Raw genomic sequence first — 1,107,840 nt, 5'->3', positions numbered from 1 at the left:
GGGAAATGGCCATGTTTCTGTGGAGAAGCAGGTTGATGTTGGTGGTGGCAGTGTGTGGGCAGGGCACCTGCTCTTGATTTATTATTTCTTTGTCTCCCAGAAAGCACTTGAGTGCCGGCTTCGTTCCAATGAGGCTCATGAGCCTCTCTGGATTCCAATACTGGGGGGGGGGGGGGGGGGCGGTGCAGTTTACCCTGCCCTCGTCACCCCCTCCCTTGTGTGCTTCCTCCGGGGGGACCTCAGGGCCTCAGCATCACTTAATTAATTTAGGTTTCCCCAGCCACATATTTTCAGATTCAAAGGAACAGAGCGGCCCTGTCAGCCTTTCCCGGAAGCCTGTGAGTCTGGTGGCTGGAAGCCAGAAGGACTACGTGCCTGCCTGCCTGCCCTTGGCCAGCCTGTCCTTAGGGGCCAGACTTGCCTTATGCACAGCATAGCTGGGCTCCAATGGGAAAAGAAGGGGACTGCAGCTCCTGCACTGTGTGTGGGACTTGTAGCTCCTCTGTATAGCTCCCAGAGAAGGGGCTGCCTCTACCCGCTTTCCTGTAAATCACTGAGTGGAAGCAGAGCCTCAAAATCCCCTTTGTCTCTGCTCCCTCCACTGACTTCCCACCCCAATCGAATGAGTTTCTCAGGTTCATCTCCCTCCTCCATCAAGACCACCCCTGCCCCTGGCACAGACTGCACATCTTCCTTTGCACTGGGGCAGTCAATTACCTTCCAACTTGTCCCTTGCCTCCTGACCTGGCCAACCCACTCCTGCACAGATGCCAAACTTCTTTTCTCTGTAAAGTTTCAGGCACGTTCTCAGGGACCAACATACCTTGCAGGGACCCCTGACGCCTGGGACTAGGGCCCGTCTTCTTCTCCCAGCTTCGTGGCTTTCCACAACCTGCCCCCCACCTCCCGTTCTCCCTGTCTTCCCTAATGGCCACAGGAACTCCCACCTCTGCACTTTTTTAAAAAAATTAATTTTATTTTTCATACAGCAGGTTCTTATTAGTTATCTATTTTATACATATTAGTGTATGTATGTCAATCCCAATCTCCCAATTCATCCCACCACCACCACCCCCCACCCCGCTTCCCCCCTTGGTGTCCATACGTTTGTTCTCTACATCTGTGTCTCTATTTCTGCCTTGCAAACTGGTTCATCTGTACCATTTTTCTAGATTCCACATATATGTGATAATATACAATATTTGTTTTTCTCTTTCTGACTTACTGCACTCTGTATGACAGTCTCTAGGTCCATCCACGTCTCTACAAATGACCCAATTTCATTCCTTTTTAAGGCTAATATTCCATTGTATATATGTACCACATCTTCTTTATCCATTCGTCTGTTGACGAGCATTTAGGTTGCTTCCATGACCTGGCTATTGTAAATAGCGCTGCAGTGAACATTAGGGTGCATGTGTCTTTTTGACTTGTGGTTTTCTCTGGGTATATGCCCAGTAGTGGGATTGCTGGGTCCCACTTTGAACGGGAAGTTCTCTTGGCCCATGCCCAGCTTTGCCTCTCCTTGGTTGCCATACTTTCCTGATTCCTGAAATAATATGAATAACCTCCCTTTCCTCCCAGCATGAATCCCTTTGCATTATCTACTCCTCATCAGGAATTAATCCCACATGGTGGTGGACCCGTTCCCCCACACCAGCCTGAGAGCTCCTTGAAGGCAGGATCTGCGTCTGGGTGTCTAATAACAAGATTTTGCTTGTTATATGCATTCTGCAGATCACTGGCCATAAAACTGCATAGGAACTGATGTGTCAGTGGTTTTTAAATCCATCTCTACATTTATTAAAATGAAAATTAATCACATAAGTAGTACAGAAATAGAAATTGCTCACAGAGATGGCTCATAGAAATTAGGGCATTATAAATGTTTCTTTCTGGGGGCTTCCCTGGTGGCGCAGTGGTTGAGAATCTGCCTGCTAATGCAGGGGACACGGGTTCGAGCCCTGGTCTGGGAGGATCCCACATGCCGCGGAGCAACTAGGCCCATGAGCCACAACTACTGAGCCTGCGCGTCTGGAGCCTGTGCTCCGCAACAAGAGAGGCCACAATAGTGAGAGGCCCGCGCACCGCGATGAAGAGTGGCCCCCGCTTGCCGCAACTAGAGGAAGCCCTCGCACAGAAACGAAGACCCAACATAGCAATCAATCAATCAATCAATCAATAAATCTTAAAAAAAAAAAAAAGTCATTAAAAAAATAAATGTTTCTTTCTGGCCCCCAACCCTGGTCCCTTCTGTTACCTCTCAGACTACCACTGTTACTGTTTTTAACATGTATTTTCCAAGCCCTTTCTAAACCCCCTCTCCGTACATATCTATGAACCCATATAAAATGTAACATAAGCAGTCTCTGTGTTTAAATAAGTATATTTTTACATAAATGTTGTTATATATGTATCATTCTGCAGTTCTCTCCTTTTCCACTCAACAATGTATCCACTTTAGTCTATACAGAAACAGCATGATTTTCTTAGCTGTTGCACATTATTTTTTGCTATGAGCATACCCCACTGTTTACAGCTATTTCCTTAGGTGGACATTTGGGTTATGTTTAATTTTTAGGTGTGACAACGTTGCAATGAATCTCCTTGTGCTTGTATGGAGGTGCTTCCCCCAGAGATACACCAACAACTTGGTAGATCCCAGCGATCTGTGTGCTTTTTAAATTTGAAAAGAAATTTCTAAATTGCCCTCCAAAGTGGCTGCATAAGTGTATACCCTCACAAAGCAGAGGACACCGTCCTAAATACCCTTGCTAACACTTGCTCTTTTCTTTTTTCCCTTTTGTCAATCTGATGGGAGAAAAATGGTATTCATTATTGTTTTAATTACATTTTTGTTTTAATTGGCTGACTACCTTTTCATATGTGTATTAGCCGTTTGCATTTTCTTTTTTGTAAATTGCTGTTACTTTCTTTCCCCATTTTTCTATTAGAGTCTTTGTCTTTTTTCTTCCTGAGTTGTAGTAATTCTCATTAAATAGAATATCATCATTTAATAGAATAACATCATTAAATAAAATATCTTTGCCCTGGACATGTCCATTGTGGCTAAAACTGGTGTTCCTTCTTCACTACTAGAATTTATCAGTTATACTTATTGGGCAGGATAAATTAGAGTGGATGTGGTGAAGTTGCCACACCAATTAAAACCCTTCAGAGCCTCTCCATCATCAATGGGAAAGAGTCCAAATTCTTTAGCTTGACATAAAAGGTCCTCTATAATTCATCTACCTCTATGGTCTCAATATGATGCCTGGGTTTGATTCCTATTCCATCACCTGTCTAACCTTAAGCAAATTTTCTTAAATTCTCTGGATCTAGTTTCCATCATTTAAAAAACTGTACAGAGTTGTCTCTCCTCTGCAAGTTTCTAACTCTCTGACCTTGTGAAAAATTACTTAACCTCTCCAAACCTTACTTACACATTTGTAAAATGGGTGCATTGACAATGCCTCACAGGGTTTGGTACTGTTGGAATGAGATTCCTTGCGAAGTAAGTTGATGCTGTTGTTAATTATACCTCTCCCTAGCCACCTAGGTGACTTCTACTCATCTTTTACGATAAAATCAAGCCTCTTTGTCCCACCTTCCAAATAAAGCTGATTTCTCTTTCCCTTGGGTCAGTTCCATGTGTCTATCACTGTACTTGTCATACTGTATCATGAGGATGTGTTCATGTGTCTGTTTCCTCTACCAGGGTGTGTGTCCTTGCAGGAAGGGTCTGAGGTGGCTGGATTGCGCTCAGCACCTGGTACACAACACACCCAATAGATGACTGTGCAATGGAAGAGCAGAACTGTTTATCACTTTCGAAAAGGTTAGACTTTCTCATTGTGCCAAAATTCTGTTGAGCCTGGAATGGATAGAGGGACACTTAGAGAAAAGCTTAAGTGTTCCTGAAAAATACCCCAGATATACCCTGGGGATAGCCAGGAAACACGTTTGCTTTAAGGCACATTGACAATGCAGCCTCGCTGAAAAGCTTCCCTGGTTGAGCAGTCCAGTAGGCAAAAGATAGTTAAGGGAAACTCTTTATTTTACATTCGGAGTTGGTTCTGTTGGGAAAGCCAAGAAGATCGATGAAGGCTGCCAGCCAGCTCTCCTGGTTTTGGAGGCTTGTCTTGAACCAAAAAGGGAGCACTGATCAGTCAGAGTCACTTCCATTGTCAGACCCGAAAAGTGTAGGTTTGAGGCAGGGAAATCTTGGGAGCCAACAGGAGGGAGGGCAGAGGATTACCCCGGAAGGATGTTCCTTGCAGATGTGTGCTGCACAGGGCTGCCTCCCCAGCGCCCAGCACACTCTCTGCACACAGAAGGGCTCAGTGAAAAATCCAAGGGAGATGCTTGCTTTGGAGTGAATTGTTCTGAATGTGTATGTAGTGACCATCTTCACTGAGGATCAGGGAAACCCTCTGTGCTTGGGTAATGTCACACGTTCAAGACCATCTGTCTTGAAGCCTTTGAAAACCGATTCCCTCTCAGGGGGGCCCAGGTGTGGGTGATGAAGATGCAAGGAGCCCTCATGGGGCGAGAGGGCTGGCCCTGCAGGGCCTGCATACTACGTACCCACCCTCCGCATCCCGAGGCTCCAAGTCATTGGGGAGGGATGGGTCTGAGTTGTGAACATGGGTCTGGAGAGGGCAGCGGTGCTGCAAACTCAGCCCCGTTTCCCTGACTTGTGTGTAAGTGGCTAGAAGTTGGTCCTTTCTCCGGCTGCCTGCCAACACCTTCTCTAGGCATGTCTGTGATGTAAGACAGGTCAGCAAGGAGTCCTAGTGTGACCTCTGGCCCTGTGCCAGACACAGCGGAAGGCTTTTACCATTATTAACTTTCAATCATAACACCCCTGTGAGCTAAGTGTTCTTCTGGGCTGGCCCCATTTTATAAATTGGCAATGCAGGGGCTTGAGTAATGTGCCATGGTCACAGGGCTGTCTGACTCATGCCCATGGGTTTATCCATTTGGCCATGTGACTTCTGTGCGTTTGGGGGCTGTGGAATTCCTCTGTGACCTCCAAAGCCCTGCTCTTTCCCCCTGACCTGTGTGCAGGGTCATAGTTGCCATCCTCCCCTGGATGTTGGGGACCTCACAGACCCAGATGCAGAGGCTGTATCTGACTCCTCCTTCTCCAGACGTTCTGACCTCTGTCCTCATTATCTCATGCTAGGACTATTGCAGTAGCCTCGTGGCAGATCCCCCGCCTTCAATATTGCCACTAGCTCCTGACCCCCCAAGCTGCTCTCACAGTCAACTTTTTACAACATAAATCTTCCCCATAGTAGACACTCAGTAAATATTTGTTAAATCGGTCATCCTGCTTTAAATTCCCATTGCCTAGGGTCAAATTCAAAAGGTAACCTTGGCTTTCAAGGCTCTCGGTGTGTGACTCCAGCTCCTCCCCGTGCTGCTTCTCTTGGCACCGCTTGCCACACATGCACAGCTACCTGTCCAGGACACCAGGGTCCTGCCATGCTGTGTCGCACTGTCATCCGTGTTTTCTTTCCCAGCAGAATAAGTTACTCACCACTGTGAGCTTCCTGGCCCACGTGCACACACCTCAAACCTAGCACTTGCAGGATGGCTTCCAGGCTTGGATTGCATGTCTTCCCCCCACCTTGACTTGTATTTAATCCATCTAACATCTCCAAAGCCCACAATGGTGCCTCACAGGCAGAAAAACATCTGGGGATGGTTTGTGCCACATGCACATACAGATGTGTGTAGCGATACCTCCGAAGTGAGACATGCTCTTGTTTCCACTATATTTATGTTAAATGCTGGTCATAACCCACTAACCTGGATTTATAACCAGAAAATGGTTGGTGACTTGCAGCTTGTAAAGCTTGGCGCTGGCTCACTTCTTCCTGACAACAGCCTTATCATGTTGATACTATGATTCTCTCCCATGTATATCTGATGACTCTGAGATACAGAGAGATGAAATAACTCACTCGCGGTCACACAGCCAGGGAGAAACAGAGCCAGGGTTTGAACCCAGGTAGGCGGCCCCAGAGCCCATGCTCCCAACGCCCACAAATGTGGCTTTGATGATTGATCGGGGCTCGAGGTTCTGGTAGGACAAGAGGCCACAGTGAACCTGCTGCAGAGGTGGCTTCCAGCTCCCTACACACCCTTCGGAAGTGGCCAGAAGGAAAAAAAGAGCTGGAGTGCTCCCCTCCCCTCCGAGGTCGAGCTATGGCTGTACCTCCAGGGGTGAGGGGGCAGTTAGCTTGTGCTGAAGTGCGGGTATCGGGATCTGGGACCAGGGAGAGCAGGGTGTGAGGGAGGGCTGGTGGACATGTGAACAGGGCTGTGAAACATACAGCCAACTGCAGGACAGCGACGCCCCCGGTCCTGCCCGTGACTGTGCACCGACAACAGCCAATGCTTCTCATGCACGAGCCGTGACCCTCTCAGATCTGTCACCACTGTGTCCCCAGCACCTGGCACCGTGGCTGTGGAGCAAACAAATAAAAAGTGGCTTTTTTTTGGAGGCATTTGCAGGGAGGAAAGTGAGCGGAGCTCTGACCCTTTCTTGTTGAGGCACAAAGATATTAAAGTACAACTGAAGAACTTTGGGGGCCTGCGCTGTGGACATGTGACAAGATGGGGCCCTGAGACGAAGAAAGTCTAGGTTACTAAGCTGGGGATTCCAACCCCCAAACTTCTGGTGATGTCGTGGGAGGTTCTGGAGAAAAACCTTATATCTTGATGAAAAGAACTGGCCCCCTGGGGCACAGGAAGGTGGCCCAGAACACCTCTGACTGACACTAACTCTGGCCATCCCGACCACCTGAGTCAAGTTCCATAGTGAGTCCTGACTCAGGGTTGTCCGAGTGCGGGAGGGGAATCCCCTGCGTAGCCCTGGAGCTCCAGATGGTGACACGGACAGGGACACAGAGACTTCATAGCCAGAGACATGAATGCAGGTGTGTGGAGACCTCTCCCCATGTGGGTGTGGAGACCGGGCCCCCGACTGTGGGGAAGATCGTCTGACTCAGTTGAAAGCATGATCAGCTTTGTATCAAGAAACTAACCAGAGCACTGTTTTCCCAGGTAATTAAGATGCTATTAATTGAACTCCATTTAAAGCTAGTTTCAAAACGAATTCTTGATGACACGTGTGTGCACCCCTCATAAGGAATGTGCCTGTCTCCTCTGGGCTGTGAGGCCTCAGCCGGGGGCTGGACCATTGGCAGGCTCCATGACTGTCCAGGCTGGTACAGGATGGACTGTCCGTGGGTTTGTAAATGAATAAGTGACAGGTGGACAGGCACCATTTCTTCCCGTGAACTTCTCAGATGCCATCTGGTAGCAGACAGCATGACCTGGAACGTTCGTCTTGTCTGACCCCAGATATTGAGCAAATTCCAGCCTCCCCTGTGGAGTGTTTAGTCTGCACAGTTGATGGGCTCAGAAAGGCCCTGTCCTTCCTCTAGTGACGGGAAGGAGGGGGTGGGGTAGGCACACCCTGACCCATGCGGTGCGGGGGGAGGAGACCAACGTCACACTCTGAGGCAAGGGTTCCAGGTGGGAAGCCAGGTCAGGGTGCCGTGGGTAGGGGTGGGGTGTGCTGGGGTGCAGAGCCCTGGGACTGGGTGGGGCAGTGTGCCAGGGCCCCAGGGAGCCAACTGGCTTTTCATGGCTAATTGAAGGGAGCAATATAAAGATCCCCATGTTTGGGATTTTTCTCAAGGATACAGTCGCGGATGTGGAATGACTGGTCCAAATGGTAGGACCATTTTTATGTCTCAACTCATACAGCCAAATGGCTTTCTAAAAGCATGATGTGGCCTCCATTCCCGCTGTGAGGGTGCCTCTTTTCACCCTGACAACACCCAGGTTTATTACCTTAAACAACTAACAAGCTAACCTGGGAACTATGTCATCTTGTTTAATTACTGTCCTTTGATGATTAGATGTCGGCCTCCTGCCCTCCCGGCGGCCTCCAGGCACTCTGGTCTAGACCCCACCCTTGCCAAAGCTGGCAGGTCCTCTGTGTGTCTGCTCTACCCACCTCAGGTCCTTTGCACCTGCTCTCCCCTCTGCCTGGCAAGTAATTCATCTGCAGGTCTCATTCCCTCCTCTTTCTCCCATCCGCACCTATTAATGAAGCCTTCCCAGGCCACCTTGCTTAAAATCGCACCCCAGTACTTCTTATCCCTCCCTAGCTGCTTTATTTTTTCCAATGTACCTGTCCCCATATGCACAGTGTATAGATTATGTTTACTGTCTGTCTCCCTTCCTTGGAATGGATGCCCAGGAGGGCACACGGAAAGGGAAACAGGGCCAGGGTGCAGAGTTGAATGTTAGCTAGAAAGAGAGAAGCCAGCCACACTTTCCCCTACCAGCACCTAACCGCCCCCCCTGCCCCCACCTGGGGCCCAGCCCTTGCTGCTCTGCTGGAGTGGGGGGAGGAGCTGAGGATGGGGAAGCATGGGGGTGCGTCCTGGTGTCTGAACCCTCTGCTGCTCTTTGGGGAGGGCTGGGAGTGGAGGGAGAATCTTTCCACTGCCCCCCAGCAGGGTGTTAACGCATGGGAGACCTCCCGGCCATTCTCTGCCTCAGCTGCAGTTCTGGTGACAATGCACAGCCTGTAGCAAGGGCTGAGTACATGGTCCCTCTGATAGGGAGTCCTGAAGTGTCCTGGGAGGTGAGGGTGGGGGCAATGGAGGTGGCAGTCACTGGCACTCCAAGGCCCTTGAGTGGCTGTTGAATTAATCCAGAGGGAGGGTGGGAAAGAGATGGTGTCCCTGGAGAAAAGCCAGGCTTCAGGAAAGCCCAGAGGTGGAGGGCGTGTTTGAGGAAAGTGTTACTTGGAGGAGTCGTCCGTAGAGCCAGGTGGTGAAGGAAGGGCTACGGTGAGCTGATGACGTGTGACTTTGAGAAGAGAAGCAGGAGGGGAGAGAGTTAATGGCATCCACCCGCTGCTGGGACTCTTAATGTGCCGAGACACAGCCCAAGTGTCCTGAGCCGTGAGCTTAGCCCAGGGAAACTGCCCTCTGTCCCCATAGTCACTGGTGGTCCAGACTTCCCTTCAGCTTATCCAGGGACAAGTCTTCATTGAGATTGTCCCCAGGGCCTCTCGGCCTGGGAGATCTGTGTCCTTCTGTCTTAGAGCCTGTGGCTCTCACTCCTTGATTCCTGAGCACCTCCTGCCCTGGTCAAGACCACTGGAGCTGGAAGCCTGCATCAGCAGAGAGCTGGCCGCCGGCCCTTAGAAGGGAGCTGGTCAGGACTAGGCCCGAGCAGAACTGAAAGCTGCCAGGGTGAAGCCTGGGTGGGCTCTGTCTTGGTGAAAATCAGAGATCGCACCTCATGGGTGGAGACTGCCACCCACAGCAGCCAGCCCCAGGAGATGTGCATCCCAGCTTCACTCACTGGGCGAGGCTGTGTCCTCCAGCTGCCAGATCAGGGTGGAGGAGCCCAGCGGGTCTATGAATGGGTCATTCAGGAGGCCTGGAAACCCCAGGAGACACAGGAGCTGCTGAGAAGTCTCCATGCCTCCCAGGGTTCTGAGTAACGCAGGCACCAGGTCGTGCGGAACTGGACAAGCAGGTTCTGCCCTTGACTGATGGAGAGACGAGTGACACAGTGAATGGAGAGACGAGTGACACAGTGAATCCTTTGGGAGGCCTTCCCTTTTTTTTTTTTTTTTTAAACATCTTTATTGAAGTATAATTGCCTTACAATAGTGTGTTAGCTTCTGCTTTATAACAAAGTGAATCAGTTATACATATACAATATGTTCCCATTTCTCTTCCCTCTTGCATCTCCCTCCCTCCCACCCTCCCCATCCCACCCCTCTAGGTGGTCACAAAGCACCGAGCTGATCTCCCTGTGCTATGCGGCTGCTTCCCACTAGTTATCTATTTTACATTTGGTAGTGTATATATGTCCATGACACTCTCTTACCCTGTCACATCTCACCCCACCCCCTCCCCATATCCTCAAGTCCATTCTCTAGTAGGTCTGTGTCTTTATTCCAGTCTTGCCACTAGGCCTTCCCTTTTAATCGGTTCTTCAGCAAGAGAAGTGGAGTGCGGCAATCAGCTGGGGGTGGGGGGAGGGGAGGGGAGAAAGCTGCCGAGCAGAGTTGCTTTGGCCTTGCTCTGAATCTGGAAGGCCTGGCTGAAGGCTTGAGGTGAGATGTAGGATGGGCTCTGGGGGCATCTTGGTGGACGGGAGGGCCATACCTCGTCTGTCCTGGGAAGCTGGACTCACCCCATGAGGACAGCCTCAGAATTGGCAATGCCTAGAGGAGGTATCGAGGCTGGGGAGAGGGCAAAGTGCCCAGGGGCCCTGAGGAAGGAGGTGAGACCTGGGGAAGGGAAGTGGGGGGGGGGGGCGGGGGAGGAGGGTGTCACCAGCATGCAGCCGCAATCCTCATGGCTGTGTCACCGAGTACTTGCCGTGTGCTCCACACAGAGCAACTTTCCACGCGGCTCCACATTTAATCCCCCAGCCGCCCTGTGAGCTGGCTACCAAAGATCTGCAAATCCTTTTCTGAAACCCTGAGGCCTTAGGGTTTTTGGAATTGAAAATCTTTCCTCTTTTAGCAAAAGAAGATAATGCATATACTGTATCTTTTCTAACTTTCCAGCAGGGTCTGGGGGAGCACCCTATAATCCAATGTATCAGTATTTTCTGCAGAGATGTGTATGAATATTCTCATGTTGCAGTATCAATAGAGATCATAAGAAACAGAAAAAGGCTCATGTCAGTTCAGACAGGTTTTGCCACCCAAAGAGTTAGGTAAAGACAGATTTTGCAGCCACATGAGTTCTAAACCATCTTTTGGCATTTAGTGCTTTTTAGATTTTGAAATGGCAGATTAGGGATTATGGGTCTGTATTTGTCCCCAAACTGAGGTTCTGATGAATGTAGTGGTGGCAGAACTAAGAAGTGGCAGAGCTGGGGCTCAAGGGCAGGCTCTCTGGTTCCCGTAACAGGCTCTGAACTTGCGCAGCGCTGGAGGGGCACCTACTATTGTTATTACACCACGTCAGGGACGTCGGGGATGTGGTGCTGAGAAACCAGCTCTCTAAAATTGCAGATGGCCACACACTTGGCTGTTCGGAATCATGAGCAAGAATGGGACATCCTAGTCCTCACAGGAGGACCCACGCCAGGGGGTTGCTGTGGCTCAGAGAACCAGTCTGCATCTCCAACCCAGGTGCAGAGCCCCAGGTGAGGGTTATCAGACACATCATCCCGTATGATCTTATCTTTGTAGTTTCTAAGGAAACAGGACCCCAGGTCCACCTCTTGGAGAAGACCCCTTTACACACAGCCTTGCTCTGTCTTAGCTGTGTCTAAAACACTGCTTCATCTAGATGTGTTCCTATGCTCTGCCCTTCCCCCAAACTCTCCAGTAGCCCTGCCACTCCTCTGATTGGACACCCACAGTTCCCTACCCACGGCAGGCAGTCTCCTTATTTGCAGCAAGTTAACTAACAATTTTGTTGGGCTATGGTGGTGCATCCCTAGCAGTCTTTATCACGTGGGCTTTTTTTGTTTTAAGCTTTTTATGTGGACCATTTTAAAAGTCTTTACTGAATTTGTTACAATATTACTTCTGTTTTATGTTTTGGTTTTTTGGCCTGGAGGCATGTGGGATCTTAGCTCCCGACCAGGGATCGAACCTGCACCCCCTGCATTGGAAGGCGAAGTCTTAACCACTGGACCTCCAGGGAAGTCCCCACATGGGCTTTGTTATCACTGATTAACAGTGAGGTCTCAAAGCCCTTTCCCACATGCAGTTTCACTCAACCCCCACTAAAGACTGGCAGGGTAAACGTTATTACCTGCCCCATTTAACAGATGGAGAAGAAGAGGCTCGTGTTGGTTACCATAGGGAGCAAGATCTCATGGTGCCAAGATGCAAAGCCAGGTCTGCTGACTAGGGACCAGGCCCTCCCTCCGGGAAGGCCTCCGAGGGTGATGGTTTCAGCTTGGCACAGCTGTGAGTGCCCCAGGGCATGAAGCCCCTCTGCTGTAGCCCTCAGGTGTGAAGGCCATAGCCTGGGCTTCATGTATACATCTGTATTTCCAATTTCTCTCAAAAAACTAGAAAGTCTGATGACTCAGGGCCCTCTTTTCCGCGGGCAGCAGCCCACTGAGCCAAGTAGCAACGTTCCCGTACAGACAGGCCATGCGGTCCCCAGCCTCTCACAGGCCCCATCTGGCTGCTCTACAAACTTCTGTTAGTCTCCGGCATCCTGTAAGCATTTGAGCTTGTCGTCTTTGCTCCTAACAAATGTCTCTGACAAAACGGGCATCGATCTTTGTTTACATACCTCCCAGCACAGGAAGCTCATTTCTTCCTGTGGGAAAGGAAGAGTATCTCCATGTGCAGAGAGCCTAGTAGGTATTACATACCGTACTAGACACTGCTTGATAGTACAGTGAACCTGTGAGGAATGCAATTTTAGCTCCATTTCACAGACTAGAAATTCAGGCTCGGCAAGACTTGGTGATCTGTGCAGACCCTGCAGAAAGCGGGGGTGCCGAGCCTGGAACGGGTCTGTCTTCTTCCGGAGTCCCTACTCTTTCAGCTGCTGCACCCAGACCTTGTTCCAAGGCTCTGTGGGCAATATCATCTCCATCTCATCACCTCCCTCCACTCATTGCTCGTGCAATACCCTCACGGGGTGTGACTGTGAGTGCTGCCCAGGCTTTCATAGGAGAAACCAGGGCTGACCTGGTGAAAGAAGAGGGCCAGGTCTGGGTGTTCCCTCTAATTTACTGACTGGGAAACTATGGAGAGAGGGAGTTCCAGGAGGTACAACATCTGAACTCCAGCACTCGGGCCGGGGGTGGGGGGGAGGGTGGGGGGGAGGGTGGGACCCAGGAATGCAGATCCTGCTTCCTGGGGTTGATCACAGGGTTCTTTTCCAAGAGAAGAACCAAGACAAACGGGGAAGATGCTACCTGCAGGTAATCAGTGTGAGAAGCATTGAGGCAGGAGACGGAGGTTAAGCTGGGCAGCCGCAGTGCCCAGGCCAGGAGGACAAGGGGATGAGAGTGGCCGGCCTGGGAGCTATTCTTGTAGACACAGGGCTGTGACCCACCCATCCGTGTGCCAGAGCTGGAGACAAGGTTTAAAGCGGCAGGCTTCCAAGTCTGACATAGAGTCAACCACATTTTATTTCTTTCAAAAATAAGCCGTTTATTGGCTAGGCAGAAGCTGTTTGGTGAAATAAAGAAACATGTAATCAATTCCTACAGTAGTGCCTGCTAATTTCAGAGAAAACTGACCGGGGCTTGGCTGCAGGGTGTCCTGAGCAGGTACAAGAATCATCTGGAAGGCTTGGTAAAATGCAGAGTCCTGGACCCCATCACCAGCAATTTCTGATTCAGTGGGTTTGGGATTTGTATTTCTAACAAGATCTCAGCAGGGCTTTGCTCTGGCCTGAAATTATCTTATATGTTTGCTAAACAGGTTGCTGGTCGAGAGACTGCACTGGCCTGGATGATTCCATTACTGGTCTTTGCTGCCACTGTCTGGTCACTTTTGGGAATGACATGTTCTCCCTCTGACGGCATCAACATTCAGTTTTGGGCAACAAAAGGTTTCAACAGAAGATGGGAACGTTCTGACCTCTATCACCTTCTCTGGGGCAACATTGTGTGTCTACTGTGACAGGTATAAAACATTTCCTTAGTCCTATTTGGGGTATAAAGAGACAAATTCCACCCCCCCCCAATTTATTTATTAAGGCATATATCAAAAGATTAAGCAGGCAGGATTTTAAAAAATGACTTATGCGTGTCTTTATTATATATAATTGACTCAAACTGGTCCATAAACAAAACAAGCAGGATTTTTTAAAGAAAAAGGATTTCATTATATGTGGAATCTTAAAAACATGATACAAATGAATTTATATACAAAACAGAAATAGACCCACAGACATAGAAAACGAACTTATGGTTACCAAAGGGGAAAGCGGGGGATAAATTAGGAGTTTTATATATATATATGTGTGTGTGTGTGTGTGTGTATACACACACACACATATATATATAGGTAACCAACAAGGACTTACTGTATAGCAGAGGGAACTATATCCAATATTTTGTAATAACCTATAAGGAAAAAGAATATATATATTATATATATGTATGTATGCATAACTGAATCATTTTGCTGTACATCTGAAATTAACACAACATTGTAAATCAACTATACTTCAATTAAAAAAAGAAAGAGGCTTTCAAACACCTGCTTGAGACAGAAGATAGATGTCCTCCTCTCTCAGAGCAGATTCCTAGACCACTTTTCTTTTGGAAGACACATAGAGGTCTCGGTGTGCTTGCTGAAGGACAAGGAGACAGTTCCTCTGTCCCCAGGAGAGGGATAATAACTTCCCAACTATGTTCAGCAGTACCGGCCACATCCAAGGCATTTCCCTGGGATCTCTCATAGCAAGAAGGATCGTTCTTTCATTTGGGCTTGGGGAAATGCTGACATCCAATACCAAACTATTTAGTGATTGAAATTTGACCTTGGTTTGCCTAACTTCTAATTCCCCCAAGCTCTTTGATTTCTGGCAGTGGGCACATCATTTTCTGCAGGTATTTCAGATTGAGGATAAAGGGCAGCATCCTGGGCTACATTAAACAAAGTAAAACAGGTTTGGGTTTGGGGGGTTTTGTTATTATTACTGTAATAGTAGTTTTGTATTTTACTGCAGAACTTCTTGGAAATTTTCATGAGCTTATCCAATGTCTTCCAAACTTTTACCGCTCAGCCTTTTTACTCCTCCTGAGGATCATTTTAAGGGATTAAAGTTGAAGAAGTGCTGGTGTGTTTAAAAAATGGCTTGGGATCAAAGCAGCCAGCAAGCCAACCATCTCAGTGAGGATTTGCTCTGGGACACTTCTGTGCTCCGAGGTTTCTGGAAGGTGACCTGACCTTTTCGTCTTTGACCCATGACCATGCATAGATCATTCCCTGACCAGGCTTCAGGTCCCTGGGAAAAGTGTGACCCTGTGGGAGGTCAGAGGTTGGGCCTCAATGGACAAATTACTTGATGGATGTATTAGTCAGGGTTCTTCAGAAAGATAGAACCAGTAGGATGTGTATATATACAGAGAGGGAACGAGAGATTAATTTTAAGGAATCGGCTCATGTGATTGTGGTGGTGTGGCTTAGAGTCTCCTGCCCCTGCCTTCTGCCTTGAGAAGGTCAACTGGCATGTCCAAAATCTACAGGGCAGGCTGGCAGACTGGAGACCAAGTGGAGAGTTGATGTTGCAGCTTGAGTCCAAAGACTGGAGGCAGAATTCCTTCTTCCCTGGGGGACCTTGATCTTTCTCTCTGAAGACCTTCAATCCGCTGATGAGACCCACCCACGGAACGGAGGGTAATCCTCTTTACTCAAAAGTCTACTGATCTGGATGCTAAGCTCATCTAAAAAATACCTTCAAAGCAACATCTAGACAGTGGTTTGACCACACATCTGGGCATCATAGCGTAGCCAAGTTGACACATAAAATTAACCATCACAAGGGGCCGTGGGGAAGTGAGTCTTCCAAATGTGGCGGTCAGATTGGGGCAAGGAAACAGGGCTTTTTTGTCTTTGCCTGAAAGTATCTTTTACCTTCACTAACACACTGTGAGCCAGGCACTGAGCCACGTGCTTGTATCAACACAAGTGTGATACACTGTCTCGTCACACAGTCCCGCCAGTTAGTGGGATCGACAAGATGGATGGTACTGTTGATGCACCATCTTCCCTCCGTCCGTTCTTGCCATGGTTCGCCATGGGCAGAGTGAACCTCTCTGCCCCGCTGGAGTGGGGTTTGGCCGTGTGACTTGCTTTGGCCGGTGGAACTGTGATCAGAGGCTTTGGTGTACTTGTGTGATGCGATTTAGAATCTTGTGCTTCTGCCCTATGCCTCGAGAAAGTCGTGCGCCAATCGTGCTGGTCCCAGCCTGGAGCCACCCTCCGCCAATCCCAGCTGAGTTGCTCACCGTGCAGAGAGAGAAATAAATGCTTTTTGCTGTAAGCTACTGAGCTGGGGTTGTTCGTACGCAGAAGGGCTGTGATGGGAGGTGATAGTGCAAACCCTACTCTCCACTGGTCCTTGGAGATATGACAGGAAGCACTGTCATTACTGACCGAGAGCCTGTCCCTCTAGGACTACCCCTGCTGCTTCTCCCAGGTCTCACCCAGGAGGCAGGCATAGCTTGCTTCTTCTCATAGATCCCACAGACTCATCTGGATTCTGACACGTACTTCAGGATCAGCCTGGGGACAACCTGCATGACCAGTCTCTTTGAGACCCACCCAAATTTACACTCTCATTGTCCCTCCAACCCCCCCACCCCCAAATCCCCTCTCCTGATAGCCTAGGGAATGGTTTTGCAGTTGGTGGGAGACAGGTGGCAGAGCAAGGTGGGTGGTATCCCTATTCTCATTCATCATGTTTTTCTCCCAAATCCATGGTCTATGCCACCGAAGGGCCTTCTTAGCTTTGAAATTCAAAGCCAGGAGAGGGTCCCTTTTTATAATCTGTTTGTGGCCGTCCCTCCTTCTGTGAGGCTACAGCACACAGCGAGAAAGGGCTGGGCAAGGGGAGGCAGGAATAGTCAGGGAAGAATGTAATCCTCCTTACGGCCTCACAACACCTGACTTCCTAGGCCCCAGGGGCTCCCACCTACACCACCTGGTGGTGCTCAAACTCACGGCTGTTGCTATGAGCTCCCTCGAACTGGTGCTATCCCACTATAACCTCCGCTCCCACTCTCTGACCAGGAACTCCAATTATTTGGGCTCACCTTTTCCCTTCTTGTTTCATCTGCTTTTCATTCACTTAGGCCGGTACCCTTCCCTTTTCTTCCAATTGCTCCCTTAGTTTGAAGCCCTTCCCATGGTGGCTGAGGTGGGTCAGATAGGCTGAACTACAAGGGTGCTGGAAAGTGTGAGGGAGCACACAGATAATCTGTGAACACTCAATATTTACACCATTAGGATAAATGGTAGGGGCTGAGCGAGAGTGTAGGCAGGGATTTTAATTAGGAGGCTACTGCAGAAGTCCAGAGAAGATATGGTGACTTGTACCAGGGCAGTAGTGGTGGAGACAGAGAGGAGATTAGATTCAATGTATGTTTTGAAAGTAGAGAGTACTTGTTGTTGGAGTGGAATTAAAGATGATTCCTTGGGTTTTAGCCCAAGACATTGGAAGAAGTGTCGTTGCATTTATTGAGATGGGGAAGCCTGAGGGAGGGACTAGTTGTGTATGTGAGTAGGAGGAAATCAAGATATTTGTTTTGAACTTTTAAATTTGAAATGCAGATAGGATATTATCGTGGTGCTGTTGAGTAGAAAGTGAATATACATGTTTGGGGCTCAGGGGACAGGTCAGCCTGGAGGAAAAAATCAGGGAGTCATCAGCGTTTAGATGGTGTTTAAAGAGACAGGATTAGATGAGATCACATTGAAAATGAAAGTAGACTGAAAAGAGAAGATTGCCAAGATGGGACTCTTGTGCACTCCAACATTTAGAAGTCAAAAGAGGGTAGGAGACAGCAAAAATGCAACCAAAATTTGTCTAGAATTTGTCAATTTCACCTAAGTTGTGAATTTATTGGCATAAAGTTGTTCACAATATTCTCTTATTGTCCTTTTAATATGTGTAGAATTTTTAGTGGTATCGCCTGTCTAATTTCTGACATTGGCAATTTGTGTCTTTATTTTTTTTCTGATCAGTTTGGCTAGAAGGTTATCAAGTTTGTTGGTCTTCTCAGGGAACCAGATTTTGATTTCATTGATTTTCTTTTTTTTTTTTTTCAGTCATATTGATTTCTTCATTGATCTTATTTCCTTTTTTCTGCTTTGGCTTTAATATGATCTTCTTTTTCTAGTTTCTTAAGGTGGAAACTGAGGTCATTGATTTGAGACCTTTGTTCTTTTCTAATGTTTAGTGCTATAATGTTCCCCCCTCAGTACTGCTTTAGTGGCATCCCACAAATCTGGATATGTATATATATTTAAATAATGATTCCTTCATTTTTATTTTATTTTATTATTTATTTTATTTTTAAAATTTATTTAATTAATTAATTTATTTTTGGCTGCGTTGGGTCTTCATTGTTGCACGTGGGCTTTCTCTAGCTGCGCCGAGCGGGGGCTACTCTTGGTTGCAGTGCGCGGGCTTCTCATTGCGGTGGCTTCTCTTGTTGCAGAACGCGGGCTCTAGGCACGTGGGCTTCAGTAGTTGTGGTGTGTGGGCTCAGTAGTTGTGGCTCACGGGCTCTAGAGCGCAGGCTCAGTAGTTGTGGCGCAGAGGTTTAGTTGCTCCGCAGCATGTGGGATCTTCCCGGACCAGGGCTCGAACCCATGTCCCCTGCATTGGCAGGCGGATTCTTAACCACTGTGCCACCAGGGAAGCCCTATATTGTGTTTTAATTTTTATTCAAGTCAAGATAATTTGACTTCTTTTTGGATTTGTTCTTTGACCCATGGATCATTTAGAAGTATATTATTTAATTTCCAAATATTTGGGTATTTTCCAGATATCTTTCTGTTATTGACTCCTAATTTAATTCCATTGTGTCACAGAACATACTTTGTATGACTGGAATATTTTTTAATTTATTGAGACTTATTTTATAGCCTGGAGTATCTTGGTAAATGTTCTATGTGCACTTGGGAAGAATGAGTACTTTTCTGTGGAGCATTCTATAGATGTCAAACAGGTCAAGTTGGTTGAGAATGTTCATATCTGCTATATTTTTGCTGATTTTCTGTGCTCTTGTTTTATCAATTATCGAGAGAGGAGTATTGAAATTTCTACGTATCGTGGATTTGTCTATTTTTCATTACAGTTATATCAGTTTTACTTCATATATTATTAAGTTCTCTTATTGAGGGTCACAAATGTTTATGACTGTTATGTCCTCTTGATAGATTGACCCCTTTATCTTTATGAAATGACCTTTTTCATCCCTGATGTTATTTTTTGCTCTGAAATCTTCTTTGTCTGATGTTGATATAGCCACTGCAGCTTTCTTTTGACTAGTGTTAGCATGGCATATGTTTTTTTTCCAGCCTGATGTTTAATCTATTTCTGTCTTTATATGTAAGGTGGATTTCTTTTAGGCAGCATGTAGTTTTGGTATTGCTTTTTTAATCCAGCCTGACAATCCCTGCCTTTTATTGGATGTTTAAATCATGTACCTTTAATATGATTTTTTGATATGGTTAAGTTCAAGTCTATCATCCTATTTGTTTTCTATGTATCCCGTCTGTTCTTTGTTCCCTTTTAACTCTTTTCATGCCTTCTTTGGATTGAATGTTTTCTAATATTCAATTTTATCCCCTCTGTTGGCCTATTAGCTGTTTTGTTATTTTAGTAGTTGCTCTAGGGTTTAAGGTATATATGTTTAACTTATCACAGTCTACCTTCAAGTGATATTAAACCTTTTCACATACAGAAGTGGTTTTCAACTGGGGGCAATTTTGTCCTTCAGAAGACAGTTGGCATGATCTAGAGACTAGGGGCCTCTAATAGATAAAGGACAGGGAGGCTGCTAAAAATCCTACAGTGCACAGAATAGTCCCTCACAATGAAAAATTATCCAGTCCAAAATGTTAATAGTGGTTGAGAAACACTGACATATGGTATAAGAACCTTGTAATAGTATACTTTCTCTCCTAGCCTTTATGCGATTGTTGCCAAACATTTTATCTTTACATATGTTATAAATATTATAACATATTATCATCATTTTTGTTTAAACTGTTATCTTTTAAATTAACTTAAATAATAAAAAATCTTATACACTTACCCATAGAGTTACCATTTCTGGTAGTCTTTGTTTCTTTGGATAGATCCAGATTTCTATATGGTACTATTTTACTTCTCGATGAAGGATTTCCTTTAACATTTCTTGTATTGCTGGTCTGCTCATGATAAATTGTTTCAGCTTTCATATGTCAGAAAAAGTATTTATTTCACCTTTGTTTTTGAAAGATGTTTTTGTTGGGTATAGAAATGTAGACAGATTTTTTTCTATCTGTACTTTGAAGATGTGGCTCCACTGTGTTCCTTGTTGCACTGTTTCCAAAGAGAAATCTACAGTCATCCTTATCTTTGTTTCTCTGTATATAACATGCCCTTTTCCTCTGGCTGCTTTTTAGATCTTCTCTTTATCACTGGTTTTGAGCAATTTGATAATGATATGCTTTGGTGTACTTTTCTTCATGTTTCTTGTGCTTTGGGTTTACTAAGTTTCATAGATCTGTGGGTTCATAGCTTCCATCAAGTTGGGAAAAATTTTAGCCATTATTTCTCAAATATTCTCTCCTGCTCCTTCAGGGACGCCAATCACACATATATTAGGCTGCTTAAAGTTGTTCTGCACCTCACTGATGCTCTTTTCTTTTTAAAATTTATTTTTCTCTCTGTGTTTCATTTTGTATAATTTTTATTACAATGTTTACAAATTCATTAATCTTTTACACAATGTCTATTCCTCCATTAATCCCATCCAGGGTAGATTTCATTTCATATGTGGTAGTTTTCACCTCAGGAATTTAACTTGGGTCTTTTAAAAAATAACTGTCTTATCCTCATTGTAGATCATGTTTTCCTGCCTCTTTGAATGCCTGGTAAACTTTGATTGGATGTCAGACATTGTGAGTTTACCTTGTTAGATGCTGAATATTTTTTATTATTATAAATCTTCTTGAGTTTTGTTCTGGGATGAAGTTAATTTACTAGGAGACAGTTTGATCCTTTAAGTTTTGATTTATGATTTGTATGGTGAGTTTGGAGCAGTGCCCAGTCTTGGGTTAATTATTTTGCATTATTGAGACAAGATTTTCCTGAGTATTTCTATTGTGAATTATGAGGTATTCCAGTCTGCCTGGTAGGAGCAGGCACTATTCCAATCACTGTGTGAGCACTGAGCATTGTTCCCCCTAATAGTCTTGGATGGCTCCTTTCCCAGACCTGGGTAATCTCCTTACACAAACATGCTGGTCAGTACTCTGCTAAATACTCAAGAGGGCCTCGCTGTAAGTCTCTGTAGTTCTCTCTCCTCTCTGGTACTCTGTCCTTAGAACTCTAGCTGTCTGGTTGCCCCAGACTCTCAGCTCCATGTTCTCAAATCAGAGAGTCTTCTGGTTCTGTTTGGGTTCTCTGTGTACTGTGTACTGAGCAATTGTAGGGCTCATCCCATTTTTTTTTTTTTTTTTTTTTTCTATTTCTCAGGAATCCCTGTATTTCCTTGCCTGGTATCCAATGTGTTGAAATTCATTATTTCATATATTTTGACTGCATTTTTTATTGTTCCATGTGGGAGGGTATTTATGGTCCTTATTATTCCCTCTCAAAATCTGGTTTTGTTTTATTCTGAATTTCTCATTATTTCTGACTTCTTAGCATCAAGCGCAGAACCTGGAATAGAGCAAGTGATCAATGAATGCTTACTGGATGGGCAGGTGGGTGGATGAATGGCGTATTGTATATAGGCTCATGAATAATTGGATGACTAAAGGCAGAACATGGTCCAACTGAGCTGCCAGGATGAGCTATCATCAAAAAGAACATAAATAACAAATGTTGGTAAGGATGGGAGAAAATGGAACCCTTGTACATGGTTGGTGCAGCCACTGTGGAAAACAGACAGCATGGGGGTTTCTCAAAAAACTAAAAATAGAATTACCATATAACCCAGCAATTCCACTCCTGGGTGTACATAAAAAAACCAAAGTCACTAATTTGAAAAGACACATGCACCCCCAATGTTCAAAGCAGCATTATTTACAATTGCAAAGATACGGAAGCAACTTAAGTGTCTATCAACAGGTTAAGAAGCTGTTGTATATATATACAGTGGAATACTGCTCAGCCATTAAAAAAATTGAAATTTTGCCATTTGCAGCAACATGGATGGACTTGGAGGGCATTATGCTAAATGAAATAAGTCAGACAGAGAAAGACAAATACTGTATGATATCACTTATATGTAGAATCTAAAACATAGAACAAACTAGTAATATAACAAAAAAGAAGCGGACTCACAGATATAGAGAACAAACTAGTGGTTACCAGTGGGGAGAGGGAAGAGGGGAGGGGCAAGATAGGGGTAAGGGATTAAGAAGTACAAATTATTAGGTAAAAAATAAGCTACAAGGATATATTGTACAACACGGGGAGTATAGCCAATATTTTATAATAACTATAAATGATGTATATAACCTTTAAAAATTGTGACTCACTATGTCATACACCTGTAATATATAATATTTTACATCAACTATACTTCAATAAAATTGAAAAAAAACCACAGCAGACTACTCCCTGCTTCTTGAAGTAGTCTCCTCTCTTGGCTTTCATGATGTTCTCTCTTTCCCAATTTTGCTCCCACCTCATTTTCTCAGTCTCCTTCACAGATTTCTCATGCTTGACTTCTAAAGGTTGGGGTCTCCAGAGCTTGGTCCATCTTTCCCACTTACACATTGCCTTGAGGTGCTCTCATCTGATCTCACGACTTCACATTCCATCCAGGTACTACTCCAGACCTCTCTCCTCAACTCGAGGCTCATATAACCAACTGCATACTTGGAATTTCCACTCACATGTCTTAAGAGGTCTCTCAAACGTACCCCAGCCAAAACATTTCTCTTGCTTCCTCCCCACCTGCATATACTGTATCTGCTTCTCTCCCAGATGTCCCCATCTCAGCAAGTGGCACCACCAGCCAACTAGTGGCTCCAGCAAAAATTCTTAGACTCATCCTGAATTTCCTCAACCCTCATATCAAATCCATTGGCAAGATCTATCGGGTTTTTTCCAAGGCATATTCCAAATCTGTCCCAGCTCTACTCCACTATTTCCATCCTAATCTTTCTTGGACAATAATAGTCACCCGCTTCTTTTCCACCCACCCCCACCCCACTACCACCATCTATTCATCACATGCAGGCAGACAGTAAAGTTCTGAAAACTGAAATTTTGTATCCTCCTCTTGTGGAAAATCATCCAGTGGTTTTCTGTTACAATTAGAATAAAAATCAAACAGAGAGGACCCTGTAGCTCCCAAGATCCTACATGATCCAGCCATGTCTTGGACTCACATCACCCCTGCTCCCCTTCACTCTCTCCATTCACTGCCCTTCTGCTCCTTGAATATGTGGAATTCACTCTGACCTCAGCCACCTTTCTTCTCTCCTTTCACCTTGCTCTAGATCTTCCCACAGCTGGCTTCCACTTGGTCATCAGGCCTCATCTCAAAGATCATCTCCTCAGAGTGGCCCTCGCTGACCGCACTATCCAAGTCCCTTCCCATCTGTCCAGCCACAGTCCCTCTGTCACATGGATTTCCTGCATGGCATTTACCACTGGCTGATGTTACTGCATTTATTTATTTGGTTACTCATTTATTGTTTGTCTTTCTTTTTCCACTGAAGTGTCAGCTCCAGGACAGCAGAGATTATATCTTTGCTATTTGCTGCCGTATCCTCAGTGCCTAGAACAGTGCAGGCACATAGCAGGCACAGTAAATAATCATTGAGTGAGTGATAGATGAGGAAACCGAGGCTCCAAGACATTAACTCACTTGCCAGGATGCACATCAGTGACTGAGCCAGGACACCAGGCCAGGCAGGTTGCCACATTGCTCCAAAGCTTGTGCCCTCTTGTGCACCCAGTGGCTACCATGAGCAAGAGTCCCAGAAACCTTTCCTCTAGTTGCATGCATAGACAGGGAGCGTGCCCATGGCTCAAGAAAGAGGGCCAGGTCTGATGCCCTTGCTGAGGACTTCCAGGATCAGCTGCTCAGGGGAGGAGGGGGGTTGTGTGCCCAGGATGCCGGATGCTGCAGCTGAGCCTTGTGGAATAAGCCAGGTAGCAGGGCTGGTGGTGCATGCAATGGGCTAGGGTGGGCCGGGTGCCAGCACCAGTGTGCCGTGCTGCTGTCTCTGCAGGGAGGACGCTGCTCCCACAGAACCTGGCTGTGGGCGTGTGGAGGGGCCTGGCTATTCGTTCAGGAGGCTCTAAGCACAGAGGAACTCTCTAGGGCCCTTTGGGGCATGCTGTCCACCATCTAAATGGAATTGGTCAACAGAAGGAAGGTGGGGTTCAACTTCTTGGGTGTTTAAAGAAATCCCTCAAAGCTGGGGCGTATCCGGGGAGTGGCAGGGTCTGGCTTGCCAGGTGACCATGCTTCCCTGAGGAAGAGGTTTGGCATTTTGACAGCTAAGGGTAACAAGGGTGGGGACATCTGAGACACGGATGTCCCCACTTTCTAAAAGGGACTGTGACTTATGAGGACAGCAGGTCCTCAGCCTGTCCTTGATTGAGTCTGAGGATAATCAGGGCTGGGAAGAGAGGGACATGAAGAGGTTTTCAGGCTCGAAGAAAGTAAAGGCTGTGTGTGAGCAGGTGTTGATGCATAGCAGAAAGAGGGGCTAATTCTAGGTGAGGGCTGGACCGCAGGAGCTGGTGACAAATGGGGGCAGAGAATTGGCAGCACGGGTGGACACAAGCCCACTCCAAACTCTGTTCACCAGGCCTGGAAACTTCTGGAGGTTCTGCCCCATGGACGTCCTGACCTGGCCATTCTCTGTGCCCCCCATTTCCCAATCTCTCAGAAGCTTTTGCTGCACCTCAGGAAATCCTGGTGGATTGTTTGTTTGGCTGGAAACACAGCCTCCCTGGGAGCTTCATTTGACAAGAAGGATGGGGGTTCCTGAGGGAAGAAGGTGCACGAGCCCCCAAACCTTCATTTTTCTCCACCCCAGCATCCCACCCCAAGTCTCTACAGAACCAGTCCCATGGTAGGTCAATAAACCCCACTGCAGTCATTTTTCCATCACTTTCTCTCTGCTAGGCCTAACGTGCTGAAGAGCCGCTCACACTGTGCACTTGGGCAGCCCCGTTTCACTTCTCGTGAGAATGCACAGATCTGACAGGACCCAACCTTGTAGTTTTCAAGTTTTATGCTGTCAAAGATGACTCATTAGGTCGACGCTAGCTTTACTGATTAATCTTACTTATGCACATGTCTTATTTCTCCCTGAAGGCTTGCTGGAAGCATTTATTTCTGCTACACTAGGAACAAAATCGCAGGCAGGTCTCCGGAGCATTGCATAATGCAGACTCCATCTCTTTGGCCCGCCAAATTAATTTCCTTCAAATGACGCCAGGGGGCCAATATGTTGCGCACACACACCTTTGCTTTGATGAAATTTTTCTTTCTAATCATTTGTGTAAAAAGCTCTGGTTTGGGTTTGTTTAGACCTTTTGGGCAGGGAATTGATCTCCTCCAAACCTTTTTTCAAACTGCTTCTACTTTGGAATCTTGCTGAGCCTGACATTTTCTCTCCTGGACCAAAGGCCTCAACTGTTATCAGTCAGAAAACAACACACACCACACTGGCTACGATTCCCAACCCTCATCCCCAATATGGATTTTAAAATTTTTAAACTAAAGCTGTGATCCCAAGCCATTAATTGTTTGAGAGGGTTTTGCATACTTTTCTTGAATATCGTTTTGTTAAATTAGGATTTTTCCTGGGACCTTTGCTGATTTTTGTATGTTTGTTCCTCAGTCCCTACCTGTATCACTTCTGTATTGACTCAGGCTAGAACAGCCAACTACAAATAAAGTACCACATTTCTTTTTTTTAAAAAATTTATTTTATTGAAGTATAACTGATTTACAGTGTTGTGTTAATTTCTGCTGTACAGCAAAGTGATTCAGTTATACATATATATACACATTCTTTTTCATATTCTTTTCCATTACGGTTTATCACAGGATATTGAATATATTTCCCTGTGCTATACAGTAGGACCTTGTTGTTTATCCATTCTATATATAATAGTTTGCATATGCTAACCCCAAACTCTCAATCCATCCCTTCCCCACCGCCCCTTCCCCTTGGCAACCGCAAGTCTGTTCTCTATGTCTGTGAGTTTGTTTCTGTTTTGTAGGTAAGCTCATTTGTGTCATATTTTAGATTCCACACATAAGTGATATCATATGATATCTGTCATTCTCTTTCTGACTTACTTTGCTTAGGTAATAATCTCTAGGTCCATCCATGTTGCTGCAAAGGGCATGATTTCATTCTTTTTTATGGCTGAGTAGTATTCCATTGTATAGATGTAACACATCTTCTTTATCCATGCATTTGTCGATGGACATTTAGGTTGTTTCCATGTCTTGGCTACTGTGCATAGCGCTGCTATAAACATAGGGGTGCCTGAGATACATTTTTTGAGTGGGAAATATGGAAGTGTAACTTAATGGAAAATATTCCCACTGGACTCCACAAGTTACTCTGGTGTGCAAAATAGGCCAAGCTGACAGAGGGAGATAACAGGAGGTGGAGGTAAATGTAAGGAAAGGAAATGTTGGCTAAACCTGGGGGTGGGGTGGGTGCATGTGGATGAGGACGGAGGAGGAGAGGAGGTCCGCTGAGGGGGAGGAGTCAGAAGTGCCTCCCCTGGTCTGGAAGTCCTGGAGGCCTCTTCTCACCACGTGTCAGGTCCCATGGAGCTGGGGAGACAGTCCTGTTCCCAGCCTACTCCTGGGGATTCCAATTCTGTGGTCTGAAGGGGGCCTGGGAACCTCTGTTTAATAAGCACCTGATGCTGATGTAGGTATGCCTCGGACCATACTTGGAGAAGCACTGTTCCAAGCTAAGAAGAGGGTGCTAGACCCAGGAAGGCAGAAGGAAACTCCCCAGCAGACCATTCCAGGACCTCACGAGCCAGCCTCCCACCCGTTTCATAAACACAAACAGAATCATGTCTGAGGCACCCATTTCTGCAATAAATATTTCTTAACACTCCCTGCACACATGCACACAGTTTTCTGAAATCAGTATGATGCCCTAGCTGACTAAAATAAAAGGGAAGCAATTCATAATAAAGTAATATTCATTTCAACATGTAAATGCTTGGGCAGGCCTCCACTCAGGGACAAAATGAATCATAAGATGCCTGTATCTGTGTGTAGAATCACCTTGAAAGTGACAAGCTACAGTGCAGGCTGATGCAGGTCTTATACCAGAGAGGTGGACACTGGGAGGAGGGCTGCATTGGGGATGTGACTTTTAAAATGCTTCTCTCACTTGCATGGTCGTTGCGTATCTGGAAAATGCCTTAGTAAAACTGTGCAAAAAGGATTTTATGATTAAATGGCGTTCAGGCCTAAGCCCAAACGATCATGGGCAGGTTTTTACCTACATGAACTTCTGGGAAAGCATTTGAAAGGCGAGTGGGATATAGAACACTTCTCCCTTTTGTATCCTCCACATTGAGAAAGTCAGAATTCCAGACCCCTGCCCACTAACTGCCTACGGTATGGCCCTACCATTGTGTCCACTGCTCCCTTCCATGAGGACCAGGACATTAAAGCACGCCAAGGCTACACAGAGAATGGACTTCCTGTGTGCTACTCTTTTTTTCTTTTTGGAAGGGCCAGAAAACTGGAACAGTTCCTGTGGAATTAGTTAATAAGATACACCAAAATGGGGATTCCACCTACTTCAAAATTGCATCCCAGTGGAGGAGCTCTCTGTGGCCTTGTTTCTGCTGGCCCTTCACTTCTGCTAAAACACATCACTTGCTGTGTGACATTTTCATTATTTACTGCTCTGAGGCTCAGAGAGCAAAGTGGCCAGGCTGGTCTCCACTCACTCATTCATTAGTTTTAATTAAACCCTCTAATTTTATTTATGCTGCCACAAACTGATTAACAATTTGCCAGCAAAGAGCAGGAAGTCTTAAAAAGCATCTTGAGGAATCTGTGAGTCTCTAAGCACAGCCCTCGCAGAAATGATGTGGGTTGTGGGTAGATGCTCATGCCAGGCTGGAGGAGGCAAGTTTTTAAAGCTTCACCACTTGGTACAACCTTGGAACTGCTGATGGCTCTGAGATCTGCGGTCCCCAAGGGGCTGGTGCTTTGAGAGGCAGCGGCTGGACCTCTTTATCTGAAGTGCTTGACAGTCCTTGTAGCTCTGGGAGAGGGGACAGGGCTAGGGGTGGCATTCTGTGTCTGTGGAGGGAGAGGGTAAGGTGGTGGGGCAGCAGAGGTGCCAGTTCCCCATCAGTGGGGGAAATGGACGTTGACCCAGCCAATTGCAAAATAGTCTGGGGAGTGCTGTGCTGGACTCAGAGAGCAAAGAGGACTTCCTGCAGCCTGAAGGTGGTGGTGGGAAAGCTTTCTGAAAGGACTGGAATTTGAGGTAAATAATGGGGGACTCACACAGTATCACCGTATTGACAACCCAGAGAGAAGAAGGGCATGAACCAAGACTCAGGTATTTATTCCTCCACTTTCCAAGGGTCAGACGCATTGCTAGCTCCAAATATGAGGGAGAGAAAAATGAAGGAGGATGTTAACAGGCTGAAGTGGGAGGTTAATCTTGCAATGTGCGTGTATGATTTTCCCCCCTCTAAAACCACTGCTATCAACATTGCTGTTTTAGGTCCTTCTTCTGTTCCTTAACATGGGGAGGAAAGAAAACTGGGTCTCCTGCCAGACAATATTACCCAGGTCACATCTGATAAGTTTAGCCAATATTTTTTTGAGAAATGTTTAGTCACGTACTTTGCTTATTTTAATTGGTTTTTTCTTCTTTTTGTTGTTGAGTCAGCAGAGTTCTTTATCCATTCTGGATACTAGACACTTCTCAGATACATGACTCGCAAGTATTTCCTCCCATTCTGTGGGTTGTCTTTTCCCTTTCTAGAGAGTGTCCTTTGATGCACAAAAGTTTCTAATTTTGATAAAGTACAATTGATCTATTTTTTTCTTTTATTGCTGTGCTTTTGGTGTCATATCTAAGAATCCACTGCCAAATCCAAGGTTATGAAGATTTACCTCTAAGTATTCCTCTAAGAGCTTTAGTTTTAGCACTTACGTTTAGGTCTACGATCCATTTTGAGTTGATTTTTCTTTGTGGTAAGAAGTAGATTCCAACTTTATTCTTTTACATGTGAATATCCAGTTTCCCGGCACCATTTGTTGAAGAGACTATTTTTTTCCCCATTGAATGATCTTGGCACTAGTGTTGAAAATCAATTGACCACTGGGATTCCCTGGTGGTCCAGTCGTTAAGAATCCGCCTTCCAATGCAGGGGATGCAGGTTCGACCCCGGTTGGGGAACTAAGATCCCACATGCCGCGGGGCAACTAAGCCCACGTGCCACAACTACTGAGCCACAACTACTGAGCCCATGTGCCACAACTGGAGAGTCTGCATGTCGCAATGGAAGATCCCGTGTGCCGCAACTAAGACCCAACGCAGCCAAAGATAAATAAATAAATAAATATTTAAAAAAATAAAAAAGAAAATCAATTGACCATAGCTATGTGGGTTTATTTCTGGACTCTCAATTTTATTTCGTTCACCTATGACTATCCTTATGCAAAAATATTTTTAAAATATAAATTTATCATGTAACTTCCTTACTTTAAACCATCTGATGGATTCGATTTGCATTTGGAATAAAATCTAAATTCCATACCTAGTTTACAGAGCTCTAGGTAACTGGCCCCTGCCTACCTTGGCTTTAGCCACAGTGGCCCAATTTCTAGTGTTTAAATTTGCCAAGTTTGCATTGCCTTGCTGTTGGGCTGCACCCTGCAGACCCACAAGGCTTGTACTTGCCCAGCTTCAAGACAAAAGAGCGAGCCTGGAATCAGCAACAGGGACATCAATGGTTTAATGGATAGGGGGAGTGTACAGGTCTGAAGCAAGGTCCTGGAGCAACACCCCACTGTGTAGGACGTGGCAGCAGTTTTCGCTCCGGGAAGGGGAGATTGGCAGTTACAGGGGGAACTGGCATCAGGTTGGCTCACTGGTTACCGGGGAAACTAGCATGCCCCTCACTGCCCCTTTGATAAGAACTATCACCAGCTTGGGCCTGGGGCAAGTATGTAGGAAGGTCAGTCAGTGAGTAGGGTATAGGTGAAGCAGGTACTGGTCACGCAGGGGATGTAGAGAGACCAAGAGAAGAGCCATCTTGAGTAGCCTGACCATATACTTGTCCTCTCTGCACTGCTATTTCTCGTCAAGAATCCTCTTCTGCCTAATCCCCACATGGTGATCTTCTTCCTATCATTCAGATTGCAGCTGAAATGTCTCCTATGCAGATACTACTTCACACTCACTAGAGGGGCGCCCCAGTCAGTTTCTAAGATGTTACCCTATTTTATTTTCCTTAATAGCATTTGTTACTTCACATTTTTGTTTAAAGCGTCTGTGGTTTCTCTCCCTCTGATATAAGTCCCATGAGAGCAGGGACTCTGCCTTGTTCCCCTCTGTGTCCCCCACATTCAGTGGAGCACCTGACTCCTAGTGAAACGGAGCAGGACGCTATGGTCCTTCCCCTCCCATGTCCTGTGCCTGCCTTTTGCCTGCGGAAAAACTTTAGCCAAAGACTACGCTTAATCAGAGAAGTGAGAAAATGCAGAAGCAAGGAAAAGCAGTCAACCGGGACAAGACAGTAATAGTTTAGTCAGTAAGCAAAGTCAAGGACCTTCAGTTCCTTCTCAAGGGCTACGGATAATATTCTGAGCCGTATCCTGTGAGCTGTCCTGTAGATGCTGAAACCTCCACCAGGTGGAAGAAGTTAACTACATGAGGACCAGACTGTAGCCATGACATAAGCTGCCACAATTCTGAGAACTGGCCTCAAAGAAAAGGGAACAAACTGACCCTGGAACTGAAGATTAACTGAACTTAAAACAATCAAAATGATGCTGATCAGACCACCGCATGACCAATTTCAAGGTGACTGTCAGAGCTGACTCTGCTGTTTCTGCATGTAGCCCCCTTCCTCTGTCTATAAAAGCTCTTGGCCACTGATTGTCATTGGAGGTGGGGGAGTCGGCCTTTGGCCAGGAGTCCGCCCTTGGCGTGCTCCACCCCCCGGCCCCAGGTTGCCGGCATCCAAAATAAAGCAGACTTTCCTTTCCACCAACCTTGGCTGTTTATTAGCTTTTGAGTAGGGGGGCAGCCGCACCTCCACTTTTGGTTACAATAGTAGCCACTCAATCAAAGGCATCTGTTGAAATTACTCAAACCCACTGGTTGATGCTCTGCTTCCTCTAGTGGCCATTGGTGTAATAGCATTCTCTCAGAGTTGGCTGCTCAAAGGGAGCTGCACTGACAATGAACAAACAAGTGAAATTGCCCCACAGCGTACAGCACACTAAGATCATGTGAATCTACTTTCTTTCTACGAATTTAAGCTGCAATTAGATATCCTGTAAACACGTCCATGTCCTCAGGTTATTCTTACAATTGCTAAATTCTTCTTTATATTCATACTCTCAGTTTCCATTGATATGAATAGATCGATGATAACTTTTCTTCTCATGTGTTCAGAATCATCACAAGTCCCTTAGAAGTCTCCTTAATGTATAACTGCAGAGATTAGTTATAATGCTGGTTACTAACAATAAAATTACACTGAAATAGTGGAACCTGCTAAAATCAGGGCACACTGAGATTAACTGGTACCTTTTAAAGTTTGCGTAGGAGATTTGCTTATACATATTTGCTCTCTTCTTTCTATACCAGCTTTGGAGAGCAAGGAGTTTGCTGAAGATTACCAAAATGCCCCTAAAAGATTAGGAAAAAAGCAAGCAACGCCCAAAATTAATCAGGGAGGGATTTGTGAAAAATCAGGGCAACAACAATGTTGGACAGAATATATGAAACAATGAGATTAAGAGAGATAGAGGCACAGAATCCTGTCACAGAGGTGTGCCCAAAAAGTAAGGAGACTGTTCCTCATTCCTACATTATACTCCCCCACTGTACACACCCATGTACATGCACACATATATACATATAGCTACATTTTTCAATGGAATCATATGGTTTTATATGGCCATTGCTCTTAAAATTATTTGCTCGTTTATTCAACATATATTTAACATTAATTTTTCCAGTGGTTGCCAAGATAGTTCTAAACAATATGCTTTTCCCTTTATTTTTTGATTTATCAAATCTGCACAGTTTTCAACGCACTTCCAATATACATTTCCCCCTCATGTTTACGGGGAATGGAGAACCAAACTGATGCATTGTCGTTACCCAGAAGTTTTTAAAAGTGAGAGTCGACATAGTCCTTCTGCTTTGTAAGGTTAGGGGGAGAGTTTCTTACACTGAACACTAAATAGAACGTCAAGGTACGAGGACAATTCTGGTCATATTTAAATGAGTTAATATTTGTAAAGCACTTAGGACAAAACCTGGCCCACAGTCAGGGCTATATAAGTGCTTGTTAAGTAAAATGCATTAAAATTGAAAACAGTAAGTGCTTATACTAGGGATTTTTGAAATACTGGTTTTGGGGTGTAGAGGAGATGCAAGGGCCTAATTCTGCTGAGAGGGTCAAGGAAAGCTTCAGAAGACGAAAGTTTAGGCTGAGTTTGGAATAGGTGAGAGAATTCCAGGTGAGAGACCCATGTGCAAAGTCACATGGGCCTGAAAATAAGAAGTGGAGGTATGCTAGGGAAAGATTAACTGCTCCCCTCCCACCAAAAGCCCTGGCTCATAGAGTTTATCCATTTCTGCAGTGTGAATACTCCTACACGACCAATTTCAAGCTACCAATGCGAAGTCACTGAAAGCAGAGTGGGTTATGGACTGAATTGTGTCTCCCGTGACCACCCTCACATGTTGAAGTCCTAACCCCTCACTGTGAATGTATGTGAATGTATGTAGGGCCTTTGGGATGTATTGATACTTAAGGTTAAATGAGGCCTTAAGAGTGGTGGGTCCTAATCTGATGGGCCTGATGCCCTTATAAGAAAAGGAAGAGATACCAGAACTCTCTCTCCACTAAGAAGGTGGCTGTCTGCAAACCAGGAAGAGTCCTCATCAGCACTGAATCAGCTGGCACCTTAATCTTGGACTTCCCAGCCTCCAGAACTGTGAGAAAATAAGTATGTTGTTTAAGCCATTCATGTTTTGTTATGGCAGCCCAAGAAGTCTAAAACAATTGAGAATACATGCACACAATAGACTTGCTAGCCAGTAGGAGCCAACAGCAGCACACTACAAATAGAATAGTATGTAGTTCCTTAAATTTTGAGCATACCCCGGGAAAGAAGGACAGAAATGATGCAGAAAAATCTGATTGGGCAGGATAATAAAATGGCTTGGATAACATGTTAAAGAGCTTGGATTTTATTGTACAAGAGTGGGTCTGAGGCAGAGGAGAACATGATCAGAGCAGCGTCTTAAATCCCTCTGGCAAATGCATGCAAATGCATGTTTAGGGAACAAGACTGGAGTGAGAAGACTGGTTCCAACAGAGGGGATGGAGAAGGTTGGGTAGGTGTGTAAGCTACTGAGGCAGAACCAATGGGGACTGAGTGAGTAGGGAGGAAAGGAGAGGTCTTGGCTGATATCTAGATGTCTCAGTTTATAAATGAGCATTACAAATAAGTTACTGAAAATCCCACTATTATATTCTATGTCCACTTAGGCTGCTAACAAAAATATAGACTGGGTGGCTTATAAACAACAGAAATTTCTCACTGTTCTGGAGGCTGGGAAGTTTGAGATTAAGATGCCAGCAGGTTCGGTGTCCGGTGAGAGCCCACTTCCAGGACCACCATTTTGTCGTTGTGTCCTCACACGGTGGAAGGGCTAAGGGAATCTCCCTTTTATAGTGTATTAGTTTCATTTGTAAGGGCATGGGGGAAAAGAAGGGTCCTGAATATTCAGGTGGGCACAGGAATCTTCAAATTCTGCTGCTAACATGACCTTATTACTACTTTCAGTCTAGAGAGGTCAGAGGAAAGTTGGCTTAGGGAAAGTATATATAGATCCTTTAGTTAAATACAAATTCATGTGAAAAGCTTTCCTGAATTAATAGTGACTCTAAATCATTATGCATTTTCTAAATTAAAGGGATATGAAAAGGATAATTACAATTGTGTGGGGTTTGATGCATATCTTGTTTGATGTTCCAGATCCACTCCCCATCTCTCTCTACCCTGCCCTGTGCTCTAAGATACTGATCTATATAGATGGGCATCAACAGGCTCCCTTGCCCTCTGGCTTCAGTGATTTTGTCCAATGGGATGCACCAGCAGATGAAATAATGGAGGATAGTGAGGTCCGGGTATTTATCTCCTTAGTTCCCTCCTGCTGAGTGACCACAGGTTTATACATTTCTCTGGTCAAGTGGTCTTCTCCACTCAGCTACTCTCTTCTGAACCTGTATCCTCCCATTATCCCTTCAGGCCCAGGGATGGTGTATTAGCTTGGTAGGGCTGCTATACAAAGTACTACAGACTAGGTGGCTTAAACTACAGAAGTTAATTTTCTCACAGTTCTGGAGGCCAGAAGTCTGAGACCAAGGTGTCTGCAGGGTTTTCTTCTGAGTTCTCTCTTCTTGGCCTGTAGATGGCTATCTTCTCCCTGTGTCTTCACATGGTCTTTCCTCGGTGTCTGTCCTAACTTCCTCTTCTTATAAGGACACCAGTTATATTGGATTAGGGCCCACCCTAATGACCTCATCTTAACTTAAAGGTTTTTAGGGTCTTTAAAGACCAGATCTCCAAATACACATTCTGAGGTACTGGGGGGTTAGAATTTCAAATGAATTTGGGGGGATGCAATCTAGCCCATAACAGATGGGAACAGAGGCTCCTGGCCTCTTGCTAGCCCCAGGGTTACTTTGCCATCCTGAGTTGTTTTCCTAAACTCTGCCCACACCTCTGTAAACACTGTTATTAATTCTTCTCAACTACCTAGTCTGAGTGTACCATCTGCTTCCTGTCCAAATTCTGAATGATACATAGGGGCTCACCAAAATAATACACATTAAAAAGCGGACCTCATTCTCAGAATGGTTGGTAACCACTATATATCTGGGAGAAACTGCTCTCACATTCAAGCATTAAAACTAATATCTTATCAATATTTTATTCAAGAGATGACTAGAATTCTTTATTCCTTTTTAAAAAAACAAGTTATACTTTGATGTGGGATGGCTCTAGGCATACGTAGATTGGCACTGCTAACAGGAGAGATACAGTGGTATTACTGAGCGTTATCAAGTACACTTCCCACCCCCTTTTCCTACCTTCCAAGTTCAGGCTTCAAAATGAGTAAGGCACTTCTCTACCTAGGCCCCAAAGATCCTTCCCACAGTCACTGCCACTCCCAGAGGGCTTTCTGGCTCTGGCCCCTGGAAAATCCACCCTCTCCCAGAGCAGGAATCCCTGGGCTAAGAAGCTGCTGTATGGTACAGCTGCCACCCATCATGGGCTACTCCTTCCTCAGGTGTAGCTCAATTTCCTCCCTTTGTTCTGAACCCGTGTATGAACATTTCGTTTCTGCAAATGTTCCTAGCTAAATTCTCACCTGGCTCAAAATTCTCCTTACCTCTTTGATCTGAGGACAAATATTAAATGACTGGCTCACTAATGCAATCGAGGCATTGACGTAGGCCCACTATGCACACACACCCACCCCTGCTTGGGGGGTGGGGTGTGCGTGTGTGTGTGTGGGGGGGTGTGTGTGTGTGTGTAGAGCGAAGGGGGGAACAGAGATAAATAAGCCCTATTACGTGCTAACAGCCGTGCCGTTTGACCAAGAGAGGTCACTACGCCTACTGCGCGCGGCTACTGAAATGTGCAGTGCTCAAGCCAGCTCCCTTCCCCAAGCTCAATTTCTTTTTGGAGTTCATGGTTAATTGTAACCACTTACATTCGCACGGCACACTAGTATACGTACCTCTCTCTCTTTTTCTGGAAACATGTCTTTTAATTCTTATAACCGCCTTACTACAGAGGCATTTTTCACCACGAGTGAAGCGCTGGTCACAAGCCACAGGTCAGCAGCCTACGCCACTTTCGCACCCGGTTCACAGGTAGAAAGGCGGGGCTGCAGTCTTCGCTCAAACCACGTGGTCTCGCCCACAGTTCAAAATAAACTCTAGAGTCGGCGCATGCGCCTTAGGCCCCACACGCGCAAGCCCGTCAGGTCATTGTTGGGGGCGGCGCTTACGGCGGGCAGAAGACGCACGCGCCGCGGCCGGTCCCAGTCCCGGTTGCAAGGCTGTTGGTGAAGGCGTCTGCGTCTACGTTTCCGTACGGCTGGCCGCGCGGCCCTGGGGTGAGTGTTATGGCGGCTGGGTTGAACGTCGGGCGGGAGATGTCTGGGGCCCGCTCGGGCTGTCCAGGCGGCCGCGGCCCCGCCTGGACCCCTGGCAGCCGGGAACGAGCCCATCCGCGCGGGCGGCCGGGAGCCGGCCCTCGGGCCAGGCGCTAGCCTAACGCGCCAGCCCACCTGCGGCCGGAAGTGACGCTGCGGGGCGCTCACCTGGGGGGGCCGCGGGGTGTCCCAGCTTCTGGTTGCGCCGCGGGCAGGCGGGCCGTCATGTAAGCATCAACTTTTCGGCTTTGTGTTCGGCCCCCGCGCGCAGGGGCAGCCCGGCCCTGTTTGATCTCGATTAAAACACTGGAGTTGTTATTTGAAAGAGAGAATCGGGGTAAGTACAAGTCAGGCACTTTAGGCATTGATACAGTAAAAGTGGGAGTATGTGAAGGAGGATTGAGCAGTCCGCCTATAAGTTCCGTAACAGAAAGATTTCCCACGTAGCATCCATCTTCAGTGCTGTCTCCCTGTTCCAGGCTTCTGTCACTTGTCACCCGTACGTGTCTCAACATGTCCATGTTGCAGTGTTTCCTCCAATCCATTATCCGTACGGTAGTCCAACTGGTCTTTTACAGACATAAATTGGGTCATGCCATCGTCACCCTGTTTAAAACTCTTCGAAGTCACTCCATTACACTTGGAGAAAAATCCAAGTTCATGTTTCCTCAGGCCCTTTGTGTTTCCTCAGGGCCCTTGCCTGCCCCTTAGTCTTCACTTATGCCCATTCCCCTCCCCAGCTCTGCATGCATTCAACCAAACCTCCCAACCAGAATCCAGCTCATCCCACAGAAGCCCCAGTGCTTAAAGAAAGACAATGAAGATATTGTTTTCTCAGATGATTAAGCCTTGCAGAGTGTTAGAAGATGTTTTGTAGAATTTACACAATAAATGGAGTCATTATCAGCTCCTTTAACTCTGTTATTCATGTAAAATAAAATAAAGATTTCTCACAATGCTCCAGCCTTCTTCCATTTTTCCAACCGCACCAGCTCTTTCCAGCCTTGGGAATTACACATGCTGTTTCTTTGCAAAATGTTCACTTTTGGCCTGTTAACTCCTATTCATCCTTCAGATGCTGGTTCAAATATCACTTTATCAGAGAGACCTCCCTGACCTCACACCTACCTCTGCAATGTCAATTAGGCTCCTCTGTTGTTTTGTCATAAAGAATCCTGTACTTCTTACGGCAGTTACCACAGTTACATTTGTGTGTGTGTGTAATTTATGTATAAATACATACTTATACGTAAATATGTATATGTATATATAAAATTCTTAAAATGTGTGTCATCCGCAAGAGCCTCTAAGCTCTATGGGGACGGAAACTAGTTAACCTAGTACATTGCCTGGTGTAATTGACTTTCAATAAATTTTTTTTTTTAAATAAATATTAAAAAAATATATATTTATTTATTTGGCTGCGCCAGCACACGGGCTCTTAGTTGCGGCGTGCAGGATCTAGTTCCCTGACCAGGGCTCGAACCCCGGCCCGTTGCATTGGGAGCGTGGAGTCTTAACCACTGGACCACCAGGGAAGTCCCTCCATAAATATTTATTGAATGTCATATAATTTATTTCACTTTGGAAACTCTTTACCTTCTGAGGAGAGCTTCCTTGTTTTCATCTCTTATTCCCAGGAGACTTGCCCTTTGGTCCATTCTCCAAGTGGCTTCTTGACTGCCTCCTTATTTCTTTTTTCCCTTTTCCCTTTTCCCTTCCCTTCCCTTCCCTTTCTCCCTCCTTCCCTCCCTCTTCCAGTCCCTTCTGGCTTGTTTTTTTAAAAATCTACCCAGCTTGGACCCCAAGGTCAATTACTCAGCATCTTTACCCCATCCTCTGATTACTTTATTATTCCAGTGATCTCCCTGCCATGGCGTATCCTTAAGGGGATAAGGCCTCTGTTTCCTTCTCTACTCACTTCTTATCCCACTGCAGTCTGGCTTTGTCCCCTTTGCTCCACTAAGGTTTCTTTTACTAAGGTAACTAGTGACCTGCTTTCCAAATCCACTGGACCCTTTCTGGTTTCCTTTGGAACTTGACCTATTATCTTCCATTTTTAAGCATTCCTCCTTACTTTTTTTTTTTAAATTAATTAATTAATTTATTTTTGGCTGTGTTGGGTCTTCGTTTCTGTGCGAGGGCTTTCTCTAGTTGCGGCAAGCGGGGGCCACTCTTCATCGCGGTGCGCGGGCCTCTCACTATCGCGGCCTCTCTTGTTGTGGAGCACAGGCTCCAGACGCGCACGCTCAGTAGTTGTGGCTCACGGGCCTAGTTGCTCCGCGGCATGTGGGATCTTCCCAGACCAGGGCTTGAACCCGTGTCCGCTGCATTAGCAGGCAGATTCTCAACCACTGCGCCACCAGGGAAGCCCAGCCCTCTTACTCTTTTTCTGTTATTGGAAGTTTTCTCCAAACATTATTATTTTAAACTTTTCTTTGTATTACAGTGTTATTACTTAATATTTTGATGGATTTAATGTCTTTTTTTTAACCTGAAAAGGAAATCTTTGTATACATACAAATAAGAACAATGAAAACAGAATTGTTAAATTCCAGCTAGTATGAAGACTCTGAGCCAGAATCCTGCTCTCTCTGTTGAAAATGATAGAGTTCCAATCTTATCCTTTCTCCTGAAAATAATCAGAACGGCCCCAAATGGAGGAACTTTCTTACTCTGCTGTTCTCTTTTAACCTTTTCAATGTTAGCCTCTTCTTACCCTCTAAAAGGATCTTTGGTACCTGTCACAGCCTTGGAATCCCTGGGGCTGTTTACTCTGCCAGTGCATCCGCATCTTGTCCAGATTTTCTCTAGCGCCTAGATTTGCATTTCTGCCTGCGTGCCAGCTGGACACGTTACTGCCAGCTCTCCCTGCTTCCCATCTGCTGCTTTTCTGATTCATATTTTTGTGACTGAATTCACGAGTGACTCAGTTGTCCAGACCAGACTTGTTATTTTAGATTCCTCTCTGAACCTTACTTCCTTTCAGCGTGTATGAACACCTCCTGTATATCAGATCCTGGGTCACATGTTCAAATCTCAGTTTGTGTGTGTTTTTTGAACTCCAGACCCAGTGCACTGTCCTTTCCTCTGTGCCCACCTGGCCTCTTTTTTGTCTCAGAAAGAGAAAAACAGATATCATATATTAATGTGTATATGTGGAACCTAGAAAAATGGTACAGATGAACCGGTTTGCAGGGCAGAAATTAAGACACAGATGTAGAGAACAAATGTATGGACACCAAGGGGGGAAAATGGCGGGGGGTGGTGGTGGTGTGATGAATTGGGAGATTGGGATTGACATATATACACTAATATGTACAAAAGGGATAACTAATAAGAACCTGCTGTATAAAAAATAAATAATTCAAAAATTCAAAAAAAAAAAGAATTTACAGAAAAAAATCATATATGCCCTTGGTCACAGGGAAACAGAAGGAAAAAAGGGAAATAGATTCTGTATCTTTACTGTTAGAAAAATATCTCAGTGTATATTCCAAAGTGACTTGCTCCAAATACTGTAGGTAATGTTAATTTTGAAGACTACATTGATCAGAGATTTTCATTTGAATTAAAGAATTTATTGAGTTGCTAAGATAACTTTCAAAAATTAATTAATTATTTTTTTGGCTGCGTTGGGTCTTGTTGCGTGTGGGCTTTGTCTAGTTGCGGCGAGCGGGGGCTACTCTTCGTTGCGGTGCGCAGGTTTCTCATTGCTGTGGCTTCTCTTGTTGTGGAGCATGGGCTCTAGGCACGTGGGCTTCAGTAGTTGTGGCGTGCGGGCTCACTAGTTGTGGCTCGCCGGCTCTAGAGTGCAGGCTCAGTAGTTGTGGCGCGTGGGCTTAGTTGCTCCGCAGCATGTGGGATCTTCCCGGACCAGGGCTTGAACCCATGTCCCCAGCATTGGCAGGCGGATTCTTAACCACTGTCACCAGGGAAGTCCCCCACCTGGGCTCTTGCCTGTACCTCTTTTACAGACCTGCCCCTCTGTGTTGTTACTGGCATGCTTCTCCTCCAGTAGAGAGTGAGCTGCTCAGGGCAGGATGACACTTAAGTTCCTGGCATCTTTGTATCCTAGTGCTTGGCCACTGGGATCATATTATTTAATGAGGAATGAGGGGGGCTTGTTGGGGAATTTGTCGTCATTTCATAGAAATAAAGTTTCAGTGCTTAAAGAAACCTTAGTTTATTCACAGTTAAATAAAAAGAAAAGCTGTCACTTTTTTTTTAATGTATATAAAAGTATTTATTCGATGGAGTTATACAGGCAATATAGCGAACACATTTTCATTCAAGGAGTTCTTGATTTCTTGGAGTAAAATGTGAGAGTTCCCCTTTATTCCTACCTGTTCCTTCTGCTTCCCCCTCCCAACTGTCGCAGGTTTAGTTTGTATCTCCAGATCATTTTGAATGCATTCCATACACACAGATGTGGATACACGTTGTTTTCCAATATAAATGTCTTCATACGATGTGACTTTTTTCATCTTACTTGGCTTTTATATCACTACCATTGAAAATACTTAATGCCTTTTAAAAACTATTTAAAAACATGCTACAATAAATATCCTTATGTATATGTGAGTATTTCTCTGGAATAAGTGCCTAGTAATGTGAATTTTAAATCTTGATAGATATTGCTAAATTGCCTTCCAAAAGAATTTTACTAACTTATGTTCCCACCAGCATTATGTGAAAGTGGATTTTTCTTGCCTATCCTGGATTATCAGTCATCATGTTTTTGCCAGCCTGATGGTGAGAAATTATATCATGCATTGAAATTGAGTTATTTTTGAGAATATTTTAATTAATCTTCCTCAGATTCTGATTTGAGTGGTGCTATTTATTACCTCTTGTTCAGAGTTTCTGTTTTTTGGAGTTCAACCTAAAAGTTTTTAGTGTTAGATTTGTAGAGAATCTCTCTCAAGTCACTAAATCTATACTTTACAGTTGATCTTGCCACTACGACGTAGGTCACTTGTGCCATAATGCAGTGAAGAGGCTAACTTGGAAAGCAGCAGTGAAATGACTTCAGTTGATTTGGAGAAGACTCTGTGGGCATCATTCAGGATTCTGGTTGCCAGCTTTCTTAGCTGGCTACCCCAGTGTCGTTTGTTGGTGATACTGCATTTTTTCTGCTTTTTTTTTTTGGTTAATTTTTCTCAATTATCAGAACTCAAGAAGATCCATAGCTTGTGCCCTTTTAAGAAAAATACTTGGGAACTTAAATTTATGTATAATTGGAGGATTATTTCTTGATTTTTTTAGAAATTGGTCTGCTTTAATTGTAAGATATTTAAGAAACTATATAACTATCAATTCTATATAACTGAAGGGCTTACTGAAAAATTGTTTTCCTTTTAGATAGTCTGTAGAGGATGCCAAATGAGAGAATCCCCCACTCAAGTCAAACTCAGGAGCAAGACTGTTCACAGAGTCAGAATATCAGTGAGAGTGCAGAGGGGACAATCAAGCAGGAAAACGATGGCTACGTGGAGCTGGGGGAGAGCCTCCCCTCTTGTTTCCCTGCTAATGGACCCTCCACTTCCGCCAAGGGGTATCCCTCGGAACTTCCGAGGAGAGGGCCAGCCCTGCTGCACATCGACAGACATCAGATCCAGGCGGTGGAGCCCAGTGCACAGGCCCTGGAGCTGCAGGGTTTGGGTGTGGACGTCTATGACCAGGACGTGCTGGAGCAAGGGGTGCTTCAGCAGGTGGACAGCGCCATCCACGAGGCCAGCTGCGTGGCCCAGCTTGCCGACGTGGAGAAGGAGTATCGGTCAGTGCTGGACGACCTCACGTGAGTGGACCACCTTCTCTCTGATTATAGAGTTTGTATTTACATATGATGGAGAAATTCAGACAATAGCTGTGATAGTCCAGAAATTTAGGAGATTTATAGAACCTTTAATTGGAGGATGGGGTCAGTGAGGGTGGTCCTTGACCTTGTGTCTAAAACCCAGTCCTTTCGCTCAGAAGCGTTGTACACAGTAGTTAGGGGCTCAGTTCAGTTCACAGCAGATTGTTTACGCATGATGTCCTGGAGAGAAGCACTGTTCTCAGTGCCGCAGATTTTGCAAGCTTGTGCACAGAATGGTTCTCAGGAGAAGTGTTCCTAAAGTTCTGATATGTCCTACCCCAGATACAAGGAACATATCCGCCCCCCCCCCCCCCCCCCACCAAACCTGGAAATTTCTTTCCAGTTTCCTGTCCCTAAACTTAGGGCCAGTCTTTTGGTACCTTTTCAGATTTGCATTTCTAGAAACAGTGAGAACTCCCTGCTTCTCCTTTCTTCTGTTGTACTTTTGACTCTATAAAGAAAGGTGAAGTCCCATGGAGACTTCACTTGTGCTTTAGAGGAGAAACAGACCTGGGCCGTGTGAGCACAGCACACTGGTGGGGAAGGGGGTGCCCTGGACCTGGGTTGGAAGACGGGGCGGAGGATTGAGTTGAGCTCGCTCTCCGTTGCCAGTCTGCCCTCCCTTGGCCAGTGTTCTCCGCTGTGTCAGGGAAACAGGAAGGGGAAGGGGAGGACTGGGTGGCGGGATGGTGTGGTCTCAGGTGGGAGCGGCTGGGGGAGGGGGAGGGAGGCACGTAGAGCTTTTGGCTACGGGGGGGGCGGGGCGCTGTGGCACAAGCAGCTGTTGGCACTTAAAGGGCATGTTTTCTGCTAACAGTTTTCTGGTGTGTTCTTTGGGCCTCTTGAGCAGCAGGTATTCTCCAATAGTTGTAGTCTGACCTTCAGGTGTGAGGACCTCGATGCTATGTAATGAACACACGTTTTACATTTGACCTGGGAAATGTGTCCACTGCTTGCAGAGGTGACAGAGCAGGGTGCTGCAGAATCACCTAACACTAGAGGCCGCCTAACACTAGACAGATGGTGACACATACTGAGACTGCCAGTAACTTGCATTGATAACATCTTTTCTCCTGAAATCCACAAAGGGTACAAACAGCAAATTACACAAGTGTCAAGATTGAATTTGTGTTTTGAAATTGGGAGTTACAATTCTATGATGTCTGTTTTAGGAGGAATGTATTATAAATTGATTTTTTTTCTTTGCACTACAAAGTGTAAAACGACAGCAAGTAAGTCTTCTAGTCATGCAAAAGAAAAATATTGTCACAGTTGCCTGACCTATATAAGAAGATGTTTAAATATTTTTAGTACTTTTCCAAGCTTTGGGAGACTTCCATAATGGCCTTTAAACACCCATGTATGAGTTGTTGGTAATGGGGTAGGCTGTGCGTATGTGGGGCAGGGAGTATATGGGAAATCTTTACCTTCCTCTCAGTTTTGCCATGAACCTAAAACTGCTCTAAAAAATTAACTCTCAAAAAAAGTGTATGCATTTTTTCATATAAAGGGACTACTTATTGCCTATTGTTCTTGCACAGTCTCTTGAATAGAGTAGACCCTTAAAATGCTTGTAGAATGAATGAATCTGCTTGCAAATGGGAATGAACTGATTAAAATTGGCCAGATTAAAGAAAAACATGAGCAGTCTTCTTAGACTTCTGATAACCCTTCAAGTTCTATTAGTGGCCAAAAAGAATATGTATTCTGGTTTAGTTTCTTTTGTCTTTTAGTTAATAAGAAGTAAAAGGGACATGTTTTTAGCATTTCTCTCTTCATGTTATTCTATAAAAGATGTTACCAGAGTGGAAAATGGACATTTTATCTTCTTTTTCAGGTCATGTACGACATCCCTAAGGCAAATCAATAAAATTATTGAACAACTTAGCCCTCAAGCTGCCACCAACAAAGACATCAACAGGAAACTAGATTCTGTAAAACGACAGAAGTACAACAAGGTGACTCCAAATAACACACCAAGTCTTGCATTTTTGCAAAAGTCATTATTTAGGCTTATTTAATATTTAGGAAATAGCTATTCTGAAAAGTACTGGTAAGATGTGAAGCAAATTTATAACAGAAACTTTTGAGTTCCTTTTATACATTTAATTTTTTGGCTGTTTCCCTTTAACATCCTCTGCTTAAAGGGTGTTTCTAAAAATACACATATGTACGCATACATACGTAACTGAGAAAAAGTTCCTCTTGGCTTTGTGTGCCTCCTCACTCGGGTACTTTCATAGTCTCCCTGCGGCACCACTTTCTGTCCCCAGCTTAGGTTCTTGTTTGGCATGCTGGCCTCTCATGCAGTCTCCTTGTCTTCTTGTGTGGACTTGCTCTTTTTCCTGCTCAGCTCCTGCTTGCACTGATTGTCTGCAGACGTTTCCCGTCGACCCAGCCCTTGCCCCTCACACACTCGTGATCACTGTTCTGAGAGGCTGGCCTTTGGTGTTCAGTCATCACCCAGCCACACTGACCGGGTCTGCACTTAGGGTTGGAGGACTTAAGAGTAGGGAATGTCTGTTACTTATGACATTGTTTTTATGAGGTTTGAAACATTTTTTAGAATTTATGTACACTTCATGACAATATATTGCAGGAGGTAGAAGTGACTAGTTTTGATCACTTTATTGCTGCCATCCGAAGTGACTAGCAGATGGCCTTGTGCTTGCAGTTGATTCAGTGCACTGAGTAGAGTCCTTACAGCTCTTATTCAGGCTCTACTTGTGGGGTGTGGCTAACCTTGGTTCCTCCTTTTGCTCTCCACTCAGCGGTTCTTGATCTTCCCCACACTGTCTCTCTCACTTAACTCTACAGCAGCAGCCCCAAGGTCAGAGCTCACAGTGGCTTGAGGCACCCGGGGTCTCCCCAAAGCAGAGAGGAGACCGCCTGGCTTCTCGTGGAGCATGTGAATAGTGGGCTTCTGGTGGGCTGGGGTTTCGAAGAGCAGAGAGGACCAGTCTTAGGCCCCTTTAGGTACTGGTCTAACTTGGTTATACATTCCTATCTTTCTTTAGCAGCTTTTTGCTGTTTAGAGAGAGACTATTCAGAGAGAGAGGCTGTTTTGCATGAGAGTTTGCTGAGAGAAAAACGGTGAGATACAGTAAAAGGAATTACAAGTCATTACAACATGGTGTTTATAATCAGGATGTCCCCTTGCCCCACACTCATGTCTGGCGTTCAAGCATTCTTGACCTTGGGAAGAAGAACCACCTACCACAGGCCTAGTTAATTAGGGAGTCCCTAGGAATGGCCGCATATCCAAGCTCTGGTGATGTAGAGGGAGACAAGACAAAGAGGGGCCCGGGGAGGACAGAATAAAAGGGTATATCAAAATAGATTTTCCCTTTAAAATTTTGTGATTGGGTAGGATACTATAAAGGACAGTCATAAATATGGTAGATTATCAGAGGCGACTGACTTTTTCAACTGTTTGAACATTTGTGTTTGTTTCTTATCCCTACAGCCTATTGACCTCATAGCCCATTGGCTGCTAAGGTCAGAAACAGAGAAATTCAGTGATTTACCCAGTGTGTAATGGGGAAACCATGTAGAGCAGTTCCACCTCCCAAGTCAGTGGAGAGTCAGTGCACGTGAACTTAGCTGCTCAGGCAAGTAGAGAGCTGTGCCACCCAGTCAGGAGGGTGGGTGGGGTCAGGGATGCTGCCCGACGGACATGCTTTGAGGGCTCCTTCCTGCTAGAAAAGTGGCAGTTACTCAAGTAAGGTTTCCTGTAGTAATAGTAATATGTGATAGTTCTGTTTTATTTTTATTTTGCTCTTGATTAAAGTTTTTAAAATTTTGTAATGCTGTCTTCTGTATTTAACATTTAATCACTTCATTGCTGTTTTTTGTATTCAATATCTACCAATTAAGGAACAACAGCTGAAGAAGATCACAGCAAAACAAAGACGTCTCCAGGCTATCCTTGGGGGAGCAGAGGTGAAAGTTGAACTAGATCATGCCAGTCTGGAGGAGGAGGATGCAGGTGAGGATACTGGGGACAGTGTCTCTGTTCTCGGATTGATGCCTGATGCCTCTCGTCAGTGGAGGGTGTCTCTTCAGTTCTGGCCTGGGTGTTGGGAAAAATACATTTGTTTACTTAGTGACAAAAGAGATACAGGAAAATTTTATTCTCCACACCTGTAGAAACAAATCTATTTTAAGTCTTATGGGGTTTCAGAGAAAGAAAGTAAATTTTTAACTCAGTCTAATGGAGGCTCCTGGTGCGCATTTAGTATTACGTCTAATAAATTAGAAATCTTAACATGCTTGTATAATTGATTTCATAGACACCTAACATCTTGATTGAATTACGTTTTGTTGACCACGCATCATCCATCAACATTCATAGAATTGCTTTTAAATATCTTTTGGGGACATATTTGGCAGGCTTTCCAAGCATCAATTCTGTTGTTCAAGAAAGGGCATCTTAATTCAGGTTATTTAATCCATGGCCATGATTTTGTTTGTATCACTGACCTGGATGGGCATCTTTTGGAAAACGTTTCGGGAAGATGCATAAGCTCTGAAACGAAATATCTTTGTAGTCAGTGTGTGTGCATGTGTGTTTAGAAATTGTTGGTAGCTGTTCAGTTATTTACTAGTTGAAATATAGATTTAAACCCTTCAGGCAAATACTTTCTACTAATTCCAGAAGTCTATTCAGTAAAACAAGAGAATTGTGAGAATTAATTGAGGCGTTGGAAAAAAATAAATATTAGATGTGCTATTAACGTCTTGCAGAATCCATTGGGCCTATGAGGAGTGCTTTCTGCTGCGGAAATGCCATATTTCTCATTGGTAAAAAAAACTATTGTCCTGGTCTGGCTGACTAAAACTTGCTGCTGTCTTTTGCTACCTATTATTTGGTTGGTAAAACTTGGCCCAGGATTAATTGTTACTTCCCCCATCCAAAAACTCCACTTGGCCTGTCTGTAGCAGCTGATACTTCCCTGCCTTCCAGGATCCATGTCTCTCTTCTGGTTTTCCTTTTAGCCTTCTGACCATTTCTGTTTAGTTTTTTTTGACCAGCTTTTCTAGGCTTATCTTAAATGTTGATTATTCTCAGAATTTCTTGCTGAGCCCTCTTCTTTGTCTTTTTTATAAATTTATTTATTTATTTATTTATTTTTGGCTGCGTCGAGTCTTTGTTGTGGTACGTGGGCTTCTCATTGTGGTGGCTTCTCTTGTTGCGGAGCACGGGCTCTAGGGCGCGCGGGCTTCAGTAGTTGTGGAGCACGGGCTTAATTGCTCTGCAGCATGTGGGATCTTCGTGGACCAGGGATTGAACCCGTGTCCCTTGCATTGGCAGGCAGATTCTTAACCACTGCGCCACCAGGGAAGCCCTGAGCCACCGCCTTCTCATACTACCTCTCCCCAAATAATCTCATCCATTCCCTATGGCTTTTGTGGCCACCTAGGTTCTAGTATCTTATAAATCTGTAGACCTATGGCCTCGCCCTTTTTCTGAACTCCTGGTTCCTATTATCCCTCTCCAGTGGGGCTCCAGCTAACACTTCAGACTCCTGGTCTCTCTTATAACCCTTCCTCCTCCATCCCTTCTGGGATACCTTCCTTCTCCCTGGTGCTCTATGCCCTGTTTGGTGGGGCAGGAGAACAGAGCGTCTAGGCTTTGTATACCCCAGCTCTGTATTGCCCAGGTATAGACCTTGGCTACACTCTTTAACCTTTCCAAGTCTGCTTTGAGATGGGCATAAGCATAGTAGACCTTCATTTCTTTGCTCACATGCTTCCCTGAGGTTTCCTTTCCCCTAGTCTCCACATAGTGATCAGTTTCCTAATTGTTGTGAGGATTATCTGATTAAAGAATCCTTTCCTGGAATTAGGTGGGATAAACTTTGCAACAGTTGGCTTTGCTCTTCTGATCTGGGATGAGATGAGGTGCTTGCTATCACCTTTCCTGTTCAGCATTGTACTGGATAGTGTAGTAATGTAAGAAGAGAAATAAAACCATCATTATTTACAGCATATGTGATTGGTCATATCAAAAATCCGGAAGAATCAATGGGCAGTCTATTGGAATTACTATGTGAATTTAGCAGTGTGATTGGATACAAGGTCAATATATAAAAACCAGTCATATTTCTATATACGAGCAAAAGCAAAAAATAAAATTTAATAAAGATGGCAATTATGATCAAAATCAAATACCTGGAAATAACTCTTAGTAAAAAAGGTAGTTTTCTTCAGTGCTCTCTACGTTAAAAACTACAAAATGTCATTGAAAAATTAAAGAAGGCAAATAAATGGGGAGATACACCATGATCATAGATTGGAAGATACAGTATTGTAATGATGTCAGTTCTATCCACTTACAGTTTCAGTGTAACCCCGATATAAATTTCAGGGAGTTTTTTGAGGGAGAGGGTGTAGAGTAGGAAGAGTAGGCTGAGGGTGGGTGGCACTAACAAACTGATTCTAAAATTTATATAAACTCGCATTGGGTCAAGAATGGCCAAGGCAATCTTGAAGAAGAACAAAATATCCAGACCTATTACTAATCTTTAGTAATTAAGACACTGTAGTGGCATAAGGATAGACAAATACACCAATGGGACAGAGTAGAGGGTCCAGCAAACAGACCCACCCATATGTGGTTACTTGATTTATGACAGATGTGGCAGTACAGTGCTGTGGAGAAGAATCGTCTTTTCACTAAGTGTGCTGGGTTAATCCACATGAAGATAAAGTGAATATTGGCCCATTATACAGTGTACAAAAATAAATTCCAAATGGATTGTAGATTTCAATGTTAAGGATAAAACAAAGCTTTTAGAATATAGCATAGGAAAACATTTTCATGATCTTGGGGCAAAGATTTAACAAGGCACAAAAATGCTCACTGTAAAGGAAAAGATTTGATAAATGAACTATGTTACAACTAAGGTCTTATGTTCGCTGAAAGATAGCATTTAAGAGAGTGAAAAGGCAAGCTGCGGAATGGGAAAAGATGTTTGCAATATCTGTATCAGTCCAGGGACTTGAGTCCAGAACGTATGAAGAACTCCTAGAAATCTTTTTTTTTTTTTTTCTTTTAAAGACAGACCACATATGAGAAAAATAGGCAAAACATTTGAACATTTTCTTCACAATAGGCTACCCAAAAGATCAATAGATCTTACGTAAAGATTCCCTAGTTCACTAGTCACTAGGGAAATACAAATTACAGCCACAAAGTGGTACTACTACATGCCTACCAGCATAGCTAAAGTGGAATGGCAAGAATGTGGACCAGTTGAAACTCTCAAACACTGTTGGTGGAACTTAAAATTGATAGGACCACTTTGGAAATCTGTTTGGTGGTGCCTGCTAAAGCTTAATATACCCAAAGAATTATATACATACATTACCAAAGAATGTGTACTGGAATACCCATAGCAACATTATTCCTAGTAGCCCAAACCTGGAAACTACCCAAACGTCCAGTAACACTAGAATGGAAAAATTGTAGTAGAGTTATATAATAGAATACTAACAGCAATGAGAATCAACAGACTGCAATTATATTCAGTAGTAAGTGTGACTCACACAAGCATAATGTTGAACAAAAGAAACCAGATACAAGTACAGACATTCCCATTTCCATTAAGTTGAAAGCCAGGTACAACTTGTCTACAGTGTTAATAGGTCAGTCAGTATCTTGTGGGGTAGAAGCTGGGAGGCACCGTGAAGGGCATATCTGGGGGTCCTAGTAATTTATGCTTCCTGATCTGGATGCTGGTGTTATGGGTTTGTTTTTTTTTTCTGAAAATTCACTGAGCTGTACACTTAGGATTTGTGCACTTTCTGATGTATGTTTTTCTTCAGTGCACATTTAATGAAAAACTGCACTGTGCTATTATGGCCTATAAGAAATACAGATTTTAGAATATGGATTCCTTCCTATTAAGCCTTTGCTTCTTTTGGTATTTTGGCTATGGGTAAAGTAATTTTGCTAGAGATTAATTTCAACTAATGAAAGAAGGATGATTTCTGGGTGGCTTTCTATTATTACGGCATAACTTCCAACTTTAGTTCATCCCTTCAGTCAGTTAACTTCACACATCTAACAGTGCTGTTTAGTGGACCTTTTTGCAGTAGTGGAAATGCTGTCTGTGTTGTCCATTATGGTAGCCTTTAGCCACATGTGGCTACTGAGTGCTTGAAATGTGGCCAGTACCACTGAGAGAATGAATTTTCAATGTAAATTTAAGTAGCCATATGGTGACTCTCCTATTGGGCAGTGCGGAGGCAGCATTTATGTTTTACCTATTTAGGTACATGCTGATTCTTTAGATGTCTATTTTCAGTTCTGCTGTCTCTTGTATTTAAGTCCATCTGAATGCTGGTATTAGCAGTGACGTGGAAACTTGGGAGATTGCTTCCTCAAGGGCAGTTGATAAGGAAACATGGTAAAATTTCTCCCTCTGTATGTTACATACGACTGGGTCTGTCTTTGGATGCACAGAAAGTATATTGATAATGCAGTGTTTTGGGAAAAGTTATTGAGAAGTTACCTTTTTGAACAGGAGTATACTAAATACGTCATGAATGCTATAGGAAATTTCACTCTGTTCTTCATACACACTGTACGTTAGTACGTCATCTACTTTAGTACGTCAGTGATTTTTTTTTTTTTTTAAATTTATGTATTGAGTAGTGCACATATCCACTGTTCTCCTGGAAAGTTTTGTGCTAGTGCCCAACGTGTTGTCATCCCTCTTTCAGAAGCAGGGCCGTCCTGCCTCGGCAGCATGCTCATGCCTGCTCAGGAGACTGCTTGGGAAGAGCTCGTCCGCACTGGTCAGATGACACCTTTTGGTACCCAGATCCCTCAGAAGCAGGAGAAAAAGCCCAGAAAACTAATGCTCAACGAAACATCAGATTTTGAAAAGTATTTGGCAGATCAAGCAAAACTGTCCTTGGAAAGAAAGAAGCAAGCTTGTAATAAAAGAGCAACTAAAAAAGCCCCAGCCTCGGTCACTTCTGAGCTGAGCTCAACACTCAATGAAAACAAACCAGACAAGAGAGGCAAAGTTCTCTCGAAAACAGATAAGCGCTTGAAAAAACACATCAAGAAACTCCAGAAGAGGGCTCTTCAGTTCCAGGGGCAGGTGGGATTGCTAAAGGGAAAGAACCCCTTGGAGTGTGATATGAGGCCAAAGGCAGAGGGAGACTCTGAGGGTGAAGAGTCCGAGTACCTGCCCACGGAGGAGGAGCTGGAGGAGGCGGCAGGGGCTGACCTGTCCGGGGAAGGCACCGACTGTGATCGGAGACTGGTGCTCCGTCGCCAGAAACGGCAGAAGAAAGTCACAGTGCAGGAGACTGATGATGACTTTTTTCCAAGTTCTGGGGAAGAAGCTGAAGCCGCAGGAGGAGGAGGAGGAGGTCGGAAAGTAGTGAGATGCCAAGATGATGGAGATGAAGATTATTATAAGCAGCGGTTAAGGTCAGTCTCCAGGGATTGTACTGCTTGCTTTATCGTAGGTGCTAGGTTTATTAATGAGTTCTAGTCTAGCGTAATATATTAGACCTCCATTCATCCAAAGGTTGGACTTCCTGCAACCTTAGCCTGCTAGAACCATCAGAGCCCCTGAGTCCTCGATGGAGCTGACCCAAGATGCTTCTACTTCGGGGTCTTCATTGAGATTTGAGGGCAAGTCTAAGAAGAAAAGCTTAGGGGGAGGGCTGGGGCGAGAGGCATGCCTAGGACTAAAGCAGGAGCTGTGTGGCTTCACATGGAGAGTGGGTGCCCTGCCACAAGGGGCAGGAGCTGGAGGAGGTTGGCTTGTGTAGTGTGTGTTGGGTGAAAGTAATTTTAGGAGACTTTCCTTCAAAAAAGAGCTGAAATTTAAGTTTTAGTGTATGAAAGAAAAACCTTGCTTTCCTAAATCCCTCCTTCCTTGTCTTGAAAAAGTAGTTCTCTACAGAATTTCAACAATACCGTGCCAGAAATGGGCTTCCTATGCCCAGCATACCCTTCCTGTGCCCTTTGTTTTTTTATGCTAGAGACTAACTTTGGCTTCTTATTTCCGTGAATTTTTCAGTATCTGATGTAAGTAAGTAAAAGGAAGGTGAACACGTTTGTTTGTGGGGTCCGCACTGCATGTTGCCACACGTTTTCTGAGTCAAGAAAACCAGTGTGTATGCTGCAGTCTCCACCATGTCCCACGGAGCATGACGTTGTGCGACTCAGGTCTCACGCCTTAGCTTATTAAGAGTGCCGCGAGACTCAAAGGGATGTGGGAATCTGCTTAACAGATTACTTTTTTAATACCTGCTCCCAGGGTGGCTTTTTTCCCCAGTCCTCAACAGTTTTTTCTTGTTTCTCAGTGTAGGGAGACCTAGTTTATTATAATTCTTGTAGCTTTCCACGGGCCTTTGCGAATGAAGATTGACCTGATATTCTTTTCTTCTGTTATTTAGAGCTGCTGATGCCCTACATCCAGACTGCCACATACATCCTTTTAGAAGCAGATGAGCATAGTTCTTTTCACCAGTGATTTGAGTACCTGCAACCTAAGTCCAGGTCTTTAAGAGAGCTGTTACACTCTCACTGTGGTAGTACCTTATGCAGCAAGACAGAGTTGAGGAGTGGCTTAATGTTTGTCATTTCTCATTGTAACTTGCACATTCGATATCTGTAAAGTTGTCTGAACAGTGAGTGGCATCAGTCTTTTTCTTAACTATTGTAGAGAATTAATAAAAGTGTTAATCTCAACATATTGATTATAAGTGGAGTGAATATTCTTCCCATTAAATTGAGTCAATATTAAATATACTTTAAGTATATCAGTATTTTGATCAAGAGCAATTATTTTGATTGAATTTTAAATACGGGTTTAATTTAAATTCACGGCAATAAGTTTTTCTTAATAACGTTAAGATTGTAAAACTGTTATTTCCAAAGCCATATTAGAAGCCAGTTTTTTGCTCAAGTTATAGTAAAATCTCAAATGAATTTCAGAGATATCAATAACTCTTAATTGCCACCAAAATACTATAGCTCTTAAAATTTTATAGCTACAGTTATTAAGGTAGATAATTGTTAAACTGCAGATGTCCACATTTAAATGTTTATACTGCATCTCCTTTGGTACCCTTTGGATTGGGGGATGTTAAAAGAGAATAAAATGCTCAGGATTGAGAAGCATATTAAGAATATTTTAAAACTGCCAGTCACTCTATAATTTGTTATTTCTTGTTGTTGATCTTTGTAGACAGAAGGAAATTGTAATGGTATCCCCTTGAGTGAAGAAAAAGACTTTAGGATTTCTTACCTTAGCCGTGGTTTGTTGATGGATAAGAAGACTAAAGCCCCGTATAGTTTACAACATAGAAAATGAGTTTCTCCTAATGGTTAGAATTTAGGAATATGTACCCAAGGTAGGTACCTTTTGGACTTAAATATGTGTTGGTTATAGCCCTGTTAATTATAATGCTGTTTTGAACCCATAGAAGTGAAAGTGGGTGACTCCTAGACATCTCACCCCCTTTATTCCCTCAACTTGGAGAGTCTTAGGTCTTTCATTAGCTCTGGATTAGTCCTAACTAGGTGTCTTTAGCTTTAGCTGACTCTCAGTGGGAATTTCCCGTCAGGCCTTTTCTACAGCTTAACCTTTTCTGGATCTGGATAGTAGAAGATCCTGCTTTCTCTGACTTAGCCCAAGACTTCAGATCAGTCTTGGGAGTTTTAACCATCTTGTAAAATGCCTGTGTATTTTGCCTTTCCAACATTTTTATCCTGCTTCCTTCTCTGTTCTGTTGCATTTGGAGGCTGTCTCCTCAATGGTGTTCCCTGATTTTCATACCTTTGGTAATGTACCGTGATGGATGGGCCACTTCTTAGAAGCAAATATTCTGTCGTTTCTTATTCATGTCAATGCTAATAGATCTTACAAAGCATCCATTATTTTTTATTTTAATTTTGGGGTACTCACGTTTCCATTAGGGTATGGCTCTCAGTTGTGAGGTCTTCCTTAAAATCTATTGCTGCTTTAGAAAGCTAGGGTCTGGGAGCTCCAGGTGCCAAACACTTAACAGAAATAACACACATTCAGTGTTGGGTGATATGTGTCCCTGGTGAGCCCAGAGTGGCCTAGAAGACCAAACATTTCATACGTGCACCTTTCCCCACCAGGTGATCAGAGATCTGCAATCCTGGTTCCCTCAGTGTAGTTGGTTCATTTTCCAGTTGAGCTGTGAGGTCAACTCCATCGCTTCATCTTTGCTCTCACTGCATGAATGCACATCTCCATTCTAGGACTGGCGTCTAGGGGTTCCTGTGAGGAATCTGCAGTCTTTTAGGGGACGTGGGCACAGACGGGACCTAACCAGTGTGCAGGGCATAATGAAATCGGACTGAGGTATTTGGGGAAGATTTTGTGGAGTCGGTTCATCCCAGCACTGGGCCTGGTCTGTTGGGTCATTCAGATATGTTGATGTGGACCTGAGGATGCAGGTTAAAAACTTGCCACATTTACCCCCGAACTTCAGGTGCATCACTGAACAGGAAAATACTTGCATTGCTTTGGGGGCACGTTGTTTCCTCAAGGGTCTCGTTTGGATTGCTTTGGGTATTGGCGTGGTGGCCGTGGTCTGCAGAGAAGTCCAGTTGCTAAGCTGCCACTTCAGGACAGGGAAGGCACAAGCCCTTGCCTTTGCCCGCCAGCTCCCACCTTTGGCAGTGGTAATCTGTTTGGGGGAGACTGAGGCCTGTTTGGCTTCCCTGGGAAAGAGTGCCGCAATCCGTTGGTGATGTCTACCTTGGCACGGGGACAACAGGGGGAAGCAAGCAACATGCCAACTGTTTGCCAACAGTGAGATATAACAAACAAAAAATGTCACCAACTCTTGCTTCTTTCCCCAGCAGTGGACGTACTGCTTGGGTCAGACTTGGAGTGTAGGTCCATTGACACCCCGAGTGAGAGGATGCACTTCCAAATAAGGTCTATCTCCTGCTGGCACGACTAGGGAGAACATTTATAATTTGATTTAAACCTATACTGTGAATCTCTCCTTTCTATTTCCATTTGCCAGCCATTGTTTAAGTTGCTAACCTAACAGCTGTATTTCCTTGGCAACGAGCATAGACTAAGGCAAAGATTCCCAGCCCATGGGCTGATCCTGCAGAATCACTGGGAGCTCCACCGCTGGAGGTGCTGATTCAAGAAGTGTACGTGGAATTACCAGGTGGTAATTTAAGAAGGCTTTCCCAGGTGATTCTGATGCACTGGCAAGTTTGGGAACTACTTTGATATATATAAGTGGACTTTATATATTCTTTTCCTTTCTGAGGCTGTGACCTTCGGCAGATTGAGTTTGTATATCATTTTCTCTAAACTTCTCTTTTATGTACCCTGCACAATTGTGTTCACATAGGAGAGGGCCTGGGGAGGAGCTTTGGGGTCAGTTTATTCAGCTCAGTGCTGTATATAATAGTTCATCGGGTTCTTTTCAGGGTGTGTGCTTGAGAATCACGTGGGGAGCACCTTTAGGGCTCAGCCTGGAGCAGCAGGAGCTGGGCACTGCACTTGGGCTTTGAGCTCCCACTAATTCTGAGGTGAGGTTGGTAGCATTCCTCATCATCAGAGGCCCTTACGATGTTCCCATTTAGGAAACCTTTGAGGAGGTTGGAAAGAATTGTTGGTAAGGATGTTGGGGTTTGAGGATGTAATGCTCAGCTCTAGCCCGGTTAGCTTGGTATTGCTGCTGGGGTAAATCACCGCCCCGCCCCATCCTCAGTCAGGGGAACAGTAGAATTTAGAAACAGACTCTTCAGTAGGTGGTGCCTGAGTCTCCTCGGATTACCTGGTACTTTGGGCCAACCTGCTGAGATCACAGCCTGAAATGGATTTGAATTGGTACTTCCAGATAGTTTGAAGGCTTCCCATACCCTGCCCCTGACCTTTCACTTTTGATAATTCCTTGTTTCTTTATAGTGAAATTGTGGTAATATTAAGATAGAAAAAACTACCTACACCTCTATTTCTTATTTTTCTATATTTCATTCCAGCCTTTGATCCTATGCATATATATCTTTCAGTTGTTCTAATTATAGTAGGCTGCACAAACACTTTAGCTTGGCCCTTTCAGGGTGATCAGTTTGCCCATGATCTCACTGGTTAAGAGCTGGGATTTGAAGCCAGGACCGGGTTGTGTAAACGGCAGTTTCCTTTCACTTGTGGAATGGGGTGGAATGGGCAGTACCTATGTGTGGCCACATGGTGGTGCCAAGAATCAGGACATAGCTGCCCCTACCTCCCTGGGCTGGAGACCAAATCCCAGACCCAAGTCAGCTGGGTGAAGATTTGGGGAGATTGCTAGGGACTTTAGAAAACTTGACAGGTCTGGTGTGGATGGGCATAGCATTTGCCTCACGGTGTGGTGTAACCCGCGTCGGTAGTCATGACACCGGTTGATGTAACTGGCTTCTAATACAGTTTTGTCGTTAGAGGTTTTTCTTTTCTTTTGCCCCATTTTGAACTTTATTTACCGTGAATAACTTTGAGTTAAAAAAGGTCAGATGGCTCCATTCATTGTGTAAATCTTACAGAGTATCTTCTAAGCCTCCGTAAGGCTTAATCATCTGGGAAAATGGTATCTTCATCACCCTCTCCCTTGAGCACTGTGGCTTCTGTGGCCAGGGGTGAGTTGGATCCTGGTTTGGAGGGTTTAGCTGTATACATGCGTAGTTCTAGGAGGGGAAGGCTGTCGGTATTTTCAGATGCCGAGATGAGTAAAGCTCATAAATAAATGTTGAAAAAAGTCTCTTGGATTTGAAATTTGGAGGCCTGAGCAAGGGTGGTATCCGTGGGGGAGGGAGGAGGTTGTTATGAGGACTAAGATAGCTGACATTAGTGAACGCTTACCACTTGGCAGTGCTTCACTTTATGTGGATCTGTTGGCTTAGTCCTCACAGCGCCCTAGGAGATAGGAACCTGAGCCGAGAAAGCTGAAGTCATTAGCCCAGGATAGCCTCAAGTGGAGAAGCCGGTGGTTTGGGTCAGGAGGGAGTGGTCTGTCAGTGTGGACTGGTGCGCTGGGCTCAGAAAGCATGGCCTCAGTGATCACTTTCTCCCGTTGCTTGATGAGGACCAAGCCCACACTTTTGCAGGCCCCATTCCTTTGCTTGAAACGGCGCTAAAGGCCATGCCTCCTAGAACCACAGTCTCAGCTGCTCTGTCTCCATTTTATTGTCTTCACCGAGCCTCTTCCTCTTCCTTTTGCCTAGAGCCAATCCCTTTGCACTGCGATTGTCCCATGTTTATCCTTCAGTTGCATCTTTCTTTGTGCTGCACACGGATTCAGGTCACACTTAGGCAAAGGCCAAATTATTGATACAGTGTAGAGCTTGATTTGCTTGTACCTTTTAAAAAAAAAAACGCAGATCATTTGATCTCTAAAAATCTGAATTTGGTAAAAATTTAATCTAGATTTGATCCAGAAACTAAGTATAATTATTTGAAGATTGTTCTTGTCATCAGTTTCTGGGAGTTGATTTCTTTCTCAAGAAATAAACTTGTGTTCTTTTCTTCTTCTAGGACTCTATATTTTAAAGAGAGAAGAAAAAGTTAACTCCCTTAAGGACTTTTCTTAGAGAGCATCCTGGCTTCTTTTAAATGATGAAGCTAAGACACAAATGAAGACTAATTCTGCTCCGTGCCCTGCACACACCTCTCATCCTCAGCTCCAGTGCATAATTGTCTACATCAGTCTTAATTTACTCTGTGAGATTTGGACTCCTAACTGAGAGTATTTCATCTGCTCAGATGTGCCAATTAAGTCCACCAGATAGACCATAAAAAGGCAGATAAGAAAAGTAAAACACTGAGTATCTCAATTTAGCAAATTAGACTAATCTGTAAGGAATTCTTATCTGTCTGAAATAGAAAACCTATTGCACTACAGAAATGCAAACTATATTAAATACCCAGCTAGGTGCCTTGAGTATATTTTTAAAAAATCAAATTGTACTCACTGTGCTTCTGTTGTAGAATTTTTTCATGGATATTGCAATAAGTGGAGAACGATCCTGAGATTGACATTTCACCCTATATTAGAAATGATTTAACTGTATGATGTGTGACTTTTCCCTCACAATCAACTACAGATCTTGGTGGCTCTTGCAACGTAAAAATGAAAACAGAGCAATAAGGTCAGTTGTAAATTTCAAGCAGCAAAATACGTGACTTCCTTGAAGTTTTGGAGAGGGCATGTTCATTTTATTAATATATAATCTCGGGCTACTAATATTTGATAATTCCCATTAATAGGTATATTTTGCCTTTTTTGTAGGTTGGTGTAGGCATTTGAGTATAGGCGATACCTCCTTTTATTGCCTTTCGTTTTATCGTGCTTACAGATAACTGCGCTTTCTACAAATCGAAGGTGTGTGACACCCTGCCTTAAGCAAGTCTATCGTTGCCATTTTTCCAATAGCGTTTGCTCACTTCATATCTCTGTGTCACATTTGTAATTCTCACAGTATTTCAGACTTTTTCATTATTATATTTGTTATGGTGATCTGTGATCAGTGATCTTTGACGTTACTGCTGTGACTCACTGCAGGCTCAGATGGTGGTTAGCGTTTTTTTGGCTAACCATCTTTTAATTAAGGTCTGTACATTGTTCTTTTAGACATAATGCTGTCGCACACTTAATAGACTACAGTATAGTGTAAACACAACTTTTATATGTACTGAGGAACCACAAAATTCACGTGACTAGCTTTATTGCAATATTTGCTTTGTTGCGGTGGTCTGGAACTGAACCTGTGATATCTCCAAGGTATGCCTGTATATCGGTTTGTCTGGTATTAAGTGTATCTTACGTGTTTGTTCAGCCCAGATTACCTGTAGTCAAAAGAATTACTAAGCTGATTTTAACTGTTACTTGGAAAAGTTGACAGGTGTCCAGTGAAGAGTGAGTTTTGACCCACTCTGCACAGTAGCGAGGTGGGGAAGGAATCATGTTATCGTACAAAAACGAAGGCCGTCTTTCCTCTCCTCAAACTTTTAGCACTGATGTTTTTTGAGACAAATTTGAATTGAAGTTTTAGAATTTGATTTGCTCTTGTACAGTTGTTTTCACTGTATAGCATTTAAAGAGGTGATTATTGACCTTTTGGCTGGTGCTATGAGAAAAGGGGTGAATTTCGGAAGTTTGAAAATACTTTTTGAGAGGCAAGATTATGCAACAGTTAGGAGCACAGACTCTGGGTTAGAATCTTCACATTGGTGATCTTGAGCAGGCTGCTTTACCTGTCCCTGCCTACCTTTCTTTAATTGTGAAAAAGGGATTAAGAATAGTACCTGTCTCATAGGGTTGTAAGGATTAACTTATTTAATACATATAAATACTTAAAACAGTGCCCAGCACACAGTGAGCATCGGTAGCTATTAGTTGTTATTATTACTTAGAGTTTGTTTTCTGCCTCTAAATTTAAAAAATGTTTGCATAATATGTATGTATATATAATTTCAAAACACAGCTTGTCCAGAGCTAGCCAGTGTTACTTAAGGAGGTAATATATGGCATAGGGGGTAGAAATCACAGGCCATGGCGTCAGAATGCCACAGTCGCCCCTAATAACTATGAGGTCTTGTATATCTCCCCATTTGTATATGGGGATCTTAGCAGTACCTTCTTCAAGGGTGATATGAGGATTACAAAAGGTAATACATCTAAGATATTTGGCAAATGTCAGACACTCAACAAATATTAGCTACTCTTGTTATTTGCATGCCCACTAGGTAAAACATTTACTACAAAGATTCCATCAAGCCAGTAAGAGGGTCTGTGAGAGTCATGAGGAAGAGCTTATATAAATATTGATATGTATGAAGACGTGACGTTCTTCCAAGGTAAAAAGCACTTTAACAGTTGTATGTAATATGCATAGGCAACTCATCAGCTGTTATAAACTTAGTTTTGTTTGATGTTAGGCTTTTCTTACCTCTCATACATTTTTTTATTAGTATGATTAAGGTCCACTTAGTGATAAAATATCTGTATGACTATAAGTACGTTATCAGTAATTGTTTGGGGAGAAATAAAAAATTATTTCTCCTTTGAACATACTAGGGGTCATTAGACATCTGCCCAGGGGGCATTCTTCCAACCTCACAGCCTGCTTATTGGTTCTGAGTGTGGATAGGTCAAGATTACACTTTGGTTCCTCACAGTTTTCTCTGTTCTGAGGTCAGTGTTCCCGATGCTTCTCTTGTGCCTTGTAAGGCTTAGTTTCCACATTCCTTGCTGTACTAGGTGTGTAGGGCATTGTGCCTAGAGTGACCATGATGATCTTGATCTTGGCTGATAGTACAGGTGCAGTAGCATGATGGCCTTCTAGACTTGGGGGCTGCACTCAACTCCTGCCTGCCCAAGATTGCGATTCCAAGTGTCTTGACATTTGTTACTATTTATTCACATTTAACCTACAATTAACTAAAATTTCTCAATTTTACTTTTTTGTGTGATCTCCTGCCAATAATTACAGTATCTGACATGTATGTAGTATTAAAAAATAGTTTCCAAAGGGTATAGTATCCATATTATCTCATTTAGTCCTATAAGGACCTATTTGGCTCACCGTGTGGTCGAGGAGACAAATGCAGTGGCTTTAAATGATGTTTCTGAAGTTCGGACCTCCCCTTACTAGTTACGGACCTGCATCTGGTTTTCCCTTCTCAGTGGGTATCTGAAATCTGTGTTTTTTGCTGGGTTCTGCTCTAATGGCTGCCCCTGGAGTCTGAGGGACCATAGGAGTTAGAAAACCTCCCAGTGAATAACACACTCACCTCGTTTTATTTGGTTGCAGCTGTGCTGTTATATGTATGGATTAAAGAAAAAGAGGAAAGTGGGAACACTAGAAACATTATTTCCTTTCTAGTAATGTAAATATAAGGGTAGTTAAACTTCTTTTTTCCTCTGCTAGACGGTGAAGTCTTTCATAAAAAGTTGAACCTTTTGCTCAGCCTTTCCCACCTGGTCCGAGGGAGGCTTGGACCCAAACTCAGGACTCCTGATTTCTTCCTATCAGCTGGTGTGCAAAAACCAGTCTTGTTGCAAAGTGAATCCCCTGGGAAGCCCCCAAAAACAGACATCAGGGCTTGAAAATAACTTACAAAATTTTTGTCATTCAACGTAATGAGCTTACCCTCCTCTCCTTTTTTTTCCTCCTTATAAAATTCTAAATTAAACACCTGGCTTTGCAGTCACCCTTTGCCAGGCCTCATTCTTTGCAGTGGGCCCAGCCACGTTTAGGCAGTGGCTACAGCTCGGAGAAGTACTTTAAAGTCACGTATGTAGAAGGGGTAGGAAATGCAGCAGGAGGCAGGCCATAAAGGAGGTAGAACGGGACGTTTCTTGAACCCATTTCTGAGGGACCCACTTTGACCGTTTTCAAGCCATGCTTCTCTACCCCTGGTGTCTTCCTCATCCCTAGCCCAATTCAGAACCTCGTTCATTCATTCCCTCGGCATTTATTGAGCGTCTTGTGAGGTGGGCATTGTACTAGTCTCTAAAGATACGAAAATGACTGAGACAGTCTCTGACCTCAAGTGGCTCCCAGCCTAATGGGGGAGACAGATACGGATTTCAAAAGATGCTAACTAACACTCTGGTAGATGCTAGCGTTCTAGTGGAGACGTCAGGTGTGCCCAGGTACCGTGGTGTTGGGAAGGCACCTACCTGGAGGATGGGACGCCTAACTGGCCGGTCAGGGACGACGTCTTCCAGAGGTGCTACTCGGGCGGAGCTCTGAAGGGTCCCCAGGTGTGTGGGGGAGGGAGGTTGGGGGCAGTACGGGGCATGCACGTGCGCAGAGAGGAGGCTCTGAAGTTCAGCACAGGGGCAGCTAGCCGTGTTTTTCTGCCCCGGCATTTTGAACATCCTTGAAATGCTGGAAATTCTCCTTCGAAAATAAATTAACTTCTCAGGTGTATCCTAAGGGTTCCATCGACAAGGCGTGCCAGTAGGTTACAACTGAAGGGCGTATGTTTCTGGTGCAGTTCAGCTGACTGTGCGGCGTTGCTAGCAATCTGGCCCTGGGTCCGAGTTGCTTCTGACAGATCATTATTGCCGTATCAGCCCCAGGTCCCACAGCCTGGGCTGATTTCTCATTCCTGCGTGAGTGCGGCGAAGCCAAGGAGCATTTGCCCTGCCTGCATCTGATTGGAGTTGTAAGTTTATGTTTATTACTGGGTTCTCTTCTGAGTAGCTGCCAGTGGAGTCGGCAGTGGGCTGACTACGGCAGTCGTGTGGGGAGTTGGAAACCCTGCCAGAGAACACCAGGCCCGCTTGGTTTTATGTGGCTGCAGCTGTGACTCTTACATGTGTGGCTCTTTTAAAACGAGAGGAAAGAAAACATGAAAAAGTTATTTCTTTTCCAAAAATGTAAATATTGGACTACTTACCCTCCCCCCCACTTTTAAAATCTGTTATCTAGCTTATTTGTCGAAACAACAGGATGTAGACATTTCCAGGCCATTTCAGATATTTAAGATTTCAGATCACTGGGGTCCAGATCTTAATTTTGACCTGCCCCCAACCAGTTTTAGGTCATTCTGTAGCTATCTTTTTGTTACTGTTGTATTAAACGTGGCCATACTTCATGACAATTTACTGTTTACAAATCTGTTCTAGAACTTTTAAATTGAGATATTCCAGCAGGTACCTTCTGATGACTAGGTGTCTTTACTCATGGTGATCATGCTATTCACAGTCATTTACTGAACATCCATTTGACAGACTGTCATAGTTTTTGTGCAAATATACACGTTCAGGAGTTCTGTCAAGCATTTGTGGTGCGTTGCGTTATCACATGCAGATTGTATTGGACTATACATTGCCTCTGTTTCTTCCTCTGTAAGTGAACATTATAGTTCACTCAGGGTTGTGTGAGGATTTCATTAAGTAGATATGATTATATATAATAACATATTAATTCATTAAGCACCTATTATATTCTAGGCTTGTGCTAAGTGCTTTATATGTGGCACCTCATTTAATTCTCCCCTAAATCCAGTGAAGTAGATGCCGCTGTTCCCCCATCTCAGAGTCGAGGAAACTTAGATGCTAAAGAGGTTAAGTTGCTTGCTGAGGGCTGAAGTGCTAATACATGGCAGTAGAATTTGATTCTAGACTGTCTGAGTCTGAGGGTTTGGGCTTGTGCTCATTGCATATGTCAGACCCGTTTTATTCATCCCCCTTTACACCTGCTGGCTGGACAGGTCACTTGGCCTGCCAGGCTGTAGGACCAGCGAGTTAAGCACACTAAAGAGGGCAATTTTAGACCCTGGTAGCATCTGGGATGGGAAAGGCATCTGTTTCTCTCAGAGTTCAGGTGAATCTGGCCCTCCTCCACCCCTCTAGTGTGCCACGTGGTACTTCCTGTCGACCAGCACTTGGTGCTGCCCTGCTTCAGCGTGCGTGGGTTAGACGGTCAGGTCTCTTGGCTGTAAACCACATGAGGAATTACTGCTTTATATACCAGGAGAATCTCTTAGCCTGAGCCACACATGCATGTGGTTTTATAACCCTGGTACTCTCTGTCTTTAATATGTGTATATGATTCTACTGGGGCGATTTGTCTTTACAATGATACAAATACTTGTAGGCAATAATGATTTTTCCCCACCACCTTTAGTCATCTGTTAGCCAAACTGAATAAACATTTGTCTCTTTTCATCTTTCTTTACAAAGCGGAAGGCACTGGAATGCAGTCATTTCTGTAGTGGCTTATGTGGTTTCCTAGGTGCTGTGTGTTCTGTGGTGACATGATGCCTGTATGTTTTAGAAGGGAGGGAGGAGGAGGAAGCTGAAAATCTGTTGAAACAGAGTGATGCGGTGGGAAATTTAACAACCACAAAGACTAACTGGCTAAGTCTAAGGCAATAGCTATCATTTATCAATGAAGGGTAATGTGTGGTACTCTTGTATGCAAGATATTTCACGACCTCGTTGTGTCAAACTTGCTAAGCCAGGATCTTCTGTTTTTCTTTTTCTTCCTGTAAAATTGTTTTTGAGTAGTTGCACAATGAAGTATTCTTAAGTGGCTGTGATAGGTTTTGTGATTTTTCCACAAAATTTGTATTATCCACAAATTCGCTAAAAGCAATTATCTTTTAATATGCAGGTGTTTGGTTCTGAGCTCTGATAGTAAGAATTTGGGTACTGAGGACTGTCTCATTATCTGAAATTGCCTGCTTGCTAAATTTCGGATAGTGAGAAGCAGGAATTCAGATATATACATTAGGAAAATGTTTATACATCATTTTGGTTTCTAAGTTCCAATGGTAAGGGTTACCTTTATACCAGGGTTTCTCAACTTTGACACTCTTGACGTTTGAGACCAGATAGCATTTTGTTGTGGAGGACTGTCTTGGACGTTGTAGGATGTTTAGCAGCATCCTGGCCTCTACCTGCTAGATGCTAGTAGTGTTTCTCCCCTCCCCCCAGCAGTTGTAACAACCAGTTATGTCTCCAGACATTGTCAAGTTACCCTGGGGTGGGGGTGAGGGGGTTGCCCTCGGAGGATGGCCAGATTGCCCCCTGTTGAGAACCACTATGGTATACCACTGCACTTACCTAAATTTGTAGATAATGTGAAACTCAGAAGAGTAGCAGAGACTATTATAGCCACTTAGAGGTACTTCATTTCATCAATTGCATGGTGATTTTAAGGAAGAAAAATACAAATAAAAGGGAGAAAGAGATCACCTTTAGAAGTTAAGCACAAAAAGGCCATTAAATTTTTCCCATAAAAAGACTGTCACATATTAAATCTTATGGTTATGTGATAGCTGTTTCCTTCGACTTGGCCATATACTGTCTCTTTCGTTGGCTGTTCTCTGGAAGTCACCAGCACTGCTTATTTATAGGTTCTCTTAGTGCCCTGCGAAGCAGTTTCAAATCACCAACCAATTCTTCCTTACTGATCCTCAGCTAGCCCTTCCTTTCCTTACTCTGAAGAGCTGAAATTTTCAACAAGACCAGAATTTATCGGAGGACGTGCTTTAAAGGTCCTCCAGCATCTAGTGCACGGGGCTGTGTTTGGCCTCTGTGCTGATTTGGTAGTTGGTGCTGGAAAACATACCATTCCTCCAACTGGGCAGCGTGTGCAGTATTATCCTTCCATGTTCTCCTTTACCTTCCCTCACACTTTCTCTATTACTCCTGCGTAGTCAGTGGCAGAGAAATGCCTTCTTATTGTGTTGCTGTTCTCACTCCCTTCCTGTGAGCTTTCTACTTGGAAGGCATTTATCTGTGTTATTGTTTTATTTCATTTCCACCATTTTGTGAAATTCAAAGTGTCAGTTGCATGCATACTGAAAAAAGCCATCCTTTCATCATGGAAGTGACTAGAATATGAGGCTGTTGACTTTTTTTTTTTCCACTTGTGACCCCAGTGTCCATTATAGTTATATAGGTGCAAAATTAGTCTGGCTAAATGGCTGCACCTTCCCAACAGCCTTGCTGTATTGCTAATACTTTCAGATCTTTAGACGTTTCTTTTGTTATGCATACATGCTGTCACCCTTCTGAAATATAAATGTTCATCTTATTTCATATCTGAAAAGCAGCATATAACTAAATTTATAACTCAGGTTTTATTTAGTGGACACATTTTTTTCTCAGTGGTATAATTATCAGTACTTTATATTGTTGATGCCTCCCCCTAATTAAGTAATCAGTATGTGAATCTGATATATAGTAATTTTGACCAAAAATATTTGCTTTATGTTCAAGATGTTGTGCTGTTTTATGCTATGACCATCATATCTTTAGCACAGAAATAGTAATTATAAATAAAATTTATTTTTTCTTACGTTGTCATTTTGGAGCTATGACGTTTAGTATCTATAAATTTAGTTATATTGGAATTTTCACTGACTCTTTTCTAGAATTAAGTTCATATATCTTAGGAACTAGCAGAGAAATTTTCCCTTTAGGGTATGCCAGGAGAGGAGCAAGTAGTTTTGATAATGAAATGAGACCTTACAGGAACATTTCTAGAGCAGCTATAATAGTTCAAATGAGAATTGAATTGAGGAGGAAGGAAAAGAGAATCAGTTGGTTTTTTTTTTTTTCCTTTGAATATCAGTGTTTTGGGTAATGATGGCAGCAGAAAGCTAAAAGACTGTTCTATTTTGTCTGTTTTTTCCTGTGTATTACTTAGAACTATCTATTTTAACCTGGTTTGGAACCAAAATAATGGAAATATGATTTTTGTTTTCACGGTAGGAGATGGAATAAACTGAGACTGCAGGACAAAGAGAAGAGTTTGAGGCTTGAAGATGATTCTGAGGAAAGTGATGCCGAATTTGACGAAGGTTTTAAAGTGCCGGGTTTTCTGTTCAAAAAGCTTTTTAAGTATGTGCCATGTGTTCCTTCCTTTACATCTGTCATCAAGCCATTGTGTACAAATTAATATTTTAGGAACTACATAGTACTTACCTGTGGGCCCTTAAGGTACTTGCAACAATTTATTGCAAACACAGATACTGTCAAATGAAATTTTAGCCACATGCTGTTCATTAAAATTAGATGGTAATAAATTGACTAAAGTGCGCATTGGGTATGTTTATAAACTGATGAATCTATGTGGACCTGTCTCAGCAGACTAAAAGCTACACATTTAAAAGCTATCTACATCGAGTTCTTTTTTTGTTGCTGTTCTTAGCAATTTTAAGGGGCCAAACCTCTAACTTCTAAATCAGATTAATTAAGAAGAGTTGCTTATTAAAATCAATATTGGGGAGGTTTTTACTTCTATATTGAAATAAAAAACTGTGTAGAGATTATTTTTCTGAGTGTCCTATACTGTACCTAAGGGTATAATACTTTTGAGCTGACCAAATGTGTATCTAAATATTTCCTGTAGATGTTATTCTGATATCAAAAGAGAAGATGTAGGCAAACACCTTCAGGGTTGAGTTGCTATTTGAAACTGACTATGTTTCATATGTGAAGTGGCCCAGGGTTGCAGATAACCGGATGCCCTGTGATAGATGCGTGCCTGTAGCCTATAAGGTCCAGGCGAGTCTCCGTGATGAATGTAAATACTGAGCCACGTTTTCAATCTCAGTCCTCCTGGGGTTTACTAAACAAGGTGCTTTAGGAAGGCTTCCTCGATGCATATAGGAAGTTAAAGCATTAAATAGCTTCTTTCTGTCTCTTGTATCATCACTTGGTAGTTGGGTGCAGGATGTAGACTTCTTTCTTTGAGACGGTTATGTTTAATCTCCTTCATAGATTCAGCTGTCAGCCATGCCCTAACCTTGTGCAAGATGTCTCCTTAAAAAGAGCATGCTTTTTATATTTCCTCTCGAAGAGCTTTTATTATAGTTTTAATTTTTCTCCTGGGTTGGAGGGGACAAAGGGAGTGGTTATTTTATCCCACTAAACATAATAGGATGGCTGAATCCTAAATATGTGAACTATCTTGGTTGGGTTACCATACTGGACAGAAGAACTGTAAAGAAGTTCAAACCTGAATCTCTAGTAATTTTTGTAGATGTTTTATAGCCTGGGGAGGTGGCTACTGTGTTTATTGCTTCTCCCAAATGAAAATTTAACTATGGAAAGGTAAATAAAGATAATATTTATTGGCAACTCTTTTCATCTTCTCTAAAGTGATTGCTTATTAAGAAACATGCCAAATAGTATCAGTGTTATATTAGCAAAAGGAATACCCAGATTATAGATTAAATTGGTTTTAACAAAGACAGGATACTTCTACATGAGTATTAAGTGATTTGGCAAATATCCTCAAGAATCAAGTTGAATGTGCATTTTTGTATAAATGTGGTATTTTCTAGCAAAGGAATTTCACAGTTAATAGAACCAAACTTGGCTTACTAGTAGTATATAGGATTTAGTGTATTGACTATTAACCCTATTGTAGTTAACGTAAATGCACGTTTTTTAAAAAAAATTTGTCCTAATTGCACATTCCTGGAAAGTATTTTGTTGTTTTCATTTTTCATCTCTCAAAAACAGGATTTTAAATACTTCATAAATGTTATGAAACTTCTATTTCTTTTATTCTGCTACGTGAAATAAAAGTAATAGGATTGGTAGAGTCTCCATTTTTCTTTTATGATTAGGTTTTTGCCAGGCCAATTTAATTTTAAGCTGTAGATCTATTTTTACTGTACTTACCGCACTCTGTGGAATTAAATTAACAGGGTATATTTGTACGCAAGGGAGTCAGCAGGTACAGTTATCTATTTAACTGTTTGCTGTTTTCTGCAAGATCATGGTTAACTTTTAAAATTCTGTTTTGAAAGTTTGCCCAGAAAATGTATTTGACTCTGTGATTTAGCAATCAGATGACAAAATTCAATCTTTCAACTTTACTTTTAGCCACACTAGTAAATGCAATCTTGGGTTAATGTGACAATGCCAAGATATACCAATTTTCTGTGGTTATTTTGTGATGCTTCAGTCTCATGGGGGAAGCAGAGTACAGTAATTTCTTTACTCTTATACAGTAGTTTGTAAAAATCTTTTAACTTTTCCTAAAGAGTAATTTTTATGTCTTCAAAGGTTCTGAAAACTGAATTCCGTAGCCTGCTTTCATTTAAAGTATGTAATTGTTTTACAGTGTTTATCATTAGGAAATTAAAGCAACAAAACCTGAGTCAGTTAGTGACACTGCTGGAACCAGAACCCAGACCCCCTAACTCCTCATCCAGTGATACATGCCTACCAATCAGTGTGCTTGTGCAGCCTGAGGGCCTTCATGGAAAGAGAGAGCCGCTCTTCACCATCTTTGTACAACCTCCCCAGCTGTGGTTGGGGATTTCCATGTAGTGATGTGACTTACAGGGCTGCCTGATAGATATTTTTCCTGAAGTCATTTCTTTAGTGTTGTTCATCATCTTATATGCACAATCATACACTGTTTGAACGCCCTTGGAAATTACATCTGTAGATGAGGAAACGTCTAGCACAGTGTCTCTGCCTCTCGTGGGTCACCTAGAATCCAGGTGTCCTAACTCCCTCTGGGATACCATGCTGGTCACCATTTTTTATCCTTTCATGATTTCTCGATTGTCCCTCTCTTGATTCCTTAAGTTGATTGGCCCCAAAGAGAGAGAGGGGTTGGACCTGTGTTGGGTGGAGGCAGTGTTGTATAATGGGAAAACACTGGAATGGCCACTGGGAGATTTTGGCCCCTACTCTGTCCAGAGGAGCTGGTCCCATAATTGTTCTGTACCTCAGTAAAAGGAGGCTGATTGACTGGAATTTAGTGATTCTGAACGTACATCAGTTTTTTGGGGAGCTTTTTGGACTACATCTTTTTCCATAGCTGAGATTAGTCCAATGTAAGTAGTTCACGACCAACTTTTATTTTTAGATGAGGATTTTTCATTCTCAACACAACTGACATTTTGGGCTGAATAATTCTTTGTTGTAGGGACTGTTCTGTGCATTGTAGGATGTTTAGCAGCATCTCTGGCCTCTACCCACTAGATTACATTTGCACTTTCCCAGTTGTAGCAACCAAAAATGTCTCTAGGTATTGTCCAGTGTCCCCTAGGGAGCAAAATACCCTCTTTACCCCCCATTTACCCCCATCCCTGGTTGAGAACTGCTGGTCAAGATTATCTCCAAAGTGGAATCGCTTTGGAATCAGAGGTTCTGGATTTCAGTTCTGACTTGCTCATTTTTTTCCTAGCAGTGTGACCTTTAGCAAGTTACTTAACCTCTCTGTGCCTTCATTTCCTAACTATAAAATGGGCTGATCCTCTTTGTGTGGGCTGGTTGTGAGGTTGTATCCAAACCTCACCTGGCCAGGTGCCTCCCCAGCAGCAGGCCCCGTAAATGGTTGGCAGCCTTTATTTTCTGATTATATACCACGTGTTAAATAGAATTTGTCCTTCATCCCAAATTAAATGATCTTTTATCCATAGTAGACTTCACTGTGTTTGGATTTTAAATCCTCTCGTCCAGGGTACCTACTGTGTGTGTATATTATAATTAGCAAACTTAAGCAGCAAAATTCTCATTCAAAGTTTTCCTTATATGATAGATAATAATGGCAACAGCTAGAGTCAAACTTTTGGAATTGATTTGCAGAATACTGGGGGAAAGTTAATTATGACATACTTTCTAAGAGAAGAGTAGATACAACTAGTTTAACAGGGACTGAAATCCACAATGAGATTTTAGGTAGACATATCACATACCAAAGAGTAAAAAAATTTGGGCAGTAAAACAACAACAAAACCACCTTCTTTTAAGATGGGCAGCTCACTAGCCTTGGTATTTTCTTTCAAAAAAAAAAATTCTTTAGCTTTCATTGTCTTTTAAGTGATTTTTGCTTTAGATTTTTTTTACTTGGCATATGATCTTCATACCATTCCATAGTGTTAAATCTTTCACTCTCAAAAATGCTTTTTGCATTATTCCTTTTCTAACTTCATTTTTAGATTATTGAATTAGACATACCATTGATGGAGAAGGGCAAATACCAACTCTTTTTTTGTTTTTAGAGGGGAATATATTATTGCTCTTTGACCTGTACTCCTTATTTAAGATTTTAATAGCTCTGACCTTTTTGTGTCTATGATAAAGTCCCTGAATCAAGTTCTACTTTAAAATATTAAAAGACCTTTTGTATTGTTGAGTCTTTAAACTGTTTTTTTTTTTTTGCATCTGCTAGTAATATGACAGAATCATATGTTATGTACTAATTTTGTGAGCAGCCCTATTATTCAGACTTGTTTATGGCCTTAAAATTTAATTTAATTTTTCCTGTAAAAAGATAATATGATTACCAAGTGACTTTTCAACAGTGTATACTGTAAATTGTAGTGTTCTCTGTCCTGCTTTTTGAAGCTGTTCAGATGGAAAAAGTAAATGTTAATGCATCTTTTCATAGAAAAATTATTGGAACTTTGTATAACTAAAAATATTTGCAGTTTTTTCCAGAAGGATATTGAATAAAAGATAATAAGTTTATGCTGGTTTACCAAGCTATTTCTAATGTTGAAAAAGAAATGAAATAGTCCCTAATTACCCTATCTATCAGTTTAATTAGAAATGTGTTAATGTTCTGTAAAGAAAAATTTGTGATTTTTATGCCTAGGTAATCAAAAATGTATGACCTTATAAATATAATACTCATGTAAAACACACATCCGGCATGTTTCTCTGACTGGTACTAGAACCTCGCTAAATGATTAATTCATGAGTACTTTCTGTTATGATCTGTATTATCCACCATTTGCCATTTTCTTTTTCTTGTTGGTGTTTGTTGTTGTAGGTACCAGCAGACAGGTGTTAGGTGGCTGTGGGAATTGCACTGCCAGCAGGCAGGAGGAATTCTGGGAGACGAAATGGGATTGGGCAAGACCATCCAGATAATTGCCTTCTTGGCAGGTCTGAGCTACAGCAAGATCAGGACTCGTGGTTCAAATTACAGGCAAGTGCTCCTCTGCAGACTGTCAGTCTGTGGAGCTCAATTAATATTTCATCAGATGTATTGCTGTGGAGGAGGGTCTTGTGAATTATTGATGACATTTCAATTACAATATTCCTTTAATTCTTTTAGTGGGGGACATCAAAGGAAAATTTTTACGAGACAATGGAGCTGTAGGGCAGGAGAAATTAAACATGTAACACTTTTAATGAATTCCAGGCATTGATGCTTCATTTTGCAGATGAGCCCCACTAGATATTTTGGGTCAATACAGTGTCTAAGGTTAGCTTCTACAAATGGATTGTTTACAAACTCAATTATGTTAATATCAGTAGTTTACACAATATGGAATTTTAAATTAGACATAATACCTTTAGTTCCACTTATTAAATTTTACATTAAAATATTTGTTCTGGCAGGAGACCGGGGGAGCATTACAGTAAGTACAAAGTCTATTCATGGGGAAAGTTGAAGCTTTGGAGAATTTCCTTTATAATCATTACGCGTGATAGCTTTTATAGATAGTGCTTTTTTTTTCTAATGAAGCTACGTATTTGCTCACTATGCTTTCTACTTCCTCTCCTAGTCTTTAATAATTTTATATAAATTCTAAAGCCAAAGCCTAAGTGACTGTAAAATGGTACAAAAATATTTTTAGGTTGTAATCTTTATTCTCTTTAGGAATTTAAATAAACTATTAAAACTTTAATATTCTGAAAGAATAAGCATTTAAACTGCGTTTGTTCTGTGTGGTAGGACTGAAATAGTTTATCTTGAAATCCAGTGAGCTTTTCCGTATTTAAGCTGTAAATTGACTTTTTATGTCAATCAGTATTGGTAAAAATAATGCTAGGTAAATTATGTGGGATCTTTAATCTTGAGCCCAGGTGATCCAAGATCTCCTTGGATTCCAACAGGCTGACCTAATGACCAGCAAGATACTTACCAGGTGCTTGTGTCCTGGAAACCTCAGGCACTCACAAGATGTGATTTGGCGATCCCTTTATAAGAGTGTCAGTGTGCCTGCAGGCAGCAACAGCAGAGAGTTACTGCCCCACACGCTGGTTCATCGTCAGAGAAATGTTTACAGGAGAGCCAGATACGAACCGTAAACTATTGAGTAAAGAACTTTTTTTTAAATCTTCAAAGTCTATTGCTTTGCTTTTATTCCGTACTCTTTTCATTAATTTAGCAGATCAACACTTACCGGGAGCCGTACTTGAAGTTTTAGAATATTTTAGAAATACTTATATAGCTGTAGGAAGGGAAAAATGTATTTGGAGATTTTTAAATACTAAATGTTCCATTGTTATTACACAGAAGTTGTGTTGAAGCAGAGTTTTTTCTTCAGATATTGGAATTCTATTACATTTCATGTGAAAACATTCCATCCCAGTGGAAAAGTCAGAGTTGAAAATGGGCATTTAGTGTTTTCTTATCTATGTATGTCATTAGTTCACCATTTAAAAAATGCTTTCTCTGTTCTAAATAAGCTTTTTGGTCGGCTTGGCTCTGCACCTCTTGTTTTTTTTTGTTTTGTTTTGTTTTGTTTTTGTTTTTGTTAACTAGAATGACCTAAGCTGCCCTGGATAGTTTCTAAGACTGTCTTTCTTTCCTTAAATGATTTCTGGGATTTTCTTATCTCCCATCTCTTTTCTTCCCTTCCTATTACCATGAAACTTGTGTGGAGTCTAATATGCTGGGCCTAGGAAACCTAAAGTCATCCCTGCAGTGTAGTTTTGGTCAAAAAATTAAAACGTGCTCTCGAGTGATGACAATCCTACTAGGAGTGAAGTGAGGGCTAATAATGAGCAGCAGCTGTAATCAATTAACTATCAATGCGCATCTCCTCTTTTCCGTAATGAAATAGTGTGGCATGTTGGATTATAGCCCAGATCGTCTTTATTAAAATAGTATTGGTAGAAGTGGCTTTCCAGAATGCAGTTATATATCAGCCAAACAACTGAGCTCTTTATGAATAGAGGTGTACGGAGGAGCTTGGTCCCCTCCACATGCACGTGCCAGAGCAAATTGTATGACAGTTTTCTCACAATTTCGTAATATGTCCTCCTCTGAAACTAGATGAACTCGGAGTCCTCCTCTGTGTTTATGTCCGAAAGAAAAATAGCCAGATGAATAATCAAACGAAGTTCTGCATGAGCCAGCATTGCTTCATGGGCTATGTACATTTCCTCTGAACTCTTGCAAGCTGTAGATTTTGGGGCCCTAATTTGAGATGGTCTTAGTGTTGTAATTTTAAGGTCAACGATCCCTGAAACCATGGAAGTCTCTGGGATACCAGGAAGGAATTTGCTGGTAAAAGAAGTTTTTAATTTTTGTTTCTTTAATGTGTTTCATATGTGTGTTTTTTAAAAAGAGGGAAAAGCATATTTACATTTACATGTGGTTAATAAACATCTATACTAGTTGTGTTCCCAGTTCATATTGTATACACTACCTTCTTTTCACTTTGCCATTCATATTATAATGATAGGCCCCCTGAATTTTGTGATGGAGAGGAAATAAATTATTTACCTTTCAAACTTCAGTTAATACTTTGAAGTCTTGGATATCATTTAGGAAATTCCTAGTTACAAATAAATGGCCTGAAAAAGTTAATAAACTTTCAAAGGTAAATGTTTTTACTTTGTAATTCCTGGTAAGTTCAAGGCTATGTATGAATGGCAGATTTCCATCCTGCAGGTTGAAATATTTGACCATGGAGCCATTGGCTTGTTGTAAACTCATTAGGTAATCAGTGATAATCAGAGATGAAAAGAATTGTGGCCAGTTTGGTAATTGATGCTAATCACTCTAGTACATTTAGCCTTTTCTTACACTCATCTCACGGGATTGAGGGTTGGGGAAGGGTGGTGCAGTTGAAGTGACTGTTAATGGGTTTGATTGCCCCTTCTGTGGTTCAGGGACGATCTAGGTCTGCTCCTAGATTCCCACTCTGTGTGAAAACCTCTGTAATCTTCTAATAGACAGAGTGGCAGAAATTAAAGGGCATAATAATGCCAGATGGATGTTCAGCCAGAATAAAATATTGGCCTTAAATGACATTGTAGCAGTTGGCAGAGAGCGTGTTATAAAAAGAGCAAAAATACTTTATAACCTACAAAAGCATATGTATGTATTTATGTTTATTTGAAAGTGAATTTGTTTCTAAATATTTTAGATAGGTTTTGATTGGCTGTTTCCTAATCCCTGCTAAGTGCATATTGATGATAACTCTCTTTAATTCCCCTCGGAGGATATAAAGAAGTTGGTGCGTTTAATCCTTTTAGAAAGGAATATTGTCAAGGAAGGGGCCAGGGCAGTCATGCTCTCCCCAGGGAGCTTGAGGGGGCTCTTGCATGGGCCCTGCCCTTGGGGAGGGGCAGAGCATGGCTTGGGAATTCTTCAGGAAGTGTCAGCACCTGGCTTCTTGCAATCTGAGCCCATGCTGTGGAGCAGAGGGGGCAGGGGCAGTGACTGTAGCTGGAGGTTGGGAGGATTTAGAGTGGGTGGAGGCATTTTGTTACATTGGAGTATTATAAGGGTAAGCCTCATTTAGGCTGTGGCTTGTTTTTCTACTAGAACTACAAGGTAGTTTTCAGTTGTGCAGATTATTTTTAATATTTCAAGTACTGTGTGATTTACTCTAGTTTACAAAAAATTTTAAGTTCAGGAATCATTTATTGAACTGTAACAAGAAAATAAAAATCACCCAGGATCCCCTAACTCAGAAATAATCTCTTATAACGTTTCAATACAACTTCTTCCAACCTTTAAAAAAAGTTTTCATTTAATAAAGCCAGTATTTGTTCATTACCTCCTGTGGTCTAGACATTGAGATCATTTGAAGAAGAGGCTGTCCCTGTACCCTGAAGGACCTTAGGAAGGATCTAGCAAACAATTACAATAAGGGTGATATGTGTTATGACAGGGTTAATGTGGGATCCTAACTAGTGTGGACGCACCAAGGAAGGGTTCTTGACCTACCTGGAGAGAAAGGGACGGGAAGGGAAGAAGCTGCGGGCTGATGGACAGGTGGCTAGGAGAAGAGGGCAAGAAGGGACAAGGTGAAGGCTAAGAGGTCAGAGGAGTATGCACTTTGTAGGAACTGAAGACGGTGCTGGTGGGGGAGTGCTGAACCACCGGGCCAGTGTCGGGGTAGGGGCCCTGAGAGAGGAGAGGCTGAAGAGGTGGGCCGAGGTCAGATCCTCCTGCTCTCATATGCCAGGGTGAGGTGTTTGGACTGTTTCGAGAGCAGGGGACAAACATGAAAAGGCTCTTGAGCAAAGGGATGAGGTGTTCAGAGTTTGCTTTCTTGAAATGATCGTCCTAGAAAGTGCAGTAACCCAGGTAAGAGATGATAGTGGCCAGAAGTGGAGTGTTAACAGTGTAGATGGAGAGACAGGGTAACTTTGAGAGGGATTTAGGAGGTAGATGTGACATGAACTCAGTACAGGCTGGATACAGTGGAGAACAGGAGAGGGACAGAGGCCCGGATTTCCAATTGGGGTACCTGGAGAATGGGTGACAGTTCTTTCCATTGGATTAGGAAGCATGGTAGGAGGGCCAGGTGGGGAGAGGATGACGTGTGGTGCCGTGGGGACATCTGAGTGGAGAGATCAGCCGGCAGTTGGACATCCAGGCATATGGTACTTTGGAGTTCAGGAAGGAGACTGGGGCTGGAGACCTAGATGTGCGTCATCAGTGCAGAGACAGTAATTGAAACTGGGAGTTAATGAGATAGCATGGGGAAAGTGTGTGCAGTGGATCTAGCTTCAGATATTCAGTATCCTCGTTGGGCAGAAAAAGGTAGGGGGCGGAGAAGGACAGTTTAAAAGGTGCCAGTGACTCTGCTCCAGGATGAGTGAGAGGTAGGCCATGTGGGGCTCCAGTGTCCTCTGTCAGTCTTGGCTCCCAGTTGCCTCTGGTGGCATGAGCTGAGTGTGAGTCTAGTGTTGAAGAGATTCCCATAGTTAGTTTGACTCTTGCTCAGTTTTCGTTTCATTGATACCCATCTCCTTAGCAGGACTGAGGATGAAGCAGCTCCAGTAGTAGGAGCATTGATGTAGCGGGGGTATGGGCTCAGACAAGAAGAGGGACACCTCTTCTGTGGTAACAGGAGGGAAGGAAGGCTGGATGGTACTGATTCAGTCAGGTGCCTGCGGTGTACAGTGGATCAGGATTTTTTGACTTCAGGTTAAAAAATCCTGGCCTCAAATTGGGTTAAATGTTCACATACCTACAGAGGGGGGGTAGGTTGTAGACACAGCATGATCAGAAGCAGCCCAATGATGTCATCAGGGGCCCGGGTTCTCCTAATGCCAATTCTTCTTGTGGTCATAAGATCTCCTTGCACTGTATTTCCTTGTTCACATGCAGCAGGAGGGACCAAGAGAGGAAACTCTCCCGGACCTAGAGTGTAAGTCCTTCCTTAACCGTGAGCAAGCCAGTCTTCCCACGTCCCTCAGTGGACTGGCGATTGTCTCCAGGGGAACACTGTGTGCTGACAGGCCGCAGACAAACTATGATTCCGGCTTGTCCCCTCTTCGCCCTAGCCAGACAGTGGTCAGAGTCCCATCGCGTACATGTCTGGGAAGGAAGAGGGGATACCTGCACAAAACTGTGGTTCTGTTCGGAAGGAGAGCGGGGAGGTGTGGATGTTGAGAGAGGGGGCCATGACCAGTTTACTGGCTCCCTATATGTAAGTGAATTGGGGTGATTCCATAAGTAATTTGGTTTTTTAAAAGACTTACGGGCATCTTCCAGATTTTAAATATTCTTCAAGGACGATTTTAATGGTTATATTATATTCCATCTTATTTAACAAACCCTAATAGTATTTACTGTATTCTGTTCTAAGCACTTTATAGATGTTGATTTCATCTTCACATAAATGGTATGATCACTACTGTTCTTATTCTTATTTTAAGATGAAAAGCTGAGGTTCCGTTAGTGTGTGCAGAGCTGGGATTCAGACCCAGGCAGTGCTCCTAACCACCAGCCTGTGCTGTAGTAAAGATGGTTTATTCAGCCCTTCTCTTATTTACAGACGTTCGGGCAGCGCCCACTTTTTCCACAGTATAAATAACGCTACAGTATGTATTGCAGTACACAAATGTTTGTCTTGGGATCGCTTGGTCAACATGCGACTCTTGTTAAAGCTCTTGCTACGCAGTGCTCAGCTGCTCTACACAAGGACTGAGCAGCTTGCCTTCCGTTGGCCTGGGTTTTCCGGGAGAAACGGTCACTGGGATGCTCACTCACCCACTTGTTTTTTATCACGTGGAGAAGAGAGCAGCACCATGTAGTGGAAGAGCAGGCTGCAGCAGTCAGAAGACCGACTTGAGGCGTTGCTCCGTCTCCTGGTAACCATGGGGCCTCGGGCACACCAGCCTTCAGCGGCCCTGAACACTGCAGGATTTCTGTCCTGCTTGCTTCCCGAGGCTGTGAGATTGGTTGAACTCTTGTGGGTGAAAACTCTTGGTAGACTATAAAGCTTCACACCAGTTGAAGAAACTCTTATGTTCACTTAGGTTAAGATATACTGTATAATGCCTTCACTAATCTGGAAGAAGAGAGAAAAGTATTTTTGTTAGGTAATTTTTCTTTGATTTTTTTTTTTTTTTTTTTTTTTTACTTTACTATAGACATTATCTTTTGATGTATAGTAGCTGGTGTTTCCTCTTAATACCTGCACTCACTAACTGATGAATGGGGTTGTAGGGATTTCACTTGGTGGGTTTCATCCTCAATAGCTTTTTCTTTAAAGAAAATATCAGTAAGTTTCCAAAGCTAGGATTTTCTTTTTTGAGCTGTTAAGTTTTTGTTTGTTCTTTTTTGTTTTTTTGGCAGTTGATCATCCATATGCTGTCCTTCATGGTTGTCTTTTCTTCTTGGACATTTTGGGTGCAGGTTCGAGGGGTTGGGTCCGACTATAATTGTCTGTCCGACGACAGTGATGCATCAGTGGGTGAAGGAATTTCACACGTGGTGGCCTCCATTCAGAGCGGCAGTTCTGCACGAAACTGGGTCCTTTACCCACAAAAAGGTAACATTACAGTACTTCAGAATCTTTTTGCTTGTTTTAAAGCCCTCTATTTTACATAATTGTTTTTGCTTGGATCCATTTATTTATTAAGTGTATGTTCCTGTGTTTCTTTCTTGCATTTGAACTTACTGTTACTGATTTAATTTAGAGCTCTGTATTTTTAAAACAATTATGAATGCAGGCTTTATCATTCTGACAGTCCATGGTGGTGACATGTTCTTGTCCAGTGAAACACAAGCCTGATACCCTAAGTGGGACCAGAAATCAGGGGGCTTATGCAGCAGTTAACTGGCTGGATTTGGGGCATTAGTGGCTTTAAACGGTTTTAGGAAAGTAGGTACAAAATGTAGTGAAATAACTCTTAATTGATAAATGAATTTGTTAACATGCTTTTAAAATGTGTTTTAAATGAGCAAAAGAACAGCCTGCCATTTTGTAATTTGTACTGTTGCCTTTTAGTTTAGTTGTTTTTTGTTCTCTGAATCGTTGATTACCATTTAAGTCTAATCACTGTTCTTTGAAAGTTGCATTTTCTCACTTACTTGTAGTTTTACCCACATTATCAAAAAGGAGGTTTATCATCTGTTCTCCTCTGGGTAGCATAGATAGGTTGTATTATGCTTTTTTAATTCTCATGTCTGTCTACCATCTAGACTGTAAGCTCTGCAGGGTGGAGACTATGTCTTCATCATTTTTGTATCCCAAGGGCCCTATAGACAATAGATAATAATTACACATTTTCACTGTGGGTTTGCAGGTTTTACTCTGTAGACAAGAAGTGGCAGTTTGTTATGAGTTCTTTCTGTTCTGAGTTTCACAGGTCTTGAGTGAGGTCTCTGTGCCCCCACGAAAGCAGTGCCAGCTGAGAGAGCTGTTGAATGTTTGCCTCGCTCAGTTAAATACGTGTGAGCCACTAAACTCCAGTGTCTTTATAATTCTGCCAGTACCCCCTTTCCTCCAAATTCCCATTTTGTTCATGGTCATGAGTAAGCAGAACTTTTGATAAAATTGAATCAGGAGTATCTATAATTTGGTGGCTCAACTTTGGTGAGATGGAATCTTGCTTTTACTAGCTATTGTTAAAAACAGCATACTTTGCCCTGAATTTTAAATGATAAATAGAAAACAAATGAGTTGAAATAATTAATGAAGTGGGATAAACGCCACAATCAAAACAAAAAAAAAACAGTGATTTTTTTTTTCAGCAGCATGAAAATAACAGCTTAGATTGTTTTTCTAGTCAAATTAAATTGTTGTAACTATCCTGTCATCATTCTTGTCAAACATTTTTGATTCCTTTTTTCACTTCCATTGTCTATTGACATTTCTTAATATTTTGTATTGCAAAGTCTTGTACTAGGATTCATTAGTTGATGAATGTCTTCAAAAGGCAAATTTTTCACATGTTCCTTCTTATCCTTTTATTTTCTTTTGTGCTTTTTCTTTTACACCTTTACCATATCATGGCTCACTTGAGTTTCTTCTGTTATTATAGCCTGAAGAACAACCTTCATGTAAATGAAATACATTGACTCATGAATGAAAATAGAATTGACATTGGTCAGTGTCTCTGTTGGTGAGATTTGCTTCCTTAACTTGCTTAGAGGGCAAACAATTATTTCACTTTTGTTTACAGTGATTTGCACCTTCTGAGGTGTCTGGTTATGCACAGACACATGCATATATATGACTGTTCATAATTTTTTTAGTACTTAATGGTTTACCAAGAACTTTAACTTGAAGTTTCTTACTTAACTTTTGAGGAAAAGCAGTAGACTTGTGTTTTTACTCTGACTCTTAACTCTTTGGACGGTTCCTTTTTCATTATAAAGTATCTCAGATCTCTAAAGATGTAAGCTGTTATGCAAAAGATCAAAAAGATGTTCTTTCGCATCTTTCAAACCATACTCTTCACTTAGAGACACAATCAGTTTATTATTAATATTAATATCAGTTTATTATTTGTGATGATGACATATTGAAAACGTGTTAGTTCCTCTGCACAGGCCTTGTTATAACACTTCCAAGATCAGAACTCTGGCTTCTGGATTAAAAGACTGAGTGGCATTTGATCCCTTTGCTCCTTCCTTTTGTATTTGTGTGTACAGATCTTTTTTTACCACTCCATGCACACCTGTTGGCTTATAGGTGTGTGTTAGATTGCAATAGAGTTTACATTTCTTAATCACATTTCAAATATTCTGTCAGTGCTGGTCTGTCCTTTAAGCCAGCATCTAATGTCTAACTTCCTTTCCATCCTTATAGGCTGAAATTTCTTTTTTCCATGGGGGGACTTTCTGTGCCCACCAGCTGTCCTGTCTAAATGTACTGATAGTAGCAGCACTCTGGTATAGGGTTATTCAGTGCTGGAGAAAATAGGGAAGAGAAGAGAATTTCTCTTTGGAAAACTTAAAAAAGTAATAACGCCAGAATTATTCTGCTTATCATTCAAATAGATTATTTTTATTTTTCTAATGATTTGTTGTAGCTGGTAAGATGTAAAACTTTGAAATTTTGGAAGTTTTTCATTTAGAGAAGAGCTATCAAATGATCAAACAATTTCTAAATGGAGATCATCTATCATTTTTCTTCCCTAAGTTGCCTTTTAGCTTCCCACCTCTCTCACCAGGTGACCCTATATTATCTTTGTTAATATTCTCTTTGGTTGACAGCATAATTTTGAATTATCAAATGCACACCCAGCAACCTTGCAAAAAAATATGTGGCTAATATTTTCAACCAAATGATCAAATCAGATAAAGACATTTTCAGGCTCTGAATCTCCTTTAATGGTCAGTCGAAATCTCATTTACTGGGAATCTAAGATTATCCTTTTCTCATGTTTTATGATCTCTTTTTTCTAATGGAGAGAAACTTGATATGTAAGTTGATTAATATTTATTTGTTGAATAACTATAAACATAACATTGCAGGATTAGGATTCCAAATCCTATTAGGATTCCAAAAAATGGATGTGATGTTTTTAACTGATCTTGAAAAGCTAATCATTTTGTTGGGGAAAGAAAATATATGAAAAGATAATAAAAGAAGGCAGTTTTGTAATTCTTATCCCATAACTCACAGCAGGGGGTGGCAACTTTAGCACTGTGTTGTAAAGTTTATTTAATTATTAAGGACCCTTTTTTCAATTTGTTGGAAGATGTGTAATGAGAAATTTCTTGCTTATGTTCTGAAACAGTTGTCACTTTATAGCTCTCCCACCTTTCCCTGCCTTGTAGGATATAGTAATTCTGTGGAATAGTTTTGGTAATTCAAAGAGATTATCATTTTGATCCATTCATGGTATTTAGAGGCATAGGATTAGGAAATGCGACAATGGCATAAAGGCATAGATTTTATAATTACCAAACCAGGGTTGGAATCTTGGATCTGCCATCTTATAGCTTTGTGACCTGGCGCAAGTCACTTAGCTTTTCTGAGCCTAGTTTGATCTCCTGAAAATGGGTTATTTTTGGTAATTTTTTGAGGATTTGTTGGGTTAATATGTGTGCACAGTAAACTTAGTATGGTCCCCAGCATACAATGTTTACTCAGGTAATTCCTACAATTAGAAATGAAGAATATGGTGGACATCTTCATCTCAGTACTTGAGAAAAGATGCTCTGACATTTCTGATTGATTCAATATAAATATATTGGAGATAGAAGGTTCACACCTGCTTTATCAAAAATATTCATAGTCATTCACGTCTAGACTTTTCTCCTTCGTGTCTAGATTCATTGGCCCCAAAATGATACAGTGAAATACAATTTTAAAATTCTTTTTGGGAATGCAAGGTGTGACTAAAGAACAGACCACAGGAAAACATGGCCATCTGATGCAACTACCATCACATGTTCTTTAAAAAGGCCCGTTTTCTGAAACACTAGCATAAAAAGACTTGGCTTTTTAAAAAGCTGGAAGGGAGGCAAGTAAAAACATAGCAAATAAAAGTAGAAAAGGGCCACATGGTCCCTCAAGCATCCTAAATATTTCAGACCCACTCCAGGTACACAAATTACAACACAATGTGATGTAGTTCCCATTAACTTTCGAGATGGTGTATACACCTGATACAAGAAATGATAGATGCTATGCTTGGTCTTTGAGGGATATTGTAAAATTATGTTGCTGGAGCCCTTTTTTCTTCATTGTCAGCACAAATCCTTGTTTATTAAAGATTTAGCTTGAAGGAAATTTTAATTAATTACAGGTGCAGTAAATCCTGCCTGGGAAGCTGCCGAGCTGTGTTTACCGTGAATGGCCTTCATGTGCCTGTGCTCCACTCTGCTCTGCCTGCTGCCTGACAGTGTGATTTATGGCTGTTGTTTTCTACCAGTCCACTGTTTGCCCTCTAGGAGGGATTGGTCTCCTGAGCCTCCATAATAACAGCAGCACTTTCACAGACATCTTTTAATGACAACAGCACTGCATTCAGTAAGGCAGGCTAATTGCAGATGTACCCTATTAATTGCAAAAACTAGGAGAGGTTACATATTTTACAAGCTTTTAATTTGAAACCGCCCGAGATGATTTGTCTTAAGTGTTTGGATAGAGATGTCCATAATATTCAACAATTCACCATTATTGAAACTCCAGTCTAGGCAGTTATAGAATTCTGAGATAGAATCAGGTAAAAACAAATAGATGTGTTTTTACCCAGTGGCTGTTAAGTGGAGGTTATGTTTTCAACATGGACATTAAAAAAATTTCTTACTCTTTTTATAAAAGCACCTTTGATTCTTATCATCATACATCTTTTTGAATATGGTAGAAATTTTGTGTTTCTATAGTTAACGTTACAGAATTTTCCAAATAAACTTCAATTCTTAGACATGTCAAAGAAGCTAAACATCACTCTGGTGGTATGTATTTGAGAGGCATGGCATCTCGTTTGTTTAACTGTGGTAAAGTGATGTCCAAAATCCAGGGTGGCGTTCCTTGGAGGGTAGTGGAATGGCTGTGGTGAGTCACTGCATCTAGCAATTAGGAGTTCCAGGGTCATGAGCAAGTAGATCCACATGGGCAGGGTTTGGCTGTGATCCAGCAGACGTTTTATAAATGTGAGTGGTAATTTCACTTCTGCTGTATTTCAGGCCCCAAACAGTTGTCGTTGTTTTACTCCCATTTCTCTCTGGGCACATAGCTCTGTGCCTGGAGTAGCACAGGGCACGGGGCATTCCTGTGCGTCAGTTTGCTGTCGTTCCACGCCCTACCTGCTTCATGACTTCTGGCAGCCACTGCTGTCCCAGGAGGAGGAAGAGATGGGGATAGAGTTGGGATAGCTGCCTGCCCAGAATCTCAGTGGAAAATTCAGATGTGGAGGAGCTGTTGAAATCAGCTCTGGCTTCTAAAAGTCTCAGGACTGGTGGGATGCGTTCGAGGTGGAGCAGTGCGTCTCTGGACAGCCTGCTTTTCTTCACTGGACACTGGACACTAGCCACCGTGGCAGAGCCGGTGGCAGTGGAATAGCAGTGTAGTCAGGGAGAAGTGGGTAAGGTGAGGCATGGGAGAGTCTATACGTGTGTTTGTAAGGCTGTGAGCCTTGAGGTATTTAGTGCTGCATTCATCATAAGGTTAAAAAAAAAAAAAAAAAGTCAGGAAATGGTTAAATCAGGTGTGGCCCTCGATGTAGTATTGCGTAGGCACGGAAGATCATGAATAGGAAGATGGCAAAACAATATTATGACATGAGAAAAGTTCCTCTTTCAAAATTTTCTTGGCCATTGTTACACCCTTTTATATTCTATTGAATTAAAAAATATTTTAACCCTTGTTTATTAAGATAATATTTTTTAAGATGTTGAATTTTATGAAATTTGTATGACTATGATTACATGAATTATTGTATTCGTTTTCCTAATATTTAGCTATTCTTCTATTTCTGTGATGCCTTGTTAGCTTCATATAGTGCTAGATTTTATTTATAAAGTAATGAATCTCTAGTTGGGGAGTACACACACTGTGTGAGTATGTTGCTTCTGTCAGTTTTGAAAACAGGGTTTTGCTAGCCTTCTATCTTTTTCTGTATTTTGGAACTGTTTAAATAACAGGATTGATTCCTACTTCACTCGTAAAACCCTTTGGGTCTAGTAGACTTCTGGTGGGAAAACCATAACATCCTTTTCAAGTCTTTCAGTATTGGTCTGATTGGTTTGTCTCATTTTTCTTGGGTCCATTTTGGTAATGTTCAGATTCTCTGTCAAAGTTCAGACTCTTTGGCATTGGTTTGCACATGGCATTGGCTAACATTTTGTGTTCTCTGCCTCTGTTGGTGACTCCTTTAATGTCTTTCATGCTGCCCATCTGAGTCTGTTCTTCGGGCTGACTTTCCAGAGGTCTGTCTGTTTTTTGGTCTTTTCAAAGAGTTACTTAGTTTTTTTCTTTATCAATTCTACCAGGTTTTGTCCTTAAGCTTCACTGATTTTTGTTTTTATCTTACTGTCTCACTGTCTTTATTTAGCCAATTGTATTGGCTGCTTGGTTTGATTTCAGCCTCAGTAGGGTGTGGGGAATGAGTATCTTTGTGTGGGTTAAGACTCTGCTGAGAGCTATTAAAAGGAGCTCACTGATGGAGAGACTCAGATCCTTTGGATCCTAACTATAAACTTTTAGTTGCCTTTAGTCTTCCTCGGTCTCTTCTGACTGTTGAACTCTGAGAAGCTGTGGCCGTGCCCCCTGCCGGCTGTGGATGTGCCACTTTGCCAGCACAGCTCTAAGGGCTGTGCCTTGGGTTCTGGTGCAGTGCTCCGGGCAGGCAGGTAAAGGCCTGGCTCTTCTCTCTAGTGTGTCGTCTCCTTAAAATACAAAAGAAGCACTCCTTTTCCTGTTCACTTCTTGTTGTCTGATGTTTGTATTTCTGATCCTGCCCTGTTTTTGCTTGCATTTCCTTGGGATATCTTTCATAGTTCCCATACTCTTAACTCTCAGCACCAGTCTAGTTTGGGTCGCATCTCTTAAACACAAGGACAGGTTTTGGCTGTACTTTACTAGTGGAAAGGGTCACTGCTGACAGCCCATTGTCACGTGGAGACCCTGACATAAATGTTAGGTCTGAAACCGGCTATCTTATTTTCTGTTTATTGTATTTTCTGCTTTTTATATTTTCTTAATTCTTTTTCTGTTTCCTATTAGAAAATTTTCTATTCCTATATCTGTTTTTTTCCTGATAGTTCTACAGTCTATCACTTTTCTGGTATTTATGCTGAAGTAGCAACTATTAATCAATAAATGGGCTTAAATTTTTTATGAATGTATTTCAATCTGTTTTTCTGTCCTGATAAAGAATTGAACAGTGTTCATCACCTGTGCCCCATTCTACCATTGATAAGGTGGGATTTTTAGTACACTCTTAATTTCCCCTGTTCTCACTCTAGGTTTTGTTAAATTAAACTGGAATTATAATCATGTAAGAATGCATCCCTTTTTATATTTTAGATAATTTCATAACAGTTTCATTAGTACTTGAAACAATGTTTCAATATTAATTATTGTTTTAATAATTTAAGAATGGTAGGTATATTACACGTAATCTTCCCTTAAAAGTATTTTCTTTTATAGTAAAGTAAGAGGCAGTGTTGCCTATTATTTAGTTAATATTAGCTTTGGAGTTGGCTGCTTTTCTATGCTCAAATCCTAGCACCACTTTACCAGCTATGTGACCTGATAACATTATTTACTATCTCTAAGCCACAGTTTTCCCCTCTGTAAACTGGGGGTAAGGACCTCTGTCCTCTCTCAGAGTTGCTGTGAGCACTCAGTCTGTGATGAGCATGGGGCGGGGAGCTCTGCTGCCTGCTCTTGTGCAGAGTGCGGGGTCCTGAGCACCTTTCTTCTCCCACCAGGGAAAGGAGCTGCATTCTTTTAGTGACCGCACCCCTGCACCGGCTGGAGGTAGCATGCTGTTCTTAGGCCATCTCTTGCTGGTTTATTTTCTGTCCTTGCCGAGCTAAAGGTGGAATTTGTTATTTTTTTCTGTCAAGCATGACTGCTAATTTGGATCAATGCAGAATTCCAGGGTCTTTGCTTTCCCCCTAGAATTATGGAAAGATTTGCCCTTCGTTTTCTGACATATTTAGTGTTGCAGAAAAGATATCCAGCACAGGTAGTCTTTTTCCTTTGCAGGGAATCTTTTTACAGTCTGTTTTGTTCTGGCTAGAAGCTACAGCATTTTCTCGTTTTCCCTTGTTTTTGGGATTCAGACATCTAACAGGTTTGTACGCAGGTGTATGGCTGTTTTGGTGTTTTGTTCTATACACACTCTAGTCTCTCCTCAGAAGTTTTTTCTATCATTTTTAAAATCACTTCTTTTATATCCTTTGTACTCTGTCCTTCTTGAATTCATGTTATACATCATTAGAGCTCCTGGGTTTGTCTTTCTTGTCTCCTTGGCTTTTCTCTCATTTTCTTTCGTTTTATAAAAAAAACGTTTTCCATCTACCGTGTTGTTTTCAGTTTAACAAGGATTGACACAAAGGATGTTTTGGAAAAATAAAAATTGGGTAAGTGTTTACATGTTATACGTTTTTCTGGTCTTCTTATGAGCCCTCCTCCCCCACAGTAGTGGACATACTAGTCAGTGTTTACGACTTACAGATTAATGAAACATAAACTTCACTGCTGATATGTATACTTCTGTTGTATGTATTATGTTTGTGTACATATTTATAAAGTGCTTTAGATTGCATCATGATTGAAAGGTTGATTTTTTTAAAAATTTTTAAACATTTTATTATTTTTCCTTCCAGTTTTATTGAGATATAATTGACATACAGCACCGTAGAAGTTTGAGGTGTACAGCATAATGATTTGAGATACATACACATGAAATAATTATCACAGTAAACTTCGCGAACATTCATCCTCTCATATAGATACAAAATTAAAGGAATAGAAAAAAATTTCCTTGTGATGAAAACTCTAGAGTTTACTCTCTTAACTTTCATACCTAACATACAGGAGTGTTAATTATATTTATCACGTTGTACATTACATCCCTAGTACTTAGCTTATAACTGGGAGTTTGTACCTTTTGATTGCCTTCATCCAATTCCTCCTCCCCCCCCATCTTCCACCTCTGGTAACCGCAACTATGATCTCTTTTTCTATGAGTTTGTTTTTGAAGTATAATTGACCTATAACACTATGTTAATTCCTGTTACACAACATAGTAATTCAATATTTCTATAGGTTTCAAAATGATCTTCATGATAAGCCTAATTATTATATGTTACCATACAAAGATATTGCATAGTTATTGACTACATTCCTCCGCACTGTGCATTTCACCCTTGACTCATTTATTTTGCAACTGGAAGTTTGTACCGCTTAATCTCCCTCACCTATTTCTTCCCTGCCCATCCCCTGTTTGTTCCTGGTATCTATGGCTACTTCTTTCTTTTCTTTTTTTTTTTTTAACATCTTTATTGGAGTATAATTGCTTCACAATGGTGTGTTAGTTTCTGCTGTATAACAGAGTGAATCAGCTATACATATACATATATCCCCATATCTCATCCCTCTTGCGTCTCCCTCCCACCTTCCCTATCCCACCCCTCTAGGTGGTCACAAAGCACCGAGCAGATCTCCCTGTGCTATGTGGCTGCTTCCCACTAGCTATCTGTTTTACATTTGGTAGTGTATGTATGTCCATGCCATTCTCTCACTTTGTCCCAGCTTACCCTTCCCACTCCCCGTGTCCTCAAGTCCATTCTCTACGTCTGCGTCTTTATTCCTGTCCTGCCCCGAGGTTCTTCAGAACCATTTTGTTTTAGATTCCATATATATGTGTTAGCATATGGTATTTGTTTTTCTCTTTCTGACTGACTTCACTCTGTATGACAGACTCTTGGTCCATCCACCTCACTACAAATAACTCAATTTTGTTTCTTTTTATGGCTGAGTAATATTCCATTGTATATATGTGCCACAGCTTCTTTATCCATTCATCTGTCGATGGACACTTAGGTCGCTTCCGTGTCCTGGCTATTGTAAACAGAGCTGCAATGAACATTGTGGTACATGACTCTTTTTGAATTATGGTTTTCTCAGGGTATATGCCCAGTAGTGGGATTGCTGGGTCGTATGGTAGTTCTATTTTTAGTTTTTTAAGGAACCTCCATACTGTTCTCCATAGTGGCTGTATCAATTTACATTCCCACCAACAGTGCAGGAGGGTTCCCTTTTCTCCACATGAAAGGTTGATTTTATTTATTTATTTATTTTGGCCATGCCATGTGGCATGTGGGATTTTAGTTCCCCGACCAGGGATTATACCCGTGCTCCTTGCATTGGAAGCGGGGAGTCTTAACCACTGGACTGCCAGGGAAGTCCTTAAAAGGTTGATTTTAAGAGTCATGCTCATTTAACTTCTTATTTAAAACTGGCTTTACCATTTTGTCATCGTTTTAGGAGAAACTAATTCAAGATATTGCTCATTGTCATGGGATTTTGATCACTTCTTACTCCTACGTTCGACTGATGCAAGATGATATTAGCAGGCATGACTGGCACTACGTGATCTTGGACGAAGGACACAAAATTCGGAATCCAAATGCTGCCATCACTCTTGCTTGCAAACAGGTGTGACCTCTTATAACAAGGAGGGTTTCCAGGTGGATAATATTTAATTGAGAATAAACTCTGCTTTTAGTAACAGACTTATTGAATCTTTCCTTGTGCTTTTGCATAAGGAATTTGAAATACACATTTTGCCTTAATGTAGAACACTTTTCATTCTCGCACTTAATCATGTTTTCTAAAATTCTCATTGTTCACATTACTTAATGTCTCTTGTAGGGATCAGTTGTTAGAATGTAACCAAATCCAACTCTGGTCCATAGTCTTCAGCTTGAACAGTAAGAAAAATTCTCCCCTATATATATATATTTTAATCTATGTGTAATTGAAGAATTAAAGTTGCATAAAGTGTCTACGTTTTAGAGGAGACCAAAATAATATGTAGTTGTGTTAAATAATAAGATTGCATGGGAGTGTTTTGGGGTAGGGTTGGTGATCATCTGCTACAAGGTGAATTTAACAGAAACGTCCTTGCTTTCCCCGAACAGTTCCGCACCCCTCATCGCATCATCCTGTCTGGCTCACCGATGCAGAATAACCTCCGTGAGCTGTGGTCACTCTTTGATTTCATCTTCCCGGGAAAGTTGGGCACGTTGCCTGTGTTTATGGAGCAGTTCTCAGTCCCCATCACCATGGGGGGGTATTCAAATGCCTCCCCAGTACAGGTAATGTATCAGGCAGGTGACACTTCTGGTATTTTAATATTTAAAACGTTCCTACTAAATACTATACTTTGTAGCCAAGTCATTCAGAATGCAAGGGAAATGACCAAGCTTATAAATTAGTATCTGATAAAAACCACAAAATTATTTTTGCTTGATAGCACATAATTTTCCAGATGAGTTTTTAAAAAATCATGTAAAATATTCAAGAGCAGTCAGAAATTATGAGATAAGAGTGAGTCACTTCTGGACAGCATATAATAGTGCAAATTGGGTAGTGCATCTTATAAAGTACTTTACAAGCTTAGAAAAGGGGACACCAGGGAAGACTTAACAAGACCTATACCCTTTAACCTGATCCTGGGAAAACAGGCTGGGAAAAGTGGGACATTCTAGGTTAGAGCAACAGTATGAACACAGCCACTCTGTGTGACCACGAGCAGCGAAGAGACACGCTTGACTGGACTGGAGATGCTTTTGGGGGAGTTGCAGGAAAGCTGTGGATGCCGGCAGTGGGGGCCTTGAAGGGAGGCAGGAGCCCTTAGGCAGGGAAGAGCCATTGAAGGTGTTTGAGCAGGAGGCTGGGAGCAGGCTGTTCTTGGAGGGTTACTCAGGCTGCAGGTAGTTGTGGGAGGGAGGTTGGCATTGAGGGACCTGCAGGAATCGTTGGGGGTGAGGGTGATGAGAGCCTGGACCTAGATGTGGGTGATGGTCCTGAGAAAGCAGGTCCAGAGCAAGAGTCCCAAGTGGCGTTTTCTAGGCAGAACAAACAAGATGTGGAGGTTGATAAGGTAAAGGAAATTGGTGGGGGGGGGGTTGCTGAGCTTGCTGCAGCAGACCCTTGAGGTTTCAGGCCTGGTGACTGGTAGAGTGCGGTTGTCACAGACAGGAACGTTAGGAGGTGAGGCCAACTGGAGGGCGGTTCATGGCATTTGGGGGCAGGCTCCAGCCTCCATGAGAGGCTGGGTCTCTGCACAGCTCTCAGGTGGGGGCCTGTACCTGCCAGGTTATGACTGAGCCAGAAATAAAATACATAACTAGAAAAAGAATTTTAGACCTTTAAGATTAGAGGACTGTCAGAAACCATTTTAATACCTTTAAAATTTTGAGATGGAATGATTTTTGATTTTTAATTAACTTTTACGAGAGCTCTCTTCCTCCACTGAATCCCCGTTATCCTTCATGTATCCTGTTCTTTTTTTTTTTTTAACTCTTTATTTTGGAATAATTTCAAACTTAACAGAAAGTTGCAAGAACTGTAAAAAGAACTCCTAGATTCCCTAATTGTTAGCATTTTGCTAACATTTTGCCATATTTGCTTTATCTTTCCTTCCCTCCCTCCTCCTTCCCTACCTGTCTCTGTCTCTCTGTCTCTCTGTCTCTCTCTCTCTCTCTCCGCCTCTTTCCCTCTCTCTCTCTCTCTATACACACACACACACACACACACACACACACAAAGTTATACTTTTTTTTTTCTGAATCATCTGAGTACGTTGTAGACACGATGCCCCTTTTCTCCAGATCCTTTAGTGTATATTTCCTAAGAACAGGGTTGTTGTCTTACATAACCATAGTATAAACATCAAAATCAGGAGGAAATGTAACATTGATGTAATTCGGTTATCTAATCTGTCATTCACATTGTGCCAGTTATTCCAGTAATTTCCATGTCTCTTTAGTCTCCTTTAATCTGAAGCTGTTCCTCTGATCTTTCTTTTGGCTTCATGACTTGACATTTTTGAAGACTACAGGCCTATTATTTCATAGAATGTGCCTCACCTTGGGTTTGTTTTCCATTCTTTGTGATTGGAGTCAGGTTATGCCTTTTGGGCAGGAGTATCACAGAAGTGACCTGTCTTTCTCAGCGCTTTACTCGTATCTGGAGGCACATGCTGTTGCTTTGTCCCTTCATCGGTGGTGGTCTGATTACTGGGCAAGGTGTTGTGTGTCAGATTTCTAAGCTCTTTGAAGCTACCACTTCTCCTTTATAATTAATAAGTCATTTATGGGGGGATACTTTGAGGCGGTGCGAATATGGTCTGTTTCTTCCTTGAAGTCCTTGTTTCAGAAGTTTGTGCACTTACCTTTTTTCCCTTTTTAGACTGTAAAGTCCTTGGGAGCAGAGGTACTGCTTTTATTCGCTCCTTTTTGTTTTAAGTCCATAGTTGCCATGAAATAGTGAATCCCAAGAAGATAGTCTGTCAGCAGATATTTTGTGTGTCAGGCTGGGGCTAAAATGATGGGGAACGGCTGACAATCAGAGCCTTCCCTTGAGTAGCATTCCTGGTCCAGTGGAGAGTGTGCAGGGGGGAAAGTGGTAAATAAACAGATGATCACAGTATAGGGTAATGAAGACTGTGCTCAGGGGAGATAGCCAATAGCAGAGCTTGTGGGAGTCAAGGCAGGCTTCCTGGGTGAGGGATGATTAGGACCTAGAAAGGCTGAGGAGGGTGAGGGGGAAGAACATTAACTACCCAAAACATGGACTGCCTCTTGGATTTGTACATTAAGCCTGTGCAGGGGATTTTAGAACTGAAAAGAACCCGAGGAGTCATCTAGTTGAGCCTCCTCATTTCATGCTCAAGGTTATTGAGACTGAGCGTTTTGGTGACTTGCCTGAGGTCACTGGGCTCTGGAAGAGGCAGAACTGGGGAGGAGTTATCACTCTGCCTCCTCAGGAATAGGAAGGAAGCGTGAGCGGGCTCAGCAAGGTGTCCACTTTCCATAGCAGTGGGGAGGTGGAGTGACGGAGGAGCACAGTTGGATCCCCACTGTGCGTTTTTACTCACAGAGAGGCAGACACAAGAAGCAGAAGGGAATTCAATATAGAATTGGCTCGAAAGTTGGACTGGAGAATGTGGCGTGACGTCAAAGCTAAAATAGGGTTTCTTGGTCTTCCCTGCTCTCACATCCCCACCCCAGTTTAGAGCTTAAGATCTTCCTCTGGGGAGAGTGGGGTGTGAGAAACAGACCCGTTCCCAGCCACTCTGAGCTCCAACCCTTGCAAGTTCAGCACAAGTGGGCTGGGGGCGGGCGGACTTTCCAGAAGGGTAGACGGACAGGAGAGAGCGAGCTGCCAGGCCACTCGCCAGCCCAGCCCTGGGTTTCCAGCGCCATCAGCATCTCACTCATTCTCCGAGAGGAGAGAAATGGAGATAGACGTGAGCATGTGGGCAGAGTTTCCTTCACATGCTGTATATATTTTTAGGAAGATTTTAAATAATGTACTTGCTTCCTTGGTAGGACTGCAGTGTCTTGTTAAATTTTGAAATTTATCTCAGCATTACGAGCCGTAAAATGTACCTGATTATCATCTTCAGGTAATTTTTATCAATGTCTTAATGATACATTTACAGGGTTACCTGTAACCGAAAGTCGTTGATGAATGGAGTTTCTTTGTTACTGTTTGCTGGTCCAAGTAAAACTGTTTTTATGTTCAGACATACAAGATATACACACATACATGACATACATGTATACAGACTTGAGTGAGGTGTTCTTAGGGTCTTTTAAGGTGTTTTCTTTTTTACCATGTTAATTTTTTAACGTGAATTTTTCTGTGTTTATTCAGGCTCTTTTTATTATTCATTTTGCTGAATAACTTTCTTAAATTTAAGCTTTGGTTGGAAATTTTCTTGTTCCGTTAAATAGCGTTTACTAGGTTGTTAAGCCTATTTAGATTTTTTTCAAAGTATCAATAATTTATTGATTTCTGTGTTTGCCTTTAAGTGAATTGCAGAGAGAGTGGTTTCCTGCACTGTGGGTCTTTGTTTTTCTCTGGACAGTTAATACCCATCTCATGTGGCTGGGCTCCATTACAGAGCCATATGCTCCATTTTAGGCTGGAGTGACCTTTCATTTCTGGGATCATAGGGCTTTTCTTGAACTTACTCTCGGAGTCTCCTGTGGGCAGTAATCTCTGCTTATTATCTGCTGTTCCCCTTGCTGCAGCGTTTCCCTGAGTTAGTGTTTGATCTTCAGTCTTGCGGAGTAGCAGTTCCTTTGTGGCTATTGGAGAGTACAAGATTATAAACTGAGATTTGTTTGAAAGCAGTTTTTTTCCCTAGAGGGGGTCAAGCACTGAATAAATCTCCACTTTAGGGTTTAACTATATAATAATAATTAAATAGAGGTGGAACAGGGCACAAAATTACCAGTTGTTCTTTCGTACATTTTGGTTAATGAGAAGTTTCATTTTGTTTTGTTTTTTTACTGATGATATTATTATGAAAGCTACTGCGTCCTGGAGTATATGGAACTTAAATTTTTACAAACCATTTTCCTACTGTTTCCAACAATTTTGTACGACCATTGGTCATTGTTTTAAAAAAATTTTTTTAAGCATTGGAATCAATTGAGAGGTAAGAACAAATGCATTCCTTAGATATACAGTAATTGTTTCCCCTTTTCTCTTATTAAAGGTTAAAACTGCTTATAAGTGTGCATGTGTTCTACGAGATACCATAAATCCATACCTACTGCGGAGAATGAAGTCGGATGTCAAAATGAGCCTTTCTTTGCCAGATAAAAACGAACAGGTCTGTAAATACAGGAATTATCAAAACATTCCTAAAACACAGGTGTACCTGTCATTCACCCTGCTTTTCACATACAGAATAGGTGAGGCTAACAGGTGTGGTCTCTGGTGCTGTGGGGCAGGCTAGTCTACAGCTGTATATACCTGCCTACGATAGGTGAGCCTGCTGGGCTCAGGAGTGACTGGAGGGCGGGGAAGTGGAGGTGGTCATTGTGCACATCCTTTCAGGGAGTTTTCCCCCTCAGTTTTTTTTTTTTTTTTTAAATTGATTTATTTAATTTATTTATTTTTGGCTGCATTGGGTCTTCGTTGCTGCGCGCGGGCTTTCTCTAGCTGCGGCGAGCGGGGGCTACTCTTGGTTGCGGTGCGAGGGCTTCTCATCACCGTGGCTTCTCTTGTTGGCGGAGCACGGGCTCTAGGCGCGCGGACCTCAGTAGTTGTGGCTCGCGGGCTCTAGAGCGCAGGCTCAGTAATTGTGGCGCACGGTCTTAGTTGCTCCGTGGCATGTGGGATCCTCCCAGACCAGGGCTCGAACCCGTGTCCCCTGCACTGGCAGGCGGATTCTTAACCACTGCGCCACCAGGGAAGCATCCCCCTCAGCTTTTGGAGCATCTAAGGTGTGGAGCACTGATCTGAGGAAGATGAGTGGGTTTTCAGATCTGGTGCAAAGATGAAAGGGTTGTCCTGGGTCCCATGCAGGGACCTACTGGTCTGAGAATAAAGGAAAACAACCAGGTGTGGCAGATGAAGAAGTAGATACATTTTACAGAGTGAACATTAGGAAATCAGGCCTGATAGCTTCAGTTTCTATTTCTGTTTTTTTGTTTTTGATGTTTTTAAGTAGAGGTTGAGACACAGGTGGTGGGTGGGTGGCTTGGGGAGAGTGAGGAGTGTTGTCACGGCCGTCTGGGGGTGAGCGGGTGCTGAGCGGGGGTCCTCTCTAGGACGCCGCCCTGGTGGGGCTGTCTCCAGCGGCACTCAGCACTTAGCAGAAAAGAGTGGAGAAGGCAGGCAGTTGAGTTCTTCTTCTTTTGGAAGTTTGCAGGGCAGATGCAGTGGGTGGCAGAGGGGTAGCTGAAGGAAAATACGTTGGTTTGTGACTAGCCGAGGAGCATAGGCCGTGAATGGTGGCGGTGGTCTTGGAGAAAGAGAGGAGGGTTGAGAGGCAGAACGTTGGGGGGTGAGGGGAGCGTGGGGGCATGGATTAGTAGGTGCCGTTGGGCTGGCAGGATAAGGGGTTGTCAGAAGTGAGTCTTGTAAACTTGGGGATGGCTTAGAACTCCAGGAAAGGGAGGGGGTGTGCCAGGCAAGGTTAAGGCCCCTGGTCAGGTTTGCTGAAGTGAAGTGTGGGTTGAGGGGCTTGCGAGCTGAGATGGTCTGAGCACTCGGAGGCTGGGATGGAGGAAGTGCTGTGCACCTGGTCCTGAACTTCCCCATGAGCAGGAAGCCAGGCTTCAGGGACTCCCGGGATAGTGGGGTGGGGACCAAAAAGTGGATGGAAGACAGAAACGGAGGGGGCTGTTGAGAGGAGGGAGCTCTTTTTTGCTCAGCTCTGAGATGTGGCTTTTTTTTGTTTTGTTTTTAATAAGAGGTACACTGTGAAAATTACATACATTGTGCTCTTTTGATGAGTACATTTTGTTAATATTTTAGTTATTTTGTTTTGTTAAGTTTTTTTTTTCAGCTCTGTTTTTATTCTCCCCCTAGGTCTTATTTTGCCGTCTTACAGATGAGCAACATAAAGTCTACCAAAATTTCATTGATTCCAAAGAAGTTTACAGAATTCTCAATGGAGAGATGCAGGTCAGCCAAATAATAGAAGCTGGAGAAAGAATTGTGGACCAAGGAAAGTGGGGGAGGAAAGGAAACTAGTACTAGTCAAGGATTCACTATTATTACCCTCTTGAAAATATCTGGGTGTGAACCTTCACTTCATTTGAAGCCCTTCCAGAAGTAAGAGAACACACAGTTTGAGCATGCTCCCTTTTTATCTGTACTGCAGCACTGTTACACTTGAACCCAGCACTGCATGGTCTAGTGGAAGAATGCACTAGACAACAGGGTCTGTAATGGTGGGTCCTACAGGGATTGCTGTTCCTATGTAGCATGTCGGGAGCAGCCCCGGACTGCTGGGGTGCACAGAGGAAGAATTATTGTTATACATTTTTGTATAAGTAATAACATTTTAGTTATTGGCCATATTCAGCAATATATGTGGGTAAACGTCTCTTCATTAAGCACATGTAGTAAGTTTATCATCAGCTTTAGTCAAAAGCTTCATGTAAACTCTTCAACTTCTTTGTGCTTCAGTATCTTGAAGTGTGAATTGTATTTTTATTTGACATGTAAGACTTCCTTAGTCCTTGATCCATCCTCGTTGGAGGTACAGCTGTGAGTAGCATGGGATGCTCGGAAATACACTTTCCTGCCTCCTGCATGGAGCCAGATAGAGATGAGTGTGGGTGACAAGGCTGCCTGTGTTCCGTAGTATCTACATGTTTTTTCTTCCAGATTAAGGCATTTTTGTTCTTTTACCCAGCTCTTACTATTTATTTCATCTGTCATTGGCATCTCTAGGAGGTTTTTAAATCATTCACATTTATTCATCTCTCCTGTATCTCCCCTTAACTTATCTTCACGTGTCTCCAAGTTGTGAAGCCTTAGGTGGTCTAGATCAGCACTGTCCAGTAGATAGAGAACGCAAGCCACATGTGTGATTTTAAATTTTCTAGTACTCACATTAAAAAAGATTAAGAAGCAAAACAGGTGAAATCAACTTTGATAATATATTTTATTTAGCCTGATGTATCTAAAATATTTTAATATGTAATCAAAAATTTTAAACTACTGAGATATTTTACTCTTTTTTGTACTAAGTCTTCAAAATTGGATATTTTACATTGGTAAACACATCTCAGTTTGGACTAGCCACACTTCACGTGCTCAGTGGCCACACATGGCTCGTGACTGCTGTATTGGACAGCAGAGATCTCCGGGAAGGAAGACAAGTTACAGATGACTCTGGGGAGGGGTGATGGGGTTCCTGCTTTGTTCAGATCGTTTATTGTTTATTTGTTTAACTGATTACTAGTTAAAACTACCATACTCTTTGATTTTTGGCTTGATTTATCTTTTTCCACTTGAGCTTTTATACTGGTGAGTGTGACTTGAGTCAGGGGTGAAACCTGTGAAAGATTCCCTCTTGTTGGGGCGGGCGGGTGGGCTCTCTCGCTTGGGGTCTCCAAGCCCTTCTGCTGCGTGAACAGGCCTGCACGTCATTCCCATCCGTGGATTTTCCACGTGGGTATGTTTTCTGATAAACTAATGTAAAGGTAAAGGGAATTTCAACCTCTGACTCACGTGTTAAAATATAGAACTTCTAGTGAGGTACTTAGGAGTATAATATTTAAATGCATTTGTTTGTAAAATAGATAGCTAGTGGGAAGCAGTCACAGAGCACAGGGAGATCAGCTCGGTGCTTTGTGACCAGCTAGAAGGGTGGGATAGGGAGGGTGGGAGGGAGGGAGACGCAAGAGGGAAGCGATAATGGGGATATATGTATATGTATAACTGATTCACTTTGTTATAAAGCAGAAACTAACACACCACTGTAAAGCAATTATACTCCAATAAAAATGTTAAAAAAAATAATAAAATAAATGCATTTGTTAAGTTACATGATAGATTTCCCTAAGTTTTAGATGGGCATGATGTTTCTTATTTATATTTAAAAGGTGAGTCAGTTTTTTATATACTGTGAACTGCATACTTTTTTTTCTAGAGGGAAAATAAATCATCAGCAGTTGAATGTGACCCTGGTAGATATGTTTGGTCCAAAAGGATTTTTTTTGTTTTTAGAGAACTTGCCCTATCTGGAAAAGAAGATGTGTAAAGGTTGATTTCTTCCAGCTCCTAATACGCTGTGATTAGGGAGGAAACTAAGAAGCTGGTGAAGAATTACTTTTTAATCTGTGTTACATGTCAAACAGCCTCCTTCCTTTCCTTCCGGAGTGAATAGTATTTTACGTGGGGTAATCTGAGTGCGTGTAATTCTTTTGTACCATAGATTTTCTCTGGACTTGTAGCCCTAAGAAAAATCTGCAACCACCCTGATCTCTTTTCTGGAGGCCCCAAGAATCTTAAAGGTATTCCAGATGATGAACTAGGGGAAGATCAGTTTGGACACTGGAAACGTTCTGGGAAAATGATAGTTGTTGAGTCCTTGTTGAAAATATGGCACAAGCAGGGCCAACGAGTATTGCTGTTTTCTCAGTCCAGGCAGGTGAGTATACAAACCTCATACAAGAAACAAGTTGGTTCTTTATGACTCACAACCATTATTCAAAAAATGAGATATTGTCTAAAATACTGATTCCAAAGGCAAATCCACCCATTGACACTGAAGTGGCAGCCTGCAAAGCTCTTTGGGAGATGGGATCTTTCTCTAGAGTTGGTGCCCAGAAGTTGGCTTTTTAAAAAAGGCTTATTACCACGTGATTCTGGGGTGCAGGTGAGTTTGGGTCTGAACTCAAATAAATGCCGTGCTGATTACAAAACTTGTAAGAATTAACAGTTTGGAAATACCAAAAATATTCTTGCAGTAGTTACATTTATCTTCCTCGAATCAGGAAACCGCTTTTAATATAAGCCTTTTGGGGAGGATGTGACTCTTTACACAAATGTGGAGTACTCACTGGAGGTGTACATTTGATTTTTAAACTCTTAACATCCTCCACCCCTTCTCCCAAACAGATGTTGGACATATTTGAAGTATTCCTTAGGGCCCAAAAGTATTCCTATCTCAAGATGGATGGTACCACTGCGATAGCTTCAAGACAACCACTGATTACAAGATACAATGAGGTAACAAGTGAACAGAACGATGTAGTTACATGGTGCTACTTTATGCAGAGGGGAAAGAAGGAGAGGTCTGCACCCACAGTGCCTACATCTGGGATTGGGCAGTGGGTGCTTTTAACTCAGTGCATTTCTGGATTATTGGGATGTGTGTGTGTTTAAACAGAGAATGTATATTCCTTCTTGAAAACCCAGGTTTAAATATTGCTAATATAATTGATATTAAAAGTAGAAGCTGTGAGATGGGATCTTGACTGACCAAAGGTTTCTGGGGCATAACCCATTGCTTGTATTGGGAACAGGCTTCCGTGTGGAGAATATGTAAAGGCAGAGGTGAAGAGCTGTAACTGGTCTTCCATGTGCATACTGAGTGTTGTGTGTCTTACCTCTAGGACACATCCATATTTGTGTTTCTTCTGACCACTCGGGTGGGTGGCCTAGGAGTCAACCTGACAGGGGCAAACCGAGTCATCATCTATGACCCTGACTGGAACCCAAGCACAGACGTGCAGGTCCGTTTATTTTGTTTAAAGGAGCGTGTTGGTGACATACTATCTGATGGCTTGCACTCGGGAGCGTCCTTCGGTGCCACGTGACCCTCAGCATATAGCTCACATCTTGGTTGTAGCTTGTCTTCAGCTTGGAGTAAGGGTCTTCACAGTTTTCCCGTAGCAGGCACACTAGACATGGGTAAAAAGAGAACGTGGGAGGGGACAGACACACATTGTTTTCCAGGTAGAGTTGGCTAGGTCTGTTTTGTCACCTGCCTGTTTATCTTCCTTAATAGGCCTTGGGTGTACTTAGCCTCATTAGCCAAAATTCTAATTTCGGGAGTGGAAGGAAGCGACCGGCTATTAGTCAGTGCTTATCGCTGAGAAGGGCCCTTGTTGAGCTGTATCTCTCTGCCGTAGGCCCGGGAGCGAGCGTGGCGGATAGGCCAGAAGAAACAGGTGACGGTGTACAGGCTTCTGACCGCAGGCACCATCGAAGAGAAGATTTACCACCGGTCAGTACACGTGGCTGTGCTCCTTGACCGGAGGCTGCTCTCCTGGTTGCGGGTGTGCAGGAGGGAGAGGAACGCTGCCAGGGTTTGGAGCAGGGAATTTTTAAAAAATAGTACTTTAAGAAGTCTTGGGACTTCCTTGGTGGTGCAGTGGTTAAGAATCTGCCTGCCAATGCAGGGAACATGGGTTCGAGCCCTGGTCTGGGAAGATCCCACATGCTGCAGAGCAACTAAGCCTGCGAGCCACAACTACTGAGCCCGCACTCCGCAACAAGAGAAGCCCCCGCTCGCGGCAACTAGAGAAAGCCTGCGCGCAGCAACGAAGACCCAACACAGCAAATAAATAAATTAATTAATTAAAAAAAAAAGAAAGGAAGTCTTTCCATCTTAGAGCAATAGTTGCTGTAACTGAGCGATATGTGTTTTGGTTTTTTTATCTTGTTTTGCTTTTGTATTTTTTCTTTCTCATTAAAATAAGCTTAGATGTCTTATTGTGTGTTTTTAAAAAATGTCTTTGAACCTGATTGTTTTTCTACCTTATTAATAAACAATTACTGTATGTTTAGAATTCTGAGGTACAGCTAAACATTGTTTCATACCAGCTTAATTTCTATCTTTTTAGACAAATCTTCAAGCAGTTTTTGACAAATAGAGTGCTAAAAGATCCAAAGCAAAGGCGATTTTTCAAATCCAATGATCTTTATGAGCTGTTTACTCTGACTAGTCCTGATACATCCCAGAGCACTGAAACAAGTGCTATTTTTGCAGGTATTTCATAAAATAATTTAACTTAAAGTAACGAAATACGTAAGAATTATGCAGTATAACACTAGCATATTTTTCCCTTTCACAGGAACTGGTTCAGAGGTTCAGACACCCAAACGCCATTTAAAAAGAAAACTTCAACTGGCTTTTGGAACAGACCAGAACATTCCAGTAGGTAAAAAGTTCCCTGGTTCTAACACATCTGCAAATGTTGCCACGTCTTCTGAAGAGAAATCTACAGCTATAGGACCTGAAGTGAATGCAGTAACTTCTAATCTAGGTGATCCTTTGAAAGATGCTCCTCAAACATCTTGTAGTCTAACTAACAGTGAGAGGCTTGGAGAAGAGACAGATGCAGTGTCCAGACTGCAGGATTCCTCAGTGATTCATGGAAACGGGGAAGGTTCAGATTCTCCAAGAATCAGCAAAATGTACAGGATGTCTGGTGAGGAAAGCATCGATGAAAAGGAGGGTCTTTCTGATAAAAGAGAAAGCTTCCGGGTTCAAACAGAACCTCTTTGGGAGAATGAGCAAACAGAAAATAATTTTTATAAGCACAAGTCGAAAATGAAACATCATGTGGCAGAAGAAAAGACCCTGGAGAAACATCTGAGGCCGAAGCAAAAGCTTAAGAGCTCTAAGCACTGCAGAGATGCCAAGTTTGAGGGAACTCGAATTCCACACCTGGTGAAGAAGAAGCAGTACCGGAGGCAAGACAATGAAAATGAGAGCGAGCCCAAGGAACGCAGCCATGACGACTACGTCCTGGAAAAGCTTTTCAGAAAATCAGGTACTCCTTTTGCTGACCTTGCCACAGGTGTGCTAGGAATAGAAATGAGGGGGCCACTTCTAGCGGAAGCAGCCTTTCCTGACGGTGCAGAGTGTGCGCTCAACTGGAAGTATTTTTCCTTCTAAAACTCAGATTTGGAATGTATTGACATTTTTGAAAATCATTTTCACTTCTCTTTCCGAGGAGAATTTGAACCTTGGGAGAACAATAGGACTCGACTTCTAACCACATACAGGAGGGGTACAATGCTTAAAATAGATTTGTACTACCTGAATATTCATAGATGATTTCTCTGCATGCTATATTTATCTGATTTAACAACCACAGGAGAGTAAAGTGACAGATCATGGGGGAGAGAGACAGGGGCATGGCCAGAGGCAGGCACTCTGGAAGTAGGAAAGCTGGTAGCTAATAACAAGGGAGAAAAATTAGGAAAGCAGACTCAACAATTGCTCAGGACCCTGGAGGGACTGGCCAGCCTGTACAAATTAGTCATCCCTGGGACTGTCTTACTCAGGTCTCACCAGTCATTGTGTTCCCAAGGTGACAGCCTTGAGTTTCCAAAGATTGCTGAATGGGTTTCTGTTCAGGAAAGCAGGCTTACGTATGGCATCTCAGAAGGAAACCATCTGGGCCTGATGCTTTCTTGTAAGGTAGTTCATTGGTAACTTGCTCTGTTTTTTTTCTACAGTTCCTGGTCTATTTTCCTAAGAAAAATTATCTATCTTGTCTGGTTTTCCAGTTTATTTGTATGGAGGCATAGAAAATACTCTTGTAATAATTTTTTTTAAATTGGCTTCTGTTTCAAGATAATTTCCCCCTTGTCATTTCTAATTTTGTATATTTTTCCCCCCTTTTCCTTTGTCAGGTTAAGCTAGTAGATTGTCTATTTTGTGATTTTTTTTTTCCCAATAAACCAAGTTTTTGATTTATTAATTAGATCCATGGTTGTTCTCTACCTCATTAATTTATGCTTTTATCTTCAGTATTTTCTTCCTGTTGCTTTTGTTTTCGTTGTTGTTTTGATGAGTTTTTTTGGTCCTAATTTTTATAAAACTGTTTGACTTGGAATTCAGTTCATTTATTTTTGTTCTTTCATTTTTATTGATAGAAATATTTAGGGCTATGCATTTTCCACTGATGACTGCATTGGATTCTTCTGATACGTAGTGTTTCCATCATCATAACTTTTTAGAAATTCTGTAGTTTTATTTTATTTTTTATTTTTTAAAATTTATTTATTTATTTATTTATTTATATTTGGCTGTGTTGGGTCTTCATTTCTGTGCGAGGGCTTTCTCTAGTTGCGGCGAGTGGGGGCCAATCCTCATCGCGGTGCGTGGGCCTCTCACTATTGCGGCCTCTCTTGTTGCGGAACACAGGCTCCAGACGCGCAGGCTCAGTAGTGGCTCACGGGCCCAGCTGCTCCGCGGCATGTGGGATCCTCCCAGACCAGGGCTTGAACCCGTGTCCCCTGCATTGGCAGGCGGATTCTTAACCACTGCGCCACCAGGGAAGCCCTGTAGTTTTATTTTATATTTGTATATTTTCCCCCTTCAATAGAGAATATATTAGTAGAAGATTTTAAAGTTTTCCAGATAACGGGGAAGAGTTTTTGTTGAAGTTTGGTTATTAAAGCTTTGATTATACACAGCAGTGACAGTTGATAGTCCCTCCCTCATTGGGTAGAGATGCAGGTGAAGAGCAGCAGCATTTGTAAAAGTTCCTGGGTCCTGGTGGTCACGGGTGAATAGCAGCTAAAAACGTTCATGATGTTTCCTCTACCCACAACACACTAGCCTATACAGAAGAAAACGTGTGATTGTGTACGAGCTGAAATAACACGTCCACTGTTTCCTTTGCTCTTGCCAGTGGGTGTGCACAGCATCATGAAGCATGATGCCATCATGGACGGAGCCAGTCCAGACTACGTGCTGGTGGAGGCGGAGGCCAACCGTGTGGCCCAGGATGCCCTCAAAGCACTGAGACTCTCTCGGCAGCGGTGTCTGAGAGCAGCATCTGGTGTTCCCACCTGGACCGGCCACAGGGGGGTGGCTGGTGCACCAGCAGGAAGAAGGTAAGAGGTTGCCACCCTGCCATGCTTGTGAGGAGGCCAAACCTGCTGGGCTGGAAATAAAGTCAGGGCAGGCGGGGATACCTCCTCCTGTTTATCTGCAGCAGTAGAAAATCTCTCAGGGAGGGATTGGGTCAGCCAGATGTATGTGACTTGGGGAAAGACTTTTATCATCTTACCTTCTTCTTTGCCTTCATTCCCTCCTTTCCAAAGCTGATTTTTCAGGGAAAGGAGAAATCTGTTTTGCTTAAGAGGTGATGTCGTAAAAAATAGTAAGAGGTACAGAATAACGATTAAACTTTAATAAGACGATTAGCTAGGTTTCAGCAATCAGTAATTACTCTGGTATTCAGTGTGCTCTTTTAGAATAGTTTCCCTACCTAGAATTCAAGGGGTAGTAAGTTGAGCAAGGATATTGAGTGGTTTTTACTTGAGATGCAGTAATAATTTCTGCTACTTTACTAGGAGAGTAGAGTACAGGAATCTCAGGGGATAGAGCAGAAGCGTCATGGCTGATGGAGCAGAAGCGTCATGGCTGTGAAAGAATAACCGTGCAGAAGAAAACTGCTCCAAGAGGAGTTTAGTTGTTGGAAGGGCATTCTCATCTGTAAGTCACAAAGTTACGTTTTATCAACTATGACTCCCTTCCGTATTTAGGAGCAGATTTGGTCAGAAAAGGAACTCCAGCTTCTCTGTGCAGCATCCCTCTTCAGCGTCTCCAAAGGAGAAATGCCAGGTAATCTGATAGCCTATCAACTTTTCATTTGTGAGATCTACTTAATTGAATTGCCATGAAAATTTCACTCGATTCCGCATGTGAAGAGCATCACTGGCATGATGACACCTGATACTTGTATTGTACGCGCTTTCATGCATTTATGAAGTACCTTTGTGTGAGTTTAAAAGGGCCAGCTAACTTCCTAGAAAAGACAAAGTCCTTAACCCAAGATCCGTAGTAGAATCTCTGTTTTGTGTTCCAAAAGTTCATATAAGGATGGGTGATGTGTGAGTTGCTGCCCATACCGCCTGCCCCATCCGGAGGTGAAGTACTAGCTCCAAGGACCACTGCCCAGGATGCCCTCAGATTGTGCCAGGGCACAATGCTCTGGCAGCTAGTAAATTACAAACAACATTCAGTAAAGGCCCTCTAGACCTTTAGTCTGTCCTACAACCCCGAAGGCCTTGAGTGCTTCACTGAGAGTAAATAGTAGGCCATACTCTTATCATTTAATACTTTGTTTTTCTCTGCTTAAGGGTCATGTTACTTGTAAAATTTGAAAACTCCCAGGTTCAGATTCCTGTTTTAGATTAATATGAACACATTTAGGAATAGAGAACCTTTTTTTTTTGACTTCCTGTGTTATGTTCTTTTAGCAGTAGGAATGTGAAGAAAAACTAGATTTATGTAGCTGTTCTAAGGAAACTCACATGAGGTGTAAAGTAGTACAAAGATTTAAAAGTGAAGGAAGTACAGCTCTGATATTGTTCCTTATCCCACAGTGCTCAGATCAGGGAAGATTTGGGAGGAAGAACAGGAAATGCCCACAGTGCTCGTACCTCCTGGAGACAGTTTCCCTAGAAGCCTTCTTTGGAAGCCCGGCCCCACCCTCTCTGCCCTCCCTCCACTCTCGTCCCTCAGGATGGTGACGAAGCAAATAGTGTAGTTTTGGGTTTTTTTAGGAAATGTTTTCTAAGAGTGGGTGCATTTAGACACTTGACTCTCCTCCTTTCCCTTTGCATTAGACGGCGTGTCATCCATTCTCCATCAACCTCAGTGCCCTGGGCACGTGTATTATCTTATGGCCCCTCAGAGCCTTTGGAGAAATAAGTAGTGGGAGCATAAACTGGAGATTAAATATATCGATGCACTGGTCTTCTTCCTCCAGGACAGCACTATGAAAAAGGATGGAAAAGATAATGTTTCGGAGCATTTTAGTGGAAAAGTTGAAGATGCAGAGCCTTCATCCGGGGCCCTCACTTCGTCCTCACTGTTGGCTAAAATGAGAGCTAGAAACCACCTAATTTTGCCAGAGCGCTTAGAAAGTGAAAGTGGGTGCCTTCCAGAGGCTTCTGCTCCTCCGCCTTCCAGCATGGAACACGATGACCTTCTGGTAGAAATGAGAAACTTCATTGCCTTTCAGGCCCAAGTTGATGGCCAGGCCAGCACTCGGGAGATACTGCAGGAGTTTGAATCCAAGTTATCAGCATCACAGTCTTGTGTCTTTCGAGAACTACTGAGAAATCTGTGCACTTTTCATAGAACTTCAGGTGGTGAAGGAATTTGGAAACTCAAGCCAGAATACTGCTGATCAAGATTACCTTCTGAACTTTAAATTGACTTTTTCTAGTGGAAATTTCTGATTATTAATCTTATGATTAATAATCGTATGTTTTGTCGATGGAAGTTGGCTGCATTTGATGTTTACTTTGAATGATAGCTACCTCATAATTAAAACTTTAAGGAGGAAGAAATTCTTCTCCGAAACTTAAAAGTTTTAAAAATACCTGTATTTCTTTTTTTTTCTTTTTTTTTTTTTTTCCCCAAAATTAATTATGAAATCAGGGACCTGTTAATCCTTGGAACACATTTGTTCTTTTACCCAGAAGATGCTGTCAGGGGATACATTACTACTCATTGAGAAGTTTATAGACCAGAACTCTCAAGAATTCTTTTTATTGGTGCTAAAAACATGTCTTATATTCAGTTAGACCTGTTCAGTAAATCAGTTCATCAGTATCTGATAACAGAATTGTTTTTGGTACCTAGCTTTTAAATGTTTAAATCGATATTTGCCACTCAAAAAAGAGATCGGACTTGTTACCTTTTGAGTCCTATTAGTTGCCTTTAAACGATCTTCTGTTAAGGTACTGTTAAATTGACAGGTATTTTTATTAGTAAAACATGGAATAGCTTGATAATAAATGATGTGACGTGTATTTGCAGAAACCTGTAGTTTTCTCAGTTTACAGGGGCTTTATTTTAAGCAAGGGGCACCTTTCCCCCCCGCATAGTGAATAGCGGTTTTAGGAAAATATATGTTATCTTAAGAAAAAAAAAATCAAGCAGAACCAAAAGTAGTTACAAATAAAACCACCAACGCACACGCAAACACACACGCACACGCACATCGCTCCAGACCACACCCGGATATACCATCGTCACCACATAGTGAGCACCATTCCAGCCCTCTGTCTGCTTACATCCTGGGAGGGAACTTTGAACATTTTTTACCTTATTCATTGTCTGTCTTTCTAAGGATGCTGGTAACTTTATATCAGACATCATTGTTCTCCTTCTTCTGTCCAGTCATTTTCATCTCTCTTTTCCCTTTCCGTTCACTGTGACTCTTCTGTTCTAGAGGTTTGGTTTTCAGCTGCATCTGTTTCTGGCTGTTGTTTATGTGTTTAGAGTTTTGTGATGATGTTGTTTTGATCCTTAGTTTGTTTTCTTAGCCTTGCTTTTCTTTCCTTGTCATTGTTTTATCATCACAGCTCTGAAGTCCTGTTTTCTGAAGTTCACTGGATTCCTTAAATGTCTTCTAGAGCTGTCACGGTGCAATTTGTTTCTTAGAGTTGTTTCCTCTGGCCTGCTGTTTTCACTCTTGCTGATTTTTCTGTATGGTGCTCTCCTTCCTTCCATGCTGTTTCTTTACATCTTGCTCATGCTAACATCAGGCAGCTGGGTCCAGATCTCCTGTATGCTCTTCCCTGCCACCCAGAGAGAAGGGGTGGGGGTTTGGAGGTCGGGGAGAGCCTCTGCTGGGCAGCATGCAGCTTTTGGTTGGTGGACTTGGGTTTTACTTTTCTGTTCTGAGATTTTGTTAAATAGCTTGGGCCATGAATCCTTCCCCTTAGATTAGGAGATGTCATTGTCAGAGTCATAATTCCCACCAGGATTTTCTGCTTCTTTTTTTGGATTCTGGCTTTTTTATTTTATTCTGTTTTTAAAGTGGTTCGGTATTAGAGGAAGAAGATTCTATTATTTTCTTCATTCTGCCATCATTATCTAGAAATAATAGAAGAGACTTTTAAACAGGTCAGTACATCCTAAACTTGACTACTTGGCTCAGAAGGGAGTCAAAATTCATGACTTTTGTTTCTGGGAGGTTCTTTTTTTATTTTTATTTTTGTAATCATTAACCGATAAGAAAATTGCATCCCTTTTGTCCTCGGATTCAAGTACCGATGCAGTTCACGAGTGTGAAGTGCTTTGGCATCCTAGCTCTATTGTGTGAAATCTAAACTCTACCGAGCTAGGGAAGTTGTAGCCTTCTTATCAAGTAGAAAATGCCAGCAAAAGTTATGATGCAGTCACAGCAAGGTGGCCTTCACTCCAAGCCTTGTCTCAGCTCTGCCACCAGCTGAGACCTTGGGTAGCCACCGCCTTGCCTGTGTCTCTATGGATATCTGTGAACATTGTCATTGTGCCTCTGGGTGGAGAGGCTTAGAGGAAGATGCTCTAAATCATGGTTTTAACAACATAGAGTAACTTATTCATTTAGATAAAATCTAACTTGTGGAACTTTAAAAGCTTTGTACAATATAGATAGATTTAATGTATTTAAAATGTTATATTGGTATTAAGCTACAATAAAGGATTTTAAAATTTTGTGAAATTTAAAAAATTCCTTAGTTAATACATGAATATACTATCATTCTTTAAAAATTTTCAAGCAATACTCTGCCTCCCCACCCCCTCTTGTTCGTGTTCCAGAGATAAGTACTGTATTTGGTGTGTATTCTTCCAGGCTGTTTTCCATGCCTTTACAGATGCATGCAGCAGAGACTGCTGCTGTAATGTCTGTTTTCCCCTTCTCCTTTACTGATAAGATTCCTGCTTTTTACCTGGACACGTGGCTGCTCAGGTCACGACTCTACTTGCCAGCCTCCCTTATGGTTAATTGTGGCCACGTGACCAGGCAATGGGCTACAAAGAGGACATCCAGACTGGGCCCTTAAATAAGGAATTGGGTGTCCACTCCATTCGACATTCCCCCTTGTGCTGGCTGAGACGCCTGTGGGAGCTTAAGCAGTGACGTGAGGTGGGGAGAAGTCTTGTGCTGAGGATGGAGACGTTGGCCTGCCAGTCCTGAAGTGCTTCCCTTTCACCCGTTAAGAGCAAAATAAATTCCTGACTTGTTTAAACCACTGTCTTTTGGAGTCTTTTTGTTACAGCAGCTGGTTTTGTTTTATATGTGATTTACAAAAATGGGATTATCTTTATTATTTTGCAACTATTAACTTTTCATTTAACGTTATATACAACATATCCTTTCGTTCCTGTAAGTATAGCTCAACCTTCATGGAACTGCTGGAATTAAAATTAGGTGGATTTTTAATTTTAACGGTTGTAGTGAAAAGTGCTTCCTTCAATTCATACTCCATAAAAGGACCATTTCTCCACACCCTTGCCAACAGTAGGCCGTATCAATCTCAGGAGTTTGTTGTTTGTTTTCCTAAACAATATTGTGGTTGAAAATACCTTGTTTTAACTTGAATTTCCCTGATTACTTATAAAACTAAACATTTCCATGTTTTTTGGCCATTTGTAGATCCTCCATTACAAATTGCTTGTTCATGTTATGTTGGCCTACTTTTACTATAGATCATTTGCTCTCTTAGGGGTTACCCCCTTTCCCAAACAAAAATGAAAAGGCAGTTGTTCCTACTATTATTGAATAGTCCAATCTTTTCTCCATCCATTTGAAATGCCTAGTTTATCGTATGCTAAATTGTCTGTTTCTGGACAGTGGATCTAGATTCTATTCTACTGACCACACACTTCCCTGTCCGACTTTGTACATTGTTTTGCTGTCTATAGGCATGTTTCCCTTCCTTTTTCCCCCTTCTTCATTGTCTTATTCTTGTGCATTTTCTGTTTCAGGTGTATCTTAGAATCGGTTTATTAAGTTCCACTAAAATTGTGTTGCTCTTTTGATTGGGATTGTATTAGTTTATACATTAATTTGAGGATAATAGACTTCTTTTAATTAATGTAGTTTTTCCCATTAGCATCATGATAGGCCTCATTTTATTAGAGTATGTTATATTCTTGGATAAAATTTTAATAACTTTCTTCATGAAGGTCTTGCACGTTTCATATTAGGTTTACTCCTAGCTATTTTATAGATTTTTAGTTTTGTGAGGGATCTTTACTTTTGCATGAAAATATGGAGAATTAGAACATAGAACTTTTTTATGATATTGTTTATCATACAGAGTTTTTAATTTAAATATAGTCAAATTCAGTCTTTTCATGTTTTATTTTGTTTCCTTATTTAAGAACCCCTTTCCTAACCTAAAGCCATGATTACATTCTCATAAACTCTCTTGTAAACACCATGTGGATAGTTGCTTTTTCTAGCACCTTTTAAAAAAATAGTTCATCCTTTCCCTCCTGACTTGTAAGCCTTCCTCTATCACTATATCTAACTTCCATGTAATTATGGGAATGTTTCTGGGCTCTGTACTCTGTTAAATTGGTCCACTTACTTAACTTTGCCAATAACCCACTGTTTTAATAATTGTAGCTTTATAATTGGCAATCATATATGGTAGAATGATTCCCCTCATCTTCCAAAAAATTTCTTAGTTCCTGGACCTTTGTTTGGGATCAACTTATCACGTTTGGATTTTGTTGTTGTTTTTGAAATTGTAATGACTGTACAGATAACTTAGGGAGGATTGTTTACTGAGTTTCTCATCTATGAATAGGGCATATCACTGTTTATAATACATATTATAAAGGCATAATTCCATTATGTCTTTCACTTTTATAAGGTCATGCACATCTTACATTAACTCCTAGTTATCCTACAGTTTTTGTTGCTATAGCAAGTAACATTTTTAAAGTCACATTTTCTAGTTTATAAGAGTATTGTTGGATTTTACATATTGGTCTTGTATTTAGCAACCTTGCTTGAAATCTTATTAATTCCAGTAAGTCTGTAAATTGTCCTGTGTGTTACAATCATGTCAGCTGCAAATAATGACAATTGTATTTCTTCCATTTCAATACTTACACCATGTATTTCCAATATGATAATGAATATAACTGACAACGGTTGACATCCTTGCCTTATTCCTGACTTCTAAAGTTTTACCATTAAATATGCAGTTGCTGTTGCTTTCTGGCAGATGATCTCTATCAGGTTAAGGAAATGCTCTTTCTGGGCTTCCCTGGTGGCACAGTGGTTAAGAATCCGCCTGCCAATGCAGGGGACACAGGTTCGAGCCTTGGTCCGGGAAGATCCCACACGCCGCGGAGCAACTGAGCCCATGCGCCACAACTACTGAGCATGTGCTCTAGAGTCCGCGAGCCATGACTACTGAGCCCACGTGCCACAACTAGTGAAGCCCGTGCGCTTAGAGCCCGTGCTCCTCAACAAGAGAAGCCACCGCAATGAGAAGCCCACGCACCGCAACAAAGAGTATCCCCCACTCTCTGCAACTAGAGAAAGCCCACACGCAGCAACGAAGACCCAATGCAGCCAAAAATAAATAAAGTAAATAAATTTTTAAAAAAAGGAAATGCTCTTTCCAATCCTGAATCCAGTGCTGAATTTTATTAAATGCTTTTTCTGCACTATTGATTTAATTGTGTAGTTTTTCTCCTTTAAATCTCTCTCAGTGTTGTAAAGTACACAGTAATTTTCCAAAATTAAAACATTTTTTAGACTTCTACTTCCAGAATGGCAGTGTGAAGGACCCTGCAGAAGTGCAATCCAGAAAACGACTATAACTGGACAAAATTCCAGAAGACAAACACCCCCTCCCTCCCCCAGAAAATTTAATATTTCGGGAAATAATCCTAAGGGTATATTGTAAATGAAGAGACAGTCAAGAAAATCTACTAAACCTTGGTAAGAACAGCAAAAGTCTCTGGCTCTTGAGCCACGACCTATTCCTTCCCTGCTTCCTCCCCATCTCAGTGTGATGAAAGAGTCTGTGATCCAGGTAGGTTTAGCCAAGAAAATGCGGCTCCTTCCTGCAATTCCCAATCCAGGGATACAGTATCTCACTGGGAGGGGCATGCTGGCAGCATTTCTCATCCCCTCCAGCTCCAAGTTGCAGGGGCTAAATTCATGGAGTTAAAAAGCATAATAAGTCAAAAATTCACTAGACTTGAACTGGCTGAAGAAAGATTCAGGCAATTTGCAGATAGATGGATAGAGATTATACTATCCAAAGAACAGAGAAAAAAGAATGAAGAAAAATGTACAAAGCCAAAGGGAAACGTGATACACCATTAAGTGCACCAATATATGCATAATGGGAGTACTGGAAGGAGAGAGAGAAAAGAGAAGAAAAAATATTTTAAGAAATAATGCCTGAAAATACCCCAAATTTATTTTTTAAAGAATCCTTGAAGCTCAGTGAACTAAATGCAAAGGCTCTCACTGACACATCAGTAAAATTGCTGAAATCAAAGACAAAATCTTGAAAGTGGCAGGCGAAAAATGATGCATCATTTACAAGGGAACTTCAATATGATTAACAGTTAACTTCTCAGAAAACAATAGAGGCCAGAAGGCAGGGATAACACTCAAAGTCCTCAAAGAAAAAAAACTATCAACCTAGAATCATTTTACCAGCAAAGTTATCATTAAAAAATGAAGGCAAAATAAAAACTGGCCCAGATAAACAAAAACAAAATTTGTTGCTACCTAATAAGAAATAACTAAAGGGGAAGGGGAGTGAAGAGTGAGGCCAGGCTCCCTGGTTTTGGGACACTGAACACCCCCCCCGAGACCTATCACTTCTCTTCCACTGACCCAGCCACCCTCTGCCTTATCCTTCTCATTACCCAACCCCACCCAAGGGAGAGAACAAAGGGCAGTGACTACTGCCCCACCCCCGCTTCCCAATCTTCTGCAGCACCTGTAGTCCAGTCCACTTTTTCTTCAACATCTACTCAGAAGGCAAACCCCAGGAGTTCTGAGTGCCACGCTGTAAACTCTGTCATCCACACGGGACTGCTGCCCATGACAAGGCCCACCATGACCCCAGGGCGAGCTGGGCCTGCCAGGGTAGCAGATGATCCACAAGGAGAGTGTCTGGGAAGGGGTAACCGGCTTAGGCCCGTCTAGATGCATTTCCCCTGAGCTCTCAGTTTGCCCACAGCCAGTGGGAGCAGAGGCAGCAGGACCTAGGTGTCTGGTCTCAAGCCTGGCTCAGGTAATGCTCTGGCTCTCAAGTTAATTGGGGAGAGCATGGGGAGAGGGCTGCCATGGAGGGCAGCTCCTCAGGCCTTCTTCTGAAGGAGACAGGGCGGGCATCCTCAGCAGGGGGCATCAAGGTGGCACAGTGTGCATTGAGGGCAGGTGCTCTGTGTTTCTGGGGTGAATTTATCAAGTTCCACAGTGCACCTTCCTTCCCTTATTCCCCCTTCCTCCTCCTCCCCCTCTCTCAATCAGTTGGTCATGTTTATTATGTGTCAACAGTATGCACCATTAATCTGTTCTCTAAGGGTAAATAAAGAAGGTAGGGACTTCCCTGTGGTCCAGTGGTTAGGACTCCGTGCTTCCAAGGGTTCGATCCCTGGTCAGGGAACTAAAATGCCTCATGCCACGAGGCGTGACCAAAATAATAATAATAATAATAAAGAAGGTAATGGCTGTATTCTCAAAGAGACCCAATCCTGGGGGAGACAGGCTCTCAATGAACTATCAAGAGGCAGGATGAACCCATGCCCTGGTAGGGGTCTCAAGAGACAGGGATTCCAGGAGTTCCCTGGTGGCCTAGTGGTTAGGATTCTGGGCTTTCACTGCTGTGGCCTGGGTTCAATCCCTGGTCAGGGAACTGAGATCCCACAAGCTGTCTGCATGGCCACAAAAAAAAAGAAAAGAGAAGAAAAGAGAAGCAGGGATTCCAAGGAAGGCTGGTATTGAAGGCGTCATTGCACTCATTCATACCACAGTCCTCTATTGGGCACACTGTAGGCCAGGCAGCCTTTTCCCCAGAAAAGTACCTGCTGCCTAGGCTGCCCTGACAGATGCATGGACCTTGCTAGGCAGAGAAGGGAAGATGTTCCAGGAGGGGAAACACGAATGTCCAGTTCGTGCTGGGACATGGGTGGTGGGTGGTTAGAGGTCATCCTAGAAGGCCTGGAATAACAGGATGGAGCTGGATTTTATTTCACAGGGTAATAAGGACACAGAACACATGCTCACTGGAGGAAATCTGGAAATTACATAAAGTATAAAGAAGAATTAATAAAATATCCATAATCATATGACTCACGGGCAATGATAATTAACTTCTAGATATATTTCCTTCCAGTCTTTTTTTCTTCTGAATACTTTTAATAACAGATTATATTACATACATTTTTTTCATTTGGTGTCTTCATTTAATCACTTTCCCATGTTAAGAATTCTTTTGGAAAAAAAAAAGAAGAATTCTTTTGGTCACATAATATTGTCATATGCAGATATATCATAATTTATTTAATTTATTAAATAAATAAGCCTATGAGGTTTATACCATTTTTATTAACTTAATATATCATAATTTAACATCGGTTTCCCATTTTCTCCTGTTATAAATAATACTGGTGGACATTTCCATGCATGACGGTTTTCTCTCCCTTCTCATTCTGAATCAGTTTTCTGGAAGGATTCCCAGGTCAGAGACCTTCACTTTCCCCAGAAAGGAAGAGGCCAGTTCCCTGGCTGGCGTGGCGTTTCTAGGCATCTGGGTCTAATTTCATACTGGTGCTATGTGGAGCTTTTCTCCTCCTCTTTTGGGAATGTGGGCTCAGCTCATGGCAGGGTTGCTGTGTCCCAGGTGGAAACCCCTCAGGTCCTGGGATCCCCCCATAGTTGGAGGGAGGTCTCCTCCTTTCAGCCAGGGACCTGCCCCTGACCTCCCCTGGCTGGCTGCTATTTGGTGTCACCTGGATGTAAGTGGTGGAGGGGGCCTCAACCCTCTGGGCTGGAGGGGCTGGGGGCCCAGGGGAGCAGCGTGGAGTGTCTACTATGTGCCAGGCACTGCTGCTACCACTTCACGTGCATTGTCTCAGATGAACCTCCTCCAACACCACCCCACCAACCTGAAGCCCAGGCTGCTCTGGCTCCAATTCCCAGGTGTCAAGGTTGGGCTCTGGGGTCCCTGGACACCACACACGGGTGCTGGGCTGAAGGGCGGCAGTCAGCCACATTCTCTTGTCACTCTTTTGATGATGCCCAAGGCAGAGGATCTGGGTCAGCACACGGATAAATACCCTTAATTTAAAAATCTTTCTGTTTTGAAATAATTTCAACATTACAGAAAAGTTATGAGAATGTCAGAGAACTCCCTTGACCTAGATTCACCAACTGTTTACATTTTTGCCCCATTTGCTTGCACGCGCGCGCACACACACACACACACACACACACATACACACATACTTTTTCCTGACCATTTGAGTGTAAGTTGTATACATGCCCCTTTACCCCTAAATATTTCAGTGTGCTTTTCCTAAGAACAAGGACAATCTCTTAGATACCCACAGTACAGTTATCAAAGGCAAGAAATTTAACTTTGATGCAATACTATGATCTGATATGAAGGCCATGTTCAGATTTTATCAGCTGCCCCACTCCGTCCCCTGCAGCTCCTGCCACCCGCCTGTCCAAGACCACACACTGCCTTTGGTCATCCATTCTTTTAGTCTCCTTTAAGTGGGGTAGTCCCACCTTTCTTTGGCCTTCATGACCCTCACAATTTGGACATTGCAGAATGTCTCTCACTTTGGGCCTGTGGGGTGTTTGCTTACGATGAGGGTTTGGTGAAGCATCTTTAGCAGAGGTGGTGTCTTGTCCCCTCAGGGCATGGCCTTGGCAGGCTTGATGAGCTTCCGTCCCCATGTTGGTCATGCTGACCTTGACCACCTGGGGGAGGTGGGTTCCCCCTGGGCTCCTCCCCTCTATGTTACTCTTTACCCCCCTCTTTAAGCTCATTAAGTATTTTGTGGGGAACTGCTTTTGAGATTATTATACGGCTATGTTGTTCCTCATCAAATTTTTGCCCACTGTTTTTAATCTTCATTGATGAGATTTGCCTGGATCCATGATTACTATGATGGTTGCCAGAGGATTTTCTAACTTCATCGTTCCTTCTATATTTATTATTGGCATTCGTTGGAAAGAAGAGCTGTCCCATCTTATTTATTTAGAGCAGAATGGACTTATGGAATTTTATTTTGTTCAGTAGATTATAATCCATTAGTATCATCATTTAGTTTGATGCTCAGAGATTCCCAGTCTTGGCCCAGAGCTGCATTAAGTGAGCTCTTGTAGCCTTTTGACGTGTTCCCATGGTTTTTGGCTACTTCCTTCCCTCCTGGCACAGCAAGATACTTCAGGCTCACAGTGTACTGTCTCTTCTTGAGTTGGAATCAGCCATTCCTCTGAGTCGTGTTCCCCCCCACCTCTCTCTCTTTTTATTCTGAAACAATTTCAAACTTACATAGCATTTGCGAGCCTGACTCCTGTTTTAGTGGGCAATGGTACTGAAAAACCAAACACTGTATATGCTCATTGCTATTGGAGTATCATTTGTATTCCATATTTATTTTCAGTCTATCCTCAGGAACACAAAGATACTGGGTTTATAATAGTGCTTTAAAGTTATTATTTAAAATAAATTTTGGGTTACCAAAGTGATGTGATGTATAGAAAAATATGAAGTCAATATTATGCACTGAATTTGTTGTATCACATTGTGAAGGTGGGAAACAAATGAATGAACTCAGGAAAACCCCAGACCACATTGTACTGGACTTGGTTTTGAACACCAAGGGGCACTTTGGCGTCCCCCCAAAACACTGAATGCTGGGAATGCCCAGCTTGTGGGGAAGTTGGCTTGGGCTAAGAAAAATAGCTCATTCATATCAAGTCAAAGGAATTTAATGTTCTCAGCAAGCCTATGAGATTTATACCATTCTTGTTGCCATTGTACAGATGGGGAAACTGAGGCACAAAAGGCCATTTGGTGGGGCAGAGCTCTTTGGTGCTGCAGTAACTCAAGACTGTGATGGTGACCAGGGATGCTGATCTCTACTTTCTTAATCTGGGGTGTGGGTTGTGGCACTGAATGAAATGTAAGGTCTCTTCCATTGCTAATATTCAAAGATAAAATGTTTATTGGGTTTGTCTTTCCATTAAAAACATGCACTGGCTTGGGTCTGCTTAGGCAGTAAAACATGACTTGCTCATCTGGTTTGTCTTAAGGAGAACTGGTGCATATTAAAGAAATTTACTTATCTCAACACATCTTATTTCTATCTCAACACATCTTATTTCTAAGTCTCAGATTCTTTATATGTAAAACGGGGATAAATATAGCGCCTACTTCATGAAACTACTGTGAAGATTGGTTTCAGATAATGCAAAATATCAAGTGCCTGGCACATAGAAAGTTCCCATTAAATGCTAACCATTGGGGGAAAAAAAACCATTCAGCTAATAAGACCCAGAGTTTGGACCCAGGTGGTGCGGTCGCAGGGCCATCCTGTTTGATTCCTACCTGTTGGGACCCTGCTGTCTCCGGGTGTCTGTCTGGATCCAGAGGAAGGCCTTGGCCAGGAGCTTTCTGGTCCTGACCACAAAGAACGTGGGTACGCCGCAGAAGGACAGCTGTGGCAAGATCGACAGAAAACGGACAGGAAAGAGAACGGGAACGCCTTGCTTGTCATCTACACCAACAGCAGGGCAAGGAGCCCCCGGGGGACTAGCCAGCCCTGCCCAATGGTGAGGACAGCTTCACGCTCAGCCTGAGTGGGTGAGGGCTTGGTTGACAGTGCGCTGGGTGTCACGGGCCCCTCTGACGGGCACGGGAGGCATCAGAGAGGAAAGCAGTCAGGTCCCAGCCCTTTGCACACTGAGAATATAGTCAAAGTCCCAAATGAGCAGGACCAAAGCATGGGTGTGCTGGCCACTGGCCCAGAGGGAGTAGAAGCTGCATTCAGAGTCCTTCCCCAGCCCTCCCTGGGCTCGGCCGCTCCCCTCTCTCCTAATCACTTTTCCCCGCAGGGTCCTGCCTGCCCAGCCAGCACGAAGCTGCTCAGGCTCCACTCATGGCATGACTCCTGAGCCCACGGACCCAGGTTCCCGTCCTGGCTGTTTTTTCCATCAGTCCATCGTGATGGAGTTGGCGCGGACTGACACTGCCTCGTCCTGCCCCAGCTCAGTCCCTCCACGGCTCTGTGGGTTCACCCTCCTCTCATACCTCCTGTGGGGCTGGGGTCTGCAGAGTGGCTTGGCAATCAGAGACCCTGGCCCATGGGCCCCCCAGCTCCCAACCATCAGTATCCCCATCGCAGACAGAAGCTTATCATTTTGCAGGAAAAACCCAACTGCAGAGGCATGCATGAGTCTATGGGAACACTGGCTGTCTGCAGAGCAAAATGGGAACAGATTCTGTAGATCTGCAGAGCCTTCTGCTGCTTTACTGTGGAGGTGCCCTGACAGCAGGATGCCTCTGGGCGTGTCTGGGCCCCTCTAGCCTGGCAACAGTTTGTTGATTGAATAGATGAAAGCACCCCCAATACTCATTTTCTGCAAATAATCCTCTGGCTGTAGTGGGGGACCAGACAAGGCTCCTCGTGCCCCCTGTACCCCTCCAGGTTTTTGTGTGCCAAGGACCAGGGTCAGGCTGAGCCAGGAAATCCCGTGCAAGGGGGCAGCTGTGCCTTGTTTCCAGCGCCCCGGCTCTCTGAACGGTCGGGGGCAGCTTGTGGGTGACGGGCTGTGGCTCTGCAGAGCTGAGTGTTGCCTGAGGCCTCGGCTGTTTCCAAGGTCCCCCCACCTTCTCTGCAGCTGACACTGCCTCCCCAGATTCCTCCATCAAACACTCCTTTGAGGGAGGGCAGATGCTGAAAGCAGCGCTTACTCTTCCTGCTCCTAGACTGGCCCCTAGTTTAGAAAGCTTTCCGTGAACACGACAAGGAAGACAAGCCATCGTGCAGGGAGCCTTCAGGCTCATCTGTGTGGTTTTCTGGATAGTTCCTTTCCCCTGAATTCTCTCACAGGTGTCCCAGGGCTGTCTTTTCCTTCTCTAGTCCCCCCCTAAGCAGAAACAAAGATTCGATGGATCCAGGATCCTAAATGTAAGACTAGAATAGAGGAAGTGTCTGGAAAAACAGGGATGTGGGCATGCAGGATGGAGGGGAAGTGATGGGGCTGATGTAGGCAAGATTGGGGTCCTCCTGGGGGCTGGGGAGGAGGGGTTTCCCTTTCTGGGTAACCAGACAACCAGCGCCCGACTGAGGAATGAGGGCTCTGCCTCCGCCTGACTCATCACAAGGGCAGTGGGGGGGACAACCCCGCCTCATCGAGGCGAAAGCCCAGAGGGGGTGGGATTGTCCTGGGTAGACACACAGCCACTGCCACACAGTAAACTAAGAAAAACATTTGCAACGCGGATGACAAACAGAAGAGTGAACTCTTTTTGCATTTAAAGCTCTTACAAATCATTGATCCTCCAGTAGGAATCATGAACCTTCCAACAGGAAAATAAGCCCCCACCCCCAAAACCCCAAAGAAATACAGTACAGTAGAAGCAATATATGTACAGTAAACTGTTTAACCCCATAAAAATGAAAAAAAAAAAAGATAAAGCAAGATGCCTTTTTTGTGTGTGGCTTATCAGGCTGTCAGAAATGATTTTTAAAGTTGCCTGCTGGGCTTCCCTGGTGGCGCAGTGGTTAAGAATCCGCCTGCCAATGCAGGGGACATGGGTTCGAGCCCTGGTCCGGGAAGCTCCCACATACCGTGGAGCAACTAAGCCCGTGCGCCACAGCTACTGAGCCTGCGCTCTAGAGTCCGTGAGCCACAACTACTGAGCCCACGTGCCACAACTACTGAAGCCCGCATGCCTAGAGCCCTTGCTCCGCAACAAGAGAAGCCACCACAGTGAGAAGCACGCGCACCACAACGAAGAGTAGAGTAGCCAGAAGCAGGGAGGGATGACTGAGTGACGGGTTTCTGGGCACAGAGAGGCAGCCGGCTGACAGCAGATGAGAGCAGGTAAGACTCTCACTCACCAGCAGCTCCGCACTGGTGCCTCCCCTAAATGATCTCCTTTCATGCACCCTCACCATAGTTTCGTTATGGCTCATTAAACAACGATAATTAAAACAAAATATATTAGATTTGTTTATCTTGGACTTCATAAGGGAATGAGGTTTGCAATGGTGGTGGTGCAGATCTAGGACTTCAAGACTTACAATCAGCAGAGTAATTAAGGGGACGTTGCCTTTGTCGTGCAAAGATGCACTTCTCAGGGGTAATGAACCCTCCCTGGTGGTGGGAGTCCTGGCTGGGGTGGGGGAGGGGACCAGGCGCTGCCAGAAACTGGTCCAGCTAGGGGAGGAGCTGGAGTTTGTTGGGTCAGCAGAATGCTGTGTTCCAGGTGCTGTTCTGGACACTGGGTTGCTCCACTGAGCTTGCACGGGGTAGCAGGGAGGTGGACCAATAAAACACGCGAGAAGGTGTTGACAGCTAAAAAGGAAATTAAAGCAGGAGAAGAGCAGAGAGTTGGGGGGTGTGGGAAGAGTGGGGCTGTGGTAGCCCTGGGAGTCTTCTCTTGAAGAGATGACTTGGAGGTGGGAATAGATGATGTGAGGGCCAGAGGCTTGAAGGTGTCGACTTGAAAAAAATGCACAGCGTGAGAGTTGCCAGTTAAGTTTTATTTGTGGCAAAATGAGGACTGCAGCCCAGAGACAGCATCCCAGATAGCTCTTAGAAACTGCTCCAAAGAGGCAAGGGGGGAAGGTCAGCATATATGTGATTTTGGTGAAGGGGGAACACATGTAATCAAGCACATATTTTTTGTGAAATTTTCTCCTAGTCTAGTGAAGGTTACTGCTAGTCACAAGGAGCAGTTGTCACCATGAAGGGTTTTAGTGCTTTTCTAGATATGAGGAGATACAAGAATTGGGCTCATAAAAGTGGCTCCTGAAAATATCTAACTATCTGAAGACCTGTTCTGCCAGATTTTCCCAGAGCACAGAGTACCTCACTTCTGCTCTCCACCTGAGCTCCTTTCAGGAGGTGTTGAAAGTCAGCACCTGCAGCAGCGCATGATTGAATCCTTGTAGAGGTAGATGGCAAGTGTCAGTGGAAAATGCCAATTGGTAGTTGACAAAGGCTTCCCAGGCAGAGAGAAGAGCCAGGAAGAGGGTGGTAAGATGGCTGGCCAGGCTGGGGTGGGGACTGGGTACAGGAGGGGCTTCTCTGATCATCCCAGGTGAGATGCCCCATTAGGACACCCCAGCGACCTCTTGCCCTTCACCCCCTGGCATGGAGGTAGACCACCAGTTTGTAAAATAAAGACCCTCTCTCCAGGCTGTGGACCCACATGGATCCAGAGGCAGAGGCAGCTGGGAAGTTCTGTTCTTGAGCTGGAGCTACGTGTGAGGCCCGGGGTGCACGCCCAGCTTCATCTGCAGTGCCCACTTGAAGGAGAAGATGTGTCCAGCTCCTGCAGTGGGAATCAGCTCCATCCATCCACCTGTCCATCCTGAAGACATTCGCATATTCTGAGCCCTCACTCTGTGCCAGGGCCTCGGTGGGAGCAGGCAACATACAGATAAATCAGCCGGGGCTCCAGCTGTGGATGTGAAGCTGTCTGTACAGGATTTTGAGCTGAAGAGGAAGGAGCTACTGTCTTTGCAGTTTGGTGCCACCTGGTGGCAGTTTTTGGCTCTGGCTTAAATCAATGGGGGCGACTCTGGGTTGGGGGGCTCCATGGGACATCAGGATAACAGCAGCAATCTCAGAAGTTGCATAGTTGGTTGGTAACACTTTGCCAGCCCAGTCTGAGGAAATTGGGCTGGGAGAACTGGGGACACACACACAGCCATCCCCCATCCCCTTTTCTGCTCCCCAAGATGGGGTTGCCTAGGGTTTTCCCTTCCTGTCTTCCTCCCACTCCCTCTGTTCTCCTCTTAATCTGGGCTTACATTTTCATGGAGTCTGCAGTACTGACCTGTGAACCAGGATGTATGGCCACTCTGTAGGGGTGTAAGCAGAGTGCCCCGTCTGCTGGTGGCAGCCCCTGCTGGTGGAGGAGTGGTGAGTGGGTTCAGGGAGTCCTGAGGACCGCTGCCAGATGTCCCTGCCTTAGGGAGAAATCAGCCAGCGGCCTAGCGTATTGACTCCCCTGGTGTTTGACCTCCTGACTATCTTCCTCCTCAGCCTGGGAAAGAAAGCCCTGATCTCATGCCTGTCCCAGGACCTGCCCCCACCGCCTTCCTGTCCCCACCCCAGTGTCCTCTGGCTTCGGGTTTCCTGATTGTGACCTCTCTCCCCAGCCAGCCTCGCAAGGGTCTGTTTGGGGGATCAGGGGCTTCCATCCAGACCTTTGTCCCATGGTCCGTGGGTTCTCACCGGCAGTATCTGACTTTCTGGACTGTCCCTGAGACCCTGATTGGCTCCAACGTGGCCACCCGCGACTAGAGGGGGCTGACGCTGGCCTGTGGGATTTGCGTTACAGATGTGGTTTTCCTTTGGGGGTTATGCCCACTGACGTCTACTACCCGTGCAGGCTGGTCCCCTTGTTAAAGAATGGAGAGCTGAATGTTGTTCAAAGTGGAAGGGAAGCCAAAAAGAAAAATATGCACGTGGGCATGGGCTTTCACAGAATTGGGAAGAAGTACAAATGACTCTCGGGAATCTTCAGTATGCTTATTGTTTGATCAATAAGAGAATACTGAAAATTTATCTTAAGAGAATAACAACGGCTGTATGAATGTTCCACAAGAGTCCCCCAAATGAAACAGCACTGTGACAGATACTGACAGTTGTCTCCCAATATCCACTCTCCTTTCTCCAATGATAACAGACCCTGCGATATTTCTCTGGGCACACGGATGCCTCCCTAACAGCTGGGTGTAGCCACAGTCTTGGCCAAGGGGATGAGAGCAGAGGTAACACGTGCACCTTCCAGATGCTGGAAGGGCTGTGCCCTCCAGTGAAGGGTGTGCCACCCACCCTCCTTCTCTACTCTCCCTGGTGGCTGTAAGGCAGACGTGGAGAGGGGTCCTCTTGGGCCATGAGGACAGGGCCTCATCGAGGGATGGTGGAGAAAGCAGATTGAAGGGAGCCCTGCCACCTCACAGAGCAGGGCCACCATACCAGAGTGCACATCCTCATGTTCTCTTAGGTTGTGAGATTGTGGATGTTTTTAATTTCATTGCTCTGTGTGTTTTTTAGAAATATCTTAACATTTAATTCATTGATTGATTGATTTTTCCTTTAGACAACTTTTTCTGAGGAGCAGAAGAAAAGGAACGTCAGCCATAAACCTACCACTTTAAAAAAATCTGTCCAGGGTTTGTAAATTCAGATGACTTCAGATGTCAGATAGAAATCATCATTGTGTGAAGTGCCCAGTGTTACAAAGGGGCAGGATATGGACCTTGATCAGTTGTGTTCCATACAATCGTTTTCACATTTTAAAGAAAATAAAACAAAGCCAATATCAATTCTGATTGAGCAAAAAAATTTTCACCGCAATAGCCAGGTGGCCACCCCTTCAGAAAGTAAAAAATGAGGGTCTCCTCCTCTTCCCCCATTCTTCACTCATACCTCCCCACATCCAAACACTATTTCTTGGTTAAAAGGGTGAAGGTGGTGAGAGGTCAGAGCCCACACAGACACTCTTGGGAGAGTTACAGCAGAGAGGGAAGGAGATAGGCATCCCTTGGATAGGACAGAATTTAGCATAGGGAGAGGGACAGAGAGAGAGAGAGAGAGAGAATGCGAAAGTGGAAGGGCTATTACCCATTCCCCACCCTCACCCCTCTTTAGTTTTATGAAAGGGAGCTCACGCAGGCTAACCTCCACCACCAAATCTGCGGAGACTTTTACCATTTCATAAGGTACTTCTTCTGAGATGGGAATCATTTCTCTGTTGCAGATGGGGAAGATAATGTTCAAAAAGCTGAGAGGACCCAGGAGTTGGAAAGAAGCATCAGGGATTTCGGACATGAAACACCATGTGCATTCTATACTGCAGGCTGTGGAGTGGGCAGAGAGAAGGCTCTAGAATGGTTTGTGAGTAGAGTCAGGCAAAACAGACCAGGAGAGTGCTTTCATCCTGTAAGACTGGACAGAGTGTCTGATTTGCTTGTGACCATCTTGGAGGTGACTGCCTGTAACTGTTCGAAGGCCCTCAGCAACATTTAGTAAGAGATACAGGAGAGAGGAGATGGTTGATTGGCCCTTGATTCATGTACTTATTTTTGTCCTGACTTGTCCCAGGGAGCGTCGAAGGACACGGCCCAGCACTTGAAGGGAGAGGCGTTGATTGCCAAATGCTCTGTTCATGCCTATGTCCTCTTGGACTCGAGCCCCTAGATCTCATTTTATTCTTATGCGTTCTTTCTTGCATGTCTATTAGGTGCCAGGCGTTGGGCTAAGGGCTTAAGAATATCATGATGAACCCACTCTGACCTGTTCTCTAACTTCGTGGCATTTAGTCTACTTGGGGAGATAATGTTAGTAAAAAAATATCACACAAATAAATGATATTAAAAGGTTTAAGCACAGTGAAAGAAAAGACATCTCTTTTCTCTTGCCCACAGTGTAAGGCTGGCACAAACATGGTTCTCTGTGAGCATCTGTTGGAAGAGTGAGAGGTGAAGGAGAAGAGGAATGTTGGAGCTACAGGATGGCATCAGGGAAGCTCTGCTGGGGCCCTCCACCTCCCCGGCAAAGCTGAGGCCTCATCCATCCCTGCTTCAGCTGCCCTCCTGCAGCAGCTGGGCTCAGTCTCTCTGGCTGGGATTCTGGGCCACATGGCTGCGGGACTGGGGGGCAGCCTTGGGCAGCAGGGCTCCTCTCCAGGGGTACAGCCTGTCGCTGGAGCCTGAGCTTTAGCAAGCTCTGCTATAATGGTTATGAGAGGCTTTCCTGACACACCTACCTTCTCTATCCCTGGATCTTGTGTATAAGTGCATCCCCTGAATGCAGCTGGCACGAAACTGGTACTCCACAGCTACTTGGGGAATGAATGAAGAAGCGGATGGATAGACAGGTACGTGGAGGATGCCCCCAGTTGTATCAACATATCAAGCTGAGCCTTGCCCATCACCAGGCTGGCCTGTGGGGCGCTGTGGGCTGATTGGTGACTGGACTGAGAGGTGGGAATTGCCTGCAACAGCCTTGCTCAGACACCAGTCAATGTCATTCAATAAATATTTATGTTGGGATTTAAATGTGCTCTGAGTCTGCCGTTGAGTGAGGCTGAAGCCAGCAGGAGGGAAGGGAGGCAATAGGACCGTACCCTTGGAGTGTGCTGAGAATTTCTGCTGTACATACACATGGTCTCTCCGTGCTGGGCAAGGCCATGGTGAACTGAGGCACAAAGGGAGAACCAGACAATATGAGCAGAGCTGTGGACTGGGTGTGGGGCTGGGGGCAGCATCCTGGAGAAGGAGGGGAGGGTGTAGCCATGCACAGGATTGGGCTGGTCAGAGGGAGCGGGAGGTTCCTAAAAATCCAGGTTGGCAAGGGTGTCACGGAGAAGTCACAGTTATAAAGTGCCTACTCTGTGTGTGTGTGTGTGTGTGCGTGTGTGTGTGTGTGTGTGTGAGAGAGAGGGAGAGAGGGAAAGAGAGAGAGGGAGAGAGGGAAAGAGAGAGAGAGAGAGAATAAGGTACTGATGTTCTGATGTAGTGATGGCTGGCCAGATACTGAAAGGCAGGCATTGTCAATCCTGCTTTGCAGACAAGGAAAGGGGGGTTTAAGAAGCCAAAGTTAACCCCAAGTCTGCTTGATTGCAAACCTACCCCCCTCCCACCGTAGATGTTTACAGAATTCAAGTCTATTAAAAATTAGAAGGCTTTCATTGTGCTTACTAATATTCATGTTGTAAACCTATTTCATTTCTTTAATAGTCATTTCAATTAAATTCTGCACATTTATTAAACATTTAGCATGGGCAAACGACTGTGTATTTTGTTTCAGGAGAAACACATCTCATTAAAGAGGGCACAGCCAAGAGCACCGGGCTTGGGGCTGGGGGATGGATTCCAGTCCTGCTTCTGTTGATAACTGGTTCCTCCAGTTGCCATCTCCCCACTCCTCCTCTTAACGTTCTGCACCTCTGTTATTTTATTCTTACGGACAACTGTTTTACACCAAAGAGCTGCCCTTGAAAGTTATTTGTCCTAAAGGTTTACTGGTGAGATAATTTAGATTTGGAGACAGATCTTTCCTCTATTTTTGGCTGGATCCTATTTGAGATTTCCTTGGATTGACTTCGTTTTCTTATCAGCAACTTATTATGACATCTTTTTTTTTTTTAATTAATTTATTTATTTTTGGCTGTGTTGGGTCTTCGTTTCTGTGCGAGGGCTTTCTCTAGTTGTGGCAAGTGGGGGCCACTCTTCATCGCGGTTTGGGGCCTCTCACTGTCGCGGCCTCTCTTGTTGCGGAGCACAGGCTCCAGACGCACAGGCTCAGCAGTTGTGGCTCATGGGCCCAGTCGCTCTGCGGCATGTGGGATCTTCCCAGACCAGGGCTCGAACCCATGTCCCCTGCATTGGCAGGCAGATTCTCAACCACCGTGCCACCAGGGAAGCCCTGTTATGACATCTTTAATAATAGCTGGCTGGAATTAACAACTAAATGTTCCTAAAATGATTTTGCTCCAAGTCAGTGACTCCAGTAAATCCTGCAGAGTAGTCCTGGATGTTGGGATCTTAGAAACTGAATCCTGCAGGTGCACCTGTAGGATATATCCCAGACTGTGGTCCAGCTCCCTGAGATTTTTCACTGTAGCTGAAACTGGGAAGCAGGAGGCTGAAGGCTGTTGTTGAGCCTTGTCAAGACTCTTGGATTCTGGTGTGATGGCCTGAACACTGGGGACTGAGGGGAGACTGGGTCCGTGGGCTCTGGGGAGAGAGGCCGCTTCTCCATTTGAAGCTGCATAAGGATGCAGGAGTATGGGAGCCCCTCCTTCAGCTGGGGGTGGGATGTATTCTGAGAGCTGCCCTTCCAAAAAGCTCTCGAGGGCAGAGGAGGGAAGACCCAGTGAATCCAGTGCCTTTTGGTATGGTACCAGATGGTGTCAGTTTCCCTTCTCCCTGCTACCACATCTCATTTCCTAGCCAGAATCTCTAGTGGCTGGCTCCTGAGGCCAAGAAATCAGTTCTGTATCTCCTGTGCCTAGCACAGAGGGGGTGCTAGATAAGTGTTTATAGAAGTGGACTGAACTAGACTCTGAAACTCCAGGGGCTGTGAACTTAGTCTCCCTCAATACACCCCTTTCCCATCCTAACATTTGATAAGAAGGCATTATCAGTTGGGAAATTATGCTAGACTGACACAGAATTTATGTCAGGGGTAGGAAAGTCAGATGTCTGCAGGAACCAAGTGTGTCACACAGATGTGAGAGGTGACCTGGAGGAAAGTAGTGTGGAATAGTGGGGCCTGTGGCTAAGTAGAGTTGACATGCGCAGTCTAAAGGCACTCAATTTGAATTTCTAAAAAACTTCTGTTGGCCAAATAACATACCTCTGATACAGCTTAAAGGCCCTTGGTTTAGGTTTTCTAGTCAAATAGTTGTGTGCTGTGTAAAACTCAACAAACCAAGCAATGAAGCATGAAGGGAAAAATGTAAGGAAATAAGCATGGCAGACTGGCAGACGAGTAGGAGGAAGAGCCACAGAGGAGCTCTCCCCATGGTGGTACTGCTTTGGCCCAAGGTGGGCTCATCTTGGAGACAGCCAGAAGGGGCAGATGCCATCTTGTAAGTACCCAAAGCAGCTCAGGGTAGCATCTCTCCAGGAATGTGGCCCCCTAGTGGGCCATAGTAGTGACAAGACAATAATAACAATAATGGTAGTAGAACAGTTGTAGCTAATGAGTGGTTGTTACGTGCTGGGCATTGTTTTCAGTCCCCCCCCCCCTTAATTAAAAGAAAATAGACTATTTTTTTTAGAGCAGTTTAAAAAATTTATTTATTTATTTATTTATTTATTTATTTATTTATGGCTGTGCTGGGTCTTCGTTTCTGTGCGAGGGCTTTCTCCAGTTGCGGCAAGCGGGGCCCACTCTTCATCGCGGTGTGCGGGCCTCTCACTATCGCGGCCTCTCCTGTTGCGGAGCACAGGCTCCAGACGCACAGGCTCAGTAATTGTGGCTCACGGGCCTAGTCGCTCCGCGGCATGTGGGGTCCTCCCGGACCAGGGCTCGAACCCGTGTCCCCTGCACTGGCAGGCAGACTCTCAACCACTGCGCCACCAGGGAAGCCCTTCAGAGCAGTTTTTGATGCACAGTCTCCTCATTACCAACATCCCCCATCAGATGTTACAGTCAATGAATCTACATTGACACATCATAATCAGCCAGAGCCCAGAGTCTACATTAGAGTTCATCCTTGGTGTTGTACCGTCTATGGGTTTTAACAAAAGTACAATGACATGTCTCCACCACTGTAACATACAGAATATTTTCTCTGCCCTAAACTCTCTAGCACTCTTCTTGATCTGCCCGCCAGCACTTGATGTAAGCATTTTTATCCCCCCTTCACAGAGAAAGTCACGGGGGTCCTGAAGAAGTACATGACCTGCTCAAGCTCACCTTTCTCATGAGGGCTGGAGCCTGCTTGAACGAAGACGAGTATGCACAGACTCTTCAGGAAGCGGGCCTGCCTCAGGTGCAATGCTTTCTTACCTCGTGAGGATTAGGCAGACTGGAGCCAGCTGTGAGATTCCCTGAGCGCCACATGAGAATACACTTTGTCCTGTGGCCACTGCAGGTGAGATTATTAGAAGTTGGCTTGTATTTAAGTAGCTGCTATTACTTTTACATGACAGTAAAACTAATGAATGATAGGACATTTCCAAGATAAAATGCATATTTATCCCTTGCTATATATATATGTTTTTTTTTTTCTTCCGTTCATAGTCCCCTGTTCATCTGGAATTTCAATTCGCTGCTTTTTTTTTTTCTCTCACATATTCCATTGTGTTTAGTAATTGTAAACTTTCTTGGCAATTTCCAAAACTACAAAATGACAATAGATTTGCAGACAAATAGAGGATGTGTGGGGTCCATACTGAACATGCATATGCTGCACCTTTTGTCTTGGGAGAGCTGTGTGGCCACTGAGTATTACACCAGAGAGGCTTTAAAAAATTTAATAATGGGGCTTCCCTGGTGGCGCAGTGGTTGAGAGTCTGCCTGCCAATGCAGGGGACACGGGTTCGAGCCCCGGTCTGGGAAGATTCCCACATGCCGCGGAGCAACTGGGCCCGTGAGGCACAATTACTGAGCCTGCACGTCTGGAGCTTGTGCTCCGCAACAAGAGAGGCCGCGATAGTGAGAGGCCCGCGCACCGCGATGAAGAGTGGCCCCCGCTTGCCGCGACTAGAGAAAGCCCTCGCACAGAAACGAAGACCCAACACAACCATAAATATATAAATAAATAAATTTTAAAACCCACACATTAAAAAAAAATTTTAATAACGAAACAATATTACAAAACACCCAGACACTTTAAAAACACATAATTAGGAATTCAGTGTGTTTTTTTTCTCCCTGAAAATGGAAGTATTTTATCTGCTTTAGTCCACTGTTATGGTTTTAAACCGTGTTTACTAAAACTGTTTCTGCTAAAGAAAGTTTTAAAAGGGAGGTTGGAAAAATCTCTTCTGAGCACAGTCGAGATGTCAATTCCAACATATGTTCATGCATTCAGGCTCAGAAGATGTTGACAGTGGTGTTTCCAAATGTTCCTCCGTTTTCCTAAAACAGAGCAAATGGTAAGAAATAAATACCATGTGTGGTGTTTGAGACACTGACCTGGAGCCTCAGCTCCCCACATTTTCTAAGGATTTGGGATTCTTTTCAGGAATCAATTAAAAATAACTCATAATTCAACTGAAAGACAATTTAGGGCTTCCAGGTATAGATGCTCCAATTTCCAGCATTTTATTGTTGCTCTCAGTGTTTTTGAGGTGACAGTTCTCCCTTCATAGAACAAGCTTAAAATTAGAAAAATCAAACACCCATTAGAGAAAGCAGATTTACTCTCATTAATTGATACAGAGATGGAAAGCTACCATCACCCAGATGGGAGCCCAGTGCATCCCCTGCAGACATTCTCAGGGGCCAGAGCCTGGGTCAGCAGCAGCCCACTTGGCTCAAGCCGGAGCTGTCTGTCTAAAAGCGGAGGCTTGGGTTTTCAGGGGTAGGGATGAGCTGCACGGGGGAGCCTCTCTGCAACATCCGCACACAAATCTTAGGGTGTGTGTTACTCTCTTCCCACTTGGTTTTATTATTCTTTTAAAGTGAACAACCTTGAAAGTTGAACTCCCCACTCTGTTCCGGCTTCTCTCTGCTCTGCTGGACAGGAGGTAACGTAGCATGCCTGTTTAGTAACCAGAAAGTGATTGTTAGAGGGAATGGAGACTGTGACTGCTCTGCATTAAATACGGAGAGAAGGAGCCTTTGAGGACCAACCACAGAATTGTCTCCTTCCAGAGGCTGGAAGCAACCCAGGTGGGGGTAGGGAGGGCAGCGGTGGGTGTGCGAATCTGTTGAAATATGACCCGTGGTTTTAACTTTAAATAAGCATTTCCGTCCTAATAGAAGCCCCCTCTAATGTCTCCTGCAGCTTTGATTTTGGAACACGTCACATTCCTCATTAAAGCAATCGCTGTTAAAACATAAAGCGACACAGGATTTATTTCTTCATTAAACTGATGATCCGTATATGAAGCCAATTAACATTATGAGTCTGGTGAACATCAAGTGTAAAGAGGTTAGAGAAAATTAAAAGCAGTCACCTTGGTCTTTAGATAAAGAAAGTACATTTTTAGGTTGCAAATTATCAGAGTGTCCAAGCAGGACAGATCGGTGAATTTGGTTAATTGGAAAATACATTTTACCGCACAAGAATTAAGGAAAAACAACCTTTTCGTTGCCAACACTCTTTTTTAGAGGGGAGGGAGATGGTAGCGAATACATACATGTTAGTCGCCTCTCTCCGGCCCCGAGGGTCAGAGACAATCCGAGGAAAAAAAGGGGCCCGCGTTGTCATCAAAGTTTGCTGTAGCCTTTCCTCTCTGCGATTGCTTGGTTGGTTGTTTATTCGCTGTTTTGCCAACAGGAACGAGCCCGGCCTCGCTGCTGGGGGAGAGGAACTTCGGGGGAGACGAGGCCGAGGGTCCCGCTGGCTCTGAGCCCCGCGCCAGGTGGGTGTTTTGCGGGAGCCTGGCTAAGTGTCCCATCAGGGAGACAACCAGGCTCGCGTCGGGGATGCTGGGAAAGCCGGGACCAGGCGGCGACCGGCAGCGGGAAGTTTCCCGGCCGTAGCCGCGGGGCAGGAGCGGGGCGTGGGTCTGCGGAGCCGAGAGTTTGGTCCTTGCTGCGAGCACTGAGCGCGCGTCCCAAGTAACTTTCTCAGGTTTGGACCAGGAGAGGATTGGAATCGGGCCCCCAACACCCAGAATCCGGCGGGGCGCGTCCGGCCGCGGCGCAGCGCAGGGCCACAGAGCGGCCCTTGTGACTGGTCGCTTCCCTTGCAGCCCAGGAGGAACAGGTGCCGCTGTCCAGGGTCCTGACTGACTGGGAGGCTCTGGGAGCGCGTTGCCCGCAGACCCAGAACAAGCCTGTCCAGCCCCCGGGACATCTCTGGGCCTTGCCAGGAAACTGCTTCGGCGGATGTCAGGGATGGGGAGCTGAAACTGGGGTTTGGACCTCGTTGGTTTCTGGGGCCAACGCGGCGCTGGGCGCCTGGTGCCTTGAGTTCCCGTACAGATACTCAGGTGCTCCTTGGAGCATCTTGGCCGGGCCCGCCTGGATGTCTTCCTCACCCTGCTTCACAGGCACTAGGCTCCGGAGCGCGCGGGGCTCTTGCAGGAGAGGGGATGCCGCCTAGGGCAGGTGGGAGTTTGAGGGGGCTTTTGGCAAACCCAAGCGCGCAAGGGGAGACTCGGGCTCTTGAAAAGAGATCCAGAGAGTAAGGGTGCTCTGAGGGAGACAGGGAGAGAGAGCGCACCGAGCTTCCTGGCCTGGGTTGAAATAGGGTCGGCTCTCAGGGCTCCATCCCTTTCTGGATGAAGTGGACATGGCCCGCCGGCCCTGCCTGTAACCGCGCCCGCCGCCTAGACATGCATGCGTGCTCCCCGCCGGCGGGTCACCTGGACTCGCGGAGTCGGTGGCCCTGGCGGAGCTGGCGCAGCGGGCTCTCTCCGCTCTGAACCCAGCCGGCGTTTCCAGCGGTTTCTTCCGCGTGACTGGGTCGACTTTCCGCGCCTGGGCGGGCTGAGCCCAGGAGGGGCCGCTGAAGTGCATCGGCCCCGACTTGCCTCTGCAGGAGCCGTGCTGCATCTTCCTCCTGGCGGTTTTCGGAGGGGCGTCCACGGGCCGGTCAGGGCCTCAGTAATCTGCCCTCCGGCTCTATGCGCCTCGCTCAGGGCGGGTGTCCACGTGTGGCCCCGCCAGGCCTTTTGTTTCCAACTCACTGTATCTTTAAGATCAAGGCTGGATCCCAGGCAGTGCAGGGACCCGACCCACCGCCTCTCCAGGGCTCCTGAACGCAGCATTAGAATGTTTATAAAATATTCAATTTATGCAGTCTGTCCAAGAAGCCATCGTCCCAAAATAAAATCAGCAGTCTAGACGGAACACGGACACCAGAACTTATCAACAGTTGTCTGACTTGCATCTTCTGATGCATCTTGAGTGGGTCATAATACCAACTTTATTTTCAGTGGTGCATAAATTAATTACACGCATTTAATAACCAAAATATCATTATATTCCCCCTTTAATATCATAAAGGCTTTCCGCCAGGGAAGCACTTAATAGTGCAGGGGGCCGTAACGGGCTATTATCCTGGTGTAATGCTATTACAGAACCAATTATGTGCCATTAGACTTGCTTTTTTTGCAGTTTATGTGATTTGATCCAATCCCGCGCCCCTGACTTGAAAATTTCAGCCCGGTACTTTAGAGTTTAATTTTCACCCAGGCAGAGGGAAGGGCGGTCTCTCTCCGCTGAGTGTCTGCCTTGGATGCATTTTAAAAGTAATTGCGAAGGGTCCCACTGCATATCATTTGCATGGAGAAGCGAACATAAATTCTGGGACCCCTTGCTGAGAACAAAATCAAACTTTCCTTTTGTACGGTCGCTTGGAAAGGGAAGCCGTGTGCAAAGAGTCTCCCCAAAACCCATCCGGTGGTGACAATTAGCAGCGCTTTGTCAGTTTGCAGCCCAGGAGTCACCAGGCCTGACAATGGGAGCTTAAAACCAAGCTCTCCCAGAGAAAGAAGGTTTGAGTCAGAGGGAACTTGGGGTGGGGGTGGGGTGGAGTGTTCAGAAAATAATGCTTTTTGGGGGATGGTGGTGGTGGTGATTGTTTCAACCTTCTTTTAAAAGAAAAGAGGAAAAACATTCCTGATGTTTGCTGAGAAATGACGGATTTTTTTTTTTTTTTTTTTTTTTTTTTTTTACACCACGTGGGCCATTTGTAAGGCCCAGTAGACCTATCCAAGTTACTCGCTGTAGACAGCGCTGGAAATAATCAGATTAAGGCCAATTACGCGTGAGATTATAAAGGCGAGTGCTGAGCGGCGGCGCGCTGTAGACAGACAGCAAGACATCTGGCCACTTCCCGAGTCACTTTTCTGGTCCTGCGGGCGCCAGCCGCACGGAGCCCCGCCCGTATCCAGTCGAGCTGGGCGAGCGGACCAGAGGCGGTCACGCTCCGGCCTTCCTCGCCCGCCGCCCGCCGAGGTACGCGCGCCTCCCGACCCACACACCGAGCCCTGCGCGCCTGGCCTTGGGGCTCGGCTGCCTTCCTGGCGGGGGCTGCCTTTCGCGCAGATGGCCTGGCGCGCTCGCCGGACTCGGCTGCGTTGGCTTGGGTGCAGGATTGTGGCAGGGACCCCTGAGAGCCGGAAACCAGACTGCGTGGGCTTGGTGTTGGGGCCGAGGTGGGGGGGACGTCTGTCCGGGTGGTGGACCCGAATGGAAGGGCTGTCCCACGGGGTCTCCGGCTTGCGACGGCGCTGCCACCTCCCCTCCAGTCCCCAGAGTGGGCTGAAGGCGTTGGGAGGGGTCTTTCCACGAAAGGAGCGCCCGGGGCGCTCCAGGGCCAGGCGGGGGGCGAAGGCAGAGGGAGACTGAGGCTCTGTCGCTGTTTGCTTTGCAGCCAGGCCAGATCTACGCGTGCCTTGTCGGTCCCGCAGTCACCCTCCCGAGTCCTGGCCGTCCGGTCGATCCGGCCGTCGGCGATGTTTTATTTCCACTGTCCGCCACAGCTAGAGGGTGAGTAAGCGCCGAGCCAGGAGCTGCTCCAAAAGGCCGGCGCCGGCCAGAAAGGGCCATAGCAGCAGCTGGGGCTGGTTGGTGGTTGGGTCCCTGCTCAGCGAGGGGCGCAGCCGCCGGAGGTGGGTAGAGGCGCCCTTGGCCCTCTCCCCACATCCGGCTCCAGCCTTCCACCCCGTCGCCACCTGCCTCCTACCTCGCCCCCCCCCCCCGCCCCCCGACCGGGCCTGGGCGGGTTGGCCCCCGGGCTATGAGCGCTGCCAGGACCGGCGGATCCTCCCAGCACAGATGCTGGTGTCACGCCTCTAATCCGGGCTCCCCTGCCCAGGGGGACGCATCAATCTTTCACGGTGTTTTGCAAACATCCCGATAAGCGGAGGTGGACTAGGTAGCCCGCATGGTCCTGGGCCGGACGTGAGCAGGAACCCCCGCTGCCAGGCTGCTCTCACTCCCTGCCCAAGGCGATCTTGCTCGGCCAGGCCAATGTGGCCCTCAGGAGCAGGGTGGCCCTGCTCACCACTGCCAAAAGGGCCCTGGCATGGCTCCTCCTCTGTGACTCACTGGGTTTCTGACCTCAGATGCTAACCACTTCCCGCTCCCAGGGCCAGCCCACGACCAGGGTTTGGGTCTTTGAGGGTCTCCAGTTCTTAGAAGAAATTTCACTTCAGGATCCTGGGTATGGTCTCTGCACTGGGTTGTTAGGCGGGGGTAGGTTGGTGAGAAGGAAGTAGCTTGGATTTCTGGTCTTGGGGGCTCCCCAGGGGTGGGCCCTCCACACAAGAAGGGGATTATTATGTATCAGGCAAATGCAAAGCCACACACTCTGGCCCTTTAACAGCGCCTTCCTCAGACCAGTAGTCTCAGCCATGGGCTACTGGGACTTATATAACTGGGAGCAGTACCAGGACTTGGCTTTGGCAACCTACTCCTCTGGGGGGGGGCGGTGGGCAGTGAGTGAATTTTGGAGGGGAAGAAATCGAGAAAGGCACGGGGCAGGGCAAAAAGTGGTGAGACACTGGGGGGACCTGAAACCTCAGAGCATGCTCCTTCACCTTGCCCTGGTTACCTTGAGCAGTAGCTGGCCTCAGCTGGCCAGTGTACACAGGGATTTCAGAAAGTTTGTTTTGTTTTTCCCATGGAAGCTTTTAAGAGTTCAGTAGGATTTTCTAAAGGAGGCTAATGAGCACCAGGGTTCAAGCCCTGCCAGCCCGGTCAGCATTCCTAAGAAGGGAAGGCCAGGCACTTGGCTGCATTTCACCTCCTTTTACTTCCAATGACCCATGTGGATGGGCTTTATAAAGGTCTGAGAGTTTCATCCCCTGACACCTAGGACTGCAGGGAGATCCTCTGCTTGTGCAGTGGACACACCTTTTCTGCATCTCTGAACCTCAGGTTTGGACTGACTGATACTCGGCAGCCCACCCTTCCAGTTAAAGTGGGAAGGTTGAGGTTTGGGCATTTAGCAGATGGTGGGCTGCCTGGGTGACTGAAGGGGAAAGCTCTGTCTGCAGGGTGGGTTGCAGAAGTCACCTGGGGAGAGCCCTGGCCAGCCTGTTGTGGCCCCAGCACACTGAGCTGCTTGCTGCCCTCAGCTCAGCTTAGCTCACCTTTCCTTCCCACACCTGGGGCACATCCCACCTCAACGCTTATTCTGATTGCTGTGACCAGAAGAAAAGAAGATGGGTCTTTAAGAACTTTTTTATTCCTCTGCAGATGTGTTTCAAAGGCAGTTTTACAGAATCGGGTGTTTTATTTTAGTTTAATATAGCTGGGGGGGAGGTGACCTGCTGCCGATGGAAAGGCTGAGGACAGACCCTTGGAATCTGACTTCTCATTATTGCCTATCAGCTTTTTAATTGTAATTTCTTATGAATCTAGAGAGGCATATAGGAGAAAGCAAAGCATGGCTCATAATCTCACTTCTCAGATAATTTTGCTGATATTAAATTAAAAAGTATTACAACTACCTGCTTAGGAAATTCAAATAGAACAGACACTTATACACTGAAAAGTGAAATCCTCCTTCTCTACCTCTTTTTCTAAAGATATTCCCTGTTGTTGGTTTCTTGTGATTCCTTCAAGAAAAACATGCTATCACCTGCGTTTACCCTCATTTATGTATTTTTCCTCTATATGTTATGCCTTATTTGTGCTGAGATCATACTGCCACATCATTCAGGACTTTCCTTTTTTCACTTCATAATACAGATTTTGGTGATTTTTCCATGTCAATGTATGCAGATCTACTGGCTTCTTTTATTATTTTTTTAATTCATTTTTAAAATAAACTTATTTACTTATTTGGTTTTATTTTTGGCTGTGTTGGGTCTTCGTTGCTGCGCGTGGGCTTTCTCTAGTTGCGGTGAGTGGGGACTACTCTTCGTTGTGGTGCGCGGGCTTCTCTTTGTGGTGGCTTCTCTTGTTGCGGAGCCTGGTGCACGGGCTCAGTAGTTGTGACACGTGGGCTTAGTTGCTCCGTGGCATGTGGGATCTTCCCCGGGCCAGGGATCGAACCTGTGTCGCCTGCACTGGCAGGTGGATTCTTGACCACTGCACCACCAGGGAAGCCTGACTGGCTTCTTTTAAATAGCTGTGTAGTATTCCATTATATATTGTTCAGAAGATGCCTACAATTGTGCACTTTGGTTGTTTCCATTTTTTTTTTTTTTCTGTTACCATGTTACCAGGAACAATATTCTCAGTCCATTTTGGCACACTTTTAAAGTATATTCATAGACTACATACCTGTATGTGCACTTAAAATTTTTGATGGATATTGTCAAATTACCCTCTAATAAGGCTGCACAAATTCATGCTCCTACAAATGGTGAATAGTGTGTACAATTCATTATGCTTTTAATTGTACTGGGTATAATTGTGCAGCTTATTTTTTTGGCAAAAATGTTTTGTTTAATTATTGCAAGGTTTAACATTTTCATAACATTATCAACCATTCTATTTATTTTTAAGTAAGGAGGCCGTTCTCAAAATTTCCTCTTTTCTATTACGTTGTCAATCGTTGTTCTTATTAATTTGATGAACTGTCAGCTCTTTTTAGGATCCAGTTTGACATGCAGTGTTTCACTTAAAGATATTATATGTACACTTTGTGAAACAATTTGGGACAAGCAGGTAGAAGTTTGTGAGGCTGATTGTGTTTTGAGAGCCTCAGAGATTGCATTTCATCCTCACCAGTCAAGTGCTTTGTTTTAAAAGGAAACTGTTTGGTTTCCCACAAAATAATGGAAATAAGACCGCTTTGAGGCTGTCCCTTTGAAGTTCCCAATGAGCTGGAGAGAAATATTTGTGACTAGGATTTTGAGGAAGAAAGCAATTTGGATGGGATGGTGGAGGGAGAAGTCTCCACCAGAGAGTGGAGGTCTTGTGACAAAGGATGTGCACTGGGGAGTTGAATAATATGTAGGAGGGACTCCCTTTAGTAGATAGAATTTTAAAAAGCCGAAGGACCTTGCTTCTTTGGGACTGAGGTCCTTCGGAGGGATGACGCCTGGGCAGTGTCGCTTGCCAGCTCCTAATGGCGAACGTGCAGTGATTCTGAGACCGGAGCCCATGGCAGGTACAGCGTTCACTGGCTAATGGGAACTTGCTCATTTGTTTTCCTAAGAAGCCAAGTAAATGGTGGACTGTCAAGTAAATGGTGCACATTTGGAAAATGATCTGAATGCACATTTGGGGCCAAACTCTGTTGTGGCTTAATCCGAGCTTTGGAGGCTGGCAGGGAGGACTGTGGAAAGGATGGCTTTCTTTGCACAGAAGTGGGAGTAGTGGGTCTTTTATGAGCCTGGCCAGAGGCTCCTGTTTAAGTCTGCTTGGAATTCAGGACAGTAGCTATTGGTGCAGATTTCTTGTTAATTGACATCTATATAACAGATCCACTAGAGTGCTGATGAGCTGTGACCAATGGTATTAATATTCATTTATAAACTTCTTACCTCCTCGTGTCCTGAAGTTCTAGGAGAAAAGTGCTGGGAAAAGCTCTTGGTGATTTCTTTCCTCCCCTATCCCCAGCCTTTAATTCTTATTGTTGTAGAAACAAAGGAAAGTAAAATAACAAGTGAGCAAAAGGGAAACGTAGAGGCTTTTATTAAAGGATCAGAGGTAGAAGGGATGAGCTGAAGGCACATTGGACAGAGGTGCAGGCAGCTGGGAGCCAGAGGGCCAATGAAGGCTCCATCTCAAGTTAGTGACCCTTCCTGGCTCAGAGTCTAGAATTTCACAGGTGGACTTGGCTGTCTAGGGGAGTAAGGTCTCCACTCACCCTGTGAAATAGGCATAGTTAGGCCTAAAGTCAGAGGATACTGGGAGAGAGAGAGAACGTGAGAGAGTGAAAAAGAGGGAGCCTTAATTACAGGAGCAGAGAAAGATGCTTTAGGACAGCCAGGGCTCCGTCTGGGTGGGATGGGTCACTGAGTGAGTGTGCATGGCAGGGGCTCAGTGTGAAGACTGGGGGGCCCTGTGCTCAGGCTGATCCAGTTTGCTCCCTGCAGGCACTGCGCCCTTTGGCAACCACTCTACAGGAGATTTCGACGATGGGTTTCTGCGGAGAAAACAGCGCCGGAACCGGACCACGTTCACTCTTCAGCAGGTAATGATGTTCCCCTTCTGAGAGCCAGTCACTTCCTGCCTCCAAAATAATCAGAGATTGAGCAGCAATTCTTTGTCTTTTAAAATAAAGCCAACTGATCATGTTAACTGGATCTTTCTGTTTTCTTGAACAATTTATGTGTCAAGGAATCTGTCTGGGGAGAGGGCAGAGGACTGTGACGTTATGATCCCAGATAGTCAGTGAAGAGGCAAAGATGACGGCTCCCTTTTGTCTCAAGTTGAGAGTTTGGGGAACATTTCCACATCAGCAATACAGTAACATCATTTCAACTTTGAAATAACCTTTTGAGGAAGGCAGGTCAGGTATTCTCATCCCCAGTAGATAAATGAGAAAACCGGGGCCCAAGAGGTTGACTGATTTGTAGAAGGTATTGTCGTCCATAAGTGGAAGGGCTACAACTGGAACCTAGATATTGTGTTTCCAGGGTTGGGTCTCCTTCCCTTAGATCCGTTTGTCTCCCAGAGCACACTGGAGCAGAAACCCTAGGAGGTTTCTGTGGGACTGACCCAGTGAGGGCTTCTGCAAGTTGATTCTGTTCTTCCAAGCCCTATAATGAAAGCTGTGTGGGTTGCACTTTAAATGTAAATGCACTCAGATGTTTGTGCCTCTCTTATTTCTACCTCTTGGGGTAGCACTGAGGTTGTTAGTAAGTCTTAGCTCCCAAGTCTTCCGCGGTTGAAATTTTAATACTGTGGGATCTTTTCAAAGAGCATTTTTCTCCCTCTTCTTCCCCTACTTGATCTGTGAAACTACTTCCTCACCACACATAGCAAATTTGAAATATGCATCTGCTTCCTCTCACCTAGCCACATCCTCTCACCAGTAAATATTTTTTTTCCTTTTACCAGCTGGAAGCTCTGGAGGCAGTTTTTGCCCAAACACACTACCCTGATGTCTTCACCAGAGAAGAGCTAGCCATGAAAATCAACCTCACAGAAGCCAGAGTGCAGGTAAACCTTCTTTTTAATTATTTAACTCTCTAATATTAAAACTGGCAAACTTTTTTTTTTTTTTTCTTGACATCATGACTGCAGAGTGCACATTTGGCCAAAGAAAGCAAATGAAGACTATCTGTCATTTTCATGATGCACTTTAATAACATCAACATAATGTGGAATATTAGATTAGGTTGATTAATCGGTCATTCATAATTAACTAGTGATAATGTTCTACACTAATTTGTCCGCGTCTCTAAGGTACTAAATTACATCAATGCACATCCATTTCCTTGCTTTGGAAAAAAAAAAAAAAAAAAAGAGCTGAGATGCTATTCTCAAAGCAACTCTGACCGCTCTGGGGTAAGGCCAGTCAATTGCAGAGAACTGTGTTTTCATATGGGAACAGAGTAGGATCTGCTTTCCAGAAATTGCATCATGTCCAACTTTTCCCCAGCACGCGGACTCTTTCAGCGAAGTGGTCCGAAGAACATGGGCAATTTAAAAATCTTTAAACGGCAGCAGCAAAAGGGCTGCCTCAGAGCCGAGTGTGGCCCGTGATGACTGCCTCTAAGCAGGATTTCTTTTTAGAAGCTACACGGTGATTACGTTTAAGTGCACAAACCCGTCGAGCCCAGCAGATGTGCCCGAACGCAGGAGGAACAGATTCGCAGCAGCGCCTCTCCGGGCGAGCTATTCTTTGAGCACAATTATATATTCATTTTATTTATGGGGTTTCCTCCATGCTGTTTCTGTTCTTTTTTATGTAGGGACTTGGGGCTAAGACTATGCAAAGATCTAATTGTAGGAAATATAATAGTTTGCTTTCGGTTCCCCTGGGTCATGTTAGTATCTCTTAAAAACCTATGGCTGAAGAGAGATAATGGAATTCTGAACAGTAAATTGGGGGTTGTAAACAAATTATTTCCCCTATAATCAGATTATGTGATCCTGATTATTAAATCTGAACATGAATCATTGGTCATATGCGGGCCAATTAAACTGATTATTATTTGGAAATGAAAATCTCCTTTGGCCAGGATGCCGTTTATCCTTTCTTTTTTTAATGCCAGCTTGCCAATAGCTGCCTAAAGACTGAACTGCAAATTGAGATAAATGGCACAATTATTGAGCATTCAGAAGTGGAAGATCATAACTTCTCCCTGAAAGGTGCAAGGGTGAGATAGGGGTGGTGACAATTAAAGCTGGGAATTGTTGTTCGGGCTATTGTTGGCTATTATGCAAACAGACAATGGCTGTGAAGCGTTTGTTTAGTGAGACTCCATGTGGGGACACGGCTTTGGTGTCGGGAAGGGAGATGTGTTTACATTTATACCCCTTGCTCATTCAAATATGATTAATGTTCTATAAAGCAGGGTCTTAATCGAAGCTGATGTTGTCAAACAATAACTAAATAGGGAAATAAACGACTCCATCATGCTCTTTCCTCAGAAGCAGGCGAACTGTCAGTGCAAAGTCATTAAAATATGATAATGAAAAATAGCTCAATTAAATGTTGTTATAGCTGTGACCTTCATTCAATTAAGACGCCAGAAAGTGTCTGCATTTTGCTTTGCATTTAACTGCCCTAAATTTAGAATATAGATAAAATCATTATTCAGTGGTTGCTGATATGTGCAATTAAAAACCAACTAGATTAAAAAGAAAGAAAGAAACCCAGTTAAAGGAGAATGAAAATTCGGAGGTGGGGTGAGCCTGGAGACCGAGGCTCTCTCCTGGGCCAGTCTGCTGACAGGCAAGGAGGAGAGGATGCCGCCCAGGGGAATAGGAGGGAGGTCTAGCCAAGCCCTTTTTTTTTTTTTTTTTTTTTTTAAAGCCAGGAATTATCTTCCAGGAGAGAGGGGGAAGAGGTTTAGCTGCACGGAGTAAAGGGCAGCAGGATTTCACTGACCTCTGGGAACACCTTGGGCCCAGGCTGCCTGACTGCCCTGAGGCTGTCCTGCAAATGCAATCTTGGTTTCTAAGGCTTAAAGGATTCCACACCCACCTCTAAGAAGGCACTCAGAGCAGGTGAATCACAAGCCGCCTCCTAACCTGAGGATGGTGGAGATAATAACACTAGCTAATGTTCACCGAGTGATTGACTGCTGTGTGCCAGGCACTGTGCTTAGTATTTTGCATGCATCTCCATTAAATTTCCTAACAATGCTTGCGGGTGGCTGTTATTATTACTCTCAGACAATTTGGATCATGGTACCCAGCCAAGCCACTGGGCTTCAAATTGTGAATCTGCCACTTAGCACTTGGATGACCTCAGGCAAGTTAATTAAACTGTCTGTGCTTAGTTTTCTCATCTGTAAAGTGGGGGTAGTAGAACTATCTGCCTTAAAGGATTGCAGTGGATTCTAAACCAGATTCACCGGGGTCCAGAATTCTCAACCAGGACTGACTCCAGAGTCAGTGTTTCTAGTGGATGCACTAGGCTGATGGTCACGAACTTGCCGTGATGTGTCAGTGTTAAATCACACGTATGAGGCCAGACACACTCCGGCCAAACCTGCTGGATGAGAGAATGAGTATTTTTTGATGAGGAAACCCCAGGGCAGTGTTTCACAAACTGCTTTGATGATGAATCCCCCCTCTCCCCCTAGGAAACACATTTCACATCAAATAAGTGTACTTGCATACACTGAGAATTTCCACAAGATAGTGCTTTTACCCTTACTGTGGGCAGTGCATTTGGATACTTTCTATGATTTCACACTCATTAAAAAATGCCTGTCACACCTTCGAGTCTGATTTTCTGAGCCACCCGTGAGTCTGAAGCTGCAGTTCGGAGGGTACTGCTTGGCTAGATCTTTAGAGAGAGGAGGTTGTGCTCCCGCACACCTGCTGCAGGGGAGCCGTGAGCCGGGGGCATGGGGACCAGGCACTTGGGTTTAGGTTCTGGTTGCCTCCTTCTGTCTGATTTTCTGCCTCTGTTGGGTGTGTGCTTCCTTCGGGGACTCAGGTTTGGTTCCAGAATCGAAGAGCCAAATGGAGGAAAACGGAGAGAGGGGCCTCGGACCAGGAGCCAGGAGCCAAGGAGCCCATGGCAGAGGTGACGCCACCGCCTGTGAGAAATATCAACTCCCCGCCCCCTGGGGACCAGGCCCGGAGCAAGAAGGAGGTCCTGGAGGCCCAGCAGAGGTGAGGCTGGCTGAACCCAGGGCCTGGAGGGCTGACGGGAACCCAGGATTGGGAACTCAGTGTGTCATTTTCCTTCTCTGCCAGCCTGGGGCGAACTGTCGGTCCCACAGGGCCTTTCTTCCCCTCTTGCTTGCCGGGGACCCTCCTGAATACGGCCACGTACGCCCAGGCCCTGTCACACGTTGCTTCCCTGAAAGGTGAGTTTGGGCTCTGCTGCCTGCTGGTGCGGGGCAGGGACTCTGCCTGCCTGCGCCACCTCCAAGGGGATCATGGAGATGGTTTGCCTCTTCTGTTTTCTTGGGCGGGCCCATCCTTGCACCGGGGGCTGGTGTAGCTCCTTTTCTCCTTCTGTCAATCACAGCCAGGGTCATGAACAGCATCTGTTTCCACACATGCTATCTTGTTTGATTTCTACATGGCCTGAGAACGTAGGTGAATGTCGTATCACTGCACCAGCTGCGGAATTGGTTGAGAGGTGGCTATTTCAGAAGGGGCCACTGCATGTTCACAGACTGCTGCCTCCTGTCCGTACCAGTTTTAGGTGCTAGCTTGCAGCTCGTGGGTGAGGCCTGCGATGGACCGTTGTCCCAGCTCATGAGGACCCTCCCCATACGTGCAGCCTCCCCACCTGCCTTCCCTGGGGCCTCCTGATGTCAGGGGTTAGGATTTGTGGTTTTCTAAGATTTGCTGTCTTCTCAAAGGCTGTGGTTGTCTGAAGGATGGAAACCATTTGGGGCATTTTTGTCAGGCCCAGAGAGAAGGACTCTGGTGGGGCTGTCCTTTGGGGGTTTCTGGGTCAACCCCACTGGATGAATGGGTCCATCCAGTGTCTTTCAATTCTTGGCCCCAAACTCACTCTTCCTGTGAGGAAACCAAGCAGCTGTGCTGGCCGGGAGCAGGGCTGGGCCCCAGAGTTTGTCTGGGGCAGTGAGTGTTAGTGTTGGGGTTTGTCTGTCACAGCGGGTCTGGGAGATGGGGGTGCGGGTGCGGGCTGTAGGCTTTTTCCCCATAATAGGCAGAGGGAGAGGCCCCCCTAGGATGTTTCCTGTGTGCTCTGTTTTAGGGTCTGGGGTCTCCTGCCCTCGAGAGGTTCTCCCTCCTGCAGGTTGGTCTTGCATGTGCGTGGGCACACGGGCGCGCGCACATACACACACACACGCACACGCACACGCACACGGGCAATATGCATTGCAAATGTAGTTTCTGGAGCCTGAATAAGGGCATGATGGAGCCTCTCTAGGGGATCTCCGAAGGGAGAGAAGGGTGTTCTATGCACAGGGAACAACACGTGCAGAGTGCCAGGAGCAGGGAGAAGAACCAGGCTTGTCTGGAGAACGGCTGGTATGTTGGGTGCCCACAGGAGAGTGCCCAGAGATAAGGTGGAGGGGCCAGAGCTTGCAGGCCTTGGATGCCGCACTCCTGCATTTGGATTTTCCACTGTAGGAGGTGGGACCCTGAGGCCTGGAGCCACTTCTGAGTGGTCCAGGCAGCTGGGCAAGTCACCGTGCTCAGGTGGCCGGCATGGGTTGACGAGGTTCAACCCATGAACCCATGGTCCAGCTCTGCACCCCGTGCCCTCCTAGTGCTTCCTTCAGCTCCAGGGTCTGTGTGCTCCAGGGGCCAAGTAGAGCCCCCTGCCGCAGAGTGGCCTTGGGACATATTCACAGACACAATAGGCTGATAGGGCACTGTGAAGATGGGGTCCCAATTGGAAGGGGCTTCCAGAAGGAGATTACCGATGGGACTTGGGTATCATTCAAGGAGCTGCTCTGGGCAGAAGAGCAATCCTGTGTCCATCTACGAAATCCTCTCTGCTTCGGTGAGGCCCAGCTCAGCTCCTGAGAGTAACCATCTCTTTTATCAATGTTCTCTGCTTGCCCCACTCCAGCCTCACGAGTTGAAGGTGAATCCCACGTCTCTTCGCTGGGGCAGCTGGGAGGGGTCTGGGGCAAAGCCCAGGCCCTGGTGGAGGCCTGAGGTGGCTGAACGAGTGGAGAGAGGGCCAGGCTGCTGGCAGGGAGGGTGGGAGTGCCCGCCTGCCACTGAGAGGCTGAAGGCACTGATAAGAGGGAGACAGAGGACAGAGCAGAACGAAGCAGGGCTGGTGGGAGGAGCAGGTAAATCTGTCATTCTCCTCTTCTTCCTTTACTCCTATGTACTCCCCCAACCCCAGCACTTCCCTTGGGGCCTGACCTGTGCCTGCTTTGCTGGAAACAGACTTCCCTTTGATGGAGGGATGGGGCGTTGGGGTGTCAGGATTCGGCAGAAGTGATGGAAATCACAGTGTGCTCACCGAACCAGGGCACATCTTTGTGCCTTGTGGTGGCACTTGCTCGGGAAGCTTGCACATCCCCACTGGAAGGTCTTCCTGGCTACAATCAGGGACACGAGGTGTGCTGGGGCAGGTGACACACTCTGATAGTTCCAGAGCCAGGCAGGCGATGAGCAAAGCGAGTATGTGTAGGCTTTGTCTTTGCTCCCCCGGAGACAAATGAGCTCTTGCTCATCTGGGACACGGAGCCGTCTTGGTCTATACGTCATTCTCCCACTTGTGAGAAAGGGGTGGGGAAAAGGCACGTTTCTCTACATCAGAAGCAGTTATGCGAGGAGAACGCTAAGGGGCTCCCTGAGATTCGGCAGAGGTGGGCTGGGGAGCATTTGCCCACTCAAGGGTCAGCTACTGCTCACGTCAGCCGATGGTGGCCAAGTGGGTCTGTGGACCCAACATTGCCAGAACTATTGAAATTTCAGGAGAAGCTGGAAATCTGGATTTTTATTTGAAATAGTCCCATCTTTTAAATGTGACCTCCAAGTCTTTGGGCCAAATGGGCGCATCATTGGTCAGTCCAGCCTGCGGACTCCCTTTCTGTGGGGGGCACTTCTTCTCCTCCACCCCTCCCATCTCTGCTTTCTGTGTTCTTCTCCCTGCATTCATAGCTCCTCCTCAGGTCTGCCCCCGGCAAAGGTCCCCTCCTGTAGCTCATCCTGACCCCTTTACCCACCAAGGCCCTTGCTCTCTGGCCCCTCTGAGCAGCTGGCTTTTTAGTCTCTGGCAAGCTAAGTGGTGTTGGAAAGGGAGGGAAATGAGTGATAATTGAAAACCTTTTCTGTCCTCTGCCCGGTGGTCTCACGTGTAGTCCCGTTTAATTCTCACAGTAGAGGAGCGTAGTAAACGATGTATCAGGGAGGCTCCAGGGCTGCACAGTGGGTCAGTGGAGCTGGGATGGCTCTGAGATAACAGCTGGCATTGGTTGGGGTATCTTTGCATTCTAAGAGTGCCTGACCCTGTGAGGTGGCAGCACAGCCTCGCTCCAGCCCAGGTGGGCTCGGCCGTCCTTGGAGATGTGCTTGGGGGACCTGCCTCTGCCTCAGAACCTGGGGTAACAAGCGTGTACCTGCAAGTCAGGTTCTGGATGCCCCGGGATTCAACTCTCGATTGTTTCCCGGAACATTTGTTAAGTTCTTTGAGGCCTACATCTTCCAGACTCTTGCAGCCTACGTCTTCTTCTCCCAGGGTTCCCCAGCTACAGAAGTTAAGTGCATGGCCCAGTTTAGGCCCAAGAGAGGAGCAATCCCAATTTTCTAGGCCTGGCTCAGTGCCCGGAACTCTGGGCTGTGACCTGGCCTCCCTTTCCTGAGTTCACCCCCAGAGGTGGCTGGGCAGCCAGGTGCTGGCAGAGCTGGTGGCCTGAGTTCTGCTTCCAGGGGCCTCTGGCCAACAAGGGGGCCCCCTCAGCAAGCGGCGAGGAGCTTCATGCACGTGTGTGCTAGAAGGCACACACCTGGGATTCCATGCCCATCCTTCTTTTTACAAACGAGAAACTGAGGTTGCTGGAGGGAAAGCCACTTGCTTACAGGTCACTCATATCAGCGAGGTCTCCCCTTTGAGATCTAGGCTGATCTCCACAGGATCCTGGTGTGCTCTTTCCTCCAGGCATGATTTATTCATTCGTTCCTCTGGGTGGGCACCTGTTGGTAGGGGCTTTTGACCCCCACCCTGCTTCTGCCTGGCAAGTGAGGACAGCTGGCAGTCCACTGGGCATGAGCCCTGGGGGAAGAATCTGGACTCACCCAGAGACCAGAACCATTGTGAGCTGAGCACCGCAGCCCCTTCCAGCCCAGAGATCCCAACCCACTTCTCCAGGCCTGAGGCGACTTGCAAATCATCCCCAAGAAAGAAACAAAGTGAATTTCAGCTTCTGGACTCAAACCAGTGTTCAGGTTTCCTTCCCCAGGCTTTGTGGTCCTAGTGGGATCATATGGCCCTGGGCTAAAGACAGGAGGTGTCCTGGAGAGGCCACCACTATTCTGGCCCTGCCCCAGACAGCACTCTCGGTGTCGATCCCGAGACTCCAGACCTGAGACACCAGACCAGGGCTTGAGGATCCAAGCCAAGGCTGAGCTGTGCTATGCCAGCACCCGGCCTGGGTGTGAGGGGAATCCGGGCTCCCAGTGCCCAGGCAGGATCCGTTCTCCCTGGGGGCACATGGAGCACCCCAGCGAGTGGTCCCAGAGCTAACTGCCTGCAGAGCATTCTATAGAGTTACAAGTCAAAGGACTCTGAGTTGGGGGTCCTGGTTTTTCGGTTCTAGGTGTTGTTGTGACAGATGTGAAGTCTCTTCCGGGGAAACATTGAGAGAGCCTCCAGGTATGTTTGTAGGGGAGCCTGGGGGTTGCTGAATTCCTTTAAGTACCGGTCCTTGAAGTCCTTAGGTCCTTTAAGTAGTTGTTGAATTCACTTCCCTGGAAACACTTTGGCTTTGAATGTGCTCTGAAAACAAGGGCCTTCTTGGAATATTGGCTATCAGCTCCTGGAGCAGGTGGCACTGGGGGGAGGAAAAGGGCAAGCAGGGGCAGATGGGGGTGCTGGCTACAGAGGGAATGTGCTGGGGGGGGATGCCCAAGAAACTGGACTCCCAGAGCACGGAGCTGTGGGGTGTCGTCAAGCCCTGCCTCCAATGTGAATGGCTGGGTGGGCTGGGCCCTGGCAGCTCCATGACTGTGGCCCAGAACGTGCTGGTGGATCTAGACTCTGCTTTTTTATTTTTAGATTATGCGGGAAGTGGCCCAGAAAAGGTGACGAGGAACAGGTCACTCAGCCGCTTTGCTGAGCTTTAGCACCCAGACTGAGAAGTCAGTGGCAGATTATGGTTTTCTTAGGAAATTAGAGGCCCTAATTTTCATTCCCTGGAGACATCTGTTGAAGGCAGGGGCCTGGGGTTCGGAAGCAGCTCAAGAGCTAGGGAAACCAAGATGAGGCTGGAAATGACCCCTGGCTTTGGAAAATCTGCACAGCTCAGAGCTGCCACAGCGCACACTGAGCTGGCTTGGCGGTTCTGCCTCGGGCCAAGGGGTGAGGGCAGAGACCTTCCGGAGCTTCGCCCTCTGCCACATCCTGTGCTGGGGGACTGTGCTCTGCTGCCAGGTCCCCGGGCTTGGGCAGGTAGCTTAGATGCAGCTCTGGGGCTGGAGCCCTGGGGACACCTATTCAGCAGGTTCAGTGTTGTGGCGTGTGGTTGGGGGTGTTCACAGAGGGATGGGTCTGGCCAGGTCAGCAAGGCTGCTCAAGCGATCGGGAGCCTGGGAAGGGTGGGAGGTGGGGCCGGCGCCCTTGAAGGACAGGAGGTTATGGCCCCTTCAGGGTGGCTGGATAAGCAGAGTGTCTCAATGTAGAGGTGTGGCAGACTTGCCTCCACGCTCTGCTGGGCAGGGAGATGTGGATGGGCATTAGGCTGTGCCCATCAGAGGGGGCCAGAAAACTGCCCACCAGCGACAGAGCCAGGTAACTGAAAACCAGGCACTTGTGGAATTTTCCTCCGTTAATTATCCTTTAATTATCAAGCAGTCAACAAGCACAGCAGCGTTGAGCAAGGGCTCTGGATGGCCTGCCTGGTGTGAAGCCTCATTCTTCCATTCTCTGGCCATGTAAGTCTTGAGTTAAGTACTGGGAATCTCTACCTCTGCTTCTTCATCTGTAAATTGGGGATCTTGACCATCACAGGACTGGATTTATAGGACCAAATGGGGAGAGTGTGAGTTGGACCAGTGGGAGGTGTGAGTTAACACCGTTATTATTAATCAGATTCCTCCATTCTCATCTTCAAGTCACTGGGTCCCACTCATCTTTAAAAGACCAACTGAAATGTCTTTTCTCCCACACTTCTCCCATTTTTCTGAACTGTATCGCTGCTGACATTCACCTTTTCCTCGTAACCCCTCGTTGTTCTGATTTTTGGCTGTGATGGGAACTCCTTCCCGTCCCTGGTAGGATTTGCTGGTCAGGGCACCCATTCCCTCCCTGGGGCTTCATGCAGCCAGTGATGTGCTTTGTACTCTGGGGTGGTCAGAGAGGGCCCAGCCTGGCCAGGCACGCAGTCAGTGTGTTTCCGGATTGAGTGTTCCACGGAAACTTAAAAATAAAAAGGCAGCAGGACCCTACCCCATGAAGTCAGGGTTTGCATAACAATAATGGGTGTCCAGAGAAAAAGCCTTTGCAACACAAAGAGCTTTCCTGCACTGTCTTAATGGCCAGCCTCCTGTTCACAATTCATTAATGCAGAGGAGGTTATTAATGGCCGAGGGAAGCGCTTGGGTTTGTTCCGGGGAAGTGCTGGCCACAGAACGGGCCACAGTCAGCGGAGGCCTTCTCCCTGGTGCACTTAGCCCGGCTGCCTCTAACCTGTGATTCGGAGAGCTGGGTGTGAGGTGGAAACTCATTACGGCTGCCAGGGGAGAGCTTTCATAACTCAGTCCGCGCTCATGCCTGGGAGTCACAGCCACTCTCCCCGGCTGGGCGGGGCATCACGGCTGACCTTTCATCGGCTCCTGGCGAGGCCAGATGGCTCCTGTGGTCCCACATGCGGCCCGGGCAGGGAGGAGTCTGGAGGCAGACAGACCTGGTCCCACCTCCGTAGCTGAGCTCCATCCATCCAGGCCTCGGAAGCCGTGAGGACTGACGGAGATGTCCTGACACGCAGTGGGTGCTCAGTCAATGCTAGCGATCAGAGTAGCAGTCCTGGGCCTGCATCATGTGTGTGAGGACGAGCAGGCAGGCGAGGGGCAGGGTGTCCAGCGCTGGGAAGGGGTCTGGCCATGTCCTTCTTGAGAGCAGGGCCCCTTAGTTACCCAAGAATGTGCCTTCCCTGCTTCACGCTGGCATGGGCCCTTGGGCTTCCAGGCCAGGGTAAAGTGTCCAGAGTCTGAGACTGGAAGGGCTTAATTGGCCAATGAACATTTGCCCACCAGGGCTAAACTCAGAGCCGGAGGCAGCCTCTTCCTCCTTCAAGTCCCCTGAAAACATTTTCCCCTTAATTCTCTTAATCACTTTATCCTGTGCTGTGATTAAAGAAAAAAATCACAGTCTTAATAAACTATTAAAACTGTTTTATTATGAAATATGATAATCAAAAACTCAGAAAACATGCATCTAGAACTTAATGAATGATTTTAAGCACCCATGTGCTACCCTTCCTTTGGAACTATGCCTGCACCCCAGAAGCCCCCGAATCCCTGTGCCCCTTTCTACTAATGTCACTTTTCTTCCCCCTAAAGGAAACCACTATGCTGACTTTTATGGTAATGCAGCTTTGCCGACCACCTGCGTAGGCATTCAGAAACGCTACTGTCTAGTCTGAACTTTTTTGAACTGTACATGTATATACATATAAATGGAATCATACACGTTGTATTTTTCGTGCCTGGCTACTTTGACTCGGCATTATGTTTGGGAGATTTATCCATGTAATTAGATTTAGCTGTCAATTCTTAATGATATTCTGTGTACATGCTCAGATCATCTGCAGATAAAGACGGTTTGTCTCTCCCTTTCCAATCCTTATACAGTCATCCCTGGGTATCCGTGGGGGATTGGTTCCAGGACAACCACCCCGACCCCCCATACCAAAACCCACCCATCCTTGAGTCCTTTATATAAAATGTTGTAGTATAATGAATGCAGTTGGCCCTCCATATCCGTGGGTTTCATATCCCTGGATTCAACCAACTGGCGGATTGATTTCAACTGGTCGGTTGAATCTGGGGATGCGAAACCTGCGGATACAGAAGGGCAGACTATAGTTTTTATTTCTCTTTATTTTTGTCTGGCTGTGCTGGCCATAACCTCTAGTACAGTATTGAATAGAAGTGGTGATAATAGGCATCCTTGCCTTGTTCTTTTTTTTTGGTCAATAACAGATTTATTGAAATACAATTCACATACCATACCATTCATCCATTAAAATGTACAACTCAGTGATTTTTAGTATAGTCAAGAGTTGGGAAACCATCACTACAATCGACCTTAGAAAATTTTCATCACCTCAGACCTATTAGCAGTCAGTCCCCATTTCCTTCAACCCTCCCTGCCCCAGGTTACCATTAATATTTCTGTCTCTATAGATTGTGGACCTTCTGCTATTGCCATTGTGGTTATCTCATTGAATGGAATCCTACAATATCTGGTCTTTGTGACTGATCCTTGGCTTATGCCCTTATTCTTGATCTCAGGGGGAAGCTCTCACAGTTTTACAATCGTGTTTGTTGTCTGCCTTTTTATTTTTAAGATACCCTTTATCAAGTAAAGATATTTTTCTCTTGCCCTAGTTTTCTAAGAGTTGTATTTTAATTATTATTTTAAAAAATCATGAATTAAGTGGATGTTGAATTTCATCGAATACTTTTTCTGCTGCTGTTGAGACAATCACATGATTTTTCTTTCTCAATATATTAATACAGTAAATTACACTGATTGATTGTTTAATGTTAAACCAACTGGGCATTCCTGGAATAAACCCAAATTAGATGTGACATGTTATCCTTTCTATATATAGCTGGATTGGCTGCTATTTTGTTTAGGGTTTTTTCATCTACGATCATGAAGAAATTGGCTCATGATTTTTTTTTTCTTATAATCTCCATTCCAGGCTTCAGTATTGTTTTACTTTACCTCCCAACTTAGTATAATAAAAGCAGCAGCAGAACTGCCCAGCTGTTTTATTATCTCTCCTGATTCCAAGGACTGGCTGGGCTCAGCCGGGCAGTTCTGCTGCTGCTTTTGCCTGGGGCGTCTCATGAGGTTGCAGTCAGATGGCAGCTGGGGCTGATACATACAAGATGGCATCACTTCTGTGCCTGGTGCCTTGGCAGGGATGCTGGGAGGCTGGGAGCACTCTCTCTCTTTCTCTCTCTCTCCCCATGGTGGGAGTTGGGTGGCAGTTGGATCCTGAGAATGTAAAAGCAGAAGATGCCAGGTCTTGTTAAGAGTTACACTTAGAACAGGCACAGTGTCACTTCTGCTGTATTCTATTGATTAAAGCTGCTCACAGAGCCAGCCCAGACTTAGGTGGAGGGAACTGCGCACCGGTGTGAATACTGGGAGGGTGGTTCATTGAAGGCCCTCTGTAGAGACTGACTCTATAGGTAATGAGGATACTCTGGCCTCGTGACATGAGTTGGGATGTTTATTTTTGAACCCACCCAACTTCCCAATCCTGACTATAAGCACTTTAAGGGCACTGGCCTTATCTGACTCACCTCTAGATCTTTCCAAGCCACTTACCTCTGCCCCTTACACAGGGTCTGGTCTGGTGCCGAGTAAAAGGTAGTGACGTTTGGGGAAAGAAGGAAAGAAAGTCATGCTGCTCTGGGCCTGGGAGACCCGCCTCACTTAGGAGACCCCAGTCTACTGGCCTTGGCCCTGTACTGTGGGCCACTTGCTGGGCCCTTCTGTTCTTCATTCAGTACCCACTGAGCACCCTAGTTTGCCAGTCTCTGAATGGGGGGCTGAGCATCCTTTGATGAATTAGATACAACCCTACCCTAAGGGGCTCAAGGCTGGGCGTGGGCTTGGAGAGAGAGACACTTGTGACACTGTCACGTGCCCTCATACAGGCCAACAAGGGCATGCAATGTGTGGGGGAAGCCCAGAGGAGGGAGGAACTCTTTCTCTGTAGGAATGAAGAAGGTTTTCCAGAGGAAATGCTTGAGTTGGGCCTGAAGGAGCTGTAGGAGCTGACCAGTGGGTGTGGGCACTCCAGGCATCTGACAGAAGAGCATGAGCAAAGGCACTGAGGCTGGCTGGTTGAGGGAAGGACAAAGTGTGAGGTTGGGTGGAGCCACGGTCCTTGGAGAGGATGGTGTGGCCTCAAGATGAGCCCAGGCTCTGGAGTCAGACCAGCCATGGCCCTTTACTGCCTCCTTCCCTTTATAAGGCCAACTTAGGGGAGACCCCAGTCTCCTCACCTGTAAAATGAGGGTCGTCATGGCCATACCCAATATTGCCTGTGGTCTGTCGGGAATGTATCTGTGCCTGGCACATCCAAGTGCCCGGTAGGCGCTGGTGATTGTTGTTAGGGTTATGAGGATGAGGCCAAGGGGACACTTGGGATCTGATTAGGGTTTGGGTTTGGGTTTCTGGGGCAGAGGATTCCACTTCCTGCAGGCGTTCACTCCTCAATGGGAGAGGCTCTCAGCCTGAGGTCCACAGTGTGTGCAGCTTTAGGAAAGCAGCACAGCCTTGCAGGGGCTCCTGGCTTGTTTCTGAAGGTGCAGGTGTTTGGGGAACAGGGCACCTGAGGGCCAGGACATGGTCTGTCCTCATGGGGGAGGTGGTTTGGTCAGCCCTAGCCTCTCGGTGCCTAGCCGATGTCAGGAAGGCAGGGGTGGAGAACCCCAGCACTTAACATTTGGAAGGAATCTCCTTGATGAGTATATGCTACCAGCACTTCTCCAGGATACAGTGGGGGAAACTGAGGCTCAGAGAGGGGCTAGGACTGCCCAAGGTCACACGGTGCCTCTGCCAGAGGTAAGACAAGCCAGACACCCAAGTGTCCCACCTGCCAGCTCCCCACACCCTGTATTGATTCCGTTCCTTTTACAGGCCCCTGCTGTCATTCTCTGGCTTTAAAAACTGCAACTCACTTTCCAGAAGCCATTTCCTATGGGTGCTGATGGGTTTGCCCTTCCTGCTGATCAATGGGGCCCTGGAGTGCAGGGAGCTGAGCGGAGGGCTCCTGGCTTGTGCCCAGAGGCAGCGGGGAAGCAGGCTGCCCGTCCCGAGTTCTGGCAGCCGCCGGAAGGAGGGAGGGTGACGCTCACTGGCATCGGATCACCTAGAACGCGTGTCCCTGCTGCTCCTCTGGCTGTGCCAGGGTCCTTGAATCTGGGTGCTGTCATCATTTGCTTGCCCCTTCAGAGGTATCCAAGCAGAAATGGGACATTGGCGCTGGCCCCGAGACTGGGTCACAGCATGAGGGACGGTCGAATGAGCCGACTCCTGTCAGGGAGCATTTGCTGAGTGAATAAGCAGATGTTGGGACAGTGCGTGCACACGTGGAATTAAGACAGGGAGGGATTTAGAGTCCACTCCTCCAGCGTAACCTGCTGAATTAACCTGGGGATTTTGGCATTAATCAGATTGGGTAACTCTGTGATGACCATAGTTTTTCTTTCCATGGGGTATTGAGGAAGCTTAGAACCTGGGAGTTGGCAACCTTTGAGGAATTAAAATATGCCCCCTCAGTCAGGAAAGATAGACTCTCCCTCCTTTTCTCCCTCCCCCAAATATTCAAGTGCTTACTTTGTACCCAAATTGGAAAGTTTAGCTCTGGAATCAGGGCTGTGTGGGTGAGGGTAGGTGAAAGCTCTTACCCTGCAAGTTTGGGAGGTGCGGTGGGTACAAAAATAAACACAACTCATGGTAAAGAGGCAATAAAAACCATAACACAGGTACAGGAGAAAGCACTTTGGGGGTTCTGTGGTAGTAGTCACCCAGGAGTGAATTGGACCCTGTTGTGTATTTGATTACTGGTGAATACACTTAGCCACTGCATCTAAAAATCTCTGCCTAAATACTGTAGGCGTCTACTAACACTGCCACCCAAATATTCCTTGTAAACTGTAAGGAACTGGTATTAGGAATCACAGAATATGTTTATTCATTTATTTACTTTGCTATAAAGCAAAAAAAAAAAAAAGAAATGAACTGTAGTATTTATGTGAAAGGTCTCATAAATCCACTTACTCATTTCCTTGCTCCATACTCTTACCTTTAACCTGAACGTTCAACAAGAAATCGATGTGTGAGAGCTCTACTTGTAACCAAAATTATCATTCATGTGCCTTTCTATGGTGAAAATGTGCTTTCGGCAGAGAGGAGACAGAACGGACTTAATTTTTCCTGTCAGTCTCTGTAGTAGATCAATTAAATTGCCAAGGAGATCAAATATTTCAGACTGTATTTATTACATTAAGTATTTATGTTCAGGCCAAGCCTTTAAAGCATGATGTCATATAGGAATGTAGGCCGATTTGACCAATTCAGCAGAATTTGCTGTAACTTAATGGAAATCTAACTGTGTGTTTTAATTTAGTGTCCAAGAGGTAGCAAGTTCTTCAAACAAAATAATTTTCAGGCTGCATTTGGGGGCTTGGAGGCTCTTGTACAGGCTTTGGTGATGGCACACAAGGAAGGGTGAGAGGGAAGAAATTGTGGCCCTTTACGGGCTTTGCTGGCTGATGGTTGGTCGCATCCCATGCCAGGGATCACTGACTTCGATCCCGGCCGAATGGGAGATAGAATGTTCCTGGTGGGTCTTCCATGGTCAGCCCTCAGCTCCATGTTCACGTCAGTAACTCTAGTGCAGACTGAGGCCATTAGCAGTTGTGGAGTCTCAGCTGGGTGCCGAGGGTACAGTTCTTATTCCTTAGAAACCTCAGTGGAACTCTGTCCTAAAGGGGAGTGTCTATCCCATCATTTGAATGAAAGGAGACGGGAAATCATGAGTCACAAAAAAGACACTCTTATTGTGAGAGTAATACTTGGTCAGTTTAGAAAAGGTGGAAAGTACAGCAAAACCCAAAGAAAAATATAAAAATCATTTGTAATCTTAGCCAGAAACCTGGCTAAGAATCAGAATCTTAGAATCCAGAATCCAGAATCAACTATGAATATTTGCTACTAGTACGTTTGCTTTCTTCCCATTTATAAATATATATTGCCAATAAATTTATGTCTTTTAGGGAATTCCCTGGTGGTCCAGTGGTTAGGACTCGGTGCTTCCGCTGCCAGGGGCCTGGGTTCAATCCCTGGTCGGGGAACTAAGATCCTGCAACCCACGCAGCCAAAAGAAAAAAAAAAATTATTTATTTTAGAAATTATTTAGAATTTTAAAATTTTAATTAAAAAGTTTAAATTTATAAATATTTTCTGTTACTAAATAAAATTATATATTATACATACTTGTGACCACATATGGATATGGTATATGGCTGCACGTATGCATATATACATATGTACTATGCAAATATATGTATGTATTGTGTATACATGTATATGTATGTATATAAATATATATACATACACCAAAATGGGATCATTTTGACTTACTGTTTCTTAACCTACTTTTTAAACCTAATGTTTTATTATTATTATTTTTTATGGCACCAAATATCCTCCTACAACATAATTTTGTCATAGCTTCAGTGCATTCAATATGGCGATTATAACTTATTCAGTCAACTCTCTAGTATTGGGCGGCTAGGTTATTCATAGTTTTTTGGTGCTATGTGCCACATGGGGATGACTTCCTTTGTAGCTAATTTAATTTTTAGCCCATTGGTGATTGTAGCTTTTTGATAGATTAAAAAAAGAAAAGAAAAGAAAGGAAGAGAGAACTAGAGCCTCAAGTCTGGAAATCTGGCCATTAAAAGATGAGGCTTTTAAAGTTTGTTTGGCTTACTCCTCAAGGTTCTATTGGCAGAATAAATTTTTCTACTTTCTGGTCTCATGGAAAAGGCTTCACCAATGAACCCACACAGCTGTGAAAACAGTGTAGGGATACGCAGGGTGAAGGACGCTCACAGCACAGTCACGCATCTCGAGGCACTGTTCATTCTTCGCGTCCTCCCGGGGATGTTCAGAGCAAGTGAGTTCTTCGCTCGCCGCTGAATTGAATGGGTAACTTGAATAAGCTGTGAACTGTGACTTATTCTTGCCCTTTATTTTGTACGCGGTCATGGAAATAGTAATTGTTGGAGGACTTAGTGCTAGGTGCTTTATAGAATTTCTCCTAAGGTAGGTGTATGACCTCCTCTTACAGATGAGGAAGCTGGAGCTTGGAAAGATGGTGAGAAGTCCCATGACTAGTTAATGGTGGAGTCAGGAGCCAAACTTCAAAGCCCACTTTCTTCCTCCTCAGCAGGCTGTATCCGGCTTTCAGACCCCAGAGATGTCTTATCGCCACTCTCATTTTATAGGATTTCGATAATTATGACTTGGTTTTGGGGTAGACATTTTCTAAAGTGTCTGTCACCACCCTGACCTAATAAAGAGGAGGACAGAGCCTCTCTCACGGCTGACTCTGTGTCGCCCCATCATTAATAGACGCAAGCTTTGTTCGGTTTTCAAAGCCCTTTCAAACGTCATCTCTTGTGATGGTTCCTGTGGTTGTCCGGTGACGGATGGCTTCCGGCCATGCTGAGGTGTGCTACTTTGCTTGCCTTGTACTAAATGGCCCCAGGTTACTGTTCATGTTAATTTTTGGGGCTGTTTTATAATTTTTTGTCTCTTTTCTCAATATTACCCATTAATGTTTCTGCTATTACCTTTCAAGCTCGCTTTCAAGCTTGTGGCAGCCTTGTAAGACAAACAACTTATGTTAGCAGTGCACTTGGAAGAGTCTTTAAGCACGTGGTGAGGGCTTTGAGACTGCTTTTCATGGGAAAAGCGCATGCGTTGTGGAGTCTGGATTTTTTCTCGGTAAGTATCTGTTCATCTGCTGCCCTGAGCATTGCACAGGATGCATCCCTATTTTGCTACTACTGGTTTTCAGTGGTGCTCCAGGTTGATGAAGTTGTTTAGGCAGGGGCACGTGGAGAAATCTTGTATTGCTGTTGGTACTGTGAAATCATGGAGAAATCAAGAGTTAGGTCTAAAAGGATCCTATTTGTAGAAATCACTTTTTTTTTCCTGTGTTAAAAAATGGTTAAGGGAGATGCTGGTTGTTGGACAATTTAAGTTCAACTGAAATCAATTGAAATTCTGAACACATGTTAAAGTTGGAAGGAAAACTTAGCTTTGTAATTCACATCCCCTTCTAAAACCACTCATTTTTTTGTTGAAAGGGATTAAAAAACTTGTCCAATAGCCCATATTGTGCATGAAGATTTTCTACAACATCCTGTCAAGGGAGCTTCAGGATATTATGACCAGAAACCCATCACCCCCCCAGAGAGAGCCCACCACACATGCATAGCATGCTGACGGTAAAGAAAAGAAAACCCTTCTTTTTCTCACTCCACCCACTGCTTCTATTCAACCCACACCCAGAGAGAGGCAGTTACCTCATATCCACTGTGCCTAAATGGCCCCGGTTCTTTCACTTTTCCCTCCTCCCCCCCAACTCCCTCCCTCTGGCCTGACGGTCTGACCGTGACTTTACCCTCCCTTTTTCTGCAGCTTCTGCCTCGGCAACCCACACAATACGGCGTCACAGTGAACTTACTGTGAAGTCATATGGACCACATGCTCTGCTGCTGAGACACATGCCCCTCTCGACAGTCGGTTCCTTGGGTGCAGAGCACAGACTTCACACGTTTCCCTGATAAATATCATCAAATTAGATTTGTCTCCTTGTTCGCCTTTGATCTTGTCTGCTGTCCAGATGGCCTCTCTTAGTCTTGCCTGCATCTGCCTTCTGGATCGGCACGTCTTCCATGTTCTCCTCCAGGGAGGGCAGGGCAGTGTGGAGAGGAGGCGACTCCCAGTGGTTCATGTTTTCAGCATTCCTCCAGGTAGCTGTTCAGAGGTTTCTGAGTCCACCTATGAGTATTGCCCCCCTTTGATGGACGCTGAGCTGTTGTTCAGACTTGGGGTGGTGATGAGGAAAGAGGGTGACGTCTGTGAGGGGCTTCATGCCAAAGACTTTTGTTGGCCTGCGTGCACCTCTCAGGGTCTGTTGCCCTGCTTTAGGAATGCCCACCCAAAGGGCACAGTGCAGCCATGAGACAGAGGCAGGGCTCAAGGGAGGTGTACAAACCGCGTGATGCTTCCTCAGCCGGAGGTGGGCTGGGTGGGGTCAGCTGAGGGTGCCTCTCACGGATGTGTGTGGGTGGCCTGAGGCACTTTGGGGGTCCTCACCCACTGGAGGGGCAAGAAGGAGTTCCAGCCTTGAGCAGTCCTCATTTTCCCGATGACCTTGACCTGAACTCTCTTTTAGCTCTTACAGTTTTGCTTTTAAGAATTTATTTTATTTTATTTTGTTTTAGTTTTAATTGTGGTTAAATACACATATGATAAAATTTTCTGTCTTAACCATGTCTAAGCATATAGTTCAGAAGTGTTGAATATGTCCTTATTATTTTACATGTCCTTGATATTATACATATTATACATTATTAGCCATCACCACCATCCATCTCCAGAACTCTGTCATCTTCCCAAACTGAACTGTGTACCCATTACCCCTTAACTCCTCACTCCCATACCCTCAGCCTCTGGCAACCACCATTCTACTTTCTGTCTCTATGAATTTGATTACTCTAGGTACCTCATACAAATGGAATCATACAGAATTTGTCTTTTTCTGACTGGCTTAGTTCACCTAGCATAATGTCCTTGAGGTCATCCACGTTGTAGCCTGTGTCATAATTTCCTTCCTTTTTAAGGCCGAATAATATTCCACTGTATGCATAGCCCTTACAGTTTTAAACCAGGGTTTCCCAGAGTCGTTGGGTTCATCTGGTCCTTGGTTTCCCCGTGTCTAGTGTAGGGGGTGAACTAGGCGAGCCACACAGACTCTCTCCCTCCTGCAGCCTCCATTCTGTGAGTTAACTTCTTTCTTTACCTCTGAATCTGGGTTTTGTGGGCCAGGAATACACTGACAGTTACTGGTGGCTTTCGCGGGGACTTGCCTGCTGCAGCTGTGACCTAGCAGGTGTAGGCTGTGGATCCAGGAGGCTCTGTCTTGTCCAAGGGGCACTTCTTCATCTTGCAGGTGACATGTTCATCACTGAGTCACAGACCAGTTAACTCCCTCTTTGATGTTACATCAGAGCAAGGCCTTGCTGGGGACAAGAACAGCCCGAGACATGCACGTTGAGTCTGCACCCCTCTCGGGCTGGCCTGACTTAGGGTCAGCTGCTCAGGCCTGGGTCTGGAGACGGTGGCCCCTCCAGGTCCCCCAAAGCCCATAGCCTCAGTCAGGCGCCCACTGCTGAGGGGGTTCACTGGGCTCTGTATTCTGTTCTCTTCCCACATGAGCTCCCCTTGGGAGGGACTTGGAGGGGAAGGTCCTCGCCCTCGGGATGGCTCCCCAGGCTCAGGGCACAGGCACTGTTCCCAGCCAAGACCGAGCCCACCCAGGGGCTGAGACTGCTGTCAGGTGTGGCTGTCTGTTTGAGCCACTGGGAGAAGGGGAACCGTCAGGATAACGGGGTTTGACCCCATGTAACTTTGTGTTTGTTTCCTGCTATCTCTGGAAACATGACCAGGCTAGAGCCAGCCAGGGGTGTGGGTTGTGGAACGGGCTCTCAGAATTTCCTGTGTGAACTGGGCACTTATGATTCGTCTCACGCTCGTCTTGCCATCTGCTGCCTGCTGTACTGGCCCCTCCATCAAAACTGAGGCAGGAAGTGATGGCTGCACGTTAACCTCCTATTACACTAGAGGAGAAGGGAATAGGCCACCAGAAGGTTCTGGTTCCACTTCTGTCACGAACTGTGAGAACTTGGGCAGTTACTGGAGTCTCGTTTCCTTACGTGGAACATGGGGCTGAGTGATGCCCAGCCCTCAGGGCGGCCAGAATGGTGACGAGAGGCCACACTAGGTGCTGGTAAGGGTGAGCTTCCTTTTGCCTCTGAGCAGGCTTGGAAAGGAAGAGAAAGATACCCAAATGTGCTTCAAGAGAGAGAAAGGAGGCTGGCTCCGGCACAGGGAAGCCTGTCCCCGGGAAAGGAGAGTGGTAACGTCCCAGCTGCTGGCGTAGCTGAAGGCTGATTCTACACGTGGATCCCGGGGCTGGGCGGCCCTCCCTTGCCTCCCTCCTTCCTGCCACAGATGTTTCCCATAGGCCTGGCCCGTCCCAGGCACTGTGCTAGGTGTTGGGGACAAAGCAGTGAATGAAGCAGAAAGATACTCGCCCCCTTGGGGGTTTGCAGGGGCAGGCAGACAAGAAACCAGTCACAAGCCATTGAGGATCCACTTACGGCTCGTGGCCAGCGCCTGAAGAGGTGAGTGTGGTGTTCTGATGGAGCATAACCGGGGATCCCGCCCTGGAGGAGGAGGTCCCGAAGGGCTCCCTGAGGACATGGTGGTCCAGTGGAGCCCTAAAGAGAGAGAGGGAGCCCCAAGCCGGAGGGAGGGTATCTTCACTCCCAGGCAGAGCTCGGCGAAGGGCCCAAGGGAGGGAGAGGAATGTGTCCTCTTTCCAGACGGAGGGACACACTGGTTAAGGAGCCAGCCCTCTGGCTGGTGTGACGTCCAGCTCTGCCACTTACTATTCAACCTCAGTCTCCTCATCTGCAAAAGGGGATAATCACAGAGCCACCTTCCTAGGATTGTTCCAAAGCTGAGATGCGTGAAGTCATGATGTGCTTACAAGCGCGGTGCCTGGCACCTACGCGTGTTTGCTCTAGTGAGTACAGCTCCTGTGTAGGGCTCCGCTGTGACAGTGGTTTGAGCATCTGAAAGGAGGCCTGGGCGGCACATGAGAAGGAGGACGAGAGGGCGGTGGGGGCCCCAGCACTCAAGGGCTTGAAGGCCACAGGGAGGAATTTGGATTCATTCAACAAATAAGGATTTTGGTCCAAAAATACTCCCCATTTGCAATGCTGCTTCTTCCAAAGCTGGTGTGCACTTTCAGAAGAGCCGAGGGGTGGGTGGAGCCTGGAGGGGCTGGCTTTGCTGGCCCCTCCCAGGTCTTAGGCCTCCGGGACAGGCAGTGACTCCCAACTGTCCTTGGCAGGGACACGGTGCACCATCTCCTGCTCCCCTGGTGGGATGGGACTCCGGAGCCGGCTGGGGGCGGAGGCTGTGGCAATGCTCGTCTTCTGCAGGAATCACACGTGGTGCGTGGGGCACGGTTTGACCTGTCCAGAGGCTCAGGAAGCCTCTCAAATTATGTCATGCCAGCAGCCGTGTCCACCCACCCAGTCTGGGTGCAGGTCTGTGTGACTCCTGCCACCACACCTGCGCTTTTGGTGGTGACAGCATTGCTCAACTGTCCCCTCAGAACTTGGATGGCCAGCAGGACTTCAGGATTCCACGGCCAGACTCTCCATATCCCCTCACACACACACACACACCCCCCTTTCTCTCTGTTTGCCCCCATCTTGGAAATGGCACCTCCATTCATTCATTCCGGTGCTCAGGCCCAAACCTAGGTGTCGTCTGTGAATCTTTCTTTTCCATCAGCCTCCACCTGCAGTCCAAGGACAGTTTGCACAGGCGCTAACCTTCAGCATAAACCCAGCATCTGGCCACCTCTCATCACCTCCCCTCTAGCCACGTTGGGCCAAGCCGCCATCAGCTGGGACTGCGTTATCGCGGTAGCCTCCCCATCCTCTCCCCGATGCAGTGAAGCTCCAGGCACTCTCTACTCAAACCCACTGGGGCTTCCCCTCCCTGCGTCTCGCCTGGCCCTGGCGGCCCCCGACTCATCTGCTGTCCTCCTCCCCCGTAGCCTCTGGCTTTGGTCACTCTGAATGCCCTGCTGCTCTCTGAGCCGTGCTCTCCCCACTTCGGTGCCATTGCCCTGGTCTTCTCCCCAACTGTCGTGCTCTCTCCTGGGCCTTCACGTGTCTGTTTCTCTGACGTTGCACTCACGTATCTACCGAACATCACACTCCATTCCCGTTTTAAATAGCACTCACTGCCGCCTGCCTTTGCATGAGGGGTGCCTGGGCTATGGTGTGCCTCTCCACTGGAACTGTTCCATGAGGCCGGGGATCTTGCTGCCTTTTTCCTGCTGAGTGGTCCCTACGGTCGAGACCAGTGCCAGGTGTTCATGGGCCAGTCATTGAATAAATGCACAGTTGAGAGTGACCTGTGAAAAGGGAGGCTCCTCAAACCCGGCCGGCAGAGGCCCCTCCCGGCTCTGTCCCTGGAGTGGTTTATGCAGTGCTGGCCGGCAGGCTTGGGGCCAGGCGATTGTTCCTAAGTCCCATTTCACACATCGGACTTGTGCTGAGTGCTTTCCAAACTGAGGCCGTCAGAGCTTCTCAAACCTTAGTTCACGGTGCCCTGAGGGTTCCTTGAACCTCAGGTTAATGTTTCGTGACTCTCCTGGGCCATAAAAAATACCTACTAGTTCTGTTCATTAAATGGTTAGGTCCAAGTAACTCAGTGAGTGTTTATGTCCCAACAACTTAGTAGCCATTTGAAAAATATCACTTATAAATTGAAAGAAAAGCAACATTTTTCTTTTATTCTTAAATAGCTACCACTACTTTCTAATGGGACGTACACCAATGGGCTCTGCACGGCTTCTCTAAACTTGGAATCACGTGGGATGCCACCACCCCTCATTTTATGTTCCCTGTGGATTTTTGTGTGGTACTTGCAAAATCCAGCTTCACAAATGTATGACGTCCTTGAAGGGAGTGCAGTGAGATCTCCTGCTGAAGCTGTGAGCTGCCTCGTCCAGCAGCTTCACGGTGTCCGACAGATGTGGCTGGCTTCCCCTTGCCTTTGAAAATTTGAAGCACCCCTGCAGGGCCCTTGTGAGTTCTTAGGGGTGCTTTGACACATAGTTTGGGGTGTGTGGCATTACTTCACTGGATCCTCATAATGATCCTGTGAGGTGGGGATCATTTCATTTTACAGAAGGAAAAGCCCGGGCGCAGAGAAGTCAAGATATTGGTCTAAGGCCACACAGCTGGTTGGTAAGGGAACCAAGACTGGTCGGTTCTCCCTGATACTCTGGGAAACCCTTGGACTATCAACTGGATCTCTTGAGTTGTGCATCTTTGGGGTCTTGAGCACTTGTCACCTCTCCCTTTAGTGTTTGGAACCAAACAGGATCAATCAGCCCCTTGCCCGCACCCAAGTCTGAGAGACCGAAATGTGGACAGTGATGGCAGCCTGTTGTTTCTCCTTCTTCCAGGGGGCCCGCTGTGCTCTTGCTGTGTCCCAGACCCCATGGGGCTCTCCTTCCTCCCCCCCTACGGCTGCCAGACTAACCGCACGGCCAGCGTGGCAGCCCTGCGCATGAAAGCTCGCGAGCACTCGGAGGCCGTCCTGCAGTCGGCCAACCTCCTGCCGTCCACCAGCAGCAGCCCCAGCCCTGCGGCCAAGCCGGCGCCCCCCGACGGCAGCCAGGACAAGGCCCCTCCCAGCAAGGAACAGAGCGAGGGTGAGAAGAGTGTATGAGGGTCCCGAGTGCCCAAGCCCGCCGTGCCCTCCCCCCTTGCTTCTCCCAGCCTCAGCCCCCATGGAAAACTCTCCAAAGAGCAAGGAAGAAGCCTGCTGTCCAGGGCCTCCTCTCGGACTCAGGAAAGGAAGCGAGACCCACAGCTCCCCGGTCTCTGGAGAGTGCCTCTGGAGTCCTGCCAGCGGGGCTGTTTTGTCCTGGCTTCTCTGGCGACAGGTACCGATGGTACTCATGGGTACCAGAGTCTGCTCCGTGGTGAGACCCCTGGGGTTTCCATCTTGGCCCAGAAGTCTGGAGGGAAGGAGAGTTATTCACCCCATCACCTTCCTGTCCCTCTCCTGGGCCACCTTTGAAGGTCTTGTCAACCCAAAGAACCATGGCATGGGCCATCTTTGAGAGACGCCCAGAGCTAAGTCTCATGCTATGAAATGGGACTGTCCCCCCTTACATTAAGAACCAGGAAACTGGTGTGATCCCAACCAACTCTCTTCCCTCCGCCAAGACTAGCAGCAATGCCCTCCTTTCTCATGCTGGAGGATGCTGGTTGTGGGCTTGGTTAGGTTAGAAGGTGAGAAGACGTGGAGTAGGGAGGGGCTGGCAGGACACAGCCTGCCCCGGGGGTACATGGTAGCTCTGCCATTGGGCATCTCTGGCCAGGGAGGCCCGGCCGGTCAGACAGACCATCAGCTCCAAGACCTGGGGCCACCATCTTGATGCTGCAGGCCCGGGGCGAGTGTGGTCCCCACAGCAGCAGCGCCCACCTGCAGCCCTTGCCTCTCCGGACTAAATCTCTAGGTGGGTGGGAGTGGACCAACTGGAAAGCAGCGCTTTGCTCCAGGGGATGCTGAGAGCCCTCAGAGGAGGAAGAAACCCCCCAGGAACGCCTCTGAAATAAGCACGTGTCTGGATGAACTACGTGTCCGCAGGTCCCTGGCACATGGAGGGGGCTCTCTAGTTGTGGTTTTTTGGTTTGTTTTTATTTTTTTTTAAGTGGAAGAAAAAAAAAGTAGGAAATGAGACAAGAATGGCGTACACGCAGAAATGGAGCATGGGGAAGAGGGCTTCCTCGTGGTGTGAAGAGAATTAATTCTAAAGGGCCAAATTTCATAAGAGGTTTCAGTTTCAGTCAAATGTGTCTGTTCTCTCTCGTGTGGATAGTGAACTTGAAGCGATCAAAGGGGAAATGTGCAATAGCGTGATAGTTTGCAGTGTCTGATGGCTTGCTGATGGTGTTTCCATGCAAACTGTTATTGCTTTTATGATTATTTTCCTTTCAGTTATTATAATCAAAGGTTCTACCTTCAGGTCACCCTGCCCCCTTTTTTTACCCTCCCCCCAGAACCCCCTCAAATAATACTCTTAAGTGTATTGTGCCTCGTCTCTGATTACCGCAAAGCATTTGATAAAATACACTGTCTCCTTAAAAAAAAAAAAAAAAATCAAGTCCTTCTTCCTGCTGTATTTTGCTTGTTGAGTACAGAGATGAAACGATTTGCCAAAAAGCGGCAAAGTCGCTTCCGTTTCCCTGTAATTATGAATGTTCTGTTGACCAATGTAAGCTCAAGCCCTTATGTACACTAACTCTTCAATCTAATTGTTTGATTAAACTCGTATTTCCTCCAGAAAGGTACATAAATAAGTGAACTGTTGAGCAAATTAAGAATACTTAACAGCACTGCATCTGAAAAGTAGTTACGCTGATTAAATTTTGTGTCCTTGAGGACTTTCAGGAAATTACTTTTGATCGTCAATAACACAATTAAGTAAACTACACACACATTAGCATGAATAATTGATAAGAAATTATGTATTACCACGAAGCACTGATTTAATAATTCATGATGCGACACTCTAGTGACTGTGCAAAACTGGATAACATCGAAAAGTCTGCCTGATGTTACTGAAAGAAAGGAAAAAAAAACAAGCACCAAGCCTCTTCAGAGATATGGAGGACTTAGTTTTGTTGTACAAAGGCGAAAAGTCACTGTGCATGATGTAGTTTCTGTTTGTTTAAATACCCGAATAAATTTAGAAGAGTTAAAAAGAAAGATATAAAGAGTTCAGGTTCTCTCTGTTTCTCCTGGCCCCCGGCTGCAGGCCTGGGAGGGGGGTGCTTCTCCACTTTGGCCAGCATGCAAATGGAATCTTTCTGAAACTTCCGGCGGGGTGGGGTGGTTGGAGGCCTTGGCTCGGGAACCTTCTAGCAGACGCTGGGACAAGACAGGCCTCTGTGCAGGTCAGAACCTCCCCCAGTGCCGGCGCATGTAGGAGTCAGCCCTTCTGTCCTGGGACAGACGGATGGATGGATGGACGGACACGGCCTCGCTGGATCCCCTCGCTGGCTGTCCTTGGTGAGAACTGTCCTTTCGGGCAGTGAGAACAGCCATTGATGGAGCCCCTATAGGTTGTCCCATCTGCAGAATTTCATAATGTGACTCTAAAGAGGCAGCCAGGCTTCAGTCTGGGAAGGAGGCGCAGGCCCCAGGGATTGAGTGATTGAGTAATTATTATTATCCATCTATTGGTTGAAGCCCTCTGAAGAGCTTTCCTTAATGCACTCCAGGTTATAGGAAAGGAATCTGGAGTCATGATGGGGTCAGCGGTCCAGTCTCATTGGGGGTGACGACCTACGGGGACTGGAACATCAGTGGGGGTGGCAGGGAATCAGAGGTGGGTGGCCCTGGCATAAGACATTGGGTGGGGGCTCCCTTTTCCATCCCTCAGTTGGTGCTTGATTTAGGAATACCCAGAGCTTGGTCTCTCAATTGAGGATCTCCCTTAATAAATAATCCCCTTTATTAAGACTCTGCCACTGTCTCATTGTCTGGGAACTTTATAGAGGTTAGTTCATTTAATCCGAATGATCAACTCACAAGGTAAGTATTACTACCCCATTTCACAGATAAGGAAACTGAGGCACAGTAACTTCTCCAAAGTTACATGGATGGTAGCCTCCAATGGGAAGCAGGAGAGCTGGGCCTCATTACCTGTCGCACAGAGAGTGCTGAATACATGAATTCATGAGAGTAACTAGGCTCAGTCTTTAGGCCCCAAGAGGGCAATGGAGGCATAGCTAGGGCCAGTTTGTCCTGGCAGGTTTGACAGGTGGAGAGTTGGGGTAACTCTGCTTTGCCTTTGCTCACTGTCTGTGGGCTCTGTCTGGGGCTGGGCTGGCCTGTGAAGGGGAGGACATGCCATCCCAGCATCTCCCTCTCCTGGGTCTAGCCTGGCAAGGACAGAGGTCAGCCTGAACCCATTTTATCCGCCCCTGGGCTAGCACACCTGGCCTTTGCATCGTGCCTACCTGTCCAAGGGCCCACCCACCCAGCAGGGATTGCCAGTGTTGATGGTGCCAAGAGCTACGGGGCCCCTCCAATGGCTTTTCCAGCAAGAGGAGCACCAAGAAGGGGCCAACCACTCCACATCAGGGACCCTCGCTCTCTCTCCTTAATTTTCTGGCTTCACTGGGAAAAGTAGAACTTTGATGAATTTAGAACCTGACTAAAGTGGTCAAAAGCTCGTTCTACCTGTTCAAAATCCCAGCTCTTACTGGCTGTGTGACTCTGGGCAAGTCACTTAACCTCTCTGTGCTTTGGTTCTCTCCTGTAAAGTGGTACCAGCGTCGTACAGTAGGGTACAATAATGGTACCAACCTTGTAGGGTTCTTTGAAGGTTACGTGAATCGATCCCTAAGTGCTGCCTGGCACAGAGGAAATGCAGTATAAATGCTAGTTCTTCTTCCACCAAGCCTCACACATATCAAGGGCTTGAAGACCTTTTTCGGGTAAAAACCTCATATTCTCAAGAAGGAAACAGGGTGGTTTGGCTCTCAGAGCCTGAGGACGTGCCTTCTCCTGGAAGTCATGCCCCCTTCCACAGCCCACATAATTTGCTTAGGAAGTGGGTGTGGCAACCCCCAAATCCTCTGCAGACTCATCCATGGCTGAGAGCCTGGCATCTTGCCAGCTGGGTCTTGGGACCCGAGAGCTTGGATGGGAACCTGCAGTGCTGGGAGGCATGTGTGTGGGATGTCGGGTGAGAGGCAAAGAGAATGTCTTACTTAAGACTCTTTTAGTGGCCAGTAATGGGAACCGCCGGAGTCAGTTTAAGTCAAAAAAGTGACTTTGAGAGAAGGAAAGGAGATACACCATGGAGCTCAGGACGGCAGGGACTCTGGTCCTGGGTCTCTAGTAGGACAGGCACTAAGGACCAGGGGCTGTGGGGCCGTCCCTCCTTTCTGCTCCTCTCTGGTTGTGCGTTCTGTTTTCCTCCCTGCAGCCTGCTTTATCCCTCACAGAGCGCCTCACTCAGGTTCTCCACCAGGCAGAGGTTCCCTGTAGTTTTGGAACCCCTGCCAGACACCTGGGAGAGTGGATCTGCTTGGCCCAGCTTGGCCTGGCTGTCCACCTCTGGTCCTATCAGCTGTGGCCAATTGTGGCGGCCCCAGTCCTGCCCTGGGGCATGCCATCTGGGCGGACACTGGAAATATGCCCACTTCTGGGAGAGCACACCAGAGGCAGAGCAGGGCACAGATGTGAAAAAACCAACCCGTTTAGGCACATCAAACCCAAGCAGGATATTTATTTTCTTTAGAGACAAGGGCTATAAGGGACTTATAATATTCATTAAAAAAAAAAAATGATAGCTCCATTTCTGGGCTCCACTCTTGGACACAGCCAGGCTTCAGTGAATCCAACATCTGGTGTTTTCTCTCCAGGACTTGGCTAAACACCTTGGCAGTGAGCTTGTGTACAAACATAAATCATGGGGGTGTGCCTGGGCTCTGCACCCAAGAAACTCATGGATCCTGGGGCTGTGCAACACCCCAGGGATCCCCCTGAGCCATCCTCGGCGCCTGTCCTTGTCTAGAACCCCCTCCCAGTGACAATAAGGCTCGATTCAGAATTTGGACCCCCAGGGCCCCAGCACCACCAACTGCCGTCCGAGGTGGGTAGTGAGCTAAGTGCTGGGGAGTTAGGCTCAGGGGTCCTGCCATCTTTGTGTGGAGAGCAGGATCCTTTCCCCCCGCATGAGCTGTTCTCCTGGCCAAGCCAGGCCCATATGCTCCCTCAGTCCCGCGGCAGGAGGCAGGGTGATCGGTTTGGATAAACCAAGATCTATCCCCTAATCCACCAGGAAGGACATTCTAGAGAAAAGGGCTGCCCCCTACCTGTATGTGTACTATCTTATTTTTTTAAAATTTTATATATTTATTTATTTCTGGCTGTGTTGGGTCTTCGTTTCTGTGCGAGGGCTTTCTATGGTTGCAGCAAGCGGGGGCCACTCTTCATCGCGGTGCGCGGGCCTCTCACTATCGCGGCCTCTCTTGTTGCGGAGCACAGGCTCCAGACGCGCAGGCTCAGTAATTGTGGCTCACGGGCCCAGTTGCTCCGTGGCATGTGGGATCTTCCCAGACCAGGGCTCGAACCCGTGTCCCCTGCATTGGCGGGCAGATTCTCAACCACTGCGCCACCAGGGAAGCCCCTGTATGTGCACTTTTAAGTCACCTTTCTCTGAGTCACTTTGAGGCAAAGCGGGGTATCTCAGTGGAGAGCAGCAGCATCTGGGTACCCTAGGAACATCTTGGGTGTTATCTTTGTGCTTTCTCGGACAGGTCACTGGAGGCTGGGCTTTAGGGTTGAGCCTTCCCTTGCTGCTGCTGTCTGCCTTCTGTTCTCCGGCTTCTGAGCTGGGAGGGCTGCCGCTGCTGTGCAAAGCTGCTTGTTCTCTGAGCCTGGCTCTGTGCAGGAGATGGGCCATTGCGCTTCAGTGCTCTTCCTCAGGACGTGGGCACTGCCCCTTCCCACCAGCCCCTGGTTCCCTTGACTCTGCTGGATGCATCCTGGCTGCTATGCAGGGCCGGGGACCCGGGCGCATCGTCAGACAGTGCTGGGGCTGTGGCTGTGGAGCCCTGGCCTGGATCAGTTGGGTGCCCCAGATGTCCCAGCAACCTCTATGCTGAGATGCCTGTGCTGCTGGTGGGGAGACGAGGTTTGCCAGCTGGTGAATGGCTGTGAAGCCCTGCCTGAGGCACACGGGTGGTAGAGGCACTCATCCAGCTTGAGTAAAGGGTCCAGAGAGCATGGGAAGTGTAGGATGAAATGACCCAAGCTGGGGCCTCCAGGTCAAGGGCTGCCCAGGCTCTGCCAATGGGAAGTTGCTGCTAGGGGGCAAGGCTGCAGACTCTGGCGCCTGATGCCTCTACTTGGCAGACAGGAGCAGCCCTTAACCTACCCCTGGCCCTGGAGACCCTGCTTTGAGGCTGTTTGAGTTCCCAGCACAAGGTAACATCCCAACAGGGTGATGGGCATGTTGGGCATGGGGTGGGCGAAACACCACAGACCTGGGAATCAGAGGCCTGAGGTCAACCCCTTCTATTGGCTGGGTGACCTTGGGCAAGCTGTTTAACCTTCCTGCACCTCATTTATTAACTGTACAGTGGAAGTAATTATCCTGATTTTGACTTCATAGGGTTCTCGCGAGGATCAAGGGAGATGATGCACGTGAGGGCAGTTTGTGAACAACTCTCAGGGTGACAAGGTCATTGGCAGCACACTGCAACCACGCTGTCTGAAGCCGCTTCCTGCTGCAGCAACGTGGGCCAGGAGAAATGCAGCCTAAGGGCAGAAAGGAGGCGGGTGGCCGGGAAGTGAATTGTGTGGACCCTCCCCAGGGCTTTGCACGCCTCGAGGCCCCTCCCCCTCCAAAGGTCTGGATGGGGCAGGGAGAGGGGCTAAGTGATTGTGTAATGGCCACATCTGTCAGCCCTGGCCAAATGGTTTTTCCAGGAGTCAGCCAGCTAATGGCCCTGCAGCTGGGAGAGAGCTTCTCCTAAGTAGAGCACTTTATCTACCCGAGAACATAAGAGCAGCGTGGCCCCAGGCCACCAGGACTCAAAGAACAGCTGCTCTGCCTGCAACCTTGAATTAGCACACTGTCCCCATTGGCTTGCCTCGCACCTGCTGCCAGAGGCCAGTCTGCAGGTGGCAGCTGAGGTAGCCAGTAAGGGGGCACAGGAGGCCAGCTGAGGGTGTCACCAGATCTGGCCTTGAATCCAGGACCCTGTACCACCCGCTGTCAGTGGGACCTTGGCAAGTCCCTTGTTGTCTCCAAGCCTCAGTGTCCACATCTGTACAATGGAAGCAGTGAGGCTTAGCTGTCGGGGCACTGTGCCTAGCACACGAGGGTGACTGCTGCCCAGGAGGGCCGTGAGCTCTCCCAGGTGATGATGATGACAAAGAGGGAGGAACAACCCTATGGGCCGAGGGAGAAGCCCCTGTAGGTTGAGGGGACCCAAGAGTGCGGTGAAATGGTGCACCCAGCGTGCAGTGCAGACAGGCCTTGTTGTCACCTGAGTCTTGTGGGAAGGCATGAAAGTCCTGTGTACAGAGGTCCAGCTGCAACTTATACCTTATAAAGTGGGTTCTGTCTCTGGAGAGCTACAAAATATCACCCGTTCTCCAAATATTGGATACATAATTTTTAAAAAGTCTTTTTATTTTGGAATACTTTTAGACTCATATGCAAGTTGCAAAAATAGTACAAAGTTTCCTTGTCCCTGTCACCGTTTCCTCCAAAGATAATGTTGACGTAACCCTAGTGCTATGATCAAAACCAGGAAATTGACATTGGGACAATACTATTAACTAAACTACAGACCTGATTTGGGTTTTACCAGTTTTTACATGTGTTCATTTTTTTATGTAGGAGGATAGAGACATTTTATCACTTGCATGTTTTCGTGTAACCATCTCCCACGATCAGGATACAGAACTCACCATCACCTCTAAGAGACTCTCCCCCAACCCTAAGCCTGGCAACCACTGGTCTGTTCGCCATCGTTTCAAGGATGTTATATACCTGGGATCATAGAGTGACTACATGCTTTTTAAACATCAAGTGTTCAACATGATGTGCTAGTCATCATGATTTACAACATTAACTACAGAGAGTAAACGTTAACTATATACAACATAACTTCTAAGGGGCTCTGTCAGATAACCATCAGTACAGTGACATTTATGAGCCAGAGGAAATTTATTTTTATTTTTTATTGTGGTTAAGTACACACAACATAAAATTTACCATCTTAACCATTTTAAGTGTACAGTTCAGTAGTGTTAAGTATATTCACATATTCTTAACATATACTGTGCAAACAGCCTGCAGAAGTTTTTCATTTTGCACAACTGAGACTCTACCCATTCATCAACCCCCCATTTCCCTCTCCACCCAGCCCCTGGCAACCACCATTCTACTTTCTGTTTCTATGAGTTTGACTACTCTAAGTATCTCTTACAAGTGGAATCCTGCGGTAGTTATCCTTTTGTAACTGGCTTATTTTACTTAGCATAATTTCTTCAAAGTTCATCCACGTTATAGGTCAGTTCTTTCCTTTTTAAGGCTGAATATTATTCCGTTGTATGTATACACATACCGTATCTTGTTTATCCATTCATCCATCAATGGTCACTTGGGTTGCTTCCACTTTTTGGCTATTGTGAATATTGCTGCTATGAACATGGGTGTGAAAATGTCTCTTCGAGACCCTGCTTTCAGTTCTTTTGAGTACATACACAGAAGTGGGATTGTTGTATCATATGGTAGCTTTAACTTTTTGAAGAGCCACCATATCGCTTCCCACAGTGGCTACACCATATTACATTCCCACCAACAATGCACTGGGCTTCCAATTTCTCCACATCCTCACTAGCATTTGTTTTGTTTAATTGATAGTGGCCATCCTAATGGGTGTGAGGTGGTATCTCATTGTGGTTTTGATTTACATTTCCCTAATGATTAGTGATGTTGAATATCTTTTCATGTGTCTGTTGAACATCTTTTAATGTGAAAAAGCCTTGCTGATGGGGGTTCTGGAAAGGACTGAGTAAGAGAATGTAAAGTTGACTTTGGTGATGTTTTATTCACTGTTTGGAATAACTTGTCAAGAGGAGATGGAATGCCAGCCTGTTTGTCTTGGCCAAGAAATCTGTGGCAAGGTATAAGCATAACATATGGGTGCATGAATTTTCTCTGCATTTGGATCATTGTATTACAATCTACAATCACACGGTAAGAAGAAACCAGAAACGGGGTAAATTATATCTTCTCCCCATTTCCAACCTTCCCTCCTCTGGTTCCTCTGTGTAGAGATGCCCTCTAATATTTGGTTCTTCGTATCTGTCCAGAGATATTAATATGTACATATCTCTCTTGTCATATAAATAGTAGCATATCACACACACTGTTTGGTCTTTGCTTTTTTCTCTTAAATACGTATTTTGGGGAGCATTCCATATTAGTGTGTGTGGTTCTGCTTCTGGAATGTTCTTCTGAAGCTAATTCTCAATCCACATGCCTGCGTTTCCTCCACCAGCGTACTTAGCCTCTAGAAGCTTCCCTCCATGTTTTCTCCCAGCATCTGGCCAATGCGCTTCAACTGGCTTATTCCTTACACAGAGGAACACCCAGCGCCCAGACTGGTCCAATGAACATCAGTGTGAAAACAGAGTGTTGGTGGTGGCAGTGTGCCTACTGATTTTGATCATTTCCTGCTTTAATTCCACTTAGCGACTGACGTCCTCCATTACACTTTATTTTTTTTAAAAAAAGATAATAAAAACCAATAGTCCATATAACACAAACACTGCTGTATGGATAAATATGTGGATACTATATTCTTGACTATTTAGTTTAAAATGTCCATTCATCAGCTGATGTTCCAAAGTCTTACCTTGGGCGCAAGAAATTTGATTTAGAGGCTGCAGTATAATGGATAGAAATTCTGCCTGTGGGAAAGTTGATGTCTTCATGGCAAGAGTCAACGTAGTCCCAAGTGAGAAGAGCGAAGCCGGGGAGGACTGGGGTGGAGGGAGAGGAGTGGGGAACACAGGCTGAGGGCAGGCAGGAGGGCCCTTGTGAGCCAGGGTGAGCTCTACCCCACAGGTGATGCAGGGCAGTATCGGAATATCAAGGGCTGTTGGGTTGACTTTGTCTTTTACTGTAAAAGTAATGATCATTAATGGATACCGTCTACGTGCCAGGCATTCTATAAGATGCTTCTCACATATTATTTCTTTTTTTCTTTTTTAGTAAATTTATTTATTTTATTTTTGGCTGCGTTGGGTCTTCATTGCTGTGTGCAGGCTTTCTCTAGTTGTGGTGAGCGGGGGCTACTCTTCGTTGCGGTGTGCGGGCTTCTCATTGCAGTGGCTTCTCTTACTGCGGAGCACGGGCTCTCGGCACGTGGGCTTCAGTAGTTGTGGCTCACGGGCCCTAGAGCGCAGGCTCAGTAGTTGTGGCACATGGGCTTAGTTGCTCTGAGGCATGTGGGATCTTCCCGGACCAGGGCTCAAACCCATGTCCCCTGCATTCTTAACCACTTCCCTACTGGCAGGTGGATTCTTAACCACTGCGCCACCAGGGAAGTCCCTCACATATTATTTCTGATGCTCACATAAATTTACTATTGTTTTTCTCACTTTCCATCTGAAAAAAGTGAGGCTCAGAGGGTTTAAGTGACTTATCCAGAGTGAAGCAGCTAGTTGTGTTAAGCTGATAAATTTGGGGATAATTTATTATATAATAATAGGAGGGGAGACAATAAAACATGGAATGGAGGAGCTGGACCCAGATGTAAGTTGGCAGTAGGAATTGAGTGAGTTGTACCTGTCCCCAGGAGTGGGAGAAACAGAAAGCATGACTTCCCTTGCATCATGAGACAGCCTCACCAGTCTCAGGGAGCGGATATCAGTTAGAGCTCAATGCCAAGGTTGACGGATGGCGGGAGACTTTATTGGGGTGGCGGAGGCCGGGGTCCCCTTTCCTTTCATTATCTCCTGAGCTCAATGTCTATTTTATTAATAATATATGCCTGGTGGTGATGTCTGTGAACGAATGTTTGTCTCCCAAGTCTAATTGTTCTGTCGGGCAGCCCTCCTGTAGATTTATCATTCTGTCTCTCTACTTTATGTAGTAGCTTTATGGCCAGTGATTAGTAATGGCATCAGTTGGAGTCACTCTTTATGGGGAAGATTCCTCTTGTTTACTGGTGGGATGAACCTGCAATGAGGGGGTTGGTGTGTGCAGGAGCCTATCCCCCGCTTGTCTCCCCTCACCCAGCAGCCCAGGTCCCCTGGTGCCCCTACCGCCTTGGGCTGCCTCCCCTCCTGGCTGGGCCTCAGACACCCCCGCAGACTGAGCTCTGCCTCATCGTCCTCCAGAGGGCCCAGGGAAGCGAGTGTGTGAACTCTTCATGCTTTATTCTCTCCCTTCCCCCACTTAGGGAAACTTAGGATCCTGCCACCCTCTGAGCATCCCTCTCTGCCCTTCCCCCAGCACCATCTCCTGACCCCACATTCTTAGGAGGCTTCTGAAGCTGGGGAGAGGTGCTATAGCAGACCTGGGGCTGAGGGTCGTTCGCTGAGGCAGCCCCGCACTCTAAGGTTGCTCACTGCCTGACCCACAATTGCTGCCCGCCCAACCTGGGTCCCAGCAATGGAGCTTTCTAACTTTGAGTGAACCTGACCTTCTGTTGCAGTGTCCCTTAATGACAGCTCTGCCTCTGGGCATTGCCTGAAGCCTACAGAACCCAAGGCTAGGGCCCAAGTTGTGGGGCTCTCACCCCCAGTATAACTCGCCTAGGCACAGCGTATCTTTCGGAGGTACCTGTTCCCTGTCTGACTGCTGAGAGCTAAACGGGCCATCAGTTGAGCCCCTCCTGTTCTCATGAAGGTGTGTGGGGAGCTGCAGGGGTGAGGCAGGTTGGCAGAGAGGGGTGTGTGGGGAGGAGCTCGTTTCTGTGGGTGGATGGAACTACGTCTGCGTGTGAGGGGAGTTGAGGAGCCAGGCAAGGGTGCCCCAGGCTGGCTTCCGAGCTGGTTTCAAGTGACCCTTTCAGGACCCCTCCCCACCCCTCCCACACCCGTGCAAGCTGGACAGCATGGCTGGGCTCTCCCTTGAGGATCCAAGGTGTTGGCGAAACAGCTCTTGTAGTGGGCTTCGCAGGTGCACAGACCTGGGGTTCGGATCCCAGCTCCACTCCGTATGTGCCCTGAGCTGTTTGGCCTTGGGTTTTTCTTCGGCACAATGGAGATAATAATAGCCTACCTGAAAGGGGCTCACCAGGTTTCTAAAAAGTGAGCCCAGCCCTTCGAAATAAGGAGGGCTGGCTGGCCGGATCTTGGCACCCGCGAGGTTTCCCTCGCTGCTTAACCAGCCGCTTCCTCTGCTCTGAGCCTGAGGGATGCTTCTCCTTTAACCCAAACAGAGATACTCCCATCTTCCTCTGTTCTCTCTAGCACAATGGAGCACAGAGGAGACCAGCTGGAAGGTTCCACTGTTTTGGTGATCTCTTGCTGAGTGACAAATTACCTTAAAATTAGTGGCTTAAGACCCTGATGCTTTATTACATCTCATGGATTCAGTGGGTCAGGAAGTTGAGGACAGCTTGGCTGGTGGCTCTGGCTCTGGATTTTTCATGTGGTTGCCCTGGGACAGGGGCTGGGGCCGGAAGGACCTGCCTCTTTCCCCGTGATTGACGTCAGGCAAACCCCTTGGCTTAGGAAGACCTGCTCTCGCCACGGGCGTTCCGAATGACTGCGTGGCCTGACTGCGTGGCCTCCACCAGCCGGCCGGGGGCCGGGTGCCAGCAGGCACACGGCTTCATCCTGGGGCCCTACAGAGGGTACTGAACCTCCTCTCTGGCCGGTCCATGGGCAGGAGCAGTGACGAGAAGCTCTTATTCCTCTGTCCTTCTGACAGTTCCCCCACAGAAGTCCTAGCCTTCCTTTCTCCACCTGGCTCTGACCGTGACCTTCCCACCTTGCCCAGGCCTGGCTGGCTGCAGGTCCTGCTGGCCTGTGAAGCTGCCCTGGTCTCTTCTTGGGTTGCAAGGGGCCTAGGACCTTGCTTTGTGGTTGGAGGTCTACCTCCTGATGCTAAGCCACACTCCTGTCTGTTACTTCCTGTGTGCATTTGGGAGCCTTATCATTTCCCTCAGCTCTGTCGCTCCTGGTGTGAAGGCTTGGGACAGGCTCTGACAGCTCTCTCCTCTCCAGTCATCCTAACTGGGTCCATGGGGCCAGGCCAGGGGTCCAAGCATCCATGGCTTTCCACCCTCCCTCTCTCCCTCCCTCCCTCCCTTCCTTCCTTCCTTCCTCCCTCCCTCCCTCCCTCCCTTCCTTCCTTCCTTCTCTTTTCAACACATGTTCACTGAGCACCTATTATGTTCTAGGTGCTTTGAATACAGCAGAGATTAAAATAGACAGAGATCCCTGCCTTGTGGCTTATATTATCATAGGGGAAAGAGACAATAAATATTAGACATGATTTAATCCTAAATTACACGGTGTGTTAGCAGGTGACAAAACTGTGGAAAAGGTAACAAAAAAGAATAGAGGAGGGGGCTGGCATGGGGCGGGAGGTAGGCACATTTAAGCACTAAGTGGGGTAATCAGAGTAGCCTTGGGCCAGAAGTTGCAATAGGAGAGAAGCCTTGAAGGAGGGGAATGAAGGAGCCAAGTGGACGTCTGGTGAAGAACATTCTCAGCAAAAGAAACAGCCAGTGCAGCCAGTGCAAATGCCCTGAGGTCGCAGCATCAGAGGAACAGCAGGAGGCCAGTGTGCCAGGTAGGATGTAGGAGTAACTGGAGACAAAGCCAGAGAGTGACAGTGAGGGCTGGGAGCCCTCGTGGATGGGAGAGGGGGCTGGGTAGGAGCCTGAATCCCTCTGGTCCTCAGCTTTTCTCACACCAGGTGCCTCAAAGTCCACGGCCTGTGCCGGGAGCCTGGGCAGAGCATCAGCCCCCATCCCTCAGTGGGCACTTCTCACAGAGAGAGTGGGGAGGTTCGCCCCACGGCCCATGCTCCAGCCCTGGACACTGTCCCTGACGCAGGGCTCTCTGGCCGGGCCACCAGTTGGGCATCATCTCCGGTCCTGCCTCAGGAGCAAGGCCACCCCTGCCAGGCTTGCTTCTAGGATTCTGGTCTTGGACTTGGCACAAGGAGGGAGGGAGCAAACATTTTCCTGTGAAGCTGCATTCGCTTTATCAACCAAATCCAATTCCCCTTCAGTCCCTCAGTCTAGGAATTACCCTTTATTAAACTTGGGCCTGAACTGCAGCTGCAGCAGAATCAGGGGTTGTCCCCCAGGGGCCGCGAGGCCCGGCATTCCTGGAGGGTTTCCTCTCGAAGCTTTTTCAGGCCCGCTTGGGGAGAGGAAGCCCGCCAGCAGTGACATCCTCAGCGCTCAGGAATGGGAGCTGTGGGTGTGGTGAGCAGGACCTCTCAGCCAGCCTCGAGCTGTCTGTTGCCAAGCTCTCTGAGCCTGCAGCGAGACCACCCCCAGACCTCTGCCAAACACTGAGGGACTGTGGTCGAGGGAACCAGGCTGATGAGCACGGAGTGGGTGCTGGGCAATGGGCTAAGTGCTTTCTGCATACTAAAGCACCTAATCTTCATTACCATCATAGGAGGCTGGGATTAGAATGATGTCCATTTTACAGATGAAGATACTGAAGCTCAGAGTGGTCTGCTCAATCACTAAATGTGAAACGGCACCCCCATGGCCACAAAATAAAAATGAGAGATGATCACCCCTGATCTCTAAAGCTTGTTTTGCAGTACACCTAAGAAGCCCCAGATGAGGAAGCAGCTTGCTAACGACTTTCCTCCAGCCCACCGTGCAGAAGCACTGAGGGACTAGACAACCCACCAGTGGACTTTGGACAGCACAGGCCACAAATCCATGGCATGTAACACACAGAACCTCCCAAATGTGCACATGCGGCCCTTGAAGAGACGGGAAAGACAGTCACGCCTGCGCAGAGGACTCTTGAAACTTCCCTTTACCCCTCCACCAAGCATTTCTTAGCTTGGACACCCTCCTATTCCCTACTTCCTCAACATGTACCCCACTCAAAAAGCTGATTGGAGACACAGATCTGAGCTTCGCCTCCTGTCTCCTTGCTTGGCCTCCCTGTGATAAAGCCTCTTCTCTCTGCAGAAGACTGTTGCCTCAGTGTTTGGTCTTTCTGTTGTACAGCGGGCCATGAATCCACTTGTTCAGTTACAAGTGGACCAGTGGGCATGTGAATCCAGGCAGCCTGATTCCGGGCCTGGGCCTTAGCTCCGGATGGGTGAGGGCCTCTTCTCAGCAATGCCTGTGAGGTGCCTCTGTGGGGTTGGGCAGAGGAGGTGGTTTACTCCTCTGACATGCCTGGGTGGCAGGTCTTTAGGGCTCCCTTTCCTGGGGAGGGGGTGGAAGCAGGTGGCCTCTACCTTCTCTCAGATCCCTTGACTGAGGAAGGCCAGATAAATACAGCCCCACATGACATCTTGACTCGATCTCATGAGGGACGTTAAGCCATTCCCACAGTCCTGACCCACGATATCATGAGAAGATAAAGTTTTGTTTTGTTAAGCCATTAAGTTTTTTTTTTAAAGCTATTAAGTTTTGTGGTATTTGGTGACACAGTAATAGATAACTAATACAGTGTTTGTACCAAGTTATATTCTCACAAGTAGTGTATGAGAATTTCCATTGCTCTGTATCCTTGTTAACACTTGGGATTGTCAGAATTTATAATTTTGCCAATCTGTTGGGTAGGCAATGCTACCCATTATCCATTTCATTGTGATTTTAATTTGCTCCCTGTACTCTCGAGCTCTGTTATTAGATACATACACATTTAGGATCGTTATGTCTTCTTGATTAATTGGCTCTTTCATCATAATGAAATGTTTCTATTTATTCCTTGTTCTAATTCGATTGATATCAGTTACTATTTTCTAAAAAAATTATTTTTATTCTTCTATGACTTGATTTTAGTCCTGTGAACATTTAGCCAGTAAGAGTCATCTGTGTTTCTATGCATAAAGTTTATTCACGCTTCTTGCCACATGATATTCAATTGTAGGAATAGTCCATATTTTATATTCCAATTACTCTACTGATTTATAATTTATTTTGTTTTACCTTAATTTTTGCAATTATGATCAGCTTCTGAAAACTTCTTTTGTACTAAGAGAATACAGTGTTTTCCAATGTCCTTGGAGGGACACATCCAATGTTTCCAATGTCCTTGGAAGGACACATCTCTTCTGGTTTGCTGGAGTCCCTGCTCAAGCAGCAGAGAGAAGGGAGTTGCACTGAGAGTTATTTTAGACCAGGGCCATCAACATGAGTTCAGATTTACTTAGAAAAACCCTTTCTCTCAGCATCTTCTGCCAACAGCCTGGAGGATTCAGATTAGATTCAAGTATGTGGTAGACATTTTTGGAGGGGATAGCATATGGCTTCTTCCTTCCTCCCTCCTGGCTTCTGGTGGCTTCTGCCCTGTCCCCTTTCCTGCTTGCCATGCAGAGTATAAGAGGGAAAGGTCTCCCCTGGGGCTGGACATGTTATCAGAAAAGATAACATGGTCAGTGTTCCTTTAACAAATGTGCTTAGCTGGGGTCAACTAGTTTTAAGTTTTTGAAGCCTCAAGAACATACTCAGAGGAAACTGTTGGAACTTTTGGCAACATGAAAATCTTAGTGGCTGATCTGACTTCCCAACAACCTTCAGAGTCACCCTGTTTCAAAAACTCATAGAGAAATTAACTGAGATGTGAAGATGTCAAACAGTGTCTCCTCTAGAATTTTCTAAAGCTCTTCCATGCTTGATAATATTCAAATCCTACTTAGAGAGTTAAACCTGGATGTGTGGACACCTTAGGTGGTGATGTTATTTACCTTTTAGAGCCATTTTTTTTTCTTGTAATAATATTTATTTCTCCATCTATGGAACTGTAGACACTTTGAGGGGAGATGAGAAGAGAGATAACTGGCTTAATTTATCCTCCTTGTCCTAAAGGAGAGCACCCTTGATTTTTCTTAGGTGACTTAAGGGTTCAAACCCCATCAGTACTAACCTGGCCTTACCACTTGGCAGTCAAACATGATGAAATACTTCAGAAGACTGTGGTCTGATGCCGAGTCCTCCCTGTGTCAGTAAATAGAATTCAGGTACACTCACCACTTTCACTTAATACAACTTGTCTAATGTCCTCATCATTTTATCATCACAAGACCAAATAATAATTTGGTTCTAACTTGGGTTTTGGATGTTGTTGTGAGTCCTGGATAACCCTTTCGGCCTCCTTCTGTTGGCAGGTCTGGAATTTCTCATCAAAGAACATTAGTTAAGTGTGAATGCTGACTTATGGGTTACATTGTGGAACATCTGTTCCTGGGCCTTGGGTGCCTGAGACCCCATTTGTGGGGCTACAGCCTCCGCAGCTGCACATCTCACAGGATCAGGGGAGCAGAGTGCCTGCTCTGGTGTGGGACTGGCTTAACTCATCTAGTTAGTATTAACAACTAGTTTGGAAAGTGAGGAAATAAGGTCAAAATGACATCGATTTCTTCTCCCAAAAGATTCCTTTTAGAATTTAGAATAAGAACTCCATGGAATTCAGTGATGTTTACCTATGGCTTACCTTGGGCCTGGCACCATATTAGCTGCTGGGGATGCAGTGAGGACAGGCAAGATCCCTCCCTCCAAAAGTGAGCATTGAGGGGGCGAGGAAGACAAACAGTTAAACAGACAATTACAACATGGGCTGGGATGGGAGAAACACAGCATGCTGGTGGACTTGGAAAGTGAGGTGCATGGTCAGGAGTTAGGGCATCAGGGGTGTCCTTCTAGAGAAGATGGGGTCTAAGGTAGAGCACCTTAAGGCATGCAGGAGTGGGCAGGAGCAGGCTGGTGGGGAGGGGAGGGTCCAGAGGGTCCAGGGAGAAGGTGAGCGTGGAGAGGGTAGGGAGGCTGGGGGAAGGAGAGGGCTCCAGTCACCTGTTGCTGGGTAAGTTTGAAACTTAGTGGCTTAAAATGACAGCAATCACTTTGTTATCTGTCACGGCTTTGTGGGTCCGGAATCTGGGAATGGCTTGGTAGGTGGCTCTGTCTTGGGCAGCCAGAAGCTGGAGCTGGAACAGGAGGGGGCGGATCTCTTCCACTCTCTCTGTATCGTCTCAGGGCCTCTCCAGGCCATCTCCACGTGGGCCAGGGTGGGCTTCTCCATAGCAGAGTGAACCAGGGTACGTGGACTGCCCTGTGGTAGCTGAGGACTCCCAGGGCACTCGTTCCAGGGGACCGATGGAAGTGGCATGGCGCCTTCTGACTTGACCTTCGACTTGCACACTGACTCCACTCTGTGGGGCACAGCCGGCGAGTGAAAGTACACAGGCCCCGTCTCTCGTAGAGGAGTCAAAGAGCGTGCGGAGGGGCTGGAAATGGCCCATTTGGTCAACTCAAAGAAGCTCGAGTTGGTGGGAGTCCAAAGGAGCTGTAGGAGCAGGCAGGAGATGAGGCCGGAGAGGATGGGGGTCCCCAGCATGTGGCAGCCTTGCACGCCCTTCTCTGGAGCCTGACTCTTTGCTGGGGTGAGCAGGGAGCCCTGGGGTGTTAGGTGGGGCCTTGGGCTACCCTGAGGGGAGTGGTGTTTTGGAATCACGAGAGTGTGGATCTGAGCAGGCCCACCCGCCATGACCCTGAACCCTGCACCTCTGTCTCCAGGAGAAGGCGGAGACCAGTCTGTGCTTGGCCACACCAGGGGCAGCGTTTTCTTTAACCTCCAACCCTGCGCTGGGGCCTCAGGGTGAATGGGATGTTTGTGCTGGTCAAAAGGCTTTTTTTGTTCTGTTTTTTAAATTGTGCCAAAATTTGCACACCATAAGATTTACCATTTCAACCATTTTAAGTATACATTAAGTACATTCACCACCATCCAACTCTAGACATTTTTGACCTTCCCCAACTGGAACTCTGCACCTATTAAATATCAACTCCCCACCCCCTCTGCCCTCAGTTCCTGGCAACCAGCATTCTACTTTCTGTCTCTATGAGTTTGGCTACTCACTGCCTCATAAAAGTGGGATCATACAGTACTTATCCTTCTGTGACTGGCTCACTGCACTCAGCATAATGTCCTCAAGGTTAATCCATGTCGTAGCATGTGTCAGAATTTTCCTCCTTTTAAAGGCTGAATGATATTCAATTGCATGCATATACCACATTTTGTTTGTTCATTTGTTGATTGACATTTGAGTTGCTTCCACCTTGTGGATAATGTGAATAATGCTGCTATGAATGTGGGTATGCAAATATCTCTTTGAACTCTGGCTTTCAGTTCTTTGGTATATATACCTAGGAATGGAATTTTCAGATTACATGGTAATTCTGTTTAACTTTTTGAGGACCTGCCATCCCGTTTTTCGCAGCAGCTGCACTATTTTACATTCCCACCAGTAATGCATAAAGGTTCCACTTTCTCCACATCCTCACCAACACCTGTTTTCTGTTTTTTTGTTTTTTTTTTAATTTGTATAGTAGCCATCCTAATGGGTATGAGGTGACCCATATAAACCTCATTATGGTTTTGATTTGAACATTCTTAGTGATATTGAACATTGGTCAAAAGGTTTCCATCAGAAGGTATCCACCCTCTGGGAAGTCAGCAAACTTGGCAGGGGAAAGGTGGTTAACGTGTGTGGATCAGGACAGATGGGGAGGCCCCTTGAAATCACACTGCCCCATACAGTGGGTCACCTGGCTGGACGGAGGGCCCTCAGATATATACCTAACACAGGTACACGACAGGCTACCAGCGCAAGGAAGAGCAGAGATGGGGGCTCCACTTATGGCAATGATGTGGAAGGACCACACAAGATAATCGTGTCCCGTGTCAGGGTGTTTGTTATCTGGGCCAAAATGCTTTCCACATACGTAGAATTTGGGTTTTGCCCAGAGCTCCTCCTTTACATGCAATCATTTCCCTCATATGTTTCACTCACATGGCCATCCCCTGTGTAGACTTTGGATTCATGACATTGGCATGCTGGAGCCCCACATAGAGCCTGGGGTCTCAAGAGCTGGCATTAGGCCCCCTTTGACATCGGCATCCATCCCTGCCTTGGGAGAGGAGTCATTGGCTTCTATTGAACATCTCCAGTGACAGGGAGCTTAGCTCTCCCCAAGCCACTTGCGCCACGTGGAGACAGCTGTAGTCATTAGAGATGCCTTTCTCATAGTCAGTGTGAATCAGCATCCCTGCAACTCTCCCACCCAGACGTGTAAGTTTCTCTTCCCTCCCATGGTGATATTGAGAGACATGAAGATATCGATTTGTTTCCCCTAAATCTTCTCCTTTCCAGGCCAAACAGGAGCTGCTAGCACTTCTCAAAGTTTAATGTGCAAACAAATCACTGGGGAATCTTTTGAAAATGCAGATGGAGATTCTGGATTTCTAACAAGTTCCCTGGTGATGTGGAGGTTGCTGGTTTATGGACCACACTTAGAGATGCATGACTGGGGGCTCAAGTGCCCGCCTGGAAGTGAGAGAGACCTGAGTTCCTGTGTGGGCCCCTCACTCGGTGACTGTTGACTGTGGGAAGTTACTCCACATCTCAGTGCCTTTGCTTATTTACAGTAACATGAAGCTAATGAGGGTACCTCTCATAGGTTTGTAGTGAGGTCTGAGACCAGGCTCAAATCTCCCCATTCAGGGGCTGGCACAGCCTGTGTGATGGACAGTGTAAGCTCTTGGTCATTTTCCGTTGAGCAGCCCCAGGACCTTTGATCGTTCCCTCGAGGTGTTCTGTGTTTATGTCCCCTCCCCAGGAGACACTTGGAAGGGCCATAGCTCACAGTAAAGGGCCAGCCCACTAAACAGAAGGTGTAGGCGTGGTCTTTACCTACAGTTTCCACAAACAATATGTTCACAATTCTTACCACTATCCTACTAAACACAATGATAGAAACACTGGTTTTTCTGGGCAACTCAGATGAGTGAAATTTCAATTCAGAAGTTGAAGGACATATCAGCAAAGGTCTATCCTGCCAGGCTACACTGGTTCTATGCTCGTGCTGATTAGAACTGCTAAAGAACAATTAGCTAAACCAATACACTTTGATATGGCAAGACAGATCTATTAGTATTTAATACATGTCACCTTTGTTTGATAGACAGATTAAAGGTGGGGAAATTCTTGTTTCTTCACAAGCTGATGCACCACTTTGTGTTTCCTGGCTCAGCTCAGGTGTCATTCCTGCAGGAAAGCCCTTTTTCCCTCCAGGATATGAGTCAGATGCTCTTCAGACCACCCTATTACATCCCTTACCATGTGGGACTGTAATTGTCTTTCTTTGTTAGATTTTAATTCCCTGGGCACAGAGATCAGATCTTATTATCATGGTATCTTTGGTGCCCAGTGTAGCGCCTGGCACAGCGCAGGGACTCTGAAAATGTTTGTGAAGGGAGGGAGGAAAGAAGAGAGAAAAAAAGAGGGTAGGAGGGAGGAAGTGGGGTCGGGGGGAGGAGGAAGGAAGGAGGCATAAATGACTCCCCCCAAACCCAAACAGAAAGAAACAGAAAGAAACTCATTTGCAAATGAGTTGGTCTTCAGTGACTTTTGTCCCCTGGAGACATTACCTGCTTTTTAGGGATTTAGGTACTTTGCTGTAAGTGATGGAAGCCTTCCCTCTAGCTGACTTGCTGGAGAGCCAGATGTCCAAGGAATCCTTACTCTAGATTTGTGGGTGGATGCTGCATTCTGCCAGATGCCCTGTTCCTCTTTTACACTCACAGGAGCAAAGAGGACTGGGGAGTTGATCTTGATCTCCAAATATCTACCTTTATGCTTTTAGCTCCTTCAATATCCTTGCTCATATTGCTTCTAAGACAGAAGATGACTGGTCCCCAAACATAAACTCCTCTTATGTAAAGTATGTTTTTCCTTGTGGTTACTGTAACTACGGTTATTTTTTAACTGGGGGACTCTTTTTTTGTTAGGTAATTCTTTTCCTGGGCCCTGAGAATTTTGAAATGAGATATTATCTTTCTTATTTGAGTAAGATGAAAACAGGTGAGAGGATGCTTGGTGATTTGGTGGCAGAGCCAAGGTCCCAACTCGCTTCACTGGCATCCCAGTGAGTGACTCGTGCGAACCAGATTTCTCAGACAATGGCCTGCCTGAATTCTTGGCTAACTATCCAGCTGACTCACCAGGCGTAGACAAGCTATGCCAAGGCTGGGGAACTTGTGTAGCGTTTTCAGAATGAAATTAAGGTGTGGCTGCACTTTTGGGAAAAACAAACAGGTGTAAAATTCTGAATCCAAATTACGACCCAGAATATCTTCAAAACCCCAGTATTTGCACGAGTCTGGGACATGGTGAGCTGGGTGCCTCCCCATCTTCCTAGCCTGGAAATGGCATGTTGGCCAAAAGGACCAGGGTGATACATTTTGTGTGGTCTCCTGGGACGTGAGCAGTGCAGTCCTGACAGCTGCCTTGACAGCTGCCCCTTCTAAACAAGGATGAAGGCACTCTAGCCCCAGTCTTTCCCACAGCACGAGAATTAAGAGGCTTCAGCGGAAGCCCCGGGTGGAGGCCCACGAGGCCGGTCTGTTTCCTTCCTAGCACATTGCCCACAGTGGGCATTGCTCACAGACCCTCACTGCTCTCAGAGGTGCAGAGGTGGTGACTGCACTCTGTTCCCCTCAGTTGATTCAGATACTTCCCTCCAACTCCCAGAGGGACTTGGGGGAAACATGATTTCCTTTTGAGCATAGGGCACAAGTACCGGTCATTAAATTGGGACCGTCAGGGCCTGACTCAGGTCCCAGGTCATCCTTGATGGCGGACGTGGGTCCTCCTCATCTCTGCCGCCCCAGCACTGGTGGAGAGCCTGGCCCCAGAAGGCTCGGACAGGTGTTAAAGGATCAAGCAGGGACACTGGGACCGCGCACTCTGTTCAGAGTGGAGACCCTGGGTGGCTGCCAAGTCGTGATGGGAGGCCTAGAAGGCACGACACTTTACTCACCAGCACAGACGCACCACTGCCCACAGAAGAAAGACAGGAGTCCACGGACAGAACCGCATCTGCAAACTTGTTTCACTTTTTACAAGGTGATCAGAAAATAGCCTTCAGAGGAAAGCTTCCTCAGCAAAGAAAACCCATTCTATTCAAATAAACATTTCTGCAAGATTGCCTTGGTTCAGCCCTCAGCCATTTCCCCCCTAAGGCGAGCTGGAAAGGGCTGCTGTGTCTGAGCGAGGGTGGGGGGGCCACCGTGTGTCACACCTGACCTAGGAGGGGGTGTACTGGGCGGTCTGCTGGCCGGGCAGGGCTCAGCGCGGCGCAGTGCTTCTGGGGGCTCTGGGGTTTGCTCACTGTGGGAGCCGACCCTTGAGGAGGAGTGGGTGGAATGCTGGGGGGAACAGCTTGTGAGGGAGTCAGGCTGGACCCACCCTGGTGGCAGGGCCAGGGGAGAACCGGGAGCAGGGAGGGGAGGAGAAAAGAAGTGGAGCAGATCCTGGATCCAGGAAGGGGCTCAGAAGGGACTTGTTACGAGAGCAGAGCAGCGCCCTCCCAGGGAGGGGAGCCCTGCGGAGCCCTGCAGGTTGGGTTTTCTGAGGATCCCCACTACCTTTGAAACTTTAGGGATCTCAAATGGCTGAGTATGAGTTGATGAGTGTGTGTGTGTGTGTGTGTGTGTGTGTGTGTGTGTGTGTTTGATTGTTCTGGGGGAGGGAGAAGTAAGCTCTTCTGGGTTTATCGGGGGGTGGGTTAGGCTGCTGTGATTCTCAAGAAATGCCTTCCATGGCAAAGTCCTCTAGGTCGTTAGTGGAGATGATATCCAGGCTTGGAGCATCTCCCACCTCCTCCCCTGGGCTCTGGGGGCGCCCCTCGGAGTGCTGGGTGGGGTCACTGGGAGGCTCAGAGGCCAGCTGCAGGCCAGCATCTTGGGCGCTCTGGGGCCTGGGGCCAGCTGCCTCGGCGGTGTGAGGGTGCTGCCTTAGGAAGGTGGGGGCAGAGAGCTGAGAGGAGCAGCGCAGGGGCATCAAGGCTGTCACGGGCAGGGGCCGGAAGCCCGGGTACACTACGTAGGGAGCAGCAAGGGCATCCGGCGGGCTTGGCTCAGGGGAACCCCCCTCAGAGGATGGGATGGAGACCTTGACGTATTTGCCCGTCTCTGGGTCATAGAAGGTCTTGATTTTCACCTGGAGCGGCAGATCGAAGACAAAGTACTCTCCAGATTGGGGGTCTTGGAGGACCTTCTGGGTGGCAGGGTAAGGGGACAGGGGTGTAAGGGACTGGGATCCCCCAGGCCGCCTCTGGATCGGCTCTGAGAAGGCGGACACCGAGTGGCGGCGCACGGGAGGGGGCAGGGAACGGACCATGGGGAACCTGGCTGGGGGCTTCTCTCCGGGGGACGGTGGCCTACGCTCTGAGTCCTCGGGGTACAGCTTTTCCTCCTGGCGTTCACCATGCTTTTCCTGTGGCTGGTCGGTCTTTCTCCTCTTGCTTGCCAGCTTCTTCGCCCGCCGCAGGGCCTTCTCTGTTTTGGGTGGGACTGCTGGTGGCTTGCCAGCCGCCCTCTCCAGCTGAGCAGGAGGCTCCGGCTTCTCCAGGAGGCCAGCTGAGCTGGTGGCCACGTCCAACAACGAGCCTCTTGGAGAAAGTGTCCTGAGGTCTTCTGCTGATGGCTCCAGTTGGGGGTCGGAGCCAGGCCCCCACGTGAGGGCATGTGTCAGGTCCTCCCTCTGGGCCACCCTGCCAGGGCGGGGGCTGGCCCAGGGGCTGCTGCGGGGAGGCTCCCCTGGCAGCAGGCTGGGCTCACTGGGGGCCTGGTAAGCATCACCCCAAATGCTGCTGGTGGCAGGGGAGCATGCACTGTTCTCTTCCAGGGAGCTGGCGTTGGGGGAAGCTGCTAGCTCACCAGGGACCAGTCTTCTCCCCGGGGGCCGTGCTCTGGGTGTAGACAAAAAGTGACTTTTGAAGCCTTGCACCTGCTCTTCCCAACAGGTTCCAAGCTTCTGTAGGGGTGGCTGGTCTTCTAGGTCGCCTTCTGGCAAAGCAATCGTGGGGATGCGCCTTGGAGCATCCAGCTTCCCCTGGTCTATGGAACTGCTCTTGCCATTGTTTGCCACGACTTTATGTATGGCCTCTCGGGGTGGCTTCAACCCTTGGCCCTCTCCTGTGAGTGGAGGAAATGGGACATACCCCTTTGGGGCTGCCTGGGAGGTCTCTGACCTGGCTGTGCTGGGACCCCACCCATGGTCCTCCATATCCTCACAGGCCGCCCCCTTCAAGTGTGTGCCTTGCACGCTGGCGGGTGTCAGAGTGCTGGGCATTTCCTGCCTCTCGGGGGCACAAAGACCAGCATCCCTGCCCCAGCCTGGCCTTGGCAGTTCCTCCTCTTTGTGGCCATTGCCCAGCAGGGACTCTGAGGACATGGATCTCAGGAGGGGCAGCATGATGGGTTTTATCATGGGGGTGGCCCTGAGGGTGTTGTCTTTAACTGCAAAGAGTGTGTGCTTGTTTGAAGTGGAAAACGGGGAAGGGATTAGATCTTTGGCATCTGAAAGAGCTGTATCCTTACTTCCCCCAATGCCAGTGCCTCTGAAATTAGCTTCCTCCCTCGGCGCCTTCCCGGGGTCCCCGGGGCTACCTTCTGGCAAACTTTCCTCTTCTCCTTGCGAGGATTCCCGCTTGCTGTGCACCTCCACGCATGCGTGCCCATTACTCAAGGTGCAGTATTGTAATTCACCTTCCTCCATCACTTTCTCCTTCTCATCCTTCTGACCGTCACCTACACTCACGTCACTCCTCCTGTCTTCCTGCTGGCTCTCGGCGAACCACGTCTTCTGCTGATCCTCGAACGAGGCAAAGGACTGATCTGAAGAGCTGGTGCTGAATTTGGCCTTACTTTTGAGGGCTGACATAAAATCAGACTGGCTGTCGCTGTAAAACACATCTTCCTCCTCGGGAGAAAGGGGCCCTGGGGAGAATTTCTGGTTGAAGTTTGGATTCTGAAGTCTTGCCTCTCTCTCGGGTTCTGTATCTTGAGAGATGGATCTCAAGAATCCATTCTCTAGGCCGGAGGTCTTTGGGGTCTCCGCAGCCTTCCCTGCCTCAGGGTCTCCACTGCAAAACTTCAGGGACAGATGTTTCCTGCGGCAGTGTTCCCTGGGGTCTGGACGCCAGCTGGACCTGGCACCGCCCATCTCCGATTCTCCATTGGCATCGTCCTTCTCATAGCTGTTCCTGTCGTCGGCCTCGCCGTTGACACAGAAGGGGGCTTTGGTGTTAGGTGATGGTGAAGTGAGAGTTAGGTAGTTGTCTGCAGAGGCTGCACCGGGGTCAGCTTTGGGGTCCTTCTGGGTACTGATGAGTGACACAGGAGGGGCATCAGCGGGTGTCTCCTTAGAAAGCTCATCTGGAGGGCCTTCCTCGAGCCCGTTGGGAAGGAGGCCGCCGTTGCTCAGGGATTCTTGCTTGCCTCTGGTTTTCTCATCAGGGCCTTTCAAGAGAGGCGAGGGACTGTACGTGCTCTTCACACGCTTCCGCACATCTTTGAGGTTGAACAGCAGGCTGGGGGCTTTGGATTTGTAACTGTCCCGGGACTGACATTTACTGGGCTCCTTCTCTTGGTATCCGTTTAGCTGTCCTGTGGGTGACGGGGTTATCTCTGCTGGCTGGCTGTGGCATGACTCCAGCACATGCTTGCTGGGTATGACGGGGGTCAGAAGCTTACTGATGTTGAAAGGAGGATCGTAATGCTCATGGGGGTCCACAGGCATGTCAAGAGCATCCTTTTCTGGAAATTGCCCCTGGGGATCGTGCTTTGCATACAAGGCTGGGCCTCTCCAGTTGGTCTGCTTCTTCTCTTCTGAAGCATCTTGTAGACTTTCTTTCCCTCCCTTGCCAGACTTTGGTTTCCTCCAGGGGGCATGGGTCGGTTTCAATGGAGGCTCAGGCTGCGAGCTGGAAGCTTTTCCCTCCGTAGCAGATACCTGGGCTCCCAGATCTCTAGATCCCCAGGTTCCAGATGTGGAGAGAGTCCCTGCGGCCAGCCTGTTCTCTTCCTGACCGCAGCCAGCCCGGATGTGGCGGGGGGAGGCTTTGTGCTCACAGGCCGGGGGCTCTCTTAACAAGGGCGAGTCCTCGTAATGCTTGGGAGCCTTGCTTTCTGCGACTGTGTCAGCGGCATCCTTCCTCTCGGGCAGCCTGGGTTGGTGGGCGTTCCATGACTCAAAAGCACTGTTTTCACTATGAAGAAAGGTCCCTTTGCGAGCCCACTCCTGGCCCCTTCCAGTCTCGCTGGTGTCTGCCTTGTGGGCTGGAGAGGGGAACTTTGACTCAAATGAGTTGGCCGCGTTTTCGGGCGTTGGGAGGAAGCTGTTGGGGCCATGACAGGCCATTTCAGGATTCTTGGGGGACTCCTGCTCTCCGTGCTTCCTGCCAGGCTGGTGGCTAGTCTTATGGGTGCTGGAGACTTCGGCAGGCACCCTCCTGACCGTCAAAAAGGCAGAATCGAAGCAGAAGTTGACACTGCTTTCTGGAAGAGGAGCAAATTTGGGGGGATTTTTGAGAGCTGGAGGCTTGCTGGTAGGAGGCCTGCTGTCACAACGCTGGCTTTCGGTCCTGTCAAAAGATTTAATCAGTGACGACACTTTGGAAACAGGCTTGTTGCTGCTCCTCAGGCCGGAAACTGGCACTTCCAGTCTCCTCTGGGCTGGTGTCAGTGGGGGGCTGCTCTTGGGATACTTCTCCTCCCCTTGAACGTACTTGGGCAGCTGTTGGAACGTGGCCGCCCAGCCGGCATGCTCCGTGCCTTGGGATGGTAACTGGCTCCAAATGCCGCTTTTCCTGTGGGTATGGCTCACCGTTCTCTGGTGAAAATTCCCGAAGACCTGGCGGGTGATATCTGGGGACAGGGCCAGGTCGGAGTCATGGAAGGATGCGTCCTCTGAGATGCACAGGCTCCGGAATGCCCGGTCCGTGAGGCTACTCACCTCCCTGTCTGCATCGTCCAGCACGCTGCCAATGCTCGAGGAGTCGCTGAAGCCGTCCGTGCACTTCTTACTCCCCTGCATCCTCTGCCAGCCAGGAAGACCGTCCCTGTCAGTCAGCGGGCGCCTCTGGGTGATGATTTAGGAAGGGTTGGATGCAGCCCTCTCCCCACAGAACTAGAGCTTCCCGTTGACCAGATGCAATTACAAAGTGGGAATTTTTGTTCTCTGCAAAAGGAAAAAGTGCAGGGTATCAATATGATATTCAACTTAGCGGCTCCATATAAGAATGACACGCTGGTCTGGATGGTCGATTTTACGTGTCAACCTGGCTGGGCCATGGTGCCCAGTTTTTGGTCAAATGCCAGTAAAGCGGTTTACTCTCCACAGCGTGGGTGGGCCTCATCCACAAGGCTGAGATCCCCAGAGCAAGAGGCAATTCTACCTCCAGTCTTTGCACTGGAGCTGCAACTTCAACTCCCCCTTGGGTGTCCAGCCTGCTGGCCTGCCCTGAGGATATTAGACTTGCCAGTCCCACTGTTACATGAGCCAGTTCCTTACAATAAATCTCCTTCTCCCTCCGTGTATATATACATACATCCTATTGGTTCTGTTCCTCTGGAGAACCCTGACTAATACAGTGCCTGAAGTCCAGATGTGTCATTTTTGCAGAGTGAACTTCCCTGGCATTCCACGGGGTGTTCCCTCCTCACTGTCTCTCACAGGGCCTGGTTTATTTTCTTTGGGGTACTGAGCACAATCTAAAACTAAATGTACTTTTTTGTTGCTTATCCCCTTCTTAGGCTGGAAGGACCAGGAGCTCAGGAGCCACTAGGCTGTCTGCTCTCTGACTGCCCTTGTCCCAGAGCCACCCCAAGAGGGCACAGTCCCCCAGGGCCTGCCTCACCAGGGATCCTTCACTCTCTGACTTGCCCTTGGGTGTGGCCAGTGGGAGGTGCTGGTGGGAGCTTGGATCAAGGGGCAGCCAGCCTTCCTGGCATTTCTGTCCCCCCACTTCCTGCTTTTGACTGTGGAGTGGGGTCCTGGCAACACCGCAGTCCTCTCTAACTACAGCCCCTCCCCTGGGCTCTGACTCTCACTGGGCCCAGCAACGCTGCTGCCCTTGCCCCCTGGGGCTGCCGGAAGAGTGGCGGTCACTTCCTCAGTGACTCCACATCCTGTGGTCTCCCTAATTCTGCCTACACCTCTGTGATAGTCCCTTCATTGCATTCTTTTCTTCTTTTTTTTTAAAATTGTGGTGAAATACACATGACATAAAATTTACTATCTTAACCATTTTAAGTGTACAGTTCAGTAGTATTAAGTGCATTCATCTTGCAAAGCTGAACTCTGTATCTATTAAACAACAACTCCCCATTCCCTCCTCCCCAAGCCCCTAGAAATCACCATTCTACTTTCTGCCTGTATGAATTTGACTATTCTAGGTACCTCATATGAGGGGAATCAGTGTTTGTCTTTTTGTGACTGGTTTATTCACTTATCATAATGTCCTCAAGGATCATCCACGCTGCAACATGTGTCAGAATTTCCTTCCTTTTTAAGGCTAAATAGTATTGCATTGTATGTATACACCATATTTTGTTTATTCATTCATCTGTCAATGGACACTTAGGCTGCTTCTACCCTTTGGCTATTGTGAATAATGCTGCTATGAACATGGGTGTCCAAATATCTGTTCAAGATCCTGCTTTCAATTCTTTTGGGCACATACCCAGAGATGGAATTGATGGATCATGTGGTAGTTCTATTTTTAATTTTTTGAGGAGTTGCCATATTGTTTTCCTCATTGTCTGTTGCATTTTACACACCTGCCAACCATGCACAGAATTCCATTTTCTGCTTTTTTTTTTTTTTTTTTTTGATAGTAGCCATCCTAATAGGTTTGAGGTGGTTCATTGCATTCCCTTCTGGATTCTGTCTAAGGATGCTACTTCCTGCTGGGACCCTGATTACTACCACTGGGTACACACCTCCAAGGCCTAGAACAGGCCTGGCCAGGGCAGGGGACGAGCACATGAGTACATGGAAAGTTAGATAAAATAGCAAGTATAGACCCTAGAGTGGGCTCAGGGTGGGGGCATTTGGCACAGTGAACATTCTAGCAGGGTGCTGTGAGTCCTCAGCTGACAGATGAAACACTGTCACACAGTGGCCCCATTCAACCACATCAGCAGAGGAAAGTGGCAAGCCCGCACGTTCCCCTGCTTGCCTGGCTGGCCTGAGCAGTAAGCTTAGGGGCCTGAACAAGACTGTAAGGGATGGAAGATGAAGATGTGCCACCAGGGTGGTAGGGCCTGCACGGCAGGGGTCCTGATGCTATCCTGGCTCCTCATAGAGGGTCGCCCACCAGGTGTCCCACAGGGCTTGATGCCGCTGTGCTAGCACTGCTGTGTTTTGGTCCCGGAGGCCAGCCTTCCTTAGGATTTTCTGTTTCCTGTCTCTTGACCACAGCACTCTGGTGGGTTTCTGATGCTGATTCATTGGGAGGCCGACTCATTTTTATGAACGAAAGGACTGAGCTGGGGCTGCCAGAGAAAGCAAAGGACCCCACATTCTAGTAAACTGAATGAGCTGATGAGGCACCACTGATGGCCCTGGGAAAGCCTGTATTTACATACTCCTCAGCCCCGCCTTGAAAATCGGGCCACTTGCTCCCCAGAAAGCACAGTAGGTGCCTCTTAGAAGGCACCCGCAAGGGGAGAGCATCAGCCCCGTCCCTGCACTTGGCCAACCTCGCCCCTGTCCCCACCCCCTTCTCTCTCTTCTACCTCCTCTCAAAAAACTGCAGAGGCTAAATGCTTATGGTCTCAGACTCCCACACAGCTAGTTCTGGCCACAGGGGTGGAAGCATTCCGGCGTCTGGGAAAACTCTTGCCTTTCTGATCAAGGGAATGATTCCCATCGTCTCCATTCTCTTGGTGCCCTTTTTCTCACTTTAGTGCGGACATGGAGCCTGAAACTGTATTTGTTTGCTAGTGCTGTTGTAACAAAGTACCACAGACTGATGGCTTAAACTACAGAAATTCATTATCTTACAGTTCTGGAGGCTGGGGGGTCCCAGATCAAGGTGTGGGCAGGGTTGGTTCTTTCTGAGGGCAGAGGCAGACCCGTGAGGGACGGGTCTCTTCCAGGCCTCCCTCCTCGGCTTGCAGGTGGCTGCCTTCTATCCGTGTATCTTCATGTTGCCTTTCCTCTGTGTATCAGGACACTAGCTCTATTGGGTTAGAACTCACTCTAATGACCTTATCTTAACTACTTACATCTGCAATGACTCTGTTTCCAAATAAATCACATTCTGAGGTCATGAGGTGTTAGGACTTCAACATATGAATTTGGGGGGGGGATACAATTCAACTCATAACACTGAGGCATTCACTTTGCAACTCTGAGGGACAAACAATGATGACTCAAGACCAATTTGCTGAGGATGGCCTGGTGGACAGAAGGACATTCCTGAGTCCTTGTGGCCCTGCTGGGTTGTGAGCCTGGGCCAGAATCACCCCCCATCTGGAATCTGTGCTATTGGGCTGAATTGGGGGCCTTCCATGACTTTGGACATTTTAAGTCAAGTTTTCTGTTCTTGAGGTCTTATGGATACAGTCAGGGAGTCTTCTGGTATCCCGAATGCTGGGGTTTTGACCTCGGCAATGACTGAACTCAGTAACACTGGGGTTTCTCTACTTCCACGTTAACATGGAAATAGTGTACTTAGACATCTAAATTAGAATCTTATAGTTAACACCCCCAGTCAATTAAATACCACCTACTATTAGCAGACATTTGTTATTTTTTAAACACTCCGCTTCCATCTGTTCCTTCGCGTAAGAACACTTGGTACCCTTTGGGGAATTTCCTCTCCCCTTGGCGTTCAGTCTTGGTGGGGCTGAAAGTCAAGGAGCCTGCAGAGACCTCTCAGGGCCAAGTGCAGACGTGAGACCCAGGCCAACCCACTGGACTGTTTCTCCTGGAGTGACGCAAGGAGGGTGTCTGCTTTCCAGCAGCAGCAGGCACCCTGTTTGTCCTTTCCCAGCCTGGAGCTTCAGCCTTCACCTTGAGTCCACGAGGGGTCCCCTTTCCTCATAATACGTATCCTTTTCTTTTTTTTTTTTTTTTACGTATCCTTTTCTGTTTCACTTGTCCAGTTTTTGTTTCTGTTGCGTGTGACCAAAAAACCCAACCTGATCTTGGGCTCGTGTCATACTTCCAAACAGTAACAAAAGATGGTCACTGATATTTGGAGTATTCAGAAGATAACCACATTGCTTCTGCCTCAGGGAAAAGAGAGACCTCCCTCTTGCTAACTTCATTCAGATAATTTCTTCCACTCTGATTTGATTTACCTGGGTTCAGATGGGACAATATAAAGTTGGCTTCATCCCCGCACTCCCATCCCCTAGTCTCCTGATACCCAATGGAACCTTCAGCAGGTTAGCCCAAACCGAAGGTTTTTCCAGGGGCTAACTCTTGAGTTGATACATACCTGTTACAGGAGTGGGGGTAGTGGGTGCCTGCCTTCCTGGGTTTTAGGATCTGTAGTTTTAAAACTTCTTTTCATGATTACATTCGCTGTCATTGCTGCCCATCTAGAAAGAAGAAGAAAAATAATTTCATTAGAACCCTAAGGACCAAAAAGCCAAGCACGAGTTCAGTACAAAAGCTATCCTTAAATGTCAGTAATACAATTGGCTTTCAATTTTTTTTGTTTTTGGATCTCATACTTGAACTCAACAAAATTCCAAACGCAGGCATTTTGGGGGAAACCAAGATAGATTTATATCCCTTCCAATATTCATTAATTTGTCTCTGGTCCATGAAATCTTTAGGGACCTGTTTTAAGTCTTTGGGATTTCTAATATGAATGACCCAGTTGTGAATCATTTTTTGCTAGTCAAATTGGACCAAAGGCCCTTTTCCCATGTGAATTAATAATGCAGGTTTTGCAGCAAAGAGAACTAGAGTGGGCTGAACTTGAATCCACTCGGCAGGCAGTACTGTTCGATTTACTGTTGGCAGGAGGCTTGAACATCTATTTTGACAGCTAAAAGAACCAAAAAGCTGCCCAAGAGAATTTTAAGAGTGCTCAGAATGAAGTGTGAAGTAATTAAAATAAATCCACTATACAAATTATAAATGCAGACCATTGGGGTTCCCAGAAGACTGTCCTCATCTTGTAACTCCTGGATATTAATCCAGTCCATGGTGGTTTATTAGTAATATTAAGAATCATAATAACTCACATTTGTGGAGTGCATTTCTTTGGAGGTGCACAGAGGCACTTTGTGTTGCTCACTATCCGGTTAGCCCCGTCCCTGACCCTCGAGGCGGTCCTTTGTGTCCCCACCGCACGCTGGGTTCACCTTTTCCATAGCTCATGCCGTATTGCCACACATTATAACCCACGTGTCTTAGGAATTGCTGATTGCTTCATTCTCTCCTCAGTTAGAAAGAAAATTCCATGAGTCCAGGAAGGGAGTCTTATTTGCCCTTGTGTACTGAACACACCAACACAGAAGCCGAATAAATGTTCGTGGCAATGCTCTGAATTGGGTGTCTTCATCCTGAATTTTAATGGAGGGCAAACAGACACAGAAAAGAAGGAGCAAGAAAGATGGAGAAGTTCTACTGAGAAGGCCCCCTGGTCTTGGGTTTTAAGACGATCTGGAAAATTCAGATTTGTGTCACTAACTAGAGAGCCCATTCTGCTGCCTGCAGCACCACTGGGGTACAATTTAGGGATGAGGATGAAATCAGTTCATGTCACACATGGATGAGGCAGAGGTGCAGAAGGACATGGTGCATTTATTTCGTGGACATTTAGGGAGCCCATCACTCTGTGCTGGGGGTCACGGACTCACTGTCATTGCTGCTGAAACACGTTTTCCAGAGGCTAGCACAAAACCATCCTGCTCCCTGCTTTGGGCTGTTTGATGGAAGGCAACCCGAATTGCTGAAAAGTCTGGCTCATAAGAGCACTTTTCAGGTGAAAGGGTGCAGTTCCCCTCAGGTAACATGAGTGAGGAAGAATGGCATATTGTTAAATCGTGCTATAAAAAAGGTCTTGGAATCTGCCCTGATGAATATATAGAAATAAGAATGAATATTTATTCATGGCACGGTAAGAGCCTATTTATGTCTATGGCCTTCAAAGTCAGTTTGCTCTCTTAAATGCTTCCTGACTCCTCACCCCCATTATTTCCTTGACTCATTTACTCTGCCTTTAGTTTCCCCTCCCCCAGTGGATCGCCCAAGGGGTAACTTTGTTTCTCATCTGACTTAACTTCTAAGCTGCAATCAAGACCGTTGGCCGCTATCTTCCTGGGAAGCTCTCCCACCTTGATTTGTGGGACGCACACACTTTACATCTCCCTGCCTGGCCTAACGGTTCATCTCTTATCTTCCTCTCCTGGATGGTTGGATTTCCTCTGCGCCAGGCCCTGGGGCTTCTTCTCTTCTCCCTTGATAGTCTCGCTGGGCGATTTTACCCACACCCAGTGTCGCCACGAGCAGACACGCGCTGACGGCATGTCCAGGCCAGGCAGCTTGTCTGGGCTCCAGCGTCTGTTTCCATCTGCCCCTGGACAGCTCCACAAACCCACACATTTAACATGGAACCCGTGACCTTCCTACAAGCCAGTTCTTCCTCTGAGGATCCCAGAAATCTGAGTCACTTGTGACTGCTCCCTCTCCCTCCTCCATGCCTCCCCTAAACTGATCCCTTTCCACGTCCCACGAGTCTCATCTTTGAAAGGTCTCTTGCCCCCCCCTGTACATTGATCTTAATCTCCATGGCCACTGTGTGGCCCCAGCTGCTGTCATGTCTACCTCGGGCTACCGCAGGAGCCCATAGTCATTCTCTGCACTATACCCAGAAGCAGCTTTTAAAAACCAAATCTGTTCATGTCATCCTCTTACTTAGAATCCCTCAATGGCTTTCCAGTTTGAAAGAATGACAATCAGTCTCTCTTAACAAAGCCTCCCTTTTCATCCTCATCTTGGACTATTTTTCCCCACATGCTTGGCTTTCCAGCTACGCTGGCCTTTTACCAGCTTCTTCAATATGCCGTTCTACCTTCTGCCTCAGCGTTTTTGCTCATATTGTTCCCTCCACCTGGAGTTCTTTAATTCTACCTTTCTCCTGTTACCTGCTTAACTCCTATGTATACTTCAGAACCCACTTCACATGCCCCTTCAATAAGGCAGCTTCCTCAGGTTGTTTTAAATCTCTCTGCTATCTGTTTTTACAGCACACTATACTCCTCTCCTTTGAAGTACTTATTATAATTGTAATTAAGTATTTAACTGGGTGATTATTGTTGAATTCTTGTCTCTCCTGCCAGCCTGGGTGCTTCACTGTGGCAGGGTCCGTGTCTGTCTGGCTCTCCAGGCTATCTCCTCTTGTGGCATAGTGCACAGCACAAGAAATATCTGTTTAAAAATGAGCAAATCCCTCCACCTCTGTCATGATATTATTCACACTATTGACTGGCTTAGTGGGACTGTACTGTACTGAAAGTCAGTTATAATCCAGTAGTTTCAGAATTATCATAAATTTCAAATTAGTGAATTTGAATCCAGGTGGATTTAATTTCCTTTTTGATTCCTAGCCCTAAAACATATAAAATCTGCCTGTGGTGGGAGGTGGAAGCAGGCAGAGCAGTTATCCTTAGAGCCAGCTCACAGGATGGCAGAAGGTGTTAACTCACACCATGGCGTGTACCAGTTAAGTTAGGGTTGAGTTTCAGGGTGAATATAGGCTAGCATTTACATCAGGGAGAAATAAGTGACTTCATGACTTTGCCATTTGCCTGTTTGTCTCTCTAATGGCACTCAGTGTTCCAAGCTGGGGAATGGTTTTGAATCTCTCTGGAGGGCTAGCGTCCAGCAAATAATAGTGGTGTACATTAACTGGGGTGTTGGTTACAGCCAATGGTTATGGCCATTAACTGATACGATACCTAAATTATAGGTGTCAGCAGGTGAAGTGCTGGCATCTGCCCTGTGTTGTACAGGCAACCCTGGAGGCTCAACAGCCCTCTGAGAACTGGTCTTTCAACACTCCATCCACAGAGGCTGGATGCTGGGCACAGGTTCTGCAAAGCACCGGAGTGCACAAGGGGAAACGGGGTCCCCAACAGGAATGAATGGACAAGGTTTTCCAGTTCAGCCATCAGGGAGGGGCCAAAGGGTCTGGTGACACAACCATAGTGAAGACATGCTTGGGGAAAACTGGGGGCATGTATGTGCCCCAGTAGCCAGAGGCTGGGAGAATTACCCTTGAGGATGTGTTTTGTCTTCTCCTCATTGCCAGGGTCATCTTTTTGATTCAGAATATGTCAAACAAACCAAATCTGAGTGAGCATCCCCGTGAGTCAGCTTTTTGTCACCATGAGAAATGAAATAGCCTTTGCACGGTCATTACTAAATTCGGACTCTTCCAAAACGTTTTCTCACATGGTGCTTTTTTCCATGTCATCCTGCACAACACTGTTGAATTATCATGGACTGGAATAGGCTGCTTTGTGCAGATTCAGTTTTTTCTCTCTCTTCTGATCCCTTGCGTATGGTCGTGCATGACCCTCAAGGCTCTCTCTCGGCGGGGATGCTGGAAGTCTCCCCATACCCGCCTCCCGCCAGGCCTGCGGTGCCCTGGATGAGGGACCTGCAGGCCCAGGTGGGTCCTGGCTTGCCTCCTTGGAGTGGCAGTCCCTCTGCCTGGAATGTCTCTCTCTGTTCCCAGGTCACCAGCTTCTGACCACTTCCTCCTCTGTTCTCCATAGAGTTCTAAAAGAATCACTTGCGCTGCTTTATTCCACTTTATCTGCTATGAATCCAACTTTCCAAGAAGGCTTTGAGCTCCTTGGGGGTGAGGTCCCCTGCCTGGTTCGTCTCTGACTGACAGGATGCCTGGGGCATGGTGGCCACTTGTCAAAGCTTTCAGCTGCCATTGCTGGGTACGCTTCTTGGGCCACAAGGATGTGATGACAGAGGTTTGTCGCGAGTGTGTGGTGTGGGTATGCAGGACCAAAAGCTCTGCTGCCTCACGTTCTCCTTGTCTCCCACGGGACTCCTGGCTGGCAGCCAGCCCAGGCCGGACAGTTCAAGCAACCCAACCTTTGCTGGCCTGCCCCAGGCTGTGACGACAGGAAGTGGCCAGGGGACCCTGATCCAGATTGCCCATCTCATCTGAGCCCCGGGGCTGAGGAAGTGTGATGGGCTCACAGAACCAGAGCCCTGCCTGGTGCCCTAGGGAGGCCCCAGTTCCTTATTCCTCTATGCAGCTGTGCACTATCAGCTTCAGTTCTGAGACAAGATAATGGAGCCTCAGAATGTTTCATGTCACACGGCTGCTGAGTGACAGAGCTGGGCTGGGGACCCCGACCCGGGTGGTCCTGGAGTCAGGACACAGCAAGGGAGGTAGCAGTTGGTGGTCTGGCATGGCCGGGTTGCCAGATTGAATAAATTAAAAAACAGGACATTTAGGGAAATGTGAGTTTCAGATAGAACAATGAACATTTTTTAGTATAAGTATGTCCCATATTTGGGCTATACTTTGTATTAGTCAAATTTCTCTATCGAATTAATCATCCCATACTTATACTAAAAATAGGTACTCACTGTTTATCTGAACTTCAAATTGTACTGGAAATCTTGTTTTTTATCTGGCAGGCTGAGGTCCTCACCAACTTTTAGGACCCAAAGTGGATCACAGTCAGAGGAGGCCAATCCAGCAAGTCAATCCTGGAATGACTCATATCTGCATGTTACCCTGCGGTTCAAGACACACTCTGGGATCCATTATCTTGTTTGATTCTCATAACCCTTATGGGATGGGTTCAACAGGTCTTATTGTCACCATTTTCTAGGTGGAGAAAAAAAGGCACGGAGAGGTGCAGAATGTTGCTCAGCGTCACACAGCATGTAGAAAAGAGAACTGGGGCTGGGGTTCAGCTCGGGTTCACCACTTGACCACCCCACACTTTCTCCAGGATGAAACCCTCACCCCACTGGTCCTTGGGCTCAGGCACAGAAGGGTGTGTCCTGGGCTCCTGGGCTGGGGTTCAAGGGAGAATTGACGATTGATGGAGAAAAGGAGGGTTTATCATTCTATTCACCTCCCAAGAATCTTCTCAGCTCAGCTTTTTCACGACAACCACAGGAGTAGAACTAACAACGCAACTGGGCAGCACAGGGTCCCTCCTGTCTGGGGAGGCTCAGGCGGCCGGTCCTTGCACAGCTGGGAGGGATGCTCTCCGGCTGCTAAGCAGGCCCTTCCTTTCTCCTCGCATCCCACAGGAAGCTGTTGAGATTTGCTTTGTTGCCGGGTTTGACCACTTGCCTGTAGTGTGGTTTTTGAGCTCTAGCTCTTTGGGTGGATTTAATTACCTTAATTGAATGGTGTTTTCACTTTTCAGTAAAGGCGAAGCAGGAAGCTGGTAGAGATGACAGGGGTTGGCTTTATCACACCCAGAAGGCCCTGACAAACTGGAACTGATTCTTTTCGCTCCTCTTTCTGGGTGGTTTTTTGAGACATTGACTTGGGGTTGCCTTGAGGAGTGGTTTGGTGCAGTGAAACCAAACACAGCCAGCTTGTTCCAGCCTGTGAACGCACACACGTTGGACACACAGCTTCTGCCACCCACCCCACACCGGGCAGGTGCCTTGCTCTGGACGTGTGCCCTGCTGGTCCGTCGTGGGCCAAGCTCTTGACCTCTTTGTGCAATTTCCAACAGCCTTCCCGCTTGCTGTTTCAGAGGGAACGTCTTTGTCTATGTCCTACATTTTACATGGCAAAATCAACGTCCTCAGCTGGAGACGGGCGCAGAATCGTGTCAAGTGTCCAGGGCCACTGCTGCATGTGACTGTCCTCATTCATTCCTCGCTAACACTTACACCTCATGGCTGGGAAACTGGAGCTACCTGGGCAGCTTGTCCCTTATAGAGTGCTGGAGGTGGGATCACACCTGCCTTTGGCTCCAGGACCCCACTGTCCGGCCCGTGATGATTCCTTCCCAGCTCTCTCCCAATGCGATGATTGCTCTGTCCTTGTAACTCCTTTGGACCTTTGGAAATCAGAAATTTCACGTTCATTTATATTCTAATAGAGGTAAACGTGGGCTCTCAGAAGCCACGCTTGAAGCTCTTTTATGCATCCATCCACTCAACAGCTGTTCACTACTATGTGCCACCCCGTTCTAGTGCTGGAGATACAGCCGAGGCAGGGCTGACCTGGGCCTTCTCCCTGCTGAACTGGAATGAACTGAGGGATGGCATTGGGCCACGCTCATATTGCCTTAGACAGGTTTCCATTGGGTAGTGCCTCTTATACACGTAAAACGCACCTTTGATTTGTGCACAGGTCATCACACGTCTGGTTTGGCCATTTTGTCTCCACTGGTCTGGTTCTTGGCACCCCAGGGTGGGGGGTTCTGCTTGCATCCTGGCTTGGCCTCGCTTAAATGGCCCCAACCTACGGGCTAGACTGGGCAAGGCAAGGGTTCTCAGATGGACCCCGAGGCTTCCATGCGCTGGGAGAGGACAAGGCTGCCTTCATCCAACCCCAGGAACGTGGTTGGTTAGCACTGGGGGCCCCGGCAGCAGCGCTGGCTTGGCATGTGTCTGAATCCCCCCTGAATCCCATCACGTGTACAGGGGGCCTCAAAACCCTGCAGCATGTAGGAGTCCAGGACATCCCAGGGATGTGGCTGAAGAAATCAGCTTGCCTGGGCTTGCCAGGCTCACAGAGCTGGCTGTGAGCTGTAGCTGCAGCTGCTGTTGGTGTTCTGCTGCCCTTGGGAGAGAGCTCGGGGGCAGAGGTGCTTTCTCTCTGGAGCTCAGCCCAGCCTGACTCCCACTTCCTGCCTGGGTCCCTGGTCCACTGTGTCTGGATGGGATGTTTCCTCAGGAGCCTCTGAGCATTGCCCAGATCTGGGGCTGTGTCTGGAATTAGAGGCCAGGGAGCCTGGCACAAGGAAAGTTGGGCCTGACCCAGCCAGCGCTCCCCAGGACAGGAAGATGCTAGCACCTGGCATCACACAGTCAAGGGGGGACCAAGTTGTGGGAGGAAAGCAGAGAAACAAGGCATGGAGGCAAGGAGAGGAGGAGAGGGATGAAGAGATGGGCTGGGCTCCAGGACCCAGCAGCCTGCTTCTTCTGGGTCCCGTTCCTGTTTCATAATTGTGTGACCAGTGGGACAGAACAATGTTTTGCTCTCTGGGGCCAAAGCCCTGCTTTGTAGCACTGACCGATTTCCATGGCTGATTTCTGTTATGACCCAGCGTCTGAAGCAGAGTTGGGACGAGGCATGCACATGAGCTCCTGGAGCCTCAGAATCCTGCAGGCTCCAATCGAATTTGCAGTTGCTTCTATAAGGATCCTTGGGCAAGGGTCTCACTCCACAAAAGCTAACAGCAGCATTGTTTCTGACCATTCCTGATGGCTGGGCATTGCTGAGGATCACTCCTTAAAGCTCCTGGTGGCTGGACAGGCTGGACTTGGTCAGTGCTGTCTCTGGACGCTCCCTTCCACCGGAAGGAGCTCAGGCCCAACACTGCCCAGCTTCTTAGCACTGCTCCACTGGGAGCTCTCTGCAGATGCTGGGGGACCAGCCTCAGGGACCAGATGCCCCCCTGGACAAGGGGCACTGGATCCTCTTGTGGGCTTAGAGGTGCCCCGATTTACTTTTATAAGAGCATCTATGCTGCCATCAAAGGTAAAATAGGAGCAGAAGAGATCTGACCACAAACAACTCTGCCCTCGCCTCCCTCGTGCCTTCCTGGAGCCTGGGGTGAGTGCCGGTCACGCTCCACTGCCCAGGGAGGGTCATAGGGAAGTTGACGGAGAGGTGAAAGGCTGGGAAATGAGAAGGGGCCAAACTGGAAGAAATGGTTTCAATGCTCAGCCCTATGACCTTTTGGCCTCCTTGTTAGACACAACCCAAAGTCCACACCACTGCCAGGCCAGCGCAGGGCAGCTGCCAGAAGGGGGACATGCAGCTCTTTCAGAAACACAGGAGCCATTGAAATGATGAGTGCACTGGGATCTGGGCCAGGTCCCAGCGCTACTCTGCGTTCGCTGAGTACAACCTTGGCTAACTTACAGCAAGTCTGTGAGCCTCAGGTTTCTCATCCATAAAATGGAGCTAAAGATCTGCCCCTGTGTATTAATGACAGGGCTTCTCAGCCTCGGCACCATTGACTTTGCCATGACCCCCAGGGCAAAATCACCCCTGGCTGAGAACTGCTTTACAGAAGCAAAGAGAAAGTCTCTGGAGCATCCTTTGTTTGTTCATTCACTCATTCATTCATCCCTTCCACCTTTCCCAGGAACATCCTGCCCTGGATCCTGGAAACAGTAGGAACTGACATGAGATAGGAATCAACCAGGCAGTTCTGGGCAGTAGAAAGAGCTGGAGACCTGGGTGAAGTCCTGTTCCAAGGCAGTGTCATTTTGGGCAAGTCACTTCACCTCTACCTACACCTGCGAAACTGGGACAATAAAAATCAACTCCAGCTCTGCCACCCCAACCACCTGGGGCTGCTCCCCATGCTGGAGCAGGCTGAGCAAAGGAATGGTCATGACACTGGTCCCTGAGGCAGCCACTGCTTGAAAGTCTCCAGGTGCTTGGAGCTATTGGACTCACCAGGTCCTGGGTTCTCCTCCAGTCAGGGGGCCACCCACACCAGAAGGAGGCCCAGCGAGCCCAGTGAGCCCTGGCCATCCTGACCCTGAATTTTACCCGCACGCAGGCCCCTGGGCAGCAAGGGAATTATGTGCACGCTCTTTCTCTACACGTCTCACAGGAGCAGAGGTTCCACACTTGTTTTTCCCTCAACACACAGTAAGAAATACATCTACATCACAGCGTACAATGAACTCAGAGACATATATTTATATAAAACAAGGAAAATTCACGAAACAAAACTTACTCTGCTTAAATGTACCACTCTGATATTTTCATCTTATTCTGTTGTATTCTTTCATTTAAAAAAAACCATTTGCAATGTAGTGAGTGATTTCAGGACCCAATAATGAGTTGGAGTCGGCAGTGTGGTTTTTTTTTTTTAACTGTCCTAGACCAGAATCTCCAGGCATTCCTGATCAGGCTCTGTTTGCTGCTGCCCTATTTTTAGTGATACTGGGTTCTCATCTGGATGGAGAAATGGAGACCCAAGGCCCAAACACAGTGACTGGCAGGGTCTGACCAGATTCACGTTGTGGGGAAGGGAGGAGACCGCCCGGGGTGGTGGGTCCACGGGCCAGGCCTTGCCTTTCTGCTTCAGTGCTGTGTCCCCAGTCCCCGTACAGTACCTGGGCCTAACAGAGGGCCATTCATTTGTTGAATGAATGAGCAAAAGAAATCCCCTTTTACGGAGCACCTGGCATAAGAGACACTTTATAGACTCCAGTATTATTGATTCCTATTTTTTATTATGTAATCAGTACTCGAAGCAACCTTGTGAGGTAGAAATCACTCTTGCTCTTCACAGAGGAAGACCTCGAGTCCAGAGGTGTTTAATACTTGGCGATGTAGGGCTTGAAACTGAGGCTGCTGCAGAGGGAGAGGGTCCCTGCGACCTGCATTTAAAGAGGTGCCTCCAGGAGCTTCTGAAATGCCTGCTGCAGGCTGAGAACCTCTGCTCGGCACCACCCCACCCCTGGGCGCCCTGCAGGCCCCCTCACTCCTGGTTCTCACCCTCAGGGCTCCCCAGCACTCATTTTAAGACCCACGGCTACAGGGGGTCTTCTATTCCCTGCATCCCATTCCACCTGGGAGTCCACTTTTGATGGGCCAAGCCCTTGAAAGCCTGCCCTACCCCTCACTGATGGACACCTGACTCTCCATTTAAGAGCTGTGGAATCAGTAAGACTTCGGGCAAATCACGCAATCCATCTGAGCCTCAGTCTTGTTTTTGTAACCTGGGGCTGATAGGAAGGCATATCCAGCAGCCTGGTCCTCGAGGAAGCCCCTATGGATTATGAAGTGGGTGTTGCAGGGACAATTGTAACCGATGGCCCAGACACTGCTTTGGAGAGCCTTGTCCGGAGAGGGCTTTCTCAGAGGCTCCCAGAGGAAGAGGCACTTGGGTTTGCTGGGAGTGGGGTGTCCCTTAGTAACCATCCTATCTCTAGCCCCTGGGAGGAGAGCCAGGTCATATGGGAAGGGGCATCCCTGCAAAGCAGCCCTGGGGTGTCCCAGGCTTGGGCAGATAGAGGAGGTTCCAGGGAGGGCTCCCAGAACCATGAGAAGGCAGAGGGGCTGCAGAGCTCCCTCGCCATCTACGGACCCCATTTCCCCACCTGTAAACTGGTACCACAGGGCTGGGTGGCAAAGGGGGAGAAGCAGAGCTGGAAGAGCCAGCACTGCTTACCTAGCTCCTGCTAACTGCCATGAACTTCACACGTGCGATCTCGCTCAGTGGTCACAACCACTGGGCAAGTTAGACAGGGCCCGTGCCAAAGGAATCTGAGGTGGAGAAATTGAGGGGCAGAGAGGCTGAGGAACTTGCTCAAGGCCACACAGCCAGGGAGTGGCAGAGCTGGGATTCAGACCCAAATCTCTGTGCCAAACGGTTTTGCCCTCCTTGTGCCGCCAAAGTAGAGAGAATTATGGGGCGGGCGTTTCCCTCTGCCATGGTGTCCCCGCAGGGTAAGGAGGGGTGGAGACCTCTCTCCTAGCACCTTCTCTTCCATCTCCCACACCCTCCTCTTCCCACCAAGGAGCATTTGCTTTAGTAAAGCTAGAGAAGGCAACTGCTGGAAGTGGCCGTCCCGTGGGAGCATCCAGCAGGGCGCCCTCTTCCCTGTCCCTGGACTACCAGGAAGGCACGTGTATCTGGGCCGGAGGAGGACATCCCATGGAGCCACTGGGAATCTCTAACACCACCCCAACCCCGCATACACAGCAGAGCCCTGCTCTCTCTGGCTTTCTCCTCACTTCCTGCTGGAGGCTGGGACGTAGAAGGGAGATGGCTGGTTGGTAGATGACAGCTGCCCTTTCTCCAAACCATGTGGCAGCTGTGAGCCCAACTCTTCCAGGGAAGGAAAGAGAGAACTTCCCTGCTTTGGGGACACAGTCATGGAACTGACAAACATCCCTCCTTCTTCATGAATTCCTCGTGGAGTGCTTACAGCAGAAGGAAAAAGAATTCAGACATGGCCATCCAGGCTATCCTTCTAAAAATTAAAACTGAAAAATGCTCTTTCAACAGGCAATGTTGTTGGAAACAATGGCTTCAACAATGAGTTGAAGTGGAAAAATTATCAGCTTCTTAGAGCATCTTCTACTGTGTTTGAGAACAATAAGAAATCTTGTCTCCCCTTTCTTTCCTAAGTCAGTGGTCCTTGCTTCTCAGAATGCCTTGGAGGGCTTGTTAAACAGAGTTCTGGGCCTCACCCCAGAGATGTTCACTCAGGAAATCGGGGCTGGGCCACAGCATCTGGGGATACAGGTGCTGCTGGTCTTGGGGCCACACACTTGGAGCACCGCTGCCCTAGGTTTTGAGCAATTGGAGGTTGGACCCGTTTCCGGGAGGTTGTACTGACAAGTCATAGGCACTTGGGCCACTTGGGGCTCATAGTTGTCAACGACGGTGGTTTGGGCTGTGCCTGCCTGGCTCTAGGCCTGGCTCTGGGCAGGCGTGCATGTGTGGGGGGCAGAGATCAATCAGAAATGTGCCCTCTCCAAGGGACAGTCATCTGTGAGGGGAGAACGGGCAGAGGTCAGTGCGAGCTGCAGGGTCCAGGAGGCGGGAAGAGGGTGATCTCACCGGCAGGGCTTGCTTGAAGTCAGCTGGGAGGGAGTTTGCTGCCAGTCTGTGCACAGGCACCCAGCTGGCTCCAGCCTGGGCACCAAGCAGAGGGGGGTGGAAAGTTTAGGGTCAGACCATGCTCCCGTTTCCTAGCCCTGTGCAACCTGGGCAAGTTCCCTCACCTCTCTGAGCCTCCCTTCCCTCATCTGTAACTATCCCTACCTCTCTGGGTGGTTGTGAAGGGTAGAGGTAAAAAATATCAAGAGCCCAGAAGAGACACAGAGTAAGGACTCAATAAATGGAAGCTTCCACTGCTAGAGACCTTGAGGTTTTGAAACAGACCATGCTGGGAAGGAATTCCATATCTACCGCTGTGGTACTAACACCGGCCAGCAGAATTGCAGAGTGAGCTCATGTATGTAAAGCATATAGTAGGTGCTCACTAAATGTCGCTTGCCTCATTTCTAATCCCCAGACGGGGGCGCTATAACATAGTGGGAAATGCCTGGACTGAAGCCAGACCTCCTTGGGCATCGTTCTTTGCTGTACCGGCTGTGAGTGGGCCCCCAGCAAATTACAAAACCTCTCTGTGCTTCGGCCTCCTCACCTGTAAAATGAGACTAAAGTAGTACCTGCCTCTTGGTGTCCTTGGGAGGACTCAGTGAATTCGTGTCTGTGAGGTGACTGACACCTAGCAACTGTCGACGTGTGGTTACCATCCCCACCACGCAACCTGCTCAAGCCAGGGCCAGGGCACGGGGTCACAAGGACGACTGCCTTTCCCCAACACAAAACAGAGAGAGAGAAGCGAGGCAGCGGCTGCCCAGAACCCCTGAGGCTTCCCTGTCCTCGGAACCACCTTGTACCTTTGCCCTCTCTGTCTGGTTTCTGTGCCTGAGCAAACCGCTCAGTTCCCTCATTCTGAATGGGCATCAGCTGACCTTTAGCAGCCTCGGTGTTTGTATGGCGGGCATTCCCCTCGAAAACCATGCCTGCATCTCCTAGGCCATCACTGGAACTAATCTGGGGAAACCTTGCATGCTGGATGTGAGAATAAAACCAGAGATCTACGTAAGTGTTTTGTATACAGGAGTAACGCAGCCAGATTGCCGTGATGAACTTGGTGGGACGCTGAGGGTGAGAAATGGCTCTGAACCCGTGGGTTTAGCCCAGTGGGTCTGAATTTTGACCCCTTGATCGCTGCAGCCTTTGGGGCTAACCTGCTTCAGAGAGGGGCAGACAGGGCCAGGGGAAGGGACGAGCTGGTGGTGCCACATGTGGCCAGGCTGCCCCAGGCCAGGGTAAGCCAAGGGGCAGCTCCAGCATGACTTATCCATCGCAGGCAGGGCTCAGAGGCTTGAAACCAGCCTCTAGACTGGGCAGGGAGTAGGGAAAGCCCTGGGTTGCTCAAGCAAATCTCACTTTCCTCTCCCCCCTTGCCTTCCTTAAGCTTCAGGTGAAGGCTTTAAGATGGGACATGGCTGAGATGAAATCCCTCTCCTAGCTCAGCCTTGAAGTTCCTCAGCAGCTCAAGCCCACCTGGGAAGGGGCCACTCAGGGACAAAAGGGACCCACTGAGGCCAGGGAACAGCATCCAGAGTGCAGAGACCCAAAGGAACCAAGGACTCCCACTGATATCGAAAGCCCTTTGCTGTGCAGTCTTCAGGGAGGGCCAAGCAGAGCATGGAGGATATAGGGAAGGCCTTCTCCCCACTTTCATGGACTGTGGTCCAGAAGGGTCCCTTTCCCCTTCCTATGAGAAAGAGAGGTCTACCAAGTCCTGGGGAGAAAGCCATTCATGGTCCATTGACTCTTTGGCCCCTCTTGCACTCAGATTCCCAAACACTCTGGCATCCGCAGCTCGGACGGGAAACCGCTTCGCACCAAGCCTCCTTCTGCCTTCAGCCTAGGGACCTAGGCCAGCTGTGAACCCACTCTGTCTCAACCTTGACATCCGCTGTCACGTAGTACTCACACATGCAGCCCCCTCCAGGGAGTGTTCCAGAATGATAGCGATGACTTACATTGGGGGGGACACATCTCAGCAGTGCTCCACATGTTCCATTTTGGGGCCTTGATCCAAGGCTTTGAATGATCCCTTGTCCTCCCCCTCCCCCCGCACCCCCAGCTCAGGTCCTGCAACCCCTGGGATCAAGTAGAAACTAAGAGGTGTTTCGGGTTTTCCCAACTAATGAAATGAGACATAAGATTGAGTTATAGGGCTCTGGATTGGCTGGATCTGTTGAAATGTGATATAAACCCTCATATGGAGATAAAACCAAGACCACTGCAGCCTGTTGGGAAATGTCAGCACTGGGTGTCTCCACAAGGCAGCCTTCTCTGAAAGCCCTTTTCGTCTCTCCAGTAATCCTGGGCAGATGGAGTGAAGGCCTGAAAGCCAAGGAGGACGACGGCCCAGGCCTGGCTCCACTGGCCAGCGGGTTTCAGTTACTGAGATTTCTGGCACAGGCTGGAGGAATAGGGCTAATTCTAGATGTGGAGCTTCCCCTTTCTGTAAGGGTCTCCGGGGCTTCCTTAGGGTCAGGAGCAAAAAGCAGAAAACACCAGGTCACTCGCTGGAGTCCCAGTGAAAAGACATCGGGGTGGACATACTCTTCCTAGGAGAACTCGGGGCCATCGGGCCTTCCCTACCTCCTCCGCACACCTCTGTCTCCTGGGTTCCCAGGGGATCCAAGTCCCTCTGTTTCCAGGACCCAGCATTCGGCTTTCCTCCCAGGGGGCACAGGTGCTCCCATCCCAACGAGCTTCTGGTCACCAGTGAGCAGGCACAATTTTTCCCCTCCTGAAGACCAAGGGGCAGACGCATGCTGGACTTGGGTCACCCAGAGACGTCTATTTATAAAGCATTCCGATAAGCACAATCTGCCCTGCTCAGCCCAGGCCACACTCCACAGCAAAGCTAATCCTCCCAGGGGCAAACTGAACATTTCCTGTACCAGCTAGACTGGAAAAACCAGCCCAGCGAAGGGGCAGGGAGCTCCAGAGCCAGCCACGGGTCCTGAAGGGTCCAACTCACAGGCTGCTGTACAAGCTAGAACGTTCACTGCTGTTTGTGTGTGCACCAGATTGACCCATCTCAAGGAGTGTTCACGTACAACAGGGGTCAGCAAATATTTTCTGTAAAGGGCTGCATAGTAAATGTTTTGTTCTTGCTGGCCACACAGCCTGGACAGTTGTGTGAAAGCTGCCGTAGACATTATGTAAATGAACGAGTGTGGCCGTGTGCCAATAAAACTTTATTTACAAAACCAGGAGCCCAGTCCACGGCCCTGGTTTAACCTACCACTGTAGTAAAGGGAACACAAATGCAGGAAAATCAGACTTCATTTAATGTGAACATTTGCTTAATCTACTCTCCAGGACTCCTATAATTTTGGGTTTTAAAAATATTACTTCAAATATTGTTTGTTATAATTGGGTTAGATATGTTCAAATAAATGATCCATAAATTTAGGTTTTTTTTTTTTTTTAAAAATAACCTTTATTTTCTAGAGCAGTTTTAGCTTTGCAGCGAAATTGGGCAATTGAGTAAAAGTTACAGAGATTTCCCATATAGTCCCTGCCCCTGCCCCCCGAATGCATAGCCTCCTCCATTATCAATATCCATGGGGGTGTTATAAAGTCCTAAATAATAATTTTTTAAAGGCTATTTAGATTTCCACACATATTCAATATTGCTCTTCTCAATGATCAGTTCTCCTCCACGAGGAAAAGAAGATATGATTTTAGATTTGGCTAAGCCCACCCTGCAGGAGTCTGGTTGGGGACCCCCGGGATGTGGGAGAACACACAGTCTGTGGGCTGGTTCCCTGTTGAGGCCACACATGCTCTCAGAGTTCACGGGCCAGAATGTCCTGATGACCAATTGTCCTCTTTGTTACAGCTGGTAGGACCCTGCCTGGCGCAGCATTGGGGGACACAAGAGAGCCAGTCTCCTGCCATAGAATAGAACCTGTGGGGTTGCCCCCATTTGACAACACAGTGCCCTGGGCACACCCAAGGCTTGTACCCGCTCAGCCATGTGGGAGCAGAGCGCCCTGACAGATGCACGGAAGGACAAAGTCACACACGTCTATACCACGTACCCTGTTCCCTCATAGTCCACACGGCAATCCAGCACCACGGCACACCCAGCACTGAAGAAGCTCAGCCCCCGACATGCCCCTGGCCACTCACACCGCCCTGCACAGCTCCCTGGCACAGAGCAACATCCCAACCCCGCCGGTGCAAGAGTGCACATCCCTCTGGGCCGGCCGGAGCTTGAGCCTCCCAGCCTGCACGAGGGACCCAGACAAGCGTCCGACCCTACCTTCCGCTCTCCGCTAGTCCCGGCGGCTTGCTCTTCAGGCCTCCCAGGAACCGGACAGAACCCTAACTCTTCCAGCAGCCCGGCTCTGCCCAGCAGCCAAAACTTCTTCCCTTGTCAGCCAGACTGCCCAAAGATAGAGGGGAACGGACTCAAGACCCAGACCTCTTATTGTTCACAAACCTGCCCACCTGAGGAAAATCAGTGACCAGAAGCTGGCCAGGCACTGGAAGTTCGGGAAGCGCACCTAAATAGAGACCCAGCCGGGGGAAACCAAATGGTGTTCTTGGTGGGGAAGAGGCAAACGGTCCCCACTGCAACACCCGCGTGGTGTCAAGTAACAGTCAGATTAAACAAACAGCCTCAGCAGCTATTTTTACATCCAGATCGGCCACCGGGTAATAGATAACTTGGGGAGTGAGAAATTGCTTGCCTCTTAGCCGGACCCTAACCACGATTCCAACTTCAATCCAGAATGCTTTTTAAAACTATTCCAGCACTGAGATTCAAATAAAAATATCCCGAGGTGCAAAGGAAAACATTTGTTTAGGGAAACATTAAAAACACGATATTGTGTGCCTTGGAGCCAGCGCCTGGAGGCCTGCTGATGCCCCGGGGCAGAAATAGCCCGTTTCATCATCGGCTCAGAGGACCGCAGCCTGCATTCCTCGAGTAAGGAGCCGTACTGGGCTGTGCTTTTGGAGCAAAATAACACGCCCAGCTGCAGGCTGGGGGAAGGCCAGCCTGGGGTTTCAGGGTGACAGTTGCAGAAGGATATGAAATAATCAGAGAAGAGGCAAGGTAAGTAGCCACTTGATGAGCCTGGCCATGGCAGGTCTGGTTGTTTGCAAGGTCCAAGTGCCAGTGGATCGACCCCTTTCTGCCAGATTAGAGCTCCCCTCTCCATCTCTGGGAGGGGCTGGTCCCTCCACAGCTCCAAGGTGGGCTTACATCGGCCTTCCCAATGGCCACTTCCTGTCTTGGTCTGGGGTCACCTGCTCCCCAAACTGCCTGCAGACCCCCAGACATTTGCCAACCCCTTTGCCTTTGCTTATGCCGGGCCAGCTCCTGGGTGCCCTCTTTACCCTCTCCAAGTTGACCCTGGAAGAGTACGCTCACTACCAGGAGCACAAGAGTTTTAATGCAGGAGGTTTTTTTTTCTTTCTTTTCAAGATCCTTTCTGATGCTCCCCTGCCCCATGGCCTGGGAAGGCAGAGGTGCCCAGTCGCAGACAAGTGCTCTGCTCTTTGAGATGCCCAAAGCCCTTGGAAGTCTGTATCGTACTGTACCTCCGTACCTATTTGTGGACTTCCCTGCCTACCCCCAGGGGCTCCTCACAGCCAGCAACCTCAGTTCTAGCCCCAACGCAAGGCCTGGCACCACCTCCAGCTTTGAACCCACCAGTGGCCAGGGTCCCAGGGAGCTGGGTCTATGCACTTCAGTTCAAACAAGTTAGAAAGAACAGCTCCTTGTTGCCCTGTAGATGGAGGGTTCAGACCCCCAACCAGCAAGACCGTCCCGCCCCTCCTCCTCCTGGAAGCCTCAAAACTTGCCTTTTGCCCTAAGAACTTAGGACCTGGTTGTGGGGACACCTGCTCACTGATCAGCACTCAGAGGTGGTTTGAGGGAGACCCAAAGTGAACCCCTTGATTCTACCCACCCCACCTACCTCCCCTGCTTGTCAAAATCAACACTAGCCAAACTGGTAGATCAATCTGAGACATGAGCCAGCATTAAACAAAACAAAACAAAACAAAAACAAAACAGGATTTGGAGCCCTGGCCCCTTGTATTTCCTAGCTATTTGACACCAGCCAAATCACTTAACCTCTCTGTGCCTCAGTTTACTCGTCTCTAAGATGGACAGATTGCCTGTGTTCTGTGGGGTTGAAGATCAAATGAGCTCATGTACACGGATATGCTTCTATATTGCAAAGCTTCTCAAATGGTAGTTATTTACTTGTTATCTTTTTCATGATTTTTGCCACATCTTCAACCATCTGTACTATTTTTAACTTATCTTTCTATAAAGAGAATTTAAGTTGACTTACTTTTTTAAAAAACAGAGCTTTCTGGTCAACAGCAATACCTGAGAAATCATGGATTTGATGCTCCAATTCTTTTTCCGATTACATGTTGAAATAAATTTGTAGCCAGTTCATATGTTATCTGCTTTGACCCAAGTCATTTTGTTCCAGATTTTAGGAATAGTTGCATTACTAAATCCCATTTTATGCAGGAGTTTGCTTTGGGGAGCAGGTAACCTGAGCTGAAATGATTCAGCAGGGCCCCTGATTTTCCTCACTTCCTTTCCTCCCGCTCCTCACAACATTTCTTCCCCAGCTTACTTTTAATTCTTCACAGGTGGTGAACATGACCTCATGTCTGGCTTAGGATCCTAGAAGCGGTGAGCTTTGCTGTGTGTCAGGCGCTGATGGTGTTTGCTTCAAGTGACTGATTGAGAAAAGAAAACCATAAGGATGGTCCAGAGAACATTCAGGGGGCAGGGCTGTGGCTGGCAGCTTTGTCAACGACGTCAGCAGGAGGGGTCGGGAGAGAACAATAAAACACAGTTGACCTGGCAAGAGGCTGTCCTGGGAGCAGGAGCCCTCAGAGCCTGGTCCAAGACTATCCAGCTAGCCTGACCACAGCTGACCGCGGCAGAATCTGATTTCTCCCAGAATATGCCTCCACCCGCCCCGTGCCACGGACACCACGTGTGGCTCGCTCCTGGCGGGGCACTGGCATGGACCACCCCAGGCACAAAACACAGCCAGCGAACTCAGCCCAAGCTCCACCAGGAGCTCAGGGTCTGCATGAGCCAGAGCTGGCATCTTTCCGGGGGATGGGCCCAGGCAAAGTGACCACTCTCTTCCAGTCCAGGAGCTGTGAGCTGCATGGAAAGAATGTGAATGAAGACGCAATTCTAAATGTAGAATCACGAACGCTATGTGAGCCGGCTCCCTCACCATCCAGAAAAACAAGACCCGCTTGTACATTCTGCAAGAGCATAAATAAAGCTGTCCTCAGGCGGCGTGCTACAGTGTTCCCCCCCTTGCAGTGACTTCACTGGCTCTGACTCTCCGCCAAACCTCTGGAGCATCGTGAGAGCTGCCCAGCTGCCTGACGGCATGGGTGAAAATGGCCTCGCTCTTGCCTGGACATGCGTGATGCTGGCCAATTTAATTCTGTGACAGATCTGCTCTGTTCTGCATCTGTACTAATTAGAAACATTCAAAAGTTGGTAAGGAGGGCAATGTAGAATGGGTCCTTCAGGCCAATTTCTGGTGCTGGTGTTTGAAGTTCACATCCCTGCAAATAACATGAGGCAACTCCCCTGATTCTTCCACGCTTGGGATGTGGTTTTGTCGAGCTGCTTGTCAGAGGTCTCTTCGCCACTGCTCGGCCTTCTTTAGGAGTTGTTTCCATAAACGTCTTCAGGAGGTTGGTGCATTTCCCAGGCTTAATAATAATAATAACAACAAAATAGTCATGCCGGTAAACACATATAAAACCTTTACTCTGTGCCCTACTCTGTTCTGAGCCCTTACGTAAATTAACCTACACACTGTACACTCTATCTTAGGGGCCATTACCATTTTGCTCTATCCCCATGAATTGCTCCCTGTCGGGGAGCTAGGGAAAGATAAGATAGGGGCAACCGATATTTCCTGAGCACCCGTTATGTTGCCAGGCACTGTCTGATTTCTTTTCTCACTATGCGTGATGACTGTTCATGCCCCCTCTTTCCAGATGAGAAAACGGAGGCTTGCAGAGGTTCTGGATGTCATGCAGCTCATGTTGGCACTGAGGATACAGATGAGGGTTTGTTCTCCAGCCTGTCTGGACTATACGTCTCTGTTTCACCCTCCCTAACAAAACACTCTCCCAGACTAAGTCCAGGGAACATGGCCTCCTTCCATCCACCTGTTCTCCTGTGTCTCTCTGGGGAGAGAGTAAAGTCTGGCCAGGGCACCTCTTTAGCTACTGCTTTGTTATGGGAACTGAGGAGATTCTGTACCTGTCAGCACAGTAAAAGGTTGTCCTCAGGGCTGATGGCAGAATGGGGTGTCACTGCAGGAGGACACTTCTCACCTGCTGAGGGGCCTGATTAATCGGACCCCTCCTTCAGATGGATCCCCTTACCAGGAGCTCTGAGTTAGTGCCTTTGTGAAGGGATGTGCATGATAATGCACATCCAGTGCCTAGCTCAGAGGGGCTGGATTTATTTGGGGGGCCCTGTTTGCAACTCGCAGCTAGGAAACCGCCCACTGGCCCAGGTCACTGAGGCCCCTTCCTTAGGGCTGCTGCTCACCCCATCCGACCAACCTGGTGCCAGATTGGTGGCTGTCAAAGTCAGCTGAGGGCTACCCAGTCTGGAGGCTCTCCTTGAAGCCTTTCCTTCAGGACTCTTGGCTTAGGACTTTATAATGACAGATTTAAATGAAAGAAACAGAACCTGTGCTGGGAAATGAAGTAAATCCACCTTATTAAAATACTCCCAAACACCAACAAAATCACGGTGACCAGCTGGGACGATGGCCACCAGGGCATCTGGAGTGTCAGTGAGTCATCTCTGCCCACGGAGGGATCTGGAAATGAGTCAGGAGGGGCTGGGGGAGGTGTGCTCTACTCCCTGCAGCACGGGCCAGGAAACTTTTTCTGTAAAAGGCTAGAGAGTACATGTTTTTCGCTTCGTGGGTCAGATTGTCTTTGTCAGGACCGCTCCACTCAGCTGTGAAAAGCAGGCAGAGATGTTCTGTAGATGAAGAGGTGGGGCTGCGTTCCAATCAAACCTTATTTATGGACACAGAGATTTGCATTTCGTATCATTTTCACATATCACAAAATGTTCTGGTTTTGATTCTCCCCCACCCCCAATTATTTAAATATGTAAAGACCATTCTTAGCTCACATGGCTGTACAAAGTCAGGGGCGGGATGGATTTGGCTCAGGGGCCGTCATGTGCAGACTCCTGAGCCACTCCTTCCATTTCCATCACCACCAACGTGTCGCTAATGAGCGCTGGAAACCTAGCTGGTCTGAACTGAGACATGTTATAAGTGCAAAATACACGCTGGATTTCAAAGACTTAGTACAAAAAAAAAAGAATATAAAATATCTTCTTAGTAATATTCTGTATTGAGTATTGTATTGAATCTGTGTTGAAATGGTAACACAATGAATATTTCGGCTTTAATAAAATATACTGTTAAGATCGTTTTCACAAGTTTCCTGTTACTTTTTTCATGTGGCGACTGGCAAATTTTAAATGACACATGTATTTCTCTAGGACAGTGCTGGGCTAGCTCTTCTCCTGGTCACGGGCCCTCTCCCTCACTGCCATGAGGCCTCAGTGTCCCGTGAGGGCGGTCCGTTCCTGGGGTCAGGGCTGATGTGCTCATGGTGGAAGTGTCTCAGCTTCTCCATCATCAACTGCTCTGAGTTCAGACAGGAACTTTGTATTCTTAGATCACTAGTATTGTTGCTCCTACTTGCTTCTACCATTATCTGTAAAATACTGGATCTGAAGAAATTAAACCTTCTGCTAATGAAGAAGAAAATGGTGTTAGCTGCTCTTTTTCAAGCACCCACTGGATGCTGGGCTAGCTGTCTTGTACACTCTGTGTATTTTGATCCCTACAACCACCCTGGGAGGAAGCCATGCCCATCTCTATTTCCAGATGCAGAACAAGGTCAAAGAGGTGAAATCCCTTGCCCAAAATTATGTAACTGGTTGCAGAGCTGGTCTCAAAGTCCGGTGTCCCAGTCTCCCCAGACTGCGTTTTTTCTTCCCCTGGTGCCATAATCATTAAAATGCCATGGAAACAGGGCCTTCCTGGAAGAACTGCTTCTCCCTACGGTGCAGAGAGGTAATGGAGGGATCGCACGGAGCAGCCTGGCTCTGGGGGAGGAGGATCTTGAGGCAGGGCTGGAGTACAAAGCCCACTCAAGTGAGCCCTCTTGCTGTTCTGCACACCCAGGCATTGCCTGCTCCCTTCCCCCCAGCAGCACCTGGAGAAGAAGGCTCTCGTTTGTCCTTCCTTCGCTTCTGGCACAGGGGTAGTGTGACTGTTTTGACCTCAGAAAAGGAACAAGGTAAGAATCACTACTTACACTGGCTCCAGCCACACTTGCCTCCTTGCTCCTCTTCATGTATGCAGTTCTGTCCTGCCCCAGGGCCTTTGCAGCTGCTGACCCTGTGTTTGGAGCACTCTGCCCCTATCTTTACACGCTGCTTCCTTCTCCCCATTCAAACGGCAGCTCAGGGGTCACTTCCTCAGAGAGAGCTGACCATCCCATCTAAAGACCCTCAGCCTCTGTCATGCCACCTTGTTTATATCCTTCATGGCACTGATCATTAACAGAAACCATCTCAGTTCTTTGGTCCTGGGTTTACGCTCTGTCTACATCTTCCCCAGAATGCAAGCTCCAATAAGACTTTCAAACTTTATCTTCCTTGTTCTCCTCTGCACCCACTATGTGCTAGTGAATGAAGGGGGGAACTCTGGAGGTTAGGCTCCTTACTGCCTCACCCCTCTCCCTGTCATTGTGGACTCAGGTTGCTGAGCTTTTCTCTGAGCGGTGGTTCTCGAATCACCTGGAGGTCTGGTGAAAACACAGATTGCTGGGGCCTTCCCTCAGAATGTGCATTTCTAACAAGTTTCCAGATGATGCTTATGCAGCTGGTCCAAGGACCACACTTGGAGAAGAAAACACACCTGCTGTGGATGAACTGGGTTGGCTCTGCCCTTCCACTGTTGCTATAGATGATTCCCTGGGAGCGGCTGCTCAAGAGCTGCTTCCTATTCGAGTTGATTCAACAAATATCTACTGAGAACTCACTGTGCCTCAGGCACTACTTGGTGCCTTCTCACTCATCCTCCCCCTTCATCCTCACTGCATCTCTGAGTTAGCTTGACAGGTAAGAGAGCTGTGCCACAAGGAGGTAAATAAATGGCCCAAGGTCACAGAACCAGGAGAAGGTGAGGCTGGGGCTTGGATTCAGGGATTCGCTTAGCCCAAGCAGGCTCCCATCCTGTCCTGCTGCCTCTCTGAGGTCTTGCCTCCCAGAAGCGTTTGGTGTGGGTCACAGATGCCAGGTAGATCCATTTCCACTCCTTCTCTGTTTGGTGCTTGGCAGAGCCACACAGAACTTCTGGAGGCACAGCCAGGAGGGTCTGAGAAGCGAAACAGCCAAGAATGTAGATTTTGGCCTCAGAGATGTAAGGGTTCTGTTCCCAGATCAGCAGCTGTGTGACCTTGGCATGTGATTTGATTTCTTCAAACTTGCATTTGCTACTTACTTCAGATGACTGCTGCAAATGTTAAAGGGGATGAGGCAAGTGCCTAGCACAGGGAGCTACACATGAATGGGCACAACAGGCCGATGAAGCTTTTCTGTTATAATTCTGATTGCCTTGCCTATATCAGGGTTGGTAGGTGGGCAAGAGCAGGTCTGCAGTGATTGTAAAATCTGGGAGCTTGGGGCTGAGGAGGTGGTGAGAGGAGACACCCCAGTGGAGTGCTACACAGCTGTAGAAAGGGACAAAGGGCATCTCTCCATACTTGTAAGGAGCAATTCCCAGGGCACGAGGGAGAAACATGGTGTCTCATGTTATGTTACCATTTACTCAAGCAGTAGAAGATACAAATGTGTGTGCATTTATATGTATTTTCTTATATTAAAGGAAAACAATAAACGAATAAAACCCAAACTGAAATAGTTACCTCTGGGGACAGGAGTGCACAGGTGTGGGAATGGGAGTAGGAGCTAGACTTCTCAGAGTCTGCCTTGTTTGGTAGACTTGACGTGGAGCCATGTCAGCCCCTTACCTAATTATCAAACTAAACCAAACCAAAAGTTAAAAAAAGGCAGGTCCTAAAAATTGACAGCAAAATGAAACAAACGAACCTAATATGTAGGGGGCATAATTTCACAAAGGGGAATTATTTCAAATGATTTTAAAATACATTAGTTTGTCTTAACATTCATAAGGAGGATAAACCTGAACATAAAATTAACTGTAAAGTAAAATCTTAAGTTGTTCTCAGAAATGTAGATAGATATAGATAAAGTGAGCTAGGAAGTATGTTAATGTCATAAGAAAGCAAGATTTTTTTTAGCGTTAGAGAAAAAAGCTGCAGATATAAAATCAAAATGGTAAGTAAAACTCAGTACCTGTATATTTGATATCAATATAAAGTAAAGAGATTGTATAAAATCAAATATACAAAAGTGTAAAATCAAATATACAAAATTGTAAAATCAAGATATACTTTCGTTTAAAAAAAGAAAAGTATTTCCTACTGAAAAGACCTAAAAACAGTAACATCATAACAATGACTCTCCTTTGTACCGAGATTTTTGTCTCTGAATATGAACTCTCGTTAAAAAGAACAAACATTCTCTTATCTGGAGCAGAAAATGTGTAAGAAGAGTCTGAAACCTCTTGTCATGCCAAAGGCAGGCAGCCTAAGTAAGAGGCTGGGTTGATATCAAAACAACTAAGGAGCTGACTTTGAAGAGTTTCCACCAGCAACAGATGGAGCAGTTTACATCATTACAAATAAAATCCACAATAGATTGAAACACTGAATATATTTGAACTCATGAGTTCATAATGATTCTGAAACAAAACAAAACAAAACAACTTAAACAACCCTCTGTGGTCTCCTTGGAGGATGTAGGGAGCAGCTGCATCCTTCTGAAAAGTTGAACAGGGTCAAGTACCTCACCTGACTTTCCAGTATGAACTATACCAAATAGTCCAAAGAGCCAAGTGATGAATGAAGGAGAGTTTCTCTAATAAGGAAGGAAGGGTAGAACTAGAATATTATCATTTTTCAAACCCCTGACAAATAATGACCAAGACAATGATCCCCAAGGGGCCTCCTGTAGAAACACACAACACTCATGAAGTGTTCTTGCAAAAAACCAAACCTAAATCAGAACAAGCCTCTAACTCTGGATTTAACTACCAGATTATAGGAATAAAAGGGACAGAGGAAACTGTTAAATGACACCATGAGGAAGCAATCAGCAAAATCTGGGGTGTGGAAAACTCTATAGGACAAGTGACCAATCTCTTTAACAAATAAGCCATTGAAATCAAAGTAGGTGGGACCGATTGATTAAAAGACACTAAAGAGACACAGTGATTAAATGCCATACACAGACCCTCATTCGATCTTAATTCCAACAAACCATCCATAGCAAATATTTATAAGACAACTTGGCCAATATGAATGCTGCCTGGGTATTTGATGATATTCAGGGATTACTGCTAATGTTTTAGATGTGATAATGGCATTTGAAAAAAGCAGCTTTAATATTTAGCAAGACCTACACTAATATTTATGAATGAAATATGACATCTGGGACTTATTTCTGAGTAATGCAGTATATGGGGAAATGGATTGGAGTATATGAAACAAGATTTTTGAAACTAGGCATTTGTTACACTATCTGCTGAACCTTTGTATACATTTGAAATGTTCCATAATTTAAAAAAATAGAAAATTCCCTGCGGCAGGAAGGAGAGAATGAGGGTCAGAGCGAGCTGATGGGGAGATGGGAGCTCCCGGGAAGGAGAGAGACTCAGCAGGGAGCCAGAGGACACTGGCAGGCTCTGCTGGAGCCAGAGCGAGACCTGAGACTGTCTCTAGGGACACATGGCCGAGGAGGTGGCACCTGGGCCTGCCTGGCCCATCCCTCAGACTCCAGTCTGTCTGGTAACCTCACTTAGGGTTATCTGATATAAAGTGGCTTCAGAGAGGCCAACAACTCTACAAATATTGGCAGGTACACAAAGCATCAGAAACAAACGTCCAATTTTAGAGTTTGGTTGACTAAGGCTACCCTTAAAGATTAAGACATTAAAATAGAAGAAATATTGATGGAAGAGTGTTAAGTAACCCAGTAAAAAATGGAGTTTATATATTAATGTAAAAATGTGTACATAGTCGTGGAAAAATTTTTTAAAAACTGTAAAAATGTAGTTATGGGAAAAAAAGTTCTCAAATAATATATCACCAAGCATTAGGTAAAAAGATACCTAAAACCAACAAATATTGTTTCGTAAGCAGAATACATGCATGTGTTGATTTTTCCTTTTTTTTTTTTTAATGATAGTGCATTTTTCATGGAGATGATTTGCATCAGGGTGAAGAAACCTGTTTCTACTTTTGACAAGAGATTATCGTTGGACCAACTTGCAGGGAAACCTGAGTCCAGAGTTTTAGTGAGACACTTTCCATTCCCTCGCCCCACACACCCTGCTGGAGCCACCTTCGCCTGGCCAAGGTGGGTGGTTAATTTCACCAGTGATGTTAACACCCCTGGAATGGATGTATGGGATGGGGGCTAAAAATAACTCAGTGCAGGGGAAGTTTCTCTAGAAAGCCCGGAGCTGTCTACTCTCTCCCAAGGGCTGGGGAGACACTCTCCAGTGGCCAGTGCTGTGACGTGATGACCGTGTCTGGGGCAAAAGCTGCTTCTTGGACCCTTGCACGTGTGAAGGTCCCTTTATAGGCATTGCTTTTGCTGCAGAGGGTCACCTCGGGCCTCCAGAGGGAAGGGGGAGGAGGGTGAGCTCACAACCACGGATAGGGGGTACTGCCCAGCTCATGTACCTTCAATCCCTTCAGAGCTCTGGCTTCCTTAGGGGGAATGGAGGGTGTCAAGACCCCTCCCTGCCCCTCGGCTCCATCAGAGGAGGTTCTTTTGCATTCTCCTGTCCGGTTTTAGAGCACAGAGCGGGAAGCAGATACCCACGGTGGGACCAGGACTGGCTCAGGAGCCTTGGGAGGCTGGGACAGAGCCAGACTGTACACTCTGAGATGAGCAGCTCTGCAAGTCACCATCTCCCCTCCAGGTTCACTATCTGACGTTTGGGTTCCAACTCCCAAGACTAGCTCTGCTTCCAGAGGCTTCCAGAGTCTTCCAGAAACCCGGATTCATAGAGCTGTGAGGCTTTTGCACGACTTCATGGGTATCTACTAGTTGGAGTTCTGTTGGCATGAATGGTACCGCCTGACATGCAGAGGGCTCGCCACCCCTTTATGGGGCGTTGGCTCTCCGTGCAGCCCTCGGAGGAGGGTTCAGCAGGCTTGTCATTCTCCACTTTCCTGCAGACGGAGTGGGGTCTTGGCGACTTATGGAAGGCACATGGCGAGTCCAGCAGATAACAGAGCTGGTGTCAGACCTGGGGTGCCCAACAATTCCACCAGGGGCTTTCTGGCTCTTTCCTGGCTTTCTTGGAGGAACCAGCACACTCCTTTCCTTGAACATCCCTTGCTCTCAGCTCCAGAGCCCAGTCACCTAGTGCCGTCTGTGGTCCGATGGGACCCAAAAGGCTGCAGGAGGCTTTTGCTCTAAAAGAATTTGGATTGGTTAGCAGCCTTTAAAATCTGGGAGATTTGGGGGTGACAACGGCATTTCTGGCTCTTTTTAATGGAAGGTCGGGCACCACTGGGTTGCAGGAGCTGGGGCCGAGCGGGGCTGCCCCTTCAGACAGGGCACACGCCATCCTGCTGGCCACCAGCTAACCTTATCATTTACATAACCCGTCAGGACTGTTTCCAACTCCATTCTGAGCAGGGGATGGCTTAGGCTGTGTTGGAGAGGGATAGCTGAGGCGTCTCAACATCTCCCCTAAAGCCAGCTGGGGTGCTGGACCCCGAACACCCTGGCCACCACCCTCCTTGCCACCAGACACCCTCGAACACTCACAGAACTGGGTGCCACGTGGAGTTGAATTAAACCTTGAAGAGCACATAAACTAGGAAACCAGGAAGTGTTCTGCCGGCATTAATACTAAATAAGGCTTATCTTCAGAAACGTTTACCTGCTGTGAGCAGATATGTCTTCATGAAATATGAAATCCACCCAAATTTATTAAAAATGCCTGCATAGAAGTGGGAACTCAAACTGAGCAGCCCTCTGTTAGAGGCTCATTATTATTATGGCATTATTTATTTATATCCTACCTTAAGACAGACATGATGTAATCCAGTAATTAAGATTATTATGATTGAATATTTATTAAGCACCTACAATAAGCCAGTCACTGATCCACATAAAATGAGTCTCTACCCTCCAGAGCTGCCATCTTGCTGTCATGGGGAGCTCAGCGCTTTTCATAGGGGAGCAGGCGGGAGTTGAATGGATTTTGTCTTCCCTGAGCAAGCCTGAGAGAAATGATGCTGATGAGAAACTGGGCCCAGTTTAGTCTCGCAGTTCAATCGGAATGAAATGAAAACCATCCATCGCTGGCTTAGAAGAGAGATGGGAGTGCAGAGGGGCTGTCCACCCCAAATGCCTCCTCCTAGGAGTGAGGCATCTCAGAACCCAGTGGTGGGCAGGGCTGTGGCCTCCTCTGGGCCCCCCAGGGCAGTAGGTGTGGACAGCTTCCTCTGCATTTGTAACTCACTCCCAAGCCCAGACTGTGCTGTTCTTTTGTACTTCCTGCAAAATTAGCCCCTACTCTGACATGTCACAGGGCAACTTAGGCTGGGTCTCTGTGCCAGCGTAGGGGCTGCAGAGGGAAGCAGACACAGCCTCAGGCTTCCCGGAAGCCAGTCCCTAGACAAGGTCCCGCAGGGAGCTTCCTCCCTCTGCCCCGTCCCACTGCTCCAAAACAGCCTGTGGAAGGTCTGGGCCTCTCCTCTCCCTGGTTCCCCCTTCCCATCTTCTTCTGTCTTGCCCCACACTGGGCTGCTTCTCCCTAAAAGGACCTCCTGGGTTGGGAGCTTGCCAAGGTAGAGCCTGTAGGTTGGGCTCTCAGGCTTCTCCTTGCCCCCTGTGCCTGGGCGCCATTTATACAGTGAAAGAGAAAATGAATGAATGAAAGCACTAAGGGGTCGATGAATGCAACACCACTGTAAATGTGTACCCAGCATTGATACATGAACTTCTGTGACCAACGTTCTTCACTTACACGTTCTCCCTGGCAGATTATTTCTGTGTTTGGGAAGGGAGTGGCACGTTCCCTGGGTTCTCTGGTGCCTTTGGTAGGAGATGTTTTGAAAACTGACACATGCCTGTCCTGCTTCCCTTAGCAAGAGCCCTGACTCTTACATTTGGTTCAGAAACAATCTACTTTATTGTGGAGGAAACCCTACTTGTTTCTACAAAATGGCAGTGTTTTTTTTTTTAATGCTGTGATTTTAAAAAATTGTGGCAAAATATATATAACATAGAAGGTACTATCTTAACCATTGGTAAGTGTACAATTCTGTGGCATTAAGTACATTCACATTATTGTGCAACCATCACCACTATCCATCTCCAAAACACTTTCATCATCCCAAACTGAAACTCTGTACTTATTAAACAATATCCCATTCCCTTCCCCCCAGCCCCTGGCAACCACCATTCTACTTTTTGTCTCTATGAATTTGTCCACTCTAGGTACCTCATGTAAGTGGAATCATCCAGTCTTTTTGTGACTGGCTTATTTCACTTAGCATCCTGTCCTTGAGGTTCATCCACGTTGGAGCATGTATCAGAATTTCCTTCCTTTTTAAGGCTGAATATTATTCCATTTTATCACATTTTATTTATCCATTCATCCATCAGTGTACACTTGGGTTGTTTCTACCTTTTGGCTATTGTGAATAGTGCTGCTGTAAACATGGATGTCCAAATATCTGTTCAAGATCCTGGGAAGGTGTGCAAACTGTGGTGGTGTCTTCCCTTTAATACAGTGCCAGCTGTGCACTACGATAATCTGTGGAACATTAAACATTGCGAGGCTGCATCCTACCCCGCACGCTTCTGAGTTAATTGGTCTGGGGCAAAGCTCAGCCATACATAGGGGAGGGTTACAAAGCTTCCCATGTAAATCTGATGTGCAGCCAGGCTGGGAACCACTACTTCAAGTTGTGCTATTGTTTCCTTGGTGCGGGATCCTTAGGGGCCAGAGATGGGGCATAGCTGCCTGCGTAGAAGTGGATGAGCGCCTTGCTTTGGGCAGGTTTCTCCTGGTGCTGGAGATGAGGACCACACTGAAGTCCACTTCAGGTCTTCTTTGTCACTTGCCCTGATGCCATCAGAAACCCCTGAAGTCTGGTTTCCAGGCCTTACCGTGTATTCATTACTAGGCTCGGGGATACCTCTTCCTTGTGGAAAAGAACCTGTCACTGATTATCCACATCTCCATTCGGAGGGGACATGGGCCATTTACCTTCACATAACATTTTTGCAATCTGGAACTAGCTGCAGAGTTTCCCAATCACCTCTGATGGTAAGATCAGTATGGAGGCTGGTTCCAATACAGATTACCAGGCCTCTCCCTTGAAACTTCTAATTCGGTAAGTCTGGGTTGGGGGCCAAAGCATCTGTTTTGTTTTGAAACAAGCAACCCCAGATGATCTTTATCTGGAGTTAGGAAAAACACTGCCGTGTAGTGTAGTGTGCAGAGTGGTGGTGAGGGGAGCAGATTCCCTCGGCTGTGGACCCCTGTCCGGCACCACGATAACGCGCTTCTCACCACACACCCCTTCACTCTCAGCCAGACGTTCTCCAAGTGTGGACCCTGGACCAGCAGCATCAGCGTCTCAGAGCTTGTGCGAAATGCAGATTCTCAGGCTATAATGAATCAGAGACTCTTAGGCGTGGGCCCAGAAAGGTCTGTTTTTACAAGTCCTCCGAGGGATTCTCCTGCAACCGTGGGTCTTAACAAAGCATTTTTACACACCACCTCATTCAGCCCCATGTTTGACGGTTGGGAAACCAGGGCCCAGAGGGACAGCATACCTTGTCCAATATCAGTCAGTGAAACGAGGGGCAGAACTGGAACTCAAGACCAGGGTTCCAGACTCTGGATCCAGGGACCCCTGTCTATAAAGACGGACCCCACAGTAGCGGGAGTTCAGAAGGTTCTTACGCCGGATTCTCACTTTACTGCAACGGATGTGGAGAGCCAAGAATGGAAGGAGTGAAATATGTGCCACCCAGACATGCCTTTCACCTAAATTAGAGGATATTTGGCCAATAAACACACAAATCATCCCTCATCTAAAGATAACCCTCCCCACTCCCTAAACAAAATGCTCCACCAATTACATTCTAGGATTCTGAATTACACTAAAGAGGAAGAACTCTTTAAACAAAGGATTGCATAAGTAGGCAAGTCAGACATGAAAATGATGTCACCACCCAGGGCATCAGGGAGAACCATGGACACCATAAAGTGGGATTGCCACCAATTATAGCTTTAATTTGGAGTGAGATCAAACCACCAGACACAGGCCACGCCCTTCAGGAACTATTTTAAAAGAGATTGCTGTCGAAATGCCAGGTCAGCCCAGAATGGTGAGGAAACCTCCAAAGTGGCTGGGCTTGAAAGAGGAATGAGATTTCAAGGCAGAGCTATGACCTCAGGGAAGGTTTTCCACCTCCTCCAAGGAATGTTGGCCAACCCTGCACACCCCTCCCAACCCTTCCACATGAAAAGGGACTTCGAGGCAGTCAAAGAAGGGAAAATACCTGGCATCTGGCTTTAGAGTCCAGCTGGGCCTCTTACGAGATCTGTGGGTGTGCGCATGTTATTGATCCACCCTCTGCCTCAGTGTTCTTATCTATAAAGTGGGCTTCATGATATCGACCTGGAAGTTTTTGTACAGATTAAGTGAAACAATGCATACTCAATCCTTGGTTCCATACTTTTTTTTTAAACGTCTTTATTGAAGTATAATTGCTTTACAATGGTGTGTTAGTTTCTGCTGTATAACAAAGTGAATCAGCTATACGTACACATATATCCCCATATCCCCTCCCTCTTGTGTCTCCCTCCCACCCTCCCTGTACCACCCCTCTAGGTGGTCACAAAGCACCAAGCTGATCTCCCTGTGCTATGCGGCTGCTTCCCACTAGCTCTCTATTTTACATTTGGTAGCGGATATATGTCAGTGACACTCTCTCACTTCGTCCCAGCTTACCTGGCCCCCTCCCCATGTCCTCAAGTCCATTCTCTACGTCTGCGTCTTTATTCCTCTCCTGCCCCTAGGTTAATCAGAACCATCTTTTTTTTAGATTCCATATATATGTATTAGCATATTGTATTTGTTTTTCTCTTTCTGACTTACTTCACTCTGTATGACAGACTCTAGGTCCATCCACCTCACTACAAGTAACTCAGTTTCGTTTCTTTTTATGGCTGAGTAATAGTCCATTGTATATATGTGCCACATCTTCTTTATCCATTCATCTGTCGATCGACACTTAGGTTGCTCCCATGTCCTGGCTATTGTAAATAGTCCTGCAATGAACATTGTGGTACATGACTCTTTTTGAATTATGGTTTTCTCAGGGTATATGCCCAGTAGTGGGATTGCTGGGTCATATGGTAGTTCAATTTTTAGTTTTTTAAGGAACCTCCATACTGTTCTCCATAGTGGCTGTATCAGTTTACATTCCCACCAACAGTGCAAGAGGCTTCCCTTTTCTCCACACCCTCTCCAGCATTTATTGCTTGTAGATTTTTTTATGATGGCCATTCTGACCGGTGTGAGGTGATACCTCATTGCAGTTTTGATTTGCATTTCTCTAATGATTAGTGATGTTGAGCATCCTTTCATGTGTTTGTAGGCAACCTGTATATCTTCTTTGGAGAAATGTCTATTTAGATCTTCTGCCCATTTTTGGATTGGGTTGTTTGTTTTGTTGATATTGAGCTGCATGAGCTGCCTGTATATTTTGGAGATTAATCCTTTGTCAGTTGCTTCATTTGCAAATATTTTCTCCCATTCTGAGAGTTGTCTTTTCATCTTCTTTATGGTTTCCTTCGCTGTGCACAAGCTTTTAAGTTTCATTAGGTCCCATTCATTTATTTTTGTTTGTATTTCCATTTCTCTAGGAGGTGGGTCAAAAAGGATCTTGCTGTGATTTATGTCAGAGTGTTCTTCCTATGTTTTCCTCTAAGAGTTTTATAATGTCTGGTCTTATATTTAGGTCTTTAATCCATTTTGAGTTTATTTTTGTGTATGGTGTTAGGAAGTGTTCTAATTTCACATGTAGCTGTCCAGTTTTCCCAGCATCACTTATTGAAGAAGCTCTCTTTTCTCCATTGTATATTCTTGCCTCCTTTATCAAAGCTAAGGTGACCATATGTGCATAGGTTTATCTCTGGGCTTTCTATCCTGTTCCATTGATCTATATTTCTGTTTTTGTTCCAGTATCATGCTGTCTTGATTACTGTAGCTTTGTAGTATAGTCTGAAGTCAGGGAGGCTGATTCCTCCAGCTCCATTTTTCTTTCTCAAGATTGCTTTTGTTATTCGGGGTTTTCTTTGTGTTTCCATACAAATTGTGAATTTTTTTGTTCTAGTTCTGTGAAAAATGCCAATGGTAGTTTGATAGGGATTGCATTGAATCTGTAGATTGCTTTGGGTAGTAGAGTCATGTTCACAATGTTGATTCTTCCAATCCAAGAACATGGTATATCTCTCCATCTGTTTTTATCATCTTTAATTTCTTTCACCAGTGTCTTATAGTTTTCTGCATACAGGTCTTTTGTCTCCTTAGGTAGGTTTCTTCCTAGGTATTTTATTCTTTTTGTTGCAATGGGAAATGGGAGTGTTTCCTTAATTTCTCTTTCAGATTTTTCATCATTAGTATATAGGAATGCAAGAGATTTCTGTGCATTAATTTTGTATCCTGCTACTCTACCAAATTCATTGATTAGCTCTAGTAGTTTTCTGGCAGTATCTTTAGGATTCTGTATGTATAGTGTCATGTCATCTGCCAACAGTGACAGTTTTACTTCTTCTTTTCTGATTTGGATTCCTTTTAGTTCTTTTTCTTCTCTGATTGCTGTGGCTAAAACTTCCAAAACTATGTTGAATAATAGTGGTGAGAGGGGGCATCCTTGTCTTGTTGCTGATTTTAGAGGAAATGGTTTCAGTTTTTCACCATTGAGAATGATGTTGGCTGTGTGTTTGTCATATATAGCCTATATTATGTTGAGGTAAGTTCCCTCTATGCCTACTTCCTGGAGAGTTTTTATCATAAATTGGTGTTGAATTATGTTGAAACCTTTTTTTGCATCTATTGAGATTATCATATAGTTTTTATCCTTCAGTTTGTTAATATGGTGTATCACATTGATTGATTTGCGTATACTGAAGAATCCTTGCATTCCTGGGATAAACCCCACTTGATCATGGTGTATGATCCTTTTAATGTGCTGGTGGATTCTGTTTGCTAGTATTTTGTTGAGGACTTTTGCATCTATGTTCATCAGTGATATTGGTCTGTAGTTTTCTTTTTTTGTGACATCTTTGTGTGGTTTTTGTATCAGGATGATGGTGGCCTCACCCTGATACCAAGAATGAGAATGGGTAGAATGAGTTTGGGAGTGTTCCTCCCTCTGTTATATTTTGGAAGAGCTTGAGAAGGATAGGTGTTAGCTCTTCTCTAAATGTTTGATAGAATTTGCCTGTGAAGCCATCTGGTCCTGGGCTTTTTTTTGTTGGAAGATTTTTAATCACAATTTCGATTTCAGTTCTTGTGATTTGTCTGTTTATATTTTCTATTTCTTCCTGGTTTGGTCTTGGAAGGTTGTGCTTTTCTAAGAATTTGTCCATTTCTTCCAGGTTGTCCATTTTATTGGCATATAGTTGCTTGTAGTAATCCCTTATGATTCTTTGTATTTCTGCAGGGTCAGTTGTTACTTCTCCTTTTTCATTTCTAATTCTGTTGATTTGAGTCTTCTCCCTTTTTTTCTTGACTAGTCTGGCTAGTGGTTTATCAGTTTTGTTTATCTTCTTAAAGAACTAACTTTTAGTTTTATTGATCTTTGTTATTGTTTCCTTCATTTCTTTTTCATTTATTTCTGATCTGATCTTTATGATTAGTTTCTTTCTGCTAACTTTGGGGTTTTTTTGTTCTTCTTTGTCTAATTGCTTTAGGCGTAAGGTTAGGTTGTTTATTTGAGATTTATCTTGTTTCTTGAGGTAGGATTTTATTGCTATAAACTTCCCTCTTAGAACTGCTTTTGCTGCATCCCATAGGTTTTGGGTCATTGTGTTTTCATTGTCATTTGTTTCTAGGTATTTTTTGATTTCCTCTTTGATTTCTTCAGTGATCTCTTGGATATTTAGTAGCGTATTGTTTAGCCTCCATGTGTTTATATTTTTTACAGTTTTTTTCCTGTAATTGATATCTAGTCTCATAACGTTGTTGTCAGAAAAGATACTTCATATGATTTCAATTTTCTTAAATTTACCAAGGCTTGATTTGTGACCCAAGATATGATCTATCCTGGAGAATGTTCCATGAGCACTTGAGAAGAAAGTGTATTCTGTTGTTTTTGGATGGAATGTCCTATAAATATCAATTAAGTCCCTCTTGTTTAATGTATCATTTAAAGCTTGTGTTTCCTTATTTAGTTTCATTTTGGATGATCTGTCCATTGGTGAAAGCGGGGTGTTAAAGTCCCCTACTTTGATTGTGTTACTGTCGATTTCCCCTTTTATGGCTGTTAGCATTTGCCTTATGTATTGAGGTGCTCCTATGTTGGGTGCATAAACATTTATAGTTGTTATATCTTCTTCTTGGATTGATTCCTTGATCATTATGTAGTGTCCTTCTTTGTCTCTTGTAACAGCCAGCCTTTATTTTAAAGTATGTTTTGCCTGATAAGAGAATTGCTACTCCAGCTTTCTCTTGATTTCCATTTGCATGGAATATCTTTTTCCATCCCCTCACTTTCAGTCTGTATGTGTCCCTAGGTCTGAAGTGGGGCTCTTGTAGACAGCATATGTACAGGTCTTGGTTTTGTATCCATTCAGCCAGTCTATGTCATTTGGTTGGAACATTTAATCCATTTACATTTAAGGTAATTATTGATTATGTTCCTATTACCATTTTCTTAATTGTTTTGGGTTTGTTTTTGTGGGTCTTTTCCTTCTCTTGTGTTTCCTGCCTAGAGAAGTTCCTTTAGCATTTGTTGTAAAGCTGGTTTGGTGGTGCTGAATTCTCTTAGCTTTTGCTTGTCTGTAAAGGTTTTAATTTCTCCATTGAATCTGAATGAGATCCTTGCTGGGTAGAGTAATCTTGGTTGTAGGTTTTTCCCTTTCATCACTTTAAATATGTCCTACCACTCCCTTCTGGCTTGCAGAGTTTCTGCTGAAAGATCAGTTGTTAATCTTATGGGGATTCCTTTGTGTGTTATTTGTGGCTCTTCCCTTGATGCTTTTAATATTTTTTCTTTGTATTTAATTTTTGATAGTTTGATTAATATGTGTCTTGGCATGTTTCTCCTTGGGTTTATCCTGTATGGGACTCTCTGCTCTTCCTGGACTTGATTAACTATTTCCTTTCCCATGTTAGGGAAGTTTTCTACTATAACCTCTTCAAATATTTTCTCAGACCCTTTCTTTTTCTCTTCTTCTTCTGGGACCCCTATAATTTGAATGTTGGCGCATTTAATATTGTCCCAGAGGTCTCTGAGACTGTCCTCAATTCTTTTCATTCTTTTTTCTTTATTCTCCTCTGCAGTAGTTATTTCCACGGTTTTATCTTCCAGATCACTTATCCGTTCTTCTGCCTCAGTTATTCTGCTCTTGATTCCTTCTAGAGAATTTTTAATTTCATTTATGGTGTTGTTCATCATTGTTTGTTTGCTCTTTAGTTCTTCTAGGTCCTTGTTAAACGTTTCTTGTATTCTCTCCCTTCTATTTCCAAGATTTTGGATCATCTTTACTATCATTACTCTGAATTCTTTTTCAAGTAGACTGCCTATTTCCTCTTCATTTGTTTGGTCTGGTGAGTTTTTACCTTGCTCCTTCATCTGCTGCATATTTCTCTGTCTTCTCTTTTTGCTTAACTTACTGTGTTTGGGGTCTCCTTTTCACGGGTTGCATGTTCGTTGTTCCTGTTGTTTTTGGTGTCTGCCCCCAGTGGGTGAGGTTGGTTCAGTGGCTTGTGTAGGCTTCCTGGTGGAGGGGACTGGTGCCTGTGTTTTGGTGGGTGGGGCTGGATCTTGTCTTTGTGGTGGGTAGGGCTGCATCCGGTGGTGTGTTTTAGGGTGCCTGCGAATTTAGTATGGTCTTAGGCAGCCTCTCTGTTAATGGGTGGGGTTGTGTTCCTGTCTTGCTAGTTGTTTGGCATGGGGCATCCAGCACTGGAGCTTGCTAGCCTTTGGGTGGAGCTGGCTCTTAGCATTGAGACGGAGATCTCTGGGAGATCTCCTGCCGATTGATTTTACGTTGGGCCGGGAGGTCTCTGGTGGACCAATGTCCCGAACTCAGCTCTCCCACCTCAGAGGCTCAGGCCTGACACCAGGCCAGAGCACCAAGACCCTGTCAGCCACACAGCTCGGGCAGCTGTCCTGTCACAGAGTCACCTGAGGGCCGGGTATCCTGTGGGGGGCTCCTCTCCTCGAGTCCTGGAGACGTCTGAGGGGCGGCCTCCTGTCAGGGGCTTCCTGGTCAGGTGCAGTCGCCTGAGGGCCGGGCGTAGGGTCTGAGTCATGCGGGGTGCTGGGCGCTCGCCTTCTCTGCTCTGGAGCGCAGCGTCGGGGGGTTCGGCTGGCGTCTGAACTGGTTCCATACTTAATCCCAGGCTGGCACTCAGTGAGAAGCAGCTCAGACTCCGAGAGTGCTCTGTTATTTGCGGTCCTAGAAAGAGGCCCCCTGGGCAAACCTTGCCTCTTTTTTTGGCGAAGCCACCTGTTTAAGCAACAGAAAGCAGTGCCCGGATGCCTCGTTGCTGTTAGTAATTGTACTGGCGAAAAAGTCAATCCTCTCACCCCTCAGTTCTTCCCTCCCCAGAAAGACAACAATAGCCAGTCCTTCCTCTCTTTTAAGTCCCAGTCGAGAGCTTATTGCCTCCATTTCCCTGGTGTCATTTCCTCCTAATTCACATCCAAGTTGCATCCTTTCCTTTTGAAGTTCCATTGGGTGGTCCCATTCCTAGAAATTTTCCATGTGTACTTACCGTACAGTCATTTGGGGGCTGGTGGTGATTATGGGAAATGTGTATGAGTGTGTGTGTGTGTATGTGTGAATATGTGTGTGTGTGTGTGTGTGCATGGCTAAGTGTGTGTGTGTGAGGTGGGTGCAGACAGTTTTGTGGATCAGACTCTGTATTACCATCTAACCAAAAAGAGAACAAGAAACTGATTTCTACTGCTTTGGGATCTAATTTTTCTAAGAATCTCACCTTGAATTCTTTGTAGATGTTACTATGTATGACATAAAAAATAAAATGTATCCCCTGAAATGTCTCATGTTTTGGAAATGCTTCAATATGAAGAGTTTGTTATATAGTCAAGCAATCCTTAATGGGGTCATAGAACAGCATCATGGGAAGGCCCTGGAGGGCATCCCACTTCTTCATCCTATAACTGGGGAAACAAGGCCCCTAGGGGGAAAGGAGCCTTGTGGTGTGTGGACGGCAATCCCAAGTCCTGGCCTCTTTCCTCTGACACACAAGTGGGTGGAAATGGCCCTTAGAATGACCTATTAGAGACCAAAGCAGGCTAGATATTAGCCATTCTTCCTGTGGGGTGATCTAACGCATGTAAACTCCACCATCACTGCCCAGAAAAACCCATTCCCAATTTAAAGTTCCAAAGAGTGCCAAAAAACGGGTTGCTGAAGCATCCACTCATTCATTCAACGTGCCTGTGCCTCTCTGGTTCTGGGTACTGGGGACCCTGAGATGCACACACAGGGCTGGCCCCCACCCACTCTGCCCCCTGCTTGCCGGAGGCCCGCATTGCAGGTCATATTTTCCCCGTCACCACGGAGGCGTGTGTGAGTGTGCGTGTGCGTGTGGTAAAGCCAGAGAATCTGCCCAGGCTCCAAGGCTGCAGGTTAGGGGGTGCTCAACATCAATAGGAAAACTTGTCCAAGGTACAGGGTGGCACAGAGTGAGCTAAAGAGGCTTCCCTCAAAGGCCGGCTTGAATTTGGTGTTTGAGGGATGGTTTTAGGGTTGAGAAAGCATTAAAATGGTCTTTGCTCCCTGAGAAAAAGTATGTGGACGTGGGAAATGATGTCACAAACTTTAAATGGTGAGGAATTCCAACAGCGAATAAAAATAAAATAAAAAGGTGAAATAAAAAGGTGTATCGGAAATTGAAAGGGCTAAGAGCCGTTTGTGTTCTCCCTTTGGGATGAGGGCTCCCTCTTCTTGCCTTTCCTCTTGCCTTTCCTCCCCCTCCCCCACACTTCCTCCCATCTTTCCTTCCTCCCTAACAAAATTTATTTTTCTCATTATAGACAATTTGACAATTTGGGGAGGGTGAAAGAAAGTAGGAAAAAAACCCCGCCCAGGGAGGTTGACGTGGAGGAGGCTATGCTTGTGTGGGGTAGGGGTATATGGGAGATCTCTGGACTTTCTACTCGATCTTGGTGTGAACCTAAAACTGCTATAAAAAATAAAGTCTGTAAATTAAAAACAAAAACAAACCTCCACCCGTAAGTCCCATGTGCAATTTATTCATTCACTCTTTTTTTTTTTTTAACGTAGTTGTTTTCACACCATCTGGACAATTTCATAACTTTCTTTTGCCATTAAACTTTATAACAAAAGAGTTTCCATGTTATTATGAATTTTTCTGAAACTTTTTTTTTTTATTGAAGTATAGTTGATTTACAATGTTGTGTTCGATTCTGGTGTACAGCAAAGTGATTCAGTTATACATATATATTCTTTTTCATTATAGTTTATTACAAGATGTTGAATATAGTTCTCTGTGCTATACGGTAGGACCTTGTTGCTTATATATTTTACAAATAGTAGTTTGTATCTGCTAATCTCAAACTCCTAATTTATCCCTCTCCCCCCTTTCCCCTTTGGTAACCATAAGTTTGTTTTCTATGTCTGTGAGTCTGTTTCTGTTTTGTAAATAACTCCATTTGTATCATATTTTAGATTCCACATATAAGTGATGTCATATGGTATTTGTCTTTCACTGTCTGACTGCTTCACTTAGTATGATAATCTCTAGGTCCATCCATGTTGCTGCAAATGGCATTATTTCATTCTTTTTTTTATGGTTGAGTAGGATTCCATTGTATATATGTACCACATCTTCTTTATCCATTTATCTGTCGAGGGACATTTAGGTTGCTTACATGTCTTGGCTATTGTAAATAGTGCTACTATGAACAATGGGATGCATGTATCTTTTCAAATTAGTGTCTTCTCCAGATGTTTGCCCAGGAGTGGGATTGCTGGATCATATGGTAACTCTATTTTTAGTTTTTTAAGGAAGCATACCATTTTCCGTAGTGGCTGCACCAATTTACATTCCCACCAACAGTGTAGGGGAGGGGTTCCCTCTTCTCCACACCTTCTCCAGCATTTATTGTTTGTGGACTTTTTAATGATTGCCATTCTGGCTGGTGTGAGGTGGTACCTCACTGTAGTTCTGATTTGCATTTCTCTAATAATTAGTGATGTTGAGCATCTTTTCATGTGCCTGTTTGCCATCTGTATGTCTTCTTTCGAGAAATGTCTATTTAGGTCTTCTGCCCACTTTTTGATTTGGGTTTTTTTGTTTGCTTTTGTTTGTTATTGAGTTGTATGAACTGTTTGTGTCTTTTGGAAATTAAGCCCTTGCGGGTCACATCATTTGAAAATATTTTCTCTCAGTTCGTAGGTTGTCTTTTCATTTTGTTTATGGTTTCCTTTGCTGTGCAAAAGCTTATAAGTTTGATAAGGTCCCATTTGTTTATTTTTGCTTTTATTTCTATTGTCTTGGGAGACTGACCTAAGGAAGCATTGCTATGATTTATGTCAGAGATATTTGCTTACGTTCTCTTCTAGGAGTTTTATGGTGTCCTGTCTTATTTTTGTCTTTAAGCCATTTTGAGTTTATTTTTGTGTTTGGTGTGAGGTGTGTTCTAACTTCATTGATTTACATGCAGCTGTCCAGCTTTCCCAACACCACTTGCTGAAGATACTGTCTTTTCTCCATTGTATATTCTTGCTTCCTTTGTTGAAGATTAATTGACCATAGATGTGTGGGTTTATTTCTTGGCTCTCTATTCTGCTCCGTTGAGCCATATGTCTGCTTTTGTGCCAATACCATGCTGTTTTGATTACTGTAGCTTTGTAGTATTGTCTGAAATCTGGGAGGATTATGCCTCCTGCTTTGTTCTTTTTCCTCAGGATTGCTTTGGCAATTCTGGGTCTTTTCTGACTCCATATAAATTTTGTGATTATTTGTTCTAGTTATATGAAAAATGTAATGGGTAATTTGATAGGGATTGCATGAAATCTATAGATTGCTTTGGGTTCTATGACGATTTTAACAACATTAATTCTTCCAATCCAAGATCAAACGTTATTTTTAATGGCTTAACATTCCACATTATAGAATTTCAATGTATTTGGCTCCTTAGGAAATGCTACGATGAAGATGTTTGTAGGTAAGATTTTTTAATTTGGACTTATTGCCTTAAGATAGATTTGCAATGTTCTTGGATTGGAAGAATCAACATTGTGAAAATGACTATACTACCCAAAACAATCTACAGATTCAATGCAATCCCTATCAAACTACCAATGGCATTTTTCACAGAACTAGAGCAAAAAATTTCATAATTTGTATGGAAAAACAAAAAACCCCAAATAGTCAAAGCAATCTGAGAAAGAAAAATGGAGCTGGAGGAATCAGCCTCCCTGACTTCAGACTATACTACAAAGCTACAGTAATCAAGACAGCATGATAGTGGAACAAAAACAGAAATATAGATCAATGGAACAGGATAGAAAGCCCAGAGATAAACCCATGCACATATGGTCACCTTATCTTTGATAAAGGAGGCAAGAATATACAATGGAGAAAAGAGAGCTTCTTCAATAAGTGATGCTGGGAAAACTGGACAGCTACATGTGAAATTAGAACACTTCCTAACACCATACACAAAAATAAACTCAAAATGGATTAAAGACCTAAATATAAGACCAGACACTATAAAACTCTTAGAGGAAAACATAGGAAGAACACTCTGACATAAATCACAGCAAGATCCTTTTTGACCCACCTCCTAGAGAAATGGAAATAAAAACACAAATAAACAAATGGGACCTAATGAAACTTAAAAGCTTGTGCACAGCAGAGGAAACCATAAACAAGATGAAAGGACAACCCTCAGAATGGGAGAAAATATTTGCAAACGAAGCAACTGACAAAGGATTAATCTCCAAAATATACAGGCAGATCATGCAGCTCAATATAAGCAAAACAAACAACCCAATCCAAAAATGGGCAGAAGATCTAAATAGACATTTCTCCAAAGAAGATATACAGATTGCCTACAAACACGTGAAAGGATGCTCAACATCACTAATCATTAGAGAAATGCAAATCAAAACTGCAATGAGGTATCACTTCACACCAGTCACAATGGTCATCATCAGAAAACCAACAAACAATAAATGCTGGAGAGGGTGTGGAGAAAAGGGAAGCCTCTTGCACTGTTGGTGGGAATGTAAATTGATACAGCCACTATGGAGAACAGTATGGAGGTTCCTTAAAAAACTAAAAATTGAACTACCATACGACCCAGCAATCCCACTACTGGGCATATACCCTGAGAAAACCATAATGCAAAAAGAGTCAGGTACCACAGTGTTCACTGCAGCACTATTTACAATAGCTAGGACATGGAAGCAACCTAAGTGTCCACTGACAGATGAGTGGATAAAGAAGATGTGGCACATGTATACAATGGAATATTACTCAGCCATAAATAGAAACGAAATTGAGTTATTTGTAGTGAGATGGATGGACTTAGAGACTGTCATACAGAGTGAAGTAAATCAGAAAGAGAAAAACAAATACCGTATGCTAACACATATATATGGAATCTGAAAACAAAAAATGGTTCTGAAGAACCTAGGGGTAGGACAGGAATAAAGACGCAGACGTAGAGAATGGACTTGAGGACATGGGGAGGGGGACAGGTAAGCTGGGACAAAGTGAGAGAGTAGCATTTACATATATACACTACCAAATGTAAAATAGGTAGCTAGTGGGAAGCAGCTGCATCGCAGGGGGAGATCAGCTCAGTGCTTTGTGACCAACTACAGGGGTGGGATAGGGAGGGTGGGAGAAAGACGCAAGAGGGAGAGGATATGGGGATATATGTATACATACAGCTGATTCACTTTGTTATACAGCAGAAACTAACACACCATTGTAAAGCAATTATATTCCAATAAAGATGTTAAAAAAAAAGATATATTTGCAGATGTGTGATTAGTGGATCAAAGAGATTCACATTATGCATACATCTTGCCAAATTGCTCTCCAGTGCCACCAGCAATGAGTAAGCCTGCCTGTTTGACCACATCTTTGGCAGCACTGGGTATTTCCTTTTTATGGCTCCTTGCTACTATGAGCTCTAAGAGACAGCCCTGGTTATGACTGAGATCAGGTGTGGAGTGCCCTTGGGGTGACACAATTACAGGACAAATGGGGGCAGGAGTCTTCAGCCATGCCCAGGGTGGGGCACCCTTCCTGTTACCCACTGTGGGACCAGAGGGAGCAAGCCCAGGTGAACACAAGCCCCTAGCTACTCATAAAGGCAGCCCAGGGACGCTACAGGGCAGCATGGTGTAATGCAGTGTGCTGTTTAGGGCTCTGCCTGGGTTTGAATCCTTTTTTGCTAAACTCCTGGCTGTGTAGTTTGGGGCGGGAAGTTATCTCCTGAGGAGTCTCTGTTTCCTTTAATAAGCCTTGAGGCTAAAATGCTCCCAGGAAGAGCTGTTTTGGGAAACGAAAGGGATGACCTCCCCACAGGAGGATTTCAAATCAGGCTAGTTCCTTTCTTCCTTTCGCTTCATTCCCAAATCCCCCAGGAGTCAGGTCACGGCCGGATGCAGGCCAGAGCAGGATCTCCTTCGGAGCTGGAAAGGATATAACCTACCTCCATGGCGAGCACTACTTGCTGCCCTGCAGCTCTGGCCGCCGCAGCCCAAGCCGTGCCTGGTACATCCCACACACGAGTGAGGCCAGGCCATTCAGTATTCTGCGGGGGGAGCATCTGGAGGCCAGCCTTCCATCATTTTTCTTCCTTGTCTTTGGGATGAGATCATGAGAGGCAGGCTGGTAATTGCTCAGGAAAATAAGGCTCCTTTTTAATCAGGTGCTGAAAGTGCTTTCAGCAGCCTAGTGCAGTGCTGCTGACGGGAGCAGTCTCCAGCCAATTTCATGACACTTCAAAAAGCAGAGGTAAGATTGCTTCTGGGAAATTAGCACCATCACCCCTGCCCCCAACCTTGATTTTCTTGGACCATTGAACACACATGTCAAACTCAGAGATGGGAAATATTGATGTATCTGCAACACAAATATTGCTCAACCCCTGTTGAGAATTTAGGGAAATCACCTTCTCTGAATGTTGCATTCAGTTTCTTCATCCGTAGAATGGGGATAAATTGGCTAAATCCTACCTCATCGGGTTATGAGGATCTAGGGATGAGGAGAGAAAGGCACGGTGTTTATTGTGCTGCATACTTTTCATGTTATGCTTCATTAGATCTTTTCAAAACCTCCACGAGGCAGGGAGCGTCATTACCTGGGGTGTGGATCCACCTCCTTACAGCCCAGGTCCCCTCCCCAGAGCCCACGCGCTGCTTGCACAGACGCCCTCCTGTCGTTGCGAGCACCCAGGGGTGTGGAAGGAAATCTTGGCTTTGTGACCCACGGCCAACATGCTTCTTAACTCCCTTGTGCTGAAGTTCTTCCTGCTACAAACAGAGCTGGTTGGTTTTGTCCTCTACCTCCAGGCCGAAAGCACTGGGCAGGTCACAGAAGCTCCCTAACATTGGGAAAAAAGACGTGGTCAGAAAGTGGAAATTTTCCGGAGCAGCTCCTCAAGGCTGCATGGCTGGGGGGGCGAGGGGTGGAGGTTCTCTCTGCCATCTCCCTTCAGCTCCCCAACCTTTTGTTTCTGTTCTCGATAACATGGTAGGTCAAGCATGTTGCTAAATATAGCCGCCCTTCCACGTGGGCTGTCATTTAGATTGTCAGCAGTGTGTCCCAGGTTTTCAGACTGGGACTTGACAGGTAAGCTCAGTTATGGGACAGGGATTTTGTTTTCAGACGTCCCACCTTCCTCCCCTCGAACTGTAGGCCCAGGGACAGACCCCACAGACCCATCTGGAAGGCAGGTGGGAAGTAGGGTGGGGCTGGAGAGAGCCTGGACCTGCAGACATGAGCATGACAGCGAGCTGAGTCCTCAAGATCAAAGTCTCTGACTCCTATGCCCTATGGCCTTGGGAACACGGCTGCCTCACAGGAGCTGTAGGGTCCATCCGTAGGGCCAGGGTAAGTCACTGTCTCACCACCAGCAGCGTGGGAACTCGGGCAACCATTGAACCTCTGAGCCACAGTGGCCCCATGTGCAAGAAGGAGTCATGGTAACTTCATGCTCACCATTACAGTGAATAAAGGAAAGCAAGGATGTGCTGACTTTGGGTCCTGTTGAAGCTCCTCACACTGGTGGAACTGGAGTCTGTCACGTGGTATGGACTTTGCCATCTCTCCATCAGCCCTGCCATGCAGGTGTCTGGTTCAGCCCAGCCAAAGTGTTCTGAACATCTCTGTGTGCTGGGATCTTGAGGCTCAGAAAAACGATGAGTTCAAGGGCACGCAGACAGGAAGCAGCAGAGACAGGGTGATACCCATCTGATACTCCATCCTCCCTCTTCACCCAGTGATGATCATTTGTATTGTTCTCTGGTTTATTGGTCTGAGAATTCTTAAGCAGGAAACCAACTGAGGACAGAGGGGCACAGCTGGGTCTGGGCAGGGCTGAGGGAGGGGACTCAAGGGGGCTCACCCCCGATGGAGCAGGTTGGGGGGTCCAGGGCTGCTGTACTGACCCATCTGAAAACTCTAGGGGCATTGTTCTATGTCAGTGTCATCCCTGGATTTGTGCAGCTGAATACAGTGGTCCCTCTAGGGCCACTTTCCCCCGAAGCCATCTTGGCACATTGGAGATACAGGCTGGGTGTGTACAAACTCTTTCCTCAGCCCTCTGAGCCCCACAGGCTCCCAGTTTAGGAGGAGGGATTGAAATTTGCTTAGCTGAAGGGATTTATTTTCCTTAACGTCTATTCCCCTGTCCAGTGGTACAATGCAGTATAGCTTGTCTGGCTTTGAATCCTTCGTTGATTCTAGAAGCATTTGTTTTGTAAATACCATGGGCCAGGCAATGGAATACAGCCATGAACAAGATAGGCAGAGTCACTGCTTTCATGGAACTTTGGGGTTTGGGGGTGGGAGTTTCAAGATGAGAGCAGAGAGCAGACAGGGCCAGGCCATGTGGAGCCTTGGTGGCCAGGCCATCGAGTTTACATTTTATTCAGTGTTATAGGAAGCCAATGGTGGGCTTAGTTACAGGGCCAGTAGGATCTGATGAACATTTTAAAAAGATTTCATAACAACATTATTTATAATTGCCAAGATATGGAAGCAAGCTAAGTGCCCAACAACAGATGAATGTATAAAGAAGATGTGGTATATATACTACAATGGAATATTACTCAGCAATAAAAAGAACGACCTTTTGCCATTTGCAGCAATATGGATGTACTTGGAGGGTATTACGCTAAGTGAAATAAGTCAGACAGAGAAAGACAAATCCTGTATGATATCACTTATATGTGGAATCTAAAAAATATAACAAACTAGTGAATATAACAAAAAAAGAAGCAAACTCACAGATATAGAGAATAAACTAGTGGTTACCAATGGGGAGAGGGAAGGGAGGAGAGGCAATATAGGGGTAGGGGATTAAGAGGTACAAACTGTTAGGTATAAAATAAGCTACAAGGATATATTATACAACATGGGGAAATATAGCCAGTATTTTATAATAACTATAAATGGAGTATAACCTTTAAAAATTGTGAATTACTATATTGTACACCTGTAATGTATGTAATGTTATATATCAACTATACTTCAATAAAAAAATAAAGATTTCTCTGGCTGCTGCATGGAAAATAGAATGTTGTAGGATGAGATGGGGGGCAGGTCCAGTCAGAAGGACATTGCAGGGGTTCAGGGGAGACAGCCGGTGGCCTAGAGGCTCAGGGAGGGGAGGGAGAGGTCATTTGGGATTGAATTTGGCTCTGGAGGCTTGGATGTGATGGACGAGGAAGAGGAGACCCAAGCAGGACTCCCAGCACTGAGTACATACTCACACTGTCTGCCACAAACAGGTAGCTTCAGTTTTAGGAAACAACCGTGCAGCTGGCTGGTTTCCACAGCTAACAGGTAGTGAGCGCATCTGTGTGACTGATCGCCATTATTGAATCATTTTAATGATCATAACAATCTTACAAGAAAGCTGCTATTGTTCTCTAAATAATTTGCTCAAGTCACTTGTCTGGTTGCCCAAGCATCCAGAAAATTTGTCTCAGCAGTAAGTGTCGTCTCTCCCTCGGGCCACCAGCTCTGGGTATCGGAGGGAGCTTGGTTCATGCCCATTGCTAAGGGATCAGGTCCACATTTGAGAATTTCACATTTGCCTTCCCCTCCAGACATAGGTTTGCAATTATTCTCCTTATGAGTTTGCTGAAAGCTAAATGAACTATCCCAACTCCCTGTCCCTGAAACAGACAAGCCTTACCCTGTAGAGGACACAGGGCTTCCTTGAACCTCCCAGGGGGCTGGGCGCCCTGCTGAGGGCCCCATGGAAAGACCTGAAGTCCCTGAACCCAGAGACCCCAGCAGTGTCTTTGAGCCCATTTGGAGGTTTCTGCAGAACACGAGGGCTCTCATTCAAGTAGCCCCATCCAGGTGCTCACATGAAGTGGCTGTTCCGAGTGCCAGCAGGGAGGACTCCTGAGGTCAGCTGACAGTAGCACACGGTCTCCCTGTCAGCATCACATGGCCACGGGAGAGAAGAGAGGTGTACAAGATGATGAACACGGGCCTAGAAGCCCCCAGACCCCTGTCCTTTATCTTGCTTTGAAACTCTGCCCCAGTGTGTCTTTGCATGGCTCATTGGGCAGTTCCCTGCTCATAAAGGGCTGCTTTTCAAAGTACAATGGGATGTGCCTGCTCAAAGCCTTAAGATGAATTGCCCCATGTGTGAGCCTGTGCACACATGCTAAGCACTGGTATGCGTGTGGAAGCATTCACAGCTCTCCTGTGGACCACGAGAGAACCAGAATAAAGAGAACGGCATCTGGGGCATTCTTGGCAGAGAATGAGATGGTGGTGCAGCTGGAGATCCAGGTACGGATCCGAACCTGGCACCTTGCACCTGTGAATGAGGTACCATAATCTCCACCTTCCAGAGGAAGAAACTGGGAATCCGGCTCATGGTAGCGCTCCATGGCAGAGCCAGCTGTGCCCCCCACCCACGTGGCCTACCCCTCAATATGACCCCTCTGGCTCCCGCATGGCCATCCATTGTGTTAAATGAGTGCTTCGACAACATGTGAAGGCCAGGTTTGGTGCTTGAATATATTGCCACATTAATAACTTCAGAACATTTCAGGCAGCATCAAAATAGTAAATTAGGACATGACGGGCCATATATTCAGGGTGGAGAGCTGAAGTACCATTTTATTACATGTGCCATGGAATTAAAGGCTTAATTTTCTTTTAAAAGATGGTGATGCATCATTTCCTGCAGCTGGGTAAAAAAACAGTTAGCAGAAATGATTTATTTTTCATTCCATTTAAAAATAGGAAACCAGAATCCCAGGATCTAGCTCTCTGCTATTTATCTCTGCCTGGAGGGCACTTGAGACTTTGATCAGTCATTCTGACTTGAAGGACAGGCCAAGTCCTGGGCGTGGTCAGGAGAGGGAGGCGAGGACAGAGCAGCGGCTGTCTCTGTGGGTTAGGGGAGTGTGTCTTCCCACGCAAGGCTCAGAAGGCAGGCAGGCTGAGTTCCTTTCCCATCCTTGGCCCCAGGCTGGCTCTGTGGTCACCATTCACCTCTTGAAGCATGATTTTCTCACCTACAAAATGGAATCACGGCTGAGCTTCTGGTGGGACTTTTGTAAGGATCTCATGAGGTTATATGTGGAAAGAAAGTGGGCCTCCAGTGGCTCTTGCACAATTATGTGACATGGTAGGCAGAAAATTTTAGAACAGCTCTTTTATTTTCTGATAATAAAAGTTATACTCGTTGAGAGGAAATTTGGAAAATATAGGAAATAGCAAAGAAGAAAATAAAGAACATGGTATCACATGGCCCGGAGATGGTCAAAGTTATTTTTTTCCCTTTTTCTTGGCATACTTTTAAAACCAAAATTAGATTCATATACATTTGCAAATTAATATTCTGGTACTCTGTTTTTCCGGCTTGATATCATAATGTGAATATCTGCCTCATCATTAATGACTGTCCACAAACTTCTTTGCATGGCTGCATACTATTCTTTTGTAGAAATGCAAGTGACCTGTAATGATCCCTTCTGCTTGGATCTTTACATTCTTTCTTTGAACGCTTCCTGTGGTTGCTATAACATGTTAGTGCTGACAGAGGGGTTTAAAACAACAGACATTTATTCTCTCACAGTTCTGGAGGCCAGAAATCTGAGATCAAGGTGTTGGCAGGGCCGAGCTGCCTTTGAGTGTTGGTCCAGCCTCTGGTGGCACCGGTGTTTCTGGGCTTGTGGCCACATCACTCCAGTCTCTGCTTCCATCTTCACATGGCCTTCTTTTTTTCTGTAAGTCTCTCTCCTCTGAATGCTTCTAAAAGGAGACTTTATCACTGGATTTAGGGCTCACCTGGATAATTAAGCTGATCTCCTCATCTCTAGATCCTTAATTGTATTTGCAGAGACTCTTCCCAAATAAGGTCACATTCACAAGTTCTGTGGGTTAGGATGTTGACATATCTTTTGGGGGCCACCATTCAGCCCACTGCAACCAAGGAACCAGGGCTTAAAGAAGTCCAACTCTTTGCCCAGGGTCACAAGCTTTCAGGTGGCAGAGCTGGGATTCTATCCCAGGCATTTGGCCTAAATACATTTAATTTGTCTGAACATCTTTTTATCTACATGGGAGTCACCTTTTAAACTTTTTGTTTTAATGACCTCTTTGTATCTGATGACAATGGCTCTCTCCTGTCTGTTCTTCTCAGGCCCAGTCACCCTCACAGACAGGCCCCCAAGACCCTATCCTCATATCTGGCCCTACCAGTTGGGTGGGAGGGAAGGGAGCCAACACTCGCAGTATGGCATGTGTGAGCCCTCTGCCCCCGGGGATTCCTGCTGTCTGAACCCACCGTCCCCTCCATCAGATGCCACGGGTATCAACAGCACCAGCTGGATCCAGACCACTGTCCCCAGCTTCTCTCCTTTCCCCAGGAGACCCCCAAGCAGGTCTGCCCTGCCCCCTCACTGAGGTCTGTAGGACAAAACCCTCTGCAGCACCCTTGACCTCTCCTTGTGGCCAGAGCCACGAGTGAGGTTCCTGAGTGATGTTGCCCTGTCCGCTGCTTTGCAAATCTGATTAATACACGAGAACAGTTTGTGGGCTTCCCGGGGATGGATGTGCACCATTGAGGGATGTGCACCAGAGAAGGCACCTCTGAGGGGGCCTGGCTAGCTGACTTGCCTCTATTTCCTGCTGTAAGCCTGAGTGTTCGCCCTTGTCATCCCCCTCTTGGGGGTGAGATCCCTCTGGTGAGCCCCTGCTGGGACTGTCAGCACCCAGGAAGGGGACGTAGCGCCCCTCATGCTTCCTCAGGTCTCCTGGGCCTTGGGCCTGCCCTGAGTCAGCTTGCTTCTGTGTCAGGGGCCTGAGCCACACCGCTGTACTCATGCAAAGTGGGGCTCGGGGCAAGACGAGGGGGAGCACCTAATACATGGCAGGGGCCAGGCCAGGTGATTAATGATCAACCTACAGTCACTCTGAGACTTAGATAAAATTATACCCATTTTAAAGATGAAGAAACTGAAAGGAAAAAAATGCCTTGTCCAAGGCCACATAAGCAGCAGGGAACAGCGCCCCTTGGCTCCATAGCGGAGGTGCTAAGTCCTTTCCCATAGACGATCCCTACCATTGCAGATTCTGCTTCTACTTCAATATAGGCTTAACCCTGAGGAGGTCATAGCCAGGTTTCTGCAGGAAAGATAGGGCTTGACAAGTGAGTGATAAAGATACAGGTTTAGTTTCAGGCTTGGAATCTGGGTCTTCTGATCATGAGCAGCTGGGCCAGAGCCCAGAGTCAGGGGAGGAGGTTGGAGGAGGGGTCTATGGGCTACAGGTACCTGAGCCCTGTAAGTCCCATGTGGATTGCATGAATGTCCCCATGACAGCACAGGGCTATGCTGAGCATTCCATGTGACCAGGTGCCTGACCGGGGTGGATGGGGCCTCTGCAGCTCCAGCAGACTTTCTCAAGGATAAAGATTATACAGAAAAGAAGTTGTCCAAAGACCTGGGAAATGAGCCCAGGTTCTATGGATGGAGACTGGAGCTTTGGTTACACATACTGTCTCATCTAACCTCCCCAGCAGCTCAGCAAGTAGGCCGTATTATCCCCTTATTACAAACTGGGGAATGAGGCTCAGAGAGGTTAAGTGACTTGTGCAGGGTCACACAGCAAGAAGGAGATGGAGCCGAGATTCAAAGCTTACTGAAACTTGTGCCTCTGAACCCAAGCAGGTGAAAAATCTGCCCCCATTCTTCTTCCTGCTGTAGCTACTCAGTCAGAAATTTACTCTTGCAGGGAGAAGTGCTTAAAGACATACAAGATTCAGAGACATGATATGGTCACAGATGTGACTGAGGTAGGCCTCCTAGCTGGGTCAGAAGCCGCTCCTGTGGTGGAGGACAGCCTTCTGCTAGCTCCTAAGACCCCTGGTGCAGGAGAGCCGGGCATCTCCCAGGCACAGGCCTGCTGGAGGGGCTGGGTGAGTCAGCCTGTATGCTATGACTTCCTCTGAACAGTGGTGCCCAGCACCAGCCATGCTGGGAGTAGACCCTGGTCCCACTCAACCACTAATCAGCATCCCTTCCATCTACATCCTTGGCACTGCCGCCCAGCTTCACGCCCTCCAGGAGACAACCTGGGGCTGAAATATCACCCGGTAAGTCCCTCCAACCTGGCCCTGCCGGGAAAGTGGTCTTTACAGTGAGAAATGAGGGGAGCACAGAGGCTCACTCACCATGGCAGCGTTTCCCTCGAGCAGCAGGAGCGTGAAGGGCACAAGATGGGCATGGGCTGCATGCAGGGCTCCTGCCCTGGGCACTCACACTTCCTTTCTCGGAGCGACAATGAGACAGTGGGAAAGAATCCGCTCCCACCCAGCTGGGCCTGCCCTTTGCCTGAGACACCAGATCTGACTTGGAAGCCAGCTGGACATTCCTGCATTAGGCTGCTCAGAAATGGACCACGGCCCCACCGCTCAGAGAGGCCCAAGTGCTCCCCCGCTCCCTGCTTCCATTGGAGCCTGGCCCTTCTCTGCAACGTCCCCATCCCAAGGGACTGGATCTCTGACCTTGGTGAAGCCCTCGGCCGACCCCGAACCCGCCCTCTGGCTCTGTTCGTTTATAAATAGGCCCATTTCTCATCCTGCTCCAGCCCAGAGCTCCACACCCAAGAGGCAGATGCAACCTCAGGATTCCCTTTCCAGCCAAGGGCAGAGCAGGACCCGACGGGCTCGTGGGCCTGAGGGATGAGATCACAAATTCTCCTGCAAATAGCAACTCATGCTGGACAGTCAGAAGCACAAGTCTGCCTATGGGCTACTCTCCTGCGGCTTCCCTAACAAATGACCACACACAGAGTGGCTTAAACAACAGACGTTTATTGTCTCACAGTCCTGGAGGCCAGAAGTCTGAAATCAAGGGGTCGACAGGGTTGCTCTCTCTGAAGGCTCTAGGGGAGGCTCCTTCCTTGCCTCCTCCAGCTTCTAGAGGCCCCATTCATTCCTTGGTTTGTGGACACATCACTCCAACCCATATGGTCACATATGCCATTGGATTTAAGGACCACCAGGATAATCCAGGACTCATCACACCATCCTTAAGTCTATCTGCAGAGACCGTTTTTTTAAAATAAGGTCACATTCATAGGTCCCAGGAATTAAGACACAGACATATATTTTGGGGGCCAGCATTCAGCCACTGCAGCTCCTTGTTACAAATGAAATTTACTCAGATGGCCGTTGACGGGGGTGGGGGGGTGTCAAATGAGGAAGCCTGAGAAAAGAGATTTGTAACAGAGATGCAAGCATTTGGTGTGCCTGATGCTTGCGCCCCCGGGGCCAGGTAAATCCTGCTGCTTCTGACGGAGACTCTTTAATGGTGGACTCTCCCTGGCAAAGCTGAGGGCTCGGGTACAGGCTGTGTGTCGTCTCCGGCTCGGCTGAGTTTGTGGGTCAGTGCCCAGCTATTGGCTGGATTAGTGAATCGTCAATAGATCCGGCTGAGCTGAGACATCTGGAGTAAGCAGACCACAGATAGGCACTGGTTATTTTGGCTTTCGTGGTGACGTGGTGTGATTTGTAGCTTGGCTCACGGCCACTATGACACAGAGCCTGGTCAGCTGTCACAGTGTCATGCTCTTTGCCGAGTGAAATGACCTGAGTGTAATTTCATGGCTCATGGAAAGAACATGGGCTCTGGAGTCACACAGACCCCGTGGGTCTGTCCCTGCCATCGCTCGCTGCCCACGGGAACTTCTCGAGGCTTCCTCTTAGTAAAATGAGGAGGGACAAACCCATCTGGAGGCATTGTTGTAATTATGAAGCTAGATTCTATCTCAAGGGCCTGGTCCAGGGCCTGGCATGTAGTAGGCACTCATTAAATGGCTGTTTCGATTTGGGGGTGGGAAGGCCACCATCCACCATCCGCAGAAGCCTGGACGTTTCCACTGCCTCCTTCCTCCCATCTCCCTCTCTCTGAGTTCTACCATGTCTTGAACTCTCCCTTGTGTCCCCTGGTTTGGGCCATGCATTTGCTCCCCTGGGTCCCTGCAGCAGTTTCCTGACCACTCTCACTGCCTCAGGCTCCCTGCTGTAGGCCTGCTTCACACAGCAGCCAATGCCAGCGACAGCTCTGGTTTTGTCACATTCTCTGCCTCTGTGTGTTGATGATTTCTCACCCCTGCTGGATCCTGGGTCAGAGCCCCTCCGAATCAGCCCTGCCCACATGGCAGCCCCAGGGATCGCTGCTCCTCTTTCACGCCCTGCGTTCCAGCGCCTGTGAGCCCTGCTCCAGCTGCTTCTCCTCCTGCCTCCTCTCACTCAGTCCTGCCTGCTTCCCTCATCCCTCCTCCTCCTGCATCTCTCTCGTGTCTCTCTTCTTTCCTCTCCCTCTCTCCCTCTTCTCTTTTTCTCTCCCCTCCTCCCCTCCCTCCCCATGGTCCCCATTGCCCTTCTCTGTGTTCCTGTAGCACCTTGAACTTCCCATAAACACACCACACTGCACTGAGCCTCTTCTGGAACCTTGCAGTGTACACAGCACTCCCAGACTGCTCTCGCAGGGGATGAGGAGGGTCATGGTCCAGAGCCCAAGCTCTGGAGCCAGGGTCTGGGACTGAACTGCCCGTGTGCCCTTGGGCAAATCACTTCACTTCTCTGGGCCTTGTTTTCCTCAGCTGTGAAGCTTCTGTGAGTGGCTCCATGCACTCACAGAAGGGCTCCCACTTAGACTAGCACACACTCACCTCCGAGGATGGCGGTGTGTGCTAGTCTAAGTGGGAGCCCTTTCAGTCATGGAGTTGACAGCCTGGGGATGTCAGAAAAGGCGAGCAATCATGATGCCGTGTGATAAGGGGAGTGTGGTGCAGTCAGAGGACAGGAGGAGTTCCTCACCCGCTAGAGACACAGATGCGGCTACGGCCTCCCTCCAGAGGCCTCGATCTGTGCAAAGACGGGGAGGACTACGTCATGGCTGTCGATATCTTTCAGGGCCTGGCACCTCCACCTTCCATGCTGTTGGACACCTTCGGAGCACCATGCCAATCTGTCTGTCCACCACTCTCATTCTAGTTACTGCTGCCTCCACCTGCGACAAACGAGCCCTGTAGGAAACCCCCCACCCCGCCCCCTCTCCTGGACTCCACACCACGTGCCTCTCGCTTCTTGTCTCAGACTTCCTGAGTCCAGGGCATGTGGCAGTGCCTGTGGGTACCCACTGAGCACTCACACAGGTATGGGCCCAAAATGCAGGGCTCTGTGTACTGGGCCCGCTCTTGACCTGTGGAGGTGGACAGCCAAAAGGTAAGCTGCTCTCCACCTGAGTCCCAGGAGGGCAATTCTGAAAGGCGTTTCAAAAAGTCCTTCAGAAGTTTCTGGTCAGGTGGAGTACCAGTCCCCCTCAGCAGTGGGTAGCCCACAACGCATCTTCCAGTTACCTCTCATGTTTTCTCTGCTCACTTCCCTGGTCCTACACTCCACATCCCGGGGATGCTCCCCAAATACAACTATCTACATCAGCCCTTCATCTTGGTCTCTATAGGGACTGCTTAACATAAGATCCCTAACAAGGGTTGAGCTGACTGAATACCTCAGCCAGAGAAGCCTGCCACATCCTCCAATGCTTCTTAGTAGGTGAGTCCCCTTTACGGCAATGGTGCCAAAGTAAAGAAACAAGGATGGAGCAGATCAGGCAGTGAGAGAGAGAGACCAGGCACTGGGTCCAACTAAGGTGGATCTGAGGCCAGAATCCAGATCACTGTGTTGAGCCTTCCAACCCATAAACATAGTATGTCACCCTTATTTAGGTCTTCTTTGATTTCTTTCCTCAGCATTTTATAATTTTTGGTATACAGGTCCTGTACATGCTTTGTCAAGTTTATACCTAAGTGTTTCATTTTCTTTGGAGCAATAATCAATGGTATTGCATTTTAAATTTTGGTTTCAAGGTGTTCATTTGTGCATGCAGAAATGCAGTGTGCTTTTGTGTGTTGACCTTATATTCTTCAATCTTGCTGAACTCACTTATTAGTTCTAATTTATGTGTGTGTGTGTGTGTGTGTGTGTGTGTGTGTGTATTTCTTTGGATTTTCTATGTAGACAATCATGTCATATGCAAATAAGGACAGTTTTATTTCTTCATTTTCAATCTGTAGGCATTTTGTTTCTTTTTCTTACCTTATTGCAGTGGCTAGAACTTCAATTATGTTGAAGAGGAGTGATGAGAGCAGATATCCTTCCCTCGTTCAATTTTTCACTATTAAGTATGATGTAGTCATAGGCTTTTTGTAAATGCTCTTTATCGTGTGAAGTGGTTCCCCTCTATTCCTAGCTTACTGGGAGGTTTTTCTTTCTTTAATTATCATACATGGGTGTTGGATTTTGTCAAATGTTTTTCCTGTGTCAATTGGTATGACCATATGATTTTTCTTCTTTAGCCTATTGATGGATTACATTGATTGATTTTCGAATGTTGAATAAGCCTTGTATACTTGGAATATATTCCACTTGGTTATGGTGTATAATCCTATTTACACCATCATTGAATTAGATTTTCTAGCACTTTGCTGAGGGTTTTTACCTCTAAGTTCATGAAAGATATTGGTCTGTAGTTTTCTTTTCTTGGGATATCTTTGTCTGGTTTGGTATCAAGGTAATACTGGTCTCATAAAATGAGTTGAGGATTGTTCTTTCTTTTACTTTTTTGCTGACATTATATAAACCTCATGTAATTCTTAACTATTTGGCAAAATTCTGTGGTAAATCTATTGGGCCGGGAGATTTATTCTGAGGGAACTTTTTAATTGCACATCTTTATAGGACTATTCAGGCTATCTATTTCTTCTTGGTTGAGTTTTATCGTTGTAGTTTTTGAGGACTTGGTTCATTTCTTCTGTTATCAAATTCATGAGTGTAAAGTTGTTTGTAGCCTTCCCTTCTTATCTTTTTAATGGCTGCAAGGTAGGTCTGTGGTGAAATCTCCTGTTTCCTTCCTGATATTGGTGATTTGTGTCTTCTCTCTTTTTTATCTTTGTCAGTCTTGCTAGAGGTTTACCAATTTTATTGATTTTTTGAAGAAGTAGCTGTTTGATTTCATTGATTTTCTCTGTTGATTTCCTGTTTCAAATTCTTTGATTCCCTTGTTTTTATTAGTTCCCTGCTTCTACCTGCTTTGGATTTATTTTGTTTTTATTTTTCTAGCTTCTTGAGATAGGACTTAGATTATTGATTTGAGACTGTTCCTCTTTTCTAATGTAAGCATTTAGTGCTATGAATTTTCCTGAAGGATAGTTTCATTGGATATAGAATTCAAGGTTGACAGCCCTTTTCTTTAAGCACATGAAAAATGGCGTGCCACTTCCTCCTGGACTCTATATCTTCATTAGAGAAATCTGCTGTCACTCGAATTGGTGTTTCCCTATAAGAAAAGTATCACTTCTTTTGGGCTGCTTTTAAGATTTTTTCTTTGTCTTTAGTTTTCAGAAGTTTACTTATAATGTATGTTGGTGTGGATCTCTTTTGGTTTTTCCTGTTTGGGACATGCTCAGCTATTTGAGTCTCTCAGTTTATGTTTTTCATTATGTTTATGAAGTTTTTAGCTATCGTTTCTTTGAAAACTTTTCAGCCCACATTCTTTCTCTCCTTCTGAGACTATACTGATGCAAACGTTAGATCTTTTGTTGTTGTCCAACAGGTCCCTGAGGTCTGTTGGTTGATTCCCTTGTTTGGCTGGAGTGCATTCTCAAGTAACACATACGAGTGTGAGGCAAATCTTGGCATCTGTAAAAAATGTCTTTATTCTCTCACACTTCACTGTTAGTATGAGTTATGAGTATGGAATTTCAGGTTGAAAATTAATTTTCTACCAGAATTCTTTTTTTTTAAATAAATTTATTTTTATTTTTGGCTGCAATGGGTCTTCGTTGCTGCACAGGGGCTTTCTCTGGTTGCAGTGAGCAGGGGCTACTCTCCGTTGTGGTGCGTGGGCTTCTCATTGCGGTGGCTTCTCTTGTTGCAGAGCACGGGCTCTAGGCGCACGGGCTTCAGTAGTTGTGGCTCACTGGCTCCAGAGCGCAGGCTCAGTAGTTGTGGCGCACGGGCTCAGTTGCTCTGCGGCATGTGGGATCTTCCCGGACCAGGGCTTGAACCCGTGTCCTCTGCACTGGCAGGTGGATTCTTAACCACTGTGCCACCAGGGAAGCCCTCTATCAGAATTCTTAAGGCATTGCTTCATAATCTTTTAGCACCCAGTGTGGTTGATGCACAGTCAGAAGCAGGGATGGTTTTCCTTCCTTTGTAGGCAACTCAATTTTATATTTTCTTTCTGAAAACTTTAAGGTATTCTTATTTATCTTGATGCCAAAACCACACAGTATTGATTACTATAGCTTCATAATAAGTTTTGAAATCTGGTAGTGTAAGGCCTTAAACTTTGTTCTTTTTCTTTGAAGATTGACCTGGCTACTCCAGGTCTTTGCATTTCTATGTAAATTCAGAATCATTTGTCAATTTCCACAAAAATAAAACCTCCTGGGATTTTACTTGGGATTGAAATAAATGTATAGATCAATTTGGAGAGAATTGATGTATTAAAATGATTAAGACTTTCCTTCCAGTAAAAAGGCATATTCCTTTACTTCTCAGGTTGTTCTTTCTTCCTTCATTAATATTTAATAGTTTTAAAAAATATAGATCTTACACATTCATGTTCAGGTTATTTATAAACATTTTATAGCTGTGGATGTGCATGGGGATTTCTATCCTTTTCCATTTTCTGACTGGTTACTGAGTTCTCACAAGGGCATTAGGGGCTCTGCGACTCCTTTGAAGTCCTGGACAGTGAAATAGACAGGTCTTATGAGGACCTCTGGGACCTGGGTTCCCTTCACTCAAAGTAGCTGACAGCACTTATGAATTTTGAGAGGTTGTGAACAGGAGAGAGACATTGTCCAATCTAAGTTTAATGAAGGGTCTTCTGGCTGTAGTGTGTGCGTGTGCAGGGGCCTGGGGGAATGGGACCATGCCAGAGGCAAGGACACTGGTTTGGAGAGCGTTGTCACAGGAGGGGTTCCAGCCTGGCTGACTTTGTAGTGGGGGTAGGTGCCTCTCCCTAAGGAGGCTAGGCCAGTGACCCTGACTGAAGCTGTTCCCCCAGCTATGGGCACTAAAGGCCTTCACTGTCTAAGTGCTGGAAGAACAGGCAGAGCTCCTTCCCCACTAGAGAACAGAATATGGAATCGTTTGCTCTCCATCCCCAGTGTGAACTCCATGACTGTTGCCTTTTCTTGCTCCATCTCTCTGGCCAGTTTACCTCCCTGTTCCTTGTTCCTTCCCTGGTGTCTGCAGGAACCAAGTCACATTGGCTGTATCTCTGAGCTTGGACCCTCACCACAAGCTCAGCACTGCTGCCCCACATAGCATGGCCACTGGGTGCTGGTGCTGGTTGAGCTGAACTTGAGTTCATTGTGTGTTCTTGGACTTGCAGCACAGGCTGCTAGCCTTTCTTTGGAGAAGCCCACTGGGGGACTTCACTCAGTTTCTATCAGTCATCACCCAGCAGTTCCACCCAAATCCAAGTCTCTGGCTGGAAGAACACTGTACCAAAAATCCAGTGGATTCCCTTATAAATCCAGATCAATTTCCATTAAGGCTGGGGTAGAGAATTTCTGGAAGCAGGCGGGACATAGTTCCATCACATGTCAGTTTGCTGTTGCTTCTCTCTTGCTTTGGAAAGGCAGAGAAAATACAACCATTGGAATCCACCAGCAAATGCCTCATTGCTCAGCCATGCAGTCAGACCTGTCCTCAACACAAACCAATATGAACTGGTAGCAACGTTTAATCATTTTTCATAGTCACTAATGAAAACAGTGCTGCTTCTGGCTGGGTAGTTCAAAGTGCCCAACAAATGAATTCTGAGTCCCAGGCAAGAACTCCAGATCTAAAAGGTGTTGGATCAACTAATGACATACCTTGTGCAAATTTTAAGCCTCCTAATAATGTCCGTGCCTGTGGCCTAATGGTACTATAGAGATTTTAGGATTTGTACATATATTAGTCACAGTAATTAAAATCCTGGAGTTATATTATATGCTATTTGTATGGCAGTTTATGATGTGTTTAATGCTCCCAGTTTCAATATTATTAAAGCTACTGTCCCTGGACTGGCCAAAGTGATAAGGAAAGTAAGATTGTGATCATATTCCCTCTTGATGGGGCAGGCGGGGAGGAGGGTGCGTGTGGGATTTTCTTGTAAAGAGAACAAATGCCAAATAAAAGAATTCCAGCTGTGCAACAGGAAAGTTGAAATGGTTTGTTAGGATCATTAATATTGCAATGAAAACTAATTAAACCTGGAGCTAGAAGGAGTTCATTAGTGGTTTGGAGCTGAGGATTCTGCTTCTGCAGAGTCGGTTATAGCGCTGGGGAACTTGGAAAGTTGTCAGCTGGGCTTGGGGTCAGGCGGCTCTCTCATTTGTGTGGCTTCTGGAATTGGGCTTCGCGAATGATAGGCACTTGACAGACATGAATCAAGAGATTTCCTTGGAATACCTGAAGTACGCCCAGTCCCTGCCTCCGGAGGGGACCTAGATGATGCCACACCTGTCTGGGTGGGTCACCCCTTGCAGGCTACTGAGAATGAGCCTTTGAAGATGGGGATGCGGGGTGGAATTGGCAGATTTTCTTCCCAAGAAAATGAGAGAGGTTTTCACATTGCAACTCAGCTCACTTCAAGCCACGAAAAAGAAAAGAAACCCACAGCTTCGACGGTAGTTTTGGGCTATTAAAGTGCTTTCACACACATCTCATTTTCTTTTCTCAACAGTCCTCATAAAATCACTTTATCATTTCTTTCTCCAAGTTGGTTGCCTGAGAGAGGGGAAGTTGTTTTTTTTGCAGGTTGGGTTTGCCAAGCCGCAGACTCTGAAATGGGGTTTAGCTGACAGGATGCCCATTAAGGAGGGGTCTTGGGACCAACCTTGTTAAAGGGAAGGGCTAGCAGCAGATATGGGTGGAGGGAGAATCAAGCTTTGATCTTGTCCGACACCTCTGGGAGCTTTGGGACTGGAGTGGCCCTTCAGAGGTGTCCTGAGATGGCTTGAGATGGCCAGGTCTTCATCTTTTGGCTTCGGTCAGTCATTGGATGGCGGCCACCCTGGGAAAGGCGGGACCTAGTGCCGGCTGGCTCTGTGCTGACACGAAGGGACCCCTGCCCACAGCACTCCCAGCAGCTGGGGCAGCAAGGCCGCCTTCACTGGGGGTTCTGAGCAGCACATGGCAACATCCTCTGCTGTTTTGTTCATCATACTCTCCCCTGAACTTAGCACGGTTCCCGGCACATGATAGGTTTAGTAATGTATTCAATAGATGGAATAGCCCCCTTTCACACAGAAAAAACTAAGGCTTTGGAAAGTGAAGTAAATGGTGTAACTAGAGTTAGAAGGAAGGTCCCTAACTCCAGAATCCCAGCCCTGGCCACTCTCTCTTACCTCTACTCATGAACAATGAAGTACACGAAGGGGGTCATCGGGTGATGGTCATCTGGCCCCAGGTACAAAAAAAATCAAGTTCATCTTTCAACATCCAAAGAAAATAGCTAGGTTTTCTCTCTTTTGAGGTCCTTTCCTAGGCTTGCCTTTGGGTGGAGGATTGCCACTGGTCTCAAGAGGAAGGACAGGGGCTTTTCCAGCAGGCCAGACTAACTTGGCCTCGAGTTGGAGGACTGCCAGAATGAAAGGTGGGCCCTGCTGTCCGCCCTGTGGCTTGGCAGCTTTGGCCAGCCCAAGGGGCTGCCTGGTTCTGGGGTCCAGGCAAAGAGGACAGAGCCTGTGGACACGTAGGCTGAGAGTTCCAAGCAAACTGCCCTGAAATAGCTTTGGATAGTTTGTTACAAGGTCTCAGCCCCTGTGTTTGCATTGGAGGCAAAACCAAGGCAAAACGTAAATCTGATAACCAGACAAATGTGGCAAAAAGATTTACTTTTCTTGATTTTCTGGTCCTTGAATTCAGCACTTCTAGTATGCCATGAGTGGGTTACAGAAGTGCCAACGTCTTGCTCCCCTTGGCCCCGGGGGCAGCGGGCAGGCATGAGAGGGGCAGCTGGTCACCTCCAACCACAAGCAGCCTCTTCTGTTTATCCCACGTGACACATGTGCCGTAATCTAGAGGAGGTTGAGATGTGCCATTTAAACCACTTTGCTATAGGGAGCTTGTTTTTATTTATTTATTTATTTATTTATTTATTTATTTATTTATTTATTTATTTATTTATGGCTGTGTTGGGTCTTCGTTTCTGTGCGAGGGCTTTCTCTAGTTGCGGCAAGCGGGGGCCTCTCTTCATCGCGGTGCGCGGGCCTCTCACTATCGCGGCCTCTCTTGTTGCGGAGCGCAGGCTCCAGACGCACAGGCTCAGTAATTGTGGCCCACGGGCCTAGTTGCTCCGCGGCATGTGGGATCCTCCCAGACCAGGGCTCGAACCCGTGTCTCCCGCATTGGCAAGCAGACTCTTAATGACTGCGCCACCAGGGAAGCCCAGGGAGCTTGCTTTGAATGTTGGAAGCCAAAAGTGCTATGCATTGTAGTAAAGATCTTTCGCAGTTTTCCAAGTCAAATCCCATGACCCAAAGGAAATGGCCTGCTCTCTCCCAGGGCCCAGAACAGTCACGCTTCAGCTGTCAGATCCATGAGATCCAAAGGCTCCTGAGAGCATCTCGTTCAAGCCGCTCATCTTATAGATGAGGATACTGAGGTCCAGGAAGGTAAATGCCTGGGCAATGGGCATAGAAACGAGGTAGGTTTAATTTGACAAAATTATTAACCTTGCTCATTATCCTGGAATGATCCCATAAGAGCTCATGAAAAATGGTAATTATTTAATTGCATACTTTATCTACATAGTATATTTTATGCCTTGTGTAATTATCACCATCATAATTAATGGTGGTGAATTCTTCCGTAGCTGAAAGCAGTCTGCTGAAGGGGGTATTTAAATACCTTTTTTTTTTTTTTCATGTCAAGGTTAAGCCTAGGCAGACTTTTGCCTTTTGTTTAATCCCAGGCAGCAGAGAGAGGTCATGAAGAGACACATTTGTGGGATACCACGCACCAACCCCAATTCTTGATGGTCAGCCATCATTTCCCACAGTGCGGGCAAGAGCACATCTCCAGGACACCTCACGGTATCCACAGTGCTGGAAAATTCGACCTGACTTTACTAGAGGCTCCCAAATGCCCCGATTTCAGAGTAGTAAAAATTTAGCAGTCAACTCTGAACCTTCCTAGTCTACCTTTCAGAATCATTCGGGTAATTCATAATGTTTTGGGTTAAGTTAAAATGCAATCGAGTAGAGAAATTAAAAATCTTGGTGGTTTTAAAAAGTCTGGAGCCAGGCCACCCAGCGTTAGAAAGGGAATCCCATGACTACCCATGGTGAAGAAAGAAGCAGGATCCCCTCTTTCTTCTTCACACCCTGGTGTGTAGCTTTCATCCTCAAGGTTACCTCATGGTCCAGGCTGGTTGAAAAGTTCCAGCCATCATGTCAGTATTCCAGCCTGGCAGCCAGAAGGAAGGTGGCGGCGGGGGGTGGGGTGGGGTGGGGGTGAGGAGACTGAGACTGTTCTTCCCAGTTGAATAGATTTTCTAGCATTCCCATAGAGCAACTCATTTCCATTCCATTGGCCAGAATCAGTCAGACTACCTTTAACTGCAAGGGAGGAAGGTAAACAAAGATTTTAGCTGGTTTATCTTCTCCTAGCTAAAAAAAAACAGGGCTCTTTAACTAGGGAAGAAAGGAAGATCATGGTTGGTGTAGACAATCACTCTCTCTGCCATGAGATTCCAGGAGATAACAGGCGCCAAGTCTTTAGCACATCACCTGGCACATGGATCAGTTCTTGTTTATTCAGCAATCATTTATGCAGCGCCTCCACCTCTTAGGGCAGAGGTTGCCCCTACTCTCAGGGAATTCTCGATCTAGGGCTTGGCTAGCACAGGGAGGCATGGGCATTCTCCAAGGAGACAAAGTCTCTTTGACTGATCTGCTTCACATCGATGGCTCCTTTGTGGTTTTCAAAGCAGGGGGCTGCAGAGCCATTCAGCCAGGGTTGGGGGGTGCCCATGGTCTTCCAGTGTCCTATTGCCATAAGAATGTTTTGGGTGCTGCTTAAAGAGGCTGCTCATGCTGGGCAGCGTGTTTTGGTGGGAATGGTACAGGTTGGGAGCCAGAGAGTCCTGGCCTCTTACCCCGCAGTGATGCTGGCGCTAGCCCTCAGCGTGGCAAGCCTCAGCTTCCTGGTCTGCCAAATGAGGATAATGCCCATTACTTGGCAGGGCCATCATGAGAACAGTGCCCAGCCCAGCTCCTGTCAAGGTGCTGCTGCTGCTATTATATATGTCAGGGCCACTCTGAGAGAGCCTGGTTTAGGGAAAGTATGTAACTTCATAGTAAATCCCACTTTGCTCATCTATAAAGTGGGAACACAATTCCCACGTTTTGGGCTGCTGTACAGATTGAATGAGACAATGTGTGAAGAGCGCCTTCATGTAACAGATGATCAGTCCCCTTATTCTAAGCTCCTACCTAATGCAAGGATGCATTATTTGAACATCCCCAAAGCATGGCTTACATCCTCTGCTTAAACAATTCTTAGGTCACTGTCTCCAGGGACAGACCTTGAGGGTTTGTTAAGGAAGTGTTCCTAAGGAGAAACTGGTAAGCGGGGGGAAGGGCAGGGAAAGGGAGGAGGCCAGTCAGTGTGTGATTTCAAGCAAAATCCCTCAGAGGTGAACCTCAGCCTGATTCCAGAGGGCTCTGGGGGTCAGTTCCATCTCAGGGTTGTTCCAACCTAAGGCCCTGGGGCTGGGCTTCCAGACTCTTGAACCCACCAGCTCTCAGCTAAGGGGCACTTCTGACACTCTGTATGTGCTTGCAAAGGAGCTCCAGCAGCCTGAGGGCAGTCCTCCTTCAAAGAGGAGGGGAAAGCACTACTGAGCTGGGAGAGTGAGCAGAGATATGGTCAAAAAGATCCCAGGGGATCTGGGCAGGTTCCCCAACATGTCTACTACGGGAGTTAAATCCACTTTTCTGTTTGGGTCTCACACTAGACCACAAAGACAAAAACAGAGATGTGAAGTGCACACATATCCTAAAATGAGATTCTAGACCTATCCTCACAGAACTTGGCCTGACCAACCACAATGGGTCCTGGTACCTTTAGCCAATTATCAACCTCTAGTGTATGTTCAGGCTGGGAATGGCTCAGAGTAAAGATACGGAGGGTTGTGGGGTTGCCCCTCCCAGAGTGGGGTGCTTTCCTGGCTCAAGACAACTGAAGAGTGCTTGGGGAAATCTCTCATGCAGGGAGTCTGTGCTTGAAGGGAAACTGACGTCTCGTCCTCCCCCACTGATCTGAATACTTCCTAAGCTTAGAAACTCCTGTCCCTGCTATTGGGAAAGAGCCGGGGGAAGAGTTTTTAGAAGAGCTTGGCCTGAGCATTCTGAGGCCCTGGGGGTAGGGGGCACAGAGAACAGCAGGAAGACAAGGGGGAGAGGAGTAAAGAGAAAGGGGTAGGAAAGGGGAGAGGGGGCCAGAGAGGTAGAGCATTCACACTGCACAGCTGACAGGAGGGGAGGACGTCAAGAGATGGCAGGGACCCCACAGTAGTGGGAGGGCACCCTGTTCTTCTCCATCCTCCCACCCCAGCCCTGAAGGATGCAGAAGCGGCAGAATGCAGAGGGAGGGGTGCAGGAGCTTGGGCAAGAAAGGCTGCATCATGCCCCACTTCCCACTGGGAAGAAGGGAGAAGATTTTTAATGGATGAGAAATGGAGCTTTTGATTTCAATTGGATGAGACTTTTTTTTTTTTAACATCTTTATTGGAGTATAATTGCTTTACAATGGTGTGTTAGTTTCTGCTTTATAACAAAGTGAATCAGTTATACATATACATATGTTCCCATATCTCTTCCTTCTTGCATCTCCCTCCCTCCCACCCTCCCTATCCCACCCCTCTAGGTGGTCATGAGACTTTTTAATACCCAAAAAACATTATTAAAAGCCTGCAAGTGACTGAAAGGCTAAGGGCTACACTCACTGTATCCTACACTTGCCCTACACTCCAGGGCAAGCAGGGGTGATCAGACATTCCCTTCCTAAACAGTGTTGAGGGGAAAAATCATTTTCTACTTGTACCTTTGAGTCTAGCTCATTGACTATACTAATTATACATAATTTTTAATGACACTGGAATATTCAATTTGCCATTATTTATTTCCCTATTGCTGAACATTTCTCTAAGTTGTTTTTATTTTATATTTTTTTGTTTTAAGAATAATACTGCAAAACCTGTACATAAATGTTCATAGCAGCCAAAAGCTGGAAACAATTCAAATGTTCCATAGCAGGTAAACAGTTAAACAAAACTGCGGTCCATCTGTACCATGGAATCCTACTCAGCAACAAAAAGGAACAAAATACTAACACATGCAACAACTTGGATGATAAGGGAATTATGCTGAGTGAAAAAAAAAGCCAATCCCTAAGCATTTCATACTTTCTGATTCCATTTATATAACATTCTTGCAATGAAGAAATGATAAGAGTTGGAGGTCAGCGGGGTGATTGCCAGGGGTTAGGGGCTGTGAGGGGAGGGAGGTGGGTGTGGCTATAAAAACACAGGGGATCCTCCTGGTCACAGAACTGTTTATATCTTTGCTGTGGTGGTGGTCCCACTGGTCTACACATGTGATGAAATTGCATAGAATTATACACATGCAAATGAGCGAGTACAGCGGGGAAGTATGAATAGTGATATTGTGTCTATGTCAGTTCCCTGGTTGTGATATTGGGCTAGAGTTATACAATGTTTCCATTGGAGGAAGCTGGGTGAAGGGTGTGCTGGGTCTCTCTGTATATCTTCTTTCTTATAACTGCATGTGAATCTCAATGATCTCAAAATAGAAATTTTTTAAAAAATAAAATTTTCTAATTAGAAAATGTGAATAAATGTAAATATTAAAGGCAAAGGTATTTGGAAAAACGGTATTGATTGTTCCTGTACTTATATCTTTTGGTGCTTCTCTGGTTAGTTTTTCTCAGAAAAGATTTGTAGAAATGGAATTATTGAATCAAAAGGTGAAACGTTTCTAAGGCTTCTTATACACATTATCAAATTTTGTCCAGAAAATATGCACAATTTATGCACCCACTGGAATTTGTTTTATGCTGCCCACAGCAGTATTAATCATCTTTCAATGTTAAAAACAAGAACAAAAACAACTCCCTTCCTTGTTTCCATTTCTATATGCACTAGACAATATCTCATTGTCTTAATTCCCCTCCCATTGACTACTAGTGAGGCTGAACATTTTTTCATATGTTATGGATTATTGGCCATTTACCTTCATACTTAGCTCATATTTCTACTGGGATATTGATAAGTTTTTAATTTCTGATTTGTAAGAGTTCCTTAAGTTATAAGAATATTAACCCCTTTGTCATATTTGTTGAAAATACTTTTTTAGTTTGTTGTCCTTTTATTTTTTAAATGTGGCATTTTTGATATAACCTGTATATGATATACATACATAGATTATGCAGCTTAATTGATCGATATTTTCCTCTGCGATATTTTTTATTGCTGATCTTAGAAGTGCCTCCACCCTCCTGATATCAGTAATTACTGACATATATTTACTTCTATTTTCTAAGGTTTCATTATAAGTAAAAATTCCATTTGATGACTAATCCATTTCTTTCCTCTTGGGTGTGATGGTCCCTTTATCATCTTCTCATTTCTTATATATTTTGGAGATTTCTTTCTGTGCTTACTTAGTCTCTTCCATTGATCTGTTTGCAAATTCTTCTGCCAATAAAACACTTAATTGTTGGAACTTTAGTGCACACTTTAAAATTTGGCAGAACAATTCCCCCTGCTTTTTAAAAATGCTTCCAACCTTTCTCACTTGTTTATTTTTTTAGAAAATGTTTAGAATTATTTTGTAAATATTTGTTTCATTAAAAAATTCCACTGCCATATTGATAGTAATTGTCTTAACTATTTAATTCGAAAGCAATTAACTTTATTTATTTATTTATTTATTTATTTATTTATTTATTTATTTCTGCCTGTTTACGGGACCCTATGGCAACTTTGCAATATACTTGCAATATTTTTCTCCATTTATTAAAATATTACTTTATATGCTTCAGTAAGCTCTTATGTTGACCACATATGTATTGTAATAATTACTCGTGGTTATGTTATGCTTTACAAATTTGTTATGAAGTTAGGGTTAGGGTTAGTAATTATCACTGGTATTTAGCGATGATCTTGTTTTAGGTTTATTTATCCTGCATCCGCCCAACAATCTAACTGATGTAAACAGGTTTTTTGGCCAGTCCTCCTGAGCCTTCTTAGTTTCTAATCATATTGTCTGTAGATAACATAACGCTGCACTTTCCTTTCCTGGAGCCCTTCCACTTCTCAATCTTCATGCCTATTGCACCAGCCAGAACGTTCCAATCAGGGTTCACTAGTGCTGGGGTAGCAGGCTTCTTTTTATGGACTTCATTTCAAAGGTAATAAAACTGTGTATTAATGAATTAAGTATTATTTTGGCTTAAGGTTGGCTTTTACCATTCAAAAATATATCATTCAAGTTTTAAAATTATGTCATCTTCATGTTAGGTTTCATCAAATGTCTTTTCAGTATCTGTTAACACCATCATTTTACAATACATCTCATAGTATATTAGTAGATTTCCTAATATTTAATCTTCCTTGCATCCTCAGGTAAAATCACCTTGATCAAGGTAGGGATTATTTTATTGTAGTGTCACATTTGATTTGCTGATATTTCTGCCAGGACTGGATACATAATTTGCAGGGCCCAGTGTAAGGAGCAAATGTAGGGTCCCTTGTCGAAAAATTATTAAGAATTTCAAGCTTGTGACAGAGAGCATTAAACGAAGCATGGGGCTCTTCCGAGCACAAGGCCCTGTGTTGTACATAAGTCACAAGTCCGTGAAGCTGGCCCTGATTTTTGCTTTTATATTTACACATGAAGTTTAAATTGGTCCATAGCTTTGTTTTTTCAGTCAAGTTTTGACATCAGGTTTATATTAATTTCAGAAAACCAGTACGGTAGCTTACCGTATTTTGTGTCCTCTGATAGAGTTTACATAGCATAGGGATTAACTGTTCCTTGAAAATGTGAAGGGGACACTTAGACATGGTCATTTGGCCAGGGGGCATTCTTGAGGAGTTATTTTGAAATATTAAAAAAAATTTCACCATGAATATTATTCCCCACAGGATTCCTAATTTTCTAAAGCCAATTTTAATCATTTGCTTATTCCAGAAAATTGATTAACTTGAACTGGAAGTCTGCATTTTTTTGGAGTAAATTTCAATGTAAGAGTTCATAATAATTTTTGTAATTTCCTTACCTTTGTTACATCTCATTTCACATAACTGATTATATTTGTCTATCTCTCTTTTTGTGATTAGATTTACCAGAGGTTTCTCTATGTTATAGTGATTATCACCCCCCTACCCAAAGACCCAGTTTGAGGAGGATTTATTAATTACCTCCTCTTAGGATGGGAGACTTTTCTGCTTATTTGTTTTGTTTGCTGCACTGATTTCTGCTTTTATCTCTATTGTTTCCATCTCCCTGTTCTACTGAGGGTTGTTTATATTCTGCTAACTTCTCATGTTCTTGATTAATCTTCATTTTTATATATATGAAATGAAAGCACTTAAGATTATAAACTTGTTTCTACTTCCACTTTGGGCCACACTCCATATTCTTTGAAATTCATTGTTTTGGTTTTATTTTATCTTTTTTCCGCAAGAAACTGTAATTGCAAATGCAACCTCTATGATTCAAGTTAGTTAAGCGGTCCCTCTCTCTCTTTTTAAAAAATTTCCATGGGGCTAAATTTCATTTGCTTGTTTAAACTTTGTTATCAACTTCTAGTTTTGCTGTTTGTTTTTAGATTGCTGTATGTATAATTTCTGCTGTTTAGGTTTTGTGTCTCCTTTTATAAATGTCCCAGGATACCTGATAAGTAGGTATATTCCCTGGAAGGCACAACATCTAAATTCTACCTGTTAATCCAATCTTATTAATTATAATTCTCATTTCTATGTCCCTTGTTTTTAACTACTTGGTTTGTTGGAGGTTAAATATGTATGTTAAAATCTATCACAATGATTTTTCCTTCTAGTCTCTTATTTCCATAGTCCTTTCGGTGCTTCATGTCTACTGAAGCTGTATTATTCTGAAGGTGAAGTTTCATGGGTGTTCCATATTTACTCTGAATGGTTTCTTTTGTTGCCTTCAACGTTCCCTTTGAAAGTGGCTTTCTCTGAGGTGCGCATCCCCTTTTCTCTGTGGAACACTCCTCACCACTTATGATCCCTTCACTGGTTCCTGGTTTCCTTCTTCCTTGTCCATTGCCCCCTTTGTGCCTCACAGGTCCTGAGAGCCAGGCCTGCCTGGCAGTTTGCCACTTCCTCCCGGTGCCCACCACAGTCTCTGGCACATGCAAAACACTTGATAAACATGTGGTCAAGGAATGGAAAACAAGTGACCCTCTTTGACACATTAAGTAGTATTTTTTAACCTTGATTTTTATTTTATCTGAAGATAATCTGATTACTCCTGCTCTTCTTTCCTCTCCCTCCTTGGTTCCTGGCGGGAGGGTGGCCTCGTCTGGCCGCCCCCTGCGGCTGTGTCCTGCAGGAGAAGCCTGCTTTCCAGTCTCTCTTCCTCCTCCTGGCCTGTGTGCTCCATCGCTGCCTCACAGGGCCCTGAGGGCAGGGGGCGTAGCATAGCTCGGCTTGGAATCGGTGCCCAGGTCATAACCCTGGCCTGACCAGTGGAGAGACCTTGAGGACATGGTTGAACTCTTCCGGACCTCAGGCTGCTCACCTGCTGTGAGGATAAGGAAGATGATGTCGTAGGGCACTGACCCCACACGAAGCTGTCGCTCTGCTGGCCTCCTTCCAGTCCCACCCTTCAGGGGAAAACAGCAATCAAAACGTCACCTGCCAGAGGGTTGCTGTAACTGACCTGTGGGTGGGCTGATGTCTTAGCACCGTTGACGGTTAGATGTGCCAAGTGCTGTCGCCGGACCTGGGGAAGAGGGACGTTAATGCTGCCCCAGCACCAGGGAGCGACCCGATTGATAATGGAACATCTGCTCTCCACATGAGAGGGCGGAGTGACCTGTGATGGTTATCCGCATTTTATCGTTGGGAACGGGGTTAAGAGGTTCGTCCTGCGTCACACAGCAAGCGGTAGGAAGCTGGAGTTATTAATATCTTCAATTAATTCAGGGCCGTACGTTGGAGAAGCTGAGTCCTCTGGTCTCGCCTAAGAGTTCGTACTTGCATCTGCAGCATCCCCAAAGGTGAAGGGACCTTCGGTCATGTCTGCCACTCACACTTCTTGGGAAGACAATGGTCAGGCCTTTTGATCCCCCTTCTAAGGATGAAGACACCCAGGCAGGGTCCTTGACCTCCGTGGGGCCTCAGAGGAGGGAGACAGTGTCAGAACCGACATGCAGAGACTTGGGGTCTCAATTCCGGGGGCCCCCCTAGAGTAAGGAGTGTTCTAACACCCACCCTCTCCGGGCCTGACCACCCCTGTCCTGTTATCCCAACCTTAGACCCCTGGACCTGAGCCCCATGCTGCAGCCCTCTGAATGGTGGGCTCCTGCCCTGATACCAGGGAAGTTAGGCCCCTCCTGTTTCCCCAAGTTCTGCCTCGCTGGCCAAGGTCATGTTATGACTCCTGACTGAGGAGGGTCCCCTTCAAGGCCTGGTGGACTCTGGACCATCAGTGAGGTGGGGGAGCCCCTGGACCTTAAGTGGTGGCTGAATTCAGTGTCCCCTCGCTCCAGTCACCCTGCACTGTACTCTCCCCTCTTTGGCTGCTTCCCTCTCCAAGGCCCGGGAAGTGTCCATCCTACTCAAAGGCCAAGTGCCTTATCAACAAGAAGCAGCTGTATGTTTTCTACTTCCAGCTATGTTTATTCATCTTCCCGTGCCTCTCACCCTTCCAAGCCACGGCCTTGAGCTCCGGAGCCTGACAGACAAATGCCTGACCAGAGCCCTGGGGGGCACAGCTTGCTCTCAGCTCGGAGCAGCTGGGCCCAGCCTGGCCCGACGCAGAGGGCCACGGAGACCCAAACTTGGCTTTGCGAGGACTCCTGGCTGAGCAGCCCCAACAAATGTTGGATCTCAATTCCTCTAAAGTAAGAGGAATCCTTTCTCGCTTCCCTGGGGTGCCCTGAGAATGAATTATTTACTATTTGTAAAGCACTTTGTAGGGTTCAGTATCATTACACAGGGACCACAGGGCTCAAAAGCAACCCTGGATGCCTGACAGGGTGGTTGTTACTATTAAGCATTTATATAGCACTTTACATTGGCCGAGTACTTCCCAATCATTTATTAGTTAATTCTCTCAGCACTCCAGAGCTGTCAGTGGACTCCGGTTGCCATGTTCTCCCACCTGGAGGTGAGGTTGCTGAGGTCAGGAGAGGCCGGCCACCTCGTCCAGGGTTACCCAGCGCGGGTGGCTTGAGTCACTGCCTTTGATCCTCGGGCTACCTGCAGGTTTCATTCTTACAACCTTGTCATCAACCCACCCCAATCCTCCAGTGAGGCATCCTGCAAGGAATGGCTGTAATTTATGACCTCGGTGACACTCTGGGGAATGCTCTCAGATTTACAACCTACTGTATTGTGAAGGAATGACCACTGCCTTTAGAGTCAAAATCTGGTGGTACAGTTTATAAGAAGTGCGACCTTGAACACATTTCTTAACGCTCCTGAAACTCGGGGGCCTTGATTATCACGTAAGAATAGAAAAACCAAGGAGGCTGTTCTGAGGATCAGAAGTATTAAATAGAGAGAACACGGCATAAGACAAAGGCTTAATACTTGTTAGCTCTAAGCCTCTAATTACAGTCATGGCACAGACAGACTTCAGCTTCAAAGATGACACAGGCAAGCCTTTGGGAAATGTTATAAAGGAAAGCTTTGGATCCAAGAAACCCACTGGGACTCTATCAAATTCTTGCCTTTAGCTTGGGAACCTAAGAGTAGAAAGGTAAGAAAAAGGGGGAAAGCTGTAGCTACTACTCTTTCCATTATACATTAATAAATCATGCTAGTTAGAAACCACACTGCTCTTCAATACATCTTTTTTTCATTAACTAACAAATATTTACTAAGCACCTAGTCTAAGCCAGGCACAGTTTTAGGAGTGAAGCATTTGGCGGTGAACAAGGGAGACAAAGAATGAAGGAACACTGATCAGGGAGTGAGTAGGGGATCGTGTAGGAGAGGGAGGGGATGGTATGTGCAAATGCCCTGGGGAAGGGAAGACTTCAGAATGCCCAAGTAACAGAGAGAAGAGCACTGTGGCTGGGTAAGGGAGGGAATGTGAGATGAGCTGAGTGAAGATAGCAGAAGCAGCTCCCATGGAGCCCCAAACCCCAGGGTGAGGAGTGGGATTTTATTCCCCATGCAACGCCTCCGGGAGGCTCCAAGCAAGAGGGTGATGCGATCCTTCAGGTTGCTGTGTGCATCATCGCATTTTCAGCAGACAGGAATCTGAGCACCCATCTCTGTCAGACTGTTAATCTCTCAGCTCCAGGAATTCCAAAGTGTGTTTTCTTCGTGACAGAGACTGAATGTTTGTGCACCCCCCAAATTCATACATTGAAACCTCATCCCCATTGTGATGGTATTTGAATGTGGGGCCGTTGGGAGTTGATTAGGTCATGAGGGTGGAGCCCTCATGAATGGGATTAGTGTCCTTATAAAAGAGACCCCAGGGAACTCCCTTGCCCCTTCTGCCACGTGTGGGCACAGTGAGAACACGATTGTGAACCAGGAGGCAGGCCTTCATCAGACATCAAATCTGTGGATGCCTTGATCTTGGACTTCCCAGCCTCCAGAACTGTGAGAAATACATGTTTGTTGTTTATAAACCACACAGTCTGAATGGACTGAGCCACTTAGAGCATGTCTGAAACACAGCCTGGTGAGGGAAGCCCCACCACCCAACAATAATCATCACTTCAGGGATGGCCTTTGCAAAGCCCTCACATCCATGATCGCCTGTGAATTCTCATAAAAATCCGACAGGCTCGCTGAGATGAAGTAAGCCACATGGCTCCACGGTTCCCAAGCGCTGGTGCCAGGGCTGACTGAGATGCTCCTCCCCACCGCGCTCGGCATCCTTTCCTGCCTCCCTTTGTGAGATTTGTCCACAGACTGGCTGTGGAGGGCTAGTCCATCGTCTCTTCCTGGTGGTCTGGGGAAAACTGCTACCCACCAAAGTACTCCCTCATCTCACAATTCAGACAGATGCCTGTGGGTCCCAAATCCCCTTCCTGGGGCACTGGCATAGACTCTGCTTGTCATGTAGGGCAATCTATGTGGGAATCATGGAGCTTTCTAAGAAGGGTGTCCTGGCCAGCGAGAAGCTTGCAATCTGTTGGAGAAATAAGACCTCAGTGCCTTAGAAATTGTATATATGGAGCTGTAAAGTGCTGTGGCTGGAAAAAACCTGAACATCTTCTGGTTGCTCAAGATACCGGCTGCAATTACCAGGTCATACTTAATTAGTTACTGAGTACGTCATCCTGACAATGTATGGCTAGGAATCTGTGCTCAGCCTCATGGTGAGTTTCCTTGAAACCTCAGTAGTAGGGGAACCCATAGTTGAGAAGCTTTTCAGAAAAATAGGGCTGAGGACTGAGGTCGTAAATGAACCCATGAAGCACTATACATCTATATATTTTTTAACCTTCAGTACAATAAAACAAAGGCAGCATACTAAATAAAGGCAAAAGCATTGGCCTCTTACACATCATATATTTGTAATAGCAGGAAGTTTATAATTAATTTCCATTTACCATTCCTTCCTCCCTAGAATCTTTAGATATCTCTTCCTCACAATTTCAGCAAGATGCTTATAAATTCACTTGGCTTGCATTCAGAGAACATGTTTAAAGGGGATAATATTTTTGAAGTATTTTCATATCCAGTAACTCTTCATGCCCTGGGCTCCCCACCTGTGTTGGACAGAGTTCTTACCAGGAGAAAACAATATCTGTACTAGTTAGCTTAATCAGAAAGAGGGTTTTAAAATCATATTTGTTTGCTTACAGGATCTCCCGGGAAACCAGGGAATGATCTTGGCTACCACTCAGCCAGGAAAATTGCCCAAGCACACACAGGACTGTTCAAATAAAATACCACAGCCCCTGCCACCCCCTGCTTGACACCTATGACACCAGGCTCTCAAAATCTCATTTCAGCTGCTGAGAAGAGTCAGTTGCTTCTGCAATCAGACTTCTGGAAGATTCCATGTCCTGCTGTGTGGACAGAGTCACTGTTGCTCACTTCATTTTCCAAGTCGGTGCGTCAGCTTGGCAGATGCTAGGTTGTACGTAGAACTCTCTCTGGAAATGTAGTGTCTAGCCCCCAGTCTCTGCATGTCTAGTGAGAAGGGAGTTAGCTTTCAGGGGGCCAGCTTACGGATTGGCCAACCCCCCCATGGTAGCAATAGTTTTCAGTGCTTCAGGCAGAAGGCAGATATTAGCTAGAACACCATGTCATTACTGAGCTCTGACTTTTCAAATTAAATGCTTTTTTGAGTCTCTAACAGGACAGTGGTCTTAAGAGCCAGGGTTTGTAGGGAGAGAAAGCTTCTTATAAATTCTTGAATCTCCCATGAACATGTTCGGGGCCAACATGAACATCAATGCTACAATAACACATGGGTTAGAGAAACTCAGGGTATAATACAATAATAGACCCTGCTGCACAGGAAAAGTAAGCACAAAGCTCACCCCTTCCACTCTGGTGGGCTGTAGAAGGAGAAGAGAGAAAGATCAGGACAAACTGGTCAAATGCAGAATCTTCATCTTGCCCACCTTGTGGACACAACTTGGTGGGGTTGGGGTGCTAGAAACATTGCTATACTCCTCAAATATCAAAAATTCCTAGCTCACTTCCTGCGTGTTATCCTGGGAGGCTATGGGCCTTGGGAGAAGACAGGAGACAATTCATCACCTTAACTGACCTGCAGTGGGAACAATCAGAGGGCGGGTGCCTGGGCATGGGCCCAAGCTCTTGCATCTGGTGGCTCTGTTGCCCCCTTAGCTTTCAGTTCTCTGCTACATCCTCTCTATATGACCAGCCAAAACAAGCAAGTAAGAAGAGGAAGGGAAGTCCATGGAGGATGGCACAGGAGACTACAGGGGTTTGGCCAGCAAGCAGTGTGTACCACTTCCATCCACATCTTTGACCAGAACTAAATCACATGACTCCCCTAATTGTAGGGGAGGCTGGACAATGTAGTTTGGCTGTGTACCTAGAAGGAAAAGGAATGCATAACAGGGTTTCTGTCCCATACCAGGGACGTTGTGTGCTTGGTGAGAGGACACAGTGGCAGCACAGGGTGGAGGAGTTCTAAGAGATGTCATGTACAGGCACTCCATGGCCAAGCGGAAATGGTGGAATCCAGAGCTCAGCCCTGGGCGCCACAGGATGTCTTGGGGTCAAGTGCAGTGAAAGGCTGTCTGTCTGATGGACAGCAGCCCCAGGTGGAAACCTGACCAGCCAGGCTGCGGCAGAGGCGGGTGAGGACTCAGCCTGCATCTGAGGCCCCCTCTCTCCTGCTGCCATGAGGCCATGTGCACCCACCACATGCCCAGGTTCCATCTTGGTGTGAGGGAATGGTCTGTTGTCTTTCACCCCTCCTCTCCCGCCCTCTTTTGGTTCTACTTCTTTTAGGACTCGGGCAAGGAGCGTTGCTTAGGAAAAATGGTAGAGCCTTTCTATGTAAGTGACAGGCAGTGTGCCCTCTGTTGGGCATTGCTCTTGCTTCTCTGGTTAGTGTTGAATCACCATTGATGCAATTGGTGTGATAGGTGTCCACACCCTGGCATGTGTGCGTGCTTTTGGGGGCCTCTCTGCAGGGCCTTTCCTGAGATGGGAAACCCAGCTCTGGCACAACCTCCTTCACTCCTCTCCTCCTTCAGCTCCCACAGCTATGCTTTCCACCACTGCCCCCAATGGTCTCTTGTTGCTGGCATCCCACCTTGTGGGGGCCAGGCTCATGGGTGGGGTATCAGCAAGACAGCTCAAGCTGAGCCATCTTTTGGGGTATTGCTTGACCACAGAATAGTCATATATTTTTGATGCTCAGATGACAGGAGTGTGGGCTGTTTGGCTGTCACACTCTTCCTTTCTGTTTTCTCTGGCTCAGGGAGGTGTAAGGGAGGTGAACAATCCTAAGGAGATGTACAAGCAAGGGATTAGGCCAACTTCCTCTTTTGTTGGCACCTAAATCCCTAGGAGAGCCCCTCACCCACTTGGTTTAGGGGACAGGGGAGGGAAACTCCCCCCAGGATGGGGGAGGGGGAGATTCCTCCAGAGACCAGTGGTACATGTCTACCTCCTCCCTAGTCCTGGTCTTGGGCTTATATAGACTTTACACACACACACACACACACACACACCCATTTATTTATTTATTATAAGAGATTGGCTCATATGATTATGGAGGCTGGCAAGTCCAAAACCTGCAGGAGTGGGCTGACAGGCTAGAGACCCAGGAAAGAGTTGATACTGCAGTTAAAGTCTGAAGGTCATCTGCTTCAGAATTCCCTCTTGCTCAGGGGACATCAGTCTTTTGTTCTATTCAGGTCTTCAACTGATTGGATGAGGCCCACCCACTTTATGGAGGGCAATCTGCCTTACTCAAAGTTCACTGATTTAAGTGTAAATGTCATCCAAAACCACCTCACAGAAACATCCAGAATAACGTTTGACCAAATATCTGGGCACTGTGGCCCAGCCATATCGACACATAAAATTAACCATCACAGTTGGGGTAATTGGGTGGGTTTGCTCCATTTAATTACCTCTGAAGAAGCTGTCTGTTCCCAATTGCTAGCCACTCTTTTGAAAGTCCTTGGTGACTTTTCAGAATGTGGGACCCTTAACACCCCTCATCCCCAGCTTTTGCCCACAGTTACAAATTTGGGGGCAACAAAACAAGTTAAAGTGAAAATGAAACTAACACCCTTCCTATATGATTGACATATTCCCTCTTTCTCTGTCTCTCCCCTCCTGATAACATCTATATCTCTGTCTGTCTATATCTACTTTTTGTTTAATAGCTTTATTAAATATAATTCACATGCCATACAATTCACCCACTTGAAGTATATATTCACAGTTATGTGCAACCATCACCACAGTCAATTTTAGAACACTTTCATTATCTCAAAAAGAAACCCACACTCTGTCACTCTCCTATCCCTCATCTCCATTATCTACTCTAAGCAACCACTAATCTACTTTATATCTTGATAGATTTCCCTATGCTGGACTTTCACATGAATGGTGTTTTGTGACTGGCTTCCTTCAGTTAGCATGATGTTTTCAAGGTTCATCCATGTTGTACCGTATGTCAATATTTCATTCAGTTTTATGGCTGAATAATATTCTATTGTATGACTATACCATTTTTTATTCATTCATTTGTCAGCTGGTGGACATTTAAACTGTTTCCACTTTTTGGGTATCATGAATACTGCTACTATGAACATTTGTATGCAAATTTTTGTGTGGACATATGTTTTCTTTCTCTCAGATATATACCTAGGAGTGGAATTGCTGTGTCCTATGGTAACTCTGTATTTAATCATCTGAGGAACTGCCTGTCTGTTTCTGAAGTGGCTGCATCATTTTACATTCCCCCAGCAGTGTATGAGGATTCAATTTTCTCTACATCCTTGACAATGATTGTTGTTATCTGACTTTTTGTTTCTAGCCATCCTAATGGGTATGAAGTGGTATCTCACTGTGGTTTTGATTTGCATTTCCGTGATGACTAATGATTATATTTTCATGTTTATTACTGATAAAATCTGGGTTGGGGTATTTGGCTGCAGCCAAATTCTACTCAGCTCTGGTAGAAAAGTCAAGCGTACAGCTAGTGCCTGTGGTTGAATTCAGGTTCAAGTGTCAGAGACAACTTTTCCCTTCATTGTCTTTCCCATAGTCATAATTCGTCTAGAACCTTGACTCACCTGGCTAGGTGGAGCTGGAATCCCCCAAATTTGCAGTGGGCCAGCCAACCAGCTCTCTCCTCTGGTTCCCTCTTTCACTTGCTTTAGGCTTTTTCTTCTCCTGCACCCCAGCCTGGCCTCTCTAGATCTGCTTCGATGCCTCAGGATGGCCAGACGCCACTGGCTGATGTCAGAATGGCTGAGAAGAGTTCAGGGATCTGATTCCACTGTGTTAGGCTATGAAGGTCATTCCAGCAAGGTCTGAGTGTGCCTGTAAATATATTATATGTGATAATGTATGCTGCAGCAAATCTAAGGGTTCTTTTCTTATATACACCCCCTTACTGCCTTCTGAGAAACATGAGTGCGCTAACTGGAAGTTTTTTTGTTTGCTGAGTGCAAAGTTATCAAGCTGTATGTAATGGCTTCCATAGGCTTGAATACAGTATTGATTTGGGTGTGTGAGTTTAAAGGCAGAAACCAGAAAATTGTAAATTGCCCTCCTTAATAAGAAAGAAGTGGCAAATTTAGTGGTCTCGGGAAAAATCTAGGACTGAGAGGGAGTAATAGAGGAGATTTAGAGCAGAGTTTGCCACACTTTTTCTTAAAGGCCAGACAGTAAATATTTTAGACTTTGTGGTCCATTCAGTTTGTCCCGGCTACTCAACTCTGTAGCTGTAGCACAACAGCAAGTCCTAGATGAAACCTAAATGGGTGGGCTGTTCCAATAAAGCAGGTGGCTGTAGTTTGGTGAGCCCTGGGAAGGTTGAAGGGATAGGATGAGAGAGAGAGAGAGAGAGAGAGAGAGGGAAACTGAGACTTCGTGACTAGCAGCTGAAATGTGACACTTGGGAAATGAGACATAATTAACAGAAAATTTCCACCTGTGGCTCCACTCACCCCACCTTTGGTGTGGACAGATTCTTTATGATAAATGTAAGAAAGTGCTGAGTATTGCCTCATGGCTGGTGAGGGGTGAACACAGAAGCTGTATCTGGGGCAGCCAACATAAGGGTCACTAGCAGAAAATGGTGCCCAGCCCAGCTCTTGGTGCCCGGGAAACTCTTAGTATAATGTTCGGATGACTCTGACCGGAACGAACACTGTGATCCAAATGGCAGAAGTCTGACTCTGTCTCTGGAAGACCCTGTTGTTGGTGGAGAAGTTGTTTGATTTACAAGCCCCCCTCATCTGCCAGTTGCCAAACCCCATCGGGGACACCCTTTCAGATGAAAACTCTGCTTTCCCCATCAGCACTAACTTTGTCACACGTTAGTACACGATTGCTTAGTAAGTATTGGAGAGATGAGAAATGGGGAAGAAGAGGCAAGACTGAGGCAGATGGCCTCTGGAGTGGGAGGCCTAGGTGTCCGGGGAGGGAAGGCCACCCAATGAATGGCAGTATGGCCTAACCACACCTCACCTTGTTGATGAGCATGGATTGCTTATTGGGACAATGTGGGTGTCAGACACTGGCACACTTTTCTATCATAGTTTCAGGTTAATTTATTTAGAAATCTGTTCTTGGAGAAATAGATCTACATTTTTTTCCCTTATAGAAATAGAAGTTATGTCACCTTTTTTCTGTGGAGTAGCTTTATTTGGCTGCCATAATGTCCTACTTTTCTAGTCATGAGACTGTTGAGTTGGTTGTTAAGAAAACAGTACAAAGACCACATCAGTCATTTTTAAAGCTAGTTATTTTGGTCGTGAAGACATAGCCAGGATCTTTGGTCTATTTTGTAGTCTTTGGCAAATTATCTCGAGACAATCTTTTCGTAATATTTTATGTTTTGGATAAATATAAATATTTTGTTTCCTAAACAACTGATTGCATCACCAGGATATGGAGCTCTTCTTAGAATGTGAGAGGTAGCAGGTGTACTGGTTGTCTGGTTACTAAAACATTGCTACAAATTCTCCTTCATTTAAAGTGAGCTTTCCAGGAAAAACATTTGAGGCAAACATGATATGAAGGGTAATATCTTTATTACTCAAAGAGCTCATGCAAATTCTGAAGAACATTAAGACCCCAACAGAGGCATGGAGACAGAACAACTCACAAAAGAGAAGTCAGAAAGATGCAATTAACACAACCCCAGCACCAGCTAAAAAATTAATGCTAACTCCCTGTGGTTAGTCTCATATGGTGTAAACTGGTACTCCTTTTTGGAAAGCAATCTGGCAAAATGTTTCAAGATTCATAAACATGATCATGTCTATGATCCAGAAATCTCACTTCTGGAAATCTTTCCTAAGGAAAGATCCCAGATAAGAAAAAGCACTATGTATTTGAGTGCACTGTATAAGCAAACTACAAGTTCAACATTAGTGAAATGATTTAGTATATTATCTGACTGATGAACGAATATGCAAGCCATCCAAGAGTCAATTATGAAGACTTTGATAACGTGAAAAGTAAAATGGGCAGAATTTAAACGGTATGTACCACAAAATACATGCATCACTCCAAAGACTAGAGAGAATATACAAAAATAGTATTCCTTTCCAGTCTTTGGAATGATGTGGAATTAAGAGTAACTTTTTTAAAAAAGAGCTTTTCATTATAAAAAATTTCAAACATACACGGAGGGAGAGAAGGTAAAAAAACTCTCATAAACCCATCACCTAGGTTTCACAATTAGTACCCTTTTGCAATATTTCCTTCATATAAATTTAAAAATCTGTAATAGATAATAATTTTTAAAAAATGCATAACCCACATGTCATCATCACAACCAGAGAAGTAAATAATTTCTTTCATGTGTGTGTCTTTTTAAAAAATTGGACATAATTTTAGACTTAAAGAAAAGTTGGAAGAATAGTAGAAAGAATTTCTGCATACTCTTATTCTAGAATCTCCAAATGTTAATGATATATCTCAGTTGCTCTATTCATCTTCCCCTACCCATAACCACACACACATTATTATTTTTTTAAACCATTTGTCTTAGTCTGTTCCAGCTGCTATACCTAAAATACCATACCGAATGGCTTAAATAACAATTATTTATCATAGCTCTGGATGCTATGAAGTCCAAGAACAAGGCCCTGGCAAATTCAGTGTCTGGCAAGAGCCCACTTCCTGGTTCATAGAATGACATGTTCTTGCTGTGTCCTCACATGTGGAAGGGGCAAGGGAGTTCCCTGGGGTGTCTTTTATAAGAAAACTAATCTCATTCATGAGGGCTTCACTCTCATGACATAATCACCCCCAAAGGCCTCACTTCTAAATACCATCACATTGGGAATGAGGTTTTAACATATGAATTTTGGGGGCACAAACATTCACTCCATAACACCAGGTGAGAATAAGTTGCAGACATGATGCCCTTTTATCCCTAAATACCATAGACTGTATTTCCTAAAAACAAAGACAAGTTCATGCATAACTGGAATCCAATGATTACAACCAGGAAATAAACATACAGTCGTGGGCATGTGACCTTTGCAATGATTGTCATGTGATAACTTTTCTAATTTCAAAATTTCTTCTACATCTGTTAGTTGGCTTACTGTTGTAAGGAAGAGCTTTTCCTTCCTGTTGATTGATTGTTTGATTGACATCAGCATGAACTCATAGATTCTTAATTTATTCAAAAAGTTATTTTCCATTATACCATTATTTATTTTGATGTTCTAATTGTCCCAGATTTGGCCACTGAGAGCCCTTCATGCTGAATTCTGTGTCCTTTTGACATGTCTCCATAATATTTTGAGCCTTTCTAACTTTCCAGCACAACAAGATATTCCAGTTTCATCTTGTACTTTCTGTACTCCAGTCCTGGAATCAGCCATTTTACCAAGGAGAGCCAGCTTCTTTTATTAGAGATGGTATTTAGAAACCAAGAGCTGAGCGCAAGGTGAGCTCAGGTTTTTGAGTGTATCATTGCTTCTTGGCTCTCCAGTACACCATGCTAAGAAATATATGTATGTACAGACACCCACATCCACAATACACCCCCCTGCCTCACGCATATCTATATATCTTCCTAGCTGTTGTACACACACACACACACACACACACAAAGTATACATAAAATTTTCATAAATTTACACTGAAGCCTCTAATTCCAATCCAACAGCACAGATTTTACTTATCCTTTTCACTTCCCATATTTGTAACTCCTGTATTTAATAATAGATTTAGCTCTCATTATCCACAATATATTTATTTATCCAACCAAGTAATTTGAAGTTTGAACATTTTCTGTCCTCTAATTATGTGGAGAGTATGAGTTTTGTATAGTTTTATCCTTCCTTCCTCCCTCCCTCCCTTCCTTCCTCCCTTCCTTCCTTCCTTCCTTCCGGGGGTTATGTGGGAAGATTTGGGTTTAGTCATTACCATCATCTTGGTTACAAAGATGTATGATGAATTTAACATTATCTAATATCCTGTCTGTGTCCAATTCTCCCTGATTTTCTATAAAGTTTCTTTTTACAGTTAGTTTGCTCTAATCAGGATCCCAACAAATTTCACACTTTTCATTTGGTGATAAGTCTCTTAAAGCTATTAAATAGCTATATAGCTATTTAATAGCTATAATAGCACACCTTTTTCATGTCATTTATTTCTGGAAGAACTGATCATCGATCCTGTGGATCTTTCACACTTTGGGTTTGGCTGATTTTCTCCTAAAAGTGTCATTGATTGTGCTAGATTTCCTTTAACCAGCAATTAGACCCAGTTACTTGCTCATGTTCAGGTTCAGTTTTGTTTCGTTTTGAAAGGAAACCTTACTAGATGGTGTTGTGTTCTTCCTAGTGCATCATATCATAAGGAGCATGGTGTCTGGTGAGACCACTCTGAGCGATTATTGATCAGTGTCCACTGACAGGTAATGTCAGTTGCTGTTATTATGAAGTCCCTGTCAACATTTCACCTAATGGACCTTCAGCCATTGATGAATATTGTCTAGATCCATTGTCTTGAGATGGCAAAACTGTGATTTTCAAATTCCCTGGGAATGGCCTTTTATCTGCTCCCACATTTTATGTAATGTTATAATATACTTGTAATTAAAAATATAAATACATAAGAATGAAAGTTTATATCAGTATCAGTAGTAAGCTGAGGCCAAATGGCATTATCCACATGAAAGATTTGCAACCTAGTTTCCCAGATAGCCTCGTTACCATGCCTCTTGAGAGCGCACTGAAGTTTCCAAAGGCTGAGGGGTTTATTTGGGGAATATGTGTGCCCAGTTAAATCCCTTCATAGAAAAGAAGGGAATTAAAAAGCACACACTCTATCACTCAACAATTCTACGTTGGTATTAGCCCCAGTGAAATAATTATCTTTCTCAGGGTAATGGCTTTTATAACCTTAAGACAGAATTGATTTGGTGTGCCAGTTTAAAGGTAGAAACCCGGAGAGATGTGCCAGGAATTTCATTATAACAATATTTTCAATAATAACAAAGTGTAACAGCCTAAATGTGAATGGAGGAAGGAATAAATTAAAGGTAACCCATGCAAACATAAGAATAAGGTACAGCAGGCAGAAGGCATTTGAGCTATCTGAATCAACAGGGATAAATCTCAAAAACTTAATGTCGAGTGAAAAAAAAACCAAGGTACAGAAAAATCCATTTTTTGTCAGTTATGAAAATAGAAACACACCAAATGATATTATTTATTTTTTTATGGATAGGTATGTATCTACGTATATAAGACTATAAAACATGGGTTGAAGGCGATGTGAAACTCATAATAGAGGTAGCCACTGGGTTGAGGGGAGGGTAAAGGACCTTAAATTTAGCTGACATGTTCTAACGCTGGTTTAAAAAAAGAATATAGTACTTGTGTGATTTTTTAAAAAAAGCATATAAGCACAGAAAAAGATGAAGAGGAAATATACCAAAATATCACAATGTTTAATTGTCTGAGATATGAGTCATTGTTTTTTTTCCCCATTGTATTTTTCTGTATTTTTTTAATTTCCAAAAATTATGGAAGAAGGGCAGAACCTTGCTCAGCAGCAGCAATAACTCATCCAAAAAGACACACGCGACAGGTCCCTGGAGGGACAACTCTCACTGCGGCGTGATGGCTCTGTCTGGACTGGCAGGTCTCAATGGGGCGGGTACCAGTCCAGGAAGGTGGTGTCTCCCAGGGATCTGATAGGACCTTGCAAGGCCATCTGGAAGCCACGTCTCCTGATACAAACCTGTCTTCCTTTTCCCAGTGGCAAAACCCTGGGCCCTCTGGCTTCTTTCATCTTCTCCCTCTCTCCCCACAGGCAGACAGTCCCCGGGTGCTGAAGTCCCACTTTCCTCACCGTTGCCCCCCACGCCCCTACCACTGTTTCTCTCTCTCTCCAGTCCCTGTTATGTAAGATTCCAGACTGGCCTTCTTAAATCCTGTGGCACATCTGTCTCTCCCAGGTGTAAAGATTCTCGGCAGCCCCTTATTGAGGGTGGGACAAAATCTAAATAACTTAGCCTAACATTTGTGGTCCTCTCTTCAGTCTGAGTCTGGCTTTCATGCCTTTGTTCCCTCTGCATCCTTCTCCTTCCCTTCCTCTACTTGCTCCTTGACTCCATTCTGTGAACAAGAACCTCTCACTAGAGCCAAATAGCCCACACGGTGTTTCTCAAACCTATGACATACCTTCCCGTCGCTGGCCTGGAATGTCCTCCCCTCCTGCCTGTCTCTCAGAGGCTCCTCTGTGAGCCTCCCCTGCTCTCAGTAATCTGTCTCCCCTCTGAGTTCCCTCATCATGTATTATCCATGCCCCACACATTTCTTCCATACCTATTATAAAATAATAATAAAGTAATAGCTACTGCTTATTGAGTACCTCCATGTCAGGTGCAGACAGAGTTATTAACCAGAGCCATTAGTTTAGTGGAGGGCCAGAGAGATGAGAGGCCAGGAAAGGGTTGGCAGGGTCCCAGCCATCAGGCCGTGGCTGAAGATGGGTTTTCTCAGTCTAGAGAATTCCTTGGGCACAAGAGAGTCAAACACAAGAGGGCCTACTTGAGGTCATTTGGGGAGCTGAGATGGTCAATATGGGAAGGGGTCATTTTCCGATGTCTAGAAGGGGCCAGGTTTGGGATATGCCCAGTGGCTGTCATAACTGCCCTCCTTGAGGACCACTTCCATGCTGACCCACAGAGGGTCTAGGACCCCAGCCACAGGGAGAAGGGAGCAGATGCCAGCATCACCCCAACTCTCTTCCCTTGGCTCCACTCCCCTGCCTGCAGGGCAGGCTCTAAAAGGCAAAGAGCCCTGGAGCACGGCTGCCTCAATGTGGCCCCTCCTGCCCCAGCTCAGGATCTGCCTATCCCTGCAGCTTCCTGTTCGGCAGGCACACTGCTCCTTAGCCTATTGTTCCAAGCTAGGACGGTGAGTTCCCCAGCTGTCCAGGCTCCGAGATTCTCTTCCTACAGCCTATAGCCCATGTTCTGCCTCCAGCCTCTAGTGATCTCTAGTCCTTTTCTCAAAATGGTCACTGTGTTTCTTGTCTCAGGGCCCCAGATTCTCAGCAGCTTGAAGGGATAGGGTAGAGGCACGGGCCCTGGGCTGGAGACCTGAACAAGCTCTTATTTAGGGCTTTGCCTATGTGTCCAAGTGGCCTATATGTCCTTCAAGACAGGGCCTTGAGTCCTCATCCCCAAACATCCTCAGAGAACAAAGCAACAGCCTAATTCCCCAATAGAGCCAGAGGAAGTTTTCCCTGCATAAGCCAAGGGCCAAAACCAGAGACGTTCAAGGAGGCTGTAGGGGCATGTCTTGGAGGCAGAGGACGCCTGAAGTTCAGGCTCCTGGCCTCAGTGTGGATGTGGCCCCTTTCAAATGCCCAGCCTCCTGCCAGCTGCCGGTGGCATCTGTCACTTACCAGGAAGCTTTGGGAGAGGCAGTGCATTTGTGGAAGCGCACGGAATGCCATCAGCTTCTGGAATGGATAACGTGGAGTTTGCACATGGCCGTTTTATTTCTACTCCACGTTTCTGGAGAAAGCCTAAGCCTAATGGCTTCGAGTGCTCCTCTCTGCTCGTGAAATTTAAAAGGGGGAACAAGAGCACACATAATTATAATCCCACAGCAGGGCAATTGGCTTGCCTCTGACTATTAGGTCCCATTAAAGATGTAATATCTGTGGTGTCTCAGGAGAAATTCCTACTTATTTATGCTTAGTATTAGGGCAAATATTAGTTAGCATCAAAACAGGATGCAGTTAAGTCTAATCTGATGTCACCAGCAGAGCTTGCCTTATAAACAAAATAAGTGGCAGTTACTTTCAAGCTGAACTAATAATTTTTTCAAGTGATTCCATTTGGCGTTCATCAGAAATGTTTTCACCGAAGGAAGGTGTGTTCCAGGCAAATGTGCAGGGTGTGCTTTTTAATCACACTTTATTTAAATGTACAAATGAAGGCGGCAGGGCTGGCTTCTCTCTCCTTCTGCCTAGGTTTTCCTTTGGGACAGTAATTAGGAAATATGACCCAATTTAGGAAATGAGCATTGCTGCTTTTATGGGGATTTTAAACCAAATGACTCTGCTCCTGTAACTGAAGGAGCTGCTCCCCCCGGAAGGCCAGTAGGCTGGTCCAGGCTACCTGCACTTCAGACCTTTTGGAAAATTGTTCCTTAGCCTCCTGCAAAGGCCTTTTGTGAGAGAAAGGAGGGAAGGCCTGGGAGAGAGCCTGGGGGCAGGACCCCGGGTGAGGAGCGGGTCCAGCACTCAGCCTGGCTGCACGTGACCAGGCTGGCTCTCCAGGTGGCAGTCTGGGGGCAAATCCCCTCCCTTCCCTTCTGCAGTGTGGTCTTCCTGACAGCCAATGACTGCACTCTCTACTTTATTTCAGTCTTTAGCACCTGGACCTTCAGCACATTCTCCTGAAGCAGAGGGTCCTTAGCCCAGAACTTCCTCAGGTTGCTAATGCTGCCGCCACCCAGAGCTCTCTGTGCCTTTTTGAATGTGCCCCTGTAGTCTGAGCACACAGCCCCCAGAGAGACGGGCCTGTGGGGCTCCCAGAGGGCTGCACCCAGGCCCCAGGTGGTAGATGGGACCATCCAACCCTCTGTCCTTCTGAGAGGGGCAGCTGCTCTGACTGTGGTCCCACTCATGGGCATTTTCTCTGCAGTAGAGAGATGGCCCCAGCCCCTACACTGGCAGGCACTTGGGGGCTCTTGGGGGCCATGCACAGAGCCATGCATCTAAGTCTATGTGAGCTGAGCACCCATCTCCCATTGGACCCTGGTTCCCAGCACTGGCCAGGGCTGGCCCAGGCCACAAGAAAGTCTACAAGGACTTCAGATTCACTTCCCCTCCCAGGCCCCATCCTCTCTCCACGTACCTCCGTCCCAGTACGCAAACACTGGACACTCTCCATGGATCAGGTCTGGTGAGGCCCAGTCGCAGATTCAGAGAAGAATGAAGCCCAGATTCTGCCTACACAGAACCTGCACTTCTAGTTGAGAGAGACGGTAACAGATAATTAACCTAAGACCACCAGGCTGAGATGAGTGCCGCGTGGTCGGTAGAAGGTGGTCTAGGGAAGCATCATATCCATTTGGGAAGATGAGGAAAACCTTCAGGAAGGAGGCCGCATTTGAGACCTTAAAGGTCGGATACAATCACCTACGAGGAGTTGGCTTCCGGGGATGATATTCCAAGCAGAGGGAGCTGCTGGAGGAAAGGCGTGGAGCTGGGAAGTGAGGGGCACTTGGACAATGCCAGGTTGGTGGCTAAATTAGTTACATTTCTTTTATTCAAGCAGCAGAGACCCAGTCTGGTTGTGGAGGCTAGTGACACAGATTAGCATACCAGCCATCGTGGGCAAGGGGTTGGGGTACAGTAACACAGGTGTCAGGGTGGGACAGAGGTCTGGGGCAGAGGTCAGACCCTCCGGGGCACTGCTGGGAGTGCCTCTGACCTGTCAGGGGACCAGTCGTGAGCACATTAACTTGTCAAGTCCCTCCCCTGCCAAACCCACCAATGGCTCCTCATTGTGCCCAGGAAAAGTCCAAAGGCCTCTGCTTAGCACGCCCTGAAAGTCCCTGAGCTGCCCTTCTTCCCTTCCACCTGCTATTACCCTTTAGAAATTATTTCATCTGACTCTAGCAGACGCTTCTTGGGGGTTGAGGTAGACAGGACGACCGAGCTCCCTACAACTGCCCCCATCTCCAGGAGCACAGAGCTGATACCCCAGGGCAACCCTGCCTCCGAGGTCCATGGGTAGGAACCTGACTGAATGTGCCCAATCACACCTGTTCTAGGAACTCGGAGAAGGGCAGAGGCTGGCGCTGGTCCCACCGCAGGGCTGGGCAGGGAGGGCAAGGTCTGGCTGAGGTCACAGATGCTGTTACTGTACAGTTTCCAGCTTCCTGCTTCTTGGTTGTTCACATCTTTCTCAGATTCCCTGAGATATGTGTGCAGATATAGATATAGATTACTTGAAAATAAGTATATAAATGCTAATCACTTCACCCTAAATGCTCTGCAAGGTATCTTCTAAGAAGGAGCCTAGGACAGTCTCAGGGAGTGGAGAAGGCTGGGGCTGGTGTACAGGCCTGAGCCATGGCTGCCCTGGGCCAGTCGCTGAGCCCCTGCTTACTTGCCTGGGAAGTGGGCTCCCTACGTCTCCCCTGACCCACAGAGTGCCACGGGACTCCATTGTTAATCTCACTAATCCACAGGAGCTGGCCACACTGGAGCCACTGGCTGCCAGGTCCAAGCCCCGCCAACTTTCTTCTGCAGCCCAGAGGTGGGAGGCAGGATGTCACCAAGAGGGCAAGGTCTAGTACTAACAGAGAAAGGGGGCAGCCTGGTCAGGTTAACAAATATGCCCAGAAAAAAAGCTGGTAAGTTCTATATACGGCACACATGACTGGAAACATTTTGCATGCCACGCTGGCTGGGTTGGTAGAAATAGAATGTAATGAAAGAGCAGAAATCAGTGGATCTTCACCAACACATCACAGTCAGCAGGAAGAATGTGTCTTGGTCAGCAAGACAGCAGGAGATGCAGGGCTGATAAAGAGGAAGGGACTCTACAGAGCGGATGCTCTCCCAACCTCCAGAGGGAGGCCCGGACGGAGCTGGGGAGAAGTTACGTAGGTGGCAGCGATGGGCTCCCTTGGGGAGGGCTGGGGCCGTGCACTGAGGTGACACTGAGCCTGCCCTGAACGAGGTCCTGGCTGCGCCTGGCCGCCGCGTGTGTGTCAGCCGGCAGTGTGAGTGCGCGCTGCATGGAGGGAGCAGTGGCCGGAGCTGGCAGCGCTCCTTTCCTGTGGCTGCTCTGCGCTGGCTGCCATGCCGGCGACAAGGCAGCCTGCTGCCTCGACTGCTTCGCTCTGACCCTCACAGCGCAGAGCCTTTCCCCAGAAAGAGAGCAGGATACAGAAGAAGCCCCCCAGGGTCAGGTCACATCACTCTCTTTACCCTTTGCCTTAAAACATTTGAGGGTCCCACCATCCACCTGACAACTATTTTAAGAGCCATGGGGTGTTATCAGAGAGCAATGTAACATAGCAGGCTGCCTGGAATTTTTCCCTGGAGTCTATCTGGGAGCCGACCTAGGAAGCATTCCAACGGGCTGCCTCCCTGGGAGAAGGTCATAGCCCACAGGCAACAGCTTTAGGTCTGCTGGCAAAGCTCTTTGACTAGAAGAATGGAAGCGTTACATTTTCAAAGTAATATTTCATTGGTCACCTAATCTTATGCTTGGAAGGGCCTCCTTTTAGAAATCACCTAATCATAACGGGGCTCAGAGAGGGACATCGACCTGCTTGGAGCTACTCAGCAGGCAGTGGGGATTGGGATTCTGATCTGCGGCTGCTGTGCCATGGAGGCAGGCATAAGTGAAAACAGATGGCCGGGTGCCTCAGGGGAGGGCTGAGGACCGATGACCTCACGCTTCACCCCAGACTGCAGGATGCTGCTGAAGACTCCAGAAGCTAACGCTATGGGATAGGAAATCTTGACCCACTGAGCTTCTGGTCGCGGCCTCCTCACTCTGATGGGGATGGGTGAGTATATGGGAGCTGCAGCCCATCCCTAGGCTGGCTGAACCCCTCTCCCATAATATTGGCCAGAGTCGGTCTCATGCACCAGTCCCTCTGCCCACCTGACACCCTTTCTTACTGCCAGGCAGCAAAGCTTGTTGCTTTTCAGGTTCCAGAGCTGTGTGTGTGTATGGGGGCAGGAAAATGGCATGACTCTTAACGTGGGTTATAGCATCACATAGACCTGGGTTCAGATCCAGGCCCCACTGTGTAGCTCTGTTTGACTTAGACAACCACCAGAAGCCCTAACCCTTGGTTCCCCTGTGCGGAAATGGTGATCGTTATAGTACATTCTACAAAAGGCTGTCGTGGGGACTAAGTGGGGTGATGAATGTGCAGCCCGGGGCACAGTGCCTGCTACACAGTATGGAACCCAGTGACTGCGGCAGTTTCCACCACCGGCTTCAGACCCTCGCAGTCTTGTGGAGAAGGGCAAAGAGGCTTTAGGAGTCCAGAGGACCCGAGGTTGTGTCCCAGCTCTTCCAACATGTTAGCCACGTCCTTGGGCAAGTCACTTCCCCTCCAAGCCTCAACTTGCTAACGTGTACTGGCATTTAATAGTTGTGCAACAGATACCTTCCCTGCTACTTAGGAGATTCTACTACTTAGGAGAAAATTTGAGGGTCAGTGTGAATATAGTTTAAAACACCTCTTTTATCTTTGATTTTGTGACACTTGATGCCAACGTTAATACTCGGTAAGGTCTGGCTGACTGAAATCGAAATGATAAATTGACAGCATTTGCCACGTGTATTTGAAGATACTCATTCAAGCTCATCCATGAAGCTTTCTAAATTCAGATTCATTATGATATGTTCAGGTGTATTTATTTGTTTGTTTGCTTATTTTTGGTTCCTGAGACATGCAGTAAAGTAGGAGTTTAATTACCATAAAGAAGACTTGGCATAAGGTTGTGGTAATCTTTTTGCAATATATGTGTATGTCAAACTACCATGTTATACACCTTAAACTTACACAATGTTATATGTCAAGTATATACCAGATAAAGCTGGAAAAATCAAGTATGAGTTTTATACTAAGACAGAGTAGATACTGTTAAAGTGTTTTCCGTGGGAAGTAACACAGGCCATTTTATGTTTTTGGTGTGTTTTTATGTCACTGTGGTTGCTGGGTGGGGAAGAGATGGAGCTGGGAGGCCAGTTGAGGGTATTGAAATAGTCCCAGCAAGAGGCGGTGGTGACTTGGACCAGGCTGGTCACAGTGGAGGAGAGCAGTGATGGCTGCGGGATTTGTTGTGATGCTTGGACATGGTATGCCAAGGAGCGGGAATCAATATGTGCACCTCCCATGTTAAGCGATGGAGAAACTGAGTGGGTGAGCGAGACCAAGAGACAGTCTGTAGGGATGGGCGAGCCAGGAGTTCTGTTTCCATCCTGGTGAATTTCAGATGCCAGCTGGAAATGCAAATGGAGAGGCCAGGAAGGCAGTCGGATAGGGGGAGTCTGCAGGTTGGGAGGGAGACTTGGTTGGAGAGTAAACATGAGAAACATTAGCATTAGGAGGAGAGTGTAGATGAGGCCCAGAGAAGAAAGACCAGAAAGGTCCTAAGGGGTTAATGTCCATAGAGTTGGTATGACTAAAGGAGCAGTCAATGAGCCAGAGAAGGAGAGCTACCTGGGAGAGCAGGAAAGCAAGGAGAGTGTGGGCACAGGAGCCAAAAAAGGCACTGTGCCTAGAAAGAGGAGTGGCCCACTGTGCTGTTGAGAGGTCAATAAGAGGAGGGGAAAGACATCATCTTGGTATTCAACTCTGGACGGATCTTTGGTAACCTTGACAAGAGCCAGTTCTAATAAAGCAGTGAGGACGGATGCTTTGGAGTGAGTTGAATAGTCCAGAGCAGGTGAGAAGAGTAGAGAGCTAGTGTTGATGGCCTTATGAGAGTATGTTGGGAACGCTCCACCCTCTGCATCCTCCTGAGAAAGTTTGGGATCAGAGAGTAGAGAGGATTTACATTGTACTTGCAATCTCCCAGGAGTGAGCTAGTGAAATCGCTGTCCCGGGGCAACAGAGGAAAAGCGTGGGTATGGCATATCAAATATAAGAGGGCCAGGGATAGTTCCCTTTTCCCCAGTATGTCCTCTGGCTTCCCAAGGCTCAGTATAGTGTCTCAGTTTTTTCCTGGTGGGACATGGGAGTTAAGCAGAGACATAGCCAGCCTGTGGTGGGTCTATACAGAATTTAATCACTGAGATGGGGGAATGCACATAGAATAATACAGCTGGGAAAATCCCCTCTGGAATACTGGCTGGAGATACGGCTATGTGTCAGCAGTCGGACAGCTCGAGGGAGCTGCATGGGCATTGAGTCAGTGCCCGGAGACCAGGCAAGCCATCACCGAGAGAGCATTATACACTGGTATGCTGTGGACCAAGTGGGATGAGTCCTGTTGAAAGCAAGAGGCTGACTCAGACCTAGTAGAAATTCACACCAAGAAGAGGTCACCTTCATCCCTTTTCCTCCTTTGCCTGGTAAACCCCAAAGTTCAGCATCGACCCCTGAAGCAATGAGAAATCACGAAGGAGGGAGAAATCCTGAAAAAGGAAAAATCCCTATATGGCTGAATTTTAACCCTTAAGTGATGAGAAATTACATGTGTTTTGAGTTTAAAGGAAAACAGATAGATTTTCTGTAAAAGACAGAATAGGGGTAGGGAGCCAAACATTAAATTGAGTTGTAGAAAGCAACTCATTTTTGCACATTAGTGCTGGGTATCTTTCTTTTGCCTCCACCCCCCAGATACACAGCCCATCATTCTCCACCCACTCTCTGCCCAGGAAGGCTGATCTGTAGGGACCACATCAATGGTTTTCAATTGTGCTTGGCCACTGGAGAATGCTGGAAGGAGATCAGAGGGGTCAGAGGGAAGAGGGTGAGATCAGGGTGTTTATTGCCCCAGATCCCTCCTTGAAGCTACCCTGGCCTTTGTTTCTTGATGAAGGTCACAGCTCCTCTGTCAAGGTGACCCTCTCTTAAGGTGACCCTCTCTACATGACTCTCTCCTTCCGAAGTCTATGGTGGTAACAGCCTGGAAATACTGGGTGCCATATTCTATATTAGCCAGTTGGGTCATACTTTTTATCTGCTGTTCAATATTCTTTTTTTGTTTATTTTTGAGTTTTATTATCTGTTTGTTTTGTCAGTTGCTGAGGGAGATGTCTTAAAATCTCCCACTATGATTGTGGATTTGCCTATTTCCATTTTAGTTCTATAGATTCTTCTTGTATATATTTTGAGGCTATGTTGTTAGATGTAAAATTTTAGGATTATTATACCTTCCTGGTGAAACTTTTTTATTATGAAGTGTTCTTCTTTATTTCCAATAACGCTTCTTGCCTCAAAAACTGATATTAATATAGCTACCTCAGCTATCTTTTGGTTAGTGTTTGCATGACCTATTATTTTCCATCCTTTTAACTGCTCTGTATCATATGAAGTGTGTATTTTGTAGGCAGTGTAGTCTTTTTCTCCAGTCTGTGATCTATGTCTTTTAACTGAAATACTTCTTGCATTTACACTTAATGCATTTACTGATACATTTAGGTTTATAACTACCTTTTCCACTCTCTTCTACTGGTCCTGCCTGGTCCATGTTCCTTTTCCTCTCCTTTCTTGCCTTCTTTTGGATTAAGAATTTTTTCATTATTCTATTCTTTCCCCTATATTAGAAAGTTTCTTACATGCTATTTTACTAATTTTGATGGTTATCCTAGAGATTGCAACACGCATCACTGACTTACTAATGTCTAATATAGATTCATACCTTTACCATTTCCCATGCAATGTAAGAATGTTATTCTTTAATTCCATGTACCCTTCCTACCTTATGTGCTTTGTTGTCATGCATTTCAATTCTATACCTTACTTAAATCCCACAAGACACTGTTATTATTGCTTTACACAGTCAAGAGTCATTTATATTTACTCATATATGTTCTCTTTCTGTTGCTCTTCATTTTTTTTTTTTCTTTTTGCATCTCTCTGCTTCTATTTAGAATCATTTCCTCTGGCAATAGGAAACCTTTCAGTATTTCATTTAGTGGCCAGTCTGCTGGTGGTATATTCTCTGTTTTTGTTTGCCTGAAAATATCTTTATTTTGCTTTTATTTTTGAAGGATATTTTTGCTGGCTATAGAATTCTAGGTCCACAGTTGATTTCAGAACTTTGAAGACAGAATTCCATTATCCTTTGGTTCCCATCCTTCCTACTGAGAAATCAGTGTTTGGTCTTACTGTTGTACCCCTGAAGGTAATGTGTCTTTTTTCCCCCACTTGTTCTTTAAATATTTTCTATTTGTTTTTGATTTACTGCTTACTTTGATACGTGTAAGTGTGGGTTTCTTGGTATTTATCCTACTTGAATTAACCCCCCTTTTGTATCCATCCTTATTGTTCTATAAGTTTGGAAAATTGAGTCAGAGCAAGGATGAAGGATGGTTGATGGTAACCTAGATCTCTGGATCTTTTGGATCAGTATTAACCAGCCCCTCACTGGCAGCGTCACACCCTTCTCCATGCTCCCTGATGAACTTCAATCTCACCTAACTCCACTATCTTCTCTCTTATTCCACAGGTTTTTTAGTCAAAAATGTAAGCAATTTATCAGATCAGGAATAGTTTGAGCTGAGAAATATTCTTCCAGGTCATCACCATGCTCAGGTTGGTATGATACATCAGACACCTCCAGACATTTATTGATACCCTTTTTTAGAGATAGTCTAGAATAGCGGTAAAGATCCAGCTTCTAGATCAGATCTCCTGGGTTTACTTCCCACTTCTGCCACTCCTTCCCCCACCGTGTGACCTTAGGAAGGTAACCTCTCTATCCCTCAGTATCTAATCTGTGAAACAGAGGGCAATAATAGTGTCAGCTCAGAGTGGCACTACATCATGTTTCTTTTCCCCTTGAAGAAGCAAGGTAGTTAATACCAAAAAAGTCATTAGGACAGTGTCTAGAATAAAACTTTACCTAGTTGTTGCTTATTGTGTTTATTATGTGCAAGAGCTCATCCCTGCCTTCAGGGTACACTGTTTTGGGGGCTGGTGACCACGTATAATGACAGACAATGCCACAATACAGGGAAACTGAATGACAAATGTTCAAGGTGAAGCATCCCTAGACTCACTGTAACCTGAGTCCAGCAGAGTGGTCTGTCCCGCCAGCATATGTGTGCAGTATGTGTGGAAAGCCAGGCCACTAAGCCAGCTTGTCAGGCATGTTAGTGACACACTTCCAAGGAAGGAGAATTCTGTTTTGTCCAAATGAGATCACAGGGCCAGAGGTGTGAGCTGCTCACTGTCTGTCCTAATAGAGTCTCAATAGCCATTTGGCTTCATTTCTACATTTACCAGACACTACAACTCTCATTTTCCCCTCCAGCAATTAATAGAGGAGACATCTAGAGCTATTTCATGGAACATGAGGAGCCACTCAGAGTGGCCAAATTGTTAGCAGCTGTGCTTGGAAATATGACATAGACATAAGGCTTCATTCCAGGGCAGTACATCACGTGTGTGTGTATGTTTTTTTCCCCCTTGAAGAAGCAAATCAGTTGTACCGAAAAAGTCATTAGAACAGTGTCTGGAATAAAGCCCTCTATAGTTGTTACATATCGTGTTTATCATGAGCAAGGGTTTGTCCCTGCCTTCAGGGTCACTGGGGCCGGTGAACACACAGGAAACAGACGCTATCCTCAGGTTAACCCTTTCGCTGACTTTATCAATAATGCTTTTCTTTTGGCCCATCAGGTATTGTGAAAGGCACAGGTTTTGGAGACAGACATGCCCAGGTTTGGATTCTGGTTCCCCCTTGTGTTAACCTCGACAAATGCCCCAGCTCTCTCCACCCCACCTGTGATATCTTGAATTTGTGCTTCCCAGCACTATTGGAATGACTTCAGCTGGGCTGTGTGGGGAAAAGGAGCTCATTGCCCCTCACGGTCTGGGCAGGATGGCTCATCCCCCAATCCCACCTACCAAGAAAGCCTTGCACGATTCCGGATTCCACCTTCCCATGGTCTTGCATCCTCTTGACCACTTTGCCTGGATACCTTGACATCCTTGGGATGGGAGTCTTTCCAAGCCTAACACTGATGCAGGGGTGAGACTCATCCCTGAACTGAGCTCCAGAGAACCCACTCACACACACTGTTGAGACAGATCGGGGGAGACTCACATAGAACACCACTGTTCGCAAACATCTGAAATCACTTACTGATTCTTCTTTTTTCAGAAGTTCCCTCCAGATGCCTTCCACTCAGCCCATCTGTTGGCCTGTCCCTCAAGGACCCCCACTGGCTTCTCATTCTTCCTTTGCTGCTGCACCTCCCTCCTCTCGTCTGCACCAGATAACACAGGAACACGAAATCCTTCTCCCCAGAGTCAAGTCTAAGTCATTTGAGTGCTCAGCAAGCAAAATGGCTTTTATTAAACAGCATTCACCTTTGCGAGAAGGCAGCTAAGAACATAAATTGCAAAGTTCTTCATTCCGTTTTTTTTTTTTTGAGATGCTTTTGTTTGTGTTTTCCCCCAAGCAGAACCTGAGACAAATACTTGGGTGCAAAGAACCCATTGGGGAGGCGAGACCAGGGAGCAGGAATGAGGGAGTAAGGAGGGTGAGACTGGGAAAAGCTCATAAAATGTGTATAGCAAGGTGATTCCTATAGACAGCAGAGGCTGAACTCTGCAGGAGTCTCTGAGAAGCCTACCCCAGCCAGAATTGTCTGTTTAAAACTCAAGAGGCTGGAGCATGCGAGCTCCCGTCCCCCATTATTTGAGTTGCCCAGGAAGCAGTAACTCCCCCATATTTCCAGACTGCCTGTGAGCTGAGTAGGATGCCATGTCTTCAAAGAAAGCTCAGAAACAGAGGCAAAGAGAACCAAGGCTCAGGCTGGAGGTGGGACGCGTGCTTGGAACGGTCCACTTGCTGTGGCTGAAAGTGGAGGTGGCCAAGTTGACGTGGAGAAGGACACTGCCTCGTATTGGAGCATGTGGAGGTGCCTAGCACAGTGCTGGCACTCAGCAAGAGCTCAGCAGACCTTCCTCCCCTCTCCCTCCCATCCTCTGACCCTTCCTACTGTTGGCTCGCCATGAGATGTACACCATGCCTGGACTCCAGCCGGGTCTGTCTCTAATCCTGGGATTCCACTTCCCTGCCTGGCTGGGTGCCTGAATATACAGAACACGGTAGAGTGCCTGCGTGTGTGCCGTGGCCCCGGGTGTGCCCTAGGCTGACACCAGGAGTAAAGTTGGATGAGATGGAGGCGGCCTTCAGATTTCGGGAGGGAGGAGAGGAAGGACCAGTGAGGAACTCTGCTCCTGTGCAGCCTGGGGGTGATTGGCAGCCATGGAGAGCCAGCTGCAAGCCTCTTGCGCTGCTGTGACTTCAGGAACCCCAGGGCGGGAGGCGAGGTGAGCGAGAATGTGGAGTAGTTGGGCCTCAAGGTGTCTTTGTCACCAGCAGTTGGCTGTCTCTGTCTGGAGAGAAGGCTGTTGGTGGCAAGGCTGAGCCAGCCTTGGTGCAGGGTGTCTGTGAACCCCTTGTTTCTGGCCATCGAGGGGTGTAGGTGGAGGGCAGATGAGGGCCAGGCCAGGGAGCTGCCCAGCTCGGGAAAGCAGGAGCCCAACCCAGGCACAGATGGATTTGGGGCCAGAAGGATGGAGTGGGCCCAACCCAGGCACAGATGGATTTGGGGCCAGATGGAACAAGGAGGACAGAAGGACAGATGTGTTCTCCTTCTGAGGCAGCCGGGAAGTCGGTGAGGACTGAGGTCAGGCGGAATCGGCGTGAGGCGTTCCTTCTATGTGCCAGACGCCATGCTGAGTCAGTGAGCGAGCGTCGGCATGGGCAGGTGTGCTCCTGATGGCCTCAGTGCATCAGCTCTCTCAGTGCCAGGCAGGTCTTACTGTGATCATCTTCCTGATCTGACAGATGAAGAAACTGTGGCCCAGGGAGGTCATGTGACTTGCTTAGGTGACACTAAGCATAACTGGGGACGTGGACACTGGGACCCAGGCAGCCTGGGTCCAGGGTGGGTTCCTAACCACGCGTGACCCTCCCTCCCTTCTTGGTCTGGTACTGCTGTATGACAACCCTGTGGGACAACTATGGCTCATCCTGCTTCCCTGTGAGCCCTGCTCCTAGATGCAGCCAGTAAGGTGCAGAGCCAGGACTCAAAGGCAGCACTTACTGCTCCAAAGCTCAGAATCTCTGCTTAGGCCTCAAGAATGCCTGGACCCCCCAGGGTCTCAGCTCCAGATGCCTAGGACATGGCTCAGTTTTCTCTGGGTTCTTTTTCAGAGAGCTGTTTCTCCAGCCCAACACCGCTCACGTCTTCCTGCCTGTCTGTTTTTGATCTTGGGCTCTGCATGCTCTCCTAGTATCCCCCAAACTCCCAACTTTAATTAGAGTGCACGATCAACTCACAATCTTGTTCCTTGCATTGGCTCCCCTGGCACTGCCTGCACTTGTCTCTTGGCTCTTCCCAGAGAGAATGATCCGGGGAGTTGAGGGATGGCTTAGAGCTCAGGTAATCAGCGGGAGGGACCTCCAAGGAGAGCAGAAGATAATGCTGCCCCCAGAACCACAAATTCTGCACTAGAAGATGATGTTTGACACTGGAGAAAGCTCTTCCCAACTGCTCCGAAGCAGGCAAATCTCAGAACAGGAAGTGATGAGAACATTAAATTCCAGTGGAAATGACAGAAGGATGCAGATAAACAGTAGATAATTGTCCCAGTTGGACCTAAGGCAGAAGTTTGACACAGATGGTGCCTCGGTGACTTGCATAAAATAAAATGGAATGAAATCTTGAAAGCAAGGACAAAATACATAAAGCTTAGCTCAGTTCCATGACTTAGAGTTGCTGTACATTTTCAGAAAGGTTGGATTTAGGGTCTTGTGAGCAGAATTCACCAGGGGGTTGAGCACAGGAGATGGTTTTCCCGTGAAAATCTCACGAGAAAATCCCCTGGAAAAGACTCACCACAAAGCCCACTTGCCAGTCCGGCCGTGGTTGGCAGGCGTTTGGTGGTGACTCAGATGGTTTGGGCTGAGGGCTCTTTTAGAAGTGAGACCACTGCTGTGGCATCAATAAAAGTTTGGAAAACACAGAAAAGTTGAGTGGAGGAGACATTGATTTTCCCACAGGCTAATAGCCCAAACACAGCTATTTTTGTCATTTTGGTGTTTCATTACCATTTTTTTTCCCCATGCATTTTAGTGATCATGCTGTGTAAACAGATCTTGTGTATTGTTTTCTCCTCAAATGGGCTTCTGCATGTTATCCCTTTGCAAAAATTATCGTTATTAGTTGCACTATATCCCATCAAGTGTGTGCATCTTGATTCGGTGTGCTCTTCTTTGAATGTTTAGGTTATTTCTAATTTTTCATTGTTATAGGTATATTTGTGCATTGGGCTGTTTTCCATCTTTGAGGTTATTGCCTTGGAAAAGATCCCCAGTAGCACAGCTCACACATCGAAGAGCACCAGCCATTTTGAAAGCTTTTGTTAAAAATTACCAATCGACCTTCTCAAGGAGGCCCTCGTTTAGTTACATCCCTGGGCAAACATGAAGCCACTGTCAGGTCCCACCTTACGGCAGAGGCATTGGCTTCTCTTTGCTGTTTTCTGATCCCATTCATTCATTCAACATTTATTGAACTCCTGCTGTATAACAGGAATTGCTGTGTGTGTAGTGGAAACGAAAATGAATCTGACACATCTGTGTTGCTCAGAGAACTCACAGTGTAGAAGAGAAGGCAGACAGTGGGCCAGCATGAATAGGGGGGGTGGTGGTGGAGCCAGGTGCCATGTTTCCTATGTCTGCCACTGCCCAGAGTCCAGCACAGAGCTGGGCAGCCCTTGTTGAGACGTTTGCAGCTCTGCCCCCACCAGGTTCAGGGAGCTCTTCCCAGGCTCTTCCTTTCCCCAGATTCTCTCTCCTCCCACCTCCTTCCCAGTGCCTCTTGGACACTTGTATTCACACCACAGAACTCTCAGCTCTCCTGAGTCCATAATGTGTTTTCAACTTCCCAAACCATCCTACCTTCTTCAGAATGACCAGGTAGTCAGATTGTCTAATTCATTTTATCTCTGGGGCTTCTGAATTTTTCCTCTGCAGCCCAGGGACTTTTTCTTGGGCTCCCAGAGCCTCCGGGCTGTCTTCTCTATACATCTTAGTCTGTCCTGAGTTTCTCAGTCCCCAGCCTGGGATACAGAGAGGATATTTGGGTAGAGGCAGCAGCAGCGTGGCAGAGATATATGGAAACCCCTTAGAGCATTTCCACAATCACCCTGCTTCCCGGATGGCCTCTGGGAAAAGACGTGGGCAATGGCCTTTCAGAGAATTAAACAAATCAGGGTATTTGGGGGAAAAGAAGATTGTTTCCTTGCAGCTTCGTTAGGTGCAAGCTGTTGGCCTGGAGTTTTAATGCTCTTTTCAATTTTTCTGTGTCATAACCTGTTTTGAGGTAAGAACTGTTCATTTAATTTGATTCCTTTTTTTTTTCACCAACTCTTGCACAGAGGCAAAGTTGATAAGAAGGAAGTAGTTTCTCCCCAGTCCCGGAGGACTGTAACAGCAGCACTTTAGCTTGCCTCTAATTATAGCCACCATGACAATTCATATGTTGTAGCAATAAAAATAACCATAAACCTTACCTAATCATTAAAGTTAAGCAAACAGCCCCTCACTGCATCATAATGTACAGGTAGTTGCTAATAATCCAGGAACAGCATTGGGGCATTCAAGGAACATCTTTCCTATCTCCACAGTTTCTTAAACAACTTTAGAGACATATTTTTATTAAGTATATGCGAGGCAGATGATCTTAAACCTCAAGAAGAGTGTGCATAATAATTGTGTACCTTTCTAATGTTCTCCAAAGACCTATTCAGAGTCCATTCTGAAAGACAATAATATATCAAGAAGTTCTGCAAACTTCCTCCTAATGAAGACATGCCAATTTGAGACCAAGAATGTGGCCTCAAAGGACAAAATAACCACCGCTCCCAGTCTCTTGGTGTTTTGCTACTTTATTTCAGAGTGATTCAAAATCTAATTAAATTTCTAAACTCTAATGAAATTACAGAAGAAAAATCATTTAGGATTATATTATGTACAATTACTCATAACTGAAAATTACAGTTACTCTCTTTCACCAGGATGGAGTCTCCTGGGAAAACCCTTGTTATTTATCCACCATATAAATCTGTCACTTCTCCCACTATTTACAGGTTGGAGGTAAAGCTGAATTAATTAAATGTATATATCCTCAGCTGAAACAGATAGGTGGGGAGAGGGTCAAGAAGAGGAAGATATGGGCTGAGATTCCTTATGTAAGAAAGGCTGGGATTGAGTGAGCAACGACTGACACTAGATTCTGTCTAAAACGGAAGATGCTCAGAGTCTGGGATCTCTTGGGAGCAGAAGCATTGCAAAGCTTTAGATGGTGAGCTTAGGTTGTGGAATGTTCATTCAAGTTATGTTTGGCTTTGAGAATATTAGCTTATTTTTTTGTAGGTAAGTGAAGACCTTGCTACTAGAAGTTTGCTTAGGGATGGTGGCCTGAATTTCCATTTTAAAAGGGCTCAATAATGTTATCCATCCATGCTAATATCACTAACCAGATGCTTTTGAGTCTTTAGCAGCTGGTTAGCAATTTCATGAAATTCATCTGCTCAAAGTCTTTAATTTCTGTGAATTGAGAGCTTTGAAGGTACCTCCATAGACACAAGCATTGTCTTGTATTGCAATGAGTTGGGCTATGGGGGACTTGGATTTCCAGGAATATAGACTAAATAATTTGGATCTTTCCTCTTACTAAGAATGACTGGAAAAGCTAGACAAAATATATATTTTAAAGCATCTGTTCAAAATTGTCAGAGAGCTAACAGGCAATGAAGAAATATGAGAATAAAATCTGGGAGAAGAAACTCCAAATGAGCCTGAACTTGAAAATTTTTTCTCCCAGAGGCATCTTTCAATCCTAGAAGAGGTAGCTGAGAGGCTAAGAATTGAGGAGAGCTGTCAATAGCTTTGAGGGGATAGAACTCAGAACCTGCTAAGGAAGAGGAACCCTGGAAACCCTCCCAGCTTTGGGTCAGGATGCTAAAGGGCTAATCCCTAGGAGAAATGGTGAACCAGAAATAAACTGGCCCTCAGAAGGCGTGAAGTACAGCTCTTATTTATTTTAGTCTCTGGTATTGTATTTAGTGCTGCAGTTTTTGCCAGTGAAACCTAGGAGACTGTCAAAAGCAATATAAATCTATATGGAGGAATATAACATCATCCTAGGCTTAAAATTATTTTATTTCTCTAGTTTTTCATATACAATATCAGGGATTTGATAATAAAACCAGGCATATGAAAAGATAATAAAACATACTGGAAAGAAAAAAAAGAAAAACAATAGACAGTAGAAACAGACACATAGTTGATCCAGGAAATGGAAGTATCAGAAAATACACTTTGAAAGAAATATACTTACCCTTTTCAAAGAAATAAAAGATGAGACTGTGAATTTGGCAGAGATTTGGAAAGAATAAAAAAGTATCAAATGAAAATTCCAGAACTGAAAGTTACAATAACCAAAATCAACTCAGTAGATGGTTAAACATCAGATTACATGCAGCTGAAGAGAGAATTAGTGAACTGGAAGATGGTTTAGAATAAAACACCTATACTGACACATGGGAAGACAAAAAGATAAAAACACAGAAAATATTATAACAGACATAGGGAATACAGTGAGAAAGTCTAAAGTATGTGTAATTAGAGTACCAGAAGGAGAGGACAGAGAGAATAAAACAAAAACAATATTTGAAGAGATAGTGGCTGAGGATTTTCTAAAACTAATAAAACACATCAAGCCACATATTTAAGAAGTCCTAAAAACTCTAAACAGAATAAATCAAAAGAAAACCACACTTAGACACATCAGAGTAAAACTAACAGAAATGAAAGATAAAGGAAAATCTTATTAGCAGCAAGAAAAAGACGAAAAATTATCTTCCAAAGAACAACAATAAGATAGATTGCCAGAGGGACTTCCCTGGTGGCACAGTGGTTAAGAATCCTCCTGCCAATGCAGGGGACACAGGTTCGAGCCCTGGTCCGGAAAGATCCCACATGCCACGGTGCAACTAAGCCTGTGTGCCACAACTACTGAGCCTGCGCTCTAGACCCCACGAGCCACAACTACTGAGCCCATGTGCCACAACTACTGAAGCTCGTGCACCTAGAGCCCATGCTCTGCAACAAGAGAAGCCACCGCAATGAGAAGCCTGCGCACAGCAACAAAGAGTAGCTCCCGCTCGCCGCAACTAGAAAAAGCCCGCGCACAGCAACAAAGACCCAATGCAGCCAAAAATAAATAAACAAACAAACAAATAAATAAATAAATATATATATATATATATATATATATATATATATATATATATATGCTGCATGTGGCAGTCTGCCTTACTTAAAAAAAAAACTTTATGTAGAAATTTTACATCTATATTCATATGTGAATGTCTGTTTTTATACTGCCTTTATCTGGTTTTAGTATCATTAATATGAACTTTTATTAAAATGAGCAGGACAGATTTTACTCAATTTTTTCTGGAAAAGTTTGTATAAGAATTATTTGCTCCTGTAGAATTTGGTAGAACTCACTTATAAGCTCATGTAAACATGGGCTTTTTAAAGGAAGAATGTCTTTGATTGCCTTTTCAATTATTTGGATGGTATTGGTATCTTTGTATACTTTTTTCTTGTGCTAATTTTGGCATTTTATAGTTTTGTCAATTTTTGCCTATTTTTTGAGGTTTTTAATTTGCTCTTGTAGATGTTTATAAAAATTTTTAAAACTCTCAATTATGTCATAGTATATTATTTTTTTAATGTTATCTCTCTTTTCCCCTCTGAACAGTCTTGCTAGAGGTCTATTGTATTAGTATTTGTAAAGAATCAGTGTTTTGTTACTCATTTGTATTGTGTGGGTTTTTCGCCTCCTGTTTTACCTTAGTAATAAATCCCTCAATTTTATGCAGGGCACATAGATGAAAAACTTTATTTCTCAGCCTCTTTGCAGTTAAGTCTGGTCAAATGATTAATTTCTTGCCAATGAGATGTAAGAGGAAATGTGCTACAAAATTTGTGTTCTTTGTTTATTGAGTATAAATGTATTACTATGAGCTTATTTATATGTTATTCAAACTGTTTACTTCTTACTTATTTTTGTCTACTTGAAATCTCAGTTTCTAAAATAGATGTATGACATTCTTCAACTATAATTGTTTATTTCTCCCTGTAATTCTTTCAGTTGTTTCTTTCTTTATTTTGAGATTATATTTTTGGTGCCTACCTATGCGTGATTATTATCCTTCCTTCCTTGCTCTCTCTCTTTCTCTCTTTCTCCTTCCTTCTTTCTTCCCTCCCTTTCTTTCTTTCCCTTCCTTTCTTCCTTCCTTTTTCTACCAGTATGTATAATATCTATCTTTCCCCTCGTGTTAATTTGCACCTTAAATTCTGTTTTATTCAATATTAAAATCGCTACCCTGTTTTTCGTCTTTGGTCTATTTTTTGTTTCTTATTTTCAACTTTTATGAATTTATTTCTAAAGTATGTCTTTGTTCAACAACATATGGACAATGTATGGCAGAATTTTAAAAAATTCAATATTAGTTATTGTCTTATAATTAATTATCCCTATTTACATATTTAAATTTTTATTGAAGCTCAATATGCATAACAGAAAATGTATACAAAATTTAGAGCTAAAAGAATTTTTAAAAAGCACGGCTCATCCCCAACACTGTTTCTCCTTCTAAAAATCTTTGCCTTTTTCCCCATGTCAAGTCTTACTGTTCAGTAAGAAATATCCTGGCAGGAATATTACCCATGTAGTTAGATCTTTGGGTTTGTGTAGGAAAGGAGATATTCCATTTTCAGACTATTTATTTATATGATGACATTTGTTAACACAAAGAAAATTGGTGTTTATACTAAGCTCTTGTGATTCCAGGGCAGAATGTTAGCTGCATATTGAGAATTTGTAGATAACTTGCAACTTACTTCCTAGGCAGAGAAGCCAAGAAAGATTTTAATTCTTCCTGAGAAAATAAGGTGGAATGTGAGACTCCCAATGTTTGCTAGTGTTCTCTAAGCTTCTTGCATCACCTAAGATGCCCAGATAACAGATAATCCTCTACTCAAGATTGAAATTAAGAAACAGGCATCTGGGTTGTTTGCAGTTTTGCTGGTCTTCAAATTTGAGAAATGCCAAATTCTGCAACCTTTAAGATATACGGGCTGAGAATGAAGTTCTTTTTGATAGTGAGGGAAATACTGCATACACCATAGTTTCCTAATTCTCACACAGCATGCAGATGGCCAAGTATGGATGAAATTGGATGCCCAGCCTGAGAAAGATGCTCTGTCCCATACCGCCCTTTGAACTAGGCTCTTAGCAAGCCAGGCCTAGGTTTCTTTGGCCAGGAGCCCCTGAGCCAAGTGGGCGTTGTGTTGTTGAACATGGCGTCCATGGCTTCTCCAAAGTCTCACCAGTGGCTGCCCAGCTCCTTGGCTTCCCTAGGGCACTGGAAAAAATTTGAGAGTGAATGTTGCTTTTCGGCTTTGGTGGTTTCATTATTTCAAGATTGATTACTTTAATAATGAATCTTGCATTAGTACCTTCAAGGACTTTATCCTTTTTATCATGACCTGGCTATACTTGAGAAAATTTAGAATCACAGTATTATTCTTGGGTCATCAACAGAACCGCATACAGCCATGTGTATGTTAAGGCATAAATATAACTTTTATAATTAGGAAATAGTATTGAAACAACACCACATATGTATGTATTTATGGTAAGATTTATGGATCACATTTATGTATAAGATACCCTGTGGCTCATCCCCAAATGCATACTTTACTCTACCTTATTATTGCTGCTAACCACAGTCCAAAGTTGCACCATTCTTTAATTGAAAATGATTTTGGACCAGAAGGCTACACCACTGACCGTGTTTGCCTACAACCTTTACCTTTTTTCTTTTCCTGGAAACAGGTATCTCCACCAATTTCCTTGTTGAAACTCAAGTGAGATGATGAAGGTAAAGGCACACGTTTACTGGTATACGCCCTCCTGTCTGCTTACTATTTCATTAAAGACATGGGCCAATTTAGGTTGGTTTCTGTCTTTTGCTTGTCATTCTGATTTTTAATTTTCAATAATTGTGTGGTGAGCATCCTTCTATACACATCCTTGTACCTTTGTTCAATTATTTCCTTAAACTATGTTTCTTAAAGTGGGATTAATGGGTCAAAGCTTGTGTAAACTTTTAAAGCTGTGAATACTTAGGACTAGAATGGTTGTAAGAATTTACATTTCTATCAACACAACCATGTTAGTATTCACATTTATTTTAATTACACTTTAATTATGCAGCCCTTAATAAATATCAAATTCTCCTTAACATATGTGGATTATGAATAAGGAGACTATATAATTATGATCCAGATCTTTTGGCCTTTGTCAAACTTTTGGGAATGAAAGGGATGCTATTATAATTACACAAAGATAATGGAAATAAACCAGGACTTACCTGGGAAAAACTCAGACTATGATCTTCCTACAAATACGCATGCGCCCAACTCGAAATTAAAGTGCTAGAACATTACCTCTGCTGCCTACCTGTGAATTCCTTCCTTTACGCCTCCCCCTCCTAAATTTCGTGTTTATCATTCTAATGATTTTTAAAAACATTATTCAGTGAAAAATATATGTGTGTTCTCTAGAATTTTTATTGTTCAATTTTGTTTCTGTGCTTCATGCAAATGGCATCATTCTGCTTGTCATCTTTTGCAATTTGACTTTTCACACGTTTCTGAGGTTTATACAAGTTGTCTCTGTTGCTATAGTTCATTCATTAATAGTTATATAATATTCCATTGTAAAATTCATCATGAATTAGTTATCCATTTTTCTGTTGATGGATTTTGTGGTTCTTTCAAGATATTTTTTGCTACTACAAATCAGGCTCTATGAATATTTTTTTCTGTGTCTCTGTTCAGGTGTAAGAGTGTCTCTGGTTATATCTCCAGGAGTAGAATTGTTGGATCACATGATAAACAAATCTTCAACTTTACCGGAGAACAAAAAATTGTTTTCAAAGATGTTATACCATATTTTTTCACAGTCTTAAATTAACTTTAGCATTACCCAAGATTTTCCCCCCCATCTTCATTGAGGTATTAATCGACAAATAAAAATTTGATACATTTAAGGTGTACAACCTGGTGTTCTGATATATGTATACATTGTGAAATAATTGACACAGTCAAGCTAGTTAACGTATCTATCACCTCAGTGTGTGCACGCATATTGAGAACACAAGATTTACCCTCTTAGCAAATTTTAAGTACACAGTACAGTATTGTTAACTATATTCACATTGCTATACGTTAGATCTCCAGACTTACTCATCTAACTCATGCCTTTCTCAGTCCTTCTTTTCCAAGTATTTACATCTGTACATTTCCTTTTAATTATTATTTTACTTGCAGTCGACAAATCTGATATGAGACATTTTCATTATCATTCAGTTCTAGCTCTTTTTAATTTTCATGTAACTTCTTCTTTGACTGACCAGTTACTTAGAAATGCGTTTTAAAATTTCTAAACATGTGGAAACAATGTATTTTGGGCTGCTGTTATCTAATTTGGTTGCACTGTGGTAGGAAATATGGTCTGTATGGCACCTAGTCTTTGAAATTTTTGAGAGTTGCTTCATGGCCCAGATGTTTGTTTGTAAATATAGTATGTATGCTTGAGAAGACAATTTTCTATTTGTTGGGTGCAGCATTCTATTTAAGTGTGATACATCAATGTATGTTTAAAGTCTTCCCTATCTTTAATTTTTAAAAAGTCTCCCACAATGATGGTGGATTTGACGGTTTCTCATGACTTGTACTACAGGCACATCAGGCATGAATCGCATGCTTTTTGGCTGGTGCTGAGGTGCTGGGGGAGGACGGGAGCTTCCCAGGTATGACGGGACCATGCTGGAGGAGGGGCAGAGCCTGCAGAATATCAGAGGTGCAGGGCTCTTTCTCTTCTGATTGGTGGAGCAGGTTACCTCCCAACCACAGGTAAGGTCCACAACCTCGCTCTAGGCGGGAGGCTGGGGCTGGGCTGGCTCAGCCTGGGTGTGAACTAAGTAAATTGATTCCTTTATTCAATAAAACTATTGAGACCTTGTGCTGTGTCAGGCGCAGTGCTAGGTGCTCTGGCCCCTGACCTCACAGGCTCCCAGTCTAGTGGGAGTCATCCCAACACCTGTGAAGGAGCAGCCTCAAGTTAAGAACTGGGCCTTTGTTACAGGGGCATGGGGTGGGGCACCCATTCTGGCTGAGGGGGGCACCAGACCACACTGAGACTCCAATCACACCTAGGTACACTGGCTAGATGTCAGGCTATCTTTTCAGATTCTAGTTTATGGGGCCACTTTGAGCATCTGCGTTTCCTCCTCCTCCACTCAAGCAGGTAGCAGATGCTGCATTTTCTGGTCTCGGGAGGTTATGGCAGGGTGAAAAAGAGAAGTCGCTGCAGAAAATTCCCTCTGTGGGTTTAAATATGAAAGGTCGAGCCCTGGAAGCGATCTCGAGTGGCAGTCTAGAGCAGAAGTTACACACTGGTGTTTGGTTTGACGTGCCTCATGGTAAAACATTTTAAAATTATCAAAAATTGGAAACTCAGTGATTTCACATCAACCTGAGACCTCTTTGTGCACCTGAAAGCTCTGGGCCTGCTTGCAGCTCCCCTGGTGTGTTTCCTGCAGCCCCCAGCCACTGCCCATGGATTATTACATCTGCACTGGCATTTTCTTACAGCTCGCTTAGTGGAAAGTGAAATACTTCTCCTACACATGTCTCCATTAAGTGGGATAAAGATTTTAAAAGTCCACATGTTTCAGGAGAAGCAAGAGAGAGTATGCTTCCTGGGGCAGGTGAAGGCTGAGCCAAAATGTTTAATGTGAAATAAAGTGTGTCTGGGTAAAAGGATGAACTAAAATGAAGCAAACTGCATTCTCCAGGAACAGCCTACTCCATTCACATGGAGACTCAGAGGAGCAAAAGTGGCCGTTCTGAAGGGGCCCAATCTGTGGGTGTCAGTGGCCACCAGTGAAACCTGATGCCCTCTGGCTGGACGGCTGGACCTTGGCAGTGGGTGGTACCCACCTATGGAGGGCACAGCACAGTGTGAGGAGCACAGGCTGCCAGCTGACGGCCTGGGCTCAATGCCTAGCTGAGTGGACCTGGGGTGGGGGGGCCCTACACCTCCGTGGTGTAGTTTCCTCCTCTGTCAAAGGAAGGTCAGTGCTAACACCTGACTCACAGGGTTGTGATGGGGATCAAATAAACTCACATTGTAAGAGAGCACCAGGCCTGGCGGCAAGCACTCACCAAGTTAGCTGTGTTAGGGATTTGGCTGAGGAAGGCCAAGAAAGAAAAGATTTCAATGTCTGCCCGCTCATTTGGATGGAGCTCAACAACTGTCATTAGGTTGATTTACATCTTAGAAAGTGACATTTCTTGCACGCTGGAGTTGGTGGCTTGACAGTCAAGGAGAAGTACGGAGACACGTGGCCCCAAATCTGCGGGTTGAGCCTGTGTTGACAGCCGAGGGTCCTCCGGGGTAGGGCACTTGACCTGGGATCTGTGAACTTGGATGGGAAAAAAATTATATCTCTGTCCTCTAACCTCTAATGGAAACTTAGCCTTTCCTTGTAATGTGAGTGCAGTCAACAAGCCACAGTGCTATTACCACATGGGTGGTTCTATTACTAGTAGGAGCTGTGGGTGTCTCCATCCATATTCCAGTTGTTAGAGACATCTCTCAGTAACACTTACATTTATCACGACATCAAGATTGTGGTAATTATTTCACCTGCTGCTAGACCTTGCTATTTACCGTGTGGGTAAGGAAGCACATATATTTCTGTATCACAAGTCTGTTTTCTAAATATTTGGATACCTGTATTTCAGAATCACTGGTTTCTTTCATAATCCCTAAGTACTTTATTTGGGGCACTTAAAACTGTTATTCTGGGAAGTGATCCATAGGCCTCCCCAGATGTACAGGGGGGTCCGTGGCACAAAAACAGTGACTGCCCCGTGCTCTGGGCTCGGGGGCACTTCCTGTCCCTACCCCACGGCTGTAGGGGTTACTACAGGAGCTGGACGTCCAGGCAGGCCAGCTTTGCCCACATGCCTCTCTGAGACTTACCAGCTGGGGTCTCTGGGGAAGAATCTGCACCCAGCCGCACTTGGGTTCGGTGCTGTGTGGGGAAGATTACAGGATATAATGTTGGGTAATGACCGGTACAACCACCCCCACCGCCCCGCTGCTCACCGTGGGCCAGCTTCCTTTTGCTCCCTGTGCTGGCCAGGATGACAGGGCTGAGAGGAGCTGAGCAGTGTTGGGCTGTGGTAGCAGCTTCCTTCCCCATCTGTCACGTGGGGCTTAGGGGCTTGGCTCCTGTCCTCCGGAGTCTTGGGTCACATGGCCCTCCCTGTCTGCCCTTTGAGGAGCCAGGAGCAGAGAGCCAGCATGGACTTGGGGGCCAGCATGCTGAGAGCCCTCCTCCTTCTCCTGGGTAAGTGAGACGTGCAGAAAGGGGGCTCGTGTTACTCTTTTGTGGCAGGTGGGTGCCTCAACGAGTTGGAAACTGGGGCATGTTAGCCCATCAGGGCTCAGTCCCTAAAGCACTGAGCCTTTGGACAGATGGCTTTTCTCACTTTGAGGGGACAGTAAGCAATGCTCTTGTCTGTTTCACTCTAGCTGCAACTTACAAATGCTTCCGGGACAGTGGAGAACAGTAAGTATGGGCTTAGGACGTAGACAAATCTGGCTTTAAATCGTGGCTCTGTTGCTGACAAACGGAGCAAGCTTCTTAGACTCTCAGTTTCTGAACCAATAAAAGGGAGGATAATAATGTTTACCTTCTAGGATTGTGTGAAAATTAAGTTAAATTTAATAGAGTCAAATCAAAATAATTACATAAAATGAGAAAATGTAGGTATGGAGATGTTTTTCTAATGTTAATGATGAATCAGTCTTTTTATGGAATAAAGTAGGCTCTTAATTACCCAGAGGTATCTTTGTTTTTTAAAGTCATTTTTAATCCTGTGATCACAACAAGGAAGAAGGGAGAGAGGCAGAGACTAAGAGAAAAGCAGGGCCAGATATAGAGGGAGAAATATCAGGCCAGAGAAACAGAGAGGAAAAACTCAAGAGAGACAGAGATCAAGGCAGAGTGAGGGTTAGAAATACTCATAGGTACAGATAGAAAAGGAAAGAGTCATACAACATTGCAAGATCCCCATTAACATCAACTGTTATTTCTTAAAAAGACAATGGATGCCTGTGTTATACACAAAGATGCTCTTTCTCAGAACTTGCACTGAGTCAAGACTCAGAGACAAGCACTCTGCCTCTAGATTTAATATTCTGTCTCTGGAGCAATAGCCTGTATCCTGGACATGGATGAAATTATTCCCATGGGGAGGACTCTCTACGAAGCCTGCACCAAGCCCAGGGAAGAAGAAAGACCCTGACCTTTGGGAGTTAGTATGTCAGACAGACGGCAGCCTCGGCATCTATCGGTTTACACGTGGAAATCAGCATGTGTAATGAGTGACAGTGGCAGTGACAGGATGGTTAGAACCAGCAAGCCAGAACTAAGGACGTGCAGGGCAGATAGTGCAAAGTGTACCCGGTAAATGGCAGAAGGTGACAGAAGTTCTAACCCTTGTTTCTGCTTTTGACCTATGTAGGTACACAAACCACTCTGCCCTGGGGGAAAAAGTTAAATTTAAGAAGCCCAATGAAAAAAATGTGCAAATTATATGAACAGGCAATTCATTGAAGAATTACAAATAGATGATAAACCTTTAGAATGCTCAAGCTCACAAATAATAAAAGAAATAATAACATCCAACATTCTTGAGTGCTTCTGATGAGCTGCGTATTCTTCTATATATCCTGCTCAACACTTTGTATTAGCCCATTCGGTCCCCACACAACTCTATGAAATAGGTCCCCCTATTATCTGCATTTTATGGATGAGGTTTTAGTTACTTGGCTTTCAAATACTATTAGTAGTATCTGAAAGAGATAGTAGTGATTAGGCATGTGCGTTCAGCTCTAAACCCCCTGAATGTTAACTCTTGCTCTGCTATTTACCAGCCCAGAGAGCGTAGCCGGGATCTTCATCCTTGTGCTCAGTTTCCTCATCTGTAACTTGGGGTTAAAGATAGTACCAGCCTCATAGGTTGAGAGATTTCAATCTATTATCACATTTAAAGCATGTAGCCAGTATCTAATGTGAGGTGAGCATTCGCTATTCGGGATACCGAATTCTCTGAAGACAATTTGGTAATTTGTAGCAAAATATAAACTGTTCACAACCTTATACCCCAAAATTCCACCTCCAGGAACTTACCCTAATGAAATAATAGGGTAAAAGCTCCTTAAAATATTTAACAGGATGCTATTCAGCACTGCTGACCACAGCGAAAACCAGAAACAAGTGATTACCAGTCGGAATATGGCTAAATCAATTATGCTCTAATGTTTCCAACAATATCCAATAAGTTTAAATGAAAAACTTAACTTTCTCAGAACTGATATGGATAGAAGATAAGAGACAAAGTGATAGTTACAGAGTTATAGTTATGTAGTTATACTTTGCATATGTTTTCCTGCCTTTCCAAAAATTGACTGGAAGGAAATCTAGCAAATGGTTAATAATATCCTTTAACTCTTTTTAGGAAATAGGATTACGGAGCATCTTTTAGTTTCTCTGTATTGGAATTTTTCATAATGATCATATGTATTCTTTTTTTTAAATAAATTTAAAAATAAATTATTAATTAATTAATTTCTGGCTGTGCTGGGTCTTCGTGGCTGCCCGTGGGCTTTCTCTAGTTGCGCCGAGTGGGGGCTACTCTTCGTTGTGGTGCACGGGCTTCTCATTGCGGTGGCTTCTCTTGTTGTGGAGCACGGGCTCTAGGTGCGTGGGCTTCAGTAGTTGTGGCACGTGAGTTCAGTAGTTGTGGCATGCGGACTTCAGTAGTTGTGGCTCCCGTGCTTTAGAGCACAGGCTCAGTAGTTGTGGCACATGGACTTAGTTGCTCCGCGGCACGTGGGATCCTCCCGGACCAGGGCTCGAACCCATGTCCCCTGCATTGGCAGGCGGACTCTTAACCACTGCACCACCAGGGAAGTCCCTGATCATATATATTCTTAATTCCAATAGATAAATTTCTGTGAAGAGAAAAATAACACAACAGCCTGTTGAAAGACGTAAGAAAAAATTGTGCTTTCCCCTTTATGGACTGGTGATAGGGACCTGGGGATTATCTAGTGTGACCTGCTAACAGGTGGCCTGTGAGGTCAGGTGACCAGGCAGGTCACCCCAGGGCGTATGTGAGAACTGTGCATGAGAGGGCTTTCAGGGACACAGTCGGGAAGAGGGGCATCTCCACCTTGTCACCCCGGTGACGTCCAGGCTCTTCTGGGACCCGGGAAGAGACCAGGTCCACTATTTCCCACACATGGAGTAGTTGGAGAGTTTTTGAAAAACCAGTTCTCGAATATTTTGAAATTATTTCTAAAACTTAGATCAATGTAACAAACATTCATGGACCCAACATCCTGAATTAACACATTTAAAAATTTGGTTGTTCTTTTAGATATCTGTATTTCAAAGGAGATGGATAAATCAACACATTCATCAAAGACACAGAACACCAGAGATGGAGTTAAGCTCTTTGGTTCACCTCCTCTGTCTTGTTTTCCTCTCTCCTTCTCCAGAGGAAGCAGCACCCCTGCTCTGACCACGCTTCCTTCCTGTGTTGTTTTCCAGGTGTTAAAATGTTGACCTGAATGCCACCTATGTTAGCACAGGTAACATCTGTGTCATCTACCCATTCTGAGCCTATGAATCAGGTGTATTCGTTTTAAAAATCTCTATGATTCTGTTGAAACACCATGTCATAATTTCGCTATTCATTCCAGTTCTGACTGAATTTAAGTTGTTTCTAACTTTTCTCATGACGGCTGTAGCTGCAATGAGCCTTCTCGGTCCCACCTCCTAGAACCTATATGCAGCTGTTCCCTAGGAGGCACACCTGGAGGGGAGTTACTGTGTCATTTGTATGCGCAATTCTACTCTTATTGGAACTGTTCTCCACCAGTGAGGTCTGGATTATCTGTCCCGCTACAGATTCAGTGATACTCAATATTGTCAGATTTCTCATTTTTTTTTCGCCAATCTGAGTAGTAAAATATTACTTCCAAGTTTTTAGGCTATGTGTTCCTGATCGCTAGTGAGAAGAACCATTTCCTGTATACTTATCCGACAGGTTTCTTTTTCTGTAAACTTCCTGCTAGTTTTATTTCGTTATTGTTCTCTTATGTATTTTTTCTGGATATTAATTATTTCTTTGTGTCATGCATTGTAAATATTTTCTCTTAGTATTATTGCTTTTCTTTTATGTTTGTGGCATCCTTTTCTCTGCAGAAGTCTCTAAATGTGATACAATCAAATGTATCAGTCTTTTCCTTTCTGTATGTTTTGTTTTTCTCTCTTGTCTAAGAAACATTTAAAAAAAGACTTTAAAGTGGTTGCATTTTTCATGGTTAGGTCTTTAATTTATTTGGAATTTATTTTTGTGTATGGGCTAATTTTAATTTTTTCTATATGGAACATTAATTGTCCTATCATTTATTTAATCATCTTTCCTTTCTCTCCTGCTTTGCAATGCTTCTTCTATACCCATCTCGCCTATGTTTGAACTATTCATGGGCTTCCTATTCTGTGCCATTTTTGTATCTGTCTGTGTTGAGTCATGTCACACTGTTTTATTTACTATAGCTTATGCATCTTGATTACTTGTAGGTAACATCCCTCCTCCTCCATCTCCTCCTCTTCTTCTTCCTCCTCCTCTTTCTCTTCCTTCTTTTACTTCTTTTGTGCCTTAAACTCATCTTGGCTCTTATCATGCCCTTACTCTTGCATGTAGAGTAATTGCACGCATTCCTTGAAAGCATCATAAGCCCACTTCCTGAGATCTGATTCTGGGTATGGTGCTGCTCCCAGCACCTCTATGTAGACCTCATTCATTTCTCACAAGCAGCCCACAAGGTAGATGCTCTTATTACCATAATCATCATTATGCCCATTTCATAGATGAGGAAACTGAGGCACATATCAATACAGTTGCTTACCAGAGGTCATGGAGCAGGTAAGCGAGAATGGTGGGATTCAAATGGAAGCATTTTGATGCCCAAAGCCTATATTTTTAGCCTGTCAGTCAAGACTAGGAAGTGGTATCATCATGCAAAAACTGACATGACTTTTCAAACTGTTCTTTCAATTTTTTTATTTCAAAATAATATCAAACCTAAGAAAAGTTGCAAGAATAAGAATAGTGCAAAGAATGTATGATTTGCTGATTTCTTAAACAAATTACCTCATTTGCTTTATTATATATTTTCTCTTTCACTCTCTCTCTCTGAAGATAGGGAAAAGATATGATAAAGCAAATGTGGTTATGTCTATTCTGTATTTATAACCTCTATCTATCTATATGTAAATATAGCTATGTTTTTATAAAACAAATGAGGATATCTATTATATATAATAGATATGATATATATGTATATATACATATATACAGAGAGAGACAGAGAGAGAGAGAGAGAGAGAGAGTGAGAGAGTTTTTTTCCAGAGCCATTTGAGATTAAATTATACACATCATTTTTTTTTAAACCTACTAAATACATTAATGTGTATTTTTTAAAGACTGGAGATAATCTCTCACATAACCACAGTCCCAGTACAGTTATCAACTTCAGGATATTTAACATTGACAAATACTTTCACATAATCTATCATAGTGCAATATTTACAGGGGACCCAGCAACATCCTTTGCAGCTTTCACTGCGTCTCAGCCAAGGAGCCAGTGGGGAGGATCAGATGTTTCGTTTGGTAGCCATGTCTCTTTAACTTTCTTTGACCTGGAACATCTCCACAACTTTTGTTCACTGTTTATGACACTGATGTTTGAGAAACTTCCATCCCCTTTTTTTCATGGAGCATTCCTCATTTTGGGGCTTACTTGATATCCTAGTGATCGGATTCCAGGGCTCCCTTCCCCACCAGAAAACTCCGTAACTGATCTTGTGTCCTCAGGGTTTCACATTGGGAGGCGTAGGACAGCTTCCTGAGAAATGCTGATGTACTTCTGACATAATGATGAAAGACTTAAACTAGGTTTTGGGTTATAGTTGTCACAATTCTAAATAAATTATTTGCCACTTAACTACTAACCAATCAATATTTTAAAATTTTGTTAAAATATTGCTCTAAGAAGAGCTATTGAAAATATCTGGTGAAATTTCTAAGCATTTTATTAGAGGTTTGCACCTTCCTTTTTAAGAAGCTGCCGTATAAAATATTCCTATAGACTGTAATTCCCACCAAAAAGTCAGCCATCTGTCTTCATTTTAATTCCATTGGAAAGCTCCGTTGAAATCTATGTATTATTATAATCATGATAATAAAAGAAACATAATATCACTTTAATTATGTTCCAGTGCCTAAAACATTCTTCACTGAAGGAGCCAGAGTGATTGAAGAGAGCAGAGGCTTTTCTCCCCCCTTAATTTATAATGAAAAGATGGCAGAGGCCGAGGTAAAGAGAATTAAATTCGTTTTTATCTTACAAGTCAAAGTCATCACTTTATTCCTTGGCTCTTACTCCCTGAGATCTTTGTAAGAATCTTTCCTGACAGCTTTTCCCCTGTTTCAGATTCCTGCCAAGACAATGGTTCAGAATTGTGTGGTGTGTGGATTCCAGTGAGAAAGCATTCCTGCTGTATTATTTCTCTTTGACTGTGTAACAAATTGCCACAAATATAACAAAAGAAACATGCACTAGGGTCTTTCTCAGAAAGTCAGCAGAGGGTAAAGGAAGGGGCTAGGCCCCCGGAAGGCAAGGAGAAATTTCCTGATAGAGTAAGAATTCTCTTCATGACTTTTACCCATTTTCTAATTCAATTGCTTGGTTTTTTTTTTTCTTTTCTATTATTACTGCAGAATCTTAAGAGTTCTTAATATATTCTGGACTTAAGTTCTTTGTCAAATATGTGATCTTCAAGTAGTTTCCCTCAGCCTCTAGCTTGTCTCTTCATCCTTGTCACAGGGTCTTTCACAGAACAAAGTATTTAATTTTAATTAAGTTTAATTTACTGATTTGTTTTTCTTTTATGGATCATGCTTTTGATAGCGTGTCTGAGTTTTCACCAAGCCCTAAGTTTCTAAGATTTTAGCTTACATTTTCTTCTAAAAGTTATTATATTTTGCATTTAAATCTATGATCCATTTTGAATTCATCTGTGAATTTAAGTCAAGGTAATTTTTTTCTTCTTTTTTCTTTCTTTCTTTTCCTCCCTTCCCTCCTCCCTCCCTCCCTCCCTTCTTTCCTCCCTCCCTCCCTCTCTTCCTTCCTTCCTTCCCTCCCTCCCTTCCTTCCCTCCTTCCTCCCTCCCTTCCTTCCTTCCTTCCTACCTTCCTTCCTCCCTCCCTCCCTCCCTTCCTTCCTTCCTTTCTTTCTTCCTTCCTTCCTTCCTTCTTCCCTGCCTCCCTCCCTCTTTTTCTCTCTCTCTCTTGCTTTGTTGCTTTCATTCTCCTATGGATATCCAATTCCTCCAGCACCATTGGTTGATACAAAGATTCTCCCTCTATTGAACTGATTTTGCTCACTCATCAAAAACCTGTTAGTCGTACTTGTGTTATTGATATATTAGAGCTTTCAGTCTGACATTTCATGTTTTGATTTCTGATCGTTCTCTGTTTTTCGTTTCTCTTTTTCCTACCTTCCAGTGTGTTACTGGAACTTTTTTTAGAATTCCATTTTGATTTGTCTGTAGTGTTTCTGAGTATATTGCTTTTCATAGCATTTTGAGTGGTTGCTCTAGGTATTACATTATAAACATAATGTATCACAATCTACTGGTGTCAACATTTAACAGTTCACGTGAAATGTAGAAATTGTGCTTCTGTGTCCCTTTACTCTCTTAAATATTTCTTCTACATATACTGAGAACTGTATCAGACATGTTATAGTTTTTTAGCTTTAGCTGTTAAACAATTTAGACATCTTAGAGGAGAATGAAAATCTGTTTTATTGCCACATATTTTTATGAGCTGTGACAGACACCAATGACTGAGCCTCACCTGACCTCAGGCCACATGCCGCTTCCAGGGGGAACCTCAAGGCCCTCAGCCAGTTTGCCTTCCCCTCTCTACCTTTCAGGATCCTCTTATGTGAGTTTTTAATATAATATCTAGCGTGTTTTGCTATACTTAGTGCGAGCAATAGAGAAAAGTAAGCCTATCCCATCTTCCCAGAACGGAAGTCTGAAATGAGTTTTTAAGAGCCTGGGGGAATGGGTGATTTGGAGGAATGCTTTTTGGGGAGGGGCTCTGGGCTACCTAACATCTCTCAGACACACATCCCTGATCCTAGAGACTCCTGAAGGGGAGACATGCCCTGTGAGGTGACGGCAGGAGGTGCGACCTCGGCAGAGTGTCTGTCTGTGGGGCAATCCCCCGGTCCTTGCACACTGGGTGGGAGCTACAGCCAAGCGGCTCAGAGCCAGAGATGACCTGGCTGACACGCTAATCAGCAGACTTCTTTTCTTTTTTTTTATTTTTTATTTTTTAACGTCTTTATTGGAGTATAATTGCTTTACAATGGTGTGTTAGTTTCTGCTGTATAACAAAGTGAATCAGCTATATGTATACATATATCCCCATATCTCCTCCCTCTTGCATCTCCCTCCCACCCTCCCTATCCCACCCCTCTAGGTGGTCACAAAGCACTGAGCTGATCTCCCTGTGCTATGCGGCTGCTTCCCACTAGCTATCTATTTTACATTTGGTAGTGGATATATGTCAGTGACACTCTCTCACTTCGTCCCAGCTTACCTGGCCCCCTCCCCATGTCCTCAAGTCCATTCTCTACGTCTGTGTCTTTATTCCTGTCCTGCCCCTGGGTTCATCAGAACCATCTTTTTTTTTAGATTCCATATATATGTATTAGCATATTGTATTTGTTTTTCTCTTTCTGACTTACTTCACTCTGTATGACAGACTCTGGGTCCATCCACCTCACTACAAACAACTCAATTTCGTTTCTTTTCATGGCTGAGTAATATTCCATTGTATATATGTGCCACATCTTCTTTATCCATTCATCTGTTGATGGACATTTAGGTTGCTTCCATGTCCTGGCTATTGTAAATAGAGCTGCAATGAACATTGTGGTACATGTCTCTTTTTGAATTATGGTTTTCTCAGGGTATATGCCCAGTAGTGGTATTGCTGGGTCACTCACTCCTAAATTAAACCACTCGTGCTTCCTCTTTAAAGTCACGTAAGCATCTCTGTCACACCCAGATCCTCATTTATCCGCCAGAATTGCTTGAACTGCTCCTTTTATTAAATTTGATTCCATTAAATAACCGGCTAATGGTTCTCAGTAAGATGAACTGGGCTCACGCTCTCCCTCTTGTCTGAATGAAACAGATGAGCAGCTGGGGAATTTCTGCCTGGAACCTGGCTGCACCCACCCCAGAGACCTGTGCAAACCCTTGGGCCACATCATCAAGGAGTTGATGTCCAGGGATCGAGGTGAAGGACTGGAGCTGGGCCCATGGGCTATACCACGTGGACATCAGGGCTTTCTCTTATGTTAAGGAAACAATGTTTTTCACCAGACTCTGCTGGGACACAAAATAAGTGAGTCAGGCCCCAACCTGAAGGCGTTGACAGTCTATGGAGAGGACAGTTGTAATGTGGTGGGTTAAGTGCTGAGATGAAGGAACATGGAAGGAAGGGAGGAGGAGCACCTTGATCCAAACTAGGGTATCCAGGAGGGCTTCCTGGAAGAGGAGCTTTGCTGAGAGCAAATTGCTTATGCCTCTGCCTGGCTGAAATCCTTCAGCAGCTTCCCACTGCTGCAAGGACAGACAAGCGTTTATGTGGCCAAAGGGCCTCCCTAGCCCTGTCATGTGGCCCATCCCAGGGCTCCTGCTCCCCAACCCCATGAATATCCATCAAGTTCCTGTCCAGTCTCCAGGCCTCCTCACGTATTGTCTCTGTTGTGTGGGATACGTGCCCTCCCCAACCCCAGGACCCCAGAGATGCTCTCCCCCAGTGCTCCTCACAGTTCTAACAGCATTCCTGTTTCCATGTGTGTCTGTTTGGGTCTCACTCCATCCCACACTGTCACCTCGGTCAGGGCGGGGATCCAGTCTTGCAGGCCGCCGCTCAGCTCAGGCCCAGTAACTGCACTTGTTTGAGTTGATTAGTGCCTGAAGTAGAGGCTCAGATTCTAGGAGCCAGTCTGCAGGAGCTGTGAGCAGGGAAGGATCTGGCTGGCCCAGGAGGGCTGCGGGGAGGGCAGCGCAGGCTGGAGAGGAGTGTGAGGTGAGGCCGGGAGCCGAGCGCAGGAGGGCTGGGTGAGCCTCAGGAGGAAGCTGGTCTTACCCTGAGGGCGTTTTAAGCAGCCCTGGAGGGAGAGGCCCCTGGCCGGTGTAACAGGCAGGCTGGCGGTAGGGAGACTTCCCAGGAGAGAGAAGACAGGCTGGATGTGTCTAGGGCCTCGCCAGCAGGGTCCACGCTGGCTTCTGAGGCCGCATTACAGACTCACGCCAGCTTCCCCACTGGAAGCAGCGTGTGGCCTGAGGTTGGGGAGTGGCTGAGGTGCCAGGTCTGTCACAGCTTGTGCCACAGAAGACAGTGTCGGACGGGCAGGCCTGCGACTGTGAGGCAACAGCCCGGGACAGCTAAGCTGACCCAGGGAAAGCTCTGCAGAAGCTCAGAGAGGGCCCATGAGGCAGCCTTGCGGTATGAAGAACAGAGCCCCTTCCTACAGAGCTGTAGATGAGCCCTAGTCACTGAGCCACATGACACATTGTTACGAAGCTTTAGTCAACCTGGAGCCACTGTGACCCTGTGTGCTGGCCTGAGACTCTTCTGAGGAGCCTGGCCAGCCCAGGTTCAAAGCCCAGAGCGCTCCTATTCAGGTGTGTGACCCAACAGGACACGTCACCTGCTGGGGCTTCCCTGTGAAGGGAGAACTGTGGTCCCCAAGAGAGGCCCCCGGCCCTACCTGGCTTTAGGGGGCCCGCATATCACACACACGTATCCAAATGCAAGAATTTTTTTTTTTAGTCTTGTCAGAAAGTCTTTGAAAGTTCTGGAACTGGATCAGCACACGGATATAAGGGAGAGGGACTTGTATGTGTGCTGGGCAGCTGAGAGTGAGGGGACAGGAGCCACAGCTTGGCGGGGGCTAGAAACTAGAGAGCGAGCGAGGGGCTGCTTTTAGTTCAATGACCAAGGGCATTCCTACGCAGACCCAGCTCCCAGAGAGCTGTGCTTCCTCCGTCCATTTGGTGCTCTAGTTTGGGAAGATGTCTTAACACTGCCCAGGAGTTCAGTGGGGAAAGCAAAGTGTTGGTTAGTGGGAGGCCCCTCGGGGCGTCAGACTGAGCCAGGCTCCATCCCAAATCCTGGAGGGTCTGGTCTTTCCAGGAAGCCCAGGCCAAGCCCGACTTCTGCCTGCCCTGTTCAGAAGACCTTGGCAGCCCTTGGGGCCGTAGGCAGGGCTGAGCTTCCCTCTCCAGAAGGTGATCCCTGGGGAGTGGACTGCAGGGCCTGCCGGGAGGTGGCAGGGGGAAGTGGGTTGGACCCCGTGTGTAGCTTGATCTATAACCTTTAAATATTTAGATTAGTGGCATGCCCTGGGTTCTGCAAATGTTGGAAGCGGCCTTTAAAAAGATAATTATGGTGGAGACGCCCAACACAGACCTTGGCACACAGCAGGGCCTGATGATGGCAGCAGATGGCTCGGTGTTGCCAAGCTCCCCCGGCTCTCACTGGCTGGGTGTGGCTTTTCTCTGCAGCATCATGGCCCCTTCCCCGAGGGCCAGGCCACCTGTCATCCCACAGCCCCACCCCCTGGACACATACCCCCCTCCGCCAAGTCCCCGAGGACTCCTGAGCGAAGCTTCCCAGAGGCTGAAGAGCACAGTATGAATATTGCATGAATAATAATAACCCACCACTTAGCGGTTATGCAACGCTTTCCTCTTGCACGATGCTTTACCATCATTAATTAGTTATTCTGCACTGTTTCCAGCCTCCCCTGCTCTCCCTGCAAAGGTGGGCCCTGAGACTCGCTCCTGAAGACAGGCCTTCTCTGGTCCGAAGGGCCTATGTTGAGTGGGTGGGCTGTCCCCTAGATGGAATGCCACAGCCTTCTAGAGGCAGAGACCTGGGACCATCTCCCTTCTGACCTCAGCGCCCCTCCAGAGCCGCCTCCTGGTATGCTCTGCCCCTGCCTGTCCCTCGTCCCCTGGAAAGCTGAAGACCCCATGTCAAGCGGTGGCTGAGTGCTCGTGGAAGACGGTTCCTGCCCTCACTTCAGTCTGTGCTCCCGCCAACCTGTGAGGGGATCCTCGCAGCCACGCTCCGTGTGTGGCCGGGAAGGCTTCCCATGGGCACCCCCGTTGCTGAGAGGCCAGCGAGCTGGGAGCCATGAGGGGTTCCAAGTATCATTCCTTCCCACCCACCATGGGGGCATAGGTAAGTTTCATGCCCTCCCCAGAGACATTCAAAGATGAGCGAACCCCTCCACTGGTGAGTGTAGAGTTGGCTGGGTGTTCCAGCTGTGGGACCTCTGACCCCGGCCTCCCTGGACATCACCGCCCACCCCACCAGGGCAGCCCCAAGCACCTCTGACTCCCTCGAGGTTTCGGCAGCTCGCCTGCCAGCTGTGAGAGCATTTACATGTCACCACTCCTGGCCAGCACGAACCTGGGGCTCCGTAGGGGCCCTGCCCCTGTGGGAGCACTCCCTAGGCCTAGAGCACCCTTGGTTCCACCTTGGGCCGGAGCTGGCTCCCTGCCTCCAGCCCCTCCATTAGCCTGGAAGGGTATTGCTCAGTTTGGCTTCTGTAGCTGAGTGTTTTAATCCCAGTGTGTGAATCTTTAAGAATTAATTAGCAAAGATTGCTCAGGAAAAACAAAGTGGGCATAAGTTTTGATACCGTCTGGTCACCCACCATTATTGTTTTCCTCTTAATTATGAGGTTATTTCTAGAAGCTGGAGTCATTTTCCCTTGCATTTTGTTGCCTTGAGTGGGCTCCTCCATCTTTCTGGTGGCCCTCTGTGGCCTCCTGCTTCCAGCTCCTGTGCAGGGCGGCCATGTCCTGGCTGCCTGTCCCGTCCCCATCCTCTGGAAAGCCTGGAGAGCCTCAGTTTACCTGTGCCCCCTCGCTGCTCTGACCCACTGAGCCAGCTTCTTTATTCCCAAGCCCCTGCACCCCCTTGGGCCTCCTGGCCTTCGCTGGCACCTCTTCCTCTGCTGGGGCACCTTCCCTACCTGCCTCCATTCCCCCTCCCCCACCATCTTCACTGGCTCCTACTTGTCCTTTTGTTTTTAATTTAAATAGTGCTCACTCCAGGGGACCTTCTTGACGCCCCCAGGCTGGGTTAGGTCCCCCTTGGTCCTCCTGGACGCTAACGGCTGTGTGCTTCCGTGTGTTAGCAGGGACCCCCTGCATAGAATTCCTTACTCACTGCCCATCTTCCAGGAGCCAGGGCCCACTGCAGGCCGGGGCCTGGGCAGTCCTGAGCTAGGTTTGGGAGCGAGTGCTCTGTCTGCCTCAGTGTGCTCTCTTGCCATGGATGGGGATCCATGGAAACCAAGGCGCTATTCCCAAGCTCCCAGGCCCATCGTGGAGCCGTCTTTGCTTTGTTCTCCTGGATCTTCTGTTTTCCTTCTGCTTTCCATCTCTCAAACCTGTGCAGCTCCGCAGGTTTGGGTTCTGCCCCAAGTCTAGGTGCTGTCACAGGAAGAAAGGAACGCCAACAGCTGTGGGAGAGGAGTGGCAACGTCCTGTTTACTTGAAGTTTGGCAGTTGCAGCTTCTTTACTGAGACCAGAAGAGGGTATTGAGGAAGAGCAATTTCAAGGTGGTTTCTAGGCTTGTGAGCAAGGAGCCTGACGTTCCTGCAAGTCACAGCCATGTCAGAGGAAGGCTGTAGACCCCAGCGCAAACCCAGCAGCTGCTGGGAGCAGGGCTGCTGCATAACCCAGGCCAACTCAGAGTCTGGCATCCTTCTCAGGAGAGGACTGAAGCCTCCATTCTGTATTTGGGCCTAGTGTGCCTAATTTCCAGCACCAAACAGCCCCAGGGCGGGGCAAAAGGGCCAGGTCCACCGACCTTGTTTTTCTGAGAAGCAGACCCATCGTGAGCTCTGAAGAGGGAAGGGGTTGCCAGCACCCACAGCCCCCAAACTAGCCCAATTAGAGAAGCGTGCCCTGGGTTCCACTGGGACCCCAAGGTCAGCCTCCATTGCAAGGAGGCTTCGGGACAAACAGGCAAAAGAAAGAGCTGTCTATGTGTCAGGGGCTGAAGGCCCCATTTTCAGGTGAGAAGAGTGAGGCCCAGGCTCAAACCACAGTGTGAAGCATAATTGGGCCATCCCCTTTCTCTCTGCACTTCCTTTCTAATCCTCCCTCCCAGTGGGATCTGGCTGTGTGGTACTTGGACCCGGGGCCTCAGGTGCATCCACACTGATGGCAGCCACATGTCCCATCTGTGTTCCACACGTGTTCTACGAGTGTTCCTGGTCTCAGAGTCTTAGGAGCAATGCTGTCACTAGATTTGTTTCTCTGTGGCTGAACTTTACTTCCTCCTGAGTCCTGTTATCATTACAAAATTGATTTTATCACTGCAAACCACTTCTGGTTTAACAGTAATTTGGGGGTAACTTTCCCATCAGTTCAAGATTCTCCCCCTTTTACCTTCTGCTTGCATCTCCCAGGAGGAGAAACTAAGTTCCAAGGAGTCTCACATGTCATCCTGGTCCTGGGGAGAAACGGCTCACTTGGGCTATCTGAAGTGTGTCCTTCATGCCACAGAACACCCTTCGGGGGCAAGGGTAGGGGTGTGACAAGGTTGCGGGGGGATCCTGAACTGACAGAGAGGAGGGGACCTCCAGAGGAAGTGGCTTTGTGCTATGTCTTGGAGGATAAGAGCTTTCCATAGGGACAAAAAAGGTATTGCATTAAAAAGCAGCATGTGCAAAGGCCCAGAGGTGCACAGGCCTTGCTTAACTTGCAGATCCTAGTTGGGTTTATTTGAGGCTGTGCTGTGAGCTCCTCGTTCACAGCCAGCACCCTCTGCTGTGTGAAGGACTTGCCACCTAAGTCATTAGGATGCTTCTGATTGCAGGTGATATTTACGTAGCTCAGATAAGACTATAAGATAAAGAAGGTGTTTCCTTATTGAGGGGGCTGAGAATTCAAGAAGAGGTGCTTCAGGCACAGCTGGATCCAGGGGCTCAAAAGCCATTTTGGACTTGGTCTCAGCCTGACCCTTTTCTGTGGAGGCTTCAGTCTCAGCAGGTTCCCTCCACCCCGTGGGCCTCCCTCGACCCCTCAGTTACCAATTCCAGAAGGCACTCCTCTTTCTTAATATTTTCCCCAAAGTCCCAGAGTTGAGTCTCACTGGACTGAGTTGGATCACCCCTTGACCAGTCCCTGCTGACAGGAAGAAGTAATACCTGATTCATCAGGGATGGTTCACAGGTCCGTCCTGGAACTGGCCTCGAGGGAATCACAAGGAAGTGGTTCCCCACAGGAAAGCCAAGGTGCTGCCTGCAGCCGAGGGGCCAGGAAAGGTGGGCAGGCAAGTGTGGCAAGGCCAGCCCACACACCCCCGTTCAGACTTTCTCCAACTCCTGGGGGCTGAGGTTTGCAGGAAGATGCCGGACATCACCCACGACACTCTGATCTTTTCTTCAGTGTAAATCTTGTCTCCCTGTCACTCTGCAAGCTCCTTCACGGGGGACTGGGGTCTTGGGTTGCTCTTGGATCCCCCTGGTCACCAGGGCCACGTGGAGCACAGTGGCAGGTACTTCATTCCTATGTGTGGATTCTGTTAGAGGAGGACGGATGCCTTTTCTAGACATCTGAAACCCCTTCCTCGAGTTGAGGACATTGGAATTTATACGATCTAAACTTAGGAGCTATTCTGTAATATTTAAGTTTCAAGATGAAAATGTCCAGGCATCAATTGACAAACACTTAGGGCAGCCTCTCCCTATTTTTAGGTCGGATACTTATAGAACGACATCTGCGTGCATGCACGCCCACTGCCCCACAACTGGAAACACACAGCCTGATTCTGCCCAAATAAGGGTGTCGAAGAGGGACAGCTCCCATGGAGGGTGGACCCAACAGGTGTGGACAGCACGGGAGGTCTGATGGCAGGGATGGGCTCTCAGCGGGTCAGATTCCAACTGAGATTGGGCAGGCCACCCTGCGTCTTCCCCTCACTCTCTGGAGCAGGCCTGCTGCTGTCTTCCTCTGAAGGCTGCCCCCCACCCCCGTACTCGGGGGGAGGGGGACGGAGGGAGCCTCCAGGCCTCAGGACTATTTACTCTTGCAGGAGATTCCTTCCTGTTGTGAAACCACTTGCAGAGAGCAGGCTGTGCTCTGCAGGACTGAGGCGGGAGGGGCTGCAGAGAGGGGGGTGGGACACTGGCTGTTGTGCAGGGAGGGGCGGAGTGTCAGGTCTCTGTCAGCAGCATGTCCGAATGGGGCCTGAGATGGAAGGGCGACTCTAGACTCAGAGCTGGAATAGTGCCTTTTTGCATCTTAGCAAAAGGCACCATCCTCTGGGCAGGGGTAGCCTCAGGTGTGTGGCTTGGTGAGAGCTCCTGGGCCCGATGTGGCACACATGGGGACAATGTGGGTGGAGGCCCTGGAGCCTCAGCAGGCCCATCTAGAGGCAACCCCCCTGCTCTCTGCTCTAGGCAGCAGCAAAGGCCATGCCCTAAGACCTTGGCTCCTGCCCTCTGCACCTGGTTCAGTGTGGACGGTCCTAGCCAGGAATGCCGGTGGTCAAGCCAGATTTGGGCAGCACTGTGCCTACTACAGCCCTGTGAATCTACCAGTCAGAGGGTCCCTGCCTGCCCCCCAGGACCCCAGCCTTGGCACTGCCAGCCCCTGCTCAGCCCCCTTGGACTGTCCCCTGGGTTTGAGAGACTGTCCTCTGGATGCTAAGCTCCCAAATCATGTTTGCACGAGAGAACCCAGAGAATTTCAGCAAGTGCGGCGTGGCTTCCTCATGGGTCTCTCACAGACCTGAACGCAGGAGCAGTCAGGAGGCTTCTGGCTGTGCTTGCAGACCGGCCCTGCTAGGGCCATCCATCCTCCAGCTACTTGGCGGCGCCAGGGGAAATCAGCGCTGGGGACTCGTAGGGGTCTACGGCCCAGGAGGGACTCCCCCGGCTGATGACCCTGGCAGGAGGCAGGGGTGTGGGCAGCTGGGCACAAGTGTGCTTCTGACAGATCCTCATCCAGGGGCTCTGAGAGCACAGGGCGGAGCTCGGGAGGAGGGCGGCACGGAGGATTTCCCTCCCCGAGGAGGGGAAAGGCTGCCGCCGAGTGGCTGTCTGGCTGGCTAGCAGGAATTACCGGGATGGGCTGTGGCTGGTGGAGTGCACAGCGAGGCCCACGGCAGCTGTCAGGGCAGCAGCCCCGTGGAGGGCACTCACTCAGTCTCTGACCTCGGACCTGAGGCCCGGGAGCCTGTTTGGGGCCAGGGACTAGGGGCAGCCTCCCACCTTGGGGCGGACCCAGGATGGAGCGTGGAGGGAGGTGTCTAAGGGGCCTGACCCTGTTGGGAGTGAGAGTGGGTGCTGGGCTGAGCCTAGGATCCCTGCCAGGGAGGGGCAGAAAGAGCAGAGCGTTCAGGATGATGCCTTCGGTCGGTAAGGCTGATGAAAGATGCTGGGCAGCTTGGTGAGGACTGGGGCCTGGTGCTGTCGCCGAGGCCAGGGCCACGCTTTTCCGGACGCCAGATGTCCTTTCTCCCCTTTCCTTCTCAGCCCGCCTGTCAGTGGTCTGGGCTTCTCCGGCAGAGCCTACGTGTGTGTCCCACTGTCCCCATGTCTCCTTGTATCTCTCTGGCTCTCTGACTCTTTCCATCTCGCTTTTTCTGATGTGTGTCCTTTCTTCTCTCTCTGTTCAAGTTTCATCTTGAGCTCATACAAAGTTTTTATGCTGCATGATGGTCAGAGAGATGGTCACCAGGGGAAGACCCCCCGAGGGGGACCCAGGAGAGATGTCCGTGTGTGAGGGGGGCAGGGGAGAGGCTGTCCCTCAGTGGGCCTGGCCTCATGCACTTGTGCCTGCCCTGCCCCGTGCCCTGTCTTCCTCCCAGTAAAGGCAGTGCAGAGCAGACTGGTGTCAGAAAGGCCCCAGCGTGAGCACACAGCACACACAGCTCTGTGTTTCTGGCATCAGGCCGGAAGTCGGCTGCATTTGGTGGCTTTAGCAGCCCAGCCCTACCATGTGTGAAACACAAGGCTTTGTCCCATCCCTGCAAAGGTTTACAACCTGACTGGAGTGGCAGGATTAAGGTGAAGAATTAACGTAAAGAGACAATGAAGCTCAATGGGGGCTTCAAAGAACTGACAAAACCAGGGTCATATTGTGTTGTGAGGTGTGGGCGAGTGGATGGGCTCCACGTGGGCCTATCAATGACAGAAGTCACCAGATTTCCAAGAAGACTTGTGATTAGAACAAGGCTGTGTACTTTTGCTTCAGAATCCTCCAGCTTTTTCACCACCAAGTGAGGCCACCAGAAAACCCCTAAACTCCATTACAATGGTCCCTTCCCCACCAATGCACTCAGAGTGAAGATGTCCTCTGTGGAGTGTCAACCCAACCCCTGGGCAGCACTGAGCATGGTCAGCAGACGTGGCCATGTGACATCTTGCTGCTTTGGTGAGCAAGTGCTTCAGTCACCATTGACCTCCTGGAGGTCAGGACTCAGGAGGTGGACCTCTCCTGGAGCTAAGCTGGGGAAGATGTGGTCTCTCTCAATGAAGTCACCTGCTCTCTTTTAGGAGAAACAGGGGTGTTTTTGCTGCTTCTTGCCTTTACCTGGAAGTTTGAACCCGAGATTCAGGTTTGGGCCTCACCGTCTACCTGCGCCTGCCTCAGCCCTCCAGGCCTTGGCCTTGATGGTTTTTGCATCATTCTATTAGTTAGCCGCCTGGGATTTGAGTTTGCAGGGCATCACGGGGCTCTGGGTATGGGTGGCAGGGCTGCCACTTTCCACTTCTCTTGACCCTTGGGCACATCAAGAAGTCCTCAGTGCCCGGGTTCCTCACTCATCAAACGGCAGTGACGACTGTGCCTGTCTCACAGAGCTGTCGCTGTGACTATTAAATGTATTAATGCAAGTTCTGCCCCCTCAGAGTAAGTGGCCAATTAATGTACACTTCCCTCTCCAAAGCCCATGGCTCTGCCTTAGCTTTTCTAGGGCCCATCTTCAGGGATCAAGGCCCAGTTTGTGAGCCACGTCTCCTGTCTTAAGGTTTCGAGCCCAGGCTAGAAGACTGAGACGCCCCTTGCAGCATGCTCTATTACCATCGTCCAGTCATTCACCAAATGTCTATTAATATGTGCCACATCTTCTTTATCCATGCAACTGTCGATGGACATTTAGGTTGGTTCCATGTCCTAGAGAGGTGGGATAGGGAGGGTAGGAAGGAGGCTCAAGAGGGAGGGGATATGGGGGTATATGTATGCATATGGCTGATTCACTTTGCTGTACAGCAGAAACTAACACAGTATTGTGAAGCAATTATACTCCAGTAAAGATCTATTTTAAAAAATGTCTATTAATACCTCCTGTGTGCCAGGCACTGTGTCAAGTGCTAGAGGTAGAACACGCCACAGGGCACTGTACAGCTCCGTGGAGAGACCAGCCAGGAGACGCATCAGTGGGTTAATAGCTGAGAAGCTCTGAGGACAGTGCCTGGCACACAGCAGTGCCATGTAATGTTCTTAAATAAGTGGTGTGGGCACTTACGATGGGTAAGTACAGCCGCAGTGGAGCACCCAGAGGGGCAGCTAAGCCAGGTGTGGGGCATCAGGAGGAAGTGACACAGAGCTAAGATGAGATGGAGGATAAGAGGGGAGAAGACGGGGCTGGGCAGAGGGCGTGGCCCAAGGGCAGCCGGTACCGGCCTGAGTGCGGAGCTGGAATCAGTGCAATCTGGCTGCAGTGAGAGGGTTCCTGGGAATGAGGAGGAGCCTAAAGAGGCAGGCAGCTCGGTGCTTTGTGACCACCTAGAGGGGTGGGATAGGGAGGGTGGGAGGGAGGGAGACGCAAGAGGGAAGAGATATGGGAACATATGTATATGTATAACTGATTCACTTTCTTACAAAGCAGAAACTAACACACCATTGTAAAGCAATTATGCTCCAATAAAGATGTTAAAAAAAAAAAAAGAGGCAGGCAGGGGTCACAGTGTGGGTCTTAGAAACCGTGTTAAAGAGCTGGTTTCACTTTAACTGCACCTCAAAAAAATTGTTAACCTAAAAAAAAAAATCACTTATAAAACGAGTGGAATAAATAGCAGTCTTCTAATAGGAAAAAAAGAAGGATCGGGTTTAACTGAACTCAGCGGAACCTCACTCCTGCTTTTGCAGGGGACTCTAATGTCCCAGCAAGGCTCCCAGACACTCCATGGCGACCAGGAGCCACCTCTGTGCTCCTGAGGGTGGTAGCCCGGGGGGAGGGCTTCCTGTGCTAGGCTTTCCCAGACCTGCGGGAGTGGGGTGTTTGGGGACAGCGCCCATACCCCCCAGGCCTGATCTTGGCCAGAAGTTCTGTTCTAACCAGACTCTGGGTTTTCTGTCTCCGCAGATGTTGGAGCAGCTCAAGTGTTCGCAACGGGCCAGCCTGCTGGGGCCGAAATTGGTAGGTGGCTGCCCAGCTGATTCTGGGCGCAGGGCGGAGGGGCAGGAGGAGGTACCCCGAAAGGCCCGGGCCGGTGGGGTGTCCTGGTACGGTTTCCTGCCGGTCGTCATGGAACCAGGGCAGTGTTCACCCGCAGGCCTGCCTGAGTGGCTAACACGGCTGCATCCCGGGGGCGTGGTGTTGCAGGAGAGCCTGTCCTCGAAGGGGACGTGAGTCGTCAGGGTCGCCTCCATCCACACTCTGTGACTGCGGCCACGAGCCCGGGACAGCAGGATCTGCCTGGCTTCCGTGGCCTGGCCGGTGTCTCTCTCCACACGCATGGTCCCAGCCTCTCTCCACCTCAGGGCTCAGCTCACCAGACACAGTGCCGCTTGCATGTCACCTCCTCTGGGAAGGCTCTTGGCTCCCAAACTGGCCCGCGCCAGTCACCTGGCACTCAGGTGAGCTCTCGTCTTCCGCTGCTGACCACAGGCTCCTCAAGGTGGTGCCAGGGACTCATTCATTTGCCTTCAGCGCTCAGCAGAGCAGGCAATCAGCACACACTCTACAAGGGAACTGATGAGGGAATAAGTGAGGAAGGCTACAGGAGGCCAGAGAAGCGAGCCATCAGCCACTTGGGAATGATTTCCACAGCTGAAGGGACCATGGATGGAGTTCCAGGAAGAGGAGATGGGGTGTGGGTGGAGGTTCAGGGAGGGGATGTGCTCCCAGGAGAGTGGGAAATTAGGCCGGCCTCAGTGAGTTGGACTGTGGAACGTTAAGGACCAAGTGAATGACTTTGAACTTCATCCTGATGTAAAGGGAGCTGCGGAAGACCTTTGCAGTGTGGTGACTGATTGAAGCCCCTTGTTCAATTCCTCCCTGCCCTTCAGATATCAAATACGCCATCACTGGGATTGCTGTGGGCTTCGCCATATCGGCCAGCTTCCTGGCCCTGAAGATCTGCACGATCAGGAAGCCTTTGTTTGATAATGATTCCTCCGAACAGAGAAGCACTAACGTGGGCTTCAGTGGTAAGGAAATGATGCTCAGCCGCATCTCTGCCTTTGCCTGAGGCAAGACCTGACCTGGCCAGTCACCTGGCGTGAGGCTCTGAGGGCAACACTGGCTGGAGAGAGAATAAAAAACATGGGTTGAAAAGAAATGCAGCGACCTCTCTGTGTCTCTGTCTCTGTCTGTCTCTCTCTGCTTCTCTCTCTCTTTCTGTAGTTTTCCATTTAGTCATTCTTGAGATTCCTAAGAATCAGCTTTCCTGCAGTAAAGGTGGGGAAGGGAGCTGAGTTGGCTTCAGACAGTAATTTCTATTCTTTTACTCAAATAGTGTGATCAGATGAGATGGATCCCGGGAGGTGAAGAGGCGGCTGCTGGCACGGGTGGGTGGTGGGGAGTGTGGCTGGCACTGCCCACCTGGGCCAAGTTGCACTTTTTTTCATAAATTGGGCAAGTCCTACACTGAGAAGCGCTGAGCGTATCCTCATGATCCAAACAGAGCTGGGCTTACGTGAACCCAGCGTGGTGCTCCACATACCGTGGCAGCCATGGAGAGGTGCATCCCATGCAGACGCTGAGCACTCAGTTTGTGTTTTGACAGCAAAATGTAACATTGATTCGCACCCCTTTTCTCTCAAGGTGGGACCTGCAAAATCCATTCCCCGTATAAGACTGCTTAATGGGATGGTGATGCAGTTTTTCAGAGGATGAGGAGGAAGGACCCTCACCATGTATCTGGAAAATATGATTATTACCTGTGAAGATGTGCAGAGGGGGGCAGAGAGGGGAGGAGACAGCACTCAGGAGATTCCAGCGTGTCCAACTGCACAAGCAACTTCGTTGGTCATAGGTGTTCACTTGCCATTGATTTTGTATCACGAGGAATATGAGGGGAGAGAAAAGTCTCTTCATCACACAGCAGGAGATGTTCTAGATCTCCTAAGGGCAAGAGAGCCCGGGATCTGCAAGGAGGGGGGAGGAGAGAAACGACTGGCGGGGGTGGGTGGGTGGGTGGTGTCTCTGGGGAAGCCTCAGTTTCACCCGTGTGCTGGGCTAGAGGGCTCAGTGAGGGACCAGATGGAGAAGCTCCAACTGTGCCAAAGGGGAGGGGGCAGAGCACTCAGCCCAAGACCACCACCCCCCCCAGTGACCCCAACCCAGGGAGCCTCTCAGCAGTGCCCAAGTCAGGTGGCTCCGACCCCTCCTGCCGGCCTGGCACTGAGTGAGCTGCATCACCATCGCAGGGCCCCCTTCCTAATGCCCTGCTTTCTCTGTTTAGACAGCATTGAGCTAAAGAAGAGAACTCCAAGGTAAGGTCGCTGCCAACTTGTGACTGGTATTTTCCCTCCTGTTTTAGCCATCCTGCTCCGTCGTCTGACACCTTAGCTCCTTTCTCCAGTTTGAAACTCTTCCTAGGGAACTAAGATGCACCACACAGCCCCCTCTTCTCGCTCTCCCCTCCTTTGGGCAGTGGGCAGGTGTCATCTGAGTGGGCAGCCCACAGGGCATGGTAGCCAAAGGGAGCTTGGGCTCCCTTCTGCTCACTGTGGGTCAGATTTTGCCCTACCTCCTGCTCAGAGCCATCCCAGTGCATCCCCCGCTCTCAGGATCATGTCCCCAGCTCCTGCCATGTCCCAGTTGGGAAACCACATGTGTTCTGCCCCCAGCTACCTGGCTTCCCTGCTACCACCCAGCCACACTACTCTTCCGCATAGAGCCTACGTGCTCCAAGGACAATCCTACCTCAGGACCTTTGCACTTGCTCTTTTGTATCATATGGAGTGCTCTGCACCCAGAGAGCTGCAAGCTACTGCAAAGGCCTCTGGAACAAGGATCTGAGTGATACCAAGGAGGCAGCCAGACCCGGGGGCTGAGTGAAGGTGCAGGTAAATCCAGAACAGCCAGCGTTTGTCGGGGTGGGGAGGTCCTAGCTGGGGGGTGCCCTTTGGGAGGTAGGCGGCAGAGCAGGTGTGGGCAGTGGGCTGGGGGTGTGTGTGTTGGCGACTACCTTTTTGAACATGGTAAGTCTGAGGCTTCTGGAGACTTCCAAGTAGAGGAGATGTTCAGTGAGTGTCTGGCATTCAGGACAGACGTCTGGGCTGAGACAGGGTGGTGGGCTTTTAGAGGGATGCAAAGCACGATCTCCCCCTCCAGTGCTTCCCTGGGACCTGGGGCTTGGTAAGTACAAAGTAGCATCTCTTGAAGAAATGGGTGGATCTGTGGATGAAGAAGAGATGGATGTGTGGTATGCGGCCGTCAGGGGGATGCCCTGGGGATGAGCTGGAAATGGATTTTTTCAAGACTTTCACTTTCTGAAGGATCTGCCTTCCTTCAGACTTTCCAGTTTCTGGCAATGATTTCTGAGCGTGAGGCCCTAAAGCATGTTTCATCAACTCTGTCTCCAAGCATTGCCTCCCTCTGTTTCTGATGCTCATTGTTTCTCTGTCTCTTTCTGTCCCGTCTCCTGTCCTCCCCCTCTATTGTCTGTTTGGCCACCCCACAGGGGCCTGGACTGGGGGAGACAGGTGTGATTAGGGTGACCATTTACCTTATCATCAAATCAGGACTTTTTGAGAGTGGAGAAGAGACACTACTGTACTAATAATAGTGTCAGGATGATGGGCGTAAACCCATGCTGTCCCAGGAAAATCAGCCTGTGGTCATCCTAGGTTTGGGAGGCCTGGGAGGCATGGTCTCCAGGTCCTGGGGTGGCCACACAGCTGTCCTCTCACTGACAGTGTTACCTCCTCTTGCACCCAGGGCTCTCACGGAGGGGGGTAGGTACCCAGCTCCAGGGGATTTTGGAAACGTGTGGTGGAATTGGGGGCATTTGGGGCTGGGGTAACCATGGATGCCATGTGTCCCATCTCATACGCACATGTTCACACACACACCCAGACCCAAACTGGCTAAGTTGTCCCATTTCTCTTTCCAGAAGAAACACGCTGAACAGCTCCCAACTGTCACCAAATCCATGACCCACTCATGCAGGAAAGTAGAATTCCAAGTCAGCCAATGCCCCTCCCTTTCCCCGCCCTAAGGGCCCTTCTCCCTGGGCAGCTCTACCTTCTTCCAGCCCTTGGGGGATTGGTGTAATGACAGGTTCCCCTGAGCGTGCAGCTGCCACCACTCGCCAGGAGGGCATCCTCGTCCCAGCTCACCCAGGGCAGCGCTCTGACTTCTCTCCCACTATAGAATCAGGGCAGACTGGCCTTTACCAGGGGTTCTAACAGGGCTTTTGGCAGCCTGGGTCAGGGGAGGCAATGGACTAAGTCTGGAAGGATGAGGAGGAGTAGCTCTTGATGGCAGGGGGTGAAGGGACCTGGGAATGCATCGATGAACCCCAGGCTCAGAACCTGCATTACCTTTGGGGGCCTTTGGGGTCTCTGGAGTGGGGAATGTAGGATAGGGGTCAGTTTTGGGTGGATGTGGGCGGAGACTCTCCCCACAGCATGGTCTCAGGGGCCCTCTGCTGGGTGACTGAGGCACCCTGGCGTGCGGCTGCGGGCTGCTGTGGCCAGCTCTGGTCCTGTGTCAGAACAGTCAAGTGGACAGGCAGAGATTCTGGCAGAGTGATCTCACCACCCACGGTGAGCGATGCTGTCTTGACCATCCAAACCGCCCACACGCATCAGAGGACACTTTGGGTTAAGGCATCGTGCTTTGGAAGCTCCAGTGCCCCTGGAAGTTTCCAGAACTGTTGCAAACCCTGATTCAGGGACATCTTAGTCATGGAATTCACAAAACTGAAAGATTTCACAATGCCTAATGCTTAATCCTGGTCCATGTGTACATGCATATGTGCGTGCTAGTGGGGGGAGGGGAGGCGATTATGTGATGACTCCAAATGAAGGCCTGACACGCACATGTGTGTGTGTGAAGATGCTGCTGTGGACAATACAAAGCAAACCAATTCAAAAGCATTGTTGAACGAACAGTCACTGTGCCTTTACGTTCTTACATATGATCGTGTTCGGGAGCAGCTCCGCTTTGTATGTTTGGATGTTCTGAATTATTTTGATACACTGGAGCTGTAGGAGATTTCCATAATCCAGGCGAGGTGGCTGCCGTAGTCATTCAACAGTAAGCATTGCCAGAGTGAAGTACAGGAAAGGGACCGTGAAGGGTGCAGGAGGAAGGCAGGGTGCGGAGGAAAGGAAGGAACGGATGAAGGATGGGGAGAGGCGGGTGGCTGGGAGTTAATGGCTGGACGGGAGTCCCACCCCCATCTATTCCCCCACCATGTGCAGGGAACTGTTCTCAGCATGTATCACACCAGAGCTTCTCTGCACAGAAGGGAGCACAATTCAAGTTTCCAAAACTGACACTAGATGGAGTCAGGCTGAGTCGGGAAGAAGTTAGACCCGAAAGAAAAAGCAAAGGACAAGCAAGCCATTCTCCTGTAGCAGAACTTTGCCCGTACTTTCCTTCATCTAGGAATGACTTAGTGAACATCCTGTCCTTCTGTTTTGCATGTTAAACCTCGACTTCTCTGAAAGGTGAGTTGTAAGAGTGATGGATCGCTCTTACTGAAAGGAGGAAAGGCAGTCCCTCCCTTGTCCTGCGCTGGCTGGTGTCTCTCCTGCACGCCCCCCACAGGACGGGAGGGGGATTGCTAGCCATGGGCCAGAAGTCCTGTTGCCAGGATGGCTGCGAGACCAGGAATCAGCATCTCTTTGGGACAGCTAATATGGGGGTACTTTGGCAAGATTTTAAATGAAGCTGCGGGGTGTTTGCCTGATTAGATCTGAGCAAACTGGGTTTTAACAGCAAGATACTTTTTACCTTATTTGATTTGATTTTCCAAGACCTTCTCTTTGACAGAGGCCAATCAACCGTTAGCCAGCTTAGTCCATTTGATGAAAAAAAAAAAATTCCAAAACTTTTCTTTGTGTCATCAAGCTATCAGTTTGGCAGAAGTGTCTGCTTTTCAACGCAGCTGTGGGGTCTCAGAGTGGACAAGCCTGAGTGTGCAGGGCAGCCTTCATGAAGGGGAACAGGATCCTAGGCTGCTGGCTGAAGGAGCCCTGCCCCCAGGAAAGGAGGCACCTCCTCCAGGTCTATCTGAATGGTTGGTTCACAACTCACTTCCCCTAGTCCTGCTTTCCTGCACCTCATCACCACCCGTGTGCTCTCACAGTCCTTCTTTTCGAAAAATCTTCAAAGCCACAGAAGAGTTGAAAGAACAGTGCAATAAAAACATCTCACCTTTCACCTAGATCCATAAATTAACATTTTGCCCTACTTGCTTTATCTCTGTGTACATAACTTTTTTCTGATTCATTTAAAAACTAATATAAATATCATGATATTTCACCCTTAAATACACCATGTATCTCCCACATAATCACAGTATAACAACATGAATGGTAAGAAATGAACGGAAATGGGTGGTAATTTGATAGTATCATGTATTACACAGCCTGTATTCAAATGTTTCCCAAGTATCTCTTATATTTCTATTTTTCCAAGCCAGGAGCCACTGTATTGGATTTTGTCCCTTTTTTGTCTCTCTCGATGTTGCCTTCTCTCTCCACGGCACTGTCAGTTTTGAAGTACGTAAGCCATTCGTCTTTCATGATGTCCCATTTTCTGGATTTATCTGACTGTTTCCTCTTGAGCAGATTCAAACTGAGAATTTTGTCAGGATTGCCTCAGAGGTAACATTGCGTGTGTATCTTTCAGTGCATCGCACCAGGAGGCACATGACCCCGGGCTCTCTCACGGTTGGTGTTGCTGCTTTCGATCACTTGGTTAAGGAAGCAACAGCTAGATCTCTGCATTGTAGAGAGAAAACCCTGCCTTTGTAATTAGTAAATAATAGAAGGGGTGGGACTTTGAGATGGTGGGAACACCCTGACCCCAATAAATCTTCACCCAATGATTTTATATCTGTTCATGATCCATGTTTGAATCAATTATTGCATTGGGGGTTGCAAAGTACTGAGTTTCTAGTTCCAGAATTCCTTCTACATTTAATAGCTGCATTCTTCTAGAAAAAGACTGTCCTCTTCCCCTTTTCTCTTTCTCTTTCTTGTCAAACATTATTCCTATGGACTTCAAGGCACTATAATTCATCACCATCATGAATCTTTTTCATGCTCAAATTGTCCCAAGTTATCAGTACAAGTCACTTCTTGGTGGGTTTAGACAGGACCCCAGTAGTTATTGAGCATTTCCTAGACTTCTGACACAACACAATGTCCCAGGCTCACCTTGTACTGTTCCTGCTCAGACCCGGAATCACCCATTTTCCCTCGACCCATGTTTTTCTCCTTCTCCTCCTCCTCCTCTTTCTTTTTGATGTGGAATAGTTTTTAGAAACCAAGATCTGGGCACAATGTGTGCTCATGGCTATTGAAGCATCATCGCTTGTAGGCCCTCTCAATGGACAGTCAGCAAATGTATATTTAAATCAAAAACTCGATACCATAAGGTTCTTCTTGAGATTTCCTCATTCTATATTTCTATTTTGCCTCCTCTAAAGTGAAAATCCTGTTCCCCAGACATATAAATATTTTTACCCATTTGCTCTACCCTATAATACACACAAAATACGTACTTCCAGAATTACAACACTGTACAACTACAAATTCGCTTAAAAATTTCTTTGCAGGGGCTTCCCTGGTGGCACAGTGGTTAAGAATCCGCCTGCCAATGCAGGGGACACGGGTTTGAACCCTGGTCCAGGAAGATCCCACATGCCGCAGAGCAACTAAGCCCGTGTGCCACAACTACTGAAGCCCACGTGCCTAGAGCCCATGCTCCACAACAAGAGAAGCCACTGCAATGAGAAGCCCAAGCACCGCAACAAAGAGTAGCCCCTCGCTTGCTGCAACTAGAGAAAGCCTGCGTGCAGCAACGAAGACCCAACGCAGCCAAAAATAAATAAACAAATAAACAAATAAATAAATTTATTAAAAAAAGAGAGAAATATGCAGGAAGGGCAAATTTCTAGATACAGAAAGATAAGTGGTTTCCTGGGGCTATATGTAAGAAGTGGATTGAAAGCGAATGGACATGAGGGAATTTTTTGAGGTAACAGAAGTGTTCTAAAACAGGATTATGGGGATGGTTGTACAACTCTATAAATTGCGGAAAATCACTGAATTATAAATTTACAATGGATTAATTTATGGAATGTAAATTATGCCTCAATAAAGCTTTGAAAAACAAAAACAAAGGCAAAAAAAAGAATCCCTCTGCCAATGCAGGGGACACGGGTTTGATCCCTGGTCACATGCCACGGAGCAACCAAGCCCATGCACCACAACTACTGAGCCTGCACTCTAGAGCCCACGAGCCACAACTACTGAGCCCACGTGCCACAACTACTGAAGCCCGTGCGCCTAGAGTCCGTGCTCTGCAAAAAGAGCAGCCACTGCAGTGAGAAGCCTGTGCGCTGCAAGGAAGAGTAGCCCCCTCTCACCACAACTAAAGAAAGTCCGCGCACAGCAACGAAGACCCAACGCAGCCAAAAATAAATAAATAAAATAAATGAATTTTTTTTAAAAATCAAAAAAAAATTTCTTTGCAGTTCTTTGTTCTTAGAATTTAGTCCTCCATGTGTACAGAGTATTGTGTTCAAAAAGAATTAACTATTTTCTCAATGTGGTTTTGCTATCAATTTGATATAGTGTTAGAGACATTTGTTTCAGTGTATATGCTGGTTTTAGTTTCCTTTCTTAATCCTTTTAGTTTAATTTTATTTTTTGAGTATGTGAAACATACATATGGTTCAAAACTAAAAACATGTAAACAGGTAAACTCAGAGACGTTTTCCTCTCATCCTGTCCACTCCGCCCTGCTCCCACCCACTGCTTTGAGGTAATTAATCTCAGTAGTTCCCATTTTATTCTTCCTGTGTTCCTTTTACAAAAATATATTTAATTAAAAATTTTTTTGCATATATACAATCTTTATAAAATTAGACAAGTGTTTATATATGTACATATATGTATGTATATATATATAAATATATATTATTCTGGTTCTTATATGGGTTTATTTTTATTTGTATCTCTGATTCATTTGGTATGGTATGTGGTATGAGATATAGATCCCATTTTATCTTTTTCCCAAATAGCAATCCAGTTATTTCAATATCATTTTTCAAAACCACCCTATTTTCCCCTGTGTTTTACTTGCCACCTTTATAATGTTCTAAGTTTCCACATATGTTTGGATATTTCTAGACTTCATGGTATTCTCCAATGGTATTTGTGATTATTCATGTGCTATTACCACACTCTTTCTTTTGGTGGCTTCATGTATGCTCTATTGCTTGGCGGGGCTGGTTCCTGCACACCCTGCTATTCTGTTTTAGCTATTCCTGTGTATTTGTTGTTCCATATAAACTTTACAGTCAACTTCAGAATCTAGCTACAGAAACAAACATCTTGGTATTTTTATTGGAGTTGCATTATGTTCACATATTAAATTGAAGACAATTGACTTCTTTATGATATTATCCTTCACTGACAAGAAATATATTTTTTACAAGTCTATTTTTTTTGCTTGTCTCAGGAGAGTTTTCAGATTTTACTCTTATGGATTTTTCACATTTCTTGTTAAGTTTACTTCTAAATATTTTATGTTTTTGTTGCTTTTGTAAATGGAATTTCCCATTATGTCTCCTACTTGTTCATTGATTGCTTATGGATTTTTTTTTTGGTGTGTTAACATGATAGCAGCTACCTTATTGAATGCTTTTATTGTTTTGTTCGTTTTCTTCTTGATCTCCTTGAGTTGTCATCATATTATGTCATCTGCCAAATTGTAGATCTTCTCTCCCATTTCTTCAGCCTCTAATTGTTTTCTCTTCTCTGATTGCATTGGCTAAAACCACCAATGTTAAATAATAGTGGAAACAGTGAGTATACTTGTCTTGTGCCTGATCTTGGTGGAAAATCCTCTAGTGGTTTTCATTAAGTAAAATGTTAGCTTTAGGGCTTAAGTACGCATGTTTTGTCATGTTACGGGAACACCCATCAATTCCGATTTTACTGAGTTTTTCAGGAATGTGTGTGGGATTTGGTCAAAAGGCTTCTCAGCATCAGCAGGCATTAACTTATCCTTAGCAATTATACCCTGGGATAGTCCCAGGCAAACCAGGACATATAGGCACCTTGTTACTAGTTTAGTTTTTTCCTTTTGTCCTTGTTGGTCTGCATGATTTTTGGAGGATGTGGTGGAAGATTTGGGTTTAGGCCGCCACTATGATCTTAGAGTCTCTAAAGGTCTCTTTCTCTTCCTCTTGATGCCCAGTCCATGTCTGCAGCCTGATTCACTTACTAGTCCAGCCAGCACATGCTATCCCAGCCTCTGCCCAGCTTATCTTTTCCTGCAGGTTATGTCTGGATCTCTAGGGGCTGGTGGCACACCTGTTTGTAGAGGAATCCCTTTCCTGTAAGAGAACAGTTCCTCAATGTGGTAACTCACAGGTGTCACTTCCCCAGCTCAGGGACATTGCGGGTGGGAGGAGACTGCTCTCCTGGTCTGCCCATCTTCTCTGGGCATCGGTATCTCAAGTGCAAATGATGACTAGGTCCAGCCACTTTTGATCCTCTCCTTAGCAACACCTGAAGGGGTCCTTTCAACTCAGGAATTTTTAAAGATAATAGGAGGGATAAACTTTCTGTTAAGCCCCTGGACCTCTAGACCAGCCAACTCAAACTCTTTGTTCTTCTGGACCCACCATCCTTTAAAGGAGAAGCACAACAACCTGACAGCATTTGAGGCTTTCTCTTGGAATCCCTTCTTCCTCTTCTCTTTCTCACTATCCTTGCTTGTTTCCAACTTGCTTGTCTTCCATGGAGGCTCTGATGCCATCAAGCTTTGTAACCCTGACCTCGACCTGTGCCCTTGGTCCTCCACACATGGGGTAGTTAGGTATATGCTGTCCTTTTAACAGATGTTGACTTGGCTTGCCCCATTGAGGCTTCATTCTGCCCTGTCTTTCTGCTATTTCTGCCCCTTCTCTCATGGGCAGATGCTAGACTCAAGATATTAGGACTGAATATGCACAATGGAATGGAATAAACAAGTATACAATGTAAGCATAAGTATGTCATGCTGTTATAACTATGGGTAATGTTTATGTGAAACTACAATGAAGTTTTGGTGGGAATTTGGCCTCAACATGGAAGTGTGGGTGAGACCCTTAGCCAAGAGTGGCTACAGCAGGGTCTCTGCCGTACTTTCAGCCCAAGCTCTACCATATCGGGGTCTGGTTCGGTGACCATCTTTTCTTCCATGTTCCTAGTTTTTAATATATATGTTTACTGCCATTCCCTCATGTCAAAGCTGATACACTACATTCCCTCCCGTCAAAGCTGATACGCTAAGTGTGGAGAAGTCTCACCCTCTGTAACAGTGTATAGTTCAGACTTGAAGGTATCAGTTTCTTGTTACCTTCCCATCAGCCTGTCTACCTTGTAGCACCTGCTCAGATCTATGCAAACTCTTCGAATACAGAAAGTGGCACTTTCCCCTCGATATGCTTATTAACCTTGGGGAATGACTTCTTCCCTTTTCGTCACCAAAGTGGATGAGGTTTTGTGACCTCGGTTTGGCAGGCAGAAAACAACCTCTAGGTTGAGCTCTATCTGAAAAACTCTCCCCTTTATCTAGAGCCACTTGTCTTCAGGTCCTTTCCTATGTCACACAAGGAAATGCCCCACCTTGCTAAGATTTGCTGATGAACTCTTTCATACTGTTTCATACCTGTGCATTAGCATCTGCCATGATTAGTTAGAGCATAGTCACTCTTGTCAGTAGATCTTCCAGATGGTTCTTTTTCTTTCCAGAAATGCACAAGTGATTGAGCTCTGAGAGAGCAGCCTCTTCAGGAGAGGTTTGGCACTCTGGACAGCTGCCCAAGGTTGCAGTCTTGTAGATAGCTTAAGTTTGAGCAACCAAAGCTGGTGATGGACCGTCACACGGAACTCAAAATCCAGGGCAAATAATAGAACTTAGAGAATCTAAAGTGCCTCTGTCCTGAAGGAAAATATCGCTTCTCTTCTGCAAGAAGCTGACTGCGTAGAGGGAAGTAAGAGCCCTCTTTCCAGTAGTGAGAAAGTTTGGAAGCCAATAAATGCTCACTGGCTATCCTGGTTCCCCAGTCGGAGCTGGTCATGCTTCAGGATGGTATTGTGTCCATGTCAGTGGATCTTACTGGCAGCAAATGGCTCATGGAATGAGACCCAGACTCAAGACAGCCTCTCCAGCACCACCATCTTACCAAGAGGTGAGCAGCATTTTCTAGAACAGTAGGCCTCACCTCAGCTGCCAGAAGAAAACCCTTGTCAACATTCAGGGGCCCTGAAACATGGAAACCATGGGGCAGTCTCCATTCCTATAAATGAAAGACAGACCTTCCAAAGGACGAAATGGCAGGCTGGGCTGGAGAGGGAGAAAGGGGTCTGATGGCCGTGGAATGGGCCTGCAGCTCTGTAGCTCTTCAAATGGTGGAGCCAACAAAGGATTAAATGAGAAAGCAGCTGCCACGCCTTGTAGAGAGCTATACAAATGCAAGCAATTATTGTTATGCGTATATAATTATTTTGTGGTGACTGTGACAATGTCCATACTTTATCATGGAGGACACAGCTGGCAGAGGCTTAGGAAACCCACGTCTTTGATTATTGCCGCAAACGTAAGGCTCCGCCGTGGCACAGGCCCCATTCACATTTCTCTCCCCTGTAATGTTAACCCTATATTTCCGGGCTGCATTAAGGAATACTCTTTGCCTTTTCGTTCAACAGAAATCCGGGTGGCTCTATGGACTGGTTCACTCCTTAGATAAGGTTACTCTCCTTGTGTGTGATGAAAGATGAGCTATATTTCAGAACAAAGTGCTGTGTTGTAATAATTTGCCTGGATTCCCAGGGCATCTTTTATCTGACTTGATAACAATGTAGTTCATTAGCAGACTTGGTTAACTGATAACCTAAAGCGATAATGCGATACTCATAAGCAATTTTCTGTGTGTAAGATAGAATAAACCATCTTGTAAGGTATCTGTTAATTGATTTGCTTCTTTTAGCAGCATTTTAATTAAGGCAGCTGGTTGTGAACTGAAGGAGAATGCAGCTGGATTCTCAGTAATCGTTTTAATTTCTGTAAACTCAATAGAATGTGGGATCCTCTCCCCCATCCCACTTCATGACATATTTTCCCAGCACCACTCCCGGGCTCTGGTTTTGTTTGCGCCCCACACAAGGTCTCCTGTGTGAAGAACACAGAGAAGTATGCTGAAGACCAGTGCTTTCTCCTTGGCTTATAAAGGCAGACATGCCCTGGGAGCAGCTCCTGGGGATAAAGATGCCAATGGGCAGGAGCCCTTGGACATGTTTTTGAAGCAACCACAAGAAGTCATTGTGTCTGTAGGTGCGATGTCTTGAGTGAGGGCCGTTCCTCCTGCCCCACCCTGTGGTTTGGGAGGATGCTAGCAGAGGCCTTCCCAGCCCAGTGGCCCCCAGAACACATGCAGATCCCAGGCAGCCCATCTCAGTGGGCAGAACATCCTGCCCAAAGGGGAAGGGACAGATGGTACTCAAATACCAGGAGGAAGAGTTATCCCTACACAGGTGGAGCGGGCCGCAGATGGCAGCAGCCAGCCAGGATCTAAAGGCATGGCTGTGGTTTGCTGCCTCCAGGGCTCAGTACCTGGAGGAGAAGGTAAGATGGGATCGGGTTATCTGGCAAGATCAACAAATTACACATATGTATCAATCTCCATGTCTTTAAGTTAAAAATATATTTGACATGGAATCTATAAATTAAAGTCAACACATAAAAATTAAATAAATATGTGTATATACTCTTCTATGTGTGTTAAAATTATACATATTGTGGAATTCTAATATATTCCATCATAGAATATATGGGGGTTTGAATAAGTAGGTAAATAACAGCTCTTTTCATCATCCAAGTTTGGAAATAGCTGAGAGGCAGACAAACAACTTAGGCAGATGGAGATGAAAGTATCAGTTATTCTGATTTTCGAATGAGTCATGACATGTCAATATCACTCTGCAGGCCCTAGAGTCCAGATTGGTCCTTGCCCCAGTCCAAGCAAGAGGTGAGCATGGCTGGGGTTGGAGTGCCGGCAGCAAAGATGCAGAGGATGGATGGGTTTGGGATGGGGTTTAGAGGTGGAGATGCCAGGGCTTGCTGACATAGATTTGGGGGTGAGGGAAAGAGTGACTCAGCCTCAGTCCTAGGGTTTGGTGCCATTTATGAGGATGTGGAAGACCCGGGGAGTGCTAGCCTTGGGAAGGGTCTGCAGCTGGTCTCAGGTCTCTTGAATCAACTCTTAGGGAGCCAAAGGATGGGTTGCACTTGGAGAGAGAGCGAACCCTGCGCTCCTACAGGAGTTCAAGCTTGTGAACTGGGGTTAAAAACACACATGTCTGAGATTGTTCTAGAATGTGCTCTGAGATCCATGATAAAAGCAGGGGAGAATCGGCCTGGAGGAGCCGTAAGGCTCTTTTACGGTGAGATGGAGTGTGCAGAGGGGTTGCTTAGACAGAGGGAAGCTGAGCTGAGCTGAAGATGCAAGCAGAGCGGGTGGTGCCTGTGACATGAAGCCTAGAAGGGCCAGGGCCAGGCTGCGCTCGGGGCTCCTCCCACTGACTGATTCTTTCTCTTCCGAGTCATTTGTCATAATCCCAGACTTGTCAGATAAATTAAGCATCCTTCAAAGAATATGATTTTTCAAGTGGACGTTATCATTGGATGACAGATAAGTCTCCCAGGCTGTGTATGCAGCCTGCGGCGAAGTCATTCAGCCTGGACATGAGGAGTTTATGAGTCAGGGAGGAGGGCAGAGCATTCTGGAACCTGGTGTGCCAATACCCAGGAATATAAAAGACCACGGCAAAGCTAAGAAAGGGCAAAACAATCACCGCGCCCGGGCTTAGGCTGTGTGGGAGGAGGGTCAGGAAGTCTGTGATACACAGTGTCCTGCCATTTGGTTGTCTGGATTTGTGAAGTCTGTTTTCTCTTTCATGAAGATAGTTGCAGAAAGACGGTAAGTGAATATGTGAAATAGAAGTTCAGAGTCATGAAGGAAAGATCCAGAAGTCCTACTCATTTACGAGGTGTTCCGAAAGGAAAGAGCAAACAGAACAAAAACAAGGACATAACAAAAGAGAGAGAATAAAATTGACCAAAGTTGCAGAAAGATACTAGAACACAGCTTAAAAGGAAGAATGTAGTGAGACAAATGCAAAACCAACTATATACAGTAAAATCAAAGTAAAATTTGAGAGTACCAAGAACAAAGAAAAGCAAATGACCTATAAAAAATGGGACTTTGACCAAAATTAGACTTCTCATTGGCAGAACTGAATGAAAGAAGATAAAGAAGCAATACTTTCAAATTTCACAGGGGATAGAATTATGCACCATAGTATTCTCTACCCAAACAATCATTCAAGTGAAAAGGAAAAAAACCTCAAAAACTCAGAAAATTTACTACCCCAAAATTCTTTCTGAAAAAAATGACTGGAAGATGAACTTCAGCAAAATGAAAAATGAATTTAAGAGGAATGTGTGAGATAAAAGAAGTGGCAGTGAGTAAAGAAACCGGTAAAATTTATATTTAAATTTAAATAAGTGATGATTATTTTAAAAATTACTATACATTGCCATTCCTGTACATTGAAATCCCACATGATCTCAATATGGGAGGTTGTATGGGAGACAGATATGAAAGCATTATATTGTTCAGGGACATAATATATCAATAGAATATTGATTAATTCTCAGCAATGATAGAAAAATATAGTACTGAATTTATGTAACGTAAATTCAGGAAGAGCTCCTAGAATAAAAAAAAAAGGTGGGATGGAAAACGTCAAAGCAATTACAAGCATTAGGGGAAAAGAAAAAGGAGAAAGAGAGGAAGAATTTGGAGGAGGAGGGGGAGGAGGGGAAGAGGAAGAATGAAAATTCTTGTGTATATTCTTTTGGCACAGACATGAGACTTTCTCTAGGGCAGATACAATTTTTATTCCTAAAATTGTAGCGTATGTGTGGCATGGCCAGTGTGAAGATGACCTGAGTGGCAGTACTGTGTATAATGGTATTATCCCTTAGTATTTTGGGGAGCCTGGTCTCCAAGGCTGCTGGACCCAGATATTGGAATGGAAGCACATCCCTCTTTGACCTCTTTGTCCTCGTTTGCACCTCAGACTTGGCTCCAATGCCAGACTGCCCTGGGAGAGAGTAAGAGAAATAAATGCTGTTTCTGCCAGCCTGGGAGGGTGGCCTCCAGTGGTCTTGGCCAAGAGAGTCCTCGGGTAGCGGAGCAGACAGAATGAACTGTGAAACCACTTTGGCAGCAAGGGCAGCAACATGGTAAAACTAAGAGTAGGGGACAGGACAGCCCAGTGCCTGGTGAGGCTGGTGAGGCAGAGGGTGGGGATGCCGTGAGGACAGCTGCGGGTACGGGCTGAGTCAGGCTGAGGGGGACCTGTGGGTGTCAGGAGAGGTAGAATAAGCAGGAGAAGGGGCAGGGCTACACTGATGTCTCTTCTCCGGTTTGGGAGGAGTAGCTAGCGTAGAGATGATGGCTGCTATTTCCATCAGTTGGATGAACTCATATGGAACAGGCCTTCAGTATAGGAATCTCTGAAGTGATGGAAGGCACAGAACCCAGACATTCTCAACTTGCCATGGTGGCCGTGCATTTATTAATGGCTCATCCCTAAAAGGACCATCAGCGTTGTAGAGGACCATGTGGAGGGTTTTGTGCACCTGAATTGCGGATGCCTCCGCCCCTCCCCAAGAAAGTCCAGGCAGAGGGGTGGACTCCACTTCCCCAGAGAGGGAGGCGGGCAGATGAGCAGAATGGTGGGAAGGGAGTTTGCCCTCAAAGAAAGAGAGTTTTTCCAAGCAAATGAAAGCGTTTTAGAGGAAATAATATCTAAAGAAGCTTTATCAGAAGGTGAGCCATGTAAAACCCTTGAAGTCCCGATAAAGAAAATGAGTGCCAGCCAAGATGGGCATGACTTGGCCTCAAGCAGGCTAAAATCATCTCCTTTCATCAACGTCTTAGATGAGGATGGCAATGACTCACCCAGATGAGGGAAGAGGGGTGAGAAGGGGGGCGAGGAATGTGCACAATCCCAGGGTGGTGACAGGAGCTGACTGACGCCTGAGCCCTGCAGCTGGGGGCCGGTCATGCTCTTAGACATCACCTGGTCCCGAGGGAACCCCTCCACCTCCTCCCCCATTCTGAGTGGGGATCCTATGTCTGTGCTCTGAAAGCAATGAGGGGGAGGAACAAAAGGTCAGATTTAGGCCAAGGACAAGAGAAAACTTAAGTGTAGTGTAACTTCTAAGCTTCAGCTATTCATGAAATCAGCGAGGCATTTTGTCTCTCAAAGGGAAACATCCCTTCAAATTAATATTAATTTACAACATGTCTTAGCATTTGCCTGACACAATTGAAAATAAACATTGTAAAGCTGCCTTAGCCTTTGCAAGATGGAAATGATGCCAAGGCTGAGGCTCACACTAGCTCTTTAAGGGGCTCAGTTGCTCAGGATTGGTGGATGGCCGTGGGGGGAGGAGCTGTGGGCGGGGACAGGTGTCCGGAGGGGGTGGGAAGGGAGCCGGGGAAGGCACTGGGAGGACTCTGGTGGTCGCCAGTGACAACCCGGCTTTCTGTGATAGGGCAAGCCTGTGCTCTGCCGATGTGCACGGGTCCTAGTTTGGATACCTGGTCCACAGCTCAGCAGCTACTTGACCTTGGGCAAGTTAGACAGGCAAATTGGCAGGAGTGGAAGGGGCTGGGGGTTCTCCGGGACCATCATAAGGATTAAAAGACATGATGAAGTGCCTTGCTCTGTGCCGGGCACATGGTTGGTGGTAGATAGATGCTGATTCTTTTCTGTTTATGAACTTGGGGCTGAGAAGACAGAATCTGGGTGATCCTTCCTCCCATCCAAGTGACTGGAACAGCTAATTCAGGTCTCAAAATGCCTGAAGCCCAGTCATACGCAATTTCCCCTCTCTCGCCCCCTCAGGCAATGCGTGGCTAGAGTGGCTGCCCTGCCCTGCCCCCAGGCCCGACCCCGCCCCGCCAGCCCCCAGCCCGCCTACAGCTGCCCTCTTCCCTGAAGGCGGGGCCTGCTTGCCCAGCTGGCTTTGATCAGTCTCTCAGTGAGCCACTTTGCTGTTTTCATTCGTCCTTGTTTATGTTTCCTTGCAAACAAATGTCATGTCTTTCCCACGGGCTTCTCTGTAGCCAGTTTATTTTAACCCTGTGTCGATAGGGCCAAGTTTCTGCTCTTTGCCCCAGCCGCATTTCCTGCACCCAGTGAGCCAAACGCTGCTGCCTTCTGACACCTGTCCCGAGGTCCTGGGGTGAGGGACGTGCCCACGGGACCTGGTATGAAGCATCCTGGGGATGGATGGGCAGGAAGTGTGGGGTTTTGCAAAATCTTACTTGTGAGCATATGTGTGTGTATATATACATATATATCTTATATATAATATATAAAAAATTTAGTATTTTTTTAAAAATCATTAATATTTAAATAAAACTAGAAGTAATTTATTGCTTATTTTCTTACATGTTTATTGTACAAAAATTAGAAAATGAGGATAAGCAAAAGGATGGGAGAACCCCTTTTCCAAAGATAAATGTTGCTCACTTTTTGGTATGTATCATTCCAGACTTTACATATGTGAGCATGCATATATATACATATACTAGGTTTCCATAACTGGGATTGTATGGTACATTGGACCCTTGAACAACACGGGTTTGAATTATGCAAGTCCACTTATACGTGGATTTTTTCCAATAGTAAGTACTGCAGTAGGTTGAATCCGTGGATGAGGAACCTCAGATATGGAGGGCTGACCTATTTTTAACTTGTGGAGGATGGGTGCCCCCAACCCCCCGATTTGTTCAAGGGTCAATTGTATATGGTTGTACTTCCTATATTGGGAACATATTTTCCTGAGTTCTTCATGAACTGCATTGCATCCCTTTTTTGGTTGTCCCATATTTTATTCTAAAACTCTAGCAGGCATCTGAATCAATCACACAGAGGGCTTATTTAAACCCAGATGGCTGGATGTACTGGGGTGGAACCCAAGAATCTGCATTTCTAACAAATTCCCAGGTGAGGCTGATGTAACCCAATCAATTGAACCTCCTTGCTTGGGACACTGGTTGCTTCCGAGTTTGTGCGTATAAAATAACACCGTATTGAAAATAGGCCAGAGAAATCTTGGCATACTGTTAACTTCCTCAAAGATAAAGTTCTAGAAGTGAGATTGCTGAGACTGAGGGTATCACAGGTTTAAAGTTGTTGCTACATATTGGCAGAACATTTGTTTCAATTAATATTTCTAACCAGTATACCAGTTCTGGACCTTGTGTTTATTTAATTCTTTTTTTAAAGCTAAAATGTGTCCATCTGATCTAGCTAATCTAGAATCTTGAATTTGTGTATACATTGTGGTCCAAATACGAGCTAGTCATACTTCTTTCACAAAGGCAGGTAAATAATATGAAACATTATTTTGGGGTCTCTACAGCGCTATTTCACTGTCATGCACCACTGCCTGTGAATCTGTGCTATGTCAATAGCCTATTATGTGTTGTAGCTAATAAAGTAATAATATATTTGCTGGGTTATCTTCAAGTTTTAGGGAATCATTTAAAACTATAACTCAAAATTTAAATAATATGCAGATCCTTTTAGTCTTCTCTTGCAAATAATAAAAAATTCATGTATGCTCCCCTCCGATCTTTATCATATTTGTTGAATTTCTGACAGCCAGAGTGGACTTGGGATGGCATCTGAGGAGAGCTGTCTGTCCCCTTGTGAAGCGAATCAGCGCTGACCTCCTTCTCACCAACACTGGCGGGGCTTCTCTTTCCTCCCCAGGATTGGTGCTCATGGAGCCAAGGATGCTGGCTGGTTCAGGTGACAGGTAGGAGGTGCACTGATCTCGCTGCTTTCTGCCCATTCCCTGTGCACTTGTGGGCGTGCTAGAGCCGGGTCCTGCCTCCTTGACCCTGAGATCCTCCACTTCACCCACCTGGACATGCTGATCACATGGAGCAGCCTGCCTACCGCAGCAGAGCTAAATGGGATTTAACCTGGGAAGGCAAGGGTGGTTCAACATTTGAAAAATCAAGCAGTGTAATGCCTCACATAAATAGAATGAAGGGACATAATCATGTCAATTGATGCAGAAAAGGCAATCCACAAAAAGCAACATCCTTTCATGATAAAAGCACTCAGTAAACTAGGATTAGAAGGGAACTCCCACAACATGAAAAAGGCCCTATACAAAAGCCAGCAATGTTCTCGATGGTAGAAGGCTGAAAGCTTTCCCTGAAGATAAGGAATAAGACAAGGATGCCAGCTTTCAGTTCAACAGAATACTCAAGTTCTTGCTAGAGCAATTAGGCAAGGAAAAGCAATAAAATGTATCCAAATTGAAAAAGAAGAAGTAAAACTAGCTCTATTTGCAGATGACATGATCTTATGTATCAAAAACCCTAAAGAATCCACACACCCCCCAAAAACCTGTTTGAATTAATAAGCAAATTCAACAAAATTGAATTTTAAAAAGTCGTATTTCTGTACAACAGTAATGAACAATCTGAAAAAGACATTAAGAAAACATCCATTTACACAGCATCCAAAAGAATAAAATACTTAGGAATCAATTTTAATCAAGGAAGGCAGGGTTTGTACACTGAAAACACACAGACGCAAACCCCACTGTGGAGGGGGAGCTGGAACCAGTCTCACCGCACTGCGGGGGTCAGCCAGTAGCGACTGGTGTGGCTCAATGGGCTGCCCCACATGCCGGCCCCTAAGTCTCGGCCTTGGGTTCCTTTCTTGAGAACTTTCCTGTGGGAATTTCACGCAGCCTGATCCAGCCTTCCCAGAAATCCCCCGCCTTACCGCCACTGCATTCCCGGAAAAAGGCATGGGATCGGCTGCAAGGCTTTGGGTGCTAGGCTGGGGAGAGACAGTGGCTGGTTTCCCCTGGGACACCTCTACCATCCAATAAGCAACTGCATCATCTTACAAAAGAGCCACTTTCTCTGAAGGACTGGGATAGGAAAAACCAGTCTTAAGACAAGAGTCTGCAATAGCCATTCTGATTATGGGGATAAAAATAAATCATCCTAGCTCTGCTCTGGTGACCCGTGAGCTGCTTTCCAGCAGGCGTGCAAATACCTTGGATGTTGGATGAAGGCTGCATGGGGGTAAGCCCAGCACGTTTAGAAACCGTGCTAACTCACTGTTGGTCTTTAGGGTCCTGGGATCTCCCCCTCCATGTGGGAGCCATGCTTCCAGAAGGTTCACTCAGTACGAGGTAGCAGCTGATGTCCTCAGAGCTGGGTCCAGAGTGACCTATGGCCAGCACATTTTGGACACAGAGAGAAGGAAGACTCAGCCCTTTCCCCAGAGCTCTCCGCTTGGCTCTCTAAGAACATTCAAGGGGAGGGACCAGCAGCTGCAATCCTAGAGCTCCTGGGTCACATGCATGGCCTTCAGCTGAGATGTCCTTCCTCCCAGCTGAGGTCACCTTTCCAAGGAAACACAAGTTGGAAAAAGACACTTCTGGATCCAAAAATCTCGTTGAACCTTTGCAGTTCCATGGAGCCAGAGCTGGGGTGGAGGGGCTCTGGGCCAGGTTGGGGCTCTGGGGCCTGGAGCACAGCCAAGGACATGCCTGAGGGCCTCGCACAGGTGTCCCTCACCCTGCTCCCTGATGACAGAGAAGTCCTAGGCTATTTGTGTGGGTGTCCTGAGGTTAAGGTCAAAACCCTGAGACAGCTCCAAACAAACCACAGAGAAGCAGCAGCCTGTTATTAAGTCTGAAGGAAAACAAAAGCAAAACTCCCTTCCCCGTTTGCTTGGGGAGACTGAGGGAGAACTCTTCGTATTATGTTTCTCTGTGGCTGGGTTTTCCCTTATGCGGTCCACTGACTCACTTCTTTTTAAATAATGACAAGAAACAATAGAAAATGAACTCGAAAGATGATACTTCCCTACTCTGATCCTCAACTTATCTTCTGGCACTTTCTCTGCAGAGTTAGCACAAGGCTGAGGCCGTCCATAATTCCTGGGAATAGGCTTTCAGTGGGACAGACTCCCAGTCTGGAGGCCGCCCTATACCTGGCCCGCAGCATCTAAGGCAACACACCACTTCCCCACCTCCCTCGGTGGTAAGTCTGATAATAGGAGTTTTTTGAGAGAGGCAGTGACAAGGTGGCTGGTGTCCCCTCAGGGGGCCCTATTTTCTAGTGTGAAGAGAGGAGTGTTGCCCACTTTAAACACTTTACACAGCGGCTCAGCCACAGAAATGCTGCGACCGGTGCACCACCCCAGGTAACGTCAGGCTCCTTGGCCAAGTGGACAGGCTATTTCTGGAGGCTCATCGGCTCTGGGATGAATGATCTGATTCTCCCTGTAGCCTAGATTGTGGCACAAGCCCATCTCTGGAGTTAGAAGTGAAGGGAAGCAAGAGGTGGCATCTCTGCTTCCTGCTGGGGCTGGGGCTGGTTCATTTCCTGTTAGCTCCTTTTCAGCTGAGAAAAAAGAAGTGAGGGGGTGGGGCTGAGAAGAGGAGAAGAAAAGTGGAGACTGGAAAATCCTCCAGGCCTTCTTGATGAGGTTTAAGACTCGCATGTGATGTGTGAAATGAGTTGGCCAGGAGTCAGAGCTCTGAGAAAGTGCTGCGTTGGTCCTTTTGGGGTTTTGCACACCAACACTGCCGGCTTCAGCAGTGGAGCGTGAAGTTCTTGGCGAGGCTGGAGACCCAGCTGGAAAGCTGAGAGGGCTGGGACGTAGGGGGCTGGGTGGGTCTGGGCCATAACCCCCCCGCCCCTGCTCTTCCCCAGGGAGGGCAGAAACCCTGTATGGGTGGCCTTGGCCAAACATCTGCTTGGAGCAGGAAGCCGGGCTGGGACAGAGGGCCTTCTTGTGACTGAAAGCAGCCCAGAGCCCACATGAAAGTGAAGGACAGTGGCACACTCCGGTGGGGCTTTGCTCTAAGCTGCCCCTGCGCAGCAGCCAGAGGGGGACAGCATCGGACAGTCTGACAAAGCAGCCCTGCCTCTGGGGTGAGGGGTCAGCACCCCACCCTCCTATCTCCTGCCTGTACTTCATCTAACCCCTTGGCATCTCTACCTCCCTCTGGAATATGTGGTTAATAGTGTCTCCCTGGTGGGATTGTTGAGAGGGTTAGAAGGAACATATGCACATTCTGGGGCAGAAAGGAACTGACCCAAGTAACTTTGGAAAATGGTGTTTTCAACTAGAAACTATAAGGCTAAAGGCAAAAGAAACTGTGTGTAAACACTGTACTCTAGTTGGTAAAGTAGTTTCCCAAGGGCTAACAACTTTGAAGCTGTTATACCTGCATACTGGGGTTGAACAAGTGGGTAAATGGACAGTGGGTGGTGGGAGCCTTCCTCCCAAGTTGTGCTGGGGGAGCCACAGTGCTCAGCTGGGCCAGGATGGTGCACTGCAGTCCAGACGCTGGTCGGTGAGCTGTCTCACCAGAACATACTTAAACATTGCATTGAAATTCAAAGTCTGCTGAATTACTATGGCTGAGTAACAAATTGCCCCAAAATTAGTGCGTGAATCTATGCTCACAGTTTCTGAGAGTCAGCAATTCATGCAGGAGATGGCTGAATTCAGAGGTGGTGGCTTACCTCTGCCCTGAGATGCCTGGGGCCCCAGCTGGAAGATTCAAAGGCTGGAAGTTGGAATCATCTGAAGGCTGGTTCATTCACATGTCTGATGGCTGGCTAGGACCTTTGCCGGAACTGTTGGCTGGAACACCTCCATGTGGCCTGGGCTTCCTTACAACACGGTGGCTGAGTCCAAAGGAGAGTGGAGAGAGAGAGAGACAGAGAGAGAACCCAGAGGAAGTCATATTGTCTTTTATGACCTAGCATTGAAAGGCTCCAAGCCTCACTCCTCTACATGCTGTTGGGGGAGGTAGTTAAAAAGTCCACTCTGGTTCAGGAAGAGGGACCCTGTCTCTCGATGGAGGACTGTCAACTTCACACTGTAAGAAGAGCACATGGGATGGGAGCACTGGTGTGGTCATTTTTGGAAAATACCTACAATCTCCCATAGACTCTCCTAATTTTTTTCCCTTTTCCCTGAGGTCACCACTGTTCCCAGTGAGGTGTGATTATCTCCTCTGTGCCTTTGCATTCATAGACAGTATAGACTTGGTTTAGGGCTTTTGTGGGAGGGGATACATATTTAGTTTTTATATAAGTGGAATTCCCTTACATCTTGCTTTTTTCACTTAACATGGATTTACTTATTAGTACATGTAGATCTCTTTATTGCAGTATAGTATTCCACAGTTTGGTTATGTTGTAATTTATTTAACTACTTCTTTATTTTGGTGGCTCTTTGAAAAGTTTCCTTTTGTTTTCTAGTATGGATAATACTGTAATAAATATTTCTCGATGTGCTATTTCACCCACATACACAAAATGTGAACGTTTCCCAGGAAGGAGGTGTTAAGTAAATTGCTGAGTTGAAAGAGCCCACTTTTTTTTTTTTTAATATTTATTTTTATTTATTATCATTTTTATTTTTGGCGGCATTGGGTCTTCATTGCTGCACCGCGGGCTTTCTCTAGTTGCAGCGAGCAGGGGCTACTGTTTGTTGCGGTGCGCGGGCTTCTCATTGTGTTGGCTTCTCTTGTTTTGGAGCACGGGCTCTAGGCGCATGGGCTCAGTAGTCGTGGCTCGCGGGCTCTAGAGCGCACGCTCAGTAGTTGTGGCGCACGGGCTTAGTTGCTCCGTGGCATGTGGGATCTTCCCAGACCAGGGCTCGAACCCGTGTCCGTTGCATTGGCAAGCGGATTCTTAACCACTGCGCCACCAGGGAAGCCCTGAAAGAGCCCACTTTGAATTGTAATGGGTGCTACCAAATTTCCTCTGAGAAAGGCAAGTCATGCACTTACCAGTAGAGTGTAAATGTGTTCATTTCCTTTTGTTCTCACCAGCACTTAGCAACTGTCAATCTTTTAAATTCTTGCTTGCCTTGTGGGTGAAAACAATATACTATATAGCATGTGTTTTTAATTTGTAGTTTCCTTCCTAGAGTTAGGTTGAACGTCTTCTCATATGTTTATCAGCCATCTGCCCTTCTTCTCCTGGGAATTGCCTGTTCATTTCCTTTACTGAACTGTTCATTTCAGTTTTACTGAAAAGCAGAGAAATGCAAATTTAAACAGTGAGTTTTTTTTTTAGCAATGAAATTAAAAAAGATTGACCTGTATACACTGATGTGTATAAAATTGATGACTAATAAGAACCTGCTGTATAAAAAAATAAATAAAATAAAATTCAAAAATTAAAAAAAAATAATAAAAAAGATGACAAGATTCTCAATGCTTGTGATTGATACTTTTAAGTTTAGAAAAGCCACCCTATAATTACAAATGTTAACTTATATTTTCTTTCTAAACATTTTTAAATTAAAAAGCAACCCCAGAGCCATAAAAAATAGTCTTAGTTGTCTTATATGAGGTGATACCAAGTTGATTTTTTTAAAAGTGAATAAAAGTTTTCAGCATCATTTTTTTTTCTCCCAGACTTTTGTTATTTACTTTATCTCTTAAAAATTGAAATACGTCATGTGATCTTTTTCTGGACTATCTTTGTCTTCCATTGATCTATCTAATTTTTGTGCTAGTACCCCTTGTTTTTAAAGGCAAGTCTCTTAATTTATTAGGCAAGAAAGAATACATTTGCTGTGTTTCCTCTTCCTGCCAGGGAACATTGTCTCTTTGTAGGTGCAAGTGTGACTTTCCATTGCTCAGTAAAGCTCTGTGGTATTTTCCTTTACATAGTGGCTTCTCGTTCTGGAGAGGAGTATATTCCTAGATGCTGGCTGTGCCACTGGTGTTGGTGTTGCTTTCAGAATATTGGGATTGTTTTCAATCTATCACCTTTTGAGCTGTTGAGAATTTGAGATCCAGAGGAATCGAATTGGTGAGACTGAGCAGGGGTTGGGGGGATATGGGGAGAAGTGTTTTGGAGGAAGTGTCTTCAAATCCTAAGACATCCTGGAGCAGAGAGAGACGGCAAGCTGGAAGATGTGCCAGAGTGATTGTGTGTGGAGTGAGGTTTGTGCAGGTGGAGAAGCAGGAGGGGACTCTGAGTTGTGGGGTGAGAACCAGCCTGCCTTGGGGCCACAGGGATCTGAGGGGTAGAAAGAAGGCAGCTCCCCTAGGCAGGCAGGCCCCTGTCAGCTCATCCAAATACTGTCCAATGTGTTCATCATTTATTTATTCATTAATCTGACAATTATCTCTAGAATGCTTGTTAATGTGTCAATGTATTCCAGATGCTACAGATATAGAGGGGGAAATGAATGACGTCTCTCTCCTCATGGAGCTGACATTTAGGAAGAAGCTGATGAATGCAGGGAAGTTGTTATGCATATACATGCACATGTTATAGAGTCTGAGGGTGATGGATGCTGGGTGGCTCTGATAGGTGCTGTTTCAGCAGAGATTGCAGCGACAGAGTGAGCCATGCGGGGCCTAGGGGAGGGCGCTCCTGGCAGAAGGTAGGGCAAATGCAAAGCCCAGAGGCAGGGGCATCCCTGGTATGTTTGAGTCCCTGGAGCTGAGCGAGGGTGAGCAGAGAGGCGGGAGACTTGAGGAGACGCCTGGGGACCCAGGCCACGGAGCTCCAAGAGCCCTAATGAGGCAGCAGTGGCGACTCTGGAGTAGTGGGGGGGAGGCAAGATTTCAGGTCACCCGCTGCTGCAACAGTTAAGGTGGGCCCACTTTGTTGTTGGGTGATAATAGTACATGTGTGAGCATGTGTGTGGTTAAGTGAATGTGGTCTGAATTTGTATGTGTGTGTGTATGTTTCTGCGTGTTTAAATATGTGTGTTTATGTATGTTTGAGTGTATGTGTGCCTGAGTGATTATGTGTGTGTCGGTATGAATATACATGTGTTCACATGTGTGTGTCTATGTGCGTGTGTTTAGGTGTTTGTGTCTATTTGTGTGTACATGTGTTTATATGTGTGTGTGTCTGTGCTTTATGTTTGAGTCCCTGACAATACACAAAGCAGGAAAGGTCCCGACAGGGAATGAGATCCTGGTGGGGGGCCTCTCCTGGCATCCTGGCTGGGTCTCTGTCCTTGCCATGGGTCACAGAACAGACCAGTGTCACTGATGAGGTCACAGAATAAAGCCAGGAGCCTAGTGACCATGGATGCCTAGCAGCCACTCGGCCTGGGGTCAGCGGAGGGCTTCAGCACTGCCCGAGCCAACTCTCACCCAACAGCTGGAGCTCTGAGTCCCTGGGCACTGGTGTCATCATGAAGCGTCACTTCACGGACCATAGGGGAGAGCAGTCACCAACGGACGGGACCACCCTCAGCCTGGCCAGCCCAGGGTCCATGGAGGAGAGCGTGGAAGTGCACTGGTCAGGTAGGTCGAAAGAAAGGGTGTGGCTGATGTGTCCCTGAGAGGGTGGCCCTGGAGGGGAAGGGGAGGGGCGGGCACCAGATTGCCCCTCGGTGCTGTCACCAAAGTGCTGTGTTGACCATAAAAATGGACATGGGTCTGACTGAGGCCGCTGTTGTGAGCACATGAGGTGATTTCAGAAGGCATGAAGGTGAAATCCTAAAATGTTAGTCATATATTTTAATGTGCTTTGAAAAAAACAGAATTGACATGTCAGTTCTGTGATTTCAGCAGTGATGTAAAAATTTCCTTTATAATAAACGGATTAAAGTTAATCTAGAACATCAATTTGAAGTGACCGTGGCAGCACCTAAGGGTCACACCGGCTCTTGGGACTGAGTGACCGGCACCAGCTCTGGCTCCATCAATCATTTCAGTGCTCTGTGCCTCAGTTTCTAAATTTGTCAAAAATCATAACAATGGAATTTCTTCGGTTTTTTTTTTTTTTTTTAATATTAAATGAGTTAAAATGTGGCAAGCACTTAGCACTTATATGGTGACGGGATCCAGTGAATGTTCAAGGAAAGGGTGAGATGCCCCTGGGGGAAGACGAGACATGTTACAAACGCCAGGGAGAAGGTGGGGCTGAGTGGCTTGGCCAAAGCACTTCCCAAGTCTGGCTTTCTAAACTGGCTTTATTGAGCTGTGATTTAAATACACAAACCTCACCGATTTTGTGTACAATTTGAAGAATTCTGACATGTACACATTTGTTTAACCACCACAAAGATCATGATGCAGAATATTTTCATCACCCTCTAAAAGTTCCTAGTGACCCTTTGCAGCCAGCTCCCCCGCTGCCCTTAGCTTCCGGTAACCCCTGTTCTCTTCTCTCTCCCTATAGTTTTGCCTTTTCTAGAATGTCATCTAAATGGAATCAAATACTCTATGACCTTTTTACCCTGAGTTCTTTCATTTAGCAGAATGCATTAGAGACTCAACCATATTTTGCATGTAACAGTAGTTTATTCCTTCTTATCAACAAGGAGGATTGCCCTGTGTGGGTAGGTGTCCCACAGTCTGTATTCAGCAGTTGATGGCCTTTTCGGGTTTAGTCAAGGCCTTGGATATTACATTCATACATCATTTGATCCCCGTCATCACATCCCTAACTTTCAGATATATCTGTTTATACTTTTGATCCTTACCCTCGCCCCAAGAGAAAGGCATTTCATCTCCACTTTATGGGGGAACAGGCACAGGGAGGAGAAAGTACCTGCCCAGGGGCCCCTGGAGCCTGCATCCTTTCAGAGACCTGAGGTGGGTTGTGGCACGGATGCCTCAGCACCGATGAAAATGTCCTTCCGCCTCCCAGGGACCTCTAAGAGAGAGGAGCCGTCTCCGCGGCCTGGCCTGGCCGTTGCCCACGAGGAGGAATCTACTTCTCCGGCAAGGGTCGGGGCGTGCTGGGCTGGGGCAGCTCTCCATCGTCCCGGCCCTCCTCCGAGTACCAGTCCTACTCCCAGTGCCAGTCTTGCTCTTCCAGCACGTGTGGCGGCGAGGACGCTGCCCGGCAAAGCATGTGCGCCTTCTACACCCATGTGAAGACCGTGCAGGGTGTGGCCGTGGCCTGGGAGACCGACTGTGGCTTTGAGCCGGTCAGTCGGCAGCCCCGCATCCACGAAGCAGAGTTCATCAAGAGGCAGAGGCGGAAAGGCTCCTCCTTTGAGATGGCTTCCAACACCGACCTGCGCTGGGAACTGGAAGCCGGCAAGAACACCACCTGCCCAGAGCCGGATGACACGGAGCTGCTGGTGCCCCTGGAGTGCTGCCTGCAGGAGCTGCGGGCCACCCCGCACTGGCTGGTCACCACCAGCCACGGGCTGCGGTGTGTGGCCTGCTGCCGGGTCTTCCCCACGCTGGAGGTGCTGCTGGAGCACGCCCAGTATGGCATCCAAGAGGGCTTCAGCTGCCAGATCTTTTACGAGGAGTTGCTGGAGAGAAGGTGGGCCCGGGGCCAAGTGCTGGAGCAAGAGCCAGAGGAGGAGGGACAGAGCACTTCGGACAGTAGTGGAAGTCCAAGACCCCATGTCAAGTTGCTTCAGTCACAGTCACAGTCAGAGAAGCAATGAGCTGGAGGTGACGTGCCCCGCCCTGCGCTCACCTCCGGCACCGCAGCTGCTCCTTTCCCGGCCATCAGGACCACAGCCACGGGGGCAGGGAGAGAGGATGAGGGCCGGGGAAGGAAGCGTGCCAAAATGGGAGGGCCGTGAGAAGGGACGGGGAACACACCCTCCAAAGGGCACAGCGTTTCAACTACAGTCCATTTCAAAACCCGAATCAAGTGTTTCTGACGGTGGGTGCAAGACCTGAAGCCCGCAAGCGTGTGGCCAAGGGAATTCTTATTTTTTCTGGTGGGCCTAGCGGGTCGTGACTCACAGGAGAGCCAACTGCAAATGAAGCATCAGCCCTATTGTTTTCATTGTTAGGAACTCATCATAGGCCCTAGTTCTATGTCTTATTTTAATGGGATTAAACTTGAATAACTCAAAGTTTAAGGCAATGACTAATTGAGTGAATCATGTTATTGGATTGGACCCACCGGAAATTGCCATTTCTGCAGGTTACACACTGGCACGGACATCCCGAGACAGCAGGTTCCCAGAGGTAGAGATGGGGGCTGGGTAAGTCCTGCTGACCCATGAGTTCAGATATGTCAACTCTGTTTTAAAAGGTTGCTACAAAATTTTTCTTTGCCCTTACAGGGGGCTGCATTCATTCAAGAAAATACATGGATGGCCCACTGTGTGTTAGGCATGCTGATGAGACATGTACCCCAATCGTGCAGTGAGAGGCAGATAGGACAGACGATTGCAAGCCAGGGGGATGAATCGCCTAAAGGAGGTTTGGGGAGCCCAGCAGAGGGCCCCCAAACTCATGCTGGTTGTTGAGGAAGGAAAACGTTCCACACAAAGGCTGGGAGGACAGGCAGAATTAGTGAGACCAGGAGTTTTCTTCAGAGTCATTAAAACTAAGAAAGATTGTTTCTAGGAGCGGGTGAGCCATGTTAAAAGTGAGAGTGAGTGGGAGTGAGCTGAGGGTAAAATGTTTCCTTCCATTTGGCACATGGAGGTTGCTGATGGCCGTGAGGAGAGGGGTGCCGGGGACTGAGGGTGGCAGAGGCCAGGCGGGCATGGGGCAGTAGTGGACACACAAAAAACCACTGGACACAAACATTAGACAGCTGTGCTGGCAAGCTTGTCTAAAAAGGAAAGCAATGATGGCTTAGCTGGACAAAAGGAAACTACAAAAAGGCAAAGATGGGGAGAGAACAAGTTTATATGTAGTGGGAACGATCCGAAAGAGAGAGGGAGGCTGAGAATGCAAGAAAAATGGGGAAAGAAGAGCCACCTAAGAGGAGGCTGGATCCTGACCAGATACGGAGAAACCAGCCCCTGACGAGAGAAACTTCATGTTCTCTGTCGTAGGCAGGTGGGCAGTTAGGTCAAGTAGGGCTTGGGAGCCAAAAGGATGGAATTTGAATTTTTTCCCCTGAAAACTGCAAGGAGCTCCTGAGGAATTTTAAGCAAATCAGGTTGGCCTTTGTGAAAGATCTCTGTGGTGAGCAGGGTCAAGAAAGGATGAGAGAGCATCACTGGTGACAAGGGGTGCAGTTGAAGAGCTGTAGGCAGGGTGAGTTCAAAGAGATTTAGGAGACGCGAATCACAGGTTTGGGCTAGTGTTTGATGAGGGTGGTGAGAAGAAGTTGTCCACAACGACTTCCAAGTGTTGTTGTTTTTTTTTTTTTACCTGAGTGGTTGGTGAATGTGGGTTCCATTTTGGAGCACCAAAGGACAAGATTTGCTGGGATGCCCATGAGCCCACTTTTGAATAAGCTCAGTTTATGATAGAAACCTTTGGAAGGGAGCTAGTTAGAAGGATCTGGGGCTTTGAAGAGTGTTAAACGGGATGGAGATAGATTTGTGGTCATCTATGTATGTGTGGTTACCATGGCCCTTTCCGTGACCTTGTGTTAGATGCAGTCTCTGTACCAGTCCCAGTGCAGCAGAAGCTATGGGATCATTTTGGAATGGATGTCAACCATGGGGATGATATTGCAGCACCATTTTCAAGATGCAGCAGAGTCACAGACTTTCTCAGTTCACTGTGAATAGGGCTGGAGGACCTTCAGGAAGAAAAAAAAGGATAGGACAATGGTCCAAACTTTGTCAAGCTCTTCTGAGAAGAGCTATGTGGTGTTGGAGGGAGCTCAGTAGGCAGGTAGAATCCAAGGACTATCTAAGGGGAGAGGAGGCAGCTGAACCAGAAATAGTGAGCACTGGTGAAGAGGAGAACATTTCTATTTAGAAATCAGTTGCAGAGGGAACAAAATGAGGCATGGCATCTAAGCTCTGGAATTTCAGCCTTTAAAAGACAAGTGTATTTATGTGTTAAACATGGATATTCTAAGGGCCAAGCATTGTTCTAAACACTTTATGAGTAATAAGTCATGTAATGCTCTCCACAAACCAATGAGGTGGGTCCTAGGATTAGTCCTATTTTATAGGTGAGTAAACTAAGACCTTGTCAAGGTCATAGAGATGGTGTACAGCGGAATCAGGCTTCACACCCAGGCAGCCTGGTTCCAGAGCCTACACTCTAACCATCACACGAAGAAGCAAAATTTTAACATAAAGACAGATGCAAGGTATTCAGAAAAGCAAACATGTCAATTCCACAGGTTGTATTTTCTTTAGATTAAGTAGTAGCAGCTGGAGACAGGGGGAAAGATGATGGGCATTAAGGACAAATGAGAGACGACAAGAACATAGGCGAAACAAATTTTTAATGTAGAGGATAACTTCAGCTGACATGGATGGAGGAAGGAGGGGATAAAATTGTTCTTCAGATAGTGACTTATTTTTAAAACATATCTCAAACTCACCTGAGGTAAGTATTCATTCATGGTTTAAACTCATCACTTTGTAGAGACCTGGGACCTCCACCAAATAAGACAAGGATCAGGGTGAGTAAGGGGAACCTTTCCAGAGGATCAAGGGACCTCAAACATTTTAGATCTTGAACCACTTTACACCCTTTATTTTCCCAAACTACAGAAAGAGATGGAACTTATTTTATGAAATTTACAGAAATGTGACAACAAAGCCTGACAAAGATGGCACTAAAAGAGTAAACAATATATTGATCTCACTTATAAACACAGAATGATATCTAATCAAATTTATAGAGTGTGAAAAGAACAATTCACCATGACTTGAGTTTGGGTCATCTCATGACTGTAAAGACAGAAATCGTTAAATCTAACAATACTTCATATTGAAAGAAGGATCTTATGATAGTCTTAGTAGATATTAAAAAGAAAAATATTCAAAAATAACCCCATACATTTATGGTCAATTGTTTTTCACCTATGGTGCCCAGATAATTCAACAGGGGAAAGAATAATCTTTTCAGCAAATAGGCTGGGACAACTGGATATCTGTATGCAAAAGAGTGAAGCTGGCTTTCTACCTCATACCACATATACAAATTAAAATAAAAAAGATCTAAATGTAAGAGTTAAAACTATAAAACTCTTAAGAGGAAAACAGAGGTGCAAATCTTCATGATCTTGGATTAGGCAATGGTTTCTCTTAGATATGACACCAAAAGCACAAGCAAACAAAAATTATATAAATTGGACTTCGTCAAAATGAAAAACTTTTGTGTTCAGAGGATACTATTAAGAAAGTGAAAAACGATCCACAAAATGGGAGAAATAGTTGCACATCACATATCTGATAAAAGTCTGGTATCCAAAATATATAAAGAACTCTTATAACTCAACAATAAAAAACAAGTATCCCAATTTAAAAATGGGCTAAAGATTTGAAAAATATTTCTTCAGAGGAGATGTACAAATGACTAATAAGCATATGAAAATATACTCAACATCATTTGTCTTTAGGGAAATGCAAATCAAAACTACATGAGAAACCCACCAGGATGGCTATAATAAAAAAAGGACATAATAATAAGAGTTGGTGAGGATGTGGAGAAATTGGAACCCTCATACAATGCTGGTAGGAATGTAAAATGGTGCAGCCACTTTAGAAAACATTCTGGCAGTTCCTTAAAAAGTTAAAAATAGAGTTACTATACAGCTCAGCAATTCTGATAATTGAAAACAAATGTCCACACAAAAACTTGTACATGAATATTCATAGCAACATTATTTCTAATACAAAAAAGTGAAAACAACCTACATGTCCATCAAGTGATGGATAAACAAAATTATTCAGCCATAAAAGGAATTCAGTACTGATCTATGCTATAATGTGAATGAACCTTGAAAATATTATTCTAAGTGAAAGAAGCCAGACACAAAAGGCTACAAAATGCATTATTCTATTTATATGGAATTTCCAAACAGGCAAATTTATAGAGACAGAAAGCAGATTGATGGTTGCCTGGGATTCAGGGAAAGGAGAGGAGCGAGAAGTGACTGCTAATGGATATGGGGTTTCTTCTTGGGGTGATGAAAGCATTCTGAAATTAGATAGCAGTGATGATTACACACTTTGTGAATAGCCTATAAACCACTGAATCGTATGCTTTAAAAAGCTGAATTTTATGGTATGCAAATTATATCACAATTTAAAATGTAGTAAATACAACAATAATTCCTATATTATTTTTAGAACTAAGGATAGAAATTTTCTTCAGATGATATAGAGTATTTACCTTAAACCAAGTAGCAAAAAATCTACAAGTGTTCCCATTGAAATCAGGTAAAATATGTCATCTATTACAATTTTTATTTAACATTGTTCTGGAGGTTACAACCAATTCAATAAAACATGAAACAGAAATGTTATATATAATGGACAGAAAATTCTGTTCATTTTTTAGAAAAAGACAATATACTTACCTTGGAAACTCAAATGAATTTCCAAAAAAAAGAGGTAATCGAAGGATTGAGACAAAATATATATCAAAAGATTTCCTATGTACTAAATGTGACAGATTAGGAAATAACATGGAAAATATTCCATTCAATAGATACACAGATATTCTTGGAAATATTGCAAGTGCAATGAAACATCAAAGTGATTATCTCCAGTTGATAATTGTTGATAAATTTTGGTTTTCCTGTAACATGCATTATTCTTTGTTTTCCATTTGAGGAAGTATGGCTTTTATAATAAAAAGGCAATAAAACGTTTAATCAAACATTACCTGAGGTTAGAAGTGACATTGGGGGCCTTCCGTGTCCACATTTGTGGTCTATAGAGCACATTCTGAGAAGCCCAGCTCTTGACATCTTAATCCTTGGCTCTTCTGAATCAAATTAGCTTTGATTTTAAGAGCACTTTCTAATGAATGAGGACTCAGCCAACTCAAGAGAGTTAAATTACAAAGCTCTTTTTGTGGTGTGTCCTCATTTCTTATAAAGGTTGAAAGCTGTGAGTGAGAGGGAGATCTCATGAGAAAACTGTGGTGGGAGCTCAACAGCAAGAAAGGGTAAAAGATAGTGAAACTGGGAAGAAAACAAGATCATGAAAACAGGGCTTTGCAGGGAGAAGAAGGGGAAGGTACTGCAGCAGGATGAAGGAAATTGGAGAAGGGAGACAGAAGGGGAAAGAGAGAAATGGCAGATGTTAAGGAGGATACATTGACAGGGGAACGTGACATCACAAAGGCAGTCCAGGTATGAGGCTTCGGTGGGGGAAGAGGAAGGTCCATCAAAGATGTCAGAGTTCTGACTGACCTTTCCATGGGAGTCTCTGAGGTGCTCAGCTATGGATGCTGTCATGGGCTGAATTGTGTCCCCCTCCCCCAAATTTAAAGGTTGAAGTCCTAACCCCTAGTACCTCAGAATGTGACCTTATTTAGAGATAAGGTCTTTAAAGAAGTAAGTAAAGTAAAATAAGGTCATTATTAGGCTGGGCTCTAATAATATGACTGATGTCTTTATAAGAGGAGATTAGGACACAGACACACACAGAAGAAAGACCACAAAATGAAGACACAGGGAGAAGACAGCCATCTGCAAACCGAGGAGTGAGGCCTCACAAGACATTAACCCTGCAGACGTCTTGATCTTGAACTTGTCCTCCAGAGCTGGGAGATAATGCATGTCTGTTGCTTAAGCCCCCCAGGCTGCAGTGTCTTGTTATGGCAGCCCTAACAAATGAATACAGATGCTGGAGAGCAAGAGCCAGAGGCAGGCAGGCGGCAGCCAAGAAGGCTTGAGGAGGTCCCTGTCTCTGGTGGGGAGGCTTCCGGGTCTCAGGCCCTCAGGAGAGCAAGCGCACAGTGAGTGCTTAATCAGTATTTTGTCGATTTATATGCCCAGAATGGCATGACTGAATTTCGGACCAAGAGGCTGACTTTTGGCAAATACGGAGTGGGCTTACTGGCCCTGAGCGCTCAGAGTGCTTTGGGCTCCCATCAGAGGGGACCTGGTGTGTGCGTGTGTGCGTGGTGGCACGTAGGTTGGTTAAGAGAATACAGTATGTTCCCTTCCATTCTAAGTCTCTACCGCTTACCCTGTCAGTGAGACTGAGTGGAAGGCCCCACCTGGAGATGAGCTGGGCCAGGGATGATGAGGACCAGGATGTGCTGAGCTGTAGGGAAGATGGAACAAGCGTTCACAAAAGCAGTTCATGAAAATGCCATGTCTCGAGCTCAAAGCATGGTGCCAGGAGCCAGACCCTGTGTGTACATGTAAGGCACGTGTGCATGCATTTGTGTGTGAGTGGGTGTGTACGTATGTGTGCATGTGGTACGTGCTGCCCTGCACTGGGCCGTGCTGTGCGTGGCTGGGGTGGAGCACAGGGACCTGGAGAGAAGGTCCGTGAACGATGCTGTAACACCTGAGGGCTTGCTGATGCTCTGCCGCCGGACTTCCTGCAGCCCCTCCCAGGGCACACCCAGCAACTGCAGCGTGAGGTACCGTCAATCTTAGGAGAAGAGAGTGAGAATTCCCGACAGCAGTATTTTGCAAACTTGAATACTATCCTTTCAAAGGCCAAGAACAGGCCCGGGTTGACTTAGTTATTGCTGCTTACACAATGACTTAAACAACACAAATATTCAAGTTTATAGTTCCTTGATAACCATAAAAATAAAAACAAATTTACACATTAAATACAAGCACAATTACAACAGCAATAAAACTCAAACTAACAACATTAGTTTTATGTCACTGCTGAGCTTGGTGTTTGCGAAAACAAGTTGCCTCCTAAATGGATATGGGACTGAATACAAGGTGGATTCTTCTGGGGCTGATGGGTTCTCACTGCAGCATGTTAAGATGACACAATCTCCCAGCCTGGACAGTATGTAAAGCTATACCATCTGAGATCATCCCAATTGCCAACCTACATGCAGGAAAGACACAGAGATGACTGATGGCCGGTGTCTTGTATTAGGTATCAGAGAGCCCAGCAGGGACATTTACGATGCTGTGTGTAGAAATTTGTATAGGAAACCATGGGGGCTCTGAAGAGGGGACTTAACTCAGCCTTTGGGGGCTTGGAAGGCTTCCTGGAAGAGGTGATACCCCTTCAAGCAGAGTCTTGAAAGGATAGAAACCCAGCACCCCCCTGAGGGAGCAACTAGCCCAGACATCCCAAACTGAGCTAGGACTGGGGCTCTGCATTTCTAGAATAAAGGCTATCACTATAAAGAAGGAAAAGAGGGTTTGTTTTGCCCTCTAGAGAGCTTGTCCCTTTGTCCCCATGATCTTCTCTTCAGGCAATTAACAGTTCAGCAATTTCATCATCAGAGAGCCATTCATTGACTTAAGACTTGTCCTTCTCTATTTTAATTATAATATCCTTGGAAAGCTCACACACTAAGACAATTATCAGCCTTTTACATGAATTATTTCATCAGTTAGCTAGAGGTTCAGAGAAAGTCCCTGAGGGAATAGGAACGGAGTTAGGGCAGGGTCGTGGAAGAGAAGTGGGACCAGATCTTGGAGCTCACCTGCGGAGGGGTGGGTGCCAGGAAGAGGGAAATGTACCCTGAAGATGTCTTGTATCTCTCATCCGTCCTTGTGTGGAGTGGGGTGCATATGTGTGTGCCCTCAGGGGAGTAAAAGGGTAGGTAGAGTGGGATGTCTTCTCACTCACCTCTGAAGGAGGTTACTCTAGATGCCGCACAAAGCACTAGCTTCTTGCATCTTGTCCTCATCCAGACAGGAAGGCTGGGAGGAGCAACCGGGCCTGCCAGAGATAGAGGCTGGCTGAGCTATCAGCCAGGCTTCCCTTTTGACCAGCCCTGGCTCTATTTGGGCCAGTGTTTTGGAGGAGCCTGAGCAGTCCTGACTCTGATTTTACTGGCCTTGGGGGGAGCTGAGAGCTGGACTCAGCACTCCTCTGCAGAGGCAGAGAGGAAAGCCAGGCTGGCCGTGAGAGACTCGGCTGAAAGACGCCTAGTCCAAGAACAGCATGGTGACCTGGAGCTGGTGGAAGACAATCAACAGCCAGTTTGTTCTTGGACATGACTCTGAATCTTGTGCACCCTCTTCTCACAAAACCCCAGAAGCCTTCTGTTGCCCCAGTGACTGCGTCAGTGACTTCCCATCACTCTCTCTGTTTCTAAAGTGGGCATGATTGGCATTTTGCGTGGACTGTTATTTCCCATGCAGGACTGCCCACTGCAATGTAGGGCATTCATGTCATGGCCTCTGCCTCTGAATGACAGTTGTGCATCCACCCCTCAAATCATTGTGACAATCAAAAATGTCCCACACATTTCCAAAGACCCCCTAGGGGGTTCAAGCTGCCTATTGAAGGTTGTCTCCCAAGGACAGCCTCTGCCAACCTCTAGCACTGACCTTTCCTTGTTTGATTAACCCAAAGTAATAAGTACCCACAGGGCACAGGGGATGGAGCAGGGAGACCAGGATGGGCTCATCCACGCAGGGATGACGGGGTGCTGAGGGCGTGGGTGCTGGCATGAAAGCTGCTCCCAGCTCCAGATCGCTGTGGCCCAATAAAGGCTGCTATTTAGAAACATCTGAAATGCACAAGAGGAGAGAAGTGTCTTCCCCCAGACTCCCAGGCTATGTTTTTCAGTCCCAGGCTAGGGTGAGTGAATGAAGGATTTTCTTGGTTCTCTTGTTGCCTTTGTTTTGGGATCAGCTGTCCCTCTCCTTGATAGCTGACCTTGGTGACTGAGCCTCTTTTCTCCTGGCTCCCTACTTTCATCTCTATTTGTCAGCCGCCTTCATCAGCTCCCTCTTTGGCTGCCTTCTTCTTCCCTCCTCCTCCTCCTCCCTTCTTCCCTGCTGTTATGGGCTGAATTGTATCTCCCCCAGAATTCACATGCTGCAGTCCTAAACCCTAGCACCTCAGACAGTGACTGTATTTGGAGATAGGGACTTTAAGGAGGTAATTAAATTAAAATGAGGTCATTAGGGTGGGCCCTAATCTGATATGACTGGTGTCCTCATAAGAAGAGAAGATTAGGACACAGACACACAAAGAAGAAAGACCAGGTGAAGACACAGGGAGAAGATGGCCATCCACAAGCCAAGGAGAGAAGCCTAAGAGGAAGCCAAACCTGCTGACACCTTGATCTCAGGCTTCTAGCCTCCAGAACGGTGAGTACAATACATTTCTGTGGTTTAGACCCCCAGTTTGGGCACTTTGTTATGGTATCCCAAGAAACAACTTCCTTTCTTTCTCCTTCACCCCTGAGATATACATTGATGGCCCACCATGCACTGGGCACTGTGCAGGAATGGGTTTTCTAGGGCTCAGTACTCAGCCCTTCTCTTGTCTCAGATCCTGGACAATGACACTTGTTTTCAAGGCATCTCACATTGGCTTGAGGATGAGTCAATTGTCTTTCCTTTTTCTCTACCCTCACTGTGAGTTATAGACTCTGAAATTCAACATTTCTCTTGGATTACTGTCAATTGCATTGGAGATATTAGACTCAAAGTAGCCCCTGCCTCCAAACCTAGTGGTGCCCCCTCTGTGATGCCTGGGGGACCCTTGCGACACCTCCCCTCCTTCACTGATGGCACCCACCATCATTGGGATGAAGTGCAAACTCCTGGATCTGCCATTTGGGGGGCCGCTAGGGCTTTGTTTCTGCCTGTTCCTCCATCCACATCTCACTCCCCAGACTCAACTGGTCTTTTAGGCCCCCAGAAGCCACCTGCGGGACTTGAAAGTCCTGTGTCCTTTAGCCTCTGTGCCTTGGCACATGTTCCCTTGCCTGGAACAGTCCCTCACCCGCTGCTGGCGGGACTCTCCCAGCATCCTTTAATTTTCAGTTCAAGGGCTGCTTTCACGGTAGATGTTGCCAGCAGGACTAGGAAGAGGAAACAGGCATGGGCTCTGTTGTGATCAGTGATATAGATGACCTGTCCAGTTCCTAATCCCACCCTCTTTCCAGTCCCTTCCATCTGGAGACTTCTAGAATCTGGGGGCCATTTCTTTCTGCATCCAGCCTGCAGAGCCTGACAACCAAGCTCGCAATCACTGCTAAGGTCATGGAATGACCCAAACTTATATACTATAGCTTGGTTTGGAGAAGCTATTTCTATCTAGATGTACTGTCAGCCTTATAGCTTCATATTTCCTTACCTTTAGGGAAAAACCAGTGCACTCCACACCCCTTCCCTAGTTGTGCATGGGAAAGATGCTGCAGGTTTCATGAAAGTTCCACCATTGCTGGTTGATGGCTTCTCCTTCTGATTGGATGGATGCATCCTCTGTAACCATGATCTCTTCTTTCCTATCCTCCCTCCATCAGTCACAGCTGAAACCCTTTCTGTCCGAAGTATACTCTTTGTTCACTCCCTATTGGTGATAATTCAAGCATGCAACTAAGTGCTTTTGGCTCCAAAATGCCTGTGAGCATTAAGGAGGAGGAGATCTTGAAAATTACTTGTATAAATCCAGACTGAAAAAGCTACACAGAAACCCACCGAACACCTTAGAAGGGGGTGTCTACTTTTCTTTGGTGCTTTTAGTTTAGGAATATACTTGCTATACACAAAATCAAGCTGATTAAAAAACCACGCCCTCTTCTTTCATCTCAGACCAGGTTTTAGCAAACAACTGAATAATGGAAGAGGAAAAGGAGACCTCCACTCCCCAGCCTGCCGTGTGATAGCAGAACACATTTATTTTGAGGGAATTTGGATTTCTAAGATTCTTTCGGTGGTGACAGATAGAATCAGGATTAGTTGAGTAGGGCCTCCGCATAGCTTAGTGTCCACAGGGACCTGGATCAACTTCAGAACAGTCTGAATGCTCGTCCAGAAACCCCAGACAGGGAGATGTTTAGAAGAGATAACTTTTGAAAATAATTGGATTGTATTATTCTTCTAATTCAGAACATAGACCTGATGGAGCCAGGGGTTGGACAAATAAGTTGGTGGAGGATTTTTAAATTGTCCTAATGTTGTAAGCGAGTGAGCAGGCAGCAGGGTGAAGGTAAATATCTGGACGGCCTTTGCTATTGTAGTCCAGAACAACTGAAATACTGCATCTCATGTGGGTCATTGGCGGTGTCTGCCCTGGAGACTGGGTGTGTTTCCCTGTTCCCCCAGTCATGCAGCAAAGGTCTTATTAAGATGGTCTGGTAGATTATTTGGGAAGCCCAAAAGTATTGAGAGAGCACACAGCTGAAAAGAGAACAGCGTTACCTATCGCAGAACTGCAGGAAAAGCACTTTCCAGCCCCTAAATCTCCAGCACAGCATCAATTCTGGCAAAAAGAAAGTGAGGCAAAGGGTGGGCATTTAAGTCTAATGCTGAGTGGAATATCTGCTCAATTCTGCAAGGAGAGAAAGATATTTAGAAATGATACAATGGTGGACTTCCCTGGCTGTCCAGTGGTTAAGACTTCACCTTCCAGTGCAGGGGGTGTGGGTTCAATCCCAGGTCGGGGAGCTAAGATCCCACATGCCTCGCGGCCAAAAAAAACAAAACATAAAACAGAAGCAATATTGTAACGAATTCAATAAAGACTAAAAATATTGTCCACATCAAAAAAAAAAAACCTTAAAAAAAAAGTGATACAATGACCAAAGCAAAAATTGGCTCCTTTAAATGTGACTGACCTGTGTAAAGAGCCCTTTCTACTTTCCACCAATGGGGAATAAATAGCAAGCACAAAGGTTGAGGTGGGAGGTCATGGAGGACACCAAACAGTCCTGCCGCTTCCTTAGCGCCCTGCGCATGTGCAGTCATGCTGACATGCCATTTTACATGTGTCACCTTCGTCTGGACAATGAGGTTCAGAGAGGTTATGTTGCCCAAGGACCCACAAGTGGTACCCGGGGTGGGATGCAGGTTGACTTTCAGAACCAGCGCTCCTCCTCTGGCATCCTCTCCGCTGTCTCGCCAAGCTGTCTTCCATAGTCAGAATCCAAGTTCCCCGTCCAGATACCCTGTGGCCCAAGAGCCCTGGACAGGTCTCCACTCCTCTTTGAGCCTGAGCTTACTAACCCGTAAAATGGAGCCTGGGACCTCACAGGGATGGGGTGTGAGGCTTAGTTGCTCACACATGCAAAGTGGTTTCCAAGCTCTGGTCTGGAAGTCTCCCAGAAATGTGTGCATTCCTGGGCTGTAGGATCCAGTTCGACATCCGTTCTTGCCCTCACTTCTTGTCCTTGGCATCAGACCCAGCAACCTTGCAGCCAGTTCCCCGCTGGCTCCCCAGTTCCATCACCCACCCGGTGGGGAGGGGTGGAGCTGCTCCCTCCAGGCAGACTGTCTGGACAGTCAGCCCAGTCTCTGCAGGGACCTGCTCCTTGTGAGGGTCCCCAGCTAGAAGAGCCCTAGGGAGACCCTGGACCCCAGGGAGTACCTGGCATTTGGAGAGATCACAAGGGCTGTACACCCACTGGCCTGGGCTGCAGGGTGGACGTCTCCTCTGGGACGTGCCCTGGGGCTGAGCATCAGTGGGCAGCACCACCTCTGTCTCCATGCCTTCCCCACCCCCATTCACTGCTTTTAGAGAGAAGGATAGGGTGCCATGTTCTCTTCCTCTTCCAGGGACCCCAGTCCCAATTAGGACCCACCTTTTCTGGAACCCCACAAAGCCCTCCCCTGACAGACACACACAAAACATACCTCATATACACTTTCTTTGCTGTAGAGATGCTGCACTAGCACGTCAGGCTCAGGTCCCAAATTTAGAAGCATGGTGAAAAGACCATCGGCTCAGAGTGATCTGGGCTGAACGGCCTTGTCATCACATCCTGGCAAGGATCAGCCCTTTCATCTCTCTGCCTCTGCTTCCTTATCTGTAATAATAAGAGTAAAGATAGGTGACATTCACAGGCCAGGGGCCAGGTGCAGTGCCTTAACTGGAAATGTCTTACTTGATCTTCTTCAACACCCAATGAGGGACATGCCAATTTCCCCATTGCACAGGTGGAGGAAACTGAGGCACATGGAGATTGAAAAGCTGTCCCAGGGTCTCACAGTGTCGGGATTTAGTGACATGGTGCAAAGTATCTAGCCCAGGTCTGTGGCTGAGGGCACCCTAAGCGGCCACCATTGTTTATAGTGTCCACACACTCTGAACTTATCTGTGTGGACCTTGTCAATTTTCCAAGCGTCCCCGTCCCTGATACCCTCCCACCCGCATCCAAATTCAGCTGCTCCTTGGCTCCCAAAGGTCTCTGTGGAGCGACTGCAGGAGGTTCCCTGGGCAGCAGGTTAGCCTTAGGTCAGGGAAGCCCCCGCATTTGGGAGTCGCCCCCCACCCTCTGCCCAACCTCCAAGACACCCTCCCCTTAGCAATAACTGGCCTGTAATGCAAAGTGACCTCCAATGTCATTGCATCTAGTATGTCCTGTGTCTGAGCCATCGCCTCCCAGAACCTCAGTTTTCGCATCTGTGAAATAGGGGTGGTGAAATGAGCCGCCCACAGATCTCAGAGAGGATCGCCGGCGGGGGCCCGCGCCTTCGCCCTGCGCCGCTCGGGGCGCCCAGAAGCCCTGGCCCAGCGGGGGCAGGCGGCCCGAGGGGCGGGGGCGGGGGCCGGGGCCGAGCCGGGGGCGGGCGCGGGGCGGGTGGGGGTTGGTGGTGGTGGCGGGCGGGCGGCGGCGCTGCTCCCGCGTCACAGCGCCGGGCGCGGCGGGGAGATGCGGCTTCTGGTGCTGGCGGCGGCCGTGCTGCTGGCGCGGGATCCGGCCCCGGGTAAGCGCGTTGGGACCGGGCGCCTTGGGGACTCCTCGGGTGGGGCGAGGGCGGCCGGCGCCGGGGAGCCCGGGGCTCGGGGCTTGGGCCTGGCCGGGAGGCCCTGCCGCCTCCGGGCTGTCCCCTCCCGGTCCCCGTCGGCGTCCGTGGGCCCGGGTCTGGTTGTCCAGGCGGCGGAGCACAGCGGCGCCTCCCAAGGGTCGGAGATGCTGCGCCCCTTCCTCGCTCCCCGCCCGGCCGGGACCCCAGCGCTCCGCGGAGACCCTCCGCAGCCCGGTTCCCTTCCAGAGGCCAGGCCTCCAAGTGGAAGACGCGAGCAGAACCGTGCGAGCCCTAGTTTTGGTTTGTTTTCTGTTTTCTTCCCAACAGGCAGCACCGACAGCTGCTGGCAGGTTAGTGTGGGCAGCAACTTCCCTTTAACTCTCTTCGGAGAGTTCCTCGGAGGACCCGGTCCGAAGGGGCCGGATCTGCGCCGCTGGCGGTTGGGGTCTGAGGACTTGTTCGCGGGCGTTTCATGATGACCAGGCCTGGGGAGATAGGGGATCCGCGGCTGCCTGGAGCCGCGGGCCCTTTACCCTTTTCCAAAGCACCGTGCTTTAGGGGCAGCCCCTACCCGCATTGCTAGCTTTCATTTGGGGTTTCTGCTCCCACTTCTAATTTGCCGAAGAATTTTCTCTCCTTATTTCTCAAGGCTGAAAGGGCTGTGCTGGCTAGGATAATAGTAATAATAAATATATCGATGGCACTCACATTTCCTGGGTGTCCATTGGGAGCTACAGTTATCTCATATAATCACGACAGTGCCTCAAAGTAATAATGACGAGAGTAAATATATATATCCAAGTGCTTTGCAAACATTAACTCAGTTAAGCTTGCCTCTGAGGGAGGTGCTATTATTATTACCCCCATTTTATAGATGAGGAAACTGAGACCAGGTCCATGAGTTGACTTGCTTTAAGTCACAAGGCTTATACGTGGTGGAGCTGGGATTTGAACGCAGGAGGCCTGGCTAGGCTATGTTGCTGGTGTTTTGTAAGTAAGGGGGCTGATGCGTAGAGTTAAGTAATTTTCCAAGGGTGGCCCAGCTATCAAATGGTGGAGCTGGCATTTGAGCCAGCATAGATCAGAGTTTTAGGGGGGAGGAACTTGCATCACAGTGGGAAGAAATTTACCCATTGTCCCCTGGCTACCAGTGCAGTGGAGTTTCCAGTGAACTTGAAATCGGCCCTTTGGAAAATGTTCCTTTCACACTTGTCACTGTCTTGGCTGACAGTTACTGGAGGTTTGACTGAGATGGTTGGGCCAGGGCAGCTCTAGTGGCCAGCAGCCAGTGAGATACAGGGGGCACAGGGATCTTTGTCCCCTGTGCTCCAAGACCACCTTCTTAATTGCAGGTGCTGTCAGAGAGGGTGTCCCCAGAGAGGGGCTTTTTGGGGGTCAAAGATATTCTCATGTTTCCAGGAGACCTCAGGAGCCTAGAGAGCTGGAATTAGAGAGCCGTTAGTGTCCACCCTGGCTGTTCCTAAGGCTGTGTAATGATGACAGCCCCTGCTAGTGCAGCACTCACCGTGTGCCTGTCTCTCTTCTAAATTTTTCACCCACAATCCCTCGTCATGATCCCCCTCAAGAGAGAGCCTGGCAGAACCACTTTATACATAAGTCTGGACTCTTAACTGGTGCACTTTTCTACCTCTCCATTGTGGGGAGAAGCGGGACCTTAGGGGTTACCTAGTCCCACCTATCATTTTACAGAAAAGCAAAGTGAGGGGCAAATATTTACTAAAAGCTGTGCTGTGGTCCAGATCGGTGAGTGAGTGTTGTCTCTGATGCCAGATGGCCTAGGTGCTAATTCCAGCTCTGCCATGTTCTGTGTGAGCTTGAGTAAGTGGCTTAGCCTCTCTGGGCCTCAGCCCTCTTGTCTGTAAAAATGGGGATCAACATACTATGAGGATAAGTTGAGAAAATACATCTACAGTGCTTAGAACAGTACTTGGTCTAGAGGGCACACCCAGCAAATGTTAGCGTTCATCTTTGGTCAAGGCCATGTGTTTGTCCTGGGTGAGAGCTATTTTAAGGTGACCGCCTTAATATGAACACATTACCTACCCTATAGACTGGGTCTCTGCTTGGTGCTCGGTAAATACTGGCTTCTAGTGCCACGGGTTTTTAAGTAATACAATTGTATTTCTTTCAGAGATTTATTTGTCATGAATTCAGACTGTCCTTTTAATAAGAATGAGATTTGCACTGCCGACTGGAACACACAATTTGCATTCAGGGAGCCAGGAGCTCCTGGCTCCCTGAAAGGATGGGGGGCAGTCTGTTCAGGACAGAGAAGTGTGGAGCACAGAGCCACTAGCACATCTCTGGCCAGGTCGGAACAGAGGGGCCCCAGCCTTGCCACCTCTGTGTCCCAGGTGAGGCAGGTGCCTTGTTTTTTGTTAGAAGTTCTATACTCCCCTGCACCTGTAAGTTGCTATTTCTCGCTTCATGATGAGTGTGAGAGGAAGAGAGAGAGGGATGGAGGGAGAGGGGGAGGTTGAGTACTACATGAGTTGGTTGTGTACCGTTTGGCTACACTGATGTCCTTTTAGGCCGTTTTCTGAGCTTTAGTGCTTTTCACAACATTATCCAAATGGGAACAAGAGGATTAGACCCCATAAATCTTATCCGCAGGAACTTGATGTTCACTTACAGGCAGAACCAGGTACATAATTTGTGGGATCCAGTGCAAAATGGAAATGCAGGGCCCCTCATTTAAAAATTGTTAAGCTTTTAAGACAGCAACAGCAGAGATTAAATCAAGTGGGGGCCCTCCAAGCATAGGGCCGTGTGTGACTGCAGATCATACCCACAAGAAGCCCATCCTGCTTACGGGTCACTGTGCGTGTCACTTTCTGTTATCCCCACCTGTCGCGCCCTCAGGGAGTGCAAATTTTATCGATATTTTCAAGGTGCTTTCTTGTTGGAGCCTTATACCCACCACGCAAGGCATCATCTTCCTATTTTTGAGATGAGGAAACTGAGGCTCTGAGGGCCTCACTCCTAATAGAACCAGGGTTCCAGCCCAGCTTTGTTGGATTCCAACCCCTGGCTCTCTGCCCAGCCCCGCCACACCACTGGGAAGGCTCTGGGCCTTGAGCATCCTAGCGCCCAGCCCACGGTAAGGCAGGCACACCCAGCTACCAAGTCATGGAGCATGTGCTTGTTGAAGGAATATGGTTCTCTGCAGCAGGAATCCCAACCCTCTGTTTTGGGTCAGTCTCTTTCCTGCCCATGTTGTCATATTCCTCCTTTAAGAACTGGTCTTGGGGGCCCTGATTGAGGTGCAAAGGCCCCTCCTGAGGTCAGTCTGCAAACACAGGTGGCTGCCTGGGCGACGGTGTGGTGCACTTCACTGGAGGACACTGAGCTTTCCATTTCCAGCCTGCACCATGTTCCTCCTGCCTCAGGGCCTTTGCACAGGTAGAATCGTCTTCCAGGAAGATCATTCTTCACTGCTGCCCTGAATTTATGTCATGAATTCCACCTCAGCCTTCAGCTCACGGTCACCTCTCCAGGGTCTCTTTCCTCCCTGACATGCAGAGATCAGAATCTCACCCTGATTTTTTTTTTTTTAATAAATTTATTTATTTTGTGCTGCATTGGGTCTTTGTTGCTGCACACGGGCTTTCTCTAGTTGCAGCCAACAGGGGCTACTCTTCGTTGTGGTGTGCGGGCTTCTCATTGCGGTGGCTTCTCTTGTTGCAGAGTGCGGGCTCTAGGCACGTGGGCTTCAGTAGTTGTGGCACGCAGGCTTCAGTAGTTGTGGCTTGCGGGCTCTAGAGCACAGGCTCAGTAGTTGTGGCACACAGGCTTAGTTGCTCCGTGGCATGTGGGATCTTCCCGGACCAGGGCTCGAACCCGTGTCCCCTGCATTGGCAGGCGGATTCTTAACCACTGCGCCACCAGGGAAGTCTCTCACCCTGATTTTCATAAGCCCTGCACCTTTTCCCTGTAGCATGTGTTGCTGTTTGTAGTCACATTCTCCTGTGTCTTTTTCCTGATGACCAGTGCCTAGCCCACTGGACTCTCAGCTCTGCGAGGTCAGGGATGTGTCTTCTTCTCACAGTGTCTGGCACATGGCAGATCTCAGCAACTACTTGCTGAGTGATTAAGTAAACAAAGCATAAGCTGGGGTGTAAGCTGGAGGAAGCGGAGCACTGAATGTGGAGGTGGCCAAGGGATGGGGGCGGGGGATCTACCTCCCACCTCATTTCCCTGCAATGCGGGGTCAGAAAGCAAGAAATTAAATTCTCCAGGCTAGAATGACTTTGATGCTTCTCCCTCCTTGGCCAGGAGAGGGGAGACTCTGCCCTGCCCCGGGCTGCTCCCTTACCTTACCTGGAGTCAGAGGGTCTAGTGACACCCCATCTCCCCTGTCTTGTAGTTGGCTTGGCCCATGTTTGCTTGCCTTGCCCCTCTGCCCTGCAAGGTGTGGAGACCCAGGAGGGAAAGGCCTGAAACCCCCCAGCCCCGGCCCCTCACTCTAGTCACCCTGCCTCCACTGCCTGCCTCTTGGCCCCTCTGCAGCCTGATGACTGCCATGGGGCAGAAGCTGTGTGATGCTCTCTCCTAGTATTTAAACATCCAGCTCAGCTAACATTGGCCAAGCACTGGGTCCTTTATCTGCATTTCTCCCCTCCCTCAAGCAATACCACTTCCCACAGCTGCATGCCTGAGGGCTGAGTTGTGTTCCCTGGGCTTCAGGTAGTCATTTCCAGTGTCAAGGGGAGGGCGTTAGCTGGGGCACCAGCTTTCTGAGAAAGGTCATTGCAGGCACGGGGATCCACACAACCTGAGAGCCGGTGTCTTCTAGCAAAGCTTAACGCCGCCGAGGAGCCTGTGGGCGTCGTCGTTTCAGTGCCACCCCCATACGCTCTCACTGAAAGCGGGTGTAGATATTCGGGCTGGTGGTAGGACTAGGCCTGAAATGAACCTTCCTGAGAGCAAGCTTGTATTGGTTCGCTAGGGCTGCTATCACAAAGTGCCACAGACAGGGGGCTTCAGCAACAGAATTTTGTTTCTCCCAATTCTAGAGGCCAGAAGTCTGAGGTCAAGGTGTCTGCAGGGTTGGTGTCTTCTGAGGTCTCTTTACTTGGCCTATAGATGGCTGTCTTCTCCCTGTGTGTTCACATGGTCTTTCCTCTGTCTGTGCCTGCGTCCTAATCTCCCCTCATTATAAGGACACCAGTCATGTTGGATTGGGGTACACCCTATGGGCCTCATTTTGACTTAGTCATCTCTCTAAAGGCTTTCTCTCCAGTACAGTCCCATTCAGAGGTCCTGGGGATTCGGGCTTCAGTATAGGAATTTGCAGGGGACGCCGTTCAGCCCGTAACAAGGGTCTTGCACTTGAGTGGGAGAAATGTGCCTGGGCCATTTGTAAGAGAGTATGGGGCTAACTGAAGGCAGAGAAGCACACTGGTAAAGAAAGAATGGAGGGTTCCTCTGGGGAAGATAGTTCAGTCCGTTCCCTTTCCTGGGAGCTGCTGACTCGGCCTGAGCTGCAGAAGAGGAAGAGTTACTAGTTTGCCTCTAGGATGGAATCTGGCCTCTCATGGGGACTGGAGCACTTGGCACGTTCTCCTGGTTTCAGTCACTATAAATAATCCCTCCATGCAGCATTAATAGGAGGAGACTAGGGTGTGGGGTCCTGGCTGTGCTCTCATCCCATCCATATTGTTTCAATTTCCTGCCTTCCCCAGCTCTCCTTGCCTCCAGTGGGGAGCCCTCGGGGGCGGGCAGAGCAGGACTTCAGTTCTGGAAGCCAGCTGTTCCATCTCTGCTGCTCTCGGCCTGCCGAACCCCCGGGCAGCTAGTGGAGTGGGGTCAGCCTGGTGTTCCCAGCTGTGTGGCCACTCACCAGGGAACTCCTGCTGTGGGACCCGTGTGAACTTCAGCCTGGATCCTGGCATTTGGGGAAAATGCTTTTGGACTAATTTAACATGGTCTGTGGGCAGGGTGGGGGCCGGGTGGGCGAGGTGCGGGGAGATGGTAAGGGCAGTTCCTCCTCTTTTTGTCCTGCGTGAGTGACTTGTGTGGACAGTGAGATTGTTACTCGGGAGCGTGTGCCTTCCTGGGTTACCTGTTGATCTGCATTCCCCGAGTATCTCCCTGGGCGGCTTTGTCCTTTGTCACTGTAGACCTAGAAGACCTCGTTCTTGTCCACGAAGAGCTGAGTCCAGCCAAGCATCAACCTTTTTCTTCTGAATTCGCTTCCATCTTTTTTTTTTTTTTTTTTATGGTGACAAAAGATTATCACGGTGCAGTGAGCTGAATAATGACCCCCAAAGATGTCTGCGTCCTGATCCCTGGAACTATGAATGTCACCTTATATGGCAAAAGGTGCTTCATGGGTGTGATTAAGTTAAGGATCTTGGAGTATCCTGGAGTGTCCTGGTGGCCTGGCTTTAAAGAGATGAGAAAGAAAATGAAATGAAATTGACCCTCAAGTCATATCTCTCAAGGTGTTTAGTTTATTAAATCAATAGCGGAAACCATATGTAAGGATGAGCTTATTGCCTGGGTTTTTACAATGAAGGGTACTTTGTAGGTCACACTCCCCCCCAATAACCACCACCCCAACACACATAGGGCCTCACCTTGTTGACTCACAGCCTCTTCACAGTAGAAGGTCCAAATCTTTGCTCTCTTTTTCATCCTTCCTCCTTGCTTACCTGCAGCACTGACCAGAGTTCAAAGCTTTGGGTGACTCTGCCATCAGGGCCCAAGTCCCTTCATATGACCAGAAGGTGGTGTTTGGGGGCCATTTGTAATTTGGGATGACCTTGGGGGCACCTGCTCGAGCACTGGAGTGGGCAGGGAATGGTGCTTCCTGGAGTCGTGTGCTGGGCAGCACAGGGGTGACGATGTGGGACCTGGTGAGAAGACAGCCCAGCTTGGACAGAAGGAAGCTCTGGGCATCCTGTCCCTTTCTGGGCTCTGCCTGCCAGGGGGAGGTTCCCCTGACCGTGAGCTCTGGGGCTGCACCGCCGCCCTGCACAGTCCTTGCAGACGCCATGCAGCGCGTCTCCTGGGAGAAGGCCTCCGTGAGGGCGGCTAGGCTGGATGATCTTGGGCGGCCAGGGAGTGGCACTCTCAAAAGTCAGCTTGGGGCCGGATGGCGGCTAGGAGGGGCAGCCCTAACTAAGAAGCCAAAGGACAGGAAGTAGCGGCCTGGGCCTGGAATCCTGGAGCATCTTTTGGGTTGCCGGGAGAGTCTGGCACCCCTCCCTGCTCCTGGGCTCATTCATTCTTTATTCTTGCACTTCAACTGCTTGACCACGGATCCTGGTCCTAAGAGACTTGGAGCAAGAAACTGAGACACCCCTGTCATTCCAGCTCCCTGGTACTTGTTTAACACCCGCCTGACCAGTACTGATAATCTGCCTTGGTTACAGCTGAAATACCTGAGACAGGGAAAGGGGCTACAGCATTTTCCACTCAGGGAGGTGATGGAACTGATGGAAGCAGGCCTTGGGAGGCAGGTGGGGAGGGGGGATTGGATGTGAGCTGGAAATTTTTAAGAGCTTCCCCAAATCCAAATCTTTACATGATATCTCCTGAATTTTAAATGTCAGCAACTAATTAAAAAAAGAAATACGTCTGGGCCAGTTGGTCCATGGCATCCCGCTTGGCTGGGATCATCTCATAGATGAGGACATGGGTGCCCACAGAGGCACACTCCACACCCCAAGGAGGGCTCTTTCGAGAAGGCGGAGTGAGCATAGAGGGGATGGGGGTGGCCCACCTCTCTGGCCATGCAGACCAACCTGGCTCCTGGAGAGAAGACGCCATATGTGTTCACCTGGGGAAAGGTGGTGGCCTTCCTCATTTTCTTCTTTCCTTTTTTCTCTGCAGAGGTCTGTGGGGCCCTCAATGTCACCGTGTCGCCGGGGCCCGTGGTTGACTACCTGGAGGGGGAAAATGCTACTCTTCTCTGCCACGTCTCCCAGAAGAGGCGGAAGGACAGCTTGCTGGCCGTGCGCTGGTTCTTTGCGCGTCCGGACTCCCAGGAGGCCCTGATGGTTAAGATGACCAAGCTCCGGGTGGTGCAGTACTATGGGAATTTCAGCCGCAGCGCCTACCGTCAGAGGCTGCGCCTCCTTGAGGAGCGGCGCGGGGTGCTCTACACCCTCTCCGTCTTGACCCTCCGGCCAGCCGATCAAGGGCATTACGTCTGCAAAGTCCAGGAAATCAGCAAGCACAGGAATAAGTGGACAGCTTGGTCCAACGGCTCCTCGGCGACAGAAATGAGAGGTAAGGGTGCGTCCACTCTCTGGGGAGAGTGGTAGGGTGACAGGTCAGTGGGCCTCCCTCCAGCTGGCCAGGCAGTGGCCTCCTGGACGGCTCTGCTGAGCTAGAGCACGTCTTTTTGGCCTCTAAGGGCCAAGCCGTATGAGGCAGGCCATGGGAATGAGGATAGATCTTTACATGGATGCTGTGGCTGACTTGTATTATAGGCGTGGAAGGCTGAACAGAAAGGGGCAAGTGTCTGGTGGCATCCCAACCCACCCCTGGGCAAAACCTGTTTTGCCAGCTGAAAGATTGGTCTGGCTGTGTTCTTTGCCTCCAGCTCAGGTCTGCACAGCCTTGATCGCTTTGCCTGGCAGGGTGCCGGGCACCTATGGGAGGAGGCCCTCATTGGGAGGTCCTGATGCCTGATGTGAGTTGCCAGGCCTCAGAGCAGGGCAGCCTGAGAGGCTCTGATCCATCACCCAGAGGAACTGATCCAAGCCTTCGGCAACAGCTCACTGAGAAATTCATCCGAAAGTGGGCAAGGGACCAGAGGTGGCCCTCCCTTCCTGGAGACAGATAGGAGGCGTGGGCCGCATTCTGGAACATCTTAGCTACCAAGTGCCATATTTGCGGGCTATCATTTTTTGCCACTGATGTTCCATTCAAGAAGACACCTCTCACAATTTTAATAAGACTGCCTACTGTGTACTAAAATTACATCTTTGAGTGCTTGGAACCTGAATTTGGTCTGGTAGAAGATCAAGAGAATCACAGAGTAAAGCTGATGATCCCAAGTGTGAAAAAGAATCTAATTTTGTTGTATACATGTCATATAATATTAAAGGCATTAGTGATGTTGTTGAAGGGATAAAACTCAGTTGTGAACAGGCATTTTTCATATCCTATATGTTAAAGTAAATAATTTACATGGATAGTCCAACTTCATTTGTCTTTGGAGTTTGCTTATTTTAATGTTCTTAAGCACGGAATGATATATCATCTGAAATGTTGTGCACTTTTTCTCCTTAAGCAAATTAATTCAAGAAAACAAATGACTATTAATATAAATATGTATTTTGGCACAGAAAATAGAAAAATACATCAGATGACCACAGGCTAAGGAGGGAATCCACTCTGGATATTACTTGGCTCTGAAACATAAGATCTTATATATGCCCTTTTAATTTTTATGTCTGGGTGTATTCCGGAGCCGTGCAGTAAATCTCTCGGCAGTGACGACAGCTCTGCCAGTTAGAATAGATAAAAAGATTTCCTACATTCAAGTGAGTGCCGTCATCAAGTCCGTTATTTCATGTGCGCCTACTTTCAGTGAATGAAGCTGGGTTCCTTCTAGAACATTTATTTGGGTACGTGCTGCAAAAACCTGAGGTGGTTCTTAAGACTTCAGTGGAACTAATCTCTTTTCCCTACTTCTCAGTACTTCGATTTGCTCTTATGAGTGGAAGAGGAAGGGGTGGATTTACAAGGCGTGTCCAGGGAATTGTGTGTAAACTGCAGCCTGTCACATCCCTGCTGGTCCCTGAGATGCTGGCTCCTGACAAAGTCCAGCTCATTAGCCATGTGCTTGCAGAGTGCTTTACCAGTGTCATGCAAAATGAGAAACTGGAACAGAAATTTAAGAACAGACCAAGTAACAATTTCCCCCCATAATTGCAGTGTTACTTGCTTTATTTTACTCTGTGTGTTTTTGAGTTTCCCCCAAACCAGAGTAAGTCCTTGAGCATGTGTCTGTGTGGTGAAAAAAAAAAAAAAAAGTAGCAATTATTGGGAAAAAAAACTATGTTAATAAATGAATTTGTCCTGACTTTTTTCCTGAAGACACCTCTGAAAGTATGGGGCTAAAAAAATATTGGCTATATTAATTTGGGACAAAGCATAAGTTGCCATTTTATGTTTTAACTGTGCAAATTATTAAAATATGATGGAGAATTGGGGATTTTGAAGAATGGGGAAGTAGTAAATTGGGGTTTGTCTGGAAACCGCGTATGTATGAGATTGTGGGTGGGGAGAGCTCCTGACTTCAGGGTTGTTGGTACCAAACAATATGGTAAATAATGCAGAATGAAAATGTGTGATCCAGGGTGACAATGGAGTAACGCTTGGCTTATTTTAGAGAACCTGTCATACCACGTGGACTTAGTGTCATTTTTATCACACAGAGGTAGAAGGAAAGGCAAGGAATGTTACACAGTTTCTTCAATTGCTTATGCCATGTGACCATTTCACTGAGCCAGAAGCCCTGCCTGCAGAGGACATGGATCCAAAATCCCTAAGTGACACATGGTGTTGGAACCCTCTGGAGCAGTTTCCAGGAGGGTTGATGTTAGGTTTGATTTCATTTAATTGTTTTATCAATGACACTGAAAAGGGGGCACACATCACCTCAGCGAACTTTACAGAAGGTACAAAATTGGGAAGTTCTTAACATCAGCAAGGAGTAAAACATAATGAAAAGGGAATCCAGGGAGGTAAGAAATACAAGCAGGAAATAACAGAATGAGATTCAATTTGGAAAATGGCAGAGTGATACATTTGGGGAAAACGAATCGCAGGCAGTGTTGGAGAGTCAACGGGAGGCTCTCTGTGAAGGGACTTTGGTGATGTCGGTGGTGAATTAGATGCGCGTCTGCAGGGTGATATGGCAGCAGGAACAGCCTGTGTTATTTCCATCCGCATACAGTAAGTTGGCCTGGTGTCCCTGAGAAGGAAGTTGGTTGTGTCATGTGTACTGTGCTGGGGAGACACTAATGTGGACTACACTGTCCGTTTGGGGACCCTCATTTTCAGAAAGATAGATTCAATCTAGAGAAGAGTAGCAAACATGATGAGGAAATGAGTGGCAGCCTTCAGAGAGATGATCAGTCCAGCTGAGGAAGCTTTGCTGGGCTCAGCGAAGACATTGCATTGGAAAATAATACGGACTGCAGTGTTCCGCAGTGCTCGGTAGATGCATTTATCTCTCACTCAGTGGGCATTTATTTTATGGCGCATCTGCTCTGCTGGAAACTTGGGGACACAGGGGCGGATCTGTTTAGAGGGTGGCAGATACAGAAACAGATACGATGTCATGGAGTCAGGTGCAGTGATAAAGGTGTGCGTGAAGCATTGTGCACACACACAGGAGGGCCCCTGAGGATGAGGCAGGGGGCAGTGCTTGAGCGGACACTGGCTGTTTACGTGGGGCAGGGAGCCAGAGGGGACTGTGGGTGGAGGGCCCTACAGCCGTGGGTCAGGACTGCTGGAGCCTGAACTGGAAGGTCGGGCCGGCAGTGGGTAACGAGGGGAGGCAGGCAGGGCTGATAGTGGAGGGGCCTGTACTGAATAATAAGGAATTTACACTTGATTTTGTAGGCCAGTATTCTCAACCTTGCCTAATGATAAGAATCTCCAGGGCCATTGTTAACATGGAGATTCCCAAACATCTGCCCTGGAGATTCTAGTCTATTAGGTCTGGGTTGGAATTTGAATATTTAACATCCAGTCTAGATGATTTTATCATCAGGCATTTTGGGGAATCTCTGCTTTAGTCCTTGGAAACCCTGGGAAGCATTTAAAGTCTTTTGACAGACCCCTCTGTTGGCTGCTTGGGACGTGGATTTGGGGGGATCAGACTACAGGGTGAAGAGGCAGAGTCTTTTGTATTTGCCCAGGCTTGAAATGATGCAAAGTTTGGCAGTAGGAATGGAGAGACATTGGAGGTCAAATAAGAAGTTTTTAATAACTGGGTGCAAGTAAGGGAGAAAGCTTTGGGATGATACCCAGGGGCCTAACTCAGTGTGTGCAGGATGGTGCCCACGGCTGACAAAGGGAACATAAGAGATGGAGCTGGCCACAGAGGAATTGAGAGTGAGGTGGCTGGAGGCCGTCCTGCACTGATGTCCAGTAAGTATGCAGAAATGTGGAGCTGAAGCGCCCATCTGATCTGGCCAGTGAGAGCTGATTCTGAGTCGGGCAGGTGAAACCGTGGGGGTGGGTAAGATCCCCAAGGGGATCCCCAAGGGGCAGGGGCCAAGGGTGAAGCCCTGGGAAACAACAATATTCGGGGCAGCAGACTTGGTGTTTGGAATGGGCTCCTCTGGGCCAGCCCCCTGGCTGTCTGGAAAAGGCAAAGTGTTTTCAGTAGGAGAGCAGCACTGCAGAGCGAAGATGTAGCGGCTTCTTCCCAGGAGTGCAAAAAGTCGATCTGTGGGACATCTAGAGGCGCACAGTGTTCCGGGCAGGAATGAAGTACATTGCCCTTAATCCTGGCAGCCTGGTGAGCCCTGTGTCCTCCTTTCTGATGACAACCACCTCTAGGTAACAGCTTCTGGCTCATTTATCATGAGCAGGTGAGATGCAGGGGTGGGTCTCACTGTAGGTGAGATAGGAGGAAGTGGTCCTGCCCTGCCCGAACCCAAGAATATGGGGAGGTCAGGTCCTGAGTGCCCTGTCCCTAGCACTGAGCAGGCTGAGCAAGGCTGGAGTTGGTGGAACAGGGAAGTCAGGATGGAAATAAAGGGAGCACGAGCAGGGGTTCGGGGTGATTTCCAACAGGGAGACGAAGCTGCTCAGCGGGGTCTCTCTCTAAGGGGTGCCATGTTTATGCTTGGGATGTTCAAGGTTTTCCGAGCTGGAGGCTTCATAGATAGACTAGTGCAGAGTTTTCCAAATGTTCTTGGTTCCTTTAGGCCAAAAGAAATAACTAACAGCTTTGCTTTTTAAGTAGTTGGGTCCAACAACTTAAAAAAGGATTTCTGTCCTAACACGTCCTGAGAACATAACACATCCCTAGACGTGGAGACAAGCTGTTCTCTCTGGGGTAAATCCCAAGATCACTTTCGAATCGAGTTGAAGCTTGCTGTTTTAGGGGGCCAACATCTCTCCTGTAGGTGCAAAAGCACTTTCATTATTTCAGAAGCAGTCCGATAGCTACTTGTGGTCAATTTTTTGGCAAATTGTGATACTTTCTGGAGTTCGCTTTACTCTGTCCCTGTAGACACAGAGGCAGTGTCTGACCCTGCGTTTGTTCTCCGCACTCAGCGCTGACTGGTACTTGCTGTGCCTCAGGCGTGCAGTTTAAATTAAGCCCGCCGTCTTCCCTAAGCTGGTACGGCAGGTCTTGTTGCCTCTCCACACGCCCTTCACCCTGTCTGCCCCTCGTCCCCGTGTTCAGGCACTTGCCCGTTGTGTTTTGTGCCCGCTTTCTTTAGTAATCCCTTGACCTCCCTTTGCTGCCTCTGCTCCCCAAGCTTTGGGGGTCTCCCTACCTTTGTGCCTTCTCCATCCTGCTTGATGTCCCTGCGACCCCCATACCTGTCCTCCTCAGGCACTGATGTGGCCTGGTCCCTCCCAGGACACGCAGACCCTGGAGAGTTCTAAGCGCAAGGACGGCCCTGGTGTGGGTGTGGGAATGGGAGGTTGGACCAGTTCCTAAGCCTGGATTTTCTTCAGGAGGGTTTCCGGGATGAAGCCTGAGAGTCCCTGGGGCTCCCGGTCAAGGGCAGGCTGCAGCGCGGTCCTGGGTGCCACACGTCCCTAACAGTTGTTGAGCTTTGACATGGCCAGTTCGGTGCTTTGCTTGAGGGCACCACATGGGCCCTTGGCACCAGGGAGTGTGAGCCCTCTGGGGTTCTCAAGAGTGACATTGTCATTCATTTTAAGCTTCTGGTCTTAGGGGTACAACCGCTTGGATTCCCCATTCCCCAGGCCTCATACAAAATTATCCTCAATGGCTTTTCAGCCCAGTTCTGCCACCCACTGACTCAGAGGCAGTCTGATATTCTGAGCAGAATTGAATCTCCATCTTTTCAGATGGAGATGTTTTCATCAATGGTGAAAATGCTAATAATAGAAGCAATTTGCAAGGGCTGTCTCCTGCAATTTAAACAGTATTTCAGTCTAACCCCAAACAACATATTTTAACAAGCCAAATTGTTATTTGACTTCAGATTATATAAGTGAGCTTTAAATGTTAGGAGTGGACAAACCAAATAGAAAAAACTCTGTTTACCCTAAAAAGTATTTGGGGGCAAAGATGAAATTATAATATAATTTCTTATCTATTTAACCCCAAAATATTAGAGGGAATTTAATAATTGGATCTGAAAGTACCACCACAGGGAACCGATATTTCAAGTTTCCGTGGCAGAAATTAAAGAATTCCTTTTTCTCCAGAGACGTGGAACAGATAATTAGGAATGAGATTAACAAAACATTTAGTGCTACTGCTTAATTAAGCAAGCTCACATCATGATGTTTAAAGTGTCAACAGGTCCTATACTCAAAAGGAACAAATTGACAACTGGAGTGTAGTTTAAACACCACTTCAAACACTTCTTCATTGTATCTACGCTCCTTGTGACTGCCATGTTCTTGGAAGAATTTAAGAGATTGGAATTTAAGCTCAGCACCATGTATGAAGCCCCAGTTTATGAGCCTTTGGTCCCTGTGCTTTGTCCAAAGAGAGTTATGCATGGGGAGGTTTGATCCCTCCCTCTGGGGTCCCCAGCCTCACAATCTGAAGGAGGAGACATATGTCAATATGGGTATAGGTCAGGTTTGACATTATCAACAAAGCTAATAGAAAGAGAGTATGAAAAGGCCATACAAGAGGGTGAAGCAGGTACGGGGGAGTCAGCGGAAGACAAGGTTACATTCTTTGGGGAATAGGAGAAGGCCACCTGGAGGATGTGGCATTCCGCTGGGACCACAGGGTGAGGAGGGATGTGACGACTATGGGCCGTGTCAGGAGATGAAACAGCTGGAGCAAAGGTATGGATGAAGGAGAAGAGGGATTTGCAAATAACTTAATGGAGTTGGATGCATGTTTGTGATTGGTAAGGGCTGAGGTGGGCAGTGATAAGAGGAAAGGTTGGCATGGTGGCCCTGCCCGGGGACCTGGACTCCAGGGACCCTGCCAGATTCTTCTTAAATGCACCCACATACCTGACACAGTGCATGGTACACAGAAGGGCTCCATAACGAACTTTTTAGATGAAGGACTGAATGAGTGAGCCAAACTCTTTGGTATAAAGCCATTTTAATTAATGGCAACAAGGAGTGGAAGGTGGTAGCAAGAGAGTAATATATAGATCTACCCTGGGGTTGTGTCTGGAGAGGACCCGTTACCAAGCCCTAAGGTTTAATATTTCCTAACCGCTATGTGGGGACATACACATGGCCTTTGTATTCTGCAGCTGATTCCATCTCAGAATGTGAAGTTCTTATCTAACTGCCTTGTCACAATGGGAAGTCTGTTTAACATGGTTTTTCGTTTGCTTTTTTGCTTTGTTTTCTAGAATTTGTCTTAGAGTGAATGCAAAGGGAAGAGTGGCTTAAAATAGACAAAGCTGGAGCTTTACTGTTTCTCATCAGCTGCTCCATCAGTGCAGGTCACTCAGAGGTCCTAGTCACATATATGGCTTTGTCCAGGCCCCAAGAGAGACTGCCTTTGGCCTGAGTCTTGGAGGGGCAAGGGGGAAAGGAAGCAAGAGGCAAACTTCTGAAAGCAGAAACAGAGAAGTTCTCTGTGTCTCTCTGCGTTGTAGTTGCTTTTCTTGAGAACACTGACCCAGTTATAAATAGTGGGGACACAGCTACATTTAGTTTTTTCCTTGGGAAACCATCTGATCATTGAATAAGAAGGGCCAGTGAACTGACTATATTAATTTTTGAATTTGGAGCAAACGTGTTGACTCCTCTTTATTTTATTTAAGGGTCTTTTCTTGTGCATATTTCATATCCCCAGCCTCTTCTGGTCCTTGGAGATTTTCCTTTCCCATTGATCTGTGCAGAATGCTGCCTGAGGAAACTGAGGTAGGGTGTGTCCACTCTCCAGCTTTCTACACCCCCTGTGTGCAAATTAGCAAGGTCTACATGCAAGGTCCAGGGCCTTAAACTTCTGCCGCTCTCCTTTCAACTCAAAAGAGCTTAATCATCCTATGCTTAAGGTTTCTGGGCTTCCTGCTTCCATTCTGTTAGAAACTAAGAACTCAGAGGCCATAAAGTAAATCATGACAGACCCAAAGCATGCAGCTCCAAAGTCAGAGCACTGCAGAGAAGTCAGCCCTGAAGGCCTGGTGAGCTAGTGTGTTCCCCCTGCTTCTGAGACAGGTCTTCCATGGGAAGGAAGGTGCTGGGTAGGCCAGGGTCGCCTGCCCTGGGTTTTCTTCCCAGCCTTCCACAATATAAGTTGGTCCCAGCACCAAGCTTTCTTTGGGAGACCTTGATCCACCAATACAGCATCATATTCATTCCATTCATTTGTGCGCTCAAATTAACTATGACTTGTTATGGGCCAAGAAGGATTCTAGGAAGTGAAAACAGATGCAATTCCAGCCCACATGGAACTTCCCTTCTGCTGGGGGAGGCGGACGATGAACAGGAGAAATGAGTAAAGCATAGTGATGCGTTCTAAGGCAATGTGTTCAGCAGGGACAGAGGGTGTGAAATATTAGATAATCATTGGAGGAAGGTCTCTGTGACTCAAATTCTCTCTAGTTTCCAAGTTTGAGTCGGCCACTTGGGGAGACGCATCAGCCCTTATAGACAGTCTACTCTTTTGAAAATAACTTTCTTGAAAGCTGTATTCTTCACCTTGTATTCCTCTGCTCTGAGACATGTTATTAAGGGGCCCTTTTGGAGTCCTTTGTAAGCAACACTTAATGTGATAGGCTTATTCCTTAGGTTTTGCTGTTACTCTCGTTTTCCCTGGATTAAATTGAAGAGCACTGGTTGAGTTCTGAGTTCTGGACCCCAATCTGGACTGGATGGGAGATTGAGGCCCAGAATCTGGCCCCTCATGACCTGGATCCCTTCTCCCATGTCTCTTGGGACTTGGTGCCCACTGCTGTCTGCAGTAGGGGTATGTGAGACAGGGCTTCTCCATGTGGGGTCCTGGGACCTCAAGCCTCAGAATTTCCATGACTGTGTGCTTCCTAATCATGCAGATTCCCAGGCCCTCCCCAAACTCCTTGAACCCAAAGCTCAGGGGTCATGCCTGGGAATCCCCATTTTAACAAGAGGCCTAATTAATTCTCCCACACACTAAAGTTTTAGAAATCTTGGTCTTCAGGTGCTCGGGGAAGGCAACACCCTCTACCATCAGGAGTTATAGAATCCTGGAGAATGCTTCAGCCTAGCCTGACCTGTAGTAGAAATAGGAAGGTGAAGGTGTGTCTCTCAAACTCAGGGCCAGTCTTTCCCGCATCCGTGCCGCTGCTCCCTGCGGCCTCCTCACTCCTCTCTCTGTTCCAGGGCCCTCCCTACACTCCTCTCCATCAACCTCTGCCTTCCGGAAGGTGTTCTGTGTCAGAAAGGTGCACCCTACTTTGGGTGTAACCCATGGTTGCAATTTAAACTCCTATAATTATAGGATTCTTTGTTAAAGGAACTGGAGGCATAGGTGAGCAGGCAGGAAAGAACACTGGGAGAAGAGGAGCCTTCCCAGGGCCTCTAAAAATCATGAGCCATCTGTTCACTGGATGACGGGGGTCAGTCCTTCAACGCAGGCTCAGGTAAATGCTCTGTATCATCGGTGAACAGGAGACAGGAAGGAAACAGGAGGTCCCTCAGCCAGAGGGCATTGTCACAGGGTCTCGGCGTGAACTCAGGGGAGGGCATTGTCACAGGGTCTCGGCGTGAACTCAGGGGAGGGCATTGTCACAGGGTCTTGGCGTGAACTCAGGGGACATGTTCTGCCACAGCCTGTGAAACATGCCCTCCCCAGGGGAGTCGGTGGGACGGTCTGTCCAAGTCAGAAATCAAGGGTCTCAGTTTTCACACCTCTCTGAGTGATGGTTTCCCCACAGGTCCCAGCAAAGGGGACTTGACTAAAGAGTCTTTCTTTCCAACCTGCTTCCTCCAGACATGAGGCTGATAGGATCGTTTTGTCTCAGTGCCTCTGGGCTGTGTTCTTCCAGACTGTTTGATCCTGCAGCACTTTCAGCCGGTTCTTCCCAGAGGCCCGAGACGTGGTGGCTCTCACAACCCACCCCTTCTTAGATGTCGTCTGATTCTGCTCTCCTGGGGGAGGGACCCAGGACAGCCTGCTGCTCAGTTATCCGGGCCACCACCTCACAGGAAGGTCAGCCAGGCTCTGCGCACTGGGCACCGGGGTCCCCAGGAAATTACAAAGCAGTCAGTAGGTCAGTAGGTCAGTTGATGACTTAGCCTTCGAGCGCTCTTTACTCTCCTTTTATACTGTGGCCCAGACCGATTGATGAATGTGCACAGGAGTCAGAAATCAAAATGCTCACTTTCTGATAAAGCTGCATTGAGAAGAGTGGTTTGGTGCTGAGGCCAAACTGGGCTTCCTTCTGCTTCTCTGATCAGTTGCACTACCCTCCTCCCAGGCCCCACACCCTGTGGGAGGAGGTGGTCCTGGTACCGCCCTCCTTCACGGGACCTCTGGATGCAGGAAGGATGGAAGAGGCAAGGCTCCCCGGGAAGCAGGGCTGGCATCACTCCCAGCAGCTGGAGTAATGAACCTTCCCAAGGGGGTGCCCACTGCCCACCCCCACATTAGCTCTTGGCTGAGACGCTGGGCTCAGAGCATGCGGCAAGACAGAGGCAACCTTGAGCAGGGCATTGGCCATGGTCTGTGGACGCAGACATGTGGCTTGACAATGTATCTCATTCATTTTGAGACAGCACGGGATTAGCAGCTGAAACAAGATAGCTACGTGGAACCTTGGGAGAATTTCAAAACCTCTGGCAGAGTTCATGTAAAAATTTTTCTTTCTTGTAGGAACAGATAAGATTATGACTGGTGTTGCTGATCATCATATGCCAAACAAAGTTGCTGCACTTTCCCATAACACAGCTGCACGGGAGAGAAATGAGGAACCTTCATGAATTCCTTGCTTAGAGCCCCCTTAGCTTTGAATTCCAGCTTGCTGGCTCTTTCAACACCCATCTCCATAAGTCCACTGGGCAGACCTTGTTACCTTCTATCCCCAATAAGGCAAAGGGAATTGTAATTGGACTAAATCAAGGGCCCACAGCTTCTGAAATTAAAAAATGAAAGATGAATCAAAAGTGGTCCAAAGGCACTGACCTTTGCTGGAATGGTAGCAGCCTGACTGAGTTGCAGACGTTTAGCCACAAGGTCAGGGAACTCCTTCATATGGACCATTTGGACAACTGAAGATTCCCATTCTGAGGCAAAGGACTGATAGCAGAGGACCGTGCTAGAATTTAGGTGTGGGAATTAGAGCAGTGAATAAAATAGACCAAATCCCTGTCTAAGGTCCTTGTGGATAAAAATGGCTCACTAGCTCTCAGGCACTGTTCTGAGTATTTCACATATATTAACCCATCTGGTTCTCACACTCACCCTGAGCTTATTATCATCTCTGCATAACAAATGGGGAAACTCAGGCAGTGGGAAGTTAAGTGACTTGCCCAAGGTTACATAACCAGCAAACGGAAACTCAACCCAGTGTACATCAGTGCATCTCACACTTTAAAGTGCATGTGATTCATCCAGGGAATCTGGGTTTAAAAGCAGGTTCTGATCCAGTAGATCTGGGTTGGGTCCCCTGCAATCCTGCACCTGTGACAAGCTTCCAGGTGACACTGATGCTGCTGGCCCGTGGACCACACTTGGAGTACTAAGGCTCTGGGCCATGATGGGCATCCCTGATCTCCTGAAAACTACGGTCCTCAGAGGTCCATTTCTTTCTCATTTCGGTATTGTCTTCATTAGGACTCTGCGGTTATCCCAGCCTAGGCTTAATTGGTTGAAGATGAAAACCCATTCAAGCTAATTCAGAAGAGAGGTGGGGATGGTTGAAGGATACGGAGCTCATGCAATGCAAGGTTAGCAAATAACACGTCAGCCCTCTTGGTACCCAGAGTGCCATCAAGGTCAAGGCCTCCCATCTCCACCTTCCTCCTGCAGGTTCTGCCCTCTGCTCCATTTGCTTTCCTGTTTTCCAAACACGGCTGCCCACCCCAGAGTCCATAGGCGTTTTCAACCCCAGGGCCTACAACCACCATATGTACTTTGTTTCTTAGTTTAAATTCTTGAAGGGGGAATCTGATCGGTTGCTCTGGCAGTGAGCAGATTACAGGAGCTGTGGGTGGGGCAAATTAAGCAGCAAAGGTGATGGACGAATTGTCTGACACGTTTAATATCACACGCAAGACCAGACGTCCACTAAGAGTTCATTCCTGGATGTCCAGATGGCTTCCTTTGAGGGGCCGTCAGAAAGAAATAGATCATTCATTTATTTACTGGGCACCTACCAGCTGCCAGGCAGTGTGTCCCAAGATGGTGTCAACTGAGGCAGAAGACCAGCTTCTGGTTTTGAGGAATTTAGGTTCTACTGGGAGAGGGGTTCTTTCCCACAGAACAGAGTCCTCCTGAGAACAATTAGAAATGCTGAAAAAAATCTGTATTTCAGCTTTCCTAATTATATATTTATATTTCATAAGTATATTTGTATTACATGATTACACAATTGTCTACGTGCATATGTATTTCAGCTATCTTAATTGTTCTCTGAAGAACTATATAGATAGAGTGCAGAGAAGAGCAGTGAACAAGACCAATTGTCAGAGTTGCTTAACTCTTTAAGAAATTCAGCCGTTCTTACGCAGTGCTTATTGAGAAAAGTTATGCAGAAAGTGACAATCAGGTTGTTTAGGAGGCAAGCAGAGCCTCTGATAGAGCAAAGTTCTGTCAGTGAGATGAAAACTGGAAGCGCTATAATAAATACTTGAGGCTTTCTACTGGGGATCCCTGAAGTAAGGGCAAACCAGAGAGAAACCATATCCTATAAAAACTGAAACCCAGCTTCTAAACAGTTCATATCCTCATTGGATTAGGTGATCATCCCCCTACTCTAATTTCCCACTAGGAAAATAAAATTTTATCTCGAGTCTCCATGATTTTCCATATATGACGTCTGGCATTCAATTAAAAAATTATCAGGCACATCAAGGGACAAGATCAAAATCAAAAATGGGTAATAAAAATAAGCCTATGGGCAATGCAGATGTGAAAGATATCAGTCATGTACATTAAAATAATGTGATTAATATGGTTGAAAAATTAGATAACATGCTGGATAAATTCATCAGAGAGCTAGGATATATAAAAAGAATTAAGTGGATGATCTATAACTGAAAAAATGCATAAATGAAATCTTAAATTTAAGAGATGGCTTTAACAGCAGGTTAGACACAGGGGAAGAGAAGATTAGTGATCTGTGTGGTAGATCAATGGAAATACCCAGTGCAAGGCCTGGAGAAAAATAAAGATGGAAAATTCAGAATTGGAATCCATGACAATAATAATATAAAAGTTTGTGGGAGGGGCAGTAAATAAAGTTCCAGACCATCTTTGCCATATTCCTTACCTCTCATATTGATTCAATTTTTATTCTAGCCACCTTTGTCTTTTTATTTGGGTCTTAGAGATTCTCTTCTCTAGAGCTCTTCAGTGTGGTAGCCACTGACCAAATGTAGCTATTTAAATTTAAATTAATTAAAATGAAATACAGTTACAAATTCAGTTTCTTAGTCCCATGTGGACAAGCCATGTTTCACATGCTCAATAAAAACATGTGGCCAGTGGCAGCTGTATGTGCCTTGCAGACACAGAACATTTCCATCATCTCAGAAAGTGTAACTCAATTCTGTTTCCCTGACAATTGAAAGCAGGCACAGTGAATTCAGTGCTCAACCACTGACTGAAAGCAGACAAAATAATCTCAAAATCAGATGCTTGCAGCTGTGTGACTGTCTTACATGGAGAATGTGCTCAGAGCACTGACCCTGAGTCATCAGATGACCTCAGGCTTCTCTATCTAGGGATACCCAGGCAAGTACACTACATTTTGGAAAGATGTCCACTAAAATGGTAAAATATATAATGTTTTGGTTCTTGGAATTCCCACTGGGGAACTCTTTATTTTGCAAGTCTATGGGGTGAGTGAGGCTTCTGCTGGACTGAGTACCAGCAACTTAATTCCCCTCTCTGGTCTCTTACTTGTTATACGTAAGTCATTGCACCTTCCCCTGGCTTGTGGGTTGTGACAATTAAATGTGGTTTTTGCAAATATGAAAATTACTTTATAAATGTAAGTGCCATATATACCGTATGATATTATTTTGGACTGAGGTGGGCCAGGTCCATAAGCTACTCCACTTCATGCTATGCCATTTCTTTTTTGTCTTACAGTGATTTCCCTCAAAGCTTCTGAAGATTCATCGTTTGAGAAAAAGAAAGAGACCTGGGCATTTTTTGAAGGTAATGATTGCTTATTTCTTTATTATAAGATGCAGCCTCACTTTTAGATGATAGGAAAGGAATAGACTTCTTAGTTTTGCCCTAATATCAAATGGTTTTCTTGCCCTAAACTTACTCAAGAGTAGGTTGGAAATCCCTGGTGGTATCAGCCCACAGATTTTGAAAAAACAGACATGAAAGCTTCAGTCTGCATACTTTGGGGTTGTTTGTTTTGCGCCAGAATTTCTACTCCGAGGTGATATGAGGGAGGGATCTTCAAGTAATATAAAAATGCAAATTACATCTACTGTGACTAATTTTATCTCAGGTTTCTTAAGGAGTTTGGGATTCTGGAAACATCTGTAAACCTTAAGCAATTGATTTTCAACCCATGTTAGCATCACTGGGGAGCTTTAAAAACGCTAATGCCTGCATCACATCTCTAGAGATTCTGATTAAGTTGGAACTTGTTAAAAGCTCTTCATGGGTTGCCAGCATGCAGCCATGACCTTAGGGAGGTGTTTTCCAAAACTGGTTCCAGACCACCAGCATCAGCATCACGTCAGTGTCAGCACCACTTGGAAGGCTGTTACAAATGCACTGTGTTGAGTGCTACCCTTGCTGATGGAATCAGAATCTCAGGGGGTGGTACTCAGCAATCTGGGTTTTAACAAGACCTATGGGTGATTCTGAAGTACACTCAGACTGGGGCCTTAGAGCAGTGATTCTCAACAGGAGGCGATTTTATCCCTCTAGGGAACATTTGCCAATGTCTGGATACATTTTTGGTTGCCACGACTAGCATTTTGGTGCTACTGGCATCTATTGGGTAGAGGCCAAGGAAGCTGCTACGCACCCTCCAATGCACAGGTCAGCCCTGACAACAAAGAATTATCTGGCCCCAAAAGTCAAGAGTGCCGAGGTTGAGAAAGTATATGGCCTTAGGGTATGGAAAACTCACAGAAATTGTTATTGTAAAGTGGTTGAGGATTATGACCATAAGCAATGAAAGAATGTATTTTGTGAGTTCTCAGGGAGAACCTTTGATCAGTAAAAAAGACAGCAACAAAAAACAGATTAATGTCAAGATGTGATCAAGAAACTGTGAAGGATTACATCTTGTGAAGGCATTGCATTTTTTGATGATGTATGGACCTAGCCAAAAGGATCTAAGGAGACGTGTGCCTTGGGTCTTCACCATCACCTTTTGTTAATTCAACAGGTGTTAAGAACTTGCCCTTGAGGGAGAGCACTTGGATTCAAACCTATGTCTTCCAATAGCTAGTTAAAAGCAGTGGATTGAGGATCTTTCTCTCTTAGAAAAATGTAACCATAATTATGAACATGGTTTGCAAACCGTAAGGTGTCACTCAGGTAGGCCATTAGGATTGTTTCGTTTTGAAGTCATAAATATTGCATTTCTCGGGTTGCACTTTAACAGTGATTCTTTGTATTCCCTGCCTTTTATTCTGCACATTTTGTAGATGGCTTTTTCTTTACTTGATGACCTCCAAGTAAAATAATCCCCAATTCCCTCCCTTAGTCTCTCATTCAGTGAATGCCTATTTGTTAACAAAGAGATGTGTGACTTTCCTCCTCATAAAGTGAAGCAGTAGAAAAAGCAATTGATGGATCCGTATTTCTGAGGCTGTCCTATGACCCAGGCACTGGGAAGAGGTGGGAGTCTGGAGATGTCCTGGGGGCTCCCTAAGGTAGGCCACTGGCAGATGTGACAGCAGGAGCCCTGTTTATCATCAGATGCATAAGGATATCATGGGGGGGTTGTTAGTAACCCAGACTCTGGGCTGCCCCCCCCGCCCTGCCCCACCCCCTCGCCAAGAATCTGATTATTATATTTAGGAAGAGATAAAAGAATTTGCGCTTCATCAGGGCTTGAGGTGTTTCTGGTGCAGGTGATCCAAGAACTGTTTGAAAATGCTATGGTGCAAAACCCAAGACTCTATATATTTGGCAGGATTGTAGCATTTAAAAGTCCACGCACGCCTTGTGGCACAATCAGCGTCTCTAAAACACTTTGTATAATTAATGATATTTTAAAATTCATGTGTAGCTACAGAATATGAGAGTTATTCTCAATCTAACTCTGCACAGAATCTGTAGGCCAACATGCACTGTCTTCTCAACACAGAGAATTAGGTCCCTTCAGGAAGGCTGAATTGGAATTCTCACTGTGTATCCTGCCTCAGAGCCGCTGTGTCCAAAGTGCTCTTTCCCTGTGATTTTAGCAGCAGCAGCGGCAGCAGCATCTATGGGTTTTGCTTTTTTAACCCAGCCACAGCGTTGGCGAGGTCAGGGGTACAGTTGAAATTCCCCAGCGGCTGATCCCAGGCCTTTGCCCTTTTGTTCCTGGATGGGAGAGCTGCGGCAGGGCTTGAGGACGGATATCCATCCTCCTGGGGCTTAGCTCAGCCTGGCTGTGTGCCTGCAGCACACAAAAAAAGCATTGTCAGTCCTCTTGGTGAGATGCTGGAATGAGTTAAAATCCCTCAAGGCTATTGCTCAGGTATTTCTCCCTGAGCAAGATATTATCACCGGCTGGATAAAAAAAATCAGTAGAAGTACGAGGTTTTCTCAACATAACTGTGATCTAGGTATTTGTCGTTGCCCTGGAAATGTAGAGGACGGACACTGACCTTCTGGATTTAGTGGTTCGGGGGGAATTGGGTTCCTTCCTTGTGCTGAGGAATGCTGGGGTCACTGGGTTTCACAGCAGCTCTGAATAGTGCAGCTGGCCTGAGGGTGGCCGTGCAAGAGGTGTGCAGGCTGCCTTTCACGGGGACCGCTCTGCCTGGCGTGGCCTGGCTTTCTGGGAGGGTAGGAGCTGGCATGCAGACATTGTGCACCCGGTCTTGGCCTCCCTGCCGTGTGCACATCGCTCCAGCCTGCCGGCCCCACCATCTGCTTCAGGGAGGCCCCAGGCTGGGGGCAGCGGGGAGATAACTTTCTGCATGGCGGCTTGCAACCGAGTCCAACGAAGCAATGTCTTTGGAAGTCCAATGGCAGAAGACGAAACTGCAAGTGAATTTGGAGAATATAACAAGATTTTTAGAATTATTTTGAGTGTTCAGTGTTCTGTGGTATTTTAAAAGCTAAGCCCAGATTTGGTTAAGTGCAGATGTTTTGTTCAATTTGAACCTGAAGGTTTGGATTCAGCCTCTGGACAAGCATTGTTTGGCTGGGTCTGAGTTTGAAAACCTCTGGCCCACATTTATAATTAGAGAGGTGTTTATATAAAAGGTAAAGGAAAAGACGGAAGATAGGGCAACATTGGGCCAGTATTCCAGCCTGAGAACGATGTCTGGAGCTGCACTGCGGCTGCCTGTGTCACCGGGGCAGAGCTTGGCTCTAGCCTGCTGGCAAAATGTATCCCTGGAGTGTTGGGAGCTTGTGACCCCGGTTCAAATGGCTCAGGGTTTAACCTTTGTTTTCAGAGAAAGGGGAGGTGGTTTAGCACTCTGAGTAGATACAGTAGGGAGATTGCCTTTGTGCAGCAAAGGAATGATTGGAACAGAGGAAAAAGTCAGAACCTTGGGGTAGTGGCTGCTGCCCAATCCAGGGAAACTCAGGTGTTCTTCTTGAGTTTTTCCTCCTCCTACAAGGTGACACTTTTTAATGTTCTTGCGGCTTCAAGAATACAATAGAGCAGGCATGATCCGTTCTAGGCCTGTGGGGACCCACATGCGGGCGGCTGGTGCCTGCTGGCCGGTGTCCACAGCCTGGAGGGCCTGTGTGCTTGGCAGCATAGCTGAACCTTCCGGACAGGCCAGATGTTTTATGACTGCAGCTGTGGCTCCCTGTGGCGAGCCCCCTCTGTGCATGTTGAGGAGGCTGTGATCTGAAACCATCATGTGGGCCTCCTGGTGCCCCTTGCCTCCTGCCTGAGAGTGGGCCACAGATGTCTGCAGCATGCTTCTGGGGACACTTGTGGGAGAGTCTCGCTGTGACCTTGTTCCCCCTTTGGTTCCTGCAGTCCCGAAACCAAAGAAAGAGTTCTGATGAAGAGGGGAGCTCGTGGGTTAGGTCGCTTCGCTCCAGCAGTGCAGAAACTTTAGGAGGATAGTTCTTCTCTCCATCCCAAGACTGAAGCCAAATTGCTGTTGCCTTTTGGTCCCGGGGCCCGAATCTCCGGAATCCTTTTGAGGCAGATGCTGCACCCACCGGCGTCCGTTCTGTCTGCCTGGCACTGTGACCACATAGTTTCCCAGCCTCTGGTGCCAGAAATGGCTCTGCAGTCCTGTTCCCGGAATAGTTTGCTCAACAGTGTGTGAATCCAGGACTGGCCTTATGTTCTCCGTGTTCTGTCCTGTCCTGTATCCTGTCCTGAGTCCCAGTCTGTGACCTCTGCTCTGTCCCTTGGAATTTCATGTTGTTTAAATGGAGGCCCAAGCCTGTCTCCTAACTGACCACTTGCAGAGTTCTCTGCCGTATTAATTTGCAAGGCCCACACATCAGAGACACAGGCAACTATTTAGAAAGGCAGTTTTGATCTCAGTTACAGGAGAGAGTTTTCTCTATTTCTATCTCAGTCTCCTCATACCCCATTGAGCTCCTCGACCCCTGTAACCTGGCTTTGTCCCTCCCATCACACTGAATGGGCTTTCCTCCAGGACTTTTCCAGTAGCTTCCTAGTGGGAAATCCCAATGGGTGTTTTCCAGTAGCACGTGATGCTGGTAGAGAATCTTTCTTACAACATTCTACTCTCTTGGCTTCTAGAACTCTCACTGGGTCCTCCTCGGCTCCTGTGACTGGCTCCTGCTCCCTTTGTAGGATACTCTTTCTCGTTCCCACCCACCTGCCCTGTTCCCTAAATATTAGTGCAAGTGCTCCCTTCATCTGCAACCTTGTCCTATTGTGTTTTCTACTTAGTTTATTTTTAGTCCAGGCTTCTAAGTTGCCTTCTAAGAAACCTACTCGAACTAGCTTAAGTGAATATGCTGGCTGAACCTGAGACCAAGGGAGGCGCTCCAGGGGCAGGGACATCCCTGGACCTCCCAGGGGAACCCGAGATGTCTGATTCCATCCCATTCCCCCTCCTTCCCTCTCCTTGACCATAACCTTACCTGCTTCTCCAGGCTCGCCGCAGAAGCCAGCCACCCCAGTAGGCTTACTGCTTGCTTTTTCAGCTTAAGCACTTAATCAGCTGCTTCTCTAGGTCCCGAGTGCATTCTTGCTGACTCAGTAATTCCACTTCTAGGAACTTGAATCTGAGACTCATTAAGGTTTAAGGTTGTGAATACTCATCATAGAATCATTTATTATAGGGAAGTTCGGAACACTTTGAGTAGCCAATGATAAGATATTAAGTCTCTCATGATGATGTATTAATACCGCAAACTTTTATCATAGTTTTCAAAATTAAAACCACTCTTTGAAGAGAGCATAATGAGAAAATGAAATTTAAATAAAAAGAAAGATATAAAACAGATATAAATGATCTTAATTTAAAAATTATGCATATACATCATAAAGTACAGCAGTAGTTAACTCAAAGTGATGGATGGCTGATGACTTTTTTTCTCTCTCTATTTTTATTCTCTCTCTGTATTTTTGCATTTTCTGTGTTATTTTAACTACAACTCACCACAGAGGTCCAGTCCTCTGGGAAGCCCCTCCCAACCTCCCCAACCGGGCTGGGTCCCTCTTCTGCATGTTTCTGGTTCTGGACACGTATTTCTATGGTTCAGGTACCATGCAGCCCTCTGATTTCTTGATGAGAAGACCTTTGGGTGTTCATCATTATATTTCTTGTACCTAAGAGCAGGCTGAGTATGTCTGTTGGCTAAAGAAATTTGTCAGCAGAGAAACGTTTTTGCTAAGTTCAGACATTTACTAAGTTCAAATATCTGCAGCCTTTTGCTTCATAGAAGATTAAAATAATCATTCTAGCTTCCCTTCCGCTTTCTGAGCAGTTTGGGCATCTTATCAATCGCATTGGTGACAAAGTTGATGACTGGAGTTTAAGAAATGGATGTATATTGTTATGGTCTGAATGTTAGTGTCCCCTAAAATTCATATGTTGAAATCCTAACCCCTAATGTGATGGTATCAGGAGGTAGGGCCTTTGGGAGGTGATTAGGTAATGAGCATGGAGCCCTCATGAATGGGATTAGTGTCCTTATAAGAAGGGACCCTTGAGAGCTTGCTTGCTTGCTCTCTGTTCTCCTCCACGTGAGGATACCAAGAGAAGCGTCTCCAAACCAGGAATAGAGTCCTTACTAGACACCGCACCTGCCAGTGCCTTGATCTTGGACTTCCTAGTCTCTAGAACTGTGAGATATAAATGTTTGTCGTCTAAGTCACCCAGTCTATGGTATTTTGTTACAGCAGCCTAAACTAAGATATACATGAACATGATTGAATCATTGGAACGTAAAGCAAACTTATTTTGAGATAATTGTAGATTAATGTATATTTCTAGTAAGTAATGCAGAGAGATTCCTTGTACCAATTGGTAACCTTTTATCCAATTTCTCCCAATGGTATCATCTTGCAAAACTGTAGTATAACATTGCAACCAGGATACTGACATTGATATAGCCGAGATACAGAACATTCCCATTACTACAAGGGTCCCTGATAGCAAGACCCATTTTTCTCCTGTCTGTTCCCTCCTTAACCCCTGGCAACCACTAATCTGTTCTCCATTTCTATCATTTTGTCGTTCCAAAAAAAGTTGTATGAATAAAATCATACAGTATGTAATTTTGGGGGATTTTTTTTCCACTCAGTATAGTGCTTTGTGCAATAGCTCATTCCCTTCTAGTGCTGAGAAGTGTTTCATGGTGTGGATGGACCACAGTTTGTTTACCCATTCACACACTGAAGGACATCTGGGCTGTTTCCAGTTTTTGGTTATTATGAATAAAATTGCTACAAACATACACATACAGGTTTTTGTGTGAACTTAAGTTTTCATTTCTCTGGACAAATGCCCCAGAGAGCAGTTGGTGAGTTGCATGATAGCCGTAGGTGTATCTTTTAAGAAACTGCCAAACGGTTTTTCCAGAGTGGCCATACCATTTTACATTCTTACCAGCAATGTCTTATCTGTATCTTTGTCAGCATTTGGTATTGTCCTAGTTTTTATTTTGGCTGTTCTGATAGGTATTATCCCAGTATATGGGATATCTCATTCTTCATATGGGTATTTACAGAGCAAGTTTTAAATTTTGAGGAAATCTAATTTTTCTAATTTATCAAGTTTTCCTTATATGGATGGTGCTTTTGGTGTCAAGTCTAAAACTTCTCTGCTTAGTCCTAGATCTCAGAGATTTTTCTTCTATGTTTTCTCCAGAAGTTTTCTTGTTTCTATTTTATATTTAGGCTTGTGGTTCATTTTGAATTGAGTTTTGATAACGTGTGAAGTTTTTTTATTTGGAGCATCTCCTGTGGTGTGGCCTGTCCCGACAATCACCTGCGTGTCCCTGCCTTTTAGACCTCTACGTGTATGCTGTGCTCGTGTGCTGTGTGGGGATTCTCAGCGTTCTGCTCTTCACCCTGACCATCATCTGGCAGTCTGTGTTTAGCAAGAGGAAATCCAGAGGTAAGAGAACAGATAAAGTCATGTCTGGAGTGGGAGCACAGCCAAACCACAGACAGGCGGAAGGTGTTGGGCAAAGTATCACTTTGGTTGAAAGATGCATCCTGAGTCAGGGATTATTCACCTGTGACTGGTAAGCAGTGTGAGTGAGGAGATGTGTCTACCTTAGACTCCGCTAAAATCAACGTTGGCCACTGTTGACGTCATTTCAGTACCCCCTTTTCTCGAATCCCTTCCTTCCGTGGTTTCTGAGGGCCCTTACCTCTCTCTTCCTCCCAGAAGAGGCTGTGGAGTCAGATGACCCTGGGTTTGATTCTGGCTCTGCCGCTTAAGACTGAGTTTTTAGACACATTCCTTAACCACTCTGAACTTTGGTTTCCTCATTTATTAAACGACATGGGATGACACCACCTTCCTTAGATTGAATGTTGTTGTGTGTTCATAATTTAATTATGGTACCTGACACTGTGCCTGGCAGGCAGATGGGATTAGAAAGGCACCCCTTCCCTTCTCTTACTGTCCAGTCTGAGTGTTCCTTCCCTTCCTTCTGTGTCCTTTCTTGTTGGTGTCCCTGTCCCCTGGGTTCTGTCCTTAGCCCCTTCTTGCTTTACTCTTTCTTCCTTAGTGATTACAGTTCTCACGACTCTGACTCTTATCTCCCTATGAATGCTGCCTGCTTTCTCTCTCTAGTCCCCGCCTCTCACCAAACCTCCAGGTCACGTTTCCACCAGCTCCTGTTTCCTCTGAAATACCCTCCCTGTGCACCCCGACTTCAGAATTTCTGAAACAGATGGGGACCCTGCAGCTCCCAGAGATCTGGGTAAGAGGTGGGCTCTGGAATTAGAATAACTCTGGTTCAAATGACGACTCTTCACCTACCAGCTGATGACTTACCTGCCGTGCCTCACCTTCTCCCTCTAAATAATGGGGAAAATACCAGTATACTAGTCTCACAGGATTGTTGTGAGGATTAAGTTGAAAAAAAATAAATAAATAAAACCCTTTACCCATTCCAGCTCCTTGTAAGTGTCCTGCATTTATGATGACATATGGTTATAGTTATATATAATAATTATTACTATTAGCCCAAGGTCATAAAGCTGGGAAGTATTAGATTTGGTGGTCATGGCTTAGGGGGACAATTAAACAGGGAAACTGAGCAGAGTTTCCAGAGGGGACTCTCCCCAGAGGTACAGTCAGGACTAAAGGAATCTGGGAGGGAGGGAGAGAAAGGCATTCAGGGACCAGCACCCGTGGGATGCTGTTTCCGCACTAGAGCTTAGGGGACAAGGGGAGAAGAGGTTTCTGGAACTTGTGAGAGCTGCAGCTGTGGGAGCACCAATAAGAGCCTTAGAAGAGGGACTCAGGCAATGCCAAACCAGGCCGCAGCAGGGAGGGAGCCAGGAGCCTACCTTCCTCAGCCCCTCCCTGCCCCCTGCCTTCAGGTGTCCCTCGGCTGCTTTCCTTTGGTCCTGCCTCCCAGACAGGAAGCCAGAGGACGTGCACAGAGGTCAGCCTCCAGGGCCCGAGCAGGGTGGAGAAGGGATGGGGAGCTGGACGGGTGCGCAGGCCACGCAGCACTGGAAGCAGAGCCAGAGCTCTAGCCAGATCCTTCTTCCGCAGCCCGTGCCCTGCCCACCGTGCTCTGTGTGTCCGTGCTGCACTCCGAGAGCCTCCCTCCACGCCTGCGCACACCTCATCCACGGTGCCCCGAGCTTTTCTCCTGTTCCAGAGACTTGATGGCTTTGATGAGCTCGTGGCGCATGTTGCACACGTGCCAGTGTATTTGCCTCCCTCCAGGAGGACGGTGTGTAAGACAGGGACCATGCGTCTGACCCATTCTCCTTGGAATTCGGCTCATGACAGCTGCTCAACAAATGGTGGGCAAATGGCTTTGCTTCCCAGCTGCTTTGCTCCCAGCTGTTGGAGTTTGAATGCCACATTGGCAGTCTCCAAGCCTGTTTTGCTCGAAAGGCACCTCTGCCTGGGCTCAGGGGCACGATAGAGAAATCTGCCTGGAGTGCAGGCCCTGTTAGGCCGCGGGGAGGAGCAGGGAGACAAAGCAACGTAGGCAGTTCAGGAGAAGTCCTTCTCCTCCAAAGCCAACAAGGCAGACTGGGACATAGGCTCCAGGCTTCCCACAGAGCCACTGAGAACCCAGACCTTAGCTGCCCTCGTGCCCCTGGGAGTGGGCTCCAGATGGCCTCGTGTGTGCCTGTGCACAGCGTCTGAAGCCCTGTGAGCTGTCAGGAGCTTTGCCTGAGCACTTGCTGTGGGCCAGACCCCTCCACATTCTCATGAGTCCTCACCACCAGCCCGAATGACAGCCCATATTGCTCCCATTTGACAGAGGGCACAGCTGGGGAGCTTGATCAAGTCCTGAAACAAGGGAGTGGCAGAGCCCGAGCCCAGCCCGATCCTCAGCCTCCGTGTTTCTGTTCAAGAAAACCTCAGCCATCTGGGGGCTGACGTTGCCCAGGAATTTTCCTTCAGCCTTCAACGCGGTTGTTGCTGAGGTCCTCCGCAGACAGCAGTTCACGGCTCCCGCAGCTCCTCGGGGGCTTGGCATCCGTCCGGTACAACCACTGCCCGCAGGCTGACATCCTGTATCCCTGGCAGGACCGTGCATGTTAGGCCTGGCGTTAGCCCTCACCTGGACCTGGGAGGCATAGAGCAGCACTGCCCTGACCTTCAGGAACAGACTGCTCACCTGGGAACCTGCTCCAATGCAGGTTCTGATTCAGAGCGTAAGGGCAGGCCTGACAGTCTGCATTTCTAATGAGAAGTGCAGGCAGCGCCACCCTGATGATGGGAGGCCTCACTGTGAGTAGCAAGGCCTTAGAACCAGTTCTTCTCCACTCTAGCCTACTCGGCACTTCTCTTTACAATGAATATTTTGAAATGCTCCCATTACTATCTTGAAATGAAACTCACAGATACACCGTGCTCCCTGGACGCACAAAAATCAAATCAGGCCCAGACCCCCTTGTTATATAGACAGTTTCTGGGTTTCCTCTGCCAGTGTGTGTCTGTGGGTCCTTCTGCATCCTCCTGCCTGCGTGGGAGCCACAGAGCACCCAGGTTTGCAGGCTGCTCACACACGCGTGGGAAGCAGAGGCACACAGCCGGGCACCCGCTCTCCCGCTTGCTCAGCAAGATCTGTCTGAAAAGAGGATGTCAGAGTAGCTGTCTCTGCTCCTGCTGTGATCTCCCGCTGGGCCCCTGAGATACACACACCCCATCCTGGAAGCCAGGGGACCTGAGGGCCAGTCCCCTTCTCTCTCACCTTCCTGCTGCCCTGCCCTCACCCTGTCCTCCTAGGGCGCTCATTGCTCATAGAGCTGGAGTTAATTGCACCACGTGTGACTTACTCTCTACTTTCCTCTGAGCTGTGAGCCTCCATCCCTACTCTTTGTGAGTGCTGGGGTGCCCGGAACTTCATCCCAGGGCCTCTGCAGCTCTGAGTCACCCTGGAATGCACCAATCCTGGTGGCGTTACCCTAGTGGATTTTCAAGCACACTGGTTTCAGAGGCCTTTGCTTCTTCCGGAATGAGTCCATACCTGCTGCTTTGGTGTGGCCCCAACAATCCCTCAACCTTCCGTGTTTGAGCTTTTAAAAGGACAGCTTTGAAGGCACATGCAGCCAGAGGGAGAGGGGTCTAGCCCATTTGTCTCGGCTCCCATGTTTGTCACGACTGCGTTTAGCTTGCACTCGATGTGCTAAAACCCTGGCTCCAAAGCCAGGCTCCCCATGGCTTGCTAGGCACCTACATCTGCCTGCCACAAACTGGCTCTCCGCTTGCTTCCCCGTGGTGATGGGATCAAAGGGCCTGTGATCTTTTCTCCCAGAAGTACAAGAAAGAGGGAGCTGGGGCGCTGCCTCCCACTCACAGCCCCGCTTCGTGGAGGGAGGAGGCCGCCAGGTACGGAATGGGGTGTCCCTGGCACCTTGGGGAGGATGAAGGGCTCAGCAGCCAGGCTTCAGAGACGCTCGGACACTGGGACACCCCAGCATGAGCTCTCCCCTCCAAACACTTCTGAGACGCAGGCTTGGTCATCAGAGCGTGTGGGAAGGCCCGGTGAGCTCTCCTGGGCCCACTGCCCCATCAGAAGGGAGCCCGTCTCCCCGAGTGGGTGCTCGGAAGCCTCCCCAGTAGCTTCGTGGATAGAGCGCTGGACCTAGGGCCTGGATTCAAGCTCCTTTACTTGTAAAGCAGGTCTTCTCAGGCCCCAAATAAACATCCTGAGCCCCAGGTGTCCTCGCTGTGAAATGGGGATAAAAGTTACTCTTACCTCACAGGGCTCTGGGGACACTTTCCCCGGTGCCGTGGCTGCCAGTCCTGGGCCTGGGCAGCTCCAGGGACCACCTTCTTCTGTGTGTGGTCCCCCTCTCCAGGTGGCATCCCTCCACTGTAGTCATGGTGACGGTGGCTCGGCCCTCCCGACGGCTAGGGCAAATACAATCCCCCTGTGCACTGTCCCGAGTAGAAATACAAAGTGGGCTGCGCATGTAGTTGGACATTTTTTTTTTTAGTAGTCACATTTAAAAAGTAAAAAGATAACAGGTGACATCAATTTTAATCCATTTTATTAAACCCAATATATCTGAAATACCATTTCAACAAGCATCATCATAAAGATTCTGAAAGAGATATTTTACATCCCTTTTTTCATATGAAGGCTGAAATCCAGCAGGTCTTCTCAGGCCCCAGATAAACATCCTGAGCCCCTAAGATTTCGCAGTTCCAGCGCATCATATTCTGGACCAGTTACATTTCCCGTACTTGACAGCCACCCCAGCTCACGACTGCCATACAGGACAGCATGACTCTAGATAGAGAGCTTTATGCACTGGTGCTTTCACTGAACGGCTGTGGCCCTAAAATGCTCTTTGTACCAAGACAACAGGAGGTAGAAAACTTGGTTCTCCTCCTCAGCTTTCCACCTGGTGACTGAGGGAGACGGCTTTACCTGTCCTTGTAACCGTGCCGGCGTGGAAGCGTGGTCGAGGCAGGGCTGCTTCCTGGAGGGGCTGGCTCTTGAGCTTGGCGTGGCGGGAGCACCGTGCTGAGCAGGGGAAACGGCTGGGGCGGGAAGAGGGCATCCCAGTCCTGACCCTCCCCTCAGAGAGATGCAGATGGTGCTTTTCCAGGCTGCAGGGCGCCTGCCTGTGCTGGGGCGGGAGGAGGCCGGGAGAGCGCCGTGCAAATGCACCGGGCCCTGTGCAGGGGATGCCGCTGTGCTCACCGTGCGTGCAGAATGCTCTGTGAACGGAGCAGGAATATCCACAGGACCTATCTCAGAGTCTCTGCGAGGCCTGCGGTTCTGAAGAAGGTGCAGGCAAGTTGGGGGGCAATGAGGGGGAAGGTCAGCCATACCTCAGAGGCCCTAACACTGCTACAGAGCATGATAGGATGGGGGGCATGGCTGCCTCCACCCCACATTAACCATAGTGGGGTAGGTAGTGGTGACAGGGACAGTCCCAGGTGGCAGTGATGGCCTCCAGCCTGGACATGTCATCTGGGAGGTTTGGCCATGCGGTGGCGTCTGGGTGCAGTGTGGCCCCAGGCTACGAGGCAGAGGAAGGGTGGCTCAGGACCTCGTGCTCACAGATGTCTTCCTATCAGAAGAGGTGAGAAAAACAGCCCTTTCTTTTAGAGTCCTCAAAGCCCTGAAGATCACAAGTCACCACTTAAAAAACACCGTGTCCCGAGTTTTCATTTCTCTGCAGGTTGGTTGCCTTGCGTGGAGCCGGGAGCCTTTGGGTCAAGTGCCCTGGGTGCCAGGCTGTGGCCTGTGGTGGAGACTGGCTCCAGAATCACCCTTCATTGCTTTTCTTCTCTTCCTGGTCTCACTTCCCCACTCTCCAGTGGGTTTCTTAGGATCACCTCCCACATAGACTCTGCACTTGAATCCCTGTCTCACAGGCTCTGCTTCTGGGAACCCCTAACTAAGACAGGTGACACAGTTATGTAATCAGCAGTGATTATGCTATGCATATTTAAGGGAGATTCCAGGCACGGTCTATTTCTCAGATGCCCATAATTCTTCCCCTTGGTGCCCAGGATCACTTTTGGCCCCTGGGCTGTCCCTCTTCATTAACGGGACATCAGCCCTGCATTCACTGGGCTGAGACCTCATAAGCTTCAGTTGGCAAGTGCTGGCCGAGGTGCACGTCCTGTGCCTGGCACTGACTCTCCTCGCCAGGCTCCTGGCCCTTCTGAGTTAGCCCCCCGCCCCCATGGCCAGTTACTAAGGAGCCCCCCCACCCAGCTGCTCTCCTGCTCCCCGGCTTCCTGATCTGCAGGCTGCCCGCCTGACTGCCCCTGGACCAGACTTTCCCAAACACAGGTCAGAGCATGGGGTTCTCTAGGGCCCAGTCCCAGCTCTGCCCTGCTCCAGCCCTGGCACAGGGGACCAGCCGTTTATCCTGGACACTACTTTTGTCGTCTGTAGGAGCCCTAATGTCAGCCGCCCAGTTCCTCTGAGAATGGTGCGGAGTAGTTACAAGAGGGCTCTGGAGTCAGGCTGCCCAGTTTTGTCCCTTCGCAGGTGTGTTAGTTTGCTCGGGCTGCCATAGCAAAGCTTATAGGTGGCCGTTGTCTCCCTGTGTCTTCACATGGTTTTCCCTCTGTGCATGTCTGTATCCCTAATCTATTCTTATAAGGACACCAGCCCACCCTAATGACCTCATTTTAACTTACTCACTCCTTTAAAGGCCCTATCTCCAAATGCAGTCATATTTTGAGGTATTGGCCTTTAGGGCTTCAACATATGAATTTGGGAGGGGGTACAGCTCAGCCCATAATATTAGCTGTGTGACCTTGGGCAAGGCTGTTAACCTCTCTGTGCCTCAGTGTCCTCCACTGTAAAATAGGTATGATGACAAAGTTATTGTGAAGATTGAATTAGAGTACAAAGTTGTGGTCTTCAAACATTTTTGTTTGCATAGCCCCTAAAATCATTTAAAAAATTATGCATCATTGAACGTTTTTTATTTTTGACATCTAAACTTTTTTATCATAAATTGTTGTAAAGGATGTAATTTCCAAGGCAAATATTGACATCTTAAAAAGAAATGGTTAAATCTTTCCTTTACATCTAAGTATCATGAATTTAACTACATCTGTTGATTTTAAAAGACTCCATAAACAAACTTTAGCTGTTAAAAATTTTATATTGTCCCTTCTTCTCCTTGAATTTTTATCTTCAATCCACTTCCCCCACAAAATTTTATCCTATTTTCATACATTTTTGTTTTGAAAGTTCTTTGTTGATCGCTGATTATATTTCTCTGTAAAATAGTATGTGTATAAAAATTTAAATTAAGATTTTAAAAATTTCCTTATTCCACAAGTCTCTAGGTGCTAAATTTTTTTCCTGGATTGAATTATCAGTAAATACTGCACAATTAGTAAAGATTTAGAAATGAATATAGAATTAATCAAAACCACATAAATACAAGTTTAGATAAATAATAATCATAAGAAGTAAAATTTTATTGGAAATGTATATTTATTGAAATGGATTTTTATTTTTACCTCCTATATTCTTGTATGAATTTGTAATAGAATTCAGCATCACTTCTATTCCTATATTTTTAAGAGATGTTAGCTCTGAAATACCTCGTTCAATATAAACATAGGCAGGAATGGATGAAGTTTCCTTATACCACTCAGTACTTTAAACTGCTTCTGAGTTTTATGTCAAAAGTCACAATGATCTATCATTGAAAATTTTAATACTCTACCAGCTGACGACTGGATTAGGTCACATTTCAATCCTTGTTGAAAGCAAAATATTGGAAAGCTTTCCTCTAGTGAAAAGTTCATTTGCCCAGTCATTGCTTTCTCAACACTGACACCAATATTTTTTTTTAATTAATTAATTTATTTATTTATTTTTGGCTGTGTTGGGTCTTCGTTTGTGTGCGAGGGCTTTCTCTAGTTGTGGCAAACGGGGGCCACTCTTCATCGCGGTGCGCGGGCCTCTCACTATCGCGGCCTCTCTTGTTGCGGAGCACAGGCTCCAGACGCCAGGCTCAGTAGTTGTGGCTCATGGGCCCAGTTGCTCCGCGGCATGTGGGATCCTCCCAGACCAGGGCTCGAACCCGTGTCCCCTGCATTGGCAGGCGGATTCTCAGCCACTGCACCACCAGGGAAGCCCTGACACCAATATTTTAAATCATTTATTGATTCATTGGGGCCATTGATGTGCCCACTGGCTTTTACCCCCAGGACAGGTCTCTGTCGTACAAGTCAGGGTGGGTAAGAGGTAAGCCTTGATTTTATGAAGTAGAAAGGGTGATGTAACAGGGAGGAAGGGAAAGGAATACAGCCAGACCTCAGGCACGTTCCAGGGGAATGAATTCTAAGGAAAGAATACCGTGGGAGGTGAGGATCCAGAAACAGATGTCCTTAAAACTGTTCTTCCTAAGAGTGCCCAGGGGTATGCAAACCCCAGACTAAAGACCACTGATCTATATAATAAGCTTAGAATAGTGCCAGGAACATATGAAGTGTTCAGGAAGTATGAACTATGGTTCTATATAGGTATTAAGTAAATGGAATGCAGAAAGAGTTCAGATACTATTAGGGGGTTGGACAAGACAAACCAAAAAAAAAACCCTCTAAAGCTGATTCCGTCATTCTGGCTTGGAGCCTGCATTGGTCACTTGCATCACAGATCACTTCAAGTGTAGGAGCTTGAAACAACAACTGTTTTATTTGCTCACAATTCTGCAGGTCAGCAAGTTGACCTGGGCTCAGCTGAGCAGTTCTTCTGGCCTCAGCTGGATCACTCATGCAGCTGCAGCCTGCTAGTGGGTCAGCTGGGGCCTGGCTGCTTCGGCGCCTCAGCTGGGATGACTCGTGTCTGTTTCGTGTGGTCTCATCTTCCAGTAGGCTAGCCAGGCTTCTTCATGTGATAGCAGAAGAGTTCCCTGCAATGAGAGAGAGAGAGCTCACAAACCTCAGAGCACAAGGCCTTTTATGCTTCTGCTTGTGACTCATTGGCTAATATTTCATTGGCCAAAGCACATCATGTGGCCAAGCTCAGAGTCAGTGTGGGAGGGAGTTACACAAGGATGTGGATAGATATATTAATGCGTGATTCATTGGGGCCATTGATGTAACACTCTACTACACAACTCCAGGGCCCTGTGGCTGTTTCAGCTTTACTTCTCTTTGAGGTGAACTCAATGATGAGCTTAGATTGGACACTTGTTGGGATAACTGCCTAGGTATTCTTATTTTTCCTCTGTAGCTAGAACACGGTTTTTCTGAAGGAGACCTACTATGGAGGATGTCATTGCAAAAAAAAAAAAAAAAAAAAAGGCTATTTTTTCCCAGGACCTCCTCTTAGTCCTGGAAGAGCTTTGATCAGAGAATTAAAACCCATTTTATAGACAGGAGCGCCTAAGTGGAGAAAAGTTGCCCCAAGAAGGCTTTCTCATGACTAAGGCAGAGCTCAGAAGTTGGGTGACTCTATAACTCTAGATTAGAACCCGATTCAACCTGGCTTGGCAAAAAAAATGAATTTTGGTGGTTATGTAACCAGGAAGTCTGAGGTGTATGGCTTCATGCCTGGCTTGATCCAGGTATGGAACAATATCAAGTCACTGTGGTGTCCTTGCCATGGCTCTGCTGTACTCATCCAAAGAGAAGGATAATAGCCCTGAGAGGTGGTTCGTGCCAACGTTTGGGCAATACCTGGCCACCTACATTTCCTAGGGATTCCTGGAGAATATATATCTAAAGTAGCATTTATTTACCATCTTCTATTTCTTTTTCCTTTCACAGTGAGACACTATTTGGTGAAATGCCCTCAGAACAGGTAGGAATATTTTCTTCTTTTTTTCAAGTAAAACTCTTTGCTATTTTACTTTCTTTTGATATTACCAAGAAATGGTTAAATTCATATCTTTACCTTAACGTCTGCATATTAGTTCAAAAATTGGCCTAAAAATGTGTGTTCTGCATGCACTTGCATGTTTCCAGATTTCGTGTTCTGACTGTCACCCTGAGAGGGGCCAGCAAACATGTGGCTCATGCTGGCCCAACATACATGCTGGAGGAGGCTTGACACTTGCTCTTGAATGACTGTTCCCCTGCTTAGGAAGGAGCTGGCAGGTGGACTGAACCACTTTGATGCCTCCTGACCACAAACACTCCTGATCCCCTTCCACCAATGCCTGCTTGTCCTATGTCCTACTCTACAGAATGCGTCCATTAGTGATATATGTGCTAAGATGCTAGCCTTTTAGCTGATGGGACACACCTCACAGGTAACAATAGTTATGGAGTTAGGGTAGATATTGCAAACTCATAGTATTTAAAAATTTGAGACTTCTGGTCCAGACAGGATGGATTAGATCAATTTCTCCCTGCTCTTCCCTGCTAATAAGCACAACTGTCATTTCTGGAAATAATATAAGAGACAAACAAAGGAGGACTCTGAAAGGTAGTAAGAAGAAAATGATGAAAGACAAAGGCAAAGAGAAAAATCTTAAAAGCAACCAGAGAGAAACAATGCATTATCAGGGAAACACAAGTTTGAATGACAGTGCATTTTTCATCTGAATCCGTGGAGGGCAGAAAGAAGCAGCCCACTTTTCAAATACTGCAAGAAAAGAACTGCCACCCACAAATTCTATATTCAGCAAAACTATCCCTTAGGAATGAAGGGGATATAAAGACATTCTCAGATGAAGGGAAACTAAAAGAATTTTTAGTTTCACTATCAGGCCTACTTTAAAAGAATGGCTAAAAGAAATTCTTGAAATAAAAGGAAATATCTTGATGCATTAGGAAGGAAGAAGGAAGAATTGAAAGAGCAGAAATATGGGTGCATAAGTAGACTATTCTTTTCTTCATGAGTTTAAAAAATAATATTTGATGATTGAAACAAAAAATTATAAAACCATCTGATACTCAAGAAGAGCATTATGATATATAAAAATGAGGAGGGTAAAGTGACCTAAATAGAAATGAGATTTCCACACTTTACTTCAAGTGATAGAACATTTTTACCAGTAGGCTGTGGTGTCACACATGTGTATTGCAATGCTCAAAGCAATTATTAAAGAATTATGAAAAACACATTCAAAAACAGTATAGAATAATAAAGATAGAATGCTAAAATATGTTCAAGTAACGTAAAGAAACAGAAGGATGAGAACCACAGAAAATAGACAGAAAGCAAATAATAAAATGGCAGACTTAATTGCTGACATACTATTTATCTTAAATGTAAGTGGTTTAAATACATCAGATGACAGAGGCTGACAGAGTGGATTAAAAAAAAAAAAACCATGACTTAAATATATGCTCTTTACAAGGAACTCATTTCAAACACAGTGACATAGGAAGATTGAAATAGAAGGATGGAAAAAGATATACCATGCAAACATTACCAAAAAATTCAAGAGTGGGCATACTAATACATGATAAAATAGACTTCAGAGCAAAGAAACTTACTAGAGATAAAGAGGGACATTAAATAATGATAAATGGGTCAATCCACCAGGAAGACAAAGATCCTAAATGTGTACATATCAAATAGCAGAACCACAAAATGCCTAAAGCAAAAACTGAAAGCTGAAAGAAGAAATAGATAAGTCCACAATGATAATTGTCAACTTCAACATCCCCTCTCAGCAGTAGATAGACCAACTAGATAGAAAATTAGCAAGGATTTTGAAGATCTAAACAACACAGTCAACCAAGAGGACCAAATTGATATGTATCAAAATACTCCAACCACCAGTAGCAGAACACATTTTTTTCCATTCCCCATGCAACATTCACCATAAGATATGGTTTATCTTAGACCAAATCCTGGGTTATAAAACAAATCCCAACAAATTTAAAATAATTAAAATCATATAAAATGTGTTCTCTGACTACAGTGAAATCAAACCATAAAGCAGAAATAAAACAACAGCAAGAAAATCTCTAACCATGTGGAAATTAAACAACACACTTTAAAAAAAAATCCATGGGTCAAAGAGGAAGTTTAAAAGGAAATAAAAAATACATAGGATTGACCAAAAATGAGAATAAACATAACAGAATATGTGGTATGCAGCTAAAGCTGTGCTAACAGTGAAATTTATAGGATTAAACGCTTACATAAGAAGAGAGGAAAGCCCTCCAATCAACATTCTGCGGTCTCACCTCAGGAAATTAGGAAGAGAGCAAAATAAACCTGAAGCAAACAGAAGGAAGGAGATAATAAAGTACAAAGCAGGAACTGATGAAATTGAAAACAGCGGTGTGATAGAGAGAATCAATGAAACAAGAAGCTGTTTCTTAGGAAACCTTTGGGAAAAAATGGGTAACGTGTACATAGGATTTCTCTGCTGTATTTCTCATGACTGTATGTGAATGCACAATTACCTCTGTTAAAGTTTCAATTAAAAATTGTATTTGATATCTCTGGGGGATCCTGTTTACAGTCCCAACAACCCCTATACTTGACTGCTTTGTGTTCCTGCTATCGAGTTTGGGATCCTCAGAAATTCTGTTACTCATATCAAAATGCAAAGTTATTTTACTGAGAGCTTACTATCTACCAGGTACTGTTCTAGGAGCTTGGCAAGCAGCAGTGAAGTAAAGAGACAGAAATCCCTGCCTTCGTGAGTGCAAGTGTATATGTATATGTCCCCAGGAGAGATGTCTGAGTACGGTTGAGTGAGGGGATTAGCAAGTCCTTTCCCCCAAAAAGCAACTATAAATCTTAACAAAATTGACAAAAGTAACCATTTTAGCACTTTGGAAAGACCAGAGGTATATATTAACCTGAGAGGCTTTTCTACTTGAAAAACTGCTGAACTGCTGAGAGCAACAGTGGTACTCTGTGGAGTTTTGGCCTTGGGCTGCTCTGATACTCTCCCTTCCCAGCTTGGCTGATGAGGAGATTCTTTTAAGGCAGGAAGTGCTGGGAGGACCATCAGCCTCTCTATTGTGGTAGAAGGGGGCTCACTTGACTTGGAGCAGTGTGCAAAGCCCACGTTCAGCAGTGTTGGCAGTGGAAGTGGCAGGCTTAGCGGTATTGAGCAGGGAGGCCCAGTGGTTCTGCTAGCCTGAGGTTTGGGTCACAGTTGGGTCAAGCATATCTCTGGCTGAGACAACATGCATGTGCAGAGGAGAATGGAGGGCACCCAAAGGATAGAAAAAGATACATCATGCAAGTAGTAACAGTAAGAGAGGTGGTAGCTAAGTTAATAAGACATACTTTAGGACAAGAAATATTACTAGAGACAAAGAAAGAAGTTTTATAATTATAAAAGATCAACATATCAGGATAATTTAACACATTATATGGACGAAACAACAGAGCCTCAACATACATGAAGCAAAAACAGAAAACTAAAAACGAAATTTTTCAATTATTCTAGAGTAACAGCTGGGAATTTCAATGCTCCACTCTCAGTAATTGATAGAATACTGAGACAGAAAATCAACCAGGACACAGAAGATGAAGCAGTTTTACCTGACAAATAAGAATGCTTTACCCAGTGACTGCATGATGTATTCTTTTCAAGTTTATTTGGCACATTCTCCAGGATAGGCCATATGCTAGGCCATAAAACAAATCTTTATAAAATTAAGTATTTTATTTATGTAAGAAATCATATGAAGTCTGTTCTCTGACCACACCAGAATTAAATAGAAATTAGTGACAGAAAGAAATCTGGGAAATTCCTAAATGTTTTGAATTTCAAACAACATACTTTTAAATGATATGTGGGTCAAAGAAGAAATCAAAAGAAAAATTAGAAAATATTTTGAATTAAGTAAAAATGAAAACACAGCATATCAAACCTTATAGGATGCAACTAAAGTAGTGCTTAGAGAAAAATTTTTGGCCTTTAAATGCCTATATCAGACAAGAAGAAGGGTCTAAAATCAATACCTTAAGCTTTCACCATAAGAAACTAGAAGTGTAAGTGAAGTCCAAAGTAAGCAGAAGAAAGGTTATAATAGAGATTAGAACAGAAATCAATGGCACGGAAAACACTTACACACACACACACACACACACCTACACACACACACAAACACACAGACGCAAAGACGTATCAATGAAACCAAAAGTTGGTTCTTTGAAAAGATCAATGGACTTGACAAACCTTAAGTTAGACTGTCCATGAAAATAAAAAAGAGAGAGAGAAAATAACCAATTACCAAAATTAGGAAAGGAAAAAGGAAAACCCTACAAAAATTAAAAGGTTATAATCCTGATAATCCAAGTTTATTCTAACAAATTAGACAACATAAATGAAATGGAAAAATTCCTAGAAAAACACAAATTTCCAAAACTGATTTAAAAAGAAAGCTATAGTCTGAATAAACCTATAATAAGTCCAGAAGTTAAATTGTTAGCTAAAAACTTTCCAGCCATGAAAAGCCTAGGCCCACATTGCTTTACTGGTGAAGCATGCCAAGTATTAAAGGAAAATAAGAATACCAACCCCTCACAAAGTGTTTCCAAAAAGTTGAGAAAGCGTAGTCTTTTCAACAAATGATGCTAGGACAAAATATATAAAGAACACTTACAACTCAATAATAACACGATAAATAACACAATTAAAAATGGGTAAAGAAGACATACAGATGGCCAACAGGCACATGAAACTATGCTCAACATCATTAATCATCAGAGAAGTGCAAATTAAACCACAATGAGATATCATCTCATACCTGTCAGAATGGCTAGAATCAAAAATAACACAAATAACAAATGTTGGCAAGGGTGTAGAGAGAAGGGAACCCTCATACACTGTTGGTGGGAAGGTAAGTCGGTATAGCCACTGTGGAAAACAGTGTGGAGGTTTCTCAAAAAACTAAAAATAGAACTACCACATGACCCAGCAATTCCACTCCTGGGTATATATTCGAAAAAAACAAAAACACTAATTTGAAAAGATACATGCACCCCTATGTTCATAACAGCACTATTTATGATTGCCAAGATATGGAAGCAACGTAAGTGTCCATCAACAGATGAGTGGATAAAGAAGATGTGGTATATATATACATACAATGGAATACTACTCAGCCATAAAAAAGAATGAAATTTTGCCATTTGCAGCAACATGGATGGATTTGGAGGGTATTATGCTAAGTGAAACACGCCAGACAGAGAAAGACAAATACTGTGTGATATCACTTATATGTGCAATCTAAAAAACCAGTAAATAGAATAAAAAAGGAACAGACTCACAGATATAGAGAACAAACTGGTAGTTACCAGTGGGGAGAGGGAAGGGGATTAAGAGGTACAAATTGCTATGTATAAAATAAATAAGGTACAAGGATATATGGTGCAACACAGGGAATATAGCCAGTATTTTATAATAACTATAAATGGAATATAACCTTAAAAAATTGTGAATCACTATGTTGTACACCTGAAACTTACATAATATTGTACAGCAACTATACCTCAATTTAAAAAAATGGACAAAAAAGACTTGAATAGATATTTCCCTAAAGAAGATACATAAATGGCTCGCAAGTTCATGAAAATATGTTCAATATGATTAGTCATTAGAGAAGTGTGAATAAAACCAAAATGTGGTGCCACTAAACACCCACTACAATGGCTATCATAAAAAAGACAGACAGGGGGCTTCCCTGGTGGCGCAGTGGTTGAGAATCTGCCTGCCAATGCAGGGGACACGGGTTCGAGCCCTAGTCTGGGAAGATCCCACATGCCGCGGAGCAACTGGGCCCGTGAGCCACAACTACTGAGCCTGTGCGTCTGGAGCCTGTGCTCCGCAACAAGAGAGGCCACGATAGTGAGAGGCCCGCGCACCGCGATGAAGAGTGGCCCCCGCTCGCTGCAGCTAGAGAAAGCCCTGGCACAGAAACGAAGACCCAACGCAGCAAAAATAAATAAATAAATAAATTTATTAAAAAAAAAAAAAAAAAGACAGACAATGTCAAGTGTTGGCCATGTTGTGGTGAAACTGGAACCCTGTACATTGCTGGTGGGAATGTAAAATGGTGTAGCCATTTTGGAGAAACGGTTTGGTGATTTCTTAAAACATTAAACATAGACTTAACCATATGACCCAGCAATTTCACTGGTAGGAATCTCCCCAGGAGAAATGAAAACATATGTCCACACAAATACATGCATGCAGCTTTTCATAGCTGCTTTATTCATAATCACCAGAAGCTGGAAACAATCTAAGTATATCCATCAACTGGTGAATGGATAAACAAAACTTAGTAATTCATTCACTGAAATACGATTTGATAATAAAAAGTAAGAAACTGCTGATCTATGCTACCACAGGGGTGAACCTCAAAAACGTTGTACTAAGTCAGCTAAGCCAGATGCAAAAAATTATGTATTGTATGATTCCACTTATTTGAAATGTCCAGAAAAGGTAAATTTATAGAGTCAGAAAGTAGATTAGTAGTTGCTTAGGGCTGAGGGTGGGAATAGGGATTAACTATAAATAGGCAAGAGGGAACTTTTGGGGGGTGATAGAGACGTTCTAAAACTGTACTGCGGTGATGGTTGCACAACTTTATAAATCTGCTAAAATTATTGAATTGTACACTTATGATCAGTGAATTTTATGGGGAGTAAATTATGCTTCAATAAAGCTATTTGTTTCTTTTTTAAAGCATATGCCCCGGAAAGGCTCCAAGGACCGGCATTTCAGGCGTGGGGGAAGGTTATGGCTCAGGTGATCAGAGGCTGTGGAGGGGCCAGCCTGCCAGTATTTCTCAGGATTTGCATGCTGTGATCTAGCGTCTGGCCTCACATTCTTAGCAAGCAGTGTGGGAGTTTGGGCTCCACTTCCTTCCATTCCCCGGCCTTCCCCTTCAGTTGCACCTATTCAGAGCTGGTGCTGAGGCTGGAAGTACAGCGAAGGCGTCACCCCAGCCTGGTGGGCATTAGAGTTTGGTTCTCCCCCAGCCCTGTGATGCCTGCCAGAGGTCAGAGATGACCACAGAGTCCCGCTTAAATGCTGCCCCCTCTACCTGCCGGTGCTGTCAGTGAAACTGGTTGGGCGCCTGAGTTGAGCGCTCCCTGTTGGCGTATCTCCTGTTGGGCCAGCCCACAGATCTGCCTCTGGAAAGCCTGCCTTTTCTAGTCCACTGCACCCCAGGACCCTGCAGGGGCCAGGGCTGCCCCCATGAACCTGGTAGCGGGTGCCCTTCTGACTTGCATGCATCTTTCTATTAGAACCTCATGCTCGTTTGACCTAGTACAGCCCATTCCCTGCCACGGGGCCTCACTTGTGAACTGGTCAATCCTTGCCATTTTAACTGGCCTTGACCTGAATTGTTCTCTGCCTCTGTAGCCCAGGCATTTTTTGGTTCCGTCCCTGTTGTGCCAGAGGGCTCCCAGATCCCGGCTCCTTCATCTGTGCTATGGCAGTGGGCAGCGGGGCCCCGGAGTCTCAAGCTATGATAGGGACAAATGTCCTTCTCTGTCCTCTGACCCCTTCCTCCTAAGGGAGAATGGGCAGAGAGCACAGGACCAGGGCAAGATGCCAGGAACAGAAGCCGTCAGGCAGGGGAGGGACCCTCAGGAAGAGGCCACATGCTGGCGTTGAGGCTGTGGTCACTGAGACAGGGACCTTGCCAAGTGACTGGGGCAGAACCTGGGGACTCTAGGGAATTCCATGACTTATTGAGAGAAGCTCAAACAGAAGGAAAACAAGTCTCGAATGTGTGTCATCCTTGAAGTCGGAAGTTGCCATTTCCTGGGAGGGGTGGCCTTGACCTTTGGGGCTGGGGGACAGTTCCTTTCTGATGGCAGAGCGCTCTCTCCTGGAGCAGAGACCCAGACCTTAGTGAGCTTCTCAGGATTCTGCAAGATTTTAAGCGTGCCCTCCCTGGGGAAAGCAGCCCTGAGAGCAGCTCAACTGGTAGGTATGAAACTGTACCCCAGAGTCCCGGAAGATCAGATTTTAGTTGAAATGCCACCAATTTCAGAGTTATAATGTGTTTTCATACCATGATACCTCCTCAGTGCACTCACGTGCCTTTCTTCAAGTTCAAGAAAATTGTCAAAAGGGTGGAAGGGGGCACCAAAAAGGCGATTCCCAGCCAGTACGTTTCCTGACCTTTTGCTTGACCTCTTCTTACGGGTTTGAGATAATAAATTTTCGCAAATGGGAGAAATTAAAATGGACATTGTGTCACCTGTACTGATGCAGTTACAGCTGAAGTTGTGTAAGCTTTCTTCATGTTTTCTGGTGCATACACTTTCTCAAGGATAAAGAGTCAGGGCCACAGACTATTTACATGTTGGATAAATTACAGGCACAGTTTTACTATACTTTGTGAGCTTAGTTTAAATAATTTTTCAGTCTTTTCTGAACCATCAGAGATTTTTAAACATACTCCCACAGTCGAAGTATGGGATTTAATAAGTGATTTGTTCAGGATCTTAGAGTGAAGGCAGCGATGTGGTTTCAAAGCGAATATGAAGATATATGCTCAAAACTGAGATATGTAACTACTTGCTTCATTTGTATAATATTGAATAGTAGCAGTGTTATAAAACATTTATTCCTTCTGTGAAAGGCAATCTGCTGTGATGGTTAAATATTCTGTGGCCAGGCTGCCTCAGTTCACATCCGGGCTCTGCCACTGATTGCTGTGTGCCTTTAGCTAATTTTTCAACCTCTCTGATAAAATGAGGGCAATAATAGTCCTAGCATATAGTGTGTTGGGAGGATTTCATGAGTTGGTCGGTACAAAGTGCTTCCAACAGGTAAATGGTGAGCTCTATGCAAGTGGTTCTGTTATTATTCAGTCAATACTTACGATTGATTCTTCTGTAAGCTTGTAAGGCCCATAGAACAAGAATGAAATAACACACAGCCCATGCCTTGAGGTCTCCCTCTGGTGGGAGACCCAGAGAAACAAGACCGTGGCAGCACCCGTGGAATGCCCACGGAGCTGTCACGGACACCCAGAGGAGGTGCCCCTAACCCTGTCCCAGGGGTCTGTGGGTGGTAAGGAAGGCTTCCTGGGGGTGAAATCTGGGCCAAGTCTTGAAGGCTGAGTTAGAGCGTTACAGGAGAAGAGGGCTGGGGGAGGGCAGCGCACAGAACTGGGGAGTGAAAAGCACAGCAGATGAAGGGATTTAGTCCATGGAGGTGAGGAACCCTGGAGATTCAGGGCAGAGCAGCAGGGAGGTGAGGCTGGAGTTGATGGCAGGGCCAGATGCCAGGGGATGGCAGTCATCATAGTAATAACAATAACGGAGCCACACTGTTATTAAATGCTGTGCCCTGGCACAGTGCGAAGCATGGGACACACACCATCTTCTTCCCGCCTCACAACAACCCCATGAGTGGGTGCTGTGATTATCTCCATCCTACAGATGAGAAAGCAATACAAAAAGTGTTGATGTTGGTGAGGTCTCCTGGCCAGTGAGGGGAAGAATAGCGAGGGCTGCCAGCCCAGGCCACCTGGCTCCAGGGCTCACACATTAGCATAGGTGTGCTGGGAAGCTTGGATCTGATTGTGAGAGCTTTGGTGTTGGCATTCACACAAATGAACAAAAAGTAGATGCTGCAGAAATGTTAGGGCAATGGAAGGAGAAGCGGGAAGGGTTTGGCGATCGATGCTGGGATTGGCTGCAGCTGCCCTGCATCCCTTGACTTTGAAAAGTGCATCCCTCTGGTCATAGGCATCGATTTGTGGGTGTCTGAGCCTCTGTCCGCATTCAGCTGAGCAAGCAAGGGGGCAAGGGCAGGGACGGCAGACTTGGGTGTGTGTCTCCTGACCTTCCTCCTGCATCCCTGACATCACTGCTGTGCAGTCTTATCCTCGCCCCACCCCAGGGCTCAGGCTCAGCTCCCTCCTTCCAGAGCCCTAGGCAGAGGCAGGCATGAGGAGGACAGGCCTGTGCGACGGGACCTGGTTGTTATTCCTGGAATCACGTGACAAACATCCACCTGGTTTTAGTGTCAGTTTGAGCTGTGCCACTCAGCAGCTTGGTGACGTTGGACCAGTCACTCAGCTTCTCTGGGAATATTTCACCCTCCACAAAATGGGCACAAACTTGCCTTTGTCCCTATGGCTCAGGGTCGTCATGAGCATTCAGTGAAATGATACCGGCTGTGGACTAATTACTCACGGAGTGCCCGTGTACCTCTGCAGCTGAACACTTTATGGGACTTACTTCTAATCCTCATAAAAACCCTGCAAGGTACAAATTAATCTCCCCAGATTAAGAACATGAATAAAACTGCCAACTCTTAGATGAAGAGTTAGCCCTCTGTAAACCTTTTGATTCCAGGTAACAGAAAAGCCAGCTCAGATGGTCTTACCCAGGAAGGGACTTGGCTGGCTCACCTGACCGGGGATGCTGCAGTGGGTGGGCCTTGCTCCGGGGGGCACAGGGTCCTGAGGGCAGTGGCTTCTGCTCCCAGCCTTCTCTGGGCAGTGCTGCCTCCAGGCTTTGATGTGTCCTCAGGCCAGGCCAGCTCCCCTTGGGAAGGGAATGGTGGCAGCACGTGCTTTCACCCCTGGCCTCATGAAGGAGTCATCTTGCTTCCTAATGAGCAAACACAACTGAACTCATTGTTATGGGACCAACCTGAACCAAGCACTAAGGCCAGAGGATAAAACTGTGCCGAGCAGGGAGTGGGGGGTCAGTGCCACCCAAACATTTGCCTTCAGCCCTAGGGGGCAGGGAGTGGATGCTGGGCAGGTAACCCCAATGACCTCTCCTTGCTTTTATTCTTATGACCCAAGACCAACTCTGCATAGAACCGCTAAATTTTGGGTGCGCCAAAAGGTTCGTTCGGTTTTCTCCATAAGATGGCTCTAGTAGCACTTAGTTGTCTTTAACTTCATTCGAAACAATTTTGTTAGATTGTATGTGACAGCTGTCGTATCAGCATGCATTTTAAAAAAGACATCAAAATTGGTGAATTTTTGTGTAGCCATTTTAATATTGAAGATGGAAGAAAAAAAGCAACATTTTCAGCATATTATGTTTTATTATTTCAAGAAAGGTAAAAACGCAACCGAAACGCACAAAAAGATTTGTGCAGTGTACGGAGAAGGTGCTGTGACTGATCGAACGTGTCAAAAGTGGTTTGTGAAGTTTCGTGCTGGAGATTTCTCACTGGACGATGCTCCACGGTCGGGTAGACCAGTTGACGTTGATAGCGATCAATCAAATCGAGACCTTAATTGAGAACAATCGACGTTATACCACGTGGGAGACAGCCGACGTACTCAAAATATCCAAATCAAGCGTTGAAAATCATTTGCGCCAGCTTGGTTATGTGAATCGCTTTGATGTTTGGGTTCCACGTAAGTTAAGGAAAAAAAACCTTCCTGACCATATTTCCACATTCGATTCTCCACTGAAACATAATGAAAACGTTCTGTTTTTAAAGCAAATTGTGATGGACTATTAAAAGTGGATACTGCACAGTAATGTGGAATGGAAGAGATCGTGGGGCAAGCGAAATGAACCACCACCAACCACACCAAAGGCCGGTCTTCATCTAAAGAAGGTGATGTTGTGTATATGGTGGGATTGGAAGGGAGTCCTCTATCATGAGCTCCTTCCAGAAAACCACACGATTATTTCCAACAAGTACTGCTCCCAATTAGACCAACTGAAAGTGGCACTCGACGAAAAGCATCCAGAATTCGTCAACAGAAAACGCATAATCTTCCATCAGGATAACGCAAGACTGCATGTTTCTTTGGTGACCAGGCAAAAACTGTTACAGCTTGGCTGGGAAGTTCTGATTCATCTGCTGTATTCACCAGACATTGCACCTTCGGATTTCCATTTATTTTGGTCTTTACAAAATTATCTTAATGGAAAAAATTTCAATTCCCTGGAAGACTGTAAAAGGCATCTGGAACAGTTTTTTGCTCAGAAAGATGAAAAGTTTTGAGACAACCATAATTCAAAAAGAGACATGTACCACAGTGTTCATTGCAGCACTATTTACAATAGCCAGGGCATGGAAGCAACCTAAGTGTCCATCGACAGATGAATGGATAAAGAAGATGTGGCACATATATACAATGGAATATTACTCAGCCATAAAAAGAAATGAAATTGAGTTATTTGTAGTGAGGTGGTTGGACCTAGAGTCTGTCATACAGAGTGAAGTAAGTCAGAAAGAGAAAAACAAATACCGTATGCTAACACGTATATATGGAATCTAAAAAAAAAAAAAAAGGTTCTGATGAACCTAGGGGCAGGACAGGAATAAAGATGCAGACGTAGATAATGGACTCGAGGACACAGGGAAGGGGAAGGGGAAGCTGGGACAAGATGAGAGAATGGCATGGACATATATACACTACCAAATGTAAAATAGATAGCTAGTGGGAAGCAGCCACATAGCACGGGGAGATCAGCTCGGTGCTTTGTGACCACCTAGAGGGGTGGGATAGGGAGGGTGGGAGGGAGGGAGATGCAAGAGGGAGGGGATATGGGGATATATGTATACGTATAGCTGATTCACTTTGGTATACAGCAGAAATTAACACAACACTGTAAAGCAATTATACTCCAATAAGGATGTTAAGAAAAAAAAAGTTTCGGGAAGATGGAATTATGAAGTTGCTTGAAAAATGGCAGAAGGTAGTAGAACAAAAGGGTGAATACATTGTTCAATAAAGTTCTTGGTGTAATTGAAAAATGTGTCTTTTATTTTTACTTAAAAACCTGAAGGCACTTTTTGGCCCACCCAATATTAAGGAAGCACCTCCTGACCTTACCAGTTAGTATTGAGAGATTTCAAACTCACAAACTAAACCACCTCCAAGCCTTTACGCAGACTCTGTGAAACTGGCAGGGACCACGAAGGACGAGCTCTCACAGTGAGGCCCAGCAGAACCTCTCAGGTGATGTAAACCATTTATGATGAAAGGCCATGGGGAGGCTGTGGACAGGGAGGTGCCTTGGCAACTGCCTCACGAAGGAGCAGCTTTTATCCTGGTGCTCTTCACAAAATGCATGCAAAAATGTCATACATAGGATGAAAGCAGCAGAAAGTAATGCATCAGGACCCCCGGGGTCTGCAGGTCCTTTCTAGGTGTGCCCGCTCTGGCACAGGTTTCTGAGAACCCTGCCATGTCCGTCCAGTCCCTATTCAAGGACTCCGAGAGCAGATTCCATAATAATGATGATCATAATGCTGGTAAAGCTGCTGGCAAAGCTATGGAGACAGTTAATAGATCAGTGGTTGCCAGAGGTGGGGGAGGGAGGGATGAATAGGAAGAGCACAGAGGAATTTTAGGGCATGGAAGCTATTCTGTATGATACTACAGTAATGGCTACATTATAAGTTTGTCCAAACCCATAGAATGTACAACACCAAGAGTGAACCCTAACGTAAACTGTGGACTTTGGGTGATGATGTGTGTCAAGGTAGTTTCATCAGTTAAAACAAATGCACCGCTCTGGTGGGGATGTTCATAATGGGGGTGGTCAGGGGTCTATGGAAAATCTCTGTATCTTTTGCTCAGTTTTGTTGTGAACATAGAACTGCTCTAAAAACTAAAGTCTTTTTAAAAAAATAAAACAAGGAAGAGGAAAAAGTCTGGAAATACTTATGAAGGTCATGTTTTGGTTACGATAGACTTATTTTCTTTCGTCTCCGTGCTTGTAATTACCATTTTAAAACTCACTCATTTATGAGAAAGAGTCACCTCAAGGGAGGCACCATTCGTCTGCCTCGAAAGTGAAGTTCTGTACCTTGTACACCGTTCCTCGGCATGTGCTGTTGATTGACCTTGTGTGACAAGGAAAGCCCGTGGAGCACTTTCAAAAGCCTAGAGCGAGATGTCAGGAAATTCGCCCTATTTGCACTAGTCCTTGGCCTTTATCAGTGGCAGCTACCTTGGGCGGGGGACCTGTCATTGTAAACGACAGTGAGATGATAACATAGTTGTCGAGACCTGCGTTCCTCCTGCAAGATTCCACACTTGACATTGCAAGGTACGAGGTTATAGGGGGATGAGCGTATCGCGGGCAGTCTTGGAAAGGCGGCCTGGAGCTGCTCGGAGAGGAACTGAGGGAGCCCTCTGGGGGTCCTGGTGAGTCCTCATGGTCTGAACTGAGGTGTGCAGGCTGGAGGAAAGGAAGCACGTGGACACTTCGGAAGGTAAAGTGGATCAACGGAAACACTGACTTTCAAAGATGGTGTGGGAGCAGGAAGTGTTCAGGGAGGGCAGGCCCAGAAGGATGCTGGCAGGGCCAGATTGGCACATCTTCCTCAGCCCCGCTCGCGGAGGGCTTTCTGGGTCGGGATCTTTTGCCCGACAGACCACACTTGGCATCCCAGCCATCCCAGTTCAGGCCACGCTGAATCCCTCTGCAGTATGTGACGGACAGCTTTATGCCAGGATGAGGATCCTCTGCTCATTCAGCAGGAAACGGGATTGAACAGACCCCAAGGGGGCATAGTTCATGTGTGGAGGCACAAAGCTCGTCCTGGATCCAGGGAAACACCAGGCACCTGGGGGATGAAGGTTGGGTGTCTGAACGCTCTTCGGTGGGAACAGTTAACTGCTCCTCTGGTGTATCCCAGTGAGGCAGGTATTTGATGGAGGGGTGGCACTCCTTATGCACAGGCGCTGTGGTTCAGTATGAGGGCGCTTTGAGCTCACATTCACTTATGAAAGCAAGGTGTGCCTGGGTGTTTGGTTCTTCATTTTAAAAATGTTCCTTGGTGAGATCATCTCAGTTTATACTATTTTATTTTTTTTCTGCTCCCAGACTCACTTAGTTGTAGAGGCACAGAATTTCCACATGGCTGGCCTGCCCACACCCACCTCCCTTTGGGCAGCACAATCCCAGGGACAAGCATGTGCTCCCCTCCTTCTCTGCCCAATCTTGGGCCAGGATGGCCCTTGGTCTTGGGCACCAGTCACTGCTCCTGCCTCCAGGACCCTAGCACTCAGGCTGGCCCCTCTTCCTCCCACCAGGGCAGGGCTTTGAGCAGCTGTAATCGTCCTGGATTTAGTATAGACTGAAAGTGCAGTGGAATGCTGATTTCGCCTTCCGGTACCTTTTTGGGGAGCTGGTTTAAGCCTAGAGCAGCCATTGTGGATCTGGCTTGATTGACCTTCTTCCTGCCCTAGTTCTCTTGTTCTCTGTTGTCTGGGCTGGGCTCAGAGTCCTTGCTTCAGGGCCAAGGAGGCAGGTCCATCCCAGATCTCCTGCCTGGACCTCTCTGAGGCTTAATTTTCCCATCTGGGCAGGTCAGAGATTGTGGATATCAGGCACTTTTCACAGTGCTTTGCGTCGGGTAGACAGACATAGCTCTTATTAACTTTAGCTTCTGCAAAATATGATCGCTCACAATTTGTTCAGTGCCTGGTAAAATCCAGGTTGCCTGCTTTACCTAGTGTCCTGGAGTGGCCACCCATTGCTCAGGGGTGCAGCCTCTCTCTACGCCCTGCTCGCCTGCTCTGTCCTGCGTGGCACTTGTACAGCACTGCTATGTCTGTGGCTCTAGGAGGGTGCACTGTGCTCTCTCGACAGAAAGATTTTCTGATCAAGGTTTAAGTTGAAGTTTGTGCTTCCCCTCAGGACCAAGACATGGCGCCATGAGATACCCAGGTAGCAATATTATTCTCCCTGGGTAGCACCATGACATGCCCCTACCCCCCTACTGTATCCACACGCTGGAGATTAGGATCCATGCTGTTTAGCCATTTCATGCCCCGTCTAATTTAGGCTGAGTTTCTTACCTGACCCTAACTATAACCCTGTGAGATAGATAGCAAGGGTACATCTCCCCGTCTTACAGGTTGGGGGATGCGGCCCAGGGAAGCGAGTGACTTGCCCTGTATCACCTCTCTAGTCAGAGTGGAAGCAGATTTAGTGCAGGCTTTCTGCCCCCGTCCAGTGCCCGTTTGCTAGATCCAGCCACCACGTGCCACGGAGCAGAGGTGCCCAGTCTTTGTGGGACAGAGACTCCTATGAGAGGCGGCCAGGCCGGAACTTTGTACATGTCACAACAAGGGTCCCACATGTGCGCCTCCTGCCCCGCCCTTGTGGGAGCCAGAAAAACAGCCCTGTTCCCCACAAATAACACTTCTCTCCGATCACACAGCTCTCTAATTTAGCTGGAGTTTCCGGCCTATTTTCTATCTTCCTTGGTTTGACTGGCTCCAGCAATGCCCACTCCCTTGTGTCAGACACAAAATACAGTCCTGTTGCAACCCAAGATGTAGAATAACTTTTCTCGTAAGTGAATCATAAGACGGACTTGGCCAAAAATTCCTACCAGCCCTGCTGGCTCAACGGGAAACGTAAGCTTCTGAGGGAATAACTGTCTATCGTATGTCATTGTGGTGACTCATTGTATCTGAGCGCTCATGATTGAGGTATGAAGTAGAACTGAATTTAGTTTAGTGTAGTTTTACTGTTTTCAAGGAGAAATGGTGATGACAAAGCAGATCTTTTTTCAGCTTACTGAAAGCCCCGGGCGTAATGGCCTAAGTTTATGATGTCTCAAAATTTTCATTTTATATTAAAGAGCTAAAGAATTAAAGCCAAGGAAAGAGAAGAGGAAGGGGGAATATAATCTGATTTTGTGGGGTGTGAGGTGCAACTGGCGAGGATAATCCCAACTCAGAGGCAATGGACAAAAAGAAAATATCAAATGATTTTAGCAGAAACAAATGACCACGCATTTAACAAAAAGCCAAAATTCAAAAGTCGGGAAATGTTTGCAATAAGCATGTCACATTGATGTCAAAGATGCAAACAAATCTATAAGAATGACTCAACGATCCTAATAAATAATAGCAGAAGGTGTCCATACATCATTCATAAATAAGGAAACACAGTTAGACAAACACGGGAAATGTTCCTCCTAGCAAGCAAAGAAATGCAAGTAAAAGGAGATATCACATTTTTCTTCATTAAGTGAGAAATGTTTTAAACTGATAAATCTGGTGTTAAAAAGGATGAAAAGATAAATGCCCTCATCCATTGACCAAGCGGCTATAAAGTAGTACTAACTTGTTGGAAATCATTTTGACAGTGGGTATTTTTTTTTTTTTTTTTTTGACAGTGGGTATTGAATAACCTTTAAAATGATCCTCCTCTGTGAACTAGCATTTCCAGGTCTAAGAATCCAAAAACAAAATCTAAGAATGGAAAACCATTATGCACAAATATATTTATAGCAATGTTATTTGTATATCAAACTGGGAAACAAATTAGATGTTTAGATGTCAGGGGAAGGCTAAGTAAACTGTGGCATGTCTTCTCACTGGAATAGTGGGATGATGTGACAATATGGAAAGTGTAGATTAAGTAAAAAGAAGGATGCAAAATGGTAATACAATATTATTTTTTAAAAAAACAATGTATAAGAACCAAGGAAGAGTTGAAACTTATGTCCCCAAAAAGCCTGCACATGGATGTTGACAGCAGCTTTATTCATAATCTCCAAAACTTGGGAGCAAAAAAGATGTCCTTCCGTAGATGAATGAATAAATAAACCCTGGTACATCCAGACAATGGAATATTATTCAACATTAAAAAGAAATGAGCTATCAAGCTATGAAAAGACATGGAGAAAACTTAAATGCATATTTCTAAGTTAATGAAGCCAATCTGAAAAGGCTACACATACTGTATGATTCAAACTATATGTGACATTCTGGAAAAGGCAAAGCTATGGAGACAGTTAATAGATCAGTGGTTGCCAGAGGTGGGGGAGGGAGGGATGAATAGGAAGAGCACAGAGGAATTTTAGGGCATGGAAGCTATTCTGTATGATACTACAGTAATGGCTACATTATAAGTTTGTCCAAACCCATAGAATGTACAACACCAAGAGTGAACCCTAATGTAAACTGTGGACTTTGGGTGATGATGTGTGTCAAGGTAGTTTCATCAGTTAAAACAAATGCACCGCTCTGGTGGGGATGTTCATAATGGGGGTGGTCAGGGGTCTATGGAAAATCTCTGTATCTTTTGCTCAATTTTGTTGTGAACATAGAACTGCTCTAAAAAAAATAGTCTTTTTAAAAAAATAAAACAAGGAAGAGGAAAAAGTCTGGAAATACTTATGAAGGTCATGTTTTGGTTACGATAGACTTATTTTCTTTCGTCTCCATGCTTGTAATTACCATTTTAAAACATGAACGTGCATTAATTTATAATGGAAAGAAAAAATAAACATTTCAGGAATTTGAAAAGCTAGGAAATGAAGCTGTATGTGTGGTTGTGTATTTAAACAGTTCTGAGGGTTTCTGATCCCTTGTTTTCTCTTTGTGGCCAGAGTTTTGTAAACACACATCCCTTTTGGCTATTTGTAAATTTACACAGTTGACCCTGTACTCTAAAGCCATGGCCAGTTAGAATTTCTGTTCCCAATAAAAATAAGCTATCTTTGGGGACTCTCAGTGTGAACTGTATTCTTGGAAATTTCCCCACAACATGACTCAGTCTTTGTTTATTTTTAAAACTCCAGGACTGTATTAGAATAGTCTGTTTTCTTTTATTAAATATATGTAAATTTTTATTAGTGTTTAATTTACTGTTTTTCAAAGATTATACAATCACATGATTTAATAATTAAAATTTTAAAGTTAAATAATTAATTTAAAAATATATGTACAGTGATAATTCTCCTTGTCCAATCTTCCTTCTGTTTATTTCCTCAGCACCCCCATTTTAAGGATCCACTATTTTTAAATTCTTGTGAATATTTCCAAAGTTTCTCTATGTTTGTGTACATAAATACTAATATATATTATTTTCCTGTATTTTTATACAAAAAAAAGACACATTTTACACATTGTCCGACACCTAGCTTTTTCACTTAACAATGTGTCTTTTCTTATCCCTAGATAAATAGCTTCCTCATTCCGCATTACAGTTACAAAGGACCCCGTGTGTGGATTGATTTGTGGATTCACCATAATTTCCTTAACCAGTCCCCCGCTGATGGACAGTTGGGTTGTTTCTAATCTATTGCTATTACCAACAGGACTATAATGACTTACATGTACATTTCATACCCATGCAAGGATATCCACAGAATAAATTCCCAGAAGTGAAATTGCCGGGTCACAGAGTACAAGCCTCTGTAATTCTGGTAGACCCTGTGATCCTGAGTGCCGAATTGCTCTCCATCAGGAAGGGTTTACACTTGTACCAGCAATACTTCTGAGTGCCTGATTCCTCACACCCTTGCCAAAAGAGCGCTCTGCCTTACGTTTGATTGTTGCCATTCTGATATGTGCAGAAAGAAAGTGCAGTACATTTTAATTTGGATTCCTCTTTCTTGAGGAAGTTTTAGCATGTTTTCCTAGGTACGAGCCTTTCCTCTTGTGTGAAAACTGTTTACCACCTTCATTCATTTTGACTATTAGGTCATATCTTATGGATTTCTAGAAATCCTTTGTATTAGGGAGATCAAGGGAGTTACCAAGCCTCTCTTGGTAACTGTACCTACCTGGCTGGAATATGTGTCTGAGGACAAGAGATTCTAAAAAAGGCTGCCCTCTGGGTTGCTGGAGCCATAGGATGCATTTGAAATAAGACGATGGCCATTCAAGGAAGTGCTTGGACTCCACCCCACAGGTAGCATGGAGAACAGGTTTCACATCAGGCCAGTCTGGGTTTGCAGCTTTCGTGTTGTCTGCCTACAGTGTCACTTAGAGCAAGTCACTTAGCATCTTTGAATCTTGGCTTTGTTACCTGTAATGTAAGGCTTACCTATTACTTTGGGTTATAACGGTAACACATAGAATCTGATACTACAGTGATTACACAGGTAACCACCCAGATAATTGAAAACACTCACAATGCTCCTGAGGGTTAACTCAGTCTTTACCTTAAAGGTGAAGGTACATACAGCAGGAGGAGAAAGTGTGAACAATCATGGGGGGCCCTAGGGACTCCCAGCTGCAACTCCCCAGGGTCCCTTCTCACTTGCACAGGTGCTGCTCTGTCTCTGGATTGTGAACCACGAAGATGTGTGCAAGGAACGTTGGTTTTAGGGGAGCTCAAGGAGAAGATTTAGGGATATCTTAATATCCTACTGGTGATGTAACCAAGCCAGACTGTGTAAACCCATTAACCAGGTGTAAACAATCTATACATACAATCTATACATCCCAAAACAATGTAGGCAAGCTGGCCCTGGGTCTCTCCAGAGATTTTGGAACTTTAACAGAACATTACAAATCCCTAACTAGCTCAACTCATCATCCTTAGCCAAGGGTCAGTACCAGACCTCCAGACATCCCTGGACATAGGCACAGAATGATCCCAGTCCGGCTCTAAGAGTACCCTACCTTACACACAGGTACACGGGGTACTCGGAAACTATTGCTTCCTTTTCCTTTCCCTGGAACAAGCCTGCCTTTGCCTTCACCAGGACCTTTTTCTTCTCCAGCTCAGGGGAGACTGTCACCAGCGTGACCAGCTTGGTCCCACTGCAGCCCAAGAAGGGCAAGAGGCGGAAGGAAAAAGCTGACGTTCCTCCCGCAGTCCCTGCCAAAGGTAGGAAGCCAGCCAGCAGTCATCCATGTGGAGAGCGCCTGGGGTCTGATGTGAGATCAGGACAGGAGAGTAGGCAGGTGGAGGGTGTGACATCCCTGATTATATGGTCTGGAGAACCCCACCTAGATTCTGGTCATAACTGAGCCCCGTCCCTGAGGTGGGCTGGGGGCACTGGCATTGGCCACGCATGGCTTTAGGGGGCGTCAACCTCTACAGACTATTCCACAGTGTATTTCCCTTTGAAGTACTAACCTGCTCTGCACATAGCAGGGTGGACCAAGGGGGTGTCAGCATCCTCTTGGTTCATTCAAGGGAAAGAAGCCTCTCTGATTTTCCTCAAGATAAAAACCAGGTGTGTAATTTATTTTGGATTTGTTCTGGGGATTAAAATGAGGGTTATTACTTGATTCCAGTTATGACTTAGAGCAACATAAATGAGGAAGATGGGCATTTCCTGAGGCGAGAACTAAAACTGTTTATAAATCGTTCCTAAAATAACTGTGGCCAATTTAGGAGAAGGTCATACATCAAAGGATTTGTAATACAGTTAGGAATACAAGGGTTGCCCAGGTGAGTAATTTAAGAACAAGACAGGATCCCTTTTATCCCTCAACTGGGGCTTCCCAGGATGGCCCCTTGGCACCCTTTGCGCCCTGTGGTGGAAGGCAGTGGTGCTGAGACTGAACGTATACTGGGTGGACAAAAGGGGCTTGGAGGCGTGAGCGTCCTGCGAGGCACGACACTTGCGTACCTGGGGAGGGAAGGGAGCTGCCCCTGCTCTGCGCCAGGGGTTGTACTGCTGTATCACCTCATTCAGTCAGCATAGACGGTGCCCTACTGTACGAAAGACGAAAACGAGACTCAGAGAGCCACGTGGTTGAGCCTGGCTTTGAGTTCAAGTCCCAGTTCATCTAAATACTAGGTAGTTACATGATGTTGGAAGAAGAGCCTCGGTTTCCTCCTCTGTTAGATGGGGACAATAAGACCCTCCCTGCTGACCTCCCAGGGCTGCTGTGAGGGTCAAAGGTCACCGCTGTCAGCGTTAGCGTGCAGCTACGAGGAAGCCCCAGGGAAGGTCCCAGCCTCAGCCTTTACCAAGTGCACCTGGTTCTCACCTGCACGTCTGACCTCTTTGTAGCTGGTGGTGTTTTATGCCGTGGTTTTGTTGACCTTGTTGAGAGGAGAGGATGACGTATCCAAAGGCTAGGAGAGGATCACCCTCCCCCGAGGGGCACCAGTCCAGCTGTTACCTGGATCAGAAACTAGAGTTCCTCCATGAGAACAGGAAGGGGCCCTATGTCCGAGGCTCTCTGTCCGTGGTGCTCATGATACGTGGGTTTTAAGAGTCCTGGGAGGAATTGCAAACTAAACCCTTGATGTGCTTCCACAGCTCCCATCGCCGCCCCGTTCCATAAACCGAAGCTGCTGAAGCCACAAAGGAAAGTCGCCCTGGTGAGTAACCGCATTCTCTGTGCTGTCCCCTCAAGCCCTAAACACAACTCTGGTCCAAGGAGTACCTTTATTGACTGAAAACATGCTCCAAGTTCTTGGTGCTTTGTTCCCAGGCAAAGGCATCCTCTCTTCTTGGGTCGGCTTTTGAGTCAGCTTTTCTCCATAGCTAGTTCCCACAGAGTGGCTTTTTAAAAGTCCAAATGGAATTACTTTTCATTATCAATGCTCCTTTTTGAAAAGAAGGGAAAAAATCGCACTCAGAAAGGTATAAAATAGAAAGTGGACCAGCTTGTATAAATTTGTCTTGATAACCACTCTGAAGAGACTGCTGAAGAACTTTCCAGAAAACATGTTTTACTTTTGAAACAATTTCAGTTTTACGGAAGAGTTAGAAAGATGGTACAGAGAGTTCCCGTCTACCTTCGCCCAGCTTCTCCTAAGGCTAACTTCTCACACAGCCGTGGTGTGTTTGTCAAAACTAAGAAGTTACCATCAGCACATTACCATTAACTGCACTCCAGACTTGGATCAGATTTCAGCAGTTTTTCCACAAATGTTCTTTTTCTGGTGCAGGATCCCATCCAGGCTGTCACATCGCATTTCGTGGTCTTGTCTCCTTTAGTCTCCTCCAATCAGGGCCAGTGCCTCCGTCTGTCTGCTTCTACAGCCTTGACACTTTTAAAGAGTAGTAGCTGCATTTTTTACAATGTCTCTTGATTTGGGTTTCTCTGAGGTTTTCTGATGATTAGAAATGAGGTTATGGATTTGAGGGTAGAACAACACAGAGGAGATATGCCTTTCTCATAGCGTCCCATGGAGCGGACGTGCTATGCTGTTGACCGTGACCACTTGGTGAAGGTGGGTCTACCAGGTTTCTTCAGTATAAAGTCACTATTTTTCCCCTTTCCATACTTTATTTGTTAGAAGCCAGTCATTAAGTCCAGGTCACACTCAAGGGGAGGAGAGTGAAGCTGAACCTCCTGAATTCAGGGAGGGGTCTCAAAGACTCTGTGGACACATATGAAGACCACCACAGTAATTAATAGGTATTTTAGGGGAGATACGTCAAGCCTGTGCAAATAGCCTGTTTTTCCTTGAACTTTCGTCTACTCATTTTAGCATTCATCCGTGGATTTTGCTTGCAGCACTTACTACTATGGTGAACTGATGGTGATTTTCTGTTTTCCTCAATCCATCTCCATTTACTACTTGAAATTCTTCTGTAAGGAAGAGCTGGATCCCTTTCCTCATTGACTTATTCGCTAATTTCTTTATACCAGTATGGATGCATGAAGATTTAATTTTTTTTTAAGTTTGTAAGCGTACTGTTATTTATTTTGTTGCCAATTTTGTTCAACAGCTGTGTATTTGTGTGTGAGAGAGAGAAAGAGAGAAAGAGGGAGAGAGAGGCAGAGAAACTGGCAAACCAGTTCTAAAATGTTTATGTAAGATAATAAGGTTATCTTGGCCTTGTGGAGGGCCAAGATCATCTTGAAGGAAAAGAACAAAGTGAAGAATTTATAGACCAATTCACAAGATTTACATTAAAGCCATAGTAATTAAGCTGTCTAGTAAGTAATGGTATTAGCATTAATGTATTAAGCACATTGGTATTAGCACAAGAATAGATAAATAAACCAAAGGACTAAAGAGCCCCAAACATATCTACATATGTATTGTCACTTGATTTTATGACAAAAGTGACATTGCAGTGCAGTGAAGAAAGGATTATACCTTCAGGATACAGTACAAGAATGAAAAGGGAAGCCACCTATGGGGAGAGTGTATCTGCCACGTGTATATTTGATGAAGGATTCTCACCTAGAATTTGTGAACACCTACAAATCAATAAAAAAGAAAAAGGCAACACTACAAAAAACTAGGCAGAAGTCTTAAACATGTGCTTCACCAAAGAAGACATACAAATAGCCAATCAGCACATGAAAAGTATTTAATCTCATTGGCGTCGTGGAAATGGAGGTTAGAAGCAGAAAACCAGTTCACATCTACCAGGATGGCTACAGTGAAATACTTATATGGTTTCCTTTTTTTTTTTTGCCTGTTTTTCTCCGATCCAATTGGAATTTAGGAATGGATCCAGTTTTATCTGTCATTCTTTTTTGTCAGATTCTTTTTTATTTAACTTTATGTTTCATATTTCAATAATCTCGACTTGCCAGTTTCATTATACTTCATCACTACATTCTAAACAATTACTTAAACTTAACTTTTATTAGTTCTGTTATTACTTTTTCTTGAATCCAGTGTCTTTCCCCCAAATATATTTGCCTTTACATTTGAGTAGTTTGTCTGTGAATGGAATGGAATTCTAGTTTCATAAACATTTTCCACTCTGTTCTGGGAAATATGCTAAGCACTTTGTGTGCATTTCTGTTTACTTCCCATATTGTTCAGCATAAATGCCATGCTCATTACTGTGGCCTCTAATGCCTTATATCATGCAAGCCACATGTAATTTAAATTTTCCAGTAACCACATTAAAGACGTAAAAACAAACAGGTGAAACCAATTTTCATAATATGGCTTATTTAACCCAATATATCAAAGTATTATCATTTAAACATATAACCAGTATAAAAATTATTAATGAAATATTTTAATGCTTATTGTTCTGCTAAGTCTTCAAAATCCAGTGTGTATGTTATGCTTCCTGCACATCTCATGTCAGAACCACAGTTCAAGAGCTTAATAGTCACATTTGGCTATTGGTTACCATATTGGACAGCGCAGCCCTGTAATTATCTAGCCCCCGTGGCCTCTTTGACATCATTTTTAGCACTGTCCCCCTTTCTCGTTCCCCTCCCATCATTCTGTCTTCCTTGCTAGTCCTTAAACATACCAAGCATGTTCTGGTAGGGCCTTTGTTGTCTTATATGCCTGGACCGTCCTCCCCAGGCTATGTCTGTGGCTTATTACTCACCCCCTAGGGTCTCTTTTCAAATATCAACTCAGTGGAGAAGCCTTCCTGAAACTCTATATAAAACACCACCCACCCTCTGAAGGAACTCCCCAGGAGAGGCATCCTGACGTACTTTTACATGTATCTATTACCTGCCTCTCTCTTCTCAGAATGCGAGGTCCATGAAGGCAGGGAGGTTGTCTGCTCTGGTCACTGCTGTGTTCTCCACACCAGAGCAGTGTCCAACAGGATGGGGATGTGTGATTTTGCACCCCAGCTTTGTGGAATAGGTTCTGTCATTGTGCTTTTATAGATGGGCACAGTGAGACTCGGAGTCAGTAAGGTGACAGATGGACGACTAACCCAAGGTCATGCAGCTTGTGGGCTGCAGTCAGGACTTGAACCTTTGTCCTTCTGAAGCCAGAGCATAAGGTTTTAAGCAGCTTAATTGAAGCCTTGTCTCAGAGTGGAACCTGGATCTCTGTGCATGATTCTGACATCCTCTCATGGCTCAGCCTTGCCCCTGACCTTCCTATTTCTGTGCCCAGGTTTCTGCTGTTCTCCTAGACAGGATGGTTCCTCTGTTTTCCAAAGAAAGCCTCCTTTTGCCTGCAGTGAGTTGTGGGTCCTGAAGGGCTTTTCATACAGTGTGATTCCATCTGGTTCATATCATCAAACATTCCTTATCAGTTCTGCTCTATTGACTACACTGTCTTGTCCTCAAATGTAGCAGCGGAGTTTTTGCTGATTTTAATAGATTTCTGGTCATTCCGTAGACTTTGGGAAACTCAATTGAACACAGAGGCTAAAACTATCAACTTTCCTTGGGGCATCCTTTATCCCATCCGTTGAGAGTCAGTTTCCCCAGATAGTCTGAGGAAACTCTCTCCCAGCTGTCCATATCACTGCACATCTGTGTGTGTATGTGTGTATCTTTTCCAGATCTTTTATTCTTAATCCTGATATTTATCAACAACCTCAAGAATGATTATACTTTGTAAATTTCCCCCATCTTACATTCTAAGTTGCCCAGGGCCTGTTGTTTCTAATCCAATCTTTTACCCGCTGGTAACAACAGAAACCGCTCTTTATTGACGTTCCATTGATATATCCCAGGGATATATAAGAAAAAGCGCTTTTTGCAAGTCATCATGTTTAATTCTCACAGTAAGTCCCCCGACTCCCAGATTTGCCTGTGCGGACACACAAACACTCTGTTTCAGAAAAGTGAGGTCCTGCAACCCGCAGGGGGTAGCGCTGCATCTCCCATGAAGACAGTGCTGCCGCCCCAGTAGATGGGCAGTGTCAGCAGCCTTGAATGGACAACTTTCTTTAGTCCACAGCTATAAAAGCAGTTTGCCTTAAGCAGTTTGGGGCCACTTACAAACAAAGTAGATTCAACAGCATTTTCAAAAATAACTGGTCTTAAGTGCAAGTTTTTATGGTTGATTTTTTGTTTGTTTGTTTGTTTGTTTGAGTTGGTATGCCCCTCTGGATGGAGAGTCAACATAGGAAATTCTTAATTTTCACAGAAAGTCAGTGGGGCAGTTATCTGCACTTCAAAATGGATTCTTTGTTTTAGGGAAACATCACCCATGACAGTTGTTAAATACCAATTGTCCTTTGATCGCTTAAGATATGAAAAGGCTTGAAATTTTTATACCAAATTTTCCGGAAACGAGTCAATTTGGAGACCAGTTGGCACCTATAACAATACACAGTGAAGGAAAGAGCTGACTTTGAGTGGACCTCCGTCTGACCAGCAGTTTTAGAGTCAAAAATACCAGGCCTAGCGTCTGCAGTTTTTGGTTAATATTAAGATTTATTTTCACAGGAGGCCAGCATTGTACCTTGGTCTCAATTTGGTCAATATTTATCTCTCAAATCAATGTCTTGACGGCAGCGGAAACTAAAGTCAAGAGCTACTTGTTGACTCACACAGGCCTTAGTGGGTAATTTAGAAAATAACTTGGCAACATCTTTTCTTTGGGGTCTGGTACCAGTTTAGGCGTTTAACTCTGTAATTGTTGCATTTTGCCACAAAATCCATAAAACCGTGCTTCCTGGAGTGGTCACAGGCCACAGAGCCCTCCGGTCACCCAGCCGCTCTTTCCAGAGTGATACTGACACATGCTCACCCCAAGGAAGCAACCTGCCTGCCACCTCCACTGACTCATTGGCAAAAAGCGAGAACCCCCATTTACTGAGCACCTACTGTGTGCCAGCCCCTCTGCTGGGTGCTTTGTAGGCTCCATCTCCCTCATCTCAACCGCACATGCCAACTCCCGGCCGACCCTCAGACTCCAGGCGAAAATGACAAGCCTGGCTCCTTGTGTTTTCACCCTCAGAGCATTAACAAGTGGGCATCTTTTCTTATGTTTCCAAGATAACGTGGCATTTTGCAAGAACTGTGTATACCAGAGACTAACAGTGGTTGGAAGGTTTAAAAAAAAATGATAGGACTCAAGAAGAAAAAAAGAGGTGAGAAAGGCACTTTAGACTTTTTATAATCAAGTTATCAAAACTGCTCTCCCCTATTTTAACCCAACAACCTGCTCTCAAACTTAGCTCATCAGCTCATGAGGCTGTGTGTTATCACCAAGGCTCTTTCTGATGGACAGTGTGATCCCTTTGTCTAACAACCTTGAACACTGACAGTGAAGACCCCCATTTCTTCCCTATGGTTTAGGGCTCCCTGAACCCACTGAGCTAATTCACACACTTCCAGGAAAAGCTGTCACTGCTTCCTTGTTTCAGAAGAAGCAGAGAAAGCCGGAAGTGCATTTGATTTCTTTTTCTTGCCTTAGGTCACTTACTGATTCAGAGACCGAGTGGAGGAAGAGAAAGCAAACAGTTTCTGTGATGTGGAGGCGAGACCTCGGTAGCAACAGGGACCGTGAGCTGGAAGGGAGGAGGGCAGCATCCCCAGGCCAACTCACAGGGGAGGATGCAGTCCCGTGGGCTCCTCCTGCCTCAGGGTCATGCCTCCTCATTGAGGGTCCTTCAGTGCCTCACCTCTGAGTCCTCTCTCTCCATAATCAAGTCACTCGTATGTAGCACTCGGTAGCCGGAAAGGTCAGGCCGCCCCCGTTCTCTAAGGAGAAAACTGTCACTTGCGAGCAAAAGACTGAAGACACAGGAAAAGTAGGAACATCAGGGGCTTAATTACCACCAGTTTCCCAATGGGTCTCTTGTATCCTGTCTCCCACTCTGCTCCCTCTCCCACATTGCTGCCTAGGGACTTTTCTAAAACGCAACTCCAATCATGTCATTTCCCTGCTTAAAATACTCTCGTGGGCCCCCCCTTGCCTCCAGGATGAAGCAGGGCTTCCCGCGAGTGGCAGCTGTCATCATCTGTCTCACGCTCCACCCCGTTACCCCGTGTGGTCCAGGTCATCTTACCCTGGGCCCCACGGGCTCTGTCCGGACCTGTTGCCCCGCCCATCCTCCCACAGAGCTGCCACTCACCTCCAAGATGTGGATCACTCACCACCTTCTTTTTGAGGCCTCCTGTCCCTTCAGTCCCACTCCTCCACAAATCTGGACTCTCCCAGGTATCAGAGTTATGCTCTGCATGTCAGGGACCTCCCATCGCCGACTCTCACGACCCTTTTCAGTTAATCTGTTATTTCTGACCCCTCGATGCATCGATGCCCTTGTCCCTGGAGGTGAACGTGGGTCACCTGCCATCACCCCAGCTGACTGCTTTCCCTCCTGGCTGTCGCCCCTCCCCAGATGGTTAGGCTGGCTTCACCCGCTCCACCTCTCTAGAGTACTACCTGTCTCTGGGGTCCTCTTCTCCTTGAACACATTGCCTGCGAGGGTCAGCACTCTCACAGGTGCAGCGGCCGCCTGTGCAGCCCACTGGCTCCCTAACCTGGCTCTTCAAGTCAATTCCAGCCTGGTTCTTCTGACTGTTTATGACACACCCCGCCGGAAGCTCCAAGCGCGCCCCAAACTTACCGCGGCACACACAGACCTCATCACCTTCCCGTAGTCTGCTCCACCTGGGACATGATGCTTCCAGAATCTACGTGCCTTCTTCTCCCTCGCCGCCATGTCCACTGGTGACCGAAGGCTGTCTGTTCCTTCGCAGGAGCCTGGGCTTGACCCCAGGCTAACCCCCGCCACGGCTGGTTCTCACGCCCGCCACCTCCCCATCCATCCGACTCCAGGGCCTCTCCACGGGCCTCCTACACCACTTGGCCTCACCTGTGTCTCAGCACTTCCCACTCCATGTTGAAGTCATGTTAACCCACCTGAATGGACTTTCTCCTCCATGGCAACCACGTGGTTCCTTTTTACAAAGTGACCTCTACATCTCTCTTGCTGTGAAGGCTGTACATTGTAGACACCTTAGATAGCGCAGACGGTGGGAACTGTTTTTTTTTAATTGTGTTAAAATACACATAACATAAAATTTACCATCTTAACCATTCTTAAGTGTACAGTTCAATGGTGTTAAGTATATTCACGTTGCTGTGCAATCTCCACAGCTCTTCATCTTGTAAAAGTCTGTACTCATTAAGTAACAGCTCTCTACTCTGTCCTCCTCCAGCCCTTGAAAACTACCCTTCTACTTTGTCTATAAATTTGACTGCTCTGGGTACCTCATATAAGTAGAATCATATGGTGTTTATCCTTTTGTGATTGGCTTATTTTACTTAGCATGATGTTGTCAGTGATCATTTATGTTGCAACATGGGTCAGAATTTTCTTCCTTTTTAAAGGCTGAATAATATTTCAGTTTATGTATATATACTACATTTCGTTTATCGATTCATCTGTGGATGGACACTCGGGTTGCTTCCACATGTTAGCTATTATGAATAATACTGCTGTGAACATGGATGTACAAATATCTCTTTGAGTCCCTGCATTCAAATATTTTCGATATGTACCTAGAAGTGGAATCCCTGGATCACATGGTAGTTCTCTGTTTAATTTTTTGAGGAACCGCTATACTCTTTTCCATAGTGGCTGCATGATTTTACGTTCCCACCAACAGTGCACAAGGGTTCCAGTTTCTCTACATCCTTACCGACACTCGTTATTTTCTGTTTTTTTTTTTTTTAATATAGTAGCCAGCCTAATGGGTATGAGATGGTATCTCATTGTGGTTTTGATTTGCATTTCCATAATGATTAGTGATGTTGAGCATCTTTTCATGTGCCTGTTGGCCATTTGTATATCTTCTTTGGAGAAATGTCTATTCAAGTCTTTCCCCCATTTTAAAATCAGATTGCTTGTTTTTTGTTGTTGTGTTTATAGAAGTTCTGTATATATTCTGGATATTAACCCCTTTTGGATATACAATTTGTGAGTATTTTCATCCATTCTGTAGGTTGCCTTTGCACTCTGTTGATATGTCCTTTGATGCCCAGAAGTTTTAAATTTTGATTAGCATTAGTTTTAAAGTCATCGACAACCTGCCCATCACTCTGTCCCCAGTGGGGGACCTGGGATCTGCAGACTATGTGTGGAATGAATGAACAATTGAGGGCAGAGATCTGAGATTGGAGCTCTAAGTCCTCACTGCTCAACGTGAGGTCCACGGACCAGCAGCCTGGGCATTGCCTGGGAGCTTGTTGGAAAAACGGAAGCTCAGGCCCCACCCTAGACCTACTGATTTAGAATCTGCAATTCAACAAGGTTCCAGATGAATCTGATGAACATTAAAGTTTAAGAAGTGCAGCTCTGAGTAACTTAACAAACAGTAGCCAGGTCTGGTTGGGTCATGGCTGGCAGGACAGAGTCATCGCCGGCCAACTCCGGAGATAGTTGTATTTACATTTTAGTGAGACAGTTCAGCCCACTTGGGAGAATGGTGGGTTTTCTTATTTATCCACAAAGAGAGAATTAAACATGAGAATCTGCTTCTAAAGGGCATTGTGACTCTCTTTCATTCCTGTAAACCTTTCCTGGATAGCTCATCCCCGTCTCAGCTGTGTGTAGCCCTGTCCTGTGATCTCCTAGGACCCCTCACAGTCGCAGTTAGAGAATTCTGACACGTAGGGAATGTGTGACCAAGACCTGCGTGTCTGGGATTCCTTTGAGTTTAAAGTCTGCAGTAAACCTGCCTCCTCTCATGGAATCTGAGAGATCAGAGCACTTAAAACAGAGGGACGAGGTTCATTCCATCATAGTTGAAAGCAACCTGTCTTAGGAGTGGGCCTTGCACCCAGTGGTCAGCCCAGGACTGAGGTGCCAGCCCTATTGAGTGTTTGCCTGGTGTCAGGAAAGAAGCCCCCTCTTCCAGCTCAGTTTTCACTACCGACAGTGTACTTGCAAGACCAAAAAGAGTTTTTCTCTGATCAGTAGCAGAAAAAGGGCTTTGAGGCACATTAGACACCAATGATAGAATTCTGAGAGGATTTTAATAATAACCCAAATCCCAGCAAAATTATTTCCAGAGGACACGCATTTCAGGTTTCTTGAAGGATGTTTATAATAAGCTGAAGAATTTCTCTTGTTGTCGTTAAATGTGCTAGCACTGGTTTCAGTTAAATTTTGCATGAAAAGAATATATTAACCTGCATAAAATATGTTCATAATCTCGATTTAAAATTAAAAAGAAGGAAAAACCCACAAGCACATGAACAATCTATCTCCCCAAGTAAAAGCCTTGGGAAAAAACAAAAACTTTGCTTGTACCACGCTAGTACCATTTTTACAGAGATAAAAATCCTATGCCCCCCTCGGTACACATGCACATCCCATTATTGTCACGGGGAGTTATGTATGTCGACTGGAGGGAAGAATAGATGCCGGGGCTTCGGAAGGGATGAGAGTGGGGAAAACAGAAGTCATTTCGTTTCATGGGCTTCTTTCAGTCGGGGGAGGGCAGGTGGCTGGGCCTTTCGTAAGTGGGATGTGATCACCAAGGAGGCGAGATCAAGCCTCCCCGAAGTGGCAGTGGGAACATCTCGTATTAGAGACTCTTAGCCCTGACGTGGGCCTGTCACTTCCCTGCAGGCCACGAGGTCCGTGCCGAGGCCCCTCCGTGCTTCGCGCTGTCTAAAAACAGCTACGGGGCTGGATGCTTCTCAGCTTCATCACAGGCCAGTGGAGGTTGGTTGAGGCTCTGACGTTATTAACAATGGGCCAAGTGAAGCCGTTACTTTCAGGAGTCTTTTAAGACTGGTAGCACCTTAAGCACTCATTGGGAACCCCCTTTTGGGAGGTGACAGGAATCCTGTAGAAGTGATGCAGAGAGAGTCTGCCTCGCCCTGTTCTAGAAGGGTAGTGTGGCTTTGTGCTTTCAGGAGGGAGGTGATTTTGGAATTGACCACCTTGGAGCTGTGTTTCTCCAGTTTACTGCATCACAGATGCTTTTGGATCATTTTGCGGTCTCCCACTCAGTGTTGACAGGCAGTGTACGAGGTGCTATGGGGACAGGAGACTTGGAGCCCCCTGACAAAGGTGAACAGGCAGCAGAGAGGTGAGCTGGGCCCGAGGATGGTCCAGGCTGGAGGCAGGCCCGGAAGCCCAGCGGGTCCAGTCCCCTGAGTGACCCTGCCTGGTCGCACAGGCCCACCCTGCTCCCGGGGGTCCTGGGCCCACTCTGGGACAGGGCCATCTCTGTGTGTCTGCAGGGAATGTCCCTTCAGAGTTGTAGCTTGTTTTCCATCTCGGCTCAGCTGATTTGCTGCCTTTATTGGGCACTTCATTGCTGGGATCATTGCACTGCTGGGAAATATTTTTTTTTTAACTTTTTCACTCTATTTCATTTTTGTAATCTCATGGAACAATATCATTTCTGCTCACATTTGATTTTTTTTTTAAAAAGCCTATTTCATTTAAAACTTCAGTTTTGAATGCAGAGCACTTCAGAGTTGTTATTAAAAGACTTTTTCAGTCTCAAATAGAGAATACTAGAAATGAAGTGCCATTTTGGAAAAAAAGGAAAGAAAGAAAAACATCATCAACCTATCTGTAACATCAAGGTAGGCATCCAAAATATCAGGAAGAAAATTTCTATGTGGTACTCTGAGTTCATGACAAACTAATGGTACATGTAGGGGATTTTGTTTCCCTAGCCAGATTCAGTTCTCATTTATTATTAAGATGATGAATACAAACTATGAATTCAATCATATGTGCCCATTGCCCATATTACATATGAATCCAACAAATAAGCTAGCATACCTCCTACTATTTTGTATTTGCTCCTAATGCTTGCCCTGTACCTTGTGTCTAGAACATAATGCTGGTGGTGATGATGGTGATGGTGATGGCGATTATGATGGTGGTGGTGATGGTGATGATGGTGGTGGTGATGGTGATGATGGTGATGATACTCACCTTCACTTTGATGGCACTTGCCCAGTGTTTACCAATATGAACATTGGGATGACTCTGACCTATGCATTGTAATGTGTCCATCTCATAGATGAGGCAGGGGAGGCATAGGGAAGTAGTACCAGCACAAACTCCCCCTCCAGGAAGTGGCAGAGCTGGATCTGACCAGGCACTTGGCCCCCAGTCCCTGTTCTTCCTCGCTGGACTCTGGGGTCTGCTGCCTCTCATCAAAAGCACTCAGTAAAGTCCTATGCCACTGGGTCAAGGGTGTTTTCTGTCCTGACTTTACTGGATGGGTTTTCATGATGAAAGCTGTAATGGTAATTCTGCATGGGGTGCAGGAGTAAGGCTGGCACTTCAGGATCTCTATTTGTTAAAACAGAAAGTAAAATTCTTCCTTGGGCCTCCTAACAGGTGGCTTCTGTTAGGAGATTGGCTTATATTCTTCTAAGTATTTTTCTATGTACATATAAACTTAAATCCATATATATGTGTGTATTCCCAAAGTGTATATACAGTCGACCCACAGTCATTGTAGGTCTTGTCCACGGATTATGACAAATCCATTTCTGTGTGTTCCCTAGAAACAATCCTAAACAAAATGTTCACACATTGAATTGTCTTCTCATTAACAATATATCAGGCTCATATTTCTATATCAGTACATATAGATCTACCCCATTCTTCTCATGACTGCAAAGTGTTATGGCATCATTGTTTCTTTAATCAGTCCCAACTCTAATTTCTAACTCTTTGGATCAGTGCTCTAGTGAATATCCTTTCAGATACAAATTTGCTTAATGGTGTTTCTGTAGGAGAGATTTTTAGAAATGGGATTATGATGGGAAAGTATATCTGCGTTTTCAGTTTTGATAGATTCTGCCCAATTACCTTCCAAAAGTGTTTTCTTAATTTATTCTCCCACCAACAAAGGATGAGAGTGAACATTTCCTCATACCCTCCCCAGTGTAGGATATCTCTCTCTCTCTCTATCTATCTATCTATCTATCTATCTATCTATCTATCTATCATCTATCATCTGTCTATATCTACCTATCATCTATCTTTAAAACCATGAAGTTGAAAGCCATATGCAGATTTTACATGATTCCAAGTAGTAGAACCCAGGCATCCTACTTCTCAGTAGACTGTACTCATGGAAACCCTAGATAGGCTGAAAGAGAAATGAGTCCCATGGTTCTGCCCATGATTTCTGAGAGCATCCTCTCCCTACATTCCTGGGACCAAGGATATCCACAGAACAGTTTTTAATGAGTGTCAGACTGGTTTTCTTTCATTTTGTCTTATTCACTCATTCATTGAAAAATGAGCATTGAGTATCTCCTATGCACCAGGTAGCACCTGGGTCAGATATCTTCCTAGGAGCTAAGTTATAAACAGTGGCGTGCTCCAGCCCACTCCTATCCACTAGAGAAAACAAATCTCTTCGGCATCTTGAAATCAGCCATTGCGGGCGGATTTACACATGTAAATCAGCAAATGCTACAAATGAGAGTTTTCTTCTTGGAGGGCCAGTTGCTCGGCAATTTCCCTGCATACCACTGGGTGCAGCAATGGATAAGTTTGACAAAGTCACCACTCCCATGGACCTGAGTGGTGTGGTTACAAGCCAGCTCTTGCGCTGGCTCTGTCGCTTGCTGGCTATTGAGCCCAAGCTTGCCATTTCTTTGCCTTGGTTTCTGAGGTCCAATGGCATCCAGCAGCATCTGGTACATAATGTTTTCCAAATGACCTCTGAGTATCTTCAGTTCTCTGCCTCTAAATATTTCGAAGGGAAATTGTTAAAGCAACACTTGTTTGTTTCTACGATAAAAATTGTAGTCATAGTTGAGCACTTGTGTAGCATTTACTGTTGAACTACCAGGTAATTTTCTAAGTACATTACATATATTAATGCATTTAATCCTGAAAATAACCCTGTGGGATAGGTACTATTATTAATCCCACTTTATGAATCCCATGCCTCTGATGAGGAAACAGAGGCACAGAGTGGTTAAGTAACTTACCTAAGGTCACACAGCCAGTAAATAGCAGTTTTTCAGTCTCCGAGAGTCCATGCTCTTAAGTACCCCTAGACAGACCCTTGCCCAATCTGATGAATCTAGAAAAGTGTTAAAGATTGTTCAAGATTGAAGACTCTCAGAGTGGACTCCTATGTAGTAGGTAACCAAACACTCTCTTTTTCAAAGCATAAGCGTTCTCTTGAATAATACTGCCAGGAAAAGTAATTTTGGAAGGCAGCTGGGAAAACATACATCTATGGTCCACAGGGAAGAGAAAATACGTGACTGTATTAGATCATGGAGCTCTCACTGTGCCACTGTGAAAAGTTTCATGTATCAGGACCCTCCCCAAGAGCGTTATCTATAATCACATTTTAGCTTCCAAAACATATGTTGGTGAAATCTAGAGATATCCATCTGTCTGATGACTTGTAATGCCTCAGGCCTTTCAGTGCAAAGCTTCAGCACTTTCTAAAGCTGGTCACTTCTGTCTGTCCTCAGAGCAATTAGCCAGGGGCATGTGACTTTCCGTCATGTCAAATTCATTCTGGTAATGCACTTTGCTAAACAGCCTTTGAATTCTCCAGATTCAGGAGCATGATGTGAATTTGCCCAGCTCATGATTTCTGAATGACTTCATCCAACCCAAGGTGCCAACACACCTGGATAAGACTTTAAAATCTTCATCTCCATCCAAGGCTTCTCTGCTGAGTTAGAGAGCCTTTCTAAGCCCTCCAAAGTCCTAGAGAACACTGGGTTATTGGCCATTAGTCACCGAGTAACCATGTGGAAGGGAAGCTGGGTGTGAGGTAGGCAGATATAATTGCAAGGCTTATAGATGGCTGAAACAACAAAGGAAGTGGGCCTCAGAGAGCGCCTCTATCTCCGTGCACAGAAACAAAGGGTCCTGGTCTCTGGGTCCTGACTCAGATTGTCAAGATGCACCTAAGTCAGCAGTCACAGCCGCCTGCTGGATGTGAGAATGCAGCTGGATTCCAGCTCCCAGCTCTGAGGGAGGATTCTGGTATCAGTTATACCACTAGAGCCAGAGGTCCCATTGGACCACTGACCTCAGCCCCAAAGAGACGGTGAGAGCAGACCTGGCATGTGGCTCCAGCGGGTACCTCGGAAAATTCCCCTGGATTTTCCAGTCCTACCCCATTGACGCTTGGCTTCATAGTTCTACCTGTTCAATGGGCACCTCTAATCAAGAGTCTGTTGCCACCTCACATGCAGCCTGGCCAAAGCAGAGCCTGCACCCTTGTCACTTCCATCCCATGCTGGTAAGAGGCACACTTGCTCCGTCCTTGGAGGTTAAGAGTCCTTTGTGGGTGAGACTGTGGAGAGAGACAAGTGGTCACCTGAAGGGATTCCCTCCTCCTTCATCATCCTCTCGTCAGTGTCAGCACCACGTGTCTGCTCTTGGAGCCACGCCCTCACATACTCTGTCCCTCCACACCAAGCCAGCCCTCTGATGAGCGTGGGGCAGCTCTCCTGGCCCCACTTGCCCTTTAGCTGGAGCTCACCTGCCCACTGAGCAGTGCAGACCTGTTCTGAAAACACCCTCTCCTGAGATTTGTGCCAGTGAAGCTTCCCCAGTGTCTTTGGAAGGTCACTCTTTTCCCCCTTGAGATTTCAAGGTCTGCTGTCTGCCTGGCTGGCTCACCTGGGTACCAGGCGTCCACACCAGAGCCTTAGTCACTGCGGCTGGCCCTGTACTTGTAAGTGTGGGGCACTGCCCATGAGCAGAGGGTGGATCCTGGGCAGGCCTGCCTGGCTCTGAGTCTAGACTCCATCCGGCGATGGCTGCAGGACCGTGAATGACGTACCTGCCTTTTAAAGCCTATTTGCCCCTCTGTGAAGTGGGCATGACCGTTGGCTCCACCTCGCATCCCTCAGGGCTGGTATGTGAGGACTGAATGAGTTGGTGAAGATTAGTTGACATTTCCTGAGTCTGTCTCGGACCACTTCTCAACCCCCATCCTCTGTCGCCTCCCAAAGTCACTTCTGGATTGTGTCCTTCATACCACAGTTTAACATCTCTGTCTTGGAAAGGTGTCTCGTTTGTTCAGTTTGATTCTTTATTTTAATTTAATGTGCATACCAGGGAACTCTACTTTTTCTTTCCATAATATGTTTAAATATAAATAAACATATAAACATAAACAGTCAGCAGACCTTTGGAACTCAAAATTAAGTCAAGTTCATTTCCAAGGCATGTTGATTCTTACAGGACATATAAGGACCACAACAGAGTTTTCTCTCCTGAGTTGGGACCTACAGGTATCCATTGAGGGCCCTCCATCAAATAGAGCTTCACTGAATGCACGGCATCCCTCACTCCAGTGGCCATAGTTGCATGTGTACGGATATTGGGAGGCGAGAGTTTGTTTTATCAGGTACTCCTCTGTTGAATAAAAAATGAGCACTTATCTCAAAGGGGGAAGAGGAAGTCTGCCCTTGATAATATGGATAATATGTAATTCTCTCTTGGGTAAATAGATTCCTGATCGTGCAACTCAGTAGAACTGCAATCACATTTTTAAACTCTAAGGTGACGTTAGCATAAACATCCCATGTCCTAGTTATTGATCTGTTGCTGCGGTAATGGTATTACCCAATTGAACTTCTGACATTGGAGAACTTGCAGTGGCTGCAATTGCATTTTTCTTTTATTCCTGCAATTTAATTCAACTTGCATGTCCAACTGTGATCTCTGTGAAAAAGTGTTCTTTTGCAGGAGTCTGCATAGAATGTTAAATCTCTCTCTCTCCTAGTAGGAAAGTTCATTCTTGGCTTGAACCCCAGAAACACACCAACAAAATGAAACACTCAAGAAACTTCCAGTTAGGAGCTCGAAGTGAGGTGTGTTCCCAAGAGTTACACAGCTTCTGCCTTTTGGGGGTCGACTTTTCTGGTGCTACTTTTATCCAGTAAATCCTTCCCCATAGATATATGTCCCATAATCATCACCCTAAAACTGGGGGTAAGTGGGGCTTAAATGAGAAGTGGGAGGTCCAGCCTGGAGGCTGTCGTCTGCTGTAGCAGCATGTCCTCACTGGCAGGACAGAAGGATAGGGGATGGGAGACATGGTGTTTCAGACTTTGAAACTTGCATACTCACTTTGTTACACCTGGAGTCCAGAAGATTCCATCACTGCATTAGAAAACGGGTCTGTGTGAAAATCCTTTCCCAGCTCTTCTGAGGGGATGTCGTGCTGTGTGGAAATTTAATCTGGCTCAGTAGCCGTCACTGAGAACTTGAGTGCAAGTCTAGAATTGGTGAGTCCCTCAGGGACAGTGAAATAGTAATTACTGGATCACTAGCACCTACTCGAATGGCTAAAGTAAAAAATACGGGCAACACCAAGTGCCATCATGTATGCAGAGCAATTAAAACTCTCAGATATTGCTAGAGGGAGGGAAGAATGGTGTAGACGCTTTGGACAAATAGTTTGGCAGTTTCTTTTGAAGTTAAACGTACTTTCCATGCAACCCAGCAACCCTATTCCTGGATGTTTACCCTGGAGTAATGACACATCACACACAAACCTGCAATGAATATGTATAGCAACTCGATTCATAACCACCAAAAACTTAAAACGACGCAAATGTTCTTCAGCAGGTGAACGTATAAGCAAAGTGTGGCATGTGACACACCATGGAATACTCCTTACCATCGAAAGGAGCAAACTGTTGATACATGCAGCAGCTTGGATGAAATGTGAGGGAATCATGCTGAGAGAAAAAAGCTGATCCCACAAGGTTACATACTGTAGGATGCCTTTCATATGACATTCTCTAAGAGAGAAAACCATAGTGACAGAACACAGATCAGGTTGCCCCATGGTCAGGTTGGAGGGAGGACACGACCTCAGAGGAAAGCGTGAGGGCATGTGATGGGACTGTCCTGTGTCCTGGGCCCAGAAACCTGTACTTGTGTTCAGATGCATACGACGATCCCCCTAAAAAGTCACTTTTACTGCACGTCTTTTAAGAAAATTAAATTAAGAAGTGAAATAAAAATCTCCTTGGTGTCCCTGGAAGGCATAGTGAGAGGTGTGAGTAGATCTGTAATCCTAGGGCTGGGGGTGCACGGTGCGTGCGTGGACCTGTGGGCTGGGGGGTTAGGGGTTGTTGCCTGTGTTGGAGAACATAGCTCAGGAGCATGCTTAGAAAGGTTTAAATATTTATTTATGTAAATAAATAAATAAGAATTTATTATAAAATCTCTTCATTCTTTGGCCAGTGAGCAGTTTGATGATTACTATTGTTAGAGAGAGAGAGAGGGAGAGAGAATATGTCATGATGGATCCCAGTGCAATCTCAGAAGACCTCACAAGGTTGGGCAGTGGTATGGAGGAAGATGTGGCCAAAGATAGTGTCCGGGAGGCCTCACCGAGGGCTTGGTTGGGTTTTGAAGGAGGAAGGGTCCACCTTGTGTATGAGGGGAGAGGGAATTCCATGCCGAGGGATCCAGCATAAATTAAAACCTGAGCTCCCCTCACCTGCTTGGGACGTTACAGGAGGGGAACCTGGGAGGAAGACTGAAAGCAAGTCACGTGGGACAGTTTGCATCTAGAGCATAAGCCTTGGCACTCTTAGCAGTGGCAGGATGGCCAAAGTACATCAGTGCCTTCCCTTGGGGGCTTGCAACCTACAACACGTATTGCTAAAGAACTCCTTAGATATTCCAAACAACAGATCAGAAAGATCCGAGAGGAAGGTACTGTGAAAGAATAAATCTAGCCCTGCTTCTGGCTCATGTTGACACCCATATCCTGAGCCCCACCCAATCCTACACCCACAGCGGGCTGGGTCCTCTTTTTCCGTACCAGAGGCAGCAGACTCCAGGCCGCCATGATTGCTGAGAGCTACCGGAGATCACAGGTCACTGCCCCACACCATCTGGCCACTTCCACTTAGCCCTGGGAGTAGGAACTTCCAAAATCATGGTTTATTTTATGTATTTCATTTTATTTTGAAACAGATTGTCATTTATTTGTCTTTTACAACAAGATATCTGGGCATAGGCTAGGGCCACTGCTAGTGCATATGGCACTTCTATGTAGATTATAGAAGAGTGCCCCTTCTGAACAGACAGATTGCAGAAAGGCTCCCCAGCACTGTTGGAACAGCCCTGCAACCTCTTGGGAAAGCTGAGCATGGAGTGAATTTCAACCCTCAGTTACCTAAACCTCGGGGCCTTGGTTTCCTGAGACCAAGAGGCTCCAATATCTTGAGCATGTGGGCCCTGGTTTCCATTCTTTTTGCCACAGGTCTCAAAATTAATTCCATTTATTTTTCACTGAGAAGAGACAAGACACCTTGCCCAAGAAGGTCTCAGCGCACAGATGTATTATCACTTCCCTGGATCAAGGAGCCCTTTTCTGTGGGATTTCGATTTGTCTTCCACTCAACACTGGCTAAACCTCGTCCAAGTCTTTTCCTGAGGTTTGCTTCTCCTTATATCAGTTGCATGAGAAGTGGCAACAAAAGCAGTGGCTTCAGGGAGAGCTGGGGAGGGGCAGGTGGGTGCACCGGGGTTCGGGCAAAAGCAACCTGATTCGATAAAGCTGACTGCTCCACACTCAGAGCTCTGTTTGCTCAGTTGTGAAGATGAGGATAAGCGTGGGCTCTGTCTGTGCCCTGGATTCAGTTCAGAGGGCAAGACTGTCCTGCAGCCCATTATTCACATGGAAGCAGCCGTGCCTGGGCCTCGGTTGCTGCCTGCAGTAGCCTCCTTCTCATGGCTGGAGCCAAGCGCCCTTCTTAGCAGGATATAAATGCCAGCATCCCCATCCCATGTTTCCTAAAAGTTAATAGGTATATGGCCCAGCAATGCAGCTAGGTCTGTTGCAGCCCAGGGTCCAGCTACACCGTGGGGGGCAGGGCTGCGGGGGTGGGAGGGGTGTGTGTGTGTGTGTCTTGGGAGGTGGGAGTTGTGCCATATGAGAGAGTCCTAGAGCCTCTTTATTCCAGTGTTGTTCCTCACCGAATAGGGGGAGAGGACGGCTCTCCTCCCATGTTGACATAAAATGCAGTGACTTCTTATATGCACCCACCCCAATCCTCTCCCACTAAGGCAGCCCATTCCCTCTTCCCTTCTCTTCTGTCACCATCCTGACTAATCTATCAGTCTGCTCAGCTGTCAGGCAAAGTACCATAGATTGGGTGGCTTAAACAAATATTTCTCACAGTTCTGGAGGCTAGAAGTCTGAGATCAAGTTGTCTGCAGGGCTAGTTTCTTCTGAGGCCTCTTGCCTTGGCTGATAAATGGCCATCTTCTCCCTGTATCTTTACATGGTCTTCTCTCTCTATGTATATGAGTCCTAATGTCCTCTTCTTATAAGGACACAAGTCATCTCGGATTAGGGCCTGCTCTAATGACCTCATTTTATCTGAATTACCTCTTTAAAAACCCTGATTCCAGCTATAGTCACATTCTGGGGTATTGCTTCAACATATGAATTTTGCAGGGACACAATTCAGCCCATAACAACTAATTTCCTAGAATCTCTTCCTTATGTGTCAGAAGATATCCAGGACTACTTAGTTCACATAGTTGTTGGTAACTCATGAAGATCTCAGAAGGTACACAAATGGATATTTGAGCTGACACTCTAGAGAAAAATGATGACACCAGAACATTTATTCATTCAGCAGGCACGCGTGTAGCATCTTCTATGGGGTAGGCCCAGTGGTGCCAGAATCATTCCATACATCATCTCATTTAAATCCTCATTTACATCAACAGGGTAGGTCCTTGAGTGCCAGTGATGGAACTGGCCCAAGGTCCCACAGCTGGCATTTGACCCAATTCCTCCTGCACCCATTCTCTGCAGGCAGCCACCGGGTGACGGCCTCTCCTCACCTCCTTGCCGTGAACACTTACACTGAACCAGGAGAATTTCCTTTTATTCTCACCTTCCTTGGGTGCAGTGACACGTGTCTACATCTGAACCTCCGTCCCCTCTTGCTCATGGAATCCCATTCCAGACTAGGTGGATTCTTCATGACTAGGAGGAAATGTATGAAAAGTGAGATTAAAGGCACATAAAACAAAGGGGTTTAGAACCTACGAGACTCCAAGGAGTTGACACAAATACCAGGCCTCTGTTGGAGGAGTAGAAAGAGAAATGGACCAGGAGTCTCTTCAGGCTGGGTGAAAGGGAAAAGAAAGTAAAACCAGTCCCGGGAAAGAGGAAATGGCACTACTGCTTCTCACATGTTTAGAAAGTTCTGGAGCCTCTTCTAAAGGACCCTACCAGAACTTCCAGCTGTTGGACCCCAGCCCCCTCCTGTTTCCGGGAACACAGCAACAGCAGACCTAAGTGTAAAGCTCACGTCTGAGGCCTGGAAGCCGTACCTTGCACAGTTTCCTTTGTGTTTTCCAGTGCAATCGAGAGCTGCTGCAGGCGTGTTTGTGAACAGCCAGTTCAAGAGTATTAAATTTTGTCTTCTTGAGTGCTGATGCCCCACGTACTTCCTGCACCACCAGGAACAGGACGGGGGCTTGAAGAGAGGGTCATTTGAGGGCCAGAAGCTGTCAGGGAACTAACAGAAGTATGTCTTGATTCACTTTCGGAGACCCATTCACCGTATTCCAGTTCTTGAATTGCCGTACACATTAGGAGTGATTCCTTATCTTAAATCCAAACAGGTTTGTGTTGGCAAGATGGCGGACATCACCTGACATACAGGTGGGGCCCTGCAGCAGGTCCCTCACCCTGCCTCTGCCTCATTGCACTTGCCCACTTTAACCTTTACATTCTGCTCCTGGCTCCCAGTTTTACTACCAGTTCTACAGTCTTACCTGGTCTCACTGATACGCCATTACTTTTCTCTAAGCTTCTTCTTAATGCACCTAAACCTTCCACTAAAGCATCAGTGCAAGGAATGGTAGCTGGGTGAAAACTGGTAAGGAGTCTACATTTTGCCCATTTCAGTGGCTGTTAGGAATTTATTTCTAGTTAAACAAGCTGGGAAATGTAATTAAGCACATGGTTGATGGGGATAGCCAAGGACGCATGCCAGAAAAACAATACGTTCTTTAAAGGTGCCAAGGGCTAATATTATGCATCTCCTGTTGGAAACTGTATACACTTCACAATTCAGAGCCTCCTGTGTGCTGCCTCATATCTTCAATCAAATTATTATATTCCAGAAATATGCATAAGGGAAATGATTCTACACATTTTATGGTGGGTTGTTGCTTGTAGCAGTAATTGAGGTACCTTTCCACTTATGAAAGTACTAATTTTATTTGTTTTTATTGCTTTTCTAGATGCAATTATTTATTTAGTGTGCTTTGGCTTTATTAAATTATGTTTACTATAGGAACATCATAAAAATGTATGAAAACAACACATCAGCCAAGCCAGCCTGGTGACCTGTATTGAGAAAGCTAGTGTTATTTTTCATATCCAAACGTAATGGAATAACTTAAGAATAAACAGATAATCTACGCTAGGAAACAATGCAATTTCAAAGTGATTTAATAAAACACCTGGACAATATGATTTCATAAATCTTGGTTCTAAAATTTACATGAGTTGGGTTTTGTGTGCTTATTTGAGGACACATGGCATTTCTAAATGGAATCATTTTAATGTGAAATGTAATTAAACCGAAAGGCAAGATGTAAATGGTATTTTTGTTGGCTGGTAAGATATGGATGACTAAGAAACAACGTAAAGATTTTTGGTATCAAAAGACAAGCAGGAGGCTCTGATCCCTATAATTGTCCTTAACGCTGAAATTTTAAAAGGACCAGACAATTTTGAAGGTCGCTCAGCGGTCGCCCCTGACCAGTCAGTACTGGCCGTAAGGAGTTCTTTACATTCTCTCTTTGTCTCCTGCTCCCTGTCCTCTAGTGTGATGCTTCATCTCAAAAGAAAAGAGGCTTTTTGCTTTTGGCCTACTTTTTAAGAAACTTAAATTGAATGCGTACGATTTATTTGTCCTGAATTCTGGTGAGTTAACCAAGGTATAGCCCAAAAAATAAAAATAAAACAATGACAACACAGCCAAAGCAGCCAAAAAACAAAAGCAGGGCTGCTTAAATGAAAGTGATGTGTCTTTTACGACTATAAATTAGTGACCAGCTTTTATTTTCCTAATTGTGAATTAAAATGAATTAATGTGCTGTTTAAATAATGTACCATCTAGAAAATTTGAAAGGTACCAACAAATGTCTACAATAAAGGTTGAGTCTGTCTCCAGCCACCCCATTTACTTCCCCAGAGGGAAACTTGGAGACCAGGTTCTTGACTGCCAGGCGAGTTCCAAGGGTTTTCTGAGTATATAACATATATACATGTATATATACTCCCATACACTACACAAATGATAGGAAAACATACAGTATACATATACAGCTCCATCATTCTTTTTAAAGACTGTACCAGATACTCCATTATGAATGCATCAGGCTCCTATTGATGTCCACTGAAGTGTTTCCAGTTTTTTGCTTGTACCAGTAAACACTTCCACCAACAATAGACAAGAGGACCTGTTTCTTTCTGTTTCTTTTGGAAAACTTTTAGTTTGCCTGTCGACTTGAAAGACAAAAACTGATGTCTAAGTGATTTTAAATCGCTTTTGTCTTATTTTGAGAGAGGTTGAGTCACACTTAATATGTGTAAGAGCCTTTGTGTTTCTCTTCCTGTGCACTCTCTGGTCCTGTCTCTTGTTCTTTGCTTAATTTTCTAATGGACTGTTGGCCATTATCTTTGTTAAATTGTAAGGCCCTTTCATATGAGTTGCGAATATTTTGCTCACGTTTTCAGTTGTCCTTTGACTTTATTTAGAGAATATTCTGCAATATATAGCATGAAAATTTACATATCTTTTTTCTGTTGCTCCTGGATTTTGTGTTAGACTTTGAAACACCTTCCATATGCTGAGATTATTTTTTTGAAAATTTCCCCACACATTCTTCTAACACTTTTATGAGTTCATTTTCCATATTAAAATTTTAATTCATCTGGAATTTATCTAATGTAAAGAATGACATAAAGGATATGATTTGTTTTTCAAATGGCTACCCGAGTATCCCAACACCATTTATTGAAAAATAATATCTGGGTTAATTTCTGGATGTTTTCATCAGTCCCATTGAGGTCTATTCATTTGTTGATACCACAGTGTTTTAATTATAGCAGCTTTATTTTTAATATGACTGGAGTTGGACCACCAATTATTCTTTATTTTAATAATGTTTCTTAATCATGGTAAGAAAAAAAATCTATGACTACATTATCAAGAATTATTTTTAACAAAAATTTTAAAATTTTTATTAAATGCCTTTCCAGCGTCTACAGAGATAACCATATGGTTTTTCTTTCTGTTACTACTGTGAATTATATTAATAGATTTTTCTAATATTGAACCATCTTTGCATTCCTGGAAAAAAAGTCAACTTGAACGTGATTATCTGTCTTTAGTGTGCCTTTTCATAGTCTCTGAGTAAATCTGATTTATGCTAATTTATACTAATACATTACTAATACTGAGTAAATCTGATTTATGCTAATTTATACTAATACATCTTTGCATTCCTGGAAAAAAGTCAACTTGAACGTGATTATCTATCTTTAGTGTGCCTTTTCATAGTCTCTGAGTAACTCTGATTTATGCTAATTTATACTAATACATAATACACTATACTAATATACTAATACATTTATACTAATACTAATACATGTTCTAAAATATGTGAAGTTCTTCCTTTTCTGTAATGCTCTGGATCAGTTTAATTATTATTGGAATTGTCTGTTCCTTAAAGGAATCTCTCTTAGAAATTCTCTTATCAAACTGCCTGTGCCTGGTGCTTTTGACAATATTTCCTTGCCTTCCTTCTGGCCTTCCTTCCTCTGTTCCTTTCTTTTCATTCTTTATTTTTGATGGTAGTTAGTAGTTTGACATTTTCTGGAGCTAATGTTCATAATTTATATTTTTCTGGACTAGTACTCATTTTATCCTGTATTTCAAGGTTTTTGCAATACATTGAACAAAGTTGAAGTTTTAAAATTTCTTTCATTTTATTATACCTCCTTTCTCATTTCCTATTTGATTCATTTTTGCTTTTTCCCTTTTTATCCTGATTAAGTTTTTTGTTTGTTTCATTGGTGTTTTTCAAGCACAAGCTTTTGGATATTTTTAATTATTCTACTGTTTTCTATCTTCTGACTTATACAGTCTAGTGTTAATTTTTTTCATTCTTCCTTCTGCTTTTCTTTATTTTGTTCTTTTTTTTACTAACTTCAGTTGGATGCTTGATCCATTTAATTCATGTTGTTTAATATAGATATTTAAGGTTATGATTTTTCTCTGAGTACTACATTCTTTAGGTTCTGGCATGTAATATCTTCATCATTATTTTCAAGATATGCTGAAATTTCAGTTTTATACAGGTTAAGTCACTTAAAATTTCTAGATGGTAGCATTCTAGTTTTGTTGTCAATTTTTGGGACTTTTTGTTTCTGTCTCTCCCTCTATTTTATTTATTTATCTATCTATCTATCTATCTATCTATCTATTTATTTATTTATTTATGGCTGTGTTGGGTCTTCGTTTTTGTGTGAGGGCTTTCTCTAGTTGCGGCAAGTGGGGGCCACTCTTCATCGCGGTGCACGGGCCTCTCACTATCGCGGCCTCTCTTGTTGCGGAGCACAGGCTCCAGACGCGCAGACTCAGTAATTGTGGCTCACGGGCCTAGTTGCTCCGCGGCATGTGGGATCTTCCCAGACCAGGGCTCGAACCTGTGTCCCCTGCATTGGCAGGCGGATTGTCAACCACTGCGCCACCAGGGAAGCCCCTCTCCCTCTATTTTATCCTTTTGATGAAAGACTGTAGTTACGTTAGTTTACTTTTCAGAATTAAAGTTTACTTTGTGGCCTCATGTTTAATCATTTTTTTTGTTAGTATTCTGTGACAACTTAAAAATAAATCATAGTGTTTTTTGCAAGACATAGTGTTCTATATAAGGTAACAAGATCTATCTTATGTTATTTAGGTTTTACATATCCTTTTTAATTTTTTGTCCATTTGTTTCCCTTTGAATCCCCAAAGTGCTGTGAAAATACATGCCTGATGAATGTACGTGTGATGTTGAACTCCCGGTAGTCAGCTCAAATTGTGTTGTTTTTTGTCTTATAGCCAAAGATTGCCGAAGAGAACTTGACCTATGCTGAGCTGGAGCTGATCAAGCCCCACCAGGCTGCCAAAGGCATTCCCACCAGCACCGTCTATGCCCAGATCCTCTTTGAGGAGAACAAACTGTAACTCTGCATCGTATTTAATATCCGCCACCCCAGTTATTTATGAAACCTTGGATACAAAGTCCTTATTTTTGTATTTTCACTTGTGCCTTCTGTGTGGTGGGAGCCCCATTCCAACGGCATCCCAGGTGCCTTCAGAGAGGCACCAAGGCTCCTCTCTGCAAAAGAGCAGGGGCTGCAGCCCTTGGACAAATCTCCCAGAACAAGATTTTCTGGGTCTGAGCCCTGAGCAGTGAGGACTCTTGATTCTGAGACCATCCAAGGAGATTTTCTGCTGAGCCAAACCCCTTCATGTTTCTTCTTGTTTCTTTGGGTTTTATATTTTTTAATCTGAATTTTAATCTGCTACCCTTCCTGTATCTGTGATATCAAGCTCATAATATATAGCTAGAGGAAATGCCATTATAGGCCCAAGTGTGAGATGGTAGATATGTACTAATTGGTTTTCAAAGGATCAGATAACATTGCCAGGGCACCCAGAGCAGTGCAAAGTGTTTATTGCAAGCGGTCACTCAAGATAGCATCTCTTGTTTTAAATAGATGCACTGACCCTGGTGATTCAAGGGCAGAGAGACAGATTGTGGGGCAGTCTGACATCTAAGCTGACAGTGAACTATCTGGATACCCCAGTGCCCGTTTCTCTACCCACTATCACCCACGGCCACCGGACAAGTAGAACATCTTTCATTCTGAAGGGCTTCCACCCCTTTGGCAGGGAGACTTATCCTGGTATAGAGACTCATATTCTCCAAGAAGTCCTCACTCACCCTTTTGCAAAGGAGCCGGGGGGTTTGCCATCGATTGACAGAATGGAAGAAGGGGACCTCTTGGAAGTGTGCCGAGGTTATCAACTCTAATTGAATGTCCTCTCGTGTGAAAGCATAGTCTTTTGCCTGGTTCCCCAGTGGTAGGAGAGTAGGAAGTATATACGCAGGGCTGGGAAAATGTGTCCTGAACACCCTTCTGTTATAAAGTGCCTTGCCCGACTCAACTTTGCATGTGAATTCTAATTGGCTTGGCTGGGAGGCAGTGATGCATGTGGCAAATAGATCCACGGGGAAGTGGCTCTGGGGGCCTATATGACATCCAGGATCTCACTGAAGGCAGATCCGTTCTGGTACAGAGTCATCCTGTCAGCTGTGTCGTTAAGGACACTTCTTGATGTGTGAGTGTGGTCTGGGTGGATTTTTAGTGCACACTACAGAAGTTGTTTGGCTTTGTAATGGACCGTGTATATATGGTAAATTATATATTTTAAACACAGCCTTGAGTGTGAGTTGTGCCCCTCCGTACAGCCATGTGAACTTGGTTGGGTTTCTTATCCCCTAATTGTCTCAGACTCTATGTTTATACAAAGGTGAGTTAACCTCTCTTAGAATTCTTATAATGGGATAATGACTATTGGAAGATTCTGGACACTATAAATAGCTACACGAGTGCACTATGTTAACATACATGCTAAATCCAGTCCATATTTTCAAAATGAAAATGTCTTTACTATTTAAGGCTCTCATTGCAATAACTTTAAAAAGCAAATATTTGTCCGTAAACTTAGCTCTACAGTAACTTTCCCAAAGACCCACGATAGCTTACTGGAAAGGGACCAGTCGGGAGCAGGTAATGATTTCCCAGAAGCAAAAATAACCTGACTTTACAAAGAGGAAGTCATTCTCTCTAGCCTGTACCTGCGTCTCATTCCCTCCCTCTCTGCCAGATATCCAAGGTAGTGAATAAACTGCGCAGTTTTTGAGGAGGAACTTCCCAGAGCATCTCTTTAGGACAGGAGGATATAAGGTTAGTACACCATTCATATCATAATTATCCTAGGCATCCTGCCATATTTTTATCATGGCAGTCTTCCAGCAGAACATGGTTATATGGTGTTTTGGGGACGGAGGATGATTCCCGGATTTGCACAAGGAGCTGTTTGGGCTGGTGGGGCCCTGGGAGTGCCAGGTGGGAGTGGAGAGTCGGGGTGTGTGAAGAGGCGATGGTGGGGAGAGGGCCGGTCTCCAGGCCTCTGCAGAACTGAACTTCGATCACCCCCGAACCCACCCCCTTAAATTCAGTGGGAGCTCCGTGCCATCACATATGGAAGTGAATGCATTCCACCAAGAAGAACACAAGCTTTGAAGAGCTGGTAGCTGTAGGCTAAGTCCAGCAAGTCATTGCTATTCGATGATTCAATGCAGACTCTCCAAAACTCTGGTCATAGCTGCATAAATCCACACTGAGGTGCGTGAGTGGGGGACCTGCTGACATAGGGTATAAAAGGAGGCGGCAAGACCCTCACCGTCTACTGAAAATGCTTCCCAAGGGAATCATGGAAGCTCTTGACAACATCTAAGCAGAGCTTGTCCCACTATTCTCTTTAGAAGCAAACTGTCCAAGCTCTGCTCAGAACTGGGAGCAATGGATGATTTGCACCTGACGCTTGTTTAGGATGATAAACCTTGATACTATTGTCATAATAAACTTAAAAATCGGTCTACTTATTTGTTTTCTATCAAATACACCACTAAGTCTGTATTGACATTTCTAAAGATAAGTAAAGGAATACACATCATTCAAATAGAAATTAGGAAAAGTTCTTCAATTTGTTTTGCTATAAAGCATCTGTGGTAACAACTACAGACAAGCTGTTTTCAACATGGAAAATGGCCTGTGCATTTAAATAAAGTTAGAACAAAGAACCCATTGCTCAGAATGGAATGCAGTGGTACTTGCAGGCAGAGTGCACATACTCTCAGATTTGGCGGTGCATTTCGGCCTAGGCCATGCATGGCAGAATCTTCACAGGAGGAAAGGAGGGGGAAAGGGGTATTCCCCGAATGCACCTGTCTTGCCAAGTCAAAGCCCCAGGCCTTGAACTAAAGCAGCTGTGGTAGGAGGACAGGGCTGGGATTTCTTTAAGATCACCTCTTCGTTAAATCATCATGTCTCTGTTAACTCACAGGGCATAGAAGAAAAAGCCAAGCCTAACCCTCCCCCTCATATTTGTTGGTGTGAAAGTGACATGGGGCTCTTCATATTTTTTAGTTCATAGTCATCATCCCACACACTGATGTGCCCAAAGACTCACTTGGGATAAGAACGCTAAACTAGTTGATGCTTTTAGGGACTGCTCATGGCCTCGTTCATCACTCAGCCCCTGATATGCATGACTACAACCTAGGCTGGGCCAAGAATGGGACTCATGCCCCAGGCCACAAAAAAATGGGCCAAAGCGTGCATGAGGCCCAGTCTAGTCTGATCAGAATTCTTAGGAAAAAGAAAGCATCTTTCCCTTGGGCAGCTAAGCTGGGATGCCGCCTATCAGAACCACCTACAGCGACGTCTCCTGCCAAGTAGAGAAGGCTTGGCGGATGAAGGAGATGCTGAGAAAGCAGCAAGGAGGACAGGGTCCTGCGAGCACAGGATCCCAGCCCCCAGCCCCTAAGATTCCCCCAGACTCTTCTTTTTCCTTTAGATCTTCTTTCGATTCAATAAACTACCCACTTCTCCTACTATCTAAATCCTGGTTTTGCTCAAGCTAGTCAAGTTGCAGTGGAGAGAATTCTGACTAATACAGTATGCATCAAAGCTGTTTCCCAGCCCAGGAAGCAAAGAATTTTACTGAGGGTACCACCCAAGGAGCCCACTTCCATCACGTCCAGCAACTGGACTGGCAGCCACGAGCTCCTGCCGCTGTCTGTTTCTCACTCAGTGGGGCCCTCACAGGGCTCCGAAGATGCCCTTCTCCATGGAGAGGGACCATCAGGGTTCAGGCCTGATGCTCTCCTAAGAGAGGGACTCTCAGTTTTGGAATAGGGACCCTGGCAGTACTGAGCCATGCTGGTGGCAACAGGGGAAGGGCACAGGGTAGAGACTTGAGAGGGCGAGCCCTGTCATGTGGACGTGGGAGGGAGCCTTTTTGTGCTGGCTGGCCCTGAAGTTTAGGCTGGCTTCCACATAGAACATGCTGTCTTTCCAGTATCCCTGGGCAGGAGGGAGCCTGTTATAAGATGAGGCAGCCACGTGCTGGGGATGTTGACCTTTCCCCCAACCCAGCATAACACACCCCACCCCCGCCCCATACACCAGACAGAAGCTATTCGCTGGGTTGGAAAACAAAGAAGGACTTCATCTTTTGGAGGAAGGATCTGCCTTCAGCCTGGACCTGCTGAATTTGGGCCCCGGGAAGTGTCCAGATGGATAGGATAGACTAGTTCGCCCTAAGCTTTAACGTGTGTGTGAATCACCTGGATCTTTGTTAAACTGTGGCTCGCGGTTCAGGAAGTCTGGGTGGGGCCTGGGAGTCTGTGTTTCTAACAAGCTCCCAGGGGATGCCCATGCTTCTGGTCCCCAGAGCACACTTTGAGTAGCAAGGATGTAAACTGTTGGGAAATGCGGATCTGGAACCCCAGGGGGGATGGGGGTGTCCTCAGAATATAGGTCACAGCTGAAGCCCTGGCAGTGAGCAAACTCCTCCAGAGAGAGGTGGGTCAGCCAGGAGGGAAGGTACCAGGCCTGAGCGGTGGGCACTCCCCTGCCCGCAGGTCTGGTCTGGAGAGCAGGCGAGGAGCCTGACGGGGACCAGAGCAGAGCAAGCTGTCAGAGGAGTCGGAGATGGCCGGAGAAAGCTGTGTCTGGGAGTTTCTGAAAGGAGGAAGGGCTCAGCAGTGTGAACTCTGCAGCAGTCAAGTAGAATAGAGGTTAAACCTCTGCTCATTCTGAATTAATTGTTCATTTCACATTTTTAAAAAAGATTTGTTTTGCTGGGGCAAACAATTCCCGAAATGCACAAGCCTAACTGGCTTTGGTGCTGAGCTGCATCTGCCCTGCTCAGGGGATTTTTTCCAAAGCAATCAGTGTCTTTTCACAGGGTGGAAGATTTGGAGAAGACTCTTAATTAATGCATAGGGCGGGGCGGAGGGTGGCCACGGAGGGTTTCTGCTTCTGTTGTCATTGATAAAAGATGACTTGGTGCCTGCTTTCTAATAAACACAGCTCAACCAACTTCACACCGATTGAGTGTCCGATTGTCAAATGTTAATGTACCGCAGCCTATAGTTTTAAATAGAATTAGAGATGTTTACAGCTTTGGTTAAATGCACCTTGTTCTTCCACATTAAACTCTATTACAAGTGTCCTCCATCAGCAAACAGGAGAAGGACTCATTAGGAGCTGGTCTGTGTGCGGGCCGTGGCTGCTGCCGAAAGAGCTAGCTTTCTATTTCCCTTTCTTACGGGTTTCTAGCTGGTGGGGCATCGGCTGTGATTGCTTCCTATTTATGAGTATGATTAGAACCTCAGGTTCCTGGGTGTACGGGTGGATCTTAGGGAATCCACAAACACCCAGGGATTTTTATGCAGAAGTTTGCACTGCGTGTCTGAGAGTCTGATGCTCTCTTCGGTTTTCTAAAGGGGTCCACGAGCCACTAAAGATGGACCCTTTAGAGACTCTCTGCCATGGTCCTAACTGCCAGGTCCCCCAGAGCATCATGATGAAGCTGGTCCCTTTGCAGCTGGGGAAACGAAGGAGACAGAAAGGGACCTGCTAGTTGGTGGCAGAGCCGGTGACTCCCGGCCCAGGGACATCCATGAAGCTCACCCATAAGCCCCACGCCCACCGTCAAGCTCTGTCTCCAGGAAGCCTACCTGTTTCCACCCTGGCCTGCTGCAGGGCTGGTCTTTGGCCTAGCTAAGGATCAGGGCTGCCCAGCCTCCCCTTTCAGGATCTCCCCCGTCCCTGTCCTTCCTCAGCCCCCCTGCGCATCCCCAGTTCTCAGGGAACCCCAGTTGGGGGCCCCATGACTGCACCTGGCCCAGCCTGTGGCCAACTTGGAGTCGTTTAAAATGTCTTGCTCCGCTCCCCTCCTCATCCTCCCACGTCTTCTGGATTCCGTTTCCTGGTTCTTCAGGGGTCTCCTTCACTAGGTAGCCCCTCTCTTGTTTTGTACCTTCAGCTGCTCCCTCGGTCTCCAGAGTGGCAGGCATTTCTCAGGCTGAGTGGACCACCTCCCGCGCCATCTCCTCCTGCTCTTTCCCTCCATAACCCGGAGTCTACGCTCCCTCCTCTGCCCCTCTCGCCTCTCAGCCTCCACTGGCTGCCTTCATCCCCATCCCTGAACGCAGCTCTGCCCCGGGCCTTCAGGGATCGTGGCTGAGCACGGGCTCTACTGTGGAGCGTGTGTTCTAGCATTTGACACAGGCGTCCTTTCCCTGACTTACCCATTTGCACCCCCTAGGCCACCCCGTAATCACCTCTCCTCCACTCAGCCCTTCAGGGATGGCTTTCTCTAAGGTGCCGTCCTCTCTCTCTCTTTGTATGCACACCTGTGTCTCTGACCGCTCTTTAGCTGCAGCCTGAGGACCCCGCATCCACGGCTCCAACTGGACCCCTCTCCCGAGCTCCATGTCTACCCACCAGCCGTACCCCCCCCCCAAGCATCCTTCTCACTTCTCAGAAGCCAATGTCCCATCCTGACCACCATCATGAACGTCCCACCCCGTCATGCTCTCCCTCACAACCAGCACTTGAGATCACCTTATTTTATCATGAGGAACTGAGGCCATTCTGAAGTGAGGAAAAACTGCAATAAAAGGGATCATTTGGGATGCCCAAGGGATGGCAGAGAGAGCAAAAAGATACTCTGCAGGGAGAAGTTCTCCACCTTCAAGTCCCTAATTGAGGAATTCTTCCCCACTCTCATCCCCGATGAAGGGGGCTTGGTGGCCTGGTTACTTTTGTATCTGATTTGTTCTCTTGATTTTGACGGATCGGGAATTTATGCAAACAACTGTCTACATGGTTTATGGATATGTGAATAAAGAGACTTTTGCTAATTTACAAACTCTTCTGTTTATGGCCAGCTTGACTGTTGACAGCATATGACTGTCAAGGGATGTTGTGAGGGATTCATTCCGGGTTAGGGACTTCCTGAGTTAACAGACGCGGCTGTGGTGGTGACAGTTTCCTTGCCCCTTCCGTGGCCGCTCCCAGGCTTCTTCTCCCACCTCCGTCCCCCTGAGGCCAACCCTGGACCGTAGCCCTGCTACTCGGGGTGGACAGTGCCACCTGGTGGCCATTGCTGAGAACTTGAAGACCTTCGGCCTCCATCTCTCCTTCTTCACAGGGACCTCCCCTCCCCTCTCCGTCTCTGTCAGCTTCTCTGCCTCTCCTCTACAAGTCCACACATGCCCTTCCCCATCCAACCTTGGCCCAAATCTCTCTCTATCTCTTCTTATCATCATCTCTCTCTTTTCGTCTCTCCCTGCCCCTTCATTCCATTTACAAGTAAAGTCATCCTTTGCGTCGTGTGCCATAAGCAGGCTATGAACCAAGCAAATACGTCCAAGCCATCTCTCTGACTTGGGCGCCAGAGTCAGGATCAGAGTCTCCAGATGAGTTCCGTGTCTGGCGTTCTTTCTCTTCCCACACAGTTTGTTTTCTTTTGCTGGAATCCTGGCTTTTCTCACTCAGTAGCGTGAGTATAGGATTTAGAGTCAGAAGATCTTGTCCAAATCCCGGGCCTGCCTTTTAATTGCTGTGTGTCTTTGAGAAGCCATCTGAGCCCTCCGACCTGCAGTGTCTTCGTGTGAAAAAAAAGCCAGGGCCAACAGGATTTAAAGAGCTATCTTCCCGTGTGGAATACGCTCTCTGGGAGAGAGGGCAGGGATGGGCTCACAGTCACCTCGGGTGACAGCAGGGGAGGGAAAGGCATGTGGAAGGTACAGAGAGGCGGCTGCCCCCCCAGGGAGAAGCCACCCCGCAGGCCAAGGACTGAGACTGCTCATGCACATGCTGAGCTGGGAGGGTCTAGCCCCGCCCCGCCCTCCCCCCCACCCCGGGCTGGCTCTCCCATCAGCTTGTTCTCAGCTCAGCTGGGGATAAAAACATCTGCTAGTATTTATTTGACCCGTGTGAACGCCAGGCCTCATGCAGAGAAAGCTCTCCAGAACCTTCCCTGAGCCCTGAGTTGGGTCTCTGGCTGCCGGTTGTTACTTCCTCAGACTGCTGCGCCTTGGTGAGCAGAGCAATTAAATAATGCCACTAAGGGCAGGCCCCTGTGTGCCTTGTCACCACACTGTCCCTGCAGCCTGTCACAGAGCCTGGTACCCACCTGCTTCTCAGTACTTAGAAAGGGTATCAACAGCCAAGGACTGGGGAGGCTCTTTGAAAACTAAAAAACAACCCATGTGGAATGGATTTTTTTGCCTATAAATTTTGTTCCTCCCTAAAGGCAGCCAGATGCTGTGCCTCAGACCACATCATCCAGAGCTTCTACAACTCAGCAAAAAGGCACTGCTATATTTATCCTGTTGGCAGCCCCGTCTGCTAATTTCCGTCAAAGAACAGCCTGAAATAACACACTTGTCTGGGGGGGGGGGGTGACAAGGCCACAGTGGCTGCCAGCACCCTCTGGCTGTGGTCCGGCCCAGCGTGGGGAGGGAGGACGCTTGACGGGAATCCTGGGGTGTCTACCACCTCGGGGACCTGCAGAGGTGCCTCTTCTGTGGGACCAGAAGGAGCTGGTGTATTTTCCCAGAGAAGCCCTGGACCAGGATGGACCAGGAGGCAGTCTCAGGACCCTCCAGCAGCCTCTGAAACTACCGCCATCAGAAGACCACAGCTGACGTCTTGGGCCTGGGGGAAAAGTCCTCTACTTCCTAGGAAGATACCTGGCCTCCATATGAGACAGTTTCAGGCTAATGGATAGAAGCGTCAGCAATATTTTATTTCCCCAGATGAAATCCCAGCTCTGGAGCAAGGTTGTGAGAGTAGCTCATGTTTGTTAAGTTGCTTACATTTTTACAAAGGGTGTTCCTGGCGTATTGTGTTTCTCCCCCAAATTCAACACATATTTTTTTTAGTACCCTGTCTGAGGAAAGCCCAGGGGTTGGTCTAATTTCCAACCACTCTAGCCCTTCCCTGCTACTTAGCAGAAGAAGGGGTATCTCCTGCTGCTTCCCTGTACCCCCTGCCCACTCGGCCTTCTCCTGTTCCTTGTCCCTGTTAAGTTGCCTCTCATACCCCAGTGACGCCACGTCACCGCCTGCCCTGCTGCTTGTAACGTCCAGCCTGGCTCAGTTTTCCTCTGAGTAATTCAGTGGGACTCTGCAGCTCATAAAAATCTTGCAACAGAGAAAAACAGAACTTTTAATGAACCCAAGTAAGGCAAACGTTAAATGGATTACAATCATCCCATCCCCCCTCTTATCCACAGTTTTACTTTCTGCAGTTTCAGTTACCCGTGGTCAACAGCGGTCCAGAAATACTGAATGGAAAATTCCAGAAATAAACAATTCATAAGTTGGAAATTGCAGGCTGTTCTGAGTAGTGTGATAAAATATCACTCCGTCCTGCTCTGTCCCACCCAGGATGTGAATCATCCTTTTGTCCAGAGTATCCTGCCTGTAAGTCACTTAGTAGCCGTCTCGGTTATCAGATCAACTGTTGCAATATCAGTATGGCTGTGCTTGTGTTCAAGTAACCCTTATTGTACTTAATAATGGGCTCAAAGTGCAAGAGTAGTGATGCTGGCGATTTGGAGAGTCCAGGATATTGTGACTGGCTTACTTCATTCATCACGATGCCCTCAAGGTTCATCCATATCATGGCATATGTCAGAATTTCCTTCCTTTTTAAGGCTGAATAATAGTCCGTATTATGTATAGATCAGTTTGTTTATCCATTCATCCATCGATGGACACTTGGGTTATCTCCACCTTTGGGCTACCGTGAAAGATGCTGCTATGAATTTGAGCGTACAAGTATCTGTTTGAGACCATGCTTTCAAAGGATGCATTTTTTTAAGAGGCTGATCACCATTGCTCAGGACAGGGCTTCACACAGAGGGAGTGCCCTGTAAGTGCTGACTTATTGCCATTTATCCATTCCCTAGAGCAGTGAGTCCCCTGCTATTGAGATGAAGATGCTTTTGGAAGTCAAGGATCTCTTTGAGAGACATTTAGAAATTGTGATATATTCAATCAACGATAACCAAGGATATAATTTAGTACTAACTTAGATATCTAATTTGTAGTTAAGAACATTCTATTTATTTACGTTAACAATTGAGGGAAGGGGGTGAAGTGTCTTGAGTGAGAATTGGAGAAAAGCTCCCATCTTTGTTTTTTATAGTGGAACATTCTAATAGTCATGTTTGCTGAGCATAGTTTGATGTCTCTACCTAATTTGGATCCTCTCAGGAACACCATGTGACTGATGAGGACGGACAGACTCAGGGGCCTGGTGAAGGTCTCGGGCCTGTGGCATGCTCCCCATAGGCCAGCACCCTCATTCAGCAGAGTCTCCATCCCAGGAACTGTTGGTCTGAATCCATCCATGTAACTAGTTCAGCTGGGGCCACTCTTATTTCTGTTCTTTGAGAGGAACCTTAAAGGCACGTGGTCCAACAGGCTGGGGGAGGGGAAGGACATGACAGAAGGAGGGTCAGGACACGTCTGAGCCGTGCGGGGCTGGAGTGTAGAAGGGTTAGGCACTGGGTGACTTTATTTTTTTTTTCTTTCTGGCCGCACCGCACAGCATGCAGAGCTTCCCCGACCGGGGATCAAACCTGTGTCCCCTGCAGTGGAAGCGTGGAGTCCTAACCACTGGACCACCAGGGAAGTCCAACATTCCTAAAATTCTTGAGTCTTGAAGCATTTTCCAGCCACTTTCTTGCTGTTTCGTTTCTTAACCTCTCCAAGTCTCAGTTTTCTCATCTGTGAAATGGAGACGGTTCATCCTGAGATGGTTATGAGGCTTAAAGAAGCCAGGACAGGAAAGGGCTAGCAGCCTCCCAGAGCATGCTAAGTGCTCAGTGAATAGGGGACAGTGCTAGCCTCCTGCCCGGCCCACCATTCTGTCCCTTCCCTTCAGATGGCCTCAAGTCTTCACCTGCAATGTTCTGACACTAAGGGCATCCTTGAGGCCCTTTTGTGAGGATGAGACAAAATTGCACAGAAAGCATCCATGCAGAGACCAGTACAGAGTAGGTGCTGAGTCGATGGTGACGGCGCTCCCTGGGCCGGTGGTGATTCTGGGTGGCGGAGGCTTTCCTTTGCTTTCCTCTGCTTTCCTCGTGCTCCATGTGTCTTAACAGCTACCTTGGGCCTCTGGCGGGGGCTGCGGATGGGAGTCCCCCAGCGGCCTCTGCTCAAGCGATACTAATTGTGCCAGGGAGAACGGCTCACTAGAGTGGAAAATAGTCCTCATATATCTAGCTGAAGACGATAATGACCTTTTAAATAACAGAAGCAATTTTATTTCAATACCTCAATTACTCTGAACTCTCAAATGTCAAAGTGCTCAGCACTTTCAGAATAGCTTAATATAGACATTTATAGCACTTAGACACAGCTAGTTTCTTATCTAACCTAATTATGTGTTGTACAGGAAATGGCCAAGCTCACCATCTCTGTTATTTTTCACAGCGATCCCCGTGCGCGGCCCCGGGCTCGGCCTGGAGTCTGGCAGCTGGAATTTCTCCCCGGCCGAGGATGCGTGTTCTGGAGCAGACAGGACTGGTCCCTGCCGGGGGCCTGGCCTCAGCCAAGTGCGGGGAGGAGGCTTGACGTGGGCCTCCCAGTTGGTTAATGTGCACAGCCCTGTGCCTAGACTCTAAGGCACATCTGCCAGGAATGTGAGATGCCGGGGCCACTGGGACCGGAAGGAAAGGCCAGAAGTGGGCCACTGGGAGCAGGGGGCGGGCACTCTGCCTCGTAGGGCAAAGGCAGGAGGTACCTTCCCAGGATGTGGGTGGTGTGAGGCCAGCATCACCTGGCCACACCCGGCCAGACTGGTACCTTCTGTGGCCATTTTTCTAGAGGCTGCCCTCCACTCTCCAGAGCAGAGGCAGCCTGAAAGCCCCTGGCCCCAGGGTGACAGGCTCCTATGACCCTCCCTTCATCTCCACTCTGACCCTGTCCCTGACACTCTCCGTCACTCTGCCCCAAATCACAGTCACCTCCCTGCTGTTTCTCAGAGCAGCACGCTTCTTTTCCAGGGATGTGCCTGTGCTCATCCGTGTGCTGGAATATCCTCCCCCCACTGTCTCCCACCGACATCCAATGCTCACGCCCCTGCTGCTGCAGCTCTCAGGTGTCATCTTATTGGGGAGGCTGGTCACCCTGGCTCATGTTTCTCTTCCCATACTCCCTGGCCCCTTCCTCACTTGGTGGTGGTTGTTGTTTTTTTTTTTTTTTCTCCTCAGAGAGGTACCTTATTTAACTGGTATTTTTCTTACATGACTATTGTTTGTGTCCCAAAGTAGAAGGCAAGCTCCTTGCAGGCTGCGGTTTTTAGGAGTCACTTGGTCCATCTCAGTGTGCCTTGACAGCACCAGACACACAGTAATGGATTCAAGACAAGTATTCAGTATATAGTGAATGAGTGAGTGGATGGAAGGCCAGGAGAGCAGGCCAGCTCCAGGTTGGAAGGTCCATGGAGAGGGCAACCCATGGCTCTAGGCTGGTTGACAAGCAGGCTCTGAGGCCAGCCTTGCCCCTTACCAGCTATGCCAGGAAATTGGCTCAGGGAATGCATTCATTGTACATTAAGCATTTTATCACAACTGTTTTTTATTGAAGTATGGTTGATTTACAATGTTGGATTAATTACTGCTGTATATTAGGCATTTTAACCCTCCGCCAGGATTGGGTGTGACTGTGGACATTTTACACATTTGGAAACTGAGGCTCAGAGAGTTGTGCAAGGTTCCTCGAGTTCCTCAGCTGGGCTTGGGCAGAGCTGGGCTATGGGCCCCAGTCTGTCTTACTCCAAAGCCACATCTTGACCAAGGCTCAGTGTCCCCGGCTGACGGCAGCTGCACTGAGACCGCCAATCTTGGGAAGGTCCAGCTGTGTTTAGCTGTTGACCAGGCCTCCTGCCCCCTGCCCAGGCCCTGTCCCGAGAGGGGCCCCATGCAAGTGGCCAGTCGGCAGCCCCTGCTCCCATCACATTGCCCACTCTTTCTCTTTGTAGCTCTCATTCCCTTTTAGCCTCTGTTTTCCCATCTCCAACCCTGGCTCTTTTAGCTCGAGGCCAAGCGTCCGCTGGTGCCCAGGCGGAGGTGGTTCTCCTGCCCGAGCTCAGCTCCCGCCCTCCCAGCTGCAGTGGTGCTCAACGCTCCGTTTATCATGCCCTTGGCAAGACACTGAGAAAACACGTTTGCAGAACTTTTGAGCGCTCCTTTCCATTCATCATTCATTCATTCATTCATCCATTCACTCATTCATTCATTCATTCCCATATTTATGGAGCACCCATGTGGGAGCAGCCCTCCTGGGCCCGTGGGCAGTATAGAGATAAATAAATAGGACATTATCTCTGACCTTGAGGACCTCACAGATGCTTGGAGGTTGGCTGAAAATGGGAAATTTCATTCCAGAGCATTGGGCTGGGATAGAGGCAGCATGGAGTAAAAGGGACCAGGGAAGAGTACAGCTGTGGGCCGCTTGGCGCGTTGGGTCCCTGCTCCCCTGCAGCAGGGCCTGGGCTTTGCACTGGTGCTCAGAGGAAGCAGTCAGGGGCCCCTGTCTTGGTGATAGGACTGCCCAGGGGGAGGCAGACAGCAAATAGAAAAGTGCTTCCCAGGTGGCCTGTGTGAGGGCAGCAAGAGCACAGGAGAGAGACAGCCGCGATGTGTCCTGGAAGGACAGGGGAGGTACAGGGTGGCCGCATCCTAGCGCCAAGGAAAGGAGGCTGGGGAGAGCTGGCAGGGCTCAGTGCTGTTGGAGGTTCCCCGACAAGGCTCTCCTGCAGTGGGGGGGTGGGAGGATGGGGGTGGGTGTGTGTGAGATAGACTCATTCCCATAGAGGACGCTTCAGCTGGGACGGGGCACTCAGCTTCCTAAGCCTCGTTTTCCCTAACTGTGAGGTGTGAGGATTACATGCAGACAGGATCTGGATCCTTTACCCTTCAGCTCCCAGGTCCCTGGAGGATGTCCCTCACCGCTCCGCCCCCTGAGTCTCCTGATGTCCCATCTCACAGGACAGCGCTCCTCCACAGCCTTCCTCACCAGCTGTGATCTTCTCAGTTTTGTCCTTGTCTGCCTCCCTGAATGGACTGTAAACTCCCTGAGGGCAGGGACCTTATCCGTCTCGTTCAACATCGTACCCTGGCACTGAGGAGCGTAGGAGCTTGATAAATAATTATGAATAAATACGGAATGAATTGGAGAGTGCCTGGCAGAGGGTGTCACCCCAGTGAATTGTTTGGAAATTCTTACAAACCGCTGAGTGCCTCCAAGGCACTGGGCTCTGTGGGAGAGCATGGGGCGCTCTTTTGCCCTGCGTGCAGTGAGACGGGGTGTCTGTACATTTCCCATGCCGTGAATCTACCCCCAAGTGCCGGCCCAGTGGTGGTAAAGTAAAACAGGTTCTGGGGCCAGTCTAATAATGTGACTACCAGAAGCAGCCTGCAAAAACAACGCAATAGGAAGAGGAAGGGTCTGTTGCAAACTGCAAAGGCTAAACCAGCCTCTTCAAGGCGTTTAAACTCAAAATAACGCTTAGCACTGCATGACTCAAACTGAAGGCACCTACAGGCTCCACCTGGTCCCCCAAGCCACCAGTGTGTAACCTTGCTATGGTCTCAAGGCTTCAGAGATCACCAGTATGGAGACTGGGAGGCTGGGTGCCCTCTTCCCTAGGCTGCTGGGGGTATCACTATTGGCTGCCCTGAGGACTAAAGGGGCCGGATGCACAACTGGCCAATCCCCCGGTCATTGCAGGCCTCTGAAGAGCCAGGGCCCCCCCACACCGGTGAGGGTGATGCTCACGCTTGTACCACGGGACCCCAAGGTCCCCAGGCTTCCTCAGCCTGTTGTTCAAGAGGAGCGGGAATGCCCCGCTTTCATGGGCTGTGTTCCCCATTGCACAGTGGCGGGCCATCCACATGGGACCCCTCAGTTATTTTAAGAAGTTGCCCCGGGGAGCGTCTCGTGCCCTCAAGGTCTGATCCCCATGGACTCCGCCGCTGCAGCTTCTCTGTGAGGGTCACTTCCCGCCCCGTGAGGCCCCCCACCACTGGCCCTGCTGCTTGCACCCCATACTCGTGCCTCTCAGCTTCACTGAGCACCAGTCACACTGGGGGCACGGACCACTTCCAAGTCATTGCGCTGTGGTGTTTCTCTAATGATGCACTCCTGGCAAATGGCGGTAAAGGGTCTTGCTCAAGGGGTGTGTCTGTATTAACCAGTTTAGGGGCAGAGATCTCAGCCAGGGCAACACAGTATTCCCTGAGCTTTCAGAGATTTGGAGGAAGGAGACAATTGGGAGAATCCTTCTACTTACTAAGAAGCTGTGAAGGTGCTGCAGGCAGCAGCCCGCAAGAGGGCAATGGAAGCAACACACACACACACACACACACACACACACACACACACACACACACACACACACCCCGTCCAATCAGGACATGTGATGTGTACCCAAGAACTTACTGAAGCAAAACTGATTTTGGTTTAAGAGATTTGATTTTATGCTAAACAAATTTCATCAGTATTTTCATATGAAGAGTCTTTTCCTGCCCAAATGTGCCCTTCTTGGCTGCATGTTAATGTGGTCAAATCCAATCGCCAAGTCCTCTGGAGGTCCCAGGACTGGGTTCTCAGGACTTGGCTTCTGGCTGCTGGCTGGGCTTGAGGGAGGCAGTTGCTGTCACAAGTGGCTTCCAGAGCCCTGGGCTGCTCTCCTTGGAGGCCAGGGCACAAAGGAATGAGAGCAGAGGGTCAGCATGGGGCAGGAGGCTCTATCCCCCAGAAGTGAGGGCCAGAGGGACCCAGAGGCCCTGGAAACTTGGTTGGTGGCACGAAGAGCCCCATGTGAGCCCTCCACCTGCTTCCACTGTTGAATTTCAGCCTACTCAGGAGAAGGGATTCACCCATCACACACCGAGTACCAGCAGGTTGGGTTGGGCCCTTGGGCAGGGCACCATCCTTCCCGGCCTCTAAGGGGTCCAGGGAGCAGGGTGACCGGACTTAACAAATACAAATACAAGACGCCCAGTTACATGTGAACTTCCAATAAACAACGAATACTTTTTCCTTGCAAGTATGTCCAGGTGAGCCCAGGCCTGTCGAGATGGTGAGGTGGGCACGTCCTAAGCCTTCCTAGGGGGCCACAGTATGTAGAACCATCTCCCTAAGGGTGGACTCGGGTGCACATCCTGACCTGGTGCTTTCACAGCCCCACTGGAAAGCCCTGCTTTCCTCTCTGCAATTTGAGGGATGTCGGTTGCACTGGGTCCTCTTCCTTGCCTCTCAGAGGATGTGGAGTGTTGCCATGATGAATGGCTCGGAGAGCAGCTTTTATTGGGAATGGTGACAGAGTTGAGACTTTCCCAGGGCGGGAGCAGTGGCTACAGCATCGCTTGTGGAGGTGCGCTGGGGACTGGCCTCACAGTTATTAAGAAGTTGTCATGGGAGTTATTAGGAAGTTGTCACAGTTATTAAGAAGTTATTAAGAAGGCTCAGCTGGGTGAGAGCTGGGCACGGCTGCTGTCTCAGGCTGAGCTGGTGAATGTGAGTAGAATACGGGAGTCCCTGACCCCAGAGGCCCCTCACAAGCCACCTGTTCTTGGTGGGTGTGTAGCAGACGGCAAACGCCTCCATCCTCACGCTGTCCTGTCTCTGTCTACTCCAGAATATCTCCTCCAAGTGGGGACTCTGCAGCCCACATCAGCATCATCCAAGCGATTTTTTTTTTTTAACAGGAAGACTGTGGCTTCTGCTCTAACTGAGCCCCAGAGCCTGAGAGTCGGACTTGCCTTCCAGGAGGTTCCCGAAGAAATGCCATTCCTGTGTGAGCACCTGGCTTCAGCCTGATAAACCTCTGGGAGAGAGAGCGAGCGTGCTTCCTGTCGTGTTGTCTCTGTCCTCTGCCCAGCCTGGGCAGGGGACTCCCCGGGGAAGGGCAGAATGGCTCTCTGTCCCCAGGGCCCTGGCACAAGGCCTGGCTCAGCAAGAAAAGATACTGGTAAGTGAATGAACAAGTGATGTGTTGAAAGATTACATCATGTCGGGGACTGGCGGTCTGTCGTTTGCTTCATCCCTCCATCAAATAAACAGGTAGGATTTCAAACATCTCACGACAAGCCATCGTGTAGACACTGGAATCTGATTTTCCAGATAGAGAAACTGAGGCTGAAGTTGGCAGGAAGTGGGGACACTGGGAACGGGGCTCAGGCTGCCTGGCGCCCGGGCGCAGCTCTTACCTGCGACCTTCACTGTGTGTGCCCGTCCTCAGATTCTGGTCTCCAGATACGGAGCAGTGGCTGCACAGCTTGGCACAGCTCCGGCTCTGGGGGCCCCTTGTCCCTGCTGGATTTGGGGTGCTGGCAGGCCTTCATCTGTGTGGCCCTCGCACTTCAGCCCAGTTGGCCGGTGTGCCTGGCCTCTGCCCTGCCTGCCCCTCTGTTGGGGGCCCTGGTGCCCAGCCCGCTCTCCCTCCCCACTCCTCGGGCCTCTGTCCTGGACTTCCCTCCATCACTGACAACCGTCAGGGACCCCAGGCTGGCTGACTTCTGGAATACTGAGGCCAGTAGGAGTCTCCTGTCACCCGGGTTGCCGAGGACCTTCGGACCCTGGACCCCCGCTGTGCCTGGGGCTTCTCTCCGTGCCTCCATCCGGGGCCACTCTGTTTGTTACCCCAGCAGACTCTGCTTCTGACCCCGCTGGAGCCCACGGGGGGCCAGGTCTGCAGCGAGGGTCGGGGTGTCCCTGCTCCCCTCTGGATCTGTGCGCCGAGCTTCCCTCCTCTAGGTAACAGGGAGCTGGTCTTGGTGGAATGTAGGCTCTCAGTTTAGTGCCACTAGGAAAGAGCTGCCACCAGCTAGTCCCCCGAACCTTCCCTGACACAGCGCCCTGACGGTGAGCCTGCCTCCCCGGCTCCTTCTCTGCCGCCTCCTCGGGGCTCGTTCTGCCCGCAACCTCTCTGCTCCCACGGCTGCTCCACGGCTGCCAGCTCCGTGGAGGGCATTGACCTTTCCACCCCAGGATGCTGGCACCGTCCCCAGCCACATGCCGGGTCCTCGCTCCCTGTTGCTTCACCCCGCCCGTGAAGGGGCCGCCACCTGGACCTGCCGTCACTCGGAACTGTTTTTTTCACTCCCAGAACCACCAACACTGAAATGCCCGCCGCCATGGCTCAGTCACTCATCCGCACGTGCACGGTCGGAAGCAGCGCTTGCGGAGCGCCCCCGTGAGCTGGGCACTGGGATGCAGCTCTCTGTGGTGGTGGTGGTGGCGGGGGGGGGGGTGGTCCGTCTCTGCCTCCTCACTCCCGCTCGCCCTGCCCCAGTCCCTGCCTGCAGCCTCGCAGCCCCGGAGCAGCGGCCATCCCTCCCTCCAGCCTCCACCTTGCCTTCTATCTTCGCCTGCTCGTCTTTCTGCCGCCGGCCCGACGCACCCTGTTCCTTCACCCATGCTGTCTCCTGTTCCTATAAAACGCTGCTCTCCACCTCCACAAGGCCAAGACCCACCTGCCCTTCCACGTCTTGCTCCAGGGCCACCTCCTCCAGCCAGTGTCATGGGCTGAACTGTGTGTTCCCCCAAATCCAAGTCCTCATCCCCAGGACCTCAGAATTAACCATATGTGGAGATAACATCTTTAAAGAGGTAATCAAGGTAAAATGAGGTCATATAGATAAGCCATAATCTAATATGACTTACGTTCTTTGAAGAAGAGGAAATTTGGACATAAACAGGTACAAAGGGAAAACCACGTGAAGACACAGGGAGAAGGCGACCATCTGTGAGCCAAGGCGGGAGGACTCGGAATAAACCAACTCTGCAGACACGTTCCTCTCAGACTTCTGGCCTCCAGAACTGTGAGAAAACTTCTGTTGTGTAAACCGCCCCTCCCACCCCCCGGCCTGTGGTACTTTGTTACGGCAGCCCTAGCTAATGACTACAGCCAGAATGACGTTCCCTAGGGCATGAGAGGTCTTGCTTTCACCTCAGGTCACACTTGTCTGCACAGACATCTTAGTCCCAAGACCCCAGCAAGACCCATCTCCATCCCCCCCCACCCCATTTTTCCTGTGATATGGGGAACCAAAATGCGGTGCTCAGGAAATGTTTGTCGAACGAATGAGCCCAAGAGAGCCTTTAGGCCAGCAGACCTTTCAGCTCTGGGTGAATGCTGTGAGTTGCGTTTTGAAACATGACAGCAGGCTCCTGATATTTACGACCCGGCTTGTTGGCCTTCCTGAGGAGGGGTGCGCTCTGCTCTTCAATTTATGGTCCTCTGGTGCAGCCCCAGACTGACTAGGGGATTGCAAATGGGCTGTCTGCTAACAGCATATGCAGACAATGCAGGAGGTGACATGATCCTTGGCCCCAGGGTCAGACACCTGCCCTTCTCACCCACGGAGGAGCGCTCGGGACCTGAGACAAGTCTCCTCCTCCATCTTTCCCTTTGCAAAGACCTCGAAGTTGACAGATTGATTACTATTTCCTAACTATCTCTCACTCACTCACGATTTTTGACATAGTTCATACCGCCTCTGCTTTCTTAATATTTATCTTTACATTGACTCACTGCCCCCCTGCAGACCAGATGACCTGGGCCATAAGACACTGAGTCCATTTATTTGCTATCCCCAGGCCTGAGCTAAGTTGGGATGGGCCACCCAACAGGGCCTCTGCAGGGCTTGGAGAAATATGGGAAAGATTGATATTCTCTAGAAGGAAAATCTCAGGGAGGGAGTTAAAGCTAAGGAGTGTTGCCACCCCAAATCTCTGTACGCCCAGCTTAGCTGGATTTCATTGAAGAAGCAGGTGAATTTCCTTTCAAGGCTTCCAGAGGCTGGGGATGAAGAGAAGACGTGAGAGTGAGGGTGATGCCTTCAGTATCCAATGCCTGAACCTTAAGGTACTGGAATTCTTCAGAGGGGCTAACTAGCCACCTGCCATGTATTTTCAGATGGAGAACCAAAGTCACATGGCAGTCCAGATTCTCCCAAGATGAGCTGCAACTCAAAACCAGCATGTGGACTGGGGCCCTTGACCTTGTACGGACAGGTCCCTGGAAAAACCTGCCAAGACCGAGCCCAGCTGGGACCCACCACCTGCTTGTGGGGTGCAGAGTGGGAGCAGGCACCCCAGGCAGGGTGTGTCCTCCCAGCTGACTGGCCTACGCCTGCGGTGGGCAGCCATTGCGTCCGTGGCCTGAGCCCAGCCACGGCCGCTGGGCCTCGAGTGTGGGCCCCTGCTCCCGACGCTCTCTAAGGTCCCCCGCACAGCAAGCAAGACCACGGGAGGAGCCAGATTCCACCGAGGGAGATGGAGGGGATGAGAAACACTCTGAAAGTGGGCTGTGCGTCCCTGAGGCCTTTCTGCCTTTCTAAGTGTGGAGCTACAATTACCTCAGTGGGAAAGGGTGGAAATCTTAAACTCAAGAGCCCTCTTGTGTTTGGAAAATAGTTGTTTTAATAAAATAACAACAATACAGTCTTTCCCATTAGTTTCCAGTAAGCGGCCCGGTGTTTCTTCAGTGCAGTAAGCCCTTTGAAAGGTGAGTCATGTGTGATTTCGTGTGCCGGTTGGCACCCTCGAGCCACGCTTTCCAGTGAGCTGCTCACGGGCCCCGATGGGCGCGTGTATCTGTTTTGTAGAAGTGCATCCTTGTGCAATCCAAGGCCAAAGTTCAGGGTGTGTAGCTCTAGCGGCCAGCGGCCACATCCTTGGGGACCTTTCGGAAGGGAGGCTGGGGGTTTCCTTGGCGCCCCGGCACTGAGTCTGCGACTTCTGCTTGGTGTTGCTGCCCCTCAGGGCACACGGCGGCCATGCCAGCGCCTCCACCAGCTCTCGCCTCCTAACCCTCTGCGGACCAGCAGAATATTCTCCCCTTCTCATCGCCGACCAGGAGTTTGGTCTGGTTTCTTGGGAAGAGAAAGAACAGACACGCGTGTTAGAGCATGCCTGTGCATCCTGCTTACCCCAGCCTGCGTGCGTGGCATTACAACGCGGGGCTTCAGTCCAGGACCCCAGGAGCCTGTACCTGGCCTCCACCTGAAGCGGGGGGAGCTGGCCCACCGGAGAGTCTTTTGAACCGGGGACAGCTTTGAACTAGGAGGCTTGTGGCTCCCAAAGCACTGAGAGGACGCTCCCAGACAGCAGGGCTCCAGGGAGCACGGCGAGGCCCGGAACTTTTCCCTCGAGCTGATACGCAGCCCGGCTGGTGGGCAGAAGGAAGGACAAGTTCTCCAGCAAAGAATTAGGGCTCAGGGCCTTCTGTCCCTACCCACAGACTCCAGCCTGGGCCACCCCGCCTCAACCTGGCATTCCCACCACCACGGACCCCAAATGGCCCCCTCCAGGGCCGGGAGGGAAGAAGGACAGTGGCTCCTGAAGGTCTGGCCCCCCGAGGCTACACTCCTAGTGAGTGGAATGGGCTCATGACAGTAAGCACCGCCACCGGGTAATTGTGAAGAATAAACAGTGTAGCCAAACGTGGTATCTGACACTTGTCTATTCCACATTGGCTTAGAGCCCTTGAAAGGCAATTTCTGTAATGTAGGACAATCATTATACCAAATGTTAACAATCGGCAGTGGACCTCAGGAAAAAAGTCCCTCTTTAGGATAAAATCACAAAACAACATACTTTTACCTCCTGGATTTCTTTATGAATTCATAGATATGCAAGAGAGTGAGAGAGAGAAAAAGCAAGAATGTGTGTGTCAAAAACCACTTCCTAGGGCCCTACACGGCCGCCTCGCCCGTATGCTGTATATGCTGGGCCCCTCTGGGTCCCTGGGTCCCTATAGTGAGGCCACCTCCCGGGGCCGGGGAGCCCTGAGCAGAACAGCCAGGGCTTTCTTAGGGGTGGCACAGCGCCCTCTGCTGGAGGCCTGGAGCAGCCAGCTCGTCGTTACCTGGACACAGCCAGAGCTGTCACCGCAGAGCTGCTGGTCTTGCTGGGCTTCCCTGTCAAAGCAACGCTGACATCCAGCTCTCTGCAGAGGGCAAGATTCTTCTCCCACCTGTGACCTGTGAGGAGTGTGCGAGGGGAGTTAGAAAACCCAACCGTTTTCACACACGTGCATGTGTACGTCTACACGAAGGGCCACAAACACATACACATATATTTATATTTGTGGTCAGCAACTTGTTAAATTGAGGGGGAAAATATATTTAATCTTGGTCTGTGCTGTTGCAAAAAGGGCCGTCCCAATTTAATTTGCAGGCTGTGATAGTTACATGTGCTGACGTGCTGCGGTATCCATTGTGTACCAAATTGGATTTGTGTATTATTGCTTTCTAAATTGCGTGCCTAGTTCAGCAAAATTGTTCATCAGTGTTTACTGGCTTTATGCTTAATAAGATGCCCCACAATACCTTGCTGCCAGGAATGTAATGCAGCCCATAATTGCCTAGTAAAAATAAATTACATAAAGTCGGCATTATCAACTTATCTAAATCCTCTCACGCCACAACCAATAATTAAATGCAGAGAACGTTTTTTCAAAAAATATAACTCAATGATTGTTGCTTCAGTCATTTTAATGACTGTATTTGGGGACAGACAGTAATTCCTTCTTGGAGGGTGAGGTGGAGAGACGTCAGCTGGGTCTGTCTCTGTAAAGTCACTTGGTTGGAGTCAGGGCAGGAGTGGTGCAGCTGCCCCAGCTGTCCCAGGGTGGCAGGCAGCTCTGTGCATTTTGTGTTTGTGAAAAAATCCAAAAACCAAGCTTTTCCCAAGCATTTTTTATGTACCAGATTGAGCCCAAATCTATGGAGCGATCCCTAAAATAAATCCCTAAATAAACTGCAAATGACAAATAAATGAATTCCAGGCAGAAATCAGGTTACATCTGCACACAAATGCAGTAACCTTAATATCCTCAATACCCTCAAAGAACTCCTTTCCTGCCCCTTAAGGTATCTGAGGAATGCAGTGATAGACACACCAAGAGACGCGCAAGTATCTGTGTGTCAGGCCCAGTACTGGTCCCCTTCCAACAAAACAGTTGTAAGCAATATTACGAGAACAACAAGCCCTCCCAGTGGCTTAGGCTTGTAAATCTGCACATGGATTTGCTAACTCTAAGCGGTGGCCCAGCCTGATTTTTATGAATATGTCTGTGCCCTTGTGTCATTTCATCCAAATCTTCCCTTGAACTGTAACTGCAACCCTGGCAGTTAATTCTACTTGACAGTTGCGACCTCAGGCAGGTCAGGACAAACAGCGTGGGAAGGATGTGGGCCTGGGGCTCCTGTCCACCTGACACCATCTTGTAAGTCCCCTAATGTCATCAGCTGGTGTGTTAGGGGAGAAGTCTCTTAGTAGTCCAAGAAAATGATAATAATGAACCACATTTTGTTGAGTAGATCTTGGACTATGTCTATTATCTTTCTGTCATCTGCTTCCTACAAGTTAGGATGTACAGGAAGTACCTCTATTGACAGAGGGTGAAACTGAGGGCCTAAGAAGTTGCTGGAGACACAGCTGGGTCTAGAGCCTTGTTTCCTGATTTTCATCTTGCTTCTCATTTCACGAGACCCCATTCCCGATGAGCACAACCTTGTCCATCCTGAGTAGAAACCTGTGAATCCACTGGCACTTCCAGAACCAACGGAATGGCTCTGAGGTGCCCTTTGTCTGTCTGTCCCTCCATTCATCCACCCACCCACGCAACCAGCATTCCTGCTCAGACATCCACTTATCAACCATGGGCTGAGCTAATACCTATAGCTTATGGGAGCTTGGAAGCTTCAGAAGTGGGCAGCTGAGCCCAAGACTAAAGTGGTGTGCGCTCAAGCAGGTGTGCCACAGAATGCCTTCATGAACAGGCAGAGGATAAGAACCCCGTACTTGCTCTCTGAGTGGGTGGAGGCAGGGGAGAGAGTTTGGCCCCTGTTCTCCAAAGAAGTGCTGTGAGTTCCTTGGAATGCACGCAATCCTCACGCGTCTCTTTTTACACTAAGATGGGCTGATTCCTTGTGGTCCCAAAGGACCCTAGAGATCTTAGGACCAGTGAACTGGATCCACAGTGGTTGTAGATTCTTGTAGGGTCACCACTCTGGTCGGCCCAGATTGTTGACAAGGGCTTCCAGACGGTGTTATCTTGAAGGAAGGGACTCCCATGTAGATCTTAGGACCTAGTAGGGGCTGAGCAAATGCCCCTACTATGTGAATAAAGAATCCATGAATCGGTGACTAAATGAATCAAGGACGTGTGGAGCACATTTCAGAAATGAACTAACTAAAAATGGCTACTCCCTTTAGAAAGCAACCCTCCACAACCTGGAAAATTCTCTCTAGTGGATGGTCATGGGTCCTGAAATGCAGAGCAAACCAGAAGGACTCATGATGACAGGAGAGTTCTCACATCATGGTAACGTGCTTTCTTGAATCGTGGGCACGAAGAAGGATGTCTCAGTTCTGGGCCAGAACCTTTGACGAAGACAGAACTGAGAAAGCTTGGCTGCACTGGAGGAGGTGATGGCAGGGCCCCGGGGAGGTGAGAAGAGGAGGTGATGGCCTTGGTGGTGAGGTCTGTGCCTGCGCTCATCCTGGAGGGAACGGTCTGGTGCCGGCGGCTGAGCTCATTCTGGCAGTGGGCGTGTCTACTCTGGCGGCAGAAATGAGAATGATAGTAGTAATGCGCTTCTGGGTCACTTTGGGCAAGTTGCTGGACTGCTCCTTGCCTCAGTTTCCTTATTTCTCACACAGGTGTCATCGCAGTTATCTTCCTCGTGGGGTTGCCGTGAGAAATGAGAGAACGCACGGGAAGCGCGCACAGTGGACACTGCTCACGGTCAGCTCTCTCCCTCACAGCTCTGCGACGGCGGCCATGGTGGTGCTGGTGCCAGAGGCCATGATGGCAGAAGGGAGAACAGATTTTCTTGCTTCAGGCCCAGCTGCCACAACCAAAGAGGGCTCTGCTGCAGGACGGTGGTTCTCTTACTTCAGCGACACCACCACTCACCTGGGGACTTGTTAGACATGGGAACTCTAACCATCTCCAACCTTTTCCCTGAGGTTGGGCTGAGAACAGGTCCCGGATCTCAATGTTCCATGAGCCTCCTGGGTGATGCTGACGCAGATGACCCTCACACCCACTTTGAGGAACTTGCCATGGAGAGTAGGGGGGTTGAGTCAGGATGAGCAGGGCAGACTGGGGCCTATGGAACCACTTCCTCTCCCCGGGACACAGCAAAGCCGTCCCTGCTCCTGTCTGCAGCCTGGCAGTCCAGGCCAACAGCCAGCTGGATCCAAGTCCTGGCTGGGGAGTTTGGCAATTTAAGCGTCACCCAGGAAGGTGGAGAGCATCAAACCAAGCCCTGCTGGGTGTGTCCCCCTCCTGGGGCTCTGGAGCCCACAACCACCGTCACCACTGTTCACACGCCCGAGAAGCATCCCAGAGCTTGCTGATCCCTGCAGCATGAGTCTGGTACTCAGGGAGGCTTCGAAACACCGCTTCGCACTCCACCAGCAGCTCTCAGGAAACTGTGCTCCTTACCTGCAAACTTGGCAACATCCCAAGAGACTCAATGTCTTCCCTGGGTTCTGCAGGCCTGGATGGAGCTGCAGCCCTCGGGCCAAGGAGAGAAGAGGGGAGGGAGGGCTGAGCAAGCCAAGGGCACCCCACGGGCATCACAAGCACAGCAGTTACCTCTGGGGCTTGGAGGTGGAGCCCAGGGCTCCTCTGGCGCTGCCTGCCCGGGAACAGACATCTTCACCTCCTCGGTCTTCCAGATCTGTCCAGAACAGAGAACGTGCCATGGGCAGGGGCAGTGAACCTGTCTGCAGGCTCGGGGCCCATCCACTCCTCCACACCTGGGGGACCCTGAGGGAAGCGGGGCATGGCCCCCTCTCACTTTTGATGTTGCCATATTCCCAGGAGAAAAGCCTGCTTAGGCTTCAGCTTCCCCGCGCAGAGGTTTGGCCGAGCACAGCTGCAGACTGGACGAGTTCCCTCCCCACCTCTGGGTCATGGGGCGTCTCCCCAACCCCTTACCTACAGGGACGAGACTCAGCAGCCAGCTTACTATCATTTTACTTAGCTAGTGCCCTCTTGTCTGTCTGCCCCCATCCCTGGAAGCCTCCCTCACCACTCAGCAGCAGGGCCTCCCGCCCTCTGTGTCTGGTCCTTGGTCCCAGGCCTGCAGTGGGCGCCTCAGATGGCGTCTCACTTGCGGAGCCTGGACTTTCTGTCCCCACAGGACAACGAGCAGCCTCCACTCACATGCTGCTGTGAGCGCCATGCCGGGTCTAGCCCAGCGCCAAGCCGTCCCGGGAGCTCAGTTACTGCGCTGCGTGGACGAGGGCTGAGCCCCTGGAAGACTCACGCTCACGCTCTGGGGGCCCCACGAAGGCAAGGCAGCTGCTGCTCAGCCGCCCAGCCTCCTCTGCCTGACCCACAGTGCCGACCACGACCCACCCAGCCCGGACCTTCGTTGCCTCATGTTTTGGCCAACCCAGGACACCCTGCTCTCTGCAGCGACCCTGGCCCTCCCAGCCGACGGATGGGGCCCTGTAAGGAGATTTCTCGGGGGGTTCTCAGTCAACTCTCCTGCCTACGCACGCTGGTGCGCCAGCCTGCATGGCCTTCTCCGTATGCCCGGACCTCTCCTCATCCTCAGGGCTCCGCTGAAATGCCGCCTGTCTCTGCTGGAAATAAATCCATGCTCCCCTCGGACCCCCACCACGCTACTCATTCTGCTTCCTGAAGCATCACCTCCATGATTATTCTGAGACTTTGGGCGTGGAGGCTCCGGGAGGACAGGGCTGAGTTTTAGCCGTGCTGGCACACAGCGAGCTTTCACAAACGCGTGCAGAATTCAAAGGGCATTTTCTTGAATACCTGGTGGCATTCAATTGACACTTCCTCTCATAAACTGTGGATTTCAAGTGACAGTTTCTTGAGTAGGGCTCTTAATTATTCCTTATCTTATTCATTCCTTCCTCTTTCCTGTCAGTCTTGGAAAAATTACCTGTATTTTGTTCTTCCCGTGCTACACCTCCCACCTCAGTGTTTCTCCTTCCTTGTCTTCTTGGTTTCTTGATGATCTCTCTGTCCATGGCCCTCCTCAGAGGATCCATGGCACTCTTTGATTATCCCAGTCATAGCATGAACCACATACATGTATTTTCTGTTTGTCTTCTCTTCTAGAATGTGAGCATCCTGAGGACAAGGGCCTGTTTATTATTAATCTCTGTGTCCCCTATGGCTTGTATGAACTTGATACAGAGCCAGAGTTCAATGAATGCTAGGTGGATAGATGGATGGATAGTTGGAGGGACATGTAAGTGGGTGGATGGGTAGGTGGAAGGATGGATGGAAGAATGAAAGGATGGATGAATGAATGGAATAGTGAATGGATGGATGAGTAGGTAGAGAGATAAATAGCTGGATGGGTGGATGGATTAGTGGATGGATGGATGGATGAATGGATGGCCCAAATGTCTCTTTTCAGTAATGGTCTATGTTCTTAATGCATTTTACCATTCAGCTTTTATACCTTGTGACAGTAAGTATTTATTTCATTGTATGAGTTTATGTATGTATAAAATTTTATATCATTTTATGTATTATATAGTTTTATTTATTTACTTTTTGCCTGGAAAGAGCCTTGCCTTCGCCCTCACTTGCTGTGTGGGGACGTGGTCTGGGATGGTCTTAAATGCAGCCTGCAGATTTGACCCTTAGAGGAAGTGGGTAGAATGGAGATGAACACATTTCTTGTACCATGCCCTCATTCTGCCCAAGACACACCTACCCGGACCATGCCATCCTGACTCCCTGTGATGATGACATGGCTGGTGTCCCATGCCGGCCCCTCCATCACGCAGCAGCAGGTTATGGCTCCTTCTGGGCCCCAGGCCGTGGTAATGCTGGCCAAGGGTTGTCCGTTGACATTCCACAGGGACAAGTGGGCTCCCGCACAGGAGACGATGGTGCCCTGCAGCAGTGAGAGTGGGCTTCACTTCAGGCGGTAGTCATTGCCTACCCATCTGCCCAGCCATTCGGTGTGTACGCCCAAGCACCCTCAACCTGTCATCTTCTGAGGACTAACCAAGGTACTCCCAGACCTCCTAAGACACCCACTTCTTCCCAGCAGACTCATAGGTCTGCTGTGTTTTCACACAACTGTACATTTCTGGTTCTCTTCATACTGCAATCAAGTGTTTGGATACTGCTTTCCCCAGCACAGACCGACCGGCTCACCCTTTGGGCTCCTCCCACAGCCCTCTCCCTGGCAGTGTACTGACTGGCATAGAAGACCCAGCCTGGACACCACCCCTGGCCTGGACACGGTGTCTACACCTGGCTGGCCAGCCCTGTCCCCATGAAGCAGCTTTGGATGACACCTGGTGGAGGGCAGGGTACAGAGGTTTGAATGACTGCATGTGGCTCATAAAATTGGGCAAGGTTCCCCCCACCCACCCCAGGGGGAATTTCTGAGGAGAAATCTGCCCACTGCATCTTCCGAAATGTTTATGTCCAGAGTGTTTTCTTCTCAAGTCCTTGTCTATTTTGTGCCCAATAGAGTAGTGGTCACTGTCACCAAGGACCCACCAAGGACCCCAAGAGCCATCTGGGGCCATGCCTTTGAACCTTGCCCTGACCACAGAAGGGATGTAGGGAGCTCCATGCCCCTCTGCAGCCCTCTGGGCTCGGCTCCATCATGTCCCTTCCTGAATTGTTTGGTGGAGTCTGCCTGAGGCCGGGGACCATGTCTGATACATCTCTGCCAAGCACCCAGCGTGGGGCCCAGCAGGCACTCAGTGAACTCAACCAGCTCCAGGACAAGTTGAGTTAAACAAGTTGTTGTCCTGATATCAGTCTTCTCTGAGGTCTGGGGACATAATTCCTTATGAATTTATTTTCTCCCAGATCAGGGCTTGGTGGTTTCCCCAGTACATGCACCCATTCATCCACTCACCCACCATCCATCCATCCATCCATCCATCATCCAACCACCATCATCCATTTGCCCATCTAACATTCATCCTGGATTCAAGCCTATCTGGATCACCACTCTCAGCCAAAGTTAGCACCAGGAGGCTCCTTCATCATCTCTTCCTCCTCCTGTGATACCCCTGCTCAGTCAATCCAGGCTCCAGGCCCCTAGGTTTTTCTATTAGCAGATGCAGAGTCTCTGCATCCTCAGAAAACCCCATACCCTATGATGGGGATTCCAGTGTAGAAGAAGCTCCACACTGAGATAGATAGATAGATATCTCACTGATATATGTACACACTGATATATATATATATATTAGTCTATCTCACACACACACACACACACACACACACATGCACACACATGTTCCTGACAGGCTTATCTTTGGTAGCCAGCATGGAGGGACAAGCAGAGGCACCTCCTGCCTTGGAGACCAGAGGCACCTGCTGGGTCAACACGGATTTGCAGTCAGCTAGCTGAATTAGTCAGTCAACCCAGAAGACCTCTCACCAAAGCCAACTTCCTGCCCCAACTCCCTGATGCCTGTGTTAGAACAGACACCTCCCGCTACCCCAGCCCCTGAGGGAAAAAAATAAAGAAGCAAAAAACTAAAATCAAGACCCAAATTGAGACCTGTTGATGGCTCTTCTCTGCCTGTGTAGAGAATGCTCCACACATTTGGGGTCTCTCAACACTCTTGGGTGGTCTTTGCCCCTGGGTTTCCTCTCGGGGCACTGGCCACCATGTTACCATGCAGAATCATGGACATGTTGAGGACACAGACATTTGAGAAAGAGGGGCCTCACCGACACATCGCTGATGGCAATGGCAGATATGCTCTCCCTGTGGGTGGGCAGGCAGGCTACATGGGTGAGGTGGTCCAGGTCCCACAGGATACACGTGCAGTCTTGGGAGCCACTCACCAGGAGGTTGAAGGTTACCGATGCTGCCAGGCATGTGACAGCCTGTGTGTGTCCATACAAGGCCTAGGGACAGGGAACGGAACCACAGGTTATGAGAGGGACCATTAACCCAGCTATTTGGGGAGATATTCCACTCTCCCTTTTACTGTTGGGCCCCAGATGAGGAAACAGAGATTCAGAGTGATTCAGTGATTCCAAAGTCTGTGGGTTGTGTATGTGTGTGTGTGTGTGTGTGTGTGTGTGTGTGTGTGTATTCACGGGTCAATGGCTGGCTTCTCAGTACCATCACTTTCCAGGGTTGAGACTCAGCTGGGGAGAGTCAGCAGTCCTTTTATCATAACCCAAACAGAGGCACCAGTAGCAGCCTCATGCTCTGTGCTCTCCTACACTGTCTTGCATCCAGAAGCAACACACGCCGCTATTAATATGCCAGGGCACTGACTTGTAATGTGCGGGGTCCCAGCCAGCAGCACAAGCATCATCTGGGAACTTGTCAGAAATGTGAATTCTCGGGCCCCACCCAGATCTACTGAATCAGAAACTCTGGGAGTGGGGCCCCGAAACCTGGGTTTTCACAAGCTGTCCAGGGATTTTTCAGGCATGCTCAAGTCTGAGCAACACACTAAGGGAACCTCAGAAACACACATGCCCCTGGAAACTAAACTGGGAAGAAGGCAGGGAGGTCAGGTCATAGTTTAAAAGGTGTGACTTTTCAAGTCCAAAGGATCCGGGTTCATATCCAGTCTCGCTGCCTGGCAGCCGCTGACTCAGGGCCTCAGTCTTGGCCCTCAGGTTGGCCTGTGCAGGGTCTGGCTTGGCTTATGGATGGTTACGTGTTCAGACCTGGCCAGAGGCCTTGCTCCCTGGGGACACGTTCCTGAGGCACTGGGGAGGCCTGCCAGGCACACTGGTACCCCCAGGCCCGCCGCTGCTGGCAGCGGCACAGTTTCCATCACAGCTGTCCCAGAGGCTGCCAGCTAAGCCTGGTCTGAGAGCTGTCGTGCACACACGTGCCTGCTGTCCTCTGGAATCAGCCTGAGAAGTGCGGAGGTGGTGTTCTAAAACGTGACTACCCTGCCTCACCTAGTGGTGAATCTCCACCCCCAGGACCGTCCGCCACTCACTCATTTGGGTCAATGAGGCTGAGCGTCATTTTTCAAAGCTGTCACTTTGCCTGGTCATAGCAATTAAAAGTTCTGCCACAGATTCCCCTTTGTGCTCCGTGGATCCTAACACGGCACCAACCAGATGGTGCTGGCAAGGTTCTGGATGTGACCCACGGAAGAAGGTTGGTTCATATTAGGGAAGTGGAAACTGTCTAAATGAATCGAGGAAAGCAGAGGGTTTGAAAGGAGCTTCCTGGTGGTCCTCCCAGAACGAACTATATCTGATGGCTAAGTTCTGACTGCAGGGGATAGGACCATGCCAGAGAGTGCAGGCCAGGGGACCCAGGTGTATGTGCTGTGGATTCAGAGACAGAGGCTGTGAGCCCAGAGCCTGTGCGAGCTGTCCGTTACTGGAGCCGGGGCTGCCGGCTTTCTGCAGGGGAGGCGCTGGAGAGTGAGGGACCACTGCACGCACAGGCACCGTCCACCTACGTAAGGCTGTTGCCTCCCACCAGCCAGGAAACTAGAGCACCTGGAGGCAGCCAGCACCACTCCCCATCTGGAAAGGCCTGGGAAAAAATGAAGGAGGACAGCAATTTTAAATGTTCTCCATTGTCTCTTCTGTTTTCTCAGAATAATACCTTTCCCCATGGCCAATTAAAATAACTCCACTGTATCACCTTATACCTAACTAAAGTAGCAAAAAATAAATAAAATAAAGTAAAATAAAACCCTCTGAAAATAATTCCCCATGCTGGATATGTTGCGGGGAGGTGGGTATTCCTAATTAATTGTGGTGGCACTGTAAAGCTACAGAACCATTATAGAAAGCATTATGTCACCGCGCTGTAATTCCACTTCTTGAAATCTACTATAAGGAAACAATTAATCAGAAGCAAACAGCAATCTATATAAGATGTTTTCTGAAGCACTATTTAAAATAGTTAAAATTGGAAGCAATGTAACTGTCTAGTTTTAGAAGAAATGGTTTACTAAACTGTGGTGCCTTGACATAAAACAACTGAAATATAATTTTATGGAGATGGAATAATATGGAACAATTGAAATGTAAATTACAGAGACTATAGAAAAGCAGAAACAATTTGATACACTGGGTGAAAACAGAATCAACATATCTACACAATGATCAGAATGGTATAAATATGTATATCTGGGGGTGGCAGTATGCAACAATGAGAACTTTTATAGGGATTATAGAGAACTGTTTAACTTTGAAATTTGTCTTTAATGTTGTAATATTTTTAGAAATAAAACACTTTAAAAAACTGTTAACGAAGCTATTTAATGATGATTTCTCTGCCTACCAGTCTACAAGTCAGGGACAGACCCCCCTGGGGATCTGGGGGATCCCCAAGGCCAGGTCAGCCTCTGTAGGTAAATGATAAAGTGTTTTGTTTTGCTTAGGAAACAAGAGCTTGTGGGATACCCTTTTTCTCTTGATTTATAACTAGGAGAGGATGATAAATTACATGTTATGCTGTCAGTACCGGGGCTTTTACGCTGCATCTTCGCCACTAAACAGGACCTTGGAGCGGCGATGCGGGGGGAGGTCACTTCCCTGGCTCCCCAAGGTGGCTCTGGGGTTGGGCTGGATCTCCTGCTGTCCCCGGAGTGATGCCTGGGAGAGGGGGCTGCTCCACACCCGTAATGGTAGCGCACAGGCTCTTCACATAGGTCAGGAAGGTGAAGGTGTGAAAAGACAGGGGGCTCCAAGGCTGGCTTGGGAGGTCTTCCCCTGAGAGTCTGGGTGAAGGCAGCCTGCACTTGACCTGCACAGCTGCCTCTCAGCAGATGCCACCGCCTCTGCAGGATTAACCAGCTCCCTCAGCACTGACACATTCACTCCTTCACCTCACATTTACTGAGTGCCCGTCGCTGTGCACCACGCGAGTGCTGGGGGTGGTGCCAGGGGACAAGGGCAGGCTCTGGGGAGACTTGAGTGACTAGAAAAGCATCCAGAGAAACCCAGAATCAGTTCCAGTGAAACATGTTCAGTTTAGGAAATCTGGTCAGTGGTAAGCGTTGTATGGTTAATGTTGTTTTGTTACTTTGGGGCTATACGGTTCACTAAAACACAGATGTAAACGTGAATTGCATTTTGGAGGTGGAAATGTCCCCTAGCGATATTCTCCAGCAAGTTCAAGTGTACACAGGGGAAAGCACTAGGTTTAGAGTTAGACAAACCTAGATTAAAAGGCAAACCAGACCTTTCTGAGACTCAGTTTCCTTATCTAAAAGTGGGACTAACAATACCAGCTTTCCAAGATTACGGTTGATGTGCAGAGCCTTAAGTAAGCAGTCAGTTCCACTCTCCGTTTATTATCCCGAGCAGCTGTGGTTTGCGAGGCAAGACCAGACGAGTTGTCTGCCTCCTGGTCTCTTCCCTCTGCTTCCGCCACAACCACCCCTGTTCTGAGATAGTCTTTCATTTTCTGGCTCTATGATCTTGGACATGTCACTTAACTTCCTTGCACCTGGTTTTTCACCAGTGAAGTAGGGATGATAATGATTCCTATATTACAGGGTTGTTGAGGAGGTGAAATGAGGCCATTCACATAAAAGTGCCCATGACAAATGCTCAAAAATGACCCTTAGTGCAAAAAAACCCCACAAAACCCAGTTTCACTGGCCCTCACGTGTAAGCAGCATCTCTCACCGAGGTGTGGGTCTCCATGGAGGCACCAGCCCTGTGAGCTTGTCAAATCCACCCAAGGGCATGAAACCGCGCCCCTGAATGACACAGAGCCATGTGCTGCCCTCAGTGTCTCACTGTGCTCTCTGCTCCCAAGGGAGACAGGGCTCTCAGTGCTCAGGAGCTGGAGCACGCTAGGGCACCGTACCTGCCTGAGGCACCCTACCTGCCCCAAGGTACCCCACCTGCAGAGGCACTGTACCTGCTTGAGGTGCAGGCCTGTGGTGCGGCCTTTGGCCATGCTGAGTTCCCACACACACACCACGGCGCTGGTCCCAGAAGTGACGATGGTCGTGGGGGACGGGCACACGGCACACAGACAGCGGCCCCAGGCGGCCAAGTTCTCGAACGTCATCAGGATCTGCGGGAGATTAGACGAGTGGGACGAGCACTGGTGCCAGAGCCAGCACAGGGCAGGGAGCTGGGACAGGGTGACGGAGGGATGCAGGCAGGTCTGGATGGTGCCACTAGCCTGCCTGCCTGCGTGCTGTGGGGGCCGAGGGACGTGACAAGCCCTGGTGACGAAATCCAGGCTGTCCAGGTCTGTCCCCAGAGAGCTCACACCACCCAAGGAGCAGGTGGGGAGAGACAAGGGAGCAGGAGGCTATGGGGACACAGCGAAAATGCCCCGTGAGCCTGGGAAAGTCGGAGCCAGCTTTTAGGAAGGGGTGACATCTGGGACCAGTTTCACAGGCTGCCTCGTGAAGGAGGTGGGGGAAGGCTAGGGAGGGGCGAGAAAGCTTGGTGGGCAGGGAATTCACGCCACGTGATAGGGTGGGAGAGGAGCGAGGGTAGGAAAGGAGGCCAGAGGTAGCCAGGGCCACATCAAGAAGGTAGACATAACTGGATGGCCTAAAGCAGGGGTAGAGGACGAGCAACTGGGTGGCTCGCTTCCGGCGGCAGCCGAATACTCAGTACGTCCCTTCTGAGTTTAAGCTGTGACCCGGGCCGGAGGAGCCCCCGGGACTTTCTGCCCACACTGGGTGACAGTCCCAGGCTGGGGGCACAGCCACGTGGAGGAAGGGGTGTGGGTGACCGTGGCTGCTTGGGGCTCGCCCGTCTCCTGACCACCTCTGCCCCAACCGGAAGGAGGCTGCGGCCCTGGGGCTGCCCTGCCCCACCCCGGCGCCACTCACCTTGTCAGAGCCGTAGCTGCCCAGGCAGCAGCTGAAGTCGTCAAAGCCCCAGCTGAAGGTCCTGCTCCAGTGAGGAGGCAGCAGCATCTTGTTGGTCTCCACGGCCAGGATGGTCTTCTCCGTAGGAACGATGTGGCCGATGGCTCCTTTGGGGGATTCCGAGCCTAGAGAGAAAAGGTACATATCTGCCCCCCAGTCAGTACGGCGGAGCCGACTTGTCAAAGGGCAACACCCGCCTTAGCTGGGCCCAGAGAGGAGCCATGCGCAGCCAACCCCGACTTGGCAGAGTGCCTGCCCAGGCAGGAGCTGCTCCTCTTCAAGGTACCTCCCTCCTGGGCCTCCCTCCGGGGGCCACGTTACACACTGGCCCCGGGTCCCTCCCCAGATTCAGCACATACAGGATGTATGTGGCCATGCAGGTCTTGAGTGTCTCTTTCGGGCTGATGCCAAGGGAAGAGGAGCCCAGGCTGTTGGGGCAGACAGCACACAGCCAGAGGAGCCTGGGGGCTCTGCCCTTCCTGCCCCTTCCAGGCACCAGCTCTAGCAGGTCTGGAGGTGGAGGTCCAGTCGTGCAATCGGTTAGTGCGCAGTATTTGTATGGAGATGCCAAGGACACTGTTCTTGGATTTCAAAAGAAAAAAACCCCAAAACCTGACCTTATACTCCTTGGGACCAGAAAATTATTCCAGGTGGTGAGACATCCCCAAAGCAGGGCAGGCCCCAGGGTGGCACAGACATCAGACTTCACACACACTCAGCTCCTCTAGGAAGCAGGGCTGGGACTCATAGCCGGGCCGTCTGCCCCAGGGCACATGCTCCTGGCTAGTGGCTGCAGGTCCACCTGGGTGCTCAGGAGCAACAGTGAACGCGGGTGCCGAGGGTGGGGGCTGAAACCCTCCCTTGGGAAACCTGGGACCTCCCACTTGGCTCTGGAGGTGAGGAGGGGGGTGTGTGTGTGTGTGTGTGTGTGTGTGTGTGCACGCACGCGTGTGCATGTGTGTTGGCATGTGTGTGTTCATATATGTGTGTACATGAAAGAGGGGGGTGCGTGTCTCAGACAGACAGAAAGACGGACGGGTGGGTCTTCAGAAGTCAGGGTGTAACAGAGGCGGTCCCAGACACTTCCAGAGCAGAGGTCTGCCCAGATTCCCGTTACGCCTGGAGATTCCCGTTACGCCATGCAGAATCAGCCCCCAAGCCCCTGCCTGGGCCTGTGCCCCTGAACCTCCAGAGGAACACTGGTCACTGAAGGGACAGCTGTGGGACAGGGCACCAAACGAAGCAGGGCCAGGTATTCACCTTTGACTGTGACCTGGGAGGGCCTCAGCGACGGCAGGCTGTAGAGAAAGGGCTGTGGGTGACCGGGCAGGCTCACAGGTGTGGAGGCGTCCTTTCCAGGGGAAGCCTTCCCTGCAGTGGTCCTGGCCGGGTGGGGTTTAGTAAAGAGCTGCAGAGGCAAGGAGACAGACACGCACCACATGGGTCATTAGGACAGATGGACAGAAGGGGAGTCGTCCTCAGGCAAGTCACAGCTGCTCCTCTGGCCTGGGAGCTGCCTGGGCTGAGGTGAGCTGAAACAGAACCATCTGGCTCGACCTTCGGATGTTGCCGGTGAGGGGTCTGGGGCTCTACTTTCTCAAGGTCACGGTGCAGGGCTGGCAGAGAGCCCTCCTGGTTGCCAAATCTGTCTTCTTCTCCAAGCTGCTTGAGAAAAGGATGACCTCACCGAGGAGCCCCTGATCCCTGGGAGAGCTGCCTCTCATGTCATAGGGTCAGAATGATCCCCTTTCCTCCGTAGATCACGTCTCTCTTCATTTGCTTGAGCTATTTCTCATATTTTCCCCTTTTCCTTACAAACTCTCTGCAGGCCCATCCATCTGGGCATCAACACAGAATTCTTTAATAGCATCCTTTCAACTATTCCAAAGAGCACAGGCAAACCCCATTAGCAGCCTTTCTTATTTTCATTTTTCTTAGATCTCTGCTGTCAAATTGTCCCTAATGCCAAACTCGACAAAGCATGAAGTGCCGCCGGGCCAGAGAGTGCAGCTGAGGCCAGCTCCAGCTCTCCACCCTCCCCTCCCAGACTGGGCTTGTGCCGCGCTGCTTTCTCCAGCCATCCAGCACATTCCTCTGCTCCCAGATGGAAACATCCATGGGGCGCCATGATATGGGGGGAGCTGGCCTCGGCTGGGTGCACAGGCAGAGGTGGGGCTCAGCAGGCAGCCCGGGGGTCTCGGAGCAGCCTTGGTTCAGTTATAACCCTCGATCAGATGCTAGACTGTCTAGAAAAGCTGGGTGGGTGATCAATACAAACAGAAATCAGAACGATGATTTCTAAATGAGCATTAAAGAACGTTCTCCTCTCACAGCAGCATAACGAAAGCACCACAGGCTGGGTCCCTGTAATAGCTTTTGCAGGCACAGCCCCTTGATAGAACAGTGCGTGGTCCTGAAGCATTTTAATCTTGTCTTCAGGCTGGGACCACTTGCGGAATTCTAATTCTAATTCTGATGATTTTTTAGAAATATTTTTTACAAGCTCATATAATATCTCATTAAGCAAAACCAGAATTTAAATTGTGTGCATTCCATGATCCCACTGATGTGAAAATATTTTTGCTTGTGGACTATTACTTTGAATCATTTGTTTCATCTGTATTATAATATTTTTAAAATTAAAAAAATGAAACCATTTGGCTACCCAACCTTCTTTCCTGAAATTCTCTCCTTTCTACAAAGCCTTCCTTGGCCAAACCCGCACTTGGATGTGCGGTCTGTTCTCCAAGTCACCCTCAGGCCCTTCCATGTTTCCCTTACCTAGGAGCTGAGCAAACCTGAGCATGTCACAATAAGGCCAGACAGAAGAGATGTTATTAGATGAGCCCGTCCAAGCCTCATGGTTACATGTGGGGAAGGCTGAGGCCCAGGATGGTTCTGGAGTTGACTGGGTCTACGCACTCATTTCCTAGTGTGGTTCCTGACTGCCCAGGCTGGGACCCCACAGTCCGTGGGGCTGTGCTTCTGAACCCAGGTGGCTGTGCTCAGGGATAAAACATCTCTACACCAAATGGGAGTCTGAAGTTGAAGAGGGCTGAGATCAGTTAAATAAGCATCAGGATGTCATTGTAAAGGCACAGCCTCACATCACTACGGGACTATCCTGATGTGGATGGAGGTGATGGAGCAAAAGGCCCATGTAAGACCCCTACCATTTCACCAGGGGCCCTGGGGCAGAACTTGGATGCTCTCACAATGGGGTCAATATGGCATAGGCTTTGGAGCCAGACAGATGGGGTGAGATCTCGCCGCCGTCACCTGCTAATGGTGCAACTGTAGGCAAGTTATTTATTTAGCCTCTCTGAGCCTCAGTTTCCTGATCTGTATAATCCCCATACCCAGAGCTTATGAGGGGATTCAGTGAGGTAATCACACGAATAACTAACATTTGTTGAAGGCTAATAGTATTTCAGGCACTTTCAAGCACTTGGTATCCTAACTCTTTGGATCTTCACAACAACCCTACAGGGTAGATACACATATAAAGAATTATATCCTGTGTATTTATCATAGAGTCTATCACATGGGTCACAGATGGGTGTCGCCTTCATCATTATCATTAACGATATCATCGCCTCCATCGACATCAGATGGTAATGGAGGGTTAAGCCGTGACATCAAAGGCGTAGGGAGATGACTGAGGACCGTTTTGCCTCTCTAGTCCTTGCTTACTCCTCACTCTCTCTCCCATCCAAGCTCACCCTGCACACACTCTTTTGAGAAAGCAAGACGAAGGCCATGGCATGCTGTACCTGTTTGGGCACCTGTCCAAAGTTGCTGACGAACCCCAGGATGGTGCTTCTGATCAGGGGGTCACTGATGCTGCTGAGGTCCATTTTGTCACCGTAGAAGTAGGGGTGGAAGGTATTAACAGCCTCCACTGCGGCTGACCCTTGCTGCTTGCACCCAAAAATGAGGTCTATCCAGTGGTGCAGGTTGGCACTGACAAAGTCACTTTCCAAAGCCTGGAACCAAAACCCAAAGAGCATGAAAAACACAGGTGTCTCATGGACTCATGGGCCCTCTGCCCAGATCAGGACGGGGCATGTGGTTCAGGACGCCAGATCAGCACAGGAAAGATGAGTGATGCCTCCCTGGGCTGGATGAGCACTAAGCAGCACACCTGCAGCCCATCTGAGGACCACCTAATTCCTGCCTCCAGCTAGCGTGGCACAACAGGTCTGACTAGCCTATCCAGTCCATAAGATAACCTTGAGCAAGAAGAAACGTGGGCCAGTGTCTTGATGTCCCAGTTCACCTGAGAGATGGCACCCGTTTCTGCTGAGTAGAGCCCAGTTCCAAAGCTTGGTCCCCAGAACCCAAAGATGTTCATTTGGAATTGTCTGGGCTCCCCTTAGCGATCCTCTGGGAGGACATGCACACTTACACTTGGGCTTGGGAAAATCAGGTCACCTGGGCCAGGTTAATTTTCTGAGGCACATGGCCAAAGTGGTTTTGAGAAGGCCACACGTGGGAAATGCCACAGGAGGTGTGATGACTGCCGTTACCGAATTTCCAGAGGCAAGGATAAACCAGGGAAGAACTTTCTCCTCACCAAGGGAGAAGGACAGAGGAAAAGACACAGCTTTGTTGTTACTAGTCAGGCCTGCTGCCAATTTTTTTTTTTTTCCTTTTTTAGGTGTAATTCACATACAATAAAATTTGCCCTAAATGTACAGTTTAATGTGTCCTAAAAAATGCATGTAGTCATGTAACCAACACCATAATCAAGATATAGAATATTTACATCAACTCAAAAAGTTCTCTTCTACTCCTTTTTGCTCATCTCCTACTCCAGACTAACCCCTGATCTGCTTTCTGCTTCCACAGTTTACCTTTTCCAACAAGTCACAAAAATAGAATCCCATAGTATGTAGCTTTGGGTTTTGGCTACTTTTGCTTAGGACAATGCTTCCGAGATTCATCCTGTTGCTTCATGTACCCATGATCTGTTCCTTTTTGTTGCTAAGTAATATTCCATTGTATGGATGTATCACTTGTTTAGCCATTTACCAGTGATAGACATTTGGGTTGTTTTTTTCTTTTTGACTAGTATAAATAAAACTGATGAATATTTATGTACACATCTTTCTGTGGAAAATTTCCATTTCTCTTGGGTAAACACCTACAAGTGGAATTGCTGGGCAATATGGCAAAAGCATCTTCAACTTCATAAGAAATTACCAAGCTCTTTTCCAAAGTGGCTATACACATTTTTTCCCCACCAGCTATGCATGATGAGTTCTGGTTGCTCCACATCCTTGCTTAACTCTTGGTTTTAGCAGTACTTTTAATCTTAGCCATTCCTGTGAATGTGTAGTAACATCTCGTGGTTTTAGTGTATGTTTCCCTGATGACTAATTATGTTGAACATATTGTCGCGTGTTTATGCTAACCCAGGTATTCGATCCAGGATACGTGTCCCCAAATGGTCTCTGGCCTCTACCCACATCAGCCTTTCTGCGTAATAAGTCAAGTCCTCCCCAGTCCTGGCAAATCTTTTGGCCAGCGGGAGCCCCTTGGAGCCGCCAGCCCCCTGACCTATACTGGGCAACATGGCCCAGGGCTTGGCCCTGTGTGTAGAGTTGGCTAAGGGCACTGACTTGCCCTCCATCCAACAAGAATCTGAATTTGCTTCCCCCATGAGTCCCACAACAAATTGGCACAAAGGCAAAGCCTAATGGAGCTCTTAAAAGAGCCCAGAACCCAAGCCTTCTCCTGCCAACCCGGGGCACGGGGCCCAGTTGCTTCTCTGGGCCCTCCAGACATAAGAGCCTCAGAAGTGCTTATCACAGCCATTCACTCGGGCAGAAAGCCTCAATGAACACTGAGGGCACCCTGAGGTCCTCGTTCAGGATACCACGGACTCTGCCATGACCCCACTCAACTCACTTGTCTATGCAGGCTGATGAATTTCCGTGGGTCCCCATCAGCCCAGGGAGGGAGTTGCACGTCCCCCAGTGCTGTCCCGTCCTGCATGCAGCCTGGATGGGGTGAGAAAAAGCAAGGCTTTGGATAAATGGGAGCCCAAACTGGGCTAGGAACCAAGGGGTGTAAACACTGTGCTGTCTAGTACTCCGATTCTTGCATAGACCACACTGCTTCCTGCCTCCTCTGTGGGGAGTGACCCCACCCTTTCTGCCTGGAATACTCCTACTGGGGTTCTAAGCCCTCCACCCCTTCAGGCTTCCATAAGACCCTACTTGCTTCCAGGTAGTGCCCGCACATAAAATGATTGTTGTGTCATCATCGTCTGTGCGTCTTCCTCCCCTCTACTCTATGCCTTTTCATCCAGGTGCTTTTTATACAGTGCTAAATAAGGAGGTAATAGCAGTAACAATGAAAGCTATCGTACTATGAGCACCTACCGCTATGCCAGGGCACCATGCTAGGTGCTTGGCACGCATTGTCTTATTGACTCTTCATTCAACTCTATAATTTATGCATTTTCTCTCCACTTTAAAGTTAAGATAGGAGGTTTTCGGAGGGACCTTCCCCAGACACCAAGAAGAGGAGCCTGGCTTCAAGCCCGAGTCTCTCTCCTCCACATTAGCCACACAACCTTGAGCAAGTTGCTTAACCTCTTGGGGAGTCACTTTCCTACCCATTACCTCCCAGGCTGGTACAAGGATTAGAAGAGAAAATACACATAACATGCTTAGAATAGTTCCACGCATATGGTGGTTGCTCAGTAAACACAAGCTATAGCCTTGCTGAAACCCTCCAGAGCCCTCACGGTGCAACTGGGGTGAAAACGTCCTCTCTCTCTGGCCTGCAGGACTGGCCTGGCCTGGCCTGGCCCTTCTCATCATTCAGTCTCAGCTCACCTGTCACCTCCTCAGGCAGCTCCTTCCTGGGGACCACAGTAACACAGGGCCTCTAAGTCACCTCAAACCACTTTCCTACTTTCTTTCCTTATAGGACTTCTCAGCATTGAAGAGTATTTAGTTTATTTCGTTGTCTATACTTTCTATCTCCTACCCCTGTCCCCACACAGAATATAAACACCTTCAGGGCAATCCCGCCCCAGGACACCCAACTAAATCCTCAGTGTCTAAAAAGTGCCTGAATGCAGTAGGTGCTTAATAGCCACTTGGTTTCCTGAGTTCCCTGAGGACACGTGGTCCCTGGTGTGCAGGTCATTTCTGCTGCTGAGCACGTCCCGTTCGGCAGAGAGCCAGCCTTCACCTCCAAGGAGGTCTGGTGCCCTTCTGCTGCTGAGCACGTCCCGTTCGGCAGAGAGCCAGCCTTCACCTCCAAGGAGGTCTGGTGCCCTCCCTCCAGCGGCCCCCTCACCTCAGGTCGGCTGGGACCCCTCCTCTCAGCTTCCACCGTCCCTGATTTACTCCTTTCATGGACCTCATCACATCTTGTGGGAACTGCCCTTTACATTTGTCAGGTTCTCATCCCTGATGCACGTGAAGCATCTGAGAATCTGAACACTGCCGAGGCGGCCAAGTTCCACGGGCTCAGACTCGACAGGCCTGGGCCTGGGCATGTTTTGAATGCTCCACTGGTATTCTGTCTGCAGACCACTGCACAAGAGGTGGGTGCCTGAGTCAGGGGCTGGATCTCCTCACTTGTGCTCCCCTGGGCCCGCACCTGGTCTGGCTCAAGGTGCAGGCCCACGTGTGCTGTTCGGAGGAAGAAGGAGGGCCCTGAGGAAGGGGAGCTCTGGGGCACCAGGTGTCTGCTGGCACTGGGTCACGAGTGCCCTCCTCAGGGTGGGAGAGTCCATCCCGCACCTCTGGGTGGGGAGGGCCACGCCCTGCTGGGGGCTCTGACCACACACCCCCTCCGCAAGTCACCCTGATGTTTACAGTGGAGGCTCCCAAGGTACACGTAGTCACCAGGGGGCCTGCCCACTGGGGCTTCCTGAAATTTTTGTCCCTCCTCTAAAGCAGTAGGTAAAAAAGCATGGCTCACCCTGGAGTGGGGCCTGGAGGGCAGGAAAGAGAAGGAACCACCAAGGGTGCCCATACAACTGCCCACGGACACCCTAGCAGTCTGTGCTGGGAGATGCAGGATCTCTGGGTCCTGCTCACAGGGTCCAGGCTAACCCATCTGTGGGACTTGGAGGAAAATGGGGCAGAGAGGGGCCGGGGCTCGCCTGAGGTACACAGCAGGGCAGTGACAGGCCTGGCTAACAGCGAGGGTTCCTGCCCCCTGGTCGCCGTCCCACTGCAGACTGAGGCCTGGGGACCCTTGGCAGGAGGTCGTGGGTAGCACCGTGGCTTGGTGGTCCTGCAGCCCTGGGGCTGTGTCCTTCCTCAGCTCCCACCTCCTTGTCAGGTGCCGCCACCCAGTGGAGGCCTCACGGCAATCTGCCCACCGTATCAGTCTGGTGAGGGCCTGTGTGTTTAGCTGCTCAGCAAAGACACTGATGTCATGACCCACGAGCTGCCCGGCCCCTGCAGCCTCTCCCCGGCTCCACTCACCAAACTCCACGGCGTTGCAGTTGGTCAGAAACTCGGGCAGGTAGAAGAACTCCGGGGTCAGCTCCCTGACGTCACTCATGTTCTCTCTGGAGGCTGACTCCCATGCTTTCTTCATGCTGTGGAACATTCTATCTGCCACATCAAAGCTTCCACCCTAAGCAGGAAAGGGGCGACATGATCAGCTGCATGCAGTGAGAACTCGGGGTGCACAGGCGTCACTAGTGTGGGCCCCCTTCGTCCACTCTGTCCCCGAGGCACGGGTTTCGCCGTTAGAACCTTTCGTTCACCCACACACACACGTGCGTGAGTCAGTCCATGCACGCGTGTGATGGTTTCTTCAGGCATCTATTCCCTCAACTACTCTCTGGAACCCTACAACAGGAGCTTCCACGGAGGATGCATGATCCACTGTGATAAAGGGAGCAATGTTTTCCCAGTTTGAAAATTGGAGTTCAGATCAGAGACAGGAAACCACAGTCGTGCATCTGACCATCTCCCACATTTGCCGAAGGTCAGCTCTGAATCAGGCATAAAGACAGGATACAAAGGACCAGCTACAGGATGAGAAGTGGGTCAGACATTCTATGTGTGGGAAAATTTCCTGGAGAAGTCGACCCCTGGTGAATCTGCAAGCCTAGTGACAGAGAAAACGTCAAATGTTCTCAGCAGAGGGCAAGACCTTGCAAGGAAAGCAGGTCAGGTCAGGGCCCTGGTGGCATATAACACAGCAGCCTTGACAAGCGAGAACAGGTCTGAGGATGGCGAACTGGAGGCACGTGGTGCTGCATGCAGCACCCACCAAGGCCAGCCTTGTTTCCAAGGCCCATTTCCACAGGTGGCTCGATGCAGTCCCGAGCTTGGCAACTGGGATTGGACCAATTTAGACTTAAGGCAAATTCTTTCCTTGGATTCTCTGCTCCTCTAATCTGAATTATCAAATCTCTTCAGTTGATGATACCCTTATTCATCAGGTGATCTTGAGTGTTGGGAGGAGGCAGAGAGGTGCCAGTTGGAGAACTGAAGACGCTGTGGGCAGAGGGACTTCAGAAAAGAGTTTCTGAAACTGGGGATATGGGTCTGTCTGCTTAAGTTTAGGGACGCCCGAGGGACACCTCTTCCCTGGAATTCAATAGTTCACTTGTCCCCATAGAAACTGGGCCTTTTTTGTACAGCCAGAACTTGCCTTCTTTCTGCCACCCTCTGCAGAGTGCACATATGGCCCCAAGAACAAAGGCGGAGAACCCAGAATGCCAGCGCCCTCCTCTGCCCCATCAGCTCCCTTCAATCTTCAGGGGGCCGAGATTTCCCATCGGCAGCGGCGGATGAAGGGTAAAGAATACGCTAGCACTTTACACACGCAGAGATGCTCTCTCTTTGTCCTCACAGAAGGTGCATCAGGAAGGGATTGGTATTTCCATTTTGCAGGCCAGAAAACTGAGGCTTCTCAAAGTTTATTAATTTTTCCAAAAGAAATGAATGGCAGAGCTGGGGTCAAAACCCACGGATGCCACTCCAAAGGGCATGCTTTGCCCTTATGCCAGTTACCGGGGGGAATCCTGGACCTGGGGCATATGATCTACTATGTGTGGCCAAGGGGACTCAGCTCTTTCTGAGAAGGAAGAACCTGCCACACACCTGAGGGAGGCCACACCGGGGCATCCTGGCCGGCTGGTCAATTTTCTGAGTCAGATGTGAGGATCCAGTGAAACCCACAAGTCATCCTCTGCACGGAGTCAAGGACACCAAGAAACCCAGTAACCCCTGGGTTTGCAACCAAACACAGTGCTTGGTCAGCTTAAAGATGTGGCTTTTCTCCAAGATGGCTTTGCTCTTGGTTAAAATTAGGGGATGACGCCCACCATCAGATTCAAATTGAAATGGAAACAAAATGAGGGGGGAGTGATTCTAAATAAATCTGCCCCTAACAAGTCGCTCATTGAAATGTATTAGGAGCTTTGCGTATTTAATCTGCAGCCTGCGCCTTACATCTGCGGGAGATTGATGCCTTCTCGTCGTCCCGTTTTCCTTTTGCAGCTTTTATGAGTGCTGATGGTAATCTCCTGAGAAACAATATGATTTGGTAATAAAAAGATTACCTGTATTGAATAAAAATAATATATACATAGGAAATATTGTTAGTGCTACAAATCTGGTTAAAGATATTACCACAAAGAAAAATGTTATTTTTTTCACAGCTGTCTAATACATTTTAGCAAAAGTAATATCTTTAAAACTTAAGCCTGTATTATTTATAAAGGAAGCAATAACTGATTTTCCTACTTCCTATATTAATAAATGTATTTGCATACATTTGTTTCAAAATTAATGGGTTTGCTCACTTCTGCAGTACAAAAGAAATGCCAAATTCCCTGGAAGGAGAAGTGGAGCTGCTTTGTAACTCGTATATGTAAGTCTGTGGGTTGACACAAACTCTGGTGGCTGCCATCAAGAAATCCCACCAGGACTTGGTTCTCAGGAAGGGAAGGAAGGAGGAAAGGAAGAGATGATAGAAGAAAGAAAGGGAGAGAAGGAGTGAGGCAGAGAAGCACAATCAGGGTTTACAGAGTATCTCCATAAGGAAAGTCTGAAACAAAATAAAGCAACAACAAAACTAGGTCTGAGGTTGGACGGAAACGAAGTGACCAGAGAGAATTACTGGGCCAAGATCTGCTCCTAAATCGATTCCGCCGATACTCTTGAATATCAAGAATAATGAATCCAACATGTATCCGAACAGACCGAAAAAAGTAATAGCAAGGCCACTATTATCAACAAAGGAGCTACCTCTTACTGGCAGAAGACTTTTCCCAGGTGACGTTAAAGCCAAAAGACAAGGCAGCTAAGTCTGGAGGTTTCTGAAGCAAAAGGTAACAGTCTTCGGATTTTACGCCCAGCTGGCATTACTCGTATGTAAAGACACCAGAAAGATATTCTGAATATTGAAGGACTCATAAATAATATAATCCTAGCTCTCTTTCCTCAAAATCCTTTAAGAGGTGCTCAGTTTTACTAAGAGGTGAATCAAAATTAAAAGCAAAATAATGAGGGAAGAAGTGGCCAACAAGGACTGTTGCTGAACATTGATTGACAGGAGGTAAAATCAAAGTTCATGGATTACGGTGCATTGATTAAAACTGATAACACCTGAAAGGAGTTTCTATATTGAAGGTGTTATTCCTTTTGCACGAGGACACAGAGTCTATGTGCACCTGTGTCCCTGGATAGGCATTTCAGTGGTAACACTCTTAAACCCTCTCCAACAGGGGAGGGAAACTATGTTGAAAAAAAATTCAGTTCTTGACCCACACCCACAGGAAGCCCAGTAACTGCATGTGCTCCAGGACTCTTAACACAGGTGTTTTGGTAACATGTGCTAGAAAGTCTGTGCTTCCTTCAGCGGGACTGACCCAAATCAACCCACCACCACACCTAAATAACGCGATTGGTTTTATGAGCAGTCTGATGACCCCTTCTCATATCCTTTCCAGTAATTTAAAAGTATCCCACGTAAATAATTCACTTACAGGGCCCTGTCAGTACATCAGCTGACCTAAGCGGCTGTTGCTTGTCCATCAAAGAGGCAGCGTGCAGGGCGAGCAGAGAGCATCGTAGCTTTAAAACCAAGAGGACTTGGGAGGGCATTTCAGCGCCACTTGCAGCGTGAACTCCGGGAAGTCTCTTAGTCCCTTTAATGTCCCATGCCCTCCTCTGCAAACCTTGGATGACTGTTGTGGGTGTGAACACTGTAATGTGTGTGAGAGTGTGTGCATGTGAGTGCGAGAGTGTGGGTGAGCGTGCGTGTGTGTGATGTCTCAGCTGGAGCCAGGCACACGGGAAGAGGTACCGAATGAGCCCGGCTGCTGCCTCCCTCCCCTTCGCAGACCAGGACCTTGGGAGCGACCCTAGGCTTGGGGCCTGACCTCAGCGTGCATGGGGAAGGTAACTATGGTCTCAAAAGAAGAAAATGAAGGATGTGGAAGTTATTAGAAGCAGAAGGGAGGTACGAGGGGAAGTGAGGAGGGGCGGGGTCCTGGGACGGGGCAGGAGGGAAGTAGCGTGCGGGTCGTCAGGGCAGTTTTGAGGCAACACCACCACCAAGGAAGTAAAGGGGCCAGTGCGGGCTTCCCGGGCTCGGGCGTCCCCCTCAGCGAGCTGCCGGTCCGACGTGGATTTGGGAAGCTGATGCGCCAGTTCAGCTGCCTTGTCTGTCTTGCTCTCTCTCCACTGAGGGCGGGCTGACCCAAGCAGCCGTTGGCTCTCCTTCCTGTAGGACGTGGCCTTTGGAGAAAGGCGCTGCCTATGCTGCAGGGAGGAGCGTGCACACCTACGGAGCGCACGGCCACAGCAAACAGTTCTCACGCTGGATCTCAGCGCTGAGTCTCAGCCCTCATCACCCACTGAGTCAGGGGTCGAGGAGGAGGAAAGGAGGCTCGGGTGTTCAACACCACCAGTGAGAAAGTTCCAGCGCCCGGACTTTGTGCCAGGTCTGCCAACTCTGTCATGTGCCTTTTCGAATGCTCCCCCTTGAGTCAGTGTAATAACTGTTACACCTTTATTACAGGCACAACTCCACGCGGGGCTGGCACCCATGGAGCCCCTAGGTGGATGGCCTGTGGTGGGCCAAGTGCTGCCCACGGCCCTTGCTTCTCTCTGCAGCTGGCATATGTCTTACACAAAACCAGCTGTCTCACCTCAAATGGTGCAGAAAACCCTTCCCCACTGCTGGTAACAGCTGACTTCACACGGGCTGTGACTTAACACAGCACTTGATTTCAGTTTCTTATTCAATACAGCAGCAGCGGCACTGTGCCCTCGCTGGGGCGCTGGCTGCCTTGCTCTGCCCCGCCTAGGCTGGGTCCCAGCTCAGGCCCGAGAGCAACTGGTGCTCTTGCCAGGGTGGAAACAGGGGCCTGGGCCCTGGCCCCAGCCTGGTGTGGCTTCCGGTTGCTCAGCTGACTGAAGGCTCACAGACACCGGCTCCCAGTAGGCGAGATTCCTGAGAATCACAGCGTCCTGGGAGGCAAGCCCCCAGCTCGGCAGACAGTGGTCTCACACCCCTAGGGATGGGACTAACAGAGCACATAACCGACTTGTGCCCGGGTCACACTGCCTGCATGTGCCACCTGCTCAGGTCGCACTGTCTGTATGCCACATTTTCTGGATTGTAAGAGGCTATCACTGTAATAACAGATTTGAGGCAGAAAAACAAACACAGCAACAGTAGAGGTAGACATCAATTCTATGACCAGCCTTATAAGATTTAAATGTGAAGAGAACAAAGGAAACCTTACACCTAGGAATTGGAATATGTCACACTGCAGTTCTTAGGCTGTCCACGCCCCTCTGCACCGTGCCCTGTGGACAGGCCACAGCCCAAAGAAGGCTGTGCCCGCGTTCAGACCACACGGGGGGAACTCACAGGCACCACCTCTCCACACCAAAGCCATCCCAGCTGAGCCGTGGAGTGAGCATGTCACTCTGGCTTAGTCACATAATAGCCAAGAGGCAGAGTTTGTTTAATACAGAACGGAAGAGCATGCACTTCCGTATGCTGGCTCTTACAGGTACACCAGCTCTGGAAATACTGGACATTCGCACGTCCCTGCTCTCAGATAAGTGACAAAGGCCTCGCTGCCTGGCTTCTGCACCTCTCCACCTTTCCTATTCTTCTCCACTCCATGATCCAAGCTGGGGTTGGGGGCTGGAAGTCTTGGGCTGCTGAGAATGTAGTGAGGCTCCTTTCCTTGTCACCACACAGGGGTGAAGCAAAGGTCTCTTGAGAAGAAAACGAGTCTGCCTCCCAGGAGGCAGAGTGGGATGGAGGGAAAAGCCTGACTCCAGGAAGATGCCAGAATGTTCCTAAGGAGGTCTGCACAGGCCCCAGGACTCCCAAAGGGGAGGCAAGCACATTCCTCCCAGATGTAACTGTGCACACATTCCCCTGAGACTAAAATTCATCTTTTACGCTAAGGGAAAAGCAGAAGATGGTTGGTTCTTCTGCTCGTTCCAAAGGCCTGGACCAGTTGTGACCCACTAGAAGAGGCAGTTAAAAGTAGGAAGGCAAAACCATTTCAGAAGCATCGTGGAGATTTCAACTCGGATGAGCCAATGTGCCACTGATAGATTTGAACCCAGAAAAACCAGGAGTCGCATCAGACTTCAGCAAGGGAGTCAAAAGAACTCAAGCTAATATGACTGCATCTGTGCCACATAAAAGAAGATAAAAGTGCCTTTGACCATCTCACACTGGTTTAAACTATCTCAAACCAATTTGGGCTGGTCACCATTGGACCAACCTCACTAAGATAAGCTCCGACCCGTTGTGACTAGCTTCAAAGTGGCCTTAACCCAGTAGGTTTGCAGCACACCTGTTTCATCTGGCTCATGCCATTTGGAATGCTTTGAGGCAGTCCAGACTGTCTTGAATTTCTTTAAACCAAAGAGGAGCAGCTTGCACCAGTTCAAGCCTGCTCAGAAGAGATCTGGCTGATGGCAGGAGGAAGGAGGGAAGAACAATGATTGATCACCCTCGCAGCATCAGCCCTGAGCTAGGGGCTTTACCCACATTTCCTCCTTTAATTTCAATGGCCCAGTGAGATGTGTATAATTAACCCTCATTTCCAGAGTAAAATAACGTGCAGAAGATTTGGTGTCTATTAAGTGGGAGAGCTGGGATGTAAATCTCACAGTTCACTGTTTCTATTTCAGTCTGCCTCCTCATTCGTAACAGAGAGGACCCTTAGTAACAGGTAGAGATGGGGCTATAATTCCTGAGACTGAAGGGGCAAGGGAAAACTTTTAAAGCACCCGGAACTCCCTGGATGGGAAGCCGTCACGGGAGGCATCACCATCATCGTCAGCGGGATTGTCACTCCTTGTGGACTGATGAGGAACAGCTGGACGGGATCCCTGGCATGGGGTACAGCTCAGGGGCCGTTTGTTCTCCAAACCAAACTCACTTAAAATGCTTGTTGCCTGAGAAAGGCTCTGGGGAAGCACACTTGTTATTTCTGAGTGAACTTCCAGGGACAGGGGTTATAGAATGTCTAGATGAGCCATGCCTTCAAGGAGAGAGAGGACTGCGCCAAGAATCAGAAAACGGGAGGGATTTTGCTCCTAATTGGAAACAGCACCTTGACCTTGCCTACCCGTTCCTGCCCAGGGCTCAGGAGATGGCTTCAGTGCTGACCCAGAATGGCTTTTGGTGTTGGGGTCAAGGTCATCTGCGTGACCATAAGGAGTGACCTTGCTGGTGAAGTCAGACCAAAATACACAATTCCTGGGACACTCATGTTCTTCCTTTGGTGACGCTCGGCTGTCAGAGTGAGTCCCTGCAAGTTCAGCAGCCTGTTCACCCACTGTGGTCATGCCTTCCTCTCCGTAGGAACCTTGCAAGGCCTCAATCAAGACAGGCCCTAAACTTGGGCCCTGTGCCGTTCTCGCTTTGGAGTTGGCTGAGCCAGCTGTCTGCAGCTGGGCTACCCAACGGCTCTCCCTAGTCAAAACCTGTGCCCCTGAATAACCTTGAAGCAAGATCCCAGTGATAAGAGTCAGAGGAGAAGAGAGAAAAAAACTTATCAGCCTCCCAGGAGGGACTCTGTCCCAGCAATCCCATGTGCCTTGGACAGCACCATCCACTCAGGGTCAGACTCGCCTACTTTCACCTTGTATTGGGCGGCCAGACAAAACACAGGATGCCCAGGTAAATTTGAATTTCAGATAAACAACAAATAACTTTTTAATATAAATCATTGTTTATCTGAAATTCAAATTTACCTGGGCATCCTGTATTTTTATTTGTGAAATCTGGCAACCCTAAGCTGGCATGACGGTCAGTTAGTTTATGGGTAGGCAAATTGGTTAGTTTCTTTCTCTAGTTTAGCTGTTCACTTCAGTATTAAAATATTTTGTTTGTACTTTTAAGCCTTCAGGCTTGTACTTAGCATAGCTTTATGCATTCTGATGTCACAAGTGATATTCTTTTCATTCTTCATTCTTTGTGTTTATTTTTCTAGGCTTGGACCACCTACCTTCAAGGAAGTCATCAAGCTTCCTGTTTTTCCTTTTCCACTAAAACCTATTTATGTTAAGTATTTTTTTCCTCATATCTCATTCCTTGTTTTTTAGAGTCTTTCTGCAAGACTATTGGGCAGACATGCAGGTATATCTGTGAAGAGCAGCTTGCCTCGGCTGGATGGCCCGGAATCCTGGAGCCAGGGTCAAGTGGGAATCGCTGGCTCAAGACTGGATTTCTAGCAGTGGGGTCCCTGCCTCGTCCAAGCCTAGCTCTTAATCTTCGGGAGATAGCTTTGTGTGTGTGCGCGCGCGTGCGTGTGTGTGTGTGTGTGTGTGTGTGTGTAGGGGAGCGGGGAAGCTCACCTGCAGAGAGCAGAAGGCCTGGGTGAAGGGAGGCATCCGGACCAGGTAGGAGGCAACAATGATGGCCGAGGAGTAGTGAGTGCAGTAGTGGCACTGGACGGTCATGTCTCCTGCAATGAAAAGGACATGCCTGGGGTGGTGTCCCCACCTGTGGGGCAGGCGGGAGACACGCAGGCTATCTCGAGAACAGCCAGCAAGAGCCCTGCTTAAGAGAGCTCCTGCGGGCACTGGAGCCTAGGTGTTCTGCACACAAATGTCAGTATAATTTGGCCAACAGCCAAATTTTCACCAGGGGGAGAAAAGCACATTCAAGACCCTCAGTTGCACTGGCCAAGCCCCCAGGGGTCTGCCCTCAGGAAGGCGGCAGAGCCAGGCTATGAGGAGGCCGTGCTGAGGATCCACGGAGAGGCAGAGCTCTGCTCTCCTGACTCAGGGCACCTAGAGAGCCCTCAGGTGCCTACAGCCCCATCAGCAGCACGCTCTCCTGTCCTCTTTTCGAATAAAAGTCCCTGTGTGAGAAAGGGGGGCTTGTTAATGCAGGGACACCCCCGGGTGAGTGAGAACTCAGGTATCCTCCTTCCCAGAGGGGCCTGGATGGCAGAGGCATAAACTTCCCCGTTTTGCCCCATCCAGGGTATGATGGAGCTGGAATGCTGAGGCAGAGACAGCGCTCTGGCCGGGCCCTGCCAGCAGAGAATAGTCGCGATGCTGCTACTCGTGGACTTCGTGCATGCTGTGTGTCCTCCGTCACACCCTCCCTGAGTCCACACAGCCACCCTATGAGTCAGAGCTATTCATTATCCCGTTTCACAAATGAAGAAGCCAGAGCGAGTCGGAGACTTGCCTCCATCGTTAGTGAGCGGCAGAGCTGGCTGGTGGCGTGGTCAGCAGAGGCCTGCACCAGCTCCTCCAGACGTCGGCTCGGCCATCTCGCCGCAGTCCCGCACCCAGCCCTAAGCCCTCCCGCTGCTGTGGGAGTTCTCTCAATCAGAGGTGTTTGGGAGGTTGCTGGATGTCCTTGTGCAAGGGCCCAAACTCAACGTGTGACTCCAATGCACGCCCAGGTTAGTATGGGAGAGAATGGTACCAAAGTGAGCCCTGCCTGGGACACAGCTGGGGAGAGCTGACGCTCCTCTGGCCTGCCTCCCTGGAAAGGATCCAGCAGTGCCTGGTGGAGCCAGAGGAACAGCACCTGGGCTCAGGTGGGGTGACTGAGATGGGTCATATAGGTTGAACCTTAGCCTCAGGAGGAGATAAGCAGGGCAAGGAGGGCCTGCCCACCCCTCCCACCTCCTCCCATCTCCCCCAACAAGTCTGAGTGCCAGCCCTGCACATAGTGGGGATCCTGGGCAGGGGCCAGGGGCCCCCAGGGTGGTGTGGGCTGCAGAGGAGCTCCTCAGCCTGCTGAGAACCTGCTCACCAAAGGCAGGGCCTCGGGGCCGAGTGAGCCCTCTGAAAGGTGCCGCCTCTGGTTCTTGAGGTAAGTTTTCACGGTTCGTGGCTGGATGTTCCTTATTGTAGTAGTGCTATGTTTATTTCAAAGTGTTTGAGAAAACCAATATAGCGGGCATCAAATATATGATAGAAAATGTTCTCTCTAAAATACATCCATTGAAGTTTAAGAGGTGAATAGACCTAAAGGAAAACAGTAAGGCACTAAGAGGACAGCTGGCATGTGAAGGTGGCAAAAAATTGTAAAGGGGACGTGCAGATGAACAGCATTTGCGAACTAGGTTCTAGAGCCTGACAAATGCAGGATCTGCCATTTAGAGGCCGTAAGCTTGAGTGAGTTGCTTAAACTGAGTTCCAATTTCCTTCTCTTTAAAAAGGACCATTGTGTGTATGAACGCAGGCTGGCCTGCACCTGGCATACAGAAAGTGCTGAATGGATGTCACTTCCTTGCCTTTGTCTGCCTCTGGGAATGGAGGTGTTAGCTCTTAGCACCATAGTTCTCAGTCCTGATTTCATGTTGGAATCACCCAGGCTGCACCCCACCGTGGACTGATTCAAATCAGAATTTCTAGAGGTGAGGCCTAGACATCAGTGTTTTTAACGAGCTCCCCAGGTGATTCTCTCACATGCAGCCAGGGTGCAGACCACTGAATTCAAGAGCTCTCTATCCAAACGTTAATTGTCTGTAGGCTAGATGACACCCAAATCGTTATAAACTCTCACTTCAAGGCATTCAGATGAAGAGCACTGCAGAAAAAAATCAAGCTGGGATCTACCCACCTTCAGTCTTCTCAACTTCTTTAAACCTCTGGATGAATTTCAGCTTCCTTTCCTTGGTCTGAGCCCCCATGGGCTTCGAAAGATCCCGGAAAGTCTTGGGATTCATCAAGTTCAACGTCTAGAAGGCAGATGTGCAACTGGAGTTAACTCCCCTGGACCCTCTTGTGCCCCAGAGAGACTGCCGGAGCCACGCTCTTTAGTTTTATGGTTCTCTTTATTGGTTCACTGCCGTTTGGTCTGACCCCCTCCTCCGGTGATTAGCAGGCCTGGTAGGGTTTTATGGCCCCACAACCAGTGATCCACAAAGACTTAATAAGGGAGAGACAGAAAATGAGAGGAGGGGAAGATTGAGTTCACACTGAACTGTTCCAAGTTGACCCAGATCAGAACATAGCCACCAGTTACCCAAGAGACTTTCAAAAGAATTCCTGTTGTCAATGGACACTTGGCTCCTGCCCTCACAGAGCAGTTTGCTTCCATAGTTCAGGGTTCTTGCTTAGAATCACACTGATTTTCTAGGAATTTAGAAGTCATCCGTTTGGGGAGGAAATGAGAGCAAGGGCCTCGTGTTTCTGAAGGCGCACTCCCTTCCGGGTGATGAAAGCAGTAATGGTGACCCTTCCCCTACCCCTGGAATGCACAACAGTGGAGCCCTGAAGAGTTTTCAGGGTTGGGTGTCCTTGGGGTTTGCATGTCTTTATAGAAGGACATGTTTCTTTACACGCTTTTTCCTTTTCACTAGCAGTGAATCACCACAGTTCTCCTGGGGAGGCAGGGTCTGCCACCGTCCCTCACCTGCCACAGCCAGGCGCGGAAGGGGGTGAAGCGGGCACTCCCGAGTCCCCCCGCCCCCGCCGTGAGTCATGGCACTGTGGAGACCCACACTCAGCTACAGCTGACTTTGCCAGGGGCAGAATGGGGCGTCATAGTTGCCAGATCTCTGGATTCGCCAAAAGATACTGGAAAACCGGCTTTTTAGGAGAAATCTGCCAATTTTTGAACACTGTTAAGTAATCAAAATTTTAATACAGGGTATGGGTTAAATAAAAGGGGCTGGTGACCCACCACTTAGCAACACGTGAGTTGAAGCTGGGACTGGCAAGTTTCGTTTTTGAAACACCTGGGCCTCAGACGATCATTGCTGCAATAAGCAGCAGCATATGGCTGGTGAGAAAAGGTTTGCTGCGTTAAGTGTCTTAAGCGCGGATGGGAGCTCACAGAAAACTGAGGCCCCTTTCCCAAATTCTGGGGGTCAGCCATCTAAACAGCTCGAGGCAGGACCGGCTAGGCTGATCTGAACCAGGACCCAGACGCCTTCTGCCCTGTACATACACAGCCCAGCACCCTTCCTGGTGGCCAGACCCTAGGTGGTCAGGACACTGCTCCATAGCCGGCTCACCCCCCAGTGACGTCACCTCGGTCCAGCCGTGCCAGCTTTCCTGCTCCTCCCTGCCCTGCCTGCTGAGGTCCTGGGACAGAGGTCAGAAGAGCAGACGATCTGGTGTTGCCACTGACCTCCCTTATGGCTACATGTCCCGGTCTAGATCCCGGGTGATGTCCACATACCATCATCTCAGTTACGGAAGCCAGGTTACGGGGGAGGAGCTTGTCCTCGCTGGGTCTGTGTATCTCTGTGTCTCTCTTGCTCCCTCCTCTTCTCTCTCACCCTCCCTCCCTCTCTCTCTCTCTACACGTTGGCTCTAGGAACACATTTCATGGCCCTCTTCAGTTGATGGACCAGTGTTGGTCCACGGCAGTATCTCAGCAGATGAGTATCTCTTGCCTTCAGTGGTAGCGAGTGAGCCAGGAAGCCCTTGGGGGCACATCATCCCCCAAGCGGGGCTGGGACAGGAAACCAGGCAGCCAGACTCCAAAGGCCTCTTCCCAGGTGAGGGGCTGAGCCCAGGGCAGCCCTCAGACCCAGGGGGACTGAACCGTGTCGCAGAGGCTCTGCGTGCCTTCGGGTGCCCTGGTCGTCAGGGTCAGGAAGCCGCAGGACACTGCACAGCCCCCACGTGAACACGTACCTGCGAGGTATAGTCAGCCAGGACCCAGGGAAACACTGGATACTGCATGTAGTCGTTGTAGGTCCTCCCAGCCAGGGTGTTGAGGTGCATGAGATACTCGAAATTGCTCATGTCCCTTTTCTGCAGAAGAGTCAAAGAGGGGATAAACCCAACACAGCTGGCCTCCTCCTGAGGGCCACGGGGGTCTAACTCCCAGGCTTGCACAGGGAGCCCTCATCGTGTGGGTGGGAACAGGCAGCGTGCACCTGTGCCGTTCCCCGTGCACCTTGTGCTTGGAACTGGCCCGACTTGGGGAGGCCACGCTAATTCCAATATGAGCTGAAGAAAACATGGTCAGGAAGCAAAGTCAGCCAGAAAAAAAGAAAAAAAAAATACAACTCAGCAGTCCAAGCCAAGGCTAAAGCATTCTTTTGTGTCAACTGTTGGGTGATACTCAAAAGCTGATTAAAATCATAGCACAAATGCTGGGTGAACTTACTGCTGACCTCTTTAGGACTGAAAACATAAGCTGAGGGGACTTTGCAGTCACCGGGAAAGAGGCCCTCACCAGCAGGCTGAATGATCTGTCTTCCTCTGGGACTTCAGGAACTCTCTTTCTCCTGACCGTGCGTGTTTGGATAACACTCACCCTAAGGGCCCTCTGCTTAAAGATGTCACAGGTGGAGACAGGGACTGCATTTGGGGAAAATTCATCAAGGCCAACGGGTGAATGAGCAGCCAGTGCAGCCATCATCTCTGATGGGACCTGCATGCTGCGGTCTCTCCTTTCCTTGGCCTGATCCTTGGGAAAGGATTTTGGACCTGAGTGACCAAGAGTTACCTTCCTGTTGCTATGTGATCTGTAAGGCCAGCTCTCTTGGGGTCCTTTCCTTCCACTGAGAACCCAAGGCTGAATGTCAGCTCATCCAGTCTGGGAGCCACGTGTGACTTCCCAAGACAAGAAGTGAATTCTGTGTCTTCCTGAGTTGTGTGTTCATTTATACACATACACCTTCATTGATGGATCGTGTGTGTGTGTGTGTGTGTGTGTGTGTATACAGGGTTTGTGTACACATACACACACACACACACACTCTCTCTCTCTCTCTCTCTCTCTCTCACTCCCCAGCTCTGACTCAAGAATCGCCTTTAATCAGTGAGATCTTTTCAGAGAAATATTTGGGACATTTTAACAAATTAAGAAAACAAGATCCTGGGACCTCCCTGGCGGTCCAGCGGTTAAGACTCCGCCTTCCAACGCTGGGGGTGCTGGTTTGATTCCTCGTCGGGGAACTAAGATCCCACACGCCGCGTGGTATGGCCGAGAAAAATAAAGAATAAAATAAAGAGCAATGAAATGAAAACAAAACAAAACAAAAAACAAAAACAAGATCCCTCCTGATCCATCCACATGCTTTCTCTCTTAATCCCGGGGGCCTGAGCTATTTGCTGATTTGCATTCCCAGAGGGTTTCCTCGTACCCAGAGTCCCCTGAGGGGTCACTGTACCTGCCATTTCTGCAGCACGGTCCTGTCGGAGCCGGGGTATCTCCTGTGGGACAGAAAATGATGGGGGTGACCAAATATCTCAAGGCATGAATGGGGGAAGAGGTGGAACTTTCTGGGGCATTGTGGCGCCAGGGCACCCAGGAGAACCACAGACTTCCCAGGGCAGCAAGATTTTTTCCCAAGCTCTCCCTGCCCCCATGCTGCCCTACTGAAGGCTGGGTTCTTGCCATCCCTGTTGCTCTTATGCGATGCCAGAATGCGCTGCTGCCTGAGGTGTGGCCCCGAGAAGTCCCAGGGCCGTGCAGAAGCAGACTCGGGGGCCTCACACCCCACACGGGGCTTTCACAGCCGCATCTTGGCCTTCTTTGCCCATGTGCACAACATGCATGTGAACACACGTCACATGTGAATATATGTGTGTGGTTAAGAAAGGCAAACAACATGGAAGGTCATGAAATATAAAATAATAGTCTACAAACCACTGCTCCCACTCAGGAAGTATCCACAGTTAATCTCCAGAAGAGTTTTAGCCATATACCAATCTATATGCTCAAGCAGTTTTTAAACAAATGTTTTTGGTATGTGGGATCATCTTATCTGCGCAGGTCTCCTCCCTGCTTCCCCGGCCTGACGGCACGGTGGAGGCGGCCCACATTGCCCTATGGCCACAACAACAGGACACCCTCGTACAGATGGATGGGAACTCGTGGGAGCCTCCGCCGTGCTGGGCTTTGTCCTCACAAACGATGTTTCTGTGATCATCTTCGGACATAAATCTCTGTGATTTATGAGACTTACATCTCATGATGATTTCATGCCTTGAATCTTTGTGAGTGTAACCATGAGATACATTTCTGGCAATGGTACTACTAGGTTAAAAACTATGAGAATTTTCAAGTGTGCTACATATTGCCAAATTGTCCTCTTAAGAGGCTGTACCGATTTATGCTTCCACAAATACAATTAAGAAACACAATCCAAACCAAAGAAACACCATTTTTGACCCATGTGGTAGGGAAGAATGTGAAAGTGTAACAGGATGCAGTGCTGGGGAGGGCGTGGGAAGGAACCTTCTCCATGTGAAATGCCCCTTCCGCTCAGCAGGAATGTGTAGAGCCCAGTTCCTCGGCCTCTGAGGTCACTTGGTTCCTTTTCTAGCTGTGTTTTCTTTCCCCCTCTGTCTCCCTGAGACTCTCCTTCTACTCCCCAAACCAGGTTCTTGTTCAGGCTGTTCCACTGAACCAAACCAAGTCCTGCCTCTCTCCAGCCATGCCCTCTGCCTCAGTCCTGCTCAGGTACCCACAGACCCCGCCCCCACATGCATCCCACGGGGACGTTCCACCCACGGGGACTGCACCAGGGTGCTTCAGGCATTCACGTGGACAGGCCTGGCTGCCCGAGTGCCCCAGCAGGGGCAGCGACTCTTCATCTTCCCGTCACAGCACTGCTGTCACATCATCTGTTCCGGGCTCCCCACCATTCCTCATTCAATACTTTCCTTGGCAGACTTTCCATAAACACAAAGCAACTCCCTGGCTGGGATTCACCTCTTCCCCCCAGTAGAGAAATCATCCTTTTGGGCCATTTTATTCAGGCAGCCAGTAACAACAACAAACAGGCAAAAACATGGTCACATTTATTGCATTAGCTTGCAAAGGCTCAAGTGAAGATGTGGCTTTCCCGCCCTGTCTGTGAGCCTGCCACTACCCCAGTTCCAGAAGGCAGACTGCTTTGAAGGTTGTAAATGAGGACAGGACCCAGGCTGGAGACAGCAAAGCTGACCACCTCGGAAAAGAATGTGTTGTGAGCCTTTCTGAGGATGTGGGGCTGAGCTACAAGGATGTGGAGATGATATGGCAAAGCCTGCGAATCTTGCTACTTTATTTTAGAAATCTGACAGTGGAAGGGGAATAGGGGAGCAAAACGTGCCTGTTAAGATCCAGGAAACGAGAGAGCCTCTGTTTATCTTTTTCATAAAGAGTTCTAGAATTTTATCTGTGGTCTTCTGTGACCTTGCCACCCAGCGGAATGGTGTGCGTAAGATAAAGGCAATTTACCATCCCACTCCTCATTTCATCAGCTATGAGCGCCAAGGAAGATCTATCATTTCATTACCATCAGAAAAAGACGCCATTACCAGCATCCAGACACCTCACCCAAGGTGAGTTCTCTTTGAAAAAAATTTTTTAAAAAATTCATGTTCATCTGAAGGCAATTACAGAACTCTTGGAATGGTTTATGTGAATTTTGTAAATATCTGGTGATTAAAGTATTTCTTTAAGAGTTGATACACTGCACTATTCCATTATTATAGTGTAAATTTTATATTAAACAAGGTGCCAGAGATGGCTCTTGGCTTTCTAAAGCCCTTCCAAGGTCCGAGGGAGGCAGCATGGGAAAGAGCACTGGTTTGGAGTCACTAGAACCTGGGTTCAAATCCTGCCCCCACCACTTGACTGCTCTGAACTACTGTTACCTCATCCTTCAAACATGGCTGACCCAGGAGTGCTGGGGAGCAAGTGTAACCACGGGTCTGGAACAGGCTAGCACAGGTGTGGACACAGGGCTCCCTCAATGGGCATAGTTCTAATTGATGTTGACACTATCCTAGAGCAGGGTTGATTTTTTTTTTACTCTGGGAGGAAGAAGTGTGTGGTGTAAAAGTGAAGATTTGCTTCTGGTCAAGACCTGCTTTGTTCTGCCAGTACCACTCTGTAAGATCTTAGAATAATTGTGCCACCTGTGAATCAGACCTCCTGCTCTGTCAACTCAGGGTTTTGCCATGGAGTCTATGGGGCAAGAGTCCAGGCCCTTGGACAACCTGGGATGGTGTGGAGAAGAATGGAAGAGTTCAAAGTCACTGAGACTACGTAGGTCACTCTGTCTAACCTGAAGGTGGCCTAGCACGGTGGGCCCACAGAGGACATCTTACCAACCTCACTCCCATCCCAAGACAGGTACCTAAACTCCTCTGGATGACTTCCAAAGACGGGACACTATCTTCAAGCTGAACTTTGTGTGTGGTCAACCGCTAGGCTGGGTTCAAATTCTTCCCTATTTTGAGAGGTGATTTTTATCTGTGCTGCTTCACTTTAAATCACATCTATGTCCTTGAACTCCTAGAAGTGGTTTGAAGTGTGAGTGCTGCCGTCACGTGGCCTTGGGGCACTTCCTACTCCTACTTCAGTGCCCACGGCTTGCCTCAGCATCTTGCCTTTGACTCCACCTCTTTGGTCCAGCTCCACCTGACTGACACCTCCACTCTACCCTGAGCCTGTCTCCCAGAGTGAGCCAGGGCATAGCCCAGGAACTCACATCTTCCCTAGGGAGCCTGGCAGAGAAGCCCACCAGGGGCCTTCAGAGGGTGGGCTAGCCCAGGCCAAAAGGGTCTCTGCCAAGGAACTCATCTGGCTGGAGGCTGCACCCTCTCAGCCCAGGAAGGGATGGGAGATCTGCCCATCCTCCTCCTCCTCACCTCTGGGGCTAGCGGGCTATGGTTAGTCCTTAGGCACTAAGACAGTAACCTGGCAGACATCCAGGGAGGGCCCACAGGGAAACTGGGCCTCCTGAGCTAAAGTGGACATATTTAAAAAGCCTGATGCCTCTCCAAATTCTCCTGTGTCTTTTCTATTTGCAAAACAGTCATGAGGCCATGGTGAAATGGGTTAGTGAGTAACTAAGAGGTGTCAAGAAAACACAAACCACAAGGAGAAGAAAATTCACTCATCTTGGCAAACTAGAAATGTGTCTACTAATGATTTGTGCTGTGCCTCAAGACAGGGCAAGTACTGGCCAGTATCTTGCCCTGCCTTTTGCCGGGGTGCGGCTCTGGAGGAGCATGCTGGGGAAGCAGTCTGCGGGGTGGGCAGAGTTTTCCACGAGGAGCCAAGAGACTGGTAATAGAAACACACTCCCTTCCTTTTTCCCTCCTCAGAAGCAAATTTGGGTTTAGCCTAGTTTTCAGATCTAGACTGTAGGTCAATAGAAATCCATTAATAGACAGACATTCTTGCAGTTCAGAGATTTCCTGCTGAATTAACAGGATATTGACCTTCTATAATATTTCTATTATAACTTCCTGTCTTTATTTCTTTAACATGTAGAAATTTTGCATAAAAACAATAATAATAATTGTCTAATGCATTAGAAACTGCAAAGACTTTTTGTCAACTGTCTAATTTTCACAAAGACTCAATGAGATAGCCATGATCTCCACCTTCAGATGTGGAAATGGAGGTGGGGTAAGAGGTGGGGTGCAGACTAGGGAAGTTCATGAGGGTTTGCTGAAGCCTGGTGCAGGCACCCATGAAAGCCCAGCACACCGGGCTGTGCAGAGCGCTTGCCGGACCACACCTTGACCCCGGGCCCTGACTCTGAAGACAAGCGCACAAAAGCAAATTAATAAAACGACAACAAAAATCTTTGTTCTGGCTGGATTAGAGGGCAGTTACCTGACAAATTGGTAACTTGTATATATTTGGAGTTAGAAATGAACATGAGCAAAATTACCAAATTATTATTGCACAACCATGCCATAAACGTGATGCTGTCGATGCATGAAAAGTCTTGAAATTTATATAACATAAAGTTACCTCTAGATGCTGAAACTGAGTGGCTTTAATTTTTATAAGGTTTTACACATCTGTATTTTAAAATGTATTTATCTAAACAAGTGGGACCTAATCAAACTTACAAGCTTTTGCACAGCAAAGGAAGCCATGAACAAAACGAAAAGACAACCTACGGAATGGGAGAAAGTATTTGCAAACGATACATTCAAGGGCTTAATTTCCAAAATAGACAAGCAGCTCATACAACTCAACAACAACAAAACAAACAACCCAATGGAAAAATTGGCAGAAGACCTAAATAGACATTTCTCCAAAAAAGAAATACGGATGGCCAATAGGCACATGAAGAGATGGTCAACACTGCTAATTATTAGAGAAATGCAAATCAAAACTACAATGAGGACCCACCTCACACCAGTCAGAATGGCCATCATTAAAAAGTCTACAAATAACAAATGCTGGAGAGGGTGTGGAGAAAAGGGAATCCTCTTACACTGTTGGTGGGAATGTAAATTGGTGCAGCCACTATGGAAAATAGTATGGAGGTTCCTCAAAAAACTAAAAATAGAGTTGCCATATGATCCAGTAATCCCACTCCTGGGCATATACCCAGACAAAGTCATAATTCGAAAAGATACATGTACCCCTATGCTCATAGCAGCACTATTTACAATAGCCAAGACAGGGAAACTAAATGTCTACTGACAGATGACTGGATAAAGAAGATGTAGTATATACATACAATGGAATATTACTCAGCCGTCAAAAAGGATGAAATAATGCTATTTGCAGCAACATGGATGGACCTACAGATTATCATACTAAGCGAAGTGAGTCAGAAAGAGAAAGACAAATACCATATGATACCACTTATATGGGGAATCTAAAACACGATCCAAATCAACATATCTACAAAACAGAAACAGACTCACAGATATAGAGAGCAGAGTTGTGGTTGCCAAGGTGGAGGGGGGTAGGGAAGGGAAGGACGGGTAGTTTGGAGTTAGCAGAGGCAAACTATTATATATAGGATGGATAAACAACAAAGTCATACTGTATAGCACAGGAAACTATATTCAATAGTCTGTGACAAACCATAATGGAAAAAAATATGAAAAAGAATATATATATGTATAACTGAATCACTTTGCTGTACAGAAGAAATTAACACAACACTGTAAATCAACTATACTTCAATAAAATTTTTAAAAATTAAAAAAAATTTTAAATGTATTTTTCTTGTGTATTTTCTCCCTTAAAGTACTGATTTTATTTTTGCTTATTTATGTTTTATGATTTTCAGATTACTTATTTTCTAATTTAAATTATGTGCTTTTTGAATATTCTAATTAGAAATGCACTAAGTTGTAGGAGTTCAGGTAACTTTTAATTTTCTAGTTATCTTCATTTGCTCATTATGTTAAATCCATTTATTGTCTAAATTAAATGATCTATTTTATTTCATTTTGGATTAAACAGGATGGTGGTGGTGTTCGTGCATTTAAAAAATTTTATAGTTAACTATATTTCTAATTTAATGATTTATTATATTTTTATTTTTTAATTTAAACTTTTTCATTTTGCTTTTTTGTACTTGCCAAAATTTTCATTGCTTGGGTTAATTTTGCATTTCAAATTATTTATTTGCTAATTATTTAATTTATTTTTAAAATTCAACCTGGGTAATGCAACTTAGAGTATTTTTATATTTTTGTTTCTATATATGCATTTTCTAATTGTTCTACAATGTTACTTTATTATTTGCATAATAATTTTAACATTTATCCTTTTTGCCAAATTTCTCAATTTCTGGGAATTTAATTTAAAGGAAAAGAAAATGAACAAAAAGACTATAAATGCCCAGATATTTTCCTTGCAGCCTTAGTCATGATACTGCCAAACTGGAAACAACAGGAAAAGCAAAGTCCACCAGATTCAGTATTGCACATTCACTCAAAATGTCGAGTTTAGAAACCACATACTAGCACTGAATGGCATAATATTAATTAAGAAAAAATCACTATTGAATGTCTGATTTTTATGAGCATTATAGTCACTCTGATCTAATCATGGAAAAAGGGTGTAAAGAAAACTGCAAGAAATAATTAAATTCAAATAAACAGATAAAAGACAGCCCTCTCAAAAACCAAAGAGCAGAAAGAAATACTGGGGCAAATGACAGGGAAGTCGAATGATTTTTCATGGGACTCAATGTTATAGAAGTAAGATATTTGTCCCTTCAAAGAGGCAAACATGGTTCTTTCCCCTCTGTTAGCAACGTCTACTTCTGGAGGTCGCCATGGAAGGCAGCCGTCCTGGTACTGTAATCCCCAGGGCACTGCTTGGGGAAGCCAGGAAGAAGCCCACTGCAAGCCCCAGGGACCCCAGACCCTGTCCTGGAGACCCTTTCGGCACTGTGTTCTCTCACCTTGCAGGCTGGCGTCAAGATTATGCTAATTAACGCCAGGTCCCAGGTCTCCTGTTGCCTGGTGACAAAGTTTCACAGTCGAGGAGGAAGAACTGGGCCAAACAGGGTAAGTTTTCCTCTGGTTGCATTTATTTTACTTTAACTCTGCCAAACTACGACCTCTTCAAACTCTTTTTCTCTCCTCTTTTTGAGTAAGCAACTTTGGAAATGCCTGTTCTCCTGGTGTGCTTTATTTACAAACCCCAGACACCAGCTAATTCATTATGTAGGAGAGGAGGAAGCTGGCCCCGAGCCCCAGGCAGGAGGGCAGCTAGCTGGGGAGCCAGCTGGGCATTCTCGGGCGCCTGGGCCGTGGACAAGCTTGGGAGGTTAGTGTGGGAGTCTGTGGGGCTTTGGGGTCATGCTTTATGATCTTTCCAAAGTCTCAGTCTCCTTGAACGTTGTTTCCTGCTCCACAAGCAGGTGGAGACTAGTGTTTGAACTGCTTCCTCACCCAGCCAGTTATCCCTTTAAGGAAACTGCAGTGCTCGTTCAGTCGGGAGGCTGCAGCCTGTGCAGGTAACCTCAGCAGACCTCACCTGATTTCTGCGGACCGTGCTGGGGTTTGGAGCACAGTCTGTCTTTTGAGAAGTCTGGAGGCAAACCATTTCTACGAGTGTTCCTGAACACTGGAACCCATGAACAAATGGTTGAGTCCTAGGCTGGGCTGGGCCTTGTAAGGAGGGATTCTTCATGGAACACACTACAGTACATGCCTCACATCTCTATCTCCACAACAGGCAAAGGTAGGTGCCCCTACTTTGAGTCTTTGTGACTTTGGACAAGCTACTTGGCCTCTCTGAGCCGCAGGCACCGCATCTGTCCAGTGGAGATGAAAATCAATAAATAGATCAGGCAGGTGTAAGAATTATTTACAGTGTCTGTAAAGTGCCTGGCCCAGAGTAGGTGGTCAATATAATCCATACACGCAGTCTGAAGGCAGGAACCTAATTTAAATGTGTTAAATTGATTTGCAAACAGTCTGGCACATAGTAGGTTCTCAATACATTTACAAACCATATGGCTGTTATGTGAACCAAGCGCTGATGACCAGCTCTCCTGTGAAGAAATGGGGAGTCAGAAAGGTGAGGCAACGTGTGCTAAGTCATACAACTAGGGAGGGACACAGCTCTTACTGTTCTTCAAGCTGGGGTGACTCTGGGCTTGAGCCTCAGCCTGGAGGGGGGAAGGGAGGAGCTGAGGCTGCTCCTGTCCGCTCTTCAGTGTGCCTGAGCCCTACTGTTGTCTAGAGACTGACCTTTAAGGCCTGGTGCTTGGTGGCGCCAGCTTCCTCTTGGGGCTCCAAGGGTCTCCCACTGTTGCCCACCGCTCTTTGCTTGGCAATGCTGATGAAAGGGGAGGACTTCCTGCTCTTTCCCTCTACCCATCATCTGGGTGGGTCTTCATCAAAGCTAGGTGATAGTTCCTGGTCCCTGGTACTCTTAGAGCATGAGGCGTGCAGCTGAACCACGCCCCTCCAAGTGGGCATGATGGGCTACCCAGCTGCACCAACCATCACCAGCTTTCAGCTCATGGCCAGTTGGATTCATTGCCAATTTTCAATTTTCAAGCTCTCTACCTGTCTCACATAGTAGAACTCATCTCAACCCCCAGAGCCAGGTGTGATAACAAACGCGTGCCTTCTTTTCAGTGAGGGATGAGCCTTAAGGATGGGGCTTGACCTGGGCTGTTATGAACGTTCCCACAGGATCTAGCCCAGTTTAGGGTGGTGTCTGGAAAACATGATGAGTCAGGAGCTTCCTTGCTGGCCCATAGAGCCAAATTTATCACAGGACATTGTCAAGTCAAACTTTCATGGATAAGCCAAATGGCAATTAAGCCCACAGACAAGGGCTGGCTCTGCTTGACTAGCATGTGACTTTGGCAAGGTATGTGCTCTGGGGCTCGGGGCGTTACCTGTTAAGTGGGGTGGATGAATTAAATGAGATAATGCACGTAACGTATTGTACCTTTCATAAAGTCCTCTGTCTTCATCTTCTACCCTCTCCTTGCTGTCCCTGCTCCAGCCACCCCCACATCTCCTTTTTCTCCCCACTGTTAGGACTTTGCACTTGGTATGCCCCTTTCTGGGGGTGTTCTTCCCCAAATCCTCCCACACGGCCTCTCAGTGTTCAAGTCTCAGCACAAACGTCACCTGGGAGAGGACTTCCCCATCTACCTCAGTCTAAATTAGTCCCCCCGCCTCCCCCCGCCATCAACATTCTCTCTTGACCCTGGGTGTTCCCTTTCACATCATCAGGTTTTATTTTTTGCAGAGCATTTAAACCTGACATAATCTTGGGTCTTTTTGTTTGTTTTGTTTTTCTTGCTTGATTTGCTTTCTCCTAAAATAGGAGTTTCACGAGAAACACGTCTGTCATGTTCACTGCATATCTTCTCATCTGACCTGACCTATAGAATGACTTGAGTACAAACTGTTGAACAAATGAATGAATGAATGAATGAGCAAGTGAGTTGCCTGGGCTCTAGCAAGCTCTAGAGGTTAAAGTGGACAAAGGTATTATCGTATCTACAAGTTGCTGTTACATTTCTTTTCTTTTATTATTATCACTATTATTACTAATAATTTGTGTTTAAAAGGTTGCAAAGACTTTTGTGCTTGCGAATCAGCAAAGACTGTTCCACAAATCCTACATCTGGGATTAATGATCAGTGGGGACTGTCTTGGGGCTACTAATTTGAGGGAGGCAATCAATATGGTGCTGCTTGGTGACTCTATCAGCATTATTTACCATCATAAAGGTGCCAGGAACCAGATTACCATTCACTGAGTACCCACTGCACACTAGACACTTAACATACAGTCATCACTTCATTTACTCTTCACAACAACTTGCAATTTTCTAACCCATTTTGCAGATCAGTAAACTGAGCTCATGATTAAAACCAGGTTGGCAGTGAAGGTGGGGATGGAGCCCAGTTCTATTGGCCTCAAAGCCTCCACATTCCCTACTGTCCGAGTGCCTGTCTTCTACTGAGTTACTTTACACATAACAGGAAGGGAACAGACAGAATGGCTAATACATGGGTAATATCCCTATTCGTAAAATGCTGAAGAGCTTCCCTGTCCTAAACAAAGTGCGGGCCGCTATGTTGCCTTTGTTCACATCATTCCTAGCAAGTTGTATCTACTTGTCCAAAGTCGTCCGAAAAGGGTTCTCTCTTCTTAATGATAGTCCTGAATGTTTTAGTAATGACTTCAAATAAGCCTGATAAAGACTCAAGGAGGAAAGGGAAATGTGAATTCAGAAAATATTTCTACAGAAAAAGGATTAGAAGTCACAGCATTTTTGAAAGACAGGTGCCTTACATACAAAGAGCCCCAAACCATCCTTCTGCACCCTTTTTCTTTAACCTAAAGTATCCCTTTAAAAATGAGACCATGGTCCTTCCAATGCCCTTCACCTCTGGATTGGGGGAAAGTTTAGCTGAGGTTTAAATAAACACACACACACATTGCACCATATTGCTGTCACCCATATGTAAAAGGCTATGCGGTTTTTATATCACAGCCACCTGTGCTTGACCGAGAGGTTTCAGTGCAGTGGTGGGCTTGCTGGTTCTGAAAGAACATCTCTAGAGCGAAACAAGAGTGGCTGCGTACCCCGCCCCCCTCCCCTGACTCTCTAGCATGGCCAAGCTTGCCGGAGACTCAGGAGAGCATGGGGCTGTACCAGGGCTGGGTTTCCTCCTGGCTCAGGTAGAAATGAGAGAGGAGAGGGCACGGCCCTGTCTGTGGTCACTCTGGGGGAAGTGTAGGGACTGGCCTTCTCTCCTTGGTTTGACACGCCCTGGAGATTTTTCTCACAACAGCTGAAGTATCATTTGAAAAATAAGCCAGATCATGTCTGCCCTGGGTTTTGTTTACTTTAAATCATATCTTTGGCCTCCCTTCCTTCTTTCTTTTCTTCCTTCTCTCCCTGCCTCCTTCCTTCTCCCACCCTCATGCTGTCCCTCCCCTCCCCTCTGTCACAGAGCCTTTCCATCTGGAGCATCCTCTATCTGCAATCCCCTCCCTGCCTCCCCGCATCCTCACTTCCTTCCATCTCCGCTCAGATGTCTTCTGTTCAAAGATGCCCTTCCTGGTCGCCTCTTCAAAAGACCACATCTCCCAACACCATTCTCTTATTTCTTTTGCCCCTGCTCTTTCTATTCTTGGCACTCTTCACCACCTGGTGTTATGTTCGTCTGCTTTGGTTCATCTCCCTTTTAGGATGTGAGCAGAGCCTTCATTCTGTCTGCTGCATTAATCAGCGCCTCGTTGATAGTAGTTATCCAGTGTGAACTACTGATGAAGAAATGAATCCCAAAGGGCCAGGGAAGGTTTGGCTGTTCCCTTACAGTTGATCCTCAGGGCTCCCCTTCAAGGTATCTCACAACTTCACAGGTGGGCGGGTTTACAGCAAAGCTTTCCTCGGAGCTAGGGACTGTTCTACAGCAAATGGGGGTACCACACCACGGGGCTGGCCAGCGCACACAGCTGGGTACAGCTGGGTCTGCACCACGTCCACCCCTCAGCAAGTTCTCACTGGGGCCAGATGGCGTCGTGGTGCAGAAAGAATGCACACATCACTGGGCACTTGAGAACTGCCCCCCCACTCTGCGATCCTGGGTGGGTGGGTGGCTCTGTGCCTCAAAGGAGCTATATCTCTTTGTCCTCCAAATAAAGTAATTTGAGGTCTGCACCTGGGAGGCGGGAATGCCCCAGCAAGTAAGTACACTGGGCTGTGGGGTCTGCATCAGGGTTCTACCCAGTTGGAATCCTGGAGTGCTGGCTCCACTGTCATCAGTTGTGCTGTCCTGTCCAGCTGCGGCTCCTCCCTGCACTCCATCCCCCACCGTCACAGCAAAGTCCTCCGAGGCCCTCACTCACCCTCACGCCACCCTTCAGAAGCAGCCACTTTTGTTATCCTATTTACGGAAGGCGGGGCTGAAGCTCAGTGAGGCTCCACAGACTGTCCAGGGTCACCTGACAGTAAGTGGGGAGCTGGGTGGCGACCCACGTGGGTCTAAAGCCCCTGCGCTTTTCGCCCTGCCAAGCCACTTCTCTGAGCCCAGCTTCCTTATCTGCAATGGAAGCCATGGCTGTGAGGAGAGAATGCAATCGCATAGCAGTGCTTAAACCACGGTGATTGAAATTGAATTAATGCCCATCTCTAGGGGTTTAAAGGTGCCAGCACTGACTTTGGTTCTTTGCTTTCCAGGTGTCAAGGTTGCTTTGTGTGCTTTGAATGTGTTGGTTGATGAACAAGGCATTTCTAGTCTGTTAAACTAATAATCTTAATATTTTATTTTAATTGTAAGGCACCTATTCCCTTTTGTTCCTTTAACAAATCCAATTAAAACAGGGTACATTCAGAATTACAAAATAGATGCTATTAAACCAATAAGAAATCATAATCTTTTGTTATTGGGCCATGTGACCCCCTGGGAACTTTTGCTCCAAATAAAAGTTGAATTCTTATTATCGACCAGGGGGAAGAGGGCAGTCTGACAGATAATGGCTTCCCAGGCAGCACATGCGCAGACCCACACTGGTGCTGAGGATGCAGAAGTACACAATATTAGGGGTAGAGGAAGGTATACATGCATAATATAAGATCCTTAGCACTGCGTTGATCAAATTAACCAGATAATTGCCAAATGAAGTGAACCTGATAATTTCCACACAGACACTCTGTGTGCTGTAGCTCTGATGTCATGGAAAGAACATCCCACCCAGAAGCCCTGGAGTAAGGCGAGCGGTGTGAGCCTGGATAAACCACTTTACACCCACCCCACCGCCAGGTCCTTATCTTTGGGTGGGAGGAATATTCCTACCTCTGAGGAGAGCTGTGAGGCCTGAACGAAATGGCAAACTGGAGGGCGCCTGCTGTGTGAAGGAGGCATGAAGGGCCTCTAAGGGCTGGCGGAGAGAATGTGTGTGTTGGGGGCTGTAGGGGCTGGAGCGCACCGTAGGACCCACACTCGGAGAAGGCCTGCCGTTTGGGAACCGCGGAAGTGCATCTTACAAGTGTTAGGTTTCCAAGTGAGCCCACGCTGTGAAAATCGCACTTCTGGCAGCTGCACACAGCCTCTCAGGGCCCTGCACGGCCGGCAGCCCTCCCCCCGCCTCCCCGCACCGGCCCAGGGCAGCAGAGGGCCGGCTTCTCTGGTGGGCATGTGGGAATGCTGTGGGCCAGGGTTCTGGGGCCATGCTGGACGAAAACCTGCATCTTTACAGGAAGCTCTCACCATGGGGGCTCGTGGGGACTGGAGGGGCCGAGGAACAACAGATTCCTGTCTCTATCACCGCCCACTTGGGGCACAGGCCTATTAAATGAACTGGCTGGTGGCATTACACGTACCCTTTAAACTGTTCCTCTCTCTCTCCCGCTTTCTCTCCTTGTCAATCTCCAAGCTCTTACACTTAAATGACTCCACTAATGCTAGTAAAATATGTTTAAAATTTGTATTACTCGGTTATATTCAGATATATACACATATATATATCTATGAAACAAGCACCCCACACATTGGTCCCCGGACAGTGGGATAACAGGCAACAAGCCTAAAGAAAAGGCAACAGAAGGAAAAGAGAGGCAGGATAGTGTAGTGGGAAGATCATAAACTTTGGTATTACACACCTAGGCTTGTAGCTGTGTAATAGCTAGGTAGCCTAGGTTTGGCTGAGCTGTGCTGTCTTGTGAACTTGGGGAAGACACTTGACTTCTCTGAGCCTCAATTCTCCTATATTAAAAATAGGACTGACACTCTGCATAATTACTATGGAGATTAGAGATACAGAAATGGTCCAGCAGCATGCTTGCAATAGTTACTTTGTTACATATCACCTGAATGAAGAGTAGTAAGTGGCTCTTGACATTGTGAAGCATTTCCAAAATTGATGTCGGAAAACCCCTATAACTGTGGGGTCCCTGTAAGACTCCACCCCCGCTGTCCACATCTCTCTCCTGCTGTCATTCTCTCCATCATCTCTGCCAAGTGTCTGGTGGCGATATTGCTGTGAGCTGCACAGAAATCTTTCTGCCTCTAGTCTGTCCCCTTCCTAGCAATCTGTCCTTCTGCTCACAGGAAAGCAGGGCTCGATATAACGTAGCTGAGGGCAGAGGTGGAAAAAATAAAACCACTTAATGGTTAGACCTCCAGTGAGTCTATACTCCAAAAAGCAGACAAAATTGTAAAGCAAGTAGTAGAGCACACAGTTCCTGGCCCAGAGTGCGTGCTGGACAAACAGTAATTCTTTCCTCCAGCGCAGACGATGCCTGAGTTGAACATTCGTGCCTGTTTTAGGTCTGGCAGAGATTCTAGACACACCCACTCAACAGAGAGCCCCGCAGTGACCACTCACATCTCCACCTGCCACAGGGCTTTTCACATGAACGAACAGCTCATTCTGGGAAGGGGTGGAGGGCACAGGGAGTGATCTGAAGGCTCATGGGAAGTCACAGCAGAGGCGAGGCTCTCCTCTTACGTATCTAGTGAATGGGTCTTGTGAGAGTCGGGAGAAAGAATAATGACTTTTGAATGAGTGACTTCACGGAGGGAAGTTTGCATTACTTCCCCTTAAGAGATGATGTCCCACAAGCAAAAGACATTTCTCATCCACATGGCACAAAGCTTGCTATGAAGTTAGTCGCAAGTATTGACGGTGACTTTGGGGGTTTCAGTTGTACAATATGTCTATCCTGGTCTCAATGCATCAGTGAAAAGGGTGAAGTAATTACTGTGAGACTGTGTTAGCAAGATGTTTAAATATATCAGATATACGTAAACAAAGTCGGTCTTAAAAATATAAAGATACATGAGTGTGAAGCATCAGATAAATTCTAGTATCATAGTGAAGATAATGATCTTACAGCTGAAAATGCTTGCAAATATTCTGATGGCATTAAAATATAAGTTGCCATTACGTTTTTAATTTAGATATCCATGGGGTGTCCCACCATGCTGTTTGATTCACAATGACTAGATAGAAAGATTAATTAGAAATTAAAGTCAAACCAACTGGTCCAGTTTTCCTAAAGTATAAAAACCAATTGTACAAGACAAAAAGTACATTTAGAAACTTCTCATATTTGGGTTTCCAAGCCGTTCATGTGAAATGAAATCTATTATTTGACTACCCATCTATCTGTCTGTTCATCCACCTGTCTGTTCACCTATCTACCTATCCATCTATCTGATTATCTATTTACATTTCTTTCTCTCTATAATTGCCAGCTTCCCTTGTGTGGATTGATCCCACGCTGATATTTGAGGAAGCTATGAATTGATAATAACAGTTCATCTAATCTGATTCAGTTGTATTGAAAGATCATCAGTTTCACACTTCTTTTGCCAGTACTTACTCTCCTACCCAATGGGCAGACCCGGGCAGGATGCTGACCATTCAGAGTTGTATAAGAAAAGGGGTGTCCCTGGGCTTTGGGGGCTCCCGGCACTGGTCTGCTTCTAGTGGCTCTCACAGCTTAGAAGGGTCAGAATGGACCCTGAGCAACACACCCTGCCCTCCACAACCAAAAGCAAGGGTCCCAGCCAGGTAAAGCGGCCCTGAGGAGAAGCACGAAGAGGGTGGGGGCTGAGCATGCTTCATCTGGCCTGGGGCTGTCTGGGGGCCCAGATGCGCTGAGGAGGAGGTGAAGTGCTTATCCCAGCCAGCCCCTACTTTGTCTGCAGGTGATGAATGAATGAGCAGGCTCTGAGCCAAAGGACCTGTTGGGGAGAAGCTCCTTAATGGAGAAGTCCCTGTGGACAGCCCCATGCTGCTTCCTCCCCATCAGTCATCAGAGAAGGGAGGGCTTCTTACCATGGGAGGGCTGTGGGGGACCAGGCACAGCTGGGCTCCCCTGGCTGGATCTCCAGTCTACTGGAAGCATCCTTCCCATCTAGGCCCTTCTGCCCATACTTGATGTGTTTGCCCTCCCTCAGCTGAACTTTATCTTAAATACAAGAAATACAAAAGACAGCCTAGGCTTTTTGGGACTCAGGGGAATTTGGTGGCCAGAATCTGTAACAACCTAGATTTTAGCTCTTTGAGCTTAGAGACTGGCCCCATTTACTGTTCATCTGTATAAATAACACAGAGGCTTGGTACCTAGTAGGCTCTCGATATACTTACTGAATTGAGTGTACAAATGAACGAATGAATGCAGGAATAAGCACATGGAGTTGGCTTAAATTAGTCCCAAGGAACTAACAAGGATCATGGACAAAGGAAACTTTACTATTTTTTCAGATCCATGGGATAGAGTTGTCAAATAAAATACAACTGTGCAATGTTTGGGATATACGTATACTCAAAACTATCTGCTGTTTATCTGAAGCTCAAATTTAACTGGGCATCTTGCAATTTTATTTGCTAAATCTGGCAATCTTACCATTAGAAGTCATTGATAAACATGATCAGAACTCAGGCTCCCCTGATCTCAGTCCATATTTTTTTAAACTAAGATTTTAACTCAAGTGCAGTAGGACAGTTTTTCTGATATGTCACCTTGTGTATAGCTGTTCCCCGCAGTGTGCATGTGCATACACATGGTAGACATGCATACATATCCAGCAGTGCCCACATGATACAGGTGTGGATGCCCTTCACAGGGCAAAACAAGCCTGAGTGGGGGCATGAAAAAGTCACAGACTTCCAAGCCGGGCTGAGAACGACAGAAATAGACTATGGAGTCCCAAATATTTTTAAGTTTTTTTAAAGTTTAAATTTACCTACAGCAAAGTTGCTTCTTTCGTATACAGTTCTCTGAGCTCTAACATGTATAGCTTCACGCAACCACCACCACAGTCAAGGTACGGGCAGTTCCAACACCCCAGAAAACTCACTTGTGCTGCTCCGTTGTTGTCAAACCTTCCCCATCCCTACTCCCTGGCAACCACCGATCTAGTTTCTGTACCTATGGTTGTGACTTTCCCAGAATGTTGTATAAACGGAATCATTCATGATGTAGACTTTTAAGATTGTCTTCTTTTACTCAGCAAGATGCTTCTGAGAGTCATCCAAGTTGTTCAATTTATCAATAGATTTGTTCTCTTTATGTTTAATAGTATCCATTATAAGGATAAGCCACAATTTCTTATCCATCCACTGAAAGACCTTCGGTGAGGTTTTAGTTTTTTGGGGGGTAAATACCTAGTTGGGGGAATGCTGGGTCATATGATAAGTATATAGTTAATTTTATCAGAAATTGCCAAACTGTTTTTCACAGTGATTGTACCATTTTGAATCCCCAGTAACAATATGTGAGCATTCCAGTTGCTCCACACCCTTGCCAAATCTTTGTATTATTGGCTTTTATGTTTTGTTTTGTTTTAGGCATTTTAGTAACTGTGCAGTGGTATCTGACTGTGATTTTCATTTGCATTTCCCTAGTGACTAATGATAACTGAGCAATGCTTTGTGGTTTTGTGGGCTTTTTGGTCATCCATATAACTTCTATGGTGAAATGTCTCATTAAATCCCTTGGGCATTTTTTTAAATTGTATTGTCTTCTTTCTTACTGTTGACCTTCAGTTCTTTATAGATTCTGGATACTAGTCCTTTGTTGGATATGAATTTTTGTTTGTTTTACAGAGCAAAAATTTCAAATTTTGTTGAAGTCCAATTTGTCAGTATTTTCTTTTACGGGTTGTACTTCTGCCAAACTCAAGGTCATGAAAACCTTCTCCCTCGTTTTCTTTTAAAAGTTTTATGGTTTTACATTTTGCATACCTATGATCCATTTTGAGTTAGTTAGAGTTAATTTCATTAGCTCGAGATTCAATTTTTTTGCATATTGGGTAATCAATTGTTCCAACACAATTTGTTGAAAAGTCTGTTGTTTCTCCATTGAATTTCTCTTGAACTTTGGTCAAAAAACAATTGACCATTTTGAACATATTTATATGGATCTAGTTCTGGACTCTGTTTTCTATTCCACTGATCAATATACTATCCCTTCATCAATACCACATTTTGTAATTACATGGTAAGTTTTAAAATCAGGAAGCATGAATCCTCCAACTTTGTTTCTTTTTCAAAATTTTTCTGAATTTCTAGTTCCTTTTCCTTTCAATATAAATTTTAGAATCTGTTTATTCATACATACAAATAATCCTGTTGGAATTTTTATTGGAATCACATTGATCTTTAGACCAATCTGGGATGAGTTTACATCTTAACTACATTAAGTTTTTCAGCTCATGAATGGTATGTTTCTCCATTTGTTTAGATCTTCTTTGCTTTGTTTCATCAGTGTTTTGCAATTTTCATCACAGAAATCCTGCACTTTTTTTTTTTACTTATGTGAAATATACAAGTATTTTATTCTTTGGAGCATTATTATTTTTCAAATTTCAGTTTCCAATAGCTCATTGCTAGTATACAGAAATTCAGTGGAGTTTTTTGTGTGTAAACGTGTACCCTACAACCTTGCTAGACTCACTAGTTAGTTCCAAGAATGTCTTTTAAACTCTGTGGGATTCTTTACCTGGATAAGCAGGTCATCTGTGAGAAGGACAGTTTTATTTCATTCTTTCCTATCTCTATGCCTTTTATTTATTTATTTGCATTATTACACTGGCTAGAATTTCCAATATAATGTTAATAGGAATAGTGAGAGTTTAGCTTCTTGCCTTGTTCTCAAACTTAGGGGAGAAAGCATTCAGTCTGTCACTGATTATATTAACTATAGGGTTTTTTTTTGTTTGTGGGGGTCCTCTATCAGGTTAAGGAAGATAAACAGGATTACTTGTTTGCTGAGAGTTTTTGTCATGAATAAATGTTAAGTTTTGTTACATGTTTTTTCAGCATAAATATGATCATGTATGTTTTTCTTTTTGGTCTGTTAATGTGCTATATTACATTGCTTTCTGAATATTGAATCAACCTTGCATTTCTTGCATTGGATGTCATGTATTATTCTTTTTATATATTGGTGGATTCAACTTGCTAATATTTTGTTGAGAATTTTTATGTTCATGTTCATGTTCATGAGGGATATTGGTCTGTCGTTTTCTTTCTTTGTATTGTCTCTGTGTGATTTTAGTATCAGGGTAATGCCGGTCTCGGAAAATAAGTTAGGAATTGCTCCCTCTTCTATTTTCTGGAAAAGTTGGTATAAAATTGGTGTTGTTATCTTTAAATGCTCGGTAGAATTTGCCAATAAAACCATCTGAGCCTGGAGGGTTTTTTTGGAAGCTTTTTAACTATGAATTCAGTCTCTTTAATAACTATAGGTCTTTAAGGGTTGTCTATTTCTTCATGGGTGAGATTTTACAGTTTACAGTCGATTTCATCTAAGTTTTTTTCTAACGTTGTTTGTACTATTCCCTTATTATCCTTTTAATGTCTATGGGTTTTTAGTCCTATCCTTTCTTTAATTATTGATATTCATAATTTGTGTCTCCTCTCTTTTTTTTTTATATCGTACACATAGCAGCACTATTTTAAAAAATTAATTAGTTAACTTATTTTTGGCTGCATTGGGTCTTCGTTGCTGCACGTGGGCTTTCTCTAGTTGCGGCCAGCGAGGGCTACTCTTCGTTGCAGTGCACAGGCTTCTCATTGCGGTGGCTTCTCTTGTTGCAGAGCATGGGCTCTAGGTGCATGGGCTTCAGAAGGTGTGGCACGTGGGCTCAGTAGTTGTGGCACGTGAGCTCAGTAGTTGTGGTGCACAGGCTTAGTTGCTCCGCAGCATGTGGGATCTTCCTGGACCAGGGCTCGAATCCGTGTCCCCTGCATTGGCAAGCGGATTCTTAACCACTGCGCTACCAGGGATATCCCTCTTTTTTTGTTTTTTCATTGTTAGTCTGGCTAGATATTTATCAATTTTATTAAACTTTTCAGTGAACAAGCTTTTAATTTCACTGATTTTTCTCTACTGTCTTTATCCTTTCAATTTTATTGATTTCTGCTCATCTTTACTATTTCCTTTTTGCGCATCCTTTAGGTTTATTTTACTCTCCTTTACTACTTTATTTAAGGTAAAAGTCTGTTATTGATTTGAGACCTTTCTTATTTTTTTAAATATTCCTAGTATGAATGTTTAACGCTATAAATTTACCTCTAATCACTGCTTTAGTTGCATACCGTAAGTTTTAATATGTTCTACTTTTATATTCAGTTCAAAATATTTTCTAATTTCCCTTGAGATTTCTTTGACTCATGGAGTATTTATGAATATGCTGTTTAATTGTTAACTATTTGGAGATTTTCTAGTTATTCTGATATTGACTTCTAACGTAATTCCATTATTTTTAGAGATCATTCTTTATATGATTTCAATTCATTTATATTTGTTAAGATTTGTTTCATGAACACAAATGTAGTCTATATTTGTGAATGTTCCATGTGCACTTGAAAAGAATGTGTATTCTGTTGCTGGGTAGAGTGTTTTATAAATGTCAATTAGATCCCACTGGTTGGTGGTAATGTCCAGTTCTTCATCAGTGGTTCTCATCTGGGGGCAATTTTGCCCCTCAGTGGACAGTTGGCAATGTTTAGAAACATTATTGGATGTTCAACTAGTGGAGAGCTACTGGCATTTAGTGGGTAGAATATTCTTACTTTCCGCTGCTAAACATCCTGCAATGCACAGGACAGGCGTTTCCCCCATCACCACCCCATCCCTGCCAACAACAAAGAATTATCTAGCCCAAAATGTCAACAGAGCCAAGGTTGAGAAACCCCATTCCTTGCTGATTTTTCTCTCTAGTCCTATTGATTACTGAGAGAGAAGTATTGATAGCTCCAACTCTAATTATATATTTGCCCATTTCTTCTTTCAATGTTATCATTTTCTGCTTCATCTATATTAAAGCTCTCTTGTTAAGTACATCTTTTTCCATTCTTTTAGTTTAACTTACTTTTGTTTATTTAAAGTGTTTTTCTTATAGATGGCATATAATTGGGTCTTTTTCTTTTATAATGCATTCTGAAAACTATCCATTCCGATTGCTTTGGAGACTAAAATATACATACTTATCTTTCTCCAGCCTACTTAGGATTAATATTTTACCACTTCCAAAGCAATGTAAAAATCTTACCTACCTTATAGGTGTCATTAACTTCCCCCATTATATTGTAGTTGTCATATGTATTCCATCTACATACGTTGACAGTTATAATTTTTGCTTTCAACCATCATTCGTATTTTAAAGATTGTAAGAGGAGAAAAACAGCCTATTATATCTACCACATATTTACATTTCCATTGCTCTTCCCTTATTCTCAAGGTCCAAGCTTCCCTCTAGTATTGTTTCCCCTTCATCTAAAGACTTCTTTTAGCATTTCTTTTATAGCAGCTCAACTAGTGGCAAATCTTTTTATTTTTCATTCATCTAAGAATGTCTATTTTGCCTTCATTCATAAAGGATGTTTTTATTTACTGTCTGGTTGACAGTTCTTTTTTTTCAGCATTATTTTAAAAATATTTTTCCAATACCTCTGGCCTTCACAGTTTCTAAGTGAGGAACCTGTAATAATTTGTATGCTGTTCCCCTGTAGGCAACGTGTTGTTTTTTAAATTTTTGCTTTAATTATGAGCAGTTTGATAATGTCTGAATGTGGATTTCTTTGAGTTTATTTATCCTGTTTGCACTTCACTGAGCTTCTTGAATCTGTAGTTTTTATGTCTCTCACCAACTTTTGGAAGTTTTCACCCATTTTTCCTTCAAATATTTTTCTGTACCACAAGGCTTTATCCTCTTCTTCTTCTAGGATGTATCTTTATATCTATATTGATATATACATGTATATTTTGAGCAGGTAGTCACAGGCTACAAGTTCTGGCAAACCTTCTGTAGATTCTGTAGACTACGTTTATAATGCCCATTCAGTTTGCAAAGAATTTACAGTACTATTCGAATCAGCCCTTCATGTTGCTACCCAGAGACCAGTCTGAAACCTGCACAGTGCTCAATTCACAAAGCCTTTGGTTTCAGGGTTTGGGAGTAGGTACTCAAGACCCTGTTCAGGGTTTGGTCTATTCGTGGGCAGCTCAGGGTGTATCCTGGAGTTCATATACAACTTTATTAAATTCTCTCCTCTTTGCAATCTCCCCAACACTTTCTGGTTCTCAGGAGTTGCCCTCCCCTCCTCGGTCTTCCGGCTAGAAATCCAGGGAACTTGTTTTCTAAACCTGTTGTGTACTTCCTGCCACTGTTTCTCTCTCCAGGGCCAAGTAGTAGTGGGATAGAGAGAAAAAAAGCAAACCTCCACACACTTGGGACAACAGTTTGGTCAAAGACAATGGTTCTCCCCCTTTAGAGTTTTAGGTGCCTGCATGCCTGACTCCAGTGATACAGGATTGCCTGGGGCTGAGGCAGAAGAGAATGGAAAAGATGAATAGAAAAAAACAGGATCTCCCTTACCCTGACCCTAAAAGGCCCCGTCTCCCTGTCCTTGGCCAACGAGGGAGGTTTTTGTTGGAAATCTGTCATCACTCGTGCAAAGTTGGTCTTACTTTGAGTTACTTCTCCAATCTGCCTTATACCATTTATCTTCGGAGTCCTTGGGCCTTTTGCTGCATTCAGTGGGTGAGACGGGCAGAGCGCACTTACTCCATCTTAACTGTGACTGGAACCCCAGCTTTCATTTTTAAACTGCTTTGCCCCATCTGGTTCCACACAGCTGTGTGATACAGATATTTCAACACTGGTGAACACAGTACTGTCTTTGGTAACCAGCCAATCATGCCTGAATGTGGTCGGTTCACTGTTTCTAAAGAATAGGTTCAGCTTACAAGGCCTGCTCCAAAGAACATCAATGCGGCTGAGAGCTGACAATACTCTCATCGGGCTATTGTGGAGGGCTCCATCCATCTCAGGAGGCTCTGATCCAGTAGGGACTTGCATAGGGTGGAATCCTCAAACCTTCAGCCAGGAGTGTCAAGAGCAGGATTTATAATAAGCACGTGGGAGGCATTTTTACCTACTTGCCTTTGGCACTGAGGATTACTGTACGAGGAAAACATGTGATACTAGGCTCACACAGCCTGATTGCTGGCGCTCCATGTGCTACACAAACATGGCTCCTGATAAAGGGCCTGGATGATGAAGTAGAGAAAGCGCAGAGCACCTCTCCCACCCATCCCTACTGGGAGGCGGAGGCAGTGCGAGCATTTATCTCCTGACAGCATGCTTCTGTCCAGAGTGGGAGCTTGGTCCAAAATAGCATATCAGCAAGCAAGAGACACCAAGCTGTAGAAAAGAAAAGAGCCTCTACAACAGGCAGGCCGGTTGCATCCTCCTCTTGACTGTAGACCTTCCTCACTCCTGAGCCTCGGTCTTCTTCTCTTTATAGTGGGGATAAGCCTATGGACCTTGCTGGATTGTTGAAGATTAAAATCAATATGTGCAAAGTTCCTGATAGTAATATTTAATAGTTAACATTATGAAGCTTTTACTATGCGCCAGACACTGCTGTAAGCGCTTTATAGTTTAGATAATTTACACGCCCTTAGAGTCCTAAATGGGAGCTGTTTTCACAAATAAGGAAATCGAGGCACTGAAAATTTAAGCAAATTATTTATGGTAGAACTGGACTTCCAAGCAAGCATTGTGAGGCCAGAATCTACCTGTCCCTCTGTACGTTCTACTTCTCTGACGGCAGCAATCTGTTATCACACCTATCGGTGCAGAGGTGTCTACAGTTGAATTTCAGTGTGAAGAATGTGAGGGGAGGAAGACAAGGTGGATAGGAGGTGGGAAAAGGCAGCATTCTCTTCAATTCTGCCAGGCTCCACCCTGGCCCCCTCTTCCGTGCTCATGGGCATGGTGTAGGCACATTTTCCTACCTGGGGGCTAAGCAGAGACTTCTCTGTGCTGCTTTTATTGCACTGCAGTTATAGTAGCCAAGGCCTGACTAGTTCCTCTGGGCCCAGAAGGTGAAGAGGGATGTAATACACAAGTCATTCTTAACTCCCACTTTTATTCCCTTATATCCAGGCTATGTTGCTTCTGAGAACTCAGCAGTCCCACCCTAGGCACTTGTGGGATAACTTTAAGAAAAGACTAGATTTAAGTGAGGGTCTGGGAAATGGCAGATACCCAAGACATCACCCCCCCCCAACCCCACACACACACACCCAGGAGGGGAACTATGTGAAAGTCCAGGACAATGGAGAGATTCCTAAGTCGAGGAATGGCACAGCCAGAGGGGTGCTGAGCGTCCTCCAGGCCAACCCTGAACCTCCCATTTTACATCTGGGAGCACTGAGGTCTGAAGAGGGCATTCAACTGCTGAAGATCTTTGGCTAGGCTATTTCTGCTGATGACCTAATTTCTCTCCACTCTCCTCTTTCTCTCCTTTCAAACCATTAGAAAGTGAAGCATTATGATTTGGGGGGAGTCCAGTACCCTTATGTCATCTCCTAACTGGATATTTTTTCTCTTCTTTTCAGAGTCTATCTTCTAGCAGTTTCATGTGACTTTTTTCTCTAACTGATCACCAGTCAATCAGAACAACATACTTCAAACATACCCCCTTACTAAAAGAACATGGCCAAGGGCGGGAAAGGCCCCAAGGGTAAAAAGATCACCCTCAGTGTGGCCAAGAATTGCATCAAGGTCACATTTGATGGGAAGAAACGCCTTGACTTGAGCAAGATGGGAATTACCACCTTTCCCAAGTGTATTCTGCGACTCAGTGATGTAGACGAGCTCAACCTTAGCCGGAATATGATCAGGAAGATTCCTGACTCAATCTCCAAGTTCCAGAACCTGCGGTGGCTGGACTTGCACAGCAACTACATTGACAAGCTCCCTGAGTCCATCGGCCAGATGACCTCTCTGCTCTACCTCAATGTCAGCAACAACAGGCTGACCACCAATGGGCTGCCTGTGGAGCTCAATCAGCTCAAGAATATCCGCACTGTGAATTTTGGTCTGAACCATCTGGACCGCGTGCCCACCGCGCTAGGCGCTCTGAAGGAGCTCCACGAGGTGGGGCTCCATGACAACCTGCTGAGCACCATCCCCAACAGCATCTCCAAGCTCCCCAAGCTGAAAAAGCTCAACACAAAGCGAAACCCCTTTCCCAAGCCAGAGGAGCCGGATACGTTCATAGATTCCGTCAAGAGGCTGGACAACCTATATCTGGTGGAGGAGAAGGATCTATGTGGGCCTTGCCTGAGAAAATGCCAACAGGCCCAGGACAAGCTGAACAAAATCAAAAGCATGGCCACGGCGGCACCGAGAAGGGCCATCTTTTCCAGTTTGGTCTCACCCAACTCCATGGCCAAGGAATCCCAGGAAGATTGGAGGTGACCTGGGACCCTGACCCTAAGGCAAGAAGGAAAAGGGAGGGAGGCAAGATGACAATGGGCTACATCCTCACAAAACTGAGGGATTCTTCTGTTACTGCAATAGCTCCTCCAGCCAAGTCCATAAAATACCTTTCCCTACCTCCTTGGCTTGTGATTTTGTTGACTGCAGGGCTTTTAGTTCTTTGCCATTCTGTACACTTCTGTCTTCTCTGCATGCGCACACCCGCACATACAAGCACAATGAGTCAGGAAAGGGACATCTGTCTCACTTCTGCCCCAGAACTCTCCTGCCTACAGCCCGTGGCCTGGGCAGCTGATACAGCCAGCACACTCTTAGTCTCATTATCACACATTTCTGGACCAACTGCCAGCTCCCCAGTGTGGAGCTTGTTCTATTGGAATGCTTTGGGCCAGGCTTCAAAAGTCAGGCATCTCTAAGCATGGGTTGGTAGGCGGGCAGATGGACATATAGTCTTGAGAAGGGGACAAAACTGGGCCACAGAGATGGGCAGATATTATCATTAAGTATTGGCATTAACATCTTGGGCTCTAAGCAGTCCTATCCCTTTCTCTTTTCTGCACTTGCATAATTTGCTCTAGGAGCTTTCTAGACTAAACCTGCAAGCCCTTGACTGGCTGTGAATGAATGAGGTTCACTCCTATCTTATTATGTCCATGCTTTTCCAGACCTTTGTGGAATAAGGAAAGAATGGGTGCAGATAGGGGTTGGTGCAGTCAATAGATAAACATCTTACTAGGCACTGTGCCAGGTGCAGGGACTGTGTCCAATGGGGGAAAGCCCGTCTTGCCCTTTACAACGTGTAGGGAAGACAAGTTGAAAGAAGACTTTGTTCTTTATAATGCCATTGTTTGAGGAAGTTAGGAGATCAGAGCCTAGTGGTGTGCAGGGCTAGTCTGGCATAGAGAAAAAGCCAAAGACTCTGCAGTTGGACAGATCTGAGCCCAGAGCAGCTCTGCTTCTTACTTGCCATCTCCCTGGACGTTTTACTTAGCTTTGGTCCTTTCATCTGTAAAGTGGGAGTAATACCAGCCCAACTCCAAGCGTCGTCATGCGTCTCAAGCAGATAGCTCACAGAGTGAGTACTCAGTAGAAGTCAGGTCTCTCTAAGAACTAGAGCTCGGTGCATCTTAAAGCTGAAATACTACTTTGAACAGTGTCTTCAGTCACTCTAGATCTGTTGGTAGAACTCACAATAGCTGAGAACCTTCCCTGTACCACTCACTCACACCTTTATACTGCTTAAAAGAAAGGGATCAAGGAAGATATCCTTAGGAAAGTTTTTCGTAGTTGTTGTTGCTTGTTTGTTTGTTTTAAATCAAAGCTTTCCTGTGTTGGTGGCAAGTTTTGTAGTGGTCAGTGGAAAAGCACTGAGAGATAAATATCCATTAGTTCAGCGTGACTAACGTATTTCTTTTTCATGTTATAAACCACAGCAGACAGCATACTTCATTTCTTCACTCCTCACTGCTTATTTTCCTTTGAAATGCTTAGCTGTGACAACTCTATCATATTTCTAAAATCTCTGAAGATATAGATTCAAAATTCCCTTTTCAGTTTTTCTCTTTCTTAAATGTTTTCTATTATAAAAGTAACAATACCACAACATAGTTTTAAATATAGCAGCTTAAAGTATCCACAATTCTACCGTGTAAGCCAGCTGTAATATTGACAGATTTCCTTACTAGTTGTTTTTCTGTGTATATTTTATACATAGTTAAAATAATAGCATTCACATCATTTTTATCCTGCTTTGAAACCCGTGTGGTTACATGGTCTTAATAACCATAATTTAAAACATCTGCAAGATAGTCAAACATGGATGTACATAACTAAGTTATTGTTGGACATTTGTTTCCTGTTTTTCACTAATAGAAATCATTTTGTGATGAAGCCTGTATGATTAAGATTTTTTTGATGTTGTATTAAAGGGTGTGGTTTTTAAATAATTTTTGATACATGCTAGTAAGTAGCTTATAAAAAGTTTACACCCATTTATATATCTACCAGTAATATATTAGAGAGCTCATTTCACTGCACCCTTGTGAACACTGAATGTCATTCTTTATATTTTTCCCTTCATTTAATGTCCACAATGATTTCTTAGAAGTCCTTCTACAGATGAGAGGAGGACACATGTCTGTGAAGTGCATGATGAGATGTCATGCCTTAGGCCTAGGAGACCCCACTAGAATGTTGGGCCTTGAACATGTCCCTAAGTAGCCATCCTGCTATTTTACCCACTTCATCTCTGACCCAAGAAGCACAGAATCCATGCAGGGGCATTTGATCCAAACAGAAAGTGATGGATAGTTATTTGGATACTGACCATTTCTATTCCTCCCGCTTGAGACACTTTTTCTTCAGAATTAATGAGTTAAGGAAAAAGATCTCCCTGTGCCCCTACAAAGAGTCTTGGTCTGGACCCCAGGTTTGCCCCTCTACCCCGTCTCCTGACCATTGCAGCAACTTCCTCCACTGTGCTTGGTTTCCAAAATCTCTCTGCAGCACCTCTCCTGGATTTACCTCCAACGGAGTGGCTGGCATGCAAGATGACATTTTTTGCCATCCTTGATCTCTAGGTGCTTTATGGTGCTTTCATTCTTATAGCCATGTCTTAGGAAGGGGTTTTAAGTGCACTGAACTTCACCAGGATTGAGAAATAAACAAGCAGGGGGTTTTGATTTGTCCCAGGATACATTCACCTTAGACCCCCGGTTCATCAGAAAACCCAGGCAGTAAGATGAATTGAAGATGGGAGGTAGAACTCAGTTAGGAAACATCTTCTATATTTTATTTCTTTTTCTGTCAAGGAAAGGTTTCATGTTGATGTTCCCGCATGCCCTAAAATACTGCAGTCATCTTTACTTTCTGGAGAGTATATTAGGCCCCAAAATACTTGATAGGAACGTCACAGGGTTTTCTCTTTCTTCAAATAGAACAAAACCCCTATTCACACTAACCCAGTCACCACCGTCTCTGAAAGCCAGGCGTGACCTACGTGACCCCTGTGCGACCTCTGCCCTTGCTGTGTTTTGCCTCCATGACCTGGAGTAATTGCCTTGGCCTCTTATGTCTTCATCCCTAGGATACGCTCAACATCTCCCTTGAGTAGCTTATGGCAAAAACCTGAAGGCTAATCAGCTCTGAAGAAGAAAAGCCCTCAGTTAGGAGAAGAGAGTGCAAGGGAAACGTTCTGGAAGCCAGGCTCTCCAGTGCCGGCCAAACCACTGACTTGTTTCTTAAATTCATTTTGCCTCTCTTGCTTTAGACAATCTGTGTGTGAAAATGACTTTGGGAAATATTTTGTGTGTGTTTTTTAAATTTATATAGAGGAAATATTTAAGAAAATGATAGACATAAATTATAGACAATTAAAAATTTAAAAGAAGCCTTTAAGACTTAAAAGACTTATGGTCTCTACACTTCACTTGAACTGGTGAAATCCCAACACCAGTTGCCTCTTATAAGTTATGTATGTAAAATGCAATACCTCAAGCAACTAAAATCTATACAAAGAATTTATACCAAAAAACCCAAAAATACTATAGACAAATCAAAGTAGAATTTTAACAAATCTTTCAGTAATGCAAAGGTAGGCAGGAAAAAGAAACAGAAATGAACAACAGAGGAAAAAACAGGAAATGAGAAATGAACTGAAATGGCAGACTTATGTCCTAACATCTTAATAATTACATTAAACGTAGATTGTCTTCTTTACTTGTAATAGCCCCAAACTAGAAACAAGCAAATTTCCCTCAATAGGCAAGTGGTTAAACCAATTCTGGTATATCCATATCATGGACTACTACTCAGCAATAAAAAGGAGCACGATATACACAACAATTTGGATGGATCTCAAGGGCATTATTCTGAGTAAAAACAGGCCTATCTCCAAAGGTCACAGATTCTATGATTCCATTTATAGAAAATTCTCTAAATGACAAAATGGTAGAGATGAAAAACAGATCAGTGGTTGCCATGGGTTAAGGATGATGAGCTGTGTTAGAGGGTGGGCATAACCAGGAAGTGGTAGCATAAGAGATGTCTTTGTGGTGATAAAAGTAATTGCGTATGTTGACAGTGGTGGTGGTTTCAAGAATCTACACATATGATAAAAAGGACAAAGAACTATGCACACATATCGTACCAATGTCAATTTCCTGGTTTTGAAACTGTACTATAGTTACATAAGATGTAACCATTGGTGGAATTTAAGTGAAGGCCGCATGGGGCCTCTCTGTATTATTTTTGCAACTTCCCGTGCCTCTATAGTTATTTTAAAATAAAAAAAAAATCTTACAGACTATATGCAGTGATAAACAGATCTTTCTATATCTGCCAAGTGCTAATTTATGAGTAACTATGGCAAGCTTAAAGTTCCTCAATCATTCTGAAGAGTTAAGGCATTTCAGGAGAAAGAGCACCTTAACTTCAGATCACTGGCCTAACTTAAAATTATCCGTGTTGATCTTACCCTTGAAGGTTCCTGAGAAAGATGTTAAAATAATAAGAAGACAATGCATGGCTTCTCAACCCATGTCCCAGGCTTTCTGGAGGTGGCTGGGTACAAGTAGCAAGTGGGGTGGGGGGACCGAGAGCCAGCAAGTTGCTCCCTTCACAGTTCTGGACTTTAACGCACCTGCCCACTGCCCTATGGAAGCACCTTGAATGGGTGGACAAAGGGGCCAGGCTTGGTGCAGAGATCAGGGCTTAAGTTAGGCTTCTGCCTAGAAACAGGTCTGAGGTCACGGCTAAGGACAGAGCTAAGAGGAGACCTGGACAAGTAAGACAAGGAACAACACGAATGGGGGCCAAAACAAGGTCTGAGCAGGACCCAGGCAGAGCTCACCGCAGGTCACTGGGCTCCACTACCCATTGCCTGTTGAGCCAACCATGTGAGAAGCTCCACAATGCCAGGGCATTGGTTACCCCACCAGGGTGTTTAGTTCACTTCTGGTTCCAATTCTGCTCTAACCCTAGGGTCTGAGCTGTATAGCCCCTACAGCTGCCCTCCCAAGGTGTGCTTTACCAAGAAGCCCAAGGAGCATGTTTCTCCATTCAGTGATGGAGCTGAAAGTTCTCTTTATCAAAGTAATCATGCACATTACAGATTCTCAGCCTCCCAGCTGGTCATCAGTGACGATCTCTGGAGAGTAGGGACTGAAAAGGCGGAAGTGGGGAGGTGGAGTACTTGAAATTTAGCCTCCAGGCTGCTAGCGGTGGTGCCCTGATTATCGTGGAAGAATCATCTTCTTATGGGAATTTACAGCTTCTTATGGTTGGTTTTCTAAGTTCTTTGTTTTTCATTTTTTTTCAAATAACGTTTCAAAGGAAACTCATTCATTAAAGGAAAGCTATAAAGGACAGTACATACTCAACTGCAGAACTTCATGCCAAAAAATGAATCTCATCCTAACCATTACATTTAAGTTAGCTATACAACTGAGAGAACATTTCAGAAATTACAAACATGCAGATACAGTAAGGCCCCACATATAAGCACTGCCTCACAACCAACAGCTTCTTCCAGCCCAGGGACACTTTTGTCTTGATGAGACAGAAAGTGAGTATTTCAGAACTTGTCAGGGACCATGGCTATGGAAGGATGCCTTTAGCCCATTCAAAGGTGTGTACTGTGTGCAACAGACATTTGAGAGAGGAAAGGCCAGATAGGCAACCAGGCCTTGTATTTCCCTGAGTTTTCTAAACTCTGGGCTCAATAGGAGCTGAGATCACTGGGAAGCAATGGAACTGAGCCAGATCATGCTAGCGTCCCAAAGAAATGTCTGTACAGAAATAAGCCCAAACATTAGGGCTCTATTTTTTCAGAGAATCAATATAGAAAATTATATTCTATAGTGCTCTTGTTTTTCATTTTTTATAGAAAGGGAATTAATTGCCTTCTTTGTTACCCACTACCCTATTTATCCAGTGCCAAGAGAAAGTATGTTCCAGAACAAAAACTCCCCCAAACTGTCTGTTTCTTGTTATCTGTTGCTGGAAAATGATGTAACCTAGCACAATTGTTTGGTTTTTCTTAGTTTCAGGACAATTAGAGTAACTAGATCATTCCAGGTACCTGATATCACGTCTATGTTTTTGTCCTTTAAAGGAGTTTGGAAGTAATTTTTAAAGGATCATTATACCCTGTATTTAGTTTTGAAACTGTTTCCAGCCCTTTGTGGAAGGGTACAGATAACTTAAAGTATAAAGATGTGTGTTTCTTCACATATTCATTTTCAACCAGCTTCCCTTTCCCTGTAACTTCAGCTATTCTCACGTCTCTGCAGAGCCTACCTATGTCTAACATCGTGGAGTTTTTTGGCCATCAGACACGTCTCCAGGGGCATCTAGCTGGCTCTACATTAGAAGCCCCTATATGCTTGCAGAGCCTTGCACCTCACAGATGTCCGATTATGCCACCATGCTGGCTTCAGAATGGTCTAGCCTTGTACCATGGGGAGACAGAGGAGGATTATGGATCCCAGGCTGACCTCAGCTTTGCAAGTATTTTCTACTTGGGATCCAGGCCCATAGAACATCCTTGGAATTCAGTTATGGAGACAGCCATTGTCACCGAAATTCTAGGCACAACTCTGGTATCCAAAAGCTCTGGTTTCCTGTACACGGGAGATGGCCTCTAGAGGGGCCAGATCAATCATGAAGAGCTGGGGGTTGAAGATATGAAAACCTGTAGCACAGGCCAAGCATCTCGGGCCAGGTGAAAGCCCGCAGAATGGACCATGCACCTCCTTCAGAGAAGAGAAGCTCATGTTCGCTAGAGTGTGCAAAGCGCAGGTAGGCATTTTTAAAGACTCAGTGTATGAATTGGGCTTTGTCCTTGGTAATCCAAACAAAAAATGGCCAAGTTCATTCCAGGCATGGGGCAATGGCCAGCCAAGCCTTTCTAAGGCTGGGAGCCACTACTGCCTTCCCCTCTGAAACTTGTGTAGGCACACTGTGGCTGGTAGGAGAAGGGCTGGGAGAAACTCAAAGAGCTGAGAACACAGATGCCTGTATTTAATCAACTGCTCCATAAACATGCCCAAAATACACAGCAGTTGATTCTAAAACTAAGCAAAGGAATTACAATTTATTGAGCACCTACTATGAGCCCAAATCAGGTTGACCCCAAAGTCCATGGCTGACCGCAGCAGCACAGCCTCACCACATGTCCTGGCTGCTTGGGTGGTCTCAGAGCCTAGAACCAGCTCTTCGGCTTCCTGATTTTATCAAAGCTCTTCTTCCATGAGCTTAGATATGTATTTCTCTGGAGCACCTCTCCCTTGACTTTCGAAACATATATCCAATGACCTACATGACATCTCCACCTGGATATCTGAGAGGCATCTCAAAATTAACACGTCCAAAATCGAGCCCCTGATACCCACACCACCACCAAAGCAGTTCTTCGTATGGTCTTCCCCATTTCATCTTCCAGTTGCTCAAGCCCAAATGCTTGGCCTTATCCTTAAGTCCTTTCTCTCACGCACACATTCCCTACCCACACTTGATTTGTCAACAAATCCCACCAGATGTACCTTCAATCACGTACAAATATGTCCACAGTCTGAGCACTTCACACCATCTTTACTGCCACCACCCCCCCAATCCAAGCCAGCATCATCTCTCACCTGCATTACTGCCAAAAACCTCCTAACCAGTATCCCAGCTTCTGCCTTTGACCTACTATGTTCTATTCTCAACACAGAAGCCAGAGTAAGTCTTGTAAAATATAAGTTAGGTCACAAGATCCCTCCAATGTTTCCCATTTATTCAGAGTAAAAGGCGACCCCATCAGCATGAGCCCCCAAGGCTTACATGAACCCTGTTCCCTCTCTCATCTCTGCTCCCACTGACTCACTGCACCCAACCACTATGGCCCCAGCCAAGCCCACCACACCTCCCCTTGGGGCCCTTGCTCTCCTCTTCCCTTGGCCTGAAATGTTCTTTCTTCAGTTATCTGAATAACTTGTTTCCCCACTTTGCTCAAGTCTTAATTCAAATGTTAACTTTCTGGGTGAGGTCTTCCCCTACCAACCTAAGATTTCAAACCCAACCTCGATCGACTTTGGTTGTTATCATTATCTAATATGCTTTATACTTCATTCATTTTGCTTTCTGTCTTTCTCACAAGAATGTAAACTCCATAAATGGGGAGATTTTCAGTATTTTGCATGTTGCTCTGTGAAGCAGCGAACACTACACATAACAAACTATGGATAAACCATTTTAAATAAACTGATGACACCCATTCCATAGTCATTATAAATATCTTGAACATACCTCCTCCCTGCCCCAGCCCCACAGACTCCTGGAGAAAAACAGCAACCACTGTCCTCCTCCTATTCCCCTTCCTAACTGAAATAAAAGCACCTACCAATCCGGAACTGGCCTTCCAGAGGACTGGGTACTTGTAAGGCGGGGGCGCTTAGGAAGCGGCCGTAAGCATTTTGTTTCCTGGGAAAGATGTTCCATATCACAGACTCATAAATTAGCATCTGCTTTGCACATCACTGTACATTTATTTATTTAGCTTCTGAGTTTTCAGAGCCTCAAATAGCAAGGACAGACCTGGGACTGTGCACACCCCAACCTGAGGGCCTGACACCAAGGCTGGCGCTGGGCTGCCCCCTCTACGGGCAACCTGCCCCCACCCACCACAGGCAGAGGCGGCTGCCTGCCATTTTGGTTTGAACAAGCCTCAGAGCACTTGGGACTTCAAGTCTGTTGTAGAGGTTTAATTGGCAGAAGGAACTAGGGGAGTAGGATGAGGGTTGTAGGGGGGATGGGAGAGAGAAAAACTAAGCAGAAGGCAGACTGACATGCTCTTTGCATGCCTTCTTAGCAGCAGGGTCAGGCCAATGAAGAAAATCAAAACAAGGCCAACCCTTGCCCAGAGAGCATGGCTGGCCTCCTCCCTGCACCTGTTACCTTAGGTTGAGCGGCTCCTCCGTGAAGCCTTTTCCTTTCAAGCCGGGCTGGAAAGAGCAGAAGCTAGACAAAAAGGGAAAGGATTATTCTATCAGCAGAGTCAAGACTCTTCCACCACCATGGGAACATTTTTGGAGGCAGGCTAGAGGTTGGGTTTATTCTTGCCCTTCCAGTGGGCCCCATTTGCCCCTAGATCAGGGAGTACCTCTGAAGCACCCCATCAGCACCCTCTGCCATTATATGCTCTAGCCTTAATAATAGCAATGATAACAATAAAACAATAGTTACAATAAAAATTATGTGTTTTAGAGACCTCCTCTGGGCCAGCACTGGCATTTCCATTGCTGATTTTAGCAACCACTGTAGTACTCTAGGGACAAGTGCCATCTTACTTTCATGCTCCTTGAACAAGGGTGGGGTGTGGTTGGCACTATTCACTGTCTGAGTTATGGATGTATAAGACTTCTAGCTTGACTGTGCAAAAACCATCATTTAATGCACAGAAATCACAAGGGAACATGAACCCGAGGTTCAGCATTGTATGTCTACTTCTTCGGTTTGGTCTAAAACGGAACCTGAAGACATTTTAGGAGGTGATATAACAGCAGTCCTTCGAAGAACCTCAAAGGGAGAATCACAGTCAATGGAGATGCACCCAGAGCTGGCTCAGACAGCCTCTCTGCGAGAGTTGTTTTTCTCCACTCTGGCCCTGCCCTTGGGACCCAGCAGCTGGTCCTGGTGCCAGTGACTCGCCAGGGCCGACAGGAAGGTAAGGCTAGAACCTCTGAGCACAAAATGGCCTGGGACATGCAGGCCAGGGATGTCGAATCTCACCTCAGAACTTTCAACCCTAAGTGGAGCTAAATGTGACCACTTCTCTATTAATCCAGCTTCTTTGTGGTCTGTTTATGGCTAGGAGCCTACCTTTCCTTTGGCCTCGTCTAGATTCTCTGCAAATCTACATATCTCTAACTTTAATAATATAAATTTAAAATTTAAACTCTAGCTTAAGCTCCTTAGATTGATTAATCTCTTTGGATAAAGAGAAGTTGAACTAAAACAGCATGCTTCTCTCTTGAAGAAAAAAGATGCTCCCTGCAGAAATGGGAAATCAGTTGGTAGGAATTCTTCCCAATAAAATATGAAGTCAGAACAAATAAAATTGGCAACTGGGATCTAAAAGGAAGATTAAGCCAAAAAAATTACTTGGAAAATTAAAAAATAAAGCCAGAAAATTCTGGAAGGCCCATTAAATATGTTGTGTCTGCACATTTTTTTTCTCCCTTCAGTTATTACTGTCCCAAACTACTTCAGTTCATGAAATAGAGCCAGTTTCCCAGGATTTAGGGAAGGAGCTTTTATAGTTTTCTCTATACTTTTTTCCATCACTCAACAGTTCTGTGGGTAAGTTCTTTCTCGTGTCTAACCTAAATCCTGCTCACTGTGGGCTGAGAATTCTCCTGAGAACAGAGCTGTTCCTCTCCTATTGGTTCACGATTAGTCTCCTTAGCAGAGGAGTCTCACACCCTTACCTTTTGAAGACCTTACTCCGATCACTGTTGTGGAAGACAAGGAACTTGGAATACCCATTTCGGAAAAAGATCTCCAGGGCAATGTCCTGTAAAGAGAACCCCTTTTACTGCTCTGCAGTTTCCTGGAATGGAGAACCACCCCCCCGCCCCCCCCCCCACCCCCACCAGGGCAACAGAGCCATGGCTGTGGGTCATTTGGGACTCTGTGTCAGGCGTGAAAGGATTTCAATCTAAAATGGAACCAAAGGATATGAAAGGGCGAACCTCAGGCATGCGTCCTCCGAAAAACGAAACTTAAGAACTGAAAGGCTGATTTCCCACAAATGCCTGATTTACAGAAGATCGAGACTTACCTCACGAGCAATGAACATCCACCAAGAACCCCTCCCATCCTCAAGCCAGTGAACTTACAGCTTGGACTCTGGCTGGACGCCCCCGCTTGTGCTCCTTGCCCATAGATAAGCTGACCCTCAACGGATTCGCCTGGAGCTCCGGACAGCCTGTGTTTCGTGAATGGCTATTCCTCTGTTATTCCTGAATTAACTCAATTTCTGGTCATTCAAGCTTGCCTCAGTTTACCTCTTTATCTAGGTTGACACAGGCACCCCTTCCTGGTTAGTCCTTCCAACCTCCTGCAGGGGATATGAAGACCTTGGTGACAGTGACGAATGGGGTCTCCACAGAATGAGCAGGAGGGCAGGAGACCTAAGAGTTCCTTTGGCTGAAGCAGGAAACAAGAGCCCCACTCCCAGGGCAAGCGAGGAGGGGACAAAGAGAGGAAAGTGCCCAGTAACACCTCCAGACACTTTTACTTCCCGGTCAAGGGTTTCATTTCCTGAACCAAAGGGTCATCTTACCAGAAACACTAGGGGAGCTGGTTGAGTGGGTGCAAGTCCCAATCTGGGCAGCACCTTACGCCAACCCACAGACTTGAAGGCACAGGGTGCTTTGCCAAACCACTTTGCTGAGCCATTTTGACGTGGCCACACTGACATAACAATGTTGTTTCAAGGGTATTTTGTGAATGCCTAAATGAACTCTACCTGCTTTCCTTTCCTCCTCCCTCCTCTTCCAATCTATAAATAACAGACTTGGAATAGTGATAGAGTGAGTCCACATATAGGATCAGATGGGGTCAGCGAAAGAATACCCAGCACTTGAGGGAGGGCCTGGGAGAGGTGAGGCCTGGGCATGGAGGGAGAGGTGGGGAGGGGGAGGGTCAGACTCAAAGATGGGGTCCTGCATCCAACAGCAGTCAGGTCCTGCTCCTGCCTGGCTGGAAGTGAGTTCTCAAAGTCCAGTTCATTAGATTCCTGAGCAGAGGGAAAGCATCTGGAATGATAATGAAACACCCCTCTCCTCTGTGGGTATACATAAGAGCCACAGATTTTTTTTCTACAAATAGAAATATAAACACTGTGCAGAGAGATGATGAACGTAGAATTTATGAAGGCTACAGCTTGTCCCAGCAACCTTAAGTGCCCAGGCTCTGACTTTCCTCTGGGAGAATCTAGGGCTGGACAAATGGTGGCCTTGCTCATGAAGGTCTCCCAGCCCCACCTGGCCATCACACATGCTCTCCCACTTCTGGTTTCCACCACTGTCAGGCTAACCAACCATCTGGAAACAATCCCCTTTTACTGGGGAGAAAGACACTCACTTACTGGTATCTATTTGCTACTATATATAACCTGTAAGTAGACATACAATTATTTAAAACAAATTTTTTTTTGAGTACTTGCTATGTGCCTAAAATGTGCTAAGTGCTGCTATATATGTAACGGTGGAAAAGACAAGACGTGGTCACCTGTTCACTGGAGGGAAATGGAAGCCCAGAGAGGTGCCCGACTGTGCCAAAGCTGCAGAGCTGTGCTCAGGACTGGGCCCATGCTGGCTGTGGTCAGAATCATCAGGGCAGGGCCTCCTCCACCCATCCCTTTCTAGTTCACTCTCCTTTCAGAGAAGGGCACTAAGGGCAGGCAAAATGAGAACCAGCTCTTTGTGGGCAAAAGCAGCGGAGAGGGAGGGAGAGGGAGATAGCTGGGTCAGATGTCAGCAGCTTGCTGGACCCTTGTCTGCAGGGCAGCTGATCCTCCCTAGAATGAGCCCCCCTCCCCCCCCTTCCCCCCCCTTCCCCCCCCCCCCCCCCACCGCAAAGGCTTCCTTGAGCTTTAGTTTCAGAGAATAATAATGAGGCCTCCAGCAGGAGGATCAAGGGACAAAGAAATTTACAAATGAAAGGCACACTTATTCTGTTCCCCTGTCCCTGTTGGCCTTTGCAGAACAGAGACCCTGCAGCAAGGGTGAGCGGGGAGGGATCTGGGCTCCTCCCCACCCCCAAGGGTGGTCCCTCATCTCTTCCTTCGCCAGCTGCCTGGGAGGCCCCTGGGCACGGATGCAGCTTTGCTATTGCTGAGGTTGGGCTGGTGAAGGCAAGATGTGTTTGAGGCCAGTGGGAGCCCCAGAGTTCTTCCCCAGAGTTCTTCCTCCTTTTGCCACTGAGGTGATGCTTCTAAACCAGGTGATGGTTCTCCAGGGTGGGGTACGAGAAGCATGTGGTTGTGACTAGCTGACAGCAGAGCTCTGCCTCTGGAAGGAATCAGCTCTGCTTAGTACCTGGATGAGCCCTTGAATGCACTGGACAAGGCTCTGGGATCCTGGTTGGAGGGGACAGTCGGGAGATCTCTAAAACACCTGGCCCAGGAAATGACCAGGAGCTTGAAGGTAGGTGAAGCTGTGAGGAGGGCAGAGGGTAGGGGCTGTGGCCTGAGGAGGTGTCCCCGTGGTCAGAACAGAGGGCAGACTGGCACTCAACTCTCAGTCATCGGCTCTGCCACGAGGCAATGGAGCTGCCCTGTCCTGTATTCCTTAATCTCCAAGGCAGCTCTGTGGCACGTCAAGGGGAAAATAAAGCAAAGAGGCTGGATCCTAAATGACACGGTGAGAGAGAGAAGGGCCCAGTGGCCGAATGGCAGGGACTGGGGAGAGCGTGAAACAGAAGGCAGAACTCCGTCCCAGCCAGGGGACCAGCCCAACATAAGCCACAGGGATTCACAGGTGTCTCAAAGGGCCCTGGGCTGTGCACAGGTGAAGGGGGTCAGGGAGGTGTGTCCCTCACATTCAGATGGGGCCTCAGTGGCACCTGGACCACCTGTGCCCAGAAGAGATGGTCCTCCCTCCGACCCCCTCCCGGGACACACCTGCAGGAGAAAGCGCGCCTGCCGGAGCTCCCTGAGGTCACCGTAGCTGTGGCGCTGGCACGAGTAATGATCGGAGGACCTGTCTTTGCTGCACATGTTGAAGATGAATGGATCGCTAATGCTGAAAAGGAAGCAAGACACGCAGTGAGAGGGTGTCTGGTAGGCTGTTCCCCTGCCTGCACCGTGCGTGACCCACCTGAGTTTCTGGGACACATTGGAGGACGTGCCAGCCCCCACTGACCTGATAAACCCTGTCTGAGCACCTGTCTGTGTCAGCCCTGCCCTGAGGAGTAAGGCGGAGCCCTGCCCTCACCAGGGAAGGGACAGCAAGGCAAAGGGCCCACCTCCAGGACAGATAAAGACACAGGGTGCGGAGTGTAAGTGTGAGAAGACTCTCTGAGTACTGGGGTCAGAAATGGGCTGGGGGGTTGTGGGGGAAGAATGAAAAGAGATGTGTAGTCAGGTCTGGAGAAATTTCAAGCTCCTGGAACATGAGGCAGAAAGACAAGCCCTGTCCAGCGTGGTCTCAGGCAACACGGAGCCCTGGGAAGACCAGCCGTGTCAGTCGGGCTAGCACCTAGTGTAAAATGGGACAAAGGGGCAGAAAACTCTGAGTCTTCAAAGAGGCAGCTGGCAGGGCTGAGAGCACTGATGGGCTGGAAGACAATGACCCCAGCGTTAGCAGTGGACCCAGAGCACCGTGCCTCGACCATGGACTAGTGGCATTGTAGAGAGCAGAGGATAGGCCGGCCAGGCCGGATGCTGGATGCCCGCTCCCGGAGGTCAGAATGACTCCCCTTGGGAAGAAAGGGAGAAGGGGGGAAGGAGGAGCCATGAATTTGACGAAGTATTTATCCCCAAAAGAACAATTTTTGCACTGGAAGTAACTGAAATACCTTCAGATAACCAACCAGATGAAGCTTTCCACCACCAATACAAATGGGGACTTGAGAAATAAATTTGATTTCAGTATGGACAGTTACATTTCTGATCATCTGAGTTACACAGCAATTTTGCATTGTGTACATGACCACAAAGCTCTGATAAAACACCCTTTTAGCATTGGAGAAAGGAAGGGCCTTCCAAGCACCTCAGCCCTCCAGAAGACTGTGTGCCCACCACAGAGCCGAGGAGCCCCGCACCAGCACTAGGTGGCAGGAATGTGTTTTACCTCCTCCCACCCCAGCTCCAGGGGCGGCCCTCACCGCCCAGCCTACAGGGCAGGCCACGCTTCCAGGGGAAATAGAAAGAGATCAGGCCATCACACAGGCCCGCGGGACCTCTCTGGTCAGCGGTCAGAGCTGGTCCAGCATCTGCAGTGCTAAGAGCTCAGACTTGCACACTCTGCAGAATGGTTACTGCCAGGTAGAGGGGAAGGCTACCCGCGTGGGACACAGCCTGAGCCGGCTGTTCAGCGCCCACATGGCCAGACCGCACCCCTGCGGACTCCTGCCCCTTCTCAGAACAACCCTCTCAGGGCCCCTGTTCTGAGCCACACTGCTGTAGGATTGCTGAAACACAAATGTGGCTTTGGTTCTGGATGCTTCTGCTTGGACGTTTTAATTCAAATTTACTGCTGGCTGAGGCCCTCTGTCCATTATTAATGCTTCCCTCTGGGGCTAAGCTGAGCTTCGCCTAAACTTCCCTGACTCCCAAAGAGGTCGTGGAGGTAATTCTGGTTCCTACCCTTGACTTAGGCCAAACAGCATTCCAGGTAAAGGCACTTGTGACAGTGACAATGATGTGATCTGTGGCGTGTTGTCCTGCGGCCCCGTTCTTGTGGCAGCACAGCAAACATTCTCTGTACCTTAGCTGCACCTTTGGTTGGTTTCTCTCCCCAGCTGACTATGAGTGAGTTCATGGGGGCACAGACCTGTGCCCATGGATCTCATCCTCCACATCTTTCCTGGAGCTCTGGGCATGTTTGCTGAGTGGACTGACCACCGTCATGCTCTACAGCCTGCTCGGCACTTCCCTGTCCTTGATTAATTTGATCCACGTGATGAACCCTTACTGAGCATGTGTTATTATGATTCCCATATCAGAAATGAGGAAACTACATTCCAAAGAGAAGAGGTGACTTTTCCAAGGTCACATGGAACTGGATTCAAACCAGGTCCTCTGAATCTAAAACCCAAGCTCACGCAGCCGCACCTTTTCTCCCCCGAGGCAGACAGGCTGGCTGGCAATTACAGAGCTTCCCCCACCAGCTCCCTCCTTCCAGTTTACTCTGTGCAGACTGATTCTCAACCTAGGACTCTGAAACACTGGTGACATGAGGAAGAATGCTCTGGAGAATGCTTTTAGGAAGGAGCTTTTAGGAGGAAAGATGGTCATTCTTCTCCTGCTTGCGGGGACTGAATAATCCATAAGGCAGGAATGCTCAGACAGACTCAGTTTCTCAGGAAGACTAAATTGTGAATGATATTACTGTGTTCACTGATGCAGGGTCCAGATTGGAGTTCCATCGTACAAAGCATTAGTCACACAGCTAGGACTGCGTCTCTTTGCCAACACACTATATTCTACATGTGCATTAAATCAGAGTTCAGGCCCCCAAGGTCAATGAGTAGAAAGGAGTCGCTGATCCATGTTCTTCTTTAGATGAAGCTGTGGCCACAGTTCATAGGATGCTGTTCACAGCTCTTGCATGACACCTATAATGATACATGCAAATTGTCCAGGGTGGTCATAGTAAAACTTTTAATATTCTTAACTAGGGAAATCACAGGAAACTAAACGATAATCATGATATTGATTGACTGGGTCTTTGGTAATAGAAGTGGATTTCAAACTAAAACATACTTTGATTTGCCCCACATTTGTATGTATCCAATTGTTGTCAGGAATCTATACCTGGAATTTAAACCCAAATAACTTGCTAGATCACAAACTCTTTACCAGACACAGCCCACATCTGACTGATCTATGTATCTGTGGAGTCTACCACAGTGCCGGTACAAGACAGACTTTCAGTAAGTATTTGTTGAATTAAACAGAGAGATGATGCCTTAAAACTGCTGACTGATGTGAAGGAAATATCTGACTAAAAGCACCCCATCACAAAGAGCCAGTTGGATGGTTTGGATTCCCACCAAATGAAGCAAATGCTATACATTGTGAGCTTGGCTGCTACTGTTATGGGTTGAACTGTGTCCCCTAAAAGATATATGTTGAAGTCCTAATCCCCAGTACCTCAGAATTTAACTTTATTTAGAAATAGGTAAGTAACAGAGGTAATAAAGGGAGGTCATTAAGATAGGCCCTAATCCAGTATGACTAGTCTCCTCATATAAAGGGGAAACTTGGACACAGAGACAGACACAAATGGGGAGAAGATGGCCATGTGACCCAGTGATGTATATACAAGCCATGGACCACCAAGGATTGCCAGGAAACACTAGCAGCTAGAAGGGGCAAGGAAGGATCCTCCCCTAAAGCTGTAGAGGGAGCATGGCCCTGCCGACACTTTGATTTCAGACTTTTAGCTTCCAGAACTGTGAGACAATAAATTATTGTTTTTAAAGCCACCCAGTTTTTGATACTTTGTTACAGGAGCCCTAGACAGCTATTGGGTTGGCCAAAAAGTTCGTTCGGGCTTTCCATAGGATGTTATGGAAAAAACTCTAACGAACTTTTTGGCCAACCCAATTAGTACAGTCACCCTATTGTGCCAAGAAGAGATCCCACTGAAAGCAAAATATAACCTTCTAGAAAGGGTCTTACTTTCTAAGGAAAGTTCCAAAGTACACAAGCCAATCGCTGCTGGAGGACTGGCAGTGTTCCTGAGTTTTACCTGGGATATTTTCATGGTACACTGGGGAGTCTCTTTCAAAGCCTAATGCTCAACTGTACTCAAATTGATGGCAGTCTTTTAGAGAAACATTGCAGAGTTGACTTAGCTTTATTTTTAACTGGCTTATTTATGTATCTTCCTTAGTCTCCATGGTCAAAATAAGACTTAATCCCCATTGATCTGACATGATCTAATGGCCCATCTCTGAGAACCACAACTCCACGAGTGCCGGCATTTTCCTAGGGCAGTAGACAGGGGATCAGAGAGAACACACTGTCTGGTTAACAACACTTCTTTGAGGTACGGGGACTAAAATTACCTATGCAATTCCCAAACGATATTCCCAGGTAGTAACTTATTCTCACTACTCTCCTACTTGCATTCTAGAAAAGTACATTTCCAGACTTGAGTACATCCAACCTGACAACTGGGCTTCTATTAAAAGTGCAGATATAGTCAATTTGATCATGATTACATACACCTCATACACACAATTTACCTAATCAATAAGGTCTTATCTAACACCAACTCAATTTAAACCAGAGGTGGAGAGTGAAGCAATGGTTTATGCAAGTCATTTCATGGGCACGCCATGCATACACGTAGAGGAGAAAGCTTTCATCAGCTCTCAGAAAGGCGCGTCGGCAGACCCATTGTCCGTATTGATCAGTATCAATAAAACATGAGCAATAAGATGGGATGAGTGTGCCAAGTATTAATTATGCTCCTGCCTTGGAAAAGAACAGAAGACTCACTGCAACTGGTGAACATTTGGTATGAATAAAAGATGGAAATTAGCAGAGAGAAAAAGGCCAAGCATTTTAAAACAAACCTAAATCAAAGGAGGGTGGGCTGACATCTATCCTTCCGTACTCCTTAAACTCTTGCTTCCTGACAGAGGCTAGAAATGATATGACACCTGGGGGTTAAAATTCTTAGTTATTGGCAGGTAAGGCTCTGGTTCCTCTGTCAATAGTCTTAAAGAGTGGTTCTCAAAGTGTAGTCCCAGACCAGTAGCATCAACATTAGCTGAGAACTTGTTAAAAATCTTCAGCCCTAACTCAGACCTACCACATTAGAAACTGGGCTGATGAGGGGTTCTAGAAGTCTGTTTTAACAAGCCTTCCAGGTGATTCGATGTAGTTTAGTTTGAGAGCCACTGGGCTAAGAGGTCATTTTGTCATTACTTGAGCCTTGGCTAACCAGAAAATAAATCTGCATCTAAATTTCTCCAAAAGTGATGAAAACATACAACTTGAGAACTGAACCTTTAGCAAAAGTGCAAACACAATTTGGTTTTGAATGACAGTACTTTATAAACACTAGAGAATTAATCAATAAGAACCGACTGAACCCAAGTAGACCAACTGCATTTGATCCTAAAGAAGAACCTCGGAATTTCCTGCCAAAGACCTCTGGTATTAGTTGGTGTAGAAATGACTCTTCAGATTTCTACCCAAATCTCACCCATCCTTCAAGACCCAGATCTTAGCCTACTTCCTCAAGTACCTGTCCCTCACACCACACAAGCCCCATGCCATCTCTCCAAGCATGAACCCCGAAGAGTCCTCAAACAACATATGTTTTGTCCCTTGATGATAGTGTGTTCCAAACTCTTTCCAAAAGAACCTGTTTATGCTGCTGATTGCACTCATGTGCCTTGCGGGCATGAAGGGGCAGGGCCTGATGTCTTGCATAAGGATGAACAATCAAAGAAGATGTTGAATGAGTAAGCTGATGGGACTAGATTCTATTACCCAAACAACCTAAGGACCTATGCCCTTTGTCCTGTGGTGCATTCCATAGCAGGAAAGCCCCAGGAGCTGCTGCATTGTTAACCGCTCCAGATTTTAGCTTTGGGGAACCACAATCATGATGCCTATGCCTTAAGGTTCCTCTCAGGCCCAAACCTGAGCCCATAGAAAGAACAAGGTGGGAGGCATAGGCATGGGGGTGGCTGAGAAGGCATCTTGGGGCTCAGGGCAGAATCTGCTGGGAGAGGAGGGGCACTCACTTGGATAAGCAGTGGCGGGTGCAGTAGACATCACCCACGGGAGAGAGTGTGAAGTTCTCGCAGATGTAGAAGTGCTGCTGGCCAAACAGCAGGAGCCCTTCGCAGACCAGGTGGCCCTGCACGATGACCAGGGAGTACTTCTGTGTCACCTGCAGGGAGAGAGAGCCAGAGTCAGGCCACGTGCAAAGGAAGCATGCCCATCTCCTTTTGGAGGGCAGGAGGGCAGTGGCCGGTCACCCACCAGGCCCTTGGAGGTGAGAGTAGCACCCTGTAAATGACAGAGCCGCTGCCCCAGAGCTGCACTGCTCTTCACAGTCTAAGTTTCCTTTCTACACCCAACACCCTGTTTCATTATTTCATCTACCCAAGGCCACCCCACCCCCACCGAGGCATGTGGATGAGTGTTTATTGCTGTGTTGAGCACATTGGCCTTTTTTTCCTCTCACTTTAAGCTTCTCTACAACTGTGCAAAACATTCCTCCGTGAACAAAGAGGAAAGTTTTCAAGGTCCAAGGCATCCCTCAGTTACAAAGGCGAAGGAGCTTGTCCAGAGGCCAGCTGGAAACTGGCTGAGCCAGGACTGGAACCAGGTCTGCCTAGAACCACAAGTGCAAGACTGGTACTGCCGTCCACAAGGCCAAGGCTGGTACAAGGTGTGTGCAGAGGTGGCACGAGCTCCGCCCAGATCTCGTCTTTCAGGCTCAACCACGTTCTCTCAGCAGCTAAAGATGCTGGCAGCTTTCCAGAATCCCTCAGCTAAAGAGAGTACCTGGCCAAAGGTCAAGTCCCCATCCCAGTGGCCATCCGTACCCAACAACTGGTCAGTGCAGAGAAGGAAGGGCCAGACCTTTTGCCTCCACTCAGGTCAACTCTGAGCTCCCGTGGGCTCAGCCGAGGCCTTGCTGAGACTGCACTTCTCGCTGGGCCCAGTCCAATGACCCGCACTCCCAATAAACTTGCTGCATGCACATCTCTGGCTTAATGTTGGCTTTCTGGGGAGCCTGACCTGAGACGGTGTCTTGATATGACCCAGAGTCCCGCACGAAGTAAGGACTAGGTGGGTTCTTACATGGAATAAATCTCCAAAGGAACGAGTGAGAGAATACATGAATTTTTAGATGTCGGGAGCCCAAATGGACCACAGTTAAGACCAAGACCAACATTTTCTCAGGGTAATTCTGTGCTAATTCCAGTTATCCAAAAGAGGACCTGATTTTTTTTTTTTTTTTTACTACCTACTTTTTTTTTATAACCATTGTAAACATTTTACACATATTAACCAGTATAATCCTTACAGTTGGGCAAGGGTAGTTTTACTACTCTAATTTAGAGATGGGAAAAAAAGGGGTCCCAGAGATAAGAATCTCATCAAAGATGGGTAAGTGGCAGAGCCTGGGATTGAAGTTAAACTCTGTGCTCGCCTTTGGGAGCAATGATAGGACTGCAGTGGTGAAGCCTGGAAAGCAGCCCTGGATACCAGTTCTCACACCGCTGCATCAAACAGGATTAGTCAAAGTGAGGAACAAACAAGATAAACGAGAACCCTACAATCGTGGGACTTAAAATCCAGTGGGGGAAGACACATCAACTAATAAACTATCACAAACTGTGATATGTGTTGAGAGAAAAAAAAACAGGTTGATAATAATAAGGCAGAGAGAAACTTGGAGGGGACACTATTTTAGACAGACCCTGAGACTGGAAGGATGGAAATGGGCAATCATGCAAAAACTGGGAGAAGAAATTTCAGGGAACGGGAACATCCAGCTCAGAGCCTAGAGGCAGGAAGGGCAGGTTTGGGGAGCAGAAGAGAGGTCAGTGTGACTGGTGAAGCTGGAAAGTAGGGTGTCCTCAGATCCTGGGGGCCTTAGATGTCTTCATTTTCCTGCGAAGCCTCCCATGTACCTGTAAAAATAAAATCTGTATGCATTTCTCCTGTCCATCTGTCTTCTGTCCACTGAATTCTCAGGCCTAGCTGGAGACTCTAAGAGGGTGGACGAAAAGTTCTGCTTCTCCTGCGGTATATTATACTGAAGAGATTCGGTGAATACACAGCATGTTTTGTACATATTCTCTTTTTTCACACAAACAGCATATTTGTATAGTTACTGGTCTGTATCTAGTTTTCTCCCTGAACAGGCCATCTAGCAGACCCTTGCAAATCACTTCTTATAGAGTTGTCTCACTTTTATTAAACGGTGCAGACCATTCCCTGGCATGGATGTACCACCACTTATTTGACCGACCCCCTATTGACTCAGGTTGTTTTCAAATGTTTTGACATCACAAGTGATGCTACAGTGACCAGCTTTGTACACATGTCACTTTGGACACATGAGTAAATCTGTAGGTTGAATTCCTAGGAGTAGAACTGCAGGTCAAGGATGTGGATATTTTAAATTGTGATCTAGTGCCAGCCTGCCCTCCTGCAAGGTGACACTAATTTACACTCCCAGCAGCACTGTTGCAGGGTGTTTATGCCCCCTATGCCAAGCCATTGAAACGTTTTTCTTATGCCTTTGTAAGAAGGATGCTTCATCCTCACATTCACATGCTCACGTGCGGGGCCCAGGCACAGTCCAGGCCTATGTACCTCCCAAACCTCTCCCCTCCCCATGATGCGCCCCCCCCCCCACCCAAACTCTGTGGTGCCAAGAGCAGGGGCTGCAGCATGTTTCCATGATCTCCTGATGTTTTCCCTTGGGGAGAATTAAGTCACAACCAGAATAAACCAAACCACAAGAAAAATGTCTGGTGAGAGCTGGGTTTATAGCTTAAAAATTGATTCTGCTAGAAAAGAGTGGCATTCTAAAAACTGGAAAATGAACCCAAGTGAACTATTCCCTGCTCTTCCATTTAAATTAGCCCTGAGAGGGCTCCACCCCCAAGTTTAATCATGAGTAAGAATTCCCTCCTGCCGTGATTCCAACTATCACTTTAAAAAGAGTGGAACTTCAGCTTCATAAGTAGAATTTTTTAGGATCAGCTAGATGATATATTATCATTCCTGATGGGTGAATAACCAAGTACATGGCCACACCTGGTTCTGTGTATGATAAGGAACAGGTTGTCTGGAAATCCAAAACTGCCAGAGCTCAAGTTAGAGGGACAACAATTGGCTGGGACATTCTATGGAAGTCCACGCCAGCACATTCTGCTAGAGGCAGGCCTCAGTGTGCAAAAGGGGGAGGCCAACTGGAGGCTCCCTGAAGATTTTTTCCAGCACTACTAGTCTGCAACTGAGTACAATGCCCTAATTTTATAGGTAGAAGAAGTGAGATTCAGAGCTGTCATGTGAAGTACCCAGTAACAGAGCTAACGTGTACATTCTCTTATACCTGTGCGAAAAATCTACTGCAAAGAAAGCTTCAACCCTGCTCACATGTGTCACGCTTCCCTTTCCATACGTCTGCTCACCTAGACCTTGTTATCAATACATTCTGTTACGGTAGTGTATGGAATAAGTATTCTCTTATCTCAAAAAACAGTACAGATTGCTGAGAAAAAGTTAAGTATCAAAAAGGAGAGAGACTACTTCAATTCCATTTGTGTTGGCTACCTATGAATTCGGGCAGCTACTTTTTCTCTATTGATCACTTTTAGATGGAGCATTCAGTCACACTAGTAATCAAAGAAACGTATATTAAAACAATAAGGAGATATTATTTTTATACGTCAATTTGGCAGATCTGAGAAGAAATATAACACTTGGATCTCTTGATGGCAGCTCATATTTTCAGGTGGAGACAAGGAGCAGGGATGCCCCCTGCCTGCCTGCATGTGCCACTTCCACAGCAAGCCTGCCAACAGCCAAGCCTCCACCCTTTCTCTGCTGGCTCAGGGGAGACCAAATGGAAAAGGATGGAAACTGCACCCGCATAATGTGAAAAGGATTACAAGTCCCGAACTGTTCAAAGCACAGTGTGTAGCATTAGCTGCATTTAGAATCTGCACTCAGTGACTGAAGTTGAAGCATGTTTCTAGCCAGGGCAGCTCTGTATATCGTAAAACCCAGACTTGTGGATCTCAGCATTTATTTGAGAAGTTAGTATATATGAGAATCACCCAGGCAGCTTGTTAAAGTTCATCTTCCCGGGTTACATTCCCAGTTGTTCTGATTCAGCAAGTGCAGAATGGGCCCCGGAATTTGCATTTTAATAGGCAGCCCAGATGATTCTGATGCAGACGATCTGAAAACCATACTTAGAAACTGATCCGTGGACACCAGCAAGGCTATGAAAGATGAGGTCCCATCACATGCAGGCACATTGCTATAACTCATCCATTTGCTCATGCTTTCATTTAATAGACACATATTGAATGTTTGGCCTGTGCCTCCGCACCAACATAAAGGGAGGGAAAGCATATCTTGTGGTGCGCATAGTCTAACAGGAAAGAGAGAAGAATACCAACTGTCCTGGTACAGCATGGGGTTGGGGGAAAATACAAGCATTCTGAGGGCACAGAGGAGAGTGCCTGGCCCAGACAGTGCCCAGAGGTGGGGGGCAGGTGACATCAGAGAAGTGGGTCCCAAGGAGGTGACCCTAAAGCTGAGGTTGGGTGTTGAGACAATTAAAACAGAGGAGAAACTTGGCAAGGTACAAAGTCTTGAGCCAGTTGGACATGTTTAGAAATTAAAGGTCGTTCTGTATAATTAGAGTAAAAAGGCAGGTGTGTGTGTGTGCCCACTCGCCCACTCATGTAAGGGTAAGGGAAGCAAGTCCAGGGAAGCACAGGGCCAGCTCAGAAGTGGCCTTGTGCACAAAGTATGCCAAAGAGAGTCTCAGAAGGTGTTCAGTAGGGATGACACGTGCAGCTCTGTATTCTAGAAAGTTACTCGTGGCGACTCACCCAGGGGGAAAGTTACTACGTGCAAAGGTTAACACAATTCTTCGCTTTCTACAAATGACTTCAGCTAAAGATACCTACGAAGAGCTTGACGCTGCTCCCTGCTGTTCAGAGCAAAATTACCTCCCTTTGAGCTGATTTCATTTCTAACAAGGTCAAACTAATATTTTACATTGAGTTTGTATGAAAAAAAATAATAAACGTTTAGTTTTTCATGTAATTAAAAAGAACAGCAACAGTAAAAAAACAACTCCCATGTGAGTTCTAACCCTGGACTGGGTCTGGAAGCACATTTTTTTAAGTGGAGACTCACTTCACTTCTGTGAGCAGCTCTGTGGAGGGGGAACAAGGGACCGTCCCCGACCACGCAGTGGCTGACACAAGCCCACAGTTAACATACATTAAATAAACCACTCCTCATGTCAAATGGAGCTGTTTGCAGAGAAATGTGTTCATGGCTCTGGGAATCGTTAATCAATGACGCAAAAGTGGCACAGAATAATTACCATCCCAGGTATCGCTAGAGGCGATCAGAGCTCCAATGTTCTCACAAAGAAATGAGTTAAGCTGCTGCCATTCCGAGCTCCAGGTCTGCCTGCTTCCCCTAGAGGCCTCTGTCGGGACAAGCCATCCAGAAGTCTGGAAGGAGATGTGCCCCGGTTTCTCCTGGTCTGCATCCGGCAAAGACCATGAAAGCAAGCGCTTCTGAGATGGCAGGGGAGGAGGAGCCAGGGCTCCACGCCACGGGCTGCCTGCCCACTTTATGTGATGGCCACTTGAAGGCAGGTGCTCCGGGTTTTCTGAGCCTGGGCGCACAACCACCACATACACACTGCTGTGGGTGTGCTTTCACTTAGAAAAAGCACAAGACCCAAAAGGTCTCATGGAGACCTCTTCATTAGGGGAATTCTCAGCTTACAACAATACTTGCCTCAAAATGTTTCAACACAAGCAGAAAATATTAGTCTGGGGAAATGCAGAAAATAACCACCTACACACACACACACACACACACACACACACACACACACACACACACACACACACACACACACACACACACACACACACACACACACGCCTGCCGTGGTCAAACTTTCTACATGTTTGCTTAAATACGTTCATGGTTCCAGGGTCAGTGCAACAATCCTCCCTTCCTCGACTTCTAGTCCCTGCCCTTGACAATAAGTAGAATGGACAAGGATTAAGGAGCTGGGGCTAAGTCATGTGCAGGCCGGCAGGCAGGCAGGCTGGCACATGTGTGTCACGCTATGTCCTGGCGGAGACGCCGTGCATAGTGAGGAACCTGGAGGCCTGCCTACCTGAGGCGGCATTAACCAGAACATTTGCAGAGGAAGCCGAGGGGTCCTGGAGCCAACATGTCCAAGGCCCAATATAGGAAGGTTGTTGAAGAATAGGGTGGTGGAGAGTTTATCCGAGCAATTCCAGTTAGCAGCCTCTCTCGGCTCTGGTTCTGCCATCTTTAAGATGAAAATGATAAAGCCTCCTTCACAGGGCCCATGGTGAGACTCGATGAGATGTATGAAAAGCACCCAAAGCAAGTGCTCCAGACGTCCAGCTATTGACGCTTTTGCCAATAATAGTGATAAACAAAGAGCAGAACGAGGCTCTCCATCCAGTCTGAGCACTTGCCCTGTGCCAAGCTGCCCTCCTGGGCATGAACTGTTGGCATCTTCTTCCTTGGTGGTGGTGGATCTGCAAGGCAGCCAGGCCTGCTCAGCCATGCCTTACCTGCTCCCAGAGGGGCTCCCCCAATGAACGAGGTATGCCCAGGGCATGCCACCCCTCAGGCCAGTTCCCGAGGTGCTCGAGAGCAGACCCATGTCCCTGCGGCGGGCAGGCTGCCCACGCCTGGAGCCCCTACACTGCCGCAAGGCACACCGGAGCGGGGGGCTCCCCATGGACGGTCTGTTGATACAGCTGTGTTCTCCAGTTCAGCAGATCTTTCCAGAGCACAAATACTACGAGTCAGGGAAGGGAGAGACAAGAATAAATTCCAGCCTGTCCCTGCCTTTAAAGGCATCACAGGAAGACTCAGGAATAACCACAGAGCCGTGTGACAAGGAAGACGCCAGCAGCAGAGTGAGCAGAGTGCTGTGGGCGGCCCGTCGCTATGAGTGCTCTGGGGACGGACACGTCAGCACAGGCTCACCCAGGAGGAGGCCTCTGGTTGCAGGGGAGTGGTGAGTGGGTGGGCATGAGGCTGCGAGGATCTGGCTGGTGGAGGTGTGGGCAGTGGAGGGGGCCAGGTCACAAGGGCCCACCCCACAATCAGCTCTGCAGCCCAGACCCGACTCAGCTCACTCCTCCAGCCCATGGATGTCCCTGAGTTCCCAGGCCGGCTTCCCTATGCTTCTCTCTGCCTCAGGCTTTAAATTCAGGGGACTCACCACACATCAATCCAGGCCCCAAACCCAGCAACTTCCCTCTTTCCCACAAAACGCTGTATTTTGTAGTGGACCTAGAACCCTAGATGGGCCCCATCCCAGCAGGTCAGGTTTCTCGTGGGCTCTACTCTGACCCTCTGTCACATCCTCCACCATCTCAGCAGGAAACAGACCCACTCAGACCTGGATTCCCCCATTTTGTCCAAGCTCAACACTTGCCCAACCTCCACAGTTCCTGGCTTCACAGGCCCCCAGGAGCATCCTGGAAGCCCCGGAAGCCGGCTGGGGCCGGGTTTAAACAGGAGCGTTTCCTCATTTGCACTGACAGGCCCTTTCCCACTTCCTCAGGGCCACGGCTTAGGTACCAGGGTTCATACCCCACTCCTCCCTCCTTCTTGGAGAGAACAAATGCTAAGGTACCATTAAAAGAGCCACGATCACAGCGATAATAGCAGATACAAGCCACCGAGAGTTCCTCTGCGCCGATTTGGGGCAAAGACACGCAGTGTTAAGTGGTGGAGGTGGGATTGGGACCAGGCTAGAGCCTCTGTCCACCTAGCCTCCTGGGAGCCTGTCCCCAGGGTACCCTGGCCAGTCTCCTAGACCTGCTTCTCCAGGGAGCAAGTGTGTCTGGTTCCAGTGACCTTGCAGGAACTCAGGCTGAATTGGCAAAGAATCTCTCCCACAGTTTACCATGAAGTCACAGGCAACAAGCACAACCCAACGAAATGGATCAAAACAACTCATGCAAAGAACCAATGTCTGGACAATGTCAAGAATGGCCTTGCCTTGCCCTGCTCAGTCCCTCTGTGCCCCACCCCCCAACCTCGTGTGGCCCCTCCCGGCAGGTAAGGGGACCGCAAGCACTAAGCAGAATCAGGACAGCTCCTGCCTCAGACCCTGCTGCGTCTCACATGCTCCTGTCTGCACAGCCTGGAGTCCCTGCCACCACGGTGAGCCACATGTGGCATTCTGACAGCTTCCTGCTGTGTGACATGGAGATCCGGAAAGACTGAAGTTTAAGTACAGGGCAGGGGAAAACGAGAGAACAGCCTCTTCCTGCTCCTGACCTGCCTCTCAGAGGCTGGGAAAGTCAGTCACCTGTGGGCTTCAGGCTCTGGCTCCCCCAACAAGACCCCTGAGTGAAGTGTTGCTGGGTGGGACGATTAGCAAAACTAAGACTCTCAGAGGCCAGGACAAGTACCAAAGGCAAGAACCTGCTGCACAGGCCACGCTGGGACTAGCTCTGGCCGGGACTGTAAACTCCAGACCTTGTCCTCAGCCCAGCCCAGTGAGGGCTGGAGCCACCTGGCTGGTCTTGGCCAGCACATGGGAGTCAGGCCACCTGCAGAAGCCCTTCTTGGAAGGCGGGGCATGGATTAGGTGACATGTGGCCCCTCAGTGATGCCAGATGTGGCAGGCAGTATTTGGGGACAAAGATGTCCCCCAAGAGCCTCATCCCTGGTTATCCCATCTTATACTAACCTAGGTGCTGCTTGAAGGGCTTGAAATTATTTTTCATTCCAGATGAAATTAAGGTTGCAAATCAGTGGACCTTAAAATAGGGAGATTACCCTGGATTATTTGGTGGGTCCAATTCCCATGAGGCCTTAGCAGCAGAAGAGGAAGGCAGAAGAGTTGGTGGGAGAGATTCAATGGAAGAGGGAGGCAGAGGGGAGATGAGGGGGAGGGAAGATGAGGCAGAAGCAGCTCAGAGAGACCTGTAGTGTGAGAAGGCTACTGCAGCTGGCCTTGAAGATGCAGGAAGAGAGCCACAGGCAAGGGATGTGGGTGGCCTCTAGAAGCGGAGAACGACCCCTGGCTGACAGCCAGCCAAGAACAGGGAACTCAGTCCTACGGAAGCATGGAACTGAATTCTGCCAACACCTGAATGAGCTTGGAAATGGATTCATCCCCAGAGCCTCTAGAAAGAAATGCAGCCCTGCCAACACCTCCTGTGAGGTTTCAGTCCTGTGAGACTCTAAGCAGAGAACCCGCTGAGCCATGTTGTGCTCAGACTTTTGAGATAATAAACGTGTGCTGCTTTAAGTCACCAAGGTTTTGGTAATTTGTTATGGCATCAATATAAAATTAATATACCAAATAAAACCAAAGCATTGCCATTGCTCTCTTCTTATCAAAATGATGAAAAGAGCCAATATGGAGACAATATATAATCCAGTATTTCCTTACCCTATCAGGAAAGTAGGAAGGGATGGCTGGGGTTTGGTTTTAATCTGTTTAATATGCATCCATCGTATCAGGATTTCTCACCTTGACACTATAGGCGTTTGGGACTGAATAATTATTTTCTGCTCTTCTGAGCATCGTAGGATGTGAAGCAGCATCCCTGGCCTCTGCCCCCTAGATGCCAGTAGCAACCCCTCCCCACCAAGTCACGACAACTAAAAATGTCTCCAGACATTGGCAAATGTCTGTCCCCAGGGGTGGTGGAGGGGCGGGTAAAGCTGCCCCCTGCTGAGAATCACTGCTTTATATGATCCTTTAAGGGCAGAAGGCAAAGAAACGTTTTAAGAGTAAGAAAGCATTGATCTCTTAGCTGTTTTCAATTGACTAGGCATTTACTAAATATCCATTTACCTATATGAACATATATGATATGTTCAAACTGTTACCAGCTGTTAGTACTCAGCAGCTGGATATTGTGGCTATGTATACACACATATATAAATATATATGTATATGTTACGTATGTATGTTTTATATCCATTTTTTAAACTTTCACACAGTAGACGACACTACTTCCATAATCAAAATAAAACGAACGTGGATATAATCGATCTTCACTCATCGGCGTTTACTGACAGGCTTCTCCAGGCATGCCTGAGGTTAGGCACCTGGGGGTCCCTCCATCAAGGAGCATCAGTAGAGTGAGAGAGGCAGACAGGTGAAGTGGGGAAGGTTAGCCTGTATGTCAGGAGCAAGGGTAGGTGGAGATGCAGCGGGCAGTAGAGACAGGGATGAGGGAGAGACCAGCTCTCCAGGTTTCAGACTGGGGGCCAGTCAAGATGGGCTTTGGAGAGTCAGCTGCTAGGAGTCTAGCGTGCAGAGCACCACAGATAGACAAACCAGCATGCGCAAAGGCACGGTGCTGAGGTGTGATAGGGACTTGCAAATGTGCTCTCTGGCTGAAAGCTGTGGGTTCAGCATGTATAAGGACCTTGTTGTTCCAGGATTGTTTTGATTGAACTGCTACCCAAATCTGAAAGCAGCTAAACAACTTGGCAGAAGTTCTGAAGTCATCCATTTGGCCAATGCACTTCAAGCCAGCCCTTTTTACCCAACCCCTGGAAGGAGTAAATCCCAGTCTGACACCCTGCAGGAGTCTCTGCAAGGAATCTGCCCCTGGAAAGGACATGCTTCAGTTTCCGCACATTGCTCACGCCCATCACAAGCTCTATGAGCTTGTCACTTGCTCCTGGATATCCAGGCTGCTTACTCAGTGGCCCGTAGTTCAGCTCCACTCTCCTCCACCCTGCAGCCAGACTAGCCCTCAGCTCTCATGCATTCATCTCTGGGTAGCCCCTGCATGTCTTGCCAGCCCCCCCCTGCCTGCTCCTCTGTTTTGCTGGGGCTTCTTCTTCACTTACATCCCATACAGAAGAGTTGATGGAAGAGACAGATGGAAGTCTACCCAGCCCTTAAACCACTCAACCTTTGGAAAGGGAAGAGAATTAGTCTTTAATGAGCCACCTCATGAGTGCTGGGCGCTATGCTAGTCACTTTGCTTCCATTATCCCATTTAAGCCTTATGAGAATTTTGTGAAATGGTTGCCATGCACTCCATATTAAAGATGAGAATAACTGAGGCTCACGAAGGTTAGGTAGCAGGCCATTTAACATGTGGCCAAGTTGGGATTTTTAGCTCAGGTCCGTTTTACTTTAAGACATGTGCTTCATCTTCCATACTTTCTTAGACTTGTGTAAGAGGGCCTGTTCCCGTACCTCAGGGGGACCCTCTGACCCTCTTCCAGTCATACCCAGGGGACATGCATGCACACCAAGAGCCTGGGCTCCCACAACCCAGCTCCAGGCATCCCCAACAATGGATTTCCCTGCTGACTGGCCCAGCCTGCCTCCTGGCTATGCATACTGTATCTCCAGGTCCACCCTTTCGAGGGCTGAAGGTGCTACAAGTGTGCTTCCTCTAGGCCTGAGTGGCGGCCAGGGGGAGCTGGTTTCAAGGTGAGGAGTGTGGGGACAGCTGGGACATATGGGTCACGTGTCCAAACACATCCACCAGGGCCCCTCACTCAGGCATGGGATGGATCCCTCAAGTGGTCAGGCTGTGAGCAGGGGGCCAAGGTGCTGAATTACAAGAAGGTCAAGAATTCTAAATTTGAAACTGGCCCCCTAGGTTATTATAAAGGTCAATATAGGACATTAGAACATATTTCATTTAGCAGTTTATTCACTTGATTTATATCTTCTAAACATTTTGATGCAAGATGTGTGGGCATTTGCACCCTTGCTCTGGGCCCATAAATTTAGGAGCATGCTGTCGTTTTTGCTTATTGATTTTTTTATGGTGAATGGAGATATCACCTCCCATGTGAGTGCAGAAAGCTTAGTTCTCTCATGTCTGACAGTGTTTAAAGAATAATCATGATGGGCTGTGTTACCTTTTCATGATCAAGAAGCTCTTGTAAAATGACTTGTCTTTCCCGACACAGTTCCAAGAAATCTTCAGAGTGCAGGCTTTCATGTAAGGCGGGGAAGAAGGTCAGCTGGGTGCAGTCTACTGCCTCATCTCTCTCGCTCTCAGCTTCCTTTGGTGTCAGTTCATCTGCAGCAGCAAAAAGGGACATACAGTTTGTGCATGAGCCACCTGGAGTCACGAGGGACGGTGCACAGCCTGGGCCCAAGTCCCTGGGAGGATCTGCAAGGTTTCAGGGCAGACGTGAATGATGTGGATCCCAGCGTGTCCCTCACTGTTTCTGAAAGTGGACACACCCCTCTGACCCTATCATGTGGTGAACACACCTGCAGGTTGATTCACTCTGGAAGATGCACCCGGGCCTGGCTGCTCTGCAACTCTCCAGTGACCAGGGGGGATGTTTCAAATTCACCTTCATTAATCAGTAAAGCAATTTCCTAGAGGGTCCCAGAGGGTCACCGAAGATTTGCTTTTTCTGAACTTCACTTGATTCACTCTTGTTGTTTTTCTTTTTTTTTTTTTTTTTTTGGCCGCACCACGCAGCATGCCGGGATCTTAGTTCCCCGAGCAGGGATCAAACCCACACCCCCTGCAGTGGAAGTGCAGAGTCTTAACCTCTGGACCGCCAGGAAGGTCCCCTCTTCACTCTTTTAAGAGTGGGGTTTTTTTCCTAATTATGGAAATACTATTTTCTTAATGTAAAAAACTTGGAAAACCCATGAAATTGTGAGAAATTAAAAATTATGAGAAATAAAACAAGTATCACCCATGCACCCAGAGAGAGTGCTAATAACAGCAGCTCCTGTTTAGTGAGCACTTTCTCTGTGCTGGATACTTTAAATGTGCTGGACATTTTCCATCCAGTCCTACCTAGGTTGTAGATTCCACTCCATCCTCACTTTACAAATGAAGAAATTGACAAAGGCTAATTATTTTGCTCAAGGTCATACGGCTACTAAGAACTAGAGGCCGAATCTGAACCAAGTCCCTCTGAGTCCAGAGGCTGATCTTTTCATCTCTAGGCTGCTTGTCCTCCCTGGCCACAATTTGGTTTAACTCTGACATCTTTTTTGTACACACATGTATATGTACACACATAACGTAATTTCTGACATGGTAAGAATTATACTGAATTTATAGTGTTTCTTTTCTAACTTTTTTGCTCAAGACTACACCATGAGCACTTTCCATTAAAAGTTCTTAGAAAGCAACTTAAGTGGCTGTAATAATCTAGTGTGTGACTCTTCCATAATCACCCAACTCACCTCCTATTTTTTAGAGATACAACTAGTTTCTATTTCTACACTACCAAAATCCACTGTGCTGCAATCATTTGTGTGTACATCTAGACTTATTTCCAAAGGATGCACTCCTGTGCATGTGCATTTGGGTGCGAGCTAAGTACATACCTGTGTGGATCCCTAGATTTTTCTCCTCCACCCTGTCCTGGGTGTCCACCTGCGCGGAGCAGCACATGGCTGCAAGGTCAGGGTGCTACTGGCCACTTTCTTTGTGGCAAGATGCTCATCTCTTTGACCTCCTCCCCACCTGGGAACCTCACACCTGGATGAATGTAAGTGCCTGCTGCTCACAGCAACATCCATCAGAGGCTTTCCCTCAGGCAGAGAAAACACTGTGTAGATATAGGCACCCAGGAAGGCATGGTGAAGAATCACAGCCCTTTCTTCTCCTCTGACTGAGCTCCCTACTGGGAGTTGGGGGTCCATGCTGGAAACATGGAGGAGGCCTGGGATCACAGGTGACCAGAGGCCCTGCATATAGGGGACAAGGGGACTTAGCAGCCCATGGCCCTAGTCCACATAAAATCAAACACCTGCTTTCTACCACTGTACCCTCTGCAGCCACCCATTTTGAGAGGGAGAGCAGGCAGATTCTCCTTCTGATCTTAGGGTTATGGGGCTTGGGATGGAAAGAAGAGAAGCCAAAATATGAGTGTTACACTGTAATCCCAAGTCCCAAGTGGGACCCCCAAATCAACCTGGGATCAGAGCTCAAGATCCTCATTTCTGGGCTTTGTTACTGCAGACTGACAAGATAGCAAGCTCCATGCAAAATCCGGTGCTAAGCCACTAAATGAAACAAGTCTGATCAGCTCTAGGAAGTTGTCACTTGGTTAAGGATATGATATAAGCTGCAGCCTAGGATACAGTGAAACTCACAGACAGAGAGTGTTTGAAGCAAAAGGTAGAGTCTTTGGTAGAAACACAAAATCTGAAATATAGTGTATGTGTCTGTGTGTGTGTTTGGTATGTATTTGATGTGTTAGGGCCAAAATGACCTCTGAAAATAAACTAGATTTTTAGCATATCAACTCAACCAAATTCCTCCATGGGTATTACACAAAGGGTAAGCATAAACATCAACAATGATTCAAAGTGCTTTTTTAAATTGGAGAAATAATAATGACCATTATATCTGTCATCTTCACAATCAGAGAATTCAGTGTCAAGTATTAAATATTTATCCCATCCAATTTTGCTCTAAAATATTTTCCTATTTTCCTCCTAGGTGTTTTGGGTCACATACTGAACATGTATTAGTATTTGGGGGGGCACTTTTAAGGTTTCCCTCATATAGCAAATTGACAAGATAGTTTCCCTGAAAAAAATTCTTATTGTTGCAACCTAAATACAAAATTCTTCCGCCAGTGGAGTGTTCAGGTCTGGAATGGGTCCCTCTTCATTCTGGAGAGCAGAGTGATGAAAGGCCTTGCACTCCCTACTCTAGACTTGCAGCATTTTCTTCCTACAATATATTAACTTCATATCTTTAAGGAGATGTTAAATAAAACCAAGAATTGGTTTAACTGTTAAATAAAAATACAGATAAATTGAATACCTTGGTTTTCATCATTTAATTGAGAAATATCACCATTTCTGTCCTGACTTTCCTGAAATAAAACCAGAGAAAAGAGAAATTAAATCCTGGATACCTATGGGCCCCACCCCCCATTACACAGATTCACAAACACATACACACACATGCATATGGCTCCTTCAAATCACTCATACACTCAAGACTCAAAGGCAAGGGGAGCAAAATGCCAAATCCTAAAGGACCACAATAAAATGCAAGTATTAATGTTCTTGAGTCAAAGGGGAAAAAACCCACAATCTTCCATTAAGTAGGATTTACAGTAATTACCAAAGATTATGTCAAAGGGGAGTAGAGAGTATCCTGGCTGTCTGTGGTATGGGCCACCCTGGAGAGGGGACCAGGGACAGGGTCTGGGGCTGGACAGCCCAAGAGACCAGGGACTAGGTTCCATAGCCAGCCTTTGGCCTTGACATCAGCACCATGCGCAGGCTTACTTTTCCTGCCTCCATTTCCTAAGAAATGTATTGAGGGAAAAATACTATATATCACCAGATGTTTATAGACAATACACTAAAAACTAAAATGTCTACTGAATAAATGAAATATAATTTTTTCATTAGGTTTTATAAAGGATTTAATGTGGGTAAAAGATTCTGAGGTTACAGACTAGAGAATAAGCCCAACATTGTAACTCAGGATGAATGCAGAAGGAAATGTCTTGTGTTCCAGGGTTTGGAAAGGCTGCTTTTTAGAATATCTTAAATCAGAATTGTTCAATGAGGACATGAAATGCTATTAACAGATTTTTCTATATCCACTACCAAGCCAAGGATGGTTCTTCATCATTTAAAAGGCAAAAATGTAAGTTTGACAGACAGTCCAAGCTTCATTATAGCAAACACCTGGGGACCGTCCAGATTCCGTTGCCTGGGAATCCAATGCAGCTTCAGTTGTCATTTGGACTAAGTGGGTCACTGGCTCAAGCTTGCAGAAATAGCTGAGTTCAAGATATTTCCATCGTAAGACTTGATACGGGATTTGCTTGCACACTAATGCCCATAGAAGGGCTGGTTATGACTGCTCTATGACACATAACTTGTTCAAGCAGACAGTGCCCATCACGTGGCTCTTTTCAAACGCTGGCCTCCAGACCATTCTAACGGACTTTTATGGATGTCAGCGTGGTGCTGGGTCAGTGGTGTATATATGAACCACTCACTCACTTATTTTTTTCATTCATTCAGCCTGTAGTTATAGCATCCCTTCTATGTACCTGGGGAGTTAGTGATTCTTTCCTTCTGTTAAACAGCACCAAGAATGCATTACAGCACTCCTACAGTTAACTGCACGCATTATCTCTCCTACCTGTCCATGCCAAAGCACTCCTGATGGAAACAACATCAGATGGAAAAGCTAAGGAGACACCTCCCTACACATTGCCCGTCTGGAAGCATCCTGTCTTGTTGCATCTAATTCTTACCTTGAGCCTTTCTCGACTCAGGGCCTCCAGCGGAGACAAGCGTCTGATACGTTTCCTCATGCGAGCTGGTCCTTCTCTCCAGTCCAGTTCCCACCGGGAGCAGGGCGTGGCTTCTGCCATCTGACGCCACAAGCCCAGCTCCCCAAAAAGCTGCTCCTGGATCCTGGCCCAGGCGTTGGCTGCCTTGATTTTGCCACATCTGCGCCTCTGGGAAGCAGAAGTACAGCATCACCTCTGGACACATTTCCTCACCAGCCTGGCCCCAAACCTCCTGGGGTGAACAGACCAAGCCCCCCATAATTGCCTGAGGAAAATCACCCCTATAGGCAGCCCCAAGCACCTTCAGGGTGTGTAGTGTACTCTCTGGAGCTAGGACCAGGCCAGGAGAAGAAATCAGTTTTTCAGCTTTGAGACCACTGAATTCAGCTTCGAGGAGGAAAAAACCCTCTGCCCTTTGGCCTGCAGAGCCTCGTGACTGCTGGGTGCTGTGCAGAAAGTAACAGGTCCCAAAGGTCCCCATACTGTTCATCAGAGGATTGGACAGCTATTTGGTAGAATGGACACAGAACCTCACCACAGCCCCTACCCTTCAAAATGGACAGGGAATTTTACCATGGCCCCTACCCTTCAAAATGATGCTGAAAGCCCTCCTTCCGGTGTCTGGACTGGAAGTGTGGTGAGAATATTCAAAAAAGCTAAAACCTTTGATGTTAATGAAAATAATCCTTCCTAATATCTATGAAATCCTCATAGTTTGCATACATAGCACTTGACTGTTATACCTTCTGCTAGAGTATAACTCAAACCTTTTACAAAATACATCGGCACCCCTAAACTGTTTTCGTATGCCACACTGAAGTTTCCTACATCATCTATCAAGGGAACATTTCAATTCAGTTTGGACAGCAGAATCAACTTAGTCTGCAGGGTGAACTCTTCCAACTATTCAAATATTTGATGGTATGTGCCCTACATTTTAATTTTAGTTTTTCAGAAAACTGAAAGGTGAAAAGTGTTAATGACAAGAAGCACAGACCTCACAATCGTAACATAAAGAGAAAAGAAACTCATTGTCATGTATGAGGCTGAGCCTCTCACCTGCTCTATCTCATTTCCTCTACACAATGACACCATAAGTGAGTCTTGGAACTTGTAAGTACTTTCTATTATCCTCATGAAGGAACCAAGTCTAGGAGAGGAGAAGTGACTTCCCCAAGGACCAACCAGTGACCAAGCTAAGACTGAAACCCAGCCTGTCTAATTCCAGAGCCTTCACTTCAGCCTGCGTGCTTGATTCCTTTCCTAGGGCCCTGGTATCATTTCATTAAGTCGTGATTTCTGCCAGTATTACTTCAAAGACTGGCAGACTTAGATCTAGACCATTTTGAATGGGAAAATCGTTCTCAGAACTTGAAAATTCTCACAAAAACATGACATACGGTATAGTTCTGAGTACGTGGTCTTTTGGTGTCCGATGAACCTGGGCTGTCACGATGTTTCTGCTTTTCACTAGCAGTTTAATCTGAAGGAGACTTAGCATCCTCATCAGTCAAATTCTGTTAGTAATATTACCACAATAATAAAACCATGGGTTTATGTAAGGATCAAATGAGACAATATTTTCAAGAGTTTAATATGGTGCCTTACCCAGCTTAAGCAGTTAGTATTATTATTGTGAATAAAGCAAATTCTATTTCAAAACAAGATTGTTTTGTTTCTCCACAGATTTTAAATTCATATCCTAAATAGTTATAGCATTTTACAAGTACTCTAATTGTTTAATAAAAAACTCCAGAAAAATAATGACTATCCAAAGCCTTTTAAAAGGGATTTGGTTATATGAAATGAACACTTGTTTGGGGAAAATATTTCAGCTCCTAGGAGATTGCTGCTGCATTTGTAATTCCATATTGAGCTTCACAGAGGATGAACAATCCCAAGCTATATTGGGTTGTTCATCCGGGGTTCCAAATTAGTCTTTTAAGAGCATCCCTTCCACCCTAAGGCTTCACCTATGCAACCTGGAGGTTCACGGCTGCCTGAGTCTTCATCACAGGGCAAATGTGTTGTCTGAATATCTGCAGCTAGACAGATGTGTGTCAGTGATAAGATCCCTCATTCATGCCTCAGAGATGAATGATTGTTTAGTCCATGATGGAAGGCTGTATGTGGTCCCAAGACAAAGGACATGAGATGACTAAATAAGCAAAAGTCCTGAGTTCCTGCACCTGCAAGGTGTTCTGTAATGCCCATGCTTCTGCACAAGGTAGGTCCTCATTCAGTTCAAACCTTGAGTCGGCCAAATGCCACACCAGACACAGGGGCAGGGATGCTGGTGTATTAGAGGCAGCTATGACTCTCAGCAGAATAGAAACTCTTGGGTAACATCACTGAGACTTTCCTCTTGGCAACCAGACCTTCCCTACTTTCAGTTCCCGGTGCTGGGGTGCAGCTGACCCCAGCCCTGGCTTCAGTGGGTGATGAATGGTTGTAGGATGGGCTAGTGAGCATCACTCTCTGGGATTGGAACTGGTGGCCTCTAGGAGCCCGTATAGAGCAGACTGCAGAGAGGTGGATGTGTACACGTTCAAGGCTGCCCACCTTGTGCTGGCCAACCTTATGTGCATCAGGAAAAGGCACCTGATGTATCTGCATTGAGGCATACACAGCCTACAGGCAGGCCTCTCAGCAATGAGACAGTCCCTTTGTGCAAGTTAGATGATTTCCCACCCTTTATATGAGCCCTACTTAGTTCCAGGATGTATAGACTGGGCAGCAGAGCATGAGTTCACTCCAGCCTCAAAAGCTCTCTCCTCCATGTGCCTTGTTGCCTCAAACATATTAGTAATCTCATACACTTGTGTGTTTATGTTTGTGTGAACATGTGTTTGTGTGTGTGTGTGAAAAAGAGAGAAAGAAAAGAGAGAGGGAGAGAGGAGGCAGATTCCTTAAAGCAGAGTTTGAATACCTGGATCCAGCTCTTCTTGAAGTGTGATCTTCTCCTGGATTTTTCAAAATATTTCATGTGTTGCCTAAGCCAGTTTGAGTTGAGTTTCTGATAGTTACATCTGAAAGAGCTGTTACCAAAATGTAATGGATATATAGAGACTGAGCAAGAAATGGAAACAGCCTGTTGGCCCCCAGACAGCCCAAAAGAGAGGGGACAGAGCAGTGCCCCTCACACACTAAAAGAAAGGCCATTTCTGGGGTGGAAGGCATCTTGCATAGACCTTTAAGCAGTAAAAACTGTAATTTTTAAAAAAATATAGACAAAATGAGCCATGTCTGTAAGGTATGATGAGGACTCAGTATAAGAACAGATGGCCTGGGTATATCACAGAGCAGAGCCAGAGCAGCCGGACCACAGAGAAGAGAACAAATGTAACTGGAAATGGCAAAGGGGCATCTGGGCAGGGCCAGAGCAGAGGCACCTGTTTTCGTCGGCACTTCTGGAGTGATGAGAAATTGGGGAGATTAAATATCAGAATTGCACGATTTGCTGGTGATGGGATGATGAGGTATACAGATGATGCTTGGGTTAGCCTCCAGGGCACTGGGTGACGCTATCTTGTCATGCTGTGAGCACCTGCATCTCCAGTGACCTCTCAGGTGTAAGTAAAATGCCCAGTTGGAAAAGCCTTACGCAACCTGTTACTGAGAGCCGTGTGGGCGGGGGCCCTTGAACCTCATTATCTCCACCCTCTTGGAAGGACCTCACGGAGTGTAATTAGGAGAAGCTGTCCTTGAAGAACATGGCATATTTCACAAGGCTGATTTCTTTCCAGAACTTGGACTTGACTTCTCTGGAAGTGGAGTGGGGCCTTCGTCGGGACAGTCTACTACCCCTTAAAAGAAAGCCGGGTGAACACTCCAGACCCCATTATCTCTGGTAGACGGTGATAACACCTGCATTCTTTTAAACGTTGAAACAATCTGTCTTAAATATTTAAACACTTGGAAAGTATCCTCATGGATTAGCCTCAAAATGCTGATTTTCTCAAAAATACTTCAATCAACAGTAAAACTCTGTACCACTTTCTAAAGTATTCTCTGAGCTCCAGTCAGGCCCGCTGCTGAAAATAAGCCAGACTGATGTTCCAGGAGGCTGGACCCTTGCCTTATGGGCTCAGAGCCTCTGCCGAGGTTCTTCAGTCCTTCCCCATTAACCTTCAGTTTTTCAAATTTCAGCAGAAATCCCCCAGTTACCACAGAGCACATTTCTCCTAGCCATGACCAAATCTTCCAGGCTTTTCCAACCATAAGAAAAGAAATGGTCAAACTCTTGACTAGATGCTGATTTGAAAGTTTAGATAAACAACATCCTCTGTCTTGAAATGGAACAAGCGTGATGGGGATATACCTAAATAAAGGATGCAATCCTAAATGATTCATCTTATTTTCCCCCCAATGGCAGCTGAATTTATTAGCCATATGGCTAGTCCCGAATGAAGCTGGTGAATTCAAGTAGTAAGGCACTCACATGCGAGGTCCTGTCCAAGGGGCACAGATAACACACAAATATAAGCCAGCAGGACACCTACCCAGCAGTGCAGTGCACCTACCCCCAAACCGCCTCTCCCACCCCTGCATGTCTAATAAACTGCCCACCTCCTTACGTAGCACAACCTGGGAGGCTGTGTTGCTAGTCCGTATGTTTCTGGGGTGCACGCTGTGCATCTCACAAATCCCTATTCGTGGGGGCACGTTGTGGGCTCCCAAACAAGCACATATGGAGGGAATTGGATCAGGTTACTTGGCTTAAGTTGATCAGAGCCTATTTTGTTTCCCTTGAACTTGGGGACTACTGTTTCACCATTCCTTGACCCCTCACCTTGCCCCAGGCACACCCAATGGTTCCTTAAACCCCACTGCTCCTCTCTTTGTAGTAGAACTTCCTAATATTGGCCTTATCACCCTGCTTTAATTTCTTTACTCTTGGTCCCTCTACTGAGTGTTAAGAACCTTCAACCAGAGGAGTATCATTATCATCTCTGCCTTTCCTACACCTAGCAAGGCTTTGGCACAGAGAAATTGTAAAGTAACAATATAATTTGTCAAGTTTTAATTCTATTATTGTGTTCTATTACTAGCAATCATTTTAGAAAATTTTTGTTAACAACAATAATACCACCTAAAAATCAACTTCTTAGCCATTCATTAACCACATATGGGACATCTATTCCCTGCCAGCCACTGTCTAGGTGTTCCACACTCACTCTTTAACCTTTACAGGTAGGCAGTATTATCCTGTCTTAAAGATGGGAACCCTGAGGCTCAGACTAGGCTCAGTCCTAGGAAGGGGCAGACCTGAGATTCAAATAGAGATCTCCCTGGCATGACAGCCAGTGCTCTTTACCTAGACTGTACAGAAATCACTCCTAGAGAGAGGTTTTCAACATCTAAACCTACCCTCAACAGTGGCAACCCACTGTCCTTAGGAGAACATGCAAAACCCCTAAAGTGGCAGCAAGCCACTCTGCTTGCTCTGGCCCTGCCTCATCTTCATCCACCCTTGTCCCTTCCCAGCTCAGGTCATCCCAGTCACTTCCTCTTCTTCCACTCAACTGATGACATCCAGTGCTTTCCTGACTCAGGAGCTTCACACATTCCCTCCCCTTAGTCAAAACCACTTCCTTAAAATACTTTAGCCCATATTCCTCCTTCTTCAGATTTCAACTTAAAGATCACTTCCTTGGAGAGGGCCTCTGATCTGCCCAAATTAAAGTCTTCCCCTTGTTACAATCTCCCATTATACTTGTATTTTCCCTGTCTATTGCTCTTTCCAAGTTATAATGATCTATTTATTTGTGCACTTATTTAATGTATATCTCTCCTTTAGAGTAAGCTACCTGAGAGTGAGGGCCATGTCTGCTGTGTTTACAATCGTGCCCCTAGCTCCTAGAACAGGATCTGAGGCACCCTGGGCACTTGACGCCTATTTACTAATGAATGAATGAGTAGATAAGTGGATGGAAACACTGCCTATCTCCTCAGCTGCTGACAGTGTGGGTCCAAATCCCATGGCACAGGTCATGAAGGTAGGACTGACTCATTGATGACCAATTATTGGCTTAGCCAATTTAGAATTTAAACCAAAGGCTCTTATGATTCTTTATTTCAGGTTCAAGGTAGATTCTGGTCTACTGTGCAGAGAAGGGAATTGCCTTGTTTCTTACCTGTACATGATCTTTGTATAGAGATGCATATAGTTCCTGTCCTTTTCGTCTGTAGTTCTCGATACATGACACGAAGTCCTGGAGAGGAGACGAAACAAGTCACAACTAATAACAGCTGTGATTTTAGATAAGAACTTCTCTACTCTGACCAGTTGTCGGGGGAGGTAAGAGTAAACAGGACTTGTTGGTCAAATCAATCACAACCTCATGAATACATGTATCACCTATGCTGTTACATTCACATACACACCCACATACATGCTTATGGGTTACTTCTACTTCCAGCTACGATGAACTAGCTTGTAGCAGATATATCTTCTTCCCAAGAATAACTAGAAAAGCTAGAATAGATAAATTAAAATGGAATTCTAAAAAATGTTCAAGTAACTCACATTTATGGAATAGTGCACCCAACAATAGTAAAACACACATTTTTCAAGCCCCCACAAAATATATACCAAGACAAACTACATGTTGGACCATAAAACAAATCTCAACCAAGTTTTAAAAAATTAAAACCTGCAAAATATGTTCTCTGACCATAACAGAATCAAACTGAAATCAATAACAGGAAATCTCCAAACACTTGGGAACTAAACAATATACTTCTAAATAATCCATGGATCAAAAAGTAAGTCTCAAGGGAAATTTTAAAAAATACATAGTACAGTATGTATCAAAATTTGTCGCATAGCTAAAACAATGCTGAGAGAGAAATATATGTCACCAAATGCATGCGTTAGAAAAGAGTTAAGTTTTAGAAAATCTGAACAGACCAATAACAAATAGGGACATTAAATTAGTGATCAAATACTTCTCAAAAAAGAAAAGCCCAGGACCGGATGGCTTCACAGGAGAATTCTATCAAATATTCAAAGAAGAATTAATACCAAACCTTCTTAAATTTCCAAAAAATAGAAGAAGAGGGAATACTTCCCAACTCATCATATGAGGCCAGTATCACTCTAATACCAAAGTCAGGCAAAGACACCACAAAAAAAGAAAATTAAAGAGCAATATCCCTGATGAACACAGATGCAAAAATCCTCCACAAAATACTGGCAAACAGAATTCAACAGCATATTACAAGAATCATATATCATGATCAAGTAGGATTTACCCCTGGGATGCAAGGATGGTTCAATGTATGCAAATCAATCAAGGTGATACATCACATTAACAGAACAAAAGAAAAAATAACATCATCACACAGTTCATTATATATATGTTTTATGTATATATAAAATTCAGCCTTTAAAAAGAAGGAAATTGTGCTGTTTGCAACAAAATAGATGAACCTGGAGGACACTATGCTAAGTGAAATAAGCCAGAACATTGCATGATCTCACTTATATATGGACTCTAAAATAGTCAAATTCATAGAAGTAGAGAGTAGAATGGTGGTTTCCAGGAGCTGGGGAGAGGCAGAAATGGGGATATGTTGATTACAGGATACAGAGCTTCAGTCATGCAAAATAGTGAGTTCTGAAAACCTAATGTACAGCATTGTGACTCGAGTGAACAATATTGTACTATATATTCGAAATTTGTTAAGAAGTTAGAACTTAGGTGGTCTCATCAGAAAATAAAAGGTAACTGTGAATTACCTTGATTGTGGTGATTATTTCACAATGTATATGTGCATCAAAACATCAAGTTGTGCATCTTAAATATATACAATTTTACCCTAATGATGAAAAGATTTTAAATTAAAATATTTTTAAATGATGTAATCTTAAAATGTTTTGTATCATAGAGCTTATCTGAAAAAAACAAAAAGACTAAAAATTTTAAGTCAATCTAAGATCCCACTCAAGGAACTAGAATAAAAGAGAAAAATAAACCCAAAGCAAGCAGAAGGAAGGAAATAACAAAGGTAAGAGCAGAAATCAATGCAATTAAAAACAGAAAAACATGGAGAAAATCATTGAAACAAAACTGCTTCTTTGAAAAGATCGATCAAACTTACAAACCTGTACAAATACTGACAAAGATAAAAAGAAGACACATATTGCCAATACAAAGAATGAAATAGAGGCTATCCCTACAGACCCTGCAGACATCAAAAAGATAGCAAGGGAATATTACAAACAACTACATACACATAAATGTGACAACTTAGATGAAATGGACAAATTCTTTGCAAAAACATAAATTACCATATCTCAACCAATATAAAATAGATCATTGGAATAGACTATAACAGTTAAGGAAATTGAATTCATAATTTAAATACTCCCCCCAAATAAATTTCCAGGTCCATATGATTTTGCTTGAGGATTTTACAAAATATTTAAGCAAGAATTAACATAAATTTTACAAAATATCTTCCAGAAAATAGAAAAAATTGGTACACTTCCTAATTTGTTTTATGAAGCTAGCAATACCCTTATACTTTTACACCACAACCAGACAAACAGAGTACAGGAAAATAACCTATCTTTCATGAATAGAGATGCAAAAATTCTTTCTTTTTTCTTTTTTTTAACATCTTTATTGGAGTATAATTGCTTTACAATGGTGTGTTAGTTTCTGCTTTATAACAAAGTGAATCAGCTATACATATACACATATCCCCATATCCTCTCCCTCTTGCGTCTTTCTCCCACCCTCCCTATCCCACCCCTGTAGTTGGTCACAAAGCACTGAGCTGATCTCCCCCTGCGATGCAGCTGCTTCCCACTAGCTACCTATTTTACATTTGGTAGTGTATATATGTCCATGCCACTCTCTCACTTCGTCCCAGCTTACCCTTCTCTCTCCCCATGTCCTCAAGTCCATTCTCTATGTCTGCGTCTTTACTCCTCTCCTGCCCCTAGGTTCTTCAGAACCAGTTTGTGGGGTTTTTTTTAAGATTCTATATATATATGTATTAGCATACGGTATTTGTTTTTCTCTTTCTGACTTACTTCACTCTGTATGACACTCTCTAGGCCCATCCACCTCACTACAAATAACTCAGTTTCGTTTCTTTTTATGGCTGAGTAATATTCCATTGTATACATGTGCCACATCTTCTTTATCCATTCATCTGTCAATGGACACTTAGATTGCTTCCATGTCCTGGCTATTGTAATAGAGATACAAAAATTCTTAACAAAATATTAGCAAATAGAACCTAGCAATGCATAAAAAGAATTACATACAATGACCAAGTGGGTTTATTCCAGGAACACAAAGCTGATAAATACCCAAAAAGCAATCAATATAATCTACCATATTAGTAGGTTAAAGAAGAAAATGACGTGATTATATCAATTGATGCAGAAAAGCATTTGACAAAATTCCACACTCATTCATAATAAAACTCTCGGAAAACCAGGAATAGAGGGGAACTACCTTAACATAATAAAGATCATCTACAAAACCCCACAGCTAATATTATATTTAATGTGAAACAATAAATGCTTTCTCTCTAAGACTGGAAACAAAGCAAAGATGTCTGCTTTTACTGCTCTCATTCAACAAATCGCTGAAGTTTTTAGATTTTTACACCAAAAGCATAAAAGAAAAAAAATAATGAATTGGATCTCATCAACATTAAAAACTTCTGCTCCACAAAAACCCACATAAAAATGATGTAATAATACACTATGATCTAGGAGAAAATATTTGCAAGTCACATCAATCAAAAGGACTAGTATGAAGAACTCTTAAAACTCAACAGCAGAAAAAAAAAATCCCATTAGAATATGCACAAAAGACATGAACAGACATAAAGAGGACATGCAGATCGCAATGAAGCACATGAGCACTATGTTCTACACCATTATCCATTAAGAAAATGAAAATACAAACCACAGTGAGAAATCACTACACACCTATCTGAATGGTTAAAATTAAGAGGTGACAACACCAAATGCTGGTGATGATACAGAGCAACTTGATCACTCATATGCTGCTGGTGGAATGTATGGTACAGCCACTCCGGAAAATAGGTCAGTAGATTTTTTTCAAATCTAGGCAACTACCATAGTATCCAGCAGTTGTAACCTCTGGGGATTTATCACAGTGAAATGAAAACTTATGTTCACACAACAACCTGTACGTGAATGTTTATAGAAGCTTTATTCATAATAGACAAAAACTGGAAACAACCCAGATGACCTTCAATAGGTGAATGATTAAAGAAACTATGAAACATCCATACCATGGAATACCACTCAGCAATAAAAAAGAATGAACTGTTGATACATGCAACAACCTGGATGAATCTGAACAGAATTATTCTGAGTAAGAAAAGTCAATCCCAAAAGGGCAACATGAGAACTTCTTGTAGGGATGGAAATGTTCCTTGTTGTGATACTGTATTTACAGTTTTGCAAGATGATACCATTGGGGGAAACTGGATAAAGGGTACATGGGATCGCTCTGTATTATTTCTTACCATTGCATGTGAATCTACAATTTGCAAAATAATCATTATATGTAGTCCTCACCACTAGGAACTCATAGGAAAAAAAAAAATCTTCACTTAAGAATGTCATTGATGGGGCTTCCCTGGTGGCACAGTGGTTGAGAATCCACCTGCCAATGCAAGGAACATGGGTTCGACCCCTGGTCTGGGAAGATCCCGCATGCCGCGGAGCAACTAAGCCCATGTGCCACAACTGCTGAGCCTGTGCTCTAGAGTCTGCGAGCCACAACTACTGAGCCCATGTGCTGCAACTACTGAAGCCTGTGCACCTACAGCCCGTGCTCCACAACAGGAGAGGCCACTGCAATGAGAAGCCCGTACACCACAATGAAGAGTAGCCCCCGCTCACCGCAACTAGAGAGAGCCTGCGTGCAGCAACGAAGATGCAACACGGCCAAAAATAAATAAATAAAATAATTTATTAAAAAAATAAATAAAATGGAAAAATAAAAGGGTCCTGCTACATAGAAGTACAACTTTGAAAAAAAAAAAAAAGAATGTCATTGATGAAACAGTACAAATGATTAATTTTATGAAATCTCAATCTTTGAATACAGTCTTTTTTAATCGTCTGTGTGATAAATGGGAAATCTGCATAAAGCACTCCTGAATACCAAAAACCATGATGGTCATTTCAAGGAAAAGCACTTGTACAATGGTTAGAGTTGTGAGCTGAACTAGTTGCTTTTGTCATAGAACGTCACTTTTATTTGAAAGAATGACTGACAGACAAAACTAAATTTATGAACATTTGGATATTTGGCAGATCTTTTCTTGAAAATGAACAAAGTGAACCTGTCATATCAAATAAAACCACTGACAGTATTTTCTGCCTATGATGAAATTTGGGCTTTCAAATTTCGAATATTAGAATGTTGAAAAGCTTGTACCTGTCTCTGTGAGCCTGACAGTTTCTCAGTAGATAAATATTTTTCTGATAAGATCGGTGGTACATGAATATGATTTTTCCATATTGCATAATGAAACATGTCAACGTTTGGGAGCTCTCATAACTCAGGGAACCAATATTCTCATTGTATGTTACTTGCATGCTCCAATGCATGTTACAAATCATGTATGGGTTAAAATATCCATTCAAAGTACAAGATAATCAATACATTTTACTGTAACAGAGTACAAAAATTTCACTGATAAAAAGTTTCAGGTAACCTTTCAGAAACTACTACTTGTTGAATTTTGGTGTAGTATCAAAGAAGAATATCTATAATTTTCTGAAAATTCTATTAAAATACTCCTTTCTTTTCTAACTACATATCTGTGAAAGACCAGATTTTCTTCATGTATTTCAACCAAAAGAAAAATAAAAAGTATTACAACTGATTGAATAAAGAAGCAGATATGAGAATCCAGCTGTCTTCTACTAAGCCAGATAGATATTCAGGAATTTGCAAAAATATAAAACAGTACTACTCTTTTCACAACTTTTTGTTTTGAAAAATATAGTTATTTATTAAAAATGCTATTTATGCTTACATATAATAGATTTATTACTGCTGTCTTAAAATGAATTAATAAATGCCTTATTTTTAAAATTCTGTTTTAATTTCTAACATGGTAAATATCAATAGATACAATCGATATGAACAACAGCTCTTTGAAGTCTCAATAATTTTTAAGAGGGTAAACAGGTCTTGAGACCAAAAAGTCTGAGAACTCTACGAAAATGTTGGTCAACTGCTATGAAAATGAATGAACTACTACTCCATGAAAAGACATGGATAAATTTCACACAGTTTGGAATGAAATAAGCCAGAAAGAAGAGCATATGATATGTTATTTCACACACATAAAAGTAAAATGTGGAAAACTGATGTATGATATCAGCTGCCAGGAAATTGGCTACTTTGGGGGTGCTAGAGACTAGAATCGGGCATGGAGTGGGGGGTGCTTCTGGGGAGCCATCAATGTTGTATTTTTTAATCTGGGTAGTGGTCACATGTTCACTCCATGAAAATTCTTAAATCTGCATATTTACGATTGGAACACTTTTTTTCTATGTGTGCTATACTTCGATAAAATAAAAAAATATTTACCAGCAAAGACTCAAAACTATGGAAACAATATAATTTTTAAAACCCCAGTTACTGTTTTGGAGTAGTGGGTCTAGGGTGATTTCTTTCTTTCTTTCTTCTTCTTTTTTTGGTTGACAAAATTGTCCTTAATATTGCCGTTACACGTTTACACACATTTACAAGGAACAATCATTATGAGCAGCGCAAGTGACATAAAACGCTGACAAATTTGACTAATTTTACATCTAAGGCGAAAGCCCAGTCTTTTTTCTAACATGATGCTTTGGAGATGTGCGGCAGGAGAAGAGAACTCGTGGGGGAACTTGGACACAAAGCAGCCCCTGTCAAACAACGAATGTGCTGTTTCACTGAAGAACAGGCCTGGTATGGATCATCCCAGGGGGTTAAGTGGGGGAGTTTCAGGCAGGGACACTCCAGCAAGATATACGAAAAGATATTCAGACTTTCATGCTGTTCTGAGTGCTGCTAAATCAGAGTGTTTCAGGTAGAATCGAAGTCCAGACAGCTTGGTTCCTGGCCCTCACCAGCCACATTCCATGGGCAAATCACTCAATATTTCCAATTTGATTTATCATCTATAAAATGAAGGTAATAGTACCTCCTCTGTCTAGTCCAAAGAGATATTATAGCGGTAAGATGAGACAGTGAAATGAAACTTCATAAAAGGGTCACCCAGAGACCATGTGGGTGTAAGTCATGGGTAAGATCAGTTGAAAAATTTGACCTAGATGGTGTCTTCTGAACTAACAGTTATAGAAAATGCTATATGATTTCAGTTATAAATCATATTTCCTCTTCAAATAAATACCCTATCCACAATAGCTGCAGCCCAGTGTTGTTTACACCCTTGCTCGGATATTCCACGTCTACCCTCAAATCTTCTCTCTGTTGTTAAGTTCAACAAATAGCCGTTGTCCACCCACCATCTCCCAGGCCCTGCAGTACAAAGACGAGCCCCACATCTGCTCTTGTGGAGTCCAGTGGAAGAGCGTATAATTATGTGTCGACATGGCCAATGTTGAGACAGAGCTATGTTTGGGACATGGTGACACAGGTCAGAGTCAGCACAAAGAAGAGGAGACCATGGTGTTCAGTGAAGGCTCCCTGGTTGAGACGCTGCTTTAGCTGAATCTCGAATGAGAGGTTTTAAATAGAAGCCTGATGTGGTCCCATTAGCATTTTTGCTAACTCGCTCTGGTAGCAATTTGAAGGATGGATTTAATGAAGACAAGACTAAAAGTAGGGAGCTCCCTTAGGACACTATCATGACAGCACAAGTGAGGGCTCACAGGGTGGAATGGGTGAAGTAGAGGAGTCAAATTCAAGAACAACATGGAAAATAAAATTGGGATAAACTGGCGACTGTATGAGAGGGTAAGAATTACTCTAAAATTTCTAGTTTGCCTAATGGAACGAATTAAATTAGATAAACTAAGAAAAATTGATAGACATCACAAAAACAAGAGAAAGAGCAAGTTTAAGTGATATGAGGACATGTTGAATTTGAAGCGTCAGTGGTACAGCTGGACATCCCTAGAAGTAAGCTCGAGTGAGAGTTCCAAGTTCTATATAGATCTGTGAGCCATCACCAATCAAATGATAAATAAACCCTGAGAGATGATAAGATGCCTCATGGAGAGTACGTGCAGAGAGGAGCTTGATGAGTCAAGGTCAGAAACCGGAGAACACTAGCAAAGTTTAGGATAGGAGAAGAAGGGTTAGAAAAGTTTAAGGAAAATCAGAAAGAGAAATGTCATGGAGACCCAGGGCTGTTTAACCACAGTGAATGCATCAGAGAAGTCCTGTAGGATGAAGCCTGAAAATGTCTTGGATTTGTCTATAGAAATTGGTCTTTGGTAACTTCTACAAGTTATTTCAGAGGAATGAGTAGATGGCAGCGAGTCAACTAGAAATTTGGAGATAAGGAAACAGAGACGATGAATACTGCCAACTCATTCAAGAAACCTGACTCTGAAGAAGAGAAAAAAAGAGGTGGGAGTAGGGCCATGCAATATAAGAGGAAGGATACAACCCAAGTGTATTGCTAGGCTGTGGGGAGCTTGGCAGTAGATGGGAGAAGGTTGAAAAGCAAAGGGAAGAGGAAGGTGGCACAGGTTCCATGGGAGAAGAGAAGAGAGGATGGAATCAGCAGCCCATGTAGAGGCTGACCTGAGCCATGAGGAAGGGCTCATGTTTGGAAGCTGGATGGAAGGACTTGAGGATGGGTGCAGATGTGGATGAGTGTGTGAGTGGAACACTAGAGAGGGAGGTGCTTCACACTTGATGGCTTCCAGTTCCAGGGTAGAGTAAAGGGGAAGATGGCTCTGCTTCCTCTGAGCGCTGAGCAGGGGCGAAGGCTTGGAAGAGTGGATTAGGAGGATGGGAGAGGGACCTGACCAGGGACCTAACCTGATGAGTTATATAAAAGTGTTGAAAGTCCAAATATTTGTTATCCCTTGGTCCGTTCTCTCAACATTACATCCAGTTAACTAATTTGCACATAGCACTTTACAGCTGACAAAGGAGTTTCCATATGCATTATCACATTTAATATTTAGCCACCTGACAAACCTGTATTATTATTATCCCCATTTTACAGAAGAGGAAGCTGAGGACAAGTGAGATAAGTGACTCCAAGAATACGGGAGTTGGCAGTGCTGGAAGATGACTTCTTGGATTCTGCCATCACGTTGAGTCTCTCCCATGTGGTTTCCACCCTGTGTGTTGCCACAGTGCTAAGCAAACATTACTTTGCAATTGCTTTTGAGACCTTTCATGCCCTGGAAAGTTGTCACACTCAGGATGTGGAGACAAGAGGAGGGTGGTTCAAGGGCAGAGGCCCATCTGCCTGGGCAGCGGTGAATATGGCACATCGATGGGGGACAGATTCAGAGCAAAGCTCTGCATTGCTTATTGGAGCAAAATAGTCTTTGCTTAGCAACTGCCTGTGTGTTAAAGAGTCTGAGAACCTTTGAAGTAGGACCAAGGGCCTCAGAAGGCCCTCGGGAGATTTGAGAGGGAAAGCAGATCTGGTTTAAAGAGCCTCTGCCTTGCTGTCCCAGTGCCTCCTTAGGGAAGGGTTTGGCTACAGGACACAGATCAGATCTTGGAATGGGGAACAAGGCACAGCCTACCTGGAGGGTCACCTTTAAGTGAGCTGACCTCAGCTTGATGGTGCCCAGCTTTGCCAGGGGCACCCCTGGGGCTGGCCAGCTGCTGGTGACCCTCCTGCCCAAGCTCTCCCACAGGAAGCGCCTGCTGTCACTGATGACAGTCGTTACATTGTTTGTTTAAAGCATCATTAGTCCTGTAATTACAGTTGTATGGCCTAGCCAGAAAGGAGAAAGACCAATATCTAAACACAGCCTCTCAGATCCTGCTTGGAAACTTAGCACCAACATTACAGTTGCAGGTCCTGGACTCTCCAGCCAAGCACGGCACATGTCGGGTCTGGAACTAAACTCAGTAGTAAGAAATGCCACTGTATCTACCATGTGCTGACACATATGCATGTCATTTTAATCCTTTGTCTCACAATTTTCACTGCTAGTCACTTATACTAAGGAAATCATAAGATATATGCACAAATATTCACTGGACAATATTTTCCACTATCCTATTTATAGCAGCATAAGATGAAACAATGTAAATATCAACACATGGAGGGATGGTTCATCCTTACTGTAGAGCATTATGCAGTCACCACAAATTATGCTCACAAAGGGCCACCACTAGCCCATACAGCACCTTTGTGTCCCCTTTGGGCAGATGCCATCCTGGACCTGCTTGGATAACTTGAATAGTGGGAAGAAAGCTGGATTTCAGCTTCTTTTTGCCACGCTGGCCAGATGCCCTTGTACATAACCTACACAACCGTTCACGGCAGTCCTGGTGTCAAAAAAGTTTTGATGATATAGAACCAGGTTTTTGATGTACTGAGATTGTTTTTAAAGGAGGTTAGAAAATAATATGCTAACAATAACAACAATTAAATGTGTATAGATTTTGCATGGAAAAGAAAAACTGAAAAAAAATATAGGGCTTTGGTCGTTAGTGCTGTTTGCCAAGTATTTCCAGTTCTCTCCTCCTGCAGCTACATGGCATGATTCACCCTTCCTGCCACCTTTGAGCCATAGGTGAGGCCAGGGAGAGGTGTGCCGAAACTTTAAGGGCTCATGCTCTGTTTGCTAAGCTCTTTTTTAATTGCCATGGCAGTGCTCAAAGTTCTAGACAACAGCTACTCCATGAGCTGGTATCACTGGGCGAGGTTAAGGCACAGAAGACTCCCAACCAACTCACAATGCACGTGTAGCGCACGTGAGAAATAAACCTTTGCTATTTTAGGGCAATTAGTTTTGGGGGTGTTTGTTACTGTAACATAACTTTTCCTGAATAATACACACACCAAAAATGTCAGGAAGGGTTATAGTGGAATTGCATTAAAATACATAAAATTCATTTGGATTCATATTTGTGATCTGTGAAAAAAGATCAACAGAGCTAAGTGAAAGCAAGTGTGAGATCAATTAAATATTATGAGCAAAAAGCTCAAACAATTTGAGCAACAAGATAAATAACAGGCTTAATGGATTATAGCCCAAATTATAAAACAAATACACTGGTCACCACTCCTCCACTGGTGCAGGCTGAGAGGATGAGGGATTGGATTAACAGCGTCATGTAGTTGGCTGGCAGTGAGCAACCGAGGAAACCATGTCTGTGTGAGCCCTTTGTCGTGATTGTGTAACTGGTAATTATCAGGAATGCTCTTCTCTTTCCCAGCACGCCTCCTCAGGGCCCCACGGCAGAGCATAAAGCCTGCAGAGGCCGTGCTCCACATTACAGCGGCTGGGTTCCCCGCCTGAACCCCCCCTAGAATAAGCTCCTCAAGGACAATGTCCATCCCTGTTCCCAAGGGTCTGGCAAATGGAGACAACAATAGATGAAAAGTTTGAGAGACTGAAATGAAGCTCATAGATTTTGGCACTCCTCTGAGCTAAATTCTCTGCAGCTGGTCACTTCCTGCCCAGAGTAAAACACTGCTGATCGTCAGATATAGGGCCAGGTATAAGACTTCTGGGTCTGCAAAGAACAAAGGTCAGGAGCTGGGCAGTTCTGGCCCTCACTTCCACTGCCATGTTTAAACCCGTCTGAAATTCAATGTTTTCCTGGTTGTGAAACATTCAATAAACAGATCACATATGCAATTTTTCTATTATGTCTTCTCTACATTAAGGGTGATATATCTGCCTTCAAATATCAGTTCTTACTGGACACCTGGCTTTAGTTAAAGGATAGACGCAGTTAATGAGAAAACAATGAAATGTTTTCCCTGTTTGTTGGTAAATCTTGTATAATACCTACATGTGCACCCGTAAAATGTTAGCAGTTGGTTATGAAGAAGGTAAACAGGAACGAAGGGACAGAACGGCCTGGGTCTGCATCAAGCCATAGTCAAGGTGTCTTTGGAAGATATCTATTTGGACGACTCAGGCCAGGAAATGCTCTTTTCTCCAAGTGCCCAGATAATTGCACTTTTCTCTACTGTGGAGACATAGCCCCTGGATTCTTAATAAATGTCAAGCAATACCAGAGTAATAATCATATTTCCAGCAATAATGACAAACAACTGGTGCTTGGACTGGGTGAAGAGGGACCAGATCACCACAGTGCAATTCATCTCTTGTTAAATTCACTCATATATTAATTTCTAAGATGAACAGTGGTTTCTAATTTGTTTTTTTTTTTTTTGAACTGTGCTGTTTTTATTAAATTCAATTGTCATGAGACTGACTACTTTTAAAAAAAGACACTCCCGTGTAGCAAAGGACAAAAGCTTCGGAACTGCAGGTACCAGGCCTTCTCAAATAAGCCAGCTTCCCTACTCTTCTTCTCCTTCTCGGGCATCAGAGCCTCTGTGAGACTCAGAGAGATGGGAAGCACCACCATGCTGACCTTTCCTGAACTCAGCCACATCTCCCCAGGTTTCCGTGATCGTCGTCCTCAGAGGTGAGGCTCATGGAGACACAGACCTCCTCGGGCAGGAGCAGAAGGGTAGGAATTACGAGAAGGGGTCTGGATGAGAGACGAATGTGAGGATCTACCCTGGAGGACTGCGACGCATGGAAACATTTTCCCCTGAACACATTTTGAGACTTGAGGTTGCTGTTACCGACTGACTCGTGTTCCCCCCAAATTCATATGCTGAAGCCCCAACTCCTAGCACCTCAGAGTATGACTGTATTTTAGAGATAGGGCCTTTAAAAAGGTAATTAAACTAAACAAGGCTGTTAGAGTGTGCACTAATCGAATCGAGTCAGTGTTCTCACAGGAAGAGGAAAAGATCCTAGGGATGCTCTCGTAGAGAAGACGGCCATTTACAAGCCACGGAGAAACCAAACCTGCAGACACCTTGATCTCAGATTTCCAGCCTCCAGAACTGTGAGAAAATAAATATCTGTTGGTGAAGCCCCTAGCCTGTGGTATTTTGCTAAGGTAACGCTGGCAAACTAATTCAGCCTCCTTGACTCCAAATAATGTCTAGCACTGAGAAAGCCTGGACACTGAAACTGGCATTTCAAGTAGAGATAACAAATGGGGGCTGGAGCTTACGGGGAGGGTTCCTTCTTTAGGCTGTAAGGAGAGAGACAAGGCCACTTTGGCCGGGAGCAGCACGTCGCTGCCCACGACTAGAGCAGAACCCTTGGCCTGAGCTCTCAAGACATCACTGGGTGCTATCGGGGCCCACACTGGGATCTTCCGGAGGGCAACCGCGACCACATCCCCGTGCTCCGGGATGCTGCACACACCTGCTCACCTCGGCTCTCTTGGGAGTCACACCGGGACTTGTCAGTAGGTGCCCACTGTTGGGCTGAATGTGACTCACGGGTAACATAATCAACACCAGCCCTTCCCTCTCCCTTAGGCTTGTCCCGCATAGATATGGCCACTGTGAATTAAAAATAGTTAACTGTAGCCACAGGGGCCATGGCCAGGCAGGAAAGGGCTTTCAGAAGGGACAGTGTTTTTAAAGTACAGGAGAAGCAGTTGATCTGATGGGAGGGGGAGGCTCTTCCAAGCAGATGGGACCACATCTGCCCAAGGGTAGAGATGGGAGAAGACAGGGGGGTACATTACGATAAAATATGGAAGTGGGCCCATTTGGAGCAAACACTGTGCAAGATTGTCACCGGAGAGAAACTTAGAAAAACAGTGAGAGTCAGGCTCCCTGCACTGTGGTCGTGGGTCTGAGTCCTCTTCTGGACAGTGTAGGAAGAAATGATGGTTTCTAATCAGGGACATGACATGATCGGACCTGATCTTTAAAAACTCACAATGGGGGTGGCTTTAAGGTGTGATGAGGCAGAGTAAGCTGCTGGGAGGGACCACCTGCTTTGTTCTCCCTACGTCCCTGCTCTCAAGCACTTCTGCTCCTTGGCAGAAGCATAATTGATGGGTGAGGAATAAATATACGAACTATCTTACCTACCACTCCACAACGGCAGCCAAAAAGCTCAGGCGTGGTGTAGATGTTTGACTGTCTTTATGGACTGCATATTTATGATCTTAATTCCCCAGGAATTGACTTTCTTCTTTTAATTTTATTTTTCTTGATCTCATTTCTTTATTTTATTGCATGCATCTCATCTGGATATCATAAATCCTCTGGGGATTGAGTCAGACTATAAATAAATACATGGGATTAACATAAACTGGATATAATACTCCAGTAATATCAAGGCAGCAGCTGACCCACAAGGCAGATGGTCACAGCTGTCCCTTTGCACCTGGAGGGGCCCCTCCCTCACCACCAATCTTCCTTCACATCCTTCCTCCTCCTTTTCCTCCTCCTCCTCCTCCTCCTCCAAGTCTCAGCTCAAGCTCAGCCTGTTAACATTTTAATTATTTCACCTACCTAGAAGGTGAGGGCTGCAGGTCAGGGACTTGTGCCTTTTTCTGTCAGTATCCCCTGGCCTTAAGCCAAGGGCTTGGGATATGGTAGGAAGTCAATGAGTGTGCACGGAATGTCAAAGGAGGGAATGCCCAGAGCGGAACTGGGTGTTTAGTAGATGAGAAAGGGGTGGGGGTCGAGATATGTATGCAGATGGAGTCACAGACATAGATGTATTTTCTGATGCCCTAGGCAGTGGTCCCCAACCTTTTTGGCACCAGGGACCGGTTTTGTGGAAGACAGTTCTTCCACGGACCAGGGTGGGGTGGGGGATGGTTCAGGCCGTAATGCAAGTGATGGGGAGCCACAGATGAAGCTTCGCTCGCTTGCCCACCACTCACCTCCTGCTGTGCAGCCCGCAGGCCTGGGGATTGGGGACCCCTACCCTAGAGAACTGGAATGGCGCTTGACAACGGGCCCCTGCTGCTCTCCTCCTGGACCACTCCCGCGTTTGATCTCTGCGCTCCACTTATAAGGATCTCCCTCTGTTCTCAAATATACAAACTCCCTCCCACCGTTGACCCCTGGCCCTAGCTGAGTCCTTTTTGGGAGTTTTCACTCCCCAGGTGTCCAATGGCTACTCTTCCCTCTCAGCTTTATTATCACTTCCAACCTACGGCAATCACAAGTCAGTCTCCAGCATATCATCTATTGCCTTCAGATTATGTCACAGTAGCTAATATTTTCTCATCTATTCCCTTTTGCTTACAGTCTATTTCCCCAAACTGAGAGCAGATGCCTCATCTGTCCCCCAACCCATACAGCAGATCCCAGACACAGAAGTCCATGAGTCAGGAACCATTTACAAGAAACTGAGTTATCTGTAGTGAGGTGGATGGACCTAGAGACTGTCATACAGAGTGAAGTAAGTCAGAAAGAGAAAAACAAATACCATATGCTAACACATATATATGGAATCTAAAAAAAAAAAAAAAAAAAAATGGTCAGAAGAACCTAGGGGCAAGACGGGAACAAAGATGCAGACCTACTAGAGAATGGACTTGAGGATACGGGGAGGGGGAAGGGTAAGCTGGGACAAAGTGAGAGAGTGGCATGGACATACATACACTACCAAATGTAAAATAGATAGCTAGTGGGAAGTAGCCGCATAGCACGGGGAGATCAGCTCGGTGCTTTGTGACCACCTAGAGGGGTGGGATAGGGAGGGTGGGAGGGAGGGAGATGCAAGAGGGAAGAGATATGGGGACATATGTATATGTATAACTGATTCACTTTGTTATAAAGCAGAAACTAACACACCATTGTAAAGCAATTAAACTCCAATAAAGATGTTAAAAAAAAAAAAAAAAGAATTGATCAGACACTCAAGGCTCAGCTACTCCTTCTATCACTCCTAATTGTACTAGTAGATACACTAGCACCCAAGGACCCCTGAGTGGCCTCCCAGGCCCCCAGGCCTGGACTGCCACACTCTCTTTGGCTGTCTTCACTCTTTCCTCCAGGTTCAGGCCCTCCTCCCTTCTATGCCAGGCCTAGAGCCAAGTTTGCACCAACCCCCATTGACAACAGCGGAGAGAAGAAAATTTCTGAACTTCCTGTTCTGAGACTTTGAAAGACTTTTTTAATTAACCAAAATGGTTTCTCATAATAGATGGGTCCCAGGGCGAGAACACGACTGTAACTTACACGGCAGGCGCCTCGTGGCCGATCTGGGAGTGGGGACCTAGTGGTTGTGAATGGCAGCAGTGCCTTGGGAGGGCCCCAGACTGATTCTCCACTCCAGGACCATCTGCCGTTTTATCATTTATATAGTTTGGGACACTTCTGTCTTGTGAACTCTAAAGAGTTTTTGCATCGATGGATACGTTTAAGTTTTAAATATTCAAATTTAGAGAAATAAACAATCAAAAAATGTGTTTTCTTTAGCCATAAGTCACAATTTTTAAAAACTGAAAGGCCTTCCTGGAATGATGATACCGTACCCAACCACAACATTAGTTTTTGGAATGTGGGTATACCTCACATTAGGAAATCTAATCTATAAAAACGTGAACTTCAAAATAGATACCCGGATATAATAGGCCTTCAAAGTAAAGGACTGTATTCAGTTTTCAAAAGGATTCAACCCAGGATTTCTTTAAGTTGCCAAGTTCCTAAATTAATTTCAAATCAGTTTTAATTTACAAAATATTGACCTATATACATTTTTTTTTTCAGAAACCCAGCTACTGTAATTCTTCTTAGATACAATATAATCTAGCTAGGGAGATAAATAACCAGACTACAAGGATTCTTTAAATATAAGGTCATGTGTTACTCATCTTTATATTCTTAGGACTGCTATGTCTTCAATAAATTCATATATTGTTGAATTGCATATGATGAAGTATTTATGTACCTTAAAACACTGTGGGTTGAGCTGAAGACTTGGACCTGGAGTTACTTTGAAATATTCCTCAGTGACAGCCATCATATATGGTATATAAACACAGCCTGATTTTGTAATAAAATAAAATACTATAGAAGAGAAAGGAAAGAAAATCAGTAAATAACTAGCAGAAGGAGGTGAGACGATCTAGTTAAACTTTTCTAACCTTTGCAGACTAGATGCTTCTGTCTTTGGAGAAGAAAATGAACATTCAGCCCTAACAACTTTTCAAAAGATGATTTAGATTCGATGTGCCTTTCAATGGGCAGTGGTCGTGACTTTATGTTGAGAATATTCCACTGACTTGTGGAACTTCCATAACCCCAGTGCCTGCTCTCTTGGAGAGGTTTCAAGCTATCATCTTGCTGCCAAAAGCAAAACAACTTTAACCCCACTTCTTGTGAGGCTGAATGACCAAAAGTGCACTCAGAGAGGTGGCTTTGGGCTGCTCCAAGGTGGCAGAGCGGCACCTGTGCTTTTGTGGAGCACTGTGATGGAGCCATCCCTTAGTGCCAGTTACGGTGACCAGCAGGAGGCAGGAGCATGAGCCAGCCATGGGATGAACTGAGTTACTCTCAGTATTAAATATTCGTTTATTGTGTGGACTTTGCAACCTTAATAAGTCATGATGTAGTAGACCACATTAAGTTTTAAGAGTAAACAGTTGACATATATAAAATGGAATATTACTTAGCCATAAAAAAGAACGAAGTAATGCCATTTGCAGCAACACAGATGGACCTAGAGATTGTCATACTGAGTGAAGGAAGTCAGACAGAGAAAGACAAATATCATATGATATCGCTTATATGTGGAATCTAAAAAAAAAAATGGTACAAATGAACCTATTTACCAAACAGAAATAGAGTCACAGATGTAGAAAACAAACTTATGGTTACCAAGGGGGAAAGGGGGGAAGGGATAAACTGTGAGATTGGGATTGACATATACGCACTACTATACATAAAATAAATGATCAACAAGGACCTACTGTATAGAACCGGGAACTCTACTCAATACTCTATAATGATCTATCTGAGAATAGAATCTAAAAAAGAGTGGATATATGTATATGTATAACTGAATCACTTTGCTGTACACCTGAAACTAACACAAAATTGTAAATCAACTACACTCCAATAAAAATTTTTTTAAAAAAGAGCAAACAGTTGAGAAGAAAATTCTGGTAGAGAAATTCTATGTACTAGTTGAGGTAGGTACTTGCTGCACATTAGGAGAGGGTCACTGTTATGCAATTTTAGCAGAAGGATCCCCTGGTCAGGTCAGGGTCTCTGCTAGCCTAGCCACTGTCCTTTGCATGAATTGGAAAAAGGAGTCCCCTCTGGACAGATGGTGCCCTTCTCTCAGATCAATGCAGACCACACCAGAGCTCACAGCTTGCCAGCAGAGCTTGGACAAAAGTCAGGGTCCACCTTAAACTGCTCTTCTCTATGCAGAGCCCTGGTCCCGTGCGGGTGAGTTTTTCGGAGCAGTGCCACTGCTCACCACAGTCCAGATGGCCTCAATCCACCACCAGTCATCATGCAATGATGTCTGCCCCCACCCACCCCAGGACACAAGCCTCTCCTCTGCTGGGACTACAGGGATGTCTGCACCCACAGTGATGAGTAGCTAGTGGTTCTGCAGGCTCTACTCACGGCCAAGCCCTGACATTGATCCTCTCAAGAGGACAAGAGACAGTCTCTCTTAGGCCACTGTATTTCTCTCTGCATTTATCTGAAATCTTGTCCCCACATAACTTAGGGGCCTGGATCTGGCACCAGCTAAATCCATCCCTGAAAAAAATCATCCAAGAAGTGATTGAAGAGGTTCAATATCATGAGCAGAACTTTTTCCTCCTCACTGAACAGGTGACATCAGCTAGATGCTCAAATGGCCCAGTGGCTTCAAGGGAGAAGATGGCCAGAGGTGGCATCAAAAGCATTGAGATCTTGCAGTAAACTGTAAGCTTTAGTAAAGGATGGGCATTCCAGGGTTCCATTAGGATTGTTTGAAGAAGGAAAGCTTTGGGGCTTTGGGCATGGTGGCTTCTGTCTTGGGAGACTCTTTTCCAGAAAATGCCTAGAGACTGTGATGTTTCAGGAAGGGTTCTAACCCGATGAAGTTACTGTATCTAGAGCTACAACACGCCCATTCCAGTTATAATAATTCATCAGAAACCAGGGGGCTGCCCTAAGAAAGCAGAAAAATGTGAACCTGCAACCAAGGACGGCTGGACCACAAGTCTGATCTGGGCAGCTTCCATCTTCCCTGTGTATGTAGGGACACCTGCTCTGAGCAAGTCACTGATGATATTCCCTGAGCCTAACCTGATGGAAAGAATACATTGAAAGATTTGACCTAAAATGCCTTTAAAGGGCAAGCTCAGCTAGAGAATTTAAGTTACAGAGAGTTTTCAGAAAAAAAAATTGGTTGTGATATTGTTAAACACAAAGGACACAAACACACATGCTAAATAAAATGATCAAATAAGCACAAAAGCACAAAGCACAATAGCAAATATATCAACTAAAAGCTCTGTCATACAGCACTATAACCTCGCAATGATTCAAACATTGAACAACAAATGGCAACTTTAATATATACCATTAATAGCAAAATGTCTGCTTTACTGAAGAAAAAAAACCCAAAAACTATCTTGCTCTAAGCAGTTTTGAAATGAATATTCGATTCAAAACTTCGCCTGTGCATATAATCGCATGCTAATTTACATTTTAATTACTTCCTAAGAAATCAAAAGCATTTGTTGACAGTAGAACATAATGTCAACTTCACAGTGCGCTGTTGGTGGATGCTTAATGAACTTAATTAGATAATTAGTGATGTTAATTATCCTTCTATTATGAAGATAAAGCTGTCTCACAAATGATGCACTTGGTAAAGAAACATCATTAAAGGTATCAGTGTTTGCTTTGTTCATTTACTTCTATTTTTCAAGCTCCTGTAACAAGGACTTGTGATAGCCTAGTAATGTTTAAGACTCTTAAAATGGGAAAGGAAAAGCCACCGTTTCCATCAGCCCGATATTGTCCTTCCCCCTCATTCTGGACACTAACATTGTGCTGGTGACGGGGCTGCTGTTTCACATCCCCTGCTGTAGGGACCTGCGGTCCATAGTCAGCTGTGGCATGGAGTTTCTGGTTCAAACCATGTCCTTCCTTTGGGCTCTAATATCAATTGTTTTAAGAATGGGATGTGTGGGTGTGTGTGTAAAGAAGAGAGATAATGAGAGGGAGTGTCCTGGTTGACTGCCCAGAACACTGGCAGAAAACCTAAAGGGCTAATTCACACACGCGCACACACACACACACACACAAGCGTTGCCCTGGCCTCGGCTGCATTTCTATGACCCTACAGTGTTGTGTTCTCACCTCCACCACCAGGATGCTTTGCTGCCCTGGGAAGCTCCATTCTGCATATGGTGTTGGAACACAGCTGCCTGCATGACCAAGCGCTACGATACATAATATACAGACTTTACTTTCAATTGAAGTGAAGAAGGAAACTTCAGAGGTTTAAGAAATAAGATACTGGACTTCACCGTTTTTCTCTTTCTTGCATTCGAATACCACCACAACCAGAGCGTAATGGAAGTCCCTTCTGGAAGTAATTCTAGTCTAGACACACCATGAAGAGCTCTAAGGCCAGGCTGGGGAGAGTGGCATTATTTTTAGGGTGAGTAATCTCGGGAAAAGCATCAAGAGAAAGTGTCATTGGCAGCCTCGCCCACCACAATTAAGAAAACCAAAATTCCATTTATTAGAAGATCTCAGTAACAATGCTCACGTCAGTAGAGGGATTTATACTTTACAAAGTCTTTTTTAAAAATTATACTTTCATTTGTTTCTGAGTGGTTTTATTCCTCTAACAGAGAGTCCCATTTAATTACTGGCTCACAAGACGTTTCCCCCCACAGAGCACTACTGGGTTTTCCAACAACACAGCATTGCGATTTCTCATAAAGTCCGTGTTTGCAGGTTTTCTGAATCACTCTTCTCTTCTCCATAGTTTCCAATGGTTTGTCCCTCCAGCCCCGCTCCTCCCTTGATTTGCTGACACAGGCTGTCTTTCTGCCCTCCTGCCCTACAGTGAGGATGTATTATCAAGACCTCACCAATCTCTGGGTCTTCTCACCCCTTCAACTTTAGAAGTTCTCATGCATCTTCATTTTCCCCCAAATTTAGGCTACCTGCTTCCAAACATCTCTCTTAAAGGCACATTCATCTCCTGGGAAAGTCTTTTTTTTTTCTTTCCCAACATCATGTTGAATTTACAACAAGTTTAAGTAAAAACAGTCCCTGTGATGACCTTCTAAATTTCAGATTTTTAAAATTTCCTACACCTTCTTAAAGATTTTTGATTATAATTCTTTTACACTAGAACATCTCTGGGAATTCTAACTTCCGTTTTCATAGTTGCTTTTTGTCTTCCTTGGCTGGTCCCCTCAACTCCACCGCTTACTTCCCCTTCATTTCAAAGCCCATTCTTTTCTATTTTCAAAACACTCTTCTTAGCCCTGGGGTGCTCCTGACTCATGAGCCTTTTGCCCAGGTGAGTGAAATCTGAGGCTTTTCCACCTCAAGGGCTGTTCACCCCTGGACACAGAGGTGCCAAAACACTGAATTGGAAAGCACTGTGTCCCATCAGACCTCAACCTCCTTCCTGAAACAGGGGAGTGGGATCCTCGGGGACTCACTGCACCTTCAGCCTCAGCAAGACCGAAATCTCTCAGCAGCAGGAGACCAATGCAAACACGCCAGAAAGCAAGACCAAGAGCAGCCTGATCACTCCCACAGCGACTGCTCAAGCCTTCCAATTCTGCATGCTTGCTTCCCCTGCAATTTTTATTTGGGTTCCATGACTTCTTTAAAGAGAAAATAAGTACACAGGAACATTTACACATGAAATGATATGATGTCTGGGGTGCTGCTTCATAATTATTCTGTGCAGAGGGAGAAAGCGGGTAGGGATAGAGAAGAGACAAGATTGGCCAAGAATTGAAATTTGTGGAAGCGATGGATAGATACACGGGGATTCATTTTTTATTCTCCCTACTTCTACATCTGTTTGAAAATTTCCACCGTGATTTTTAAAAGGGATAATGGGTAAAGTTCTCAGAGTGGATGGTCAAAAATGTCATTTTCCTTGCCAGGGACCTGAGCCAAGGCTGCTTTTAGGATAGCTGTCACCCCATGGCTGGTCTCAGCCAGCATCTCATCCTCCACCAGGGGCAGTGCTGCGCCGTGGCTGAGGGTGAGTGATAGTGGGCCTGGGCACACATTCGAGGAAGTACCCAGGGGCAGGTCCACGGTCATCCTGCCCACGCAAGTGCCCAGTCTCTGAGATCATCAAGGCCCCCAGGCATGCGCACTGCTGGTTTTGCAGGAGGCTCCTGTGCGTCTGGGTGGGTGGGGGCCTCGCCCACAGGGCAGCCCTTAGAGGACCTCATGGGGCCTTGGAGTAGATGTTTAGTGCTTTCGTGTTCTTGCCAGGGCAGACATAAAATTCTTGCAGAAACCTGTCTTTGGTATTTTAGCAACTGCAGTGTGCGACCCTCTGCCTTTGGGTGCCTTCTCATCCCCTTCTGTTAACTCTCACCTGGCCCTGGCTTCCCTACGTGGGCCATGTCAACATTCTAATACATGGCTTTGAAGACAGCAACTGAAAGCTTGCTCAGTTATCTCCAAAGGCCATGGAGACGTGGCAGACACAGAACCCGGCCCTGCCCCACCGGCCCTTGCTCCTCTATAAACCCTCTAAGTTTGCTCAGGTGAGGCACACATGGCCCCTGCATGAACAGCCGTCCACACAGAAGGAAGGTGGGGTGAAATCTAGCTCATACTTTGCAGAACAAGACCTGGGTCAGGTGGCTGTGTGCCCCCCGCCCCAGAGGGGGTCCCACCTCCTTACAGGGTAGAGGCGGCCCTGTACTCTCAGCGTCCACCCTCTGGTCCCCGTTCTCCGCAGAGCCCCACAGAACCATCTGAATCCCACACCTCCCACACCTCCTACACCTGGGCACACTCTCTTCTCGTGGCCTGATTTAAGAGCTCCGGAGCTAGGGCCTCTGTTTTTGGTGGCCCTCTTTTTTTTTTTGCGCACACCAGCCTTGATTAAACAATTTCTCTTGTGTATTGTTTGGTTTCCACTGCTCCAACCACTGCCTTGCCTCCATCATCTCCCACCTGAATGATGCTACAGCCCCCAGCTTGTCCACTCCCCCAAGAGCCCTAAACTCCAATCTAACCTGTACAAACAGAAATGTGCCATTCCCCTGCTTAACCCCTGACCTATGGGCCCCAGTGCCGCCCTGACCTGCCTCCATGCCCATCCTGCCACCTGCAGCCGCTTTGCCCATCCCCCTGCTCACAGGCCTCACAACCCCTTCCCACCGGACCTCTAGCTCCTGTGTCCCATCTGCCCATTTTCTGTTTGCTGATGTTTCAAAAAAACAAAACAAAACAGAGGATGACACACTTTATATTTTGGAATAATTTTGGATCCACAGAAAAATAATAAAGATAGTACACAGAACTCCTGCTCCTGTCAAACCCTCACCTGGTTTCCCATAATGTTAACATCATACATTGCCAAGGTGTGTCTGCTAAAACCAGGAAACAAACACTGGTTGTTGATGTTTTTTCAACTTGTTTTTAAACAAGGAAGTTTGAAGCTGAGCAGATGAGCAAAGCCGCTCCTACTGCTGGGAAGAGGGGTGGCTGGCAAGAGTGTGTGCCCTGGATCCCTCCAAGCGGAAGGGGGCATGATGAAGTGGCTTCCTGGACACCCTGAGTTGTCCTTTGGTAACCTCAAGGGAGCCCGAGGTCCCAACCTCTGTCCCACAGGCTGACACCCACAGCCTTTACCCTGGTAGAGACGATGACTTCACGCTTTGATCCCAGAAGGGACTGTGATGGGGGTCAGGGGGAGAAAAGGAAAAAATAACATCTCTGTATCAGCCTTGCCTCAAAGTTCAGCTCACCTGCCAAGAAGAAAACATTATCTACTGAAAATGAAGATAGGTAAAAGGCATGAGGAATCGTACATCGTGTGTCTCACTCCAAGGAACAATGTATCAGTGCCATAGAGCTGTCAGCCACTGACATGATAAGGAATAACACCAAATGAATAATGTTTCCTCCAAAACCAACTCCTTTAATTACAAGCCCCTTCTTTCCAGAAGAGAGACAGAAGATGCAGAAACACCAATTTCATGCACTTGCGCCTGAATAATGTCTCCATGCTGCTTTTTCCAGATGGCGACCTTCTCACTGGAGGGACTAATGATGTGGGCATATTTAGGGAAAAACCAATAACAGAGTCTTTAACCTTCAACAACAAAAAGCGTGTTATACAAAATGTTCCTTGGGATACATTAGAAAATATCAATTACATTGCTCACCGAGGTGTAATCAGCTGTAATAATCAAAATTAATTTTTAAAAATAATTAAACAGACCCCAGGGCAAATAGTTGATGCTCTTATCCTATGACATCACAGTGTACATATGTACCTGAGAAGTTGTGCTTTCTGTTAGCAACAAAGGCATCTCGCGTGGATGAGTGATGGATGCGGGCTCTGAAGGCTGGTGAGTTTCATCCCACAGAAAGGGGGGGGGGGGCCTCCGTGCAGCTCCCTACACATTCTTTAAGAACCTTCTATGTACCAGGCACTGTGCCCAGCCCAGACTGAGTTATTGGTAGGAGATGCTGCTCAGTAAAGACACAGCTAATTTTTTTTTAATTAAAGCATAGTCCACTTTGTTTCAAAAATAATTTGTCTTTTAAAATTCCACAAGACAGTATAAGCTGTAGAAAAGATACACAAATCAGGCTGGAGGTAAAATGGGGCTCAATGAGGAAGGAAGAAGCCAGGGAGAGATATGTGTGGGTGTGTACACGTGTTTTGCAGAAATTTATCCCACTGGGCATGTGCAGTTACACCAGTTGGGCCACGCTTATCTCTCTGGCTTCCAAGTGCCCAAATGAAAGAGGAAAACATAATGGTGTCAGAAGTTCTGCTGTTTGAGTTGCTGTGGAAAAGCACAGTCCTTCCTGGTGTCAACAGTTGAGGGAGACGTCCCCCAAGGCTGTCCTCCCCCCACTGCAGCCCAACCACACTGGCCTTTGCTGCCCTATAACCCCCAGCACACTCCTGCCTCTGTGCCTTTGTCCGGTGGTCCTCCCTGCCTGATCACTCTTGCCTGGAGAGTCACAAGGCTCCTGTCCTTCCTTATTTCTCTGCTCTCACACCTCCCTGCCAGAGAGGGCTTCTGGCCACCTCCATCTAAGTGGCCCAGAACCTCTCTCATCACCCTCTCCCACTTACCCTGCTCCACTTTTCCTTATTGCAATTAGCACCTCAACATTTACAAATGTATTTATCTTTTTACTGTGTATCTTCACCTCCTAGAATGCAGTCTCTGTGAAAGCAGAAAATATGTCAGTTTTTCTCTCTTCTGTAACCTCAGTACTTACAGCAGGGTACAGAATAAGCACGTAATAAAAATTTGTTGAATGAATGAATAAATAGATGGATGGATGAGACCTCAACTGATGCAGAAGACAACATCTTCAGCAGCTCGCCTTCACCAAAGACAGACAACTTCAAGTATTCCTTCTTCCAGATCTCTCAACGTGAGCCAAGGGCAAACTGTTATAAGCCATTTGTAAACCTACATGGCCCCCAAACATTGCTGTTTACTTTGCTGTTTTCTTTCAGGCTGTTTCTCAACAAATCTCCCCAGGACTCGGAGGCACTGAACTGTGCCAGTGCCAGTGACCTGGCGGGGGGTGGGGGGTGCCACTGGCAAGACACAGCATCAATAGCCACAGGGGTTCCCATAAAATGCATGTCCATGCCCAGCGTCTCAGCTGTCCCTTCCACAGCTGCCCAGCCAGACTGACCTGACCTCCTGGGGACAGTGCTAACTTGGTCAAGGAGTCGATGCTCCAGGGAAGCCCAGGGAAGAGGGGCGGGACCCCTCCTGCCACAAATGGCATTGGTCAGGAGCAAGTGCTTGGGCATAAGCGGGGATGCTCCTGCTTCCCGTGCTAGGTGCAGCTGTACCAAGTGTGAGATGGTCTTGTCTTGCCCTTGGCAGAGAGAGCTATACTGGAATTTTGTAAAGCACTTGCACTTTCCAAGTGCTTCCACATAGTCTAGTGTAAACAGAGTACGTTCCCAGCTGTAAACTCAGGAATTGAGGCTCCGAGAGGTTTTGGAGTTGACTAAGGGTGTGCTCAGAAGTGCAGAGACTATGAATGAAGATCCTGTCTCCACTCCGCCACTTCCTGGCTTCAAAGACCTTGACTTTTTCTTTCAGATTCTATTTCACATCTATAAAATGGGATTAATAATAGCTGTGTGATGTCACTGGCACGAGATCTCAGTTATTCACTCAGTCAGCCAGTAAGTCTGTGGACAAATTTAATGAGTAGTGTCTTCCACAAGCCAATGCACTGAAGACACAGCCTGCCCTCAGCTCTGAACACCAGGGGGCCGGCCAGCTTAGTCAATTTCATTTCCTGTCTTTCATTCTATCTTCAGGCTCTTTCTCCATTTGTCCTGAAGCCTATTACTCCTGAACCTTGGAAAGAAGAAAGCCCCCTTCTCCTGGCAGTCTGGGCACTTACAGGCAGCCCTTCACTCCTCTCTTCTCCCAGTATCCTCTCTTCTCCCCATCAGACACTGACCACAGTGGACAACAGACCTATGGTGACAGCAGGGCCCAGATTCTGAGCACATGGGATTTGGAGGTAACCTCAATCTCCAAAGTTACATGGGCAGAGTTCGAATTGTGTAATGTGTCTGTCAACCGTCTACCCCACTCCCTGGGGAATCCCTTCCCACAGTTTCCCACAGTTATTTGTTCCATTGTGCAAGTCAGGAAATAAAGACTCAGGGGAGTTAAGCGAAGCACAAACCAAGGTCTCTTGGGCCTAAGGCCATGCCTATTGAATGACCACCTTCTGCCTCTGAAGGTAAGTCGGTGACCCCATCATTAGAATATATGACAGACTGTATTTTCCAAGGAGAGCCTCAGCAATATTTCCAGTACTATGGTCTCTTGCAGAACCTTGCCACTTCCCTACCAGGATGTAGAGTCTATTGCCCTCCCCATGAACCTGGGCAGAACTCTGTGCTTTTCTGGACCAAAAAGGACTGCAGCGGAGGTGATGCTGCATGGTTTCCAAAGCTGGGTCACGGAAGGCAATGTGGCCTCCACCTCTCTCTCTTTCTCTCTCTCTCTCTCCATTTTTCTCTCTCTCCTTCTCCCTCCCTATGGAAATTTATCCCTTAAAACCCAGCCACCAGGTTGTAAGGAAGCTCAAGACACACGGAGAAGCCATGTGTAGATGTTCCGGCCAACACCCCCAGCTAAGGTCTCAGACTAGAGCCAGCAGCAACCCCCAGATGTGTGAGTAAGTGAGCTTTCCAATGATCCCAGCCGAGGCCCCAGACATCAGGGAATAGAGACACCGCCAACCCCTGCTGTGCTCCAGATTCCTCACCACGGCATCCACGATCACAAAAACTTCACTGTCAGCGTTACCGAGTTTTAGGATGCTTTGATATGCAGCTTTAGAGACGCGGACTAGAAAACCCTGACAGCTCAACCCCACAGGGTCAAGAGGATCCACCACCATGTCTCCCAACAATGGCACCAACACTTCTGTCCCCCTTTGCTGCGTCCACACACCCAGCTCCTGCTGAGCTGTGGGTTAGGGCTCTCTGAGTACACCTGACTCAAAAAGAGAATGGGAATAAGGATTGGTTTGGGTTTTAATGCCAAAAGGAACAGCTGCTCTTGGCACTCAAGTGGAGCCCATATTTGCTTCCGGTTAAAGCTAACCTAAGACCTGACTCCCACAGATGTAGCCTCAACTGGGAAGTCACATGCATTACCCGTAAATGCTCAGAAGAACACGGAGTTAGATCACATCCAGTGACAACAGAGAGAGAGGACATGATACATGGGGGTTTGAAGCGAACGCCTGATGTTCTCTAAGGAAAAGGGGTCTGGGCTCACCTCTGCTTTGCACTCAGGGTTCTTGGTCTGCCGCCCGGGCATCAGCCTCATCGCTGAGGACAAGCTTCCACTCCACGAAGGGACTTTGCTGTGGTGTCCGACACTTGAGCGACTGGCCAGTGACTTCTTTTCAGATGCTGGCGACAGAGCGGCAAAGACCATCAGAGGTGAAATTAAGAGGGAAACAAACACACACTATTTCTACAGCTGGCTTGGCTATCAAAGGGCAAGCCAGGGGGCACAAGCCCAGTGTGCCTGCCTCCAGTAAGGAAAACAGCCCAGGCTACAGGTTTGAACTACTGTGAACTTCGTGACGCTGAAAGACTTAAAACAATATATGAGCCATAACTTGAGAGTAATGACCTCTTTAAAAAGAAACTTAACCATTATTCCTACAGCTGCATTGGCTAATAGAGTAAAAATGTTGAGTCACTGGTAGAATGCAAGGGAGGTTAATATCTTTGGGATGAAGAGTTTTACTTGGAACATGAAGAACCTGAGGCTCCAGGTCACTGCATGACTTGGTGCAAGGTTTCAAACCTGGCAGGCGAGTATCAGGGCAGGACCTAGCACCCTACGTTCCAGAGCCCAGGCTAGAGCTCTGACATGGTGGCCCTTCCCTCTGAGAGGTTACTAGAATCTGCTGCTTGGTTGGCACCTCTGGCCTTCCTTTCACCAAGATGCAAAGCAGCATTCATTCTTTGTGAGCAAAGATTCATGAGGCTTCAGTGATATAAATCCCACCCGCCAGAGGGATGAGACAGAAGGCCTGGTGTAAAAGGCTTTGGGCCCTGAGTGAAACCCTGGGGGAGCCTGGTTCTGTGAGACTCAGAAGTTCCATTCCCTGAAGCCAAGTGGACAGAGACCTAGGTAATGCTGCCAGGCCTTGAGCATCATCTCTTCCCAGAGTGGGGTGACCTCCTCAATCTTCACTTCACTCTCTCCAGGTTTCACAGAAAGATCAGTCTTGAAGTTATCCTCCAGCTCCTGCCGTCTCTGTGCCACGAGCTGCTGCCAGAGAGTCTGAACAGTCTTTTGGATGTTGTGCTGGACTAATGGAGAGAGTACATCACACAATCAGGACAGCCTCAGTGCTTCTCCCAGAGACAGCCAGGAATATGGCATATCATGGTTGTTTTTATGTGCATCATTCTTGAACATCACCCCAGCTTTGCAAGCTCCAGCCAGATAGCCGTCAGTATACAGAGATGCAGGACTGATAACAATGCTACCAACATCCTTGTGAGCTGGCCTCTCCCCGACCTCTACCACCAAGTCCTGCCTGCTTCACATGTCCAGAGCTGGGAAACATGATTGATGGGCTCAGTGAGCCCCTTTCTCCCACCCCCAATTCTGTTAGATACCAAACAGAGAGATACCTTGTGTAAGCTCTAGGTAACAAAATAGCTCCCCGCAAAACAGCTCCTTCCAACCTTGACTTTTATGTTGGCCCCTCAGGGGAATAGACACTGAACCCAAGACTGTGCCCAGGGGCCCAGGAACCAAGCCAGTTCTCTCTCCTGGCAATGAATCATGCTTCCAACTACCTACCCACCTCAGTGCCCTGGATTTGCAGAGAGACAGACGAATTTACCAAGCCAGTTCTACCTGCTATACCCCATAAATATAATCCCCTGAATTGTGCCTAACTTCCCTCTGATCTTGGGTCACTGGGTCCGCCCTTTGGTACCAGCCTCTACAGTTTGTTTTTCTCACCCTAGGGGGATGGACATTGCTCAGTCCACTCTACTAGTTAAATCCCAAAACGCAAATGTTCATGTTGTAATTAACACTACAAAACAGTAAACTCTAAACACACAAGATTTTTGAGCACTGGCTTTGGGTACCTATCTGACCAGAAAATAAGGAGCTTTGTGCCTACCACCTGGCATCACAAGATATCACAAGATAAGTGGCACAGCTGGCAAACTAAAGTGGTGGAAGAAGGTCTGCTGAGGCTTCCTGCATCAAGAGACAGAAATCTCTCAGACACATGGATCTGGCTGCTTTTTTTTTTTTTTCCACAAACTGCCATCCTTTTAACTTGATTCGATATTATCGAATCCAAGAATAAACTCCATTAAGCCAGAAATCTCATAAAGTAATGAGCTTCTTTACTCCACTCCCATTTTCTAGAGAAGAAAGCTGAGAGATAGATAGGTAATGGCTTGAACTGAGTGATATGGCACACCAGTTTCCACATCTAGTGGTCCAAAGGAAAAGTCAAGAGACCAGCTGAGAAGTGAAATCAACTTATAGTGAGGTTCTCTGGTATTTTAGTACACCAAGTTCTTAGTTTCACCAAGTCTCACAGAGCTTTCTCTTCATCTACCTATCCATCCATCCATACACCCATCCATTCTATTTCTTGTATACAAAGATCATTCCAATTTTATTCTCTATCAGGTTACCTTGCTGCATTACTATATTGTTCTAGGATTTCCTAGGACGTCTTCTGTCTTTTAAGAATCTTAGTAATATTTGCTTCCTTATCTTAGGAAGAAAAAACTGAAGAATGCAACCCTAGCAGTTACCACTATCTTCTACTCCCCCCAAAATAAACAACAAATAAAATGTACCATTGCTCAAGCTTGGGAAGTCTTCTCTTTTTTCTCTCACTTCTTCATTTGGAGAAAGAAAGACTTGATGATAAGGAGTCATTCTATGCTTGGGTTCCAATCCAAATCCTTCTGGATAACTAGTAGACAAGAGATTGTTCACTATGAACTCCAGTTTCTTTGGGATCATTGTTCTTTATTACAAATAATTATCCTGCAAACTCAGTACACATCAATATGAAAAAAACTTGTCTAATCAAGTTAAAGCAAACACCTATGACAACTTCCATGACAGGTATTATACAAAAGCATTCTAGAAAATAAGAAAAGCACCTTCTCTTGTCCCTATCTTATTAAATCCAATCTATGCTCCCAAACAGACCTCCTCAACCTCTGCTGGCTTCTCCATCATGAGAACTGGTCATTTCTTTTTGCACTGAACTCTGCCTTTGCTTGGCACTAATCTCACCCCTCATGGAATGGGGCCGGGGCCAGCTTCATGGGCCTGTGACCTGTGCAGCTGTGTACGGTCCGAACTCAGAAGGGTCCCGTGCTTGGACTCTGCTGTCACCATCTTGAAATTCTTAGTAATTTTTGAATAAGAGCCCCGCATTTATACTCTGCTGGAACCTTGCACATCATACAGCTGTTCTAAGTGGGGCGCAGTGGTTTACATATTAGGTTCCCCATGGACCATGTGCTCCAGAACTCCTGGCTGTGCTCATGTCCAAGTACCCTCTTCTCTGGGCCCCTCATTCAACCAAGCAGAACAGACATTCAGTACAAGTTTGTGGATTGAACCAAAAATGACAAACAAGGAAATGAAAAAATAACCAGCATATAAGGATGTCCATTCTTGAAATTTCTAGAATAAAGTCCCTTTGGACTTTGGAGGCTGCTTTGCTATACAGAGGGATTTGAGGAGGGCAGAACTTCAAGCACACAAATCAGCTGGCATTCTGCTCCTCTTAACCATGCTTCCAGTATGGATAGGGCCTAATTCTTGAAATACAGAAAAGAAAGAAGCACTTCCCCAATTTAATCCATACACTGAAAATGGATTATTTTATTTCAAACAAATAAAAAGGCAAATACCTCCTCTGGGCTAGGAGTGTTTTCCAGTGCTTCCCAGAGTGTTTTTAGACAAGTCAACTCGTGGTTTGTAACGTTCAATAGTCAACTCGACAGGATTTGGGGGATTTTTTTTCAAGTAATCAAATTTGTACTGGGATAAACACAATTGAGAAAAGGACAAGAATAAAGTGTAATATCGCACAGTCCTCTCTTCCTCAACATGGTTCTATTAATAAGAGATAATATTCTTAGGCAGTATAATGCCAAGGCACACCTGATGTATGATATATACTTACTACCACACAGAGGGAGAGAGAAAGTGCACATACACAGAAAAATCTAATGTTTTCAAACTTTGAACTTCAGGAAAGGGATTTAAATAGCTTAATTTAATAATTTAACGTACTTGTAGTTCTTATACAAGGATGCTTATGGATGTCATTTTATATCACAAATTGTGTGTGTCTGTGTCTGTGTCTGTGTGGCTTTTTGGTTTGGTTTTTTTTTTCCTGCAAGCAAAATTATTCCTGGCTTGCATGATTTAATTTATTATATATTTCCCCATTCTAAGATTTTATGTATCAAAAGTGAGTATTTCTGAAACCTGGCTGCATCACAAAACCAATGTATGTATTTAATATTGGAGTTTTCTGCCTGCCTCTCCCCACCCAAATTAAATCAGTGAAGTATCTTACAGCCTGAGAATTATGGAAATATGGTAAATTATTATTTCATGATGCTTGCTCCTAGCTGCTCAGTCACATGGACAGGTTTGAGGACTACTTACCGTATTATCAAATATTGCACATAATTTGGACAACCAGATAAACAAAAGGATTGCATCATCTATAATTGATCGACTTCAATCAAGTGTCCTCTAAAGCTTTCTTTCCTGCATTGACCACTGGCAAGCAAGGAGACAAGTGGGCAGCTCTAACCTTCTTGCACTGAGCAGCAGAAGACAATGCATGAGACACATGAGGAAGCTGGCGTTAGAATTATAGGTGGCAAAGATAATGTCCCAGTGTTCCTGAAGAAAGCCCAGGATGTTGAGAAGGCTGAGGCATTCGGAGAGGGACTGCTGGGGCTTGGAGAGGCAATAAAGAATGACTTTATTTAGACTGCTGTATAGAGCACCGATGACAGCGTCTCTCTGAGAAGAGGCGTTCTCGATGACCTGTGTCATAAAATAAACACACACAGACACATACTGGTGAACACTTTGAAGTTTAGATACCAACCCAGTTAACTGTGAAAATGATACAATCTCAGATTCTTTTCTGTATTTCAAAAAGTGACATTTCTAAAATCAAAAAGGATTACCTTCCTCAACCTTGGAGCTTCTATTTAAGTGGATGATCAATAAAGGGAAATCCAACGTTTAAATTTACCAAAAATTGGTGTTAAAAAGTTAAAAAATTAAAAGTTTACCACAGTCATATTACGTAAAGTAGACATGGGGACCAGAGATTTCTGAAATACTGGTAACATGGTTGACATTCAGTATATAAGAACATGCTATTAATAGGGTCTAGTTTTAAAAAATGTTATTAATACTAGTTATCAGGTATAGATTGTTATAATATTCCAGTTATCATGCTAAGCATTTTTGCATTTCTTTGCGTATGTTTACGTATATTGCCTCATTTAAACATCATAACAACATCGTGAAGTAGACACTAAGATTATCCCACCTTAGGGATAAGAAGGCTGAGAGTCTGAGAGGTAGGAGAGGTAGGTGGTCAGCAAGAGTCAAACCCACACCAGACACTTGAGCCATGCTCTTAACCACTATATCTTCTAAAGGAAATGTGCATCCAATGGATTTTAGTTCATGAGAGATTTAGAGGGGGAAGGCAGAAGGTCCTGATTTGTGGCCTTAACACCGAAGCCATCCATCTGTTTGGCTTCACTGAAAAGAATCCATAGAACAAAAATTATGTGCAAAATGTTTCAGTCTATTAGAAAGTTCATTTGTTAGTTATAGATTGCTCTCTTCAAATCTCATAGGTAATGCAAGTGTTTATACTAATTAAGTTTTATTTAAGCCTGCTGGAATTTGGGGTTCATGTTTTTATCATCATCCTCTCCTACTCTTCAGATGGGTCACATCTTTCAAACTGAGGTTAAGAGGTGTGCGAGTCACAGGCAGCGAGCAGGAGAGAAGAATGGTAGAGGAGGGCAATGAGAGTCCTTGGGCCTGGCACCCTGCTGAAGACACATCAGCCCCAGGAGGCACCAGCTCTTTGATATTAGCTCTGAGTATTTGCTTAGACCATTGGGGAGCTGCTATAGATTGAATGTTAGTGTCACCCCAAAATTCATATGTTGAAAACCTAGTCCCCCATTGTGATATGTTTGGAGATGGGGTCTCTTGGAGGTAATTAGGTCATGGGGATGGAGCCCTCATGATAGGATTAGTGCCCTTATAGGAAGAGATAAGTGAGAGCTTGCTTCCTCACTCTCTCCATCATGTTGAGGGTACAATGAAAAGATGACCCTCTCTAAAACCAGAAAGAGAGCCTCACCGGACAACAGATCTGCTGGCACCTTGATCTTGGACTTCCTAGCCTCTAGAACCCTGAGAAGTAAATGTCTGCTGCTAAGTCACCCAGTCTATGGTACTCTGTAATAGCAGCCCAAACTCGCTAAGACAGGAGCTCAGTGGCTACTCTCATTTCCAACACGACCTCCCAAGAATCTGATTTTAATCCCCTCAGAGCTGACAAGGGATATTTCTCCCTTCTAGGAGTTACTCTTGAAGAAACCTCTGAATACATTCTTTTCAGGTTGCCTAGAACTGTGCATCAGCCAGACTGACTATCACTCTAGGAACTGTGCCAAGGCCCAGTCCTGGGATCTGCAGGGGACTCCACAGACAGAAGAGTGCTGGGGGCACTGATGTCATTGTCTCTACGAGGCAATGAAGAGCAAGGAGAGGGGCTCTCCTGGATTCTGCCGCAGAGAATGCACCGAGAGCTGCAGGCAGGAGCTGCTGGAGGCAGATTTCCACTTGGTAAGAGAAAGTGCTTCCCAACAATCACAGGTGTCCCGCTGACTGGAACCCCCTTGTACCATAGAGAGCTCCTCACACAAGGATGGTTCAGGGAAACAGTGAATGGCCACTTGTCAGGAAAGGTTTCCAGAATGAAATGAGAAGCAAGGACCAAAAAAAGGGTTCAACTCTAGAATTTTGAGATTGTTTGAGTCTTTGCGTATGCGTGTGTACACATATACAATGAAGAATGTGTACACATGTGCACACACATACTTACATCTAGGTGTATCTACAGGCATGCACTGGCATGCATAGGTATGTATGTAGATGGAGAAAGAGATAGAGAGAGAAGGAAAGCACATGCAAGAAAAACAGGACCAGGTAAAAATAAATAGACTCTTTCTTCGAATTCAGAAAGGCCCAAATATGACAAATGGAGGTGGATTTTATAGAAGAAAATGAAATAGAACTTTTGGAGATAAAGACCTTTTTCGCCCTTTGTTGATGAGGAATAACAATAATTAAGATTAAACCAACATTCACAGTAAAAACCCAAAGTGGGGTGTGCAGAGTCTAGGAGGTGCCTGTGCAGGGGGCTGCGGCCCCTAATTATCGAGATGGATCTCAGATGGCCCAAGGTGAGAACACTGTAGGGTGCTCAACATCTACTAGGTGTTAACCTGGGCGGTAACAGTCCTCCTCCTTCCTCCCACCCATCTCAGATTCTATTTCCAGGAAGGACAGCAGGTCAATATGAACCAAGTGGACAGCCGCCAGCAGTGTCATACAGATACCTGGTGGGTCAGCAGAAGCCTTACCACCACGGCCAACCTGAGGTTCTTACCAACATTATGTGCTCCATGATGAAGAGAAGGATATGCCTGGGGTCTGCTGAGAACATTCCACTGTACAGCTTCTCCACCAGCTTCTGGATGAAGTAGGAGATGCTGGCAAGTGAAGGAGCAGCAGCAGCTTCTGCACTTGGCTGAGGCTCTCTACTGCCTGGGGGTTGGGGGAGGGTGACAGACCAAGGCTGAGAAATCATCGGTCTAAAATGCCTTCTCTCCACAACAATCTCCAAGCCCCTCTTGGTAACCAACCACATCTTACTCACCTCTTTACACCCCATTGGAACCCTGTGTGTACTCTGTTGCTCCAAAAATGGGGTCTTATATACAATCGGTGTCCAATGAACACACATTTATTCAAAGTAAATCAATCTTGAACAATCAGTGATATAAACCAAATGGGGAGGAGGCAAGTACAGAGCAGCATTTCTTCCAGTGGCCATTTGGAAGAATAGTGGGTGAGAATTTAAGGCATAGGGTAGTGGGAAGGCTGTCATGGTGACCCAAGGCCCTGCTGTTATTTGGGCAGAGGATGAAGCTGTAAGGTCAGGTCATCTATCTGTGCTCACCAACACAGCAGGCATTGTGCTCAGACATGGATGCAACGATCTCAGTTAATCTTTAAAGCAACCCTCTAAGTTAGCCACGATTATCCTCCTCACTCACAGGGTCAGGCACCTGCCCGGAGTAACACCACCGTCCAGTGACAGAGCCATGCTCAGAATTGGGCTACCAAGCTCACGCTTTCCATCACTCCACTACCTTACCACATTTCAGATACCCCAGAAAACCAAAAGTCAGGGCTTCTGCACTGTGGGGCAAGAGGAGTCCAGAAAATGAGCTGTATCACTAAGGATTCCATGACTCAAGAACCACAGAAAGGACTTTTGTTTAATCTTGTCGGGAAGGTACAGCTGCCTCGGAACCAAATGTTCTGAATGAAGTTTCAGTTTGAACTTCTTAGGGGCAATGGCAGCGTCTTCACCCAGGTTCATTCATTAAAGAAACATTTGCTGTGCCCAGGCATAGGTGAGCAGAAGAATGTTAAATTCAGGTTGACATCTTGACTCCCCTCATAGGAAGAAGAAAATTCTACTGAAGCTAGAGGAGAACTGATTTTGGCTCAGAGAACAGGACTTTCCATCTCTGACTGACCCAACAATGGCAGGGGTGACATGGAAAGTAGTAAGTATGCCACCCCTGGGGTCTCCGAGCAAGGTCACTGAGCTCTTGTTGTGAACAACAAGAACAGGTGGAGGGCATCTTCCTGTGGTTCCGAAAGCACCCTACAGTCCTGCAGCCTAGACTTCCTCTAGAGTCCTGGGGTCAGTGGCTGGCAGGATTGTGGCTGTCCTGCTCAGCTGTCAGCAACTTTGTGTCAAGAACAGGAGGAGCAAGTCATCCACCCCCACTCACCTCTAAGCATTGGTGCCTGACCTCCACTCATCACGTGAAATATTTCCATGGTGGAAAGCAAGACCTCAGACTGAAAGTCTCGCTTCTGTTGGCTGGTGGCATTGTCTGGAGAAGCCTGGAAGTAAACCCTGGACTAAGACAGCAGCCACATGGCCACGATGTCCACTCAGTGCCCACCAGGTCCCTCTGCCTGGCCCATATGCTAATACTGCCACTGCTGGGAGTGTGGGCTGCCAACAGCTCACAACTGCCCCTTCTCTGGGGCACTGTCCTCTGCTGACCAAACTGCCTCAACCGGGAAGCAATGCCTACTTCCTAGGGCAAGGAGGCAAGGGGTGGGGGGCCCACAGCCAATGACCACCTGTCAGGTGCCTTAAGGTGGGGCCAACTCTGGGATGCAGATAGCACACTACTGCTCTGATCCAGGCTACTGCTGAGACTATGTCCTGGCTAGGTTCTCCCTTGTCCTCCTCTGCATCCCTTCTCTGCTTTCCTGAGAGCACCGCCCCCCAAAAATTACTTCCACAAAATCCCTGTCTCAGGCTCTGCTTCTAGAGACCTGGCTAAGACCTGCCCTCATTCATCTATTGACTTGCTGCTTGGTGAGCTCCCTGCTCTGCTGGGGCCTGTGGTTTCCGGAGGACGCCCTCCCACCAATCACTGCAGTGCCAGGAGAGGTGCCTGACCACCAGCCAACTGGCATGGACAGGCCTGGATGAGCTCTCTCAAGAGATCAGCCCTCAGGTCTCCCTGGGCACACCCCGCCCTCATGGTGCCCATGCCCTCCCAGCCTGTTCCCACAGCACAGAGCCCAATGACACCCTTTCCAACCCACCTCCAGGAGCACCTCCAGCGGCAGCCACTGCTTGGGGTTGGAAGCCCCAAGCAAGAGCTCCCTCAAGAGTAGCTGCATGAATTCCCTCAGCTGCTTCCGGGTGGGATGTGACTCAGCAGGAGCCTGTAGACCCTCCTCAGTGCTGTTGCCTTCAGGCTCGGCCTCAGGACTGCTGGTGTCCTGGGTAGACTCAGTCACGGCCCCCTCAAAGACAAGAGAACCCCAGCATAAGCGGCCTACCCTGCCTCAAGGCACTCTCACGTCCACCTCTGAGGTGTGCATGGTGGGATTCTCATCAAACCCATTCACATGTAAGGAAATTGAGGCTCCGAGGAGGTAGGCAGCTCGCCCAGAGCCCCAGGGCTCACAGACGGCCTGCTGTGGCCTCCGAACTCCAGATGGGTGGGAGTGGTGGACAGAAGCTGGGCACAGAGCAGGAGAGACCTGCAGTGCTCAGCGAGGAAGCCCAGGATGTATCCCGTGCAAGGCACTTCCCTCCTCGGTGCCACAGCTCCCCATCAGTCAAATAGTAATGATGGAAAGGAACACACACAGATGTGTGAGGATGCAGTGAGAAACAGTGCATGCAGCAATGCCTGGCCCTGGTGTACGGTCAAGATAGCTGGTTCCCACCTTCCTGTGGGGCCCTCACCTTTACTGCCTGCCAGGCTCTGCTGATATTGACAGATAGGACCCTCAGGTGGAAAGAGAAGTAGGACTTCAGCCAGTCCTGGCGTCCAAGTCCCTGAAGTGCCTTGGCCTTCGCTTTCTCAGTTTTACATTTATAAAAATATTGGGAGATAAATGAGATGGGGGTCATTAGCCCAGATACATCCTGGAAGACATGGAGATGCTGGGAGGCCAAATGACACGCCCAAGGACACGCGGCCAGGGATGCCTGACTCCTGGCCCATGAACTTTCCATGCAAGTTTATCTGCTGGTTTCTCCCTTGGCTCATTCATAAAGTTAATGCAGCCATTCTTAATTAAGCCATAAAATGAATTTAACAGCACCTAGGGAGGTGATGACTGCATTAATTAGTTCCATGCGGCCTTGACTGGAAAGATGCCATATAAAATCATAGCAAATCGAAACCCTTTTGGCCACCAGCCTTCTGCATGCAGAAAGTCTGTCATGTGTTCTGTGCAACAAAGGCCTTTTGGAGCCGACTTGGAGCTGAAACAAGGCAAGGAGCTACGGGGATAAGAGCTCTGGAACTGGGGCCTGTCTCATCCACAGTAGGCTGGGAGGCGACTTTGGGCCAGGCCCTCCCGCAGGCAGGAACTATTGAGCGTGGGGAGGAAGAGCCCTGGGTCAGAGTGTGCTCTGTGGCTGCTGGTGGGCAGCCGGCTGGAACCCTGACTCAGCAGATGGCGAGCCTGGCGTGCGGGCGAGGGGCTGAGGTGGGGATCCGGGCTGAGAACGTCAGGCCGTTGACTTCAGGGCCCCGCCCGCCCCAGGTTGGGGGGATGGTGAGGGGCGGTCTGTAGGGCTGCCCTGGCTGGCTTCTGCGCGGGGGGGGGGGGGGGGGGGGGGGGGGGGGGGGTGTCCCATCCCCCACCCCCTTCAGTGCTGCTCACAGTGCCTTCCTTTGCTCTTTATTGCATCTTTTTTTTCTTACTTTTCTAGTATGTTGCTTTAGTTGACATTTACCCATCAAACTATTTTATCTTTTTGCAAATCTTCTAGTCTTTACATTTTGTCTTTTTATTAAAACTAAATACTCAAATTTTATTAGGTCATTTAATGCTATTTTAAACCAACCGATGGAAAGGACATGGGCTTTGGGGTGAGAGACTGAGGTGTAAATCTTGGTTCTGTCACTTATTAATCACATAAGCTGTGGCACGTTTCATCTCCTCAACCCTTTTGTGAGATGGGTCTCATCGTCCCACTAAACCCGGAGGAAACCAGTCTGGGCCGCTTCACCTCCCGGAATCTCCCCTCCCCCTTTAACACCTCCTGCGTCAGGGCATGTTAGGGGATGTGAAGCACCAGGCTCAGGACTGTGGTAGGTGCTCAGGAGATGGAGGCTGGCACCGTGAATACACTTCTAGAAAAGAATAGCTGAAAGAGCATGTTCATTCACTTGGTCATTTAGCAAATAATTACAGAGCAAATACTACCTGACCTCACTGTGCTCGGCATGGCTTCTAGACCCTCTACTTACCAACATGCCTAGCGTGCTCCTTTCGCTGCAGTTACTGATTTGTAGGTAGGCGTCGCTAATTCACTCTCCCTGGCTGGGTCTCACCTCCTATTCTATCAAGGCGGGTGACGAGCAGATTTCTGCTCTTCCTCCTCCTGCACCTGCCTCCACACCTGTCCTCGCCTGCTCCTCTCACGTCCCAGATGCTCTTAGCCCACTGAGTCCCCCGATCGGCTGGGACTGGCTCTTGCTCTCAAACTCACTCATATCTCTTCCTGTAGTGCCCTCTCCACCCCCACACTCACACTTTGTCCTCAAGACCCAGTTGGTCCCTCTGCGCTCCCAGCTGGGCCTTGGCAAACCCTCTGATTGAAAGATGCCATGGCCTGCAAACAGGACAAGAGTGCTGCAAAGAAGATGGGACACGGTGACAGTTCCACCCCTCCCCCGGCTGGGGCACCGGCCGCGGGTTTCCTGGGGTGGAATCTGTTGTTTCATATGATCAATGTGTGGGTATTCCATACAAAACTGGACGTGATCTACCATCAAATTTCTCATTACTGAGATTCCTGACGACTCAAAAACTTATTGACTCTCAGAGCCAAAAATGACCTGAAGCATCATCTCATAAAGAGAAGGAAAATTACCCGAGTTGTTTACTTAAGGTTTCAGCTAAGTTGCCTTAAATGCATTTTAATTTGGGGAGGGGTGGGGAGGAATTTTGTCCTTTGCCCTTGAAGGGTGATGACGCTCACCCCTGCTCTCACCGGGGCAGGGCAGAGGCATGTCCTACCTGATGGGTTCCCAAGGGGAAGGTGACTGCAGCCAAGGTCTGGAGGAACTCTGGGGCCCGCCAAGCCGGATCCTGGGGGTAGGCGCTGTGCACGAGGCCAAGGAACTGCAGCACGCTGGCTGGGAATGTCTGTTCCCAGGCGCTGTCTCCAGAACCTGTCGAGGGCTGATCAGGGACACACTTCATGAGAGGCGGTGCGTGGGAGCATGACTTGGGGCTGCACAGGAACCAGAAGATTTTAAATCTAGGGAGATGACCTCCTTTCTGAGATTCTCAACAAGACACCTTACTGCAAGACACCTAAAACTGTGGATTAGAAAAGGATGCTGGTCGTCAATTGAGGAAGGGTTTAATATGCGCAGGCTTGCTCTAAGGGCTTCACACAAATTCCTCTTCTCACCTCACAACAACCCTCTGAGGCAGGTTTTACATTTACCCCTATTTTACAGATGGGAAGACAAAGACACAGAGAGGTTAAGCAGTTTGTTAACGTTCAACCAGCAGATAAGGGGCAGAGCCAGGAGTTGAACCCAGGCAACCTGGCTATAACGTCAGACTGTCTTCCCCATATGCCCCTCTGTGGTGTGACATGGCCTCTGTGCTCAAGGAACTTGCCAATTAGGGTTGACGCCAGCCTTCCCCAGCTCAATGCTAATGCTCCCAGTTACAGACCCTGGACAAACCCTGTCCAAGGCTGCCAGGGCTTGAGGAGCCCCTTCCCCACCAGCCAGGGCTCTGGAATAGATCATGTTGCACTGAAGTGATACCCAGTACCCTGAGGGGACCCAGGCACCTGTTTGCCTCAAACCATAACCTGGTCTTGGCCACATGGCTGAGCCTCCATCACAGCTGCACACTAGCGCCTTGCTGGAGCCCAGCTCCCTTAACCAGCTGTGCCCAGTCACTCTTTCTGGACACTAACTCTAGCCTCAGTGTGTCCAGCTGCTGCCTGAGGCCCTTCTCTGTCCTGGATGGACAGCCTAGAACTTGAAAATTGAGCAACCTTAATATCAGGGTCATTCCCTACGTAGCCACGCCAACAACTAGACTGAATGACCCTCAGCCTACTCCTGTGGATGTTATAGGTGGACGTCTGGTCTTCCTCTGGCCAGTTCCTCATCCCCAGCCCCTCCCACCATGGCTTCCTCATTTCCCAACCAGCCTGCCTCGAGTCCTGGCCCTGTGTGCATAAGTTTGTATGTCCTGTTTACCAAATAGGTACCAAATGTCTGGAACTAAGCCTCATTCTAGAAAACTCAAACCTAATTGAGGAAAGAAAGGCAATACGTATGGGACAAGTAGAGAGAGGTGTAAAATCTCATTCCCGGGATCCTGTGAGGGTTTGGTATGAGCTGAGCAGGCACGCAGAGGAAACCTGCTTCTGAAGTCACCGGCACCTGGCTTCTCCACCAGGTTCATACAGCACAATATTAGATTTAGAGGGAGTACCAGAAGTCAGAGTTCAGAGAGCTTTTTCTGGAGCTAGTCGGCCTGGTTTGAATGCTGCCTCTGCTGCTTACTAACAGTGTGGATTTGCACCACTTTCTTAATCCCCCGACACCTCCAGTCCCAACTCTGCAAAACAAGGATCATAATATGACCTATGTCATAAGACTGCCATGAGGATTAAGTGAGACATTTTAGTGCTTCAGGCTTATTTTCACAGTGATTAGCACAAGGTAAATACAGAGGAAGCTGGTAGATAAGGTCAGATATAGAGGACTTGGACTTTTGGAAGAATTTGGATTTGATGTACTAAGAAACAGGCATCCCCTGAAGGTCCTTAGGCAAGGTAGTGCCCTGGAATGAAATGCTAATGCTGGACACACGTACCTCCACCGTGCGTGCCCTCGCTCTGTGACCCTGCCTGAGTGAGTTAACCTCCACAGCTTCAATGTCTACATTTGCACAAGGGGGAGAATGCTGTCTGCTCCCAAGGATAGGTGCACATAGCGGAATGGCTAACATCTACAAGACGACAATGCTAAATATTGACAAGGACCAGGAGCAACTAGAACCTTCCCAGAATAAGAGCTGGTGAGTGTAAATTGGCACTTCACTTTGGAGAACTATTTGGCAATATCTACTAAAACAAATCATGTGTAAAGATTATAACCCATAACTTCACCCTGCGTATATTTCCTACAGAAAGAAGTATGTATGTCCACCAAAAGATATGTACATAGCAGCTTTATTCATAGTATTTCCAAATGGAAACAACCCAGAATGGATAAATAAATAGTGATCCATTATCACAATAAAATACTACTGAACGATACAAAAGAGTGAACCAAGATGGCGGAGGAGTAAGACATGGAGATCACCTTCCTCCCCACAAATACATCAAAAATACATATATACGTGGAACAACTCCTACAGAACACCTACTGAACGCTGGCAGAAGACCTCAGACTTCCCAAAAGGCAAGAAACTCCCCACATACCTGGGTAGGGCAAAAGAAAAAAGAAAAAACAGAGACAAAAGAATAGGGACGTGACCTGCACCTCTGGGAGGGAGCTGTGAAGGAGGAAAAGCTTCCACACACTAGGAAGCCCCTTCACTGGTGGAAACGGGGAGTGGGCGGGGGGGAAGCTTCGGAGCCACAGAGGAGAGTGCAGCAACAGGGGTGCAGAGGGCAAAGCAGAGAGATTCCCACACAGAGGATCGGTGCCGACCAGCACTCACCAGCCTGAGAGGCTTGTCTGCTCACCCGCTGGGGCAGGTGGGAGCTGGGAGCTGAGGCTTCGGCTTCGGAGGTCGGATCCCAGGGAGAGGACTGGGGTTGGCTGTGTGAACACAGCCTGAACGGGGCTAGTGTGCCACAGCTAGCTGGGAGGGACTCTGGGAAAAAGCCTGGAACTGCCTAAGAATCAAGAGACCATTGTTTCGGGGTGCTCGAGGAGAGGGGATTCAGAGTACCACCTAAAAGAGCTTCAGAGACGGGTACGAGCTGTGGCTATCAGCGCAGACCCCAGAGACGGGCATGAAACAATAAGGCTGCTACTACAGCCACCAAGAAGCCTGTGTGCAAGCACAGGTCACTACCCACACCTCCCCTCCCTGGAGGCTGTGCAGCCCACCACTGCCAGGGTCCCATGATTCAGGGACAACTTCCCCAGGAGAACACACAGTGCGCCTCGGGCTGTTGCAATGTCACTCCGGCCTGTGCCGCTGCAGGCTCACCCTGCATTCCGTATCCCTCCCTCCCCCTTGCCTGGGTAAGCCAGAGCCCCCTAATCAGCCGCTCCTTTAACCCCCTCCTGTCTGGGCAAAGAACAGACGCCCTCAGGTGACCTACACGCAGAGGCGGGGCCAAATCCAAAGCTGAAGCCCAGGAGCTGTGTGAACAAAGAAGAGAAAGGGAATCTCTCCCAGCAACCTCAGGAACAGCGGATTAAATCTCCACAATCAACTTGATGTACTCTGCATCTGTGGAATACCTGAATAGACAATGAATCACCCCAAAATGAGGAGGTGGACTTTGGGATCAACTGTAGACTTGGGGTTTGCTGTATGCGACAGACTAGTTACTGATTTTTATGTTTATCTTAGTATAGTTTTTATTGCTTGTTATCCTTGGTGGATTTGTTTATTGGTTTGGTTGCTCTGCTTTTTTTAAATTACTTTTTAAATTTTTTTATTTTAATAATTTTTTTTATTTTTTATTTTAATAACTTTTATTTATTTATTTTTCTTTCTTTTTTTTTCTCCTTTCTCTTCTGAGCCATGTGGCTGATAGGGTCTTAGTGCTCCAGCCGGGTGTCAGGCCTGAGCCTCTGAGGTGGGAGAGCTGAGTTCAGGACATGGGACCACAGGAGACCTCCTGGGCCCACGTAATATCAATCGGCGAGCGCTCTCCCAGAGATCTCCGTCTCAATGCTAAGACCCAGCTGCACTCAACGACCAGCAAGCTCCAGTGCTGGACACCCCATGCCAAACAACTAGCAAGACAGGAACACAACCCCACCCATTAGCAGAAAGCCTGCCTAAAATCATAATAAGTTCACAGACACCCCAAAACATACCACTGGACACGGTTCTGCCCACCAGAAAAACAAGATCCAGCCTCATCCACCAGAACACAGACACCAGCCCCCGCCAAGAGGAAGCCTACACAACCCACTGAACCAACATAACCCACTGGGGGCAGACACAAAAACAACGGGAACCACAAACCTGCAGCCTGTGAAAAGGAGACACCAAACACAGGAAGTTAAGCAAAATGAGAAGATAGAGAAATATGCAGCAGATGAAGGAGCAAAGTAAAAACCCACCAGACCAAACAAATGAAGAGGAAATAGGCAGTCTACCTGAAAAGGAATTCCGAGTAATGACAGTAAAGATGATCCAAAATCTTGGAAACAGAATGGAGAAAATACAAGAAACGTTTAATAAGGACCTAGAAGAACTAAAGAGCAAACAAACAATGATGAACAGCACAATAAATAAAATTAAAAATTCTCTAGAAGGAATCAACAGCAGAATAACTGAGGCAGAAGAACGGGTAAGTGACCTGGAAGATAAAATAGTGGAAATAACTACCACAGAGCAGAATAAAGAAAACAGAGTGAAAAGAATTGTGGACAGTCTCAGAGACCTCTGGGACAACATTACATGCACCAATATTCGAATTATAGGGGCCCCAGAAGAAGAGAAAACGAAAGGGACTGAGGAAATATTTGAAGAGATTATAGTTGAAAACTTCCCTAATATGGGAAAGGAAATAGTCAATCAACTCCAGGAAGCACAGAGAGTCCCATACAGGTTAAGTCCAAGGAGAAACACGCCAAGACACATATTAATCTAACTATCAAAAATTAAATACTGAGGAAAAAAATATTAAAAGCAGCAAGGGAAAAGCCACAAATAACATACAAGGGAATCCCCATAAGGTTAACAGCTGACCTTTCAGCAGAAACTCTGCAAGCCAGAAGCGAGTGGCAGGGCATATTTAAAGTGATGAAAGGGAAAAACCTACAACCAAGATTACTCTGCCTGGCAAGGATCTCATTCAGATTCAATGGAGAAATTAAAAACTTTACAGACAAGCAAAAGATAAGAGAATTCAGCACCAACAAACCAGCTTTACAACAAATGCTAAAGGAACTTCTCTAGGGAGGAAACACAAGTGAAGGAAAAGACCTACAATAACAAACCCAAAACAATTAAGAAAATGGTAATAGGAACACACATATCGATAATTACCTTAAATGTAAATGGATTAAATGCTCCAACCAAGAGACATAGACTAGCTGAATGTATACAAAAACAAGACCCGTATATATGCGAACTGCAAGAGACCCACTTCAGACCTAGGGACACATACAGACTGAAAGTGAGGGGATGGAAAAAGATATTGCATGCAAATGGAAATCAAAAGAAAGATGGAGTAGCAATTCTCCTATCAGACAAAATGGACTTTAAAATAAAGACTATTACAAGAGACAAAGAAGGACACTACATAATGATCAAGGGATCAATCTAAGAAGAAGATATAACAATTGTAAATATTAATGCACCCAACATAGGAGCACCTCAATACATAAGGCAAAGGCTAACAGCCATAAAAGGGGAAATCAACAGTAACACAGTCATAGTAGGGGACTTTAACACCCCACTGTCACCAATGGACAAATCATCCAAAATGAAAATAATAAGGAAACACAAGCTTTAAATGATACATTAAACAAGATGGACTTAATTGATATTTATAGGACATTCCATCCAAAAACAACAGAATACACTTTCTTCTCAAGTGCTCATGCAACATTCTCCAGGATAGATCATACCTTTGGTCACAAATCAAGCCTTGGTAAATTTAAGAAAATTGAAATCATATCAAGTATCTTTTCTGACCACAACGCTATGAGACTAGATATCAATTACAGAAACAAAGCTGTAAAAAATACAAACACATGGAGGCTAAACAATATACTACTAAATAACCGAGAGATCACTGAAGAAATCAAAGAGGAAATCAAAAAATACCTAGAAACAAATGTCAATGAAAACACGATGACCCAAAACCTATGGGATGCAGCAAAAGCAGTTCTAAGAGGGAAGTTTATAGCAATACAATCCTACCTCAAGAAACAATAAAAATCTCAGATATACAACCTAAACTTACACCTAAAGCAATTAGAGAAAGAAGAAAAAAAAACCCCCAAAGTTAGCAGAAGTAAAGAAATCATAAAAATCAGATCAGAAACAAGTGAAAAAGAAATGAAGGACACAACAGCAAAGATCAATAAAACTAAAAGTTGGTTCTTTAAGAAGATAAAAAAATTGATAAACCATTAGCCACACTCATCAAAAAAAAAGGGGAAAAGACTCAAATAACAGAATTAGAAATGAAAAAGGAGAAGTAACAACTGACACTGCAGAAATACAAAAGATCATCAGAGATTACTACAAGCAACTCTATGCCAATAAAATGGACAACCTGGAAGAAATGGACAACTTCTTAGAAAAGCACAACCTTCCGAGACTGAACCAAGAAGAAATAGAAAATATAAACAGACCAATCACAAGCACTGAAATTGAAACTGTGATTAAAAATCTTCCAACAAACAAAAGTCCGGGACCAGATGGCTTCAGAGGCGAATTCTATCAAACATTTAGAGAAGAGCTAACACCTATCCTTCTCAAACTCTTCCAAAACATAGCAGAGGGAAGAACACTCCCAAACTCATTCTACAAGGCCACCATCACCTTGATACCAAAACCAGACAAAGATGTCACAAAAAAAGAAAACTACAGGCCAATATCACTGATGAACATAGATGCAAAAATCCTCAACAAAATACTAGCAAACAGAATCCAACAGCACATTAAAAGGATCATACACCATGATCAAGTGGGGTTTATCCCAGGAATGCAAGGATTCTTCAATATACGCAAATCAATCAATGTGATACACCATATTAACAAATTGAAGGATAAAAACCATAGGATCATCTCAATAGATGCAGAAAAAGCTTTCAACAAAATTCAACACCCATTTATGATAAAAACCCTCCAGAAGGTAGGCCTAGAGGGAACTTACCTCAACATAATAAAGGCCATATATGACAAACCCACAGCCAACATTGTTCTCAATGGTGAAAAACTAAAACCATTTCCACTAAGATCAGGAACAAGACAAGGTTGCCCACTCTCACCATTATTATTCAACACAGTTTTGGAAGTTTTAGCCATGGCAATCAGAGAAGAAAAAGAAACAAAAGGAATCCAAAACGGCAAAGAAGAAGTAAAACTGTCACTGTTTGCAGATGACATGATACTATACATAGAGAATCCTAAAGATGCTACCAGAAAACTACTAGAGCTAATCAATGAAGCTGGTAAAGTAGCAGGATACAAAATTAATGCACAGAAATCTTTTGCATTCCTATACGCTAACGATGAAAAATCTGAAAGAGAAATTAAGGAAACACTCGCATTTCCCATTGCAACATAAAGAATAAAATAGCTAGGAATAAACCTACCTAAGGAGACAAAAGACCTGGATGCAAAAAACTACAAGACACTGATGAAAGAAATTAAAGATGATACAAACAGATGGAGAGATATACCATGTTCTTGGATTGGAAGAATCAACATTGTGAAAAGGACTATACTACCCAAAGCAATCTACAGATTCAATGCAATCCCTATCAAACTACCAATGGCATTTTTCACAGAACTAGAATAAAAATTTCACAGTTTGTATGGAAACACAAAAGACCCCAAATAGCCAAAGCAATCTTGAGAAAGAAAAACGGAGCTGGAGGAATCAGGCGCTCTGACTTCAGACTATACCACAAAGCTACAGTAATCAAGGCAGTATGGTACTGGCACAAAAACAGAAATATAGATCAATGGAAGAGGATAGAAAGCCCAGAGATAAACCCACGCACCTATGGTCACCTTATCTTTGATAAAGGAGGCAAGAATATACAATGGAGAAAAGACAGCCTCTTCAATAAGTGGTGCTGGGAAAACCTGACAGCTATATGTAAAAGAATGAAGCTAGAACACTCTCTAACACCATACACAAAAATAAACTCAAAATGGATTAAAGACCTAAATGTAAGGCCAGACACTATAAAACCCTTAGAGGAAAACACAGGCAGAACACTCCATGACATAAATCACAGCGAGATCCTTTTTGACCCACCTCCTAGAGAAATGGAAATAAAAACAAAAATAAAACAAATGGGACCTGCTGAAACTTAAAGGCTTTTGCACAGCAAAGGAAACCATCAACAAGATGAAAAGACAACCCTCAGAATGCGAGAAAATATTTGCAAATGAAGCAACTGACAAAGGATTCATCTCCAAAATATACAAGCAGCTCATGCAGCTCAATATCAAGAAAACAAAGAACCCAATCCAGAAATGGGCAGAAGACCTGAATAGACATTTTTCCAACAACGATATACAGATTGCCAAAAAACACAGGAAAGGATGCTCAACGTCACTAATCATTAGAGAAATGCAAATCAAAACTACAATGAGGTATCATCTCACACCGGTCAGAATGGCCATCATCAAAAAATCTACAAACAGTAAATGCTGGAGAGGGTGTGGAGAAAAGGGAATCCTCTTGCACTGTTGTTGGGAATGTAAATTGATACAGCCACTATGGAGAGCAGTATGGAGGTTCTTTATAAAACAAAAAATAGAACTACCATATGACCCAGCAATCCCACTACTGGGCATACACCCTGAGAAAACCATAATTCAAAAAGAGTCATGTACCACAATGCTCATTGCAGCACTATTTACAATAGCCAGGACATGGAAGCAACCTAGGTGTCCACTGACAGATGAATGGATAAAGAAGAGGCACATATATACAATGGACTATTACTCAGCCATAAAAAGAAATGAAATTGAGCTATTTGTAGTGAGGTGGATGGACCTAGAGTCTGTCATACAGAGTGAAGTAAGTCAGAAAGAGAAAAACAAATACAATACGCTAACACATATATATGGAATCTAAAAAAAAAAAAAGGTTCTGAAGAACCTAGGGGCAGGACGGAAATAAAGACTCAGGTGTAGAGAATGGACTTGAGGACACGGGGAAGGGGAAGCTGGGACGAAGTGAGAGAGTGGCATTGACATATATACACTACCAAATGTAAAACAGACAGCTAGTGGGAAGCAGCCGCATAGCACAGGGAGATCAGCTCGGTGCTTTGTGGCCACCTAGAGGGGTGGGATAGGGAGGGTGGGAGGGAGACGCAAGAGGGAGGGGATACCGGGATATGTGTATACATATAGATGATTCACTTTGTTATACAGCAGAAACTAACACAACATTGTAAAGCAATTATACTCCAATAAAGATGTTTAAAAAAAAAAGAATGAACTACCAACATACATACTGATGAGTGAAAGAAGCCAGAAGCAAAAGAGTACATACTGTAGGATTCCACTGATATTAAGTTCAAGAACAGGCAAACAAATCTATGGTTACACCGTGCAAGGAAATAATAGCAAACGAAGTAAAGTTCCAAGCAAAATAAAATAAACTGTTTGAGAAAGATATGTTAGCATTATTCACTACAATTATATTTCTGACCTTCTTCTCTTATCCTTCCAGTTTTTGCCTTTTAGATTTTGATGCTTGTCTACCATATTTGGTAAATGATGCTTTCATGGCAGATATCTTCACTGAACCAAAATAATCTTCCAGTGACTTTGCTTTTGTTATATGTTTGTTAGATTTCAGAAGACTGGGCCTTGTTTTTTGACCCAGTTTAAGGGTCACGTCTGTTATACAACAGTTAACCATTTTATGTTTGCTATTATAAAGTAAATGTTTAGCCTTACTTTCTTACTTCCCTCAGCATACTATGTATTTTCTTTATTTTAAATGCTTTCATGTTATTCCTTTGGTTTGCTCTTTCTAAATAACATTGATGTAAAAAGGTAACAAACTCTCTATGGTGCAAACAGAAAATATGCATTTTTTTCAGGCATCCCCACATTAGTTGCACATTAGGTCTACAAGGGAGCCATGAATAAGTTTCCCAAAGATGGAAAGTGTAAAGTTCACATGTCCTGACTAGGACAAAACTAAACTGGAAATGAATAACAACAATAAAAGAAAACAAAAAATTCAACTACATGGACATTGAAAAAGATGAATCAAAAAGGTCTTTAAATCTGCAATCACAAAAACTCTAGAAAACAACAAAAAATTAAGATGTCAAATATCAAAATTTTAGAACTAGCCAGAAAAAAATGAGGGGAATGATAAATACATCCAAAGTTGGTTCTTTACAAATCCACAAGTCCTCAGCTCCTTAAGTAATGGGAGAAGTGAAGAGAGAGCATGGACTTACAAATTAAGAAGAAGAGGGAAATAATCACACAGAAAATTAAATGAATTAAAGGAGACCATTTGTGCAAACTGAATAAATGGGAAGATTTTTAAAAATACCAATTACCTAAACTAGGAGAAGGAGACATTTAAAAGCCTAAGCAAGGCAATAATGGGAAAAATTCAGCCCCAAGAAGTTTCATAGAACAATTTAAATAATATGAGTCATGGATTTAACATCATCTTGAATAAAAAGAGAGAAAAAAAAGAAAGTCTTTTTTTAGTAAAGACTAGCATAATGTTGATATCAAAACCTGACAACATATAACATAAAGAAAACCACAACATAATATCATTTATAAATATGAATGCAAAATCATAAATTAAATATTTACAAGCAGAATAAGGAAGTATGCTAAATGAATAAGAACAGAGTGACAAAGTGAGATCTTTGCAAGAATGCAAGGAAATCTATTGATATAATTCATCAGAGGTAAATGTTTAAAAGAAAAACCCATCTGATCATCTAATTATATGCTAAAAGAGTATTTAATAAAAATTAAGTACATTCCTGTTTTTAAAAAGAGCAAAAAGTTTGATCTATACTTTCCAAGCATTATGAACACACACACAGAAAAGCTGGCAAAAGGTGAAACATGCAATTCACAGTAAAATAAATAGAGATGGTTAATAAGCATATGAAAATGCTATCAATTTCAGTGATAATAAACGCAAAAGAACTCAACTATGAAATCTTCATCAGTTTGGCCGTATCATTGAGGCTGTGAGGACTGGGCCAAGCCCATCTATGGAAGACGGTGGGATGTGTGTTAGGAGGAATGTACATGTATAATGTCTACTGCAACCTTCCTGAGAAAAAGAATGCATGAAGTACACCTTGACCCATTATCTCACATCCTGGAATTTACACTAAGGAGGTCATCAAACTAGAGGGAAAAGACGTCTGCTCGAGAAAGTTCATTACAGTCTTTTTATAACAACGAACATTCCGAGAAACAACAAAAATTTCCATCTTCAAATATAGATGATTCCCAACAAAATGCTGAGAGAAAAAGGCAAAGGGAATTTATGTGGTCTGATCCTCTAAGGATATGGTATACTCTTAGAGAGGTGTCTGGAAGGATATTCCACTAAAGTTCACAGTGGTTATCTCTGGATGGGAGTGATTTCAGGTGATTTTTACTTTCTACTCTTTTTCTTATTTAAATTTTAAAGGTAATCATGCATCATTTTACAGAAGCAATTAGGTTTCCCCACACATCTCAAACCTCCAGTTGCCTTTAGAGTCTATAGAACGAAGCCAGAATTTTTCAGCCTCTCATGGGTGTTCTTGTTACCTGGCTCTCAATTACTCCTGCTCACAGGCCACGTGGCCTTTGCCTCCAGGTCTAAAATAACCTCTCCACCCACCTTCAAGGTGGACCTTGAAGGCCTGAATCAAAGGCTCTCCATGTCATGTCTGTAGCAGGCGGGCATCTGTCTTCTCTAAGACAGGTCTCTCTACCTCATGGGTCCCTCACTCGAGAGGCCCACCTGTCCTGGTAGAGGTGAGCTCCTTGAGGGCAGAGACCCCTTTTCCCCCTCCATAGGGTCCCTGAAGCTCCCGATTTAAAGCAGTTGCTCAGAAATGTTCCCTTTGACTGGAGTCGTTAAATCTCCCAGTGAAGAAAGTCAAATGTTTAAACAAATGGAAAACAGATGTCTTCTGGCAAGAGCCCATAAACTCCACTGGTGACAATTAGATTGGGCTTCCCATTGAGCACCTAAGTTATCACCTTGCCTCTTCTATCAGGATTTCTGAATAATACCTGCAAATTATCAGCACTACCGGGAAGCTGCTGGGAAAAATCAAGGTGGACCTTTCTGAGCTTGTCTTCCCGTCAGAACCCCCTCTCGGCATGTGGGGAATGGGTCTCACCTGGCTCATGGTGGCTTTCAGCATCTCCAGGAGCAGCAGGGCACCTTCAGTGCACAGCCCAGCCCGGAGGACTTCTTCCCTGTGGTGCTTATGCAAGAGCCACTGAAGCATGGCATCCAGGCTGTCCTGAAAGAGGAGGCAAGCGCTGTAAAGAGGCCTGTGGCTACGCAGCAAGGGGACCGGCTTTCCAGCCAGCACGTGGCATTTCCCAGGGGCCCCAGTGGGAAAGGCAAAACAGCACGGTAGCAGCCCAGGTGGCTGGCCCATTCAGGGAGCTTCAGCCCATTAATGGGGTAGAAGGGAAACACACACCTCCAAGATGGTGCTGAAAACCCACCAGCAACTGGTATCGAATTTAGTTCTTTTGGTCTGACATCACAAATACTCAATCTCCCAATCAATTTTAATGAATTTTTATAAATGAGATTATAGAAAATGTGACAAATTCAACGGCTTTAGGGCAACTGCAGAGTGCAACAGAGAGAACGTGGGGTTGACAAGCAGGACGATCTGACTTTGCCTCTTTAAAAACTGGGCTTACACAAGCTATTCAGCCTCTTGGCAGTTCAGTTTCCTTCTCTGTGTAATGAAAATTACATTATCTGCCCCATGGGATTGTTATAAATATCAAGGAAAATAAAATATGTAAAACATCTATCACGGGTCCTGACATTCAGCAAATGTTTGTTTCTTGCAATACAGTCTTGGAAAAATAAAAATAGAGGGTTTTGATGAACTTAGCACAGCATATTAAGAACTTCATTTTGAAGTGTGATCTCTAATACTATTAGCATATATCAAGATTGAGATAGGTCAAATATAAGGATGTACGAGAGGTGAATTTTTTAGCCCTCTATTTGCAAAGACTTGCCCCTCCACCCATGTCAATTCAGTGCAGTTTAACTCAACTCTATCAAGACCAAAAAACAATTTCTGAGTCTGTCTGTCAGGTGCCCAGGAAGGTGAGTAAGGGGCGGGGTCTATTTTTGAGGTGCTCAGTATCTAAGGGGAGAAGCAGATGTAAATGTGCTGGTGCCATATAAGGCAAAGGCGGGTGCATGATGAGGCCCAAAGAGGAATGGTTCCTGTTGTCTAGGGAGTGTAAGCAGGAGGTGGCATCTGAGCTGAGAACTGAGGGAAGACACCTTTCCAGGCAGGTGATGGCGGGAGAAAGGGCTCATTAAAGGCCCACAGCAGGCAAGGACAAAGCAGCTGGTCTTACTGGGGAGGTGACTCAGGAGGATCACAGCACAAAGGGCCAGCGAGAAAGGAAGCTGGGCTGGGGAGACAAGTGAGACATCCAATCAGGAAGGGTCTTGATGCTGGCTGGGGGACTCTGAACGTGATCCCACAGGAACAGGAGCCAGGGAAGCTGTGGATTTGGTGCAAGTCGGTGAGTTAGTGAACTAGAGGCTGGTGAGAAGGTACATACAGTGAGTGTAGACTCCTCTTTGGAGAAAATTGGCCAAGGAAAAATAGGAGAGTGATAAACAGGACAGGAGCTGGTCAAGAGTGTGAGTCAAGGGCGCAGCTTCTGGTTTTAGGTGGGACATAATTTATCATACTTATGGTCTATGAGGAAAGAGTCAGCAGAAAGAGATGCCGAAAATATAGAAGAAGGGATAATAAGGGGTGAGGTCACTCGGGGAAAGGAGTGGAAGGAATCCAGACCAGCCCTGAAAAGCTGCCCTTCCAGCAACAGTGGAGAGAAGGTGATAAAGAGGGTCATGGAATACACAAGTGGGGGAGGGTGGGGTCCTGAGGCAACGCCCCCTTCATGGGGGCCTCTACTCCTACCATGACGTAAGTCATCTGAGCAAAGGGCGTCTGTGGGCCAGAAGGCTCGGGGCATATAAGGGTCACGCTAGAATGCAGGGGAGTAGCAGGGGCATTACTAAGGTAAAGGGACATGTTTCTTTGGAGGACATAAACTGAGGCTCTATGTCTGTTATGGGAGCAATTCACCTCCCTGTGTTGCCGCCGCCATCGTGTGATTTCTCTAGCTGTGTGCAGAAGGAGAAAGACTTAAAAGAGGAACCGATAAAAACAGAGACCTGCTGTGAGGGACATGGGAGGCAGAGGCTGAGGAAGTGAAGGGTATCTGAAAAGCTAGCCAGGGGTGGGACTGCTAGGGAAGGAAGTGGGTCAGGACCAAATCTGGAAGACATGGAGGAAGGGGAGGGGAGTCTTAGGGACCTGCCTTGGTCATACAGAATCAGAAAGCCAAGTGTGTCACTCCATCCCAGGAACCCCAAGAACCTACTTTGGGCCCGTCCATCAGCTCTGTAAGTGGTGTTTGTAGGAAGAAGGTGGACACGATGAGGTAGACTTCCGGAATATGAACATGATGGGCCAGAAAGTCACTCAAGACTCGGAACCCAGGAAGCAGGCAGGGGCTCTGGTCAGGCGTGGGAGGGTGGCTCTTCAGGTTATCTATTATGAGGGGGAGGGGCACAAAATCCAATTGAGAAAAATTGCTGTTGCTTCTGGTCAAGGTGAGAATTGGGCGCAGAAAGGAATCCCCTACCACCCACCCATCCCACAGAGATGCCAGATGGAAATATATGTCATACATACTGGAGCACAAGAAAGTGCTCAACAAGAATTTTTCCTATTCCTGACATGCTCATTCATTCGTTCAAAACCAGATGCTTATTTGGTGCCTACCACGTTAGAGGCAGTAAGACCTCTTTGTATTAGGCAATAAGAACATAGTGTTTTGACAAAATATACAGAACCTCAGGCCTTTATCAACTACTTACAATGTGGTGGGAGGGACAGACTTTACAGAATTAAATACCTAAATAAATATGTATAAACGATGATAAGCACTATAAAAAAAAAATAGAGTATAACAGAGGTGCCCTAATCCATACGGGACTCTCCTCTCCTAGAGGAAGTAACATTTGAATCAAGAGCTGAAGGATGAATCCACATCAACCAGGAGAGCCATGCTGGTACTGAGGGTTGAGGAAGCATCCCAGGAAGAGGGAAAAAGCTAAGGAGGCTTTGAGGAATGGGAAGAAATCCCCAGCATCTGAAGAGCAGTGAGGCCACGGTGGGATCCTAAAAAGAAAGTCAGAGGGGGCGGGGGCTGATGGGAGGGAAGGGGTCAGGGTCAAGGTGATCCTACAGCACGGACCTGTGAAAGCCCCAAGGAAGTCCTGGCAGGTCCTCACTCACAGACCACAGGGGGCACCCTGCCTCCTGGAGATGACCACACACTCACCCATCATGATGTCCACGCCCTCGGAGCTGCATTCCACCCAGGACCCCGCAGACAGGCCATCTTTAAATCGCCCGCGGAGGGAGGGGTTTGACAAAAAGTGCAGCAGCAGCTTCAATCCCAGCGCCACTGTGCTGGGGTGCACATGGCCCTGCACGAAGAGCAGGAACCAATCGGGCCCCAGGTTCAGAAACATCTCTTCCTTTGTCCTGCGGGGGGAAGGGGGTCGATAAATGCTATAAATTACCTCTCAGCCCATAAGCAAATGACATGTCCAGAAAATTCAAATAACGTTCAGCTTCACTAGTCACCTAGAAAAGGCAAGTTAAGTTTAATATCTGGATATCACTTAGCAAAGTACATGCTACATTTTAAAAGATCGGTAAAATAAAATGCTGGCAAGGTTGCTGTGAAATAGATGAATTTGCCTATTAATGGCTGAAGTGTAAGTTGGCCAAAGCTTTTGAAAGCAACTGGAAACTATGTACCAATAGATGTAAAAATATGCAGACCCTTTGATAGCCCTACTCACTAATATTCATGCCTACACAGTGTCTGAATGGCCACCCATCTAATTACATCAATGCAGTCACATAAAACACATAATGGTTACTGAACTCCCTTTTTAAACACACTGTTCAAAACTAATCTAAATGGAATAGTCCAATATTTATGCACCTTTATTGGCTTAGACAAAAAAATACATGTTTAACCGTCACTTTCAAAAATGAATTTTAAAATGATGAGTCTAGAGAATACAGACTTGCTAGAGGGAAAGGGAGGGCAGGGAGATGGGAAGCCAATCCTCAGGGGCAATGGTTCAGCCAAAGGACTCAGCCTCGTGAGAGCCAGGGAAGGATCCATCCTGGCTGGGCAGTGTTCTCAGCATGAGCTGCCAGACGAGGCATGGTGAGGGCGTGGCTACTGGAACTAGGAGTCAAGAGACCATCTTCTCTTCTAGCCATGCCTCCGTTTGCTAATTGGATGACTTAGGCAGAGCTCTTGATGAGCTCTGGTCATCTTCCTTCATTATGATGATGAGGAGGAGGATGATGGTGGTGGTAGTGAGGATGATGGTAATGAGAATGGTGGTGGTGATGGTGATAGTGGTTAGCTGATGGAGTATTTACAGTATCCCAGGCACCATGCTCAGAGCTATCCACATATTAATTTCCATCTATGGCAGCTACTATCTTAATCCTCATAAAGATGAGTAGAAGAGAGGCATAGAGGGGAGGCTTAGGTAACCTCCCCGAGGTCCCTGGGGGGCAGAGCTGGGATTTGAACCCAGGAGGTCTAGCTGTCAGAGCCCAGGTGCTTAAGCACTACACTATATTCCTTTTCAAAAAAGTGAAAAGGAAGGGACTAGCTCATCTCCAAGGCACCTTCCAGTTCTACCATGCTGTGATTCTAGACACGTAAAGACTTTTTAAGCACTATTTGAAAGGCTGTTTTACTGAGGGGTAACTCCCCACCCTGATTCTTCCCTGCCCCAAACACACGTACACACTAAAATGTCAACTCAGTGAGAGTAAGGATCCGGACTGTCTTACTCAGCACTGCATTCTCGGAGGGAGGAACGGTGTCTGGCACACAGGAGGTACTCAACAAATAGTTCTTGAATTAATGACTCTAGAGCTGAGATAAAGCAGGCAGTCGGAGAGAGTTAATGGAATTTTATGATTACACGTTGTTTTTGAAAGTTATTTGAAGGCAGATACTTCTTTTCCCAGCTTGGAAAAATAACTCAATAACAGTAAATAGCAGAAGAATTTGGCAAGCCTTTTCCTTGATAGATGTTATTTAGGCTAACCATTTCTCCATTCTATTGTCTGCCAAGTATAGGACATCAAAATCGGCAATTATCACAACTGCCAAAACAATAACAATGACACTATAGCAATGGTGACAAAAAGCGTTTATTGTAATTACACCAAATCTGTTTTGAGTTACTCGTGCCCATTTAACATCTGCATCAGAATATCTTAGGGCAAGGTCTGCTTTATTGGGTGGAGAAAATATAATTTTCTTTCTGACTAGTACAGAAAACACATTGCAGAAAACCAACTCAGAGATGCTAAACTCTTCATTAAGAAAAGGTTTTAATACGCACCCTGTATGAAGCAGCCTCATGCCAAATCACTCTTTCTGGAGCTACTTACTCAGAGGACAGATGAAGTCGGGAAGAAGATATTACACTGAGCAGCATCTCCAGCAACTGGTTTCTGAGCCAGATTGTCTTTCCAGATGTTTGACTTCCAGCTACAAAAAAGAAAATTCAGATTTGAGAAAAAACAGATGTAAAGAGACATAATATTTGCTGCGGTAAGCAACCGTATTCACCAAATGCTTAGTTCTCCCAGGAGTTGAGACATGGATGGGACTTGAAATTTTGGCTTTCAGTTCTAGATTTCCATGCAATGCTTAAAAAGAATTTCAGGAAATGTTCCTAAAGTTCCCTTTAACTAGAGATGTTTTTGATGCTCCCCATTCCCCACCCTCCACTAAAAAAAAAAAAAAAAAATCCTAAAAATGATAAGGTCAAATTCTCCTTCCAGTAGAGGAATTTTTAAAATTATCATAGGCTGCAACATTTCCTGAGCACCTACTACATGCTGGGCATTATGCAAGGCACTGGGGGCAAAGAAGTGAAGATTATGATCCTTGATCTGAGTTCCTGCTCTCAATTTGTTTCTAGGCTAGACCTTTGGCATGTCTATGTTGCACTAAAAATAGAGCTTGAATTGTAGCAAGAGGTATATGGATCCAACGGAAGAAGAAACTTTACTTCTGAAGTGTTATTATAACCCTGAAGGCCATGTAAATATTGTCTTAATAGAAGATGTTTAGTGAGATAAAGTGGAGTCCCTATGAGAAGAAGGGTTGACGAAACAGTACACTGTTGTCTCATTATCCATTCATTCTTCCCCTTGGTTAGCCAGTTATTTTACCACCAATTTGGGGCACACCCACCATGCTGTAGAAATAAAACTGATGAGGCAGCTTGGAGAACCGGAGTCAGAGTCCCCTCTATTTGGATTCTGGCCCCATCTCTCACTAAGGTCCTAATCTCTCTGAGCCTCCATTTTCTCATCTGTAAAATGGGAATAGTAATTCCTACTTTTCAGGCTTGATCTAAGGATAAGAGATAATTTATCCGGATTGAGTAACACTATCTAAGAGAATCTTTTGCGGTAAAAGTGTTCTCTATCTGTCCTGTCCAATGCAGTAACCACTAGCCTCACGTGGTTATCAAGCACTTGGGACAAGGCTAGTGTGACTGAGGAACTGAATTTTTAATTGCATTTCATTTCGATTAATTAGAATTTAAATTTAAATGGCCATGTGCAGCTAGAGGCTCCCGTCTTGGACACAGCAGATCCAGAGGGCCCAGGGCAAAGCAGTCAGTAGCTGTCCCCCTCACATTTGCCCTAGCAGAGGGAATTTGGAACACGATGTAGCTGCTGTTCTGAGTCTGGTTAGGGAGAGAGAGACTCAAAGAAACAAAGCACAGACCTTTGCATGATATTAAGCGCAAGGGCTCTAGAAGCACAGAAGAGATGACTTAACCTGGCTTGTGGGACTGGGAACGGCTGGTCTAGCGGGGTGAGATGGGGTGGGGGCGGGGCAAGGGAGGCACTCCTGCAGAGCAAACAGCACCTGCAGAGCATGGATGGACGGGCGGACCGACACACATTAGGACGTGTACATGCTTCAGAGTGTTGAAGCTGGGGCTCATCAGGGGAGCAAGGCAAGGGCTGGGGCATGAAGGCTCCCACCTGCTGGTCTACAGGGAACTGAGTGTTATCCTGGAGGCCTTGGAAGCCATTCCAGGTTGTGAAGGAAGCACATACGATTTGCGTTTATTCGTGACCATAATCATAGAGCTGTGACCTCATAAGCCACCGTGTGGGAAAAACAGCTCGGCTGTGGGTGCCTTCCCCCTCCTCTCCCTCAGCCTTTCATGCACAATGGCCCCACAGCATGTTCCTCTCAGGGCCGTCACGGGGGCTTGTCCTGCTGCCTTCAGGCTGGCGTCTGGGAAAGGTCTTCTCACCGGGCACGGAGGGGTCCGGGGCTCCGTCCACGCAGATCTGCCTCTCGTTCACCGATGAAGGCTTGAGGGTGTACACAACAAACAGCCCGATTCTTAAGACAGAAAGAGAAGGACACACTCAAATCTGGGCTCAGCCCCTGTCTCCTAAACACACGTGAAGGTTTTCTACAGTGATCCACCTAAATGCGGCTTCAAGGGAGGGTTTGAGGGGAATCGTGTTATTCTGTGATCAATGTGATATTTCCAAAGACTTCTCAGATCTGTCAGGATTCATCAGAGCAGCCAACTCTGGCTCTGCCAGCTCAACAGAACAAACAGTGATGAGGACAGAAGAGGTGAAATGTCCTGCCAGCGGGGACTATCCTTTGGGAAGTCTGCAAAAGGCAGGCAGGTTGGGTCGTTGGTTGGTGAGGATGCCTGTGCTCACAGAATTTCTGGAGTTCTTGGCACAGGAGGTGTGTCCGAGCACCAGGGAGCAGTGAACACACAGCCCTGCTGGGGAGTCTAGCGGACCCACCCCTTTTTTCAGCTCTCCGCCCTGAACAGAGAAACTCCTAGGAGGTTCCAAGGAAATAGAACCTGCTGCTGCATTGAAGGGGCGGTATTGCTGGGCTGAGCATGGTCAGGGGAGAGCTGGTGCCTACGTTCCCTCATTAAACAGCCCCGAGCCTCTGCCCTTCCCCCGGGGAGTTGGCGCAGTACCTGCGCAAGTCCTGGAGGCTGAAGTGGCCCCTCAGCTGACAGCCCAGGATGGCAATGATGGTGGGTATCTTGGAGGGAGCGAGGCCTGGCTCGTTGAAGAGGAAGACGAGCTTGGGAATAAGCCGCGCCTGGTGAGCAACTTCAGCGTTCCGGGGTCCTTCCCTGGTGAGCCCAGGAGAGAGGCAGTGAAAGCTTTTACTGGAACGAACCAAACTTGCTGTGTTTCTGCTAAAAAGGTTCCACCGGCTGGGCTTGCTCCGTGGCCCTCTGACTCCGATGTGCTCTTGGCAACTCGTCAAAACGCTGTCAGACACCCATCGAATATGTCTGCCCAGTGCCAGAATCGCTTGGGGATGAGTCTCCCGGTGCCCTTCCACCCCTCCACCCCCTCAACCCCCCCACCCCTGAAAACTGCCTTCAAAGACAACCCCAGTTACTGACTTTTAAATTCCAAGCCTCAGGGAAAACTAATGCTGGTGTCAGAAAACTCAGAACAAAGAGAGCAGACTGGAGTGTGACCGCGGAGCACTTCCCAATAGCCGGAGCGCGGGCCTCCGCGAGCCCATCTGGGTGTGCGTCTTCCTGCCCACCCCAAACCACAAAGTGGATGAACACGCCGCTGAGAGTCAAAGGGGGAGAGAGACAGAATTCAAGCCTCCGCGCTCCCTCCTTAGGATAATCGCAAATACAATTTCCAGTAAATTCTACTCCCCCAAAGAAAACAGCTTCCAGGGTGAGTGTCCGTCTCTTAGAAAACAATAGGTACAGAAAGAAAGTGGAAAGTGAGAGAGAAAATAAAGGTGGAGGAGAATGAATTTGGGTGGATTGCTCCTTCTTGAACTGTCCTTTCAGTACTACTGTGTTGAATTCTGCCGAGTGCCACATCTCTGATATACAAAAGAGGCAGAACCAGCCCAGTTCTGCGTGTGACTTGCTCTCATGGGCTCAACGGGAAGATGTGCATTCATCACCTATAAGTCCCCACTGTCCTTTGTGCTCTTTCTAATCACAGCACTGAGTAGCCTGCTTTTCTGTATTCCTTCACCACAGGGCTATGTCTTGTCCTTCTGTGAACTTCTAGCACTAAGAACTGGTGTGGAATGGAGTGGGTTTATAATAGATAGTCCATCATGAACGGCTGCATGAAAAGATGGTTGCAAATACATTCAAAACACTGAGGTCCTAATGATCTCTAGAACAGCTGACATGTGAGGAGGCGGGTGGGGGTGTGTGTGAACAGCTTTATTTGTAAGGAAGGAGGTGGACTGATAGGCTGGCACCCCTGCCTCCCTTCTCCCATATTCTGATCACAATCCCTGGCTTTCCTTGGGAATTGCCTCTTTCTAACTCCCCTCCACCCGCTCCAGAGGGGAAGTCATGCTGCCTGGCCACATGACCCAAGATGGCCCCGTGAGACTCCATCCTATTGAGAGGACTATCGAGTGAAAAAGAAGCCCTGTCTGCCGACGGTGCTGAGCAGAGGACATGCTGTGAGGATGTCCAGCCAGAATGAAGTAAGCACAGAAGAAAGCACAGATGAGACCAGGGACAGATCTCAGATAAAGTAATATGAGCATCATCCAGACAACATGTGAAGATCTGCCTCAGTCAATTGTATGAGCCAATAAATTTCCTCTTTCTCCACCTTCCTTTTTTCCCTCCCTTTCTTCCTTCCTTAAGTTGGTTTGAGTTGTATTTCTGCCACTTGCAACCAAAAGAGCCCTGACTAATTCAAAAAGTGACACTCAGTGTGATGGTATTTGGAGGTGGGGCTTTTGAGAGATGCTTAGGTTATGAGAGTGGAGCCCTCATGAATGGGATTAGCACCCTTATAAAAGAGACCCCAGAGAGTTCCCTCACCCCTTCTGCCATGTGAGGTTGTAGTGAGAAGACAGCCAACTATGAACCAGGAAGTAGGTCCCCACCAGACACTGAATCTGCCAGAGCCTTGACCTTAGACTTCCAGCCTTCAGAACTGTGAGAAATAAATTTCTGTGATTTGTAAGCCACCCAGTCTATGGTACTTTCATTACAGCAGCTGTGTAGACTAAGACAGACATGCTACCACCTGGGGACCCAGTGCTCTGGGTGGGGAGAAGGCCGTGGTTGCTGAACCACCGGCTGTCCTGTCCTCTCAGTCCCTGTTCTTGGCATGAAGCCTGTGACTGTACCCCCAGGCTGCCAAAGCCCAGCTTACCTTGGTGATTGAAGGATTTCCACAAGATGGGAAAAGAGGGAGAGCTCCAAATTGTCCGCAGCATTCATCCAGAGCTGGAAGACAGAACAAACACAGTGAAACCAAGGTGTGTGGAGAGAAGGGTTTCCAGGCAGCGTGAGCAGGTACGGTGCTGGATGTGGTCTCCTTTGGCTCGGAATCACTAACACAGCTTACTAGCTCTGGAATCAGACTAGCTCTCCTAACAGCTAGAAAGTAGAGGGCACCTCCCCCAGGGGCAAGTGCGAACACCATTCCTATCTTCCCCATCTCTGCTGCTCTCTGGAGCTTCACTGTGGGTCTAGATTCTAACCAAGGACACCTGCACTAACCATCTCCTACGTGTGTCCCACCCTGGGCCCTGCAACCTGTGTGTCCACACACCAAACAACATCTCATTTTCATTGGATCCTACAAGGCAAATACCAGTGCTCCCAATTCAGAGACGTGAAAAGACAGGCTGAGACAGACCACTGAGTGACAGGTACCTCACCACCCGCAAGTGATAGGACTGGAATTAGAAGCTGAGTCCCACCTCTCAGGTTTTATGCTGTAGCAACTTGTGCATGCAGTTTCTTCAGTTCCCCTATCTATAGAACCTGCAGCACAGCCCATGTTCCCATCTCCTGTGAACAGAATTGTGAGTGACATGCAGCTGTGAAATGCACTGAGATTCTGAGAGTGAACTTTATCACTCGGGTTGCTTTCTTCATTGTAAACAAAATGCAGCTGCTCCCCATCCTTCTGGGGCAGAGGTGATGGTGTGCCTTCATGTCTCATTTCTACGTCCCTTTAGAGAGCTCTACTATTTCTCACCTAAATGCTGACATTTCCTCAGGCCCAGAATCTATAAGGTTCAGATGTAGGATTGTAAGAGTGCACTCATACAGCAGCAAAAAGAGCTCACACTTACAAATGATACCATTGGCTCGAGGCAAGAAGCATCATACAAAGTCCTAAAACGATATCATTATCTGCGTTTAGTAGATAAGAGCAGTGAGGCTCAGAGAGACTGAGTAACTTGTCTGGTGCCCCACGGTTTTTAATTGGCAGAGACTGGCTTCAAAGCCTGGTCAGTCTGACCATGAAGCCCACTCTTTTGCCTCCTCTCTGTGTTCCCCTACAGGCATCTCCTGCAGACAGTGACCTAGAGGGTCAATAATCAACCTCACTTGAACCAAGCAGGTGGCCATGGCTCCATCCTTTTACTAACTGGGGAAAACAGAAGAGTCTCAGTGGACATAAGTTTATCAGGAAGGCAGAGACTGTCCCTCCCCAATCCCCAGGGCCCAGCATCACACATGCCATGTAGTGGGCACTTAATAAGGATCCACTACATTTTTTAAGAGTGAATGCAAAGTAAACCAAAGTAAGATAAGTGGATTACTCTTAAGCCAGAAACAGGCTGACAGATTTCCAGCTCCTGTAAGCACAGCCACTGCCCAGTACACACAGAGGTGGGGCAGCTGCCATTTGAGAGAGCTGGTGCGGATCGATGTGGCTCCCAGGGAGGTAGGGGTAGCCAGACATGGCATCCCAACATACTCAAGAAGGTGCCAAGAGCTTTGCATACTTGGAACTCATCCATTCATTCATGAAGGCAATCATGAGCAAATGATGACCAGGCTCTGTGTCAGGAGCTGGAAGAGCTGAGAAAGTAAGACAGGAACCCTGTGGTACCCCTTACCCTTCCCACAAAAGAATATCCTCCCCCCGTTTTCTTTTCCAGAGCTTTAGAACAATAAGAAGTTGCCACAGCACATTTGAGGCTGCCTAGCTCTTTTAGAAATTACTTTATATAATACCAACTGTCTGAATTTTGGGAAACATGCATAATTGAATCTTGTGGTTGTCATCCTGTGTCACATAACCCCTGTACTAAAGACTGCATTAAGATGCCTGGCTTAAATTTGTTTGAATATCAAATTCTGTTCTCTCCCCACCCCTGGGACCACCTCACTCTCAGAAAGAGGCGGCCTTTTCTGAGACCACAAGTCTAAGACACGCATGACTTCGACTTCCTGCCCCTTCCAGCTTCTCAACTTCCTGCCCCTCCCTGCTGCACACCCGTCATCAAGGATCACCCGCCTTCTCCTGTAACCCACTCTCTGGTCTCCAAACCCTCCCTTTCCTTGAAGGACTTGCCCTGTCAGTTTGATTCTCATACTGGTATTTTAACCACCCCTTTTTCACTGCTCAAGTCTCCTATCTAAGTTCTGAAACTCTCCTCCTTCTATTTTCTTCTCTCTCTTTTTCTTCTTCAAAAGCCCACTGACTGTCTCCTTCCCGCCTCCTCCCCGCTCTTCACCTCATGTCTGACCCCACCACTTACTCTTCACTGGGCCCGTCAGTGACCTCCAAACACAACCCATACAGCCCTGCCCTTACTGCGCCTGATGTAGGCAGACACTGAGGAAACTCTTCTTCTTTTTGAAATTCTCTCCTCCCAATCTTTTAAAAATTTTATTTCATTTCATTTTGTTTTAGTGTGGTTTTTTAGCATCTTTTTGCTTGTTTTTATTGGTTGCCTATTTTCTTAACCCCAGTGTGAAAAGCACTGGCTCAGCTGAGGGGTAAGTTTATTCAGGGAGGGGACGGGTGGTGCCCATGGTGGTTCCAGGAACAGGCAGTGGGAGCACGGTGGGTTCCTGCATGGGTCATTCCTGGGCTGGGCCGATGGCAACGACGTCGTGGAGCCGAGCTGCCTGAGCACGGCCGCAGCATTCTGGAAGGGGCAGCAGTGCTGCCAAGGGATGCCGTCTTGTTTACCAGGGTGGTAAAGCCATTTGTGCACATCTGCTTCCCCGCTGTGCACAGGAAGCCCGTATCGCAGGCCTTGCTGGATTCCCCCACAAGCCTTGCACCTATCTGCAGATCCAGGTCTGGGTGTTCATCCTGGCCTGGTCCAATTAGATAATATTTCATTCAGGTTTTTTGTAGCTTTTATTTATGAGTAAGATTGACCTGTACTTTTTCATTTCCCATACTATCCTTTTTTGGTTCTGGTATCAAGATTAGCTCATAAAAGAAGCTGGGAGAAATAATACCTACACTATGATCATGACTATGATTTTTAAAAAATACATACATTATGCATAGAAAGTACAAAAAAAGGGATGCATTCAAGGTTAACAACAGTCATCTGGGTCTCAGAAAGAGGAGTTTTTCTTCCATTTTTCTGTAATTTTAAATATTCTATAATAAGCACATATTATTTTTTAATTAAAATAAACAGTTTTAAAAATACTTCCATGGACTGCAGTGTGTACCGGGTAAAGTGTGCTCCCTGCAGCTTACCATCCTCCGCTGTCTTCTCTCCCTCCCCCTCCAGCCTCACCTCTACCTGCAACAACATCCCCACAGGTGCCCCAAGCCCCTTGCTCTCAAATGCCCATGGTTGCTCTCATCCCCACACGTGAGCAAATAGCATCCACTCCACCTGAAATATTCCCCCATTGAACACACTCTGTCAAACTCAGCCCCAGAGCCCGGATCCACTGAGCTGACTGTCCTCTCCTTCCACTCCCCAGATGCCCTGTGCCTCCCTCACTGGCACCCAGCACATTGTAGCACCACCTTTGTCATGTCCTGGGCCCCATCGCTGCATGCAGGGGCTGCATCCTGGTTATCACCATGTCTCCAGAACACACCAGTGCCCGACCCTAGTGGGCACTCAGTAAACAATGCTCCGTGAATGGATCTGTCCACCCAAAGGTCTGTGCAGTACTCCTCACTCAGCCTCAGGTGTGCCCTCAGCATCTCTCACTCATCCCTTTAAAGGAACATTTATAAACAGCAAAGCACCATCCAAAGGAATTGGTATGTTTTAAAATCCTTCTTATATATGGAAGCTTACACTTTTAAAATCCTTTTCCAGATACTATCTGATTTGGCTCCCACACCAGCCTGTGAGGGAGAGGAGATGGTCTCCCTTTCACACATGAGAAGACTGAAACTCAGAGAAGTCAAGAGACGTGCCCGAGGCCACACAGCCCATTGGTGGTAGGAGTTAATTCTTAACCAAGGCCTCGGAACTCCAAAGCCTTGTCAGTTTTCTCTCTCACTACCATCTTGACCATCGAGGAAGCTGACCTGCTGGGTTTAGAGAAAGCTCCAGGCTTTCTGTACCATCACACACCTGTTCCTTTAGGGCTAGTGACCAGTCTCCAGTTTACCTCGAAATTGCAGAGGATGTGCTGGAAGACACCAACGTTGGTGATAGCAGAGGACCCAAAGCCCAGTTCTGCGGTGCCGGCAACGGACAGGATCAGCTGAAAAATGCGATGGTTTAGGAAAGAGGTCTTTTTCCTCAGGAGAAATGCCATTATCTGCAAAGGTTAAAACACAAAGCAGTTGCCTCGTGAAAGCATCGTCACCGCTCTTTCTCCCCCACCCACCTGTTCCTACTGGCACCTTTGGTCACCCCAGTCTGAAAACGCTCCGCTCTCTGGTGCTACCTCTTCCATTCCCTTGTTATCAGAAGGAAAACATATACCAACTTCTGTGGCTGCTTCCCCACCAGTGTCTGCTTTTCTGTACTTGAGGCTTCACCTCTCACTGTGGGCCCCCGGCTCCTTCCTGAATCTTACAGATTTCCAGAATGCCACCTTCTCCTGGTTTCTTTCTACATTTCTGAGTATTTTTCTCATTTTCCTTTACTGAATCCTACATTCATACCCATCCTACAGATGTTGCTATATCACTAGGAAGCCACCACCTGCCCACGAACCCAGTTACATCAGCTTCACTTCAGGCTGCTGCCAACAGACGTGCCATTCTGCTGTGCCAGGCCCTGGGAAACTGGCAACACGCAAGCATCCATACCGAGTTGGAGGCACTGGGATCCCAGTGGCCCACACTCATCTCAGAGACTAATAAGATGGACCTCACCTAGCCTCATGTCTCTGTTGACCTCAGTCACACAAAAGTCAGGCTGACCCGCCGTCCACTTGCATCTGGGTTCTCATCAACTTCATCTGGATTCTCAGCTCAGCTCATCCACAGCTCAATCCCCTACGCCTGTATCTGACACAGTCCACCCTTCTCCCTGTCCTCTCAGACACGCTGTTCCAGTGTGTCATTAGGAAGTCTCACTTGTTGTTATGGACTGAATGTTTGTTCCTCCCCAAATTCATATGTTGAAACCCTGTTCCCCAATATGATGGCATTTGGAGACAGGTCTTTTGGGATATAATTAGCATTAGATGAGGTCATGAGGGTGGAGCCCTCACAGATGGGATTAGTGCCCTTATAAGAGTCACAAGGGAGCTTTCTTCCTCTCTCTGCTCTGCCATGTGAGGATACAATGAGAAGTGGGCCATCTGCAATCCAGAAGGGGGTCCTCACTCAACCTGACCATGCTGGCATCCTGATCTTGGACTTCCCAGTCTCCAGAACTGTGAGAAAATTAATTTCTGTTGTTTGTAAGCCACCCAGTCTATAGTATTCTGTTATAGCAGCCCAAACTGACTGAGACAATTGTAATCAGCAAATAATATCTTTTCAGACTGTTCCAGTCACTTCTTCAGCATATCCCCACTCCCCCACCAGGACATAATTAGGATGGCTGAAAGCTGCTTGAGAAAAATCACTCAGGCTGACTGGTTTCACTTTACATTAATAGTGTCAAATGTCAAATTTGGCCTGGCAGTCCAGCTCTTTTTTTAGTAAGCTGGCTTTCCTCATCCTAAAGATGATGATCTCATCTCTTCTCCTCTCTCCTTCAGCCTCCCTCCCCTCCACCACCTGACTCAGTATACAGCTGAGAATTTAGAACCCATCAGACGTGAACACTCTTATCTCCCCACCATCTGATCCACAAATGCCTGCACTGCATTCCTTCCTGTCACAAGCAGGGTTTCTATTCACCTGGCCTCTGGGACCCACCCCTCGCCTGCTCCTTGGGATAGCTCTTCTCTCCTAGCTTCATCCATCCTTCTCTCTTCTGCCACTTTCTTCCCGAAAAATATGCCCTAGTAGTTCTCCTTTTAAAGATAACCTCCCCTTGAACCCTAATCCCTCTAGTTTGGGCCCCATTTCTCTACTCTTATTTGTAGGTAACCTTCTTGAAAGCACTATTGGACTTCCCCGGCGGTGCAGTGGTTAAGAACCTGCCTACCAATGCAGGGGACACGGGTTCGAGCCCTGGTCTGGGAAGATCTCACAGGCCGTGGAGCAACTAAGCCTGCAAGCCGCAACTGCTGAAGCCTGCGCACCCTAGAGTCCGAGCGCCACAACTACTGAGCCCTCGTGGCGTGCTGCAACTACTGAAGCTCGCGTGCCTAGAGCTCGTGCTCTGCAACAAGAGAAGCCACCGCAATGAGAAGCCCTCGCACTGCTACTAAGAGTAGCCCCCACCCGCCGCAACTAGCGAAAGCCCATGCACAGCAACGAGGACCCAACGCAGCCAAAGATAAAAAAAATTTAAAAAATAGAAAGCACTATCAACACACTCAGGCTCCACATCCTCACTTCACATTCTCTTCTCAACCCCATTCCGCTGGCTGCTGCCTCTTCCTGCCCACCTGCCTTAGAAAGGTCACTAGTGACTCCCAGGTGCCAAGTCCAACAGGGACTTCTCTGTCCTTAGTTTGCTGCATTATTTATCAGTATCTAGCATTGTTTGACTATGCCCACCTCCTCAAAACACTTTATTTTTCAAATTCTTTGACAAAGCATTTCTTTGTTTTCTCTTCCTTCTTCCCTCTCAACCTCCCTTGTTGGGTTTTCACCATATTTCCAAGCTCTACCTGGTTAGTTCCTCATTGCTTCCTCCTTTGTCCTCGTCTCTCCTTTCACTACTCCTTTTCTTTGGCCGTTTCATCAATTTCCTTAGATTAAATGCCATCATGATGATATGGATGACTCTCACATCTATACCTCCCACCAAGCATGCCCTTCTGAACTCCAGAGCTGGGTATCCCACCTGATATTTTACCTCTGATGTCTCACAGTCACTTCACACTTAGCATGTCCCAAATGTCTTATTCCTTCCTGTTGGCAGCACTCTGGGTGCACAGCGCTGGCTGTTTTCATATGTTATGTGCCAAGACTGCTCACAAAGACTCCAAGTCTCCCCAGATCCGGGATGCAGTCTCACATAACGTTGGATTCTATCCAGTCTCCGATCTTGACCCTTCAAACCATCTTCCACACAGGTGTCAAATGTCATTCTAAAGCATAAGTCATTCCACTTCCCTGTTCTAAGCCTATGAATGGTTACTGATCACCTCTGAGATAAGATCCATGTTCCTTGGAGTGGCGGGGCTCTGACCCTTCCCTCCGTCTCCATCTAGGCTGTGCACCTGCCTGCAATTGTACTTTCCTCCCAGCCATGTCGAGGAACCCATCTTGGATCCCTTAAGTGTTCATAATGTTAATCTAGAACACCATCCTCCATCTTTACCATGTTATGAAAATCCATCTTATAAAATTTGGCTGGATGTCACCTAGTCTGACAAGAGGATGATAAATAAGTTTGATAGAAATAACAGATAGGAAGGGTTATGCTCTCCAATCAGCAAACCAACAGATGAATACAGAGTAAAAGTCTAAAAAATGATTAAATCCACTCCTGAGCCAGCCAGTTAATTAAAGACCCGTGTTTTCATTCACTGATTCATTCCAAAAATCATTACTGAACACTTACTGTCTACCATGTGCTCTTAGGATGCAACAATGAACAAGCAAACCCAGTCCTGTCCTCATGGGGCTTGTGTCTAGGGGCAAAACAGACCACAAACATGGCAACAAGTACATATACAACATGCCAAATGGGCATGCACATTAGGAAGAAACAAAGCAAGAAAACGTGTCTAGAAAGAGATGGGGTAGGATGGGGGTTCTGTTTTATAAAGAGTAGTCAGGGAAGGCAAAAAAAAATAATAAAAATCTTGTTTTTTTACTCAAACCTGTTATTTCCCACCTCTCTACCACTACCTCTTTCCCTGAATACATAAATTTTTGAAATATTTCTATTGTAAGCCATAAGAGTTTTAAAATTTTTTCTTCTGCCTTCACATGTAAAGGTACAACGAAATCTCTGAATCTGATGGGTTCTTTACTCAAATTATTTGGGAGTCCTTGTCTCGTGATAATATTTTTCTCTCTACCTCACTAGACAATGTTGTAGGCTGACTGTATCTCCTCAAAATTTATATATTGAAACCTAATCGCCAGTATGATGGTATTAGGAGGCAGGGCCTTTGGGAGATGATTAGGTCATAAGGATGGAGCTCTCGTGAGTGGGATTAGTATCCTTATAAAATAGACCCCTGAGAGCTCCTTCATCTTTTCTGCCATGTGAGGACACAGCAGAAAGACGGTTGTCTATGAAACAGGAAGTAGGTCCTCACCAGATACCGAATCTGCCAGCACCATGGTCTTGGATTTCTCAGTCTATAGCACTCTGAGAAATAAATTTCTGTGGCTTTTAAGCCACCCTATCTATGGTATCTTTTATAGCAGCCTAAACAGACTGAGTCAGACAGAAATTTCCATGGAGGGAGGGACTAAACCCATTTATTCATCTGTATCCCTAGCCTGACACTGTGCCTGGCTCTTAGGAGGTGCTCAGTCAATATGAGTTGAGTAAATAGATTCCATTCAAGGGCCACTTTTTGCCTCTACCATCTCCTTCTAAAAAACTCAGCCAATCCAGTCCTCTAGGCCTTCTCTGATCCCCTTTCTTTTTAAAGAAGCTCTTTGTGACTCCTCTACCAAGTGTGATGCGGCCACCTCGGCAGCTCTGGAGCACATTAACGCTCTCAAGGCACTGCATTCATGCGACAAGCACTCACTGAGAACTCACGACGTGCCAGGCCCTGCACTGGGCAGCGAGGAGACAATGGTGAACACAACAGGGCCCAGCTCTTAGGAGCTCCGGGGTTCTGGGAAGATGGAGGGTAACCACCGGGTCATGGAGACGGCGGTAGCTCTGGAAGAGAATCTCGGACACTTGTTGCATTTGATTTGTACTAAAATTATTTTGGTATTTGCCTTATTTTATCATTCTAGGAGCAGGAACTGCTTTGGACCTTTTTAGAAATGCTCACAGTAATTATTAAAATCCCTAGCCAGAGCGGGCATCCATGTGCTAAACTGGGACAAATCCCACTACTTCTACCTTTAACAATATAGTCAGAGAAAACTGTTATATACCAGGAGCCTCAATACTTGCATTTTGATATAAATCTGGCCACACCCATTCATTTATTCCCCAGATATTTACTGAGTCTTTCTGGTCTCAGTAATACACTGGCAAAGAACAAGAAAAGCCCAGCGCTTTAGACCGTTACAGCCTGATGGAGATGAGCAGAGAGACTGTCACAGCACTGCATGAGAGCAGTCAGACTTGGGCATACACACAGTGCCACAGAGGCCGGGAGACGACCACACGGGCAGTGCAGGGGTCAGGGGAGATGTCCCCCTTGCCACTGGAGCTTGACCTGGGAAAACAAGAAGGAATGTACCTGGGAAAAATGATCAACAAACCGCGGGCACAGGGTCACACTATGTGTTTAGTGATCCATGACCACAGGGGATTTGAGGACACAGGGGTGTAGGGTATGAAATGCTGGCCGGGTGGGAGGTGGGGCTGGAAGGGCAGGTTGGTAGCCAGTTAGAAAGGCCTTTAGGAGTTGGGGTATTGTATCAACGAGCGGACGTGTCTGAAGGGTTTGCACGAGGCAGAGGGGTCATCAGGTCTCTAATGTAGAACTGTGACTGGCGTCAGTGGACCCTGAGGGAGAGGCAGGAGGAAGGGGCTGCTGTCTGGCTGTGGCAGCAGTGCAGGTGAGAGGGGGGGTGCCTCACGTGACCCCATACAGCTTTCTTCTCAGACCCTGACTCGGGGGCCGAAGAGACAGGGAGGCCCTCCCCCTGCGCCCACTGTGCCCAGGAGGAAACTGCAGCCTTTGTGCCCCAGTGACCTTGTCTAGGCTTTGACCCTATTCCTGCCCTCCATGAGTCCTTTCTTGGCTGCTTCCCAGCCAGGCAGGGCATTCCTGAAGGACAGTGTCTACAACTCGTCTGACATTATGAACAGTAAACAGCAATAACAATCACAGTGCACACACATGGCAGTTACTCTGAGCAGGCACGTGTCTAAGCACTCAGCATACATTAACTCAATTATCACAATCCTACAAAATAGGTGTTGCTATTATTCCCATTTTACACAGAGGAGAACTGAAGCACAGAGAGATTAAGAACTAAAGATGGCCAACATTTCTAGGGCACTTACTCTGGGCCAGACATAATTCTAAGCCCTTCACTTGTATTAAATCATCTAGTCCTCACTGCAACCCCATGATACAGGAGATGTGATAGATCATATCGTGCAGGTGGAGAAACCAAGACAGAGAGGGTTAATAACTCAGGACTCAGGCAAGGTTAAGTAGTAAGTTAGGCAGAGGCTCAATTCAAACGCAGCATTCTAGTTCTATGGTCTAGGCTCTTAGCCATCACGCTAGATGCAAGGTGGGGGGACCACAAATGATTCCTGAATTCATCAGTGAAAGGTGCCGGCAGCCACAGACAGTGAGCATCCCCATCCTGATGAGAGCCCCTCTCTGGCTGGCTGTCACCTGGCCCTCTGCTCTGGTGACACTGGTCTCAGGACCCAGGGACCTTCAGTTTCCCTTCTCCAAAAGTCATGCTAGTGGGAATGTCCACTTGGGCCAGCAAGCCTCTTCCCTGTTCCTCGGGGATGCCAGCTCCTTGCAGGGGGGGCACTGCAGACTCAGATGTGAGGGTGGGATTACCTGGTACCCACAGATGAGCTGCATCAGGCGATCACACATGACGTTGCTGGTCAGGACTGAGTGCAGGACTTTCACAGCCGCATACAAGGTGTGGTCATCCGTTGCTAAGGAAATGAGGCCCAGGAGGATGGCGGGCCCACCGATGAAGTCCAGGCTGCTGGCAGCAGGGCTGGAGTGGAACACCCTTACCCCTGTGTGGGACAAAGGGCGTTCCTGAGCATACTACAGCTTCACTGCAGTGGAAGCTCCCCCGGCACCATGCAAGAGCTGTCAGGAACATCATCCACTCACAGGGGGGGCGCCTGTGCACAGGACAGGCTGGGAGGAAAAGCAGGGGCTTTGAAAGTTTTAGGTTAGTGAGAAATCCTGTGCTGAGTCCTTTCTGGGTCACAGAAGGCTGAAACAGCCCAGGCGATTTCAGACCTCCACCCTCCGTCTCAGTCCAGAGTGCCGGATGAACCAGCTGCCCTCTGAGCCTGTTTGCTGGCTACTCTGACAACTTCTGGCTCTTGTCTGCCCTCTAGATCTGCAACGTTGGACCCTTGCATCAGCTCGTGGCTTTGCTCTTGCCTGATTGCAAGGCAACCAACAGTCGCTGGCTGTTGTTTTCACCCAAACAACCACAACCATTGCCTCTGCTCAGAGGCCCCACTGTACTCACTCCATTGTGCATAGACGCCAGCCTGGTTAGTAGCGAGTTCGCGACCAGTTGTCAGATGCAGCAAAGTGCACTGACCTCTGCAGGGAGGCTAACTCTCTGGTGAGATTAACTCCCAACTCTTGCCCTCACTGTTCCAGCTCCTCAGCCCTCTCAGTCCTGCCTGCCGCTCCAGAATTCCAGGCTGCACAAGCGATGACAGCCACAACCCTTCTTCCCAAATAGCAGTAAAGGCCCATACCTAATTGGCCCACGGCCACGGCTCCAATGGTTCGAAGAGAACCCGAGAGGTGACTAGCACAATTTCTTAGCAAGAACACCGGCATGGCATTGTTGCGGGATGAAATGTTCATCTAGAGAAATTGGTAACAATTAATCCAAGAAACCTTCCTGGGAAGGAGGAGGTCTTGTTCATGAGCTCCTGGAGGGCAGGCACCCCCAGGCCTGGCACTCCGTAAGTGTAAGTCAGTGAATGAATAATAACTGAACCAACGTCAGCGGGACTGAAGCCAAAATTCAGGTTCCCCTGTCCTGCCTCCCAGGCTCTGGCTTAATCATAAGGGAGCAACTTCGGTTATACAACTGTGCCACCAGTGTCCCGCATGCTCACTAGTGTAAACAAATGCTCACAGTGAGGAGCTGATGAGAGCAGGAAGGACCTGAGGACACTGGAGGTGGAACAGTGCTGTGAAGGCCAGAGCTGCCTCCTTCCCGATCTAGGGTCATCCAGCTCTGCAAGCCCTGGCATCACCGGTCTCAGACGGCCAGGAAGACAGGGACCCTGGTCTCCTCCAGCAGAAGGTTCTGTGCTGGTAAGGCACAGCTTTGGTGCTCAACAGGACTTAACCCCTGATCCTGCCGTCTCAGTAAAGGGAAGGGGCCTTTTGTCTGTGAGGGTGGAGAGAACGTAAACAAATCAGCCCAAATTCATCAGCAGTAAGCAAAAGAGCTCTTTATGCAGGAATTAGGAAATAGGAAGTCTAATGGCATCTTCATCTATAAACATGTCTGCTTGCTGTTTTGCAAATTTGTTGTTTGCATAAACACAGTGATTCAAAGAATATTTTGCAATGTTGGTAGCACCCAGAAAAGGGAAGCTCAGTAGTGTTCCCAGTGTCACAGAGGTTTTTTAAATATTCCATCTGTTCTTGCTCTACCAAGGAAAATGAAGAGCACCTACTTTCTTCTCAGAAATAAGAGGTTTAGTCTTGAGGGGTGCGAATGGGCAGGCGTCATGGAATATTTTAACAAATGAAGTGGGAAGCACGCCTGTGTGTAACTGTCTACACATGCACAAACGTGAATTAGTATTGACTTAACCACTGAAAGCTGAAGGAAGCCATGAGATCATGATTCCAAAACGGAGCAGCAAGTGAAGTTAGAAGGCATACCTCTTTGGCAATCAGGCGGCTGTCCACCTCATTGTACGCGTTTCTGATGTCTGCAACGCTGGTGATGGAGGAGCTGGCTATATGAAGGCCAAAGGAAACCCTTTCCTCTGCAACCAGGGGCATCACTTCCATACAAGGGTCCTCTCCTAAAATAACACATCTCCAGTTATGTCTATTCTCACTTTACTGAGTAGGAAGTTAATCCTCAGAAGAATAAGCATCTACTGCTACATGGCGAAGTAATCACTGAGGAATGTTTGTAGCTGCTATATGTTGTTACATCGTGTGTTATATATTACACGTTTTGCCCCTACCTGTGATTTCTGACACATAGAAAACTGTAGAGAAATCTCACAATATTAACCCTACTATAAAAATAGAGGCATTCCAGGTATGAAATTACTAAAGCTTGAGACACCTATCGAGAATGTAACCTCGCTCCCAAAATGCTGGGCCGAAAGCCCTAAGGTTTTCAATGAGCTGCAGGTACATGGTAAACACATCCTTTGGCATGAGTGCCCAGGTCGCTGAGTCAAGGAGAGCCACACGTGGTACTTGAGAAGCATGGTGTGAATAGAGAGTTGATGAAACTTTGGCTCTGGACCTGACCTCCTCACATTGTTCTGGCCAGTGCCCTTTGCCAGAGGAAATGAAGATCAAAGAAGACATGGAGGCTGGAGACAGAAACACTCCACAGCACTCAATCGCCCTTCACCACGCACGAAGGCTTCCATACATAGATTCATTTATCATTCTTCCCAGATGCAAGCTGACCCCCTTGACTTGACGGAGCACAGAGAGCTATGCTCCCTGCTTGAACAGCCAACAATCAATAATGAAAATGTGGATGGTTTGTCTGCCTGTTTAATAATTGAAGACAACAGTATACTTTAGTTAAAAAGCTTCTTCATTAAAAGGAATGTAACTTATTTATCTCATTCACCTCCCCCTTTCTTTGCTGATGGTATTACCCACCCACTTTCCTCCATTATGTGTGTTGGAACTGAAATCTAAAGGAGATTGTCATTTCCTTTTCTGACATTTTCTATTGGATTGTAAATATGTAATGATCCAATTACAGAGGTTTTCCCTAATGACTGGCCTGTGCTGAGTTTATTCTTTATAAATAAGCTATAAATAACTGAATGTCCATTTAAAAACTAGTATCAGCAAGATCATTATAAATCAAAACACCCCATACCTTGGGCATGCACAGCTTGGAAGTTACCACAGTATCTTGGGCCAAGTTTGTTAATAACTTCCAGAGTTTCCATTGAGATGGCTTCTTCGAAGAGGTACGCAGGGCCCAGACGCCATATTAATAATGACTTTTGTTTCCAAACTCGAGGGGTAGCAATATATCCATAAATATCCACAAATGAAGATGGATCCATTGAAAGGAATGGTCCTGGTAAAGCCTGAATGTACAACATCTGTTAACATAAAAAGGTGGAGGGGGATGTAGATGGGAGGTGTTTAACCTCAGAATTAATCAAGCAAACACATAAAATATAAAATGATGTACCTTCTTCTTCTTTCAAAGTGAAAACTTATTTTACCTAAAAACATTACAAAGATAACTCTCAAAGCTGAGAAACAGTGCACAAAACAGTTTATAAAATGCTGGTGGGAGTAAAAAAACTGACACTGTGCCTTTGGAAACAAATTTGATAAGAAATATAAAGCGCCACTAAAAGGTTCATCTCTTTTTTCCCAGTCATTTCACAGAGAACTTAAATATCCAATACTGGTACCTTAATTAAGTTTTACATACTAAAAATAATTACAGACTGGAAAGGAAGAAATAAAACTGTCTCTATTTGCAGATGGCATGTCCATGTAGAAAATTCCAAAGAATCTACCAAAAAAAAAGATACTTCCTAGAACTAATACCTGAGTTCAGCAAGGTCACAGGATACATGATCAACACACAAAGATCGATTGCATTCTATACACTAACAAAGAACATGCAGAAACTGTAACTGCTCACAAGAAAATTAAATACTTTTTTGCTCTGCAAAATCCCATATGAAAGAGGATGAAAAGCAAGCTACAGATTAGGAGAAATTATTTACAAATTACATATCTAACAAAGGACGGGTATCTAAAATATTTAGATAAACTCTTAAAATTCAACAGTAAAAAACAAACAATCCAATTAGAAAATGAGTGAAACACGTGCATAAGACATCACTAAAGAGGATATACAAGTTGCAAATAAGCACATGAGAGGATGTTCAATCTCATTAGCCATTAAGGAAATGCAAAATAAAAACAAGAGATATCATCACTACACACCTATCAGAATGGCTAATTAAAAAGAGTGACATCACCAAATGCAGAGAAACGGGACCACTCATCCATTGCTGGTGGGAATGTAAAATGGCACAGTCACTATGGAAAAATATTTTGGCAGTTTCTTATAAAACTAAACATGCACTTACCATAGGACCCAGCAATTAGACTCTTAGGCATTTAACCCAGAGAAATGAAGACTTAAGCTCACACAAAAACCTGTACATAAATGTACATAGCAGCTTTATTTGTAACATCCCAAAACTGGGAACACCTCAGATGTCCTTCAATGGGTGAATGGTTATGTATCCATATCTGAGTAGTATGGAATACTATTCAGCAATAAAAAAGGGATGGACTACTGACATATACAACAACTAAGACAAATTTCCAGAGAATTATGCTGAATAAAAATCTAATCCTAAATATCACATACTGTATGATTCCATAGATGTAACAACATCTTTTAAATGACAACATTTTAGCTTACTGGTTGCCAAGTTTAGGGACAGGGATTGGGAGGGGGTGTGGGTGGGTGGTGGTGGTAGTTATAAAAATACAACAAAAGGGACCCTTGTGGTGATGGAAATGTTCTGTATCTTGGTGGGAGCAGTGGATGCAAGAACATACAAATGTGATAAAGAACATACAAATGTGATAAATTATATGGAACTAAATACACACACACGAGTACAAGTAAAACTGGGGAAATCTGAATAAATTAGCAGACTGTATCAATGTCAATATCTTGGCTGTGATATTCTATAGTTTTGCAAGATATTAATTACCATTGGAGTAAACTGGATGAAAGGTACACAAGATTTCTCTCTTTCTTACCACTAAATGTTAGCCTACAATTTTCTCAAAAATTTCGATAAAATAGTTAACAGATTATCAGAAATTCAAAAATAATAGTTTCAAAGCCCATGTAGATAAAACATTTTAAAATGATAGTGTTAACTAAGTAGTATATAAAATGTTTTATACAATAAAGTCACAACTGTTTTATTAAAGGAATAAAAACTGAAAGAAACTATAAATGATGGTAAGGTAGAAGGAATGTAGGTAATCTTCTTTATTTTTCAGTTATTTCAAAATGTGTTTATATTATTTTTATAATGACTACAAAATTATACATGAATATGTATATAAATACATATTTTTTAAATGAGAGGTTATATAATGTCAGAAATATTCTTTTTATCCCTACCAATTAAATAAGATTTTCAAATAAAAACAAGCCAAGTTTTTCCAAGCTGTCAAGCCTACCTAGAGTGAGGTCTACTGTGCTCTCTCTCCCCTTTCCCATCCTTGTAGGCAGAGACTTTTTCTCCCACCTGACAAAGGTGCCCCACCCCTCCAATCCACCTTGACCCCTTCTTCTCAGATTCCTACAGTGTATACTCACTGCACTATTCAGATTGATTTATAGACATAAGATGTCTCAGATTGCTCCCAAATCATTTTGCTCAATTCAAGCTGTTAACACACTCCCCACCTTTCACAGTTGAACTTGACTTCCCTTGGAAATAAAAGCAAAGGCTCTTAACATTTGAGAACAGCTCTTTCACTAGGTTATCCCCAACCAAAGCCCATTTTGTTCTTGCCCAACTGTCACCCGCGTCTCAACACAGATCTTTATGTTTATCCCGACTAAATTTCACTTGCTGATTCTGACCGGACTTGCTGAAATCATCTTGGAAAGTCAACTCTGTCAGACTTGGCCCTTGGCCATTCTCCATGGCATATTTTGGCATATTCCCACAGCATCATACCACTTCCAACCTCCCTGCTGACTGAATCTGGTTTAGCTGGTCCCACAGGGTTGGATGTTCATCCATGTACCAATTCACTAAACAATACCATCAGCCAGTCCATGTTACTCCTTGTGGCTATAAATTCAGTGCGATTCATCAAGTGTTTATTGCATGCTTTCTGTATGCCAGTCCTGTGCTAGGTGCAAGCAAATTCCAAATAACAATAGGACAAGCCTCTTAGCCTCAAGGTACATGATCTATTTCACAGAACACAACCTATTCTATGAAACAAGACAGAATGCCAACATATTCTGTGAAAGAGGACCAAAACTAGTCCACTCTGTAATTATGCCTAAACAGATTAAAAACAAAGACACTGGGAAACCACTAATGTGATCACACTTTCTATCCTGGCTAACGTGAGTGACCACTGCTCCTTCTCCACTGACAGCTCAAGCCCTGCCCCATTCCTCCTACCTCCTGAAAAAAGTTCTGAACATACACAGACACCAAATTGCCTTTCTGACAGCACCCAAGTCAGAACAGACTGACCTCCACTTCTTCGAACCCTCCCAAAAAATCACCTAAAATGAGCCCAAATCCTATTAGCTCCTCCTAAGTCCTTATTACCCAATAGGGTAAGGAGTCTCTTGCTACAGCAAGCTTAATAAATGTAACTCTTGTTTTGTACTATATGCATGCTCCTGGAGGTATCTGGCTGGTAGGCATGGACAATTCCTAACACCTAGTAGGTGTTCAATAAATATTTAATGAGGGAAGGAAGGGAGGGAAGGAATTGTTAATGATTTAAGAAAAAAGTTAACTTTATGTTTTGAAGGACCTTTGTCATGCTCCTGGTGAATCTTTCTGGTTACCACTGCTTTTTTTGATAAGACATTTACCAGAAGATAGCATCAAATTCATCTTCAAGTGTTCCACAGAATTTAGGTTGTTCTAACCTAATGATTCTCAACCTGGGCGATTTTGCCCTCCCCCACCAAGACATTTGGAAATGTCTAGAGACATTTTTGGTGGTCACAGCTGGGCAGGAGATGCTGTAGCATCTTTGGTGGGGGCACAGATGCTGCTAAATGTCCTAATATACACAGAATAGGACCCCACAGCAAAGAATGATCAGGCCCCAAATGTCAAACTATTGAAATGGGAAAACCCTATTAATCTCAAGTTCTCCATTCTGGCTTAATATTAGAATCACTTGGGAAACTTTGAAAACATCACCAAATTACCCCACTCACAGACATTCTGCTGTATTTAATCTGGGGAATAGCCTATGCAAGAGAACTTTTAAAAGACTTCCCAAATGATTCAAGAACGTAGCCTAGGTTAAGATGCTGTCTCTGGAACCTGGGTGAAAATCTGGCTGCACCTGCCCTCTGTGGTCTTCTGGGTCCTTCTGTCTCTGGCTTCTTCGGGGACCTCTGACAGTGGTCGCTGGAGCATGCCTGCCAGGTCTTCATCTCCCAGCTTCCTCTCCCTTATGCCCTAGGACCTCAGGTGTCTCTAAATGACAGTGATGAGACACTTCCTCCAGCTATATGTTCACATTCTATTACCTTCTCTAAGCAGGGGACCATCCTTTCCTCATCATTCCTGCTCTAAATCTGGCAAGACATGTTGGTGTCTTTGCAAGTCCTTGTGTCTTGCTGCTAAGTGTAGCATGCAGACTGGCTGCATTAGATTCACCAAAGAGCCTCTTAGAAAAGTAGAACCGTGGGTCCTGCTCAGACCTCCCTGGGGAATTCACACCTTAAAATGTGAGAAGCCTTGTTTTGTTCACTCTGGAGATTTACATTCTCTTATGACTATTCTTAAAATCATAACTGTCATGACTATTCTTATTTCCATGTTTTAGTTTCTGCCCTGGTTGTGTGACCATCATCTAAAGATGTTCTTTTTATGCCTGAGCTCAGCCAGGTGTTCTGGACAGCAAGGGGGTTTCATTAGATACCAACGCTGCTGCCGAAAGAAAGCAAAGAACTGAACAGAGGCCACTCTAGGGTGGTGTGGCCGGGAGGCATGGCCATGGGGCAAGTACAGCTGGGGAAAACCATCTCACCTTGGCTGAGCCGATGACCTGTCCATCCAGATAGGTGGAAACGGTACAATTCCTTTTCATTTCCTTGGTGACAACCACAGCCAGGTGGTGCCACTGACCACAGGCCAGCAGCTGGCCACACCTGACCCGAAGCTGGCGTCCCGCAGAAGGCTCAGGGTCATCCTCGGGTTCCATGACATCTGGAAGAGAACACAAACACCAGACCGGGCCTGCAGTGTCAGACAGCAACAACCCGGCAGAAGGGGGCCTTGTGCCCATGGAGCCAGTGCCGAGTCCCCCCACCATAGAATACTGACAACAGCAGCTGTCATTGCTGGAGCTCTTGCTTTGTGCCAGGCACAAAGAGGTTAGGTAACTTGCCTAAGGTTGTTTTGTGCCAGGCACTATCGTGATTTCCATGTTACCATCCTGAGGCACAAAGAGGTTAGGTAACTTGCCTAAGGTTGCATAGCCAGAGTTCAAGCCCAGGAGTCAGGCTGCAGGGTCTACCCCTCACTAGACTGCTGCCTCCACAGTGATGCACACAGGGTGGCGAATACCTGCGAGGGTAGGAGCCTAGGCGGCTGTGCTGTGTGTAAAGGATGCCAAGCCAAACCCTGGGCCTTCCAGTGTCAATGTCTCACTATGAAGTGGGGCACACAAGAACAGGCGTGGCCGTAATACCCTGGCCTTGGCCATCTCAGGCCAGTTCAGGCCATCGCAGGCAGGTGAGCTTGGAGAGCCGGGCTGAGCTCCTTGAGGCAGAGCCAGGACCAGCCACCTGTACAACTGAGGGAGGGTGGGTCCCCCTGGCTCTTGGGCCAAGAGCTGCGGACTCAGCCCCACTTCTCCCAGGGGTGGGTGAAACCTTACCCAAGGGCTGAAGCTCTTTCTCTTCTGTAGACACAACCAAGGAGAGGTCTTCCGGGCAGAGGCTGATGGAGAAGCAGACGAAGGGCTGCTCGGTCCTGGCCAGGTGGCGTACCACGGTCAGGAAGCGCAGCGGGTGGCCCTCCGTGACTGAGCTGTGCCTGCTGACCAGGAACCAGCAGGAAAAGGTCAGGCCCCCTGGCGGAGGGAAGGACCTGGCAGCGCCTGGGGTCAGAACACAAGCATGCCCTTAGGCTTTGTCCTGCTGTGGAAGCCTGTCTAGACTCACTGTGGCTCTGACTCAGCTCAGGGGTGGCCCTACTGTGTGCCAGCACTGTGCCCCACCTGACTCACACCTATTTTACAATGACCCCATGCAGGAGAATGCTCTTGTCTCCTTATTCATACTTGCAGCAATAAGTCATATTCCCTCCAGGGCTTGAGCCTAGATCCTCGAAGCCTCTCTCCAATGCTGGCCCACCTATTATTCCATGCTGCCTTGCCAAGGGAGTGGAGAGGTGGCACACCCCTGAGATCCATCATCATGTCGCCCACGTGTCAGCTGGTCTAAAGCCAGGCCATGTGCTACGTGGGGCAGAGGACCCCGGCCTAGCTTGGCTAAGCCTTGCCTGGGGAGTATTCCACTCTAGGGAAACCCACGCCCTCCCGCCTCGTAACAGGGTTAGCGGAACAGGCAGGGCCCACTGCCCTCACTGAATGGGCAGAATCAGGCTTGGAACCCTGCACCGATGGGCCGTAAGTGTAATGGCTCCTCAGCACCTACCCTCCCATAGAAACCCAGACCCTGGCTCTCCTAACAAGGGGTGCCTGGTTTTCAGCTGACTGCAGCACTGTACAAAGCAGGCCAAGGCCCAGTCGATCCCCACATGAGCCAAAGACTGGATGGCCATCAACAGAGAACTCATATTCCTCTCTAGAGAGAGCCGTAAGGTGGGGTGAGGTGTCCATTTCAGCCTCTCTCAATCACTGACAAAATGCATCAAAGCCAGGCTCAGCCACCAACTCACCCACCGAGCCCATCAGTGCTAACACAGCCCCCGCTCTGTGCAGAGCCATGGGATGCACAGTGAACAGGACATCCCTGCCCCAAGGCAGGCATGACCAATGGGACAAGCGGGACCAAGAGGAAGACTCACGCTTTCTGGAAATGCCAAGTGGAAATCGGAAATCAAGGCTCCCCAAGGACTTACTCCCAGGTCGGGGAGGGGACCTCAGCAAGCTAAACCCCCAGGGAAGCACCTACCTGTCCCAATCCCTCCAGAGACCGAGTATTCAGTGCTGGTTCCCATCACCGTAGACAGGGTTGGAATAAACAAACAGCTGGAACAGGAAAGTGTCTCAGATCATTGAACCGCAAGCCAACCTCTGGCGTGAGGTTTCCCCCTCTGTCCTTCTGCAGGGGTCTCACTCCCTCCTAGACCATGAGGCCCCAAGGACAGAAAGCACCTGATGCTGGCACCATGACCCTAAGAAAGGAATCTGCTCTGGAGGCTAGAGGGGAGGGCAGTCCAGAATGCAGACACACCAGGGGAATGAGAGGGTCCTGGCCCAAGACAGCTGGGGACACTGCCTCTAAGAAGCCACTGAGAAGATAGGGTGTCCATGACACAGACATTTTCCACAGCTGAGTGTGAGAGAGAATGGGAACTACACTTTTGTAATCAATATTATAATTCACCCAAGGCACTGGGAAATTAATAAAGTGTATTTCAAGTATATGAAAGCCTGTCATACCCATAACCTTCCACAGACATGTCAAATTCCACGAAGGATGGAGCCAGGGCTGCCCTCTGAGGCTGCAGGTTGCGTGGGGAGGTCATGGAGATGAGGCTCAGTGCTGTCTGAAGGGCGGTGGTTGAGCCCTGGGATGGCCCTGAGGGCCAGAGGGCCTGTGTGACTGCTGAGCAAGGGCTGGTGTCCAGGGGACCCTCAGCAGGCACTGGTGCCACTGCCTGTGACCCTAGGGCAGCAAGCAGGAGAAGAGCTGTGTCTTTGCTCAAACCATTTCTGCCCCTCTTCTGACAACAACCCCCATATTTCTGCCACAGCCCCGAAGGAGGGCTCTGCAGAGTACCATGCCGTTCCTAACCCTGAGGGTGTCCTCCTGGGCCCTCCGCTGGCCCTCCCACCTGGGCTCTCTGCTGATTCTGATAACACGGAACTGTTGTGACAACCTGCTCCTCCTAGAAACTTCTCACTTTAATTCTATCGTGGCCCCCACCCCTTTCCAATACAGGTTTTCTGTTGCTGTCACTGGCTTGCCCCATTGGCCGTCACTCACTGCAGCTTTGTCTTGGTTCTCTGGCCTCCACACTCTCTTTCACAACAGCCTGTCTCCTCGAAAGCTCTGTCTCCCACCTCTGGCTGCCGGCTCAAGCCTGACTCTCCGTCCTTGCTTTTCAATTGGGCCTCCTTGCCTCAATGTCCTATGCAATCTTATATTCAGCGTGTCCATGCCTCTCTTTTCTCCAAGCTGGTTCCCTAGACCAGCATCTTTCCAGGTACCAGGCCAATGCTTGGTCCTCCTGACCTCCTAACTCCCCCGAGCTGTGAGCTGTGCAGAAAGCTGACACTGTTCCCCTGCCCAGGGCCAGCGCTGGGCACTCCTGCATGCGCCGCGACATGAAGGTTTCCGAGCTCCAGACCCAGAGGGGTCAAGTACACACTCATCATCACCATCCTGTATGGGGGTAGGGGTCTCGCTCCTTCCATATCTGGTCTTTATCTGGGGACCACTGATCTGAGCCTTCTGCTTTTTCCTCACTTGCTCCATTGAGCAGCAGGCAAAATCATTTTTAAATCTGTCTGCTTCCCATATGTCGTGAAGGATCCCTTACAAGAAATGCATATTCTCTTTTAAATCCCATTATCCTGCCCCTATTCCTTCCTCTGTCCTCACCTGGGCATCCAGAGTCCCCTCCATGTACGTGAGATGAACTGAGGATTTTCACTGCAGCCGATGGAGGTGGAGCAATTCCAAAACCTAGAAACTGTCTGAATATCATAACAAACAAGAGAACCAAATGAAGACATTCTGCAGGCAGAAATTTTCTCCAGCTTCATCTGAGCACTGTCCTAGATCCCAGAGCTTGCTGGCTCCCCCTCCAGGCCTTCCTCCCTCTGCCTGGAAACCCTTTCCTCAGGCCATACAGAAACAGGGCATCCCTGACCTGGCACTCAGACCAGACAGCTGGTGAATTTAAGTGCTTTTGACTTAACCAGTGGGACCTTGAGAGGAGAAGGGTTTCATTGGAAAATAACTTTGTCATACTTTGTTTTTAAGTTTCTAATGGAATTGACTAATCAGCTGAACTAAGCACGGTGGCCTTGTCTGACAGCCCCACAGCTAGAGGTGGAAAGAGGCTGGTCTGGCCCCTGGGTCCCATGCCTACTGGCTGGAGGGGCTGCCTTCCGTCCCCCTGCACTTGGTCCTGTGTGTCAGCAGGGGTCCAGCTGGCCTGTGGCCCTGGGCACCACCCTCCCTACACCTACACTGTCTAGGGCAGGGTGGCCCGGCCACAAGTACTTAAGAGACCCTTGACCTCCCTCCTAGAGCCCCTTTCTTTCCTCTGCTTTTCTGCCTTCTGTGTCTGCTCCTCCTTGTGCATCTTCCCTCCCTGCTGTGGCTCTCCAGGAAACATGTGGCTTCATGGAAGGGCTGCAGAGGGAAGGCCCCACAGGACACAGTGGTGCTGCCTCTGTCCCCGTCCCTGTAGGGAGCCCAGTCGCGGCCCATCACACCAGCTAAGCTCCCTGTGGTCCAGCCTCGTGGCAGTCAGGCCCCTACAGCCTCCACCCCTCTCAGCAGGGCATCTTCACCTGGTCTGGTGAACTTCACAGGCCACAGGTCTCAGCCACTGCCACTCCCTTGAAGTCCCCCTCTTTATACCCAACCTCCCGACTTTGGTCCTCCCAGCTCCTCAGAGCTCCCACTCTGAACCGAGCATCCCATCCAGCGCTATTCTGTATTGTCTGCAGGACCCTTTGCTTATTATCCCTCTCCCCGAGAACACCAGCTCCATGGGAGGGGCTACGTCCGCTCTGCGGGCCGCACACTGTTGCAGACCCAAGGCTCCTCCCTGGACTTGCAGTGTCCATCGCTGGGAAGGGGAAGGGGGCACTCTTACTGCCCACTGTGCACTCGCATGGCTGCCAGGGGCTTGGCAGCATTTAACGTGCAGCACACGGTACCTTAACACGTCTGGTTCAATGGCTTGGGAAGCAAGCTTTTCAAAAATCCTGCTGAGCCCCGAGTGCAAGGGGCTGCTGCCGGCGGTCAGAGCCTGGTGGCAGTAGGTCATGAGGGTCCTGAGCATCCCCGCCTCACACATGACCTGACGGTTCTTCTCCGACTTCACCAGGGACTGGATGTGACTGGCCACGGAGCACTGGATCTCCTTGGAAAGCTAAGAGTAACCAAAGCAAGCAGTGAGCCCTGGAGGTCGGCATGTTTCGTGGGCCACTTTGGTAAGCTCCCCACTAGGCCTTGAGTTGGTGGTGGGGCGAGGAGACTAGCCCTCACAGCCTGTTCTTACCGCACCCCATCTGTCCTGGGCCTCTCAGACGTGGCCTCCTCACAGGAGTTGCCAAACAGGTAGACAGCTTAAAACAGACTGCAAACAGGCAAGCAAGAGGCTGCATCAGCCTGAGACATGTGGTGCTTGACCCACACAATGTTTAAACCGTTTCTAAATTGCTAACATTTAAAAGCCTGGAGATTCCACGTAAAAGTCCAGACTTGTGGCCTCTCTCAAAAGGTGGAAAGATCTGGTCACGCTGCTTTGCCATCCTGTGTCTGTCGAGAAGCAGTGGGAGCTGGGCAGCGGCTATGCCCTCTAGCGGGTCCCACAACTCACCCCCTACCCACTGGCATCGCTCACTCAACAGTCCTGTGTTTGAGTTTGCGCCCCCAGCCTAGGAGGTGGAATCCTCCTGGCAGTGCCAGCCTGCAGGAGGTGCCCCACCCAGGCTGTTGGCTGTGGCAGCTGCAGCCCCCTGCGTCTTCACGTGCCAAACCATACCAGCTCATACAAGCCCCTGAAGTCACGGCTCCAGTGGGGAAGCCTTCCCTTCACCCCTCATCCTTTGTCCATCTCTCTGTGCTAAGCACATTCGGACACACAGACAGCTGGCCTCTTATCTTCCTCCTACTAGATTTCAACTCACTTCACTATCTTTATGTCTTTGAAGCCCATAGGATAGAGTGCATAGAATCAGCTCAGTCAGTACTGAGCCAAATACAATACATTGTTTTCACAATCCTCCTTTCTTCATAGAAGGGCAAACCCCTGGAATTCCCAGCCTCCATGGATATATAAATGGGGGGGTGGAATTTTCTTCATAAAAACTTTTAAGACTGTCCACATTTTCTTTTACTTTGTATAAGACTCTCTGAAATGACCAGGATACCAGTTAGATCTTAATGGAGTTTTCCTGCAGTGGAGGCTATGTGGGCTCCACCCAGACCTCCTTCTCCAGGTTAGTGTACCCATCGCAGCTGCCCCTCCTGTGGAGGTCAACCTCCCCTAAGTGGTAGCTGCTCTGCTATGTAACCCCCATATATATGTCCATGCATGCATACATGTGTGTACACGTACACATACATGCACGTACACACATACATAAAAGTGTGCACACATAAATACACACACATATACATCGCCCCCAGACTACAGCCAATGAACCAATGCCCTTCAGCCTCTGTGGTGCAATTCATGCTGAGAGCCCCGCCCTGTAGGCTCAGGCTGAAGCTAGACTTCAGCTGATAGCATGTCCTCACTCAGCTCCTTCCCCTGCACCACTCTGCTTCCCTCACCTCCCTTCTTCTGAGTCCCTCCCTCCACAAATCCCATGCACCTGTAGCCCTGTCTCGGGCTCCACTTTGGGGAACCCAAGCAGAGACCCTAGCCTGCTTTTCATATTGCACACATTTGCCCTAGTCTCTGGTTTCAAGAAAAGGGATCTATGGTGATGTAGATTATGTCTAGCTTAGTCTACCAATGTAAAGCCAGGAGTCACCATAAAGGCACTTACTCTGGGACTCCGGACCCAACAATCAGAACCACCTCGCTCTACCATCACCTACCTCCCTGTGCATGTAGTTATTCAAGGCCACACTGCCCAGAGATGGTCAAGAGTATGTCTGTATCACTAAGGGATAGAAATTTGTAAGATGGCGTTCTTCTTCAGGCTGTGAACACAGTTTTGTAGCATATGTGTTTCAAGGATTACAATGTGTGGTGAAACATATTTACAGTGTTTGTCATCAGTTTCTAGATTTTTTTAAAAAGGAAGGGGTCACACAGCTCACCCTCCCATCCTCCCACGCCTTCCAAAAGCATGACGCCTATAGCTCCTGCCTCAAACTGATGGCATTCAGTGAAATTCCCATCATTACAATATCTTCGGTAATATTTTCGACTTAAAATTTTAGACGATTCAATTTTAGTTTAAAATATAAACTACATTAGAATGGTTTTCAGGGGGACTGCTCCCAGCTAGGATTTTGTCACTCTGTCAACATCACTGATGTCAAGCAGAGATCTCATCACTCAAAGAAGATGGTCCCTGCAATGGACTGTTTGTGTTCCCCTCCACCAAATTCATACGTTGAAACCTAACCCCCAGTGTGGTGGTATTTGGAGGTGGGGCCTTTGAGAGATGCTTCGGTCTTGAGGGTAGAGCCATCATGAATGGGATTAGTGGCCTTAGGAAAGAGACCCCAGAGAGCTCCCTCCTCCCTTGCACCATGTGAGGACGCAGCGAGGAGAGTGCCATGAGTGTGGAAGTGGGTCCTCACCAAACACCGAGTCTGCCAGCACCATGCTCTTGGACTTGCCAACCTCCGGAACTGTGAGAAATAAACTTCTGTTGTTTGTAAGCCACCTGGTCTATGGTATTTTGTTATAGCGGCCCGAATGGATGAAGACAATCCCCTTCCCTGTCACTGTGGTATCTGCACAGCCAGCCTGAGATGCTAGAGGGACATGTATAACCCAACAGGAACCAGAAACAGAAGAAAGAAATGCCAGATCTAATTTGCACTAAACAATTCCATGTCTTTTACCTTTAAGACGCTCTTCCATGTAGAAATCTCCCCAACCTCCTGACTCCCTTCCCCAAATCTTTCTTCCAATGCTCTAAGTGTCCCTCCCTACATCCAAAGAGCCCGCACCTCTGCCTTCCTTCTCCACTCTTCTCAAAACAGAAAAGCTGCTTCTACCCTCTTGCCCAGAACTCTCCCTCTCCCAGAACTCGGAATATTTGGTAACTTGCAGTCTTTTAATTTGGGGTGAGAGTTGGGGAGACAGTCTGCATGAAATAATAAGATGCAAAAATAACAACACAATGTATTATTAATAAGGATTAAAAAGAAATGTCTACAATCTCCAATTTTTATTACCAGCACTTCACTTATTGCTTTGGGGACTTTTGGCTTTCCTTTTTGTTGTTGTTTTTGCTTTTTTTTTCCTCACCAGAGTAGGAATACTTAAAATCTAAATATGCAAAAAAGAAAGCAAAAAAGAAAAAATTTTCAAAAGGGAGAAATAGAAATGCTGATCTTATCTAATGATGCCACAAGTTTACTCCAAAATTGCTCAATACCCCATAATGGAGGAGGGAAAATTGATTGTCCTCATTATCGCTGCAGCTCTGTCAATACCAATATTGCCTTGTTTTGAATAAAATGTGCTGTTTTTTTCAATGTTGGTTCCAGTAAAATGGGGTTTTAGTGAAAATATGAGCAGTAGCAGGAAACCAGTCTGGTTTCTCCCCCTACAAATGGATTGATTTTCCTAACGCACATTACTTCCAATGCAGGAAGGGGATAGTGGTTCAATTAGGACTCAGTGGTAAGCGCTCAGGGTCATCAGCAGGCTGGATCTGCAAGGCAAATTATCACAGAGAGACGTGCGGGGCTGCCTGTAGGAGTTTTCTGCCTTCTCCACTTAGCAGGTGAGTCTTCAAGTCTGTCCTTGTCCAGCTGTGGATGTTTAATCTTCTTTATCTCTCTCCCACCCCCCACTTTCTCTCCTGGTCCAGATTAATATGGTGGTCCCAGAGCCCAATGAGGGCTGGGTCCTGGTGGGGTGGGTCCCTCCAAGGAGGCGTGGGCTATGAGTACATCAGTCCAGAGTGTGTCTTCTGGACATTACTCATGTAGTCCTAACTAAAAACCATCAGATGACCAGCATCTGCTTCCCCCAGACACTTAGAAAGAACTAGGGACTTCCACTGAGCTACTCAAATTTGGACTAGTCACTTATTCCAAATTTGGTTGAAATGTTCTTTATCTGATGATTTTGGAAGAGAGATGATACATTTTAAGTGACCTCTGCTCTTCTGGGATGTCACAGGTAAATAGCGCCCACAGATGTGCTTTATTTGACAAGTCGTTGTGGTTTTTATCTTTGCTTACTTAGAATTAGCTCTCTCTTTATATGGGCATAAACTTTCCATTGTGCACAGCCCCCACCAGCCTAATACACTCGTTTGCAGTGCCCACATGGCCTTATAGGCATGGGAGTCTGTGATCTTGGTTTAGGTGTAAGAGGGTCCAAATCCCATTGAATCAGTAGAATCCATGTCTAAAGGCATGGCTTCCTGGATGTACTTGTATAGATTTGCAATGAAGACCAAGATGCATGTGGGTGGGTGCCTGCTTTAAATCTTCTGCTTCTTTTACGAATTACATACATATGATGGCCAGTACATCCTGGTTACAGAAGCCTAGGATCTTATATTAATAAAATATTTGTCTCTTTCCAGCTTTACTTCCCAACCCCCTCTTTGGTCCACCGCGTACTCTACCCCAGTAACATCCTCACCCTTTGCTGAATACGCCATAACCTTTTTGACTGATGCCCAAAGTTGAGAATGTCCTTTCTAATCCCATCCCTTTGCTGAGGTCCTACTTATTAAAGAGACAATTCACACGTTCTCTCATCTAAGAAAACTTTTCTGATCTTCCTAACTAGCACTGTGTCCACACTTGAATCATTATAAACACCACACTATGACAAGCTATCTATTTACCAAGAACTGTGAACTGCTGCCAGAGACAATGGCTCCTCATCCTTGTTTCCCTAGCACATATCCCTGTGCCTCAAACACAATAGCTGCCCAGTAAGTGCAAGCACAAGGGCACAAGGTGTTCTAGGAAATAGCAGGTGCACTGGACCAGAGAAGGTGGTCAGAAAAGGTGATGTGCCAACTGAGTGTTGAAGAATAATGAAAACAGTGCCAGGTCAGCAGGGGAGATGATCTTTCCTGAGCCTGTGGTCAGCCCTGAGATGGAGCATGAGGACATTACTAGGGAAACCAGCTTGTAAACATCCATCCAGGAGGATGCCTGCACAGCCTGGAACCTGAAACATCTGTGAAGAGTTTCCGTCACCTTGGACACACACCCCCTCACTCCACGACAGCTAGGTCAGGTGAGCAGTGGGCTCCGTGAGACGCAACATCAGCTTCCAGCCAGAACCCTTCCCCGCTGTGGCCTGGGCATCCTCGGTTAGCTCAGAGAAGGAGGGATTAACTTACCCTGAGTATCTCTATTGCTTTGGCCAAAGTAAATTGCTGACACAAGTCTTTTAAGATACACTTTTTAAACAGATGTGTTGTTGTTGCTGCTGTTAGCAGATCTCCACACACGATTGTCTGGAGAAGATTCCTCAAACAAGACTGCAGAGCCCACAGTCTCTTGTAGAGATAAGAGATCCATTTCCAAGCATTCTGTGACTCCAGCCCCGGTGTGTTGCTTCTGAGCTTCCAACTAGACATTTACCCTTCCTTCATCTTCTGGGCACAGGGCACACAAATATCTACCCAGAAGTAGGTACTCATGTTGATTTGACACTGACTAACGGGAAACTTGGGCTAGTTATTTACTTTCTCTGGACCTCAGTTTCCTTAGCTTTAAAATGAGAATAATGAAAATACCTACATCACTGGTATGTTTTTGGTGGGAGTCAACAGAAACAGCATTTGTGAAAGTACTTTTCCTTAAAGGATGCGAGTGTTTTCAGAATATTAATCCCTTTTAGTTGCAGTCTTCTTTTCTTACCTTGTATCAGTAAGGTTCCTGATTAATTATCATTTGTATTTATCAATTAATTTATCAATTGTATAATGCCAGCTGGAAATATACCTAAAATGTATTACCTTCCATTTTGTATTTCTAAAATTTTATGTACTGTGACTCAGAGTCCTAGGAACACCGAGTACCAAAGCCAGAAGAGAAAGGTAGGGGGTATGAGAGCACATACTGCATGCCAGGTAGTCCTAAGTACTCTCGAACTATACTTCCCACTACTCTTCTCAGTGGGAAAATATTATTATGAGAATACTGAGACTGAAGAGGTTACAACAATTTCCTAAGGTGACATAGCCAGTGAGTGGTAGAACTGGCACCCCAACCCAGGTCTTACTTCAAAGCCCATGATTTTAACACTGAGTCAAGCACTCATTATAAGGAAGGGAACTCAGTATCTCATAAGGGGCATAAACTGATGGTCTACAGAAGTGTTTTATTTGGTGGGGGTAGTTTGGCTTTGCTTTTGTCCTGTTTCCCCCTAGCTAGATGTGAGTACCTCTAGGCAGGGCAAGTACACTTCCCTATGACCACAGGTCTCACCATTCCTTATTGTTTACACCTACACATTTACTTTACGACTCTGGCCCCAAGACATTGTGTCTGCAACCCCTGTGATCTAGGCCAAATCTGAGTAGCTGAAATTGAGGTGCAGAAAAAGGAAGTGGCCCATGTAAGTCATAGAAATAATGATGGTAAAGGACTGGAAGAAAGGTCGCCAGATAATTGGACCAGAGCTCACCCTATCAACTTTAACTTCCACTCCATCATTCTATGTCCACTGTAGCTTCCTTTTGATGCTCTTCATCTCCATGCAAGATTATGTCTATTTGCTCTATTTAAGAGGCTACCCTAAGAAGTCACCTGGATTTTGACAAGGATCTGAGACTTTTCCACTCAGGGACAATAGAAATATTTGGGGAAGAATGGGGTCAGAATGAAAGAGCAGAAGAAACATAGAAATTCAACATATTTGAGATTTCTAATGTGTTGTAATTTAATAAAGCAAGACTCCTACTTTGCCAATTTCCTTGTTGAAGGAAATGGCTCTTTTCAAATAGCTTGCCCTTACACAATGCTATCCAGGGCTATTAATGCTGTCGATACTTTAGCTATTTGAAACCCACATGATTAGTTCAATGTGTTTGAAATACAGGCTAATTCAAGAAAATGGCACCCTTTCCAAATTGAGGTGCAAATCAATTGACAGATGCAGCCCGAGCCTGATCTTCTTTCCGTCCCATCATACTGTGTGGGAGGCTTCCACTGCAGTAGAATCTGGAACACACCCAACAGTGAGGGGAGGTGTACATTGATGATAGACAACAGTCTCTCTAATGCCCAGGTCTGATCATGTCGTTGCTTTCCAACTGCCTCCCGCCCACAGCTACCACCTCCCTACAGGGAAGGCAACTTGGTGCAGTGGCAGGAGGTCCTGGAGCCTCCCATCAGGCACAGCCGCCACCTAGCTATGATGTTAACTCTGTCACTTAAGTGCTACAAGTTTCAAGTCCTCATCTGTAAAGTGGGAATACTGATGTCTACCTTGCAGGGTTATTATGAAGATCAAATGATAAAATGCTTGTAAAGTTTTGGCAACTAATAGCAGTAGCCACACCAGTCAGCAAGTGTTTCCCACGGTGCCTTGTATGTTCTGCTTGCCATGTTAAGTGCTCCTGCATTGCTTCAGTTGATCCTCACAATAATGCCATGAGGAAGATGATATTATTCTCCCCATACTACAGCAAAGAAAATTAAGGGTCGTGGAGGTTAGATAATTTGCCATGGTTCTGTGACTGTTAAGTGGCAGAGAGATTTGACCAAAATCCGTCATCTTCAGAGCATCATATGGTGGGTGCTCATTAAACACAGCAGTGATGACGATGACAACAATGACAACGGATGGTAATCCAATAAAATCCAACTGCCTGTGTATGGCACCCAAGGCCCCTCATGATGTGGCTTCAACCTACTTCTCCTGCCCCATTTACTGCCTTTCTACCCACATGGTCTATCCTAGCCCAAATGAACTATTTGAAGTCCCCACATGGGCACCTTCACGTGTGTCTCTCTCTGTTGTCTGAGTGTCTTGTCCTGCCCTCCTCTACCTGATCTGGCACAGACAGGTCTCTTCCTTAAAGTCTAGCTCCAGTGTCCCCATCTCTGTGTGGCTTTCTTTCCCCTCTGCCCCAAGGCCCTGTGGGCAAACCTGTGTTACAGTTAGAATATCTAACTATCTTCTCCACTCGTCTGAGTACCCACCCTCAAACTCAGACTGTGTGTTACTGTGACATCGGTCTCTGAATCCCCAGTGGCACCTAGTAGGTGCTGCGTAATTATTCATAAAAGTAAATACATCACATTGGTGGCCCCAACACAGGCTGAGTTCCACCTCTGTGAAACTGGATCTGACTTCCCACCCTCTGAGCTCCTATTGTCATGCACAGAGCAAATAACCCTCTGCTAAGACATGAACGGAAGTGCAGTGGTACTGGGACGAGAGAGCCCTCCACTACTGGTCAGAGTTCTAGCCCAGAGCCACGTCCCTACAGCAAGCCCCTCATGGCTGCTGAGCATGCCAGAAAGAAAGAGAAAAGGCCTTTCTTCTCAATTAGTTACTTCTTCCAGGGGCCAACTCAGCTCCAACAGAACTGAGCTGGACTCCACTTTTGCCTTGTGCTTAGTACAGCAACATTCACAATAAAATTCCTATAGTCCAATTTTAATACTGGCGATGATACAAGAGGAAAAAAAACAGCTGGATTATTTGTTTCCAAGAGCAGCTCGCACTGCTAGCGTTTTGCAGAGGGAAAAACCCCCTCTTGGTCATGAACAGAAGAAATTTAATGTGGCCACAATTAGAAATAAACCAGACAACCCATGTAAGTAGTTAAGTTGTTGCTTCTAAAATGATATCTGTACCTTGGAAAGCTATCAATTTCTCATCCATAAGGTAGGAAGAGCATCCGAGGGATGTGAAGTGGGTAAGAGCATAGGGATGCTGGGAATCACCAGGCCCACCTGAAGGGAGATGAGGGGGACCTCACAGTCCATCTTTTTAGTAACACTGCCATCTACTGCAACTTCCAGCTGCTTCCTCTGCTCCAAAACCTGCAGTCCTTCAGCCAGTCTCATTTCAGCATTTTCTTGTGTGTGTCTCATTTCTCATTTGATTTACTATTCTGTTTGTTGTTATGAGGTTTCCCACCGCCCCCCCACCTTTCAGAAGTTAATTACTATAATTACCCAACTTTTAATAGCTGCTGATTTGGCATCTGCAGAAAATTTTTGAGAAAATGTACCACTACATTTCATTTGCATATTTGAGAGACAGTGCGTGAGAGTTAGACTTTTCCTCAATTACTTATTGTGACCTGAATAGAGAAAAAGTATCCTACCAAGTGGAAGCCTCATTTGCATACTTAATTTGTCCAATTACCATCACAGGATGAGGGAAAGTTCCTCCCCACACACTGATGTGACAACTCATGGCGTTTATCTGAAACTGGGGCTCATCCACAGAGTCTTCATGCACTAGGAAGTGGAAGGACAGGCCACTGTCTGCTCTGCATCACTTCGTCAGTCATCCTCATGGTGGAGTTTTGCACAATGTGTTTATCAGCAACCGTTTGACTGCTAAGACCACCCAAACCACTGGCTTGGCTGTTCTCACTGCAAGTGCATTGCAGGGTATGAAATACAGCTAAGGAAGCCAGGCTTCCTCACAATAAGGTGATAGCCCCTGGAAAAGTGTGCAACGCCAAGATGCATGACCTTGCATTCTGCAAGAGCTGCAGAGATGAGAGATCTATTCATCAAACATGTCTTGACCTTGAGCCTGGGAGTGAGTTTTAGATCTCCCCTCAACACCTCCATGATTTTAGGAAGTTACACAACTTTCCTGAGCTTCAAGCACCTGCAAAATGGGGAGATTCTCATTTTAATGAGCTGTTATGAACACTGATTAATGTTCCTGGAATAGAAGTAACGCTCAATGTGTATTAGTTTCCAATATGCTCCAGGCAGAACCTGTCCTGAATACTAAGGTAAAGAAAGTAAGGTCCCAGGCTTTAGATAACCAAAAGACTCGAAGACATTTGATTTAGGGGTCAAATAATTTTATCCGTCAGTTAGATGCCTAAGGCAAGTGTGGTGGCTGGTCTTTAAAGATGGCCCCCAACAATTCCCCCTCTCCTGTACATGCAAGCCACCCCTCACGTCAGTAAAGGAGACAGAGGTCCCTTCTCGTTGAGTCTAAGCTGAACCTGTGACTCACTCTGACCAACAGAATGTCATGGAAGTAATGCTGGCTTGTTCCAGGCAAAAGCCTCCAGAAGGCTGGGCACCTTCTGTTCTTGTGCTTTTGGGAGCCCTGAGCTGCTACGTGGCCTGCCAGAGAATCCAGGTGGAGGTATACAGGTAGAAGCCAGACAGTGAGGGCTACATGGAGGAGAAGCCAGGCCCTACCAAGGCCCCAGACATCTGACCCCGTTGGGCCAGCCTAGGAGCCTCTCACCATTTGAGCCATCTTGTGAGGTGCCAGCTCTGTGAGTGGAGAACCCATCTTGGTGCCCAGCTGATACCATGTGGAGCAGACAGAAGCTGTCCCTGCGGTGCCTGTCTAAACTCCTGACCCACAGAACCACGAGAAAGAACGAGACCATTATTGCTAACTTGGCAGCACTTTGTAATATAGCGATAGATAACTAAAGGAGCAATCAAATCCATTTTAGCCCAGGCTACTGCTGTTCCATAAATGTTGAAAGATACAAAGTGCATTCCATTTCACTATTAGATGCATCCTTACTCATTGGTTTGATAATCACTTTATCATCACTTTCCAGCAGAGGATCAGGAACCAGATAAAGGAATCCAGTTACAAACAGACATGTAGACATGGAATTGAGTTAGTCCTTTTTTAACTCCTGTACCTACTGCTACAGAATTTCCTAAGTAAAAACAGTCCCTTCCCTACACATCAAGGCTTTTGTTCCTCCACTCCACTTCTCACCGATTTCGGAGGATTTGCAATATTTTTACTAAGCCATTGTCATTTTCAATGATTAATAACACCCCTATAGTTGACCCTTGAACAACACAGGTTTAAACTGCACAGGTCCACTTATGCATGGATTTTTTAAAATAATATAAGACCTGTATTTTCATTTTACAGATTTTTAAGTTTAACTGAGTGTAGGGAAAAGTTTATGTTCAATTAGAGATCACAATATGTGGAATCAAAACTAGCATTTGAGTCCTGATTCTATCCAAACTTTTTCACCTTCCTGTCCTTGGGTGAGTCATTTATCAACTCCTTTGTTTCTGAGGCAGAGATAGTAGTACACTGTGTGAGGGTCAGCATCCTTAACCCCCAGGTTGTTCAAGGGTCAACTGTAGTCGCCATTTCTTCTTAAAACATATCACCTCCTTTTTAATTCCAGGACAAAACAAAGCTGGACCCGCACCCCCGTGAGCCCCCATTCTCCTACAGAAGCCACTGCTGTGCAGGGGAAAGACCGTAAGAACTGCCACCAGGTAGGGCCACATTTAATACCAGGTCCACCAACTCAGAATCCTTAAAAGGCATGTATACTGTCTGAGACTCGGTTTCCCCACTGGCTAAAATGGAAACAACGATACTCCCCACCAAACATCTATGAGGGTAAATAATCAGTGAAAGGGTGTGGCACCGTGCCTGGTACATGGTAGCTGCTCAATTCAAGTAATTTCCTTTCGTCTGCTGCTAATTCAAGAGCGTATTTTCCAGGGCTTCCTCAACTTCGAGTTTCTTTCTCAGAACCTCTAGAGAACATACTCTCTAAATTGAGAGCACTTCCTGAGAATCTGCCTCGTTCTGTTGCTTTCGCCGGTACAAGCGCGCCTCGCTGCAGTGGGGCCGTCAGTGCTGCCAGGACAGGAGCTAAGAGCCACCTTGACTCCCCCCTCTTCCCGCTTCCTGCACCCCGTTCATCTCAGGGCCTTGATTCTATCTCCCAACAGGTCTCTTGACTCCTTGCTCTACACACTTTCCCACAAACGCCACTGTAATCAAGCTACCACCATGTGCTACCAGACTGTGGACATGGCTTCCTAACTGCTGTCCCCATTCTCTTCCACACAGCCCCACTCCCAGGCCACCCTCCATGCAACAAGAGAGATTTTTAATACAAAAACCTGATGATGTCCCCCTCCATTCACTTGAGAGAGACTTCGTGTGCCCTTGGGATAAAACCCCATGCTTGTCAGGGCGGCAGCCTTCCTCCGCCTGCCCCATCGGGCACATTTCCAGCTCTCCCGCTTTGCTCCCACCCCAGACACCTGCAGCAGGCTCCTTCCCACCTGCTTAATTGCTACTCATCTTTCAGGGCTCTGCTTCAATGTCACCATCTAAGAGATGGCTTCCCTGACATCCACACCTTCATCTAAATTAGATTTAATTAGGTCTTCCCCCTCACTTCCATTCCCATTATTCTCTGTCAGCACCCATTTTTTTCCCTTAATATCACTTGTGACAATTTGTAATTGTATATTCATTTGTGAGCTTATTTACTTAGTCTGTCGGCCCCACCACAGATGTGGGCTCCTTGGACAGTGCTCAGTTCTCATCCTGTTAGCCCTGCATGTCCTACATAGAGCGCCGAGCCAGGGTCACAGCCAATATCCAAGCAATGGATAAATTAATGGGAAGCAGAGGACTTCTGGTCCCACCAATGCCCAGCACTATATGTAGCACTTATATGGGACTTGCCTCATGAAGGTAAATCATTTCATTCAGTTTTTGTTTGGCTGTTGTTTTTAGAAGGTCACATCACCAACAGGAACAATCTGTTTTGAGTGGCCACGGAAGGGTGGGTAGAACTCAATTAAGGGTCTCAGACCCACTGATACTCCCCTGCAGGAGGCACTTCATGAAGGAGGCTCTGTTCATACAGGGGACTGGAGGCAAAGGCAAAAAGGGAAAGGGAGTCTCTGGCCAGAGGAGCTTAAAAGATCAGTCACGTGAAAAAGACGAACTCATGTGTTCACAACAAGTACCTGAGGGTGATCTTCATGGTACAACTGAGGCAGCAGCCTCACCATGATGCACAGGATCCCGGGGTGCATGATCACAGCATCACCTTCATCCGTCCTGCAGAGAGAGGGAAGCAGGACATCAGACTTAAGCCTTCTCTTCTGCTTTCCACAGAACTTTCTGGATCTTTCTAAGACAGGCCATGATATATAACTGCAGCCTACCACTTAATTATATGACCTTGAACTAATTAATCTGAGCCTAACTTCCCCCAACTGCACAATGGAGCTAACAATGCCATACTTTCCACGTAGAGTCATAGAATAATGCCGCCGTGTACTAAGGCACAGTGCCCGGCACAGAGCAGATGCTTAACGGAAGTTAGTTCCCTGGGCCTCTACCCTCTCTCCAGATATGTGGGAAGTGGAGAAGCTCTCATTTTATATCAAACAAACACACACAGGACCATGTCTGGATCCCTTCAAGATGGTGTAAGCACACTCTACTCTGTCCTACCCACTGAATTAAACTAAAAACCCAGATAGAACGCATGAGCAGCTGAGGACTCTGAAAAGTAAACGGTAGCAAAGCAGTAAACCAAACCCAAAGCACCATGCAACCGGTAACGTGTTTCCTGGGGCTTCCCCCTCCAGCATCTCCCGGAATGGGCTTACAAGGAGTAAGAACCGTGCACCACGTGTGGACAGGACAGACACAGCCTCCAAGAGAAGGCTCTATTTCTAGTCTAAGGAGTGGGGAATGAGGCTCCAACAGGGCCCAGAGCATGGAGGAAAATCCCTGGAATTTTCTTTGTTGGGTTTCTCCATTCTTTCTCACCTCAGCCTCCAAGATACCACACAGCAGCAGCAGTGACCAGGCAGGCATCTGAAATTCTCGGGGAGGGGAACCCTTCTCTCTGACCAGAGGAACTCTGGTCCCAAGAGTCGGGCAAAATCCCCAATGTTTTTGTCTCTCTTTTTGCTCTCCCTGCTTGGCCCCAGAGACAGATGCAATGGTGGGAAGTGCATGGCAGAGCAGAGAAACTAAAGCTCCAGCTTTCTAGACAGAGGAGAAGGAAGGGATCCCAGGGAGCCAGAAAGTGTTGGGAAGATGATGAAGAGGAGGAGACTTAAGAAAGTGAAACCATTAAGTTGTGTATCAACCTCTGAGCTCAATTCTGAGCTGCACATGTGTGGATCTGACCCTAAACCACATTCCAAAGGCTTTGAGAACTGCTCAGGAAGAAGTCTGAAAAAGTTTTAAAAATTGAAAAACCACTCCCTAAGCTAGCAAAGACAGAAAAAGACACAAATTACCAACATCAGAAATGAAAGAGAGAATATACCACTACACACCCCACAGAAAGGAAAAGAAAATACTACAAATAACTCTGTGCACACAAATCTGACAACTTAGATAAAATGGACCAGTTCCCTTAAAGTCACAAACTACCAAAAGTAAGCAAGAAGAAATAAATAACCAGGACAGTTTATAGCTATCACAAAGACTGAATATGTAGTTTAAAACCTTTCCACAGAGAAAACTCCAGCCTCAGATGTTTCCACTGGTGAATTCTACCATACATTTAAAAGATAACACCAATTCTAAACAACTTCTTTCAAAATATACAAGAGAACACTTCCCAATGCATTTTATGAGACCAGAATTACTCTGATATCAAAAGCAGACAAAGCCAGTATAAGAAAACTACCTGCCAACATGTCTTAGAAAAATAGGTGCAAAAATCCTCAATAAACTACTGGAAATCAAATATAACTATATATAAAATAAATAAGGCACTACAGCCGATTTGCCTTATCCCACAAATGCAAGGCTGGTTCACTATTCAAATATCAGCCAATGCAGGGACTTCCCTGGTGACACAGTGGTTAAAAATCCACCTGCCAATGAAGGGGACTCAGGTTCGAGACCTGGTCTGGGAAGATCCCACATGCCGCGGAGCAACTAAGCCTGGGAGCCACAACTACTGAGGCCCACATACCTAGAGCCCATGCTCCACAACAAAGAGAAGCCACCACAATGAAAAGCCCGTGCACCGCAATGAAGAGTAGCCCCTACTCACCACAACTAGAGAAAGCCTGCACGCAGCAACGAAGACCCAATGCAGCCAAAAAATAAATAAATAATAAAATTAAGGACTAGAAAGTTGGTTCAAGATGGCGGAGTAGAAGGACGTGCGCTCACTCCCTCTTGTGAGAGCACCGGAATCACAACTAACTGCTGAACAATCATCGACAGGAAGACACTGGAACTCACCAAAAAAGATACCCCACATCCAGAGACAAAGGAGAAGCTGCAATAAGATGGCAGGAGGGGCGCAATCACAATAAAATAAAATCCCATAACTGCTGGGTGGGTGACTCACAAACTGGAGAACACTTATACCACAGAAGTCCACCCACTGGAGTGAAGGTTCTGAGCCCCACGTCAGGCTTCCCAACCTGAGGGTCCGGCAATGCGAGGAGGAATTCCTAGAGAATCAGACTTTGAAGCCTAGTGGGAATTGATTGCAGGACTTCGACAGGACTGGGGGAAACAGAGACTCCACTCTTGGGGGGCATGCACAAAGTAGTGTGCGCATCAGGACCTAGGGGGAAGGAGCAGTGACCCCATTGGAGACGAAACCAGACCTACCTGCTAGTGTTGGAGGATCTCCTGCAGAGGCGGGACGTGGCTGTGGCTCACCACGGGGACAAGGACACTGGCAGCAGAAGCTCTGGGAACTACTCCATGAGCCCTCCCAGAGTCTGCCATTAGCCCCACCAAAGAGCCTGTAGCCTCCAGTGCTGGGTTGCCTCAGGCCAAACAACCAACAGGGAGGGAACTCAGCCCCACCCATCATCAAACAAGCAGATTAAACTGTTACTGAGCTCTGCCCACCAGAGCAACACCCAGCTCTACCCACCACCAGTCCCTCTCATCAGGAAGCTTGCACAAGCCTCTTAGATAGCCTCATCCACCAGAGGGCAGATAGCAGAAGCAAGAAGAATTACAATCCTGCAGCCTGTGGAAGGAAAACCACAGTCACAGAAAGATCGACAAAATGAAAAGGCAGAGGACTATGTACAAGATAAAACGCCAGAAAAACAACTAAATGAAGTGGAGATAGGCAACCTTCCACCAAAAGAATTCAGAATAATGATAGTGAAGATGATCCAGGACCTCGGAAAAAGAATGGAGGCAAAGATCGAGAAGATGCAAGAAATGTTTAACAAAGACCTAGAAGAATTAAAGAACAAACAAACAGAGATGACCAATACAATAACTGAAACGAAAAATACACTAGAAGGAATCAATAGCAGAATAACTGAGACAGAAGAACGCATAAGTGACCTGGGAGACAGAATAGTGGAATTCACTGCCACTGAGCAGAATAAAGAAAAAAAAGTGAAAAGAAATGAAGACAGCCTAAGAGACCTCTGGGACAACATTAAACGCAACAACATTTGCATTATAGGGGTCCCAGGAGGAGAAGAGAGAGAGAAAGAACCTGGGGAAATTTTTGAAGAGATTATAGTCGAAAACATCCCTAACGTAGGAAAGGAAATAGCCACGCAAGTCCAGGAATCACAGAGAGTCCCAGGCAGGAGAAACCCAAGGAGAAACACGCCGATTAAGAACAAGGCAAGGATGTCCCCTCTCACCATTCCTATTCAACATCATGCTGGAACAACAGATTGGAAAGGAATGTATAAAACTGTCACTATTCACAGACAACACGATTGTCTACATAGAAAATCCCAAGCAATTACTAAAAAAAAAAAACTCCTAGAACTAATAAGTGAATTAGCATGACCTCTGGATACACAGTTACATATAGAAATTAATCATATTCCTATATACTAGAAGTAAACAATTGGGAAATGAAACACTTAAAATACCTTTTAAAATAGTGCTCCAAAAAAAGATTAAACACATAAGTATAAATCTATAAAAAATGTGCTGGCTCTGTATGTTGAATACTATAGACCTTGATATTTTAAAAAAAAATCATAGATCTATTGAATATACAAATGGAAAAACATTCTATGTTTATGGATTGGAAGACTCAAAAAAGTTAAGGTTTCAATTCTCCCCAAATTCATCTATAGATACAATGCAATTCCAATCAAAATCCCAGCAGGATTTTTTGTAAATATAGGCAAATTTATCATTAAATTTCAATCTGTGAATGACACTTTAAAAGTAAAAAGACAAACCATAGACTGGGAGAAAATATTTGCATCTGTACAATGGAATACTACTCAGCAATAAAAATGTATGAACTACTGATACAACAAATTGGATGGATCTCAAAGGCCTTATGCTGAGTTTAAAAAGCTAGCCTCAAAAGACTACACACTTGTACTTGCAGTTATATGTTATTCTGACAAAGACAAAACTATAGGAATAGAGCAGTGGTTGCCTGGGTTTAGGAATTGAGAAAGGGTTTCATTATGAAGGGACAACATTCAGGAACTATTTGAGGGGGTGGGACTGTTTGTCCTGTATCCTGATTGTGGTGATGGTCACATGACTCTGCACATGAATTAAAACCCATAGAACTCTACACCAAGAAAAGGACTTTTACTGTATGTTAATTGGAAAAATAATAATAATAAAGAAAGAAAAAGTCACGAGACTAATCCCAATCACAAACACTTGATTTTCAAACATCCTGCCTCTAGCACTGAACTTCCCACCCACAGTGAGACTGTTCTTGGCACCACCAGCCCTGAAGAATGGCTAAGGTGCCAGGAGTGCTTCTAACACTTGGTGTTAATTTATCCAATTCAATTGAACAAATATTTATCGACCTAAGTATTTTCCTGGCATTTTGGATACATCTATAAATTAAACAAAGTAAAACCCATACCTGATATGTAAGAAGAAGGGTAGAGACAGTAAAGGTAAACATAATAGATAAATTATAAATAATAAAAATTATTGTTGTTATATAATTTATACTATACTATATATAGTATTGTATAATATGTATCATATATTATTATAACATAGTATATTAATGTAATAAAATAATGAATAAGCAAATTATATATTATGAAGAAAGGTGATAAATATTACTGCAAAAAAAAATTAAAGCAGAGAAAGAATCAAGAGCGCTAGGGTGTAAGAAGGAAACAATTTACAATTTTAATTTGGGTGGCAGGGTTGGCTTGTTTGCAAAGGTAACATTTGGGTGGACTTGAAAAAAGGGATGCAGATATCCAGGGGGAAAGCATTTTAAGCAAAGGTAATAGCCAGTGCAAAAGCCCCCAGAGTGGGAGTATGTCTGGCATGTTCAGGGAACAGCAAGGAAGCCTATATTATTACTCTGATCTAAAGCCACACAAAGAAGAGACCAATATCCCTCATCAGTATATATGCAAAAATCCTCAACAAAAAACTAGCAAACCAAATCCAACAGCATATTTAAAGGATTATATACCATGATTAAGATCCCAGGAATGCAAGAGTGGTTCAACATAAAAAAAAACCAATCAATGCAATACATCACATTAATAAACAAAGGAAAAAAACCAATCACCTCAACTGATACGGAAAAAAACATTTGACAATATTCAATACCCTTCCATGATTTAAAAAAATGCTTGAGGGACTTCCCTGGTGGCGCAGTGGTTAAGAATCTGCCTGCCAATGCAGGGAACATGGGTTCAAGCCCTGGTCTGAGAAGATCCCACATGCTGAGGAGCAACTAAGCCTGTGCGCCACAATTACTGAGCCTGTGCTCTAGAGCCTGCGAGCCACAACTACTGAGCCTGCGAGCCACAAGTACTGAAGCCTGCGCACCTAGAGCCCATGCTCTGCAACATGAGAAGCCACCGCAATGAGAAGCCCGCGCACCGCAGTGAAGAGTAGCCCCTGCTTGCTGCAACTAGAGAAAGCCCGTGAGCAGCAATGAAGAGCCAACACAGCCAAAAATAAATTAATTAATTAATTAATTTTTAAAAATGCTTGACCCGCTGCCCTCTCCACCTTCTCCAGACCCACACTGTGGATTGGCTGGCCTAGAAGGATGTCATCCTTCCCAGGTAGCAGGATCTGGTAAACACCAGAGAAGGTCTGCATGATTAACCACAACCACAGCTGCCATTTATTGAGCTCCACTGGAGAGAGAGAGAGAGAGAGAGAGAGAGAGAGAGAGTGTGTGTGTGCGTGTGTGTGTGTGTGTATGCTGTGTGCGTGGGGTGTGTGTGTGTCACACGTGCTGCGAAGGGGGTAGTGTGTTATGTTTCATAGAGATTAAATATTCTGTATCTTGGGAATCTCATTATATATTTTGGGATTTATATAATACATATCTTCTATTTTGTGAAAAATGTTACTTAATCGTAGTTACATAGATTACCTAATGCTTGTGAAAGCAAAGCACAGCATCTGGCAAACAAGTGCTCAGTAAATGGCAGCTGTGACCATTATCTAACTAACACCATTATCATCTCCAGTCCTCACCGCACAACACCCCTCAATGTGGATACTCTTATTATCCCCGCATTTGAATTGGGAAATCAAAGCTCAGTGAGATAAAGTAAAAGGCCCAAGGAACACTAAGGTGTAGAGCACACAGGCCTGAGTCTAAGGCCCACAGCCTCTGTCTTCCTTCTGGAGACCAGAGCCCACTGTGTATGGACAGGTCTAAGCCAAGTTGCATGCCCAAGGGGATGCCAAGTGTCAGTGGTGGGCATGGATGAGCACCCCGTCCACCATGCCCAGCCCACTGCCTTGTCCTTTACCCCACAGACTCTCTCAGGAGAGGCTGGGGTTTCACTTCCTCTTTTCTAACCATTAGAGAAGGTCAAGGGTGATGTATTTCTTTTAATGACCAAAAAATTACTCTATTTATGAAATCTGATTCTTGTACATTTAAAAATTACTCATTGTGAAACCAGGATGACATTTGACACAGGAGTTATCTGTAAAGAATCAGGCCTGATGCCATCTACAAGTTAGAGCCCAAACCTTAAACTTCAGTCTATTGTGGCAGAACATTTAGCAAATCATCACTATTACTGTGGAAACATCCAGAAAAAAGCAGGACAAATACACACACACACATACACACACACACACACACACACACACACGCAAATACACACACATACACGTACACAGAAGCAAACACAGAGGCTTTGGGGGTAGACCTGAGTTCAAAGTTTTGCTCCATCACTTACTAGGTGTTAACTTTCAACCATGTTTCTTATCCTCTCTCAGCCTCCATTTCTTTATTGGTAAAATGCTAGAATTTGAGAGGGAATTAAATGAAAATAAGTCATCGGTGTTCAGTCCCCAGAGACATTCAACAAATGACTATTGCTTTTCATCACCTAATACCACTTACTAAATGTTTTTGATGCTGACAAATACTTCCGGGCCCTCTAAAAGCTGGTAGGATAAGTAGAACAAGGTTCAACACTGAGATCCTAAGTTAAGCTGCATGCTGTCCAGATGGCCAAGACAGAGGCCTCCTCCGAGAACCCTCTGCCCCTGGAATAGAGAGATCAGGGGACCTCAGAAAGAGAATTCTCCCAAGACAAAGCAAGAAGAGAAAGGCCTGGAATCTGACCAAGGCCTAGCTACAAAGGGCAGCTGCAGCCTCACTGAGGCATTCCTGTGTCTGCAGAAAGGCAGGATGGCCAGAATAAGGATGGGCTGCATGGAGTCTGGGAAAAGGAAAATCTTGGAGCAAGACTCACAATTAAAAACCATCAACCACACAAAGAAACAAGGAAACTTCAGTTTAAAATACACATTAAAAAAAAATAGCTCTTTACTGTTTACAGGAAAAATACCTAAAGCATGAGGACACAGAAAGTTTAAAGAATAAAAATTCAGGCACATACTAACCAAAAGAACACCGGTGTAGCCTTACTATTATTAGATAAAAGTTGTTATGTTCTAATGGAGATTAAGAAGGTCATCATATAATGATAAAAACTTTGATACCTCTAGATGATGAAAAAATTATAAATGTGTGTGATTCTAATAGCCTCAGATATATGTAAGGCAAAAGTTAACAGATTTTGGGACTTCCCTGGTGGTGCAGTGGTTAAGAATCCGCCTGCCAATGCAGGGGGCATGGGTTCAATCCCTGGTCCGGGAAGATCCCACACGTCACGGAGCAAATAAGCCCGTGAGCCCCAATTACTGAGCCTATGCTCTAGAGCCTGCAAGCCACAACTAATGAGCCCATGCGCCGCAACTACTGAAGCCTGCACGCCTAGAGCCCATGCTCTACAGTAAGAGAAGCCACCGCAATGAGAAGCCCACACAGCGCAACGAAGAGTAGCCCCTGCTCTCCGCAACTAGAGGAAGCCGAGGCACAGCAATGAAGACCCAACGCAGCCAAAAATAAACAAATAAATAAATTTATTTTAAAAAAAATTAACAGATATTAATAAATCTATCATTATAATGAAAGGTATTTAACATATCTTAGTAGCTGATATGCCAACAATCTTAAAATCTGAACAATTGACAAATTTCATCTAGAGGACATAAATAGAGCATTGAACCTAACAACTGGAAAATGTGTATTATTTTCAAGCACACAGGAATATTTATGAAAATTTACCACACTGGGGACACAAAGTCAAGCTCAACTAATTTCAAAGGATTAGCATCATACAGTCCACTTTGTTTCAAGATGACAAAGTTAGAAGTCAATAACAAAAAGATGATCAAAAATACTCTAACTTTGGAAATTTATAATTCAAATAAGATTCAAGAGTAAAACTGTAAGTCATAAGGGAAATTAGAAAATATTTAGCAGTAAATTATATTGAAAATTTGACCTAATAAAACTTGTGTGATGGAACTAAAGTAATAGTTACAAGGAAATTTATATTTAAAAAGAGGACTTAAAATTGGTCTCGTAACAATTAAATTAAGACAAAGAATACTAGAATAAATCCAAAGAAAGTGGAAGGAAATAATAAGAACAAAAAAAGAAACAGAAAATCGATGTATGAGACAGGAAAAGCTGAACGTTGGTTCACAGACACATTAAAAAATTAACCTCTGCCAAGAACGCTGGGGTGCTGCAGGCAAAAGAGAAAGAATACACAAATGATAGTGTTAGGAATAAAGAGTTAAAAGGATATTGTGAATAGCCTTATGCCAATAAATTAAAACAGGTGAAATGAGAACAATAAACTTGAAAAATAACTTACTATGAATCATGCAAGAATAAATTGAAATTTATTCTCACAAAAATAAATCTTTGCAGAGGTGACATCAACACCTTGATGGTGTGAAAAGCTCCCTTTGTCTCTCCCCTTCAGTCTACAACTAGTAAAACATTCCTAACTCCAGAAAGCTTCCTCTGCCCAACACAGCAGGATGCTGGAGAGATCCATAATCTGTACATCTGAAGGTGGGTGAATTGGGACACACAGAGGAGGCAGAACCAAGGACTAGCAGAGGCAGTGCTGGGATCCTGGCCCCTGGCCACAGCGGCTGAGTCTGCAGCCCCAGCGAACCTGGTAGCAGCAACAGAGGTGGCACATGACACCTAGGCCTCCCAGCCACAATGGCACCCATAGCCACAGGGAGCCAGACAGCAGCGGTGGCAGGACCCATGACCCTGGTCCCTCCAGCCAAAGCAGCACCCGCAACTCCAGCCTCCCCCCACTCCCACCAATGACAGCAGCACCCACCAACCCAACAACCCTGGAGGCAGCAAAGGTGCCCATGACCCTGGTTTCCCCTTCCCCACTGTGGCAGCAGTGCCCATGACCCAGGTGTCCCCAGACATGGTAGAGGTGCCTGCCATCCCAGTGTCCCAGGTGGAAATGCCAGTGACAGCAGCAACACTGGCAGCAGCAAGGCACAAGCAGTGGCAATGAGGACACCAGGGACACCTCTGGCAGAGGTGCTGGAGGGTGGAAAATGCTGGTTCTCAAATATAGCCGGAGGCCACTCAAGAGAAACAAAAACTTGGGCTATAGCACCACCTACTGAAAAACAAAAAGAAAGGCCTTTAATTAAGAACTCGAACTGTTAGAATCAAAGCAAAAAAACTTTACCTAAATAAGAAAGGAGTTTGCTCCTTCAAATGCACCAGCAGAGGAACAACTCATCAAGGACCATGAAAACACAGTATCACAAAAGGAAAATAACAATTCAGTAAAACTTAAAGTCACAGAAGATTGTGATCTAACTGATAGAGAATTCAAAATAGCTGTCATGAAGAAATTCAATTAGCTACAAGAAAACTCAGAAAAGCAGTTCAATGAGCTAAAGAGTAAAATTAATAAACAGAGGAATACTTTACCAAAGAGACTGGAACTCTAAAAAATAACTAAATGGGAAATTCTGGAGCTGGAGAACTCAATAAATGAGATAAAGAATGGATTAGAAAGCACTGGAAATAGAGCAGACCATATGGAAGAGAGAATTAGTGAGCTTGAAGTTAGAAATCTAGAAATGATTCAGGTAGAAGAAGAGAGAGAAGTAAGATTTTTTAATAAAGAAACTCTACAAGAACTATCCAACTTGATTAGAAAAGGCAACATAAGGATAATGGGTATCCCAGAATGAGAAAAGAGCTTATTTAAAGAAACAACAGCTGAGAACTTTCCAAACCTGGGAAGAAACTGGATATACAAGTCCACAAAACTAATAGAACACCCAATTATCTCAATACAAAAAGATCTTCTCCAAGACACATTATATTAAAACTGTCAAAAGTCAATGATAAAGAATTTTAAAGACAATCAGGAAAAAAAAAAAAGACAGTAACCTACAAGTTACCCCCATTAGGCTATCAGCAGATTCCTCAGCAGAAACTCTATGGACCAGGAGAGAGTGGAATGACATACTCAAAATATTGAAAGATAAAAACTGTCAACCAAGAATACTCTACCCAGCAAAGTTATCCTTCAGATATGAAAAAGAAATAAAGTCTTTCCCAGACAAACAAAAGCTGAGGGAGTTCATCACTACTAGACCTGCCTTATAAGAAATGCTGAAAGGAGCTCTTCTACCTGAAACAAAAAGGTAAAAGTACAAAAAACTTTGAGTAGGTAATAAACAGAAAGAATCAGAAAATTGCAACTCTTTACCAGAATAAGTTGTTAAACAATTATAGCATAAAGGTTAAAGGGGGGAAAAAGCATTAAAAACAACTATAGCTACTTCAATTTGGTAATAAACTCACAACATAAAAAGGGATAATTTGTGGAAACAAACATAAAAGGGGAAGAAGACAAGGACAAAATCTGTATTTTGCAAATGAAGGCAAATGAAGATGAGACACTTTCAGCAGAAAAAGAACTATGTAATCTATGAGACAGTTTATACAAACCTCATGGTAACCACAAAACTAAAATCTAGAGCAGAGAAATGAAACATAAAAAAGAGGAAACTTAGAAAAATATCATATAAAACCACCAAATTAAAATGACAGAAAATCAAGGAAAAAGAAACAATGAAAATACAGACCAACCAGAAAACAAAAGATAAAATGGCAGTACCGAGTCTTCATATATCAATAATCACCCTAAATGTAAATGGATTGAATTCACCAATCAAAAGACACAGAGTAGCTGAACAGACTTAAAAACAAGACCCAACTATATGCTGTCTCCAGGAGACTCATCTCGGCTCTAAAGACAAATATAGGCTCAAAGTAAAGATATGGAAAACGATACTCTAAGCAAATGGCAGCCAAAAAAAAAACAGGTGTAGCCATACTCATATCAGACAAAACAGACTTCAAGCCAAAAAAGATAAGAGACAAAGATGGACATTATATAAAGGGGATAATCCATCAAGCAGACATAACAACTATTAATGTATTTGCACCTAATGTAGGAACACCAAAATATATAAAGCAATTTTAACAAACCTAAAGGAAGAAATTGACAGCAACACAATAATAGTAGGGGACTTTAATACCCCACTTACATCAATGGATAGATTACTCAGACAGAAATTCAACAAGGAAACACGGGCCTTAAGTGAAACTTTAGAGCAGATGGACTTAAATGAATACAGAACATCCCATCCAAACTCAGCAGAATATACATTCTTTTCAGGTGCACATAGAAATTCTCAAGGATAGACCATATGTTGGGACACCGATCTCAATAAATTTAAGAAGAATGAAATCATATCAAGCATCTTTTCCAATCACACCTGTATGAAACTAGAAATCAACTACAAGAAGAAAGCTGGAAAAATCACAAATATGCGGTATCAAAATCTGTGTGATGCAGCAAAAACAGTTCTAAGAGGGAAGTTTATAACAACACAGTCCTACCTCAAGAAATAAGAAAAATCTCAAGAAACGATCTAAACTTACACCTAAAGGAACTAGAAAAAGAAGAACAAACAAAGCCCAAAGTCAGCAGAAGGAAGGAAATAATAACAACCATAGTGGAAATAAATGAAATAGAGACTAAAAACACAATAGTAAGAAACTAAGACATGGTTCTTTGAAGAGATAAACAAAATTGACAAACTCTTAGCTAGACTCACCAAGATAAAGACAGAGAAGGCTCAAATAAATAAAATCAGAAACAAAAAGCAAGTTACAACAGATATCACAGAAATACAAAGGATTTTAAGAGAGTACTCTGAACTGCTACACACCAACAAATTGGACAACCTACAAGAAATGGATAAAATCTTAGAATCACACAACTTTCCAAGACTGATTCATGAAGAAACAGAAAATCTGAATAAACTGATCACTACTAAGGAGATTGAAACAGTAATAAAAATTATCACAAAAAACAGAAGTCCAGGACCAGACAAATTCAGTGGTGAATTCTACCATTCAAAGAAGAATCTCAGACTCTTCCAAAAAACTGAAGACAAGGGAATGCTTCCTAACATATTTTATGAGGCCAGCACTACCCTGATACCAAAACCAGACAAGAACAACACACAAAAAAGAAAATTATAGGCCAATGTCTCTGATGAACATAGATGCAAAAATTCTCAACAAAATATTAGCAAACCAAATACAACAATACATTAAAAGGATCATACACCATGATCAAGTGGTATTTATTCTAAGGATGCAAGGGTGAGTCAACATTTGCAAATCAATCAATATGATACATCACATAAACAAAAAAAGGATACAAATCATGTAAGCATCTCAATAGAGGCAGAAAAAGCATTTGACAAGATTCAACATCCATTTATGATAAAACTCTGAATAAAATGAATAATGGCCATAAATGACATATATGTCAAACCCAGCTAACATCATACTGAACAGTGAGAAACAAAGCTTTTTCTCTTAGATTAGGAACAAGAAAAGGATGCCACTCTCACCACTCTTATTTAACATAGTAGTGGAAGAATTAACATTGTTAAAATGTCCATAATTACCTAAAGCAATCTACAGATTCAATGCAATCCCTATCAAAATCCCAACATTTTTCACAGAAATAGAATTTAAAAGTCCTAAAATTTGTATGGAACCACAGAAGGCCTTGAATAGCCAAAGCAATTCTGAGAAAAAAGAACAAAGCTGGAGGTGTCACACTCCCTAATTTCAAATTATACTACAAAGCTACAGTAATCAAAACATATATAAAGAACTCATACAGGGACTTCCCTGTGGCACAGTGGTTAAGAATCCGCCTGCCAATGCAGGGGACACAAGTTTGAACCCTGGTCTGGGAAGATCCCACATGCTGCGGAGCAACTAAGCCCATGTGCCACAACTACTGAAGCCCATGCGCCTAGAGCCCGTGCTCCGCAACGAGAGAAGCCACTACAATGAGAAGTCCACACACCGCAACGAGTAGCCCCAACTCGTCGCAACTAGAGAAAGCCCGCGCACAGCAACGAAGACCCAATGCAGCCAAAAATAAATTAATTAATTAAAAAAAGAAAACTCATACAACTCAACCACAACAACAACAATTTTCTAAATGGACAGAGATCTAAGTAGAGATTCCAAAAATGACATACAGATGGCCAACAGGCACATGAAAAGATGTTCAACATTACTAATTATTAGGGAAATGCAAAGCAAAACCACAATAAGATACCACATCACCCCCACTAGGAGGGCTATAATCAAAAAGACAGATAATAACAAGTGTTGGCAAGAAGGTATTCAAACTGAAACCCTCACACACTGCTAGTGAGAATGTAAAATGGTGCAGTCACTTTGAATAATGATTTGGTAGTTCCTCAAGATGTTAAATGTAGAATTACCATATGATTTAGCAGTTCCACTCCTAGGTATCTAGCCAAGAGATATGTAAACATGTATCTACACAAAAACTTGTACATGAATGTTCATAGCAGCACTATTCATAATAACCCCAAAGTGAAAGCAACCCAAATGTCCATCAGCTGATAAACGTATAAGTAAATTGTGATATACACAATGGAAAATTATTTGTCATTAGAAAGAATGAAGTATTGATACATGCTACAACATGGATGAACCTTGAAAACATTATGCTAAATTAAAGAATCCAGAAACAAAAAAAAATCACATACTGTATGATTCTATTTATATGATATATCCAGAATAGGCAAGTCCCTAAATACAGAAAGTAAATTAGTGGTTGCCTGGGACTGGAGGTAGGGGCAGGGGAAATGGAAAATAATGGCTAATGGGTATGGAGTTTCTTTTGGTGTGATAAAAATGTTCTAATCAATTGTGGTAATGATTGTATATTTTTGTGAATATACAAAAAAAAATTATTGTACATTTTAAATGGGTGAATTTTATGGTGTGTGAATTATGTCAAAATAAAGCTGTTTTTTAAAAAGATAAAAAATAAATAAATAAATCTTCTCTCAAGAAAACGTCAGGCTCCTGAGATTTTACTGGCAAGTTCTACCACATAGCTAAGGAATAGAAATAGTAGGACTTCCCTGATGGCACAGTGATTAAGAATCCACCTGCCAATGCAGGGGACACAGGTTCGAGCCTGGTCCGGGAAGATCCCGCATGCCACGGAGCAACTAAGCCCGTGTGCTGCAACTACTGAGCCTGCAAGCCACAACTACTGAAGCCCGCATGCCTAGAGCCCGCAAGCCACAACTATGAGCCCGCAAGCTACAACTACTTAAGCCCGCATGCCTAGAGCCCGTGCTCCGCAATAAGAGAAGCCACTGCAATGAGAAGCCTGCTCACCACAAGGAAGAGGAGCCCCGCTTGCCACAACTAGAGAAAGCAACGAAGACCCAATGCAGCTAATTAATTAATTAATTAATTTTTAAAAGAAAGGAATAGAAATAGTAATCTTTCCATAAACTCTTTTAGAGAATAGAAGAGGGAACACTGCCCAATTTATGAGGCTAACACAAATTTCATAGTAAAAATAGTCAAGAAAGGAGTGTGAAAGGCTGAACTTTCTCAAGAAGAAAAATTCTTTTCAAAAATTAGCAAATCAAATCTAGCAATAATTATATCATGAACAAATTGTGAAGGAATGCAAGGTTAGAAAACTAATTGATTTACCAGATTAACCAATGTAACAGGAACAATCATATGATTATTGCAGTAGTTGGAGAATTGACATCCATCCCCCTCACCACCAACCCCCTAAACGTCTGGCCAAAGGGGGCTCTCTTTGGAGAAACACGTGCAATGTCTTTCAGAAGAGCGTCCTGTGGTGTTAAAGGCAAAATGACCTGGAGAGGTGGCAGGCAGGATAGTTTACTGAAATATTAATTTGTGTTTTGTCATTGCTGCTTCAAAGGAATGAAAAAAAGACACCAACTATTTTGTTGCCTTGTTCTTTAGTTTTTCCCCTCTCGCTCCAAGGGGGTGGGGGGTTCTTTGTGCTCCCCTGCTTTAGTGGAATTCTGTGTTACAGGGATGAAAGCAAAAGGTTGTTTATCAAAGTATGGGGCCCTTGAGGAGATGAGCCTGCAGAAGTAAGAGAAATTGTCCTTGTTAGGGGAAATAGAAGCAGCAAGAAAGAACAGGAAGAGTCCCATGATTGGGAAGGATGCTGTTGTTTGTGTCTTACAAGTCAAGGACCTCACCCACACCCTGGCAGTGCCCTGGCAGGGTGGGGGGGAGATAAGACCTAGGAAGGCAAAGGCCGCCGGGCATACCAGGGAGGCTGGGCCCAGGCATCAAAGCTCCCAGGAGCAGCAAAGATGCCAAAGAAGAAAGTGAGCCTATGGGCAGCAGAGCTCTGCCCTCAGTTTCCAACAACGGGTAAGCTTCCCTGGTTCTCCTGAGACCCGACAGCATCCCCCAGCCCTGTATTGAGTTGGATTGGTTTTCTGCCAGCTCTCAGGGTGGGGGTGGGTGATGGGGAGAGGGGCTTGAAGACAAAGTTAACTTGATTTAAAGAAAAGACAGTCCTGCTGTCACCAGCAAAGCCCACTGGGGTCACTAGGAAAAACAAGATGGAATCTAGGTGATAAAATAAGGTCTCACCTCTTCTTCTGTGCTTAGTCTAGTTTCACTTGCCCATAGGGTACTGCACACAGAAGCCCCGCGCCAGGCACCTCAGCCTGGAGTTCCTAGTGCGAAACGGCTGCGCGGGACACAGCAGCCCGTGGATCGTGCGCAGAAGCGCTGCACACGATACTCAATTCAAGATGGCGGCGGTGAGCTGTGGGCAGAGACACTGCACCCGGCACTGCGATCTCCGCCCCCTCCCCCTCCACTCTAGATCCCTAAACGGCAGCCCCACCCCTGGCCTGTCAGGAGAGCAAGTGAGCTGGCACCTCTCCATTCTCTGATAAAAGAAGAAAGCTTTCCTTTGCTTCTGAATCCAACTCCGTCTCGTTCTATTGGCTGCAACAACGCCGGGCGGAAGCACCTACTCTGGAGGATAAGTAACAATGTGACGTTTCCTCACACCCAGTTTGTACTACGCATGCGCGGGGTGTTTGCGGAGGACTCGGGAGACAGAGATACACTGATGACAGATTGGGGAAGCAGGCAGAAAAGCTCTACCTGTCCTCCAGGTCTGGCCACTGCTTGAAGTTTCCCTGGGGGTCACTGCCGGCTTCTGCACTCTGAGCGTCCACAACCGCCTCCTGCCTCGCCCTCGGGGAGTCCTTCAGGTCCTTGCACAGGTGGAGGGTGCCTCGGGCCATGCTGTCCAGGAAGCTGAGGATCTGGAGGCAGCTCTGTATCTTGGGTGGGAGTGGGCTGGCAGAGGAAAAAGCCGCACTCGTCAAATCGGCAAATGGCCTGGCCTTTGTGTCCTCCCAGGAGTGCGGAGGAGCGCCCTCTTCCTCCAGGGCCCCGAAACAGCCCAGCAAGCAGAGGTCCTCTGCCAGCTTCTCAAACAGCCCCGTCCTCCTAAAGAAGTCACTGTTGACAGGGTCCAGGTACAGTGCTGCAGACACAGCACAGAGGGTGTGCAGGACCAGGTCCAGGGTCTGGCTGGGGGACACTTCCCCCCAGGTCTGCAGTGGGGGCTCCCGGAGAGACCCCTCCAGGTCAGAGAGCAGGGACAGCAGCCCATTGAACCCACTGGAGACTCTGAAAGCAGCACGGCCTTTGGGGGTCTCCAGGATCCGGAGCAGAGACTGAAACCAATGAGATACAAGTGAGTGAGATGGAGGAGGCAGATCTTTAACGCTGAGCTCCCACCCATCCCTGCCAAAGCGTTCCGGGTGCTCTTCTGCGCTCCACTCCGTGGGAACAGCGAGCTACCGATGCGCGACTCTGAGACATTGGGAGGTCAGTACCATTCCTCTTACTTTTAGTTTTGGGTTGTGCCTCAGTGTCTTCATTCAAATGGCTGCTCTTAAAGGCTATGCTGCTTTATAGGGTTGACTTACAGTCCAGTATCTTGACTTAAATGCATCTCCCTCCACAAAGCTTTCCCTGACCCTTAGCTTGTTCTCATCCCAGGCTGAGTGCTCACACCTCTAAATCCCCAATCAAAACTCTCACCACACTGTATTGAAGCTACTTGAAAATTGTCTCAGCCTTCCCCTGGATTGAAGCCCCATGAAATCGGGCTTGTTCACTGCTGTGGAACATAGCACCTACTTAATAAATATTTGCTAAACTTATGGAATGAACCATTTCCTGTATTGCAAAAGGAAACTCACAGTGAAATCTATGTAAAGCAACTTATTACTATTTACCTCCCTCTCTGTGCAAGCACAGGTACTTCTAATAAATGAAAGATAGTCAAACAAATCTACTTAAAACCTGGTGTGAAAATATGAGGAAATTAACGTGGAGAAGAGAAATCCTAATGGAAGGAAACATATAGATATAGCATATAATATAGACCGTGTGTGGAGTTTAGGCTATTACAACACACATATGCAATCTACCTTCTCCAGATTGCTGAGATTTTTACTGGACAGCCAAACTTTTAATTCCTTCTAAAATCAAATATTTACTAAGCACTTCCAACGTACTATTCATTGAGCCCAGTGCATGATATACACTAGGTATTCAATAAATGTTTCGGAAGGAAAGAAGGACTACATTTAAGAAGTTCTCATTCTGTGGTAAAGTTGCACACCTAAAAGTGAAGAATGCATGGATGATTTTAGATAAATATCAAAAGCCTCTAACTTTTGGTATTTAGTTATTTACTATTCATGAAAATTGCATGGGACTCCATCAAAGACCCAGGCTTCTTAGGCATGTTTCCCAGAGAATGGCCAGTCCCTATAGTTTTGCTCTGGAGGAAGATTTGAATTGTTTTGTCCTTTCAAATGTTTAGTGTTCAGTGAGGATTGTCTGGGCAGGCACAACTTAAAGTCAGTTTCAGGATGCTTGAAACAAGTTTCAAAGAGAAAAAATAAAAAGAAATTCCCAATTTGAGAGAGAGGGGGTGATGCTGTGTCTTAAGTGCATGGTTTAGGGTGACAGCCTATAGCATAATGCATGAAAGTCCATTGACAAAGAGAAAACTGGTGGGTCAGAAAAAAGGAGGGAAGGGATTAGATTTTTTAATTCTCATACAGAGAAAGTCAAATAGAAATTCAGTAAAGTTACAGGTAGCTATGAAATATGAAGTCATGCACTTTGCGGGGCAAAGATAATTTTCCAGCTCTATCTCTAAAATGCTGGTAACCCTAACCTAACACTAGAGTTTATCTGAAATAATATAATGTGTACCCCTAACACCCAAATTCTGTTATCTAATATTATATTCTGCTACATGAAGCCTGAGCTGCTTGGCAGGCAGTCAACCCAAGCTTGGGGTAGGGAAGCACAAAATGAGCCAGGACTAAGTAAATGTACACAGGCAAGGACTCTTTCAAAGATGGAGAGAAATGATGACCAAGGAGCTACTTAAAGTGCTCCCACGGCCCCATCAATGACATTTCAAGAAATTAAAAACAAAACAAAGATTGTAGAAACTAGGAGAATCTATAAAAGGCCAAAGGCCACGATTATGTTCAAAATGGACAAATTATCATATAGAGTGATGTAGAAAGATTCATCCTTACCAATGTGGGTCAGTTGATCTTTTCCCAGTTACAGGAGAAGAAAATGCATGACTTATGGTGGTTAGATCAAAGACTACCCACCACAGCTCAGGGGGATGACTGTGGGGAAATTGAATTGTCGTTTTGTTTTTTAAAAGAAGCAGCATCAGGGCCACCCACTAACGGGGGATCAAATGAGAGTGGTGGGATAGACTTCAGGGAAATGGGCTTTCCAGACCGCCTGAAAGCTAGAAGCAAAAATGAAACATTAAGGACTAGGCAGTGACAACTGCTTTCTCCTCCTGGGTGAGGATATGACCTAACTACTTCTGAATTTGGCTCAAAACCCAGGAAAGTTTGACATTTGTAGACAGGTCCTTAAAGAGAAGATTGTATATAGACTGTTAGAGCAGATTCTCCAGAATAGTGACATTTGGTGAATGTAAAACCTTATGGTTTAGCAACACAGAGCTTTCTAGACTAGGCACGGCCTTTCTCTTTATAGACTGCATCCCACAGCTGCCTTCCCCAAACCCCACCCCCAACCCCAGGACACTGGGGCCAGTCCTCTGTGCCTGCCTTGTGTGAGCAACTCACTCCGCACAGAATATTATTTCTTTGATCAAGTTGGAAATGAATTCTAACCTCGAAGTGCATGTGGTGGTGGTAGTTTCTTCCTGCCAACTGATAATCCACACAAAAGGCTGAACATTAACGTGTGGTACAGCATGCATTGCATTGTCTGTCTCGACCTGTCTCAGTGTGACTCGTGCCATGGAAAATAAATAAATCACCGAGACATCAGGAAATCTTAAGCTGTTAAACTGTAAACTGTCTAGATTTATGTGAGTGCTTTCAATGGCTCCTAAAACCACTATGAGGTTGTTCAAGGCAAATGGAATGAATGGAGCTCTTCTGTTTATCACATGACATGTGACAAAACAAACACCAAAAAGAGAGTAATTAAAAAATAAAACTAATCAGATTACAAGCAATTGTCTAAGTGCTGCATGACCACTAAAACCCCCCTCTTTCCTTAAGATACCATCTTCCAGTTGTCAAAGTTGACACCAGATATTGCTCAGAAGGTCTCCATCATTCAAGGAATGTTGAGAGCAGATATTTTAAAAAGAAAGCAAACCAATAATAGTCCTCCTTATGATCTGTGTCTCTCAGAGGGTCTATCCTCTGTAATTCCTAGATGGCTCTTTTCTCCTCCTATTGGGAGGGGTGGAGAAAAAAGAAATGTCTGACCTTAATTGTTGCTTTGTTTGATTTATTAAATTCAGAGTCATTATCTAAAATGGGGGTAATCTCATTAGAACTCAGACTGCTCTATTATTTCTTGGGATGGGGTTAATTTCATATTTGCAGAGTCATAAAGTAAAGAGCCCAAAATCCAATTACAAAGGCTTAATTTCATAGCAACTAAAGAGAAACATTTCTATCATAAAGGAAAATAAATACTGCACTACTTCGGGAAACGATTTGTCAGGAACTGGGGACTTGGGAGGAGGGTCTCCATTACTGTCATTCAACTTTGCATGATAATGCATCACCTAGGCTTGAGAGTCTACGGAAGGGAGTAAATTTAATCAGCTGAAGTCAAAGTAATCAGGCTAGGGTTGACACATTTCAAGAAAGGTCAGCGTTAAGCACATTTTCTCCTCCTTAACTCAGTTACCATGTCATCGTCTCTGAGTTAGTATTCCTCAAGCTTGAATCTATAAAATGGATGTCTGCTGCAAAGCGCTAACTATGTTAGGACTAACAGGATTTATTTCACATTCTATTATTTGTTATTCCTCATAATTTTCCATGTGTCATGCTGGAAGACCGGTGAGGTAATGCAATTAAGCTCAGAGTTGAACAGCTAAATGTATATTAGCAAATCAATCTGAATTTGTGCATAACCCAATCATGGTCCCACTGGCCATGGAGAGGAAATTCATTTGCTTACATTATTCTTTAACTCGGTTATCATTTGCCAGAATTAGGTGGTGAAGTCACATGTGCCTCTGTATTGGTATGGAAGCACCACTGGATTTTGGAAGCAACTGCCTTAAGTCACATGTTTCTGGAGGATTTTTCTCCTCCAGAGCAGCTGGCTGATTCTCAGGGAAGGGAAATGAGGGTGGCACCGTGATGTGAATACACTTCAGAGATGACAAACCTTTATTGGGTGGTGGGGCAGGGAGTCCTGCCTTTGAGGTCCCCACCCTCCATCACTTTCACCTCATCCTACATCTGACCCACTTTGCAGGCACAGTGCTTTGGGCAGAGTCCACTCTCAACTACCAAAAAAGGAAATCTAGCCAGAAAGAACTAATTTTACATCTTTGTTTCCCAAGGGGTTCCCAAAGTGATTTAGAACAAAGGCAGATCCCACATCAGATTCCAGCAAACGTTGGCTAGTTGCTCACACGACTCAGTGGTGGGCAAGCCTGGAACAGGCTCTGGGGCCCAATCCTTCCCCACCACCCACGGGAGCTGCAACGTGTTCTCACCCTAGTCCTGGAAGAACAATGGCGGCTTTAGGCACCCTCCCAACTGCCCAGCAGTGACTTGGTACCCAGGGAGAAGACAGCACATTGAGTGCGGGGTATGGCTCTGTTAAATAAGCTTACACAGTGTTCATCCCTGATGTGCTCTCTTGATAGTGTGATTCTGAAATGATATTGAATCTGTAAAACACCATAATGGCTTTACATTGCTAATTCTAGAAATTCAGTCCTATTACCCAAGGGCTGACACTCCAATAAGGTGCTTCTGGGCTATAGAGTAAACAAGATGAACTTTCCAAGAGCGAAGCAGAGAGCTTTTCTGTAATGGACACAAAAACACTTGTGCTCTCCAAAACTTTTCTCTCCATGAATCTGTTTGACTTTCAATATGAAAATGTCAGAAATAGATAGGGCTTCCAATTATTCACCCAATAGAAAACCAAAGTCCTAACTGCCTTGCTGTCTGCCTTCCCTGTTCCTTATTAGAATAAGGCTCATGTGAATTAAGCTGAACACAGACATATGAGAAAAAATGCAACAAACAGCAAGATGAAGAGGAAAAATCACCAGATTTTAAATCACTAGTCTTAGATCCAAACTCAACTTCACTATTCAGTATTAGAATCTCTCAGGGCCTATCTCTGCCCAATATTAAGATAGGACCACATGAAGCTAAGGTGCATTCCAGCTGTAAACTGTCATTAATTCTTGATATCTCTCTCCCTTACTCTCCCCTTTACATGCTCCCCTCAATCCTGTTACTTCACATAATCATGGGACTCCAGTGTCTTTCAAAAGACCTTTAACTTTCCTTTTTTGTTTCATCACCTTCACTGATTTTTTGACCCTGTGATTAAATCACTGTTTTGGTTCCTGTCATCTGTGAAATACATGATAACTATGGTCATAATGCCACTTCTGGATGGGATTCTCATGACACATTGGCCATGCCGAACTCCACAGGATTAGGTCATGAGATGACATGAATACAGTTGCATCAGTGCCTGACACTGGCTCTGCTGAAAAATAAAGTAGGTAAAATAAACTGAATGCCATTCTCTAACTGGTAAAATGGTTTTGTACAGAGATAGTCATGGCTAAATAAGGTTGAGGGTTTAATTTTGGAAGTCAGAGCAACTTCGTGTTGTATAAAATTCACCAGTGATCCAGAGTGGCATGATAATGAAACATGAGTGTGTATTGCATAGGGGGTTCTTTTGCACATAGATGTGACAGGTCCCCAAGTCAGTTCCCTGGGGGATATTTGAATTTACATCTGCTCTTCTCTTAAACAGCATGAACAAAAGAAAGGGGATTTTTTTTTTTTTTAAGGCATAAGCCCGCAAAGACAAAAGAGATGGAAAAGCAGGAACAGCAACAAAATTGTGAGAGCTGTAAGGCTGATGATGTTTATTATCATCTTTAACTGTTTTAAGATAACTTGATGATTATTAACAATATTACAAAAACAAAAATATATGCTTCTCTTTGTTGTCCAAAGGTGACAGCCTAGTTTTACGTCTCCCTTTGTAACCACTGTTCCTGTGCCTTTGACTGCCTTTTGCTTCCTCTTCCCAGTTCAGATGTTCCCTCCTCTGTGAGCCTTCCTCAAACATGTAAGGCAGCATTGGTCTCTCCTACTTCTCTGTTCCCATGGCAGCCTGCCTTCAACCTCTGGGGCATTACCACACTGCATCACCATGATTGCTTACTTAATATTAGCCCTAGTCTACGAGCTACCAGTTGGCAAGGGCTGAATCTCATACAACTGTGTGTCCCGAGCACTCTGCATCAGACCTGGTAACTGGTAGATGCTCACTAAATGCTGGGCAAGTAAACAAGGCTGCTGCTTGGCCGCCGCCAATTTGGGCTCCACTTCCATAGTTTACAGTGTGGCTGGGAAGTCGCTGCCCAACTAGGGACTACATTTCCTGGCATGTCTTGCATCCAGATGAGTCCTGCCCAGAGAAACTTGGACAGAAGTTAACATGCACCAGTTTTAGGCCTGAAAAAGAATGTGTGCCGTTTTCTCTGCTCTCCCTTCCTTTGTCTGATGGCTGGATTAGATGCCCAGGTGACTGCTGTCCCTGAATGACACTCCTCCCAATCACTGATTGGACCGTAGGTAAGAAAGAAACCTCTAATGTGCCAGGCTATTGAGGATGGGGGATTTATTTGTTACAGCAGCCAGTAGTACTCTACCTGTATGATACAGTGACCAACTAAATGAATGAATGCATGGGCAAATGCCGATCACCTGCTGCATGTCCATGGGAAACCCATCACAAAGGAGGACTTGACATCACCTTCAGGAGATCCAGTTTCAGCTGCAGTTCCCCTTGAGTGGACGAGCACAAAGCGCCCACAATGATGCTCATGTACTCCTCGGCGTTGATGACTGAGAGCTGCTCCAAGATGCTGAGAGAGGCTCCCCGGTAGCACTCATCGTCCAGGAAGATCTTGATGAAGGGCACCATGCCGTGGTCTTTCAGGACAACTGGGGACCAGACAGAGAGTATGGGGCTAGAGCGATGGGGGCCTTGGCACCTTAGCTTCAATTACAAGGAAAGCTTTTACAATTTCCAAGTTTGTTTGGCTACATGTGTATGTGTTTTTTCCACGCATTAGGAATTTTTTTTCAAAATTCGTACCTACTGTTAAAATAAGAAGAGGAAGAGAGACACTATGGAGCTGAGAATTAAAAAGAAAAACTGCTTTCTTCTCCAGTGAGAATTCTGTTTTTGAAAAAAAATTTCCCCCTTTTCTGTTTTTAGAGACGTAAGTAATACAAACTTTCATTGGATATACCTCTGGCATTTATTTCCACATAATCCCCTAATCCAGGGCCAATGGCAATTCTCTCTTATCTCTGCCCAAATTCTTATTGAAAGCAAACCAGAATTTAAGAGTATGTTTAACTCGTAGGTAGTTTCTTGTGGCAAGGTGAGCGGCAGGCAGGATTTAAGAAATTTGGCTAATGGTATGTTTTTGTTTAAAAGTAATCCTAAGAATTTCTTCCCCAGGATTGATCTTTGAAGTAATCACATGTAGAATAAGAACTAGGAAGTAACTGAATCTTTCAAATGGTATGACATGGATTTGAGCTGGTCAACTCCATAAGGCAGGATTTCCCCAATTATGGGCCAGGTACCCCTTACATGGAAATCACCTTGGAAGCCTGTTTACAAGTAGATTACTAGGCTCTGCCTTGACCTGATAATTAGATCTCTGGGAGGGAGCTTAGGAATATGCACCTCCCTATTAACCAGAACCTCCAGGGAATCTCTTATAGTCTAACATTAGAGATGCTCTACCATAATGAAATAATCATTCACATTTGGTATAGTTGACCTGTGAGGGCCTCAGATAAAGATGCACCAAATCACCAAACCCACTGATGTCACTTTGCTGATGCATCTGCTTCATAGTATAATATACATGCATTTATATTTTATGCACATATTTTTAAGCATGAGAACCACATGATCTTAGGAAGCTAAACTTTTTTGAATGGATGAAGCTACTAAATCCATCATGGGCTGAAAGCACATCAAATTATGTCTCTTAAAAATGATGAGCTTTCTTTGCCTGTATTTTACAATTTAAATCTTTTTTAAAAAGTATCTATAGTCAGTGCAGCAGGATATTAAAAGATTTTACTTGAGGGAGATGGGGTTTCTGTGATCTCATAAATTTAAGATAATTCTTTGATTCCCAACCTTATTTAGCAACCTAAACAGTAAAAAGTGTCAACTGGTGTGTCTACCAATTTACTGTTGATCACTGAACATCAACCAGTGAATGGACATCAGCCACAGCGATAGTGTTGGTTATTCCTTGGATATAGCCTTTGGACAATGACATAAATCACCAGGAAATAGTTAATGTTTTCCCAGCCAGTGACAAGGTGAATTTGATACCATCCTTACCTGCATTCCGAACTGATCCTTTCAGAAGCGTGACCACAGTTCTCAGCATCACACAAGTCAGTTCTCTTTCTATATCCTGAACTCCAGGATTGGACTCTTTGTTTCCTGCCATATTTAAGAAGCAATGAAGAAACATTTTTAAGTACATGTGATATGGCCCCAAATCTCCAATTCCATTAGTTTCCTATCCTCTTAAAGAAAGACGAATATCATGCTTCCATTACAAAGGAGTGTGCATCCCATTTCGTAAGATGTGACCCTACAACCCTTACATCAGAGGTTCTCCAACTTGAGTGCATCAAAATCCCCTGGAAGGCTTGTTGTAAAATCCAGGGTATGTACATGGGGCATGGTTAGGCAGGGAGAGCCCAGGCCCGTGCTCCTGAGGCAGGGTGAGGGAGTGCTGCCAAGGAGCCACGGGTGTACAGCCCAGCAGGGCGTGCAACAGTGTGGCCAAGGTTTAGAGGGGCAAGCCAGCCAGCAAGGCCCTGGTGACTGACCTCTGCTCCAGGTGGGAGGCCATTGGGCCCGAGAGCACCATGTGAGCAAGGTGGCCGTATCCCAGATGACCCCGGACATGTCCCGCACGCCCTTCCGTCCCGGACTTTCAAGCCTCTCTGAGCCTCCTTTCCCCTTTGCATTGCTGAGGACCTGTCCATCTGCTGTTTCCCTACCTACACACTCAGACAATATCTACTGCAGGAGGTATCTGAAAACTAAGAACTCATCAGGCCTGAGTTAGTCCCATGAGTCGGCTTCAAGTTACACCCATCCCTCCCATCTCTTCATGGGGAAGAGCAGGCAAGTTATAGAAAACAGGGAGGCTGCCTGCGCTGTGAAGCCATGTAGCCCAGGGGTACCATCTCTGACTCTCTGGGCACCAGGTGACATGGGCACACTCACTTTCTCTGTTATGTTAATGGGTGGTGGGGCTGGCACACAGACCAGGCCCAGCTAACGCTGGCCCCCACCCATTCCCCACTTCCCCTCCTAAAGCTCCTGGAAGGCACCTGACTTCCTCAGGATCTTGGCCTGCTTCCGTAGCTGGGCTAGCAGCAGGCCCAGGAGCCCTGAGTCCCGGAAGATGTCAGTGAAGAGCGGGTCCCCGCCAGCTATCCTGAGGACAGTTTGCAAGGCCACGAGGGTGACGAGCGGCTCTGGGCTCTCCTGGATCAGGCGCTGCACCTTCCGCAGGATCTCATGGGGCACGTAATGCAGCTCAAACACCAGGACCTCCAGCAGCTGGAAGAAGTGCATCTGCACCAGGGTTGGCTTCAGGGCCACGATCTCCACGAACTGCGAGATGGGCTGCAGGGTCCACTCCAGCAGGAAGAAGTTGCGGGCGTTCCAGGCCCACATGGTCCTGATGGATGACAGGACTTTTGTGCAGAGGACAGGGTCACTGGCTTTGTGGAAAACAGTCTGCAGGACTTGGAAGGCCTGAAGATTCTTCACAGTCACCCCTGAAGATGCAAAAAAGAAATAATCCTGCAAATCATTTCTGCTGCCTATGCCTAGAAATACATGCTTGCATTATCACGAGGAAATACCATTTAAAGTTTCTATTTTCTAGCTCCTGTGGGTAAATGTCTATCAGAAGTCCAGAAAAGCCATATGCCCAGGATGTGAATAAGGCTAGAGTTGCATTGTCCAAGACGTGCTGGGTAATTAAGCATTTGAAATGTGGCCACTGTGAACTGAGGCGCGCCCTGAGTGTAAAAATATACATCAGATTTTCAAGATGTAGCACAAAGAAAAGAAGGCAAAAAAAAGTCATTAACAATTACTTGTACGATCACATTTTTTGATGGTAATATTTTGGATATATTGGGTTAAATAAAATATATTATTAAAAATAATTTAACCTGTTTCTTCTTAATTTTTAAAATTTTGCTGCTAGAACATTTAGAATTACGTAATGTGGCTCGCATTATATTTCCATCAGGCAGCACAGGACTGGAGGATTGGTTTCAATTAATTAAAATCAAATGATTTTAAAGATTACTAAGCAAAGTCAGTTTCATTTCTAGGCAAGCTGTTAAATAAAGACACCTTCCAAACCCACTCCCTCCTTTCTCTCCAGCTAGAAGGTTAAGTCTCATTCTCTCTTACCCAGGAGATACTTCCTCAGAGAACTCCCTGCCTCCAGCCCTCTGTGCTTCAGACACTTGAGATGTTTCTGAAACTCCTCTCTAATCCAGCCACTCCCCTGTGTGTCTGCTGGAGTCACATCCAGTGGCTTTTCCTAAACTGGTCTCACAGCTTTGCAGCCTCCACCCTCTGGTCTGTGCAGGTCTCTCTGCCCATCTCCCTAGACTCACCCAGATGTTTCTGGTCACCATGTCTTTCCCCAGGCTGTACCTTCTGTCTTTATATTTCTTCCCCCTCTTTTCTACCTGGATGACCCATCCTTTGCCTTGAAACCTCTCTTGAATGGGACCCTCTGTGCAGGGTTTCCTGACTGACCCAGGCAGAGCTAATCCTCTGCACTGGTGTCACCACTGTGCCTGTTTATCAGCCAGTTATTGAGTAGATTATGGCTCAAGGTTTGTGTGATGGTCTCTATAGAGAATTTTTAAGGAGCAGACACCTGGCCTCTTCACCGAAATTATCAGTACATGTTGATTGAGTTCATCAATCAATCAGTCAGTATCTTGTAGAGCTAAGGAGGCACTGACTCTGAGCCTGGATGGCTGTTTCAGGGCCATCAGTCCCTGTTAGATAAGCATATGTCACCGAGTAAGTCACACCAGAGGTGGGGATGGAGATCACAGTCTCCCTCCATTATCCGAGAGAGTCTTTGCCTTTTTAAAGCAATCATTTCCTCTCAGTCCCACCCAGGTCATCTGGAAAAATCTATAAAGGAGAGATTTTAAGTCTCCCCAAAGGCATGACAGAATCAGCCCCTACCGTATCCCTTACAGGTGCCACATGTTTGTTTCTGCACAGGGAACCAGGGAATGACCTGCATTGCCTCGTCAGGGCACAGTGCCAAGTGCTGTCAGGCACCCGGAGACACCCAGTGACCCACCAGAAGCCTCGTGATGGAACTTGAAGCCTTCCAGCTGCGGGTAAGTGATGCTGTCGAACACCTTCAGCTCTGACCTCCCACAGGTTGTCAGCCACACCACCAGCCCAAGGAGCTCCTCTAGGTGGGGGTCCACTTCACTCTGGGTCAGCCCGTCGTACCTGTGGGGACAGACGAGGCCAGCTCCCTGGACGTCTTGGACGGAGCATCCAGGTTTGCTCATGGTGCTCCCCACAGGGATACAGAGGCAATGGAAATCGCAGTGCTGGGCAAGACCCAAAAGGTGTCCACCAGTTCAGCACCAAAAGACACAGGGAGTGGATAAAAGTCACTCTGTTTGCTAGCCTCAGCCCTTGATCTAAGGACGTGCAATTAGAATAAAGAGAAACCTGTGAAGAGCCACAGCATCTGCTCACCGGAAGGCTGCTTTCCGTGGCCAGACCCCCCGAAAGTCATGAGCTTAGGGCACCAGCAGGGCAGGAGCACCCCCGAAATGAGAGATTTGATATTTCAGAATGGCAACAATACAGACATCATGGGAAATAATTGGACTTTGTTAGACTTCCTCATGCTTATTTCAAGAGTGAGTATTGTTTTTGTTTCTAATCCTCCCAGGGACTCTGGAAGGCAGGGTAGAGCTATCCCACCCAAGGGGCAAATTCGCTGGGTATGGATCCATCAGCTTCTACCAGTCATTGGTAGAGGGCTGGTCCTGGAGTTGTTGATCTTTGGGCACTTCCAACCCCCAAGCATATAGGCAGAGCCGGTCACAGCCATCCCAGAAAGCCCTCCAGCACAGGATGTAGATTCTGACAGGTGGCTGTTAGACCAGCCATTTGGTGGTACATGCCACCCAATGGACTTGGTAAAACTATTATTGCGATCACCCATGGGTTTCCTAAAGAAGTAGCTCCAAACCCGGCTGCACGTTGATTTACTTTTGCAATAAAAGTCTCTCTGGCCATGCCCTATGGAGATTTGTATTTCAGAAGACATTCTGAGAAGCCCCAATATCTGTCTTTCTCCAAAGCACTGCAAATGATTGTGAGGACCTTGGCTTCCACTGTTTCTTCCCCACCAAGCACAGCCACTTACCGAAGTAACACTTTGAGTAGCAGAGGGTAGCCCTCCCCATTCTCAAACTCCAGGAACAGAGCAGAGGAGACGGGGTAGGAGTCCTTCACAAAGCCCAAGACGAGGCTCACTGCCTCGCTCACCTCGGGAGCAGGGAGAGTGTCTGCAAGCCTGGAGAGGTTCTGGAGGGAGATCTTGATGCAATCCATGGCTGCAGGAAGGAAACACACCCCTGCTGAATTCAAAGGCAATAGCTTTTCTTCAGTGGTCATTCCCTCCCCACCTGCCTTTAAACTGTATATCAAGATGTGAATGAGAATTCATTCAAAACACTTTTCCGCTGGCTCTTGGATCAAGAAGAAGCCTCCTCCATGAGAAGTGTCATCCTGAGAGCCACACTCGAGGGCCCAGATGGAGAGCAGGTGAAACAGGAAGTGGAAGGGAGCCTCTAAGCCCTCTGCTTTTAATTCCCAGCACACAGGACAGTCCAGGCCCATCAAATAACAAGATGCAAGACACAAGACCTGAGTGTCGCAGGAGACCTTAAGGAAGCAATGCTGAGCAGAAATTAGCTTGATGAAAAGTGTAGGGAAGGATATATGAACACGTGGGAAGATGAAGGGCAAAAAGGTGGTGTGTATCAGCTACTAAAGAATCCAGGGGGTTGGAGCCGGGAAGTGTGGTCCACAAGGGAGGGGGAGGAAGACAGGCCCCACTGGTATGTGGCCTGCTGTGGAACACACTGGTTACCCCAGAGCTGTGAGAAGCCAGGGAAAGAATGGAGTCAGCAGAGAGATGTCACTGGGTTTGCATTTGGGTGGATCACTGTTTTTAGGGCTCTTTCATTGGGGGAAGCCTCTTCTGAGTGCCAGGAAAGCCACACCAGTGGATCAGGAAAAGTGTCTACCAGAATTTGAGATAAGGCGTGCTCAGTCCCTCACCTGCAAGGCCAAGGACAAGTTCCAAACTCTGCATGCCAGGCAGGGCAGCACTGAGAGTTGTGGTCTTGGCAGGTAAACACCAGGCTAGTCCTTACTTCCTGACCTTCTCCTCAGCCTATACGCCCATGGAAACTACTCATTCCCCTATGGCACAGTGCTTTTGTGGCCAGCTCCTCACTGCGGTGGCATTTTTCTTTTCCAGCTGAGAATAATGACCGCAGTGAGAGACCCCCGCCACCAAGGCAGGCAGCCTTTTCTCAGCGGTCTCTGACTCCAGTCTGTGAGGGGTGCCTGGGCTGCTGAGCACCTCAGGCCCAGCTCAGCCCTACACCATTACCCCTGGGCCCTGGCTTCACTGGGAAATTTCAATCTTGAAACTGGGGATGAAGTTTCGTCCCAGGGCTCAATTACAGTAAGAGGGTGGGCTTGTACTTTCCCAGCTCTCACCAGCTGACACTGTCTATTATAGGAGGCCCCAGAAAGAAGACAGGTCACAGGACAAGTGTTTGTGGACAAGCAGGTCACATTGGCAGGCTCAGACCCCCACCTCTCCCAAAAGTACCCCACACCTTAGAGTTAACCCAAGGGATAGACGGTTGTGCTTCTAAGAGGCATTTCAGCTGGTGGAGCTGAAAAATGGTGCACGGTGGGTGCAGAGGTCAGCTGAAGACTTTCGTCAAAACCTTCCCCTAGGAGTCAGCCTTGCAGAGCTTCCCTTCCTGCCCCATGATGGGCCAGCACCTGAAAAAAAGGCTAATACATTTTCCCAGGATTCCGCAAGCCACAGTAGTGTCCGTGCTTCCCAGCATTACCTGGGTCCTCAGGAGACAGATGATGCTAAGGGAGGCCCCTGGGACTGCTAAAGGAATTGATTCCCTCAGGTTATTGCCTTTGATCCCACCCAAGTAATGATGCTGTGATGCTGACACCTGTGGGGCAGCCACTGGGTGCCAGGCGCTATCTAAGCACTTCACATATGCCAACTCATCGAAGCGTCACAGCAATCCATTGAGATCAACGGGATTATTACCTCCATTTTACAGATGAAAAAACTGAAGCACCCAGGCAGTAAGTGCCCAAGGTCACTCAGCTAGGAGGACAGAGCTGGAGCGCACACCCCAGGCCGTCTGGTTCCAGAATCTAAGTCCTTAACCCTTACACATGCTGCCCAGAGCAGAACCTAAGGCACTGGAATCAGGCATCTCCAGGTTTAATATTTGATTCTCTTCTTCACTAGCTGGGGAGCCTTGGCAAATTCTTCTATCACTCAATCTGTTTCCTCTGCTGGAAAATGGCATTAATTATCAATATGTATCTCAAAGAAGCAAATGAGGTAACATACAAATGAGCCCAGCACAGTGTCTGTTCAACAGCATGTGTGTAGTAAATGAGTTCTCCTTTCCCTCTCTCCTCCAGTAGAGCATCAGAATGAACAATAAAGACACTTTCATGAATGGACCCAAGCAATGTCGGGTCACCTACTAGGCATAGTTGGGCATCGGTGAAAATCCTGTTTGTTCATCTCTATTTTGGTCCCTGGAATCTATACTGATGCTGCAAGGGCATCCCAAGGTCTTATTCTAGAAAGTGTGCCCACAGCCAGCCCAGGTCTCCCAGGGTCATACCCTGCAGGTATTGGATGATGCTAAGGTTTTGGGCCTTGGAGATTGCCTTCAGCACACAGAAGGTGGGCTCCTTCCAAAAGGAGCAGCTGTGCTCCCGAAGACACATCGTGGCAATCACGAGAGACTGGAGCTCGTTTCCAGAGAGAAGTCCCTCCAGACCCTGAGCCTCACCGCAAATGTTGAGCAACATCTGGAAAAAAAAGCCAAAGAGACTCTGGTTAGGAAGCCTCCTTCCTGTGATGAATTTGTTCCCTAATTTTCCATGTCTCAGCGGGAAGGATGGGGTTATATGTGGTCACCCTCTGCCCCAGACCAGGGAGGTTCAATGCCATTTCCTCAGAAGGGCCTCCATTTATACTCTACAAGGTCCCCTTGTCCTTATTTCCCAGCACATCTCTCACTTTTCCATCAGAGCACTTAAAAAATTGGACACTGATCATTTATTCGCGTGATTGCTCTCCCCATTTAACTTCTCTATCTCTCTGTCATCTCTGTGAGAGACCGTGGGTCCAGCACACTGACGAACCCAAGAGGAGTTCTCTACATGTTGTGGAATGAAATAAGGAAACCCTGAGGAACTCTGATGTGGTATCACTGTGGCTCACATTCTGTCCATACATGGAGAGGACCAGGAAGACAGGGCTGCACTAATTCCCTGCAGAGCACATAGAAGCCACACAGTAAAGACTTAAGTACCCAGTACTGTGTCCTGGTCACCACTTAAAATATGAGTTATGTGTAGGCAAATGACACCTAAATTTCTAACAAATGCAGCTTATGGACAACCCACCATAAGTGGAATCTGCCAGAACTCATGAGATACCCTCTGGTAAAGATGATTCTGGCTTGAGGATTGGTCTAAAATGGATGGAGATGTGGACGTGCATGTTCAATGGACAGCTGCCCTGGCAATTCCCAAATGGTCCTAAGTACCTGCTCTGTGCGAGACCCTGGCCAAGGCACAAAGATGAGTAAGATACACAGCCCCCCCACCAGAGAGGCAGGAGGAGTTTTCTGGAGAATGCAGCATCCCAAAAGCTGAGAAAGCAGAACTTGTCAGTAAGGGGGCAGGGGAGAGAGGTGAGAAGTTATGTTAAAAGTCGCTGCTGGTCAGAGAGGATAGGAAAGATGGGTAATGACATGAGGACATAGCATGTGATGCTTAGTGGCCTGAGATGGCCTCTGAGAGGAGAGACGGAGGTGACCTCACAGAGTGGTGAAATGCCTTTCTGTGAGCAGACTCAGGAGCCAGATTCCCAGGGTTCCAATCCCAGCCCCGACCCACCACCTCTGTGACCCTGGACTCATGTTTACTCACCATACCTTAGATCACAAAACCACACACATCCTGTGGTGGAAGAGAGGGCTGGGGGTGGTGACAGATGTGAGGTTATGGCATAAGGATGGGTACATAGCAAGTACGTAGAAAATGTTGGCTACAGTTATGCAAGTGGGGCTTAGCATATTTGTTCTCAGAGGTGCAGGGGCCAGAGACAGGAGGTTCCAGATGTCCGGGAGGGTCGGCAGGACCTTAGAACACAGACTGGAGGACAAGGAGCTGGTGTGGCCAAGTGGAGGAGGAGGAGCACACTATTCTGGGAGAGAACAAGGGCAATACAAGGATACAATGAGATGGAGAGAAACTCCATCTTCCAAATGCGTGGGGTTCCCCGGCATTTTCAGAGCCTGGGGGAAGGGGGTGAGCTGGCCCCTCCAGGAGAATAGAGGCGCTTCAGAACTAGGGGGAGAGAGATGAAAGGAGGTTGGAGAAGCACAGCTCGGTCTCGGCCCAGGGGAGTCCAGCCCTCCTCCCACTCACCTGCACAAACATCCTCTGAACTTGAACTTCACTCTCAAAAAGCTCATCCTTTTCCAGAGGAAAGACAAAGAAGAGGTAAAGACACTGGAGGAGCAGGGCTGGGAGCCCAGATTCAGCAACTCTGCCCAGCGTCTCCTGCAAGGGAAGAGCAGACGTGACCCAGGGCCGCAGGGCCAGGCAGAGCACGGCTCCAGACCCAGACCAGAGAGGTCAGCCAGTGCGGCTGTTTTAGCCACGAACGTGGGTAAGTCACTTCCTCTCTCTGGGCGACGCATTCTCAATTAGAATGGAGGCAATCATAGGGCCCACTGGGATGGCTGTGAAGATTAAGTTTATATAAAGTGTGTATTATGTGCTCGATAAACATTATATCTTTTACACGATAGATAGATGACAGGAAGGAAGGAAAGGAGGGAGGGCAGGAGGGTGGGACTGGTGCAGAGCGGAAATCAAGGGCTTTCCTGGCAATCACACCTCTGATTTTGGTGGGTTTCCTCCTGATGAGGGAACTGGAAACTCAGTAGGGAAGAGGTGATTGAGAACAAGTACAAGCAACTGAATTAAGGACGTGCTCAGGGCCCTTTCCATCCCTTCGTCCAGATTTAAGACCTCATCGTGACCAAAACAGCCCTATAGGTGAGGACCAATAATCCAGAGAGCCACACCGCAGCTAAACAGCCCCAGGGCTGCCAGACAGAGAGGAGACAGGGAGTTGGCAGAGAGGGACCAGCCTGAGTGTGAAGCTTCCCAGGGCCTTTCTTCACAGGCTCTGCCTGCAGCTGCACCGGGATTACTGTGGCTGTAGCCTCCACATGTGTGTGTGCACACATACATGACCGTGAGAGAGCACATGCGTGGTTATTAAAAATTATATTGTCCATGCAATTTCCCACCCAACTGACTAATCTCACAGACATGGTGGGTAAATTAGAAAAGAGAAAAGAATGTACAGCCTGGGCCAGCAGCAGGAGTGTAATGCAGGCCACTAGTCCCTAAAAGCTTCCACTGCAGGTAGTGTCTGCCCTCATATTGGACACGTGGCCCTGCATGACTGCACTCAGGGTGACTCTCCCTGTCCTCCAAACTGCACTGCCTCCCCAGAAGGCCACCTGCTTACTGTCTCACTGCTTTGGGGGCAGACTCCTCGCAGCACAAAACAAGGCTTTAGGTTACTTTTTACTACTCAGACTGAAAACAGTCCTTCTCCAGGGGCTGAAAAGCCCCCACCCTGTGCTCCAGGCCACTGTCCCTGATGGTGGTCCAGGCAGTTTACATGGAAGAAAAGTCAGATGGTCCTCCCGCCGGTGAACAACTGTTCGCTGTGCTCCTCTCTCACCTCCTGGGACTGTCTCCAAATGCCTGTCTGATGCCTCTGTTCACCATTAGACAGAGGCCAGCCACCACCCCAGCCTGCTTCCCTGCTGTTCCTAGTCTGGCACAAGGACGCTCACAGCGGGCAGCCTCGCAAGATGGAGGAGCCTCTGGGCCTGCCCTGCACAGGGCCTCGGCCACTGCTGCTGATGGCCACAGCTCCCAGGGACTGTCCTGCCTGAGAGGACACCAGTCATCGGCAAACCACTCAAGGTCCCTGCTTCGTGGTGGGAGGCCGTGACCGCAGCCAGGATGGGGCCTGGGTGGGAAGGGAAGGCGGAGTGGTCGCTTCCGTCTCTGGGGAGGCACGGGGCAGGTGCCGACGGGCCTTGCTCCTTTAGTCTGAATTTAGCAGGGGTAGTAAAGGGCAGTGGCTCAGAGCACAGAGTCAGACAGACAACAGCTGCATATCACGGGCGAGCCTGACTTCTCGTCACCAGTGCAGCATCACTGTAATCTGACTCGTAGGGTTTGGGGAGGATTAATTAGTACAATGCATGGGATGCACCCAGCCTCACCCTGACACACAGGAAATACAGTCCATACACATCAGTCATTGTTGATCCTCACACTAACCCTAGAATGGAGGCATTATTATCCCCAATTTTAGAATTAACAACACAACAGAGACGCAAAGAGGTCAAATTATTTGCTCAAGCTTACACACAGCTTGTCAACTGAAAAGGCAGGATGTGAATATGAATTTCAGACCCTGAAGTCCACGTTCTATATCCGAGGGGCAGTAGGGAAGGAAAAACGATAAATCAGTTTCATGAGAATAAAGACACCCTTGAGACATGCCACTGCCCTGAGCTGGGACGTCCCTCTGTACACAGGTGAGAAGCACCCAGGCTGGGCCACTGGGGCCTGGAACTTACCGAATCTGTCCCCGTGAGCACGTACACTGACTTCAGGAGCAGGTAGCCATCCTGCTCTGCATCCGCATCTCCCTTCCACTGCAGCAACTGCCCAGCTGCCACCCGCGCTTGCTCTGGCAAGAGTGTAGGGGAGGGGAGAAAGGGTCACCAGCAGGGCAGCGTGGTGGCCTGGTCACCCAGCTTCCCTCCACTAGGACCCCTCTCTCCATGAGATGTGCCTTAGCGTCTTTAGGGAACTTCTGCCTCTTGCCCTCCCAACAATGACACCTGCATCTGTAGCAAACATTTCACACTCTGCCACATGAATCTCCTTGGAGGATAGCCTTTATCATACCACCCTCCCTGTTCAACAACCGTCAATGGCTCCCTATTGCTAAATAATAATAACAAGCTCCTCGGCAATTGGACTTGCCACAATCCAGTGTCTTTTCCCCACTTCCTGTATCACACAGCCCCTTTGGTCACAGGGATTCCTGCAATCTACACCATGCTCAAGCCATTCCTTCCCCCTGGAATTCCCTCCTGCCCTCAGTCTCATAGCCCAGCCTCTGGGGTCCAGCTCCCTGAGTGGAAGGATGCAAGTCAGGAGACCTGCAGCAAGAAACATGCTTGGCTTTGGTTTCTGTGTGTCTGTGTGTGTATGTATGTGTGTGTGTTTGTGTCCCTCCCAGGAGCAGCAGAGTTTCCCAATTCCCTCTTCTCTTCCCTCTTCTAGCCTTTTCCTTTGTTCTCCAGGGTATTCAGTGGCAGAACCTGGCCTTCCATGCGCTTTCGAAGTCACTACTCTAACTCCTCTAGAAAGCAGAGAGGGGCTTAGCCGGAGGCCTGGGAGGGGTCTACAGAGCTGTTTTGCTTACTGTGAAGTTCTCCAGGACCTCTCTTCTCTTACCTGCAGGCTTTCCCACCAGTGCCTTCTGTATTTCTTGGGCAAGTTGGTTGGAAACATCTTCAGCCAGCCTTTGGAGACTGGGAAAGCAGATGATCCCCACGGAGTGTTCCCAGGCCTGAAGTGCAACATGCAGGATTCGCTCAGAGATGTCAAAGCTACAAAGCAAAGGCATCAGAATCACCTCCTTCCCTCCCTGCCAGCCCAAACCAATGGCTCAACTCGCTTTCCCAGGTGCATCCGAAGACCACTGAATCACCTACCCTCCAGCTTCCACTGTCTCCCTACACTAGTGCCTAGGAATTCTTCAACTTCCTGCTGAGCTCCAAACACCTCCAACTGGCCCCTGGACGTCTCCCCTGAACTCGTGCTCCTGAAACATCAAACACACATAACTGAATCCACTGCCTTTCCCCCAGACCTGCTGCATCTTGCCTCAGTGAATGGCCCTACCAGGCACCCACCTGCCCTAGTGGGAAATTCCAAGAGTGATTCTCTACATTCTGCGTCCCTCCCCTTCCTCACCATCGATTGCTGTGTCTCACTGATTCTCCTCTTACACACTTGTCAAACCTCATGCAGATATCTTAGTTTTAGTCATGCAAGTATTTCCTTCAGATAAATTCTAAAAAGTGGAATTGTAGGATTAAAAAAGTAGGATTTTCAATTAAAAGAGTGGGTTTCTTTCCTTTTTTTTTAGTGATTTGGTACCTATTACTAACTACTAACTCACTCTCCAGAAACAATTTACCAGATTAGCCTCCAAGGGCTCCATGGAAAAGGGCTGATTTCTCTCCACCCATGCCAACATCAAGCACTGTGGTGCTTTTTCATCTTAAATGAGAAAACTTACAGAAGAAAAAATATCTCATTTCAATTGCAATCTTTGGATAACTAGAGTGGATGAATGCTTTTCATGCCTCTTGAATTGTCCGTTTTTACTCTTAGCCTATTATTCTATTGGAGTTTTCACTAGTTTCTTATTTATTTTAAAAATCCCTTTATATATAAAAATCATTAACCATTCGTCTATAATACTATCTCGACTTTTTCGAATTTGTCATTTCATCTTTAAATTTGGTATTGTTTGGTTTTGCTGTACAGAAATCTGAAATTCCTATGAAATGAAATTTCTCAGTCCATTCCTTTGCTTTCTGGATTTAGTTCCAAGCTTAGGAAATCCTTTCCCAGGCCAAGTTGTTGTCATTGTTTTTAACCTCCTATTTCTTTTCAATTTCCTTAAAATCCTTTCTTATCTGTCCCTTTAATCTCTATCCCATCTGCTCATCTTTTTCCTCAGACTTTTTCCCCTTATTGTTTAGGATACTGTTTAATAGAAGTCTTTTACAGTTCTGCTTGGGATGCCAGACTCTTTTCAAAATTTCCTCCCAGTTTCCGTAGTAATCCTATCCCTAAATCTGCTTTTCATGCAAGCCTTTTCCCTTTGTTCTCCCTTCTTGTCACAGGCTGAGTACAGAGTGGAGTGACTGTCCTCGGCCCCAGACTTGAGTTCCTGGCAATTCCTGATCCCAGGTTCCCACCAGGAAGGTAAGCTGCTGTGCCAATTAGTGGCCTCTATGAAATGTAATTTTGCTGGACTCCTGTCTACTGCTCCCACTCACCAGCCATATTAAATTATGTTCCTGCCCAAAGGCCTGACCAAGTTTTTTTAAGCTGAGATCCTCCTTCTAGAAAGGGTGAGAAACACATAAAATTTCCAAAGGGAAATCATTTTCAATATGTTTCCTTGCAATAGATACCACATTTGTTTAAAAGTAAAAACCTTTAAAACTCTTCTCTATATGAAAAGACACCATATACAAAATGAGGAGGCAAACCACAGATTGGGAGAAAATATCTGCAATGCATATAACTGACAAAGGAATGGTATTTAGACTCCTATAAATTAATAAGAAAACAATCCGATTTTTAAAAAAATGGGCAAATGAAACAACAAGTAACTTATTGAAAGATAAATGGCAAATTACTAATAATCAGGAAAATGCAAACTATAACTTCAAGGAGATATTTTATACTTTTCTGGTTAGTAAAAATGAAAAATCTGACAATATCAAATGTGGGTGAAGGTGAGGAAACATGAAACCCCCATACTCTATGATGGAGTGTCACTTAGAAGAACCTCTTTGAAGAAGCATTTAATGTAATCCAATAAAGTTAAAGGGGCACACATCCAAAAACCCACCAATTCCCATCCTTGGTATAGTCCCTAGAGAAATGCTGGCACACATGCACAAGGAGACGTGAACAAGAAATATTCATGCAGCGTTATTTTTGATTGGGAAAAACAATGTTCATCAATAGGATAATGAATGAATAATTTGTGACATATCTATATAAGGATATCATATAGAACTGAAAAAGAAAAAGAAATAGAGCTGTATCAATATGGATAAATCCCCAAAATAGAATGTTGTGGAAAAAGCAAATTGCAACAGTATATTACAGTATGCGTCTACAAAAACCTGTGAGACTGTACATAAATTACACAATAATATTACTTATGGTTATAAAAATGCACCCATATTACTGTATAATTTACATATAGTCTCACAGGTATTTTAGAATGATACTGTACTATACTTCTGTAACTTGCTGTCTCTCTATATATCATTTCCCACAGGGCATGATAATTCAGCAGGTTGGGAGTTACCATTGGAGGAGGATGGAAGGGGAATGAGTTCTAGAATTCATACACAGGTGACTTTAGTTTATCTGAAATGCTTCATTTCTTTTATATGGGTGGTGAATACTTGGGTATTCTGATTTGAACAAAACTTTGTATCTGAAATACTTAAAAATTTTCTGCCCTATAAACGAACATAGTCGCACCTTTCCTTTGTAAATAAAAAAGCAGTACATCAGAACTTTGCTAGAACTACAAAAATACTAGGTGAATGTTAAACGCTATTATACATAGTAGACCTTCACCAAATATTTGATACGCAAACACATGATTATGAGACCCACAGTGTGCAGAACGATGGCCAAATGTGTTGCAGATTGCTGGTTTTGTGCCAAATGCTGGGCCAAGCACTGACACGCATTGTTTCCACTAATCTGCATAGGGATTGGGATTATTATTATTCCCACTTTACAGAAACAGAGGCTGAGCCATAGGGTAACCCTAGAGAACCAGTTAAGCAGCAGAGTAAAGAGCTGAGTTATCTCACACATACCCAAGTAGCATGTGCATGTCTAAGAAATGTATGGCTACCACCTGGAAACCAGCTATCACCTGGAAAGGCTAATCTCTGGAGAGATAAAGTCAGTCCTTCTGGCTGGGAATTTCAGTGGTAACATTATTTCCCTCCCCAGGACTGATATCACATCTGCTATGATATCTTCCTAACAAATTCCTGTGCCTCCTCCCTGCAGTGGCAAACCCCTCAAAGACCAATTTGCAGGCAGTTGACTCAGAGGCATCGAGATCATCTTTGAGCAGTGGGGCTCCAGTAGGCACTCTGCAATAAAGCAAATCGGGCCACCGTGAGTTGAACAGTAATTGTACGCTCAGCCGGATTCTCCCAAGGCTCACACTCCTTCCTGGGACCAAGATGGCTACTTCTGGAGGCCCCATTAACTCTTTCAGGCCACTGGGGTGCTGTTTGATGCACAGAGGCAATCATTTACTGAATGGTACCGTGGAGACCCCAAAGAGTTAAGGCAGCTTTTGAAAGGACCTAATTTTTTTCCCAAACTGGGATTTTCATGCTGGGAGAATATTGCTCAATATTTTTAAAAACTTTTATTTACTTATATCCTCTAAACTGCACCATCATGCCTCGTGGCTGTCCCCTCACATGGAAGAAAGAGAAAGAAAATGGTGCTCTGGGCTCCAGAGCATAAGGAAGACAGAAGCTCTAGAGGAGATGGGAGAAAACCCCAGCTTTGAATGACAGAGAATCTGATTAGTTTTCAAGTGTGACTGCAGTATTACTATTTCTTCATTGCCTCAGAGTTTGGCGGTTTGGCCTTTAAGTGAACTCAAAACATTTCAGAGATTTTACATGAGTTGCCCCTGATAGTGTGAAACAATTGATTCTCTCCTTTGTAAACAGAAAAAAAAAATAAAGTGATGCATCAAAACTTTACTAACATAACACAAATATTGTTCCCCTGAGAAGGGAATAAACCATATTGCAGGCCCCACTCTGAAGTGGGTTAGAGTCAGGGATGGACAAGAAGGGGTATTTACCCTCACCACCCCCTCTGGATACCACACTTGGAAATAACTGTTGGTCATCCTTGTTATTATATTTAATGTTACTTCTCTCTCTTCCATAGTCAGTTGGGTCCATGCCGGGTTTGTATGAGAATAATTGACCACACCCAATGGTATAAACTCTGTACCACTGGCCAGGCAGTTAGCCTAAGAGTAGCTATACACACCTGTGTACATGCACATGTACACACACACACAAATACACTCATCTCCAAGTACAACTGATTTAGTGTTAATTCCAATCCCTCCACACTAGGAAATAACTGGATTCCTGTCCATGTTACCTACCGTTCTGATTATCTATTGCTGTATAACAAACTGGACCCAAATTGAGTGGCTTAAAATAACAGCAATCATTTATTTTTCTCATGGATCTGCAATTTGGGCAGGGCTCAGCAGGAACAGCTTTTCTCTGCTTCACTCAGCTGGGGCAGTGAACAAGGGCTAAGAGATCCATTCGCAAGATGGCACACTCACATGGCTGGCAAGTTGTGCTGGCTTTCAGCAGCAAGTGCAGCTGCAAGGTCAGTGGCTTTGGTTTCTCTCCACATAGGCTTTTACTCGGGGCTGCTAGGGCTTCCTCACAACATGGAAGCAGGGTTCTAAGCATGAGTATTTCAAGTGACAGAGAGAAGCTACAAGTCTCTTGAGGCCTGAGCCCAGAAATGTCATTTTTGCCCTATTCCATTAGTCAAGCCATCACAAACCCATCCAAATTCAAGGGGAGGGGACATAGATGTCACCTCTTGAAGGGAGCAGTGTGAACCCATCCACAGTATCTCTAATCTACCACATCCACAGATTCCCTCTTTTTCCCATGTAGCCCCACCCCCCAGGTTGTCTGTCCCAGACAGTGAGGAATTTTACACTAATTTCTAAGGATTCCCTGTCTCGCTGCCAAGCTGTCCTCTCTCAAAGTACATATTCTAAGAACAATCTTCAACAACTACATCTGTAGCTCTAGCTTTCTCCATCTATTATTACCCAATATCTCTATGCAACGAGAGGACCCAAGTGGTCCCCTTTCCCCCAAAGCAAACTCAACTGAAGGCCAACAGGACCTACCCATGCTTGCTAGCAGAATGCCTTCTTCTGTTGGTGTAAGATCTTATGATAGGAAGGGTTCTAGAAAGACCAAAACCCAAGGCTCTTGGCAGAGAAAGAGTAGCAGTGAATTGAATCTTTCCTGCAAGCACTGCTGTGCACTCTGGGAAGTCATTGGCTTTGTGCTGCTTCCTGTGTGATGCAATAAAACCTCCTCCTTGTCTGCAACATCCTGGAGTCAGCTATCCAAACAGCACATGTGCAGGGGGTGGCATTCTTTTTGTATGAAAGGGGACATAGGTACGAGGCAGGCAAAGCCATTGCCCAGTGAGTCATGAGATAGGGAAAGAAACCAGATGTGCTCCGTTCTATGAACCTCAGCACTGCCCGAGGGAACGCAATGGTTAACAACACGAGCCTGGGTGGACTGCCCAGGTTAAGTTTTGCTCCCCACTAACAGCTGGCTGATCTTGGCCAAGTTATGCAACATCTCTAAACCTCCCTTTCCTCATTTATAAAGCTGGGATAAAAATAGCACCTACTTCACAGGGTTATTATAAGGGCTTGTAAGCATGGAACAAAATGCCTTGCTTAGTTAGTTAGAGCTTGGTGAATATTACTACCTATCATCAGTGAAAGTAACCACTTGCCCTGGCTTTGACCTAGGAAGGGGAGTGATGGAGCTTGGTAGAGGAGGAGAGCCTGCAGATCCCAGTGAGAACTTCATTTCTGACTCATCCCCTCAGGGCAGCTCCCTGCTGGGATTCCAGTGCCCTGAGACTCCTTATACCAAGACAGTCACCAAAATGTTGAGTGGGTTTACTCCTTAACAACCCTGCAGTGTTCAACTTGGGAGGCAGTGGGGCTAGAATTTACTATAGAACCAACCAAGCCCCTCTTTGTATTTGCCTCATAGTTGATGCAGATTTATGTATAAACAATGGCAGGATAAGGGAGAAGTTCATCCCCTGCTGTGTGTTGGGAGGAATCATATGTGAGAGAAAGCCAAAGAGGCTAAAGGGAAGTTCTTTGGGAAGAACATGCCAAAGAAGCAGCTCTGAGGGAGTCTGCCTCACAAGACAGTACCTATTGTTATATCTCAAGACTCACTAGGTCAAGGCAGGTGACATCCCCTGAGGTGGGGCATGCACCGCTGCCAACCTTCACCAGAGCTCTAACTACACATGGACCACCCCTTTCATGTTGGGTCTGACTGACAAAGAGTCTGGGCAAGTTAGGCAAGATCCCACAACCCAGGGACATAGCCTTTCCCAAGCAGAACTTAGTCAGAACTTAATAAGAACAACAGGTTTGTAGACATATAGGCCTTAATAAAAGATATAGATTTTAAGAAAATGATAAAAAGCCTGTAATAATCTGCCTCTACAGGGTTCATCAGAGGTGGGCTCCAGGGATCCAAAACATAGCAGATTTTGTCAGCAGTTTGGGGAATCGTGGTGACAGGATCTCAAACTGCACATGTGCACTCAGTTTCCAGGAGGTTGGTGGAAAGGTGATGGGGATCATGTCTGCTTTCCATGTGCTGTGGGCTTTACAATCCTCATCTGATCTCACCCTCACAGTCTCCCAGCAAATTGGTATTGATTCCACTTTACAGATGAGGAAACTGAGGCTCAGTAATATTTAGTAGCTTGCTCAAGGATGCACAGCTAATAAGCAATGGAGCTGGGACTGGAGCCCTACTGTTTGACTTGAAAGCCCATGTATTCAACAATAGGGCTATTGTTCCTCCTGTTACCAGGAAATGGTTTGGGAAACATGGGCCAATACCAAGGTTCAGTTATAATAGGAACAGCTTGCTATCCATGAGGTCAGTGCCTACAGGGTCATATAACATAAATGAGTGATATGGGTTGGGTGAAAGATGTTAGGGAGTGGGGGACTAGGGTAAACTGAGAGACCAAGACCATCTTCTGTTTAAAAGAGGTGCCCCTAACCATCTCCATCCAATTATCGGTATTACAGCTACAAATATTTTCAAGAGAAATCTGAAATCTGAGTCTCACCTGAAAACTTTCCACTTTGAAAAAATGGCACTAATTCATTTTTAACCCCTACAAGCCAAACAGAACACATTCTGGGTGCTAGTCAGTTATCCTCTGCTCTGGACAGATGCAGGTAAAACCTCTATCTGTCTTCCTTACTTTCATAGCACCAGGCCCTAGAACAGAGTATAGGAGCTCAATAAATATTTGTACAACAAATGAATGAGTTCTCAAATCAACAATCTGGAGAGAGGCAAGGAAGTATCAAGCCCTGGCTCTCAGATGCAGAGTCCTTTCATCAGAGCTAGGGCTGCCCAGAGGGGTGGAAAAGATACAGTGCAATGGCTGAACCGCATATGCCTTCCCAGTGATTTGGGGGGGAGGGCGGCAGGCGATGCTCACATTTTTCCTTTTATAAGGCAAATTTGATCTGAGAACTGGGTGAGACAAAGCTACCTCCCAGAAGCTGGGGTCATTAGAGCAGGGATGGCTGGGAAGGAGAAACCTGGCCTCTCTCCTTATCTAGTTCCTCTTTTCCAGTATGTTCCCTATGCCCCAGTTATCCAATCTGTGAAGTGAGTTGGATGGAGTATACAAATCTGAAACATGGAGAAAAACAATGAATTCATGGACAATAAGTTACTTGGCAATTTTTTACAGAAAGGCACGCTTAAGTATTCCATGCATCCTATAAATATGATCCCAAGAAAATTCTGAGTGATCTTTGGAAATCCTTAAGTATTCCTGGTTAATAAGTGAGATGAAACATATTAACAAAGGGGTTTCCCAATAAAAACCTGCAAAGGTTCCATCTGTTCTAGTTTACTTTCAGATGTGAAAAGTATCTCATATTCTCCGTACTTTGAATGTAGGTACATGGTTTTTGTAATAATAACCCAAACTCAATAGTCAAGCAAAAACTAAGTCTTCATAAAAAAATGCATTTCCAACTCTACAGTTAGACTTCAATATTTTCAGCTATAAGGCAGACCTCACTGGCAGGAGCTTTATTCCAAGACAATAAAGGAAATCCCTTGTACCCAAACTGTCACCAGCTGCCACTAGTCAGAGTGCCAGCCCAGTGGACAGGCTGGACTTGTCTTGTGTGTCTGAAACCAGGGGAGGGAGCACTGCTTTGCTGCTCCCATGGATTACACCTCAGTTTGCATTATTGGCACAATTTATGTTCCGGCTCTCCCAGGCCCTGGTGTTGGCATTACTGGTGTTTGAGGTTACCAGCCACCCTGCCACTCACATGTCAGGACACAGATGCCTTTCTAGCTCCCGAAGGTACAGGTTTCTCCTCTGGCTCCCAAGCTGGGACTGAAAATATCATTGTTAAACAATCTCATTTTTTTAAACTAAAGAGACAATGGTACTCAAGAGCCAACTGTCCATCCTTTCCAAGCCCATCCTCACCCTGGAGATGAGCCTTGCTTGCTATCTTTATTAAATAGCACACACTCTCCTCTAAGCAACCAGTCAGAGACCACTTGTGATGATATTAAAACTACTGACTCCAGCTTCCAATCATCCCAGAAGTGTCCCCAGAGTGCTGTATCATCTTTTTACAGTTTCAAAAATGAGAACACCAACCTTTAGGAATAGTGGGAGAAGATTCAACAGGCTCTTCTGATGTTCAGCTGAGCTCCTGGGAGCCAACTGCTGGTATTCGAGAAACTTCCTTTCTAGCATCTCCCAGAGGGCAGTGGGGCCAGGGGTCTGCCCTCCTGGTGGGAAATCAGGCTGAGCAACATCAGGCTGGCCTTTATTTTCAGAACCTGGATCCTCAGCTCTGTCTTCAGCCTCTGAGACCTCTTTCGCCTCCATGCCTCAGCAAAGCAGATCTGAATTCAGAACGAAGAAGAAAAATGAACAGTCCTGTCACAACACTTTCTGATGAAACTGATTGTGGGACAAGGTACCATCCTCATTCAGTCCAGTTCCTGTTGCAGATGGTTCCTCTAAGAATCTGAAACTGACTAAAATAAGGAACACTTCTGAAAAAAGAGATTCCAATTTAGATGTGACTCATATTGACAATCTAACGTTTGCCAGGCACCATCCTGGGCTCTTTACACAGACTCTGTCACGAAAGAGATGGGTATTCTTATTTTTTCTATGTAAGTAAGGAAACTGACTGAACCAAAAGGCACCAGGGTAGTGAGACATCCAGTTGAAATGCAAACCTTTAACACCAAAGCCTGTTTTTTGATTATCTGACACTGCTCCTCTTTAAAAAGGCTGAGTAAATAGAATAGATGTGTAAATATCCCACCAATATTTGTAGAGGCATGTAATTCTGTATCTTCTATTTTAACTTCCTTCTACCACATGAGATGAAAAGGATGTAAATTCTTCATTCGCAGCAACATTTGCTTCACACTCAATATTTTTAGAGGAATTTGTCCTCAAAATGACTCTTTAAACCCCCAAGTTAACTTAAAAGAACTTCTCTGTTAGTGCACACAAAAGTAATGTGTACAAGCCGGGGACCCAGGGTCAGTAGGCGTGAGGATAGGGACGTACACCATGAAACTAGCCAAAGGCTGATTTACCACATAGGTAACCTTGAGAAGGTACCTTTATTTGTGTCCTTGACTTTTCAATTGTCATACTCTGTAGCCATGTCAGGACTGACTCACAGAACAGCAAAGGTTTGCCGGTTGTTTTTTTGTCAGGAGTGCAAGAAACTCCCAGCAGGGACCAGAGTGTCCAGGTTCCCTGAAAGAAGCCTTCCCAGGCCACGATGTCACCACATAGGAGTCCATCCCGGCATCCTGCCAGCAACCGACAGCCACCAGTCAAGGGACAGCAAACAGACAGATGGACACGGAGGTGGGTCTCCCGGTGTTTTGCTCTGGGCTAAGCAGCTGCGGAGGTGTGTCATGCTTTATTTTTAGCCCAAACACACACCCCTTGCAGGCTAGAATGGGCGTTAACTAAGGGTCACGTGGCCAGATGAGTCATCCCTCTTTGGAACATTCTCACCCTTTAGGTACAAAACTGCATGAGCCCCTGGCCCTTTTTCTATCACACATGCTTATTGCTCTCAGACTTCATTTGCAGAAGTCATTTTCTTATATACAAAAGCCATGTATGTTCAGCATTGAAAATTGGGAAGAAAAAAAAAATATCAGAAAGAATATCAAGGCCTATATCCAGAAAAATGACTGTTGATATTCAGGCTTTTATCTACAAATATACCGTTTAATGATATTGTTGAAGCAAACTTTTTATCTGTACTTTTGCTTTTTTTGGTTGGTTGTCTGGGACTTGGTGCGGGTTTATTTGTTTCCATTTTGGGGTTGACCCTCAGGGACAGGTGGCGGGGTACCTCACATTTCTCAGTCTCAGCATGGTCTCTTTCCTGACCAGGACCAGGTTCTTCTCTGGCACTGGTGGTTTATTCATTCTTCCCTTGGCTCTTCATCCCCCAGTCCCATCTTCCCCACCTCACCCAGCCCACCTGCTTGATAGCACGAGTCCTTATAAAACATGGCACAAGAACATGATTTCTGAATGCATCATTTTAAGTTCCCCAAACGACCTTCTGCATCTTTTCTCAGCTTACTGTCTCACTCAACATTATGACCTCAGACCCAAGCACGTGGTTCTGTATTTGTAAACCTTGTTTCTTCTAACCGCTGCTCCGTGTTACACAGTGGGCATCACGTGCCTATTTGATTTGTTTGCTCCGCAGTAGATGGTTAGATTGCCTGAGACTTCTCAGACTCCCCTCCATCCTGTCCTGGACATTCCCACGAGACTCCCCTCATGGGGCTGCATGTGACTGGCTCTGGGTATAAACACCAAAGTGGGAGTGCTGAGTCAAGGGTGTATGTCTCTCAGTTCAACCAAGTACCATCAACTAAGATGCCTCCAGAAAGCTGGCACCAGGCCACACTCCCCCCACAGGCTCCTCTACCATCTTCTCTATACCCCTGCTTAACATCACCCTGCTTTCTAATGTTTGCTGATCTGATTGAAGTAAAGTGATCCCTCATTTTTTTTTTTTTTTTTTTTTTTGGCTGCGTTGGGTCTTCGTTGCTGTGTGCAGGCTTTCTCTAGTTGCAGTGAGCAGGGGCTACTCTTCGTTGTGGTGCGTGGGCTTCTCATTGCAGTGGCTTCTCTTGTTGTGGAGCGCGGGCTCTAGGCACGCGGGCTTCAGTAGTTGTGGCACATGAGCTCAGTAGGTGTGGCTCGCGGGCTCTAGAGTGCAGCCTCAGTAGTTGTGGCACACGAGCTTAGTTGCTCCACAGCATGTGGGATCTTCCCAGACCAGGGCTCAAACCCGTGTCCCCTGCATTGGCAGGCGGATTCTTAACCACTGCGCCACCAGGGAAGTCCCAATCCCTCATTTTAATTTGCTTCTCTCTCACTTACTAATGAGTCTGAGCATCTCTATATGATTCATAGCCTTTTGGATTTCCTCTTCTGAAAAATGATTACTCATAACCTTTGCTTATTTGTCCTTGCCTATCTTTTTCCTGTTGCTTTGAGATAGTATATTTTAGAAACTGATCCCTTGTTGCCTTTAAAAATCGCTAATATCTTCTCTCAATCCATTTTGTCCTCATAAATTAGTTCATAACTTTTTTTATGTCACAGAAAAGTATTGTGAATATTTCCCATGTTGTTAAAGATCCTCCACATCTTCATTTTTAATGGTGTGGGGTGGCTGTAGAACCATGTTGATCCTTTATTTAACTAATCCCCTACATTTAGGCATTTAAGTCATTTCCAATGCTTCACTACTATAAACAACACTGTGATGATAGGCCTCGTGTCCAAGCCTTTCCATATATTCATGATTAAATACCAGATTGCAATACATTCCTAAAAGGAAATAGCTTGGTCTAAAGAGTGGTAAAAATGTTAGGCTCTGGACACGTATTTCCAAACAGCTTCTCCCAAAACACCTCATCAATGTACAGTCTTCTTATCAAGCATGTACCTGAGTCCACACTTCCTTAGTTACCATTTTTTAATTCTTGCTGATTTAATGGGTAAAAAGCAATGGCATCTAACAGGCACATGAGAAGATGCTCACCATCGCTAATCATCATGGAAATGCAAATCAAATCCACAAATGAGATATCACCTCACACCTGTCAGAATGGCTATCATCAAAAAGAACACAAATAACAAATGTTGGCCTGGATGTGGAGAAAAGTGAACCCTCGTAGACTGTTGGTGGAAATGTAAATTGGTGCAGCCACTGTGGAAAACAGTATGGAGGTTTCTCAAAAAACTAAAAATAGAACTACCTTATGACCCAGCAATTCCACTCCTGGGTATATATCCAAAAAAAACCACAAAAAACCCACTAATTCGAAAAGACACATGCACCCCAATATTCATAGCAGCATCATTTACAGTTGCCAAGATATGGAAGCAACTTAAGTGTCCATCAACAGATGAATGGATAAAGAAGATACATATATACACAATGGAATACTACTCAGCCATAAATAAAGAACGAAATTTTGGCATTTGCAGCAACATGGATGGACTTGGAGGGCATTGTGCTAAGTGGAATAAGTCAGACAGAAAAAGACAAATCCTGTATGATATCACTTATATGTAGAATCTAAAAAATAAAACAAATTAGTGAATATAACAAAAAAAGAAGCAGACTCACAGATACAGAGAACAAACTAGTGGTTACCAGTGGGGACAGGAAGGAGGGAAGGGCAATATAGGGGTAGGGGAGTAAGAGGTACAAACTATTAGGTATAAAATAAGCTACAAGGATATCTTGTACAACACGGGAAATATAGCCAATATTTTGTAAGAACTATAAATGGAGTATGACCTTTAAAAATTGTGAATCACTCTACTGTACACCTGTAACTTATATAATTTAAAAAAAATTTTAATTAGAAAAAACAATGGCATCTTTGTTGCATCTCACTACGTATTTTGTTGGATGCGTTTCTGTCTGTCTGCTGCTCAGTGTCCTTCCGGACTCCCCACAACAGTTTTCTATTTTCAGATAGATGCCATATGTTCTCATTTCAAAAGTTTACTGTAGAAGATCTCAGCTCTTCCCTGGCATTAATTACCCCTGAGAGCCACATATCCACTAAATGTTAGCTCTGTGAAAGAAGACCACTGCACCTTTATCAGGGGTTGGCACAGAGTAGATGCTCAATAAAATGTTACCATATACATGAATAAATGAATGAATGGACCTATATGCTGATGGCACCCAAATCTCTCGCTATATATAGCCCAGACTCCTCTTCTAAATAAGTTCTTTTTCTACTTGGATTCCCCCCAGACTCTGAAAGTCATTATGTCTCAATCAGACCGACATTCCCATCATCAACAGAGCCAGCCCAAGTCCAGCACGGACATCCCAACACACAGGATGGTGGCTGGAGCCAAGCTAAGCTTGTTTCTATCACATAAAAGTCATTTTCGGGCTATACCAGCAGGTGCTACTAACTGATTCATTCAATAAAATGAATCAGAGGGCCTGCTAACACACCATGTTTCTAGGATAAGCAGGTGAGAAGACAAAGTGAGAGTTGGGTCACAAGACGCGAAAATGTGTTCCTAGGGAACACAGCTGGACACCCAGGGGAAATATCAGAGCCCCTCAGATCGCCTCTGAAGTTAAGAAGCCATGTTTACTGAAGTGAGACGCTTGAATCATGTTCCCTTGAAAAAACAGATTTTTGAAAAACAAGAATTTCTAACAAAATGGGATCCGTGAATCCTGTGGAGAAGTTGTATGACTCAGATGTCAAGCTGTGGCCATCCCCTCTCCTGTCCTTCTGTAGGCCTGCTTCAGTTTTGTTTGTAAAAGGAAGGACATGGGGAGTAGCCTCTCAGGGCTGCATAAAGAATGGCAAGAAGAAACCATTCTAATTCACTTGTTATCAAAAGTGTGTTCTTACCTCTGTAAACAGGTGCAGGCACCAGCACAGACTCTGGAGCCAGGCTGTTCCGGTTTGAATCCAATGGGTTTAGACCAAGTGACAAAACCTGTCCCAGCCTCAGTGTCCTCATTTGTGAAATGGGCTAATAATGGGACCCCCTCAGGGAATGAAGTCAGTGCTCTGGGACGGCATTTATTGGAGCCTCCTTTGTACGGGCATTTACCTGCATCCCTTCACTTAATCTTCCTTCCATCCAGCAATGTCAAATCTATCAGCCTTTGTCTGCAGATGGTACTAAGGCTCGGAGCAGAGAAGTGACCTGCCCAGGGTCCCATTGTGAGTCGGTAGCTAAAGCAGAGTCTACCCTCGGTCTGTAGACAGCACTGCACACCGGAGACTGAACTCAAAAAAGGGCTTGCTTGGGGCCCAGGGAGGAGGGAGGGGCTTAGCCAGGTACCACGCTAAAAAGTGTTTTGGATAAGTAGAAGTTTGGGGAGGGGTGAAGGGAAAGATGGCCTTGGCAGGATGAGAGGTCTGGAGGCTGCTAGGGGTCCCAAGGGTCTCCAGGGAAAGACAAGGCCCTGCTCTGTGCCGGCAAGCTGTTTCCCAGTTTGGGTCAGGCTCAGGGCATGTGGCACGTAGCCCAGTTTAGTCATGGCTCCTCCGCATGCCCAACCAGGCCGACTAGAGGCCCTGCCTTTATGCAGCCTGGCACAGCAGCGAGAGACAGGCAGCTGTGCAGGTACCTGCCCACTCAGCCCCCAGGCGGAGGGGAGCTGCAGGCCAGAATGGGAGTCACAGGACTGGAGTCCAGTCCCAGCTTGGCTGTACTGCCTTAAGCAAGTTACTTCCCCTCTCTGAGTCTAAGTTTCTTCTCATTGAAATGGCCCTGGTGATCTCAGTTCCGCCCTCTGGGCTTTACACACTGACCACAGAGGAGATGCAGGCCAGTGAGTCAGTGCAGAGTGGCTGGAGAGGTGCCTGAGTGGACTGAGAGCCTGTGGGTTGTGTGTGGTGAGGGGCGCGGGCCAGGTGCTCCCCTGTCTGTGCACTGTGCGCAGGGAGCCGGGTGACAAGTCTGCAGTGACCTGAGAGGGGGGATTCCCTATGACCTCTGGGGCACCGGGGCTGGAAGTGGCCATGCGGGCCCCCGGGGTTGGGGGTCACTGCCCATCCTCTCTCCCAGCCCACCTATCCTGCACAGATCTGTAGCATCGTCCCAGCTCTGCTTTGTAATATCTCAGAAGCAAAACATCCAGGCCATCCTGCCCACAGCTGCTGCACTGGAGGGCAACATCTGGAGCCTGAAGAATCAGCTGGGTTACTGATGTTTGGGAGCTAAACCCACATTTGATTGACTGTCTCATCCCTGACTTCCTGTGGGGTGATTTGCCAATGGGTAAAAGTCTCAGGATATGAGATGTGATTCAGCAGCCCTTGGGGCTAAGATGCAAGGAAGCTATTCTGGAGGAGACGGAGCAAGAAGTTGTGTGGAGCCACCCTCCAACGGGGCAGGTCAGAGGAAACCTGGGACTCAGTGCCTTCTGTGGGGAAGCTCAGACCTAGTGCCAAAGAGTCGCTATGATAAAATCCAAGATTGAAGTCCCCCCCTTTTCTTGTCTGCGTATATGACTATCACCCTTTCTGGATTGTACACACCCAGTGCAGAGGCATACCTATTTGCCATCCATATCACAGGCATGGTCCCCAGGCCCAGGAGCTGGGGGAGCCTGTAAACCAGATGATACAGAACAGAAGAGCAACTTCCCACGTATGGTTGTAAATGACCTGTTTTCCTTTCCATTCAAAAGTCAGTTCCTCACTGTATGTCAGCAGATCCAAACGCTCTTGCTCCTGTGTCAGTTCTCTCAGAAAAAAAGTAACAAAACCAGTCTTCTTCCAAAAACATGTGCAAGGTGGGGCTCGGCCTTGCTTCCTTCTTCCCCACCATTACACATTAACAAGAGAGCTTACAAGTTAAAAGTTAAAAAAAAAGCAAGTGAAAAGGGGGAGGGGTGGGCAGAAGTTGCAATAATGTGGGTGCTCTGTTCACTCCACAGCCTACTGCAGTTAATCAGAAGCACTGAGGCGGACAAGAACATTAGCATTAGAGAAATGTAGATTAAAGCCACACTGAGATACCAGGACACACCTACTAGAATGTCTTTTAAAAACAAACAAAATCCATAAGTGCTAACAAGGATGCATAGCAACCACAACTGTCACTCTCGCTGCTGTGAATGCAAGTGGTACGGCCACTTGGGAGGACAGTTTGGCAATTTCTGAGGAAGTTAAACATATACCCAACCATTACCTTCCTGGGTATTTACCCTCAGGAAGTAAAAACTTAATGTTCATATAAAAACCTATACATGAGTGTTTATAGTAGGTCTATCCATAGCTGCCAAAACCTGGAAACAACCCAAATATTTGTCAAGGGGTGAATGAATAAACAAACAGGTGTCTCCATACACCGGGATGCTTCTCTGCAGTAAAAAGGAACACACTACTGACCCACGGCAACCCGGATGGGTCTCGAAGCCCTTATGCCGAATGACAGGAGCCAATCTCAAAAGGCTACATACTGCCTTACCCCATTTACATGACATTCTGGAAAAGGCAAAATTATAGGGGCAGAAAATAGATTGGTGGTTGCCAGGGATTTCAGGTAGGAGGATGGCTCCAAAGGGCAAAGGGGTGGTAGAAATGTTCTATATCTTGACCGTGGTGGTGGTCACACACCTGTGTACGTGTGTCCAGAGGGCACACTAAGAAGGGTAAAATATTCTGTTTGTAAATCACATGTCAATCAACCTGACATAAAAAAAACAAACATACTGAGGTGGAAAGAGCACCAAGAGAGAAGCTATAGCCTAAGGGTTTAGTCCCTTCACCTGTTTCTACCCAGCACAAAAGGGTTACACCCACATGTTTAATTGTATAATAACTCCACTTGCTGAAAGCTTACTTTACTATGGCTCTGCATCCTGATCTCTGTATCATCTCACCTTATCTTCACACAACACCCCATGAGGGCGCAAACAAACAGGGGCAGTATTTTACAGGTGCTGAAAGCTAGGCTCAGGGAGGGTCAGTCACTTCCCCAGATGGCCACGATGCAAGTTCTGTGTCTCTGACTGCAAAGCCAACGTGCTCCTCCTTAAGCTCACCCCCTCCTTCCTCGGAAGGTCACTGGTTGGGGACAGGATCAAATCTCCTGTGAACAGAAGCCACACTCAGATAGGGGCTCACTTGGAGGCCCTCCCAGGCCTCAGTCTCCATGCTGGTCAAGGGTGGAGGCTGCACCCCAAGTTCCCATCCACTTTTCCATCCAATTAAAAATACTACACAGTTGACCCTTGAATAACGTGGGGAAAATCCCCGTGGAACTTATCGTCGGCCCTCCATATCCATGGTTCAGCATCGTGGGTCCAACTAACCGTGGATGGTGTAGTATTTACACCGAAAAAATCCACATATAAGTGGACCCACACAGTTCAAACCCATGTTTCTCAAGCATCGACTGTATTTATTAAATGATCATTTTGTCAAATTGGCTGAAATAATAGACAAGATGGCTCAATTATAAAAAGTAAAAGGATACCCCTCACAAAAGAGTCAAAAAATACTTGTATACCCATGTTTATAAGCATGATTATTTACAATAGCAAAAAGGTGGAAACGACGACCCTTGCTGTCTGTGGAGGGGCAAGAGGAGAAACAACAGAGATCGTGTCAGAACCGCAGGAGGAGCTCTCTGCAGCCTGGGCGCGCCCGCTGGGTCTGCATCTCGCTCCTGAACAGCCGATGCACAGGAGAGACCTCTGCCCCACTTCTGAGCTTAGCAGCATGGCAATGTTAGATAAAGCCCAGCAGAGCCCTCCACCTGCCAGCCTTTCCCGCGTACTTTGAATTCCACCCTCATTGCTTGAGTGGCTCCGTGCGGCAGGCACACGTTAGCCTGCACCTTCTTAGGAGCACATGGCACAGGAGTAGCCGTACTTGGGGTTGTGGATAAAAGATGCACCCTCCTATCTGTCTCTGCAGCTGAGAATAAATTGAAGAAAAAGTGGGCATGAAACTGTGGACAATGGGTCCCGAGACAAAGAAGTCGTCAGTAACATGCCGGTGTGAAGCGTCCGCCTGCCTCCCCTGCTCCTTCTACTGGGGCTGCTGCTCAAAGGGGGTTTCACTAACATCCCAACCTGATCTGCACAAACCAGACTAAAGAGCTAGATGAGGACCCGGAACAGCACCAAGCTCAGTGAGAGCAGACAGACTCTCCAGACAGGAGAGGGCTGAGTGCAGGCATGATGAGAAATCACACTATAGCCGAGTCATGTAGGCTGACACAGTTAGACGTGGGGCTCTAGATAATGGGGAGATCTTGAAAGTCTGGAAAAGGAGAACAGTGTCATAAGCACAGATCTAGAAAGGTTATTCCTGGCTGGCATAAGCCAGGCCTAGAACAGGGAAAGACAAAAAGAAAGACAAGCCGGGGGCCTGACGCACACCCCACATGTAGGTGATGAGCGCTCCAGTTAGAAGGTTCACCTTGGAAACAAGGAGGCAAAGGGACCTCTGAGATAATCCAAAGAGATGAAGAATCCACTTGATGAGTTTAGAAATAGAGCCATCATCACCAGCCCTGGCTGCACACCTTGGTCCCCAGAGATTACCACTTAATTGGTCTGGGTGGGCCCCAAGCAGGTGTGTTTTCTGCAAGGTCCCAGGTGATGCCTGTGTGTCCCCCAGGAGAGGTGGGGGCCTGGGAGGATGTTGGAAGTCCCCGGAAGTGTGCCTTGCTAAAGAATCCCAGAGTGTGCAATGCCTAGAGAACTGAGGCCCAGAGAGGTGGGTGGCTCATCCAGCATCACAGTGCTGGTTAGGGAGAGAGTAAGGGACTAACTTTAGGTCTCTCCTGCTTCCCAGGAAACCCTGTTGTCTGAAGGCCAGACAGCAGCCCCTGGGTTAACTGTGAGCTGGGCAGTTCCCAAGAGTGCCAAGCTCACCAGCAGGCCAGCTCAGCGCATCTGGAAATGGGCCCTATGAGTCTAGGATGTGTGGCAGCCTCTGGCCTTGATTCCATAGTAAGATAACACCACAACCCTGAGCCTAGACTACTTGGCTAGACCTGTCTCAACCCCTCCCCACCCAGAGCAGGTTGACCCAGAGCAGCATCAGACAGATCTGATTCAAATCCTAGCTCTCTTTCTAACCTGCAGTCTTACTGACTTAGGCTCTCAGAGCCTCAGTGTCTGCAGCTGTAAAATGGGAACAAAGTCTTCCTCGCAAGGTGGTGGGAAAAATTAAGCACGTCAATGTATGTGAGGCCATGTCCAGGGCCTCACAGCGGCACCTTCAGCCACCACACATGCCCCACCCCACCCTACCCCATTGTGCATATTGCTGCCTCGAGGCTCTTGAAATCTGCCTGCACTTCCTGAGGGAATGTAAGCCCACAAGGCCCTCTGTGGATGTGTTCTGGAGTCCTTGGCTTCTCTTTTGCATCACCTCCCTGCTGGCCTGTCCACTGAGTCTGTCCCATCTCGGGTTTTTTCACAAGGAGCTGGTTTGAAAGGACAATAGGACACTGAGTGGACCAAATTGAGGCCTTAAGAGGTGTGGGCCCAGGAGTGCATGGAGACAGGACTGGAATTGAGGATTTGGTCATCTCAAATATAAAGAGTAGAAACCAGGAGCAGGAATGCTGTCCCCAGGAGCGAGGCTCCAGGGCGAAAACAAGAGCATGTGCAGCGGGACACCGCAGGAGGGGCAGGTGGGGAAATAGCAGCTCTGCAGACAATGGCTGGGAGGGCGGAGGGGTGAGCAGAGCCAGAGGTACCCTGAGAGCCTTGACACCCAGCTCTAGGGCAAGGACCAGCGATCACCTTGGTGCAGCCCCAAGCCCCTCCAGTTAGCAAGTGACACCACCTCTTACATCAGCCAAGGGCTAAGAGTGCCCGCAGGCAAAGAAGAGCAGAGGCCAGGGCCCTGCATCCTGCCTCAAGTGACTCAAGAGGAAAAGGAGGCACCTCAGGTTGTTTCCAGAAGTTCAGGAATTCCCCTGAAGACTAAGATGGGGACTTGACTGGCAGGAACCAGGCAGGTGGGGCAACACCTCCCACGGCCCGCCTCACTTCCTTTTTCTGATTTCAGTCCGTGCACTCCTGGCTGGCACACACCTCTGTGGTTTTTTCAACAGCAACAAAATATAGGAACTCACAGTGTCCTGGGGAGGGGACCCAGTTTTATATCTCGGTATGTGTACCAACTTCCACATTGCCAAAAATGGCCAGGGAGCAGTTCCCCCAGCCAGACCCTCGAAGCTTAGCTGCAACTGAGCTACCACTGTCACACAAAGACATGGGCTGGTGACAGCAACAAGCAGCCCAGCTCCCATAATCAGGAGCCTCCCAGCGAGGGAGTTAATCCGTGGCTTGGCCTCCACTGGAACGTAAAGAAATGATTCCTAAGTAAGAATGGCCATAATGGAATAAGCATCACTAACAGGCCATCGGTGTTCTCTAATCTTAGAAAACTTGTAACGTAGGTATTATTATGCCCATTATACAGACGGGGAAACCAAGACTCAGAGAAACTGAGATTCAGAGAAAATAGGTAACTTATCTGAAATCAAACTGCTGATAAGTGTCAGAATCAAGGTCAGATGCAGACTTTTCTGACTCCAAAGCCCCCCACCCCCTTTTACCACTCCAGGCTGGCTTGACACAGTGGTCAACAGTGGTAAAAACAGACCTCAGGGGCACCTCAGGTACTAGCTGGAAACTCTTACTGCCAGCAGCTCTACAGGGGTTCCCTGGCTGGCCTTGCAGAGTTGTTGCTGACCCCTGGCTGTGAGAGGTTTAGCACAAGGCCTGCCACCTGGCCCCCTCACATTGCAAGCAAGCAGGCCCAGAGCAGGACCCTGTGGTTTCGCCATCCCCCCAGGAAAGAGCTGCTCTCTGGGAGCCACGGGGTCCAGGGTTCATTAGCCCCGGCACAAGGTGGGCACTAGCTGGCCAGTCACTCCTGGGCTGGCACCAGCAGCACACCAGCGTTAATCACTCACCCTCCAGGCTAGCCACCAGAGCTGCGGCTCTACTCAGCTTTCTCTGTGTTGTGGCCATTTGATTATTAAACATGGAAGGAGCAGAATTGCCCCTGGTCCACACCCTGGACTTGAGAAAACAGACACAGTGGGGTAGGTGCTGGGCATGGAGGTGCCTGGCTGTGGGGCACAGAGAAGGCTCATGGCCCAGCCCAGAGAGGGGAGTGGTGGTCTGGAAGGGCTTCTCAGAAAAAAACTGCACCCAGGATGGGCACTGGGGGATGAGGAGGAGGTGTCCCCAAAGCAAAGCAGACAAACACTCCAGGTAGCATGTGTGTTCAGAGACAAAGGTGGGGTTCAAGGCTGGAGCACAGGGAGCAGGGATGGGGTGAGGATGTGTGTTGGGAAAGGACCATGAATGCCAGTAATGGACATGGCCCTCGTGCCATGCAGTGTCCTGGGAGTCCCTGTGGGGCTCTCATCAGGGCGTGTCACAGATGGCATACAGAGACCCTCTGGTAGTTGCTGAGCCTGCCCAGAGGGCCCAGCCCCTGCTCTCAGGTACTCACAGCCTGCAGGGGACAGGAGGCAGGAAAAAGGATGCTGTAATACAGTGCCTGAAATACAATCTTTGGAGCAGGAATCCAGCACTGAGGGGGCAGAGGGAAGGAGCTGGTTATTGGGGATGAGGTGGGGTGGAGTGAGGGTGGGAGATAGTAAGAGAGGGTTCACAGAAGCAGGGATTTTGGAGAGGGAGCCTGAGGGGAGGTGAAGCAAGATTGTGGACGGGCTAGAGAGAATTGCTCCAGGGGGAAGGGCATGCAAAGGGACGAGAGAGGTGAGGGTGCACCACAGATGGTTTTGTGCCACTGTGAGGGATGCAGGGTGGAAGTAGGGTGGAGAGTGTGGGCAGAGGCTAGGTCTCTGTATGAAGGTCTCCAGATGCTGAGATTCCCCCATCCTATTCCTCACCCTCCAAATTCCTGGGAGGAGTGAAATCTCTGGGGGCTCACTGTAGGTTTCAACATCATTAACTCCTGATATGCTCTGACCACTCTATAACACAATTTCTTCATGTGTGCATATCTTTTTTCATCTTTGACTGTATAACTTTATATTTTGTGTATATCTTTTAAAAATCTGATATTGGAGTGCTGCGTGGCAATTTTCTTATTATTGAAAATACAAAAATCAACAAGTGTTTCCTGCCCTCTTTTTTTTTTTTTTTTTGCATACTACTTTTCACATCCAAGTATATTTTACTTGTAACTTGTAATTGATGTACAAAGTTTTAATGCATTAATCATCCATCATCATACCATAAACGCATTCTATGTTGCTCTTTTCCTTAAATTATCAGATTTAATGACCAAGAAGCATCCTCTTGGTCGAATCCCCATAATTGACTCTCTTACTCCCTATTAATGGGATGCTCTGGGCGTCTCCACTGCTGTTATGGGCAATGCTGGGAGAAAGGATCCCCATGCAATCTTTTTGTTTGCTGTGAATTATCTATGAAGATGAATTCTCAAAAAAAGGATTAACCATTGGCCAAAAGGGAAGAGCAGTTTTCACACTCCTGCCAAATGTTGACTACATCTCTCCAGAAGTGTTCCATCAGCTTTTTAGTGGTAGTGTTCCTAATGCAAAGCATTCAGACTTATCAGGTGGAACTAGGCTCGAATCCCAGACAAAGCACTTACTGTCTGAGGGCAAAGGACCTTACCTCTCTGAGCCTCCATTTTCTCATCTGTAAAGTGGGAGTAATGAAACTGATCTCACTGTGGGGATCAAATGAGATTGCAAATACCAGTGCCCTATCTAGTGTCCAGCTTATTGTAAGCACTATATCCGTTCTTCTTTTTTTTTTTTTAATTAATTAATTAATTTATTTATTTATTTTATTTATGGCTGTGTTGGGTCTTCGTTTCTGTGCGAGGGCTTTCTCTAGTTGCGGCAAGTGGGGGCCACTCTTCATCGCGGTGCGCGGGTCTCTCATTATCGCAGCCTCTCTTGTTGCAGAGCACAGGCTCCAGACTCGCAGGCTCAGTAATTGTGGCTCACGGGCCTAGTTGCTCCGCGGCATGTGGGATCTTCCCAGACCAGGGCTCGAACCCATGTCCCCGGCATTGGCAGGCAGATTCTCAACCACCGCACCACCAGGGAAGCCCATATCCGTTCTTCTTATCCTCCATCCTTTCTTTCTTGGAATTATTTAGGACGAGTGACTTTTCACTCCTCTAACTTCCCATCCTTCTTGAACCATGTTCCTCACAAAAGCCTTAGCCATGGAACAAGAAGCAGCATTTCTCTGAAGGGTGCTTCCCAGCAGAGATATAAAACCAGCCACAAATTCAAGCCACATGTGTAATTTTAAATTTGGGGGCAGCCACATTTAGAAAGTAAGAATAAATAGGTTAAATTAGGTAAATCTATCTGTTTAAATATATTTAAAAATATATTTTATTTAAGCCAATATATCCAAAATATTATTTTAATACGTAATCAATAGTTTCAAGTATTAATGAGATAAGATAGTTTATATTTCTTTTGTAGTTTGCTTGTAATATCTTTGAAATCCAAGGTGCATTTTACAACTTACAGCACATCTCAGTTCAGACTGGCCACTTTTCAGGGATGGCTATAAGCTATTGTATTGGGTAATGCAGATCTGGACTTTGAGACTTAAGTGTTTAAAGGTGTGCGGAGGGCTTAGAAATGTTGCCTGGAGACATCATTCCCCATGCAAAATGCAGGTGCATTTTGATGGTTTGAAGCCCGTGGAGGGAGACAACCAAAGCAAGGCCCTAGCTGTAAATAAAATGGGTGTGAGCTCTACAGTGTGGCTCAAGGACCTCTGAGGAGCTCATCTTCCTGCTTCCCCTTCTGCACAAAATATCTCCACTCCTGAAACCGAGTCCCAGTAAAATCGAGTTCCTCTGCCGAATTTTAACCCCCCTATCCAAAACTTCATTCGAAAGAGAATAAGAAAGATCTTGTCCAGCACCTGTTCCCCTCAGGATTGAAGAGTAACAAATGAAAGGGGGAATTGAAACCGAGCAGGACGCTACGGGGCCCTCCTGGGTGAAAAAGACCCTCCATGCCCCCCATTTCTTATTTATAGGGGGAAAAAAAAGCTTTAGTCTCCTAAGCCTTCTCCGTGTTCCAAAGAGCAGACTCAAGCAGTTAATGATTAGGACAGGAGAGTCACAGGACTCCTAGTTCCTCCTGAAGGGAAATAGATAACCATCTGATGCATATCTTTGAGTTGTTCTGTAGGAACTAAGACCCCCACCCAGGTAGAGGATGGTGACTACATTCTGGGCACAAGCACGTAGACCCCAGACTGGTTGGAACCAGAAGGTTGATGATTGAAATTCCCGAAACATCACCGTTACCGCACCACCAACTGATCAGAAGAAGGTCCATGAGCTGATCAAATATGCTACGGCCCTATTCCTTTTACCGTTTTCGCCTTTAAAAACCTTGTGCCCCAGCCAGCTAGCAAGATAGATTTGAGACGAGCTTAGGCCTCCTATCTTCTGAGTCGGCGCCTCCTCGATTAACAAACCTTTCTCTGCACCAAACTCCAATGTTTCGGTTTGTTTTGTGCAACAACACCCCCTCCCCCAAGTGGCCACACTGCCTTGCTTTTCTACCATGAAGGCCACCTGGGGGGGGGGGGGCGTGCCAAGAATTCATTCCTCCACTTGATGTCTAATAGGCATCTCCACCTTTACATATGTCCGCATCGATATTCTGGAATAATCACCACCTTGCAAATAAGTTCCTTCCACCCTTGACCCAGCTGAGTAAATGACAGTTCCATTCTCTGTGTTGCTCTGGAATCATCTTTAACTTCTCTCTCCCACACCCAACGCTTGCAACACTGTCAAATCCCTCTCAGAAATATCTAGAATCTCACCACTCTGACCACCTCTCATTATTTCTGTTACTATCAATTTGGGGCAAGCCACCATTACCTCCAGCCTGGATTATTACAACAGCCTCTTAACTGCTAGTCTTTCTTCTCCCTTTGACACCCATAGAAGTGATTTTTCTTTAAAATGGGAGCATATATCAGCAAGAGTCAAAAAAACATATTTTTAAAGACAGTGGCAATGATATAAAAATAAACCATTTAAGAATAAATCTAGGCAAAGTGTGCACTAATTTTATAAAGAAAATTATAAAATTTTATTTAGATATTTTAATGAAGACCTAAATAAATAAGGAAACAAACCATGTTCATGAATTGGCGGAGTCATGTTCATAAAGATATCACTTCTCTTCAAATTATATTTCTAATAAAATCTGAACATAACTTTTTTGTTGGACCTGATAAGCTGATTCTAAATCCATATTAAGTAAGAAGGAACCAAGAATGTCAAGAAGAAGAAACAAATGAGGAGACTCTTTCCAGATACCAAAATTTATTATAAGCCTCTAGTTCATAATATTATTTAGTGTTGGCAAAGGGAGAAACACATTGACAGAAGAGAGCCAAGGAACAGACCCACTACACAGATTTACAACAGAGTTGTAGATTAGTGGCTAAAGAATGGCCTTTTTGATTTGTGGAGCTACGACTCTTGGTTATCCATACGGAAAGAACAAAATAAAATAAAACATTACCCGCTACCTCACACCGTATAGGAAAATCATTACTAAGTAGGATTAAAGACTAAATATGAAGGGCAAAATTATTTTTAAAAATTTAATAATGTAAGAGAATAATTTTATGACTTTATAGTGGAGGAGAATCTCTTAAACAGTACACAAGTGTATATCATAAAAGAACATATGGGTAAATTAAGCTTGTTTGAAACTAAGAAATTCAATCATTAATAGAAATCACAAATAACATAAGGAGACAAGGCACAAATAAGAGAAAAGTATTTATAACATACATAAATAACAAAGAATTAACATCTGAATATGTACTGAATTACAGAAAACCAATAGGATAAAAGACAGATGACCCATAGAGAAAAAGATTTGAAGAGGAAAAAGAATTTAGAGTGAGCAATAAGCATATAAACAGATGCCCAACCTTAGAAATTCAAAAACTGCAAATTCAAAACATAGACGGCTTTTCATTTGCACTGAATTGGTATAAAACTCTAACAAGATCAAATGTTGGTGAAGATGTAGAGCAACGGAAACTTTTACATATTGCTGATGAGTGGGTAACGTGGTACGATTGGCTTGGAAAAAGTTTTGATATCATCCAATAAGGCTGAAGATTTATATACCCTACTACCTACCAATTCTACTTCTAGGATATATATACCCTAGGGAATTCTTGCACACACGCCCCAGGATATATGTACAAGGAGAGTCCCACCAGCACTTACAAGTGCTAACAGCACCTAGCAGCTTATAATAGAAAAAAATTTTTAAAAACACCTAGAAATATCCCAAGTGCCCACTGGCAGTATATTGGGAGAGTATACTGAGGTATATTCATGTATAACAGAATACTATCCAGCAATAAACATGAATGAATTAGAGGCACATGCAACAATATGAAGGAATATCAGAAACATAATTTTGAGGCAATTCAGCAAGTCTTAAAAGAATATTTAATTGCTATTTACAAAGGTCAAAACCATGCAAAACCAAATAACATATTTAGCAATTTAAATATACAAGGTTGAACTATAAGGAAAGGCAAAAGAACAATAAACCCAAAATTCATATCAACAGCTCTGAAGAGACAGAAAAGGACAAGCACACAGATGACTTCAAAGATGCTGATGATCTTTAAAACAACACTAAGGTGACAGCACACAGGGCTTATGCAATTTTTATTCCTTATACCGTATACACTTTTTCTAAATTTTCTTCTCTATCTACTCAATATTTCAAAACTTCCCAAGTCTGGGGGACTACAGCCCAGGTCCTCACACTGGAGAGGAAGGCCCTCCCTGACCTGACTCAACCCCAGCCCTCCCTGGCCAGGTCACCTGGCACACTCCTCAGCCTTCTCTGCCACCCTGGTCTCCACCAGGCCTCCTCCTCTGCACCTTGACCCTCTCAGTTCCCCCTGCCAAGAAAGCTTCTCAGAAACGCACATGGCTCAGGCCCTCCCTTCCTTCAGGCCTCCACTCAGAAGACATGTGCTTTCCCGGGCTTCCTGACCCCCGCTCCCTACCCTCTGCTCTCCAGCCCACTGGAGCCTGCGGCACTGGGCACCACCCTCCCCTGACCACTGACCCGGCCGTCTTTAGCAGTGCCTGGCAGGAAGTGGCTCTCAATAAATGTTTGTTGAACAATTAAATGGATGACTATGCAGAAAATCATATTAAAATTGAAACTTTCCATGGAAAAGGTAACACACGAACTCCTTAGTTACCAGATTAGCTCCTCATGCTTCAGAGAGGTTGGGACGAAGGATTGGTTCTGTGTTCTATAAGGTGCAATTTTAGGCGGGGAGAAAAGAGCTAATTCTTGAAACCAGTGGGCCTGCTGATCCAAAAATATTGATGTTGCTAAGGTTTGACATGGTAATTCGGACGAGGAAAGGATGGCCCCAAGGGGTACCTACTTACCAGACGCCCAGCAGTGACCACAGGGCCAGGAAAGAGCCAGATCTCTTGGTGACCAGTCTGAAGTGGCCCCCTCTGTTTGGGACCCTTCAGAGACCCACGTGGGGGGTGGGCAGGGGAGTCTCACGGCCAGCCCCTCTCTCCACCCCTGGACAGTTGGCAGACACGGGCCCGTGTCCAGCCTCTCCTAGGTGTGGCAGGTCACCTTCCTTAACAGAACCATGAGAAAGGGCTTGACCTGAAGTAGGAGGATGAGGAACAGTGCCGGAGCCTGGCCTGGCTCAGCAAAGCCCAGCAGTGACAAACACCCCAACACTGAGACACCCCGACAGTGGGATAACCCAGCAGACCCAGACATCGGAGTGGCCCTGAGCACATGTGCCACCTGCCCTGCACATACTTCCTGCGCCTCAGCTTACCTCCTCTCCCACATCCACAAACCCAGATCAGGCACTGGTGGTCACATGTGCTCCCATGCTCAGCTTTCCAGGAGGCGGCCAGTCAGCCTGCCCTGGAAGAGAGGACCCCCATGCCCTCCTCTGGGCTGACCTAGCGTGGCCAAGAGCAAGGTGACCTACCTGGAGTATGTCCGTCAGGGCCTAGAGACGTCAGATGGCATGGGCGCCCCCATAACCAGCCACAGCCCCTCAGGCTTAGGGGAAGAGGACCGAGCCCAGAATCTTCAGTCTTTAACGATGTTTCACTATGAATCACTTGAGCTGGGTTTCTGCTCATTTCCTGGAGAAAGCAGAAGTGGAGAGTCGACAGATGCCTGATTCTGCCCACTTCCCAGCCATCAGCAGAGCTGCCTGAGTTCTGGTGGGTGACCCGGGCCCTGTAGAAAAGCCGCTTAGCGCAGTATGGTCAAGCAGTGCTGGGTGGGGCTAAGGGCAAAGAGGGAAAACTAGTAAGAGTGGACACAGAGTTCACTCAGCCCTGGACTATCTGGCTGGACTTTTCCTCCTTTCCTTGGCCTCACCTCTCCTCTCTGAGCCTCTGGTAAAGCACAGGGAACTATACTCGATATTTTGTAATAACCTATAAGGGAAAATAATCTGAAAAAGAAGATATATATCTCTATATATGTGTATACATATATGTATATGTGTGTATATATATATATATATATATATGAATTGCTGTGCTGTACACCTGAAACTAACATGATATTGTAAATCAACTATACTTCAATTTAAAAAAGGAAAAAAAACAATAACAAAAAAAAAAAAAGAGAAGGGAGTCCCTTAAGATCAGTGGGTAACATTAAAGTGATGATGAAAGAAAAGTTTAAGTAATAGAATGAAGTTCTCTGGAATTCAGCATCAAGATTCTTGTTCCTTTGGGCTTATTAGGTTGAATCATTTCATATCATCTCTCCATAGCATCATCCATGTAGGACCAGCCAGCATGTCCATTCAAACACAATATCTCCCTGTGCCACATGAGCAAGAGCAGTGGTTAGCACAAATGCCTGATCCTTAAAGCTAGCTCATCACCTGTTTCTAGCTCACAATCAACTGACCGTTTATGAGTAACTATAAGTGAGAAGCAACATCATCTTTTATGGAAGGCAAAAAGGCTCTGAGACTGATTCAAAGGATGAAAACATTTGTAGTAATGTCTCAACTCTTGCCAGTGCAAACTTGCCAGTAGATAGCAGTCAACCTAGGAGACCTGTCCAGCTTAAGACCTCGTCACATGCCCATGTTGACCCCACGCCCACTCCCCAACAGTAGTCAGAGGTACCAGCATCCCTGATCAAATTATAATTTCTCATTCCACTGTTCACGGGTAGAAAAGAAGCTAGAATGGAAACTGGAAGGGTTCTGCACAGGAGGGCACCACAGATAACCTTGAGACATGCAAGAGGTGTATGCAAGTATCACCTTGTCGAGCCAGAATGGGCTCCAATTTTTTTAGAGCAACAAATTAAGATCTGGTTATACTATATTCCAGAACCATTGTACTATAGCGTGTACCATTATGGAGAAATATGTTAATTTTCTCAGCATCTGGTGCAAGACTCTTCCTAGGGAGGTACCTGATTTGTTGACTAAAATGATAGGTTAGCGGAGTCTGCACTCCTGGGTGGAAAATCTGGGTTGAAATTCTCATTACTGTCCAAAAGGAATTAACATCTTTAAGTCTGGTTCTTATTTGTAGAATGAGACAAATGCAATGTTGTAAGGAACAAATTAATATTTGCAAGAGGATTTTTAAATGCTAAGAATGTCTGTACAAATGTGAGTTATTATTATTGAGAGAGTTGACCATGCTAAGACACTGAAGCTGCCAGGACAACTATGAACTGCTCATGTAAATATATATTTTTGTTGAGGGGAAATGTGAGATTCTGTAATTTTTTTTGAATACCTAAAAATAGCAATGATACTTCTGCTTCCAGTTATGACAGGAGATAACCTCCCACTGAAGGCAACTCTAAAAAAGACCAATATATGAGACAATTGTTTTCAGGCATTGAGTAGCAGGCAGCATAAGACTGATCCTTGAGATAAGAAAAACACACAAGGTGAGCCCCACAGCTGCCCTGGCTTTCTTCTTATAGGTGTTTTCCTGCCATGGTACAGGGAGGTGGAGCCCCAGGGGCAGTAATATCCTTGAACTAAAAAGGTGTAAGTCAGAGAGTTCCAAGTTTCTTAAGAGGCCAGAATTTTCAGGGCAGGGGCCTGAGAAGGGTGTGTTTTGTGGGAATTCATTGTGTGTGTCCTTGGCCGAGGGTTGCCTATGCATGCATGGGGTAAGACCCCAAGAAACCTAGCAGAGATCACCTGCTCCAAGGCTGAGAACTGAGGTAATAGAGATTGGGCACTGTTCACAGTGTTAGAGTTCCATACCATCCAGAGTGGAGAGACCTCCCTGAGCATCTTGGGATTTCATCTTACATCCCAGAAAAGCCAAACCTGAGAAATAAGAACTACAGCCTAGAGTAGGAGCCATGAACTAGAACAAGTTCGAACTTGAAACAAAACAGCCCTAACAAAGAATAAAAGCCTGGCAGAACCAAAAGGATATTCCAGTAATTTAACTGTCAACCAGGAAAAAACACATCATCCTTTAAAGGAAGAAAACATAATGCAGCATCCCTTCAATGTGGCATCCACACTGTCCAGCATACAACTAAAATTAGTAGAAATCTGAAAGAACAGAAAAATGTGACTCATAAGAAGAAAAATAACTATCCACAGGAATATATCCCAAGATGAACCAGATGTTGGAATTACACACAAGGACTGTAAAGCAGCTATTGGAAATATATTCAAGGACGTAAAAGAAGAGATAGCCATTATAATTGAAAGGTGGGAGATTTCAGGAAGTAAATGCAAAGTATAAGAAGATTTGGATGTAAATTCTGTAAGTGAAAAGCATATCTGCAATGAAAATTTTACTAATAGCCAAACAGCAGATCAGTGAGTGCAAATTAAAAAAAAAAGAAGTTAATGAACTTGAAGATTGATGAACAGAAATTATTCAACCTGAAGGACAGAGAGAAAAAAGATTGAAGAAAAACAAACACACACTCAGTTGCCTTTGGGACAATATCAAATGGTATAATATATGTGTATCTGGAGTCCCAGAGAGAAAGAAGAGAGAGAAGAGAACAGAAAAAAAATATTTGAAGAAAAATATTTGAAAATTTCAAAGTTTGTTGAAAAACAGCAAATTGCAGAAGATAAAATAAGCTTAGTAAACCCCAGGAAGAACAAAATGGATAGAAAACCACACTTAGGCAGATCATGGTCAAGCTCCTGAAAATCAGAAATAAAAAATTATCTTAACAGTAAGAGAAAAGAAATTACATATTGGGGAACAAAAACAAAATTAGGCAAATGTTTTATCAGAAACAATGGAAATCATAAGACAATGGAAAGATACCTCTAGCATACTAGAAGAAAACAAATTGTTAACCCAATTATCCTTGAAATACTGAGGATGAAACAAAGTTATTTGCAGATCAATGACAGCTGACATCATTCATCTCCAGAAGACTTGCACTACAAGAAATTCTAAAGGAAGTTTCTGAGGCTAAAGACTCCAGATGGTAACATGAATCTACAGAAAGGAAAGAACACTATTAATGGCTAATATGTGAGCAAATATAAACAAACTATGTACTTTTTCTTATCTTAATTTCTTCAAAAGACTATAACTACTTAAAGCAAAAAGTGTAACACTGTACTTTGGAGTTGATACCATCCCCAGTTCATATACGTTGTAGATGAAACATATATGACAACAATTGCACAAAAGATGAAGGAGTGAATGGAAACATGCTATTGCAAGCTTTTCACGTTTTATATGAAGTAATACTTTATTAACTCTAAGTAATAACAAAATTGTGGTATTTTATTTATAGCTTTGTGATGAAGATGTCAGGAAAGTCAGAGTTCAGTTCTAATTAACAAACTCACACTGAGCATCTATTCTGGGCCAGATCCCGGCTAGATCCTAGAGAAACAGAGATGAATAAGGCAAACTTCTGTTAGGATGACTTCCTACAACAATTGTTCAAGTAGGCAGGTGATTCGCCCAATATAATGATTCAGGAACACAACTCCTTTGTCCCTTAGAGTGCTGTTGTCATCTGCATCCAATCAGCAAAAGGAGAAAGGGAGAGGACAAAGCACATCTCCACACATAAAAGCCCACTCTATAGGTGGCACGTATTTCTTTGGCTCACATTCCATTTTAAGCGCATGGCCATATCTAATGTCAAGAAAGGCTGGGACATGCAGTCCAGTCATGTGTCAGTCTTAACCTATTATTAGGGAAAATGCATTTTGGTAGGCTACCAGTCTCTGCCATACTCTCTTCAGAGACATAATCTATACTCCAAACAATGCACAAAAAAACTGAGTGATATTTTTCTGACTTTTAAAATAATTCATGTTAATTTTATGCATGATAAAAAAAGTATAAGAAATAGAGAATAAAATAAAAATTATTAATACTATAAATACCCTAAACAGCTAAGCAATAGCCATGCTAAGAACAGCATTACATTCTTTTTTTCCATGTTTACCAAAGTATATTTCTTTGATCTTAATTTTTTCTTAATAAATTTAAAATCATGCCACAAATTCTACTTCATAAACTGTTCTTTTTTTTTCACTTAATTCATCCTAAACACTCTCCTATTTCATCATTACAATGTATTTTTTACACCAAGTTTGGGATCAAGAAGAAGGAAGACTATTTACATAGCAGGGGGATTTTTTTTTTTTTTTAACCTGGAGAGAAAGCAACTTCCTGGGAACTAGCTGTATTTCCACATTCCCTGTGAGGATTATGATGAACTCCAGAAAAACAGAGGGAATCCAACCAGCAAATTGTATTTCCTCAGAGATGAAGGGTATGAGTCCTGGAGCAACTGGAAAATCCTTCCACAGGACACCTGGAGCCCACAGGAACAATGCTAGCTATGGCTGGTGACAAGAGGAGACTTGGAGAAGGGAGAGAAGATTGGAAAACTACAAATGGGCAAATACTTTCCTAATTTTCAAAAATAGCTGGAGGTTGGAATCTACAACTCCAGTTGGTAGTACTGACATAAAACTCAAAAGGAGCCCGTCAAAAGATAAAGAAGAATCATAAGCTACCATTCAGTTAAATGCAAGCTATTCAACCCACTTCAATCAGCATAATGATTTGCCAGGACCAAGTCCTAAGCTGGATTCTGCAGGCACAAATAATAGGTAAGAATGCCTTCCCCAAGGAGCTTTCAAACCTTTCAACAACTTTTAGGCTAAGCTTACTTATCTTTCTTTTTTCAAAAAATTTTTTCCTTGAAGAACAGTTGATTAATACAACAATGTAATGTTGTATTAATTTCTGCTGTACAGCAAAGTGATTCAGTTGTACATACATATATACATTTTTTAATATGCTTTTCCATTATGGTTTATCACAGGATACTGAATATAGTTCCCTGTGCTATACAGTAGGATCTTGTTTATCGATTCTATAGATAATAGTTTGCATTTGCCAATTCCAAACTCCCAATCCATCCCACCCCCACTCCCCTCCCCCTTGGCAATCACAAGTCTGTTCTCTGTGTCTGTAAGTCTGTTTCTGTTTCATAGGTAGGTTCATTTGTGTCATATTTTAGATTCCACATATAAGTGATATCATATGGTATTTATCTTTCTCCTTCTGACTTACTTCACTTAGTATGGTCATCTCTAGTTCCATCCATGTCGCTGCAAATGTAAGCTTACTTATCTTTGGTGGATGAGAAGATATTGCATCACTGTGGATGTGAGCTTCTGTAAGACATTGGTTAAGGCCTCTCACGATTGACACTTCCATTTATTCCACTTCCATCTCCTCAGCACTATCATATGACTAACACTGTGCAAGATGCCTTGGGTGATGAGATCCAGTCTGTCTTTGGGGAGGTCACAGACATCACACACCCCCCATGCAGATCTCAGCTACCGTGCACAGCCACACATCTGTCATGCCAAAACGGTTTTACTTTGGGGAAGTAGGAATAGACAGCTGAAACTTCAGTTTAATTCCGAGCGCCTTTATGCCTTCACACCATTGACATGGCACTGATAGAAATTAGATCCTCCCTAAAGATTTTTGACGTGGGGGGAGATCTCATGGGACCAGAGTGAGAATATCAGGGAGAAGCAGGCTTGGAAGTGGAGTGGATTGCAGCTTCTGGCGATAAGGAAGGTGACGAAATGATTTTTTGAAAAGATTCATGAGACACAAAGCCTTTTCAAGGAATGGTGCTGAAACAACATGGATCTCCATGATGAAAATAAATCAGTCTCAATTCCTACCTCACACCACACACACAAAATCAAGGTGTTTCTTAGATTGAAATGAAAAAGCTAAAACTATAATGCTCCTAGGAGAAAACATGGGAGAGTATCTAGGCAACCTGAGAGTAGAGCACTAAGCACCTTGAAGTAGTCAGCAACACCTCCCCCATCACCGAGAGGACAGAGAGTGCCGGGACATGGCTCTGGAGGGGGGCCAAGAAGCAGATGGGCAGGAAGGGGGAGACACCCTGAGGGAAGGGTGCTGGAGGCCCACTGGGAATGTGCAGGAGGCCAGCGTTCCCAGCGCAGGTTTCATGGGCAGCGCTGGATGCAGCTGTGTTCAGCTCTCCCGGGTGGTGACCAGGAGAATGAAGTAGGGACAGTAGCACCCAAAGCTCTGATATGCACCCTCAGGCTGAGAACTAGGACTGACTCTCTGAGCAAATGCTACATGAGGACAGCGCACACTGGCACTGATGTCAGGGCACCGTGGCTTCAACGTCTTGGAGGGAGGCTGGGGCAGAGGATGAAGACAGTTTCTGGACACAGGCCTGTTCTTTGCTGTCCTTAGTGAAGACTCAGGAAGGGTCTGGACAGGAGGTGTGTCCTCAACAACCCCATCTCCCCTCTCCCAGCTAGCTGGACTCTTGGTGCTTCTCCTACATGCCTTACTGGGTAGGTTTTTGGTGGGAGGCACAGAAAACAAGTGACTGGCTTGGGCTACGTGAGCAGGAGGTGCTGTCCTCTTGCTCCCTGCTCTCTGCATCTTTCCACATGTCGGACTCTGGCCAGCTCCCTCCCAGGCTCACAGCACTCACGGCAGAACATGGTCCCGCACGGCTCCAGAGTGTCCTCCCTCGCGTGAGGTCCAGCCTCACAGACAGAGATGCTCTCTACTCGCCATCTCCATTTGGATCAGTGAACACTTGGACCAACCACATGGGGGCTGGGTAGGGAAGGCTGTCTCATCAGTGATCCTTACCGCCCCCAGCCCGGCCAGACGCTCATGCCCCAAAGAGGTCGCCCTGCAGCCAGTCACTGCCAGACAGCTAGGCATGTCCTCTTCTTGAGCTGGAGGAGATGCTGAGTGAGATGCTGCCATGTTTGACTCTGGAGGAGGGGAGAGGGACCCCAAGGCCTGGGAGGCTGAGGTTGGTGGGTTCAGAAGGGCTGGGTGAGGTTAGCAGTGCTCCCCTGAGAACAGCACTGGGAGGCAAGGTGGTGGAGCAGAGAGAGCAGGGTGGCCGAGCTTCCGTTCTTGGAGGTGAGAACTTGGTCAAGGTCAGATGACTCCCTGCGGAGGAGCCTCCCTCCTGCCGAGCTCCCGCCAAGATGGATGAGATGATGTATAGGAAGGGAAGCACCCTCTTCCACGTCCCAGGGCCGTTCCTCGGGTCCCGGGTCCTCTGCAACAGGGTGCAGAGCCCAACGCTTCCACAGCTGTCCTGGGGGCCCCTTTGCTCTGGCACACCCCCCTCCAGACAGCAGCCTTCAGTTACAGTGGAAGCAGGTGGGCGGGGGGGACTGCAGGTGGGGCTGGCTCCACACTTCAGCAGCCACCTTGCCAGCTGGCCTGTGGCCCCTGTGGGCCTCCGCTCAGGCGCAGCTCCCGGACGTGCCCTGCAGAAAAAGATGGTGCGGAAGAGGTCAACGTGAGCTCCGAACGTCAGCAGAAGCAGGGAGGCCACATTTCCCACCAGAGGCTCTGAGCTCACGTGGACCCTGTCCTCTCCCTCCCGGGCGCATCATTCCCAGCAGCCAGGAGGCCTGACAGAGGAAGGGACAGCTCAAGGACCGGCCACACCTTGCTGGGGGCCGGGTGGGGGAGAGCAGGAGGGAAAAGGTGATCTGGGGCACATTCCTTAACTGCACTGAGGCTGTTTCCTCATCTGAAAATAAAGACAATTACAGCTGTTTCATACCGATTGTGTGTTAATGAGAATTAAATAGAATACGTGTGTAAAGCTGGCAGGTCAGGCCACCCTCCCCTTCCCACCAGGGCCCTACTTGGGGGCACATCCTTTACTCTCTGCAGAGTACAGTTCGAAGGACCTCAAGGAACAGATAAGAGAGGGGGTTTCCTTCCCCGCACCGCCCTGCCCCTGAATTACTGGGAAGAAAACCCCCCTCTCCAGGCTGCAGGCTGCCCCCTGCTGAGGGGACCGTGAGCCCTGAGGTTCTCTAAGGTGGGAGGCTGAGGCATCGACTTCTTATTTGGGGAAGCACTGCATTTCCTGGAGGGGGAGGAGGGATGATGCCCTGGATGACATTATCTTACCTTAACTGTCTTAGTCCTTCGCTGTGGAGAACAGGAACCTGCCAAATTAAGCCACTAAACTGTAGGACTCTGATTAAGGCATCTAACTGCCTTGGGCCTTCCTTTCCATTCACATAAATTTAGGGTAATGAGGAATAGATAGTAAGAATGCACCATACACTGTCATACAGAGTGAAGTAAGTCAGAAAGAGAAAAACAAATATCGTATATTAATGCATGTATGTGGAACCTAGAAAAATGGTACAGATGAACCGGGTTGCAGGGCAGAAGTTGAGACACAGATGTAGACAACAAACGTATGGACACCAAGGGGGGAAAACTGCGATGGGGTGGGGATGGTGGTGTGCTGAATTGGGCGATTGGGATTGACATGTATAAAGTGATGTGTATAAAATTGATGACTGAATAAAAAAAAAAAAAAAAGAATAAAAAAAAAAAAAAGAATGCACCATATGGCCAAGTGCAATGTTTAGCACATTATGAATAGGTGTGGTGTAGACAAGCACAAAACGTGGGCACTCCCCTGTGTAACTAGCAAATCCCCCTGGCTGGAGGGCGAAGGTGGAGGCCATGGGAACTGGAAAGAGGGATTAAATGTGACTGCAGGACTTTCAGGATGTTTGCACATGTGGTTGAAAGCAAACTATACTGTAAAAGGGATTACTGCAAAGTATATGCGGTCTACACCAGAGGAAGCAGAAGTTGCTTTTTTAACAGTACTTATGTTTTCTTTTTTTACTTATAAAATTATACCTGCACATGGAAATAAAATTCAGTTTATAAGAACATGAAAAGTAGTTTCCCTTTGCCCATGATCATTCTCCCCTCTGCCCAAATAATCACTAAAAGCGATTGCTTTTAGATCTTCTGATGGTTACCATTACAACTTTAAGACTTCTACTTTAGAATTAATTTTAGATGGTACCTTTAGACCTGCAGACATGAAAAATAAGAAAATTAGCATGCTTACTCTATTTTCTTCTTCCTCTCCCACACTCCTTCCTGATTTGTAATTATATTTTTATTTTATTCCTCCAAATGTTGCCTTCTCAGCTTTGTTCATTGTATTTTTATAATTCTTTCTAGTAATTGCCTTTCTGACTTTAAACAGTGTATTTACTTTTCTATGTACTAAATTAAGACAGTATTTGCTACTCTGCAAGACAAGGATACTGGCTTAGTTTATTCTTCCTTATTCTCTCCTCCACCTATCTTTGTTTCTTATATTATTGTTTTCCTGTCATTGTGGTTTAAAATGTTTGTGTTAGTTAACTAAAAGTCTCTTCCTTGCTTTGTCAATATGTTGACTCTAAAAACTAGAAAACAAATAAACAACATTGATGATATGGTGGTTTCAATCATAATATTCACCGTAGAACCAAGAAACATGATTGACTCAGAGAGAAGAAAAATACTCCTGTGTCATTAAACTTTCAAGTTAAATTATATGTTATATAAACTTATCAATAAACAAATCATATTTAAAACAAAGGTAGTAAGTACTTAACATCAACTCATTTTGTTACATTTTGCTCTTGTGCTGTTGAGGTCACCAGTACTTAATGCATCTGTGTGGTAGACAAGCCCTATAATGGTGCCCTGATGCACAGCTCCCAACTCTGCATTTAGTGATGTCATGCCAGTACTTTGAAATTGACCATGGTGGGAGAATTTACACCATGGAAACTGGAAAATGCTACAAACAAGTGCTTAAATTATTGTTTTGTTGACTAGACTTAAGTAGTGGAGAAAGTGTTATTAATGCAGATTAAATTTAAATTGTGCTGGGTCTATACCCATCACGTTGTGAATAGCACCAAAAAAAATTGAGGAAATATTTTTCCAGTGTCTGAAAATGATTATCCAATTCAGCAGAGTCACTCAGAACACTGACAGTGGGGTAAAGTTCTCACATACATAGTGCTAAAGCTGAAAATTGTTTCAGTTTAAGGAATATAATCTGTATGAGGGTGAGAAATAGTTTAACAGTAGATTACATATTAGATTTAATGACTATAAATTATTGGGTAAAGCCTTGTGGATTAGGATGTACCTCCATTTGTCAAATCATGGCTAAATTGAGACTATATAGGTTGGCTACAGAGTCAAGAGTTTGGCAAAAATTAATAAAAGTATTATATAAGAATCAATTGGCTATATGGAATTTGCAATAGAAAATTGTATGTTTTTCTTATTATTTGTGAATTATGTGCTACACATATTTTACATCAGTAGAATTTATAAGAAACTTAGGCGGTGGATAGATGGATGCATTTTTTGAGAACCGACTGTTAAGCATTTACCAGCACACCACTGTCTCAGAGGCTTGCTGATCCTACCATTACATCACATAAGAAACTAGGAGGAAATGGAGAGAAACGCCTCCTCCTCCCATGCTCCAGGGCCAGTGTGGTCCCAGGGGCTATAGGACTCATTAGAAGGACAGCCAGGGCTCTTCATGGAGGACAGGGGAAAAAAGCTGGGAAACAGCAGTGCTGACAGGACGGGTCACGCCTCTCTGAGCCTTCACCTACACATCTCTAAAAAGGGGCATCCCTGCCCCTCGGCCTCTTGGGGCATCTGTGAGGATGTGCAGGCACAGTGGCAGTGCTTGCTCCTGAAGACAGGTGTCCCCATCCCCACCATCAATTACCAATAGAACCTGTGGCCCAAACAACCCGTGGTCACCCACTGCCAGGCTCCCCCAGAGACCCTGGGAAGCTGCCATCACCAGAGCCATTGCAGAGACTGGCCTGATTCTGAAGCATGGGGAAGAGGCGGAGAGGCAGGCCACTTCTGCTTTCTGCTCACACCCACTGAGGTACCAGCCCAGAGAGCACATTTGAATTCTCAAACCTCAGCCACAGGTTCACTTCAAGTTCTGAGGGAACACTGACAGGCAGTTTCATTACAGCTCATTATGGCTGGGTCCTCTGCAGAAGCACCTCTCTGTGCTTCTAGAGAGCCATGAAATGTGGGAATGATTGCTCCAAACATGGGTGGATGTGACTATGACCCACAGAGATTGCCCTTTCCTTCCAGACATTCCTTTCAGAAAACCCCAAACTTAAAGTATTTTATTTACCCTTCTGTGAATCCATCCTAAGGAAATGACCCACTATTCAGAAAAGGCTTGTTTCATATTGGCCTCAAATCTTTTTTAAAATAATGGAATGATGGGGGGACATAAATGCAAAAGCAAATCTTTGTGTGAAAATGCACGCTCTGCATGTTGGAAATAATGTGAAATGTTCAATTTCAGAAGACTTTAAAATAACCTATTATACAGTCATTAATATGCCATTTCAGATGTTATTTTTAACACCACTTGATTCATAATGTTCAGTTAAAACGCAGATTAGCAGCATCATGGCTGTGAGCACCTGCTCTGGGATCAGAGCACCTGGGTTTGTGTCCTGCCTCTGTCCCTCGTTAGCTGCTTTGGGCAACTAACTTCACTTCAGTTCTTTAAGCCTCAACTTTCTCACCGGTACAAGGGACCCTAGCAATACCTTTCTTCGTGGGTGGTTGTGAGGACAACAATGGGGATTCACAGCACCTGGCACATGGTAAGTCTTTGACATTATCTATAATCAGCATCGTTATTGCATCGATGGCAAAATCCACCCACATAAGATACTAGAGGGAAACATCACAAAGTGCCCCTAGTAGTTATTGCTGGATGAAGCAACAGGAAGAGACATCTTTTCCCGGTTCCTGCCTTTCTGGGATAGAATTCTTTCTCCTCCCCTGCCCCCTGCAACGCCCTACACTTGCCCCCCTGCTCATCCGTTCTGCAAATCACTGTTAGAGTTGCCTCCTTGCTTTTCCACTCTGTGAGCTCTTGAGTCAGGGACTCTTTCTTATTCATTCTGTAGCCCCTGCCGCAAGCACAGAACCTGGCAAACAGTAGGTGCTCAATCAAACATTTAATTGTCAGATTTCTCCAAGTTTTATAGAAGAGTGTCTCAGATATCTACTGGTGTATGACAAAATATAATGGCTTAAAATAACAGCTGTGTATCGCGTCTCACGATTCTGCGGGACAGGAAGCAGGCAGGGCTCAGCTGGGCAGTTCTTCTGTCCCACTTAGTGTGGGCTGGGAGCCGCCAGCTGCATTCACTTGGGGGCTGGGAGGGGCTGGAATATCCAAGAAGCTTTATTCACACGACTGGTGTCTCAGTGCTCCTGGCAGCCTCTCTTTTCCCACATGGCCTCTCATCACTCGTTGGACTTTAACACATGCCTTTAACAACAGAGCAGCTGACTTCCTGGGAGAGGAAGTGAAGCTGACAGGCTTCTTAGGGGCTACGTGCAGAAACGTCTCAGCATCATGTCCCACCTCTTGATGGGAGAAGGGGAATTATATTCACTAATTATCATATATGTTTTGCCTTTCGATCTTTAGAGAAATCTTTAAAAGTATGATAAATAATATATATTAGCAAAGTTTTAACATCCTAAGAAGACCTTTCTATGTGCATACATAATAGATTAGGAATGTGTATAGTTGCTCTTAGTGAGTATTCACTATTTTGTATTCTATGTTTTAAACTTTTTATTTTGAAATGATAACAGATTCCCAGGAAGTTGCAAAAATGATCCAGAGAGGTCCCACATGCCCTTTCCCCAGTTTCCCCCAATGACTACATCTCAAGTAAATACAGTGCAGTATCAAAACCAGGAAACTGATGTTTGTACAATGGATATCATTCTATGATGTTTTATCACATGTGTTGATTTCTGTAACCACCAAGATACAGAATTATTTCATCACACCCACCTCCTGCCCTCTTGATTTCCCTAACCCCTGGCAACCACTAAACTGCTTTCCATGTACACAATCTTGTCATTTTGAGAACGTTATATAAATAGAATCATATAGTATATGACCTTTTGAGATTGGCTTTTTTCTCTCAGCATAATACCCTTGAGATCCTCCTATGTTGTTGTGTGTATCAGTTGTTCTTCCTTTTTTTGCTGAGTAGGATTCCATGGCATGCATGGACCACAGTTTAACTATTTGCCTGTTTACCTTGAATGTTTTCTGTTTGGGGCTATTACAAATATAGCTGTTTAGGGAGCCTCTCTTCATGCATTCTCACTCCATGGGTTTGGTTGGAGCTGATCTTACCTTTTGGCAGTGGATGGACACGTGACCAAGGCCCATTAGATAAAATTATTCTCTGCCCTGGACACAGTGATGCATGCAGGACCGTGTGTGTAGCCCACAATGGTCCAGCTAGAGCTCATCTCTGGTGATTTGCTGGAACCACTAGGTTTATATCCCTATAGCCAAATATGCTATATTGATAAATACACTCAGTCCTTCTGGGCCTCAGCTATTAAATAAGGACTTTTAAAATCCCTATGTTAACAGGTTAGTATGTATTTGTTCATTCAACAAACTGAAAGTGTTTATTGAGAGACTATGTGTGGAGAATTTCAAAAAGGGGGAGAAGCAGATGCAAAGGGCTTGGGGCAGAAAAGGAGTTTAGTGGCCAGTACACCCAGAGCATAATGCTGGCAAGGTGTGTGGGGAGTGGAGGGTGTGGGGACAAGTGGAAGAAACAGGCAAGGACCCCTCTGGGGGGCCCTTCTAAGATCTGGAGGGGAGTTTGGACTTGAGACTTGCATGATGGGAAGCATGTTAATGGTAAAATATTTTTCCAATTTACTTTTTACTGCTGTGTGAAGAACAGCCTGGGGATAACAGGGCATGTGTGGAAGCCAGTGAGGAAGTTCCTATATAAGGACAGACAAGAAATGGTGGTGGCCTGGGACTTCCCTGGCTGTCCAGTGGTTAAGACTCTGCACTGCCACTGCACGGGGCGTGGGTTCGATCCCTGGTCTGGAAACTAAGATCCCACATGCCACACGGCGCAACCAAAAAAAAAGAAAAAAGAAAAAAAGAAATGGTGGTGGCCTGCCTAGGGGGATAATGGTGGGGTTGGAGAGAAAAGGATGGATTTGCATGTACCTTGGAAGTAGAAGTAATTGTAAGGCTTACTCATGGAGTGGGTCAGAATGACCTCTAGGTTTTCCACTAAGGTTGTGAATTTGTCAAATTCTCCTCATTACGTCATAGGTTTGTGTTTGCTTGTTTTCTAACTTTCAAGCTTTATTGTTAGGTGTTTATAGATTCAAGACCTTCACATCTCTGTGACTTGTTCCTTTTATCATCTTATATTGACAATCTTTATCCTCAATAAACCCTTTTCCTTAATGTATCAATGTCTTATATTAATATTACTACAAAGTTTTCTTTTAGCTATTCTTTGGCTGGTGTATCATTTTCAATTCATTTATTTTCAATATTTCTCTGTTCTTGTGTTTTAGGTATATCTCGGCATACAGCTATAATCTTTTTAAAATCAAACAAGTATCTCTACCTTTTAATATGTAAGCTTAATCTGTTTACATTTACTATGATTACTGATAGATTTATACATATTTTTTACCTTCTTCTTTGGGGTTTCCATTTGCCATGATTTTCCTTTTAAGTTTTTTTTCTCCCTTTCTTCCTCCTGCTGAATTTATTAAATAGTTTTGTTTTTGTTTTTGTTTTTGTCTTTATCTCCCTCTACTGGTTTGGAAGTTATACATTCTACCTCTGTTCTTTACTTGTTACTCGTAAAATTTTAGCATGCATACTTGACTTTAAAATGTCTAGTGCTGCATCGTGCAATACAGTAGGGCTACTAGCCTCCTGTGGCTATTGAGCGCTTGAAATGGGATCAACCAATCAATTAAATTTTTATTTTAATTAATTTAAATTTTAATTTAAAAATTGATACACAGTACAGTTACTGAAAAGCTTTTACAGATGTTTGGAGCAATTTGGATAGGTGAATCATCTCTTTCAACTCTAAATTTTATGAAATCTAAATATAGATGAACTATTTCCAATGGAAATTTAGCATCCAAATTGAGATGCACTATAAATGTAAACTACACACCAGATTTTGGAAGACTTAGTATAAAAAGAATATAAAATCTTGCAATAATAATATTTATATTGATTACATGTTGAAATTATAAAACTTTGCATATATTGCATTAAATAAAATATATTATGAAACTAATTTTTTAGTTTCTTTCTGCTTCTTTCTTGAAGGTGGCTGCTAGAAAAGTTTTAATTACATGTGTGGCCGACGGTATATCTGTATTGGACAGTGCTCATCCAGAGCTAAAGCCCCAAGTACCCAGGAGTCGGAATGCTCTGATTCTCCCCACTCTTGTTGCGCATGTTACTGTGTTCAGTATTGGCTATTGTGTCGTATGTGATTTTACTTCCACCCTGTTCTTCACACCCCACCTTAATTCATTACGCTCATTTCTTTTATACGTAATGATGATTTAGACTTCCCAACATGTTTGCTGATTTCTTCATCCACCTGTATACCTGGCATCCCATGCTTTCTTCACAAATCAGCTCTCCTCACCCAGCTTCCAGGGGCCACACTGCCCACTGCATTGTTTTTCTCAGTGTCACCAGTGATACCGAGGACCTAGACCCTGGGCAGAGACCCACCTGCCACAGGTGCCAGGGTCTCGTGCCTCTGTTGGAGCACAGCTGTTCCTCCTCTATCCGGTGGGAGCCATGAAAGGCTGGGGCAAGCCTGAGCTGCAGGCGGGATAGGGACCTCCAGGCCAGCGCTCTGCTCTGCTGCCACACCCTGCTGGCCTCTCTGCTCGCCACACACACTTGCCTCTGACTCGAGTGGGGTCCGGGATGGGGAGCATCTTGTCCAGTCCTCTTAATTCCCTCCCAGAAAGTACATCTGATTTTCCTGGCCATACCCTCTTGGGGAGACAAGGGACCTTAATGCCCCAGCTAGGAGGGCCCCACCTGACCAGAGCTATGGCAAAAGCATCTTCCTCTCTCCTAAGGTCTTGGGGACCATTCTCCAGTGCCCATGTCACTACTCACATACACATCCCAGCTCAGAAGACCCAGGGCCTGGACGAGGGTGAGGCACTCACAGCCTCCTTAAAGTTTGCACCTTAGATGCCTCACTTGCCTTACCCTAGTCCCAGCCCTGAACCCCCCAGAAGTATGTGTTTCCTTTGTGTGCTATGCAGGTGACTCCCCTGAGCCCCCTGAGGCAGATACCTCCTGTCCTCCGGGGAAGGGCCTCCTCAGACTGGCGGCCATACGCAGCTGGAAAAACCAGTAATGCCGGAAGCAGTGTGCTGAGAGCGCCATCTTGTGGCCATAGTTGCCAATTACAGTCAGGATTGCTCAGTACCCATTTATAATTAGTTCTGTGCTTCTTCTACTCAATAATGGGAAGCCTCTTCAAAAGAAGGGCGAAACAACCCCTGGGCTCCAGCATCAACTTCAATACATTCATAAAACAGTATGTAGCCTTCCTATGCTTATAACTTCTAACAACTAGAAAAACAAAACAACTTTGCTAGGTAAAAACAAAATATCCCCTAGGAACTCTTAATTAAATGTGATTTACAGCGTGGTTCTGGCTGAATTTGTGACTGCTGGGGTTCAATGGCTCACTGAACAGAGGCCTCCAGAGGTTTTTGTGTGGCCACCCTGATTTCTGGGGGCTTCCAAGCCTTCAGAGCCCCTATACAGAACCCTAATTTCATGGAAGCCATTTAGCTCAATGATGGTGACTGATTCCTGGTGAGGGTTGTGGGTCCCCACCCAGACACCTGGGAGGCCCCAGAAAACTCTCCCAAGAGGCAGCCACAATCTGGCTGCTGGCTCCCCCAGGGACCCACTTCACCAGGGCCCAGCGTGCTAAACATTAAAGAGACAGACACGTTCTCTGTCACTTGCTGCCAATTTGATTTTAATACAAATGCAAACTCAGGCATTAAAATCACCTGGGAGTGTTTGATTATCAGGTTGTAATCCCACCTTCTAAAAAGGGCTTACTTTTTAATTTATTGTGTTAAATTAAAATGCAGAATTTATTAAACTGTGCGGGAAACCCATTTTAAGAACCGAACCCTGCCCTAATTAATGCTGCCGCCGCTGATGGAGGAATATGCAGGAAATGAGCCCTTCCTGGATCCCTGTTAAGTGCTGGTGCATCGTGGCTGTGAGGACCAGCGGGAAGCACTTAGCAGAGTTCTTTGCATGACTTACTTCTCTTAATCCTCACAACAGACCCTGGGGTCAGCTGTATTATTATCCTTATTTTACAGATTGGGAATGGGGTACAGAGAGAAAGTGTAACTTACTCAGTGACCCAGCTAAGAAGTGTCCATGGCAGGACTCAAATTCAACTTTGCTTGACTCCAGCGCGCTCGTTCTTTCCACACCAGCTCCACTGCCTCCCCCAGCAGGGCTGAACAGAGAGTTAGCCCTCCGCGGTGCAAGCACAGAGAAGGCCTAGTCTGCTGCTTTCCAACTGAGTCCCTGATAGGAAGGTCCAAGAGCAGGACATTACACTTTGCTCCTCAGGACCCCTGAGCTCTGGCCTTGTAGCAGGATGTATACCTCCTTACCTGTGCGAGCAACTCCTCTCCACCATGGCCCACCCTGCCCCACTCTCAGCAGTCTCCAAGGACTGGCGAGAGGTTATCACAGTGCTTAGGATGGGTGATCACCCGCCTCTGCCATCGTCACCTTCCCGAGGCTGAACTGGCCGAGCCTCCACCCCAGGCCCCACTCTGCCCAGATGCCGAATCAGGCTTCCGTGGCTACCCGTCCATGGCCAGCTCCCCACCTGCCTTGGTCAGGGAGGACCACAGTGAGGAGCCACTCTGAGTCCAGGTGAGGGGGAGGCCGGTGCACTCTGGAGAAGGGGGCTCTTTGCCCGCCAGAGCCCAACTGGGAGGCAGGTTACTGAGGGCCATCTGCCTGCTTCCCTCCTTGGCCTTGTCTTTCAAAACCTTTTGAATCAGCTGGCCGTGGTTTCAAATCTCAGCGATGTAATCTGTCACCTTGGGAAGTGGACTGAACCTTTCTGACCTGCTTCCCAGTCCCCAGAGTGGGGAGATTTGGGTGATGCCGTAACTTTGGGAAGTGGCTCAGCTCCTCCCTCTGCAACCTGAGGGCTCCTCCCCTGCTAATGACTTCTCCAGCCCCAACTTCCTCCTCGTACTCCAGACAGGACTGCATCAGCTGCGCAGAATTCAGCTGCTCCGAGGAAGACCGTATAGGAAGCCCCAGGAATCCCGTACAACCTGCGAGAGCCGCGCATGGCCCCAAGAAAGGTGAGGCTACAGATGAGGGTGGGGCGAGTTGACGTTTGCGGGTCCAGAGGCAGGGAAGGATGCAGAGATGGGGTTGCGAGGGAGGGGTACAGGGGCGTGGGAGGCAGTGCCGCTGGTGCCCACCAGGGGGCGCTGTGTACCAAGTCAAACCCCAGGCCAGAGACCGAGAGCCGCCCTGTCACAGCCCTTCCTGGCGGAGGTCAGCCTCACCCGTGGAACATTTCCTGAGGCGAGATTGCTGCAGCCTCTTAGCAGGCCAGGGACGGCCATCAACGCACCATCCGCAGAGGCCCCGAGGAGCCAGGGAGCCTGGATCTGACTGATGATGTTCGGCCTGGGCAGCTTCCTCCTTGTCCTGCCCTCCTCCCTTTCCCGCTGGTCACATGGGGGCCGGGGGCAGGGCCAAGGCCATGGCAGGGCCTCCGGGGTGAGAAGAGGGGGCAGGGAGCCCGGGCGCTTCCTCCAGGCAGTGTCTTGAAGAGGGAGCCCTGGGCAGGCTCTGGGCAGCGGAAACGGAGGTGTCCGGCTCCCCCGTACCAGGTGAGCAGACCCCTGGCCGGGCAACACGCAGGCAGCTTTCCTGGAAGCCTGGGCCTCCCCCTGCCTGCCGGGCCCAGATGCCCACTCGGTGATGGGGTGCTCTTTACCCCGTGCTCACACACGCTGGCAGCGGGGTGCCCTGTGGGAGATGAATGAGGAAGCATAGGGTGAACACCTAGGCCGGTCCAGGACAACAGGGTCCGTCTGTCTAAGTTTGAAGAATGCGGTGGCAGTGACTGCCAGAGCAATCTGGGCTTGAATCACACCCCCCATCTTCACCATGTTAAACTGTGTGACTTGGGATGACTCACAATTCCACTGAAATATTCACCTCTGGGTGCTGTCAGGTTAATGTGCTTGGTCTACAGTCAGTGCCTACTAAGTGCTAGCTGTCATTAGTAATAATGCCTGTGGGTGGGGTGATGCCCAGGTACAGGGCACACTGGCCTGAGTTCAGGAAGACCTGGTGTTCCCAGCACCCACCCCCATGGTGAGCCCGTTTGCTGTGTGGCCGGTACCAACCAGAGCTGCTCCTGGCTGAGTCATCCCCCAGCTTGCTCTCCAAGACTGCCCTTCACGGTACTGCCTGGCAGGCCTGGGAGCTGTGCCCCTACTGTGCTGAGCTAAGCTGGGCTGTGGCCTGCACTGGAGCACAGCTGCTGAGAAAGGTAGGTGAGGGGCAGGCAAGGGCTGGGGTAGGTGATTGGAGAGCGGTTCTCCTCCCCCTCTGCCCTGAGGTCACTCTCCCCCAGCTGGAGAGCAGAACCCACCGTACCTGCCCTTCTACCCATGTTTTCCCCAAAGCAGATGCCCACGCCCCAGGGCCTTGTCATCCTGCTGCAGGCTGAGGTCAGTGAAGGTCAATCCTCCAACCAGAGCCCTGCCGGTATAATCATGCCTCCCACACTCACACTCATACACATATATACTACCCCCATGATGCAGGTGGGCAGTGAGGGGCAGGGACTTGCCCAGGACATGTGGCACAGACAGGACAGAGGCCCCGCTCACTGTTTCCCAGGGAGGCCTCTATTGTGTGATGGCAGAGCTGAGATTGGGTAGCCAGGAGAAGGGTAGGGGTTGGGGAGGAAAGGAAGGGTAATCAACACATCCAAGGGGAAGAACTAACATTGTTACTCACACACACACACACACCTGGGGGTCAGTGTCATTTATCTTACCCTTAGAGCAACCTGCAGTGGGCATTGTATTTTTCGAGCCCCTCCCCCCTCCCCTTGATCACAGTACCCTGACATCTATTTTTAGCATCTACATCTATCCTGTACCAGCACAGGTGCTTTGTGGAAGCCAACTCCACCCAGCTCCTGGGATGAGACCAGGTTGCTTTAGGCAATCAACTCATCTTATTCCCCAACCATCAGGATTGTTTCAGGGGTGGATTGTTTGCCCAATCAAGGCCGTGAGGGAAGAGCTGTTTGGAGAAATAGAGAGGGAAAGCTTCCCAGCGCTTCTGAGAGAGACTCAGGGAGATATGTTTTTCTTACCTCTAGACATGCAGGAGGAAGTATTAGCTCCTGAAGCTGGTGTTCAGCATTTTTTTCCCTCATCAATAATCTTTTTATTGCTTACATGCTGAAATTATAGTATTTTGAATGTTTTAGCTTAAATAAAATATCCAAGTTATTTTCTCCCATTACTTTTTATGTTTTTTAATGTGGCTACTAAAAAATTTTAAATTATATCTATGGCTCAGATTTGTGGTTCAGATTATACTTCTATTGAGTAGCACTGTTTTAGAAGCTTAATAATTTTAGCTCTTATGTTTAGGTCTATGCTTCATTTCATGTTAGTCTTTGTGCATGGTGTTCATTCTTTTCCTTGTGTCTCTTTGTTACAACGTCATTTATGGAAAAGACTATCCTTTCCCCACTGAATTACCTTGACACCTTTTTTTTTTAATTGAAGTATAGTTGATTTACAATGTTGTGTTAATATATATATATATCTTCAGATTCTTTTCCATTATAGGTTAATACAAGATATTGAATATAGTTCCCTGTGTTATACAGTAGGACCTTGTTGTTTATCTATTTTATATATAGTAGGGTGAATCTGTTAATCCCAAATTCCTAATCTATCCCTCCCCTCACCCTTTCCCCTTTGGTAACCATAAGTTTGTTTTCTATGTCTGTGAGTCTGTTTCTGTTTTGTATGTAAGTTCATTTGTATCATTTTTTTTAGATTCCACATATAAGTGAGATCATATATTTATCTTTCTCTGTCAGACTTCACTTAGTATGATAATCTCTAGGTCCATCCATGTTGCTACAAATGGCGTTATTTCATTCTTTTTATGACTGAGTAATAGTCGATCATATATATATATATACACAGACGCACATATAATGTATATACACACATATATATATATATGCCATGTCTTCTTTATCCATTGATCTGTCGATGGACATTTACATTGCTCTCATGTCTAGGCTATTGTAAACCATGCTACAGTGACCATTGGGGTGCATATACCCTTTCGAACCATGGCTTTCTCCAGATAACATGCCCAGGAGTGGGATTGCTGGATCATATGCTACTCTATTTTTAGTTTTTTAAGGAACCTCCATACTGTTCTCCATGGTGACTGTTTACATTCCCAACAACAGTGTAGGAGGGTTCCCTTTTCTCCATACCCTCTCCAGCATTTATTATTTATAGACTTTTTGATAATTCTGACCAGTGTAAGGTGATACCTCACTGTAGTTCTGATTTGCATTTCTCTAATAATCAGCGATGTTGAGCACTTTTTCACGTGCCTCTTGGCCATCTGTATGTCTTCTTTGGAGAAATGTCTATTTAGGTCCTCTGCCCATATTTTGATTGGGTTGTTTGTTTTTTTGATATTGAGCCATATGAGCTGTTTGTATATTTTGGAAATTAATCCTTTGTCGGTCACATCATTTGCAAATATTTTCCCCCAGTCTGTAGGTTGTCTTTTTGTTTTGTTTATTGTTTCCTTTGCTGTGCAAAAGCTTTTAAGTTTCATTAGGTCCCAAATGTTTATTTCTACTTTTATTTCCATTACTCTAGGAGATGGATCCAAAAAAATATTGCTCAATTTATGTCAAAGATTGTTCTATGTTTGCCTCTAAGAGTTTTATAGTATCCGCGCTTACATTTAGGTCTTTAATCCATTTTGAGTTTATTTTTGTTTATGGTGTTAAAGAATGTTCTAATTTCATTCTTTTACATGTAGCAGTCCAGTTTTCCCAGCATCACTTATTGAAGAGACTCTCTTATCTCCACTGTATATTCTTGCCCCCTTTGTCGAAGATTAATTGACTGTAGGTGTGTGGGATTATTTCTGGGCTCTCTATTCTGTTCCATTGATCCATATGTCTGTTTTTGTGCCAATACCATGCTGTTTTGATTACTGTAGCTTTGTAATATTGTCTGAAGTCTGGGAGGGTTATGCTTCCAACTCTGTTCTTTTTCCTCAGAATTGCTTTGGCAATTCTGGGTATTTTGTGGTTCCATATGAATTTTAGGATTATTTGTTCTAGTTCTGTGAAAAGTGTCATGGATAATTTGATAGGGATTGCATTAAATCTGTAGATTGCTATGAGTAGTATGGCCATTTTAACAATATTAATTCTTCCAATCCAAGAGAATGGAATATCTTTCCATTTCTTTGAATCATCTTCAGTTTCTTTTATCAACGTTTTATAGTTCTCGGCATATAAGTGTTTCATCTCCTTGGTCAGGTTTATTCCTAAGTATTTTTTATGCAATTTTGAAAGGGATTTTTTTTTTTTACTTTCTGTATTTCATTGTTAGTGTAAAGAAATGCAACAGATTTCTGTATGTTAATCTTGATCCTGCTACTTTGCTAAATTTATTTATCAATTCTAGTTGTTTTTGTGGGGAGTCTTTAGGGTTTTCTATATATCATATCATGTCATCTGCGTATAATGACAATTTTACCTCTTCTCTTCCAATTTGGATACCTTTTGTTTCTTTTTCTTGTTTGATTGCTGTGGATAGGACCTCCAATACTATGTTGAATAGAAGTGGTGAGAGTGGGCATCCTTGTCTTGTTCCAGATTTTAGCAGGAAGGCTTTCAGCTTTTCACTGTTGAGTATTATGTTGGCTGTGGGTTTGTCATAAATAGCTTTTATTATGTTGAGATATGTTCCCTCTATACCCTCTTTGGTGAGAGTATTTTTATCATTAATGGATGTTGAATTTTATCAAATGCTTTTTCTGCATCTATTGAGATGATCATGTGGTTTTTGTCTTTTCTTTTGTTGATGTGGTGTATCACATTGATTGATTTGCATATGTTGAATCATCCTTGTGACCCTAGGTTGAATCCAACTTGATCATGATGTATGATCCTTTTTATGAGTTTTTAGATGTGGTTTACTAATATTTTGTTGAGGATTTCTTGCATCTAGATTCATCAAAGATATTGGCCTGTAGTTTTCTGTTTTTGTAGCATCTTTTTCTGGTTTTGGTGTCAGGGTGATGGTGGCTTCATGGAATGACTTTGGGAGTGTTCCCTCCTCTTCCATCTTTTGGAATAGTTTGAGAAGGATCAGTATAAGTTCCTCTTTGTATGTTTGGTGGAATTCCCCAGTGAAGCCATCCAGTTCTGGACTTTTATTTGCAGGGAGTTTTTTTGTTACAGATTCTATTTCACTTCTAGTGATCAGTCTGTTCAAATCATCTATTTCTTCTTGATTCAGTTTTGGTGGGCTGTATGTTTCTAGAAACTTGTACATTTCTTCTAGGTTGTCCAATTTGTTGGCATATTATTGTTCATAATATTCTCTTTTTTTTCCTGCAGTATTGGTTGCTCTTTCTCCTCTTTAATTTCTTATTTTGTTTGTTTGGGTCCTCTCTCTTCTCTTCTTGGTGAGCTTGCCTAGAGGTTTGTCTATTTTGTTTATCCTTTCAAAAAAATGGTTCTTGGTTTTATTGATATTTTTTCTATTGTTTTTTTTTAATCTCTGTTTTATTTATTTCCTCTCTGACCTTTATTATTTCCTTCTTCTGCTGACTTTAGGTTTTTTTTTTTTTTTTTTTTTTAATTAATTATTTATTTATTTATTTTTATTTATGGCTGTGTTGGGTCTTCGTTTCTGTGCGAAGGCTTTCTCCAGTTGCGGCAAGTGGGGGCCACCCTTCATTGCGGTGCGCGGGCCTCTCACTATCACGGCCTCTCTTGTTGCGGAGCACAGGCTCCAGACGCGCAGGCTCAGTAATTGTGGCTCACGGGCCTTGTTGCTCCGTGGCATGTGGGATCTTCCCAGACCAGGGCTCGAACCCGTGTCCCCTGCATTAGCAGGCAGATTCTCAACCACTGCGCCACCAGGGAAGCCCGACTTTAGGTTTTGTTTGTTCTTTTTCTCTAATTCTTTTAGGTGATAGGTTAGGTTGTTTATTTGAGATTTTTCTTATTTTTTGAGGAAGGCCTGTATCACTATAAACTTTCCTCTTAGTACTGTTTTTGCTGCATCCCATAGATTTTGTATGGTTGTGTTTTCATTGTCATTTTTCTCAAGGTATTTTTTAATTTCCTCTTTGATTTCATCAGTTGCCATTGGTTTTTTAGTAGCATGTTGTTTTGTCTCCAGGTAATTGTTTTTTTTGTCCTTTCTCTTTATGTGGTTGATTTCTAGTTTCATGCCATTATGGTCAGAAAAGATGCTTGAAATAATTTCTATCCTCTTAAATTTGTTAAGGCTTGTTTTGTGTCCTAGTATGTGGTCCATCCTAGAGAATGTTCCATGTGCACTTGAAAGTGTATTCTGCTTTTTTTGGATGTAATGTCCCAAAAATATCAATTAAGTCTAACTCTTCTAGTGTGTCATTTAGGATCTCTGTTGCCTTATTGATTTTCTGTCTGGAAGATCTGTCCATTGATGTCAGTGGGGTGTTAAAGTCTCCTGCTATTATTGTATTCCTATCAGTTTCTCCATTTATTTCTGTTAGTATTTGTTTTATGTATTTGGGTACTCCTATTGGGTACATATATGTTAATGAGTATAATATCCTCTTCTTGTATTGATCCTTTTATCATTATATAGTGTCCTTCTTTGTGTTTCTTTATGGCCTTTGTTTTAAAGTCTGTTTTGTCTGGTATGAGTATTACTACCCCTGCTTTCTTGTCATTTCCATTTGCATGAAATATCTTTTTCCATCCCCTCACTTTCAATGTATGTGTGTCCTTTGCCCTAAGGTAGGTCTCTTGTAGGCAGCATATTGTAGGCACTTGTGTTATTATCCAATCTGCTACTCTGTGTCTTTTGATTGGAGCATTTAGTCCATCAACATTTAAGGTAATTATTGATAGGTATGTATTTATTGCCATTTTGAACCTTGTTTTCCAGTTGATTCCTTTGTTTCTTTGTTTCTTTATCTTTTTGTTTTTCCTTTTGTGGTTTGATGGTTTTCTTTTGTATCATGCTTTTCTCTTCTTTTTGGCTTTTGTGAATCAATTGTATGTTTCTGAGTTGTGGTGACCCTGGTTTTCAAGTATGTTAAGCCATTACTATAGCTACTTGGTTTACACTGGTGTTTATATAAGCTCAAACACTTTCTACAAAAATCCTACATTTTCTTACTCCCCTCCCCTACATTTTATGATTTTGAAGTCCTGTTTTACATCTTCGTGTTATCCTTTTGCTGTTCATTATAGTTATAATTGCTTTCACAAAATTTTTTGATTTTTTTAAATCTGTGTACTTGTTTACTTAAGTGATCTACAATCCTTTTATATATTTGCTTTTCCTATTGTGATTTTCTCTTTCCTATAGGTTCTTGTTTCTTTTCTATTTAAAGAAGACCTTTCAATATTTCTTTTAGAACAGGTTTAGTATTGCTGTATTCTTTTAGTTTTTACTTGTCTGAGAAATAATTTCTTCTTCTATTCTAAATGATAATCTTGCTGGGTAGAGTATCCTACATTGCAGGTTTTTTCCCTTTCAGGACTTTGAATATATCTTGTCACTCCCTTCTGGCTTGCAATGTTTCTGTAGAGCAATCAGCTTATAGCCTTATCAGGGTTCCCTTGTAACTAACTCTTTGTTTTTCTCTTGCTGCCTTTAGAATCCTCTCTTTATCTTTAACTTTTGCCATTTTAATTATAATATGTCTTGGTATAGGTCTGTTTGGGGTCATCTTGTTTGGGACCCTCTGTGCTTCCTGTACCTGGATATCTGTTTCCTTATTTAGGTTTGGGGATTTTTCAGCTATAATTTCTTCAAATACATTTTTGATCCCCTTTTCTCTTTCTTCTTCTTCTGGGATCCCTATTATGCATAGATTGGCATGCTTTATATTATCCCATAGGTTTCATATATTGCTTTCATCTTTTAAAACTGTCTTTCTGTCTGCTGTTCTGATTGGGTGATTCCATTATTCTATCTTCCAGATCACTCATTCATTCTTCTGCATTATTTAGTTTACTATTTATTGCCTTTAGCTTGGTTTTCATCTTGGCAATTGAGTTTTCTAATTTTGATTGGCTCCTCTTTATAGCTCCTAGTTCCTTGTTACAGTGATCTGCATTTCTATTGATAGCCTTTCTTAATCCCTTCAATATTTTTATTACCTCCTTTTTGAACTCAGGGTCTAGCAGACTGGAGAGGTCTGTTTCATTGTTTGTTTTTTTCAGGAGAATTCTCTTATTCTTTTAATTGGGAGCGGTTCCTCTGCTTCTTCATTTTACTTCTATTTCTCTGACTCTGAATTTAGGAGAAACAGTTATCTACTGTGGTCTTGAAGGGCTGTTTTTATGTGGGAGTGTCCCTGCATAGCCTGCGTGAGTCTAATGTTTTTGGTGCGAGGGCTTTTTGGTATGGATGCCTGCCATGTCTTTCTTTAGGGTGTGCTGGCCATTATCCCCTTGATAGGGGATGTGATTGGTGTTGTGGTGACCAGAGCCTGAACTGGATGTTGAGCAGGGCCTCCTCTTTGCTCTGTGGTTGTCACAGCCCTGTTGGGGCAGGGTCTGCTCCCCAGTTGTTGGAGTAGAAGCCCCCAGATCTGGTTCTAAGCTTCAGTGTGAGGTAGGTGGGACTGGAGCGCTCCTGCTGGGGGCGGAGCCACTGAGTGTTCCTCCACAGGAGATGTCCACTGTGACATATGCTCTGTGATGTCACCTGTCACCCATTGTGTGTGCTCACAAAGTACACTGCTGTTGGCACTGCCCTCAGCCTCACTTCAGCCGTGAGAACACAGGCAATCAGCCCGGATGTCCCTCAGGCGCTGTGCTGACAAAGCCGTTGGCACAGATCCACCAGCACCCACCGTAGTCATGCACCCAGACCCTCCATGGGAGTGCTGGGAATCCGCCTCTGAGTGTGTGTACCCAGAAAACCCACCACTGCTGATGTCAGACCCAGCCCAGCCAGGGGAGCACCAGTAATCCTCTTGGATGTCCTGCAGGTGCTGCACTCACATGTCCCCACCTAAATCTTGCAGCTGCAGGGAATCAGCTCAGATTTCAGCCCCGCTTTCCAAGTTGTGCACCCGTGGGGAATTGGCTCCGATTTCAGCCCCACCTCCACATGTGGGCAAACTACCAGAGCTTGCGTGCTTTCAGAGCTCCTGGTGGTGGAGCCTCGCCTGCTCTGAGCATGCTGAGGCTGCTGTGGTGGGACCAACCACTCCCCCTTCACATGCATTGACAATGGGGCTCCTATGGCAGACCTGGGCTCTGTCCTGCACACATCCCCAGTTGCAGCCTGGCCACACTCCAGGCCCTTTGGGCTGTCTCCATGCAGCCAAATCAAGTCCTCTCCCCTGGTCTGTCCACTGAAGCTCGAGTTTCCACATCCAGCCACTGTGCACACCAGCAGGTGCACGACTCGGGCTGGGGGTCGTGCAGCAAGGTGGCCAGGACTATCTGTGCTGGTCTTTCTCTGCCCTGCCTGCCACAAGCTGGCTGCTGCATTCTTCTCTGAGCCTCTAAAGCTCCCTATCTGTCCTGGCTGATCTCCCAGCCAGTGAAGGGCATTCCTAGGGTGAGGGAACATTTCCTCTTCCACAGCTCCCTTCCAGGGGCACAGGTCCTGTCCCAATTCCTTTTTTTTCTTTCTTCCTACCCGATTATGTGGTGATCTTTCTTGCAGCTTTGGTTATATGAGATCTTCTGCCAGTGTTCAGTGGGTATTCTGTGAAAATTGTCCCACATGTAGATGTATTTTTGATGTATCTGTGGGAGGAGGTGAGTTCCAGGTCCTTCTATTCCACCACCTTGATCTCCACCCCAAGCATTTTTTTTAATAATAAGGCAACCTTGATGAAGATGAAGCAGACACCTCAGGAAGCAAACTAGAGAACTGGAGGGAAAAAAAACCCCAAAAACCTGACTTGGTTGACATTGTCCAGCTGCTGGATCTAACCATACCTGAAGTCCATATCAAGAGAACTTTCACACTAAAGAAGCCAAAATATACCCCCTTATCTTTTAAGCCAATTTTAATTGTCTTTTTGTTTCCAGCAACTGAAAGATTCTTACCTGATCATCTTCTTTTGACCAAAGCTAAAATGGATACTCAGAAGGCTGAGTATCCAGCTAAAATATAGGTTGCCAGCTAAAATATAGGGCACCCAGTTAAATCAGAATTTCAGATCAGTTATCAACAATGAATATCAACCAGGAATACCTTTATAGTAGGTGTTATGTCCCATGAAATATTTGTAACACACTCATACTAAAAATATAACTTGACGTTCTGTATTTTTAATTGCTAAATCTGGTAACCCTATTTCAGCTACACATCCAGATTCACACTACTAGGGGGAAAAAAAAAAAAAACCAACCTGGACCTGGACACGGACCCAGATTTTTTAATTCTAAAGCCCTTACTACACTAGGTCATGGGGTCATGGGATGGGCTTCTTCCTCTCACTCCCCACCCCCTCCATCACCCTCCCACCCCTGCATGCTTAGAGGATACAGAGAGATGTCACTCTGTCCCCAAGGGCCTCTAAGGTCTGTCCCAGTTCCAAGGTTCTCAGGCTTGATGCTCCTCTAGTTTCTTGGCTCTGCTCTGTGGCTGCCTCTGTACTTTGGGCTCCATCACTCTTCTCACTCTGCTCTTTACCCCGGCTTCCCTTTGCAAGCCAAACCGCCGTTCACTTGGGCCCAAGGGCGCACCGGCATCTCTGGTTGGGGCTTTGTTGTTCTCTTCAAGCAGTTTTGCCCTCACCCACCAGCTTCTGCTCCCAGCTGCCCCAGGTCACTCCCCAGAGCACAGCTTGGCCCCGCCGCTGGATTGTCCCAATGCTCCCCTCAGAACACCAGCAGCAGGAGCTGTGCCTGGTCACCAAGGCATGGAGCAAGGTGACACGGCCCCAGCGCAGCCTGCTGAGTGCTCTCCAGCAGCCCACAGCCCCAGGGTGGAGGGGACACGCCAACAATGAGTACTGGCTATGCTTGTTTTATCTGCATAACAGTGATTGGTTCTGTAATCACAAACACGGAACAAGCTCAACACAGCAGAGGCAGGGAAGCCAAGGAGATAAGAAGGGTAGTTGGGAGAACATTCTGTTGGGTATCCCCCCCAAGAGTTGCTTCTCAGACTATATAAACTCCATGTGTATTTAAACACGATAACACTGACCCCCCCCCCTTGGAGCTGCCTCTCCCTTAGATTGCCAAGACCACGATGTCAATGATGTTAAGGGCTTCATAAATGTCACTTGGCTGTTTCCTAATCAGGATTTTTCTTTTCCACTTTCCACAACTGTAAATTATGCAATAATGATGCTAAATTTCCAGAAATAGAATGAGAAGCCATGCTGTTAGCAGCGGTGTACCACGGTGAGGGTCTGTCATGGGTGCTGCTGGGGCTTTGTTTCTCCATCTAGGGGTGGGGTCCGTGTCCTCCGTCTCTCCACTAACAGGACTGCCGTGCACATCAGGTGAGGGTCCTGGAAGTCACATTGCACGTTTGCAGGTTATTGTTTGTAGCTGTTTTTGAAGCTCTCTGGAAAACACAGCTCCTTTTAAATCCAGGAGATCTGATTGAAAAGATCAAACGTAGCATCTGACGTGTGGAGGGTTTTGCCGTTTTATACCCACCATCTCGTTGACCCGTCGTTCACTCTGAGGGGTGGTTCATTATTGTTCCCATTTTACAGATTTGAGGAACTGATACCCAGAGGTCTGTGACTTGCCCAAGGCCATCCCAAGATCCCTGGTACACTTGCATTAAAGGGACTAATTCCTCACAGTGAGGCTTCTTGTTGGAAACCCAGGAAAACACCAGATAAAGGGCATTCTAAATATATTTCTCTTCTATAGATGCTGATCTCCTATTACTGGAAAACAGGAATTAGCGTGTCTGCTTGAGGATGTGGTTGGCTCTTTATAAAAAGGATATACAAGAAATCTGCACATAGACTGCCAGCTTCGTTATGTTGCCGACAGCTTCCAGCAAAAGAAGAACGTTTGCAACCAGATATTTCGGTAAGAAGTTTATTTTATTCTATGTGGTGTATGATTACCTTGGTTCTTGGCTTCTTGCTTGAGGGATGGGGTCATTTGTGGCCACCCAAAGAAGCTGTCTTGGTCTTGTAATCTGAGAGCACCTAGGGGCATCTGTGGTCAGGGCCCAGGCACTGATTGATGGCTCAGCCCTCACCCCTGAACTCGGGAGCTGGTTCATGTCTGCCTGAAAAACAGAGCCTTCATAATGACCACGATTGTCAGGGACCCTGGCTCCAGTGGCTCAGGGCTCTGATGACATTCAGAGTCTGTAAGAATCACTGTGCCCACAGACCATGGGTGCAAAAGGCCATCACAGGGAAGGCTGTGCATTCTGAGGCTGCCCTATATCTTGCTTGGAAACAATCCAGCTAAGCAGTTAATTCAGAAACAATGAGGATGGTTCAGTAGTCCTCAGTAAAGTGTCCAGGAGGTAACTTAGACAAAGTGGGACAAACCGCTGTGTGGTCATACAAGTGCTGACTAGCTGGGTGAGTCAAATAGGTGCTGGCTGAGTGTTTGTGCAGTGACATCTCAAGTTCTCTGGACCTGGGTGCCTTCAGGTGATGATTGAAATCCCAGATACTAGTGGGAGAAACACAGTCAGTGGTGCTCAACCTGGCTTTATGTTAGAATCATGAAGGAGCTTTTAAAAATCCCCAGACATTTTTTTTATTTTTGGCCGTGCCACGTGGCATGAGGGATCTTAGTTCCCCGACCGGGGATCATACCCGTACCCCCTGCAGTGGAAGCATGGAGTCCTAACCACTGGATCGCCAGAGAATTCCCTCCCCAGGCATTTTTGAATACTGGAGATCAGGCTTAATTGGTGTGGGGTGGACATCAGCGGTTCCCAGGTGAACCTAGTGTGCAGCCAGGCCCAAGAGCCACCAGACAGAGCCCAGAGCCCCCAGACCACACAGCAGCCTTTGCTATGGTCTGCACAGGTATCCGCAGGGATGCTGAGTCAAGCTCTGTGTCCACAAAGCCAGGTCGCCAGAATCCAACTCTGGGCTGGACACGTGTTGTGGGACCCTTCTTGCATGTTTAACCTCTCTGGAGCCTCCTTTCTACAATAGGAGGTGGAGAGCAGCTGAGATTAGCCTTTACCTCTGTTCAGTCCTAATGCATTCGGTGGGGGGGGTTGGTCTGTAAAATATCCAGTATTTTTCTCTCATCTGGGTTTATGGCATCATCTGAGTTGAAAGGAAAAGTCACGGTCACTTACTTTTGTGGAAGGTTCCAGCCACCAGGTTTCCATGGTGTAGCAGATGTCCCCAGCTTCAGAGTACAGATGCTAATCATTTGAGAAAACGACAAATGAGCTATTGCATGAGATACCTGAATTTAAAGAATTTGATTGAGTTAAATTTTTGTTGTGGAGAAATTCACATAAAATTAACCATTTTAAAGTGAATAATTAATTCAGTGGCAATTTCAAGGTGTCCCACAACCACCAACTCTCTTTAGTTCCAAAACATTTTTATCACCCCCCAAAAAACCGCATCCCCATGAAGCAGTTGCTTCCCACCTCCCCCAGCCCTGGCAGCCACTAATCTGCTTTCTCTCTCTCTGGGCTTACCTATTCTGGATATTTCTTATAAATCGAATCATACAGTGTGTGTCCTTTTGTGTCTGGCTTCTTTGACTTGGAGTAATGTTTTTGAGGTTCATCCACATTATAGCATGTATTGGAACTTTATTCCTTTAGACTGAATTAATTTTTAAATTATTATCTGACCACAAACAGCTTGGCAGCTTTGTAAAAAAAGGAGCAGCAATGCCATTCTACGGAAGGCTTCAGAAAGGACAGGAGAGTCAGCCAACACAGGGGAAGTGTTCTCTGCCCCATCTCTGGTCTCTCTAATTCAGCCCTGTCTCTTCTCCCTCTCTCTGTCTCTGTCTATCTGTCTGTCTGTCTCTCTTTCTCTGACCCTCCCTTCTCTCTCTCTCCCCCCAGATATTCTAGAGGAGATTATTGGGGAACTTGAGCTTGCTTTTAACGGAAATTCTCAGGGAATTGGGGCAAACAGAAGATTCTTTGGAGTTAAATTGAGCTTCTGTACTTCACTTAATCACTTTGCCTATAATTTTGCCAAGTTGAGGACCTGCCATGTAGCAGGAAGTCAGAGAGCAACTTCTACAGGTCTTGGCCTCTCACTGGGGGGCGCTGTGCTAAAACTCTTACCCAGCCATGGGCACCACCCTTGGCTCCACCTCTTGTGAGCTTTTCCTGTGCCACTATCTTGCCTGGTCAGACCAGGTGCAGTCTCTTTGCTCCCAGCTTCCCAAACTTCTGCTCACTGAGCTGCCTGGTTCTCTGCCAAGGACTGGTGGCTTCTCCCTGTTAGCTGACCCTCCACAAATAGCCACTGGATGTCAGATTCATAGTGGGAAGCAAAATGGTGGCTCCTGCCCATACCAGGCCAGAGAGTCCACAGAGAAGAAGGTAGCTCTGAAGCCATTCCTACAGGTCCCCAGTTCCCTGGCCCACAAGCTGACCTTCAGGACCAAGGCCAGGGGGCAGCTTGGAATGGGCAACCTCCATCACACCCCTTCTCCAGGCCTTCCCAATTCTGTGGCTTTGCTTACTTTTCCTTCTTCCAGAGCATACCCTCACCCCTCCCTGCTGTGATCCCAGGTAGGGAGGCAAGAGTATGTCCTGGGAGAACAGGAGATTCAGAGAGAGGAGAACTGAAGATATAGGAAGGGGAGTGGTGGGTGATGCAAGAGGAAAGGTAGGTTGATGTCACTTTGAGAAACTTGGACTCTTTCTTATGGGCAATAGGGAGCTATTGAAAGTTGTAAGAATAGGACTGATCAGAACTGTTTATAGGAAGAATGTCATGGCAGCTGGGTATGAAGTCAGCTCTCACCTGGATTCTTACAAAGGCCTCCTCACTGGTCTTCCTGATTCTACTCATGGCCTTTTCATCTCTTCTCAATATTGCAGCTGGAACAGGCTCTTAAACCTAAATCAGATTAGATCTGTCATTCACTCAACACACCCCAGTGGATCCCCATGTCACGCTTCCACCCAGCCCAACATTACCCATCACATCATCTCCTACGTACCCTGCTTGCTTGGCACCAGCAACACCAGCCTCCTTGCTGTTCCTCAGACATGCCAGGTCTTTGCATGTGCTCTCCCCTGTCTCCAGAGCACCCTAACCCTCAGATATCCATATGGCTCACAAACTCACCTCTTTCAGATTTTTGCCCAAATGTCACCTTCTCTTGAGGCTTTCACTGACTGCCTGTCTGTGTCACAATGGGATAAGTTACACAGTAACTGGGTCACGGGTCACCTGCCCATCATAGTGACTCAAAGACCCAGGCTAATGGAACAACCATTATCTCAAGTGCTGCTGGTGGCCAGGCCAGATGACAAAGGGAGAGATTGAGCTCCAGAAGGGTCTCATGGCAGCAGTGAAATCCTCAGCCTGGAAGTCACATGTCACACTCCACTCACAGCTCATTGCCCCAACTACCCACGAGGGGTCCAGGAAGTACAGTCCGACCACATGCCTGGAAGGGAGAGTTAGGGTTAGGGTTGGCAAACCACACCAGTGACTGCACAAGTTGAATCCCACCCTGACATTCCTATCCTCTGCTTTATTTTTCTTCATAGCATTTGTTATTATCTCATATATTTCTATATTTTAACAGTTTATGGAGATGTAGTTACACAGAATAAAACTCACCCATTCTAAGTGTACAATTAAATAATTTTTGGTAAGTTTATAGAGTTATCCAACCATCACCATAATCCAGTTTTTAGACATTTCTATCACCCGGAAAAATTCCCTCCTGACTATCTGCAATTAATCCCCACTCCTGCCCCCCAGCCTGAGAAACCATTGATGTGCCTTCTGTCTCTATAAATTTGCCCTTTCTGGACATTTTCTGTAAGCAGAATCATATACTATGTGGTCTTTTGCATCAAGCTTCTTTCATTTAGCATAAAGTTTCTGAGGTTCATTCATGTTCTTGTGTGTATCAGTAGTTGTTCCTTTTTAGCTGAATAATATATGGATGTGCATTTTGTTTATACACTCACCAGTTGATTTATTATTTTAGGGCATATCCTGAAGAATGTTCCATATGTACGTGAAAATAATGTATATTCTGCTGTCATTGTAAGGAGTGTCCTATATATATCACTTAGGTCAAATTGATTAATAGTGTTGTCTAAGCCTTCTATATTGTTACTGATATTCTGTCTAGTTGTTCTGTCATTTATTGAGATTGGTGTAGGGAAATCTCCAACTCTTATTATTCAACTGTCTACTGTCACTTTTTACTTCATGTATTTTGAGGCTCTTTTGTTAAGTCTGTGTATGTTTATAATTGTTATAGCGTCCTGATGTATTCACCCTTTTATCATTGTAAAATGTTCCTCTTTGTTGTAATGTTTCTTTTCTTAAAGTCTATTTTATCTTATATTAACATAGCCAGTTCCAGCTGTCTTATGGTTCCTGTTGCATGGCATACCTTTTTCCATCCTTTTCCTTTCAACCAGTTTGTATCACTGAATCTACAGTGTGTCTCTTACAGATAGCATATAATTAGATCTTGCTATTTCATGAAGACAGTCTTTGCCCTTTGAATGGGGATATTTAGACCTCCTCTATTTTTATTCCTCTGTTCCTCCTTTACCATCATCTTTGTATTAGATGTTTTCTAGTATACCACTTTAATTTTTTATTGATTTTTTTTACTATATTTTTGTGTCACTTTCTTAGTGCTTGCTCTAGGGATTACAATATGCATTTTATCTTAATCTACTTCAGATTAATATTTAATTCCAGTGAAACATAAAAACTTTGCTCCAAGGTAGTTCCATTTCCTCTCTTCTCCTTTGTTTTATTATTGTCATATATGTATTACATCTATGTCTTATAAGCCCCAAAGGACACTATTATAATTATTGCTTTATACACAGTTAAGTCTTTAAAAGATGTTAAGAGAAGAAAAGAGAAAAAATATATTTATAGAGTCTTTCATATTAACCCATGTACTTATGATTTCCTGTGTGCTTCATCTCTTCCTGTGGATGCTGGTCGCCGCCTGGTGTCATTTCCTTTCAGCCTGAAGAACTTCCTTTAGTGTTTCTTATGAGGCAGGTCTGCCAGCAAGGAATTCTGTTAGTTGTTGTTTATCTGGGAATGTGTTAATTTTGCCTTCATTTTTGTAGGACAGCTATTTGGATACAAAATTCCTGGTTAATGGTTTTTATTTTTCTTTCAACCCTTTGAACATGGCCTTCCACTTCTAGCCTCCATTGTTTCAGATGAGAAGTCAGCTGTTAATCATGTTGACGTCCCCCTCCATGTGATGAGGGGGACAAGTTTTTCTCTTGCCACTGTCAGGATTTCCTCTTTATCTTTCAAATGTTGGACTCTAAAGTGTTGAACTGTAAATCTCTTTGTATTTTAAAACTGCTTGGGATTTTTTAAGTTGGTTACATGTGAAACATATTTTTCATCAAATTTGGGAAGTTTTCAGCCACTATTTTTTTTGAAATAATTTTTCTGTTACTCTCTTTTGTCTCCTTCTAGGACTTGCATTACACATATGTTGGCATACTTATTGTTGCTTCAAAGATCTCTGAAAGTCTGTTCTTTTTCCTTCAATTGTTTTGTTCTGTGTTTCTCTATATTCTTCAGATTGGGTTATTTCTATAGCTCTGTCCTAAAGTTCACGTATTCTTTCTTCTGCCATCTCAAATCTTCTGTTGAGCCCCTTTAATGAATTTTTCATTTCAATTATTGGACTTTCAACTCAAGAATTTCCGTTTGTTTTTTTATATTTTCTATCTCATTGAGATTCCCTATGTGTTGATTCATTATCATCATGCATCCCTTTAATTCTTTAAACATGTTCCCTTTAGTTCCTTAAATGTATTTACATAGGGTTTCTTAAAAGTATTTGTCTGCTAAATACAAAAATCTGGGAATATTCAGAGAGTTTCTATTGGCCTTTTTCCTAAGTATGGGTCACACTTTCCTCTTCCTTTGTACACTTATAATTTTTTAATTAAAAACTGGGTATTTTAGATAATGTATTGTAGGAACTCTGAATTCTAATTTACTCACCTAAACAATGTTGTTGTTGAATTGTTTGGTAACTTGCCTGGGATAAATCTGTTAAATCTGTCTCCTCTACAATACGCAGTCACTAATATCTCTGGTTATATTTGTTGTTTATTCTTCCTTTTATTTTTAAACCTGGCTTCCTAGGGGTCACCTCTGTTTCTGTGTAATTCAGTGATCAGCCAATGATTGGACAGATGTTGCATTCAAACCTTGAGCTAGTAGAACTTCCATTCTCTGCCAGTAGATCTGCGTGAGGTAGGGAAATGCAGTCAAAGTTCAGATTGTTTTCAAGTTCTTCAAGTTTGCCCTGGCTTTTACTTTCTGCTGGACTCTTCACATTACCTCTACACTTGCCCACAGTCTTAGGGTTGGCAGCAGTGTATGGGTACCCTGAGCCCTCTCTGGTCTCCACAGCATGTGCATGCACCCTAAGCCAGGAACATGTTTGCCCCAACAATGACTACAAACTCAGACACAGCATTAGTTCTCCCCATTCACTTGCTGCCAAGATTGTCTATTCCACTGACAATGCCTCTGGGTGTAGGCATCACCCACTGCTCAAAATTGAATAAGCCACTTTTGACTTCGTCAACAAAGTTGCTGGTCCCCATGATGCGCCCCACCCTGGCAGAACCTCTGTGAGGACTGAGATGGGGAAAGTGGGATAGAAGCACCCCTTGGCAAGAACACCACAGACTCTCACTGTTCTTAACTAAAGTATAGCAGTTTTTCAAGCATAAGTGATTGTTGCATGCCTTTGGTCAATTTCAGAGTATGGAAATGGTTGTTTTTGTCAGTTTTGTCCAGATTTATAGTTGCATTTGGCGAAGAGGTTTTGCTGACCTCATCACTCAGACATAGCTAGAAGTCCTGCCTCCTACTTACATATTTCATCTACTATCTGTCTCCCCTCTCCTACTAAGATACAGGCTCTGTTCTGCAGGTTTTATTGCCACTACCCCTTTGGTCACTATTCAAGCACCACTTAGAATAAGGAGGGAAGGGTGAAAGTTAAGGTTAGAGCTGTTTTCACAGTGCCTAGAATGATGTCTGACCTGCAGTATATGCTTAATGACTGTTGAATAACTGAACAAATAGCATGGAGAGAAGACTAATGGAGGTCAGGTAGCCTTCTTGAGGATCCGAGTCAGTAAGAATATAAAGGGGACAGTGGGTTCAAGAGATGGTGGAGAAAAAAGATGGACAATGCTTGGCAGTGCCGGACAGGGAAGGCACTGAGGATGTCTACGCAGCTGGTTTTGGTGTTGCAAAGTATTTCTGCAGAATTCCAGACCTTTGTCACAGAGCTAAAGACACACGTACATGGCCCAGGAGTCAGAGAAGCTGAAGAGGCTCCATGGGAAGGAAGGACAATGGCAGGTCTAGCTGCTGCTTCATGCCAATGAGATGAATCAGCTTATCAGCAATAATGCCCATGTGCTGCAAAATGGCTGCTGCTTCCCTTCAGCCTCTCAAATCTCCCAAGAATCTCCCTGTAGCCTGTGGGAAACATACAAGAAAAGGAAGCCTGGGACGTGTCCTTCAGCCTTGCCAAGTTGTATTAGAAAGCCATCACGGGTTCTTATGCTCTGGTTTTGGATATGGGAAGCCAATGGAAGATGTGAGGCCATTCTAAGATTCCAGCAGGATGGCTCTGGGAGGGGAAGCCGGTGGGCAGGGAGGAAGAGGCCAGGGCAGGGAGACATTTCAACAGTTCAGGGAAGGGCTGATGAGAAGTTGGACCTATATAGTGGTGGTAGAGACAGAACAGTCTAAGAATATGTAATGCGCAGAGCTGGGTGTCTGGCTCATGTGGAAAGGAAGGAGGGAGGAGGTGCCATTGTTGGGAGGTGGCACAGAAGGAGGGACAGGTGTGGGGAGGACTGCTTGGTGCCATTCCTGACTGACCCTTCCAGCATTCTCTCTTCTCTTACTATCACATCTCATCAACTCCAACACCATTCGTCCATCCATCCATCCATCCATCCAACCATCCAACCATCCATCATGCATTCCCTGTGGGGTGCTCTGGGCAACAGCTCTGTGAGTGAAGAGAGACACCCACTGCCCAGCTTCACACAAGCAATGATCCATGGCATCTGCCCCTGCCCAGCACCCGACACCATAGACACTGCATTGGGGCCTGTCTGTATCTGCAGGGGACTCAGCAGCATTCAACCAGGGATCTGGTTGGCTTCTGGGGGGCATCAGCTTCTTGGGGACTGATCTGGTAGGGATGGTGGCAAAGTGTATATAGAGGGCATCTTCTCTGACTGTCCCACCCGCCCACTCTGGCCCTTCACACTGGAAGAGCTCTCAGAATTAAGCTAAAGCTCCAGCCAACCTGAGGAAGCCCCTCAGACCCCAGCCCACCCACACTGCATCCTGCACATTGCCTTTTGCCTTCACGTCTCTGCTCTGTGAGCAGCTCTGTCCCAGCACCCCTTATCCTACCCCTCCTGACTTGCCTCCCGGCATTCTGGACTTTGTGTGCCAGCCAAAGTTTGGCTGTGCCTGCCTACTCCTCTGGCTTCTTGGAAGTTACCTTGAGTGAAGACTCCCTGCTTGCCTCCCACTGTCCCCCCAGGCATAACTTAGCCGTAGGTCTACAAATGTTTGTCGAGCCTGTACTGTTAGCCAACAGTCATTGTTCTAGATGCTTGAACACATATGCAGAGATGCAGCCCTCCTCTCAAGGAGCTCTTGGTCTGCAGAAGCACAGGGGTCTGGTGGACGGTGTGCAAGAAGAGCGGGAACCAGGAGGAGGGTCTCAGTGCTGCTCCTGGGTCGGTGCAGGGTCCCAGAGCAGGGAACAGCCACGTCGGCCTTTGGAGCATGGGCAAGAAGCAGCCAGGTAGGTAGCCCGCAGCAGGCATTCCTGGAAGAGGGCCAGGGCTGTGTCAGGCAATCTGAGGCCTCCATCCTGCTCCTCCCCAGGCTCCTGCACAAGCCCCAAGCCCAGCCTGTGGCACCCAGACACCCAGACAGCACTGACGCCGGCTGGGCTGGAAAGACCTGCCACCCCGGTGTCTCCTCCACTCAGTGTCCTCTCTGCCAGCTGTCTTTATAGAAGCCCACTGATAAACACTGATGCTGTTTGGGGAAGGAGGGGGAGGGGAGGGACAGTGTCAACCCCTTAGCACCCATTCCTCCTCAAGGATGTTCACCTGTACCTGGCAGCACAGGGGCCCTAGGGACTGAGATGGAGGTGGGGTTTTCTTCTTCTTTTTTAATGAAAGAACAGTGAAGGAAGGACCTATGCTACCACCAAACTAAAAATAATAACAAATATTAGCTTTGAGATCACCTTGCACAGTTTACAACTCACTTCAGCATGGTGATCTCATTTAACTCCTGTAACCAGCCTGTGAGATAGTCATGTCCCCATTTTACAAATAAGGAAAGTGAAATCTTTCCATACTGCTCCCTAGCTGGAAAGTGGTAAAGCTATGCCCATATCTGCCTTCCCCAAAAGCAGAGCCCAAGGGCTGGGGTGCAGGTGGTTTATTTGGGAGATGATGCCAGGAAGCGGGAATGAGGGGGTGGGGAGAGTGAGACATGGAAGGCAGGCCTGTGTAAAGGGCATTATCAAGGTCGCGCTGTCAGCAACAGACTGACTTCCGCAGAACCCTGAGAAGAGTATGGAGTGCCTCTCAGATGGTCCAGGAAGGACAGAGGCAGGAGAATTACCCTGCTCCCTTTCTCCCTCACCTGAAGGCTGCCCCTAGAGATGTGGATGCCCAGCACTTCTGGGCTTCGTTCATTTGCACAGGGTCTGTAGGTTCCCTTTGGCTTCAGAGAAGTCCCCAGCAGCTGAGAGCCTGGAGTGGGAACCACCAGTGGACAAGGACTCTTTATCACACCTGTGACTGAAATCAGAACTGGTCACAGAGATGGGACTTGTGGCGCCCAGAGCTGTGTTACAAGCTGCAGCCTGTGCCCCTAATGCATCCCTCTCTCCAAGCTGGGGGCAATATGTGAGCTGGACAGGCTTGGGGAGACATGGAGTTGGGGTCCTGGGAACCCCAGTGCAGAGGTGCAGAGATGGGGCCAGGGAGCAGGGAGAGACAGAGCGACCGGAAACAAGATGAAGAGTCCCACTTCATGGTGGTTCCAGAAGGGTCTCTGTCTCCAAGGGTCCCCATGGGAGCTGGAATTCTCTTACTTACAGTGAGGAGGAAGGGCAGGCATGTTAGTCTGCTCAGGCTACCATAACAAAGTGTCACAGGCTGGGTGACTTAAACAACAATTGATTTTCTCATAATTCTGGAAGGTTAAGTTCTAAGATCAAGGTGTCAGCAGGTTTGGTTTCTTCTGAGGCCTCTCTCCTTGGCTTGTAGATGGCCATCTTCTCCCTGTGTTTTCACATGGTCTTTTCTCTGTGCATGTCTGTGTCCTAATCTCTTCTCCTAAAGACACCAGTGATATTGGATTAGAACCCATGTTAATGACTTATTATAACTTAATCACCCCTTTAAAGACCTCATGTCCAAATACAGTCACATCCTGAGGTACTGGGGGTTAGGACTTCAACATATGAATGCGGAGTGGGCACAGTTCAGCCCATGACAGCAGGGAAGAGCCCTCTTGCTTTCCTGGATCCTGAGCTGTTGGTCCTGAGGAATAGTAAGGCATCTGTGCCCCAGGAACAAGGAGGCTGGGGGGAGGCTGGTCAGAGCACTCAGCCAGTGTCTAGACAGAAACTCTGCCAGACACACTGCCCTCTGGAAGCCAGCGGAAGCCCACACTTACCCACCCTCAGCAACTGAACCAAATAGGGGCTGAGTCAGGGGCTTTCCTTAGGGAACCAGTTTCTTACGCTGATTTCTGTTCCTGCACATCTGGGAGAAATGACTCGACCCTGAGAGTGGTTGCGAAATGGCAAACCACAGTGAGGGCTCACAATTCTTCTGCACCCCCCTGCGGTCTCATTTACTGCTGCCCCAGCTCTGTGGGGGCAGAACAGTTCTCCCTGTTGGCCAGATAAGGAAGATGAGATTCAGGAAATGCATTGACTCCCAAGGGCACACTGCTACTGAGCAGCAGAAGCAGGACTCAACCCAGATCTGAGCTGACCCATCTCTACTGCTCATTTGCAGCCGCACCTCTGCCTTCAGGGACATTGGCTGCACCCCTTGGCCATAGCCATCAAGTCCCCCACCACGACTGGAATGTGTATCCATCCGGCTTTCCACAGTATGACTGGGTTAGTGGTACGAACGGGCTTCTCTCAGCATGTTTGACGGCTGGTATGTAAGACTGCCAGCCAGTTACCATAGCAACAGTGGTGGGAAGAAGCAACATCCTGGTGGCCTGGGTGGAAAGTGAGGATTAACATGGGGACAAAGATGCTCATAGCATGGACTTTCAGAAACCCGCCCTAAATGCCATCTAAGACTCAGTGCATCCTGAAGACCAGCTCAGCCCAGTGTTCAGTTGAGAAACTGTTTTCACTCTTTTTTATGGCTGAGTAATATTCCATTGTGTGTGTGTGTGTGTGTGTGTGCGCGTGTGCGCGTGTGTGTATATGTGTATATACCATGTCTTTTTTATCCATTCATCTGTCAATGGACATTTAGGTTGCTTCCATGCCTGGCTATTGTAAATAGTACACCAGAAACTAACACAACATTGTAAATCAACTATACTTAAATTTAAAAAAATAAAATAGCATTCTAGGGGGAGTTAATTTTAAATCTGTCCAAGATGCGGAGGGGGACGAGGCAGCGCGGAGGCGGCAGCCACACGAGGGGCTGCAGTGCCAGAGGCGAACCAGCGACCCAAACACCGGGGTTAACCACGTCTTGTCCAGGACCCTCCTAGGTGGGAATTACGAAGATGATGACCTAGTAAACTCTGATGAGGTTATGAAGAAACCATGTCCAGTATAGATTGTTCTTGCACATGAAGATGACCATAACTTTGAGCTTGATGAAGAAGCTTTGGAGCAGATATTGCTACAGGAGCACATACGAGATCTTAACATAGTAGTGGTATCCGTGGCAGGAGCTTTTCCTAAAGGGAAATCATTTCTACTGGACTTCATGCTTAGATATATGTATAGCAAGGGTTCTTAAAGTTGGATTGGTGGAAGCAATGAACCATTGACTGGCTTTACATGGCGAGTTGGTTGTAAAAGAGAAACAACAGGCATACAAGTCTGGAATGAAGTGTTTGTGATCGAGAGACCTAATGGAACAAAAGTGGCTGTGCTGCTGAGGGATACCCAGGGTGCCTTTGATAGCCAGTCAACTATCAAAGATTGTGCAACAGTGTTTGCTCTGAGCACTATGACTAGCTCTGTCCAGGTATATAATTTGTCTCAAAATATTCAAGAAGATGATCTTCAACACTTGCAATTATTTACAGAATACAGCAGACTTGCAATGGAAGAAATCTACCAGAAACCATTTCAGACATTAATGTTTTTGATTCACGACTGGAGTTATCCTTATGAACATTCATATGGTTTGGAAGGTGGAAAACAATTCCTTGAAAAGAGATTGCAGGTAAAACAAAGTCAACATGAAGAGCTACAGAATGTAAGGAAGCACAATCACAACTGTTTCTCAAATCTTGGTTGCTTCCTTTTGCCACATCCTGGTCTTAAAGTTGCAACTAATCCTAGTTTTGATGGGAGATTGAAAGATATTGATGAAGAGTTTAAACGAGAGCTTCGAAATCTGGTTCCATTGCTACTTGCCCCAGAAAATTTGGTAGAAAAAGAGATAAGTGGATCTAAAGTCACTTGTAGAGCTCTTGTAGAATAGTTTAAGGCTTACCTTAAAATTTATCAAGGAGAGGAACTTCCACATCCAAAGTCCATGCTTCAGGCAACAGCTGAAGCTAATAATCTTGCTGCAGTAGCAGGAGCAAGAGAGATCTATTGCAAAAGTATGGAGCAGGTAGGCAGTGGGGACAACCCTTACATTGCACCTTCAGATCTGGAGCGAAAACACCTGGATCTCAAGGAAGTGGCAATTAAACAGTTTTGTTCAGTAAAAAAAAAAAATGGGTGGAGATGAATTCTGCCCTCGTTATCAGGACCAGTTTGAGGCTGAAATAGAAGAAACCTATGCAAATTTTATAAAGCACAATTATGGCAAAAACATCTTCTATGTTGCTCGTACCCCTGCCACACTGTTTGCAGTCATGTTTGCTATGTATATAATCTCAGGACTGACTGGCTTCATTGGCCTAAACTCTATAGCCGTCTTGTGTAACCTTGTCATGGGGTTAGCACTGACGTCTCTTTTTTTCTTTTTTTTTTTTTAAATTTTTATTTATTTATTAATTTTTTGGGGCTGTGTTGGGTCTTCGTTTCTGTGCGAGGGCTTTCTCTAGTTGCGGCAAGCGGGGCCACTCTTCATCACGGTGCGCAGGCCTCTCACTATCGCGGCCTCTCTTGTTGCAGAGCACAGGCTCCAGACGCGCAGGCTCAGTAATTGTGGCTCACGGGCCTAGTTGCTCTGCGGCATGTGGGATCTTCCCAGACCAAGGCTCCAACCCGTGTTCCCTGCATTGGCAGGCAGATTCTCAACCACTGCGCCACCAGGGAAGCCCTGACGTCTCTTTGTACTTGGGCATATGTTAAATACTCTGTGGAGTTCAGAGAAATTGGAACAATGATTGATCAGATTGCTGAAACACTATGGGGACAGGTATTGAAGCCACTGGGTGATAATTTCATGGAGGAAAACATAAGGCAGTCTGTAACAAACTCTATCAAAGCAGACCTGACTGACCAGGTGTCTCATCATGCCAGATTAAGGACAGACTGACAGTTCATCTCCTCATGGACTCCACTCTGTCTGTTTTTCATTCTTGCTGTACTGTGAGAACTCAAAAATAAACCAAAGTTTACAATCAACTGTAGAAGTAGTTTAGTATAACTGGCTTCACAGATGGCTGCCACAGAGTGTGAAATTGTTTATTGGTTTTAAGCATTCTGTTCATGGCTCCTAAGACATGAAGATTGGCTGAGGAGCATTAGTTTTCATGCACACTTGTGCCATGTTTAATTCTCTTTTTCCCCTTTTTACTTAATCTAATGTTAGTGAAATTTGTCTTATGTAAAGGATATTTCAGGGAAATATTTTAAGAAATCTATTTAGAGTCTCTTTAACACAGTGTCCCATTGAAATTTTAATTTTTAGAGAAGTTATGAATCACTATCAAGAATCAGATTGGAATGACAATGAAGCCTTTATTGAGCCATGACATTAAAAGTATATATTGCTTTACTGCCTTCAATACCAGTATTACATAAATGCATGTATCAGAAACTTCACAGAAATTATATGACAACTCTTGTAGCTAAGAAAGTGATTCTGAGGTGTACATTTGTCTTGCCTTTTTAAATTTATAAACCTGCCCTAAAAGGAGATGCATATCTGGGAAACTGAACTGTCTTGATGCAGTTTAGCCTTCATGTACATAAAATATGCCATTAATTTTATTGGGGGAGAAATTCCATCCAAAAATGTTGCCTACAGCTATGAGTTAAGAGTATCTATACAGCGTGTAGCTTTTATTTTCTAAAATCACAGATAGGGCAAGTATATGAATTATAAATATATAAATATGATTTTGTATTAAAAGTTTTGTAGTTTATGACAAAATCTGGTTCTGTGGTAGGCTAATGAGTACAGTCCCTGTGAAGGAATGTTTGTGGCTCATGTCAGTGTGTGAGTGCATAGACAATTTGAAGTTTTTGTTATATTTGTGATATTTATCTTCTTGAGCACTGCAGTCTCACCACGCCCCCAGCCAAGGGAATTCAGTGGGAATGTTTATCGTGACTTTGTCCTCTGTTGCATTTTAAAGTTCTTTCCTGTAATTTATTTTCAGTACATAATTAAATATTTGTATATATAAAATGGAACTTGTGATTTTTTTTAAGGAATTCTTCAAATATGTATTCCATTACATAAACCTATTTGTTTATACTGAAAAGAGCATGAGTGGGAAACACCCAAGTGAGAGCTGTAAGGTATCGTACCTCATACCTCGAAGCTAAGCTTGTAAAAAGTTATTTTTCTGTGTCTGTCTCTGTTAGGGAAAACTTGTTGTGATTAGCCTAGGGGGTGTATTAATGTTGTTTCTCTCTCTCTTTTTTGTGGTATATGTAAGGCTAACATTTTGCAATACTTTTGTAGCCTTCTCTACGAACACCTATTAAAGCATCTAGTTTGGTTTATAAGTGAAGAGAACTCAGATGTTGAGTGGCATGGCTGAAAGCTCTAAATTTGCTTTGGTTGATCTATCCCCCTCCTGCTGCAAATCCTGTTTTTATATGGATTGTATTTGTTTCCATCTGTATTAAACTGCTACCAACTCATCTGTTCTTAAACAGAAAAAAAAAAGCATTCTATTCCTCCCCAACCCCAAAAAGAAACTGTTTTCTCTCCTCTCCCCAGACCTCTGCTCCCTCCTCTTCTTAGCCCTATGTCATGATCCAGTCCTTGTTAACTTCCCAGTGAACAGGGAAAGTCAACCCTCCCACCCTGACACTGGCATCGTTTTGCCAGTTCTGAAAAGAATAGTCTTTAAAGAAAGCCAGGCCTAGGTGTAAATCTTAGTTCCACCAATTACTTACTCTCTGGTCTTATTCCAGTGATATAATCTCTCCACTTGGGTTCCTCACTATAAAAGGGAGATCATGATAGGCCATATCACACAGAACTGTTATAAGTATTGCATAGCTAATAAAAAACAGAGAGTTCAAGGAAGGGCACATGGTAATTCCTGAATGAATAGAAATTCCCTTTCAGTTAAACCACTGGATCCTACTATTAATCTCAGGTTGTGAACTCTTGCCTTTGGGAATTTTTTTAGAAGAAAGTAGAATAATGGGTTTTTACTTGATTGAGACTGTGTGCAGACACAGGGACCCTATATTTGGAGCCAGGCCCCCAGCCTTACTTCTCCAGTGTTCAAGGAATGCAAATCCAAGACCAATCAACAGAGTGTCCCAGAGGAAGGCAGATCATCATAGAGCTGAGAGCTAGCTGGGGCTATTAAAGGTGGACTCAATGGTTCCCTAATGAAAAGTTGATAATTAGTCACTCAGTACACATTGTTGTGCCCAGAATTGTTCTAGGTACTGGCAATACAGTAGGTAACAAAACAGATAAAAATCCCTGCTTCCTGGAGCTTACATTCATTACTTGTATTAATCTAATGGAGGGATCTAAAGGAAGTTGTTCTCTGAAGTCTTCCATGTGGGTCACAGGCCTCTGGAATCTTCTAGGAATGGGGAGGTGGGAGGTGCAGTAGGAGTTGTTTGAAAAAGAATAGTCATTATGCAACAGCTATTAAAATTTAAAGACCCAGGCTTCTGGTTTTATCTTTGGTGTGTAAAAAGCTTAGAAATTATCACTCCAACCCTTACTATAAGGAAAAAGCTAAACGAACTTAAAATCAATGACTTCTTTGACCCAGCAGAGAATTGAGGTCACAGAGCAAACCACTAACCCAAATCTAGAGACATAGGGAAATTCAGAAAATAACAGCCAAGATATGGCAGAGATTTTGGAATTATCAGATAGATAATTTAAAATAACTGATTAGTATGTTAAGGACACTAATAGAAAAAGTAGACAACATGCAAGAACAGATGGCTGACAAAGGATTAATTTCCAAAATATACAAGCAGCTCATGCAGCTCAATAACAAAAAAACAAACAACCCAATCCAAAAATGGGCAGAAGACCTAAATAGACATTTCTCCAAAGAAGATATACAGATTGCCAACAGACACATGAAAGAATGCTCAACATCATTAATCATTAGAGAAATGCAAATCAAAACTACAATGAGATATCACACCGGTCAGAATGGCCATCATCAAAAAATCTAGAAACAATAAATGCTGGAGAGGGTGTGGAGAAAAGGGAACCCTCTTGCACTGTTGGTGGGAATGTAAATTGATACAGCCACTATGGAGAACAGTATGGAGGTTCCTTAAAAAACTAAAAATAGAAGTACCATACGACCCAGCAATCCCACTGCTGAGCATATACCCAGAGAAAACCATAATTCAAAAAAACACATGCACCCCAATGTTCATTGCAGCACTATTTACAATAGCCAGGACATGGAAGCAACCTAAATGTCCATCGACAGAGGAATGGATAAAGGACATGTGGCACATATATACAATGGAATATTACTCAGCCATAAAAAGGAATGAAATTGGGTCATTTGTAAAGACGTGGATGGACCTAGAGACTGTCATACAGAGTGAAGTAAGTCAGAAAGAGAAAAGCAAATATCGTATAATAACGCTTATATGTGGAATCTAGAAAAATGGTATAGATGATCTTATTTGCAAAGCAGAAATATAGACATAGATGTAAAGAACAAATGTATGGATACCAAGGGGGAAAGGGGTGGGGAGAGAGAAATTGGGAGGGAACTCTACCTAATGCACTGTGGTAACCTAAGGGAAGTCCAAAAGGGAGGGGATATCTGTATGCGTATAGCTGATTCACTTTGTTGTGCAGTGGAGGCTAACACAACATTGTAAAGCAACCATACTCCAATAAAAATTAATTAAAAAAAGAAAAGAGAAAAAAAGAACAGATGGTTAATGTAAGCAGAGAGATGGAAAGCCTAAGAAAGAATAAAAAAGAAATGCTAGAAATAAAAAACAGTGCAACAGAAATGAAGAATGCCTTTGATGGGCTCATCAGTAGACTGGACACAGCTAAGGAAATAATCAGTGAGCTTGAAAATATGTCAATAAAAAATTCAAACTGAATACAAAGAAAAAAGAGAACAAAAAATCAGACAGAATATCCAAGAATGGTGAGATAATTTCAAAATGTGTAATAAGCACATAGATGGAATGCCAGTAGGAGAAGAGAAAAAGGAACAGAAGAAATATTTAAAGTAATAATGGCCAAGAATTTTCCAAAATTAATGACTGTGTAGTAGAGAATTCTTGCCCAAAAAGAGGGCTAGCCTTTGTCCTTGGCTTCTGGGAGGTAACCTTGGTTGTACCTGGTAGGAATGTCTTCATTTAGGGCAAGGGTTGGCTACACCAGATCTTAGAGTATTGCTAACCACACCTGATAGTAGAAGCTGCTCATGCTAGAAAGACCAATCATGTGATTTAAGGTGGGAACTTTGGGTCAAGTGGTATCGGTCAACCCTGAGGCTGAGATCAACCAGGTGGACAGTCAATCATGCCTATGCAATAGAGCCCAAATAAAAACTCTGAAAACTGAGGCTCTGGCAAGCTTCTCAGTTGACATTACTCTGTATTGTCACACATTGATGCTGGCTGGGCAATATGTCCTGACTCCATGAGAGAGAACAATGGAAGCTGTGCATTTGGAAGCTTCTCAGACTCTGCCCTATTCATCATTTCCTTGGTTGATTTTAATTTGTATTCTTTCCCTGTAATAAACCACAGCTATCAGTATAATAGCTTTCAGTGAGTTCTATGAGTTCTTCTAGCAAATTACTGAAAGGAGGGTGGTTTGGGGGAACACCCCCAAACTTGCAGTTGATGTCAGGAGTGAGGTTGGCCTTATGGAGAACTGTGTGCCCTCAAACTTGATAGCTGACTCTAAACTTTGTGCCTTGGCCAACTCCAGACAGTGACAGTCAACAAACCACAGATCCAGGAAGTTCAGAGAACACCAAGTAGGATAAAATTATGTGCATATTAGGCATATCATATGCAAATTGCAGAAAACAAAAGACAAAGAAAATCTTGAAAGAAGATGGGAGTAGGGGGAACCACCTTACCTTTGAGTAACAAGGATAAAAATGACATCAGACTTCTCATCAGAAACATACAAGCAAGAAGAGAGTGGAGTGAAATATTTAAAGTGTTGAAAAAAACATCCCAACCAATATAGGATTCTATATCTATTGAAATTATTCTTCAAAAGTGAAGGCTAAATCAAGCCTTGGTAAATTGAAGAAAATTGAAATCGTATCAAGTATCTTTTCCGACCACAGCGCTATGAGACTAGATATCAATTACAGGAAAAGATCAGTAAAAAATACAAACACATGGAGGCTACACAATACACTACTTAATAACAAAGTGATTACTGAAGAAATCAAAGGGGAAATCAAAAAATACCTAGAAACAAATGACAATGGAGACACGACGACCCAAAACCTATGGGATGCAGCAAAAGCAGTGCTAAGAGGGAAGTTTATAGCAATACAAGCCTACCTCAAGGAACAGGAAACATCTCGAATAAACAACCTAACCTTGCACCTAAAGCAATTAGAGAAAGAAGAACAAAAAAACCCCAAGGCTAGCAGAAGGAAAGAAATCATAAAGATCAGATCAGAAATAAATGAAAAAGAAATGAAGGAGACAACAGCAAAGATCAATAAAACTAAAAGCTGGTTCTTTGAGAAGATAAACAAAATTGATAAACCATTAGCCAGACTCATCAAGAGAAAAAGGGAGAAGACTCAAATCAATAGAATTAGAAATGAAAAAGGAGAAGTAACCACTGACATGGCAGAAATACAAACAATCATGAGAGATTACTATAAGCAACTCTATGCCAATAAAATGGACAACCTGGAAGAAATGGACAGATTCTTAGAAATGCACAACCTGCCGAGACTGAACCAGGAAGAAATAGAAAATATGAACAGACCAATCACAAGCACTGAAATTGAAACTGTGATTAAAAATCTTCCAACAAATAAAAGCCCAGGACCAGATGGCTTCACAGGCGAATTCTATCAAACATTTAGAGAAGAGCTAACACCTATCCTTCTCAAACTCTTCCAAAATATTGCAGAGGGAGGAACACTCCCCAACACATTCTACGAGGCCACCATCACCCTGATACCAAAACCAGACAAAGATGTCACAAAGAAAGAAAACTACAGGCCAATATCACTGATGAACATAGATGTAAAAATCCTCAACAAAATACTAGCAAACAGAATCCAACAGCACATTAAAAGGATCATACACCATGATCAAGTGGGGTTTATTCCAGGAATGCAAGGATTCTTCAATATACACAATCAATCAACGTGATACATCATATTAACAAATAGAAGGAGAAAAACCATATGATCATCTCAATAGATGCAGAGAAAGCTTTCGACAAAATTCAACACCGATTTATGATAAAAGCCCTGCAGAAAGTAGGCATAGAGGGAACTTTCCCCAACATAATAAAGGCCATATATGACAAACCCACAGCCAACATTGTCCTCAATGGTGAAAAACTGAAACCATTTCCACGAAGATCAGGAACAAGACAAGGTTGCCCACTCTCACCACTATTATTCAACATAGTTTTGGAAGTGTTAGCCACAGCAATCAGAGAAGAAAAAGAAATAAAAGGAATCCAAATCAGAAAAGAAGAAGTAAAGCTGTCACTGTTTGCAGATGACATGATACTGTACATAGAGAATCCTAAAGATGCTACCAGAAAACTCCTAGAGCTAATCAATGAATTTGGTAAAGTAGCAGGATACAAAATTAATGCACAGAAATCTCTTGCATTTCTATACACTAATGACGAAAAATCTGAAAGTGAAATTAAGAAAACACTCCCGTTTACCATTGCAACAAAAAGAATAAAATATCTAGGAATAAACCTACCTAAGGAGACAAAAGACCTGTATGCAGAAAATTATAAGACACTGATGAAAGAAATTAAAGATGATACAAATAGATGGAGAGATATACCATGTTCTTGGATTGGAAGAATCAACATTGTGAAAATGACTCTATTACCCAAAGCAATCTACAGATTCAATGCAATCCCTATCAAACTACCACTGGCATTTTTCACAGAACTAGAACAAAAAATTTCACAATTTGTATGGAAACACAAAAGACCCCGAATAGCCAAAGCAATCTTGAGAACGAAAAATGGAGCTGGAGGAATCAGGCTCCCTGACTTCAGACTATATTACAAAGCTACAGTAATCAAGACAGTTTGGTACTGGCACAAAAACAGAAATATAGATCAATGGAACAGGATAGAAAGCCCAGAGATAAACCCACGCACATATGGTCACCTTATCTTTGATAAAGGAGGCAAGCATATACAGTGGAGAAAAGACAGCCTCTTCAATAAGTGGTGCTGGGAAAATTGGATAGATACATGTAAAAGTATGAAATTAGAACACTCCCTGACACCATACACAAAAATAAACTCAAAATTGATTAAAGACCTAAATGTAAGGCCAGACACTATCAAACTCTTAGAGGAAAACATAGGCAGAACACTCTATAACATAAAAAACAGCAAGATCCTTTTTGACCCAGCTCCTAGAGAAATGGAAATAAAAACAAAAATAAACAAATGGGACCTAATGAAACTTCAAAGCTTTTGCACAGCAAAGGAAACCATAAACAAGACCAAAAGACAACCCTCAGAATGGGAGAAAATATTTGCAAATGAAGCAACTGACAAAGGATTAATCTCCAAGATTTACAAGCAGCTCATGCAGCTCAATAACAAAAAAACAAACAACCCAATCCAAAAATGGGCAGAAGACCTAAATAGACATTTCTCCAAAGAAGATATACAGATTGCCAACAGACACATGAAAGAATGCTCAACATCATTAATCATTAGAGAAATGCAAATCAAAACTACAATGAGATATCATCTCACACCGGTCAGAATGGCCATCATCAAAAGATCTAGAAACAATAAATGCTGGAGAGGGTGTGGAGAAAAGGGAACCCTCTTGCACTGTTGGTGGGAATGTAAATTGATACAGCCACTATGGAGAACAGTATGGAGGTTCCTTAAAAAACTAAAAATAGAACTACTATATGACTGAGCAATCCCACTACTGGGCATATACCCTGAGAAAACCATAATTCAAAAAGAGTCATGTACCAAAATGTTCATTGCAGCTCTATTTACAATAGCCAGGACATGGAAGCAACCTAAGTGTCCATCATCGGATGAATGGATAAAGAAGATGTGGCACATATATACAATGGAATATTACTCAGCCATAAAAGGAAATGAAATGGAGGTACTTGTAGTGAGGTGGATGGAGTTAGAGTCTGTCATACAGAGTGAAGTAAATCAGAAAGAGAAAAACAAATACAGTATGCTAACACATATATATGGAATCTAAGGGAAAATAAAGGTCATGAAGAACCTAGTGGCAAGACGGGAATAAAGACACAGACCTATTAGAGAATGGACTTGAGGATATGGGGAGGGGGAGGGGTAAGATGTGACAGGGTGAGAGAGTGGCATAGACATATATACACTACCAAATGTAAAATAGATAGCTAGTGGGAAGCAGCCGCATAGCACAGGGAGATCAGCTCGGTGCTTTGTGACCACCTAGAGGGGTGGGATAGGGAGGGTGGGAGGGAGGGAGATGCAAGAGGGAAGAGATATGGGAACGTATGTATATGTATAACTGATTCACTTTGTTATAAAGTAGAAACTAACACACCATTGTAAAGCAATTATACTCCAATAAAGATGTTTAAAGAAAAAAAAAGTGAAGGCTAAATAAAGATGTTATCAGACAAACAAAAATTGAGTGTATTCATCACTAGTAGACTGTTCTGCACAAAATGTTAAAAGAAGTTCTTCAGGGAGAAGGAAAATGATATAGGTCAGAAACTGAGATATACATAAAGAAAGAGTATCCAGAGAAGGAATAAATGAAGGTAAAACAAAATCTTTTCTTTTTCTTATTCTTAATTGATCTAATAGATAACTGCACAAAGTAACATTAGTAACAGTGTTTTGCGTGATTATGGTATACAGATAGCTAGACTAGTAACAGCAATGTCATAAGGAACAGAAGGGAGGAATTAGGAATACTCTGTGTAAGGAACCTGCACTATTTGTGAAGCAGTAGTACAGTGTTATTTGAGAGTGAACTTAGATTAGCTGTAAATATATTTTGCAGACTCTAGGGCAACCACAAAAATTTTTTAAATAAGTATAATCAATATGCCAAAAAGAAATAATTGGAATATGCCTACCACTACTAAAGAAATTGAATCAGTAAGTAATAAATTTCCAAAAAAAGAAAGCACCAGGCTGAAATGGTTTCACTGGTGTGTTTTACCAAACATTTAAGGAAGAAATGATACAAATTCTCTACAATCTCTTCCAGAAAATAGAAGTAGAAGGAACACTTCCTAATTCATTCTATGAAGCCAGTTTTACCCTAATACCCAAACCAGATAAAGACAAGAAAGGAAAGCTACAGACAAATATCTCCTGTGAATATCGGTGCAAAATTCCTCAACAAAATATTAACAAAATGAACCCAACAGGGACTTCCCTGGTGGTCCAGTGGTTAAGACTTTGCCTTCCAATGCAGGGGGTGCAGGTTCAATCCCTGGTCAGGAAGCTAAGGTCCCACATGCCTTGTGGCCAAAAAACCAAAACATAAAACAGAAGCAAATTCAATAAAGACTTTAAAAATGGTCCACGTCTTCAAAAATTTTTTTAAATAAAAAAAAATATTTATTAAAAAAAAGAAAAAGAAAATGAACCCAACAATGTATAAAAAAAATTATATAATGCAACCAAGTGGGGTTTATTGCAGATGTGCAAAACTGGTTGAACATTCAAAAAAAATATCAATTTAATCCACCACATCAATAGGCTAAAGAAGAAAAATCATGTGATCAAATGAATTGATACAGAAAAATATTTGACAAATCCAACACCTATTCATGATAAAAACTCTCAGCAAACTGTGAAATGAGGAGGATCTCCTCAACTTGATAAAGAACATCTCAAAAAAACTACAGCTAACATGATAATGATGAGAAACTGGATGTTTTCTCCCTATTTTGGTAACAAGAGAAGGATGTTCCCTTTAAGCACTCCTATTCAAAATTGTAAATTGAAGCTCTAGCTAGTGCAATAAGACAAGAAAAGGAAATAAAAATTATACAGATTGGGGAGGAAGTTTTAACTGGCTTCCTTCATAGATGATAAAGTTATCTATGCAGAAAATCACAAAGCATCTACAAAAAAAAATCCCAAAACAAAAAACCTCCTAGAACTAAAAAGCAATTATAGAAAGGTTAGGATACAAGGTTAAAATACAAAATTCAGTTTCTTTCCTTTATACTTGTTTAAAATGAACCAGTGGAATTTGAAAATAAAAGCCCAATGCCATTTGCATTAGCATGAAAAATTAAATACATACATAAAGATCTAACAAAATATGTAGAGAATCTACATGCAGAAAACTACAAGATTCTGATGAAAGAAATCAAAGAGGATCTAAATAAATAAAGAGTTCAGGTGTCAGTTCTTCTCAACTTGATCTGTAGATGTAGCACAATCTCAATAAAAATCCTGGCAAGCTATTTTATAGGTATCAGCACACTGATTCTAAAGTTTATGTAGAATGGCAAATGACCCAAAGCCACCAACACAGAACTGAAGAAGAATAACATAGTTGGAGGAATCACACTACCCAAATTCAATTTAATTATATTAAAGTTACAGTAACCGAGATACTGTGTGGTATTGGCAAAAGGATAGACATATAGACGAATGGAATCACATAGAAAGCCGAAAAATAGACCCATGCAAATATAGTCAACTGATCTTTGGCAAAGAAGCAAAAGCAATTTAATGGAGAAAGGATAGTACTTTTAACAGCTGTTGCTGGAACAGCTGTATGTCCACAGACCAAACAAAACAAAACAAAACATGAGCCTTGATACAGACATTATACCTTTAGCAAAAATTAACTCAAAATGACAATAGACCTAAATGTGAAACACAAGATACAAAATTTATAGAAGAAAACATAGGAGAAAATCTGGGTAACCTTAGGTTAGCACTGAGTTTTTAGATACAACACCAAAACGGTGTTCCATTAAAATAAAACTATTAAAATTCAAAACTTCTGTTCTGAGAAAGTCACTCTGAAGAGAATGAAGCCATGGACTGGGGGAAAATATTTGCAAAATACTTTTTTTTTGAGTTGTATGAGTTTTTAAAAATATATTCTAGATACAAGTGACTTAATAGATGTAAGATATGCACAAATTTTCTCCTATTCAGCAGATTATCTTTTCACTTTCTTCATGGTGTCCTTTGAAGCACAAAATTTTTCATTTTGATTACATCCAGTTTATCTATTTTTTTTCTTATTTAGTTTTCTTCTATGAGTTTATAGTTTTAGCTCTTATATTTAGGTCTTTGATACATTTTCAAATTAATTTTGGTGTATGGTATGAGGGAGGGGTCCAACTTGACTCTTTTGCATGTGGATATCAAGTTGTCCCAGCACCATTTGTTGAAAGGACTATTCTTTTCCCCACTGAATTGTCTTCACACCCTTCTTAAAAATCAGTTGACCATAAATATGAGTGTTTATTTCAGAACTCTTGATTCTATTCTAGTACTGAAGTGTCCCTCAGGATGCAGGACTTTCAATGCTAAAACCAGGATAATCTGGAGCAAACTAGGATTTTGATCACCCTACAGCTGAGTAGGGCTTGGCCAACCACTGCCCAGATTCCTCTCTCTGAGTTTATATACATTTCACTGCACCCCAACCCTTCAATTACTGGATCCATCCTTCCTTTGAATTATCACTATAGAAATCGTTGCATGCTCAGGGAAGGAATTCAAACAGCATAGAAAAGTGTAAAGCAGAAAACAAATGACTCCAAACTTCCATCCCTACTCTGCAGAAATAACTACTGTTATCTCCAAAAAGTTTTGACACATATATGCATCTTTCCTTTTTTTTTTTCACACACAACACACACACTGTATTTTATTTTTACAAGAGATAAATAGACTGACACCAAGCATTGTACATGGATGACCACAACAAAAGTAACAATGATTGCAATTACCAAACATGAAACACACTCATACTATGTCATAATATTGACATTCAGTCCAGTAATCCTCCACTGTAACAGCTCCTTTACTTTGCAGTGAAAATTGATTTGTATATTCTTTGCCTCTGAGTCCTTGTGGGATTTTTTTTTTTTTAATTCAGACAGAAAGTCACAAAAATTATACTCATCCTCATCAGTTCACTCAGTCCCATGTAATTAATTTTTTTTTTCATCTTGATCTTTTGTTAGCACTTTTATGAGTTCATCAGTTTTTCATTAGAGTTCTGAAAATGCTTATTCATTCAGTTCAGCAGTACAGTCAGTTACCAGAAACCTGTACTTGTCAGAGTCTTTTCCATGAATTTCTTGAAGATGAAACCCTTTTATAGGAACATATTTGCAAAAGCATCAGAGTACACCCAGAACTGTCTGTAAATGACAAAAGACTTAAAAATGACCACAGTTAAAGATTTGATGAAAGTTCATAATAATGCAGTTGACAAGAAAATTAGTTATTTCTGAGATATACATTTTAAAGTAATAACTAGGATTATTACTTATAACATTATACCAGAACATATAAGATTTTTAGAAATTTCATGTAATGTCTGAAACATTTATATTAACATATTTCCATACAAATAACCCAATGAAAGTTTAGTATTAGTTGTTTTGTTTGTTTGTTTTTTTATACTGCAGGTTCTTATTAGGCATCAATTTTATCCACATCAGTGTATACATGTCAATCCCAATCGCCCAATTCAGCACACCACCATCCCCACCCCACCGCAGTTTTCCCCCCTTGGTGTCCATATGTCCGTTCTCTACATCTGTGTCTCAACTTCTGCCCTGCAAACCGGCTCATCTGTACCATTTTTCTAGGTTCCACATACATGCGTTAATATACGATATTTGCTTTTCTCTTTCTGACTTACTTCACTCTGTATGACAGTCTCTAGATCCATCCACTTCTCAACAAATGACTCAATTTCCTTCCTTTTTATGGCTGAGTAATATTCCATTGTATATATGTACCACATCTTCTTTATCCATTCGTCTGTTGATGGGCATTTAGGTTGCTTCCATGACCTGGCTATTGTAAATAGTGCTGCAATGAACATTCGGGTGCATGTGTCTTTTTGAATTACAGTTTTCTCTGGGTATATGCCCAGTAGTGGGATTGCTGGGTCATATGGTAATTCTATTTTTAGTTTTTTAAGGAACCTCCATATTGTTCTCCATAGTGGCTGTATCAATTTACATTCCCACCAACAGTGCAAGAGGGTTCCCTTTTCTCCACACCCTCTCCAGCATTTGTTGTTTGTAGATTTTCTGATGATGCCCATTCTAACAGGAGTGAGGTGATACCTCATTGTAGTTTTGATTTGCATTTCTCTAATAATTAGTGATGTTGAGCATCTTTTCATGTGCTTTGTGGCCGTCTGTATGTCTTCTTTGGAGAAATGTCTGTTTAGGTCTTCTGCCCATTTTTTGATTGGGGTGTTTGTTTCTTTAATATTGAGCTGAATGAGCTGTTTATATATTTTGGAGATTAATCCTTTGTCCGTTGATTCGTTTGCAAATATTTTCTCCCATTCTGAGGGTTGTCTTTTCGTCTTGTTTATGGTTTCCTTTGCTGTGCAAAAGCTTTGAAATTTCATTAGGTCCCATTTGTTTACTTTTGTTTTTATTTCCATTACTCTAGGAGGTGGGTCAAAAAAGATCTTGCTGTGATTTATGTCAAAGAGTGTTCTTCCTATGTTTTCCTCTAAGAGTTTTATAGTGCCCAGTCTTATATTTAGGTCTCTAATCCATTTTGAGTTTATTTTTGTGTATGGTGTTAGGGAGTATTCTAATTTCATTCTTTTACATGTAGCTGTCCAGTTTTCCCAGCACCACTTATTGAAGAGACTGTCTTTTCTCCATTGTATATCTTTGCCTCCTTTGTCATACATTAGTTGACCATAGGTGCGTGGGTTTATCTCTGGGCTTTCTATCTTGTTCCATTGATCCATGTTTCTGTTTTTGTGCCAGTACCATATTGTCTTGATTACTGTAGCTTTGTAGTATAGTCTGAAGTCAGGGAGTCTGATTCCTCCAGCTCCATTTTTTTCCCTCAAGACTGCTTTGGCTATTCGGGGTCTTTTGTGTCTCCATACAAATTTTAAGATGATTTGTTCTAGTTCCGTAAAAAATGCCATTGGTAATTTGATAGGGATTGCATTGAATCTGTAGATTGCTTTGGGTAGTATACTCATTTTCACAATATTGATTCTTCCAATCCAAGAACATGGTATATCTCTCCATCTGTTGATATCATCTTTAATTTCTTTCATCAGTGTCTTATAGTTTTCTGCATACAGGTCTTTTGTCTCCCTAGGTAGGTTTATTCGTAGGTATTTTATTCTTTTTGTTGCAATGGTAAATGGGAGTGTTTCCATAATTTCTCTTTCAGATTTTTCATCATTAGTGTATAGAAATGCAAGAGATTTCTGTGCATTAATTTTGTATCCTGCAACTTTACCATATTCATTAATTAGCTCTAGCAGTTTTCTGGTGGCAGTTTTAGGATTCTCTATGTATAGTATCATGTCATCCGCAAACAGTGACAGTTTTACTTCTTCTTTTCCAATTTGTATTCCTTTTATTTCTTTTTCTTCTCTGATTGCTGAGGCTAGGACTTCCAGAACTATGTTGAATAATAGTGGTGAGAGTGGACATCCTTGTCTCGTTCCTGATCTTACAGGAAATGCTTTCAGTTTTTCACCATTGAGAATGATGTTTGCTGTGGGTTTGTCATATATGGACTTTATTATGTTGAGGTAGGTTCCCTCTATGCCCATTTTCTGGAGAGTTTTTTTTTTATCATAAATGGGTGTTGAATTTTGTCAAAAGCTTTTTTTGCATCTATTGAGATGATCATATGGTTTTCATTCCTTAATTTGTTAATATGGTGTATCACATTGATTGATTTTCATATATTGAAGAATCCTTGCATCCCTGGGATAAATCCCACTTGATCGTGGTGTATGATCCTTTTAATATGCTGTTGGATTCTGTTTGCTAGTATTTTGTTGAGGATTTTTGCATCTATGTTCATCAGTGATATTGGTCTATAATTTTCTTTTTTTGTGATATCTTTTTCTGGTGTCAGTATCAGGGTGATGGTGGCTTCATAGAATGAATTTGGGAGTGTTCCTCCCTCTGCAATTTTTTGGAAGAGGTTGAGAAGGATGGGTGTTAGCTCTTCTCTAAATGTTTGATAGAATTTGCCTGTGAAGCCATCTGGTCCTGGACTTTTGTTTGTTGGAAGATTTTTAATCACAGTTTCAATTTCATTACTTGTGATTGGTCTGTTCATATTTTCTGTTTCTTCCTGGTTCAGTCTTGGAAGGTTATACCTTTCTAAAAATGTGTCCATTTCTTCCAGGTTGTCCATTTTATTGGCATAAAGTTGCTTGTAGTAGTCTCTTAGGATGCTTTGTATTTCTGCAGTGTCTGTTGTAACTTCTCCTTTTTCATTTCTGATTTTATTGATTTGAGTCCTCTCTCTCTTTTTCTTGATGAGTCTGGCTAATGGCTTATCAATTTTGTTTATCTTCTCAAAGAACCAACTTTTAGTTTTATTGATCTTTGCTATTGTTTTCTTTGTTTCTATTTCATTTATTTCTGCTCTGATCTTTATGATTTCTTTCCTTCTGCTATCTTTGGGTTTTGTTTGTTCTTCTCTCTCTAGTTTCTTTAGGTGTAAGGTTAGATTGTTTACTTGAGATTTTTCTTGTTTCTTTAGGTAGGCTTGTATAGCTATAAACTTCTCTCTTAGAACTGCTTTTGCTGCATCCCATAGGTTTTGGGTCGTCGTGTTTTCATTGTCATTTGTCTCTAGGTATTTTTTGATTTCCTCTTTGATTTCTTCAGTGATCTCTTGGTTATTTAGTAACATATTGTTTAGCCTCCATGTGTTTGTCTTTTTCACGTTTTTTTCCCTGTAATTCATTTCTAATCTCATAGCGTTGTGGTCAGAAAAGATGCTTGATATGATTTCAATTTTCTTAAATTTACTGAGGCTTGATTTGTGACCCAAGATGTGATCTATCCTGGAGTATGTTCCATGCGCACTTGAGAAGAACGTGTAATCTGCTGTTTTGGGATGGAATGTCCTATATATATCAATTAAATCTATCTGGTCTATTGTGTCATTTAAAGCTTCTGTTTCCTTATTTATTTTCATTTTGGATGATCTGTCCATTGGTGTAAGTGTGGTGTTAAAGTCCCCCACTATTATTGTGTTACTGTCGATTTCCTCTTTTATAGCTGTTAGCAGTTGCCTTATGTATTGAGGTGCTCCTATGTTGGGTGCATATATATTTATAATTGTTATATCTTCTTCTTGGATTGATCCCTTGATCATTATGTAGTGTCCTTCCTTGTCTCTTGTAACATTCTTTATTTTAAAGTCTATTTTATCTGATATGAATGTAGCTACTCCAGCTTTCTTTTGATTTCCATTTGCATGGAATATCTTTTTCCATCCCCTCACTTTCAGTCTGTATGTGTCCCTAGGTCTAAAGTGGGTCTCTTGTAGACAGCATATATATGGGTCTTGTTTTTGTATCCATTCAGCCAGTCTATGTCTTTTGGTTGGGGCATTTAATCCATTCACGTTTAAGGTAATTATCAATATGTATGTTCCTATGACCATTTTCTTAATTGTTTTGGGTTTGTTTTTGTAGGTCCTTTTCTTCTCTTGTGTTTCCCACTTAGAGAAGTTCCTTTAGCATTTGTTGTAGAGCTGGTTTGGTGGTGCTGAATTCTCTTAGCTTTTGCTTGTCTGTAAAGCTTTTGATTTCTCCATCAAATCTAAATGAGATCCTTGCCGGGTAGAGTAATCTTGGTTGTAGGTTCTTCCCTTTCATCACTTTAAGTATATCATGCCACTCCCTTCTGGCTTGAAGAGTTTCTGCTGAGAAATCAGCTGTTAACCTTATGGGAGTACCCTTGTATGTTATTTGTCATTTTTCCCTTGCTGCTTTCAATAATTTTTCTTTGTCTTTAATTTTTGCCACTTTGATTACTATGTGTCTCGGCATGTTTCTCCTTGGGTTTATCCTGTATGGGACTCTTTGCGCTTCCTGGACTTGGGTGGCTATTTCCTTTCCCATGTTAGGGAAGTTTTCGACTATAATCTCTTCAAATATTTTCTCTGGTCCTTTCTCTCTCTCTTCTCCTTCTGGGACCCCTATAATGCGAATGTTGTTGCGTTTAATGTTGTCCCAGAGGTCTCTTAGGCTGTCTTCATTTCTTTTCATTCTTTTTTCTTTAGTCTGTTCCGCAGCAGTGAATTCCACCATTCTGTCTTCCAGGTCACTTATCCGTTCTTCTGCCTCAGTTATTCTGCTATTGATTCCTTCTAGTGTAGTTTTCATTTCAGTTATTGTATTGGTCATCTCTGTTTGTTTGTTCTTTAATTCTTCTAGGTCTTTGTTAATCATTTCTTGCATCTTCTCAATCTTTGGCTCCATTCTTATTCCGAGGTCCTGGATCATCTTCACTATCATTATTCTGAATTCTTTTTCTGGAAGGTTGCCTATCTCCACTTCATTCAGTTGTTTTTCTGGGGTTTTTTCTTGTTCCTTCATCTGGTACATAGCCCTCTGCCTTTTTATCTTGTCTATCTTTCTGTAACTGTGGTTTTTGGTCCACAGGCTGCAGGATTGTAGTTTTTCTTGCTTCTGCTGTCTGCCCTCTGGTGGTTGAGGCTATCTAAGAGGCTTGATGGGAGGCTCTGGTGGTGGGTAGAGCTGACTGTTGCTGTGGCGGTCAGAGCTCAGTAAAACTTTAATCCACTTGACTGTTGATGGGTGGGGCTGGGTTCCCTCCCTGTTGGTTGTTTTGCCTGAGGCAACCCAACACTGGAGCCTACCTGGGCTCTTTGGTGGGGTTAATGGCAGACTCTGGGAGGGCTCACGCCAAGGAACACTTCTCAGAACCTCCGCTGCCAGTGTCCTTGTCCCCACGGTGAAACAGAGCCACCCCCCGCCTCTGCAGGAGACCCCCCAACACCAGCAGGTAGGTCTGGTTCAGTCTCCCCCAGGGTCACTGCTCCTTCCCCTGGGTCCCGATGCGCACACTACTTTGTGTGTGCCCTCCAAGAGTGGGGTCTCTGTTTCCCCCAGTCCTGTCGAAGTCCTGCAATCAATTCCCACTAGGCTTCAAAGTGTGATTCTCTAGGAATTCCTCCTCCCGTTGCCAGACCCCCAGGTTGGGAAGCCTGACGTGGGGCTCAGAACCTTCACTCCAGTGGGTGGACTTCTGTGGTATAAGTGTTCGCCAGTCTGTGAGTCACCCACCCAGCAGTTATGGGATTTGATTTTACTCTGATTGCGCCCCTCCTACTGTCTCACTGTGGCTTCTCCTCTGTCCTTGGACGTGGGGTATCCTCCTTGGTGAAGTCCAGGGTCTTCCTGTCAATGATTGTCCAGCAGCCAGTTGTGATTCTGGTGCTCTTGCAAGAGGGAGTGAGAGCACATCCTTCTACTCTGCCATCTTGGTTGGAAAAACCTTTAAAACTGTTCATCTTTCCTTTTGATAAGGACACGAGTGGAATTGGAACATGCATACAGTTTAACAATCAGCTCTTGAAGCTGTACAATGTCCACTTTATGACTGTACACTAGTCATTTCACAGTACCCCAGAGATCGGCCTTTAGCTCCATTGAAGACTAGGTCCCCTGGGAAGCTGACTCTGAGATGGAGGTCAGCATGGAGTAAGTTTATTGAAGAGTGACAGGTGTGGGGAGTCAGGAAGCAGGGCTGAGCATAGGGAGAAGTTAGACTGCAATGCAGGCATGACAGTGACCTCTGGGATCTTCATAAATCCCTTGGGATATCAGTGGAGACTTAAATTCAAAATAAAAAATTTGGAAAGGGAGCAAGATGCCATGGGTACAGGTCAGAGCTGCCACCCATTGCCTTACCCAGGGACAGAACAGGACACTGAATAGTCCCTTGTTCTCTGCTCTCTCTCAAACCCAGTCCTGGGCATGGGCTCAGAAATGTGACAGGTCCTGCCTTTATTATTTTTTCTTGCCTAATTGCCTTGGCTACAACTTCCAGTACAATGTTGACTAGTAAGAGAAGATATCCTTTTAAATCTGCTGAGACCTGTTTTGTGGCCTAACATTTGGTCTGTCCAAGGATGTGTTCCCTGTGCAGTTTAGATGAATGTGTATTCTGTTGTTTTTGGGTGGAGTGTTCTATAGATGTCTGTTAGGTCTAGGTGGTTTCTTTGTTGCTTTTCTATACATTATTGAAAGTGGGATATTGAGGTTTCCAATTACGATTGTTGCATTCTCCATTTCTCCCTCAAGTCTATCTATTTTTGCTTCATGGACTTTGGTGCTCTATTGTTAGGCAAATATATGTTTATAATTGTTATATCTTGATGTATTCACCCTTTTATTAATATATATTATCCTTCTTTCTCTCTTGCAGTAATTTTTGTCTTGAAGTCCATTTTGTATGATTTTAGTATAGCCACTCCAGCTCTCTTTTGGTTACTGTTCGTATGGAATATCTTTTTAAATTCTTTCAGTTTCAACATATTTATGTCTTTGAATCTAAAATAACACTTTTTAAAGAGTACATTGCTGGATTTTTTAAAAGTCAATTCTACCTACACCTTCCTTTTATTTGGAGAGTTCAATTCATTTACATGTAATGTAATTACTGATAAGAAAGGACTTCCTCCTACTATTTTGCTATTTTTTTCCTATGTGTCATATCTTTTTTGTTCCTCACATCCTCAATTACTGAATTCTTTTGTATTAAATGGATATTGTCTGTCATAACCTTTTAATCACCTTGTTGTTTCTTTGACTGTATAATTTTGGGGTTATTTTCCTAGTGGTTGCCTTGGGGATTACACCTTAATCTGTGTCAATCTAGTTTGGATTAATAAATACAATATACAGGAACTTTTTATTTTATTTTATTTTTTAATTGAAGTATAGTTGATGTACAATAGTATATAAGTTACAGGTATGCAGTATATAGTGATTCACAATTTTAAAGGTTATATTTATTTATTTATTTGTGGCTGCATTGGGTCTTCGTTGCTGCATGCAGGCTTTCTCTAGTTGCAGCGAGCGGGGGCTACTCTTTGTTGTGGTGAGCGGGCTTCTCATTGTGGTGATTTCTCTTGTTGCAGAGCACGGGCTCTAGGTGTGCAGGCTTCAGTAGTTGTGGCACTCAGGCTCAGCAGTTGTGGCTCACGGACTCTAGAGCGCAAGCTTGGTAGTTGTGGCACACAGGCTTAGTTGCTCCGCAGCATGTGGGATCTTCCTGGACCAGGGCTCGAACCTGTGTCCCCTGCATTGGCAGGCGGATTCCTAACCACTGCGCCACCAGGAAAGTCCCACAATACATCCTTGAGCCTATCTTACACCCAATAATTTGTATCTCCCGCTGCCCCACCCCCCTCTCCTCATTGGTAACCACAAGTTTGTTCTCTACATCTGTGAGTCTGCTTCTTTTTTTGTCATATTCACTAGTCTGTTGTATTTTTTAGATTCCACATATAAGTGATATCATACAGTATTTGTTTTTCTCTGACTTATTTCACTTAGCATAATGCCTTCCAAGTCCATCCATGTTGCAAATGGCAAAATTTTATTCTTTTTATGACTGAGTATTCCATTGTATATATACATCACATCTTCTTTATCCATTTATCTGCTGAACAAAAACTTTTATATATTTTCATCATCACTCATTATATCTTTAAATATTGTGTGCTCATCAACATAGATTTATCAGTTTTTTACACAGTTACCTTTTAAATCAGATAAGGAAAAAGAGAAGTTACAAGAAAAATGCATCAATGCCATCTTAAATATTTACCTATACCATTACTTTTACTGGTGTTCTTTATTTCTTCATGTGGGTTTGAGTTAACTGTCTAGTGTCCTTTCATTTCAGCCTTAAAGACTCCCTTTAACATTTCTTGTAGGGCACATCTGCTAGCAACTAACTGTCTCAGTTTTTGTTTATCTGAGAATCTGTTAATTGCTCCTTCATCCTGAAGAATAATTTTGCCAGATGTTGATTTGGGGTTGACAGTTTTTCATGGAACCCTTTGAGCATGTTGTCTCACTGCAGGCGAAAGCAAGGCAGCATGTGTGCACCAGACCCTCACCAGGGTCAGACGTGTACACCCAGACAGGAGCTGGATTTGAAACAGATGAGAATGAAGTAAAGGTTGGGAGGAAAGAAGTGTTTGCCAGGGTGGGAGGGCCTCCTCCAGCAGCACCTTCTGGATGAGCTGTGAGTACCGTCGGTCATGGAAATATGACAATAGGCTGTAGAAAACTAGAGCCATGGTCTGGAAGGATGGCCTGTGGTTTCCAGTCTGAGACATGCAATGATTAACTTGGTGGCATAATTGGGGAAATAAGGAAGGAAATGTCATCTGTGGGAGAACAGACAACTGGGAGACAGTGCCATCTGTGCTGAGTTAGGAAAATTAGGAAGTGAGAGAGGAGAGGAATGTGAAAACAGGGGCTGAGAGGCATGATATGGGCATCAGTTAGAATTCTGTGGGTTGCAAGTCACAGAAAGGCAACCCAAGCCAGCTAAAGCCAGAAAAGGGAATTTATTCAAAATATATCAGAGATTTACAAAATCCTTTGGGAGCTGGAGAACCAGGCTTGGAAAACAGCCAAGAATGATGGTGGCTTCAGGGGGCCTAAAAGCAAGAATCACAGGATCATCTTCTTGCAGGAATGGCATGGTCAGGACATCTCTGCAGGACACCTCCACTGTGTTAGAAGGCACCAAGGTCACAACAGGACATCATCACTGCTGCCGCTGCTGGGAAGTCCATCTCACCATCTCTCAGTCTTTTCATGACATGCTCAAGATTAGATCAAACCCAGGCAGGGGCATCTGATGGCCTGAGTGTACATCACAAGGCCACATCCAACTGCCTGCAGAGACAGAGCAGACCAAAAAGGGAGGTGGCGGGGGGTTGCTCCAGAACAGGAAGGGGCCAGATGTTGTACAGCCCCCAAACGAGTCCCGTTCCATTATAATAAATGATGTAAAGGGAAGTGTGGTTTTGAGAGAAGAGAGACCTGAGTGTGTTTGTCAGCTTGGAGAAGAGAACCAGTGAGGGAGGGCAGGATTAAAGATGCAAAAGGAGGGGAAATGATTGGAAGAGCCGATGAAGGTTGTGTGCCCAGGGGGGAGGGGCTGGTCAAGCGGAGGAGGAGGAATCTTGACTTTGGGGAGAGGTGTGAGTTGGGAGAGAAGGCGCCTGGGAAATTTCCATTCTTTCCATCTGTTCCAATCCCTGCCTTTCCACAACAAGCAGATGTTTTCACGAGGGAGAAGACTTGTTTTTCAATAATGAAAACTGACCAAAGTGGTGATTCATCATTTTCTAAAAACCGACTCTTTGTGGGGGGGGAAATCATTTCAAACCTGCTTCCTCGTTGGACCTGAGTGAGGACAGGGGTTGCCACTGGAGCCTGGGCAGGCTGACGCTGGCGGTAACCCCACCTCTGTGTCCCCCACCCCCTGCTACAGGGGAAGGGTGACAGCTCCTTGAAACCTCAGAACCTCATGTTCCCAGGACCCAAAACCCACTAGTGAAGTATCATTTCCCTCTTTCCTCTCAGCCTCTGACTGCCAGAAGCAGGAACCTAGCAGGGGACCCTTGCCTGGCCCAGGGTGTCAGGCCTGGTGGGCTGGGGTCCCACCTGCCACTTCCCACAGTGCCCTGAGGTTGACAGTTTTTCATGGAGCCCTTTGAACATGTTGTCCCACTGCAGGCGAAAGGGGGGCAGGGTCTGTCCCATTGTTGGCTCTACACAACCCTCTAATGGAAGCTTTCCCTTCTGAGGAAATCACAGTGAGACTTTGCAGCTGAATAAAATTTTATCTGAAAGCTGCCCAATTAAATGGGGAGCCCAGACAGTTGCCCAGGTGGAGCAAAGAGTCTTAGGTGAGTAGAGTTAGTCTGAACCCAGGATTTACAGAGGCCTGAAAATGAGGCCTGCGAGGTTCACAGGACCTGTCAGGTACACACAGCTGAGCTGCTCAGCGTCCCTTTCAGGAAAGGACTTGCCGCCCAGCTGCAAGGAGTGGGGTCAGCTGACACCGCCAGCTGTTGCTCTTTTAGGGTCAGCCTCAGCTTTTGCGCCAACTTTATGCTCTTCTTGGGTGGCTCCCAGCCAATGACTACACAAGGCAGTGGTAGCCAAGGTCATGCTCCTCTCCGAGAAGGCCCCCAGCCAATGACGGTAGTACATGCACCTAACCACCTCCACCCAAAGCCAGACCCTCTTCTGGGCCATCTGCCTCGGAGCTCCCAGGTGGGCTGGCAGAGACACTGTCAGGTTTGCATATGGCTCAGACACTCCCCTCCCTCCCCACTCCTGCATCCTCCCCTTTCCTGAACAAGTGTTCATCTCTCCTAAAACTCTCATCTCCGCATCTGCCACTGGAGAACCCAGCCGGTACACCACTCATCCATCAACTCAACACTAAGCCCCCCTGGACATCAGCTGTCTGGACATTAGCTGTTGCAAAGTGAAAGGTGATGGGTGACAATTGGTATAGTGGAGGTTCAAACCAAAGGTTATGGTGTCTGAAGCAGCTCACCTAGTTACCCCTAAGCCACCTCTTCCCCTAGGCCAGGGCTGCAGGACTCAAGGAAACATGCCTGAGGCTACAGGTCACAAGTATGGGGCTTTCCAAGCAAAGCCTCCGAATTCTGGTCTGAACGCTCTTGCTGGCCCAGTGTGTCTGGTTGTTTTCCAGTGCCCAACCCTGGGTTCTGCATCTTTGTCCTTCTGACTCTCTGCCCAGGATCCCAGGACACCAAAGACCCAGAAAAGTAAGAGTCCAGGGCTCTAGACCCCTTCTGGGGGCCTGGGCTATGTGTAAGAGGGCGTACCATAGACTGCAGTGTGTGGACAAGACTGAAATTAAAAGCCAAGCTACACATCTGGAGGGGGCATTGAGCCAAAGGACAGAGACAGACTTCAGGCCAAAGGCAACAGGACTGAGGCCCTGCCCTCTTCCCTCAGGGACACAGCAACTTGCAGGACCCAAGTGCCCAGAGGTGAAACCAAGGCTATGCTCAGAGTACCAGCAAGGCAAGGCCACCAAAGTGGGAGAAAAGTTCACCTTTGATAATCTGACACAATTTTGCAATTAAAGAATAGATACATGTATATGTATAACTGGATCACTTTGTTGTACACCTGAAACTAACACAACATTGTTAATCAACTATACTCCAATATAAAATAAAAAGTTTAAAAAAAAAAATCTAGAAAGAACATTTTAAAGTCAGCATACTATAGGTTTTGTTTATAGTTTATATTTCAATTATAGGCTATAATATTTAAAATATGGGTTAATTTTTAAATTATAGGTAATAAATATGGGTAATTTAAATTTTATATATCTAAGTTATGGGTAAGGTCTTAGGGTCTGGCAGGAGGGCTTTTAGAAGGTTCGTGTGTCCTCAGGCATGGGTGATGAGGGAAACATTAAAGGTGCTAAACTCTAACTCTAGGGCTCCGAGCAGGGAGGTGACACTGAAACAGGGTCCAAAAGGATGCATCAAAGGAGGCGAAGAAAGGCAGGCAGTGAGTATATCTGGTGGGAAGGTTGGCTGTAGTAACAAAGAGGACCAACTAGGTAACAGCTCTTCTTCTCGCAACCATCTGAGATGTTTCTATTTGACAGTAGGTGCTGGGCTCACTGAGTCATTCAGGGACCCAGACTGCGGGGCCTCTGCCCTCTTTTACAGGGGGCTTCCAAGGTAGCCCCAGAAAAGGGAGGCAAACATGGAGGACTGTTGAGGGGAGGAGTTTTGTGGGCCATGCCTAGAAGTGGCCACAACATGTCTGCTGATGAACAATGCCAGGTCCCAGCCACACCAAACTGCAAGGCGGCTAGGAAATGTGGAGCATCTAGGTGTGCCCAGGAGGACGGAGAGAACAGATTTGGGTGGAGAGCAAACATCCTCTGCCCACAGCAGGGAGTTGACAGTGACTGGAGCACACAGAGCAAACCTCATAGGGGATGACCGGAGGCGTGCTGGCAAATGCCTGACAACTGGCTTTCTGGAAGGAAACAAAATTGAAGTCCTGGTTATGTCAAACTGTAATCAATATTGAGGCTGCAAAGAACAAAGAGCTTTATTTGGGGGTCTTATGAATTGCAATTTGGGAGACAGATTCCAAAGAGTGTTCTGGGGAAGAGAAAGAGTCAGGGGCTTATAAAGGCAAAAGCCACAAGGCTATACTCTGACACAGGGGAAGAAATATTTGTCCTTAAGGAATAGGCTGTTATGAATTATTCTAGGGTAAGGGTCTGATAAGTATCTCGAGTTTCTAGCAGGTGTTCTGGATGTCTTCGTTAGGACAATATGTAGTTAAAAGATCAGATTCCATCTGGGCTGAGACATGCGTAAGCCACACTTCCTCAACGGCCTCCAGGCTTCATTTTAGAGACCTCTCATTGCAATACCAACTCCACTTTTTATTTTCTTTTCACAATTGGTAGCATTTGCTGATTTTCTTGGTATATTATAAGTATTCCCACCACCATCAGCTTCAAACTACCAGCATAGCAGCATGATCAGTGAACAAGGAGCTGGGAAGAGATGTATAGTAGCATCCCAGTATATAGTTGAATTAGGGTTCTTCAGAGAAACAGAACCAGTCAAGGATATATATATATGTATCTCAAGGATATACAAATCGCTCGATTATATGTATATACAGTGATCTTCCTCAACTTACAATGGAGTTATGTCCCAATAAACCCATCGTTAAGTCAAAAATGCATTTAATACACCTAATCTACCGAACATCTTGGCTTAGCCTAGCCTACCTTAAACATGCTCAGAACATGTACATTAGTTGGGCAAAAATCGTCTGACACAAATTCTCTTTTATAACAAAGTGTTGAACATCTCATGTAATTTATTGAGCACTGTACTGAAAGTGAAAAAACAGAATGGTTATATGGGTCTAGAATGGTTGTAAGTGTATCTGTTGTAAGTTCCTGGCCACGATCGCCTGGCTGACTGGGAGCTGCGGCTCACTGCCACTGCCCAACATCATGAGAGAGTATCATCTGGCATGTGGCTAGCCCAGGAAAAGATAAAAGTTCAAAAATTTGAAGTACAGTTTCTACTGAAAGTGTATTACTTTCACACTATCATAAAGTCAAAAAATCCTAAGTTGAACCATCATAAGTCAGGAACTGTCTGTATATATCAAGAGATTTATAACAAGGAATTGGCTCACGTAATTATACGTGAGCCAATTGGGAGGCTGAGAAGTCCCAAGGTCTGTAGTTAGCATGCTGGAGACCCAGGAGAGCCGATGTAGTTCTAGTTCGAAGGCAGGAAAAAAACCAGTGTCCCAGCTCAAGGCATTCAGGAGGAGGAGTTCCCTTCTACTCATGGGAGGGTCAGCCTTTCTGTTCTAATCAGGCCCCCAGCTGACTGGATGAGGCCCAGCCACCTCAGGAAGGGCAATGTGCTTTATTCCATCTACTGATTCAAATGTTAGTTTTGTCCAGGAACACCCTCACAGACACACCCAGAATAATACTTGACCAAATGTCTGGGCACCCTGTGGCCCAGTCAAGATGACATAAAAATCAACAATCATAATAGTATTTGCACCATACAGATAGGATAGAGAGAAATAATCCTAAAAATGTAGACAATAGGAAAATGTAGTAAGTAATTAGAAAGTCATGTCTGTTGAGTATGTATTGCCTTTGTTTCTAATATAGTTTATTTAATTGTAAGTTTACATAATTTAATTTCTAATGATGTCTGTGTTAAAATTACAACATTCCTAAAAATTTAACAATCAGCTCTCAGGGCTATTGGGACCAGCTGGCTGGTCCAGCACACCAGTGGGATGGACAAAAGTGGTGTGCTAGGGAGCTAGAGCTTCAGCTGCCTGGCAACAGAGACTGAGAGTGCCGTAAGCAGGGAGTCAGGGGACATTGGTGCTGGTGACCACTGAGCAGGCGTCTCAGACTCAGGGCTCTGCTATCTGTATGACATCTTTGTATAAATTAGAGAAAGGCTTGCCCTTCTGGTGGCAGATCCCTCTCACCATGCTAGAACACATGGCTTTGCCAGCAGAGCCCAAACCCAGCCCTATTCCCCCTCCTACTGGATACTTTTGTGCAGTGCACAACCTATACAACAGTACCTGTAGCTCTCATGGAGCTGTTTCATGTTGAGCCTTGAGATATAGGCCCCTTTCCACTTTCTGTTCGGGAGACTGATTGGCAAACGTGTACCTCCCTCAGAAGAAGCCTCCCTCGAGGCAAGAGCAGGCAAAGACTGCTTCTGGTGGCTCCAGGCTCAAGGATATGCAATTATCTAATAAAGTAGTGGTTCTCAACCCTGGCCGCACATTGGATCACTGGAGGAGCTTTTACACCTCCCAAGGACCAATGTCCAGACAAGTTAAATTGGAGCTGACAGGGGTGAAACAGAAGTTAGCTTTCAGAGCTCCCTAGTTTGCAGCCAAGGTTGAGAACCACTGATCTGAAGCCATCCTGGCTCTGAGCCAATGATGTTGGTGGGTGACCATCCCACCAAGAGGTGTGCATTTCTGCAAATGCCTTCTGGACAGTTCTGCCCTCCCAATCCTCTCCACTTGTCTTTCAGTGCCCAGAGGTGCCTGGCCCAGAGGAGCCCTTAGAAAATGCAGAAATGATGCAGGGCAGGGAACCAGCAAAGGGAGATCCAGGACCATGGCCGGGAGGTAGAGTGCTGTAAGGGCAGTGGGAAAGGGGGCCATCTCTCTGTCTCTACTCCTAATTGAGGCCCGTATTTCCCCTCCTTGGCTTCGGATTCCTGCCTGTGTAAGAGGAGTGGGGCAATTCCTTCAAATAAAAGCTTACTCAGGAGGCCACCATATTCAGCAGATTCCCTTGCTCTGCTCTTGTCCTCACCCCACCCTCCCTCCTGGTGGCCTCAGAGGAAGCTGGAAGGAACAGAGTGCTGTGGTGCACGGTTTGTAAACTTCAGGAAGGAGGGGGTGCTAATGTCCCTTCCAGCTGGAACCCATGGATCCCTTCATCCAAAGAAGTACTGGGAACGTGGTCTGAGGGCATAGAGAAGGAAAGAGCTAACTTGCCCCCGTCCCATGCCCCCCACCATTCTCTGGTGCAGAGTTCAGATTAGCTCCTGCCCTTTTCCCAGCTTCACTCTGGGCTTGAGCTTAGAGCCTCTGTGGTTTTGCCCATTTCCAATGCTGATCCCCGGAAAAGCAGATGGGTAAGCTCAGCAGCTAAATATCATCCAGGGAAACAGCTGCACAGAAAAAGCTCCCGGGAGTGGTTTCTTAACCAAAACAAGTGTGAGTGGACCCAAACTAAGTCTTCAGGGTATTTTTCCTGCCTCTGGCTTGGAAGTGGTCCAGGCTGCATTACTCACAGGCCTTCGTGATTGCTCAAGATGTTGTCAGTGGCCATGGGACCTCCCTCTGTGACCCTGATGTGACTTGAGGTTTTCCAGCTCTGTATCTCTCCTCTCCTGCTAGATGGCCTCTGTCCCAGCCTGATCTGACCTTTACCTGGGCCCAAAAAAACAGGAGGGCGATTCTGTCATTTCAGTGGTGTTTCTCGAATCTGCCCATCAAGCCAATATTCCTCATGGGGTTCCTGGCCTGAGTCCAACCTGAGGCTCAGGGCTGGGTGTGCAGAAGGGGCATTGGGCAGTCTGAGGGACACAGATAAGAGCCCTGAGGAAGTGCTTACTGGCTCTCCTTCTGGAGGTAGAATCAGGACAGTTTCATGGGAGACTTGCTTAGAATGATCAGACTTCTGTGGCTGAAACACACACTCCAGAGAGAAGGAACTGGGAGCACACAGGAGCAGGGGCTGTGCATGCATATGGTTGTGTGTAGCATTAGCAAGAGAGGTCACAGAGGAAACCATGGCCAGTACCATAAAAGGCCTTGAATGTTATAGCAAACTTACTTATGCTTATTCATCCCTTCTGAGGAGTAGCTGAGGGCCAGAGTAAGTGACTGGATGCTAAGTAAGACAGCTTTGTCTCCAGGGATTCTGCTCTCTCCCTTTACCCTGGCGATTTGACCTACCACATCCTGGTAAGTCCTTAACCTCTCCCATCCTCCCCTCCTCTCCATAGTCCAGATCCTGTCCTTCCCAGCACGGACAGCTGCAGTGGACCCCTCAGCCTCTGGACCCTCTTCCTTTCCAGCTACTAGAGTTGATTACACATCAGTCCGCCATTTGGGGACCAGCGGACATAGAGGCACTATTAGGGTGGGAGCATGGCCGTTCAAAGCAGAGAGGTCCCTGTTCAAATCCCTCATCTTCCACCTATTAAGAGGATCACACAGTACCCAGGCCCAAAGAACCCAGCGCCAGGCGCAAATGCCTGACAGGGAACATGGGGTGATTTCAGGGGCACAAAGTCTGGTCCTCACCATCTAACAAGTTCACTGAGGGCTCTCAAGCCGGGAACGTTCACAGGAAGTGGTTGGAATCAGGGTACTTAGACTGGCATCACAGAGAAGCATAAGATGTAGAGACAGCCTGGGTTCAGGTCCCAGCCCTGACAGGATTGTGTGACTCTGGGCAAGATATTGAACATTTCTGTGCCTTATTTTCTTCATCTGAAAAGCCATGATAAAGGCTTCCCTGCCTCAGGGAATTTGAGAATTAAATGAGATACTGAATATAAAGCACCAACCTCAAGGGCACGTAGTAGGCACCTAATAAATGAGAACGGTTACTGTGATTGCATTTCTTGGGCAATTTTTAGGATCTTGAGTCTGAACCTCCCAAAATTCCCCACCGTACACTCTTTAGAACTCTACTAGTATTAAACAGAAACATGGCAGTTAGCAGAGATTTCACTACCCAGTGAACAGTTTTTGAGATCCTACTTACTATGTGCAAGCCCTGAACTAAGTGCTTCACCGCATTCTTATTCCTTTCACCTTATTAAGGTGGCAAAAAATTAACATCCCTAACCGGCTTTGCTGGACCAGTCCCCTGAGGCTCTGAATATGCCAAAGCTGCACGCTCCTTCTAAGACACACCTGTCTTTCCACAGTTGGAACTGTCATAGACGGCCTCCTGGGCCCTCCTGGCAGGAAACATCAGGCAGAGCAGGTCCCCAGTGGACGGACCCTGGAAGGATCCTTGGCCCGCCCGGGCCTCGGCCACCCGCTGCCCAACCGCCGGGCCTTGGCAGGGCGTGCGGGACCCCGGGCGGCCAGAGGCCGTGCATTTCCTGCGGCCTCTTGGTGGCTCCAGCCAGTGGCGCGCACCCCCGACAGGCCCTCCCCGTGCAGAGGGCGGATCCGAGCTCGGAGCCCGCCCGCCCTCTGGGACCATCGGACCAGCTGGGACCGCGCGCTCCGCCCGGCTCCTCCCTCCCCGCCCTCCTCTCGCCTCCGCCCGACCCCATCCGCTCTGGGATGGGCTGTGCCGCGTGCGCCCCGGCCAGGCGGAGGGACAGTCAGGCCTTGTGCGCCCCGGCCAGGCGGAGGGACAGTCAGGCCTTCCCGCCCTGGCCCGGTGATTGATCAGCGGCGGTTACTGAGCCTCTTAATGGTTCGCTTGGGTGGGAATTAATTCTGAGATGGATAAATAATGCACTGAGGTTTACATAGTCCAAGGCAAGCCGTCGGTCCGGAGCCAGGAAAGGCAGCCGAGGGAGCCTCGCTGGTGACGCCAGCGGCCATGGGGGCCCGAGCGGGGCATGAGGGGCAACTGGGCCAGAGGAAGAGAAAAGGGAAGTGGATGACAGCATGATCGGCCCAGCGATTCCGTCCAGGAGGCGGCAGGAACATGCTGAGCCCAAAGATGAGGCAAGCCAGGAGGGGTAAGTCCAACTTCCTGAGGCGGATCTGGACACAGTGTGCGTGCGTCTGTTGGCCGATGGGCGTGGATACTCAGCTGGCTGCCACGCTGGGGTCAGATGGGGCAGGCGTTCTGGAGGCATCTTGATGACTGACAGCCCTCTCTAGTGACGCTCCTGGGGTCTGTGGGGGTCACACCTGAGACTGCCAAAGGGCGATGGCCAGCTTATTGCCCCAGTGGGTGTGCAGGCTTCACCCCACATTCCATGTTTTACAGAGTCCCTGGCTTGCCCAAATTGACCGGGTGACAACTCTGGTAAAACTTTAGTTTTCTACTAAAAGGGAAATGCTGAATGCTCAAGATTTGCCCTAGCTGCCAAGACAAAAGTAGCCCTCACTAGGAAGGGCAATGCCCTGGCTTCTCCAGACAGCCAGGTCCCAGTGAAGGTCTTCATTCTGGCTACCGGGAGGCCGCTCTGCAGAGCCTGCAGGAGCTGCCACAGCTGGGCTGCAGGAAGCAACCCCTCAGGCAGGCAGAGGCTCTCCCCGGGAGAACTCCCAGGAAGCAGAAGGGCCTGGAGTTGTGGGTGTTGGGGGTGTCTAGAGATAAGTAAGAGATGCGAGTCGGGAGAGCCTTGCAGGGGTGATCCTGCAGCCCTGGGCTGGCACCCCAACCAGGCTGCGGCCCTGCAGAATGGCCTGGGGCCTCAGGACAAGTCTTGGGGCTAGGGACAGCATCTCCCTGGACAGCAACTTCTTGGCCAGTGCAAGTGTCATTTTAGATGAGAGCATCTCTGTTTTAAGAAAATAGAATGTGTCCTTCCATGTGGCCAGTGTTTGTGGAGGGCTGAGCCTCCCTTGTGAGCAAGGAGCACAAGGAGGGTGGTTTGGAGGTGGGTGGAGCTTCTGCCTGGGGAGCTTGGAAACAGTGCTTGCCTCACCCAAGAGTTTTGTGTATTTGAGGCAGGAACCCTCCAGCCTCTTGTGAGCTCATGGGCACACACCCATCTCATTAGCACGCTGCAGGCATTTGGATGACTTTCCTGGGCAGGCTGGCCCTCTAGAGTGTAGTCAGAGCCCCTCCATGGGGTGCTCGGAATGGGCTGTCACCTGTGGGCCCCAGTGGGCAAAGGAGGACTGTGCATGGCTCTGCTCAGGGGTAGCAGTACCGCCTGGTGACGATGCAAGGGGTGGGCTGGGCCAGGCTCTCTAAGAGAGCTTGGGTCCCCTCTCCCACTCCTGTCTAAAATGCTGGCCACACTTGGCTATTGAGCACGCGACATGTGATTAATCCAAACTGAGAAAAATACACACTAGATTTTGATGACTTGGAAAAAAAGAACGTAAAATATCTCAATGATTATTTTACATTGGTCACCTGCTGAAGTGACAATACTTTGGATATATTGGGTTAAATAAAATATGGATTAGAATTCATTTCACCTGTTTTTTCTTTTACTTGCTTCTAATGCAGCTACTAGAACATTTACTATTACATACGTGGCTCACATTATCTTTCTGTTGGATGGGGCTGGTCTAGAAAGAAACCAGTGCTTTGCAACGGGGTCTCAGGAAGCCTGCCTTTGAAATCTCAAACTTCTTAAAAACATTTGTTCTGGGTCAGTGGTTTTCAACCGGGAGCTATTTTGCCCCTTGGGGGACATTTGTGGATGTCTGGAGACATTTTGGTTGTTCCAGCGAAGGAGTGCTACTGGCATCTAGTGGATACAGGCTGGGCTGCTGCTAAGCATCCTGCAATGCAGAGGACAGTCCCCACAACAAAGAATTCTCCAGCCCCAAATGTCAATAGCACTAAGGTTGAGAACCCGTCTAGTAGATGATATTATCTTGTAGGATATGTTAAAAGATAAAGTTTATGGTGCTATATATCAGATATTTATAAGATAATCATTTACCCATAAAAATACATGATCATAAACCATGACAAGGAGTATTCTAAGAGCATAAGAACATATACTACAAATGAAGCTTCCAGAGGAAGCAAGTGGTGCTTGAGCTGTGAGCTGAAGAATGGTGGGGCTACCTAGGCAAAGGGTGGTGGAGGGAGGAGGCCACGTTTCAGGCAGCGATCGGCACGTGCAGATGCTGTGGGAGGGGAGGGGCACACAGGGCCAGGAGGCTGGGGCTGGACACCAGGTCAGGAGTCAGATCACGCAGGGACATTTCTGGAGGAATACAGGCCAAAATTATATGTGAATGCCTCTAAGAAATTGGGCTCTGGTAGAAGGAAGACCTTTCCTCAAAATTCATCCCCCTCTGCACCTTTCAGGAGTTGGGCAAGCTACATGTCATAAACCCAGCCTGTCTATAGGATACAGATCACAGGCCCTGGTATCCACACACTGCCTTGTCCAGACTGCTCCAGACGATACGTATTGCAGACATACTTCCAGACTACACCACCACCTGGGTACAATGGGTTGAGTGAAAAAGACCTGGGGTCACTTTCTGGAATAGTTAATAAAACCAGCCCCTGTCAGCTGGCTCAGAAGCCTTTGCTGCTCTGCAGATAGGGGTTTCCCAAGGACTCTTCCCCAGGGTCATGTTGGCTGTCAACTTCCTGGAAGGTCCCCATCCAGGCCAGCCCTGAGAGAGCTGGCAAAGGCTGCCATCATCCTAAAGCTGTCCCATGGAGGGGGAGATGTCAAGATTGAGAATCTCCCAGGAGAAACCCTACTGTCGCTTACCTGCATATAAAACTAAGTTTGGTCAATCTGAGCTCAACTTCCAAGAAGTAGTTAGAGGCAGATGAGGCAGGTGTTGTACACACACACACACACACACTGAAAAGGACAATAATAATTCAGAAAAGTAGGGAGGCACCTAAACCAGCTGGGAATGTCTCAAAACAGGCCAGTAAATTCAAACAGTGTGCTTGCTTTTATGTGCATCACACAATTTAGACTGATTTGGGAAAGTGGTCCAGATTGGTTCATACCAGCTCACACTGGCCATTAATACTGTGATTCTAGCTTGCTATTGCCTGCTTAGGACCAGTTCAGACTCACCCTAGCTCGTCATGGCCTGTGGAAGCCAGACCAGGCCATTTGGACCCAGGTGTGGTTAGCTCTGCCCCACTCAGCTCCTGCCTGACTCCCAGGGTCCCGTCCAGGGAGCCTTTGCTGATGCCACGCCTGGCAAGCTCTAACTCCACTGAGAATTGTTGCCATATTTCCAGAGTGGGAATGCAAGAGACAGGTCACCCCACCCCTGCCAGTTTTCCCAGGAGAAAAATAAGATAAATTTACTAAAACTCCATGAATTTATCACACAGTGGAGCAAGTCACAAGTGCACATGTTCTGTGACACTGTAAAAATTGCAATTTATTTTTTAAGATAGAAAATAAAAACATAAGATTGGCACCCTCTGTCCTGGGAGCAACGTGGGTAGTTATCCAGGGTGAGGAAGGGCAGCGGAGCCCCAAGCCATAAGCTCATGCCCATCACCAGATTCTGTGAGAGGTACCGGGTTCATCCCCATCTGTCCAGGCCATAGTCAGAACAAAGGCCCAAAATACTTGACCCTGATGCTACCCCTGGGATTGCTCCCTTTCCTGAAATCCACTGACCCAGGGTCTGCTTCTTCAAAGATTTGTGTATTCCCCCAATCTTGATTGAGGCCTCCTCTGTGCCCGTTAGCACTGCCCAAAATAAAGGTTTATTGATCTGGTCTTGCCCTGTTCCACAAGGATAAGTGTTTTACCTCCCAAAGAGCTCTTGACTCTGCCTGTCTCACTCAATCTCATGTTATCATCCCAGCCATCATCATTTCTAGCCTGTGGCAATAACACTCTGCCTCACCCCACCCGCTCCCATCCATTCTCCATTCCAAAGCCAGAGCCATCTTTTCAAATGTAAATCCAGCCTGTACCCACCTCCGGCCTCCTCCTCCAGCCCCAGCTTGGAATCCTTTGGTTGGCTTCCCCATCGCTCTTTGGGTTAAAATCCTAAGTCCTTACCATGGCCCGTAAGGCCCCTCTTACAGTCTAGCCACTGGCCAAACCTCCAGCCTCCTCTCACTCTCCAAGCTCCAGCCACACTGGCCTTCTTCCCATTCCTCAACTGTTCCATGGGCCTCCTACCACAGGGCTTTGGCACCCTGATTCCCCAGCTGGAATGCCTCCTTCTGTCTGTCTGTCTGTCTGTCTCTCTCTCTCTCTCACACACACACACACTTCTTAACTCCTATTCACCCTCCAGTTCTCAGCTCAAGTGTCGCCAGCCAAGGAAGTGCTCCCACACATCCCAGTCTAAACTGGGTCCTCTGCTCCGTGCTCTCCTTTCCTTTGTAGCACTTACCTTGGGTTGTAGTTGTACACTCCTGAGTGTGACTATTTGGTGAATAACTGTCACTCCGCTAGACTGTGTGCTCCAGGAGAGCAGGGGCCATTTCTGGTTTTGAATATCATTATACCCCAAAGCCAGACATCTGGTAGGTACTCAATACATTTATGTTGAATGAATGAATGAGTGACTGAGTGGCTTAATAGCAGAGAAAGCATTAGCCTGGGACGCTGAAGCACTGTCTCTGGACCTAACTGGTCCAGGTCCTTAGGAAAGTCAGCCCTCCCTTGATTGATTTATGTGTTGCAAATATTTTCCCAATTTGTTGCTTGCCCTTTACTTTTTTTTTTTTTAATTAATTAATTAATTAATTTTTAAAAAAATTTTTGGCTGTGTTGGGTCTTCGTTTCTGTATGAGGGCTTTCTCTAGTTGCGGCAAGCGGGGGCCACTCTTCATCGCGGTGCGCGGGCCTCTCACTATCGTGGCCTCTCTTGTTGCGGAGTACAGGCTCCAGACACGCAGGCTCAGTAGTTGTGGCTCACGGGCCTAGTTGCTCCGGGGCATGTGGGATCTTCCCAGACCAGGATTCGAACCCGTGTCCCCTGCATTAGCAGGCAGATTCTCAACCACTGCGCCACCAGAGAAGCCCCCTTTACTTTTATATCAAGGGCTTTTTTCCCCCAGATGTATATAAGTTTTTAATTTTTATGTCATCAACCTATCAATATTTTCTTTTAGAGTTTCTGCCTTTGTTTAGAATATTTCAAAATAAAATTGATGTTGTGATTAAGGAGGCTCCTTCTTTTAAAGGAGATCATTAGCCTGATGAGCAAAGCTCCAGTAGCTTGAGCTATTTTCCTTCATAGGAGTATCAATGTCTTAGAAGCCCTGATGAATGTGCAGAGCCTGGTCAATACTCTGGGGATACAGAGAGAAAGCTCTATGAGTGAGATGAAGTACTTTCACTGGCCTTATTTTTCTTGATTTTCCCACAAGTAAGCAAACCAACATTTATTGTGTGCCCTCCGTGCTCCAGACATTTCCATTGTACTTATTTAATTCTCATGGCTACACTATGATGAGGCATCGTTATTCCCATTTCAACAGATGTGGAAGGAGAATTGTGGGTACCCTGCCACCAAGTGGTGGAATTCATATTCATGTCTATCCAGTGCTGAGGCCTATGCCCTCTCCCTAACCCAGCACAGGGATTCACACTATCCAAACACCACTGCAGGTGGCCCTGCATGTCTCCAGGAGAGCTATAAATTCTTTGAGTAATAAAATGCAGTGTGATTTTTAAGAAGATGCCCACTGCCTGTGAATACATGAAAATTAGATTTGAACAACTGTTGGAATATTTAAGGTTGAATTATTGATACATAGTAGAACACTAAGCAAATTAAAAGGCAAGCCAGTTATGAACTCCAGGGAAAACAAAAAGTGGTGCACAAAATATTACAGTATACTACATAGCTCAGCTGGGACTAGCAATTACGTAGTACTAATAATGCAAATTCTGCATATTGATCCAACTAAAAATACACTGGGAGGATGGAGTGGGTGCTTATGTGTGATGGGGACAGGAGAGTGAAATAAATAAAATCCTCATCTTCCATAGAGATCAATAGATAACATTTAAAATGGAAAAAATCAAGAAGTGATTCAGCATAAAAACAGACCATAAATTAATGGAGCAAAATAGAGAGCCCAGAAATAAACCCATGTATATGTAGTCAATTAATTTACAGCAAAGGAGCCAGCAATATACAACGGACAGTATATGGAAAGGACAGTCTCTTCAATAAATGGTGTTGGGAAAGCTGGACAGTCACAAGCAAAAGAATGAAACTGGACCCCTATCTTTCACCATACACAAAAATCAACTCAAAATGGACGAAAGACTTGAACATAAGACCTGAAACCACAAAACTCCTAGAAGAAAATGTATGGGGTTGTCTCTGACATCAGTGGTGGCAATCATTTTTTGGATTAGACACAAAAAGCGAAGGAAAGGAAAACAAAAATAAACAAGTGGGACTACCTCAAACTAAAAAGCTTCTGCATAGCAAAGGGAACCACCAACAAAATGAAAAGAAACAGAATGGGAGAAAATATCTCCAAATCATATATCCGATAAGGGGTTAATATCCAAAATATACAAAGAACTCATACAACTCAATAGCAAAAGAGAAACAGATTAAAAAATAGGCAGAAGAACTGAATAGACATTTTTGCAAAAGAAGATACACAAATATCCAACAGGTACATGAAAATGTGTCACTAATCATCAGGGAAATGCAAATCAAAAACCAGATCGAGATATCACATCATAACTGTTGGAATGGCTACTATCGAAAAGACAAGAGATAACAAATATTGGCAAGGATGTGGAGAAAAGGGAGCTCTTGTACACTGTAAATTCGTGCAGTCACTATGAAAAACAGTATGGCAGTTCCTCAAAAAATTAAAAATAGAATTGCCATATGACCCAGCAATTCCACTTCTGGGTATATATCTAAAAGAAATGAAAACAGGATCTCAAGAGATATCTGTACTCTCTTGTTTATTGCAGCATTATCCACAATAGCCAAGACATGGAAACAACCTAAGTGTCAATCAACTGATGAATGGATAAAGAAAATGTTATATATAAAAACATATATATATATGAAAAGTTTCCAGCCATGAGGAAGAAGGAAATCCTGCCACTTGTGACAACATGGATGGACCTTGAGGACATTATGCTAAGTGAAATAAGCCACACAAAGAAAGACAAATACTGCATAGTATTACTTATATGTAGAATCTAATAACAAAAACAGAAAAAGCAAACATAGAAACAAAAAGTAGAAAGTGGTTGCCGGGGCTGGGAGGTGGCAGAAATGGGGAGAAATTGGTAAAAGCGTACAAACTTTCAGTTATAAGATGAATAAGATCTGAGGATCTAATGTATAACATGGTAACTATAGTTGATAACCCTGTATTGTATCATTGAAATGTGCTAAGAGAGTAGAACTTAAATGTTCTCGCACACACAAAAAAGATAAATATGTGAGTTGATGCACGTGTTAATTAGCTAGATGAGGGTAATGAAGAAAAAGTGAAAGGAAGAAATAGCGATAAGTAAACACTATTTGGAAATGTGGAGGTAGGGACTTCCCTGGTGGTCCAGTGGTTAAGAATCCACCTGCCAGTGCAGGGGACACGGGTTTGAGCCCTGGTCCGGGAAGATCCCACACGCTGCGGGGCAACCATGCCCGTGTGCCACAACTACTAAAGCCCGAGCACTCTAGAGCCCACGTGTCGCAACTACTAAGCCCCCGTGCTGCAACTACTGAAGCCCGTGCACCTAGAGCCCATGCTCCGCAACAAGAGAAGCCACCACAATAAAAAAAAAAAAAAAAAAGAAATGTGGAGGTAAATACCAAAGGAGCCAACTGAAGTGGCTGCCTCTGGGGGCTGGGGAAGGGAGGGGGTGGGAGAGCAGGAGCCTGCCAGGTCTCACCCTAAAGCTTGCAGGGCTATGTGAGGTGTGGTCAAGAAGTGATAGACTGGAGGTCACCTGACCTCATACCAGTTCACACTGGAAGATTGTTCAGAGGGAAGTTTCTGCTCTTAAGGGGTGACCATGGGATTCATAGGCCTCCTCTGATTGCTTGGTTCTGAATAGTGTGGCCTTCCCGAATATGCCCATGGTCATCCCATGCTGCCCCCGCCCAGGCTTGTCAGGTGCTCTGAGGGCTCCCTAAAACAGACCACCTCTAGGGCCCTGAGCGTGGGACAGCAAAGGGCCAGTAACCTAATTAGGTGATATGGCATCTGCTTTGCCTGAGATGCAGAGAGAATCTAAATTCTCTGAAGAATTTAGACCCAGAGGCACATGCACTTGGCCAACCGTGAGCCTGCTACGCAGGAAGGCAGTGAAGGGATCAGGTGATGCGGCAGGGAGAACAGACCCATCCCACATCCAGGTAGGGCTCTCAGCAGGGGAGTGATGTGTCTGGACAGAGCTAGACAATGGTGCTGGCTGCACTGTGGGCAGTGGGTCTACAGAGAGTGACCCTGAGAGCAGGGAGAAAAGAGATAGATGTTCAGTAAATGCTGTGGGATTGATGGTGTTTCCTATCTGCCATCTGCAGAGGGCGTGAGGGGACAGCAGGACCGTTGTCAGAGCACATCTACTGAGAGCATTCAGCCACTGCCAGGCAGGTTCCCCTGCTTCTGGACACACCCCAGCCCCAGACCACCAGTCCTTCTGCTGCCACCGAGGCTCTTGTACTAGGAGATGAAGGTGGCAGTTTGTGTCCTGTGAACCCAGGCCTCCTCCCTCCTCCTGCCTCTCCTCCCAGATACCAACTGATGGGAAAACTGAGTTCTTCCGTGGGAGATACCCAGAGTCCATAACCCAGCACTCTTAGACACTCAGGATATAAGGCACTTCCAGATGCTGGGCTCCAGGAACTCCAGGCTGGACTTTTGGCCCCAGAGAACTGAAGACTTGTCCATGACCTTCACGTTTGCAGACAGGAATAAATGATTTATTTGCAAGACAGACCTGACCTGGGTTAGACCTAGACTGGGAGAGCTGCCTTGGGCTCCCCCAACCAAGGCAGCCAGGGACCTGCCTGACTGCTGAAATCATCAACAGCCTCCATGATTACTTAACCAAGGGTGGAGAATGTATTGATCTAAGCTAATGGCCCGTAGGCAGGCAGAGATGAAATTTATAATCAATATTGAATTACATCGACTCCACTGATCCCTGGCTCCTGGTGAATGGCTTGCTAATCTGAACAGGAGCAGAGGCAGCAAACCTAGGGCCAGCTGCTCCCAGACAAGGTCCAATAGAGGGAACAGAGGCCTCCCAAGGCCTCAGCCTGCAGCAAAGAGAAACAGTACTCACCACCGTTCATCCTTTCAGCGCTTCTCTGTTCACAAAGCACTTTCAAAGTGTCATTCATTTCTTCCTCACCATGGTCTAGGAAGTGGATAAGATTTGTATTTTGCTCTCATTTTATGTGGAAACCTGGGGCTCCAAGAGGCTAAAGAGCCTACAAATCCTGTGCCCTTTCCATGACCTCAGTTGGCCTCTCCACTCCCACCACCAAACTAGGAAAAGTAGGAAAACTACATTCCCTGTTTCCTGCTCCTACTTGCGTTCCTCTGATTACAGGAGTAGAATCAGTGATCTTGTGCCCTTAAACCTTTCATCATGTGGAAACAGGCCATGGGTAGGAGAAATCCTGCTGGCAGATTTCTTCCAGCCCAGGAGGATCATCTGTAGAGGCACAAGGTCTCTTGGATTTGGTCTTTCCCATCTTCTTTGAACTTGAGGATTCCTGTCTTATGTCCACTCATTCATTCAGCAAGCATTTGAGAGGCTCTCTGCTACATTCCAGGAATCAAGCATGAGGAGGGCACCCTCTCTGGCCATGAGAAGCTCACAAATCAACACAGAGATTTGAGAGGCATGTGTCCGGCCAGAAGTGTGTGCCATCTATGGGGTGGCATAATGGATGGCAGTCAAGCCCCTGCTTTGGGAACCTGCTAGAGGAGTCTTCACATAGTAGGAAACGGCTGCACCAACACTTCAAGAGTGTCAGGGCTCATCAGGCGGGCAAGCACAGAGGTGCAGCTGTCTGGCACAAAATGGCCTTTGTGGGGACCAGTCGTTGATCTGGAAAGAGTGGGGTGTGTGGTATGAGTGGGAAGTGAAGCTGGAGACCTGACTGCACACAGGCTCACAGAGGCCTTCTCATCTTCCCGACTTCATACCCATGTCGATAATGGCTAAAGCATAGCCTCTTTAAAGGAGATGCAGCAAGAGGGATCCCACCATGGCAGGGTGGTTGGAGTTCTCATCTTCCCGACTTCATATCCATGTCGATAATGGCTAAAGCATAGCCTCTTTAAAGGAGTTGCAGCAAGAGGTCCAGCCTATGGATAGAGGTTAGATGACGTCCATCAGGCTTGTCTTTCTCAAAGAAAGGGGTTTTTCATTAGTCTTGGTAGGAAGGGGTTAGGGTTTGGTCTGTTCTAGGGCAGGGACATGGGTCCTGTGAGAGTCAGGGTTAAGAGCCTGAGAGCCAGACTTTCTGGGTTTAACCCCATGCTCTCTCATCCTGCATGTCTTCCTGTTCCATCTGCTGGGCACACCCTTTCTCCCTCCCCGCCTTCCATAGTGTAGGGGAGGAAAAACTTTTCCTCTACCCTCTTAAGTTCTGTGCCTGAGGCCTGCTAATTAAATTGCTAAAAGATTAACAGGAGAAAAGACGTATAAATTTTATTGATAGTTTTAAGTGTATGGGCAGGTGCTTTATAGAAAAGAGGCAGTTAAACCCAGGGTCAGTAAACTGTGGGAAGGTGATGAGGAAAAGTATGGTAGATAAGGGTTGTTTAGTAAGGTTCATTATGCAGACTCAAGTCGTCTCCTGATGATAAGAATCTCATTCTCCTTTTCCTGGTACAGGACTTGCAAGGCACCTTTACAAAGGGAAATTTATGCCCTGCTTTTGAGCAGAAAGGGGGCAGGAAAAGAGCTCTTCCTGTGTGCTGTTTCTCAGTTGCCTTCAGCTCAAAATAATCAATATGCCAAAGTGGCATATTTGGGGGTGGCATAACCTGATCCCTTTTAACAGCTTACTCCATTCTTTCATCCAGCTTCAGCCTCACTTCTGGACTCCCAACCTCCCAGCCTGACTTCCTTGCTGCTGCCTTCACACTCTCATTTCCCTTTATATGTGCCGAGATGACAGACTCTTGTATTTGGATGTCTCTGTTCTCCCTTTACTTGTACCACGGCAGGCACGTGCCTTTCATTTCCATACCCCAGTGGCTTGCACAGGGTGGACACCCAGGAGGCCCCATAAGCCCCATGAATGGATAAAAGAACACTGGATCCAGTTGAACCTGGGGGTTCACACTGCATGGAAGTGCAGGTCAAGCAGTTTGGGGGTTGCCCTGCCTCCTGCACCCCCTCGCTGAAGACCAGCACCAGCTGAGTCAGGAAACAGACCCAGGAAGAGCCAATAAAAATAATGATAAAGAAAGTGATCTTTTATGTTGATGTTTTGAAAGCATTAAAATAATCATTATGGAAAAAATCCAAACTTTCTAGACCCCCTCAGAGTTATATTAAAATTAATACTTTTTACTTAAGGGGGGTGGTAGGTTTCCCCTTTGTCCTTCACCTTTCAGGCCCCTAAGTGAGACCCATTAGGAGGGCCTGGCTGATTCTCTAGACCCCTCAGATGGGGGACTTAGCAAAGAACAGATGACGAAGTGGAGCCCAGAAAGAAGCTAAGTAACAAAACAAACTTTTTAAAGGTAAGGGGCACTCAGGAACCATCCTGTAATAAATCATCTGAGGCTAATGCAGTGCTCCCAGGACAGCACAGGAACCTGGCGAGGCCCCCTTGCCCTTAGCTGCAAATTGCATTAACTTCATGAAACCGTCTCGTCCGGCCCCCTCCAGAGTGCCCCTTCCATTACCTCACCTCTCTCTTCTCCATTAATCTCTCTGCCTCAATACTTACCCTTTAAATCAATTCAGCTCTGAGAGCCATCTTGCTCTTTCCCCAGCCCGGCTTTAAAATCCCATTGACTTTTATAAATCAATTGTGTTTTAGTTCAAGTGCAGCCACTCCTCCATGCTCTTGGGCTGCACTAACAGAGCTACAGATGGAAAAACAGGGTGCTGCTGCCACAGCCTGGTCATAAGGCCCTGAAAACGATCAGGTGTGCTAGGTGTGGATCTCCTAAATAGACCCTGAGATGAGTAGTGTATGTGGTAATTTCGTAAGCAGGTGCTCCCAAGGGACACCAGTGAGGGGCGGCAGGGGGGTAGCAGCACCAGGAAGGGGAGAGCCAAGCTGGGGTGCAAAGCCAATAAAGGAGGGGTGTCAGCCTGAGCCCCAGGGGAACTTTGAATGTGAATTGCACCTCTTTATCCCTCCAAGTGGTGTCCAACTAGAAACAAGGCTGCAGGGGCTTTCAGGCTCCCATATGCTGGAGTCTTTGGCCAAGGGCTGTGGGGCGAGGGAGGGATGTAAATTCCTGGGCACTTCCAGTTCTCCCAGTGCCTGCTCAGGATGGCTCCAATAACCCAAGGACAGACTTCAAAACGGGCCAGCAGCCCTGAAAAACCACCCGGGGTAAGCTGTTGGAAGTAAGGGAGCATAAAGACAGGAAAAAGGAATCAAGGGAGTTTGGGCAGAGCTCTGGCATGTTCCACTGTGTAAGGTATCATTAATGTGTTCTCAGCCATTTCCAAGATGCAGCAGCTGCCAGGTATTCTCGTTGAAACACTGGGGGAGTGAATGACCTGCACACCCTTGCTGAGCCCCTCCTTATGCGAGATGGGGTGGAGCAGACAGGCTGGAGTAGACCCAGGCCCAGTGGAGGGGCTCACCTACAGAGAGGGGGCCCCTGACCTGATCCCATAGAAGGTCCACAGGTGGGCCTGGGCCATGCTTCCATGAAGCGTCATCTGTTCAGCCTGGAAGCTCCGAGTAGGCAGAGGCTAGGCATCTCTTTGTGTTGTGGTCCACAGCCCAGCGCAGTGCTTGTTGCAGATAAATCTGCATAAACATTTATCAAACTTGTGATATTTTAATTGCTATTTTAGATCTCCTGAGGGGATTTAGCTCCATTCCAAAAGAGCTCTCTCTTTTAAAGTTTTTATTTTAATTTATGTAAGCAATGCATGCATTCCTTCCTGTATAAAACCACAATACTACAGCCCCGTCCTCCCCTTCATGACCAAAATCACCGTTACAGGTGTGACATGTCCCTTCGATGCAAATGCATGTACCCACTGAATATACCTTGTGAATATACCTTTTGTTTAAGGGGTTGTGTTTTTCTTCCCTTTTTATATAGTTTTATAATTTGTGTATTTTTCTGCTATTTGCTCTCTTCCACCGCTATAATAGAACTTAAGTAAATATTAAAGCAGAAAAGGGGAGATGGAAAGGTTGGGGATACATCTTCTTAAGGGTGGTCAGGAAGTCCTCACTGAGAAAATGGCATTTGAATAAAGAACAAAGGGGCTGAGAGGAAGCCCTGTGGGGCCAGGGATGGCAGGTGCAGAGCCGGGAGGCCGGTGCATGGCTGGCCTGTTTGAGGAACAGCAGAGGCCAGTGTGGCCAAGAGCAGGGAAGTGCAAGGAGGTCCGAGAGGCCACATGGCCAGGTCCCAAGGACCCTTGTAGCCTGTAGTGATGGCTCCTACTTTTACTCTGAATGAGAGGGGGAGTCCTGCAGGGTTTTCATAGGGAAGTAACATGATCTAACTCCCATCTTTAAAAACTGTCTCTGGCTGCCCTGTTAAGAAACTGCAGTGGGGTATGGCAGATGGCAGACTGGAGAAGAGGCTGTAGCAGTAACTCAAGTGAGAAATGATGGTGGCTGGGAATAGGCATGTCTGATAGTGTTTCCATTGACTGAGATGGGGGAAACCATGAGAGGAGTAGGTTTGGGGGTGGGGAAAGACCAGGAGTTGAGCTTTGCCATGAGATGCTGGAGGTGGATGGTGTGATGGACGCCTGGGTCTGGGGTTCAGGGCTGAGCTCTGCACAGGTGCCTTCCACACACTGATGGTGTTTTAACCCATGCGATGGAAGGAGATCACTGAGACAGTGAGTGTGGACAGAAATGGAGTCCAAGGACTAGCCCCCGGTGCTGGACTTTAAGAGGTGGGGATGATGAGGAGACTGAGAGTGGTAGCCAGTGAAGAAGGGGAGAGGCAGGAGAGAGTGGTCTTGGAAACCAAGGGTAGAAATGGTCACGGAGGCAGGAAGGACCAACTGAGGTCAAGTGGTGTAAGGGGAAGGAATGGATGGGCTGACTTGACCTTGGATTAAGCAACGTGAGGGTCATTGGTGGCCTTGATAAGAGCAGTGTTGGTGGTACAGAGGTAGGGGAAGGCTAACTGGGTGGGATCAAAAGAGAAGAGGAAGCAGTTAGGGATGATGAAAAAATTCTGGAGATGAATGGTGGTGATGGTTACATAACAATGTGAATGTACTTAAAGCCACAGTGAACTGTACACTTAAAAATGGTTAAAATGGTCAACTTTATGTTAAGTGTATTTTACTACAATAAAAAAAGAGAATAGGAGAGGAATTGGAAAGAGTGAAGACACCTCTTCTGAGGTGTTTGTTGAAGAGGGGAGCTAACCGTGTTCGCTCATATACATTCACCTCATTCCTTTTAACTTCTGCCGTGCATCCTATAATGTGAATATAGCACAGTTTATTTGGCTATTTTCCTATTGTTGGGCATTTGGGTTTTTCCATTTTTAGGGATCACTCAGAGTGCTCCAAGGGCATCCTTGTGTGTGACTACCTAGGCACTTTCTGCAGGAAAGAGGTAAGAAACGGAATTTGCTGGGTTATAGAGTGGGCATGTTTTCAATTTTAATAAACACAGCCCAATTGCCTTCTATAAAGTAGCTTACAATAACTCACAACACATGATATTACTGAACTTTAAAAATTTACCTGCCTAAAGGGTACACAGTGCTGCATCATGTAATAGCTATCATTTGTACTTCCCCCTGATTACTACTGAAATCCAGCATCACTACACATCTTTATTGGCTGTTTGTATTTCCTCTTCTGTACATTCACTTCTTTAATTTCTTCAACTCTGACAAACAAAAGATTTACACTTCCCAGTCAGAGAAGAAAAAGAAATAAAAGGAATCTAAATTGGAAAAGAAGAAGTAAAACTGTCACTGTTTGCAGATGACATGATACTACACATAGAGAATCCTAAAGATTCTATCAGAAAACTACTAGAGCTAATCAATGAATTTGGTAGAGTAGCAGGATACAAAATTAATGCACAGAAATCTCTTGCATTCCTATACACTAATGATGAAAAATCTGAAAGAGAAATTAAGGAAACACTCCCATATACCGTTGCAACAAAAAGAATAAAATAGCTAGGAATAAACCTACCTAAGGAGACAAAAGACCTGTATGCAGAAAACTATGACACTGATGAAAGAATTAAAGATGATAAAAACAGATGGAGAGATATACTATGTTCTTGGATTGGAAGAATCAACATTGTGAAAATGACTATACTACCCAAAGCAATCTACAGATTCAATACAATCCCTATCAAACTACCAATGGCATTTTTCACAGAACTAGAACAAAAAATTTCACAATTTGTATAGAGACACAAGGACCCCGAATAGCCAAAGCAATCTTGAGAAAGAAAAACGGAGCTGGAGGAATCAGGCTCCCTGACTTCAGACTATACTACAAAGCTACAGTAATCAAGACAATATGGTACTAGCACAAAAACAGAAATATAGATCAATGGAACAGGATAGAAAGCCCAGAGATAAACCTACACACATATGGTCACCTTAATTTTGATAAAGGAGGCAAGAGTATACAATGGAGAAAAGACAGCCTTTTCAATAAGTGGTGCTGGGAAAACTGGACAGCTACATGTAAAAGAATGAAATTAGTACACTTCCTAACACGATACACAAAAATAAACTCAAAATGGATTAAAGACCTAAATGTAAGGCCAGACACTATAAAACTCTTAGAGGAAAACATAGGCAGAACACTCTATGACATAACTCACAGCAAGATCCTTTTTGACCCACCTCCTAGAGAAATGGAAATAAAAACAAAAATAAACAAATGGGACCTAATGAAACTTAAAAGCTTGTGCACAGCAAACGAAACCATAAACAAGACAAAAAGACAACCCTCAGAATGGGAGAAAATATTTGCAAACAAAGCAACTGACAAAGGATTAATCTCCAAAATATACAAGCAGCTCATGCAGCTCAATATGAAAAAAAAAACAAACAAACAACCCAATCAAAAAATGGGCAGAAGACCTAAACAGACATTTCTCCAAAGAAGATATACAGATTGCCAACAAACACATGAAAAGATGCTCAACATCACTAATCATTAGAGAAATGCAAATCAAAACTACAATGAGGTATCACCTCACACCGGTCAGAATGGCCATCATCAAAAAAATCTACAAACAATAAATGCTGGAGAGGGTGTGGAGAAAAGGGAAGCCTCTTGCACTGTTGGTGGGAATGTAAATTGATACAGCCACTATGGAGAACAGTATGGAGGTTCCTTAAAAAACTAAAAGTAGAACTACCATATGACCCAGCAATCCCACCACTGGGCATATACCCTGAGAAAACCATAATTCAAAAAGAGTCATGTACCACAATGTTCATTGCAGTACTGTTTACAATAGCCAGGACATGGAAGCAACCTAAGTGTCCATCGACAGATGAATGGACAAAGAAGATGTGGCACATATGTACAATGGAATATTACTCAGCCATACAAGAAACGCAATTATAATTACAAAAGCAAAAAAAAAGAAAAAAAGAAACGCAATTGAGTCATTTGTAGTGAGGTGGATGGACCTAGAGTCTGTCATACAGAGTGAAGTAAGTCAGAAAGAGAAAAACAAATACTGTATGCTAACACATATATATGGAATCTAAAAAAAAAAAAAATGGTTCTGATGAACCTAGGGGCAGGACAGTAATAAAGACACAGACATAGAGAATGGACTTGAGGACACGGCAAGGGGGAAGGGTAAGCTGGGATGAAGTGAGAGAGTAGCATTGACATATATACACTACCGAATGTAAACTAGATAGCTAGTGGGAAGCAGCTGCGTAGCACAGGGAGATCAGTTCTGTGCTTTGTGACCACCTAGAGGGGTGGATAAGGAGGGTGGGAGGGAGACGCAAGAGGGAGGGGATATGGGGATATACGTATGCATATAGCTGATTCACTTTGTTATACAGCAGAAACTAACACAACACTGTAAAGCAATTATACTCCAAAAAAGATGTTAAAAAAAATTTTTTTACACTTCCTTGATAGGAAAATGGCATGGGAGTTCCCTGGCAGTCCAGTGGTTAGGACTGGGCGCTCTCACTGTTGTGGCCTGGGTTCAATACCTGGTTGGGGAACTAAGATCCCACAAGCCACACAATACGGCCAAAAAAAAAAAAAAAAATCACGGCTGGCCCTGCACCTTGATGCTGCCTGCATAGCCCTTTGTCCTTCTATGATAATGAATGAACCTTTGGGTCCTTGCATTCCATTTCCTCCACCCAGGGTTCTGACCTCCTGAGTTGGAGTGACTGGTGCTGTCATCCCTGGCAGCCTCTGTCACCTTGCGGACACTTGGGCGCACTCCTGTGCAGGCTGCTTTTCTCCTCCCTTCCTGGCATCTCTGAGCTGAAGCACTTAGGGCCCCGCTCAGTCTCGGGTTTGCTGGGGAAGGATTGTAGCATCCTCGGTGACCAGCACTGACTGGGCTTTGAATCCTGGCTTCACCACGTAACAACACTGTTGTGTAACCTTGAGTGTAACCTTCAGCTTTCTTCCTCTGAGTCTCAGTCAGAACATCTGAGAACTCAGGATTATTCTGAGGAATAAGTGAAATTACTCATGTCAGCTGCTGGGCTCCCACCCCCAACTCTGGCCCTTGCAGGCACTTAGGCATGTCCATCCCTTCCACTGCCACCCACCCTACCCTCACCCTGTCCACCCATCGAGTTCCTTCTTTCTCCCATTTTCACCCCTCCTGGGCCAGCATTTCTAGGAAGGCCAGCCCAGTGCTAACGCAATGAGGGCCGAGTCTGCCAACACCCAGCGGCTGTTCCAAGCTAAGCCCCCATCACCACCCGAGCAGGCCCTGAAGGAGGGAGAATTTGGATTCACAGACAGGCTGTGCCATTTATGCACGGTGCGACCCCGGTGGCTGAAGAACACTTGTTGTAAGGGTTAAATGAGCAATTCATGAAGGTTTTTAGTGCAGTGTCATTCAGCAGATCCTGACTGAGTGCTTCCTATGTGCTGGGCACTGATCTGCAGCACCTCTCTCCTGAGCTGGCTCCCTCCCCCGCGTCCCATTTCCCCCGGACACATCCTCTTGGATGTCAGAGAGACTGCAAAATCTAACATGTGCACCATCTTGCTGCCCCTCCTTGACTGCTGGCCTGTCCCCCTCTCCATGCTGTCAGTCATCAGCCCCACCTCCTAAATGTCTCTCAGGTGGCCCCTCCTCTCCACCCTCCCAGAGATTCACTCCACCCTGTACCCTCTGTCTCTCCTCCCCTGGCTTGTCCTGTCAGCTTTCCCAGTTTCCCAACAGCCTGGCTTCTGAGTAAGGATCTCAGGCCTCCAGGGCTCCTGGATGAGTCTGCAGGCCCTGGGCTCAGGGTCTGCTTGCTCAAAACTGACTGCTGGACCGAGACCCCAGATTCTGAATTTAGGATTGCTCCAAACAGGTATGCGCTCACACACCTCACAAGCTTGCGAACACACTCACACTCACACACACTCACACATATGCATGCACCCACACTCTCAGACATACTTACAAACATACCCTCATTGTACACTCACAATGACACACACATGTGTGCACACACTCTTGCACACTGCAGCATGCACACACACACATTCACAAGCATATATGCTTGCAAACACACGCATGCACATGCACACTCACACATGCATATACTCTTACACATTCATGCACATACATACTTACATACTAGAAAAAAACACACACTCATGCACACAGACTTTCCCAGGAGGGAGTTGGGCCCCCTAGCTCTCCATGGCCCTCAGTTTTGGGGAGAGGTAGATACATGCACTGCACAAACAACACTACTATACACCAGACTGTTATTCATACTATTCTAAAGGTGAAATTGAAGTGAAAAGAAAGAGACTAATTTTAGTGGAGTGACTCTTGGAGAGCTACATGGAGGAGGTGCAACAGGACCCAAAGGTTGAGTGGAAAGTACGACTTTGACAGTGAAGATGAGCAAAAGGGCATTACACTGGGGCGTTGTCCAGTGTGACTAGACCCCAGGGCAGCAATTATTGGAATCACCTGGGCTGCTTCAAAATCCAGATTCCAGGTCCTTCCCCTGGAAGTTGTGTTTCAACAAACCTGGAGACCGGATTTCCTAAGGTCCCAGGTAGGCGTAATATGCAGGCACCTTCGGCAGCCATTAGCCCTGGACGGATGGGGAGGTGCATCGTTAAGCTGGGGTGGCGCTGTCCCATGAACCGATCGTGACTGCCAGGCTGGGGGTTGGATTTTACTCTGCACGTAATTGATAAATACCCTAACTACTGTGGAGAAAAGGAGTAAAAGCTGATTATATCTGCGTTTAGAAAGATTTCCTCGGCAGCTGCGTATCTCTTTTGGAGACTCCTGCAGAGGGCAGGGAGTAAGAGGAAGGCGTCCAGGCGAGGGATGATAAGAATTCGAATCGATCCAGTAAAACAGAAATGAAAAGAAAGAAGAGTGCAAAGAGAGAATCTTCAGAATTTGGACACTAATTGGCCAGTGCTACTTGGCCAGAATTTGACACTAATTGGGACTTGATGGGGAGGGGTTTGTCAAAACAACTCCAAGCTGTCAAGATCGGCCAGTCCCAGTCACGAGCCCTTGGTGAGGAGGGGGATGGGGAGCAGGTTTGGGAGATGTGAGTAGGCAGCAGGCATTGAATTTGAACATGAGCACAGGCGATCATGAACCATCCCTATGGAGATGTCCCCCATGGAGATGGTTTAACGTGAGCCTGAAGTTTCAGAGAAAGATCTGGGCAGAAATAAAGACGGGACTCATGATTGAATGGAGGGCAGCTGGGGCAGCCCTGGGCAACAGCAGGACTTTCGGGGAGAACAGGAGGAACTGAGGCCAGAACGGGCTGGGCAGGTGGTAAGACGTGGGTGTACCAGGCAGTTGGGCTCTGCAGGTGGGGAGGAAGGAAGAGCTTCAGGAAGAGGGTAATCAATGTGCCTGAGCACCAAAGGGTCTTCTCAGAGGCTGAGAATCAGAACCAGACTGTCAGATTTCATCAGAGCAGTTTCCAGGAGAGGACAAAATCTCCAAATGCAAGGGGTTGGCAGCGACTGGGGTTGGCAGTCGCTGGGGAGTGAGGAAGGAGAGACTTGGGGTTGGAAGGGGTTGGCAAGGGGTTGGCAGCGACTGGGGGGTGAGGAAGGAGAGACTGGGAGTGTGGTCCATCCTCTCAAGAGATGCTTGTCAGTGCGAATAGGTGACCACATCAATCCGGCACACTAGTTGATCTGAGCCAAGAGGTAGCAAATGCGACTCCTGTTCCTTCCTTGCAAATCGGAGTGCCCCCTCCCATGAGGTGGGCCCAAATTCTGGTCATCCTTCAAGGCTCAGCCTAGGCGCTCCTCCTCTGGGTGGCTCTGCAAATGTCTACAGCGGAAAGGTGCACCTTCATTTAAGTGTCTGCAGCCTTTGCCTGTCCACGTGGCCTGTGGCTCTTCCATCTCTGTGTGGCTCTTCTTTATGTTATTTCTCCTGCCAGCCTTGGGGCTCTGGGGGAACACCAACCACTTGGGGTTCTGCCCCATACCTGGGGGAGCTCCGCAGACTTGGAAGGCATGGATGAATGAATGAGTAAATGAATGATTGTGCTTGTGGGCTGAAGAACTTGACTTTGAGGAGGGCAAAGAGCACCCTCCTCCTCCCCAGGTCGCAGGCCTGCTCCTGGGCCAGAGACTCCAGAAACTCCCCTTAGTTCTGGAGCCTTAGAAGGTCAGAGCTGTTTGAGTTGAAATCTTGGCTTAAATGTTTACAGAACTGGAATATTTACATGGCTTGATTCAAGGAAATGCTGAAGACAGGAACAGTGGTTATTAATAAATCATAACAACAACGATTTTCCTTTCAAGATGCTCTATGGGCCTTATAAGTAATATCTGTGTGATTGATCGGCTGGGGGACAACCCGGGCTGGCCGGGCAGCCTAAGTGGTATCTGCAGGAAGCGCCTCCCTGGTGAACTGAGGGGAGCCGGGGCTGGCCTCTCCTCTCCTCCACTGGAGCCCTGCTTCTGCCAAGGACAGGTGATTCTGTAAATCAACTATACTTCAATTTAAAATAAAAGAGTATGCCAAAGTAGCCCGTGATGTTTGACAACCATGTCTTACATCCATTACCTGCCTGGTGTGGTGATGAGAGCCACAAGTGCAGAACTAGATAAGACATCATGTCCTCCCATCCCTACCCCTCAGTCTAGAGGGGCAGAAAGGCAACCACACAGATTAATAAATACCAGCCATGGACCACATGTCCTGGTGGAGGAGGGAATGACTATCTAGAAGAGATCAGAAGGAAGGTTCTGTGGAGTTGGATCTTGAAGGATAAATAGGAGCTCACCATGCAGCCAAGCCAGGGATCGAGTAGGAAAGGGATGGAAGAAACAACTGTGGGTTGCAGGGACCATGCGTTCCAATCATAAGTTAGGATCCGTGGTCTAAGAATTGTAAGTGTGATTACATTTGGACTCAGAGTTGTTCCTCCAAAGTCCAGGATGGCCCCTCCTAGTGACCACTGCAGCAGTATCCTTGATACTGGCCAGAGAGAGGAGAGAAGCTTTCCCCAGGACAGAGGGGAGAGCGAGGGGAAGGGGTAGGGGAGGCATGGGAGGGGCAAGAACTCAATCACTGTGAAGGGCAGTACCAACCCTGGCAGAGCGCTGCTCAGTGGTCTCTGCGGGGCAGGAGTGCTCAAGGCACTCGGTGGCTGTAGGTCGGAGGGGCGGCCCCTTCACCCTGCTGGGGAGCCATCAGCAAGTCACAGCAAGCACCTGCAGCAGAGGCCCTGCGGTGCAGGCCCAGCTGCCAGGATGATCCCAGGGAAGCAGCAAGGTGGTCTGCCAGGTGGGATGGGGATTCTGGGCAATGGTGCTGAGATCTGATGCCGCCAGGGGAGAGGTGCCACGCAGGTACCAGGGTTGGAGTCTGCTGGGGCCAGCTCCCTTGGGGCCTGAGTGACAGGAACCCCGCTAGAATGTGAGCTCTAGCAGGATCCAGATGTTTATGTTTCTTATTTTACTGCTTTTTCCCCAGCACCTATAACAGTGATTGGCACATAGTAGGTACTAATAAATAGTTGCTGAATGAATGAGAGAGTCATTGAACAAATGGAAAGCTGGATGGATGCATGGAGGCATGGATGGATGAAAAAACCTGGGGAAAGGCAGAATCTTGGATCCCAGAGACATAGCAGAAACTAATCAGGCAGGCTGTGCACTCCCCCAGGTGGATGACCTTGGGCTGTGGTGTTGAGGGGTTCCAACCCATGCCCCTTTTGAACCCAAGGGGGAGATAGGCCAAGCATGATCATGCCCTGCTGGCCGAAGCTCCCATACTCTGGTCACCGGGCAGCTGGGATGCCAGGGTGGGGCAAGGACTGACCACTGGCCTGCCATCCTTCGTGCTCACTGTGTGTGTGCTTGGCTTCCAGCCCGCTCCAAAAGCCTGGTGATGGGGGAGCAGAGCCGGAGCCCTGGGCAGCCACCCTGCCCCCGCAGGCTGGGCCCCGTCCTGAAGGCGGGCTGGCTGAAGAAGCAGAGGAGCATCATGAAGAACTGGCAGCAACGCTGGTTCGTGCTGTGTGGGGATCAGCTCTTCTACTACAAGGACAAAGATGAGAGCAAGCCCCAGGTGAGGGGCGTGCGTCCTGTGTCCAGCGGGCATCACAGCAGGGCTCCAGGCGGGGGTGGGGGGGGCGGGCGTGTTTAACTACGTCCAGGAGAGGGGAGAAGGCAGAGAGTGACCCTCCTGTCCGCACCTCCACCCCTCAAGCACCAAGCCCCTGACTCCACTCAGCATGACATTTCACTGGGATCTCCAAAGTGAGCTTTATCCCCTGCCACCACGTTCCCAGTATCACACCTTGTTTTACTGTGACACATCCACAGCTTCAGTAATGGAAATGTTTCCTTATAATGTTGATAGAGAACATCCCTCCATGGCTTAAAAAAACAACTCTTCCTCATGTCCTTTTCAGCCTCTTAGTGCTTCCAAGGAGGACACAGGTGCACACATTCCATTCCTTCCATTATGCAGGGAAACGGGCACCCAGACAAATCTAATGTCGTACTGAATTCTGGCTCGTGGTGAAACCCCTGTGTCAGAGGCCTCTGCCTGTCAGGGGAGGCTTCTGTTTTCCACCAGCCCTGTAAGCTCCACCTCAGGCGCTTAACACGTCTGCCTTTCTACCCAGTTCCACTAAGTTCACTCACTCAGAGCAGTCGGTGGCCTCATGCGCCATGGTGCGGCCTGGTCACAGCTGCCCTGTGCAGACTTCATAACCGAGTGCTCTGCATGCTGCCGGCCAGGGTGGCTGGGCTTGCGGAGCTTGGGCAAGCTAACCCTTGTTATGGGATTCAGACACAGAGAGGATGTCTGGGAGCTACCCTCGCTTCTCTTGGGGAAAATGGGGAAGGGAACTTGCAGGACTTCTTCCAAAGGTGGCTCCTAGTCATTCATCCAAGTTGGAAAGAAAAGGGAGATCCCCTTGTTTGGGGTCAGGGGTCACAGAGCTTTGCAGGGCCGTAGCCTGTGCACATCCAGCAGTTCCACGGTGTGCTCAGGGGCCTGGGGGGCGGGGAGGGGGCTCTGTGATGGGTAAGGTGGAAGGAGGTACCTGGGCCACAGCACGGTATCACGTCGTCAACACAGTGAGAAAATGACCCTGTCACTCCTCTTCCAAATTTTCTGAGTATGAAGAAGGAATTGTCCTATCTTTAACATTTCTCCAATACTTGGGACCCTCCCTTAAAGACATGGGACTCTGGGGGTGGGAAGGAGCAGGCCTCATCTCAGAGACCTCAGTGGCACTAGTCACCAGCTGCAACTTAATAACTTTCTGTCTTCACTGTATTTATCCTAGTGGTTAACTTTTGTTTATGGAAAGCCATACTGGTTTCCATTCGCGAGAGTCATAGCATGTTTTCCTTTCTAAAATATATCTAAGTTAAAAACAAAAAGTGTTGCACAGCAGTGTGAGTGTACTTAATGCTACTGAACTGTACACTTAAAAATCATTAAAATGGTAAATTACATGTTATGTACATTTTAACACACACACAAACAAGTGAGACTGCTTAAGGAAAAGTTTTACACCAATAACAGTAGAGATGAGAGGTGAGGATGACAAAAATCATGAAGGTGGATCTAAGCTAAAGTTTAGGGAACTCTGATCTTGTCCAGCCTCCCAGGCTTTATAAGGAAGGAAAAGAACTCCCAGAGAGGTGGAGTGGAACAAACAAGGACTTTGAATTTGATCTGAATTAGGTCAGTCATGCTAGCTGAATAACTTGGTATAAGTCACTTAATTTTTTTTTTTACTTTCAGTTTCATCATTGCTAAAATGGAGACATTATTACCTACCTCACAGAGATGCACTAAGGATTAGATTGTAGAACACATACGCAACGGAGCACAAATCCTAGCACCTGGGATACTTAGGTCTGGGTACCCTCATGCTCCCTCAGCCCTGCCTTTGCCTTGCTCCCTGTCTCCCCAGCCCTGCCCCTCAGCCTGCTCCCCAGATCAAGAACCACACCTCTGGCTTGCCCACTGCCATTTTCCTTCTGGCTTCTGCGTTTTGTGTTGAAGACCAGCCTTGGCCCTTCAATGGCATCTTGGCTTTCCTGGCTGTCCTGTTGGTGACATGTCACTCTGATGATGGTGACCAAAGTTGCCAGAGTCCCTAGCACCTCAGAGCCCTGCCTATGGCCCCTACTGTCATCCCCCTCCAGGCCCAGGCCATAGCACCATCTCCTGGGAGAAATGCATTATGATGTTGGGTGAACCCAGTGGACTAAAGTAACACACTGAGGTCACCAGGCTATGTGTGGACCCCTGACCCAGGCTTCCCCACATATTCTTCACGGTGAGCCTCAGGTGGCCTTCACCTGTCACTGCAGCTCCAGAAGGAACCTCCATCCCCCAGATTTCCCAGACTGGACATTCTTCTCCCTCACCTGCCACCTTCTCCAGACTTCAATGGCTTCTGGTGGAAATAGCTAATTGAATGGAAGTAATGACATCCCCAGTCACCAGCCTGGACAAAGGAGGAGCCCTGGGGCCCGACCCAAGCTAAACCAGCGCAGTCGTCACCAGGGAGCCACTGGATCCCTGAAAGGAGCCAGCATCTCCAACAGATGCCGGCATCATGCCCAGGGCTTCTCTTTTGGCTTCTCCGGGTCTCACTGACCCTGACAGATCCTCATGGGGGATTATTCTTTTCCATAATCCCCCCTCCCCAACAAAGCCTGACTGCTCTTGCAGCCCTGTTGCTCAGGTTCCCAATCTCAAGGAGACTCTTGGTCAAATTTGACTCATTTATCTTTATAGTATGATCTCAAACCTACATGCCTGCTGGCAGAATAACCCTCAGATTTCCATTTAATTGCATGAACTGCATGTAATGGACTAATTCTCAATATCTGGTTCCTGGAAAAATGGGCCCTGCTCACTGTTTACAGTGATAGAAGTGCCCAGGCAGTGAGCTCCCTCCTAACAGATGGCCTGTCATCTGTCCAGCAGATGTAATTGTGGAGAGGAGGGATGTCCAGCTACCCTTGATGCTGCCCAGAGCACATACACGTGATAAGGATCACTCCCAGGCCACATTCTTGTTCTCTCTCCAAAGCCCTAGCTCTTCCCTTCTCCCCCTCTCACTGGCAGGAAGGTCAGCAGAGGACATAGAGCACAGAGATGGGGAAAATTCAAGATGGCGGAAGAATTGGCTCAGATGGAAACTCAGATAGAAAGACTAGGCAAAGGTGCTTTAAAACAGAACCTGAAAGTGTGGCCCTGTCCCTCCAGCTTTTCCCAACACATGTCCCTAATAGTTTCCAGCAGACAGATCCTACAGTTTTACTAATAAAAGAGTCCAGGTTTTTTCCTCTTAAATAGTTTTAGCTTCTGCGAAATGTTTCTTGCAACATGAAAACTCCTGCCACATTCTTTCTTGATCAGCCTGGTCTGTTTCCACTGTTTGAGGATTCACTTTAAGTCTAGTTATCCCACTCCTTCACTGTGGGTTTCTTGGCTTTGAATAGAAATGGAATAGAATAGAAATGGAAAGTACAACTTCCAAAACATGAGATGGAAAGAATGTAACAAATTAAATGTGATCATTTCAACAAATGGGCAGAAAATGGAGGGGAGGAAAAAACAAAAGTAAAAGGTAAATAGAAAACAAAAAAGTAAATAAGATAGCAAGGAATAGGAAGAAACCTTTCAGTTGTCATAATAAATGTGAATAGGTCAGATTCATCTGTCTCTTAAAAGACAGAAAGTGGAAGTCTGGCTTAAAAAAGAGAAAGTAATAAGAAAAAGGTTGAAAAACAAAACAATGGGAAAAGTGTAAGCCAGCAAATGCAAGCAAAAAGAAAGCAGATTTAGGAATATCAACATCAAATAGAATAGAATTCAAGGTGATAGGGACAAAAGGGAACAAAGAGAAACATTTCATTATAATATAAATAACAACCTACTGAGAAAATAGAGCAGCTGTGAACTTTTATGTTCTTAATGACATAGCTTTGAAGGATACTTAAACAAAGAAAAAGAATTCTCATTGTTCTCCATTTTTTTAAAAAAAAATGAAATTATGGAAACATTCACTGACAATAGTGCAAAAGAAAAAAAGACTTAGAGATTAAGAACAAAATGACAGTGAGTGAGGACATATATGCAAGAGAGAGAGACATCTATACACGTGGAAATAAAACACACACATACTTCATAACACCTCCTAAGTTAATAAGAAAATCAAAACTTAAATTCAAACTTCTAGTCAAGGATGACAGAGTTAAAAACCCCAAAATTCCAATAAAGAGCACTAAAGGTGTACTTGTGAAGGTCTGGACACACCTAGATGGAGAGGGCAGGAGGGAGACAGCCGCATTCTGGATGCTGGACAGCAGGTGGATGGGAGGTAGCTGATCAGCAGACCCCAGAGAGGTAAATTCCAAGCCAGCACCATAGAGAGCATAAAAATCCGTCAGGTTTGCAAATCCTCTCACCGCCCAGCAAAGACTCAGACATTGGCAGGACCAGTTATCTCTGGAAATGAGGGCAAAAGAAGAGCTCCAGACAAGAGTTCTGATTGATAGTCAGTTTAAAAAGCAGTTAAGAGGGTTCCCTTTTCACCACACCCTTTCCAGCATTTATTGTTTCTAGATTTTTTTTAAAAATTTATTTTATTTACTTATTTTTGGCTGTGTTGGGTCTTCGTTGTGGTACACGGGCTTCTCATTGCAGTGGCTTCTCTTGTTGCAGAGCACAGGCTCTAGGCGCGTAGGCTTCAGTAGTTGTGGCACGCAGGCTCAGTAGTTGTGGCTCGTGGGGTCTAGAGCACAGGCTCAGTAGTTGTGGCACATGGGCTTAGTTGCTCCGCGGCATGTGGGATCTTCCCGGACTAGGGCTCAAACCCGTGTCCCCTGCATTGGCAGGCGGATTCTTAACCCCTGGGCCACCAGGGAAGTCCCTCTAGATTTTTTGATAATGGCCATTCTGACTGACGTGAGGTGATACCTCAATTATAGTTTTGATTTGCATCTCTCTAATAATTGGTGATGTTGAGCATCTTTTCATGTGCCTCTTGGCCATCTGTATGTCTTCCTTGGTGAAATGTCTATTTAAGTGGTCCACCCATTTTTTAACTGGATTGTTTGTTTTTTTGATATTGAGCTCCATGAGCTGTTTGTATATTTTGGAGATTAATCCTTTGTCTGTTGTGTCATTTGCAGATATTTTCTCCCATTCTAAGGGTTGTCTTTTTCTCTTGTTTATGGTTTCCTTTGCTGTGCAAAAGCTTTTAAGTTTAATTAAGTCCCATATGCTAACGCATATATATGGAATCTAAAAAAAAAAAAAAATGGTACTGATGAACATAGTTGCAGGGCAGGAATAAAGAGGGAGACATAGAAAATGGACTTGAGGACATGGGTGGAAGGGCGAAGCTGGGGCGAAGTGAGAGTAACATCGACGTATATATACTACCGAATGTAAAATAGTTGGCTGGTGGGAAGCAGCAGCGTAGCACAGGGAGATCAGCTTCGTGCTTTGCGATGACCTAGAGGGGTGGGATAGGGAGGATGGGAGGGAGGCTCAAGAGGGAGGGTGTATGGGGACATGTGTATGCATTTGGCTGATTCGCTTTGTTGTGCACCAGAAACTAACACAGTACTGTGAAGCAATTATACTCCAATAAAGATCTATTAAAAAAAAAAAAAGCAATTAGGTCCCAGATCTCCCGAACCACCTTGTGCAAAGCTGTGACTGCCCTCCCTCATTAGGGCATGACACTTGGAAGGAAGCTGAAGACCCTGGCCCCCTCATTGGCGTGGGGGTGGGGGGTACCACACTAGAACAGGAGGGTTAGAGGGAGGTGGGCATGCATATCAGTTACTTAGCCCTCCCAGTCTTTATCCCACACTTGGCTGCCAGATCCCGGCAGTCAGGAATAGCCCTCAGGAAAGAAATGAAGAATTTTCACTGGAGAATCTGACAGGCCAAGAAGAAAAACACAAAATATACTGACAGGAGGGGTCCCCCATGAAACAGGCCAGGCAGATCTCTCTCTCTGTAAACATTCACCGCCTGCCCCCATACAATTTCCAATCAGCTGCTTAGAGAACTGTAACTAGTGGGAGTAAAGAACCGTGGGTCACTAGAAGGTCACTATAAGGTGACTAGAAGGTCACTATAAGGTGACTAGAAGGTGACTAGAAAGTCACTAGATGGTGACTAGAAGGTCACTAGAAGGTGACTAGATGGTGACTAGAAGGTCACTAGAAGGTGACTAGATGGTGACTAGAAGGTCATTAGAAGGTCACTAGAAGGTGACTAGAAGGTCACTAGAAGGTGACTAGATGGTGACTAGAAGGTGACTAGAAGGTCACTAGAAGGTCACTAGAAGGTGACTAGAAGGTCACTAGAAGGTGACTAGAAGGTGACTAGAAGGTCACTAGAAGGTGACTAGAAGGTGACTAGAAGGTCACTAGAAGGTCACTAGAAGGCGACTAGAAGGTCACTAGAAGGTCACTAGAAGGTGACTAGATGGTGACTAGAAGGTCACTAGAAGGTCACTAGAAGGTCACTAGAAAGTCACTAGATGGTGACTAGAAGGTCACTAGAAGGTGACTAGATGGTGACTAGAAGGTCATTAGAAGGTCACTAGAAGGTGACTAGAAGGTCACTAGAAGGTGAATAGAAGGTCACTAGAAGGTGACTAGAAGGTCACTAGAAGGTGACTAGATGGTGACTAGAAGGTGACTAGAAGGTCACTAGAAGGTCACTAGAAGGTGACTAGAAGGTCACTAGAAGGTGACTGGAAGGTGACTAGAAGGTCACTAGAAGGTCACTAGAAGGCGACTAGAAGGCGACTAGAAGGTCACTAGAAGGTCACTAGAAGGTGACTAGAAGAATTCACCCAAAGTGAATTCTTTCACTTAAGGAAAGAATTGTATATGAAGGCCAGACAAACACAGAAAAGGGGGGAAAAAACAACTTGGAGGCGATAAAAACTGCAAGGGGGAGAAAACTTTTATATAAAACTGTCTTTAACATCCTCAGAGAGAGACTATAAAATGGACAGTCAGAGCACAAACCAGCTCCCAGAGTTCAGAAATAAAATACCAGAAACAAAAACCCAAATGGGGCTTCCCTGGTGGTGCAGTGGTTAAGAATCCGCCTGCCAATGCAGGGGACACAGGTTCAAGCCCTGGTCCAGGAAGATCCCACATGCCGCGGAGCAACTAAGCCCATGCACCACGACTACTGAGCCTGCGCTCTAGAGCCCGTGAGCCACAACTACTGAGCCTGCGTGCTACAACTACTGAAGCCTGGGCGCCTAGAGCCCGTGCTCCGCAACAAAGACAAGTCACTGCAATGAGAAGCCCGCTCACTGCAACAAAGTGTAGCCCCTGCTTGCTCCAACTAGAGAAAGCCCGCGCGCGGCAGTGAAGACCCAACACAGCCAAAAATAAATAAACAAATACATAAATAAATTTATTAAAAAAAAAACAAAACTCAAATGAAGGGTTGGATGAAAAACTTAACATAATCTCCCGGAAAGAAGAACAACAGAGAGGAAAAGAGGAGAGACAACTCAGCGTCTGAGAAGAAGTTCTAGAAAGAGAGATGAAAGTCATCCTTAGAAAAAATATTCAGTTAAATTAAATTTGCTAGGATGGGAGTATAAACAGTGAATGCTGACTGATATAACCAAAGTTACTGTGGAGGTTCAGGAAGTCACATAGGGAGGGGTGGCGGGGAGGGGCAGTTAAATAAAGCAAAATCTCAAACTGCCATGCTGGGAATTCCATAGATAATGCCTAAAATTTTAAATCAAGACATGGTAATGTAAGCATCTTATTTAGAAATAAACATAAGAAAAGAAAAAAAAAAACCTCACCTAAAAGAGCTGAAAGTGGTGACTAAGATTTGGGCAATGGTAGAAGAGGAAGAAATTGCTGCCTTATAACAAGCCTTGTAGAGCTATTTGATTCTCTAAACTGTGTTTAGATATAACTTTCACTAAAAAAATAAGTGAAATAAAGCTAAAATAGTTTAATTTGGGGATTTTCAGAATATAGCTACTACAAATCAAAGCTATAGGGTAAGGCTTTGGGGAGAAAATGGAGAATGAGGTGATGATCAAAAAACTTGAGATTTACCTGTATTACAGTTGGCCCTTCATATCCGTGGGCTCCACAGCCATGAATTCAACCGGGCTTAAAACTATTCAGAAAAAAAAAAAATTCCAGAAAGTTCCAAAAAGCAATACTTGAATTTGCTGTACACCAGCAACTATTTTACATAGCATTGACATTGTATTAGGTATTATAAGTAATCTAGAGATGCTTTAAAGTATATGGGAAGATATGCTTAGGTTATATGCAATTACAAGCATTTTATATAAGGGACTTGGGAATCCGAGGTTTTGGGTAACTTCATGGGGGAGCAGTATAGGAACCCTTCCCCGCCAGTACTGAGGGGTGATTGTCTTTTCATTTCTCACAATGAGACTATATTTATTTATGTCCATATTTTAAAATATCTTAAGTTAGACAAGGAAAGAAAAACTAAAAGCAGAAAAGGAAGGCAACAGGCACACAGCCCTAGAGAGTTCTCTTCAGGTAACCAGAAAGGGGAGTAGACAAAGGGCTCCCTCTTCCAGACAGAGCCGCCAAGCCCAGCTGGTCTCTGCAGAGCTGGCCTTGACACACTGGAGGTGCTCAGAAATTGTGTAACTTCGTGTGTGGAGGTGGGCGATTTCAGGCAGCTCATGCCCAGGGCGGAGCCGCAGGGCCTCTGAAGCAGAAGTGTGAGGGTCATCGTGTTGTCAGGAACCCAGACTGCACACGTGGTACCAGAAGCTGGATGTGGACGGCTCGGGTGCCACACTCAGAAGCTGGGTCCTGGCAGCACTGGGGGGGCTGTGAGGTTTGGGAGCTCAGACTTAGCCTTCTGCACTCCGAGAGGAAAGTCATCCATGGCAGCACAGGCAGGGAATGTCAGGGTGCCAGGCTGGAGGCAGAAGGACCATCCAAATGGGGCTGTTGTCCTGACAGTCGGTGTGGCCTAGAAGACCGCCAGGTGCTGGAACAAAGGGCTGGGGAGCCTTGACAGCAGCAGGGGACAAAGTGTGGGAGTTGACGCCTGCATCCCTGGGTGGCAGAGTCTCAAATCTACGCCCATGTGGCCGATGCAGCTGTAGGTTCTAGCAGAGACGATTTAAAAATCACTTTGAGAGCAGGCTGGGTTTTGTTTTGTTTTGTTTTCCAGGAGCGTAAGTAATGGGAGTGGGAGAGAAGATTGATTTAAAGTTTGATTTAATTTAGAGTAAAAGGTTGGAATTGGGAGGACGAGAGACAAGATGGATGGGAAAGCAGATGCACTTCTAGGAGAGAACATTAATATGGGGCAATCAGAAACCAGCAGTCTTTAAGAAAGAGGAAACCTCAGGGGAGGAAAGAGAGGCCATCTGACTCCAGAACTTGAAGGTCACAGGGAATGTTCCAGCAGGCCGCCAATCACCCCTTTCCTCCTTCCTTTGTTTACCAAGCTTGAATGTCAAAGACAAAAACGGTGCCGTCATGAGCTGGCTCCTTGGGTCCTGGCTCCTGAGGAAGGTGCCTGTGTTGTCTCCATGTTCCGGATGAGGGAATTTGGGGGCTGGCATCAGGCCTAGGTTAGTGGGTGTGTTACCATAGTGCCTGAAGTCTTTGCTTAATGTCTGCCCATGAAACCTCACAGCTTTGGCTAGTAAGACTCTACCCACCAGGGCCCTTATCTCAGCTCTATCTGGGGGCATAATTAAGATGCTGTCAGGCTGGTCTGAGCCAGTCCATGCTCACAGCAAGTCACAGAGCAGCCCCTGTGTCAGGCGCTCTTTCGCATCTAGACCTTGTAAATTCGACTCAGCTGGAGTTGATTCAGCAAACACTAACTGAGCATCCTTCCTCAGTTGTAAACTGTTACTCAAACCAACCTAGAGGTCATTATTGTTACTGTTGTTGTTACCATTGTTGCTGTTGTTGACATTGCTACTGTTAATTTATAACACTTCCTTAGTTGTATGTCTTCTCCCTTCTAGTCTGTACCCTTCATTCAGGCAGGGCCTCAGTCTATCTTATTACTTATCTTTTCCCACCACCCAGCACAGTGCCTGACACATAACTGATATGCAGTAATATTTGATACTTACATGAATAATTGAATGAATGAATGAGTGAATGAATGAAGAAATGAGTAAATTGACTGAATGAGTGAACACTGATCCAGCCTGTGTTAGATCCTTGGTGGGAAAATATTTCATTGTTTTTGTAAAGTGCTTGAAAAGTGACAAGGAGCTTATTGGACTGCCTTCCCCTATTAGTATGTAAGCTCATCAAGGTCGGGATTTTGTTTGTTTTGTTTACCCTGTATCCTGATTGTCCAGAACAGTGCCTGACACCTAGTAGAAGCTCAATAAATCCTTTTTAAATAAACATTCATAATTTCCATTGAGCCTCACAGCAACCTTAACAGGGCAGATACAATTCATTTCCATTGTATAGGTGGGGAAAATGAAGCTCAGAAGGGTGGAATGGAAGCTTGCATACTATGGAAAGAAAATATTTGGAATCACAGAACCTGGGTTCAAATCCCATTTATACCACCTACAGGTTGTAGGTTTAGGCAGATCATTGAAGCCCCTCTTGCTCCCACATTTGGTGTGTTGTTCTGAGGCTGCCCTGAGAGTTGGACAAATGGCAGCTGGAGACAGTGGTGGTGTCAATGCTGCCTAAACACTCAGGGACAAGATTCCTGTAATTCTTAGAATGGGATCTAAGATAGAAGTCCTCCAAGAAGGCTTCTAAAATGACATGTGAAAGGCAGGTGACAGAGCCTGGAAGCGGGGATCACCTGAACCAGTGAGGCTCCCTGAGAGCAACCCTATGTTGCCTTTTCCAATTAAGAGTCCAGGCTGTACCTTAGCAAGTCGTTTTACTGAATCCTGCATGACAGAGAATGACAGATTTCCGAATTTTGGCTTCACTGCTTACTAGCTAGTTACCAGAGAAGGTATTTCCCTCTCTGAGGCTCAGATTTCTCTTTGTGAGATGGGAATAACCACACCTACTATATAGGGCTGCTGTGAGAGTAAGATTAAACGTATTGGAAACAGCCTAGTGTTGGCCTTCTCTCCTCGGTGGAACTGTACACAGTAAAGGGTTAGCAGTCATCCAGCTCAGTCAAGCAAGACAAGTCCCGTGGCATGCAGCATGGCCCTGATCTTGGCTCTGCCTTACTTCATGGGTTTAAATCTAAATAAAAGCTAACACTTACATGCATACGAACCAAGCACGATCCTAAGTGCTTGGCATGTATTGACTTAATTCTCACAGCAACTCTACAAGGCACGTGGTAGATAGTCTCCAAGGATAGCTGTCCCTATCCCTCCCCTGCCTATGCACACACCCCTCCTCCCAACAAGAAGTGGAGTCTCCTTCCTCTCTTCTGCACCTGAGCTGCCCTAGTGATTACTTGACCAATAGAATGAGGCAGAAGTGATGCCATGCAAGTTCTAGGTTCGGTCCTTGAGACACCAAGCCGTTTCTGCTTTTGCTCTGGGAAGCCACTGCCATGCTGTAAGGATGCTTGAGTGGACCGCAGAATTATGAGGAGATGGACCACATGGCCCAGACAGACAAGTAGGGCATCCTTGGACCTTCTGGCCCATTCCAACCACCAGCAGCCAGGATGAGGGGTCTGAACTCCTGCCCATATGAGGGACAAACTGAATAAGAAATTTGGAGAAGAGAAATCTTGGAAAGGGCGCTAGATCAGGCACTGCATCCTTATGCGAACAAGACTATATTTATTCTGTGAACCTCCAGAAGCTATAGCCCGGACAAACAGAATTGCATGGAGGCCTCTGTGCCCTCCATATAGGAAAGATACTTTGTTCCCGTGGAGTGGTCTACTGGGCAGGGGTGAGCTCCAGTCCCTGGTGCTGGGCAAGCCGAGGCCAGACTATCACTTGACCAAGCAGCTTGGAGGAGAGTCTGTCGCTGGGTAGGAAGGTGGCCACAGATGATCTCCAAGTGCCCTTTCAACTCTCAAAGCCAGGAGGTCAGTGGAGACCTTATAAGGCAAGGAGGAATGGAGGGACAATGCCTAGAGTCAGCCAAACCATAGAGGTTTTCAGAAGTTCCATCCTGGATGAGTAAGGCAGAGAAGCAGGCAAGCTGTGGGGGTCTGGCCAGAGCAGGGGGATTTCCCAGAATTCCTGCGGCTGATGCCACTCCTGGTCATTAGTGGCCATTTAGTGCCAAGCTTAATGGTGGCTCCTGGCAAAGATCTTGCAGAGACACAATTGGCGGCAAGAGAGCTGATGGCTACAGACCTTGGTGCAGTGGGGCCTTTGCAGCTGACGTCTCCACCAGTCACATCTGGCCTCGTGAACTTGCCCCTGACTCCCTGAGAGGTCCAGAAGAGCCTGATTTCACTTCCTCCTTCATACTTTCCACCTGCACATCTCTGTGCACAGAAGAACAAGGGCTTGGTTACCTCCCTAGCTGCTCCCATAGATCTTGGCACAGCAAATTCCAGTTCATCAAGCTGTGCTCAGAGGAACATGCGTGAGTGAGAGGGAAGGATACCGAAGCATCACACAAGCCCTGCTCGCCGCCTCAGGATAGCTCAGTAGCTATTGAGCAAATGTCCTCCACAGGGCGGTAGAAATAACCATGAGCTGACTGGGAACTGATATTAACGTTGCCATTAGCGCCACAGAAGAAAAATTAAACAGTAAATGTTTTCTTGTTTTAAATGTCCTTGGGGATGACTTCAAATGCTGCTTTTGTGAAGAAATACTCACTGGAGTCTTATTAAAAGAAAAAGAGTCATCATTTATTTAGGTTCAAATGTCAGAATGCGTGGCTTTTTCTTAAGGGATACTTTATATTTTTGTAGCTATTTGAGAAATGTAACTCCCCTCTACTAACAGATCAAAATGAAAATTCTCGTCAAATAGTTATTTAAAATGAAACAGAAATGTATTTAGTAAATTCAAAATTGGCGGCAGCAGCCAACTCGTTTTTAAACAATTTTTAAACTATTTAGTTAAAGCAATTTTTTTCTGCATCTGACATGTCAAGGAAAAACATAAGATGGAAGTAATCATCCAAAAGTATGAGTTTTCAAGCTTATCTTGCACCATATACCAGTGGTTCTGAAAGCGACCGCTGGAATAACAACATCACAATACCGTATGAGTACCTACAACTCATTATATGACAAGATTTTTGCCACTGTCGTGGGGACAGAAAACCCAGTCACTAAGAAGCCTGATGACACGCTTGGGAGTATGTAAACCACAAGTGCCAAGCGTCTTGGTTGCCCCTGAATTATTTCGTACTCAGAGTGTCTCTGCCTACAGAATAGATCTTCATCTTCTAAAAATGGCTTCTATGTTTCCTTCAATGTGGCTGCCTGTTCATGGAAATGTAATAACCTTCTCTCAGGCTCTGCTAATTTAAGTCAGCCACGGATATTCATTTACAGTATTTAAATGTCCTCCACTTAAAATAGATCAATCCTTTGGCTTTCAATTGAACCCAGTTAATTTACAGTAATAGCTGGAAGCCTGGTTGGTAGATGACTCATTTTGTCAATTACTAGGCAAAAAACGGAATCGAATGACATTGAGGCAGCATGGAAAACATATCTTATTCATTGTTTGATGAGCATAACTTACTTTTAATTACATTTGGGACATTCTAGCTCATTCATACTGCCTAAACACTCAGGGACAAGATTCGAGTACTGAGTTACTGTTTATCAGCAAAATGGAGGTGATCTGGGGGTGCTGCTGTGGGATTGCTGCCTCGCCTGGTCTGCTGAGGGTGATGGGTAGGCTTCCTGAATGATCCTTTGCAGAGGGTCGGGATGGGGTGTGCCTTCCTCAGCAGAAAGCCGCACGTGCCCCTCGGCGGCAGTCTGCTCAGCAGGTCAGCCTGGCACAGATCAAAGCAAAAGAATCTATACCGCGTTTCTCAGACTAACTTGCTCTCAACTAAACAGCATAGCAGTCCTCTCCCAAATCACCACATACCCCAGAGCATAGCACTAGTTGCAGGGCCTGGAGAGCAGTAAGACAGACCAAACCACTTCCAGTCAAGACCATCCAAGGCAAGCCCCCAGGCCCAGCATCAACATGTCCCCACAGTGCATATTCTGAGCAGAAACACACTTCCCAGGGAGTGTGCTCCAAGGCCCAGGCCAGCTGAGTGGCAGGGGCAGCCTCTGGGGCAGACTGTTCATCATGGGGGGAGAAGGCTGGAAGCTGTGCAGCCCCAGAAACATGGCAGAGACGGCCGCGTGGAAGAATAGCCCTGTGGCTCAGTGCTGCAGACCCTGGGCTGTGGAGAGGCAGTGTCCCCCGGACTCCTCACAGCATGGGGTGGAGGCCAGGCAGCGCTGCCTACCAAGGGCTCCCAGTTCTGAAGCACAGGCTTTTCCACACCCGCCACGTGGGCTCCAAAGAGCCAAGGGCAGAGTCAGCACCTAGGTGGGGCAGAAATTGACACCAACATCTGCCTGAGTCTTGGGTCAGAGAACGTACTGGAAAGAAGTGGCTGACCAGTGAAGACTCACTCCCCTATAGGAAGCTCAGAGCACGTGGCCTCTGATGGCTGGTTCCCTTCTGAATGCATCAGCCCTCGATTGCAGTTAACTGATGCAGCCACCAAATGGGCACCAGAGGGAGTAGGCTTAGTTCTCCCTGAACTCCTCCAGCTAGAACACCAGGTATTTTAAGGAGGCAAAGAGACCTATCATTAGGTCCATTGAGCCAAGGAGGAAGGGGGGCATTTTCACACTCCCAGGACCTCCCACTGCCCAGCGGAGATCCTTTACAGACTGGGCATTTGGCCAGGGACCGTGGGAGCCATGACCCCTCTCGGACAGTGACCTGTATCCTTGCTGGGTTTCTTGTGCTCCAGTCCAAAGGGTCAGGCAGGAAGGGGGTTCTCCACAGCCATCGTAGCTGGAGGCCAGAACCCAGACCTTCTGCCATGCCCTGCTCAGAGCTCTGACCATGAGAGCTAGGCAGATCCCATCAGCCTGTGCCCCCCAAGGCTGTATCACAAGTAGATGGGCCTGCCCTCTCATTGCTTTTCCTTCCCAACATCCAGTCAGAGGAGCAAGAGAATAATCATTAGTTAAATGGCTTTGCATAGAAATACAGTGTTTCAATAGTACTATGATTTTATTTATTTTTAAAAATAAATTCATTTATTTATTTATTTTTGGTGCGTTAGGTCTTCGTTCCTGCGTGCGGGCTTTCTCTAGTTGCAGCGAGCGGGGTCTACTCTTCATTGCGGTGCAGGGGCTTCTCATTGCAGTGGCTTCTCTTGTTGCGGAGCATGGGCTCTAGGCGCTCAGACTTCAGTAGTTGTGGCTTGAGGGCTCTAGAGCGCAGGCTCAGTAGTTGTGGCTCATGGGCTTAGTTGCTCCGCGGCATGTGGGATCTTCCTGGACCAGGGCCTGAACCTGTGTCCCCTGCATTGGCAGGCGGATTCTTAACCACTGTGCCACCAGGGAAGTCCCAGTACTATGATTTAAAAACTTTTTTATTGGGCCAGGTGAGCAGTCTGGGACAAAATTATCTGAAATGTGTTTACTCAAAATAACATCTAGGGCTTCCCTGGTGGCGCAGTGGTTAAGAATCTGCCTGCCAATACAGGGGACACGGGTTCAAGCCCTGGTCCGGGAAGATCCCACATGCCGCGGAGCAACTGGGCCCGTGCGCCTCAACTACTGAGCCCACACACCACAACTACTGAAGCCCGCGTGCCTAGAGCCTGTGCTTCGCAACAAGAGAAGCCACCACAATGAGAAGCCCGCGCACCGCAATGAAGAGTAGCCCCTGCTCGCCGCAGCTAGAGAAAGCCCATGCACAGCAGCAAAGACCCAACACAGCCAAAAATAAATAAATAAAAATAAATAAATTTATAAAAAAAATAAAATAACATCTAATTAGTTAAAATAAACAATGCTAAATATTCCTGAAATCCCAGCACCTAAACAAAATAACAGTTTACCTCTTGCTCTGGCAAGTCTGCTGTGGATAAGGTGGCAGCTTCATCTGTTTCTGTGCCCTCTAAGGTAGACACAGTGAGGGAGGGAAGAGAGAAGGATGGAGGTTACATTTCTAAAGGACCAGGCCCAGAAGTAGATGAAGTCATACCGCCTAGTCCCAGTGGCCAGAGCCCTGTCACCACTAGAGGGTTCAGGAAGCCCCCCTTGTAAGCATTCTGGTCCACTGGCCACAAGCTTTCGTTCCACTGTGTCCCTAGAAAGCTACTTGGCACCCCAGCACTGGGCCCATCACAGTGACACAGAGAGGCTAGGACACTAAATCTAGTGAGCGCTGGCTTCACACAGACACTTTGCAACGTGGCATGCATCTTTTTCTCATGAACATGATCACAGGCATTAGTGACAAGGGCCTGGGGGGTGATTGTATTGGGACCCCTTGCCTGGGTGGAGCCCGAGGTTTCACAGTGCTGGGACCATGGGCACAGCCTCAATCCTATAGCCTCTGGGAGGCTCAGGAATCACTCAGGGAGAGTCAGGCGTTCATGATTTGGGCCAGAGCCTAGATCAGAGTCCTGGAGTGGCACAGAACTAACTGCAGGGAAAACCAGGACCACTGGAGGGAGACCCACCCACCCTGGAGAGGACATTCCCTCTAAGGTTGGGAGAGACTGTTAACGCTGGGGCTGGAGAGTTGCTGAGGGCTCTGCCCAGACCCCAGGCTTAGTGCCGCAAGTCTGCCCCAGGCCCTGGGTCCCAGGCTCACCCTTGATCCCAGCTAGACTTTGTGTGGGCTCAGGCCCCAGGCTGGGTGGCCTTCCCGGTGAGGGCTTCAGGGCCTGTGGCCATCTGGGGTGGTTCAGGAAGGTGCAGGGAGCTGGTGCTCAGACCCCAATGCCCCTGCTTTCTGCCAAGCACAGTGCTGTCCCTCCAACACTCTGCCCCGAGGGGCACCCCTCACGGGCTGACAGATTCTATCGGGAGACCAGGTGTAGCCCCGACATGGTGGTGAAGCGGGGCGCGGAGATGCGTGGAGCACACCAGGTGCGTTTGGAGTGCACAGGAGGCAGCCCCAGGCTGGAATCGGTTGGGAGAATCTTCAGGATGAAGTCCTGAGCAAAGAATGAGGCCAGAGAAGTGACTCATCTCAACTCCTTAGGGAGGGAAGGTGCCCCAGCCAAGAAGCAATTTGTCTCCAACTTTTAGGTTGCCTTTTAAAATATCTACATTTTGGACAGTAATGGACCATGGCTAAAGGCTTGTATGATAAGGAAGGAGGAGGATGGTTCCCAGCTTGGCACTGAACTTCATTCTGATCTGCGTTATTTAAAATTTGGAGTGATTCCGTTCTTGGTTGGGTGTCAGAGGCTAAAGCTTTTTAAGATTGATCTGAGGCCACAATCAGAATAATAGGAGATAAAGAACCCTGAGTGATTGCTTTTTAAAACGTGTGCAATTTTCCAAGATGCTGCCAGTGGAAAATCTTATCATGCCACTTGTTAAGAAGCATTTCAGAAGTTGGTTCTTCAGACAGTCTCCCTCTAGACAAGATGAAAAATGAAGACTTCCCAGAGAGCCAGATTTGATCAGGTAGGAGAGAGAGCTGGATTAGAGTGTGAAATTCACAGAACGATCAGCAAGCCCAAAACCCAGACCAGTGGGAGAAGTGCAGACACCCCGGCCCCTGCAGGAGGTCCCACCAGGATTGTCACCGCAAACTATGAAGGAGGAAGCCAGTCCTTCACCATCCTGGGACTCCTGAATCTACACCATACCTTATTTTGTGGCACAAGTGATGGTGTTATTGGGGCAGGGATTGTTCCCAGAGACAAACCAAATGAACAGGTATAGCGGCCAAAATGGTTTTAAAATAATAATTATGACAAGTACTCATATTCATTCAGCCTTTAGCGCTTTACAAAGCACCAGCTGAGGCAGCCCAGTGAGGAAAAAAGGACAGAGGTTAATGTTCTCGTTGTACAGGTAATAAAACCAGGCATCAGCGAGTCCCACATTAAGTGTCAATGTCACAATAATTACAAACCCCTATAATTATTTTTAAATGTTTATATGTATTCCAACTCCTGTAAAATGGTTATAAGCAGACTCTATTCCTTGGCTATGTAATAACTCACAAATCACAACAATAGCACTACTCTCGCCAGGCACCCAACCCAGTGCTGTGGAGGCATTGGATCACGAAAGCCTCAAAACACATCACATTATAGAGGAGGAAACTGAAGCTTGCCTTGTTGCACAGGCATTGGAGGCCCATTCTGAGCCGTAGTTGTAAGCTTTCACTAGTGACGCCTCCACCATGCTGCCTTCTTCGGTGCCTGCTACAGCCCAGCTCCATTCCAGGCCCTCTGCTCACTCTATCCCGTTTGGTTCCCAGAGAACCCCATTGAACAGAGAGGGAAACTGACGCTAGGAGAAGTGAACCCATCCAAGCACTTACTGTCAATAAGCAGTAGTGTCAGGATGAAACCAGATCCGTCTGAAGCTAACACCTGTAAGGTGTCCATAACTGTCCCACATCATCTCAGATTTAAAGTGTAATTGATGTTTATCTTTTCATGACTAGGGTAAGCTCTGGGCATGAGACAACTGAATAGAGACAGGTGAAAAGAAATCTTTGTCATTGTTGCTGTTGTTACTGTCATTCGTTCCCCTGGACCGAGCTGAGGTCCCCAGACAATCCGGTGCCCTGGGAACTGTTCCCAAGAGAGATCATTCTTCGCCAAACAAGCTATGGCAGCCTCCTGGGGTGGGCAGGGGCTTGTGTGCTCTGGTTAGAGCACTTGGAGAGGAATTGTCACTAGATTTTAGTCCAAGGGAAGTTGAGAGGCCTGCCACTCCAGATGTTTGCAGAAAGGAGAGAGAGGGGAAATCACTGTCCTTTGCCTGGGAATAATAGATGGACGTTCCAGGCTGCAGAGAAGCTGGGCAGGCTGGCCTGGCCCTTGACACATTACATGGGGGAGCATTCACCCAGGGAGTGACAGTGGAAAGATGACAACAGCCCATTACTCAGGCATGGACTGCACCCCATGAATTATCTGACTACTCTTTTATTTTTTCTTCTGTACTTTTACATTAAATTTTCTTATTTTGATGCAAACATTACAGGGCAAAACATAAAAGCTGCCTCACCATTCCCAGCACTCCCTCCCAAAGTGTAAGTTTTCTGTGCCACTTCTGTATATTTACATGTTACTCATGGGTTCTTGAGAGAGGGCAGAACCAGAAATTGAGATGGGAAAATACTAAATTATTTTTCTAGCACTTCTTTTTTTTAAATTTAACAATTTCGCTTAGAAGCCTTTTTTATTTACCTCATTCTGATATGGCTGTACCAGAAATTATTTAACCACTCCCCCATTGATGGACAAGTAAGTTGTTTCCACTTTTTGTGGTAGGGAAAATGCTACAGTGAGCATCATTATACATACATCCTTGTGTGTTTGTCTTTCCTTGGAACAAATTCTCAAAATTCAATACTAGGTTAAAGGATATTTCATTTTCAAATTATCTCAGACATTACAAAGTTGCTTTCAAAAAGACTTTATCAAATTACTATCCCATCAAAAATGTCTGAGAATGCCCATTTCTCTTGCTTTCCCCAATATTAGATATTAGCAGTCATTTTATTTTATTACTTTTTATTGACATATAGTTGATTTATAATATATTGAATTAGTTTCAGGTGTACAGCAAGTGATTCAGTTTTTTTTTTATAGATTATATTCCATTATAGATTATTACCAGATACTGAATATGATTCCCTGTGCTAAACAATAAATCCTTGTTGCTTATCTGTTTTATGTATAGTAGTGTGTATCTGTTAATCCCATACTCTTAATGTGTCCCTCCTCCCCAGTAGTCATTTTAAATTAAGAATCTTACGATGTTTATTGACCATTTGTATTTCTTCTATTAATTTCTTGTTAATACCCTTTACCCATTTTTGTACTGGGTTCTTTGTCTTTTATTTTCATAATACATTTTACTTAACCCAACATATCCAAAAATTATCATTTCAATATGTAAGCAACATAAAATTGTTAATGAGATATTTTATATTCTTTTTCTGCATGATGTCTTTGGAATCCACTTAGAGCATATCTCAATTTGGACACTAAGCTTTCATCAGAAATACTTGGTCTATATTGAGATTTCATGAAATTTACATTTGAAGAAGTAGAGTCACATACCCACATTGTTCCAAATATCCTGTGGTAGGCAGAATAATGTCTCCCCAAAGATGTGAATGTTATGTGGCAAGGAGGAATTAAGGTTGAAGATGGGATCAAGGCTGCTAATCAGCTGACCTTAACATAAAAATTTATCCTGGATTACCCATGTGGGTCCAGGGTAATCACAAGGGTCTTGTATAGTGGAAAAGGAGACAGGAGAGGAGGTCAGAGTCTGAGAGCAATTTCAAGATGCATTGCTGCTGGGAAGATGGAGGAAGGCGCCAAGAGCCAAAGAATGCAGGCACCCCCTAGAAGCTGCAAAAAGCAGGGAAACAGATCCTCCCCTGGAGCCTCCAGAAGGCTGTAGCCTGGTAAGGCCCATTTCAGACTTCTGACCTCCAGAACTGTAAAAAAAATAATTTTTTTTGTTTTAAGCCACTAAATTTGTGGTGCTCTGTTAGGAAACTAATACATGTACTTAAAGCTTTTCCAATAACTGAATCAAGCGTCAGTGTTTCATAACAGCTTTATTGAGGTATAATTATCATCAATAAACTCCACATATTTAACATGTACAATTTGATAAATACATGTGTACACCTGTGCAACCATAACCACAGTCAAGATGTATCTGTTACCCCCAGAAGTTCCCTTGTATCCTTTTGTAATCCCTCCTCCATCTTCTGCCCCTCCTGACCCCTGACCCCAGGCAATCACCAATGTGTTTAGTATGCATTTTCTGGAATTCTATGTAAACAGGCTAATACAGAACATACTCTGGTTTCTTTCACTTAATATAATGATTTAGAGATTCACCCATGTTGTAGCATGCATTTGTATTCATTCTTATTGCTGAGTAGTATCCCACTGTATGGCTGTGCCACAGTTTGTTTATCCGTTCACTTGTTGATGGCCATTTGGGTTGTGTCCAGTTTGGGGATATTAAAAATGAAGTCCAAATCTCTGTATGCACATATGCTTTCATTTCTCTCAGGTAAATACCTAGAAGAGGAATGGCTGGGTCAAATCCTAGGTATATTTTAACAGTTTTAGAGAGTGCTAAACTGTTTTCTAAGTTGTTTGTACCATTTTACATTCCTACCAGCGGTGTATGAGAGTTCTAGGTCCTCCATACTCACACCAACACTTGCTATGGTCAGTCTTAAATCTTATCTATTCTAGTAGATATGTAGTGATGCCACACTGTGGTTTTAATTTGCATTCCCCTAATGACTGATGATGTGGAGGATCTTTCCATGAGCTTATTTGCCATTCCTACATCTATCTATATTACAGATATAATAAAGTATTTGTTCAAATCTTTTGCCTATTTTTTAAATTGGGTTGTTTGTTTCCTTATTACTATATTTTGAGGGTGCTTTGTATATTTGGGGTACAAGTCCTTTACCAGATATGTGATTTTCAGATATTTTCTTCCAGTGTATAACTCATACTTTCTCTTAATCATATCTTTCAAAGAGCAGGGGTTTTTTACTTAAATAGGTCAAGTTATTAATTAATTGTGCTTCTGATGTTGTATTTAAGAAGTCTTTGCCTAACCAAAGTCATAAAGGTTTTCTACCAGAAGTTTTATCATCTTATGATTTTACTTTTAGGTATATGATTTATTTTGAGTATATTTTTATATGTGATGTCAGGCATGGATCAAAGTTCATTTTTTTACGCAAGAATATAAAATTGTTCCACCACCATTTACTGAAAATACCATTGCTATCCATACTCCATTGAATTGCCTTTGAACCTTTGTCAAAAATCCATTTGTTTGTTTGTTTGTTTGTTTCAGAACCTTCTATTCTGTTTTATTAACTTATTTGTCTATCTTAATGACAATATTACAATGTTTTGATTACTATAGCTTTGTAATAAGTCCTGAAATCCAGAAGTATTAGATCTCCAACTTTGTTATTCTGTTTCAAAGTTGTCTGACTGTTGTAGGTCCTTTATATTTCTATATGAATTTTAGAATCAGCTGGTCACGTTCTATAAAACACTACTGGGATTCTGATTGGGATTGCTTTGAATCTTTAGGCCAATTTGGGGAGAATTGACATCTTAACAATAGTAAGTCCTCTGGCCAGTGAACACAGTATATCTCTCCAGCTGGTTATATCTTCTTTCAATTCTCCCAGCAATGATTTATAGTTCTCAGTGCACAGATCTTGAAGATCTTTTGTCATATTTATCTCCAAGTATTTCATATTTTAGGGTGCAAGTAAAATGGTTTTGATTTTCAATTTCCAATTGTTCATTGCTAATAGAGAGAGATACTATTTAATTTTGTGCATTTGTCTTGTATCCTGAAACCTTGCCAAAATCATTTATTAATTCTAGTAGCTTTTTTTTTGTAAAGTTTCATCAGATTTTCTATATAGACAATTATGTTGTTTGTGGAAACACTTTCACTTCTTCCTTTCCAATTTGGACAAATTTTATTTCTTTTTCTCACCTTATAACAACAGCTAGGACTCGTACAATATTTAATAGAAATAATAAGAATAAACATCATTGTCTTGATCTTGGTCTTAGGGGAAAAACTTTTAGTATGATATTAGCTTTTCGTTTTTCAGAGATACCCTTTGTCAGGTTGAGGAAGTTCTCTTTTATTCTAGTTTGTTGAGAATTTTTATCAGGAATGGATGTTGAATTTTGTCAAATGCTTTTTTTTTTGCATCTATTGGGATGATCTTTTCTCTTTTCTGGTTTATAAATATGGTGAATTACATTGATTGATTTTGGTTTGTTAAACCAACTTTGCATACTTGGAATAAACCCCAGTTGGTCATTATTTTCCTTTCTATGTATTGTTGAATTTGATTTGCTAAAATTTTGCTGAGAATTTTTGTTCCTGAGCGATATTGGTTTACAGTGTCCTTTTCTTATAATGTCTTCGGCTGTTCTATATCACAGTAATGTTGGCCTCATAAAATGCACTGGAAACCATGCCTTTTTTTTCAGTTTTCAAAAAGAGTTTGTGTAGTATTGGTGTTATTTCTTCCTTAAATGTTTGGTAGGATTCACCAGTGAAATCATCTGAGTTTGGAGTTTTCCTTGTGGGAAGGTTTTTAGCTACAAATTCCATTTCTTTACTAGATATAGGGCTATTTAACTACTTCTTCTTGACTGAGCTTCAGTAGTTTGTGTCTTCTTTTATCCATTTCATCTAAATTTCCAAATTTATTAACATAATGTTTTTCTTAACATTACCTTATTATCTTTTTAATATCTGAAGAATCTGTAGTGAGGTCACCTCTCTCATTCCAGGTATTGACAATTTATCTTCCCTCTTTTTCCTGATTAGTCTTGCTAGAGACTTATCAATTTTATTGATCTTCTCAAAGAACTAGCTTTTAGTTTCATTGGCTTTATTATTTTTTTTATTTTTCATTTTATTTATAGCCACTCTGATCTTTATTTTTTCATTTTTTTACATTGGGTTTAATTTGCTGTTCTTTGTGTCATTTCTTAAGGTAGAAGTTGAGGTCATTGATTGAAGCCTTTCTTCTTTTCTGATATCAACATGTAGTGCTATAATTTACCCCCTAACTACTCCTCTAGAGGCATGTAACAAAACTTTGTATGTTGTGTTTTCATTTTTATCCAGTTCAAAGCACTATCTAATTTTCCTTTTTGATTTTTTTCTTTGATGTATGGGTTATTTAGAAATGCATTAATTGGTTTCCGAATATTTGGGGATTTTCCAGAAATTTTTCTGTTATTGATTTCTAATTTAATTCCATTGTGGTCAGAGAACATATGTTGTATTTGAATTTTTTTCCATTTTTTAAGACTCGTTTATGGCCATCTTAGTAAAAGTTTCATGGACATTTGAAAACACGTGTATTCTACTGTTGAGGAAGGCAGCAATTAGGTCAAATTGGTTGATAGTGTTTTTTCAGGTCATTTATATCCTTACTGATTTTTTTGTCTACTTGTTTTCTCAATTATTAATAAATAGATAATGAACTTTTTTTTACTATAATCTTCTACTTTCTATTGCTCCATTAATCTTCATTCCTTTCCTTTTTTCTGTCTAATGTCATTTTCTTTCTGCCTAATTGTCTTTAACAATTCTTGTAGTATGAGTCTGCTAATGATGCATTATTTCCTATTTGTTTTGTGTATCTTAAAAGGTCTTTACTTAGCCTTTATTTTTGAGGGATACTTTTACTAGATTCAGAATACGAGGTTGACAGATTTTCCTTTCAATACCTTTAAAGATGTTGTTCCACTGATTTCTTAACTTGCATTGTTTCTGATAAGAAATTTGCTGTCATCCTCACATTTGCTCCTCTGTACATATTGTATCATTTACCTCTGGCTACTTTTAAGAGTTTCTTTTCATGACTGGGTTTGAGCCATTTGATTATGCCTTCATATACTTACTTTTCTTTATGTTTCTTATGCTTGGGGCTCATTGTACTTCTTGGATCTGTGGGTTTATACTGTTCATAAATTTGGAAAAGTTTCAGCTATAATTTCTTCGCAAATATTTTCCAGTTCCCCCCTCCTTTTCCAGAGACTCGAATTACATGTAAAGTACACTGCTTGAAGTTATCCCACATCTCACTGATGCTCTGTTCATTCTTTTTACTTCTCTTTTCTCTTTGTTTCATTTTGAGTAGTTTCTATGGCTATATTTTCAAGTTCTCTAGTCTTTTCTTCTGCAACATTGAATCTGCTGTTAATCCCATTCATTGTATTTTTTATTTGCACATTGTACTTTTCATCTCTAGAATGTAGATTTGAGACTTTTTTTTACATCCGCCATTGAGGGAGTCACCATATCCTCTGGCCTCAGTCAGATTTTCAGATGTCTGTAGTTCCACCCAACATCCTGACTATCATTTCATAAAAGACCCCAAGCTAGAAACACCCAGCTAAGCCACTCCAAATTTCCTGGTCTACAGAAACCCTATAAGAGAATAAAGGTTTATTGTTGTTTTTAGCTACCAAGTTTTAGGGTAATTTGTTATGTCGCAATAGATAACTGAGACATTCAGAATCTGACATAGGAAGCTTTCTGAATTCTGAGCATCTTCACCAGTCCCTGAAGGTTGTACCACATCCTAGGTGCCCCATTGCTGGGTTTAGACAAATTAGAGGGAGCAAGGCTAATCACTGGGCTGCTTCCCCTCCACCTGCAGTGTTCCTGGAGTTTGTATTTATTATGCTGTAGAAATGATGGATTTTGAATAAACCATCTAAGCTGACACTAATATAAGAAATATACTCTCTCCCAAAGGCCCTTCTGTTGCATGTGCCTTATCCTTTTCCCAGAGGTTGCTCTCTGAGAGAAGGAGTTTCTGGAGCTTTTGTCTGGGGCCTCCACTGGCTACCCACGGACCCTCTCAAGCTGGTACATTCACAAGGGTTGGGGAGGGAGCTATGGTGAGCCAGCAGCAGGCCTGGAGTGGAGCCCGGTTACACACAGACAGAATAGCACATCCTTTGACCATTACTCCCTTACACCAGTGGACTTGCACTGGTGTGAAGCGAGAGATGAATGAAGTCATTGGCAGCCTCTCAGGACAAACCTGGATATGCAGCCTGAGTAAACAGCAAAACAGAGCACATAAGCTCAGACACAGGGGGAGGGGGAGAGGGGACTAACCTTTGTGGGAGGCTGTCGTGTGACTGGAGTTTGCACGATCTCTTTCTGCACCCAGCTGCCCATCTGTGCAGTTGTAGGTGCAAATGGTGGGTCTGGTCCCTCCCCAGGCCCTGCAGGAAGGAGACCAGCCGCCCCCTCCAAAGCGCTAACACTCACTTTGGGCTCCTCAGGGAAATCCCGGACCCCTCTAACCCAGGGCACTATCTGAGTGGCTGGAGGTACTCCTTGTCCTTCGGAACTGCATGTGTCCAAGGCGCAGCAGCTCAACCAAAACCTGGCTCTCCAAGGCCAGCAGGAAAATATCGGATCATTTTAACCCTCACAACAGCCTCATGAGGTAGATACTGTTATTATCCTTATTGTACACTTGAGGAAACATGTGCTGAGTAAGCTTATGGAAAAGGCATAGTATCCTTTGGCTACTTACTCTAAGTGCCCCTAGAGAGTGGTTGTCAAAGTGTATCCCCGGGGGCCAGCAGCATCAGAAAGCTGGTTAGAAATGCAGATTCTCCTTTTTTGTTTCTCCTTTTTTTTTTTCCCGGCCACATTGCTCGGCTTGTGGGATCTTAGTTCCCCAACCAGGGATTGAACCCGGGCCACGGCAGTGAAAGTGCCGAGTCCTCACCGTTGGACCGGCAGAGAAATCCCCAGATTCTTCTTCTTTCTCCAGACTTACTGAGTCAGAAACCCCAGGGGTAGTTCTATTAGTGCTATGCTTACCAGCCAGTTGCTAAGCATTTCCATTATTAGAAATTAAATCATACAGACCTACAATTAAATAAATTATATTAAAAACAAAGGTAATTAATGGATAAACAAGGTCCTACTGTATAGCACAGGGAACTATATTCAATATCTTGTCATAAACCATAATGGAAAATAATATGAAAAAGAATATGTATATAAACACACACATATATATATAACTGAATCACTTTACTGAACACCTGAAACTAACACAATATTGTAAATCAACTATACTTCAATAAAATACATTTAAAAAAAGAATCCTCAAAATGTATCACCCCCTAATTGTTTGATTTCATTTACTACTATCTATGCTCTAGAGCCTGTTGACCCCTGTGGTGTCCATGTGGCAGGAACACTGCAGTACATTTCTTCCCAGTGCCACATTCAATGACGACATGAAATCAGCCATGGAGGGTATTTATATCACAGAAGTTGGCAAACACTACAAATCAGCTTGCCTTATTTTTTTTGGAGAGCCTGTTGTTAAACATTTACTGCAAGACCACCAAACTTGGTACTCTGTGTTTTAACAAGCCCTGGGGTGACTCTCATGCCCTCTCAAGGTTGAGACCTAGCCCGAGGGTTTCAGCTGGATGCTTCATACTGACTCCTACATGTCTTTCATCACAGCCTTAACAAATGACATACCGGAAACGGGAAAGCAGACTCCCTCTGCTCTCCTGCCCCTTCCTCTCCCCTCCCCTTTTCTTCCCCGCTCCCAGCCCTCCGCCCCCAAGTGCCTGAGCAAAATGCTGGGATCAAAGCTGTGCTCTTAACCCTTGGGAGACACCGTTCTGCCCTTACGGTGCTTAAATGAGAAAAAGCATCTCCATGTGTCCGTGCAGCACAAGGCTCCAGCAGCCACGTGGAGCCTCCAGTCACCTTGAAAGCCAGCAATTGCCTGGAAAAGATGGGAGTGGAAAGAAGAGCGCTCCATGAGTACACATGGGGGTGGGGACTGGAGGCGACCATGTGGATACAGCAGGTGACCGCGCCAGTCACCTGGGCAAGTGCAGACGCAGGGATGCTGTTCCCCCACCCAGTGTGGAGCCCTGACATACAGTAATAGCTGGGGTTTATTTAGCAAATAAACAGCTTTCACTATGCCAGGTACTGCTCTGAGGGCTTCCCAAGTACTAATTCACTTAATGCTCACAACAGCCCCACAAAGGACTATTATTATTCCTATTTCACAGATAAGGAAATTGGGAAGTTGCACAGAGAGGTTAAATACTTTGCCTGAGGTCACACAGCCAGTAAGTAGGTGAGCCAGGATTTGAACCCAGGCAGTTAGACTGTAGGTATGGTACCTTCTTCGTGGTAGCTGACTCCCATGTAACAGGTAAAGAAATGAAATCCCACCCAGCCAGGAGGGGGCAAAACTGGGCTCACACAGATCTGTGCATCCTTTCCCCCATGTCACCGCCTGGACACTTACGTACAAGAAACCTTCCTCTCCCTGACTCTCCTGCCCCAGAAAGCCTGCAGATGGGCACATTCCCCCCAACCCCCGCCGCACCGCCCCGATAATGGAGCCTTCCTCCCTGCTCCTGACTTGGGCTTACCGTGCCTTAACCAAGAGAATGACAACCCTGGGCAGTCCTCTGTGGGCAGAGCTCCTCCAAAGGTGTCAGAAGGTAGTGTCGCCCCACTGGAGCGGGGACCCCATGCAAGGCCTCATCTGTGCTCGGTCCCTGCCATGGAGAGGAGGCCTGCGCTCCTCCCGGCACCCAGCCTGCACATCCAGGTCCTGGAGGGCTGGGACTCTGACCCGCGGCTCCACCCTTTGCTCCCCAGAGCCCTGACCACAGAAGCCCTTTCCCAGCCATCTCATGCTCTCGTGTTTGTGTTTGTCTCTCTATTTAGGGCTTTATTTCTCTACAAGGGACCCAGGTGACTGAACTTCTTCCTGGCCCTGAGGACCCGGGAAAGCACCTCTTTGAGATCAGCCCAGGTAGGCCTGAGCACCCTTCAGCTCTGTGCTGGCGCTGGCCCTGGTGGCCCCGATGGCGGTGTCACTTCACTTCTGGCCTGGGAAGGGCCACCTTCGCAACACTCCTCTCTGTAGGAACGCCAGCGCTGTCTCCAAGCACAATTCGGAAATTTGGGCCAAATCTAGAGGATATTGCACATTTGGGGGGAATTTAGAAAATCCAATCAATTATCTAGGTAATTAGCTTCTGGTGAGAGGAAAGTGTGGATTTTTAAATTCAAAATAAAACAAGGGAGGTAACCAATCCATGGGGACACCTTAGAGTGAAGGTCCAAACACAATATCTGGGTCACATGCAAATAAGTCCAGGGAAAACCACTAGCACAGGTTCAGATCATTAAAATAAGCTCTATCATGAATCCCAGAACAAAGCATTGCAATGTGGTGGGAGGAAGGGAAATAATTTAACTCAAAGAACCGCCATCATGTTAGCAGTTACAAAACAGGTTTTTAAAGTTCCCAGTTTTAAAATGTGATTCTTATTGAACTAAGTAAATGTGTCTTGCAAATGAGTCAGTCTGTTTACAGAAGGGCTGGCTGGTGAGGTGGTATTTTTACTAAGCTTGACCTCCCCTTGATGCAGAGCCTCAGGCAAGGATCTGAGCAGTTTATCCTGAGGTGATCCCCAAAAAGCACGAGGAAGGGAGCAGGAAGGGAGGAGAGCCAGCAGGGTGAGCTGGTGCCACTGTGGGTACCCGGGGCTCAGTTCCAATGAACCGACTCAGAGGTGTCTCACCCAAGGAGTGAGGGGGCTGGGGGTTTACCCACCAACTCCCACCGGCCGTTGACTGAGAGCTGCTCCCTGGGAGGCTGACTGTGGCATTTCTGGCCTGCCCTGCGCTTGGCCAAGCTCCCTGCCTTCAGAGAAGGCCTTCAGGCAGAGTCGCAGGTGCTTGAGGAAAGAGGCTGCCAGTGTGGATGGGAACGGTGAGTGCCCAGGGGTCTGGGAAGGGCACCAAGAGCAGAGGCTACAGGCAGCTAGTCATCACACCCTATCATGTGCCATCCGAATTTAGACTTCCTTCTGGGAAGTGGTGGCTGTGGACCGAGTGTGCTAGGGCCTCAGTGGGGTCTGTGAGCCAGTAAGTTTACAGTCTCAGAGAGACAGAGCCATCCAACCCCTCTGATGAAGTGACCTGGCTATGGGCTGTACACCATGGGACGCATCAGCCCAGGCTCAGGCCAGCAAGCTATGGCCCACTGGGAGCAGGAGTGAGCGAATCCAAGCCTGGGGCAGGGTGTGTTCACCTTTGCTCTGTCCATACTGGGAACTCCAGGAGGTACAGGCTGCAGGTGAAGTGCAGGGAGACCCTCCCACCTGCCTGCCGCGTATGCAGAATTCAAGTACCGTGGTTTCATTTGGGTATTTCATCTATTGCAAGAATCTTGATGCTGAAAGGACACATTAGAAGGTGGCAACAGAGGGATCCCAGGGTATGGAGTGGAAAATAGAGGCTTGGTTGATTATGGAACAGGAGTAAAGGTTTCTGCCAAGAAGGTAGAGAAGAAATGAAGGAGGGGAGTGAGGTAGGCAGGGCGCTGCCATGTAGGGGAGGGGGAGCTGGACACATGGAAGGAAGGCTGGGGGAGGGGCCAGGGGCCTGGGCCTGGGAGTTGGGGAGGAGTGAGGTGAGGCCAGAACCGAAAGGTGGAGGTCAGCACGCACCACCGTGAAGTCAGAAAGGCACTGGACGTGTGCCCCCAGGGACCGGATGGGAATGATCACCAGTGCGCATGCTCTTTATCTGGGTCAGAGCTATTTACAGGAATTTCTTTGACTCTGTGGGGAAGACCCATTTGCCACGTAAGGTAACATATTCACAGGTTGCAGGGCTTAGGACGTGGACATCTTTGTGGGACCATTATTCTGCTACCACAGTACTCAAACCATCCCTCTAAGGTAAGGGGTACTTCCATGCCTATTTTATAAAAAAGGACACCAGGGGTTAGAAAGGATTGGTGACTTGCCCAAGGACACACAGCTGGATGGCAGTAGGGTCAGGGCTTGTACCTGGGCAGTCTGACTTCCAAAGCCACACACTTATGCTGCCCTTCAACACAGGTACCTGGTACAGGTCTGGCATTTTTCTTACGTGGGCCCGAGAGGTCTCAGGACACAGTTATAGAAGGAAAGGCTCCTCACACCCCTTTTTCCCAAGCACAGCAATGTCGAAGCACCAAATGTATGCAGGTTCCAAGCGCCGCCCTCTTGCCTTTGAATGTGCAACTGCTCCTGGAAGCTGGGGGCGGGGATGGAGGGGAGCTTTGAGACCACTCAGGGAAAGCAGGTCAGGTGGTAGGCAGTGCGGAGCCCCAGGTAGCCTTTGGGAGGCGCTGAAAGGAAGGACTCAATCGCGTCCATTGGATGGATCTTTCTGGCCGGGGAAAGCCAAGCTGCAGTGCATGTCTGCCACACCCAATACCTCAGAGGGAGGGAAACCTGGCAACTCTTGGACATGTGATAGAAACCCAAGAATGATAATGCATGAGATCAGTTACATGAATTTTAAGTCATAGTTCTATTCGTGCTCTTCCACAGTATAAAAAAAAAATCACAATTTTTCATCAAGATAGAATTTAAAATATGAGGAAAATTATACTGTGAGTGCCATCTAGTGGAGAGATATGCCAATTCCATGACAGGCCACGCGTGTCCTCCAGCCAGCCTGCAACCATCTCAGCCTGGCCATACCTCTGATTCTTTATTTTTTTTAAGATTTTTTATTTTTGATGTGGACCATTTTTAAATTTATTTATTTATTTATTTATGGCTGTGTTGGGTCTTCGTTTCTGTGTGAGGGCTTTCTCTAGTTGTGGCAAGCGGGGGCCACTCTTCATTGCGGTGCGTGGGCCTCTCACTATCGCGGCCTCTCTTGTCGCGGAGCACAGGCTCCAGACGCACAGGCTCAGTAACTGTGGCTCACAGGCCCAGTTGCTCCGTGGCATGTGGGATCTTCCCAGACCAGGGCTCGAACCCGTGTCCCCTGCATTGGCAGGCAGATTCTCAACCACTGCGCCACCAGGGAAGCCCCATACCTCTGATTCTGAATGGGCTCCGATGGTCACTAAATAGTGGGGCTGCGGCTTGAGCCAGTTCTAGCCCCAGAGCCCCGCATCCACCAATAGTCTGAGGCTGGTTCCTGGGTCAGGCCGGAAGGAGCCAGGCCCCAGAAGGGGCTGGGATTCGAGGACCCTTGGTCTCCTTTCCACTTGGGCCTCTTCTCTAGCCTGGCAGTTGCCTGACAAACCCCGCCCCTCCCGGCCCTTTGAAAGCTGTCTGTCCCTTGCAGACTTGATCCTCTTGGCCTCCCAGACCATCACTGCTTGGCACTGCAGGCATCTGGGCACAGGCAAGCTTAGGCCTTCCTCCGAATCTACAAGGATGGGGTAAGGGGTGGAGAGGCCTGCTTTGGCGCTCTGGACAAAAAGTTGCTAAACCCACAACTTGTGCTTATATTTAGTGGGTCGAGTTAGGTGATCCATATAAGTCGTTTCGCTAACATCCTTATTCTAGTATTACCATGATGCTACCACAGGGAGGCAAGTCCACTGACTACAGGCATTCAGACAGGAGCCCTAAGTCGTGCTGGCGAGTGACGGCTGGTCCATCACGGCTTCTCCATTGCTGGGCATGTCTTTCCAGAGTCCCCGATTGCAGGTGGCAGAAGCCAGCTCTGGCAAATGCAGACAAAAGGGGAAATGGCCAGAGGCTATGGGGCCACACAGAATCAGCCCATGGGAAGCTGGAGAGATGCGTGTGGAAGGGGCAGGCGGCGGGGCTGCTCAGGGCCCCCCGAGCCAGGAACAGAGAGTGGTAGGTGCTGTGTGCGGGGAAGGCCGAATCCCACAGGCTCTTCAGTCCCGGCTGCGTCGATGGCTCAGGGTCTGAGGTGACTGTGTTTAAGCCATATGCCCGCCACTGGTGACACTGGGGTGGTGAGGAAAGACCTGTCCACTCCAGTGCCTGGACAGACCCGCCCACAAAGGCTCACACAGTAGGCACAAGGACCCCCCAGAGGAACTCAGGTGCTTCCAGGGAAGGGAGAGGAGGTGCCCTGCATCAGACACAGTCCATGGCTGTTTCTTTAGGGACCAAGTGTCCACACTGACCGTGGCTCTTTCTGCAAATCCACACCGGGGTCCTAGGTCTGAGTGCCTTTGCCGGCAGCATTTCCTCCTGGAGTGCGAGGGCCCCAGCGTGTGGGGCTGAGGATAACCTGGGTGAAACACGAATGGCTGCCCGGAATCTCAGAGCAGGAAAGTGCTGTCTTCTGGAGCAGGAGGAGGACACGGAGGGTGTCACTGCAGCTCTGACATGTGGGCCCAGTTCCCATCGCAGAGCGCCTGTCTGCCTTGGGACCCGCAGACCACGTTTCTCAAGATAAAGTGCTGGAGGCTCTGGTGGGGAAACTGCCCAGTTCAGAAGGTCTGGCAGGTGCCCTGCTCTCCCACAGAGCCCCCTGCTGCCTCCTTCTACCGCGTTGCTTGGGATCCCCACCCACTCCCCAGACACCAGGTGGGCATCTTGTGGGCGATAGGCCTGGGCAGGGATGGCTTTGAGGCCTTGGGTTTTGAGCTCCACCCAGGCATTGGTACGAGCAAAGAGAGCAATGGCGCTCCATGGAAGTTGGGGAGACAGTGAAGTGTACCCAGGCTTGCCAGCGATGCCGCTGTTCCCTAGAGGCAGACATCTGCACGCAGAAAGGAAGGTTCCAGGGGAGAGTGGGGAGGCCGAGCGCACGTGCCATGTCCCTGTTTGCGCCTGTTTTCTGCCCTCTTCCAGCAGGGCATGTGTGACCGCGCAGCAGCTAGCTCTGACCAGTGTTCCAGACTGTCCTCTCCAAAGTCAGGGAGGACTGGACAGAAGCCCGACCCTGCCACCCAGGGCCTGCTTGGCTTTGGACAAGTCACTCAATGTCCCCGTGCCTCTGTCTCATCACTTCTAACTTGGAGATAATAAAGCCAAGTGCCTTGGGTTTGGTGAGGTTGCAGGGGGAGCCTAGCGCCTGGCTCAGTGTAGATGCCAATATTTTTCTATTCTTCCCTCCTCTCTGCAGTCTGTCTATTTATCATTATTATTAATAACAGCAACACAGTTCCCGCTTAGCTATCACCTGTAAGTTATCAGTCCTAATACTGTGTGATGAGTGCCCCAAAAGGGGTGTCCCCAGGGCTGAGAGCCCAGAGCAGAGGGTGAGGGTGGCTCGCCTGGGTGGTTAGGGAGGATTTCACCCAAGCTAAACCTTGACAGGGAAGTGAAAATGACCCAGCTGAGCAAACAAGAGAAGGTCATCCCCAAATGATGGGGGGATAGAGTACACAAAGGCACAGAGGCCTGGAGAAGGATTCTGTGGGGGAGACTCGTGGTGTAGAGGACCAAGGAGGAAAGGTGGGCGGGGGCCAGGTCACGAAGGGCCTTGGATGCTGGACAAAGAGGCTTGGACTTTAGCCACTGCACTTCTTCAGCAGGCAGGAGGGATGGTTAAAACCAGAACTGTGTGTTAGGAAAACCACTAATGTAATGATGGGGGGATTGCAAGGACCCGGCAGGAGATGAGAAGGTAAGCTGCCACTCCTCGTTACCACTGGCCATGCTCTGCCCTGACCCTCGCCCCAGCCAATGTCCACAGAGGAGACCACCCTGCCCTGCCAAAGCGCTCACCGTCAGGGAGGCAACTCAGAAGCCAGGCCACTTAAAGCGGAGCTCTGATTCTTCCTGTGCGGTTCCAAGCTCATGCGCCAAGTTCTTAGCAAGGGGGCCCTGATCATGCATATGCTTTTGGGGTCTAAGTGGGTCCCAGACCCAGCTCAGTCTCTAACTTGCTGGGGAAACCAGATCAGATTTCCTTGGTTTCTCCAACTGCAGGATAAGAGGGCCTCCGAGGTGTCCACCTGCCCTAGTAGAATGGCGCCAGAAGAATGGCCTTCCATAACCAAGCTTCCCCTGAGAGAACGGGTTCCAGCAGTTTCTTACGGCTACACTGGATCTTTGAAGCCTCTCTCGGGCATTGAGCTTACAGCTGCCTGTCCTTATCTGCCTGCAGCTTGAAGCAGATAAGAGAACTGCTGCCTGCTATCTGTGAGGCCTGACCTTGAAGCGAAGCCAGCACACACAGATTACTCTGTGGAAGTAGACTGATACGGTGCTCCTGACATCCCCAGCGCATCGCTCATCTCATTAGCCGCCTCCTGAGCAGGATGCCGATCTCAGCCTATCTCGGCACCTGGTACCAGCCAGCCAGCCTATCAGCCTGACCCCGGGTGGCCCTGCTGAGTTCGCCTGCAGAGCGCCAGACGATGGGTAATGACTAGAAATGAAATTAGATGAGCAGTTCACAAGCGCTCCCCACCCCTGAGGGTGGGAGAATCAGCAAATACAGGAGTGGTTTCTGGAACTTCCCTGCTTTGTGGTCTGGCCCTACTGTCTTAACCTCACTTTTCTTAACAAAACACAGGACCAGGTACGGGAAACTCCCACTGATGTCTCTGGAAGTAGATGCCCTTGAAGAGGAGGTTGCAGTTCATTCCTTCGGCCAAAATCATGTTCTAGAGCCGCCCTGTTCAATAGAAATATAAAGTGAGCCGCGCTTGTAATGAAATTGGCAATCCCCTTGCTCAGTTACACCAGCTGCATTTCAAGTTCTCAGCAGCCACATGCGTGTGGTGGAGCCGTACTGCACAGCGCAGGCGCGGATGAGGAGGCGACTGGGTGCAATGCCTGACACAGAATAGGTGCTCAACAGGTGCTCCTAAAATGAAGGGGAGGGAGGAAGGAAGAGGAGCAACTGGGGGAAAAGCCTAGGTTTTGAAGTCAGACACCAAGATTCACATTTTAGTTCCACCACTCACTAATGGCAAGAACTTGGGCCAATAACTTACATTCTCTGAGTCTCATTTTCATCATCTGATAATAGAAATTAAACTACCTACTTGGCAAGAAGGCTGTGAACATCAAGTGAACTAAGATACGTGGACGTGCAAAGAGCACTCCTCCGCTCTCCACCAGCCCGTTCTCTCTCTCCCCTTCCTCCCTCCCTCCCTCCTTCCTCTCTCCTCTCTCTCTCCCTCCCTCCCTCTCTCCTCTTCCTCTCTCTCCCTCCCTCTCTCCCTTTCTTTCAACTCCTATTTAATCTACCATATACAAGCAAACTTCAAATAAGATTTCAAATTTCTTTAGTTTATGGCTTTCAAAACAAACAAATCCCAGCTCTCCAGCAGTTGTTCTCAAGTTTTCCTGTGTATCAGAATCCCCTGGAGCACTTGTCAAAACCTAGAATGCTGGGCTCATCCCCAAAGTTATGGATTCCAGGGTCTGGGATGGGGCCGGAGGACCTGCATTTCTCATGCGCTCCCAGGTGATGCTGCACTGCTGGCCTGGGACCACACTTGGACAGATTGAAAGGGAGCTCACGGAAGAAAGGGGAAATTGTATATCTGATGGCTTTGATGGTGCTTTTTCCCTGCTTTTTGAAGAACGGAGCGCTGCGTTTTTATTTTGCACTGGGCCCCACAAATTAGGTACTTGGTCCTGAGTACAGTGGAGGGGCAGCTACAGGAGCAAGGAGCCCAGAGGCTGTGTTCATGGAGACATGAGTCTGGAATAAAGGAGGTGATGATCCCGGCACTGTGCTACGAGGGCCTTATGCAGACGAGGCTGAGCTGCTCCACTGTGGTGGGAAGAGGGCACCAAGGGGCTTGACGGCCTCACGAAGCACTGTGACACGGGAGCAGGTGTAGCTATTCTTTGTGGGAGCCTAGGGACAGACCAGGCACGGGGTTTTCTATTTGCTGTTTATATGGCGCACTCCCTTGGGTGGAGGAGATACTCGTGGGATGAGAGGAGACCACTCACAGGCACCCAGGGTCCCCCGAGGTGCAGCGCACAGGCCCACCACCGTGCTCCACCCTGAGACTGTGCTGGGTTGGTGGCCCTGACCCCAGCCCTCTGCCAGACTAGGGGAAGGGGGTGGCAGCAGTCACTGGGGGGAGGGGGGAGGGGGGCCGTTGGCCTGGGGCACCAGGAGACAGCGGGTGGCTCAGCATCCCTGGAAGCAGGAGGCTGCCAGGGGCAGGACCACCGGAGAATTGAGGTTCCAAGGCCTTGCACACGCTCCCCTGGCCCATCAGAGTTCACTTACAAAACACAAATTTAAAGGCAAAATTGTTGACAACCTCAAGACAGCCACCAGAGAGCAGTGAATTCCTAACGCAGGGTCCTTCTGAGCAGGGGCCCTGTGCACCTGCCCTGGTCGCAGGCCCTTCAGCCCTGACTGTGGGCTTCTGGACGTAAACGCAGGACCTGACTTTCTGTTCTCTTGCGCTAGACTCCAGCCTGTGAACTCAGCCTAACACCCCTGTTGATCTCTGCTTGCAAATTCACTAGCCCTCAGAGCCTCCAGTCATAAATGAATTCAGTCCACATCTTATCAGTGTCTTTATCCCATTCATAAACTTGGCACCCAGAAGGGATGTGGCTTCTCCAGGGGCTGAGCGTGCCCCACCCATCGTAGCCCAGCCCTGTGTTCTTCCTGTCCATCCCTTGCCCTGGGCCCGAAGCCACTGCTGCCCTGTCCTCTCCCTTTGGGCCTGTTAATAGAGATGCTCCTGCATTTGCTGAGGTCTCCGCTTCTCCCACGTCCTAATTCGCTAAGGCAGAGGGGCCTTTAAATGGAACTGCCGGCACCCCAGAGGGCATCAGGGAATGTTGCCCTGAGAGGCAGTGCCTGCATCCTTGCAAATCAAGGCTGTGGTCCATTAGGTGATTAGACTGAAGCCACCTCTCTTGAATGAGAAATTGCCTTTAGCGGCCAATCAGAAATTGCCTTTAGCGGCCCACCCAGGGCTGCCCACCACCGGGGCAGCCTGGCTTCCTGAGTGCGTAACACGGTCCTTACCCCAGTGCGCTGGCTCAGCCTCACCTTGGCAAGTGTGACACTCTGCCTGACCCCCTGGCCCACGGCCTTCTGCTCAGCACAGTGAGGGCCACCTGCATGGCCTGCGGGGACTCCAGGAAGTGTCCTGCCCTGGCTTGGGGCGGTGCGTGGATCCAGACTCCAGGCTTGCCACTGTCATCCTTGTCCCAGCCAGGTGACCCACCTTCTCCCACCTCAGGGCTCCTCATTCAGAGCCGCACCTGCTTCTGTGCACCTTTCATGCACGACTGAAAGTACCTCTTGGTTTTTGACCTTCTTCTCTTTTGGGGGCAGTTACGTTTCTCTCATCAGACTTAGGTCTCCTCAGGGGCAGGGTCCATGTCTGATTCACACCTGCAGCTTCAGCCCGGTGCTCAGTGTCTGGCCCAGATGAGGAGCACGGGAGGAGACACGCACAGTTGTGCCAATATCCTGGGGCATGAGAGAGCTTGGCTAACTCTGAGCCATTCGCCGTGAGTTAGATCCCAAAGAGCCTTGGCATTTGGACAGTCTTATAGGCAATGAGGAGCCACTGAAGATTCTTAAACAGGGGAAAGTTATGATCGCATTTAGCAACAATGAGAAGACCGGACTGGGGTGGGCGGTAACAAGGGAGACCCGAAACCAGTTGGGGGGGCTGCTTTAATAGAGCAACAGGCACTGGGTACTGACAAGTTGGAACCAAGCAGTGGCTGGGAGGATGGGGGAGGGCTGGGAGGCAGAAAGGCCAGACCCGGTGAGGGACAGGATGCTGGAGGTGGAGTCCAAAATGACTGCCAGGCTGCTGGGCAGCTAAAAAAGGACAGACAGGGAGAAGAAGTTTGGGGATGAAGATGACTGGGTCATTGCAGGGTCACGGAAGCCCAGGCTAGCAGCTGTGACAACCTGGATTCAGTTTTGCAGGGAGCAGGGCTTGTCAAGCCCTCAGTTCCACTCCCACGGGGTCCGATGTTCCAGCCCTCCCCCACTGTAAGTGATGCTCTTTCTCTATTCAAGACAAAGATCAGTGATCTAGGAAGCCCTTCCAGACTCCGCTCCCACATGCTCCCCACAAACCCCTTCCTACGATGAGTCTTTTTAATGATAGAGTTCAAAAACCAGACCCAGAACTTACTAGCTACGTGACCTTGGTCAATTGCTAACTTCACTGTGCCTCAGTTTCCTCATATATAAAACGAGAATAATTAAAGTATACCTATACCTTGGGTATATCTATATCTTGGGTTAGGGATGGGGGTGAAGGGGTTGGATGTGACTCTAAAGGGGGAGCAGAGGGAGCCTTATTCTGATGATATAGTTAAGTAACTTAATGGTGGTGATAGTTTCATGTAGCTACACATGTGATAAAACTGCATAGACCCCTCCCCTGCCTCATTACACACACACACACGCACACACACACACACACACATACCTCAGTCCATGTATAACTGGCAGAATCTGATCAGCTTTGTGGATTGATCGTACAAGGTCAGTTTCCTGGTTTTGATGCTGTGCTGTAGTTATATAAGATGCTAATATTGGGGGAGGCTGGGTGAAGAGTGCATGGGGCCTCTCTGTACAATTCTTTGCCACTTCCTGTGAATCTAGAATTATTTCAAAAGAAAACTTTTTTTTTTTAAGTACATACCCCATAGTGTTTTTGTGATATGATACACCTATATCTTAGGACAATACTGGTCTGTGTTAAGTATTCTATACAGTTTAGCAAGTATTACAATAAGGTGTCTGCAAAACCTAGAAACAAAGGATCAATGTATCTTTAAAGAGTAGTTAGTAACCTTTTCAGATAATATACTCAATATGTTTTTCTTCAACCTCCAAATACCTTTTCAGATAAAATGCCTCTAAACTTAAGGCAATGGGTCAAGTTATTTATATTAAAAAGTATAACAAGTACAGTACTTTTTCAGAATTTTGTGACTTTGTGGCCATTCTGTGGTCTATTGATTGATTGACCACTGGGCCCCTTGTTTCTTAGGGGTGTTTCACATGAAAAAACATTGAGAATATTATTTGAAAGTTGGCAGATGCCCTGTTTAACAGCTTGACATTTCCTGACTTTGCAGACACCTGTGTGTGGCACTCCTGCAGCTATGGCGACTGTGCATGTGTCTGCTCACCTTCTGTATGGCTGCCCCTCACACGCCCTGACCCAGATCAGGTACAGGAACATGTTTGCTGACTGACGAAATGAAAGACCACTCACAGGGGAAACCTGCTAAATTCCTTCAAGAGCAACGGGTCATGTTCCTGGGACAGCAATAGGAATGAATTCCCTATGTTAACATTTTCCGCAGGACACAAGCAACATGAGATTCTTAAAGTCATCTGTTGAGTTTCTTTTTAGAAAGAGAAGTGGGAAGGGCACCCTACAGTGTATTGGTTCAGTCTTCCCAGGTGATTGGACCTTACGCTCCTGTTGTAGAGATTTGGAAACTGAGGCGCAGAGGGGTAACTTGTCCAAAGTCACATGACTAGTACCAGATGGAGATCGGGGTCCATCCAGGTGAGTCCCCGTCGAGGGTCCCATCTTAGGCTGCCAACAGGAGCCAAGGCGGGTGCTGGGCACCACAGCTCTGAGACACAGAGGGGCGCAGACAGAAATTCCTCAGCTAGAGATATGCATACCGGATGGGAAAGGGTGATGTGCAGGAGGAGGTATGCTCAGTGCCAGCTCAGAACAAAGATGTAGATAAAATTCTTTACGAGTGATCTCAGCTAGACTAAATCTCTAGATAAATTAGGATGTGGGGAGGAATGTGGCAGGGGATTAGTGGGTGGGGGGTTGAATGACCCAGGTCACCTCTGGGAAGCCAAGCCCAGGTACAGCGGGGAGCCTTCAGCTTAGGAACTTAGACACAAGGCTGTTCTTTAGTCTAGGTCCTTCGTACACAGGTGTGGTCCATGGACCAGCTGCATCAGCATCACCTGGGACCTTGTTGGAAATGCAGATTCTCAGGCCCCACCCAGAACTACTGAAACAGAATCTGGGTTATAGCAATAGGTCCTGAGCGATTTGTGTGCATGTTGAATGCAAAGCAATGCTCCCAAGCGAAACAATGTCAGTGCTACCCAACCCTGGACTGTAAGCTTCTGAGGAGGGTCTTGCATCTGTGCATGCAGAAACTGGTGCCGTGCTCTTCAAGATGCTTGATAAATTAAACCGATGAAAGAGCAGCAACTCAAAAGCAGGAAGGGAGCTGAAAGTGGTGGTAGAGAGAGGCAAACAGTGACAAGAAATTGAGTCTAGTTCTCAGGCTGCAAGCCAAGCTGCAAACCAGGGCTGATTGCCCATGGGCTGATTCTGGCCCGCAAGACATATTTTGTTTGGCTCATGAAATATTTTTAAAAGCAAAAGTTTTTACCCATTGATAATGTAGATTTCTATAAGGGTGAATTTGGGCCTGCTTTCCCCATATAAACAATTAACAGGATCTCAGTAACAGCTGCCCCTTTTGGACAGAGCTTGAGTGTCCTCCAGTTGGCCAGAATCCCCACCTCTCCCTATTGCCCCCATCCCAGGCCCCCTCCTGCCCCTGACACCTGCTTTCTCAGTTCAACTTACCTGTCTCATCCCTCTATAAGGGTTTGAGTCCGGGAGCTCTAGTGTAGACAATTAAAAACTCCAAATCAAAGATGGCTAGAAAAATGATAGTTATTGTGTATTGGCCGAGTCATTTGACACCCCCATTTATTTGTCTTGTGCGGCTGTTGTTAAGGGCGAGGTGTTGAGTCACACTGTCTGAGATTCAGCTGTGGCTCAGCCTCTGCCCAGGTCTGGGGTCCTGAGCGAGTCACATTACCCTTTAAACTTCAGTCTCTTCATCTGTAAAATGGACTCAGTAAGAGCATCTCCATGTGGAGCATTAATCCCCAGGCCTGGAACATAGCAGAAGCTGATAAGTAAGATGTTAGTAATTGCAGTTGCCAGAGCAAAATAACACACATGAATGCAGGTATTTATTCCCTGCATTTCTAAAATATCAGCATTAATTATCAATATTTTCTACCAAAAAGCTACAGAATACATAAAATTGTTAAATTCAGTGAAGCTAAATATTTTATACATTTCAAATAGAAATTGCATACATATGAAAAGCATTAAGTGAAAACATAAACCTATGAAATATAAACATTGAAAATATTACCCTCCTAATAAAAATTATTAGCAGATGAAATTAATAAAATATTATTCAAAAATAACAAACCAAGCCCCATAAGACAAAGAAAATTTTAATAATAATGAACACTTGAAATCACACTATTTGATGTTATTTTTGAATCATGAGCATATTTTGGTGCCCCTTTTTTCTAGCTGCTATAAAATTTTTGAGGATATTGTTCCAAACTAAATTTCAATCGAATATTATCCTTTGAGTGCTTTACCTTTGAATAATCTTCTTTCTTATTCAATATGCTAGAGGTTTTTTTTAACTCCTTTTTTGTGGTTAGCAGGGGCTACATCTTTTAATGAATCATGAGCTCTAGTTTTATCTCAAAAAAAGCATTTCCAGTTTGTCTCATCTTCTGCAGCATCCTCCTGGGTAGGTGATCCCACGGGTCCGGTGATGGGTTGCCGGGAGCAGTTGTGTTTGAAGGCCACTGGTTCGGAAAGTCTTGGAACCAGAATAAGGATTTGTGTTGCAATAGAGGCACCTTGGTTCTCTTCCCCACTGTGGATTATGGAGGAATAGAAAACCACTTTCTAAACAACTTTTCCTTACTGGATCCAAACGTCTATTGAAGCATATCTCCAGGTGTAAATGATTCCAATTTTTAAAAAATACATCACAAAAATACCTGTAGTTTGTTGTGTTTTAAAAGCACATTATTCTGGGCTTCCCTGGTGGCGCAGTGGTTAAGAATCCGCCTGCCAATGCAGGGGACACGGGTTCGAGCCCTGGTCTGGGAAGATACCACATGCCATGGAGCAACTGGGCCCGTGAGCCACAATTGCTGAGCCTGCGCGTCTGGAGCCTGTGCTCTGCAACAAGAGAGGCCGCGATAGTGAGAGGCCCGCGCACCGCGATGAAGAGTGGCCCCCGCTTGCCACAACTAGAGAAAGCCCTTGCACAGAAACGAAGACACAACACAGCCATAAATAAATAAATTAATTAATTTTTTTAAAAAAGAGCACATTATTCTGGAATACCAGAATGTTAAAAACTGGGGCTACAATCACTAAAAAAAAAAAAAAAAACACCAGATTTGGAAGCTTTCCTCAAGGTCAGTGATACTTTCTTGGGTTCTGAGGGCACAGCTGCCCCTGATGCTTTTCTGCAGACTTGCATTGGAGGAAACAGAGCCGGGGAGGCTGTGGCTGGGAAAGGACGGAGGTTGTTATTGTCCCCCTGAAATTCATGTCCACCGGCAGTCTCAGAATGTAACCTTATTTGGAAATAGGGTATTTGCCGATAAAATTAGTTAAGATGACATCTGGAATAGGGTGGGCTCTAAATTAATGACTGGTGTCCTTATGAGAAGAAATTTGGACACACAGACACTCAAGGGAGAGGTCATGTGAGGATGGAGGCAGAGATTGGAGTGATGCAGCTACAAGCCAAGGAAGGCCGAGGATTCCCCGCAACGCCAGAACTAGTAAAGAGGCATGGACAGCCTTCCCTAGAGCCTTCAGAAGGAGCACGGCCCTGCCAGCACCTCCATTTCAGACTTCTAGCCTCCAGAACTCTGAGAGAACACATTTCTGTTGCTGTAAGCCAGCCAGTTTGTGGTGATTGGTTACAGCAGCCCTAGCAAACTGGTACAGCCATGAAGTTAGTAGTGAAGCGGCCAGAGCAACGGGCCTCTGGCAGCAGGACCGACTTTCACTGGCCTGGAGAATCCAGCTCACACTCTTAAGGCCCCAAACCTCAAAGACCTGGCTCACCTTCCTCCCCTCCTCCCTGGAAGGTCCCCCATCCTCTTACACAGCCCCTCCATCTGAGCAGCCTGCTACCCCAGCTATGGCCCGTCATTTGCGCCACCTGCACCACCATCTGATCACTTCCAAATGCTGCCTGTGGTTGAGTGGGAAGAACAGAGCCGCAAGAGTCCGAGATCCCGGGAAGACCTGGCTTCTTCCTGGCTGTGTGCACGCCTTAGAAAGTCACCTCATCTCCTGAGCCTCATTGGATGGTGACAGTAATGACCCTGATGGGCCTTGGCAGGGATGTGGGATGCAGCAGTGCCTGGTACATCATAGCCACTCAGACACGTGAGGGGCCTCTCCCACCCACAGGCAGGAATGACGAGAATCCCAGCATCCTAGAGAGCCAGGCCTTTCCTGACCGGCTCTGGGGCAGAGCTGGAGCAGGTGGGGCCCAGAACACACCTGCCATGGGCGGAGCCTTCCTCTGAGAGAAAAGGCCTGGAGCTGGCAGAGGAGCAGCCGTCCTCATCAGACACACACACACACACACACACACACACACACACGCTGGGCTGACACACACACACACACACACACACACGCTGGGCTGACACACACACACACACACACACACACACGCCGGGCTGAGAAGGGCCGTCGGGCAGGGGGCTCTGGTCTGTGGTTTCCCGTGTCTGGCACTGAGTGGCACTCCACAAATAACTGTCTCAGGAATGATGCTGGAGAGGGAACAACAACTCACCAGATGTGTCAGAACAAAGTGCTGCCAGACCAGCCCACCGCGCTGGAGCCTCCACTGAAAAGATGTGCAGCGCGGAAGCTTTTCTTTTCTTTTCTTTTAAATTGAGAGAAGCTGATCTTCTTTGTTCTGTGAAGGGTCACTTAAGTGGCCCTCTTAGAGATGCAAATCCCAGACGAGTAAGCACCCAGCATCCTGGGATCTGTGCTTAAGGAGACCTTTTGTGGCCGGTAGTGGTGGGTTCTATTTTGTATTTTTGAGTGGCTTGGCAAAGATCGTGCCCTCCTTTGGCATGCAGCAGAGGGGGATCTCTGGGGAGAATTGGGGAGGAAGAGAAATGTGCGGACTAATTTGCACAAAGAGCCCAAGTTTTCTGGAAGGAATGAGATGGCTATATCACCACCGTGTTTTCACACTTTTTTGACAAGAAATAAACATTACATCCCACCTGAGGGCTCAGGCACAGACTTCATGAAGCAAGGGTTTCACAGAACAGTACTGTTCCTATATGCAGTGCCCACTGGCATTTTTCACTCTCTGTGATTCTATCTCATTTTTTAAAAGACTGGCCAAGACCTACTGAGTTGATTTCATGACCCCCCTATTGGGTTGGAGTCCATAGCCTGAAAAACTCTTCTTGGGATTTGGTGTTCAGGACACCTGTTGGGTGGACCAAGGCCTGGCTGTGGGAAGGGTGCTGTGGCCATGGGGTTAGTGAGCTCCACCTAGGACTGAGTAGGGAGAAGAGAAACGGTGGTCCTTGGGAGTTATCAAATGCTAGAACTGGATCTGACCTGGTCATCTGAGGCCAACTCGCCCCTGGAAATTGTGTGTCTGGGTGTGATTTGACAGAGTGGACACTAGAAGCTTGTGGACCCTCTCCCCAAGCAAGATGTCATGTGCCAGAGGTGCTGTGTGTCCCTGGAGAGACCTGGTGGCCCTCTCCCTCCCCACGGGGGTATTTCTGTGGTGCCCAGCAGCCCGTTCCCACACACCTGTAATTTCATTGACACACCAAGGCCAGCTTGGGAGGGGCCCACCCCATGCCCACCCCATGCCCACCCCATGCCCACCATCCTGGGGCAGCCCTGTGGGAGTGGGCAGCAAGGGCATCCACAGTCATACCCCAGAGGTCCTGCCTTATCAGGCTAGGAGTTCTCCAGACTGAGGGGAATGCTGAGGCCTGAGCAGAACATCCTGGAAGAGTTGCTGCTTCCACAGCAAAACCTTGGGGAACGGGGACTTCACCCATCCCAGCATCTATGCTTTAGACACATGGCCAAGGCCAGCTTCTGCTAAGAAACCTAATGGACATCAGGATGGGATGGAAGTGGCCTGGACACTTGCCCACCAGAACCAGAATCGCGAAGCCGGCTTGTCCTGTGCTTTCTCCTTCTACAGCTAGGTGGCAGCAGCAAGCACAGGTAATTGAACCCCTCTCTCTGGACTCTGCCATCCCCACATCTCTCCTCTGGGCTGAGATTCTCCCAGTGCCGCCCCTCCACCTGCCCAGCACCGCTGGCTGCAGCTCTACTATGAAAAGGAAGGCTGTTGCGCACTTACTTCTCTTAGTGTCCCAGTTAATCCTCACAGCCCTTCAGCACCTTCGGCCCCATCCATTGCCCCGCTGAAAGACAGAAGATCTTTCAAGATGGTGGAAGTTGGAATTCAACTCAGTTTCAGTCAAGGCAGTACAGAGGCCAAAGACAGGCTTGGGCATCTAATGGCCCACCTGCCGCTCACAGCACCTGACCTCTCTGAACCCCAGGGTGGCAGCCAAACCCGTTTCCCTTTCCTATGTCCATGCAGACAGTTTTCCAGCCTCGCCCACAGCAAGATGGGTCACATGACTGAACGCTGGACAATGGAATGTGGGTGGCAGTGTGACTGCAGGCTGCTCTCAGCCCCTAAAATTCCCTGAGATCTCCCTGTTCCCTCTTCCCTCCTCTGATGGAAAGGATCCAGGGGAGGACGCTGAGGTCCTAGAAGGAGCCTGAGTCCCTGAGTGACCGCCTGGAGCAGAGCTTCCTCCCTCCCGCCTTTCGTGCTGACCTACTTGAGATGGTGACCTGAGCACGAAAGAATGTTTATAGGGTTAAGGCTCTAAGATTTGCAGTTATTTTGTTACGGCAGCTGGCATTAATTACCTGATTAACGTGCCGGTTTCCTTATCTGTGACATGGGGTTTTCTACATTCGGTCTCAGGGTGGTTGTGCTTAAGACATATAATGTATGCAAATTGCCAATCCTGGAGGCTGGTGCATTGCAAAGACTCAGAGACTCACCCGGTAACTGAGGTCACTCCCTTCCACTGTCAGCAGCTGCAGCAGCAATGGTGACAACCGCAAGGAGGACTAATTAACCCCCAGGTCACAGAGCTGTGCCCTCAACCAAGCGGACCAGACAACAGATGGGCCTAGCTCATGGTAGAGGGTCTTATCTTCTGTGGCACGTGGGAATGCTGGGAACCTTCAAAGGTGCACAGGTCTTATCTATGCAAACGCTTTGTCACCTGGATTTTTCTAATACTGTGGAGACTCGCCATTAGGGCAGTATCTGTAATGGAATGCTGAGCTGACGGGATCGCACGTACTGAAAGGGAGAGGTAAGAGCTACACTGGAGCCAGGCTCCTCAGTTCAAATCCTGTCTCTTACTAGCTGTGGGACCCCAGGTAAATCACTTAGCAGCCCTGTGCCTCAGTTTCCCCATCAGTAAAATGGGGGTTGTAATAGTGTTCTTGTGGAGTTTGAGTAAATATATGTAGAATGCTCAGTGCTTGGCACACAGCAGATGCTCAGTATGTGTTGCTCATATTACTGAAGCAAGTGTACCACTTGGTGACTCCTGCTCAAGCAGATGAGACCATGCCCCTGTAGTGCATGGAAAGTTCTGGTGCCATCACAGCCACCAGGAAGTGCCCTGCCTGCCTTCGAGGAGCTGCTGCTGCAGCCGGTCAGTCCTGGACAGGGAGCAAAAGCCCTCAGGGCCATGGCCCTGGCCCCCCGCTCTTTCCCATGCTGCATTTCTGCTGGGGCTGGGGGAGGAAAGAAAGAAAGGCAGAAAGAGCAGGTGGGAGCAGGGCTGTGGGTGAGGCTTCAGGAAGGACAATGGGCTTTGTAAAATCCCTCTCTGGGCAGTCTGGCCAAGTTCAATGGCTTCAGGCCACATGAACAGCAAGAAAAATGTGGCCCAGGAATTTCTCCCCAACGATTCCCCTTGTCTTTCTCTGTGGGAATTTGGAGCTGCAGACACATTCCTTCCACAAACAACATCCGCAGCAGCTGAAGGCCCATTGGCCAGAGCTGGGGAAGCCGCTGGCCATGCACCTTAGGGCCCTGCCCCCATTACCCCCCTCCCTGAGGACTGGGCACAGCAAATGTGCAGGAGAATAGGCTCTGGCTGGCAGACTTCAGAGCCCACTGTATCAGAGACTGACCCCTCCCGGGCACTGTGGATCTCTCCCGAGAGCCAACTGTCCAGACAGTTTGTGCAGTTGCTTTTTCCTAATCTGTCACCCAGAAATGGAAACTAGACATCTTGGACAGAATCCCCACCTCTTAGAGATGGGAATTCACTTTTTTTCTAAGCCAAGTACTTCCCAACTTAAGAGGAAACAGTTTCCTAATGGTCTAAAAGTCTTCTAGACAGGGGATTGCAAACTACATAAAGCCCACAGGACAAATCTGGCTTACCACCTGCTTTTGTAAATAAAGTTTTATTGAAACACAGCCACACCCATTCATTTCTGTATTGTCTATGGTTGATTTCATGCTACCAGGGCAGAGTTGAGTAGTTGCTATGGAGACCATATGGCAAAGCTTAAATATGTTTATGATCTGCCCCTCAGAAAAAGTTTACCAACTCCTCGTTTAAAACAGGAGGTATTACATCCACTTATCGACTTATACTCCTATGTTATTCCACAGAGGGTTTGAAATGGCTTCTAATGAGAACACTTAAAATGAAGGTAACACAATGGTAATAATTATAAAAATGAAGGACCCAAGAAAATGCAAATAAAAGTAGAAACGCAAAATCAGGAAACAAAACGTAAATGTGAAAGCCTACTTTGGTGCCTTCATACTTGCCAAAGCAAAACTTTAAAATTTCCCTGAGCTTCCTGGCAGCCAAAGGAAAAAGAGAAAATGAGACTTATGTCTCATTAAAAGAAAGGAAAAAGCATACCACTCCTTATGGGATCCACAGCCTCCTCTAGCACAAAGCAGTGTGTGCTTGCTTCAAATAGACTCCACCTTCCCCAGAGTGACATACTTCATTTTAGAAAAAAGAACCCAGAGCAATGAGTCTGTAAAGTGAATAATAGCAATGCTGTTGATGAAGGATAATGGGGGCATGGGAGGGAGCTAGTTAATATGTTTAGCCAGATAGTTAAATCCAAATCAGTTGGCTTCCATGCACTGTGGTAAAAGTGCACAAAACTTATTTTGAGAGACGGTGGGTGAGGCCTCTTTTCTGCTTATCATTTCTCTACATCTATTTGTTTCAAAGCAAAAACTGCAGTTGACTGAAGATAGCCCCAACTTGTCACCAACTCAACTTTAGTGCCTGGCACATAGTAGGCCCTCAAGAAATGCCTGATGTGGAGTGGATCTAGCCTCTCTGGACTTCGCATTTCCCATGAAAAATGAGAAGGCCATATTAAAATGTAAAGTCCTTTCCAATTCCAGAATATCTGTGAGTGTTGTACGTGCGGCATAATATGCACACTGAATTTTGGCCAAACTCCTAACACAGATCAGAACTGTGATGGGAGGAGAAGATGTGAGAGGGTGACTCAGGCCTAAGAAGCAGGAGGCAGGGAGCTGATCATTAAGAAGGTGTCCCGTGGTGGTCAGACTGCCCACATTCAAGGACAGGCTCTCCCACCTACCAGCTCTGTGACTTTGAGAGCTCACATAACCTGGGCAGATGTCCATATTCTCACCTGTAAAATGAGCATTATGGCATGTCACCATCATGAGGCTGCTGTGAAAATTAAATGTGAGATACCAGTGCCAGTATGGGGTAGGTTTGTAATAAGCGGTCTACAAAGTGCTTTTACCTTCAAGCAGCCCCCTCTAACCAGGTGTCAGGGCTGCCAGGGAACAGGCATTACTCTGAAAAGCTAAGTGAGCAGTGAGCCTCACATGGCCTTCCTGCCAGACCCCATCCAGCACTTCCCAGGGGCTGTCTTTTTTTACCACGAGCCTCACCTACGGACATGCCTTAGACCCATGCGGCATGAATCCATTGCCAAGTTTGTTCCCTCTCCCTCCAAATATCTATCACAGAGTTAAGAGCGGAGGCTCCTTAACAAGGCAGGCTGGGTTCTAATCCAAGCTCAGCCACTAATTGGCTGTGTGAATTACCTGTGCAAATTACTTCACCTCTCTGTGCCTCAGTGTCCTCCTCTTTAAAGAGGAAGTGATGAGGATACTGGACACATCGGATTGCTCTGAATTCGAATGGAATGTCACACTCTTAGCCTGGCAGTGCTGGCTATTAGGAGGATGTATTACCCCCGCCCCCCATGTTTCAGTTGTGCTAGTGCATAACAAACTACCCCAAAGCTAAGCGACGTAAACGTTTATTTGCTCTCGTTCTGCCGTGAGGGCAGGGCTCAGCAGGGATAGCTCGTCACTGCTCTACACGTATCAGCTGGCCCGACTCCAGGGCGGCCTCAGTCACGTGGCTGGCCTTGACCTCAGTTCTCCGCATGGCTGGCTCGGGCTTCCTGGAGCATGGCGGTCTCAGGACTGAGTCCCACTGCTGACAAGGGTGTGGCTCTCCCTGGAAGACAACAGTGGAAGCTACCAAGCCATCTTAGGATTTAGGCCCAGGGCTGGCCCAGAGTCACTTCACTTCTGTCACCTTCTGTTGGTTAAAGCAAGTCATAGGGTGGCCCAGATTCAAGGGGATAGGAGCACACAGGGCGTGGGGCCTGGGTGGTGTGGGTCGCTGGGGGCCACCTCACTAGTACACAGTCCCGCCCGATCTCCATCTCCTCTGCCCTGCGTCTCTCACCTGCCTTATGCCTTTTCCTTCTAGGCTTCCTCCCTTCTCCCGGTTGCCCCCTTCCAGTCCCTCCTTCACTCCAGCACCAGGCTGATCAGTCAGGATCACAGGCTGCATCATACTCTAAATGCCCTGCTGTGTTGCTCCCTACCCTGGAACCATGCTCCTTCACATGATACCAACAATGCTCCTCGGAGGACCATTCCCACGCCATCCCTAAGGTGCTGGACTCCTCCTCATGTCTCAGCTCTCTCACCTCAGAGACCTCTCCTCTGGAGAGCCTCTCCTGACCACCCTCAGCAGACTGGGGCACTGTCCCCCCAGAGCTCCCAGGTGCCCTCCTGGCCTCCCCAGAGCTCAGCCCTGGGCTGTTCTTCTCAGGTATTCAGTTGTGTTCAGTCATCATTTGGTACATGGATGAATAAATGAATGAAAGAATGAATGAATGATCATCACAGCCCCCCAAAGCTACACCTGTGACTAAGATGCCATGTCCCCATTTCTGCTCTTCCCTGAGCTGCCTAGGGCTGAGCTCACACCTTGAGATGGCACCCTAGGGGTACCTTGGGTATGAGCCTGGAGGAGCAACCAGACTCCTGCAGAGGGGTATAAAGGCCGGGTACTGAGACTCCTAAGCAAATCCCTGAATGGCCTGGAGCATGTCTGGAACCAGGGGCTCAGGCTGCAGAGGGCTAGGATCCCAGCAGCAGCAGCCTCCTTAGAAACAACCCCATATCCTCACCACCAAACTTTGAGTCTCCCAGAGAAATGGACTAAAGCAGCAGGAGGTGGAGCTCTGGATGGGTGGGTGTAGCCCCAGCCCCGCAGCAGAGCCTTTGTCCTCCAAAGCTGGCATCCGATCCTCCTCCCAGAGCTCATTGTACTCACTGGATACCCGCCCCCTGGTTCTGGCTCTGCTTTCCCATGATGTGTAGGATGTTGGCCTTCTAGCTCAGGAAGATGTCTCAGGGGCCCCCACCTCCCTGGTCAGTTTTCTGGAGTAGAGTGGCTTGAGCTCAGCTGAGGCCTTGGAGCGGTGAGTGATCCTGACGTTTTGGCTCAGTTCAAGATGGTTTGGGGTCATGATCAATTCAGGGGTCTATGTTCAGGGATTTTAATTTTTCAGGTGAATTCCTTGCTCAGTCTGTGCTTTTGCAATTGCAGCCCATGATTCTACACGTGATGGGGTAAATGCCATCCATCCACCTATCTATCTGTCCGCCTACCCACCCACCCATCCATCCATCCACCCACCCACCCATCCATCTACCCACCCACCCATCCACCCACTCATTCACCTACTCAACCCACTCACCTGTCCATCCACCCATCCATCCATCCATCCTGATTCTGATACTTACCATTTCATTTATCTTGGGCAAGTCTCTTCACCTCCCTGAACTTTAGTTTCTTCCTCTGTAAATTTAATCTAATGGTGCCTCATGGGGTTGTCCTGTGGTTAATTGAGATAATCGCACTTGTGAGTTGCCTGGCACATGGTGGGAAACATAGTGAACGTTATTTTCCTCCCCGCTTGAGAAATAGACGCACAACTAGAAAACTATAAAAAGACAATATATCAATATAATCAGGAATTAAAGTGTGTGAAACCCAAGGAAATAATATTATAAGCTCTTGCCTTGCGTTCTGTCCCGTAAACTGCCCTGGGAGTTGATATTTAAAGTCACTTTGAAAAGTTGAGTATCCCCAAATATATTTGAACGGTTCAATGGGGATGCTGACCCTCTATAATAGGTTCATTTGAAATGATCCTGCTTTGCTACTTCCTCTTAGAAAGATAAACAAGCAGCCCACAATGGCCGCTGTGATGTTTTCTTTTAAATCTTGCTTTCCAAATGTAGGACTTGGCCGTTGGACAATCACCCGGGGGCTCACTCCCCACACATGATCTCCCTGAATGCAGGGAGCTCTAGCTTGGAATTCCTGGGGCCTCATTAAGCCCGCTGTGACTAAGTGATCTTGCCTGGTGCTGAAACTGTTTAAAATGACTTGGCAGCAACCAGAAGTCAGGTCTCTCTGTTTTTTCTCAGTTACTCCCTCTCTGTAACCCCCGCCTTCATGTCATGAAATGAAAACATCTTTCTTTACGGATCTAGTGCGGGGCAACCCTCCTCTCTCCCTGAAGAAGCCTCACCCTGGTCTTTCTGGAGAGTTAGAGAGGGAAGCAGAAATCTGTCCCACTGTTGTTAATCTCTCCTTTGAATGAGACTTAACTCCTGGAAAAACCTCTTCCCTGTTCCAAGTCATTCTTTCCTCCCTTCCCCAGCCTCCCCCTCAACAATTAACTCTTCTGCTGCATGCTACAGGCAGCCTCTGCCTCTGGCCTGGCCTTGCCACTGCTATCCTCCAGACCATGTCTGTTTTCTCAAGGCGGGACGGAGGTGGGGAGGGAAGGAGAAAATCCCAGTCAAGCCAAGGCCATCAGAGGTTGACCACAGCCCGTTTCAGGGGCACGGACAGATCCTAGGAACTGGATGAGTGAGAGAGAACCTAATATTAAGAACCCTACTCTGTGCTGGACAGTTGAAATAATTTCTCTTACTTGTTTAATTACACAATAATATGTACATATGCCTTCCTTTTAAGAAATTAGACCACTATAAGAATGCTAAATTCCCTTGACACCCACTTTCAATTCATTCTTATCACTTGCCCTCTCCCTAGAGGGAACCACTCTTGATTTTTTGTTTTCTTCCCAAGTATTTTTCCAGGCCCAAGTGCCTAGAGCAGTGCCCAGCATAGAGTGGGCACTATACAGGGGAGTCATATTCTGAGGGTGTGTGTTTTACATAAGTGTTATGAATCCATAGATCTTGAACATTCAGCTGCATCTCCCTCCTTTGATAGTATTTCATTTTATGAAAATACCAGTGTATTTGATAATTCCTTTACCGATGAACATCTTTTTGGTTGCAATTTTTTGCAGTTACAAACAGGGCTGCAATGAGGAGCCTGGTACGGGTTTTCCTGGGGGTGTGGGCTGAATGCATGCTGAGAAATGCAATTGCTTGGTCCCAGGGTATTAGCATTTTTAGTTTTAATAAGCAGCTTGAGTGTTACCTTCCAGAGAGATTGCACCAAAGCAAACCCTCCTGGCAAAAGTACCCATTTGCCCAAATCCTCACCAATACTTGATGATGATGATAGTTCACACTTACAAAGCACTTAGCAACATGCTGGCTGTGTCCTAAAACATTTTAATGATTAAATGAGTAATATTCATTTAATCTTCACAAAGATCCAATGAAGCAGTTCTATTATTCTTTCCATCTGATAGATGAGAAAACTGAGTACAAACTGTTTGCGTAACTTGATACCATCAAACCTTTCATTTGTGCTAAATGACATCTGAAACGGTGTCGTTTCCTTCACTTTTCAGAACAGTCTCAGAGGGGAAGTGACTTACCCAACGTCACTAGTCCATAGGTAACCCAGACAGGTCTGGGGGGTAATCTGGGCAACTGCACAGTTGTGGAGTGCAGGTGAGCTGGAAAACTGAGAGCAGGGTGGCCCTGGTAGACGCCCCCCAAGTCACCTATGAGATGACTACTTAGAGGATGCTGGGGGAAGGGCGGCGCCGCCCTTGCACAGCGAGGGGACCTTTCCTTCCGGTCTGCGGTCGGCCAGCATCGACCCCCACCCTTAGCCGGCTCCCAACTGATAGAGGAGGGAGCTACAGACCGCGGCGGCTCGCACAGCGCTCCCTGGTGGCCCCTCGCGAGCGCGCAGCTCGACGCCCCGGGAGAGTAACGGGCTGCGGGGAGGGCGCCTGCGAGGGCAGGGAGCCGGCGCGCGGAGATAAAAGCGGGCGGCCGGCGCGATCTGCGCGTTCTCCTATTGATTAGCAGGGTCTGCCCGGAGGCTGGGAGACCCGCGGAGCGGGACCGGTACGGAGCGTGAGGGCGAGGGAGCTGCCCGGCCGGTGGCCCCGCGCCGGGCTGGACACTGCCCGCCGGCCGGACGTCGGTCGAGCCGCCCCGGGGGTGCGGGCAGCAGGCGGCGCGCCAGGCAGCGGAGCCGAGCGGCGGGCGCGGGCGGCTGCCATGGGGCTGTGCTGCTGCAAAGACTGGAGGGGACACCTGCGAGCGCCCAAAGGTAACTCTCGGGCGCGCACGTGCGCCGCGCGCCGCCGGTTCCCTCCAGCCGCCGCTGGGAGCCGCCAGTCCCGCCTCGGGGATTTGTCCGCGGGATCCCCCTGGGCCACCCGACACCTGCCTCCTCCGCCTTGGAAAGGGCTCAGAGGTGGCTGTAACTCCCCCAGAGTCTCCGAACTTTGGAGGGCGCGTACGGGGGCTCCTCCTGGAACCCGGCTGGGGGTTAGGGTCCGTCCCCGGGGTAGGAGGGGAGCCGAGCGGAAAGGAGCGCCCGCTCTGTGGGGTCCGGAGCGGACGGTGAGCGCCGGCTGCGGGTCCTGCAAGTCCAGGGCTGGGGCGGCGGAACCCCTGGCTCCCGGCCCCGCCCGCAGGTCCTCTGCAGAGGGAGCCTGGCTTGCGCCCTGTGCCGCCTCTGCGGCTTAACCGCCCCGGAGCAGGGCCATTCATTCTCCTCGCCTGCCTCTGTCACAGACTTGTACCCAGGGGCCCTGACTCAGAGTTTTCCAAAAGTCGCGGCGGAACCTCGAGGGGAGCTGCTTGTGGAATGCAGCGGGCTTGGGGAGGGCTCCAAGCCGAGAAACTCGCCGAGGACGTTGGCTGCTAATGAGGTCCGGCCTCCTTTGGGCAGTGGCCCTTCTAACTTAACCCTTGACTGACTGAAACGATCCCTGTTGATTGTCAGAAACGTAGTGATGCAACCCTTTACTGCAGCTCTTCCCAAGCTCGCTGGAACCTAAAACCCACCTGTCCCTCGCTTATTAAACATGCAGATTTCCGGGCCCCATCCTGACCTTCTTTCTGCATAGGCTCTGGGGAAGAGCCTGAGAAGCTGTGTGTTTAAGGACTTCCCTAAGTGACTGTTAAGACAAGGTGAGTCTGGGAAGCCTCCTTTAAACTGTAAGGTCAGCGGAGGCTTTACCAGGATGGGTGCCAGGTCCCAGTTCCTTGAAAAGTATATTCTGGATCCTGATAAAGAAAGGTTTGAATGTGTCAAGCAGCTTGAAGGACTCTTGTCCAGGATGGCACAAATGTATTGGTTTGTTTCACAAAGGGTTTGAGGTAGCTTATAACGTGTGTATTAAATATAGCAAAACTAAATTGGACCCTACATTTGAACAGGTCATACAGAGCAAAGAGAGAAGAGCCCAGTTAATCTGGCCATAAGATAGTATCTGTGGTTGAGCTTTTTTGCAGCCCAAGTGAAATATGAATACTTTCATGGTTCTTATTGCCCCAGAGCAACCGTTTTCCTAACTTTGATTTTAAAAAGAAAAAAGAATTTTGCACGTGCGTCTTCACGTTTGGAGGGAAGAGACTGAGGGTGAGCAAGTCTTGGCTGTTGCAGTAGCCAGGGCCTCCATAGGATTCAGAGGGCAGGGTCTGGCTGCATGCTGGCTGAGGTCAGGCCAGAGCCCAGAGCAGAGCAGGAAGGATTTCACTGGGGCCGTGCACGGCTGGAGCAGCTTTAGTCTTTCCTGACAGTTTCTCAGTAAACCCTGCAGGGAGGTGGAGCCTGAGTCCCACAAGCAAGGGTGGATTTGCAAGGCCTTGGTTAGGGAAGGTACTTACTCAACTAGCAGCCCCAGAAGGGAGCCAGGGGCATCTCCTGCTAGGGTTGTCTTCTGGGGACTATGGACCCCAGGCTACACTGTCCATGTGAGGAACAGACCTGGTGTAGGAGTGTTTCCCAGTTTGCCCCCATCCTCCCAACCCACCCTAAGGCACAGCTGGCCACAGCAGCCCCGGAGCAGGAACCCAGTCTGAAGGGTCCACAAAGTCCCAAAGCCCATTTAAAGTAGCAGAGCTGGCCAACCCTGGAGCGAGAAGGGCTAGGCAGCACTGGGGTGCCAGAGTGTACCTGCCCTGTCCAGAGCAGGCAGCCAGCCACTGGCAGGCAGGAAGGATGGTCAAAGAGGGCAGACATTTGGTCTTTTAATGTAAAATCTCCAAAAATTTAAATGTTGTTGCCTTATTTAACAAATTTGAACCCATGTGGCCAGTCCGGCTAGGCAGGAGACAGTTTGGACCATTGTTCCAAATGAGTTCTGCTATAAACAGGGGGGCAGGTTTCCCTTGGCCATAACCTTAGAAGTCATGAATTATTAAAGGTTGGAAGGTTTTTCACTGCAAGACTTCTCAGAACTTTCAACACATTGGTGCAGTTGTGCATCTCCAATTCAGGTGGATGGTAGATACAGTCTCCGAACTTCTGCGCAGGGAACCTGCCTTTCATAGAGCATCTCATGGCATCCATATCTTTCAACACACTTTGAGAAATGCTGCTTTGGACTGTGATTGAGTTGTCATAGCAGTGACACAGTACATCTGTTTCTAAGGGGTGTGTGTGTGTCCACGTGCATGTTGTGTGTGTTTAGCTGTTACAAGCTACCTGTGAAGAAGCTTTCTGACTTTCCAGATTAGAAAAGTGTGTTTTTTTATTTAAGATCAAAAGAGAATCCATTGGTCATTGGTATAAATTTCCCCAAGACAACAGCTGTTGTTATCGATTTCATTCTTGGGTATTTCTCAATCAAAACTTTTACAACAGGATATTTGACCATGTCCCTAAGTAAAAGTGTACTTGATAAAGCAGGCAAGCTCAAATAATAAATCCCATAAAGAGAGCAGCAAAAATACATCACATGCCAGAGTCACCATAGTGGATCTAGGCTTAATGTCTTTAAAATCCAAAGCCTGGTACTCTCTCCAAGGGACACCTGCTCTCCTGCTGGTGGTGGAGCTGCAGGTGGGCAGCCTGGACCTGAGGAGGGATTGCTGCAGGTGCTTTTCGGGGCGTGATATGCTGCGATATAAATCACATTTACTATCATACACAGGACAGAGGTTACAGTGGAGCAGTGCTGGGTCCCGGGTTCTTCTGCAGAAGCCAAAATGTCAGTGAGCAGGATCTGACGTACAGAGAAAAATTACACCCTCCTAAAAGCAGAGGCGAGCAGGCTTGCTCTGAACTCTGAGGACGCTGTCTGATTTCACTGTTTCTGGACAATGTTTCCAGATGCTTCTGCTATGTAGAGCTCTGTGGTGGGGCTGTTCAGTGGCAGATTTCATTCTCTTCAAGTTTGCATGGTGACCCAAGGCCAAGACTTGGAGGAAGAAGTGGTACAGGAGTGCAGCACTGAGGCAGCTTTTGTTCAGGGCCAGGGAGGGTCAAGGGCAGACCAGGGGCCCCTGAGACCTTTGAGGCCCGCTGGCCCCCTGTTGCCACACTTTGCCCCTCATGTTTCCTGCTGGTCTCAGCATTGGGAGCCCTCCTGTCTTCCGGGATCTTGCCCCCTGTCATGTCCTCTGTCCCCAGCACCTTCCACTGGCTCCTTCTATCAGCCCACGAACCTGCTTCAGTCTCTCATTAGAACATTAAAAAGAAAAAAAAGCAGTCTCTTGCCCTTATGTGCCCCACAAGCCCAGCCCATCTCTCCTTCCCTCCATCACGAGCCCCCAGTAACCGTCTGCTGGTCCCAGCCTCCCCCGATGCTCCTTCTGCACTTAGCCCTGACCCCGTGCTGGTGCTGGACCTGGTGAACAGTCCCGCTGTTCTGAGCACCTGGGAACCCGCCCCACGCCCCCCTTCCCGGACTGCACCTGCCTGGCCCTTCCTGCCTCCCCTGGCCAGCTGTTCTTCCCTGACCCATGCACCGAGTTTGGCTGTGAATTCTCTTTGTTTCACCCTCTGAGCTCTGTCTATAAGTCTCTCCCAGGCATCTCACCCCGGGCCCCAATGATTGTGAGCACCTCTAAGGAAAAAGCCCCCAAATCCTCTGCCCCCACCTCTGCAGTGCCCACCTTTAGCCTGCAGTTCCAGAACTCCAGCTGGAGCCCCTTCTCCCAGTTTCCTGGCTCTCATTTCCTGAGAGCCTGCCCCCTGCTTCATTTCCCATGACCAAAGGCTGACAGGTCCCAAGATCCTGCCCAGGGCCATGTCCCCATCCCTGCCCCCAAGGCCACTGCAGTTTCTGTGCAGACCCTCATCATCTCCACTGCGCTGGCTTTCCCGACTGGTCATCCCAAGTTCATCCTTGCCTCTGCTAGTCGGCTGCCCAAGCCAGCATCTCATGCACGGCTCCTGTCACCTTATGTCCCTCCTCAAGCTGCATCTTGGCCCCATAGTGCCTACAAAAGACAGCCCAGCTTCTTAGCCTTGCTGGTGTTGCCTGTCACCCCTCTCCAGCCCCCTCCCAACCTCCCCCCACCACACTGCCTGGACCTCTTTGGCCCCTGCACACACCACGCCCTCTCATGGTGCCTTCAGTCGGGACTGAGAGGGGTCAAGACCCGGGAAGGTGGCCTGCACCTGGAGCCATCTCTGAAACCCTGGCCCCGGGGGCCCAGTTCATTTCATTCTCTCCAGTGCCTGGTTGGTGTGGGTCTGTCCCCCCCAGGTGGCAGTCGTCTTGTTACCTCTGTGATCTGGCACTGTACTCAACAGAGAAGCTGTCAGGAGAGCAGTGGGCGGAGCAGAGACGGGGAGACAGTTGTGCTCACCTGCACCTGTTCTGTCTCCTGATGCCCGGGGGTCCCAGCGGCAGTCCGCTTGGGAGAGTCCAGCCTCACTTGTTGTAGCACTCCAAGTGATAGAGTGAGGTGTCGACATGGGCTCCTTGTCCCTTTCCTGAGGTCAGCAGGCTTGTCAGGGTGCCTGGTGGCCAGGGTGCAGAAGCCAGTGGGCCAGGCAGGAGCGCTGCTGCTGCTGGGCACAGTGCAAGCTAGGCAGACAGAGGTGCCCCTCGCTGCCATGGAGGGAGGCGTGGCCGTCCCGGGGTGGGGGTGATAGAACTGGTTCTCCTGTGTAAACGCTTGTATAGCCTCTGAGCCCGCTTTCTTGAGAAGGTTCCATTTTTCACAAAATCTTCCAAGATTGCTAATAAGCAATCTTGGGGGGTTCATTTAACAGTCATTTGTGGGACACCCGCTCTACTCCAGGCCTCGTGCCCCGCATGAGGATAAAGAGTTGGGGAGGGTACAGCGTCCGCCCCCAGTGTGCTCATAGCCTGGCCGAGCAGAGACCCAGGAAGCAGATGGTGATGCTGCAGGCCGAGAAGAAATGCGGGGAGAACAGCAAGCCTGGGTGCTCTGCAAGGGCTGGTTCAGAGGATGCCCAGACCAGCTGATGCCCGAGCTGCCTCTCATAGGATGAGCAGCCAGCCCAACAGAGACAGTAGGAAAGGGCTTTCCAGGCCTGCGGAGGTCGGTCGGGGTCGAGGCTTCCCCTGAGCTGCAGCTCCCCAGCCGCCCCTTCTCTGCCGCTGCTCCCGGGGTCCTGCACGAGCAGATCCTCCGTGGGCTCACTTCTGCCCCCACCCACTCGGCCCTCTTGCTGGCAGCCTCTTCGGAGCCACAGTGGTTTTCCCAGCCCGGGCCTCGCTCTGAGCACCAGAGCCACTTGACGCCTCCATTGGGTGTCTCCTGGTCTAGAGAATGGCCGAAGCTAATCAGGCTAAACCTGAACTCTCAATTCCATCCTCCTCCTCCAATTTGCCATCGCCAGGTCCTGCCAGTTCCATTTCCCAAGTGCGCCTCAATCCCTCTGCTTGTCTCCATCTGCGCCAGCTCCCCGGGTCCAGCCGCCGGCCTGCCGCCCGTCCACTGCAGTGGCCTCCCGGCGGGTGTTCCTGCTTGGACCCTCCCCCACTCCAGTCCGTCCTCCAGCCGTAGCCAGTGACTGTTCCAGTGGCCCCCGGGGCCCACTGCTCCTTGCTCAGAAATGCTCAGGGACTCCAGTGGTGCCCACAGTGAACTCTCAACGTCAGTCTTTCCTGAGAGGCCTTCCCTGACCTCTGTTATTTGCTCACGTGCCATCCCATACTTTTCCTTTAAAACAGCGGTCCCCAACCTTTTTGGCATCAGGGACCGGTTTCGTGGAAGACCATTTTTCCACGGACGGGGCTGGGGGTGGGGAGATATGGTTCGGGCAGTAACGCGAACGATGGGGAGCGGCAGACGAAGCTCCGCTTGCTTGCCCGCTGCTCACTCTCCTGCTGTGCGGCCCAGTTCCTAACAGGCCGCCGACGAGTACCGGTCCACGGCCCAGGGGTTGAGGACCCCTGCTTTAAAACACCTATCACAATGAATACATATATGTGTGTCAGTTTGCAAAACCTGTCCCCTTGCCATGTGAGCCAGAAGCTCCCTGAAGGCAGGGCAGGCTCTGTCTTTTCTCTCCACTGGGAAGGCTGGCAGAAGCCAGGCATGAGAGCACTTATGTCTGACTCGGCCTTAAGGACATGTGAGGTGGGAAGGATATGTCAGAATGTTCAAGCCTACCTGCTCCAGAGATGGTGTTCATGGCCCAGAGCCCAGAGGCCTCTTGTCTGTAGCTCAGGCCTTGCAGGGGTCACAGTTGTTTTCCAAGAAGTGTCCCTCTTTGTTACCTCTTCCCCATTCAAATGTCCTGGGGCAGCAGTCCTGTGGGTTTTTCAATAAGGGAAGCAGCCTCAGGCAGAGGATTTGGTTCCATTTCCTAGCCGGGGCACCCCAGGCCACCTCTTACCTCTCTGAGCCTCTGCATCCGTGTCTATGAATGGGGACAGGCATGCCAACCGCCAGGTTGTCAGAAGGCCAGATAACAGTCCTAGTACCGCCCCTCTCTAGCTGAGTTACCACTCAGAGCCTCAGTTTCCTCATCTGTAAAGAGGGAAACAGGCAAGACTGGATGATCTCCAATGTCCCTGTCAGCTTGAACCTTAGATGATTATTTGAGGAAACTCAGAATTGCTCTATGCTCCTAGCAGGAGGGCATCAGAAGGTCAAATGCCTCTTCCCACCCGCTCAGAGAGGGCTCAGCCAGCACTTATCTGGGGGGCGGTGTGAAACAGCAAGGATAGGTCAGTGGACAGAGTTTATGAGCAGGTCTGTTTAACCAGCACACAGCCACGGTCAACACTGCTGGCCCTGGGGTTGGGGGGTGGACTTATGGCCCCAAAGAGGAGCCAGTCCTGGAGGAGCCTGAAGTCCCTGACCTTGGCCATTAAGGCAGCAAGGCTCCCAGAGAGCTCAAGAGTCCTGAACTCCTGGAGGGAGAGGGTAAGGAAACGCCTGATGTGTGTTTTCTCATCTTCTTGGTCTGTGGGTCCTTTCACCATAAGGGACGCTCCTTCAGGAATCCTGGGCCCCAAATGGGGAGCATCCAAGTGAAGTGAACCCCTGAATAGTTCTCCTTATCCTACATGCCCCAACTCAGCTATGTAGCTGATGCATATCCTGCCTGAATTACATCTTTTGCTGGGCTCTTCCCCTAAACACCCATCACCAGACTCTTTTAAACAGCTTTTTTGAGATATATTTCAAATATCACAGAATCCATTCATTTAGATTGTAAAGCTTGGTAATTTTTAGTATATTTAGAGTTATGCAACCATCACCATAATCTAATTTTAGAACATTTTTATTACCCCCAAAAGAAATCCCATGCCCATTCATAGTCACTTCCCATTCCTGAGACAACCCTCCCCTCTTGTCCTGCAACCCCAGGCAACCACTAAACTGCATACTTTTGTACAATATATGGCCTTTTGTAATTGGCTTCTTTAACTTAGCATAATGTTTTCAAGCTTCATCCATGATGTAGCATGTTATCACGACTTCATTCCTTTTTATGGCTGTGTATAGTGCATAGTATGATTATGCCACATTTTGTTTATCCACTCCTCAAATGATGACCATTTGAATCATATTTGGCTAGTATTTTGTTGAGGATTTTTGTGTCTGTATTCATAAGGGATGTTGGTCTGTAGTTTCTTTGCAGTGTCTTTGTTTTTGTTATCAGAGGAATACTGGCTGCACAGGAGTTGGGAACCATTCCCTCCTCTTCTACTTTTTTGGAAGGGTTTGTGAATAATTGGTATTAATATTTTAAATGTTTGGTAGAATTCACCAGTGAAACTATCTGATATTAATTCTTTAAATGATTAGTAGAAGTCATTAGTGAAACATTTGGGGGAATGTTTAAATTATTAACTTAGTCTCATGTTAAAGGTTTATTTAGATTTTCTTTCTTCTTGATTCGGTTTTGGTACTTTATGTCTTTCTAGGAATTTTTCTTTTACATCTAAGTCATCTAATTTGTTGGCATAATGTTGTTCATATTATTCCCTTACAATCCTTTTTATCTCTGTAAGGTTGGCAGTCATGTCCCCTCTTTCATCCCTGATTTTAGTAATTTAAGTCTTATCCTCTTTTTTCTTGGTCAGTCTAGTTAAATTTTGTCATATATGGTAATCTTTTCAAAGAACCACACTTTTGTTTTTATTGATTTTCTCTGTTGTTTTTCTAGTCTTTGTTTTACTTATTTCCACTCTAATCTTCATCATTTCCTTCTACCTGTTTGATTTGGGTTTGGTTTGTTCTTTTTCTAGTTTATTGAAGTGTAAGGTTAGGTTTTTGATTTGACAACTTTCTTATTTTATAATGTGGGCATTTATAGCTGTAAATTTCTCTCTAAGCACACTGCATCCCATAAGTTTTGATATGTTGTGTTTCCATTTCCATTCATCTCAAAATGTTTTTTAAATTTCCGTGGTGATTTCTTCTTTAGTTATTTAGGAGTGAGTTGTTTAATTTCCACATATTTATGAATTCTCTACATTTCCTTTTTTTATTGATTTATAATATCATTCCTCTATAGTCAGTATACTTTCATATTTTGTCTCATTCAACCCTTTTAAGTGTTTAAGGCTTGCGTTATGATCTAGCATATGGTCTATCCTAGAAAACGTTACATGTGCACTTGAGAAGAATGTGTATTCTGTGCTTGTTGGGTGGAGTGTCGTATAAGTTAGGCCTACTTGGCTCCTTGTGTTGTTCAAGTATTCTGTTTCCTTATTGATTTTCTGCCTAGTTGTTCTATCCATTATTGAAAATGGAGTACTGAAGTCTGCAACTATTATTGTTGAATCTCATTTCAATTCTGTCTATTTTTACTTCATGAATTATGGAGCTCTGTTGTTAGGGCATTTTTTTTTTTAATAATTATGATATCTTCATGCTGGATCAACCCTTTTTTCATCATAAAATCTTCTTGTTTTTCTCCAGTAACATTTTTGTCTTAAAGTCTATTTTGTTCAATATTTGTGCAGACATTTTAGCTCTCTTTGGATATTGTTTGTATAGTATATCTTTTCCCATCATTTCACTTTCTATTTACTTGTGTTTTAAAATCTAAATGTGTTTCCTATAGACAGTATATAGTTTGTTTTTAAAATCCATTCTGTCAGTCTTTACCTTTTTGTTGGAGTATTTAATACATTTACACTTAATGTAATTACTGATAACGTAGATTAATGCCAGCCATTTTGCTATTTATTTTTATGTGACATGTCTTTTTTTGTTCTTCTATTCCTTCATTACTGCCTCCTTTTTGCATAAAATAGATATTTTCTATGTACTGCTTTAATTTCTTTATTGTTTCTTTATAGTATTTAAAAAGTTATTTTCTTAGTGTTTGTTCTGGGGATTACAATTGGCCTTTTAATTTAAGACAATTTAGTACAGAGTAATACTACCTTAACTTCAATAGTGTACGGAAATTTTGCTCCAATATTGCTCTGTTCCTTCTCCCTCCATTGTGTCATTATTGTCATACTTACTACATCTTTATGCATTGTAAGTCCATCAACACAGTTTTGTAAGTATTGCTTTATGCAGTTATCTCTTGAATCAGATAGAAGAAAAGTGCTACAAAAAATACATTTATACTGTCTTTTACATTTAACAATAGTTACCTTTTATTGGTGTTCTTTATTTCTTCATGTAGATCCAAGTGCTTATCTAATGTCCTTTCATTTCACCTTTAGAATTTCTTGTAGTATTGATCTGCTAGGACAGAGGACTGAATCCTCTCAGTTTTTGTTTATCTCGGAATGTCTTAATTTCTCCTTCATTTTGAAGATGGTTTTGCTGGGTATAGAATTCTTGGTTGACAGTCTTTTTTCTTTCAGCATTTGGAAATTGTCATCCCACTGCCTTCTGGTTTCCGTGGTTTTTGATAAGACATTAACTGTTACTGAGAATCCTTTGTATGTGATGAATCATTTTGCTTCTTTCAAGATTCTCTCTCTTTAGACAGTTTGACCATGATATGTCTGAGTATGAATCTCTTTGAGTTTATCATACTTGGAATTCATTGAGATTCTTGGATTTATAATGTTTTTCAACAGATTTGGGAAGCTTTCAACCATTACTCCTTCAAATATTCAGTCTAACCCTTTCTTTCCTTTCCTTCTAAGACTCCCATTATGTGTATCTTGTACACTGATGATGTCTCACTGGTCTCTGAGGCTCTGTTCATTTTTCTTCATCCTTTTTTTTTCTTTTTGCTCCTCATATTGCATAATCTCAGTTGACCTATCTTTGAGTTTACTGATTGTTTCTTCTGCCAGCTCAAATCTACTGTTGAATCCCTATAGTAAATTTTTCATGTTAGTCATTATTCTTTTAAACTCCAGAATTTCTATGTGGTTCTTTTTGTAATTTCCATCCCTTTATTGATATTCTCTATTTGGTGACACATCATTGTCATACCTACCTTTAATTCTTTAGACATGGTTTCTTTGAACATATTTATAATAGCCAATTTGAAATATTTGTCTAGTGAGTCTAATATCTGGGTCAAGGATAGTTTCTATTGACTGCTTTTTTTCCCTTGTGTATGGACCATACTTCTTTCTTTATGTGTCTTATAATCTTTTGTTGAAAAGTGGACACTGTAAATAATATAATGTGGAAACTCTGCAAATTAGATTCCCTTCCCTCCCCTGCTTTTGTTGTTGTTATTGTTTTAGCTGTTTTAGTGACTTTCCTGGACAACATTTATAAAATCTGTAGTATATAGCCATTGAAGTCCCTCATTGATTCGTTTAGTGGTCAGCTAATGATTTGTCAGAGTTATACTAAATGCCTTTAACCAATAAGTCTTCTACTTTGTGCTGAATGTGTGTGTGTGTGTGTGTGTGTGTGTGTGTGTGTGTTGGGGCACACCTTCAATGCTTAGGTAGTTTATGACTGTGACTTAATCTTCACTTCCTGCTTGTGCAAGGACCCAAAGTCAGCCAGAGGTCAGAGACTGGAGACCTCTCAAGTCTTTCCTGCTCATCGACAAGGCTCTATACATGTACATGGCCGTGTAGATATCCAGAAATAGGTCAGACCTCTTCAAAGTCCCCGGTAGATTTCTCCTTCCCCATAACTTCCTTTTGGCCAGAGCTTATTTGCCCCAATTAGTATCACAGTTTTAGGCAGCTGTAATATTAAAGAATTACCACTGATTTTTTTTGACGAATGCCCTGGAAATAGGGCTTTTCCACAGAGTGAGTCAGGTCAAATAATGATAATGCTCTGTAAATAGGGCTTTTTCAGGGAGCTGCATAACAGGTCAAATTGTGACAGTGTCCCAGGATGGGACTTTCTAAGATGCTAATTAATGCCAAGGTATGTGAGTAGGTACTTAGCTCTTCTCTCGCCCAGGCCTTGTCCTTCTTACCTCACCTTTACCTAAATGCTAAGTGGTGACTTGGAGGTGAGTAAGGTGCCTGAGGGCTTGGTCTCAGGTGGGTAGTGTGAAATGTTGTAAGCTCCTGCAGCTGGGAGTTGGGCAGACTTGGTGCTGAATTCAGGCTCTTCCTTTGCAACCTTGGGGACAAGTTGCTTCTCTGAGCCAAAGAGGGATACCTTTGTTTGTAAAGTGGGTTACCACAACCTCACCAGTTTATGTCAAGAGAAAATTTAAATTAGTCTCTGTATATGAGGCTGCTGGCGCACGGAAAAATGCTCTATCATGGAAATGATTATTATTTGTCTTGAGGCTTAGGATAAGACTCTAAAAAATGATGAGGCTGGTGTTTTGTTGAAATAAAAGCAATTATAGCCCATGTAACACTCACTATGTGCCAAGCCTTGTCCTAAGCACTTTGTACATGGGAATTCATTTAGTCCTCACCATGAACCTCAAGTGGATTCTATTATGAGTCTCATTTAGAGATGAGGAAATTGAGGCATGGAAGTTCCTGCCCCAGACCCCTTAGAACTGGGATTCTGACCCAGGCTGTCTGGCACCAGAGTCTGCAGTCCTCAAATGCACTGTTTTGTTTTAATACCACACACCTCCAAGCCAGGTGTTCACTTGGATGACTGGCAGTGGAGAACACTCAAGTGAGAGTAAAATGAAAAGCAGCATTTGCCCTTTACTAATGAAACTTGGAACAAAAGGACTGAATACTCCCGAGTCACATTCACTTTGGAAAAAGTCAAAGGGCAGGCTCAACCGAGCAACTTCTGCTTTGTGGCTTCAGCTGGGCCACAGAGCCTGGCCAGGTTCCTCTCTGAGATCAGGCACACACAGGACCTTCCCCGCCATTGGAGTTCCTCTTGGGCTGGGGATTGCAGCCCGTCCCTGGAGCTGGCCACTGCCCTGAGCACAGCCATTCCCTGAGCCTGCTCGGACTCTCACATGGACTGAGGGCTTGTTGGCGGGGGAGACGTTGCTGGCTTCAGTCCCTCACTCCCACCCCCATCAGCTCTCCACACGGATGCCCAGGAGCTGGCAGCACCATCAGTGGGAGGGATGGTTAATAACTTGGCACTCACCTTGACACACTAGGGCCATGAAGATGCGGGCACCCCAGGCCTTCAGTGCGTCTTTTATAACAGCCACCACCACAATCAGTGAGGTCACAGTGGCCCCACCTGCCATGTGACTGTCTGTGCAAGTGTATCAGGAGCTGGCACCGGGCCCTCTGCACCCGCTCCCCACAGGAGGGCCCTCACCCACAGGCTCCCAGAAACCTTCCTGTCCAGGAGGTCTGCAGCCATGACAGACATTCAGAGGGAGCTCACCAGAACAGCTAGGAGGTTTATAAACTGCTGAAATGTTCCCAAACTAGTTAGTAAATCGTCACTGCCCCCAGCCTCCCCGCTCTCTAGGACCCAGCTACCTAGGACCAGACGTGGCTTATGGCCCACTTTTGTTGTGGTTGATCCTGGTCCCTGCAGAGCCATTTTTGAGGATTCTGAATATCACCCAGTCTGCGTCAACCACTTCTGGAGGCAGAGAGCCCTGAACTTGGGAGCAAGGAGAGATCTTTGAGCTTAGGTAGTTTCTACTTCCTCAGTTTACTGTTGAGGACAGTTGATTGGGAGAGCCCGTGTTACCTCCAAGGGGGTGCAGAGCTGGGGCACAGCATGGACAGCCTTGGAGTCAGGCTGCTCTAGGCCCAAGTCCTGACTCACCCACCTTGACCTGTGGTGCCTCTGGCTGTGCGCCCTGGGCTCGGGGCCTCGGCGTCACCTGGCTGGGAGAGCACCGCCTCACCGGGCTGTCACCGGAGGGCATGGAGGGAAAGGGCTGGTGCCCCCCAGCACCAAATGCTGTCTTCCCCAGGACAGCAGGCTCTGGGGTCCTCTGGGAGACACCTGCACCTCTGACTCAGCACGGCCCCAGAGGCCATGTCCAGGGCCACCTGCCTACAAATGGACCACTACCTCCCTCGCCCCAATCCGGTGTGGGGAACAAGCAAGCTCTTTGCCAGTGAAGGCCTCCTGGGGAGGGTTAGGGAGAGAGTCTACACTGAGTTTCATCTTGCTAATGATCAAAACATGGGGACTTAGAGATGTAATGTAGGGGCTCAGAGGGGGCGGGCTTGAGAGGTCCTCAGAGATCCACCTAGCCTGACCTTGTTTTCTAGGTGAGTTGTTTTAAAAGCCCCCAAAAGAAAAAATGACTTGCTTAAGGCCACCCACCATGTCAGTGGCCCAGTAGGGAACTCACCCTTGAGTCTGGGGGCCCCAGACTGCTCTTGGTTTTGAATAAGGCTGCCTAAGTTCGTTCTAGTTTAGTCCCTATGAATTGAGGGCAAGTTCTGTGCTAGGCCACTTACAGGGCGGGTGTTGCACCTTCATTACTGCAAATGGAGTAATAGAGGGAAGGGGCCAAACATGCAAGAGTCATTCAAGGCAAGGGTGAGGGCTGGGGAAAGGGAACTGATGGGTGTGGGGAGCCCCCCTGCAGACCACCTCTGACAGCTGGATGGCCACAGCCAGCCCCTTGGCCATAGCCCCTGCTCAGAATGTGCTGGGGCGGGGTGAGGGGGCGGTCAGGGCAGCTCCGTCAGAAGTGACCCTTCCTCCATTGTCTCAACGTTTTCCAAGTACCAGACGGGCTTAGGCTTAAGCCTCTACTTTGCCACAGGCCGCGGGCCTCTCTACTGTCCCGCTTTGCTCGTTTGCATCAACACCACAGCTCGGATGTATTTGTGCATTCACAGGGTCAAGAGGGGTTCCCTTAATGCCTGCCAGGTTTCTCCGCCACAGTTCAGAAACACTTTATGCATGGAATGTGCACATGCGTTAGATAAACGGTCTCTCATCTGAGAGGGAAGAGAGGCCAACATTTGCTGACCGCTGACGGTCCCAAGCACAGCGCATGCTCTGCCTCTGATTTCTGAACCTGCCCCGCGAGGGTCATCCGATACTGTGGGTTTTAGAGATGAAGACATCCTGACTCTGAGAAGTAAATAATTTGCCCCAGGCCACCCATGTGTCGCTGGTCAAATTAAGTCTAAACTCAGCTCTGAATGACCCCAAATCCAGGCTGTTTCTCTTTTCCCTAAGCTGTCTTTCAAGTCTCAAGAATGGACTCTTCTGGAAAGATTCCAATTAATAGTCTTTGGCTGCTAGGACTGTGGGTCTTTGAGGTTTCTCTGGCTACCTAATAAAGTTATTTCTGATGAAAACCTAAGGACATCCTTCCTTCCTGTGCCCCCCTCCTCCATGACCTGCAGGACATCAGCAGAGCTTGGAAATCCCTGGAAATCCGGGAGATGCAGGCGCCAAAAGGATGTCGGGGGCCCCCTTCCTTTATTCAGAGAGGCTGGGGAGTCACTCCTTCCCAATAAACTCCCAGGAGGCCACCAACCAGGACTGGGCGACAGAGGAGGGGTGGTGCCGCCGGGTGAGTCTGGGGGAAATGAGGCCACGGAGCCCCGGAAAAGGCCTGGGTCACCCAACATCCTGCTCTGCCTTCCCTGTGAGGCCCCATTGTCCTGGCTCGAGCTCCCAGGCTGGCCCGCCCTCGCTGAGGCAGAATTCATCAGCTGGCTCTGAGGCCAATTCTGAGTTAGTGCTATTTGTAGAATCTTCTTAAAATACCACAACAGTGCCATTCACGGAGCGTCTGCACGGCGATCGATGGCGGAGGCTGGAACAAAGCTCTGCTGTGCTTGGCATCCCGTTCAGGCCTCAGCCGGAGGGCACCCCGCCGCCCCAGTGATGGGCGGGGATGCTGGGGCTCCCCCTGTCCTGAGTGCTCCCGAGCGAGGCCCCGTGCGGCCCGGCATGGACTCTGGTCCCCCACGCTGGCCTGGAGTGCGTCCTGGACCAGGATGGCCGGCAGAGGGAGTACAGGACGGCATCTGGCCCTCCATAAATGAGATCCTGCCCTGGCCTTTCCCCGGGGAGGTCAGGTCTAATCCGCCCCGTCATTAGGCTGCACCCGGGCTTGCTCGAGGACAGTTGTGTGGATGGACAGGAACAAAGATCAGTAAAGGGTCATCAGGGAGAGACCCATAAAGATGTAGCCTTTTGCGTCCAGAGTCAAAGGCTCTGGCATCTCTGCTCCCTATGTGTACGTACTCAGTTTCATCATGAGATGGTCACAGCAGTGTCCTCATCAACTGTGGCTCTCTTCCTCCACCTCAGCAGTACCCTCAGCACCTTCTCAGGAACACTTGCTCTTGGGATGTCTCCGTATGTTAACAGGTGTCTCCACTAGCGATGCGTTTTGTGGTACCTGGGAAGAGCTGAGCAGAGTTGAGTGTTTTCTCTGCACTTGGACCTCTTGGAGACTTCACCATGCCAAAGGACCGTGCACTGGGTCGCCTCTACTTAACTTGCAGGCCCTTCCTCACACAGCTGCTGGCTGGGCAGTGATGTTCTATCCATACCTTCCTGTGGCCCTTCCAGGATGTGGGTATGGCTGGAGCCACAGGTGGGGTGCCCATCTGTTCAAAAGTTTTAATGACTTTCCAGTTTTTGTTCCCTCCCCATTGGTACCTAACCATGTATCACATAGAAAATCAGACAGTCCTCCAAAAGGAGGCAGCTTAGCTCTCCTAGCCTATGCCTGAGGCTAAGAGCCTGCAGTGGGCCTTGCTGTGTGTCCGGAGGGACCCCTCGCTGCACGGAAAGGCTTGGCAGCCAGACTGGCAGCTACCTCGCTGAGCAGCTATGCCAGCCATTACTGATGTCCAGCTCAGACTGATGTCAAGCCCTCATGGTGGTTTTTTTGTTTGTTTTTTTTTTTAATTAATTAATTAACTTATTTATTTATTTATTTTTGGCTGTGTTGGGTCTTCGTTTCTGTGCGAGGGCTTTCTCTAGTTGTGGCGAGCAGGGGCCACCCTTCATCACGGTGCGCGGGCCTCTCACTATCGCGGCCTCTCTTGTTGCGGAGCACAGGCTCCAGACGCGCAGGCTCAGTAATTGCGGCTCACGGGCCCAGTTGCTCTGTGGCATGTGGGATCTTCCCAGACCAGGGCTCGAGCCCATGTCCCCTGCATTGGCAGGCAGACTCTCAACCACTGCACCACCAGGGAAGCCCCTCATGGTGGGTTTTTAAATGTCCTCTGCAGGCCTCCGATGAGTCCCTGTTAATAGCTGTTCACAAAGGGCACTGGGCCACCCCCTGACCAGTGGTGGGGTCATTACACACAACCTAGCATAGCGTGTGACCCTTGACAAGGGCCCTGCCTGGCAGGGTAAATCTGTTTGGGATGAGGGTCAGGTGAGAGACTGACACCTCAGGGATGGTTTGGAGGTCCTCAAAGCACCACCATGTAAAGAACAACATCTGCCTCAGTGTAGACGATGGCCACCCCAGCATTTGAGCCCTGGCAGTTGAACTGGATTCTACCATCCTGGTGGAAGGCACGGCAGCCCTGGGAAGCGGGCCCTCTCTGAGACGAGCAGACCCATGACACTCACTGGCTGCAGGACTCCAGGCAAGAGACACACATCTCCATGCCTCAGTTTCCCCATCAGGGAAGTGGGATTCATAAGGCCTAGTTTGGGGGTTGCTGTGGGACTGTGGTAGGCAGGAGGCCCTGAGAGGATGGGGGAGCTGAGGTTTTGCTCCCCAGGCCTGCCAGCTCTGCTGAAGGGAAAAGCACTGGACAACAGATAGGTGAGGCATAAAATCTCTGCTCTGGCTGTCTGGCTGGGAGTTTGGGGCAGTTTTCTTCGGTAGAATGTGGAAAGGTAAGACCTTTCTCAAGGTTGTCTTGAGGCTTAAATGTGAGAACATAGAGGCCACCATGTTGCATAACTCCAGCAGAGGGGGGATTCACAAAAGCTGCAGTGTGAACGGGCCCTCCAGAGGGCGCCATTTATTTAGACTACAACAGGGGTCCCCAATCCCCAGGCCACAGACTGGTACTGGTCCATGGCCTGTTAGGAACCGGGCCACACAGCAGGAGGGGAGAGGCAGTCAATGGAGCAAAGCTTCATCTGTATTTACAGCCGCTCCCCATCACTTGCATTACTACCTGAGCTCCGCCTCCTGTCAGATCAGCGGCGGCGTTAGATTCTCATAGGAGCACGAACCCTACTGTGAACTGCGCATGCAAGGGATCTAGGTTGTGTGCTCCTTACGAGAATCTAATGCCTAGTGATCTGAGGTGGGGCTGAGGCAGTGATGCCAGCACTGGGGAGCAGCTGTAAGTACAGATTATCATTAGCAGAGAGGTTTGACTGCACAGAGACCATAATAAACCAGTTGCTTGCAGACTCATATCAAAACCCTATCAGTGAGTAGCAAGTGAAAACAAGCTCAGGGCTCCCTCTGATTCTGCATTATGGTGAGTTGTATAATTATTTCATTATATACAACATAATAATAATAGAAATAAAGTACACAATAAATGTAATGAGCTTGAATCATCCCCAAACCATCCCCCATCCCCAGTCCACGGAAAAATTGTCTTCCACGAAACCAGTCCCTGGTGCCAAAAAGGTTGGGGACTGCTGGACTACTATGAGAATGGCTGTCTGGGGGAAGGGAGTAGGCAAGCACTTAGACTACAGTGTGAGTGTTGGCCTCCAGGTGTGCCATTCATTCAAACTCTAAGGTGAATGGCTGCCTCCAGAGGGTTCCAGGCACTTAGACTACCATGTGAATGGCTACCTCCTGGAGTTGTGCTGGGGAGTGGTGCTACAGTTAACAGGGAACTTATTAAACCTCCATCCTGGCACGAGCATGACTTCTTGCTTGTCTGGTTGTTTATAACTGGCCTCCAGGAAGGAGGCAGTTTACAAAATAGTATGTTGTTTTTTAAGGAATCTGAAGAATTTGGTTGAAGAAGAGCACGGGGAGAACATTAGCTAAAGCCCTGAGGTCTCACACACCTGCTGGAGGTGGGCCTACATTCTGGGGAACCCATGCAAGGAGGAAAAGAGCACCAGACAGAGATCCATGGTGTCCATATCAAAGTAAGGGATTTCTCGTGTGCCCTGCATAGATATTGTGGCTCAACAAACGTCCACATTACCGGCTAGCAGAGGCAGAAAGGAACTGGGAAGGTTGTACTAAGTGTAACATCCTGGGTGGGTAATGGGCCTGGAGTCCCATAGGCCCCAGGCACTTCACTGACATTTGGCATGTCACTTTCCCCAGCCCCAGTCTCCTCATTCAGCCCGAGGCACTCCTTCAAGCCTCCACCCTGGCCTCAGGGAGGGAGTTGAACCCCCCTCTGGGGTAGGCAGAAATGGTAGGAATGCCCCCTCCCCCACTCCTCCAAGCTGCTGGAGGTAACCCAGGCTGCCAGCCAGGTTTCTCCCCCACCAGGAAGAGTTCCTGTGACCGGGAGGTTTTGTGATGCAGAACTGGGGAAGGGGCTTACGAGCATCTTCATGATAAAGAGCAGAGAGGCGGTACATTCTCCCAGACTCTGAAGGAAAGAGCAGATGTCCTTGTTGCTAATTTGGCTTCTTGGGTTGCTTCCCAGTCTGTGGCTGACCTGCCTGCCCTTGACTCCCTGAGGACCAGGGCTTCATCTTTGTGTCCCCAGTTCCTAGCATGGCATCTGGAAGGTTGTGCAGGATAGGATCCGAGAATGTCCTTCAGGGCAGCGGTTCTCAAGCACCTGTCCAGAGGGGCACCTGGGGACAAACAAGAACTTCCTACTGGTGGTGGGAGAAGTGGAGATGTAGGCACGGGCTGGCTGCCACCTCCTGGTGTCAATGATAAGAATCTAGTCCGTGTCCTTGGATGAAGGTCAGCCCCTGCCTCATGCCCCAGGCCTTCCCCCGTGATGCCAGGCTGGGGAGCCTGGGCACAGGGAGCTAACAACCAGGAAAAGGGATTCTTGGCAGGTATCCTGGGTCTGTGCTTTTCAAGCAGCTGGGCTTGAGCCCGAGGTGGGGATCAATTGGGAGGGGGTGAGAGGGGTTGCCACCGGCATTTAAAAAAAGTGATGCTTACAGTTACAAAGTGATTTTTATTTAGTCTAAATGTGCAGTTTCTGGAGACAGTGAGCAGGGTGTGATGGGACTTGGGACACCCCCTCCTGCCACCAGCAAGGGGTCCAGTACCTGCCTAGGCTCTACTTATGCCCCCGGGGGTAGGGCGGCTTGGAGCCCCAGAAGCTAAGCCTTGTTCTTGAACTTCCTCTGGATCACCACCAAGACCAAAACAGATCCTGAACCTAGGTGCTCGTCACCCCCCCCTTCACCCACACCACCGCTTCTCCCCCCTGGACACCTGCCAGAACTGGAGAACAGGTCCTTTCCACCTCTGGACCCACTCATGCCCTCCTGGGTGCACTGAGATACACAAAGGACCTCAGGACTTTTCCCACCTCGGGGCCTTTGCACTTGCTGCCCACCCCCCTACCCTCTACACCTGGCCCAGCCCTTCTAGTACACTTAATTCTCAGCTCAGGGACCCCCTGCGATGGGCCTTTCCTGACCCCCTGTTTAAGTAGCAAGCCCACCTTATCTTTGCGGCAGTCGCCCAGTCTGTGCTCCCTCCCTCCTTGGTTTGCTCCCTCATCCTTTGTCTGGCTTCCCCCTGAGAGTAAGCTCCAGGAGGGCAGTGCCTTGCCCTCCCCTTCACCTGTGTGCCCCCTCCACCCCACCCCTGTGCCAGGCACACAGTAGGGCCTTGAGGAGTATCTGTTGCCTCATTGAAAGAAAGGGCCTCTTTACACATGCTGGCTAAGCCAGGCCCAGCCTGCCTGAGGTCTCCTGCACCAGTCAAGCCCCACAGAGAAGATGGGGTATGCGGAGGGGGGCATGGAAGACGGATGTTAAAGCCCCTGGTACCACATGTGACCAATGGTGACTGGAGCATGGGTCCCTACTCCCCTTTTGTCCCTGGGCTGGCAACTCTGATCCACACTTCAGGAGGCTGCACTAACGGTGCCAGCAGGATGGAGGCCCCAGGTCCCCAAACGGTGGCCAGCACCATCTCACATCCCTGTGGGCTGTCCCTCCTTCCTCATTTTATTTCCTGCCCTGCTTCCCAAGCCCACTGCCCGCACACAACCCTTAGTCTCTGGCTTTGGTTTTGGGGAACCCAGGCTAAGACATGCAGTGTGAGGGGAAAACATTCTCAGAAGCAACGTGAAGTAACAAAAGACAGAAGTTTCCTGTGGTTAATGACAGCTCCTGTTAGCCCACAGTGCTGCAGTCATTCATTTAACAAATGTCCACACGCCTACCTGGACAGAGTTCTCTGTTAGGTGTTAGGAGAGGTGCAGGGGTGCCTCGCAGACCTCAAGAAAGCTTGAAGGGGAGACCCAGGCGGGTGGGAACCTGGTGCTGGGAGGATACTGAGGAGAGTCTTGGATGCAAATCAAGGGTCCATCATTTACTAGATCCTAGGGCTTGGCCTCAGCTTCTCCTGCACGTAGTAGGGGTGGTAATGTGATCAGAACATTGACTTCCTAGAGTCCCTTGGAGGGGTGCCCCTCTTTACGAGTAGTAGCAGTGTGGGGATGGCGGTACTAGTAAAGCTGCAGGGGCGCGTCCTTGTTACGTCTCTGCAGCTGATGTTGTTTGTGACATTGTAGAAATTAACCCCCCAACACACACTCATGGAAGAGGTTGAATCTGACTGTGTATAAGGAAGCGAGCGCTGAGCACGTGCTTCATAAATGTTAGTTCCCTTTTCCTGCCTTAGAATAATGAGTTAAGCTAATGGTCACTGAGCATAAATCACATTTTTTTCCCCCAGCTCAAAGTGCCAGGCCCACCCCTCCTCCCCCATAACCCCCCACCCTGGAACAGTTCAGGACCTGCTCTTCATCTGACAGTTGGCATATTCCATTTTCATATGTTGCTATTTTTAGCTTATTTTTTTTTATACACAGAAGTTTATTTTTAAATGGGTGCGGGTGGGGGGATGGATTGCCCTTACAATCAGTGGTGTTTTCCAGTCCTGTTCCAGCTTCCCTGGAAGGTCCAGAGACAAGAGGGGGCCAAGTCAGGCCAGGCCCAGAGCCAGGCGAGCTGAGCTATTGGTGGCCCTGGGAGGTGGCCCTGGGGATACAGTTCTCAAAGTGCGGTCTAGCCACCCCACACCCCACCCCCGACCTCCCCTCTGGAATCCCTCCTGTGCTGAAGTTGCAGGTTTGCATTTGTGATAATGGTTGAAGCCCGTCTCCCCAACCAGTCTGGGACTCTTGGTTTTGTCACTGCTGTGTCTCTAGCACATGGCACAGTGCCTGGCACGTGGTAGACCTTTAATACACATTTTGTGGAAGGGGGAATGGGATAAGGAAGACTGGGAGTGGGTGAGGGGGGAAGAGTTAGGGAAGGTGAAGAAGTGGGGTTATTTGAGCTGGGTCTTGATGAATGAGTAGGAGTTTACCGGGTGGACAAAATGAAAAGGCATCCCAAGAAGTGGGAACAGCATGTGCAAAGACAGAGAGGCGTGAAGTACATGGTGTATCCCGGGAACTATAAGTAGGACGGAGTGCCTGGTGGGTCCAGTGAGGTGAGGAGTAGCTGGCTGGGCTGGAGAGGTCCCCTCAGCTGATCACGGAGGAGCCCCAGTGGGAAGCAGTGAGTGGGGACATTACCTGGAGGCAGAGGAGAGAGGCTGTGGTGTGGAATTTTTACCAGGCAAGGGAGAGACCTGTCTCGTATTTCAGAGCAGACCCTCTGGCCAGGCCCAAGCATTCCCCAGCTGGCCCCAGCTCTTCCTTCACTTCTGCAATTGTCCCTGTGAGAAAAATCACAGCCCCAGTTTTCCCACAGGGTGCTGCCCCAGGCAAGGTCAACACAGATTCCCTAAAAACCCAAACATCCCTGGAACCACAAAAGAAGATTTCCCAGGGAGATGCCGGTTTTGAGAAATGAAACTCCTCTGTGGGGATGGGCTGGCAAAAGCAGAACTTGGAGTGCCAACTGATTGGAGGACATTTGGGACATTTTCCTAAATTAAAAGTACTCAAAGTACAGGGCAGGTCTGACTGCTCCAGGGCCAAACCAGGAGCTATCACTGCTCTTAACAATGAAAAGCAACAGTCTTTATTCAAGAAAGTAATCTGTGCCTGTGAGAACACACAGGCAATAACAAACAGGCAAGCACTTCAGAGAGCCTATAGCGGGAGGTAAGCCTCATATTCCTGAGCCCCTTGCCTCCTCTCCTGAAGGCCCCTTGCCTGGGTCCCTGGGTCCTGCTTGTCCTTCCAGAAATGGGCCCGACCACCCGCCCCCGTGTGTCCACATCACTCTCACACAAATGGCAGCATGTGCTTCACACTGTATTTTGCTTTTTCCACATAATAATGTATCATCTCATATCACATAGTTCCACCACCTTCTTTTTTTTGGATGTACGTCGTTTATTTAACCAACACATTATTTATTTAACTTGATGGACAGTTAGGCTGTTCCCTGTCATTCTCACTGTCTCCTTATGCACATGTGCAAATTTATCTGAAGGATAAATCCCCTAGGAATGGATTGCTGAGTCATTTAAAATTTTGATAGATATGTCGTGGTCCGCGCGTGGGTTGGAAGAAGAATTTCCAGACACAAAGTATTTTAGACAAGAGTGAGTTTATTGAGAACAAGGAGCAGAGTTAGTGAGGGGCGCTGCAATTACAGCGGGCCGACTTCCTGATAGACCAGGGAGAGCTGACCCCCTTTGTGGGCTAGTAGCCAACATTTATAGCCTCAAGACAAAGAAAATTCCTGCTGGCAGGATGGCATTAGGTGATTGGTCAGGGTGCTACAAGGTTGCTACATGGTGATTATTTTGTCTACTATGGAGTCGGGGGCTGTCCCGTTTAGATTAGGAGAGCCCATGGCAGCAGTTGCTATGGGGGCTCCGTTAATTCCGGAGTTTTTGTCCTGTGTCCTTGATGTAGGGTGTCCTTGATGTGGGGCTCCACAAGATATGGTAGTGGCCCCCGATCCGTGGTTTTGCTTTCCGTGGTTTCCTTCTCTGTGGTTTTAGTTACCCGCGGTCAACTGCAGTATGAAAATACATTAAATGGAAAATTCCAGAAATAAACAATACAAAAGTTTTAGATTGCACACCGCTCTGAGCAGCAGGCTGAAATCTTGTGCCGTCCTGCTCTGTCCCACCGGGAGGTTAATCTTTTTGTCCAGGGGATCCGTATATACATATACCCAGCTACCCGCGTCTACGTATACTTAGCAACTCACTCGGTTATCAGACTGTCGAGGTATCGCATTCACGTAACTTTTGTTACAGTATATTGTTATAATTGTTCTATTTTATTATTAATTGTTGTTAATCTCTTACTGGGCCTCATTTATAAATTACGCTTTATCGCAGGTATGTATGTATAGAGAAACATTGTCCCTATAGGGTTGGGCACTGCCCACGGTTTCAGGCATCCGCTGGGGGCTTGGCACAAATCTCTCGTGGATATGGGGGGAGGGGCGCTACTCTGTTGTCAGATTATGCAGCGCGAAGGGGTTGTGGGAAAATCTATATTACCAACGTGCTAGGGCTGTCCGCTTGCTTCATTGTCCGCCCTGGGCTGGTGCCTCCGGCTGTGAGCCCCACGCCCCTTGGTGAGCTGGTTGCCCGGCTCTGAACGACTCTCAGGTGCCAGCGTGCCCTCCACCCCCGTTTTCCACTGTGCGCAGCCTGCAACCCACCGCCCACATGTGATGTGAGGTTTCTTTCACTTGCCACTTTATATTAAATTCTATTTTCATCTAGTTTTTAAAATAGGTAACATGGTTCAAATATCTAAAGGCCAGTGCCCGTCTCCCTACACCCTTTTCCTGTAGCCATCCCCTTTCCTCCCAGAACTGCTGCTCCAATGTCTTTGTCTCCTTCCAGAGATATTTTGCACAAACAAGTATATTTCTGTTCTTCCTTCCTCCCTCCTTCCCTTCCTTTGCAAAAATGATAGCGTGTTATTCTTCCCTTTACTTTTTTCACTTAACAGTATCTAGCAGAGAACATTCTGGGTGTAAAGTGCATCCTCATTTTTTTTAATATCTGCAGATCATCACATCTGATGAATGTCTATCCCTCTCCTCTCCTTGTCATTTGTCTTTTCACTTTTCTTTGCCGTGAAAAGTTTTTTTTTTGCATTTTATTTTATTTTTTATACAGCAGGTTCTTTTTAGTTATCTATTTTATACATATTGGTGTATATATGTCAATTCCAATCTCCCAATTCATCCTGCCTTGAAAATATTTTTAACTTTCCTGAAGTGAAATTTTCTTTCGTGGGCTCTGGTTTGGGAGTCATATTAAAAAGGCCTTTCCCACTTTGAGATTACACAAAATTTCTCCCACAACTGATCCTGGTACTTTTGTGGTTTCATTTTTTAATCTTTAAAATCACTGATACATCATGATTTTTTATTTTGTTGTAAGATGTGCTGTAAGGATCCAACTTGATAATTTTTCTCCAGGTGGCTATCCAATTGTCCCTATTCCATTTATTTAATAATTCATCTTGTACTCGCCCATTTGAAATAACTCCTTAATTCTGTTCCAGACTCTCAAATGTGTTTTGAGTCTTATCTGTTCACGTTATGCAGTACCATGCTGTTTTAATTATTATAGCTGTATAATTTACTCTGTTTTAATAATTAGTAGGGCTGGTCTGACTTCCTTATTTTTTTTTTACAAAAATGCATTTGCTATTTTTGCTTATGACTTTTGAATCAACTTGTCTAATTTAAAAAGAAATGCTATTCATACTTTATTGTGTTAAATTTACGGACTAAATTAGGGGGAATTTGCATCTCTGAGTTTTCCTACTTCTATGGATGGTACGCATTTCTATTACTTCTAATTTATAAATAGATTGTGATTTCTGTATATTAATTTTGCGTCTGGTACCTTACTGAATTGTCTTATTGCTTGTAATGGTTTTTCAGTTGGTCGACTTAGGTTTTCCACACATATAAATAATAACAGCGATAATAATACCACCACACCCTCCCCTCCCACTTTTATAGTTTTATGTTCTCTCTCTAATCTAATCGCACTGGCAGATACTTCCAGGAAAATGTTAAATAACGCTGGTGATGGTGGACATGCTTGTTTTGTCATTGGTTTTGATGAGAATGCCGCTAGCATCTCTCCACTAAACACAGTGTTGGGACTTCCCTGGTGGCACAGTGGTTGGGAATCCGCCTGCCAATGCAGGGGACATGGGTTCGAGCCCTGGTCTGGGAAGATCCCACGTGCCGCGGAGCAACTAAGCCTGTGCGCCACAACTACTCATCCTGCGCTCCAGAGCCCGCGAGCCACAACTGCTGAGCCCGCATGCTGCAGCTACTGAGGCCCGCACACCTAGAGCCTGTGCTCCGCAACAAGAGAAGCCACCTCAATGAGAAGCCCACGCACCACAGCGAAGAGTGGCCCCCACTCGCCGTAGTTAGAGAAAGCCTGCGTGCCGCAACCAAGACCGAATGCAGCCCCCAAAATAATAATAATAAAAAATAAATTTTAAAAAAATTAAAAAAAAAATTTAAACACAATGTTGGCTCCGGCTACATCCGTGTTGAGGAAGGATCCATCTATCCCTACTTAATGTAGAATTTCAAAATGGATGTTGAATGTTGTCACATGCCTTCCAAGGTTTCTCTTGGACCCAGGCTGCAGGTCCACCAGTGTACCTCAGCTAGCCCCAGACCTGCCCCTCCCTGGCAGCTCCTGGGGGAGCCGGTGCAGCTCTCAGCTGCCTGGGTGCTCTCGTCTCTGGACTGGGATGCTTTCCGCAGCAGGAAGCAGAAAAGCCCACCTAACGGGCTTAAATCAAAGGAGACGTGTTATTCTCACAGACCGAGAAGCCCTGAGGTAGGCACCTCCTGGGTCAGCGATTCAGGGTCTCAGTCAAGTTAGCAAGGGCATGGGCCCCCTTCCTCCCCTGCCCTCCTTGGCCTGTTAGCTTTGCTGGCTGGTCAGCATGGTCACAAGATGACTACCAAACATCCCAGAGACAGGCACGATATGCCGCCTTGATGAAGCGGGGTCTGTTTGTGGGGTCCTTCTTAGAAGTCATGAAGCCTTTCTCAGAAGACCCTCCAGGGACCTCGCCTGTGTCTCAGAGGCTGCATCTTCCAGTCTTAGCCTGTAAAGTATAACTGTTTTTCATTTCTTTAAAAATCTCCTTAATGTCTCATAAGTGCTCATTTCCTAGTGGCTACATATGATTCCATCTGGTTTATGTGCACACTCTCCTAAGCCATTCCCCTATTTTGGCCATTACGTGGCTTCTGACGTTGTTCTGGGTTCAGCTGTTGCCTGCCCATTGGGGCGTTTTGAGCTCCCAAACACTCCGGGTGCAGCTGTGGCCAGTGCCTTTCTCAGCCCAATTAGAATTTCACTTCTGGTTCCAGCTCATCAAGAGGTGTGGTTGAAAGCTCAGAGTCGGTTCCCAGAACCCTGCAAATGAGAGGGCGGGGGCCATGGGGAGACTACAGAGAGTCCACTGCGTGCTGACTGCTTGGGGGTGAGGGCTCTAACTCTCTGTCCGAGACTGGGGGAGTTGGGTGTACTTTTTCAAGGTGTCAGCAATTTCCTTGATGGCTCTGGCCCTGGGGGAGGGGGCCAGTGAGACTCTTAATGTGGAATATCTAGGGGCCCTGCAGACAGCCGGGCACCCAGGACACTGTTCAGGAGTTTCACTATTTGAGACAAAAGAAGTCTTTTCAGCCAGCTCAGCCCCAGGGAGAGAGAGGCCAACATAAGGTTTTCACGTGCCCCAGTGTAGTGACGTGGGGTGCAGTCTGTGCCGGGACAGGGGTCTCTGCTTGTCCGGTCCTGCTTGAGTGAGCTTTCTCCCTTCTTCACCAGATCCTGTCTTCCTTCTCAGAAAACAGAGCCCCGGGGGCCCAGGTAGATATTATGTGCCTGAAGCTTTGCGCAGGTTGAGGACCTGCCCTGGGGTTTACATCCTTTTTCCTCCAGGCACAGTACAGCAACCCTAAGGGACAGACTCCAGAGAGCCCTAAAGGAACCATAGGGACCTGAAGTCTCTGTTTCTCTCAGCCCGTCGCTTCCCCTCCTGACATTCTGCCCTCCAGGTCTCCCAGCTCCCGGGCCATCTCTCCTCCCCAGTGACAGACAGTGACAGAGCTGGGGCACCCACTGCAGTGCTGTGCTGGAGATGGAGCAGGGTGGGGAGGGTGAGCATTTATGAGACTCTGGACCCTGCAGTCGCCATGACAACAGAAATGCACCGTGATTTAGTTCCCTTGGCAGGAGCATCTGACAAGCAGGGCAGGTGGACTGCGGATGCCGGACGACCTGGGCTTCGTGCCTGTGTTTCTAGCAGTCCTCTTCCATATCCATTTTTCCCTGGGGTGCCTTCTTTCCCTACGTGCTCAGAGGTATTTTGTGGCAGACATTTAGGCCACAAGACAAGCCTTCCCATACTTTCTTAGAGTCCCCGTGTCAGGTGACTGCCCAGCGCCCTCTTTACTCTCTCCCCTCCACCTTCCCTTCTCTCCTTTTTCTCTCTGTATTTATGACAATAAAAAAAGCCATCCAGAAATGCAGAGGTGGGTTGTCAGCCTCCTCACATCCCCGGCTGAGGGCTGTGGCAGTGGAGGGCACACAGATGACATCCTGTCCCTTTTTGCCTTGTTCTATTCTAATAAGATACTAGGTCCAGACCACGTGCAAGGGGGTGATTGTCCAAGAGTGTGAATACAGTACCAGGAAGCAGGGTTCACTGGGGGCCACCTTGGAGGCTGCCCAGCAGAGGGATGGAGCCAGGAGGACAGACTACAGCCAGACTGCCTGGGTTCAGATCCAAGACAGGTTGTGAGTAGCCAGCACTTTTGGAGACCAGTTGGCAAGTAATTTCCCCTTGCTGACCAGTTGGGAAGCGCCACTGTAATTAGTCGTGTGACCTCAGCCAAATTACTCAGCCTCCCCCAGCCTCTGTTTTCGCATCTGTAAAATGGGTGTCGTAATCGTATCAACTTATAGGGTTGTCCTGAGGATATGGAGCTGAGATACGCAAAGCTCTTAAAACGGTACCAAGCATGTGGTAAACACCCAATAAAACTTGAGTGTTTTATTAAGAGAGATTGCCTGTCACTTGCACAGAGCCCTCCATGTGTCCCCACAGTGACCACTGCCAATCACTGAACTCCTGTCCCTCTCCAGGCACTGGACTAGTCCCTGGGGATTCCAGGAGGCCAAGGGAGGCAAGGTCTGCTTTCATGAAACTTACATGCCTTTAGCAGAGACACGATAAACAAATATACAAATAAATAAGCTAATTTTCCGCTGTGCTATATTCTATAGAGAACAGAGTGGGAGAGTCATTGGGCAGGAGGGGCAGTTACTTGACAAATGTTCTCACCCAGGGAAGTTTTCTCTAAGTGATGTTTGAGGTAAGGTCTGAAGGTGAGAGGGGGCCAACTCTGCAAGGAGCTGGAGGAACAACATTCCAAGAACCTGAAAGTGCAGAGATTCTAGTTGGAAGAGGGTGAGCTTGAGGAAGAGAAAGGGACCCAGGATGGCTGATGGCATTAAGGGTGGGTAAGTAGGAGGAGATGTGATCAGGGGACCTGGATGCCCAGGGTCACATCAGGGTTGGATTTTCATTCCAGGAACATTAGGCCCTCCAAGGAGTTTTAAGCAGATGTGCTTTGCTCTGAGTTGACTGCTTTTCTTTGTTGAAGGGATGGGTGGACCGATGGACCGATGGATAGATGTATGGGAGGGATGGGCAGATAAACAGGTGGCATCAACACAAGTGCAGCCTCCCTCCCTGTGCTCTCTCACCAGAGTTTGGTGCCTGCTGCCTGCCCCAGCCCTTTAGGATGGTATCTTCAGGGCTGCCTGTGGTCCAGGCTCCTGACACTGTGCCCTGGGAGGACTGAGTGATGTAGGAGAAGCAACCAGGCTGGGCAAGGGGGCTGTCTCAGGCTCTTTGTCTCTGGGATCAGGGATACACCATAAGGGTGGAGCTGATTTAATGAAAAGAATCCCAAACTGCTAAATCCAAATCCTGCTGTGCCATTTCCCGGCCGAGTGGCCCTGGGCCACTGGGAGCTCCAGCTGCCCTGTCGTAACACAGGCATGGTGATGGTTACAGAGGGTATGACAGCACTTAGGAAGCATGTGCAGGCGTCCTGCCCAGCTCCTGGCTTCCTTGTCTCATTCAGTCCTCACCAGAATCTCACAAGTTAGGTCCAGTTATTTTGCTGATGAAGAAACGGAAATGTAGAAACATTATGTGGCCAGTAAGCCCTTACATTTTATCAGCCTTCTCCCATGTATTCATTTAATCTCCACCAACCAGGTGAGGTAGGCTCCACTTGGAGAGGAGGACCCAGAGGCACAAAGCTGGTGGCGCTGGGAGTCCAGCCCCGTGCTCTCAGTCCTAGAATATAGGGGAGGGAGTGCGCAAGGTGGCAGGCACTTGGGACCTGCCTTGGGATTTCCACTGTAGGAAACCCAGGCAGGCCATGCACCAGCCCCGGCACCAGCTGGAGGGCCCCGCAGGAACCTGCTGTTCCTCCTCGCCCCGCCCCGCCCGGGTCAGTCCCGGCTTTGGGGCACTGAGAAGTACAGAAGTTCCCCCGGAGAGACAAAGTTCCCCCAGAGAGACAAAAAGTGTCTGGTCCCCAGCCCACGGGCAGAGCGCACAGGCAGCCAGGAGGCAGCTGCAACCTGGAGCTGCCAGCACCTCATTTGCCTGGCATCTGTCCCTGGCCTGGGTGAGCTTGGCTGCCGCTCCTGCCACCACAGCCCCGCCAGTTCTTGCACCATGCCTTTCTGCCCTGCCAGGCATCTGAAGAGGAGCAGGCAGCTGCCCAGGGGTAAGTGAACAGCCAGGGTCAAGAGCAGGCTGTAGGGACACCAGACTGGGGGATGATTAACCCTCAAAGGGCAAGTGGCATTTGGTGGCTCCAAGCAAAAGAAGTTGAGTGAAGATGAGTCAACAGGGATACGTGGGAAGCTTGGACCTCTGCTCAGGTTCAGCCCGGTGCAGCCTGGCAGGCATGGGTGGGGAAGGCCAACCTTGGAGACACTGCAGAAAAGCCCAGCCGGCAACTAGGCATTGCCCAGAGCTGGCCACACACACATACACACAGAGTCTCAGGAAGTCTAGGGATAGTGGGCTCTCCCCTTCCCCTCCAGCCCTAGTCTAGGCTGTCTGAAAGCTGTCCAGTCCTGCAGCCACCAGCTACATATGGCAACTGAGTGCTTGAAATGTGGCTAGTCCAGACATATTCTTAGTACAAACTACGCCCTAGATTTTGAAGACTTAATACAAAAAGTATATAAATATAATATCTCAGTAGTTTCTGACTATGTGTTGAAATGAATGATACTGTTTTGGATGTACTGTGATAAACAAAATATATCATTTAAAATAAGTTCACCTGCTTCTTTTTACTTTTTTAGTGTAGCTACTAAAACATTTGAAATTATCCATGTGACTTGCATTATATTTTCATTGGATTACGCTACTCTGGACAGCTGCATCCCCATGCTTGGCCTTCACCCCTGGAAATCCAGGTGTTGGAGGCCTCCCTGGAGCTCCCTGCTCCCCTGGGCAGCCTGTAGAATGATGGTGGGCCCGGTGACACATCATACATTGCAGCTGCTGTCACCTTTAAACAGTGATTTCTTTTGATTTTTAAACATTTTCCGTAAATCCTGGGCTTATTAGGTATCATTTGATTAATTACATCAGAATGACAACTTTTTGACCTGAATGTCATAGAAGAAGTTCCATGGGCTATAGTGGTTTACAAAATGGTTTCACAGATATCATTTATTCTTTTTTCTTTTTATTATGAAAATTCTTATACAGAAAAGTTGAAAGATAGGAGTTTTTGTCCTGGAACCCCTGCCAGGATCTGTTGCATTTTGGAGTCACCTCCTCTCCCCCAAATCCCTTGTGTTGGTGGAAAGAGAAACTCAAAAGAAAGTTCTTAAATCCAGGAGTCCAGAGGGGAATAAAGCCCAGCTGGGGACAAGAAAAGCTGGGCTGGGTCCTGGCTGGGTCATGTAGGGGCTGGTCCCCTTAAACAAGCCACAGGCTGAAGTAGTGAGCACAGAGTGGGGTCAAGGTTAGGAATCAGGCTGCCTGGAGTCCTAGTTCACTGCTTTTACTGCTTGGACATGTTTCTAAACATCTCTGGACTTCAGTTTCCTTTCCTTTAAATGGGAATAATGACAGCACTTCCCATCAGCTTGTTAACATCATGACTGCCTCAGAGTGGGTGCTCTCTGTGTGCCAATCACCTTGGTTCTGCTATTGCTATTCTTCCATTCATCACAGATTCCGTACACACCCTCCCCATGCCAGGCACTGCTCAGTGTGCTGGAGTTGCTTATAAAACAGACAGAATGGCGGCAGGCTGAAAATAAACAGTGTAAATAATCATGTCATATAAACACATAAAATATGTGTACTGGATTGTGATAAGTGCTATGGAAAGATTAAGGCCGGGAAGGGGCCCAGGTTGCAGTGGGTGATGTGGATTGAGGTTTCAATAAGGGTGGTCAGGAAGGATTCCCCAAGAAGGTGACACTTGAGGGAAGACCTGAAGGAGGTGAGGGAGCAAGTCATGGCAGTGTCTGGAAGAATGGCTTTCCAAGCAAGAACAAGGGCAAAGGGAAAGCAAGTGCAAAGACCCTGGGGCAGAGGCATGCCCAGCTGTCTGCGGAATGACAAAGAGCAAGGCAGAGAGCAACAGTGAGGCTAGAGGAGTAGCCGGCAAGAGGTCAAGAGGCCTGGAAGATCACCGCAGGGACTTTGCTGAGAGGGGGGCCACTGTGGGATTTTGAGCAGAGGTACGTGAGCTAGTTTGGGGCTTAACTGGGTCACTGTGCTGCCATATTGAGAACAGGCAGCCAGGGGCAAGGTAGGGAGCCTAGGGACCATGCCAATAAGCCAGAGGAGAAATGAAGGTGGCTCGGACCAGGTGGGCCAGTGGAACATGGTCAGATTTTGAATATGTTTTGAAGGAAGAGCCAGTAGAATTTGCTGATAGGAATGGATATGAGACAGAGTGGAGCTGAGGATGTGTCTGGTTTCCACTTGAGTAACTAGAAGGTGGAGTTGCCCTCACTCGAGAAGGGAAGGGGTGGCAGATCTGGAGATGGATTTTGTAGTTGGTACGTGGGAGATGGCTGGAGACATCTCAGTGGAGCTGTTGGGTGAGGGCACAGAGGCGTCTGGAGGGCAGGGAGCAGCGAACCTGGAAGTCATCCGCACAGGGACGGCAGTTAAAGCTCTCAGACTGGATGAGCTCACCAGGGCACAGTATGGGTCAGTATGGGGACAAGGGGAGGGAAAAGGCCTAGTGACTCCCAACTTTCTGCTTTGGGCACCTGGTTGCCCAGCACTAAGATAGGAGCACAAGAGGAAGCTGGTGTGATGGGTGAGGTAGTGATGATTTGCAGACAAGCCATGTTGTGCCTGTGGGATGTCCCACACCGGTAGAATCATAAAGTCATTTAGACTCATAGGAAGTCTAGATCTCATTGCTCTTTATCAGTGCTTCTCAACTGGGGGCAGCTTTGCCCCCCAAGGAACATTTGGCAACATGTGGAGACATTTTTGATTGTCAAACCTGGGAGGGAGGGAGAGGCTGCTACCGGCATCCAGTGGGTAGAGGCCAGGGATGCCGCTAAACACCCTGCGATGCACAAGTCAGCCGCTGCCGCCCTCGTGTAGAAATATCTGGCCCCAAATGTCATTAGTGCTGAGGTGGAGAAACTCTGCTCCACACTGGATTTAACTGAGTGTGATAATAAATGTGAACATTTAGAGAGTGCTTGTTAGTTGCCAGGTGCTAAGCTAAGGGAATAGCTCATTTCAGTCTCCCAAAAAGGTAGGCACCCCCATTTTCTTCACCTTACAGGTGTGTGCCTGACATTTGGGGGAAGTTAAGTTCCCGCGCCCCACCTGGTGGATCTGAGCATTCACCCAGGTCTGGCTCTCAGCACTGTTCAGGAGGGCCTCAAACAAAGGGGTATGTGGCAGGATAGGTGGAAACGCAAGAAAAGGGAAAAACCAGAAACAGTAACAAGAGACCCTCATCCTTCATGATGCATTTCTTCCTGAAATGTTTGCTGTTAGAATTTTTTTTTCCTTAACTAAAGCTAATACTAATCTTTCCTAAGTAACAGAGGACAAGGTAAGCGTACACAATTGAATGCTATAGAAAATCCCAATGTTGGCTTTGATGACCTATTTACTTTATCTTCCTTGCATTCCCCTCCACTAACATAGAGGAGGTTTTCTATTGCAAAAAGAACGAGTTTATAGTTGAAAAAACCTGGGTTTAAATCCTGGCCCCTCCATTTGTTTGTTTGTGAGCTAAATGTTTAACTTCTCTGAGCCTCAGTTTCTTCATCTGTAAAATGGAGTCAGTAGCACTCCTTCCCACAGTGTTTATGAGGATTAAATGTGACTGTGCGTGTTAACTGTCTTGCACAGTGGTTTACATATAGTGGGCCCTTAGAAGTGCTTGCAGGACTTTCACTTCTGGATAAGATCGGTGGATTGATTTACTATCCCACCTAAAACAACCCCCCCAAAAAAGGACAAATAATATGAAACAATGTTTTTCAAGGTACTAGACATTAGGCAGTGAAGGACTGTGACACCCGCCCCCCCACCCCCCCAGCAAGAGATGGGAAACGAACGAGGCAAGCCCTACACGTGCCCTAGCTTATTGGCTTGAGAAAGTTTTCAGGCTGTGATGTAGGAAGGGGAAACCCAGGTGGAGCCCAGTGGACTCCACGAATTAAAGAGACAGCTGGGGAGACCAAAGCATTTTGAGTTTTCAGGATAGAATACCAAGGAGGAAAGTGCTGCTCAAAGAGAAAACCCCCTTGGGAGCTCATCACCACACGCACGTGAGGACATTACCTGAGGCTGAGGAAAGAACCACTGGAAAGGGTTAGAGGCAACAATGGCCACTCTGACACAGGGCAGGAAATAGTGTCTATTTCCATTGGACTCCTGGGGCATTGCATAGCATACACAGAAGGGTTTTCTCTCAGCAGTGAGGAGTTATTAGCTCGATACTGAGAACTCTGGACCCACCAAATAAATCTTAGAAACAAAATCTGTAAGAACAAGTAGACAGGAAGTCAGTAAGAATATGGAAAATTAAAAAAAAAAAACTGTCAACAACTAGACCTAATTTATAGAACACTCCACCCAACCACAGCAGAGTAATTTTTCTCAGTGCAAACAGAATGCTTAGCAAGATAGACCGTATTCTAATCCCAAATCAAGTCTTAATAAATTTAAAAGGATTCAAATCATACAACATATCTTCTCTGAAAACAATGGAATTAAATTAGAAATCAATTACAGAAAGATTTCTGGAAAATCCCCCAAACCTGGAAATAACACATTTCTAAATAACCCATAGGTCAAAGAAGAAATCCAAAGGGTAAGACATTTTGAGCTGAATAAAAACGAAAAACAATATACAAATGTTGTACATGCCTCTAAAGCAGTACGTAGGGGGGAAACTATAGCACTAAACACTGTAGGAAACTAGAAAAATAAGACCAAATTAAACACAGAGTAAACAGATGAAGAGAAATAATAAAGATCAGAGTGTAAATTAATGAGATACAAGTTGGCAAACTACAACCTGTGGGCTGGCTCGCTCTTTTTGTAAACAAATTTTTGCACAGACACAGCCCGGCTCTTTCACTTACGTATTGTCTATGGCTGCTTTCTAGCTGCAACAGCAGAGTAGGTAGTTTTGGCAGAGACCATATGGCCCGAAAACCTAACATATTTACTATCTAGCCCTTTAAAAGTTTGCTAATCAGAAAAACAAAGAAATAGACATAAAGTCAGTAAAACAAAAAGCTGATTTTTGAGATTAATAAAATCAGTAAGCCTCTAGCAGGACTGATCAGGGGAAAAAAGAAAAGACACAAATCGCCAATAATATAAATGAGAGAGGTGACATCACTACCAAATACTAAAAGGATAAGAAGGGAAATATTATGATCAACTTTATGTCAATAGATACAACAACTTAGATGAAACAGACAAATTCCTTGCAAGACACAAACCACAAAGCTCACTCAAGAAGAAATAGGTGTATATGTTATAGAAATTTAATTTATTAAAAAACCATCCCACAAGGAAAAGTGCAGGTCTAGGTGGCTTCATTGGTGAATTCTATCAAATATTTTTTTTAAAAAAAGTAACTCTACACAAACTCTTCCAAAAATATTGAAAAAGAGGGAATACTTACCAGCTTATTCTGTGAGGCCAGCATTACCCTGATACCAAAATCAGACAAAGACATAAGAAAAGAAAATGGCATACCAATATCCTTCATGAATATAGATGAGAAATTCTAAACAAAATTTTAGTAAATTGAACCCAACAATAATAAAAAGGACAATACATCTTGACCAATTGGAATTTCAGGAATGAAAAGCTAGTTTAACATTTGAAAATCTGTCAGTGTAATTCATCATAATAGCAAACTAAAAAAAAAAAAAAAAATGTGATCTTTCAACAGATACAGAAAAAAGCATTTGACAAAACCCCAATATCCATTTCTGATTTAAAAAAAAAACTCTCAGCAAACTGGAAATAGAAGAGAACTTCCTCAACCTGAGAAAGGACATCAACAAAAAACCTACAATAGATATACTTCATGGTGAAAAGTTGAATGCTTTTGCTATAAGATCAAGAACAAGATAAGGATGTCCACTCTCACCACTTCTATTCAACATCGTATTTGAGGCTCTAGTCGCGCGATTTGACAAGAATCAGAAAAGGCACCCAGATTGGAAAGGAAGAAGTAAAACTGTCTTTATTCGCAAATAGCACGATCACCTGTGTAGGTGCGCTGGCAAGTCAGTGGGGAAAGGATCGTCTGTTCAACAAATGGTGCTGGAACAACTGGACATCCATGTATAAAAGGATGAACTCCAATCCATACCTTGCACCATATACAAAAACTAACTCGTAGACCTAAATGTAAACCCTAAAACCATGAAACTTCCAGAAGAAAATCTAGGAGAAAACTTATGACCTGGGTTAAGCAAAGATTGTTTAGATACAAAACCAGAAAAAAATTGATAAGTTGAGCTTCATCCAAATTAAAAACTTCTGCTCTTGGAAACACACTGTTCACAGAATGAAAAGAAAAGACACAGACTGGGAGAGATATTTGCACAGCATATATCTGATAAAGAACTTGTATCTAGAAGATGTAAAGAACTCTCAAAACTCAATAATGAGAAATGAGCAACCTCTTTTAAAAATGGACAAAAGATTTCAACAGATATTTCACCAAAGAAGGCACATGGATGGCAATTAAATACATAAAAAGCTGCGCAACATCATTAGTCATTTGGAAAATGCAAATTCAAACACAGGGCTCTACCGCTACACACCCATTAGAATGGCTAAAAGTAAAGAGACCGGCCACACCAAGTGTTGGTGAGGAGCTGGAAGAACTGGAGCCCTCATAATGTTGCTGGTGGCAACATTAAGTGGTGTAGTCACTTTGGAGAACAGTTTGTGGCAGTTTCTTAAAAAGTTAAATATACATATATACAAATATACATAAATAAACATACATACATGAAAAGTACTTGAAAAGTTAAACACACAGGCTTAGAGCAGGACCCTGGGCGGGGGCACAGCTGGACATGAGAGCATCTGTCAACCTCTGGGCAAGGTGGATCCGGGTTTTGTAAATGAAGCTTATATGACGTGGGTGACCCTCTTTAGGAAAAAGAATTGAAAAAAAAAGAGAAATTCCAGTTAGATACAAACCTGAGTATTCATTTAGGACAAACAAGTAACCACAACAAATTCTTAGAGCCATCCATCTACAGGTCCCTTTCTTCTGAGTCATCTGGAGATGTTTTTCCAGAAAAGCATACATGGAAAATCTTCCTGGCAACACCTGGCTTCCCTTCCCCACGTGGAACACTCGGCTACCCCAGCCCTCATAGTCCACGTTGAGTGGGACCCTAAAGATGCAGAGCCGCTGTCCCCTTCTCAGTGGCGGTGCCCTTGCCCCGTGAATGACCACGCAGCTGCCCCAGCTGTGGGTACAATCTTTGTTTTCCATCGGCCTGCACTGCTGTCTCTTGGGCTTCAGGCTCTGCTGTCTCAAGCTCCCTTCCTCTCCACCTCTCCACCGCTGCAGGGCTGCTGCCCAGTTGCTGCCTGGGCCCAAAGGAGCCGGGCTAGTGTGTGTATATTGCGGGGCTCAGAAGGCATCCTAGGGCCCTGGCGCACCACTCTCCTGAGCTTTGGGCCCCGTGGGCCCCTCCAGCCTGCTTTCCCACCACCCAGCTTCCAGGCCTCACTTGTGGCACTCCCCCAGCAAGGATGCATCTCATCCCGTGCTCCAGCCCTCAGAGCCGTCCCCTCGGTTTCCCCAGTCCTCAGCGGCCTTGCTGTGACCACTGTCAGCCTGACCCCAGCAGGTCGCCTCGTTCATGGGGAATGGTGGGAGCAGGGGGCGTTCCCAGTCCCAGCCCAGAGCTGGGGACCTTGAATCCCTGGCTCTGCCACGTATTAGCTCTGTGAATTCAGACAAGTTCCTTAGTCACTCTGTGCTTCAGTTTCCTTGTCTGTCAAATGCAGATAGTAATAGTACCTCGCTCAGAGGCATTGTGAAGATGAAAGAATCCTAGGAGGGCAGGTGAGTCTGTCAGCTTTGTTAACTAGAAGAATCAGGCACTGCTCTAGTTCACTGGAAGGCAGGTACCAAGCGCTCAGTAAGCACTTAACTCCTGTCTGGTCTCTGTCACTGGGCTGCGGGCCCCAGCAAGGATCAGCCTGGGTCTCACAGTTCTCCTGTCATCCCACCCCCTTGGGAACACGGATCTCTGCGACTCACCCCACCAGCAGATAAGCCCGGTTAGCTTATAGTGACATAAGTGACATATAGCACATAGTGACATTTAGCTGTGCATTTAAGATGTGTGAAGTTGATTTAAATAAAATACGTAGCGAAGCTCCTCTGGCATCCGAACTTCTCTGAGCTGGTGTCAAATCTGCATGCTTTTTCCTACTAGTACCCCAGGATGATTTTACTGCTGTGGAGAAATAACAAAGAAGACTAAGGGAGAAAAAGAAACCCAAGAGGGCCCCAAAGCCAGATGTGTGATGTGGGAAGGGGATGGCCTGCCAATATAGAACCAAAAAGCACAGCTGTTGCCGAGTGGTTTTTGGAGAGGCCACCTTCTCACACCCCAGGGAATGAAAGCCAGCTGTGGTCGGGACTGGAGAGAGCCCTGTGGGGGAGGCAGCCCATGTCCACCGGGGTCCCTGCAGTAAGCCTGTTCTCCCTGTCTTGCAGGTGGTGCCGGGGAGCGGGAGAAGGTGCCGGCCAACCCCGAGGCGCTCCTGCTCATGGCCAGCTCCCAGCGGGACATGGAGGACTGGGTGCAGGCCATCCGCCGGGTCATCTGGGCCCCGTTTGGCGGAGGTACGGCCCGTAGCGCGCATGCTCACCCTCTAGAACCCTTGCCTCCAGGTAATCATGCCCCTCCGCCCTGCTCTGAGCCTGCAAGATCCCTCTCACTCAGGTCTTGCTGGCTGAGCCCCACGCTTCCTACTGCAGACAGGCAGGGTCGTCCTCTTCTGCTGCTGGCCCTCAGGGGTTACCCCTCGGCGGACTAAGCAGGTCCTCGCAGGGGAGATTTGGGCCACTTTTCAAAAACACGCCCTCCTCCGACTGGATAGCCCTGTGGCTTGTGTGTACTTGCCTCCCTGTGTCCAGATCCCTGCTGAATGCTGGGTGTGTATGGGGTGGTCTACACTTAGGCCAGAAGTGGACACTCAGGGTCATATCAGATGGCGAGGTACCGTGTCCTTCCCTCTTTTGCGGCTTGTGGCCCCTGCATGGCCCGCAAACCTGCTCTCTGTCCCTGACCTGAAAACAAAGGTTGCCATTTACTCACCTGCTCCTTTATTCTACACTTTTGCTGGGTGCCTAAAATGTATGGAGTGGTATTCCAGGTGCTAAGAATTCAGTGGGAAACCAAATAGAGGATGCTTCTGCCCTACCCTCCCCCTCCATTGTCCTGGGGGAGACAAACGATAGGCAAGTGAAGGTGACTCGTGATGTCTAGTAGGGGGAAACGCAGGGAGCAAAGTAGAGCCAAGTGGAGGATGGAGGGGTCACTGTGTCAGGTGTTGTTGATGAAGCCAACTTAATGAAGTCACCAGGAGATCCAGGGGATGCGGGGGAAGAGCATGCAGGCAGAGGGACCAGCGAGTGCAAACGCCCTGGGTTGGGAAAGGGCCATGGAAACACGAGGACCTTCCGGAAGGCCAGAGGGTCTGCGGGAGTGAGGACAGGAGGATGGAGGACCTGAGGCCTTGGGGACATAGTGGGGCTTCCAGATCTTGTTCTAAATTGATGGGGCACCAGGGAGGGCTCTGAGCAGGAGACAGACACAACTTGATTTATATTTATAAGAAGAGTCATCTGGCTGCCGTGTGAGGGGTGGGTCATAGAGACAAGAGCGGCCGAAGCAGGCTGGGACAGTTGTTGGACCCGGGTGCGGGGCCTGGGCGCGTGTGGGAGTGGAGGAGACCGTGGAGAGCGGTCAGCTGAGACGTGTTCTGAAGGTGGGGCTGCAGGGTTTGCTGATGGTCTGGACACAGGGCGCAGGAGAAAGGAACGCCGCCACCCAGCTGTGCAGGTGCTGTCTCTGTAGGTCGGTGTCTCTGCGCAGTCATCATGAAAAGGGCTTTTAGAAAGGATCACCATGTCAGCTGGGCTGGGGCCAGCAACCCACAGCTAAGTGTGGAGACAGGGGCCTTTGGGCCAGCTGTGTTCTGACCACATGAACCATGGACATCCTCTCTCTCCATGTTTCACAGTGTTTGATTGATGCACCATCCAGGCAGGGGCAGAAGCCCACCTTTGGGGGCTTCCTAAATGGCTCCACACTGTTAGCCATGGCCTCCCTGCCCCCTGGTGATCACGGCACCTTTGACCCACAGCCCCAATTTAATGGCCTGGGAAAACCCAAGCCCACCCAGGAACTTCTGCAGCCTCCACGGGCTTCCTTTGGTGCAAGGGGGTTGAAAGTGACCCAGTGGCACAGAATAGAGCCCAGACGCCCATGCCTCTGGACTTGGATTTATGACAGGTAGCACCCCTGAGCACCAGGGAAAGGAGAACATTGCCATGATCTTGGCTAGCAAGAGACTCTTTAAATGAGTTACAAAAACCACCAAGTATTTAGCAACAATACAATGGAGAAATAAACACAATTCATTCTTACAACAGAAAACTCTACAGCAGTGAGAATGAATGAACTACAGCTCTACCCAACAGCATGCATGAATCCTAAAAACATACTGTGAGACTAGGGCAGCCCAAGAACATGCTGTGATTCTATTTACATAAAGTCGAAAATAAGGCAGAAGGAAACCATGTTATTTATGGGTAAATAATTAGGCAGCAAAAATATAAAGAAAAGCAAAGAAATGAAAGCCGTAAAAGTCAGGATAGCAGGCCTAGTTACACAGGTGCTCATTTTATAATACTCTGCATCTCTGTGCATATGTGCTTTAAATACTTTTTGAATGTCCGCATATTTCACTACATAAAAAATCAAAAACTAAATAAAACAAAGAAAGGAGAGAAACTAAAGGTCAAAGAGGCTAAGTAATTTGCCCAAGATGACACAGCTAGTCAGGAGCAGAGCTGAGAAACAGGCAGATGTTCTGACCCCAAAGGCTGTGCTTTGTTCCAGCCCATCCAGGGCACTGTCACGTCACATGTGGTCTACCTGTACTCAGTGTGCTGGCTCCCTGAGCCACGCACGTGCCTCTCTGCCTGTTTTTCTCTGTCTCTCTGTCTGTCTCTCTCTGTCTGTCTCTCTCTGTACTTGCTAAATGGGGACGATTTGCAGAATCCCACATAGAAACCAGATTTGCCCCTCCCCCGGCCCTCTTTCCCCAGCGTTTATCAGACTTCTCAGGCTGTGCGCTGTGTGCCGAAGAAGTCACAAGAATTAAAACAGGAACCACCATCAAAGGCGCTTATCTCCTTTCTACCAGAAATATAGAGGAAAGGCAGAAATCCCAGGGGTTAGTGGTGGCAGACATGTCCGGGCAAGTTTGGCACTTGAAGGGGGTCTCCATCCACCTCTGCAGGTTTCCTGGCAAAGCTGTTACTAGCCTGGGTTCCCCTGGAAAGGAGGCTTAGAGAATCAGCCCTTCTTTCACTGTTTAATAACAGAGCCTGTGAGCCCTTTCAAGCATATTTGTTCTGGCAGAGAGCGGCCACCTCTGACAGGCACTAATGGGCAGCGTGCCTGCTGCAGTCAGGGGAGAGCCCGGGCACCCCACAGAGAAAACGCCGGCCAGCGGGGCAGGGGAGCCGGTCACTGCCAATGGCCTGCCCAGGGGTGGCCCTGATGGAGTGCCTCTTGTCTGGGCATTCATTCAACCAGTCAGTCATTCACTTGAAGATGTGTTCTGGGGGCTGGTGACACAGCAGTGAGTAGGACAAACAAGGTCCCTGCCCTCGTGGGGTGTACATTCTAAGAAAGGAGACAGACAGCAAGCAAGTAAGCCTGGTGTAGGTTAGATGGTAGAGAGCGCAGTGGAGGCAGATGAGGTGGGGAGGGCAAGCGGGAGTGATGGGGGTTTGGAGTTTAGTGACATTTGAGTAAAGGAGACGAAGGGGTGAGTTACACATATATCTGGGCAGAGCATTTTGGAGGCAGACGCAGGGGTTGGAAGAGCAGCAAGGAGGCCAGTGTGGCTGGAGCAGAGTCTGTGAAGGGGGAGAGAGGAGGTAAGGGCTGGTAAATCAGTAGGGCCTTGTCACGGTGATGACTCTGGCTTTTCCTCTGAGCGAGGTGGTGTCATTGGCAGGTCTTGAACAGAGCAGTGGCCAAGCCTGACTCAGGTTCCAGCAGGATCCCTCTGGCTGCTGTGTTGAGAATGGATGAAAGAAGCAAGGACAGAAACAGGGAGACCAGTTAGGAGCTCATTACACAATCGTGCAGGTGAGAGGTGATGGCGGCTTGGCTCAGGATGGCATGGGTGATGAGGAATAATTGAGTTCTTGATATATTTTGAAGGTAGAACCAATAGTATTTCCCCTCCTGGAATGGGTGAAAGGTGTAAGAGAATGAGAGAAGTCAAGGGTAATTCCAAGGTGTTTTGATCTAAGCCAACTGGAAGGATGGATTAGCTGTTAACTGAGATGAGAAAGAACACAGGAAGTGCAGTTGTTTGGAAGGAAGATGGAGAGTTCACTTTGGGGCTTAGTCTGGGATACATGTTAGAGGCTCAAGTTTAAGGTTTCAAGTAGGCAATTTGACATTTATGTCTAGAGACCAGGAGAGAAGACTGGGTTGGAGAGAGAATGTGGGGGCCATTGACACATAGATGGGGTTTGAAGCCATGAGGCTGGATGAGACACCATGGAGCTAGCGGAGGAACAGCAGAGGACCAGGGCTGAGCCCTGAGCTGCTTCCAGGTAGGAAGTCAGGGAGCAGAGGAGAAGCCAGCACAGGGGATGAGGAGAGCCAGGAGCAAGTGGGGTCCCTAAGCTGAGTGAAGAGAGCATCTAAGAAAGAAGTATCTGTGCACTGCCAATAGATCAACCAGGAGAGAACAGATGGTGAGCACAGTCCATGGTTGACTTGTCAAGGGTGGTTTTGGTGGAGTCCTGGGAGTAAAGCCTGATAATAGTGGGTATGAAAAAGGATAAGAGGAGGGGAATTGGAGTGTGATCATAGCCGACTCTTTCAAAAAGTTTGCTGTAAAGGGAAAAAGGGAAATGGGACAGTAGCTCAGTCCTCCAGTAGCTGGAGGAGGGAGTTTGTTTATTTTTTTAAGTTGGGAGACAAAACAGCAACGATGGTACAGATGAGGGAGAGAAGAATTGCTGGAGCACCAGTATCTCTTGTGGATATAGACGGGAAATTCCTCAACAGACTACAAAGAAATTGAATCCAGCGATATATAAAAGGATTATAACCATGACCAAATGAGATTTATCCCAGGAATGCAAGGATGGTTTAACATCTGAAAATTAATTAATGTGATACATCAATAGAATAAAGGACAAAAACCACATGATCATCTCAATCAACTCAGAAAAGACATTTGACGAAATCCAGCACCATTTCATGATAAAAACATTCAACAGTCTAGAGATAGAAAGGAATTTTCTAAACCTGCTAAAGGGCATCTACAAAAAACCCCACAGATAACATCATGCTTAATGGAAAAAGACTGAATGCTTTTCAGGAACAAGACGAGGATTCTCGCTTTCACCACTTCTATTCAACATTGTACTAGACCAGAACAATTCTAACCAGAACGATTAGGCAAGAAAATGAAATAAAATGCATCCAGATTGGAAAGGAAGAAACAAGTAATCTATTTGCAGATGACATGATTTCGTATCTAGAAAGTGTTAAGAAATCTACTAGAAATCTATTAGATCTAATAAAAAAATTCAGCACGATTGCAAGATACAAGGTCAATATACACAAATCAATTGTATTTCTATACAGTAGCACTGGGAAAACTGAAAATGAAATTAAGAAAACTTCATCTATAATAGCATCCAAAAGAACAAAATACTTACCAATATATTTAACAGAAGAAGTACAAAACTTAATACTCTAAAAATGACAATACATTCTTGAAAGAAATTAAAGACCTAAATAAGTGGAAAGACATCCCATGTTCATGGATCAGAAGATTTGATATTGTGAAGAGAGCTCCACTGCCCAGTGGATCTCTGGACTTCCATGCCCCACTCTAGGAACACGGCCCCTGGGGGGGCCCTGTTGGGCAGCACCTCCTAGCCAGCTCTCTGTGAAAGGGGAGAGAAAGGAGTCACACGATACCAGGGCTGCCTGGCATCTGATGGGTGCTCATGGGTGAGTCCTTGCCTTGCCTGGTTATCTGGAGAGAGCCAGCAAGCCCTCGAAGGTGCGTCTTATGTGCATAGGAAGGTGCTTATTAGCAAAGCTGGTTGCGTTGAAGTATTAGAGGAGTCAGAGTGAGCACAGGTTTTGGCATCAGGCTGCGGTCTGTGTGTGATCTGGCTCTGCCCCTTGCTTGCTGTGCGACCCTGGGCATGCCACTTACCCTCTCTGTGTCCTTGTTTTAAAATTGGAATAAGAATATCTTCTTTGCAGAATTGTCATGAGAATTAATAGAGAAAATGGATGCAAAGTGCTCAGCACTCTCAGAACTAAATAGTTCTATTCATTCAACACAGAACGTCTGCCACGTGCAGGCAGGGCACACGGCAGGGATCAGACGGAGCTTCCATTCTACTCCCCTAGACAGAGAGTAACAGTAAAGTACATCGCATGGCACAGAGCAATTATTCTCATCAGAACCACCCAGAAGAAAAGGGAGACTGTTTTATCCTCCCCCAGAGTTTCCAACTCACTAGGATTTTTGTTTCTAACAAGTTCCCAGGTGATACTGATGCTGCTGGTCTGGGACCCACATTTCGAGAACTGCTGTGTTAGAAGGTGGTGAGTGCTACTGAAAGAAAGAAAAAAAAATAGAGCCATTTAAAATACAGTGGTGAGGGTGGGCCTAATGATAGAGTGACACCCAAAGTCTTGAAGAAGTGAGAAAGTGAGCCAGGAGGATGACGGGTGGAAGTGTGCCAGACCCAGGCAATAGCCTGGGCAAAAACAGAGAGCATCTGATGTGGTCTTGAACCAGCTCGGAGGCAGGTGGGATGAGGGAGTGAGGGACAGGGCCAGATGCAAAGGAGCCTGATGGCAGAGGAAGGACGTGATCTGATAGATAGTTAAAAGGGCAGCTCAGACTGCTGACCAGAGTGGGAAAAGGGGAAGCGGGGGGACCTGTTTGCAGTAATTCAGGTGAGAGACAAGGGTGCTTACGCTATGGTGGGTGGTGGTGAAAGTGAGCAGATTCCAAATCTGTTTTGAAAGTAGGACCTACAAGATCTCTTGGATGTGGGTTTGAGAGAAAGGGAGCAGTGAAGGTGGACGCCCAGGGGTCTGATAGAGCAGACAGAAAGAACCGTCATTAAGTGAGTGAGGAAGACACAGCCTAGAGCAGGTTTGGGACAATGCAGCAAGACCACAGCTCCATTTGGGCATGTATGAGTTTGAGATGCCTGTTAGTCATTAAACCACTGGGCATCCTGAGTGGGCAGTTGGATGCAGGAGTCTGGGGGTCGGGGTTAGCGCTTAGTAACTAGTAGCATGGTAACTATCCCCCCTACCCAGTGGCACTGATGAGCAAAGCCCAGCAACTGTCCCAACCTTACAGGCAGCAACACAGTGACAGTCCTGGGGCCAGGAGCCTGGTATGGGAACGGTGTCCTTGCCCAGAGTGACAGCTCCTCGCCGGGGAGGGGCACGAGGGGCCAGGCGGCAGCCTTGCAGTGGCCATCAGAGCTTCGCTGCCCATGCCAGGCCCCATCCTGATGTGTGTGTGGCTCTCACAGGCCTCTGGAGACTTTCCCCTGACCCCCCCAGAGCTGACAGTCCTGTCCTAGGTTCCTCAGAAATCATGGGGGAAGGAGGGGGACGAATGCGGCTCCCAGAAGCCACAGGGCAGGACACTTGACCTGGAGAAAATCCAGCCTCAGGACAACTTGGAAGTACACAAAGCAACCTTGTTAGTCCAGCTGGTTGTGGTCATTATTTGCTGGAATGACATCTCCAAACGGAAGCCCTCAAGGCACAGTCACATTCAGGATGAAAGGTCACTGACCCCAGCCCAGGCTGGCAGTGGTGGAGCCTGAGATCTTAAGTGGACCACTTCTCCCCAGCACTACTTACTCCAGATCCCAGCGCTTCTGGGAGATTCAAGAAGAGAAAGTCTTATTTCTATTTCCCCTGGATGTTAACCCACCAGGCCAGTGGGCCTGGGTCTTTCCTGGCTGCCTTTCCAAAAGGGGAAAGATAGGACTGTTGCTGACCTGGGCTGAGCTTCAGTCACTGAGCCAGCAGAAGGGGCACTTGAGTCTGATTCTGGTACCCTGGGCCCATTCTGGTGGGCCCTGAGGGACCACATGCCACGTGGAGGAGAAATTGCCGCCACAGGCCTTGGACACCATCCAGCCCCAAGCTCACAGAGGCCAGATCTGTCCTCTTCTGAGTATATGGGTCAGTACACAGCACCCTTGGGCCTCCTTCCCCTGCAGCCCTCAAGGCTTCTCCCCTGAAGTGCTCCAGGAGCCTTCGAGCTTAGATCCCCAGGACAGGGGAAATAGCCCCCAGCCACAGACCCCACTGACAGGCGGCCAGGGAGCCCGGGGCCGTTTACCAGGAGAGCAGGGTGGAGGAGCAGCTGCCTTATCTTGGGAGAGCCTGGCAGGCCAGCAAGGGTGATTTATAGGGGGCTGCTCACCACTGCTTCCTGTGAAACTCAGGATGCTAACTGCTCAACTAACTGCCTCTTACCCACCTTGCTGGCTCGCTAAGTCTGCCTTCCCTCCCAGCAGCTGTGGTGGAAATGCCCCTGCAGCTGGGCCTGCCTGGCTTTCCGTGCGTGCTAAGAAGAGCTCAGATCCCAGGGCTGGAAAAGAGTTTGTCATGGTCATTGCTAAGATGAGGCCAGTGGAGGGTGTGTGCCAGCAACACTGCGTGATGTCCTGGTGACTCCCAGCCACAAGGGGAGAAGTTGGGTTGAGGTAGCCACTCTCCAGAGCAGCTAATGTTTATTCAGCGTGTCCCGGTGCCAGGCTCTGCACCCCAGTTGACCCTCACAATAGCCCTTTGAAATCAGTCCTGCTGTAGCCCCTTTTACAGGTGAGGAGACTGAGCAGCAGAGAGGCTCAGGTAATCTGTCCAGGTCCCAAAGAAGTAAGCAGGAAGCCAGCCTTCTAACCCAGGTCTGCGGGAGCTCAGAGCCCTGGGGCTGGATGCCAGATCTGGAGAGCAGGATGCCGGGAGCCCTCGGGGTGTCCTATGGTCGGGTTCGCTGGCTCTCAGTTTCTTCCCAGACAGCCTTGGTCCTCCACATCAGTCTGAGGAAAGAGGAAGGGGTCTCATGCTTGCCATTTGCTACTCTTGACAGTGGTTCATTGTATCAAAATTATATTGTAGAGAGGGACAGAGAGGCCCAGAGAGGTTCAGCAACTTGCCTAACAGCACACAGCAGGGTTGGGAGCAGGGGCAGCCTGCCTCCAGGGTGAGCCCATCCAAGGATGCTCTGTTGCCAGGCACCATAGTCTCTGGATCTGCGTTGTCTTAAGAGTGGTGTGGGGACAGGGGAAGGGAGGCAAGACTGAGGACAGAGGTAGTCCCCGAGGTCCTGGACCCAGCCCAGAAACGAGAGCCACCCCAGCTCAAGAGGTCACCTGTCACCAGGCGCTAGTGTGAGAGGACAGATCCCCAGCCTCTCAGCTCCCTGGCCCACCCCAAGAGGAAAGTTTCATGACTATCTTTGCATACCCATCCCCCATCTCAGGCCCCATGGATTAAAAAGACCTCCACAAGGTGACGTGGGTGGTGACCTGGCCAGGGTTTAACCTAGAGTTCATTGTGGCAGTGTGCATCAGAGTCCAGAGCCTTCTAAATGGGGGGCAGCTGCAGACCTCCATCCATGCGGGGAATCTGGGCGGGAGGTTGGGTGGAGGGATTCCCTAGAGATTGGCCAGTCTAACTTTCTGACCCCACAGATGGGGAAACCGTGGCTCAGAAAAGAGAAAGCAAGTCAGTTGCCAGAGCTCTCTGCCTACCTGGGAGGACACCCCTCCCCCGGAGTAGGTGCCTCCCCTGAGCCCTTGGACCCTTCTCTTTAACATGGGCAGAGCTGATCAGACCTTGGGGACTGTGGGCCATGGGGGCTCCAGGCTTTTCCGGCAGGTTTAGGGTAGGATACTCCTTGACTTACGGCCCCCTGGCCCCATGAACCACCCCTCCCACCTTCACGTGTACCTGAACTCTGGGAGGGGAGAGCACCGATCCCCTCCCCACGTTCCCAGCACTCGGGAGGACTTCAGCCCCCACCCCGCACACTAGCATCAGGACCAGGACTAGGGGGCCTCCCTGGCCTGGGGCACAAAATTTAAGGGAGCACCAAAAAACTCAGTGATCAGGATGAATATTTTATTTAATTTTTTAGAATGAAAATTAATGCAAAAAAATCCATTGCGTTAGTTTCCGATTGCTGCTTTAACAAATTGTCACAGATTCAGCAGTTTAAAATAACAGATTTATTTGCTCACCCTTCTAAAAGTCGGCCGTCGGAAGAACTGAATTTTTACGATATTGAAGATACTGAAATCATGGTGTTGGCAGGGCTGGTTCCTTCTGAGAGCTCCAGGGGAGAATGGAGCTTTGCCTCTTCCGCTTCCTAGAAGCGGCTCACATTCTTGGGTTTCTGCTTCCCTCCTAATGTTGCCTCCTCTTCTGTAGTCAAATTTCCCTCTACCTCCATTTTTTAAGGCCCACTGAGATAATCTAGTATAACCTCTTGTCCTCAATCCTATCTGCAACGTCCCTTTTGCTAGGTAAGGTAGCAACGTCACAGGTTCTAGGGATTAGGACATGGACGTCTTGAGGGGGGCATTGTTTAGCCTACCACATCCATGATAAACAGACTATCAAAATTTTAAATAAAGACAGGACTGTGGGTGGGATTAGGGTGAGGCAAATGAGGCACTCTGAAAGTCTGTGCAAGTACAGGGTCGGATCCTGTCTTTATTTAAAATTTTGATATTTTGTTCATCATGGATTTTTTTTGGCATTAATTTGTATTTTTTTAAATATCGCAAAAATATTTCTCTTGATTACTGAAATTTTTGGCACCCCCTTTAACCTTGCACCTGAAGTGCAAAATTCACTTGCCTCATTCTAGTCTAGGCCCTGCTTAGTAAGAGCAAGAAAAGTGACCCTACCCTACACACTGGATTTCAGATGAGCTCCCACCCCTTCCAGCCCCAGGGCTCCCCTAAGCCCTTCCCTTACAGAATTCTGCCCACAGACCCCTGGGGACCTCCACCCCTTCTTCTGGTGTTGCAGGGCCCCAGCTTTGCTTCTCTGTCCACCTGCCCTCCTGGTGAGTGCCTGAAGCTGTGCACCCATCTCGGTCCTCACCCTTTGCACCCTCTGGAAGTGTGGGATTGTGGGTTTTTTTCTCTGGGATAGAATCCTACTCTGGGAAGAACTCGGGCTTTGCAGAAAGATAATATAGGTTTGAATTGAAGATCTGTCACTTACTAGTTGGGTGACCTTGGGAAAATTACAAAACCTCTCTGAGCTTCAGCTGCCTCATCTGTAAAATGGGACATTAATACTCATACCGCTCAGAGCTGCACAAGACGCTTGTGTTAAGTCCTAAGCACCCTCCGTGGCACTGGGGCGCTGGCCCCTCGGCAAGGCAGAGGGTTGGAGCCCTGAAGGCCAGTTCCACAGACAGCAGCCCAGCTGTAGACTGGGCTCGGCACTCACCCCGCTGCTTGACCCAAACCGAAATCACCTGGGCTCCACCTGGAACACCTGCCTCCCATTCTGCGGGGAGAGGAATTTCCTAAAGCGAGCCCCTGACCAGGAAGAAGGGGTGGATCATTGGGAGTTGCTAGTATTCCTACGGTGCTTGTAACACCGAGCGTTAGGAAGAAGCGGGTCAGAGGTCTGAGCCGGGAGCGCCACGGGGGCCGACTCCAGGAGCAGCGTTTCAGGAACTCGCCGGGCCCAGGCCCTCCCTCCCTCGCTCCAGGGTCCGGGCCTGGGGCGGGCGGCGGGCAAGACGCTACCTGCGCGCGTGCCGGGCATTCCTGCCGCCGCCGCGCCGCCGCGCCCAGGCGCGCCATGGGCCTGATGCCGGCCGCGCGGGCCTCCTCCGGGTGCCGCGCCTGCTCGCGGTCGCCCTGCCGCCTGCCAGCCTGCTGCGCTCCCGCCGCCGTCCCAGGTACCGCAGGAGGGGGGTGCGGGCGCCCCGCGAAGCCGAGCGGAAGCGGCGTCCCTGGCCGACAGCGCGTTCGGCCCCGGCCCCACGCGCGGGTGAGGACAGCGCTGCGCCGGCGGGTCGCGGGGCGCCCAGGGGGAGAGGGGGAGGGAGGGGGGAGGGGTTGGGGGCAGCAGCGGGACCGGTCGCCGGGCTGGGGGAGCGGGCGCGCGCGTGTAGGGGGAAGAGGCAGAGCTGGGACGCGTCCTCCTACCTCCCGCCCTGGTGGTGGGCATCCCGCGTGCAGGGATGAAGAGCCTAGTCTTCCGGGGCGCGGGAACTTGCAAAGGATCACCCCACCACCACCACCACTACTGAGGGGACCAGGCAGGATGCCAGCTCTGGGCTACCGACTCCAAGTTCAGTGCTCAGCCCACGTTTGCCTCTCCAGGCCTCAGGAAGGCACCCGTGTCTGGGCGTGGGGCTGGCTAACACCAGAGGGTAGGGGTCACTTCTGCCCTGGGGACCAGCTTGCCTCGGGCAGGACACCCCCCCCCCCCAGGATGTTGCGTCTCGCTGTATTTCTCTCCCCTGGGCTGATTTCAGCCTCTTGGTTGTTGAAACTTGGCTACAGCCCAGCCAATTGGTTACAGCTGTTTCGAGTAGAGCTGAGGCTCTGTAGTACCTAGCGGAGGGTAGTGCCCTTAGGCACAAGTGTGGGAGTGATGGAAAGTGGATTTACAAACCGTGGGGTGCGTGCATGGAGGACGGCAAATGTCCTGGGGAGGGGAGTAGAGAACAGGAAGGGTTTACCCGAAGTTTGTGAATCTCTGGAGAGAATTTAAGAATTATTGTCTTCATTGTGTCTCTTCTCTCTGTGCCTCTCCCCCCAACTGGAGAGAGCCCTAGTATGGCCAGAGCCATACTAGGAGACTGAGGTCTCCCCTCGGGGATCAGCTCCAGAGGGAATCTCAGCTGCCTCCCTTCCCTGCTGGGTCCCGGGGGCAGGCAGAGCCCACCCTATCCTGGGCTGGCCCTCCTGGGTCAGGAGAAGGCCACATTTATCAAGCGCCTGGTGCCATAGGCTCTCCCGTGGCTGCCCGACGGCCCCATGAAGTGGCAGAGACCAAGGCTCAGAGAGGTTGAGGACGGTGCCCAAGGTCACCCAGGACAGGGATCTGAGTCAGCTGAGTGCTGGGCCTGTCCCTTCCTGCCCCTGCTTGGGATTCTGGGGAGAGGGGAGTGAGGGCCGGGCTTTGCCAGGGAGCAGCTGGCAGGGGAGGAGGCCTGGCCCAGCTCTGAGCCCGTCTGCAGGTTCATCCAGAGGAAAGGCAGCCTCTGCCAGCTTCCTCACAAAGCACCGGCTGTGCCACTGGAGAAGAGTGTGGGCTGGGCCCTCGAGGAACCTGCACACTGGCTGGGTTTCCAGGGATCCGACAGACCTACTGAATCTGGTTCTTGGCAAGGCTCCCCCTCTGAGACGTGCCAGGAGGGCTGAGGAAGTTCAGCACAGCCGTTCCAGGCCCTGCCAGGCTCTGGCTGAGAGACCCTGACGAGGGGAGTGGTGGGCAAGGCCCCTGGCTGAAGGAGGCCAGACCTGTAGCCTGAGCACAGGGCACCTCCAGCAGGAGGAAGCTGGGAGCAGAGCCCTGGGAGGCTGAGCTGGAATGAGTCTTTCCCATGGGGCTCCGGGAGCATCTCCCCACCAAGGGTGGTGAGGGGGCAGCTCACACCTGAAGGCTGTACAAGGTCGGATGCAAGGCTCCACGCCACCTTGCTGGGAATGTGGGGTCAGTCCTGGGCCTGGTGGTGGCTGGGAGCAGGGCCTCGGGGCAGCCTCTAAAGACAAGTGTGATCATCCCCATTTTATAGATGGAGAAACTGAGACCTAGGAAAGGAGGCCACTCTGCTCCTCAGTGGCTTAGTCAGGATGTGCACCCAGACCAGTGCAGGTGCAGGCTCAGAATCTTTGTCTCTGTGGACTTCAGCCTTGACCATCACCTGTCACCTGTGTTCCCATTCCCCACCCCTAGCTTAGCGCTCTCGCCAGGCTCAGCGCTTGGAGGACCTCTGGGGGAGTCTCATCATTTCCCAGAGCCCCTGAGCCATGTATGGGGTCAGTGCTCACCAGGGCTCATGGTCCATGTCAGGACAGGGGGCTGCCATGCTCCCAGCCTCTTCATTCAGGCTCTCTCACACCCACCCTCCAACCCCTGGGGCCCTTGTCAGACCTCCTCCTCCGGCCCCCCGCTCAGGTCTGCCTTGGGGTCTCTGCTCATGCACGCCCCCAGCACCCCGCACCCCACCTGTCTGCCTGGCTATCTCCTGCTCATTCTTAGACCCCAGTTCTGATGTTCCCTCCTCCTCTAAGTCACCTCTGTTTGGAAGCACCCGGGATCCTGTGGACTTCCATTTCCTGGCTCTCACAGCCCTGTTCAGGGGGCTGGAAGAGTGGTCTGGAAGGCTTCACAGGGGGAAGCAGTGGTTGAGCTGAGGTTGGGAGAGGGCTTCAGAGACGTGGGAGCCGCCTGACCGCAGGCACCGCATGAACAGCAGGGCTGGCCGTGCAGCAGCTGCCCTCTGCCTGGCCCAGACTGTGCCCCAGAAGCTGGTGGAGGGAGGGCGGCAGGCCCTTGCCTCTCTGCCTGCCAAGTTTGGATTTTATCCTGGGTGGGGAGGAGGGAGGCAGCAAGGGGTTTTCAGCACAGGAGCCCGTGGTAGGATTTACATGTTTATAGCCCTCTGGGCAGCTCTGAGACCCTCTAGGACCTAGAACAGGGTGGGGCACAAACGCAAAAGTGATGGAAGGGTGGATGGATGGATGGTTGGACGAATGGACAGGTAGACAGCAGATGCCCTGGGGACAGGAAATGCGAGAGTAGGAAGGGCTGGGGCCAAGAGGAGGCTGGATGGAATTACCCAAGCTTTGTGAATCTCTAGAGAGAATTTTAGAATTCCTTTCCTCAGTGTCTCTCTTCCCTGACTATGGCCTTCAGTCACTGTGAGCCGAGGGTGGGGAGCTGAGTGCATGAATTTGGGACCACAGACTGTCCTGGACTGTGTGTCCACCCTCCTTCGCTCAGTGCTCCTTGACCTCTGTTCCAAGCCCAGCATTGGCTCAGGACTGGGGAGAGGGGGTGGTTCCCAGTGAGGATCCGGGCAGAGGCGAGTGTCTTCACATGGTCTGTGGTAGAGGCCCAGGGAGAGAGCCCAAGAGCACTGTGGTTGTGCTGAAGGGAGGATCTGGGACAGCTCACATAGGAGGGGACACCTGAGCTGTTCCCAAGGGCTAATAAGAATTTTACACAGACTGAACAGGGAAGAGTCCTCCTGTGCACAGGCCAGGCAGCAGGAAAGCAGATGTATTCAGGATGCTCGCATAGTGGGTAAAGCGGAAGTGAAAGGGACAGGGCAGGGACCTGAGTGGGGAGGAAGGCAGGAGGCAGGCGCCAAGGATGCAGTGCCAGGCTGGCTCCTTCCCCTCTTGAGGACCCTCTGCTTATGGGCAGTTCCCCCTGTATGTTCTCTGCCTGCTCATTTGAGGTCCTAGCAGATGCCTCTGGTCACGATAGGCCTGGTTTCCCATTTCTACCTTCTGTGGGTCAGGGCCAGTCTCCTACTTCATCCTGGCCCTGGGGGGAGGTCTGTGTCATGGAGGTTGAAGCAAAAGAGGTGAGTACCTGACAAAGCCACATGAGTGAAGTGTGGACTGGATGTGAGGCAATAGGGAATGGTGGGGTCTGTGGAGAATTAGCAAATACATGGGCTATCAAAAGGGCACAAGTGCCACTGAACTCCGTCAGTGTAACCATTTGGGAATTCCGGCCAGGTGCCACGAGATCTGTGGATTCTTTTAAGAGAAGCTGGGAATCCAGATTTTTATATGAAATCTCTGGATTTTAAATAACTAATTTAAAAATGTTTCAAACATCTTACTAGCTCACCAAGAGCATGTAGACCCATGTGGTTCATTGCTGGGCATAAGTGAGGTGAGAGGGAACAGTGGCTCTGTGTCCCCGGACCAACCCAGGCCACTCTCAGGCTGGGCAGAGAGGCCAGGATGCTGTGCTCAGGGCCGTTGACTGGCCCATCGGGCCCCACCTCTGTGGGCAGGGGCAGCTTGGCTCTCCTACCAAATCCCAGAGGGCAGACAGTTTTTCCTTTCTTGTCAGTATTCTATCCTCTGCTTACCTCTGCCTGTTGCCCAAATGACCACATCCTTGGGAGCTACTGGTGAAGAAAGACAGGAGAAACACAGGAAGCGAGGCTGGTGCGTGGATAGCATCACACAGGTATCCATGCTCCAGCATGGGTGGAGAGCAGCAGTGTGGCCTAGAACATTCTCTGGACCCGGTGCCAGACTGCCTGGGTTTTGTTTGTTTGTTTTTGTTTTTTTAATTTTTATTTTATTGGAGTATAGTTGACTTACAGTGCTGTGTTAGTTTCAGGTGTACAGCAAAGTGATTCAGTTATACATATACTCATTCTTTTTTAGATTCTTTTCTCATATAGATTATCACAGAATACTGAGTAGAGCTCCCTGTGCTATACATTAGGTCCTTGTTGGTTATCTATCTTATATGTAGTAGTGTGTGTGTGTTTATCGACCCCCCACGTTTCCCCTTTGGTAACCATAAGTTTGTTCTCGATATCTGTAAGTCTGTTTCTGTTTTGTAAATAAGTTCATTTGTATCTTTTTTTTATTAGATTCCACATATGAGTGATATCATTTGATATTTGTCTTTCTCTGTCTCACTTCACTTAGTATGATAATCTCTAGGTCCATCCATGTTGCTGCAAATGGCATTATTTTGTTCTTTTTTTCACTGAGTAATATTCCATTGTGTGTGTATATATATATATATATATATATATATATATATATATATATATATATATATATGGTATCTTCTTTATCCATTCCTCTGATGAATATATATATATATATATATATGGTATCTTCTTTATCCATTCCTCTGATGATGGACATTTAGGTTGCTTCCGTGTCTTGGCTATTGTAAATAGTGCAGCAGTGAACATTGGGGTGTATGTATCCTTTTGGATTATGGTTTTCTGCAGATATATGCCAAGGAGTGGGATTGCTGGATCATATGGTAGCTCTGTTTTTTGCTTTTTAAGGAAGCTTCATACTGTTCTCCATAGTGGTTGTACCAATTTACATTCCCACCAACAGTGTAGGAGGGTTCCCTTTTCTCCACACCCTCTCCAGCATTTATTGTTTGTAGATTTTTTTTTTTTTTTTTACAAATTTTGCTGCTAGTTTAGTCCACAAATTGTTATAATAGTTTTCTTTCTTTCTTTCTTTCTTTCTTTCTTTCTTTCTTTATGGCTGCATTGGGTCTTTGTTGCTGTGCATGGGCTTTCTCTAATTGCGGCGAGCGGGGGCTACTCTTCGTTGTGGTGCGCAGGCTTCTCATTACGGTGGCTTCTCTTGTTGCGGAGCACGGGCTCTAGGAGTGCGGGCCTCAGTAGTTGTGGCGCATGGGCTTAGTTGCTCTGCGGCATGTGGGATCTTCCTGGACCAGGGACCGAACCTGTGTCCCTTGCGTTGGCAGGCAGCTTCTTATCCACTGTGCCACCAGGGAAGCCCTGTTTGTAGACTTTTTGACGATGGCCATTCTGACCTGTGTGAGGCGATACCGCATTGTAGTTTTGATTTGCATTTCTCTGGTAATTAGTGACATTGAGCATCTTTCATGTGCTTTTTTGGCCATCTGTATGTCTTCTTTGAGAAATGTCTATTTAGATCTTCTGCCCATTTTTTGATTGGGTTGTTTATTTTTTTTTTGACATAGAGCTGTGTGAGCTGTTCATATATTTTGGCGATTAATCCCTTGTCAGTTGCTTCATTTGCAAATATTTTCTCCCATTCTGTGGGTTGTCTTTTTGTTTCGTTTATGGTCTCCTTTGCTGTGCAGAAGCCTTTAAGTTTAATTACGTCCAATTTGTTTATTTCCGTTTTTATTTTCATTACTCTAGGAGGTGGATCATAAAAGATATTGCTGCGATTTATGTCAAAGAGTGTTCCATGTTTTCCTCTAAGAGTTTTATAGTGTCCGGCCTTACATTTAGGTCTTTGATCCATTTTGAGCTTATTTTTGTGTATGGTGTTAGAGAATGTTCTAATTTCATTGTTTTACATGTAGCTTTCCTGTTTTGCCAGCACTTTTTTTTTGTTTGAGCATGATATTTGCATTATTTTATTGATTTAAAAATAATGAAAGCAAATTTATTGGAAGAGCATTATTTTATTTACATTTAAAAGAAAAAAATTGGCTATATTGACAGGCAATATTTAAAAACCCATTTCAGAGATCAATATTTACAGCACTTTCTTTAAAATAAGACATTAACAAATCACCAACTAAATCATGAGGAATAAGCACAATTTTGTAAGCTTTTTTGGTAAGGCAAAATGCATATTATGGATAAAAGATTAGTTGTAACAATAAGCTATTATTTTCTACCCTAAATGCATGCTCAGCATCCGAGCACAGGATAGCATGAAGAGCATCCCATAATAGCTATCAGCCAAAACTTCAAAATTACATTCAAGATTTTGTTTTTACTTATAATTAGACATGACAATGAATTCACTGCCTTCAAGATATTGAAGTTGGTCTTCTAAATATTTAAAAACAGTTAATTTTCTTAGAACATGGATTTTAAAAATGGTTATCAAAATTCATATATTAAGCTTATAATGATGCCAGGAGTATACTCTCTCTACCTTTTAATTTTTTTTTTTTTTTTTACTAATTGTGAAAATGAAAATAGAAATATTCTAATACTAATTACATAGTATTATGTACTTACTAATTATATATGTATTGTGTATGTACTATGTATTATGTATGTACTAATTACATAGTATTGATACTTAGTATTTTCTAAGGTTGGAGGGAAAATCCATTGTTTTTGGGTCAAGGACTTACTCAGCTACAGTCCTGTGTTTCAGGCATGAAGTGCTCAGGCATTTTAGATTTTCTAGTAAACATTAGTGTAACTCTAAAATTACCTGGCATGACCAACACCACTTATTGAAGAGCCTGTCTTTTCTCCATTGTACAGTCTTGCCTCTGTTGTCATAGATCAATTGACCATAGGTGCGTGAGTTTATTTTTGGGCTTTCTCTCCTTTTCCATTGATCTATACTTCTGTTTTTGTGCCAGTACCATACTGTTTTGATTACTGTAGCTTTGTAGTATAGTCTGAAGTCAGGGAGTTTGATTCCTCGAGCTCTGTTTTTCTTTCTCAGGATTGCTTTGGCTATTCAGGGTCTTTTGTGTTTCCACATAAATTTTAAGATTTTTTGTTCTAGTTCTGTGAGAAATGCCACTGGTAATTTGATTGGGACTGCATTGAATCTGTAGATTGCCTTGGGTAGTATAGTCATTTTGACAATATTGATTCTCTAATCCAAGAACATGGTATATCCTTCCATCTGTTTGTGTCATCTCCAGTTTCTTTCATCAGAGTATTATAGTTTTCAGAGTAGAGGCTTTTGTCTCCTTAGGTAGGTTTATTCCTAGGTATTTTATTATTTTTGATGCAATGGTAAATGGGATTGTTTCCTTAATTTCTCTTTCTGATATTTCATTTTAGTGTATATGAATGCAAGAGATTTCTGTGTGTTAATTTTGTATCCTGCAACTTTACCAAATTTATTGATGAGCTCTAGTAGTTTTCTGGTAGCATCTTTAGGATTTTCTATGTATATCGTGTCATCTGCAAACAGTGATGGTTTTACTTCTTCTTTTCCAATTTGGATTCCTTCTAACTCTTGGACTTCCAAAACTATGTTGAACAAAAGTTGTGACAGTGGACATTCTTGCCTTGTTCCTCATCTTAGAGGGAATGCTTTCAGCTTTTCACCATTGAGAATGATGTTAGCTGTGGGTTTGTCATATATGGCCTTTATTATGTTGGGGTAGGTTCCCTCTGTTCGCACTTTCTGGAGAGCTTTTATCATAAATGCATGTTGAATCTTGTTAAAAGCCTTTTCTGCATCTATTGAGATGATCATATGGTTTTTATTCTTCACTTTGTTAACATGGTGTATCACACTGATTGATTTGCAGATATTGAAGAATCCTTGCATTTCCTGGGATAAATCCCACTTGATCATGGTGTAAGATCCTTTTAATATATTTTTGGATTTGGTTTGCTACTATTCTATTGAATATTTTTGTATCTATGTTCATCAGTGATACTGGCCTGTAATTTTCTTTTTGTGGTATCTTTGTCTGGTTTTGGTATCAGGGTGATGGTGGCCTCATATAAAGAACTTGGGGGAGTGTTCCTTCCTCTGCAGTTTTTTGGAAGAGTTTGAGAAGGATAGGTGTTAACTTTTCTCTAAATGTTTGATAGAATTCGCCTGTGAAGCCATCTGGTCCTGGACTTTTGTTGGAAGTATTTTAATCACTGTTTCAATTTCATTACTTGTGATTGGTCCGTTCATATTTTCTATTTCTTCCTGGTTCAGTCTTGGGAGATTGTACCTTTCTAAGAATTTGTCCATTTCTTCTAGCTTGGCCATTTTATTGGCATATATTTGCTTGTAGTAGTCTCTTATGATCCTTTGTATTTCTGTGGTGTCAGTTGTAATTTCTCCCTTTTCATTTCTAATTTTATTGATTTGAGTCCTCTCCCATTTTTCTTGATGAGTCTGGCTAAAGGTTTATCAATTTTGTTTATCTTCTCAAAGAACCAGCTTTTAGTTTCATTGATCTTTGCTATTGTTTTCTTCGTCTCTACTTATTTCTGCTCTGATCTTTATGATTTCTTTCCTTCTACTAACTTTGGGTTTTGTTTGTTCTTCTTTCTCTAGTTGCTTTAGGTGTAAGTTTAGGTTATTTGAGGTTTTTCTTGTTTCTCAAGGTAAGATTGTATTGTTATAAACTTCCCTCTTAGAACTGCTTTTGCTGCATCCCATGAGTTTTGGACCATCATGTTTTCATTGTCATTTGTCTCTAGGCATTTTTAAATTTCTTCTTTGATTTCTTCAGTGATCCCTTGGTTGTTTAGTAACATATTGTTTAGCCTCTATGTGTTTGTGTTTTTTACAGTTTTTATCCTATAATTGATTTCTAATCTCATAGCATTGTGGTCGGAAAAGACTCTTGATATGATTTCAGTATTCATAAATTCACTGATTTGTGGCCCAAGATGTGGTCTATCCAGGAGAATGTTCCATGTAGACTGCCTGGGTTTGAACCTTGACCCTGCCACATACCGACTGAACTTGGGCACATTCTGAAGCCCGCTGCCTCTCAGTTTGTTCATCTGGAAATTGGGAATGATGATGATGGTGATGATGATAACAATAATGGTAATATTCCCTAAGTTATCCAGCTGTCTGAGGATCAAATATGTTGATACAGGTAAAGTGCTTAGAACATCACCTGGCACCATGAGTGCCATGTCTCGGCCAGTTCAGCACACTTTCCTTGTGCACATATGTATGCATGCACACACACACATATGCACACACAAGTCCACATGCATGTGTATGTATGAACACTCACACATTCACACACACATGCATCCACACACTTCTCCCCAAAGCATTGATGGCATCACTGGGTGCCTTCCTTGTGGGCATGTTTTCTAGAAGGGAGAAATCTCATCCCCCAGGTTCTATATACTTTGTCTTTAGGTCGAGCAGCATGAGAAGGAACATTGACTGAGTCCTGCTCTATGTCAGGCACTGTCTTAGGGACTGATGTATCTTATTTCAAAACAGCCATTGTGTGTGGGAAGCTACAGTAGGCAGCCATCCGTCCTGCCACCCTCTCATCTGGCTGGCTCAGCACTCAGGTCTCGGGAGGCCACCTGCCTGGGCTGCATCCCTCTGGGAGGACAGAACTGCCTGGACAGAATGGAGCTTTGATGTCATGCTCTGGCCCACCCCACAGCCGCCCTGCGGGGATGGTCTCTGAGTCAGAGACAGGGAGATGGCAGATGGCGGGCCTTCCAGAGGCCTTGTAGAGCTTAGGGCTGGGAGAAGTCTGTTTCTCCTTCACTATCACTGTGAGTTAGGGAGCTTCATGGATCTCCACTCCTTCCACTCTTTGCCTGGGCTGCCAGGAACCTCTTTGCCCAGTTGTATATTTAGTTGTCACAGGTTTTCTGGGTCAAAAGTTCCTTTACCTTCTTGCTCTCTGCCTCTGTCCCTCATTTGCTTTCTTGTCCTGTATTAAATGTTTTGGATATTTTGCTTCCTAATTTTTTTTTTTTTTTGCAAATGTTATTGAAATATAGCAAACAGAAAGGTGAACAGATCGCAGGTGTCACAAGTGTGTAGTTTAATGATTTTTCTCAAAGTGAACAAAGCTGGGTCAGCAGTGCCCAGGTCCAGAATCCGAGTATTACCAGCACCCCCAGATCCCCTCAGGCTCCTTCCAGACACTGACCCACCAAGGGAACCGTGTTCTGACCTGGTTTTGCACTTTACATAAATGGAGTCATGCAGTGTACACTCTGGGTCTGGCTTTTGCTAGCAATTATGGGGGTTTTTTTTCATTTTAAAAAATTTTGGTAAAAATCGGTCTGACATAAAATTTTAACCATTTTCAAGTGTACAATTCAGTGGCATTAAGTATATTCGTCATGTGCAATCATCACCATCATTCATCTCCAGAACTCTTTTCATCTTGTAAAACAGACTCTCTACCCATTAAACAATAACTGTCCATTCCATTGTCCTCCAGTCCCTGGCAACCACCATTCTACCTTCCGTCTCTATGAATTTGATTATTCTAAGTACCTCCTATAAGTGGAATCATACAGTATTTTACTTGTTTTAGTGGACTGGCTTATTTCACTCGGCAAAATGTCCTCAAGGTTTGTCCATGTTATAGCATGTGTCAGAATTTCCTTCTTATGGCTGAATAATATTCTGTTGTATGTATGTATCACATTTTGTTTATCCATCTATCCATTGATGGACACTTGGGTTGCTTCCGCCATTTGGATGTTGTGAATAATACTACTGTGAACATGGGTGTACATATATCTGCTCAAGTCTCTGCTTTCACTTCTTCTGGGTATATAGAATTGCTGGATCATATGGTAACTCTGTTTTAAATTTTTTGAGGTGCCTCCATACTGTTTTCCACAGCGGCTGCACCATTTTACATTCCCATGAACAGGGCACAAGGGTTCCAATTTCTTGACATCCTCACCAACACATTTTCTGTTTTTTGGATAGTAACCATCCTCCTGGGTGTGAGGTGGTTTTGATTTGCATTTCGCTAATGATCAGTGATGCTGAGTTGTGATTCTGCTCTCACATCATCTATCGTCTGTCTTTTTGCCTGAGCTGTGCCCCATCTGTTGTCATTGCTGTCCCATGCTCCACGGTATGAGTAGACCATGACAATCCCGCTCATTCTGCCACTCATGGGCATTAGGTAGTTTCCCATTTGGAGGGATTGCAAGGGAGTGCCACTAAGAACATTCTAGAGTGTGTCTTTCGGTGGACATAGTGTTGGGTTTTTAAATGCAAGCCACTTCCATTTGGAGGTTAGTGTTGCATAAATAAGCCAATCAATAAAATGCATAATGCATGCTCCCTGAGGGCCCTCCCTGAGGGTCCTCAGGCTTGTACAAGCTCCACAGGCCAGGCCAGGCCCCTGCCCGCTATGCCCTCCTGCCCCGTCCCAGCCGCCTGGTGACTGCCCTCCCAGTTTCTAACCTGCTCCCTCACGGGGGAGCCACCCTTGGCCCTGACAGCACCCCCTGCCCTCTGTTGTCCCCAGCGCCCTCCCCCACAGCCGAGCCGGCTAGCTGAGGGTGTGACCAGCTCCTCTCTGTGCCCAGGGGTCTTTGGGCAGCGCCTGGAGGACACAGTCCACCACGAGCGGAAGTATGGCCCGCGCCTGGCACCCCTGCTGGTGGAGCAGTGTGTGGACTTCATCCGGGAGCGCGGGCTCACCGAGGAGGGCCTCTTCCGCATGCCTGGCCAGGCCAACCTGGTGAGGGACCTGCAGGATTCCTTCGACTGTGGGGAGAAGCCACTGTTTGACAGGTGAGCTCCTGGGAGGGGTGCAGATAGGGCCACCTGTCCATTCCCCTGCATAGCCTCCTCTCAGGATGCCAGCTGAGAGGCATGGGTGCAGGATGGAGGATGGGATGGTGCCCTACACTGGCACATGTGCCCAGCCAGCCCTCCCAATGGGTGGAGTGCGGGGCACAGAATCACTGCAGCAGCCCTGCATCTCCCTTAGGGGTGGATCCTGCCACCTCCACGTGGGCTGTATCCACTGTGGATGCCCGTAAGCCCACCCCAGCAGGAGCAGGGAAAGGCCCCTGCTGGCACCATCCAGGACTCCAGGCCTTCTGCATGGTCTGTTTCTTGGCTCTGCTTTCTTGGGATGACTTGCCCCCCAGCCTCCTTTGGTGCCAAGATGGAGGCGTGGCTCCAGCCCCACATTCTCACAGGTTTTGGGGGCGGAGGAGCAAGTCTCCTCCACCTGTCCTGGGCCAGTGCCCATCCTACCCCATCACTGGGGCTTACTGGGTCCTGGGCTCCACCCCGGGATAGTCAGCCTCACTTAGAGCCCAGAGGCTAAGAATGGGGGAGAGGTAGCTGTTTGGGGGCCTCTTCTCTCTGATGGTATCTCCATCATGGGGCAGTTTTTTATAGAAAATTCTTTCTGTATCAAGCCAGCCCTGGCCCCCATGGAGCTTCTGCCCATTCTTCTCAGATCTGCCTTCACAGACGAGGGCCCCTCTGTTGCAGGATAGGTCCACAGGTTTCTGCTGGCGGCCCTGGCGTTTTCAGGTCTTTTCCTCTCGGGGCAGAACACTTCCAGCCCCTCCAGCATCTGCCCAGACCCATCACCACAGCCAGGAGAGTCTGTCAATTCCTTTTTCACATGTGGAGCCTGGGACTGATCACCACTCCCCAGAGGGGGTCTACCCAGGAGAACACAGGGGTTCCTTCATCTGGAGCCTCATGAATTTCCATCTGATACTCTGAGCTTGTGGTTCATTATTTATAATCTCAGTGAGCTTGTGGTCCACTCTGAACCTCTGCCAGCCAAGCCTCTTCCATCCTGTGCCTGTGTGGCTGTGGGTTAGGGTTGGAGATTGCTTCAAATAATGCTTCTCTGTGGTTCCTGGAAACTTGCTCTTGACATTGAGGTTTTTTAGAGAAGGGACCACGGCCCCGGTTGCCACTGACCCCACACCCTGAGCACGCCCCTGGCTGTGGATGACCACGGCCTCTCCTTTCTCTGCTCCCCCTGTCACTGGGAAGGTGCTGAGGAGCTGAGTGTGGTGTGCTGGTGGGAAATCTGAGGGAAGTGATGCGATCAGTAGCCAGAGGGACCCTCGGTTCCAGAACCAAGGAGAGGATTCTGGGGGCAGGTGTGGGGTTGGGTGTCCTCTGTTTCAACAGGGCAACAATAGGGTGTGAGAGCAGTTGAGTGCACCTGGGAGGGCATGAGGGAGAAGAGAGGAAAGGGGACAACCTGAGAAGCCCCATCTTGGAGGATGGGTTGGAGGTGATCCCAGGAAGAGGAGTAGAAGTGTCCAGAGAGAGACACAGGAGCCCAGGGAAGGCCTGCCCCACACTGCTGAGAGGTCGGGAGTCAGGGCTGCAAGGCGGGGGTGTCTGAGGGGCTCTGCCTCTCCAGTGGGTGTTCAACAGGTGGGCCAGAAGGGGAGAGGATCCGGGCTGAGGCCTTCAGGAACCGCAGCTTGCACAGAGCATGTGTGCAGCAGGGGCAAAGCCGAGGAAGGCACTCCAGGGAGCTGGGTTTGGTCCTGAGGCCCAGGAGGCCAGGCACAGTTTCAGCAGGGCGGCGGCCAGATCTCATTTCGTGTTTGCAGATATCTCCCGAGTTGGCATCAGGCGGTAAGACAGTATATCTGGGTCCCCAGGAGCTACCAAAGGTCCAGGTTCCAGGCCCCGCCCTCCCCACTCCTGTGGAATCAGACACACGAATGAGGAGTGGGAACCTGCATGTATAAAAGCCCCCAGTGACTCTGCTCAGCAACCAGATTTAGGGGCCAGTGGCCAAGGGGGAACCCCGCGCCAGGTGGGGGCAGAAGCAAGGGTGAGGGGCATGACGGGGCAGGGCAGGCCCCCCTTTGCACCTTCCAACCTCAACCTCTCCTCAGCCTCTCTTCCCCCACCCTCCCTCTCCCTGCCTGACCCCCTGCTTCCATCTGGAGCATCCCACACTAGCCCTGCCCTCAGTGCGTTTACAGACTTTTCTTCAATGGTCATATGTCCATTTTATGGATTAGAACCCAAGGCTGGGAGACCCCATGTAACTCACCCAAGATGCCCAGAGGTGGGCTCTGCCCAGCTGGATCCTGGCCTCTTTCCCAGAGCCCCTTGCCCTCCACCTACATCCTCCCTCCAGGAAAGTTCCTCTCTCAGCCTGCTCACCCTTCCAGAACTATCCTGTTTCTCCCTCCTGTCATCCGACAGCCTCTCACCTAGGGTCTCCTCTCCCGTACCCACCCTTGCCCGTCCTCAGCCCCCTGAACACCAGGGCTCCTCCACCCACCTTTCCAGGACCCTTCTCCACAGTGTTCCCTGCACTGCCACAGCTGGCCCGGGCTCTGAGTGCCTCTCCCTTCTGGAAGCTTCTCCCGGGGTATCTGACCCCATTCTCTCCCACTTCCTGGTATCTCCTCTGGCCCTGCATTGTGCCCATCCCCAACGCAGGCATCCCAAGGCTCCTCTTCTCCACTTCCTGACAGGATTGTCCCAGGGCTGCTCCCCTCACCCACATGCTGGCAGAGGCCATCCGGGACTGAGCTGGCTCGCTCCATGCGCATAGACACGCTCTGCACCGTGAACTCCGGCCTCCAGTCCTGGACTCACTCCTCCATACGGAGCCCCACCTGGCCTGGAAGCCACAGTCACCACACCTGTCCCTTCCTGCCACCCTGGTCTCTAGTCCCTGGCCCGTAGCAGCTCTCCCAGCCCTGTCCGTGCTGTTGCCGAGCATCTCGAGGACGGTCTCCCCCGTGCCCCACCTTGGTGGCTCTGGTGACTCTCGCAACAACTCTTCTTACATCACTTCGCACCCATCCATTGAGGGAGAGCGCTTGGTAGGTGTGGGGGAGTGGCCGTGAACACGACAGACAGCAGACAAGGCCCTGCCCTCACGTGGCCAGGACAGATGACAAATAAATGCACTCAGGGAACCAGCTCGGGTTCCCATCACCAAGCTCCCCTTGGCCTGGCCCACCGCACAGAGCAGGCAGCCCGGCCTCCGGGGAGGTAGTGCTTGGTGACTGGGCTGGGATGGGAAAGATGGGCCAGGCCGCCGCCTGGAGAGCAGACTGCAGGGGAGCAAGGTGTAGGGGGCAGGAGACCACAGCTGTGTTCTGGATGGACATTGGTGTCGGCAGGGGTGAGGGGGTCTTTGGGAATGAAGAGATGCAGGGGAATGGCGGCATTACCAGATCCATCCTGCAGATGGAGAAACTGAGGCTGGGGGTTATCTGCCTCACGGCAGGTTACCTGCTGTGCAACAGCGAGGGCAGAAGCTGATGTGGACCCCAGGGCGAGCCCTTGTCTCCAGCTGTTGCCCTCCTTGCCCGTGCGCCCAGCCCCCCTCCACTGCACGCTGTGTGCCTGCTCCTGGGAGAGGGAGCCGGACAGGTGACAACACCTGCCCCGGAAGGGCTCACAGGCTGGTGGGCACCCGTTGTGCTCTGGGCTGCGAACATTCTCCTTGAGTGCTGGAGCTGGGGGCTGGATTCAGGCAGGTGTGTGTGGGAGGGGAGGGTCTGAGGGGAGTTTAGGGAGAAAGTGACCAGAAGAAGCCTTGGGTCAACTGTGGGGAGTGGGGAGAGAGGGAGGAAGTGAATTTCTAGGGAGGGAGAAAGAAGGTGAGGCAGTCAGGGCTGAGCCAAGCTCCCAGACGCGGAAGCACTGTAACCCACGGGCAGCCAGCAGCTGCCGGGATGGGGCTCTGGGCAGGGACGCGGAGGCAAGGTCTGCAGCATGGAGGGGCCGCTCTGCGTCTACTTGCCCAGATCAGAAATGCTTCCACCTCCTGCGTCGGGGGAGACATAATGGCTGACCCTTGTCCGAAGGCCAGCAGCTGATCCTCCTGGCTTCCCATCCCTCCCCGCGTCCTCCTGGGGCTCCTGCTCACACAGTGGCTGGCAGTGAACTCATGGGGTTCCCAGGTGGGAGAAGGGACATTGGGCTCAAGGCTGGGTACCCACTGGGGACCTAAGCGCCCAGGAAATGGATGTGTCAGCAGAGGAGGTGGCTGAGAGAAGGCACTGCAGGGTGTGGGCGGCAGCACGCCTGGCTGGAGAGGGGAGGTGGCGGCAGGGATGGGGGCCGCTCCACTGGCCAGACTGAGAGCCACCAAGAGCCACCAGTCCTGAGGCAGGGAGGGGCTCTGGGTGCGTGAGTTTGAGGTGCATGTAGCCCTGTGGAACCCCAGAATTCCAAATGCCAGGGCGGAAGGGACCCCAGGGCTTACCTCAGTGCTACCAGCCTTGGACAGCCAGGGCCAGGTGGCACCTTAATGGCACAGCCACGTTCTTTTGGTCCTAGGCCCATCTTTCCTCAGCACCTCCCATGAGGGAAATGCGGGTCCAGCGTTTAAATCCAGGGCCCTAGAAAAGCAGATGAATACCTGGGGCCTAGCCCAGCCTGGAAGGCAAACTTGGAGGAGGTGCCAAGACTGCAGTCCAGGACCTGAACCCAGAGTCCAAACAGGCCCAGGGCTGCCGCCCTCCACAGGGCCCACTTCAGCCTGGGCAGCTCCCAGCTATGAGCAGGAGACTGATGCCTGGGAGTGCACAGACGGGGCTCTGGGGCGCTGGAAATGGGGCATCCATAGTGTGAATAGAAGCCCAGAAGCCGGGGAAAGGGCCTGACCTCTGACCTGCCCAGCCCCTGGTGGCAGGTGCCCAGGGACAGCTGCCCTTTTTCAAGGGGCTCAGCAGCCCTCCTGCTTCCGTTGGAGGGTGAGCCTGGGCAGAGAAGCAAGCTCAGGCTTGGGTCGAAGGACAGCTGTGCCCCTGGCTGCCCGCCTCCCCGGTGTGGAGCAGCTGCACGTCACCCTCCACAGTACCCTGGGGCAGGCAGCAGGGCAGTGGAAGGGGGCCCTTCACGCTCACCTGTTCACCAGCCAGTCGTCACAGCGCGCGCGTGGGCGCGCGCACACACACACACACACACGCACACACGGACGTGAGAGCAGAGGCTGCCCCTGGTGGGGGTGGGGCGGGGTACTGGTCACTCCTGCGGTTCCCTGGTGCCCAGGCCTCACACTCGTCCCTCTGCCTGCAGCACAACAGACGTGCACACGGTGGCCTCCCTGCTGAAGCTCTACCTGCGGGAGCTCCCCGAGCCTGTGGTCCCCTTCGCCAGGTATGAGGACTTCCTTAGCTGCGCCCAGCTGCTCACCAAGGACGAGGGGGAGGTTAGTGGCTCATGGGGACCCATCCTGGGGGGTGGGCCTGCTAGTTGGTGGCGGGTATGTGGAGACAGGACTTTCTGTGACTCTTCATGGCACACAGATCCTGCCTCCTGCTCTGTGTGTGTCAGGGGGGTGGTGCCCTGGAGCAGCCTGCTCTGTGGGGGACAGGCCTAGAACCTCCTAATCGGGGGAGGGCTGGAACATCCCACTGTGTGTGCGAGGGCACCCTGGGGCGAGGTGCCTGGAGCATCCCCTCCCTGTGTGCGGCCCTCTGTCTCTCAGAGGGACAGGTACTTCCTAAAGCAGGCCGTGTTCCAGCCGTGCCCCTGAGCACAGGGAGCTCAGGCTGGGCCACTACCCAGTAGGCACTCCTGCTCCATCACCTGCTCCCACAACCAACTCAGGCTACCCAGGCCGGCTGTGGGGTTCAGAAACAACCAGACCTTGCATCTGTTTCTATCCCGCCGCCTCCCAAAAGAATTCGAGACTGCTCCCAGGACAGGGCCTCCCACCCCACCCCTGCAGTGGCCGCCTGCAGCCCTGGTGGGCTCCGGCTGGGGAAGGACTGTTTGCCCTCCCTCTGACTGTGTGGGAGATGAGGGGTCTTTATCTGGCAAATATTTGTACCTCAATCAGTGAGCTGGCCCTGACATTCCTCTGTGGCCCTGCAGAGGCACATCCCTCACAACGGCTTCTCGAAAGTAAATCTGCTTCCCCCCAGAGGTCACAAGCCAGGGAGATGGAAGTGGTGGTGCCCTCTGGTCACCTGGGGCCAGGCCCATGGGCTGTGGATGGAGGTCTGGACTCGGATTCTCACCCCCTACTCCCTCTAGTAAGAGAAGGACTGGGGCCTCCTTGCTGGTCTTTGAAATGCTGCTTTTCCTCTCTCAATCCCAAGGGAACTCTGGAGTTGGCTAAACAAGTGAGCAGCCTTCCCCTGGTCAATTACAACCTGCTCAGATATATCTGCAAGTAAGTGACTAGGGGTGGGGCTTCCCTCCCCTGTGCTCTGGCTCCTTGCCCTTCAAGGGGGTCGGGGGCCTGGGTCATGCTTCCACTCACATGTCTGTCAAGCCAATGGGGAATATAGAAGAACACAGTCACTGCGCTCATAGAGCTTACAGTCCTGAGCACATCATTCCTGAAGGAAAAGGATACAGCCTTTGTTCCTTCTGCCTCCTCTGGGTGCCTCTCACCATCCCCTCCCCATGGGTCTGCCTCCTGACCACAACCTAGGCTTAGGGTGCCAGGAGAGGACATGCAGGGTGGCCTTCACCTAGCCCCGTGTCTGGGGGGATCTGGGCCTTCCTGGGCATCTACTCCCACTGCAGGTGGGAGAATTGTGTCCCCTTCCATGACAGGCCCTTGTCCCAGTGGCCTTTGCTTCTGATGGCCCTCTCAGATCTTAGGGGAAGCTCTGCCTTCTTCCAAGCCTGGCAGGGGCAGCTGGCTGTGCTTAGCAGCTGTGGAAATGTGGGTGCAGCTGAGCATGGGGGCCAGGCAGTTCCCAGTAGATCTGGCATCAGGATTTGCTTCTCTGCCAACTGTCTCTTCCTTACTTTGCAGGTTTCTGGATGAAGTTCAGTCCCACTCAGATGTCAACAAGATGAGCGTCCAGAACCTGGCAACTGTTTTTGGACCTAATATACTTCGGCCACAGATAGAAGACCCAGTGACCATCATGGAAGGTAATGGTGGGGGTGTGCGTGGTGCTCTGGGCTCGCCTTGATCCTGGGCAAGTCCTCAGCATCCTCAACGCCAGGCCAGCAGGAAGGGCGCTGGGGACTTGGCGGCAGCCTCTCTGGACCCCGCCTCCTCCAGCTCCTCCTCCCCCATGGGGCAGCTACAAGAGGAAAAGGAGCTTTGCCCTGTGGATGGGGTCATAAGGTGCAGTTAAATGGTGGGAGAGGCTGGGGGGCGGGTGTGGAAAAGGTCAGCGCCCTTGCCCTTGAATACACAGAGATGTTTTTGCTTTACTAAAGTAATTTTCAATTAAGTAATTGTCACAGGCTTCTTCTGGATGTCAGAGCTTTTGCAAACCCTAGGGATATTCCGTTCTATAACGAAGACTAATAATGATTTAAAAAAATAGCAGCAACAGCAGCTGCTTTTAACATGCCCCGGCCTCTGCTAAGTACTTTACTTCTGCCACCGCATTTTAATCTTCACAAGCAGCCCGCGCTGTGGTTACTGCCCCCATTTTACTGATGAGACAGGCCAGGAGAGGCAAGGTGACTCTGTCAGCCCGACTTTTCAAAGGGCACAGGTGCAGGCTGGCATGGAAATGAGAGCCCTGCTTGGAGACCCCATGGAAGACTGTCCCGGCGGGGTTAGTGTGAGAGCCTAGCCGCTCACAGGCAGAACACCCGCAGCCAGTCCTGGCTGAGCGCAGCCACCGGCGGGGACTCACACAGGACCCACCCGACGCCAGCTGGAGCCCGCTGCCCCTAGCGCCAGGCAGGCTGAGGGCAGAGTGGCCATTCCTGTTGCGCGTGACCTAGGGGAGGGGCGGGGTGGGCTGTGGAGCTGTCCCTTGCTGCTCCCAGCCAAGGGTGTGACCGTTGGGGGTGGTGCTCTCGCTTGGCACGCCCTTGGCCTGACTGGCAGGTCTCCCCAGCGCTCCTGCCTGCCAGGTTGCACAAATGTCTGAGGGCAGATGCTCACCCCACTGACTTGCTGAGTTCCTGCCTCACCTACTTTTCTGGACTAAAGATTGTTTACTTAGTTTTCCCCACGATTCTCAGTTACTTCTAGTGGGAGGGTCCACCCAAGTACTTCACCCTCCTCATCACGCAGAAGCCTCCCCAGTCTCTGGTACTTGGTTGAGGACAACAGGAGGGAACGAGGCAGGAGGATCGATACCATGGTCCCTCTGCACCGCCTCCCTTTGTCACTGACCGCTCCCCCCACCCCACAGCCTCAGGAACCGAGTCCCCACAGATGCCACAGGCTGCATCTCAGGGGCTGTGGCCTGGAGAAGAGGGATTGTGTGCATGTGTGGGGGGCTGTTCACGTTGGGGGGCAGCCGTGTGCATCTGTCTGTGCACGGGGTTGTGTGTATATGACTCTGTGTGTATGGGTTGTGTATGTGTGCCTACATGTACCTGTAAGACATCTCTACTCTGTGTCCCAGAGCCCTGTGCCCCCCAGAGGATGGACGGTCAGGCACGGCCACTGTGGGCAGCATATGGGGCAGCCGAGGGCCCTGCCGTCCAGGTCCTGGTCTCCAGTCCCAGCCTGCCCTTGGCTCCGCCCGCAGCCGTAACAGGCATTGTGCCTGCTCCTCCCCCCGCCAGCTGGGTGGAGTGGGTGCGAAGGCACAGTGCCCCTCTGTGCTCCAGGGCCCACACTGGAGGACGGAGATTCTTGGGTATGGTCCTTCTGTCCCTGCCTGGACTTGGAGGGGGTGGTGGCCATCCTTTCCTTTGGGGCGGCACATGGCCAGCTCTTGTTGAGTCCTCACTTGAGAAGTAGGCTGGTTTGGGGCTACTATCAGGGCTGGGCACCCTGGGTTCGAGCTGCAGCTTCCCCTGACTGGTCTGGAGAGCCTGGACTGGAGGCATTCACAGCCCGGCTTTTCTCGTTCCTTCTTCCTGGCAGGCACTTCTCTGGTGCAGCACCTGATGACCGTCCTGATCCGCAAACACAGCCAGCTCTTCACTTCGAGGACCACGGAAGGGCCAGCCTCCCCACGCGGGAGCCCACCATGCACCGTGGGATGGGGCTCCGAGGAGGTCACCAGGGACAGCCGGGCAGAGCCTGGCAGCCCCAGCGCCCCCGGCCTGCCCTCGCACAGGACCTCTTCTCTGGATGGGGCTGCCGTGGCGGCATTCTCTAGAACCTCTTCCACGGGCCTGGGTAGCCGAAGCAGCCCTGCTGCCACCAGCCCTGGGAAGAAGGTGCAGACTCTGCCCAACTGGAGGTCATCCTTCCGGCAGTCAGGGTCCCGGTCGGGGAGCCCGAAGGTGGGCACCTCATCCCTGGAGGTGCCCATCATCTCCTCCGGAGGGAACTGGCTCATGAACGGGCTATCCTCCCTGCGAGGCCACCACCGGGCCTCATCGGGAGACCGGTTCAAGGACTCAGGCTCCGAGCAGAGACTCTCCACCTATGACAACGTGCCCCTGCCCAACCCCTTTCCCAGCACACCCAGCGTGGCCAGCATGCCATGGTCTGGGGACTCCTCCGGCGAGGCCTCAGCCAGGGGCTCAGTCAGCAGCTGCACAGCGTGCAGGGCCAGTGACTCCTCTGCCTGCAGCTCCCTCCACACTGAGGGGGCCCTCGAGCCCTCCCCTGTCCCCAGCAGCAGCGAGGAGTGCAGATCCCCAGACCTGGACCACGGCCTGGACAGGGTGGGCGCCTGCATCAGCAGCAGTGAGCCCAGTGACCCAGGCAGCCCCACCCAGGACCTCGCCCACCGTACTGAGGCTCTCCAGGGCCTGGTCACGGAGCTCAGGGCAGAGCTGTGCCGGCAGAGGACTGAGTACGAGATAAGTGTGAAAAGGTAAAGGGCTGCAGCTGCTGGGCAAGTGCGAGGCGGGCGCTCCCGGGCCAGGCAGGGCCCTCGCAGCCAGCCAGCTCACTGGGCACCAGTCCGGGCAGTTGGCCTCTGGCTCTGAAAGAAAGCCTCCTGTTGGCAGGGCTCAGAGCAGCCGGCGCCCAGGAGCCGCCTTTCTGGGCCAATGCCCGCAGGACAGGGCTGGGAGTGGAGGGCTGGGGATCCTATGTCTGGGAAAGCTCAGGAGCTGAGGGGCTGGCATGCTGTCAGACACCTTTGATGGAGAGGCTCAGAGTGGGGGTCCCTCTGGGGCCCTCAGTCAGGGAGGAGGCAGGCCCCCAAGGTATGTCCTGTAGCCCAGGAACTGGGACTGGGGCAGGGCACGCGTGCACTGCAGGCCCCAGGCCAGCCTGTTTGACTGACCGTGGTTGGACCTGATGTAGAATGAGGACTTCTGGATCGAAATCCGATTTTCTCTGAGGAGGGAGCCAAGCCCTCCCTTCTGCTGGGTCACAGAGGACGCCTCATGCCACCTTTTTTTTTAATACATAAATTTATTTATTTATATATTTTTGGCCACGTTGGGTCTTCGTTGCTGCCCACGGGCTTTCTCTAATTGCCGTGAGCAGGAGCTATTCTTCGTTGTGGTGCATGGGCTTCTCATTGCGGTGGCTTCTCTTGTTGCGGAGCACAGGCTCTAGGCGCACAGGCTCAGTAGTTGTGGCTCGCCAGCTCTAGAGCGCAGGCCCAGTAGTTGTGGCGCTCGGGCTTAGTTGTTCCGTGGCATGTGGGATCGTCCCGGACCAGGGCTCGAACCCGTGTCCCCTGCATTGGCAGGCGGATTCTTAATCACTGTGCCACCAGGGAAGTCCCTCGTGCCACCCTTTAAGGCTTGCAGGCTTGTTCACTGATGGGCCCTGGATCCATCCTCCCAGCCTCCCTGTGCAGAGGGCATTTTCCAGCTCTGAGAGGCCAAGTTCCCCAATTACAATCACCAGCAGAGCCTACACTGGACAGTGAGCAGTGCTTCCATCAGCATCTCAGACCCCTTAGCTCCTTTTGCCCCAGGCCTTGCCTCAGCCTATGCATCAGACCTATGAACCCATGTCCCACCCACTAGCAGGGGGCTTCAGCGCGTTCTGAGTGGTTCCTTTTTCCATCAGACAGTGGAGGTGGAAGGGATTCATGCTTCTATTTCTGAGCCTGGGATTCCCACAAGGAGCTGGAATGGTAGCATTTGACCCTTTTGTTCTGCTGGCAGCTGTCTCCTGGGCACCTGGGGAGTGTCAGGTGTGTGCAGTCTGTGTTCACGGCAGGAAGATGGCAGGAAAGGGGCTATGAGGGCAGCAGCCCCTGCCATGGGGGAAGTCGGGGGGGCGGGGGTCACAGCAGGCAATGTCAGAGCCAGGACTTGAAGGACCGACAGGACTGAGCTGAGCAAGGAGGAGAAAGGACACAGTATGAGTAAAACCCCGGGGTTTAAAATTGTGGAGAAAACCCACAATGTAAGCACTGGGTTGGAATTTACCAGGCAGAGCTAATAGCAGGAGCTCTCTGCAGATTCACTGGAAGGTAGTTTACTGCTGAAGATGAGCTCAGAGTGTACAGGAAGTGTTACTCAGCGGACACTGTCTGAGGGCAGCCTTAGAGGGGATCAGAATCAACATCTCACTTTCTTGGCTGTTTGTGGAGCTGACTTGAGCTTCTAGATCTTTCACCTTCTTGGAGGCTGGGGTTCTCAGGGGAAATGCAGTATTGTTGCCTGGCAGGCTATGGGTTCGAGTCCCTGCCCCACTGTGTACTGGCGGAGTGTCTGGGCAAGCTCTGAAAGCGTGGCGGAGTCGGGGTGGGGCAGGCGGCAAGGCGTTTAGCAGGAGTGATGCTTTGATTTTATTGCCAGTGAGATGTGAAGCTGCTGGAAGACCTGGAGGACTTTGATCACTTTGATGAGGTGCACTGACTGCTGTGCTCAGGAGCGCTTGATGAGGCAGACAAAGACCAGTTAGGAGGCCATGGCCATCTAGGTCAGACCTGTGGCTGGCATGGACCTACAGGGCAGCAGTCGAGGTGGGAGAAGCAGCCAGATTCTGAATATGTTTGCGTTTTTCCAGTTGATCGGGTGTGGTGGTGAGAAAAAGAACTGACTTGAGAGACACCATTTTTGTTTTGGCCGAGCAACTGGAAGAAGGTGGTCACTGAGCTGGGGAGACTGGGGCTATAGGAGGGTGACTTGGGGAAGGAGGGCAGGAGCTCAGCTGTGGGTCTGTTAAGTTGGAGATACTTATTATTAAGTTTCTGAGTGGACTTGAGGGAGATAAAGATTGAGGGTTGTCAGCACATTGAGTGCTTTAAGTGCTTCAAGTCTGAGGCTGCACAAGGTCCCTCAAGGAGTGGCATGGAGGCTGTGCTCAGGAGCACCCGGGGGCAGGGAGGACCTGACAAAGGAGGGGCCTGGACAGGAGGAGAAGCAGTGAGAGGGCTCATGGGGGGCCTGCTGCCCCTGCCTTGGCGGGGGGTGAGTCTTCTGACATTATGCCCCGTGCTCCCCAGATGGGAGGCTGGCGTGAAGGGAGGCTTTCTCCCTTCTCCATGCTTTTTTTTTTTAATTGAAGTATAGTTGTTTTACAACATTGTGTTAATTTCTTCTGTACAGCAAAGTGATTCAGTTATACATATATTCGTTTTCATATTATTTTCCATTATGGTTTATCCCAGGATATTGAATATAGTTCCCTGTGCTATACAATAGGACCTTGTTGTTTACCCATCCTATGTATATAATAGTTTGCACCTGCTAATCCTGAACTCCGAATCCATCCCTCTCCCTACCATCACCCCTCCCCCTTGGCAACCACAAGTCCGTTCTCTATGTCTATGAGTCTGTTTGTTTCATAGATAAGTTCATTTGTGTCATATTTTAGATTCCACATATAAGTGATATGATATGTCTTTCTCTGATTCACTTCGCTTAGTATGATAATCTCTAGGTCCATCCATGTTGCTGCAAATGGCATGATTTCATTCTTTTTTATGGCTGAGTAATATTCCACTGTATATATATACACCACACCTTCTTTATCCATTCATCTCTCGATGGACATTTAGATTGTTTCCATGTCTTGGCTATTGTAAATAGTGCTGCTATGAACATAGGAATGCATGTATATTTTTGAATTAGAGTTTTGTCTGGGTATATGCCCAGGAGTGGGATTGCTGGATCATATGGCAACTCTATTTTTAGTTTTTTGAGGAACCTCCATACTGTTCTCCATAGTGGCTGCACCAACTTAACATTCCCACCAACAGTGTTAGAGGGTTCCCTTTTCTCCACACCCTCTTCAACATGTTATTTTTAGACCTTTTAGTGATGGCCATTCTGACGAGTGTGAGGTGGTACCTCATATTGTAGTTCTGATTTGCATTTCTCTAAGAATTAGTGATGATGAGTATCTTTTCATGTGCCTTCTGGCCACCTGTATGTCTTCTTTGGAGAAATGTCTATTTAGGTCTTCTGCCCATTTTTCAATTGGGTTGTTTGCTTTTTTGTTACTGAGTTGTATGAGCTGTTTGTATGTTTTAGAAATTAAGCCCTTGTCGGTCACATCATTTGCAAGTATTTTCTCCCATTCCATAGGTTGTCTTTCCATTTTGTTTGTGGTTCCCTTTGCTGTGCAAAAGCTTATAAGTTTGATTAGGTTGCATTTGTTTATTTTTGCTTTTATTTCTGTTGCCTTGGGAGACTGACCTAAGAAAACGTTGTCATGACTTATGTCAGAGAACATTTTGCCTATGTTTTCTAGGAGTTTTATGGTGTCATGTCTTAGGTCTTTACGCCATTTTGAGTTTATTTTTGTGTATAGTGTGAGGGTGTGTTCTAACTTCACTGATTTGCATGAGGCTGTCCAACTTTCCCAACACCACTTGCTAAAGAAACTGTCTTTTCCCCATCGTATAGTCTTGCCTCCTCTGTCGCGGATTATTTGGCCATAGGTGTGTGGGTTTACTTCTGGGCTCTTTATTATGTTCCATTGATTCATATGTCTGTTTTTGTGCCAATACCATGCTATTTTGATTACTCTAGCTTTGTAATATTGCCTTAAGTCTGGGAGTGTTATGCCTCCTGCTTTGTTCTTTTTCCTCAGGACTGCTTTGGCAATTCTGGGCCTTTCACAGTTCCATATAAATTTTAGGATTATTTGTTCTAGTTCTGTGAAAAATGTCATGGGTAATTTGACAGGGATTGCATCAAATCTGTAGATTGCTTTGGGTAGTATGACCATTTTAACAATATTAATTCTTCCAATCCAAGAGCATGGGATATCTTTCCATTTCTTTGAATCACCTTCAATTTCCTTTATTAATGTTTCGTAGTTCTCAGCATATAAGTCTTTCACCACCTTGGTGAGATTTATTCGTAAGGTTTTTTTTTTTTGTTTTTTTGGATGCAATTTTAAAGGGGATTGTTTGTTTCATTGTTTGTTAGTATAAAGAAATGCAACCAATTTCTATATGTTAATCTTGTATCCTGCTACCTTGCTGAATTCGTTTATCAGTTCTAATAGTTTTTGTGTGGAGTCTTTAGGGTTTTCTATATATAGTATCATGTCATCTGCAAATAATAACAACTTTACCTCCTCCCTACCAATTTGAATACCTTTTATTTCTTTTCCTTGTCTGATTGCTGTGTCTAGGACTTGCAGTACTATATCGAAGTAGTGAAAGTAGGCATCCTCTTCCAGACTTTAGCCCTTCTCCATGCTCTGTGTTCAGTGGTTGAGGGTGAAGGCCCAGGCCTCATCCTGGATGGGGCAGGGAATGGATATTTGCTTCATGTACACCATGTGCCAGGTGGCGTGCTGTGCACACGTGGTCTCCTCGGTCCATCGTAGCTATAGCGCGTAGGTGGAAGGCTGTCCCCTGCATTTTCAGGGTGAGACACCAGGGCTCAGTGCAGTTTGAGCCCTGCCCACAGTTATGTGTCTTGTAGTCAGGTTGGTTCCTAGGAGCCAGGCACAGCAAGTCCCTCATGCCTCACAGGAGTGGGTCATCTGGTTGAAAAGATAGATGTGCTAACCTCTACAGAGGCCTGAAGTGTAGCTCTGTGGTAGCAAAAAGGAGCAGTAATGTGGGTGACATGCTGGGGAGGATCAAGAGAAGCTTCCCAGAGGCTGAGACATTTGGGCTCGGGTGTGAAGGCTTCCCAGAGGCTGAGACATTTGGGCTCGGGTGTGAAGGCTGAGAGGGAACAGAAGATGAAGTGACAACCCGAATGGGGTTTCCTGTGAGTTGCTGTCTCTGCCTGAAGCTCAAGGGGTCTCGTAGAAGAGCAAATGTGAGGACAGTTTCCTGCTCCCCTCTCGGTGCAGGGCTCAGTCCTGTTCTCTGCCAGCTGGCAGTCCATCCCTCCTCAGCAGGACAGTTGGCTGGGCGGGGAGGGTTAGTGGTCTTCGTATTTGAGTGAGGACTCAGGGACGCCCCTGGCCTCTAGTGCCAAAGGCTGAGGGGAGGGTCTCGGGGATGAGGCCCCGCTGGCTTGGGGGAAAGCCCCAGGGTTTTGTGAAGAGATGCAGTCCATGCAGCCTCACCCAGCACTGGGTCTGAGCCCGCACACGTCCTTCCCCTGGTCCCAGGCCCGACCAGCTCCTTCGCCCCATCAAGTGTCTGATGACAATGGGGTTTTCTTGGCAAACCCAGCAGGCCCAAGTCTAAAATGATGTCTTTCTTCTTGAATTTTAAGACTCGAAGAAGGTAGTGCTGACCTGAGGAAACGAATGTCACAGCTAGAAGAAGAACTAGACCAGGAAAAGAAAAAGTACACAATGCTGGAAATAAAGCTGAGGAACTCGGAGCGGGCACGGGAGGATGCAGAGAAGAGGAACCAGCTGCTGCAGAAGGAGATGGAGGAGTTTTTTTCAACCCTGGGAAGCCTGACTGCTGGGGCAAAAGGTGCCAGAGCACCGAAGTAAAGGAGTGGGGGGAGTTCGCTGCTGCTGCTCAGCTTGCCCTCCCTAACCTCCTGCGGCCTCGGGAGGAACCAGAGCCTCTGCAGCTTGGACCTGGGCCTCAGTGGTGCCAGGAGATCTGGTGCCAGCTGGAGAGAGCAGTCCTCACACCCCTTGTCGGGAGCCCGAGCCCCGCTCTGGATCTGGATGCTGCTCTGAGTAGGGTGTGGCAGGCGTCAGAGGGGACAGTCCTGTGGCTGCCCAAACAGGTGGCACCCGGGATCTGAGTAGCTCACCGGGACCTTTTTGCATTCTTTATTAAATTTGCCCTGAAAGCATGATGCCTGGATGCCTGACTCCTTTATGGGCATGCAAAGTGAGGGTACCAAGTGACCTCTCCTGTTTCTCGCAGGGTTGGGAGTCCTCAAGGTGTCCCATGGGTGGAATGGCATGGGGCCTTCAGAAGTGGGGTGCAAAGGTCCCAGAGGAGCACCCAGTGTTGCCATGGTCATTGAAGCTGGACTTAGGCACATCTCTGTGCTCTCAGCTCCATCTTCTGTGCTCTGGGCAGGATGGCTTTCCTCACTGCTTGCTCCCTCTCTGAGCCACCTGGGCCTCTGCAGCTTGTGTCTGTCCTGGAATTCCTCTCAGGCCTTCCCCTGTAACCTGCTTTCCTTCCCTTGACTCTAGCTCTGCTCCAAAGCCAGAGCCTGTGAGTCAGAGCTCAGCAAGGGTGCTGCACTTCCCTGCTTCTGCACCCCGGGAGTGTGCAGGGTGACAAGGTGTGCCTCTAAAGGAAAGGTGAGCCAAGGTGGTAGGTAGTGCCTGTTCTCTGTCCTCCAGGTGCAGACGCCTCAGACTGTGCCCATCTCCCTTGCAAATTCCCCTCGAGCTGGTGCTAATCCCTCTCCCTTCCCTGCCTGCTTACCTTCGTCCTCCAGTTCATCCTCAGACTTCAAGGCTCCACGGGGGTAAATCCTCCAAGAAAGCCTTTCCGTGGCTGCCACCACACACAGCCCAGGCCTGGGCCAGAGATCCACAGGATGGGCCTTCAGGGGCACCAAAGAAGCCACCTCTGAGCAGAGGGGACTGGCCTCCGGGGCACAGGCAGTGCTGGCGCCAGCATCACTTGCTCCTGCTCATGGTATCCTTACCTATCACCTCTCACTACCCCCAGCATAAACTGCAGTGGTTTTGAGGGGAGTGGGGTCAACAAAGTGCCCCAATTTCTGACTATCGTCTCTGGAGAAGTCATTCAGGCCCAACCACCCATCTACCTGGAGTCAGGTATAAACTATCATGTGATAGCAGTGCTCTAAATGCCAGGGTCTCAGTGCTCCCAGAAGTGCTGGCTCTACACTTATTAAGGTGCAAGCCTACAGGCCCGGACCAACTGGTAACTCTCACAGTGGTGAGGCAGGCCAATGACTGGTCTGCTGCTGGGTCACTTTTGGCCTCACCAGCCAAGAGGACAAGTGGCTGCCGAGGGCCCTCAGCATCATCAGCAGTCAGAGTTCTCTTGCAGAGCTCTGAGGGGTGGGATGAGTGGAGAGCACTACCTGCTGCTCCCAGGACCAGTGCCATCACAGCAGTCAGTCTGGGTGACTAGCTTTCCCAGAAGGTGAAATATTGCCTTCCTCTGTTCAAGGAGAAGGAAAATAATGCGAAGTGACTGATTCCTCACAACAACTCAGTAACAAAGGAATTAGCTGCATGCTCCCCATTCAGAGGAGAAACTGAGATTGGTTAGGAGATTGGTGGGAACACCAGTGTATTTTATGGTCCTGAGTTCCCTCACCAGAGCCCTGAAATTCTGCCGACTTTGACCTAGAGAGAAAATGCTGCCAGGCTATCAAAAGAGCAGAAAAGACCAAAGGGGTTTCACATGATGAAAGGGAGGCTGTCTTCTCTTAGCCATTAATAGTGGCAAAGGCTCAGCTTCTGGCCAAGTCCTTGCCCAAAACCAGCTCATGAGCCGCATCTGCCACCTGCTGGCAAAACTAAGACCTGCAAATGTGATTTTTCTCTGAAAATTAGCTGGCAATATTCAGTAGATGTTCTGCCCTCCAATTTCCATTTAACCAGCACCCTCCATTCTATCTGTAAAACGTACTGACTTCTGCCTGTAAAGCACGCTGAGCACTGAGACTGAGGGGCTCTAGCCCAGTACCCTGTCCTCATCCGCTTCATTCTCTCCAGCTGAGTTGCATTTACAGAACCTGTTCCCAAACCTGTGGATTCAAGTTGTACCTACTGTAATGACATCATTTAATATTTAGTAAGCCGATGCAACTAGAGATTATCATACTAAGTGAAGTTAAGTCAGAAAGAGACAAATATATGATATCACATGTGGAATCTAAAATATGACATGAATGAACCTATCTATGAAACAGAAACAGAATCACGGACATAGAGAACAGACTGGTGGTTGCCGAGGGGGTTGGGGGAGGGATGGAGTGGGAGGTTGGGGTTAGCAGATGTAAGCTTTTATATATAGGATAGATAAACAAGGTCCTACTGTATAGCACAGGGAACTATATTCAATATCCTATGATAAACCGTAATGGGAAAGAATATAAAAAAAGAAAAAGAATGTGTATGTGTATATATATATATATATATACACACAACTGACTCACTTTGCTGTACAGCAGTAATTAAAATAACATTGTACTTCAATTAAAAAAATACATTTGAGAATCTGACGAAGCCTGTGGACCCTTTGAAGAAGAAAAATAACCACATATACTAAAAATTCAGCTTTCAAAGACCTCTTGAAGCCTGTCACTAAATTCTGTAATCAGAGTTTAGAGATTAAGGGGTTAATAACAATAAATCCTTAAATTTGAAAATAATAATAAGTAAACCAATGAATTACAAATATGAAAAGACGGAATCAATTTTTTGAAAACCTACATGAATGCTCTCAGTAAAGGCAACTTACTAAAAAAAATTGTCAAATTATGGATGAATCAACCATGCAATAGTGGAAAATTGAAAATCTAGGATTCTGCTCCCAAATTACTTCAAAAGTGTTTTAAAATTTGTGTTTGACTCTAAAGAAAAACTGCAAATTTTAAGTCTCATACTGAAAAAAAGGGAGTTGGCTTATTTTAAAAGACTGGCAAATGTCCCTTTTTTAAGAAGTTAGAATACAGTTTTAGGGATGTGTGTGTATGAAAGAGACAGAGGCAGAGACAGAAAAACAGAGGGAGAGAGATTCTTTGTTTTACCTGGCTGGTGGAATAACAGACCAGGCATGAACCGTGTTCACTCCACACAGTAAATGGGCTTCAGAATGGAGTCCATGTAACCAGGCTCCGCGATCTGTGGGCAATAAATGGAGTCAGTGACAATATCCCCCTCTTTTGATGCAGGGCCCCAGCCCCCTGGAGAGTTCTCCCAGTATCCTACGTAGTTCCATCACAAAGGGACAGCAAGACGTGGCAGCAGCAGTGGTGGAGTAACTGTCATATATCTACTTAGCTGGGAGCTGTCTCACATATGAGACACTGTCCCTTTGTGACAGAACTGAGACTGAAGGACAGGAAGGGGCAGTCATGCAACCAGACAGCCGCAGGCAGAAGGGGAAGAGCTATAAAAGTTACATGAGTGCCAACATCCTTGCTGGCATGGTGGGAGATGGACGGGGCTAGAATCAGGCAGGGGCCAGACCGTGTAGGGCCCTGTCTCCCATGGTAGAGTTATTTTTATTTGAAGGGATATAGGAAAGCATTCAAGTGCTTTAAATAAACAGACATGAATTGGCTTGCATTCAACAAGACTCCTTTGGCCCCTGGTGGACAGTGGATGAATTTAGGGGCGGGAGGGAGTAGCAGCAGGGAATTTAGTCAGGGAGCTACTGGTGTGGTCCAGGCCAAGTGGAGTAGCGTGACAGGCCAGAAGCTAGACAGTAATGGACTGAAGACTGAATGAGAGGTGAAGGGAAGACACTGTGCCCAGACCAGTCTTCCCAGAAGTGCAGATGTGAATGGGAGCAGAAAAATAGGGTGGTAAAGTGGAGGGGGCAAGGGAGAGCTTTTAAAGAAGGGGATTACTAGAGCATGGTTGTATGCTGCCAAGAATGATCCAGCAGAGAGGGAGAGACTGGTGAGGAAGAAAAGAAGGCAATAACGAGGAGAGGCAAGTCTGAAAAAAGACAATGAAAGTGGAGGGGTTGGCTTCGGAGAGAGATAGGAAGATGGAGGACGGGGACACAGTTGAGGTAGGTTTATGGAAATGCATACCAAACTCTTTGAGAAGTCCTGAAAAATGATGAACATGCTTACCTTTAGGTAGCAGCCCCAAATTTATTTGAACACAAAACGCTTTATTCACATGAGATTTCTCAGGCAGTAGAGCACAGTGGTTAGAGTGAAAATGGAGGCAGACTACCCAGATTCAGATCCCAGCCCCACTGCATTGTTGGCTGTGTAGCCCTGAGCAAGTTACTCAGCATCTCTGTGCCTCAGTTTGATCATATAATAGGAGGGGAGAGTAACAGTTCTTACCTCATAAAGTTGTTGTAAAAACTCTGTGAGCTCATACAGTCAAAGCACTTAAGTGCCTGGCATAGAGTAAGCTCTCCAAGAATACTGCTACTAATTCAATACAGAACTAGTGTTCAGTGCAACAAACTTGGGGCATCACTGCTAGGTACTGAGTCCTTGAAGGGTTTTAGGGAGGGCGGGGGCATGATAACCACTTTGGCAGCATGGTCTGCCCCTCCTCCACTTCCTCATCCCTCTCTGGGCTCCATCAGCAGTCTCCTGGTACCTTCCCAGTTCCCTTCTTAATGACACCCTGGAGCATGACCTACCTCATTCTTTGCTGCACCGTCTCCCATTCGTCACTGCTCCTGGTGGAGGATTTGGTATTTAGTTCTCCAAGGCAGCTGGTAACGAATGGACAGGCCAGATCAGAATCATCTTGGGAAGCCTGTAGAACAACCATCCCCCTCATAGTTCTATTTCTATATCAGAATCACCTTCTCCCTCTAACCCCTTCTGAGAGAACAGAGCCATAAAGAGTTTAGGCAACTTGCTGTAGGTGAGGCAACTAGTGTGAAGCCAGGATTCTACTTTAGGTATCTGGTGTCAGAGCACATGCTCACATTACCACAGTAATTTCATAGTGCTGTATGCAGTTTCCTTATGCCAGATTTTGAAGGCAGTGAATACTGGATTTCAGAGGACAGAAACAGTATAGAAGTTGGTCCTAGTCATTAGCTTACCCAGACCAATATTGATTGAATGCCTACTTCCCAGTCATCGTGATCTAGGAGTAAGACAGGCTCTTCCATCCAAGGGATTCCAAGGCGAAGCATCAGTAGAAGATTAGCACACAGGATGCCCTCACAGAACAACAGGAAAAGACATACAGCATGTTGTTGTCTTGCATTCTCTGTGGAACAAAACGGGGAGTGCATGAACGAATAAATTAAAGGAAACATGCAATGGGGACATGAAAGAAAAAGTCCTTGCAGAGAAAGTTTATCAGAGGAGAAATTATCAAACGTGGGCCTTCAGCAATGAGGATTTCAAATGGGCAAATGGCGGGAGTAATGTGCACAAAGATGTAAAGTATATGCCATCGAGGAGTTTCAGCTGGAATGAGCTGAATGGCGGGAATGATATATGAAATAGAATCAAAACAATGTTTAATTCTACTTCTCAGAAAAAACAACAGCAACAACCCTCAATACTGGTTTTGAGGCATGTCTCTCAAGTGAGAATTATTCTTACCAACCACATGAAAACTGGGACTACTAGGGATGAACAGGATGACTTGAGGGTCAGCATGTATATAAGTTCTCAGATGGGGGACCACACAAAATTCCTCCCTTTCTCTGCAACATTTCTCCATTATCTTAAACCATTTCTATTCCTTTCCAAGGCTAAAGTCAACAATTATATTTGCTTTACACTAATTATGTTGATAAAAGTACACGAAGTCAATCATTTCAGCAGCCCTGTGACAGACTCTCTCCCATCCTGAGACAGATGAAGCAGCACCAGGCTCAGCAAAGCTGAAACTTGTCCAAGGTTACCCACCCTCTCCATCTGGAACTCAGGCTAGTCTGGATCCATAGGATTCAGTAGTTCCCACCCTCTCCAGGACCTTGTCTCATCAAGGCACATGTGCTTTTAAATTCTCCCTTTTAACGTGTTCTGACCCCTCAGTCTACCCCTAACCCTGTTCTCTCAAGACATTATCATGATTCTTTATATTTCCTGCCAACTTTTTGAAAGTACATTTTTTACTACTGCTTCACTACTCACTCAATCCTCAGCAATCACAACTATGCCCCCACCTGTCCGGGTAACTCTAACAGTCTTAGTTACGTTAACATCCAACAGGAATCCCGTATGTTTTCCCTCTGTCCACAAAATTGACACTAGTGAAAATGGTGCACAGACCACACAAGGGGATGACGCAGACCTCACAAGGGAAGGGACTACAAGACTGGAGAGGTCTACAGGCAGTTAGGGAGCAATCTTTCCTTTCCTTCCACTCCTGAAATACTAAGTGGCAAGCTGATGCCATACCTGAAGTGTGTTCTGTCATGAACTGTGATGTACAAACTGTAAAATACACTGAATATATTTTCCCTGCACAACCTCTTGTGTGCTGACCAACTGTCCCCAAATGCTAATCTTGGCAACTTCACTTATGTTGTGGCAATCTGAGTCCCCAATTTTCCATTCTCAATATGCACAAAGTATCTTTGGCTTCCCAGTCACCAATCTCCATGCCTCGTCTAACCAGACCTGCTCCCACTGTCAGTGACCCTCGTAAAACAAAGGTCTGATCATATGAACTCCTCTTTCTCACAAACTAGTAGTTCCTACTGCCTTTAAAATGACAATTTCTTCAAAACGTTTCAATTCTGATCTTCAACTTTTCAGTCTTATCTCCCATCACATTCTCTCTTTACATTCACTCCCCGCCAGGCCATTCCTCACTCCTTGCCTTTCCCTTTACCTGGGAATACCCTTCCTCTCCAAAGATGCCTTTAAAAATATGCCTCCTCTGCGAAACCCTCATTTCCTCTAATCAGTCCTTCCCTGTGTCCCTTCAGCATGGTCTTCGCTCCTCACACGACACTTACTTCAATCAGGCTGACTAGACTCTGTCATCCATTTTAGATCACTCCTCACTTCCAGCTTCTAACATAGGGTCTTAGACATATATGCACACATTAATTGACGGAATTAAATGAAATATATTACTAACTACCAAAGCAGGGAAAGAGACAACAGGATGTTGTAAATGAAATATGTTAGAAGTCTAACTTTACAGAGCATATTTGAAGTATCTTTTAGTTTCAAATGAAGTCCCAAGACATATTGGTGTATTAGCTATAAAAGGTAAAAAAAAAATTTCAAACCACAAAATCAGTACAAATCAATTTTCATTCACATAAAGTCAATGGACCTTTTGAGAAGCAATAGTAAAATAAATGTAGTACCTCAATTAACAAGAATGCATTACTTACTCCATTTTATTTGGTGTCACTAGGGTATTATGGCTGGGTGGAAATTAAATTAACTCAACACTCAACACGGATGTCTGCTCTTGCCACCCAGTCCATCACTGGAGGCCTCTTCCTTGACTGTGATGAGGCAGAGAGCACCAGGTTGGCAATCACATCAGCTGGAGCAGCAGTGGTCAGGTAGAAACTTGGCCCAGGCCATCCTTTCCTCAGAGCAGGGAAGCATGAATGCAGGCGAGGGGGGTGTGACCCTCATGGATATGAGCGTTATCTGCAGCAAGAGTTGAGCAAGATGGAGGAGTGTCACCATATAGAGACTGGGCATATGCAGCGAGAGACCCTGGCACCCACACAGCAGCCTGCCCAGTGTAGGCAAAGAGAACACCTGCATGGCAAAGCTGGAAATGCACTGAGAGCTGAAATCCCTGGTTTGTTTTGAAACAGATCCTTTTAAAATACTTATTCTTGCCAAGTGGCCATGATGGCTGCTCTCTCACATGGTTACCAAGAACTAGGTTAAGGGCATTGAAGCAAATTCCCTTTTTAAAATGATGTTTCTCTAGCAAGTTCAAACACCAGAAAAGCAAGAGTAGGTAAACGAGAAAACCAGGGTGATAGTTTAGCCTCTTCACAGTTTGTATAAAATCCAAATCTAAGAGACCTGCCCTAGTACCCCTTTGATCCCAATCCATAGGAAATCTTCAAATTGCCCAGAAAAACTTTTTATCAAAAATTTATATTTTGTTTTCAATGAAAAACTCTTAATTTCATAATTTTCATATCACTTTTTTCTTTTTTATTTAAAATATTATAACCAATTAACATACTAGATAACATTGTTTACATTCCAATGGTGCATGTTTAATGACTAGGGCATGAATGATTAAAAACCACAATAATTATCTCAGCATTCCCTACAAAGTGCCCCATTTGTTTTGTCTAGCGGAGGGGAGAGGAGAGGGAATGGAACACAGGGAAGGGAGAGGAAATGAAGAAGGAATGGCATCATACAGGGAGAAAAGCAAATGTCAATTATCATATTTGGGTTTCAGGTTTCAAAACCTGTTGAACAGGATAAACTATAATGAGAAAACAGATGTCACAGTCCAGGTAGACAGCTAGTTCAGTTTAACTTCATCATTCGGCTAAAAGATTAAGAGCTTCTCAAAAATATACCAAATATCGGGCCTACAAAAGTAATTTATTTCTTCGTAAAATTTACTAAGATTTATTCCTTTTGTAAAATGTAAAGAATGGACTGATATCACGAGCAGGTTTCTACTTACAAAAACAGACAGTAATTATGTCCAACGAGCACATCTAACACCATACTCCAAGATACACAGTGAAAGATTTTACAGGTGAGTCTCTCTTACCGATGCAAGGTATATATTTTACATACTTACTGGTATTGTGTCGACACTGGCTATAAAGTATTTAACACACATTTATAATTCACTCAGTGAAGATCTAACAGTAAGGGCAACCGCTTACTTGGGAAAGCATAGAAAATTAGTGTGAGGTAGTTCAATAAAAACCTAGTTTAATTTGTAAGTTATTGTGAGAAAAGAACATTGTGCAAAACTAATCCACAGGTAGTATTTCTCAGAAGTTTCAGTAACAAAGAGAATCTAAATTAGCAATGGCCAGAATATGTTACTCTTACTAGACTCTCCTTAAGAGCACTTAACTAAGAGCAGTTAGTTTGAAATTAATTAGGACTTTTGTTTTCCTTACCAGTTTTCTAATCGTACCCCAAACTACACACTTCTGCTTCAATGCCCTTATACATCTTCATCTTTCTTGCTATTAGGGAAAAATTAAGTTTCCTCTGATTCGGGAAAAACCTAAGAGAGATCAGTAGAAACACAATGTATACTAAAATGTAAAGGATCCGGAGGCAACATTTAAGAGGGCTGCTAATAACAGAACAGTAGTGTTTGGTTTTTCTACCGGTAAGAGTTTACTGGGGTCATGGGGCGTCATGCATTCACTCTACAGCTAATGTGTGACTAATGAACAACACTCACAAACAAACTACAACAGTATTCTTGAAAATAGACTATGTTTTTACCTCAAAATGTTGTACAGGCTTGTGCCTAGGCAACAATGAGTAGTTACATCTTCATAGTGTAGCACATACTGGCCGATAGTGTATACCAAGTCTTATCTGTAACCCCAAACGGCTTCACTTGCCTGCTGCTGACTTCACTATCAGATCATCCATGTCCTCTTCACCTTTACCTTTTTAGACAACACAGCAGGATTAGCATGGAACAAAATAATGAAAGGGCTTACGGGAAAGTCTGCTGCTTTACATATAATCAAGCTTCTTGATATTGTTAAGGGGTTTGTATGGTAGCCTTTTCACTTAAGAGGCTGGCATTTCTCTTAGGAAGTCTGGTGTGAATGCACTGTACCTTTACCAACCTGGAAGAGTGCATACCAGGAACAATCAGCAGCCGAGGGTGTGTAACAAAATGAGAACTGTTCAGCAAACAGTATGAAAGAGTTGAGATGCTTTGTTTATGTCTATTATAATTAAGCAATCCCAACAACACAATCATTTAACAAATGGTCAATTTATATTAGAGGGTAAACAGTAACCAGGAAGAAATATGTAGAAAGAATTACTGTCTCTTTCCTAACCTATAAAGTTAAATAATATATCTTGGTCAAAGTAATTTTCTGACAGTAAGACCATGGGTATATTAAGTATATAAAGTTGAAAAAACAAAGTTATAAGATAAGCAAAGTGGCTTTACATAAGTACTGCTTGACAGAAATCTTATTTGTAATTTCTTAAAAAAAAAAAGTTTAAGATGTTTTAAAGGTTCAAAAGTAAAATAAAAAGAACTAGCACATTTTTAATTTAATACAGTCAAGAGAAGAGGGAAGGCTGTATTTAGCTATTGCATTTTAAAAAACCCACGACACGCAACACTTAGACTTTGTTTTCAGGATATAACAAGTATTTTAGTCTACATGACTAATAAGAGTTGATTTTCTCTGATCAACTGAAACATGCTGGTTGGCAAGTGGGAGCTGGCATTTACAACAAACAATACTGTAACAACACTTGGTTTTCCTTGCTTAACCAAAATCTGTATCAAGAGATGGCTTATCAGCGAGGAAACAGAAAATAAGGGAATCTTCTGAGAGCATGTCAGTTGTTAAAGTGCAATAGTGAAATAATCTATCCTATAGAAATAAAGCTAGTTAACTGTCAAACTAATAAAAACTAGGAACACACTCATGCTCAAATTTCTTCTGAAACTGTAAATCCAATCCTGTTTCTACAATTCAAGAGGTGTTATAGTCTTAAAACTTTAATTTGCCTAATTAATGCACCCTGTCATATCAGTAGAAAAGGGATTAATAAAAAGGCTGCCAACTTCAAAAGAGGCTAGAAATCATCACTTTAAAGCATCAAAGACAAACTTACTATTTCAAAGCATATAAAATGGCTATTAATGTATTTTAATCCTAAATATTGCACATTAACAATGACCTAAAACACCTTACTCAAAACGAATTTTGCACTGAATATATGAATAACATGCCAAGTGGACTTTCAGACGCTGCACGCTGAGCCACACCAGTTCTTGCTCCTGCTGGTCATTAATTCCATCGGGCTTTCTGCCTAGAACCTTTCGCTTACTTAAGTATGCATTTCCAGTTCATTACATGAAATCCCTCTTGTTCCAAAAATAACAAAAAGTGCCTGGGGCATTACAGACAACATATTTCAGAGATAATGAGACTTCAATGACATTTTACTTAAGAAAAATTCAGTTATAGAGAAATAATTCTGCAGATATAAAATGTAAACAGTTAACATACAACCGTCAGGAGCAGCACCATTCTTACACTGTTCAACATCCACATTGTGTGTTTTATTGAAAATCAGGTATAAAAAAATGAAAGACTCAGACTAAATAACCACCAATTATGCCTGCTCTGCTCAATGTGAAGAAACAGTCCTTAGAAAATGATATCCTATATATGGCTGTGTGCTACTATTTTCAGATGAACGGTATATTGCTCATTTTATACATCACCTACAGAAATCTAAGTAGGCTTTGGAACCTCCCAACAGCTAGTATAAATATGATTATGCCACAGGTAGAATCAAATGGCCAGAAACACCCTGAGAACTGGTGCTCAACTGACTGACACTCTAACAAGAAACCAAATAGGTCCAAGGGCCCGAGGCTGCAGGAAAGAGAAAGACCAGACTCTAGATCATTGCTGGGACCTACAGCCTGAGTAGATTAACTCAGTGTATACAAAAACAGGCTCATAGCTAGTAAAGGTGAACCATCTGTTTATTTGCATTGAAATGTATTATTCATGAAGTATCCTCTTGACTTTACGTGATCATAAGCTTTGAGCATGCCACAAATTTGCAGAAAACACCATATTCTCTTACTTTACTTTTGGTGGGTGGGATGGGGGATAGGAGGGTGGTGGTAGATGCCCAACATCTTCAAAGACATGCTCTGAGTTATTCTACCATTTAGATGATGGGGCTTTCGCCAAAATTCATGTAGGATTACTTACCAACTGTTGTAGCTAAATTAGAATTGGCAAGTAGCAAATACTGGAGGTTTTTTTTAACACGTTCATCATTTACAGTAGTTATTCCTGAATATAACTGGCTACAGGTTATTTTCCCTCACTCCTCTGGGGTTATTTCATTGATAAGCACATAACCCTAAAGGATAGCATCATGAACAAAACATTTGAAATAAATTCTAATAAAAAAAACTATAAAAATCTTAAATAATTCATGATATAGGCAAGTCACCACATAATAGTTGCTTTGATAAACAAAATCTTACAAATTCAGTAGAAAAAAAAAAAAAAAATCAGCAGCATAAGATAAAGCAAATATGCAAAAATTTTAAACCATGATAAAATAATTAGGTTTACATTATACAGTTAATTACAGCAAAAATACAGTTTTGTTGCTGTTTTAAAACACAACTTAAGTTTTAAATTACATCACTTGAAATTTAAAAAAAAACTACTTTACTACAAAATGAATTCTACGTTTTTGAAAAATCACTCAAAAATAAGACCACTGAATTGTTTTCAAAGTAGTTCTATCAATGACTAAACAACTCCCCATCCCTCCCACCCCCACAAGGCCCAAGTAGTCATCTACAGCAGCCCAGAGGTCCAGCTGATGCTTCCAGACTGCTGTCTGTATCCGAGGCCAAAGTCGGATCTGTTGACATTGAGGACACATCATTGACAGACGATGATGACGATGGATGCTGAGAGCCGTTGATCATTGCTGCACCTGTGCTATGAGAAACAAAACAGCAAATCAGTTGCAGACAGAGTTGCAGACCGAGCTACTTGTACTGTACTGACTACCTCCAGTGGTCAATAATTTTTCTTTTGGTTTTAAAAGGCTCACTAAAAATAATCACAAGTGATATTCAACACAACACTCACAAACACTTTTCACTGCTAGCTATGAGGTAAGAATTCTGAAAATGTCTGGAAACCTGGAGTCCTGTCCTTTCTACTAATTTGTTTTTCATTTTCAGTTCAGGACAAGAATTGTTAAGTCCAAGCCATATTTAGAAATGGTCCTATGGCAAGACTCATGAATTGGCTTCAGACTGTGTGTGAATAACACTTAATAATACATGCAAAACTGTCTGCATTGCATTTTGTTGGAGAGACGATCTCAAAGGAATGTATGACTCAAACAGTTAAAAACTACTGCCCTAATAAATGTAAATTGGTGCAGCCACTGTGGAAAACAGTATGGAGGTTCCTCAAAAAACTAAAAAGAGAATTGCCATATGATCCAGCAATCCCACTCTTGGCCATATATCCAGACAAAAACTATACTTTGAAAAGATACATATACCCCAATGTTCACTGAAGCGCTATTTAAACAGCCAAGACATGGAAGCAACCTATATGTCCAACGACAGATGAATGGATAAAGAAGATGTGGTATATATATACAATGGAATACTCAGCCATAAAAAATAACAAAATAATGCCATTTGCAGCAACATGGATGGACCCAGAGATTACCATACTAAGTGAAGTAAGTCTGAAAGAGAAAGACAAATAACATATGATATCACTTATATGTGGAATCTAAAATATGACACAAATGAACTTATCTATGAAACAGAAACAGACTTACATAGAGAACAGACGTGTGGTTGCCAAGCAGGAGGGGGTGGTGGGGGAGGGATGGATTGGGAGTTTGGGATTAGCAGATGCAAACTATTGTATATATGTATAACTGAATCACTTTGCTGTACACCAGAAACTAATGTAATATTGTAAATCAACTATACTTCAATAAAATAAATTTTTAAAAAAACTACCCTAATAAAAAATGCTCTATGATATCTTCTCACTGTAAAGTCCAAACAATCCTTCTGGTACATCTTGTTTTAAAGCAAAAGCCAAGACAAAGATTAAAATCATTTTAATTCAAAGGATCCTTAGTTCAACTGCCCCATTTGGTTACATGACTTGCCGAGCGACACAAGTGCCCCAGTTAGGTAAACTCAGGTCTTGTTATTTCAGTTCTAATAAGTACTTGGTAAATGCAAATATGGACTTATTAAACACGAAAGTAGGGGGAGACTGTTTCCTTTACCAAAAGTATAGCCTAACAAGCATTTCCTGGATTTTAAAAAGCAACAGGAATACTTAACCTATAGAAAAATCCTCTCAAGGGGGCTGGGTCAGGAAGGGAAGGGAATGACACTGTGGGGTGGGGAAAAGTTAAAGGTGATTCATGCACTAGCTAAGTGCTTTTGAACTACATGATCACTAAATAAGAGTCATTCCAAATTTGAGTATATTAAATAACGCAAGTTATACAAAAGTTCCTAAGAACACATTCATGGAATAAAAACCAATGGTTTTCAAACTGAGCAATAAGAATAGGGGTGAGTTTCAGGGACCCAATGATGTTAAAACTAAGCAGGTTGAAAACCACTGTTCCAGAACCCAGCACCTCATTGTTTGAAATTATCCCTCCTTTGTGTCCAATGACAAGCAATAAAAACACTTAAGTATGAAAGGTCCTCTGAGAGCTTGTCTTCAAATCTAACAATGAAATAGCTAGGGAATGGGAATAGGCAAATCTTTAGGGCAGTGGGGCAGGGACTGGGAAACAGAAAGGAATGGAACCACAAAGGATAGAGCAGGTGATGGGAGGTGCACTGGGAAAGAAAAGCAGACTGGGTACTTCAGGCCTAATAGAAGAGAGGAAAAGGAGAAATATGATAACCTTCTAGACCCAAGAACCCATTAGGCTCCCAGCCAGAGTAAAATGAAGATACTAAACTTTTAAAAGTTCAATTGGTACACTATAGAATGCACCTTTTCTGACTAAAGAGTATACAATACTATGGCTAGCTTCAAAGACCTGTACTGAAACATTCAGATCATAAAAGCGTTCTATATACTTCTTCATGCCTCTACTTCTTTATCCAAATTTTATTTCATCCAAATTTTTTAATCTAATAATTTTTTTTTCACTTGAATTGATTTTACTTTTATTTAAACATCTTTATTGGAGTATAATTGCTTTACAATGTTGTGTTAGTTTTAAATGCATCATAATTAAACAGTTAACTTTTTAATCCTGAAAATCAAAAACTTGTTTACTTCTGAAAATCAAAAAATCCTGAAAATCAAAAAAACTTGTTTACTTCTGACCGTTAAAGTAATATATTGGGTTGGCCAAAAAGTTCATTCGGGTTTTCCCGTAAGTCACAGAAAAACCCAAACAAACTTTTGGGCCAAGCCAATAGTAAATTCTCAATATCTGAACAGCAATAATATGGAAAAATCTTTAATTTCAGGTGTCTGGGTCATTTCCCTCTCAGTGACTCTACACACTCAAAGGCATGCAAACTCATTTTAGTATTAGCCAAATCAAAACAAAGGTAAGAGGCAATCCAGAAGGAAAAATATTTACTTTTTAAAATCAAGTCGAAATGGTATTGTGATTATCTGATATTTTGAGTCATCAAATACTGTATCTTCTGTTTTTGCATATAATCAAGAACTGAATATTTTTATAACAGATTAATTTACTAACACTCTTCTTTGCCAGCTATAACTGAGAATCCAGAAAATGTCTAGAAACTTGCAGTCCTGTCCTTTCCACTGACTTGTTTTGTAACCATAGTCAAGTGTTGTCTAGGATTCAAATTTTTCACTTATAAATTAAGAACAAATACAACTGCTCTATCTATCTCATGAGATTATTAAGTTTACTCAAACATTTGACACTTAGGATGTGCCATTCACTAGGACAGTATGCTAAAGTATAAAACTCTCCCTAATGATGGACTTTTCAAATTCCATTCAAGCCTCCATCATGAACAATTCACTTATATGACTACTGTATATCAATACAAAGCTAATTAACTAACTTAGTTATTAAAGCATTTATAAGATAGCTTTTGTTACAGCTAATTGTAGGTAAAAAGCTGTTGAAACCAAGTTATGTTTTCAAGAGGATCTATATTAAAATTTGGAAGACTGCATTCTTGATCAAGGTTTAAAAAAGAATTAAAAGAACTCAAAATATAACCAAAAATGTCACAGGAAGCTACAAAAATTATTTAAACAAATATATGTTCATAGTACAACAAAATGTACTAAACTAAAACTATACCTATAAATCTTACTTCATTGATGCTAAATACGATATCCAATTTTTTTCTTAGAATGTATAGAATTTTAGAAGGATTAAAGTGGCATAGTTTCACGCAAATTCAAGACCTACCTGTTGAAACATTACTCAGCCTTCAAGGTTCAGCTCAAATTTAATCTCTTCCCTAAAACTGCCCTATTCTCTGTTGCCAGCCATATGGGATGCTGGAAAAACCATGCCCTCTGAAGTTACTGATAAACATGGCTTCAAGTATTGCTTTTCTACACAAAAGATTTATAGTCTTGTATCATTTAATTTTTCTAAACTTGTTTCCTCATCTGTAAAATGTGCACAACAACCCCTTCCTCAGGGTTCTGGGGGGGCTGAATGAAACAAAGTACAAAAACTATCAGTGTCTGTCATGTAGTATGTACTTAATATGTACATGTTACCTGTCATTTAACTTTTCCTTTAAATTCTTTATGCTTTTACAAGTACTAAAATTTAATATAAGATGAGCTTATGATAAAAGAAAATGTTTAAATCCTGCAAACCAATGTTCTTAAGAGCTAGAATACCTTCTGACAGCAGTTTTAATGTTACTGCCTTAAACAAATCAAAAATTCAAAATGAGAAAGAGGTATCATGTACAAAATTGGTATCCCGTACAGAATTTTGCCATGAAGTTTTAGTTTATTTATCCAAAGTAAGGATTGTTAAATCACAGAAAGGTAAATATATTGAATTGTGAGAAATTTCTTCTTTAAAGATAACAATGCCAACAACAACAACAAAATGTTTTAAATTTCTGTTCTTCAATGGGATGTCAGTATCAAAGAAAAAGATATGCATTTTATGAAGTCAGATACTGATATACTAGTACAATGTACTGATAGAACAGTGTACCAGTGCTTTCAAATTTACCACAGAAATTGTATTCCTTATACTTAATAAACTTTGAATACTAATGGTACTAAATATGGAAAGAACTGAAGGTTTCAGGCCACTGAAGATTACAACACAAGACGTAAACTGTAATCTTAACTAAGCTTATATTGTAACCAACCTAAAGGAGAGGGTTGCCCCCGTATAACTCCATTCTTGGTTCTCTCCTCCAAGTCCATAACTTCTTTGTATATCAATTCTGAAAAAGAGGTGAACAAAAACTTTTCAAAGTCTGAGAGGCAATCTCCCAAGATATGTATGTTTTAAGTAAAAAATTTTTACAAACATTAAGTACTTCGAATGGTGTTCCTGCAATGGCAGAGGGTCCAGAAGTGTCAGCCTAAGATTCAAAGGTGTTAATAACAATTTCTTGATCCTCAACCATGAATTATATTGAAAGAAGCAAAGTCTCAGCTGTAATATTCCGAAAGTTGGATTAAGATAGAGCTGGGGTTAGAAGCTTTATCTTTTTTACTCCACCAGCACTTTGTACTATACCATATCATTCTGTACAGCAAATGCTAATTTAATTCTCTCAGTGAGGGCTTGAATCAAATTTGTCTTTAACTCCTATTTCCTGAGCCCTGGCATAGTACCTGGTACACTGTAGGTACTTACCCTGATATCTGTTAAAAGATTTAAATGCAAGAGTATGTGGAACCTTCTTTAATCAGAATAGAATATAAATATATTTTTATTAAAGGAAAAGAATCAGGTAACTATACTTTAACTCCTTCTGAGTTGAAGCATGGCATGCTATGACTGTCAGGAAGATTTCTTCATTAGAATCTTGTTCCTTAACTAGGCTTCTGGACAGTGCGTGGACTGCTGGGAGGACTACTCCAACTGAAGAGTAACACCAGATCCTGCCCTGCAGTGTGCCTCCTGCCCTATATGTCTTCTACATGATCCTGATGTCAAGGGTGATGTGCCTTATGAGTCTGAATGCCGACTTAAGAAGAACCTTCTGGTGGATGCTAACATTGCCATTATTCATCATCTTCTCTGGGTCATAAAATCCTTTGAAAATTGCATAAAAGCAATGAACCCTCTTCTGAGAAAAATATATAAACAAAAAATGTTGCACAGAATTTCAAGGAGTCTGTAATTCTTTACATTAAACTTTCAATAAATGATTTCTGATCACAGGGTATGGCAACATTTATGTTGATAATAAGGTAAAACAAGTGGATATGTTGGGATGAACAAAGAGCTGGAGACACCTAAGTTTGCTTGCGATGGTAACCTACTTGGGCTGGGGAAGAAAAATAGGAAGCCTTGATAGAGGAAAGAATGGGAGATGCTTTTCTTTAAAGAAACAAAAAGGAATGATAAGCATTTCGGATAGGAGGATTAAAAAGAGAGAGAAAATACCCCTTTGTGAAATGGGACTGAGGCAGAAGAACCAAAGCTAATTAGGAGTACTAACTAGACAAAGCAATCTGTAGTTAATGGCTTCGGCAATGAATTTCTCTGTTACGATGCTAAAATTCTTAAGCAGATCTTGAAAAAGGGACTTTGTAGGTAATTACTAAACTGCATTTGGGGCTAGGAGAAAAAGATACAGAATAAAGATAAACATGTTTACAGTAATCAAAAATCCCAGATATAACCATATACAAGTGAAAATACGATGTTTCACTGATTTTAAGATGTACTTTTTTCACAGTTTAATATCTTTGAAACTGGGTTGCATCTATAATCAATAGTGCAGTACAACTGGCATTGTTTTCTCTTTCTTAGTGGTACATAATAGTGTGTTTTACAATTGGTGGCCTATTAAGATTCCATGAAATACCATAAATGTTTATTGTAAATGTAATGATATATAAAAATATCAGGTTAGATACTTTAATACATACTCTGATCTATAATTTCTATACTACTGTATATTACATATATAGATGCACTAGGTTCTACCCAATTCTATCATTCTGATGGGCTCTACAGAGTCTAACTATATGTCTCCCAAAGTCGACTTAGCGAAAACTAATCTCTGGTTATTCCTAAGAAGAAAGAATCAAATTCATTCCTCCCAAATAAATCTGTAGATGGATTACGTGCTCCGGTTTATATTTTTGCCTTCCAAGTATTTAGGTTCTTAGCTCTTAATAACATGTCTTCTGTCTACGTGATTTTAAGTGACTTGTCCAAAGTCACGTAGTTACAAAAGTGGTCAAAATATCAAATGACAACAATATAAATGGAGGCAAGCAGGATCTAAAAATTACCTGGCTGAAATGTCCCAGGGAATCTTTTAAAGAAAGAAATATTTTAACATTGCCATGACTTTCAAAGCATTATTAATGTTCAACCAAAGTAAAAAAATAAAATAAAACTATTAGATATGCAAAGATTAAAAATTAACTCACTCCATTGGTGAGGGTGGGGGTAAAAGAGACATTCCCATAAAATGCTGATGGAAGTGTAAACTGCTACAATTTCTTTGGAGAGTAATTGGAAATAACTGAAAAATATCCTTTGGCCCAGTGAATCTCCTTGTAGGATTTTTCTTACAGGCATGTTCTCAGATGTGCACAAGAACACTGCAGAGTTGTTTGTAACAAGACTAGACACAACATAAATGCTCTTCAAATGGTTGTTAGATACAGAACCCTGTGACACAGCCGAACAGCAGATCACTAACCAGCTATTAAACCAAATGAGCCAGGTATATGGAGCAAGAGAGAAAAATCTCTAAAATATACGATTATATCAACAAAGCAAGTGTGCACTGTATACAACCATATGTGATTAAAACAGGGTGGGAGAGGAGAAGGGGGAGACATCAAACACACAAGTTTGTATTTTTGTAGACTATGGAAGAACATAAAAGTTCCAGAAAGCACAAATGTGTCTTTGTCTGGGGTGGGGAACAAAGACATTAGGATTAAGTCAGTGAGGGAAGGAGACATACTCTCTACCTTTGTAAAAATATTAAAATCATATTATCAAATATCAGTTACGAATAATAGAAAATATCTTTCACTTCCCTAAAACGATGAATAAATCAACATAGAAAGCCAGAGCTCTTTCAGCTTCATCTTAAAGAATCTGGTGAATGTTACCTTTCCACTCTTCTATTGTGTGTTCCCTTTCATCTAACTGCTTGTCAGGTATCTTTGGTGGTGGCTGAAAAACAAGGCAACAATAATTGAGTCAGTTTATTGGGAGTATATAAATTCTTTACAATTATTTGAAATATTAGCCAGACAGAAGGCTTGGAAAAATACATCATTAGGCCAAGATTGATCAATGATCAACACTGATCTCCTGTAGAGAGAACAGTGACAGGAGAAAAGATGTTTAACCATCTTTTTCTTTTCTTCCTGTTTTTGAAATTGTCACATTTTATTTATATCATAGAATTGTGCTATGCTTTGGATACAATAATTTGTTTACAACTAAGTTAAGATGTTTTCCCAAAGTGCTCAACATTCTAGCTCAGCATACAAGGTATCATGGCAAAAAGGCAAGAAACAGTGGGAGAGAACTTTATTTTGTGTAGGAGGTACTTGGATATGTTCATTCTCTTAAGAAACTTTTCATGCAAAAACAGAAAAACACCATCATCATTTATTATATTTTTATTTAAAATTTAAAAATATCCTCCAAACCTAACTTTAATTCTAACTCTAAGAGTATAATATGGTCTTCAAACATTAAAGAAAAGAACTTACAGCTTCTGCTTCAGAAGGATCATACCAGACGTTGATATACGGGTGCTGGAGAGCTTCATCTACAGAAATCCTTTTAGATGCATCAATTACCAGCATTTTGGATAACAAATCCCTTGCCTGACTGGCTGCAAAAATAATGAGACGTTAATGTACACGTATCTCATAAAAGCTTTAAAATTATCAATAAGTTTCAGAAACTTGAAATTATCATTTATTAAAAAATGTTTTAGACAGAATAGATTTACTATAAAATTAGGTCATACATATGACTAAAAAATATAAAATTACAAAAAAATAACTAAAAGGAACTAAAACCTCACATTGTTCCATTACCCAGAGACAATGATATGTCCCATGAGAATATGAATACACCCTCATAAACCCCCTCCACTACCACCCACCTACCCACAATGGAATTAAAGATATATGTTTATAAAAAGTACCTTTAAGTTTGTTGTGTTCCGAGTCAGCTGGGAAAAGTACATCAGGGAAGAGTTTCTCAAAGCTATATCCAGCATATTTAGGTCTGTTTTCAACATAAGTCCTTACTGTTGGTTGTAGTTTCTTCATGAATTCAGGACATGGTGTTCCAAGCTGTTCAATAACTTTATTCCACTGATCAATATCTAATATCAAGTAGCTAAGAAAAAATACTGTGTATCTAATGTTCAACATATTAGTCATATCCATATTAAAATAAGAAAATGGCAATTAAAAAATCCTAAAAAAGAATGTGGCAGTTATAAATCTTACAGCCACCTTGCAAAAGGCAATGATTGTAGGTGGACAAAAAGGATCAGTAAACAAGTTTTGTTAACCTTATTTATTATGTGCATGTGTGTGTCTACTAATACTAATTTTATCATAAAAATGGAAGCTTAAATTCTAAATACACAAATTCTAAATACAAATGATAAGTGGCTCAAAGAAAAATGACAATTACTACCCATTAGGACTCTAAATGTGAACTGTACACAATTTTAGAATACAAAATTTGCCTTTCCTTCCAGCTTATCAGAAAATGTGAATGCATTTCCGAGAAGATAAGAAATATTTCTTATTACATGTCCTGCATTTTTTGAGTTTTCTACACTAACAGAAAACCAGTAGCAATAAAAATGATGGCATTTCCTTTTGCCATTCTTTGTTCAGCTTATGTTAATAAAATTTTTTTAAAGCTCTGAAATTTAAGAAAATGACTCAGTATTTTGGTTAAGGTGTAAGGTTAGAATTCTCTGGTCTCTTTCTTTCCAATCTTTAGCGTTTACACCTCAAACTCCTCCCCATGGACTAAGACCTAAAACTTTCCTATTGTAACCCAGTGAATATGGTTTTTCCCATTCCTCTTCCTAAAACAATTTTAAGTTTCACTAGCTGATAGACACATAACAGATCACTGTTACTATAAATATTAGTAGTCAGTCAGATGAACAAAAATCATGACCCAAATCTACTCATCACCATGTAAAACTATTACTGCTGAAATTCTCAGATGAAAAGATCAGTATGTCATGTTGAGTAATGAGACAATAACCAAAAGACATAGAACACACAGCACATTAACAAAAAAGGAAGCGGGGAGGACAAAACAAAAGGATGACCAGAAGCAACAGACAATTCCAAAATTCATATTATGTCCTAAGTACTTCTAGACTTACTCAAGTGTATAATTATTAGAAAATTTAATGCAAGCCATGACTTTTGATTTAGGTTACATAAATCAACTCAAAGCCAGCAAGTAACTGTGGATAATTAACCTGAGCAGTTTTCAGAATTAACATATGAAACAACCAATAAATTAGGGAAAGGAAAGTCTATGTCAAATAGCAGGTGGTATTTTGAAAAAGTAATTTAACAATACTTTCTTATTAGGGAGAGACAAAATACATTATACCTGACCAAGCTGAAGTGCTGTCATACATTTTGACCTTTAGAAACTACATTTTAGGCCAAAGATAAGGATACGATCAGTACCTGGGAACAAAACACCACCTTTGATCATTTCTCCCATGATGCACCCAACTGACCAAATGTCAACTGAAAACAAAATGCAATGACATTAACATAAAGATTTTGGTTAAAATAAAAAAAAATATATAAACATTAAAAAAAAATCACACACACCATGTATGCTTCAAAATTATAGAAAGCAGTATAAAATAAAAATGAGTGACAGTGAATGTGCTCTAACTACCAGCAGAGACTGTATTTCCTACTGCCAGATGCAGCCTACAAACATTTCAGCTTCATATCTCAACAATTTTTGAACTATAACAGCCACAAACTTTACGTCTGTTTAAAAAAACCCACATGTATGAATGTTCACTATATTCATTTTCATTAGAGAACATAAGGAAGTTCATCACCTAACTAATTAAACTGCTGCAGCAGCACAAGGATACAGTCCCTTCCTGGAAAGAGGATTTTGTGGCAAACCATTTCTCCCATAATGCACCCCACAGACCATAAATCCACTATATGTTTGCAGCACAAAAGGAAAAGCAAAGCAAAAGGTCGTTAAAATCAAAGAAGCATAATATGACTGCATTATATAAAAACTGCAAAACATCACCAAAAGAAAAAAGTGATTTTAATTTTAGCTAATGGAATAATTTAAAACACAAAATATTTGTCAAAAGGCTTTGATTCACAAAAGCAAATGTGAAGTGTGGCGTTTCAACTACGTATCTAATTTAAAGTGAGAGCTATGCACAGAAATCACATAATTTAAAAAACCTATACATTTTGCCCCTGAAAATTTATTTATAAAATATGAAAAAGAACCAAACACAAATCTTATAAGTAAGGCTGAAAATGTACATGAGGTAGCAAAATTTAAAAAATAAACTCTTTATACTATTTTGAGGTTCAACTGTGCATTATACTCTCTCTTTAAGTCAAATAAAAGAAAAAAGCATGAGCAGAAATAATCTAGTATATTAAAATACTTAACAGAAACAATGTTTCTATGAATAATTACAGTTAAAAAGTTAATCTACAGCTCTTCAGAAATTTTCAAGTTGGAGTTCATAAATTCGTTTTGAGAGGTGCTATGTTTACTCTGAACTGAAAGTCATTTTTCTCCTTGGCAACACCATGTTGCATTTACTCTACTATCCCAAAAGGAACCAAGTGCATAGAGAATGAACAAATAATCAATCAAAAAAACTTAGTAAAAGAAGTATATTTATGTTTTCCACCTAAAGTGTTTTAAACCCATAGAACCAAAACACTTTTGGTTTAAGAAGTTGGTTTTGGCTGAATACAGTATGAAAGTTCCCACAGATTTATTATCTACAGAGTCTCCTAGTGGACTTACTGACCCTTGCCAACTTTAATTTTTTTCTTTTTTTTTGTTGGCCACACAGCACGCAGGATCTTAGTTCCCCGACCAGGATCAAACCTGTGCCCCCTGCGGTGGAAATGCGGAGTCTTAACCACTGGGCCACCAGGGAAGTCCCATGACCCTTGTCAACTTTAAATGAGAGCTCTAGTCAATACTGAAAAGAATCTACTAGACATAGAAATGGGTAATTTGAGGACCTCCACCTGTTTCATTAAAACTAACCACATACCCTGACGTTTTATATCTTTGGGTTTGAAAATCAGACAAAAAGAGTAGGTGCTTGCAGTTTAATACAAGAGGGGAATGAGCAATTTGAAAGGAAAGCTTTAGAAACTTGCATTTGTTTTTGAAGTTTGAAGGCCCCGATTCTCTAATGGCAAAAGAAGAAAAGGGCAGGAATAGATGTTAGAAATATACCCTTTACCCATGCAGGAGGACTTGGGAACTTAAAGTCAGTACTTTCTCATACACTCATAAGGAGACTGTCAGTTCATTACAGAATTTTAGGAGCTAGATTAGGAACAAATTTTAGAAATCCTGTGGAACTAAAGTTTCTCTAAAATTTCACATTAATATACATACAAATCTTTTTATATTTATGGCATAGTTCAACTTTCAAGGATAAAATTTTAGAGGAAAAGTTAACATTCATAAATCAGTTCAGAGAAAAATTTTTTCCAGGGTTTTCATTTTTTGGCAAAAATCTATTACAATAATTTTTCCCTGTGGACTTTATAGAGAATAGCAAGCTTTAGTTAAATATTCAGGACACAACTTATGTACATAATCTTAAGAAAAACATCTTAAAACAGATTTCAAAAGCTGCAAGCATGAGAGAAGATACTGTCTGAGTTAATGAAGACTTTCCTCAGAATATGATAAGCCTGATTCATGCATAAAACGAGTTTTACAGGGTCTAACTGCTTAGTCTATTTGGCAGTTTAAATATATTCCATTATCTCACACTTTCCAAAAAGCTTTGAGCTGGCTTTCAATAAAAGACATATAAAATAAAGTTGTTAAAACACGTGGGGGTGGGTGAAAAGTGTTACTAAAAGGCAGAAGTTCTCATGTTTAACCTTGCTGGCTAATGTAGTTATCGTAATTAAGCATTACATTTGACTCAGTTTCCTGGGGCCCAAAAAAAGAAAAAAAAAAGGCAATAAGGTAGATCTATATAATTCTTATCTAAGAAAGGAAAGCATGTCAATTCTTTACATGACAGTTTTTCTTGGTGGTAATTTCTGGTAGGGAGCTCCCAAGATCACAATTATAGGACAGAGTGCCACATTATACATTATCTGTGACAGTCAATGGTTTTACAGCAAATACAAAAACAATCTTCATGCTGGTCACTTAAAGCAGAAATTCTCAAAAAAAAAAGAGTCTAATACTAAATCTAGCTCACTGGATTTTACAGGGTATAAGGCAATTTTAGGTAAAGAGTAAGACAACAGAACAGTAGGTTTATTTAAGAACAAGAGAATAGTAGTAAATATTTAAAGTGTTTTTAATGAGCTCAGAAAAGAAAATTAAGCTAAAATCCTCAGTTCAATGTTATTTTTTATAAAAAAGAATCCCAAGAATTGACTTGATACAGTTTCCTGATTCAAAGTGAACTGCTGTTTCAGATTCTTTGCTAGAAAAAATGTCTAGGTCCTACTCTAGTAAGTATTTTGGATTAAGTTACCACATTTAAAAAGTTATAGTTTAAGTCAATAAAATCCTGTGTAGACTTATTCACCTCTTAAATGACTGAGATTCAACAAAATTTCTTAAGTATAAATATATATATATTTATGCATAAATTTTTTTTAAATTCATTAACTACATGCCTGATAATGTTCTTCAACCTTGATTCTAATGCTGATACATATAATTGACTATACTCGCACATAATAATGCCATTTCTTTAAGGCTGGACACAAGGGCTCTGATGAAACACTGTTTTCTCCGAAAGGCAACCTTAAATTAATTATCCATCAGCTATGCAGAATGGCCTTATTGCAGCCCTTAAAGTTTGCACTAAGTGCTACTGCTATTAACTTTAATGTCATGGGATTGGAAATGTGTGCAAATATCACTAATGCAAACTTAAGATTTTCTTGAGCCCATGTTAAGAATGCTCATTTTCAAGTTACAGGCAAGAAAATGGTATATATTCTGTTACAGGGGCCATGGCAACAAATTCTTTATCTAATGGTAGTTTGATGATTATGTATTTGTATTTAAATAAACAGGGGCCCCAAGTTTTTCCAAACATTTATGACAGAATTTGTAGTTACTTTCAAACTCTTGATAAACATCATTTCATACAGTGATACATTTAACTCTATGCACTTCAATTTAAGTATTTACATAAGAAATCTGATAAACAAAAGCAAATAAATCAGAACAGTATTTCAAGTAAATAGTGTTTGCTGACCGTTTTCTTTGTAGCCCATCCCTAGGATGACCTCAGGTGCTCTGTAGTAGCGAGTCACTACGTAAGGTGTCATCATAAAACTAGTTCCTGCAGTCCTGGCCAGTCCAAAGTCAAGAATCTTCAAAGTGCAGTCTGATTTTACTACTATATTACTGGGCTTTAAGTCCTTCAAAAATAAAAATTAAAAAAATGGCTGCTATGATATAAACAAATATTTTGCAGTCCACAAGTTATGAGATCACTTATAAAACAATTCATGGTTACTGTTCATTTTTCTCACTGTAATTGTTATCACTGCACAGACTCATCATAATAGGCAAATCTGAGAAATTAGCTTGATGGCATTTTAAATTTATGAATATATACAGTTATTAGAAGTTAGTAATGCTTTATTTGCTAGAAATTATGATTAGCTAGAAACTTTCAATCAAGGGGTGTGAAAGCAATTTGGAAAGGCATCTCAAAGCTCACGTAAGAACTATTACGGTAAAAGTAAGAGAGAATTCATAAGTTAGCATTTATATGCACTTGTATACTAAATTACCAGCTTTTAAAAGATCCCATTTTAAAGTCAAAACAAGCTTTATATAGATACTATATACCAACAATGGGCCATTCTATGTCAACCCAAGCACATGTCACTTGACCTTTCAAACTGGCAGATGTTCAACTCTAAAGGATCGAAGTAGTCATTATCAGTCCTTCCATCACTGATTTCCCACCCGAAATCATACAAATTTGTTCATAAAATTTTTGACTGCCAGTTGAGGTAGGACACCATTGTCTTGGTGCCACTAATCCATAAAATTACTTGCTGTTGATGCTACCAATTAATGTCTTCGTGAAGAATTTCCCACCTGAACCCAACCTCAAGGAATTCTGTGCTATGATCATTAAAAGGCAGCAGCATAAACACTCATGGCTTCAACCCATCTTGCCTGTTAGCTCCCATGAATTCTATTATGAACCAAGAGACCAAAGAAAGTAGTATAATTCACATACATTGAATACCAGTGATTGATGTAACACAAAGTAAAGCTGGCCTGAAAGATAATAACTACTTTTGTAATGTCTATATCTAGAGAAGCATGTATGCTGTCTTTAGCATATTTTGATATGCAATCATGGATGGGTTAGGCGATATGTAATCTATAGGTTTTATCAAATTAAAAATAGATATCAACAGGCTTATTGAAACAGAAAATGAAATTTTTCATTATTGCTATCCTGTAAATACGTTGTCACTATTTCCAAAATACAATATCTCTGCAAAGTAACACTGCATGTTCAAAAATAAATATTATGAGCTTTGATACTATTTCAGTGTCTATAGTGTTGGTTAATGATTAATGGCTCTTCATACTACTGCATTCTAGTCTAGAAATAAGATTTCAACCTTAAACACTTTATTTTGGAAAGATTAAGAACAAAATACAATTTTTTAAAAATAGACATCTTTTGTTAAGGAAAAGAAACTGTCAAAAAAGAATATCATCTGAAATTCATCCTTGCATATCAAGATGTACCTTTCTACAGATGTTTACGTTGCATTGCTATCTATACCTGTGAAGGATAACTGAACTTGCATGAATGTGTGACAGATGTAGTGGACTAACAATAGTCCACCTTCTCTCCCACATTTTTCCAGCCTGTGATTAATTCTAGTCAATGGGATGTGAGTGGGGATCAAGAATAGAAGGGCCAGTGCATAACATCCTTTTGTCTCTTGCCCTGCTTTGGTGATTAGTAACATTCTAGATATTGAGCTGCTGAGCATCTATGTATGGCAGAGTCCTCACCCCACTAGGACCTGTACTGGACACATACTGTGGGAGATAAACCTTGGTTGTGTTAAGTCACTGAAAACTCAAGTGTTTATTTGTTAATAACCTAGTTGTGATATTGTGATTTATAATAAGAAAACCATATTTGGTCATTGTCCCAATTACTGGCACAGAGCTCCTAGAACCCTTGGAATTTCCTAAGTAATAAGAGCAATAAAGGTGAAAGGAGTGCTTTTTATTATTCATAAGAAGTACCTTTCAACTACACCAGAGTTGACTTAATGAGGTTACTTTTGGAAAGTCCCAAAGGATGAGGCTGGTTGCCAGGGAACCAACAAAATAATCAGAGGGTTGGAACTTTTAGTCCCACCAGCCCCCAGACCTCCTGGGAGGGGAGAGGGGCTAGAGACTGAGTTCAATCTCCAATGGCCAAAGATTTAATCAATCACGCCTATGTAATGAAGCCTCCATAAAAACCCAAAAGGACTGGTACAGAGAGCTTCCGGTAAACACATGGAGGTGCTGGGAGAGTGGTGCACCCAGAGAGGGCTCGGAAGCTCCGTGCACCTTCCCACATACTTTGCCTTATGCATCTCTCCATTTGACTCTTCCTGAGTTATGTCCTTTGTAATAAACCAGTAATCCAGAAAGTAAAATGTTTTCCTGAGTTCTGTTAGCCACTCTAGCAAATTAACTGAATCTGAGGAGGGGGTTGTGGGAACCTCCAAATTATAGCCTGGGATTATGATTGGCACTTGAAGTTGGGGCAATCTTGTGGGACTGAGCCCTTAACCTGGAGGATCTGATGCTATTTCCAGGCAGATAGTGTCTACCTGGAATTGAGTAAAATTGTAGGATACCCAGGCTGGTGTCCAGAGAATCTGAGAATTGTTTGGTGTGGGAAAAACTACCTCACATCTGGTGTGAGAAGCATTATGGTAGTAGTGTGAGAGTAAAAGAGACACCTAAGAATGTTTTCCGTTACACTAGTCTATTCTGACTAACACTGAAATTGATGACAGGAGTACGGTGTTACAATTATAAACACAGGATCATACCTTAGTAGTTGAGCAGCAGGCAGCAGGGAAACTAATATCAAAGGCTGGAAAGGTGATCCAGGTTATAGAGCAGCAAGACATTTCATGACACTGTCACCTACAATAACTTGGAAGGCACAGCACTTGCATAATGAACTTGAGCTCTAGAACAGGGGTTGTTGGCAAATTAATGCCTGCCTGTTTTTGTGAAGAAAGTTTTATCGGAACACAGTCACACTCATTCATTACCTACTGTCTATGGCTGCTTTTGTGTTACTATGATAAAGTTGAGAAGCTGTAACAGAGACTGTATCTTATCATCTGCAAAACCTAAGATATATACTATCTGGCCTTGCCTTTACAGAAAAAGTCTGCTGACCCCTGCTCTAGAAGGAGATTGAAAAGCAAAACCTTAGTAGTGGGTATAGGTGGCTATTCGCTACAAATCAAAGAACTGGCCACTTCACAAGAAGAAATAAAAGGGAACAGAGAATCTAGAATTTCAAGGCCTTGCCATTCTGGGAAAGCTAAATGCTACTAGACCTTTCAAAAAGAAAAAAAGAAAAAAAGAAGAAATGGCGGGTTGCTCAGCAAATATCTCCACCTCCTAACCCAATATACTTCTTCACCTTATTGATGGGCCTACAACCAATTCTGGCCAATGGAATGTGAGGAAATGTGATGTTCATCAAATCTGAAGAGAAGTTTTAGATGTGCTTGATTGATTTAGCTTGGCTCTTGCCCTTCTTTCACCATGAGAAAAGGATGTGCCCCAGGGAGGCACTCCTTCAGCCTGGATGCTGAAACCTGGACATGAAACAAACCCTGAACCTGATCCCATGATCTGGAGCGGTGCCACAAAGCCAACCTGCAGATCCCTGAGCAAGCAATAAATGTTGTTTTAAGCCACTGATATCTTGAATTTGTTTCTAATGCACCATTTTCACATGACAATTCTGAAAGCCTTTGATGGAAGAAGACCTGAACAATCTTTCAATTGATGAAAATACCTCAGACTTGCCAACAGAGGCCTGAAAACATAAAGGTAGACATTAAGTCCAAGAATATACAGCCAGTGAGCTACCAGATGTGCTTTGAAAAGAACTGTAATTAAAAAGATAAGAAGTCTCCTGAGTTTCTAAGAGAGATGTACCATTTAAAAAAAACAGCTCCTTAAGCCTGTGACTGTTCTAGCTTTAAAACAATGGTTCTCAAATCAGGGCAATTTTGTTCCCAGGGGATATTTGGCAATGTCTAAGGACATTTTTGGTTGTCACAGTTGGGGAGTACTACTGGCATCTCGTGGGTAAAGGCCAGGAATGCTGCTAAACTTTCTACAATGTACAGGACAGCCCCTCAAGAGAAAGAACTATTCATCCAAAATGTCAATAGTGTCCAGGTTAAAGACTGTCTTAAAGTGACACTTGGGCCTCCAATCTTTAACAGATAGGAACCTGTGAAACATGGGCAGCCCCCAATGAGAACACACTTTCCAATACCCACTTCAGATATACTCAAGAAGGCTAGCAGAAAAGACTCTCCACAGGGTGGAGCCAGGTACCGCAGAGAAGAGTGGACAGAGTGCTCCTTGCAGAGATCAGATTCAGGGTCTAATCAAGGAGTAGTCTTCCCCACCACAAGGGCAAAAGGACGCTAACAATGTCTACACAACAGAATTCCAAATTACAAATAAATAACGACTGCATTTTTCAATTTCCCAAATGGGATTGTTTATTGTAGTTACCCTGACCCTGTTTGACCACCGTATCTAGAGAATGGGGGGAGGGGGAGGAGATGCAAGTGACCAGATAATTTGGTCATTTTAGTTCTAATATTTCTGGACCAAAAGGAGAAATATCTGGATTAATGTAGAGATTACTATGTATCACTTAGCACTAAATGCCTTGATAGGCTAGGACTCAGGGTTATCTTCCCTAAGGAGGGGGTGACTAGGTACTAGGTGTGGAATAAAGGAAGCAAAGGAATGCTTGATAAGCAGAGCAGAATGGCACAGACCATTCTGAAGTCGGCCTCCCCCCATTTCCCAGTTCCCTTACAATGAGGCAGGTCCTTATGACTAGTTCTGCCCATGGCCTTAGACCCAGTACATTCCACCCGGCTTTTTCTTCCCCTGACACAGGGACCAGCAACTATCTAGATGCTGGAGCCTTATACAGCTTAGCTTGGATCTCTGAGCAAATATGTGGAACTCCATCCCCCACCCTGACTTGTACTGAACCCCTAAAGGATGAAAGCTCAGGTTATTTTATCAAGCAAGTAATCTCAGACAAGCAGAGAGGGTAGGTAAGGGTAAGGGGAATTTAGGAGTAAAGCACAGAGGTGAGTATCAATTGTGGCCTCAAGACCAGCTGCAGAAATGGGTGCTATGGTTTATCCCATTAAACTTCTTGTAACTTGCTCAAGGAACAGACATCAAATAAAATCCTGGAAAAACAGTTTCCAGAACTTACCGTATGAAAGAAGTAGGAACAAATGGCACCAGGGGTGGCCTACGGTGGGTGCTGTGATACCTGCTCTGAGCCTGGGTTCAGGACTTAGGCACTCATTCTTCCAGCTTCTAGCAGTGTTGACTACTGACAGTTTTTAGCAAATCTCTCTCCAGGAACTGCCCTCAGCCACAGAGAGCCACTTTTTCCAAAGTCTGCTCTCCAAGACCAAGGGCTGCTTGAGTCACCAGTTGAGGCCTCTAGAGTGACTGCATCCCATTTCTCCCCTATGTCTATTTTTTACTTCTTTTACTCCCCACAGATGTTGACCCTGAGGGGACTCCCCATTAAACTTCTTACATGTCAATATATCTCCATCCTTGAGTTTGTTTCCCAAACAGCCTGATCTAAGATAAAGGCATATTTTTCATCGCAGGTAACAGACCCCAATATGTCTCTAATTAGCTCAAATTTATTGTGTAAATTTTCTATAGTTGTACTATATTTTAAACACTTTATCTGTCTATACGAATGGAGTATGTTAGAACATCCCAATAACTATAATTGCGTTCGTGCAGTTCTTCTATTTTCTACAGTTTAAGCTTGGCAGACTGCAACACTACTCCACGTATAAAGTTCTTGACAGTTATTTATCCGAATAAGTGTATTATACCCTTTATCCTTATAAAATGATGGTTTATAACAGTATTCAACTTCACCTCATTAAATAGAGATATCCTTGTTTTCACATTTGTATTCTCCCAGTACATCTTTGCCAAAACCTTTGCTGTCAGCCTTTGGGAGTTAGCTACAACTGTCTGCGTTATAGAAACATATACATGTTGGTGGTGGGTTTGTGTGTAGGTCAAAATCTGACCTTTTAATGAAGAGGTAATCGCATCTACAAATTATGTTATATATTGGTCTTCTGTAATTTAATGTTTCCTTTTTATGCTTCTTACTGTTTCTTTTGTTTTCAACCTTCTGTCATTTGATCTATGTGTCTGTTTTACCCACCTGCTACCCTCATTAATTTGAAAATTTTCTATTTGGAAGATGTTACTTTACTATAATCAAATTAACTTCCATGGTTGCAGATTACTTTCCTGATCCATAGGACAAAGTTAACAAACAAAAACAAAACCCAGAAGTCTAACTCACTTGCTTGTAACAATATATGAGCATGGGATGAGGAGGATAATGTACTCACCCATCTAAAGAGATTTCTCTTATGTTGCTTAAAGATGGCATTTACATATAATATTATAGCAGTTTTATATGGAATATACAAAGCAATTCAATTAGAATGATAACTAAAGATAAGCCTGAATATCTCAGATACATAATTAGTTTAAAATAGTTAACTTGAGCACAAACTATGTATTTATTTCCTTTTATGAGTTAGGCTATTTGATACAAGGTAGCATAGAAATTTCCTTTAATGAGTTAGGCTATTTGATACAAGGTAGCATAGAAATTTCCTTTAATGAGTTAGGCTATTTGATACAAGGTAGCATAGAATGAAGATATAATTCCACTGAATTAAATAATTTTTCAAGAAATTCCTTTCAAATTAGATGCAACACTTTTAAAGAATAAGCTAGAATTAAAACTAAAATACAAAAACATAGGCCCACACAAAAACTTGCACACAAATGTTCATGTCAGCATTACTCATGATAGACAATGGTAATAATTCCTTAAGTGACAGTCCCTTAAGTGATGAATGGATAAACAAAATGTGGTAGATCCATATAGTGAAATGTTATTTGGCAATAAAAGGAAATTAAATACTGATACGTGATACGTATGTGGATGAATCTTGAAAACATTATGATAGGTAAGAGAAGCCAGCCACAAAAGACCACATACTACATAATTCTATTTATATGAAATGTCCAGAATAGGCAAATATATGGAGACAGAAAGTAGATTAGTAGTTGTCAGGGCTGAGGTTGAAGGGGTCAGGGAAGAATGGAAATTGAAGGCTAACAGTACAGGATTTCTTCAAGGGGGACAAATATGTTCTAAAATTAGATTGTGGTCATGGTTATACAACCTTTGAATATAATAAATAACCCTGAATTGTACACTTTAAATGGGTAAATTGTATGGTATGTGAATTATATGGCAATAAAGTAGTTAAAAAACAGAGTACAAAAATATAAAATATTTCAGAATATGTAAGAAACACAACACTGGTGAATACTTAATTGTATGTAATTGGTAATGATAGCAGGATATTTTATATACTGCTTCATTTAAGAACAAAAATAACCTTATATTAATCTATATAAATCAGTGAAATACATCACCACAAGAATATGATGAAAGGCAGTGATGTCAGCAAAAATGGCAAAGAAGTAGATAGCTCCACAGAAGATCAGAATAAACTTTTTCAGAAATGTGAAAATAGTCAAAGGTTTACAACAACCAAGTGAACACAGAATCGAGAAAAAAACAACTTAAAAACAATAGAAAATATTTATGGGTGGTGTTTTTATTAGCCCTTGCCCTACCCATCTCCCTGGCTGGCTGGGTGGGTGGGGGTTCTTGAAGAAAGCAGCCTGCATTCTTAGTACTGGACCCCGGTCCAGGGCTGGACAGACAGCATTTCTTGAAACCACTGCAAGCCAAATAAATAACTTACTCTGTCTGGAACGAAACATCAAAGTTGAGGAAAACAAGACACGGCATACCATCAAACATACCAACAAACACATAATGGGAATCCCAAAAGGAGAGAAGAGAGAAAAAAGGGCAGAAAGAATACTTGAAAAAATAATGACTGAAAACGGCCAAATTTAATGAAAGACATGAATCTACAAGTTCAAACTGCTCAATGAACTCCAAAAGGATAAAAAGCAAAGAGATCTGCACTGACAATCATTATACTCAAACCACCAAAAGACAGACAATCTTGAGAGCATCAAAAGAGAAGCAACCTGTCAATTACAAGAGATTCTCAATGACATTAACAGATGGTTTCTCAAAAGAAATCATGGAGGCCAAAAGGCAGTGAAATGGCACATATAACGTGCTGAAAGAAAAAAAATGCCAAACAAAAATTCTATATCCAGCAAAAATATCTTTCAAGAGTGAAGGAAAAATTAAGACATTTTGGGATAAATAAAAGCTAAGGGAGTTTGTTCCTAGTATACCTGCCCTAGAAGAAATGCAAAAGGGAATCTTTCAGGTGAAAATAAAGGACACTAGACAGTAACCTGAAGTCATATAAAGAAATAAAGAATACTGGTAAAGGTAATTATGTAGGTAAATACAAAGGTCAGTATTATTGTATTTTGGGTTTTTAACTCCTATTTTTTTTCCCAATATGACTTAAAAGACAAATGCATTAAGCAACTATAAATCTACCTTAACAGGAACCCAGCATATAAATATGTAATTTGTGATAACAGCAACATAAACGGATAAGGACAGGTTGTATAGAAGCAGAGTTTTTGTATACTATTGATGCTAATGTGGTAATAATTCAAAACAGACTGTTATAAGTTGAAGACGTTAACTGTAACCCCCAAGGTAACTTTTAAGAAAATAACTGAAAAATATACAGAAAAGGAAATGAGAAGAGAATTAAACAGTACACTGCAAAAATAGCAATTGAACACAAAAAAGGCAGGAATGAAGGAATTAAGGAACAAAAAGATATGACATATAGGAAACAAACAGCACAATGGCAGAAGTAACTTCTTCCTTATCATTAATTACTTTATATGTAGATGGATTAAACTCTCCAACTAAAATCAGAGAATGGTAGAAAGGATAAAAGAAACATGATTCTACTGTAAGCTATGTAAACAAGAGACTCACTTTAGATTCAAAGGCATAAACAAGTTGAAAGAATGGAAAAAGATACTTCATGCAAATAGAAACCAAAAGAGAGATAGAACAGCTATACTAATATCAAACAAAACAGACTGTAAGTCAAAAGTTGTTACAAGAGGCAAAGGAGCAAAATACATATTGATAAAAGGGTCAATACATCAAGAAGATAAAGCAACAGTAAACATATACATACATAACAACAAAGTCCCGAAACACCTGAATCACAAACTGACATAATTGAAGGGACAAGTAGACAATTCCACAATAATAGTTGAAAACTTCTATAACTTACTTTCATTAATTGACAAAATAACTAAACAAAAGATCAATAAAGAAATAGAGAACGTGAACAACCCTATAAACCAACTAGACATAACAGACATATATAGAATACTCCCTCCAAAAATTCAGAATACATAATCTTTCTAAAGTACACGTGGAACATGCTCCAGGATAGATCATATGTTAGGCCACAGAACAAGCCTCAATAAATTTCAAAAGACTGAAATCATACAAAGTATCTTCCCTGACCACAATGGAATGAAGCTAGAAATCAAGGAAAAGGAAAACAGGAAAATTCACAAATTTGTAGAAATTAATATTCTTAATCTTAATGGGTCAAAGAACAGTTCACAGGGAAATTAGAAAATACTTTGAGATGAGAGAAAATGAAAACTGAATATACCAAAATTTAGGTAATGCAGAAAAAACAGAGCTTGGAGGGCAATTTTATAGCTGTTAACACCTATATTAATTAAAAAAAAGAAGAAACATCTCAAATCAATAACCTAACATTCCACCTTAAGAAACTAGAAAGAGCAAACTAATCCCAAAGCAAGATGATGGCAGGAAATAATAAAGCTTAAAGTAGAGATTAACAAAATAGAGAACAGAAAAATAAAGAAAATCAACAAAACCAAAAATCGGTTCTTTAAAAAGATCAACAAAATAGATAAACCTTTACCTAGACTAAGGAAGAAGAAAGAGAGAAGATACAAATAAATAAGTTAAAAAATGAAAGTTGGGACATTATCACCAACTTTATAAAACAAAAAGGATTGATAAGAAATACTATGAACAGCTGTATACCAACAAATTAGATAACTCAGATGAAATGGACAACAGATTATTTTCTTCCTAGAGACACACATTACCAAAACTGACTCAAGAAACAGAAGAGCTAAACACATCTATAAAAAGTAAAGACAGTAAATCAATAATCAAAATCTTTCAAACAAGAAAAGCTCAGGACCAGATAGCTTTCTGGCAAATTCTACCAATCAATTAAAAAAGAATTAAGACCAATCCTTCTCAAACTCGTCCAAAAAACAGAAGAGGGAGAAACACTTCCTAACTCATTCCAAGGTCAGCATTACCTTGATACCAAATCCAGACAAAAACATCACAAGAAAAGAAAACCACAGGCTAAGATCACATATGAACACAGGTGCAAACAATTCACAACAAAATGCTAGCAAAACAATTCCAATAGCATATCAAAAGGATTGCAGCACCGCGATGAAGAGTGGCCCCCGCTTGCTGCAACTAGAGAAAGCCCTCGCACAGAAACGAAGACCCAACACAGCCATAAATAAATAAATAAATACTTAAAAAAATAATAATAATGACCTTCGATATATGTTAATGACATTAAAATTTCCTTAAAAAAAAAAAAAAAAAGGATTGCACACGATGACCAAGTGTGACTTACCCCAGGAATGCAAGGGTAATTCAATACACGAAAATCAACTAGTATAATATACCACATTAATTGAATCAAGGAAAAAACAAATATATGATCATCTCAAATGATGGAGAAACACATTTGACAAAATCCAATATCTTTTCATGACAAAAACACTTAAACCAGGAATAGAAGGTATGTGCCCTATGTAAAGACACGTGTGATATTTGCCCTCAGCTACACGTGATCTCTAGGCCAGTGGAATGCCTGACTGACAGCAGTGTCTTTGTTTGCCTGGGAGTTTCTGTCACAGGACAGTCTAACAACGCGATTTATAACTGGGGCTTTGGGACACATGTCAGTTCCAACCTCTGGAGAAACAGGAGAGTAAAGGTATTAGTGTGAACCTTAGGAAGCGTTGGAGACTAAAAGTCAGCCAGGCAGGCAGTATGTGCCTGAGCAGCAAAAAAAACTTTGGGAGGGGTGGAGAAGATGGCGGAAGAGTAAGACGTGGAGATCACCTTCCTTCCCACAGATACAGTAGAAATACATCTACACGTGGAACTGCTCCTACAGAACACCCACTGAACGCTGGCAGAAAACGTCAGAACTCCCAAAATGCAAGAAACTCCCCCCATACTTGGGTAGGGCAAAAGAAAAAAGAAATAACAGAGACAAAAGAATAGGGACGGCACCTGCACCAGTGGGAGGGAGCTGTGAAGGAGGAAAGATTTCCACGCACTAGGAAACCCCTTCGCGGGCAGAGACTGCGGGTGGCAGAGGGGGGAAGCTTCGGAGCCACGGAGGACAGCACAGCCACAGGGGTGCAGAGGGCAAAGCGGAGAGATTCCCGCACGGAGGATCAGTGCCGAGCAGCACTCACCAGCCCGAGTGGCTTGTCTGCTCACCCGCCGGGGCAGGCGGGGCTGGGAGCTGAGGTTCGGGCTTCGGTCGGATCGCAGGGAGAGGACTGGGGTTGGCGGCGTGAGCACAGCCTGAAGGGGTTAGTGCACCACAGCTAGCCGGGAGGGAGTCCGGGAAAAAGTCCGCAGCTGCCGAAGAGGCAAGAGACTTTTTCTTCCCTCTTTGTTTCCTGGTGCGCGAGGAGAGGGGATTCAGAGCGCCGCCTAAACGAACTCCAGAGACGGGCACAAGACGCGGCTATCAGCTCGGACCCCAGAGACGGGCGTGAGACGCTGGGGCTGCTGCTGCCGCCTCCAAAAATCCTGTGTGCGAGCACAGGTCACTCTCCACACCGCCCCTCCTGGGAGTCTGTGCGGCCCGCCACTGCCAGGGTCCCGTGATCCAGGGACAACTTCCCCGGAAGAACGCACTGCGCGCCTCAGGCTGGTGCAACGTCAAGCCGGCCTCTGACGCCGCAGGCTCGCCCCGCCTCCTCCGTACCCCTCCCTCCCCGCGGCCTGGGTGAGCCAGAGCCCCCGAAGCAGCTGCTCCTTTAACCCCATCCTGTCTGGGCGGGAAACAGACGCCCTCAGGCGACCTACACGCAGAGGCGGGTCCAAATCCAAAGCTGATCCCCAGGAGCTGTGCGAACAGAGAAGAGAAGGGGAAATCTCTCCCAGCAGCCTCAGAAGCAGCGGATTAAAACTCCACAAACAACTTGATGTGATGCATCTGTTGAATACCTGAATAGACAACTAATCATCCCAAATTCAGGAGGTGGACTTTGGGAGCAGGATATATTAATTTTTCCCCTTTTCCTTTTTTTGTGAGTGTATATGTATATGCTTCTGGGTGAGATTTTGTCTGTATCGCTTTGCTTTGTAATAGCTTTATTTTACTTCACTATATTATAGCCTCTTTCTTTCTTTCTTTCTTTCTATTTTTTCTCCCTTTTACTCTGAGCCGTGTGGACGAAAGGCTCTTGGTGCTCCAGCCAGGCATCAGGGCCGTACCTCTGAGGTGGGAGAGCCAACTTCAGGACACTGGTCCACAAGAGACCTCCCAGCTCCATGTAATACCAAACGGCAAAAATCTCTCAGAGATCTCCATCTCAACATCAAGACCCAGCATCACTCAATGACCAGCAAGCTACAGTGCTGAACACCCTATGCCAAACAACTAGCAAGACAGGAACACAGCCCCATCCATTAGCAGAGAGGCTGCCTAAAATCATAATAAGGCCACAGACACCCCAAAATACACCACCAGACGTGGACGTGCCCACCAGAAAGACAAGATCCAGCCTCATCCACCAGAGCTCAGGCACTAGTTCCCTCCACCAGGAAGCCTAGACAACCCACTGAACCAACCTTAGCCACTGGGGACAGATACCAAAAACAACGGGAACTACGAACCTGCAGCCTGTGAAAAGGAGACCCCAAACACAGTAAGATAAACAAAATGAGACGACAGAAAAACACACAGCAGATGAAGGAGCAGGGTCAAAGCACACCAGACTTAACAAATGAAGAGGAAATAGGTAGTCTACCTGAAAAAGAATTCAGAATAATGATAGTAAGGATGATCCAAAATCTGGGAAATAGAATAGACAAAATGCAAGAAATATTTAACAAGGACGTAGAAGAACTAAAGAGGAACCAAGCAATGATGAAAAACACAATAAATGAAATTAAAAATACTCTAGATGGGATCAATAGCAGAATAACTGAGGCAGAAGAAAGGATAAGTGACCTGGAAGATAAAATGGTGGAAATAACTACTGCAGAGCAGGATAAAGAAAAAAGAATGAAAAGAACTGAGGACAGTCTCAGAGACCTCTGGGACAACATTAAACGCACCAACATTCGAATTATAGGGGTCCCAGAAGAAGAAGAGAAAAAGAAAGGGACTGAGAAAATATTTGAAGAGATTATAGTTGAAAACTTCCCTAATATGGGAAAGGAAATAGTTAATCAAGTCCTGGAAGCACAGAGAGTCCCATACAGGATAAACCCAAGGAGAAACACGCCAAGACACATATTAATCAAACTGTCAAAAATTAAATATAAGGAATACATATTAAAAGCAGCAAGGGAAAAACAACAAATAACACACAAGGGAATCCCCATAAGGTTAACATCTGATCTTTCAGCAGAAACTCTGCAAGCCAGAAGGGAGTGGCAGGATATACTTAAAGTCATGAAGGAGAAAAACCTACAACCAAGATTACTCTACCCAGCAAGGATCTCATTCAGATGTGATGGAGAAATTAAAACCTTTACAGACAAGCAAAAGCTGAGAGAGTTCAGCACCACCAAACCAGCTTTACAACAAATGCTAAAGGAACTTCTCTAGGCAAGAAACACAAGAGAAGGAAAACACCTACAATAACAAACCCAAAACATTTAAGAAAATGGGAATAGGAACATACATATCAATAATTACCTTGAATGTAAATGGATTAAATGCTCCCACCAAAAGACACAGGCTGGCTGAATGGATACAAAAGCAAGACCCATATATATGCTGTCTACAGGAGACCCACTTCAGACCTAGAGACACATACAGACTGAAAGTGAGGGGATAGAAAAAGATATTCCATGCAAATGGAAATCAAAAGAAAGCTGGAGTAGCAATTCTCATATCAGACAAAATAGACTTTAAAATAAAGACTATTACAAGAGACAAAGAAGGACACTATATAATGATCAAGGGATCAATCCAAGAGGAAGGTATAACAATTGTAAATATTTATGCACCCAACATAGGAGCACCTCAATACATAAGGCAAATACTAACAGCCATAAAAGGGGAAATCGACAGCAACACAATCATAGTAGGGGACTTTAACACCCCACTTTCACCAATGGACAGATCATCCAAAATGAAAATAAATAAGGAAACACAAGCTTTAAATGATACATTAAACAAGATGGACTTAATTGATATTTATAGGACATTCCACCCAAAAACAACAGAATACACATTTTTCTCAAGTGCTCATGGAACATTCTCCAGGATAGATCATATCTTGGGTCACTAATCAAGCCTTGGTAAATTTAAGAAAACTGAAATCGTATCAAGTATCTTTTCCGACCACAACGCTATGAGACTAGATATCAATTACAGGAAAAGACCTGTAAAAAATACAAACACATGGAGCCTACACAATACACTACTTAATAACGAAGTGATCACTGAAGAAATCAAAGGGGAAATCAAAAAATACCTAGAAACAAATGACAATGGAGATACGACGACCCAAAACCTATGGGACGCAGCAAAAGCAGTGCTAAGAGGGAAGTTTATAGCAATACAAGCCTACCTCAAGAAACAGGGAACATCTCGAATAAACAACCTAACCTTGCACCTAAAGCAATTAGAGAAAGAAGAACAAAAAAACCCCAAAAGCCAGCAGAAGGAAAGAAATCATAAAGATTAGGTCAGAAATAAATGAAAAAGAAATGAAGGAAACAATAGCAAAAATCAATGAAACTAAAAGCTGGTTCTTTGAGACGATAAACAAAATTGATAAACCATTAGCCAGACTCATCAAGAGAAAAAGGGAGAAGACTCAAATCAATAGAATTAGAAATGAAAAAGGAGAAGTAACCACTGACACTGCAGAAATACAAAAGATCATGAGAGATTACTACAAGCAACTCTATGCCAATAAAATGGACAACCTGGAAGAAATGGACAGATTCTTAGAAATGCACAAACTGCCGAGACTGAACCAGGAAGAAATAGAAAATATGAACAGACCAATCACAAGCACTGAAATTGAAACTGTGATTAAAAACCTTCCAACAAACAAAAGCCCAGGACCAGATGGCTTCACAGGCGAATTCTATCAAACATTTAGAGAAGAGCTAACACCTATCCTTCTCAAACTCTTCCAAAATATTGCAGAGGGAGGAACACTCCCAAACTCATTCTACGAGGCCACCATCACCCTGATACCAAAACCAGACAAAGATGTCACAAAGAAAGAAAACTACAGGCCAATATCACTGATGAACATAGATGCAAAAATCCTCAACAAAATACTAGCAAACAGAATCCAACAGCACATTAAAAGGATCATACACCATGATCAAGTGGGGTTTATCCCAGGAATGCAAGGATTCTTCAATATACGCAAATCAATCAATGTGATACACCTTATTAACAAATTGAAGGAGAAAAACCATATGATCATCTCAATAGATGCAGAGAAAGCTTTCGACAAAATTCAACACCCATTTATGATAAAAGCCCTGCAGAAAGTAGGCATAGAGGGAACTTTCCTCAACATAATAAAGGCCATATATGACAAACCCACAGCCAACATTGTCCTCAATGGTGAAAAACTGAAACCATTTCCACTAAGATCAGGAACAAGACAAGGTTGCCCACTCTCACCACTATTATTCAACATAGTTTTGGAAGTGTTAGCCACAGCAATCAGAGAAGACAAAGAAATAAAAGGAATCCAAATCGGAAAAGAAGAAGTAAAGCTGTCACTATTTGCAGATGACATGATACTATACATAGAGAATCCTAAAGATGCTACCAGAAAACTCCTAGAGCTAATCAATGAATTTGGTTAAGTAGCAGGATACAAAATTAATGCACAGAAATCTCTTGCATTTCTATACACTAATGACGAAAAATCTGAAAGTGAAATTAAGAAAACACTCCCGTTTACCATTGCAACAAAAAGAATAAAATATCTAGGAATAAACCTACCTAAGGAGACAAAAGACCTGTATGCAGAAAATTATAAGACACTGATGAAAGAAATTAAAGATGATACAAATAGATGGAGAGATATACCATGTTCCTGGATTGGAAGAATCAACATTGTGAAAATGACTCTACTACCCAAAGCAATCTACAGATTCAATGCAATCCCTATCAAACTACCACTGGCATTTTTCACAGAACTAGAACAAAAAATTTCACAATTTGTATGGAAACACAAAAGACCCCGAATAGCCAAAGCAATCTTGAGAACGAAAAATGGAGCTGGGGGAATCAGGCTCCCTGACTTCAGACTATATTACAAAGCTTCAGTAATCAAGACAGTTTGGTACTGGCACAAAAACAGAAATATAGATCAATGGAACAGGATAGAAAGCCCAGAGATAAACCCACACACATATGGTCACCTTATCTTCGATAAAGGAGGCAAGCATATACAGTGGAGAAAAGACAGCCTCTTCAATAAGTGGTGCTGGGAAAATTGGACAGGTACATGTAAAAGTATGAAATTAGAACACTCCCTGACACCATGCACAAAAATAAACTCAAAATGGATTAAAGACCTAAGTGTAAGGGCAGACACTATCAAACTCTTAGAGGAAAACATAGGCAGAACACTCTATGACATACATCACAGCAAGATTCTTTTTGACCCAGCTCCCAGAGAAATGGAAATAAGAACACAAATAAACAAATGGGACCTAATGAAACTTAAAAGCTTTTGCACAGCAAAGGAAACCATAAACAAGACCAAAAGACGACCCTCAGAATGGGAGAAAATATTTGCAAATGAAGCAACTGACAAAGGATTAATCTCCAAGATTTACAAGCAGCTCATGCAGCTCAATAACAAAAAAACCAACAACCCAATCCAAAAATGGGCAGAAGACCTAAATAGACATTTCTCCAAAGAAGATATACAGATGGCCTACAGACACATGGAAGAATGCTCAACATCATTAATCATTAGAGAAATGCAAGTCAAAACTACAATGAGACATCATCTCACACCGGTCAGAATGGCCACCATCAAAAAATCTAGAAACAATAAATGCTGGAGAGGGTGTGGAGGAAAGGGAACACTCTTGCACTGTTGGTGGGAATGTAAATTGATACAGCCACTATGGAGAACAGTATGGAGGTTCCTTAAAAAACTACAAATAGAACTACCATACGACCCAGCAATCCCACTACTGGGCATATACCCTGAGAAAACCATAGGTCAAAAAGAGTCACGTACCAAAATGTTCATTGCAGCTCTATTTACAATAGCCAGGACATGGAAGCAACCTAAATGTCCATCGACAGATGAATGGATAAAGAAGATGTGGCACATATATACAATGGAATATTACTCAGCCATAAAAAGAAATGAAATGGAGGTATTTGTAATGAGGTGGATGGAGTTAGAGTCTGTCATACAGAGTGAAGTAAGTCAGAAAGAGAAAAACAAATACAGTATGCTAACACATATATACTGAATCTAAGGGAAAAAAAAAAAAAAGGCCATGAAGAACCTAGTGGCAAGACGGGAATAAAGACACAGACCTACTAGAGAATGGACTTGAGGATATGGGGAGGGGGTGGGGTGAGATGTGACAGGGTAAGAGAGTGTCATGGACATACATACACTACCAAATGTAAAATAGATAGCTAGTGGGAAGCAGCCGCATAGCACAGGGAGATCAGCTTGGTGCTTTGTGACCACCTAGAGGGGTGGGATGGGGAGGGTGGGAGGGAGGGAGATGCAAGAGGGAAGAGAAATGGGAACATATTGTATATGTATAACTGATTCACTTTGTTATAAAGCAGAAGCTAACACACCATTGTAAGGCAATTATACTTCAATAAAGATGTTTAAAAAAAAAAAAAAAAAAAAACTTTGGAGTGAACTTTCCTGGCTGGCAATACCCCGCACACATTCTCATACTTTGTGGCTGGGAGGAAAAGGACGAATGACTGAAATCTCCATGACTCTCCGACATTCTGCCCTATGCATCTCCTCCTTTGGTTGGTTCTAATTTGTATCCTTTAGCTGTAATAAAGCTTTTAAGTGTAGTACTTTTTGGAGTTATGTGAATCATTCTAGTGAATTACTGAACCTGCGAGTGGCTGTGGGGACCCCAAATTTGCAGCCAGCTAGTCTGAAGTGAGGGTAGTCTTTTGGAGTCTGTACCCTCTAACTGCAAAATGTGATTAACTCCAATGCAGAAGGAAACTTACTCAGACACATAAAGAGTGAAATCTCACAGGTAATATCACACTTAATGGTGAAAACTGAAAGTCTTTCCCCTAAGATAAACAATAAAACAAGATGCCCACTTTTGTCACTTCTATTCAACATTTTACTGGAAGTTCTAGCCAGAGCAACTAGACAAAAAAAGAAACATAAGGTACCCAAATTGGAAAGGAAGAAATAAAACTACTGAGCAGATGATGTGATCTTATATATAGCAAACTGTAGGAAAAAAACCCTATTAGAATAAACTGAGCAAAGATGCAGGATATAAGACTAACACACAAAAATCAGTTGTGTTTCTTATACACTAGCAATGAACCATCTGAAAGAGAAATTAAGAAAACAATTCCATTTATAATAGCTTCCAAAAGAATAAAATACCTAGGAAAAGGTTTTAACTAAGGACGTTAATTAAAACTACACTGAAAACTATAAAACATAAAAGAAGATCTGTCATAGACTGCACTGTGTTCTTCCCTACCCAAATGCAAACATTGAAGCCCTAACCCCTAATGTGACTGTATTTGGATATCAGGCCCTTATGGAGGTAATTAAGGTTAAATGAAGTCATGAGGGTGGGACCCCAATACAAAAGAACTGATGTCCTTATAGAAAAGAAAGAGACACCAGAGTTTGCTCTCTCTTCCTGCATGCACAGAGGAAAGGGCATGTGAGGACACAGCAAGAAGGCAGCTATCTTCAAGCCAGGAAGAGAGATCTCACCAGAAACTGAATTTATTTGCACCTTGGTCCTGGACTTCTAACCTCCAAAACTGTGAGAAAATAAATTTCTGTTTTTTAAGCTACCCAGTCTGTGGTATTTTGTTATGGTACCCCAAACAGACTAATACAACCTAAGTAAATGGAAAGGCATCCTGTGTTCATGAATCTGAATACTAAATATAGTTAAGATGGCAAAACTACCCAAGCAATGTACAGAGTCGATGAAATCCTTATTAAAATTCTAACAGCCTTTTCTGCAGAAATGGAAAAGCTGATACTCAAATTCATGTGGAATCACAAGGGGCCCTGAATAGTCAAAATGATATTGAGAAAGAATAAAGTTGGTAGACTCACACTTTCCCATTTCAAAATTTTCTACAAAGCTACAGTGATCAAAATAATGTGGTACTGATATAAGCACAGACACAAAGACCAATGGAATAGAGAACTATGAGTCCAAAAATAAAACCATAAGTCTATGGCCAACTGAATTTCAATAAGGGTGCCAAGACCATTCAATTAGAAAACAATAGTCTTTTTAATAAATGATGCTGGGATAACTGGATTTCCACAAGCGAAAGAATGAAGTTGGCACCTTATCTCATACCATATACAAAAATTAACTCAAAATGGGTCAAAAACCTAAATGTAAGAGCCAAAACTATAAAACTCTTGATGGAACACTAAGGGTGAATCTTAATGACCTCAGATTTCACAATGGAGTCTTACATATGACACTAAAAGGACAAGCGACCAAAGAAAAAATAAACTGATTTTCATGAAAAGTAAAAACATCTGCATATCAAAAGAGATCAAGGAAGTGAAAAAAAACAACATACAAATTAGGAGAAAATATTTACAAATTACTTATCTGATAAGGGTCTAGTATTCAGAATATATAAAGAACTCTAATAACTCAACAACAAAGATAAACAACTCAATTAAAAAATGGGCAGAGCTTGAATAGACATTTCTCCCAAGAAGATATATAAACGTCCAACAAACATGAAAAGATGCTCAATGTCATTAGAGAAATGCAAGTCAAAACCACAATGAGATGCCACTTCATACTCACTAGGATGGCTAGAATGAAAAAGTCATTAAATATTAGCAAAGATTTGGGGAAGATGGAACTTTCGTGCACCATTGCTGGGAATGTAAAATGGTGTAGCCACTGTGGAAAACAGTTTGTTCGTTCCTCAGAAAGTTAAATATGACCCAGCAATTCAACTCCAAGGTAGATACCCAAAAGAACTGAAAACAGGAACTCAAACAAATACCTGTACCTTAATGTTCATAACAGCACTATCCACAAAAGCTAAAAGGTGGAAATAACCCAAATGTCCATGAATGGATGAATGGATAAACAAAATGTGGTAAATACATACAACAGAATATTAATCGGTCATAAAAAGGAATGAACTACTGATATATGCTTCAATATGGGTGAACTTGAAAACACTATGCTAAGTTAAAGAAACCAGACACAAAAGGTCATATATTGTATGATTTCACCTGTATGAAACATCCAGAAGAGGTATATCCATGGACACAGAAAGCAGACTGGTATATGCCAGGTGTTGGGGTGAGAGGGGAATGGGGAGCTACTGCCTAATGGGTAGGCGGTTTTCTTTTGGGGCAATGAATATATTTTGAAATTTGGTATCGGTAGTGGTTGCACAATGTTGTGAATGCACTAAATATCACTGAATTGTACACTTTAAGATGGTTAATTTTATGTTACATGAATTATACCTCTATGATTAGAAAAAGAATATGATAGTTTTTTCTACTAACCCGATGAATAATTCCAGCAGAGTGAAGGTGCTTGATTCCACACAGCATCTGATAGAGAAGGTAGGACATTCTTTCATGATCTAGTTCCATCTGAATCACTTGACAAAGATTTGCATCCATGAGCTCCATGACTATGTAACTTCATGGGTGAAAAAATATGACAGCTAAAGTACACAGTAACAATCGAAGAACAATGTATTAACAAAATATTAATTATCACACTTACACATCTTGAAATTCTTCTAGGGATTTCTGTGGTGTAAAAACATTCAAAAGGCCAATTATCTGTGGCAAAAGCAGAGAAACAGGAAAATTAGAAATTCCTTAATATTTTCATTTGGGAACTGCAAATACATGGATTAAAATAAAGCCACCTTCAGTGTAAAATTTTTCAAGTCTTATGTTCTAAGTTTAAGTAATCCCTTTTATTTTATATATTAAAACTTTACGGCCAGGGGTTGGGGGCAGGGAGGGAAGCAGAGCACAGAGGATCTTAAGGGCAGTGACAATACTCTGAATGATACTATAATGGTAGATATATGTCATTGTACATTTATCCAAACCCATAGAATGTACAACACCAAGAGTGAAACCTAATGTAAACTATGGACTTTGGGTGATAAGGAGGTATCAATGTAGGTTCACTGATTATAACAAATGCACCACTCTGGTGGGGGATGTTAATAATAAGGAAAGCTGTGCATGTGCAGGGGCAGGGGGTATATGGGAAATCTCTGTACCTTTCTCTCAATCTTGCTGTGAACCTAAAACTGCTCTAAAAAAACAGCCTTCACACACACACAATATCAACAGAAGAGCTCCACAAAATCCATTCCATTTATGAACATTCAATTATCAAGAACCTACATTATACAATCCTCTACATAATTTGTAAGCAAATCTTAAATACCTTCTGCCAGCTCTTATGCAACTCAATATTTCTATATAATCTCAGCCCTTCTGCCCCCTGGTTTTTCATAATACTGCACTTTCCCAGTTTTCCTCATTTCCAGTCTATTCCACTAGTTTATCCATAGGCATGCTCTCTTTCCCACTATTTTGTTTTAATCCTCCTCCTTTATCTGTACCCTTTTCCTGGGTGATACTATGTATGTCTTTTTCTCCAAACATCTCTATGTGGATAATTTCCAAATACTCATTAAAAGTCCTTGCTTAGTTTACGAGTCTCAGATTTTCACAGCTACCTCACATGAGGTCTCACAAAATAATATAAAATTGAACTCATTATCCTTCCAACCCAAACCCCTTACTTTTCCAGAGTGTCTTTTGTTTTACAATAGAAAGCTGAGAGTGATTTTTGACTTTTTTCAATATTTGTACCATAATAAACATTTAAAAGAATGCCATCCGTTCTTTGTTAGTCTGAATTTCAACCTCTTCTTTTCACTCCCTGTGCCACTATTTATACTGAGGATTCTAACATCTCATTTAGACTGTTCATGCCATAGTAACTTCTAACACTTGGTTCCCTAACAACGGTTTTCTGCAAACCCAGCTACCATTTTACTGCTTATAATATATGGTAATGAAAAGACCTGATCATATTACTCACCTTCTCAAAAACCTAATGCCACCAAAAAAAGAAAAGCCAAAACTCCCTTGCAGTACATTCAAAGCCCTCCATAACAGGATAGCAACCCACTTCTTCTCTTGCTAAGCTCTCTATTAAACTTGACACTTGAGCAAGAATATTGTTTTCAAAAAACTGTCAAGGCCTTTAAACTTACTATTCCCTATGTTGGTCATTTACCTACGAAACTACTAAAAAAACCTTCAAGATAGGCCTCTTTTGTAGGGTCTGACAACCCCTAGTCCTTGACAGACCTGAATATTCTACTTTGTCCCCACAATATCTTATATGTTATTATGGCATTTAACACACCGTAGTATAGTCTCCCTTTCACAACAGCCTCTTATTCCCCTTTACAATTCCAGCATTCAGGAAAACACCTCACACATATTTTTGAAATGTCTGTTGACAATTATACTTAGGAATGGGAATGTTTTTCTAGACATAAACTTCATGAAAGCAGAATCCGTGTTACTCATTTAAGCATAACGCTTTGCTTATAGAAGGCATTCAAATATATATTCAGTGAATAAATTCAGAAAAGTACTTTTCAGATCAGAGAGGGTAAAACAAATTTGTTTAAGACAGAGGAATAAGTATCTAGTTGTTCTAAACGAATTCATGTCTCCTAACCAGATAAACTGTACACTTGGAGACTTGGAGAATTAGTTAAACCATTCCCATTAATATCTGGGAAATCCCAGAGTAGAAGACAGGTGTTAAAGATGAAAGGCATACAGAGACAGAAAGGAGTTTAGCAGTTGCTTAGAACTAAGGAATATGGAAGATGGGGGAATGAGAGCTAAAGGAATGGCGTCTCTTTTTGAGGTGATGAAGATGTTCTAGAACTGACTGTGGTGACAGTCACATATATCAGTGAATATACTAAAAACCACTGAATTAAATGGATTAGTTGTACGATATGTGAATTGTATCGTAAGAAAGCGGTTATATAAAAAAAGATTAAAAGGACAGTTGTCTTGCTTCTCAAAAAGAGAAATAAAGAAAATTACATCAATCATATACTGGACAAACAAAAGTCAAGGACTGATTAAGTGGGTGGAATATGACTACTTTAAAAGAAGTAAAAATTACTAGGAACACGTAAAAATTCACTGGGAAACTTTATACTTCTGTGAATAAAAACAACAACAGCAATAGTAACAACAAAGAACAGCAGCAGATCAGAGAAATGCAACCAGATATAATATATGAAGGTTTCAAAAAGGCATTTTTGAAAATGTCACTAATAACAATATCCTTGTGAATAGGTTGAAGAATTGGGAGATATGGGCAATTTTTATAGTTAGAGATGTAATTTTTGCAGGTTGCTAATGAACTAATCCAACTATTATGAAGGCATCCTGAGCAAAACTGGTAAGTGAAGCCAACAAGTGAAAAATCAGAACAAAGAAGAAAGCAATCCCCAACAGTCTAGTAAGAGGAGCCAGATTTCACATATGAAACTGAATAGGGAGATACAGAAAGTACTATACTAAAGAATGGGAAAGACCTATTAGCTGGTCTATGACAAAGAATAACTTGCTTATTAGATAATGTGAGTCAAATGGTGACCAGATTTCCAAACAGGATTACAATGTCCACAGTTAAGAGATGACATGCCTCAGCTCCTCTCAGAGGATTCAATCAGACATGCAGTACTGTGTACCAGGTGACATATCCAAGTGCATTTGGAGATAAGTGACCAAGTTGAAAAGGAAACCCAAAACCATCTATGAAAAGAGTGGAAAATGCACAATATGAATGTACTTAGCACTACTGAATTGTACACTTAAAAATGGTTAAGATAGTAAGTTTTATTGTTCTTGTATTTTACCTCAATTAAAAAAAAAAGAAGAAGGGAATGGGAAAAACCAGAGATGTTTAGACCAATGAAGAGATGATTTGCACAAAAAGGCAAGACATTACAAAAGCATCCATCCATCAGGGAGTGGAAAAATTCCATTACCATTCCTCTTTTCCCTATCTTTATTCACATTCATTCACTGAACAAGTTATGTTTTGAGCACCTATTCCGTGCAAGCACTCTTCTAGGTGCCAAGGGTATTACCTGGATGAATCTGTGCCACCTCCACTAAAGGGTTAATCATGTGAAACAAGCTTTCCATGCCCTCCATTTAGTTGACAGAACCATCTTTCTTTGCAGTCACCCAGGCTCAGGAGGTAGGTGTCACTGGCCATCTCTCCCCAATGCAAAACCAAGGTAATGCCACCACGACATTGCCACGAAACAGGCTCCAAGGGGTACGAGCAGTTCTATTCCAGGGCAGGAGGCCACCAGCAAAATCTTGACAAGCAACATACTTGGCTCCCATCTAGAACAAGAATGGCTGACGCAACTTCTTCCCGATCACTGACTGACTGTAATCTTTATCTCTATGCCTTTTTTTTTTTTTTCTGGTTAATAAAATAAGTTTATTTATATATACATGGTAGCTGAATTCTGTGGATAAGGAAAAATAAGTCATACATCTCACATATGTATATATAACATATGTATCTCTGATTACATATATTATATATAAATTTTACTTTTCAAACAGATTTCTTTCTCTATATACACACACACATTGATATTTTAAATGTAATCGCCGACAGAAATATTATGATAACATTACTTAACATGAGTTTGGTGATCGTCTCTATGCCTCTTTTTAAATACTATTCTTCCTCTCTGGGAGGCTCCCTTCCTTCAATAACCCAATTTTTACTCCATCTTTAAGAAACAGTCTAGGTCCACCCTTCCCCAAAGCTGTCCCGTTTCATTAAAGCTCACAACAATCTTCTTTCTCCTTAAATCTCAACACTTACTTTCCATCTGCCATAATTTTTTTTTGAATTTTATTTAATTTTTTTATACAGCAGGTTCTTATTAGTTATCCATTTTATACATATTAGTGTATACATGTCAATTCCAATCTCCCAATTCAACACACCCACCCTGCCACTTTCCACCCTTGTTGTCCATACGTTTGTTCTCTACATCTGTGTCTCTATTTCTGTCATGCAAACCGGTTCATCTGTACCATTTTTCTAGGCTCCACATATATGCATTAATATACGATATTTGTTTTTCTCTTTCTGACTTACTTCACTCTGTATGACAATCTCTAGAGCGAACCACGTCTCTACAAATGACCAAATTTCGTTCCCTTTTATGGCTGAGTAATATCCCATTGTATATATGTACCACTACTTCTTTATCCATTCGTCTGTTGATGGGCATTTAGGTTGCTTCCATGACCAGGCTATTGTAAATAGTGCTGCAATGAACTTTGGGGTGCATGTGTCTTTTTGAATTATGGTTTTCTCTGGCTATATGCCCAGTAGTGGGATTACTGGGTCATATGGTAATTCTACTTTTAGTTTTTTAAGGAACCTCCATACTGTTCTCCATAGTGGCTGTATAAATTTACATTCCCGCCAACAGTGCAAGAGGGTTCCCTTTTTTCCACACCCTCTCCAGCATTTGTTGTTTGTAGATTTTCTGATGTGAGGTGATACCTCATTGTAGTTTTGATTTGCATTTCTCTAATAATTAGTGATGTTGAACAGCTTTTCATGTGCTTCTTGGCCATCTGTATGTCTTCTTTGGAGAAATCTCTATTTAGGTCTTCTGCCCATTTTTGGATTGGGTTGTTTGTTTTTTTAATATTGAGCTGCATGAGCTGTTTATACTTTGTCCGTTAATTTGTTTGCAAATATTTTCTCCCATTCTGAGGGTTGTCTTTTCGTCTTGTTTGTAGTCTCCTTTGCTTTGCAGAACTTTTTAAGTTTCATTAGGTCTCATTTGTTTATTTTTGTTTTTATTTCCATTATTCTAGGAGGTGGATCAAAAATGATCTTGCTGTGATTTATGTCAAAGAGTGTTCTTCCTATGTTTTCCTCTAAGAGTTTTATAGTGTCCAGTCTTACATTTAGGTCTCTAATCCATTTTAAGTTTATTTCTGTGTATGGTGTTAGGGAGTGTTCTAATTTCATTCTTTTACATGTAACTGTCCAGTTTTCCCAGCACCACTTATTGAAGAGACTGTCTTTTCTCCATTGTATATCCTTGCCTCCTTTGTCACAGATTAGTTGACCATAGGTGTGTGGGTTTATCTCTGGGCTTTCTAACCTGTTCCATTGATCTATATTTCTGTTTTTGTGCCAGTACCACCTTGTCTTGATTACTGTAGCTTTGTAGTATAGTCTGAAGTCAGGGAGTCTGATTCCTCCAGTTTCGTTTTTTTTCCCTCAAGACTGCTCTGGCTGTTCAGAGTCTTTTGTGTCTCCATACAAATTTTAAGATTTTTTGTTCTAGTTCTGTAAAAAATGCCATCGGTAATTTGATAGGGGTTGCACTGAATCTATAGATTGCTTTGGGTAGAACAGTCATTTTCACAATACTAATTCTTCCAATCCAAGAACATGGTATATCTCTCCATCTGTTGGTATTATCTTGAATTTCTTTCATCAGTGTCTTACACTTTTCTGCACACAGGTTTTTTGTCTCCTTAGGTAGGTTTATTCCTAGGTATTTTATTCTTTTTGTTGCAATGGTAAATGGGAGTGTTTCCTTAATTTCTCTTTCAGATTTTATATCATTAGTGTATAGGAATGCAAGAGATTTCTGTGCATTAATTTTGTATCCTGCTACTCTACTAGATTCATTGATTAGCTCCAGTAGTCTTCTGGTGGCATCTTTAGGATTATCTATGTATAGTATCATGTCATCTGCAAACAGTGACAGTTTTACTTCTTCTGTTCCAATTTGTATTCCTTTTATTTCTTTTTCTTCTCTGATTGCCATGGCCAAGACTTCCAAAACCATGGTGAATAATAGAGGTGAGAGTGGACATCCTTGTCTTGTTCCTGATCTTAGAGGAAATACTTTCAGTTTTTCACCATTGAGAATGATGTTTGCTGTGGGTTTGTAATATATGGCCTTTATTATGTTGACGAAGGTTCCCTCTATGCCCACGTTTTGGAGAGTTTTTATCATAAATGGGTGTTGAATATTGTCAAAAGCTTTTTCTGCATCTACTGAGATGATCATATGGTTTTTATTCTTCAATTTGTTAATATGGTGTATCACACTGATTGATTTGCATATATTGAAGAATCCTTGCATCCCTGGGATAAATCCCTCTTGATCATGGTGTATGATCCTTTAAATGTGTTGTTGGACTCTGTTTGCTAGTATTTTGTTGAGGATTTTTGCATCTATATTCATCAGTGATATTGGTCTGTAATTTTCTTTTTTTGTAGTATCTTTGTCTGGTTTTGGTATCAGGGTGATGGTGGCCTCATAGAATGAGTTTGGGAGTGCTCCTTCCTCTGAAATTGTTTGGAAGAGTTTGAGAAGGATGGGTGTTAGCTCTTCTCTAAGTGTTTCATAGAATTCACCTGTGAAGCCATGTGGTCCTGGACTTTTGTTTGTTGGAAGATTCTTAATCACAGTTTCAATTTCATTACCTGTGACTGGTCTGTTCATATTTTCTATTTCTTCCTGGTTCAGTCTTGGGAGATTGTACCTTTCTAAGAATTTGTCCATTTCTTCCAGGTTGTCCATTTTATTGGCATAGAGTTGCTTGTAGTAGTCTCTTAGGATGCTTTGTATTTCTGCGGTGTCTACTGTAACTTCTCCTTTTTCATTTCTAATTTTATTGATTTGAGTCCTCTCCCTCTTTTTCTTGATGAGTTTGGCTCATGGTTTATCAATTTTATCTTCTCAAGGAACTAGCTTTTAGTTTTATTGATCTTTGCTATTGTTTTCTTTGTTTCTATTTCATTTATTTCTGCTCTGATCTTTATGATTTCTTTCCTTCTACTAACTTTGGGTTTTGTTTGTTCTTGTTTCTCTAGTTCCTTTAGGTGTAAGGTTAGATTGTTTATTTGAGATTTTTCTTGTTTCTTGAGGTAGGCTTGTATCGCTATAAACTTCCCTCTTAGAACTGCTTTTGCTGCATCCCATAGGTTTTGGATCATCGTGTTTTTGTTGTCATTAGTCTTTAGGTATTTTTTGATTTCCTCTTTGATTTCTTCAGTGATCTCTTGGTTATTTAGTAACATATTGTTTAGCCTCCATGTGTTTGTGTTCTTAACGTTTTTTTCCCTGTAATTGATTTCTAATCTCATAGCATTGTGGTCAGAAAAGATGCTTGATAGGATTTCAATTTTCTTAAATTTACTGAGGCTTGATTTGTGACCCAAGTTGTGATCTATCCTGGAGAATGTTCCGTGGGCACTTAAGAAGAACGTGTAATCTGCTGTTATTGGATGGAATATCCTAAAAATATTAATTAAATCTATCTGGTCTATTGTGTCATTTAAAGCTTGTGTTTCCTTATTAATTTTCTGTCTGGATGATCTGTCCATTGGTGTAAGTGAGGTGTTAGGAAGTCCCCCACTATTATTGTGTTACTGTCGATTTCCTCTTTTATAGTGGTTAGCAATTGCCTAATGTATTGAGGTGCTCCTATGTTGGGCGCATATGTACTTAAAATTGTTATATCTTCTTCTTGGAGTGATCCCTTGATCATTACATAGTGTCCTTCCTTGTCTCTTGTAACGTTCTTTATTTTAAAGTCTATTTTACCTGAAATGAGTATTGCTACTCCAGCTTTCTTTTGATTTCCATTTGCATGTAATATCTTTTTCCATCCCTTCACTTTCAGTCTGTATGTGTCCCTAGGGCTGAAGTGGGTCTCTTGTAGACAGCATATATATGGGTCTTGTTTTTGTATCCATTCAGCGAGCCTCTGTCTTTTGGTTGGAGCATTTAATCCATTCACGTTTAGGGTAATTATCGATATGTATGTTCCTATTACCATTTTCTTAATTGTTATGGGTTTGTTTTTGTAGGTCCTTTTCTTCTCTGTGTTTCCCACTTAGAGAAGTTCCTTTAGCATTTGTTGTAGAGCTGGTTTTGTGGTGGTGAATTCTCTTAGCTTTTGCTTGTCTGTAAAGCTTTTGATTTCTCCGTTGAATCTGAATGAGATCCTTGCAAGGTAGAGTAATCTTGGTTGTAGGTTCTTCCCTTTCATCACTTTAAATATGTCATGCCACTCCCTTCTGGCTTGTAGAGTTTCTGCTGAGAAATCAGCTGTTAACCTTATGGGAGTTCCTTTGTATGTTGTATGTCGTTTTTCCCTTGTTGCTTTCAGTAATTTTTCTTTGTCTTTAATTTTTGCCAATTTGATTACTACGTGTCTCGGCGTGTTTCTCCTTGGGTTTATCCTGCCTGGGACTCTCTGTGCCTCCTGGATTTGGGTGGCTATTTCCTTTCCCGTGTTAGGGAAGTTTTCGACTATAATCTCTTCAAATATTTTCTTGGGTCCTTTTTCTCTCTCTTCTTGTTCTGGGACCCCTATAATGTGAATGTTGTTGTGTTTAATATTGTCCCAGAGGTCTCTTAGGCTGTCTTCCTTTCTTTTCATTCTTTTTTCTTTATTCTGTTCCGTGGCAGTCAACCCACCATTCTGTCTTCCAGGTCACTTATCCGTTCTTCTGCCTCAGTTATTCTGCTACTGATTCCTTCTAGTGTATTTTTCACTTCAGTTATTGTATTGTTCATCTCTGTTTCTTTGTTCTTTAATTCTTCTAGGTGTTTGTTAAACATTTCTTGCATCTTCTCAATCTTTGCTTCCATTCTTTTTCTGAGGTCCTGGATCACCTTCACTATCATTATTCTGAATTCTTTTTCTGGAAGGTTGCCTATCTCCACTTCATTTAGTTGGTTTTCTGGGGTTTTATCTTGTTCCTTCATCTGGTAAAAAGTCCTCTGCCTTTTCATTTTGTCTATCTTTCTGTGAATGTGGTTCTCCTTCCACAGGCTGCAGAATTGTAGTTCTTCTTGCTTCTGTTGTCTGTCCTCTGGTGGATGAGGCTATCTAAGAGGCTTGTGCAAGTTTCCTGATTGGAGGGACTGGTGGTGGGTAGAGCTGGGTGTTGCTCTCGTGGGCAGAGCTCAGTAAAACTTTAATCCGCTTGTCTGCTGATGGGTGGGGCTGCGTTCCATCTGCCATAATTTGACAATTAAACTTTTACTGCTTTATCACATCTGATATTTAACTCTTTATGTATTTATTTTGTCTTCAAAATAACACTGTAAGCTCCCTCAAAAAGGAGTCTAATCCTCAATTTCCATAAATTTTTTCCCTTGGTGCTAATCTACTAACTCCAGTACACAGAGGCTTGCACATAGCTAGCTCTCAAAATGTGGTAAATTGTGTTTTCTGCAATCAGAAAGTATTGAGCTCTTCATAAACTCCTTTGGACAAACACCACAAGACATCTCCAGTCAGATGCTTTGGGTTTAGTACTTCATAAAACTGTCCCTTGTACAACGTACTCCTAGTTTATTTCCTCTCATCTTGGAGAAATCATTCCATTAAAATAATCATAAAAGTATCAGTATGCTTAATATAAGTTTTAAAAAGTGTAAAGGGGCAAAAGTCATAGGTTTAAGTCTTTATAATCATTAGAAAATAGGATTAGGAATGTTTTACTAATTCCATTTAAATATTTTTTAAAGTTTCTGGTAAACTGCTTTATCCAATATTATTAAATAAAGTTCCAATGTCAAAGAATAATGGGAACAATTTCATCTCTGTGCTCAGGCTCCAGTTTTCCGAAATGTCAGCTTAATAGAAAACAAAAAAGCAGAAGATGAGATCAAGCCTAAATAAAGTTCTAAAACATCTACCTCTTTAAAACTCCTTTTGCAAATTAAATGTCAGAAAATTACACAATCTTAATTTCATAAGCTATTTTTCTTCTAATATAATTTAATAAAGTTCAGAAAAATTTATATATCCCTTTAAGCAATGCTTCAATCCAAAAGAACAATTTAAAGCACCCACTATTTTAAAAGATTTTTATATTCATGTATTCATGAACAAATCTTGATTTCATTTATACTTAAGAAATTTTCTAAAATGTTCACTTACATTTTTGTGATTTACACATTTCATAAGAACTAGCTCTCTGTAAGCACGCTTAGCATGAGTTTGATTCTGAAATGGCCGGCTTAGCTTCTTGATTGCAACATTTCTTTCAAGAATGGCATCATAAGCTGCACTGTAATAAGAAATTCAAAAACAACAAAAAACTTAAAAATCTGCAAAACTGAATTTATGAAACATTCATGTAGATTCCTCACTTTCTCCAAAGATAAATGCATTTGAACCAATTTCCAGCCCTTGATGCTCAACATGTCTCTTCTATACCTATTAGAGCATATTCCAACAGTGTACAGCATTGTTAACTGTTTCTTAAAATGCTAATGGATTAAAAGTGAAAATGGACTGTGAAGAAAGAGACTGCTTGTTCACTGGGTGTCATCCAAGATCCACCTAGCATACAATGGGCACTCAATGCACAAATGTTTAATGAGTATTCAGGTCTAATAGATAGCTTAGAGCCCAAATGAATCCCTCACCCCAAATCTGCACCAAGGGAAGACAGGATAAAGAATACATGTGGTCATAAATTCTACTCAAAACACCTGTTGAAGAATTCTACATAAGTACATCACTTCCTCTTTAGACACAACAAAATGAATACAGAAGAGGAAAGTGCATATAGAGGCATCTAGACGAAAGATTATTTTATAAAAAGTAAACACTTAAAATTTGTTTTGGAGGAGAAATTAAAAATCAAGGTATTTATAAATATAAATGCCAGATTTCAGGACATCAGAAGCTGTTTCATAACTATTAACGAAACATCTATAATTCTGGGAAATATAACACTATACTCATTAACTCTTCATATCTTCCTCTACCATACGACTCTGACCAAATGGCACATTTTGCAAATGACAGGTCAAAGAACGTATAGCACAAGTAAGGTAAAGTGTCTTAAAATTATAGAATATTATGATTAAAAGAGGCTTTTAAAAATCATTTGGATTAATCTCAAGGTAAAGTGTCTTAAAATTATAGAATATTATGATTAAAAGAGGCTTTTAAAAATCATTTGGATTAATCACTGCCTGATATAGGGCCAGAGAGGTTAAGTAATTTGTCCAAGGTCAGCCAGAAAGTTAAAAGCAAAGCTGAGACTAGAAGACTAAGACATGAGGTCGTGCTTTTCATACTGGACCACCTAACATACTATAAAAGATGAGTTCTGTTTATATAATATTTGGAAAGTCACCACACTACTGATTAAAATTATTCTCTCACCTAACTGGAAACCTGAGTTTGTTCTGTGGCAATCTTACTATATCAAATACAGTGAAGAAATTATGTATTAAGAAATTGGTACTGCATAAAAGGACACATCTATACATTCTATACATACCATTAACTATTGCCTATATACATATACATATACATACACACCAAAACATACGTATTATAATCTTTACTTAGAAAATGCTGTCATTTACAGATATGTTCTTCCCAAATTAAAAAAAAAGCAAAACAAAAAACATTAGGGGTCACATAAAATGATTAGAAGTTTTGACTGTTTCAGATAAAGTATTTTATTTTTAACCATTAAATTCATTCCTATTAATTTTTTATCTGCTATGTCAAGCTCTAAAAATACACAAATTCAAGTATTTGATTGAACTATTTTGTATCCAAGGAAATTAGATTTCTAATTATTGATTCTTTTTTTTTAATTAATTAATTTTTGGCTGCATTGCATGTTCGTTCATTGTGGTGCGTGGGCTTCTCATTGCGGTGGCTTCTCTTGTTGCGGAGCACAGGCTCTAGGCGCACGGGCTTCAGTAGCTGTGGCTCAAAGGCTCTAGAGCGCAGGCTCAGTAGTTGTGGCTCACGGGCTTAGGTGCTTCGTGGCATGTGGGATCTTCCCAGACCAGGGCTCGAACCCATGTCTCCTGCATTGGCAGACAGATTCTTAACCACTGCGCAACCAGGGAAGCCCATAATTATTGATTCTTAAATGTGCACAAATTAGAAACACCTGGGGACTCAGAGGCCCCAATCCAGACCCAATGAATCTTACCATCTATAACTGGGGCCCAAAATAATGCCTTTAAAAAAAAAATTAAGTTCTTCAATTGATTCTGACAGTAGTACAACAGTGAGTTTAAAAAAATTTTTTATTATCTATTTCATAGTAATGTTTTGTGAAGGAATAAGCAAAAATTTGAAGGCATTTATTCCTTAGGACAGGGGCTGGTTACCTTCCAAAGCAATTAAAAAAGAAAATTCTGGTACACAAATTTCAAAAAGCACTTGTCTGAGGATAAGTGAAGGTAAAGGAACATAATATATTTTTAAAATACTATTAAGTATTTTATAAATAATATATTCCTCACAACAACCCTGTATACTAGGTGGGAAAACAGGCTTTAGAAGAGTTAATTTGCCATGTGAGTCACAAAGTTAATAAATCAGAGAGCTAGAATCTGAACCAAGAGTTCACTTTCAGAATTCTTACCATATTGATATTACCACATCATTTTCTTTAAATTTAATTTGTGGATGGTTAAATGTGATCAGTTAAGATGACAACCAATCAGCCAATAATCTGTAGCCAATATCTGTAGTTTGTGATATATTATTATAGGTAAAGCCCCCTTCCTTCTCTCTATTCTCAGAGGTAAGTACCATCTGGTGTTTATGAATGTTTTTATACTTTTGCATACGTAAATATATGGTACTGTTTTGCATACTTTAAACTACATATATATATATATATATATATATATATATATATACACACATACAGTATAATAATGTATGTATATTCTACATCTTGCTTTTAAACTCAGCGTTACATTTCTGATTATCCTTGTTAATACATATAAGCTCCAGTTCATTTTAAATGTTGTAGAGTATTTCACTGTATGATTATTTTTTATTCTCCTACTGATAGATTTGATGCTATTACCAATTTTTGCTATTTTAAATGGTACTGCAAACAACAGCCCTACATATGTCTCTTTCTGTACATATGCAAGAGCTGTATGCAAAAGTTTTTCTAGAACCTGGGAGAACTGCAGGGTTGTAAACACTTAGGATTTTTTAATAGATTCCAAAACAAATCTGGTTCAAGAAGAGGTAATAAAGATATAATTATGCTTGAGTGAGGCTTAGAATTCCCTATAACACTAGCTTATTATGCTAACTTAGTAACCTAAAATTATTAACAGAACTGTCCCAAAGAGTGTTTTGATTTTCAGTTTATAAGGAATTATGCTGATCTATAAAGCCTAGGCCTTTTGTAAAAATTAGCTTGTAGATCAATTTTAAAGATACATAGGAGTTTTGAAACACATACAGTGACATATTAGCTGACTTTATTCCCCAGTGTAAAATAAGATTTATGATATTCCAGAATTTCATTACAGTGTAAAAGTGATGATTAAGTGAAGCTTCTTATTAAACAATTAGCTATGGGAATAAATGTATACATGGAATTAACAAGCATGCCACTTATTCTTTCCTGATACACATATCTATCTTTACATGGCTTACGACCAAGTATTTAATCATAATTTATACTTAAAGATGACAGAGCTGATTTATAAAATTATGTTTTATGAATAATAAAAAAGCCATTAATCTCAGAACAAAACAACTTACCGTGTTACAGCTTTAATTTAAATTTTATAGTTTTAATTTTTTGAGGCAAGCTAAATATTTACCAAGGAATATTTACCAAGGAATTTATGAGAGAAGAAAACAGAGCAGTTAATGATTCTTTGCCTAATTTTTGGAAGTAAAAACTTACCATACTATTCCTTGGGCTCCTGAACCTATAGGTTTTAAATTCTGATAGCGTTTCAGGACTGTGAATGTAGAATCTCCAATCTCTACACTATAAAAATTGCTGTCACGCTTGCTTCTGCTCATGGTGGCAAGCAATTAATTTAATGGCTTCATCCAAAAATTCACCGAGAAGCTGCAAAACGGAACAAAATGTGATGTTAACAGAATGAATTTGCTTAATCTTAAAATTCAAGTCATCACTCTATTCACAGATTGCTAGATGTTAAAAGAGCTGCTTCGTTAAAAAACACAGTTAGAAAGAAAAAATTACCACAGAGCCTGGTTAGCATCTGTTATACTTAAGAAACAACCAATAGTTTAAAAAAGAAAAACAAAAAGCAAATACTTATAACTGTTTTTAAGGTCACTTCCAGTTTAAAAGTTTAAACTAGTCCTTTCTATGTTTATTATAGTGTTGAAACCTTAATTTTTGTAACTGATAAACTTTCATTCAAAAATAATTCACAATCTCACTGAGTGTTTGTGGAAGGAACAACAAATTGACAGGCTAGTAAGCCGGTTATCACATATCACTCCTACAGAAAAAAACTAACAAACGCAGAGCAGCACCTTGCTGTCATTATAACAGAGCCCCTGATCCCCAATAGCAACATCTGGGTGTAATGCATAAGCTGAGGTTGTAATGGTTGAAAGAAGAGAATCAAGGTAGAAAATATAAGATTAAAAAAAAAAAAGATATAAGGTAAAGTTATTTTAAAAATAAGAAACTATAAGAGAAGCATTTAGTATATTGGGATATGAAACAAAACAATGCTGTTCTGAACTGTTTGGGTCATCTAAAGCATAACCTAAGTTCTGACCACAGTTTTTTACAATTTGTCTGATTAAAAGCCAAAGCAGTCTTTTCCTACCCGTTTGAGTACTGCTTACTGACAAATCTTATTAACCATCCTTACTAGACAAAACTGGCCTATTCTAAAATGCATACAAGGGACTTCCCTGGCGGTCCAATAGTTGAGACTCCACGCTTCCAATGCAGGGGGCGCAGGTTCAATCCCTGGTCGGGGAACTAGGATCCCACATGCCGCACAACGTGGCCAAAAAATAAAATAAAATAAAGTGAGCCTTAAAATGCATGCAAGACAGCTCCAACCTACTCTCCATATCCCGCAATAAACTGAGAAACCAGTTAGGTCTAAAGAATTACTATTTTTGTGTGTGTGGCTGCAAGACAATGCTAACAACAAAAACAAACACACAAAAAATTCTGATAAGACTTAGAATGCAAAGATTTAATTCAACATATATTAAATGCTTACCATGTGCCAGGCACTGTGCTGTGCCCTGGGGCCAGATCATGAAGAGGCTCATGAACTGGATTCTAATAGCTGAATTCTTTTTTTTTTCTTTTTTTAAAGCAGGTGGATGAGTTTATTCTGTGCACACACACGCAGACCTAAGTAATCATATCCACATAATAGCTGAATTCTTAAGAGTAGGATAGAAGCCACTGGAAAATGCAGAGTAAGAGAGTGCCTTGACTAGATCCCTAGCTGCTACTTGGAGATTATACTGCAAGAGAGGGAGCAAGAGCTGCAAGAGGAAAACCAGTGAGCTACTGAACTAAGCCAAATGAAAGAAATAAAATTAAAATTAAAAAGAAGTTTTAGGTAGGTGGAGTTAAAAATAAACAAAAACTAAACAAAAAGTTTAAACAGTGTAGGCTTTAGAAGAAATAAACTGGAAGCAATTGTGAAGGCAGAGAAATGATTCAGATAAATTAAAGAAAGGCCCAGAGAAACATTTCCAAAATCAATAACAAAACTAGTCATGTAATATTCCAGAGAAGACTGTCTGAAACCACAAGTCTCATTAACTCTGCCTAAGTTAACAGACCATAGGCTTGTCAATTTCTACAAAAAAGCCTGTGGAGATAGTGACTGGAACTGTACTGAGTAATAAACATCAATTTGGGGAGAAATGACATTATAACAATTTTGAGTTTTCTGATCCATGAACATGATATTCATTTCCATTTATTTGGTTCTCCTTTAAGTTCCCTCAGCAATGTTTTATAGTTTCCAATACACAGGTCTTGCAAAATTCTGTTCAACTTCTCCATAGTATTATTGACATTTAGATGGTACTGTGAATGTTTTTACGTTAATTTATTTTTATTTAAATTTCAGTTGTTCATTGCTAGTACAAAGAAATACAATTAATTCTTTTGTATAATAACTTTGTACTAAGCTCACTTATTAGTCTTAGTAGCCTTTTTTGCGGATTCTTTGAGATTTTCTACACACACAAGCAGTTTCATTTCTTCATTTCCAATTTGGATGGCTTTGAATTCCTTTTCTTGCCTCACTGCACTGACTGTAATTCCCATACAATCCTGAATAGAAGTGGTAAGAGCAAGCATCATTCATTCCCTCATTCCTGACCTTAGGGGAAAAGCATTCAGTCTTTCACCAAGTGTGATGTAAATTACAGGATTTTACTAGACACCCTTTAACAGGCAGAAAAAGTTCCCTTCAAGTCCTAGTTTACTGAGAGTTTTTTATCACTAAAGAGCATTAAATTTTGTCAAATGATTTTTCTGAATCTATTCAGATAATCATATGGTTTTTCTTTCTTAGTAGATTCATATGGTGAATTATACTGATTGATTTTCAAACGTTAAACCAAACTTGTATTCCTGTAATGACTCTTCCTTGGTAAAAAGTATTATCCTTTTTTTTTTTTAATACTATTGATTCAGTTGGCTAAAATTTCATTAAAGGTTTTTCCATATATTTTTGTGGGGGCTATTGGTCTGTAGTTTTCTTTCATGCTAAGGGTAAATGCTGACCTCATAAAATGAGTTGGGAATTATTCCCTCCTTTTTATTTTCTGAGAGACTCTGTGTAGAACTGATATTATTTCATCTTGAATGTTTGATAGAATGCCTCAGTGAACATTCTAGGACAAGAGATTTTTTGAAGGAAGATTTTTAACTGCAAATTTATTTTTTAAAAAAATATATAGGGCTGCTCAGGTTATCTATTTCTTCTTAAATGAGCTTTTGGTAGTTTGTGTTTTTAAAGAAATTTGCTCATTTCATCTCAATTGTTGGATTTAATGTCTATAGGATCTGTAGACATGTGTCCTCTTTCATTCCTGCTATTGTAATCTGCATCCTCTCTCTTTTTTTCCTGATTAATCTGGCTAGAATTTTATCACTATTATTGATCTTTTTAAAAAGCCAAATTTTAATTTCTGTTTTTCTTTATTGTTTTGTACTTTTCTGTTTCTTTGGTTTCTGCTCTTGTCTTTATTCCCTTTTTTGTTTTAGGATTACTCTTATCCTTTAGTTTCTTAAAATGGAAGCTTAAGAGTACTGATTTGAGGACTGCTTTTTATAATATAAACACTTAATACCATAATTTACCTTTAAAGCAGCACTTCAGAGCTTCATCCCACAATTTTTTTTACCATCAAATCTATACTTAATAATAATAAAAGCAAAATTTTACATAGAGCTTACTTTATGCTGGGTCCTGTTTCAAGTGCTTATACTCTTTTAATCCTCACGACAGTCCTGTGAAGGTTTTCTAATTGTTTATGGATAGAGAGTAAATTCAGTCCCTGTTACTACATCTTGGCTGGAAGTATAAGTCCCATTTACTCATTTTGTCTGATGTTGCATTATGTTAAGAAAGGACCTATTGTTTTTCCATTTTACACATGACAGAATTGAGTCTTTAAAGGTTACCTATGGTTGCAAAGTTAGTAAAGAGTAAAGTGAGGTTTGTTTTTTTTTAGAGTGAGGATTTGAGTCCTTCATCCATACACTATATTGAGTCCAAAATAAAACAAGTCTTGGTGCTGAAGAAGATATGAAGGAAGAGGTGAAGTTACAAACATGTTGTGTCTTAAGCATGTTGAGTCTGAGATACCTCACCGAGACATCCAAATGGAAATATCAATTTGGTAGCTAGATACAGAATTGGACCTCAGAGAAGTCTAGGTGAAAAATATAAATTTAAGAGTTGGCACTGTTATTGAAGCAATGAGAAAGAATATTACTCAAGAGGATATAGTAGTAAGAAAAGAAAGGCCTAAGAGTCAGCTTTGTGGATACCCACATTTAATGAGCAATTAGAGAAAGATAAGCCAACAAAGAAGTCAGAGAAGATGTAGCCAGAGACATACACAGAAAACGAGGAGAACACACTGAAGAAGCCAAAGGAAGAGTGTTTTCAAGAACAGAATGGCCAATAGTATTGAATGCTACAGAAATATCAAATAAGTAGAGTGATGGGGGTAGAAGGGTATTAGAATAGAATGATGGGGGTAGAAGGTAGATTGGAATGAGCTTAGGTGTGAATAGGATATGATTTTAGAAATAAGTTAAGCGGGTATAACTACTTCTTTAGAGAAGTTGATGGAGAAGACACGAGGAAATTGATGGAGAAAGGTATATGGTCAATGGAGGATGATTAGATATTATATATAATATACTACAGCATAGCATGCATAATATATATAACATAAAAACAACCTGATCATATTTATCTGCTAATAGAAAAGACCCATAAAGATAGGAAGGGTGACACTAGGAGAGTGAAAAAGAAACCTGAGGTTTCAGTTAGCGTAATATCTCTGAAAAGGTGGAAAGAAATGGGATCCAAAGCACATTGTGTGGCCATACAGAGATACTAATGCAGCACTGCCGTCAGAAAATACCTTCAGAAGACTGAGACAGAAGGAACAATTTCTAAGATAAGGGCATTAAGGATACTGGTGAGATTTACAGAGGATTCATTTGGTGTACTGTTCTCTCCATAAGGAAGCTGGAACAGGAAGAGTGTGAGGAGGAAATGATATGGAGTCTGAAAATTCATTTCCCTACTCAAAAAGGCCTCTTTGTGGATTAAAACCAAAGAAACTATAGTTACAGAATTTAGATGTGACTGGTCACGAGGCTCATAGGAATAAAAGAAAAGATAGGCATTATTATGCCATTTAATAGAGGAGTAGCTGAGGCTCAAAGTGGTTAACATGCAACAGAATGTTGTGGACATACTGAGTTTCAGCTTTAGCTTTCAAAATAGTCCTCTGCAAGAACACTACACTCATGTCAACGCGGTTAAATTATCATCCCCAAACTCTTTCACCTGATTTACTCATTTCCCTTTCTTTTTTGGGAAATACTTTGACCTCTTTTTTGTAGCTATCCAAATTCTACCTACCAAAGACTAGCTTAAATATAATCTTCATGAAGCCTTTTCCAGCTTGAACCTAATTTCTCATCAAAACCACCCTGCTGTATATTTAGATATGCAGATTTTACTGCCAGACTGTGGTCTTTCTGAGGGCAAGGACTGTGTCTCCTACACTCTCAGATTTCCAAAACATGTCAGCTCTTCAAAAGAGGTATAATTTAATAAGTAACTGCTAAAAATGTTAATCAAGAATGTGAACCTTTTTTAAAGTAGCAAATCACTTTTAAAAGTTCTGTTTATCTTTACCATTGTTTTCCTTCATAAGCAAGAAAAAAAAAAAAAGGCTGAATTAGGCTTTTATAACTCAAGGTTTATTTCTTTAATGTCTATACAAGAAACAAGACTCAACTGCTATCAGGCTGGCCCATCCATAAAATGGTTGGTCTGGTGAGCCTGAATGTAGAGACAAAGGAGTTTAAACTAAGTAGTTATATAAAAAGTACTCAGGGAAAAAAGAGTGAGTTCAATAGAGCCATAAAGCCAGGCCTCACAGACAACTGTAAAATAATTCAGGCAATGCAACAAAGTTCATAATTCAAGCTCTAATAGTCAGATAATCTTGACAATAAGTCACTGGGGTGAATTGGAGCCTATCTATCTTTACTCATCTTGCTTTTATGGCTACCAGCAGACTCCCTCTGTGATGGTTAATTTTGCGTGTCAAATTGACTAGGCCACAGGGTACACAGATATTTGGTCAAACATTACTCTAGGTGATTCTGTGAGGGTGTTTGGATGACTTTAACATTTAAAATTTAAGTCAATAGACTGAGTAAAGCATATTGCTCTCCTCAATGTAGGCGGGCCACATCCAAACAGCTGAAGGCTTGAATAAAAACGAAAAGGTTTATTCTCCTGCAAGTAGAAGGGAACTCCTCCTACCTGACTACCTTCAGGCTAGGATATCATTTTTTTCATGCTTTCAGACTAGAACTAAAATATTGAGTCTTGAGTCTGCTGGCCTTCAGGCTAGAACTTAACATCATCGGCTATTCTGGGTCTCAGGCCTTCAGACTTAGACTAGTGTTATATCAGCTTTCTGGGTCTCCAGAGTACCAACTGTAGATCTTGGAATTTGTCAGCCTCTATTATCTCTCTCTCTCTCTCGCCCCTCCCTCCCCCATCCATCCATCCACCCATCCATCCATCCATCCATCCATCTACCCACCCATCACATTGGTTCGTTTCTCTGGAGAACCTTGACTAATATAACATCTCACTCTACTCTGAAATTTTCTTCTGTATAACTCTTGGCTTCTACTACCTCATGATGGCTGCATGCTGACTTTTCCCTCATCATCTTCTACTTAGGACTCTGCTCAAACATCAGCTTCTCAGAAATGCCTTACATGATTAGCCTATCTAAAATAGTACCCTCTAATCACACCCTCTTCCTCAGCCTGCTTCATTTTTCTTCAAAGCACTTACACTACTGACATCTATTACATGCTACTTATCTGTCCCCTCAACATAAGTTGCATGAAAGCATGAAAGTTGCTCTGTTCATGATTAAATCACCAGAGCCTAGAATAGTAACTGGCAAATATTAGGCATTCAAATAGGTGTTGAATGAACAACAAATGAACAAACTGTAACTATAAGTTCCCATTACGAACTGTCCATCATTCTCCTCCTCTCAAGGAGTAATTTACCGGAGAAAAAAGAGATATGTGCTTGATTAGTTTAATGCCCATTACTGCTGTTTGTGCAGTTTTCATACCAGGCCACTTCACAGACTACTACCCTTGGGTCAAAGGCCTGCCCTGGGCTTATCAATTATGGCCAAGGTGGCAGAACCACATTCTACAGTATCCATCTATGCTAAGGAATTGCTTAGGGCTGCTTTCTCAGCAAGTAGGTAATAGCCTTTAAAATGAGGTTAGGTCTAACTAATGAAGTCTGACTACTTTCAGATTATAGTCAGAGATTCCTGGCCTCACACCTAAGTCAATGTTTCAAAATGCCTATTAAATTTAACATCACTCTTAAAAGCCCTCAAGTGGCCTCTAGAGCAGATCTCAACTGCCACTATGTAAATGCATCTATTTCAGTTCCACGTATTTTTCAAAGCTTATTCTTCAATTATATTTGAAGTAATTAATATAGAAATACCATTATGTCATATACTAACATGGCCCACTCCAACAACAGATTTGTCCACAATTAAATTGACATAAGTAGAAACAATATATCAAATATAAGGTGCATTCTAGGGTAATCTCCTCTCCCTCCTTTCCCCAAAATAAGTTGTGGTCGATTAGCTATTTCTGTCTCTCACAAACTATGCTTTTTTTCTTTCCCTAGGAAGGAGAGTCCCCACTGGGTGGTGTGCAAGCAGTACAAAATCTTGGGCTTAGTGGTTTCTCTTCTATAACAAGGCAGTAGACCCAATATGAACAATGAGCCAGCCCAGGTCTAAGCACACGCTGGAGGGCTCAGGTTGAGACATGATGATCAGGCTTCAGACACAGCTGTTACTAGCACCAAACTACGAAAACCAGACTTTAATCACTAGTATAATTAGCACATTCTTTAGCTACCCACGAGTGGAGAAAGAAATTATTCCAGCCAAGAGATAACCCTGGTGTCCGGACCACTATGAATTCTTTCTATTAGGAGAACCAGAGCCCCACCCACAAAGAAGGTAGGGGAAAGAAGGCCTGGTTTGTACTTCCGCAATTGGATTTTGTACAATCTACTCATAAAATAGATTTAATTCTTTTTTGTGTGTGTAAATTTTTTTAACTGAAATACAGTTGATTTACAATGTTGTGTCAGTTTCAGGTGTACAGCAAAGTGATTCAGTATATACATATTCTTTTTCAGATTTTCCCTTATAAGTTATTACAAAATATTGAGTATAGTTCTCTGTGCTATAGAATAGGTCCTTGTTAGTTATCTGTTTTATATATAGTAGTGTGTATATGTTAATCCCAAATTCCTAATTTATCCCTCCCCCATTCCTTCCCCTTTGGTAACCACAAATTTGTTTTCTATGTCTGCAGGTCTATTTCTGTTTTGCAAATAAGTTCAATTTGTATCTTTTTTTTTTTTTTTTAGATTGCACATATAAGCAATATCATATAATATTTGTCTTTCTCTGCCTGGCTTACTTCACTTAGTATGATAATCTCTAGGTCCATCTACGTTGCTGCAAATGGCATTATTTCATTCTTCTCTATGGCTGAGTAATATTCCATTGTACATCCATACCTTAATTGAGGTTACTTGAGTAGGTTTTTTACATTCCAACCACAAAATAATGCTTAGACAGGTATCCCTTCACAATTTCTGTACTTTGAGGATGACTTTAGCTACATGAAAACCTCAGAACTAGTTTCTAAGATTTAGATATTCAAATTATTTATTAAAGATCTCAAGACTTTATAGCAGTGTCCTCAGCCATAAAGTAACAGGCTGCTGGCTACTTTTTAAACAAATGATGATAATACACTTTATGTAATGGAACCCAATATGGTTATGAAATTATCATCAACATTTCAGTTAGATGGTATCCAAAATTGTTAAATTACTTTGTTCTCAAAACGGCAAAAATCTCAAAATATTAGGAAACTGGCTCTGGGCTGCTCAACTGTATTTAGATTATTAATGTTAGTGGCTAAAATGCAATGCCAATATTCTCAATGACATTCAATTCAATAAAAACAGGTAACCTAATTTGTAAGAATATACTATTTCCCAAGATACTCAAAAGATATTTTCATTTGAAAGTTAAAAAAATTCATACTTGTAAATTCCTATAAAATTTTTATGAGTTCTTATACAAGAAAGAATACATAGTTTTAAGGGTACCTTTGTACAGTGCAGTACCTGGGTAAATTCTTCCACTATCCAAAAAATTGATCATGCAAAATAACTTATTCCTTGAGAAAGATTCAAATGCCTGCCATTTTCTAATAACTTTTGCCAAGTCTTTTAGTAATAAGATTCTAGGCTCACAAGAGAAGAAAATGTTGATCGCATTCAACCACCACCAGAGACACTTTCTAAAACCACAAACTGGGAATAGCAAATGAGAAGTGTCCCAGATGCATCTTACAGGGAATTTTATTAATGTTAGTTAATTCCACATATAATTACCACCAGTTTATCTTGCCAGCAATGGAATTATGATCAGAATTTTTAAAAAGTGCTAGCTGGTGTTAGAAGAAAATGATTCCATGACAAACAGCTTTCTGTAATTAAATGTGCCTGTTCCCAGCAGGAAAAAACAAAACAAAACAAAACACTGAATTTCAGAGTAAATTACACCATTTTTCAGAATCTGTAAGCTCAGCAAGACGGGGAGAAAAAAAGCATTTCCATTTGATTGTATTAACCAGGTATGACAAATCTAAGTTGAAGATTTGCAAGAATAGTAAAAAGTTTTAATTGTCCAGCTACAAAACTATAATCAATCACTCAGAAACAGCTTTAATTTTAAGCTCTATCTCGTCTTCAAGTTGCCCTTCACTGGCTAAGACCTACAGCTTGGGTCATAAAAATCTCTTTTTTCACTACTAACACAGTAACAGCAACAAAAGCCAGAGACTAAAAACAGATTTTTTTCCTGCATAAATCTATAGCAGATATTAAGTGTTTTCTCCTCTAATCTTCTCCCCCCTCAGACCCTCTAAAGAGATATATGACTTTCAGGAGTAGTTCAATAACCTACATATGGAAAAACCTCATGAAGTCACTTAGAAGACAATTTAAACATAACATGGGTGTCCAACATGCCAACTGGCAGGTGATAAAATGACTAGCTTTTTTTTGGTTTGGATCTTTCGATTCACAAATGTTAACAGTGCTAACTACTCTAAGTATATTTATTTGTTCCTAAAGAACTCTCTAATTCTCTAACAATTTTAAGCTATAACACAGTGAAATACTTTGAAGGAAAAAGATTCTTGAATAATAACGTCAACTGACTTAGAAGAAGCCATCAAAAAACAAGGCACACGGGAAGCACTCAGTATAAGAACAAGTCCTAACAGTGCTCAGAAGGTCCTAGCAGTATTACAGTGCTGAGTAATAATCACTAATTATGATATTCCTGAGGCTTTAAGAAATTAAATGACCAGTGTACTCCATTTCAGAAAGCCAGAAGCTGGCTAATAAAATTTTTTAAAGCAAAGTTATGTTTTTTAAATGTCAGTATACTGGGGAGATTTTTAAAATCGCATATAGTACGCATCATTCATTGGCAATAAACCTGTTGCCAAAAAGTCACAGTTAATCCTCACATCTTTACAATCTCCTTTCACGTTCCACTATTTCTTGACCCCTCTGGAGAGCCACTCAAGAATTCCCAAATCCAGTGGCCTGTTCAGTCAACTCCTCTTTAACTTCTCTTAAGTTTCTCTGTAAATTGCTCAAACCTTGCAAGCACGTTTTCTCTACTTCCCACTCCTTAAATGCACACCGTGCCTAATACCACCTTATCACTCTATATATTACGCTTCCTTGGTAAAGTCATAGCTTCAATTATGACTCCCAATTTCGTTTCCAGCCCTGACCTCTCTCCTATATTTTCAACTGCCTCTTGATCATCTCAGTATGGATATTCCATGGGTATTCAAACTCTAAATAGTGAAGATCAAACTTTTCTTCCTTCCAAAACTCACTCTTCCTTACACATCTATTTCTATTAGCAGCAGTACTATTCTTCCAGCAACACAGGCTGCAACTCTCCAAAGAAACTACTGTTTCATTTTCCTTTAGTGTCACCTTCATTTTAGGATCAGTCTCACACTGAGTTACTCTCACTTATGTTCTGCACGTAAGGATTCCCACCCAGGCCTTTAAGAACTCTACTTTCCTGTTAGTCCTCTCATGTTTTTACTTCTTTCATTCCTCAGCTTATGGCCCATTAGATAGACCACCACTATGACAATAACCCTGCCCTACTCTCTCCTAATGCACCAACCTGAAATCGCACAGCACAAACCAAACTAGCTGTCTCCTTTTCAGCGTATACGTAGACTGCTGAACAAAAACCACAATGGTCCATAGTGCTTTTAAGTTCAAGGCCTTCAATCTAACCCAGGCAGAAAATTCTAGATTTCCCCTAGTCAGCTATCCCCTCTAATTTCTACAAGGTCTATTTCAAAGAGTCCCACTGCTCCTTCCATCTTCAACCCTACCTTACTTGTAGATAATCCCAATCCCTTCCCAGAGAAAAGTCAGGAAATAACTTCTTCCCTTTACTAAACCAGGGTCCAAATACTTACTTTTGCTTCATTCTTCACTATTACAATGTAACAGTACTCTGAATAACTCTCCTGATCTTACTCAAGTAATCATCAGTCTTTCTCCTAGCACTCAAATATGATTAAGACCCTGCTATTTAAAAACAAAAATACATACATACTTTAAAACCCTATTTCACTGTCAAAAACAATCACTAGTTATTGATCCCTCTCTCTCCTTCCTCTCACAGCCAAATTTCTCAAGCACTGTTTATATCTGCTGTTTTGATCTCTTTACTGCCCCCACCAAGAGTCCTCAACCCTCTGTTTCTACTTTCACCACTTCCATTAAACTCATTCACCAACGTCATCAACAAGCTCTTTGCTCTGAAACCCAACAAAACTTGACTCCTTAGGCTGCTCAGCAGTAACTGGCACTGTTCACCATATTCTCCTGTCTGAAACACTCTCTTCTTGGATTCCCCAAAACACTGCATACTCCTGATTTTTCTTACCTTCTGTTCCTTCTCAGTCTTCCCTTATAGGTTCATTTCCCCTACCAGCCCTCAAAAATGACTCTCTTCAGGGTTGTCTTGGCTCTCTTCCCTTGTTAACACTCTCCCAGGGCAATCTCACCCACTCTTACAGCTTCAGCTAGCATGTAAAACTAGCTTTCAAACATTTATCTACCACTGAGATTTTTCCTCTGCTCTAAATGTATATATTCAGTGGTCCATTACACATTTCCACTTACATGTCTCAAAGCTACCTCAAACTCTGCATGTGCAAAAATGAATAATTCACTCCATCTCCTTCAATCCCCACCAAATTTGCCTCTCCTATGTCCTTCCAGCTCAGGGAATGCTATCATCATCCACTCAGTTATACAAGCCAGAAACACAGACATTATCCTTGTTTCTTTATCCTCCCATATCCACTTACCATGCAGTTCTGGAGAGTCAATCTTTAATCTACCACAAATTCATTCTCTTCTTACTCACCTCTCTAACTCAGGTCAACATTAACTATTGCTTGCATTGCTGTATTCTCCTAAAGGGGCCTCTAATCCCCTTGCCCCTAATTCTTCACTCTGATGCCAGAGTGATCTTCTTAAGTTGGTTCATTCTGAGAAATCTGTCCAGCCTACAACTCGCTGCACCCCCTTAATTGTGACAGGGGTGGGCTTTGAAGCAGTTATACTTATTCTATATGCTCTACTGGCCATAGATGATTAGACCAAGGGGAGATAAGTGAGATAATGAGCCAATCAGACTCTCTCCAGGGGATCTGGAATTGGGAGAAAAGCTAAGAGGGGCTGTGGGTTAGCTTTGTAGTTAGAGAAGCCAGGTATACAAAGAAAAAACAATGTATCATGAGCTAGAGACAAGACATGCAGTGATGAGGGAGAGCAAGAGCAAAAGCACCTGATATTAATTGATAACCATTTCTGGTTCTAGACCTTTGTGAGGTCCAGCTGTACTTCCTACCCCTGTACATGCTGAACTTCCCTGGACCACTTTCTTTGCCTTTTTTGGCTTAAGTTTCTTACTTGTAACTAAAATATCCATAACTAAAATAATTGTTCTAACATGCACATTTGACCCTGAATCCCCCTTGCCTAAAACCATACCGTGTTTACCTTCTGCTCAAAGGATAAAGGCCAAACCTTTCATTAGGATTTTTCAGTACTCTGGATGATTTGGTCCTGGCCTCCTCTCCAATCCCAAAATATAGCCACAATGAACTTCTTTCAGTTCCACAATGTATCACTGTCTCTCTCTCATTTCCAAGCTGATACACAGTTTCTTTTTGCCTGCAACATACTTCTCCCTGCTTATTTTCCCTGGTCAAGACCTACCCATCCATGAGACTTCAAGATTAGTAGTCAGGACACTCATTGCCAGGGCACACTGGCCTTCTATGGCAGCATATGCATCACCCTAAATTGTAAACATCTGGGTTTCCCACTGGACTAAAACCCATAAGGGCAAAGAGTATGTGTTTTGTTCACACTTGTGTTCCCAGAATTGTACAGAAGAAACCCAAATACTTATGAATGAATTAATCTAATCGATGGACAAATAATGGTGATTTTACTCTGATAATCTTGATAAAATGTTCGACTTCCGAAGACACTATCTTACCGAACCTCGTTTCTTCTTCTCTAAACTACTTCAATGAATTCTTAACTAATCTCCCTGCCTAATTTCACCCCACTCAAATCCATCTGCTATCTGCTGTAGCAAGTGGGTACTACAAGAGACATTAGCTCTCTCCTCTGCTTAAAAACTGCCTCTAGAACAAAGTTCATCCAAATAGACCACTTTTAATTTCTTGAACATGTCAAACTTTTCTGCCTTTTTGCCTCTGTTTCTTTCTGAGAAATGACCATCACCATCCTTTCTAAGTGTTCAAATATAAGCCATCATATAAGGCCAGGAAATTATAATTTTTATCTTAATTTTATCTGTACTTCTCAAGACACTTAATATTTTTTATGTTATACTAAAAGTTGCCTATATATAACTGTAAACATTTTTTTGAAATACAGTTGATGAATAATATGCTAGTTTCAGTTGAACAACAGTGATTCAACATTTAAATACATTACAAAATGATTACCATAATAAGTCTAGTAACCATCTGCCCCTATACAAAGTTATTACAATATTACTGACCATACTCCTTATGCTGTATATTACATCCCCGTGACGTACTTATGACTGGAAGTTTATATCCCTTCACCTTTTCCACCAAATACCATGCCTACCTCCCCTCTGACAACTACCCGATTGTTCTCTGATCTATGAGTCTGTCTTCATTTTGTTTTGTTTGTTCAGTCATTTTGTTGTATAGATCCCACATATAAGTGAAATCATACAGTATTTATCTTTCTCTTTCTTATTTCACTTAGCATAATGTCCTCTAGATCCACCCATGCTGTCACAAATAGCAAGGTACCATTTTTTAAATCTTCTTTATCCATTCATCTATTGATGGACACTTGTGTTGCTTCCATATCTTAGCTATTGTAAATAATGCTGTCATAAACATGGGGGTGGGGTGCATTATCTTCTCCAGTTAGTGTTTTTGTTTTCTTCAGGTAAATGCCCAGAGGTAAAACTGCTGAATCATATGGTAGTTCTATTTTTAATTTTTTGAGGAACCTCCATAATGTTTTCCATAGTGGCTGCACTAATTCATAATCCCAACAGTGCACAAGGGTTCCCTTTTCTCCACATCCTCACCAACTCTTGATATCTGTTGTCTTTTTAATTATCGCCATCCTTGACAGGTGTGCAGTGATATCTCATTGTGTTTTTGATCTGCATTTCCCTGATGATTACTGATGTTGAGCATCTTTTCATGCACCTGTTGGCCATTTGTAAGTCTTCTTTTGGAAAATGTCTCTTCAGATTCTCTTCCCATTTTTTAATTGGATTGTTTGCTTTTTTGATATTGAGTTGTATGAATCCTTCATATATTTTGTATTTTAACTAGTTATCAGGATTATCACTGCAAATACTTTCTCCCATTCAGTAGGATGCCTTTCTGTTTTGTTAATGGTTTCCTTTGCTGTAGAAAAGCTTTTTAGTTTGACATGGTCCCATTTGCTTATTTTTGCTTTTGTTTCCCTTGCCTGAGGAGACATCCAAAAAAATAATGCTAAGACCTCTAATACTACTGTATATTGTCAATTTCTTCTTTGATGCACGTTAGTATTTGCTTTATGATTTAGGTGCTCCTATTTTGGGTGTATATACATTTACAAGTGTTACCTTCTTGTTGGATTGATCCCTTTATCATTAGGTAATGCCCTTCTTTGTCTCTTGTAACAGTTTTTGTTTTAAAGTCTATTTTGTCTAAGTACTGTTTTCTTTTTGTTTCCATTTGCATGGAATATCTTTTTCCATCTTCTCACTTTTAGTCTGTGTGTGTCTTTATATCTGAAGTGAGTCTCTTGTAGCATATACATTGGTCTTGTTTTTTTTTAACCATTCAGGCACTTTGTCTTTTGAATAGAGTATTTATTTACTATATTTACATTTAAAGTAATAATTATCAATAGGTATATACCTAACTGCCATTTGTTAATAGTTTTCTGGTTGTTTTTGTAGTTCCTTGTTCCTTTCTACTTCTCTTGCTCTCTTCCCTTGTGATTTGGTGACTATCTTTAGTGTTTAGATTCCTTTCTCTTTATTTTTTGTGTATCTATTACAGTTTTTGGTTTCCACGAGATTCATATATAACAACTTATGTATATAGCAATCTATTTTTGTTCATGGTCTCTTAAGTTCGAGCACATTCTAAAAGCACTACATTTTTACTCCCCTCCACCCTGCTTTATGTTTCTGACCTCATAGATCACATCTGTTTTTTTTTTTTTTTTTTGGCCATGCCGTGCAGCATGCAGGATCCTAGTTCCCTGACCAGGGATCGAACCTGCACCGCCTGCAGGGGAAGCGTGGAGTCTTAACCACTGGACCACCAGGGAAGTCTTGCATCTTAAAATAAATTTATTTTGTGTATCCCTTAATCACCTACTACAGATATAGATGATTTTACTACTCTTGTCTTTTAACCTTCCTACTAGCTTTGTAAGTGGTTAATCCACTATCTTTACTGTATGTTTGCCTCTACCAGTGAGATTTTTCCTTTTGTAATTTTCTTATTTCTAGTTGTGGCCTTTTCTTTTCCATTTAGAAAATTCCCTTTAACATTTCTAGTAAGGTCAGTTTGGTAGTAATGAACTCTTTTAGTTTTTACTTGTCTGCAAAACTCTTTATCTCTCCTTCAATTCTGAATGATAAACTTGCCAGGTAGAGTATTCATGGTTGTAGGTTTTTTCCTTTCATCACTTTGAATATAACGTGCCACTCCCTTCTGGCCTAGAGAATTTCTGCTGAAAAGTCAGCTGATAGTCTTGTGGGAGTTCCCTTGTTCATAACCAGTTGCTTTTCACTGGCTGTTTTTAAGATTCTACCTTTAATTTTTGTCATTTTAATTATGTATTCATGCAGACCTCTTTGGGTTCATCTTTTTGGGATTTTCTGTGTTCCCTGAACCTGGATATCTGTTTTCCTTCCTCAGGTTAGGGATGTTTTCATCTATTAGTTCTTCAAATAGGTTATCTGCCCCTTTCTCTCCCTCTTCTCCTTCTGAGACCCCTATAATGCAAACGTTAGTATGCCTGATGTTGTCTCGGAGATCTCAAACTACCTATTTTTAAAATTCTTTTTTCTTTTTTTCTGTTCATCTTTGATTTCCATTACTTTGTCTTCCAGATCACTGATCCATTCTTCTGTATCATCTATTCTACTGTTGATTCCTCCTAGTGTATTTTTCATTTCAGTTATTATATTCTTCAGCTGTGACTGGCTCTTTAATATTTCCTAACTCTTTGTTGAAATTCTCACTATGTTTGTTCATTCTCCCAAATTCATCTGTAAAACCATCTGTGAGCATCTGTAAAACCATTACCCTGAATTCTTTATTGGGTAGATTGCTTATCACCATTTCATTCGTTTAGTTCTTTTTCTGAAGTTTTGTCTTGTTCCTTCATTGGGGACATATTCCTTTGTCTCCTCATTTTGCCTAATTCTCGGTGTTTATTTCTAGGTACTGGGTAGGCCCTTTATGTCTCCCAAATCTTGGAAAAGTGGCCTTATGCAGGAGACGTCCTATGGGGCCCAGGTGCATGCTTCCTTCTGGCCACCAATATTCTGGGGTGTCCCCTATGTGGGCTGCATGTACCCTTCTGTTGTAGCAGGGCTGACTACTGTGAGCATGCTGATAGGTGGGACTGGCCCCTGGCCCTGCTGGCTGTGAGGCCCTGCCCAGGTTGCTCTGCTGGGTGGGGTAGGTTTCCCCAGTGACTGCTGTGGGCTGCTTGCGGGCAGGGCAAGCCCCCAGCATGAATGGGCTAGAGTGAGGATTCCAAAATGGTGCTTCCTAGTACTGGTGTCAATAGGGCAAAACGAAATCCCCAAAGTATCTGCCACTAGCATCTCTATCCCCAGGGGAGTCCCGACTGCCTCCTGATTCTCCTGGAAGCTCTCTAAGATTAGTAAGTGGGTCTGACCCAGGTGCCTTTCAAATTACTGCCTCTGTGCTGGGACTCAGTGTGTGAGATTTTGTGTATGCCCTTTAAGAGTGAAGTGTCATTTCCTACAGCCCTCTGCCTCTCCGGATTGTAAGCCCTGGTGGTTTTCAAAGCCAGATGTTCTGGGGCTTATCTTCAGATTGCAGGACCCCCACGGTGGGGAATGTGATGTGGGGTTTGGACCCTTTGCTCTGCAGGAAGGAACTCTGTGGTTGTGACAGCCTTCCCATTTGTGGGTCACCAACATGGTGTGGGTCCTGACTAGACTGTGTCTCTGTCCTCCTACCTGTCTCATTGTGGCTCCTTCTTTATATCTTTAGTTGTAGAAAATCTTTGCTGCTAGTCTTCAGGTCTTTCTCACAGATAGCTGCTCACAGATAGTTGTAATTTTGGTGTGCCATCCATGGAAGGAGGTAAGTATAGGGTCTTCCTATTCTATCTTGATCCCCTTCCTAACTGTAAACTTTTATGTCAACCAAGAAATGTCAAGTTTCTTGTTTAAGCAAAGATAAAATATGTAAAGAAATTCAACATAAAGTGACTAGCATATTAATATTCCCAAACATGATAATCATGATTACTTATAATTAACAAAATCACATTTATCTACAATGTAGACTTTTCACATTTAGAATGTTTTCATTACCAAGGATTGATCCTTTGTCCTGGTTAATGATGCCCCTCTAAACTTGAAACACATTTTCTATTAACTAAAATGGTCTTAATTGTAGGGGTGCACAAATAACCAAGGTATCTCAATCAATATTAAATTTTCCTTCATGGGCTTGGTACCTCAGATGATTTTTGGACTTATACCTTCTAATCATTCAGTTAAAATGGCAGTGTTTCCAAACTATGAGTTCCAACCCACTGATGTGTCATGAAATTAATTTAGTGGATTAGAATTTTTTTTTTAAATGAAACAGGAGAGTAGAGAATATCAGAGTACAGCTCGTGTGTTAATAAGTATCTGTGAAACTTTTGTTTACTCACATGCACACACAAATACACAAATATGTACTGCACACAATAAAAGTTATTTTTTTCCCTATGGACCACAGTCAAAAAATGCAAAATAACAAATCAATGATATTTACAAGACACAGGAAAAATGTTTTAAAAACCTTGCTTCATTTCCAACTAACAGTAAGTTACAGGGGGTTAAATATTTAAATATACCTAGGGCTCTCTTATTACATAAGGACACATTCATTCACAGTCACATCAAATTATAGGAAACAGACTAGATAAGTTGTATTCTAAAGGAATTCTCATCTGTTTTGTATTTCTTGTGGACTTACTTTACTCACCAAGGACATTCTGTGAGCTATGAAGTAGAACATGCTAGCTATTAAATTGCTACATATTGTGACTTCTCATTGAATCAGGAAGTGACTAAACAATACAATACGCACTTAAGATTTAGATGGAGTTGATTCAGCAAGATATAATAGTTATCCAATTGTCATACCACAATTGCAACTCACTGAACATGCTTATTCTTTGACAACTGAAAGTTCGTTCCTTATATTCATACCTAAAATATCATACAGGTACATAGCTATCAATAATAAAATGGCTAGGAATTCAACATACTTTTAAAAAAACACCCTTGCCAAAGATTCTTTATAGTTAGATGAATAATTTTACATTTCCCTCAAAAGATGGAATAAGACTCTCTTTAGTTTATCATTATTCTGGTTATCAAGAGTTGGCAAAGTTTTGGAATTTCCACACAAGGCAACATTTAGTAAATATGGTTAATAATACTGTCAACACCCAACAATACACTAAAAGGAATAAAAATCTCAGGCAGTGTGTGGATGATATATAAGATGACATGAAAGGTATAAATTTACTTCTGGTTATTGTTTAACTGAAATCTGATGATACAACATGAAATCAAAGAGTTCAAGTGAGCAGTACTGATTATTTTTGTTTTAATAGTTGTGAAAATATGATATCAACTTCGAAAACTTTGAAGGATGTGTACCTAACGACTGTTTACTGATACAGTGAAAAAGGACAAAAACTACAGAGCCAAGAAAAATGATACCACATCCACAGAGAAATTAAGTAACCCCCTTTAAATAGGTTTTTTTTTTTTTTTTTACTGCTTATTTTATTTTATTTCAGTCTTGATTCTTTAAGAACCTTGGATAACAACCTTATTTCCTCTTTTACACAATTTTAGCTACGAAACCCTTATGAGAGGATAAAAGGGAGTTTTACGAAAAGAAACAAATTATTATCTAGTTACAATACTGTTAATACTTTGTGTATTGCTGGATCAATAACTTCCTATTTTCCCTTAAATCATGTAACTATATTTTCAAACTGATAGAATTAATTCATAGTTATTACCATGGGTACAAAATATGTACATATGCATATGCATATACAATGCTTGAAGAATAGGTTAGGTGCAAACAGTTTCTCTGGGTAAATCAATTTTTATACAAAGCTTACTATCATTCTAAGGTTATCTGTCAAAGAGACAGTATGACTAATTGTTCTAATTTGCCAAAAAGTCTAAGAACACTTTTTTATATCAAAGGTTAGTAAAAAATCAATTGTCAAAGGCAATCAATCAATACATTGCTCGGAGTTTGCTGCCTTTAGGATACAGAAGTATCCAACCAGTTAAAATAATTATTAAAAATGGTGTCATTTCAGGAAATAATGGTGTTCTCTAGGTCAAAAGAACAAAAGCAACCCCTGATATCCCAAAGAGGCCCAGGTTCCCTTTTTGGAGGTACAAGCACCATCTTCCCAGGAGACTACACAGATGCCTGGAGAGAATGAGAGCACTGAAGAAGGTCTAATATGGATCCAAATTTTGCCTTTCCATCCTCTAGTTGTTTGACCCTAGGCAAACTTACTTAACCCATTTGATTCCTCAGTTTCTTCATTTGTAAAATGAAGATATTTGTATTTGTCTTTTAGGTTATTGGGAGAACCAAATTAAATAACATACATTAAAGTAAGAAACTGGCACATGATGAGCATTCAGCCAGTCTCACTTCCCTTTCCTCTCCACTTAACAACTCAAAACAGCTAACCATGAACACAAAATATTTCTAAAGAATACAGTTTAAAAAAATTCTTATTTCATACATATCAACAGGGATGATGTCAAAAAGAGATAAAATTCTCCTCATACTGCACACATGATTGATTACAAACATAACCTCCATCAGCCATTTCATTCTACCCATCAGTTGGCTCCAGAAATTCAAGGAAAAAAGTAACGTGGTAGGCTCCCTGCTGATAAACATGTCCTGCTTATTCATCTGGTATTTCCCCCACTGCCTAGCACAGTGCCAAAACAGGAACACTCAGATATTGCTACTGAACCAAAGCAAACAGCCGTAACATTAGTGCCTCAAAAACTCCCAAAGTACCACCATATTCTGCAAAATGACTCAAAATGACTATGAGTCAGGAAGAAAAGAATGAGTTAATAACTGAATGCCCAGTTTGAGGGAATCTATATAGAGATTATTGGCAACTGAACTCAAGTCCAAAACAGCTCTTGAAAGCAAAAAACAAAACAAACAAACAAGAATCTTCTAAACATTGCAATCATCAGCTGCTTTTCAGATGTTTGTAAATAATCAGAAAATGTGGGGTAACTTGCCATCACATACATGTAAAGCTGGAATGACTGGTGCAGATAAGAACTCATCAAAACAACTTAAAAGCAAGCAGTAATCAGAAAGCAGAAATCACAAAACGCACAAATGTCTATATGAGCTGCCACAGTGATGCACTTGAGCCATCTAGTGGATAAAAGAAAAAAGTTTAATTGTGTAAGAAAAATGCCCTATTGTCCCAATCTCTATAAAAACAATAATAGGGTATATGTTTGAGGGAACAGTAAATTACAATCCATGAAAGATAGCAGAGAACTAAGAAGTATCAATAGGTATTGGGGAAAGATGAAGGATAAAGTGGTGACAAATCTGTCCAGACAGAATTCAGATTTTATGGATAATTAAAGATGAATACTAAAAGCAAACACTCCTCCTTATGACATTTTTCTTAAAATCATAAAACCATCAGACTACATGTAAGTCTGTAAAAGCCATCAGAGAAAATAAGAAAGATTTAGGAGGCAGCCTCTTGTTGGAAAGAAGAAAAAGGAATCAGAATACAGTGAACTTCTATAGGACTAAATGAAGAAAATGATGATGCCAACTTTCTGCCTGAGGATTTCCATCCAATTAGGGTTATGACAACCCCAGCTCACTTAGGATCTCCCCTCACCTCCCTTCTAGCAGAGAGGAAGACCCTCAGAGAATGCAGAAGACAAACTCCAGGCCTGAGAAAGGACGAGAGGATTAAACTCCTCAAAGTACTCATATCAACAGCATTGCTTCTGGAAATCAGAATGTCAAATTTAAAAATTTCAGAAGCCACAAATTACTTGAATGGTGTGATACTGAGCAATTCACTTAAATTCTGCAGGCAAATTTTTCTCATCCATAATATTATGGTCTTAGAATAAATTAGTGGCAAGATCACTTTAATTCTAAAATTTAATGGTTTTTTTAGGTTGTATGCCCCCTCCTCCAATAAAGAGGGTAATAAAAGGAAAATGGGGTTTGGAGTTTGTATTTTTTCCCATTAGTTCATATAAACAACAGAGACTGTGTTCCAAGCTCCAAAGAGGAAATAAAGATGACTCCCTGACCCCAAGCAGCAGAGACACTAGTTAGCAGAAATAGTACACTTGACTCAAGTTCATTTTAATGCAAGGCAGAAACAAAGGTCATAAAAGATACAAATGCAATGCTACAGAAATCTTTAAGGCTAAGAATTTAGCCTGAGAAAAGACAACTTTTGCTTATGTATCAGTATGTATCATTCTTTCTGAGATTCACTGTGTAGGGAGGAAGAGATGGTGGAGGGGATAGGAATGTGAGTGAAGAGAATGAATGGTAAGAAGAAAGAAGCAAAAATACAGAAAAAAAAAAAGAGGTAAAACTGGCAACTGTCAAGAAAGAGTAAAAAATGTCTATTTTTCTGGGCATACAGGCCTCACAAAGGCTCTACTGCTGCAAATAGGGCTAGAAAGGTAGGATAAATTTATTCTCATAGACCACAGAACCATCTGAGGGTTTTAAACAAGGCAAATGAACCTGGCCAGGTCTATGGAAATGTGGGAAGACTTAAGAAGTACACTGGAAAGAGAATTACATGAAGAAGAAGCTAGAACTGAAAACGTTCTAGTCTGTGTGCCAGGAAGGATAGCAATATTATTAACCCAAGTAGAAAACATAATTAATACATCATGTAAATTACTGTTTTATACAGGAACTGATAAGACGAAAGATGCAAGCTAAGAGAACACCTTAGGAAAGACCTATATTTAAGGTTTTGGTTCTTTGAGAAAGTTTAGGAAGAAAGAAGGAAGGGAGAGAAGAAAGGAGAAAGGAAGAAATGACAACAGCAATCAAGGTAAGAAGGAAAACTTAGAGAAGTATATTATTTCAAGAGACAGCAACGTTAGTAGTGTAGAGTGGCAAAAACAATACTGGCTTGAAAATTGAAAGGGAGACAGAGAGTGCGGAGATTTATAAATACCTTTCCTTTTTGAAAAGTATAAGCGTTACACTATAAGCAAAATGAAAGCATTTACTTAAGCCTAGGAAAGGTAGGTTGAAAGGATTCACGTTCAGTGGTTTCTGTTTTGGCACAGAAAAAACAACATGAGGTCCTGTGGAACAATATGAAATTAGGGGCAGAGGTAGAGAGCTTGGGAACATGAGAAAAATGAAAACGTTATAAAGTGCAGTAGTGATCAGAAGTCAACTAAGGGAGTCAACTAAAATAGACTGACAACATCAGAGAAGCAGAAAGATGAAAAGATTAGCTGACATGACAATTTTGAGATCTTAGTAATGCGATCAGGTGATGATGTCTAACGGTTATACAAATGCAGAAGTGGAGCTTTTTTTAAAAATTTTATTTATTTTTTTGACCGCATTGGGTCTTTGTTGCTGCACATGGGCTTTTCTCTAGTTGTGGCGAGCAGGGGCTACTCTTCGTTGCAGTGCGTGGGCTTCTCATTGCGGTGGCTTCTCTCATTGCGGTGGCTTCTCTTGTTGCGGAGCACGGGCTCTAGGTGCGCAGGCTTCAGTAGTTGTGGCATGAGGGCTTCAGTAGTTGGGGCTCGCGGGTTTCAGTAGTTGGGGCTCACGGGCTTAGTTGCTCCACGGCATGTCTTCCTGGACCAGGGCTTGAACCCGTGTCCCCTGCACTGGCAGGCGGATTATTAACCACTGAGCCCACCAGGGAAGTCCAGGGGAGCTCTTTTTAAAAAGTGGGTCAGATTTCCACTTCACAGTGGAATCAGCTAGCCTGATACCACTTCCATAATATTTATCAATTCAGGTTTCTCACTTCTTTTGATCCTACTTGGGTTATTTATATTTTCCTTTGAAAAAAAAATTAACCACTTCATCAAGATTATAGATTTATTGGTGCAGAAATGAACAAAGAACTCATCCTATGAAATTTATTATATATCAAAAAGTGTATTAAGTATACACACACACTTTAAAAAGGAATAAAGTGAATGTCAATGTAACTGCCACCCACTGCCAGGATCCTTGAAATTCCTCCCCAGCACCATCCTTCTCTCTCATCCACAAGAGGTAACCATTTATCTTAAAGTGTGTGAAAACCATTCCCTTGATTTTCTTTACAAAGCTTCATAATCTAGGTATTTGCTCATATTTTTCAGTTTTGCCTGTTACTGAACTTCACACAAAAGAAACCACAGTGAATAAATTCTTCTGCGGTTTGCTTGTTTCTCTTGACATTATAACTGCAATACGTGTGTGTGCCTGCAGCTGTGGAATGGCAATGCACTGTATGAATATACCAGTTTTTTAAAATAAATCTACTGTTGATGGATATTTAGGTTGTTTCCAATTTGGGGCTATGATGAAAAGTGCTACTATGAACATTCTTGTAGCTATCTCCCATACACATTTGCTTATGATTTTCTACAGTATTTGCCTAGGAGTTGAACTGCTGGGTTATAGGATAAGCACATGTTCAACTTTACTGGTTGATACCAAATTATTTTCCAAAGTGGTAACACCAATTCTTGAAATTGATAGAATTTTTAATGTAAACTAATACTATCTCAGTTCGTTTTGTTTCTACTTCTTTAAATACTAATGAGATTGGGAATCTTTTCATGTTTTCCTCTTTTTGAAGTCTTTTTCTAGTTGATTTGTGGGACTTCCCTGGTGGTCCAATGGTTAAGACTGCGTTTCCAATGCAGGGGGCGTGGGTTCAATCCCTGGTCAGGGGACTAAGATCCCACATGCCGCACAGCGGGGCAAAAAAACAAAAAACAAAAAACCCCACAAACCACACCTTCTCTAGTTGATTTGTTAAAGCCTGTGTAACAACCTTGGGGAAAAAAATGACAAAATTAAAAATATCTACATGGAACAGTAAATTATAAACAAAAAACTACTAAAAGTGACATCTGTAATTGAGTTAATGAAAAAAGATACTAAAACTGGTGGGATAAAGTTATACAGTATATTGATGGAAAGCTATACCCTTAAAATGCATTTTTTAAAAAGTAAAACTTAATAAGCCAAGTATCAATCCAAAAAACTTAGAAAAAGACTAATGAAATAATCCCAGCAAATATAGTAAAAGGAAGGAAACAATGAAGATGAGAGCACAAATTAATGAAACAAACCAAACAGTACAGGGATCAGCAAAATCAAGAGATGGATTTTTAAAAAGACAAATAAAAAAAACTGGAGGATTCACACTTTTTTATTTCAAAACATTAAAAATTACAGTAATCAAAACAATATGGTATTGGCATAAGGACAGGGAATAAGTCTTCTTGACTCTGGACTTGGCAATGGGTTTTTAGATATGACACCAAAAGCACAAGCAACAAAAGAAAAAAAAAAAAAAAAAAAGGATGAGTTGGACTTCACCAAAATTAAAAACTTTGTATATCAAAGGATGTTATCAAGAAAGCTAAAAAGACAACTCATAAAATAGGAGAAAATATTTGCAACTCATATCTGACAAAGGTCCAGGATTCAGAATATATAAAGAACTCTTACAATTCAACAACAAAAAAATAAACAACCTAATTAAAGAACAGGCAAAAACAGTCTCCAAATAAGATATACAAATGGTCCGCAAGCACATGAAAAGATATTCAGCATCGTTAACAAACGGGCAAATGCAAATCAAAACCATGAGATTCACTAGGATGGCTAGCTGTATCAACAAGACAGACAATAACAAGTGTTTGTTGGCAAGGATGCAGAGAAATTAGAACCCTTGTATATTGCTGGTAGGAATGTAAAATGGTGCAATGTCTGTGGAAAACAGTTCGGCCAGTGCCTCAATAAATTAAACATAGAATTTTCATATGACCCGGCAATTCCAATCCTGGGCATATATCCAAAAGAACTGAAAATAGGTACTAAAACAAAACCTGTACACCCATGTTCACAGAAGCACTATTCACAATAGCCAAAAGGTGGGAACCATCCAAATGTCCATCAATTGATGAATGAATAAACAAAATGTGTATATGGTATATACATAAAATGGACTATTCTGACATAAAGAGGAACAAAGTACTGATACATACTACAACATGAATGACCTGAATTGAAAACATACTGGGTAAGTGAACTAAGCCAGTAAAAGTGCACTTAGTGAATGGTTGCATTTATGTGAAATATCCAGAATAGGCAAAACCATACAGAGAAAAAGTAGATTAGTGGTTGCCAGGAGGTAGAGTTGGGAGAATGAGGAGTGACTACTTAACAGGCACAGGGTTTCCTTTTGGAGTGATTAAATGTTCTGAACTATATAGTGGTGATGGTTACACAACACTGTAAATGTACTAAATGTGACTAACAGTAAATTTTATGTTATGTGCACTTTAAAATTTTTGAAAATTGAAAAAAAAAAGATAAGTTTGATAAACCTCTGGTGAGAATAAGCAAAAGAAAGAAGGCACAAAACCCCCAAAATTAGTGGTGAAAAAAATGGATGTGACAAGAGATGTTACAGACATGAAACAGATAAAAAGGATACTATAAACAAGTTTTATGTCAGTATTTTGTCTACTTGTTCTATCAGTTAATGAGAAAGCTGAAAACTCTCAAGCTATGCTTATGGATTTGTCTTTTTTCCTTCTTGCATTCGTTTTGCCTGACATATTTTGGGGTCACAGTATTAGGTACGTAAAATTTAGAACTGTTTTATTTCCCTATTAAATTGTATCTCTTATCAGTGTGAACTTTTTGCCTTAAAAATCTACATTAGTATTTGCATGATGTATCTTTTTCCATCCTTTTACTTTCAACTTTCTTATACTCTCTCCCTTTTTGGGAGGGTGGGGGGTAAATTGCATAGTTGAATTTTTAAATTTCAGCCTGACACTCAAAATTAATGGCTTAATACATTAACATAGTTACTGACATACTTGGATTTATGTCCACCATTTTATATTTTCTCCTTGTTCTGTGAACTATGTCTTTGCCTGTTTTTTTCTTCTTTTGGATTTCATACTTTTCCTTATTCCATTTCCTACACTATTTCAGAAGTTATTCCTTTGATTTCTTTTAGTTGTTAATCTTTATATAACATACATGTTGATTAATTTAGACTCTGAAAAGTTGCATATCTTTACTCTTCTTACCAACAAGTACCTCAGAATACCTAAAGCTATTCACCCTTCTCTGACTTATATATTATTATTGGCATATATATTAATTCCATTTTTAAAAGCCCATGAGACATGAACTGTTTTATACAAATCATTATTTGCTTAGATTTGCTAAACTATTTACTAGTTCGTGTGCTTTTCATTCCTTCTTACATTTCAGGACTTTGATCTGAGAATCACTTTCCTCCTGCCTAGAGTACATTCTTCAAAATTTCCTTTAGTGAAGAATTCCCAATTGTCTGTTTGAAGTGTCAGAATTTCCCCTTTTTCCCTTGGTGTAGAATTCTAGATTGTTTTTTCTTTTTACTTATGTTGCAATGTCTTTTTTTTTTTAAATTATTTATTTATTTATGGCTGTGTGGGTCTTCGTTTCTGTGCGAGGGCTTTCTCCAGTTGCGGCAAGCGGGGGCCACTCTTCATCGTGGCGCGCGGGCCTCTCACTATCGGGGCCTCTCTTGTTGCGGAACACAGGCTCCAGATGCGCAGGCTCAGTAGTTGTGGCTCACGGGCCTAGTTGCTCCGCGGCATGTGGGATCTTCCCAGACCAGGGCTCGAACCCGTGTCCCCTGCCTCGGCAGGCAGATTCTCAACCACTGAGCCACCAGGGAAGCCCTCCAATGTCTTCGAAATGTGACACCATTGCAGATAAATCTCTCGTCCCTCTCTAGATAATTTTAAGACCCTTCCTTTGTCTTTGATCTTCTGCCGTTTCACTGTAACAAAGCTGAGAATTTCCTTTTATTTAACCAGCTTGAGTTCTTGTGATTCTTGAATGCATAGGTTAGCACTGTTCCTAAATTGTACAAAATTCTTAGCCATTATCTTTTTAACTGTTGTCTGTTCCCAGTCTCTCTTATGGAAGGCCATCCAAGTAAATGTTTAGATACTCTTAGATGACTCTCAACTTCTCTTTCATAGTTTTTATCTGTTTCTCCAAATACATGCAGGATAATTTCTTTAGATGTTTCCTTCAGTTCATTATTCTCTTCTTCAAATTTACACAATGTGTGGTCGTATCCATCTATTTGAGGATTTTTTTATAAGTTTCAATTAGTATAATTTTAAATTCTTAAGTTCTAGCTGCTTTTTAAAAATATCTTTGGGGATATTCTTTATAGTTTCTTAACCTTGGAATATATTTTAACATGTCTTTAAACTTATTAAGCAGTTATTTTATATTTTATGTCTGATTATTCTTACTTCCTAGCAGGTCTCCTGCTGACTCCTGCTCATGCTCATGGTACTTACGTTTCCTTGTGCTTTTAATTTGACTGTCAGCTGCTCTACTAACTTGGAATTTTATTTCTGGGAAAACTTTCAGCCCTGGGATAGAGATGAGTTTCTCCTATGAAAATCTGTATTTACTTCTACCGAGAGCCGAGAAAGACTCACTGCCAGCATATGATCACTACCGTTATAGGGGTAAATCCAAATTAAGTTATCTCAGGGAAATTGTATTAGACTACCTAGGGGGTGTTAAATTCAAAATGCAAACCACATGAGCATCCATTGTTTGTTCAAAATTCTCAGCAATGACCTTGCCCCCACATACCTACATTAATGATTTTCGTAGTGTGGTCCCCAACCAGCAAAATCATCATGACCTAGGAACTTGTTAGAACTGTAAATTCTCAGGCCTTATCCCATACCTACTGAATTATAAACTCCGGGGATGTCAACTAGCAATCCGTGTTTGAACAACCCTCCAGGTGATTCTGATGCATATTAAAAACTGAGAAGCATAGAGAAAAATCAATTTCCTTTGCAGTCTTGAAGGATGGTGGGATTGGTGGGGGTTTCCACTTTAACCCTCTGAGGTTCAGCTTCTAGGGTAAGAGGATGACTTATTATATTTATCATCTCAGGAAGAACTTACCATTTCCTCAAAGTTCCTCAATGCTTCCTGAGGCTGAGGAAAGGAAACTCTAGTTTACCAGGTTTCAGAAATGCCCTCTGGATGAAAGCCAGTTCATGTCACACAATTAACTCCTCAGAGATACTGCGCCTTTAGGTTTTTTTTTCCTCTGAGAATTTTTTACCTGATGCTTTTAGCTAAGATTCCTTCTTTTTATTTTGAAATAATTATAGATTCATAGGAAGTTGCAAAGGTAGTATTGCACAAAGAGGTCCCATATACCCTGCACCCAGTTTTCCCAAAGACTACATCTTACTGAACTATAAATATAAAATCAAAACTAGGAAACTGACTTTGGTACAATGCGTACATTTCTATATCATGTTATCACATGTGTAGATTTGTGTAACTACCACCACCACAATCAGCTACAGAATTATTCCATCATCACAAAGACTACCCCTTTATAGTCACATCCGCCTCCCTCTCCATCCCCTGGCCCTAATCTCTGGCAACAACTAACCGGTTATCTGTTCTCCATTTCTCTAATTTTGTCATTTCAAGAATGTTCAAAATTTCTGTAATTTTGTCATTTCAAGAACTTTTTGGGTCAGCCAAAAAGTTTGTTCAGTTTTTCCATAAGATGGTATGGACTTTTTGGCTGACCCAATATTTAAATGGAATCATACAGGTACTTTCTGACACTGGCTTTTTTCACTCAGCAGAGTAGACTTTAAGATCTATACAAGTTGTTGCATATATCCCATTCCTTTTTTACTGTTAAGTAAGATTACACAGTACAGACACACCACAGATTAGTTTAATCATTTCTCTGTTGTAGGACATTTTAGTTAACAGTTTCTGGGTTTTGTTTTTCTTTTAATATCTTTATTGGAGTATAATTGCTTTACAATGGTATGTTAGTTTCTATTGTACAACAAAGTGAATCAGCTATAAGTATACATATATCCCCATATCCCCTCCCTCTTGAGCTTCCCTCCCACCCTCCCTACCCCATCCCTCTAGGTCGTCACAAAGCACCGAGCTGACCTCCCTGTGCTATGCAGCAGCTTCCCACTAGCCATCCATTTTACATTTGGTAGTGTATACATGTCAATGCTACTCTCTTGCTTCGTCCCAGCTTCCGCTTCCCCTCAGTGTCCTCAGGTAACAGTTTCTGGTTGCTACAAATAAAGCTGCTATGAAAAATCATGTACAGGTTTTTCATGTAGACACGTTTCCTTTCTCTGGGATAGGTGCCCAGGAGTGTGACTGGTGGGTCATATGACAAGAGTATGTTTAGCTTTTTAAGAAACTGCCAAATTGTTTTCCAGAATGACTGTACCATTTTACATTCCCACTAGCAATGTATAAGAGATTCAGTTTTTCTGCATCCTTGCTAGCATTTGGTATTGTCATTCTTTAAACTTAATGGTCCTGAAAGGTGTGTAGAGATATCTCATTATAATCTTAATTTACATTTCCTAATGGCTAGTGATGTTGAACATCTTTTCACGTGCTTACTGCCATCCATATATACTCTTCAGTAAAATGTTTCTTTAGGTCTTTTGCCCATTTTCTTACTAGATTGCTTTTTTTCATGATGAGTTTTAAGAGTCCTTTATATATTTTAATTATGAGTCCTTTGTCAGATAGGTGGTTTGGTAATATTTTCTCATAGTATGTAGCTTGTCTTTTCACCCTTTTAACAGGGTCTTTCACAGAGCAAATGTTTTTCATTTTGGTGAAGAACATTTTTTTTTCTCATATGAATTGTTCTTTGGGGATCATGTCCAAGAACTCTTTACACCAAGCCCCAGCTCCCAGAGATTTTCCTCTATATTTTCTATTAAAAGTTTTATGGTTGTAGGATTTACATTTAAATATGTGAATCTATTTCGAGTTAATTTTTGTATAAGGTGTGAAATTTAGATTGACGTTCATTTGGTTGCCTATGGATATCCAGTTGTGGATATCCATCATTTGTTGTACAGACTATCCTTCCTCCATTATCTTTTGCACCTCTATCAAAAATCAATTGACCTGGACTTCCCTGGTGGCGCAGCGGTTAAGAATCTGCCTGCCAATGCAGGGGACACGGGTTCGAGCCCTCGTCCGGGAAGATTCCACACGCCGCGGAGCAACTCAGCCTGTGTGCCACAACTACTGAGCCTGCGCTCTAGAACCCATGAGCCTCAACTACTGAAGCTCGCAGGCCTAGAGCCCATGCTCCACAACAAGAGAAGCCACCGCAATGAGAAGCCCGCGCACCACAACGAAGATTAGCCCCCGCTCACCGCAACTAGAGAAAGCCCACGCGCAGCAACGAAGACCCAGCTCAGCCAAAAATAAATAAATAAATTTATTAAAAAAAAAAAATCAATTGGCCTTACTTGTGTGGAGCTATTTCTGGCCTTCTAGTCTGTTCCATTAACCTACAGGTCTATCTGTGGGCCAATACCACCCTGTCTTGATTATTCTAGCTATTTAATAAGTCTTGAAATTGAGTAGAGTGATTTGCCCTACTTTATTTTTCATTTTTCAAAATTGTTGTAGCTACTCTAGTTCCTTTGCTTTTCCATATAAATTTTAGAATAATTTTGCTAAACCTAAAAAAATCTTCCTCCCCCTCCTACACCACTGATGGGAATGTAAGTTGGTACAGCCATTACGGAAAACAGAATAGAGATTCCTTAAAAAACTAAAAATAGAGTTACCATATGATCCAGCAATCCCACTCCTGGACATATATCTAGAGAATACTCTAACTCGAAAAGATACATGCACCCCAATGTTCACAGCAGCACTATTTAGAACAGTCAAGACATGGAAGCAACCTAAATGTCCATCAACAGATGAATGGATAAAGATGCAATACACACACACACACACACAAACACACACAATGGAATATTACTCAGCCATAAAAAAGAGTAAAATAATGCCGTCTGCAGCAACACGGATGGACCTAGAGATTATCACACTAAGTGAAGTCAGACACAGAAAGGCAAATATCATATGATATCACTTATATGTGGAATCTAAAAAAATGATAGAAATGAACTTACTTACAAAACAGAAAGATTCACAGACATAGAAAACAAACCTATGGTTACCAAAGGGGAAAGGGGGAGATAGGATAAATTGGGAATTTGGGATTAACAGATACAGACTACTATATATAAAACAGATAAACAATAAGGACCTACTGTATAGCATAGGGAACTATATTCAATATCTTGTAATAACCTAAAATGGAGAAGAATCTAAAAAAGAATAAATATATATGTATATATGTATATGTATAACTGAATCACTTTGCTGTATACCTGAAACATTGTAAATCAAATATACTTAAAATAAAAAAATAAAAATTAAAAAAAAATCAAACATTTATAAACTCTCCAAATGAAAAAAAAAAATCTTCCTGAGATTTTGATAGGAATTTTGTTAAACTTGTACATCCATTTTGGGGAAATGATTTCTATACTATGTTGAGTCTTCCAACCTATAAACAAAGTATGTCTCTGCATTTATTTAGGTCTTAGATTTCTTTCATCAGCATTTTATAATTTTCAGTATACAAGCTCTATAAATGTTTTGTTAAATTCATATCTAAGTATTTCAATTTTTTGAGCAATTGCTAATGGTATTGTATTTTTAATTTCAGTTCCCACATGTTCATTGCTAGAGTATAGAAATCAATTTTTGTATGTCAGTCTTATATCTTGTGATATTGCTTAACTCAGTTATTAGTTCTACAGGTCTTTTTCCAGCTTTCTTGGGATTTTCTACACATATGACAAAGGCAAACAGGAACAGTTTAATTTCTCTTTCCATTCTGTACACTCTTTTTCCCCCATCTTATCGTGCTGGCTGGAACTCTGAATATTACGCTGAACAAGAGTTATGAGAATGGACATCTTTGCCACCTTATTCCCAATCATAGGGGGAAAATATTCGTTTTTTCATCAAGTATGACTTTAACTGTTTGTTTTCTGCACGTGTTCTTTATCAAGTTGAGGAAATTCCCCTCTATTCCTAGTTTTCTGAGAGTTTTAGTCATGAATGGTGTTCAACTTTGTCAAAAGGTTCTTTTCTGCAACAACTGATATGATCATGTGATTTTTTCTTCACTATCCTGTTAATACAGTTGATTATACTGACTAATTATCACATATTCAGCCAACCCTGCATTCCTGGAATAAAGTCCACTTGGTCACAGTGTATTTTTTTTCTATATTGCTGAATTATATTCTACTTATAATCTGTTACGGAATTTTTGCATCTACACTTATGAGGGATATTGCTCTGCAGTTTTTTGGGTTTTGTTTTTGTTTTTGGTATTGTCTTTGTCTGACTTTGGTAGCAAGGTTATTATCAGCTTCATAATATGAAATTAGGAAGGGGTTTCTGAATTTTATATTTCCTGACAGAGACTGTGTACAAAGAGTTTGAATTCTTCAAGAATTTGGTAGAATGCGGCAATGAAAACATCCAGGTCTGGTTTTCATTTTGAAATTACAAATTTAATTTCCTTAATAGTTTAGGGCTATTTAAATTATCTGTATTATGCTATGTGAGTTGTGGTAGCTTGTGCTTTCCAAGTAATTGGTTCATTTTATCAACGTTGCTAAGAATTTATATTTTTTCATTTGTTACAAGTGTGTTTATAATTGTTCTTGGTGGCTGCTTTAAAATCCTTGTCAGATAATTCTGACATCTGTGTTATCTTGGTGTTGGCAAGATTAACTCTCTTTTCTAATTTGAGTTGAGACATTTCTGGTTCTTGATATAAGATACTTTCAATTGAAACCTGCATACTTGGGGTACTGTTATGAGACTATGGATCTTATTTAAACATTCTGTTATAGTAGGCTTCTTCTACCACTGCTCTGGTGGGGGAAGAAGGACAAAGCCTCATTATTGCCTGGCAGGGGTGGAAGTGCAGCTTCCTCACTAGATTTCGTTGACCACTGGTGGGGGAGAAGGGAAAAAGGAACTTGTTATACTGGGTGAAGGTGGGAGTTCAGGAACCTCACTAATACTGCCCTGGCTGGGAGGAGCACACTGTCACTGTCCCCACCCACCCCCCTCGCCCATCACCTCTACTAACACCATGGGAGAGAGGGGTTGCCTTGTTATGACTGAGAAGAGTAAAAGTCTAGGTCCCCATTTGGCTTCCGCTAATCAGGGTGATTTTTTTCTGTGTATTTGGCTGGAGTGGAGGGGTTACTGTCTAAAAGTTTTCTCTCTCACTATCCCATTCCTAGTCCTTGGCTAAAGAGGATAGACTCTTCTTAAGGCTTTTGTCTGCACCAAACATTTCTGGGTTGCCAGCTTCTCCATATCCATTCCAGAACATATGAGGCAATAAGAAAACTCAGTATTTTTACAGTCATGTTATTATTTGGGTTCTGAGGTCCTAAGACCATCTACCTTCTTCTCTTCACTTTTCAGAGTCTTATATTTGTTTTACTCATAACGTCCAGTTTTCAGCTGTACTTAGCAGGAGGAATAGAGAAATGTTCATCTATTCCATCTTTCTGGAAGCAGAAGTCTACACTGAATCACTTTTATATTTTCTTCAGGGATAGGCTTGGACAGGGAGGGGGTGTGTATGTGTGTGTGTGTGCACGTGAGCACGTGCACGTTTGTGTGAAAAATCAGATCCTGGAAATAGGAAAAAATGTTCCTATTTCATTTTATTCTCTACAAATACTAGTTAATTTTACTTATTTAACAAAATATTTACAATTAGCTTTCTAACAGAAAATAACAAGAACCCAAGGCTTGTATACTGGCTGACTCACAAGGCAAATTGAGAAGGCACCCAGCAGTTAGGAGAGAGAGTCGACCATAGAGAATATAAAGTGGGCAATTCACAAAAATATTGGATCAAGCCATGAAACAGGGAGTTCCTGACAAGTCTGTCTAAACCTTTAACATTTCCTATGGTCTTATTTATTCTCTGCACACTTTACTCTCAGAGATAAGTATGTTAAAGTCTCCCACTAGGATCTATCAGTAAAAAAAGACCCTTTCTGTTCTGTTTCATGTTTCATGCCTTGAATTCTACCACATCAGATATTACTATTATTCTTGGTTTCCTTTACAATTTCATAGCCCTTTTTTTAAAGTTCATGTTTTTTAACTTTTAATCTTTCTGCATCACTTTGTTTTACATGATTTTCTTTTAGAAAGCATCTACCTATATTTTGTTTTCTGATTCTATCTGGATTTCAGCAGGCAGAGAGGAAGACAGAATAAGAGACAGACATGATCATATCACAGTCTTACCTAGAATTCCTGAACTACTACAGCATTTTAACTTTACTTGTCTTAGCAATTATAACTACGTGACTTTGGCAAATTCATATATATGGTATCTCTCCATAGACCGCAGGCTCTTGGAGGGTGGAAGAAATTTTTATTACTTTTTGAAAAGCTTCCCAAAGTACTTACACATTGCCTTATTTATAGAAGATATTTAACAAATATATTTTGAATTTAATCAGGAAGATTAATCTTTGCACTAAGCATCGTGAGGCTAGAGAATATATCAACAATGAAATCCTAGTAAGCAAACAGTCTGCCAGTTTAGAAATGTATGCTTAGAATGGCCACCAACAAGATATTCAGTCAGCTTCTGTACAGTGGCCTAATGTGAAACTCCCCAAAGCAGGAATGAACAGAATTGCTTTGGTTAAGTCATGATGAAAAACTAATGACTAGTGGGAAACAACAGCAGATGGCCAATCTGGCAACAATCTTAAACAGGGACAGCTCTTTAGGAATAAAGACAACAGGGAGTTATAAATAGTACCAGAATCTGTAAACTCAAAAGTAGCTAAAAAAAAAAAAAAAAAGTAGCTCACAAAATCTGTGCAGTTTTAAAAATGTACATAGAGAAGCAAATCTGTTACCCTAAACTTACTAAGCTTCACCTGGATCATATTTACTTACAATAACTCTCAGAGGTGACCAACTACAGTTGCTTCTAAATCATCTATGGTCACTGAGGGAACCCATTAATAGAGTCAAAATAGCATGCGATCTTTGTTTACTCTGATATTGCTCTATTTTACCAAATATTTAATTTGCATTCCTTAAATGTATCCTAAATGGGAGAAACTGGAACTACACCAGAAATGTGCTATGTTCAATGGGTAATCCATCTAGAATTCAAATACTACAAATCCACATATCAAATAACCCATGTTTTTAATTGATACTTTTATAGCACAAATTTTCCATATATTTTAATGTATGGTACCACCTTCTTTTCTCTGCCTCCTTCACTTCTGGCCCCCTATCCTCTAATGCCCTCTCTTGAAAACAGTAGAACAAAAACCTAGGCAAGATTCAGTGCTTGCCTTGTTAGGCAAATTAAGACTGTAGTCAACTGAAGCTTTCACTTCAGGTCAAGTTAGTTATTATTTTGGGAACTGGGCCTACTGCCCATAGTCTCAAAGAAAAGGATAAGACAAAATTCATCATGGTTCTCATTCCTCATTTCATTAAAAAAAAAAAAAAAAAAAAGTAATGCCCAACCAAATGCTCATCATCATCCCCATGGAGTTCTATACCTCTCTGACCTTGACCAAGACCTCCACTCCTCCTCAAGGCTCCCAAACCATTATACGGAGTCACTATAACTGCAGCTCCAAATTCCCCTATATCCTCAATCTTTTTTTCAAGCCTTTGCTTTGCATGAAATCTTCTCTCAAACCGCCACTTCTTATGCTGCTCTCTCAAATGGCGGTATAGGTAGGTATCTTGCTTACTCCCCACTGCTCCCTTCTATCCTTCCCAAACTCTTGTAAGACATACACAAAAACTTGCTCCTTTAAAGTTCATGTTACTCAGCTTTAATACCCAGTTCCCCTCTTTGCTGCTATGATCTACCAGCCTCTCAGTCACTTCCCACATTCACTGAGAACTTTCATACCTAAAGTCTTCCCCTTTATCCTAAGCCCTGCTATCATCCTAGGTGATATCAACATCCCTGAGACCAAACTCTCCAAACTAATGGTCTTTCAGTTCTTTTGACATCCTCAATTACATAATCTACCTTTCTACCTAACCCTAACCACCTATTCCTGTGGTCACTACCTGGATCTAGTCATCATTTGAAACTGACCAACTTGTAAAGAACATAGTTCAGGTATCCTACTCTAACCACTACTTCTTTTTCTGGAAGTTTACTTATAAACCACCCTCACTGTGAACATTCTTTGACCTCAGATGACCTTCCAGTACTTAACTTTGTACCTTTTACCCATCTATCTTCTTTTTACTATATTCATTTCTTAGGCAACTTGAATTCCATGCTCTATTCTGTTAAAAATACTCTTATGAATACCCTAAACCCCTTAGATTCCTGTCTTGCAAAACCCCAAGCCCAGATGGAAACCCAGCTATCCACTTTCGTCATACTTAAGCCCAAGTGCAATTAGAAAAAGTAACACAATAGGACAGATAGATACAACTATCAATTCATGATCAACCTCAGTGAGTACACAATAATGTTCTTTTCTCTGTAAAATTACTTTCCACTCTCTACATTTATTTAAAATTTTCTCCATTCTCTTCAAACTTCTAATCTCCATCATTTCCTTCTTTTCATAGAAGAGAAGCTATCAAACAAGAAGTCTTGCAACTTCTAGCTACCAAACACCCTTTACACTCTTAACACCTCCAATCTGGCTTCTGCTTCCATCAAACAGGTCTCTCTGAGGCTACCAATGGGACATTTTTTCAATCCACATTTAACTCGATCTCTCAGAAGTACCAGACATAGTGAATTAATTGAATGCTTGAGGCATTCTCTTCCCTTATGTGGTAGGCTGAAAAATACACCCCCCAAAATATCAGGTCCTACTCCTTGGAACCTGTGAATGTTATCTTACATGTTAAATGTGACACAATAAGAAATATATATTTGATTTAGTCCCTTGTTCCTGACACCTAGCTCCTAAAACCCTTGGAAACTCTGAAGCAGTAAGCATGTCTCTTGTATGCCAATGAGATGACTGGTGGCTGGAGGCCAGTAGGTAGCTTCAGGATGAATGCTGGTAGCCAGAAAGACCAAGGCATGATTATAAGGTTGGAACTTTCAGTCCCACTGGCCCCCCACCTCTAGGAGGGGAGAGTGACTGGAGATTGAGTCAATCACCTTTGTCCAATCACCTTTGAGACTGTGGGCACTAGGCCCAGTTCCCGTAATGAGACCTCCATAAAAAAACCCTAAACAGTGGGGTTCAGAGAGCTTCTGGGTTGGTGAGCACATCAAGGTGCTAGGAGCACCACGTGCCTGGAGAGGGCATGGAAGCTCTGCCCATTCCTTGCCCCCATACCTTGTCCTATGTATCCCTTCCATCTGGCTATTCCTGAGTTTCATCCTTTACAATAAACCAGTAACAGTAGGTAAAGTGCTTTTCTGAGTTCTGAGAGCCATTTCTAGCAAATTATCAAACCAGAGAGGAGGGGTTGTAGGAAGCCACCCCACCCCCAACCTCGACTTCATAGCCATTTGGTCAGAAGTACCTGTGGCCCAGACTTGCAACTAGCATCTGAAGTGGGGGCAATCTTGTGGGACTGAACCCTTAGCCTGTAGGGTCTGCACTAACTCCAGTAGTTAGTGTCAGAATTGAATTGCAGGACAACCCGTTGGTGTCCAGAAAGTTGGTGAATTGGTTGGCATAAGGAAAAAACCCACACATTTGGGGTCAGAATTGTTGTGTAGGTAAAATCAGCTCAGAACAGGGACCTTCCTGGCGGTCCAGTGTTTAAGATTCGGCAATTCCACTGCAGGGGGCGCAGGTTCGATCCCTGGTTAGGGAACTAAGATCCCACATGCCGCTCGGAGCAGCCAGAAAGGTTAAAAAAAAAAAAAAAAAAAAAAAAAAATCAGCTCAGAATAAAGTTTGGCAGATGTAATTACATTGAGGCTCTTGAGATGAGATTATCCCAGATTATGCAGCTGGACCCTAAACGCCATCACAAATGTCCTTATAACAGAGTGAGATTAGACACAGAAAAAGAGGAGGCAATGCGACCATAGAGCCAGTAATTGGAGTGGGGTGGTCACAAATCAAGGAATGGTGGCAGCCACCAGAAGTAGGAAGAACCTCTGGAGGAAGCACAGTCTTGCTAACACCTTGATTTCAGCCCAGTAATACTAATTTCAGACTTCTGACCTCCAGAACTATGAGAAAATATAAATTTCTATTGGTTCAAGCCACTAAATTTGTGGTATTAAAGCAGCCGTAAAAAACTAATACAATGTAGCTTCTTTAATAATTCACTTAGTTTGCTGAAATCAGTTCTTCTTGAGCTTCTTTAATGAGTCATCATCCTCCCTACCTGGACATTAAAAATGGGAATTGCTCAAAGGCTAGGAATTCTCTCTTCTCTCTCTATATTCCTTTGCTCTAGTTAGTTTCAACCACATCCACAGCAATTACCACCCAATACAAGAGATCTAAATGTGTATTTTCAACTCTGATCTCTCCTCTGATTTCATGATATTTCCATTTAAATTGCCTACATAATATTTCCATCTGAACGTTCCAAAGCCATCTCCAATTCAACATCTCCCAATAACAAACCTGATCCTCTTCTAGTATTCCTTGTCTCAGCAACTGATACAACTCTGCAACCACTACATTAACCTTCCCCCAGTTCCTTGAATATGCAAGGCCCTCCCTCTCCTGATGGCTTCTGCATATGCTTTCTCTCAGCCACTGCTCTGAACAAGTTCTACTCAACCTACTTCCTATCCTTACTGTTGAGTTTCTGCTCATCCTTCCAATCTCAAATTTCAGTTCAGCTGTCACCTTCGCAGAACCTTCCCTGACCCTCCAATTTAAATTGGGTAACCTTATACACTTTTATGACACCATGTTCTTCTCGTTGTATTTATCAAAGTTCTAATTATCCACTTATTTGTTGTGATTAATTCTCTTCTCCACTAGACTATAACTCCAAGAAGGCAGGGAATGGTTGTTTTATTCACTCTATATACTATATACATACACACATATATACTATGTGCCTGGCATATAAGAAACACCAAATAATATTTGCCAATTGAACAAATGAAAAATGAAAACTATTACTTCAAGTGTGAGTGTCCTGGAAGCCACCTAAGCCTTCTTCCCTTATAGTTGGCCCTCCATATCTGCAGACACAGAACTCATAGATACAGAGGGGTGACTGTTCTATGCCTTTTTATATAAGGGACTTGAGCGTCCACAGATTTTGGTATCCACAGGGGGTACTGGAACTAATCCCCCATTGATATTGAGGGACGACTAATTTTTACATTTAGTTACCAAGGCTATTAATACGTTTTAACTCACATCCATAGTTATTTAGATTTTCCTAAAGTAAAAAAATATATATATCGTTGTCCAATATTACCCATTATATATTAAATAGAATTCAGTTCCTTTAAAACAACTGTTCTTGAAGAAACTCTAAAATAAAAATTAATAAAGCTGACTTCTGCTTCTGGCATGGTGGAGTACTAGGATCAGATTTACCCTCTTTCAGTAACTAGAAAGAGGAAAAAATATGATACTGTTATCAGACACTGGATAACAGAGAAATTAGGTCTTCAACCCCTGGGAAAAAAAAAAAGAGGAAAACAAGTAAGTTAAGCCTTGTAATTTCTCTGCTGTTCTGCCTAGGGGCCCTTTCCACACAACTGTGCAGAAACAGCCACACTAAACAGAGCACAGCAGCTTCACTGAGTTGAGAAGCCAGATTAGGAAGGCGAAAAGTGACTGAAATCTTGAGGGCAGAGTAGAGAGAAGAGAGCCACTCAAAGAAAGAGCTCCAGAAATCAGCAGAGGAGTCCTCCTCAGTCTTCAGCCAAATACCAAACTACACATGCATATGGCAAAACTCCGTTAAGTTGGTAAAGGACAACTGCCAGGGAGCTAAAAGATAAACAGTTCCCAGAACTTATTCAGAAACAAGGATAAAAATTACCACAGACTTGTTCTCTGAAACTGTGCGAGCCAGAGACAAGGAAACTACAACTTTAAAGTGCTGAAAAACAAAAATGTAAATCCAAAAATGCCTATCATTGTCTTTTTCACTCTCATTCTCTCACAAATGTACAAGAATTTTCCAGAGTCTAAGAAACTTGTGATACCACAACAGATTATATTGTATTTTCTTTGGGAAAAGTTATTTTTCATAAAAAAGTTATTTATATTAACCTATAATTGGTTTATTTTGTAAATGAACTGATAAATACTTTTTAAAGTTCTTAATTTTAATTTCTAATAAGGTAAATTCTGATTGCTATAGCCCACATAAAGAAAACCTGCTTGAGAGCCTCACTAATTTTTACATAAAGATATTCCAAGACTAAAAAGTTTGAAAGTGACTGCTTTAGGCATAGTGGCCTCATCAAATCAGTGTTCTTTTGTGATGCCACAGAGCTTGTGCGAAAGTTTTTCATTACAAATTAAATTTCTCTAATAAATACGCAGCTTTCTTGTTTTGTCAGTCTGGGTAATGCATTATCTTTGAAAAGAATTTGTCCATTTCATCTAAATTATTTAATTATTAGTATAAAATTGTTTATAATATTCCCTTAGTCTAGGATATATTATGATGTCCCTCTTTCAGTCTAGATATTGATAATCTGTGGCTTCTCTCTTTTTATGCTGATCAGTCTGACTACAGATAACAATTTTACTGATTTTCCCCCCCAAGTATTAACTGTATCAATTTCGACCCTCCAATACTTGACACAATTGGGGTTTTGGTGATGGCCTTTTAGTCTTTATAACACCCGATGGCAATGGTGGTATGATCAAATATATAAACATTTAGAAGATCTGCAGACCTCATTCAACCAGTATTTTCCAAATTACCAATGCATGGGCAAAAGATTTATTTAAATACAAGATAGACCAATGGGTTTAATACAATAGAGCAAGAAAATTTTATTCATATGGTTTCAGATTTCACACTGCAGTTAAATTGTTAAATTTTGGTGCAATATAAAACAGGAAGATCTAAATTATCTGTATGATGAAATGGGAAGTACACACAAGCACTTCTGTTGTGTACTGAAAAACTGTTGTCAAAAAAAGTACCATGCAACTATTTGAGTTGTGAGCCACTTTTTCATGGAACACGATTTTACTTGAAAGAAAACAGACAAACCATTACTTGGACTAGAGTATCCGGAAGATGTTTTCTTGAAAATGAACAAAGTGAGCTTATTACTTCAAGGAAAACAAATGACAGTATTTACAACCAATGATAAAATTCTAACTTTAAATTAAAATTTTGGAAATTTTATACCTGTCCATAGGAGACCTGGCAGCTTCCCAAGATTCTTCTGATAAGACAGGTAGTGATATTAACAAATGATTTTTTAATATTATATAATGTGGCAGCTCAAACCTTTTGGTTTCAGGATCCCTTTAACCCTTTAAAATTACTGAGAATCCCAAAGAACTTTTATTTATGTGGATTATATCTATCAATATTTACTATATTAGACATTAAAGCTGAGCATTTAAATTTTTAAAACTTATTTAAAAATAACAATAACAAACCTACTACATGTTAATATAACTAGCATTTTGATGGGAAATAACTATTTCTTAAAAACTCTAGTGAGAAGAGTGTCACTGCTTTACCTTTTTTCAAATCCCTTTCCTGTCCAGTTTAATTTCAGACAGCTGGATTCTCTCATATGCTTCTGCACTCACTCTGTTACCACATCACAGGTCAGGCCACATGGCCTCTGAAAAACTCTTGAGAACAAGCATGGAAAAAGGCAAATAGCATCTTAGTATTACCGTGAAAACAGTTAAACTTCATGGAACCCTTGCAATTCCTTCCTATATTTTCCACTGTTAAAGTTAAGAGATGGTAGTAAACCTTAGCAGACCAAGGTACAGAAACCAATGTTGTAAATCTCTTCTTTTATAAAAATTCTTACTCTGTTAAGGACACATTTCTTTTAAGCAAAACATATTTCTTTAGGCTTTATCCCTAATCAAATCAAAGCAGTTATCATTACTCTAGTCCCCAATTAATATATACTAACACTACTTTTAGATCCCTTTAAACATATACATGTATGCGTGAACCCATGTGCATAAATATATATATCTCTCTCACACATGCACAGAATACATCAAAAGAAATACACCAAAACATTATTAGCAAGATTAAGGATAGTTCTGATCTTTTTATCTTTATTTTTTCCCCAATATTCTATATGTATTTGCATTTGGTTAAAAAAAAATGGAAAAATGCTTCCCACTACTCTCTTCCTCTCTTTAGCACTGGACAATATTCTTTTCAAAAGGAGTGTACCCTGACCTTATGGAACCAGCAGGCCTTAGTAACTACAAGGAGGGAGAGAATGACAAAATTACACCAGGAAGTAGTATGCAGTGGACTCCATGTTAACATATCAAAGAACTTGAACTTAGAATTCTGATCAAGGAACCTAGGATTTCCAATAAAATATATTCTTCTCATAAAATAATACGTCTCCTTATACAGTGCCAGCACGAACTATGTACACCAATAAACTTATTACAAATATTTAGCTCTCTATACCTTACAAGTGTTCTCACTTACTCTCCTTTGATCTTATATCATCACAGAATACAGTACTTTAAAATTCGTACTCTTAAAGCACTTAATAAACTTTTTAAAAAAGAGACCTCAATCTTTGTGGAGATTACCACTATTCATGAAAATGTCTGTCTCTTGGCCAAAAATAATTGCAGCAAAGGGCCAATAACTCAGAGCAATGAAATACAAGGCTCTGAATTCTTCTAATTAGGAATCTCAAAACTCTATTACTTTATAACCGGTGCCTGCAATGTCACACCCATTATGCCATAATTAACGTGAAGAGAAAGGAGAACGTGATGCTGAATCACAAACAACTCTTCCACTTAACCAGCAGAGGAGAGGCAGCACAAAGCAGTGACTAAAACTCAGACTCTGGAGCAGAGTCTGAGTATCGATTCTGGCCCCATCATCCTGGGCAATTAACTTAATTTCATCTGCCTCAGTTTCCCCATCTGTAAAATGGAGGAGAGGATAGAATAATAAATAATCTCTACCTACAAGGTTGTTAGAAGGATTAAATAAGTGTTAATATTCGTAAAGTGCTGGCACATAGTAAATATTTTTTAAAGAAAAAGTAACAAAACCCTGAAGTTAAAGTTCAAACACTTCAAAAATAAATGATGAAATAATTGTAGAAATGCAGAAAAGCCAAATCAAATCATTTAGAATACTGTATACTCAACTTTCTAGCTTCTTAAAATGGTATAGCAATGTGGTGTTCAATTATATCTGAATACAGCAGGAGTCCAAACTGCTGAAGTACAAATCACTTTCAGGGACTTCATAGAAGAGTATGGCTCTATGTAACTTAAAGTGTCTTTATGCCCACCTAAATTGAACAGAAAAATGTTCTGGTTTTGAAATAAGGAAGGTTACACCGAATGCTAGCATGGACTAGAGGCCTTAGTTGTTCTGCAGACCACCAGAAAAACCAAAAAGGCTGATCCTGTGTGGCAAATCTGTTCAAAATGTAATGAAAGAAATGAACAATCATATAAAATTAAGACTGAAACTAATTTCCTAAAGAAATGGAGTGTTCCAGGTTGAGTCAGGGTCTGTACAAGTTGAAACGCAGACATCTTATACTGCCAGAAAGCCAGGAAGCACTCCATGACCAACCAGGTCAGATCAAAATGACAGAGTAGGGCTTCCCTGGTGGCACAGTGGTTAAGAATCCGCCTGCCAACGCAGGCAACACGGGTTCAAGCCCCAGTCCGGGAAGATCCCACATGCCGCAGAGCAACTAAGCCCGTGAGCCACAACTGCTGAGCTTGTGCTCTAGAGCCCACAAGCCACAGCTACTAAGCCCACGTGCCACAACTACTGAAGCCCGTGCGCCTAGAGCCCGTGCTCCACAGAGTAGTCACCTTAAAAAATTCCCACTGACCAAACCTGGGACAATTTGAACATCAAAAATAAATAAATAAATAATGACACCTAAAGCAAGCAGAAGAAAAGAACAATAAGAATTAGAGTAGAAATCAATAAAATTGAAAACAGGAAAATAGAGAGAAACTCAAAAACCAAAGCTGTTTTTCAAAAATATGAATAAAATTGATAAATGTATAGCTAGACTAAGCAAGAAAAAAAAAAGAGAAGACACAAATTACCAATAAAAAGACGGATCATCACTACTAATTCCAAGAACATCAAAAGGATAATAAAGGAATATTAGGAAAAACTCTGTATCCACAAATTTGATAATTGAGATGAAACGGACCAATTCTGTGAAAGACATAATCTACCAAAATTCACACAAAGAGAAATAGATAATCTGAATAGGCCTAAAGTTGAATCAATAGTTATTAACCTTCAACTGAAAGCACCAAGACCAAATAGTTTCACTGCTGAATTCCACCATTTAAGGATTAAAAAAAAAAAAAGATATCAATTCTCTACAATCTCTTCCAGAAAACAGAAGTAGACGAAACACTCCCTAACTCATTTTTATAAGAGCTGCATTATTCTAATACCAAAATCAAATACATTACAAGAAAACTACAGAACAAACAGTATCTCTTTCGAACACAGATGCAAAAATCCTCAACAAAGTATCTACAATCAAATCTAACAATGTATAAAAAAAATTCTATACCACAATGAAGGGGATTTTATTCCAGGAATTCAATGCTGGTTCTAAAATTTATAAATGTAACCCACCACATCAAGAGGCTAAAGAAGAAAAATTATATGATCATACCAACAGAAGAAGAAAAAGCAAGTGACAAAATCTAATACCCATTCATGATAAAAGAAAACTCTCAAAAAACTAGGAATAGAATTTGAGATTATGAATTCCTCAATTTGATAAAGAAGATCTACCAAAAAAAAAGAAAAAAAGGAAATACCTACAGTTAACATTATACTTAATGGTAGGAAACTGGATACTTTCCCTCTAAACTCAGGAACAAGGTAAACATGTCCTCTCACCACTACTATTCAGTATCATACCGGAAGTTCTAGCTATTGCAATAAGACAACAAAAGAAATTCAAGGGTATAGAGATTGTTAAAGAAGAAATAAAATTGCTTTTGTTCGCAGATGAGATGATTATATACAGAAAAATTCCCAACGAATGGAGCAAAAAAAAAGAGAAACCTCCTAGTTGATACAGTTGTTTCCACTTGGGTATAAATTAATTTTGATACTGCTATACACATATACATACTGCAACTGAACAATTAAGTAAATGGATGGTGTATGGTGGGAGGCAGGTTTCTCACCGTTGGAGGAAATTTATGACCAATAAGGGGAGAATGCCAGAATGATTAATGTGGTAATGGATTAGAATGGAAGACAGCAAGAACTCATGTTAACTTTAATACTGACACAGATGGTTACACATAGAAACATTTATAGACATGTATATAGACACATATTTATATACATGTGTGTCAATATATACATATTCATTTCTTTACTCTGTTCAGAGTTCCTAAAAGAAACCACATCCCAGAAGCAACAAGCACATCCCACCCAGATCTTTGTTTCTAATACCATTCTCCAATAAAATGAAAGTGGACTCCTTGGAGAAATGGTTGATTCTAGGTCTGGGGCAGAAAATATACAAGATGAGCTGGGAGCATCTTGTAGTGCCAGAAAGTAAGGATGTCCTCAAAAACAAATAAAAACACCCACTTTGATGGAGGTAAATCAGAGGGGCACAGGAGCCAACTGAAAGATCTCTTAATGGCCAAAGCTAGAACAATCTGAACAAAATAAAGTAGTACTAGATTATAACCCAAAATTTAAAATAAACACCTATGAATCTATACTGATATTAATGACTGAATAAATTAATAAATGGGAGAAGAGACAAATCTCTCAAGCAGCAGGATTCTAAATGATTCACATACTCTACTCTCAAGGAGAGAGGGTGTAACTCCTCATTCTTCAAGGCTGCACACAGTGACTTCTTCCAAACAGCACACACACCAGGAAAGGCATGAGGGGAGAGATCTGACAAACATTACCTCAGCCAAGTGATCAAGGTCAACATCAACAGTCATAAATTATGTTAATGGTATGTCCCCTTGATATTATGTGATGAAAATGGCAATTTACCTCTGTGATCTTCCCCTCCAAAACCCATAATCCTAGTCTAAAAATAAGAAAAACATCAAATTCCAATAAAGGGGCATCCTACAAAATACCTGTACAGTACTCCTCAAAACTGTCAACATCATCAAAAAATTCAAGGAATGTCTGAGAACTCAAAGCCAAGAAGATCCTAAGGAAACATGAAAGCTAAATGTAATGTGGTATCCTGGATGGGATACCTGGAACAGAAAAAGGACATTAGATTAAAGCCAAGGAAAACTGAATAAACTATCAACTTTAGCTATTGATAATGTATCAGTATTAGTTCACTAATTATAACCAATGTACCATCCTAATGTAGGATGTTAATAACAGGAGAAACTGGGTGCAGGGTATACGGGAACTCCCTATAATATGCTCTCACTTTTTCTGTAAATCTGAAGTTCCTAAAAAATAAAGTCTACTAAAAAAAGGAATAGTGACTAAATGACTACACACCCCCCCAAAAAAAACCCAAAAATCTCTGTGATACCAAGAGAGAGAAAGAGAAATAAAATTATTTGACACCTTTGGAGATGACCAGTCACCAATTTTCAGAGTTGAAATCGAGTTCAGAGTTTCAGAGTTGAAAGAATTCTCAGAGTTAAAGAGTTGATACATCAAAGGAAAATAAGCATATCCCTCATCTTTTCGGGTAGGACTGTAGTTCGATCTCAGTTGATATGGGAAAGGTTTTTTTAACGGAAGACAGCTGGCTAATAGATCCAGAAGGATGATAAGGTTACAAAAGCACCACTCTGCAACCCCAAATGAAATAACTGGTTTAGATAAGGCTTATCAATATATGCTAAAAACATCAGGTAAAAGGCTGCTGGGAAACCGAATATTTGGAGGGAACCAAAATATCACCTCACCAGTCAACTGCTAATTGCAAAGGCACCATGTTTATAACAGACAGATTTAGTGAATACCATCTTAACCAAATGATCACATTTCAGGTAGACAACCTAATATGATATGTCTTGTGTTATGAATCAATACAATGTACACAGGAGCAACTAAGCCAAAAAATCTAAATACAATGCAGCCTTTAGACCCAACCTTCTGTTTTTAGGAAACACAATGGTTAGGGATAAAAGTTAAATACCATAAGGAAACAATCAGACAAATCCAGAATGCAAGAACATTCTATAAAACGATTGGTCTGATCTCTTCAAGATGCCAATATCATGGGGGAGAAAAGTGGAGGTGGGGACAACTGTAGTAAGTTAAAAGTGACTAAAGTAACAACAATCAAATGTAATGCATGAACTTTGATTGAATTCTGGCTCAAGAAAACCCACTACAAACGGACAACTAGAAAAACTTGAAATACAGACTAAATATTAAGGGTTTCCGCCCCCCAAATATGACATTTGTAAGAGAATGTGTTAATTTTAGGAGATGCTTTAGGGGTCAAATACAGCAAAAAAAAAAAGTCTCTATTAAGAGAGAAATAAACAAATATAACGAAATGTTAACAACTGTATCCAAGTGGCAGTATACAGGTGTTCACTGTCCTATTCTTTCAATTTCTCTTTATGTTTGAACATCCTTAATAAGAGCTGGGAGGTGTGGAAGAATACAGTCATTTAAGGAAAAAAAAGGTGATTAAATGATCAGTTGTAAACCACCAGAAGATAGTAAGAGCAGATTGTATGGGCAGGTGTAACAAACGTGGATTTTAAACCAGTCTCCTATGACACATACACTGCATGAACATTAGGAAAGTAGGGGCATGAAAGAGATGGAATCAGTTTAAGAAACAATTCCTATTCTAAAGTTTAAAACATCAAGCAAAACTCTACCGATAAACTCATCTAAGACTGAACACCTCCAGTATCTCTTATTTTTTCAGAAGAAAAAAGGGACTACAAAAGAGATACTTTTTTTTTCAATTACAGTGGTTGAAGAGTGACAGATAATTTTTGTAATTCTGAAATTTCAGTAATATACAAATGAGTTGGAGGAAAAAGAACATAAATGAACTCATGAAGACCGTAAGTTAATTTACATACATAAATATATATGAAGATAGCACACTAAATCAAAATCAGCAACATTTCATATATCATATTAATAATGGGTCTCATAGAATTAAGTTCTCTCTGCAATGCCTTACTATACTAGTGGCTGTGCTAGTATATAATGCTATAAGGCACAACCATTAAGTCCAGCCCCAAAGTCAACCCCTCCACATTTAATGACTTAGAAGGCTATCCTGGGATTTCTCTGCGGAACAAATTTTAAAATTTTACTCAACATAACTGAGTAAATACTTCTCGTTGCCTCCTCCACACTATCTAGGATACTACAGCCTTATAACTATGATAATATCGTGCCGATAAGTATGTCAGTTCTTTTTATGTGTGACTGCCCTTTCTCATTCCTGATAGACATGAAAATGTTGTCTTATCTTTCTCCCAAACTTTGCAATGATATTATTTTCTCTGCCAATTGTTTCCCCCATTTTCTACTCTTAATCCTATTTCATTTCTCTAATAACTGCTATAATGTATATATAATGAATATATACTGTATATGTAAGAATACTGGTACCCAAACTCTCACCCTGAGAAAAAACTAAAACCACATACAATAGAATTTCAAATAGGGAATTTTATGAGATAAGACTTCATTATGCTAACAAATTGCTTTCCCTTTTAATGGTGAACTAGGTAATTTAGACCAACTCTCCTACTGAGAGCAAACAGAAAAACTGAACATCCCCTTCCCCCAGGCAAAATTAGAAAAACAAACATAAATACCTCTTTGAAGGCATCACAGTGCTAAAAAGGCAGTAAAAAAAAGTATGGAGGCTAAGATCAGGGACAGCAAGAAAATCTTCAGAGGTAAGCCAGACACGTGGTGGCCATTTTCTCAGGGGGCATCTGCCCATCCCATAAAGGTGGCTAACAAGCCGAGCTGAACTTTTCACAGATTTACAAGGCTAGCACAGAACGGGTGTTAAACATCAGAGGTAAGGAACCAACAAAGTATGGGGGTACGGAAATACGGGGCTGGTAACACCCCTGGTTTTATGTTGGGACCCCGAAGGGTAACATCCTAGGATTAAAGAAAAAATAAAATAGACCAGCCTTGGCAGACTCTGGAGTGCCGAGCTTTGACACATTTTTGTCTCTGGCTGGATTAAGATGATCCTTAAATTACTTCTGTAATTTTTCACATATAATGTCTTAATAAAAAGGAGGAGACTAAGACAACATGATAAAAACGTACAATAGCCTACAGAAAAACACACAGGATCTAGATAATAAAGTTATCCAATACAGACATGCTTAATATATTAAAATAATTTTTTTTTAACTGTGGGCCATGAAAGACTGGCCCTGTACAAAACCCTGCTAACTTCAAAATTTCAAATCATACTTCATTTCCTAATCCTTAAATTCATCTGATTAATTCTTTAGGAATTCCCACAGTTGTTCTAAACCCTCCTTTGGTCCACATACATCAAAAAAGAACACAATGCCTACTAAAGTAAAAAAAAAATCAGTCTTCCAATCTAAAAGGAATTCATGTGCCCACAGACAGGCCCTCTAACCTGCCCTATTGGAACATTCCCCAAGAGGGGGCACATCCCACTAAATTGCCACCAGAGAGTGAACTGCTGCAGGGAGCCACAAGCTCAAATCAGAGGTTTTCAAGCATTTTACATCACAACCCGTTACATATTCACCTCTGTATATATCTATATGTAAGTACACTCAACTGAAACACAAATTTCATAAAACAATTCTTAGCTATAGTAAATAAGCAAGACAGAGTGACTAACGTAAGGACAGACATACGGATTAATGGAATAAAACTGAGAGTCCAGAAAAAAAAATTTTTTTAAACAAGAATGATAAGACATTAATAAGAAAGCACAGTATAGTTGACCCTTGAACCTCCACCATGCAGTTGAAAATCTAGGTATAACTTTACAGTCAGCTCTTTTTATCCACATCCGCATCCTTGGATTCATCCAACCCTGTATCTTGTAGGGTTACGCATTTATTGAAAAAATCTGCATATAAGTGGACCAGTGCAGTTCAAACCCATGTTGTTCAAGGGTCAACCGTATTTTCAACAAATAGTGCTGGGACAACTACATATCCATATGCCAAAGAATGAAGTCTGATCCTTTCCTCACATCACACACAAATTAACTCAAAATGAATCACAGACATAAGAGCTAAAACTATAAAACTCTTTGAAGAAGACACAGGAGTGATCTTCATTACTTTGAGTTAGGCAGTGGTTTCTAAGATACAACACCAAAAGCACAAGCAACAAAGAAAAAATGTATAAATTGGATTTCAATAAAATTAAAATCTTTTGTGCTGTAAATGATAACATCAAGAAACTGAAAAGACAACCACCAAAACAGAAGATATTTGTGACTCACCTGTTTGATAAGGAACTTGTGTCTAGACTATATAAAGAACACTTACAACTTAATAAAAAGATAAATAACCCAATTTTTTAAATGAGCAAAGGTCTGAATGAACATTTATTTCTCCCAAGATATACAAAGCACATGAAAATATGATCTACATCATTACCCATCAGAGAAATGGGAATCAAAACCACAATGAGATACCATTTCATACCCATTAAGGATGGCTGTATCAAAAGACAGACAAAAACAAGCATTAACAAGATGTAGAGAAACTGGAACCTTCATACCTTGCTGGTGGGAATGTAAAATGGTGCAGCCACCCTGAAAAACAGTTTGGCAGTTCCTCCAAGTGTTAAACATGGAATTAGCCGTACGACCAGCAACTCCAATCCTAGTGATATACCCAAGAGGACTGAAAACATACATCACACAGAAACTTGTGTATGAATGTTCATGATAATATTACTTATTTTATTTAAGTACTATTTTTTAAAATTTATTTATTTATTTATTTTACTCTTGGCCACGTCTGGTCTTAGTTGCGGCACATGGGATCTTCGCCGTGGTATGTGGGATCTTTTGTTGCAGCACGTGGGCTTCTCTCTAGTTGTGGCATGCGGGTTTTCTCTCTCTAGTTGTGACGCGTGGGCTCCAGGGTGCGTGGTCTCTGTAGTTGTGGCACGCGGGCTCCAGAGTGCGTGGGCTCTGTAGTTTGAAGCATGTGGTCTCTCTAGTTGAGGCACGTGGGCTTAGCTGCCCCGCAGCATGTGGGATCTTAGTTCCCCGACCAGGGATCGAACCTGTGTCCCCTGCATTGGAAGGCAGATTCTTCACCACTGGACCACCAGGGAAGTCCCTATGATAGTATTACTTATTACAGCCAAATGCGCATCAACTGAAGAGAGGATAAATAAAATGTGATATATCTGTACAAAGGAATACTATTAGACCATAGAAAGTAATGAAGTACTGATACATGCTACAAGATGAATGAACCCTGAAAACATTATGCTAAGTGAAATAAACAGTCACAAAAGACTACATGCTACATAATGTCCAGAATAGGCAAATTTTTTATAGAGACAGAAAGTAGAAGATAAGTAGTTACTTGGGACTGGGGCAGGGAGTGTGGGTGTGTACATGTGCACACGCAGGAATGGAAAATGACTGCTAATAAGCATGGAGTTTCTTTCAGGAGTGACAAAAATGTTCTAAAATTAGATTGTGGTGATTGCATTACTTCATGAATATATGAGAAAGACTGTGAACTGCATACTTCAAATAGATGGACTGTAATGACATGTGAATGAAATCTCAATAAAGCTGTTTAAAAATTCTTATCTTAGTCCCTTATTACTTGTGATACACTCTGACATTTTCTATTGCATTTCATTTAAAAATACAACACTAGTCGTGATCTCTTAAATTCCTTCTATGACCCACAAATGGGTCAAGGCTGGCAATTTAAAAAACACTGCCACAGAGTCATCCAACGATCGAACTGATGGCCACCTTCTCCTACCTAGTAGCAGGATTCATACCATCACATCTCACATCCCAGAAAAAGTCCTATTCTTCCTGGTCATCTATTATTCCCCAAACTGTCATTGCCACACTGCTGTGTATATCCTCCATTTTACCCAATTCCTCATCCCCCACCCCCCAAATCCTTTACTGGACCTTCTGAAATTCCTAATTTGTGACCAGCAAACTGCCAATTTATACTATCCTTACTATTCCTTCTCATCATCTACCTTCCCTCCAATTCTCCCATTGATTTAGGACGTCAGCAACTGGTTCATAGTATGTACCCTTACTCCTCTCACCATTTGCTGACTTTACCATTCATGCAGACTGACTGACTCCTTTAATACTTCAGCCCCTTTTCCCTCTATTCCACCTCAGCAGCCCATCCCAAGGCTACCCTGGACATTATCATTGCCAGAAACTATGATATCTGTCAAATCTCTATTTCAAGTATCCCACTCTTGACCACCACATTCAATCCTTCTAGTTCTCTTACTTCATCTGAGCACTACCCACAACAATTCTAATTGAAATTTCCAATACATTGATGCTACCATTTCCTTACTATGCATCCTGACTTCACCTCCTTTCTTGTCCATGTTAGATTTCATGATTCATCATCACTCCTCTATAAGCACTCCCTCTAAAAGCCCTCATTTCCCTCTTCCTTTTCATTTAAAAAAAATGTTCTTAATTAAAAAAATGTTATATTGAAGTATAGTTAATTTACAATATAATATTAGTTTCAGGTGTACAGCATAGTGACTCAGAATTTTTACAGATCATACTCCATTAAAGGTTATTACAAGACAATGGATATATTTCCCTGTGCTATACAATATATCCTTGTTGCTTACCTATTTTATACATAGTAGTTTTTATCTCTTAAATCCCATACCCCTATCATGCCCTTCCTCCCTTCCTTCCCCCTACTGGTAACCACTAATTTGTTTTCTATATCTGTGAGTCTGTTTCTGTTTTGCTATAGACATTCATTTGTTTCACTTTTTAGATTCCACATATAAGTGATATCATACAGTATTTGACTTCCTCTGTCTGACTTATTTCACTAAGCACAATATTCTCTAGGTCCATCCACGCTGCTGCAAATGGCAGAATTCCACTCTTTCATACTGACCTAGTTTTATGTGTCAACTTGGCTGGGCTACAGTCCTGTTATTCAATCAAACACGAATCTAAGTGTTGCTGTGAAGGTACTGCAGATGTGGTTAAAGTCCACAGTTGACTTTAAGTTGATTATCCTCAATAATGTTGGTGCACCTCATCCACTAGTTGAAAGGCCTTAAGAGCACAACTGAGGTTTTCCTAAGGAAGACAAAATTTTGCTTCAAGATTGCAGCATCAGCTCCTGTCCAAGAGATTCTTGCCAGCCTGCCCTACAGATTTCTGACTTGTCATCCCCCATAATTGTGTAAGCAAATGCCTTGAAATTTCTTCATATACACATACACACAATTATATCTCCTACTGATTCTGTTTCTCGGGAGAACTGTGACACCTGGCAAAACCTCACTCCAGAGGAATTGAACCATCTGCCTTACCTGTGCTTGTATCTAACCACATAAATAATGCTGGGGGGTGGGTAATCTCAAAACCAGGCTGACTGATATCACTTTAAATTCAAGACTTCTAACCATTAAATGAATAATCAATACTTCTTAGCAAACTAATTCAAAGACTCCCATCCCCCTCTGGCCATACCAATCTCAATGAGAAAACAGAAACCATGAGAGAAGATGAAAGCCAAGAGGATAAGCCTTCATCTTCCAGCCACCAAATTCCCTTGGAAGAACACACAGCTTTTTCGCATTCCCTCCTATCTGATGGAAGACCTCTCTCTAACAAAGGCCAACCTCTCTATCTGTGCTCTCCATCTCCTTTCCTGCATATTCTCCTTTTTACTAACTGGACCGTATATTTTTCTTACCTACCAACCCACTTCTCTGTTCCACTTCATAGACGTATTAGAGAAATAACATTTGCAAATTTTCATATAATCTGGAATTAGGGAAAGACTTGCTAACCATGGCATATAATTTAGAAGTCAGTAAAGACTGGTAAGCTTAACTACTGAGAAAAAAAAACAACAACAGCATGACAAAACCATCATAAGCAAATTTAAAAGGCAAATGATAAATTGGAAAAAATATTTCCAAAAAATAGCACAGAGCTATTTCCCTATAAAAATAAATCCTATAGGGCTTCCCTGGTGGCACAGTGGTTAAGAATCCGCCTGCCAATGCAGGGGACATGGGTTTGAGCCCTGGTCTGGGAAGATCCCACATGCAGCGGAGCAACTAAGCCTGTGTGCCACAACTACTGCGCCTGCACCCTAGAGCCCACGAGCCACAACTACTGAAGCCCACATGCCTAGAGCCCGTGCTCCACAACAAGGGAAGCCACTGCAATGAGAAGCCCGTGCACCGCAACGAAGAGTAGTAGCCCCCGCTCGCCACAACTAGAGAAAGCCCGCGTGCAGCAACGAAGACCCAACGCAGCCAAAAATAAATAAATAAAATTAAAAAAAAAAAAAAGAATCCTACAAATCTAAGAGAATGAGTAACAAAGCAATTAAAAAATAGGCAAGGATATAGATAGTTCATAATAAAAATACCATTAGTCCTTAAAAGACGAAAGATGTTTAATCTCACTTATACTGGCAATGAGGAAAGAAGCAGGCATCCTCACACAGGGCTGGTGGAATGTGTAGAAGTGAAACAACCTCTACAGATGGCCCTTCGGTAATATCTATCGAAATTATAAATGCACATACACTCTGACCTAGCAATTCCACTTCTGGAGGTGTATCCCACACATGTCTATACAAGTGTGAAATTATGTATGCACAAGGTAATCCACGGCACCATGGCTTTTGATAGCAAAAGACTGAAAACAACCTAAATGTACCTCAAAAAGGGACTACTTAAATATATGCTACACCTGTAACCTGTATGATGTACGATGACCTGTATGATGTATGATCTGTATGGCCTGTATGATGGTGTTACTGACCGAATTTTTGAATCTTCCCCAAATTCTTATGTTGAAGCCCTAACCCCTAGGTAATAACCTAGGTAATCAGGTTTACAAGGTCAATCAATCAGGTCATGAGGATGGGGCCCCCATAATGGGAATAGTGTTGTAAAACGAGGAAGAGAGAGTAGAGCACTCTTTCTTCATGTGAGGACACAGTGAGAAGGTGACATCTGAAAGCCAGGAAGAGTCCTCACCAGGAACCAAATCTCTTGGCACCTTGATCTTGAACTTCCCAGCCTCTAGAACTGTGAGAAATAAATGTCAGTTCTTTAAACCAGCCAGTCTATAGTATTTTGTTATAGCAGCCCAAGCTAAGAAAAATGGTATACCATGAAGGTGTTAAAAAAAAAAAAGGATAAGCATGATGTTTATGTACTGATAGGACTAATATGAAATCACCTCTAAGCTAGACAGTTAAGTTAAAAACAAAAGGTGAAGGGTATGTGCATGGTATGCATCTTACATAAAAAATGGGGGAGGCAGAGGACATATATATGTAAGATACATAATCCCTCACTGGCAATTCTGAAATCCATAAAGCTCTGAGAAATACAAGCTTCTTATAAGTTTAGTACAAACCTATTTGGTGTCAAGCCTGACCAAAAATTCCATAAGACTATTTATAATTTTTATTTATCCTTACTGTACTATTTATGCTTTCAATTCAGAAATATTAATGTGTTTGATTATGGGATGCTACACTACCTCCCACTAGGGATTTTGGATAATACAGCAGATGCACTATATTACCTTTTCACAGTCCTCCCTCACCGCCCCCCCCCCCAAAAAAAACCCCCCAAACCTTAATTCTGAAATACATCTGGACCAAAGGTTTTGGAAAGGAATTATATACCTGTATATTTATCTGCACACACATAAACAATCTTTGGAAGGATTCACAAGAAACCTAACACTGTTTCCATGCAAGGGAATGGGGTGGCTGGGCTGCACAGGGTGGAAAGGAAACTTTTTACTGTATATCTACTCAAATCTTTGGAATTCTGAATCAAAGTGATTATACTACTTAGTCAAAAGATAAATAAAATGTAAATAAACTAAAATCACTAAGACTTCTAAATTCTCAACAGTAACAGACAAAGCCAGATGCTTTGGTTTTTGTTTTGACTGAAAAGTGACCCTTAAGTCACAGGGAGATCTATACAGTGGTGGCTTTCCTTTATCTCACTTTTGGTTGACCCAAATGACATTTGAGAGGGAATCACCCTCTCAGGAGCAAGGCAGGGAATGGTGGGTTTCCACTCCCATTAACAGCTTTTAGGAAATAGCAATCTCCTGATGCTTTTGATGCCTCATGCCAAGCAAAGCAGGTGTGCTTGACTGTTTTTCTTTTCTAGTGTCCCCAGAAATATGACGGGGCTCAGGTCTCCCAGCAACAGGAAGCAGTGAAGCCCGCACTTCTCAATATCAGAGAAAGGCTTAAGAAAGTACTACCATAAATCTAACCTTCAGTCTTCAGAGCTTCAATACAGTAGAGTTGGAGGACTCCAGTTAACATTTGACTAGCATCTTTTCTACTACCTATCTTCATACTTTTCATTTACTTATTTTGATGTCCTGTTGTGTTCCAAAACGGATGAGGTGACTATAAAGTTTGCCTTTTCTTCTGATTTAGATTTTGACTAATCTGTACCACACTCTCAACTTTAACCAGAAATCAAGAGAGAAGACATCTCGCTTTTTGTGGTTTATCTAGTCAGTATATTTAAAAGGCAGGGCTAGAGATATATGGTTCAGAAGTCCCCAAATGCCCCAACATCCAGCTCTCAGGCCTGATGCCTAAAGAAATTCCCAATGAAATGCCTAACAATACTTTGTTTCTTGTATTAGGACATAAATGCACTTATGTTTGTTCTCGTCTCCCATCAAGTTATACTCATTGAAAGTAGAGACTGACTTCGACTTCCTGTGGCCCCTACATCACTTAATACCTGGTTTGGTATAGAGTGGCTTCTCAATAAATACTGCCTGTGCAAACCCAGCATCATCTCATAGTTGCTGTCTGCAAGGAGGAGCAAGAAATTTGATGTACCAATATAACCATAGAAATACTACACAGAAAACTTAGAAAAAAATAGAAAAGAAAGATAATATTTCCAGATGCTACTTAATAACCTCTAGAAAATGGTTAATGAACTGTTGTGGTTACCCAGTCTCTACAAATTTGCAATTTTCACACAGAGTCAAAGATTTCAGTAAGATTAAATTTAAAAGATGAACAGTATTCCATTTTCTTCAAATGTGGGTACATTTGATAAACTATTCACAGCTCCTGGATTCCCATTCCTTTAGAGATCTGTCAAAATAAACCTACGAAAGCTTAGGCAATTCTCTGCAGTGGGAAAGGTAAACGTGGAAAAACTTTGTGTTAGAGAATGTGGCAAATTTTCCCTTTAATATTGCTTTGGGAACATTTCCAAATTTTAAGGCAGAGAGGATTACTGATCCAAATGTTAAATCATTTCAATCAATTCAGATTAGATGACAGGATCAAATTTTAAATAAACCCCCAGAGATGCAGAGGGGAAAAAAAACTGGTATATTCTGGAGAATTTGAATGTATACTGTACATCAAATTAGTTTTAAATTTACTTGGCATTTTGCATTTGTTCCAAGTTAAAAATAATTAGTGATAACAATAGCTAAAATTTCCTTAATACTTAAATCTAGTGTTCCAGGTACTGTAGTTGCAGTACCTAATTTAATCCTCATAGCCCTATGAGACTATATGCTATTATCATTTTCATTTGACAGATAATAAAACAGGCCGAAAGATGTTACAAAACCTGAACTAGCCTACGCCATATAGTTAATTAGATTTGGAGCATGGATTGTAACTCAGGGCTGACTCTATAACATCCATGCTAGCAACCACTATTAAGTTTGGGCACCTTAACTTTCTAAAGAATTGGCAGATTTTAACTAAACCGGATGCATTACAAAGGGTAACAGGAGACGCAGGCATATATTTACACTATACTTGCTATATCTGTCATACAACCCACCACCCTGAAAAAGAATGGCAGTTAATAAAGTTCTCTAAAAGGCCTTATATACATACACACCCACATATAATTTTAAAAACTGGATTTCAATAAAATTTGGCCTGCCCAGAGACTTGGGGTAGGCTTTTGTTCGTTTGTGGGAAGCCCTCTCATAATCTTTTAAAGGAACATAAATTCACTGTTTAGATATGCCTTAAGTTTATCCCTGACCACAAGCTTCTTAAGGCTAATAAACTCTTCACTTTCACATTTTCCACTAAGTATCTGAAAGCACGAAGTCTCATTAGTAAGTATGGTGCTGTGGAATGAATAAAAGCTTTTTATTTGATTTTTAAGAATAGATATTACAGAAAATATTTGATTCAATAATTTTCTGTTTCTGTAGATTACAAAAGTCTAACTTTCTTTGCTATTCTTGACATGGCATTCTGGTATCACCCAAGAAGGACTCTTTTTGTCCCCATATATTTTCTGAAGAACCACCTATCTGGGGAACAACCTATTTAAAAAAAAAAAAAAAGAGTTCCAACAGCCTCAGTTTACAGTTCTAGCCACTCGTCCACAACTCTAGAGCTTGCTGATGACAAAGTCCAGATGACAGAACTGAGAAGTGAACCTAGGTCTGATTCCTGGACAGGTCTATTTCCACCTACTGCCCTGATTGATAGGATAGCTTATTTTAATACTCCTGTCACCTTTTAGGTAGTAAAGTTGATTGACTCAGAACTCATTTCTGAAATCAAAACGCAAGTTAATCTGCATTAGAGCAAGAAGACAGAGCTGTAAATGTTCATGTAAAGAACTCATGACTAAAACAATAAGCTTCATAGCTCACAGATATAGACAAATGACGTATATCTAAAGTTATGTAGCTATAATGACTTCCTTGAACTACATGAATCAGAAAGACTAGTATCCATACCACTGACTTGACCAGAGACCTCTAGAGAGCTGGCATCTTAATATCAGACATTATTTTATACACATGCAACAAAGCATCTCAATTATCTAGATGACTCAAATATGTCAAAACTCAACTCACTGACAAAGACATGAAGAATCGGGCTTCTATTAAACAAGCTCTTAACTGCCACTAGGACAGTTTGTGACTAGTCACGTAATAAATTACTTCAGGTTGTTTCACTGAGCACTGAGTATCATCACAAGGTTATTTCCATAATATTAGGCATTGAGCAAACAGTTAAGATTATAACTTCATTACTTTTGGTAGAATTCATTCTTAAACTAATTTCTTTCCAACTGGCCTTTCTCCCAGGATATAAAGGAATACGAAGGATATAGTTTCCTACTCTGCGAGGACACTTAAAGGGAACCCTTTTCAAATTCATTACTGGAATATACTTACTAACAGAATCAGTGCTATCTCTTCCTTTAAAGATAATGTAGAGTGAGATGGGGAATGACTGCTAATAAGTATGGGGTTTCTTGAAAAAGCTGTTATTTTTTAAAACCAACAGAATTTATAAAACAAAGCAAAAAAAAAAAACTCTGGTTTGACACATGTATAGCCTGACAGTGAGGATTTGTATCAGTAACCCTTACTGGAATCTGACATAGGTAAAGCAGTAAAGTTTAGTATCTCAAGACTTTCATCCCTTATCTTAACAAAGTACCATTTTACTTCTTTATTTGTACTCTAAATCAGAGAATAATAAGCTCATCTCAAATTCTTTCATATCCAAAGCAAATGCTAAAACGTATTAAGTGAAAAGAAATGTAATGTAGATAAATTAATATTATTTTGAGTTTTAGGCCCATATGCCTCACCAATAGTATTAGTACAAGTAAGAATTTAAAATTAAACATTTCTAATAAAATTTAAAAAAAAAAACTTTTAGGCAATGTGTTTCCTTTGTTCTAACTTATCCACTTAAAAAGGAGTATTCAGAAACTTTTCAAGTAATATTCACAAAAGGATAAATGCAATCATTTTAGACCCTGTTGAAATATCACTGTGTGTCTGTGTGTGCATACATATCACACACAGACACACACACATATTAAAAAAATATTTTAGACAAGGTTTAATTTTAGGATAGCCAATGGTTTAGAAGTGATAGAAAAAAAAAATTAATACTGAAGTGATTCAAAAGCCCCTACTGTCGGGACAGATAATATATATGAACTGATCATTTAGCCATCTGGAAGTGACAGTTTGCATGAGGCTTCCAAAACTTCACAGAGAACATTAAACGTTTTTTGCTAAGGCTTGAGTTTAGATATTATCAATTATAAAGAGCTTTTCATCAATCTGATTTTTATTGAATACTTACTATATTCCAGGCTAGGTGCTAGAGACACAGAGGCAAGACAGGTCTGTCCTCAAGGAAGGCACATTTTGATTGCTTGCTTATGTCAGATACAGCACTAAACATGTTAACTGACAGCATATGACCTCCTAGGCTTAACCCACAGCAGGGGATTCTGAAGTAAACGTTACAAGTGACTGTAAGGAAATACATAAAAGCTGTTGTACATTTAGACCAAATCTAACTCTACTTCCTAACATGTATAACATTACGCTAGAAGTTCCAGATGTACTACTAACAAAATAGTAAAATGACCCAAAGTATAACTATACCTTCTTTAACACATACCACTTACACAATCGTCTCACTTAAAGGTACATCTATTATATTTTAGTCAAAGTATCTTCTTCCATTAAAGGATATTTCTCTTTACCCTCAAACTCTCATCTGGGTACAACACTGAACAGTTGCTGAACGAATGAATGAAATAAACAGATGTTCTAATTACCAAGGAAGTACTTTCTAGATGCTTATCTCAAAACACAATGGACTGACAGACCAGAATTCTACTGTAAAGATCACTGAATTTCAGAGGCAAAAATAGTAACCACTGGACATTGTCTGATACCATGCAGTCAACATGTTAAATTCACAGTAAACATATGACGGGAAACTTTCAGAAATTAAAATGAAAAGTGTTCATCACAGTACTTTAAAACAGATTTGGCTCCCATCGAAGGACTGGGACTCAAGTCCAAGACAAAGAGAAGGGAGGGTGGAGTGAAAAAGTCAAAAGGTCACCACCGAATGACCCTCAAGAGAAATGCGCGCTGACCACTGGAGCTCGCGCCGAGCTTGACGGACACCTCCTGCCCAAGCTACGGGCCCGGGCTCTTCCTCGCAGCCCGGAGCTGAAGGCCACCCCAGCCTCTTTCGGCGCCGCCGCCTGCGTTCGCCCAGAACATCAACACAAAGAAACCACCAAGAAACAAAACACTGTCCCCGTGGGCGCCGGGCAGGCGTCGGGACCCGGCCACCGGAGCGCTCTCTGCGGCTGCCCGCCGCCGGAGGAGGTAGCCAGGGCGGAGCGGGCCGCCTAGGCGCCTCCGTCCGGACCTTCGCCGAAGTGTTTCAGAACTTGCCACCCACCTCCCGCTCCATTTTCCCCTCCCGACGTGGACGCGGGACCCGCGCTCCCCGCGAGGAGGGCGCGCGAGGACCCACGGGCGGAGCTGGGGCGGGGGGCGGCCGGGACGCGCCTGGGTCCAGCAGCCCCACGCCCACTGGCCGGCCCCCACCTCCCCGGCTGCTATTGTTCCCACACCGCCCCCGCAGGCCGCGCGCCCCCCGCCCGCCGCGCGCTCCCGCCCCCACTCCCGGGAGGGGGTCAAAGCTGAGGAGAGGCGGTGGCGGCAGCACAATAACATAAACACGGCGGGGCCGCCGGCCGCCCCGGCCCTGCGGCACTCGCCGCACTCACCCGGCAGCGCAACGAATGGCGACAGGAAAGCCCGGCGGCGGGAACCGGCGCCGTCTTGGCGGTCGCCGTGGCCGTTACCCAGCGCTGCTCGCGGCTCCGCGCTCCGGGCCGCGTCGTCCGGCCTCGGCCCCTCCGCTGAGTAACAGGGACGCGGGCCGTCACCGCGCACGCCCGCTAACGTCATCGCGCAGGGCCCCGCCTCCGCGCTTCGCGAGAGCCCCCACGGGGCGGAGCAGCCCCGGGGCCCGGATTTCGGGGGCGGAGCCCGCAGTCCAGGGGCGGGGCTACTGCAGGGGGCAGGGAGGACTTGCGGAGGTCACCTGGAGGTGGAGCTGCGGGGAGAGCCTTCGAGAGCCTCTGAGAGCAGACTGTGAGGGGCGTGGCAGGAAGATGGAGGGGGTGGAGACTTGCTCCTGGCACGTGGCGGCGTGTGGCCTGAGCGCCCGGCATCTGTACGGGGGCGGTACCCTAGTCCCAGCCAAAGCCTCAGGGGCTCCTCGCCCCAGGGTTTGAAGGTCAGGTGCGATTGAGGCAGACCCGCCCCGGGATCAGGAACTTGGGCCCGGGCTCACACCTGAGAGATGAAAAGCTCTTTACCATGGCTAACAATACGTTACATTCTGAGGACACCTGCTTCGGGCCCAGCAATCCTTAAGCAAATATTAGCCACTTGGAAATAGCTGCCTCCTGTTCTCTCCAAATCCACTTCCTACAAGAGTCCTTGAAAAAAAAAATAAAATAAAATTAAATTAAAAAAAAAAAAAAAAGTCCTTGCACTACCCTATTTGTCTCTGGGGCCTACAAAGCATGTATATGTTAGTTATAGAAGTGACAAATTGGCAAGCCCTTAAATATCTGACGAGTGGAAAGATGTCTAAATCACATACATGCTTGCAATAGAATACATTTTAGCAATTTAAATGCCATGTGTTCAAGGGATTCTTAACCACACAGGAAAATGTTCATCATACATCACTAAGAGAAAGAAGCAAGTCTATATATATACAGAATGATCCTACTTATATAAATACTATATATACATAGAAAAAACCTGGAAAGAAACATGGCAAATTATTTTAACAGTAGTTCATCACTGGACTGTGAATTGTTCTCTTTTATATTTTGAGTATTTTTCCATGGTTTCCAAATTATGTTCATAATCAGAAAAAAATATTACCTTAATCATGAATAATACATATTTGTTGAATAAATGAGTGAATTCAGGTAGACTACTTCCATGTCATGTTGGGCTGACCTGTTTCTAGGGATTCTGAAATGAAACATAAATGTCAGTGTTCATTTCTTCATTCTCTCCCTAATTCCTCCCTCTCTCTCAGACTTCTTTATTTGCTTCCTTCCTTT

At 45.3% G+C, this 1,107,840-nt stretch overlaps 10 protein-coding genes, 1 long non-coding RNA gene and 1 pseudogene across 20 annotated transcripts; 8 read left to right on the top strand and 4 right to left on the bottom strand.

Annotated features, from left to right (window-relative positions):
- Window positions 1–36,040: 36,040 nt before the first annotated feature.
- ERCC6 (ERCC excision repair 6, chromatin remodeling factor) lies at window positions 36,041–108,923 on the top strand. Of its 4 annotated transcripts, none has more exons than XM_068548044.1 (21): window positions 36,041–36,142; window positions 41,550–41,981; window positions 43,879–43,999; window positions 45,918–46,029; window positions 50,772–51,492; window positions 66,291–66,419; window positions 71,323–71,481; window positions 78,391–78,526; window positions 88,937–89,107; window positions 89,593–89,769; window positions 94,188–94,304; window positions 96,011–96,106; window positions 98,370–98,585; window positions 99,056–99,166; window positions 99,553–99,672; window positions 100,072–100,166; window positions 100,786–100,931; window positions 101,017–101,718; window positions 103,591–103,795; window positions 104,450–104,528; window positions 105,679–108,923. In XM_068548044.1, the coding sequence occupies exons 2-21, from the start codon at window positions 41,560–41,562 to the stop codon at window positions 106,099–106,101; spliced, it is 4,458 nt and encodes a 1,485-aa protein (XP_068404145.1). In that variant the 5' UTR covers window positions 36,041–36,142; window positions 41,550–41,559; the 3' UTR covers window positions 106,102–108,923. The 4 variants fall into 4 exon arrangements, with proteins under 4 accessions (XP_068404145.1, XP_068404144.1, XP_068404147.1 ...); XM_068548043.1 differs by having other exon boundaries at window positions 41,546–41,981; XM_068548046.1 differs by having other exon boundaries at window positions 41,546–41,981; window positions 105,536–105,817.
- Window positions 108,924–134,033: 25,110 nt separating this feature from the next.
- Window positions 134,034–164,143, top strand: DRGX (dorsal root ganglia homeobox). The gene is made up of 6 exons (XM_068548964.1): window positions 134,034–134,067; window positions 138,576–138,673; window positions 139,543–139,644; window positions 142,601–142,779; window positions 142,864–142,976; window positions 163,878–164,143. Exons 1-6 carry the CDS (start codon window positions 134,034–134,036, stop codon window positions 164,141–164,143), a joined length of 792 nt encoding a protein of 263 aa, XP_068405065.1.
- Window positions 164,144–187,703: 23,560 nt separating this feature from the next.
- Window positions 187,704–215,514, bottom strand: C7H10orf71 (chromosome 7 C10orf71 homolog). Of its 2 annotated transcripts, XM_068548937.1 has the most exons (3): window positions 215,428–215,514; window positions 196,486–196,588; window positions 187,704–192,212 (listed from the first exon to the last, which is right to left on the bottom strand). In XM_068548937.1, exon 3 carries the CDS (start codon window positions 192,066–192,068, stop codon window positions 187,773–187,775), a length of 4,296 nt encoding a protein of 1,431 aa, XP_068405038.1. In that variant the 5' UTR covers window positions 192,069–192,212; window positions 196,486–196,588; window positions 215,428–215,514; the 3' UTR covers window positions 187,704–187,772. The 2 variants fall into 2 exon arrangements, with proteins under 2 accessions (XP_068405038.1, XP_068405039.1); XM_068548938.1 differs by lacking the exons at window positions 196,486–196,588; window positions 215,428–215,514 and adding an exon at window positions 192,583–192,644.
- Window positions 215,515–308,671: 93,157 nt separating this feature from the next.
- TMEM273 (transmembrane protein 273) lies at window positions 308,672–333,128 on the top strand. Its single transcript, XM_068547892.1, has 6 exons — window positions 308,672–308,750; window positions 328,973–329,026; window positions 329,899–330,039; window positions 331,296–331,326; window positions 332,777–332,793; window positions 333,058–333,128. The coding sequence occupies exons 1-6, from the start codon at window positions 308,705–308,707 to the stop codon at window positions 333,126–333,128; spliced, it is 360 nt and encodes a 119-aa protein (XP_068403993.1). The 5' UTR covers window positions 308,672–308,704.
- A 23,208-nt stretch (window positions 333,129–356,336) lies between these two features.
- FAM170B (family with sequence similarity 170 member B) lies at window positions 356,337–358,608 on the top strand. Its single transcript, XM_068547452.1, is given in 3 exon segments — window positions 356,337–356,500; window positions 357,852–357,905; window positions 357,908–358,608. Coding segments are annotated over 3 exon segments (867 nt in total). The 5' UTR covers window positions 356,337–356,388.
- A 13,951-nt stretch (window positions 358,609–372,559) lies between these two features.
- On the top strand, window positions 372,560–461,486 carry VSTM4 (V-set and transmembrane domain containing 4). The gene is made up of 8 exons (XM_068548042.1): window positions 372,560–372,659; window positions 380,562–380,960; window positions 395,128–395,196; window positions 402,633–402,740; window positions 412,539–412,572; window positions 433,136–433,242; window positions 434,633–434,694; window positions 460,102–461,486. The coding sequence occupies exons 1-8, from the start codon at window positions 372,605–372,607 to the stop codon at window positions 460,225–460,227; spliced, it is 960 nt and encodes a 319-aa protein (XP_068404143.1). The 5' UTR covers window positions 372,560–372,604; the 3' UTR covers window positions 460,228–461,486.
- A 19,134-nt stretch (window positions 461,487–480,620) lies between these two features.
- On the bottom strand, window positions 480,621–731,325 carry WDFY4 (WDFY family member 4). The gene is made up of 62 exons (XM_068548935.1): window positions 731,092–731,325; window positions 722,206–722,320; window positions 721,317–721,429; window positions 719,068–719,202; window positions 717,249–717,438; window positions 714,704–714,893; window positions 713,612–713,769; window positions 711,591–712,043; window positions 710,581–710,685; window positions 708,958–709,148; window positions 701,695–702,275; window positions 684,797–684,890; window positions 671,860–672,074; window positions 670,568–670,662; window positions 669,403–669,628; window positions 668,912–668,988; window positions 667,651–667,872; window positions 666,799–666,977; window positions 661,871–662,102; window positions 660,670–660,815; window positions 659,520–659,631; window positions 658,621–658,811; window positions 652,033–652,185; window positions 647,840–647,913; window positions 645,643–645,804; window positions 644,941–645,032; window positions 643,046–643,145; window positions 640,887–641,092; window positions 639,921–640,090; window positions 637,658–637,783; window positions 625,407–625,571; window positions 622,464–622,667; window positions 621,629–621,743; window positions 621,350–621,356; window positions 620,209–620,359; window positions 617,305–617,543; window positions 615,314–615,432; window positions 613,601–613,786; window positions 612,735–612,871; window positions 584,871–584,948; window positions 578,695–578,901; window positions 577,236–577,287; window positions 574,342–574,505; window positions 562,443–562,591; window positions 556,633–556,753; window positions 553,433–553,518; window positions 551,901–551,963; window positions 517,632–517,674; window positions 516,145–516,264; window positions 514,118–514,235; window positions 511,885–511,994; window positions 503,506–503,659; window positions 500,960–501,051; window positions 498,820–499,032; window positions 496,307–496,454; window positions 495,008–495,192; window positions 494,074–494,232; window positions 489,936–490,115; window positions 487,942–488,124; window positions 485,835–485,919; window positions 482,091–482,205; window positions 480,621–481,095 (listed from the first exon to the last, which is right to left on the bottom strand). The coding sequence occupies exons 1-62, from the start codon at window positions 731,323–731,325 to the stop codon at window positions 481,029–481,031; spliced, it is 9,552 nt and encodes a 3,183-aa protein (XP_068405036.1). The 3' UTR covers window positions 480,621–481,028.
- Window positions 542,178–542,945, top strand: LRRC18 (leucine rich repeat containing 18). The gene has a single exon (XM_068548934.1). The coding sequence runs from the start codon at window positions 542,178–542,180 to the stop codon at window positions 542,943–542,945; it is 768 nt and encodes a 255-aa protein (XP_068405035.1).
- A 38,397-nt stretch (window positions 731,326–769,722) lies between the features above and the next one.
- ARHGAP22 (Rho GTPase activating protein 22) lies at window positions 769,723–981,611 on the top strand. 4 transcript variants are annotated; one of them, XM_068548040.1, is made up of 11 exons: window positions 769,723–769,787; window positions 781,073–781,237; window positions 848,702–848,901; window positions 877,294–877,381; window positions 941,895–942,023; window positions 965,258–965,465; window positions 970,719–970,851; window positions 971,747–971,820; window positions 972,415–972,536; window positions 974,449–975,352; window positions 981,084–981,611. In XM_068548040.1, the coding sequence occupies exons 2-11, from the start codon at window positions 781,186–781,188 to the stop codon at window positions 981,310–981,312; spliced, it is 2,139 nt and encodes a 712-aa protein (XP_068404141.1). In that variant the 5' UTR covers window positions 769,723–769,787; window positions 781,073–781,185; the 3' UTR covers window positions 981,313–981,611. The 4 variants fall into 4 exon arrangements, with proteins under 4 accessions (XP_068404141.1, XP_068404139.1, XP_068404142.1 ...); XM_068548038.1 differs by having other exon boundaries at window positions 941,895–942,071; XM_068548041.1 differs by lacking the exon at window positions 941,895–942,023.
- LOC137767693 (atlastin-2-like) lies at window positions 793,551–795,134 on the top strand (annotated as a pseudogene).
- On the bottom strand, window positions 975,928–986,186 carry LOC137767276 (uncharacterized). Its single transcript, XR_011074500.1, has 3 exons — window positions 986,111–986,186; window positions 984,525–984,618; window positions 975,928–976,779 (listed from the first exon to the last, which is right to left on the bottom strand). It is a non-coding gene; the product is annotated as an uncharacterized lncRNA (long non-coding RNA).
- Window positions 986,187–993,096: 6,910 nt separating this feature from the next.
- On the bottom strand, window positions 993,097–1,106,617 carry MAPK8 (mitogen-activated protein kinase 8). Of its 3 annotated transcripts, none has more exons than XM_068548036.1 (12): window positions 1,106,479–1,106,617; window positions 1,043,356–1,043,526; window positions 1,039,593–1,039,722; window positions 1,029,274–1,029,332; window positions 1,029,048–1,029,186; window positions 1,007,842–1,008,007; window positions 1,004,473–1,004,544; window positions 1,002,514–1,002,696; window positions 1,002,071–1,002,195; window positions 1,001,459–1,001,522; window positions 998,512–998,589; window positions 993,097–994,094 (listed from the first exon to the last, which is right to left on the bottom strand). In XM_068548036.1, exons 2-12 carry the CDS (start codon window positions 1,043,475–1,043,477, stop codon window positions 993,949–993,951), a joined length of 1,284 nt encoding a protein of 427 aa, XP_068404137.1. In that variant the 5' UTR covers window positions 1,043,478–1,043,526; window positions 1,106,479–1,106,617; the 3' UTR covers window positions 993,097–993,948. The 3 variants fall into 3 exon arrangements, with proteins under 3 accessions (XP_068404137.1, XP_068404136.1, XP_068404138.1); XM_068548035.1 differs by lacking the exon at window positions 1,004,473–1,004,544 and adding an exon at window positions 1,004,036–1,004,107; XM_068548037.1 differs by lacking the exon at window positions 1,004,473–1,004,544 and adding an exon at window positions 1,004,036–1,004,107 and having other exon boundaries at window positions 993,946–994,099.
- Window positions 1,106,618–1,107,840: the final 1,223 nt, after the last annotated feature.

Source organism: Eschrichtius robustus, chromosome 7, assembly GCF_028021215.1.
Source record: "Eschrichtius robustus isolate mEscRob2 chromosome 7, mEscRob2.pri, whole genome shotgun sequence".
NCBI lineage: Eukaryota > Metazoa > Chordata > Mammalia > Artiodactyla > Eschrichtiidae > Eschrichtius > Eschrichtius robustus.
This window is presented reverse-complemented; position numbering and strand designations above follow the sequence as displayed.

Coding starts and splice junctions, on each gene's coding strand:
- VSTM4 (XM_068548042.1), top strand. CDS start 372,605: ATGCGGCTTCTGGTGCTGGCGGCGGCCGTGCTGCTGGCGCGGGATCCG. Junction 402,741..412,538: donor TAGCAAGAGGAAATCCAGAG/GTAAGAGAACAG, acceptor TTCCTTTCACAG/TGAGACACTATTTGGTGAAA. Junction 433,243..434,632: donor TCCCGCAGTCCCTGCCAAAG/GTAGGAAGCCAG, acceptor GTGCTTCCACAG/CTCCCATCGCCGCCCCGTTC.
- MAPK8 (XM_068548036.1), bottom strand. CDS start 1,043,477: ATGAGCAGAAGCAAGCGTGACAGCAATTTTTATAGTGTAGAGATTGGA. Junction 1,004,545..1,007,841: donor GATGGGCTACAAAGAAAACG/GTCAGCAAACAC, acceptor GCAAACATATAG/TGGATTTATGGTCTGTGGGG. Junction 1,001,523..1,002,070: donor ATCCTTCTGAAGCAGAAGCT/GTAAGTTCTTTT, acceptor CTTGTTTTTCAG/CCACCACCAAAGATACCTGA.
- DRGX (XM_068548964.1), top strand. CDS start 134,034: ATGTTTTATTTCCACTGTCCGCCACAGCTAGAGG. Junction 138,674..139,542: donor CCACGTTCACTCTTCAGCAG/GTAATGATGTTC, acceptor TCCTTTTACCAG/CTGGAAGCTCTGGAGGCAGT. Junction 139,645..142,600: donor TCACAGAAGCCAGAGTGCAG/GTAAACCTTCTT, acceptor TCGGGGACTCAG/GTTTGGTTCCAGAATCGAAG.
- ERCC6 (XM_068548044.1), top strand. CDS start 41,560: ATGCCAAATGAGAGAATCCCCCACTCAAGTCAAACTCAGGAGCAAGAC. Junction 41,982..43,878: donor TCAGTGCTGGACGACCTCAC/GTGAGTGGACCA, acceptor CTTCTTTTTCAG/GTCATGTACGACATCCCTAA. Junction 78,527..88,936: donor GGTCCTTTACCCACAAAAAG/GTAACATTACAG, acceptor TCATCGTTTTAG/GAGAAACTAATTCAAGATAT.
- LRRC18 (XM_068548934.1), top strand. CDS start 542,178: ATGGCCAAGGGCGGGAAAGGCCCCAAGGGTAAAAAGATCACCCTCAGT.
- C7H10orf71 (XM_068548937.1), bottom strand. CDS start 192,068: ATGCAGGGGAGTAAGAAGTGCACGGACGGCTTCAGCGACTCCTCGAGC.
- WDFY4 (XM_068548935.1), bottom strand. CDS start 731,325: ATGGAGGCGAAAGAGGTCTCAGAGGCTGAAGACAGAGCTGAGGATCCA. Junction 670,663..671,859: donor ATTGAACCAGACGTGTTAAG/GTACCGTGTGCT, acceptor TATGATATTCAG/ACAGTTTCTAGGTTTTGGAA. Junction 645,033..645,642: donor AGCCTCCAGGACTTGCGCAG/GTACTGCGCCAA, acceptor TTCTGTCTTAAG/AATCGGGCTGTTTGTTGTGT.
- TMEM273 (XM_068547892.1), top strand. CDS start 308,705: ATGGACTTGGGGGCCAGCATGCTGAGAGCCCTCCTCCTTCTCCTGG. Junction 308,751..328,972: donor AGCCCTCCTCCTTCTCCTGG/GTAAGTGAGACG, acceptor CTGTCTCCGCAG/ATGTTGGAGCAGCTCAAGTG. Junction 329,027..329,898: donor GCCTGCTGGGGCCGAAATTG/GTAGGTGGCTGC, acceptor CCTGCCCTTCAG/ATATCAAATACGCCATCACT.
- ARHGAP22 (XM_068548038.1), top strand. CDS start 781,186: ATGTTGCCGACAGCTTCCAGCAAAAGAAGAACGTTTGCAACCAGATAT. Junction 971,821..972,414: donor CTGCTCAGATATATCTGCAA/GTAAGTGACTAG, acceptor CTTACTTTGCAG/GTTTCTGGATGAAGTTCAGT. Junction 972,537..974,448: donor CCCAGTGACCATCATGGAAG/GTAATGGTGGGG, acceptor TCTTCCTGGCAG/GCACTTCTCTGGTGCAGCAC.